The sequence below is a fragment of the Heteronotia binoei genome, chromosome 21, assembly GCF_032191835.1.
Source record: "Heteronotia binoei isolate CCM8104 ecotype False Entrance Well chromosome 21, APGP_CSIRO_Hbin_v1, whole genome shotgun sequence".
In the NCBI taxonomy this organism is placed as follows: Eukaryota; Metazoa; Chordata; class Lepidosauria; order Squamata; family Gekkonidae; genus Heteronotia; species Heteronotia binoei.
Window position 1 is genome coordinate 153,738,602 of NC_083243.1, and position 1,034,991 is coordinate 154,773,592.

Below are 1,034,991 nucleotides of genomic sequence, written 5' to 3' on the forward strand. Positions count from 1 at the left end.
TCAGCCAGCTCATGAAGCCACCCTTTGAGCCCATGGCTTCTATTCCACTACACCTGCTATCATGGAAAACAGCGCTGCTCACAGCTCTCACCACAGGTAAGAGGGCCAGCGACATCTGTGCACTCAGGGCGGACCCACCATACACGATCTTTCATAACAGCACGGTGGTACTCCGACCCGACCCGACCTTCCTGCCAAAGGTCGTATCTCCCTTCCACCTGGGAAGACAATCAACCATACCAGCCTTCTTCCAGCACCCCGTGGATGCAGGGCAGAGGGCGCTCCACAACTTGGACGCACGTAGGGCCCTAGCTTTCTACATAGACAGGACCCAACAGTTCCGTAAGGACCCCAGACTCTTTGTCACCTACGCCGCCCACAATAAGGGCAGCGAAATATCTACTCAGAGACTTTCCAAGTGGCTCGTTGCCGCCATCGAACTCTGCTACCAACTGGCAAAACAGCCAGTCCCCCAACACATACGAGCTCACTCGACCAGAGCCGTAGCTACCTCATCGGCCTTCATGAAAGGCATCCCTATAGAGGACATCTGCGCTGCCGCCGTCTGGTCCTCTACATCTACCTTCGCCTCGCACTACGCTCTTGACGTCCGTGCCCGGCGTGATGCCTCCTTCGGACAAGCAGTGCTGCGCTCCATCTTCGATTAGCCACTGTGAGTACTATACTCATTACGTTCTTTTTTTGTTCTAACCATACATATTCTTACAGATCCAGCACCCACCTCCGAAAGAATAGCTCGCTAATCACCCATATGTGTGAATGCACAGAGACCACGAAGAAGATGGACAGGTTTCTTACCTGTAACTGGTGATCTTCGAGTGGTCATCTGTGCAATCACACAGACCCACCCAGCCTTCCCCGCTGCTGGACGCTCATCTAGCTCATTTGTTTCCACCTGTCCGGCGGCGGGAAGAAACTGAGTGGCTAAGCACCTCCCCCTCGTCCAGTCATGCGCAGTAGCTGCCTCCTCCCCAGGACGAGTGGGAGGCGCGCCAGATCTACGATCAAGATTGCTTTGAATTCTCCGAGGTCAGGGCCTATCCTGCGGAATACCCATATGTGTGATTGCACAGATGACCACTCGAAGATCACCAGTTACAGGTAAGAAACCTGTCCTTTTTACTCTCGCTACTTCCTGGTCCCCAAGAGGGACGGGGGCTTAAGACCAATTATGGATCTTCGGAATCTGAAAAAATTTATTCTGTACCAAAAGTTAAGAATGTCCACGCTGCAAACAATCCTTTCCCTCATTAATCAAGGAGACTGGATGGCGACCCTGGACCTCAAGGAAGCCTACTTCCATGTCAGCATCCATCCAGCATTCAGGCATTTCCTTCGGTTTGCAGTGGATTCCCAACACTTCCATTTCAAAGCCCTTCCGTTTGGCCTGTCCACTGCACCTCAGGTGTTTACGAAGATGATGAGCGTTGTGGCTGCCCATCTCCGTCTCCAGGGAGTTGTCGTTTTTCCATACACCGACGACTGGCTCCTTGTGGCGAAGTCGAGGGAAAGTTTGTCAACGCACATTACCATCACTCTACGTCTTCTCGACACCTTGGGGTTGCAGGTCAATTTGGAGAAATCTCACCTTACTCCGTCAAGGACAGTGCAGTTCATACGGTCTTTGCTGGATACGAACCAGCATCGCGCATACCTGCCTCCACAGAGAGCGAGGGACATTATCGGTTTAGTACGACTTCTACAGAGGCGAAAGTGGGGCACAGCGCAGCAGCTTCAGCGGATGCTGGGGCTAATGGCGGCGATGACAAGCGTGCTACTTTTTGCGAAACTGCGGATGAGAGGCCTACAGCTGTGGTTTCTTCGCCAGTTTCAGTCACTCAGAGACTCACCTTGAAAGAGGTTCGTCATCCCATCTATGACTCTCCAGATGCTACAGTGGTGGGAGTCAGAGAACAACATCTGTCAGGGAGCTCCCTTCCATCTCCAGACTCCTACTGTGACTATCACAACAGACGCTTCCTTGTGGGGTTGGGGGGCCCACATGGAAAGCCTGTGTGGGGGGGGGGCCAGTGGCCGCCAAAACTGACTCAATGCCACATAAACTACCTAGAACTGCTGGCGGTTCACTTTGCCCTACGCTCTTTCCGCCCCTTGGTGGCGGGGAAGACTGTAGCGCTACTTATGGACAATACCACTGCCCTGTGCTACATCAACAGGCAGGGAGGGACAGTGTCTCGTCGGCTCTGCGCATTGGCGATGGATCTCTGGTTGGAATGTCTACAATACGACATCTTTGTGAAGGCGGCACACCTTCCGGGGGTCCTCAACATACAGGCAGACTCCCTCAGCAGGGGTAGGGCTTCCCCACACGAGTGAGAACTGCAGTGGCATTTTCTGAAGCCTGTATTCCATCTTTGGGGGTACCCGCAGCTGGATGTCTTTGCCATGGCCGAGAACAAGAAATGTCCCATGGTCTGTTCCAGAGGGGGAGTGGATCCAGCCTCTCTGGGAGACGGGCTCCTGCTTCCTTGAGAGGGCCAGTTTCTCTACATGTTCCCGCTTCTGCCATTGTTGACAAAGGTGGTCAACAAAATAGCAAGCGAGAGACCATGCTGCATCCTGGTGACTCCCTGGTGGCCTCGCCAGAACTGGTTCTTGATGCTGCTTCAACTGTCGGGCGGGGTCTTCTACCAGTTCCCGGCAGAACCGGACCTTCTGTCAGCTCAGGGCGGGCACGTATTCCATCACAACGTGCCCCATCTGAAGCTGACAGCGTGGTTCATCGACCAGTAGGGTTCTCTGACAGGGTCCAGCAAGTCCTTATGAACAGCAGAAAATTGTCCACCCGCGCTTCCTATGACAGGAAGTGGTGGAGGTTCACTGAGTTCTTAGTTGATCCTTCAGTCTCACCTAGCAGGGTGGGATTGTCGGCAATTTTTGATTTTTTGTTATCCCTAGTGGATGCGGGCCTGGTTTTCTCCTCCATCAAGGTATATTTGGTGGCAATATCTGCCTTCCATGATCCGGGGGAGGGGTACTCTGTTTTCGCACACCCTCAGTCCAAGAAATTTTTGAAGGGTTTGTTTAGGCTACATCCACCATCAAGATTGCCCCCACAGTTGTGGGACTTGACTTTAGTGCTGGACAAACTAACTCGTCGCCCCTTTGAGCCGATGGCCATGTGCTCTTTGCAGCTCCTGTCATGGAAGACTGCATTTTTGGTTGCCATCACATCAGCACGTCGTGTTGGGGAGCTCACTGCGATGCGTTGTGATTATCCTTATCTTGTTTTTCGAGAGGCTGGGGTTTCCCTGGCTCCGGACATTAGTTTTCTTCCGAAGGTGGTCTCTCAGTTCCACCTCAATTTAGAAGTTTGGTTGCCCACTTTTTACCCTAACCCTTCCTCGGACGAGGAACGTAGGTTGCATGCTTTGGACGTTAAGCGTGCTTTGCTGTTTTATTTGAACCATTCAAAGATTTTTCATAAGGACAAGCAGCTTTTTGTTTCGTATGCTGCTCCCAAGCTAGGTTCCAGGATTTCGTCTCAGAGGCTCTCAAAATGGCTCACTGAGATGATTAAACTCTGTTATTTGCTGGCAAAGAAGCCATTACCTGGACCTGTTCGTGGACACTCCACAAGAGCGATGGCCACATCAGTGGCGTTCCTGAGAGGCGTGTCCCTTACTGATGTCTGCAAGGCTGCCACCTGGTCTTCTCCGCATGCCTTCATGAAGCACTACGCGCTGGACGTGCATGCTCAGCAGAGGACTCGGTTGGGAACTGCGGTGTTGCAAGCTGTTTCTTCCGGTTGACCGTCTTCCCACCTCCAGGTATGTCTTGCTTGCTAGTCTCCCATGAGTGTGAGGCACAGAGACTACGAAGAAGATAGACAGGTTGCTTACCTGTAACTGTAGATCTTCGAGTGGTCATCTGTGCATTCACACTACCCACCTTCCTTCCCCACTGCTGACGGTCTCCCTCCAGAAAGGGCTTCCAGCGGTCAGGAAGGAACTGGTGGGATCCCCGCGCTGGCGCCGGTGAGAATGCGTACTGGAACGCCTGTGCATGCCCATTGGCGCCGAGCGCGGAAAAATCCCAGGCTTTTCAGATACCGATTCGGGGATCGGCGCAGGCGCACTATCCCATGAGTGTGAATGCACAGATGACCACTCGAAGATCTACAGTTACAGGTAAGCAACTTGTCTTTCATTATACCATTGGTTTTCCAACTTAGTCCCTCACACTTCACCCAGTACTGTTCCACGAGACAATCCTTTTGTAGGAATCCTTTGAAAAATAGAATTTCAATAAAAGTGGAATTTATTGACTCTTTATTATGATACCAGCTGACCTTAGGACATCGTCTCACACAATGCTTTGTCAAAGATTCCATGACCCAAGCTACATATTACTTCATCAGTCCTCTACAACAAAATAAAACCTCTAAGTTCCTACTGATCCAATGAAAGGTTGATCAATGTTGTGAACAAATTATGATGTGTTATGATATTACCGAGTTGGTAAACCAATGGTTTAATAAGCTGTAACTTATTATGAGCATGGTTACCAACATTAATTGTTGGGTCCACCCTCTCCAGAAAGAACTGCTTGTGATTCAAATGGACTCTTGCAAGTGCACTAGCACATACCATGTAATGAGATGTTTGTGTGGAATGAAGTAAAAAGCAATGGAGCACTTTTTCTAAATTTTTGTATGAATTTATTGCATTAATGGTACAAAAATATATAAAGGAAAGTTTATTAGAAAATTACTTTGATCATGGTTTATATACTTGGATTTGTACCCATATAAACAGTAGCAGCTGGCCCGCAACATTAGTGAGTTCTGTAGGTGTTGAATGGTGTTTACTTGCCTTTTGAGATACTACTTTTATGGTCACTGGGATAGTCAATGCTGTGTGTGGTAAATTATTTCTAGTTTTGACTTTCTCAAGAAAAGGGCAGTCCCTTTAAACATTGACACATTCATAATCTCCTCCTCCAGCATGGCAAGTTTCTTTTTCCCCTGGCTGGCTTTCATCAGCACAAGAAAGAAGAATCTGTGCCTGGTTGCATAGACCTCACAGAATACACCGTGTGAGGTTATGTGGACCTCCCACGATCAGCCTTAAGGTGGGAGCCAGCGTGGTGTAGTGGTTGAGAGCAGGTTTGGTTCCCCACTCCACATGAAGCCATTTGGATGACCTTGGGCAGTCACAGTTCTCTCAGAGCTCTCTCCACCCCATCTACCTCACAGGGTGTCTGTTGTGACTCAAGGAAGTGAAGGCAGTTGTAAGCTGCTCTGAGACTACTTTGGGTAGTGAAAAGCAGGGTATAAAAACCAGCTCTTCTTCTAACACTTGTCTGGGCATTCAGAGAGCAGTGAAGCAGGTGCAAGCAACCATGACGAGGCAGTGAATGTAACTCCAACCAGGTTATGATCTGTGACATCCAAGCTGGATTGGGTAGTGGTGTGTGTGTGTTTCATAGCTGTGATGGGTTAATCTCTAGGCTCAATGAAAACTTTGGTTGTAATTAATATCCATAACTTTTTAGGTGTGTGCTATCTATTAAATGGATTGCTTGAATTTTCCACCACTTGCACTCAGTGTGTCTCCGTACTGGCATGTTTCCGACCATGCAGGCCCTCTGGTAGCATGGCACATCTGGTTTGTGGAAGAGGGGGCTTATTTCTACTTATTTCCTTCTCTTACTGCAGGTTCCTATTTTGCCTCTTATGCCTTCCTTAGAGAGTGCTGAATTGCAGAAACCAGATTCTAGGGGTCTCAGTGGAGCTTCAGAAGGCAGGGAAATGGGAATGGCCCACTCCACAAAGACTGCATATCACTGGATAGATGCCAATGGATCTGTTCCATGCACTGCGTTGTAGTGAGATGCCTAGGATCAATGTGTTGATGGCTCAGGAGAAGTGTCATATAAATTTTCTGAATAAATAAAGCTGGAGCTTCCTTTGAGCAGCATAATTTTTGAGCAGCTTTCCATCTTAATTTATTACTAGCTATACTAGAGATGAGGGGCAAGTCAGCATATTTGCCTTTCTTTGAATTTTTAATTGAAATTCAATTATTGTAATTTTCTAAAAATGGAGACCAGGAGATCTTGCAGACTAAATTACATGGTGATGGCTGCAAGTCAGATTCAAACTGCACTGAAGTTTGTGGATGAAGATGGGAAAACTTGAGCCTCTCCATTTGAAAATCTGAACACCAGTCGTTCACCAGACTCCTGTGTAGTCTAATCTGGAGCACAAAGATCCCTAAAGCAAAAGAAAAATGCCAATGATGTGAAAACATAACAGTTTATGTTCAATTTGTCCACTAGTTGTCACTGTTTGCCTTCGGTATTTTCACATTGGCAATTTTTGTATCTCCCTTTCTTAAGAGGAGGCATGGCTACTTCATATTAACTTACTATAGTAAGCATGCTTCTGCCCTGTAACATAAGTAGAATAACAAAATAGTAAGAACATAAGAAGAGTCCTGCTGGAAACCAGTGGTCCATTTAGTCCAGCATCCTGTCTCAAACAGTGGCCAACCATTTCCTCTGGACAGCCAACAACAGGGCATAGAAGCTGAGGCCTTCCTCAGATGTTGCCTCTTGGCTCTGGGATTCAGAGGTTTAGTGCCTCTGAATGTGGCGGTTCCCCTCAGTCCCCATGGCCTAGTAGCCATTGATAGGCTTCTCCTCCATGAATCTATCTAATCTCCTTTTAAAGCTGTTTGTTCCTGTGGCCATCAATAATACATCCTCTGGCAGCAAATTCCACATTTCAATCACTTTCTGTGTAAAGTAGTATTTCCTTTTGTCTGTCCTCAACGTACTACCAATCAATTTCATTGGATGTAGACAAGACTGGAGTTCTAGTGACACTCCTTTAATAGGGCTGGAGAGGAAAGGCAGTATTCTCAAAAAGAATGGGTGACATAACTGAGCCTAACCACATGTTGCCCGCTTCTTAAATTGTGTCCAGGGCCATCAAGAGGACTGTCAGCCAGACATGCACTTGTAAAACCTTACAGGGAATTCAGTTTCCAGACATACAGTACAGATTGAAGCTGGGACCATAGTTCTCAAGGAGCTTATGCCTTTTCCCCAATTATATTTTCCTGTTCTAAAATACGGGAGCATTATTTGCCCTGTTAGGGAAACTTTTGTGTACCCCATCAGTACATCTGGAGACCTCAAGGGGTAAATGGCAACTCCCCAGGACCAGATTAGGAAAACAGAGTAAAAGAAGGCTGAAGTTTAAGATTGCCAGCCGTCCACTTAGAGCAGGGGTGTCAAACTCATTTGTTATGAGGGCTGGATCTGACATAAATGAGACCTTGTTGGACGAAGTCATGCTGGGCTGGGCCGTGTCTGTACCTATTTAAGATTAGGTAGCAGAGATATAAACTTTATAAAGGACACAGACAATCACAACTGAATAAAAAAAAAAAAGCTTAAAACATTAGCACTCGGTCTTAAAGGGTGCTTTCTTTATATCTCTCCCCTGCAATCCAGGCAACTGGGCAAAGGAAGCTCTGGCTCTTTCCTTCCTTCCCCAGGGGGCCAGAAGGGGGAGGAGTCTCAGCCAATAGAAGGAAGAGAGGCTTGGCTCAGTAGCTCTGCCGTGCAATTGAGAGAGCATGGCAAAGCAAGCTCTCCCTCCCCCCCTTCCTCCTCAAGGGAGGAGCCTCAGCCAATGGAAAAAACAGAGACTTCTTCCGGGGGCTGGAAAATGGAGAGCTGAACTGCTTCTCATAAGGGATGCAGCTGGAACCTCTGTGTGTGGGTAGAGAAGGCAATCTAATGCCTACTACCTACTTTTCTCATTCAGAGAATAGTCGAAGACATGCTTGGGAAAATTGGAGATTTACTTTGGCGGAAAGGGAGCTCCAGAGGGGGCTCCTTTGAAGCTTTGAAGAGTCTCCGGTGACGAGTGCATTACATCGTCTGCAGAGGGTCTCCAGAGTCAGTAAATTGACTTAAACTCACCAGGATCTAGCACCTCTATACTACAAATAACATTTGGATTACTATTAGGACGGTGTCTACTTGGATAGCTGCTGCTGAAGGTATTGATTTTTATCTTTCACTCTGGGACTAAAATAAGGATTTACAAAAATAACTAAAAGGTGGTAAAAGGACTATATAATGTTTATATAAAAAAGAGGAGGAGGGGTGAATTTGGGACTATTTAATATTAAAGAACAGAGTTTAAAAGTGAAAAAAATAAGAATGTTTTGAATACCTGCGGTTTCTGAAAAACACTCCCATCGACACAGCATTGCTGGTCAGTATAATTCCACAGGAAATGACATTTTGTATCATCGCGTGATTTGATTACCAGTGAGAACGGGATTTGGAGGCAAGCAAAGCAGGAAGTAACCATTGGAAGAAGGTCAAATTGTAAGTCAGCCAGCCTACTCTAGGACTGAAAAACATGGGTGGCCATTAAAGGAAGGGCAAAATAAAATATTATTTTAAAGTGTTTGGGACTTCGAAAATTGGTGGAATTGGCATATTTGGACATTATAAAGTTAACATCATTGGACAGTATTGTTGAAAGCAACTATAAAGGCCTGAAAAGCAAGAAAATTTTTTGAAAAAAGGGGTAAGAAAAAGTCACGACCGCCATTTTGGATTTTTTTAAAAAATTGAAATATTAATATCTTGGCTTGGGATGCCTCAGGAGCGGCAATTTCAGGATCATTGGAAAGATCAAGTCTTGCTCTTTTAAATCTGATATATAGTTTTCAATTTGCTGAGATCAAGTTTTTGAGTATTTTTTAATGTCAGATCACAAGCCAATATGTACAAGGGCCATTTCAATAGACAAGATGCAGGAGCAGTTAGAGGCTATGGAAGCAAGGCTAATGAAAGGAATGAAGGAACTCAAGAAAGAAATTAAAAAGGACATTGAAGCTAGTACAGTAGCTTTAGAGAAAAAAATTGAAGATCTTAAAAATGAGACTGTGGTAACATAAAAAAAAGTGGATGATGTGGAGAAAAAAGTAAAAGAATATGATTCCACCTTAAAGAGTGTGCAAGAGAAAGCTGTATTGCAGGATTGTAAGCTGATGGAAAACCTGGTACGTCTGAGAGGAGTACCTGAGAATGAACAAGATCTGAAGGATTATATAATAAAAATTATTGTGGATTTTTTAGAAGATGATTTAGAAACATCAAAATACCAATATGACTATGTGTATAGAGTCAATTCTCTCTATGCTAAGAAAAATAAATTACCAAGAGATGAGGTAGTAAAATTTTTGACACGGGATATGGTGAGAAGAATTATAGCTAAAAGCTTTGAAAAGAACTTCGTGGTGGAAGGCAGCATAGTGAGGATTATGAGAGAGCTGCCAAGGAAAGTACTGACTGATAGAAAGGCCTATAAAAAATTAACAGGAAAATTACGGGACAATGATATAAGGTATAGATGGATTCTACCAGAAAGTTTGAGTTTTGAACTCCAAGGCAGACGGATTATAATTAATCTTACTGGAGTCTTACTGGAGCCTTCCTTGACAATGGAGGCCCAGATAAAAGCTACTGCCAAGTCCACCTTTTTTCATCTTAGACGGGCAAGGCAGTTGGTCCCCTTCCTGGAGCGCAGCAACCTGGCAACAGTGATCCATGCAACGGTCACCTCGAGGTTGGACTACTGTAATGCCCCCTACATGGGGCTGCCCCTGTACCGAACCCGGAAACTGCAGCTAGTGCAAAATGTAGCAGCCAGACTGTTATTGGGACTGCCTCGGTGGGAACATGTACAGCCTGGGCTGCGGGAGTTGCACTGGCTGCCAATTGTTTACCAGGTCCATTACAAGGTGCTGGTCATTACCTTTAAAGCCCTATATGGTCGAGGACCTGCCTACCTTAGGGACCGCCTCTCTCCATATGTTCCCCAAAGAGCACTACGATCAAGTTCAAAAAATCTTCTCTAAATCCCTGGGCCAAAAGAAACCAAACTAAAAACTACCAGAAAACAGGCGTTCTCTACAAAGGCCTCCCAATGGTGGAATCAACTGCCGGAAGAGGTGTGGGCCCTGCGGGATTTTAACCAATTCCGTAGAGCCTGCAAAACTGTCCTCTTCCAGCTAGCTTTTTAAGATGGAACCCCTGATAACACCAATAATCATCTTATACAGAATTGTTTATATTATAATGTTATATTGTTTTATTGGTTTTACTGTTTAAATTATTAATTATATTATATATTGTTTTATTGTATCATGGTTTTACCATGTCTTGTTAGCCGCCCTGAGCCCGCCTTGGTGGGGAGGGCAGGATATTAATAAAAGTTAATTACAAGTGTACAAGAACTGAGAAGGTTTTTGGAAGAACATAAAGAATTTGGTGACAGTTTAAAGAAGAAAACATAATGGATTACAAATTATTATCTTGGAATGTAAATGGACTAAATTCACCTCAAAAAAGAAAAGCAACATTTCATTGGACTACAAAGCAAAAATGCAACATAATTTGTTTACAAGAAGTTCATATTAAACAAATGGATTATAAATTTTTATGGAATAAGCAATTGGGTTGGGAATTTTATTCATTGGCTAAACAAAAAAAAGAGAGGTGTACTTTTTTATATTAAACAGAAATTAAAGCCAAAAGAAATCTTTAAAAATAATGATGGGAGATATTTAGCAGTGGAAGTAATATTAAATACAAAAAAACCACTGCTGCTGGGACTCTATGCACCAAATGGTGCGAAAGATTCTTTTTTAAAAGAAATAATGCAACAGCTTGATCAAGTGTCATATGAACAAATTATGATAATAGGAGATTTTAATGGTACAATTAAAAATACATTGGATCTATCGGGGAGGAAAAAATTAATAAGGAAGGGAAACTGCCAAAATCTTTTTTTGAATTAGTTAAACAAGAAAACTTGGAGGATTTATGGAGGAAGTTCAACTCTGAGGTACGGGACTATAACTTTTTCTCAGCAAGACATAATACTTTTTCAAGAATCAATATGATATGGTGTACAAAAGACTTGGGACTTATAACTAAAAACATAGAGATTCTTCCTAAAGTAAGAGCAGACCACATTAATGTGGTCAACTAAGTCGATTAAAAAAACCAGAAGGTGGAGGTTAAATGAAAATTTACTACAAAACAAAGAAATAGGGATATCTCTAGAAAAAGAAACTAAAGGGTTTTTTTTTTTCAAATAAATGAAACTGAGGACATGGAATTTCAAATGGTATGGGATGCATATAAGGCAGTGATGAGAGGTATTTTAATTACATTGAATAATAAAGATAAAAAAAGAAAAGAAAAACAAATATTAGACATTCAAAATGAAATAAAGGAAAAGGAAATGGAAATGGTCTACTGAAGATGAAGTAGTAAAATCTCAAATGATAAAATGGGCAATTGATGTTAATAAAGAAATACAGATGGAAACATGGAAATACTTGTGGAAGAACTCTATGAAAATTTTGACATGTTATAGTATCAAAGAAAACTGTTATAAAATGATGTACAGGTGGTATATGAGTCCTAAAAAGCTAGCAAAAATGAACAATAAGATGCCAGATAGATGTTGGAAATGTAAAAGGCATGAAGGTTCTTTCTACCATATGTGGTGGACTTGTGAAAGAGCGAAACAGTTTTAACAAATGATTCAACAAGAAATTTCTAGAATCTCGGTATATGCATTTAAGAGAACTCCAGAGACTTTCCTATTGGGATTACAAATGGAGAAATTTCCAAAAGAAGATAGAACTGTAATTTGGTACTTGCTTTCAGTTGCTAGGACATTATATGTGCAGTTTATGGAAGCAAGATAAAATACCAGAAAAATGGGACTGAATTGTAAAAGTTATGTCATGGTATGAAATGGATAAATTTACAAGAATATTGAAAGACTATGATTTAGAGGGATTTAAAATGGATTGGGATAAATTCAGAAGATATATAGAAAAAGAATGGAAAGTAAAAGGACATTGGGTGATTTTTGAGAATACCAGGTTTTTAGAAGAAGAAAGAAGATGAACTATAATAACTGGGTGGGACTATATAAAGTATAAGAAATGTGGGTTTTTTAAATTTCTCTGCAAAATGATATATATATATATATATATATATATATATATATATATATATATATATATATATATATATATATATATATATATATATATATATATATATATATATATATTCTCTTTTTATTATGATTCTTTTAAAGTTAAAGATACCTTTTCATATTAGAATTTTAGGCAATTGGCATCGGTGGAAGTCAAGATTTGTGGGGAGGGAAGGAGGGGGAAAGTGTAATGTATGGGGAAGGTAGTAAGTGTTTATTAATATTTTATTAGTATTGGATATAATTACCATATATTACCAAATAAAATTGTTTAATAACAAAAAAACAACAACAGAGACTTAGCTCGGTAACTCCTGTGCTATTGAGCAATCCTTGCAAAGCAAGCTGTTATGCAGAAGGAAGCAGATGACAGCCAGTTACTCAGGGGCCTGATAGGAGCCCTCCGAGGGCCTGATTTGACCCCCAGGCTGCACCCCTGACTTTGAGTGTTCAGTACTCCCTCCCCTCGATGGCAGGATAAAAATAAAAAACTGACTTCCAGACTGATGTGACCTTAGTTCCAGAGGAAACACAGAAGTGGCATCATACCTCTGTGGGAATTAGAAACTCTATGGTAAATAAATAAATAATAAATCAGTACTAGATAGGAAGGAAAAGAAAAGGTCCCCTGTGCAAGCACCAGTGGTTTCCGATTCTGGGGTGACGTTGCTTTCACAGTGGTCGTTTTCACACTCACCTCCAGCCGGCGTGACCCCCTCTTCACCGCGCAGGATCTGCGTGGATTTTGCACTAAATGCCGCGGAGCAGCCTTTTGCGCCAGAAACTCCCGTCGCAAAAGCTGCGCAAACGCCAAACTGCTTTTTGGCGATTTACGTTTGAGCGGCTTTTGCGCCGGGAGTTTTCACAGCAGACTTTTTATGGGGTGGTTTGCCATTGCCTTCCCCAGTCATCTACACTCCCCACCCCCCCAGCAAGCTGGGTACTCATTTTACTGACCTCGAAAGGATGGAAGGCTGAGTCAACCTCGAGCTGGCTACCTGAAAACCCAGCTTCCGTCGGGAATCAAACTTAGGTTGGGAGCAGAGCTTAGGACTGCAGTACTGCAGCGTCTTCAATTACTTCCCTCACTTTCAGTCTTCAGGAGGCAGTTTGAGACAGTTTTATTTAGAACAGCATTTTACTATTTTTAATTTTTATTGGCAGTCCTGAGATTTTAAACCGTGGTATTTTCTGTGTGTTTTATATATTTTTTTCGTTGTAAGCCTCTTTGAGTTCCCCAAGTTAGAAATATTGAAATAAATAAATAAAAACTTCAGTCCCCTCTAAGAAACATAGTTTCTAGAGATTCATAGAGAGGCATGACATCATTTCTGGATTTTTCCCAGAAATTGTGTGATGTCATCACTGAAGGCTGTCTTCTATGTCCCCACCTCCTACTTCAGCTGGCAACCTCCTGGAGCACTGGGGGGTGGGGGCAGAACTTGGAGAGGGCAAGCATCACTAACACCACAATATCCCTAGGAATTCCCCTTATCTCAGTGATAGAGATCATAGGGATTTGGGGAAGTTCCTAGAGCATCATGGATACAGTGATGTCATAATCTCCCAATTATTCTCTTGCTGCTCCATCAGGTGACCCCAGAGGATGGAAGTATTTTTGCAGGAAGTTGCCTACCATGGGTCTGCAACCAGTAAACCAACGAAAGTGCTTCTTTTTGTGAGGTCTGGTTGTCGTCCACATTGGGCCACACCTGAGAACTGAGACAGATGCAGGGTCATAAGAAACTGAAGGAAGGGGAAAACAATTTGTATATCCCCCCAAGACCAAAATCACTCTCTCTGAGATTCTCAGGTGCTTGAGGAGGGTAATTTTCCCTTCCCTCTTAAGAAGAATCGATTCTGACCCCTGCATTCTGGGGCTCCAGAATCATATTCAGTTCTTACCTGGCTATATTTGCAGGTTTTTTTCATTTGGTCAATTTACAAGGTCACATTTTTCTACCTATCTGATAGACACCCTCACATTCCTTCTCATCATAAGCAGCCCCCTTACAACAAATGGACTTGTTCCTTTGCTTTAATTTGAGGCTGTTAAGAAGCAGCATATAGCTAGAAAGGACTCTTGTGATTTGTGAGATTTGCTTTGAATATTTTTCTAGGTAATCTATTCTGGAATTTTTCTTAAAAGGAAATGGCAGTAATCTAGTGTGAGAAACATTTAAACTCCTTTTACCAGTGGCTGAAACTCATGGAGTGTCCAGAAACTAATTCTGCCCCCAAGATAGTTCAGACGCAACATAATAATATAAGGCACATTTGTTCCCAGTGTTCCTGATGTCATCGCTCAGTTATGCAAATATCAGCCTCATAGAAGGGCACAGAAGAAAGGCCTTTTACAACATTGCTTCTTTCCGGAATATTTTCCCTCAAATTATTCATCACCAGCCATGCATTTATCCATATGTGTGTGTTCTAAGAGTAATTAGGGGAGATACTCCAGCTTCTCAATTTCCTGGCCATGTTGTGTGGTCTGCTGTTCATATACCAAGGACACCCTGCCTTTTATATATAGGATCACATAATTTCCTAACACAGTTCCCATGTAGCACAGAAAGCAGCAGGGCTGCCAAGAAGAGGGTACCAGCGGCCCATGTGCATTAGGTTTTCTGACTTCCTAGATTTCATTTTTTGAAAAGAACTCCCTTCTCTGGGGTCACACCACAGCCATGGCCAGGGCTCTCCATTGTATCCTATGGGCTGATAGGATACAATTGAGAGATCTCTCCCTGATCTTTCTTCACTTCCCCAGGGCCAGCCAGCAACGAAAGATCAGGGAGACCTCTTCCTGCAAGTCATGGGAGGTTTAGGAAGCTCATGGATGGTTTGTGGCAGTTCCAAACCATTGGTTTGCAAACCACAAACCGGCCTGATCTGAGCATGGTTCAGTTCATGCCCATGCCTATAGCAAACCTCTCAATAATATGAACAGTCAAGTTATTGTTTTCAAAGAATCTATCAATGTAGAGAAACTGATTTTTAAGTCCTGCAGGATCAAAACAATGGTCCGTTTAGCCCAGCATCCTGTCTCACACAGTGGCCAACCAGTTCCTCTGGAAGGTCAATAACAGAGCATAGAGGCTGAGGCTGTCCCCTGATGTTACTTCCTGGCTCTGGGATTCAGAGGGAGTATCTGAATTTGGAAATTCCCCTCAGCCACCATGGCTAGTAGACATTGATAAACTTATTCTCCATGAATCTATCTAATCCTCTTTTAAAGCTGTTTATTCCTGTGGCCATCACCACATCCTCTGGCAGCAAATCCCACATTTTAATCACTCTTTGTGTAAAGAAGTATTTCCTTTGGTCTGTCCTGAACCTACTGCCTATCAACTTCATTGAATGCCCTCAAGTTCTAGTATTTTGGGAGAGAGAAAAATTTCTCTTTGTCAACTCTTTTCACCTCACACATAACTTCATAAACGTCTTTCATGTTCCCCCTTAGTTGTCTCTAGTTGTCTCTTTTCTAAACTGAAAAGTCCCAGATTTTTCAGCCTTTCCTCATAGGGAAGGTGTTTTTGATTTTGTTCGATTCCGATTAATATACCACAATCTACAATTAGGAAATACTAAAGCTAATAAATTATTTTTGGGGGGCTTTGAAGAAACACAGGATAAAATTTAATATTTTCTTTTAAAACAATTTTATTATCCTGAAATATATTATACATTGTATTCATATTAAAGAATTCAATACCAGTACAAGTACATTGCATTTTCCACCTCCCTCCCCCCCTTTTCATGACCTCCACCGGTGTATTTTAATCAATGTACTAGAAAGTACTTAAAAGAAATAAAAGGTAATTTTAACATTTTTAGAAACTTATAACTATAATAACATGAAAATAAGAAAAAGAATCCTTTACTATAATTGTACTCCTTTAGACCTTTAGTCTTTATCTTAAAGACAAAATTAAAAAAGAATATATTTCCATAGTCTCATTTTTAACTATATTCCTTATCAAAATAGTTGAAGAGAAAGAAAAGAAAAAAGAAAAGGTCCATTTATTATTCTGCAAACATTCAACCATTGTCAAAAATCACCAAATATCCTTTATCTTTCCACTGTTTTTCAACATATTTCTGAAATATTCCCCACTCATCTCTGAATTTCTCTATATCATGTTCTTTTAAGATTCTTGTAAGCTTGTCCATTTCACTCCAACTTCCAAAATCCAGTCCCACTTTTCTGGTATTTTGTCTTGCTTCCACTTCTGCACATATAATGTCCTTATAGCTGAAAGCATGTACCAAATTATTGTTCTATCTTGTTTTGGAAATTTTTCCATTTGTAATCCCAACAGAAAGACTTCTGGTGTCTTCTTAATGTCATCAGTCCCATCGGACTCAGGTACCCCTCTCAGACGTATCTGATTTTCCATTAACTTGCAATCTTGTAGTACTGCTTTCTCTTGCATTTTTTAATTGTGGAATCCACTGTATTAAATCTTACATCATGGTCTTTCACTTTTTCTTCAACCTCCTGCATTTTCTTTGACACTGCCTGAAAGTTTTTACTGAGAACTTCTATATCTTTTTTTAATTCCTTCTTACATTCAGTTATAGAGGCTTTTATCACTTTAACTAATCTTGCCTCCATGGCATCCATTTGATCTTGCGTTTTGGACCTTTTCTCCTCTTCCAATGTCCTAGCCCTCATCTGGATCTGCTTTGCTCTTGGCTTTTGGGTATACGTCACTGCCTTCCCATTATAAATATAGGCTTTTAAGTTGACCTCTCCAAATCACTTTTCAATAATGCAGTTTTATAGAATGGAGCATGCCCTTTCAAATGAACCCAAAAGTGCCATTCCCAGAGGCTCCAAAGTCGAAATATTAATTTTGTAAAGTTTTATTTTCTCCAAAATAGCATCCACAGCTTTTCTGTCCCTTTTTTTTTAAAAAAAAATTCTCTTTCTTCTAGCATGCCCCAAAATAGATTCCAATCCTATAGTCCAATAAATTTACGCTTTTAGTGATGATATTTACTGGCACTGCTAGTTTTTAAAGTCCCACTACCTTTAAATTTTTTTTAAACTTTTGACCTTCTTTCAATGGTCACCGATCTTTCTCTATGATTATAATCCTAGAGAGGGCTAGGAGGTCCAGAATTTTCCCTTCTCTTAATGGCCACTTTCTTCCTTTCTTGCCACGAAGTCTCATATTCTATAGTTAAGAAGTCTCGTGATATTTTTAAGACGCCACTCCCTGTTATGTCTTGTTGATTTGCAGTTCTGGTCTGTTTCGGAGGGGGTTGCCTAACCGCAAGTATTCAAAACAATTTTTGTTTTTCCTCTTTTAACCTTATTCTCTAATTCTCTCAGTCCCAAATTTACCCCCTCCTCCTCCTTCTTTACTTTAACATAATATAGATATATCCAGACCTTTGATTTTTCTCCAAATAAGTCTTATTTTAGTCCCGGAGTGATAGATAAAAATCTTTACCTTTTAAAATTATGATCCTTTCAAGCACAGTTCTCTTGCAAAGTAGATGTTAATTAGTACCAAAGAAGCTTTGGCTCATGATGAGTTTAAGTTGAATAAACAGCCCCAGATGTCTTCTGTAGACATTGTTATGCAATTCTGCTCCGGGGACTCCTCAAAGCCAAAAAGGAACCCCACTGGGGTTCCTCGTCAGCCAAAGTAAATCCCCTCAGAATTTTATGAGCATGTCTTGGCCATCTCCTTGCCTAGAAGATGTAGGTAGCAGGTGTTTAAATCACCTTCTCCGCCCAGAACAGAGGCACTGGTCTGCTCCTCTATTGAGAATCACGTCAACCATGATACCAAACCGGAAGCCCAGGATAAAATTTAATATTGTAGTAAATCAATGGAAACAAGGAGGTATGTCCCTCCCTAACCTTGAGAAATTTTATTATGCAACTCATTTGGCAAATTTGATCAAAGGAATTTATACGTTAGAAACCTCCAACTGGTTTTAAATTGAACAATCATGTACCACCCTAAATAATATATTTGATACCTTTTGGAACTTACAATTGTGCATGGAGGAAATTAAAAAGGCCAATAGCTTTTTGTAAAATTCATTGGAAATTTAGAAAAAAAATAATTCTAAATTATGTCCTAAAATTTCTATACTTGCTTCATTCACCAATCAGAAATGGTATGAGCCAGGCAGAAGGTTTTAGTTCATGGAATGCTGCTGGAATAAAAGCCCTAAACCATCTTTTGGATAAAAACAAAATAAAGGAAAAAGCAAAATTACAGCAGGATATAGGAACCAAAATTCAGTGGTATAATTATCTCCAACTGCAACATTTGCTCAACTCACCCGAATTTAGGAAAATTAAAGGACAACTTCTTACAGTTTTTGAAAAAATGATTTAAAAGATAGAGGAAAATCAGACCTTTACAGGACTGATTTCAGGCATATATAAAATGTTAATAACCAAGAAATAAAAAAAAATTAGAACACTACCAAGAATAATGGAATATAGATCTCAATTTAAATTTAACCCTTGATGATTGGAGGTCAATTTGGAAATCCCCTTCATTATCTTCAAAGATATCAATATCTTCAATATCAGATATCAAACGATGAAAATCTTAACAAGATGGTATATACCCCCTACAAAATACTTTCACAGAGGCACCAAAAAAACTTTTGAAGGGGATTAGACAGATTCATGGAAGTGGACAGATCCATTAGCTACATCCCAGGGTTGTTGTGAGGATAGAATGGGGGAGAATGATGTGCTCCCTTGAGCTCTGCTTGGAAAAAAGACAGAACAAAATGAGTTAATATGTGGTCCTGTGCATCATCACAGAGTTAAATGAAAATGGATGCAGTCTGTAAAGGAAGGTAAGAGAGGCTTTGCTTGGTCAAGAGTGCATCTGGCAGAGTCATCCAGCTAGCTAGGCTAGTGTGGGTTCCTGGAATTACAGGTTACTGTTCAACATGTAGATTATATTTGTGGATATTGTCAATGTTTGCATAGATTGTGTTTCAAACTAAAACAGCAAATTTTTGTTTAGTAAACTAGAGAACCCATCAATAGATGAGGAAAGCACTTGATTTAAATTAGAAAAGGATTGCAGTTTGCATTCTTCTGTCTTGCCCTCCCCTGAAACTCCAGCTGGCTGATGCTGGGCTGTGGGTGAAATGTGCACATCCACCCACACAGTAGTCAAGCGTAACTGATGTGCGTCTCTTCCTGTCATTAAGACCGAGTGTGTCAGAAAATTGCTGCTTTCAATTCAAGCTGTGAGAAAGAGCTGGCAGAATCTTGCTGCTCTCAGCTGCCTGAGGGAACAGCAGGCACCCTGAGAAGGCCAAAGAATGTAATGGGTTCAGCAGGGGAAGTGTTGCTTTTGGATTGCTTTTCTGGAAAAGGGCATTCAGCTGGATTGCCTCAGATTGTTTTGATTTCCCCTCCAGCCAAATACAGCCCTGCTTCTCCAACCCATTGTTTCTCCATTAGTTAACAGGATTATCATCCTGCCATCCAATGAGATGCTCTGGCTTCTGAACAGAGCTGGACATTGATAAATGGTGCACTGTTTGCCCATTTGGGGGTGATTCTCAGACAATCTGTGTACACATTATAGTTGCATAGCAGAGAAGCTCCCTCATTGCTGTCAATTTTCAAGCAAGTAGATCCAAATAGACAGCTGTGTTGGTCTGAAGCAGTAGAACAAAATAGGAGTCAATTGCACCTTTAAGACCAACTTAGTTTTATTCAGAACGTAAGCTTTCTTGTGTATGCACACTTCTTCAGATGAGGAATGAGGTACAGTAAGCAGAACCACATATAGCTGGTGGGGTTTGGAATGCAAAGTGGTACAAAGTTAAAAACCAACAGCAGAATAGTAAAATTAACAAATTCAGAAAACCTTTGATCTGGGTTGAATTAGCGTGGGAAACCATAAAACAGTAACATGTCAGAATGTGAGAATGCCTGTTAATTATTCAATTGCTAATAAACCTGGGCCAAAAAGAAGGCATTTCTTTCCCAGAAGTTTTTCCTTTACAACTAATTTACCTTTTAACATGTAACATAAATATATACATCATTCTAGTTTGCCATTAGGAAAAATACATTAAAATATAGAAGATGGGTTTAATATATGTAATGAGATAAACAGCCAATATCCCTAGTTTATGTCAATACAAAAGCATTATTCTGATACACTATTCTAAAAGAGAAATACATTGGAATACTGTGGATATATCACCCTACTTGGTGAAAGTGGGCTTAGCATATGTAATGAGATAAAAAAACAAAACAACATCTCTGTTCAGTCCTGGGGAGGTGTTTGTTCCAAGTTTCATAATAGTTTGTAATTCAGCAATTCCACTCTCCATTCTGTTCTTGCAGTTCTGAGAGTGGATTTAGCATCTGTAATGAGATAAAAAAAGCAATATCCCTGTTCAGTCCTGGGGAGGTGTTTGTTCCAAGTTTCATAATAATTTGTAATTCAGCAGTTTCTCTCTCCATTCTGTTCTTGAAGTTCCTTTGCAATAAAACAGCTACTTTGAGGTCACCCATTGAATGCTTTGGAAGGTTAAAGTGTTCCCCCACAGGTTTCTCAGTTATGTAATTCCTGATGTCAGATTTGTGTCCATTTATCCTTTGGCGGAGGGTTTGTCCTGTTTGCCCTATGTAGAGAACTGAAGGGCATTGTTGGCAGATAAGGTCTCGTCACTCCGACACGACCTACCCGCCATAATTAATACAGTAGATGAACTTGGGGCACCGAGCACGTCTTCTGGTTCAATTCTGGACTCCTTCAGTCCACTCAGTCTGGAGGAAGTCGACAGGATCCTTGCAGCTGTACGCCCTACGACCTGTAGGTTAGATCCGTGCCCGTCTTGGCTTATAAAAGCTAGCCAAACATGGCTACGTGAACCACTACAGGACATTATCAACAGGTCCCTGATTGAAGGGATCTTTCCCACACCTCTTAAAGAGGCAGTGGTCCGTCCCCTCTTAAAAAAACCATCAGCAGACCTGGCCACATTGGCAAACTATCGGCCGGTGTCAAACCTTCGCTTTCTGGGTAAGGTCATAGAGCGGGCGGTGGCGACTCAGCTGCAGGGATTTCTGGAGGACACTTCCGCACTGGATCCATTCCAGTCCAGCTTCCGGCCAGGTCACGGGACGGAGACAGTTCTGGTCGCTCTCATGGACGATCTTATGCGACATCTGGATCAGGGCGGCTCTGCAGTGCTGTTGTTATTAGACCTGTCAACCGCTTTTGATATGGTTGACCAATCAGCTACTGACTAGCCACCTTACCGAAGTGGGGATTCAGGGATCTGCCTTGCAGTGGCTGATTTCCTTTCTCCAAGATCGGGAACAAAGGGTGGTGATAGGGGAGGAAGCATCCCAGAGGCACTCTCTTAGTTGTGGGGTGCCGCGGGGAGCGCTCCTATCCCCGATGCTATTTAATATCTATATGCGCCCCCTTACCCAGATTGTCAGGAGGTATGGACTGGGTTGCCATCAATATGCGGATGACACCCAGCTCTACCTATTGATGGGTGGCCAGTCTGACTGTACCCTGGAAAATCTAGACCTGGCATTACAAGCCGTGGCCTCTTGGCTCAGACTGAGTCGGCTGAAGTTGAATCCGACGAAGACGGAGGTTCTCTACCTGGGTCGGGGCGGTCCGGGGAGAGAGATCCAGCTGCCGGCCCTTGACGGGGTGCCACTGATACCGGTCCCCAAGGTCAAGAGCTTAGGCGTGCTCCTTGAGTCCTCCCTTACAATGGAGGCTCAGGTGGCAGCCACTGTTAGATCTGCCTTTTTCCATCTTCGGCAAGCGCGGCAGCTGGCCCCTTACCTGGAGCGCAACGACTTAGCGACGGTAATCCATGCTACGGTCACCTCAAGAATAGATCACTGTAATGCTCTCTACATGGGGCTACCCCTGACGCTAACCCGGAGACTACAACTAGTGCAGAACGCTGTGGCACGGCTGTTAATGGGGCTACCACGATGGGAGCACATTCAGCCAGTGCTGAGAGAGCTGCACTGGTTGCCTGTTGTGTTCCGAGTTCGCTTCAAGGTGTTGGTATTAACCTTTAAAGCCCTATATGGTCAGGGACCTGCCTATCTACGGGACCGCCTTTCCCCATATATCCCCCAGAGAGCACTGCGATCAGGGACAAAAAAATCTGTTGTCTGCCCCTGGCCCCAAAGAAGCCAAGCTATGCATAACAAGATCTAGGGCTTTCTCGGTGGCAGCACCAGAACTCTGGAACACCCTCCCAGAAGCTATAAGGGCCCTGCAGGATTTGTCGGCGTTCCGCAGGGCCTGTAAGACCGAACTGTTTAAACAGGCTTTTGTGGTTGATTGAAAATGGGCTGCCACCGGACATCCCACAGAATGCTGGCGAGCATAGGCAGAAGTCAATACCGCCTAGATTGGACTGAGACAGTGCTAATAGTTTTAAATAGATAAGTAAATTATGGTTTTATGTTTTATTGAATTGATTGTTTTTATGATGTTGTGAGCCGCCCTGAGTCTGCTTGCGGAGAGGGCGGGATATAAATGTAAAGTAATAAATAAAAATAAATAAATAAATTTAATGACATATATAATGTTGGAAGATGAGCAAGTGAATGAGCCTGAGACGGTGTAGTTAATGCTGTTAGGTCCAGTGATTGAGTTGTCTGGGTGTATGTGGCAGCAAAGTTGGTACTTGGGTTTATTGCAAGCTCTGGTACCAGTGTCCATGCTCAGATGAGATGTTGTATTGTTGTGGGTGAGGAGTTGTTTGAGATTAGGGGCTGTCTGTGTGCAAGAAAAGGTTTACCCCCCAGTACTTTTGAAAGAGAGCTGTCACTATTCAATAGAGGTTGTAAGTTGTTGATGATACGTTGAACTGTTTTCAGTTGAGAGTTGTGTGTTACCACTAGTGGTGTATTGTCTTTTTTTGGTTTGTCTTGTAACAGGTTTTCTCTGGGTATCATTCTGGCTTTATTAATCTGTTTCCTGATTTCATCAGGTGGGTACTTTAGTTACAGAAAGGTTTGTTGTAGATCTCTCAGGTGAGAATCTCTATCAGCAGGATTGGAGCAAATGCGGCTGTAGTGTAGAGCCTGGCTGTATTCAATGGATTGTTTGGTATGTTTGGGATGGTAGCTGAAGGCATGCAGGTATGTTTGTCGGTCAGTAGGTTTCCGCTATAAGGTAGTGTCTATGCATCCATTACGTATTTTAACAGTGGTGTCCAGAAAATGTTTTTTCTTGCATAGACTGGTTCATTGTCAGGTTGATGGCGGGGTGGAAGTCATTGAATGCCTGGTGAAATGTATCCAGGGCTTTTTTGCCATGTGTCCAGACCATAAAAATGTCATCAATGTAATGCAGGTATAAGATTGGTAGGAGTGGGTGGGAGTCTATGAAGCGTTGCTCCAAGTCAGCCATGAAGATGTTAGCATATTGTGGGGTCATGTGAGTGCCCATGATCTGTACCACTGATCTGTAGGAAAAGTTCATTGCCAAATCTGAAGTAGTTATGGGTGAGAACAAAATGGCACAGTTTGGTGGCAAAGTCAGCTGCGTTTTTATCAGAGATTATATTACTTACAGCTTGTAATCCATTTTGGTGTGGGATGTTGGTATATAAAGATTCCACATCCATGGTGGCTAAGATAATGTTTTCTGGAAGGTTGTTCAAAGATTGTATTCGCCTCAGAAAATCTGTAGTATCATGAACATAACTGGAAGTACTGGTGGCATAGGGTCTTAGAATAGAGTCCATATATCCAGATACCCCCTCAGTGATGGTGCCTATCCCTGACACAGTGGGACGTCCCGGGTTGCCTGGCTTGTGTATTTTGGGTAGAAGATAAAAAGTACCTGGTCAAGGTTCTTGTGATGTGTCTGACAGGATCTGTTCCTGAATACTCAGTGGTAATTCCTTTGTAAGCATGAGTTCAAACTTGGCCCCCAAGGGACACTCACCACAATAAGGCCAGTGGAAAAAAAGACTTATTGGAAGAAGCCTGATTAAGTAAAGCAGAGAAGGGAAGGCAAGACAGGAGCAGCCCAACGATCAGCCACTGAATTAGGAAGACCATCTTTGCTAATGAGGTATTTATTTAAAGACTGCTGCAGAAAGGTTGCCAAATGCATTGCAAAGGGTATGGGTCTTGAGGCTATTCCAAGCATAGTAAAGCTGCCATATTGTGCAGGGAGGGGAGCAGAGAATAAATGCAACAGAGGGAAAAGAGAGAGGCAGGCAAATTGAGAGCTTCAAAATTGAGGAATAGAACTTTGAAGATGATGCAGAGCGTGACGAAGATCTGGAACTGAGAAGAGTGACATGATCAAACAGGAGAGAAACCTCTTATCCTCCTATCTGAAAGCAAATTAAATAGTACCAATCATGACATTCAGGAATTTCAGGATCCGCTATTACAATATCCTATAACCACTACCATTATCTCCTAGTTTCAACTATCCTTTTTCCCCAATGGAGGAAGATTAGTTCTGAGAGCCTCTTTCAAAGGGGTGAAAGAGGGCAAGAAGATGCAGTAAAGGTGTTTTAGAGGAATGCTGCATTCACTTTACCCCTGGCTTAGACTTCTGGAAAAGCATGCTTTCACATCTCCATCTCAAAAGCCATCAGCATATGTGTGCAGGCACAGAGGGCAAGATTGTCCACAGAAATGCTTGGGGTAGGGCCAGGGTCATTCTGTGATCACAAAAGACCTCTTGCTAGCTACTTGGAAGTGTATCTGTATCTGAAGAAGTGTGCTTGCATATGAAAGCTTATACCCAGAATAAAACTTAGTTGATCTTAAAGGTGCCACTGGACTCAAATTCTGTTCTAATGCTTCAGACCAATGCAGCTACACACCTGAACATATCTACTTGGAAGTGTGTCTGTGTCAGTACATTTAGGGCTCCAGGGGAGGTGGCACACAATCCCTTGCCTTCCTATTTTCTGTGGCAGAGTGCAGGAAATGAATCAAAGTGGAAGCAGGAGAAAGAATCCGGGCCTGCCACAAATGTGAGCTGTATGCAACATTGTTCTGAAGAAGGAATACAATGAAATCATGCTTTCTTTGCATTCAGCAAATGAAAATAATGCTCTAATGAAAATAATGCTCTAATGCAGATAAGCAGAACACACTGCATTCTAGTAGAAGGGATGCATTCTGGTAAATGAATGTGTGAATGTCCAGTGGGAGCTGTCCCAAAGTGCATCACTGTATTCCTCCCAAACAGGGGAAGGGGCCTCTTTGTAGTTGACATCCACCAGAACTTGGCCTCAGACAAATCATACTCCAGCTGAGGTCTGGGAGTAATGGATTTTTAAAAAAATCTTTGTGCTTTCTGAACTTCCTATAGGTAATGTTTAATCACTTTTCTACAAGTGTTCTGATCTCCAGTTAGGTAGAGTTGTTTTTCATGGGTTGCTGAAGGCCTTTTGGGTTCAATCTCTATTGAAGGAGGAAAAAATGTATTTAAGCAGAAAGCCAAAATCTCACTGATTGCCCCTGTTCAAGCTGACATGACTGTAGTGGGGAAGGAATAGACAGATCAGGAATGCCCACAGCCCAAGGCAGCATCAAATTATGATTTAAATGTGTCATAACACACAATTGCACTGTTAATGTTCCTGGTCATCATGCAATATGTTTTCCCTGGCAGTGCTGGATGCAGGATTCCAACCCGGATAATGACAACACAGTGGAAAATGGTTAACCTTCCTCTTTCCCTCAATGCTGCTGTTTCAATCACAATTGGAAGGATTTTTTTAAGGGAGGGGAGAATCCAGTCATTGAAACTAACTGGGGAGGATTTACTTGCCATTTTACATGCCAATTCTGCCCCTACCCCTGTGTTACTTTGGGTTTATACATAAGGTAGGGTGTAGTGGAATGCAAGTGCACCTGCAGGAAGAAGTACGTATAAAATACATCACTAAAAAAGTTAGAATTTTTAGAATTTTTTTAAAGAAAAATTAGAATTTTTTTTTATAAGTCTCCCTAAGTGTGCTGGAAGCTCTGATGGACATAGAAGCATTCAGCTAGGTAGAACCGAGCTGAACATGGGAGGGGAGAGTTGGGAAGTTACCCCAATTTCAGTTTCACTTTTAGCAAGGCATAAGAGAAGGAGCCATGATGTGGATAGCCCAGGCTAGCCTGATCTGGTCAATTATCAGAAGCTAAGCAAAGTCAGCCCTGGTCAGTATTTAGATGGGAGACCACCAAGGAATCCAGGGTCATGATGCAGGAGCAGGCAATAGCAAACCACCTCTGAAAGTCTCTTGTCTTGAAAGTCTCTTGCCATAAATCAACTGCAACTTGATGATGAAGAAAAAGGAGAAGGAGGAGGAAGATGATGAGGAGATTGGATTTATACTCCACCCTTTCCCAACCAAAGGAGTATCAGAGAAGCTTACAAATCTCCTTCCCCTCCCCTCCCCACAACAGGCACCCTGTGAGGTAGGTGGGGCTGAGAGAGAGAAAGAGAGAGAATCCAGTCTAGCAGAACTCAGTGCCAATGTGGCAATGCCAGTTCAATCACAATCCAAGCAAGGAGAACATTTTGAAAGCCCAGCAAAACCAGTACAATGTACAGAGTCCTAGCAGTACCAGTGCAATCACAGAATGCCCAGCAGAATCCAGTGCCACTAGAATTGCAAGCTGAAAAGGCCTGATTCCCAAGCACAGAGTCATAAATCAAGCAGGGTGTGTGTGTGTGTAGAATTTTGCAAGCTCTGTGCAAGAAAGGAAACAAATCAAAGAAGGGGGGGGGGAAATCTCTTTAAAATTACGTGTCTAGTTTGAAACTGACGACAGTGGTTCCAAGACAGGAGAATTCCACACTCTGCCCTCTTTGAAATTTGCTAAACATTTTGTGTGGAGACAGTCTTTCTGGAAATATATCCATTCAGGAACCCACACTAACCTCCACAAATAGCTTGAAAGTCTGTGGAAAGTTTATGCCGGTTGACTTCCGGGTTTTGGTCATGGAGGATTGAGCTGCTCTTCAGCCGACGAGCAGATCAGAACCTCTGTTCTGGGCAGAGAAGGTGATCTTAATACCTGCTGCCTACCTCTTCCAGGCAGGGAGAGGGCCAAGATATGCTTATCAAGTTCTGAGGGGATTTACTTTGGCCGACGAGGGACTCCAGTGGGGTTCCTTTTTGGCTTTGAAGAGTCCCCCAAGAAGGACTGCATTCAATCGTCTACAGAGGATCTCTGAGGTCATTGGCTTAAATCCACCAAGACTAATCAACATCTGACAACAAAGAAAGCAGTGTGCAGAAGGATATCGGAATAGGAGGTAAAAGATTTATATCTATCACTCCGGGACTAATAAAAGACTAAATAAAAACAAAAACAAAAATCTGGATCCAGAAATATCATCATATTAAGGAAGTGAAAGGAGGGGTTAAAATCAGGACTTGTAAACTTGGAGATTTAAGACTAAAAGAGGAAAAACAAATATTGTTTGGAATACCTGTGGTCTGAAATAGACAACCCCTCCGAGAAGATTTGCTGAGCTGGTGATTATAATACAGGAAATGTCATCATTGAAACAACACGGGACTTCATAATCACTGAAAACGAGACTTTGTGTCAAGAAAGGAAGGAAGGTAAAGGAAGGAGCCATTAGGAGAAGGGAAAAATAACAAGCTTCCCAGCCTTCTCTAGGACTCAAAATCATAGAGAAGCATCAGCGGCCATTATAAGAAGGTCAACATTTTAAAAATTAATTAAAAGAAAACTGGATATTGAAAAAGAGCAGAGCCAGCAGATATTGTCATTAAAAGATCAAATTTATTGGACTATATACTTAGAATCAACTTTGGTACTGTTTTGGAGAAAAAAGGAAAAAACTTTTTAAAAGGACAGAAAAACCGCGGTGGCCATTTTGAGTAAAAAATTTTTTTAAAAAAATTAATATCTTGACCTAGAGAGAACGGCGATTTTGGGCTTATATAAAAGGGCATGATTTAATCAACAGGACTGTGTATTTAAATTTTGAATCTGAGAGGTCAACTTTTGGACCTATTTAAAGTAATAGGTAAACAGTGATGTCGGAGCAAAGATTAGCAGCAAAGCAGATGCGAACGAGAGCTGGGTCACTTGAAGAAAAAAAAATGGCCAAAGTTAAAATTGACAGGGCTGAGAAACCAGGATGGCAAGAAGCAATGGATGCTATGGAAGCAAGATTGGCAAAGATAATTAGAGAAACGAAAACAGAACTAAAAAGAGAACTAAAAAAAGATATTGAGTCCAGTGCAGAAGAAGTTAAAAAAGACACTGAAGTTCTCAAAAAAGACACACAAGCAGCTCTACAGAAAGTGCAGAAGGTGGAGGAAAAGGTGAAAGACCTAGATACAAGAATGGATAAAGTAGTTCCACTATGCAAAAATGCAGGAAAAAGCATTATTAGCTGACTGTAAATTAATGGAGAATCAAATAAGGTTAAGAGGGGTGCCAGAGTCTACTACTACTGACTTAAGGACATATATAATTAAAATTATTGCTGAATTTTTAGAAGAAGACCCAGATGAAACTGACCAATGCTATGACTACATTTATAGGGTAAATTTGGAATACGCAATAAAAAATAAATTACCAAGAGATGTGGTGGTGAGATTTGTGACAAGAGACATGGTGGGAAAGATTCTTAGTAAACAATATAAGAGCACATTGGAGGTGGATGGCAGTAGAGTAAGAATTATGAAAGAATTGCCAAGGAAAGTCATTAATGACAGGAGACTCTACAAAAAGTTGACAGAAAAGCTGAGAGAAAAAGAAATAAGATACAGATGGGAACTTCCAGAGGGTTTGAGCTTTGAATTTAAAGGACAAAGATTTACTATCACAACAACTCAGCAAATGACAAACTTTTTGAGTGACCATAAAGACTTTGGAGAAACAGATCAAGAATAAGAATCATTATGGATTACAAATTAATATCTTGGAATATAAATTGACTTAATTCGCCACAAAAAAGAGCAACATTTCACTGGATTGGAAAACAAAAATGTAACATAATTTGTCTGTAAGAAGTACATATCAAACAAACGGATTACAAATTTTTATGGAACAAACAACTTGGCATGGAATTTTTTTCACTGGCCAAGGAGAAAAAAGGGGAGTAGTTTTTTTATATCAAACAAGAATTAGACCCGAAATTAATTTTTTAAAGATGATGATGGCAGATATATTGCGGTAGAAGTGACATTGAATTAAAAAAGAACTTTATTTCTGGGAATATATGCTCCAAATGGAGCAAAAGACTCTTTTTAAAAAGATATAATGCAACAACTAGACCATGTGCATGAACAAATTATGATAATGGGAGACTTTAATGGAACAGTGAAAAATACCCTGGACAGAACTGGGGGGGGGGGGGGAATAATGAAGGGAAACTACCAAAATCATTCTTTGAATTGGTAAAACAACAGAGTTTAGAGGACGTATGGAGGGAATGAAATCCCAAAGAACGTGATTATACCTACTTTTCGGTAAGGCACAACTCTTTTTCAAGAATTGATATGATTTGGACCACAAAAGAACTTGGACTTTTAATGAACAAAATAGAGATACTTCCTAAAATAAGAGCAGACCACAATCCAATACTGTGGTCTGCAAGATCAGGGGAAAAAACTCTAAGGTGGCGGATAACTGAGGACTTGCTACAGAAACAGGAAATAGTGGTGTCTCTGGAAAAGGAAACTAAATGCTTCTTCCAATTAAGGTTAATTCATTAACAAAAATATTGAGAATATGTTAAATAAACCAACTGAGAGAGAAGAAATAGAGGAGGCGATTAACTCAATGAAACTAGGAAAAGCACCTGGTCCAGATGGCTTTACGGCAAAATTTTATAAAGTTCTAGCAAAGACGCTATTACCAAAACTTCAGAAATTGATGAACATTATAAGAGTAGATGGAAAAATTCCTTGTACATGGAAAGAAGCAGTAATTTCTTTGATGCCAAAAGAAGACAAAGACACCACAAATGTGAAAAACTATAGACCAATTTCACTACTAAACAATGATTATAAAATATATGCAGGAATTTTAGCAGAACGTCTTAAACAGCATTTGAACAGTTTCATTAAAGAAGAACAAGCAGGATTTCTTCCCAAGAGATAAATTAGAGACAACATTAGAACAGTTATAGATATTATCGAATATTATGAGAAGCACCCTGAAAAAGAAGTAGCATTATTTTTTGCAGACTCAGAGAAAGCATTTGATAATGTGCACTGGGATTTTATGTGATTAGTGATGGAGAAATTGAGATTGAGAGAAGACTTTATTAGAATGGTAAAGGCGATATATTCTGAACAATCAGCAAGGCTCTGTATTAATGCAGACTTAACGGAAAAAATGATAATAAATAAAGGAACAAGACAAGGTTGCCCTCTATCTCCACTGATATTTATAATGACTTTAGAGGTTTTGTTAATTCATATTCAAGAAGATAAAGAGATAGAGGGACTAAAAATGAAAGGGTTTTCTTATAAATACAGAGCATTTGCAGACGACATGATGTTTATAAATGAAAATCCCACTCATGTAACACCATTGTTGCTTCGTAAGATACAAGAATATGGAGAATTGGCAGGCTTTTATATTAATAAAGAAAAATAAAAATTTTTGTGTAAAAATATGTTAAAGAGTAAACAGGAAGAACTACAGAGATTAACAGAGTGTGAAATTACCTCAAAAGTAAAATACTTAGGTGTAGAAATAACAACAAAAAATATCAATCTGTATAAAAACAATTATGAGAAACTCTGGTGCAAGATAGATGGAGATATGACAAAATGGAACAAATTGAATCTGTCTATGCTGGGCAGAATTTCTGCAATTAAGATGAACGTCTTACCGAGAATTATGTTCCTGTTTCAAACAATTCCAATAGTGAAAGACAATAAACAATTACTAGATGGCAAAGGAAACTTTCAGAATTCGTATGGGCCAGGAAAAAACCAAGAATTAAAATGAAAATTCTGATGGATGAGAGAGAAAGAGAGAGAGAGAGAGAGAGAAAGAAAGAGGTGGAGAGAGAAAGAAAGAGGCCTAATTTAAAGTTGTATCATGATGCAGTGTGTCTGGTGTGCCTTAAGGAATGGATGACATTATCAAACAAAAAGCTATTAGCATTAGAAGGACATGGAAATGTCTTTGGATGGCATGCTTACATGTACTATGGGAAAAATAAGATGAACAGTTTCTTCTCACATCACTATATCAGAAGTAATCTGTTAAATTCTTGGTCAAAATATAAAAGATATGGTGATGAAAGGAAACCGCTTTGGATCGTTCCAACAGAAGTAATAAAATTGTATTCAGATATTAAAGAAGAGAAGTGGTTAACATATAAAGAACTTTTAAACATTTTAAACTTTTAAACATCAAGGAAGAAAGGTGGAATTAAAATGGGCTGAAGAAATACAATATAAATATAATTGGTTTAAGTTGCAACAAATAAAGAGTTTGCTTGAACAGGACATTAAGAACTATGGAATAAAACAAGAACAAACAGAACTGGAGAGAATGCTGTTTGGAGAAAGTGAAAAGCTGATTTCAAAGACATATAAACTATTATTGAAATGGTCTACGGAAGTAGTTAAACACAAATGATAAAATGGGCAATAAATATAAATAAGGAAATACAGATGGAGTCATGGGAATACTTATGGAAGAACTCTATAAAAATATCTACATGATATAACATAAAAGAAAATGGCTTCAAAATGTTATATAGGTGGTACATGACACCTAAGAAATTGGTAAAAATGAATCAGGTGTCGGACAGATGTTGGAAATGTAAATGTCATGAAGGATCTTTCTATCATATGTGGTGGACTTGCGAAAAGGTGAAACAATTTTGGCAAATGATTCAGCAAGAGATTTCAAAAGTTTTGGGATATAATATTAAGAAGGCACCAGATATCTTTTTGTTGGGATTACAAATGGAAAAATTTCAAAAGCAAGATAGAACAATGATTTGGTATATGCTTTCAGCTGCACCAAATGCGCAAATGTGGAAGCAAGACAAAATACCAGCAAAGTGAGAATGGACTTTGAAGGTCATGCATTGCAGTGAAATGGACAAACTTACAAGAATCTTAAAAGAACAAGATCTAGAGAAGTTTAAAAGTGAGTGGGGAAAGTTTCAAAAATATATTGAAAAACAATGGAACGTTAAAGGACGTTTGGTGAGCTTTGACAATGGTTAATCTTTAAAGAAACTATATATAGATTACAGTTAAAAAAAACAGAATTATTGGATTATAACTTTTTCATTTTCTTGCTAACGACTAAGAAGAAATAACATGAAGATGGATTATAATTATAACCTTTGGGCTTTTTAGAGAAAAATTCTTTAATAGATAGAGTTTATTACCTTATAACAAACTAAATTAAATAGTAATATGGAGTTTGTTAAGGGGGAAGGCACTGCTGGGGGTCACCAAAAAGAGGGGTGGGGTGGAGAAAATATGATATGTGTATGTGTATATATGTATATTAACATTTAATGACAAATGATAACATACCATTACAATATATTACATTATAATAAATTGTTTTAACCAAAAGTTTATGCCGGTTGATGGTCAAAATTCATCATGAACTTTAGGACCTGGCCAAACTTCATCGTGAACTTTAGTTCATGAGCCGGTTTTTGCCCATCCCTAATTATTTGTAATGCTCACATTGAGAAGCCTTATTGAGGACCATTCTTCTTATGGAATGGTGGGTTTTGTTGTTCTTTTCCTAGGTACTGCTGGTGAATTGGTACAGCTAGTGAATGTTCATACGCTGAACATGAGTCAACAATGTGATGCGGTGGCTAAAAAGGCAAATGCAATTTTGGGCTGTATCAACAGAAGTATGGTGTCCAGATCATGTGATGTGATGGTATCGCTTTACTTTGCTCTGATAAGACCTCACCTGGAGTATTGTGTTCAGTTTTGGGCACCACATTTTAAAGATATAGACAAGCTGGAACAGGTTCAGAGGAGGGTGACGAAGATGGTGAGGGGTCTGGAGACCAAGTCCTATGAGGAAAGGTTGAAGGAGCTGGTGATGTTTAGCCTGGAGAGGAGGCGGCTGAGAGGTGATATGATCACCATCTTCAAGTACTTGAAGGGCTGTCATATAGAGGATGGTGTGGAATTGTTTTCTGTGGCCCTGGAAGGTAGGACCAGAACCAATGGGGTGAAATTAAATCAAGAGTTTCCGGCTCAACATTAGGAAGAACTTCCTGGCCGTTAGAGCGATTCCTCAGTGGAACAGGCTTCCTCGGGAGATGGTGGGATCTCCTTCCTTGGAGGTTTTTAAACAGAGGCTAGATGACCATCTGACAGCAATAAAGATCCTGTGAATTTAGGGGAAAGTGTTTGTGAGTTTCCTGCATTGTGCAGGGGGTTGGACTAGATGACCCTAGAGGTCCCTTCCAACTCTATGATTCTACGGTGTTGTAAATACTAAGCATTCTGGTCTGCCTAAGTGGGACAGGAAACAGTTTTTGGATCCTATCCCTACCTGCCAATAATGGTAATTTTCAAAAAGACATCATGTGAACATCTGTGCTGCTTCATGAAAGATTGGACTTTGTCCAGAAAAAATGCAATTAATTTCTGCTATTTTGCTTTCTCTAAGCCTGCCAGTGTGATGCAGCAACATGCTGTGTTTTCCCCCTCTAACACCATGTATTGAAGTCAGTGGGGCTTACTTCTGAGTCAGCATAGTCAGGACTGTGCTATTAGGAAGACTATGCTTAGGTAAACACAATAAGCGACAGGTCTCTCTAGTTTTTGGAACTCCTGAAGAGGCAGACACTTAAACAACTTCCTCTTCCTTCAGCAACTAGCCTCAAATTCAGCGGAGTAAATTAACTGCTCTGCCATACTTAGACCTTGGAGAAAGCAGTAGCTGTCGTAGAGCATCTACCTTCATCCCACTTCCACAAACCTGAAAGGAAGAGAACCCTGGAGGTTTCCTTCAAGACTTCTCCAAAGACAGCTTCATTTTCCTCCAACAGCAGAAGTCCCAAACACAGGAGATCCTGTTTCTGCTAGTCTCCTTAGCATGAGCATGAGACATTTCTTAGTGGCTTTTCACATGACATTTTCACATGACATTTTTTTCTTTGTTGCACACTGTGATGGCTTTACCTTCACTGAAAAGAAGGGGGTGGCTTTAGATCTACCTAAAAAAAGTTGGTATAACATCTTCCAATAACCCACCCCATACTGGACACTGAACAAACATAAGATGATGCCTAGTGACATGGCTGTATGTGAAACTCAGTAGACTGAAGGAACATTTTGAGGCCAATACAGTTATTGTGCAATCATGTTCAGAATTACTTCAATCTAAGCCCACTGATATATTGATCCTCCATAGGGTTGCATGGCTTATGTTATGACTACAGTTGTATAGCAGGAGCAGCAACACTAAGAACTATCTATTGTGGCTGATGCATGTGGGATTTTAACACCAAACAGGATGAAATCCACATGTGAGAGAATAAGAGCAGTGAACATTCATGTACATTTGCAATTGCTGCAATGGGATGGAAGCATGGATGAGCTTGTACCATAATTTAAGTCACTCAAACAGGCTATCTCACCCTACTTCCTATGAACCATGGAAAGAAAATAGAGAGATGAAAGAAGAAAATGGGGACATAGGTTGGCAACCTTATCTGTTTTCTGTGTGTGTTTGCACCTGGAAGTCATATTGACTCCTGGGACTGACCCCTATTGGGGGCCTGGAAGATATTCAGAGAAGTGGCTGAAAAAAGCCTGCCCCTGTCCTCCCATCCACGTACTAACCACAGTCAACTCTGCTTAGTTTCCAAGATTTGATGAGATTAGGCTTACCTGGACTATCCAGGTCAGGGCAACCCTATCTATGGTTAAGATTGATTTTGTAAGAATTTGAATCTTGCCTTCCATTTTTGGTCTGACCTGGGGGGGGGGGGGGATGGTCTATGGTGAATTGGGGATGTGGAGTGAAGAGGGTATAATTTCAATGTTTTTTGCCCCAGGAAAAAAAATGTTTTTTATGGTCCTGATTAGTGCAAGGAGGCATACACAGAGCTGAGAGTCCTGTGTTTACTTTCTAAACCACAAGCACTCAATACAGCTTTTACACTAGTTGTAAAGGAAGCAGTGGGATGTGTACACAGGGATGTGGGCCACAAATAGACAATCTTTAGATCCAGTTGTCCAAGTTGTGGGAAGCACCTAGCTGCAATTGGATATAGTAACATTTTGGTCTGATGTAGATTTGTCATTTCATATTAGTACAGGCATATGTCTTTTCTTACCTTCCTTCAATAGACAAAAACTCATTGGGCCAGATATCTAGTAGATATAAAATGATGTGATTTCACGGGCTTCAATGGAACTGCCAGTCTGCTTGAGGATCTGGATTTCCTCTATTCTTTTATTTATTTATTTCCCTTAAATTTGTATGCCACCCACATGCGGACTCTGGGCGGCTCGCCTCACAATCATAACACAACAATAACATTACCTTATGATTTTAAAAGCAGAAACACATATAAACGATTTATAAAACTTAAAAGTAGTGCTATAAAATTTCTTACAAAGGTGGTCTAGCTTCATTATAGTTCTTAATTCTCTACATTGCTCTATTAGGTGTCTGATCGACGGATGGTGATATTCAGCGACATACCTAGTGGCAGCTCCTCATGCATTAGTTACTAGAGGCCTGCTATTCTCTTCAAGTTATGATTTCAAAATTAAGATTTTATTTTCTGTGGCTCCATATGTTCCCTTTTAAAATGTTTGCTCTTTCTGCTGTTTCTTTTGCTGGGTGATTAACAATGGGGAAGGACAGACTAGGCTGGCATCTGATACAGGGGCTGTGCTAAGTGTTGTGCTCTTCAGGCAAATCAAGTCTAAACAGATCCTGACCTGCTGGTGTTTAGCAGACTGAATGCAGAAAGGATAAATTGCCAGAATGTCTAATCCCAGATCTGAAAAGCATCAGTGCTGAGTCAGGGCCACTGAGCTCATACGATGCCTGCAGCCTTTCAAACCAGCAGGTGTGATGCAGGTGAGCCTGCAAGTTCAATCCAATGGTAACTGCATACTTCTCTGGGACCTGAGTGCCTGGGGTGGAAATTCACAAAATGCTACAGACTGCTCACTTTAAAAGAGGTGTGTAAGCTTTTAAAACAGTTCTCTCTGCCTCTTAAGGTAAAAGAATTTCAAATTACTCATAACGCTCTTGCTGATGATCCCATTGTAGACTGACATTGCATTGGAACATTCAGAGTCTCATTCTGAATGGCCGTTGTTCAGTATCAGTCCATGTACTGGAAAGGAATTTGTCTGGATTTCCCACAGGGCAAGACTTGAGTGACTCATAGTAATTATGCTAGAGCTCATTGGAGAACTCACATTGGACTTTCTACCATCCTGGCTAATGTTATTTGGTGGATACAGAATCAGTCTTTCCCCCCTGTAGAGTTAAATATCCTGAAGTTCACATATTGAGACTTACCCTGGTGATGTTGAGCAAATGAAGAAACGTAGTAAATTATTCTGAGGAAGAACATCCCTGATTGTTGTGCGTTTACTTATCTCAAGTGGAACAGGTCTTGGGATGTCCATCTTCTTCCATCTATTGGGGGAAACCTGTCTTACAAAAGAGAGGTCAAAGTTGGAATTTGTAAAGTGCTCTCTGTTTTTCATTTGGAAAAAAAGTAAAATCAAATTTGCTACCACCAGTTCCAAAATTACTCTAGAAGTAGGTGGGGATGGGAAAGCCAGTAGCTGTACACCAATACATCAACATGTGTCCATAAAAGCTGTACAGAATTGAACCCTTCTACATCTACAGTAACAAAAGTGCTGGTTGGCTGCTGAGAGTTCCCTGAAGAGCTACAGGACACCTTTCTAGACAGAAAAAGAAACACCCTGGCATATTTTTTTTGTATTCTGAGAAGGCAACAGATGCCTACTGCTCCTGGGGATTTAAACCCCTAAGGAAGGAAGGCAATGTATATACTACCTCTTCTGAGAACCTGTGTGAGGCAAATAAAAGTAGAAGGAATTACTCACCATGATCGTTTTCCCTGGGAAAATGCATATACCGGTACATTCCAGCTCAGCAGATGCCTGCTTTTTCTTCTGAGAAAATATTGTGTAGGGAGCTATTTCTTACGTCTTGTATAGGGGACACGTTTTACATGCTGGGAAAAGTTTTCTTGAGGCAGCTTGGCTGGAATGCTAGGAGAGACTCCTAGCTTTTGCTAAGTATTCAGTTTATAGATTTTTCTGGCTCAAAATTACTTCATTCATCCCTGTTTTTATAAAAAGACTTGTAGAGTTATTTGGTTACAGTCCTATTTCTGTGTTCCAATCCCTTACCTTCAATGACCTGGAAAAATTTAATGCATCTGCAAATCTGAGCCTCTCTTCCAGGGTTGGAAATGGACTAAGGAAAGCCAGCTGATTACAAAATAAAATGCAACTAAGTTTGAACAAACATCTTCCTGCTCCAGATCTGGACTACTGCTAGCCTTTGCTCTTCCTGCTTTTTGCCTAAAGGCCACCTATTTGGAAGCCAATGGGAAAATTGTCACTATTGTGCCTCAGTCTGTTGGAATTGTCTCAGCCTGCTCAAAATCATTTTGCCCTATAAACTTCCTGCTCGGAAGCTGAATCCTGAAGGCACTTTTCTGCCTGACAGGCCTGATGTCAGACAGTCACTGATGTCTCTCCTGCCACACCTAATCATGTTAGCTTGCATGTATCCCCAACAGCCCTTCATGTTATTAATTCATTCATGAGTAGTCTGGCTATAAAAGATTAGCAAAGTGTAGGAATTGGTTTATCGCTTACTTAGGGAAGGTCCCCACCCCACTGAGAGAGCAGGGATAAAATGGCATATGCAGTTCCATTTTTAAAATTTGTATTCTGGAAATGTACTGTAAAAAACTGGATTTTTCTCCTTTGAAAAATGTACCCATGCCCTGATTGTCAGTGCCTACCTGGTCGTCTGTGAGAGGTAAAAGTCTTTGCATCCATCTTGGCATTCAGTCTGCTTTAATCTATTATTTTCTGCTTTATTCTGTATTTCTGTTTTTTCCTTGCTACAGTGATTCTAACCTTCAGGAGCTCCCTGCAAATCTCAAGAGTTTCCAATAGTTCCTGGGACAGCTAAGTACTTCATTTGAAGACTGCATCCTCTGTGGTCACTTCTGACAAAGAGAACCTGCAAGTCATGTCTATGCTGACAAGGACTTTCATCTAGTTCTCTTTATGAAACAGATATTCTGAAAGTTCTGTCCTTCCAACAAAGCTATTTTCCTGTTGGAAGAGACTGTGCCGGTCAAAACCATGTTTTGCCTCACTTGAGAGGGTGTGGGAGGAATAGATGGTGGAATTGATAGGTCTTCGTAAAATGCCAGATAGGTCTTCGTAAAAAGGAAGCTCCTGATTTCCTAATTCCATTTTACACTAACTCAAAATTACTCATGCTGAGGAATTAGAAGGACTTTTCTTTGGAGAAGAGAAAATTGTAAACCTGTTCTAGTAAGTACTGAAGCTAGTAAGATGCTGTTGTGTATGTGGACCAAAGTGAAGACTATTATGGGTGTTCCTGCCTGGCTCATTGGAGCTGCAAGGACTGAACCTGGGGACTCAGGAACAATAGGCAGTAGGATCCAAATACCTCTTGCCCTGCTCCAATCATGGGCCCCTTGCTGGTTTGAATCATCCAATGGTGTGCTAGTGCAGGAACCTTAAAGTGTATATAAGTTGGCCCCATTGGCCCAGTTACTCCATCTTAGAGTGCAACCCTATACTACGCTGTACTGAAATAGCTATGATCACTACCACCTCGCCATCTGGAGCGAGTTTACAGCTCCAAGTTGACCCGCCAGCCATTGGGGGGGAGCAACCAAGTGACAATATGGCTGATGCCACAAGGTCACCCTCATTGAGAAGCTGTACTCCCTCACAGCATCGGCTGGCCAGGTACACCAACTTTCTATATCTACCCCAGAAAAACTTAAAACTACTGTACTCATAGAGGGCTCCATGCAAAATGGAGATTGACTCGGGGGTCACCTATACAGTCATCTTGGCACAGATCCTGAGGCAGCTGTGCCCGCAGGGGGGACCCCGGCTGCACCCTTCCCCAGTCATTGTTCGAGACTTCCAGAAACAGGAGGTAGCCATACAAGGGGTGGGGTTTTTCAGGGTGAAATATGAACAATTCTCAGGAACCCTACCCCTACTAGTTGCAGAAGGGGCCCTTTGTAGCTTATTAGCTACAAAGCTTGTAGCTTATGCAGCTTTGTAGTTTGGTTCAATCCCTTGGGGATCAGGGTGACGGGAATTCACCAGACCCCCACAAGCATGGACTTTCAGTGAATTTGCAGGGAGTTCCTATCCCTGCTCGAGATCAAGGAGTTCGCTTTCTGCCTCCATGCTGTGCCTCAGCACTTTGACTCAACTGGCCTGAAGGTCAAGTGAGAAAAGTGCCTCCTGGGGGTCCCTAAAATTGACTTTCTGGGTTATATAGTGGACGCTAGCGGCATTCACCCAGCACAGGACAAGATCAGGGCCATCTGTGATGCACCAGCCCCCATGAACAAGGCAGAGCTATAGGCATTTCTTGGCCTCTTGAACTTCTACCACGCCTTCCTTCCTCACAAGGTAGCCGTGGCCGAGCCACTGCACCGACTTTTAGACAAGAGGGCTCTGTGGGTTTGGGGCTGCCGGCAAGCGGCCACTTTCCAGCCAGTAAAGGACCTCCTAACCTCAAACAGCTTGCTGGTGCACTTTGACAAGCGGCTGCCCGTTGTGTTGGCTTGCGATGCATCTCCGTATGTGTTTTTCTTATGAAAGTTAGTAACAAAGTATTCCCAAATACAGAAAGTGCCATCTGAAGAGCCATAGTGAGAGGCCTTGCTCTCTCCCCCACCCACTATTGTATGATTTGCAAGGACCTTCCTTGATCACAACTCCCAAACTGTGGAACACTCTGCCTCAGCAGATCCTCCTTTCACCTCTTCATTCTCTTTTCATTTGGGTTCTTTATAACTTTCATTTTATGATTTTTATATGGGTTTTTGCATACTGCATTAAATTCATTATAGAATACTAATCATAACAAGCTTTACTCTTCTGTTCTATCTTTCATGCTCTGATGACCGATGTGTTCCATTACATCATTCTCCTCCCTGTTGTGTTGCAATCTCCATTGCAAACACTGTCAGTGAAAACTTCCTACCCAAAGGGGTCTTACCTTTGGACGCAGGATTGCTTAAACTATTGCATTTCTTCATTCTTATCATTTCATGCTAATGTGTTCCTTTTGCTACTAGATCATGACACAGAAAACCTTGGAGATTTAGTGGTCATCTACACCAGCGCTAGCTCTAGGGCACATGGCGTTTCAGGCAAGCTCCCTGCCTGCCATCCTCCCACCGCTGCCACCCCTGCCCTTCCTCCACAGCACTGCAATGCAGCACCATACTTGGTCGCCCCCCCCATCAGAGCATTGGGCCCTACCAGCTTCGATGTGGGTGGTGCACCATCTAATCCTTTGAAGTGCGTGTGGGAGAAGGTTTCTCCCCCTTCCTTCCTGGAACCAGAAGGGAGGGGGAGCAAAGTTTTCTCCCCTGCATGCTTCCAAGGATTAGATGCCATGCTGGTGGCATCAAAGCCAGTAGGACCCAGCCTTGGCATGCTCCTCTGATTGTGCCCGGGGGCGGGGGGCTGAAGCGCAAGGGAAGGGAGGGGTGGCAGGGGCAGCGGGGAGGCAGGCAAGCAAACTAGGCAGTTGTCGTGGGTACCAGGAGGGGGGAGCCCAATTCAGTGCCCCCTCCTCCAGGTGCCCTAGTTTGCCTAGTGGGTGAGCTGACCCTGATCTACACTCACAGAGCCAGTGCGGTGTGATGGTTCAAATGTTGGACTATGACAAGAGAGAGTGGTTAGTTTCAGTTGCCACTTTGCCATGTTCTTGCTGGGTGACCTTGGCCAAGTCAATCTCTCTCAGCCTAACCGACCTCTAAGAGTTGTTGTGAGGACAACATTGGAGACAAAGCCAACTTCAAAATGGAGCTTGGAGTTTTTCTAGAATTTGAACTGATCTCCAGACTATAGAGATCAGCTCACCTAGACACCACGGTAGCTTCAGAGGGTAAACCTTATGACATAACATTCCTGCTGAGCTCCATCACTTCCCCAAGCTCCACCTTCCCTCAGGCTCTGCACCCAGATCTCCAGGGATTCCCCAACCTAGAGCTGGCAATTCTAGGCAGAGGGCTACCTATATCATCCTGTTGTGGAATTAGCACTGGATTTAGTCTCAGTTCTCTGCTAACCCTGTGCTATTTCAATTTTTATAATAATTAGCTTCTATAGTTGAAACTTTGGTTCTGTTTTCCAGGAGACTTTAGGACACTTCTGGTAATCTGACCTCCTGGTCAGAGGCAGCCCATCCACTAGGCAGACCTAGGGGGCTGCCTAGGGCATATGTCAGGGAGGGTGCCAAATTGGGCCCTCCCCCTGCCTCCCTGGAAAAGAGGCCTCTCTGCACCGCTCAGAGCCTTGCCATGCTAGGGTGCCAAATGCCCTAGGGCTGCCTTTGTTCCTGGTACAGATAATGCTATACATGATTTTGGCCTTACATGACTCTGCCGTTTTGGAATGTTTATATACCATAAAAATACTAAATAGAGTATCAGAACCTAGCTCCCTGGGACTTCCGGGGTTGGAAAATGCAGAGCTGAATTGCTTCTCAAAAGGGGAGCAGGCTGGGGCTTCTGTTCGGGGTAGTGGAGGGCAATTTAATACCTACTGCCTACTTTTCTCAGTCAGAGATCAGTCCAAGATATGCACAGGAAACTCTGAGGAGATTAATCTTGGCTAAAAGGGAGTTCCAGGGGGGGGGGGTCCTTTGAGGGGTCTCCGGAGACGAGTTGCATATTCATCATCTGCAGAAGTTTCCAGAGTCATTTATTTGACATAAGCTCACCAGGATCCTAACCTTCTTTGAGACTGCTAAACATCTAAAGCTATACAAGACCAGTGTTGGATCTGGATAACTGCAGAAAAAGGTACTGATGACTATCTTCATTCCGGGACTATTTAAAGTTAAACAAAATAAAATCAGAAGGTGGGAAATAGAGATTCAGAAAGCTTGGAAGAAGAAGGGGTGAAATTTGAACTTTGTAAATTTAAAGGACAGTGCTAAAAAGTGGAAAGGAATTTATTGTTTTGTCTACTTGTGGTTTTGATGAAAAAGCCCCATTGTCACAGATTTGCAGCTCTCACAGTCAACACAGGAAATACGTCAAATATCGTGAGATCTTTTTACCAGTGAAAATGGGATTTGGTGGCAAGAAAAGCAGGAAGTGTTGGATGGAAAAGGGAAATCATTGAAGCAGCTAGCCTACTCTAGGACTATAATATCATAGAAAAACATTGGCAGCCATTGCTAAGAGGTCAAAATTTAAACAAAGTTTTTAAAGTGTTCGGGACATTAAAAATTGGTGAAGCTGACAGAGGTGACAATTATAAGATAAATACTATTGGACATTATTGCTGATAATTATTTTAGAAGCCTTTTGAAGGAAATTTTTTTTTAAAGGGAAGCAGAAAGTCACGATCGCCATTTTGGAAGAAATAAAAACTTTAAAAATTAATATCTGAGCCCAGGAGGCTCCGAGGATGGCAAAATTAGGCTTATTGAAAAGGGCAAGCCTTACTCTATCAAACCTGATAGTTTAAATTTAATTTGGAGAGGTCAAAATTTTCGGTGTTTTCTTAAATGTCAGAGCATAAGTTAACCCGTGCAAGGACTGCCTCAATGGAGAAAATGCAAGAGCAATTAGAAGCAATGGAAGCCAGGATGATGAAAGGGGTGAAAGACATGATAACTGCTTCTAAAAAAGAAATTAGAAAAGACATTGACGAGCTAAGGAAAGATATAGAAGATCTCAGAAATGAGACTGTGGTAACATCAAAGAAAGCGCAAGAGGTGGAAGAGAGAGTGAAAGTACATGATTCCACCTTAAGGTGGCAATTCATGACTGCAAATTGATGGAAACCCAGATACGTCTGAGAGAAGTACCTGAGGATGAAGAGACTGATTTGAAAGGATATATAATAAGAATAATTGCAGAATTTTTGGAGGAAGATCCTGAAGGAACTAGAAGCATGTATGACTATATGTATAGAGTGAACTCACTATATGCCAAGAAAAATAATCTACCAAGAGATGTGGTTATATGATATATGACAAAATGGTGGGAAAAATCTTGAATAAAATTTTTGAAAAGACATTGATAGTGGGAGGCAGCAGAGTAAGAATGCATTTGTTTCAAACTATTCCGATTGTGAAGTTCAAAGTAGAATTGAAAACTGCTGAAGAGCTGAATAATAAATATGATTGGTTTCAAATGCAACAAATAAAGAGCTTGGTGGAGAATGACATTAAAACTGAAGGAATAAGAAAAGAGCAAACAGAAATGGAAAAAGTTCTGTTGGAGACAACGAAAAATTAATTTCAAAATTATATAAATTACTTTTAAAATGGTCTACGGAAGATGAAGTAGTGAAATCTCAAATGATTAAGTGGGCAATTAATGTAAATAAAGAAATACAGATGGAAACTTGGGAATATTTGTGGAAGAACTCTATGAAGCTTTCGGTGCATCATAGTATTAAAGAGAACTGTTTTAAAATGATGTATAGATGGTATATGACTCCTAAGAAATTGGCAAAGATGAATAATAAGATGCCAGATGTTGGAAATGTAAAAAACATGAAGGTTCTTTCTACCATATGTGGTGGACTTGTGAAAGAGCAAAAAAGTATTGGCAGATGATTCTACAAGAAATTTCTAGGATCTTGGAATATAAATTTAAGAAAGTTGCAGAGACTTTTCTGTTGGGATTACAAATGGAAAAGTTTCCAAAAGAAGATAGAACTATAATTTGGTACTTGCTTTCAGCTGCTAGGACATTATATGCGCAGTTGTGGAAGCAAGAAAAAATACCAGAGAAATGGGATTGGATTATAAAAGTTATGACATGGAGTGAAATGGACAAATTAACAAGAATTTTAAGAGACTATGATTTAGAAGTTTTTAAGATGGAGTGGAAAAAGTTCAGAAGATATGTAGAAAAAGAGTGGAAAATAAAAGGACATTGGACAATTTTTGATAATGATTAAGTCTTAGAAAAAAGAATATTAATTTTTGTTTTTATTAGTTAAGGGTACCTTTAAACATTAGTATTTTAAGTAAATAACACCGGCGGGGGTCAAGTAACGGGGGGAGGGGTGGGTAGAAAGTAATATATGGGATAGATAAAAGAAGTTATTAATGATGCAAGAAATATAATTTGTTACCATATGTTATCAAATAAAATTGTTTTAACCAAAAGAACCTGGCTCCCTGGATTCTCTGAGGCACCCTAGAATCCTTTCTGAGCTCCAAATTACTCCTTCAGTGACTCTCTCACTTTTATGACTCTCTCACTTTTGTTTATATTCTAAACCCTGCAGGAAGAAATTACACTGGAGAAAGGGATTTGGAGTAGAGAAAGCAAATGCAGAGAAAAGATTAAGCACCTCTTCCCCTGCTGCTCTCCATTAAAGACACTCCCCCATATCTTTGATTTTAAAATAAAAACCTGCAGCACAGGACCTCCACTACATGCACCTTGTAGTTAGTGCAGAAGCTGGGAGGTGGTAAATCTGTGGTTTCCCAGGAAACTGCTTGCTGCCAGACAAGTAAAGACAGATTTCACACTTGATATACAAGTGTGAAAAGACAGAAATCTGATTAGCATACTTTTTATCCTATCCTTTCTCCAGGGAGTTCAGAGTAGTGCACATGGTTCTTTCTTCATTTTATCCTAGCAACAACCTTGGGAGGTAGATGAAGCGGAGAGATAAATGATTAGCCCAAGATCACCCAACGAGCTTCAGGGCAGAGTCAGAATTTGAACCTAGATCTCACAGATTCTACTCTGCCACTCTCACAATGGTACCATACAGGCCAGTATGGTTGTATCTATTTAGAAAATCAGTTGATGCCCAAGCAGAGGGATGAATTGCAGTTTAGTCTTACTGCTCACAATTGTTTCCATAGTAAGAATGACCTTTCCACATTTTAATCTCTCCTTGCTTTGTGGAAGCAAGAGAAGAAGCCTGGTTGGTTCTACTAATGAAGATTAGTTGCAGATTTGCAGATGACACTAAATTGTTCAGGGTGGATAGTACCAGAGAGAATTGTGAGGCACTCCAAAGGGATCTGTTGAGTCTGGGTAAGTGGGCGTCAACGTGGCAGATGAGGTTCAATGTGGCCAAGTGCAAAGTAACGCACATTGGGGCCAAAACTCCTAGCTATAAATACAAGTTGATAGGATGTGAACTGGCAGAGACTGACCAAGAGAGAGATCTTGGGGTCATGATAGATAACTCACTGAAAATGTCAAGACAGTGTGCGATTGCAATAAAAAAGGCCAACGCCATGCTGGGAATTATTAGGAAGGGAATTGAAAACGAAGGGCTTCCGGGGAGGAAAATGGCGAGCTGAGTTGTCTCTCGTAACGGGAGCAAGCTGAAGGTCTTGTTCGGGGTAGTGGAGGGCAAACCAAAGCCCACTGCCTACCTTTCTCAGTGAGAGAAAGGTCCAAGACTTGCACTAAAAACTTTAGAAGAGATTTACCTTGGCTGAAAAGGAGCTTTGGAGAAGGGTCCTTTGAGGCTTTGAGGAGTCTCAGAAGTTTGCAAAATTATCGTCTGCAAGATCTCTCAGAGCCATCGATTTGGCATAAGCTCGTCACGATCCTAACCTTCTGGGACATTTTTAAACAACTAAAGTCTTGGAAGACCAGTGGAACTTGGATAAACAGAGGAAAAAAGGTACAGAAACTCTTCTTTCACTCCGGAGCTATTTACAGACTAAAGAGACGTTTTAAAGGTGGAAATAAGGGGAAAATATAAAACTTGCAAGTAGAAGAAGGGAAGGGTGAAGTTTGGACTATTTTGACATAAAAGACAGTGTTAAAAACTGCTAAAAATTGAAGAGAAATCATTGTTGTGTCTACTTACGATTTGTGGAATGTAAACAACCATACTGCGCAGGAATATACTGGAACAGTCCTCTAACTCTACTGAGCAAGACAGGAAGTGCGTCAAGCAATCTATAAGGTTGAAGGTGACAGAGACAGGAAGCAGTAAAGAAAAAAGCCTACTCTACATCATAGAGAAACATCGGCAGCCATTGCTGGGAGGTCCAATTTAAAACATCGTTTTAAAAAGATTTGGGACTTTAAAAAGTGACAGAAACGACAGGGAAAAGGGTAAGAAGATAAGAACTATTGACTACATTATTGGTGGGCTCCTGGGGTGATTTTAAAAGGGGAAAAAAATCTTTAAAAGGAGAAAAAATCGCGGCCGCCATTTTGGATTTTTTAAAGACTTTTTTGTTAAATATCTTTGCTTTGGGGGCTCAGAAACCAGCGAAATTGGGCTTGCTGGAAAGGGCAAGCCCTGCTCTATTGAACCTGACTGTCAGATTTTAAATTGGTGAGGTCAAAAATTTCGTCATTTTTTTAAAGGGGAAAAATTCTTCAAAAATTTATATCTGGGCCTGGGAAGCTCAGAAGAAAACAGAACAAAGTTTAATTGAGAGAGAAAATTTAGACCTTCTGAACTTGGTAGTCAAACTTGCAAATTGTGCGACGGAAATTTTTGGTATTTTAATTGCATCCCCCTTGCTCTTTGCTTAAATGTCAGAGCCCAGGCAGCTCCGAACAAGAGCCCTTTCATTAGAAAAAATGCAAGACCAAATGGAGGCTATGGAAGCCAGGATTATGAAAGGAGTTAAGAAAATGATGGAAGAGTTGAAGGAAGAACTTACTACAGTGATTAAAAAAGAAGTGGATGACCTCAAAAACCAAATTGGGAAAATAGACAAGAAAGTACAGGAGGTGGAGGAGAAAGTTAAAACACATGATACCACCTTGCTGAAAGTACAAGAAAAAGTGACGATTCACGACTGCAAATTAATGGAAAACCAGCTACGTTTGAGAGGAGTACCTGAGGAAGAGAATGATGATTTGAAAGGATATATAACAAACATAATCGCAGAATTCTTAGAAGAAGACCCTGATAAGACTAAAAGCATGTATGATCACATGTATAGAGTCAACTCGTTATATGCCAAAAAAAATAACTTACCAAGAGATGTGGTTGTAAGATTCATGACAAAGGAAATGGTGGGAAGGATTATGAAGAGAAACTTTGAACAATCATTGATAGTAAGAGGTAGCAGAGTGAGAATTATGAAGGAGCTACCGAAAGAAGTGATAAATGACAGGAGAACATATAAAAAGTTGACAGAAAAATTGAAAGACAATGGCACAAGGTATAGATGGATAATCCCCGAGGGTGTGAGCTTTGAACTTCAGGGGAAGAGAGTCACGATCACAAATGCCCGAGAACTGAGGAGATTTTTTGAAGAAAATAAAGAATTTGCACCATGATGGATTACAAACTATTGTCTTGGAATGTTAATGGACTAAATTCACCACAAAAAAGAAGGGCAACTTTTCATTGGATTAAAAAGCAAAATTGTAATATAATTTGTTTGCAAGAAGTCCACATTAAACAAAAGGATTATAAATTTTTATGGAACAAACAATTGGGAAGGGAATTTTTTTCGTTAGCTGACCAGAAAAAAAGGGGAGTAGTTTTTTATATTAAACAAGACCTGGAGCCAAAATTGGTATTTAAAGATAAGGATGGAAGATTTGTAGCAGTGGAAATAACATCAAATGGGAAAAAAACGCTGTTATTGGGACTATATGCACCTAATGGTGCAAAAGATGTTTTTTTTAAAGACATTACACAACAACTAGATGAGTTGACCTACGATCAAATACTCTTAATGGGAGATTTTAATGGAACAGTTGAGAACTCATTGGATAGATCCGGAGGGAAAAAAAATAGTGGAAAAGAAGGAAAATTGCCAAAGTCTTTTTTTGAATTAGTAAAACAGGAAAATTTGGAGGACATATGGAGAAAGTTTAACCCTGAAGTGCGGGACTATACTTTTTTTTCTGCAAGACATAAGACATTTTCTAGAATTGACATGCTATGGGGAACCAGAGATTTAGGCCTCATAACAAGAAAGATAGAGATTTTGCCTAAAATTGGCACTGACCATAACCCAATAATGTGGATTACAAAACTGTCCAAAAGATTGAGAAGATGGAGATTGAATGAAGACTTGCTACAGAACAAAGAAACAGTGACTTTCCTAGGAAAAGAAACTAAAGAATTTTTCCAAGTGAATGATAAAGAAGATATCGATTTTCAGACGGTCTGGGATGCTTATAAAGCAGTAATGAGAGGGTTGCTGATTACTTTGAACAATAAAGATAAAAGGGAAAAAGAAAAACAACTACTGGATATTCAAAATGAAATAAAGAAAAAAGAAAGAGAGCTGAGGAAAAGACCAGGGAAAAAGAAAATTCTAAGGGAAATTTCAATATTGCAAACTCAACTAAGACATTTATTAAACAAAGAAGTAGAATGGAATTTGAAAAGGCTCCAGCAAAAATCGTTTGAAGGAGCAAATAAGACGGGGAAATACTTGGCGTGGCAGCTGAAAAAAAAGAGGGAAAATAAAATAATTAATAGAATTGTGATAGATGAAAGAGACGTAGTTACTCAAGAGGGAATAAAAAGAGAATTTTTTAAGTATTATGCCAAGCTGTTTAAAGGTGCTGAAGTAAAGAGAAAAAAGATAGATGAATATCTACAGAAAATAAAAATTGAGCCATTAACTGAGAATATGAGAAAAATTTTGAATGACCCAATTGAAAAAATAGAAATTGAGGCAGCAATCAACGTGATGAAAAATGATAAAGCTCCCGGGCCAGACGGTTATACAGCCAAGTATTTTAAAATGTTTAAAGATGAATTAATACCAAAATTACAGAAGCTGATGAATGCAATAAGAGTCAAAGGGAAGGTACCAAATACATGGAAAGAAGCTGTTATTTCTTTGATACCTAAAGAAGAAAGAGATGTTACAAATGTGAAAAATTACAGACCAATTTCACTTTTGAACAATGATTATAAAATATTTACAAGAATTCTGGCAAAACGTCTTAAGCAATATTTGATAAATTTTATAAAAGAGGACCAAGCCGGTTTTCTTCCCAAAAGACAAATAAGAGACAATATTAGAACTGTTGTAAATATTGTAGAATATTATGAAAGACATCCAGAAAAGGAAGTAGCGCTATTCTTTGCGGATGCAGAAAAAGCATTTGACAATTTAAATTGGGACTTTATGTTTGCAGTGATGGAAAAAATGGAGCTTGGAGAAAGTTTTATAAGAATGATAAAGGCAATATATTCTGAACAAAGTGCAAGGCTGTGCATCAACGCAGATCTTACAGATGAAATGAAAATTAGTAAAGGTACCAGACAAGGCTGCCCGCTTTCGCCATTGCTGTTTATAATGACTCTTGAAATTTTACTAATGCAGATTCAAGAAGAAAAAGATTTAGAAGGACTACAAATAAAAGGATTTACCTATAAATACAGAGCATTTGCAGATGATATAATGTTTATAAATGAAGATCCTTTACAAGTTACACCTTTGTTGTTAATGAGAATACAAGAGTTTGGGGAGTTGGCGGGACTTTATATAAACAAAGAAAAATCAAAAATCTTATGTAAGAATATGCAGAAAAATAGACAACAAGAACTACAAAGACTAACGGGTTGTGAAGTTACCTCTAAGGTAAAATACCTAGGGGTAGAGATAACAATGAAAAATATTGATTTGTTTAAGAACAATTATGAAAAGCTATGGCGTAAAATAGAAGAAGATATGCTAAAGTGGAACAAGCTCAATTTGTCACTGTTGGGTAGAATAGCTGCAGTAAAAATGAATATTTTACCAAGGATTATGTATCTGTTTCAAACCATCCCCATTGTGAAAGATGCTAAGCAATTTGATAAATGGCGAAGAAAAATTTCGGAATTCGTGTGGGCCGGGAGGAAACCTAGAATTAAAATGAAAGTCCTGATAGATGCGAAAGAGAGAGGTGGATTCCAATTACCAGATTTGAAACTGTATCATGAAGCAATTTGTTTAGTATGGTTAAAAGAATGGATAACGTTATTAAATAAAAAACTTCTAATGTTAGAAGGCCATGGAAAAAAATTCGGCTGGCATGCATATTTGTACTATGGAAAAAAGAAGATGGACGGTCTTTTCTCTCACCATTATATAAGGAGTAGCTTATTAAATGTGTGGATAAAGTACAAGAAATATGGTGATGAGAGGAGACCTTTATGGATAGTGCCGGCTGAAGTGATAAAGTTAACGGCCAAAACAGTCAAGGAAAAACAACTATCATACAACCAGTTACTAAAAATACAAAGCGGGAAAATAGAATTGAAAACTGCAGAAGAACTAAACTATAAATATGATTGGTTTCAAATGCAACAAATAAAAAGTTTGATGGAGAATGATATCAAAGCTGAAGGAATAAGGAAAGAACAAACAGAAATGGAAAGAGTTCTGCTTGGAGATAATGAGAAATTAATTTCAAAAGTGTACAAATTACTTTTACAATGGGCTACAGAAGATGAAGTAGTGAAATCTCAAATGATAAAATGGGCAATTAATGTAAATAAAGAAATAAAGATGGAATCTTGGGAATATCTGTGGAAAAATTCCATGAAACTCGCAACATGTCATAGTATTAAAGAGAACTGTTTTAAGATGATGTATAGATGGTATATGACTCCAAAAAAATTAGCAAAGATGAACAATAAGATGCCAGATAGGTGCTGGAAATGTAAAAAGCATGAAGGTTCTTTCTACCATATGTGGTGGACTTGTGAAAGAGCTAAAATGTTTTGGCAAATGATTCAACAAGAGATATCTAAGATCCTGGGATATGAATTCAATAAAGAGGCAGAGATTTTTCTGCTGGGATTACAAATGGAAAAATTTCCAAAAGAAGATAGAACATTAATATGGTACTTGCTCTCAGCTGCTAGGACATTGTATGCGCAGTTGTGGAAGCAAGAAAAAATACCAGAAAAATGGGACTGGATTATGAAAGTTATGTCATGGAGTGAAATGGACAAATTAACAAGAAAATTAAGAGACTGTGATTTAGAACTTTTTAACCAAGAGTGGAAGAAATTCAGAAGATATGTAGAGAAAGAGTGGAAAATAAAAGGACATTGGACAATTTTTGAGGATTAAGATTTTTAAGATAACAATATAACTCTTGAAGGGGGTTCTTCTTCCCTATGTTTCTTTTTTGTTTCGTTTTTTTTCTTGATAGTTAAGGGTACCTTTAATATCTGTTTTTTTAAAGAAAATAACACTGGCGGGGGTCAAGTAATTGGGGGAGGGGTGGGAGAAAGTAAGATGTGGGGTAGAATGATGGTCTTTTTCTTAATATATATTAAGCTTTTTATAAGTTGTAGTTATAGTTCTACTACCATATGTTACTAATAAAATTGTTTATTCATAAGGAAGGGAATTGAAAACAAATCAGCCAATATAATAATGCCCCTGTATAAGTTGATGGTGCGCCTCATTTGGAGTACTGTTTACAATTCTGGTCACCACACCTCAAGAAAGATATTATAGCATTGGAAAAAGTGCAGAAAAGGGCAACTAGAATGATTCAAGGGTTGGAAGACTTTCCCTGTGAAGAAAGGTTAAAATGCTTGGGGCTCTTTAACTTGGAGAAACGTTGACTGCGGGGTGACATGATAGAGGTTTACAAGATTATGCATGGGATGGAGAAGGCAGAGAAAGAAGTACTTTTTTCCCTTTCTCACAATACAAGAACTCATGGACATTCAATAAAATTGCTGAGCAGTCGGGTTAGAACTGATGAAAGGAAGTACTTCTTCACCCAAAGGGTGATTAACATGTGGAATTCACTGCCATAGGAAGTGGCCTCCCCCTTCCTAGTTCCTACCAGCTCACCTCTGCCAGCTTCAGTTTCAACCCACCCCCCATCACTAGTCCCAGTCACTTCATTTTACCTGCCCTTTCCACTTCCTCCTAATGCCACTGCCAGGCTTCAGATGGCAATTTTGGGTTACTGTGTCAACCCAAAATGTCAACCAGACAATGAAATTTTGGGATAGTTTTTTTTTTAATTTTTAATTATTTTTTATATATCTTCTACACAGTGCAGAATTTATGAGGACCTAAGATTAATCCAACAGTATCTCTACAGCAGTGTACTTTTAAATAATGTCTCTTTCATGCAAAAAATTTCTGAGAAATCTAATTTTCACAGATAACCTATAGTAATATTCTTTGCTTTCTCTCCTTCATCCTGCCCACTTCTTACCACCACAAATCCCCATGTTGAACATGTACAGGTAATATTATGCTGTAGGTTGAATATGACAAGTAAAGGCAATAATCACATGACATTCTGATTCTGCAATGGTGCAACCCAAAACAGAAACAAATAAGTCTCCAGTTGTGCAACAGAAACAAGTACCAGTATGTCATTGACCTGCATTCTGGCTTTTAGGTACTCATGGCTTCTCCCCAAATTATGCCCTCTGAAAACATGGGCAATCTGAAAAGGCAGGTCACATTTTGTTGAAGTAGTGCAGATTTTTCCCTTGATCATCATGGTTATATTGTGCCAACCACCTGTAGCAGTTCCGTCTTTTGATGAAGATGTTAATTGCCACACAGAAGCTACACCCGGGTGCTCAGTAATGTTCTCGGCTGCTACACTATGTGTGTTTCTGCCTACTGGGACCGTCCTTTCTACAATTAGTATTTTCCTGAAGGAAACCTCCCAGTCATCATTGTAATAAGGAAAGTACTTCTGTGACTCATTAAAATCACAGCTGAAAATGAAATTTTGGTTATTAGGCTAATGAGATTTGAAGTCTGGACAATCTCAGATCTTTCTGTTTGCTACAAGCTTGCCCTTCTAAAACAAAGACATTCAGGATAAAACTTTTTGAGTGGCACTAGGAAATCATCAAGGCTTCATCTTAAAGGGGCTTTTGTAGGGGAGATGTACTGCAGCTTGTTCTGTTTCCAGAGGCCAATTAAGCTGCATCCTAGGTCTGAATTAAATTCACTTGAGAATTCAGCAGGATTGCTGACGTTTGTTGGACAACATTTTAATAGAAAGTTACATGTTAAGAACATGATCTTTATCCCTTCCCCTGTCTTTGGCTTTCCCTTCTTCCTTCCCTCTGGCAAGCTCTACCTAATTTGTGCATTGGGTTCAGAACTGAGTCCAGATGTTCAGTGGCTATAGCTGATGCCAGGTTGAGTTGTGTGGGGTTGCTGTCACTAGATTGGAAGGCCCAGTTGCATGCTGGCCACCAATAGGACTGGCCCAGTTGTGCAGCAGTTGCCGCCTCTGAAATGGGACAAGTCCAGTGGCCAACCGCATTGTGAAGTGGCTGCTGACAGGCTGGGTGGATTCTCTGGTGGTTGCCACTGGATCTGCCCCTAGCTTCTGCATCAGGCTCAGCAATAATGTTGTGGTTGCCTAGCAATCACCAAAATCTTGACTGAGGGCTCATTAGGCATTGCCCCCTTAAAATGAAGGCTATTATTTTAGGGAATTTTAATCTCCCAATGTTTGGAATTATTTTAGACTTTAGATGTTTCTGCAAACTCAGAACTAGGGATGGTCACAAACCATGAAAATGTGGTTCATTTCAGTTTGTGATTCATGGTGTTTCTGGTTGTGGTGACAGCCACAAACTGTCACAAATTTTTAAGAACTAAAAGTACAGTTCAGTTCATGATGCAACAGATATGCCCCACTGGCATGCTAGAGACACCAGACTCACAAAGGCTCTCCAAAGGACTCTCCTCTACCTTCTCACCAACTTTCATGAGGACTGGATTTACAGAGTCCAAGTTACAGTCCCCAAAGAAGGTGCTCCCATCCTCCGTTGTTTCCAATGGAGGAAAAAACAGTAAAAAACCCCTTCATAATAATAAGCAGGGGCAATAGAAGCCCAGCAGAACAGAATCAAATTCCCAGAAAATCTCTGCAGTAGAAAAACGTTATTTTAAAAAAGTTATGAGAGTTACAAAAAAATTCATTGTACATCATCTTGGCTTCTATTATATATGTTATGTGTGATACACAAAGCACATTTTGCACATGGATGGATCTCTGTGATCAAGTTCTCTCTCCCCCTCCCAATCCTTTTCAATCTACAGAGAAATTGTTACCAGCATATGCAATGTTTATATTACTGTTGCTTTCTATTTTTCTTTTAGTATCCTACTGCACACATTTGCTACAACCTCTTATTGAATATTTCCTAAACAGATGAGGTCCTGTCCTTTGCAAATAATAGTAAACTAGCAACAAACATTGTGGCTGTGGGGAAGGTAAATCCCCCAAAAGAGATGAAAATACAATAACCAAAACCATGTGTTCATGCAAAACCAGAAATGTGTTATTCAGTTAAATTAATAAAATGTTAGGACTTTTATTTTGGTATCAATACCAGAATGGAAATAGTAAAATTAAGCCAGATCTTGGGATAATTATTGATATTGGAACCACATGCAAAGTGCAGCAGAATAACAGCATTCCACAGGGTCAGTTTTAAGTACTCCTTCTGGATTCCACAGTTGAAGGGATCATTTGTAAAGTTATAGCAAAGGCTGGCATTTTGGTTAAGTTATGTTTCAACTGGTATATATCCAATGGGGGAAAAAAAAACTTGTTTGGAACACCATGTCCAGTTTTGTTCCCAGTCCCCAGATGTATGAATTCAATTTAGACAAACACAAGACAATGTCGAGTTAGAAATATACTGTATTTGGTTCTCTGAGGTAAATACAACCACCTATTACTTTTTATATCTTTTTATTCAGGCTTCAGATGACAAACACTTGTAAGACAATGAATTAAAGCAACAGAGAATACAGAAAAGGGACTGATCAACTTAGATAAAAAGATGCTGAGAATGAGATATGAGTTATGAATATACTGTATTAAGTTGTCTGGATTAAATACAACCATCTGTTACTTTTATATCTGTGGGGGCCAGCCTAGCTCCATTACTAAAAAACCAAACTATGCACTACTGCTGTCTGATTCTTACCCATTAGTATCTTCCTGTTAACAACTGGCGGCAAATCAGCTCACATATGTATTTTCCTGCCGGGCAAGCCAGAACATGCATTCCCTTGTGTTCTGCACTGGGAACACAATCCTGTCTCAGGGAATAGTGGGACTTTAGATCACCTTTGTGCTGGTAATTCATATGTAAAAGATTCAGTAGGGGAGCTATCTCAGCTGCCCTGGTTTATCACTCTACCTTCCCTCAGGCTAGCTCCCAACCAGGTTTTCCCATAGGGATACAGCTATTGCTGCCTTAAATCTAGAGCTAATGAAAGACATGCCTGTTGTTCCCTCTACTGAAGACACGGAAGGGACTTTGATTTTTAATACAGGAACCACTGCTCCTTCCTATCAAAGAGAGTACCTGGTGAATCAATGTCCCTATTTCTATGGTTTTTTTTAACATTACTGGGGTTTTGTGCTTTCAGAAAAAAAATTTCTGTCAGTCTTTCTGCAAATTGATATTTCTTTTACTTAAGACAAAGAGCACTTTTGTTCAAGTGATCGTAAGAACAAAGCAACAACAAAAACTAACAAAAAGTAATGATGGGATAGCTTTTCAATATTTAAATCCTAGGATTATCTCTCTATAATGATCTCAGTAGATTTTGTGTGTGTGCATACACAAGCCCCTTTCACCTGATGTTTCCATAAAGATTTAAAGGAAACATTTCCTCCTGAAATCTGGAGTCTTATTTTTCTTGCTGTGAGTTGTAAATGGGGAGACACAAAGGTGCCCAATCACTAAATGCCTTGCGCTCTTCCCTTTGATTGGATCACCATGTTCCATGGCCAGGAATAGTCTTTTCCATCACAATGACTGTTTTCCTCATCTCTCTGTCTGAGTGTTCTAGTCTTCCATCAGCTCGATTTGTGATTTCTGCTGCTTTTTCCATACTCTGGTCTGAAAGATATAGACTGGCCTATGTGTATAGTTAGCAGCCCCATGGTGCAGAGTCGTAAAGCTGCAATACTGCAGTCCTAAGCTCTGCTCACTAACTTGAGTTTGATCCCGGTGGAAGCTGGGTTCAGGTAGCCGGCTCAAGGTTGACTCAGCCTTCCATCCTTCCGAGGTCAGTAAAATGAGTACCCAGCTTGCTGGGGGGAAAAGTGTAGCTGACAGGGGAAGGCAAACCACTCCATAAAAAGTCTGCTGTGAAAATGTTGTGATGCAATGTCACCCCACAGTATAGTACCTCAGGATTGTGCTCTGTGCCTCATGATCATCAGATGTACTCAGGGCTTGCAATTCACTTACAGCTCAGTGGAGTTACTAGCAGCATGTATCTCAGTGTGGGCTGTGGGGAGAAAGAAGGCCTAACTAAGCTCCTGACTGTTAGTTTCAGAGGGTGGCTGTGTGGGTCTGCAAGAGAATAGCTAGATTCAGGTCCAGTAGCACCTCATAAACCATCAAGATTTTCAGGATATTAGTGCTTGAGAGTCAAAGCTCCCTTTGTCAGATTCTGAGCATTGTTATAGCAATTATAGCAAGAGATAATTTTGCAGGTTTGAGTTGGGCAGAAGCTAAATTGCAACTTTGTTGAAGAGACATTTACAGCCCCATGTTTAATGACATTCCTAACCTGTCATTACTGAAGTAATTTTCAGCTTTCCTGCAGCTTTGAGTTCTACCAGAAACAAATAGAAGTTCCATAACCATTCAAACATGGAAATGTACACAGCACATTCGAACTAAGCAATAAGAGATGAGCCCAAATCTACAAAAAAATTGCTAACCTGGCAATGGAAGGTGAGCCTGCATTCTCAGAATCAGACACAAGTTTGACAGACACTACCTTGGAATGAACCACAAAAAAACAGAAGAGCTACTCCATTTGTGTACTGTAGATTTTTCTACATGTCCTTAGTAGCATCCAACTCTAGCCATTCCTTAAGAAGACTACTTACAGGTATTGGACTGAACTAGTAAAACTGGTGGTCAAATCTGAGTTTCTAAGCTGGAGGTAATTCCAGTGATGCAGTTGTGGCTTGATGGTGTATGCAGCCACTCCTGATACCATCTGACAGAGCTGAGCACCTGATAGGCGGGAGTCTCTTCTTTGCTTCCTCCTTTCCCTGAATTAAGAGCTGTAATAGGTGACAATTTGTTGGTGGTATGAGAGTACTTCCTTCCCCCTCCAAAGTGGGGATCATTTATGCAGGTAGAAAGGCAGGTAGGAATCTGTTCTCCTTTTCACATCTGGCTCATTGTGAAGTCTGTATATTTATTGCAGGGCAACACATCCAATTAGTAGGTTAGGTTTAGAAAGCACTCTCTGCAATTTGTGCCAATTAGAAACTGAAAAAAATCACCTCCACTATATAGTAAAAAACAAAAACTTCAAGTAATTTATTTGGAATGGACACATTGGTGCAAAAAGCAGTGTTAAAACAGACATTTCCTTAAAAAGCTTTCATCTAAATAAATACAAAATATAGACACTACAAATAATTTAAAATGTCTCTTCCATGAGATATTATGGAATACAGTCTTTGCATCTTTTAAATTAAAAAAGTGAAGTAACAAGTTTGCCCTCTGGGCCTTCATTCTGTTTGCCAGACTCTGTCTTTCAACAAAAAGAGTCTTTGGTTTGTATCTGCCTTTTCAAGGGAAATGCAGCAGCTCTGCTCAGCAGTCTTTTTTCAGAGCTGAAGAATTCTAACCATTTTGAGCATCCTTCTTTGTCTTCCTTCATTGGTGTCCTGTTCCAATCCAGTCCAAGGCACTCGATCTTCTTTAACACCCATAGATATGAAGAAAACAAAGGAAGTCAGCAACTTGGATTTATCAAACAAGGCTGCCACATTGGTCTGCCCAAATGAACATTTTTACAGTTCTGCTTCCTGCACTCCATAATGTAAACTGAGCATGAAGAAAGTAAAAACCAGCACACCTCTAGATTATCTGGTATTCAAAGGGGGCTTTAAATTGCTCCATGTTCATGAAATACCGCCTGTATACCATCTATCTACCTATCTACACACACACACTTGTGCTTTCTGAAAGATCAGGATAAAGTCTAAGAATGCGGAATTAATTATGGGGAAACTAATGTTATCAGCAGCTTTATTGGAGAAAGCACTATTCTCATTAGAAGGTCACACCAAGGAATTACACCATCCTCCCCACTTTCATTATGTTAACACAACCCTTGGAAACTTTGGGTCAACATGTGTTACACATGCACACTGACACACATGAAGACAGCTGTCAGGGCACAGCAGGAAGAACCATGAACGCAGGGGACTCACTAACTGGTATTTTGGTGGGCAACAACAGTGCTAAGGGCTTACAGGTGAGAAGGAGGAAGTTGCACGGACTAATTCATCATGCTTTCTGGGTGGTTCTTACTTTCTGGTCACACACAGGACCAAGGATCTGGTGCAGTTCTCAATACTAGGGCCAACCTAGCAGTGTGAACTGATCACATGATGTTTCCATCATGCCACTTAAACACTGCAAGTACCTCAAAAACTCTAGCAGTAGGGATTAGGTCCGTGGTGTGAACAGTATTGGCTAATGTCTACTGAAACAAATAACCTACCGTAAATACATCAGAGAAGACTTTGCAATTCAGACAAATCCAAAGACCAGTCTTCCGTTTAATGCAAAGCTGCATACTATCTCCCCCCCCCGCCCCCAACGCTTTAAAGAGCACTTCCCGAGCCCCTTTCTCGAGGGTCTCCCCCCCGGCTCACCTTTGGGGATCTGCCCGGCCAGCCGGGCGGGGGGCTCAGGGGGCCCTGGCCAGGCGCCTGTCGCGGGTGCCGGCGGCCGCCTGCTCGACGGCCTCCTGGCGGCTCTTGAAGTCCTGGATGGCGCGCTTGTTCTGGAAGTCGATCAGCGCCATGGTGATGGAGGCGTTCCAGCAGCTCTCGCCCGGGCACCGAAAGTCGATCTCCTTGCGGTCCGTCGTGACGATGGTGAAGTAGACGTACTTGCCGGTGCGCTCCACGCAGTCCACCTTCTGGATGGCGCCGAAGCGCAGCTCCTTGGCCTTGGCGCCGCCCTCGGGCGAGAAGAGGCTCAGGCTGTCCTTGCTCAGCACCACCGCCTTCTTCTTCCACAGCTGGAAGAGGCTGTCGCTCCGCTTCTCCAGCTCGCCCTCGCGGATCACCTCCGACGCCGGACCCTTCATCGCGCCGCTTCGCCGCCGCCGCCGCCGCCGCCTGCGCGCTGGGTCTCTCGGCAACGAGCGCCGCCCTGGCTCCCCGCCGCCCTGCTGCTGCTGCCGCTGCACGCTCTGCGCGCCCGGAGCCCGGCGACACCCATTTATGGCCTTGCAAGCGCCCCGCCCGTCTGCGCAGGGCTGCCTCTGCCGCCTTGCCCAGCCCCCGAGAGCTTCCTTCCTCTGCCGGCGGGTTCTTTCTCCACGCTCTCTCGTCTTGCCCAGCACGGTGTCCTTTAGTTCCCCCCCCCCCCCCCGCAGTCTCAATGGACGCGCTTATTTTGCAGTCCTCTGGAGAGCTGGTAAATTAATTTTATAAGAAAATAAAGTCAATTATCCACTTTAAAATATTGCAAAAATGACTCCCCTCCCCCTTTCCCTCCCAGCTTAATACTGTGGCTGTCTGGGCTGGTTCCCACAGGCATCTGCATCCCTTGATTATTGCAACCTTGAGGACTAGCAGCACCGACTTCCTTGATAAATGAAATTAGGTGAGAGTTCTGGTCCTGTTGCAATAGCTGTGATCCCCTCGGCAGATGCCATATAAGCGAACCTTTCCAGACAGATAAAGAGCATGCAGTGAACAACAAGCAAAAAATCCCATCATGGTAGCTGCAGTTTCTCAGCAAATTATCTGCTTTGTTGAATTATTTGGAATTTTCCAAATGAATGGTTTCTCTGCAAATTATTTATTACTTCTCTCTTAAGATAATGGAAACGGCCTGTAAACTACTGAATAAAATGCTGCTCTCTGCTCAGCTTCTGCGTTTGCACACACCATAGGTTCTGTTTGCTAAGTGAAGGGCAAGAAGTAGCCTGAAGGGTTGGGAGTGAGTATCTGGCTCCTTCCTGTGTTCTGTGGAGAGCAGCACTACTGTCTCTCCATCCAGAGGTCTACATGCCTGTATGGGAAGTAGGAAAGTAGGCCATGATGGCAGCACGACTCATAGACGAAGTTGTTTCTCTTCTGTCCACCAGGTCTTTTGCTGGATTGCACTGAGCCACTTTGCAATTGCTGTCACCAGTTCATGGGGACACAAGGGACTGTTTTGCAGTGGCTTGTCTCCTTTCTTCACTGTCAGGGACAGCGTGTGGTGCTCAGGCCTGTAGCCAGTTTTTTTTTTTTTTTTGCTCATAGGGCAAATTTTTGCTGGTGAGGCAGCTGAAGAGGTCTAAGAAATAGATATTGGCTGTCATTTTCATAAGTACCCTAGTTTCAGCTAGAATGTCCTTCTCATTCAATTCTGACTCTCTGCCCACCCTGCAATCCTTGGAACTCTACTAACCCCCTCTTGCTACTCTGCCTATCCATTGCTCTGCTCACCCCCACCCCAGTTGCCCTGCTCACCCACCCCACTCTCACCTGCTCCTCTCACTCCCACCCTCACCTGCTCCTGCCGGCTTACCACTGAGATGGCTCCACCACCTTCCTCTCATCTCCCAGCTTGGGTTTCCTGCCGGGTCTCTCTTGCTGGATGCGAGGTGGGGCTGAACAGGCCAGCTTTCTACAGGTTCCCAGGGTTGTTCATGTTAAGGAAAGCCAAACCTGCAGACCTCTTGCAGGAGGATTCAGAGCCCCATTGTGACTATAGGGGCTGCAGGAGCTGAACCAGCACCAGGCCCATGCGGACTTTGAATCCATGCTGTAGCAGCAGTCCAAGGATTATGACAAGGAAGGCTTCCCTCCTCTTGCCCAGAACGAATGCAGCTGTGTTTGCCAGGCTCCTCTTGGTCTGGGGGGGTGGGGGGATCTGGCACCTCCGGAGGCTTCAGACTCCACTTGGAAAAACTTCCTCTTGGGATGGTGCATCTGTGTCTCCACTGGGAGCAGGGGGAGAACAAGATGGCTGCTCCCAGTGGCTGTGAAAGCAGCCCAGACCCTCCGTTGGTTGCACAATCTTTTCAGAAGTTGTTTGCATAGGAAAGGTAAACTTGAACCTTTGGTTACTCTGTTTTACTTTGAAGAAGCTGGAAATTCAGCAACTCGTGAGTAGAGAGCAACTCGGGGGGAGGGGCGGATGTCTGCTGGGCACTTCATTATTCCCTATGGAGATCGATTCTCATAGGGTATAATGGAGAATTGATCTGGGGTTATCTGGGACTCTGGAGGGGCTGTATTTTGAGGTAGAGGCATCGAATTTTTAGCATATCATTTGATGACTCTCCTCAAAATGCTCCCAGGTTTAAAAAAGATTGGACCAGGGAGTTCAACTCTATGAGCCCTGAAAGAAGGTGCCCCTATCTTTCATTTTTTCTAATGTTGGGAAGGCATTTTAAAAGGTGTGCGGTTCCTTTAAATGTGATGGCCAGAACTCCCTTTGAAATTCAGTTGTGCTTGTCACAACTTTGCTTATGGATCCACCCCTAATGTCTCCTGGCTCCACCCCAAAGTCTCCTGGCTCCACCCACAAAGTCCCCAGATATTTCTTGAATTGGGCTTGGCAACCCTACCTCACCACAACCCTGTGATGTGAGTTAAAGACTTGCTCATGACCACCTAGTGAGCTTTCTGGCCCCACCAAATTCAATGTGCTATTAAATACACCATGTAAAACTCCTGGTCATGTTGAAGACGAAGAAGACTGCAGATTTATACCCCGCCCTTCTCTCTGAATCAGAGACTCAGAGCGGCTTACAATCTCCTATATCTTCTCCTCCCACAACAGATACCCTGTGAGGTGGTTGGAGCTGAGAGGGCTCTCACAGCAGCTGCCCTTTCAAGGACAACTCCTGCGATAGCTATGGCTAACCCAAGGCCATTCCAGCAGCTGTAAGTGGAGGAGTGGGGAATCAAACCCGGTTCTGCCAGATAAGAGTCCACACACTTAACCACTACACCAAGCTGGCTGTTGAGTGTTACCTCTCTTTTTATTTCTAAATTGAAATACCATATCATAATTGGCCCTCCTTTCCCTCTGCAGCTCCCTTTACAATCTGCCTATCGCATTTCCTCCCCCTCCCCTTTTCCTTTTCACCCTACTAACCCTATCCTTTGCTCCCTAAGCCATTTGCTTCTTCTGCCTTCAAACTCTGACACATTCCCCCTAGTAGTTCATCAGCCTTTCCCCTCCTTTATGGTGTCACAGGATGACTGGCCTCAGGAATGCGGGGCTGGCCTAGCCCACTGACTATGACTCATCTGCAACCTAGAAATTGTCTCCAGGCTAGGTTGGATCTGGATGGTGAGGGAAGAGGTGGGCCATACAAATTCTTCCATACAAATTCTATTGGAAGCAATTCCTTTCCTGCAGGAAACCAGATAGATGATTTCACTTTGATGTGGCAAGTTTATCACCCTGGGCATGCCTTTAATATTGAGGATGCTTTCAGCCCACTACATGAGGTCTATATCACCGGTACGTTTGAATATGCCTGGATTTATGTGTTACCTTGGTAATGCAGTTGGTGCCATAAATCCATTTCCTCATGGTCTAGATTCTGTGCCATAGCAATAATGGAAGCAAGCACCAATCATATGAGTCAGCATGCCTCCAGATGAAGGAGTGGCACTTTCACAGAATATAACAGTGCAGAAGAGGAAGAAGACAAAAACTGACAAGGGCACTTGTCACTCCACAGGTTTTTGAAGTTTTTGCTGCCAGAATCTTTGAGAGAACTCTCTAGTCAGAGAAGGGGAGGGCAGGGAATTAGCCAAACAGAGGAGAACAGACAAATAGTGTTTTCAAAATACTTGTGAAGACGCAGTGTAAATTAGCCAAACAGAGGAGAACAGACAAATAGTGTTTTCAAAATACTTGTGAAGACGCAGTGTAAATGGAACACAAGCACAGAAAACAGGTCACTTACGGCAAGGGGTGGGTTGGGGAGACCTTAGAACAAAATGAACAGGCAATGCAATCCTATGAAGAGTTGCTCCTAAACTGGAACATATTGCCTTTCTTCTAAATCGGCATTTCTCATCAGCAGGGTTGCGACCCGGCCCTAGACCTCTGGCCACTGGGTCACAGGGAGAAAGCTAAGACAGCTCCCAGGCTCCCCTCCCCATTTAAATACCCAATGGGATGTTTAAACATGGGGGGTAGGCAAATCGCCTGCCTTTGCAGCCTCTCCGCGAGTCGGGAAGATGGCAAAAGCTTCCCTCCCCAATTAAACACCTGCAGGGGTGTTTAAATGGAGGGAGGAGAGGCAGATCGCCTGCCTTTGCCGTGTAAAAATAACCGGGCCACAGAGGAGAAAAGTTTGGGAAACCCTGTTCAAAATGATTGACAATGTGGATGAGCAGAAGTAAAACATTGTGGCTCTGACTACATTTGTATTTGTATTGTACTTGTAGATTTCATAAATCCAGTATGGTGTAGTAGTTAGAAAATCAGACTAGGCCCTGAAATGACCAAATTTGAATCCCCATTCTGCCATGGAAGCCCGTTGGGTGACCCATTACAATCTCTCAAAGTAATCTACCTCACAAGACTGTTGTTATTGTGTCTTTGGATTGTATCTGTAGGACAGGGGTGGGGAACCTTTTTTCTGCTAAGGGCCATTTGGATATTTATAACATAATCTATGGGCCATACAAAATTATCAATTCAAAAAACAGTGCTCCGCTGAGGGAGAACAATTCAGGCCAGCAAAATTAACTTAAATAATTGTTTTTCTATTTGAAGTCATGTGGGGAGAGCCTAATTTGGCACCCCCCACCTGCTGCCCTAGGAAAATGCCTAGGTCCAGGGCTTTTTTTTGCAGAAAAAGCCCACCAGGTACTCATTATATTAGACCACATCTCCTAATATTAGCACACCATCTGAGATAATCAAGTGCAAATTGAACTGGTGGTAGCTGGCTCCCATCCCCCACCCTATGGGAGGTCGCCACATGGTTTGGCTCGGCTGAGCAATTCCGGAGAGCCAGGCCAAGTAATCTCAAGGGCCGTTTATGGCCCTCGGGATGGATATTCCCCACCCCTGCTGTAGGAGATTTCCCAAATCCAGTACGGTGTAGTGGTTAGAAAATGAGATTAGGCCCTGGGATTACCTAATCTGAATTTCCACTCTGCCATGGAAGCCCACTGGGTTACCTATTACAATCTCTCAGAGTAACCTACCTCACAAGACTGTTGTTATGAGGACAAAAGGGTTGGAGGAGAAAAGAATGATGTGAAAATCCTTTTTCAGTCCCAATCAGGAGGAAAAGTGGGATATGCATTTTTTAAAAATTGTAACTGCTTGAGAAGAATGCTGCCTCACTCAACTGATACTTATAAACTCCGGCTCTCTGTTGGTGATATTTCTAAGATATTACCTTTCAAGAATGAGCAAATGTACTAATCAAGTGAATCAACTATTCAAATAAATCCAAGACATCAAAATTACCTGTAATTGAAGATAACACCTCTGTATTTTTTCATTTATTAGAGCCAACAACATGAGAATTCTCTGTTTCTAGTCTTGTTTGAAGAGTTTGTTAGTATTACCAGCTGATGGACTGACCCCTACTGGGGGCCTGGAGGATATTCAGTCTGCCTCCGCCTCCTGTCAGGGTATTTCAAGGACAGTCTCCCATCCAAGTACTAACTATTGTTGACGTGACCCTGCTTAGCTTTCGAGATCTGACAAGATTGGGCTTGCCTGGGAAAAATGGGTGTTTTGATGAAGCATTAGGTTGACAGGCTGAGAGAGTGAAGCTGACTCAAGGTCATGCAGTTTGTTTCTATGGCAAGTGGGGATTCAAATCTGGGTCTCCCAGCTCCCAGTCCAACTATGGCATACCGGGTCTCTGTAGACCAAGTTATTCATTTCCTCCTTTCGATAACATAGTTGGAGATGTGTGCAGAAGCTTGCTTGATTGCTAGACAGACTATGTATTTGGTGAACCAGAGTTACACACGTTTGCATGTGATCCGTTCACCATAAAAAGGAAAGGACAGATTCTAAGTGGCTCCTACTCACACATGTATGAAAATTTCATTGTTTGTAGTAAGTGACTGTCATGGCTGTTGCCAATCAGCTCAGGAATTCAGACTCGGAGTCCTCAGGGGAAGAGTTTTAGGAGCCAAGGCCAGCAGCCGAAGAGGAACAATGGGACCAGGGAGAGCTTAACCTGGCTGAGGCACCTACTGACAATGGTCCAGCAGCACCAGAGGCCATCTTGTCTGAGCTCCCCCCCGCCCAACCCGGAATAGTCACCAGGCCTCTGCCAGACAGTATGCACACCTGGGCCCATGGCCCCCCAGGGGACACTTCAACTCTGCAGGAATGGTGACAGCAGAAGGCGCTGGCTGAGGTGGCCCGCAGGAGGCAGAGTTCTCAGCTGGCTGTTCACAACCCCATCCCAGAGCCAGGGAATGAGAATTAGAATTCTTCAGAGGATTCCGGCACAAGCACAGTGCAATCGCAGGAACTCAACACCTGCCAGCAGGGCAGCTGAGCCTGATTACTTACCAGCCTATTTAAACTGAGGCCTGGGAAAGCTGACTTGCTGGATCAACCAGTCCACTGGGTGTAAGCCTGCGTGCCAGTTCCAGCTCCTGGTGCTGGCACCTATTGATGCTTGCAAGCTTTGTTTTCTAAACTCCAGTGTACTGCTTTGGAAGAGACCTGACTGGGCTGGCCTATAAGCCTGAGGCTTGCTCTCATTCTGCACAAGGGAATCTGCCATGTATTGAGTCAGACCACCGGTCTATCTGTCGGAGCGGGAGTAGCAGAGTGAGGGAGATGACTTGCCCGACACAGGGCTTCAGGAAAGAAAATCAGGCAGACACGTGCAACTAGTGCCAAAAGGTGTATTAACATATATACACAACAAGTGCTCTCTTGTGCAGTCTATACAATATCACCTCCACGGACAAAGTGCTTCGCCTAACCACCATCTCACAGGGAGAGACCTGTGTGATGCACACACAGATCATATATAGTCCAAGCAGCCAATCCTGGCCGTGCTGACTCAGCAGATTGCATCACTTGGCTTCTGCCGGCTCAAGCCGGTCTGCTGATCAGGTCACTGTGACCTAGCCTGGCAGCTAGATCACCAGCTGTCATACTGTAGCTGTCAGACTGGGTTTATGTAGATTCTTGCTCCAACACACCTCCTAATCTATTTAAACCCAGTGCACCAAAACACTTTACACAGTTTACATACATGTCCACCAGCAACATTACAGTTCATATTTACGTAGCTCGGAACCCTTTCCGGAATTCGTTCAGGAACTCATCATGATTGTAAAACACATCATCGTGTTCCTGTTCAGCCAGCTCTTTCAGACGCTTGGCTTCAGCCTCCTTCTCCCTTGCCTCGCACTCTGCCACCCAGGCTTTCCATTTCTTAGCCTTTTCTTTTAACATTTCCTCAAATCCGGGTGGGTCTGGATTGACAGTCAGAGTGACATAGGGACACTTGTACCTAGCGGGACGTTGGCCTTTGGTGGACCTGGCAGACACCCGTGGCCCTGTGCTTGGACCAGCTTTGTCTTCTTCGGGTTGCTCTGTTCCCACCTCCTGGGCTGGTTGCTCTGCCCCTGTAATTGGGTGTTGAACCTCCTGACTCTCACACTTTACCTCCAGTTCCTGCATTTGAGGCTCTGCCTCCTGACTCTGCTCGTCAGGCTCTGTGCCAGCATTCGGCTCACCTTCTCCAGCCCCACTGGGTGCCACCTCCTGGGCTGGAGTTCTGGGCTGCGCTCCAACATCGTTATCGCTACTTGGCAGCGGGACAAATTGTTTCTGCAAGGAGTGCAACCTTGGCCAGCTGCTTTCTTCATTGAACTGGGCACTCTTACTAAGTGTTATCTTGCTTTTGCTATTGCAGAAACGATAACACCTGGCCCTTGGCTTGTAGCCCAGAAAAATTAGGCTCTCTGCCCGGACATCCCCCTCCCCGCTACTCGTGGAGTGGATGCCAACCCGAGCCCGTGACCCAAAGACTTTTAAAGAACTCAAATCTGGGGTCTTGTTCAACAGTAACCTGTAAGGCACATTTTTCACAGTATTACACCAAACCCTATTTTGCAAAAAAACAGCTGCATGTATGGTTTCTGCCCAATAGGTCATTGGCAGTTGTGCATCCTCTAACATGCAATACATCACATTCTGCAATACAGCCCCATGCCCATTTTCTCGGGGCGTTGCCGGGTTCGTCAGACGGTGGGCGATGCCCTTGTTCTCCAGCCAACGTTTCATCGGGTTAGATAAGAATTCCCCCCCTCTGTCGGTTTGTACAGCCAGGAGATTAACCCCTAATTGTCTCTCCACTGCTTTGACCCACTTGGTGAATGTCTTATACACCTCAGACTTATGCACCATGGTGAAAACCCACGCGTACCTCGTGTGGTCGTCGGTGGCCACCAAGCAGTATCTCCTCCCCGACAGACTCTTTGGCAATGGGCCAATAACGTCTAAATGGACTAGTTCCAGGGCTCGTGTGCTTTCCCTTGAGCTTTCTTTAGCAACAGCACACGCCTTGCTTTTGGTCTTCTTGCAGACCTGGCAATCCAAGTAACATTTGCAAGGATTTACTTTCAAACTAGGCACAAGCTCCAGGGTTTTCTTTAACGCCCTAAATCCGCAGTGCCCAAGTCTCCTATGGAGCAAATGTATACAATTATTGTGCACAGGCTCATTCGACACCTGAGCCACCTGGGCACAATCACTCTGGACCACATACAGTTTACCTTCCCTCTTTCCTGTCACAAGCAACTTTCCCCCACCTCCCAGGATTTTGCAGCAGGTTTTCTCAAATCTCACCTGGTATCCCTGGTCAAACAGTGTGCTAACACTCAACAGGTTAGACTGCAGTGAGGGTACATACAACACTTTTTGCAACATACATTTCAGTGCAGGAAATTCCACATTGCCTGAGCAAACAGAATTGGCAGTGGTCCCATCAGCCAATCTCACATACTTATGCTCAGGACTGTCAATGTTTTTCAACAACTCCTTCTCGCAGCAGAGATGGCTCGTTGCCCCGGAGTCTAAAATCCAAGCAGACCCTGTGCTCTCTACTGCAGACGTGACCAGCCGGGTTGCTTCCTCACACGGGCTGGCGGTCCTCCGCTCTCGCCGCACACGCCCCCGCCTCTTCTCCCTCTCAGGGCAAGCTCGGAGCAGGTGCTGCGACGACCCGCATCCATAGCAGCGACGGACTGCAAACGCAGTCGGCTCCACTTCCTCCACCTTCGGACGCCTGCCAGCAGCAAAAGCTGGCTCATTCTTGGCTGTCTTCCCGGACACACCGATAACAGCACGCTGCCCGGCCGACACCCCCGGACAGCTCACGGCCGCAATTCTCTCTTGGAAGTCAAGCAGGTGGGCACAGACGTATTCCATGGTCAGGGTCGCTACGTCCACCGTCTCCAGAGAAGTTATCAGGGGAGTGTACTCAGGTGGCAACGACGACAGCAAAATGTACACTCTGTCGTCTGGAGCTACAGTCTTGCCTCTTGCCTCCAGCTCAACAAAACAGTCCGTTAGCCGTTTGATGTGATCTTTCACACACCCTCCAGCCGGCATAACGGTGCGGAACATCCTCCTTGTCAAGGCCATGAGGGAACCAGCAGTGGTGCTAACATGCACCGCACTCAACGCGTCCCAGGCAGCCTTGGGAGTGTCCTTCCCTCGCACATAAACCAGCTGGTCATCTCCTATAGATAGCACTATGTTGGCCAGTGCCTTATCCGATAACACAGTCTCGGCAGGAGATAAGTCAGCAGGGGGGTTACTCACGAACAGCCATTGCCCTTCACGCTTGCATTCTCAGGCTCCACACCGCGTAGTTGGCTGAGGTGAGCTTCTCAACGGCTACTCCAAGCTGTTGCTGAGCCATCGTGCCGACTCCTCCTCACAGCTGGCTGCCGACGTCCCTCTGGCTCTCAAACAGAGAACGGTGGTGCCTCTGTGTCCTTCACCGGCGTTCCTCGCCTCCGGCTCTTTCCAAACTCACAGTCAGCTCAACTCTCAACTCTCTCCTCCGCGCAGCGGAACCGCCCTGGGCCCATAACCCTGTCGGAGCGGGAGTAGCAGAGTGAGGGAGATGACTTGCCCGACACAGGGCTTCAGGAAAGAAAATCAGGCAGACACGTGCAACTAGTGCCAAAAGGTGTATTAACATATATACACAACAAGTGCTCTCTTGTGCAGTCTATACAATATCACCTCCACGGACAAAGTGCTTCGCCTAACCACCATCTCACAGGGAGAGACCTGTGTGATGCACACACAGATCATATATAGTCCAAGCAGCCAATCCTGGCCGTGCTGACTCAGCAGATTGCATCACTTGGCTTCTGCCGGCTCAAGCCGGTCTGCTGATCAGGTCACTGTGACCTAGCCTGGCAGCTAGATCACCAGCTGTCATACTGTAGCTGTCAGACTGGGTTTATGTAGATTCTTGCTCCAACACTATCTAGGTCAATATTGTCTACTCTGATAGGCAGCACCTCTCCAGGATCTCAGGCCTTTCACATCATTTGGGGACCTCTGTTTGCAATGCAGATGTTCTGTCACTGAACCAGCTTCCCCCATCTTGGGGCTGTGTATGAACTGGTCCTGAGTTACCAGTGCACAAACAGTTTTACTTATTTGTAAGGAAGGTAACATTTTCTGTATCAGTGCAATTAATCTTTTACTTGGGGATTTATTAAAATGAATGGGACTTGTATAGGAAGAGTGTGTAACAGACTGTGTTTAGTATATACAGTGTGAAAAAACTACAATACTGTAAAACAGTGTGGCAGTATTTGGTTCTTGCCTTAAATATTTTCATACTTGTAACTGACAAAATGTAACTTCTTTGATATTCATGTTTAATGTGTGGTAATTTGTGGGTGTAAGGATATGTTGCTGGTGACCAAGATAATTCATGCCATTGTATTCTTCATTATTAGGCATGGGTGTGAAATCCTGACTGAGGAAAGCTGACAGGAAGAAAGTTGATTCATTTGATATGTGTTGCTGGAGGAGAGTTTTACAGATACTGTGGACTGCCAAAAAGACAAATAAATGGGTTCTAAACTGAATCAAGCCTGAACTCTCCCTAGAAGCTAAAATGATTAAATCCACAAGGAGAAATTAAGTCATGGAAAGAAATTAAAGAAGAAGGGAAGATAGAATGGTAGATTTACTTTCAAATTGCTTCTAGATTTAAAAAAGACATTTGTATAAAAAGAGGTGTTGTAAAAGATCTGACAGAATTTGAAAAGATTGTTTTACAATTTAAAAATCATCAGGATGAATCTACAAATTATTGTTTCAATTTGATATTGAGGAAGAACAAGTATAAATGGATGTAAAATTTTGGTGAGGAAATATAATTTCAATGCTGAGAAAACCTATGGACAAAGGGCATCAAATTCACAGCCTGTCAAACATTACGAGAAAATTGGTACAAGATATTTTATCAATGGTATATCACGGGGTGGCCAACAGTAGCTCTCCAGAAGTTTTTTGCCTACAACTCCCATCAGCACCAGCCATTGGCCATGCTGGCTGGGACTGATGGGAGTTGTAGGCAAAAAACATCTGGAGAGCTACCGTTGGTCACTCCTGGTATATCAGTCCAAAAGATATTGAAAAGATGGATAAGAATTTCCTGTTGGAAATGTCAGGATGTAGAAGGCACTTTTTACCATATGTGGTGGACCTGTAATAAGACGAAGAGATACTGGAAATATATATATGCTGAAATTCAATTTCTTTCTTTTTTAAAAAAAAATAAATTTCTGATGAAACATAAGACTATGCTATTGGCAGGGGTCATTTAGTAGAAAAAGAGGTGCTGGAGCTTATTAGCACAAATTTACATAATATTTACATATGCCATACACATCACTGGAAGGTGTACTAAATTAGCTCAGCATTTACCTTAAAATGCTTCTTGAATAATAATTGTCATAATAAAACCCTACTTCCATCATACTCTTAAAAATTACTTTCTTCTATGTGGCCACAGTGGCATGATGAAGATAGATTTCCATTTGTCTGCTTTATATGTTTTGGTTATTTTCCCATTTTTTAATGGGGAAAAATATTAGGAAGTTTATCAAATCTTTAGAGTTCAGCAAATTTCTCACAGGGAGTTTGGACAGTGGATCCCAGAAGCAGGTACTTGGGAGAGGGGGGGGGGGAGAGAAATAAAGAGCACAATAAAATTTAGAGCTTCAAGGGCTCCGCTCATGTGATAGGGTTGCCAAGTCCAATTCAAGAAATATCTGAGGACTTTGGGGGTGGAGCCAGGAGACATTGGGATGGAGCCAGGAGCAAGGGTGTGACAAGCATAGTTGAACTCCAAGGGAGTTCTGGCCATCACATTTAAAGGGACAGCACACCTTTTTAAATGCCTTCCTTCCATAGGAAATAATGAAGGATAGGGGCACCTTTTCTTGGGGCTCATAGAATTGGACCCCCTGGTCCAATCATTTTGAAACTTGGGGGGTATTTTGGGGAGAGGCACTAGATGCTATACTGAACATTTGATGTCTCTACCTCAAAAAACAGCCCCCCAGAGTTCCCAATACCCGCGGATCAATTCCCATTATTCCCTATGGGAATAGTTCTTCATAGGGAATAATTGTCCAGTAGACTCCCCCCCCCACACTTTCTGATGACCCTAAGGTGGGGGGGGGCCTCCAAACCTGGGGATTGGCAACCCTCTCTCTCTCACATACACATAAATGCACTTACCTGTTGGTTCCTCCACAATGACATCTGAAAAGAACAGGGGCTACGGTGCTCTCTCTCTCTCATACACACACACTTAGTTCCTCTGAAAGGAAAGCAAAACAAACTTTGGATTGTTTTGTATTAATTGATTACAATGCACATTAATCCAAATATATTCATAAAAATGAAGTTAAAAATGAAGTTAATTTAGCTAACACTTTTTTGTTATAACATGTATTGCATTTCAACATGTTTCTTTAATATATTGGGGACCTTAGCGTTTGCCTGGTGGGCAGACCCCTCCCCCCCCGGTTGGAGACTGGTTCTGCTTAGTGAGTTAACAAACTAGAACTACAGGGGTAAGGCATCCCAAATCTTAAGAGGTTACAGCAAAGGTAGAGTAGTGTATGGGTGGTTTTAATACAGCTGGATAATTGAACCAGGCAGACTCCAACAAAATTATACATATGATAATAATCTCTGCACTTCTGTAGTGCCTTTCATTTGGAAAGTGTGAACCACAAATTAATGAACCTCCAGTTTGGCTAAAGTGATCAGTGCCACAAGGGTATTCTTGCTGCCTTCTGAATATGCCACAGATGTGTCACAAATTAATTTTGGGTAGGCTCTAAGACCAATCAATCTCATTTCCTCAAACATCACGACTAAGAGTAAATACAGATGATCATTTACCAAGGGGGTAAGTCAATACACTGTTACTGCAATTCTAAGCAGAATTACATCCTTCTAAATCCATTTGGGTCAGTGGGTTTAGGAAAGCTGTAACTTTGTTCTGCACTGCACTCTGTGCATGCCACTTAGTAAAGTGGTTGTCTGTATTGCCTTACTAAGATGAGACAGGAATCTTTCTGTACTTCTCTGCCTCATCAAAAATTCAGAGAAGTAAGGGGATGCTATGATTCTCCTCAGTCCTCACCTGCTGAATGACAATGCAGGCAACTGATGTAGAAGGTGGTTAAATGTAAATCGTGCCAAGTTTCCACTTGGTTACCTCTTTATTCACCCTAAAATCTGGTCGAAGCCAGCATAATACATTAACCTCATCTACCTTCCCATTGCTTTCAATAGAACCTAGGTATTAATTTAGCTAGGCTGGGGATGTGATCTTTTTGAATGAACAATGGAATGACTTCTTTTATTATGCTGTTTGCCTACCAGTACTAGTTCTTCAAAGTAGCCTTGCTGTGGAGCAGCTCTGCTTCAGGGGTGGACAGCTTATTCTGATTTACAAAACACACATGCATCTACTGGAGAGGGGAAGTGAACATTTCCTTAGTGACAGGGTTTGAAGAAAATTGATTATTTGCCAACTGATAACACACCCTGTCTTTTTGACCATGGAATAAACTTGACATCTTGGAAGCAGGAGCAACAAGGTTCTCCTCCTTACCCCCTGGCAAGGCAATACAGAGCTGACCGGTTTATCAAGTATGTTTTGTGCTAAGTTGCCTTTCTTAATAGGTCACCTGTATTTAAACAGAGACACAGCCTCAAGGATTGTACGCTACTCCTCCATGTCGAACTATGAGAGAGATGGCTCTCAGCCCAGAACATGAGCCCTGTTGTAGTCACTCATACACAATTCTGTATCACCCTTACTATACAGCATGCTCATGGAGTTGTGAAAAAAAGAGACCTAAACCATTTTCCAGCATACAGTGATTTTCCTTTGTCAAAGCTGACCTGTCTTTGTTTAGTTACGTAACCAGGCTTACACCAGGTTTGGTTCAGAAGACTGTCTGGCCATATACTGTCAGCATATAAAAGTGCTCAATAAGGCATCAGGCGAGTGACTACTGAGATCATGCTGATCTAACAGACAGTCAGTGTCAAAATGATGACATCAGTGTTTAGCAGTCTCAACAAAGTGAAACCAGTTCTGACTGGCATTTGGGAATGAGTGCAGAGGTTGAGTGTCCAGTGCACAATGACTCAGCACTTGTAACCCATTGGTGCAGATACCATTTAATTTGTATATAAGCAGTGCTGTGCTGTGCAATTTTTCCTTCTACTCTAGATGGTTGTTTGGCGGAGCACTTTGCTGGTGAATGTAAATATTGTAAATAAATTGTATATAGTTGAGCACAGAGTGTCGTTGGACTGTTGCTTGCTATATTGACTCACCTACCAGGGCTAGCGGTACCAGGGCTAGTGGAAATAACTATAAAACAACAGGGTTATGGGCCCAGTCTGCTATGCTCTGGAGGCTTTAGTGAGGCCAGCCTGCTGTGGTGAACCGAGCCAGAGTGGATGTCTGCTTCTGTTGTTTGAAAACAAGAGAAAGGATGAGCTCCGTAACGCTTTGAAAAGCAGAGCAGAGAGGACATCAGCATGGCTCATATTTCAACAGCTCAGCTTGTCAAGAAGCTCACCTCCACTAACTATAGTGTGTTGGCTCTTCGTATGGAGCATTTCCTCAAGCTAGAGGGTCTGTGGTCGATGGTTGAAGCACCTCCAGACCAGCTCGATGAGGAGGACACAGTAAAGAATGAGAAGGTGCTGGCTAACACCATCCTTAGTGTGGGAGATGACCAGCTAATTCATGTGTCTGGTAAGATCACAGCGAAAACTGTCTGGGACAGTTTAAAAGCAGTCTATGTACAAAGTACTGCCGGCTCCCTGATTGCTATTACTCGTCGGCTATACAGGACAGTAATGAAGCCAGGGGAGTTTGTAAGGGCACACTTAAATGCCTGGTGGAACATGTTGCCAACAGCTATAGCAGAAGGGGAAGACGGTGCCAGACGAAGATAAAGTATACATAATTCTCAGCTCACTGTCTGCTGAATTCAACATGCTTGTTACTTTGCTTGAGACAGCTGAAGCAAGCAAACTGACCTTGGCATATGTGACCAGTCGACTTCTCGAGGAGGAGAGGAGGCTACAGGAGTCGAGTTACACTCAGGCTTGGCAGCGATCCAGACTGGGGGAGAAATAGAAAGCCAGCACCAGTGGTTCCCTTGACGATGCCAGGAATCGGCAGGGAGAGGCGTCGGAGGTTGCTCTAAAGGTACGGAAATATTTTTTTGTGGCTCAACAACACATCTTAAGCATGCTTGTCCTGAATGGAAGAACAGGCGGAGGCAAGAAGGAAAGTCTAAAGGTTCAACAGATTGCTCCAAGGCTTCGCTGGTGGTGACAGATACTACTGCTGCTCCAGGAGTGTGGATTTTAGACTCGGGGGCATCACAGAACTTCTGCAAAGATGAACATTTGCTCCACGACAAAAAGCCTTCTGATCATCAGAATGTTAGTTTGGCTGATGGATATAATACCGAGGTACTATGTCAGGGGCGTGTAAATTTTCCAGCTTTGCAGCACACTTTGTCTGACGTGCTGTGTGTTCTCTCATTAGAGAACAATTTACTAAGTGTTCCTGTTTTAGATAAGGCTGGATTTACAGTCATTTTTGCTGAGAAGATTTGTAAAGTCATAAAAGGAAGGAAAGTGCTGGGAGTTGGGAGATTACAGAACAATGTTTACGTTCTTGAGAACTCATCAGGAACGGTTAAAGCTGTAACCAATTCTAACCCTCATGATAATTGTGTACATTTAATGCACCGGAGATTGGGGCATGCTAGTTTCCATGCTATAAACAAAACACTCTCTATTGTGGGGAAGGGAGGTGTGAAAGATTGCAGTAAATTCCTTGACTGTGAGGTATGCAAGTGCACTAAATCACAAGCTTTCCCTGTAGCTCGCAAGAGTGATAGAGTGCCGGCAAGGCCACTAGCCTTAATACATGCAGATCTGATCGGTCCATTTCCCAAAAGCCACTCCAGTAACAAATATGCGTTAATCCTAATTGATGACTACTCCAGGTTTTCTTGGGTGTATATGTTAAAACAGAAATCAGATGTATTCACCACTGTGAAATATTGGTACAAAAAGGTACAAAAACAATTGGGTAATCTGTGTGCTATTCAAACAGATATGGGAGGAGAGTTTATGTCCTCTGCATTTAAAAGGTGGATGCACATACATGGGATATCTCATAGAGTGGCTAATGTAGCAATGCCTTAAGAAAATGGGGAAGGTGGAGTGTTGCAAACAATGATGCATTCTATGATAAAAGATGCTGGGTTACCTATCAGTTTTTGGGCAGAAGCTTTAAAAGCTGCTTTCTATGTGAACAATAGACTCTGGTCTAAAACCATTGATAGCATTCCATATAAGATCCTATATAACAAAAATCCCAACCTAGATCATCTAAGAGTGTTTGGTACCAAAGCTTGGGTAAACATTCCGGTTAACTAAAGGAGAAAAGGAAGTGCAAGATCTAAAAAAACTACTGTGTCTGGGTTACCAAACCGGCATGAAAGCCTATTGGTTTGCTAATGAGCACCAAAATATTAGCTTCAGCAGATCAGCTAACTTTTGTGAACATCAAGGGTAGCAAAGAATCCATGCTAATGATTTGCCTGATCAGGTTGCACTGCCTATAACAACTGAGGAACAAACCACTACTGTAAAACAGGAGATGGGTTCTCCTTCACCTAGTGTCTCTGAGGGTGAACAAAGTGCAGCAGTACCTAGAAAGTCAACTAGGAGTACTAAGGGTGTACCACCTGAGAGATATGGGTTTGAAAATACCTCAGTGGATCATGTTTATGTTAGAGAGCCACAAAGCTTTCAAGAGGTATTAAATATGCCAGAACCGGAAAGGGTTGCTTGGCAGAAGGCCATGCAGAGGGAGTACAACTCGTTAACGGAAAATAATGTGTTTTCTTTAACTTGTCTGCCAGTTGATAAAAAAGCTATTGAATGTCGGTGGCTGTACAAAGTGAAAACACTACCAGATGGTCAAATGCAGAGAAAAGCAAGATTGGTTGCTAGAGGTTTTTCTCAAGTAGAAGGAGAAGACTATGATCAAGTGTTCGCTCCAACTGTAAAAGCAGATACTTTAAAAGCAGCATTGTGTAAAGCAGGACAAGACAAGATGCAGGTGCATCACTTTGATTTCACCACTGCTTACTTAAATGTGACTGTTAGGGCAGAGCTTCCCCCTGCTGGCCAGCTGACTGGCAGCAGGGAGGAGCCTGCAAAACCAGGGGATCCCCCGTGGGACCTAGGGACTGGCAAGCCTACCCCTTCCCTACTAGATCCATGACCGAAATGTATGAGCTAATTAACAGACTTGGAAGATGACCATATGCAGTGGTTTTTGTCTATTTCATTAATCTGTACACTGTGGTTTCCTATTTTGTCTAATTCCCTGATGAGAGCAGGGGATCCCCTGGCGTGGAGACCCCCTCCCCCACTTCAGGGTCATCAGAAAGCAGAAGGGGGGAGGGAAATGTTTGCTGATTCCCACAGGGTATAATGGTGAATTGATCTGTGTGCTCTGGGCTCTGTTTTTTGAGGTAGAGGCACCACATTTTCAGCATAGCATCCAGCCCCTGTCTTCAAAACACCCTCCAAGTTTCAAAAGGATTGGACCAGGGAGTCCAATTCTATGAGCCCCCAAAGAAGGTGCCCTATCCATTATTTTTAAATGGAGGGAAGGCATTTAAAAGGTGTGCAGTCCCTTTATATGTGATGGCCAGAACTCCCTTTGAAGTTCAATAATGCTTGTCACAACCTTGCTCCTGGCTCCACCTCCAATGTCTCCTGGCTCCACCCCCAAAGTCCCCAAAGATATTTCTTGAATTGGACTTGGCAACGCTACCTGGGTTCAAATCTTCTACTTAGTCAGGAGGGACAGTAGCCCAGCTTATTTCAGTGTTGTGAGGAAAATGGAAAAACTCTACAGAAGAAGGGTATGATACAAGTATGATAGTCATCAATATATGTAATTCTCAATATGGCCTCATTTGTAGTAGGCTTGCCAGTCCCCAGGTCTGGTAGGCCGCTTGCAGACTCCTCTCTGGCCCAACAGTTACCATGTGCCTTTAAATCTTGGCAGGCTGAGAAGAAGCCTGGAAACTGATTGTGTTTCGGAAGGTGTGTGAGCCTTTAAATCTCAGTAGTAGGAAAGCTGGATGGGGGTGGGGTGATCAGGCAGAGCCATGTGTCTCTTCCTGGTGAGTGTGTGAAACTGTGAGAAAGTTAAAAGGCACAGTCCTTCTGTTTGTTTTACATTCCTTTCAGAAGTCATTTGCATAGTAAAATAGATAGTAAAAAGTAAACTAGAACCTGATTATGGGATGAAGGAAAACACCACCCCCTAGACAGCTTTGTTCCTAACTTTTGTTTTTCTGTGTTAGTCTGAAGAAGTTGGTTGACATTCAACAACTCCTGTGGGTAAATTGCCCCAGTGAGATCACAAAAGTGTGTGCTTGCAAACTGTGTTTATTTTGGCTGCTTTATGAGTGCATGTGTCCTTTAATAAAGGGACTTGTGAGGGACATGACAAATTTCACTTTCATTTAGTGGAAGTGTAGCTGCTGTGAAAGTCTTTGAAGGTAAAAAAGAGGATGAGAAAATGTATTCAGGGGAATTGCACTGCTGTACTTTTATTTATTTTTAGAGCAAGTCTCCTGGCTTCACTCCCAAAGTCCCCAGGTAATTCCTGAGTTGGACCTGGCAACCCTAATTTGTGGACACTTAAATCTGAAGACTTGAGAAGGGAACAGAGAAGACATATTTCTACATATCCCCAGGTTTGCAGAAAAATCTGAAATCTAAACAAAAAACACATTGCAAAACAATAGAAACAGCACTTCTACCTTTACAAAACAAATGTTGTCAGTGGCCATTGGGGATTGCTGGCAACCACAATACTTCCAACCTTGGTTTCTGTCAGTAAAGGGCAGGGCCCTTTCCTTGGTTGTTTTGGCCTTGCAGGCCACCCTGCTGCCTTCCTCTTTGCCCTGGAGGAATAAGAACTTAGTAGGATCAGGCCTAGCAGCCTCCATGCAGCCACAACCTGCATGACTCACCCAGGCCCAATGGTAACCATCTATTGACTTACTTATTTGATAGCAGCCACCACATTGAAGCCAATATGGTATAGTGATAAAAGTATCAGACTGGGATCTGAGAGACCCAGGTTTGAATCATCCCTCTGCCACACATGGGCGACTTTGGGCTAGTCACTGACTCTTAGCACTCTGTCTACTTCACAGGGTTGTTGTGAAGATAAAATGGAGGAGGGGAGAACAATATAAGTTGCTTTTGGTCCCCACTAGAGAGAAAAGCGGGGTATAAATGAAGTAAAAATAATAAATGTAGGTGAAGATGAGGGAAGATAAAGGTAGGTTGGTGGGTGGGAAGGAGAGCAACAGAGGGAAAGGTGGAGATATGGGGGATGCCTGGAGGATGTAAAGAGGAAACACAGTAGGGAGCAGGATACAGGGGAAAGTGAGTTGCTTCCTTCATATCTTTGCAAGCTCCTCCCCATGCATCTGGGCCTGGCAAGTGGACACTGTGCAACTGGGCCATAGTTTTCCTGAGCAGAACTTGCTAGAGTGGGGGGGGGGAGCTGAAAACATGATGGCAGATAAAGGTAAGTTGGCTGGTGGCTGGGAAAGAGAGAAGGAAGGAGAGAAAGGGGAGAGGCTATGGCGACTTTCAAGGAAGAGAAAGAAGGAATAATGGGAAGGGGGAAGATGAGATTCTGTCCTGTAATAGTGGGAAGGGGAAGATGAGATGCTATTCTGCAAGTCTTTGCAGGTCCCCCACTTGTAAAGGCATATTTTGCACTCACTCCTCAGTTTTATATTAGGTAATTTACTCTTGCTTCCAAATTAAACACATGTGACTGATCTAAATTCTGCAGCTGCATGGCAGTGTTTATACATCTTATAACGAGTGAGAGTAAATGCATTGCGGGCTTCTACAGACTCATGGAAGTGTAATGGAAAATCATTAGTAAAATATGGTATACAAACTATTCCACTGTGCGGCTGTCAGAGTAACATGTTGTGTGGCACAAAGTCATTTAAACAAATAGGTGTCTTTTTTAGGTCAGAAGGTGGTTGCCCCACTCCCAGCTCCAAAGAGTTCATTCCCTACATGCTCTGAAAAACCAAACAATAAATTCAGGGTAAGAGCAGTCTGTGAACAAGTGCTCAGAAATTTTAGTTGCTCCGGTGAATAATTAAAACACACACACCCCTACCAATGTTATATTTGTTGATAATTAGAATGGCGTGTGCACGGGTCTGACCTGAAAGTCAAAAAAGCATACAGGCAGCTCAGTCACACATTGATGGCCCAGTCACCACCTTTTTTTTTTTATGGCCTCACCTCTGTCAGTTCAGTGCTGGTACCACCAGGCAGGGTGGATGGAGAAAATGCCACAGGCAATGTGGTGGCCAGATTCATGAATGGAGCGACAGTTTAGCCCAGAGTTGCACAAGCTAGCGAGAGCAAACTGCCGCACCCATCTTTTCCCACATTTGGTGGAACAGCCTCCCTTCCCTATTAGGGTGGAGAGAGTCACCAGCTGTGTCTCTGTTGTCCTCCTCCTTAATTGAAACCCGGTTCAACAGGTAGGTTGTGTTTTTGGAAAGTGAGAGACATCCACATTGTATTTAAATCAGGTGTCCAATTTCCAAAGCCAACATTCATTGAGAAGTTGGATTCAGGGCAAAGCAAACAGGCATATTTAATTCCTAGGAGCTTTCTCATCTTTACTCATGTGCTGCCTTCCTCCCTCATCTGTTTAATTCTTTTTTATCTGGAGGAAGAGGCAATGGCACCAGTTCAGTTTTTGTTTTAGAAGGAAAGAGCAATTGCTTGAATTCATGTGCATAAGAGAGCGGGTAGTTTCTTCCAGTTTCAGGTGGACACTTTGTTGGTCCTGAACAGAATGGTGTTTCTTCTGTCTTTTACAAAGAAATATGAGGGGCAATTTCTTGTTCAAGGGGTCTAGAATAATCCTTTGCTGACAAAATGCTAGTCCTGCAAAAATAGCACAACGAACTCTCCCGGGACCCAAAGAAGCCAGATTTGTTCTTTAGTGTTCTTGCATCCGTATTTCTTAGCTTCATACCAGTTTTTCTGTTTGCTTTGGCCTCTGAATGAAAAGCTGGTGACTGCTTGTTCCAGGATTGTAGCTTCTATGGGCATAATTGAGCCTGCTCCGGCAGGGAGGGCGGGATATAAATACGAAAAATAAATAAATAAAAATAAATAATTTAGTATGAAGGAATGACTACTTCTTCTCAACTGCTGGACTGTGCAGCAAATTCACACTGCCAGTGTGGTGGTTAGACTAGGCCTGGGAAGACCCATGCTCAGATCTTTGCTCACCATGCAGATCATTAGGTGACTCTGGGCCAGTTATTTTCTCGCAGTCTTACCTCCCTCATAGTTTTGTTGTGAGGATGAAATAAAGCTGGAAAGAACCATGTATGTTAATCTGAGCTCCATATCGGTTGAGATGCAATACATAAACAAGTATTTTAGAAGAACAAACACTTTAGCACACTACTGACAATTGCCATCTCTGAGTCTGAAAATCCTTAGAGATTTGAGGATACAGTCTGGGGAAGGGAGGGAGTTCAGCAGGAATTTAATGCCATAGATCTCTCCCTCTGAAGCATCCATTTTCTCCAGGGGAACTGATCTCTGTAGTCTGGAGATGAGCTGTAATTCCAAGGGATTCCCAAGTCTCACCTGGAGGCTGGCAACCTTGCATCTAATGGTGTAAAGGGTGGGGGGATCTCAAAGCAACCTCTTTATTATGAACAACCAGAATGTCACAGGCTAGATTTCATATTCTTCAGCAAACTGGATGTTAAGTATGAACCCCCTGGGAGGAAGTTTCAGGGCATGTCAGAGAAGTCTCTAGCATGCAGTTTGTAGAGTCTTAAAGTTGGTGACCTGCTGAATTAATTGGATAGGAATGGTGCTAGATGGAATAGGTTTTGAAATGCATTAAGGTCAGTAAAATGAGTACCCAGCTTGCTGGGATTAAAGTGTAAATGACTGGGGAAGGCAATGGCAAACCACCCCGTAAAAAGTCTGCCATGAAAATGTTGTGAAAGCAACGTCACCCCAGAGTCAGAAACAATTGGTGACGATTGGTTTGCACAGGGGATCACCTTTACCCTTTTAAAGGTGCAACTGGGAGAAAGAAAAAACAACAAAAAGAATACTTCCTTTGAGAATATTAACTCCAAGCTGCAGTACTGCAGTCCTAAGCTCTGCTCACGACCTGAGTTCGATCCCCGGCGGAAGCTGGGTTTTCAGGTAGCCGGCTCAAGGTTGACTCAGCCTTCCATCCTTCTGAGGTTGGTAAAATGAGTACCCAGCTTGCTGGGGGGAAAGTGTAGATGACTGGGGAAGGCAATGGCAAACCACCTCGTAAAAAGTCTGCCATGAAAACGTTGTGAGAGCAACGTCACCCCAGAGTCGGAAACGACTGGTGCTTGCACGGGGGACCTTTCCTTCCTTTTTCCTTCCCTTCCATTAACTAGAGCACACAGATAAAAATATTTATTTATTTATACTTGTCTTTTCTCTCTAGTACCCAAAGCCGCTTACAACATCATTCTTCCATCTTCCACTTTATCCTCATAACAACCACCCTCTGAGGTAGGTTAGGCTGAGAGGCAGTGACTGGGTCAAGTTCACTCTGTGTGCTTCCATGGCAGGAGTGGGGATTTGAGCCTGATTCTTCTGATGCTCTAATCATGACACTACACTGTCTTGCCCAGAATTCCAGCAAAAACCCAGCCCATTAGGGACTTTAAAAAGTAAGAGCAACAGGATTGAACTGTAGAGAAAAAATACTGAAGGCCAATACAGAGTGATGATATGCTTAGGGTACCAACTAAGACATAAAGAAACAAACAAACACAAGAATTCTGGATAAAGATGAAGGGATGTTTGCAGTGTTCAAAGGCTGCTCAGCCACTGCTATGCTCAAGTATTTCCCAGATCACAGGTTGTCTGTTGGCTGGGTAGAGAGGAAAGCCCTTGGGATTTGGTGAAAGAATAAAAGTATGAAAAATGAAATACAACAGATGTAATTATGTAGTTGATGCAAAAACCAGCAAAAATGTCCTCAGGAATTTATGGTTGCCTTGAGTGTATTAGGAAAGGATTTTCAAAAGCAATTGATATTTCTTTGCAAGAATGCAGAAACTCTATCCATGCTAGAAAATGTTCACTGGGACCATGAATGGGCCAGATGCATGGATCTCTTCCAGAAGGCTTTGCACAACTCATAAGGTTTCGCAGTTTATCTAAAATGTGGTTTTCTAGTTCTCAAGATTGCAATTCCAGGTTTTCAGGTACCAAAATACTTAGAGCCATCTAAAATTTTAATTGACTGAATGTCTAATGTTTAACTGGCTAATTTCTGGGAGCAAATATTACTGATCAATATTAGATACACATTTTAATTTGCAGTCAGTTTAGCAATGGTATTTTAATTTAATTTAATTTTTAGATTTATATCCCGCCTTATCCCGCAAGCGGACTCAGAGCCACTTTACAACAATAAAACAACAGAGTTAAAATAATATCATAAAAACAGACTTTAGAATTTTACAATTCTAATGAAAAGAAAATATAAAATATTAATAGCAGTACTGCCACCCCACTTTCTGATAACCCTGAAGTGGGGGGAGGGCCTCCAAACCAGGGGATCCCATGCCTCCAACTGGGGATTTTCTGCCCTGTCTACTCGGCATCAAGCATATTCAGAGGCAAGCATGTTCTGCCAAAAACATGACAGTCTTCCATTTCAGGGTAGGTTCCTGATGTGGTTCTCAGTATGGATCAGGCCATGTCTGGTTTAGCTCATGCCAGAGATCTCCAAGCAGCTAATGGCACTTTTGTGAAATATTGCTGTGAGCTAAATCATAATACCAGAAAGACAGAGGAATGTGAAGGACAGTTTCTAATTAGTCCTAAGGAAAGATGGGTCACTCAACTCAGCCCAACTCACTTTGTACTTCAGAGTAACAGTAAAGGCAATCCCCTGCGCAAGCACCAGTCATTTCTGACTCTGGGGTGACATTGTATCATAACATTTTCACAGCAGACTTTTTACGGGGTGTTATTGTTATTGCCTTCCCCAGATCTACACTTTCATCCCAGCAAGCTGGGTACTCATTTTACCGATCTCGGAAGGATGGAAGGCTGAGTCAATCTTGAATCAACTACCTGAACCTAGCTTCCACCAGGATTGAACTCAGGTCGTGAGCAGAGAATTAGACTCCAATACTGCAGCTTTACCACTCTGTGCCATGGGGCTTTACTTTAGAATAGGCACTGCTTATTTTTTTCCGCTAAAAAACAATCTCAGTATTTTGAGTAAGGAGGTTGGGGTGGATGCTTAATCCTTTTCTCCCTGATGATTTTTCATTCAGAAATCACATGCCAAGTAATTCTTCTCCAGCCATGCAATTAAGCATGTGAACATTTTATAACTTCCTAATGAAGACGATAAAGCAATGTTTCAGTACGGCCTCCAGATTTTGCCAGTGGCATTTCCCCCACTCAGTGCCGTAGATGGAATGAGGAAACTATTCAGGCAGCTGGATATCCAGTCTGGTGATTCCTATGAGGCAGCGGGAGTGGCACAGAGGCATGACCAGGTTACACTTCACCCACTGCTACCCTAGTGCATAAAAAGCTGATGCAAATCACTGGCTGAAGTACAATATATTTAGGTGGAAGTCTGCAGGGAATAACTGGTCAATGTTTTTCTAGTCACAACGCATGTAGATAAAGGTCTGAAAGGAAAAAAAATATCACAAACTTAGTTGTTAGAAAACCACAGTTTGCAACAGTGTGCAAGTTGGGTTCATAAATTATTGTTATCCTACCTCCCTCTTCCTCCTGCAGCTGCCTGTGACTCTGAGAAGCTGCTCCTGAGGGGTAAGGAGACCCTGGAAATGGCAGTGCCTGCAGGATAGGGGGACCCAAACTGGGCAAAGGAAGCTCTGGCTCTTTCCCTCTGTCCCCAGGGGACTAGGAGGGAGAGGAGCCTCAAGCAAAGGAGGAAATCGAGGTTTTGCTCTGTTGCTCCTGTGGAATTGAGCAAGCCTTGCAAAGCAAGTTGAGATGCAGAAAGAAGCAAGAGAGAGGGAGAAGGAAGCACACAAGAGCCAGTTGCTTGGGGGCCTGATAGGAGCCTTCTTGGGGTCTGATTCAGCCCCTGGGCCACATGTTTGACACCACTGATCCAAACTATCAACCTAGGAAGATGTCACCCATGGAGAATTCGATTCATAAACCCAAGACATCTGTTTGTGTGAATGAACCTCTGTTCTTTTGGTCCTTTCCACCCCTTAAAGTTGTGAGTAAAAACCTAAACTTCTGTTACTGCAGTAACTTTTCTGCTTCTCTTCCTCTCCTGCAAATAATTGCCTTATAATTTTGTCTTTGTGATAGTAAGAATGATGCCCCAAAAGAAAACTCAAATACCCTGGATGGAAATAGACAGTTAAGAATCAGACTGTAACTCTTTAAAAGGTTAATCACATGTAGTCCAGTACAAGCAGCAAAATGTTAGGTCCAATTTGGAGATTTAGAATAAAACCATGAAAACAGCAGAATATGGACTGGAACTTCCATAGATTTCTGCTGGTGCAAAAGGGGGTGATTTTCACTAATTCCCAACCCACAGCACCCCAAATTATCCCCACAAATGCTGCTTCTGGGGGATGGGGATATCATAGGGAGGGATATCATAGGGAGGGAATCTGTGCTCTCCCATGAAAGGGGGGGGGGGGAATTGTGAAAATGCCCCTCCTTTACACCTGAAAATATGCATAGGATCCAAACCTATATTTTTTTTCTGTAGAGAGTACTCTTTCTTGGCCTTAGAGCCAAGCTAGATGATCTGCATGACACATGTTGGGACATGGGTGCCATATGTGATGATTCATATAAAGTACACCACCTAAAAAGTGCTCTATTGGGTTCTGGAAAACAGCAAAGGGGAAGGAAGGTCTTCCAGCTTCCTTCCCACATCATTTTCACCAGTATGTCATATGAAGTCAGAGGAAGTGGCAGCCCCACAAGAATTTCTGCTGACAAAATGAAATGATAGGGAAGCTGGAAGCCTTTCCTACTCCCTCACAGTGCTCCAGAGTCCAATGGAACAGCATATTGTCTTTTAGGTGTGTAAACCCACTTTATATGAGCCATTAAGTGAGTTGGGTCAGTCACCCATCTCTTGAAACATGTCACTCAAAATGTCTAGTTTGGCTATAAAAAATCCTGTTGGTTATTATAAAAAAAGAATGGTCAGAGACCAGAATTCAGCTTGGAACTGAATTCCCAAGAGTAGAGGGGCCCAATTTGGACTGGGACCATGATATACATGGAGAGTAGACTTAAGTCTTTTTCATGAGCTGTTTTCATAACTTGAAATGGCCCTGGGGAGCTGCTCCCCAGGGCATATCAGTTTAAGAAAATGGCACTGGGGGTGGTATTCTCCTCATGGACTATGGTCCCAGTCTAAATCAAGCCCACCACACTCCTGGGAATTCAGTTGCAAGCATAGAACTCCCACCATATCTGGCCAGCATTGGTGAGAACTGAGACAGTGTATGGTTGGAGAACATGTCAACTGTCTTTTGATATGAAGAGACAAATTGGTGATCAGAAAAAGAAAGGAACAATTAATTTTCCATTGGTGAAAGCATTTTAATAATGAAAAGTCAACTCCCAAGGGGGGCAGCATGAGACGATATGATTAACTTCCCCATCCCAGGAAGTATTGCAACAAGCTACTGTACAAATGGTGTGATTCATAAAGCATACTTTGGTGTGGGTGTGTGTTACTTCCCCATGACAACACAACAGTATTCCTTTCTGGGCTTTTCTGTTCTCCACCCGGGCATGCATATTTTCCCTTTGATGGTCTTTTGAGTGAGGCATGTGTTTGATTGTATGGAGATAGCCATGTAAGAAAGCCATGTTTTCATGAGAGGTAGCTGGATTTAGCACCCTGCAATCTAGGTACCACCTCATACACCAGGTGTAGGGGCACTGGCCTGGGAGGGTACTTGTCATCAGAGCTGCCAAGAGCCACTATGGACTCCCAGATAACTTCTATATCCTTACTATGGTGCCCCACAGCTCCTATACACAAACCAAATGTTATATAAAAAAATAATGTGACTTGCTGTCAGCATTACCAGGGTAATAACTGATTCTATGTGCCCCATGTTGTTGTTTTTAAAATTCTTTTTCTCTCAATTATGCCCTACCATTCCTCCAAGGAGTTTAAAAAATATAAAAGAATCCCCCAAGTGTATTCTTACAACAACTCTTTGTGATAGGCAGGGCCGGCCATAGACTGTCTGGCACCCTAGGCAAGGCTAACTTCTGGTGCCCCCCCCCCCCCCGCACTGATAACATCACCGAGTCACATAGACAGCACCCAATTTGGCAACCCCAGAAGTCCAGTGCCCTAGGCCAGGGGCGTCAAACTCATCTGCTATGAGGGCCAGATCTTAACCTCGTCGGGCCGGGCCACATGTGTCATAAAATGTAATGCCAGGTCAGGGAGATATAAACTTTATAAGGGACACAGAAACACACCCACTTAGCCTAATCCATCTCACTGGCTTGTTGAGCCTCAACCAACAGAAGGAAGAGAGGCTTGGCTCAGTAGCTCTGCTGTGCTATTGAGAGAGCCTGGCAAAGCTAGCTCTCCTTCCCCCCACTTCCTCTCCAAGGGAGGAGCTTTGCTCTGTAGCTCCTGGGTGATTGAACAAGCCTGAAAAAGCAAGCTGTGATGTAGAAGGAAGCAAGAGAGGAAGAAGGAAGCAGATGACAGTGAGTTGCTCTCGGGCCTGATAGGAGCCCTCTGGGGGCCTGATTCATCCCCTGGGCCACACTCTCTCAGTCTAGGCAATTGCCTAGTTTGCCTAATGGCAGGGCCACTCCTGGTGATAGGCTAGACTGAGACAGTGAGGCTGTCTCAAGGTTAAAACCCCCTCAATAAAGGGACCTCTTAATTAATAGCTGCACACCATCTGCACCTGGACTGGTTGCTCAGGTCTACAGGATGACCAGGGCCTTTCAACCAATATTCACAGAGTGCTTGGAAGGTTAACAAAAATTAATCAGAGCTCCTTGGAGGAAGTATGGGCTTATAAATGAACCATAAGTTCATTATATCCTAAAACTTACCATAGTTAGTTATCTCCTATGAAGTGACTGGTATAGAACTGTCACCACAATCTTCCTTTCCCTCTAGATCAGGGCCCCAGGGGTGGCCAAACTTGCTTAACGTAAGAGCCACATTGACATTTGAGAGCTACAAGACATGAACAAATATTTCACACTTTCTTAAAACTCCTAATACTGTCTTTGCACAGAAAGAGAAAACACATATGTATGCACTTGACAATATATCAGTGATGAGAGGAAACCACTGTGGATTGTACCAATGGAAGTTATAAAATGGATTTCTGACTCACAGGAAGACAAATGGGTTACATACAAACAATTGCTAAAAATTAAGGGTGGCAAAGTAGAATTAAAAGCAGAGGAAGAACTGCAAGACAAATTTAATTGGTTCCAGATGCTACAAATTAAAAGTTTAGTGGATAAAGATATCAGGACTACAGGTATAAGGCAAGATCAGACAGAAATGGAAAAAGTGGTATTAGGGGAAGATGAAAAGTTGATTGCAAAGATGTATAAATTGTTATTGAAATGGTCTACAGAAGATGAAGTAGTAAAATCTCAAATGATTAAATGGGCAATAAATATGAATAAAGAAATTTCAATGGAGACATGGGAACACCTATGGAAGAACTCTATGAAAATATCGACATGTAATAATATAAAAGAAAACTGTTTGAAAATGCAATACAGGTGGTATATGACACCGAAGAAGTTAGCAAAAATGAACAAGCAGGCATCTGATCGGTGTTGGAAATGTAAGAAGCATGAAGGCTCTTTTTACCATATGTGGTGGACATGTGAAAAAGCAAGACAATTTTGGCAAATGATTCAACAAGAGATGTCGAAGATTTTGGGATATGCAGTTAAAAGGGCACCAGATACCTTTCTGGTAGGATTACAAAGTTTTCCGAAGCAAGACAGGACTTTGGTGTGGACCTGTGGTATATGTTATCAGCTGCAAGAACATTGTTTGCACAAAGGTGGAAGCAAGCTGAAATACCAGATAAATGGGACTGGATTTTAAAAACTTTACATTGGAGTGGAATGGATAGACTTACTAGAATCTTGAAAGACAGTGATGCAGAAAAAATTAAAGATGAATGGAAGAAGTTTCAGGACCATATTGAAAAGCAATGGTGAGTTAAGAGACATTTGGTGGTTTTTGAAAGTATAACCTGAAATTGGGGAAAATGGGGGAGACAGGTGATTAGAAAGAATATACGATAGCTCCTTTTATTAGCAGTTAGAAAATATAGTGATAATTACAACAAAGTTATAATTGATATGATAATAGATCACTGAAAGATAAGTGTAATATTTAAAAAGAATGAAATAGCTATAACTGGTGTGATAATAGATGAAAGATAAGTGTAATACTATGGGTGAACTAAAAGGTTAAGGTGATAGGATTTAGTATATTGAGATAAATAAGTTCAGGATGTGCTAACAATGTCCTGAAGGAAAGCTAGAAGACCGAATTATAAATAGAGATATAGAGATGTTATTAGATTTTATGTAAGTTTTATAGTGCAAGATTCTAAAACGGATGGTACCTTAATTGTTTTTTCTCAGTAGCTTGAAGCACCGACAGAGGTCAAAGAAAAGAGGTGGGGGAAGTGAGAAAAAAAAAGAAAATGTGTAATGTATTGATAAGGAAATATTGCTTTCCCCCCTTTTTTCTTATTTTCTTATTTGAAATACATTTCAATATATTGCAAAAATTTAATAAATTTGGTTAACACAAACAATTGTAGGTTGAACTGGCGTACTTCCCTTGGCATGGTTGAATGCAATAGTGGTCCCACTATACAAAAAGGGTGATCACACTAACCCTGCCAATTACAGGCCGATTAGCCTACTCTCCATCATTGGCAAATTTTACTCCAAACATCTATTAGTGAAGCTCAATCTCTGGATGTTTCAGGAAAAAATTCTAGGCCCTGAACAGTTGGGCTTCTGCAAAGGGAAGACCCCTTTAGACCACTGCATTACCCTATCCCATCTAGTCAACAAGTACACTGTGCATAATAACCAGAAATTATTTGTTGCTTTTTTAGATTTAAAAGGCGCATTTGATTCAGTTGACAGGGACCTCCTCTGGATTAAGCTAGATAAACTAAACATGGATAAAAGACTCCTTATGCTTATTAAGAGAGTACACACTTCTACCACCTGCCAGATCAAATGCTCATTAGCAGGCAACCTAACATCGAAGATTGCTGCCAATAAGGGTGTCAAACAGGGTTGCATTTTGGCTCCCTTTTAATCCAATCTCTTCCTTAATGACCTGGCTATTCAGTTGTCTGGTCCTGACTGCCATAGTCCAAAACTCGGTGCATTACATGTACCCTTGTTTTGCTGATGATACGGTGCTGTTGTCCTGCTCTAGAGTGGGCTTAAGATGTCTGTTGTCCTGTCGTGTTCTGTATTTTACTAGTAATAAGCTCCAGCTCAATTATGAGAAGTCCAAAATCTTAGTTTTCTCCAAAAAGTGGAGACTTTACAAATAGGTTATTGATGGTAAAGAGATAGAGCAAGTCAAGTATTTTAAATACTTAGGTGTTTATTTTCAATATAATGTGACTTGGTCTACCCATTGCAAGTATGCAGTGAAGATAGCTAACATCAGTGCATCTGCCATAGCTCGCTTTTTTTATGGCAGAGGTAACCAATTTGTGCCAGCTGCCATAAAAATATTCAAAGCCAAAGTGATTTCACAGCTTCTGTATGGAATCCCAATCTGGATTGGATCTTATAAAGGTTCTATCGAACGTGTCCAATCCAAATTCTTGCGTAAAATTCTAAGCATGGCAAAATGTGTCCCATATGCAGTTATCTGCTTAGAAACTGGCATGTCTTTAATGGTTACTAGTGCATGGCTCATGACCTTCAAATTCTGGCTACGCTTGCACTACAACTCTGAACCGGGGAGCTATATCTCTCAAATGCTCTCTGAATTTAATTTGTCAAATTGGTCAGCACAAATTGAGAGAAAAATAAAAGCAATGGGTTTATCCCTAGAACTATTGTTCATGCTGTTCTTTACCACCGCAGTCCAACAAATTAAAAACAGGTTGCTAGATATTGATCGCCAAGACCTATACAGTCTGGCTAAGAAAACTTGTTCCCCACTGAATTTTGAGATCTCTCTTAGTACTGGGAAAATGGCCTCATATCTATCTGTCTTGCAGGTGTCACAGCAGCGTAGAGCTTTTTCCCTTGCCAGATGCAACTCCATGCCCTCTGCCATTCTTTACGGCAGATTTAAAAAGACAGCCAACTCAGTCAGATACTGTCTCTGTAAGCAAAAATGTGTGGAGTCAGTTACTCATATTCTTCTTGTAATTTGTATACAGATCTTCATCACAAGTATTTACATCCTCTTTTAGTTAGTATGGTTGATTGTTCTGATGCACTTAAGGTCTATAATCTTTTGAACGATACTTCATCTAGTGTCACTGAGAAAGTGGCTAAGTTTCTTTATCCTGTTTTAAAGGCACGTCAGAGGATCTCATAGAAATAGTTTATGCTTTTCCTGATGTATATGTATGCAATCGTTCCATTTTATCTTTTTTTTTTAACCAATTTGCTCTGATATATATCTATATATTTTATGCCAATAAAGGCTAACTTGACTTGACTTGACTTGACCTGACCTCTGTAGCGGAGGAGAAAAGCTTGCAAACCTGCCTATTTCTCCCTCTTTCCCCACTTCACACATGGTGGAAATATTTGCTAATGTAGGGGTCAGACTTCAGAGGCTGACTGAGGTCTCGATGCTAAGCATGCTTACTTGAGAGTCAGACTGCATTAAATTCCTCCTTGACTTTCAAAGCTGCACAATTTGTGTGAAAGAGCTGCATGTCAACCATGAGCCGGCTACCTGAACCCAGCTTCTGCTGGGCTCGAACTCAGGTCATGAGCAGAGCTTGGACTGCAGTACTACAGCTTTACCACGCTGTGCCTCAAATAATAGAAGCAGTGCCTGTATCTTTAGGGAACCAAAGCAGTTTTTGTCAGCAAAAGATAGAGGGAGGATACGGTGAGGGAGGGACAGTGGCTCAGTGGTAGAGCATCTGCTTGGGAAGCAGAAGGTCCCAGGTTCAATCCCTGGCATCTCCAAAAAAAGGGTCCAGGCAAATAGGTGTGAAAAACCTCAGCTTGAGACCCTGGAGAGCCGCTGCCAGTCTGAGAAGACAATACTGACAAGGGTCTGATTCAGTATAAGGCAGCTTCATATGTTCATTGATACAGGAGGGCCTTTTCCAGGGCTGTTTTGGCCTTTGAGGGAGGACTAATTGGGGCCAAGCCCAACAGCAACCACTGGGCAACTTGATTCACATGACTCACCCAGGTCTGGCTGCTTGCTACTGTTCAAGCTTTCTGACTATAGACCCAACTATAGACATGATCATTTCCTGCAAGTCTGGGTTCCTGAAACAGCCTTTAGGGGACATTATTGGCTCTGTTGGAGGATTGCATATGCAGTATTCTACACATGGGCAGCCCCCCAAAGGAGTACATTATGGCCCTGGGGCCATTTTAGTCAGGAAGATGTCATAAAGGAGGAAGGCTGAAGTCCCTTTTCTGCCCATGCCTTGGTCCAGATCTGAATTGGGCCCTGAGACACATGGGGCTTAGTTCCGAGCAGCTGCCACCAGATTGTGACAGAATGAGAGCTGGGTTGGGAGAACACAGCTCCAACTCATGGGAAAAAAACATGTCTAGTTTGGCCCTTTGTTTCAATGTAAATCCCAAGTATTGAACAAGTCAGCTCTCCAGTGTGTACAGCCAGTGCCATGTAGTAATAAGAGATTATCTAGTGTAGTTCTTTAGGGTGTTAGAGTGATAGAACAGAGTTCAAATCTCTTCTCGGCAATGAAGCTCACTAGAGGATGATGGCCAGCCACTCTCTGACCCTGTTATATCACAGCAATGGGTTGTAGCCCAGGCTGGACCCCCCTGGTTTCTCAGGTCCCACTACAGTGTGCCCATCTTTCTCAACATGCTTGAACCTTGAGTCTGAAAACCAAGGACTGTGGAGCTGCTATCATTACTGCCAAATACAAATGCCAATCTATTTTAACCATCAAATACCACTGAGTATTAAATACGTTTATCAAATATTCAGAGATTCTTTGGACAGTATTCCAGCAAGCAAAGATCACCTAGAGAATACTCAGCAAAAAAGAACGTCTTTGAGAAACAAAGTTGTTTCTGTGCTAGGCACCAGCAATAGGCAGTAGAACAGTCACTTGAGATTAAAGTATAACTGAAGCAGAGGAATTAATGACGCATGAGAGATAAGATGCCAGCATCCTCCTCCCCTTATCGAGCTCTGATAAGGAGAGGTGAGGCTGGAATTTCCCTTCACTCTCCAAGCCAATGTGTTGCTCAGGGTAACACCACTTATTACTTTTTGGTACTTGCTTTCAGTTTTTAGTTTGTTCACAGCTTTTAAAAAATGGACATCTGAAACATTCTAGGCATCCATTAGGAACAAATCCAAAACCATGTATAGTTTAAAGGCTCGTTAAGCAAAGCAAAACAAAAGGTAGTGGTGGGGAGATGTTTGGCATGATGAAAAAGTCCTGAAGTCGGCAGGCTGCAACAGTCTTCAGATGACGTATTATGCACACTCGCATAATACAGTTTTGTCATTACAGGAGCACAAAAGATCTCACATAACACTGCAAGCTGTTGGAAGAAAGAAGCAACAATGGCTCTTCCTCAGAAAACATAAAGCCAGGCATAATGCAGATCTCTCAAGCACCAGTCAGAACGTTGCAGGCCCCTTATAAGGCAGACAGCAGGTGTAAAGGAAAATATAATCATCTTTATATTAGTCAACCCAAGGGTTTATTTTAGGTGGGACACAAAAGCATGAAGTCAAATTAAGCTGGAAAGCATTTAACCACCATAAGCAAAGTCCATTTGTTAGGCAGAAGAATATTTTCCTCTAGCTACAGGATCACTCTCTTAAATTGGTCAATGTGTTTCCACAGAAAACAGCATTTATGATATATAGCATTTTAATTGTTCAAAGCACTTCATTTACTCTATGAAAGTAATGCTTACATCAGCCCTGTAAGATAGGCCAGTATTCCTGCTGATGAGGAGGGTTAGGTGAAGAGAGGGTGCTTTGCTAAAGACCACCTCAAGAGTTTGAGGCTAAGAGCAATTTGAACTGGCAACCTCGAGCTAATTATCTCAAACACTCTTAAATCCCACTCCTCCTCCTCCTAAAAACTGTAAGCAGCTGCTTGGTTGCATTCTTCCTGGAGTAACAACTTCACAGCTTGGGGAGAGGTGTCACTAGATTTGTGCATACAAACAGAGGTGCAGATCACTGTAGTATGCAGTTTCTGTGGTTGATATACTAGCTTTTTCCTTGAGAGAGACAATTTGGCTACAGTTTTCATGAACTGATTATATCTTGTTTGGATTACTGCAATGCACTCCATGTAGGGTTACTTTGGAAGACTGTACAGGGGTTTCAGGCAGTTCAGAACATCATTTCAATTAGTTCAGAGATGTAATTGTGTCAGTACCTCACTAGCAATGGCCCCCACCCAAATGGTGAGTCTCCTACCAGTTGCCAACCTTGTGCTGGAAACTCTGTCTTCTCCTTCAGAAATTGTCTGCCAGTTGAAATCAATATTGACTGTGGTATTCTGGAGAGTTCAGCCATGTTGGAAGCACTATGGTTTATGATCTCACTCTTACTTGACACACCATAGCATTCATTCTGTGGGGGTCCATCTATGCTGTTCATGAAACCAAATGAGAGGCAGTCAGGAGATTGGGAGAAATGTACCATCAATATGTGGATGAAACCAGTTCCGATTCTGTTTAACAGCTCAGTTGGTGGGTTTATGGAATTTCCGAACAGGTGCCTGAAGATGGTAAGGAGGTGGATTAAGGCCAGTAAACTGAAGTTCGACCTACACAAAACTGAGGTGTCGGTGGTCAGTAACAAAGAGGCTTGAGGACTGAGGAGTCAGCCTGTCCTGGAAGAAGTTACACTCTGCCTAAAACAATTCTGCTTGGGGCCCAGATGGCCTACATAAATTCAGTTCTGGGACATATAGGACCTCTTATCAGCTTTGACTAATAGACCATTCCTCACAAAGCATGATCTGGCCATAGTGATTGATATTCTGATGATATCCAGGATAGATTGCTGTAATGTACTCTATGTAGAGCTGCCTTGAGAAACTGTCCAGAAGCTTCAGTGTTTCAAAATGCAGCAGCCAGGCTACTGTGGGAGCTGGGTCGAGGGAACCTATCATTCCTGTTCTGCAAGATCTGCACTGACTGCTCATCTGTTTCTGGATACAATTCAAAGTGCTGGTTCTTATCTTTAAGGTCTAAATATCTTAAGGGAGCAGGGTACTTGAAGGACCACCTACTCCCATACTGTCCAATCTCCCAGTTAAGATCCTTCTCAGAGACCCTGCTGTTTTTTGTGAGGTAAGGCAGGTGGTAACTATGGCCTTGTTTGTGGAATGCCTTCCCCATGAGGCTTACTTGGCACCTGCTCTACTCTCTTCTCGGTGTCATGTTGAAATATTTATTTTTACCCTTGCTTTTAACCAGTGGCTTGATAGTTTGCTTGTACCTGAGGACCTTTTGGAGGATCATTTCAACTGCTAGATGTTTTATGCTCTGGGCTTTTATTAGTTGGGTTTTTAATGATTTTATGGTTTGTGATTGTATTTTGTTTTATTTTCTGGGCAGGTTTCTGAAAAGGTGTCTTTCTGTGCTCTCATTGTCAGAGGTTCTGTGGGTGAATACTACAGGCAAGGCATTCCTCTCTTGTGTCACCAAGACTTTGGAGCTGCCTAATCAGTGAGGTTTGCTCAGTGCCCAATTTATTCATGTTCAAGAACCAGGTAAAGACATTTTGTTCTCCCAAGCCTTTCCTTCATTGCTTTTATGTGAGACTGTCTTATTGCTTGTTCCCCCACCCCTAGCCTCCCTGTCTGTTTGTATTTTAATTTTGTTATGTATCCAATTTTATTCCTACATTTTTTTTTTGCTGATTCTATAGTTCCTTTATTTATAGTCTTTAGAGACTGAGATATGTATTGCCGCATATATCATTGCTGAGTTTATGGTGATTTAATGTTTTTAGGGCCATTTATAAGATTTTAGTTTGCTTTCCTTTATATGAATTTTAGCTGTTTTGCCCTATTTTTATTGTTGTTTTGTTATATTGTTATTGGATAAGTATTTTAAATGTGTACCTCAGGTAGTGTTGTGCAGAGCGTTTTAAGTAAAGAGAAAAAATGATATGTTAGAAGCAATTAAAACACTGCTGATATTTTTAGATTGGTTCCTAATTTATGTGACTGAATGCACCCCCCCCCCCCCCCCAAAGAATTTGTAGGCAAGATGCACGTTGATTCATTAGAGGACTTTGGAGTTAGATAAACTGCCAGTCAGTAAAATAGTTCTGCGGCCACATGAAGGCAACTTGGGCGTTGACAGAAGATTGTGTTCTTGATACAGCTGTAGCAAAGCCACATTCCGGAAGGGCAAGTCCGCTTTTCAAACAAACTTATCTTGACCTTCCAAAGGTCTCTTAGCGTGTGCTCAGGCAGTATCACAAAACACACCACACATGACAGTGGCAGTTCCATACATGGACATAGGCATCAGCTACATCTGCCTGTGTCCAGTGTGTAATTTCATTAATTCACTGGGTGCTCTCAGACCACCAGTGTTGGTAGAGCCAGCTAAAAGTTTGTCATATGGTGGTCCTCAGTATGCAGAACTGTGATCAGCAGAACTTCTAGCCATATAATGAACCCAGGATTACTTACATCTACTCAGATATCTGATGAAATGAGCTTGGACAAACCTATATGTTTTTCCTGGTCTGAAAAATATGCCTTGAGAGCAATGTTCCCTCTAAGCTGCAGACTCTTGAGAGCAAAAATTCTACTTTGTGAGCTACTGACATTAAAGTTGTGAGCTACTGCATAAATTAGTGTGTTCTGGGGTCATCCTTCCTGAGCTAAGACAAAAATCTGTGAGCTTGAGGCAAAAAATCTGTGAGCTAGCTCACACTAACTCAGCTTAGAGGGAACACTGCTTGAGAGTACTTTATAAGAAGAGTTCTGCACGTGATCAAAGGGAATCCTTTTGTTTTGTTTTATATATGAAAGGGCAGAAATCAGGTTCTTGGGGTAAATCACAGTAAGCCTGCCCTGAAATTAAGGCATGTCCAGACAGCCTTGTCTAGACATCATTCTGCCAGCCAGGAACCTCTCACCCTCTCCTAACAATTTGCAAGTATCTGTAGGGGTTCGTGTCTCCCTCATTGCAGCATTTTGGACAGCACACTGGCAGGCAGGAACCAGTTCTTCCTTCCTAGCATCTGATGAACTCTGCAGAACTCTGCAAAAGTGTGTATTGGAGAGGAGGGTTCTGGGCCTCCTGCTGTGGGTCAACTCAAGTGACCTCCTCCCATTCTACCCCCTGGCAAGATCCAAGGTATGCTGCAGAAGATGTTCCAGCCTTTGCAGCCCATTTGGGATGAAAAAAGGGTGGTAGAGAAAGCACATACCTTTGCTCTGGTAGAATTCATGGTGGGCTGCAGATGCCCTCTTTGGACCTCATGTAACAATGGCATTTGGACTGAGGTGGCTCGGCGGTACTGATGCTGTTAGACCTATTGGCTGTGTTCGATACGGTCGACCATCAGTTGCTAGCCCATCACCTTGCCAACACAGGGATTTAGGGGCTAGTCTTACAGTGGCTTTCCTCTTTCCTATGCGGTTGGGGACAAAGGGTGTCATCTGGGGGAAAGTCGTCCTGGAGACACCCGCTTAACTGTGGGGTGCCTCAGGGGGCGGTTCTATCCCCAATGTTGTTTAACATCTACATTCGACCCCTTGCCCAGATTGTCCGGAGGTATGGGCTGGATTGCCATCAGTATGCTGATGACACCCAGCTCTATCTACTGGTGGATGGCCAACCTGACAATGTCCCAGAAAGCCTGGATCAGGCGCTGAAAGCTGTGGCTGGTTGGCTTAAACTGAGCCAACTGAGGCTGAACCCAACGAAGACAGAGGTCCTTTGCCTGAGTTGTGGCGGCCTGGGCAGGGAAATCCCCTTACCAACTTTTGACGGGGCACCACTGACAATGGTGCCCAAGGTCAGAAGCTTGGGGGTGCTATTGGAGGCCTCCCTGACTATGGAGGCCCAGATAGCAGCAACTGCGAAATCCGTCTTTCATTTTAGGCGGGCGAAACAGTTGGTTCCTTTCCTTGGCCATGGTGACCTGCAACTGTGATTCATGCAACGGTCACCTTGAGATTGGACTACTGTAATGCCCTCTACTTGGGGCTGCCTTTGTCACGAACCCAGAAATTTCAGCTAGTGTAGAATGCGGCTGCTAGGCTGCTATTGGGGTGGCCTAAGTGGGAGCACATACAGCCAGCGCTGCAGGAACTGCACTGGCTACCAATAGTGCACCGGATTTGTTACAAGGTGCTGGTTATTACCTTTAAAACCCTATATGGCCAAGGACCTGTTTACCTGAGGGACTGTCTGTTCCCACACGTTCCCCAGAGAGAACTAAGATCTGAATCTCAAAATCTCCTAGTGATCCCTGGGCTGAAAGAGGCGAGACTGTTGACCACCAAGGATCGGGCCTTTTCAGTGGCAGCCCCCTCCTGGTGGAATCAATTGCCGGGAGAGGTTAGGGCCTTGTGGGACCTCGCTCAGTTCCACAAGGCCTGTAAGACCGCTCTCTTCCAGCAAGCCTTCAGTTGACTGTAGGAGAATTCTGGAACAACTGTCGTCCTGAGAATATGAGTAACATCTGATTTGTTAGCACCAACTGTGGATTGTTTTAACTTGTACTGTTTAATGGTTTTATTGATTTTATGATTGCTATCATAGTATACTATGATTTGATGTAAGCCGCCATGAGCCCACCTTGGCGGGGAGGGTGGGGTATAAATTGAATTAAACATAAACAAACATAAACAATGGCCAAGGCTCCCAGAGTAGGAGAGGGATGACCGTGCCCAAGAAGGCTGCCTTCGTTGCCCACCTGCCACCACCACAGTTCCTCCTTCCATTCCCATCCCTGGCAGCTGCTCCTCCTCCTCCTCCCCAAACAGGGCGAGCTAGAGCAGGCAAGCATGTGTGTTCCCTCTGCCAGCACCCCAGTTGACTTTTTGGCTGGTGCTGGTGCTGCTGTTGTGGGAGAGGCTGAGGAGGAAGGGAGAGAGGCGTAGGGCCTCCCTGGGTTGGGCTTTTGTGCTTCTGCAGCTGTCTTTGAAGCCATCTGCAAGTAGTACCAGCCCTAGGGCGCATGGCGACCCAGACAGGCTCCCTACCCCGCTGCCCCCCACTGCTGCCCTCCCTCCCTCTGTTGCGCCATGCTCTGTCGCACCCCGCACCGCCCCCCCCCCCGATTGATCAGAGGAACGCACTGTGGTGAGGCTTGGCCCAGCCAGCTTTGAGGCGGCCAGCATCTGAGCATTCTTTGAAGAGAGCGCTGGAAGAGGCTTCTTTACCCTTCTTTCCGGAACTGGAAGTGAGGGGGAAGCAAAGCCTCCTTCAGCTCTCTCTTCAAAGAACGCTCAGATGCTGGCCGCCTCGAAACCAGTAGGGCCAAGCCTTGTTGTGGAGCGCTCCTCTGATCACATGTGGGAGGGTGATGGAGTGTGGCGCAGTGGAAGGGAAGGGAGGGGGCTGGCAGTGGCAGCAGCAGCGGGGGCAGGGGAGGCAAACTTAGGTGTTTGTCTTGGGCACCAGGGGGAGGCCAATTCGATGCCCTCCCTCCCGGCACCCTAGGCAACTGCCTAGTTTGCCTAGTAGCGGGGTGGAGCTGAGCTTTGTTGCATGGGGGGGCAATGGAGCGTGGCATCATGTTGCGGCATTGCGAGGGCTGGGGGGGAGGCAGTGGGGGGCGGCGGGCTGGAAGCCTGCCTAGGGTGCTATGCACCCTTGGGCCGGCACTGACCAAGGCATTGCATCAGGGCCTTGGCGATTCCACAGTGGGAGGAAGCATAACTCAGAGAAGTTTGTGACAAGGTAGTATAGCAAAGCGTGTACATAGTAAGATTTTGAGCAATCAATAGAAGAAGACGAAAAGGCAGTTCTTCAACCATATTGCCCCATCAATAAATACTAGTTTAGCAAATGCCAGACCTACATGACATTAATTCTTGAGGGGGGGAAAGGACAAGGAAAGGAAAAAGCCATCAAAGGATGTCTGGAGTTTGCAAAGCTACATGTTGCCTCAACTTCCTACTTCAAGTTATGTTGTTGTATCCAGATATATTATTTGTTGGAAAAGGCAATGTTTGGCATACAAGGACAAAGAAGAGAAGACCCTGTGGGGGGCAGCAGGAAGACATTAGCTAGGATTGTGAGGTCAGCACCTCCTTTCCTTTTAAGTGTCATTCCTTGTCTCGAGTTTGCTACTTGAGTATAGCAAAAATCCAGTTGCAAAATACATTGTTTAGTGTAATGCGACTGCACTCTCTGTCTCCCCTGTTTCCTATCAAATATGTTGATTTCTAAATAAACCTATAATCTGGTTGTGCACCATTGCTGTGTTAATTGCTCTGCCAACATCCTTACTAGCAGAAGGCACGGTGAGGGAACAGCTTCTCGAGCAGCTACTATATTTAAAGGTATATCATTCAATAAAAATCCAAGTTTATAAATGTCTCAATTTATTTACTGCATAAATCTTGTTCAACAAAACAGGAAGTGTGGAAAAATTAATTCGATACAAATATTCCAAGTTTGCTAAGGTTAACTGTTTGTGGAGACACTCCACTTTAAACCGACACCAGCAAAAAATCAATAAATTGAATCAACCATACGACAGGCAAAACCAGTCTGTTCTCCTGTATTACTCAAAGCTTTATCTAAGCACAACTTTTTCATTCAAAACACAATTCCAATAGTTACATCCAATAATTCACTCTCAATCTCTCAACAACTAATTGAGATTGAGAGTGAAGCAGTAAACAATCCAGTTGCAAAATGCATTATTCAATGTAGTGTGAATGTACACAGAGATAGGTTCCTAAGTATTACATCTCTAGCTGAGAGTTTGTGCATGTGTTAAGTGCTGTCAAGTCACTTCCTATGAATTAATTACCTCCAAAATGTCATTGATAAAATTCAAAATGCGTTGGTGAATTCATTAGCAACCATCAGTAGTGACCCAGGACACAGATTTTTCTCCTTCAATTTTTCTGCTTGACTAGCTGTCTCCACTCAATACATGAACTTGTTTGACTAGTATAAGAAATGATGTGGTATATCTCATTCTCTCAGATCTTTATGGCAAGCAGTCTGTGGATAACTATAGTTAATATTAGCTGACTGATATAATGTAGAAATATTTATTAAGGTTATCAATCAGTTTGGTTTTTAGTATCTGATGCGGTTAATTACTTTAATTATAAAATGTTTAAGTTGCTATTTGCAATAATTGTTACAATATTTAGTAGCTATTCAATACATCTTATCAGCTTCTAAACAGGATGAATGATATGTTACTTGGAAAGACCATTGTATGAATTACCGTAAATTAAGTTGCCAGCTGTAACCTTCAGAGGGTTCCTATAAATCAGGGGTGGGGAACCTCTGTCCCGAGGGCCATATGTGGCCCTCAAAGTCACTTGGTGTGGCCCTTGGGGATTGCTGGGTTGAACCGAGCCATGTGGCAGCCTCTCTGGGGCCTGGTTGGCCAGTGAGGATTGTGGGGCCCAGCCACGATGTGCAGCAGCCTCCCCAGCACCAGGCAGGGATCACAGGGCCCAGATGTACTGTACGGCAGCCTCCCTGGGGCCTGGCTGGCCGGCCAGAATTGCTGCAGGGCATTGAAAAGTTACTGTCACAGTTCAGTTTGCACTTGATTATCCCAAATGGTGTGGCCTAATATGCTAATGAGTGTGTGACCTAATATGCCAATATTAGGGGATGTGCTCTAATATGCTACTGAGTTTCTGCTGGACCTATGCATTTGCCTAGGGTGGCGGGCCGGGTGTATGTGTGTGCCAGATTAGGCTCTCCCCACATATCTTCAAATAGAAAAGCAGTTATTTGCATTAATTTTTCTGGCCTGAATCATTATCCCTTGGCAGAGCACTGTTTTTTAAGTTGATTTTTTTATGGCCCACAAATGATGTTATAAATATCCATATGGCCCTTGGCAGAAAAAAGGTTCCCCGCCCCTGCTATAAATCAAATGTTTTGTGGAAAGTGAAATTTAGTGCATTAGGGACTTGGCAATTAAAGAAGTTTTTTCTTTTGCTTTTTATGTAATTCTAAAAGGTTCAGGAGCTAGAGAACGGAAGGTTTGGGGATGATAAAGGAAAAATTCAGGGAAAATATGCTTTCCTCTATTCTGCCCCTGTCCCTGAGGTCCTGTATGGAAAAATGTGGGGAAATAAAATATTTACTAGCAAAATTATTATAAAACAATTCCTCGATTTTTACTTTCCACAGATCTTGCATATGTAGAATATCTGTTCCATATAAACAATTTCTACCATGGGTGGAAGTAATTTTCTGGGTAAATATGTATATTTGCTTTCTCATTTTTATATCAGAAACCATTATTTGGATTTCTACAGCTCTCAACTGCCCAACCCCTTGTTTTCTTAGGTGACAATCCTGAATGCAAACCTTACTGTTTCTTCTGACTATACACACATCTTGGGGGTTAGCCCCCTCAAATAAAAGAAGCAGTGCCTGTAGCTTTAAGAAATGAGTAACTTCAGTGGCTGTTGCTAGGCAACTACAACAGTATTGTCAGCCTTCAAGCCTTGGTTTCTGTCACTGAAAGGCAGAGGGAGGAGGGAACCTGGCACTTTCCAAATCTGTTTTGGCCTTTGAGAGAGGCCAGAATTGGTGGCAACCACCAGGTGACTTGCTGCTCCCTGACCTGCATGAATCAACCAGGCCGTTGTCTGATACTGTTCAACAGCTTATACCCCACAAAAACTATTATGGTGTAATGGTGAGAGTTTCAGACTAGGATCTGGAAAACTCAAGTTCAAATCCCCATTCTGCCATGCAAGCTTATTGGGTAACCTCAGGCCAGTTACACATTCTCTACCTCACAGGTTTGTTGTAAGGATAAAATGAAGGATAGGAGACTGCTGTAAGCTTCTTTGCGTTTGCTTTGTGGAGAAGGGTGGCGTATAACTGAAGTAAATAAATAATAAATATAGCTGAAGAACTGAGTGGAGCATATAAAAGGTTGGTGGATGGGTGGTAAGAAGAAAGATGGAAAGGTGAGGATATGGAAGTTGCCAAGAGGAGGGAAATGTATAGGAAAAGTAGAGAATACATGGGTAAATGAAGTGCCCCCTGCAAATCCTTACAGGGTCCCCACTACACAACTGGGAGCAGACCAGTGGCTGGCTCTGTGCACTGTCTGGAACCTTCCAGAGTTTTCCCAGGGAGAAGTTGCCAGGAGGAAAGAAGGAGGAAACCTTGGAGGTGCAGATAGGTAGGTTGCCTGGTGATAGGAAGGAGAAAAGAAGGAAAAGGAGACAGGCTATGGGGCTTCTAGGGTTAGGAAAGAAAAAACTGTGTGTGTGGGGGGGGGGGAGGAAATGCAATGACCCCCTACAAGTTATTGCATGTCCCCTACTTGTAGCAAATTCTGTTTGCTCATGCTGAAGATAATGTAAATTTTAAGTTTTAAAATTTCTTAAGAAAAGGAATGGGTGGTCCATAAATATTAATAAACTATTTAGATTACAGTGGATGAGAAATGCATTTTCTGCTTATACACAGAAAAAACTGTTCATTATTCAGGTAAACAAGCACCCACATTTAGGGCCCTAGCCAGGATTTCAAAAGTTGGGGGGGGGATATCCTTTCTCATCCACTGCAGGGCTTGCCACTTCTCAGAAGCTTTCTGGGGCATGAGCAAAAGCTGGTGGCTCTGAAACTGGCCAAGTCGAGGCAGCCAACCCTAAAACTTTGGAGTAAAAAAGGGACTGCCCCTTGTGTGCAACCAGGGGGGTTTCTTTCCACCTCCTTCACCCCCACCCCAGTACTTTGCAGCCAGCAGCTCCATCTGCCCCTCCCCTCAGCCCATTCCACACAGCTTCTTCTGCCTCCCTCCTCTCTGCCTGCTGCTTTTGCTGCTGCAGTGCCCTGTGCCCTGCTCACTCTCCCAGCTCTGGCTGCTGCTGCTGCTGACACTCACTGGCTCAGCCATGGCAAAAAGAAAAAGAAAAAACAGGCTACATCCCAGGGGATCCCCTGGAAGTCAGAGGCCCCCACCTGGAAATCGAGGGGCAGTGCCCCCACAGGCTCCCCATGGCAACGGGCCTGCCCACATTTGCCTTTGTTTAAGACCTACAAAAATCAAATATTTGCAGGATATAAAATGTGTGAGAGGCAGGGCTTTTTTCTCTGGAAAAAGTGGTGCCGGAACTCTCAAGAGGGAAATGAAGGAGAAACACACGGGTGCCCCTCATGATTTTTAAAACATTTTTTTGAGAATTTTGTTTCCAGAAAGAGGTTCTTGAACTCCATTCCACCACATTCCCCCAGGGGAAGAAGAAGCACTGGTTAGTGGGATCAATTTTGAGATGTTTAGTGTTCTGGACTTATCAACTGCAGAGCATTGCTATTTGAAGTGGTATGTACTAAATGCAGATATCTGAATCTGAAGACAGATCACTTGAACTAAGAAAGAGTGCTTAGGATAACATATAATCATAATAAGTTTCACATAAACTGCCAAACCCATTTTAATGTCTATTGTATAAATGTTTTGGGCTAGTTAGTGTGTAATATAGACACAATACAACAAGAACAGCAAAGTCCCATTCATGCTAGGGATGATTAGCGTCAAGAAAAGTGTGATGTTTTGGCCCAAGTCCCTTTGTAGTCATGCACAAGTCACAGATGGGAGTGCATATTCCTGAGTGCACCCTGAGATGCATCCAGCTTCTCCAGTGTGGCCCAGATGAGCATCCACATTTGCATTGATATTCTGCTTCTGCAAGCTTATCTCCATTGCTGGATCTCATTGACAAATGTGCTGGATGTCTCTATGTAAGGTGACCACTGCTTCATACTGGCACCTTCCTTCCTTCCTTCCTTCCTTCCTTCCTTCCTTCCTTCCTTCCTTCCTTCCTTCCTTCCTTCCTTCCTTCCTTCCTTCCTCTTCAAATACAAGTCACTCAATTCTGACCACTCCATGCCCCTCAGCTATGATGCTGCACCTTCTGTAGCTTATGGACATCTAGATATGCATCTCTTATAAAACCTCTTTGAACAGCACAATGTGACCTGCTGTGCCATAAATACCTCTGTTTCCACATTAATGGAAAAACTAATTCAAGAATTAGACTGCAACTTTGCACTCAGAATCTTCGCCTCTGTGCAACAATCATTAATCTGACTCAGCAGAGAATGCTGAACCCATAAGCATTTACTGCCATTAAAATGAGAAATTAATTTTCTACTGAAAACAAAACTATAACAAACCTTTGTTTTACTTTGCATAATCAAAATGATTAAGACCTATGATGAAATTAATTTAATAGCACCACTGCATATCAGGGAGAAAAGATTTATTACATATTTTAAGCCTCTTAAAGAGGCACAGCATGAAACAACTTCAGTGCTTAAGTGCCACACAAATGTGAGTTTGGTTCGGAAGAATACTTGTTTTAAAATATATGACAGTTTTTATTGCAGTCAGTGGAATGTTCCTGTAAACTGCAGAATGAGGAAGATGATACATGCATGCCTGGAAGCCAGAAGTACATATAATTCACTAAGCATTAATGCCACATAACCTCCGCACATTTTCATGGAATTTGCATGGATCATATATACACAGTAGAAGTACTCCTGGGAAAGCACAATTAGGCCATCCAGTGTAGGTCCACTGGAAAAGTGTGAATCCTTTGGTTTTTAATCAAAATCAGCTATATCGGATGGTATATCTACCTCCGAGAGAGAAGCTGGATTTTGTCAAAGGGGTATTTAGGGTTTCCAGCCTTCCACTGGGGGTGGGGTTTTGCCCAATTTTAGGACTTCAAACCCACCACCACACAACTGGCCGGTGGGGGGAGCCCCACCCCTGAAGAGTTAAGATGCACAGCAATGTACCTGGCATGATGACATCACTCAGAAGTGATGTCATCATGCCGGGCACATCATGGGGGGATGCTCTAGCATTTGGAAAAAACTTGTATGATCCCCTGCCTGGAGCCAGGTAAGACCTGGCAACCCTAGGGGTATACCATCATCTTTTAGCAGTTAATTAAATCCTTTGCCGCTGTTGACTTTAGAGATGAAAAAGTGCTCTAAAGTTAATCTCCAGATTTGCATTTTCTGGCAACATCGAGGACCTTACTACATGTTATTTCCACCCCCCGGGTCCTCCCAGGGTCTGTGTGATCCATGCATGCCTGTGAATTCCCTGCTGAGAGAGCCCAGTTTGGATTAGGGCAATGGCACACAAGTAGAAGTGGCTTCAGCTTTCCCCATGCTGTTTTTCCCTGGGATTGCCAGCTCCAGGTTGGGAAATACCTAGATTTTGGGCTGGAGCCTGAGAAGGGCAGAGTTTTGAGAAGGGAGGGACTTCAAGGGGTATAATGCCTTAGAGTCTACCTTCCAAAGTAGCCATTTTCTCCAAGTGAACTGATCTCTGTTACCGGGAAATCAGTTGTAATAGCAGGAGATCTCCAGCCACCACCTGGAGATTGTGCAATCCACAAAGAGAATCACGGCAATTATAGGCAGAGAAATCCAAAGCACAAGGCTTTCCGTGAAAATCAGCCTCCGTACAACCCACAAACTCACCAAACAATTCAACAGATACAAAAGCATATATTAGTTCATGGTAGACCATACAATTAGTCCTTAGCAAAATAGGGAACGTGTTCACTAAGAATCAATCCAGTCTTTATAGCAATCATTGCTCAGTTCATTCCAAGGAATCCTGGTGAAATAGCTGTGCAATTGAACAATGTCTCTCAATATATGCAGCCAGCACCTTTTGGATTCTTGGTGAACACGTTTCCTATTTTGCTAAGGACTAATTGTATAGTCTACCATGAACTAATATATGCTTTTGTATCTGTTGAATTGTTTGGTGAGTTTGTGGGTTGTACGGAGGCTGGTTTTCACGGAAAGCCTTGTGCTTTGGATTTCTCTACTACCTGGAGATTGGCAACCCTACCCATGGGATCACAGTTTCCCATATCAGGGGTTCCATGTGTCACATCAGTGCACATAAAATTTTCTGTAGTTGAGTCAACAGCCGTCCCTCAGAACTTTTTCAGGTCAGGAAAATGGTATGATGGAAAAGGGACAAGTACCTTCTCCTTATTTTTAAAATTTATTTTGAGGGTTTTATCCTGCCCTTCCCCACAAGTGGCCCTTGTGTGCTGTAGCTGCAGTCCAAATCAAGTGAAGCATGCCTGAGTGCTGAGTTCTTCATAGAGAACTCAAAAGTGGATGTTTGACAATACATGTAACAGACCCAAGGAAAGGAAAGGTCCCCTGTGCAAGCATCAGTCGTTTCCAACTCTGGGGTGATGTTGCTTTCACATTTTCACGGCAGACTTTTTACAGGGTGGTTTGCCATTGCCTTCCCCAATCTTTTACACTTTCCCCCCCAGCAAGCTGGGTACTCATTTTACTGACCTCAGAAGGATTTAAGGCTGAGTCAACCTTGGGCCAACTACTTGAATCCAGCTTCCGCTGGAATCGAACTCAGGTTGTGAGCAGAGGTTCAGATCACAGAGCTGCAGTACTGCTGCTTTACCACTCTGCGCCACTGACCCAAACCTGATAGCTATTTATCATGTAGTTAGGCCCTTTATTGAGCAAACAGTTTAACTGTCTAATCAATTAATCTCTTCCAAGCTGTTAAGTAAATTAATGCAATTTTTGTGATTTATTCTTTTTATGTATCTCATTTTGAGAGCTTGGCTACAGAAAAGGAAATCAGAAAATTTCTCTATATATTTTCTAAATACCTCGCCTTTTGTTTAATTAAAATGTGCCCTTCTATTAATTGGGTTTAGCTTTAAGTCTTTATTTATTTAAATGTTATTAAAACATTTGCATATAGAAGGTGATGAGATTTATAAGTTTACATTAGTTGGAAGATAGGACTTTGCAGCCCTATTATCTACAGCCTGTTACTGAATACACCAGGAGAGAGTAGACAAGATAAAATGAAAAGTAGTAGGATGCCATGGACTGCCAAAAGGACAAGTGAGTTCTAGACCAAATCACGCCTGAATTTTCCCTAGAAGCTAAAATTACCAAACAGAGGTTATTGTATTTTGGTTATATTATGAGAAGATTTGAGTCAATGGAAAATATAATAATACTAGGAAAAGTTGAAGACAGTAGGAAAAGAGGAAGACTCAACATGAGATGGATTGAAGGCATGGGCTTGAGTTTGCAAGACCTGAGCAAGACTGTTAACAATAGGATGTTTTTGAGAACATTAATACATATGGTCACTATAAGTTGGAAGTGACTTGATAGCATTAATACACATATGCATACGAGCTTCTGCTGCTTTAGTTTGCACTGGGGCTGTGAAAGGAAGGGAGAGGGGATTCAATCTTTCAACCGCCATTAATTTTCAGTATTCAGTAGTGGGATTCCAGTTTTTCTATAAATGTTTTAAAGAAAAATACATTTAAAAAAACCTGTCCCCCCCCCTTTAAAATCAGAGAAACTGGTTTTTAACAGGAAAGTCAAGTGGAGGTTGAAGGGTTAAAAACCCCATCTCCCTTCCCTGTATAACCCTGAGGCAAAGTGAAGTCTCAAAGTTGGCACCTTGTGTGTGTGTGTGTGTTTTGCTAGCGCTCTGTGAGGTACAGGCAAAAGCTCACACCAGCAGAACTTCATATGCTAACTTCTTTGTTCAGGGCATATAATGTATATACAGGATCACTGAAAGCTCAGTAAGAGCATAACTTAGGTGAATGATATATGCAAATACACATTGGGTGTGGCCTTGGGAAGCAGAACAGTATTGAAAGTCGAAACATTCCATAATGAATGTAGTTTGCATGAAGGAAAAGTACGTACTTCAAATAAGATATCTGGAGCAGGGTGTGTGCAAACATGTTCATTCCTGCAAACCTGATATTTGTTTAGCTTTGCTCTTGAATGGTTGTGCTCCAGGTTTCATTCATACCTTTTTTGTGTTGCTGCTGTATAACTTGGCTTTTCTGTGAGCAGGAAAACTGAACTCCGGCTTATTCCAAAGTGGGCCAAAGGAGGCAAAATTACAGAGTACACGGGCACGGGCCTTCTCTGTTATAGCCCCGTGCCTTTGGAATCAACTTCCGGAGGACCAATTCCGCAGGGCCTGTAAGACCATTCTTTTCAAGCAGGCTTTTGTAGACGTTGATAGGATGGCTATTTAATCCACCAACGATTTATCTAGTGACCCCTGCCATAATATAAGTGTACAGAATAACATCAGGAAGATCACCGCCGTTTAAACTATGGAACGACCCAAACAGTTGGAACTGGTTTTTAGATCGTTGTTTTAAATTAATGTATAATTTAAATGTTGTTTTAAATCACCTTATATTGTATATTGTATAATTTTATTGAACTGTTGTTAGCCGCCCTGAGCCTGCCTAGGCGGGGAGGGCGGGATATAAAAAAAAATTATTATTATTATTATTATTATGAGAGGACTGTAATGAAGTCTCTTTACAGGTGGCTGGATAAAACATGAGAAAGCAATTAAAATTACAGAAAAGGAGAAAATATTATTAAAAATTCGGAAATTGCAGCTGGTGCAGAATGCCGCGGCCCGGCTGTTATTGGGCCTCCCAAAGTGGGAGCACATTCAGCCGGGTCTTCGGACTCTGCACTGGCTTCCAGTGATATACCGAGTCCGGTACAAGGTGCTGGTCATCACCTTTAAAGCCCTATATGGCTTGGGACCTGTCTACCTGAAGGACCGTCTCTCCCCGCATGTTCCCCAGAGAGTACTGAGGTCGGGATCACAAAACTTCCTTACTGTCCCTGGGCCGAAAGAAGCCCGCTTGAAAGCTACAAGAGAAAGGGCCTTCTCTGTTATGGCCCCTACATGGTGGAATCAGCTACCGGAAGAGGTGAGGGCCCTGCGGGACCTTGCTCAGTTCCGCAGGGCCTGTAAAACAACCCTCTTCCGGTTAGCCTACACCTAGCTTGAGAATTTTAATGCAACCTGCCAGATCTCGGTATATATTGGAATATTTATTAATTTTTATAGTTTTATCTGTTTTAAAGTTATTCCCTTACATGTTTAAATATTGTTTAATTTATGTTGGATCTAATGCTGGAAGCCGCCCTGAGCCACTTGTGGGAAGGGCGGGATATAAATTCTAAATAAATAAATAAAAAATAAATAAATAAATAAAAATAAGGATTCTAGTGAGGTGTTCTAAAATAAGGGAACTACTCTACCCTCCCCCCGATCATGAGCACAATCTAGCAAAAAAAAAAAAAGATGCAAATCACAGGAATCAATGTAACTTAATCATGACCAACTTTTGCTGTATTGAATGCTTTATGCTCCCAGGGTCCTAATTTTATCAATTGGGTAATGAAACCTATCTCATAGTCTGGTGTTGATGGCTTTAAGCAGTGTGTGAAAGACATTCAAAAGATATTCGACTCATTTAGAAATAGGAGCCCTCTAAGGTGGCCCTCATTTTATGTGGGGGATGTGGGAGGGCACACACATGAGAGAAACGTACAGCTTTTCTTGGCCTATGCCACACTTCCTTGGATTGAGACTATAAATTGTGTCTGCTTCTTACCTTGTTCTCCTGGGAAGTCAGATGGGTGATACATTGTGTGAATGAATATGAACTGTAGGTCACCAGCTGCCAATCCTAAATAATCCCTGTGATTTTTTAAAATGAAAGATATTGGTACTTAAAATTGTGATCCAGATAGCGTGCCAGTCCCCATTTGGAGGCAGGAGATCCCCTGGTTTGGAGGCCCCCCCCCCCCCGCTCCAGGATTAGCAGAAAGCAGGGGCAGGGTGCTGAATGTCCACTGAGCACTCCATCATACTTGTTACCATAGGGTATAATAGAGAATTGATCTGTAGGTATCTGGGGCTTTGAGAGGGGGGCTGTTTTTTTGAGGTAGAGGCATCTGGTGTCTCTCCTCAAAAATATCCCCCTGGTTCCCTTTTGTAGAATATATTTTCAGTCAGGAAATTTCTCCCTATAATTCTTATCAAATGTCCTTGCTTTGCTTTTAACACAAGATTCTTAATGTTCTCCTTTTCCCTCTTGCACAAAATTTTTTAATGCTATGACACAGGAGTGGAACTCTTTATTTAGTTCTTTATTTTATTCTTATTCATTTCTTCATTTAATTCTCAGTTTAATAATTATTTCATTTATACCTAGTATTTTTTCATGAATGTTCCATTTATATTATTAGTTGTTCATAATGATTTCTTTAGTTGTAACATATCCATTTGATACTGTTTAGTTATTATATCTGATTTTATTTTATATGGTAATACATGTATTCATACTCCTTGGAAGCTTTAGATAAGACTGTTGATGTTTTGTTTACTCTTGCCCACTTTAATAAAAGTATTTTTGTTTGCTTAAAAAAAATCCCCCAAGTTTCAAAAAGATTGAACCGGGGGTCCAATTCTCTGAGTCTCCAAAGAAGATGCTCCTATCCTCCATTGTTTCCAGTGGAGGGGAGGTATTTAAAAGGAGCTTAGTCCCTTTAAATGTGATGGCCAGAACTCCCTTCAGAGTTCAATCATGCTTGTTACACCCTTGGCTCCACCCCCAAAATCCCCAGATATTTTCTCAGTCAGACCTGGCAACCCTAGCTCCAGACATCAAGCAAAACTGCAGAGCTCTATAGCATAAACTCCTGTGCTTTTAATTACATAATTTTGGTATCATATGAATTCTTCAGTGTGGGTGTTGTATTGAATATTACACTATATCAAAGTGAGGAACACTTGAGAAACTCAGCGTTGTTTGAACAAATAAAAGCACTCATTGAGTAAGTGGATGTGTGTACTGCTGCTAAGGTAGCGTGTGCTATGGTTATCAATTTTCTTGCCAAAATAATTTTGGAAGGTTGTCTTGCAGGATGTTCTTCTAACTGTGTGGCAAGCCACATTTGAATAGATCAGTCTTCTCCTATTTCTGCAGACAAATGGAAATAAATGCTCCCAGAGAGACCGTGTTGTTCAGCCCAGGAAAGGAAACCTATCAAATGGCACTGATGTTCAGGAGGCCTGGCTCTTCCCTAACCCAGGGAGAGTTCCAAGGCTGCCGCTGAGTCACAGCTAGTGGGCTAGGCAACAGCTGCATTCCTGAGGCCAGTCATCCTGTGACAGGCAAGAAAGCCAGAGGGGGAAGGGAGGCTGCAGATAAACTAGAGAGAAAATGTGTGTTTGAAGAGAGGAGAAAGGAAGCAGAGAGGAGGAAGGGAGAACAGAATGAAGAGAGAGAGATCCTTGATTAGCAAGGCAAGCACACACAGGGAGAGTAAGGGGGGAAAGATGAAGGGGTCCCAGCTTCACACTTAACCAATTTCAAGGGTCTAGAATGATGACGCAACTAACATGAATTTGAGCGGACTTTGGAGGGGAGGATGGTGGAAGATAGGAAGGCCTGGCGTGACTTGGTCCATGGGGTTGCAAAGAATAGAACTCAACTTTGTGGCTGAACAAGAAGAATTATGACAATGAGCTTGGCCTCTTAATTTTCACTGGCCAAAAAAACTACCTACAATTAAAATTGCTAGGTCACATGGGGCACTATATGCAGCTTTTGAAGACTATAAAATAGCATTTGATAGCACTCGGAGGAAACAAAATTAGAGATATCTTCAGTAGACTATAGATTTTTGTTGTTCAGTCGCATAGTTGAATCTGACTCTTTGCAACCCCATGGACAAAGTCATGCCAGGCTCTCCTGTCTTCCACCATCCTCTGAAGTCTGCTCAAATTCGTGTTTGTTACATCAGTAACTGTCCAGCCATCTCATCTTTTGCTGTCCCCTTCTTCTTTTGCATTCTGTCTTTCCTAGCATCAGGATCTTCTCCAGGGAGTGCTCCCTTCTCATTTGGTGGCCAAAGTATTTGAGCTTCAGCTTCAGCATATGACCTTCCAGGGAACAGTCAGGGTTGATTTCCCTTAGGATCGACTGATTTGATCTTCTTGCTGTCCAAGGGACTCTCAAGAGTCTTCTCCAGCACCACATCTCAAAAGCATCTATTCTTCAGCGCTCGGCCTTCCTTATGATCCAACTCTCACAGCCATACATTACTACTGGGAATACCATCACTTTGACTATAAGGACTTTTGTTGGCAGGGTGATGTCTCTACTTTTTATTATACTGCCCAGGTTTGCCATAGCCGTCCTCCCAAGGAGTATACATCTTTTAATTTCATGGCTACAGTCACCATCTGCAGTGATCTTGGATCCCAGGAATGTGAAATCTGTCACTACTTTCACATCTTCCCCTTCTATTTGCCAAGATGTGATGGGACCGGATGCCATGATCTTAGTTTTTTTGATGTTGAGTTTCAAGCCTACTTTTGTGCTCTCCTCTTTCACCCTCAACAAGAGATTCTTTAGGTCCTCCTCACTTTCTGACATTAGAGTAGTGTCACCTGCATACCTGAGGTTGTTGATGTTTTTCCTGGCAATCTTAATTCCGGCTCGTGCTTCATCCAGACTAGCATTCCGCATGATGTACTCTGCATATAAATTAAATAAGCAGGGTGACAATATATATCCTTGTTGAACTCCTTTTCCTATTCTAAACCAATCAGTTGCTCCATATTCCGTTCGGACAGTTGCTTCTTGACCCTTATACAGGTTTCTCAGAAGACATGTGAGGTGGTCTGGTACTCCCATCTCTTTAAGGACTTGTCACAGTTTGTTGTGATCCACACAATCAAAGGCTTTAGCATAGTCAATGAAGCAGAAATAGATGTTTTTCTGATACTCCCATGCTTTCTCCATAATCCATCGAATGTTGGCAATTTGATCTCTAGTTCCTCTACCTCTCCGAAACCCAGCTTGAACTTCTGGTAGTTCCCGATCTACATATTGTTGAAGCCGAGCTTGTAAGATCTTTAACATGACCTTGCTGGCATGTGAAATGAGTGCAATGGTACGATAGTTTGAACATTCCCTGGCATTACCCTTCTTTTGGACTGGAATATAAACTGATCTTTTCCAATCCTGTGACCACTGTTGTGTTTTCCAAATTTGTTGACATAATGTGTGCATCACTTTAACAGCATCATCTTTTAGGACTTTGAATAGCTCAACTGGGATATCATCATCTCCGCTCGCTTTGTTGTTAGTAATGTTTTCTAAAGCCCATTTGACTTCACACTCCAGGATGTCTGGCTCAAGGTCCTCAAATTCACTGTCATGGTTGTCCGGGACACTGAGATTCTTCTTGTATTTGTAACGCCTGATCAGACAGCCGCTTTGCTTTCTTGTATTTCTTTTTCTTTGGGATGGTGCTGATCGCTGCCTTCTGTACAGTGTCACAGTGTCCGTCCATAGTTCTTCAGGCACTCTCTCTATCAACTCTAGTTCCTTAAACCTATTCTTCACCTCCACTGTATATTCATAAGGGATGTGATCAAGGTCAAACCTGAATGGCCTAATGGCTTCCCCAGTTTTCTTCAGTTTAAGCCTGAATTTTGCGATGAGTAGCTCATGATCTGAGCTGCAGTCAGCTCTAGACCTTGTTTTTGCTGACTCTAAGGAGCTTCTCCATCTTTGATTGCAGAGTATATAATCAATCTGATTTCTGTGTTGCCCATCAGGTGATGTCCATGTGTTGAGCCTCCTTTTAGGTTGTTGGAAGAGGGTGTTCGGTATGACCAGCTTGTTCTCTTGGCAAAACTTTATTAGCCTTTGTCCAGCTTCATTTTGTTCTCCAAGGCCAAACTTGTCAGTTGTTCCGGTTACTTTTGGATTTCCTGCTTTGGCATTCCAGTCCCCTATGATGAGGAGGACATCTTTTTTTGGTGTTAATTCTGGAAGGTGTTGTAGATCTTCATAGAACTGGTCCACTTCAGCCTCTTCTGCATCAGTGGTTGGGGCATAGACTTGGATTACTGTGATATTGGATGCGGACCGAGATCATTCTGTCTTTTTTGAGATTGTATCTCATTACTGCCTTCCTCACTCTCTTGTTAACTATAAAGGCCACACAATTTCTTCTATGGGATTCTTGCTCACAATAATAGATGCAGTGATCCTCTGAGTTAAATTCACCCATGCCCATCCATTTTAGTTCACTGATTCCCAAGATGTCGATGTTCATTCTTGCCATCTCGTTTGACCACATCTAGCTTACCTTGATTCATAGATCTTACATTCCACATTTCGATGCAGTATTGTTCTTTGCAGCATCAGACTGTTCTTTCACCATCAGACACATCCACAGCTGAGCGTCCCTTTGGCTTTGGTCCAGCCACTTCACTCTTTCTGTGGTTACTTGAACGCTCTTCCTCAGTAGCATATTGGACACCTTCTGACCTGAGCGGTTCATCTTCCAGTGCCATATCTTTTAGCCTTTTGTTACTGTCCATGGGGTTTTCTTGGCAAGGATACTGGAGTGGTTTGCCATTTCCTTCTCCAGTGGATCACATTTAGTCTGGGTTCTCAGCTGTGGCCTGTCCATCTTGGGTGGCCCTGCATGGCATAGCCCACAGCCTCATTGAACCGCGCAAGCCCTCTCGCCACAACAAGGCAGCAATCCATGAGATTACTTGTGCTTATTTCTGAATTGCATAAAAGCAATTTCCTGATGGTAAAATGTAACCCACAGGGTCGCTTGACCCATACAGTCCGTGTTAGGTGTGAAACAGTATTGTATCTTGGTCCCCCAGCTATTCAGCATTTACATTAATTCAATAAACCCTCCTCAAACTGGACTTCCATCTGCCTAAATTGATTCCCACATGGGCAGATGACACAGTCATTTTATCCCACTCTGAAGCACGGCTTACAAAAGCCCTTTGAGCTCTCACAACATATTGTAAGGTGGAGCAGCTAACAATTAACTTAAAAAACCCCCTAGAATTCTTTTATTTCCCAAAATAGTTGTCAAGCATAGATGGCAAATTGATGGCCATGATATTGATTAAATGAAGGTTTTAAAATATCTACGGTAGTTTTCCAGTTGACCAGCTCATGGAGGTCTCAGATGGTCCATGTCACTGAGAGAGGAATCAGCCACCTATACTCCAAAAATCTTGTTGGCCTCAAAGGTGGTACTAGACTTGAATCTAGCTGTTCAGCTACCACAAAATTCTTTTTTCTTTTTGAAAGATGGCTCACACATACCATGTGCAATTAAAGTCTTCCAGAGCATTTATGGCTGACAGATATTTCTCTAAAAAGATTTTCATTCCCTGGGAACAAACTAAATTTTTTCATTCTATTGGTGTTCCAAATTGGGTCCACAATGCCCTTCTCAGAGCGCAGTCGGGGATGGTATTGTTTGAAGCATGTGGCTGGTTTTAAGTTGTACGCTTTTGGCTAAAACTAAATTTCGACACTTTTGGGCTAACTTCAGTCATTTGTACAGATAATTTTTGATGGATGAAAGCTATTGAGAAGAAATGAGGACTGTATAGATTCCCACCCATAGTCCTACTGCACCCTGGGCTTCTGGGAACAAACAACAACAAACAGCAGAGGTGGTAACTAGTGTTGATAGTTCTCTGTATCTATCTGCAAATCTTTAACACCACATTTTGGAGAAAGGCAGTATAAATCATGAGTTGCAGAAAAACCATAGTTTATAAATAAATTTTGTGTAAGATGTGTATACAGCAGTAAAAGGCCTTCTCCAGATCCATGTAGAGCAGAGATCCCCAGACTTTTTGAGCCTGTGAGCCCCTTTGGAATTTTGACATAGAGTGGTGGGAGCAGCCACCTTTGTGGGAAGCCATTGTGGGAGTTGGCACCAACCATACGCACAGAGGAAGCCCAAGTGCAGGGGACAAGAGGAATTAAAAAAAAATACACTGGGAAACAAAACCACGCTGTAGCGGCAACGCTGTAGAAACAATGTTATTTTAACCTTTACAGCCAATCACATCTCCAATAGCCAATCAGAAACGCTGCTGGGCAAGAGCCTCACCTGGCCCCATCTACTTTTTAAAAACACTGGACGTGCACCAGGGAAGTTGTTGGTGAGTGCTGTGCTCTTCATGGGCATCATGTTGGGGACCCCGGCCTACAGCAGTCATTTCAAACCCCATTAGAGAAGGCATCACCATCACCAGTGGTCTGACCTAGCCTCAGATCGCAAAGCATGGAGGCACACCATCCACCAGGCTGTCTCTTCCTTTGAGAACGCACGCATAGCTGGTCTTGAGGACAAAAGGAGATTGAGGAAGAATCGCACTGCTACAGCACCAACCCTAAATCAGATTTTTCCCTGCAGCCGCTGTGGCCGGACCTGCCTGTCCCACATTGGTCTTGTCAGCCACCAGCGAGCCTGCAGCAAACGTGGACTATTGCACCCTTCTTAAATCTTCTATCACGAAGCCAAGCCGAGAGAGAGAGAAGGCACCAAGTGCCAGGAGAATTAAGGTGTTCCAGGTTGTAGGAAGTGTAATTAAAGGGGTCTGCCGCCCTCCAGCACGGATACACAATCTGTGCCAAGTCTCCCCGCAGGACAATGAAGAGCATATGCGTGTGCGTATTACAGGGGAGAGTTTACGTGGGTGTGAAGAAAAGCGATCCTTTTCAGAAACTCATCGAGAAAATGCCACAGAAAATGGGGAATCTGAGTGAGCGCCGGACTCCGGGCTCGTTTCTCTTTCGCAGCTGCTGAGACCCCTCCCGGCCTCGAGGGGTGCCTGATCCTCTTGATGATCCTGGGCTTCGAGAAACCGCGGACTTTAGCGGGAAATAGGGGGAGGAGAACACCGAATGATGCAAAGAGCGAGTGGGCGGCAGGAAGAAGCGCCGCTCTCAGCCAGGAGGGCCGGGCTTGTCTCGCTTTGCGCGGGGGGAGGCGGGAGTCGGCAGGCGGGGCGCTTGCAAGGCCATAAATGGGTGTCGCCGGGCTCCGGGCGCGCAGAGCGTGCAGCAGCAGCAGCAGCAGCAGCAGGGCGGCGGGGAGCCAGGGCGGCGCTCGTTGCCGAGAGACCCAGCGCGCAGGCGGCGGCGGCGAAGCGGCGGCGGCGGGCGTCGCGATGAAGGGTCCGGCGTCGGCGGCGTCGGAGGTGATCCGCGAGGGCGAGCTGGAGAAGCGGAGCGACAGCCTCTTCCAGCTGTGGAAGAAGAAGGCGGTGGTGCTGAGCAAGGACAGCCTGAGCCTCTTCTCGCCCGAGGGCGGCGCCAAGGCCAAGGAGCTGCGCTTCGGCGCCATCCAGAAGGTGGACTGCGTGGAGCGCACCGGCAAGTACGTCTACTTCACCATCGTCACGACGGACCGCAAGGAGATCGACTTTCGGTGCCCGGGCGAGAGCTGCTGGAACGCCTCCATCACCATGGCGCTGATCGACTTCCAGAACAAGCGCGCCATCCAGGACTTCAAGAGCCGCCAGGAGGCCGTCGAGCAGGCAGCCGCCGGCACCCGCGACAGGCGCCTGGCCAGGGCCCCCTGAGCCCCCCGCCCGGCTGGCCGGGCAGATCCCCAAAGGTGAGCCGGGTGGGAGACCCTCGAGAAAGGGGCTCGGGAAGTGCTCTTTAAAGCGTTGGGGGCGGGGGGGGGAGATAGTATGCAGCTTTGCATTAAACGGAAGACTGGTCTTTGGATTTGTCTGAATTGCAAAGTCTTCTCTGATGTATTTACGGTAGGTTATTTGTTTCAGTAGGCATTAGCCAATACTGTTCACACCACGGACCTAATTCCTACTGTTAGGGGCCTAGCAAGGGCTTCAAGAGCCGCCAGGAGGCCGTCGAGCAGGCGGCCGCCGGCACCCGCGACAGGCGCCTGGCCAGGGCCCCCTGAGCCCCCCGGCTGGCTGGGCAGATCCCCAAAGGTGAATAAAAATAGCAAAATCTCTCGATCAGTGCCTCGTTTGTCTTTTTACGCTGCAAGTCACTGATCTTCCTTTCATTGAATAACCGGAAACAAAGTTCCGGTCGCATTATCTCTCCAGCGTGCTTGAATCCATACAGTGGAGGAAAGCCCAGGTTATCTTTTATGTGCCTCCATGTGAGCTTCAGCGCGTTGTCCTTTAATTATTTTAAACTGCTCCTAGAGAGAAAACGTAGAGGTGACATGTTTGCTGCAAAGGATGCCGCGCTTCCAGCCTTGGCCCCTGCCTGGGAGTCTGTAAAAGCAGTAGTTTCTTTTGGTTGACTATACTGAAATATGACTGTCCCTGCTTCGAATGCTGAAGATGATGGGGCCCTGTGGAAGCGCCCCCCCCCTCATTTATGTGACAGACTCCTCTGTCCACCTAGGGACAAGGCTAGTCCAGACTAAGTGGTTTTAGAGGGTAGGGTTCAGTTCACTTCTTGCATAATGTGTTATTACTTCAGCTGAGCTACCTCTGCCCTTTTCCAGATATAAAATGTTTGTGTGAATCTGGTATATAGATACCCACCCCACATATGTGAGGTAGGGCCAATGACCTTCCCCCTCCCCATATGATGCCCTGAAAGCACAGACGAATTAATAGGATCAGCAATAGTGCAGTTGGTTGCTGCTTTCAAGTACTTCTTCAGGTACTTTCAGGTATTTCTTATCTCTAGTTCAGCACTGCAGCCTAAAAACCACTTGTTGTGGGCAGGAGAGTTCAATCCTGTTGCAGATTTACTGCAGTCTTAATCCATTGAAACCAATGTATTAAAGTAACTGCTTAAGGTTGTGCTGGAACTCAGTTATATTTAGGATTGGAGTGTTTGAGTCATGAACCGCTTGAATGTGCTTCTGGAGCAAGAGGGGGAGTAGGACCACTGCAGAATTCATGGTATAGAATCTCATGATTTGGGGTTATTTTTCTTGCAAAATTATTAAAATTAAGTGATTTTAAACTTATCAGAATTTTTAATGTTTAATGTTAATGTAACCTTGTCTTTTGTATAAGGGAAATTGAATGATGTTGTTAGCCGCCCTGAGCCTGCTCCGGCGGGGAGGGCGGGATATAAATAAAATTATCTATCTATCTATCTATCTATCTATCTATCTATCTATCTATCTATCTATCTATCTATCTATCTATCTATCTATCTATCTAAAATCAGTATTATTAATTATTAGTTATTGTTAGTATTATTAGTTGACCTAAATATGTCAAAGTTGGAATTTAATTGATTTCAGTGGAACAGACTTCCAAACAAGTGCCTTATATAGTGCAAACCTATGCAAAATTCTCCAGTCTAAGACCATTGATCCCAGTGAAACCCTACCTAGGATTGTCCTTTCCAGTGCCTAGTTGGAGGGTAAAGGAAATACAGCTGCAGTATGCAAGTTGACCCTGTGCAGTTCCATTTCTTGGATGTCAGTCCCACTGAGGTCCAGTTGGGCTTGCTTAGTTGAGTGTGTGCATAGAATTGCTGCCTAAGGTTGCAGTAAATTCCATTAGGCAAACTGTGGCATAACAATGAATGCACTTTTCAGAACCCTTCTAGTTCAATTCTGTATGCCACTGTTAGGATCTCTAAGCCTGATAGGACTTCCTGTAGTAGCAAAACCCCAGAGATGGAGCCTTTAGTTTCCCTTTCATATGATTTGTTGGATTTAGGCTGGGATTTTGATAAGGGCGGGGGACATCTCACCATACAATATTTTTTTTGTTTGTACTGGTTGCTTGCCTTGTATCATTAGTGGTTTCTTCCTTTTTTCCAGAAAACTGAAACTCTGGATGACAAACCAAATAAGCGTTTTGGATTGCACCAGGACAGGATACCAATGAAGGAAAGCAACAAAGGATGCTAGCAATAAGGTGGTCTCTTCCAGATCTGATGAAGTAGCTGAGAAGAGGTTGAGCTTCCTTTGAGAGGCATTTATAAGCCAAAGACCTTTTTTTTTTTTTTTTGGAAAAAAAAGATTTAAGGCAAAGTATGGCTGTGTCTGCAGGATGCCCAGCTGTGCAAAATGTTCTCATTTTCTATATGGGATGCAAAGAATATGCAGCAACTGTAGCTGCAATACCAGTTTAAATTATTTGTAATATCTATATTTGTATTTATTTTGATATCTTTAAGCCGATGTATGTCTTAATATTGCTACTTCCATTTTAAATGTGACCATTCCAAATAAAGTACTTTTTTATTACTTAAGTGAAACGGTTTTTTATTGGCAGGGGGGAAAAAAAACATTGCTAGTGTGCTGTGGGCCAAAATCTACAGATCTGGCCTTTCAAGGATTCAATAAATAGGCCTGTAGAGAGGTCCCCTTGCCTTACTGGGCAACTTTCCCCTCAAAACAGCATCCATTTCTGACTCCTTTCCTTTCAGTATCATGTTGAATGGGATCAAAAGACTATTCAGGTCAAGATATATCGTCATTCCTTCCCCTCCCCAACTGTTAAAACATGCCTAAAAAGGACTTTTGTAGCAGTTAAAGACTTGACTTCTGTGTATTAGAACCTTCTTTGCTGGATACACGTAGTGGGTCACTGGATAGATACCTTTATATATGAGGTTATGAGAGAAATAGTGTAAAAAAGACATAAAATGTGAGAAGGGCAGGGTGTACAAATCAAACATAATCAAGAAAAGCACAGAGGACACTTATAGCAGTAACTGGCCATTTCTCTAGAGTTGCTGAACTGGTTGACACCAGAAATGGCTGCCTAATTCACACCAGTGTGCCACAAGCAGGAAACAGCTGAACTGAGGTGCTTGCAAATGAAGATCTCCAGATTACTTTTCCGAAGTGAGCCATGTGCTATTCAGAAAGGAACTACCTCCTCACTGCCTTTGGATTCCTAGCCAGTCAAGCCTGAGAAAAAATGCTCCTTTGTAAACCCTAGTATGGCTATTGGTCAAACTGCATGCTGAAATTGTACATGAGGGTAGAGTAGTACATTCATGGAGGGGCATGTTAATCAAGAGGAGGTGTGTGATATGTTAGCTACGAGGTTTCAAAATGATTGGACCAGGGGGTCCAATTCTATGAGCCCCAAAATATGGTGCCCCTAGCCTTCATTATTTCCTATGGAAGAAAGGCATTTAAAAAGGTGTTCTGTCCCTTTAAATGTGATGGCCAGAACTCCCTTATGTATTTAGACATAAGTGTCTAAAATTTTCAGAATCCGAACATAACAAAACTACTGGACATGTAATCTGATTGTGCTAAGCTATTGTCTACGTGAATGGATATAGCTTTTAAAGTACCGTGGTTTGGCTGACCCAAGACAACCCGATTGTTGAGAAATATAGCCAAGAAGGAACTTTCCATGTCCAACCCCCCTCCCCTCCATTGCCCATTCATGGTTTCCCACTGCTGGTTGAAATATGTTCTATGAAAGAGAACATGGTATAAACATTTTCAGATGGTTCAGGCACGGACTGATGTGTTATTAGGCAAGATGAAGGCACCTCGGGCCCACTGGTAATAGTGATTAGCATTTATGTTGTACTGCTGAGTATTTGAAGTGCTTTGCATGCTTCTGTACTCCTATAAAATGTGTGTTTTAGATGGGCTGGTGCTCGGTGTGAGAGAGTGAGTTGCCTAAATCCACTCAATGTCCTTGTGTAGTGAAGAGATATGAATCAGGGACTTCACAGATCACCTTCTTTAAATTGTCACCATATATCTTTTCACTCTTCCTTATTGTCTAGTAGAATGTGCTGGTATTTCAATTCCCCATGTGTGCCCTCTGCAGTTATAGATCAGTTATACAGCAGTAGCCATGTTTCCATCTCAATAACAACCTTGCCAACTGTGGAGAAACACCATTTTACGCGTGGGTTTAACTGTCTGTGAGTTGGATGGGAGGAGACTATCAAACTCTAGGTAGGCTTTTGCCTAGTCTTCTCATTCAACCCTCCCCTCCTCTCTGTAATCAGTAATCTCAGGGCAACTCCCTAGAGAGGACAGGAAATCCCTCAAGGTTAGAGGAGATCAGTAAAAAACATGAAGGTTCTTTCTACCATATGTGGTGGACTTGTGAAAGAGCAAAAAAGTATTGGCAGATGATTCAGCAAGAAATTTCTAAGATCTTGGGATATGAATTCAAGAAAGTTGCAGAGACTTTTCTGTTGGGATTACAAATGGAAAAATTTCCAAAAGAAGATAGAACTGTACTTGCTTTCAGCTGCTAGGACATTATATGCGCAGTTGTGGAAGCAAGAAAAAGTACCAGAGAAATGGGATTGGATTATAAAAGTTATGACATGGAGTGAAATAGACAAATTAACAAGAATATTAAGATACTATGATTTAGAAGTTTTTAAGACGGAGTGGAAAAAGTTTAGAAGATATGTAGAAAAAGAGTGGAAAATAAAAGGACATTGGACAATTTTTGATAATGATTAAGTTTTAAAAAAAAGAATATAATTTTTTGTTTTAATAGTTAAGGGTACCTTTAAATATTTGCATTTTAAGTAAATAACACCAGTGGGGGTCAAGTAATGGGGGTGGTGGTGGTGGGTAGAAAGTAATATATGGGGTAGATGAAAGAAGTTTTTAAAGATGTAAGAAATAGATTTATTACCATATGTTACCAATAAAATTGTTTTAACCCAAAAGGTTAGAGGAGATCTGCCCCAGAATGCTGCAGGAGAGAGAGCTAGTTCCTGGGTGGGAACTGCTGTATATATTATTGAGTTTTTTTGGCAGGAAGTCAATTAGTCGTTGGTTGGAGATTGCAGCAGGCAGCCCTTTTCCTGGGCCAGAGGCGGTGGCCATTTTGGGGGATATGTTTGACCAACTTACCCAAGAGTAACTAAGTAAGGTGCTTACCCTGCATACTGTCTAGTTAGGGCATGAGTTTATAGAAGGGAGAGAGGAGTGTTTTTGCCTATATGTTATTACTTCCGTTCTCTTTTGACATGCCTATAAACAGTTGTGAGTTTTCAATAAATCTTTTAACAGTTGAAGGAGTGAAGTCCTTCTGTACTACATAGTTTCCCCAACCACTTTGAAATGCTAGAAGTGGGTTGGAATCCCTAGGAAGGAGAAAAATGGCAAAATGGCCAGTTGCCAACTCTCCAGGGAAGCTCCAAGGATCCCTGGGAAGCCCTGAGGTGAGTTCCTGGTGGTATAGAAGGGAAGTTAGGAGACTGTCCTATCCAACCAGAGCCCAAGACAGGGACAATGGTGGCAGCAATACCCTGAGGCGGTAGAGTGGAACAACCCCTTCAGGTCAGAATTTAAGGAGGGGTAGGCAGAGCTGGGGTCCCCCAGCTGACACAGGCCCAGTCCTCCACACTAACTGAACTGAATGTCTACCTTAATGGCAACTATGCACAACCTACATACACTTAAGTACTTTGACATTACCCTGGATAGGACCTTGAGCTATAAATACCATATTACCAATGAAGCAGTGAAAAAATGTGTGCAAAACAACATTCTCCAAAAATTATGTGCAACTTGGGGTGCCTCTTAAATGCTCAGCTTTGGGGTTGGTGCATAGTACTGCAGAATATGGTGCTGCAGTGTGGCTCAACAGCTCTCATGCCCACAAACCTGATGCCCAAGTCAATACAACAATGAGAACCATCAGTAGGTGTATTAAACCTACTCTGACCTATTGGCTACCCATGTTGTGCCACATCGCTCCCCTGCATCTCAAAAGACAAGATGCTCTTTTTCATGAATATAGAAAGGTAACAGAAAGCAGAATTGTCCATCCACAAAAACATGGCTGACGTGGGCCTATCCAGACTAAGATCCTGACACCCAGCAATAAGATGGGTACCTGCAATCACAATTTTTTGATTTAGGGGATGAATGGTTGTGGACATGGATGTAATCAGTTCCACCTGATATCCATAACCTGCTAAAATAAACACCAATGAGAGAACCACAGGATTTGACTTGCCATGTAAAGTATGGAAGATGGCTAATAGAATACAAGCAGGCTTTGGCAGTTGTGCAGACCTGTTGTTTAAATGGGGCAAAATACCAGGCCATGAATGTTAGTGTGGTGCAGCCCACCAAACTATTTCCCATCTGTCACAGGAATGGGAGCATCATGCTTTTCAGGGAGATGTGACGGCTATGTAAACTCTCCCCAGCTGCAACTGAGTGGGCTGAAAATCTAGATAATAGTATTTAGGGGGACTGCCTAGTCGGTCTGCATACCCGTTGTATCAACTTGGTTACATATTTTATATTATTATATACTTTCTGTATCTCTACCATACAATAAATAAACAAATAAGCCACTGTGGAAACAGCCACATCACCTCTGATTCAACCCTTTACCAATACACTGTAGCTGTTGTAATGTCTTTCTAATCTCCCAGCATTACCGTTATTAGAAAAAACTGTATGTGAATCCAAAGCCTGCTCTCATCCTAGTGTGGTGTAGCAGTCAGCGTTGGACTAAGATGTGGCAGACCCATGCTTGAATCTTGGGAACTTGTTGGGTGACCTCGTGTCAGCCACACACTGTCAGCCTAACTTAGCTCACAGGATTGTTATGAGGATAAAATCGAGGAGAGGAGACTTATGTAAGCCATTTCGAGTTTTGCTACAGTTTGGCACAAAGTCCACTCTAATGCCTAGTTTTGCAGATGTGGTTTATCATATTGGTACCCATATTGCCCTGAATAAGTTATATAGAAATCATATTCCACTGAAATCCATGATACTTTCTTTGAGTCCAGTGATGCATTTAAGACCAATAATGTTTTATTCAAGGTATAAGCTTTTTTGTGCATGCAAGTAGTTGGATCTGGGTGTAAAACAGTGCCTCCTGTTGCAACTGGCTGGTAATGTGTCTTTTTGGAATTGAATTGGTGTCATTTATGGCACCTGTAAAGTTCATTTAAGTGAAAGGAAGCCCCTTTCTTTCTCTGGGCTTGTTCATGATTAGTGTGCTAGAATTTCTCAATCAAAGGTATGGCTGAGTTTATTGTATGTGATTCCTTAATGCCGTCCTTTATTGTGCTGTAAAGCAGCATATTTTTAGCTCTGATTTCAGCCTTATCTTTCCCTCTGTTGGCTGAACAAACCAGTACCTTTTCATAAAAGATGGCCTCCGATACTTTTAATATAATACAATCTATTCACAAGCCTTTTGCAGTCATGGCCCATATGCACAGCACTGCCATCACAGCAGGACATGTTGCCTTAAAAACTACATTTATGTTGGTCTGTCAAAGGCTGATCCGTGATGAATTTGGTACAAGGGGATAGTGACCTGCATCACCAGAGAACAGAACCAGAAGCTAGCCTGGGCTGACATCCCATAAGAAAGATGTGTGCTTCTTTGCTCTTGGCTTACAACTCCATCTTGATCTTGGGTAATCGATAAAATTCGATGCAAGACCACTATCAGAAAATATGCGTTTTATACCAGCTGAGACTCTTACAGAAGCATACATGTTTAACAAGAATGACTCTGTCAACTGTGGAACCTTGTAAGATCCTTAGAGTGGTTGCAGTCAGTGCTGTGGAATGTTCTGATAATGTTTTCAAGTGCTGTGAATGGATCCAACATCAACAATTCCTCAGTGATACCTACAGTACATTATAGTAAGCAATAGAGCTGGATTAATGTGGTCTTTTTATTTCCAGTTAAACAGGGCAATTGAAATAAAAGTCTTATTATGGTTAAAATCACACATCTGCTAATTAACACTACACATGGAATTTATTGTCTAACTTTTCCTTCATTCAGAGGGATCCTCTTCTTAAAGATATACAGGAGCAGAGCTACACTGATGATCAGTTGTAAGTAACCAAAGGATGAGACTCCAAATCTTCCGTATAAAAATCCTCCTATTGTTGGACCTACTGCCCGTATCAGTGGAAAAACAGATGCCGATATTCCCAGTATGGCTCCTAAAAGAAAAGGGGAAAAAATTAACAGTTACAGATAAAAATTAATTTTAGCACCTACTCAAATGCTAATGTCCTAGATCCATGTCTTAAGCTTTTCTACAATAAGGGATATAAACCCCAATCCTGAACATTCTAAAGTTTTATTTAATTTCATGTGACATTTTATCACAGGTATCGATAAACCACCATAAGGACTTACTTTCTTGCACAGCAAATGGTGTGATCAGACCATGTATCTTATTTCACATTATCAGCATGAGTCCTCATGCAATTGAAATAACGCATTAAAGACAGTTCTTTTTCGAACCAGGATTCAGTAGATTTGTAGCAGTACAAAATGGGAGCATGATTCAGCCAAAACTAAGCACTTACAAATCCCATTAATTTAAGTGAAATTTGAACAAGCTTAATTATGTCCCATTGACAGCAATAGAATTATGCTGCCTGGGTGGTACCCTATGTTTGTAGGAGGCTTTGCCCCACAAATCCTTGCTTTATTATATACTTGCCATATGACTTCAGGAAAATTGCCACGTTTAATTCTTCAAACCTATCATTCCAGGCAGGGAAGTCCTATACAACATCTGGCCCTTGATGAACTATGAGCCACCTTTTAGTTGGCTCACTATCTGACTTCTGAAACTAAGGAAAAACACTAGAAAATTGCCACAAGAAAATGAGCCGCTAAATGACCTTTCTTTATCAGCATCATTTCCACAGTAGTTTACAGCTCCCTATGGAATCTCTATTCTTGCCAAGCAATTTGTGGGAATTCAGTTCCCACAAATTGATTTGTTCATTTTAAAACACTGGGGTTTTGCATATGTGCATTGGCAAACTACTTGTTTTGAGAAATTATTTTTCTTTCTCAAGTATGCTAGAAAACCTCAAAAAGAAACCCTTTGCTTCATATGGTCATGGGAGGTATGAAAATGAGCCCATTTGGGATAGGGTGGAATATAAATCAACCAAATAAATAAATAAAACAAATGAGTCCAGTTTGAAATAGTATTTGTGAGGAAATATTCAGTTCTTGTAACTGGAGAAAAAAGATGTGAGATAGTTTCATTTCATATTAGGCCAGGCTAAAAACAGGTTGTGGTCCATTCACCAAACGTGAGTAAACTCATAAAAAGTCCAGCAGAGCCGGTCTTTTAGCCTTCCTGGGCTATAGACGTTTGTGGAACTTGAAGAGGCAGACAGGCACTGCAGATGCAGGCACCTGAGAAAAGTCAGTTTCCTCCAACCACTGAAGCCTCCCAAAGCTGCCAGTTTGTGCCTTCCCCTGTTTCTTCCAGCTTCACAAACACCTCTGGCCTGGCAAAGAAGAGATGAGATAGACTTAGGCTATTTCCACCTAGTGTTGTCCACAGAGAGCTTCATTATCCTTCAGTTGCTGAAACCACAAGTTCAGCAAAGCCTGTTTCTAGCTAGCCTTGCCCAGAAAAGTATGGGAATGAACTTTTCTTAGTGAGTTTGTGTAATAATGGGGTTACCCTACTGCTTCAATTTCTGGAACTGAAAAAGAAATGAGATGTGATCCACCCCATCCAACTTTGAGCCCTGGAAATGTGGTTTCTGCTGGTGAAAGAAACCATATGAATTGACTGTGGAGTTGCAAGGGGTTTCTTAGAGGTATAAACCTTGGCAGGATGGGACATGTATCATTGGTAGTGATTGACCCCAACAATGTTCTACACCCAAAGTCCTAATGACTTCACAGTTTACTATGAATATAAAACAGAGGTGACCAAGAATGTCACCGGAAGACATTTTTCTGCAATGGAGACAGGAATATGAGATACAGTAACTCAAAGGAGGCAAACTCACAGATCACTTCAACAACTTTTGTTTGTATTACCCGCTGATCAGCTGATCAATGGGGGGGGGGTTGGCCTTTAAAGAGCCCGGGGAGTGTGGCGCTCCACCGCCCCTTCCCAGGCAGGGTGAAATGGTGAGGGAAGGAGGAGGAGGCTGAGGAGGCCCCCTTCCGGTGCCCTAGGTAAATGTCTAATTTGCCTAGTGGGTGGGCCAGCTCTGAACACAGGCAACAACCAGTACAGGGCAGCTGGAAAAGATGCCATTTTGTCTAATAATCTTTTTTCCTGAAGCACTTTCCAAACTATGTCAGTAACTGGGAGCATCCTGTCAGGGCAGTTCCTTGATGTATATTCTTTAAGTAATCTGGAAAATCTTCTAAGTGGCAATCCCCCATTGTTTGATGAGAAAAGCAGTGAATGAAATAACTGCACACTAAGCTTCAAAAGTTGTTCTCATGACAGGTTATTCAAAAAGCCATGAATGAAAATATTTCAATGGGCAGTGTATGGTTTATATTTGCAAAGCAGGGAGATTTGTTTAAGTAGGCTGATGGGTGGGTCAGGTAAGCACAACCAGAAAAGGGTGTAGAAGCGTTTTACCAGCTGTGATTAACTTTGGGAGTTAATCACCTTACAGTAATCATGCTTTAACAAAAGTAGTGGTACATGGTGTCCTTAAAGTTCTGCTCCAAAGCTCAGCCCCTCTCCACTTTCCAGGATTAACAATTTATTTTCACAGAGCTGAAAACATTTGCTCTTTTCCCTGAAATACGCAATCTGTACTCTTAAATTCAAGACTGCGATATACGTCAATTCAAACCCAAATGTCCCTTGTTGGAAATGCAACACAAGTTCCAGATATGCCTCTGCTAGTAAGCCTCAGTCTATTACATATATTACATGTACCCTTGATTAATTCTGGTGTTTAGTATACTGGATTCAGGTAGCCGGCCCAATGTTGACTCAGCTTTCCATCCTTCCTTCCATCCTTCCGAGCTTGGTAAAATGAGCACCCAGCTTGCTGGGGGGAAAGTGTAAAAGACTGGGGAAGGCAATGGCAAACCACCCTGTAAAAAGTCTGCTGTGAAAATGTTGTGAAAGCAATGACACCCCAGAGTCGGAAACGACTGGTGCTTGCACAGGGCACCTTTCTTTTCCTTAGTATGCATACAACTAATTTTTATTTTGAATTTTTATTTTTTTAAGCAGTTTTCTTTCTACTGGGGTGCCAGTATAGTCTCTTCAATGCACTTTGCTCCCGAGCCATGCTACCAATACTTCTCTGTTCTTGGGCAGGCATTGGAAATCTTTCTGAATTGTGACCTAATAATCTATGCAAATTCAGTTTTGCACAGAGGCAAATGTACTGGCCTTCACGTGTGACTGAGGCTGGACCTCTGAGCTCAGGAAGCAAGCAGAACAGGCTAGATTTCTCTTACAAAAGCCCTTTTGAGAAGAATCCTGGATGAATTCCAGCTGCTGATCCCCACCCCTCCCCCTCAATTTGTTCCTTTCAAAACCAGAGGTTTGTACTGAGTAAGAACTAAAAGGGTTGAGGTTGTCCAGATCTTAACTCAAACTGGCCTGGCAACCAGACACTTAATTTTAGCTGTGATCTTTAAAACAGGCTTCGCAGAAACAGTGTCCTTGATAGAATAATAATGGGAATATTCTGAAATATGGCAAAATACAGGCTGCATAAAGCTGGATATGGACAGGATAAGAGAAAGATTTGTACTTGTGGCATACACACATTGTTCTTGCATCTGACAGTCACCTCACATCTAGAAAGTAAAAACTAGGAATGCTGCTTGGAACACACTCCAAGCAGAGATTCTTTCAGTCTGTCTTCAGCTGTCTGGAAAACTCTTGGCCTGTATCTGTTCCCAGCCTAAGCTAGAGGAGAATTTTAATGGGTACAAAAATGTGCCCATTAAACTGCATCCAAGGACCTTGATGAGCACCACGGCAGCTTGTAGGATTCTTCATTATGGATCCTTCAGTAGATTAAAACATCACAGATACCTCCAGGCAAGTGCTTTGGGAGTGTGTAAAGGCCAGTGCCAGCTCTTTTGCTGGATGCTACTCATGCAGAGGAGAAGATTGTGAAGATGATACTTCTATATGAGGTGGTGATGGAAAGTGCCATCAAGTTGCAGGTGATCCCATAGGGTTTTCAAGGCAAGAGACTTCCAGAGGTGGTTTGCTATTGCCAACCTCTGAGTGGTTTCTCATCCAAGAACTAATCATGGTTGACCTTGATTAGCTTCCTGGGCCATCCAGGTCAGGGTGCTTCCATATGTAGGCTTCTGCAAACATGCATATCATGGTGGCCGTGCATGAAGGCCTGATGTGGATTCTCACAAATAACAACTCTGCTTGAATGCTGCCCAGCTACAAGTCTGGTGGCATTCTCCCACATGCTCCTTAGGTGCTTGAATGAAATGAGACCAATATATTATTAAGATACAAGCTGAGAGCACTGACTGCCCAAGCCATCTATGAGAGTACTAATCACAGGAAATGCAGCAAGGTTCTATCTCTTCTTGTGAACTTGGCTTGTTAACTAATATAGGTCACTGACTTCCTTTTAGGCATCATTATAATTCAAGCTCTTTTGATGCCAGCCAGCTTTTGCTATCTTGGTGGATATGCAAGTCCAATATAGGCTACCTTTTGTTCTCAAACAAATCATGTGAGTTGTGCTAACATTCTGGGAGTTGGCATTTAAGACTTGGTTGGCAGAAGAAAAGTCCTCTGGCAAAGCATGAACCACCCACTTGCCAGCTCACAGATGAAAATGAAGGCACTGAACCAGAACTGAATGAAGCATTAAACAGGTTCAGTAAGAAAATAGGAAGAAGAAATTCTAGCATATGAGCAAGTCTTACCAGTGTCAGAAGGAGGGACAGACTTGGTCAGAAGGATGTCAGTAACGATGCCTAAGGTACAGAAAGCAAAAGCCATGGGAAATGCAATAATGCAGTACTGGAAGACATTGGTCATCAGGGCCTGAGAGATGGGACAAAGAAGAAAAGCATCAGAATAGTGCAAAGGAAATGCACCATAGTCATAAATATAACCTAGTTTATGGACATAAAGAAAAACACAGTAAACCAGATTCTTGGTACTTATAAATGACAAAAGAGCCAAAGAATATTTAACACTACACAGCAGATTTTTCGTTCCATTCTGTCTGAACAAATCAGTTAGGCTGAAGATGGGTGTTATGGGTTCCTAAATAAGAGACCTCTACTGTGTTCTATACATCAAGCAAGCTTAGTAAAAAGGGGCAAATAGTTTTATTGGTTAAGTAAGGATTTCATTAGATGCATTACTAATTTTTATTAAAAGAGACCAGTAGGTTTCAGATAATGCTAGCTCATAATAACTCAGGTAATTTGCTGTTTTTAAAGGGAGAATGGCCATTGCTTCTTTCTCTTCCCAGTGCTTTGATGCAGGGTTTCCATGGCCTCAGAGTTCTTCCTTTTTGGCTCAACCTGGGCTTCCCTGCCTTTACAACAGCCAGCCCTCACCCACCCCCAAAGCCCCAACTAAAAGATAATTTCATGACATTATCACAAAGATTATTGTTTTAAAAATCCATTAAAAGGCATAAAATATAAACAGCATACAACAACAACAAATAGCTCAAGAAGCTGTAAAAAACAGTAGTTATAAAACCAGAGTAATTATAAAAAAACAAGAGGTGTATTCCACTGGAATTCATGTCTGCCCATAAAACAACCAGCAAAAAAGGATGGGATAAAACTTCTGTTAAGAGCTTGGGTAGAAAAATATTTTGGTTTGGTGTATAAATAACAGTAGGATAGGTGCCAAGCAATGCTTCCTCTAAGCTGTGGAGCCTTGTGAGCAAACATTCTACTTCGGGAGCTACTAACATTAAAGTTGTGAGCTACGGCATAAATTAGTTTGTTCTGGGGCCGTTTTTCCTGAGCTAAGACAAAAATGTGTGAGCTGGGGGCTAAAAAACTGTGAGCTAGCTCAAACTAACTCAGCTTAGAGGGAACACTGGTGCCAAGCAAACCTGAATGGGGAGGTAATTTTAAAAAGTACTTTCTCTGACCATCATCCCCCTGAGCTCCAATGGGGGGTTGGTATGCTAACTCTGCCCTGGGAAATTCTGAAAGATTTGGGGGTGGTGCCTTTGGAGGAGGGAGTCTGAGAAGAGATTTCACCTAGAATCTATGGTATTTCATAGAGTGTGAAGCTGCCATCTTCTGCAGAGAATGGATTTCTGTAGTTGTAATTCTGGGAGAGTGTGAGTCCACACCTGGAGGTTGGCAACCCTATGCAGGCAAGGGCATAATGAGCAGGGGCTAGGAGGACAATCTTATCTTGCAAACTGGACAGTACAGGAAGAGGAAGTCAATAAAACTATTTAGGTTCTTATTAAAAGTAAATAGCAGCACTCTGAACTGTGGACGGTAACAGATAGGAAACCAGTGCAGATCTTTTAACACAGGAGAGATACAGTTTCTGTATCCAGTCCCCTGGCTGTCACCTTTTGAACCAGATGAAGCTTCCAGGCACATCCCCAATGTAGGCATGCTGTTTTTATTTTTGCCTATAGCGTCTCCTTTGTGAAATGCTTGACTTCCTGCATCATATCATCTATCTTTTTTTTTTTAAGGATCCAGACAGGTTCTTGCTTGTTAATAATTATAAAGAGGGAAAAAAGAACAAAATTAGCTCTGAAGCATAGTTAAATACTGACTCGCAAATACTGAATGCACAAATGGATGATCACTAATATAGAAAGAGTAGCCATGAAAAATCAAAATGGAAAATACTTAAAAGCAAAGACAACAAAAGGGCAAGCCACTGGCACTGTCCCTCAACAGTGCAGCTCTGCTTGCTCCACTCATTCGGTTTGCAATTCCACCTATCATTCATCTATGTAAGAATGCTTTGCAAAGAAACATATGTAAAAATATAAGTTTATATGCTTCTGTAAGAAAGAAAAAAATGGTTGAGCAATGCATTTGCCATCAAATGTTGCTGCTTTCCCTCTTCATTGTGTTTGCCCTTGCAAAATCCTGAGCTCTTGAATATGTGTGGTGTAGCACAGCACTGGAGAGAAGAACCCAGTTCAAAAGCATGATCAGTGATGAAGCTCACTATGACCACCCTGCACCACTTAAGGCGACTTATGGCGACCACAGCCCCTCTTGCAGACTTTGTTTCTTCCTTCTGGTGTTACCTCACGACTACTGAGTAAGGGGGTGGGTATAATAAGGATTTCTAGTCTCTTCGGGGTTCTCTTTTATTTTCAGATAGACGGATAAATATGTATGTAGGGGACCACTGCTGATTTGCTGCTGATTCCCAAATACTCAGGCACCAGAGAACTTAACAGTTAACCACAGATTTTTATTTACACAGTCTCCAGCTGGGGGAAAGGGATGTATTTACATAGGCTATTTTGTATCTTGGATGAATAACAGTTGCTAAACAGTTCAGGCTTTACAATACAGAGGTTCACTGAGGTATCTCACGGTCCACAGTTCTTATATTCTTCACTTTCCAAACTCTTAATTAGGTTGGCCTCTTGGGTTTTATGTGTCTGGTCTCTTGAGTCGACCGGTGTGTCGGCTCCCAGCCCTCCTGACTCCCTCAGACCCACATCTCTTCCTCAGCAACCTTGCTAGTTCTTAAGAATAGTGTAAATATTTCTGTGACCACTCAGGTCTTTCACTGTGACACTCGATTGTCACTCTCAGCCACCTGGCTGTCTACACAGAGCTAACAGCGAGCTTCACTTCACCAGAAGTCTCTTCATAGCTCTCTGTATCAGCTCTCTCTTCAGCTCTCCTTCTGAACATCCACTACTCACTTCAACTATCTCCGACAGTTGCTGACAGTTGACTCTCCAGCCGTTTTCTGTCACTCACTCATCCTGAGAGTTCCGAGCACTCCGGCCCCCACCCTCAGATCACATGACTCAGACTTCCTGAGTCCTTAGCTTTTCTATTAACCCTTCCAATTCCATTACACTCACTGGGTGGCTGCTCCCACTCTCAGCCTAACCTTCCTCAAAGGATTGCTGAGAGGATAAAGTGGAAGCATGGAGAACACTGTCTGCCACACTGAGTTCCTTCATGGAAGGGCAGGAAAAATGGGAAAAGTTAAAAATGGGTAAAATTCCAGCAAATCTGGAACTACTTCAAACAAAATATTTGTGTATGTGGTGTACGAATGCTTAGGGCACAACGAAGATCACTCATGATACATCATATCTGAAGCGGGCATTTAGTTTTTGTTTAATTCTGGTCCTTAAAATACATATCTTTTCCAAACTGCCTTTGTATTCTGTTTTAGTAACTGGTTGTCAATGGATTTTTTCTGCCATTTCCGACAGACCAGTTTTAGTAATCAACTGCTAGTGGGACTATTTACTTGTTCATACAAACCCGCTTGCGTCGGGTTAGCAAAGTGATCCATTTTGACGGAGAGTGCTCTCCACTATTTTTAATCCCTTCATTGTTCATCTGAATCACTGTGGTGTGCTGTTTAAAATGCTTCCTATAAAATGCTTCCTTTTTTCCTGCATGATCTTCCTCAGACTTTAAAAAAAATGTTCTAATGTGAGCACTATAGCGCTAAAATGCTTTAGCACTGAAGTGCTATAGCAGTACAATCGAGATGCATTGCCTCAGTGGAGTCAATCCATCTCAATGGTGCCACTATTGCACTTCAGTGCAATTTTTAAATTTTTATTGGTTTTAACTACAAAAGAAAGAAGCATAAGCATAGACACAAAAAAGGGGGGAGGGCATATACAGAATGGGAAAAACAGAAAAAAAAGAAAAATACAAATATATCAGTTTTAATTCTACCTCCAAATAAAATATCCAATTTGTTCCACCTGCTAGTATAGAGTTCTCCATATATTTTACAATCTTTATCTTTCATTATAAAGCATTTTTACTAAACTATTATTTGCAATACAAGTCTAAACAGTTCTTCTTCAACACATATAAGTATAAACAAGTCAGAGCAATCTCAACACAGAACTAGCTGCTTTGGCTTAACCATGTTAAAAACACAGACTAGTTTGTTAGTTTAACACTATCCTCATTAACAAAGACACAAAAATTCATATCTTTATCCTTAAGAAGCTAAAAGAAAAATACAACATAGTATTTTGTCTATCTCAATATAAACAGTTTCTCCTGAGAGACATACTAAAGACAAATCTGCCAGTTTACATAACAACTGTGCTGTCTGCCTTTTTAACAATTAATCCAACTCTTATATCCCTATTGGGCTAGAAAAAACAACTTATTATAACCCAAAAATAAAAATCACATGCCTGTTCTTATTGAGAGTTCCATACCCAACTACCCACCAAGATAAGAACATTTCAAGAAACCCTTCTTACTAAAAAGAAATCTAACTTCTGATTTGTAACTAATATGCACCTTCTCTCTCCTTATTCCAGTCTGTGACCAATATCTTTAACCTTGACAGATTAGAAATAGAGCACAATAATTTATCTATCTTATTATAGACAATTTCTTCAAACAAACATATTAGAAGGAGATCTACTAATTAACAAAATAATTACATCTACCTTCTTAACAGTTATAGATTAACTTGTAGGATTACCCATATAAATAACAAACATAAAAAGCTAATATTATCTGTTAAAGACAAGTTCACCAATTTATCAAATAATTACGCTATCTGCCTTCTTAAAAGTTAATCTAAGTTAACTATTTTTACATAAAATTCTTTTCAAAAACTTTGTAGTCCTTTAGCTTTTATATCCACATTATTTTAAACAAACAACTTATTTATATCCATATTATTTTAAACAAGACAACCTATTGTAGCCCCCCCCCCCAAAAAAGGAATCTCACTTTGCCTTCTAATATCACATATCAGATTTTCTTACAAAGTCCATATCCAACTATCCACTGAGAAAAATCTAGTTCAGGAGGCTCTTCTTTCTGAAAGATTTTCCACATCATGATTTTCTGGTTAAAATGCGTCTTCTTACTTCTAAATGCAGTCATCTTTCTTGAAGAAAGTGGGAAAAGTTCCACACCCTTTGTTCCTCTCGACCTAACTTGAAACAGTCTCCATTTCCGTCTTCTTTTTTAATTACGCCATAGGGTTCCATTTTGATTTTCTTTTGTTTGTTGCCCAATGAGTCACTCTCCCATTTCAATTCCACAGACGTCACTGGGTTCTCTTTAGCACTCTGCTCATGTAGATTTGAGATTTCGCTAGCTTTCAGCAGAAAAGCTCCCATTTGCTTCTTAACCAACTCTGTCAATAAACCAAGATCTTGCCTCAGAGACTTCAAATTGCTTAAAATATCTTTTTTGTGAAAAATTTCGCTTAGCAAAGCCATTTTTCTCTGTCAGCAAACTCTGTCGATTAATCCAGGTTGAAACGTAGCTCAGAGTCCCAGATAGTCTGTCCTTCCCAGTCTCCTCCAACTGGAGTTTTAAATGTTAGCGTATGAATTTCAAATCAGACAACAAGGAGAAATCCCTCTAACAAGTATCTCATTTTGTTCAGACCGTATTGCAGCTGAATAATAGTCTCTTTAACAAATATCCAATTATGATCTGGGTCGATTTAAGTATCCATATTCAGATTAATTTAAATTGTTTCCAGTACTTAGAGATGTTCTTTAGCTTTTCATGGCCTCATTCACAGGGAAATTAGAGGTATCAACCCCTTTCCCTTCCTTTGAAAAGGGCCACATTGATATGAAGTGGATATCAAGAAAAATATCCCCCTGCAGGTAATTACAAGAGGCAAATGGCTAAAAGTCCATGCAGGCAATATGGCAAGTAAAGCTTGATTTTTTGTACCCCAGTGTCATAACAGACTGCAAATATCTTGTTTGAAGCAGCCCTCCAGCCAAGAAGAGGGAAACCTGAGTCAGGATCCAGACTATTGTTCTAGATTCAAGAAAGTTAGCCTGTAATCTGAGGAGGTGGAACTGGAAACATGGACTGGAGTTGGGATATGATCAGACCATTGGATTTCAGGAAAGGTACTTGACTGAACTCTGGCTAACTCTGATTTGAGACTTGAGGCGTTTTCTGAATTGCTTCTCTCTCTTGCCTCTCACTTTCCTTCATTAAGTACCTAAACCTTCACAGAGTTTCATTTCAGACCATCTGGTCTCTGTTAATTTTAGCTCAGCATGTTTTGGAAGCTAATGAAAGGAAGTGTTTTGTACAAAAATGTAACTTGAGATCTTTGTTCAGTTTCCTCGTCACAGAAAATCTCTCAGCACATAAAAAATGTCAGCAGATCTATAAACTGAAGGCTTAGTTCAGACAGGGTCTTTCCTGATGATCAGGCCAAGTTGCGTCAAGGCAGCTTTTCTCTAGAAAGAGCTCCAACGCATAAACTACCCCAGAGGATGTTATTTTCTTGGCAGCTCTTTGAACAGACAGCTTTTAAATACATTTGTCTTCAAACAGGACTGCAGCTGCATTTTCTTATGAATAGCTAGCACAGGAAACAACTTCTGGTTCTTTTCCTATGAGGCCTGTGTGGCTGGGCTGTCCCATAAACCTGTTAACAAAAATTGAAGTTGAGCTCTGAACCATTTTCTGAGGAGAAAAGTTTCCTCAATACAATGGATCCATTTGGATTGAGAATTCTTCCATCCTTCCTACATTTCCTTGCACTGATTTCTACCTCCTTTTCTGAGTTTCAGTAACAACAGTTTGCCTTGTCACCCAAAAAGGCAAACTCTATTTAATGCCAAACTTCATACATAGGGTTGGAATAGAGCTTGCAGAAGCAAGTTCCCTCATGAAGCGCCTATCAAGCTTCCACTAAAAGGCTCTGATGAGGCTCAGAGGACCTCACAGAGCACAATGCTATGCAGCATGGAGGGGAGAATAGGCTGCACAGAACTCATGGAAGAATGAGGAGAGTGATTTTGGCCGATTCCTTGGTTTTGCTGCAGCCCCCTGCAGTGCCACGTGGCATATTGCTGTGGAGAATGTGACCTTCAGCAAGTGCTTCTAGGGGGCACACACAAGTCATTGTTGGAGGAAGCAAAGGTGGTAAACAGTGCTTTCCTCAAATTAGGGCTCTTTTAGGGTTGCCAACATCCCAGTGGGGCATGGAGATCTCTTGGAATTAGAATTGACAGAAAGACAAATATCAGTTTCCCTGGATAAAATGGTTGCTTTGGAGAGTGGAGTCTGTGGCAGTATACCCCATTGAGGTCTCCAGGAATCTCCAGTAATATCTCATCCTGGAGTTGGCAAACCTAACTGTTTGCTGCAAACAACATCATTTGAAACCACAGTTTAAAGTGGATTTATAAATAATGGCTTGTAGGTAGTGATAACCAGAATTGCTTGATTTAGACATCTCAGAATCCTACAGTTGTCACAATCTGGTATGAGAATGTGCAGAGGTGAGGGGAGAAGAACCCATGAGACAATTGTGCATTGCTGAATAAATTCAAAAGATCATCAAAATGGAGCCAGAGTAGCTATACTCCCAACACAGCAATATTAGGCAAACAGTACAAGTTAGATTACTCTGTTTTTACATTGTTATTTTTTATGAGCTCTCCCCTACCAACACATTTGGAAATAAATAAGCAATGGTATTCAAAGTGCTCTGATGTAAATTGTTTAAAATTATTATCTATTGTAAGATTTAAATTTTAACAATTTTTGAATATTCCCTAGACCAGGGATAGGGAAAAGTGGCTCTCCAGATATTTTTTGCCTATAACTCCCATCAGCCCCAGCCAGCATGGCCAATGACTGGGGCTGATGGGAGTTGTAGGCAAAAAAACATCTGGAGAGCCACTGTTCCCCACCCCTTCCTAGACTTTCCACAACTTACCTCTCTCCCGACTGGCATAAGCTTTTGTAAAATTCCTTCTGGACTATATAAACGAGTTCATTCATTTTGTCTGTGCATGTCATACAAAGAAAAATGTATCACTATTAAGACTCTGGTTGGCCCACAAGTCTGGTAGACCTTTTCTTAGGGACAAACCAAAAATGCCACGAGGGCCTGCCAGGCTGAAGCACTTTTGTTAAGTCCCTCCTCCATGCCTTTTCAAGTGCCAAAACTGTCATGTGAAAACAGTCACACACATACTTGGTTGTTTCAGCACTTGAAAAGGCATGGGAGGGATGAATAAGAGTGCCTCAGCCCACCACACTGCCCTCATAGCATTTTAAAAGCATTTTAAAAGATCAAACCTGTGGAGTCTGTCATGTCTAGTTTGGCCTTTGGTCATAACTAGGGTTGTCAGGTCTGAGTTGGAAAATACCTGGAGACTTTGGGGGTGGATCTGGGAGAGGGCAGGGTTTGGGGAGGGGAGGGGCCTCAGCATGGTACAATGCCATAGAGTCCACCCTTCAAAGTAGCCATTTTCTCCAAGGGAGCTGATCTCTGCCAGCTGGACATCAACTGTAAAAGAAGGAGATCTCCAGGTCTCATCTGGAGGCTGGCAACCATAGCCATTACAGCAACACCCTTGGGAGAGAAAGCATATAGTATGAACTGTAGAGTCTAGAGAAGATTTGAGAATTTTCATCTTGGGCATCTAATCAATTTACAGTCTTCTCTCCCTCCCAAGGTCCTATGGAAGTCTATGCTACCAGCTGCCAGATGGCAAAAGGATTTCTAACACAAAGAACAAAAACAATAATCTCAGTCCCCCAATGGTTGCCCAGTAGACTTCTTCTTTGGGGAGGATGAATTCAGGTTTTTTACAGTTCTCTTAGCTTCTGTCAAAAAAGACAGATGAGTACATGCCATGGATGGTTTTCTAGAACTATTGGATAGAATTCTGGAACCAGAGGCTTTTTATCATATTGCTGCTGATCTTTTCTAATCCACTATGAGTCTGCAACCAACCAACCATCCTGCAGCACCTGCTCCAACTGAAAATGATGAAGGACAATAAGCATAACATTGTAATTATTACCTTATAACATCATCATTTCCACAAGAATGATAGTATTGTGTCTGGACATGGTTGCATGGTCTGAAACTAGTGCTGTCTCAGAAGCTCAAAAAAATAATTCCCATTAGCGTTCAAACGTGTTTTGAGCCAACTCAGGCTCTGTTTTGATATTTGGTATAGGAATATGTTCTTTAGAATCCAGAAGACAAAAAGACAAATTATGTGGTAATGTAAAAAAAAACCCAAATGTGTCTGAATTTAATTTTTTTTTATTGTGTGAATTTGTGCCCCAAGTCTAGAAGTCATGGTGACCTCTGGTGTCTCCTACTCGAGCATGGAGGACATTCAGAGAAGTGGCTTAAAAGCCTGCATCTGCCTCCAGACTCTGGTATTCCAAGGAGGTCTCCCATCCAAATATTTGCCAGTGTCAGCACTGCTTAGCTTCCGAGATCTGACAAGGCTGAGTTTGACTGGGCTATCCAGGTCAGGGCAAATGTGTCTGGATTTTTTAACTGTATTTAGATTCAGAAAAGTGTCTGAGGTCTGCTTAACTGATACATATTCAACAATTGATAACTGTAACACCAATGGCTAACTGGTGCACATGAGAACAAACTAACACTAACATCATAGGGCAAAAATATTCTAGGTATATCATCACAAATTTCCTCAAACCCAATACATAATATACAGTATGTCACAGAAGTGAGTACACCCCTCACATTTTGTAAATATTTAAGTATATCTTTTCATGTGACAATACTGAAGAAATGACACTTGTCTACAATGTAAAGTAGTGAGTCTACAGCTTGTTTAACAGTGTAAATGTGCTGTCCCCTCAAAATTACGCAACACACAGCCATTAATGGCTAAACTGCTGGCAACAAAAGTGAGTACACCCCTAAGTGTTAATGTCCAAATGGGGCCCAAGTAGCCGTTTTCCCTCCCTGGTGTCATGTGACTCATTAGTGGTACAAAGTATCATGTGTGAAGGGGGAGCAGGTTATCTCTCTCACTCCCTCATACTGGTCACTGGAAGTTCCACATGGCACCTCATGGCAATGAACTCTCTGCGGAGCTGAAAAAACGAATTGTTGTTCTACATAAAGATGTCCTAGGCTATAAGAAGATTGCCAAGACCTTGAAACTGAGTTGCAGCCAAGACCATACAGCGGTTTAATAGGACAGGTTCCACTAAGAACAGGCCTCAGAAGTTGAGTGCCCATGTTCAGCATCATATCCAGAGGTTGGCTTTGGGAAATGGACGTATGAGTGCTGCCCGCATTGCTACAGAAGTTGAAGGAGTGGGGGGGTCAGCCCGTCAGTGCTCAGACCATACGTCGCATGCTGCATCAAATTGGTCTGCAGGGCTGTCGTCCCAGAAGGAAGCCTCTTTGAAAGACTATGCACAAGAAAGCCCGCAAACGGTTTGCTGCAGACAAGCAGACTAAGGACATGGATTTCCGGAACCATGTCCTGTGGTCTGATGAGACCAAGATAAACTTATTTGGTTCAGATGGTGTCAAGCATGTGTGGCGGCAACCAGGTGAAGAGTACAAAGACAAGTGTGTCTTGCCTACAGTCAAGCATGGTGGTGGGAATGTCATGGTCTGGGGCTGCATGAGTGCTGCCGGCACTGGGGAGCTACAGTTCACTGAGGGAACCATAAATGCCAACATGTACTGTGACATACTGAAGCAGAGCATGATCCCCTCCCTTCGGAGACTGGGCCGCAGGGCAGTATTCCAACATAACGACCCCAAACTCACCTCCAAAACGACCACTGCCTTGCTAAAGAAGCTGAGGGTAAAGGTGATGGACTGGCCAAGCACGTCTCCAGACCTAAACCCTATTGAGCATCTGTGGGGCATCCTGAAACGGAAGGTTTCTAACATCCACCAGCTACATGACATCGTCATGGAGGAGTGCAAGAGGACTCCAGTGACAACCTGTGAAGCTCTGGTGAACTCTGTGCCCAAGAGAATTAAGGCAGTGCTGGAAAATAATGGTGGCCACACAAAATATTGACACTTTGGGCCCCATTTGGACATTATCACTTAGGGGTGTACTCACTTTTGTTGCCAGCAGTTTAGACATTAATGGCTGTGTGTTGCGTAATTTTGAGAGGACAGCACATTTACACTGTTATACAAGCTGTAAGCTCACTACTTTACATTGTAGACAAGTGTCATTTCTTCATTGTTGTCACATGAAAAGATATACTTAAATATTTACAAAATGTGAGGGGGTGTACTCACTTCTGTGACATACTGTATATGCCTTGGATCCAAACTAGATGATTCTGTTCCGGGTTTCAATGCTTTGTTGTTGGTGGCGTCCGCAGAGCTTGTCTCTAGCAGCCCCCCAAATTGCGCGGTTGGAGGGGTGCCACAGCTGTGGTACCCCCATGGGGGCCTGAGCAAGGGTTCTCTGACAGCAAGGAGCTTGACAGGAGCTGGGGAGAATGACGGCAGTCGGCCCCTGAGTTTCCTGTTGCTCTGATGCTTCACCGCACTGATCACCATGATGGCAACAAGAGGTGAATGCCCGACTTTTCCTTCATCTTAGCAACTTTTGTAAGCGTCTTCTTTTCTACTGCAATTGCTGAAACTCTACCATGCAAGTAAATTTATTTTACAATCTAACCGGCTAATGGAATGCCTATCGTAAAACCAAATGGGACTGTTCAAAAGGGGGCTTCCAAAAGGAGAGGAACAAACTGTTGAAAATTGGCATCCTTTTCCCTGGCATTTTTAATTGGATTGAATACAGACACTCAAATTGATTTGGTTTATAATTAAATAAGCTACATTTGGAACATTAACATATTATAATACAGTCTAAATAAAAGCTGAATATTTTTCTAAGATCATTTATCTGATGGGGGAGCGGAACTGATGTGGTTTGAACTGGAATGTAAGGAAAAAGCACACAGCAGGAGGAGAGCTGAAGGATAAACTGGGATTCTGAGCTATTTCTTGACTTTTGTTATTGGACTGAGTAATTCTATGGAAATATGATTTGGCAAAATGAAGCAAATGATAAAAAAGATTTTTTTGCTACCATATCTTCTATGAAGCATGGAATCGGTTTTTTTAGTGGAATTAATAGAAATGCGGGTGGAAAACTTTCTTCTCAAGTACAGCAAAATTGAAAATCTACATGAGCAGGAATGTCAAGAGATCCCAGAGGTGTCAAATGAGTTGGGGAAAGTGAATAAACAGCAACCTGGAAATGTGTTGGGTGAAATCAAGATGGAGATGACCTACACAGTTTTAAAAGAAGAGCGGAAATCGCGACTTATTAAAGCTGTTGCAAGAGGAAGTGACAGTGTGTGGGCTTTATCGTTCTCAGAAGAACAGATGAGCGTGTTGAGGGGAGAAGCTATATACGTCAAAAAATCAAAACTTGGAAAGCCTTTAAAAAGAAGGGATTATAAACTGTGACTTTATATTTGGTCACCAACGGTACAACGTAATGGAACTGATATGTTATTTGGAACTGGAAGCTGGAACTTTATAATCTGGAGGTTTTATACTTTATAATACAAGTGGAGTAACCCAGCAGAGGCTGTTGTAGAGATTGCATTATTTTCTCCTAGGCAAAAATAAATATGTATGGGGGATGGGGTTGTTATGGTTAATCAAGTCTCCTCTTCTTAAAGTAATATGATAGTTGGAGATGGTGTCTTTAAAAGTTTTAAAATAATTCCTGAATAATTAATAATTAATAATTAACTTACACAAATAGTTGGTTATGTTTAACTCACATTAATGAAGATAATATAGATATTATATGGTATCAAAGATCTGTTCCTGATCTTTAACTTTGGAATTGGTTTATATTTTCCCTAGGCAAAAATAAATATGTATGGGGCATGGGGTCATTATGGTTTATCAAGCCTCCTCTTTTTAAAGTAATATGATAGTTGGAGATAGTCTCTCCAAAAGTTTCTAAATAATTTTTGAATAATTAATTAATAATTAACTTACACAAGTACTTGGTTATGTTCAACTCACATTAATGAAGAGAATATAGATATTATATGATATCCAAGATCTGCTCTTGATCTCCAACTTTGGAATCAGTTTATATTGACATAGACAAAGTATTGTGCTCTGATTTTCAACTCCTGTTGGAAGCAAATAAGTTAGTTTTATAGATAAAGAGCGTATATTCATCTTACCTGTATATGCTTACTTCTAATATTTTTAAAACTATTCAATTAGTTTAGTTATTTGTTTTTCTCTTTGTTTTTCTCTCTTTTTTTCGATAAGTGATTTGATCCTTGTTGCATCAAAGATAAATAACAGATTTATACCATAGGTATTAGAATTGTATACAAGTTTAAAAAGCTACAAAAGGACTGTAGAATTTGATGGTAATATTTGGTTAAAACTCAAAGACTTGCAGGTAGAAGAAATTTTGTATTTTTTGGTATTTTTTATTTTGTTGTTGTAGAAATGTGACTTAAGTATTTTCTGTTTTTCTCCTATTTCTCTGTTGTACCCCCCTTTATTTCTTTCTGTATTTCCCTACTATGTATTTTCTTCTACTTAAAACTAATAAAAATGTGTACTATCAAACTAAATGTTTCTGCAGGGCAAGGATTTCACTCACAGAGGGCAATTTTCCTGTCTCTCCCATCTCCTGGCAGCGCCAAATGCTACCCCAAATCTTGCTCTTGGAAGAGAGAGAACTCTCAGGATTAGGAGCAAGATTCCAGGGGGTATTTTGGGCCACAAGAGGAGAGGAAAAAACACAAATGGAAATCCCTTTACCCTGGAAACATTATCCTGGATCCAACCCTCTACCTGCAAGTCATCAAGTCTTCAACTATAGTATGATTGTGTAACCTATTGTGAGAACTTACCATAGCAAGACCCACACCACTTAAAACAGAGACACTCAGCATAAGCAAGATCCGGTCTGTATAGCGACTAGTTAATTTTCCAATTACTAGACCCTGAAAAACCTATAAAAAAAGGAGAGAACAGATACATAGATGATGTAAAATTTTCAGGTGATGTAAAGACAAAGCTGAAAACCAGTACTGTACCTATGGTGGCTTCCTCACAGAGGCTCCACGTCACACTCTCCATCAAACAGCAGGGTGTTTGGGAGGGTTTCTAAATGACATTGTTTTGCAATTGCCCACTTTCCTCATTTTCCTGTGTTTTTTCTAAACCTGCTTTGGTACAATCCTTCCTGAAATAGCATACTCAAAGCAGGTTTGGGTTCCCTGCCCACGTCCAGTGCCATGTCCTCTTGCACATGCCATTTCCCCCCTGTCTCTGATGAACTTTTGGCCTTTTTTAAAATCAGCAGTAGGTATATTGCTACAGCAGCATTACACTATCATGACATAGCTACTGGTGGCTGGCAGGGGGGAACAGAGGAAAAAATGGAAAAACTGCTGAGCCTTGCATATAGAGGTGCCATTCACACCACAAATCCCTTCACATTTGCAGCCCTTGCAGGGAAGCAACCTGTAACAGTTGTGGTGGTGGAGAGTACTCTAAAGGTACAGCCAATTTATAGCAGCCCCAAAGGGGTTTCAAGGCAAGAGACTAACAGCAATGGGTTGCCATGGTCTGCCCCTATGACTGTCACGAACCTAAAAAGTGTCTTTACATTAATATTTTTGCTTTCACTTCCCTTTTTGGTATATGGGGCTGAGGACAAGGAAACTGATGAAAGCCTAACAAAACATTACACACAAGAATTGAGAAGCAGGTGGTCCCTTTTTAATCTCAGATGAAAGCTGTTGAAGGAGGGAGGGAAAAGGGAATAGTGTGTGTGTGTGAGAGAGAAAGAGATGTTTCTCCACTTCAAACTACTCCCCAAGCTATTCTGTTTTCCCCTTCAAGGATGCAAAATGGATGCTTGTAAGGGTAAGTGTGTGTGTTTGAAAATCCACAGAGTGACTGGAGGGGGGAATTTTGTGCAGAGACATGGCAGGCAAGAAAAGAGTTAAGCATTCTCCCTGTTTCTCTACTCTGCAAATCAGCTTATTCTCTAACTTCCAGAAGCATCTGCCTCTAATTAAAGACTATCAGAATCGTGTTACATGTATTTGAAAGAAACATTTAGCTAGGATTCAAACGCTTTAAGGGGCTTTCCTTATTTTTTTAAAATAGGTACACCCTGTGCTCTTGGCAAGCAGAGCTACTGCAACAGCAGCCAATTTTCTGCAATTAAAGCAATAAAACACATCAATCAATAACAAAGAGGCAATAAAACAACATCAGCCACATTAAGACACTTCAAAAAGGCCACTAGTAGAAGAATTAATAATACAACATGATAGCATTATCAACACCCCCCCCCCCCAAAAAAAGTTCAGGGGACAGATATAAAAATTGGGAGGAAGAGAAATGAGGGGCTGGGGAGAGGTCAGTGCAAGCTCTTATCTCCAGAGAAGAGCTTTAAAGCATCTTACAGTTTTGTGGCTTCAGGTATGGTTGTAGCTTTGAGCAGTGTTGTGATAGGAACCACTTGTAAGTAGGATTGCCAGCCTCCAGGTTGGGCCTGGAGATCTCCGGCTTTTATAACTGATCTCCAGTTGGCAGATATCAGCTCCCTTGGAGAAAATGGCTACTTTGAAGGCATTATACTATGCACACATCTGCTGTGGGATGTTCCATTTCACTATATATTAATCATTCTGCTTTTAGTTTAATTAGACAGACCTCCCCCCAGATCCCTAGACAAACACTCTAGTCTAAATGGGTACTTTTAGAGTTCAAAGGACAGCTCCCTTGTAAGTCAAACCTTGGAGATGAGATGATGTAAAGGACAACTAAGGCCATGGGAAACTTCCTGGTTACTCCCGCCTGTGCTTATTGCATGGAATTTAGTTGCACAAGTCTGCATTGCCACAGTTTCTGGGTGATGTAATCAGTGACTGATGAGAAACACAACTCTCCTCTTGTGTGGCATTACATTTTAAACATTAAAACAAATCCTTGGAAGTTGTACACTCTTCCACCATATGACACTAGCAAATTCTTATCTAGCTATGTTTATTGGAGGAGTGGGAATGCAAAATGGTAAACAGCAGGGCATGTCTAAATGTTATTATTAATTTATTTAATTTATAATCTGCCTTTCCTGCAAGCAGGCTCAGGGTAGATCACAACAAGTAATGTGCCATTTGGCAACAATATAAATACATTAATAAACAGTTAAGACAGATTAAAAGAGTTAAAACAATTGCACTAATGTAGACCTGGTAGCACTGAAACTTAGGGTTGCCAAGTCCTACTCAGAAAATACCTGGGGACTTTGGGGGTGGAGCCAGGAGACTTTGGGGGTGGAGCCAGGAGACTCTCCCATTCTTTAAAATAAATAAAAATACAGCAGTGCAATTCCCCTGAATAGTCTTCATTTCCTTATCCCCAATAGCAGTTGTGAAATTCTAATAAATGAAAGTGAACCCACTCTAACAAAGCAGCCATAATAAATAGAATTTGTTTGCAAGTACACAATTTTGTGATCTGACTGGGGCGCTACACACAGGAGCTGCTGTATTTCCAACCAACAATACAAGTAAATGAAAAGACAGAGAGATGGAATTTTTCTCCATCCCATAAACAGGTTACTATTAAAAACGTCTGAAATGAATAAAAAAAACAAAACAGAGACTGTGCTATCACTCTCTCTCGCTCACACACTTTCTGGCTCTGGTTCCTATACAAAGCAAAAGCAAGCAGGGACTGGCCTTCACTCTCTCTTTTACACCAGCTCTGCTGCTGGCCCCTCCCAATGCAGCTTTTACTTCCTGCTTAAATTTAAAGGTGCACACACACTAAAAAAAAAGGTGTTTGCAGGCTTCTAAACCTTCAGAGATCTCAAGGCACATGGTGGTTGCGGAGGCGGGGCTTCCCCTGTCAGCCAGTTGGCTGGGGGGCAAGGATGGAGCCTGGGAAATCGGGGGTTCCCCTGCTTGGACAGGGGGGTTGGGAAGCCTACTGAAACTCCAAAATTTGTTTGATCTGGGTCATGTAGATGCTTTCAAATGGTAATTTCAGCAAGGGAGGTCATTTTTTATTGGATGTCCACTGCCTCAACCAAAAGCCTGATGGAACAGCTCTGTTTTGAAAGCCCTGCGGAATGGTAGGACGTCCTGCAGGGCCCTGATCTCAGGCAAGAGCATATTCCACCAGGCCAGGGCAAAAGCAAAAAAGGCCCTGGTTGAGGCTAAACAGATGTCCCTAAGGCTGGAAATAGCTATCAGATCTTGATCTGCAGAGTGCAGGGCTCTCCAGGACACATATGGGGAGAGGCAGTCCCTCAGGTATGTCGGTCCCAGGCTGTGCAAGGCTTTAAAGGCCAGTATCAGTATCTTGAAATGGTCCCAGTACTCAATTGGTAGACAGTGCAACTGGTGTAGTACTGGCTAAATGTGTGCCTGCACAGGCAACACAGTCAGCAGGCATGCCACTGCATTTTGTACCAGCTGGAGTTTCTGGATCAGTCACAAGGGCAAGCCTGCATAAAGCGAGTTACAATAATCAAGCCTGGAAGTTTACATGGTAACTGTGAGGCATCCAGGACCACCCTCAGGCTTCTTGCACTCTGCGCTGGCACAAGTAATGCACCAACCAAGATGGGGAGCATGATTCCTGACTCAACTCCCCCCCCCCCCAACTCAGACACAGGACATCTGTCTTTGATGGATTCAGTTTCAGCCAGCTCTGCCGCAACCACCCAGCCATGGCTTCCAATGGTCAGATTATCTAGGGCAGAGTCTGGGCAGCCATGTATCAACAGATAGAGCTGGGTGTCATCGGCATACTGGTGGCAACCCAGCCCCAAACCCCAGACTAGCTGGGTAAGGGGGCACATATAGATGTTGAATAATATTGGCAAAAGAATCACTCTCTGTGGCATTACACATTCAAGTGGGTATTGTGAGGAGGTCTCCCCACAGGGCCACCCTCTGTCCCCAATCATGGAGAAAGGAGGAAAGCACTGTAAGGCAGACCCCCCCCCCCAAACTCCTATCTCAGCAAGGTGGTGGGTCAACAGATCATCATTGACTGCATTGAACACAGCTGTCAGATCTAAAAGTAGCAGCAGAGCCAACCCACCCCAATTCAGGTGCCTCTAGATGTCATCTGTTAAGGTGACTAACACCATCTGACTGGAATGGGTCAAGAATTTTGAGGCTGTTAAAACATAAAGGTAAAGGTAGTCCTCTGTGCAAGCACCAGTCAATTTCGACTCTGGAGTGACATTGCTTTCACGGCAGACTTTTTATGGGGTGGTTTGCCATTGCCTTCCCCAGTCATCTACACTTTCCCCCCCAGCAAGCTGGGTACTCATTTTACCGACCTCGGAAGGATGGAAGGCTGGGTCAACCTGGAGCCGGCTACCTGAACCAGCTTCTGCTGGGATCCAACTCAGGTCGTGAGCAGAGGGCTCCAACTGCAGTACTGCAGCTTTACCACTCTGCGCCACGGGGCTCTTTATTTAAACATATAGATATGCAAATTACACCTATAAACTGTTTGAGGACTATGCATTTTCCTTTCCCCATACTGCAGTCCTAATTTAATGAAAATGGCAGTGTAATTATCCAGCTACATCCCACCTGTTCGCTTTTGCCACTGATTGTACATGCAAAGGATACTGAGCTTTTGTTAATAGGATCCCAGAAATGGCTCCAGTACAGACCCCATCTTTGAGTGATGGTGCAGAGACAACTTTCCATAGCAGAGCAATCCATGCTGACTGAGGCTGGGTGCCTGTATGTATGTCTGGTGGAAGGAGAAGGGGGGGAGTGGACACAGTGGGTCCTTGACACACTGTGTTGATCTCTGCCTAGGCCAAATGTAATGTGGAAAGAAACCAAGTGGCCCAAGTAGCTAGCAAATGAAGAATGCAGTAATGCCCTCAAAGTTAAGATTGTGAATTGAGTGGGTGAGGATGCAGGTCCAACAGTTTTTAATTGATGTCCAGACTTGGAGGCTATGGCTGTGGGCAGAGTGGCTTCAGGAAGGGCAATAAACAGGAGAGAAGAGGCTTGCAAGGCAGATGCAACAAGAATGAGGTCACACTGTTCTGTGGTTGCCAACTCTTCTGATCAATTTTGAAATGCCTAATGGGAGTCAGGCACAGGGGACATACAGAGCCCAGAGGAAGAACAATGTTCCAAGTCCTGAGGAATCTCTGCAATTCACACTAGTCCTGATTTTCAGGCTTTAGAGATGTAATGCACCAACCACAGGTATAACTGATTCATCAGATTATTTACCATTTCAAGACAACTACCTAACTGCTATCTATCTATTTCGTGACCACTGGAAAGGCATGAAAAATTGCTAAGGTATAATCATTACCTTCCCATGGATGCAAAGGGGTTTCTACTGATCTGCTTTATCATCATATTCCAGGGCAATGGGAAGTCAATCCAGTTTTTTTAAATGCTAAAAAAAAGAAAAGTGGATGGAAGGAGGAAAACAGAAAGCAAGGAAACAGAAAAGATGCAGCATAAATAATATACCTTTTTTAAATAGTAAGGGAAGTGGTTAGGGAATCAAGATCCACCTCCATTCCAAATAAGCTAGACACAGAAGAAAAAATAGTTTTACAATCTGTGTCCTGATTCATAATTGAAAATAATGTACCTCTGACTGCTAGATCCTGCCTGTCACTATTATATAGAGCAGGGGTGTCGAACTCATTTGCTATAAGGGTCATATCTAACATAAACGAGACCTTATTGGGCCGGGCCACATGGTGTCATAAATATAATGCCAGGTATCAGAGATATAAACTTTATAAAGCACACAAACGGAATTAAAGCTTTTTTAAAAAAAGCTTAAAACATTAGCACTCTTTGGTCCTAAAGGTGCTTTCTTTGTATATCTCCTGTGCAATCCAGGGAACTGGGCAAAGGAAGCTCTGGTTCTTTTCTTCCTTCCCCAGGGTACCAGGAGGGGAAGGAGCCTCAGCCAATAGAGGGAAAAAAGGTTTGGCTCAGTAGCTCCGCTGTGCAATTGAGAGAGCCTGGCAAAGCAAACTCTCCCTCTTTTCCTTCTTCCCTAAGGGAGGAGCCTCAGCCAATGGAGAAAATAGAGGTTTTGCTCTGTAGCTCCTGTGCGATTGAGCAAGCCTGGCAAAGCAAGCTGTGATGCAGAAGGAAGCAAGAAAGAGGGAGAAGGAAGCACATGACAGCCAGTTGCTCGGGGGCCTGATAGAAGCCCTCTGGGGACCTGATCTGGCCCCCAGGCCGCATGTTACCCCTGATTATAGTGTTGCTAAATGTGGGCCTCTGATCTAGCTAAACAGTTTTGATGCTCTTCTTCAAAACTTTAGTTGCTTTGAATTCACAATTTTTAGTGTTTTTTTTTTAAACAAAAAACTCCAGCCCCTGAACTGTAGATATAAGAGAAAAGGTGCAGGCAATTTTTGTTCTAATTGGTTGGGAAAGAATGAGGAGAAGCCACAAGACAGCAGATGGAATATCATGTCTATGCTGATATTGTGAAAAAGCATTGTAGTCAGTTATTATTGCTTATCTATTTAAATTTCTAATACAACCATTACAATACTAAGGTACATGCAATGAAACCCCCCCTCCTCTGAAGGTTGCTGAATCACCACCGAATCCATGACAATCATACCCTGAGAGCCAAGGAAGAGACGCTGCAAAGCATTCATGGAAAAATCAGAGAAAAATCAGAAGAAAATGTGCAGAAAAGTACTATGTGTGCAAGTGCCATTGCAAATGTGCATGCCTTTACATTTGCAGTGGCAGTTAAAGCAATGTGGGCTGTGATCAGATGGGTAGTTTGATCCAATGTAGTCGTTGTTCCTTTCTGGATTTCAAGTGCACAAGCAGACAGCGACACCTGCCTCCCGTTCCTCATTCCTTGGCACCCCATTCTGACCCCTCCTTCATGGTGGAGTTATCAGGCACTGGGGAAAGTCTGGTATTTATGGTATTCACCTTCCCAGATGTCAGAGAACTCCCCTGTTCCTGCCCATGTATTCCATGGAAGAGAGGTAATGTGATGGAGGCTGAGAGGGGCCACAGCACTTGGCGGAGGAATTGTGGAGCTGTCAAAAAGGAGTCAGAGCTTCAGATTCATGTTTATACAGGGTGTGTGTGTGGGGGGGAAGGATGCTGCAGCAATCTGAATGACTGACCACATGCGAGTGCATGGTGAAGCCAGTTCAGGGTGAGATGTCTGATCAAAACTTCCTGTTAAGAAAAAAAATGGTGTCATTTGAGGCATGGCCAGATTGTGCCAAGCCTGTAGTGTGACTGCAGACATGGAGAATCTTCAGCATGTGGAGCCATAGTCTGCTAGTGCCCATGGACGCTATTCAGCAGCCCTGACTCCACTGTTCAGTTAGCATCTCAGAGGCCGCGACAGTTACCTGGCAGTGGTATGTGGATTGGGTCTCTCTCCTCACTTGATCACAACTCAGTGGTTGAAGTCTTTTGGTCTCAGGTGACAAGGAAGGCACTATAGTTAGACATGATCAGGCAATCTCCAATTGTGGGTTGGAGGGGGCAGCAGCCTCCTCCATTGCCACCACCATTTTTTGGTCCTCATGACAGCCATCCTCATGTATTTCTCTGTCTGTACCTCATCCTCCCCCCAAGCAGCTAATGCTTTTCTTCTCAGACTTTTCCAGGTGTCTCAAAAGTTCAGGAAGCCTTGCTAGGTATGTGTGGCTTGTTACACTGTTTTTCATGATGTATGGAAAATATGGAGTGCAGAACAATCAGTTGTTCTTCTGATTTCTGGGAAGAACATTAAATTCACTTGATTTCATCACTGTTCTGATGAATAGAGTTGGTTATACATTACAGTTACTGGAAGGGGGGATCCCCTGTATTGAATCAGTGTTTAGGAATTCCTGATTACGATACACCATTTTCTTTGAGATGGATACACTTTCTTAGCTCATGGCAAAAGGGCAAATGGAAAACTGCCAGACAAGGGTAGGGCTGTCACCTTTATTTTTCTACCACATTGTCTTCATAGTGGCCTACAATACTATGATTTACAACTGAATGTAATAGCATGCAACGTCACAACCCAGTTAAAGATACCCCCAGATGAAGTTCTCTGTCATGGTATCTCATAGCAGAAAATGTTTGACCCACTGAATTCTGCTTGGTTTACTCATGGAAAAGGTACCTGAATAAAAGGGAGACACCCTTCTCACAAACTACCACTGTCACAGAAGGCCTTATTAGTCTTCTAAATAAGATCTCGCTAACCAAAAGGATTTATCAGGCTCCTTGCTTCATAGGAACACAAAAGGAACTGTGAGGTGAACTTTCAAACAGCTTATAAATTTTCATCCATAATACCTGACAGTAACTGGAAAAGGAAAGGAAATAGGTGAGAGTGCTACAGCAAAACCACAGAACAATTACCACATAATACCCAAACCTTGGCCTATGGCCATTTCAGTGTAATTCTATGCAATTATATGGGATGAGACAGAATGTCTATTCAAAATAAAGCTGGACATGTCTTAGCACATAGTCTGGAACTATCATTAGTACAACGTGACAAGTAATTTGTGGTTCCTTTTCATGGAGGGTGGTTTAGTAACACCAAGGGTGCGGTCACACGTACCATTAGTGATGACACAGCTCCGTCTGGCTGACGGATTAAATGTGTTCATTCAGACAGCCACATCTGGCATTCGATCGTCATCCGGGCTCATCTAGGCTTGCTACGCATGAATGGCGCATTAATTTGACAGTACATAAAGTCCGGCCCTTTTTCAAAACAGCGGCACAAGATCGGCTTTTTGTTGTTTGGACAGCTCACGCGCGATACTGCCTCTCACCTTTTTTTTTTAAGAAAGCCCCAGCAGACATGCGCATTGCCAGATCATTCGGGAATCTGAGGTAATGCTTCTGCTTCTCCAATCAACACAGGATCAGGGGGGGGGGGAACGTTATCCCACTATTCAGAACAGGAAAAAATTCTTTTTTTTCAATGTGGAGGATTTCAAGATATCATTGTCACTGCCAATTTCTAGGAAAATAATTCCTGGCAGTTCCGTGGTTTGGATCGGCAATGTTAATTCTGGAAACTTTCGCCCTTCCCCCCTGCCTCTGAAGAAAGTTTTGATTTCCCAGCTCCAAACAGTTGGACGCATGTTCAATGGACCCCCTCTTCTCCCAGAAATCACCATCTGATTACACATGCTCCAAGAAAGGAGCGTGATAGTATTGGATGTCTGATCACGCACAACAGAATGAATCGCATTCTTGGATGCTCGTCTGAACTGCCCTGCATCGATTCAATATTCAGCAGTTCAGATTTGAGCGCTATACACCCGCTTTTAATGGTAGGTGTGACTGCACCCCAAGTGTATCAAACACTTCTTTAGAAGTGAGCTCTCACATTTTACAGTTTTCCAGTTCATCTAATGGGACCTCTAAGAATTGCTATAAAGGACAGGTATAGCTGGGTTGAACTGGCAACTTCTATGAATCATCCAGCAGGGATTACAATAAGGGGTGGAGGTTACACCAGTGGCCAGATATTTTATGAGCTCAGTGACACTGACTCAGCAGCATACACTCCAAACCTGTATATTACAATTACAGTCTGTGTTACCCAGATCTTTCTAAAAGATTCACAATAGGACAGCCCCAGACTTCTGATATCTTGAAAATCTTAAAACTGTGAAAAGTATGCTTGAAGCCTCTTTTGCTAAGTGTCACTTCAGCCTACACTCTTGGCTGTCATGAAGAGCAGCACTCTTTAGAGATATTCAATGCACGCTCTTTCTGCTCATAGTGAATATGCACAGTTAGCTAATAATAACAACAACAATGACTATTGGCAGATGATGTCAAGAACATGCAAAATAATTATGACAATGCCTAATGTGTGTATACGCCTGAAGAGTGCTGTCAAATTGCAGCAGATCATGGTAACCCCATAGGGTTTTCAAGGCAAGTGATTAAGCAGAGGTGTTCTGCCATTGCCCTCCTCTGCAAAGTGTTTCTTGGTGGTTTTCCATCCAAGCATCAACCTTGCTTGGCTTTCAAGATCTGACAAGATAAAGCTGTACTATACCATTCCACATTCCAATAATGCCTGTTAATATCTATAAAAGAAGAGGACATGCAAACCCTCAAAGGGAGGATAAATCTCATTCTCTCCTCCCAAACTGGCCCCTCTGGTCTCATGCTCCCACTGGAAGAGTGGTTTATTGGTGAACACATGAAATTGCCTTAAACTGCTTCAGACTATTGGCTCATCACAATCAGTATTGTCTATTCAGATGGGCAGCAGTTCTCCAAGATTTCAGGTAGAGGCCTTTTGAATCACCTATAACCTGATCCTTTTAAATGGAGATGCCAGGGATTGAACCTAGATCTCCTGGCATGCCAAGCAGATGCTCTATCAGTGAGCAACAGTCCACCCCCAAAAGATGACAGCACATCCCAAGGCTAAGGGTTTTTTCTCCCTTACACCTGTGCTTTTGTGGATTTTTAATCCCTATTTTTTCTACATTTCCATATTACGTATGAACATTTGAAGCTGCCTTATACTGAACCAGACCCTTGGTCCATCAAAGCCAGTACTGTCTACTCAGACTGGCAGGGCCCATGTTTGCAGGAAAATGTACCTTAGCCTTGGGTAGCCATATTGTGCGGATTTTTTAATCCGCATGGTTAGCCACTCATGAGAGTTAGATATATGATAGTGTTTCTCCTAAATGTTCAAAATCTTCTTGTCATGCCATGCTTTAATGCAGCTAATACCAGTGATTCATACTCATCCCTGCATATACAGCATGAAGGGCAAATATATGTAAATATATAAGAAACATGTGCTGGGAACCTATGGTCAACCAAAATTTCCTGACACATGTCCTTTAAGAATGCACACCTGTCCTTGACAAAGTACAAGATTATGCATGGGATGAAGAAGGTAGAGAAAGAAGTACTTTTCTCCCTTTCTCACAATACAAGAACTCGTGGACATTCAATGAAATTGCTGAGCAGTCGGGTTAGAATGGATAAAAGGAGGTACTTCTTCACCCAAAGGGTGATTAACATGTGGAATTCACTGCCACAGGAGGTGGTAGCAGCTGCAAGCATGGCCAGCTTCAAGAGGGGGTTAGATAAAAATATGGAGCAGAGGTCCATCAGTGGCTATTAGCCACAGTGTGTGTGTGTGTGTATATATATATATAAATTTTGGCCACTGTGTGACACAGAGTGTTGGACTGGATGGGCCATTGGCCTGATCCAACATGGCTTCTCTTATGTTCTTAAGTACTCCAGGAAAAAAACAGGTTGCTTACCTGTAATTGATGATCTTCGAGTGGTCATCTGTGCATTCACACTGTTGGGATAATCAGTGCTTGCATCGACCCCGACGGTGATCTCAAAGCTCTAGAATTTTCTCTAGTGTCCTCCCACTGAGCATGCTCAGCGACGGCAATGTGCATGTCCAGGGGAGGGCATCATATTCCCGCCAGTTTCCTTCTGACCGCTGAACAACTTCAAGGAGAAGGCTGACAGCAGAGGGGAAGGAGGACGGGTAGTGTGAATGCGCAGATGACCACTTGAAGATCATCTGTTACAGGTAAGCAACCTATTTATCTTTGTCGTGGTTTCTGTGCTTCACACTGTTGGGAGATTAGCAAGCTTTGCCCTACCTGGAGGAGGGTGCTGGCAGTCTTCATTGATGTATAGAAGAGAGAATTGTTCTCCCCAACAGTGTCTTATGCTTTGCACGTGTATCCAGTGCATAATGAAGGATGATGAAGGATGTAGAGGAAGCCCACGTGGCTGCATTACAAATGTCCTGCAGTGGTACACCCTTCAAGAACGCTGTTGAGGTTGCCCCTGCTCAAGTGGAGTGAGCCCTCACCGGGCCAGAAAGAGGTCTCTTGACCAGGAAGTAGCACAACTTGATCGCCTCTACTATCCATTTCGAAAGTCTTTGCGTGGATATGTGTGAACTCTTCTTATCCTGCGCATAGGTCACAAAAAGATGGTTTGTGGAACGAAATTATTGGGTGCGATTGACATAGAACAGGAGTGCCCTGAGAACATCCAGCAGATGCCATTTCCTCTCCTCATCATTAGTAGGGTTAGGAAAGAAGGTAGGTAGATTGATGGTGGCCTGTAAATGGAACATAAAGACCACCTTTGGCAGGAAGGTAATATCAGGTGTCATAGTGACTCCTTCAGTGTGAAAGGAGAGGAAGGGTGGGTCGTGTCGTAGTGCACATAACTCTCCAACCCTTCTGACCAAGGTGATGGCCACTAACAGTGCTGTCTTCCATGACAAAAAGTGCAGACTGCACATGGCCATTGGTTCAAATGGCTTTCTTGTCAACATGTTTAGTACTAGCTGAAGGTCCCAAACCGTCGTAGCTCTGGAGGTAGGAGGGTGCATGCGAAGGAGGCCTTTTAGGAATTTCTTGCTGTCAGGATGGGAGAACACTGAGATTCCCTCCACGTGCTCATGGTACGCAGAAATCGCTGACAAGTATATCCTGATAGATGAATGTGAGAGTCCCCCTTCGCATAAAGCCAGCAGGAAAGAAAAAACAGTCTGAAGTGAGCAGGTCCTAGCTATGAAGTCTGGCTCCTTCGCAAATCAGGAATCTTTGCCACTTATGGTAGTACGATGTCCTAGTGGTCAGCTTCCTGCTGTTCATCAGTACCTCTCGTACCCTGGGGCATGAGTAGGTTGGGAAATTCTCCATGCAGTGAACTTCAGTTGCGGGATGTTGTGATGGAGAATTGATCCCAGTTGGTCTGTGAGCAAGTTTAGTCCTGCCGGGAAGTGATGGTACTGGCCCCTGCTGAGACAAAGAAGGATGGGAAACACATACTGCTACCCAGAAGTGTATCCCCCATCCAGTATGTGTGTTCCTCATTTTTGTTACCCCAATGCAGAACTCGACTCTCATCTTTGTTAAATTGCATCTTGTTCACTTCTGCCCACTTTCCCAGGGAATTCTGTCTCTTATCTTCTGGTGTGTTCACTGCTCCTCCCAATTTGGTGTCAGTAAGCTTGTCACTCAATCATAGAAGGAAATCAAGTTGGTTTGGCAGGACCCGTTAGGGACAAATCCATGCTGACTTCCCCGGATCCCCAAGTTCTCCTTTAGTTGCTTGCAGACTGATCCCTTTAAAATCTGCTCCAGTATCTTCCCTGGGACAGAGGTCAGACTGACTGGCCTGTAGTTTCCATTTTTGAAAATTGGGATGACATCTGCCCTCCTCCAGTCTTGTGGCATGTCTCCCGTCCTCCAAGAGGTCTAGAAGATGATGGACAAAGGCTCTGCAAGCTCTCTAGAACAGGGGTGTTGAACTCATTGTTATGAAGGCTGGATCTGACCTAAATGAGACCTTGTCGGGCCGGGCCATGTGTGTCATAAAATGTAATGCCAGATTGCAGAGATATAAACTTTATAAAGGACACAGACAAACTATTAAAGCTTTTTAAAATAAAAATTAAAATAAAACATGATTAAAACAGTAGCACTTGTTGATCATAAAGGTGCGTTCTATGACTTTCTCCCATGGGATCCAGGGAACTGGGCAAAGGAAGCTCTGGCTCTTTCCTTCCTTCCCCAGGGGACCAAGAGGGGGAGGATCCTCAACCAATAGAAAGAAGAGAGACTTGGCTCAGTAGCTTTGCTGTGTGATTGAGGGAGCCTGGCAAAGCAAACTCTCCCTCCCCCCCTTCCTCTTCAAGGGAGGAACCTCAGCCAGTGCAGTCTCAGCCAATGGAGAAAATACAGAGCTTCTGTGTGATTCAGCAAGCTTGGCAAAGCAAGCTGTGATGCAGAAGGAAGCTAAAGAGAGGGAGAAGGAAGCAGACAGCATCCAGTAGCTTGGGGGCCTGATAGGAGTCCTCTGGGGGCCTGATTCGGCCTCCGGGCCTCATGTTTGACACCTCTGCTCTAGAAAGTACTTTTAGCAGTCTTGGGTGCATTCCATCTGGCCTGTGGGATTTGTATTCATTCAATGCAGCCAAATGCTTCTCAGCTACCTCTCTGGCATGTTAACCAGCAGCCCAGATGACACACCTTGCCTACTACCATCTCTAGATGAGCCTGTTCTCTTCTTCAGGGGAAAAAATGAGGTAAAATAAAAGTAGCCTTTCTACTTTGTCTGTCCTCTGTCAGAGTTTCTCCATTTTCACCCAACAGCAAGCCCATTGCCACTTTTATCTTGTGTTCGCTCCTCACATAACTGAAGATTTTATTGTTGTAGTGAGTCTCCCTGGCCAGCTTTAGCTCACAGCTTTGGCCTCTCTGATGATTGACTTATAGTGCTATAGCACAGGGGTGGCCAACGGTAGCTCTCTAGATGTTTTTTGCCTACAACTCCCATCAGCTCCAGCCATTGGCCATGCTGGCTGGGGCTGATGGGAGTTGAAGGCAAAAAACATCTGGAGAGCTACCGTCGGCCACCCCTGCTATAGCAGATACTCTTCTTTAGAGGTATATGCTTGCCTCCAGTTTTTGAATATTTCCTTTTTCTTCCTTAGAGTTCTCTGTTTATCCACATTGGCTTATTGACTTCCCCATCTTGTTTCCTTCTTGTTGAAACAGTGATTGCTCGAGCTTACAAGAGCTCTTGTTTTAGGAAAGCCCACCCTTCACTTGCTCCTTTCCCTTCCAGCATTCTTGCCCATGGAATGAATCTCATCATACCTCTGAGTTTATTAAAGTTTATTAAAGTCTGCTCTGCTGAAATCTAACAGACCCATGTGGCTATGAACTTCCTTGGTCCCCCACAGCAAAAGGAATTCTAGCAGGACATGATCACTTTCCCCTAAGGTTCTCACCACCTTCAAGCCATCTACCATCTCTTGCCTGTTGGTCAATATTAAGTCAAGTATGGCTGAACCCCTTGTAGCTTCCTCCACCACTTGATGAAGGAAGTTGTCAGCCAGACAAATCAGGAACATGTGTGACTGTGGATGCTTTGCAGAGTTTGTCTCCCAGCACACATCAAGGAAGTTGAAGTCACCCAAAACTACCAGGTCATGTTGTTTGGCTACCCTGACAAGCTGTTCAAAGAGGGCAGCATCCCCCTTCTCATCCTGGTCAGGAGGTCTGTAGCAGACTCCAGCCACAATACTGTTTGTCCTTCCTTTCCTTATCCTCACCCAAATACTTTCCATTGAACTGTTGCCCTTCTCCTCCAGTATTTCCTGACAAATAAACTCTCTCCTCACATACAGTGCCACTCCACCTCCTCTTCAATCCTTTTGTTTTTTCTTGAACAACTCGTATCAACCACTACTACATTCCAGTCATGAGAATCATCTCACCAAGTCTCTGTAATGGCTACTAAATCATATCCCTCTTTCTGCATTAGAAGCTCAAGCTTTTCCTTATTGCCCAGGCTCTGGACATTGGTACATAGACACCTGAAGCCCCACATCTTTGGCTCCATTATACCGCCCCCCATGGGCCTCTGTCATCTGCTGACCTTCATTTAAATCATTGTATTAAGTCATCTCCTTCTCCTTGTGATGTCAGTTTAAAGCACACTCGAATATCCCCATGTTTCTGCCAAACACATTCTTCCCTGACCTTGACAGGTGAAGTCCATTGTATGCTAGTAGGTTGTCATCCAAAAAACCTAGCCCATGGTCCCAGAATCTAAATCGCTCCTGCCAGCAACACCAACACAGTCAATGGTTCACCTCCGTTATCATCTGCTCCCATCGTATTCCCCTTCCTATGACAGGAAGGATAGAAGAGAACACCACCTGTTCCACCATTCCTTTCAGCCTCCTCCTGAGAGCTTCATAGCCAGTCTTAATGCTTTTGATGTTTACAGCCATGTCATTGTTCCCACAAAGACCATCTCGATGGGTTTGAATGACCATCTTTGAACGTTTGATTAACTTTGGGATCCTGTGTATAATATTTTTAATTTTTGCCCCAGGAAAGCAACACACCTCTTGGGCCAGGGGGTCAGGCCTGGACACATGATAGTCCATACCCCTCAGCAGGGAGTCACCCTTCCCATGCCATTTCTTCATATCTCCCTATCTACCTACCTCTGTCTTCTTGTGTTTGTGATACTTCTGCTGGGAGAGTTTCCATCTCTGCCTCCACCACAAGGGAGATACTTAAAAACTCTTTAAGTATTTGAAGGGCTGTCACTTACAGGAGGGCAGGGAACTGTTCCTGTTGGCAGTAGATGCTAGGACTTGCAGTAATGGATTTAAATAAAGGGCGAGAAGATACAGGCTGGATATTAGGAAAAACTTTTTTTTAATAGTAAGAGTTGTTCCACAGTGGAATCAGCTGCCTAGGGAGGTGATGAGCTCCCCCTTTCTGGCAGTCTTTAAGCAGCAGCTGGACAAATGCTTGTCAGGGATGCTCTGATCCTGCATTGAGCAGGGGGTTGGACAAGATGGCTTGTTTGGACCCTTCTAACTCAGTGATTCCATAATTCTATATTTTAAAGCCTTATTTATTTATTTATGCATGCATGTGTGCATGCTGAACTGACCCTCCTGGGAGGAATAACATAGGTTTCTGTAAGTTTTCCCAAACAGGAATAGAAGCAGCTTGGAATGTGTTTGTTTAGTTCCCCAGGAAGAAAATGGCAAGGGAGGAAAGGATTGAAGTTTTAAATTGCATTTTGTATATTTAACTGTATATTAATTGTTCAAATGCTTTAATATTATGTTCACTGCTGGGTGGTCCCTGAAGAGGTGGAGAAGTAGCATACTTTTTAAATATAAGATAATGTTTCCCTGGTATCAAAATGCTGTTTGCCTTGATAAAACAATCCCTGAGAGTGAATTTGCAAAAAGAAAAAGAAAAGTCTTTTATAATAAACATGGGGAAAACAAAGTTTGAGTCCAAAAGGCCAAAAAAGTTTTATCCTGGGTATAAGCTGTTACGTGCATACACACTTCTTCAGATACATGTAACTGAAACATAATTTGAAAAGTTGTGGCAAAACCTTAATCATGGAACTTGACATTTGTGGAAACACTCTGAAATGTTACCACATTGGAAGCATTGCAATGCAAGCAAGATTGATAACCTGAAAAAAAAATCAAGACTGATAACTGAGATGAAACTCATTTGGTTTGCTCATCAAAAAATCACCTGTTTTGCAGGCAAATACCTCCACATAGTTTTGCTTGTGCATACAAGAATTGCAAGCTAGGCACTTACTAGAGAGAACTTCTGCATGTGGCTCTCCACCTCCCAAATTTCTGAATTTGGACACTTGGTTCTAGTTGATGTACTCTTATCCCCCCCCCATTCTTCCCAATTGCAATGTTTTCACACAGAGGCTGTGTGGGCCTAATCTTCCCCAGTACTGTGCTTGTCTTTGCAACATGACCTTCTTTGAAGTAGCATGAACAGGAGACTCTTTACCTTAACTGGAATCTGTTCTGTCATCAATATACAAAAAAGGAAGGAAATAGTTTGCAAGTGACATAACAAGAGCCGCCCATGGCTGTGTACACAAGCTGCAGGTGAAACAACTTTGTCTTTGTGTGCTTTCAAAGACAGATAAGCCTCTGAACCTACAGTGGAAATATGTAATTGGAAACTCCCAATAAATACATTACAAAAGGGAAATCTGCCTTTCTTCCCTTCCTGAACAATTAACAATGATTACTGTCAATAAATTCTGGTGATATTTTTAGGATTTGAGTCTTAGCTGAGGAGTCTTTGAGTTAGGTCTTCAGAAAAGGACTGAAGGGAAGACTGTGGGCTTAGGCTGGTCAGTTGTAAAGGCAACTGGATAAGAGGGCTGAGAGCAGCCAGAGAGGCTGGGCTCCTTGTGGGAGACAGAGCTAGGTAGTCTCTGTCTGAAAGAGAGAGTTTTCAGGCAGTTTGAAACTCTCTGAGGGAGCTTTTGCCAGCACATCAGGCAATCTCCGTGTACAAACTAGATCACACAAAGACACACTGAAGGGAGAACTGGATTCTGGTGGTCAGCAGGGTTACCCAAGACTCAGACCAGAAGACTAGCTGTGGGGCTGAGACGCATCAGTATTGAGGGGTGCGAGTCCTGGAAGGTAGCTAGTGGAATGTCTGTGAGGGAGAATATACTGGCACCAGTCAGGAGTTCTATATGTGTGTGTAAGGAGTGATTGTAGTTTGTTATTTTTATGATTTGGCATAACCGAAGCCTAGGGCTAAACAACTGAAGTAACAGCATTCTGAGTGCCCAGAAGGCACAGTCTGCCTGAAGAAGAATTCTGTAGAATTCTGAAACCTGCCTGTTTATTGTTTTTGAAAAGATCTTCTGCCAGTGTTATTTGTTATATTTTACCTCAGCCTGATAAAATCTCCACTTTCAGCAATTGATTATTTGCCAACATTCTGCTGCCAACTGATTCTTTGTTATTGATTAGTTTTAATCAATATTATTTTTCTCTTTCTCCCTTGCCTTTTGTTATCTAATAAACATTTTCGTGGTTTTGAATTTTAAAACCATCTGGTGCCTATTATTTTGAGAGTCTGACAGGATTTCTCTGAGTGTGACTGAGGGACTGAGGGAAAGTGACTGGGGAGAAATTTAAAGTGGTTGCCCTCCCAAGTAGGCTCTGACCGCCTCCCTCACATTTGGTGCCAGTGCTGGGATACGAAATACCCATAAGAACGAACGTTTATATTTTTGTACCTCAGAACTAATTTTTAAGTGGAAATTCCTGTCAGAAATGGCACCACCACAAAAGGCGGGAAAAGCCAAGGGAGATAGCCAGTCTGATGAGGGAGCAGAGGCTGTGAGAAACACCAGCCAAGATATAAAAAGGTTGAAGCTACAGATAGTGCTGGGTAAAGTGGGAAAAGATGATAAATTAGAGTTGGCACGATTAGAGGCAGAACAAGAAAAAGCCAGAATGGCAGTTGAGGAAGAAGAGGCTGAGTGGGCAGAGATAGTAGAGCAGAGAAAAATGGACAGACAGGATAGAGAAAGAGGGAAGGTCTCACAACTGCCAGAGACTGTGGAAGTTGTGAAAGACCAGTGCACAGACCCAGAGCCTGAAGCCCCTACACCCACAAAAAGTACTAAGCAAGAGAAACCAGAAAGGGTGCAGGAGGATTTGTGACTGGAGGACATTGAGACTGTGACTGGAAACGGCAAACCTGTGGAGACATGGGTGCACAAGTCTCTTTGATAGGGTCTGAATTAAATCAACATTGTCAGTGCCTGCCAGAACAGACAGACGCGTTGGGGGGCATAGATGGATCTGTTGTTAAGGTGACTGCAGCAGAGGTTCCAGTTGCCCACAAGAATTTCCAGGGCATGTGAAAGCTGGGAGTTACGGAAGACATTGATTTTCCAGTTTTGTTGGGAGATGACCTGGCATCCCAGGCAGAGAGTCAAGGGGAAGCCACAGTCAGTGTCAGGATTAGCAGCACAGAGGCACAGCAGTTTATATCAACTGAACAGTCACCAAAGCAAGCAGCCTCTGACTGCAGAGAGACATTGTTGCCCAGTGTTCCTGCAGCGAAGTGCCTGCCTGAGCAGAGGGAAAACTCCAGTCTGCCAGGAGTTTTGAAAGTCGGTAGCACCTGCCATGAGATCCATACACACAAGCATCCCAGTGCCAGGGTCCAGTGTGTGCAACATCTGCTGTTTGGGCACAGGGAGGTACCCCAGGAGAGTTCCGGTTTCAGTCCGTTCAAGCTTCTATATGGTCAACAAGCCAGAGGACCACTCGACAACCTAAAGGCGGCTTGGTCGGAGCGAGAGAGCATCCAGGAGACAGATGTCATCACTTGCCTGCCAGAGTTCCAGAAACAGCAGCGAGGGTCCAGAGAGGAGACTACAAACAACATGGGAAGACCACAGCAGCACCAGAAGGAGTGGTATGAATCCGAGGCCGAGGATCCTGTGCTAGTGACAAAGCCCAGGAGGAAAAATGAACGGGACACTGCCGGGAAAGGACCTTGTGTCGTGGCCCATAAGGCTCTTAGTGTAAGCCATAGATGATTAATGGCTAAAGGTGGGGGGAATCCCAGTTTTGAATTGTCTGGTTGAGAAAGAGTCACCAACGGGAGCACCTTTGGTGAAGTGGGCTTAGACCCAGCCTTGACTAAAGACCAGCAGGGGCAAGTTCAAGCCATCCTCACCAGATTCCAGAGCATCTTTTCTAATTTGCCTGGAAAAATAATTTGGCACATCATAAAATTGATACGGGGGATTTGAGGTCTGTATCTCTTCCACCTTACAGGATGACTGGCCCGAATGCCACCTATATCAAGAGGGAGGTGGAGGAAATGTTAAACCTAGGGCTCATAGTGCCTTTGGAGAGTCCCTGGGCCTCACCTACTTGCCTGGACCCTTTTTATTTGGAGATGCCGGGGATTGAACCTGGGACCTTCTGCTTACCAAGCAGATGCTCTACCACTGAGCCACCGTCCCTCCAATCAGAATAGTCAATAAACTTCCATTATCTGACTCAGTATAAGGCATATGCATGTGCTCATGTGTAGACAGCATGCACAGAATACATTTCCTGTACTCTTGAGCAACAGAACAAGCCTCCAAATTTGAGATTAAGGTGAAAATGGCTCTTAGCTCATATATAATGAATGGTGATCTGTCTCTTAAGCACAGGTCAATTGCTGAAGGCTATGCCTATGTTAAAGGATAAAGCCAGAATCACAGCAGTAATTTCAATCAGTGGTGGATTTAAAATAAATGTTTATGAGGACTTGCTGAAACTTTAGTTTCCTCATAATTTAAAACTGCTTCCAGTCGGGGGGTGGTGGTGGTGGAGGGAGGCACTTACAATGATTGCCTCCTTTTTCGAGGCAATTGACAAATTTTGAAAAATTTGTCACTTGTAGTGGCAATGCTCTGGGGATCTATAGAGAGCCTTTTGTAGTTAATGGAAATTAGATTAGATTACTGAAGAGGTTTAAAGGACATCCCCAAAGCAAATGTGAAATCTGCAGTGAAGAGTTTGTGCTGATCCTGTGGTAGTATGTGACAGACAGGAAACCTATATTAAACCCTGAGAGAGATCATGCTAACTGCATGACAGAGCAGAACGTCATCTGCATTGATAACACATAAAACTGCCTGTGCTGTTTTAAACAGAGGCACACTCTTCTCAGCCTTCTTAAATGATAATGGACTGAGGAGAGTGTGCCTCTGCTTAGGACAACACTGTGATTGTGCAGAAAGTTCGCCTGTGTTAGTTATTCAAATAAAGTTTCTATACATCTAATGACTAACAGCATCCATAGAGTGGGACATAGTTCAATATAGCCAACATTTCAGTGAATTAAGGAAAGCAAACACTAGTTCTAGGGTCGCCAAGTCCAATTCAAGAAATATCTGGGGACTTTGGGGGTGGAGCCAGGAGACTTTGGGGTGGAGCCAGGATACATTGGGGTGGAGCCAGCAGCAAGGTTGTGACAACCAGAATTGAACTCCAAAGGGAGTTCTGGCCATCACATTTAAAAGGACCGCACACCTTTTAAATGCCTTCCCTCTATTTGGAATAATGAAGGACAGGGACACCTTCTTTTGGGGCTCATAAAATTGGGCCCCCTTGTCCAATCCTTTTGAAACTTGGAAGGTGTTTTGAGGAGAGGCACTGAATGCTATGCTGAAAATTTGGTGCCTCTACCTCAAAAAACAGCCCTCCCAGAGCCCCAGATGATCATGGATCAATTCCCCATTATAACCTATGGAAATCAGTTTCCATAGGGAATAATGGAGTGCCAGTGGACATTTCCCTCCCCTCCACTTTATGATGACCCTGGGGGGAGGGCCTCCAAACAGGGGGATCCCCTGCCCCCGCCTGGAGATTATTTAAACACACACAACCAATGGTTATAGTGACCAATATAACTAAGATGTAATACATGCACTAACAAACATTACAACAGGCACAATTTAAAGACACATAGTCCAAAAATGTTTCCTAAAAGTGTCAATGTGTCTTCAAACACATTGAAGACATTGATGAAAACACAGTTTGAACTTAGAAGTCTTGTGAGGGGGTTGAATATTGAATGCTATAGCTATAATCATGTAATACAAAAAACTACTACTTGATGTGCTAACAATAGTTGTTAAAATCATTTAAAAACCTTTCAAATATCTTTTTGTACTTCATATTATGACAGAGATCCATTTTCACATTTCAATATGACAAAAAAAGTCCTATGAGCACCCAGATGTAAGCTCATTTCGTCAATGGACTTCCTCAGGAGTAATCTTTGATACAATTCTTCCAGGGTTACCAGCCATTTTGTTACAACCCAATGTAAATGCTCTTCTACACCATCTTCAAGTTCTTTCATCCTTATACTCTTGAGAGATTTTTGCATTTAGTAGAGGCACAGGACTGGCCTGTTTTGAATCTTACACTTAAGTGGCTTGAGCAAATTTGCTGTCAAAGGAATGGCTTGCTCGAAATAAAAATTAAAAATAATTAAATAGAGAGAGCAGAAGAGCAACTGGCCATCCAAAAGAACAGCTTGCTTCCAATAAAAATATTGCAGACAGCCTTAAAGGCCAGCAAACTCCAGAAGGCTTGTGCATCTGGTCAAAAAAATAGTTTGGACTGGCTTTAGCTCCTAATAAAAGTACATGCACATAAGTGTTATTGAGTGTATTTTAGTTTATTCCAGGATGAAAGAACTCGAAGATGGTGTAGAAGAGCATTTACATTGGGTTGTAACAAAAAGGCTGGTAAACCCTGGAAGAATTGTATGAAAGATTACTCCTGAGGAAGTCCATTGACGAAATAAGCTTACATCCGAGTGCTCATAGGACTTTTTTTTTTGTCGTATTGAAATGTGAAAATGAATCTCAGTCATAATATGAAGTACAAAAAGATATTTGCAAAGGTTTTAAAATGATTTTAATAAATATTGTTAGCCAGCACATCAAAGTAGTTGTTTTTTGTATTACCTGTCTTATTAACTGTGATCCCTTTTTGTTGATTATATAGCTATAATCATGACACTTTTGGGATACATAGTAATGACACATAGTATGTTCGGTGTGACTGTGTATTTTTTTGCTATAGTTACAATATTTTATGGAGCACCCTATGCTGGAAGAATAATTGAAGTAGGACCCTTTAAGTCGACTGCTTGCACGTCGGGACTCCTTGTTGGAAGAAACATTTTTTGACTATGTGTTTTTAAATTTTACCTGTTGTAATGTTTGTTAGTGCACGTATTATATCTTAGTTATATCGGTCGCTATAATAATTGGTTGTGTGTTTATATATTCCTGAAGTGACCGCTCTCCGGCTTATCTACCCACCTGAAGATTGGCAACCCTAACTAGTTCTGTACTCTTGATAATATACATGGCTCTTCTAAGTAGACACCCCTGATCTGGTATGAACCTCTTCACACACTGTACATCATAAAGACAATATTTTCACATGATAGTTGAATTCTTTCTTTTTTTGAAGGGGGGGGGGAACAAGAAAGCTTTTAACCCCAGTTCCTTACCTCATCGTTTGTGCTATTGGGAACTTCCTCCTGGATATATACTGGCAGAGAGACAAATTATCGTGATGGCTGAACAATTTCCTTATTCGACTCAACTGCTGGCTGTCTGCCATCAGATTGCCTATGTGGCTGTCACTTAATAGTAAGCCTTGAGCAATTCCAACTTTGGGCATGTTCCACATTCTGAATGTCATGATTGCTTCAGCTCCAAGTTAGGACACTTTCTTGAAATCATCCTCTTTAAGGAAGGCACTGTGCTCTTACTGTATTTGTCTGACAGTTTTTGTGCCATTAGACCTTGTCTCTTCTCACTCATTCATCTGTTTTGCTTTCTGCTTGAGCTTCACAACTCTTGCCAAACAGTTTACATTAATAAAAGAAGCAAGGCATCTGGGAATAAAGGTCAAGGGGCTAGGCAAATAGACTAAACAAAACAGAATTCCAGTCCTTAAAGAAAAGGAAATCATCCAGCTAAAGTCGTGGCATGTCAGCTGTGCAAATCTTCATACTCATCCAAGTAGATTAGTAGTGTCCATGGTGCAGTACAAACTATGCCAACAAGCCCCAAGTTTGTTGAGGTCTGTTTCCCCCTACTTCCTACTTATTGCTATAGTTTGTTGACAGTTGTGTGGCAAGTGCAATGGCTGCCTGGGCATAGCCTAGTCAACAGTCTTGCAGGTAACACTCAACACAAAAACAGCAATAATTTGAGAACTGGACCTCTCTTCTTGATAAGTTTAACCAGCCATGTGATCAAGAATTGCCAGACATAAAGGACAATCTATGCAGATCCCTCCTGTGATATATGGGTCCCTCCTGTTTGGGATGATATTAACCTGGCAGATTCCATGGACTATAATATATCACAGTTCCCAGGGCTTTTTTGATGGAAAAAGCCCAGCAGGAACTCATTTGCATATTAGGCCACACACCCTGGATGCCAAGTCAGCCGGAATTTAGTTCCTGTGCATTCCTGCTCAAAAAAATCCCAGACAGTTCCATTACAGGCCTCTAAATCCCTTTGAATAGCCATCTTAAAAGAGAACCCGTTAAAAGCTATAGCAAAAAGGAGAAATTTGAAGAAATTCTTCACATAACATGCTCTTGCGCAAGTGGACCCACCTTAATGAATGGGATTTATTAGATATTCTGTACATAGTTGCAGAGGATTTATAATTAGAGCCACTCTATATATGACACTAGAGTTATATGATGGGACTACAGATATGTAATCTGGCTCAAAGAAGCAACTGCAGAAAGTGGGAACGTACCAGAAAAGGTTCTTTTTTTAAAAAAATCCCATCTCCACGCTATTTCCCCAATGGCAGAATAGCCCCATAGCCTGCTTTACATCCCAGCAGGGAAGAAGGGTGGTATCTGTATTATGCCTGCAGCCGGGGGAGGGGAGATTTCTGATTAGGGAAATGGCCTGAGGAGAAGAATTAACAGCCTTCTCCCTAGAGTTGCATCCTCCTCCCCAGCTGTTCTTTAGGGACATTTGGAACTCAAGTGTCTTATATAATCTGGTCCCATGTACAGGCAACAGAGGCCTCAGGCAAGATAACTACCTCATGTTCCCCGCTCACTGGCTTTTGCTTGGGTCCAAAGACCAATTTTTTTTTGGGGGGGGGAGTTTATTACCTTCACAAGTGCAGAGTCACTTTGACAATATAAGAACCCTTGTGATTCACTGGAGACAAGGCAACCTGGTGAAAGTAGGGCATTAAGGGATATGGCACTTTCAGTGGCTATCTCAGCTTTTCTCAACATTGGAAACAACAACAGTTTTAGTGTAAAAATAGACTTAGGTGGGTAGCCGTGGTGGTCTAGAACAAAGTCTGAGTCCAGCGTAAAATGTAAAAATACATTGTGGAGGAAGTACGCTGTGCTCATCACCTTTACTGGGCATATACTAGACCAAATTATTTTAATTACATGCAACTGTATATAGAAATTAATGGAACTTTCTAGAGCATCATATATTTTATATGGTTCTCAGCGCTGCATAAATTGTACAACCACATCAACCATTAAAGTCACAATGAACAGTGTGTAAATGTGTGTCTATATCTTGATGAGCCCACACTTCTTTCCTTTGGAAAATGGTGAAATTCTCCCAGGTCTGAAGGGCATGTTTGGGTACAAATCAGTTCTTCAAGGTTTAAAAGGCTTCTTAACTGCCACCAAATATAATGTGCATATGAAATGACACAGGAGGCATAGATGGAAATGGAATAGAACTGTGAAAATGGTTAAAATGGCAGAAAAAAAGAATTGTTTTAAGAAGGAGGAAGAAAAGATCTACTATTTTAAAGATGCAAGCACTTTTGTATTGGAGAGTACTATTCCCAAGGAGAACATAATCCTCTCCCCTTCTTCAGAGCTCAACCCCTCCCTATCATGTTCTTAATATGGAATGTGTGCTATGAGTACATACAAACAAATGGTGTTCTCTTCCCACTAAAGTAGATGCCTCATTTCTGAAACACAATGAGTGTGTGTCTATTTGAGTTTTCATTTAACTAAGCTAGTCAGATCTGAACATACACACACACATACAAAGATTTAAAGCAAACAAGACCACAATACATTTGCCTTCATTTCTGTTATAACCTTTCAATCCTATTGTGTAAAACGCAAACGATCCCAAGGTTTACATATCTCAGGGAGGGAAGGAAGCAGTTTTTCTTTAAAAAGGTAAAGGTAGTCCCCTGTGCAAGCACCAGTTGTTTTTTGACTCTGGGCTGACGTTGCTTTCACAACGTTTTCACTGCAGACTTTTTTACGGGGTGGTTTGCCATCTTTACATCTAAGCAAATTGAAGGAGCAAGGAATGGTTAACCATTGAGATCACCAACTCACTTCTTTCTTTGCTTGAGCTTGAACATGAGAGTCTTTAACTAAGACCAATTAGTCATGAAATTGGAATGTTGGTGCCTTAAACCGAGGTTAATTTCTTTCCTAGTAATTGGGATTAAATTTTGAAGGCACCCATATTTGAACTAAGTGGAGTTAGCTAAAACCTCCATATTCCATCTTAACATGCCAAGCAATGGGGAACCTGCAAGCCTTGGTAAAGAATCAGGCTCACGCAGATCAGGAACAAACTCTGGTTTGTTCATGACATCTGAAATGAGCCAATCATAGCTATTGAACAATGGTGATGTCAGGGAGTGTGGCCTAATATGCAAATGATTCCTGCTGGTTATTAATGAAATATAAGTAAATTAGAGTCTCTTAAAAGTGTTTCTATTGAGCAACACTCCTCCAGCTATATGCAGGCGAAACTAATTGTAATTTTGATCCAACCTCCCAAACCTTTCTATCTAATAAACTTTAGCACACTGTCATAAAAACCAAACAGCACTCCACATCCTGAAGATCAAAAGGCACTCTGACAGAAATTAATTCAGCAGAACTAAGACTTACATATTCTGCTGTCTGCATCAGATATCTCTTGACTGCTTTTCATATGCACACTTCACCTGAAGGCAGCGTCTAAGAAATCTCAGGACAATTTTTTATGAGTTCTGAACCTTAGCAAGCTAAAATTAAAAGTCTCATGACACAATGGTAAAACATGTCAACTTAAAAGTAGCTCTAACACTCATGGTTTTGGACCAAAAGTGCTATTTTAGACAAATCTAAGGGCTTGCGTGCATTCAGTGTTGTTTTCCCTTTGCTCAGCAAACGGCGAAGCCCTTGCCATATCACAAGCTATTTTGAAATGCCTCCTACTTTCAAAACCAACTGGCCATCTTGCAATACCTTCTTAGGCAAGTGGGACTGGTTGTTCAATACTTTGGCTTCACACAGTGAACTCTTGCTTTGGTCACATAGCTTAAATATTCAAAAAGAAGAATATAAGTTCCTTCCATGCACTTCTCACTCAAGCCTTTGTTTCGCTTAGAAAGCACTGGATCAAGTGTTATGGTTCTTTAGGAGCAAAGAAAGAGAATTCTGATTGACGCCTGCATGCAAATGGACTGCAGGATGCTTCATTGCAATACTGCCTTGATGGGCAGCTGAATGCATAAACCAATCCAACTGGAAAGCGTTGATGTGAGTGGACATGGAAGTTCTGTTTGTGCTGTTGCAGCTGTGATGGTACATTCATATCATAATTTGTAATAACTGACTTGACTGTGTGAATGTATTTGCTCTAAAAGCACAGGTAGCACTAGCACAGCAAGCAGCGTGGGAGTGGGTGGGAATGGTATCTGCATAACCTGTTCCCACTCCATTTGCTGTGGTCACAGGTCCCACTCCATTCCCCTCTTTTCCAAAGGTTTGACTGCAACTATTTCCCATAAAAGACATTGGGAACACTGGTCAAATAATTCCCCTTACCATTTGAAGGACTCCAGAATAGGACAGCAGGTATCCAGCCTGTGATGCTTCCAGATTGAAGAAATTAATAGATATGATGGAAAGCATGATCATGAACAAACCTAAGGGGGGAATCCTGCTTTTAGGAAAAAGGAAGACCACTTTTATTGTTAAATGCACAAAGAGCCCCCCCAGAAATATGTTGGCAAGCCTTAGGATAGATGGTCAGAAACACATACTGTAACAATATTGGTGGAACTGTGTAGGAGAGGCTGGCTTCAGGATTGATTCAAAATGTATACATTTGAAGAACAGCCATTTTCATCTGTATGGCATAGTAATATATGCTATTGATCCCATTTTATTGCTCAACTTTATCATCATAGTAGCTGTGTCAATGCCTGGCTGGTCTTTTGTTGCATTTTCCTCATGCCTCCCCTTTAGTACTGTCCATTCCTGTAGTACTGTGCCCCTTACGTATGACACAAATGTGAAATGATGCATTCTGAGGGGCAGTTAAAACTTTAAAAAAGAAAGACAGGCAAACAATGCAGATGCCTGATGGGAATGCAATGCCAACTGAATAATGGGTGAATAGACCGTGACCACCAGTACGTTTTGTGCTGGTCCTTCTTGCCCCACCACTGGGGACTCTGACAGGCAGCAGTTCTCACACAGACACCTTTCCTAGCCCCACTAATTAGGGGTACCAAGAACTGAACCCAATCCAGACACAGCATCCATTCTCACACTCCCACTCTCTTTCAAATACTTTCTTTAAAATGGGCGAGTTCATCTTCTGAAACCTGAGTATTCAACACATTATTTAAGCAATGATAGAACGGTGAATGTACAGTGCACTTGAACCAAGAAAAAAGGCAAGTTATAAATGTTTTAATTAATAAATACATAAACAAATAAATCCCAATAGGCCTGCTCAGAATTGCTGTCTTTGGGAGCAGTCCTAAGCATGTCTACTTGGAAATAAGTCTCTGTTATTCAGTGGGGTTTAATTCTAGGACAGTGTCCTGATGATTGCAGCCTCAACTGCTTTTTTCCCCCTGAAAAAGCATGGCACTTTTTGTTTATTTACATCAAAATATAGAACTTGCCCATGCAGAAAAATAATTACCATGTTATTGTCTGGGACAGCTAACATATGGGTTTAAGCAACCAGGGTCTTCTGTACAAGATGATACTTAAATAAGGCACTGATGAGGTTCAGGTATCTCCTGTACAATGCCATAGAAAGGGATCTTAAGGGTCATCTAGTCCTCTCCCCTGCACAATGCAGGAAATTCATGCCTCCCACTCCTCCAGTGACCCCTGCTCTATGCCCAGAGGAAGGCAAAAAACTTCCAGAATTCCTGGGCCAATCTGGCCTGGAGGAAAATTCCTTCTTGACCCTAAAGTGGCAATTGGCATTACCCTGAGTATGTAAGAAGAGCCACAAGATCTGAGCATTGCCTTATCCTTTCCTGCCCTCCCTTTCATGATCTGCCTAAATCCACAGGATCAGCAATGCTGCCAGATGGCCATCCAGCCTCTGTTTTAAAAATCCAAAGAAGAAGAACCCACCACTTCCTGAGGTAGCCTTTTCCACTGAGGAACCTCTCCAAGTGTCAGGAAATTCTTCCTAATGTTTAGATGAAAACTCTTCTGATTTAATTTTAGTCCATTGGTTCTGGTCATGCTATGTTTAAGGAAAACTCACAATGTTCAATGGAGCTTTCCTCTAGGGAAGTGAGCCTAGGCCCACAACCTTCATAATTCAAGCTGAGCAGTCCTGCTTTCCAAAATTAATTTGCTTAATTTGCTTAAAGAAGACCATCAATGACAGGACTGTATCTGTGTACACCACAACCCTGCTTATAATATAAATAAATGCAACACTGTAATTTAGACTAATATATATGTACATTACTAAAAATAATTATATGGTGGGAACAAGGAGATGAAAATAAATGAGAACATTTATTTGCGGGTTATCCTTCCAGCACTGAGTATGAATATGTGGAGAGCAGCCAAATCACCTCAGGCTAAAATCTCCTATTACAGAAGGCTGGATCTGCTTCACAGTGGGAATTCTCCAGAGGATAAGCAGATTCTGGGCCAGCATGGTGCTTGAAGAACAGAGACTCAAATGACACTGTTGCCTTTGCAGGGAAGGGGGAATACTTGTTGCAAAAGTAGCACTGGGGTGGATGCAGACATCCACTTGGTGTATTCTACAACTATTTGCCAAATGCTAAGTGCATATTAACTTGGCAAGATGCTTATCATTCCTCCACCTATAGACGTACAGTAATTTGGTTGCCTGTATTCACCCACTGGGTGCACAGAATATGTGGGTAAAAATCAGGTGTCAAGGGCTTTTATTCAAAGACTTTTGAGATAAATGCCAGAAACTTTTGTTTTTACCAGACTTAAACAGAAAGGCTCATTTACAATGCAATCCTAAAAAGAGATTACATCTTTGTAAATCCACTGAAGGGTGTAGCACTGCTCATGATTATATTGTTACAGGGCAATTTGAAGGACATTTTCCTGAAAGTAAGCCCCAATTAAGTGTACTTGGTAGGATTCTGAATAAACTTGCTTAGGATAGCACTGTCAAGTCTTCTGACACCAGATTGCTTTTGAAAGTTTCACACATACACAATAATCAGTGCTAATTCTGAGAGATGCTATCATGATTCATGGGATGAGAGATGGTGCCACAATTCACAGGGTATAAGATATGGGGAGGATACGGTGGTGGGAGAAGAGCTAACCAGATAAGGGGAAGGGATAATGATATCTGCTGGCTATTAATTTTCTGGCTCTTCTTCCAACCACTGTTATGTTGGTAATAATTTCAGCGATCTGCCAGGCTACTAAATCCTGCTACTAAATGCCAGATCAACCTCAGGTAAAACAGCTGCCATTTATTTATTTATTTTCAAAACATTTATATCTCACGTTTCCTCTTGGTTCAAGGACGTTCACAATAATAATTAAAACATCCCCACAATAATAATTAAAACATACCCGCTCAGAGCCCATTTGGGAAAGGGCGGGCTATAAATTGAAAATAATAATAATAAATAAATAGACAGATAGGACTTGCAGCACCTCCTGAAGGTCTCCATTCCTCTACAGAGCTGGACCAATGTTGGAAAAGGCCTGGACTCTGGCTGGTGCTAGATGGGCCACCCTAAGTGGTGGGATAACCAACAGATGACTGCCTGATCATCAAAGTTTGAACAGGGATGAAAACAGTCTTTCAGATATGTGGGTCCTAGATCATGAAGGACTTTGAAGGTCATAACCAGTACTTGAATTGAACTTGGAAACAGACTGGCAGCCAATGAAGCTGCTTCAAAATGGACAACATATGTTTAACTTTTAACTGTTTTATTGTTCGATTTTAATTGTTCTATTGTGTTGTAATCCACCCTGAGCCCATCATGGGAAAGGGCGGACTATAAATTCATAAAATAAATAAATAAAATAAATGTTCCCAATGGCAAGCTCCTGACAACAATCAGGTTGCCAAATTTGTCATAGCATTTGGTTGGAAAAATGCCACGAAATGGACTTATTTATACGAATGGATTCAGTCAGATATATTATCAATACTAAAACAAGGAAAGAAAGGAGAGGATAAGATTGAAGAAATTAAGGAAAGGTGGTATAAATATATAGGATGGGTAAAAACAGGAGGTGTCAATAATGAAATAAGGCTCAGGCTCCAAAGGGTATGCATGTGGTTGCAAATATAAATGAGTTCTATAACCGTCAATTTGGGGGGTGGGGGGAGAGGAGAGGGAGGGAGGTAACTGATGGATCTGTAATATGAATGTAAGATATTGTAGGAATGAAAGATGGAGAAATAATATGAGTTATAATCAGGGGTCGTTTTGTAGAAAAATAGGTGGTGGAGCTCATCCAAGGATTGTTATGCAGCTGCACATACTATTCAATGGACAAGGAGGTGGAACTCTCAGAAGAAAGAGGTGGAATTCTCAGAAAGGTTCAGGAGCACAGCTCCTGTGAGCTCCCACTGAATCTGAGGCCTGATTATAATACAAAATTATATATATAAACAAAGTTCCTGCTGCTAACCATCTTGCCACAAGCTGTGCCTGCCAGATATTTGTGTCCTATACTCCTCCATTTTATTCTATCATGTGCTAGAAGGCAACTTATAGCATTAAACTTATAAATTTATGGCACGGCTTTCAAAAAAAAAATCAGGTTGCCACATTCTGGACCAGTTGTCGCTTCCGTGTTGTCTTCAAGAGCAGCCCCAAGTAGAGCGCATTGCAACAATCCAACTGTGAAGTTACAGAAACATGGATCCGCATAGCTATAGCAGCTGAGTCCAGGTAATGAGAAAGCTGGCCAATCAGATGCAGCTGATAGAAGGCACTCTAGAAGACTCCTTTTCAAACAGCCAGGCAGGCTCCATGAGTGCCTCCCCGCCCCCCCTTGCTCTTAACCTGCTCTGAAAAAAGCCAATGTTACTCCATCTGGGTCAAGTGGATTCAGTCTCTCTGGAATATCAGCCTTCCCAACCCGCATTACTTCTGTCTTGTCTGGATTCAGCTTCTTGGATGAGAGGGTTGACCTGGCATGTATCAGTGAGACTTGGCTAGGGGAGGGGTTAACCTCTCTTATGGGGTACTCAGTGATATGTCAGCATAGGTCCGGTCAGGGCTTTTTTTGTAGAAAAAGCCCAGCAGGAACTCATTAGCATATTAGACCACATCCTCTAATATTAGCATATTAACTTAGCATATTAGGGCACACACTCATTAGCATATTAGGCCACACCAGCTGGGATAATCAAGTGCAAGTGGAACTGGTTGTAGCTGGCTCCCGCCCCTCACCTGCCACCCCTCCCTCCCTTCTGAAGTTGCAGCTGCTCCCACCAGACCTTCAAAGGCACCCACATACCACAGCAGCAGTCCTTCAGAAGACAATGCCCACCACTCAGGGAAGGAAGGAAGGAAGGAAGGAAGGAAGGAAGGAAGGAAGGAAGGAAGGAAGGAAGGAAGGAAGGAAGGAAGGAAGGAAGGAAGGAAGGAAGGGAAATAAAGCAAATAGGGAAAAATAAATATTGGCAGAAAGAAAGACTGACAGAGAAAGAAAGAGTGGGGGTGGGTGGGAAATAAAGCAAACAGAGAAAAAGAAAGACTGACAGAAAGACAGACAGACAGAAAAAAAAGAAAGGGAAGGAAGGAGGGAGGGGGAGAGAGTTGGAAAGAAAGAAAGAAAGAAAGAAAGAAAGAAAGAAAGAAAGAAAGAAAGAAAGAAAGAAAGAGGATGGGAGCAACTCACCTCAACTTAGCACAGCTTTGCCTCCTGAACCCTGCTGTTGTCAGGAGGCTGCCGTGCTAGTATAGCTGGGTCCCCTGACCTCGCCAGCCAGTGGGATGTTGGGAGGCTGCAACTCAAGTGTAGCTGGGTCCCCTGAAGCTGCCTGGGTGGAGCCAGAACACTGGCCAAGGCAGCCGGAATGCTGCCCATGCCAGCTGGAACAGTGTTCCAGTGCATTCCAGCTTAAAAAAGCCCTTGGTCCAGTGAGCAGGGAGGTGGTGTCACTATAGTCAATAGGGACTCTATCCCTCTAGCGCAGGGGTGGGGAACAGTGACTCTCCAGATGTTTTTTGCCTACAACTCCCATCAGCCCCAGCCATTGGCCATGTTGGCTGGGGCTGATGGGAGTTGTAGGCAAAAAACATCTGGAGAGCCACTGTTCCCCACCCCTGCTTTAGTGTGATGCATCACTTTCAGATTTGAGGGTGTATATCTAATGTTGGGACTGAGAGACAGGACTGGGGTTCAGCTGCCTGACTGCCCACTCTGCTGCCTAAGAAGAAGATATTGGGTTTATATCCTGCCCAATACTCAGAGTCTCAGAGAAGTCACAATCTCCTTTACCTTCCTCCCCCACAACAGATACCCTGTGAGGTGGGTGGGGCTGAGAGCTCTTACAGCAGCTGCCCTTTCAAGAACAACAACTATGAGAGCTATGGCTGACCCAAGGCCATTCCAGCAGTGCAAACATGGCAGGGCCCCCTGACCCCCGCTGGCCAGCGGGACGTCTGGAGGCTGCCGTGCAAGCACAGCTGGGCCCCCTGACCTCGCCGGCCGGCTGGATGTCTCCCAGTCTCACAGCCTGAGCTGAAAGATTGTCTAGGGAATTGTATTTAAGACCCCTAGGCTAGCTGTCCTGGGGGACTTCAACATTCATGCTGAGGCTGTCTTGTTGGAAGTGGCTCAGGATTTCATAGCCTACACATTGTGCATGTCACATTCCTGATCTCATATTTTGTTGTGGAAAGATCATTATTTGCTTGGATTTAGAGTTATAGGGATACCAAGATTCTGTGGGGTGGGAGATCTATCAAAATGGTCTACCCCCAGAGCCAGATGGATCTAAATGACTTTTTGATAGTTCTAGGGAATTCTCTTGTTGAAATAGTTGGTGCTCCTGTCAATGCCCTGGAATGAGAAAATGGCCTGAGCAGCTGACACAATGATTCCCAGGCTCCCTTTCTCAAATGTTAGAGCTCAGGTAGTCTTTTGATTTACTGATGGTTGCAGTTGATGAAAAGACAGCTAGAGTGACAGCAGAGGAAGACTCAGGATGAATCCGATAAGACAGAGGCTAAAGCTCATTTGAAAGCATACTCTGCGGTCGTGATAGTGGCAAAGAAAAATACTTTTCCAGCGCTATTAGTCTGCAAAGTGTTGGACAATGGAGAACTGTGCTAGGTGGTCAGAGGCCTGTTGGGATTTGGCTTGCAGCAGGAAGTGAACTGCTTGGTGATCCACTATGACCATTTTGCTCAACACTTTGCAGATAAAATTTCTCACATCCATACTGAGTTGGACTCTATATGAACAGCAACAGGATCAGATGGTGCCAGGGTGCTGACTTGTCCAGCGGTTTGGATTACTTTCCTGTTTATTCAGTCTGAAGATGTGGACAAGGTCCTTGGAGGTTTGAGGCCTACCACCTGCTTGTGTGACAACTACCCTTCCTGGTTATGTAACTCTGCCAAGGCAGTGACTTACTGGGTCTGTGAGAATGGGTAGCCTCCCCAGCCTTGAAACAGCCTGAGATGCATCCACTACTAAAGAAGCCTACCTGGGCCCAGGTGATGGCTGGACCACTTCAAGCATTCCTGGATAAAGCAGACTGTTTGGATCCTTTCTGGCTTCAGGCCTGGTTATTGGACTGAAATAGCCTTGTTTTCTTTGGCGGATGACTTGAACCAGGAGACAGATAGAGAGAGGGAGTGCAACTTTTTTTTATTCTCCTGGACTTCTCAGTGGATTTTAATCATAGTATTCTTTCCAGGCTGGGACTGGAAGGAACTGTTTTGTTCTGCTTGTATCTGGAGGGTTTATTTCAGAAGGTGTTGCTGGGTCATTGCAGCTCAGCCCCTTGACCTCGGGGTCCTGCAAGGCTCCATATTGTCCCCTGTGCTTTTTCACATTTATGCAAAAGTGAAGTCAGCCAGAGATTTGGGCTGAGCTGTCACCAATATGCAGATGACAGTTCTATTTTGTGTTTCAGACCAATTCCAGGGAGGCTTCAGAAAACCTTTAACTAGTGTTTGGAAGCAGTTGGGGAGTCGATGTGGCCTAGTAAACTGAAGCATAATCCTGACAAGATGGAAACACTATTGGTGATCAGAAAGTCTGACCTGAATGGGGTTATATTCCCCTTGAAGGAACAGGTTCGTCTTTTGAGGTTGCTTTTGGATCCAGGCCTACTGCTGCATAAGAAGGTGGCAGCTGCAGCCAAAAGTGCCTTTCACCAGTTTTGGCCTGGGCAGAAAAAATCTTGCCCCTGTGCTGCATGCCCTGGTTACATCTAGATTAGATGACTGCAATGCACTCTACATGGGGCTGCTTGTGAAAAGTGTTTGGAAATTTCAGTTGGTACAGAATGCTCTTGTCAGGATGTTGACAGAAATGGATCATAGGGACCACCACATCACGCCAGTTTTAGACTTTCTGCACTGGCTCCCAATCTGTTTCTGGGTACAATTCAAGGTGCAGATTTTGACTTTAAAAACACTACATGGCTTGGAACCAGCATATCCAAAGGACCACCTGCTCCTTTACAAACCTACCTGATTGCTACAGTCATCTTCCAGTGCCCTGCTTCAGATGCCCTTGAATTCTGAGATTAAGTGACAGGAATCCCAGGAAAGGGCCTTCTTTGTCATGATACCAGAACTCTGGAACTCTCTCCTGCAGAAAGACTCTAGAACACTATCCTTTCCCCCTTCTGCTGCAGCCTTCCACCAGCAGCTGAAGACGTTTTGTTTCTTCCCTCAATGATCCCTTCTCCTTGCTGTTTTTAATTGTTGTTTAATGTATGTGTACTTTATTGTAATGCATGTGCATTTTAACTTGGTTTTAATGTGTGCTTGTTTAGTTTCAATGGTTTTTAAGATGCATTTTTGTTATGTAAGTTTTGAATTTGTTAGTTGCCTTCGTGGCTCTGATTAGGGCAAAAAAGTGCAGTATAAATTTTATAAATAAATAATTTTCCTATTATACATAAAATTGCTAGATTCAGTTGACATGACAACAACCTGGAGGGGGGGAAACGTCTGGTCACTTTAGTAGAGGCTTAACCTGTGAAAATGGGCAGAGGAAGCTTTTCATGACACACATGTGAATAACATCAGATAGTAAATAATATCTGTTTCTGTTAAAGGAGCAGAACATTTTCCTGCAGGTTGTTGGCAACCTTATCTCTGCCCTAAATGGCTGCATGCAGGAGAAGATTTCAGCATTCTTTATTCTGGAAAACCTACTGGAATAAAAGGGTGCATTCACACTACAGTAAATAATGCATTATTTGGTGTAGTGTAAATGCATCCCAAGCTGGGCTAATGCTGGATCCATGATATACACACAGCTGCAGAGACTCCCATGATGGCCCTATGAGACTGCATGGTGGCTGCCATCATGTGTGATCTGGCCCAGTAACTATTTGTGTTGGATTCTGCAACATAAAGTGTTACAGCTGAAGCTAAATAAATACATTTTTTTTGCTGACTGCTGAGGGCAGGTTTTCATCTGCAGAACAGGGAGTCTACATTACCTATAGGAAGACCGGAAAGCACCTTGATTATGAAAACATCCATTACTCCTGGAAGCTTCAGCAGTCTTAGGACTTCTTTGAGGCTAAACAAACTGCTGGAGTGGGGCATGCCTAGAGAGAGATAGAGAGGAGATTAAGTCTGTTGACCCAGATGGTTACCGTAAAGTAACAGCCTGTGACCACCACAACCTGCTGTTTAGAAATGCTGTCTTCTCTCTAACATGGGTACCCTCCTCCACCCAAAACACAAATACACAGTACATTGAACAACATTGTGCTCTGGAGCTTCATCTCCAATAATATAGTTGTAAAATGAAATAAGGTGTCTATGGTCCAAATTAGATGTTATTTTTTTTAAAGACACAGCTGCTGGTGGAAACTAAGTTACCAAGTACCAGGACTTTTTTTGAGCTGGAATGCACCAGAGCGCCGTTCCTGCTGGCATGGGCAGTGTTTCGGCTGACTGGCAGGGCTCAGGGGGCTGAGCAGCACTTGCACAGCATCCTCCTGAAGTCCCACTGACCAGCAGGGCTCAGGGGGCCTGTCACGCTTGCGCGGCATCCTCACAACATCCCGCTGGCCAACGGTGCTCAGGGGGCCAAGCTGTGCTGCGCAGTGGGCTTCCTGTGAGAGTCAGCAGTTTTAAAGGTGAGTTGCTCCTGTCCCCTTTATTTCCCCCCTTTCTTTCCATTTCTTTTCCTTCCTATTCTCTTTCTTCCTTTTTTCTCTCCTTTTCCACTCAATCCTTTCTTTCTTTCTTTCTTTCTTTCTTTCTTTCTTTCTTTCTTTCTTTCTTTCTTTCTTTCTTTCTTTCTTTCTTTCTTTCTTTCTTTCTTTCTTTCTTTCTTTCTTTCTTTCTTTCTGTCATTTCCTCTATTTGCTCTTCCTTCCTTCATAGAATCATATAGAATTGGAAGGGACCTCTAGGGTCATCTAGTCCAACCCCCTGCACAATGCAGGAAACTTACAAACACTTCCCCCTAAATTCACAGGATCCTCATTGCTGTCAGATGGGCATCTTGCCTCTGAGTGGTGGGCATTGTCTTCTGAAGGACTGCTGCTGGAGTATGTGGGTGCCTTTAAAGTTCTGGTGGGAGCAGCTGCAGCTTCTGCATGGAGGGAGGGGTGGCATGTGGGGGGTGGGAGCCAGCTACCACCAGTTCCACTTGCGTTTGATTATCCCAGCTGGTGTGGTCTAATATGCTAATGAGTGTGTGGCCTAATATGCTAATGAGTTAATATGATGTTACTATTAGGGGGTGTGGTCTAATATGCTAATGAATTCCTGCTGGGCTTTTTCTACAAAAAAAGCCCTGCCAAGTACTATAGAGTCTTGATTCAGATTGGGAAAGTGGTGCAGGGGAAGTAGGGGCTTCAAACTTCCCCCACTCTGCACACCAATTTCCAAACCTGAAAAGGCTCTGGAGGGTGTTATTTGTTCCACTGGGGGGCTGCACTGCTGCAGTGCACATGCAGCTCTCCAGTGGGACAAATAACACCCTCGGGGCATTTAGTATCAAGACAATGTTGCAGGGGGTAGGCTGAAGCCCTTTCTCTCTCTGCAGCACACTCCTGATCTGAATCAGGCCCCTGTGGCTCTTTAGGAACTTAGACACTCAGCAGCTGCTAGAAACTGAGAAGAATGAGAGCTGGGCTAGGGAAACTGAGATGCAACTTGCTAAAAAAAAAGTGATTTCTAATTTGGCGTAAAAGGCTCTCATGCTTCAAGGGGTTTCTGTGCAGTTTTTAAAAGGTATCTTTAAAGTCTAGTTAAAAAATTACATATTACATTGGGGTGTGGGTCCTCAATGTGAAATCTCTGGTGCTATCGAAAAGGAAAGGTCCCCTGTGCAAGCACCAGTCGTTTCCGATTCTGGGGTGACATTGCTTTCACAGCAGACTTTTTATGAGGTGGTTTGCCATTGCCTTCCCCAGTCATTTACACTTTCCCCTCAGCAAGCTGGGTATTCATTTTATCGACCTCGGAAGGATGGAAGGCTGAGTCAACCTCGAGCCGGCTACCTGAAAACCCAGCTTCCACTGGGGATCGAACTCAAGTCGTGAGCAGAGCTTAGGACTGCAGTACTGCAGCTTTAACACTCTGCGCCATGGGGTTATCACCAACATAAAAATCGGCTTTCCCTTTACCCACAGTTCCTTCTTCAAGTTAATGTATAGTATGATTTAATCTTAAGTATCCCAACCTCCAACTCCATACATGATTGGCTGTCGCTTCAGATTCTTAAAATGCTAAGCTCAAGAGAGTGTGAATTCTTGGGGGGGGGGGGATGATATATGTTGAACATTTAGCAGCAAGCACTGGGAATGAATCCATTCTCTCTCCCATATCTTAATGACAGCCTTTAAACCCTTACTCTTTTTCACGTCAGTCCCCACCACCCTGCTGTATTGTCCATGGAATTCAGCTTGACACTTACAGAATTCCTCAGTTTGTATGCCAGCAACATCCACCCCTCAACACTGGGGGCGGATATTAATTTTAGCAGGGTGATCAACTTGCAGCACAAATGCTACAAGCGGAACAAGCAGTACTTCTGAATAAGAGCAGCAGGGGCTGTGGGGCTGGCTCTGCAGAGAATAAGACCTATGTTCCCGCCTCCTTTTGCAGTGTTACATCACTTCCTTCTCCCTGGTTGAGTTATTGGATTGCCAGCTCATAGAAGGCATGGATCTGGCAAAGGATGAAACACACTTAAGGGCAGAGTCCCACACAGGGGCAGAACCTGTAGGTGAAAGGGGAAAGCTCAACACAGTCCTTGTACCCAGGGACAGAGTTGAGTGGGTCAAAGGATGGAGTAAAGGAATCCTTTGATGAAAACACTACGGTAATTCATCTAAGGTGCATAGCACTTCCTCTCTGTTCCCCTCCACCCCCTCTGTCTTTTTGGCAGAGGGGATATCAGGAAGGAAAGGGAAGCAAAAAAGGCATTCCAAGACAGTTGTAATGATTGGAGAACTTGTTCTTGAGGCACAGAAATACTTGGGATGAAAATGCAAGTTAAACTTGGCTACAAACCTACTGCAAAGATCTCAAAGTGATAGCACATCACAGCAAATTCTCACCCTTAAAAGACACTTAATAGTTAACAAAAAAACCCTGCCTCTCTCCTATTGCTCCAACAAGCTCACTAGCCAGAAGTGGTGTGTGTGTGTGTGTCTGTGTGTGTGTGAACCAGCTGTGCCAGTCAAAGCAGCCAGTTGGTAACTCTACTGAGTAGACAAGACACAGAAAAGCAGAACAAAGCCTGGGGTATTTGCATATGTTTTGTGGCAAGCATTGTGCTGGTGGAAAGTACCATTGAGTCACAGCTGTCTTATGGTGACCTGTAGGGTTTTTAAGGCAAGAGGTGTTCACAGGTGATTTGCCATTGCCTGCCTTCGCATTATGACCTTGATATTTCTTGGAGGTCTCCCATCTAAATACTAGCCAGGACCAACCCTATTTAGCTTCTGAGAACTTCAAGACCAGGGTAGCCTGGGCTGTCCAGGTCAGGGCTGTGGCAAGCATTAAAAAGGTAAAGGTAGTCCCCTGTGCAAGCACAAGTTGTTTCTGACTCTGGGGTGATGTTGCATCATGACATTTTCATGGTGGACTTTTAATGGGGTGGTTTGTCATTGCCTTTCCCAGTCATCTACACTTTTCCCCCAGCAAGCTGGGTACTCATTTTACCGACCTCAGAAGGATGGAAAGCTGAGTCAACCTTGAGCCGGCTACCTGAACCCAGCTTCTGCCAGGATCAAACTCAGGTCATGAGAGCTTGGACTGCAGTACTATAGCTTACCACTCTGTGCCATGAGGCAAGCATTAGAGTGGCACAATTCTTTTTAATTCATTTGTGGAAACCTCCACACACACATACAAGTTGGTCCTAATGTTTTAGACTTAGCAATGATGTAATTTCTGCAAGACTTTTATTTCAATACAACTTTAACACCATTTCCTCCCAGAAATGTGTTTACGTTTTTTGCAGTGACAGACTGTAGATCCCTCCATTTTGATATCTGTACCTACTCAGAGAAGCCATTGGCATGTTAGACAGACATGGCTAGTGATTCATTTGTGCATTGTCTAAGGAAGCTTCTTGGTGTCAGCATGCCCCTCCACAATCTGAGTTCTTTGCTGAAGGCTTTCGCTCAGTGAAATCTGCAGGTCTATTACTTACTTAAAATGAAACAAGTTCCAGGGAAGGCTTAGCCCTCAGCCCTCGCTCTGAAGCTTCTGTTCCTCACCTTTTTGCTTGGTCTGAAAAATGCTGAGGCCCAACAACATTGTAAATACTGATTTGATATTAATACAATTTTTAAAAATGAAATTAACTATTGCATAATTTTGCTTACTCAAGTAGAATTAGTCATAACAGACAAATACAGAGGCCGGAGGCTGACAAGTCCTATCTCCACAGTTATTGAGGCAAAAGGCTACTGAGGGGTTATGTGCTCATGTGCTACCTAGTTGGTTGGACAATACCAGAGTCAGTGTGACAATGACCATCACTGTCATCAACCTCTTGCCTGTTTCATTACTTTTCTGATGAACACTGAAGTCAAATTGTGGGATGGAACAGTAACACTCTAGGCCACTAGTATCTGAATGCTCTAGATAAAAAGCAGTGCTTTCTAGAAAAAAGTAAATATTCTCAGGGTGAAAGCTGGCACATAGTAGGTACTCTGCGCATGCGAGCTGAGAGCAAATGAACAAAGATGCAGTAGACTGAAGCCAATATATTGCCCAAGGATATAAGGCTTATTCTACTTACACTTACTTGAGAGTAAGTGCCATTCGGTTCAGTGAAACTTGCTTCCAAATAATATGCAAAGGATCTAACTGCAATGGAAAGAAGCAAGACTGAGATGCACTGGAACAGAGGGTGCAAGAAAGAAACTTACCTTCAACCCATAACACAGTGTTGCTAGCCCAAAGCTGGCAACTGGCAAGATACTGATGTGTGTGGGGGAGCCTTTCCAGAGACTGTCTGGCATTCTAGAATTTAGCCACGGAGCTTTGACTGAATGCTAGAGTGTTGCTGGTGATGTCTTGATGTCACTTCCAGTCACACTGAAAATTATGTCATCATGTCATGACACCAGAGTTTCTCCCACTTTCCTTCCATATTTCTCCCACAATCCAGTTGAGCGATGGCAGGAAGGGCTGGTGGAGGGCAAGAGGTCTCCCACCAGCAGCAGAAATCTGGCAACTCTACTCCCAGTCAAACCCCACATGCCCAGGAATTGTGTTCCCAGCAGAGAACTTGCAAGTCCTCATGGTGTACCCACACCTAACCCAAGAAATGTGCATTGTGTAGCCAGACTTTGGGTTTTTTTAAATTAAACTCTTTACAGCACAATCCTAAGCAGAGTTACACCCTTCTACATCCACTGAAACTGCTAGGTTTAAAATGGAATAACTCTGGTTCAGATTGCACTGAAAGTCTGTCAGACTCCCTCTTTCCACTAAAATCACCCAGTCTTATAAGCACTTACTGTGTTCTGCAGCATTTCCTTTGGACTGTGATTTTTTCTGAGCAGGAATAAAAAGGAGGATCATCAAGACACACACAAGCTGCCCGATCAGTCCGACATAACAAGGAAAATAAATTCTATAAGCAAGAAAAGAGGAAAACATAACTATTACGAACCCTAACCTATGTAATTGTGAAGCCTCTTCTCACTGTGGCCTAGAATTCTTGAATTCTTTTATTTTACACATCCTGGTAATGAGTGTTTAATTCAGCTGCATGTAAATACAGCCTGCCATGTCCCATTCCCAGCCTTCCAAGATGAACAATAGTTCCTGAGTTCTGAAATCACATCCCAGTCCCATCTTCTGGGACAAAGAATTGCTCCTGTTCCTGCTAATGCTCAAGCATGTTTTTAACTTTATTTCAACCAGCAGTTCCATTTTTGTTTGCAAAAAAAAAAAAATAGCAAAGAAGCAAACTTTTCTATGCTTTAGACCAAGGGTGTCAAACTTTTCTATGCTTTAGACCAGGGCTGAATCAGGCCCCCAAAGGGCTCCTATCAGGCCTGCGAGCAAGTCTGCTTCCTTCTCCCTCTCTCTTGCTTCCTTCAGTCATCAGAGACTGTTAGAAAGAATATTACAAGAGTGCTAATCTTTTAAGCATGTTTTATTTAAAGCTTTTTTTAAAAAAATCTTTAATTGTGTTTGTCTGTGACCTTTATAAAGTTTTTATCGCCACTACCTGGCATTACATCTTATGAAACACATGGCCCAGTCCGACAAGGTCTCATTTATGTCAGATCTGTCCCTCATAACAAATGAGTTTGACACCCCTGCCATAGACTGAGACAAAGCAAACAGTTAAGAATTATAACTAGCAGAAAGGAAATTCAGTCCTTAGCTTTATTCTGTAGCCCAAAAGAGGCCCAACTGCCAAAGCTTGTACAAAGGGCTGCGAGAAACCATTGTCTCTTCAGCACTGGCCTTTCCTTATGCAACATATTCAAAATCTTATACCTTTATTGATAGCCACTTATGCTAACCTCTGTATTCTCTCTAGTGGGTTAGGATCCTCTTAACAATATAGAGACCAAAAGTGGCTAAAATACTATGGCCGGTATGCAGGGTGAGGTAAAACACTACTTTTTTTCTAGAGCTCTATGGATATTTGTTTTCTTTGAGGAAGGAGGAAAAAGCATCATCATCTTATAATTAACTTTGCTCTTGAAGAGATTTGGGGATCCTAATTGGAGGGATGTTATTTAGGGTTGCCAGGTCTTAGCTGGCTCCTGGCGGGGAATCTTCTTTGCGCATGCAAAGTGCGTGCGGCACAATGAAATGACCCAGAAGCGATGTTATCATGCAGGGCATATCATGGGGGGATGCTCTAGCACTTTGGGAAAAGATCTATGATTATCACAGAGTTTTTTCCAAATGCTAAAGCATCCCCTTGTAAGGTGCGTGGTGCGATAACGTCACTTCCAGGTGACATCATCATGCTGGTGCTCTTTGGGCACGGGGCTTCCTCACCAGCCAGTTCCGTGGTGGCGGGTTGGAGACCCCAAAATTGGGTGAAAACCCTGCCCCAGCAGAAGGCTGGGAACCCTAATGTTACTGGAGTAGCATTGGTACAGTTACCAACTCTATGTGGAAACTCCAGGAGCTGTGAGGGTGAAGCCTGGGAAGCCACTCTCCAAAGCAGCATTTCTTCTTTCTGGAGATCAGTTGTAATTCCAGGAGATCACCAGGCACCACCTGGAGGTCAGCAACCTAGTTATTAATTCGGGGTGCTGATACAGACAGAAGTGATCCCTGACATATGTAGGGTCAAGATCTCCTGCACCCTCCCCTCCATCTTTCTAAAAACCAACAGAAGCCATTAGTCTTCATAAGACACCATCCTAACTGGCTACAATCTCTACAGATTCACATATGCTCTGATCAGATAGTAATCTGAATGCACAATGATTTTATAGCAATTACTGGATCAAACAATCTGCCACAATTATTGGATGACCAGGATTTTATAAAGATCACTGGTTCAAAAAAGTAAATCCAACATGTGTCTTTTCACATATGCAGGGCTCCAAACTACCTGAGTTACACAAAACACCATGGTTTCATATAAATATTAAACATTAAACAAGCAGTCTGGGCACGTTTCACATCGCATCCAAGATAATCTCTGCCAGTTTAGCCAGGAAGCAACTGCTAGCAGTTTGGCAGGTATAATCAGAATCTGTAATCATTCACTGGATTTGAACACAGACAGTCAAGGCCAGACAATGCTTGCAGAGAAAATATGTGCAGTAACTCAGAAAATCTACCCACTCCCCACTCCCAGACCTTAATGCTGCAAGCAGCTAAAACAGAATGAATTCAGTAACAATCACCACATTCCTCTATGATTAGCCTAAAGCCATCTTTTTCATCACAGAATTAGAATTTACCTGGAGTAAGACTGAGGAGGAGAAATCAGGAGAAAGAACCCTAATAATTACAGAGTGAGCTGAATACAGAAAGATGGAAATTGTCATGTTTCTAACCGCCACCAATAAAATCTTTCCCCATTGTACCCTCTCACACTCCTATCTGCACCACAGGATAATAGACAACTCAAGTAAACCATATTGTAAAACAGAACCTCCACACCAACAATCAGAACAAAAAGAATGACCTCCCAATCACCTGAGACAATGCCAGAGGATTGCCTCTATCCATCACAGAATAATTAACAATGCCATATTCACCATATGTTCTTAAAGCAGATAAAGTATGGTACTGAATGACATCAAGGATGTCACTTTGCATTATTTATCAGTGAAACTCCTAAACAATACAGTCAAGGTTCTCACAATATACCTCTGAAGAACTTCAAAGGGCAAAATATGCATACATTCTGCTGGGGAGAGCAATTTGAACAATCCAGAGTGGATATTTATTTGATAATTAGATCACCTTGCAAAACAGCCTCAAGCACAGGCATTGCAACAAATTGCAATCTGCTGGGGTGTGGTGAAGCAAACCAATGTTCCCTTGTGAGAGTGTTTATCAGCACCATAATTGTTGACTGTTGCACAATCCAAAAATTGAATGCATTTATATGGCAATTAGCTACAATTCTAGATCTTAATTTTCAAATATGTTTTAGACATTTTTATGGAACTGACAATTGGAAATAATAGCAAATATATGATCTCTCTCTTCATCAGAATTTTAGGCTCTGCATTGTCAAATTGCTAGGACCACTAGGTTTACCAGTTCCCAGGTCCGGGGGGGGGGTCCTCCAGATTTGCAGGCTTTCCCCCACTGCCAGCCAGCTGGCCAGTGTGAGGAAGCCCTGCTCCAACAGCCATGATGTGCCTTTAGATCTCAGGCAGGGCTTGAGTGCCGCCAATATGCAGATGACACCCAGCTCTATCTACTAATGGATAGCCGGCCTGACTGCGTCCTGGAAAACCTGGACTTAGCATTGCAGGCCATGGCAGGTTGGCTCAGGCTGAGTGGGTTGAAGTTGAATCCAACGAAGACAGAGGTCCTTTGCTTGGGCCGCGGTGCCCCGGAAGGGAAATTCCTCTCCCGGTTTTTGACGGTGTGCCGCTGAAAGCAGCCCATAGGGTCAAGAGCTTGGGGGTTCTTCTGGAGCCTTCATTATCAATGGAGGCACAGATAGCGGCCACTGCCAAGTCCGCGTTTTTTCATCTCTGACGGGCGAAGCAGTTGGCCCCCTTCCTTGGGCGCCGGGACCTAGCAATGGTGATCCATGCAACAGTCACCTCGAGACTGGACTACTGTAACGCCCTCTACATAGCGCTGCCCTTGTGCCGAACCCGGCAGTGCAGCTAGTGCAGAACGCAGCGGCTAGGCTGTTGTTGGGACTCCCAAGATGGGAGCACATACGGCCGGGGCTGCGTGGACTGCACTGGCTGCCAGTGGTGTACTGAGTTCGTTACAAAGTGCTGGTTATTACCTTTAAAGCCCTATATGGCCGAGGACCTGCCTACTTGAGGGACCGTCTCTCCCCATACGAACCCCAGAGAGCGCTGAGGTCAGCTGGAAAGAACCAGCTGAATATCCCTGGGCCATGGGAGGCCAGATTGAAGACTACTCAGGATCGGGCCTTCTCCATTGCAGCTCCACTATTGTGGAACCAACTCCCAGAGGAGGTGCGGGCCCTGCGCTGTCTAGACCAATTCCGCAGGGCCTGCAAGACCTACCTCTTTAAAATAGCCTTCACTTTATACCGATCCAAGAAAGATTCGCTGGATATGTTTTAGCCACTGAATTTTATAGAAGATCTGAGTCATAGCACCATAATGTTAATTTTAATACAAGTTGATTTAATGATTTAATGATGGTTTTATATAATTGTAATTATTGTGAATTATGGTTTTATTGTACATTGTATTTATATGTTGTGAGCTGCCCTGAGCCTGCCTCGGCGGGGAGGGTGGGATATAAATAAAAGGTATTATTATTAGTATTATTATAAAGCCTCCAGGCTCCACCCCCAAAGTCCCCAGATATTTCCTGAGTGGGACCTGGCAACCCTAAGACCACAGTATCATAGAACGCTGCACTGAACAGAGGCCCATTCTTCACTGGGCTCTACCTACAGACTAGAGAACTATATTTGAAAACATTTCTTAAGGATTATGTAAACCTGTACTGGAAAAAATGGTTTTGGTCCTAGGTCTAATTAGTAGACTGCAGATACTCAGATAGGCCTTAGGCCAGACCAGACTAGCACATAGCTGATGTGAACATAGGCATAATATACACAGTACATTAATTTGCATGTTTAGCAAAGGCTCATGGGATATGCTTTTGAAAGGGCCACCATGAGGAGAGATTATATAAATTAGGCCTGGGTTAGCTGAAAGGACTAGGGATTATTATTGACGGAGCTTTTTTTGTAGAAAAAGACCAACAGGGACTCATTTGCATATTAGGCCACACACCCCTGATGCCAAACCAGCCAGAACTGCGTTCCTGCTAAAAAAAACCCGATTATTGAGATGTGCTGAAGGCAGTGCTTTCTGAAAGGCAAAGCCTGTTTCCAGGCTTTGGATCCAAAAAGGACACAGAGTTGAAACTGCTAGTTGAGAAGAATGGAATACTCTCCCTGGGAGAGCAGCTGTGGCTAGGAAGAGCTGAAGAAGCTGGGAAGAGCAAGGAGCAGGAAATGTTGACAGCTGCACTCTTCATTGACTGCCTGAGATTAACACTAGTACAGAGCTACCGCACTTCATCTTGCCAGGAGGAAAGGGAAACTGCTTCTAGGGGAATGAACAAGCCTGAGGATTCCTCCAACGTCTTCACAAGAAGAGTTCCTGATGTTGCAAGGACTTCTGGATATCTGGCACTCTGTTCCAGCTGTAACCTCTAGATGAACCCACAGAACTGTCTGCCCCTTCTACAAAGTGGATTGTGAGTAGGATTCTGCTCTGGGGACACTGGTTCACACTAGTTGATAGCTTGGAAGCATTTTTCACAGTTGCATTTAAATAAATTGGATTGACATTTTGCATTTGTGAATGTTACTCTATAATTTGAACATGGTCCTGGGGGTTAGAATTGTTAAATTAAACCAGCCGAGATTTGCAAAAGCAGGGGTCTGCCTTAACCAGGGGTGGCCAAAATTGCTTAACACAAGAGCCACATAGAATAAATGTCAGAAGTTGGAGAGCCGCAAGACATGATCATCAGATATTTGAGAGCCACGAGGAGGGAAGGGAGGACGGAAAAATTGAAAGAAAAGTGGAAAGAAAACAAATAGATGAGGGGAGGGGGAGAAAGAGAGAGGTGAAAAGAGAGCAACTTTAACTTTAAATGCCTTCTCCAAGCTGCTGGCTGGCTTGGCTTGGCGTAGTGATTTAAAGAGACAGATGCCTTCTCCAAGCTGGCCAATGGGGACTTCAAGAGCCATACAATATGTGTAAAAGAGCCACAGTTTGGCCACTCCAGGTCTTAACAGTCTCTCTCGTCACGGATTAAAATGTGCTGCATAAAAAAGGCAGGTGCAACACCAGCATCACTGCACCAGGCAACTGAAGCTGTGGCTGCAGGAAGCAATACATTTGAAGCACCAGTCAAACAGGGCAAGAGCAGCCTGAGAGGATGCCTCACAGCCCTGGGTTATAATAGCAGGCTCAGTCATAGCTGCACATAGTCCATATTGTCTGTCCTAAAGTCCTAGGGGACACTGCCATGGGTTCTGGAATATACCTCTTGGAGCATGGGATGCAGTTACTGGCTGTGGGGGAAAGGGGGCAGAAATAACCACCCCCTTTTTAGAAAACTTGAGCTTTTGTAACTGCTTTAGTCTTCTCTGAAAGAGCTTCTTTGTGCAGCCCTACAACTGTGTAAAATCTCCAAATAAGAAGAAAGAAAAAGAAAATACTAAATATTTTATCTGTGTTTCTTACTTCTTCTACCTGTCCCTCTTTTTGGATCTCAGGGAGAATGCTGGTAAGTTCCTGTGTGCACTGATTTATGAAACATTCCATCCACCCCAATGCAAAGACAAGAACAATTGTGTTGACACATTTTGCTGTGTACACTCAGGGAAAGTTAATATTGACAACTTTTCAGTGCTTCTCAAATCATCTGGCACAGAGTCCCTGCCACTGGTGCATTCCATTCTCTGTTAGCTGTGCAAGAAGAGAAGCCACGATGATTGATTATTGTGTTTGTAGTCTTGTGATGATTGTTCTGGAGATTATGTATGTAAAGACAAAAAAGGCTTTAAGTGCAATAGAATTGATAGGAACATACTAGAAGGCCTTCTTTTGTAATACTTGGCACACTACATAGCTACCTAACAGTGTGAAAATGGCCCAAGTGTGAAAATTGCCTCAGTATTCCCTTTCTTTATGTGTGTTTGAGGCTGAGAGAGACAGAAAGACTGAGACTCTTAGAAACATTCTAGAGTTGGAGTTAAAATTGGTTAGGTTGCATCAGTTTTGACACACGAATGCATGTAATGACTAATCAGCTTACAATCTCCTTTCCCTTCCACTCACCCCAGCAGACACTCTATGAGGCAGATGGAGCTGAGAGAACTCTAACAGAAAATGCTCTTGAGAGGAACAGCTCTGTGAGAACTTGTGACTGACTCAAGATCACATCAGCAGGTGCATGTGGAGGAGTGGGGAATGAAACCCGGGTCTCCCAGATAACAGTCTGTGTACTTAACCACTACACATGGCCAGCACACAGGAGTAAGCAAGGTAGGTGGCCACCTAGGGCACCACCTCACCTATGGGGTGAAATTGGGCACTCCCTCCCTCTGCTGCTCTCAACCTTCCAGGCTGTAAACCTGGGAAGCTGAGAGCACTAGGACAGCGTGTAGCTGTGTGCTCTCCAACGATCTCAGCTTCTCTAGCAAGAGAAACAGAGCTCAGAGGAGAACGCACCCTGCCCAGCTGCTTTCACCTTAAAGGCAAAAGCAGCTGCTTTCACCTTAAAGGCAAAAGCAGTTGCGCTCAAAAAAGAACTGCCCCTGCCTGGCTGCTCTCACCTTAAAGGTGAAAGCAGCCAGGTGGAGGTCAGCATGCCTTCTCTGAGCCCGGTCTCCATCACAAGGGAAGCCAAACTCAGAGGAGAACCGCCCCCGTCTGGTGCCCTCGCCTTAGAGGTGAAAGCACCTGAGTGGGGCTCAGTGTGGTGGCTTCTCTGAGCCCGGCTTCCCTCACGAGGAAAGCCAATCTCAGAGGAGAACCAACCCACACCTGGATGCTCTCACCTTAAAGGTGAAAGCAGCTGGGCAGGGGGTGGCGTAGTGGCTTCTCTGAGGCCTTAAAGGTGAAAGCAGCCAAGCAGAGGGTGGCATGGTGGCTTCTCTGAGCCTGGCTTCCTTCATGAAGGTAGCCAAGCTCAGAGGAGAACACCCCCACCCGCAGCCCCTGCTTAGCCTTCTTGGTTCTGCCTGAAGGCTGAACAGGGGCTACGGGTGAGCTATGCCAGCACAGCGCAGACTTGGAGGCAGGTGCCAGGAGCCTGCCCAGCCCTCCTCTGCTGTGATGCCACACTTGCCCTCCCCATGGGCAGGGGTGTGGCAGTGGGGCAGGCGTGAGGGTGTGTGGGGCAGGTGCTGGCCTGGGGTGCCCGAGGTTCTAGCGCCAGGCCTGCCACTACACCAAACTGGCTCTTAAGATTAATATAGCATTAGAAGTTTAACCCTAACCTAAATGTGTCCCCTAAAAACCTATCCTTGTAGCAACATATCCCTACCTGTGTAAGTTCCACACCCTCAAAACATTCCATTAACAACAAGATATCTGAACAGGAAATCAGCATATGAATAGATGTTCAGTGGATCCAAATCAACTAGATTAGCTGGCAGATGACTCAATGAAAAATGTAACTGGTATATCTTTTAATTAGTGGGGGTTTAATTTAAGAGCAAACTTGTGTTTGAGAATATGTTATTTCTTTGTTATGATAATAGGGAATGAAAAGAACACATAAAATGGTTAAACACTCCACTTCTAAAGCGACGACTCTACTTAACAAGTAGGTGTTTTTTCTAACTTTACCTCCCCACCCCCGATGGGTCACTCTGCATATCAACAAAAGATTAGCTCAAGGATTACTTCAAAAGGCCTCGAAACGTCATGAGCAGTCTTAACTATTTAAACTGGCTTGAATATAATTATTAAAATTGATCCAGACTTTAATTGGATATATATTACAGAGATTATCAAGAATTTACAATACGATCTGAACACAAAGGAGATATACAGAAAAGAGTTCTGTCTCTATTATCTGACTGTAACTGAAAGAATGCCTCTTAAAACTTCAGTTGAAGCTGTTGTAGAACGGGGACTAACAGGAGAGAAGCGAAAATACAATTTGACCTAAGAGACTGAGTTCTGAATGCACAATCTGCATCTTAATATGGCACCATTTAATTATTTGATGAAATAGCACATGGAAAAGATATTTGTGCAAATCTCAGATCTTTGAAGGAAGATTTTATCTCATTTACGCAGCTTCTTAAAGATTATTTTAAGCTCATAGCTAATGATTTGAGCAAAGAAGAGCCGACAGCTAATGAAATGGCAAATCTACAGGGGTTGAGAGTGAATCGGTGGCAGTGAAAGCAGAAGGAAAAACTGTTGCTATGCAAAACAAACAAAGGAAAAATAAGATGGTCTCCTTTGACGCATTTTCAAAACTACACCAGAAGTTAAGCTGTAATAAAATAAAATGGAGAAGGGAAAATGGCGATGAATTCTTTCTGCGGTGGTTGAGGAGGCAGGCCATGTTGAGAAGAGAAAAACTGCACTTTAATCAAAAAATTTGGATTTGGAAGGCTATTCGAAAAAAGGATTGTGGATTTTTTGCTTCTGCTTTGGTGAATGGCCAAACAAGGAACTCTGACTAAAAAGTGTAAGGTGAAAGCAAAAGATAAACTGTGGACAAATGGGCTGCCTCGGATACAATTTGGATGCAGAAACTAAAGGAACTTAAAAGTTTTTAATCCCTGGGAAGAAGGACTCTGGTATCTGGGTTTTTTCTTCTTCTTCTCCTGGTGAATAAGTAAACATGTAACTATTAATAATGAACAGATGTTAAACTTTAAAAGAATAAGAGAGATCTTGAAAAAGTGATGTTAATGAGTCTAACATAACTCTCTATGTAGTAGATGTACTGACAGTTTGCCTATTTAGTGAGACTGCTTCTAATGATGTGAAGATAGGATCGACGGTGAAAAGGCAAATAGCATAACTGCTGCAGAATTTGATAGACTTGGTAATTTGGCAGATTTGCTTTTAATACGTTAGCAGGAGAAATTGTTTAGACGGAGATAGACAAAGTAATTAGTTGTATTTGATGTATCTCATGTAATTTGCTATGAACAAAGAAAGGATTTTCATGTGCTTCCTTCAATAAGGATTTTGCTAAATCAACAACTTAATTTGTGCTTGTTATAGGCGTAAGTTAAATTAGTAAAATTTGATGTTGAGACAGTCTTGTAAGAAATTTTTTTTTTACTAACTGGCTGTATTCAATTTGTGTTTAAGAAGAACTGTTTAGTTGTATATTGCTTTACTAGTTTATTAAAAGAATTATTTTTTTATCCTGGTAAAAGAAGAAAGGAAGGTAACATTTAACGAGATTTTTATACTTGTAGGTAGAAAGATTTGAGTATTATATTGGGAGGTGGAATTATAACTGATATATTCGTACTGGTTTCTGTCTCTGTTTTTTCCACTCTGTAAAGGTCCCTTTTCCTTCTTTCCCCCTCTTTTTATGTATCCTCTCCAATGCTTCTGTTTTGTAGTTTAAATCAATAAAACTTTTTAAAATTGAAAAATGCTTAAACACTGTTAAAACATACCGATTAAAAAAAATTATTTACATCAAATAATAGGTTAAAATACTTTATCTAAGAATTATGCAGAAAACTAACACAACAGGGAGAAAGGTATGCTAGGGCTTTACCTGATGGGTTTTCAGGCTGTTAGGGGCATATTCAAAAGAGGGGGAAACTACCTCCTCTGCTGTCAAGAGCAGAATTAACATTGGGTTTCCAGTCCTTACTGACAAGCAGTGGTGGTGGGGAGACTGACAGAATGGCATTGCACAATGCCACGGTGTTACTTCTGGGTGATGTTCTAGGAAGTTCCCTGATCTCGATGTTTTTTACCCTAAAGAAGAGGGAAATTCCTAGATATGGTGACATCATTTCCAGGTACTCACCCAGAAGTGACCTTTCAACATTGTGTGGTTCTGTTCCTCCATCTCTTTTTGCTCATGCTGGTCATCTGTGTAGCAACAGGTGCCCAAATGCTGGAGATGGGAAGCTGCCTGCCAAAGAGACAACTGGACATCCCTCAACTACCTAATTTCTTTACTATCTCACTGTCTGTACTATATTATGATACTGTCCCTTGAACAGCCAGTCATGCAAAGCCAGCAAGGAAATGGCTTCTTCTGGCTGAGGAATTAGTCTTCACTTCGTAAAGAGGAAAGGATGTATCAAGCCATTTTGTATTGAGTCCTAACTAAGTTGTTAAGGCTTAATCTGTCTTGAAGCCATCCTTGAATATGTGTACTTGCACAACACATGACACATATTCTGCTGTGTGTATGAAGCCTTGAAAGTCAAAGGACATCACATACTATTCTTTAAATGCCTTATTGAGCCTGTTTCCCATTTTTTAAAATTGCGTTATTTATTACTTTCCTCCAAGGGGCTGTGGGGGAGGCATATGCAGATTTCCTTTCCCCCACAGAGTAACTGGTTTAAGGTCACCCAACAAATGTTAATCTGTCTCTCCCTGCAGGGAGACACCTCCCCCCTTGTTTCCTGTAATTATTCCATTATTACACAAACACAGAGATATACCAGAGGGTCTTACCCCACTAGACTCTTGTTCCGTACCTTCCTCCCCCATCCATTAATTTCCTGGAGCATTTTGTGTTTAGGGATGGTATTGTGCTGTCCTGTTTGTATATAACTAGAGTAGTACTCCTACCTCACAACTCCAGCTGACACCTTTGAAGCCCTCTCCAAGAATAAATTGTGGTATCTGAGTCACAAATATTTCAGTGAAAGCGGCACACAATACGTAGAGACTTAACCAAGTAGGAGTTGACTTGCATGGCAGTACCTTTCAGTGAGCACGTACAACATGTTTTCTACTGTGACTCTAAGACAAGTTAGCATAAACATTTATATTGCAACATTCGCTTTGCGCTCTGAGACTATTTATTGCATATTGGCCTCTGGAGACAGTCAGCGGTACTTAATGTGGCTTCCCTGGTGATCTCAAAAGAGCTCTAATACAAACTTGACAGCTATCTCTAAATAGTAGTCACTATATAGAGATAAAATGAAAAACAGTGCTGGCTGGAATATATTTATTTTTTACCCAAAGTCAAAGCCTATCTATAAATGTTTGAGGATGACAGAATAGCTCAGCATTGAGTCTAGTCCATATTATGAAGAATACTAAGTACTCAAAGAAATTCAGACATGAGGTTATGACAATCCAACAACCTTAGCATTAAAAATACATTGATATATTGCAGACACATAAAAAGACTTGTGGGGAAAACAATCAGATGCCAGGAAACCCACTTTAAATGCAAGCAATAAAGGAAACCCCCTTCTTCTCCTGCATATATTATTGTGTCTTCCAGACTCTTCTTCCTTTTTTCCTCCATTCAGTTCCACCAAATTCCTATTGTTTTCTTGGCTCTTGTCTTCTACATCCATAAATGAACACATACTAACCATATAATTCCTTAATGAAGCAAACTCAGATCCCCCAATTGTTACTGATAGAGTTGCCCCTCAGCAACAGGTTCACAGCCTGGGGATAGTCCTCAATTACACCTAGAGGCTCTGGTGGCATAGTGGCCAGGAGCACTTTACATTAGTGTAATCTGTAAGCACAGGGCCCATACAGTTACAGTGTCAAATGATTTGTAATCTACATGTCTGTGACACGAGACCATATTTTCCCATATGTGACTCTCCTGCCAGTTAAGATCTGCATTGGGACTATCCTGTGTTTCATTGTCACAGGAGGTCAAAACAACCTCTTCACAGAGCAAGGTTTTTATTCAGTGGTAGCCTCAGAATTATAGAATGACTTCCCAAAAGAGAATTGCCTGGAAAAATCTGTAATAAACTTTTGAAGCAGCTGCAAAACCCACATCATGTGTACATCTCTCAAGGGGCCTGAGAGCAGTCACTCCCTAGGCCTGATGCCTGCCAGGAACCAAGTCCCATTTTTAAGAAGCATTTGTTTACCCATTTAATTATCCCTAGGCTGTCAGATTGCTCACTGAAATATAAAAAGATATAAAGAACCAGGGGTCATTTTGTAGAAAAAGAGATGCCAGAGCTCATTAGACCAACTCATTTACATAACTCCTTTGCATAAGCCACACACCCCTGACATCACCAGAAGGCATACTAAATTATATCATCTCAGCATCTACCTTAAAATGCTTCTTGAATTATATTGGTCATAATAAAACCTTATTCCCACCATACTTTTTAAATTACTTTATCCTATGTGATCACAGTGGCATGATGAAGATTTCCATCTGTCTGCTTTACATATTTTGGTTATTTTCCCATTTTTTTTGTGAGGGAAAATGTTAGAAAGCTTGTCAAATCTTAAGAGTTCAGCAAAATTCTCACAGGGGCTTGAACAATGAAGCCCAGAAGCAGGTATTTTTTTTGGGGGGGGGGGCGTAATAAAGAGCAAAATAAAATTTAGAGATTTCGGAGCTCCACTCCTGTGAGCTCCTGCCCAAAATGAGGCTTGTAAAGAACCCTAAATCCTCTCCAGCTTGCTGTCTGCAACCTTGCCTTATTCCCTCCCAGGCTTCCTGGCACCTTCTTTCATAGGTGCCTAATGCAGCACTGGACATATGAGGTCTGATGATCGCTTTCAGTGACAGATGATCCACTTCTGGTTGCAACAAGGGAGGCTTGGAATGCTCTGCTGATGTTTCCAGAATGATATCTCTCCCATTCAGGAAGGTGCTTGGGTGCCAAAGCTGATAAACTAATTATGTACTCCCATTTTCTGATATAGTCTCAGTATTTTACTGAACTCACTCTTTTTTGAGGTTTTGCTTATTATTATAAGCCACCAAGAGTGCAGGATAAGTTTGCCAACTTTCAGGTGGGGTCTGGAGATCTCCTGGAATTTTTTATTTATATGTGAATGTCATATTTGTATGATTTTTCAAGATTTAATAACTCATTTATGTACTTGTACAATAATTACTGTTTCAGACATTTTGTTGCAGACAACTGCATATGATTTAAGTAAAATAAATTATTTACATGGAACTACAGCTAAATGCTTTGGTGAATATATGATAGATACAAAGGGGAGGGGGAAAACTATACAACTCCAGTTAATTTCTTTTCCTCTAAAGAGATTGCACTTTCTGTTGGTCTTTCCCATGTTCAAACAAGATGTTTGTCGTAATAAACTGATCTAAAGAATGACTCATTTCCATTTTTGCTTCCATAAAGTCAAAGTTGATGTCTGACAAAGCACAAACTACATTTCCATGATTCATGCCTACTTCAAAACAAAGCTACATAAAGCTTCCATTCATTGCAAAGCCAGATTCTTTCAAGTATCGTTTTGGCTGTCTCTCTAACTGCACAAGTAAGCTGTAGGTATAAGAGATCTGCAGCTCAAAACTAGCAGCACTCATCAAAAGAAAAATAATGGATTGCTTTAAACCACTGCATCTTCCAAAAACATAAAAGATATTCCTGTAAAATTAGGCTTGCCAATCCCCAGGTCCCAGCGGGGGTCTCCCACTTTCCCAGTCTCCTTCCCGCTGCTAGTCAGCTGGCCGGCGGGGGGAAGCCCCGTCCCCACACCCATCATGTGCCTTTCCATCTCCGGAGGCTTTAGACTCCACATGGAAAGGCTTCCTCTTGGGATGGTATGTCTTTAAGGCTGAATGGGGGCGGGGGTAGAACAACATGGCTGCTCCCAGTGGCTGAGAAAGCAGCCCAGACCCTTCGTTGGTCGCACAATCTTTTCAGAGGTCATTTGCATAGGAAAGGTAAACTTGAACCTTTGGTTGCTCTGTGTTACTTTGAAGACGTTGGAAGTTTACCAACTCATGAGTAGAGATGCCAATCCCCAGGTGGGACAGGGTAAAGGTACAAAAACCACCACAAGAACCAGCCTCAACAGTAAAGGATTTTAAGTGTAATTTACAACAATTCTTATAACAAAAATAAACATATCAAAACAGATTCTATGCAGCCAAATAATAGGCTGTCTTGTGCATTTCAATTTTTTACATTATCTTATCCTATACAAAATATTTTGAAGACACATTGGTCTATTGTGAGGAATATACCTGGATGTGAGCTGTTTCCCAAGATAAGATATAGGAGAACAAAAAATATTGCCAATTTAGTGACTAGTTCCGATTATGCTAAATCTTTACCTAGAAATACTACCGCGGGTGGGCACCATAAATGCAGAGCGTGTTCCGCTTGCAGTTTATCTCTTGACTTGAAAGAATTTATCCATCCGGATACTGGCTACAAAATTACTTTGAGAGACACTACTACTTGTTCGACCCAACATTGCATCAACACGATTTTATGCCCATGTTTAAAAATCTACTTGGAAGCACAACACGTGTCATTAGGACACATATCCTGGAGCATAAATCTCACATTAAGAACTTTGTGCCTGAGGTGCCTCTTGTCGATCATTTTCGTAAATTTGCACATGATCCTGAGTCTCTAAGATTTTTTGTAATTGAAAGGTTCCCTAATTGGCTACAAGGAAAAACAGATATGAACAAGTGGCTTCTTAGACAAGAAATGCACTGGATTTTTAAACTCCAAACTTTAATACCAAATGGATTAAATAGTGATTGGGACCTTTCGTGTTTTCTTTAAATTGTCATGCATTAAATAATTTCTGTACCACTTTATAGGATGTCTGTAACTTTAAAGAACACTGTAATGTTTTACATATAACCATGTGATTTCTTGCAATTAGTGTCGATTCCATCTCTAAGAATATTGAAGCATTGCTCTCCTCGGAAAGAATTTTATTAATATAATTCTTGAAGGTTTATAAGTATTTTATAATTATTCTAAAGTATTCATGTATTTTTATGGATGATGTTTAAAGTTTACAATTGTTCATGCAGCTCGTTGAAGCATTATGTGACACAGAGAGAATAGAGCAACTCTGTTGCATTCTGATGCCTTGCTGCATTACATCACTCTATTCGTCTGCTCACAAAAAAAAGATTGCAGCATTGTACTCTGCTTGAATATCAACTTTTTTCACCACAGCCCAGATCTTCAGTTTGAGAAACTTCATGTTTAGAGACTTAAGTACTATGGGTACGAACGTGGTCAGTGTTCTGTCACTTTAAAATGTGATTTATTTCACTTTTGGTATGTTTATTTTTGTTATAAGAATTGTTGTAAATTACACTTAAAATCTGGCTCTCGTGGAGGTTTTTGTACCTTTACTCTGCTCCATATATCTGCGTTTCTCTGTTATGTTGCAAAATTCCCAGGTGGGAGCAGGCCCTCCCCCCCTTCAGAGTCATCAGAAATGGGGGGTGGGGGGAGGAGGGAAATGTCTGCTAGGCACTTCATTATTCCCTATGGAGATCGATTCCCATAGGGTATAATGGAGAATTGATCTGGGGGTATCTGGGGCTCTGGAGCGGTTGTTTTTTTTAGGTAGAGGTACCAACCTTTCAGGATAGCATCTGATGACTCTCCACAAAATGCTCTCCAAGTTTCAAAGAGTGGACCAGGGGGTCCAGTTCTATGAGCCCCCAAAGAAGGTGCCCCTATTCTTCATTATTTCTAATGTAGGGAAAGCATTTAGGTGTGCGGTTCCTTTAAATGTGAAGTGCTTGTCACAACTTTGCTTATGGCTCCACCCCCAAAGTCTCCTGGCTCCTCCTCCAAAGTCCTCAGATATTTCTTGAATTGGACTTGGCAACCCTATGTAAATACAAGACTCAGCCACGTCTTTGCTAAAAGGCCAGACAAGGTCCCATTCACTTCTGAGAAATATATAAACCATCACATCTAGTTTTTGATCACAAACAGAAACGAAGGGATTAAAAGTTTAAATGATCCTCTAACATTCACATTGATAGTCTACATGGCTGGTCAATATGCCACTGATTGTGCCTCTTTTCATAGTTGCTGAGTGGTTTCTTCCTACTGATGGCTCAAAAGAAACACTATTTTCTTGGAGCATCACACGATACTTTTTTGCCAGCCAGCTACAAAATTTTAGACTTTTGTCTGCTTATGTGGCCAAAGGTGCAGGAGAGAGAATTAGAAGAATTTGCTCCCAGCTCTCTCTTCCTCTTGGCAAAGGCAATATAGTAGACTAAGATTTCCATTGGCACAGGGGTAATAGGGTTGCCTGGTCTCCCCAGCCACTGGCAGGGTAGGAGGGGTAGGGTTACCATATCCAGGTTGGGAAACTCCTGGAGATTTGGGGGTGGAGCCTGGGGAGGACAGGCACCTCAGTGGGGTATAATGCCATGAGTCCACTCTCCAAAGCACGTTTTCTCTAGTGGAACTGATTTCTGTAGTCTGGAGAGAAGCTGTAATTCCAGGGGATCCTCAGGTCCCACTTGGAGGCTAGCATCACTAGATTCCACCAATTCCCCTTCTCCACCAGTTTTCAAAAGTTTTATTAGTTTCAGCAAAAGTAAGGGTAGGGGATAAGGGGAAATAGAAAGCACAATACATTCTGGCCTTATTTTACATAAAAATACTTTTAGATAATACAAGCCTAATTCTACAATACTTTCTTTACATAAATTGCCTCATATTATTTTGTCTAAACTAAACATCATCCATTTTAAAATTTGATAGTATAGATCTTTTGTTAAAATTATCTAACAGTTTTGACAATTCCAGTAAAGGTAATTTTATAATGTAAAGTACAGGGAAAAAAGAAGAAATAAGTTCACACCAGAGAATCTTAAGGGTCTTGAATGTCTAACCAGGCATAAAATATAATCCAATATTTTCTTGCTTCTTTAGATTTCCCAGCTAACAGCTGAAATAGAAAGTCCAGCTCTGCTGTCTCCAGAACTTTTCCCACCAAGTCCATTTTCGTGGGAATTTCCTGAGATTTCCATCTCTGTGCCAAAAGAATCCTAGTTGCTGTGTTAAAATGTGCCAACAGATGTCTCATTTCTTTGGAATAGTCCTCAGGAAATATGTTCAATAAAAATAGTTCTGGTTTGAAATGAATCTGTGTCTTCATAATATTCTGTAACATTTCATGCACCATTTTCCAAAAGCCTTTCACCATCTCACATGTCCACCACATATGGTAAAAAACCAATCTGTTTAGTGCATTTCCAACATATTAGCATAAATCTTACACAGTTTCTGTGGGGTCAAATACCATCTATAAAACATCTTATACAAATGTTCTTTAAAAGTTACTGACCTAGTTAATTTAGCGTTAAGCTTCCACGATCTCTCCCATTCTTCTAATGTGATATTATAACCAAAATTTTTTGCCCATTGGACCATATAGTCTTTTACAACTTCATCTTGTGTCTTCATTTGAAGTAAGTATGCATATAATTTGGAGATTAGCTTTTCTTGTGGACCCAAATTTTTTTTTGTCAAATAGATATTGTTCTGTATTAAAACCTGTCACCTTGTCTTTGGCATATCTGGATTCAACTTGCATTCTCTGCCACCAATTCATTTTAATATCCATATTTTCCAGCTCTTCTTTGGTTTTCAATTGATTATCTTTTCCCAACAAGTCATCATACCTATCATTCTGGTTTGATTTTAAAAGATTTGGATGGGTAAATGCTTCTACTGGGGAAACCCATCTTGGAATTTTTTGGTAAATTATGGTCTTTAACCATGACCACGTACGCTACAAGGATTTTCAAAACCAGTGATTCTTAAAATAGGAATGGCCTTCAAGTCTTTGATACCACAAATATGCATGCCACCCCATAGTCAGATCATGTCCTTCTAACAACAATTGTCTTTTGTTGTTCAGCAATATCCAGTCTCTTACTCATAGAAGTACAGAAGCTTTATAATACAATTGCCAGTCTGGAAGGCCCATACCTGCTCTTAACGGAGAGTCCTGCAATGTCTTTAGTTTAATTCTAGATTTTTTGCCTTGCCAAACATATTTGGTGACCATCTTGTTCAGCTCTTGAAAAAATCCACTATTTAAAAATATTGAAATAGTTTGAAACAGGAATAATAACCTTGGAAGGATATTCATCTTTATTAGAGCTATTCTTCCCATTAAAGATAGGTTCAAATCATGCCATTTTTCCAAATCTTTTTAAATTTCTTTAAGTAATTTGTCATAATTATCTACTTTTAAGTTACTACCCTTATTTGAGATAACAACGCCTAGATATTTAATTCTTTTTTCATACAAAACCCATGATTTTTGCTGGAAGGATTGAATTTGTTCCATTGTCATATTCTTTGTCAAAAAATTTGTTTTATGGTAATTAATCTTTAATCCTGCCCAGCAGCCAAATTGTTTAATCTTATTTATGAGACAGTCTATTGAGTCCATCGGTTGTTCTAGTATAAAGACCAAGTCATCTGCGAAGACTCTGAGTTTATATTGTTCATCTTTTATCACAGCTCCCTTTATACTTGTATCTTCCCTTATTTGATTATTCAATACCTCTAAAGATAAGGTAAAAAGTAGAGGTGACAATGGGCAACCTTGTCTTGTACCTTTTTGAATGTTGATTACATCTGTTAGTTCACCGTTCACTGTCACCCTTGCATTTTGTGAGGAGTATATTGCTTCTACTGCTGTCAAGAATTTTTCACCACATTCCATGCCTTTCAATTGCTGTAGCATAAAGTGCCAACGAACATTATCAAAGGCCTTCTCAGCGTCTAAACAAATTAAAGCCAGTTGTTTCTCTGGATGAGTCTCATAATATTCCAAGATATTACAAACTGTTCTGACATTATCTTTCAAATATCTTTTAGGAAGGAATCCTGCTTGATCATAATGTATTATAGACTGTAAAACTTTTTTCAGATGTTGTGCCAGTATAGCAGCAAAAATGTTATAATCCACATTTAAAAGGGAAATTGGACGGTAGTTTTTGATATCTTTCAAATCATTATTTTCTTTTGGAATCAAGAATATTGTAGCTTCTTGCCATGAAACTGGTATTTGGCCTTCCTTTGAATCTTTTCAATAAGGCGCTTAAATGGTAAATGTAAAGACTCTTCATATGCTTTGTAGAATTCTGCAGGTAATTCATCTGGACCCAGAGTTTTACCATTCTTTTGAGATGCCATTGCCTCTCCAAGTTCCCTTATTGTTATTGGCTCATTTAAAATTTTTTGTTGTTCTTCTGTAAATTTATTGAGGTTATTTTGATTGATATATTCTTCTAAATCTAGGCTTCCCAACCCTCCCGCTCTGGCGGGAGTCCCCTGGGTTTGCAGCCTCATCTCCCGGTCTTCAAGAAGTGGGAAGCGGGGGGTGGGGAGTGGAGGGGGGGGGAGAACATACCTGTAGGCTTCATTATAGAACTCCTGAGCCATTTGTAAAATGTCTGCCGCTTTAAGGCTGGGCAGGGAGCAGGAAGGGCTTGGGAGAACAGCCCCGCCCTTTCTTTTGCTTTCACTTTCACAGCAAGAGTTCTCCGGAAGAAGATCTGGTAAGTGTGTGTGTGTGTGTGAGGGAAGGAGGGGGCAGGGGATTCCCTGGTTTGGAGGCCCTCCCCCCTTTTAGAAAGCGTGGGGGGGGAGGGAAATGTCTACTGGGCATTCTATTATTCCCTATGGAGAACGATTCCCATAGGGAATAATAGGGAATTCATCCGTTGGTATTGGGGGCTCTGGGGGGGGGCTATTTTTTGAGGTAGAGGCACCAAATTTTTAGTAAAACATCTAGTGCCTCTCCCCAAAATACCCCCCAAGTTTCAAAACGATTGGACCAGAGGGTCCAATTCTATGAGCCCCAAAAGATGGTGCCCCTATACTTCATTATTTCCTATGGAAGAAAGGAATTTTAAAAGGTGTGCTGTGATGTGATGTGATGGCCAGAACTCCCTTGGAGTTCAATTATGCTTGTCACATCCTTGTTCTTGGCTCCACCCCCAATGTCTCCTGGCTCCACCCCCAAAGTCCCCAGATTTTTCTTTAATTGGACTTGGCAACCCTATCTAAATCTGTTTTATGAACTTGCTTATCTTCATATAATTTTTTATAGAACTGTTCCACAATTTGACATATTTCTTGCTTTTGAGTTTTTTCTTTGTTGTTCTCATCTTTCAATGTCATAATTATTCTTTTGGCCTTTTCTTTTCTCATCCTATAAGCCAACCACCTTCCAGGCTTGTTGGCATGTTCAAAAATTTTTTGTCTAGCATACCTCAATTTAATCTCCATCTCCTCCATAAGAATCAAGTTCAATTTGTGTTGCATTTCTTTCACCTTTTTTTGAAATTCATATTTTGTTGGCTGTTTTTTAAGATCCTTTTCAGCTTCTCCAGTTTGTGACATTAAATTTTGAAAATTTTCAGTTCTTTCTTTCTTTTTCTTGATACTATATCTAATTGCAAGGCCACTATAATAAGCTTTAGCAGTGTCCCAAACTACTTGCATCTTTACCTCTTGTGTTGTGTTCTGTTTAAAAAAAGACTCCATTTCGACCTTGGATTCTTTAAGAAAGTCTTTATCTTTCAAAATTCAAATATTTAACCTCCATGATCTTCTCGTCCGAGGGCCTTTAAGCTTTATCATTACAGGGCTATGATCAGAAATAACTCTTGTTTGAATTTCTGCATCAACTAAGTCTTTAATCAAGCTTGCAGAGAGCCAACACATATCGATTCTTGACCAAGTTTGATGACTAGAAAAATAATGTCTTTGAAGTTGGAATATCTTGTTCTCCATACATCCACCAAATCCATTTCTTCTGCTAATTTTCAAAAACTTATTGGCAGTTGGGGACCTTTATTTTTAGTCTGTGCATTTTTTGTCCAGTTGTCTATCAGAAACTGCATTGAAATCTCCTATCAGATAGTATTCTACATACTCCAAATTTGATAATTTAAAACACAAATCTTGAAAAAATTTCTCTTTATGATCATTTGGGGCATAGATATTTGCAAGTAAAAATTTTTTGGTACCCACTGTAATTTCCACTAATAAAATTCTTCCATCTTCAGAAGCATACTGCAGTTGTGGGTTAAATTTATCTTTAATATATGCTGCTACTCCCCTTTTCTTGTACATATCTGTTGCTGTAAATAAATTACTAAGTTTTTTATTTTTCAAAAAATGTTGCTCTTAGAATATGAGTTTCTTGTAAGCAAATTATGTCCATTTCATTTTTGTCAAGTATCTAAAAGTCTTCCTCCTTTTGGCAGGAGAGTTGAGTCCATTCATATTAATTGAAACTATTGAAGCCATTATGGGTTTTGCTTATCATTATCTTTCTTATCTTTTTTGGAATGCTGTCTTGTCTGGTATCTCCGTGGTTCATTTGGATTTTCTTCACTAGAACTTTCTTCCTCCTCCTCCTTTTTTTTACCTTCTTTTTCCTTCATTCTTTCCAGAAAGTTCTGAGTTTTAAAAGTAGAGTTAATTCTGTATCTGTTCTCCTGGTATGTAAAAAGAAGGCTCTCTGGCATTAACCACATGTACGGTATTTCTCTTGCTCTCAAAAAGTCTGTTAACGCTTGATATTCTCTTCTCTGTTGTCTCACTGGCCAAGGTACCTCTCTAAGAATTTTCACCATACTTCCAGCTATCATCATAGGTCTATCTCTTACTTGTTTCAAAATGTCATCTTTAGTCCTCTTTCTTGTAAGTCTCAAATGAACTTCACTAGGTAATTTGTTTCATCTTGTACAGCTCAATGGCAACCGTCTAACTTGATCAAACTCTACTTCCATCCTCTGAGGAATCACCTATAAAATTTCAGTCAAGGCTTCACTTAAAATTTTCTGTAAATCGTCATTTGTTTTGAAACCTCAGCATATAGGCAGCTCTGTCTACTTCCAGCTGCAAGAGTCTAGAATCTTGTATACTCTGTTCTTTTTCCAGATGTTCCACCTTTTGAATATTCTGTCACCTGACTATCTAGTACTTTTAAGGCTTTGTTGGTCTCAGCTGTCTGCTATTCTCCAAAAGCTCATTTAATCTCTGCCATCTGCTCACCAATGTTATCTACTTTGCTAGCTAACTGTGTTATAGCAGTCATTAAGGTGTTTTGCATTTCTTTCATATCTCCTTGCATGGTCGTAAATTTCCCTGGCCCATGTGGAGCGTTAGGCAAAAGAAATGGTGGCTTTCCTTCTTGGTTATCTTTTTTTTTTACTGTTTCTTTGAAACCAATCCCAGCTTTATTTTCCATTCTTATTAGAGTAAGCACACTCACAGCCACAAGTTCAATAAAGCCTCTTCAACGTCTGTTTTAAAACTCTATGTTCCTGTTTATAACAGATAAACTAATCTCCACCAAATGATGCCCTTCTTATGAAGTAGTTTTAAAAAGAAAAAAAACCTTCTAGCTTCTATCAACAATTTGTGGTAGACAAAGCAATGCTAAGGGTAATAGTAAACACAACTTTTCAGTCCACCACACTGAGTAGTCACTAGGCAAAACAGTTCAAATCACTACAACAACAACAATTCACTGTTATAAGTTTTCCAGCAATGCTGATTCAGTTGAAGTCCAGATCACCACCACGTCTTTCAAATACTTTCAAAATTCAGCAACTTCAAGGTATAAATTTGTAATCCAGGGCTGGATGCCCTATTTGTAATCAAAGAGTAAAACCCAAAATTAAACAATAAACCAATAATCCAGATCAAAGGGAAGGAAATCCAGCAGACCCAAAAATGAAGGCAAAAAATGATGGGAAATAGGGAAAAGTTCTCCTATTTGGTGATACAAAAAGAAATGAAAAATGAAAGGTGCATAAAAGAAATTCCAAACCAAAAAATATTTAAACCATATCAAAAAAATTAATCCAGCCACAGATAAACAAAAGGGAAAGAAAAAAAAATAAAAACAAGTTTAAAAGGTTATATCCATATCATCCAACAAGAATAGATAAAAATCCACTTTGGAAATTTGTACAAGTATTCTTCTTACAGCCAGAGATTCTACTATGCTTTACAAGTCAATATCAAGTACCCACCAGCCTTTAAAAGTTAATTAAAATTCTTATAGATTCATTCAGAGGACTTCAATTTAAGCTTCAAAGTATTTTTCAGCCAACTATCTTTCACATCCATGTACACTTGTCAGCAAACATCTTTCCCAAAGTCCAAAGCATTTTTCTCCCCCAAAGGCAGTTTAAAGTAAATCAGATAAATTCAGCCAACGAGTCTCTTATAAAACTAAAAGCTGGTGTAATCTCCTCATGCAAGTATTTTCAGTGTTATCAGGTTAGGCAGAAACTTTTACAAGCCTTGAAAAAGAATGGGGGAGAGTTCCCCCCCCTTCTCAGTCTTTTGCCCCACTTGAGATCTGCTTGAGTCCTGATTCTCCTTTTTCCTGCTTGTCAGAGATGTTACCAATCCAAAAGGATAGTATATAAAGGAACATTTACAATAGTAGGAAGATCAATGTCACTTGACTTGAGATTAGAAGGTTTGAAGGTCCAGAATGTAGAGTGTTGAAAGAAGAAGAAAGGAGCCGGTGGCTGACTATCTTGTCATTTAAAATGGTGATTGGAGTGATGAGGCTAGAGGCAAGCGGGGTCGGGGAGCAGCCGCTTCTGCTGACACCCCCGATCTACCGCTCAACCACCCCTGGCTTCTGAGACCCCCGATCTACCGCTCAACCACCCCTGCCTTCTGGGACCCTTCCTGGGCCCTAGAGTCGAGTTGTCCTTTGGGGGCAACCCCTCAAAGTACCGATTTGAAAGCGGCTCTGGATGCATCAGTCTGAGCCGCTTTCAACTGTGCGTCGCCGAAACTGGAAGTCCCAATTCCCCTTCTTCACTAAAGACTCAAGCCTCGGGGCATTTTGTTGCTGAAGATCCCCTGATCCACCAGATAGATTTATTTATTTCTTTATTTTTGTGGGGAGGATATTGGAGGATTATTTGGGAGAACCATGATAGTTAAAAAAAATCAGAATTATAAGGTATGTATGCCTGTATTTCAGAATCTAATGGAATGGTATCACTACAGTTTGGTTTAGTGGTTAAAAGTGGTGGATTCTAATCTGGAGAACCAGGTTTGATTCCCCACTCCCTCCACATGCAGCTACTGGGTAACCTTGGGCAAGCCACAGTTCTCTCAGAGCTGTTCTCTCAAAAGCAGTTCTCTGAAAGCTCTCTCAGCCCCACCTACCACACAGGGTGTCTGTTGTGGGGAAAGGAAGGGAAGGAGATTGTAAACCACTCTGAGACTCCAAGTGATAAATCCAATCTCTTCCTCTTCTTCTACACACAGAAGCTTATGAATGGACAGTAGCAGATTAATATATCAAGGCATCTCTCAGTGCTTCGTGTCATCATCATGTAAGTAGCTGACAGTTTGCAATATGGTTTATCATTAAGTCAATGAGCCTGATAGATTGTACAAAGGCTTGTGCAGTTCTGCTTTCATGCAAACCAGAGTTTCATCCACAAACCATGGTTTGTTCTCTTTTTTTCCCAAACCATCATTACAAATTAGGAATCTTGCTTTGGAACAAAGGTTCAGACAAAACAAAATACTAAGGTTTGCCTCAAAAGCAGTTTTATTTTTGAACTGTACTTGAGGGAAGAGAAGGAAGAAGCACATCCAAGGAGAAGGTTCATTCACATAATTAAAACTGTGGCTTGTTATTGCTTTGGAACAATATCTGTGTTAACTAAAAGAAAGGACTTAATACATCAAGCCTAGCAAATTATGAAGCAGGATTCCTTGTGCAAGTATTTTTCCAGACAAGAAAAACTGAGACAATAAGAAAGAGTTCTCTCAAAGGCCCTCTTCTGTAAAACCAGCTCAAGTGTAACATATCCCCTTTTAAATGTGGCATGCTTTGGGAGAGTGATCTTTCCCAAGGCAATAACATTGCCAACTCATTTTGCTGCTTGAATGGAAAGCCACAATTTTTAGAGGAATTCAAGCTTAATGACAGGAAGAGAGGCATATCAATTACACATAATGTGGGAGGATTTGTGCATCTCATTCACAAACAACTTGCCATAATTCATTTGAATGTCAATTGTACATTCTCTTGGGTCAGCCATTTGTTCTCACCTGAACCTACACCACAGAAGATAAAATGGTGGAGGTTACAACTATATACATTGCCATGATCTCCTTGGGGGAATGTGAGATGAACTGCAATTTCTATCAATAAAACACAGCTGGGCATTTGGGATGTTTGGGAATTATTTTGAAGAAAGACAGATATTTTTTATCCAAAAGGTAACCAGCTCTGGGTTAGGAGATACCTGGAGATTTTGGGGGTGAAGCCTGGGGATGGTGGGATTTAAGGAGGGGAAGAACCTCAGCATGGTACAGCACCATAGAGCCAACCCACCAAAGCAGCCATTTTCTCCAGGGGAACTGATATCTATAATCTGGCAATGATATTGGGGGATCTTTGGGTCCCCCTGAAGGTTGGTAACTCTGTTTATCCAAGGGCAAAGGCAATGTGAGAAGAAGCCAGTCATATACACTGGGCAGTTTGTGCTGATGCTGTATTAATATTAATCAGCCATGAATAGGACTGCACCATATGATAGGACCTCTGTTACCTAGACTAACATCTGATACCTGAGAGATTCTTCTCAGGTCTGGGATTCATAAAACCAGTTCACACATGCACTTAAGTCATTATTTTACTGCATCACCTAAGTGTAAATGATCCATCACCAACTAATTGTCAGAAGAACAGACTGGTGATGTTTCTTGCTCAGTTCCCCAAGACTACAAACACTATAGAGTAGGGTTGCCAAGTCCAATTCAAGAAATATCTGGGGACTTTGGGGGTGGAGCCAGGAGACTTTGGGGGTGGAGCCAGGAGACATAGGGGCGGAGCCAGGAACAAGGGTGTGACAAGCATCATTGAACTCCAAGAGAGTTCTGGCTATCACATTTAAAGGGACCGCACACATTTTTAAATGTCTTCCTTCCATAGGAAATAATGAAAGATAGGGGCCTTTCTTTTGGGGCTCATAGAATTGGACTCCATGGTCCAATCGTTTTGAAACTTGGGGGATACTTTGGGGAGAGTCACTAGATACTATACTGAAAATTTAGTGCCTGTACCTCAAAAATCAGCTCCCCCAGAGCCCCCGAAACTTCCAGATCAATTCCCCATTATACCCTATGAGAATTGATCTCCACATAGAGAATAATGAAGTGCTCAGCAGACTCCCCCCCCCCATTTCTGGCAACTCTGAAGGGGGATTGGCCTCTCTACTCACGAGTTGCTGCCAACTTCTTCAAAGTAACACAGACACACCATCCCAAGAGGAAGCCTTTCAATCAGTGACTGAAGCCTCCGGAGGTAGAAACACACATGGTCCTCTGGGGGCGGAGCTTCCCCCCCCCCCCCCGCCAGCCAGACTCCCCAAGGAGATGCCACCCAGCAGCCGGAGAGGATGCAAGGACTACGAGTCCCAGCATGCACCTCGTGAAGGGAGGCCAGACTGGAGCGAATAGCAGGCCGGCGGTGGGCGGGTCTTTGTGACCCAGAGGAAGGGAGGAGCCTGAAGCCTGCGAGGGAGGCAGGCAGGGAAAGAGACACGGTGCCGTTCCCCCCCCGCTTCCAGATTTTTGGAGAGCAGGGGAGGAGGCCGTTAATTCGGGGGTCCCCCGGCAGGGCGGGGGGCGGGGTTGGGAAGCCTACTATAGAGCAAGCTAGGTAGCTAGGTCAATATCAGTCTCCTTCCTGTCTGCTCTGATTTCACTCACCCTCTCTAATTGGTAGAATGTAATCTCAGGGAACTTCCTTCCTCTTTGACCTCTCTTTCTTCTTCTTCCTGCATGCATCAGGAGGAACAGCATGGTGTCTTTCCTCCTGATCTGAACTAAGCAGATGGCCTACTATCAATCCAAAGCCATCCATAGCTAGCTGGAATAGTCACTATTTCTCTCCACTACACTTGTTATGTTTCTTTAAATAAAATCCACTAGTATTGGTTTCTTAACTTAAAGCAAACTCTGCAATTTGCGTGGTAAACATTAGACTAGGTCACACTGCTGTGCTGAATTAGACAGAGCACTCTACTAAGTGAAGGTAAAAACAGCTGCCTGACCAGTCCAGCCATCCTAAACCAGACCCAACACGAATCACTACTTCTTCTTTTTAATTAAATGGTCACTCAAGGATAATACTTTTCAATGGAGGATCATGATGCATTTTGTAATCAAGTAATATGCAGACACACAGGAACAGCCATGAAGTTCCACAACACATAGGAATCTCCTTGTCATTCACACCTGATGTTTTTGTTTGCTTCCTTGACAAACCTACTCTTGCGTAGATTAAGAACATTTTTCAAAACAGCAGCTTTTGACACTGGCTCAGTGAACCACCAGACTGAAAACAAGCACAATCTGAAGCTATTAATTCAGCTCTGTAAGATCTGTCTGCTTGGACAAGCTTTTTATGATATGGCTATAACAGGCATCTTCTGTTGCTATTTTTAAAACTCTGCCAATTAATTGTATTCTCTGAGCAGTGGCATTTACAGTTGCCTTATCTTGTGTGGTCCCTTTAAACAAGAACGTGTGTAAAACAGTTCAGCTGTTTTTCATGCTTTCTGCAAACCCCATTTAAAGAGACTGCAATCCCTTTCAACAGGGTTTGCAGGGCCATAAACCATGAACCAATTCAGCTTGCAAATGAATCTCCCAGTTCAATTTGGTTCGTGGTTCAGTTCATGGTTCAGCCATGAACCAACACGAACTACATTTTTCTGGTTCATGCCCATCCCTAACCATGAATGGCACAAGAGCCTCTCCCACTAAAGTCCCTGTCATCATTGGTTTTTAGCAATGGAGGGGCGATACTCAGCATCATCAATGACAAATCTCCCCCCCCCAAAACCCCCTCCCCCCACAATTAAAGCAAACACTGAGAAATGTAAGCTTGGACATGTCCAGCTTCTTTTCTGCAGGCAATCTAAACTCCACAGTAACATGACAATTACATCCTCATTCTTCTCTGTCTGAAATAAAGTTCAGAGTTAATGAAAGCTTTATGCAGAGTGGCGCAGAGTGGTAAAGCTGCAGTACTACAGTCGGAGACCTCTGCTCACGACCTGAGTTTGATCCCAGCGGAAGCTGGGTTCAGGTAGCTGGCTCCAGGGTTGACTCAGCCTTCCATCCTTCTGAGTTTTATGGGGAAAATGGAAATATTTTTAAAATGCCTGTTTAATGACTCTACCTTACATACCAGAAATAACTTACATTGGTGGTGCATTTGCTAGATTCTTTTTACATTCAGTTTGATCCAGGGTTTTAGAGAGCGTTTTCGCACTGACCTTACTTGGGAGTGACATCCCTCTTCACCGCGCAGCGTCTGCGTGGATTTCGAACTAATTGCTCCGCAGAACCCGGAAGAGCCGCAAAGTCCCGCGGCTTTTGCGTCGCAAATGTAAACTGGCCAAAAACCAGTTTACATTTGCGACGCAAAAGCCGCAGGACTTTGCGGCTCTTCCGGGTTCTGCGGAGCAATTAGTGCGAAATCCGCGCAGAAGCTGCGCGGTGAAGAGGGACGTCGCTCCCGAGTAAGGTCAGTGCAAAAACGCCCAGAGTCTTCAAATCGCCTGCCACTGTTACACTTTAATTATTTTCCTTTTGCATTTAAATGTTTCAATTTGGGGGGGGGGCTCTGATCAGAGGGCAGCCGGAATACCAGTGCTTAGTTAAATGTACATGATTGCTTGGAAATCGTGTCAACATTGCAAAAACAATACAAATTTAAATTACTAGATGAGGCAAGCAATGATTTGTAAAAATTTCAAGTACTGTCAGTTCTCATGCAAATTACTGCACCTTGTGGCTTTTGGAGAAGTCTTTTAAAATGCATGAAAACTTCTACAATGCAAGCTTGAAATGCCTGTAGAGAAAAGACCAGATCAAAACTAGTGTCAAGAAAAACGTTGCAGGAGCAGCTCCAAAACGCATCTCACCGAAACAAATGTAGATGCTTCGGGCAGCAACGATGCAAAACAATTGTGAGAATGTTAGGTAATGTAAAAGGTGAGTTTCCAATGTGGTGATAGAGCGTCACAAACTGTTAGTGTAAAAACACCCATTGTTAGTCTTAAAGGTGCCATTGCACTTAACTTTGTTTTGTGGCCAAATGAATAAAGCAGGGACAACCTGAAGCTATGCAAGAAACTACTAGCTGGGTGAAACATTTTTCTTGCTTTGATTTGGGCCTTGTTTTTTTTTTTTTGTAATGTTATAGAAATTTTCAATAATTTGGCAGCAAAGATTTGAATCTGGGAGTGAAATGAAAGGCCTTTCTTCCGTTTCTTTCTATAAAGCTGCATCACCAAGCAATGACATAAAGAATACGGCAAACAAAACCCCCTTTATATTTTAAGTGCTTTTCCTGCAAGAGTTAGCTGCTAATGAAGGAAATTTAAAATACCATTAAGATACAATTAAATAGCTTTAACCTTTAAAAATACTCAGTAGCTAATGTGGATTAAATGATGCTTCATCTAGTTTAAATACATAATACTGCTGATGTACAAGGACTGTAGCTTTGAAGCATATGCTAAAAGCAGGAAGTATTTGTGGTTGAGCTACAATTTGCACTGGACCTCAGTTCTTTTAGATCAACCCCACCCCGCCAACACAGGATCAATTGGTTAGATCAGGGGTGGCCAAACTATGGCTTGGGAGCCACATGTGACTCTTTTATACATATCGTGTGGCTCTCGAAGCTCCCACCACCCTGTCGGCCAGCTTGGAGAAGGAATTTCTCTCTTAAAATCACTTCTCCAAGCCAAACCAGCCAGCAGCTTGGAGAAGGCATTTAAAGTTAAAGTTGCTCTCTTTCCCCCTCTCCCTTCCTCCCGCTCCCCCATCTATTTGCTTTCTTTCCTTTCTCCCTTCTCTCCTTGTGGCTCTCAAACATCTGATAACCATATCTTGCGGCTCTCAAACATCTGACAATTATTCTATGTGGCTCTTGGGTTAAGCAAGTTTAGCCACCCCTGGGTTACATAGTATCATAAGGAATGAAGAGACTCACAGAAAGTTTAACACATTGGATGCTTGATCTGTACTTTAATGGAAGACTTCCAATCCAACAGAGAAATCTGTGGGCTCAGTCCTTTCATCCAAATTACTCTTGAATGTGAACTGCTCCACTTGATAACTATTTGTGTTAATTTCTTTATCCTCTCTTCATTGTAAAAATGAGCTTTAACGTATTTATTGGAGTGAACATAACTTACTAATTAGAGAGGATTGTTACAAGTTAATTTTTTCAGAGCCAGCGTGATGTAGTGGTTAAAAGTGATGGGCTGTAATCTGGAGAACCCGATTCAGTCAGATTCCACACTCCTCCACATGAAGCCAGCTGGGTGACCTTGGGCCAGTCACAGCTCTCTGAGCCCCCCAAAATAAGTCTACCTCACCACCTAGTGATGCACAATACAAAAAGAGTTAGAACTTGTGGCTGCCAGAGTATACCTTGTGAGCATTTTATTAGATATTGTTGGGCTTTACTATCAAAGGGTGCTATCACACTGGGAAACTGACACGATTGTACCTCGAGGCGAAAAAACCCGATTCAGTCAGGTCCATTTTAGAGGGATCAGACAGTTACCGTTGAAGCAGCAGGATCCTGACAGCCATCCATGGTTGCGTATTCACACTGCTAGCTTAGCTCAACCATGGACCCACTGCAGAAAGGGCCTTTTAAAAAAAAGTCTCCTGTGTGCGCTCATGCAGAGAAGCGCACAAGCGCACCTCAGAGAGGGATTGGGGAAGAAAACAACTGTGCTGGAAACAGCTTGGTGCAATCATACAGCTCTTCCACTCATGAGTTGCACTGGGGCAGTCAGACAGCAGCTGATTATGCGACCTACATCTGAATCAGGGGGAAGCTACCAGGAAAATCCAGGTAGCTTTTTAATGTGGATAGGAGGCGCCTGGGGATGGGGTGAGAACAGCTGAGGTCTGGAGGGCAGATGTGTTCATGTGATCGTGCGTTTTTAATCTGAATAGGAGTTGGGGGTAGGTCAGGCCAAATCTCTTGTGTGAAAGCACCCACAGAATCACAGAGTTGGAAGGTGCTATATGGAGGGGCTCAATGTAGGATCAGCCTACTAGGTTTCTTTTGGATGGGGGATTTGGCATTTTATTGTTGACTGATGTCTTAATTATGTATTGTAGGCCACCTTAAGCCATAGAAAAAGTTTGTTACAACCAGCATTGCCAGCTGTCCTGGACAAATAAAATGGCCTGTCCCTTTTACAGTGGCTAAATGGGATGCTATTTACCAGGTGATATTTACCTCTAAGCCATGAAAAGTTTTAACTGTCCATTACCCTTTAATAAAGGGAAATAATATTTTTCTGCTGCCCTGTTGGCAATCCTAGATATAAATGCTTAAATAAATGCAACATAAGAAAATGAAGAGACCTATCACAGAAGCATATTGGCACAGGCAGAATTTGAGTAACTACAACTGACATTTACTCATTATACCCTGCTACAGGGAGCTTGCATTGATGCACGTTTTTCCCCTCTCAAGGTAGGTTAAACTTGGAGGAATTGTGTCAAGATCACTTGTTGAGCCAAGAATGCTGAAAGCTTCAGATCTTTTGAGATTTTAACAAACGGCTAGAGATGAAAGAGAAGGAAGTAGGGTTGCCAAGTCCAATTCAAGAAATATCTGGGGACTTTGGAGGTGGAGCAAGGAGACTTTGGGGGTGAGGCCAGGAGACACTGGGGTTGGGGCCATGAGCAAGGTTGGAACAAGTACAATTGAACTCCAAAGGGAGTTCTGGCCATCACATTGAAGGAACTGCACACCTTTTCAATGTCTTCCCTCCATTAGAAATAATAAAAGATAGGGGCACCTTCTTTGGGGGCTCACAGAACTGGCCCCCCTGGTTCAATCCTTTTGAAACTTGGAGGGTGTTTTAAGGAAAGGCATCAGATGCTATGCTGCAAATTTGGTGCCTCTACCTCAAAGAACACCTCTCCCCCCCCCCAGAGCCCCAGACACCCGCGGATCAATTTCCCATTATTCCCTATGGGAATCATTCTCCATAGGGAATAATAGAGTGCCATTTCCCTCCCCCCCCCTGGTTTCTAAAGCTTTCTAAACCGGGGAATCCCCTGCCTCCACCTGGGGATTGGCAACCTGCCCTCTCTCTCACACACACACACTTACTGGGTCTGGTTACTTACTCTGAAAATGAAATCAAAACAAACTGAAGCTGCAGCTGACCTTCCTGTTTCCTGCTTCCTGCTCAACGTTAAAGGCACACAAACAACAGAAACACACATTTTAAAATGGGACCTGTTTTCAGGTTTCTAAACCTGCCGGAGTGCTAAAGGTACATGGTGGCTTTGGGGGCGGGGCTTCCCCCGCCAGTCAACTGGCTGGGGGCGGGGGGAAGCCTGTAAAACTGGGGGAATCCCCCACTGGGACCTGGGGATTGGGAAGCCTAGAAGGAAGGAATTTAACAGCAAGAAGGCTGGCAGATGGGTGGTTCATTTCTGGTTTTGATCATGTACCCTTATGAAGAATTCTGAAGAACTCCCAGGCTTGCATACTGCATTGTGTTATCTTGGTTGGTATTAATAATAATTTATTACATGGCTTTTGATTGTGGAGTTTACTATGGCCCAGCACAACTACCTATATCATTTGACAGATGCACAGTGGCACCCAAAGCGAAGTTACACACTTCTAAGGCCACTTCTCAGAAGTGCTACCTGTTCCACATGCAGGGCAGGAGAGACAGGCACAAATTAGAAGTCTCAATGTGTGGATGAGACGATGGTGTAAGGAGGAAGGGTTTAAGTTTGTTAGGCACTGGGATGCTTTCTGGAACAAGCGGGAGCTGTACAAAAGAGATGGTCTCCACTTGTCCCCAGATGGAACCAGGCTGCTGGCGCTTAAAATCAAAAAGGTGGCAGAGCAGTTTTTAAACTAAATCTTGGGGGAAAGCCGACAGGAGATGAAATGTCTCTGGTTCGGGAGGACTCATCTCAAAGAGATGAAGGGTTAGCTGTTACTTTTCTACCGGGTAATGGATCAGAGTTGTCCACTGAGATGGTGACAAACAGTATGGACTGCCTGCCAGAGTCTCGAGGCGGCAGGAGGAAGGTGGTGGGCCTAGCTTGCCTGGGAAATTATAGATGTTTCTACACAAATGCTAGAAGTGTCCAAAGTAAAATTGATGAGTTGGAATGTTTAGTGTTGGGAGAAAACATAGACATTGTGGGAATTTCAGAAACTTGGTGGAATGAGGAGAATCAGTGGGACAACGTGATTCCTGGATATAAGTTATATCGGAAGGATAGGAAGGGAAGGGTTGGAGGTGGAGTGGCTCTGTATGTCAGAGAGAATATACAGTCCAGTAAGACTGAGGTCAGAGAATTAGATTCCCTTCTAGAAATGCTTTGGGTTGAAATAGAGGGCCCAAAAGGAAATTTAACTATGAGAGTTTGTTATCGCCCACCAAATCAAAAGATAGAGGACGATTATAATATGATGGAAGGATTAAAGATAGCGGCTAAACGTAAAAACTGTGTTGTAATAGGTGATTTTAACTACCCGCAGATTGATTGGGTCAATATGTGTTCTGGTCGAGAGAAAGAGATTGGGTTTCTAGATGCTCTCAATGACTGTGCTATGGAGCAGATGGTCTCAGAACCTACCACAGGTGGGGCGATCCTGGATTTGGTCCTAAGTAATGTCCAAGACTTGGTGAGAGATGTAAAAGTGATCGCATCGCTTGGGAGCAGTGACCATGATGTTATTGATTTCACCATTTGTATAAATAGAGAGTTGCCCCAAAAGACCGGCACAACCACGTTTAACTTTAAAAGGGGTAAATTCTCTGAGAAGAGGAGGCATGTGAAGAGGAAACTGAAAGGAAAGGTAAATACGGTCAAAACCTTTGGGGAAGCTTGGAGGCTATTTAAAACTACAATCCTAGAAGCTCAGATAAAATACATACCACAAGTTAGGAAAGGCACAAACAGGTATAAGAAAAGGTCTGCATGGTTAACAAACAAAGTAATGGAAGCTGTAAAAGGTAAGAAGGACTCCTTTAAGCGGTGGAAAACCAGTCCAAGTGAGATTAATAAAAGGGAACACAGGCAGTGGCAAATCAAATGCAAGACTGTGATCAGGCAGGCAAAAAGGGACTATGAGGAGCATATTGCAAAAAACATAAAGACCAACAATAAAAATTTCTTCAAGTATATTAGAAGCAGGAAACCAGCCAGGGAGGCAGTGAGGCCGTTGGATGATCAAGGGGTCAAAGGGTTACTGAAGGAAGATAGGGAAATGGCTGAGAAGCTGAATGCATTTTTTGCCTCCGTCTTCACTGTGGAAGATGAGAAGTGTTTGCCCACTCCAGAAACACACTAATTTTGGAAGGGGTGTTGAAAGACCTGAGTCAGATTGAGGTGACAAAAGAGGAGGTCCTACAACTGATAGACAAATTAAAAACTAATAAGTCACCAGGTCTGGATGGCATACATCCGAGAGTTCTGAAAGAACTCAAAGTTGAACTTGTGGATCTTCTGATAAAAATCTGTAATCTTTCATTGAAATCTGCCTCCATTCCTGAGGACTGGAAGGTAGCAAATGTCACCCCCATCTTTAAAAAGGGTTCCAGAGGAGATCCGGGAAATTACAGGCCAGTCAGTCTGACTTCAATACCAGGAAAGTTGGTAGAAACCATTATCAAGGACAGAATGAGTAGGTGCTTTGATGAACATGGGTTATTGAGGAAGACTCAGCATGGGTTCTGTAAGGGAAGATCTTGCCTCACTAACCTGTTGCATTTCTTTGAGGGGGTGAACAAACATGTGGACAAAGGAGACCCAATAGATGTTGTTAACCTTGACTTCCAGAAAGCTTTTGATAAAGTTCCTCATCAAAGGCTCCTTAGAAAGATCGAGAGTCATGGAGTAAAAGGACAGGTCCTCTTGTGGATCAAAAACTGGCTGATTAATAGGAAGCAGAGAGTGAGTATAAATGGGCAGTCTTCGCAGTGGAGGACGGTAAGCAGTGGGGTGCCACAGGGCTCAGTACTGGGTCCCATGCTCTTTAACTTGTTCATAAATGATTTGTAGTTGGGAGTGAGCAGTGAAGTGGCCAAGTTTGCAGATGACACTAAATTGTTCAGGGTGGTGAGAACCAGAGAGGATTGTGAGGAACTCCAAAGGGATCTGTTGAGGTTGGGTGAGTGGGCGTCAACGTGGCAGATGCGGTTCAATGTGGCCAAGTGCAAAGTAATGCACATTGGGGCCAAGAATCCCAGCTACAAATACAAGTTGATGGGGTGTGAACTGGCAGAGACTGACCAAGAGAGAGATCTTGGGGTCGTGGTAGATAACTCACTGAAAATGTCAAGACAGTGTGCGATTGCAATAAAGAAGGCCAACGCCATGCTGGGAATTATTAGGAAGGGAATTGAAAACAAATCAGCCGGTATCATAATGCCCCCTGTATAAATCGATGGTGTGGTCTCATTTGGAGTACTGTGTGCAGTTCTGGTTGCTGCACCTCAAAAAGGATATTATAGCATTGGAGAAAGTCCAGAAAAGGGCAACTAGAATGATTAAAGGGTTGGAACACTTTCCCTATGAAGAAAGGTTGAAACGCTTTGGGCTCTTTAGCTTGGAGAAACGTCGCCTGCGTGGTGACATGATATATATAATGCGATGGAGAAAGTAGAGAAAGAAGTACTTTTCTCCCTTTCTCACAATACAAGAACTCGTGGGCATTCGGTGAAATTGCTGAGCAATCAGGTTAAGATGGATAAAAGGATGTACTTCTTCACCCAAAGGGTGATTAACATGTGAAATTCACTGCCACAGGAGGTGGTGTCGGCTACAAGCATAGCCAGCTTCAAGAGGGGATTGGATAAAAATATGGAGCAGAGGTCCGTCAGCGGCTATTAGCCACAGTGTGTGTGTGTGTGTATATATATATATATATATATATATATATATATATATATATATATATATATATATATATATATAGCAAGTCACCCAAACAGCACTGAGGAAAGATGTAGATTGTTTTGTCTGGCAAAATATGAGGATATTGGTGACCTCAATGTTCTTCAGATGTTTTCTTGCGTCAGCATTGATGATATTATAAGAACATTTTCACATGAGAAGTCTTGATTGTCTCTTCTGCTGTTTTATTTCAGTATCTGATTATCATGTGCAAAAAAAAAAAACCCCATACATGATTTCTGTGAGCATTCTGCCCAATGTAAATTTTACATTTACATAACAAACTAATTTGTTCCTTGTGAGTGAAAGTATCCTCTGAGGCAGTAGTCCCCAACCTCATTAAGCCTACAGGAATTTTGAAATATAAGAAAGGGTAGCGGTCACTACCATGAAATGATTGCCATGAGGGTGGCCAATCAAAAATGCTGGGAGGTTTCAAGCCAAGCATTCTGCTATGAGGAAGCTGCTGCTCGCAAATGGCGCTTCCTGCAAGATGCAAAAGACGTGCCTCCTGGGCTCTTCTGAAGCCTTTCCTGCAGAGAGGAAATCTGGGATTGACTCTTTGCCTTGGGGAAGAGATCCTGTTTCATATTTATTTTCAAAGGAAGGGTTTTCTCCCTGTGTGGTCACAGGGAGATGTGTCTAAGCTCAGACATGTAAGAAAGTCTATAGCCAAGCCAAGCATGTATTTGTGATATGCAGGCTTTAGGTAAACTCAGTGCTTTGCTGTTGAATCAGCTGGTAGGAATTGGCCTGAAACGCCCTGTTTTGTTCTGTTCCTTTCAAAACCCTTACATTTTATCCCCAGCAAGCAAGTTAGTATCAGGATACACATTGCCAGGAATCACACAGGGGATTGACGTTCTGACATCCTGGACAATCACAGAATGTCAGAGAAGGGTTATATTTGCCATCTTGCTGTCCTGATGAATAGCAATGTGAAAGGGTGGAGGACAGGCAGGCTTCCCAGGCCTCCATTGCACCAACTCAGCAGGCTTTATCCTCAGGTAGTTTGCATCAGAACATCTCATACATTCAGATGACTTTCCCTACCCTGTTGCTCAGATGTGTCATTGCCTGGGTAAAAGCAAGTCTGGACATGAGCTGGTTAACATTCAGAAACCACACTGGGCCTCAGCTGCACAGGAAGCATTCAGTGTCTGGATGTTTCACATACTTTTGGCATTCTCACACTCAAAGCTTGGTATGTTAGTTGATAGGAATTGTACATAAGGGAAGTGTGATAAAATCAAAGCCTGCGTTGAGCCATGCAAACAGGATACATTTAACATTCAAATCACAGAGGTCCATTTTTTAAAGTTCCCATTTTTAAATAATTGTGGAAATAGCAGAGGTGGTAAAAAACCCAAACTTATTGTGGTGATTTTGTTGGAGTGCATTGAGTAATATTTGTTTAACTTCAAAAAAAATCTTTTTAAAAGTAAGATGCTTACTAAAGAAAGATGTGGGAATGACAGTGGACCGTATTACTGCTGATGCAGTGCCATGGTCGGACCACTATGTCCTGAAGGCCTGTTTGAATATCCTGTTCCAACTCTGTATGGGTGGCAAGTGTATTATAGCTCGCCCGCAGAGCCAAATGGACCCCATGCGGTTCCAGATGGCTCTCCGGGACCCTTGGCTCCCTGGCGATTCCCTAGATGAGCTAGTGGCACAACAGGCTCTCCACAGCCATCGACAAGATCGCTCCCAGGCGTCCTCTGCACCCCCATTCAAAGCTGGCACCCTGGTATATGCCAGGGCTACCGCAGATGAAGCAGAGGCTCAGATGGCTAGAGAGGCAGTGGTGGTGAACTCGTGACGAAGTGACAAGAACAGCTTATAGGTCGTATATGAGAACCTATGAGGTGGCAGTCAAGGCTGTTAAGAAAATATATCTTACAACCATTATTACATCTGCAAATTTGTGCCCAGCACAATTGTTTAGGTCAGTTCGGTCTCTAACTATCCGTCGGGTATACCATATGCTAGAGAATTGGATATAGGCTGCTGGCCACCGTAGAAACAGTAAATGAACCCGAGGCTCCAAGCACGTCTCCTAGTCAAGTTTTGGATTATTTAATTCCACTCAGCTTGGAAGAAGTTGACAGGATACTCTCCACTGCATGCCCAACTACTTGTAGGTTGGACCCATGCCCTTCTTGGCTAATAAAAGCTGGCTGGGAGGGGCTATTGGTTCCCCTACAGGAAATTGTCAACAGGTCCCTTTTGCAAGGAACATTTCCACAGCCTCTTAAGGAGGCTGTGGTATGTCCTCTTTTTAAAAAGCCATCTCTGGACCTGGCTGAATTGGCAAATTACCGGCCGGTATCTAACTTGCCATTCTTAGGCAAGATTATTGAAAGGGCAGTGACGAACTATCCCGACGACACCCACTCTCATGTGGTGTGCCGCAGGGAGCAGTTCTTTCCCCGATGTTATTTAGCATCTTCATGCGCCCCCTTGCCTGGGATGCTCAGAGGCATGGGCTGGGTTGTCACCAGTATGCAGATGACACCCAGCTCTATCTGTTGATGGGTGGCCAGTCCGACTCCACCCCAGATGATCTGTCCACGGCTACAAGCTGTGGCGGGGTGGCTCCAGTTGAGTAGACTGAAATTAAATCTGATGAAGACGAAGGTCCTCCTGTATCTAAATCATTTCAGTTCGGGACTAGAGGTCCATTTACCAACCTTTGACAGAGCGCAGCTCATGCTGGCACCCAAAGTCAAAAGCCTAGGGGTGCTCTTGGATCCCTTTCTTACAATGGAGGCCCAAGCAGCAGCCACTGCCAAGTCAGCTTTCCACCATCTATGGATGGTGAGGCAGTTGGCCCCCTTTCTCAAATGTGACGACTTGGCAACTGTGATCCATGCTACGGTCACCTCAAGGTTGGATTACTGTAATGCCCTCTACATGGGGCTGCCCTTGTCCCAAATCTGGCATCTCCAGCTAGTGTAGAACGCTGCCGCCAGGATGTTAGTAGGAGTTCCTTTATGGGAACACATTCAGCCTGTGCTGAAAGCGCTGCATTGGCTACCAATAATGTACCGGATTCACTTCAAGGTGCTGGTTTTAACCTTTAAAGCCCTATATGGCCAGGGTCCTGCAAACCCCATATATGCCCCAGGAAGCACTTCGGTCCGGATCGCAAAATCTGCTGGTAGTCCCCAGTATCAAGGAAGTGAGGCTTCAGTCAACTAGAGCTAGGGCCTTTTCTGTGGCTAACCTAGCTGGTGGAATGAGTTGCCGGAGGACGTTAGGGCCCTGTGAGAGCTCCCACAGTTCCACAGGACCTATAAAACGGCACTCTTCCACCTTGCTTTTCCATAAGGATAACTTACAGCAATGGACTGGGCCCATAAATCAGAATTTAACATCATTCTGGACTTCCCACCATGCTATGGCGATTTGTGGTCCTATGGAACATCTAACACTGACCACTGAAACTTAATTGCACAATGAACCATAGTACTAGCATCCATTGTTATATTGTTTTAACTGATATTTTAATGCTTTGTTTTATGCTTTGTCTCATGCTTTATGTATTATCAATGTTTTTATCTTATTGGTCATTTCGACCCTAACCTGTGAGCTGCCCTGAGCCAGCCTTCGGTGGGGAGGGCGGGATATAAAATAAATAAATATGTATTAACAAATTTCCAAAAGGGAGATCCAGTTTCAATTTAATTATTTGAAGAATATAAGTAAGAGGGAATAGTGAAGCACAGCTTTGTAGGCACACAAACAAGTGCTATTTTCCCACAACCAAACCAAGAAGTGGAACATTATTCACTGCCTGGTAATTAGGTTTTAATGACACCAGGATATGCACTGGAAGATATCCTGGGGGAAAGCTGGTATGAATATACCTTAAACAAAGGCAGTCTGAAAGCTGGTTAGCAAGAGGTGTGGAGTTATCCTTTCTGTTTCTCTTGCTTTCTGAAGTTTATTTGAATCATGTTGTGGGGGCTGACCTAGGTTGCTGTTTCCAGCATCTCTGATTAAAAGGATCAGGGATTGGGGGATTCTGTTATTGTCCCTATACTGTCTCCTCAGAACTGCAAGGTGATGAATTACCTTGTGAAGGAGCTTTCAGTCAAATGTCCCCATTTGTGAAGACTTGGGTGGTACAATCTCATGAGGAAATTCTGTGTTTATCCAATAGACTCTGAACTGATGCCCAGAGTCAGATTAGGCATCACTGCTCTTGTGTTGTGAGTGACCACCAAATGGTCCTTTCATGTCAATGTTCCTGGCTCCTGAATCACCCAACTGAAGTATTTATTTATTTAAAGAAGTATCCCAATCAGATGAATTCACAGTGTAGCTTTCAGCAAATTAAGAACATCACATTAAAAAGGCAATCTAAAACAAACACCAATTTAGCCCTGCCAGTGCCATTTCAGTACTGGTATAAGCAACACCACATGTGACTGGGCAACACAGTATAACATCACTGCAGAGAGCAGAAATTGTGGTTTGTGTGTATGACTTAAATTGGTCCTGTTTTATTGTGTGGCAAGGAGCAGGGGAGTTTAAGCTGAACCATTTGTAAAGTGCATATAAAGCACAAGCTGTATCTGTTTTGCAAAAAGAACAGTTCATTTTACCAATAACATATCTTCGCAGCTGAGCTGTATTAGGGATTGTAACTAAGCAAGAAGGGTGTGTGGCACCTCCTGTGAATTAAATGATCTGGAGAGGGGTGCAGTCTTGTCCATCCAGCAGCAGTTCACTGTAATTATGGACAATCTGGCCAATAGCCATGAGAACCTCATCCTCCAAAATGTCTTGTAATCAAGAACAAAAGAGTTTTTTGTGTCCTCTGTCACCAATGAAAACTGCTAGGCTAATCAGCATAATTACTCCAGGCCCAGAAACACCAGAATGTCTACTGTGAGACAGCCAAATAGAGTGAGTGAGAGCAATGACAAATTGTCCTGATAGAGCAGAGATCTCTTACCCTTTGCCCTACCCCAGCCCTGGTTCAATAAGAAGCCCTTTAAACACCCACGGATTTTCCATTCCACCACTGTGATGGAGAAGTAAGAAACAGCAAGGGAATTATTCAGAGTTTAAGTCAGTTACAGGCACAGCTGAATTACAGTAAAAAGGAACATAGAATAAGAATTGCCTTCTGCAAACAAACAAGGACTTCCAACCTCGCATTAACATTTTACCTATATTGTATTGTACGTGAGGCAATGAAGCCAAAACCGATTGGCTAAGATGAAGTGATTATTGATTTAATTTTCAAAACTCTTGTAAACACAGGACCCCAAGGAACTAACCCATGACAGAGATAGTAAAGGGAGGCGGAGATGTAGATAAACAGGAGAAAGAAGTTTTATCCATTTCAGTAACTGGAATTCAGAAAATTCTAGTTCCTCAGGGACCAAAGTTGTCGGCAACAAGGTCCCCCTTCTGTGACTGAGCAAGCATAGGCAAAATGGTAGGGTGGAATACTGATTTGAACTAGCCACATAATTCTTTAGAGTATGACAAAATACAAAATATACTGGATGAAAGTGTTCTTTACCAGGAAACTATAAGTATAAACTGCACCCAGGAATGTAGCTATAAGAATTAATTTAGGCTATCTGGACCACAGGCTCTTTCCTGGATTTCATTTCACTGTGTTTTATTTTAACCCATCCTGGTATTAATTGTCACACATTTACCATAAAGATGTGGTGGACTTTATAAGGACTGTAGATTTTTTACATCCTTTTCAAAATTACATTCACTCACACTAACAACACTGACACAGCAAGTCCTAAAGACCATCCAGCCATCCCTACAGATCTTGGTCTTTCCACCTGTCCACGAAGAGATGGTGAATGAATGCTATAGCTCAAGGGCGTCGAACATGCAGTTCAGGGGCTGAATCAGGCCCCTGGAGGGCTCCTATCAGGCCCCCAAGCAACTGGTTGTAATCTGCTTCCTTCTCCATTTCTCTTGCTTCCTTCTACATAGCAGCTTGTTTTGCAAGGCTTGCTCAATTGCACAGGAGCTAAAGAGCAAAAGCTCTATTTTCTCCATTGGCTGAGGCTCCTCCCTTGGGGAGGAATAGCTTGCTTTGCCAGGCTCTCCCAATTGCACAGCAGAGCTACCCTCTCTTTCCTTCCCCAGCCAATAGAAGGAAAAAAGAGCCAGAGCTTACTTTGCCCAGTTCCCTGGATCCCATTGAAGAAATACAAAGAAAGCATCTTTGAGACCTACGAGTACTAACGTTTTAAGCATGTTTTAATTTATATATATATATATATATATATATATATATATATATATATATATATATATTTGTGTTTGTCTGTGTTCTTCATATAATTTATATCTCTGCTACCTAATCTTAAATAGGTACACACATGGCCCAGCCCGACATGGCTTGGTCCAACTCAACATGGTCTGGCCCAACAAAGTCTCATTTATGTCAGATTTGGTCCTCATAACAAATGAGTTCGACACTCCTGCTATAGCTGATACAGGAGAGGCAGCCATGCTGGAATATGAAATAGCCTGCTCCCTTTTTTCTCCTCCCTAGTTTAGCTGCTAGTTTAGTTTCTTTTTTTATCCTGAATGTCAACCTGGAAAAGCAAAAAGGTCTCATGTGGGCTGCCTTGAGTTTTACCAACAGCCACAAAATGTGCAGTACGGATCAGAACCAAAAATGTTTTTCTCTCCTGCTACCAATAAAAAAGATACATGGATATCAATTTCACATACCCGCAGACAACAGTGAAAACTACAGTGATTTGTGAAATAAATGCCAAGTGGGTAGAAAACTCTAGTCACATTCTTTCCCTGTGGCATCACAATAAAGAAAAAAATAAATGTCATCTCAGACCAGCAAAGGGTGAATTCATTTCTTCTTGTAAAAAAAAAAATCTAGAACATTTGTGGGACTTAACTGAATATTATAAATACAAATAAGGCCCTTCTTGAGACACTATGGAATGTGTTAGGAGGAGGACATACTGTGACTCTGATCCTGTGTTTTTCAGTTACAGGGAACTCAAATGTACACATGGAGCTCTCCCAAGAGTACAAGGGTTTCCTTATTCACATTCTTTTCATGCATCTGCTTCCTTCCATTGACATAAATGGGACTGCTTGCATGAAGAGTTCCTGGTATATTTCTTTTTATGCATCAGTTCTTGTTTGTATTTTTATCTGTGTTCTTCTTATTGTGCTGACTTCTTGTGTTCTTCTATTGTTTTAAGCTTCTGGTTTTTTGCCTGGTTTTGTAGTCTTCTTCCTGCCGCTTTCTCCCTGGGGGAAAGCCCTACCCCAACAGCCCTGATGTACCTTTAAATCACCACAGAACATTTTAGAAGAAACTTGCAAACTAAAGGTTTGTGTTTTGAAATGTATGTGTGCCTTTAAATCTCAGCTGGACAAAAGCTGTGGAGGGGGGGGGGGAGGTTGAGCAGACAGAGCCATGTAGCTCTTCCAGGTGTGTGTGTGTGAAACAGGAAGAGAGCACAGTCCCTCTTTTTGTTTTGCATTCGTTTCAGAAGCTGTGTGTAGTAAAAATGGATAGTAAAGATTTAACTAGAACCTGATTATGGAATGAAGGAAAACTCCACCCCCTAAACTATTCTCTTGCTTTCATTTTTGTGTTACTTTGAAGAAGTAGGTTGAAATAAAGCAGACTGTTACATTCAGCAACTCTCATGAGTAAAGTGACTTATACCATTGCCCCAGTGAGATCACAAAAGCATGGCCTTGTAAATTGTTTGTGTTTATTTTTACTGCTTTGTGAGTGACTGTGTGTGTGTCCCTTAATAAAGCCATGCTTGAAAATGCTACCAAAGCCTGACAAGAGACTTGTGGGGTTATGACAAATTACACTTTCATTTAGTGGAAGTGCAGCAACTGGGGAATCCTTTTAAGGCAAAAAAAGAATATGAGTAAATGAAGACTTTATTCAGGGGAACTGCACTGCAGTATTATTTATTTACTTGTTTTAGGAATGGGAAAGTTTTCAGGCTCCACCGCCAAAGTCCCCAGGTATTTCCTAAGTTGGACCTGGAAACCATAGACAAAAGGGCTTAAGAGCACATTTACAATGGATACTAAGGATTCTTCCAGATGAACAAGTGGCTATGGCAAGTCCCAAAGCACGGAGGCTACCCCATGTAGGTGTGGGTAGCCATGTGAAGCCTCTGGATTTCATCTTGCTACTGCACTAGAAGAAAAAGAAGATATTGGATTTATACCCTACGCTTCACTTTGAATTCAAAGGCTCAGAGTGGCATACAATCTCCTTTACCTTCCTCCCCCACAACAGACACCTGGTAAGGTAGGTGGGGTTGAGAGAGTTCTCACAGAAGCTGCCCTTTCAAGGACAGCTCTGTGAGAGCTATGGCTAACCCAAAGCCATTCCAGCAGCTGCAAGCGGAGGAGTGGGGAATCAAACCCAGTTCTCCCAGACAAGAATTCTCACACTTAACCACTACACCAAACTGGCACTAGAGTTGCCAGGTTCAACTCAGGAAATACCCGGGGACTTTGACAGGTGGACCCTGGAGACTGAAATAAATAAATAGGCTAAACAAAAATACAGGAGTGCAGGTTTATGTCTTATGTTTAAGTCTTTTGACCATCAGTCCTCCACCAGTTCTAGCGTCCTCATTCATCAAAAGTTCCAAATTTACAACTTTGCCCTCTCCTTGTCGACTTTTCTGCCTAGAACCCCTCCAAGCTGCCACCTCTCTTTTCCTTCAAACCCCAGTGCAAAACCTGTCTCTTCCCTGAAGCTTAACTTTTTAGTCCCCAAATTCAGCTGAAGCAAAGCCTGAGTATGTGTGAATGCATTTTCATGTATTTCTTTTTTGCTTAGGTGACACATTGATATAGTTTATATCAGAGCTTTTTTTGTAGCAGGAACTCATTTGCATATTAGGCCACACACCCTTGATGTAGCCAATCCTGGAGCTTACAGTAGGCCCTGTACTAAGAGCCCTGTAAGCTCTTGGAGGATTGGCTACATTAGGGGTGTGTGGCCTAATATGCAAAGGAATTCCTGCTACAAAAAAAGCCCTGGTTTATGTATAATTTTAAGCATTCAGAATTATTGTACAAAACACACCAGACCTTGACAGTATGGTGGGAAAAGGCCTCTTTGATCTTTTTCAAAGCACTAGCACCATCTAGTGTATATTAAAAGCAAAGGATCACCAGCCCAAAGCATAATCTCTTCAAATTACAACCTTCCTACATAGCAGCAGTCCAAGCAAGCTTCCTGATGATGCAAAACCAAAGGGACTTTTTCAAGCAGACTTTAGAAGCCTCTGAGTGACTGAACAATGGTCAGCTAAATAGAGACAGAGTGTGTCGTACTAATATGTTGGCTAAACTTTACTGTCTACAAATCATCAACTCCTGGTACTCCCTGGCCCCAGGGATGTCCATCTTGCCTCAACGGACCTTGCCCACCAGGTGGAATGAGCTTCTATTGGAGAGCAGGGCTCTGCAGGACCTACCACAGTGCTGCAGGGCGTGTAGGACAGAGCTCTTCTTCCAGGTCTTTAGTTGAGGCAGCAGGCATTCACTTTATCTGGCCTCTCCTCCAGTGACCTCATGTCCAGGTGACCAATTGGGCCAAACTGAGTGGCTATCTGTTGAGGCATTGTTTAGTTTTAGTGCTGATACTTTGATTATTTTTAATGTTATTTATTAATGGTTTTATTATGGAATCCACCTTGAGTCTGCTCGCGGGGAGGGTGGGATACAAATAAAATAAATAAATAAATCTAATATTCTATATATCCCGCAGCAAGATTCAACTGGCCCCTTCAGGGTAATTTTAATTTGTAAAATTATTTTGTATATTAAAAGATTGTAATATATATTTTTCACTTCACTTTATTGCACAGTTTAAGTATTGCTATTGCTCTTGACTAGCTCTGACCATGGGTAGAAGTACTATTGTCCACCTGATCAAACCATTGAGGCTGATCTTGAGATGGAGAAGGAAATAAGAGAGGGAACTAAAACAGATAATGTTGTTATAATGGGAGACTTCAGCTACCCTCACACTGACTGGGTAAACATGTGCTTGAGTCATGCTGTAGAAATGAGATTTCTACACATCGTAAATGACTGGGTCGCTGGATCATTTGGTCACAAAGCCACCCAGAGGGGTAGTGATCTTGGACTTGGTTCAGAGCAGGTCTCAAGACCTGGTGAGAGAGGCACCAGTTGGGAACAGTGACCACAGTGCTATTAAGTTCAGAATTTACATAAATGGAAAGGTACCCTTGAGGTCCAAAACTGTAAAATTTGATTTCTAAAGAGCGAACTTTACAAAAATGAGAGAAAAAGTTAAAAGGAAGCTGAAAGGGCAAAACAAGAGACTCACGTTGCTAGAGGATGCTTGGAAGCTATTCAATATCACACTAATCAAAGCCTGATAGAATGCATTTCACAGGGCAGTTTCATCCGGTAAAAATGGAAGGAAAGAAAGAAAGGGAAAGAATGAAATGGAAGGAAAGGAAAGGAAAGGAAAGGAAAGGAAAGGAAAGGAAAGGAAAGGAAAGGAAAGGAAAGGAAAGGAAAGGAAAGGAAAGACATGGAAAGAAAGAACATAAGAGAAGCAATGTTGGATCAGACCAGTGGACCATCCAGTCCAAAATTCTCTCATACAATGCCCCAAAAGCACCAGAATGTCCACCAGTGGGGCCAGGGCACTAGAAGCCCTTCCACTGGTGCTTCCCCCCACCCCCCGCACCAAGAATAGAGACAGAGCATCCCTTGCAAATGGAAAAAGAAAGAAGGGGGGGACAAAGGGGGGGGAAAGCCTTACTCACCATCAGATTACCCCAGCCAGCAACAATTCTGCCCAGGGGTCGTTTGGTAAAAACAAATAGCTACTGGAATGCCCACTCCCCGCCCCTCCCAGCTGAAAAAAACACACACCCTTCTTTGCTGCCCAGGCCTCCTGGGGAAATCTCTCCAAAAGAACATACTGCAAGGAACAGGAAAGCTCATACCTTGAAGAACACTTCATGGATCTAAAGTGCCAGTGGACGCCAGCTTTTCTCTCAAACACTGGGAGAGGAGGAGAAGGAAGGAGAGGCAGCCCAGCTCCTCTCTGCACAACACAGAGATGGGGGAAGGAAGGAAGCCAAACAGAGCTCAGGCTTTGCAGTCTGTGTCAGTCTTCAAGGCTAGCTCTTCTCTGCACAACACAGAGACAGGGGAAGGAAGGGAGCCAAATGGAGCTCAGGCTTTGCAGCCTGTGTCAATCTTCAAGGCTAGCTTTTCTCTGCACAACACAGAGATAGGGGAAGGAAGGAAACCAAATGGAGCTCAGGCTTTGCAGCCTGTGTCAGTCTTCAATGCTAGCTTTTTTCTGCACAACAGAGAGATGGTGGAAGGAAGGAAGCAGAGCAGAGGTCATGCTTTGCTGGGGGTGGGGCTAGCTTTGGCTTTTCTTGTGACCCGGTAGTGAGGCTTCCGTGGCCCGGTACTGGGTCCCGACCCTGCAAATGGGAAACAGTGCTGTGTACAGTTCTGGTTACTATATCTCCACCCTGCTGTTCTGGTTACTATGCAGGGTGGAAAAAGTACAGAGGATGATGGTTAGGGGGTGGCCAAGATTATTAGGGGCCTTGGCTCTTTCCTTATGAAAAAAGGCTGAATAGTTTGGGACTTTTCAATTCAGAATAGAAATAACTAAGGGGTGACATGGTAGAAGTTTATAAAATTATGCTTGGGGTGGAAAGAGTTGACAAAGAGAATTTTTTCTGTTTCCCAGAATACTTGAGATACTTTTTTACACAGAGAGTGATTAAAACATGGAATTTAATGCCAGAGGATGTAGCGATGGCCACAAGAATAGATAGTTTTATGGATTAGATAGATTCATGGAGGATAGGTCTATCAATGGCTACTAGCCATGGTGATTGAGCAGAACTTCCACATTCAGAGGCAGACAGCCTCTGAATCCCAGAGCCAGAATGCAACGTCTTGGCCTCTATGCCCTGTTGTTGACCCTCCAGAGGAACTGGTTGGCCACTGTGTGAGACAGGATGCTGGACAAGATGGATCACTGGCCTGATCCATCAGGGCTCTTCTTGTTATGTTCTTTAAAAGTAAAAAAAGTAAAATTAGAGTATGCATTCATGTTGACATGGAGGGGATTCAAGGAAGAACAAAGCCTGTGAAAATGGGAAATCAAGACTTCAACTAGTGAAGAACTGCTGCTCACAAAGCCTAACTCAATCGACTCATTCAGTGTACTTAACATGAAGCCAAAGAGGCACTTCTTTCTCCTCTACCGATTGATACTTTCCCTTTGTTAGAGAAAAGTCTTCAGTGATCCCCAAAAAGCAGGTCCCAACTCCCAAGCATGTTCTTAACATAATAGTCTTGCAGTCCAGTACCAGTAGCCAAACCACTGTGAGAATTATACTTTCCCATAGCCATGTAATGAAGTCTTATTAGGCATAGGTGAGATATAGGAGTGATAAGAAATCATGATATCTCAGAGTCAGAAGTAGAGTCTTTGGAAACTGTGTAGCTAGACCATGTGCAGCAAATGAGTAATAAACCAGCTTTTCTTGCACCAAAGGTCAAGAGCATGGATACTGACCAGATTTAAACTGATTTATCAGTGATTTCTTCTTCCCAGAGAATTCTAGAAGTATAGCTTTGTTAGAGAGCTATAAATATTTGAGAGGGTCAGAAATCTCTAACAAGGGATCCTTAGCACATACACAAACTACAATTTACAAGATTCTGAAGAGAAGTTAATAACAGGTACATTGGTAGCTGTCTGTACTGCAGATATATGCTTATTGTGAAGGAAGGTTCTTTTAGACCATGACTACTCTTGCTGGAAACTGAATGCAAATGTTGGTGGCAAAACAGGGACATCTAGTGGGGGATGCAAGTGAACATGGCTGGGCAACCCAGGATTTATAGCTAGACCAGGGGCGGCCAAACTTGCTTAATGTAAGAGCCACAGAGAATAAACATCAGATGTTTGAGAGCCACAAAACAAGAGGGAGGGAGGGATGGAGGGAGGAAATAGATGGGGTAGAAGGGAGTGGTAGAATGAGAACAACTTTAATTTTAATTGCAATTCTCCAAGTGATTTAAAAAAAAATCTGATGTCCATTTATTCCCTGATTCCTGGGTTTTGATCTACTTCCAAAGGCTACAATTTTGGTTTTTTGTTAGTTTATTGTGAGAAGTTCATCTTCACAGAACATGCTGAACTTCCTCAGGGCTCGCCTATGACCAACTGGGGTTCGAAATAATATCACAGCATCATCAGCATACAGCAAGACAGATATATGCCGGTTTGCAAGTTTAGGGGGATGAAGATCAGATGTATTGAGCCAACTTACTATATTATTGATATAAAAAAATAAACAAAGCTGGGGCTTGTAAACATGCTTGCCTAACATCTCTGAAGGTTTTTTATAGGGTTATGGTTTTATAGGTTTATCCTGATTTTCATCAGCTACTCCAGACTGTGATGCCATTGGGCTATTATGTTTTTCACAGATATCTTAAGGATGAAGAAGAAGATATTGGATTTACATCCCTCCCTCCACTCGGAGTCTCAGAGCGGCTCACAATCTCCTTTACCTTTCTCCCCCACAACAGGCACCCTGTGAGGTGGGTGGGGCTGGAGAGGGCTCCCACAGCAGCTGCCCTTTCAAGGACAACCTCTGCCAGAGCTATGGCTGACCCAAGGCCATGCTAGCAGGTGCAAGTGGAGGAGTGGGGAATCAAACCCGGTTCTCCCAGATAAGAGTCCGCACCCTTAACCACTACACCAAACTGGCTCTCCTTGCTTTAAGACCTTGCTTTTATTGATCTTTTGACCTGGTTCAGGTAAAAGGTGGGGCAGAAATATTTTAAATAATAAATAAATGTGACATTTTATGGAAATTTCACCCATTCTTTTAGACATTGAGATTAATCCCCTTCTAAAATAAAGTACCTTCCTTGGGGCGTATACATGGCATGGCATGGCAGGATGTGCTAACCTGCCTTTGGGGAAGGGCTTTCATGAATCTTGTATACATATTGGCTTCCTTGGGACAAAAAGGTGAAGGCACATCACCATGAAACTGTTACACATTTTGAGTTAGCAAATGCAATATGTAAAATAGCTCTTCATCAACATTTTGAAGATGTGTAAAAAAAATATTTCAGATTTTGTTTCTGAGGGCTCCAAAAGAGGTGATGGGTCAAGATTCAGCATGATTTCCTGAGACTGTTAATCTCCTCCTGTTACTGAAGATAAATTTGTTTGTCTAATGCAGGGCGGCGCTGGAATTTTTGCTGCTCCAGTCTGCCCTCATGCCTATGCCCCCCATGGGGGACAGATGGAGGTTTCGCTGCCTCTTTTGTCCCCTGGCTCCTGGGTGGTGAAAGGGACAGGGGGGGATGTTCTGCCTTGCTCGGAGGCTGTCTTCCCTGCAAGGGGATGCAGCCGAAAGCAAGTTCACGCTGCCTCTTTTGCCTGCTCAGCTTCTAGGTGGACAAAAGAATGGTACGGCTTTGCTCCCAGCTGCCTCCCTTGCAAGAGGAGGCAGCCCCAGAGTGAGACCACTCTCCTCCAAGCTCGGCTAGGAAGCCGGATTCAGAAAAGAGCATATACTGACAAGCCATCCTGCTGGGTTGCAGACCTGGGAAGCTGAGAGCAGCAGGGTGTGGGGGGGGGGGGCACCCAATGGCACCCTGTAGGCAAGGTTGTGCCCAAGGCAGCTGCCTACCTCATCTACTCCCACATGCCGGGCATGGTCTAATGTTATATATCAAGAAACCAAGAACAAAGAAGACATGTACATTATAATCTTAATATTATAATGAATATTATAATCTCAACAGGTCTGCTTCCACATGGAGGTCTACCTTTGGTTATCAAATTGTCTCTATACATTTAGTTGCAAAGAAAAACTTTTATCTGTATACCTTTGCAACAAAAGGGCTACTTTTTTCTTTTTAATGAAAGCTGGGAATTCAGAGTAAACAATAAATCATAGCCATACATTACAATGTTGTAATGCTCTAGTCAGGGCTTTTTTTGTAGAAAAAGCCCAGCAGGAACTCATTTGCATATTAGGCCAAGCCCCCAATGCCAAACCTGCCAGAACTGCATTCTTGTAAATCTGCTCAATAAAAAGCCCTGGCTCTAGTAGTCTGCAATGGTTTTAAAAGCAAAAAAAAAAAAAAAGCCCTCTACTGGTATTTTTTATTATTACTATTACCCCATCCAAGCTCACACCAGGCTCTGGGCAATGTACAACATGTACTTTAAAACAGTATACAAAGTAAATACAGCACATAAATTAATGGTAGTGGTAGGGATGGTAGTGGCAGGATGGCAGCCATAGTGGCTGAGACAAGCATGTACCAGGGAACTGCCATGAGGACTCTCCATTGGCACGGAAAAAGCCTCTGCATTTCCAGCAGCTGCAACAGTTTTGTGGAGAATCATCACCATGTCGGAGCAGCTCAGATCATTGTTTGCTGGGACAGATTTACCATGTTTTTGATCGTTTCAGAAGAGAAGATCTGCTCTGCCCACTTTTAGGTTCTTCATATGAATTATTCTGGCTTTGCTGCCAAAATGGCTACTCTTATTCTGACCTGATATATATCCATAACTCTAGACAACTTGTCTCAGATCTAGATTCTTTTCCTCTATGAGGATATCTCTGCCCCAGTTCAACCCATATTCTGAATTTCCCTCATCCTTGGCCAGTAAATTATTGTAATTATTTATGCCAGTAACTGGGAAGAGTAAAATGTATCTCAGTAGAACAACCAAGAATGTGAGACAAAAGACAGAAACACAGTATGACCACTTACCCAAAATGTGTGGCTAGACTACCACCCAGAGAAGAACCAAGAATCATTCCTATTCCAAAACACAGCCCAAGCTTTCCTAAAGCATCAGCATGTTCATCAGGAGTTGTTAAATCTGTTATGGCCATTTGAGCACCTATGATGTAACAGAAAATAATAGCTTAATAACACAGCTTTCCCTTTATAAGTATGATAATTTCTTGCTCAGAGTTTTGTCCCGTTGACTTCTTTAGAGTCCTTGAGTGGTGAAAATCATTAAGACTCACTATCTGCATTCAGTGTGTTAATGTTTTCTTTAATGTGTTCTAAGATTTCCTAAACAACTTTCATTTTTGCACATTATCAGTGTTGGCAACTGTGCCATCACAGCTTCCCTTCTTAGTGGAGGCAGAAACAAAATCATTATTAAGCAGTTCAGACTTCCTTCAGCACTGAAACTGCTTTTGAGCTGGGCTCATTATGTCCTTGGTCCTCCTTTGGCTTTTCACATCTTTTTGGGCCCTGCCGTGGATAGCCCAGGCTAGCTAGCCCAATCTCATCAGATCTCAGAAGCTAAGCAGGGCTGGCACTGGCTAGTATTTGGATGGATGACCTCTAAGGAATATCAGGGCCAGAGGCTGGCAATGGCAAATCACTTCTGAAATGTCTCTTGCCTTGAAAAGCATGTCTAGCTCACCACCAACTGGTGCGTAATGATAAAAGAACTAGAACTTCTGGCTGCCAGACAGTCTTGGGATCTCCTGGCTATGTGACATACAATGCCATACAATGATGATAATGATGATGACGACGACAACAACAACAACAACCTTCTTTTGGATAGGACAAAGATCAGAAAACCAAAGGCCCAAACTGGATCGTTCAAGGATGTGTTTTAGGGAATCTCATGAAGTGCCTAGGAAGAGAAATTAACACATTCACTGCCCTGCACCACCTTCGTGAGGCAGGCAAGTAACTTTCTTGAAGCTCCTATTTGCCTTTTGGGGATAGCCTGCATTAAGCAAGTGGTAAGAGGACCAGCTCATCTCTCGCTCACTGCCACAGGAACTATCTGGATCAGCTGTCTGTTGTTTTTAAGCTTAAAATAACTCTGTGAACAGATCTCCTTCCATCATGTCTCCTACAACCATTAATGAGGCGATAAACTGTGATCTGGCATGTATCTGTATTTAAACTCTTGTGACTCATTATGAAGATGCTCCTGCCCAGAAGATTTCTGCACACAAACAACTTGTAAGTCTAGAGTAATCTTTTTTTTAAAAAAAACACAAAACAAAAACAGGGTGGTTTGCCTTTGCCTTCCCCAGTCATCTACATTTATCCCCAGCAGGCTGGGTACTCATTTTACCGACCTCAGGAGTATGGAAGCATGAGTCAACCTTGAGCCAGCTACCTAAACCCAGCTTCCGCCAGAACCGAACTCAGGTCATGAGCAGAACTTGGACTGCAGTACTGCAGCTAACCACTCTGCAACATGGGTCTAGCTATAGTCTAGAGCAGTGGCTCCCAACCTTTTTGGCACCAGGGACTGGTTTCATGGAAGACAATTTTTCCATGGACCAGTACAGGGATATGCTGGGTTATTGCCACCCCAGGCTGTCCCCCACCCTGTCTCTGCCCCCCCCCCTAGGATCTTTAAATGATGGGGAGGCAAAAGTCACTGCCGCAATGCCCCTTCTGCCTGCCTGGGACCTAGGCAGATGAAAGAGGTGGTGCTTCAGAGTGAGGCTGTGCTGCCTCTTTCATCCGCCCAAGTCCCAGTTAGGCAAAAGGGACAGCAAGGCTGCTCTGCCTTGTTCCGGCAAAAGGGGTGGCAGGGCTTCTCTGCCTCACTCTGCAGCCTGGTTGCTAACCGGCCATGGACCGGGACCGGTCCACGGCCCAGGGGTTGGGGACCCTTGTTCTAGAGAAACCTTCAAGACTGTTTATCTTCTGCAAGTGAACCCATATGAACCCCCAGCTGCAGTCTGAAGTCCTACAGCTCAGGCATTAGCTTTAAAGTATCAGTGAGAACCAGGCCATAATCAGATGTCAAATAGCAGTGCTTCTTCAACATGGGTATCCTTTCCCACTCCCCCTCCCTAAGTAAACTCACTGTGCCACATCTTGCACTACCTTCTAGATATCAGTTCAAATGCTTTTATTCCAACAGGAATTTGATGAGGCAGGTTGCTATTTGATAGTGGTGGGAAGTATCTACAACTGCTTTGTTGATTTTTTTTTGTTGGTAGTATAGTTCTGATTAGGAACGGGCATGAACCGAAAAATGAACTGTGGTTCAAGCATGAACCAGGCTGGTTCATGGTTTGTTTCAAACAGTTTGTTTGGTCACATCATTCCTGAACCTAAAAACAAACTGGCTTTTCCCCATTGAGGTTCAGGTGGTTTGTTTTTGCAGTTTGTTCTACAGACAGCCTGGTGCTGATTCAATCAATTCCTAAGCAGTGCCGGGGATGGACTTGTGGAGAGCCTAGAAATACCCAAAGCAGTTGTCCATAGCTTGATTGGCAGCTCTGGGAGCAGGTATAATGCCACAGCTGCTTTCACTTTGCAGCACTAAGAGAGAAGAGTTAGTTGTCATGAGAGCAGAAGAAGAATTGTTTGCTGTGTGGCTGATTTAGGGGAGGCTTTGGGGGACTTCTTCCCCCCCTCCCCCACAGTGGGCTGATTTTTAAACACCTCTCCCAGCTGGGAAAGTGTTCCTTTTTGTGGTTTCAGGGACCAAATCTGAAGCTAGAGCTGAAACTGAGCTTTCCTGTTTGGGGAACTATAACTTGGACATCCCAAATCCAATCTTTGCCAAACTTGGAGAGTGGGTGGAGGAGAGCCTGCTGAAGACTCCTGGTGAGTTTCACATCTCTAATGCACAAGGGGGCCGTTCTACCACCTCCTGAACCAAAAAAACCATGAATCGGTTAAGGCAAATGGTGGTTTGTGTAAATTCATGGTTCATTTGGTTTGTGCAATCCAACATGCTATGAACCAACACAAATCACCATTTTCCCAGTTTGTGCCAATCCCTAATTCTGATTTTAAATTGGAGGGTTTCATGGAATGTTGTGATAATTTCTGTGTGGCTCCTTAGTAAGCTTGAGAGTCATGGAGTAAAAGGACAAGTTCACTTGTGGATCAAAAACTGGCTAATCAATAAGAAACAGAGAGTGAGTATAAATGGGCAATTTTCGCAGTGGAAGACGGTAAGCAGTGGGGTGCCACAGGGCTCAGTACTGGGCCCCATGCTCTTTAACTTGTTCATTAATTTTGGAGTTGGGAATAAGCAGTGAAGTGGCTAAGTTTGCAGATGACACTAAATTGTTCAGGGTGGTGAGAACCAGAGAGGATTGTGAGGCACTCCAAAGGGATTTGTCGAGGCTGGGTGAGTGGGCATCAACGTGGCAGATGAGGTTCAATGTGGCCAAGTGCAAAGTAATGCACATTGGGGCAAAAAATCTTAGCTATAAATACAAGTTGGTGGAGTGTGAACTGGCAGAGACTGACCAAGAGAGAAATCTTGGGGTCATGGTAGATAACTCATTGAAAATGTCAAGACAGTGTGCAATTGCAATAAAAAAGGCCAACGCCATGCTGGGAATTATTAGGAAGGGAATTGAAAACAAATCAGCCAGTATCATAATGTCCCTGTATAAATTGATGGTGCAGTCTCATTTGGAATACTGTGTACAATTCTGGTCACCGTACCTCAAAAAAGATATTATAGCATTAGAAAAAGTGCAAAAAAGGGCAACTAGAATGATTAAAGGGTTGGAACACTTTCCATATGAAGAAAGGTTAAAATGCTTGGGGCTCTTTAGCTTGGAGAAACGTCGACTGCAGGGTGACAGGATAGAGGTTTACAAGATTATGCATGGGATAGAGAAGGCAGAGAAAGAAGTACTTTTCTCCCTTTCTCACAATATAAGAACTCATGGGCATTCAATGAAATTGCTGAGCAGTCGGGTTAGAACTGATAAAAGGAAGTACTTTTTCACCCAAAGGGTGATTAACATGTGGAATTCACTGCCACAGGAGGTGGTGGCAGCTACAAGCATAGCCAGCTTCAAGAGGGGAATGGATAAACATATGGAGCAGAGATCCATCAGTGGCTATGAGCCACAGCTTATCATTGGAACTTTCTGTCTGGGGCAGGGATGCTCTGTATTCTAGTGCTCGGGAGGGGCACAGTGGAAAGGCTTCTAGCCCCACTGGTGGACCTCTAGATGGCATTTGGTGTTTGGTTTTTTTTGGTCATTGTGTGACAAGGAGTGTTGGACTGGATGGGCCATTGGCCTGATCCAACATGGCTTCCCTTATGTTCTCCCTGGAACTCTGTTAGGCTATGTTGCTGGGGTATAATAATAGGGCAAAAGTAAAACTCCATTCAAAGAACCTACCCTCCCCCAAACTGGATGATCAGCTCCAGATAACTCCACTCTAGACCTTATCAGTCAGATCTTTATTTGCATGATGCACAACATTGAATCTATGCTTAAATATTATGTGTGAAAGCAGCATTCCCTAGTCAGATTTGAGCCAAGGTTTATGTTAACTGATTCCAGAGCTGAATTGATCTCACAAGATTACCTGGTAGTGCCTGTATGAAGAAGGAAGGAATCCTGGAAAGAAAGAGCAGCAGCACATTGGTGGACATAGAAAGAAGTAAGAAGAGCAAAGATGAAGCCATGTATGACAAAGTCAGTGCAGCCCTGGCTCCATACTGGTCAGAGAACCTGTTTAAAATGATACAGAATATTCAATAAATGGAACTGATTAGAAAGTAATAACAACAGAACTGCCAAACAAGTATCAACTAAGAGGAGAATATGAAAAGTACTACTAATGACTCCTTTAGGACATTAGGAGTACAATACAGTCTCACTTGCAAAAGAAGAGGCCAAGACTGTCTTCTTTTTGAAATCCCTTCTGATAAACAAAACTGTCACGTGTAAGCAAATTGCTACCAGCCAGGCTCTCTTAAAAGGTTCTCCTGTTGATCTAGCTGTAACTCTTGTCTATTTCCAGAAGCTGATGTGTCACAGCTAGCAATCAGGTATTCCCTTGGCATCAAAGTAACAATTGTTGCTTTCTTGACATTAAAATTTCTTATGTTTAAACTCAGGAAGTAGAAAAAAATCACAGGTGTGGTCTTGTCATTCTTATGTTGATCTGTTGATGCTTATGTATGATCTGTTGAGGCTGGGTGAGTGGGCGTCAACATGGCAAATGAGGTTCAACGTGGCCAAGTGCAAGGTAATGCACATTGGGGCCAAAAATCCTAACTATAAACATAAGTTGATGGGGTGTGAACTGGAGGAGACTGACCAAGAGAGAGATCTTGGGGTCATGGTAGATAACTCACTGAAAATGTCGAGACAGTGTGCGATTGCTGGGAATTATTAGGAAGGGAATTGAAAACAAATCAGCCAGTATCATAATGCCCCTGTATAAATCAATGGAGCAGCCTAATTTGGAGTACTGTGTACAATTCTGGTCACTGCACCTCAAAAAAAATATTATAGCATTGGAAAAGGTCCAGAAAAGGGCAACTAGAATGGTTAAAGGGTTGGAACACTTTCCCTATGAAGAAAGGTTAAAACACTTGGGGCTCTTTAGCTTAGAGAAACGTCAACTGAGGGGTGATATGATAGAGGTTTACAAGATTATCCATGGGATTGAGAAGGTAGAGAAAGAAGTACTTTTCTCCCTTTCTCAGAATACAAGAACTCGTGGACACTCAATGAAATTGCTGAGCAGTCGGGATAAAATGGATAAGAGGAAGTACTTTTTCACCCAAAGGGTGATTAATACATGGAATTCACTGCCACATGAGGTGGTGGCAGCTACAAGCATAGACAGTTTTAAGAGGGGATTGGATAAACATATGGAGCAGAGGTCCATCAGTGGCTATTAGCCACAGTGTATTGTTGGAACTCTCTGTCTAGGGCAAGCGATGCTATTTATTCTTGGTGCTTGGGAGGGGCAACAGTGTGAGGACTTCTAGTGTCCTGGCCTGACTGATGGACCTCCTGATGGCACCTGGGTTTTTTGGCCACTGTATGACACAGAGTGTTGAACTGGATGGGCCATTGGTCTGATCCAACATGGCTTCTCTTATGTTCTTATTAGTTGCATGTAAGTTGTTAAATACCAACCATTAATCTAGTTAGACAACAGTTTTGCCAAAACTGCACTTTAGTGGAACAGCTAATTATAATCTTAGATCACTAGCACTAAAATCAATAGGGATTAATGTTGGCTAGATTATGCCCTAAGTGATCATGAATGAAGTTTTGCACAAGGGCTTCATTCAGCAACAAGAGCCCTGTGAGAGCTCGCACAGTTCCACAGGGCCTTTAAGACGGTGCTCTTCCACCAGGCCTTTGTAAATTAAGATCACAGGCTACAACAGACGCCAAAACAACTGGACCACCTTGAACATGAACCTAAGATTGGTCTTTCTATAGAACACCCAGCTGGAACAACAGAATAGAAAAATTCAAAGATCATTATAGCACTTGAAATGGTTTGATTTTTATGTTTTTATATCTTAATGTGGTTTTATGTTCCATGTATTTACATGAATATGTAATCCACCCTCGTGGGGAGGGCAAGATACAAATTGAATAAAATAAAATATAAAATAAATAAGAAGGCTGCAGTGGTGACATGGTTATGTAGAAAAGCTACTTTAAACAAATATTAAAGAATTTCCAAGCATCTGCTATTTTCACTCCCTCCCCTCCGCATATCTACTGTTCAGAGACAACTTTCCCCCCCAAAAGAACATTTATACATGAGCACCATACTCAGCTTTCATCCTTGTTTACTATGCCAGTAGGCATGTGACTCGCATGTATCAGATAAGCTCAGACAGTTTACCTGATGCCATCACCACCCAAATGAAGCCCCATTGTGTTTCAACAGAGAGCAACAACTCTTAAACAAGATATTTACTGTCCACTAGTATGGACATGCATCTGATCTGCCATATTTGTACTTCGATACACCCTTGCCTGCTTCCTTTCTGCCTGCTCCTGCCATTGTAAAGAGGTGCTTGAATGAATTTTTTTTTAATCTGGCATCACAATTACCATTCTCACCCACTATTTAAAAGAGGTTTATAGGACTGCCTAATTCAAAACACAAAAGAAGTAAGAAAGATCAATAGTCTTCCTGTGATCTTTTATACCAGGGCTGTCAAATACATGGCCCAAGAGATGGAATCGGCCCATCCAGGGCTCTCACCTAGCTCATGAGCTACTGATGCAAGGAAGGAAAGGCAGGAGGCTGCTCAGGGTGTTGGGGGGAAGCATGCACATTGGTACACACCATGAGGCATGTGTGATCTAAGCTGTCAAGAAATGAAAGGAAATGGTGAGGGGGTGGGTACAGTATTCCTTGGGGAAAACGTAGTCTTGCATAAGATTAAATACATTTATTGGGGCTTTTGTGGATTTCCAAGTAAATCAACTGTGTTCACTCCTAGGAATTAATTGCTTTTGTTTGTATTTTGTTTGTGTTTGGGTTTGCCTGTGTCATTTATACAGTTTATATCTCCAGTACCTGACATTTCATTTTATGGCAAGATGGCCCAGGGTGACAAAGTAACTTTTATGTCAGATCCAGCCCGCATAACAAATGCATTTGACACATCTGTTTTATATTTTCTTTTCTGTGTCTGTTTGCCCAGCCTTATTGCTGTTTCCTGCATTGGCCCAAGCTCAGTAGCAATTGAAATGTGACCAAATAGAGATTATATGGTCCAGTTGTTAGCACATTATATTGGAGTAATGAGTCTGTTGCCAGTTCAGGAAGTCCAGATAGCTATTTAAATTAGTTTTCTGACCTAGGAACAACATGGTACTGGTAATTCCAAATAATTCTGACATTCTATGAGACTCACAATAATGGCTGTTATATTTACCTCCCAAAAATGGGACCTCCCAGGAGCTGAAGAACACCATAAAGTGTTTGCAAGTAGCCAAATTCAACTGCATCTAAACCAAGGCTTGTTGCCAAATACTGAAAGAGAGAAAAGAGAGAGGATGAATGTTACATTTTAAATAGAATTAATACTAAATTCTATGTAGTAGTAAAGTCAAGGCTCTTTAGTAAGGTCAAGGCTCAGACTTTTAAGCTTGTATGTCCAAGACTAGTAATACCAAGTGATCTGTCACCCTTCCAGTCAAAATAAAGCAGGTCTGGAACTACTTTTTAAATTACAACCTATAACATAGGACCCACTGTTTACCATAATGTCTTAGGAGTGGTGTCCATACTACAACTCTTTTTGTAGTTTAATCATTCCATTTCTACATTCAACTCATGCAGAACTACAGTGAAAGTTCCATATGTTAATGGAAGTTAGACTATTGAAGAAAAATTCTGGCTTTTCTAATCCACACAGAGAGTTGTTGTTTTTGCCCATGACTTTGCCTCCTCCAATTATTTCCTAACAGCAACAGAGGCATCCCTCCATATCACTATTCTCCACTTTGGCTCAAAGATAGTCTCTGCTTTAAGGATGTGCTTGGACTTGACCATGGACCAAATTTTTCCATGGACTGGGGCCTGGTTCATGGTCTGTGAGGCCCACCAACACAGACTACCATGGACCATCCCAGACTACCATGGACCATCTGGGGTTGGTACTTGCAAAAGCCGTACAGCATCCAACTGAAGGCCAAGAAGCATGAGAGTGAAGGCCAAGCAGTGTGTTCACCCACTTCTGGGTGGGTGAACTTGCCACTTGGCCTTCACTCATGCACCACCCAGCTTTTACAAAGAGGCTGAGTAGCTTGTGAGTAAAGGCCGAGTGGAAAGTTCATCCATTAGGAAGTGGGTGAACTTGCCACACAGCTTTCACTTGTGCAGTGTGTGACTTTGAACAGGCCATTTAAAATTGAAATGTCTTTTGCAAACAGGCTGAGAGAGGCTGGTGCACCTGGAAGTGAACTGGAAGTGGATGAATGGTAGGGTTGCCAAGTCCAATTGCAGAAATATCTGGAGACTTTGGGGATGGAGCCAGGAGACATTAAGGGTGGAGTCAGGGTCAAGGTTGTGACAACCATAATTGAACTACAAAGGGAGTTCTGGCCATCACATCTAAAGGGACCCCACACCTTTTAAAGGTCTTCCCTCCATTGTAAATAATGAAGAATAGGGACATCTTCTTTTGGGGCTCAAAATTGGGCCCCTTGGTCCAATAGTTTTGAAACTTGGAGGGCATTTGGGGAAGAGGTATTGGATGCTATGCTGCAAATTTGGTGCCTCTACCTCAAAAAACAGCCCCCCAGATGCTCACAGATCAATTCTTCATTATACCCTATGGGAATCAGTCTCCATAGGGAATAATGGAGTGCCCAGCAGACATTCCCCCCCTTGCTTTCTGATGCTCCTGAAGCATGGGGAAAGCCTCCAAACCAGGGGATCCCCTACCGCCACCTAGGGATTGGCAACCCTAATGAATGGACCAAATAGACTGCAGTCCAGTCTGTAAAAACCACAGCATCAATGGTGTCTCTGAACCCCATGGACCAACATGGACCGGGTTTATTTTGCTGAACTGTGCCCATCCCTACTCTGCTTTTCATGCAAAAGGTCCTAGGTCCCATCCCTGCCATTTCCAGTTAAAAGGACCAGGCAGCAGATGACATGAAAGATTTCAGCTTGATACCCTGGAGAGTCTGAGTAGATAATACTGACTCTGTTTAATCAATGAGATGACTCAGCACAAGAGTCTTTATAGGTGCTCATGTGTGCTGGCACTGGTATTAGCAAATCCTGTAATTGCATTCCAGTTCCCAGGAAGCAATTTGTGGGGACCCCCCCCCTCCCCGCCAAGACACTTATATTTCAGGAAATTCTGGTTAGAAATTTCAAGATCTCCCTCTCAAATAATATTTCCCCATCAGAAGACACATGCTGAGAAATGGTGCTAATTCTTAATAACTTAACAGAACTGTTTATAGAATGTTTTTATTTTATCATATGTTGTACTCCACCCTGAGCCCTGCGGGAAATGGGCGGAATAGAAATATACTAAAATAAATAAAATAAAATAAATAAAAAAAATTAAGAAGTGACTGACAGCTGTTACTGTAGTGCTATTTTACAACAATAGAAAAAAAAAACAAATTAATTCCTGGAAAATGGGAGTATAATGGAAAAAGAACAGGAGAACTGTGGATTATGACAGGTATTGTCTGGAGTCACCATTATAAGTGTTTGTATGGTGGATGCCAATTGCACCACAACCTTTATGACCCCCCCCCCACCTTCTCAAACTGGAACTCAGTTTGGATCATGACCTGCTGAGGAACAACATGATATGCAGATTCTGAATGTGGAACCTGTTCATAATGGTTCAAGTTTAGAGGTTACAAGCAAATGGCAGCATGTTTTGCTGTACTGGTATAAACTGGTCCTCACTTAAAGGACTTCTTTGTCAAGAAAGCTAAACATCACAAATAATGCTTATATCAAAAGATCATATTGAAATAAAAATTGCACCATCAAACTGAGTCCACAAGGGTGCATAAACAAATTTGCCACTATGGAGTAATTGGCCTCTCTCCCACCCTGCCTTACACTAGCAAAAGATCATCCATACTTACTGGAACAATCCCAAACTGCATGAACAAACAGGTCAGGCCGACAGCTGTAATCAAATAGGTAGCTGGAATAACCCATTGCCTTGAGGTTATATTTACTGATCTGGTATGCTGTTTCCCCAAGGTCTCTTGTCTCCTTCTCAGTCTTTGTTGCTCTCTTTCAGAATGGATTTCTACATTCATGCTGCACCAGAGAAACTATCAAGCACAGCTCTTTGCCTGGAGCAATGAAATACGACAATGAAGAACTAGCTAGTATGGAGCACAAACTCATTAACATGTAAGGTACAAAAGTCACATTTTGTACTTTGAAATGAGTCACCATGTTTGATTGTGTTTTTACAATGACAGCATTTTGATACAGAAGTCTCCTTCTTTTACATAACCAGCTTTGGTAAAAATAACCACTTGGAGCCTCAGGAATCTCATTTTGAAATACTTGTTTCTCCATTAAAAACGTACACCTGTTATTTGAGTATTCTGTGTACTAAAGGAACCTGTGATAACAGGTCCAATTACACACAAACCAGTTCAAAGTGAATTTTTGCTGCATTTGTATTTCAAGAAGAAATACCAAGACAATTCTGAATACACTCAGTTTACCAAATTATTATTGGGACTTGGCTATTACTTTACAGAACAGATATATGGTAGTTTATAATCAAATGGAAAATGGAATCTTTCATGAACTCAATATTATGTAAGTTATTGTTTAAGTGTAAAAGTCAAAACACAGTATGGGAATCAGCAGTTTAACCTATCCCCTCTAAAGTCATTTGAGGTGCCAGGTTCACTGATGGTACTTTAGATAATAGATGATAAACCCAGGGTATTTTCATGCACAAATTACAGTATTTAAACATTCAACATTTGGAAATGGTTAGGATAATAAATGCAGTGATGTTTAACATATCTTGCAAGTCTTATCCCCTTTTTATTACGGCAGGGGCTTTCTTCCTTCAAAAGGCACTTACAGTCCACAAGTAGTTGATTGTGGCATCATGATAGACAACGGCAGTTCAAGTCAATCATGCTGCCGTAAATGCTGTGATGCTTAAAGATTGTACAAAATCAACTGCAAAATTAATAACAGAAAGCACTATTTTTATGATCACATTTTCATTGAAAAACATGGATTTACTTACAGTCTAAAGGAGGGCTGATGGTAACATTGCACTCAGGAGAGCATAAACAACTTTCCTTGCTTGCATTTATGCCAAAGAGAGGTAAAAGCAAACAGAAACCTCACTTCCTGGTCTGTACGTAACAGGGACTGTGTAAAAATTATCCAACAATTACCTGAGCAGAAAAGCTAAAAATGAAAGCCAGCTACTGGTGTATCTATGTCCAGGGCTGACCCCCAAGTGAAAAAGCAAAACCATCCAACAGAACCAGTCACAGCTCAGTTTGTAGAAGAAAAAAATCTAAGTGTAAAACACCCCTTAATTTGGGTGGGTAAGTCTCCGAATTAATAATGGTATATATGTGTGCAAGGGATAAGGAGACTGATTTTCTCTCCCCCGTTTTTCACCCATGACCTGCAGTTCATGCCCATCCTTATCCCTCAAGCAAGACTATATACAATTCCACTGTACAGAGATTCAGCTCTTTGGCTGCTGTAAAAGTTGTTATCGATGAAACAGCTGGCTTAACAATGCCTCTGAATTCAGAAGGGTAATTTGGCTTGCTTATGCATGATTCCCTTCATTCCTCCTACCACAGCTTTGTAGATAAACGTTATACACATTATATGATAAATCAGTAAAAGGGTCTTTCAACATTTTGACTTTTTGTTTTTGAAACTTACAAGAAGACACATAGAGCTCTGACCGGAACAATGGTGCTGGGAGAAAGAGAGAGAGGAACGAATAATTAACCACTTTCATTTGGCCAATTGCCTTGCTGAAAATCATCTACCTTCTTCCACCATGTTCTGGATAACTGAAGAATGCACTTAAAAATCTCTATCAACATTAAAGAATTAAATGATGCAATACTGCTTTTTTCCTCTCTCAAGCAAGTAAAATGTTATTACATTTTCAAAATCCCACTTAATAACAACCCTGTATATATCAGATGAACTAAGCCCAAAATTATGGCCCATACTAGACTTTTAAATTATTTCTCATATTGCACTAAGGGCCACAGGCAAGCCAAAGCAGGCTTCCACGTGTGCGGTCTGCACGTGAGGAACTCTGCTGGAAAATCAAAATAGACTAAATTTAGTTCCCTGAGCTCCGCCTCCCTGCTAAACCACTGAGTTACAGTAGGATCTAGGCTTCAGTGTCAGGATACAGATAGGTAAACTGCTTTTAAAACATGTACCTTGTATTTGGGTACACAGCTGTTGCATGAACAGTCACTTCCTTTCAACAACTGAACAGTGGCTGAACAGCTCCAGGAATTCCTGGATGACATATGCCCTAGAACCCTTACAATCTGGCTTTGGGACAGGGTTTGGGACTGAGAAGAGCTCTGGTCACTCTGGTTGATTATTGTTAACCTATATGTGTCCTCTACCCTAGATAGTCATGTCCTTTCACAACATTGGGAACGTATGTCTGTTTTTATGGGAACATTAGAACGGAAATTTCCCTCTGCTGAAATTATTCTGGCTGGGGATTTTAATGTGAGAGTAGGTAGGGACCATGTGATATTTTTCAGAGCTCTTGAAGTCAACTAGAATGACACCCTTCCCCCCCCTCTCTTTTCCTCAGAGAGATTATCTAAAAATTGCTACATAAATTCGGCTGGCCTACATCTTACCACTCTGGTTGATGATCTCTGGTTACACCTTGATGAAGGCAGGAAGGCACTACGGATTCTGTTGGATGTCAGGTGCCTTTAACACAGTAGACCTGGGGTGGCCAACGGTAGCTCTCCAGATGTTTTTTGCCTACAACTCCCATCAGCCCCAGCCATTGGCCATGCTGGTTGGGGCTGATGGGAGTTGTAGGCAAAAACATCTGGAGAGCTACCGTTGGCCACCCCTGCAATAGACCATTTGGTCCTGGTCAGCTAGCTAGCCTCCCTGGGTGTGAGTGGTATGACCTTGAGCTGGTTCTCCTCATTCCTCCAGGGTTGGTCCCAGAGGGTAATTGAATGTGTGTGTGTGGGGGGGGGGGAGGTTGTCACAGCAGGCCCTAACCTGTGGAGTTCTTCTGGGGTTGATTCTCTCACCAATGTTTACAAGTGCCCTCTAGCAGTGATTGTCAGAAGGTTTGGAGTAGAATGCCATCAATATGCAGATGACACCCAGCTTTACCTCTTATTTAAGAAGCAACCAGTACCTGGAATTCTGGTCTTGGCTTCCTGCCTGGATACAGTGATGGAATGGCTAGATGAGAGCTCGTTGAAGCTAAATTCATCAAAGACAGAGATCATGTGGCTGGGGAAGCCCAAACCACTGAGGTGGCCACTACTACCAATCCTTGAAGGTGTCCAGTTTTCTACAGTTGATTCTGTCAGAAGTTTGGAGGTATGGCTCAATTCTTTGCTGTCCATGAACAAATATGTGTCATTGGTGACAAAGACTGTGGCTAATTCCTCAGTAGCCTTTGTCCTGGTCTTGTTCTTGGCTCTTGAGTTTGTGCAGGGCAGGGAGCAAGCAGGGAACACACAACCCTGCTCCAAAGATACCAGTGCAGGATCTGGAAAAAAGAGCTGCCTTGAGGAGTCTGGCACAGAAGGGGTGGAAGTGTTAAATGAAGAATTGGTTTTGCCATTGATGCCGGGGCCACCAGCTGGCTCCCTGTCTCAAGAGGACCTTGCCACAGTAATTTATGCAATGGTCACCTCATTCCTAGACCAGGGGTGGCCAACGGTAGCTCTCCAGATGTTTTTGCCTACAACTCCCATCAGCCCCAGCCAGAATGGCCAATGACTGGGGCTGATGGGAGTTGTAGGCAAAAAACATCTGGAGAGCTACCGTTGGCCACGCCTGTCCTAGACTACTGTAACCCAATATACACAAGGCTACCTTTGAAGATGCTTTGGAAATTACAAGTGGTCCAACTCAGAGCTACCAGATTGCTGACAGGAGGATTCAGATCAGTTTATTTAACACCTACCCCTTGGTAGTTGCACTGGCTCCCAGCTAGTTTCCAATGCCACCCAAAGTGTTGGTACTTAACTTTAAAGCGGTAAATGGCCTGGGACCCTCACACCCCTGGGACCATCTCTCTCAGCATGAACTTCTCTGTCTTCTCTGATCTTCATCTTGACATGTGTTGATGGTCTCTGGTCCATAAAAGGGTTTGTCTTGTGCCAACAAGGGTGAGAGCCTTCTCAATAGTGGCCCCCATTCTGTGGAACCAGCTGCCTGAAGAGGTCCATGCTTTGTGGGATGTGCAAGCTAGGTTCTTCAGGGCATGCAAGGCTGCTCTTTTTCAGATGGCCTTCAGGTTATTGTGATCCACCAGGCAGCTAATATATTTCAGCTATGTCTTCACCATCCACACATCCTACCCTGCTTAATAGTGGATAGATTTTACTGGGGATAGATGTTCAATTGTCTTATATTTTTAAAGTTGGTTTATTGTATATTTTGTATTTTTTTAATCAGGTGTATTTTATGTGTGTAATTTATCAGCTGAATCTTATATGTTAACTGCCCTGAGTCCCATTTGGGGGAAATGGAGCTGGATATAAATATCGATTGGACCTGATGAGGGTGTTTTTCGCCTACCTTGCACTGCCAGCTGTGAGTGGAGTATGTTTTGGGTGTCGTTATTATCGGTCACTTGGCAGGAGGGGATTAGGTTTTAACCGTGAGCACCCGTTCTGCAGCTCAGTTTTGGGGTAAGTGGCAGACTGGAGCGGCAGCTGGGCTGTATGGCTCTCTGCAGTGAATGCCTGCCACAGGGGGTCCTCCCCTTGCCAGGCTCCTCTTGTTTAGGGGAGGCTGCAGAGGGGGATGGGAGACCCCAGCAGGCCAGCCTGGCTTGAGCCATCATTCTTGGCTCATGCTGGGGGCGCGGGGCTCGCCCTTACAGGACAAGGAAGGGTAGGGGTTACTTTTGGCTTGTCCTGTTAGTTATGATGCCCCATGCCAGTTTAACTGTTTAATAAAGTGGCCCTGTTTATACCCAAGCATTGCGTATGACTCCTTATTCCGACTTGGAGGGGGGGGGCAAAGCAGCATCTGGTGGAATTTCCCCTTCTTTGCAACTGTTTTGCAACTTTTGAGGACCTGGTGCTGGCAACTATCCTCATCTGAAATTAGTGATAGTCAGTTTTGTGACTTTTTGAGCATTAGGGGGCACCAATGTTCCACAAAACAGCTAATGTTAACAATGTCCTCCTCTCTGTTTTAAAATATTAGGAACAAAGGAAGGAATGTTCATGTTAGCTTATTTTCCTACAGAAAGTAAATCTGGGCGCAGCAGAAACTACACAGACATAGAGCAAAAAGTTGAAGTTCAGCTAACAGGTGGAGTAGCCCAGGGGTGGCCAACGGTAGCTCTCCAGATGTTTTTTGCCTACAACTCCCATCAGCCCCAGCCATTGGCATTCAAACAAGTTCACTATTGGCAGATATTAGTTCTAGAAATGGTTGGTCCTACTGAAATTAATCATATGAACTTGACTAAGAGCAGCCACTATGTACCTGTCATTTGAGGTTCAATACGAGTGTTTGCCAAAAAATTATGTGTTGGGAAATGTAGCCATGGAGTAGTAGTAGCAGAAGAAGAAGAAGAAGAAGAAGAAGAAGAATCTACTGGTAGGTAGTGTTCTACAATTTGAGATCTACCCAACTTCTTGGGAATTGCAGATATATCTCCTCAGGATTCTTGCTGTTCCAAACATCAATGTCTTCTGGAGCTGAGCTGGTGTTATTTGCTCAATACCCAGAATGTCCAGGTGTTTCTTGTGACTTCAAGGCACTGCTCCAAGTGCTCCAGTAATAACTGGCACAATAGTAACCTTAGCCAGACTTGTCTGATGCTTGTGAGGCTACAGTTGTAATAAGAAGCGCCAACCCCAGTTTAGTTTTAGAGGACCAAAATGTAGGGACCAAATTGCATACTAAACCCTGCTTGCACTCTTCAAATTCCAAGTGGGGCAGGCTACGCTTTTGATTGGTTAAGGCCAAAAGTCTTGTCATTGAGGCAAATGCAATCAGTACCTAGATGACTGTCGCCTCACTGGTCCAAAAAAATGAGAGACAAAAAACCTGAATATATGCTTTTTAAGTCCCCTGTGGTTTTCACCAGGAGAGTGAATCCATGGGATTTAAAAAGGTTAAACTTTGGTAGGAGTGCACCTCTTCTGTTCAAAGGATAGCTTTTGCACAATCCCTGTTAGGCTCTGTGGGAATGAAGGCTGACAACCTGATAGCTTATAGGTGGCGGTGCCAGATGCCCATTGCAATTCTTCTCCATGCAACAGCGGTGGTTCTTTTGTGCCATCTTGTGTTCAACCCTGTCCAGCTGCTGCTTTCCATTCCTTGGATTTCCCACCACTGTGCAGAGAGGAATGTATATCCCAAACTCTGCTCTGGGGTCTCAATTCTCACTAGCCCTAGAGGTACCTTCTTCCTTTTGAGTGTGGAAGGGAACTGCTGCCTTCCCAGTCTCGAGGTGTTTCAGTCCCCTGTGGAATAAACATTGGATTCTCTTGGAGGTCATCTGCCTGTATTGGTTCTTCGTGTGCATTCAGTTTTGTAGTTTTTGTAACCAAAAGTGCCTTCCTTCTTCCCCCCGCCCTCCAGAATCTTTGAAAAGAGCTGTTTTTTTCTAAAGGAAGCAAGACCACTGATTTTTTTTTTTTCCAAATAGGGACATGCCTCTGTCCCACCAAAATGCCAGATGTAAATGGGAGCCTACTGGGGCAAGATCCTTCTTTCAATAGGAAAAGGACCAAAGAGGTTTCCTGGCTCCTTCCATTTCTAAAACCGACATCCATTTGCAATGTGCTGGAGTGCTTGCTGCCTTGTCCAAGCCCCCATTCCCTGTTCGAAGGCACAAACACAACCCACATCTTCAATCTGCTGGTGTTGCTGTCTGCAGTGTCTGCATGTCCGTTTCCAAGGGCCATTCCTGCCTTTAGTAGGAATCGGCTGCTCCAAATTCTTTCTTGATTTGCATGTAGCCGAAACAAGTTTTTTTAAAAGTATGCTTTATCAAACAGGCATAACAATAAAACCTCTTATTAATAGAAATTGTTATTAGTGCTTTATCTCATGATGAGATTTTTTTTTTAAAAAAAAATTAGAGCTCTAAACTACTGTTCCAATAATAAGGTACAGGCCACATATTTGCCATCCTAGACCACTTACCAGTAAACTGGGAAATACCTCAGTTCTGCTCCAAACAGGCCTAGGAAAACTGTCCTTTTTTAGTTTTGTTTTGACAGCTTATTCAATAAAATTCATGTGTAGGCATGCATTTATCAGTCAGTCCAAATATTGATAGCATGCACAACACGCAGCAGTATGGCTTCAAGATGGGGAAGCTCTTAGACTTACCACTAGATCTCAGCTTCAAGTTTCCCCTGCATTTTGAGTTGAATCCACCTTGGGGAAAATGCACTTAGAGGTTGCAACTAAATGTGCAACTAAATGCACTTAGAGGTTGCAACTAAATGTGCAACTAAATGCACTTAGAGGTTGCAACTAAATGTGCAACTAAATGCACTTAGAGGTTGCAACTAAATGTGATTCACACATTATAAAGTCTTTGTGGCCACCATTTAGTTGTTGAATCCATTTGTACCCTGCCTTTCTCCCTAATGGGAACCCAAAGTGGCTAGAGAGACAGTTTGGTATAGTGGTTAAGTTCATGGACTCTTATCTGGAAGAACCAGGTTTGATTCCCTACTCCTCCACTTTCACCTGCTGGAATGGCCTTGAGTTAATCATTAGCTCTGGCAGAGGTTGCCCTTGAAAAGGCAGCTGCTGTGAGAGCCCTCTCAGCCCCACCCACCTCACAGGGTGTCTGTTGTGGGGGGAGAAGATATGGGAGATTCTAAGCCGCTCTGAGTCTCTGATTCAGGGAGAAGGGTGGGGTATAAATCTGCAATTCTTATATTATTCTCCTCTCCTCCATTTTATCCTCACAACAACCCTGTGAAGTAGGTCATGTTGAAAGTGTGACTGGCCCAAGGTCACCCTGTGAACACCCATGGTACAAGGGGGTTTCAAACCCAGGTCTCCCAGATACAGTCTGACACTCTTAATCACTACACCACATTGGCTCTCAATAAGGACTTCTGATCAAACAATTGCCTGGAGCACCCAACTAGGCCTTATTTAGATATGGACAGCAGTGCACAGGAAGAGGGGGCTTAAAATTCCTTCCACACTATTTTCCTGACCTCAAACTGTTATTTTTAGGCTGAGGAAACTTAATGTCTACTGGTAGCTTATCAAGGCATGGAAATAATATTCCATTAAGAGGGCAGGACATTTATGCTGGCAATCCTATGCCCTACTCAGATGAAAAGTGGGCTACCACATTGGGCACCAATTGAAGCTTCCCAGTAGTCTTCAAGGACACGTTAATTGCAGCAGTCAAGTCTGTCACACGGGTCAGTATGGCAAGACCAGCTCTGTTTGGGTTGGATACGTGTCTCTGTGCAAAAGACAAATGGGGAAAACACAATTTTGGTAATAATAGCCAATTCTGAGACCTCTGTCCTAAGGGAGGGGAGAGGGACAAGTGACACCAAGTGCCTAGCTGGGGCGACGGAGGCATTGGAAACCCCCAGGGGGCAACAGGGGACCGACAAAGTCATCCAAATTCCATCCCTGACTATTTTCAAGCTACTGACTGTTGCTTCCATAGCATGGGAGCATTTTCCTGCCCCCTGAAGGAGCAACCACAGAGCTGATCCTGTTCTATTCCTTTCTTCCTTCATTCCCCCCCCCCCCAATTAGGTATATAAAGTGTCTTAATAACATAAATTTTCTAACAACATTCTCCCCTCTTCTGTGTTATCCTCACCACAACCCCGTGAGGTAGGTGAAGTTGAGAGTGTGTGACTGGCCCACGGCCACCCAGCAAGCTTTGATGGCCGAGTAGATATTTGAACTTGGGTTTTCCAGACCTTAGTCCAACATTCAAACCCATACACCATACTGGTTCTATTTATAGTTTTTGACAGCTCTGACATACATACTTTTTGACATACCTTTTGAAAGATCTGATATCCTTGTAGAAATAGTCCATCTGTTCGTTTTCAAATGTAGATTGTCCACCAGGCCGAACTAAAACCAGTTGCACAACCACATCTGAAGCTACCTTGATTACAAAGGAAAGGTGGGACAAAACACCCACATGCAAGGGAAAATGGGATAGCACTACTTTTGTACTTGCTTGGGGTTAGAGCAGATAGGAGCAGTGATAATTTATTTTGCAATGGAGTGGCAGTACATAACGTTCTAAAATGCTCTGCTGCCTAAGTTAATTTGGGCATAAATGACTATTGTTTGAAAAGAAGGGATAAATGTACTCCCTCCAAGTAGCTTTTCCTTCTCAGGCAACTCTATCACCAACTGTGAATCTTGAGAGTCTGCCTTTGTGCTTTAGAGTTTGTCAGTGAATAGTGGCACTTTTAATTAAATATTTCTCGCAAAGCCGTACACGCTTTTATCAGAAGCATTCACCTAAGCAGGGCTGGTGCTAGACTTTCTGGTGCCCTAGGCAAGATTAAGTTCTGGTGCCCCCCTCCCTCGATAACCAGAGGCAGGAGTTGACCTGTTGCTCACACTTACTAAAAATTAGAAGGGTTGTCGAAGCCCCCCACAATCTTCCCTGTCCCCCCCACCAAAAAAGAGCTCTGCTTATAGGGAGTCTGGAGTCTCATCTCTGTCCCATGGACCAGGGATAGTCCCAGGACCACCAACAGCATCTTCAGCAGGATTAGACCAAACCCCCATGGCTGTCCCCCGGGCCCCGGAAACCCCCACTTAACAGCCTTGAGTGGAAACTTTGCTCACTTCAGTGGAGGGGGAAGAAAGGCATTTGCTTCTCAAATACTGGGGAGTGTGCAGTGCCCAGGCACAGAGGGGCACTAATGAGAATTCCCTTTGTGGCAGTGTCATCAGTTCCCGGGCAGAAGCATCAGCAGCGAGTCTGATTTGGAAAGATGGTCTTTTTACTGATAGCGTCTCCAGACTACTTTTGGGGGGGTGTTGGAGGGGCAAAAAAGCGACTTTCCTATGGGGCTGTGCTGCTGCTGCTGTGCTTCCCTTGATCATCTCTCTGGGCCTTTCAGCATGAAGATTTCCCCCCCCCCCCAAGACCCCCACATCCTTTGCCTGCCTCCTCCCAGAAGACTTTTGGCCCAATAATAGGAAGGAAGGAGCATCCAAGACCCGGCTGGTGAAGGGCAAGAGAGGGAAGTCCAACTCTCCACAACTCTAGCCCCCCCTCTCCCCTCCCCACAGCCCTTTGCCTGCTCTCTCTCTCTCTTTCAAACCTGAGTGCCCGGCACCAGTTCTCCCCCTGGTTAGCAGAGCTGACCCCAAGCTCCTTCTCCTCCTGCTCAGGAGGAGTGAAGGACCATGCCACACAACCGAGGGAGGTGTCCTTGCCCTCTGGCTGCAAAGAAGGGGGGCATGATCTTCCTCTACAACCTCCCACCAGGGAGGGGCAAGACCATGATCCGGATCATTCTGCCAGGAGGTAAGTGGTCTGTGGTGGCACTTGCTACAAAAAGAAACTGGGGGAGTGGGGGGGTCGGATTGCAGTCTGCTGCTAATCAAGAGGTCTCCACGTGGATGTAAAGGGGGGGGGGGGAGAAAGCACCATGCCACACTAGAGGTGGCCTCTCAGCAGCAGAGGGAAGCCAGCCTGGTTCTCCAGGGTGGTGGGGGCAGGTGGAGTAACTTATGACAGGGAGAAGGTGGGGCAGGCAGGCGGAGGAAGAGAAGTGATGGGGAGGAGACGGGGCAAGCAGGCAGATGAAGAGAATAGATGGGGAGGAGGAGGGATGGATGGATGGATGGATAAAGAGGAGAAGCAACAGGGAGGAGGCAGAGTGGCTGGAGGAAGAGAAGCCACGGGGAGGAGGCGGGATGGGTGGGCAGACAATGAGAATCGATGGGGAGGAGGTGGGATAGGCAGATGAAGAGAAGTGATGTGGGGGGTGAACGAAGAGAAGCCACTGGGAGGAGGAAGGATGGGCAAGCTATGGAGGAGGGGAAGGGGCAGGCAGGCAGAGAAAGAGGCAAATTAGCAATTTGCCTAGGGCATGGGGAGGGCCGAATTTGGTACCCAACCCTGCCGGCACCCTAGGCAAACACCTCATTTGCCTAATGGGCAAGCTGGCCCTGGACCTAAGTCCCATCATAGCCATCTAAAAATTGCACTCTTGCTCAGATACCCTTACTAGTATGTGAGCCAACTACAGCACCTTAAATGAGATTATAAAATGGTGGATAAAACCAACATAGGTCCACAAAATGCACTAGTTGTTTTGACATTATATAATATTTGGAATGCTACAACAAGTATAAAGACCGGGATCCATTGGCATTAACTCTTTATTAACTCCTTGTTCCTGATTTAACTTCTTGATTCTATGACATACTAGGAAAAATTTTAGGTAGGAAAAATTAAATGCATAATTATAGGATGGGGGAGACTTGTCTTGGCAGTAGTATGTGCAAAAGGATCTAAGGGTCTTAGTGGATCATACACTGAACATGAGTCAGCAGTGTTATGCTGTAGTTAAAAAGGTTAATGCAGTTTTGGGCTATATCAACAGAAGTAGTGTTCAGATCACACAAAGTGATGGTTTTACTTTACACTGCCCTTAGTAGATCTCACCTAGAGTATTGTGTTCAGTTTTGGGCACCACAATTTAAAAAGGATATAGACAAGCTGGAACATGTCCAGAGGAGGTCAGCAAAGATGTCAGAGCAAGCTCGGCCCAGAGGTGAGAGAAGTAGCCCTGATTGGGGGGGGGGGAGCCTTAGCAGGCCCAGCAGCAGCAGCTACAGTGATGGGGGGTGGGAAGCTACACCAGCCTGGCAGCAGAGGCTACATGCTGTGATGGGGAGAGAAGCTGTGGCAAGGCAAAACCAGAAACTGGGGCCACTAAAGTTGTTGGTGATGGGGGGGGGGGTCTTGATGACAGAGGGCCCAGTAGTGGAGGCTGGAAGGTGCTCAGAGCCAGGCAAGGGTAGTAGTAATGGGTGGGAAAGGAGCCACGGCAGCCCCAACATCAGCAGTGGCAACTGAGGGGGAGAAGTTACAGCAGGGCGAAGATGAAAGCTGAGGTGGCCCCAAGGATACAGCGGCAATGAGGGATAATTAAGACAGGGAGAGAGATTCACCCACCATGAATATCACAAGTCCCCACTTTTGTGTGTATAATTCTCACTTCTGTATGCTTCTTCTGGCCTTCTGTTCCCAACCCATCTGTACTGCTACCATCAGCCATTGGGTCCATCTGCTGCAGGTGTAGTCAGGATCCATGAACACAAAGGAACAGTTCCTTAGGTTTCCTATAGTTAAAAAGGTGGGCTACCACATTTTTCACGTACTGAAGTTTCAGAGCTATCTTCAAGAGCAGCCCCACGTAAGGTATGTTACAGTAGTCAAGTATCGAGGTTATAGGAGCATGAATCATTGTAGTCAAACTCGATGAGTCTAGAAAGAAATATTATGTTTGTGGCAGGTAGAAGGCACTTCCAATACCGTATCAACCCTAACTCTAACCAAGGTTCCTCATCCAATGAGAGGCTCACTCCATCCAGAGTAGGCAAAGTCATTCCTTTCAGAATGTCAGCTTTTCTGACTAGCATGCTACTTTCTCATCTGGATTCAGTTTATTCTCCTTTTTGTCACTTGATCACAACAACTAGACACTGCCTAAGAACAGAGACAGTGCTTCTAGAGGGATTTATTTATTTATTATTTATAACCAGCCCTTCCCTCAACAGATTCTCTAAAGACATAAAGAGCTGGATGTCATAACCATACTAGTGATATCCAGCTTCCCAATTCCATATGATCTCAGCAGCATAATTAAGATATTAAAAAGCATGTTGAAACATGAGATCCCAAGCTATAGTTTCCATATCCCAACTAACCCCCCTTTGGTATGCTCAAATAAAAATTACTGAAAACGTAACAGCACTGTACTCTTCACTTGAGCACCAGATTCCAGATTACTGAATAAAATAGAGCAGCTCGCTAATGAAGCCAAAGGTGTAAGGCTCCAGGGGACTATGTACCAGATACCCAAAACTTGGGCAATAAGAAGGAATGCTTGAGCTTCTAATGCAGACAGAGGGATATGATTTAGTAGGTATTACAGAAACTTGGTGGGATGATTCCCATGGCTGGAATGTAGTAGTGGTTGTTCAAGAAAAAAAATGAAAGGATAGAAGAGGAGGAGGCGTGGTGTTGTATGGGATGACTGTTTGTTTGTCAAGAAATACTGGAGGAGGAGGGTGACAGCCCAGTGGAGGGAGGTATCCAGTGAGGTGCCATAGGGTTCTGTTCTGGGCCCAGTACTTTTCAATATTTTTATCAAATATCTGGATGTGGGTGTGGAGGGGCAACTCATTACCTTTTCAGATGACACCAAATTGGGAGGAGCAGCAAACACACCAGAAGATAGAGACAGAATTCAAGATCTGAATACCCTGGAAAAGTGGGCGGAAGTGAACAAGATGCAATTTAACAAAGATGAGTGTCAAGTTCTACATCTGGATAACAAAAATGAGGAACATGCATACTGGATGGGGGATACACTTCTGGGTAGCGGTGTGTGTGAACAAGCTCTTGGGGTACAGGTGGACTGTAAGTTAAATATGAGCAGCCAGTGTGATGCAGTCACAAAAAAAGGCTAATGCCATCTTGGGGTGTATCAGCAAAGGCATAACATCCAAATTGCAAGATGTCATAGCCCCACTGTACATTGCATGGGTCAGGCTGCACCTGGAGTATTATGTGCACTTCTGGAGGCCTCACTTCAAGAAGAATGTGAACAGAATGGAGTGGGTGCAGAGGAGAGTGATGAGGATGATCAGATGCCTGGAGACCAAACTCTACAAGAAAAGGCTGAGGTACTTGGAAATGTTCAGTCTGGAGAAGAGGAAGCTGAGGGGGGACAAGATCACTCTCTTTAAGTATTTGAAAAGCTGTCACTTACAGGAGGGCAGGGAGCTGTTTCTGTTGCCAGCAGAAGAGAGGACTCACAATAATGGGTTTAAATTAAGGGTGGGAAGTTATTGACTGGATCTTAGGAAAAACTTTTTTACAGTAAGAGTTGTTCAATAGTGGAGTCAGTTAGAGAGGGAGGTGATAACCCCCTCCCCCACACACTGGCGGTCTATGAGCAGCAGCTGGACAAATACCTGTCAGGGATGATCTAAGACAGTGATGTCAAACTTATTTGTTTTGAGCACCAGATCTGACATAAATGAGACCTTGTTGGCCTGGACCTTGTGTGTCATAAAATGTAATGCCAGGTAGTGGAGATGTAAACTTTATAAAGGACACAGACAAACACAATTAAAGATGTTTTAGAACTTAAAAACATGCTTAACACATTAGTACTCTTGCAATATTTTATTTATTTAACGGTCTCTGATAATGGACACCTCTTGCTGTGAATCATTGCATCAAAATCTGGAGACAATGTCTGTGCTGTAGAAATCTTGAGCATGCTGTTCAGGTGTTGTTCAGGTATGTACTTGTAAGCTGCAACTCTACTTTTCATTTATTGACATTCATTACAGAAATCTCATGGCCAATGTTTTGAGCCTAAGACCCAGGGGAAAATATGAAACGGCTGAGCGTTGTGAGATTTTGTATATAAGCTGCTTTGTGTGCTGGTCAAGAACATGCGAATGCACCATGGCACAGACCAACAAGGTCTCATTTATGTGCTTGTCTACAGAACTATAATTTTCCCCAGAGAAATAACTACAACTCCCACCAGGCAGTGCAACAATAGAGAGACAGCCATGTATAGTGGTCTCTATCAGCCTACCATCTGGGAAGTTCACATATAGTTCACATGCTTTCCTATTGAGAAAGACTAGATCATGAGGGCATGAATGCAGTGATAAAGATGAGGTAAACCCAGGCCAGTTTGGTGTAGTGGTTAAGTGTATGGACTCTTATCTGGGAAAACGGAGTTTGATTCCCCACTCCTCCACTTACAGCTGCTGGAATGGACTTGGATTAACCATAGCTATCGCAGGAGTTGTCCTTGAAAAGGCAGCTGCTATGAGAGCCCTCTCAGTCCCACCCACCTCACAGAGTGTCTGTTGTGGGGGGAGAAGATATAGGAGATTGTAAGCTGCTCTGAGTCTCTGATTCAGAGAGAAAGGTGGGACATAAATCTGCAGTCTTCTTCTCAGATTCAACAGGAGCTCACAGGAGCACAGTTCCTGAACCTGAGGGTTCCCCCTCTTCCTCCCCACCTACCTTGTCCATTGAATAGTCTGTGCAGCTGCATAATAATCCCTGGATTAGGAGTGGGCAGCCAGCCAGCCACCAGGGGCTTTGCCACACCCCCAGCAGCCCTCATTAACCCCTGGAGAAGCCTATGCCATCCTTTCTCCACTTCTTATGTGATTTTGGGCAGCGGGTGGCTTACAGGCCTTTTGATGGGGGGGGGGGAGGCCCAGGAGAGCCCCAGGCGAGTGAGGCCTGCTTGGGCTGGCTGGATCTCTAGCCAGCCCAAGCAGGCCTTGCTCGCATGGGTCTTTCTTTTCTTGCATCAGGTTGCTTTTGGCTGGGGGCAGTGCAGCATATGCTAATAAGTTATGCTAATGAGCTCTGCCACCTATTTTTCTACAAAATGACCCCATGCATAAACCTAATTGCACCCTGGGGAACTCTGGCATAACGAACCCAACAAAACACACACACACACTGTCTCTTTCTGTAGCAAAGCAAAAAACTCATATCTTGAACAAAATTTTGTTGGTCTCAAAATTTTGTTGGTGCTTTGTATCTCTCCCATGTGGTTGACAGAACTGGTCAAAGTAAGGGGATGAGAAAGGGGAGGAGTCTTAGCCAATGGAAGGGAGGCTTATCTCAGTAGTTCTGCTGTGCAATTGAGAGAAAATACAGACAATCAACTGAGTGGAACTAAGAGAGCCTGGCAAAGAAAGCTCTCTTGCTCTGTAGTTCCTTTGTGATTGAGAAAGTCTGGTAAAGCAAGCTAAGGGAGAAGAAAGCAGATGACAGCCAGTTGCTTGTGAGCCTGATAGCAGCCCTGTGGCAGCAGGAGGCAGCCCATGGGCTGTATGTTTGATGCACCTGCTCTAGGCTGATTCTGCATTGAGCAGGGGGTTGGACTAAATGGTCTTCCAACTCTATGATTCTATGATCAACAGCCACAGATGAAGAATCAACAGGAATATACTGCTCCATCCATTTGTAAGGGAAGATTAATTTTCATTGAAGAAAATACTACTTCACACACCAGGCAGCTGACTTGTAGAACTCACTGCTGCAAGATGTAGTGATAGTCATTGACTATGATTTAACAACATGTTGGACAGATTCATGGCAGATAGGTTTATCACTATCTATTGACCTCAATTAATTAGGCCTAATTAGGTCTCTGGGTTCACAGGAAGAAGGCTTCAGATGCTGGGGCAGTCAGTAATGAGAACTATTGTGGGTCTGACTTGTGATCTTCCCTGTAGCGTCTGACTCAGGCATCCTAGGAAATAGGATGTTGGGCTAGATAGACCATTGGACTGGTACAGCAGGCTACTGTCATGTTCTTATAATCCATTGCAGCAACTAAACTTGTCTATTCTATAGCCAGTATTGAAACCTTATTGAAAGTTTTAGAGCAGATGCGTCACTTCAAAATATCTGAAGCTGATCTACCATCACCTGCTCAAACATTTCATTAAAAAAAAAAAAAAACAGGCTATAGTTGGCCAAATCCCCTGCAGGAAGGAATTCTTCAGCCAAGATTTAATAACAGCCTGTCTTAGAGATTTAGAAAATATCCCTTGTACTAAGGAAGAATTTATAATTCTGGCAAGTAGAGCAATTATTTTGTCCCAGCACAATTTTTAAAATCAAGACAGGCAGGAATCTAGATTACAGGTGTTGGCCTTCACAGACCCAATAATCCTGTTCACATTGCTCAGGGTAATCAAGCTGAAATTAACCGTGTGAACTTCACCAGATATTCCAGATACCTCTGTGGCACAACCTATATCCAAATTGGCTTCCAAGTCAAATCAGATTGGAGAGATTTTATCCCCAAAGAAACAAGCAAAATCTCAGTGTCCATTCCATTATTAATCTGGACTCTGGTACAATATGATTATCTGAGACCAATAACCCTAGAAATTATCACCTACATTGTGCAGTTTTTATCACTATTATACAAAGGCATAATCAAATATCTGTGTAAACATAATTGTTAATTCCTCCCCAGCTTTCCTTTCTGCTGCATACTGATCTCAGTCTCATTGTGGGGCCTGGAGTCTTGCTGAAGTTGTAGCTGATCTCCACTACAAAGATCAGTACCCCTTGAAGTAAACAGCAGCTTCAGAGGGTAGACTGTATGGTAGTGTTTCCTAACCTGTGAGTCAGGACCCCAAAACGGGTTGCAAATAGGGTTGCCAAGTGAGGATGACAAATTTGTGGGGGGGAACTTACCAGGAGACTCCAGGAGAGAGGAGGGAGGCTTTGAAAGAGGGGAAGAAAGAAGCATGATTGAACTCTGAAGACCGCATTCCCTTTAAATGCTTCCCTTCCATTGAAAATAATGTAAAATGGGTGCACCTTCTTTTGGAGCCCACAGAATTGGAACCCCTGGTCCAATGTTTTTGAAACTTGGGGAGAGGAATTGAGGAAAGGTACCAGCAGCTATGCTAAAAATTTGGTGTCCCAGCTGCATCGATTCTCCATTATACCCTATGGAGACTGCTCTCCATAGGGAATAATGGAGTGCCCAGCAGTTGTCCCCCCCCCTTTTCTGATAACCCTGAAATGGGGGTAATGGCAACCCTAAAGTCTCTGAAAGTAAGTCACAGGCCATCCCTCCTTAACAGCTGCTCCTACCTTTTGACTTGTTCTCTTTCTTCCTCCTTGCCAGGCAGCTCCTCACATTCTTGCCTTCTTAACTTGAGGCAATAATAAGGGATGGGAGAGGGAAGCCATATTGAAACTAGTAACTTTATGGTAGTAACTGGACAAGGGGGGAGAATGGAGCAGGAGCTGTTTAGCCCACTGGGAGAAACAGAAGAGGAGCAAAAGAGTAGGGTTGCCAATCCCCAGTTGGAGGCAGGAGATCCCCTGGTTTGGGCCCTCCCTCTGCTTCAGGGTTATCAGAAAGTGGGGGGGGGGGAGAAATGCTTGCTGGGCACACCATTATTCCCTATGGAGACTGATTCCCATAGGGTATAATGGAGAATCAATCCATGGATATCTGGGGCTCTGGGGCCTTGTTTTTTGAGGTAGAGGCCCCAAATTTTCAGCATAGTATCTGGTGCCTCTCCTCAAAACAACCTCCAAGTTTTAAAAAAACTGGACCAGGGAGTCCAATTTTGTGAGGAGCCCTGGTGCTAGGGGTTCTGCCCCTCCAGGCAGAACCCTGCGCCACCCCACCCCCCGGCTCCTTTCGCTTGTGCACAGTGTGATGATGTCATCTGGAAGTGATATCATCATGCCAGCACACTTCTCAAGTGCTCTTTCTTGGCTTTGATGGCTCAGAGCCAAGAAAGAACGCTTGGCATGCCCCTCGCCTAGCCCTCTCCGGTTGAGGAGGGAGCTGGGCAGGGGGCGTGTTGCTCTTTCTCAGCTCTGAGCTACTGGAGCCAAGAACGAATGCTCGGCACACACCCCGCCCAGCCCTCTCCAGGTTCGGAAGGAACTGGACAGGGGGTTTGTTGTTCTTTCTCAGGTCCGATCACTGAGAGCTGAGAAAGAACACTTGGCACACACCCCTGCCCAGCCCTCTCCAGGTTCAGAGGAAGCTGGGTGCTGTGGGGGGGGGGGATGTATTGCTCTTTCTCAGCTCTGAGTGACCGGAGCTGAGAAAGAATGCTCAGTGCACCATCCCCCCTGCACAGCTGCCTCCAAACCCAGAGAGGGCTGGCCAGGGGGTGCGTCATGCTTTCTCGGCTCTGATTGCTCAGAGTCAAGAAAGAATAACATGGAAGATCAGGGGCAGCATGAGCGGGAACAAGGAGGGGGCAACCACCACCATGCCTGTGGTGAGGTGGCACCCTAGGCGGCTGCCTACTTCGTCTACTCCCACATGCTGACGCTGTCTATGAGCCCCCAAATAAGTTGTCCCTATTTAGGGGTGCGCAAAAAAAAATTGGAATTAATTGGATTCAAAAATATACGGGGCCAAAAAATTCGGAATACCGTATATTTCCGAATACCGGTACTCGGAATAGCCATATATATGGTATATGTACGGCTATTTCCGAATATACAGCCCTATTATACCCTATGACCATTGAAATCAATGGCAAAATAGGGTATATTGGAAGCCGCCAGGAGGGGAGGGGGTTTGAGAGAGAAGCCAGTGCAGCTAGCAGAGCAGCAGTTTTATGGGGTTCCAGCAAGAACCCGTGCTGCCACACTCTGGACCAGTTGTAACTTTTGGGTCAAAGGTAGCCCTGCATAGAGTGAGTTACTGTAGTCTAGCCCAGAGATGACTGTTGCATGGATTACTGTGGATGACTGTGGATGACTGTTGCATGGATTACTGTGGCTAGGTCAGGGTGAGACAAGAAAGGCATCAGTTGCCTAACTTGGTGAAGCTGGAGAAATGCCAGCCTGGAAACATTCATGATCTGGGCTTCCATCAATAGGGAGGCATCCAGAAACATGCCCAGAACTCTTAACAGTGAATGTTGGTGTTAGTGGCATACCATCCAGGGCCGGGGGTTGGCACCCCAATATTGAACACACACACACACACGGCCACAGAACCTCCATCTTGAATGGATTCAGTCTCAGCAGGCTCTGCTTCAACCAACCTACCACAGCCTCCAGCCCTTTGGCCAGATTTTTAGGGGCAGTGTCCATATGTCCATCAACAGATACAGCTGGGTATCATCAGTATGGAGGTCCAATAGACCCCAAAGTAAGTCATAGAAAGAAAAATGGTGGTTGTAATAAACATCTCTCCAGCTGACAAGAAATCAGTCCTAAATCTCAATTTGTCAGTATGGGAATAGATCAGCAGTAAAAAACAAAACTAACCAAAAAACAAAATTATGAAAATGTTTCATTCTGTTGGTGTTTCTCTACATTTTATCTGTTTTATCCTATATGTGTAACTGGGATAAAAATGACCCAAAGACTCGTCAATTACAAGCAAAGGAGGATGAAGTACCCCAGGACAATCAACCTCATTACTGTTGAAAAATATAGAATTTGGAGATGCACAGGGGTCGTTTTGTAGAAAAATAGGTGGTGGAGCTCATCCAGGGATTGTTATGCAGCTGTATCTACTATTCAATGGACAAGGAGGTGGAACTCTCAGAAAGGTTCAGGAGCTGTGCTCTTGTGAGCTCCCACTGAATCTGAGGCCTGGAGATGCAGAAGATTGAAACGCAGAGTTATCATTTCTCTCTCCACTCCCCACTCCTCTGGGCAATGCAGCTCCTCTTTTTAGGCGAACTTAAACAGAATTGCCAACTTTTAAGATGACCTCTAAAAATAGAAATTGAGGAAGCACTACAACTTTCATCTGGACAAGTGTCCAACCATGAGAGGCAGAAAACAAAAATGGGAGTAGGTGATTTTAAGCGAGAATGATTAGGAGGACGAAGGGTGAAAGTGAAAAATGAAAGTTGTAGGAGGGGAACATAGTTTATGCTCCAGAGGTGGAAAGCTTTCCTAAACCCACTGCAGTCTGTGAACATGGAAGTATATATCTCTGCTTAGCAGTGCACTGTTTGTTTGACTGTTGTATATCCATCAACAAAGAGCACTGTTTTGTAACTTCAAGTTGGTGTCAATCGTCTGAGAAAATTTTCTAAAAAGCGGTGGTCTGAAACACTTTTGCATACCCCATTGACCCCTGCTACGAATTAGCATCAGGTTGGCTAAATATGAGATTCTCTATCATCCTTCCTTCTTTCCCACACCAAGCTAGCAACAGAAAAATCGGTGTTATTTAGCTTCATTTTGACATTGTTACTGAGTCTTGAGAGGTAATCTGAAACATTAAAACAAGCCATCAAGTTTCATAGAAATTAATGTTAAGAACTTGGGGTAGTCCATTAATTGTTTAATTCCATACTAGAAAACTGTTCATAGTGAAATCCCCTGTTAAATTCTGTGTCCTATGAGCAACAGTGTACGTTTACAGAATACCATGAGGACAACTGTAGCAACACAGTGCTAGGAGCCAAATAATTGGGGAACAGGGATGCTCAAGCACCTGTAGGTTTGGCTCACATTGTATTTACTTGCTGAAGTCAAGTAGCTGATTTGTCAAAGGGTTGGTCAGCTGTTCAGGAGCAGTTCAAGCATCTTCACTGGATTACTTTTTGCATATTTAAACACTACAGTGCAGCACAGTGCAGTTGACAGAACTTCATGCATGCACGTTCTCTTACAGCCTGATGGGAGTCATAGTTTCCCCTCTCCCCCATACATTCACTCTCATATAAGCAGTAAGCAAAACAACCAGTCAACCAGTGGTTCTGAATAAATACTGTATTTATAAAAGGTCTTACCATTTGGTGTTAATTCAAGTCTCTGCTATCAACATCACATCCATATTTTTGCACAACCATATGGGATCACTAGTACCTCCTATGGCAGGATCAGAAGAAAGATTTTCAGTACCCTGGTCAAATGACTTTGCCATACACCTACAAGCCAAGGGGAAGATGCCACCCACCTGACTCCCCATGGAAGCTTCCACCACTTTTTTTTCTTTCCTTTCCTGACCTGCAGGGAAGCTGCCGTCATCCTCCTCCTTGCCCAGGATGTTATCTGTTCCCGGATGCAGGTATTCATATTTATAGGATAGGAGTCCTTGCTGTGGACCAAGGTAAACTACAAAATGAACAAAGCTCAGCTTGTAGGGCTTATCCTTTATTGGTTAATCATTACCAAACTTTGGAAAGAAAATGAATTCTGCCTTTTTTTTTTAGCAAAGAAGCAGCTTTCAGTAGGATAACAGTGTACTGTGATCATGTACTTTCTGAAGCTGGATTGGCTTCAGTCCTATAATTTCCTTTGTAGACTAGATTTGATAGGTTGTTAAATCAAAGGAATTAATATTTCATCAGCTGTTTTCACTTGAAGGTCCGGTTGGATGACTGACCTTTCTTCATTCTGCCCCATCAAAAGCCCTTCCAACAGAGGTTTACATCTTGCCTAATGAGGTGCATTGCCAATGCCAATGAACCATGATACCCTTTTTATGAACTGTTCACTGAACAGCATCGTTCTGGCCTGTAGGCCATCTTGCGAATGGCCATATGGCGTCCTCTTAGAAGTTTCATTTCAATGAGAAAAACCCAGGAACAATCTGATACCAACATTGTCATGACATTTGCCCCAAACACTACTTTAATTCTAGCTGATTTAAGAATTCAGATTACTCTGTAGAAGTTGTAGCACCTTTAGTAATCCGAAATAATTTTATTTGCGTATCCTGTAGCGAAACTCCACTGACTCTTCTTGAGAAAGATTTTGTGACAATATTAGAATGTTTAAGAGAAGAATCCTACCAAGGAATTTTGAAGCAGTAACATATCCATTTTGGAATGCACTTTGAAGGTCAGAGACTACTTCATAGATGCATTTGATCAGATGCATTTACTTCATCAGATGCATCCTCTCCCTCTTTGTTTAATACCAAATTTCAGTCTGTCTCCTGGGGGAATTTTTTTTTTTTTTTGTGATTGTCATGAAGGATAGTAGCTCTCCAGAGTATTTAAAAATGTCTCCCTGGAGTTTTCCTAATAAACTCATGGGGTACAACAAAACAAAACAAAACAGGATATTTTCACTACCCCTTGAGGTAAAAAAAAAAGCACCAATTATTCAGAAGGGAGTTCCTACCTAGGTGGGGCTTTTGATTGAGGGGGTCATATGTTTTTTTACAGAAAGTAAACTGCAAGTCGCTGTACTTTGGGAATAGTGTTTACTACAAGTGATAATGTCCTATGAGGAAAAAGTTCTAGAGCTAATTTCCTCTGACTTATACCAAAAAGTATAAATAGTGTAGCTAAATTACCCCATAGTTTAAGCTTTTACTCAGCCTGATGAACAGTTCTGGAAAACAAAATAAAAATGCACACTGTTGTGCTATTTTGTTTGGTCTTGATAGCAGCACAGCCTTTTGATTGTATCAACTTTATAAACTGCCCCATCTAGATTATGCTGATGAAGCTACACTAATCCATGCTACAATAGCTTCCAGGTTGCACTACTGTAATGTGCTGTACATGGGCCTGCCTTTGAAGATGTTGCAGAAGCTTCAGTTGGTACAAAATGAAACAGCAAGGCTCCTGTCTGAGATCAGGCACTCGGAATTTGTGACTCAAGTGCTGTGTCAACTGCACAGGTTACCTATCCGCTTCAAGGATCCATTCAAAGTGCTCGTTATTAGTTATTACCTTTAAAACCCTTCATTGCTTGGTGGACTCATACTTACTGAATAGCATCTCCCATACTCCTATGTGCCAGTTACATTCTTTAGACCAGCTTCTCTTCATGCTGCCTTCCCTTACAGGGGCAGATTGGCCAGTAGGGCCTCCAAGACTTTTCCTAGTAGGCTGATGCTGCACCCCACCCCAGCTCAGTGGTAGAAGGGCTGTGCCCAGCTCACCTGAGCTCCATGTAGTCCACTGAAAGAGGCACCCACCTGGATGGGCAAGCAGTTATCTGTTCCTCACTCCCTCCTATGGGGGGCAGGGCCCTTTCCAGAGGTACTTTCCCTCCCAGTCCACCCCTGCTCCTTTAGGATTGTCCCTTTAGGACTGTCCATGTGGCTACAGCTAGATCCTATTTTGTGTCCTCTCAACTTGGTTGCTGCACTGTTAGCAGTCTTGAGTCAGAGGAAATAAGGAGATAAAGAAATGCCTTAAATAATAAACAAACATGTCTAACAAGGGGCAGGGGGAGGGGAGTTCCTATGGCCCAGCAAGTCTATGGGCATCTTTTGTCTACTGTTTAGGAAGCAAGTTCCTGCCCATGGAAACTCAGGCCACAGTTATGTCTTAAATCCATTTTGTGCACAAAGGGTAGTAGCAGGTCCATCTCCAAGTGAAGATGCAGTTGAAGCCACTGTCTGTGGATCGTGATCCTGCCTGCTGTTACATGAATCCACAGCACCTATTGTAATCACTAGTGAGACTACAGCTTGCACCAACCCTGCTTCCTAATTATGGTGTAAAGTGAGGACTTTGCTCCCAACTAAACTTTACACGCATTAGATTTCCCCAAAGAAGTGTTCAAACGGTTCCTGGTTCATAAGAGAATTCTTTTTACCCCTTATTCATTGGCATGTGAGTAGCTGCACGGTTATAAGGTTGGGGTGAACCATCAAAGAACTCCCAGCGCTAAAGCTGCCAGCCCCGTGCTCAGAACGTCTCAGACTTCGTCTCCGAGCTACGAAAGGCTCCACTTCCAGCAGCAAAACCACCGATGGAAACGCTTGCAGAGACCTGCTAAAACGTAATGCACGAGCCAGTTAATCCTGGGCAATTCAATATAGTTAAGACTTCAGGCTCCTTCTTTGTATTCTGTGGGTTTCTTTTAATGAAAGAGGAGGGAATACTGTGGTTTCTGTGCATGTCTCCGTGGAAATTCAACACCTATCAAGTAATTTATCCGGTTGCTCTCACGTCGCTGAACAAGCTTGTCCTCGACCTTTTCGCCATCTTTTGAAATCGGCGTTCTCCCCTCTTTCTAAAATCCTCCGTTAACATTTGCTTACATCCCAATTCCTATCCCGCCCCCTCTTCTCTAAAGCTATTTACAGTTTGATTTTTCAGCTGTCCAAAGGTTTGGCAGAAAAGTTATTGAATTCGAGGGGAAGGGGGAATCCAGTCGCTCTGCGCTCAAACGGTTTCTCCCAAACGTTAAAAAGACAACAATTAGAACAACAAAAATGCAGCTGCGGCGGAGAAGCAGCAGTCTCCGAGCACAAACAAAGGGAGCGAAGAGCTCTACGTGGGCCGGGTGTCAGGTTACACAACCATCTCTTTAAATCGTCAGATACCCGCCACCGCCTTCCCTTTCCCTCTTCCTTCCCTCCTCCGAAACACAGCCCGAAAAAGACAAGCCACGCGACCCAATGGCGAGGAAGTTAGCACTTTTGGCGCCGGGACACACTTCGCAGTTACGCCAATCACAAGCTGGGGGAGGTGGGACGACGCCCTGGGTAGAATGGAGCGTCCACCAATGGCAGGAGTGTTATTGCGGAGAAATAGTATTATGCTAATCGATGTTTTGCTCGAGCTCACTCGGCAAGGGCTTTAAAAAGGGAGGCAGCCGCAGGCTGGGTGTTAGAAGCAGCAAGTGAACAAGGAGGGTGTCAAGGCCAGGCGGATCGGGGCGCAGGCAGGTTGCTCTCCGCAAAGTCCCCGCGTTGTTCTGTAGCGCCGTGATTTGGACTGCCAAGCGGGCCTGGCTCCTCTTCCCCGGGCGAAAGTTGTTGCCCTCCCCTTTCGACCAGCACCATGTCCAACGTGCACCTCTCCAGCGCCTCGGCTTTGGAACGCCTGGCTGCTCGCCGGACTTTCCCTCTGCACGCTCGCACCGGGGTCTGCAGGAACCTCTTCGGCCCCGTGGACCACGACGAGCTCAACCGGGAGCTAAAAAGCAAGTTGCGGGAGATCTGCGAGGACAGCCAGAGGCGCTGGGACTATAATTTTCAGACCGAGGCGCCGCTGCCTGGCCCGGGCAGGCTGCAGTGGGAAGAGGTGGAGGGCGATTCCGTGCCTGCCTTCTACCGGGAGACCCTGCAGGTCGGGAAGTGTCGCTTCCCTGTACTGTTGGTCCGAGCCAAGCCTCTGCCGCCTCCCAGCGCTGAGACGTCTGCTGCGACAGAGCACAGAGATTCTCCCCAGGAGCTGGGGCTTGCTTCTGCTTCGGCCGCCCAGACCAGCCCGCAAGGCAAGCCTGCCACCTTGGCTAGCGCCATGGCGGGGGCCGAGGAACGCCTCAACCAGGAGAACCGGGCCGGTCAACTCAACAACTTCTCAGGGATTATACTCAAGCCTGTCCCTTGCACGGCTATGGCTCTGAAAAGAGCATCTTCGACCAGCGTAGCTCACATTACAGGTAAGTACCGCAGCCACTCTATTGCACTTGTACTGGGGGGAGGTTTACTCCACCCTGTCCCTCCCGTAGCAAAATAGACCATCGGGGCCCATGGCGGCTTTTCTCCCCCCTCCCCCCATACATGCCGTGGAAGGTATTTGAATGTCTCCCGGAGGCGCTGGCTCTGTTTTAAGATTCCGCGCAACTCCCTGGGGCTTGGCTGGGCTGGAAAGGAAAATGCTTACGCAGCACATCGCGCTCTGCGGGCGAGCCCTTCGCTGCTGCCTCTTTTGCGACGTAAACAAACCCAGCTAGCTGTCGCTGTCCTGGCTGGCCGATAGGGGGAGCCAAGAGGCAGGGCTGGCTCGCGGAGGGAGGCTGCCGCTGTGTGAGAAGCCAAGCAGGGCGGGTCCCTGGTGCTCAGCTCGGTTGTTTTTCTGCCGGACTTGGCTTCGATGGGGTGTGTCTGTGTTCTCTTCCCCCCCCCCCCCTTCTTCAGCCTCTTGGCTCAAGCAATTTCTAATGAATTCCCCCTCCCTCCTTTCTTTCTCCTTGGATTCGATCCCTAGATTTCTTCGCCAAGCGGAAAAGAGTCGTAGACTCGAAATCGGCCGGGGATCATCCCAGCGCACTGCCAGCCTCGGTCTCTGCTGTCCCCACGGAGCAGACGCCCCGGAAAAGACTCCGATGAATAGGTGAGAGACAGAACCGAGTGCTTGACCCTTTCTTAGAGCGGTCCAAAATTGCCTGCTGGGCTACCGGCAACAGATTGGGGAGGGGGGGAGGAGGAGGGAGGAAAAATGGGCTGAAGATTCTAGTGTGGCTGGGTTGGCATTGAGTTCATAGATGTGTGAGTGTGAAGCTAGAAAGATATGGAGGGTGGAGACCAACTGGGGCCATTCGTCCAAATGGTAGGAGCTGGATTGCTGTAAGAAAGGGTCTTACTTGCAAGAGAAACATCCTAACTTGGTTCTTCATGCCTATGCTTAATGTTGTATATCCCCCCTTCCCTTTACGCTAGAGTAGATCCAGCACAGGTTCTGGATGGTCAGTTATTGTGTAGTGTGGAAGGCAGGACCATCCCCCACTCCTGATATCTGCACTTTTGCTGACTCATCTGCTGATCCTGGGGGAGGGGGGCTGTGTCTTGTGGTGTTCCTTTGTACTAGCCAGCGCCTGGAGCTGCAGTGTTTGCCTAAGAGTTCTCTCTGCAAGCTTACTATGTGCAGCCCCTTCTTCTCTTTTCAGATTTTGCACTACCGCACAGAAGCATCGTTTCCTTGGTCCTTGGAAACCTAGAGCTTAAGAGGCCTTCCTCTGCCCACATTTAAGGAACTAGCAGAAGAGACCAGAGTTGGGAAGAAGAGCTTGCCTGTCTTTTGTTTTCACTCTTCTTCCGCTCTCCGCCCCAGAAGGAACTGCTTGTACCTCTATGTAGCAAAAGTGGCTCTGACTTCAAGCCACCTGACGGAGCAGTGTTAATTTACAACTGTGCAATTTATTATTTTTTATATAAAAATGTATTATGCCTAATGTGAGTACACTGGCCTGAAGTGTAAAAGCTTTAAAGTCATTTATATAAAAAAATGTTTAATCTCTGCTGATTTCTCAGTGCAAAAAGTGTATATTTGTAAAAAAAGCAAACAACTTAAGAGTTATACTAACTTATATTTTCTATTTATGTCAAAAAGGCGGATAACTTCGGTTGACACCCAGTAGTCTGTTATTTGTGTGTGTGTTTTTTTCCTTATTTGGTTAAGCCAAAGGGCACTATATTTGCTTTTTTTGTTATTTACAAAAAATGTAAATTTATTTTTATAGTGGGTTTTTTGCATTCACAGAATGTAGCTATGAATCAAAAAAAAATTTTAGTTATTACTTGAAAATAAATCTGATACAATGGTTCCTGAGCCGGTCTGTACCACTGCCATTGCAAACTTATGCCACAATGTTAAAATAAAAAGGAATCTTATTTCAGTCAGCTGCCTTGGTGTTGTTGCTTTTATACTTTCCCTCTATGTCTGGTGACTTGCTTAGAACAATCAAAACACTAACTTTTCTAGCTTTTTAGTGTAAGATGAATGTTACTCTTCAATAACAATTTTTAAGATACTTAGACCACATGGGGTCTTCTTGGAGTACCCTGGGAGGACCAGTGGACATCATCATTAAAGTGAAGGATAGGAGAATATTCCATATGCACAAGCTGGTGAGTGCAGGCAGTTGCACCACAAGAAATGCAAGAAAATTCTTGATGATTCACCTAACAAGGTTTGTGACTCTTGAACACAAAAACTGAAGGTGTTAATTTTGATAGCATCTAGGGCATAAACACTCAGTTTGGAGAAGTCCCATTGATGCAATCCTCAACCCTTTGTTAGTGATTTACTGCTTGAACTCTGCAAAACTGCTCATGATATTTCATAGTTGTGAAGAGAGTTGCAGTGTGTACTTGTTCAACCAGGGGCAATAAGTTTTTATCCATCTTATGAACTGCTCTGCCCTACCCCAGTCATATAGGGTTGCCTAACTTTCAACTTGCCTTTAGCTTTACCTCTGCAAGAATTCAGCAGGTGAAGCTTATATAGAGAGAAATCTTAGCAGCTGCTGCTTACTGTGCATCAAGTGACTAATTAGAGGCATATTAAGAAAAGGCTGGCTGAAAACTGGTACCTCTAATACCATGGTATTACATACACATTTGAACAGAAGTGTTGATTCCAGTAGCACAGACTTCAGGATAAAGTGCAAGTCTTTTTGAGTTTAGCTGTCAAAGCCATGGTAGGACAGCCATTAACCTGTTCCCTGGCTTAGATGCTTTCTGGGAGTTGTGCAAAGTAGGATGGTAAAATTGGGCCATGAAAGCACTTGCCTACTATCATAAACCTGAAAAATGTAATTAGATGCAATGGTAGTTGGAATGACCTTTCAGATATGTTTTTTGTGTGTGTGTCAGCCACCTTAAAAGCAGGAAAACATATGCATCATCCTGGGGAGTATAAGAACAAACTAATCCTTTGGCACCTTAAAGATGAACAGATTTATTATGGTGTAAGATTTCTTGGGCTACAGCCTGCTTCATCAGAGGAGATGAATGCAGTGTCAGTGGTTAGTGTCTTTGAAAAGCAAAGAGGCACTAGGGGAATATCTATGTGGAAGCCTCCCTAATCTTTATATTCATTTCTTTTTATATGGAGACTCCCTTTTTTCTGCTGACCTAATACCCTACTCCTGACCCTTTATTTGAAAGCAAGTCTCATTGATTTCAGTGGAACTGGCTTTAAGTAAATGTGGTTATGATTGTATCCTATCTGGAGGAAAGTGCTCATTAACACTGTGCTTGTGCTGAATGGAACCTTTCTCCATACTTTTGCACTCTGTCTCTTGACCAACCTTTGTGTGTTTTGTAGTGATTTGAAAAAGACCGCTTCTTGTGGCAAATAATGCGGGCAACTTGGTTGTCGTGAGGGGTGGGGAGTGTCTGGGAACAGAGGGGTTATGTGAATCTACCCTAAATCTCATTGAAATGAGGGCTGTTGTATGCATTAAGCACTTATACATCCTATTGATTTCAATGGGAGAGAGTTAAGCATATGCTCTTCTCTCTCCCTCAGTTAAATCAGTGGGACCAAAAAGTACTTAACTTTGCCTGGATTGTACCCTTTGTTTCTAAGTTTTATCCATAATACATTTTGTATGTACAATTACTTGCAAACAATGTGTTCATGTGACAAGCACCTGCTTTCAACTTTGTGTATCATACAAGTTCCATGTGCCAGTGAGTTTTCATTGGCTGCTGTTGTACTCCGCATTACTGTCTGCATAATATGTGAAGTATCTTTCTTTGTGATTTAATTTCCAAGAAAAGTGTTTACTATTGGCAAGAAGAAACAGCAGGATTTTTTTTTTTTTTGCTCCAGAGAATGATAATCGTAGACATAATTGAGTTTTGGATTTATCAGAGATGCATTCCACATGGCGTGATCTTGCCACCTTTAAAAAGATAATTCCTGCTAAATTATACATTAAAATACATAGCATGAAAAAGAACCATTTGATCACCTGCTATGACCCTTGTTTCAATAAGGACCATGGTGTCACACAGTTGTATTTTCTTAAAAAAAAAAACACAGAATGACAAAAGTTATGTTTGTGCTACAAGTTCTTTTGTTTCCTTAAATTTAGTTGTTACATTAACCTTTTGAAAGAGTAACAAGATATTGACTTGAAGCTCCTTTTGAATGTGTCACAGGAGAACTTAATGGCCCATGTTCCACTCTGTTGCACGCAAACACCTGCCTTGCAGAGAAGGCCTGATCGGACCCACCTTCTCAAGCAGGCATCTCCATTTCCACTGACGTGTGCCATACTTTGGCACACCCCTCACACATCACTGCAAGGATTTGAACCGGCCGATTAAATCTCCTAGTGACCCGTTATTTACGGATCATTGGCACGATAAACTATAGTGGCTCTTCTGCTGTGTCAATGCACTCAGGGAGCCCTTAATCCTCAGCACAATAGCTGAGAGCCATTCTGGTCTTGTCCACAATAGTTTATATCTTTACAAAATATTGCATCTGTTGTGCATGCTTCCAAAGGTCTCTGAAGAATTACCTCTCTCAGGCACAGCATTAAATCTTCCTGAGCTTCAAAATTTTGGCCTTTAATAAAATGTGCCTTATCTTTCTTCCTTTCTTTTTTTCTTATGTAACCCTGCATATGAAGGCTATGGTCTTAAAACTACTTACCTGGAAATCAGTTCCAGTGAAATTAATGGAACTTTCATTTACTTCCAAGTTAAGGTATGTAGAATGCTTAAAAGTAAGACAAATTGATCTCAGTGGAACTTTATTTTCACATTTAAAGGTCCAATGAAAATGTTGTGTGCTGATACCAATGGAATGTACAGCCTAAACTTAATCAAGTTTACTAAAAAAAAAATTCTTACTCAGAAATGAATACTTTATAGGCATATTCCAGCTAATGTTAAGTACTGTAAGTAATGTTAAGAATAAGGATTTCAATTGGGGAGGGGGAGGAATTAAGCATTTGTTTTACTTTTCCATTACTGCAATTTAAAAGTGCATAAGTTTGGCCAAGTTACGTTGATTTTAATTTAGTCACTGATTTCAATGGAGCATCTCCAACTAATTAACTTTACGTCTGCAGTCCTAAAAGAATTTTTGTCGACAAAATTAGGTATACTTTATTGTCTTTGGATTACTCCCAAAGTTTAGGACCAGTGTAATATTGTTTAGACACAGACATTTGAAAAGGAAGCAAAAATCTGTATCCCTAAAGGCAGGTGCTGATTATCAAAACTAAGGAAAACAAATTAGAGTTGTTTTGGAGTAGGTCCATGTTTGGGATATCAGTTTATTCGCCTTTAGTTTTCAATAAATGCCTTCAGGAGTACTCTAATGAAGCCACAGCTAAACAAAATAGTATTAAACTGATTAATGTAAAATATGGAGAGTCCCAGACAAATTATTATTCAGGTGTGCCGAATTGTACACAATAAAGGGAAAGTTGCTGAGGGCAATTAAGTCTGCCGTGGAAAAAAAATTCAAACTGATGTTTAGACTTCCAAGAAAACTGCATTAAACACAGAGATTTTAATAAAAGAGGACAAAACCATTTTTGCATTTAACAATCTCGTGACGTTATAAACGTTTCCTTTTTAAAATTAACACCAATATTTGTGCAAGGAAGCGTAGTACAACCGAGCACAGAATGTACAGTACTCGGTACTACCCGATCCTAAACACATTTGCTCAGGTCGCGCCGCTGTACTTCAAAAGGATGTTGCAGTGCACAGAGCTGCAATCCATTCTACACACAACTGGGGCGGGTCCCGTTGAACTCGGTGGGACACCGGCAAGGAAACAGCCATGGTGAGAGTCCAATATTTTTTCAGCCCATCTAAACTGCGCGGAACTTCCAAATCAACAAATATAGGATCAAGCTGTAAACCGGCGAATCTGGGAGCGTATGCCGCCAGCAACACAGACACATTTTGAAAGTTACCGATGGAAAAACAGATCAACTACCAGCAAAGTGGAATCGACACTTATTTCGGTGGTCCGGAATGTTTTGGGTTTTACGGTAGCTTCTGAGGCTGGCTTGCGTGCCGCTAAAATATTCATAAGTGGCACAGTACTGACCCTTCTGACTCCTCCTCCTCCTCCCAGCTAAGCGGCGGTTTTTCGTTTGGCGCACTCTCAGCAATCTTTGTCTCTCCCTCCCTCCCTCCCGCCAAGCAGCTCCCAGTTAAAATGGCTCTCCAGAGTTCCGAATTAGCAGCGACTTGCCCCCTTTGGCGCGCTTTAGGCAGGCGCAGGCCCCTCCGAGTCCGTGCGTGGAGCTTAGAACGGGGGACTTTTCGGCCAGGCGCTCTAACAAGATGATTAGAGTCCAGTCATTAGAGGAGAATATTTGCAAGTCGTACAAACCCAGCGCTGCCCTTTGGCGCTCAAGGAGTGTCGAAAAGGTTACAGTAACGTAACCTTGAGCCGGAAGCTGTCCACGGGTGGTCGTAGGGGAATTAAAACACTGGGGTGCGGCCTCGATCCTTCCCACATGATGTGGAAAGAAATACCACCGATTTCAACTAGACTCACTTTCTGTTTCCAAAGACAAGACTTGAGGATCGGAGGGTAGCGTTTCAATGCGGAGATCGAGGGTCAAAAGAAAAAAAAAGAAAAAAGGCCAGGATCGAAGAGAGGAGCCGATTGGAGGGTTCGGCTTTGCCTGCTTTCTGCAGTGGGGAAGAGTTCTTGCTCGCTCCCGTCGTCTTGGAAAGGCTTGCCTTTGCGCGATTGTGTGCGTGTGACTTTGCACGAAGCAGCCGCGACGGAAAGATTCTCCTACAGGCGCGGCTGTGGCTTTGCTAGAATGTCGGCAAGCCCCTTGGAGGAGCTTACTTGAAAGACCCGAGCAGTAGCGCCAGTTCTTTGACTCCGACATAAATTAAGGGCGCCCCTTCCTTTTGCATTAAGCCCAGGGCTCTATCTTGGAAGCAAGCGACGCTTTTAAGAAGCCAGCACGTAGTACTGATTTAAAACAAATCCCTCTTTCTAGCCCTCTCCCCTCCATCTGCGTTCAGCCCCCGGATTAGGTTTATGAAATGCTCTTCAGTGTAAAAGTAACATTGATTACCGCCAAACTGTATGATCACTTAATCAGAGAACTCGATGATTTCATACCGCTCTGTTAATGGCGTGAATTCGAGGCGATTTTCTCTTTTGAAAAGAAGAAGGAAGGGGGGGGGATATAGCTCCCTTCTTTTCTTATTAAACGCTAACAATACATAGAGGGAGGCAGCTGGATCCTCCAGGATTTACGGGCTTTTCTTTTGCTTTCATGCAAGCAGGTGTCTTTGGGACTTCCATTGTCTCAGCCTCCCCCCCATACTGCTAATAATAGGAGCCTCTGAAATGAAAGATCCTTGCGGCCAGCCCTCAAATGCTTCAGATGGGCCGGCCCTTGCTATAGCCCTTCCCTAAGGTGCAAGAAGCCACCCTCAGGCAGTTAACTGATTTAGGAGCTGAGCTGCGTTCAAAGCATCCTATTTATCTGGGCACAAAGAGCTTGGTAGGCGGCAGCAGTGCTGCTAACCTTAAATCTCGGGGTGCATTCACACTACACAAAATAATGCGTTTTGCAACTGGATTTCTGCTATTCTTACACAGTAAACATTCAGTTGCAAACTGCATTATATAGTGAACGCACCCTTAGATACTCCAATAAAAATTGCTTCCTTTGCACTTTAGTTATCTAAGCGTCCTATTTACATTTGTTATCTTTGCCTCTCACCCTGTTAATTTAGGCACAGAGCTAGATGCTATTTACAAGTGTATGTACAGGAGGCTTGATTTTATCCTCCACTGTAGCCAGTTGTAGATATGCATGTGTTCCTTCCTTCTTTCCACAGTTGAAGTAGAAGTGACTTGAAGCATCCTGTTAGATACAAAAGCTACATGCTGCTATAAACCAGCAGAGCCTTTCAAGATGATGAAGAATATATATATAGCAATGTGTGTGTCTGGATGCAGCCTAGTGCTTAAGGATGCCAACCTCCAGATGGGATCTGGGAATCCCCTGGAACTACAGCTCATCTCCATACTACAGGAGCCAGTTCCTCTGGAGAAAATTGATGCTTTAGACTGAGTGTGGAGTGTCCTTCCCAGTCTCCATCCCCAAATCTCTAGGAGTTTTCCAGCCTGGATCTGGCAACCTTCCCCATCCACCCTGGTGGTCAGGAGGGAGTTGGCAACCCTACCACCAGTACCTGTGGCATAAGGTCCTGTTCCCAGTGTAAGAAATGGGAGGTTAGTGGTGGAGTGTGGGATACTCAATTGCAAATAAAAATACCAAACAATCAGCAGCAGGACATACATATGTATGGGGGCCCAATAAATGTCACAGACTGCCAGTAATTCATAATGCTCTTATTATGAATAGTTTCTTTCAGAAGGTAGAATTGTAATGTCGTAGCAAGCTCATATGTATCAGAAAATGCATCACTTTTGTATGACAGAATCTAGTATGCATTATTTAGCTGTACTGATGTTGGAGTGGACATGTGGACCCCTGTGTGCCCATGATACTTACTGAAGCCTAATGTACCCAGCATTCTTTGTCTCAGCTGAATCATGCTGAGGGGATTCATTTTCCCACTGACCAAATATTGTGGTTTGAGTGCTGAACAAACACAGTTACTTTGCAAGAGAAGAAGAAGGGGGAAATTTGGATACCCTGTAATCAGTGAATAATAGCTGCAAATTTATTACCCTCTAAGCAATCCTGTAGAAAGGCCCCATCAGTCTCCTAGATACTCCCATACTTTTTGCTGCTTGAGCTTTGAGACTGACAAGATATGGAACTAGGTCTTTATTTTATTGGCACTAGGTCTTTTATTTATTTTATTGGCACTAGGTCTTTTATTCATTTGTTTGCATTTTTACTGAATCACCTCTGGAGGGCCATTCCACTCTGCAGCCATCTCTGAGTCTAGTTTCACCCCTCTTTTGTTTAATAGCGCACTCTGAATTGGCATCACTTGTAGGACTTGTTATCACATATATGCATTCTGGGGAATGTGTCTATTTCAAGGGGAAGCCAAGTATACTCTTGGAAGAAGTAGAAAAGTTTTTCCCAGTTGCCCTTTTCCTCTCCTGGATTTTTTTGGGAAGGTGTGCCACTCTGTTTCCCTCCTCAGCTTTGACTGGCTAGACCCTGCATGGCACTGCCTTCTCCTTATTCCCATCACAAAGCACACTGCCCCTATTCTTCTGGCCTTTGTAGCCATATGGCAAATCCATGTAGACACAGCCAACATCCATTTATTCAGGCACATAATGTCCCGCAACAGGGAACAATTGGAACTTTGTTTGCTTCTATTATTGATGCGAATGGGAGAGGGAGGGAGAGAGTGAGACAGAAATCATTTAACTATAAGAGATATCCAGCTAATTATGAGCCATATGTGCCTTTAGTGTCAAAGCAATCCTATGAAGTTCATTTTAAACTCAGACTACTTTATTAGGTGCGGAAGACAGATGTCCCCCAATAGTGCATGCATTAAAGAAAGCCCAAGTAGTAGAAGTCTTGAAATATTTAACCAGGGCTTCTTCATTTGTCAGGGGACTTTAAAGTGCTATTTTTCACCAGGATATAGGCAAGAGGGATGTGTACAAGCTGAATAGATTGAAAGTCTCTTTATAAGGGAAAGACAGAATTTCTCTTTAAATCCTGGATATGTTACAGCATCAAATGCTTTCTGCAGGATTCACATGGCAATAAAAATTGGCACTGACTGGAATAATATCAACATTTTAAGCGAATAAAAACTAGGAATCCTGTTTGTGTATGCTCATTCGTCCAAACACAGATGTTATAATTTTCCATTTAAAACATTTCCCTCATGTTCAGCAGCCAGAAAGTGAATTTAGAATGTTGAAATCCCTCCTTCATTGGAATGGACAGAGTGTCCTTAAGTGATAATCCTCTGCCACTTTCCCAAAGGGTTATGCACACTGCAGGGAAATTAAGAAAAAGCTCATTAGGAGAAAATCTTAATTCATTTTTCTATTGATGTGGCTACCAGACAATTATCTTCCCAATTGTTCAAATGCACAGCAGATCTTACCCTACTCAGACAGAGAGAATTTGTATCTATTAATGATTATTCCTGCATACAATTAAACAATTTCAACCTTGATTTTTCATTTTTACTTATTAAGTGTCTTCCTTTGATTAGTCAAACACACACTAATGTATCTCAATATAGACAATATTTCAGGGATGGCTCATGAAGATAACTATGTCTTCTTGTTATTATTAATTCTCCCCATGTATATCTTCTTTTATTTTTTATATAATCATTCACATTGCATGACTTAAGAGACAAATTAAGATGCATTTTTAACATTGTTCCTTCTTTTGCAGGGGACAGGTCTTATTAAAGTAATTTTAAAATATCATATTTTAATTTGAGAAGATGCAATCAGTAGTTCATTATACCAGTTCTCCCATTATTCAATCAGTGCTTGTAGTTATTTGCATTACATCAAAATAAGTCATTTAACAGTGAGATCCAGGGTGAGGGAAGAGGCAAATTTTGTGCCATCTGTCCCTTTTTAATATTAATCTGCCTTTAAATTAATCCATCATTTGTATAGGGAATTAATGATCAGGAAATAAAAAACGATTGTGTGGTAATGGTCTATCCCTTCTGCTCCTTAAATATTGTATCTTGGAAATCTTATTGGATTCAAGAATTGGAAACTGAACATTTGTAAAGGATCTGAGTTCATTGTAAGTATATCATGATCTTTTTTCTTTGGGAAACAGACTGCAGGATATGTATGCCACTTAATCAAATGCCTAGGCAAAGAACCCATCTGGCACCCCTTTGGAAACTGAATTGATTATGGGGAGAAATTAGATATAGTGGAACACCCATGCCAATATATACAGAACTAATCAGCTTACTGCAGCTGAGCTGGATAGTCTCTACTGAAAGAGAAAAACACCATTTTGTTTCAGCTTGCATACATAATGCAGAACTCTGTACCTTTTTAATATTAATCTGCCTTTAAATTAATCCATCATTTGTATAGGGAATTAATTATTAATTAATGAATTAATGATTAATAGTCATTCCTCAGGCCTGATTCACCAAAGCCAGCCCTATAAAAATTCCCCCCCCCCCGAATTTAAATGAAAATAAAGAAAAGATAATAAGCCAATTCCAACAGGGTCACACTTCCCTCAGACTAATGCAATAATAGTGATGAAATATTAGAAGGAAGAGTGATGGTCTCAGAATATCGTTTGAGCCCAATGACACCTTTAAGATCAACAAACTTTAATTCTGGGTATGTTTTGTAGATCTTACAGGTGCCACTGGACTCAAAAACTTTGTTCTATTACTTTAGACCAATACCTGGGTCTCAGAATAATTGGTGACAATATCAATCCCTAGTAAAGTTTGTAAAAACTGCAGCCAGGCACTAGTAATTCTGCTTCCCTGACCACCACCCAGATGAAAGGCTGCCTTGGAACAATAAGAAAGCGGGTTGCCAAATGCCTGGAGGGGAAAAAAGAATTGTCCTGTTAAGGGAAGTTTAATGGGTTGAGGGAGTTGCCCTTGGCCACTTCACAGTAGTTCTTATCAGAAAAGTCAGCAGTATCACTGCCTGTACCTCATGATGTCTTATCACATACAAATCCATGCGCATTTGGGTCTTCATTGGCCAAAGGGAAACATACTATGCTGTGACTCTGGGTATAATTCTGATATCAGATGTTAACTAGATGTGACACAGAAGGTCAATGTTCAGGATTCCTCATATTTTAAAGAAAAGTTTTAAAAGCTCTGGAGAGAGGGGAGACAAATAGGGTAGTAGTGTTGGGATGGAGATGTTCAGACTTCCTCTCTGTGCCGTGTTTCTGATCTAAAATGCTCCCTGCCAAATGCTACTATCTGTCTTGCACAGGAAGACATATACCTGTACTTACATTCCATTAACTCCATTAGGAGCAAGGCAGAATAAATCATGCATAGAACTGTAGCTTTCTTTTATTTGGATAGGGTTTTCACTTGTGATTTCAAAGAATAATAGATGAGCTCTTGTAAGTGCTAAAATCAGAAGAAAAAATAGTTTCCATTAATTACCTTTAACTTGTTATAGAATATTCTGGCATCCGATATTGTTTTCAGGCTCTTGAGTCAACTTTGGACCCCTGCAGTATGATAGCTGAATATGCTTTCTTTCTTCTTTTTTAAAGTACTCTTACTGTTCTCCTGTCTCCCCCCCCCCCTCCCTATTCCAACTATCCACTTCCCTTACCATCATTTCTTTTGGCAATTCACCCACAATTTGGGATGGGCAGAAACAGCTCATGAACTAATGTTCATGATGAATTTTGGCCAGTTTGTGGTTCATGAACTGAAGTTTGTAGCAAGTCGACTGGCATGAAATTCCATGAACTTTCAAGCAGTTTGTGATGGTTCATCAACTGATACATTTCCAGACTATGCTCCATCAAAAGATTTACCAAATGTCAAAACAACAGGGGGGTGGAATTCTCAAGTCTTGGGAACATCAATAAGGGGCCCTCCAAAGCTTAGCAGGCACTGCTGGCTGCCAGCAACAGAGTTCCCATTCTGCTCTCCAGAATGCTCTGTATACCCTCAGCTCAGATCAGTTCTGCATCCTCTCATCTGTGGTGTTGGCAGTTAGATAGAGAGGCAGGGAACTTGTTAAAAGCAGAGCACATTCACTTATTCCTAATAGTGATAATCTCTCCCGAGTTAGGCTTCAGTGTTAGATGGCAACCCCTTCTCTCTGTTCATGCCGAGCAAAGGGGCTTAGCTACTGGGTGCCTTGGCTGAGAACCCACATTGATACCCACCTACCTCTCCTGATTGTGAAAACCTCTGTGCCATGAGGGTGAAAGTGAATGCAAATAAGTCCTCCACCCCCTGGGTTCTACATGCCCCTGTCCCTGGGCACTAAACTCACCCTGCCAACCCATTGGAGCCCAGACCAAGCAGGGCATCACCAGGGGACTCAGAACCTCCTTCTGTGATCTGTTCCTAGGACTCTCCACAGAGGGAAAAAAGCTGTTAGCACTGCCCAGACACCAGCAGTTGCTAATGCTCTTTGGAGAGGAGAACACTGACAGCAGTGATCCGGGATGTTTTCAGACTAGGGAGCACTATGAAGGCCACTTGGCACACTGCCACTCTTTGCTTGAGACTCACCATCATCTTCCCTTGCTTAAGACTTGCCACTTCTCATGCAACAACAAGTCTGCCTGTCTGCTGCATGAGAGGCAGAAGGAGGAGGATGATCCTGAACATTAGCTCATCCTGGACTTACCCACCTGCTGGAACTCCATCTTCACTGTGATTGCACATTTGGTGGTGCAGAAGAATGCTGTGCAGGATGTCATTTCCTTCACAACAATTCTGCATGGGGAAGAGCAGCTCAGCATCATATCCAATGACTGGCTGACCCTCTCCCAAACAGTCTTGGCTCTTCTAAGACACCACCAATGTGCTCTGCATTCACACTGTGCCTTGGGCAAGATCTTCCTGATTTAAGGGCTGAACTGAGAGCTGGCCTCTGCATTGGAGCTAAGCCCCAAGGAGATGGCTGTTCTCCCATGGGTCAGGGCCTTGGCAGAGAGGTTGGAGGTGGGCACCACCACCAGGTTGCATCCTCTGTATAAGGAAGGGGAGTACAAGCTGGCCTGCATCTTTGACTCCTAGATAAAAGGCAACATTGCTCTCCAGAATGCAGATCTTATGCAATGGAAGTGTGAGCTCTGCAGAGAAGTGCAGAGACTACAGGCCAACAGACATGGCCAGAGGGAATAGTGGGAGGAAGACACTGGGGAGGAAGAGGAGCTGCAGCCCAGAACTTCTCCCTCAAACAGCCTAACCAGTAGAAGCCACACTAATGGTTGTCAGTAGTGAACTTGGAGGTCAGCAGCAGCAGGTATGCCAGGTTTGTGATGGCAGAGGGTTCAGCAGAGGTGATAGTTGAGTGAATATCTTGCCAAGTCCTCTGAGCCTGCCAACACAGATCCCCTGGAGTATTGTTCATGCAAGGCCTGACCTCTCTTGCATAGCCATGAGGCTCCTCTCCTGACCTCTCACCAGTGTCCAGAGCAGATGTTCTCCCACCTGGAAGACATTCTCAGCCCCCACCACTCCTGCCTGGGCTCAGCCAAGGTGGATGAGTTGGTCTTCCTCAAGGTCAACCTCCCCCTGCTGGACTACCCCCCTCTGGACTCTTGAGTAAGATTCAGTCCTCCTATTGTCCCCCTACATGTTTCCCCATACCTCCTCCTTTCTGGGTGATCTGGAACAAGGCCTGCAGGTTGAACCCCCTTGGTGCTTGGGTGGGAAGATGGCTGCCTCTGCCGGTTGGGGGTAAGATGGCCTCACACCCAACCCTTTCCAACTGAAATTCCTCTACTGAGAAATCCTCTGGATACCCTCCAAAGAAAATCTCCCTCATCTCACACCTACTTCATGGAACAACTTCTACCTCATAACACAACACTGATCTCATGGAACAACATCCACCTCACCAATCATCTGTGAGATTTGCCAAGCAACACTCAGATAGACTTCCTCTATTTAACTATACTGAAATGCTGCAAGTGCAGGACCTCTCTTACTGAGAGGCATTGCTAAGAATAAAGATACAGAAAACATCCCTCTAAATAGCCCAACATTTATTTTATTTATTTATTTCCGTAGATTTATAGGCCGCCCTTTCCCATAGTGAGCTCAGGGTGGCTTCCAACACGTTAAAACAATCAAATCAATTTAAAACAATTAAAACAGTTAAAACAGTTTAAAATTAAAACAATTATGTCATAACTCACAGTTAGGTAGGGCGGCAAAGATGGTATTAACAGATCAATTCGGCTGGCTTGTCCCAACCTAGATGTTCAAATGCCGGCTATCTTGGTTTAAAAAAATCAGTACAATGCAATCAGTGCGGGGGGGGGGGCGTTTAAATGATAGGACGCCCGTCTGCCTCAGCCTTAAGCCCGATGGAACAGCTCCATCTTACAGGCCCTCCAGAATGGTAACAAATCCTGGAGGGCCCGAACTTCTACCAGGAGCTGATTCCACCAGGTCGGGCCCGGGCCCTGGCCCTGGTCAAGGCAAGCCGGATGTCCTTTGGGCCAGGGATAGTTAGAAGGTGTGGGTTGGCCAATCATAGTGACCTCTGGGGCTCATATGGGGAGAGATGGTCCCGCAGGTATGCCAGTCACGGGCTGTTCCCAATTCTTCTAAAACACTTGAAAAGACAGTTCTCCATTAACATAAACAAGACAGGCCCAGGAGATCATACAGCCTTATCTCTGAAGCTGCCCTCTCCCTTTGGGTCCAGGTGGTGAGAAGAGGAAGAGGTAACAGTCTAGTATTCACAGGCCTCCTGCTATCCGCTCCAAAGACATTAGACAGAGAAGAATGCACCCCAACCCACTCCCAACCAGACACCAAAATGAGTAACAGGAAATGCAGCAGTAATACATGGCAGTAATACAGACATATGGCAGGAGATAGAACAGAGCTCCTGACAACATCTACCTCAACAAACATCAGCATGTACAAGCAAGCCCATATTTGATGACCCCTTTCTATTGCATTTGTACACTTCACAAAAAGTGATCTCTTATCTGCTAATGGTATTCTGCTTATGGTGAATAATCAGAAATTTCACCTAGAGGAGGGCTGTGACTAGAAGATCTATGACTAGAATAAATATCAGATGTTGAGAGCCACAAGACAGGGAGGGAGGGAGGAAAGCAAATAGATTGGGGGGGAAGAGGGAGGGAGAGGTGGTAAGAAAGCAACTTTAACTTCAAATGCATTCTCCAAGCTGTCAGCTGGCTTTGCTTGGAGAAGTGATTTAAAGAGAGAAATGCCTTCTCCAAGATGGATGATGGGGCAGTGGGGGCTCAGAGAGCCTCACAATATGTGTGAAAGATCCATATGTGGCTCCTGAGACACAGTTTGGTCACCCCTAGTTGTGGACATACCTTGCTGGGTTCCAGTGCTTGCTGGGGATCTCTGCCAAGCTGCTGTGGGGGTACATTGGGGAGCTCCTGTCAAAACTCTGGAGATATCTGCCTTTCTGTCCTTCATAACCTGCCTTTGGAGATTTGGGAGAGACCCTGCCAGCTTAGCATGTGTTTCCATTCCTTTGCTGCATAGAAGAATACATCCTGGTTTATGGGTGTGCTCTGGACCTGTGTATTTCAGCTGGGGGGGCTGTGAGAGTTGTAGGCATACTTCCCTTTTGTGTATTGTGTTGCCAGGGTGCCTGCCAAGCTGATGTGAGATTACTTGGGGGGGTGTCAAAACTCTGGGAATGTCTGCCTTCTGTCCTTCAGAATCTTCTTTTGGAGGGCTGTGAGCATAGTTGGGATGCTTGCCTTGCTTCCTGTGTCTGGCTGGGGAGTCTGTCCAGGTAAAGTTTCCCTGTGAATCTGGTGTCACTGGCTTGTTCCTGAGCAATTCCATAGACTTCTATAACTGCAGCTGTGTTTTCCAGAAGGACCATGCAGGAGACCCTTTTTTGGGGGGGTGGGGTGTGTGTCTGTAACTGGAGCTCCAGAAATGTAATCTGCTCCCAACTTGGAGATAGTATAGAGAAGTGGGTGACACAGGGTAAGATTTTCTGTGCATTTGGTGTGTGCAGCTTGCCGGGGGTCCATTTATGCACTTTTGAATCTGCACCTGACATTTTCCCCAAAAGCACTTTCCTGGGGCAACTTTTTTAGGGGCCATAACTCAGACCCCCTAAGTCCAATCTGCACATATCTTGGAGGTCATGTAGAGGAGCATCAGGGGGAGGTCCCCTGCAAGTTTGCATGGTCTCTAGCTTGCACAGGATTTGTTCTATACGCTTCTGAACCTGCACCTGTCATTTCCCCAGAAAGCACTTTCTGGGGGCACCTTCTTTGGACCCTGTAAATCTAATCATCACCACACTTGGAGGGCAGGTGGAGGAGAGTCAGTTGGAGATCCCCTGCAAGTTTGGTATCTCAAGCATGCCACAGGATCATTTTACCACATCACAAACCTCACAAACTGAGTTTGTTGATGACAGTTCATGGCTCACAAACTGGGCATGCCACAAACAATTAAATGAACCACATTTTCCCAGTTTGTGCCCTACTCACAATTCTTTAATAAATATTCAAAACAAGAAATGCCCAAGCATTAGCTTGCACACAACTGTTAGAAAGGCATGATACAGAATGTAGAATTAGCATAACAGCAGCCATTAGAGAAGTGCTACTCAGTGGCTTGGGAGCCACTTGAGGCTCTTCTGTGCCAAGACTCCCATATCTGCTCCATGTTTCAGAGAAGTAGGCAAGACTCTTGCTTGCTGGGGCTTATGGTTGGTAGATGGTTCCCACCTTGAAAGAGCCACTGCTGGAGGAATAAGTAAGTTGTGAGGCTCCCTGAGGTACGGTACTGGTCAGGGATGAAAGTAAATGTGGCTCTTTTGATCAAAAGTAATTGCAAATGTGGCCCTCCACAAGCTACATAATGAGCACTGCTGTATTAGAGTATTCAGTGTGGCTGTTTTTGTGTATATCTTTGTGGAGAAACGCCATCTGAGAGTGTTGGTGCTTCATCCAAAAAGGCAGGGATCAGTAAATCCATTCAGCAGGCTGTGTAGCCTTCCCCTGACTCCCCCCCTCCCTTCCAGAGCCAAACCAACAACGCTAGGGGGAAAGTCTCCTAGAGAGGCAGGAAGGGCTGTTGTTCTTGCCATGTGCTAGGCAGGAAGAGTTTCTCAGTTTGCAGCAGGCGCTCGGGAAGGGAGGCTGCTTGCCTGTGGGCTCCTGCCTCGGAGGCTCCAGGCAGTAAGACAAAGTAAGTCATTCTCATAGGCAGATCAAGTGTAGACCAGGGACAATACGATGCGTTTAAAAACCTCCTTTATTTTGTTATGCTGTTTGCTGAGCTGTGTTGTGCTGTACTAGGCTGTGTTAACTTTTTAAATGCAGCTGTTTTTGTTTTGTGTTTTTCTTTTCCTATATTTTTCTCTTTTTAAATAAATATATTTCTACTGTTTAAATGCTGGCAATCAATCTCTGTACCACCTAGATCCCCAGACCGCTTTAGACCACGCTGTGTTAAGAAGGGGGCCCCAGGTGAAGGGGGGAAGGCATGCAGTTGGATAAGGTGCCAATCCTCCAGGGGTGCCCCAAAGAAGTGCTGAGGTCTCTGTGAAACCCAAGTGCAGGGTGGCAGAGGACCTTGAGGCCTAGCCTCACAGCTGGAAGGGGGGATTGGGAGTCCTGTTCCTCTCAATCTGAACCCCAAGACTGAGCAGGTGGTGGCAGCGCGCCCAAGGGGCAGGAGGAGACATAGCTCCCTCCAGGAGTTGGCGACTCCATAGGGAGCTGACGGGACCGGGCCTGAAGGCAGAATCGGGCCGGTTCCGTCACACTTGGCGGCAGCGGTGGGATAAGAACAAACAGAGAACTTGATTGGCCAGGCATTTTTGGTTTTTGATGCGTGCAAGCACCCAGAGGAAGCAACAGCGGTTTTGTTTTATTTTCGGGTCAACTGGAGTAGGGAAAGTTTAGCTAGTTAGGATGGAGCGTGCTAAGAAACTGGAAATCCTGAAGATGACAAAGCCACAGCTCCAGGAAGAGTGCGCAAAGCAAGAGCTGGAGTGTGACAACATGACTGTAGTAGATATGAAAGACCTCCTGTTGGAGTATCATCAGCATGCAGGGGCACTTGCAAAAGTGTTTCCCACCCAGTCAGAAGAACTCTTGCGGCTACGGTTGGAACTGGCAAGAATCCGTACCAAGGCGTACCAAGAGCGCAGACAGGAGGAACGATAGAGAGAGGAACGACAAGCAGAGAGGGATGCAGTCCGCAGACAGGAGGAACGAGAGAGGGAGGAAAGACAAAGAGAGAGAGAGCTGAGACAAGCAGAGATCCGCAGACGGGAACAGGAAGAGCAACGTCGCCATGAGCTGGAGGTGCTACGTCTGGAAGCTGAACTAAGCAAAGAGATCCAAGTCACCCCCAAGGACTTTGCAGTGTACCAAGAGGGAGAAGACCCCTCCATATACCTCTCCAACTTTGAGAGGGCAGCCAAACAGTGGGGGATTGCAGAGGAGGACTATATGTCTTACCTCTGTAGCAACCTGACTGGAGAACTTTCAGCCATCTATTACAGCATGCCTGTGGAAGATGGGGGGATAACTTTTGCGGCCTATAAAGCCACTGTGTTTAAAAGGTTTAAACTGGGGCCAGACCACTCCCGAAGGCAGTTCAGGGGTTTGGCTCCACAAGAAGGTAAATCCTATTCTGAATGTGGGGTAATGAAGGAACAGACAGTTCCAGTGCTATTGGGTCGGGATTTGTTGGTGGGCCAGTACTCTATCAATGCTGTAACCCACAGCCAAACCCTCAGGGGGAAGTGGGAGGAGGAAGGCAACTTTAAGGAAGCCACCTCACCACCAACCAGGGAGGGGGAAATAACCCAGGTTATTGAGGACGAAGAGAGGGCAGTCACCCAGGAGGGGGAGGGCCAGCCTATCTCAAGCCCTGGAGGAGGGTGTTCCCAAGGGGAAGAGGGGTGTAGCTTTCCCCAAGTGCAGCAAGAGGCTGTGGATGTTCCTAGCGAGGAAGGGAACCTGTCTAGCGTAAAGGATGTGCAAGCTGAAGGGACCGAGGTGGAGAGTGGAGATTTCACAGGAGGTTCTGAGAGCAGCAAGGCTAATGTGGGCTCAGAGGAGCACATAGCTGAAAGCTTGGGGGGACGGGAGCGGTTCCAGAAGGGGGTCCGGAGTGGCCTTAGGTTGGAACCGGTTCACCAAGTAGCTGTGGATCAGGAAGTGGGATCGTCCGAGACGCTCTCAAAACAGGTCGTCTTGAAGCAGGGCAGACAGGAGTCCTGGGAAGCTGTGGGACCTTCCAGGCAAGAGGGGGGTCAGTTTGGTAGTGCTGAAAAACCAACCGAGGGGACTGAGAACCCAAGCCAAACCCTCAGGGGAAGGTGGGGGGAGGAGGGCAACTTTAGGGAAGCCACCTCACCACCAACCAGGGAGGGGGAGGACCAGCCTGTTTCAAACCCTGCAGGAGGGTGTGCCCAATGGGAAGAGGGGTGCCAAATTCCGCAAGGGCAGCAGGATGCGGTGGAGCCGTCCAGGCAGGAAGGAGCTCAGTTGGCTGACACTGAAAAAGCAACTGAGGGGGCGGAGAACCCAGATCCAACTTTGGCTAAGTGTTCTGGAAACAGTGGGACTAGGGGTGGCTTGAAGGAACAGATGATAGGAAGTCTGGGGCAGCCAGAAATGTTCCTGTCTGAGGTTCAAAGTGACCCTAGGCTGGATCCACTGTGTGAGGTGGCAAGGGACCAGAAAGTGGAGTTCTCAGAAGCTGAGACAGGGGATAGGGTGATGGATTTCCTGCCCCTTCATACTGGTGAATGGAAAGTGGAATGGGAGGGACCCCATGTGATTGTGGATGACCTGGGCGATGCTACTTATGTGGTGGCTATGGAGGAAATGGGAAAGGCAGTTAAAGTGGTGCAGGTGAATATACCACAGCCATTCTCTGCGAGGTCCATGGTGTTGCCTATAGGTAGGAAGGAAGGAGACAAAAAGAAGCTGGGACAGCAATTGTTTGGAGCCCCAGAGGTGGTTTTCTGGGAGGACAGAGTGGACAGAGGGAACATTCCACCAATGAGGGATAAAGAAGAAGCAACTGTGTGGGAACTGGGCAGTTTCCAACCTCATATGTGGGGCCAGGAATTTCCTCCTTTGATGGACCACTCACCCCAGCAACAGCAGCAACGGAGGGAGAGCACCAAACTCCAGAGGTGGTCCTGGGAGATGGAGGAGTACATCTTAAAGACTGGACATTCCTGCTGCATGCAGCCATGCAACGTTTTGTCCAGAAAGGACATGGGCACCTAGGGTGCTGGACTTTGTGTATTATTGGAGAAATACCGGAATGTTTGTGAAATATTTTGGTTAACGGGTTTCTCCTTGTTTGTTTGGATTCTGCTACGGGGTCACCTCTGTAGGAGGCAACCCCTCCGGCTCAGAATTTAAGGAGGGGGACGTGTGGAGAAACGCCATCTGAGAGTGTTGGTGCTTCATCCAAAAAGGCAGGGATCAGTAAATCCATTCAGCAGGCTGTGTAGCCTTCCCCTGACTCCCCCCCTCCCTTCCAGAGCCAAACCAACAACGCTAGGGGGAAAGTCTCCTAGAGAGGCAGGAAGGGCTGTTGTTCTTGCCATGTGCTAGGCAGGAAGAGTTTCTCAGTTTGCAGCAGGCGCTCGGGAAGGGAGGCTGCTTGCCTGTGGGCTCCTGCCTCGGAGGCTCCAGGCAGTAAGACAAAGTAAGTCATTCTCATAGGCAGATCAAGTGTAGACCAGGGACAATACGATGCGTTTAAAAACCTCCTTTATTTTGTTATGCTGTTTGCTGAGCTGTGTTGTGCTGTACTAGGCTGTGTTAACTTTTTAAATGCAGCTGTTTTTGTTTTGTGTTTTTCTTTTCCTATATTTTTCTCTTTTTAAATAAATATATTTCTACTGTTTAAATGCTGGCAATCAATCTCTGTACCACCTAGATCCCCAGACCGCTGTGTTGAGAAGGGGGCCCCGGGGAAGGGGGAAGGCATGCAGTTGGATAAGGTGCCAATCCTCCAGGGGTGCCCCAAAGAAGTGCTGAGGTCTCTGTGAATCCCAAGTGCAGGGTGGCAGAGGACCTGGAGGCCTAGCCTCACAGCTGGAAAGGGGGATTGGGAGTCCTGTTCCTCTCAATCTGAACCCCGGGACTGAGCAGGTGGTGGCAGCGAGCCCAAGGGGCAGGAGGAGAAATAGCTCCCTCCAGGAGTTGGCGACTCGATAGGGAGCTGACGGGACCGGGCCTGAAGGCAGAATCGGGCCGGTTCCGTCACAATCTTCATATCACAAAGTGTCTGTTGTGGGGTGAGAAAGGGAAGGAGAATGTAAACTGCTCTGACACTGCAAGTGAAAGGTGGGTTATAAATCCAATCTCCTCCTCCTGCTAGGTGTCTGCAAAATGAAGGCAGATGAGGGTTTTTTTAAAGCTACCTTAATTACCATTTGGGGGTGGGGGTGCCCGATTTGGAGCCCTTCCCCCTGCTTCAGAATAATCAGAAAGCAGGGGAAATGGCCACAGAGTGCTCGCCTTCACAGCTGGATTTACTCTCCCAACAGGCAAGAACCAGGAAATAAACATGACATGCCTATGTAACCAGGAAGTGGTGATGTCAGGGGTGATGCTCTGGTTTTTGGACAGATCTCTATGGTAGAATTAGTTTTAAACCATAGAGTTTTGTTCCAAAACCAGTGCATGTCCCCCCATCACTGATGCACCTATGTTACTTCCTGGTGACATGAACACATCATGTTTATTTCCTGCTTCTCCCTCCTTGCTCCTGGAAAGGTAAGCCATAGGGCTTACCCTACCTGCTGATCCAATCGACCTGGCTATCTTGAGCTTAATATATACACTTTTTGTGCATGTATGCAAGAAAATGTTTTTAACAGTATGTTAATTTTAAAATGCATCTCATTAAACAGAGCTTCTGTTTGAAATGTTGAAGAGCTAATATGCATAACCTAACTCCCTGACATTTTTCAGTCGGCCTTGCCTCCTGCAATAGCCATTTTGTGGTTGGTTCCACCTCCTGTGACAACCATTTTGTGGTTGACTCTGCCTCCTGCAGCAGTCATTTTGCGGTTGTGCTCTCTATTCTGTGTCAGAATTCCAAAGTGCCTGCATGCTCAAAAAGACCAGGGCAGGACAGACCTTCTATAAATACAATAATAGTACAGAAGAGGGAATTCAGAAGGCAGAGGTTTTCTTCTCTGTATATTTTTGCTGTGCCTGCTAAAGGTACAAAAAAACTTGCTCTAAGGTGCTTCTTCCCTAGCCATTTAGTTTAGAATGGACCAAATTTGTTCATTTCATTTTCTCAAAGAATCCAGAAAATGGCTTTAATACACCAGCGTATTCCTTTGAGCAGAAGGGTTTCAACTGCACTGCACAACTTTCTCATCTCTTCTCCACCCAGGGCTCCAGTGGCTGGGAGGCAGGGAGATGAAAAGTTTCAATTGGGGGTAGAAGTTCTCTGTGGATGAAAGTTGCAGTCCTTGCCACTTTACTAATCCAAGCCAACGTAATTGATATTCCATTAACACCCCCCCTCCCGTGTTTTCCCTTCTATCTTCCCATTTTCTTTTATATCTGATTTGTCTATTTTTTTAAAAATGAGTTTACTTATAATGTAATTGCAATTTCACTCTGTCTGGACTGATATTGAGGCACTATTGAGGATTCTGAGTGCTTTTGTTTCTTTGGATTTTGGTCCTTTGTTTTATGGCTGCTTGCTCTTTTCTGCTTAATTAATTACTTCTTTACTCCAGCATCTGAGGTATTCTTTGTATGGTTGTAGAGAATGTAGCTCTATGTTAAATATTTTGTGGAACACAGTTTTTATTGCTACTAGTAACTCATTTTTTAAGGGAATGATTCAGGGATTTGAAGATGCAGAAGGAGCCCCTTTTTGCATCTAGCCAACCATAGAATCATAGAGTTGGAAGGGAACTCGAGGAACATCTAGTCCCACCCCCTGCACAATGGAGGAAATTCACAAATATCTCCCCCCCCACACACACACACCCAGTGATCCCTGTTCCATATCCAGAAGATGGCAAAACCCCACCAGGTTCCCTAGATCAGGGGTCCCCAATCCCCGAGCCGCGGACTATTAGCAACCGGACTGCCAGTGTCCCTGCCTGCCACCCCTGCCACCCCCCCCCACCTTGCCTGTTAGCAACCAGCCACCAGCTCCCTGCCTGCTACCCCCCTGCTGCTGCTGCCCCCCACCTGCCCTTCACAGTGCCGCAACATGGTGCCATGCTCCACCCCCCCTGCACAATGAGGCTCAGCTCCCCACCACTACCACGGCCCGCCCCCTCCCTTCTCTTCCCCAGCACAGCACTGTGCTCTGCCCCCCTCCCTCGCCTGTGCAATCAGAGGAGCCCTACCCACTTCAACAGGGCCCAGGCTGATTCTAAGTTGTTTGATGAGCAGGCTAGAGAAGGAGTTTCACCCCCTCTCGCTTCTGGAAGTGAGGGGTGGGGAGAAGCCTCCTTCAGCGCACTCTTCAAGTAACTTAGAATCAGCCTGGGCCCTGTTGAAGCAGCCTGACCTTGTTGCGGTGCCCTGCTGATTACGCTGGGGGTTGGGCAAGCGATGAGGCTCATCTCTACCCACTTTGGCAGGGCCCAGGCTGATTCTAAGTCGATCCTCTGATTGTGCGGGCAGGGGCAGGGGTCAGAGCATGGTGCTAGGGAAGGGAGGTGGCGGGCCGTGATGGTGGTGACAGCGGCAAAACCGGTCCCTGGTGCCAAAAAGTTTATCCACTGCCCTGGATAAACTGTAAGCCAAAATGCCCTCAAAAGAGGTTGGGGAATTGACAGGTGGGCAACTTTGGCTCAAAAGGACCTAGAATTTATATATACAGGATTCAACTTTTATGATTTTATTACAGAAAAATATAGAACACACATACAAGGTAATAGATACATATAACATACATACAGACCTAATAAAAATAGAGAGAAATATATAGAGGTAACATAAGGATGGACAAACAGGGTGATAATTACCAATCGTAGTCTTCAAGGAAGGCTCCAATGGCGACAAACTAGGGAGATGGGGGAAAGAACCCTCAACTGATCAGGAATCGGGGATGTATCTAAACAGCAGGAATGGGGTACTGCTAGATGCACACCTGTGGGGAGTTGGGTCAGAGGTTATAAGGAGTACCTTGAGCCCTTAGGGGGTAGGAGGTGCAGGGGTGGATGACAGGTGGTCAGCTGGTACGTGACCTCAGAAAAGGGGAGGCTCCGCAATGACCATAAGGGCTGGACTTATGCGGTGGCCAATGGCCAGTTTATTAGGGACACCTGATTGGATACCCATATCCAGCCAATGAGCAGACCTGGCCCTAGTTACCTGATTGGGCTTCCAGGTAACAATGGGCAAGAAGAGGGAGTCTCCAGGGTGACCATTAGGGTAAAGAATGGGTGAGGGTATTGGGGTGGAAGTGATTAACAAGCTATCAAACTTATCTATATGTGACAATAGAGAGTCAAATTGATACCTAAGGTGACACCTGATTTATACAATGACTATGGCCCTGAGTGAAGCTGTTCTTCCTCTTCTTTACTCCTCTACTGACACATCTTTTAACTTGGGTTCCGTTGGACAAAAGCTTAGGCAGTCTGGCAGGATCCATGCCTAAGATAAGCTTGATTGCCTTATGCATAAGTGACAGCTGTTGAGTACGTGAGCTTCTCGCTTCGCTGTCATGGAGACTGGCACTGCAGGAAGATAATTGCTGATGATGTTAGCCTACCAACATGGCTTTCATGGTCAAGGCTGGAAGCTGCTTGCCCGGACAGTTCCTGGCAGCGCAACTTCTTCCGCTGCAATGGCCAAGATGGTGCACGCAAGGAGCGGCTGAAAACCCATCTATCCTCCTGGCTAGCACTCCTCCAGAGATACAGAGTGCTGCTGCAACGCTGTGGCTGTTAGTACTCACATAAGTCCCTTACATTCCGGTAGACAAAACCCACGCTTCCCTGGCTGATGTGTGTGAGTTGAATCTTCAAGCACCCTGGCAACCAAATGGGTGCTTACGATGTCTGTATATTATTAAAATTAGGAGTCTTTTTCTCACAAAACTGGCCTGGGAAATCCTGACACCAAAATGGCAATTAGCATTTCCCTGGGTGGGTAAGAAAGGGCCACAAGAACTAAGCACTGATGCAACCCTTCCTGCCTTCCCTCTCATGATCTGCCTAAGTTCCCAGAATCAGCACTGCTATCAAATGGCCATCTAGCCTTTCTTTAAAAACTTCCAAAGAAGGAGAACCCACCACCTCCCGAGGAAGCCTGGACCACTGAGGGACCACTCTAACTGTCAGGAAGTTCTTCCTAATGTTTAGCCAGAAAATCTTCTGATTTAATTTCAACCCACTGGTTTTGCGCTGACCTTCTGGGGCATAGACAACAACTCCACGCCATCATCTATATATAACAGCCCTTCAAGTACTTGAAAATGGTAATCATATCACCTCTCAGTTGTCTCCTCTCCAGGCTAAACATATCCAGTTCCTTCAGCCTCTCCCCATAGGACTTGGTCTCCAGACCCCTCACCATCTTTGTTGCCATCCTCTGGACACATTGCAGTTTGTCTATATCCTTCTTAAATTGTGGTGCCCAAAACTGAATGCAATACTCTAGGTGAGATCTAACTAGAGCAGAGTAAAGCAATACCATCATTTAATGTGCTCTGGACGCTATACTTCTCTGTTGATACAGCCCAAAACTGCATTAGCCTTTTTAGCTACCGTATTACACTGCTGACTTGTTCAAAGTAGAGTCCACTAAAATCCCTAGATCCTTTTCACACATACTACTGCCAAGACTAGTCTCCCTCATCCTATCATTATGTCTTGAATTTTTCCTTCTTAAATGCAGAAATTTACATTTATCCCAATTAAAATCCATTTTATTTGTTTTAGCCCAGTTTTCCAGCCTGTCAAGATCATCCTGTATCCTGACTCTGTCTTCTACTTTATTTGCTACCCCTCCCAATTTAGTATCATCTGCAAATTTAATAAGATTCCCTCTATTCCTCCATCCGAATAATTTATAAAGACGTTAAAACAAAACAGGTCCCAGGATGGATCCTTGAGATACTCCACTTGTCACTCCTCTCCAAGGGGATGAGAAACCATTCACAAGCACTCTTTGGGTGCAATCAGTCAACCAGTTACAGATCTCCCTTACCATCATAGCATCTAAACCACATCCAAATCTGTCATATCTTCACATTACAGAATGGCAAGAAAATGCAGAATACAGAAACATCTAGAGCAGTGGTTCCCAACCTTTTTGGTATGGTGATTCACAAGTCCAAATTTACTTGGTGTGGTAACCCTACTTAATATAATGACCTATCTAAGGTTGACTCGAGTTTTTGTGTGCCCTAGGCAAACAATGACCTTGGCACCCATCTCTAGTTCAGCATTCCATTTTGTACAATGTCTAATTAGATGTTTTTGAGAAACCAACAAACATTGCACAAAGGGTGCAGCTGCCACCACTGTGAACCCCAAGCAAGTGGCATTCCAACATACACAGCCTTTGGATATGGAGGTTACATTCTAGCCTTTTATCACCCTCTCCTTCTCCATTATACCATCTAATCCCCATGTTTCTGAGAAACTCACTCTAGTAACTATCAGGAGACATTCTACTTAGTCAACATGCATATGCTGTGAAGAAAAAATACCAGCTTATGTATGACATGGCGGATACTGTTTCCAGGTTTAAATCTGGGTTTCCAAAACACAAAAGAGAACAATGAAAAGAGCAGGGGGGATCAGGAGTGGCCTGTGACCTTTACAGAGACTTCATGACCCACTTTGAGGTCCCAACTCAAAGATTGGGAAACACTGATCTAGAGCACAAAACCATTAGGCCATAGCAAGCTTGGCATCCCTTCACTAAATGCATGGCTTACTGACTAGATGGAGGTCCACTCATTTGCTGCCAGGATACCCTGCACCTGGTGAGCTACTGCCAGAGCCAATGTAGGTCATTTTACATCTGCACACACATATTAGTGGAAGAGAAGAGCTTCACTTCAGGGGAAATAATGCTCATCCATTTTCCTGATTTTTATTTGCAGCTTCTGAGCTAGTCAAGGGAATTTTGTACTTTTTTCATACAGAGAACACTATCCTAAGGTACATCAATGCATCTTTTCAATTCTTAGATTTTTTAAAAAAGGAAAACAATTTCAGAAGTATTCAGAGTATGAACTGTGTTAGCCATTGAAGGTACTATATAATTAGATACTCATAACAGAGTGATCACGCATCTATTGGCTTGTTCTGGCTTTCTCTGGGCCTGAAGTAGATTTAAATTTTTTGCCCTCCCTACCGAAGCAGGCTCAGGGCAGCTCACAACAGTAAATGGTAATAACAATTCAATTCAATAAATACTGAGTAGACACAATTCATAAAATCAACAAGTTAAGCAATTAAAACAATTAACAATTAAAAACAGTTTGGTGCTAATATCATTTGATTCATTCAGGGCTATTTAGGTATCCTGATGTTTCTATATCAGCAGTTCAAATTAAAATGTTGAATAATGTTGTTTTACAGGACTTGCAGCACTGGGTGAGGTCCTGCAAGACTCCGGCAGTTGATTCTACCAATAGGGGGCAGCAATTGAGAAGGCTCTTTCTCTGGTGGTTTTCAATTGTGCCTCCCTTGGCCCAGGGATCGATAGTAGATTTAGCATTCCAGATCTAAGTACCCTCTGGGGAACATGTGGGGAGAGACGGTCCCTAAGGTAAGCAGGTCCTCGGCCATATAGGGCTTTAAAGGTGATGACCAGCACCTTGTAGTGAATCCAGTACACCACTGGTAGCCAGTGCAACTCCTTCAGCCCCGGCTGAATGTGCTCCCGCACGGAGAGCCCCAATAACAGCCTGGCTTCATTTTGCACCAGCTGTAATTTCTGGATTCGAGACAAAGACAGCCCCATGTAGAGAGCATTGCAGTAGTCCAGTCTTGAGGTGACTGTAGTATGGATCACAGTTGCCAGATTGCAGCGCTTGAGGAAGGGGACCAACTGTCTTACCCACCTGAGATGGAAAAAGACGAATTTGGCAGTGGCAGCTTTTTTTTTTTTGTTTAAACAATTTTATTGATAACATATGGTAACAATTTCCTTTAATAACTTCTTTTCATCTATCCCATATGCTTCTTTCTAATCACCCCTCCCCCCGTTACTTGACCCCCCCCACCAGTGTTATTTACTCAAAATACTAACATTAAAAGGTACCCTTAATTACTAAGAACTAAAATTAATATTCGTCTTTCTTCTAAAGTTTAATCATTATCAAAAATTGTCCAAAGTCCTTTTACTTTCCACTCGTCTTCTACATAACTTCTAAAATTTTTCCACTCCCTTTTAAAATCTTCTAAATCATAGTCTCTTAAAGTTCTTGTTAATTTGTCCATCTCACTCCATGTCATAACTTTTACAATCCAATCCCATTTTTCTGGTATTTTTTCTTGATTCCATAACTGCGCATATAGTGTTCTAGAGTTGGGGGAAAACTTTATAAGGATGATAAAGGCAATATATACTGAACAACGTGCAAGGTTATGTATAAATGCAGATCTTACAGATGAAATGATAATCAGCAAAGGTACAAGACAAGGTTGTCCGCTTTCACCTTTATTGTTTATAATGACTCTTGAAATGTCCTCAATATCTTTTTAAAGTTCTTTTTTGCAAGCATTTATCATCTTTTCCACCCCTTTCATCATCCTAGCTTCCATTGCTTCCAACTGATCTTGCATCTTCTCCAGTGAGGCAGCCCTTGCACGGGTTACCTTTGACTCTGACATTAAAAAAACAGCAAAAAATTTGATATCACCAAATTAAATTTCAACTATCAGGTTTGATAGATTAGAACTTGCCCTTTCAAATAAGTCTAATTTCGCCGTTTTCTGACCTTCCCAGGCTCAGATATTAATTTTTTAAAAAAATTTAGCCTTCCAGTAGTGGCTGCCGATGTTTTTCTATGATAATACAATCCTAGAGTAAGTCCACTTCTTCAATAGTTACTTCCTGCTTTGCTTGCCCCAAGTCTTGTTCTCACTGGTAACAAAGTCTCACGATACTTGACGTATTTCCTGTGTTGACTGTAGAAACTGCAGATCTCTGACGATGGTGCTTTCATTCCATGACCGCAGGTAGACAAAACAATAAATTCCTTTCCAATTTTTAACACTGTCCTTAATTTAACAAAGTCCAAAATTCACCCCTTCTCCTCTTCTTCTTCCAAGCTTTCAAATTTTCTCTTTCCCACCTTCTAATATTATTTTGTTTGCTTTAAAATAGTCCCGGAATGGTAGATAACAATCAGTACCTTTTTCTAAGGTTATCCAGATCAACACTGGTCTCGTGCAGCATCAGATGTTTAGCAGACTCAAAGAAGATTAGGATCTTGTCAAGCTTATGTCAAATAAATGACTCTGTAAGCTTCTGCAGATGATGAATATGCAACTCTTCTCCGGGGATCCCTCAAAGCCTCAAAGGAGCACCCCCCCCCCAGGACTCCCTTTTAGCCAAGATAAATCACCTCAAAGTTTCTGTGCATATCTTGGACTAATCTCTCACTGAGAAAAGTAGGCAGAAGGCAAAAATTTGCCCTTTACTACCCCGAACAGAAGCTCCAGTCTGCCCCCCTTAGAGAGGCAGGTCAGCTCAGCATTCTCCAAATCCTGGAAGTCGGCAGGGGCAGCTATCTGAGCCTCCATTGTTAACAAAGGCTCTGGTAGCACCCCTAGGCACTGTTGTTAGTGGGCGCCGTTGTTAGTGGCACACCATCACAAGCTGGTGGGGGATTTCCCTGCCTGGACCGCTGCGACTCAGGCAAAGGACCTATGTCTTCATCGGGTTCAGCTTCAGCCAGCTCAGCCTAAGCCACCCTGCCATAGCTTGTAACGCCAGGTCCAGATTTTATGGGGCGCAGGTAGACTGGCCATCCATCAGTAGATAAAGCTGAGTGTCATCAGTATTAAAAAATCTGTACAACCATTTTGAGCAGTGGCCTTAAAGAGACTATTTTCCCCCTTAATGAACATACGTGCTGTTGACTATGACAGCTCTGCAGTACTTACATGAAGCTGCATTATACTGTTTTAGACCCTTGGTCTATCAAGGTTAGTTGTGTCTCCTCAAGACTGACAACAGCTCTCCAGGGTCTCTAGGCAGAGGTCTTTCATATCACCTACCACCTGATCCTTTTAAATTGGAGATGCCAAGGACTGAACCCCGGACCTTATTCTTATGAAGCAAGTGCTCTACCACTGTTCTGTTCGGTTCAGTTCATTTCATTTATTGTAATTAGCCATTGGCTGTTACAAATCTATAAAAATCTCAAGAAAAAGGAAAGTAAACTAAAAGTTAAAACATACAATGTATCATGTAAGGTATAACAATGGTATAACAACAGATTCAATACTATGGCAATAACCAGGGCTTTTTTTGAGCAGGAATGCACAGGAATGCAGTTTCGGCTGGCTTCTCTTCAGGGGGTGTGTGACCTGCTATGCAAATGAATCCTTGCTAGGCTTTTTCTACAAAAAACCCTATGTGAAACAATGGTCTATATCTTTATTGTTATTGCCAGGGCTACTTAAATAGCCCTGGCAATAACAATAAAGATATAGACACAAATCTAAAAGTTATCCCTTCACATTGCTGCCTTGGCACATATTTTCTTTGCTGCAAGGGCAAAAACTGAAACTTTAAATGAAATACTATTTTTTCCTCCACTGAATAATCACTTAGGCCTGACAGAATTCCATTTAAAAATTTAGCCCTTGGACTGGAATAGAGTGAACAGAAAAGTAAGTAGTGAGGAAGGTTCTCAATTGCATGAGAACAGCAAATGCATAAACGTTGGTCCACTGGAGTTTGGTTAAAATGACCTTCCATGACTGTTGTTGGCATTTACTGGAATTGTAAGGAGGTAAAGTTCACTCTAAGAATGTAATTAGAAATGTTAACTAAGTATGGAGATACTTCAACTCCATACAGAAGGTGGGGTATGACCTTACTCATATAATTTCAGAACAGGATCTACAAGGCGACCACCCCTCGAAAAGTAAAAGCTGGAACCACAGCTCCATCCCAGTCCCACTCCCAAATATTTGAAATGCTTTTATTTGTATACAATTCAGAGTATAATTGGGATGGTCATTATGCTCTATTGTGTATGCAGAAAGATATTTTTAAAAGCTGTCACTGCTTGTAAACACCTTGTCAAATTCTAAGGTACTTGACAGCTTCACCATTGATTCCAATAGATTCAGATTTGGAATCATATGGCTGCTGCTGATTAATCTGGTCCAGCAGAATTCCTCTGAAATCCATATGTGCAACCAGAACAGGAAGCTGAAGCACCAGTTGTGGTATTATTTTCTACTGAATTTGAAAGGGACACTTTGACATTTAGATAAAATTGAGGCCAGGATGTACCTCAGGAAGGATTAATGATTTGTCCCCCTACACACACAATTTATAGATGAGTTTCGAGAACTCCTTGCACAAGGAATAGAATTGCAATTCAACAAAGACTACATTGAGTTTGGACTTTGATTTATTGATGAACTTAAAATCCCTTGTACTGGAAACGAAAGAATCAAATATACAACAGAGACTGTTTCAAGTTGGATTCAGATTTGTTAAGTTTACACAAGGTGGAAATTATATGGATTTATCATAATATATGATTTATATATAAGATTTTATTTAGATTAGGGGGCTTATACTGTACATGCATTTATGTTAAATTTTCTTTATATATTATAAGGGTTATATTGTCCACATGGTGTGGTTTCTTTTGTAATTGTCATATCTGTTACCACCATGGTCCTGTTTTGTGATTTTCATATTCAGGTGAATTAGAAGGGAGAGTGGAAACAAATGATACCTACCAGCTTATATTATTTTTAGATGCCCATCACTTGAAGGCTTTTAATTCTACTAAACTGAGAAGATCAAAAGCAGCAGTGTGTATGTGTGATAGTGAAATGATATTTAGTGAAATCACTTACCTAAAATGGGGTGAAGCAACAGGAAAATGATATATTTAATTAATCTTGAGTAAGCAACAGCAATCAAAAAGGGAATACTGTGAAATGTCAGAGGAACAAGAGGAGGTTTTTATTTATTTATTTGCTCCCTCATTCTCTCAACCTTTAGAATATAATGGCAGATCAAGAGACTGACTATTTCAAGAGGAGGAGGAGGAGGATGCCTTCATTTCTCTACGTGACTGTAGATTATTTCGGCTTCAGGAGACAAGAATGTCCTTTTAACATCTGACCTGGCCTTTATTTAAGAGAAGCACTTCACGGTTCAGGAAAGACAGACAATTTTCTAATTCCCAGCACTGCTGGAGGCTGAGGCAGCAACTTCCAGACAGGACACCTGCTAACAAGAGAGAAATGGCATTATGATGTCTACAAGTTTACAAATCTGAGGATCAGAAAGCTTTTGCTACTGCTGCTGCCACAACACAGGCCAAGGCTGACAACTTCTTCAGAGTCTCAGAGGGTTTTTTGCAAAAAAAAAAAAAAATGGTCTCCTTTCACTTTCAGGCTCAACAGATCAGTTTCCACGTGAAAAAGTCAATAGTCAAAGAGCTTCCTAAATTTCATTGGTGTGTAGCAGAAAGGGGATTAAGACTTTTTACTGGCAAGTCTTTAAGCAAATGAAGGTTCTCAATTTTTTAAAAAAAGGACATATAGGCCATGAAATAGCAAACAAATCCATTTGAAGGATTTTAATAAGGAACTCAGCAGCCCTTGGGTTTAAATGATTGTCATTGATGAAGCTGATTATTCACGAATGCTACAAGAACAGGAATCTTTGTAAGAGCTAATTCTAAGTAAATTTATGTGGAAGTTAATCTTACTGATTTTCAATGGCATGAACATTTTCAATGGGAGATCCCCCCCCCCGAGCATTATTATTACAGAAAACATTTTCCCCAAATACTTGAATGTCAAATTACATTATGTTTAACATCATACACACTTTACACATGTCCTTTCAGATATAGCTGAAAACTTTAACAGAAAAAGCATGCCAATATCCCAATATAGCTGGGGCATTTTTTTTGAAGCACAGATGTGGTATATGAAGTTGTTGGAGCTTTCCTTAACTTTAAGCAAGTTTCGTAATACATAGTGGTTATAGAGACATGTACTCTTCTCTTTCATTGTGTAATTTTTACAGAGCTCTATAACATAGTTCAATATTATCATTGAGGGTGATAAGCAGTAGACTTCTTCACTCAAAAATTCCCTGTGTAAAAAAGGAAGCTTCTCTAATTAGGGGTCAGTCACCAGAAGTCATCATGACTTTCAGGTGCACCCTACCCCCCGCCCTAAAAAATGTGTTGATTTTCTTAAATCAGTTAAGCTTTTAGTCATCTTTCATCTAAAAGGAGTAGGAAAATCAACATCAGACTTAAACTGACAGGCTAAGGTAGCAAATCTTTAAACCGTATTTGACACATTGCCAACATGGTGAGAACATTTATTAGCCTGTTATGTAAACTCTTTCATTTTTATAAACAGAAATGCTCCCTAGGAGGCTGGGTGGAGCTCTCTAGATAGCCTGTGAGAGTGTATCTTCTGCTAACTAGACAACATGGAGAATCTTCAGGATCAGCCAAATACAAGCATGTTAAACAAAGCACCACTGTAGTTAGTTAGTTCATTCATTTGTTAGTTAAGGGAGAGTTCAGTGGAGCAAAGAAGTAGTGAAGAAGTGTGCTTAAGTTTTCCTTGCCACTTCTGTACTCCAGATCACTTTCCCAAGCTGTTTTTACTGAAGAGAAACCAAACATGCCTTTAGAGCCCTAAAAAGAGAAAGCTGTCTGAGTGAGAGTGCTTTAGAAGCACAGAAGTGGCAGGCAAGAAAAGGGGCTCCCCACCCCCACTGCCTGCTTCTTTGCTTCAAAACAACTCTTGAAATTAGCTTTCGTACATGTTTTAAAAAATAATGAAGTCACAAAGTTTTTGGCATATGTGGTATACATAGAAGTGTGTTGGGGGAATTTTTTCAAGGGAATGGAAAGTGATGTCTTTTTTCTTTCTTTCCAAGTATACTTCTTCCAACAGGTTTTGCAGGTTTTTCAATGCCACAGAGATTTAAAGCACAGGAAAGAGTGAGAAGAATAGGTTTTTATACCCTGCTTTTCTCCACCTTAAGGAGTCTCAAAATGGCTTATAATCACCTTCCCTTTCTCTCCTTTGTGAGGTAGGTGGGGCTGAGAGAGTTTTGAGAGAACTGTGCCTGGCCCAAGATTACCCAGTAGTCTTCATAAGGAGGAGTGGAGAATCATGCCCAGTTCTCCAGATTAGAGTCCGCTGTTCTTAACCACTAGGCCATGCCAGATCTCAAGGTGACTTCCCATAATACAATTAGAGAGCTATCTGTCAAGTCACCTTCATTTTCCTGCAGAAGCTCTGCTGCCTGCCTCTAGTCTCAGTGCAAAGATATACCCAAGACTGCAGACAGGCCCTTCTGGAAAGTGGTATGAAGGCCATTCTATTAAACTCTAAACCAGGGGTATCAAACATGCAGCCTGTGGGCTGGATCAGGCCCCGGGAGGGTTCCTATCAGACCTGCAAGCAACTCACTGTTGTCTGCTTCCTTCTTCTTCTCTTGCTTCTTTCTGCATCACAACTTGCTTTGCCAGGCTTGCTCAATCAAGCTACCGAGCAAAGTTTCTATTTTTTCCACTGACTGATCAGCACATGAAGCAACTTATGTACAAAAGCTTGCAATGCCCAGCCAGTTCATTTTTTCCTCTGGGTCTTAGGCTCAAAGCATTGGCCATGAGATTTTTGTAATGAATGTCAGTAAATCAAAAGTAGGTTTGCAACTTACAGATACACACCTGAACAGCACCTGAACAGCATATTCAAGATGGCTACAGCACAGACATTGTCTCCATATTTTGATGCAGTAGTTCAGAGCAAGAAGTTATCAGAGACTGTTGCAAGAGTGCTAATATTTTAAGCATGTTTTAAAGTTTTAAAAAAATCTTTGTGTTTGTCTGTGTTCTTTATAAAATTTATATCTCAGGTACCTGGCATTACATTTCATGACACGCATGACCCAGCCCAACAAGGTCTCATTTAGGTCAGATCAGGCAAATGAGTTTGACACTCCTGCTCTAAGCAGTGGACATAAATAAGAAGAGATGGTATGCCTGAGCCTGAGTTCTTGAATGCAGCCTGGAGTGATTGTTCTCAGTGACACTATGCTAGTTTAATCAAAGTCTTACCATTCATCTGGTTCAGGAATCCTAGGCATAAGGCCATTTTGTAACATCAGCCAGTTACATACATGGGGCAACCATCAAAACCAGGGAGTCCAGTCTGGTCAGGGGTGTTTTTAAAAGCTTGGTCTATTTACTCTTTCAGTAAATTTACTCTTTGAGTAAACAGGGTGACCAGACAGAAAACACCTTCTTACAACATAAGAGGAAGACCTTGGCCTCTATGCCTCTTGTTGGAGCTCCAGAAGAACTGGTTGGCCATTGTGTAAGACAGGATGCTCAGTGGCATACCAGGGTATGTGTGTGCCCCCTGCCCCAGGCGCATCTTGCGGATGAGGGCCCTTGAAGCCATCATTATGCTGCATCCAGCCGAACATCTTTCCTTCTTTTCTTTTTTTTTGAAATGCAGTTCTGGCTGCAGCCACTAGGGATGTGGGTAAGTCTGAGCATAGTGAAAAACACTCTAGGGGCCTGTTCAGACGCACAGTTTAATCCGTTGTTGCTGCTGTTTCCTACCGTATTAAAAGTGGCTGATCAGACAGCAACATCTGCCTCCCGGTAGTCAATTGTCATCCCCCACACACACATACACCAATCCTTCTCCAAACTGGATTATTTTGTTACCTGCTCCTTTGTGGTGTTTTTTGAGTTGCCGGTTTCACCTCGTAGTTTTCTCTGTCTGAATAGTTCTGCTGTCCCAGAAGCAAAAGGAGCCTCAGACATCCTGTTTATGGCCACCATTTTTTTTTACTACTTAGCAATATGCGTATAACCACATAATTACATAATGTTTTCTGACCTAATAGTGGGGGGAAACAAACAAAAAGAGAACTCTGTGGTGCCATAATGTGGATGGCAGAAGACGGTTTCACTGTGGAGTTGTTCACTGTAAATTGCAGTATAGCAGTCTGATCGATAATATCTGAAACAAAGATATTCGGAACAGAACCTGGTCAGTTTAACACAGACTCAACATGCTGTGTGAACAGGGCTTTGGGGTGCATTCACACTACACTAAATAATGAGTTTAGCAACTGGATTTTTACTGTGCAAGAATAGCAAAAATCCAGCTGCAAAATGTATTATGTAGTGTAGTGTGAATACACCCTAGGATTGGCTAGATTTCCCACTGAAGCAGGCTTGCTTAACAGATTGTACAACCAAGCCAGCATGCTGATAACTTCTACAGTAACTCCAGTCTGTAGGTCATTTGCTCATTCAAGGGATGTGTGACTGCTGGTTCTGGTGGATAAAGAAATGTCTTGGGATCAAAACTGGACTCTACAAGTCATTAGCTGAATGAACCTGGGCAAATGATGTTTGCTTTTTTTTTTTTTTAATGTCTGGAGCTAATCACAGCATCACAGAGGCTTAAAGGGGAACAGGATTTGGGATCTGCAAGTGTTAAAGCAGCCCCCAGAGTGGCAATCAAGCATATAATAGGTACAGCCACATTTAAACAGGAGCAGTTTGCAAACACATCCCCCACTCACAGAAGGTAAATGTAAACCATTTGAGGAAGGGGATACAGTAACATGTTGTTCACTGAAGTCTTGTGTTAAACAGGCTATTTGGCCACATATGTATGTTCCTCTCACCATTTCCATTAGTTTCAGTGAGAAATACCTTTCCAGGCATAATTTCCCTCCTGCACTTGGGATAGAATTACTCTGGAGTTATACCTGCCTCCCATGCGATCCTCCTTAACCAGACTGACAATGGAGAGGAGAAAGTGTCCCCATTCCAGAAATAACCGAAATGCTCCCTTGTAGAGCAGTATAGAGATGTGTGGCATGTGTAAGAGCTCCTTTCTTCCTCTTTCCCAGGCAGCTTAAGGGGAACATATGGGGAACTCACTTTACTGCACTCTAGACTCCTAAAACTCTGTTCTACAGTCCTAAAATTTCAGCATTTTCTCCAAGTCTGGGTCCAATATCAGTAGTCAAGCTGGGGGGAAGCAATAAAAGCACCAGAGTAAAGAACCCTCTTGAGCCTGCAGGTCCCTTTGAAATTTTGAGAGGGGTTGCTGGCTCCACCCCAAAATGGCTGTGACAGGAGAAGCCAAACCCAACATCTCCTTCCTTGCTTTGCAAAAATATTACATGACAACCCCTGTGCCTCTTTTCCCTACTCTACTATGGCTGTCATTGCAGGGAGCCAGGCCTGTAGTCAGGATCTTTCCAGTTGGGGGGCATTGGGGAAATTGGGGGGAGGATCTGACAAAACCCCACCAGCTCCTTTGCACTACCCCATGGTCTCATTGCCCTTTCTTTCCCCTCCAAAGACTTACTTTCCCCCCCCATGGCTTTTAAAGGGCTGAGAGGCTGGCTCTCTGCTTTTGCAGCTGGCTTTAAAGCTGGCTGTGAGAAGCAGGAAGACCTGTTGCAGCTGCCTCTTGCCCTCCTGTTCTACTTGGACAAATTGGAGGCCTTAAATTGTGGGGCCTTGGCTGGAAGTCAGGGGCAGGGCCCCCAGAGCCCCCCCTTGCGGTTACAGGCCTGGCAGGGGATGTCACACAGCATTCCTGTACCCCACAAATGCCTGTCTTAGGCAGTGCAAACAAGCACATACTTACCTCTCCTTTGTGCTGGGAGGTAAGCTGCAACTCCTGCCCCAATTTGCAAAGTTTTTGAGCTGTCTTTTGGGTGTGAGCCTTTAACTCCTCCCCAAAGTTATTATTATTATTTTTTGCTCTAGGTTGTCCAGTAGGCAGCATCCAGAGACTAAATTAGCTCACGTAAAACAGGAAGATCCACACTTATGCACATTTGCTGCAGAGCAGCACCTGTCCCTACCTGGTTCAGCTCCCAGGATTTCCAGTCCTAGCCTAGGACAATTATGCAGAAGTCCAGTCACACCTTAAAGGCTAACAAAATAAACCCCAGCATGAGCTTTGTTAACCTCTGAATCTTCTAGAGGTGCACCACTCAAGCCCCTGCCATCCTGAACCCACCAATGCAATCATGCCTGAGGCAGAGCAGCACCCTCGCTCCTCGGTGGTTTTGCCATGCTCATTTGGGGCGATGCTGTTTGGGTGTGCGGGTGGAAATAATACTTTGGGGCTGAGTGGAGCAGGATATGTCTCTGGGGATCCTGTTGGCTGGAGGGGTAGGCTATAACTATGTGAAATAAACAAAATGAAGTAATCAGTCGGTTGCAGGATAGTAGTAGGTGGATGTTATAAGAGCTCAAGGATGGAAGGCTATAGCAGAGCTATACTGGCTGTAGGGAATGATGAGAAGTAAATATTGCATTCTCTAATGGCTGAGAGTGGAAATGCTGTCACATGCAGATGTCAGCTGGGTTGGTGGATAAACTATTCTGGTTGAGCAGCATCTCTGCCAGGCGCATATTTGATGAGACACATTCCGTTTGCATTTGAAGCCTTTACTTTGGGTGTGGGTCAAATTGGATCGGACTTAGTAAAATTTCAGCTGTACATTCCTAGTGAGAAGGATGTTTGCAGGCTTTTTTCAAGTCACACAGCTGTGCAGGACCCAGACATATGTGTGGAGGATTTATGTGATCCTTCCATCCAAAAAGGCAGAGAGCTCACACGTGTGCCTCTACAGGGCTATGACGAATGGCAGCTGTGCCTGAGCATTCATGCTTCTCCACTTCCATGAAGCAGTTGTGTCTCTCAACCACCTGCTGACTCACACCTGCATGTGCATACCGCACTCCCTGAAAACGATGTGGCTGCGGTGCCAGATCTATCCTGTTGCAGCCCTCAAGGGAAGGAGGCACACTGGGGAGCGCCTCCCTGCTCACTGGCTCCGAGTACCCGCCGAAGATGGGGCAGCTCCGGAGAAGAGATGCAGGTCCCTTGTGCAGATTTCAGTCTAATCACTTCCCTGTCAAACTAATCCTTGCCTGACTCGGATAGGACTTTAAGAAACGTGCCTGGAAACCCAAAAGCAAATCTCATTTGAATGAAGCACACACTCCTCAGCCCCCATCTGCAAAGAGCCGCAATTAAATGCGAAAAGAGAGAGAAATTAGCATTTTCCGCGGCCATCTGGCATGAGGAGCAGGCGATGGTGAACAAAGAGAGTTTTAGGCGGAGGGGAGAGGCGAGTGTGCCACGGCATTGACCTGCAAATGAGCTTTTGTGAACGAATTAAAGCTTCCCGGACCCCCCGGGACACCCCAAAACAGGCACCATTACAAACCATCCGGACAAAAACCCACTCATCAAAACTGTCTGCGACGGGAATGGGGCGGGGTGAAGGGAGAGCCGTGCTTTAAGAAGGAGCCCAAAAGAGCCCACTGCTCACCTCCCTAATAGGCGGTTAAATAGTGGGCTGCTTGAAGCCATCGGCAACCTTGGTTACACTCACCGGCCTCTCAAGGCTAGTCCTGTTTGAGTCAGGCAAGATGAGGCTGAAATCTGCACTGGGGCCCTGCTTCTCTCATGCTCTCTCTGAAGATGCCCTGTCCTGTCTCTGTTGGGTGCTTGGAGCTAAAAGCTCATCCCAGCCTGAGAAGGCATTCACAACTGCACATCCTTAGCTGCAGTCATCGAAAGAAGAGCATGAGGAAATGAGACAGGATTGGTTATTTAGAAATGTATACCCTGCCTTTCTCCTCAGTAAGGCCCAAAGTGGCTTATATAACACCATTCTTCTATTTTACCTACAGAACAACCAGGGCCAGCGTGTGGGAGAAGGTCAAGTAGGCAGCAGTCTGGGGAACCAGCTGGCCTAGGGAAGCCAGGAGGCGCCCCCTCTCCTCACGTGCCACCTGCGCCTGCTGCGTTTCCAACCTCGCTGAAGCTGCCAGAGCCTCAGTGATGGCAGCGGGCAGCGACCGCCGGGATGCAATGCCAGCCTCAGCCACAGAGACCCCTCACAAATGGGGGTGGGGGGTGGGGGCAGCCAGCAGCCTCCTCCCTACCGGGCTACTGGCAATAGGGTTGCCAAATCCAATTCAAGAAATATCTGGGGACTTTAGGGGTGGAGCCAGGAGACATTGGGGTGGAGCCAGGAGCAAGGGCATGGCAAGCATAATTGAACTCCAAAGGGAGTTCTGGCCATCACATTTAAAGGGACAGCACACCTTTTAAATGCCTTCCGTAAGAAATAATGGATAGGGGCATCTTCTTTTGGGGCTCATAGAATTGGACCCCCTGGTCCAATCTTTTTGAAACTTGGGAGGTATTTTGGGGAGAGGCACTGAATGCTATACTGAAAATATGGTGCATCTACCTCAAAAAATAGCGCCCCCCCCAGAGCCCCAGATACCCGCAGATCAAGTCTTTATTATTTCCTATGGAAAGAAGTCTTTAGGAAATAATGGAGTGCCCAGCAGACATTTCCCTCCCCCCACTTTCTGATGACCCTGAAGCAGGGGGAGGGTCTCCAAACTGGGAAATCCTCTGCCCCCATCTGGGGATTGGCAACCCTAGCTGGCAACCAAGCAAGGCAGGGGCTGAGCCCCTCAGGGGGATGGCACAACAGCCAGCCAGGCAGGAGAGCCCCCTCCCTCCCTTCCACCCAGTCCCAGCCCTGCCTCATGCTTTCTTCCCTCACCTGCCCCTCCAAAGGACGAGCCGCTCACCAGCTCAGGCCCTCCCTCCCTCTCAGATGTGCGTCGCCCACTCCCCATTCACACGTGGGTGGCAGAGGGGACACCTACTTCATTTGCTGCTGCCTCAAAGTCCCCCCCCCCCCAAAGTGTCCTGCAGCAGGCCCAGTGGACTCCATTTCCCAGCAGGCTGTGCCATGCCAGGCCAGGCCACTTGTAGTGCCAGGGCAGCCAAGGGGCTGAAGAAGCCTCCTGAGGGGCGGGGGATGCCCTCTCCTCTCACCCTCCATCCCCCCCCCCCAAGACCTCCAGCTCCCTTTGAGAGGACCAGGCACAGGGCTTCATGCCCCGATGACATCACTTCCAGAAACCTTGATGGGAGAGCAGGAGGCGAGGCGTGGGGGCAGCCTGGGGCACTAGAAAGCATAGCGCTGGGCTTGATAACAACCACCTGTGAGGAAGGCTAGGCTGAAAGAGAGTTAGATGGATCCAAAGTCACACAGTGAGCTTCTATGGCAGAGTGGGGATTCAAACTGGATCCTGCCACTAAAAAACGCTAATAAATACCCATGGCATTAGTCTCTCTGCATGACAGGGTTCAATTGGTACCATTTGTTAGATAAGCATCTGTTACATGTTTCTTTCACTCTTTTTCCTTGGAGTCCATGTAATGGGTTTCCCATCCTCCATAATATCCACACAAAAACCTGTAATGCAGGTTAGGCTAAGAAAGAACAACTAGCTCAAGGTCATCCCTCAAGCTTTATGTGGCGATCTGTACCTGGGTCTCCCAGGTATTAGTCTGCTACTCTGAGTAGAATCTAAAATAAGAGTGTAAGCAACTCTGCATATTTTATGGAAAGGGAAAAATTAGGTAGGAAGGTTAATTTCATGTTAAACTCCTTCAAGACTGGCTCCTGATGACTTGCTGAAAGAAGGGGCTATTTTCTCTCCTCTCAGTCTTCAACCCCATGTGCTCACTTGGGCTGGGTGGTGTTTCTAGCAACGGAGATGAAAAATGATAGCATGCCCTAGAAAGAGAAGACATCTGTGATACTCTGAGGTCTATTTTTCGTATCAGCAAGAGCCTTTTTTCATCATATACGTGAAGCAGACATATCCAAGTACAGTGCAAGAAGATCTCAATTCAAGGAAAGACACCGAGATGGCAGAGTAGCAAATACTTCCTGATAGCTGACCTGTCACTGTACTAATACAGAAAGGTATTTTCATATGATGATGGCATAAATAAGCCACCTTGCTCAGTTTGTGTACATGTGTCTTGTTATTAAATCTAGGAATAAGGCCTCATTTTGGGCAGGAGCTCAAAGGAGCAGAGCTCCAGAACCTCTAAATTTTATTGTGCTCTCTTTCTTACCCCCCTCCCAAATATTTGCTTCTGGGCTTCATTGTTCCAACCCCCTGTGAGAATTTTGCTGAACTCTAAGGTTTGACAAACTTTTTAATATTTCCCCCCCACAAAAAATGGGAAAATAAGCAAAACATATAAAGCAGACTGATGGAAATCTTAATCAGGCCACTGTGGCCACATAGGAAAAAATAATTTAAAGACTATGATGGAAGTAAGGTTTTATTATGACAATTATAATTCAAGAAGCATTTTAAGGTCAATGCTGAGCTGATATAATTTAGTACATCTTCTGGTGATGTCAGGGCATGTGGCATATGCATATGAGGTGCTAATGAGCTCTGGCACCTCTTTTTCTACCAAATGACCCCTATTAAGGTCCATTGTGAAGAAAAACACAACAGTTTCTAGAAAGAGGCTCTGGGCAAGTGCCCCCCCCCCTTGCTGTCTTCCCACCCAGCCAAGGTGGCCATTATCTGTAGGGAAATTGATCTGACTTCATATTTTCATCACATCCCCACCAGGTCAAAAGATCTATAAAAGCAAGGTCTTAAAGCAAGGAGAGCCAGTTTGGTGTAGTGGTTAAGTGTGCAGACGCTTATCTGGGAGAACCGGGTTTGATTCCCCACTTCTCCACTTGCACGTGCTGGCATGGCCATGGGTCAGCCATAGCTCTGGCAGAGGTTGTCCTTGAAAGGGCAACTGCTGTGAGAGTCCTCTCAAACCCACCTACCTCACAGGGTGTCTGTTGTGGGGGAGGGAGATAAAGGAGATTGTGAGCTGCTCTGACACTCTGAGTGGAGGGTGGAATATAAATCCAATGTCATCTTCTTCTTAATAAATAATAAATAATTTTTTTATTTATACCCTGCCCTCTTCTTCTCCCTGTCTAGGAAAAGTACAGCCTTTGTCCACAGTGAGGACCAAAGCAGTTTATATCATTCTCCTCTCTCCCTTTTGATCTGCCAGCAACCCTGTGAGGTAGGTTAGGCTGAAAGTTTGTGAGTGGTCTGAAATCACAATGTGGATCAAAGCAGGAGGGAAGCAACCTCAGCAGGTTATAATGACACCCTGCAAAGCAGCTATTTTCTTCAGGAGAAATGATCTCTGCCGTCTGGAGAGCAGTTGTAATTCTGAGTGATCTCCAGCCTTTACCTTGAACAATTGAGCCATTTTGGGCATAAGCCAATTTGTAAAATTGTTTTGGAGACTTTGTGTCCCTGATTATTGTATATAGTGAATTTGTTTGAAAGTTTTAGGGCAGTTTTGGAATGCTGAAGAAACTTTACAAGTTGAATTTTGGATTGTCTTGCTTCTACAACTTCTTGAAGTATCCCATGCTAGAAGAGTAATCAAAGCCAAGTCAACTTTCTGTTCATTGGGACTCCTTCATGTGATTGTTTGTGAATTCCACCAAACTGATACTTTATTGTATTTATATTGGGATTCCTTGGGAGCCCTTTCAAGTGAATACCTTACTGTCCATTGTATGCAAAAGTGAGAATTTTTTGTAATTATTGTATGTTCACCTTCAGGATATTTATTGTCAATATATATTTTAGTAATTTTGATCACAATAACCTTTGGTTGTTTTCTATATATACTCATCTGGAGATTGGCAATAATAGTTTCCCAGGAGGAAGTGGCTGGTTTGGAGGGTGGAGTGGAGTCTGTGGCATTGTATCTGTTTGAGGTCCCACTTCTCCTCAAACCACACCCTTTCCAGTCTCCACCCCTCAAATCTCCAGTAATGTCCTACTCTGGAGTTGGCTTTATCTGCCGCTCTGACTTTCAATTGCCTGTCCCCTATCTGCAGCCTCTACCTAGGAAAAAGCAGTCTTTCTCCATGGGGTGGGGCAAAGCAGATTATATCATTCTCCTGTCTTCCTTTTAATCTGCACAACAACCATGTGAGGTAAGTTAGCTTGAATGTCTGTGACTGATTTGAAATCACCCAGTCAGCTTCCACAGCAAGAACCTGGGTCTGGCAGACCCTGCTCTAAAGACCTAACTCCTATGCCACCCTGGCTGTCATGGGGGGGGGGGGCTGCTGCTGAATAGTAGCAAACAGTCAGGCATAAGGTAGCCAGCCTCCATGTGGAACCTGAAGATCTTCTGACATCATAACTGAACTCTAGACAACAGGTCTGTTTTCCCCTGAAGAAAATAACTGCATTGAAGGGTGGACTCTATGGCATTATATTCCACTGAGGCCTCTCCCCTCCCCAAACCCTGCTCTCCTCAAACTCCACCACAAAAATCTCCAGGAATTTCCCACCAACCTGGCACTGGCAGCGCTAGTCAGGACTGGGCCCAATGAGTTCTCCCTCAAAGGCCTTTAGTTATACCTTTCAGACCAACTCTTTCTCTCTGATAATATTGCTAGTCTTAAATGCAGGAGTTTATTCTCCCTCTGTGTCTCTCTCTAGCTTTCCCTCCTTCCCTCTCCCTCTCTCTCTGTATTTGCTCTGCTACCACTGGATGCCATCCCCACCCCACATCTCTGGCTGTTTCCCTTCCAGAGGAGGAGAGGGAGGAGCCTTCAGCCAATCTAGGAAAGGCTTTCTCTGGCTCTTTCCCTCTTCCCTCAGCCAACTGAGGAAAGGCTTTCTCTGGCTGTTTCCTGCCTCCCGTCCACTTCCTCCCTCTGCAAAGCAGCAACAGGCAGCTCAGCCAATGGGAAAGTATCTGATTCATGACCAGTCCGCTAAGGGAATTATTATATAGGAGAGATGAGACAGAGTAAGTGAAAGAATCACTTTAGGCTGAATGTACATCAGAAAGCAGGAAAACCCAGATTCTGCTATGACACGGAGATCCTCTCCAAGCAGAACCCCAACACAAATGGAAATGAGCAAAAGATTCTGGAAATTCCGAAGGTTGCGCTAAACCTTGCTGTGCATGTGCCAGAGCCCCAACAGCACCAGAAAGGCTGGTGATGACCTCCACATGCGGCAGCATCCACTCTCATGCCATTTCATCACACATTTCAGAGCTTTCTACCATAAATAAGGTCAGTTTCATCAATGTGCATTGTCACTTAAAGTAACAGAGGTCTCTGCACAAGACTTGGGCTTGAATCCTCGGGTGCACTTCTGTCAGTGCAACAGCAGCTCCTGGGACTGAATGGCTTTTCTCTCTATGGAAGATGGGAGGGAGATTTTTGCAGATCCCTCCCACTAGCTCCAGTTGCTTCCCCCTCCCCCACTAGTTGAAAGCACAGTTTCAGTGGGCACAGAAGGCTGTGGGGGGGATTGCCTCCATCAAGTTCAATTCTTTTTTTCCTGTTCAGGATTCAGACACTGATGGCCATTACAGGCTACATGGAAGTGATTTAGGAGCATGTGCTCCCCCAAGAAGCATGCAGCAGAAGCCATACTGAAAGGGATACAGACAAGAGTATGTTTGTCAATAAACAGATTTATTTATTTATTTTAGTAAATTTCTATTCTGCCCATTCCCCGTAGGGCTCAGGGTGGAGTACAACATATAATAAAATAATAAAATACAATAAAAACATTTTAAAATAGACAACTCAACAGCATTCAGATTACCATGACATCACATATTGCCCAGCCTAGCCATCTCACATCATGATATCTCATAGGGATGGCAGTTTTTATTGCAATTCCTAGCACAGATGACAGTGCTGGCCAGGGAGGCCAACCAGATCAAGAATAGACGCCCGCAGCCTCAGCTAAAAGTCTGGCGGAACAGCTCCATTTTACAAATCACAATCAGTCAAGTGTCACTCACTAGTGTTGCCAGCTCTGGGTTGGGACATACCTGAAAAATTTGAGGGTAGAGTCTGCAGAGGGTGGGGCTTGGAGAGGAGATAATGGCATAGAGTCCTCAGCAGGGGATAATGTCATAGAGTCCACTCAACAAAGCAGCCGTTTTCTCCAGGGGAACAGATCTTGGTTGTCTGGAGATCAATTGTAATAGTTAGAGGTCTCCAGGTGCCACCTGGAGTCTGGCAACCATACTTTACATTCAACTCAACAAATTGTTACACTATCTTGAAATAGTTATAAAAATGCAATTTTAAAAATTAAAAAAAAAATCCTTGCAGACAGCAAATGGCAAAAAATTAAACAGAATATTTAATTTTAATTTTAAATTAAAAACAATAAAATATTTTAAAGTATATTTGCATTACATTTCAAAGTTCCAGTTTTATTTGGGAGCTGTGCTCCACTGAAATTCATAGATTTATTTCTGAATATACTGATTTAGGATTTCTTTTGATGTGTGATGTATGTGAAACACCCAGGGCTGGATTCCATCACTTTGACGAAGACAAGAACTTTCCAGGTTCCCCATTGCCGCAACCCACTGAAGTGCTGCTCCTGGGGAACAGGGGATTTCACTTGCACCCTGGAACAGCATAAGGGGCAAATCAGAGGTCTGAAACAAGAGGGGGAATCGGCAAATTGCCTCCCTTCCATTAGCATAAATTACGTACTGGCAAGATCCAACCTAACGTCTATGTTTATTATCGTGTCAAGGTCTGGATACAAACCAATTGCTGTAACACCAATTGGGTAATACAGGGGTCTCCTTGATTCACAGGTGGAATATGTCCTATGTAGATACGTCTCTGGATGTTGTCATGTACTTTCAAGCACAGGAGATGGTGAATGCACAGACTGTGATGGGAAAAAGGTCATTTTGTCTTATGAAAATTAATAAAGAAGTTTGTTCGGAATCATGAGAAATTCATAATGGCAAGAATAAGTGGGAGAAAGAATATGCATATCTGGAACACATTCACAATATAGCTAGTATTGACAATGAGGTCAGTATTGCCTACTCAGATTGGCAGCAGCTCTTCAGGGTCTCAGGCAAAGGTCTTCCCCATCTCCTACCGCCTGGTCCTCTTTAACTGCAGAGGCCAGGTATTGAAACTGGGACCTTCTGGGCATCAAGCATAGGTGCACATTTGCCATCATTGACTGGCACCACAGAACAACGTCATCACAGATCAATCGCTATCAAGGGAACTTTCATATAATCTAATATCATCTCAAACATAATACCTTTCTCTAGAGACACTTCACACATTCAATTTAGCAGCATCAAAGAACTTGGCAGGTATAAACAGAAGAGTTATGCAGTCAGATACTTCTAACCAGATAACTGCTTGATGTTTCCAGGACTGAATTGGCAATATCCATTAACAGAAAATACCCCCTTTTGGCAGCTTTTTCCTAGTTCTGTTATTTCCAGTCCTGATAATATCGGAACTGGGAATAGCCAAGGAGGCAGCCGAAGCAGCTCTGGAGGCGGGAACACTCCAGCTGATTTGGGGGCAAGAAAATAATGACCCTTTAACATTTAAACAGCAGAAGCATACTGGACCAGCCAGGGGGACTAAAAAATAATTGGTGGTTGGCCTGGCCTTTGATCTCTAGATCTTGGGTCTGCCACCCATAGATAGGACTGTAAAAATGAAGATAAATAAAATAAATTATAAAAGTAATATAAAATAAAATAATATCTATAAAAGTAAATTGCCTTATAAAATTATGCCATAAAAACAATTATCTTCAGCACCCTAAATGGAATCCAGAGGTCAGGCCCATGGAAACAATATCCTTTTAACAGTTTAAGGCCTGGACTGCTACAGACCAGCTGGGAGCTGCTGCTCACTTCCTTCTGCTCCTTCCCTGCTCCTGTGGCCTGGGGCAGGAGGCTTCAAAATGTATTGTTTTAAAAGGGCACACTTTTTTTTTTCACTTGGAAAAATTTGTTAAAATACCTTCCCAATATGATAACAAAACTCCTGATATTTTAGGAAAATGATAATCATGTCCTTTCCAATTTTCCAATGTGGAATTACAGCAAAAAAACATTGAAGTGCATTGTCTGTAAACAGACACAGTGATTACATTACTATTCTAAACCATGTTATCCTTTGTTGGTCCAGTTCCAAGTAAAGTGATACAGGGACAGAGGTTTTATACAGTGAATTTCATTCCGTTAATGACCTGTCTCTGAAGTGATCTGACCATTTAAACAGCATCACACTTTTTCCCCTGCTCTTTTTACCACACAATCTTCCTTGAACTCTTTAAAAAAAACATTCTAAGTTGAGATACAGAGAGAGAGAGAGAGAGAGAGAGAGAGAGAGAGCACTTCTCAGTGTATCTCAATGGTGCCAAGGCATCTCAATGCTGCTGCTGCTGTAGCATTAAAGTTCTATATTGGTCTGGCGCTATAGTGCTCAACTTAAAAAATTTTTTTTAAAGTTGGAGGAAGACTGTGAGGTGAAAAGCAAGGGAGTGGCTCTATTGGAAGCACTGCAGGCATTTTAAACAGCACACCACAGTCATTCAAAAATGCAAAGAAGAGGTGAAAGTGGAAGAAAGCAGTTTACCTCAAGAATGGCTCAACCATGCTTCACTAACCAGATGCAAGTGGCTTTGTATGAAAAGGTAAATAAAACTGGATTGCAGCTGGTTGCTAAAACAGTTGTGTCTGAACTGAAACAAAAATTCTGTTAGCGACCAGCTACCAAAATGGATTACAAAGGCTGTCTGAAAGGGTCCTCAGAGAGAGAGAGGGAAAACAGGAGTGCTTGGCATGGCAATTCATATTTGTGCAGTCTGCCTACGAGAAAGCAAAGGTCTGAAAAGGCCATTCATTTCACCAGAGAAGACCATCACACAGGTGGAGTTTTAAGTCTACTTGGAAGAATTAGACCATGGGAGCATGGGCCCCTGTTATCTTTCCTTCCCTGTGCTCAGTCCCCTGGTTTGTGAAGCTGTGTTTAGGGCCTCCAGGTGACGCTTTGCCTGCATTTGTTGGCAGTCAATATTCATGTGCTTCTGTCATCAGGGTAGCTCTTTTCACAGTGATCAGCCAGGCAGAAGGCTGACTGACAGGAGGCTCGTGGCTCCACTCCTTTGGGGGAGAGGAGAAGGGAAACTCTGTGCAGGGGAAACTCTGTACTGTTGTCCAGAGGTAGGATAAAGAATGGCTCTAGTCCAGGATTTGCACTGGCTTTCAGAGAAAGGGTGGTATAGGTGGTATATATCTGAATAGCTGCAGCCTTAACAATGCTTAGGTTGAAATAATTGCAAACCAAACAAGTAACATATTAGCAAGTCAAGGTAATGTGTCAGCTGCTAGTCCTGCTGTTTCCCAATCCACAAAGCTGACCTTTGTTGACTTTTCACACTCAGTGCTGTATCTTCATGTTTCAATTTGCCAAAGACCACAGGATAAGTTGGAAAAGCACAAAGGAAGGGTAGCTGTATTATGTGTAGTAACAAGATGGCAAAAAAAAAAAAAGATCAGAGGCTTGGGCAGTCCAAACCTAGGCATGTTTACCCAGAAGTAAATCCTAATGCACCTTATACCAAGATAAGTATGCATATGATGGCAACATAAAGTTGAAATCTTTGCACAGTTACTCCAGTGTGTGTCCCATTGAACTCAGTGAGTATTATTTCGAAGTAACTATATGTAGGATTAGACTGCATGAGAAACTATGGGCTACATTCTTATGAACACTACTTGGACAATTGCCCCATTGTTCAGCAGAACTTACATCTGAATACACATGCACAGGTTCAGATTGTCAATGCAACAGCAACATCAATTCCACATATGAGTGGAGTGCTTCCTGTAATGGTTAGAGCTGGTTACTATTGCCTCTGCTTTGGTGATCCTGCATTATGGTCAGCTGGTTCAACACGCCTATAGTGTAAAGAGAACCTCTAGAGCAGCACCCAACCTTTTTGGCACCAGGGACCATTTTTCCATGGGCCGGGGGGGGCAGGGCGGGGATGGTTTTGGGATTATACAATTGTGCACTTTATTTCTAAAATCTTTGGTGCGGTGGTTAAGTGTGCAGACTCTTATCTGGGAGAATGGGGTTTGATTCCCCACTTCTCCACTTGCAGCCATAGCTTCTCACAGAGTTGTCCTTGAAAGGGCAGCTTCTGTGAGAGCTCTCTCATCCCCACCTACCTCAGAGGGTGTCTGTTTTGGGGGAGGAAGGTAAAAGATATTGTGAGCCACTCTAAAATTTGGAGTGGAGGTCAGGATATAAATCCAATGTCGTCGTCTTCTTCTTATTACTACTACTACTACTACTATATTGTAATAGATAATGAAATAATTTTACAAATCATAACCCAGTTGCTAACAGGCCATGGACTGGTACCGGTCCACAGACTGGAGGTTGGGGACCCCTGCTCTAGAGTAGGTATGTGAGGGACAGAAGGATTTTGACCCTTAAAGCAAGTTTCATGTTGAAAGAGTAGACAGTTCACAAGATATAAAGACACAGGCAACACACAGCAACTCTGGAAACCAACCAACCATCAAAGGTTCTGGAGAAATACACAGTTCCCCAAGATATCTAAAAGAAATGCCATAAATGGGGTATCACCACAAAGAAGGTCTTTTGCCAGGTGCTGCTCACCTGTCTTTTCATATTGGGTTGCAAACTGCCTGGAGGAGAAAAAAAAGCCCTGTCCCTTTAATAGAGGTGTTAAAAGCTGCAGTAGTGCAGTCCTAAGCTCTGCTCACAACCTGAGTTCGATCCCTGGCGGAAGCTGGGGTTTCAGGTAGCTGGCTCAAGGTTGACTCAGCCTTCCATCCTTCCGAGGTCAGTAAAATGAATACCCAGTTTGCTGGGGGGAAAGTGTAAAAGACTGGGGAAGGCAATGGCAAACCACTTCGTACAAAGTCTGCCATGAAAACGTTGTGAAAGCAACGTCACCTCAGAGTCGGAAACGACTGGTGCTTGCACAGTGGACCTTTCCTTTTCCAACGAGATGTTATTTATGGAGAAGAGAATTTTTGGGTGACATTAATGATGCCCTTTCCACCACTATTGACTTAATGCCATGTAAAGTTTCAGTCTGTCATTTGTACACATAATAGCCTTTGTTAAAGGGACAGGACAATTTCCTCCAGGCTGGTTGGCAACCCTACTTTGAAAGCAAAGCTCCTAAAGCTGATATTAAAAATAGTATGTTTCATTCATGAGTCCTTTGTATAAACATATACTTTCAAAATTCATAATCATGTTTGATTGATGCAGGAACTGTATCCATGGATCATGAGGTCAAGTTGGGGGCAGGTGGGCTGTGGATCACATAGAAGCCTCCAGTTCAGTTTAGAATTGCTGTTCATTCCCCATTGCCACACAGCTTGGTTCAGTTTGCAGCAATAAGTAGAGGAGAAACAGTGCAATCCTAAAGACACTTTCAGATAAGCCGCACTGAATAGACTTGAGTAGGACGTTGAATAAACCTGCTTAGGATTGCTCTCTCAGTATCTGTCTCATTGCCATGAAGGAGTTCACCTGCTATTTTCTGCATGTCAAACTGCTATTAAAGGCACAAGAGCAAACCAGCCCTGTCCCCCCCCCCCCTCCCCATCACTCAACAGGAAAGGTTTCTTCTCTTTGCCTGTTGCACAGTTTTATCCAGAGTGGGAAAAAACACCCACTCCCCCCACCCCCTTTCCATGTAGATGAGCTCAGTGTCTTCAGCACAGGCCTTTCCAGAGAGTCACTATTCTGGTCTTTGCAATCAATTGATACATGATAATTAGATTCCGCAAGCCAAGCCAAACAAAGGCCCTCATTCACCCCCTGCTTCTCCCGCATGAATCCCAGGGAGAGAGATCTGGGACATTCAGCAGAAACCAGACAGCCAACATTCTCCAGCACTAAAAACACAATTTGGCTTGGGGTGTTCATTTAACAAACAGATCCTTGAACCTTGCTTCTGTTTTCAGCTTATTTAAACCATGTTTCTTTGTCCTCAGTTCATTAAAACGTGTCTCTTTCTAAGATCTATTTTTACATTTCAAGAATCCAGTATTGTATTTTTGGTGTGGCAGATGGCCCTAAACATCCAAGCATAAGCTCTTTCCTGACTTTCTTTTCTTAGGTCCTTTCTCTGTGCTTTGCTCAGAAACCCAATTCACAGTAAATGAATTGGCATGATTCAATCTTCTATCACACTTTGAGAGAATCCTTTTTGGACCAACACAGCTGCTTGCCTGTGTTCAAGGGTTTCCCATCTGTTGAGAGTCAAACCCCCAAATTCTGCAAGTTCATTGTGAGCGTAGCGCATGATGCACATTCTGAACATGTGACAGTGTTCTCTCTAAGCTGAGCTACTGTATGAGCCTCCAGCTCATACATTTTTGTCTCAGCTCAGGAAAAATGGCCCAAAAGCAAGCTAATTTATGCAGTAGCTCACGTCTTTCATTCTAGCAGCTCACAAAGTAGATTTTTTGCTCACAGGACTCCACAGTATACAGGGAGTACTGACGTGATCACTGGACTTAAAATGTCATTCGCTATTGGCAGAAGCAGAAATCAATGGCAGTTGATAAGATATGGGTTGAAAAAAATACTTCCCAGAATGAGGGAGATTTTCCTGCTTCCTGAATCCATAGGGCTAATGCTGGACAAAATTGCTGCAACAGTCCAAGCAGCTAAGCCCATCTGAAGGTGGTGCTCAACTCCACACCATCTCTAAAGTGGATACTCCACTTGCCACCACCCCACAATTCCCCCTTTGAATCCATCAAAGGACTTTTTCTTTGACTTGGGGTATAAATAGGAAAGCTCTGGGAAATCCAATACTCACACTCCAAATCAGCATGATGTTGTGTGAAAGCTCTCATTTGATTCAGGGACTTCCTGAATTGCAGATGACCTTGGACTAGAGTTGCCAGGTCCTATGTGGCAGTTGGCAGGAGGATCCTTGGTCCTCTCTGAGATCTCCTCCTGGGAGCACAAGGCATGCACAGTGAGATGATGTCACATAGAAGTTATGTCATCGCATTTCTGACAATGAGGAGGTGTGGCGCTCTAGTTTTTGAGCAAAATTCTATGATCTGTAGCCAATTTTACCAATGAATTTTGCCCCAAAATTACAGCATCATTGCACAATCTCAGCAACATGATGAGGTCACTTCTAGATGATGTCACTGTGTTGCCTTTTGCGCCAGTTGGAGAGGGATTTTCCTCCATCTCCAGCCCTGGAGGTTTGGCAATTCTATCTTAGACCCACTGCAGCCCATCTTTCTACATAGGGTTCTTGGTGTGAGGATAAAGTCGAGAACAGGGGAATGATAGGAAAGGCCCTTTTGAGGAGAAAATTGGGATATAAATTGGGATATTGAGGAGAAAATTGGGATATAAATAAAATGGTATAAGGACATAAGAAGATAAGGGACAGCTAATGCTCTGCTTGAGTTTCTTGGCAGGAGGTACAGGTTCTGTGCTCTTGAGCTTTTACAGCTATTTTGCTCTTTCTCAGAAAAAAAAAGATCTTGCCACTGTGGTGCATGCCTTGGTTAACATATAGACTACTGCAATGTGCTATATGTGGGGCTTTCTTGAAGAGAGTTCAGAAGCTACATTTGGTACAGAATTCTGCAGTCAGAGGCCGTTTTCCCACTCACGTTTTACTGGCGCCACGACCATCCTGACGCCGGCGAATCTGCCTGGATTTCGCAACAGAAGCGCCGGCGCTCCCAGAAGCGCCGGCGCTTTCCGTCGCTAAGCCAGCGCAAACGTTTTCCTGCATCTTTGCGATTTCCGTTTGCGCTGGCTTAGCGACGGAAGTAGCCGGCGCTTCTGGGAGCGCCGGAGCTTCTGATGCGAAATCCAGGCAGATTCGCCGGCGTCAGGATGGTCGTGGCGCCAGTAAAACGTGAGTGGGGAAACGGCCAGTATGTTGACTGGAATGGGTCATAGGGACCATCTCACTCCAGTCTTGTTCTATCTGAACTGGCTCCCAGTTTGCTTCCAGGTTCAACATTGCAGAGAGCTCTGATAGAGCAGAGAAGTGATACAAGTGTGAGGTTTGTGGCTTACCGGCTGGGGGAGTTGCTGAAAACTTCTGAGGTCGTGTGAAGGGCTGAAGGTGATTGTTGCTGATTGATTAGGAGTGGCTGTGTTCCCCACCCTCTTTGCATTATTAAGCTGCACCTTGCCAGAGCTAAAGGGCTCTTGGCCTGTGGCTCTTAGCCTGAGGGCTCTGTAAGAACCAGGAACCCAGATTCCTTGTGTTCCCAATAAGGTAAGTAGACTCTCCAGGTGGGGAGCCACATAAACAAACAGGGTTTAAAAGGGGACTGTATATTTTTAAAAAGCTATCATGACGGTAGAATGCCAGCAGGGGGGTGGGGGCTTTCCAGTGTTTTGCACTGAGTGTCACATGTATGACTATCTGCCCACAGGACAGAAGTCTTTGGTATGTGCTAGATGCAAGGAGCTCCTGGTCCTCAGAGAATGAGTTCGTACCCTTGAGGCTGAGGTGACTGACCTGGAGAAGCAGAGAAGGTCAGCTAGGCACTCGGAGAAGACTCTCAGGGACGTGTTAGATGAGCCCCGCTCTGATTGTGGCAGCCCTGTTGCTGCCAGGGAGCATGAGGGTCGAGAGGGAACAGGGCACCAGGCTGAAGATAAGGGGAATATGCCCTCAGAAGGGACCTCTTCTTCAGTTGGTGAGCGGGAATCCTTTCATGCCAAGGAACCATCCCTGGGCAGGGAGAGAGGGGGGGGGTCTTGGTAGCTGGTGATTCTATCCTTAGGCAAGTAGACAGCTGGGTGGCAAAACCGCATACTGACTGTATGGTGACTTGCCTGCCTGGTGTGAAAGTAGCGGACATTACGCGTGTAGTAGATAGGCTAATAGACAGTGCTGGGGAGGAGCCAGTGGTCGTGGTACATGTTGGCACCAACAATGTGGGGAAATGCAGTCGTGAGGTCCTGGAGGAAAAAATTAGGCTGATAGGCAGGAGACTTAAGGCCAGGACCTCCAAGGTAGCCTTCTCAGAAGTGCTACCTGTTCCACGTACAGGGCTGGAGAGACAGGCACAACTTAGAAGTCTCAATGTGTGGATGAGACGATGGTGTAAGGAGGAAGGGTTTAAGTTTGTTAGGCACTGGGATACTTTCCAGAACAAGCGGGAGCTGTACAAAAGAGATGGTCTCCACTTGTCCTTAGATGGAACCAGGCTGCTGGCGATTAAAATCAAAAAGGTGGCAGAGCAGTTTTTAAACTAAATCTTGGGGGAAAACTGACAAGAGATGAAATGTCTCTGATTCGGGAGGACTCATTTCAAAGAGATGAAGGGTTAGCTGTTACTTTTCTACCGGGTAAAGGATCAGAGTTGTCCACTGAGATGGTGACAAACAGTATGGACTGCCTGCCAGAGTCTCGAGGCGGCAGGAGGAAGGTGGCGGGCCTAGCTTGCCTGGGAAATTATAGATGTTTGTACACAAATGCTAGAAGTGTTCAAAGTAAAATTGGTGAGTTGGAATGTTTAGTGTTGGGAGAAAACATAGACATTGTGGGAATTTCAGAAACTTGGTGGAATGAGGAGAATCAGTGGAACAAGGTGATTCCTGGATATAAGTTATATCGGAAGGATAGGGAGGGAAGGGTTGGAGGTGGGGTGGCTCTGTATGTCAGAGAGGGCATACGGTCCAGTAAGACTGAGGTCAGAGAATTAGATTCCCTTCTAGAAATGTTTTGGGTTGAAATAGAGGGCCCAAAAGGAAATTTAACTATGGGAGTTTGTTATCGCCCACCAAATTAAAAGATAGAGAACGACTATAATATGATGGAAGGCTTAAAGATAGTGGTTAGATGTAAAAACTGTGTTGTCATAGGTGATTTTAACTACTCGCAGATTGATTGGGTCAATATGTGTTCAGCTCGAGAGAAAGAGATTGAGTTTCTAGATGCTCTCAGTGACTGTGCTATGGAGCAGATGGTCTCTAAACCTACCACGGGTGGGGCGATCCTGGATTTGGTCCTAAGTAATGCCCAAGACTTGGTGAGAGATGTAAAAGTGATCGCGGCGCTTGGGAGCAGAGACCATAACGTTATTGATTTTACCATTTGTATAAATAGAGAGTTGCCCAAAAAGACCAGCACAACGACGTTTAACTTCTCTGAGATGAGGAGGCATGTGAAGAGGAAACTGAAAGGAAAGGTAAATACAGTCAAAACCCTTGGGGAAGCTTGGAGGCTATTTAAAACTACAATCCTAGAAACTCAGATAAAATATATACCACGTTAGGAAAGGCACAAACAGGTATAAGAGAAGGCCTGCATGGTTAACAAACAAAGTAATGGAAGCTGTAAAAGGTAAGAAGGACTCCTTTAAGCGGTAGAAAGCTAGTCCAAGTGAGATTAATAAAAGGGAACACAGGCTGTGGCAAATCAAATGCAAGACTGTGATCAGGCAGGCAAAAAGGGACTATGAGGAGCATATTGCAAAAAACATAAAGACCAACAATAAAAATTTCTTCAAATATATTAGAAGCAGGAAACCAGCCAGTGAGGCAGTGGGGCCCTTGGATGACCAAGGGGTCAAAGGATTATTGAAGGAGGATAGGGAAATGGCCAAGAAGCTGAATGCATTTTTTGCCTCCGTCTTCACTATGGAAGATGAGAAGTGTTTGCCTGCTCCAGAACCACTTATATTGGAAGGGGTGTTGAAAGACCTGCGTCAGATTGAGGTGACAAGAGAGGAGGTCCTACAACGGATAGACGAATTAAAAACTAATAAGTCACCAGGTCTGTATGGCATACATCCAAGAGGTCTGAAAGAACTCAAAGTTGAACTTGTGGATCTTCTGACAAAAATCTGTAATCTTTCATTGAAATCTGCCTCCATTCCTGAGGAATGGAAGGTAGCAAATGTCACCCCCATCTTTAAAAAGGGTTCCAGAGGAGATCCGGGAAACTACAGGCCAGTCAGTCTGACTTCAATACCGGGAAAGTTGGTAGAAACCATTATCAAGGACAGAATGAGTAGGCACATTGATGAACATGAGTTATTGAGGAAGACTCAGCATGGGTTCTGTAAGGGAAGATCTTGCCTCACTAACATGTTACATTTCTTTGAGGGGGTGAACAAACATGTGGACAAAGGAGACCTGATAGATATTGTTTACCTTGACTTCCAGAAAGCTTTTGATAAAGTTCCTCATCAAAGGCTCCTTAGTAAGCTTGAGAGTCATGGAGAAAAAGGACAGGTCCTCTTGTGGATCAAAAACTCGCTAATTAATAGGAAGCAGAGAGTGAGTATAAATGGACAGTCTTTGCAGTGGAGGACGGTAAGCAGTGGAGTGCTGCAGGGCTCAGGGGAAGGACGGTGGCTCAGTGGTAGAGCATCTGCTTGGGAAGCAGAAGGTCCCAGGTTCAATCCCTGGCATCTCCAAAAAAGGGTCCAGGCAAATAGGTGTGAAAAACCTCAGCTTGAGACCCTGGAGACCCGCTGCCAGTCTGAGAAGACAATACTGACTTTGATGGACCAAAGGTCTGATTCAGTATAAGGCAGCTTCATATGTTCATACTGGATCCCATGCTCTTTCACTTATTCATAAATGATTTGGAGTTGAGAGTAAGCAGTGAAGTGGCCAAGTCTGCAGATGACACTGAATTGTTCAGGGTGGTGAGAACCATAGAGGATTGTGAGGAACTCCAAAGGGATCTGTTGAGGCTGGATGGGTGGGCATCAACGTGGCAGATGAGGTTCAATGTGGCCAAGTGCAAAGTAATGCACATGGGGGCCAAGAACCCCACCTACAAATACAAGTTGATGGGTTGTGAACTGGCAGAGACTGACCAAGAGAGAGATCTTGGGGTCGTGGTAGATAACTCACTAAAAATGTCAAGACAGTGTGCGATTCCAATAAAAAAGGCCAACGCCATGCTGGGAATTATTAGGAAGGGAATTGAAAACAAATCAGCCAGTATCATAATGCCCCTGTATAAATCGACAGTGCGGTCTTATTTGGAATACTGTGTGTAGTTCTGGTCACCGCACCTCAAAAAGGATATTATAGCATTGGAAAAAGTGCAGAAAAGGGCAACTAGAATGATTTAAGGTTTGGAACACTTTCCCTATGAAGAAAGGTTAAAACACTTGGGGCTCTTTAGCTTGGAGAAATGTCAACTACGGGGTGACATGATAGAGGTTTACAAGATTATGCATGGGATGGAGAAGGCAGAAAAATACAAGAACTCGTGGGCATTCAATGAAATTGCTGAGCAGTCGGGTTAGAATGGATAAAAGGAGGTACTTCTTCACCCAAAGGGTGATTAACATGTGGAATTCACTGCCACAGGAGGTGGTAGCAGCTACAAGCATAGCCAGCTTCAAGAGGGGGTTAGATAAAAATATGGAGCAGAGGTCCATCAGTGGCTATTAGCCACAGTGCGTATGTATATATATATGGACTGGATGGGCCATTGGCCTGATCCAACATGGCTTCTCTTACGTTCTTAATTTAAGGTGCTGGTATTGACCTTTAGTACCCCAGATGCATGAGGCAGGCATGCCTGAAGCTATTCACCTTGCACATGAATCCACTCAACCACTGTGGACATCTTCAGGGATCCATCTTTGGATGCCCCTGCCATCTCAGGCTAATGGGTAGCAACCTAAGAATGGGCCTTCTTGGTCACAGAACCCAAATTATAGAATTCCTTCCTCAGGAAATTCCCTCCCTCTCTAATTGTCTTCTGCCAATGGATGAAGACTGTTTTGTCTGGCTTTCCCTCACTTAGCCTCTTTCCCGTGTGTTTATTTTAACTGTCTATATGGTCTGTTTAACTGTTATTTTTATATTATACATTTTTAAAGCTTGTTTTAATGTTTTTGATTTTTTTAATTGTTCAGTTGACTTGGGTAGCAAGGCGTCAGAAAAATGTTCAGCATAAAATAAGACTTAGCCTGTGCTTCAAAGCTTGGCAACTAACTCCAAAAATACTATCAGCTATCACAGATCAGGGCACTGTCTCATACAGTGTGATGATGACTAGCTGTGATGACTAGCTGTTTAGTTCTGTTCTAAATTAATTAAACAAGCCATGACTAATATGAAGATACTCCATTGTTTACTACTGATAATATGTGAACAAGCCTAAATATGTTTTATATACATAATCACAATGCAGTAGATGAATAGTCCTTCTTAAATCCAGGTTGGTAGCCGTGTTGGTCTAAAGCAATAAAGTTAGAGTCCAGTGGCACCTTTAAGACCAACAAAGTTTTATTCAAGATATGAGCGTTTGTGTACATGCACACTTCTTCATGAAAGCTCATACTTTGAATAAAACTTTGTTATCTTAAAAGTGCCACTGGACTCTAATTTAGCCCTTTAAAAAAATACTTCATGTACTTCTCATACGTCACTGCAGTAACCCTTACACGAAATCTGGAAAGTATAGTAATATGATTATCATGGTATGACAGATGGGGACTGAGGCTGACAGAGACCTAAGATCAGTTAGTGAGATCACAGATTAAGTTTGAACCCAGGACTTCCTGGTTTGTATTCTTTTCACAACAGCTCTTCTTGTTACAGTAAGGTATACTGGTAATAATATTCAAAATGCAATTGAGAGTTAAGGTTTTCAGCTTTTTTTCTGGTGGGTTACTGGTACAATTAAACCAGGTATGTCCGACCTTTTGGTTTTCCTGAGCCACATTGGAAGAAGAATTGTCTTGGGCCGCACATAAAATACACAAACACTAATTAGCTGATGATGAGCTAAAAAAGGTCCATGCATAATTTTCATGATATCCACCACCACATATAAGCAGGAAGGGGGGGGGGGATCAGTAAAAGAAACCCATTCCATCCTTCCCAGAAACACAGGGCCTTAATGTCCTTTCTGCTTCCAAGTCCTGCTGCAGATGGCCCAGAGCTGAAACAGGAACCAGGCCAGGCAATGCACTAAGCCAGGAGTAGAACTGGGAAAGGTCTAGCCTGGGGTAGGCAGCAGCCAGCAGCAGACCACCAGGCTACCCCAGTCACCCACCCCAACAATAAAAGGGGGAAAAGCATAACATCAGAAAATGTGCCAGAAACAAACAAGAACCAGGCCAGACTGCAGCAAACCCCTTCACAAGCCCAGACAACTATAGTAACCTTTGCAACAACTTCCACAAGACCAACACCCCCCACCCTCGCTCTCTTATCTGGAGTCCAGAGAGGCTTATTACAGGCTGCACACAGAAGAATAGGAGCACTGAAAATGTGGAACAGGCTCTGCTGGCTGGTGAATAAGAGAGGCTCAACCAGGCTACAGTGCTCTCACTACTACTAGTAGAATGTTTGTATCTGGCAGGTTTCTACGTCAGTGTTGTGTAGAGACCGCCTACTCTTAAAACTGCTCAATTGAGAACCTAATCCACTATGACAGCACTTTACACCAACAAATGGGGATAGATCTAGGAGGAAAATGGGGGGAGGTCACCCACTCTGCCTTCCTCATCATGAGTGGTTGTTATAACAGAACCCTACTCTGAATCTTCCTCTCCCAGTCAGCATAGCCCGCCTACTGCTCAAAGCCCCCCGCCCTCGCTTCTCAGGAAAATGCCTGGCTTTCTGATTCTTGTTTCCTTTAAGAATGGCCATTGATAAATGGAGAGCAGAGCTGGGAGGGAACTTAAGTTTCAAGCACAACAAGCTTTAAATGTCCTTTGCTTTCCAGAGAAAATAGGGTTTGTTTGGTTTCCTTTGCCTGATCCCAAATTCTGTAGCTGCATGCTTCTCTCTGCACTATGTTTGTTTCTTTCAGATGGGTGAGGATGAGGTCTTTACACAAAGCATCAGTGGGCACTTTTGTTAGCAGGAACAAAGAGGGGGGAGCAAACTGCCCATTTGAAGGTGTGAGGCACTCTGGGGGACTCAAGCTCTGCTCCTCCTTCTTCCTGATTTGTCATCTTCCCTGCAGCCTGCCCCAGCCCAATTTAACCCATTCAGTCTGTTTAGCACCAACAGGTGATACAAATGAGGGATTCAGAGGGGGCTGGGGGAACTGAGGCTGCAGAGGAGGCCTATAAAAACTGCTAGGCAGGCAGGCAGGCCCCTTGGTAGCTACGGGGTTGGGTGGAAGAGATGTTTGTTTTGGTCTGTTCCCAAACCATGCCTTTAAATTTCCAACAGAGGGAGAAGGGAAATCATTGCTCCCTCTCCATGCCCTCTCTCAGAAGCTTGGAGCAGAGGAGGGAGTAGGCAGCCCCCCCTTTTCACACCAGCCCCTGCTTCCCAACTGAAGCTTGCTTTTTGCTGACAGACAGAGGCTTGCTTTTAAAGTCATCCTGAGCACAGAAGACTCACTGTCAGAAGCAAAAAAAAAAAGTGTGTGTGTGTGTGTGGGGGGGGGGTCCTTGATTTGTTTTTAAAACAGGAGGACTGTTTTTTCTACAGGCTTTTAAAAAAACCTCTCTCTCCGGAGACTTCTGCGGGGGGGGGGGGGGACCACCTGTTTCTGTGTATCTCTTTTCCAGTCCCAGCTACAGAGAAGGATAAGTGGGTTCTGGAACTCCCACAGTGAAGAGATGGAGGGGGAATGCAACAGAATCCACTCAAGGCAGTGGAGCATCTCCATTTTGGGGACAGCAAGCTCAGCTCCACTGCACACACCTCACCTCCAACCTTCACAGAGAGGGGCGAGCAGCCTACCAACAGGGAAAACTATCACCCCACAAGCTTGTACAGGAGCTTGGGAGGCTGGCTTTGCTACTCCCCAACTTTCCCAGAGAGGGGCCCACAGCCATCCCTGATACCTCCAGAGCACAGCCGAGGGCTCTTTGTCCTGCGTGGCAGATCCAGAGGGGCCACAGCAGGACGAAAGAAGAGCCAGAGAGCACCCAGGAGCAAAGGAAGAGCACTCACACACACACACACACACACACACTCTGAGTCAGCTCTGGCGCCCTCTCTGGTAGTAGGGGGAGAAGCAAGCAGGAGGAAAAAGCAACCAGATGGAGCCTCAGTCCCAGGATCTGCTGCCACTGCAGCACACAGTTCCAGCTGCTATTTTAAGAAAGTTTATGAGTTTGTGTTGGGGCCACATTCAAAGCCATCCTGGGCTGCATGTGGTCCTTGGGCCGCAGGTTGGACAAGCTTGATTTAAACCATTGCCACAAATCAGAAGTTAAGCAAGTGACACATTCCTCCTCACTCTCCCCTGGACAAACTCATCTTCTGTGTGGTAGGAGCTATTAAAGGCACAAGTCCTGTGCAGAAGAGAGGGCAGTTTTATTCAGAACTACAACTCAGATGGGGCAAATAAAGCATTCCTGATTTTAAAGCAACTGTACCAAATTTTTAAATGCGGCTAACTACATTCAGTTCTACTAATGCAAAAAAATAAACCATGTTAATTTGTGGAAAGTGGAGACATGTATGTTATTACAAGGACCACCAATTTATCAGAGCTTAGCAGTGCTGGTGCTGAAGTCACACAGTGCCATGAGTTTTGCAAGGGTCTGTCCTGCTCTGACAGCTGTCCTGATTCTATCGAGAGTCCTTGCTACTCACATTCAGGGCCAGATTAAGGCCAATTGAGGCCCCAAACATGGCCCAGCAATGGTCCTCCTCAATCTTCCATTGCTTAATGGACAAGACATTAAGACTCAAAAAGTGCTGAAGGTGAAATAAATAAGATCAAAAATTCAGTCTTCTTCCAGGCCATCCCCCAGGTCAGACTCCACAGCTATTTTAAAAAATAAACTTTTAAAAATCATTTATTTAACACTAAATAGAAGTAAGGAATATAAGCAAATTATTTACTTATAACAGGGCAACAGGAAACATGCAGATTCTGAACACTTTTGAATGCATTTTTAAATAAAATTGTTATAAGGGAGAATATGCAAATACAAAAATGTATTGAAAACTATTTTTAACCACCCTCCTAAAGATTATAAAGCAAAATATAATCTGATATTATCTCCACTGAAATTCTATGATCTCAAGAACATACTTTTCATTTTTGAAAATCCTCTGAGGCTCTAACCACCATATCCCATTGGCTCCCCCATTTACCAACAAATGGCTAATCTAGCAGTATAACTCTCTCATGCATTTTTTTTCTTGCCTCCCCAGCACTCCTGTTCTTACTGGTGCTAGTTAGGCAAGGAGGAAGAGTAGCAAAAAGAGTAGCAGCAGTGATGGAAATGGGTGGCAGGAAAATGTCCATGGTTAGGAAGAGGCCTGTGATGAGAAGCAAGACAGTCCAGACACACTCTGGGGCGAGAAGCCCCTCCCCCACATCTGGAGCTGGCTCTGTGTGCTAGCCAATGGCTTGTAGATTTTAACTCTGTTAAGATAATTTAAAATGATAAAAATCAGCTACAATATATTGCTCACACATTTCTGGATCCAGCTTCAGATTTTTAAAAAACCAAACCAGCAAAATATAAAGCTAGACCTGCTAGTTAGTTGTACAGCAACCAAACCCTTAAACGGGTATAGAGCTATATTGATCTGGAAGCTTTGCATTGATTATCTTGATGAAGAAAAGTCTGTATCAGCAACACAGGCAAGGACAGACATGGAAGAAGGAAGAAGTCATTAGGAATATACACTGCAGTACATTTCGCAGGTGTCAGAAGACCAAAGTGAAAAATTTGCACTGGTATTTCTTGCATTTGCTTAAAACCCCCCCAGTGTTTTTCAATAGAGTGAATCAAACTATACAGTGAAGCACAAAGCACTTCATTATCAATTGTTGTCTAATGAAAAGAATCAAAACTCTTGTGAATGCTAATTACATTGAAAAACAGAGAAAACAAACCATTAAATTTATGAGATTTCTAGACTATAGAGGTCAGAAACTTGTATAAACTCGTCTAAAAATTTATGTTCAAGCATCACAAACAAGTTGTCACTAATAATTTTATGGGACCCATAAAGGCACTCTGTTGTATGTGCTCCCTCTACTGGCTCAGTTTCAGCACTGATGCTTGATGATCTGCATTTATAAAAGCTTATACCTGAATACAATTTTGTTGGTCTTTAAGGATGCCGCTCGACTCAAACTTTGTTCTGCTGCTTCAGACCAACACAGCTTCCCTACCTAAATATAACTTTTAAAGGATAAGTGATATGAAAAACACATTCTACAATATATCCATAATTCATGTCTGGAATGTGCTGCCACCAGGGCTTTTTTTGTAGAAAAAGCCCAGCAGGAACTCATTTGTATATTAGGCCACACCCTCGATTGTTGCAATTGTTTCACACAGAGTTTTTTTGTGGGAAAAGCCCAGCAGGAACTCATTTGCATATTAGGCCACACACCCCTGATGCCAAGGCGGCTGGAACTGCGTTCCTGCTCAAAAAAAGCCCTGATTACCACAAAATGCACTAATAGCTTTTAAAAAAGAAGCAGAAGCATTCATGGAGGGTATTCATGGCTACTGGCTGTTATAGGCTATGCCAGCTAAACGGAACCTCCATGTTCAGTTAATCACAAAATACCAGAGGATTCTACTTGTAAACTTCCTGGGTGCATCTGGATGGCCACTGCAGGAAAGAAAACCCACACTGGACTGGATGAACTTTTGATCAGAAGAAGAAGACGATGACGACACTGGATTTATATTCCGCTCTCCACTCAGAGTCTCAGAGCCTCAGAGCAGCTCAGAATCTTCTTTATTTTGCTCCCCCACAACAGACACCCTGTGAGGTAGGTGGGGCTGAGAGAGCTCTCTCAGTAGCTGCCCTTTCAAGGACAAGCTTTGTGATAGTTATGGCTAGGGTTGCCAAGTCCAATCCCAGAAATATCTGGGGACTTTGGGGGTGGAGCCAGGAGACTTTGGGGGTGGAGCCAGGAGGCACTAGGGTGGAGCTAGGGGGAGGGGGGAAACGGCACCGGGGAGCGTGGCGAGCCGTGCCATCTCGGAGCGGGCGACACTGCTGCGCAGCTGCCGCCTCTTCTCCACTCGCCATGGCTGCTCCTTCAAGATGGGCTCAGGCTGAGCCCATCTTGGAGGAGCAGCTGCGGGGGGGTGGGGGGGCGGCAGCGGCGCGGCAGCCTCGCCGGCTTCGCTCTGCCTCTGGGGTGGAATCGGAGGGGGGGTGGAGGCAGGCCGGGGGCGTGGCGAGCTGCGAGTCCGGGTCCTAGAAGGGCCTGGATTCGCGGCTCACCATGCTCCTGGCCTGCCTCCACCCTCCCCTTCTCTGGTTTTCCCTGCGCTGCTGCCGCCTCTTGGCTGCTCCTCCGAGATGGGCTCAGCCTGGGCCCATCTCGGAGGAGCAGCTGCAGTGGGCAGGGAGGGGGAGGGGGCAGCAGCGGTGTGGTGGCCTCGCCCGCTCTGGGATGGGGCGGCTCGCCATGCTCCCCGGCGCCGTTTCCCCCTCCCCCTGCTTCCATTTTTTGGGGGAGCGGGGGAAGAGGGTGGAAATTCTGGGGTCCCCCACCAGGGCGGGAGGGTTGGGAAGCCTAGCTATGGCTGACCCAAGGCCATTCCAGCAGCTGCAAGTGGAGGAGCGGGGAATCAAATCTGGTTCTCACAGATAAGAGACTGCGCACTTAACCACTACACTAAACTGGCTCTCTAGGCAAGCTCTGCTTACATTCTCGTAAAATAAACATGAGCCCAAATAAGAAGGTGGGAAGAAAATCAGAGATTTTCTGAAGCATGTTTTTAAAGCACCATGTTTTATTTAGTCAATTGAACTACCTATTATCTTAAATAAAACTGTAGATAGCCCTGGAATATCATCTATTATTATCAACCCAAACACCATGAAACAGTGAGTGCAAGCTTTTGCATTCCCCAGAACTCTTAATCAAGTAGGATTTTAAGTACAAACCCCTCAAAAAAGATGGATAGAGGAGGGGAGAGAGGTGTTGAGGGTATGGTGGAAGAGGCCAAAGTCTGTCTGCAGCTTGTAACTTTCTTAAGATGGAAATAGGGAGGTGATCCTTACTGGATCACACAGTGATAGGTGCAAATTTGATTTCAAATTGCTTCAGAAGTTCTTTGCAAGAAAAAGTAACAATATTATTGATGGTAGAAAAATAATCTCTTTTAACAAGTGCTGCTAAGAACAATGATGTCTGCAAACTGAATTGAAATAAAAATTAAAACAAACCCCCAAAGTGCCTCTGTTTGGTTCATGTACTTTTTATTTTGGGGTTTACAGACTTTAGGGTTTAGGTAGAGGCACCAAACTTTCAGTATAGCATCTAGTGCCTCTCCCCAACATACCTTCCAAGTTTCAAAACAATTGGACCAGGGGGTCCAATTCTATGCACCCCAAATGAAGGTGCCCCTATCCTTAATTATTTTCTATGGAAGGAAGGCATTTTAAAAGGTGTGCTCTCCCTTTAAATGTGATGGCCAGATCTCCCTTGGAGTTCAATTATGCTTGTCACACCCTTGCTGCTGGCTCCGCCCCCAATGCCTCCTGGCTCCACCCCCAAAGTCCCCAGATATTTCTTGAATTGGACTTGGCAACCCTACCACAGGGGGCATTTGGGAGCAGGGTCGGATCTAGGGGAGAGCAGAGGGGGTGCTTGCCCTGGGCTCCACCAGAGGGGGGAGCGCCAAATTGGATATGGAGTCCATTCTATTCTATAGGCCCACAAGATAGAATGGGCCCATAAAGGGGCATCATTTTTTTAATTCCCCTCCTTCAAAAAACATGTAGATCTGAGCCTGTTTGGAAGCAATGCCCCCCAAAATGAATGCCACCCTTGCAAGAAAAAAAAGTTAAAAGTCCTCTTCTGCTGGCTGCAGGCAGGGGACTGTTCTGTTGACAGCTTCCATGGAATGGCCTTGGGTCAGCTATTGCTCTCGCAGAGGTTGTCCTTGAAAGGGCAGCTGCTGTGAGAGCCCTCTCAGCCCCACCCACCTCATAGGGTGTCTGCTGTGGGGGAGGAAGATAAAGGAGTTTGTGAGCCGCTCTGAGAGGAGGGCGGGATATAAATCTAATATCTTCTTCTTCTTCCATCTCTCTCTCTCCCTCCCCCCCCCAGCTCCTCTACCCCACCACCTAAAATTTCCTGTCTCTAGGGTTGTCAGCTCTGGGTTGGGAAATTCCTGGAGAATTTGGGAGGAGTGGAGCCTAGGAAGGTTGAGGTTTGGGCAGGGGGGGCACCTCAGCATGGTATAGTGCCCCAGAGTCCATCCTCCAAAGCAGCCATTTTTCTCCAAGGGAACTGATCTCTATTGTCCAGGGCTGGCCCTGCCACTAGGCAAACTAGGTGATTGCCTAGGGTGCAGGCCTTCTGGGGGGGGTAACAAATTGGCACCCCCATGTGACTCAGTGGCATTATCAGTTTGTGTGGGGGCACCAGAAGTTAGCCTTGCCTAGGGTGCCAGACAGTCTAGATCCAGCCCTGCTATTGTCTGAAGATGAGTTGTAATGGTGGGAGATCTCTAGGTCCACACCTGGAGCTAGGCAGTCCACCTTTCCTCACTACAATAATGAAAGTAATGTTGAATTATGTTTTCATCATTTCATTTCAGAATTAACACCAAACTGTGTCCAAATGAAGCCATCTGTGCTAACATTAAAATCATTAAGGTTCTATGAGTACATTTATATAAGAATTAATGTAAAATGTTCAGAGCGACTTTGAAACTCTGCAGCACAGAAGTAGGAGCAGGCTGGCCATTAAAGCTAACAGGAAAAATTTCTGGTAGGCCAATGGTCTTGTGGGCTGTCCCCTTGCCAGAGCCACCCTACCCTTAATGTGGCAGACATGAGCCATCACCTGCTGTGAGTCATCGGCTCCTGCGAGTCAGGCAGTTGTGGACTGGCAACCCTCAGCCTACACAGGACAGGCAGCTGCTCTTCCTCCCTTCCCTCTCTGTCAGGGGTAGGGTGGACTCTGGCCCTTTTCCAGAGCCATTTTTGCCTCTCAATCCACTCCTGAGCAGAAGACTCTGGCCGTTTTCCCACTCACGTTTTACTGGCGCCACGACCATCCTGACGCCGGCGAATCTGCCTGGATTTCGCAACAGAAGCACCGGCGCTCCCAGAAGCGCCGGCGCTTTCCGTCGCTAAGCCAGCGCAAACGTTTTCCTGCATCTTTGCGATTTCCGTTTGCGCTGGCTTAGCGACGGAAGTAGCCGGCGCTTCTGGGAGCGCCGGAGCTTCTGATGCGAAATCCAGGCAGATTCGCCGGCGTCAGGATGGTCGTGGCGCCAGTAAAACGTGAGTGGGAAAACGGCCTCTATCAATCCATATTGGGTTGAATCCAAGTGTTTTGTTCCACTGGTGCCTGCATTTTCCTTCTGCACTAGGTGCCCTCAGGCATCAATGGGGAAAAAATGTAGGATCCAGCCCACTGTGTTGGCCTGCTATCTAAAGTTACTATCATTTTTCTAACCCCATAGAAACACTTTCTTTCTTTTCTGAAATGGCTACTCCAATCTGTTTCACACATGGCTTCTATTTGGCAAAGTATGTTGCTTTGCGCTCATGGTTTGTATGCAATAATTTGTGTAAGCCATGACTTCAGTGTAAGACATGAAAAGGCAATGAATGTGTTAATGGACCAAGAATCTAGCTTCCTCATAAATTCAGTTTTAATTTTAAAAGAAGAACAAATAACCCTTGTGGTTACAAAGATATGCTTGGAAGTGCCTGGGCCATGCCTTCTGAAAACTCATGTTGGAGATCGCTCAACAGAGTCACTGTGATTGGGGGTGGGTGCCTCCTCCATGACCACCAAAATGAAAAGAAATTGTTAAAGATAGCAATAATTGCAGAATAAATTATGCAAATAAATAAGACAGTATGAAGATCTGTGCAATTTGCTTGGTTTGGACATGTCACAGAATCCATCTTTTCCTATAGCAGAACGGGGATTGCTCAGGTGCAGAATTTTCATGGATTTTTAAATGCAGTGTACCCAAAGGCCTGTTTATGTTGCTACATATGCTTAGGAGAACAGGAAATTCCATACAACTCCACTGAAGGAGGAGTGAGGAGAAGAAAGCAATTTCATTGGGGGCAGTGATGTCAACTGAAGATAATATCTGTCACAGAATACATCAGAAGCATAATAAATATAACTGGTGAACACAAGAGACTAGGTTAAAATAACATGAAGGTTAATAGGCCTCACAGCAGATTTGATCTTCTCCACAGAGCATGATTTATGGCTTTAACCTTAAACTTGATGCATGGTTGAAGATGCTTGTTTGCTGCTTTTAACTTTGAAACACAAACCAGTATCAATATATTGAATTCTCTATGTGGCCAAATCTATGGATACTTACATTTGGAGATTGGAGTCACAGTCAACTTTCTAGAAACCTGAGAAATGCCTCAGTTTGCAGAAAAACCTGAAATCTAAAAACAAATACATTGCGGGATTAAAATGCCCCATAGACGCAGTGTAGGGTTCCAAGTCCAATTCAAGAAATATCTGGGGGCATTGGGGGCGGAGCCAGGAAACTTTTGGGGTGGAGGTTGTGACAAGCATTGTGACAAGGTTGTGACAAGCATTATTGAACTCCAAGGGAGTTCTGGCCATCACATTTAAAGGGACAGCACACCTTTTTAAATGCTTTTCTTCCATAGGAAATAATGAAGGATAAGGGCACCATCTTTTGGGGCTCATAGAATTGGACCCCCTGGTCCAATTGTTTTGAAACTTGGCGGTTATTTTGGGGAGAGGCACTAGATGTTATACTGAAAATTTGGTGCCTCTACCTCAAAACATAGCACCCCCAGAGCTCCCAATACCCGCGGATCAATTCCCCATTATTCCCTATAGGAATCGTTCTCCATAGGGAATAATAGAGTGCCCAGTAGACATTTCCCTCCCCCCCACACGCTTTCTAAAGTGGGGGGAGGGCCTCCAAACCAGGGAATCCCCTGCCCCCTCCCTCTCTCTCACACACAAATACAGAACTTTACTTGATCTGAAAACGAAAGCAAAACAAAGGGAGGGGCCGTTCTCCGATGCCCTTCCTGTTTCCTGCTCCCTGCTCAGCCTTAAAGGCACATATTTTAAAAATGGACCTGCAGGAGCTCTGAAACTGCATAGTGATTGTGGGGGGGGGGGGCTTCCTCCGCCGGCCAGCTGGCTAGGGGCGGGGAGAAGCCTGTAAAAATGGGGGATCTCCCGCTGGTACCTGGGGATTGGGAAACTTAACGCAGTGCCTGTACCTCAAGAAGGGAAAGCCATTGTGGAAATTGCTGGACAACTACAACAATATCGCCAGTCTTTAAGCCTTGGTTTCTGTCAGAAAAGGGGGGCAGGGCCCTTTCAGAGCTGTTTTGGCCTCTGAAGAAAGATTCATCAGGGCCAGGGCCAGCAGCAACCACTGGGTGACTTGCTGCCCATGTGACTTGAATTTTTCACACAGCAGCCATTCCATGAAAGCCAGTAGAGTGGAGTGGATAAAGTTTCAGACTAAGATCTGAGAGTGGTGGTGGAAAGTGCCACAGCTGACTTATGGCAACCCCACATGATTTTCAAGTTAAGAGACATTCAGAGGTGGTTTGCCTTTGCTGCCTCAGTGTCACTATCCTGGTATTCCTTGGAGGTGTCCCATCCAAATACTGGCAGTTGTGAATTAACTGCCCTAAAATATTATTTCCATAAAAGATGGTGCTCTGTGTATGTGGCATCAGGGCCGCATATACACCAGGGCACTTAGGTTTAAGGTTGCCAAGTCGGTGTTGGAATATACCTGGAGACTTTGGGGATGGTCTGGGAGAGGGCAGGGTTTGGGGAGGGGAGGGGCCTTAGCATGGTACAATGCCATAGAGTCCATCCTTCAAAGCAGCCATTTTCTCCAAGGGAGCTGATCTCTGCCAGGTGGAGATCAGTTGTAAAGATGGGAGATTTGCAAGCCCCACCTGGAGGCTGGCAACCCTTAGGCTCCAGAACAGAATACCTGAATTATTGTTAAGACATAGAAAAATCCCATCCAACCTTGAACTCCAAACCATCCTTTGTACTATCACAGCAATACATACTAATGATATGTTTTTTCCAGGATTTTAGAATTTGTATGTGAATAGAGAAAACTTCATGAAGCATTTTGTATGCCTTTCTTTTTAAAGAGTGGACCTTTGTATCTACCATATGTAGAGGGTTTATAGGCCACCTAATCCAACTCCCTAAGGAATGAGGAATCAAACCCTAGGTCATTCCCAAGAGATGTATCCTCAGCTGTCTGTCCACCATGTGTTTCAATATCTCCTGTGAAGGACAGCCCACCACTCCCTCAGATTGAACTGTTTTCTCTATTAGGATCTTACTCCTTGAATATTCTATTGAAATCTGTACTCCTAAAGCTGATTAGATCTAGTCTTGACTTTTGCAGCAGCAGATAATAATGCTTTGCCCTCTTCCTTGTGAAAGGCCTTTGGGTATTTGAAGAATGTGAACCTGACTCTCTTTATTCTTCTCCGGTTCCTTCAGCCTTTACTTTTAGGATTTGTTCTCCCAGCCATCTTAGTTACCCTCCTATGGATCTGTGCCAATTTATCTTCATCTGTCTTGGGACTGATTTAGGGTCCATTAGGATACAGAGGAGAATCAGAGTATTATTTCTTGTAACTGGAATACTCAGCTTCTATTCATGTAGCCTGAAATCACATTCGCCTTTTTTGCACTGTACCCCATCCCCTCATCTGAAGAAGTATGCATGCATACGAAAGCTTACATTCTGAATAAAACGTTGTTGGTCTTAAAGGTGATACTTGACTTCTACTTTATTCTACCTTTTTTGCAGTTATATCACACTACTGATACTTGTTCAGCTTGTGATTGATTGAAGGTGCAGTCCTAAGTCAGACATCTTTCATCCTATACCTATGCATTTTATTCTTTTTGCCTAGATTCAGGGCTTTGAATTTCTCTTTGTTGAATTTCATTTTGAATTCATGAGGACTGAACATGCTCCCAAAGGGAAAGAATGCTGAGACCAGTAGAGAGTCAACTTCCCATTAGTGGGAGGAGTGTAGTAGGAGAAAACATGTTCAGAGACCTGAGAATGTATTCAATACTGAAATGGTGGGTTTTGAAGAGTAGGTAGAAATGTCAAAATTATTCCCTCTCTACTATTGCTTGCAGGATATCAGCTTGTATACACATGTGGGGTTGCCATAAGTCAGCTGTGGCACTTTCCACCACCACTCTCAGATCTTAGTCTGCAACTCTATCCACTCCACTCTACTGGTTTTCATGGAATGGCTGCTGTGTGAAAAATTCAAGTCACATGGGCAGCAAGTCACCCAGTGGTTGCTGCTGGCCTTGGCCCTGATGAATCTTTCTTCAGAGGCCAAAACAGCTCTGAAAGGGCCCCGCCCCCCTTTTCTGACAGAAACCAAGGCTTAAAGACTGGCGATATTGTTGTAGTTGTCCAGTGACACAATTAGCAGCATCAATAGCACTGATGCCCAGATGTGAGTCCATGCTATTACAAGCAACAGAGCCTTTCTTGTCATACAAGATGGACCAAAAATTTTTTTGTTTCAAAATTCTGAACATCTCAAACTTTGTTTTTCCATTTTGTATTCAGAGTGGATCATAGCTTGGCCATGGTAGAGTTCCACTAACAGAAGGGGAAGATTTGATTTGCCAGTTCCCCCTCCAACTGCAACCCTGCTCTAATTTGCAACTAGTGCATTTCCTTGTGATATTCTGTCCCCCAGCAGCAGTATTTTAGGGATCATTGAGCTATATTAAGGTGGGAAAGTTCAGGGGTGACAAACATGCATCCATTGGGATGAATGCAGCCTGTGCAGGGCTCAAATCCACCCCCTGAGCAATTTCCTTCTTCTGCCTCATTTTCCAGGGCTGCTACTGCAGCTGCACCAAAGCTTGCTTTCCCCCAGCTCCCTCACTGGCTCTTCACTTCCTGTTTTCTGCCTTTTGCCACCTCCTCCCTCTCAAACACAGGCACACAGAGAGTTCTGTGGCTGCTTCCTGCAGGAGTTGATATAACTCTCTCTCTCTCTCTTTCACACCCCGCCCCCTTCTGCTTCCCTCTCTGGGGCTGTTCCTCCTCATTTGGGGAGGAAGGGAGGGGGAGGAAAGAGAGTCCCATGATGGCTTCAAAAGCAGCAACAGCTTATTTCAGGTATAAGCTTTTGTGTACAAGCACACTTCTTCAGAGGGATGGTGGGTGGATGGGTGGATGGATTCTTCAGCCAAGCACAATGTACATTGAGGAAATTACTTTGGTTTATTCTGAAAAGTTGTTCTCAAAACCTCCCAGAAAAGATTGGATTTCTCTGTTCCTATCTATTCCTATCTGGATTTGTTTTCTTTTAAACAAACCCTGATTAGGAATCAGAATATTTGAACGGTCCTTATATCCTGGAGAATGGAGTAATTTCAGATGCCAAATTATAATAGCATACATTGGTAATGAGACAGGAAAACTAGCTCTCAGTTCAGTCCAGGAGGATGCGTTGTCTTGAGCTTCATTATCAATTGTAGTTCAGCAATCTCTCTTTCTGATCTCACTTTGAAATTCCTTTGTTAGAGCACTGCTACTTTAAGGTCAGCAACCGAATGTTGTGGTTTTTAATGCCAGACTTATGTCCATTTTTTCTTTGCATCCCCCTGGACTGAATCTTCAAGCCTGCTATTGTCATTGACCTGCAATTGCCATTCAACATCTCAAAAATCATCTTTATAAAGTTTTTATTTCTGGTACCTCATGTTACATTTTATGGTACACATGGCCTGGCCCAAATAAGTGACATTTATGTCTGATTTGGTCTTGTAACAAAAGAGTTCAACACCTCTGCATTAGTTGATGTACCACAGGATCCAAGCATATGAATTATACTCATTTGTTAGGATCTTCTGTTGTTTCTAATCTTCTATTGTTTTCATCTTAGGCGGGTGAAACAGTTGGCTCCTTTCCTTGGCCGAAGCGACCTGGCAATGGTGATCCATGCAACGGTCACCTTGAGATTGGACTACTGTAATGCCCTCTACATGGGGCTGCCCTTGTCATGAACCTGGAAACTACAGCTAGTGCAGAACACGGCGGCTAGGCTGTTATTGGAGCTGCCCAGGTGGGAGCATATACAGTCGGCATTGCAAGAACTGCACTGGCTGCCAATAGTATACCAGATTTGCTATAAAGTGCTGGTCATTACCTTTAAAACCCTTTATGGCCAAGGACCTGCCTACCTGAGGGATCGTCTGTCCCCACATGTTCCCCAGAGGGTACTAAGATCGGGAACTCAACATCTCTTAGGGATCCCTGGGCCGAGAGAGGCAAGTCTGACGACTACTAGGGATTGGGCCTTCTCAGTAGCAGCTCCCTACTGGTGGAATCAGCTGCCAGAAGAGGTTAGGGCCTTGCGGGACCTCACTCAGTTCCACATACTCTTCTGACTTGCTTTCAGCTGACCCTTGAGACCTATAACAGCAGGAGGAATCCAGAAAATATTGACACCAGGGTAACTGGATAATACCAAAATGTTATTAGCACCAACTGTTTTAAATTGTTTTATTAACTGACTGATATTATTATTAATGTGAGATTTGTAAGCCAAAATGCCCTCAAAAGAGGTTGGGGAATTGACAGGTGGGCACCTATGGCTTAAAAAGGATCTAGAATCTATGTATACAGGATTCCACTTCCAGAAATTATTGCTTAAATTTACCAAGGGCACTAATTAAGTAAAACAATTAAAAATTATTACAGAAAAATATAGAACACACATACAAGGTAATGAATACATACAGCACACATACAGTCCTAATAAAAATAGAGAGAAATGCATAGAGGTAACATAGGGATGGACAAACAGGGTGATAATTACCGATTGTAGTCTTCAAGGAAGGCTCCAATGGTGACAAACGAGGACTAGGGGGAAGGGACCCTCAACTGATCAGGAATCGGGGATGTATCTAAACAGCAGGAATGGGGTACTGCTAGATGCACACCTGTGGGGAGCTGGGTCACAGGTTATAAGGACTACCTTGAGCCCTTAGGGAATGGGAGGTACAGGGGCGGATGACAGGTGGTCAGCTGGTACATGACCTCAGAAAAAGGGGAGGCTCCGCAATGACCATAAGGGCTGGACCTCTGTGGTAGCCATTAGCCAGTTTATTGGGGGCACCTGATTGGATGCCCTTACCTGGCCTATGAGCAGACTTGGCCCTTGTTACCTGATTGGACTTTCAGGTAACAATGGGCCAAAGGGGGAGGCTCCATCATGACCATTAAGGGAAAGAATGGGAGAAATGATTGCGGTGGGGGTGATTAAAACTATCAAACTTATCTAAAAAGGTGACAATAGATGGCCAAATTGCTACCTAAAGTAACACCCGATCTATACAAAGACACTTGGCTCTAGGTGAAGATGTTCTTCCTCTTCTTCATTCTTCCACTGGCACCAGCCTTTGTCTTGGATTTCGTTGGACAAAGACTTTAGGCAGTCCGACAGGATCCATGCCTCAGATAAGCTTGATGACATAGGTGACATCTGTTGAGTACGTGAGCCTCCTGCTTCACTGTAATGGAGTCTGGCACTGCAGGAAGATAGCTGCTGGTGATGTTAACCTTCCCATACGGATTCTATGGCCAAGGCTGGAAACTGCTTGTCTGGACAGTTCCTGGCAGTGCAACTTCTTCTGCTGCAATGGCCGAGATGGTGATCGCACGGAGCGACTGCTGCAATGGAGTGCTGCTGCAATGTTGTGGCTGTTTGTACTCACATAAGTCCCTACATTCTGGTGGACAAAACCCACATTCTCCTGACAGATGTGTGTGAGTTGAATCTCCAGGCACCCTGGCAACCAAACGGATGACTACGATGTTCTGGAATTAAGGGTCTTTTTCTCACAGATTAGATTTTATTACTATTGTTCCAGTAATAATAAGTTTTATTGGTTTTCCAGAAAGAGAAAAGGGATAGGGAAGGGGAAATAGAAAAGTAAAATTACAATTAGCAATACCATAATAAACCAATCTGCATGATGAGTCATTAACCTAAACTATGTTTCGCATATTGTAATTCATTATACACCATATCTTCTTAAACTGTATGACGTATTACATAAATAGTAAGTCTTCCTCTCGACTGTCTATCTGTCATTATTTATTTGTATTTCTAGTATTTCTAATACGATATGCTATAAGAGCTAAAAATAAAAAAAAAAAAAGTTCACACCATTAAGTCTTAAGTATCTAGCCACACATATAACTTTTCCCAATATTTCTTTGCTTCTTCCTTAGATTTCCCAGCCAGCAGCTGCGATAAGTAGTCCATCTCCACTGTTTCCAAAATTTTCCCAATTAACTCTGATCTCGTAGGGATTTCCTGAAGTTTCCATTTCTGTGCAAGCAAAAGTCTAACTGCTGTAATAATATGAGCCAATAAATGTCTTATCTCTTTTGTAAATTCATTAGGATATATGTTCTATAAAAATAATTCTGGTTTAAATTGGATCTAAGTCTTCAAAATTCTCTGTAGAAGTACATGCACCATCTTCCAATAGTCTTTCACCACCTCACATGTCCACCACATATGATAAAACGACTCCACATGTTTTATACATTTCCAATACTTGTTTGACATATTAGAGTACATTTTAGAAAGTCTCTTGGGATTTACATACCATCTATAAAACATCTTATACAGATTTTCTTTGAAAGCTACTGACCTAGTTAGTTTGATATTAGATTTCCATAACGTCTCCCATTCCTCTAGCATAATATTACGGCTCACATTTTTAGCCCACTGGATCATACAGTTCTTTACAATCTCATCTTGTATCTTCATCTGTAGTAGGTATGAATACAAATTCAAAATCAGTTTCTCTTGAGGGCCCAAAAAGATTTTATCAAATGGATATTGGTCCATATTAAAACCTATTGTCTTGTCTTTAACATATCTAGATTCTATTTGTGTTCTCATCCACCAGTTCATTTTAATATCAGTGCCCTCTAATTCTTCCTTAGACTTCAAATGATTATCTTTTTTCAGTAGATCTTCATATTTATAGTTCTGATTTGGATTTATAAGATTAGGTGGTGTGAACGCTTCCACCGGAGATACCTATCTTGGAATTTTCTGATAAATTCTCGATTTTAACCATGTCCATGTATGGTACAAAGATTTCCGAAGCCAATGATGTTTAAAGTTAGAGTGTCCATCTAATCTTTGGTACCATAATGTATTACTATCGTTATTATGACCAATGTTGTAAGCCGCCCTGAGCCTGCCTCGGCGGGGAGGGCGGGATATAAATTTAATAAACTAAAATAATGAAAACTAACTACAAACTGACTAAGTTTAGATGGTACCCAACATTATCCACAGTTGGAACATTCTGTAATGTTTTTGTATAGGAAATGGTTAGAAAGAATGGATAGACCTAATACTATTTCCACCGATGCTGATAAATCAAGGCTTGAGACCATAATTTCTAATAAGGCTATAGATCACAACAATGGACATAAATCTTTTTTACATAACTGTGAGAACATTCCTAAGTAGGTCTACTGAGAATTCTACACAGGCCTATTCTAATGGTTTATTCCCAGGGAAATATTTGTAGGATTGCACTGTATATCTACTGTCACAATGAATTGCAACATCAGAGCTTATGATTCAAAATAAAATTAACATGCGAATCTGAGTAGATGAACCACTGGCCTGATTCAGTATAAGGCAGCTTCATGTGTCTTCAGTCTATGTCTGTCTGTCCGTCTCTCTCTCTCTCTCTCTCTGTAATTTACAGCAACAGTATACAAATTATTTGGCAAAGACTACAGAAAGGCCACTGCTTGGTTTTTAAAAAGTGTTAGATGAACATAAGAGAAGCCATGTTAGATCAGGCCAATGGCCCATCCAGTCCAACACTCTGTGTCACACAGTGGCACACACACACACACACACACACTGTGGCTAATAGCCACTATGAAGACTTGAGTTCAGCTTGCAGTCAGTTATTTGAAACCTTCATATTGATAATAGGGTCATAAATTGTAACAGAAACTGGTGCTACAACAAAAAATTAATAATAAACCCAAAGGGGTTATAAAAATGTGTATTGAGCAATATCTCAGTGAGCAGATATTATATTGCAGACACTGAAAACTATGAATCAGTTGCATTGTCCTATTATTTATAAAGCAGTGCTGCATGCTCATTATTAGGCTGCATGTACTATTTACTTATATTGCATTAGAGTACCACACAGGTAATTTTAATATTCACCAGCTTTGAATATCTCTTTATCAAACTGCCCAGTTTGTTAAATACTAAATCAGGTTTTGTCCAAAAACAACCCTCCAAAAACAGTTATAACATTTATATATTATAAAACAGTTTATAAGATGAGCAGTGGATAATCTACCTTTGTTTTCTGTGTATGCCTCTCCAAAGAGCTAACATTGTTAAAGAAATTTTGTGAACTTATTGGTGATGAACTTAGAAAGGCATTTGGCTGAATAAACAAAACATTTGCTTAATAAAATTAAGAACATTTGAAAGCCAGTCCCAGCAACCGCCTTTTAAAATCCAAGTATTGCTTTGTGTGCTGAGGGTCTTTTGGTTTTGTTACCTATTGATGTATACATTTGAAACAGACTTTTTAGAAGCACCAGCCAGCCAGGATATGAACAGACCAAAGGACAAAGCTGTCCACCATTGTGGACATAGTCTATGCCAACAAGCGATTCCTAGGAGTGGCCAAACTGATCCATCTCTCTCGCTGACAGTCTCTTTGTCTAACAGGACTGTGGAGTGAAGCTTTAAGGCTAGGCAGTAGATAAAAACTTACAATTGACCATGTCCAATGACTGACTCAATCATGTGACGTTTTCACCCGTGTACATAAAGGCATAATTGACACTATGGACCTTGCAGATGTTTTGTAATTCATTCAGTTCCCACAATGATATCAGAAAATAAGTCTTGTGAACTGGCAATAACTGTGCTTTCCTCTGGGCATGTTCTTCTCATCCCTAATGTCCATTTAGATGCAAATTGGTCCCTGTTTTCATGAATTTTGCTTTGTTTTTCTTTTTAAATCTTTCATGTTGCTGTTCAGACCAATGGTGGAGTAAGCAACATCCTGTATTTGACAGGATATTCTATACCAATATAAAACTTCTGTATACATTAAAGCCCCCTAACAGATGCCTATCCTATTTATCTTTTAAATTTTTTGAAGCAAGAGAATCTAAATCTTCTCCAGGAAGCATAATCTATACTGAATATTTGTTAAGGCTTAGATTCCCCCTGCAGGGAACATACCAGCAGTGTCCAGCTTTTTTGGCAAGTGCTGCAAGCCAAATCCTAAACCTGTTAGTCTAGTACTAATCTCGGCATATGCAGTGAATGCATATGCAGTATTCTGTGTATGGAAATAATGTTGCTTTAATCTGTGTGGCCAGAGACTAAACAGCAACACAATGACACAGATCAGTTTGCCAATATCCAGTTAGGGCTTAGGGTTTTCCAGGAACTACAAGTGATCGCCAGACCACAGAGGGCAGTTCCCCTAGAGAAAATGGTTGCTTCAGATGACAAAATCAACAGAATACCATAGATTCTAGGTGAACTCTTCTCAGATTCTCACTACCACAGGCACTGCCCCCAGATATTCAGGAATTTCCGAGGCCAGAGTTGGCAACCCTAGATGGAGAAGCAAGCAGAGGTGTAGACTGGATTCTTATGCAGAACTCATATGCATGGATCATACAATCCTGTCCATTACTGCTACAAAATGCAGCTGCCTGTGCCTCAGATTGGCCACTTATGGTGTAAACAAAAGCAGACTCCCTGTTATCCTGTTCTCAGTACATCCAGATGTACCCCCTCACCTCTTAATATTTTTTTTTCAATAAGCAAAATAAACTATTTTGTCACTGTTTTTCCCTCCTTGCAAATGTTTTCTATTTTGGCTATTTCTGAAACTGTGGTACTATGAAATTAAATTTAAAGGAAGTTTTACCAAAGCTAAGTACACTTCCATACTGTATGGCTGTACATACTATACTCCTTGTACTTTATGAATCAGTTCAGAGTAGCTCCTTTTTAACATAGTAGACTGCTAACCTAAGGGGAGATCCTAAGCACATTGCTATAAAGTGAGCCCCTTTGAAAATGGTGTATAGGTATTTTATTTTACTTAATTGATATCCTGCCTTTGTCCCCAAACAGCTTCCATTCTTCAGAAAGGCACGTATGGAACATTGGCAGTTAAGCCATATGACACTAAACGTTAGCAGGACCTTTTTTGAGCAGGAACACAAAGGAACACAATTCCAGCTGGCTTGGTGTCAGGGGTTTCTGGCCGAATATGCAAATATGTTCATGCTGGTCTTTTTCTACCAAAAAAAGCCCTAAACATTAGAGATGTAAATGTTTGGTGATGCCATGCAAGATCGTAATCAACTAATCCTTTGGCTCTTCAACCCTTCCTCCTCCTGAGCTTTTTTAACAGTGAAAACCACTTCCTAGCTCTGAAAATTGGGGGCAGAAATAAAAGGGCAACTTAATATTTGCCAAAACTGATGTCAAAAGCACCACCAGCTTTCTTTTCCCCTGAGGGAAGCTAAAGCAGAGTTGAAGGCCTCTGGCACTGAGAAAACTGTAATGGTAGACAAGACTTCTATTACCCAAATGTTAAAGACTATACTCAACAAGCAAGAGCTGCCATTCTTGTTTGAAAAAACTGAACTGAGGTCAAAAGTTACAAATTATTAAACCAGTAAGAGATCAACTCCAAGTGATTCAAGACTCTTTATCAAACAGAAACAGCACCTAATATGGGAATGATAATGAAAGAAGATATAAAAAACATACAAATTTTTGAAGGGCAGACTCATGACTGAAGGGCAGACTCATGACTAAAAAATTAAATTTAAAATTTAGGGGTCTTTCCTGAGGGAATGGAGGAATCTTCCAATCTTATATGCTTTATGTCTCTCTATTCTGAAGCTTGAACAGGGAGTGGCACCAGCCATTTTGAAAGCTTATAGGATTGGCCCTCCCATTAATTCAGGAAGGATCTTAGAAACTTAACACTACAATTTATGGATTGGAGATTAAAAAAAAAGAAAATACAAGATGAAGCCAGAATGCGGGGTCATGTTTTATTCAACAATTCAGAGATTTTTGTTTTCCCTGATGTATCTCAGGAAGTCCTCTGCATTTGGCGAGCTTTGAAGCCTATCACGATGTGCCTGCAACAAGCTAACATTCCTTATAAGTGACTGCCTTCAGGAAAATTACAAGTCTATCATCAGTCTTTATGCCATGGATGAAGACTCTAGTTTTGATCTGTTATAGGCTCGTAAAATCTCTGATTTCTCTGAGCAGTCTCGATGCTCACAAAAGAGAAAACTACAATTCCCAACATCCCCCAGGAGAACAAGCATGATCTTTGCATGGAACTCTGTCCCTGTGATGGAAGCTGAACTGCTGCCTCTCCATTCTGCCTTTTAACTTGGTTTCCTGCTTTGAATAACTGTCCAGGGTTCTACAAGGAACAATGAAGAGGTTATAGTTATATGCTAATTGATGACCTTTGAAAAAGTCATTTGGGACAATTTCACATTTACTATTCATTGGGAAGGGAGAGGGAGGGGGATTTGGGATTTTCTACTACTCTTTACCACAGACTGCAGTTTGACTGGAAAGTGCCTGTGTTTAAAGGCATAAGGTGAATGCTTTCATTCCAGTGCTGTTCCATATATTCTTAAAAGACTATCTACTGTGTAATTAATCGACTAGTCTTTTTTCCAATTTACATTTTTATTAACACATCAAAAACCAAAGATATACACAAAACATTATTTAACTATAAACAGTTATATATCTTAGATTCAATAAAGTACAAAGTCAAGATATTTAGATGGTATGATGTATCTATTAGACTATTTAGTCATATAGTCAAAAAATGAACCACTTATCAATGAAGATGTTTACTAGTTTATACCAGTCTTTATTGCATATGGACATATGAAGCTGCCTTATACTGAATCAGACTCTCGGCCCATCAAAGTCAGTATTGTCTACTCAGACTGGCAGCGGCTCTCCATAGTCCCAAGCTGAAGTTTTTCACACCTATTTGCCTGGACCCTTTTTAGTTGGAGATGCCGGGGATTGAACCTGGGACCTTTTGCTTACCAAGCAGATGTTCTACCACTGAGCCACCGTCCCTCCCCTATTTTGCACATATTGCTACTGATCATACTTTCTTGTACTCTTTGCACTTTGATTGATTTTTACATTCAATTTATACTTTAATTAATTGGTATTACTACGGTGATTCAGGTGGGTGTAACTGATCAGTTACTGATTATTAAAATTATATTGTTGGAGACAAGAGTTTTACTGAAAATTAATTTTTCTAATTGATTGCTTCATTGATTCTCTTTTACATAGTATGGGATAAAGGATCCTTTTCAAGAAACCATTTCAGTAGGTCTTTCTTTTGTTGGTTTTGTACAGTAAGGATAAGATATTTCAATTAATAAGTGTATAATAATTACTTGTTAAATGAATTGAACTCCCTTCTCATTTTAAGACAGTTCTTGTGGCATCTTATATTGAAAAAATGCTATTACTGATTTTGGATCTTGATGTTTTTCTTTACAATTAGTTAACAGTCAAATTAGTTTTGCAATTTAAGTATTAAATCATTTAAATTTCTGTAGAGATGGTGGGCTCTCTCAAGGTAAGCTCTGTTAACATTAGAGGTTTCAACAGTTTGATCAGAACACAAATGTACTTGGGGGAAGAAAGTCTACACGAAACTACTAGCTAAAAGGAAGAGGCTGGAGGCTACAGAACTTACACAGATCCAAAAAGTTTGCTCTTTCTAAAACAATGTTTCTGGTAGAAATCCCCTAAATCTATTTGGCTACTTGCATGGTGAGTGAAAGACAGAAAGAAGTCATCATGTGTAAGAGTCCTTTGTAGTCCCATACATCTCACTTCTAAGGACCAATGCCTTTGCCACTTTCTGTGAGAAACTCTATAGTGCTACTAAACCTGAACCATCTTTCATTGAATCTGACTTTTCAAAACACCTCTCCTCAACTCATAAAGAATTTATGGATAGCGCCATAACTTTGAAAGACTTGCAGGGCATTATCAAAACTGTAAAGATGAACAAATTACTGGGTGTTGATTGGCTACCCCTTTTATGTATTAGTAATGAAACACTTCAGTCTGGGAATCTACCACCCTCTTGGTCAGAACTGTCCATAGTAGTCATTCCAAAACACAACAAAGACCCTTCTAATCCTGCCACCTACCATCTTATAACCCTCCATAACAACAACACAAAGATTTTCATTACCATCTTAGCTAACAGGCTCAAAACAATTATCCCAGATTATGTTGACTCACATCAGACTGGATTCATTCCACATTGATAATATTAGTTGTAATCTCAGCATCATTAACCATGGCAAACGCTCATTGGCTGACTCTTTAATTCTAGTGCTTGACTTTGAAAAAGCCTTTGATTCTTTGGAGACTACTTACATGCTTTCACTCCTCAGATCAATGGAGTTCAGCAATAACTTCCTGAGAGCTTTATTCTCTCATTATACATCAGCCACTACCAAAGTAAGAGTCAACGGTCACATTTCCTCCACTTTTCATCCTTCTAGGGGCACCAAACAGGTGCTAGTGGAAGAGTTACAAAGACATAGGAATTTTACTGGCATTTCCATAGGAGGCATGGAACATAAAATAAACCTTTACGGGGACAAGGCACTATTTGTTTTTGATCCTTTAAAACCCTTACCAGCTGTTCTAGACACCCTTTCTAAATTTAGATGCATCTCAAGCCTTTGGATCAACCTGCCAATATCCAAAATATATCTGATTCATCTTTCTTCTGCCTCAATTGCCACTATTCAATAACAATTCTCTTTCAGGTGTTCTACTACCTGGAGGCACCTTGGGTTTCATCTCTCTTGATCTGATTAACCTGATATCATGCAATTTCCACAGATTGAATAAAGATATTCAACTACAGCTTTGGGACTGGAACAACTTGCAACTTACCTTACCAGATTGCTCACACATTATTAAGAATTTTATCTTTCCTAAATTCCTTTTTATTTTTCGGGCTCTTCCTCTTCATATACCAGATAAAGATCTCCTTAATTGACAACACATGCTATCTGCCTTCCTTTGGGCCTTCAAAAAGTCCAGACTGAACCACAACTTATTGAGCAGACCCGCTTTCCTAGGGGAACTTGACCTACCACTTTTACCATGCCTCTGCTTTTTGCAACATGATTAGGATGTTACATGCTGATTCTTCACTAAAATGGATGTCTATGGAACAATTCTACATCTCCCCAAGTACACTACGAGAGAGATTTTGGCAGTCCCCCTCGCGACAACCTAAACAACTTTATAAAAACTGCTTCCTTACTGCTACATTACAAATTTGGGACCTTTGAAGAAAACTGCTGGCTCCTATCACCTCTTTCCACTTATACACACCAATACTCCCTCTATGCTGTAGAGTCTAATGAGCAAAAATACTTCTTCCTGAGCTACTATAAAATAGTTTGCTTTTGCTCTAGGGCTATTTTTCCTGAGCTAAGACAAAAATGGGTAAGCCAGAGGCTAAAAGACTGTGAGTGAGCTCACATCAACTCATCCTAGAGGAACACTGATACACACCAACCTTGGTTTGCTCCAGGCATGGAACTCAAAGCATCTGAGGATTGGACTTCAGCTGGCTCTAGACCTGGTGAAACCCAGCAAGATGAGGGATAAAGTTTATTTTGATAATCTTTTGGGTAAGACCTCTTCATGGTTCTATTACCTGCAACAGAAAAACATGACTGAAACCCTTCTCACAGGGGTGTCAAACTCATTTGTTATGAGGGTGGGATTTGATATAAATGAGACCTTGTTGGGCCATGCCATGTCGGGCTGGGCCATGTGTGTACCTATTTAAGATTAGGTAGCTGAGATATAAACTTTATAAAGGACACTGAAAAACACAATTAAACGTTTTTTTAAAAAAACCTTAAAACATGCCTGAAACAGCATTCGTTCTTAAAGGTGCTTTCTCTGTATTTATCCCATGGGATCCAGGGAACTGGGCAAAGGAAGCTCTGGCTTTTTCCTTCCTTCCCCAGTGGGCCAGGAGGGGGAGGAGCCTCAGCCAATACTTGGCTCTGCTGTGCGATTGAGAGAGCCCGGCAAAGCAAGCTCTTTTCTTCCCCCCTTCCTTCTCAAGGGAGGAGCCTCAGCCAATGGAGAAAACAGAGGATTTGCTCTGTAGCTCCTGTTTGATTGAGCAAGCCTCGCAAAGCAAGCTGTTATGCAGAAGAAAGCAAGAGAGAGGGAAAAGGAAGCAGATGACAGCCAGTTGCTCGGGGGTCTGATTCGGCACTTGGGGCTCATGTTTGACACCCTTGCCTTATCGCTTCAGAGATTTTCCAGAGATCAAGAACTTAATTTGAACAACTTATCATGGCATATCTTGATTCTTTGAAAGGTCTGCTCTCCAAACTGTACAAGGCACTATTGATAACAGACAGTAACTCTAAATTAAAATATCAGGAAACCAGTTTGCAATGTCTAAAATTGACTATATACACCAAGTCCAATCTGGTTCCCACAAAGTCTACTCTGAGTTTGTTCTCACCTTGGCCCCTGTTCTACAATTTATGGTGGATCAGGATCTCCTCCCTTCTAATATCAGCTACCATACATGGTTCCATTTATAATATACCCTTTGGACAGACCTACTGTTGGGACCTCTTTATATTAATAGAGTTTATATATCTATGTTTAATTTTAATCCTTCTTTCTCTAAATGACCCTGGAGATCCCTTCCAACTTTATGATTCTATGAAAGGTAAGGATTGGGCTACTGGGGAAGGTGCCTTTGTCAAAGACTCATGTTTCCTTCAGTGCTTGTTGCTAGTCAACCATAGCTTGGTTCTGTCAACAAAGAGTGGGGGACCCCTTCCAGGCCTATTTTGGCCTTTGAGAGAGAACTCATTGGGACCAGTCCTGACTAGCGTTGCTAGTTCCAGACTGGGAAATTCCTGGAGATTTTGTGGTGGAGTCTATGGAAGCCAGACTTTGAGGAGGGGAGAGGCCTCAGCTGAATATTATGCCATAGAGTCCACCCTCCAAAGCAATTATTTTCCCCAGGGGGAGAGAGGTCTGTTATCTGGAGTTCAGTTGTGATACTAGGAGATCTTCAGGCTCCACCTGGATGTTGGCTACCCTAGGCCTGGCAATACCCTATGGGTGACTTGATGCCACTTAACTGGCATGACTTAACCAGGTCTGACTGCTTGCTACTGTTCAGCGGCAGTCCCCCATGACAGTCAGTGTGATATAGCAGTTAGTGCTTCAGAGCAGGGTCTGCCAGGTTCTTGCTGTGGAAGCTGACTGGGTGATTTCGGACCAGTCACACACTTTTAGCCTAACCTGCCTCACAGGGTTGTTGTGTGGATCAAAAGGGGAAGAGGAAAATTATGTAATCTGCTTTGGTCCCCACAGTGGAGAAACACAGTACTTTTCCTAGGTAGAGGCTGCAGAGAGAGAGAGAGGGGAGCAGATGGAAAGCAATCTACCCCATCTCTTTTGTCCCCAACCTTTCTTTCTCAATGCATCCCTTCTCCGATAACCTACCCCACATTTCCCCACTTTCTCCATTTCCCTTCTCAACAGCTGCCTTCTCGACATACCTTGCCTCCCTCTGTCTTTCCCTTTCCTCCTCAGCCCCACCCCCAAGGCCATGACATTCACCCACAGCAAATTTCTAGCACCTATTGTATTACTCCCCACAACAGTTCAAACAAAATAGCAAATATCATAATTATATTTTATCCCACCCCTCCTCCAAAGGGCTTAGGGCAGTACATGTGATTCTTCATTCCTCCATGGTATCCTCACAACAAACCTGAAAAAGTAGATTAGGTTGAAATTATGGTTGGTCTAAGGTCTTCCAGACCCTGACTTGGATGGCCCAGTCTGTGTTGATCTCATCAGATATTGGCTGCTAAGCAGGATTGCCCTGGTTAGTATGTGGATGAGAGACCACCAAAGAAGTCCAGAGTCGCTATGCAGAGGCAGGCAATGGCAAATCACCTCTGTTTGTCTCTTGCCTTAAAAGCCCTATGAGGTCACCATAAATCAACTATGACTTGACACACTTTTCACCACATTCTTCCATGGCTGAGTGGACTTGAACTGTGTATTTTAATTGTAGTCCACTACCTAAAACATTATACCCACTGGTTCTTATATACTTCATACCAGAGAAAGGAAACATAAATTTCCTGTGCCCTCTGCACATACACCTCAGTTTTTGCAATTTGAAAAGTAAGAGAAAAGAAAAGTTGAAAACATATTTTATAGTAAACAAAAGCAGATATATTTGGTCATACAGTGACTTCATACAGTCACAGTATCAAAGATTATCAGCAAATAATATTGGCTTAGATCTTGCCAAAATTATTGCTTGACAGAAGACAGTTCTTTCAGTAGAGCAGGATTCTCTGCTTCCCCTCCTCCAGAGCAATAGGAAATCCACAGGAACAGCATGGAGAGGGAGACCGATGCTTCAGACAGGATGGGGGGCGGGGTCAGCTGCAATCACCACCCCCTCATCCACATTGTTTTTTAAATTTAGTAAGGGTGTCTGAAAATTCTCAGAGGGTCTCATAATACCTCCCCCCCCCCTTTTAGTTTATGCCAATAGGGAATAAATTATTAGGGCATTCTGCTCATCTCTTTTTGCCTGAAAGCCCTGCACTGTGGCTGCAGAGAACTTCCTCCCGGGTCTGTTTCCTTGTCTATATGCAGAAGCGTGTAGCACTCTATCTAAGTGAGTGCACCAGAGTCCAAATAGCCTGTTCTCTCTTGTGGGTTCTCTGGATCCTGGCATATGCTTCAATCTTGCAGGTTTCTTAGCTATTGCAAAAAGAGATTTCATCAGAATAAAATGACATACCACCAGAACTCTGACACATTCCAGTATTATTATTCTACCTCTTTTGGCAAAGGAATTGATTAAAAATTCCTTTTAGCAATGGGTAAGAGACCAGTTAAATGGGCTTTCCCCTCTTTGTAGAAATGTTCATTTTTTTTTAAAAAAAAGTTCAGCCTATACTTGCTCAAAAGCCACATTCTGAAAAAGAAAACATCATAACTACAGAAAATAATTCCTTCAGCAAGTTATAAAGTGTGCAAAATTTCACTACCACAGACAGACAGTTCAGTTGTAAATAAATAATTGCCAATTCAGTTTTGAGGGACTTTCCTATAGAGTTTTACTTCATAGCAAACATTTCAACAAAGTATATGAAGCAACAGTCCACTACATTCTATTTGTGTTCATAAAGGACACAGCAAAAGATTCCCCGTACCTAAAACAGCACTTCAAGATTTGTTCATGAATTTCTTATCTCCTTGCCTAAGAACATAAGAGAAGCCATGTTGGATCAGGCCAATGGCCCATCCAGTCCAACACTCTGTCACATAGTGGCCAAAAACCCCAGGTGCTGTCAGGAGGTCCATCAGTGGGCCAGAACACTAGAAGTCCTCATACTGTTGCCCCTCCCAAGCACCAAGAATACAGAGCATCACTTGCCCCAGACAGAGAGTTCCAACAATATGCTGTGGCTAATAGTCACTGATGGACCTCTGCTCCATATATTTATCCAATCCCCTCTTGAAGCTGTCTATGCTTGCAGCCGCCACCTCCTCCTGTGGCAGTGAATTCCACGTGTTAATCACCCTTTGGGTGAAGAAATACTTCCTTTTATCTGTTCTAACCTGACTATTCAGCAATTTCATTGAGTGTCCACAAGTTCTTGTATTGTGCCTCTCAGAAAGGAGAGCATTACTTATCTGAATAGGCTAATTACTTCTCCTTGATGTTGACATGTTAACATACCATAGACTGCCCAATATTTTTTGTGTAGTGTTTTCAAACATTGAAAATGGCATTGAAAATATTCTGTTTATGCATGTCCTCATGCAGCTTTCCTTATTACTGCATTACTGCCCCACATCTCTGTTATATGTTAAAAATTATAATAAAAAATGTAAAGTTGTTTCAGTTATGTTTGTAGGGTGGTTGAATGTGTGTCTTGGCTCTCTATTCTTGCCTTGGCCATTTTGTCAGACTACTTCAATGTTCCTGATGTCTTGATTATGAATAATTTGCCATGGCTATCTCTCCCCTCACCCTGTTCACCTGACAGGGGAGAAACAAACATAAAGAAGTTGCTTTCTTTGGTTGCCTTGATCCAATTGATGTGTCTGTTGGGGGTGGTGGTGGCAGCTGGATATCTCTCTAGTGTTCCAGCTCACCCATTATACCTTCCTATCTGATTCCTGAAGCACCATGTACTTGTGTTTTATTACAGAGTTCTTATGCATTACTGCCTGGAAATGGTAATTCAATCCAGTAAATTCTGAGCATGTGCCAAAACAATGAATGCCTCTAACTGATGAATGCACAGGTGCACTAGGAACACATACATTCCAACATAGTTGCTTTTAAAGGGGTCATACCTTGCTCATGGTGGCTGTGGGGCATAAGTAAAATAAGCAAGCCAGGTGCATCATCATCATCAACTACCTGGTTAGCTGCCATCTTGAATGCCACCATTGTGCAAATGTAAGACTGCTCATAATGCTAGAGTACAAAGTAGGAGTCAAGTATCACCTTGAAGACCAACAAAGTTTTATTCAGAATGTAAGCTTTCATATGCATGCATACTTCTTCAGACAAGGGAATGGGGTACAGTGAGCAGAACTTACATATAACTTTGTATCAGTTTACAATATTAACCACTACCCACCAGCTATATGTAAGTTCTGCTCACTGCACCCCATTCCCTCGTCTGAAGAAGTATGCATGCATACGAAAGCTTACATTCTGAATAAAACTTTGTTGGTCTTCAAGGTGATACTTGCCTCCTACTTTGTTCTATTGCTTCAGACCAATACAGCTGCCCACCTGGATCTATGTTCATAATGCTGTTCATTTTAAATTTCAGGCAATCATATAGAGTGTTCAACTCTATAGAAAATGGGCAGTGTAAGTAAGTTCCAGTGTAGTATATTTTTATTAAGTGCTTAAATTATTTTATTAAGTATTTTCTATTTTTTTTTCTTAACAGGTAAATCATAAAACAGTAACGCCTCCAAGTGATCCTTCCACCCATCCACCCTAACCCAACAATACTTTAAAACAAGCAAAAGCATATTGAAAACTTAAGGAAGAAATACAGTAAAGAGGAAGAAAGAAAATATTAACCTTCAAAGTCTTGTGTGGCTTGGAACCAACATACCTGAGGCTCCTCATATGTACCCCAAAGAGCTTTGCGCTCTGCAGATCAAGACCTACTAGTTGTCCCTGGTTCAAAGGTTGCCAGTTCCTGAAGCGGAGGCAGGGGCCCCCATTGACAGGCCCTGCCCCCCACCACTGACCAGCTGACCAGCAGGGGGCTTACCTGGAGAAAGAGAAAGGCCCAGGCCTTGTTGCTGGTGACACACAGGAAGTGACATAATCACACCGGAAACATCCATGTGATGCTCTGGAATTTGGGTGAAAACTCCATGGGAAAACCAGCTTCTACCACAGAGGTTTTGACCAAATGCCAGTTTTGTTTGAAGGAAACGTGTGATTATGTCACTTGCTATATGTCATCAGCAACAAGGCCTGGGCCTTTCTCTTTCTCCAGGTAAGCCCTCTGCTGGTCAGCTGATCAGTGGTGGGGGGCAGGGCCTGTCAATGGGGGCCCCTGCCTCCACTTGGTGATCTGGCAACCCTAACTGCAGAACAGAAGCATGGCATGTGTCTCTGCAGGCTAATGCTATGGGAAAGATAGAAATGAACAGAATATGCAAGCAGATTCAGAGCAAGGAAGAAACACATTCACATGTAATCACACTGTTACTCAGTGTAGGAGTACGTGTGAAGATCCAGGCAATTGACATCACAACTAGTTTTCCCTCAGGGTCTTTTTTCCTGATCCACACATCTTTCTGTTATTCTCCATCCCTCTCCTCCTCTAACACATCTTGTCTTTGATTAGACTGTAAGCCTGCAAGCAGGACCCATTTTCACTTCCTCCCTTTTCACTCTAAGTGCTTGAGAAAATAAAACAATATAAAATACAGTAATAAAAGCTGGAGAAGGCAACCATGTTCAGCAATTATTCCCCAACTAGTCTCCAATGGCCAGAAAGCTCAATTTAAATAATTCTCCACTTCCCCTGCCCTTTGACATTCCCTTTCTGGAAAGCCTTGGCTCATCTAAACATCTAGCAATGTGCCCTGCCAAGCAAAAAAGAGCATTTGTAGCAGCCAGACAGAATGGCTGCAACTCTGCCCAAGCCAGGGGCCCTTTATTTAATTATTTACGTTGCTGGCAAAAGGTCAAAGTAGCAGGAAATTTCTCTTTTCAGGAAGCCCAGCAAGCTAATAAATTAGTTAACCTTACATTTGCCAGAGCTTCAGTACATATAATGCCCAAGCTAACTCCCTGTTTTCTGGATAGACAGAATAGAAAGTCTGGGGAACATTTAGCTAAGAAAACATTTTGTGTGGATGCTTTTCTTTTAACTTCTGTCTCAAGCTCTTAGTTAAGACAAATGGCTGTATTCTTTTCATCCTGGTCCACAGATAAGCTGATGAATTTATTTATTTGATTCAATTTCTATCCTGCACTTCCTGCGAATGGGCTCAGGGTGGGTTACAGCAGTGGGTATAAAAACAATAAAATCAGTAGCATTATACTGTAACCAGCTTTTAGGATTAGCACATGTATTGGACAAATGATATGTGTACAATTCATTTGCAATTTATGTGCACCCCCTGCACATGGCTATAACACATATTTACAGTTCCAGCCGTGTCTCCTAGGTCATTTTAATGGATTTTAAAATACTCATATCCTAAGTAATGGTATATCTATGTACGTGTGAGCTTGTGTAAAGAAGATTAGTGTGATGACAAAAACCTGGGGATGGAGTAGATGCAGATCTGTCAGGAGGGAGGAAGACCATTATGGACATGACTCTTTGTGGAAGAGAAGGAGGAGGGAAGAAAGGCTGAAGAATTAGATTCTAATTTGGAATGGCCACATGCCTAGGCTCCTTTCTCATTATTCAGATTCATTGGATGTCTCCAGTACTGATACAAGATAAATAAGATTATACTTGTGCTTTCAGTTTGCCAGAAGAAATATGACCCTTGAGGATGAGGTCACTGATTCTGATTTGATTGGGGCAATTGAGGGACATCTGCTGAAGAAAATGCTGCTAACCAGCAGCAGTGTAAAGGTACTGTGGAACTTTTTGCCAAGGAGCTAAGCTGCTTTCCAAGAAAATGCTTCTTCTGTTGTATTTTTCTTCCAAGCAAGAGCCAAGATTCTACTAAGATGAAGTAAACAAATAAATAAATTGCTCCCCCCTTCATTGAAACGCTGCCAATTGGAAAGCCTTGTCCAACCACAACCTAAATAATTCAAAGTTTTGTCATCAGGCAAGAGCAAAGCCCTCCTTCTAAAAAGGCACTTGCCTTATCACTCTGCAGCAGATGCTTCAGTCAGCCATTGGATATTGAAAACATAAATAATGAAACAAAATTTGGAGACAATGGCTTCTGGGGTGAGGGGATAAAATACTCACAGATATTGTCACTCTCTGAGTAACCAAGCAGCAAAAGCTCAAGTGACAACAATAGGCAAGCAAAGAATAGAGACAAGTTAGGAGGCCTGAATCTGAATTAGGCCTAGAGTTGCACATGTTGCTGTTACCGTAGAAACTAACCTCTCCCCTGAAGAGGTTTGCAAGGCCATTGTTTCTGGGACACAAGATGTGTCATACACCAGATGGTCGTGTGCTGTATAACTCAGTTATCTGAGAAGACAGAGTAAAGGAATGTGCACTACAGATCTCTTCAGAAGGGAGTGCAGGGCGCCATCTGTTCCTTCAGAACCAACGCACTTTTTAATAAGAATGAGGGGAATTTCTTTTTTTTTAATTGCCCCTTTAAAAATGCCCACTTTAGCCACTATATTCAGTTTTCATTTGGATAATTTTACCAATGGGACTTATACAAGGTGAATTTCATTTCAACGCATGAACAATTAGCAATTATTTATCTCTCTGGAGTCTATCTTTCAAAAATAAAACTTCTCAGAGACCTCCTTGGTCATTTACCATCAGAAAACCACAGAACAATTTTAACCAGATGGTCCTCAAAAGTTCCCCCTCCCCAGAAACTCTTTTAAGATATTTACACATATTTGTGCAAAGTTGGGAAGAACTGCATCTTCTCTCCTCCTCATGCCTTTCTTGTTTTTGTAGATTATAGGAATGGAGAGGAGAAACAACAAGAAACTGGTTACCCAAATAAATAAATACAGGGTCAGGGAGAGTTTACATATAGCAAGCAAATGTCTTGCCTGAATGTAAATTGTAATCATAACCATATTGCTTTGCAAGCTAACTGGAAAACAGGATGGATTTTGTTGGCCCATTAATAAAGCCTCACAAGGATTCTTGATCAGAACCTATATTCTCTGACTGTAACAGTATTACAATTTTTGTTGCTGTTGTTCAGTCACACAGTTGATTCCGACTGTTTTGTAACTCCATGGATCAAGTCATGCCAGGCCCTCCTGTCTTCTACCATCCTCCGAAGTCTGCTCAAATTCGTGTTAGTTACATCAGTAATGCTGTCCAGCCATCTCATCTTTTGCCATCCCCTTCCTCTTTTGCCTTTTGTCTTTCCCAGCATTAGGATCTTCTCCAGTGAGCCCTCCCTTCTCATTTGGTGGCCAAAGTATTTGAGCTTCAGCATCTGACCTTCCAGGAAACAGTCAGGGTTGATTTCTCTTAGAATTGACTGATTTGATCTTCTTGCAGTCCAAGGGACTCTCAAGATTCTTCTCCAGCACCACAGCTCAAAAGCATCTATTCTTCTGCACTTGCCCTTCCTTATGGTCGAACTCTCACAGCCATACATTACTACTGGAAACACCATTGCTTTGACTATATGGACTTTTGTTGGCAGTGATGTCTCTACTTTTTATTATACTGCACAGGTTTGCCATAGCCGTCCTTTAATTTCATGGCTACAGTCACCATCTGCAGTGATCTTGGATCCCAGGAATGTGAAGTCTGTCTTCCCCTTCTATTTACCAAGGTGTATTGGGGCTGGATGCAAAAACTTTTAAAATCTTAGTTTTTTTGATGTTGAGTTTCAAGCCTACTTTTGTACTCTCATCTTTTACCCTCAACTAGAGGTTCTTTAGGTCCTCCTCACTTTCTGCCATTAGAGTGGTGTCATCTGCATATCTGAGGTTGTTGATGTTTTCCCTGGCAATCTTAATTACGGTTTGTGCTTCATCCAGGCCGGCATTCCGCATGATGTGCTCTGCATATAAGTCAAATAAGCAGGGTGACAATATACATCCTTGTCAAACTCCTTTGCCTTTTCCTATTCTAAACCAATCAGGTGTTCCATATCTCGTTCTGACAGTTGCTTCTTGATCTTTATACAGGTTTCTCAGGCGACGTGTGAGGTGGTCTGGTACTCCCATCTCTTTAAGGACTTGCCACAGTTTGTTGTGATCCACACAATCAAAGGCTTTAGTGTAGTCAATGAAGCAGAAATAGACGTTTTTCTGGTACTCCTGTGCTTTCTCCATAATCCAGCCAATGTTGGCAATTTGATCTCTAGTTCCTCTACCTCTCTGAAACCCAGCTTGAACTTCTGGTAGTTCCCGATCAACATACTGCTGAAGTCTAGCTTGTAGGATCTTTAACATGACCTTGCTGACATGTGAAATCAGTGCAACGGTGCGATAGTTTGAACACTCCTTGGCATTACCCTTCTTTGGGATTGGAATACAAACTGACCTTTTCCAATCCTGTGGCCACTGTTGTGTTTTTTAGGACTTTGAATAGCTCAACTGGGATACTGTCATCTCCACTCATTTTGTTGTTAGTAATGATTTCTAAGGCCCATTTGACTTCACACTCCAGGATGTCTGGCTCAAGATCAGTGATGTCACTGTAATGGTTGTCAAGGACATTGAGATTCTTCTTGTATAATTCTTCTGTGTATTCTTGCCACCTCTTCCTAGTCCCTTCTGCTTCCATTAAGTCCCTACCATTTTTGTCCTTTATCATGGCCATCTTTGCACGAAATGTTCCCTTGATTTCTCCAATTTTCTTGAAGAGATCTCTTGTCCCCATTCTGTTATGTTCCTCTATTGCTTTTCATTGTTCCTTCAGGAAGGCCTCCTTATCTCTCCTTGTTCTCTGAAAATCTGCATTCAGTTGTTTGAATTTTTCCTTTTCACCTTTGCCTTTCGCTTTCCTTCTTTTCTCAGCTATTTGTAAAGCCTCATCAGACAGTCACTTTGCTTTCTTGCATTTCTTTTTCTTTGGGATGGTGCTGATTGCTGCCTTCTGTACAATGTCATGAACATCCATAGTTCTTCAGGCACTCTCTCTATCAACTCTAGTTCCTTAAACCTATTCTTCACCTCCACTGTATATTCATAAAGGATGTGATCAAGGTCAAACCTGAATGGCCTAATGGCTTCCCCAGTTTTCTCCAGTTTAAGCCCGAATTCTGCAAAGAGTAGCTCATGATCTGAGCTGCAGTCAGCTCCAGGTCTTGTTTTTGCTGATTGTAAGAAGCTTCTCCATCTTTGACTGCATAGTATATAATCAATCTGATTTTTGTGTTGCTCATCAGGTGATGTCCATGTGTAGCCTTTTAGGTTGTTGGAAGAGGGTGTTTGCTATGACCATCTTGTTCTCTTGACAAAACTCTTATTAGCCTTTGCCCAGCTTCGTTTTGTTCTCCAAGGCCAAACTTGTCCTGGTTACCTTTTGATTTCCTACTTTGGCATTCCAGTCCCCTATGATGAGGACATCTTTTTTTGGTGTTAGTTCTAGAAAGTGTTGTAGATCTTCATAGAACTGGTTCACTTCAGCCTCTTCTGTGTCAGTGGTTGGGGCATAGACTTGGATTACTGTGATATTGAATAGTTTGCCTTGGATACGGACTGAGATCATTTTTTGAGATTCTATCCCATTACTGCCTTCCTCACTCTCTTGTTAACTATAAAGCCACACCATTTCTTGTACGGGACTCTTGCCCACAGCAGTAGATGTAGTGATCCTCTGAGTTAAAGTTGCCATTCCCATCCATTTTAGTTCACTGATTCCCAAGATGTCGATGTTCAGTCTTGCCATCTCTTGTTTGACAACATCTAGCTTACTTTGATTCATAGATCTTACATTCCATGTTCCAATGCAGTATTGTTCTTTGCAGCATGGGACTTTCCTTTCACCATCAGACACATCCACAAATGAGCGTCCTCTCGGCTTTGGCCCAGCCGCTTCACTCTTTCTGTGGTTACTTGTCCTTGTCCTCCACTCTTCCCCAGTAGTATATTGGGCACCTTCCAACCTGAGGGGCTCATCTTCCAGTGCCATATCTTTTAGCCTTTTGTTACTGTCCATGGGGTTTTCTTGGCAAGGATACTGGAGTGGGTTGGATACTGGAGTGGTTTTCTTGACAAGGAGTGGGTTGCCATGTCCTTCTCCAGTGGATAACATTTTGTCTGGGTTCTCAGCTGTGGCTTGTCCATCTTGTGTGGTCCTGCATGACATAGCCCACAGCCTCAATAACCGTGCAAGCCCTCTCGCCATGTTACTCGGTCTTCCACCAGTCGCGGATTAGCGGGCGGGGTGGCGATATTCATATGGGAGGCTTACTCCTTCTGGGCCCTCCCGGCCCCAAAGATCGATGGTGTTGAGTGTGTCGGCCTTGCGTGGGATGTCGGGGAGAGGTTGGCGATCTGGCTGGTGTACCGTCCACCTAACGCACCGGCCAGCGCCTTACCATCCCTGATGGAGGCGGTGTCCGGCTGGGCGTTGGAGTACCCAGGGCTCTTGGTCCTGGGTGACTTCAATGTCCATGCTGATGACGCGGCGTCCACTCAGGCGATGGACCTAGTGTCTTCCATGGCGACACTGGGACTCTCCCAATTTGTTACGACTCCCACACATCAGGCTGGGCACACATTAGATTTGATCTTTGCGACCGGGATTAAAGTGAACAAAATCGCAACGGAGGCGATACCATGGTCGGATCACTTGCCCCTCAAGGCTCGTATGGAGACGCTACCACAACCCTGTAAGGGCGGAGAGCCTATTTTGGCTTGCCCGCGGAGCCTGATGGACCCGGAACGGTTCCAAACAGCTCTTCGGGATCCTTGGCCCCCTTGCGATTCCCTTGATGCCCTGGTTGATGCCTGGGAAGACCGGCTATCTGGGGCAATCAACGAGATCGCACCCCGACATCCTCTGCGCCCTCGTTCAAGGCTGGCTCCCTGGTATACCTCGGAGCTATGCCGGTTGAAACAAGGACTCCGACGACTAGAGAGGCAGTGGCGGCGCACTCGTGGCGAAGCGGCGAGAACATCCTACAGAACGTTTATGAGGTCGTATGAGATGGCAGTCAAGGCTGCGAAGAAGAAATACTTCGCGACCAAGATTGCGTCTGCAAATTCGCGCCCAGCACAATTGTTTAAAATAATTGGACATTTAACTACACTGCCCCAGGGCAGACCAAATGTTAGAGAATTAGAAATAGGCTGTGAGGCTTTTGCGGAATTTTTTGCAGACAAAATCACGTCGCTCCGCCAGGACCTGCCCATCACCTTAGACACAGTATATGAGCCCGAGGCCCCATGCCTGTCTTCCGATTTAACTCTGGATCATTTCGACCCGCTCAGCCTGGAGGAAGTTGATCGAATCCTCTCCTCTGCGCACCCTACAACTTGTGATTTGGACCCATGCCCCTCCTGGCTAATTAAATCTTGCCTGAGGGAGCTTGAATGTCCTTTACGGGACATCATAAATAGATCCCTCTCGGAGGGGCGCTTTCCATCATCCCTGAAAGAGGCTTTGGTCCAACCCCTCTTGAAAAAAAGTACAGCAGACCCGGCCGAATTGGCAAACTACCGGCCGGTCTCTAATTTACCGTTTTTAGGTAAAATAATAGAGAGGGCAGTGGCGTCGCAGTTGCAGAGCTTTCTGGATGACGCTTCCATCCTAGACCCTTGCCAGTCCAGCTTTCGCCCGGGTTATGAGACGGAGACAGTACTGGTCGCCCTGGTAGATGATCTCCAACGCCACCTGGATCGGGGCGGTGTGGCGGTGCTGATGCTGTTAGATCTGTCGGCCGCGTTCGACACGGTCAACCATCAACTACTGACCTGCCGCCTCGCCGATATAGGGGTGAGGGGGTCTGCCTTACAATGGCTCTCCTCCTTCCTCGAGGAATGGGGACAAAGGGTGGCAATTGGGGGCGAGCGGTCCCGGAGGCGCACACTGGATTGTGGGGTGCCCCAGGGGGCAGTTCTCTCACCAATGTTATTCAATATCTATATGCACCCTCTTGCCCAGATTGCCAGGAAATATGGACTTGGGTGCCATCAATATGCAGATGACACCCAACTCTATCTGCTGATGGACGGCCAGCCTGACTGCGTCCCTGAGAATTTAGACCGGGCCTTGCAGGATATGGCAACTTGGTTGAGGAGGAGCGGGCTGAAACTGAATCCAGCGAAGACAGAAGTCCTTTGTCTGGGTCGGGGCGCTCGGGAAGGGGAAATACCTCTTCCGGTCTTCGGGTTAGGAGTCTGGGAGTTTTACTGGAGCCTTCATTATCAATGGAGGCCCAGATTGCAGCCACTGCCAAGTCAGCATTTTTCCATCTAAGGCGGGCAAGGCAGTTGGCTCCCTTCCTAGAGCGCCAAGATCTGGCAACGGTACTTCACGCAACAGTCACCTCGAGATTGGATTACTGCAATGCCCTCTACATGGGGCTGCCTCTGTACCGAACCCGGAAGCTGCAGCTGGTGCAGAATGCAGCGGCTAGACTGTTGCTGGGGCTTCCTAAATGGGAGCACATACAGCCTGGACTGCGCGAGCTGCACTGGCTGCCAGTTATATACCGGGTTCGTTACAAAGTGCTGGTCATTACCTTTAAAGCCCTATATGGTCGAGGACCTGTCTACCTTAGGGACCGTCTCTCCCCATATGAACCCCAGAGAGCACTGAGGTCAGCCGGAAAAAACTTGTTGACTACTCCCGGACCGAGAGAGGTGAAGCTGCAATGCACCCGTAACCGGGCCTTCTCCTCTGTAGCCCTGAACCTATGGAACCAACTTCCAGAGGAAATGCGGGCCCTGCGGGATCTTGAACAATTCCACAGGGCCTGCAAGACCTTCCTCTTTCGACTGGCTTTCGCTGACGAAGAAAGAAATTGCTAATGATAACCGCCATCATAAAAGAACAAATAGCATTAGGACTTTTACTAATTTAATTAATTAATTTTAAACTTAATCAGAATTTTAATGTTTAAATGTAATTTGTTTTCTTTGCCTTTCTTTGTATAGTTGGAATTTAAATGATGCTGTTAGCCGCCCTGAGCCTGCTCCGGCGGGGAGGGTGGGATACAAATGAAATTATCTATCTATCTATCTATCTATCTATCTATCTATCTATCTATCTATCTATCTATCTATCTATCTATCTATCTATCTATCTATCTATCTAGGCAGCAATCCATGAGAGAGAGTATTACAATTACAGCTGAACAAAGTCTGAGTCCAGTGTCATCTTTAAGACCAACATAGTGTAATTCCGGGTATAAGCTTTTGTGTGCATGCAGATTTCATTGATAAAATGGAGCTGTCAGCCTGAGGATATCACAATTATAAAAATATTGTTATGAATATTTTAAGAAGTTTAATCAGACCCACCTCATTATACTGAAGACTTGCTTTCTTGTATGTATCCAGCAGTACTAGGAAAGTTCTTGAAGTTTGCCTGGCCTTGCTTGCAACTCATACTGAGAAGACATCAGCCTTTTTTTAAAAGGCATGTTCCTACCCTGCAGGATTTTGGAGTAAAACTACACAAACTGAATGCGAATAATGTGAAAGCAGATGTCCTGGTGAATGATGTCTCAGCTGAACTATTTTTGCTGCAAGACTTGGCCCTCAAATCACTTTTTAACATGTCTTAATGTCTCCATGAGACATCTGTTTTGTAATAGGGGGAATATCTGAATGTTCCATGATGTGGGGAGAACCACTATCTACTATATCAGAAAATGCCAGCTCTCTCCACAGGAGGGCACATTAAAAGAAAAATATTTATAATGCAAAATAAACATGGCAACATTACCTAGCGATGACTTTGACTTGAGAATTGGGCCATAAGTCAGTCTATAAGCTGGAGCCCCCTATTTTTACTTATATACAGACATTGTGATCACTAGGATGGTTGCCAGGGTGCCTGGAGTTTCAACTTACACACATCTGCTCTAAGATGTGGTGTTCACTCGCCATTTCCTGAGAGACTTATGTGGATATTAAAGGTCCCAGCATTACAGCAGCATCCCTATCCTTGGATGGGTGTTAGCAAGAAATGAATACATGCTCCCAGCCGCTCTGTGCAAGCACAATCTCGGCCGTTTCAGCGGAAGAAGCTGCACTGCCATGAGCTATCCAGATGAGCGGTTTTTCAGCCCAGTTTCATGCAAGCCAGGTTCTAAGGCTAACATCACCAGCAACCATCTTGTTCATCAAGCACCATGAGGGAGAGATGAGAGGATCACACACTCAACAGCTGCTTCAGCATCTGCATAAGGCAATCACGCTTATCTTGGGCATGGATCCTGCCGGACTGCCCAAGCTTTTGTGAAACAGAACTCCAGACAAAGGATGATGCCAGCCAGAGAAGCAAGAAGAGGAAGACCAGGTTTTATCCAGAGCCAGAGCTATTGTGTAGATCGGGTGTCACCTTAGGTATCAATTTGGCTCTCTATTGTCACTTTTAAATAAGTTTGTATAGCTTGTTTTAATCCCCTCTGCCCATGCCTTGCCCCAAACTGTCACTTTGGAGCCTCCCCTTTCTCTGAGGTAATGTACCATGTGGTACAGCATCATGTCCCATCTGACCTCGTGCCATAAGCCCCTGGGTTCGATGTAGTCCTTATAACCTCTGACCTAAGGTCTCACAGGTGTGCATCTGACAGTACTCCTACCCTGCTGTTTAGATACGCCCCCGACACCTGATCAGTTGAGGGTCCCTCCCCCATCTCCCTTATTCGTCGCCATTGGAGCCTTCCTCAGAGACTGCAATCGGTAATTATCACCCTGTTTGTCTATCCTCCTGTTACCTCTGTATATTTCTCTCTGTTTTTCTTAGGTCTGTATGTGTGCTGTATGTATCCATTACCTTGTAGGTGTGTTCTGTATTTTTCTATAATAAAAGCATAATTATTTTACTTAGTTAGTGTCCTTTGTCAATTTAGTGAGAGTTTCTGGAAGTAGTATCCTGTATACATAGATTCTTAATCCCGCTGAGCCATAGCTGCCCACCTATTAATTCCCCAACCTCTTTTGAGGGCAATTTGGCTTACAAGTCAGTCTTCCTTCCTACCTCCCTCCTGTCTGTCATCAATATAGATATATAAAACCTCTTTAGGTGTACATGTAAGATAGTTTACATGTGCTCCATAAAGTGAGATTGTGTGCCTATGGGTACTTGCAACTGTACTGAAAGATGCCGTGGTCAGGGAGTTAGAGTTGGATGCAATTCCCTCTCAAGCATACTCTTGATAGCAAACCAGGTATTGTTGCTGTATTTATTGCAATTCTGTAGGGCTTGTTAAATGGAGCTGCTTCGCAGACCTTTGGTTGTTCAAATAACATCTGGCCTCCCCTGTTTAAGTGACCATGACTCTACTTATATCTTGGGTGCTTGGTCTCAGTGATTTCTTTAGCCGGAACACACCCCACCATCCCTGGCATGAGTTCAGCAGACACTGAAGAAAAATGTTATTCACTGTGCTGTTTATTAGCTACTGAAATTTGCTGACTAAAATTTGGTTGTTTGTAATGAGCTGTTTTAGTAATGATTGTATGATTTTCTTTGACTATATGTTATAAGCTTCCAAACAGGCCACATCTGCAATCAAGAGAGTGACTAGAAATTAAGCATACAAAACCAATAGTTAACTTGGATAATATATTCTTATCAGACAGCAGTTGACTTTTCTGATTCATTCATTGAACAAGATACCGCTACATAGACATTCTTTGATTCTTATTTATCCAGAATCATCAGTGTTTATGCCTTACGATGTTTGATAAGCAACAGGTCCCCAAGGATTGTCTATGTCTACATACAGAAATTAGATCCTTGTCGTATAATGTAACTGCAGAATATGGTAATCTTTGTAGTTCTCAAATGTGTTCCACTAAATCTCATCTGTCCTCTTGCCAGTTCCTCACAATCTGCCTGAATCACTGACCACTACCATCTAAAAGGAGTTCCCGTTTATCTCCGAGGATGGAGGGGGAGAACTTGGCTTGGATCCAGTCATTTCCACTGTCAAAAAGGATTTACCAGAGGCCTTCTTTGCCTCCTCCTTCCCACTGCAGTCCAAAATACCTAAATATTTCTCCTGAGGGAAAGGAGACTCCCAGAGAAAGTGTGAGAGGGTAATCGGAAGTCTGTAGCAAGAGGTGGGAATTTATGACTCTCCTCTTCTGCCGACAGAATTTGTCTGTGGATCCAAGCCTTTGGTCAATAAATTATGTAATTAAGAGATACTGTCATCATCCTAAACATTACTGTTGATATTTTCTGCATCAAGAAGTTAAACTACAGATGTAGGCTGACAAAAGAACCTCTCTGGGGCTGCTTCTTCAGAGGGAGACTGTTACCTACCAGGGCTGAAGAAGGCCAACTGATCATCTCCACCCTCCCACCCTTGGTGAGATGGGGGTGGGAGAGGAATAATTTGTTTCAGCCTGGGGAAAAAGGTGGAGACCTGTTGTATGAAGCAGTATTGTCAAAAACTTGGGAGAAAAAAATGTCCTGCCCCCTTTAATGAACATTTAATGGGATATTATTTACCAAGTGATGTCATCTCTGTATCATGAAATGTTTCAGCTGCTCATTTCCAAACATTCAACCTCTGTTAAAGGTGCAAGACACTCATCCTCCAGGTTGTTGGCAAGCCTATGTATGATAATTATTTTTTTTGTAGAACAATTTTTATTATTCAGCAACATTAATCAGTTATCATCCAAAAATGAACATCAAAGATATTGCATCACATTTCCCATCTCCCTCCCCACTTTCTGTGACTTCCCCGGTGCATTCTACTTAAAGTATAAAAAAATAAAAGGTAATATTAACCTTTTAAGAACCTATTTAAAAAAAACTTCTAAAAAAGAAAAGGTAATATTAACCTTTTAAGAACCTATTTTAAAAAAACTATAATAAAACTATAGTTAAAAAACCTATAATAAAATACAAATAAGAACAAAGTTACTTATTACTATTATTATCTATCTTGATTAATAGTCCATTTATAGTATTATTATACTTAATTCTTAGTGTTATCTATCTTAATTATAGTCCATTAAACGCAGTCCTTATAAGCAAAGACACTATATATTTCCATAATTCCACTTTACCTATAGTCTGTATTAAAATGATAATAATTTGATAACACTTTACCTTGAAAAAATTAACCATTGTTAAAAATCACCAAATGTCCTTTCACCTTCCACTGTTTTTCAACATACTTTTGAAATTTCTCCCATTCCTTGTTATACTTATCTATGTCAAGTTCTTTTAATGTTCTAGTAAGCTTGTCCATTTCGCTCCAATGCATAATTTTCATAATCCAGTCCCTTTTTTCTGGTATTTTATTTTGCTTCCACAACTGCGCATATAATGTCCGTGCAGCTGAAAGCATGTACCAAAGTAATGTTCTATCATGTTTCGGAAAATTTTCCATTTGTAATCCCAACAAAAAGATTTCTGGTGCCTCCTTATATTGTAACCCAAAATCTTTGAAATTTATTGCTGAATCATTTGCCAAAATTGTATAGCCTTTTCACAAGTCCACCACATGTGATAGAAAGATCCTTCATGTTTTTTACATTTCCAACATCGATCAGACATCTGGTTATTTATTTTCAAAAGTTTCTTAGGAGTCATATACCATCTATATAACATTTTAAAACAATTTTCTTTAATATTATTACATGTTGATATCTTCATAGAGTTCTTCCATAAATATTCCATTGTTTCATCTGAATGTCTTTATTTATGTTAATTGCCCACTTTATCACTTGAGATTTAATCACTTCTTCCTCTGTAGACCACTTCAATAGTAGTTTATATACTCTTGAAATCATTTTTTCATTATCGCCAAACAGCATTCTTTCCAGTTCAGTTTGATCCTGTCTTATTCCTTCATTTCTAATATCCTGTTCAAGCAGACTTTTAATTTGTTGCAATTGAAACCAATTATACTTATAATCCAGTTCTTCCACTGATTTTAGTTCCACCTTGCCGCCTTGTATTTTTAGCAATTGTTTATGTTATCCATTTTTCTTCCTTAATATCAGAATATAACTTTATTACTTCTGTCGGCACAATCCAAAGCGGTTTCCTCTCTTCACCATATTTGTTATATTTCAGCCAAGTTTTTAACAAATTACTTCTTATGTAATGATGTGAGGAAAAAACCATCCATCTTACTTTTCCCATAGCACAAATATGCATGCCAACCAAAAATATTTCCATGACCTTCTAGTGTTAATAAATTTCTATTTAATTACATTATCAATTCCTTTATCCACACCAAACAAACTGCATCATGGTATAATTTTAAATCCGGCACTTGAAAGTCTCCCCTTTCTTTTGCATCAGTCAAGATCTTCATTTTAATTCTTGGTTTCTTGCCAGCCCATATGAATTCTGAAAGTTTCCTCTGCCATTTATTAAATCACTTATCGTCTTTCACTATTGGAATTGTTTGGAACAAGAACATAATTCTTGGTAATACATTCATCTTAATTGCCGATATTCTACCCAGTATAGACAGGTTCAACCTGTTCCATTTTAATAAATCTCCATCAATTTTCCGCCAAAGCTTTTCATAATTATTTTTATATAAATCAGTATTTTTTGTTGTAATTTCTACTCCTAAATACTTTACTTTAGAAACCACTTCACATTTTGTTAGGCTTTGTAATTCTGCCTGTTTGCTCTTTGACATATTTTTGCACAAAATTTCTGACTTCTTTGTTCACATAAAAACCTGCCAATTCACCATATTCTTTAATTTTTTTGAAGCAGTAACAGTGTAACTTGAGTTGGGTTTTCATTTATAAACATTACATAATCTGCAAACACTCTGTATTTATAAGAAAAACCTTTCAATTTCAGACCCTCTATCTCCTTATCTTCTTGGATTTGCATAAGCAATATCTCTAAAGTCATTATAAATATCAATGGGGATAGAGGGCACCCCTGTCTTGTTCCTTTACTAATTACCATTTTCTCTGTCAGATCTGTGTTGATGCAAAGTCTTGCTTGTTGGTCAGTAAATATCGCTTTTACCATTCGCTCAAAGTCTTCACCCAATCTCAATTTCTCCATTACTGCAAACATAAATTCCCAATGTATATTATCAAAAGCTTTCTCTGCATCTGTGAAAAACAAAGCCACTTCTTTTTCTGGATGTTTCTTATAGTATTCAATTATATCAATTACTGTTCTGATATTGTCTCTGATCTGCCTTCTGGGAAGAAACCCTGCTTGTTCTTCTTTAATAAAATTATTCAAATGCTGCTTCAGGCGTTCTGCTAATATACTAGCATATATTTTGCAATCATTATTAAGTAATGAAATTGGTCTATAATTTTTGACATTTGTGGCACCTCTGTCTTCTTTTGGTATTAATGAGATTACTGCTTTTTTCCAGGTATTAGGTATCTTCCCATCAACTCTTATAATATTCATCAATTTCTGAAGCTTTGGAAGTAGAGTCTCCTTAAAAACTTTATAATACTTTGCTGTAAATCCATCTGGACCAGGAGCTTCCCCCAATTTCATTGAATTAATTGCTGCCTCTATTTCTTCCTTTTCAATTGGGTAATTTAAAATTTTCTTCATATTGTCAGTTAAGGGTTTTACATTTATTTTCTGTTAAAATGCTTCTATTCTTTCTTTATCCACCACATGGCTTTAAAACAATTTTGCATAATATTTGTAAAATTCTCTTTTAATTCCTTTTTGATCCACAAGTTCTTTATCTCCCAAAATAATTTTATTGAGAGTTTTATTTCCCCCCTTTTTTTTCATTTGCCAGGCCAAGTATTTTCCCAGTTTATTAGCACTCTCAAAAGATTTTTGTTGAAGCCTTTTTAAGTTCCATTCCACTTCTTTATTTAACAAATGTCTTAATTGTTCTTGTAGAATTGTAATTTCCTTTGAGATTTTCTTTTTCCCTGGCTTTTTTTTTAAGTTCCCTCTCTTTCTTTCCAATCTCCTTTTGTAAATCCATCATTTATTTTTCTTTAGCCTTTTTATTCTTATTATTCAGTGTAGTTAAAATGCCTCTCATTACTGCTTTATATGCACCCCACACCATTTGATATTGGACATCATCATTTTCATTTAGTTGGAAGAAAGCTTTGGTCTCTTTTTCCAGAGACTCTACTACCTCTTTTTTCTGCCCTCTACAACCAAATTATCTTCATATTGTTTACTTAGAATTCTGCCCGCCAAATCTCTTGTCACACATCTTACTACCACATCCCTTGGTAGTTTGTTTTTCCTTGCATATTCTGAATTGACCCTGTAAATATAGTCATAAAAATAATTAGTCTCCTCGGGGTCATCACCAACAAATTCAGCAATAACCCTTATAATGTCTGTTCTTAAATCAGTTCCATCTTTTTCAGGCACCCCTCTCAGGCGTATCTGATTTTCCATTAATTTGCAATCTTGTAGTACTGCTTTTCCTGCATTTTTTAAATAGTGGAATCCACTGTATTAATTCTTGCATCGTGGTCTGTCACTTTCTCTTCAACATTTTGAATTCTTTTTGATACTGCTTTAAATTCTTTAGTGAGGACTTCTGTATCTTTTTTTAGTTCCTTCTTACACTCACAGATTCTTTAATCACCTTCACCAGTCTTGCTTCCATGGCATCCATTTGTTCTTTTTTTTTTTTTTTTTAACTTTTTAACTTCTTCCAGTGTCTTGGCTCTTGTCTATATCTGTGTCTCTGGTTTTTGGGCTGACATTACTGCCTTCCCATTGTAAATATAGGCACTAAAGTTGATGTCACCAAAATTCTTTAAAACTGTACTGTCTTATAGATTAGGGCATGCCCTTTCAGGTAAGCCCAAGATCGCTGTCCTCCTAAGCTCTAGGGCCAAGGTATTAATTTTTAAAGCTTTCTTTTCCAAAATGTTGGCCACGCGATTTTCCCTTGTTTTTTCAATTTTTTTCTTTTTCTTGTAGATTGCTCCCAAATAGATTTAAATTACATAGTCCAGTAAATTTGACCTTCAAATATTGATATTTGTTGGCTCTACTCTTTTTAACTGTCCCATTCTTTAATTTTTTTTAAAAAAATTACTTTCTTATAATGGCCGCCGATGTTTCTCTATGATTGTAATCCTAGAGAGGCTTAGGAGGTTTATCTTTTCCCTTCTCTTAATGGCCACCACTTTCCTTTCTTGCCGCGAAGTCTTGTTCTCTATGGTAAAGTAGTCTCGCGATATTTCTATGATGTCACTTCCTGTGACATCTTGTTGTTCCGCAGTTCTCTTCTAGTTTCGGAGGGGGTAGCTGACCACAGGTATGCAAAACAATTTTAATTTCCCCTTTAGCTGTTACTTTAATTTTCTCAGTTCCAATTTTCCCCCTCCTCCTCCTTCTTTGTTTTAGTATCTTATATAAGTATCCAGACCTTTATTTTTCTTCCAAATAAATCTTAGTTTAGTCCCGGAGCAATAGATAAAGTTCTTTACCTTTTTAAAATGTGATCCTTCAAAAAGCACTGTTCTGATTCCATTAGATATTAATTAGTCCCAAAGAAGCTTTGGCTCATGATGAATTTAAGTTGATTTAACAACTCTAGATATCCTCTGTAGACGTTGTAATGCGATTCTTCTCCAGAGACTCTTCAAAGCCGAAAAGAAACCCCACTGGGATTCCTCGTCAGCCAAAGTAAATCTCCTCAGAATTTTATAAGCATGTCATAGCCACCTTCTTGCCTAGAAGATGTGGACAGCAGGCATTAAAACACCTTCTCTGCCCAGAACAGAGGGTCTGGTCTGCTCCTCACTGAGAAGCACGTCAATCCTCCATGAAACCAAAACCGGAAGCCAATAATTTATTATTTTTGTTAATGTTTTTATTATAGTCAGGCTGCTGATGGTGATTTATTGTAATTTGACTTGGATTCTGCTTCATTTCATTTCATTTTTCATTTTATTTGATTTATATCCCGCCCTACCCCACCGAGGCGGGCTCAGGGCGGCTCACAACACAGAAATTCTAACAATAGGGTCTAAAAATTAAAATACATAATAATTTACATAATTAAAACAACTAAAATCAATCATGGGAGAAAGGAGGGGTAAAAACATTTAAAAATAATGTCTGGGAAGGATTATATTTTAGAGCAGCTATCCATAACCAAGATGACTAGCAAGAAGACAGACAATAATCAGAACAACTGTTTCCCAAACTAGTTAAAAATTGGAAAATAAGAGACTCCAGCACATTTATGGAATTTTGTGTATGCATAACATCTTTTCTATGTCCATCTCCCCTTCACTTCTTGCCCTTTTCAGATAGAATAGTTCACAGAGTATGGGGAGAACATGCTACACAGGGTCCTCCCAATATGCATGATTGCCACCTTGTCTGAAAGGGGCAACTTGTGTATTTGCATTCTTAGTAAACATGTACCAGAAACCTGGAAAATCAAGGCTCTGTACATGCATTCTACATCTGGAATATACATATGCTGCCCTTTCCCGATAAAACTGTGTATATAAGGGAGGATCACATGTAGCATTTTCTTCTTGGACATACATGCCTGAAAAAGTTTTTTCTTATATATTCCTTCATTCATGCCACTCACACTGTCAGAACCCAACTAGATATGACCTGGGAAATCCATGATGTAACCTGGGATCTCCCATGGCTAAAAACCTTAGGGCTAATTTGGCCATGGTGTGTGTGTGTGTGTAGCTTTAAATGTCCCCCTGCCACATTTTCTGATCCCATGGATTTCTACTGGAGAAAATGTGTAGGGTCATATTTTTTTCTCCTTTGGAGAAATAGCAGTGGGGAAGTGGAACTGAGGAGGCAAAACTGTGTAAGCAAATGGGGTAAATCTCCTCTGCCCAGTACTACAGCCTTGATCTCAAATCCCATTCCCATTACTTTTAACACCTGTAGAAGAACATGGTAAGAACCTATGCTATGTCAGTTTAAGAGACCCCATACATTAAAAATATTATTACAGAAAAGACACTGAACTTAAAAATATGCAAGCTTTATTTTAGCATATATACAAAGGCAGAAAGAAAAACATAATAACTGAACTTAAACTTTGAACATTTTTCTTATTCAAACGACTCTCACATTAAGAACCCCTAAGATTGTAGCTTACCTTGTTTTTCTGTTATTTGGCTTTGAACACATGCAGTCTAATAATTGTCCAACTCTTTGACAGTGCTGCTTATTCGCTTCTCTGTTGCATCCCTTTCTCGCTAACAGGAAACAGACTCTCCATAGGCTTTATTCGTTGACAGCTTTTTAAATCTTCTGAGTTGCTGGAATGTTCACAAACAACTCAGCATCTGAGCCAGTAGCTAAGATCTCATTTCAATATACTTAAGCAAGAAATCTGAATAGCAACAGCACCAGAAGTTTTAAAAATGGCAGTGTGCCCCTTCCTTAGATTTCTTCCCCCTTCTACTGAATTTATCTCTTTTTGTGGATAAACTGGCAACATCATCATTTTCTTCGATTCGATGTGTTACGATTTTGATCTGATGCTCTATATAGATGGCCATAGTAAAAGATTATCCAAAACTGACAGATTTGAATAGATATGTAGATTAAATCTGCATTGAACAATTACATTGCATTGCTAATAGTTCTTCTTTCCTGCCTAAACACTGTAACTATTAGATTGTCCTCTGGAACATGTTGAACCAAAGTTATGCCAACAATTTTAAAAAAAAAGCTTATCAGTTTTATTTCTTACAATGCCAGTGGCTCCTGTCTATTTTGGTAAGGGGGGCAAAAGTTTGCTGTCTTGCAGGGCCATGCTGGCTCCACCCTTTAACCCTCTTTGTGGCCTCCTCTCCAAAGTGCCTAAAGGCAAAAAGGCAGTTAAAAGGAAATTTTTTTTTAAAAAACCCACAGAAATATATGTTGTGCTACCTGCCTCCAGAAATAATTCAGGCCAAGCATAACACACCATGCCTAAATAAAAACCAACATCCTATCTTGTTTGTGTGTGAAAGAAAGGCCGAGCTGAGTGAAAGGTTTGGTGTACAACATGAATGACAACATATTGCAGAAGCATCATATGTACAAGAGCAAAACCTACACATTACAGACTACACAAGTTAGGTCTGGGATCTCCACCCTGAGTCCTGGGTAACAGTCAGATGTAATGTGGGGATTCTACTCAACCCCTACTTCTATGGAACTCAGTTCAGAATAAGGTTGCCAATCCCCAGTTGGGGGCAGGGGATTCCCTGGTTTGGACACCTTCCTCCCTCTTCAGGGTTATCAGAACACAGCTATGTGTGAATGTCTGCTGGGCACTCCATTACTCCCCATATACTCTTATCTTTCCCATAGATAGATAGATAGGTAGATAGATAGATAGATAGATAGATAGATAGATAGATAGATAGATGATAGATAGATAGATAGATAGATAGATAGATAGATAGATAGATAGATAAATAAATTTATTGTCATTGTTCTCCACAAAAAGAGAGCAACGAAATGAGGTGCTCTTCCACAAACATACCAACACATCAAACACACATATTCATATTCATACTATTTAAATACATCTAAAACCATTTAAACCATTAAAATACATCTAAAACAGATAAACATTCATAAAACCATTAAAACCATTTAAATACATCTAAAACAGATAATCCTTCATAACCCTGCATTTAACCTAACCACAGCACTTGGATAGAAACTGTCCTTAAATCTGTTTGTCCTAGCCTTCAACACTCTATATCGTCTACCTGACGGTAAGATCTCAAATAGCAAATGGCCCAGATGTGAAGGGTCCCTTAGGATCATTTGTATCTTCCTTTTACATCTCATATTATACAGATCCACCAATGAGGGGAGAGAACATCCGCAAATCTTTTGTGCTCTTCTCGTCACTCTTTGGAGCACCCTTCTCTCTGCTTCCGTGCAGCTCCCAAACCACGCGCAGAGGCAATAAGAGGCAATAATTTCCCATAGGGTATAAAGGAGAATCAATCCATTGAGGGGGCTGTTTTTGAGGCAGAGGCACCAGTTTTTCAGCACAAGTTTCAATGAGATTGGACCAGGGAATCTAATTCTATGAGCCCCAAAAGGTGTCCCCATTCTCCATTATTTCCAGTGGAGGGAAGGCATTTAAAAGGAGTGCAGTCTCTTTAAATGTGATGGCCAGAACTCCTTTCGGAGTTCAATTGTGCTTGTCACACCCTTGCTCCTGGCTCCACCCCCAAAGTCTCTTAGCTCCACCCCCCCCCCCAAAAAAAAATCTCCAGATATTTCCTGAGCTGGACCTGGCAATCCTAGATTGCAATTGTGGTGTACATGGAAAAGGGGCATCAGTCTTGCCCTGCAGCACCATTTTCTCTACCTAAAATGGTCTGGTGCATGCTATCTAGCCTATTAGTGAAACTGATGAGTGTACCCTATAGTTAATGTTGCAGACTATATATAAGAGGAAAAAATATCTTTTTTGCTTCCTGGTAAGAGTAACCCATGATAGACACACCTAGTTAAACATCAAAGGAAGGAAATTCAGTCAAACTCAAAAATCATATAATTCCTGTCCTGTACTTTATTATGAAATTAACAACCTGAAATTACAACAGTGGACATCATTAAAAAAAAAAAAGATTCAAAATCATGTCAGTTCTCTTCTGCTTTTCCATTAAACATAATGCCCCAGAGTTAACCCTGCTTTCACTTTTAAAAAGTTTCTATTCCCTTTAAAATGTATGTACTATACAATAGAAAGAGTGAGCCATTTTAAATGTATTCCACATTCCATTTAATGAGACACAGGAGGATATGCTTTGAATTCAGAAAAAGAAAGCCAGTTACATGTCTAAAATAAAACTCAGAAAGCTTCAGGTAAGAGGCAGACTTTTCACACACAGGCAGCCCTGTGATGATGCAAAGTGAAGTGACCTGAAATATTTAGTGGTCTGGGGGTGTCATAAAGAACAGAAGACAGATCTGATGCATGATGATCAATCCACCAGGTAATTGTTTTATTCAAGCCATACTGAAATGAACAGAAAATATGCAAGAGCACAATATAGGATGAATGACTTCTTAACAGCTAATACAACTTAGTGGTTGTGCCTATGGGACACAATATTGTGTGTCCAAATCCTATGGATTCTTTTGTCACATGATGTGGTGATAGCCAAACCATTTTAAATTTTAATAGAGAAGCAGGGGAAAAAATGGAGCTATTAGTCAGGATTAGTTAATCTTGGAAACTCCAGGATTAGAGACAGTATCCTTCTGATTTAAAATTGCTGGGTGGACAACAAGACACGACTGTTGCCTATATACTCTCTAGTGGCTTTCCTGGAAACATCTGGCTGGTATAGTTGGAAACAGGATATTAAACTAGGTGGACTTTTGGACTGATCCCGGAGGGTTCTTCTTATGCTCTGTGTGTGCATTATGGTGATTTATGGTGACCCCATGAATTAGTTATCTCCAAAATATCCTTATTGTTAACAGCCTTGCTCTGGTCTTGCAAACTCAGGCCCATGGCTTCAATCCATCTTTTCCTGTTCCCTTCACCTTTCCCTAGAATTACTGTCTTTGCCATTTCCAGGTGGGTAGCTGTGTTGGTCTGAAGCAGTAGAACAGAGTTTGAGACCAGTGGCACCTTTAAGACCAACTAAGTTTTATTCAAGGTATGATTCAAACTTTGTCTTTGCCACTGTCTTGTTTTCTCATAATGTGACAAGCTCCTCAGGATAGTAATTTCAGTTTCTAGGGAGTGTTCAGGCTTGATTTGATCTAGAACCCATTTATTTGTCTTTTTGATTGTCTATTGTATCTGTAAAATTCTCCTCCAACATCACATTTCAAATGAATCAACTTTCTTCCTGTCGACTTTAATTGTCCAGCAATGCTGTGTAGCTCCTATTAATTTCAATAAGACCTGTAGAGAACTTTCTGGTAGACTGAATTCCATGCTGATTCATGAAAGTGGAGGACTGACATCTGAATTTTCCAATTTAGACATTAAAACCCAAGCAGACTCCACAATGGATTTAAGAGTGTAATCCTGTACAGGATTGCACTGTAAAGGCCCTTGATCTGACTTTTGTTTTCTAAATTCAGATGCACTAATAACATTTTAAACAAGCAACAGTATCATGAACAGCATTATGAAATTGAATGTAATAGTATTATGAATGTTCTCTTTTTGCATTGAATTTTAGTATCTACATCTGTTGAAATACAAAGTAAAGAGTACACTGTTCCTTTAGGAAACTTCATTACACATTTTTATTTTTAAGTAAATGTTTGAAACAAACAGTGGTTTGGGCATGATCTCCATAGTCCTGGGACATGATTTTTTTAAATTCTCAAACCACACTAACTGCTTTTTGTCCCAGCAGAACAGAAACAGAAATAGAATATAAACAATAAAAGTTCAAAGTATAATATATACTACCATCATAATACCAAATACGTCTTAAAATGGAACATAATCTTTTTTTAAAAATAATATTTCCCAATTTTAGGACATGACATAGTTTTTCAAACAGAACTAGTGAGGTAATTGTTTTCCACAATGTTTATTCCTGTATAAGATGAATGATAAAATTCAGTCTTATGTAAAAGTACCTGCCATGCTAATTCCTTATGATCTGATAGATTCTCACAGAGGTTTTCCAGATAGAAATCCAACAGTAAGTAAGCTCTTGCCAAAAATGAGGCTCTCTGCTATGCAGTTTGTTTAGGATATCAATGGAATTACTGCTGACTCAAATTATTTAAAAGAGGGATAATGTCACTTCCTTAGTGTCAACATGAGTCAGCAGAATGTTCTGGATTTCCAGATCTAAGCCAGGCCTACACCAAAGTTACTGGAAAGCAGGCTTTAAGTTATATTCCAAGGATGCTTCCACACTAGTCTAGAATAGACATCATGAGAGGCAGTAGATTAGGGACAAACACGAAGAAGCGCTTCTTCATACAATGCAAAAATTAATTTATGGGATTCCCTGCCACAAATTGTAGTTATGTACAAAAAAAGGGGCTCCCTGAGTTTCAGCAGAACTATAATAGAAAAAAACGTCAGGGTGAAACTATACTATCAAAACATTTATTACAAGAAAAAAATTGGGTGACCTCTAACCTACTCTGTCTTTACAAAGAATGAACTAGAGCCTTGTGAGGAAGAGACAGGATTTTTGGGTTCCACTTAAAAGTCATCAGTCTTGACAAAGGCAACAAAACTTTTGACACCGACTAATGTGGACTGGCTTTATGTGAATGAACTTATTCTTTATCCTAACACCTCACCGAAACAATAGTGGACTGAATGTGCAAGACTGTGAAGTGGGATAATCTGTTTGATAAAGTGCCTGTGTGCAATCTGGATGAAAGAATTCATTACAGACTGTTTTCTTACGATTTTGGTTTATGAGTCACATGCAGACTCTTAACCCTTTAAAAAGTGCCTGTTTGCACTCTGATTTATTTTTCTGCAAACTGGATTCATTTTGTGCAGATTGTTTGAGAAAAGAGGTTATGTTAAAGTGCCTGTGTGCACTCGTGTTTTTTTATTGCAGCCTGTTTAAAGGTAGAGGCTTTGGAATATTAAAGTGCCTGTGAGCACACTTATATTTTTCATCACAGACTGTTTAGAATTATAGTCTACTTCGAAGTAGAGGCCACAAGGTTTTTCCTCACCCATTTTTTTTGTAATAAATGTTTTGATAGTATAGCTTCACCCTGATGTTTCTTCTATTATAGTACAAATTGTAGTTATGGCTACTAGATTAGATGACAGTACTATTCACGAAGGAAAGGTGTACCAATAGCTACTTGCCATAGTAGTTGGAGGAAATGTGTATTGTTCAGCAATGGTACCTATCTGAAACCAGTTACCAGGAAGAGGGTGTGTGGGGGAACAGGGCAACAGCAGGGAGAAGGCTGATGCTTTCTTGCCCTGCTTTTAGACTTCCCAGAAGAATTTGACTGGCCACTGTGAGAAAAAAAGATAGTGGACTAGAGGTACTGCTGGTATGATCCCACAGGATTCTTCTTAGGTTCTAAAGAGAATTGTCCATCTTAATTAGTCACTTTTTGTTAATTCACCTGGCCACACCATTTTTAATTAAGCCCTTAATTATTGAGTTTCTGCTCCCAGTTAGGGTTGTGAAGAGTCTTGATTATTCTTTGCAATTAAAGCAGTCTCTCATGTTTTCTTTTCTTTTTCAGAATTGCAACTTCACAATTGTTCCTATTTATTGTAAAAAAGGAGTGCCTCAATAATATTACCAGGTCTAACATGGAAGCATTCTCAGAACATGGTGCTGGAAAATGCCTGGTTATCAGTTTTTTTATGATGGAGCCTTATTCTTATAACCTGTGCAAAATATTGGCTTGAATATTGCTAAGGTTAGCTCTTTTTTGGAAGCAGAACTTTCCTTAGGGCCACTTAACTAATTACTCTTCATCTCCTGACAACTCAAGCCAGGAGATAAGTACCCTTGGGTCTCCTGTTAGTCATTATTTTTCAGGATGAAGATTCAGCAGCCCAGTAAAACAAGGCTGGTGGGAAAGGGTCAATGGACCAAGGTATGCAAAAGTTTAAGTACTTCCCCTCCATCTTCTTTACTGAGCTGGACATTCTAGTATAATGGCTTCCTGGCCCATTGTGCACCACTTAATCTAGAAACAAGTGCTGAGCATACATGCTATGGCCAAGATGACACAATACGATCACTGTCAGAATTGTAAGGGCAGAACAGGGATGCTTTGTACAGCTGGGCACCCATTGCCAGCTACCAATCTTTGTTTTCAAACAGAAGAGGGGCTGGATGGGAGAAGAAGAAAGGAGCACTTCAGCTTTTCATCTGGACTGCCAAAGATATCCCAATCCACTCCTTTTTTGAAATGCAGTTCCCTTGGCTGGATCGAGACCCCATAAATAACCTATATAAATTTAAGTGCTATACTAGGACTGATCACAGTTTGCATGAGATGAATACAATAAATAAAACTAAAAATGAAAATTTGGGGCCATGGGAGGTTAAACTCCTTACCAGAAAGAACAAAATCAGCAATAGTGCTCATTAAGCAAAATTAATGGTTCCTAACGTGAATTTATGGATTGGTATAATTCAGTGCCCAGGCATGCAGCTCTTGGGGCTTACAGTGAACTTCTCCACTGCACCTTGGTCTCTGCGTACAGTTGATGAGTAATGTACACACAGAAGTTGAATACACAACTAAACATGTTCACTAATGCTGCTGAAAAGCACTATGAGATGATGTGAACCACCGCAGAAACCCTGTCTGGAAAGTCTCACACATGTGAACCACCAAATTATGCTACAGTCCATAAGTGATGAAAGTACATGCCTAAGAATAGACTTTAGCATGGGCACAGCAGTGGTTCACTGGTGAACTATTTGACTGAAATCTTTAATTTTTGTAGAACTGAGTGCTCATTCATACTATTTTTGGGTCTTGCTTCAAATTGTGTTGGAAGGTTCTGGTAGGTGTCATGATGCAGCAGCGAGTGGCAAAGGAGGTTAGTACTTCCAAACCATTCAGATGCATTGTTGCTGTTTTTCCGGAAAATGGTGCAGTGACACAGTGTACAGAGCTGAGGCTCCTCAGTGAGTGCATTGATTGCTAGCCTTTGGGGGGACCCCCTACTAAGGGAGCCCCCCTAAAGAGAACTGGTAAGGCTCTCTGAAGCAAAGGAAGTTGGTTGGAAGAACGGAGGGGAGGTGGAGGTCCCCCTTTCCTGATTTCTAATCTGTCCCGTGCCTAGACTGGTAAGTGCTTTCGCGACTCAACTGGGTCTCTGGACCTTGGAGGATAGAGAACACAAGAATTTCATCTAACCAGATTAGCCCCAAGAGAAGAAATAGACTGGAGAATATAGTAAGATACATATCATTATGCAAAAACTCTGAAGAGAGGGCTAAAGCTGGAGTGGAGGTGAGATGGAGAGTTGAAGAAATGTGGTGGTGGTGCTGGAGGCGATGTGGTGAAGATGGTTTGGAAGGAGTGTGCTGGACAGAGAAGGTGAGACGGAGAGAGCTGTAATGAAGAAGAAAGGACTGGAATGTGAAAGAGTGTGAAGAGGAGAGTTGGTTGGTGCAGATGAATGGTGGTGTGGGACTTGGGAAGGAGAAAGTTTTGAGAAGCCGCTGAGTTGGTGACAGTTTTATTAGCGGTGAGACAATGAAAGTGTGAAAGGAGTAAAGGGGACAGAGTTGTAAAGCTGTAAAGATGGAGAAACGGAGAGATGGAGTAATGATGTGGGGAGAAGAGGGGATTGGTATGTGGAGGTGGTGAGTGAAGGTGGAGGAAAAGACGAGACAAAGAGACGTGGATAGAAATCGCCATTGTTGAGGAATGAAAGGGGGAGGAGGTGGTTCTTTGCGAACATGCGACTGCCTCTTCCATGAAGAAAGGGGAGTTTCCTGTTGATCGTAGTGGTCAGAACTGGATTGGAGAGACAGTTGGAGTGCAAGAGAGTGGATTTGGATTATAGACTGGATTGGGAAGGGACAAAGTGCATATAATAACTGAATTTATTCACTGGTGGTGAGTTATATGGACGGTACTGCGAGGGGTTGTGGGAAGAAGGAACAAGAAGAAGACAGGACTTATAGTGCTATAGAAGACTGTGGGAAGAAGAAGCAGGAAGAAGGAAGAAGAAAGGACATATATTTGCTTAGAGACACTCTAGAATCTAAACTTGTTGACTGGGAGACGGAAGCAGCACAGCAAAAACCTCATTTCAAATGTTATTAGAGATGGCAAATGTTTTTAAACCAATTGATTTAAATAGCATTGTGACAAATAAATTAAGTATAGCCTGACTTATTAAGAAAAATAGGTGGGGACTTTGGATGGTGATTGATAAAATTTATTGTGGGGTGTGATTTGGGAAAGTGAATGAATTGAAACAAATAGAAGGCGTAATTTAATCCAAACAATTTGGGACGCATTTAAAGTCTTTTTCAGGGGAATCGCGATATGATATTCCTCTAGGAAAAATAAAGAAAGAGCACAAGATTATAAGCAGTTAATAAAAAACTTACAAACCCCAAAAAAGAAATCAAAGGACAATAATAATGCGGAAATTAGAATTAAAATTCAAAAATCTTCAACACCAGATAAAACTTCTATTGATTGAAGAATTAGAGAAAAAATTAAGATAGACTAAACAAATTTTTTTTGAAAACGGAAATAAAACTGGTAGGTGGCTGGCTTATAGATTAAAAAAAAAGAAAAAGAACGAAGAATGATAAAGTGCTTGAAGAATGGAAATCAGATGGAAATTTGGGAAAGAGAACAAATTGTTAGGAATTTTTATCAAGAATTATATGCGGAACAAGAAATTTCAGAGGAAAAACAAGAAGAATATATGGAGAGAATTAAAGTGAAAAACACTCCCACAAAATTAAAAGAGATTCTAAATACAAAGATAACAATCCAAGAAATTGTTGACATGATAAGAACACAGAAAAACAATAAAGCTCCAGGTTTGAATGGGCTACCAATGGAATTTTACAAAAAATTTTCAGAAGAACTCCTGCTTCCTTATAAAAAAGTAACAGAAGGTATAGAATGTACAGGTAAAGTCCCAGACTCTTGGAATGAGGCCATGATATCCTTGATTCATAAAGAGGGATCTGAACCTATGGATATAAAAAATTACAGACCAATATTGCTTTTGAATACTGATTATAAAATTTTCGCCACCATTTTAGCACAAAAGCTCAAGAAAGTATTGTCGCAGATAATAGAGGAAGATCAAACTGGAAGATCAAACCAAGGAAGCAAATGAGGCAGAATGTAAGAAATATTTTAAACATTCTGGAATATTACTATGAGCACCCAGACAAACAAGCTGCTTGTATTTTTTTGGATGCGGAAAAGGCTTTCGATAATGTCAACTGGAGCTTTATGTTAAAATGTTTGGAAAAGATTGAGTCTGGGTCATATTTTAAAAGTATGGTCCAAGCTATTTACACAAAACAAACAGCAAGAGTAAGCATCAATTATACATTGATGAAACCAATAAATATTAAACAAGGTACTAGGCAGGGGTGTCCTTTGTCTCCATTGTTGTTTGTGTTATCGCTGGAATATTTGATTCAATCTGTACGAGAAGGATCTGAGATTAATGATCTAAAAATAAAAGGGGAACAATACAAAGTACAGGCCTTTGCAGATGACGTAGTGTTTATTTTGGAAAATCTGAATTTTTCAATTGAAATTTTGAAAAATAAATTGATCCAATATGGTCAAATTCCGGTTTGAAAATTAATTACAAAATAACTAAGTTTTTGGCAAATAACGTGACAAAAGAACAAATTAAAGAATTAAATTAAATCAGGCTTTGGACATGAGAAAAAGGTGAAATATTTAGGTATTTATATTACGGCTGGAATTAGAAAATTGAAAATTGACAACTATGATAAACTCCTAAAAGAGATTAAAAAGGATTTAGAAAGGTGGAGAGATATACCGTTCTCTCTTCTAGGAAGAATTGCGACTGTTAAAATGATTGTCCTCCCAACGTTATTGTTTTTGTTTCAAATGATTCCTATAGCCCTTCCAGAAATCTTTTTTCGGCAGTTGAACACTCTAATTTCTAAATTTATTTGGCAGAACAAGAGGCCTAGAATTAAATTGAAAATATTACAAGACGTTAAGCAGAGAGGGGGTCTCGGCCTTCCAGACTGGCAGCTATATCACAAAGCCTGCTCATTGGTGTGGCTTAAAGATTGGGTCACACTAGCTAACAAAAAAACATTGGTTGTAGAAAAAAAGGAAGTACTTCTTCACCCAAAGGTTGATTAACATGTGGAATTCACTGCCACAGGAGGTGGTGGCGGCCACAAGTATAGCCACCTTCAAGAGGGGTTTAGATAAAAATATGGAGCACAGGTCCATCAGTGGCTATTAGCCACAGTGTATGTGTGTATATAAAATTTTTTGCCACTGTGTGACACAGAGTGTTGGACTTGACGGGCCGTTGGCCTGATCCAACATGGCTTCTCTTATGTGCAGACCTCCCGCGAGGATGGCACTTTTACATGTGGTACCAAACCCCTTCGAAAAACAGTTTATTTAACATACATGAAATTAGGAAATCATTATACAAAACTTGGCAATGGATAAAACCACAATTTTTCAATAAGGTGCCGAGGTGGTTATCCCCACTTGAAGCATTGATACATTCCAATTTGTTGAACAGGGACGAAATACCCACTTACCATACATTATTGGATAGCCAAGCAAATTTGACGATCGATCCAGGTTTGCAGTTGGATTGGTGGACAAAGACACAAATCCATTCAAGATACATGAAGGACAAAATATTGGGATTTGAAAGAAAAATTAATGATTTAGACCTAATTTGGATTGGTACTGAGGAGAAATTGATTGCAAAAATATATAATCTACTTCTAGAATTAAGAATGCAAGAAGAAATTGTTAAAGAAAGCATGGTTAAATGGAAGCAGAATATTGGTCATACAACTGCATTAGCAGATTGGGAGAAGCTATGGAAAACGAACATAAAAATGGCTAGCTCCTCTGCTCTCAAAGAAAACATATATAAAATGATTTATAGGTGGTACATTACTCCTGAAAAGTTCTCCAAGATATATCAGAATACCTCTAATAGATATTGGAAATGCCAGAAAACAATTGGCTCGTTTTATCACATATGGTGGCAATGCGAAAAGGTGAGAAGTTATTGGACTCAAATACACACCTGGTTACAAAAAATAATTAAAATAAATATAAACCACCTACTTGAATTTTATCTTTTGAGTATATGTCAAAATCCCATTTCTAAGACACAAGCTAGATTTTTGGTTCATGCAACTACGGCAGCAAGAATTATATATGCTAGGTACTGGAAGACACCACAAATACCTAAGAAAGAAGAATTTGTGCAAAAAGTGTTGGAAATAGCTGAAATGGACTTTCTCTCAACCAAATTGTTTGCAACAAAGTTAAATCAATGTAAAGAGGTTTGGCAGCCCATGTATGATTGGTTGAAGATGCAGAAATAGTAGTAATAAAGGAGAGGGGTGATGGAAGAGAAGTTTTAATGAAACTGATAGATGAACTTAGAAGAAAAACCAGATCAAAGTTCTCTTCCCCCAAAATGTTTGTCTATGTGTATTTTTCATTTATTGTTTTTGTTTTTGCATTGTTATAACATTTGTGTTATTGTTATTGTGTTGTTTTTATCTTGTTTATTATGTAAAAAAATAAAAATATTATGAACCAGATGCATGGCTGCTGAAAAGGTAGCAGCACCTGGCATGGGGAGGAATGGTGGCTCAGTGGTAGAGCATCTGCTTGGGAAGCAGAAGGTCCCAGGTTCAATCCCTGGCATCTCCAAAAAAGGGTCCAGGCAAATAAGTGTGAAAAACCTCAGCTTGAGACCCTGGAGAGCCGCTGCCAGTCTGAGAAGACAATACTGACTTTGATGGACCAAGGGTCTGATTCAGTATAAGGCAGCTTCATATGTTCATGTTCATGGGCCACTGATACAGTATGTCAATACTCCAAGGAGTGCAAGATGTTCTTCATGGAAGGGTCATTTCCCCCCTCAGAACAACCCTCTAAAGTAGGCTATGCTGAGACAGAATGATTGGTTCACTGAGTTGTATGGCCCAAGCAGGGATTTCAACCCTGCTCTTCCGATTTCAACAAACTAGCAACTAGACCAACATTATTCACACCCAGCACTGCTTACCACTCAGCAGCCAGGTGCATTCCAGAACTGAAGTATCAAACCCTGTGCTTCCACTGACTTATTGTGACACCCACTCATCACCTTCACTCAGTAGCACTAAGCAGGGAAATGGGTCCTTTGCTGGCAATCTGCTGCATGAGCTACTACAATGAGGGTAGATCATGCATTTCCAAACTGTATATCCTACAATGCCTAGAAACTTGTTTTAAAAATGAACAAGGAGTGAGTTTCTTGAGAATGCAGATTCCAAAATCTGCCCTCTGGGATCCATACGGACTATAGGAACACCCGCCTATAATCCTGCATGTAATATATTGTCCTGAATAAGTGCTAGCTTTTATATCAGCATAGTGGGGCCTGGAGAAGCATGAGTGGCTCCTGCTACCAACTCCATGATGGAGAGAGCAGCTTCAGGCAATACAGAGAAGTGCTGTCAGACAAACTGCACTGTCACTTCTAAAGTTATGTAAAATTCGAAGGGCTGAAGTGCTTTTGCATAAGCCTTCCCTTCTGATGTGATGGAGTCTGCCAGCCAAATGTGGAGGTGACCAAGCAGTTGGCTAAGGGTCTGTCTCCAATATGAATGCAAATGCTCTCCCTTACTTAGAGATTCAAGCCCTTGACCAACAAGATCCAGTTATTCTAGATCTGTGCTTATTACAGTACATTAAGAAATAAACTAAACCTACAAACAGTATAAAAAGCAATGAATTTTCAAAGCTCATTCAGGACAAACATACTCAGATGGCTGTGATAAATACTATATATAACTTCTTTGGCAGTAGTATGATTTTTTAAAAAAATGAATTAACTTTTTTTTGCAATATTTTAATGCTCTTATAAAATCATCATATAGTGCAAAAATCTATATTGCCTTTCTTTTTAAACATTATTATTCCAAAGCACTAGTTCTCTGTAGGGAAACAGAGGGTTTTTTTTAAAGGCTAGCATTATCTTAGATTTATGTAACAGGCTAAAAATGAAAGCAGGAAAAGAAATCAATCAAATGTGTGCTTTTGCCATTTTCTAAAATGGCAGTGGTATGTTTATATAACAAAGTCAACATACATTATTTTCCGTTAGAATCTAATTAGCAAAATGATATTGTTATCAGCAGAATCATAAACAGAAAGTACACATTACCATCTCTGTTCAAGTATCACTATTATTATAAAGAACCATAGGATGCAATCTGCCAAGCATAGCTGCTGCAGAAGTTAGCAAACCACTTCAGAGACATTTGTGTAGAACTTCCACACCTTGCTGGCAGCAGTAGTACCCAGTAGACTGTTTGCCTGTCTTCATCACTTACTGTTTTTGGTCTTTCAGTGTAATGACAGATTACACTACTATGATTGATTCACACACACACAAAAATAGAACTAACAAATGTACCACATTAAAAACAACACAGTGCAGGCTTTAAGGTTTCATGGTTGTCTGCATAATTGTCTTTGGAAGAATGCATCTGAGGTTAGTAAAACTGGTATAGTAGACAAGCTTAATTATTTTATGGCTGATTATGAACTTTAATTTGTCCCCATCCCACCTCATCAAGATTCACAATGTTCAGTGTCATTTAAAAAGAAGAAAACTGCTGCATCAAGATACATCATCCTGGATACTCCTTGGAACTGTCAGTTGCTCATAGGTAGGAAGGGTGTTGCTGGACAGAAAGAGGTCAGAATTATCATTCCTTTGAGATGATTTGCTGCTGCTTTGGTTTCCTCCCTGGCTGGACACCAGGTGGTGCAGCAAGTCAGTGATGAGGTTCAGCTTCTGGTCCATTTGGATAACCTGCAAAGACAAACAAATGGCCACTCAGTGCCATAATCTGAGACAGACATTGAAGCCAGGTATCTAAAAACGGGGTTTTCAAAAGTTTGTATGGACACATCCCATATGTAGGCTGATGCTTCTTGAGTGCCTGTGTAGAAATGTCATCCACCCTGTCTCCCCAGAGTTCTAAATGTGATACAAATATTGCCAGTTGCTAAAAGACAATACTTTCAGTTTTGGCTATCAAATCCTGTCTGGATCAGCATGTTACATCCCCTTCTGGACTTAAGGAAGCTGTCTTATAAGGAAATTCCAAGTGGCTAACAGCTTCCTTTGTTTACACTGTCATATTGAATGTGGAAAGGGCATGCGACATTTGCACAGGATACCATAAAGGCTCATTTGAATATATATCTGAAGAAAGTCTACTTCACTTTCCTTTTCAAAGTAATATGGCACCATTAAAAAGATGGCAGTGTTATGCTGTGCAGAATGATAATGTCCATGTGACCTATGTTGAAGAGTTGATACTCTTCATAAACCACCCACTCTTACATCACTTACCACAGCATAAGTGGGGGATGTGCACAGTTATCTTACCCTCTCAGGACTTGTGGGTACTACTGGAAGAGGGGGGGAAAGGAAGGGGGGATCCTAGGTTCAAATAGGCTTGAACTCTTTTTGGCTCATTGCTGCTAGATTTAAGAACAGAAATATTGTCCAAAGAGAGCAGCACCAAATACAGCAGAATAAGAATATTTTATTATGAAGAAAATAGGAAGAAAATTTGTATTGGCCGACTTAAAAAAAACTCCTGCTTATACCTCTCAGAGGCTGAAGAAGGCAATATATTACTGTACATGTTCATAGAATGAAGCTGGAATTTAAGCACAGCACAGAAGGGAAGGGGGGGAGGATAACATGACTTGTAGTGAACTGGAAATGTTATTATTTATGAAGCTTTTAAACATGCAATGAATAGCGAATACTTTTATGAATGGATTTTAGAAATTGTGACGCACAATGGGCAGATTTATGCATGACATGTGCCTCTTTCTGTTTGAGAATGCATAGTTTTAAAACACGAAGCTACATGCCTGCCACAAATAAGTTTCAATGCCAGAGTGAAAACCGGCAGAAGAAAAGTGTCTATGTAGGATTAATCCACATAGTATCAAAACAAATACTTACAGTTACAAAACAGAATTCAGTACTGATGCAACACTGTCTCTTGAGAAGATGTGATTTTTTCACAGTAGCAAAGTGTTCCCAAAGGAATTAAACAGCAGCATGGAGAGTACGTATGCCCTGTCACCAAATTCCCTTCCATTGTTCTTAAGGGATAAAAGGCCATGGGAGAATTATCTGTACCAGGATTTACTTGGCATGATTATTTTACTCTTCTATTCCACTTCAGCTGCGCTGACTGGCACTTTAGTGAGGGGTGAAGAGGCTAACTGCTAATTCCTTGTCCTCTCAATAGGAAAGGAAGCCTTTTATCTCAAAAAGGGTACAACGGACAAAATGGTATGAGAGCATCTAATGCTCATGTGTTCTGATGCAGCCTAATTCTAGCAATAGGAGGAACTGAAAAGGATGCACAATAGTTACATATTTAAAACTACTGCATATTTGACAAACTGCCAAAGCTGAAGAATGACAATGGAAATAATTGTCCAAAATTAGCTGTAAGCAATTAGAACATATGAACAATAGGTGGCACAGAGGCCCAATCTGCTCCCCTTCAAATCACAGGCATTTCCACTGCTCTTTCCTGCATGAACGAGCCAAGAGAGTCAAAGAGCATTTTCATCCCACCTTCCATAGTTTAAGCAGCAACGGAGGCTTTAGCAGAACTCTCCTCTCTATTATGCATCTCTTGAACCCTCCTTACCCATGTGTGAACAGCAATGTAGACTTTACCAGAATAGCAGCAGAGGTATTCCAGGGAGGCCCTCTACTAAGGTCTCCATTGCTGGTCACATTGGGAAAACAAGGCTGAAAGGACACTTGGCTGCATCCACATGTGAAGATTCTCTGGGGGATTTCGCACTGGGAAATTGATGCAATATTATCTCGACTTCAAAAATGCTGCTTGAGTTTGATTCATTTCTGGGTTATCAGACAGCCACCCTTCAAGTGGCAGGATCCTGGCAGCAGTCCGTGGTTGTCCATTCAGAAAGCTAGCATGCCTCAACCATGGATCCACTGCAGAAAGGGTTTTTTTTTTTAAAAAAAGTCCCTGGTGTGTGTACTCAAGCAGAGAAGAGCACTTGTGCTCTTCAAAGCAGGGTTAGGGAGAAACCCCCCAAATGTGCCAGAAACAGCTTGGCATGATCACACTGCTCTTCCGCTTATGAGTTGTGCCTGGCTGTTCAGATGGCCAGAGAATATGCGACCTAAATGTGATTCAGGGGGAGACTACTGGGAAGAACAGGTGGCTTTTAATCAGGATAGGAGGTGTCTGGAGTTGGGGTGAGAATGGTTACGGCTTGGAGGGCAGATGTGCTTGTATAATCATGCACATTTAATCTGAATAGATAAATCCAAACGGGCAACTGTGTTGGTCTGAAGCAGTTGAACGAAGCAGGAGTCAAGTTGCACCTTTAAGACAAACCAATTTTTATTTAGAACATAAGCTTTCGTGTGCTCTTAAGCACACTTCATCAGACAAGGAATCCAGCACAGTGGCAAAGCCATACATAGCTGAGCAGAGCCATACATAGCTGGTAGGCAGTGGCCCAGAATGCAACATGGTACAGATTTAAGAACCAATGACAGTGACGTAAAATTATCTGGTAGGCAGTGGTTTAGAATGCTCAGCTATGTATGGCTTTGCTCACTGTGCTGGATTCCTCGTCTGATGAAGTGTGCTTAAGAACACATGAAAGCTTACGTTCTAAATAAAAATTGGTTGGTCTTAAAGGTGCAACTTGACTCCTGCTTTATTTAATCCAAATGGAAGGCGGGACTAGGTCAGGCCAAATCTCTTGTGTGAAAACACCCTCTGTTGCATATTCATTGCTGATGCAAATGCCTATTCATTCACACTAGCAGTGGAGCACCAACACAAGCGTTTTCTGTGCACTTTTTAAAATCAACCACCATTCCCCCTGCATTTCTTCCTACTGTGCCAGTGGAGGTCTTTCTGAGGGCCTTTTTAAAAAGATCAGTAACTGCTATAGCATTACAGAAATTACTGTGTTTTTTAAAAAGCCCTCCAAAAACTATGGTATTGTTGGCAGCACCTTCGAAAATGCAAACTTTCCCATCCAGATGGCACGCTAATGTGCTTGGACTGCATCTTTCCAAGAAGATAATATTACAGCAGATTTAAGAGCATAGTGAGGACACTGAAACCCTAGAAAGTAGACAATGTCATGTGGATGCTCCCCAAAACAGCACTTCAGTTTGGAAAGCAAGGTGGAGAAATGTGTCTGTGTGGAGGCAACGATGTCTTGCTGTGTACAAGAACAAGTCCCTGAGTGCACACAGTGTTGCCGGGTCTCCTATCCTTGCCACGATGAAAAAACATCCCTGCTAAAATTGGTTACAAGTGAAGATCATGGATTTTTCGGTCTTAGTCTACAAATAAGTATCTCAGCCCCTCCCCCCCAATACATGAGAGGTGCTGAAGCTATTCGAAATCCAGATTGAGTGAAATCAACCTATACGTCTGGTTATTGTCTAAGTACCATTCAAGACAGTAAAAGATAATAAGTTTGAGCAGAATGTCAACAAACCTGGATAATTTCAAATGAGGCTGAAATATTTTTCAGCCAAAAGAGAAATACTGTTTTTGTCAAATGATTTGGACACTTACTGGGGAAGCAGATACAGAGACCACAAAAATACAAGGTGTTGGAAGATACATTGCAGCTGGGCTCCCCCTCCCCAACACAAGATGAAGGCTGCTATCCCTTAAACCACTCACTCCAGAATAAGCGGGAAAAAGATTGTGGCCAAAATACCCCAGATGGTGTAATATGAAATGCTCATGAAGCAGGACAGAAATTATTTTCATAGTATAAATGATTATTTATACTTTTTCACATAGGGAAAAAAATTACAAGACCTATCCGAGAAACATAATATGAGACTTGGAAAGAGCTGAAACTATGAACTGCAGATTATACTTTGGGATACACCAGAAGGTCATGTGCATTTTTTTAGCCTGGGAGAAGCAACTTTTTGCTGGGGCCTTTTGATGCTATCCAATTTGCTGTGGTAACCTCCACCTACAATTGTTCTCTAGCATGTACCTAAAATCATTTTGGGTCATTAGATCTCACTGGATCCTCTCCCTTGATTACATGGAATTCCTTTTTAGTGAGATGGAGGAGATGGACTCCACACTGAACTCTGCTATACAGTGACTGCTCACAGGTAACACTGTCCCAGGGAAAAGTGTTGTGTAAAATAGCTCTTATTTTTTCCCAATTTGATCCATGCATTGAGTCCAAACTACTTGTTACATTCAGACTCATGCATCTTTTTTTGTCAGAATGATCTTGGAGGGCCTGCTTAATGATTTTCCTTCTGACCATTTTTTTGTAAAAAATTACCATACTAAGCTGCTTTTCACAAAGAGACCTGTATTCCCCCCCTCTCCGAAAAAAACCCTCCTGAAATATTTTCAGCATAACGTGGTCAGAAGGGAAAGGGTTAGAACAGATGTTTCTCCATTGCCATTACTCATCAGAGGCTGATTTCAGTTTTAAAAAGAAAAAGGGCAAACAAACAAAGGTGGTTGTGTTCTCAAATTATAGTGAACACATGTCAAATCCATGTCCACTGTACGCTGGATTTTAAAATATATATATGCATGTAGTAATGCTCATGTTATATTCAATGCATGTGCAGCTCAAGTGTGATTCTCATGGAATCTTTTAAAGTTAACAAATGTACTGTTGTGTCTGCTTTGGTAAGGAAGAGCCTAACTTTGTCAGATTCATCACAGGGGTAGATTGTTAGTCTTCTGCTTCAAAATTAACAGAGTTTTGTTTAACTGATGAATTTATTCTGGGCTTTCAGAGCTCATTTTGTCATCTGACAAATTGGGCTGTTGTTCACAAAAGCTTAGACTGCAATAAATGTGTTAGGCTTTAAGATGCAAGCCTTCCTGTAGATTTTATTTTGCAGTCTGGCAACACCCTTCCAGACTAATATGCTGTGTGAATCCCACCTGCCCATCTAATTACTCCACAGTACTGCACAATAAGTAGAAGTGTAGAGATCCACACAATATGTTAAGAAGAGTGTTAATCTGCTGTGGCCCAAACTGAAAGTGAAACAGTGCCATATTTCTCAAAGTATGGTTAAATGATATTCAGTGTACCTTACATTTCCTTATGCATCAAGTTTTCGAACACATTTACTTGATTAGAAAATTAGCTTCAATGCCAAAAGTGTAATAAAAGCAAGGCAGGCAGAAAAAAAGTGCTGACTCCACTGTAATGTCAGCTCTTCTGGACAGCTCTGAGCCTTTTAGCAAAAATAGCAAACCTGACTAATAAAATACAAAAATAATTCAAAGTGATTTGTTTCTTTCATGTAAAATGTTTAAGAGGGTGTCTTGGCAGACACATGTTTCATACAAAGGGAGTCTGCAACATGTATACAACCAGATCTTTGAGAGCTACAATCTTTTTGGAGGGTCAGTGGCATCTCACGGGGTTTTCATCCAAAATGATTCTACCCTGAAAAAAGTACTCCTGAACAGGACATCAAGAGGCTCCTTTGCCTCCAAATGAATCCAGTTCTGTCCTTTGACAGTGAAGCGTGCTGTGAATTGCAAATTCCATGGGGAAAAGACAAATGCTGCCATATTCGGCAGCCCTTTTATTATCTCTAATCTGATATGAAATTGCAGCCGAGTGGTCTGGCAAGCAGGGCATTACTCTTAATAATGAACTTGATGGCCTACTGCCTATCAGCAAGAAAGCAAAACCCAAAGACAAGGTCAGGGCTTTTCCATCCTCAGGGAACTTTCCAGGTCTTCAGGAAAAAAAGAGAAGAGCTTGTACATTACAAATATAACACCCCACCCTCCATCTTCCATGGTCCATGTACTGAGCATGCTCTGACTCCAGAAGCCACAGGGTTATTGGTAAATGGGCAATAGTTTCCCTTTTCTTTTTAAAAAGGGAAATTAGAAGGATGAAGAGAAATGGTCAAATGCCTAATCTGGAGAGGGATGGGGCAGGGATATGCTGACTCTCAAATCCTACTCCCCTTGTATAACCAATTCAGGATCCTTTATGGACTCTGACCATGTTGAAGTTTAAGGAGCCAAGAAAAGAATGAACTAGGGTAGTGAGATGCCTAGGAGAAAATTGGTTATACAAATATTATTTAAAATGCCAAATTCTTATTGGGGCGGGGTTGAATGTATCCTCTGATCTTAATGAACTTCTTCCCCAGAGCTCAAGTTGCATAATGGCAGGACACCTAACTGTATTTGGGACTAGGTGATAAAGTTAGGATCAGGTTATATATGTCAATATGCTCATATCCCCCAAACCAGTTTCCACTTCTAACTGTCCTATACAGCATGTGGAAGGCAATATATATATGTATTTAAAATGCAACTCCTCCTGTGCTGCTCAGGGTCAGAACTAACTGAGCTTTCCTGCTTTCCTAGCTCCAGGAGCTGTGAAATTGCCCTATAGTGTTAGACTTTTAAGGTTCAGATCTAGGTGAACATCTAACCCTGGAACTCAGCAGGCTTGCAGTATTATATTAGTGAGGAGCTACAGTCATTCATTCTCTCGTGTTTTTTCAGGGCCCCCAACCTGCTACTTCTAATATAAAGTGGACTTCCATTCCACTGGGCCTTTACCAGCAGTAAATTAAGATAAAATAATAAAATCAGCAGGTCACTTGCGGACTATTGTAAATCGGAGCAGCTGCCTCAATGCTATCTTGACTCCTCCCACCACTGGGCCTTTACCTTGGATAAAAGAGTAGGATGACACATCACTATCCATACTATTCCCTTGGTTTCCTTATCCCTAGAATGTGTTATGTGTAAAGGCAGTTCTGCCCAAGATTCACACAAAATGTTTCTTGTTAATGACTTACAGCAGAGGTCCCCAACCACCAGGCCATGGACCGGTACTGGTTGATGGCCTGTTAGCAACCAGGCCGCACCACCCCTTTTGCCCGCCCAGGACCTGGGTGAACAAAGAGGCAGCACTGCCTTGCTCCAAAGCTGCCTCCCCTTCTAGGGGAAGCCAGAGCAGCCCTGCCACCCCTTTTGCCCACCGGGACTCAGGTGGATGAAAGAAGTGATGCAGCCTTGCAGGGGAGGTAGCCTCAGAGCAAGGCCACATCACCTTCATCTGCCCGGTCCCAGGCAGGCAGAAAAGGTTGCATGGCAACGACCTTCCCCTACCCCTTATTTAAAGACCCCAGCCTGATTGGTCTTTAAATGGGAGGGGGAGGAAGATTGGCTCTTTCTGCCCCTTGCCGCCTAATGGGGAGATGGCAGAAGAAGCCCCAGACTCCTATCTATTTACAGTCCCCATGAGGAGGCAGGAACAGGGGCACAGGTCGGGGACAGCCTGGGGTGGCAATACCCCAGCGCTGCTGCCCCTGGTCCCCGGAAAAATTGTCATTCCAGGAAATTGATCCCTGGTGCCGAAAAGGTTGGGAACCGCTGACTTACAGTACCTGTATAATCAGTCGTTAAAAGTCATTTCAGATTAACATGGTTTGGATTCATTGTTTTTACTAAGCATACTGAAGCTGGTGGCAGGATTTGGTGAGCCCTTGGCAAGAACCATATGTAAGTACCCCTCTCATTACTGCTGCATGCTGACTTGCTACAGCTGTAGCTCAATGGCAGAGCAGTTGCTTTGTATGCAGAACATTTCAGGTTCATTATCTCCAGTTAAAAGGATCAGGCAACAGGTGACATGAAAGGCCTTCATCTAAAAGCCACAGCTAGTCAGAGTAGATTAGGGTTGCCAGGTTAGGGCTGGAAAATGCCTGGAGATTTTTGAGGTGGAGTCTCAGGAGGGTGAGGTTTGGGGCATAATGCCATAGAGTCTAACTTCCAAAGCAGTCATTTTCATTAGGTGAACTGATCCCTGTCACCTGGAGGTGAATTCTAACAGGAGGAAATCTCCAGCTATCACCTGGAGGTTGATAACCCTAGAGTAGACAGTACTGATCTTGATAAGGCATGTTCATGTGCCCTCTCCAGTTGGGTCAATGGGCTTAGAAAGGTGCAACTCTGCTTATGATTGCCCTAATGTCCCCAATTAAAAGTACTGAAAGGTTCAGGAACACCAAAAAATGAACAAACAACCCCCCAACCTGCAGGATTCTTGAGTAGACCAAGGAAGTGTGTTAGTTGTGCTTCCCAAGCAATGTGTTTTGATTAAAACAAAGATTATCCCAGCATAGACAATTGCTACATAAAATTCTGCCTTGGGAAGAAATATGCTTGCTTGTTTTCTATCCTGACATTTGTAAGACTCTCAAATCAAAGAGGAAGATATTTTCCGTTTCTCTCACTGATTATTCCTTTCCTCACTAAAAGAGTAATTCTACAGTTAAGTGTGAAAAGTGGCAGAATTGGTTTTATCTTTCCTCAGAAGTTAGCTGAAGAGACATATAGTGAAAGAGGATCAGGAAGAACTCTGAAAAAAACAAACACGGTTCAGAAGAGAAAAGTGAAAATGCTACGGTGTAGGGTTGCCAAGTCCAATTCAAGAAATATCTGGGGACTTTGGGGGTGGAGCCAGGAGACTTTGGGGGTGGAGCCAGGAGACATTGGGGCGGAGCCAGGAACAAGAGTGTGACAAGCATAATTGAACTCCAAGAGAGTTCTGGCCATCACATTTAAAGGGACAGCACACCTTTTAAAATGTCTTCCTTCCATAGGAAATAATGAAGGATAAGGGCACTTTCTTTTGAGGCTCATAGAATTGGACCCCCTGGTCCAATCATTTTGAAATTTTGGGGATACTTTGGGGAGGGGCACTAGATACTATATTGAAAATTTGGTGCCTCTACCTCAAAAAACAGCTTCCCCAGAGCCCCCGAAACCTCCAAATCAATTCCCCATTATACCCTATGAGAATCGATCTTCACATAGGGAATAATGAAGACGTTTCCCTCTTCACCCCCCTTCCCCCTCCGCCCCCCCCCATTTCTGGCAAATCTGATGCAGGGGACTGGCCTCTCTACTCACGAGTTGCTGCCAGCTTCTCACAGCAACACAGGCACACCAGCTGGGCACTTTATGGCATGGAATAGGAAGCCGGCAGAACTCACTCACCTCCGGAGGTGCAAAGGCACATGGTCCTTTGGAGGCGGGGCTGGGCTCCCCTCCCTTCACCGGCCAGCTGACTGGGGGCAGGAAGTAGCCTGAGAAAACAGAAGAGCTCTGGCTGCTGCGATCGGGGCTGGGTGGGAAGGGCTGCCATTCTCCCCCCCTCCCGCTTTCCCTTTTTTGCCGCGCGGGGGGAGGAGGCTCCAAATCGGGGGTCTCCAGGCCAAGCGGGGGATTTGGGAAGCCTACTATGGTGGGATGTGACAAAATGAGCACATTATGATTTAGCACTTGGAAGACCTAACTGACTGAGACTGAAACCCAGCAATAATAAAAAATTGCAGATATTAAGAACCATTGGTATCTTTATATAAACCTATACTTAGAACCAAGGGTGTTGGAGGGAGAATAGGACAAGTATCACAGGCAGGCCTCATTTTGGGCTGGAGCTCACATTTTATGGCGCTCTTTCTTTGTTATCCCCCCCCTCCGCAATACTAATTTCTGCCATTGCTCAACCCTCTTTTTCTATGAAATGACCCCTGACCACAGGAAAGCACAGCCAGTCAATTAGATGGCTATTAGCAGCTCCTGAAGACAAATTTCACTGTTGCAGCTTAAGTTGAAGGCAGAACAAACGCACACGGCAAATATTTCCCATTTCTCACTGCAAGGACACAGCTATTTCCTTGAAGTTGGATGGGGAGTGAAAAATAGCTGAGCTAGCCATGCCATATGTGCACAGAAATCTATATGTCAGAGTCAACCCCAAGGCAATCTGGGAGGACAGTACCAGCCACACCTAGGTGAATTGTACATAATGAAGATATTCTGAAACCTTGCTGTCCTAGGGTTGCCAAGTCCAACTCAGAAAATACCTGGGGAATGTGGGGGTGGAGCCAGGAGACTTTCCCATTCCCTAAAATAAATAAAAATACAGCAGTGCAATTCCTCTGAATAGTCTTGATTTCCTTGTTCCCCAGCAGCTGTAATTCCAGTAAATGAAAGTGAACGCACACTAACAAAGTAGCCAAAATAAATATTCGCAAGCACACACTTTTGTGATCTCACTGGGGCTTTACGCACAGGAGCTGCTGTATTTCCAACCAACCTTTTCGGACTAACAAAGACAAATGAAAAAGGTGGAGTTTTCCTCCATCCCACAAACAGGTTCCTGTCTGAAATGAATTCAAAAGACTGCTCTCTCTCTCACATACACACCCACACACGTGCGCGCGGCTCTGCTTCTGGCACCTCCCGCTTCAGCTTACACTTCCTGTTCAAATTTAAAGGCACACATACACATATTTTAAAACACAAGGAGTATGCAGTCTTCTAAACCTGCAGAGATCTAAAGGCACAAGGTGGCTATGGGGGAGGGGCTTCCCCCACAAGCCAGCTGGCTGTGGGTGGGGTGGAGCCTGGAAAACCAAGGGTTCCCCTGCTGGGACTGGAGGAATGCGAAGCATATGCTGTCCTTTCCTCTTCCATTCTGAATTCTGAGGCACACCTTGGTAGCACTACAACATTGGACAAAATGCTCACAAGAACATGGAACTTTAAGAATTAATCTCTTATTAAGAGCGCCCTCAAGTAATTACAATGAGCAGTTGAATCTTGTGGTAGATAAATCAAACATTACTGAAAACATATGGGAATTCTCAGGCTAACACACTGTCAAACATCTATAGTTTCTGGACTGAACACTGATTCTAGATACATCCAGTTCCATGGGGAAACAAGCCTTTCCTTAACACTTTCATCTGAAACATTTATACTTAGAAGACAAATTAAGTGTGCTCTAAGGACAGTAATATAAGAACAAGTGCCTCTTAGCCTGCTCTTAGCAGTCAGTATTTCATATAAGATGACACCAGGACCCACACATGTGCATGTACACACAATACTCCCACACACCCTAGTATATATCTGTGTTTCTTTATTACAGTTCCCACATTGTTGGGAATAAGTTAATATTACTCTAGTAAACAGTGAGGATTATATGAGAAGTAACTATTTCAGATCTGCATAAGTGAAAAAGGATCCATTTGCAGAGTCCATAGCTCGGAGATCATATGAATTTGTGCACTGCATCTGTTCTTTACAGTCCAGCTGTTGGGATTGTTGATTCATTTTTGCAGCTGATTGTGCCATCACTGTGCAATATACACAGCATCACATCACTGTCCGCATAGGGTGCAGTGCCATCTTGTCCAAACCTTCATAACAGAGACCATAATCAGCCTAAAGGCCTCAAATCTATTTGCATGGATGTTTAAAGAAAAATGTGAAAAATGTAATGTATAAATAAGAATGCACATCAGTAAACTGCTTTGAGATTCACTGGTTTTCCCTGAATATCTTGTTATTTTTCACACTATACTTTGATTACTGTTAATGTGAGCATGACTTGCGAATGCACACATGCACTGTTTACAAAGGAAGCCATGTATGTTGAATACTTTTCTGTATTTGAAAATATGGAGAGAAACTGGACTACACTGCTCCCAAGACCATCAAACCAAAGCAGGAACTTCAGCTTGGGAACTCAGGTAATAGGATCACATATTTCTCTCTGTACCTTCTGCTAAGGTTCCACCCACTGTGAACAGAATGGCCCTTTGCTGGAGAACAGAAACATCTTCCAAGTGTTGTTGTCTCAGCAGAGCAACATTCATTTCTTGAGATATCCAGCTGTGTGGAGGATGCTCCCCCGTACCTTCTCTCTTTGTTAGTAAAACATTAGGTTATGACTCTTGTTTGTGTTTGCTGCAAGAGATTTACTATGAAATGGAAGCATCATTGCAATAGTTCTTTCCTTTTATGAGCTGGATGCACAATGGAAAACTTAAGAGTTAAAAAAGAATAAGTCCAGCAGGAATAAAAGACCATCTAAAAAGTCTTTCTCTCTCTCTCTCTCTCACACACACACACACACCTTGGTTCCATTCCAAAGTGGGCTGCTATGCTTCTTGAATTCTTGGCTCTCATTCCAGTGTGATAGTAAGGCTATGAATAATAACCCCCTGCCTGTGCCTGCTGATAATTTCACCGTTGAGTAACTGTTCTGGTTCATCATAGTATGTCCTGAAGATGCCAAGATTTTTATTAAAAAAAAAAAACTTACAAAATGAGATAAAATGCTTGCAGGTCTCTTGTGCTATAAATACATTTTTTTTTCATCTGATGCATTTAACAGTTAGGCTGCTACAAGACAGACATTCTCTCTCAAATAGTTATTTTATTAGATGCTGGCTAAGACAATGGCTCCCCCTAAAGCCCCCCTTTCCTCTCTGTCTCTCACACACATTTCTTAATTCAAACCACATTTAAGATTGTTCCCGTCTTTTAAAGCAAACATGCCATGTATCACGTTGGTTTAGTTCAGTGCTGCTTATATTTCCCATCTAACTATTTCTCAGACAACAATGCAGCTTTTAAACAGCATAAGAACAATGTTTTCTTGCTATGTTTAATTTAAAAAATCTAGCTACTTACACCTTCAAATAGGATGGAGATCCATTTTACAATTATTGTAGGAGCTGTGTTTATATCATGTGTGCTTTTGAAGTGCAGTTACTTACTGGAAATTGACACAGAGCATTGCATTTACTATAGGTTTTAAGGTAAGTGGTTTGTTAATTCCAAAATTCTTGTCTTAATCCTTAATCTAGGTCACACATGCATGTTCATCAACTGACAAGTAAATTTTCAAGCAATGAATTGCATGTATGAATGAGCTTTCACAAATCTAACGAGGGAGAAAGAGCTTCTGGTCATCCAATGAAGTGTTCCTTCTAGGACTGAGTTGTGTGGGTGAGAAGCTGCTCACAGGGCTGGCACCAGAGCTTCTGGCACCCTAGGCCCCCAGGTTGTCACTGTGTCAGTGAGAGCGAGCACAGTGGCGGCAGGCAGCACGACACCAAGTGCCTCCAAGTGCTTGCACCACTGTGCTGCGCCCACTCAGCTTTCCAAGGTCTGTGCTTCCGCTGCAAGCAGAGACTCAGGAAGGCTGCCTTCCTCAGGTCTGTGCTTCCAACCCAGGAAGGCTGAGCAGGGTTGCTGAGGTGGCGTGTGTACCTGGAGGTGTTTGGAGCCTGGCTCTGAGCGCCTTGGACCACATGCACTGCCTCGCTGACCCTGCTCAGTCTCCCCAGAGGCTTGGAAAAGGCTCGGAAAAGCCTAGCTCCGAGTGCCCTGGGCTGCACATGCCACCTCACTGACTCTGTTAGCCTTCCCAGGGGGCCAGGAAGGCTGAGTGAGGTCGGTGAGGTGTGCACTGAGGCAAGCACCTCCGAGCACACCTGCTGCCGCACCACCTCCAGTGCCCCTTCCCCACTGCTGCCACCTGCAGTGGGTGACAAAGGCAAGTGTGTCGGGGAAGAGGCATCGGGGTGGCAGGGAGGGGGCGCTCGCTGCCCTTGAGACCAGGTAGCACCCTAGGTGGCCACCTACCTGGCCTACTGGGATGCACCAGCCTGGATCACTCATTATCAAAGAAAGCCGAGCCTCACTCAGCAGCAGTCTGGAGCCATGCAGGATCTTGCACTGCCCATTGCCTATTTTAAGAGTATTGCAGTTATGTTCTGCTCAGGATGTAAACTGCTCTGTTCAGTAGGAGGAAAAAGTTAGAGGGAACACTGACCCTATGTCTTCGTGAAGTAGAGTTCAACAGCCACAACAAACTGTGATTTATTTAAACTACAGTGTGCTGCACAAACCATGATAGTCTACTAGAGAGGTGTCAAAAGTATGGCATGCGGGCCAGAACTGGCCCATCCAGGTCTCTAATCCATCCCCTGAGCAAATAGGGAGGGAGGGACAGAGAGAGAGAGGTGGACAGAAATACAGGTTGCTTACCTGTAACTGATGATCTTCGAGTGGTCATCTGTGCAGTCCCACACATGGGTTTTCCGACCTCGGAGAATTCGAAGCTAGCCTAGGCGTTTATTTTGGCACATATTCCCTCTCGGTCTAGGGAGCAGGCATCCGCTGCGCATGCCTGAAGTGAGGGGAAGGCGCTCCACCCACCCAGTTTCTCCTAGCCGCTGTATAGAGAAAAATGTTAATAGAGTAGAGTATAGATCAGCAGTGGGGAAGGCTAGGTGGGCATGTGTGACTGCACAGATGACCACTCAAAGATCATCAGTTACAGGTAAGCAATCTGTTTATCTTCATCGTGGTCTCTGTGCAGTCCCACACATGGATGACTGGTAAGCTGAAGTGCATGGAGGCGGGTGCTGGTTCTGAAATAGAAGAACATGTGTTAACCATGCATATAGGAATAAGAAGTATTGTACTTACAGGGGAAGAGACTGGAGACTTCAGTCAAAAATGGAACGAGGTATAGCCTGTCCGAAGGATACGTCTCGCCGAGCACGAACGTCTAAGGCGTAACGCATGTCAAATGTAGATAGAGAAGACCAGACTGCAGCAGCACAGATGTCCTCCTTTGGTATGCCCCTACAGAAGGCTGATGACGTGGAGAGAGCTCGAGTGAAATGAGCTTGCAAGTGTTCAGGTACGGGCTGTTTAGCCAGTTGGTAGCATAAGGCAATGGTAGCCACAATCCACTTTAAAAATCTTTAAAAGATTTGTGCCCCTGCTTAAGAGTTCCGTAGGCTACAAAGAGTCTAGGGTCCTTATGGAAGGAACGTGTTCTTTCAATATAGTAAGCGAGGGCCCGACGTATGTCAAGATTGTGTAAGGTCCGTTGACCCGTGTCACAAGGTTTTTGAAAGAAGGAAGGTAAGGAGGTCGACTTTCCCAGATGATACAGTGAAACGACTTTCAGTAGAAACGCAGGGTCAGGGCGTAGAGTCACTCTGTCATGATGGAAGATAGTGTATGGAGGATCTGACTGAAAAGCACAAACGTCACTGACTCTCCTGCCAGACATGAGTGCCACTAGCAATGCCGTCTTCCATGACAAGAGATGCAGTGGAATAGATGACATTGGCTCAAAGGTGGGCTTCATTAGTTGGCTCAGAACAAGAGATAAGCTCCATGTGGGTTGCAGTTGGCGAATTGGAGGTTGAAGATGTAAAATGCCCTTTAGGAAAGCTTTTGTTGCGGAAAGGGAGAAGACAGTACGTCCTTCCATATGAGGATGAAAGGCTGAGATAGCAGCCAAGTGAACCTTTAGGGAGGAATAGGTAAGACCTGAGTTAGACAAGGATAAGGTATAGGTCAGAATTTGAACTATGGAAGACGATTCAGGAAAAAAATCGTGTAAAGCAGCGTACATTGAGAAGCGCTTCCACTTTTGCAAGTAGGACTTTCTAGTGGAAGGTTTTTTGGCATTAAGTAAAACATGTCTGACTTCTGACGGAAAATTTAGAAACTGATTCTCCAGGCAGTCAGTCGCAGAAGTCCCGGGTCGTGGTGCAGGACTTTGCCGTCCTGTTGAGAGAGGAGATCTCGAACCTGGGGAAAGCGATGAAACATACTGTTTGAGAGAAGAAGGAGGGTATTAAACCATGGTTGGCGAGGCCACCAAGGAGTGATAAGGATACAATTGGTCTGGTCCAGCCGGATTTTCTGCAGCGTTCTCGTTATCAGAGGGATAGGAGGGAACAGGTAGTGTAGTGGTCCCGACCACGCGTGGAGGAAGGCATCTCCCGCGGATTGCGTGGATGGAGGGCCTTGAGTATACAAGTGTGGGCATTCAGCATTGGCTGGAGAGGCAAAGACGTCTATGGCTGGAACCCCGAACATCTTGAAGACTGCCTGTAGATAATGACGGTTGAGGGTCCATTCATGGTCGTTTACAAGGTGACAACTTAGTGTGTCTGCTTGCACATTCTGGATTCCCGGCAAATGTACAGCTGTTAGGAATATGTTGTGAGCAATGCTCCAATGCCAGAGGGATAAGGCCCGTTTGCAGAAGCAGTGCCTCACTGACGGTTGATGTAAAATACGGTTGCCACGTTGTCCGATGTGACCTGGATGTGCTGACCATGGATGGATGGTAGGAATGACTTGAGCGCTCTGTGGACTGCCAAGAAGAAGAAGAAGAAGATATTGGATTTATATCCTGCCCTCTACTCCGAAGAGTCTCAGAGTGGCTCACAATCTCCTTTACCTTCCTCCCCCACAACAGACACCCTGTGAGGTGGGTGGGGCTGGAGAGGGCTCTCACAGCAGCTGCCCTTTCAAGGACAACTCCTACCAGAACTATGGCTGACCCAAGGCCATGCTAGCAGGTGCAAGTGGAGGAGTGGGGAATCAAACCCGGCTCTCCCAGATAAGAGTCCGCACACTTAACCACTACACCAAACTGGCTCTCCAAGAGTTCCAGACAGTTGATATGAAGGGATTTCTCATAGGCTGTCCACTATTCTTGCACCGTTAGTGTCCCGAGGTGGGATCCCCAACCCCACCCTGAGGCATCGGTCGTGACAATGGATGATGGGGGCAACCGTATGAACAGCATTCCGGTCAGAAGATGATGTGCCACCATCCACCATGCCACCATCCACCATTCCAGAGTTGGTAGAATGTGGTGTGGAACAGTGAGCAGAGTCATTTGGTGTTGTAGATGCGGATGGAATGTCCGGATGAACCACAGTTGCAGAGGATGCATGCAGAGTCTTGCAAAGCACAGGACAGAGGTTGTGGCCGCCATAAGTCCAAGCATACATTGAAAGATGAAGGCTGTTTGGGTAGGGTGCCGCATTATGGTAGTAGTGAGAGATTGAATGTGATGAACCCTGTCTGCAGGGAGGTAGGCCCTGTGTGATACCGTTGATAGGCGTGCACCTATTAACTGAATGTCTTGTGTAGGGGTCAAGTTGGACTTTTTCAGGTTGACCTGAAGACCCAATGAAGACAAGAGAGACAGAATGGTTGAAATGTTCTTTTGAAGTTGCTCTTTGGATTGGGCCACGACGAGCCAGTCGTCTATGTAAGGGTATATGGAAATTTTTTGTTGCTGGAGCGTCGCCCCCACCACTGCCATGCATTTTGTGAAGACTCTTGGTGCAGTCGAAAGGCCGAAGGGTAGGGAACAGAATTGGTAGTGCTGGTCCCCGACGGCGAACTGCAAGAATCTTCTGTGGTGATGGTTGATGGTAAGGTGGAAATAGGCATCCTGAAGGTCTATCGATGCCATCCAAGCATCTTTTGGAATCAGTGGTAGGATAGACTGCAGGGTTATCATGCGGAATTTTTTGTAAAGGATATGGTGATTGAGTTTGTGGAGGTCCAGTATTGGACATTGTCCCCCGTCTCTCTTTGGAACCAGGAAGTATTGAGAATAGAACACTGTGCGATGGAACTGCAGTGGGACTGGTTCTATGGCTGCCTTGTCCAGCAAGGCGGAGATCTCTTCCTGAAGAGGGAGGGATGGGGGAGTGCGTATGAATCAATGGAACCTCGGGGGCGAATCGAACTTTATGGTGTAGCCCCTGTGGATGATCGCCAGGACCCAGGAATCTGATGTTATGGATTCCCACATAGGGGAGAATGGACGCAGTCTTGTGATGTCGGTTCGGTGTTGTGGTTAGAGAGGAGATGGTATTGTGAAATCAAAGAGGCTGTTTTGAAGCCGGAGTCACTTTCTTTGTGGTCTGTGCCTGAGGTCTATGATGGAAGAGCTGTTTGGCTGGTGGGGCTTTGCACTTCCAGAAGTCAGCCTGCCTGGGTGAGCGAGGGCGTTTATAATAGGATGGTTTCCAAACTCTCTGTCTATTAGGTTGAGACTGTTGTTGATTGACTCCTAATCTCCTAGCCAATTTTCTACTGTCATCAACAGTGGTCAGGATGTCATCCGTAGTGGCATTGAAGAGGCCCTGGCCATCGAAGGGTAAATCTTTAATTTTAAATTTGATATCTGGCTGCAATGAAGAGTAACGGAGCCAGGCATGACGGCGCAAATCCAGGTTGGATTACTGTAACTCGCTCTATGCAGGGTTACCTTGCGGCTGATCCGGAAACTCCAGCTAGTGCAGAATGCGGCAGCATGGCTTTTAACGGCATAACCTTTACGGGCAAGCATTCAGCCAGTGCTGCACTAACTGCACTGCTTACCTATTGAGTACCGGATCCGCTTCAAGGTTTTGGTACTGACATACCTGAGGGGACCACCTTTCTCCATATACGCCCCAGAGGTCGTTGCGATCGGCTACGCAACGCCTCCTGACCACCCCTGGCCCTAAGGACATACGACTTGCCTCAACCATACGACTTGCCTCAACCTGCCTGGTGGAATCAGCTCCCTGTGGAGATCCAGGCCCTACCTGAATTACTGCCATTTTGTAGGGCCTGCAAGACAGAGGTGTTCCGCCGGGCCTATGGTTGAGGCAGCAGGTGTCCTATTATTCCATCATTTGACCTCCCTTGTGGTAACATCATGCTTATTACAGTGCAACTGGTTATTGATATGCTGTGCCCTGTCCGCTGATGGTGTGTTTTATTTATTTACTGTTAATTTTAAATTGGGGTTTTAACTTTGATATGTAGGTTTGTATTGCTATTTTCATATGTTGTGATCTGCCTTGAGCCTGTTACAGGAAAAGGTGAAATATAAGCCTATTAAATAAATAATAAATAAATACTTAGCTTCTGACGAGATTGGGCTATACCATGCTGCCTTTCCTCCCCTATGCCAACAAACTACCAGTTTTACACATTCTTCACCCATGGACTACAACAACTTCTACCATTTCCTGCCAGTTTCCTGTAACATCTAAACTTATGTTTGTGCATTATCCTCCCTTCTTCATTTAACTTACACAAAATATTTAATTAAGCAACCAGTCCAGAACTCTGTATCTCTGCAGTTCTGATAAACACAGATGTTGGGCCTCTGTTACAATACCATAGAATTAAAAAATAATGTGAAGAAACTGTTCCCTCATGGCTTGACCTCATATCACTAAGAAACTCAAAAACACATAGGCCGTTTTCGCACTTAGCGTTTGCTCCCCTTTTTCCGCGGCGCAATTATGTCCGGATCATTTTTCTCGTTTTCCCACTAGTGACTCTTTGCGGAGTCGCCTTCCCTGAAGCCCCGGCTCAAATCGTTTTCCCACTGGCAACGGCTTGAGTCCGATGCCCTGTCAATCATTTTTTTTTTAAGCGCAAGTCTGGTTGCGTAATGACGTACTAACGTACTAACGTAACATCGAGCTGTTCCCTCCCCTTCTTTTCTTGGACAAACCGCATCACGTGCGCTGCTGCTGCTTATGGATTGGCTGCAGCTGTAGAATCCTCCACAGCCCTTTATGTATTAACGGAAGCATTCACAGTGGAGAATCCTAGCACTAGATCCCCCCCCCCCAATTCTGAAGCACTAGATCCCCCCCCCCAAATTTCCTCCGCTCTCTTTCCCCTCCCCGGCTGGCGCTTGCAACGGGGACCTGACTGATTCCTGCTGCCAGAGCTCCCCCCCCCGCTCCATTCTCTCCTTCCCCTTCTGTGGTGTGTGTGAAGAGCGAGGTCGCGTCTATTTTCTAACCGAGCGGAATGTAGCCAGGGAGAAGAATGCAGGACTCCAACTTCCCATTTTATACATGGCGATTTTGTGCAGGTCCAGAAATCCTGGTGGCACAGCTGAGGGAGGCATTCCCTTTTTAAAACACACACACATGAACGCTTTGGCCCGCACCGGCACTAGATTCCCCCCCCCAACAATGGTCGTTTTCGCATTATCGAGATAACGCAACAGCGAAATAACGCAACTAAAGTCAATAATAATAAAAAAAATTCTAACAAAACCAATTGAAGTGGCAATTGAGGCTATTCCAGGAGGGTTTTTTTTTTCTATTTGTTAATTTCGAAATATCGCTATTACGCAAAACTGTGAAGTTTTTTTTAAAAAAATGGCCGTGCCGGCACTTTGGGGAAGCGCCGCAAAAGGCTGATGATTGGCCAAGCGGGTGGATGGGGTGGGAGGACGGAAAGGGAGAGGGTGACGCCCACAAAGCAGTCGATCCGGCGTGGATGGATTTCGCACAGCAAACTCCGCTGAGTGGATCCGGAGAGGATCCGGAGGTTTTCGGAAACTCCGGCAACTTGCTGAAAAACATACTCCAGCGTAAAATCCCTGAAGCGCCGGAGCAAAGCGCAGCGCCGGAGCAACATGTGCGAAATCCAAGAGAAGATCCGGAGGTAAATGGGGCGCTACGCCGGAGCAAACGCTAGTGCGAAAACGGCCATAGCGACACTGAGACCATGTTGTCCTTACCCTATTAGAGCCACCATCTACCTGGCCACCAATCCTGGCATGTGAAGGTCCAGAATGACATGTATTTTGCAAGACTCCATGTGGTTCAGTTTTCTATATTATGGAACCATGGGCTTGAACCCAAACTGGACATCTTTTCCTGAAGTTAATACAGCATCTACAATAGGGCTACAGATGTATACATATTACCTCTACAATGATCTACAATGACCAAATGACACAGACACCTGCACAGAGGTTTTCGGGATAGTTTGCTGACCCTGCAAGGGAAATTCTACTTTCTTCTGCCATATGCAACTTTCCTGAGTCATGTAGATTTCCTAGTGTTGCTTGTGGAAGCTTTATACTTTCTGCTCCCCTGTGGATGTGCTGCTTCAATAATGTTAGAATCAGACTTTGCATGGGAGGAGCTTAAAACTTGATTTCTTCAAGTGTCATCATGCCCCAACAACTATGCTGTTTTTCTCATTTAATAAATTTATTTCTTGACTTGGGCTCTTGTGGTAAAGCACACCCAGTTTGTTTCTACTCCCAGTGCATCAGATTCTGGGTGGTGTCCATTAATCTGCAGTATAATTAATCTCTGATACAGATTAATGGTGTAATGTTTTAACTACGTAAATATTTTCATGTGTTTTATTTCTTCCTCTTGAGCCAGAATTTTATATGTATGTTGCTGAAGAAAGAGAGGGGTTTTTTTCAGCCATTAACTTCAAAAACAAGTTTCCTCTCCCACCCCCAGTTTCCCATCTGTAGTACACAAATATTAATATTATAGGAATTTATAGTTTTATCTTAGATGTTTGTTGCAAGGATTAAAGATATAAGGATTATAAAGCACTTTACAGAGATAAAGCCTTCCACAATGTTAACTTTTAACACTGTTGGAGTTTCTGCAGTGTGGATCCATCTCATGTGCTTGGGTTGCCTCAGAAGGCTGAAGTGCTCAAGCCAAGGCATCTTCTCAAAGCTGCACTGTTTAAGGTTCCAGAAGGAGCAAATTTGCAAGGAAAGGAGTCACAGTATGGGGCAAACTCATGTAACCTCAGCTCCTGACATTACTAAGGCTAGATCTGAGTAGCCGGGCACCACACTATTGTAATCATTTATCTGGAAAATCCAGAATGATTACAAAAGCATGCTTTCCATCATTTCCAGCAATGTGTAGAGCCTACCCAAATTATTTTGGGAAGGAGTCACAACACAGCAGCTTCCATGCTGCTTAAATGTAATGCCAGAAGGGGCCTAAAATTGTTGCAGGAAAACTATAAGGTTTTTCAGAAAATACAGAACACACAACTCTCAGAAAAAGGAATCAGACCCTCAAATGGTCTTCAACTTGGCATCTGAAAGAAGGGAACTTGAAACACTGCAAATTTTGAAAGGAAAATGTAACCTTCTTTTTCCATAATGATAGCTGACAAGGCTGCATTTTCAGTAGTACACCACATGTTTCCAAAATATGTCAAAAGTAGAATCCTATCTTCCCCCACCCTTCCCAAAATCAAGCCAATATTTTGGCACTCTGGAGAACTGAGCATTATTATTGACTGAAGATAATTTTCAGACTTTAAAGAAATCAAGAACTTTTGAAGATACTGTGTGGAGGTAATTAAACTCCTAACTGATGTGCTAATTAGAGAGTAATCCTATGCTTACTTGCCTGGGAGCAAGCACCACAGAACATAGTGGGAATTCTGAGCAGACATGCATAGGATTGCACTATAAATTGATAATAAGAGCACAATATCATTGAGTAAATGCCATATGTAGATTTTTTATTTTATAATAAAAATCATTCTCAAAGTTGCTATAATTTCTCCTTCTGGAATTACTGCATGCTGTATCACTGTGCAGAATATTCTCCCTAGTGTAAAATTCACCGCATAATCCATGCTGTAGGCTGTCAGTCCTAGGCTACATTCAGACCAGCAGCTTGGTGTGGCAGCCTCTTGGCTCAGAAAAAAGCCAGCACAGTTTGAGGTGCCCTGGGACTGCTGGGAGAGAGATGAGCTATGTGTACCCCAGAGGAGTGATCACACCGCTTGTGTGCTTGGGAAGTGCTTCCTTGATGCGCCCTGGCCATTCAGTTCGTTGGAAAAGGCAACAGGAAAGTGCTTCAAAGATTTGCCACCAGTTAGTACCTGGTGGCTTTTTGAAGTGGCAGAGAGGCAGTGGATGACAAGGTAAGGGTAGGAATGAGGCAGGACCCAGATATGTGTGTATGAATTGATCCAGATTTTGGGGTGTGTGTGCCTGTGTCACCCAAATTGCCCATCTGAATCCAGCCCTAGAGTATCAATGGAGGTTGCTTGGGTGACAGATTTGAGCTCTGCGTAAGCCAGATGCAGCCCACATGCCACATGTTTGACACCCCTACCTTAAATACTCCTGCACCAAGAGCAGGGTAACAAGTCTTAAGGGCCTGATTATGGAGGCAAATATTCTGATGGAGTTGGGGTGTGGTTTTCAATGTCCAAATCTGAGTCAGCAAGTAGGAGATATTTCCCAGAGTAAGAAGGCTCTCTCTCTCTCTCTCTCTCTCTCACACACACACACACACACACACAAAGAGAGAGAGAGCTCCATGGCTGCTTCCTGTTTTGTGCCGGAGAGAGAAAAAGACAGCTCTGCCTCTCTCTGTCTCACTCATTGTCTCACTTACTGTTTCACTCACAGACACACAACACAGAGCTTCCTTCTCTGAGGCTGCTACTGGCCTTTTGGGGAGGAAGAGGAAAGAGATTTAAGACCAACAATTTTTTATTCCTGGTATAAGCTTTTGTGTGCAAGCACACTTCTTCTTAGGAGGGAGGGAGAGAAGGTGGGTGGGTGGACAGATTCTTCTGACAAGCACAATGTACATTGAAGAAATTATTCTGGCTTATTCTGAGAAGTTTTTTTTTAAAATGGCTTTCTCTGTTCCTATCTGGATTTATTTTTTTTCAAAAAGACCTGATTAGGAATTAGAACACTTGTATTAATCCTATCTTGGACAGTAATTTCAGATGCCAAATGATAATAGCACACAGTGATAATGAAACAGGAAAACTAGCTCTTAGTTCAGTACAGGAGGATACATTGTCTTGAGCTTCATTATAAACTGAAATTCAGCAGTCTCTCTTTCTAATCTCACTTTGAAATTCCTTTATAAGAACAATGCTATTCCTAGGTCAGCAACTGAATGTTCTGGTTCCTAGTTTCTAATGTCAGACTTATTATGCTCATTTATTCTTTGCATCCTCCTGGACTGAATCCTCCTGGATGGAATTGAGACCCAGGTTTCCTGTCTCATTACCAATGCTGGTGTCTCCACACCTACTACCGCTCTGCATATCACACCTATCCAATCAAGCCTGCTATTGTCATTCACCTGCTATTACCATTTGACATCTGAAATCACTTTTATAAAGTTTATATCTCTGGTTCCTTGTGTAGCATTTTACGGCCCATCAAAGTGGCACTTATGTCAGATCTGGCCCTTATAAGAAATTGAGATTGACACCTCTGATTGAAGGCATCAGTTCACCCTCAACTTTTGCTGGAACAATGTACACACTCTAATATTTGCATATCAGTATTTGTTATGCTCTGTACATATTTCTGGATTTTTTTTTACAGTAGGTGCCTGGGACTGGAGAACATTTATCTTCTCACATTGCCCTGATTGCTTGTTTAGCTTTTACAGAAATAGTACACTTTCCACAGAAGTTCTGTACTATTTCATATCCCTTAACTTGTGACTGCTCAGGAATATGTGGTTATAGTCACTCATTCCTGTTTGAGACAATATTGAATATTGTTACTCTGTTCAAAGATGGAATGCAATAAAGTTAGATCTGTGCTTTTAAGAATTTACGGATGTTCATGATCACTTGGAAATATGCCCCAAATTATTCAATGTGACTCAATTTCAAGTAAGTTTGCTCAGGATTGCAGCCTGAAGTACAGCAGGTATACAACATCTACCAGTTTCTCTTCCTGCACCTTGGAAATCTTGGAAGGCTTGAGAGGAACCTGGTCATCTGAAGAGCAATGCTTCTTCTAAGCTGTAGAGTCTTGTGAGCAAAAATTCTACTTTATGAGCTACTGGCATTAAAGTTGTGAGCTACTGCATAAATTAGTTTGCTCTGGGGCTATTTTTCCTGAGCTAAGACAAAAAAATGTGTGAGCTGGAAGCTAAAAAACTGTGAGCTAGCTCACACTAACTCAGCTTAGAGGGAACACTGCTGAAGAGTCTGCTATGGCAGTTGGGGCACCAAAACTTGGGAACTCTCTCTCCAGGGAGACTTGTCTTTCCTGTTATCATCTCCAATGTGAAGCCTACCCAAGGACATTTTTTGCTTTGTTCGGCATTTCCTCAGTATTCTCTCCCTTCTTACCTAATGTTTAAACTGTTGTTTTTATGTTTTTGTATCTATATTTTAGCTCTGGTTTTAATACTTTTGAATATGTGATTTTATTATATGTGCTTATTTTGTTGCTCTTATAAGGGCAAAAGGTGGGATATAAATCTGTTTAATGACAAATAATAAAAATAATACATTTTGTTACACAGACTGACTTTTGAGCACTGTTTCTAAACTGAAAATGCTACCCTTAATTTTTTTGTGTAAGGCAAACTGCCACTTTATGCTCATTAGGTTCCTTCCTGCACAGAAGTCCTTCTGTGCATGGGAAGTGTGTGTTCCCTGACTCCCCCTTCCTGCTGCAGCCTGAAATGCCCCTTTCAAAACTGCTGGGGGTGGGGAGGGGATCCCCCAGAACAGCATGAGGAAGGAGTTGAAGGGCTGCTGTAGGAGGGAGGAATCAGTAAAAAAATTTCCCCTTGCATGCATGGATCTTTTTGATGGGATCTAGCACATACAGGACATATAACTGCAATGTGATGAATACCTCCTGTGAGATATGGAGCTGGCTGGGTTGGTCAACTCCCAACAAGCCCTTTGAGTTATTAAGATATATGAATGAGAAAACCTACTTGAGAAAACATGGAGAGAAATTTAAACCTGATTTCTTCATTACACTATGTCCCCACTTGGACAATATTACTAAAGACAGGTTGTTTTCACAATGCAGACCTTGATCTTGTAGAATTTTCTAATGCCATTTGTCTAGATTCCCAGAACATTTTTGGATCATATATAGGCTAAATTCCCACTACAATACATTAGCTGCCAATCGAAGTTGAGCCTACAACTCCTATGCACAGCAGTGATTACATAATAGAAGAGGTCAAAATGAGGTTTCTTTCTCTTTTCCCCAACTGAAGCCTATTTACAATTCTATGGCTAATTTCATTATTGGAACAGGCTTGTATATCAGAGCTGGACAAAGAAGCTTTCCATGTGTAGAAGATGACATGAACTTGACCTCTGCCAAGAGACCCACAGCTTACAAGTGCTTTTGTGCATACAGTGAACACCTGTACTAATCATGCCTAATGCTAACTTCAGGGTCACCACTTGTGGCAAAAGTTTTAAATCAGCCACCGCAGGAGACAGACAGTATTATATTACTACAACAGTTCTTCAGAAACTGGAAAGAAAAACAAAACCTCTACAAGCTACATGGCTAACAGAAAATGTCATTAAAAAAGCTAGTTGTTGAATAGAGAAAGCTTGCAATATTCCTGGTGCAATGCTGAATAAAATGATGTGCAGAACATGTAAATGAAAATGCACATAAAATTTAAAATAAATGGAAGATTAAGCAACTGCTGTTGCTTATTATTAGAAACTATGTCTTGTAGACAGGAAAAACAAATAATCCCAAAGAACTATGCTGGCCATAGGAAAGCACTTTATAATAAACCTTTGATCAGGCACAGCAGGTGAGTTGTCCCACTGACATAATGTGTGACCACGGAACCATTCATGCATCAAAAATCCAACTATCCTGATGGGCTTCAGTGCCTGCCTTTCAACCTCAAAATTATTTTCAAAATGAAGTACAGCCTACTGAGGGAGAATCCAAGAGACCAAGAAGAACTGGAGAAAAAGATTATACATAACCAATGGGGAAAACGGGGGCATTTTACAAAATGTCAGATGTGGTCTGTCTTGCACAATCAGCCCCACATCAGCTTCATGAATTAATGATGCAAATACAGAGAGTTCCATACTTCAGTTCTAGAGCTCTTCTAATGGTTATATGAGCATCTTAGCTGATTTAAAGAGCCCGCCAAATCTACACCCATGGTAATTCTGAAAGACATTCAGCGATGCAGACCACATAAATGATATCTTGATCAAACAATGTATCTTGATCAAAATTGGCTGACTGAAAACTAGCTGAGAGAAATTCATTTTAGGGTTTCCTCCTCTTGCCAGTCTCAGCTACCAAAATGACAAGGAGTATAAACTGCTTGGCAAACTGCCAAATGACATTAGGAAGCCATGAGGGTTTCAGGCTGACACTGAAGATGTACTCAAATATTTCTACTATCAGCCTTTCCATTTCCTTTTTTAGCACTCAGACCTGGCAAGAAAGGTGCATAAAAAATCCCTTCCCTCCCTTCCATTCTCTAGATGCTACACTCCCCCTAAGTCTGTCCTGGTACACAGCAACTAGTAGGGAGGAAAGTAAATTGCTCTCACTGGGGGAGGGGTTGTTGGAAGGTGGCCACAAATAGCTGGAGTCAGCTCTGAACCCTGAGAAGAGAAAGGTGTCTGCATAAATGTCTAGCAACTAAACCTTCACAAAGAAATTGAAGAGAATGCATGGATCTGAAAGTTAAATTAATAAGTGTATTCAAGGAGTAGTTTAAAAAACTGTTTGCAGTGTATTTAAAACAAACACTCTGAAGATGACATATAAAGGCCCCAAATGGCAGAACAATAATGGGCTTGTGAATTAGGACCATAAATCCTCTATTTTCAGAAAGTGACAGACATAGAAATACACATGATTGAGTCAGCAGTTATGAAGATATACAGCGCAGGCCACTAAAGTCTCAAAACCATCATTTATCATTTCCGGAGAGAATGGTTCTTTGGCCAGAGTCCTCTACAAACACCCCTCCCCCCTATAATCTCATTCCAGCAGACTTTGAATACTACTATAATTTGGACTATTTTTTATCAAGTAGACTGTGTGCTGGTTCTCAGTTAATGAAGGAAACTTCATGTTCAGATTTCAAAGCTGTTTCAAGAAGTCTATGTACTATAGTGAGCTCCAGAGAGTACTACAATCAAGCTCACAAAACTTTTTAGTGATCCCCGGGCCAAAGGACGTTTGGCTGTCCATTACCAGGGCAAGAGCCTTTTCAGTGGCAGCTCCTACCCTTTGGAATGCTCTCCCTGAAAACATCAGCACCCTGCGGGACTTACCACAATTCCACAGGATCTGCAAGACAGAACTGTTTAAACAGGCTTTTAACACATAATGGAGGCGTCCAGTATTTCACCACCCCACAGCATTAATGTCTTAATCTGACCCAAATAGAAACGCAATGCGCTCAATAACACCTAATAACATCACAGTAAACAGCACTAATTAAGAAGTAATAACACCACCATCTAGGGATTAAAACTGTACATGTTTGAGATGTTTTAATAATTTAATGCGATTTTACTGTAATAATGTAATTTTATGTTGTTTTAATTGATGTTAGCTGCCCTGAGCCTGTTAGGGGAGGGCAGGATATAAATATAATATAATAAAGTAAAATAAAAATTAAAAACAATGAACAATTTTGAAAGTACTGCCAATGCTGAAATGGAGGAAAGCAAGATGGGAGTGGGAAGAATCAATGATAGTACAATATCACACGCAGGCCATCACCCATTTTCTCAGTATCTGGGGTTAACACACCAAGGTCTGCAATTTTTGAGAGCAGACGGATAAAACTGTATATTTGATGTACTGTCATTCATTATTTTTGGTACAGTAAATTTTAGGAGCCAAAAATATCACTAGGCCTCACTGTGAAAGATATATGCAGCAAAGGTCATTCAAAGCCCAAGGTCTATCACATACAGAAAGAGAGGACTACCCTTGGATGTGACAGCAAGGCAGAACAAGACTAAAGTAACTTGTTCGTAAACATTTTTTAATTGCAGCTCACAATGGCACACAGTGTCAGATTTGGTACTATATGAATTACAGATAACAGCTTGCCATCTTCAGCCATCCCAAAGTTTCCTGCTCTGTTAAATGGTTCTGCCCTTGCTGCCCTCTTATACCATACCATCATCCCCTTTTCTTTCAACCCTCTTTTCAACTTCTACCTTTTCCATAAAGCTTTTTGGCAGAGATCAGCTTCCTTAGAGAAAATGGTTGCTTTGAAGGGTGGACCTACTCAGGGCTTTTTTTGAGCAGGAACGCACAGGAACACAGTTCCGGCTGGCTTGGTGCCAGGGTGTGTTGCCTAATATTTTAATGAGGTCCTGCTGAGCTTTATCTACAAAAAGCCCTATGTGAAACAATGGTGGTGTCAGGGGTGTATGGCCTAAAATGCAAATAAGTTCCTGCTGGGCTTTTTCGACAAAGAAAGCCTTGGACCTATGGCAGAGTATGATGCTGAGGCCCCTCCTCTCCTCTCCCTTCTCATTTGGTGGCCAAAGATGCAGCACAAAGATGGTGCTACATCTAAATAATAAATGGGAGACATTTATGCAGAATGTGTTTAATTCCTGGTGCAACTAGTCCTAAAGCTCGTGGCGCAGAGTGTTAAAGCTGCAGTGCTGCAGTCCTAAACTCTGCTCATGACCTGAGTTCGATCCCCAGTGGAAGCTGGGTTTTCAGGTAGCCAGCTCCAGGTTGACTCAGCCTTCCATCCTTCCAAGGTCGGTAAAATGAGTACCCAGCTTGCTGGGGGGAAAGTGCAGATGACTGGGGAAGGCAATGGTAAACCACCCCGTAAAAAGTCTGCCATGAAAATGTTGTGAAAGCAACGTCACCCCAGAGTCGGAAACGACTGGTACTTGCACAAGGAACCTTTCCTTTCCCTAGTCTTAAAATGTGATTTGCTGCCATATAAAGCCACCGTAGCACTTCATCACTTTTAAATGAACACCCTGAGTGATCTCAGGTGGATCAGGTTATTACTGGGGGTGTGCAAAGAAAAACACCCAGTATTTTTCGGTGTGGTGTACGTTGAACCTGAAAAATATTGGTATTTCCTGACATTCCTGAATACCAGTATGGTATTCAGATTCAGGGAATCCTAATTTTTTTCAGCTCCATTATATCCTATGGCAGGGTGTCAAACATACAGGCTGGGGTCCAGAATTAGCCAGCAAAGGGCTCAAATCTGGCCCAGAAGCAACTTCTTTCTTTTGCTTCCTTTCCCAGAAGCGCGACTGCAGCTGCACTGTAGCTTGCTTTTCCCCTAGCTCCCTCAGTGGCTCTTCGCTCCCTGCTTCCTCCCCCTTCCCTCCCTCTCTCTCACACATACAGGTATGTAATTGTCACACAATATGTTGTGAATATGCAATGTGGTTATACAGAGTCAATATCCATGCAGAAGATGACTTGTGTGAAGGAGCCCTTGGTTGTTTCAAGAAGCACAGAAGAGAAAAAGAGATAGAAGGAGGGTTTGTGCCCCTGAGTTTGCAGTTGACAGGTTTACTATGCTTTCCTGTTAAGTTCTTCTGGTTTTGCCTTTGCAGAGGGTAAGGTTAAGTCAAAGACATGTAGTATTACTCAGAAACTGTGTATGTCCTGTGGATCAGTCCTGTTTGTGCTCTACTTGATACAAACCGGAAGGAGAAAAATAGATACTACAGAGGAAGTACCTATGAAGCAGGAGGAGTGATTTCAAGCACAATGTGCATGTATGTGGAAAAGGGGGGTGAGTGCCTACCTGTTCAGTTCTGGAATTTCATTGGGAGGAAAACAGCTAGGGAAAAGAGGCTTTTGGGGGAAACATGCATATGGAAATATCAGCAACCCCTCTGGCTTATTCCTGCTGATCACCCATCCCACCTCCTTACATGATGGATTTAAATTCAGCATGGCTCACAATTTCACACATGGGTCTGTGACTGTTTTATCAACTTTGCCCCATTCTCTACAATGTATGAAGGCAAACTGCTAACTAAATATCCACCCATACCCACTGTACTTGTCATTTTAACTGTCACCAATCAGCTGTCACTGGAAGTATCACTTACAATAGAAAAAGGACTGAACAACCTGAATACAGATAACTTTTATGCAATGTCCTTTATGTTGATGTCATCAGATTATAGGAGCTGGACCGAATTCAGGCTGCTCATGTACACTATCCTTGAACTGAAATGCACAAATCAGACTGAAGCAGCAGGCTGAGCTGATATTAACAGTGCAGGAAATGCCATTTGACTAACCATTTTAAAAAAAGTGAGGTGGTTGCTTACCTGTAGGGCTTGATATTCTTTAAAAAACTATTGTTTCTTTAAACAGGATAAACTACAGATTATAAATTAAAAGGCTATCAAAGGAAAATGTAACTTTTAGCCAACTATTCTTATTTGCAGCTAAAGTTCAGTTGTTGTTGATGTAGAACAATCCAATGCAGCAGCTGGGCACCAGACACAATTTAGAAAGCTCCTTGGTATACAAATAAAACTACAGAGACAAAAAACCTAAATGGTGTTGCACAGTCACTCTGAAATTTCCCATAAAAATATAAAACTGTTGGACTCCTATACCACACTGGTTGTCATGGGGGCCTGATGCTGAATAGGACCAAAACAACTGTGCCAAAACAATAACAGTCTCTATTTCATTAGAAAAATATATACACAGATATCCTATGAACAATATATTCAACAAGGGGTAGGTTCTATGATAATAAAGTCCATAAATTCATGTGGCAACAAAAGTGCTCCTGAGTAACAAAGCATGTGCCTTTTGTAAGTTGTGTAAGTGTGAAGACACAGCTTGCCACCAGTGGAGAAGTATTTCTGTTAAAAATTTCATTCAGGACTGGCTCTATGAGAAAGCATCTTGATGTGAAATGTGTACCAAGAAGGATATATCAGCCTTTGGAGCCTTCTTTCAAGGGTTAGGGTTCCTCAACTACTCAGGAGCACTTTTGTTGCTACATACATTTATGGACTTTATTATCATAGAACCTACCCCTTGTTGAATATATTGTTCATAGGGTATCTGTGCATATATGTTTCTAATAAAACAGAGACTGTTATTGTTTCGGCACAGTTGTTTTTGTTTTGGTCTATCACTGTGCAGCCACTCTGTTATTTTGCTGAATAGGACCAAGCAGCCAAGACTAGTTAACCCATGCCAGGTGGCATCAAGTCACCCAGAGATTGCTGCCAGGCCTAGGGTAGCCAAACTCCAGGTGGAGCCTGAAGATCTCCTGGTATCACAACTGAACTCCAGACAACTGATCTCTCTCCCCCAGGAGAAAATAACTGCTTTGGAGGGTGGATTCCATGGCATTATATTTAGCTGAGGTTTCTCCGTTCCCCAAACTCTGGCTTCTGTAGACTCCACCACAAAATCTCCAGGAATTTCCCAATTTGGCATTGGCAACAGTAGTTAGGAGCGGCCCCAACAAGTTCTCTCTCAAAATAGGCCTGGAAAGGGCCCCCTCCCCCTGGCTTTTACTGACAGAACCAAGATTGGAAGACTATGATTGCCTAGCAACAACCACTGAGGGAAAAGTGAGTCCAGTGTAAGAATGGGTTGTTGTTGTTCAGTCGCACAGTCGAGTCCAACTCTTTGAGACCCCATGGACAAAGTCATGCCAGACCCTCCTGTCTTCTACCATCCTTTGAAGTCTGCTCAAATTTGTGTTAGTTACATTAGTAACTCTGTCCTGCCATCTCATCTTCTGCTGTCTCCTTCTTCTTTTGCCTTCTGTCTTTCCCAGCATCAGGGTCTTCTCCAGTGAGTGCTCCCTTCTCATTTGGTGGCTATTTGAGATTCAGCTTCAACATCTGACCTTCCAAGGAGCAGTCAGGGTTGATTTCCCTTAGGACTGACTGATTTGATCTTGCAGTCCAAGGGACTCTCAAGAGTCTTCTCCAGCACCACAACTTGAAAGCATCTATTCTTTTGCGCTTGACCTTCCTTATGGTCCAACTCTCACGGCCATACCATCGCTTTGACTATGTGAACTTTTGTTGGCAGGTGATGTATCTACTTTTTATTATACTGCCTAGGTTTGCCATTGCTGTCCTCCCAAGGAGCAAATGTCTTTTAATTTCATGGCCACAGTCACCATCTGCAGTGATCTTGGATCCTAGGAATGTGAAGTCTGTCACAACTTCCATGTCTTCCCCTTCTATTTGCCAAGGTGTGATGGGGCCGGATGCCATGATCTTAGTTTTTTTAATGCTGAGTTTCAAGCCTACTTTTGTGCTCTCGTCTTTCACCCTCAACAACAGGTTCTTTAGGTCCTCCTCACTTTCTGCCATTAGAGTGGTGTCATCTGCATATTTGAGGTTGTTGATGTTTCCCCCAGCAATTTTAATTCCGGAATTAAGAATGGAAGACCCACTAGGAAAGGCCAATAGGATGCGAAGGCAACTTCTCCAGTGACACCTAGTTCAGCCAAAGGGAGGGTAGGTGAGTCCTCATCAGTATGACTTGGCTTTTATATTTAGACCGGATTACTGTGCAAGAATCAACACCATAACACCATAATTTATAAATATGCTATTGGTTGCAATGTGGCCCAGTATTCAGTGTTTGTTAATTGAATTATTTTATTTGAATTTATATTCTGCTCTCCCCAAAACAGGCTCAGGGTAGATTACAGTCAGATTAAACCATCAGAATTAATTAAAACCACATTAAAATGCAATTAAAATAAATATCAACATAGTTTCTAATGGGCACCACTGGATCAGTTAAGCAAATTTGGGCCTTAAATGATGGTAGCTTCAGATGTAGCAGGGGAGGCCAGATGGTTTTAGTGGACACCCACTGCCTCAGACAAAGGCACATAATAATTGTGATGACACAAAATTCTCTGCCTCTCCTAGGCCTGTACTGTTTGGCAGGATGAGCCCACATAACATCACAACACATTTTGTGGCTAAACCCATCTATCATACATCATGCAGGTTATGTACTTGAAATCATTTCAACATTTCATGCTTCAGTTAAAAGACAGAACACACTGACAATATATTTTCCATTTGCTCTCCACCACTGGAACAATGCCTTTGAATTCCAACACTGAATTAGACATAAGTTACCAGCACCCTGTGGGGTTGGTTGAACAATGGAAATTGGTTTAGTCTAGGTCTGAACTAAGTGTTTACAATGTACTGTAAACTCGTTTCGTTCCAGCAGACTTACAATGAGTACTGTGTGAAAAAAAACTTGACTATTTCCAAATTATTTTCATTGTTTTCTCCTGCCTGTGATACCTTAACCCTTCTGAAAACTTTATACAGTATATTTAATAATACTTATCTGGTGATATTCATACAGCCAATCTATACAAAACAATGCTCTTCTCTCTGGCAAAAATCACAGACTGTAATAATAATAATAATAATAATAATAATAAATTTTATTTGTACCCCACCCTCCCCTGCCGAAGCAGGCTCACAACATCCTTCTGCTAAGCACAAAGTCTTGCTCTGTCAGAGGAATGCTTCATTGACTGGTAGAATAGAGTCATGGGATTCAGTCCTGTGAAATGATTCCTTGGACCACTCAGTCTCTCTCAGCCTAATTTATCTCACAGGTTTGCTGTGAGGATAAAATGTAGGAGTGCAGAATAGGGTTGCAACCAGCAAGAGACTTGAGGGGCAGGGACACATGGCCATCAATGGAGGTGACATCAATGCCTCTCCAGGAATCACTAGAAACTCTATGGTAAAATCACAGAATTTTTGGCAATTCCTAGCAGGACTGATGACACTTCTTGGTTTCCCCCTGAAGTGACATCATTCTTGTCCAGGGTTGCCTGCTGCCTTGGACTTTCCCTGGCAGTCACAACCTTTCCCCACCTCTGAAGAAGCCATGGAGGTGACAAGAAGCAGTGAGGGAGGAAAAGAAGCTGCAAATCACCTGACTGATACAAAGGAACTGCTGCTGGGCCTAACAAGGAAGAATGCAGCAATGGTGACACAAGAAGCAGCCCTCTACAGCTCCAAAGGCCTGACTGACAACCCAGCAGCCAAGCAGAAGGGCTGCTGAGGAGAGATGGAGCTGTCCAGATACACAGGCATACAACAGCATGGCAGCTGGCCATAGGTCCTGGAAGAGGAACAACCAGAGACTTGGTGCTGCATGGAGGGACAGGAGATGGGGCCATGGGAAAAACCTCAGCAGTCCCATAGCTGGCTGCACGTGAGACAGCTGACTACAGGGGAGAAAAGGGAGCAAGGAGCTGGGCCTGGCTTTAATTAGGTCCACAAAATCATGGGGGTAGAGCAATCTTCATTCAAAAGAGGTTTCCAGAGGGCTAGGAAGGAAGCAGGCTGGAGGTCTCCATGCTAGCAAATGAACTAGCTGGGGTGGAAGAAGAATAAGATTTATCCCCTGGCCTTCACTTGGAGTCTCAGATTAGTTTACAATCTCCTTCCCTTTCTCTCCCCATAACAGACAACCTGTGAGGTAGGTGGGGCTGAGAGAGCTCTGAGAAAATTGTGACTGACCCAAGGTCACCCAGCTGGCTTCATGTGGAGCAATGGGGAATAAAACCCAGTTCTCCAGATTAGAGTTTGCCACTCTTAACCAGTACACCAAACTGGAGGATTGGGTAAGCTTCAAACTCCTTTCTTGACCCATTCTGAGACCTGGGAAGTCTCCCAGGTATAGTTGCTGCAATGGCAGAAGGATGGCAAGTGGGGTCATCCTGGAAGGAATCTCAGGCTGGGTATAGATGGGCAGCTTGGGGGCAGCAGCCTCCCATCTCAGAAAAAAGCTGGTTTAGTGGAAAGTGGCCCAGGGCAGTCAGATAGAACATGGCCCACTGCTGGAACAGGGATGGGCTGCGTGCCCCCTGGAGGAGTGGTCACATTGCTCAAGTGCATGAGCGATGCTTTTCTGGCACTCCCTGGCCATTTCAGATGGCTAGGAAAGGCACCCCAGAAGCGCTTCAGCTATTTGCTACCACTTACAGCAGAGGATGAGGTAAGGGCAGGAGTAATGCGGGACCCAAATGTGCACATTTGAATGCATCATTTAAATCTGGACATGGGCCATTCCTCTGTCAGCCCAAACTGGCTGTCTGAATTCAGTCTCATAGTATTTTCTAGGAATTACTGAAAATTCTATGGTTTTACCACAGAATTTCTGGTGATTCCTAGAGTGGCATGATATGAATTTTGGTTTTTTTCCTGACAGACTACTAACAACTTCTTTCCCCTCCTGCTGTTCTGAGTGTCAGTGTAAAACAAGAGCTGGGATGGGGATCACCCTCGAGGGAACTGGCCAGTTTCACTGCTGCCATTAAGATCGGCGAATGGGACACGTACTGCTGAAGCTGGAAAGGCTTTCTTGATAGTTCTTAGATTACTTGCCCTACTGTGAGCCATTGTAGTTCTTCTCCTTCTGTAACCCATGCCTTTAAAAGATAGATCCTATGGTATATTCTTTCACCCCAGTGCCAGTAGGTAGAACTCTCAACAATGGCAACAACCAGACCTATAGCTGGGGGGGAGCAGAGTCCTGGCCTCCTGACTTACCACTAAGGCCCTCAACTTCTCACTCAGCCCAGGTCCCCAGACTTCCAATTTTTTAAATTTAATTTTTGTGCTTATTGCTGCAGCTCATCATGCTGCTGCTACCCTCTTTCATCAGCCACACTCAATCCCAATGCCTCTCTCCCTCAGCAAGGCAAGCTAAGCCCATGCCCATCACCCTCCAATCCCACTCCACTGCTCTGTTCTCCCTCGCCTGCCTCTCTTGCTTCTTGCCATTCCACAAGCAAGCCCCACCTCCAATCCCATGCTGCTGCTTTGGTTTGTTTCTCACTGACCGGTAGACTGAAGTTAGTAAATAAAGAATGGGGGGGGGGTGGCTAGCCTCTTGCCATTTCTCTCTCCCTCCCTCCACTCTTTGTCCCCCTCTGTCAATCTCTCAGCTCATTTCAGCTTTTTGCAGCTGAGCAGTTTTCCTTTATTTATTCCTCCCGCTCCAATTTACCAAGGACAGGATCTCATTTACTGAATCATTCAAGAGGCAACTCCCCAGCTGAAGCCTGGAAACTGGGATCAGATGCAACTTGAGCATCCCCAAGGCCCTTCCTCTGCTTTTTATTGCCCACCCTCTTCTTGGTTTTCTTTTCTTGCAAACCCTTTGTCTTTAAACCACTGGCATGGGAATGTGGAAGGAGGCCCCTTCCTTCACCACTCTGCTGCTTCTTGCTTGGGCTGCCCCCCCCCTGCCCCGCCCCAGCCACCACAATTTCTTCTTGGCATCGGCCTCCTGCGCTAATGCCTGTCTATTCAGAGGTAAGCACCACAGATTTCAAGAGAACTTACTCCCAAGTAAGGGTGCCCACTATTGCACTTTGACTTTTTTCTGGGAAACGGCAGCAAGCAAGGGAGGGACTTGGATGGGTTGCAAAGGAAAGTAGTGCCCATGATGGAGAGGCCCACAGATCTTTTGGCAGGCCTTTCTCTTTTTTTGGCTAGTGTGCCCGCGAGGCTTTTATTAGGATGCCAAGAGAACTCTTCGATGGGGCTCAGGGAAAGGAGGGCTCTGGAAGACTGCTGGCTTATTCCTAGAAACTGTCTTCCCATGCACTGCTCTAGCCATCAGTTAGGTCAGTGCATACATTTGGGGCTTTTTGGGGAGCTCCATCACTTTCGCCAGTGTTTGCTGACTGAAATCTTCCTGGCTATGGGCCTGGCGAGAACAAAGGATAGAAAAGGATAAGAGGGAGGGTTTCCGGTTTCGGCAGCTTGCTGTAGACAGCGGCTCGGATCGTCGCATCTCGAGTCGCTCTCTAATTGGGGTGTTGAGGGGTTGGCCACGAAGGCTGACTCGACTCCAAGACCCAGCGAGGGTCTTAGAAGGCAGGGGGATAGAAGTGGTCGATCGGGAAGGCCAGCGGAGGCGCTGCTTCCTGATCCTGCTCTCCCCGAGCTTCAGCATCTCAATCGCCATTTTTAAATGGCCCAAAGTCAACTACCGCTGCATCTTTCGCTTTTCAACACTCTGCATTCTGAACTGCAATCTTCAAGCAATTTAAACGACTTGGATCTTTCTACTTTTGTAAGTTTCCTCTAGTATACTTTTTTCCTTTGGATGTTTCTTAGAGATGTCAGAGATGCAGGAACAAAGAAGTGGCAGACTGTGAGTGAGGCAATAGACTGAGAAAGGTGGGGGGGAACTCTCCCCCTTTCTCCTTCAAGGCTTCTAAAAGACTCTGCCTTTGTTGAACATTGAAATTATCTGCAAGAGTCTACACTAATTTGTATTACTTACTGGACTTGGTATCTAAACCCAATTGACTTATTGTATTTGGTGGAAGGAAAAAAGTGTTGATTTTGGAGAAACTTTCCCATTGGTAAGTGCCTATGAACCCTAAGAGGCTTGACTGCAAGATGGTTCCTTGCAACAGATGCTGAAGTTGTGAGGTGCTAATTATGCTTGTAAAGTTGGTGGCTATCTGATAAGATACTTCAGCTTTTGGAGTTTTAGGAAGATGTTTTATTTTTATTTTTATCCTTATTTCTATCTGTGGATTCTAAAGTTTTAATTTTTCTCCCTTTGGATATAGATCTGTGAGTTCTTCCCTATTTTTTTCTTTTGCTCTTGGTTTACTGGTGTTTGGTTTATTTTTTATCTGTGGATTAATTTTTATCTGTGGGGTGCTTTTTTGCTCTTTTTGCATTCATCAGACTGGATGGATTACTTTTGGGGGTTTTTTTGTTCCTTTTTTTGTTCTGCTGGTGTTTTCCTTTTTTCCTTGTTTGTTTGTTGGGATTATCTTTTTTTTTAGTTTGGATCTCTGGCTTGCAATTAATTTTTGGCATTATAAATAGGGTATTCAACCCTGGATTATAAATTTACACCTGCCTATTGTACTGCATAGAAGATATTCGAACACCGATGTGATGAGCTGGCTTGTTTTTGAACCAATGTGGATGGAAATTCTTGGACAGTGAGCTGTGGTCTGTTGTTTTGTCTACTGAATATCTACTGGGCTGAACATTGTGTTTGTTAGCTGTTTCAGTGCTGTTTTGACTATTACGAACTGCTGAGAGAAGCTAGCAACCTGGGTTTTTTTCTCTTAGAAGTTTTTGGCAGCAAGAGATATATTTGGAGAAGATTATTTCTTTCCCAAAAGCAGAACACAGAAACTTAAAATAAACAGTCAGAGACTTTTTGTTTTGAACTACACTATTAGCAATGGATAGCAAAGCAGGGGCCATTCCCAAGAAACAGGCCAAGAAAAAAGAAATTAAAGATGGGAAACCATCTTATTCACCTGGTGGGCAACTGGGTCCAGGGAAATTTACAACAACCCAAGGTGACCTGAAAGATTGGCAAACTACCTTAATGACTACTATAACACGGATGGCAAACAAAACAGACAAGATAGATGGCAGAGATCAAACAAGAGCTCAAGGAAAATAGTAGACAGACAGCGGAAACCAACAAGGCCTTAAAAGCATTAGAGGGTCAGGTATCAGAGAACATTCAAAAAGTGGATCTGTTGGGAAAAGAACAGACCTTACAAGACTCTAGACTTCTGCAGTTGGAAGTAGGCGAAGCAGCCTACATGTTGAGGTTTCAAAACATACAGAAAATATTAAGTGAAGTCTTGGCTGAAATTCTACAGGTGACTCCACAGAGGATGGAGGATGAATTTGACCATGTCAGAAGGGTGCCATCGAGCTACACAAGACGGAACAAACTTCCTAGTGAAGTTCACTTGAGACTAGCAAGAAAAAAGATTAAAGATGACATTCTGAAACAAGCAAGAGACAGACCTATGGTGATAGCTGGAAATACGGTAAAAATTTTAAGAGAGGTTCCTTGGCCAGTGAGACAGAAAAGGAGAGACTATCAAGAGTTAGCAGAGTTTCTAAGAGGAAGAGAGATACCCTATATGTGGCTGCCAGAAGGCCTCTTCACCTATCAGGAGAATAGATATAGGATCAACTCCATCTTCAAAGCCCAATTTTTTTTGAAAATATAAAGAAGAAAGAAAACAAAGAAAAGGATGATGATGAGGAGCATGAAGGAGAAAGTTCAGGTGACGAAGACTCAAACCAGACACGGAGATATCATACAAGGCTACAATTTTAAAAAGATAAGAAAGATAGTGATAAACAAAACCTATAATGGCTTCAATTGCTTCAATTAATGTAAATGGACAATTCTCCTGCCAAACGAAGGAAGACATTTAGATATTTGGCAAAAATGGAAATGGACATAATTTGTTTACAAGAAACTCATATCCTAACTAAAGATCTAAATGTATTGAAGAACAAAAAACTTGGCAATTTGTTTACAGCTATGGATCTACATAAAAAGAAAAGGGGAGTGGCAATTTATATTAAAGACAAATTTAATCCACAACTGCAATTTGCTTCAGAAGATGGCAGAATTTTATTAGTGGAAATTACGGTGGATAATAAAAAAAATACTACTTGCAAACATTTATGCTCCAAATGACCATCAAGAGAAATTCTTTCAAGATTTGTGTTTTAAATTATCAAACTTGGAGTATGGGGAATATTGTTTAATAGGAGATTTCAATGCGGTGTCTGATAGGCAATTGGATAAGAAAACACATAAACAAAACTAAAATTAAAAGTCCTCAGCTTCCTACAAGCTTCTGGAAATTAGCTGAAGAATTGGATCTGGTGGATGCTCGGAGAACAAGATACCCCAACTCTAGAGATTTTACTTATTACTCTCCTAGTCATCAAACATGGTCCAGAATTGATATGTGCAAGCTCTCCACAAGCTTGATTAAAGACCTAAGGGATACAGAGATTCAGACAAGAGTTATATCAGACCATAGCCCTGTAATGATAAAAATAAAAGGTGAACGATTAAGAAGACCATGGAAGTTAAATTCAGCAATTCTGAAAGACAAAGATTTCCTTAATGAAACTAAACTAGAAATGAAATCTTTCTTTAAACAAAATACAACACAAGATGTAAAGATGCAAACAGTGTGGGACACTGCAAAAGCTTTCTACGGGGGTCTTGCAATTAGATACTGCATTAAAAAGAAGAAAGAAAGAGCTGAAAGTCATCAAAATTTAATGTCACAAATGGGAGAAGCTGAGAAGAATCTTAAAAAGCACCCAACAAAGTATGAATTTCAAAAAAAGGTGAGAGAAATGCAGCACAAAATGAATTTAATTCTTATGGAAGAGGTGGAGATTAAATTAAGATATGCTAAACAAAACTTTTTTGAACACACTAACAAACCTGGAAGATGGTTGGCCTATAGGATGAGAAAAGAGAAGGTTAAAAGAATAATTACAACATTGAGAGATGAGAATAACAAAGAGAGATCCCAAAAACTAGAAATACGACAAAATGTAGAACAATTTTACAAAAAATTATATGAAGACAAGCAAGTTGATAAAATAAACCTAGAATAATACGTTAAACAAAATAACCTTAACAAGTTTACAGAAGAACAACAAAAAATTCTGAATGAACCTATAACAATAAGGGAGCTTGGAGAGGCATTAACTGCCCAAAAGAATGGCAAGTCACCGGGACCAGTTTACCAGCTGAGTTTTATAAAGCATATGAAGAAGCCTTACTTTTACCATTTAAACACCTCACTGAAAAGATACAGGAAGAAGGTCAAATTCCAAACTCATGGCAAGACGCTACGATATCTCTGATTCCGAAAGAAAATAATGATTTGAAAGATATTAAAAATTATCGTCCAATTTCCCTTTTAAATGTGGATTATAAATTTTTTGCTGTAATACTGGCACAACATCTGAAAAAAGTTTTGCAATCTACAATACATTATGACCAAGCAGGATTTTTGCCTAAAAGATACCTGAAAGACAATGTCAGAACAGTTTGTGACATTTTAGAATATTATGAAGCCCATTCAGAGAAACAACTAGCTTTAATTTGTTTAGATGCTGAGAAGGCATTCGACAGTCTTCGCCAGCAGTTTATTTTACAGCAATTGAAAAGTATGGAATGTGGGGAAAATTTTTTGAGAACAGTAGAAGCAATATACTCCCTACAAAAGGCTAGGGTGACAGTGAATGGCGAATTAACAGAAACAATTAACATACAAAAAGGTGCAAGACAAGGTTGCCCACTGTCACCGTTACTTTTTATTTTATCACTAGAGATACTGAACAATCAAATAAGTGAAGATACAAACATAAAGGGAGCTGTGATAAAAAATGAACAATACAAACTTAGAGCCTTTGCTGACAACTTAGTTTTTATATTAGAACAACCGATGGACTCTATAGAATGTCTTATAAACAAGATTAAACAATTTGGTTGCTGGGCAAGACTAAAGATTAACTATTATAAAACAAAATTTCTGACCAAAAACATGACACCAGAACAAATTCAGGCGTTTCAGCAAAAATCAAGATTTTTTTATGAAAAAAGAATTAAATATTTAGGTGTGGTGATCTCAAATAGATGCAGCAATTTAAAAGCAGACAATTATGATGAACTTCTTAAAGAAATTCGAAAAGACCTGGAAAAATGGCAGGATCTGAACTTATCTTTAATGGGAAGAATTGCCCTGATAAAAATGAATGTCTTACCAAGAATTTTATTTCTCTTTCAAGCTATTCCAATATTTCTAAACAGTGGATTTTTTCAAGAGTTAAATAAGATGGTCGCTATATATGTGTGGCAAGGCAAAAAAGCCAGAATTAAATTAAAGATTTTACAGGATTCTAAATTAAGAGCAGGTATGGGTCTCCCAGACTGGCAAATGTGCTATAAAGCATCTGTATTGGTTTGGATAAGAGACTGGATGCTATTGAAAGATAAGAGAGAATTGTTATTAGAAGGACATGATTTGACTATGGGTCGGCACGCTTATTTGTGGTATCAAAGACTTGAAGGCCACTCTTATTTCAAGGATAATTGGTTTAGGAAATCTCTATACCATACCTGGGCATGGTTGAAGCCTAAAATTTACTCAAAAGTGATGGGTCTTGCCAATAGAAGCATTTACTCACCCAAATCTTTTAAAAGCAAACCAGAATTACAGGTATGAGGATTTGTTGGGAAAAGAAAATCAACTGAGAACTACAGAAGAACTAGAAAGTATGGATATTAAAATGAACTGGTGGATGAGAATGCAAGTTGAATCTAGATATGTCAAAGACAAGGTGATAGGCTTCACTAGTGAACAATGCTTATTTGATAAAATCCTTTTGGGACCACAAGAAAAGTTAATTTCTAAACTGTATGCATATCTACTCCAAATGAAGACACAAGATGAAGTTGTAAAGAATTGTATGGTCCAATTACTTTAGAATAGTGGGAAAGATTGTGGAAACTTAATGTTAAACTAACCAGGTCGGTGACTTTTAAAGAAAACCTCTATAAAATGTTTTACAGATGGTACTTGACTCCACAGAAATTGTGAAAGATTTATTCTAACATGTCTAATAAATGTTGGAAGTGCACCAAACAAATTGGTACTTTTTACCATATGTGGTGGACATCTGAAAGGGTGAAAGGCTACTGGAAAATGGTACACGAAATGTTACAGAAGATCATGAAAACCCAGATACATTTTAAACTAGAACTTCTTTTATTAAATATATTTCCTGAGGATTATTCTAAAGAAATGAGACATATGCTGGCACACTTCAACACTGCAGCTAGAATCCTTTTGGCGCAGAGATGGAAATGTCAGGAAATCCCTTCGAAAATAGGGAAAGTTCTGGAGACCGCAGAACTTGACTTTCTATCCCAACTGATAGCTGGGAAATCTAAAGAAGATGTGAGAAAAAATTGGATGAAATTTTATGTTTGGTTGGACACTCAAGACTCTTAAAACTCTTTGGTGTGATCTGATTTCTCTTTCTTTTTTCCTGTGCTTATAACATAATATGTACTTATAAGCGAACTTTTAAATTTAATCTGAAAAAAATTGGTAAATTATCAAATTTAACTAAGAATTTATATTATACAACTTTAAAATGGAATTTATATATATATATAGTCTAGATTAAGACAATAACAAGAGATAATAGTTTTAAGAAAATATGGTAGAAATATTTTTTGGATTCTGGAAAGTATTTACAAAATAATACCAGAATGTATGGTTTCTTTACCCTTCCCTTCTTTTCTGTTTCCTATTTCTCAAACTTTTTGAAAATAATAAAAACTTTTGAAACTCTAGTAAAGGATAAGAGTTTCCTAACTCCCTTCACTGGGCTGGGCTGGGCATTTCAGGAACTGTGAGAAGGGTCTGTGATAGCTATGCATCAAATTTTCTAAGTAGTCACCCCTTCCTGTGTGGTTCTGGATAGCACACAGTCAGGACAAATTTAATTTCCCTCTAATAATAGGGCTGAGCTCTGGGAGAGAGCGGGAAAGGTGTGCTGCTGAAAGGGTGTTTTGTTTTTTCTGAACTTCCTTTTCTTAACAGCTGGGGGGAATTATCTGGGTGCTACTGTGGGAGGAGAGGGAAGGAGGAGAGAGTCTGAGTTTGTGTGGTTGCTGGGGAACTGCTGTTTGTTTTGAGTGGGCTGCAAGTAATTGCAGCAGGTGATTGTTGCTGATTGGGAGTGTCTGTGTTGTCTAGGCTGACTGCTGGCCCCGCCCCACCCTCTTTGCATTTATAAGGCTGCATCTTGCCAGAGGTGCGAGCCTTTGGAGCAAGCCGAAGGGCAAGAGCTAAAGGGCTCTTGGCCTGGGGGCTCTGTAAGAAGGATAAGGAAGTGGGGCCCCTAGTTTCCTTGTGTTCTCAATAAGGTAAGCAGACTTTCCACAAGGAGAGCAACATAATTACAAAAGGACTTATGAAGGCAGAATGCCAGCAGGGGGGAAGGGGCTTTTCAATGTTTTGCACTGAGTGTCACATGTATGACTATCTGCCCACTGGACAGAAGTCTTGGGTGTGTGCTCAGTGCAAGGAGCTCCTGGTCCTCAGGGAACGAGTTTGCACCCTCGAGGCCAAGGTGGCTGACCTGGAGAAGCAGAGACAGTCAGTTAGGCACTTGGAGGAGACTCTCGGGGACTTGTCAGATGTGTCCTACTCCGAACATGGTAGCCCCGCTGCTGTCAGGGAGCCTGAGGGTTGAGAGGGAACAGGGAACCATGCTGAGAATAAGGGGGATGCGCCCTCAGAAGGGACCTCTTCTTCAGTTGGTGAGTGGGTATCCTTTCACGCCAAGGAACCACCGCTGGACAGGGAGGGAGAGGGACTCTTGGTAGTTGGTGATTTGATCCTTAGACAGCAGGGTGGCAAAACTGCGTACTGACCATATGGTGACTTGCCTGCCTGGTGCAAAGGTAGCAGACATTACGTGTGTTGTAGATAGGCTGATAGTGGTGGGGAGGACTTAGTGGTCGTGGTACATGTCGGCACCAACAATGTGGGGAAATGCAGTTGTGAGGTCCCAGAGGAAAAATTTAGGCTGTTAGGCAGGAGGCTCAAGGCCAGGACCTCCAAGGTAGCCTTCTCAGAAGTGCTACCTGTTCCACACACAGGGCCAGAAAGACAGGCACAGATCAGGAGTCTCAATGCGTGGATGAGACGATAGTGTAGGAAAGAAGGTTCAAGTTTGTTAGGCACTGGGATGCTTTTTGGAACAAGCGGGATCTGTACGAAAGAGATGGTCTCTGCTTGTCCCCAGAAGGAACCAGCTGGCGCTTAAAATCAAAAAGGTGGCAGAGCAGTTTTTAAACTGAATCTTGGGGGAAAGCCGACAGGAGATGAAATGTCTCTGGTTCGGGATGACTCCTCTCAAAGAGATGATGGGTTAGCTGTTACTTTTCTACTGGGTAATGGATTAGAGTAGTCCACTGAGATGGTGACAAACAGGATGGACTCCCTGGCAAAGTCTTGAGGCAGCAGGAGGAAGGTTGTGGGCCCAACTTGCCTGGGATATTATAGATGTTTATATACAAATGCTAGAAGTGTCCAAGATAAAATCAGGGAGTTGGAATGCTTACTGATTTTTATTAATTCCTATGCTGAGACTGCAAAGTTCCTGTATTTTTGTCCTTCTCAGCCAGTCCAAAGTGTAATGATTGAATATTTTTACTTCCTTGGGATTGTCAAATCATATCCCTTAACTACAATAAAACTATAGATGGATAAGTTACATAGGAGACCTTGGAAGGAAGAAGCATAGTTTTCTTAGCTGGGGTGAAATCCTGGTAAAAGGTATCAGTCTGCTTTATGTCATTGGTTGGGGAGTAATTTTTCTTTAACCTCACCTCTGCCTATACTATTGGCTGTACTTTTGACACCACTAATATCTCAAATGAGCAGATGGCTCAGAAGGACAAGAGTCTGCAGAAGTGGATGTTTTTGCAGGCATCATTTGTCATGTGAAGCATGAAAAAGCTGCACCTGCAGAAATCCCCTGTTCTCCCCATCTCATCAGCCCTGTTTTGTTTTCACTAGTGCAGCCTAAAACCACTGACAACACTTCTGTTTATTAGACCATGCCCTGCAAAAGTTATCAGATATGGGATTTAAAAAGGAATAGGAATAATTTTGCATGGTACCGGCTGTTTTTGTTTCCAACTCTGTTCTGTGCCTTTTGACATGCTGCCTGGAATCTCTGAGGACAAAACTACATCTGTCTAGTAGATTTTTCTGTCTTCCTTTAGGAAGCTCAAAAATTCTTGAGTGCATGATTCTCCTTTCACCATTTTGCTCTCATACCAACCCTGTCCTGAGTTAGGACAAGATGGGAGAGAATGATAAGCCCAAGAAAGCTCCAATGGAGCAGTGTGCGCTGAGTATGTGTGTGACAAGAACAGCCATGTCTGTGGATTCACATGTCTGTCCTGCTCATGTACAAAGAGGGGATTAACCACCAGGCCTACTTTATTGTAAAAGAGGGGCCTAGATGAAGGGAACCTCTTCCCTCTGCCCTCCCTGTTAGTCATTTTACCTGCCCAGTTACCATCAACGCATGACTGTGCCACTCTCTGCTTTAGACACTCAGATGATGCTTGAAACCCCACTTAAATGCTCAACACAGAGCTTTGTGGTCTCATGAAAACCACAGGAATGTTAAATTAGAGTAATAACACTAGCAGCATTTCAACAGGAAAAGAGACTTCCACCAAACAGATTTTAAAGTGCTGGACAATCAGCTGAGCTATTTACTTCTTAAGAGTTATACTGTTTCCCAAGATCAGCAGCTTACATATGCTTTCAGGTAGACTCTTGTTGCAGTGTACAGAATCAGGCCTGCTTTGCTTCAGTCATGAAATTTTATCATGTGGGTACATCCAATGCTCTTAATGTATTTACTCCATGAATGCCAGTTGTACAAGTGAGGGAAGAGTACTATACCAATAAAAGCAAAAGAGTCAATTGATTACTACAATGCTTGTGTAGCTGAGCCTGTAGAGCAAAAAACAACAACAACAACCCACACAAGACTTCAAGTCATTTGGCCATTATTCCACTGCAAATATTTATTACACAGTTCTTTGAGTGTACAGTCCCTTTTCAAGTGTGAAAAACAACAACTAACAAAACAGACTTGCATGTACGCATTCCATGGCCCATGTAAATAAATATAATAGAAGCATCTTGGCTTGGGTTACTACACTGGGAAAGCATCTTCCCAACATGAACAGTTTATGTGGCCAGAGGGATTTTCTCCCTTCTCTGTGTAAGTTCATGAACCTGTCCCAGCTTGTTCGTTTCCAGAGACAAATCTGGAACCGCTGTGACTGAAATCAGCAGCATTCCGCTGATAGTGATGAGAAACAAAGAAAAACGAAGTCATCTCTTTTGATGGAAAGTGTTAAACAATTCTGTTGGAACATGTTAGCTTTGGGGATGTTCACCAAGTCAGAGAAATGATAGAAATCTGATACTAGCCATCTTCTTTCTAGCTGCATTGTGCTTTAGGTTATACTTTCTGTGACAGGTCATAGACATCAAGTGAATAGATATGAATTTCTGTTGCCCCAATGTCTACACAACTGCTAACTGTTTTCATTTGCACAATATGCCCTATTTAAGGCAGTAAAGTATTTCCCTGTTTCTCATTTTATAGGAGGGAGAAAGATGCAGCAAAAAAAGAACCTCACTCTACTTCACTATAATGTAACATTATTATCATTCTTTTTTTATCGACAATGTGTTGATGTTCTTTGAAGTCTAGGCAGCAAACAAAAACATTTAACAAAAAAGTAATGATTTTTGTGACTGGCTACTGACTTATATCCAAATGGGAATGTATATATGGTTTTGGAATACAAACCCAGATATCATTATGCTCTGTCTGTAACCAGGTCTTTTCATTCTTTAAAAAAAATGGCTTCTTTCACTCTTGCAAAGTGCTGCACTGATATATAGCAGCTCCTCTTCTTCCCATCTTTCCTTTTTTACTGGTGATGAGAAAAAATACAGGTAATTTGTATGTTTTATTTCATGCCAATGTATTTTGTTTCCTGAGTGTGACATTGAGGTAAGATAATAGCAATTTGCAATCACAGTCAGACGTGCATTTATATCTGACATAGCCATGGATGCTTGTCGGATTTAAAGTGCATGTCCAGCCAGCAACAGCTGGGAATAGTCTGTGAGACACGAGCAACCTGCCCTGCCCCGACTCAGTTCAGGACTTATTTGGTAGTGCATAAAGTCCAGTCCTAAATGCTTGATGACAGGCCATCAATGGATTTTCCCTGTCTGATTGCTTCATTGTTATCAAGCTGTCACAATTTGCATCCCTGTCAATCCTGTATTGGTGCAATTTAATTTTTTTTAGCAATATGCACATAACCACATAATCAGCGAAAGGTGGCAGGAGTCCATGGGTTCCTTAAGTACTGCTAGAGATGCATTCTGAACAACTGAAATGGCTTTTTTGAGTTTATTTTTTTAAGGTTGAGATTTGTAACACAATTATTGTTTACTCCACGCTCCTAGAAAATACTCCCTACATGGGTGAGCCAATCAGCAACATTGTTTTGTGCATGTGCAAAGGCTGGATCATCTGATCAGTCAATGACGGGACAGGCATGTGGTAAGGTGGATTGCAGTCAGGATGTCTTATTGGGTGACTTCATTTCAAATAAGGACGGACAAAACCAGGAGTGCCTTGCTGACAGATAATATGGTATGTCTGACTGCAGCTGCTAAGTGTTTATTGTAGATTTTCTTAATAGGCTTTTAAAAAATTACCAGGATTTTGAAATTTATTGACAAACCATGAAAATAAATGGTAGGAATAATGTAGTTAAGGAGCCAACAAAAGGGAGCTAAATATTCATTAAAACGTAAATGAAAAGGAAAGTATTACAGATAATTTATCATAGTACGTTCAAGACATGTTATGATCCCACTAGCTTTGATCAATGGTTGTTGATCCCAAGAAGGAAATTCCTAATTTTAAAATCTTATTCTGAAGGAGTTTAATGTGGAAGATCAATAATGTGAGAACTTGATGGAAGACACAAAAGGAAGGCTATATATGCTGCAGTAATCTCTACAATAACAGAATGGACTGATTTATGTAAAGAAGTGCTTTTGTTACTCTAGGGTTGCATACTATGACTAGGTCTTACCTGGCTTCTAGCAGGGGGCTCCCAGGTCTGTTATCATCAAGCCAGGCACGTCACATGTGGACACGCTAGCATTTTGCCCAAAAACTCTATGGTAAACAGAGTTTTGGCAAAAATGCTAGAGCATACATACACGGTGTGCCAAGCATGACGATGCCACTTCCATGCTGACAATGCAGGAGGGGCTGTCTGGGGGTGGGGCTTCCCCTGCCAGCCAGTTTGCCAGTGGTGGATTGGAGCCCCTGAAATCAGGGGAACCCCTGCCTGAACCAGGGGAATGGCAACTCTAACAAGGAATGTTTTGAGTTTATAGACTGGAACTTTCCCTCTTTACGCTGCACCCCACTGGATCTCCTGAAAAGGTGCTCCTGCAGGTTGGGGAACCCTTGAGTAAGCAGGGGAATGCAGCACAGGGGAAGCTGCTTGAAGGGAAAACAGCAGAAATCGCACATGCTCATTCTTTTGTGAATTTTTCTGCAGACAAACTGAGAACTTGCACAAGAGTATGTGTGTGTGCAGGGGAGTGATTTCTGCCAGTTCTCCTTCTAGCTGTAGCTCTTCATAGAACATTCTATTCTGAACCCAAACAACCCTGATGTTTAGGAGCAGTTGGTTGGGGGGTATAGGATGCTGAAGAAGGAAGTGAAGTTTGTAGACCTGCTCTACAAACTTGTTTATAGCATCCAAATAATTTTATTTCTCTAAGAAATCCTGGACTTCATTCACTTCTGCACATCAGGGATCACAGCTCTACTGTTATTTATTCCAGAAACAAAGAGAGGATAATCACCAAGGCTTTTTTTCTGGGCTAATGCAGCAGAATGGAGTTCCAGAACCTCATTGTGGGAAAAAAAATTAAAAAAATGTTTAAAAGTTCATGAGGGGCACCCACGTGTTTCTCCTTCATTTCCCTCTTGAGAGTTCTGGCTCCATTTTTAAAAGAAAAAATCCCTGATAATCACTAATTATACTTTGCCAAGGCCTGTTCACTTCGTACACCTTTAAACAACTAGATGGTCCAACAGAAGTCAGTTCACCAGTATCATCCCACTGTTGAATGAAAGAAACAAGGATGTGAGCCTAGTTACCAAGCCAGTAATTGATACATAGGCCAATTTTAATCCCCAACCAGGCTCTGTGACTTAGAAAAAAGTGCTAGTGAATTCTATCAAAGAGTGATTGCTAGTATTAAGAAATCCCTTTCCTAGAAATATGAACTCCTTTGTCCATCTCTATAGTACATTGATATTATAAACAGAAACAAGAAGATGGTGTATATTTTTAGGGATAATAGTAGTTGCTCATAGATTATTTTTTTTAAAAAAGCATTTGGGCAGAGAAATAGAATTAATCTGTTTCTAACAACAAAAAGTGAAAAGGAACACCCTTTAAAAGGCTTTTAAAATGTTGTTAGCAGACCTAACATGGGCTAAGTAAGAGGAAGTTCAGACTTAATCTGGCCTTGGGCTCTACACATGGGCATCCAAGAGCTCTTGTAACCCTCCTCCCTGTAAGTATATTCAAATGTACCTCAGACTGCTGCCAACATGGCTAATGTAGTGAAAGACAAACACAATAGGGGTGTGCCAGCCCCTGAAGTTGCTTGCTGCCATTCCGTTGCTGGGCTGGTACAGTAAAGTCAAAGTCAGATTTGTCAGATTTTACTATTTAAATGCTACTGAATAGTAGGCTTCCCCCCCCCCCCCCCGCCCTGCCAGGGGACCCCTGGATTAGCAACCTCCTCCCCCGCTCTCCAAAAATCTGGAAGCGGGGGTGGGGGTGGGGAAACGGCGCCGTGTCTCTTTTCCTGGCTGCCTCCCTCCCTTGCAGGCCAGTCCAGCCTCCCTTCGCGAGGTGCATGCTGGGACTCGTAGTCCTTGCGTCCTCTCCGGATGCCACAGGCATCTCCTCGGGGAGTCTGGCCGGCAGGGGGAGCTCCGCCCCCAGAAGACCATGTGTGTTTCTACCTCCGGAGGCTTCAGTCGCTGATTGAAAGGCTTCCTCTTGGGATGGGGTGTCTGTGTTTCTTTGAAGAAGTTGGCAGCAACTCGTGAGTAGAGAGGCCAATTCCCCTTCAGTGTTGCCAGAAATGGGAGGGGGGGGGAAGTCTGCTGGGCACTTCATTATTCTCTATGTGGAGATCGATTCTCATAGGGTATAATGGGGAATTAATCTGGAGGTTTCAGGGGCTCTGGGGGTGCTGTTTTTTGAGGTAGAGGCACCAGATTTTCAGTATAGTATCTAGTGACTCTCCCCAAAGTATCCCCCAAGTTTCAAAACGATTGGACCATGGGGTCCAATTCTATGAGCCCCAAAAGAAGGTGCCCCTATCCTTCATTATTTCCTATGGAAGGAACACTTTTAAAGAGGTGTGCGGTCCCTTTAAATGTGATGGCCAGAACTCCCTTGGAGTTCAATTATGCTTGTCACACCATTGTTCCTGGCTCCACCCCCAAAGTTCCCAGATATTTCTTGAATTGGACTTGGCAACCCTACTGAATAGGCACACAGGTAATCAGGGAGGGCCCTAGACTGTCTGGCACCATAGGCAAGGCTAACTTCTGGTGCCCCTCCCATGCACGGATAATGTCACCAAGTCACATGGGAGGCACCCAATTCAGTCCCCCAGAAGGCTAGTGCCCTAGGCAATCACCTAGTTTGTCTAGCTGCAGGGCCGGCCCTGCATATAATGAAACATGCACTGTAGCTGTAAATGATGCTCCACCCCCTTTTGATTCTGAGTGCAGATGTCAAAAGGGGGTGATGCATCAGTTCTACTTCTTGGGGGAAAAGGGATCCATTCAGGCCCAGCCAAGGGCACATGGTGCCCCAGGCAGCCTTGCTGCCTGCCCCCCCACCCCGTGGCACCTCCCCTCCCTCCCTCTCAATTTTTAATGCCCGGGGAACCAGCGGTGAAACGTCGGCTCCCAGGGCTCTTTCAAGGCCGCCCTCTGCTGATCAGCTGAGATGGGACCACATAAACCTCTTCCTTTAACCTCAGTGGCTTCCTTCACAGAAGCTAGGGAAAAAACGCTGGTATCTCCTATGCCGGCCTTCCGGCACTCTCAGCATTTTCAGTGCTGGGGTGGCGGCGGGAAGGACAGCGAACCGCTGAAAAAGTGGCTGCCGCTGCTGCCTCCTCCCCACTTCCCTCTGACACAATCCGGGGAGGAAGTGGGGAGAAAGCAGCAGTGGCTGCTGCTTTTTCAGCGGTTCACTGTGCTTCCAGCCAGTGCCACTCCCTTCACTGTTTTTTAAACTGCAAGAGGACATTTTCTCTAACATTTACATTCCATCAGGGCTTTTTTTGAGCAGGAATGCACAGGAACACAGTTCCAGCTGGTCTGATGTCAAGGGGTGTGGCTTAATATGCAAATTAATTCCTGCTGGGCTTTCCCCACAAAAAAGCCCTGTGAGAAACAATGGTGATGTCAGGGGGTGTGGCCTAATATGCAAATGAGTTCCTGCCGGGCTTTTTCTGCAAAAAAACCCCCTTGTATTCCATTAACAAGATTTCTGGGGTATAAGCTTTGACTCTGGAAAATTCCAACCTTGAAACAATGTAAAAGACAGGGTGACTATGTGGACTTAGAGAATGTGCAATCCCACTTCTCACCTTTCAGTCCCAGGTTCACTTCCAATTCTGATGGCTAAGGGCTCATACCTACAAACTCCTTTCTGCTGCCATGATTCCAAGGCTCCATGAAGGCAGCACACCTGCTCCACAAGGTTTGGGGGTATTTTGGAGAAGGCACAGGTCTTCTGTTTTTTTTAAAAAATAACCTTAAGGTTTACCTTCACGTTGTAATTTTTTTTCATGGGCCCACTTTGATACCTAGCACATCTGTATAGTGTGGCACCAGCACAACGTGAATACTTTTCACAGTAGAGTTTGTAGGGAGACGTGGGGGTTAACATTATTTGAACATTGCATTTTTCTGTTTTGAATATTGCTGCCAGGGACATACAATTTATGCCTGCTCCTTATCCAACTGGCGAAAGCATGTCTCTGTGAGGAATGGAATGGTGAAATAGTGACAAACTGGCATTTACACAGAACATTGCTTACTGAAGCAACAGCCAGCCACTAGTTAATCTTCCTCTCGATGCCATGTCGAGGGCAGTGATCAAATTAATTATGGGGCAGCTCACATTCCAACTTCTTTACCACTTGTAGTAAATCCATTTTAAAAAAAAGAGTAATTTAAAGCCCAAGGCCAGTTTCCATGACACTACTTGCCCAGTAGCAATATATCTCAGGTTGGTTTTGTACCTCTCCAAATAGTTGCCTTATAATAAACACAACGCAGCTGCACAAACAGTTATAGGTGGAAATCACTAAATTCATTCTAGATGTTTTCAGCAGAATTATAATCCTTGTCTCATAACCAATTGTATGCTTTTTTTAAAATGTATTGTTTGTATAAAATTCAAAACCTCAAAAACAAAGTACTGTACACAAAATATTTTTTTAAAAGGGCAGACCCTGCTGGCATGTTTACAATCTAAAAATCTGAGGGCAATCTCAGAGCAGCCATTTACAGGCATCAGATACCGCCAGTAATCCCCAGAGACTTCAGGAAGCCAACTGCACTGGTGTGTGTGTGTGTGGGGGGGGGTAGGGTTGCTAGGTCTCCTTGCCAGTCCAGCGGGGGGATTTGGGGGGCAGTCTGGGGGGTGGGCAGGGATATTGTGCGATGTTCCCAATGTGATGATGTTGTGCAGGGATGCTCTGGTATTTGGGCAAAACCCTAGTGGGGGGAGAGGGCTTGAAAGGAATATTCAGCTTACTGCACTGTTTCTAAAGAGGACTGGCTGAGTGAGAAGGGGATGCCAGCCTCCAGGGGATCTCCTGGAATTATAGCTCATATCCGGAGATCAGTTCCCCTGGAGCAAATGGATGCTAATGGAGAATGGGGCACCTTCTTTTAGGACTCATGGAATTGGACTCCCTGGTCCAATCTTTCTGAAACATGGAGATTTTTTTGAGGAGAGGCACCAGAAGCTATGCTGAAAATTTGGTCCCTTTACCACAAAAACAAAACAAAAAAACAGCCCCCACCCGAGCCCCAGATACTAGGGTTGCCAAGTCCAATTAAAGAAAAATCTGGGGACTTTGGGGGCGGGGCCAGGAGACTTTGGGGGTGGAGCCAGGAGACCTTGGGGGTGGAGCCAGGAACAAGGATGTGACAAGCATAATTGAACTCCAAGGGAGTTCTGGCCATCACATTTAAAGGGACAGCTCACCTTTTTAAATGCCTTTCTTCCATAGGAAATAATTAAGGATAGGGGCACCATCTTTTGGGGCTCATAGAATTGGACCCTCTGGTCCAATCGTTTTGAAACTTGGGGGGTATTTTGGGGAGAGGCACTAGATGCTATACTAAAAATTTGGTGCCTCTACCTCAAAAAATAGCCCCCCCAGAGCCCTCAATACCCACGGATCAATTCCCTATTATTCCCTATGGGAATTGTTCTCCATAGGGAATAATAGAGTGCCTAGTAGACATTTCCCTCCCCCCCCACGCTTTCTAAAGGAAGGGGGAGGGCCTCCATACCAGGGAATTCCCCCCTCCCTGCCCCCTCCCTCTCTCACACACACAAACAAACACTTACCGCACTTGGTCTTCTTCCCTCTGCCTGCTCTGAAAACGAAAGCAAAGAAAGGGCGGGGCCGTTCTCCGAAGCCCTTCCTGTTTCCTCCTTCCTGCCCAGCCTTAAAGGGGCAGAAATTTTACAAACTGCTCAGGACTCAGGAGCTCTACACCAACATGAACGCTTCAGGTATGTTCTCCCCCCCCCTCCACCCCCCACCCCCCCGCTTCCTGATTTCTGGAGACCGGGGGATGAAGCTGGGAACCCAGGAGCCTCCCGGAAAAGCGGGGGGATTGGGAAGCCTACCAGATACCCATGGATTGATTCTCCATTATACCCTATGGGAACCGGTCTCCATAGGATATAATGGAGTGCCCACCAGACATTTCCCTTGAACTCCCTCCCCCGCTTTCTGATAATCCAGAAATGGGAGGGAGGGCCTTCCAACTTGGGGACCCCCTGCCCCCAACTGGGGATTGGCAATCCTAGCTCAGAATTTTGACTACTGGGACAACAGAGGCTAAATGCCCCCAGAAAGTTGTGGGGTAGACAGTGAGGACCATGCCACAAACAAAAAAGTCAAATTTTTGCAAAACAGAAGAAATTCTAGGTCATGGTGTTTGTTTCCCCAGCACATAAAATTCCACGACAGCACATGTAATTGTCAATCTATCCTCATGATACTGTTCAGGTCCTTGCTGGTGTCTGTGAATATGTACCCACTTTTGAGTAAGGGTACTTGTGCTGGAAATTCTAAGTTACAAGATGGGCTCTTTACTGATGGCTCAGCAGAGCCTAGTTTGAAATCCTCCAGGAAGCAGGATTGAATGCCCCTTCCATTAGGCAGCTGACTTTGTTGAGTGGGTAGGTGTAAGCACGTTCTTTATGAAGGACAAGCCCTTCACCATTAACGGTTGTGTTCACTGGCTCAAGTATCTCAGGGAAGGCTGAGCTAGAGAGATGTCGGTTTGAACAGGCCGGACCCTTATTACATTTGACAAGGAAGGACGGAACAAAGGAGTGGAGTTGCTGCCTCTCAATCCCTTGAGAGGTTGGGTGAAAACTTATTCTATGTGTAGGCCAAGACCATAATTTCTGTTAAAAATAATAAAATGAAATATTTGCTTTCCTTGTAAGGTTATAATCTGGTTATAATAAACCAGCTCAGCATATTTATTTGTTTATTTATATTCCACCTTTCTCCCCAGTAAAAATTCTAATACGTCTAACATTGTTCTCCTGTCATCAATTTTCTCTACACAACAACCCTATGAGGCAGGTTTGGCTGAGAGTGTGTGACTGGCCCAAGACCATTCAGCAAACTTCCACAGTATGGTGAGGATTTGAATCTGAGTCTCCCAATCCCATTCTAACCACTAGACTATACTGGCCTATTATATTCCTTGCCATTAATTCCTTGTATTAATGTTCGATTATATTGTATTATTTTAAGTGCCCACAATCAATCATAGGTTTAAGTGTACTTTAATCACACTGATTTCCACATTAACTCTGTATTGGACTGTGGCCTTTGACTATAATGCTGACACAAAATTGCAATATACTCTACTGTAGAGCATTTCCTAATGAAGATCTTCTCAAAATTATTTTTTAACTTGACATTTATAGTGATTAATCCAGACACAGTCAAAGCAATGTCCTTTCTCTTTCTTTAATCTAATTTCTGTATCTAAAGAATTCTCCAGGGGGAAAAAAGTGTTATTGACAGGAAAAAGTAAGTAGAAATACTTTCTAAAGTGTTGCCAGGAAACCAATTAAGCTTGCACAGTGCAGCTAGTGAACAGAAAGGGAATTTAAGGAGGTTACAAATAGCTGAGGTACATAGCCAAGAAAACACTATAAATAAATACAAATGAAAATGTGTTAATTTTGTTGCAGGCTTGCTAATGTATAAAACAAAATGCTAATTTTTTTGAATCACATTTTCCCAACTCAAATAACACAAAGTGTCCATTTCAATAAAACTAGTTAGAACTAGTTTTATTTACATGGACACATTGTATTTACTACTAGATATAAATGCATGGTGTTTTTAAAGTTCCTTTTTAAAAAGGACATAACTTTGAGGATGTGTGTTTACTGGATAGTTCTGCCATTTAATGTTAAAAGAAAAGTGATGGTTTATTTCTAAAATTGTCTTAAACTTAACTGAAGAAAATGAGAAAATAGAAAAAAAACACAACTATACCTATGGAGATTCTATATTTTAAAAAAGGCCAAATAAATACAACTATATTTACAGAATATGCCCCTCTGCTAAGGCATTAATGTTTTTAATAAATATTCCATAGAAATGATGACAACTATTGCAAAAACTCTGGAGCTTTGATTTATCCCTGTTTTTCCCCGCGGCGCAGAGTGTTAAAGCTGCAGTACTGCAGTCCTAAGCTCTGCTCACGACCTAAGTTCAATCCCCGGTGGAAGCTAGGTTTTCAGGTAGCTGGCTCGAGGTTGACTCAGCCTTCCATCCTTCTGTGGTCGGTAAAATGAGTACCCAGCTTGTGGGAGAAAGTGTAGATGACTGGGGAAGGCAATGACAAACTTAAAAAGTCTGCCGTGAAAACGTTGTGAAAGCAACATCACCCCAGAGTCGAAAATGACTGGTGCTTGCACAGGGTACCTTTCCTTTTTTCTCTTCCCCTTCAGACTAAATTTCACTCCCTTTGGGAAGAACAGGGTTGTAGCCATGCATGCCATCAATTTTATTTTTATTTTTTCAATTTATATCCCACCTACCCTGTATGCAGGTTCAGGGAGGGTAATAACAAATATTAAAAACCAGCCAACAATCACAGATATAAAACCATTACATTGATCAAACAGCTAAAATGACAATTCAACATGTACAGCCCCACAGCTGAGGTAAGTAGATGGACTCAATCAAATCTATATAGTATCCATGTTCCATATGGTTTATGGATGGGTGGTTGTGGCAGGGAGGCCAGATGGTTGACAGTCCACCTTCTCAACCGATGGTCTGGCAGAACAGCTCCATTTTACAGTGCCTGCAGAACTGCAATCGGCTCCACAGGGCCTTGAGCTCAGGTGGAAGCTTGTTCCATCAGGTAGGAGCCAGGACAGAAAAAGCTCTGGCCCTGGTTGAGGCAAAGCGAATGTCCTTTGGGCTAGGGATATAATCCACTTACCACTATACTGGTGGAACCCCACTTCAGTGGGCCTTACAAAGGAGTGTTGAACACATTCCAACAGTGGTTGCAGAGCAACAACTCAGAGGACTGCTTCCTATGTGATCAGAAGTCAGTGTAAGCCAAGAGAATGTCTGGTGTCACTTCCTAAAGCCTGTCCAGGTGCCTCAGCTCAGAACAAAGTCTTGGCTGCGGCTCAGACCTTTGAAGAGAACTGCCATTTAGTTTTTCCGAGCAGGATCTTGGTTTAGACCCATCAACTCAAAGAAAAAAAAATCTAAAACGGAATCTCACCTTGTTCCAATATAAAAATCAGAAATCATTTCAATGCCGGAATGGATCCAAGCCCAGGTTTGCTTGAGACATTGGTGAGCCATAATGAAACTTTCCACAGGTTTGGAAGGAGTTTTTAGGGTTTATAATAGAGCTGGAGGCTAGTTAGTTACTCTGTTTGGAATGGGATACATTCTTTGAACATGCAATACTGAGAGTAAGTATCATGGCAACAGGGCCAGCACATACTGAGATGGCTTCAAAAGTAGGGCAATCTTTTTGAAAAGCTGATAGCAGAGGAATGAGAACTGTTTGTCTTGGCTACTCTGAACAAACTCTCCACCTGCATTTGATTCAGCTCAGACTCTGACTCCTCCCTCCCTTTTGAGCCATGGAAGTACAGGAAGTCAGGAAGGGAACAGAGAGAGAACACTTTGTACTAGCAGCCAGACCACGGTTTAACTTTTTCAGCCAAAAAACAAACATGAATATGGAAAGATTTTATGGCTAGATACATCAACAATCTCTGCTATTCTGAAAACGTTCCTTACAATTGCTCACTTGTTCGAGGCTTTCCACCTGTAGACAACTGAAACTATTAGCAATATACTGTGTGCTAAGTGCTAGCTTAAAGGATTTCACAAGTTATCTAACATTCCAGTCTCGCGCAGTACATCTGTCTGCCAAGCACCCAGCAGGATATCTCTGATACTGTTCTGCTTATCACATTTCTTTAGTTTCTAATTGATGGTGAAATGCACAGGTATCAATCATGCGGTGTTCTTTGCAAGAGAGGCAGGGGTACTAAAGTACAATGACATCAAGTGTTCCAAGGCATAGGAAAGAATTAGCTGGAAAACCCACCCACACAGGAAACAGACACCAAGAATTGTAAATATACAGAAAAATAGTATTTTTAAATAACGCTCATTTTATTTTTAAAAATGCAAAAATAGTTTGAAAGAAAACTTTTGAAAAGCAGAAATAATGTTAATTGCTTTTTCTGGATGGAATATATCTCAGTGTGCCACCTTGCAACTAAGTACCATGGTGAAGGGGTCTTGCTAAGGAGGGCAATCATTAAAAAGTTGATAGCTGAGGAATTAGCTTTCTTTGTCTGGGGCTATTTAGTGGAAAGAACAAGCAATAATAACCAGGCCTCAAATTCAGTGGGAGCTCACAGGAGCACAGCTCCTGAACCTTTCTGAGAGTTCTACCTCCTTGTCCATTGAATATTATGTGCAGCTGCATAACAATCCCTGGATGTGCTGCACCACCTATTTTTCTACAAACAACCCCTGATAATAACAATTGCCTATTCAATGGAGAACATTATATGTTCATGCAATTGCTCACCCTAAGTGGAAAGGAACTGTCACTAACACCTTGTACAGATGTTACACACCTATAATATGGAGAGCTACAGTACTACGCTTTACAAAATATTACACTTTTCAGTACTACACTTTACAAAACATTCTGCATGCCTTCTTGACCCACTCAATGCACAGCAGCCAAGAAGGTCTGAGCGCCTGCTCCGGCTGCAATGCCACTGAGGATGTTCTCCGCAGCTGAGAACGAAACGGCTGGAAGGAAAACTTTCTCCAGTAGAACACGGCACTTGAGCCCGAAAGATTCTACAAACCCTAACAAAGAGATTTAGTGAGTGATCCTAAACATGTCTACACAGACCCCTACCCAATTTTTAAAAATATTCTTAGGATTGCACTGTTATTCTTAGGACTGCATTACACATTAAGGGGAACTCCTTATGCCAATTTATCTCCAAGTTGTGCTGGTATTTTCTAGAGTTGCATCAGCAAGTCAGCCCCTCAGCAGAGCACATGTACCACTCCTACATGCGATGCCCATGTGGAAATGGGAGGTGCTGGGGCATGCCATGAACTTAGCTGGCTCTCTAAACATCCCTAGCCTAGGACTGCCCCCAAGGCTGGTGTAAAGTTATACCTGAATCAACCCTGGTGTAGCCCAGTGAAAGGAAGTTCTAAGTGTTCCCTACTGCTGAGCACCAGCATAGCTTAGGATGCCAACTGAGTCTGCAGCCAATCCCACCCATCCCCATAAGCTACTAAGAGACTAGGAAAGCACAATTGCAATTTGGGGTGACTAGCAGCTACTGGTCAAACACCCATGAATTGAACACCTTGTAGGGTCAGACTCCCATGGAGCAACCCCAGCATTCAGTGCAGGCATTGTTCCAGTGCAGCTTCCCAGAGGGGATGCATGCATGTCAACTGAATGGTTATGACATGACCCCCAGCAGGAGCAACCCACCTTGTGGTGGATCCCTCCAAGGTGGAAGAGGGAACTGCCATCCCTGTTGGACCACCATATACAAAACTCTGGCAGTCATTTCTTCTTTGCTTTCAGCAGTGGACATTATTAATGTCTCTCTTTGGTATCTGTCCTGGCAGAAATTTAATAAGGTGGAGAACAGGAAGGGATTCCTGGCACAGTGCAAACCACCTACTGAGCCTCCAGCATGAGCAGTGGCTGCATGGATCTCATTGCTTTGCTGTGGGGTTGCCAGCTCATTCACTGCAACCCATTTTTACTCCCTTTTCTTCTGGCACTCTACCAGTGAGCGAAGGCAGAAGAAGAGCTGGTTTTATAACCCTGCTCTTCACTAACTACCCAAAGGAGTCTCAGAGTGGCTTACAATAATCTTCCCTTCCTCTCTCCACAACAGACACATTGTGAGGTAGGTGGGGCAGAGAGAGCCCTGAGAGAACTGTGACTGACCCAAGGTCACCCAGCTGGCTTCATGTGGAGGAGTGGGGAATCAAACCTGGTTCTCCAGATTAGTTCACCCCTCTTAGCCGCAACATCAAGTAGCATGACATCAGGTGGTGGTTAGATGTCCCTCTGCGTGTGTCACTCACGGCATCAGTGGCATGTTGCTCCTTGTATGGCTGGTGTTGCTGGAGTTGTATATGTGCTCACTATGTAGTTCAAGGTCTTTATTTATTTCTCCACTGCAGAATGGCTAGCCTGTCGGACTCTATATGTGAGTGGATTTTGAATTTTTTGTCAGGTCGTTCACAAAGGGTTAAAATGGATGGATATATTTCCTCCGTGAAGATCTTAAATACTGGCACCCATCAGGGATGTGTCTTGAGTCCACTTCTTTTCACTATTTACACGTCTGATTGTGTTTCTAGCAGTCTGAGTAACAAAATCATTAAGTATGCAGATGATACAACGTTGGTAGGGCTCATCTCTGAGGATGATGAGTCTGCGTATAGGAGGGAAGTTCAACAGCTGTCCCTTTGGTATAAAGTAAATAATCTTATTTTTAATATAAATAAGACGAAGGAAATTATAGTGGATTACAGGAAGAATAGTTTGGACATCCAGCCGTTGTTTATTGATGGTGTTATGGTAGAACAGGTGACAGAATGGAAGTTTCTGGGAATTACCATGAAACAGGATCTAACATGGGGGGCAAATACTTTAGCTCTAGAGAAAAAGGCCCAGCAACGACTATACTACTTAAGACTCTTAAGATCACTACAACTGTCAGGGAGTCTGCTGGTTGCCTTTTATCGTAGTTCCATTGAGAGCATTTTATCTTATTGCCTCTGCGCGTGGTTTGGGAGCTGCACGGAAGCAGAGAGAAGGGTGCTCCAAAGAGTGACGAGAAGAGCACAAAAGATTTGTGGATGTTCTCTCCCCTCATTGGTGGATCTGTATAATATGGGATGTAAAAGGAAGATACAAATGATCCTAAGGGACCCTTCACATCTGGGCCATTTGCTATTTGAGATCTTACCGTCAGGTAGACGATATAGAGTGTTGAAGGCTAGGACAAACAGATTTAAGGACAGTTTCTATCCAAGTGCTGTGGTTAGGCTAAATGCAGGGTTATGAAGGATTATCTGTTTTAGATATATTTAAATGGTTTAAATGGTTTTAATGGTTTTATGAATGTTTATCTGTTTTAGATGTATTTAAATGGTTTTAATGGTTTAAATGGTTTTAGATGTATTTAAATGGTATGAATATGAATATGTGTGTTTGATGTGTTGGTATGTTTTGTGGAAGAGCACATCATTTCGTTGCTCTCTTTTTGTTGAGAACAATGACAATAAATTTATCTATCTATCTGTAAGGAAGAGGCATCTAATAACTGCCCTATTTAGGATGAGGAATTATCCATATGATCTCTAAAAGTGTACTCCAACTACATTTCCTTTGTCCTAACATTTCAGCAGGCAATTAAAGCTATATCCAGCCTGTATACAACACTGCTTTACTTCAGTGTTTTTTCCTCTTCAGTTTAATTTGCTAGCAGAACTAAGGCACTGTTTTTAGTTGGATTTTAAAGCTGCTGGTGGTTATATTTGTATTTTATTAATTAGAAACTGCCTCAAGAACTCTATTGACCGTAAGGGATAGAAATAAATTATATAAATACGTTTACACAGCGTGACAATTTCATTTGCCTGATCTCTGACAGGTTGAAATTGACAACGCTCTTCTATATGTGGAAAGGGAAAAATATCCCTACCTTTCTTTCTGTGGAAAATGCTGCAATATCCAGATACTGTAAACTAATCCAGACTAGGAATGTATAAATGCGCATGTATGAAGCCTTGTTATGGAGAACACATACTTCACTGATATGGGACAATTTTTCTTTTTTTCATTTAACTACAAGGTCTGCACTACTGATCAAATAAACTTTAAAGATTTTAAAAGGTAAATAAATATCTCATCTCAAGATGTAAAATTCTTGCTTACCATAGGCACCATGATCCACCCTAAACTTTGTTGGGCAATGGGAGACACTGTTGAGAAAACATGGCATTTCCCCAAAACCAGTTTTATTTTTTTGAATGCTAGGGAAACTATAATTTCCAAACAACAGCAGTGCTGTTTTGAGGGAAAGTATCTGGGTCCCTTGTGAGAACTAGTGACATCACTGCACATTTAGCCAACACAACTTTGCCTGAAGAACTCCTGGAGTTTTTAGCTCAAATAGCCATATAGGTTATCTTTAAATAGCCACATAGGTTATCTTTGTGTCCTGGGTGAACTAGCAGTGGGTGTAGGGAGTGAGAACAGAAAGCTGTAAACAGTTTTGTGTTGTTCACAAGTGTAAGCTGTGGAGGGTAGCTGGCTGGTCTTTTATATATATTTTTAAAAAAAATTCCTTCAGAATCATTCAAAAGCAAGAAAAGAAATGATTGCTAACAAATGGCAAGTCCAGCAATTGTGGAACCTTACAAAGCAGTGGGAACTAGGTCTAGACATACTGCATCTGGCACTAGCCCCAGAACAGAGCTACAAGGAACCTGGCAGGACAGCAGCAATCTCTCTTACAGGCCTTAACTAACCTCAAATATCCAAAAAATCCACATAGAAAGATATATTTCAGAATGAAACATCATATGTGTCCAAAATAAGGTTCTCAAAGGAGGTGGTACAGAGAGTAACCAAAGCAGACATGAACCTGACCCTCACCTCTCTTCTGCCCTAGCTGTGGCAAGTGACTTTGATCAGACCTGAAGGCAAAAAGGAAACAACAGACTACAACTGCTACAAACAGTTTTCACTACTTCCACTAAACCAAAGCAAATAATACTTAGGATCAAAGGAGGAAACCTGGAAATGCCAAGTAAGCTCAGGTTATTGAAAATTGTACCCTTTGAGGCAGCTTTCAAAACAGATGTATTATTGCCATGTATTCCTATTTCTGTACAGATCCTACCAGTGGACACTAAATGTCCAATTTACAAGTTATGCCCTTGTAATCAGAATGCCACAGGAAGCACAAAACAATCTTTTGTGTAAGACCATTACAATAAATGCAACAGGTCCTTAATAACTAGTTGCAGGACCACTGAATGATGATCAGATCTCCTGTTTAGCCAGGATCTGAGAAACAGTAATGGCTGGAACAAACTTCTCTTCAAACATCATCCACTGACTCTGACACCCTCAGTATCTAAAGGTCTCCTACTCCCTCAAAACAGCTCCCCTTTTCTCAATTACTTCCCTTTGCTTGAAACTGCCTCCCAAATCACCTGTGAAATGCCAGCTCTCTCCTTCCCTTCAACAAAAGCTTCAGACAGCAGCATGCCTCAGCCCCTAGCCCTAACTTGCTGGTAATATCTTTGCAGACCCAACTTAGCACCAATTGGTTTTATCCTTCAATCCAATTAACATAAATGCATTTCTTAAGTTGTTCTTTTCAAGATCGCCTATTGATTTGGGAAAGTTTATATATTTCAAAAATGTTTGCAAAAAAGATTTTCAAAATATTTGACAAGCACGGGGAGAGACCCCTTTCACATTTTACTTTAGGCTTTATTTTAACTATAAAACAAACCCAAAGGACCACACAGAGAGAAAAGCTTCAAAGGGACAGAGGTCGGTGTCCATTCCTTGATCTGTTTTAACATGTGAAACGAAAAGCTAGCCACAGTTGGGGGGAAAGGGGTAAAATAAGAAAAAAATGGCCTTCCCACAGGAATAAGGCAGTCCTGTGTTCTTGTGCCCCACCCTAACCATTTTTAGACCTATTTGAAAGCCAACTCAAACTACACATTGATTCAAAATCAAGCCACAAAGTGGCTGCTGGCAGTTCAGAAGATTGTATATTTAGGTGCCACCCACCAGAGACGGAGACCCAACAAACCCAAGCCTGTATTATTATCATCATTTATTTTAAATTTATTACTGCTTCTGGCATCACACAGAGTTATTTGAAACACAATTAGCAGGTTGAAAGGCAAATGGAATTTAGATTAAAACTACCTCTTTTGGAGAGCCCCACATTTCTCCATACTTAAAAGTTATGATAAAGCTTTTCATTGTAAGTTCACCTCCATCTACTTGCTTCTATTCCCTCTCGCTGAAACTAATTCAAATAGCATTTTCAGATATGATCCCTGTGTGTGCCTTATCCCTCCAAGATAGTTTACTAATGGAGCTCACCAGCCAGCTTTTTCTTCATTCAGGGCCTGATTTTTCAACCTATACTCCGGCCAGAGCTTTGCTCTCATCATATATTGTGCTAGAACAAAGTCAGAGTCCAATGGCACCTTAGAGACCAACAAAGTTTTATTCAGGGCGTGAGCTTTTGGTGTGCACGGACACAATGGAATGAGGCTTACCAGTCCATACATATATGGCAGAAGTTGAACTGCAAATTTGCATGCAAGCATACAATATAATGAAATGGATGCAAACAAGAATAACAAGCTAAGTTTATAAGGTTATCATTGTTTTGATTCAATTCTGGGAGAAAACAGGCAAATAAATGTGTCAGATGCGTTAATTATGGAGTGTTAAGAGTAATCATCTGACCCTGATGTCATGCTCCATCCACCTCTTCTCAAGTGTGGAGATAACTGATGGTACCTTTTTCCTTGAGATGCAGCCCTTCTTGGTGAGAATACAGATGTAAGGACTGAATGAATTTAGCATATGTAATGATATGTTAAACCAATATCCCTGTTGAGTCCTGGAGAAGTGTTTGTTTCCAAGTGTTGTAAATATTTCTAATTCAGCAATTTCCATTTCCATTACATTACATTCCTGAAGCTCCTTTGCAATAAAACAGCAACTCTGAGGTCACCAATCGAATTTCCTGAAAATTTTCCTATAGGTTTCTCAGTTTTGTGATTCCTGATGTCAGATTTGAGCCCATTTATCTTTTAGTGTAGGATTTGACCTATTTGTCCTTTGCAGAGAACCAAAGGGCACTGTTGGCACCTAATGGCATCTACAATGTTAAAAGATGAGCAAGTGAATGAGCCTGAGATGGTGTAGTTGATGTTGTCAGGTCCAATGATTGTGTTGTGTAGGTGTATGTGGCAGCAAAGTTGGCATTTGTATTTTGGCATTCACAGAGTTTGCAAAGTGGGTCTGACTTCTCCCTCCTAGGACAGTCCACTGAGGTCCCCCCCCCCATTTTGTTCTGAGGGGAGCATCAGCAGACTTTCAAGAACAGAATGAGAGAGCAATGTGAACTGGCAGAAACAACTTTCTTCTCTTCCAAAGATATGGGTCATTAACAGTGCAATCCTAAAGAGAGTTACTCCAGTTTAAGCCCTTTGAAATGAATAGGCTTAGGTTGGAGTAACTGTCGTTAGGATTGCACTGTAAGTCCTCTGGAATCTCATGCCTAGATACATGCCATTATCCTTATGATCTGGCTCCAAAGCAGTTAACACCTTAAATCAGAATATATATAGAGTGAGTCAGGGAGTAGCACAACTCCAGAACATGAGAAGAACAGGCATCAGTAAAATCTCCCTCAGCTCAGAAGTTGAAAGCACTCCGATGAGACATGATAGCAGCAGTGGTGTGTGTCAGGAATTGGATCATGTCACCATCAGATCTCTAAAAGGCAGCTTTTGTGATGTGTGAGAGTCATTTTTCTCCCACTGGAACTTTATGATAGGAGGCAACTCTCACAAGGTAAAAATGGCTTAAAATTGGTTTCAGGAGAAAAACGAGCAGGGGAAGAGTTCATCTTCCTTTTTCTGCCCTGTCCAGTTTTGGTTGCACCATACTGCATCAAGTTTTAGAAACAATATATTTTTATGTGTGAAACACTTCAGTGGCTCAAACTTTAGATTATTTACCCACCAACAAACATATACAAGGGCAGAGCATAGTTTCTTTCAAAACAATGCCTCCAGACCCCGAATTCAAAGGGACACTACATGAATTGATTATCAAGTTTCAAATCTGATTAAAGGTTCAGGGTCCAAGTTTACACTCTCTTCCAAGACACACAACATGCAATGGCCACATATATCTCACTGGTGAAAGAGTTTTTAAAGCCAGCAATAGTGAGGGAGAGAAAGTTGGCTCTATGTATGTTAGAAGCTTGCAGTTGCCAGATCTCTTTCAGGGACAATATCTAGTTAAAATATCTTATATACAGTCCTTTAATTGGGAGAGAAAAGCTTTTGCAAGCTTTTATCAGATGACTTTAATTACTTGACCCAGATATCATATTTGGTGATTTTGTGCTGATCCTTCAGTATGATGGATCAGTTACAGTTCACTGTAAGTTCCAACTGTATTTCCATGCATTTTGTTAAGGACTGACTCAAAAGCAGTTTTATTTGATAAAAACCAGATGTCCTTAAAAGAAATCCATTCCTCTTCAGTTGAAAACATTATTCTTGAGAATTGAATGTACCTTTCTGAATGTATGAGTGCTGTCTTTCTGCATGGCATTCAGTGTTACTATATCTCCCCCCCAGACATACACACACAGGCACTGGGGCTATGACCTCAAAACCTTCTGAGAAATAGAACAGCACATGGTTCTTATTTCATCGTCAACCCTGCCCTTGTGCTGCAATGTATGTTTACAATATGGTTTGCCTGCTGACCTTTCACACACACTTGAAATATTAGGACATATTTCAATTCCAATCAAGGCAGTATGTAACAATTAGCTTTTACATGGTTCTCCCCACCTTAGTCAAATTCTGTCCTGTACGAGAAGCTACTTACTAATTCTATAATTAGAAAGCAGATAACACCACCAAATTATTTGGAAGCAATATAAAATTTTGAGATTGAAATTACGCATGTTCTTTAAGTATCACTTTGGAGATCTTCCGTTTCTTCAGCTAATATACATTACTACTGTTCACAAGTTAACTTTTCTCACTTCAAACATCATTGTAACACCTTCCACCTTGGACGGGAAAAAGTTCATTCTGAATGCTTATACTGCTTTGTGACTAGTCTCTGATTCAATCCCATAATACCATCCAGATAAACGCTTTCATATTTGTAATTTTAAATTGTGTTTAAGATATAGTGATATTTTTTTTTTGCTTTTCCCTTCTCCCGACATATGCTCTCTGTGTTCGAGGTGAGAGAAAGAGAGATCAAGAACCATACATTTCTGTGCTATTTTTTGATCCTATAGTGATATAGCAAAAGTAATCAAAAAGTCTTCCACTGGCATCTTTGGGAAAATGGCTGCCATGAGAGATGATAGCACACAACAGTTCTGATCTGGGCAGGAGGCTCACATACACAAACCTTTCCATCCTCACGGTGTGTAAACCCAACAAAAAAACAGGTTGCTTACCTGTAACTGATGATCTTCGAGTGGTCATCTGTGCAGTCACACCCATGGGATGAAGCTTCAGCGCTAATCCCCAATTGGTAGTACCCAAGACCGGGATTTTAACGCGCCAATGTCCCATGAGCATGCGCAAAGCCCCCACCACGCATGCTCCCGGGGCAGTGCGGAGATCCAGCCAGTTTTTGGGAACTGCGAAATACCTTGAATAGAATCCCTGCCCCCTGAGGGGAGGTGGAACCGGTTCTATTGTTTGCTTGGTCAAGAGGTTCTGAACTTCCAGTAGGACTGGTGTAGGGTGAGTGACCACTAATTTTGAACCTGGGGGAAGCTGAACAAATTCTATTGCATAACCCTCCTCTATGATGGACAAGACCCATTTGTCGGTGGTGATAAGCCTCCATGCTGGTAGAAAACTGTGGAGGTGTGTGGGGCCTGAGGAGGGGAAGGAAGGGTGGACGGTACGAAGGCCAAAGTCAAAGACCCTGTTTAGGGTTCCGAGAACCTTTAGATTTTGCTGAGTGTGAGGGTGGCGAAGAAAATTTTGATTTGCCCCCAGAATAAAGGTTCTTGTTGTCCTGCTGCAGAGTACGAAGTTTCCATGACCTCTCCAGTGACTGGTCTTGGGTTAAAATCCTGGTCTTGGGTACTACCGATCGAGGATTGGCACTGAAGCTTCATCCCATGGTGTGAAGAACAGAGACCACGAAGAAGATCTGTAATTTTTCAGGGAAGGTTGAAGCAAAGCAGTTCTAGGCAAGATCAGAGAAAAACTGGGGGAAACCCTAAAAAGTAAATACTTGGTGGGCGACATCATGTGGATGCTTTACTTTGAGAGGTCTGGTGCAGCATCCATGCGGAGGCAGCACTTGTCAAACTGGGAACAGATCCTGAAAACATTGAATGATGCTACTTTCATCAGTCACCTTAGCCACAAACTAAGGTGCACAAACAGTTCAGACAGAGGTTAAGCTGGCAAGGGGGTGGCAGTACTGGTGATCCCATATGGCATATGCTTGGTCTTTCTGCTAGCATTCCACTGCTGCCTATTATTCTCTGCTGTTCTATGTACATCCTCTGTCTTGGCCAAGGAAAATAATGATTAGTATTGTAACATGAAATGCAAAGAAGATGACACTGTTGTATCTAAAGCACGTAGCCCTCTTTAGGGCTTTTTTTTTTTTTTTTTAAGCAGGAACGCACCGGAATGCAGTTCCGGCTGGCTTGGTGTCGGGGTGTGGCCTAATAGGCAAATTAGTTCCTGCTGGACTTTTTCTACAAAAAAAGCCCTGGCCTTCTTCCTTCTTTCAAGAACAACCTCTGTTGAGGTTCCTCTAATCGTCTGCCTCCATGCCTCATTTGCTTGTCATGCAACCCTCCCACACCCCAGCAAGTTGGAGATAGGCTCTAAAGTGCAGTAAGTGGCACATATAAAAGCCACCTGACTTTTACTGTTCTGCTTATAGATATATACATTTTGCATTGCCCTTTATGTAGAAAGTTTGCAGCTGAATTATGTAAATCTGGCTCCTCAGAAACACATTATTCATTGCATTAACTATGTTTTTTTTAAAAAAAGTTTTGCTACAATCAAAAGCTATATGTAATTAAAAAGTATACATGATATGTACAAGGTGACCATGTCTACCCAAACCATAAAAACCCTGTGAATTTAATCTCTCACACACGCACATTTTGCTGCAAGTTCCATTCTTGGCACAATATCAGCCATAACAAGTCTAATTTGCAAGTATCTCTGTTTCGTTGGTCACCCATTAGCTTCCCCAGTGTGTAGATCACTTTTACTCTCATCAGCCAGTTGTGAATCTTGAGTTTATTATTTTTGCTTCCAGTTTCCAGCAAAGACTAATCTGGCTGCAGTAAGACTGTGTTATTTATGCTGCTTTCTTATCCACTCCCTTGACAAGGCATTTGCTTGTTTGCCACCCTCATAAATATTCTCCCAAATTAAAAAAAAAGACTATCAGGGAGAACTCTGCTAAATTCAAAGCTTGTTGTGAGAATATATGCTAATACACATAACCTTACAAAACATAGGGTCAAACTAGATGAGATGCAAAAGACATGTGAACAAAATATTCTGAAAACTTTTTAAAATTAGCAGTCTCAAGTGGATGTTTTAAGGAATGGGGAAAGATTGGGGGGGTATTTACTTGTGCTAAACTCCTTTTTCACAATTCAATCAGCACTCTGGAGGTCTAACTACACATTATACTACCTACAGGTCCACCCTGTGTCTGCCCTGGGCCGTGCTGAATCAGATGGGTGTTGGGGATTCCATGCTGAAACCAATTCCCAGGCATGTGGAAGCCCAGTTCAGATAGAGGGTTTCCCTATCATACTTTTTTTTAAAGCAGGAATGCACTTCTGGCTGGGTTGGTGTCATGGGGTGCAGCCTAATATGCAAATGAATTCCTGCTGGGCTTTTTCTACAAAAAAAGATCATGATCATACTATTTTCCCAGCCTGGAATTTCCTGGATGTCTTGCTAAATTTTTTTGTTGATGAAACATGTGTGCGTTGATTTTTACATGTCATTTTCCCAAATGGGGCAAACAGCAGCTCCCTGGAGCTATTTCAGGTAAAGAAAATGGTGCCAGGAAAGAACATGTGGATTGGGAATTAAGTTTCAGCACTGAACCTTCAATGTGCCCCTCATATGACTGGATCCAGGCTGGACAGTGTACCATGTAGTTAGGCCCTGAAACGGCAATCAGCTTTGTGAATGGGTAAAAAAGGCTCAAGAGCTTGTGCTTGTTTTAAAACTGATGCTGAAGCTACAGAAAACTTGGACAAGGCTGCTATCTGAATCACGTTTTTGTGCCAGGCAGAGTAAACAAAGGCAACAAAAGAAAATGTAACATGGACACGAAAGACATTCCAGCTTGGTCAGTGCAGAGCAATCACGCAGGATGAGTGCATGTTTCCCTTACTACACAGTAGCATTAGCTCTACCACAGAAATCACAGCTAATAACAAAAATACAACAAAAGTAGAAGGAAGGGGGAAAACTTTCATGGTGGAGGAAAAGCCTGTTTTTACATTTGCAGCTACTTGTCCACTCCCAAGAATTAAGGTGATATGAAAGTGACTACACTAGACGATAAGCAATTTCACTGTACTCCATTTCATTCTGAGACCATGGATAGGTAACCACTATTTCATGTATTAAAAATCTTTAAATGGAAGAAAACCACAGTCCTTAAAATTCTCTGAGCATAAAATAAGGAGGAAAACTACTGTGTTATCCATCATGCACACTATTAACAGGCAAGTAAAACAACCATGTCAAAATATATATTCATTTGCCACAGCAGTACTGGAGATTCTGTGGACTTATTTCACCTTTTCCAGGGGAGAGCTTGAAGTACTAAGCTTTACAAAATTCTATTCTATTCCATTCCTTGTATTAATGCTGGTCATAAGCAAACAAAGAAAAGATACAAAATACTTAATCATAAATACATTATTTACATACTTTGCAAAACTGATCTTATCAGTAACCATTGAGAACCACTCCTCTCTCCTGAACATGCGTACCATGGGCTCTGACTGCTCTGAGATGAAAGGCTGTACTTTGTGGTCTCCAAGCCACTGCAAGACACACTCTCCATTCACATTTGTATTTATCCAGGAAGTGAGTCGGAAGAGTCTGCTGTATACTTGTTATCAGCCACAATGTGTTTCCTTCCTCTTCTCAACCAATTGATTTGCAGTTATTAAAGTATGCTGATGGTACAAACTGACAGCTAACTATGCAGTGCCCTCCACAGGTCTGGCAGAAAGACTTATGTCCCATGATGCCCTTGCAACTTATTGTCATGTCAAAGTAAAGATACAGGCTAACTACCACTACCCATCATGAAGTGGAGCCTCTTATTCAAGATGTTATTCAAATTACAGGAGAATCCTGGCACCTGTTTTTTGGCCATTATGTGACACAGAGGTCCTGTTCACACAGCATGTTGAGTCCATGTTAAACTGACACGGTTCTGTTCTGAATATCTTTGTCCCAGATATTATCGATCAGACTGCCATCATGCAATTCGAATCACTCCGCGGTGAAACAGTCTTCAGCCGTCCACACGACGGCACCATGCAGTTCTTTTTTTTTTTGTTTCCCCCACTATTATGCACATATCCTCATGCAAATAGGTCAGAAAACATTATGTGGTTATGTGGTTATGCGCATATCTCTAAGTAGTTTTAAAAAATGGCGACTGGATGCCTGAGGCTCATTTTGCTCTGGGACAGCCTTCAGACATCTGGAAGTTGGTTAATATTGCAGAAGAACTATCCAGATGGAGAAAACTATGAGGTGAAACCGGACAACTCAAAAAACACTGCAAAGGAACAGGTAACAAAATAATCTGGTTTGGCGAAAGATTGGGGAGGGGGGTGACAACGATTGACTACTGGGAGGCAGACTTTGCTGCCTGATCAGAAGAAGAAGAATTGCAGATTTATACCCCACCCTTCTCTCTGAATCAGAGACTCAGAGTGGCTCACAATCTCCTATACTTTCTCTCCTCACAAAAGACACCCTGTGAGGTGGGTGGGGCTGAGAAGGCTCTCACAGCATTTGCCCTTTCAAGAACAACCTCTGTGAGAACTATGGCCGACCCAAGGACATTCCAGCAGGTGCAAGTGGAGGAGTGGGGAATCAAACCTGGTTCTCCCAGATAAGAGTCCGCACACTTAACCACTACACCAAACTGGCTCTCAGCCACTTTTAATCCAGTAGGAAACAGCAGTGACAACTGAACTGTGCGTCTGAACAGGCCCAGAGTGTTGGACTGGATGTGCCATTGGCATGATCCAACATGGTTTCTCTTATGTTCTTCTTATCAGTCATGCCATAACTTAAGGTCATGTGGTAATATACTAAACTTACAGTGGACTGAATTGTACTATAAACTATTCACAGGTTTTAATATTAATTTATTTTGGTAGCATAATATACTATTAGCCACTATTCACTGATACCCCAAACATCTTCCTAAATGCATCTTTCTCACCTAGGCCAAGCTTGGACATGTATTACCTTGAACTAGCAGAGCAAAACACTACCCTATGTATGGTTTTCAACTTCAGAAAGAACAATTTCTTTTAATGCCTTCTGCTGGTCCATTGCTTTTCGCCCTCTGAATCACTTAGCATTCAAGGACAACTATTATTCTTAAATTATTTGTTGTTGAAGAAGAAGAAGATATTGGATTTATATCCTGCCCTCAACTCTGAATCTCAGAGCGGTTCTTCCTACCCCACAACAGACACCCTGTGAGGTGGGTGGGGTTGAGAGGACTCTCACAGCAGCTGCCCTTTCAAGGACAACCTCTGCCAGAGCTATGGCCGACCCAAAGCTATTCCAGCAGGTCCAAGTGGAGGAGCAGGGAATCAAACCCGGTTCTCCCAGATAAGAGTCCGCAGTGTTCTTATACACTGATGTTCTATAACTGCATTATTGGCCAGTACTTTTTAATGTTTAGATGTATTTTACTGTCAAAAGTTTTACTGTAAACCGCTCTGAGACAGCATAGGAGAGGATAAGGTAGAAAAACGTCGTAAACAAATAAATACTTCCTGTCTAGAAAAAAACACAGCAAAGGCTATTACGTGAGGACTTCTGTCTGTAGTAGGCAAAATTGGCTATGAATTCCATCCTGTCTCTTCTGTCAAGGTCAGAGAGTGATCTTAAGAACAATCTTGCTATGGATCTCATATGACCATGTAAACCTGCCTTCTTATTGGATTGTATAGGACACATATTAAGAGACCCGTGGTGCAGAGTGGTAAAGCTGCAGTACTGCAGTCGGAGCCCTCTGCTCATGATCTGAGTTCAATCCCAGCGGAAGCTGGTTCAGGTTGGCAGCTCCAGGTTGACTCAGCCTTCCATCCTTCCGAGGTTGGTAAAATGAGTACCCAGCTTGCGGTGGCGGGGGGGGGGAGTGTAGATGACTGGGGAAGGCAATGGCAAACCACCCCGTAAAAAGTCTGTCGTGAAAACGTGAAAGCAACGTCACCCCAGAGTCGAAAACGACTATTGCTTGCGCAGGGGATTACCTTTACCTTTAGGACACGTATTAGGCCTAGAAACACCATTAAGAATGATCTGATTACAAAGCTTTTAACTTTTTTTAACTAAGTGAATCTCAGTGGATGCCACCTGGTTCAACTGACCCAACACTGAAGCCTTGACCTTTTTGCTCAATCTGCTGAGGCATTTGTACACAGCACTCATATATCAGAATCTAGAAGAGTCATCATTTGGTAATTCAAGCAAATCACTCAATTAAAATAATCCCAGTCATCACAGCAGACTACTACTCTGTCATCCGGTGGGTGGTGGCAAAACTACAGAGGCGCTGTTAAAATCCTGTGCAGAGTACCAGTCATAATGAGACTAGTGTACAATGAAGATCCAAAGGATACAGTAGACACTCACCACGGTAATTTGTGAAAACAGTGCTAATACTACCCTTGAAGAAATGTGAACGTAAGATTTAAAATGATAATGACAATAAAACAACCTTGTTCTTTAAGAGATGCAGATAAAACTAATTCACATGAAGCAACATGAGCTAACCAACACAGGCACTGCAACTGGAGCTAGCATAAGAGCAAGCTTATAGGACAACCAGTGGATATGACAACTTGCCAGGGGCTCAAAAGGTCTTTTTTGAAGAGAAGCCAAGACAAGCAACAAGTCCCACTGTCAAACATGTGGAAAGGGGTGAGGTAGCATATTCCCAGTCATCAAAGAAATTGCTTAACTGTGGAGTGAATAGAGAGGGAAATGTCATCCACTGGAGAATGAAAGACTGAAAATGGTAGGTCTAAGCAACTTAACAGAGAATCAAGACAGGCCTGCATCTCTGAGATATAGTTGGTAGTTCAGTATGTGTTCAGACTACTCATCTGTGGTGCAATATGTCCCTGGAAAGTCCAGACTGAACCCCTTTCCTGTTTAGAAACACAGAATTTAGAAGGGTGTAATTCTGCTGAGAATGGAAAGAAGCACCGGCTCTGCCACTCTCTCCAATGGAAGGTGTGCTAGGCATGGAGGTGAGGGAAAGAGCCAGAGCTCCTAGTCTCTCCCAGAGACTTCTAGAAACTCCCAACTGCTGTCTGTTACAGGCACAAACCCATAAGTTGACTGCATAGAGCCTACAAAAAAGAGCCACACATTTGCAACGGTTTTTGTTGCTTTCAGAGGCAAATGGCTTATATAAATGCTATGAAACATAACCTTATTCTAAACAGGCTCCTTAGAAGAACTAGCTGGTGATGATAAATCACCTCCTATTGCTTTTGTTTACATGTGCATTTTCATAGTCGCTCTAATTAACATCTCCCCCTGCCTTTTAAAAGTTGCCAAACATTTTTTTCTACTCATCAAGACATCTGGCACTTTAGTACTTTGTCCATAAAGTTAATGCCAATAATGCTTGAATAGTTAATGACGAGCACTGTTGGCTTATTTCCTCAATGCAATGAAGACATCACATCACCTCTTCAGCAATCATTTCAGTGGTTATGATCCAGAATACAGAATTGCCTGGTGTAGAACATGACATTCCCCACTGAGAAGGAAAATAAACCAAATCATCCACCAACAGGGAGGCTGCAAGTTGCCAGATTTACCATTTATTATTCCTTCATTGGGAAGAATCAATAATCCTATAGGAGATAATACAATATGAAACCTTCCCCCTCATCAGCACAATATGGTGCTCATTTTGTAGAGTTTATAAACATTCCCGAGCAGTCTCATAAACAGTCTGGAATGGTTTTCATCCCACACTTTTTTGATAATTATAGCTGTACAGATTTGGCTTCCATACAACTGTTTAGCCTTTTCCTTGGGCATTAGCATTGGGAAGCAAAAACGTAATAAGGTGACAGGCTCAGCATCGTCTCTGGGCAGGGAGTACTTGTCCTGCACTACACAATGCTCACACCATTGTTTTTAGAAAATACAGAAACACATACTAGAAAATTTGAAATGAGTTTTGATCAATTAATGACTATTACCATGATGAGGAAATCTATCAAACACCTCCACTGAAAGCATTCAGAAATCGAAGGAGGCAAGGGGGAAAAGATAGATAAATATTCAAGTCCTTCCTTCTCCCATGATACTAGTACTTCATATTCACACTCCCTCTCCATGATGCCTGATTACTGTTTAGCAGTGGTGCAGGTGCACTGTTCAGCTCCTTCCACAGACAAGGAATTTGTTCCTGGAAGTATTCTGCAGCTAGACTGATCCCTTCCGTCTTCATAAGCAAGGCCAATGAATGGCCACCAAGGACAATGATGAACCCCACAGGAAAAGGAAAGGTCTCCTGTGCAAGCACCAGTCGATTCCGACTCCTGGGTGACATTGCTTTACAACATTTTCACGGCAGACTTTTTACGGAGTGGTTTGCCATTGCCTTCCCCAGTCATCTACACTTCCCCCCCCCCACCCCAGCAAGCTGGGTACTCATTTTACTGACCTCTTAAGGATGGAAGGCTGAATCAACCTTGAGCCGGCTACCTGAAAACCCCACAGACATGTATGTAAAAACAACTCATCTGAAAATGCATATTATCAGGCTTACCACAGGAATAATGAACTGTCATACAATTTCACTGAGGTTATATCCTAACTAATGAGTAAAAACAATAATTGTACTGAGGTCAAGTTGCTGCTATCTGATTTAGGAAAATAACTTGACAAAGTGAGAAAACACTTTCAAATTCTACATGCAACAGATGTTGTTTTGGTCACTTCCAGCTGGCTGTGAAGATGGAGTTCCAGAACTGTGGTTTCAAATTAGGTACTAGTGTGGGCTGAATTTGTTCCAGGAGCAGGGAGGGGAAGACTCTCATGTAAAATCTGGCATTCTCTGTTTAAAAAATATTAGTCTTCCATTTTTTCCATTACAGAGTTGTCTGTACCTAATTGCTCCTTGTTTTCCATTACAGACTGCCAAACAACTAGCATGCAGGAGTACAGTGTATAGAAATTCCACTCATAGTGCTGCACTGTGTTGGTAAACGTTATGAATTACCAGTTTACTAGACTAATCTGCATGGCATTGGAATTCAGTCTAAGCTGAAATCAGTAGTGTTGTGTATACGGACCAAAGTGAAGACTGATATGAGTGTTCCTGCCGGGCTCATTGGAGCGAGAAGGACTGAGCTTGGGGACTCAGGAACAATGGGTCCCCTGCTGGTTTGAGTGATCCAATAACGTGCTTGTGCAGGAATCCTGAGGTGTATATAGTTGGCCCTGTGGGCCCAGTTAGCCAGTCTTTGAGTGCAGCCCTATGCTAGGCTGTATCTAATAAAGAGCTATGATCACTACCACCTCGCCTCTTCCTTGCGTTGAACCCACTATATCAGGGTTTCCCAGACTTCCTTCCCCCCATGGCCTGGTTATTTTTACACTTCTCCTTCGTGGCCCACTAAAATTTGGGGGTGGAGCCAGGAGACTTTGGGGGTGGAGCCGGGAGACAGGAAATTATGTACAAAAAAAGTCTAAAACTCTTGCAATAATTTGTTTAGGAAAGGTTGGAGAATAGTGGGATTTTGCAATGCAATTTTAAAAATAAACCATTAAGAAAAAGCACAAGGACCACACAGCAGAAAACTAAAAATATAAAATGTTCTCAGCCCGGGAAAACATGAAATGGCAGGATGTTTCAAGCTTCTCCCCTCCGCACCCCAGTCTACTCAGATTAATAATGGCAAGGAAGGAAGGAGAAGACAGGGGGAAAGAAAGAAAGAAAGAAAGAAAGAAAGAAAGAAAGAAAGAAAGAAAGAAAGAAAGAAAGAAAGAAAGAAAGAAAGAGAGAGAGAGAGAGAGAGAGAGAGAGAGAGAGAGAGAGAGAGGGGTGTTGGAAACAAATATAGAAAAAAAGAAAGAGAAAGGAAATAGGAAGGAAGGAAAAGGGAAGGAAGAAGGGAAAGAAAGGAGGGACAAAAGGCAGAAAAAGAAAAGAAAAAGAAAAATGGAAAGAAACGGGATGGGAGCAACTCACGTTTAAAACTGCTCACTCTTGCTGTGCAGCTGACTCTTCCACTGCTGCCTCCCTCCCTTCCCCACCGCAGGTCAATTTCAGGCTGTAAAGGCCCCCCCCCCCATTGATGGGAAATCGGGCCACGGAGCTGTAATACTGGGCCTCCTGTCCCCTGACCACCCCCCGCATTGTGACTCCCCCCTGCGGCGTTGTGCCCCTCCGTGCCTCCTTCTCCCTCCCTTCCCCACCTCAAGCAGGTCAGTTTCATGCTGCGCAAAGCACCCCCCACCGTTTTGAGGAGAAATGGTCCCTTTTTTAATTATGTTGCTTCTCATAATACTATGGATTGCAGATTGCTGAAGAAATATGTAAATTTAATCTTTTATTGCTTTGCTATGTCTAAACTGCTTCTTTTTGACTATAATGTCTAAGAGACATCTCTATGTATTTATTGAAGTTTCTTTTTTGCTTTATTTGGCTTGCTCTTATTATTGTTATTTTTTTTTTTTAATGTTTTGCTTTGCAATTTTAAAATAAAAATCCGAAATTGAAAAACAACAACAACAGATAATCTTCATTTTGGTTGATTTGCTGAACCTCCATTTTGGTTGTATACATCAGGGGTGGCCAACGGTAGCTCTCCAGATGTTTTTTGCCTACAACTCCCATCAGCCTCAGTCAGCATGGCCAATGGCTGGGGCTGATGGGAGTTGTAGGCAAAAAACATCTAGAGAGCTACCGTTGGCTACCCCTGATGCATACATAGTCAAAACTCACTGGATGCTAGAAGGAATGATGTTACCATCTAAGAAAGGAGCACTTCCCATCCCCTGTGAATATAGTAGCTGAGCTGGAGCTTTATTTACAGAAGCAGAAGGAAGCCTAAAACAACTGGAACCACACAGAGTGAGAAGCATAGCCAGATCCAACTTGCCTTTTTCCACTGTATGGAAGAAATGTAGATCAGTGCCCTCAAGAGAAATCAGAATGGTGGGTGTACTGCCTTATATCCACAGCCAAAAAAGAAGAGAATGATCTATCTCTTTTTGGATCAAGGGGGAAAAGACCATGCACCAAATGGAGCAGTGTCTCCTGATGGTAAGAATGTCTGCATGTCACGCTTTCTTTGATGGCACAGAAACTGTGTCAAAACATTTCCCAATCATATGGAACATGGCCATTTTTTTCAGTAGAGGATTTAATACTTTCAAAGCACTGCAACAGAACGGAACCTATAATTTGTGTCTTTAAAATCTATAGAAATTTATCAGATGAAACCTTCCATATCACTGCATTCCCATCTACTAATCTCTTCTTGTCATTAAGCTCTGAATGATACAGGGCCACTGTCAGAAAAAAGGCATGAACCCTGCTGGAAATAAAGTATTCCCAAGTACTTCCACCTTTTACCACACATATGGAGGACTGATAGAGCAGCAATTGGGAACCTAGGAGTGAGGGTTGTCTATTATTGTGTAACTACTTACATTATATTACATTACTTTGTAGTCTACCTAATGCTTACGATACTGCAAAAAACTGCTGTATAAATGCCAAACAATTTGTTAATAGGAAATAATTTGTTTTTCTTCTATAAGTGTTTTTTAGACTATACATAGTAATACATAATGCTGAAGTTTAAAAAAAAAAAAATCTTGCAGGCTTTTTAAGGACAACCTGTTTAAAGGGTTAACTGTATAGCAGTTTACTGTATTAGTCCCACTTGAATTTGATATAAAACTGTTTTCATAGCACAACTGAATACCAGCATACTTGTGGTTGCAATCAGATGTTTTTAACTATATTGGATTTAACCCACAATGTATTCAGAAAGATATTTCCATTGTTTCAGCCAAGCTATAGAGAGGTTGTATTAAGCTGCGGCACACCAAGCCCTGTTGTGTTTGTGTATGTTAGTATCATTCTTACAGGGCAAAGAAAATTAGATTCTACACATTGTTAGAAAGAAATTAATTCCTATCTTCAAAATGTTATTGTAAGATTAGTTACTTTATATTGACTCTAATTACATGCTAGAATGAGATTTGGTATACAAGCAAAATGGAGGGTCAGCCAGATCCTATTCGAATCTACACTTGTGTAACATCTTGAGTTATTGCACTACAAAAGAGAACAGGACTGATATCTATGTAAAGTAGTTCTATCGGTACTTCACAGTTCTGTAGGATAACTTTATTTAACTTGACTCATTGTTTCCCCCAGTGGGGACCCAAAGTGACTTACATTGTTCTCCTGTCCTTTATTTTATCCTCACAACAGCTCAGCGAGGTAGGTGAGACTGAGAGTGTGTGACTGGCCCAGAAAGCTTCCAGAGTGGAGATTCGAATCTGGGCCTCCCAGATCTTAGTCCAGCACTCTGACCACTCTTTTGATTTAATTTCAACACATTGGTTCTGGTCCTACCTTCTGGGGCCACAGAAAACAATTCCACACCATCCTCTATATGACAACCCTTCAAGTACATACTATCCTTGTTGACAAGTTGGTAAAATGTGGTTTGGATCCTGTTACCCTTAAGTAGATCTGTAACTGGTTGACAGATTGCTTCCAAAGAGTGCTTGTGAATGGTTCCTCATCCTCTTGGAGAGGAGTGACAAGTGGAGTGCCTCAAGGATCTGTCCTGGGACCTGTTTTGTTCAACATCTTTATAAAGGATTTGGATGAAGGAGTAAAGGGAAAACTTGTTAAATTTGCAGATGATACTAAATTGGCAGGGGTAGCAAATACAGTAGAAGATAGAGTCAGGATACAGGATGATCTTGACAGGCTGGAAAACTGGGCTAAAACCAATAAAATGAATTTTAACTGGGATAAATGTAAAGTTCTGCATTTAGGTAAGAAAAATCCTGTGCATGGTTATAGGATAGGGGAGATTTGTTTGGGCAGTAGTATGTGCGAAAAGGATCTCGGAGTCTTAGTGGACCATAAGCTGAACATGAGTAAACAGTGTGATGTGGTGACTAAAAAGGCAAATGCAATTTTGGGCTGAATCAACAGAAGTATAGTGTCCAGATCATGTGAAGGGATGGTATCGCTTTACTCTGCTCTGGTAAGACCTCACCTGGAGTATTGTGTTCAGTTTTGGGCACCACATTTTAAGAAGGATATAGACAAGCTGGAACAAGCCCAGAGGAAGGCGAAGATAGTGGTGAGGGGTCTGGAGTCCTATGAAGTCCTATGAAGAAAGGCTAAAGGAGCTGGGGATGTTTAGCCTGGAGAGGAGGCGGCTGAGAGGTGATATGATCACCATCTTCAAGTACTTGAAGGGCTGTCATATAGAGCCAATGGTAGCTCTCCAGATGTTTTTTGCCTACAACTCCCATCAGTCCCAGCCATTGGCCATGCTGGCTGGGGCTGATGGGAGTTGTAGGCAAAAAACATCTGGAGAGCTACTGTTGGCCACGCCCGATATAGAGGATGGTGTGAAATTGTTTTCGGTTTCCCAGAAATTAGGACCAGAACCAATGGGTTGAAATTAAATCAAAAGAGTTTCCAGCTCAACATTAGGAAGAACTTCCTGACCTTTAGAGCAGTTCCTCAGTGGAACAGGCTTCCTCGGGAGGTGGTGGACTCTCCTTCCTTGGAAGTTTTAAAACAGAGGCTAGATGGCGAACTGAGAGCAATGACGATCCTGTGAATTTAGGGGGAGATAATGGTAACAGGATCCAAACCACATTTTACCAACTTGTCAACAAGGATAGTGTGTGGAACCTTATCAAAACCCTTACCGAAATCAAGATAAACTATGTCTACAGCATTCCTCTGATTCAGAAAGGTAGTCACTTTTTCAAAAAAAGAGATCAGGTTAGTCTGACATGACTTGTTCTTGAGAAACCCATGCTGGACTAGTAATCACAGCCATCCTTTCTAAATGTTCAAGGACTGACTGACTGATGATTTGTTCTAAAACTTTTCCAGGTATAGATGTCAAGCTGACAGTTTGGTAGTTACCTGGATCCTCCTTTTCTCCCTTCTTGAAAATGGGGATGACATTCGCCCGCCTCCAGTCTTCCGGCACCTCTCCTGTTCTCCAAGAATTCTCAAAAACAATAGCCAGAGGCTCAGAAATTACATCCACAAGCTCTTTTTAGAACCCTTGGTGCATCTCCTATCCTGATAATGCACATATTAAAACTTTACATATGGCTAGACTGCTGATCACTGTAGCCTATTATCATAATCCCCCCACAGCTATCTTTTCCAACCTTGGAAAAGGTTATCTCTGGGGCTGTTTTTTTTTTTGCCTCTTCTGTCAGCACAACTCCACTAATGGGAGAGAGAAGTCAGGACAATTTCACCCCTTTCCTCTTTCACACTCCTCCTTGGACCTGAATCCTTGTCTGGCAGAAGCCATGGCTATTCCATGGGAAAGCTTTGTCTACCAAGTAAGCTGCAGCTGTATCTGCATCATGTGACTGAAGTGGACTTTGCTTTGCTCCCTGGGTGTCTGACTGTCCAAAAGAAAACTGCTTGCAGGAGGAGATTCAAACCTCCATCTGCAAAGCTCCCAGGACTGTGGGAGCTGCAAGGTTCCTATTTGGCACGTCCTGGTGTTTTATACAGTGAAGGATGTTGGATTTGCTTTTTGTGTTCTATGGGTATGTGATATCAAGAAAGCATGCTGGCAACATTGCTGCTTTTTTTTTTTAATTGATCACAGCCTTTAGTGAAGCTGATGGCTGTTAAATGAGAAATGATCCGAGATGCTTGTTGAGCCACAATAAAGAAGTGAAAGAAAGTGTGTTCTAAAACTACTTGTGTGATCATTATTGAAATACACCAGCCCTATTCAAGTCAACAAGTTAAATGACATTTGATTAATGATATCATATGGAAGACTAGGCAAACTCCAGGAAACATAAAGGAAACAGATCAGCAACAAGCATTTTCTTCATGAAGGGGTCTCTGTGTGTGTGTGTGATCAGACCCACTGAAGAATTCCACAAAGTCCACAGCCCTCTGCTGGCTCTGCAGAGAATTTTATAAGCAGATAGGATTTAAAAAAAAAATAAACTGAAGATAACTTTGCCCAATAACATTCTCCTCCTTGAAATTGCCATCATTTGAGATAATTTTATTTTGGAAAAATTATAATGTGGAGAAGTAAATTTAGACTTGGAAGCAATTCTTAGTATTCTGATTCAGAGCAGGAACAAACTTGTTGAATATAAATAATCTCCATCATTAGACACTGCATACACAACATAACCTGCAGAATACAGCTGTCATGCTTGTCTAACTACAGTGCAGAAATATTTCTGATATTTTATTGAAAGAGTTTTCATTTCTACTTTCAAACCTTTAAGCAGCAGGGAATTCAAGGACAGAATGAGTAGGCACATTGATGAACACGGGTTATTGAGGAAGACTCAGCATGGGTTCTGTAAGGGAAGATCTTGCCTCACTAACCTGTTACATTTCTTTGAGGGGGTGAACAAACATGTGGACAAAGGAGACCCGATAGATGTTGTTTACCTTGACTTCCAGAAAGCTTTTGATAAAGTTCCTCATCAAAGGCTCCTTAGAAAGCTTGAGAGTCATGGAGTAAAAGGACAGGTCCTCTTGTGGATCAAAAACTGGCTGAGTAATAGGAAGCAGAGAGTGAGTATAAATGGGCAGTCTTTGCAGTGGAGGACGGTAAGCAGTGGGGTGCCGCAGGGCTCAGTACTGGGTCCCATGCTCTTTAATTTGTCCATAAATTATTTAGAGTTGGGAGTGAGCAGTGAAGTGGCCAAGTTTGCGGATGACACACTAAATTGTTCAGGGTAGTGAGAACCAGAGAGGATTGTGAGGCACTCCAAAGGGACCTGTTGAGGCTGGGTGAGTGGGCGTCAACGTGGCAGATGCAGTTCAGTGTGGCCAAGTGCAAAGTAATGCACATTGGGGCCAAGAATCCCAGCTACAAATACAAGTTGATGGGGTGTGAACTGGCAGAGACTGACCAAGAGAAAGATCTTGGGGTCGTGGTAGATAACTCACTGAAAATGTCAAGACAGTGTGCGTTTGCAATAAAAAAGGCCAACGCCATGCTGGGAATTATTAGGAAGGGAATTGAAAACAAATCAGCCAGTATCATAATGCCCCTGTATAAATCGATGGTGCGGTCTCATTTGGAGTACTGTGTGCAGTTCTGGTCGCCGCACCTCAAAAAGGATATTATAGCATTGGAGAAAGTCCAGAAAAGGGCAACTAGAATGATTAAAGGGCTGGGACACTTTCCCTATGAAGACAGGTTGAAATGCTTGGGACTCTTCAGCTTGGAGAAACGTTGACTGCGGGGTGACATGATAGAGGTTTACAAGATAATGCATGGGATGGAGAAAGTAGAGAAAGAGGTACTTTTCTCCCTTTCTCACAATACAAGAACTTGTGGGCATTCGATGAAATTGCTGAGCAGACAGGTTAAAACGGATAAAAGGAAGTACTTCTTCACCCAAAGGGTGATTAACATGTGGAATTCACTGCCACAGGAGGTGGTGGCAGCCACAAGCATGGCCACCCTCAAGAGGGGTTTAGATAAAAATATGGAGCAGAGGTCCATCATTGGCTATTAGCCACAGTGTGTATATGTGTGTGTATATATATATATAATTTTTTTGGCCACTGTGTGACACAGAGTGTTGGACTGGATGGGCCATTGGCCTGATCCAACATGGCTTCTCTTATGTTCTTATTTTTTCATTTCTTACAAGAAATTCACACTAGAGTCTCCGTTAAATCCATTCTCCCCATGTACTACCAGTACAGGAAATTACCCATAAATGAGCAATAAAAACAAATCATTCAGTTACAATTTTCCATTGATATTACTTTCCAATTTTAAAACATTCAGAAAAAGGAAATACAGATCAGAAGTCAGCTTACAATTTATTAGCAAGATGATCCTTCAATTATAGTCTTTCCTGTTGTAACAAACACGAGCTATAAGGCATTTATCACTTACTTTGCACAGAGAGTTTTGGGTTTGAACACTCAAGTTGACTGCTGCAACAAAGTACTGAGCATATGCTTCCTGACAGCCTATTCCTGCTGTTCCCTGTCATTGAAACAAATCTGGTGAATTTACCAAAGCTAAGAGCTCAGTGAAAGGCTGGGATCCTAAAGAGCATGAGTGGAGCTGCATTAAAGTAAGGGCAACCTCTCTGCCCCTTTCCCCACTACAGCCTTCTTTGCCTCCTGAAACTGTGCTCCTTCAAGCTGGTGGGCCCAAAGAAACATCACGGGGTGAGGGGCAAACTGGGAGTTTTAAGCATGATGAGAGGATTTGGCAAAAACCTGCCCTCCTCTCTTTTGAAAATGGAAAAGCCACGGGCAGGGCTTTTTTTTGTAGCAGGAACTCCTTTGCATAGGCTTCCCAACCCTCCCGCTCTGGCGGGAGTCCCCTGGGTTTGCAGCCTCATCTCCCGGTCTTCAAGAAGTGGGAAGCGGGGGGTGGGGGGTGGACGGGGGGGGGAGAACATACCTGTAGGCTTCATTATAGAGCTCCTGAGCCGTTTGTAAAATGTCTGCTCCTTTAAGGCTGGGCAGGGAGCAGGAAGGGCTTGGGAGAACAGCCCCACCCTTTCTTTTGCTTTCGCTTTCACAAGAGTTCTCCGGAAGAAGATCTGGTAAGTGTGTGTGTGTGTGTGTGAGAGAGAGAGAGGGAAGAGGCAGGGGATTCCCTGGTTTGGAGGCCCTCCCCCCTTTTAGAAAGCGTGGGGGGGGGGAGGGAAATGTCTACTGGGCATTCTATTATTCCCTATGGAGAACGATTCCCATAGGGAATAATAGGGAATTCATCCGTTGGTATTGGGGGCTCTGGGGGGGCTATTTTTTGAGGTAGATGCACCAAAGTTTTAGTATAACATCTAGTGCCTCTCCCCAAAATACCCCCCAAGTTTCAAAACAATTGGACCAGAGGGTCCAATTCTATGAGCCCCAAAAGATGGTGCCCCTATACTTCATTATTTCCTATGGAAGAAAGGAATTTTAAAAGGTGTGCTGTCCCTTTAAATGTGATGGCCAGAACTCCCTTGGAGTTCAATTATGCTTGTCACATCCTTGTTCTTGGCTCCACCCCCAATGTCTCCTGGCTCCACCCCCAAAGTCTCCTGGCTCCGCCCCCAAAGTCCCCAGATTTTTCTTTAATTGGACTTGGCAACCCTACCTTTGCATATTAGGTCACACACCCCTGATGTAGGTAATCCTCCTGGAGCCTACAGTGGGCCCTGTACCAAAAAATCCTGTAAGCTCTTGGAGGATTGGCTACATCAGGGGTGTGTGGCCTAATATGCAAAGGAGTTCCTGCTACAAAAAAAAGCCCTGGCCATGGGGAATAAAATCCAGTGGGAAATAAAACCCAGTTTTCCATTATATATTTATTTATGTTTCCAATTTCTATTTTTCCCTCCCCATGAATGAGCTTAGGGTGGATCACAGGAATGCTTAGGCCATATGGCAACATAATACATAGACACATTAGGCTTCCCAAGCTCCCACTGGGAGCTTTTTGCCAGTTTTGGGGCCCCCAACCCATCAGCACGGAGCAGGCTGCCAGGAGATCCCTATCCCCAAAGAGCTCCATCATGCGCTACAGTGTGCAGTGTGATGACATCACCTGGAAGTGACGTATCACTCCAGGCATGTTGCACGGGAACGCTCTAGCAATCCAGGGGGAACTCTATGGTTCTGCACAGGGATGCTCTAGCAATTTGGGGGGGAAATTCTATGGTGCCATAGAATTTCCCCTAAATTGCTAGAATGTCCCCATGCAAAACTATGGAGTTTTCCCCGAATTGCTAGATTGTCCTTGCACAACATGCTTGGTGTGATACGTCACTTCTGGGTAATGTCATCATGCCGCAAACACTGCACGCACATGATAAAAGTCCCCTGATGGCTGCTGGTGGGGACTTGGCAACCCTAAGATGCATTAATAAAACAATTAAAATAATTAACAACGTTTAAAAAAACCTGTTTGCACTACTTTTTAGAGTCTGCCACTCTTAACCACTGCACCATGCTGGCTTTCTTTGAAATGAAAAAAGGGGTGTTATGTATGGTTTCTCACTGTGAGAAGACTTCAAATAAGCTACTACAGAAATATAAATGGTTGTAAATTAAATGGTTAGATGAGTCTCGCTTTGTTCTTTAGGATTTCCTTGTAAGTATGCTTAGGATGACAAAATCTGAATAGCAGACACCACCAGTGGAGTTATGCATCATCAGAACTCTCAGATTGTGTTGAAGTCTTACATTCATTAACAAAATGTACAGTTCTCTCCAGAATATTTTAACACAAGATGCTATTGAATTTACACCACTGCCCACACAAAAAGACAGAAAATAGTAGCTTTGTACAACTAGAATTTATTTAATGAGAACTGCATTACGATCAGCAACATTTCTTAAAGTGTGCTTTAACTACTATGTTATTCAACAACTATGTTTTGCTAACAAGTCGACTTGTGCTGTTTTAATTTGCATACCCTTAAAATGAAACTTTTGCCTCTTTATTTTGTCAGATGTAAGGAAAATTGGGAGGCTGCAGCCATTGTTCTGAAGCTGAGCTTGTTAGTGAAACAAAGGCCTATTTTTTCCCAGTCAGTACTGTTTGTGCATTTACCCCATGACATCTACTTGGAGTCATTCCCAGAGGGAAAAAAAGACCAAATACACTCTTAGTATTTGCTTACTACAGCATAAAAGCACTTCTTAGTTACCAGATCTTTTTGGCAGCCTTTATTAGTCCATGACATCAAAGTGTGTAATATTACCATGAAAATGAAAAACAACAGATAAATATCATACACACTGTACCATTCTGCTGTTTTTAAGAATCAGAACATCCCCCTCCCCTTGGGCTCAGATTGAAATCCCACCGTAGTCAAGAGAAACCGCGTTAAAATTCATGACGGTCCTTTTAATTGACTGCTCAGCTCTCCTGGCTCTGGCTCCCACTGATGATGCTTCGCCGGATCAGCCATGGCAAAAAGAAAATGAAAAAAGCAGACTGAATGCCAGAGGTCCTCTGGAAATGGGGGGAGGCTCTGCCAGGAAGTCAGGGGGCAATGCTGCCATAGGCCCCCCTGTGGCTACAGTCCTGGTGAGCCACCAGGCTTGTTACAGCCAAGTTGTTACTCTGTGGTGACAACTTGCTCATATGTGAGTTGCCTGATTAATTGCATTGAGCAGTTTTGCTCCAGGTTCCCTCTTGGATGGGAGCAAAATGGGCATCCTCCAGGAGCAGGCCCTTTTCATTAGTCATCATGATGTCTAAGGAACTCACTCCGTCATAATGTTCTTCTGTCTCCTCTGCTTTTTTTTGGAAACAACGTAAGACTGAGCTTTTCTGCAGCACTTTCATGATGTGAGACAGAGACAGATTGGTAGCAGTGTTGATCTGAAGCAACAGAACAAGTTGGAGTCCAGAAGCACCTTTAAGACCAACAAAGTTTTATTGAGAATGTAAGCTTTTGTGTGCTAAATAGTATGGAATGGAATGAGCAGTCCTACATATATAGAGAATGGGCAGTGAATTAGTATGCAAAACAGTGCAAATGTTTTAAAAGAATTAAAAGAAGATGAATTCAAAGAATTGAAAGAATAACAAGTTGGGGTCTGGTAATCATCAGTTTGGGTTGACTGGGCAGAAAAACAGCAAAGGCAATAAATGTCAGAATTGGAGATGGATGTCTATGTGAGACAGACTGTCTTGCTGCTGATTTTTGTGGAGCTGCTTTAAAATGATTTGGAGTATTTTCAAGTGTTCTTAATATTCACTGTAAACTAGTAAGAAACCATGGCAATAGAGTAATAATATACACTTCATATCTTAAATTGTAGTGTGCTAGATGCAAATAAAAATGCAGATGAGGTGGCATGGGCTGCAAGGAGTTGAATAAAGAGAAACAGGAGAAATCTTGAATTTGGTCTTAAGCACTAGCTTTTTGGCATGGCAACCCAAAAAATTAAGCCATAAGACAATGTTGAGGGGGGTTTTTTTGTCAGAACTTAATGTAACCTGAGTTGAGTCCCTCTAGTGCCAGTAATTTCTTAGGAATTCATAAAATAAGCTTGTGGGGAGTGGTGTCTCTCATGAAATTTTAACAAACAGTTTAAGTCTTGGACAATAAATGAGTTACTTAGAGAGCTAGTATTACACTAGTATTGCAGTAGGATTACATTATTGCTGATTTAATTATATAGTCCATTGATGAAATAATTAATATTTGCTAGTTTCTGGGACTGCCTCGGTAAAATATAGTGAGTATTTGGAGGAAGACATGGATGAAAGATCTCTGTGTAAGTTGAATACACAATGCTTGTGTGAACCTAGCTTAAAATAAAAGCCTAAGCACTGAAATATCACTTTCAAATATGTCACAGAGATGTAAAAAATATGAACATTTCCACTTTCCTGTGGTTCAGATTTATAAAGCGAGCAATGTGTTAGGCAAATCAAAACTACTTCTCCCTTCTTTTCATCCCCAGAGTGGCATGATTCTCAGTGTGCAGCAACAATTTCTGTGATTTTAAATGAAGCATCCCTTAGTTTTTACATTAGCCATAGCAAGTGTGAACTGAGCTGGAGCTCTTCTTGCTTCATTTTTGTTTCTGTTTATGTGGAAGACACTGGATATGAGATCTTTCCTCAGCCATAGCAATCCATAGCTCTGTCACTAACTGCTCCTCTAGAAATCAAAGTTTGTTGCACTTGCATAAAACCCATCTCTGTGGGGGAGACCTTCAAACAAACACAAAACTAGCAGAACATGATTTTTGACCAGTTGGGTTATCCTGACACAGTTAAATCAGTTTTAAGAATACTTGGGAAGGGGGAGCATGTGTCAGAAAACATAGTTTCTGGACGAAACTTTTCATTCATCTGTTCTGTGATCTACCATTCTTTACTAGTATTTTCCACACTAGTCTTCCTAATTCAAGACCATATACACTGAAATTCTGCTCAAAACATGTTTTTCATTTCTTTTGGGAATGAAGCCACATTTCAAACACAACTTATTTTTGGGAAGAGGAGGTAGTAATCATTACTAGAATATATATGAGGTAGGCACTGCTCTAGCAGGGGTTCCAAGGGCCTCATCTTATGCCAAATGGAAACCAAGTAACATATGTTGCAAGATGATGCTAACGCATCCAGTTCCTTGAACATGTTTGACCCCTACAACTAGAGCTGCCAAGAGAGAGGGACTGGGGGTACAAAATTCCAGAGACCCAAGTCTGCTGGAGGGCCCCTGAAGCCAGTGTCATGCTATATCAGGGGTGGCCAAACTGTGGCTCAGGAGCCACATGTGGCTCTTTCACACACTGTGTAGTTTTTGAAGCCCATACCACCCCGTTGGCTGGCTTGGAGAAGGCATTTCTCTTTAAACCACTTCTCCAAGCCAAACCAGCCAGCAGCTTAGAGAATGCATTTAAAGTTGCTTTCTTTCCACCTCTACCTCCCTCCTGCCATCTATATTCCTTCCTTCCTCTGAAGTTCATGTCTTGCAGTTCTCAAACATCTAACATTTATTCTATGTGGCTCTTAGGTTAAGCAAGTTTGGCCACCTCTGTGCTATATGAATGGAATGCATTTAAAAATATTTTCTAGTGCAGTTCTGACTGCAGACACAAGGGAACAGGGAAGAAAGCAAAGCACAATAAAAAGTATCTGATTGCTGGTTTGGCATTTATACAATACTTGAGGGAAGTTTGTAACCGCACTAGTACCAGCACAAATTTCCCATCTAAGGCTAATTCAACCATGTTTTGTAATGCCTCAAATATAGTACACAGTGCAGTACCAAGTAAGGTTTTAATTACACCTCCTTTAAGCACTGGGGAATCAGACTCAAGGACAAGCTTGGCACCCAGAGAATACTGCCTTTAGGGGAGGGGCTCATATGAAAGCATAAGAACATAAGAGAAGCCATGTTGGATCAGGCCAATAGCCCATCTAGTCCAACACTCTGTGTAACACAGTGGCCAAAAAAATTATATATATATATAATACACACACACACATATACACACACACAAATATATATACACTGTGGCGAATAGCCACTGATGGACCTCTGCCCCATATTTTTATCTAACCCCCTCTTGAAGCTGTCTATGCTTGTAGCCACCACCACCTCCTGTGGTAGTGAATTCCACGTGTTGACCACCCTTTGGGTGAAGAAGTACTTCCTTTTATCTATTTTTACCTGACTGCTCAGCAATTTCATCAAATGCCCACGTGTTCTTGCATTGTGAGAAAGGGAGAAAAGAACTTCTTTCTCTACTTTCTCCATCCCATGCATAATCTTGTAAACCTCTATCATGTCACCCTGCAGTTGATGTTTCTCCAAGCTAAAGAGCCCCAAGCGTTTTAACCGTTCTTCATAGGGTAAGTGTTCCAACCCTTTAATCATTCTAGTTGCCCTTTTTTGGACTTTTCCCAATGCTATAATATTCTTTTTGAGGTGCGGTGACCACAATTGCACACAGTATTCCAAATGAGACAACACCATCGATTTATACAGGGGCATTATGATACTGGCTGATTTGTTCTCAATTCCCTTCTTAATAATTCCCAGCATGGCATTGGCCTTTTTTATTGCAATCGCACACTGTCTTGACATTTTCAGTGTGTTATCTACCATGACTCTTGGTCAGTCTCTGCCAGTTCACATCCAATCAACTTGTATTTGTAGCTGGGATTCTTGGCCCCAATGTGCATTACTTTGCACTTGGCCACATTAAACCTCATCTGCCATGTTGACGCCCACTCACCCAGCCTCAACAGATCCCTTTGGAGTGCCTCACAATCCTCTCTGGTTCTCACTACCCTGAACAATTTAGTGTCATCTGCAACTTGGCCACTTCACCAGCTCACTCCCAACTCCAAATCATTTATGAACAAGTTAAAGAGCATGGGACCCAGTACTGAGCCCTGCGGCACCCCACTGCTTACCGTCCTCCACTGCAAAGACTGACCATTTATACTCACTCTCTGCTTCCTATTAATTACCCAGTTTTTGATCCACAAGAGGACCTGTCCTTTTACTCCATGACTCTCGAGCTGTCTAAGGAGCCTTTGATGAGGAACTTTATCAAAAGCTTTCTGGAAGTCAAGGTAAACAACATCTATTGGGTAACCTTTGTCCACATGTTTGTTCACCTCTTCAAAGAAATGTAACAGGTTAGTGAGGCAGGATCTTCCCTTACAGAACCCATGCTGAGTCTTCCTCAATAACCCGTGTTCATCAAAGTGTCTACTCATTCTGTCCTTGATAATGGTTTCTACCAACTTTCCCGGTATTGAAGTCAGACTTACTGGCCTGTAATTTTCTGGATCTCTTCTGGAACCCTTTTTAAAGATGGGGGTGACATTTGCTACCTTCCAGTCCTCAGGAACGGAGGCAGATATCAATGAAAGATTACATATTTTTGTCAGAAGATCCACAAGTTCAACTTTGAGTTCTTACAGAACTCTTAGATGTATGCCATCCGGACCTGGTGACTTATTAGTTTTTAATTTGTCTATCAGTTGTAGGATCTCCTCTCTTGTCACCTCAATCTGACTCAGGTCTTTCAACACCCCTTCCAAAATTAGTGGTTGTGGAGCGGGCAAACACTTCTCGTCTTCCACAGTGAAGATGGAGGCAAAAAATGCATTCAGCTTCTCAGCCATTTCCCTATCCTCCTTCAGTAATCCTTTGACCCCTTGTTCATCCAAGGGCCCCACTGCCTCCCTGGCTGGTTTCCTGCTTGTAATATATTTGAAGAAATTTTTATTTTTGTTGGTCTTTATTTTTTTTTTTTCAATATGCTCCTCATAGTCCTTTTTTGCCTGCCTGATCACAGTCTTGCATTTGATTTGCCATAGCCTGTGTTTCCTTTTATTAATCTCACTTGGACTAGCTTTCCACCACTTAAAGGAGTCCTTCTTACCTTTTACAGCTTCCATTACTTTGTTTGTTAACCATGCAGGCCTTTTCTTATACCTGTTTGTGCCTTTCCTAAATCGTGGTATATACTTTATCGGAGCCTCTAGGATTGTCGTTTTAAATAGCCTCCAAGCTTCCCCAAGGATTTTGACTGTATTTACCTTTCCTTTCAGTTTCCTCTTCACATGCCTCCTCATCTCAGAGAATTTACCCCTTTTAAAGTTAAATGTGGTCGTGCTGGTCTTTTGGGGTAACTCTCTATTTATACAAATGGTGAAATCAATAACGTTATGGTCACTGCTCCCAAGCGGTGCAATCACTTTTACATCTCTCACCAAGTCTTGGGCATTACTTAGGACCAAATCCAGGATTGTCCCACACCTGGTAGGTTCTGAGACCATCTGCTCCATAGCACAGTCATTGAGAGCATCAAGAAACTCAGTCTTTTTCTCTTGACCAGAACATATATTGACCCAATCAATCTGCAGGAAGTTAAAATCACCTATTACGACACAGTTTTTACCACAGTTAAGCCACTATCTTTAATCCTTCCATCATATTATAATCGACCTCTATCTTTTGATTTGGTGGGCGATAACAAACTCCCACAGTTAAATTTCCTTTTGGGCCCTCTATTTCAACCCAAAGCATTTCTAGAAGAGAATCTAATTCTCTGACCTCCGTCTTACTGAACCGTATACCCTCTCTGACATACAGAGCCACCCCACCTCCAACCCTTCCCTCCCTATTCTTCCAATATAACTTATATCCAGGAATCACCTTGTCCCACTGATTCTCCTCATTCCACCAAGTTTCTGAAATTCCCACAATGTCTATGTTTTCTCCCAACACTAAACGTTCCAACTCACCAATTTTACTTCAAACACTTCTAACATTTGCATACAAACATCTATAATTTCCCAGGCAAGCTAGGCCCGCAACCTTCCTCCTGCCACCTTGAGACTTTGGCAGACAGTCCATACTGTTTGTCACCATCTCAGTGGACAACTCTGATCCATTACCTGGCAGAAAAGTAACAGCTAACCCTTCATCTTGTTGAGATGAGTCCTCCCGAACCAGAGACATTTCATCTCCTGTCGGCTTTCCCCCAAGATTTAGTTTAAAAACTGCTCTGCCACCTTTTTGATTTTAAGCGCCAGCAGCCTGGTTCCATCTGGGGACAAGTGGAGACCATCTCTTTTGTACAGCTCCTGCTTGTTCCAGAAAGCATCCCAGTGCCTAACAAACGTAAACCATTCCTCCTTACACCATCGTCTCATCCACACATTGAGACTTCTAAGTTGTGCCTGTCTCTCCAGCCCTGCACGTGGAACAGGTAGCACTTCTGAGAAGGCTACCTTGGAGGTCCTGGCCTTAAGTCTCCTGCCTATCAGCCTAATTTTTTCCTCCAGGACCTCACGACTGCATTTCCCCACATTGTTGGTGCCAACATGCACCACGACCACTGGCTCCTCCCCAGCACTGTCTATCAGCCTATCTACAACACATGTAATGTCGGCTACCTTCGCACCAGGCAGGCAAGTCACCATACGGTCAGTACGCGGTTTTGCCACCCAGCTGTCTACTTGCCTAAGGATCGAATCACCAACTACCAAGACCCCCCCTCTCTCCCTGCCCAGGGATGGTTCCTTGGCGCGAAAGGATTCCCACTCACCAACTGAAGAAGAGGTCCCTTCTGAGGGCGCATTCCCCTTATCCTCAGCACGGTGCCCTGTTCCCTCTCGACCCTCATGCTCCCTGGCAGCAAGAGGGCTGCCATGTTTAGAGCTGGGCTCATGTAATAGGGATCTGGATTCCTGGTCCTTACACAGTCCCCAGACCAAGAGCCACAGGCCAAGAGCCCTTTAGCTCTCGCCCTTCGGCTCGCACCTCTGGCAAGGCGCAGCTTAACAATACAAAAAGGGTGGGGAACACAGCCACTTCTAATCAATCAGCAACAATCACCTTCACCTTTAGCCCACTCAACCAAACAAAAAAGCAGTTCCTCAGCAAACCACAAACTCAGAATTTTCAGCAGTCACACAAACTCAGACATTCTCAGCAACTTCCCCAGCTGCTCACCCTTATATCAGTTATTCTCTGCTCTATCTCAGAGCTTCTCTGCTCTATCTCAGAGCTTCTCTGCTCTCTCTCAGAGCTCTCTGAAAATGTGCCATATGGAGCATGTACCATATGGAGCTGTTGATCTGCTCAACTCCCCCCCCCCCCAAGGATGAAGACACATTTTTTTCACTTTCTACATCCTTGGATCATGAGGCATGCACTTTACTTTACTCATTTCATTGTGAGTCTGTTATGGCAATCCCTGAGGCCACAAAGAAATATAAGCATATGATTAGCTGCAAGAAAAAAAACTCTTTCAAGAATACTCTGGCCTGCTAAGAAACTATTATACAAATTACAGTGCAGACCTTTAAAGCTGTATATCATTTGAGACCAATGAAAGGGCTGCTACTCCATTATAAGCATATTATACCTAACCACTGTGGCCATCAAAGGCCCCGATTCAAAGGCCCTGATTCAGATGACCTCACCTTCTAAGGTGCTTGCCTGTATGGAGTAGGGGCAGTATTGGGCCACCAACTCCCTGATGGGAGGGAGGTCCCTGTGGTCTATTATCCCTGCACACGTAATTATCCCTATCCCAGTGGAGCGTAATTACGCACAAATAGATAAAGGGGTGCTGGCAATAGTGGCGGGGTGTACAAATTCAATGATTACTTGTATGGGCAGTGGTTCATGGTTGCCACAGATCACAAGCTGCTACTGGGCCTCCTCGCCCCGGACCGTCCGACTCCACAGATATTGTCCCAGCGCAACCTGCAGTGGAACGAGTTCCTCAGTGCGTACTCATACAACCTAGTCTACTGTCCGGGCAAAGCAATGGGCCACGCAGATGCCCTCAGCCACCTTCCGCTGCCATTGCAAGACCCTGACAGAAAGATGCTGACAGAAATCCTGCCTGATAGGCCTCTCCATGCCATTGAGGCCGCCCGTTTCACAGGCTGGGACCATATCCTTGCATGTGTTATGGACTGGGTGGGGAGGGGTTGGCCCAAGGGCAAGGTAGACGCTGAGTTTCAGGCCTTTGCATCCTGCTGGGATGAACTTTCAGCACACGAGGGTTGCCTCTTTTGGGGTAGCCATGTGGTGGTACTCAACATCTTGCATGATACGCACCCAGAGGTATTGTGTATGAAGTGCGTAGCTATGTATGGTGGCTGGGGATGGACAAAGAAATAGAGGGATGAGTAAAAAGGTGCCAGCCCTGCCAAGAGTCCTGGCCAGATTCGCCCAGCGCCTCCACTCACTGCTAGGAATGCAACCGCACACTATGGTCCCAGCTACACTTAGACTTCACGGGACCATACCAGGGTCAGATATTTTTTATCCTGGTTGATGCATACACTAAATGGCTGAAGGTGATCCCTGTAGCCCCAACCGCAGCCGCAGTCAAAGCCCTACAGAGAGCTTTTTGCACCCACAGGATCCCAGAGACTGTTGTGATGGACAACGGTACCGCTTTTACCTCCCAGGAGTTCTGGGAGTTCCTGGGTAGGTACCTCATCTGACACATAAGGTCCTCTTCCTTCTACCCAGCCACTAATGGCCAAGCAGAACACATGGTCTGCACGACCAAAGAGGTCCTGGGGCGCATTGTGCAGGGGGACTGGGATTACTGCCTAGCTGCCTTCCTTTTTGGAAACCAGACCACTCCGAACCCAGTTACTGGCCAGAGCCCAGCAGAACTGTTAATGGGCAGGCAATTGATTACCCAACTAGACAGACTGCATCCAGACCAAGCTCCGGACCTTCGCAACTCTCCAGAGATTCGGGAAGCCACGAGGGGGTTCTTTGTGGGGGACCCGGCCTATGAAAAGAACTTTTCGAGCAGCCTGGAGTGGATACTGGGCTGAGTGCTGTGGGTCATCGGGTCCCACTCGCATGAGGTATCGTTGGGGGGGGGGGCAAATCCTCTGTTGGCACATCGACCAGTTGCATCGCCACACCCTGCCAGACAAACTGAAGGAGGCTGAGGATGAGGTAGACAGAGAGAGTGGAGGATCGCTTCCGGCAGCCACTCCACCGTCCCCGGGATCACTGGCTGCCGAACCTTGCAGTAACTTTAGGGATCTATCTCCGGCAGGGGAGCAGGCAGAGCCTCCGCCACCGCCGCAATCACAGGGTGATTCCATTCCTTCCTCGGCCCCCAGTGAGGAACCAGAGGTGCGGATTACAATCCCAGCAGCCCCCATTCCCGCGGCAGAACCTCGGCAGTCACACAAGGAATGACAGCCACCAGCATACCTGAAAGATTATGTTTCTTGAACTGCAGGGGTGGGGAGGAGTGTTGTGTCTTGCATTTCGGTCTCTGAATTTACAACACAGCGTGGCTATGTGCACTGAGGTGACCAGCGGCAAACCGTGGGTCACCTGACTGTAAGGGACAGAGGTAATCCGCCTATGAAGATCTATGGCACAAAGTTTAACTGATCAAGATTGGACCTGACTAGGAAGAGGGCTGTTCCGGGTGAATGTATATAATTGGGGACCCGGCACCGCCATGTTGTCTTTGTGATGTACTTGCTAATAAAGGATATTGAATGTTAATCATGTATGAACTCAGTATATTACACCAGCAGTACAGAAATGTGAACCAATAAAGCATGAGAGGGGAAGGGATAGAGTAGAAGAAATCTGAGTTTATTTCTCTCAGTTTCCTTCTATATGCTGGTGCATGTGGCAAAATCCTATGCCATTTTCCCTATGAAAACTCTTACACTGTATGCTAGAGAGTTTTTCAAAAGGATGTTTAATTATAATTGTATCTCACTGAAATATGAGAACCTAGTTCCTTTGCATTTCATCAGAAATCTAAGAAGCACAAGAATCGCTTTCACAAACTTTCTGCCTTTTCTTCTCATTTATTTTCTTGCCATTGTATAGACTGCTTCCTGTCTGCTCCTATCTCTCCTACTTCCCACAATACTTAAACTCTGTGTGAATAGTCATTGTTAAAATTACCCTTCCTCAGACTTTTCTAATAACGTTGTTGCATATGCAACAACAACAATAAAAGGAATAGGAAAAAAAGAAAGAAAAATCATTACAATTCCCCAATGCTCCTCCTGAGCTTGGCAAAACTACTTAACTTTTTGAGTCTGGTGTACATCTGATTTTCCTGGCATAAAAAAAGCTCCTTTAGACAAAATTCTGGATTCCATTTGATGATTCTGTCTGCTTATAGCAATAGGCCAGAGTACATAAATTGTTCCATTTGTAGACATACTTCAACCATGCAACATCCTTGTGCATGGATTATGATAAATAGATTTCCATCACCATCAAATAGCCTACATAATATCAACAATAAATGACAGATGTTTGTTTTTCATGTGTGTGTTCAGTCTTTCTCATGTATAAAGTTATTTCTTATACTTTCAAGTTTGCAAATAACAGCATCATACAAAACAATTCTAAGAAGAGTTTTACCCTAAATCCATTTAAGTCAATGGGCTTAGAAGGGTGTAACTCTGTTCAGGAATGTACCAGCACTTATTCACTGGGATTCTGAAGTTGTTAAGAGTGCTTCCATGTGACCTAAACAGCTCAGCTTTGATGCAAGTATAGTCCAAGATAAGCTGATTACTAAAAAGTCACGCACGCACACCAGAAAGCAAAGCGTACTCTAAGAAGAGTTGGTTTTTATACCCCACTTTTCACTACCTGAAGGAGTGACAGAGTGGCTTTCAACTGCCTTCCCATTTTCTCCCCACAACAGTCATCTTGTGAGGCAGATGGGGCTGAAAGAGCTCTGAGAGAGCTGTGGCTAACCTATGGTTACCCAGCTGGCTTCATGTGGAGGAGTAGGGAAACAAACCCAGTTCTCCAGATTAGTGTATGCTGCTCTTAACTCCCGCACCAAATTGGCTCTATTCTAACATGCCCAAGGGACATGAAAATCTGTACAATTAATCCAAGACACATTATTAGAAAAGTCTGAAAGCGGGAGGAAGGGTAATTTTAATGGAAAAACCACCAGAGAGGAATAGGTTGAGAATCTCTTTTTGTGACACTGCAGATGCTCCATGTGGTAAAAAAAAAATGCCAGAGCAAGATTACCACATTATCAAGCATCATATTTATGTTTATTTTACTGTACTTCCCTTTTATCATTTCCTTGCAGGATTTAATGCATGCTGTGAACTTACGCATTTCTCCTTTCTTCCTCCCTTGTTTCAATCTGCCTACAGGGTGATCAGAAGGGGACATCTCTGTTTAGAATGGCATTGCTAATTTCCTAATCTGAGTAACTCTGTTAGTTGATCAGTCCATTTTTGCCTTCATTAACCAAATGGAAGCACCTTTTCATGATGACTTAACTGGGTCATCAATACAAAGACTGGGAAGAAACCCTGAACAATGAGAAGAAGGTGAGAGCTCATCCAGAATCACAGATGGCAAAGCAATATTCCCTAATGCTATTTCTGCAGTTGTTATGATCAGGAGTAGCACTGTGTGTGAGGAGTCAGGCTTTGCTATATGGTTGGAATAAATGTGAGCATGGACAGACTGCAGGTTTCTAGATCAGATGATACTGCATATATCCAGCAGAGATACTGGAGGGGATATTCATCCCCCCCACCCAGCCCGACTCAATCTACATTCTGCTGTAGCAGTAAAATGAAGGTTCAGAATCTATAGCCACACAGCATGCCGCTCTTTTCACACAACGTTGTTCCTGAGTGTAGGATTGTAACCATCAGATTCTAAATTTTCATATTTCTCTTAACCCATCCATGGGACTTTCCTTTTGGACATGGGGCAAAAATGGTTTTTAATTTTAAATTATTTGTCAACATCTGGCAGAGGTTAGCCTAGAGGGGGAAATATAGTAGGGTTTTTTAAAAAAAAAATACAAGGATCATTCCTGTGTATGTTCTGTATTTTCATTTGGTGTGGCAAACAACTCTGTATCACATAACCACTGACCACAAGAGAGGTGCACCTGTAGCAACTCAAATGTTGGCAAGCAGCATTTTAAAAATCCACATCAATTAACATACCTCCATGTGACCTGGGGTACCTTTGAGCAGAAAGAAGTGGATATGAAAGTGTGTTTGTTTTATCTTGACATGCCATGCAATAAGACATTTCATTCCGTATTTATTTAAGGATTTTAGTAGTAAGCCAGACCTGGTAGGAGATGAATGGAGGTTTTCACAGAACTGTTACTCAGATTGTAGCCTTCTCCTTATAACTGAATGTTCAAAACTGGCAAACCCTATTTTGAATACTTACAGGTGTGCCCAAAAGAAAATAAATTTCAATGTTTTACAGCTTTTCAGTTGACTACTTTTTTAACATCTCCAAATGCAAAAGTTACTTTTATCAGAGGTTTGTCCTATAGATATAAAAGGCAAGTTGTCTTGGTGATGACTCACCTACCCTCCCACTTGCTGAGCTGTGTACTGCTCAATCTCCATGGAGAGCAACCCCACCCTCTACCCTCAGGACAGATGAGGATTGCACCACTGTGGAAGCTGCCTTCGCATCCTATTGCCCATCCTGCTGGGTTCTCCATTTTCCCTCAGTGGCTGTTGCTCGGCCACCAAAGTATTCCAAGCTTGATTCTGTCACTAAAAGGCAGGGGGAGGAGGCCCTTTCCAGCATTATTTTGGCCTTTGAGGGAGAACTCATTGAGGCCACTCCTGACTAGGGTTGCCAGTTCCAGGTTGGTGGGAAATTCCTGGAGATTCTGTGGTGGAGTCTACAGAAGCCAGAGTTTGGGGAGGGGATAGGCCTCAGCTGAATATACTGCCATAGACCCTCCAAAGCAGTTATTTTTTCCAAGGGGAAAGGGATCTGTTGTCTAGAATTCAGTTGTGATACCAGGAGATCTTCAGGCTCCACCTGGAAGTTGGATACCCTAGGCAGGGCAGCATCCTCTGATACCACCTGACAGGTATGACTTAGCTAGGCCTGGCTGCTTGCTCCTGTTCAGCAGCAGCTCCCCTATGACAGCTAAAAAAGATTCTGCACTCACTTTTCTCCGGAGCAGGCTTCCGTTTCTGGGCGGAGCAAACAGGCGATTTTGCACCAGTTGCTCCGCGCTGGCATTTTGCATGGGGCAAACCCGCGATTTGCCCCGCCGCAATGTAAACCTGAAAAAACAGAGTCTCTGGATGAATTTCCCTGAGTTGTGGGGTAGGGTGGGAAGCTGAGAGGTGGGTGGGTGGGAAAACAGCAAGGTTGGGGGAAATCAGTGCAAAGGCTTGGGGAAGGGGGAATACAGTAAAGGTGTCCACTTGTCCACAGCCTCTTTCTAGAACCTGTTGCATCTCATCCAAAACCAGGTCTTATTCCTAGTACTTTATAAGGCACATACTTAATGTGTGTAACGTAAAGCATGACACGAAATGCCACTAAAGTGATCCATTTTAAAAATGAAGGAAGAAATGGCAGAGCTTCATGGTTCTTTTGAAAGGTAAAGTTCTAACAAATATTAATAACATTATTTTTGGAAATATAAGTATAAAACAGGGCTGGCCCGTTAGATGGATGAACAGTTCATCCAGGCCTGTAGCCAGAAAATTTTGGATGGAGAGACCTAGAAGATTAAAAAATTGGTTGGTGGGCCATGGGGCTTGGCTGCTTCTTCCCTCCAGTGGCTTGGGTTTTGGGGACCAGGAGAGGCTTCAGTGGGGTATAACACCACAGAATCCACCTTTTCCTCCAAGGGAACCGACCACTGTAATGTGGAGATCCGTTGTAATCTCAGGAACTCTCCAGGGACCGCCTGGCAACCCTCCAGTAAAGAGCCTCCCAGTCCAGTCTAATGCAGCAGCTTCTCTGCTGCAAGCAAGGTCTGCTTGCACCAACTCTGGCAAGTGAACCACTGCGCCCCGCAAATAGCAAGCGGCCCGGTCTCTCTTCCCTCACAGCCACCTCCTCCTCACATTGGAAGAGCCGTCCGTTTTCACACCTCTGTAATTGGTGCAAGCTGCTAAGAGAAGCAGCAGCACGGAATTGAATTAAAAGGAGTCCACCACAGATTCCAAGACCAGCAGCAGGCATTGGGCAGGCTGGGCTTAAGTTTGGTCGAATCCCACTGGTCACGGAGCCACCTGGTTCATCGGGCTGGAGGAAAAGAAGGATGGCAGAACAGATGGACTCTTGGTGGGACTGGATGAGCCGTGAGAAGAGACGCGACTTTCCATAAGAGTGAAGCTGCTGGAAACAGGCCAGGGGTTTGGATGGCAGGGAGGCAGTGGCAAGTCGAAGGGGAGGGTGGGGGAGGCTGGAAAGGCATCCCTGCAGAAGCATTAGCCTGAAGCTCCTGTTGGCTCTGCGGAGGTATCTTCCAATGGAGGGGCCCTACAGAGGGAAGTGGGGTTTCAATAGAGCGGCCGGCCTCCCCATAGCTACTTGGGTAGACCTGAGAAGACTGAGCAGGGGCTGTTGACGAGTCATGCCAATGCACTGCCCAGCTACTTTCACCTTCAAGGCAAGAGTACAGTCCGCTCTTGGAGATGCTCCGAGACTGCCCTAAGAAGGGCAGTCCTGGAATGCCTCCAAGAGCACACTGTGCAGGCACAGCTTGCCTGGAGTCTGGCTAGCCCTCCCCTGCTGTGCCACCACCCCTGCCCTCCCCGTGGGTGGGGGCACAGCAATGGGGCAGGTGTGGGCATGGGGGGCATGGGACAGGCGCTGGCCTGGAGTGCCCAAGGCCCTGTTAAAGTTAGCTACTGATTTGCACTTATGCTGAGCAGAGATTATGTGGCTCTTGGTTCCTCTGCTAAGGTCCGTTTCATTAGTTATGATGCGTCTGAGAGAAAAGGCGCTGGAGGAAAAATACATTTTTGAGCATGGAGCTCTTAAACTAGGAAACTGGGTTAGGGAATGTCATGTCCCTTGCAAGACCCTTGTGAATTTGCTGAATCTTCAGTGTAACATGAATATGAGACACAGGTCCCCTGCTAGCCTGGAAGAAAGCCACAGAAAAGTCCTCTTGGAGAATGGTGGCAACTTGGACCTATGGGCTTATCTGAACCTATTTTCTTGGGCAAGTAGTATGGACATGGGGGCACTGCAACCAAACCATTGCTGAAGCCCTCTCCCACCCCATAAGTGAGGAGATTAACACCAGAAGTGTCCAACAATCATGCTTGAGTTCTCTCCAGCTGCTTGTTCAATGATGGCAGCATCTGATAGAAATCAACTGTGGCTTGCACTTTTTTGCTGGGGAAGGGGCTGAAGCAAACAGCACGTGCAGGAGTATGTGGGTGGTGTGGGTCTTTTCCTGTAGCTTTCAGGTGGTGGACAACTTGGCTACCACACCAAGTTCCTAAGGGATGGTGGCTAGGAAAAACTGTCTGGTATTGCACATTCTAGTAAGAATGCAGTTACTGAACCCTTTTATCTGCTACTCTTAAAAGTCTAGTTTGAGATTTAAAGGGATGGCACAATCCATGGTGATATACAGGCAAATAAATTCATAAAGCAAATGGTGATTACTTGCTGTTAGATTAGTTTTTATATGAACATGAAATGACATTGCATTTAAGGACATAATGAAAAGATAAGAAAACAGTATGTTTGTTCCATGATGTTTAAATGGGGGGGGGGGGTGTTAGTAATTGTTGTCTAATGCAAATTTCCAGGCTCTGTCCATTACAATGAAGTAACAAAGTTTAACTTCTTTATAAACATCTGCGTGGTTCCTTTTCTGGTCCATGTACTATTCAGGTCAACAACATGTGATTTTTAAAAAGTAAAGATCTGAAACAGTTGAACTTTCAAAAGTTTGGTTATTTTTATCTGATTTGTAAGATTATATGAATAAAACTATTACAGGTTGCTCAAAACCAAACAGTGATGTTTAGCACCTGAAATGACTTGTCTTCTGCTTATGCATGCACCCATCATAAGGTGCGGCTGCCTATTTTTAATAACATACAGTACTAAGTTGAGAATACAGCCCATTACAACAGATAATGTCCTCATCATATATGAGTGCCCTTACTGTATGAATCAGTTTCTGATTTCCATAACATATTCAGATTTTGTGTAATGTTATATAAATCTTAATTAAAATTAACTTTCTGTAATAACTTACTCTTAAAACCTTGAAACCTGTTTTGACACACAAGGAATGGCAGGATATAAATATTTTAATAAAATTAATACATCATGCAAGTACTTGCTATTGTGATTATTACGATCATCTACAATAATGAATACCATTAACATTCTGAATACATAATGTTTTTGCTCCAGAAAGAAAATTTGGAATCAACAAAACATAGAATTGATGGAGAGTGCTCTTTTTAATAGGTACTTCTAATTAACAAGATCAATACTATTTTTTGTGGGGGGGGTGTTACCAAATAAAGATCAGCTCTTTTCAGGTCTTAAGTCCTCAACAGCTATTATAATTTTTAGATTTTTGAAAGAGATTTTTTTGACAATGGTAAAGAAGAAAGTGGTTAAAAAGTCCGCTCGTGGGATATAAATCTAAGGTAGGTAGGTAGGTAAATAAATAAATACTTGGTTTTTATATCTCACTTCTTTCTACTTTAAGGAGTCTCAAAATGACTTACAATCACCTTTCCTTCCTCTCCCCACAACAAGCACCTTGTGAGGTAGGTGGAGCTGAGAGAGTTCAGAGAGAATAGTGCCCAGTCCAAGGCCACCTAGCAAGCTTCAAGTGGAAGAGTATGGAATCAAACCTGCTTCTCCAGATTACATTCCACCACTCTTAACCACTATACCATGCTGGGTCTCAAGAAGGGCTGAACACCTTTGACAAGCTATTATGAGCAACGGGAGACATAATGTTCTGAACTATTTCTCAAGACTTTTCGTCCATTTTATTACAAGGATTGAGGGAAGATAACAACATTATATGAAAATGCTAGCTGTGAATAACCTGGATCATTAAGAGCTTTCCTTATTCAACTTTTGTCTTCTTTTGCAGTAATACAACTCTCACTCTCTCTCTCTGTCTCTGAATGAACCACATCTCAAATCTTCAAAGACCTCTAAGTATTTCTTCTTTAGGTGGTATTTTTTTTTAAAAAAAAAGCCAAGTGTTGTTATTGATCAAAGTCGCAGAGACTATACAAATTTCCTTTCCCCATTCTTCCTTGCTTTTACTGTTATGCCTTACAGAGAGATTCTCAGCCAAAAATAGTAGTATTAGTACATAGAAGCAAGTACAAAATGACAGCTGGCTTATCTAATTGCACCCTGGTAACTGAGTACTGTATCTGTTCTTCTACTCAAGGACCACTTACTGCCCTTTAACCAAAACAGCTGCAAAATACATTAAGTGTTACAAGACGAAATACTCTATTTCAAATACACTATTTGATTTAAGGTTGCGGAGGGGTTGGGAAACGAGAGGAGAAATCCTACTGCAGCACTGCGGTATTAACTGGCTTTGACATAAATTGCACATGGCATATACCATCTGGATTCTTAAAGAAACCCAGGCATGGCCTGAGCTGTCCTGGGATACACCACTACTTTCCGTGACTGACTATAATCAGAGAGAAGCGGGCTTTAGGAGTAGAGATTTGATGCAGGTAGCTGTGCCAGCACATAAAAAGGAGAGAGAAACTGTGCTTGCTTTAAGAGCCCTGGGATATGACCAACATTAAACATTTTGTAGAGTATAGGAAGGTGGAGGATACACAGTAAATCATTTGTCTTGGTAAAAAATAACTGCGTTTTAAAGAACACAGTTAGGGAACAAGAACAAAAAAAAGCTGAATGCACACTATTTATATGTTCTTTTAAAGTGTAAGAGCAGACATATGCCTCTCATTTGTATTTCTTGGGTCCAATCCTGTACACAAAGAACACTGCCTTTTAGGAAGCCTTTTATGGCTCAAGAAGAATCCTGAAGCTAATAAACACCAGGAAGGTTTCTGCCACTTTCTCTCCTATATCATGCATTTCATTGGTATGGCACACTTACTACAGATAACTTATTGGACTTCCAAAAGTAAAAATATACTTGAGTTCAGCAGATGCTAGAATCTAATAGGACACTTGCCATTTATAACAGCATTCTCAACTTTTCAAGTGGTTTGTAATTCTTATTGCGTTCTTTGTCTTGTCAAGCTAGCACATTATTAATTCCTCTTCTGCCAGTAGTCCCACAGAGCCATATCTGACGGAAGAGTTGAACCAAGGCCTTTCAGATACACGCTCTGATGCACCCCATAGACTTTTTTGGATTACTGCTTAAATGACTGTAATGTGTATCTCTTTCATTCAACAGTTCAGGAAAAAATTTTAACACATGTCAGTGAGAAAAGGCTGAGTATCTATCAGCGAGATAACTCAGTTAGCTTCTACCACAGGGTTGCCTGTTCTGCATGGGGAAATTTTTGGAGATTTTGGGGGTGGAGCCTGTGGAGGGCAGGGTTTAGGAAAGGTAGGGACTTCAGTGGGGTATAATGATTTCTGTTACCTGGAAACCAGTTGTAATTCTAGGAGATCTTCAGCTACCCCCTGGAGACTGGCAACCCTATCTCCCCCACTATACAAATATATATTGAAATGCTGAGGTTCAAAAGGGTTATCTCACATAGTCAAGAATAAAATGGATGTAGATCTATGCACACTTTAGCATTCAATTATAGTATATTAAAAGATTTTATATATTACAGTGCAATATATTAAAAATATTTTGTACATTACTGAGCTTGCAAAATAATTAGATTTCTGAGAGCCAAACATATTTAAACGATCCAGGGGACAAATGAAAAACAATTGGACAATGTACTTCTGGAATAGAGTTTTGTTGAGTTGCAAAATCTTGGGGACTGAAGCCTTTGTTCCAGTGCTATTGGAACCTCCAATTATATTTATTTGTATCCTACTTTTCTTCCCAATGGGGACCAAAAGTGGCTACAATATGAAAGATATCATGTAAACAACAGGATAAGGGGGGAAAGCTTTATGAAGACAGAGCAGGCCTTTCTTTCTGTTTCCATTAGCAGATCTTCCTCCTTGCTTTAGGCTACTACAGCCCTATTGCTCTTACCCTTTAGATAGCATCTCTGGGCATACCAAGGCCTTTAGTACCTGCAGAAGCGCAGAAGCAAACAGCCAGATCATATGCAGTTGCTGACAGTATGCAGGCAGGATTTTCTCCCTGGTCAGAAAAGCCTCTGGGCACACCTAGGCTTTAAGAAGCTGTAGAAAAGGAGAAATAAATCCAACTATGGCTGTGGTCACACTACAAGCTTGGCATGATCTGACTGCACCTCTAATGACACCATTTTATTATGTAATGGGAAGTTTTAATCAGACATCCCACCCCGAACTGGCTTCATCATACACTCAGCCATGGTTGATACTTTAGGTTATTGTGGCATCCTTTTGGGGGGCGGGATCTTTCACTCATGTGCATAAGTGTGTATCTGAAGCTCTGGCTCCTTTTTGATAGCTCCACAATCCCTCTGCCAAGTACTGTGGTGCCTCTCAGCCTCCTTTGCATTTCCTCTCTTCCGTGAAATACATTGGGGGGGGGGGAGTGTAAGCAACATGCAGATTTACATGAGAGTAGCCCAACTGACTTCAGTACATTTACTGTTGTATCAGTCAAGGGGTGCTCTCCAAAAGCAACCCTTTTTCTGCTATCAGAGTTTGCATTGGGGAAAATGGGGTGGGAAGTAAGGTTGCCTGCCTATAAGGGAGCCTAACTAGGGATGAATTCCATGGCTTTCCAACCCCAAGAAACAGGAGGCTTTTGGGGAGGGAACTGCCACTCAAAAACAAGACCCTTGGGGGCCCCTGATCCTGACAGAGTGCTTGAGTGCAGAAATGCACAAGTGGTGATTCAAAATCCTGGGGTGAAGATCCGCTTATGTGCACATCACTACTTGATTTTTAAAAAAATGGCAGAAGGGAAGGTTCATACTTCCCAACCACCTTGCATTTTCAACAGGGAATTCAGACATCTGGCAATGCAGGATGAAAGTGCTGACATCTGTAAAGACCAGACTTTCCCTAGTGCCTGATAACTCCGCTTCAAAGGCAGGTCAGAATGGGGTGCTAGCGGCTGAGGAATGGGAGTCAGATGTCACTGTCTAGTTGTGCACTTCAAATCTGGAAGGGAACAGTAACTATATTGGGTCAAACTGCTCATCTGATCACAGCCAATATCTTTGCTGCTGCTAGCAGGCTCTTCTCCACTGTCTCCCCTTCCAATTAGGTTCACAACCCTCTATCTGGAACAGCCTCCTATCATGTTGTTCAAATCATTGTTCTGCCTTAACTCTACCATCTCCAGCCTATTAGATTTGGCTGCTGTGCTCTCTTGAGGAGCTACCACGAGCTCCATTTGGATATCTCATCATCCATGCAAGAGTAATATGACAAAACACAGCTCAGCTCTTTATTTTTGCCCAAAGAATGTCTGACATGCACAGCTTCAGCAATGCTAACCTTTATCCAGTCACCATTGCTATGAATGATTTCCCTTTTTTTATCATTCACTACACTGCTGTGTGAGAGGGGGCTCAGGACTTCAAATCACCAAGACCTATTTGCTCTTAAAGTAGTGTGACAATTAATAAAAATTTTTTCTACCTTTCAAATTAGCAATAAGAAAGTGTGTGTGGATGACTTGCATTTCTCTCTATACTGTAGGTTTTGTCCAAAGAAGGGAGTTGCACATTGTGTCTACACTGTGTATTCTGTCCCTAAGAAAATTAATTTTCCTCCTTCGGATGAGATGTGGAACTATATTGCCCCCAGGCTTCCTCTCATCACTTCATTAAAAATCCAAAATAGCTCACTGTAAACGCAGCAGGAACCAGCTCTCCTCAACAAACAAATGTTGACTTTTTATCTTCTCAAGCATCAACTGAACAAGAGTAGGTTTTTATACCCCACTTTTCTCTACCTGAAGGAGTCTCAAAGTGACTTACAATCACATTCTCTTTCTCTCCTCACAACAGGTGCCTTGTGAGGCAGGTGGGGTGAAGAAAGTTCTGAGAGAACTGGGACTGGCCCAAGGTCACCCAGCAGGCTTCATGTGGAAGAGTGGAGAATCAAACTCTGTTCTCCATATTAGAGTCTCCCGTTCTTAACCATTACACCACACTGAATCAGGAAAGATTCTCTTAAACAGGTCACCCAGATCAACTAGTCATAACGAGGTCCCTTGTCACTGACTGACATCCATCTCCTTCAAAATTTCAACCCCATTGAAAGAACCCAAAATATCATATTCTGATTTCTTTCTATAATTGTTTTGCTAAGCAGCAGGAAAGTTGTCACATGTGTGGGGAACTGCCCAGAAATGCCATCTTGCCCAGGATATGAAGGCTATCCTCTCACCATGAAAAGAAAGGAGAACTTGCATATGTGCAAGAGTTACTTTAATTGTTTTTACAAGTGGCTGAGCAGCTCAACTATCTTTTAAACCTTTTTAGTTAGATGTACTAACTACTTTCTAAAAAGCTGTGGCGTTCCCTTGATGCAATCCAGGCAAAGTTTTGAAGCCTTGGGGGGTGGGATTCAAACTGATTTACCATATAGGGTTTTGCAAACACAGCCATAATCACACCATTTCCTTTAATCCACACAGCCCTATTAAAATTTATCATTGACTTCCTACTCTCTTACAATAGCACTGACTCCTGAAACTACGGTGAGGAGTTAGAAGGAAAATTCATAGGTTGCATGCCAATAAATGGGACACAAGGGACCTTGCTACTTTTCAGTAGTCAGCACCGTAATACATAACTCACTGAGCCACAATGAAAGTTTCTGAAATCTCTTGGAAACATTTCTTTGTGTTATTCTGAATATATGGAAGTGTTGGAAGTACTTATTAACTGCATTTATTGTTATTAAGTTTTCCAATTTGTTTGGTTTTGAGGTGGATTTTTTTGTTCTTAGGTACAGTTAAAAGTGTTCTGTGTTAGAAACATGAGTGCAAGTAGCAAGGAATCCTTCATTTTGATATTGAAAGCAGAGTTTACAAACACACACATACATATATGGTAACAGAGTGGCAGGTATTTTATCATCATCTTGTCCATCAAAAATGACAGATATACAGAACAATATTATTCTAGAAGGTAAAAGATTAAACAAAAACTTTAACTAAAAGCAACAATAGTTCCCCTCTCCTTCATTTAAGTATCAGCTATCTTACTGTGCAGAAATCAGCAGAACTGTACTTGGTTTAAAATCAAATGTACTTTAAACATTTTATTGAATTGGTTCATTTAAGTCAGAAAGAAAGAAGAGGTCATGAAATCTGCTATAACTGAAGCCAGTTTATGAAAACCTGGCATATCCTCATAGTTACTGAAAATCTGTCTTTTAAGTTGCCATTCAAAGGCAACAGCAGAATTTCAGGCCATGTCATAATGCTATTTACCATGTAAACATAGTCATAATGCTGTTTACCGTGTAAAAAAAGTAGGCTAGATTTCCATACTCTTGTTGGGGCACATAATTCAATACGATTAAATAAGACACAAAAATGTAAACAAAATAGTATGGAAGTGCTGCAAATCGAAAGGGATACTGTTGCTGGTGACCAATGATCCTTCTAAGCTGCAGAGTCTTGTGAGCAAAAATTCTACTTTGTGAGCTACTGGCATTAAAGTTATCAGCTGCTGCATCAATTAGTGTGCTCTGGGGTCATCCTTCCTGAGTGAAGACAAAAATGTGTGAGCTGCAGGCTAAACATCTGTGAGCTAGCTCACACTAACTTAGCTTACAGAGAACACTGCTGGAGACCCTTGTTTCTTTAAAGCTATATGGCCCATGGACACTCCCTGGGAAGGTACATAGTAGGATCACATTCTCTTTCCAGCAATAATATAAATAATAATTTTGCCAGTCACAAAATGGCATGGCCATAGATCAGCAGAGGGTGAGGTTGCTTTTTATGATCCGTGGCACAGATGAGAGTCCAGCAATTCACAACTCTCTTTATCGTCTGTACTCCAGCAGACTCACAAGAGTACTATTAGGAATAATCTGCTATATTCAAGCACCCATATTTCCTGAATCTGTCACAATCACTGAGCTCATGCAAGTGAGGAAGTAGCTAATTTCTCATTTTCGGAGCATGTGAAATTATCTGCATAAGAAAATTTTTGTGAACGTCAAAAATGTGAATGTCTGGTAAAAACTGTGGTAGCATATCCAGTAGTAATGGGCATGAACTGATCCTCCTCCTCCACCACCACCGTCATCATCATCAATGTTTAATGGGTCAAACACCTATCAAATAAGAGCAACAAACAGTGGCATAACATCCATATAGCTAGCAGAATGTACAAGATATGTACAAGATAAACACAATTTGTACAGACTGTACAAGATAAACACAATTTAAAATTGGGCATATAATTTCCAAAATTTCAAGTCCAAAATATTAGGCTTAAAATAATTAATACCTATCAGCTGTTTCCGTTATCTTATGGCCTGCATTGTAAATGATGCCACCTTTAAGGTAGTCTCCTGGTCTCTATCCATTAAAAGCTTATCTAAATAAAATCTGATGTTTCTCCCGGAAAACTGGCTACAGATTGGTGTTACTAAATATAAATCACTCAAATGTTCTGGTAAAGTGTGCACTCAAAAAGCACATGTTCCCTTGTCTCTAACCTCCCCTCATTACAGATACACAGTCTTTCTTCATAGGTACGCTTTACAAACACACGTTCGCCCTTTGTAACCACTAAAGGTAACACATCCACTCTCAAAAGGGTAAAAACTCATCCAGGATTCTTTGTTTTAAGAATGGTTTAACAGAATTGTATTCCAACTGCAACAAAAATTGTTTAGAGAGGCCATAAAACCCCAATTTGAGCTCTGCTTCCTTAAACCAATATGGTGTCAAAGAATCCCCCAATATTTACATTTACTAGTCCAGCAGGCTTGAACACTAATTTATACCAATACCAGATTACAGCAATCCACAAACGAGCTTTAAGAGTGAACATTCTGGTTTTCAGACAAACCATAAGATTAGAGACACCAGAAGTGACCTGTAAAATGTGTCTTAAGAATTTGGATTGAACTTTTTCAAGTGCCTGTCAGTGTGATTGATACGGTGATATACTCAAGGGAATCCCATACAGAAGTTGTATGAGAGGTTTAGCCTTAAAGATCCTAGCTGCCGCCACTACATTCTGACCCGCCCCCCCTCCCCAAGTTCCAATAAGATTTATCAATTGCACATGCACTTTTAGTGGCACTTGTGGTAACATAGTCCACATACACCTTTCTGGATCCAGAAGATTGAAAGACTATTCCTACATTTTTAAAACATCACACCAGCTTAATATCTACTGAATTGATCCTCCACTGATATATTTTGGAATTATTGGCAAACATTAAGACCTTTGACTTCTGATAGTTAATTTTCACCTGACTGGACTGACAATACCGTGCTAAGATTTTCATAGCTCATTTAAGGCCAATAGGAACTGATCCACAAATCGTGATTCATACACAAATCAGGCCAATTCATGTTTCATTTTGATCTGGTTTGGGAGAACTCCCTCCCATGAATCCCCCATGGAGTTTGTTAGGTTCAGGAAGGGTTCATTCCTTCCCTCCAAGCCTCAGCTTCTCCAGGCATCCTGCAGCCATGGGGAGCACTTCAGGAAGCCAAGGGGAAGCAGTTTAAACTACTCCTTCCATGCCTTGACTTCTCAGGTACCCCACAGCTGTGTGGTGCTTGGGAAAGCCAATGGCAGGCAGTTTAAACTGTCTTCCCTCTGTAGATTGGCTTCCCCAGGTGTCTTATGGCTGCAGAGCACCTAAGGAAGCCAATCCATGGTGGAAGGCAGTTGAAGGATCAGTTGTTTTGTGGATCAGCTGTTTTGTGGGCTCTGCTGGGCTGTCTGGCTTCAACAAGCCTCAGCTGAGCCCACAGGGAGACCTCTCCCTGATCTTTCTTGGCTTCCCCAGCCAGCCTATTAGGGCTGGCTGGCTGGAGAAGACAAGAAAGATTAAGGAGCGATCTCTCCATTATATCCTATGGCTCCATAAGGTACAATGGAGATTGTGGGCTGGAAAAGGCAGTTAAATGCCTCCCCCAGCCATGCAGCTGCTGTCTAGTGTCCCCAGCTGGCTTGCTCTGGCAGGCAGGTTGGGAAAGGGAATGGGAGGTAGAGTGGGTCAGTTTCATTTCTCTTGGCTTTCAAGTCCAGGGGAATGGAACTGACTTGCTCACCCTCCCTTTTGCTTCCCCCAGCCGGCTGCTGCAGAGGGCCAGTTGGGGAAAGGAAGGGAAATAAGAGTGGGTCAATTTCCCAAGGGGAAGTGAGCTCAGAAGGCATTTGAATGCCTTTGGAGCACAGTGGGGACCTGATGAACTGTATAAACCAATGAACCATGAAACAGTTTGGGAAATCAAATGAACTATGAACCAACCGAACCACCATTTCCCCAGTTCGTTCCTATCCCTAATAACCAACTGAGACAAAAGTCATGCAGACGGTACAATCTGAAAGAATAACATCTTGCCAGTATGCAACAAATAGCCATTCATTGGGCTAAAATGGCTGCTCCCTCCCATGACTAGCTTGATCACATTCCCTCGTCTAAAATCTATAAAGGAGCTTGGGGCAGTAAAGAAGCTGGGATGCTAGTTGAAAAAACAAACAAATGTTATATAATTCAGACTCACTATAGACACTTTGCTATGTTCGTAATAGCAGCAAAGATTGTTTTTCTACCACCATAGAATTTCCAGTGGCACTCTTCTAGAGCTTTAAGACTCCACTGAATTCAGATATTTGAGAACAACTCACAGTATCCTCAACTGTGCACTGTAATATGTTTGCTAGGCATGGTATGGATTAAAGCCGCCCTCTTCCGGCTAGCCTTCCAAGATGAAACCTGAAATGAACACCATGCCATCACTAACATCAACAATTGAGTTAGCAATAAGATAAGATTATTTTAGATTGATTTTAGATTTTTATATTATGTAATTTAATGGTAATTTTAAATGGTACTAAATGTATAATTGTTTTATTGTTTAATATGGCTTTTGCCACACTCTGTAAGCCGCCCTGAGCCTACCTCGGTGGGGAGGGCGGGGTATAAATAAAATTTTATTATTATTATTATTATTATTAAAGTCTGCTCTAACAGACTCCCATTCTTTGGGAGGCTGGCTTCAAGTGTCCTCTTTCAGAGATTAGGCAAATACTGATAGATAGTAGAGCCTTCTCAGTTGTGGAGCCCACACTTTGAAAGATTATTATTATTTGTTATTATTATTATTATTATTTTGGTTCATTTATATTCCGCCCTATCCCAAGCAGGGTCAGGGCGGATCACATACATGATTCCACCTAAGGATGAAAATCCTCCACTAACAGAGGATGAAAATAACACTAAATAGGTATGGAAAAGGTATTGGAGGGAATAGCCATTTAGAAAACCCCTCCCCTCAACATTGTATATTCACGGGAGAACATTCAGCCAACATGAATGTGAAATGCTTTGAACCTTCAAAAGTGCTAATTCTTATTATTTGTTAATACAGTCTCTCATCAGCCAGGTTTTTGAGAGGGCACTTCCCCCAAAGACTATCAGAAATTCATATAAAGCCATTGGGATAAGATGTAATATCAAAGAGTTAAAAATGCGTAACATTTAAGGGAGTATAACACAATGAAAAAGAACATTCCTAGGTAATTATTACAAGGATTCATCATCTAGCTGATCTGGCACCTTGGATCTGTTTTCTTCTTGCAGCATTACAACCAAGAAAAGGGAGAGGTTGGATCCTTTGGAGAAATCTGTTACAGTACATGGGAGTAATTTCTTTTTTGAGGGGAGAATGTCTCCCCCCCCCCTTCTATACTCTTATTATTCTTTGTGCCTGGTCTTTAAAAGCAATTAATCCAACATTCAGCCATTTAAAAAGGTATAGAACTATAGTATAATGAACAGCTCAGAGTATGGTGATGCAAGAGAATAGTATTAGTGTCTATTCAGATATTTATTGTATTTATTGCTTTGTTTTTACTACATTATATTTGTAATCTACTTCCTGTATTATGGTATGTCATACCTTAGTTTTTTGCTTATATTCTTTTCTAATTTTGTAATCCTACTATTGCTTTGTTTATAGGATGCCTTATGCTGTTTGAGTGAATTGTTTTCTATATTTTGTAATCTGCCTTGAGTCTCAATAAGAAAGGCAAGCTACAAATGAACCAAGTAAGTATATAAATAAACAGGACTAATTACAGGTGAGTATTACAACATACAAAAAAGGAATCTTTAAAAAGCATCACAAAAGCAAACTATTTGAACCACAAGTTTGGAACTCCTTCATTAAGAAACAGGAAAGAACCTACAAATTTTCCATAACCAGACTGCTCTAAAACTACCTAAAGCAAGATAATGTGCTAAGTTTATCTCTTTCCTTCCCCTTTGCATTTTACTTGCAGTTCAGATCCTCATTCTTTGAAGATGCTATCTGACTAGTTAGAAAGAGGCACAAGGACTCTATAGTGTAGAGCACTTAACTAAGAAGATGTGCTGCTTGATACATCCAAGAGGACCATGACAGGTTTGAGGTATTTCTAAGTATAGAGTTCTTCCTACCATCTTTTAGAGACCCCCCCCCCGAAAAAAAAATAATGCACTTAGTTTACTTTCTTATACAGTATGTCACAGAAGTGAATACACCCCCTCACATTTTGTAAATATTTAAGTATATCTTTTCATGTGACAACACTGAAGAAATGACACTTGACTACAAGACTACAATGTAAAGTAGTGAGTCTACAGTTTGCATAACAGTGTAAATGTGCCGTTCCCTCAGAATTACGCAACACACAGCCATACTGACCTTAGACTATTATATTAAGCTAAAAATAGTTAAGACCAAAGATCCTGAAAACTCATATGCAGAGATCCAGCGGCTCTGAGGCTAATCCAACAGTACACAGGAGCTGCTGAAGGGTCTCAAACCAGTCTTGCCTTCTTTTCTTATCCCTTTAATTTCTAGTTAAAGTGTAATTGTTAAAAGTGTAATTGACTGGAGAACCATTTCTCACATTGCACTAGAATGCCATTTAAGAACTGCATCTATGTCACACGTGTGAACTATCAGATCTACTTCTACAGAAAAGAAAACAGTCTAAAGGCAAAATTATAGTGATTTCTTGGGAGGAGATATCATATATATCACTATGTTGCAATTCTCACTACGTTGCAATATTTTGATTACTTTTTTGTCCTGTGACAGGTTCATTGGATTTGAAGTAGTCAGAGCTCCCACATTATCTTTTCCTTATGTGACCACATCCTATCTATTTTCCTATTCTTTGTAAAGATAATTCTTATATTATTCCTTCCATGATAATCTACAACTTTCAGTTCCTTTTCCCTATTTATAGGGCTACATTAGAAATACATTAGTAACATTAGCCTTATTCTTCTTATATGTGCAAGTGTGACTCTAGGGAAGCATAAGATTAATTAGGCTTAATTTTAGGGAGATACTTTTTAATTGTAGGCCTACTTTGAAATGTTCTCCAGAAGTTAAGACCAAAAGAAAAAGACCAAAGAAGAAGAAATGGTACAATGTTATGGCAATTAATTGTTTGTTTGATCATTTTATATTTCTCCCTAACTATTAATTCTAACAGCTGGAATCTACTTAGTCCTCAAGAAGAAATATTTATTTCAAGGTGTATTTCATTTTCTCACATGTTTATATTGTTAAAGCAAATCTACTGGGCATGATCTAATTCCTATTTATTTTGAAAACCAGAAATCACATAATTTCAACTTATTTTTGCTCTGCTGCTGCTCCTCTCAGAGTCATGCAAAGAGAGGTGGGAGGTCATGGCACTCTCTATGCATGCACACCAGCAAGCCAGTCCTTCCAAACTGCAACAAAAACAGTAGCTTTGTATGGGTTCAAGTCCAGGCAGGTAGGGCTCTGAAAACCACCTAAGGGTCCTGTCCAATGAGTTGAAGACCACTGCACTACACATACAACCCCCTCTTTTCAAAACCAGTATCTGGATATGATCTGAGAAGCAGAGCTTGCTCAAGGATAGAATTACTTTTGAACCATACTTCCCTTTCCTGGTTTCTCCTTCCTTCAAGATGCCTTTCCTTTTAGCACTAGAAATGAAATGCTTGCAGTGAATAACTCTTGTTACTCTGTTTTACAAAACAGATATAAACTTGGCTATAGCATAACTGTATAAGAATTCAGAATGACTGAACAGAAATATGTGATGAGCTAGATTAAATTTTGTTGACATAAAAGTTAAAGTACTGAAAATGAGTTGCTAAAGACTGTGGCTAGCAAAATCATCTTAAATCAGGCAGATTCTTAGAAACGGCTCTGTAGCTCACTTTGGAGATTCTTACTGGACAACAGCTTATTGCCACTGAAAGAGGATCATCTGACATCACCTAACATTGCATCATACCTTTTACCTAAGGAACAATTCAGTTCTCACTGGGTGTTTTCGCACTTAGGTTTTACTGGCGCGACGACCCTCCTCACGCCGGCGGATCTGCAGTGATTTCGCACTAGAAGCGCCGGCGCAGCCCATTGCGCCGGCTACTTCCGTCGCTAAGCCAGCGCAAACGTTTTCCTGCTTCTTGGCGGTTTCCGTTTGCGCTGGCTTAGCGACGGAAGTAGCCGGCGCAATGGGCTGCGCCGGCGCTTCTAGTGCGAAATCACTGCAGATCCGCCGGCGTGAGGAGGGTCGTCGCGCCAGTAAAACGTAAGTGCGAAAACACCCACTTTGTTTCCACCCATTTTTTGCTTTGCCCAAGGATAACAAACCCAACTTAATTTTACACAACAAAAGCTTCAATCACTCTCACTGAAGGCTAGTATTTCTGATATTTATGTGAGGCAAAGGTGTCAATAATCAGTGAAGAAAAAGAGGGGATAAAAAAGAGAGATGAATTTCACCCTCTTTAGAAAGAACTTCATAGCAGCACAGAGCCTCTGCTGATTCTAATGCAAAAACAGACCAGAAATAAGAATTTGCTGACAAACCTGGATTCAGGCTGAATGGTGCTGTTGTATATAGGATCACAGAATCAAGTGTTGGAAGAGACCAAAAGCCCAATGCATTACTTTAAAGAGGCACAATTTATCCACCCTCTCTCCCCAGAATAAATAACTGTAGCTTAACCAGAGTAAAAGGAAAAATATGCCATGCCATCCCCTTCACAACAACAGCATGGAGCTGGAAACTCTTTCCATCTGTTGCAGCAGCTCAGTTTGGTTCTATCACAGCCTTGAGAATTCCCACGAACTTTCCAACTAGACTATTCTACTTGAATACTAGAAAATAAATGCGACTATCTTACATTCAGAGTCTCCTTCAGTAATTCCTGTGAGAGTTTCTCCTGTTTCAATTTTTTTTGTGCTAGGTTAATAAGTTGTGGGATTTTAAATACTTAGGAAAACAAAATTGCTTTAATTGTTGAAAGAGGGGGTTTGGGGTGTTTTTTTTTTTTTTTTGCTTCCTTCCTGCAGACTCCATATACCAAGCCTGGTTACTTACTTCCTGAATGAATACAGGTTGCTTTTTATATATGAAACCTAAGACTCATTGGCAAAGTTCCAGATGTTGAATAAAAAGGGGCTAAAAGCTGCTTCTAACCCGCTTCTCTGAGCAGAGTTTCAGTGCTTGTATTTCTACAGCAAAATTTTCCTCTCCACTCTTTTTCATTCACACACATATAAAAATGGAAATCAACTCAAAACCTAGCATGACCAAAATGAAGTTTTTATCCTCTTTGCTTCACTGGCAATAAAAAGTTAACATCTAGTTTAACAGAAAATATTGTCTACAGCCTTCAGCAAGCCATTATCACACCATCAATATGAATAACAAACCTTACTATTCCCTAATAAGTAGAACCAAGCCACACATGTAAACAAAGATAGCTGTGAGACCTATTGCAAAATCATATTATTTCTGTTTTTTCCCCTTACTGTCAGCATTCATACTGTTGTCAAATATTCATGAGAATGTAAAGGTATTCATCCAAACTCACATTGCAAGAAGCATGGTGGATCTCACTTCTCTCCCTTTTTGGAAGCCTGATTGCCAAAAGGTAAAGCACTACTCAACAGACTTCAAAACAGATAGATCATTGTTTTAAAAATTAGAAATAAGTAATGCACTACTTTCTACAGATCCTGCTTCTAGCCTCTTCTCTCCCTCCCACCATAGCAGCAGTAGTAGGCACTGTTATATAAAAATCAGAAAACATTATTTGTTTTGCTCAGGTATTAGAAGGGGATCTGAAATCTACTAGTAAATTCCTGTTCTTCTTAGTGGAAATAGGAAACAGTTCAGACTGCCCTAACTGCACAAGGAGAGAACAGTATTATGACCTCTTATACTATATGTATGTGGAAGTACAATATGAAAAGCTGTAGGATGCATGCTCGTGTGGCATACTGTACACATGCATACTGTAGGGTTCAGTGGGGGGGGGGATCTCTGAGACTGCTAACAAATGGCAACCTCATACAATTGACAAACTAGACCAGAACAAAAGCATTAGGCATATCAGAGCACCTTCCTGGCCTGTTAAATAACTGACAATATATTAGTCCTGAACTGAGGTCAACCAACCAGTTAAAACAACAACTGACTGTCTTCCCAGTCTTCTTTCGGCACTTCACAGCCCCTGTAAAGATCCTTTTCTTTATGCCCCAATTCAGCTTGCCCTACTGACCTTTAACTTAAGTAATAATTGAACATGGCAGGAGACCTCTGTGGATGAAACATTGTGTTTTCCAGATAATTCATTTTAGCTTCTCTTTTCTGTGAGTAGAAGCTTCTGATCAGCCTGTATTAGGAATCAGATGCTGGACTAGATAAAATTTTGGTGTGATCCAACAGGGTTCTTTATCTATTTAGGTTGTCAGATACCATCTTCAAGCTTAAAGAGTTCTGCATCAGTTCATCCAGCGGCAATCTCAGTGGCTCATTAATGACACTCATGAAAGGCTCTGCATATTTCCCATAATTCTGCCAAATGCCAAGCATGCTTGTCTTCATTCTTATTTTCACTGAAATGTTATAACTCCCCCCATTAGGCTATACATGTAAACAGAAATTGTGAAATGCTCTACCAATCAAGTCTTGACAAATTATTGCCCAAATACAACCTAACGGAATTTTATTCTAATGCTCCACCATATTAAAAACAGATCAGATTCTAACACAACATTTAAAATGCAAACTCAACCTTTGAGGGTCACAGAATTATTTTTTTAGAGTAAAATGATATGCCAATAATGCTTCCAGATTTTTTTTATATATGGTCCTATATAGGTGTTAATTTTCTCCTGTATATTTGCAGTGCATTTTTTACTCCATCCCACATGTAAGTAGGCTGTATACAAGAACGGTATGAACTTAGTTTCAAACCCAAATTTCCTCATCAATTTATTTTTGAAATCCTAGACAAAACAGGAATTGTTTAAATGAATATTGACTCACCTTAGATTTCCAAGTCCCACTGCCTACTTACCTACCCACATAGGATTGCCAACCCAAACATGATAACATCACATAGAAGAGACGTCATCACTTTGGGGATGGAGGTCATGCATGTTTGCACTCCAAGCTGTGACTGAAGCTTAGATTGCAGGCATGTGCTGTCCCCAGTTCCACAAAGCATGTAAAGGATACCTTTAAATGCTTTGGGGAAGAAGTGCATGCATGCCCTCTTCCTCCCCCAAAGCATTTAAAGGTATCTTTTAAATGCTTTGGGGAAGATGGGGGAATCACACATGTTTTCACTCTGAGCACAAACACATATGCACGCTGCCTTCCCCCCAAAGCATTTTTTGTGTATGTCTGAGTGTAAATATAGTTGCAGTTTTGCACTTTTGTATTCCCCTCCCCCTTAAAAATCAAACTCAAGTTTTAATCACTCCAGAGGCAATTACAATCACATTGTGCAACCTGGTTATTCTTTTCAGCTGATCAAAATCACATTGGCTAAATATATATCTTACTGATGTTGGCACCAGCAACAGATCTAAGGGACAGTTGTAATGCCACTTTCCATTAAGTGATCAAGGGCACAAGTCTTCATCTTGTCCCAGTGTTCTGATCAAAGTCTGCTGGTAATATTTAACTGCTTAGATGTGACAAAACAGATCTTCAGCAACTTTCTTCTTACTTCCCTCCACAACTATGCACATATATAAAAAACAAAAGTAACCCTGGTAGTTAAAGTTGTTACTAATCTATCTGTTCCACTCTTGCTGAGTTACTGCCTTGTTGTTGTTTGTTGTTCAGTCACACAGTCAATTCTGACTCTCTGTGACCCCATGGACCAAGTCACGCCAGGCCCTCCTGTCTTCCACCATCCTCCAAAGTCCGCTCAAATTTGTGTTAGTTACATCAGTAATGCTGTCCTGTCATCTCGCCTTCTTTTTTTGCCTTTTGTCTAAGGCAAAACAAACAATGCCCCTAAGGAATGCCAAGAATCCCATTCATTTCAGACCAGTGCCATACATCTAAAGTATAACTCTTAGTGCACACGTGTACCATCCCACCATCTTGCAGCCATTCCACTGTCACACATGTAACAAAGCAGGAGATGATCTCTCTCAGGGTCACTTCGCCCAGACTATCTCATGTGGCAACCCTAACTAAACTTTATAACTTCCTTCCTCTATCACAGGAATCTTGAGGCATGAATCACATCCACACAGGAACAGATGGGGACTTTGTGAATTAAGTGAAAGTTGAAAGATTAAGGCTATGATTTAAAAATAATCAGCAATTGCTCCTGGATTTTAAGAAGTGAAGAATGACTTCTGTAGGTCAACAGAGCTGTAGACACAGGGAATAAAATGAAATGTTCTTTTCCCAACAAGGAATTAAAAAAAATTACATTTGGTGTTCAAAGGAACATTGACTGCTATATTGCTGTTGAATATAAGACTATTTGGCATGCAGTATACAAATAATCACTAAGCCTATCAAAACAGCCACACTGAACTGTCAAACAAGTTTAGCTGCAGTTTTTCCATGTTTGAGAAAATTGAATAAAAGGAATATAAACAGCTTCATTTTTCAAAACTGCTGGTGGGAGTATAAAAAATTCAAAAAATTTCAAGCATCTGTGAATTAGCAAGATTTAGTTAACAATCACATTACTAGTCATTGCATATATTACCATGAATCATCAGCATGAAGCAACTTGAAAGCAAGTCACAATACCTGCACAAGAAAGGACTTCCTTATTCAGTACAAGGGAAAAAGCTCATCACATGGAAAAGTATGCATTCATGAGCTTTTCATCCATCCAGTGAAGTGAATTTCCATATACAGAAAGTCACTGTGTTCATCTGAATTAGAAAGGAGCACCAAACTTCACCCCAAGGCTTTATATTTCAGATTAATTAAAAGAAACAAGGTATTCATAGAATCACAGGGTCATCTAGTCCAACCCCATGAAAAATGCAGGAAACTCACAAACACCTCCTCCTAAATTCACAGGATCTTCATTGCTGTCAGAAGGCCATCTAGCCTCTGTTTAAAAACCTCCAAGGAACGAGAGCCCACCACCTCCTGAGAAAGCCTGTTCCACTGAGGAATTGCTCTAATGGTCAGGAAGTTCTTCCTAATGTTGAGCCAGAAACTCTTTTCATTTAATTTCAACCCATTGGTTCTGATCCTACCTTTTGGAGCCACAGAAAACAATTCCACACCATCTATATGACAGCCCTTCAATTACTTGAAGATAGTGATCATATCACCTCTCAGCCGTCTCCTCTCCATGCTAAACATGCCCAACTCCTTCAACCTTTCCTCATAGGACTTGGTCTCCAGACCCTTCACCATCTTCGTCGCCATCCTCTGGACCCGTTCCAGCTTGTCTATATCCTTCTTAAATTGTGGTGCCCAAAACTGAACACAGTACTCCAGATGAGGTCTTACCAGAGCAGAGTAAAGCGATACCATCACATCATGTGATCTGGACACTATACTTCGGTTGATTCAGCCCAAAATTGCATTTGCCTTTTTAGCCACCACATCACACTGTTGACTCATGTTCAGCGTATGATCCACTAAGACCCCTAGATCCTTTTCGAAAATACTACTGCTAAGATAAGTCTCCCCCATTCTACAACCATGCATTGGATTTTTCCTACCTAAGTGCAGAACTTTACATTTATCCCTGTTAAAATTCATTTTATTGGTTTTAGCCCAGTTTTCCAGCCTGTCAAGGTCATCCTGTATCTTGTTTCTGACTTCTTCTGTCTTCTCAAAATATTTTAAGAGTTCAAACAGCAGTTTCACCATCATACACCCATCATCTTGGGTTGAAATACTGCCTCATTTGAATGCAGGAAGTTCAAGTGACTTTAGTGAGACGTATGAGCATAATGTACTTCAAAAGCAGGATCGTAGTCATTAACTCCTAAATGTTATAATCAATTAGCAGTGCAACAGCTCAACACAACTTTTAGTGCATGGGTTGGATCCAGCCAGCTTTGTCTCTTCAGGTTTCTTAAGTCCCTTTTCTGTAGCTTTTTTTTTTTTTTTTGCTTTATTTTAGAATAAAATGATTTCAGGCCTCACTAGTTATTTCCAAATAATGGGGGAGGGACGGTGGCTCAGTGGTAGAGCATCTGCTTGGGAAGCAGAAGGTCCCAGGTTCAATCCCTGGCATCTCCAAAAAAGGGTCCAGGCAAATAGGTGTGAAAAACCTCAGCTTGAGACCCTGGAGAGCCGCTGCCAGTCTGAGAAGACAATACTGACTTTGATGGTCTGATTCAGTATAAGGCAGCTTCATATGTTCAAATAATGGTCAATCTGAATTTTTGGGCAATAGTAACAAACCAATATGACAAGAAATCTGCTCCAAAGCAGGCAATCATGAGAATTCAGACAAAAGAAGACTGTACTGTGTGCCCAGTCCAACGTAATCAATACCCTTCACATCCTCTAAGAGTGCCACCGATATATTTTTTGAATAAAAAACAGAGTGTCAAATTCCAATTGGCAGGTATTCCTCCTTCCAGCTGGTGCTGCTGTGATCCACCTGTCTCCTCTCCCCACAGGACTACATTGTAATAACATATAAGAGAAAAGAGAAGGAAATGCGGAAGGCAGGCAGAAAAAAGACTGCAGTAGAGTGGTGGTTCTGATAAGTGGAGAAGAAAGCTGAGTTCTTATTAAAACAAAAGTTCCTTTCAAGCTCCATCCATCTTTAAGACTGTGATTTTTCTCTGTTAGAAATTTTTCCAGATGCTTTAGTTAAGTTTGTTATTATCCATTCCCTCCTCCTCCTTTCCTTCTTGTTTTGTTCATATTTGATTGTAAGTCTTCTGGCACTAACTGCCTTTCTTTTTATTGTCTGGCTGCCCTAGTGTAATGCATATTTCTTTCCCTAATCAGAAGGAATCCAATATCTAAGCCAAAACAAACCAAGATGGATGAACAGATGCAGGTAGTGGAACTTATTATAATTCCCCTCTGCAGTACACACAACATAGTATCACTCTGCTATCACTGATCACAAGTTTACACTGAGAAAAGCAGGGCATAACAATAAACAAAGCTTATCATCATATATGGTTTGTGCATATGAGAAAATCACAAGCAATACTAGTGCACTTGGCAGTGTCATTAACCCCATTCTGTGGCTGCAGTAAAAAATACTGCATATCACACCCATTTGTTCTCCTTTAGCAATAAGATGTTATAAAATTAAATGTCCTAGGAATGATCTCCTATCCATCCCCGCCCTGCACAAAACCACACTGGCTTTTCTTGAGTCTGTTTTCTTGCTCATATATGGACTGATTACTTGATCCATTGTCTACCAAACGTCCAGCCTAACAATGTGTTTCAAAATCAGGAGGCAGCAAGGGACCCTGTGTATTGTTCCACTGAGAAAGGCACATTTTCAATGTATGTTAGGCCTACCTTGTCTTCCACTCTGTTCAGTCGGGCACCAACTGTATAATTCCCCCGGTCTTTGTTTTTTTCTGCCCAGAAAAAAAATTGTCAGATGAACATCAAGTGATACAAAGTATTGAATTTAGTCACAACAGTGCATTTAACTAACCCATCAGAGTCATTTAATTGAACACTGCTGACAGAGGGATAACTTTATTTTATAAGAGCAGCTTAAGCATACCCTCTTATGGGGCTTTTTTTTGTAGATAAAGCCCAGCAAGGACTCATTTGCAAATTAGGCCACACTCCCTGACACCAAGTCAGCCGGAACTGCATTCCTGTACATTCCTGCTCAAAAGAGCCCTGCTCTCTTAATAGCTCTCAAGTGCATAGCACACTAAGATTTCATGTTATAGTTTATATCTGAAGAATTAAACTTCAGCAAAAAATAATGTCAGTTAAATTTAAGACAAATTTAGCTAAAAATGCATATAATAGCAGCAGGAGGAAACCCACAGCCCATGAAGAACATATGTGAGACTGCAAGTAACCACAATGCATGAACAGGTAATATAAAGAAAAATGATCAATAGAACTTGGGGCCCTAATCATGGATGTCGCAGGTCTGTCATTAACGAGTGTGGTGGCCACACACTTGATCTAGCATTTTGCTCTGGGCAGGAAGAAGGTGATCTGAAGGGGCGGGGGGAAGTGGAGATAGTCACGTTTTCATGGACTATCTGCCGGGGTTTAGATTTACAGGGATAGCAAGATCAATTACTGCCTCTGTAGAGTAATGGATCTGATTGATTTTCACAGCATTAGGGGAACTTCCTGCTGATATGGTCAGAACTCCTGTTGATGCCCCGGTTGACCTCTTGAATTAGGGAATGACCCAGACAATTGACATAATTGCACACAGGCACCTTCTCTCAAGTCTTAAGAGCTCAGGCAGCCCCTTGGTCTACTGAGGTGCAGTGGATTATGAAAAGACAAGAGAGATGGCTAGATAGTGGAGAAACACTTAGGATGAATTTGACAAGGCATGGGTCTTTTAAAAGCCTATTCCATGGTTGTGGTGATGGAGGCAAACAATATTTCTCTGCCAGCACAGCATCTACTCAATACGGACCTGTGGAATGCTTCCAAGAGGTCAGGCAGTTCTTGGGTTCCAATCCACAGAAGGTGGTGGGCTGCTCTGCAGCCCTCTGTGATCATTTTGTCAAGCCTTTCATAGATAAAATGTTTCTTATCTGTTCAGATGGAGTTTAAATTAGCCATGATTCATTATTGGAATTTTTTTTAGAATTTTAGAATTTATTCAGCCAAGTACAGATAACTGTGGTGCAACTTTGTGACTCAATACAGTGAGCATTTACTGTAAAGCCATGATGAGTTGATGCTGCAATTCAACTCAATGGGGCTTTAAACTTTAAAAGCTCACTGTGGTAAACTGTACAGTCATGCGGTTGCTCCTCCCTTAAAGCAGATGGTAGTACATTGACTCCTAACGAAACCTACTTGGGACCCATCCTGTGCTTAGGGTGGCACTGTAAATATAACTAACAGCAAATTATTTATTTTACACATCATAATCAGATTTGGCCTCCTATGCACTTCTATCATGTGCTAGAGAAGAGCATCACCTATGGCACATATATCCATGTATTGTAACTTTGACAGATGATGATTTACCTGAGAGAGAAATAAACAGTGATGGTTTCCCTATAGATTGGTCCAACCTGTTAGAAATAAAAGGTGTGTCAATAAAAGGATGAAAGTTTTCTCAAGTTAGTTCATGACAATTATTGCCTTTCCAGTCACACTACAAGATGCTCTTACATAGCTCCTCACTTGCAACAACTTTTGCCCCTTCTATTGTGAATGTTTAGAAGAGTGTCTGATCCACACAGTCTTTGTGAAGAAGCCATCCATTCACTACTACCAACTGTAGTGTACTAACTCTTCCAAAAACTGTACATTGGCAGGAATCCAGCTTCTTATGGAAAGAAATGTTTTTGCAGAACTCAAATACCTAAGTAAAAACAAGACTACTAGCAGCAATACTGTAATATATAGCACCTACATAATACAATGCATTTATAATACTGAGTAAATCTTATGAATGTCAATATCAAACATCTTTGTGTGTGTGTGAATGATACAAGAAAGCCAGCTTCTATCAAAAGTTTTAGCTTATTTTCTTCCATCTCTCAGCAGGACATCCTTCAGACAATTCAGCCAAAATGTGATTTTTGTAGTAACAAAATCAGCTTCACTATGATTTACTCTAATAATTATTCACAATGATTTACTTTGATAATTATTTTCTCCCCCATCTTATGGCAGCGATCATCACCTTTTTTGAGGCTGTGGGCACCTTTCTTATTCTGACACACGTGATGGGAGCAACCATAAAATGGCTGCCACAGGAGGTGGAGCCAACCACTCAGATAAAGCTCAAAAAGATGGGTGTGAGAAAATCAAACAAACACTGTAGTGGCAGCTGCCACTCAAACAATGTTATTTCAATTTGCACAGCCAATTAGATCGTCAGGGGCAAATCAGAAACCTTGCTGGGCAAGGGCCCCATCTGGCCACACCCAGTTTCTAAAAACATTTGGTGAGCACAAAAAAAAGTGTTGGTGGGTGCCATAGCACCCATGGGCACCATGTAGGGGTCTCTTGACTTAGGGTATATAAATGGGGGGGAAAACCCTTTAATTCTGGAGTAAATAGCCCACATCCCGTTTTTAAATCCTATTTCTATTGACTTTTAACTCAACCTCATCTCAACTTTGTTCCTTTTCCTTGCCAGCAGAACCAGAAGGCAGTAGCATAGGATAAGGGCATTCATTGGGGAGAAGCAATGGGCTGGAAAGTCTCTCTCTGCCTACTGATTCTGTTTAGCAACTCTTCTCCCTAACATTGTATGACCTAATATGTAACTCTCCCTTTAGTGCCTAGGTAGCCTCTCAAAACAATTTTCCTTTACCCTTCTCATAGGATTATCTGGCATAGCCTTTCTCATCCAAATTGCATCTCCACTTCTATTTCCTCCTTGCCTTACTCACATCCACTCCCTTATATACCTACAGCTTCTGTTCTTTACCACATTCCTTTCCACAGGTCCAGATTGTCAGCCCTAAAGCTGTTGATTCTGTTGATAATGGATTCTGTTTCCTGGTTAGCAGGACCATACTAGAATTTGAAGTCGCCACAGGGCTTGTTTCTTGCTCTTTTAAAAATATTCATACCAAGATTCTGTCTCATACCTTCTTTGAAGCTCTTTTATCCGCACCATTAAATTGAGATGACCCTGTGAATATTGTTCTATAACATCACGTACATCGTAAGGTTTTCTGGCTTGCTGTAAAAATTAAGAATGAAAGAGTTGTTAAAACACCATATTATACCAAGCCTACGGATGAGAATGAAAGGATGTGGAATACTCAGAAATCATCTTTCTCCTTTTTTTCAGAACTTAAATGAGAGAAGTGACTTTCAGTATGATCTTCTAATCTGAAATTACAGTTCTGGCAATGGTGTCTTCTAGAGGTGTGCATTAGGATGTACATAGATAAAAATATACCCGAAAAATAACATTGATTTTTTTTTTGTATAGTCAGTATTCCAAATATATCTGGGAATTTTTCAGAAAACTGAAAAAAAAATGGCCCTGAATAATCCCAGATATATTTGAGATTTACCAGCATTTGCAAATGCCAGGGGACTGTTTTTCCTTTCCTTTCCTTTTTTCTGCCTTTGTTTCTGTATCTCCAGGGATTTCTATGTGCTTCCCAGGCTAGTTTTGTCAGTTTCAACTGCATTCTGTCAGTTTCAAGAGAGTTCTCCCTCACCTTGCTAGCCTTGCACCTTCTTCACATTTTTGGCACAGCACTTGCAACCCCACTCCCCATACACTTGGATTTGTTCTGCTTACATTGCCACGGTGGCACTGCATTCTGCTGGGCATTCTGTACATTGCAGTTGCTTCTTTTGAGTCTCTGATTCAGAGAGAAGGGGGGGTATAAATCTACGGTCTTCTTCTTCTTTTGTGTTCACAAAAGTGGCCTCCAACTTCAGTTTCTACTGCAGATTCTCTGGTTGCATATTAGTACTGCTAGTGTAGCACCGGTTCTGCTGGGCATTCTGTACATTGTAATTGGTTTGGATGGGTTTACAAAAATGCACCCCCCCCCCTTCAGTTTCTATTACAGAGATTCTCTGAACTTGCTGCTGGTGCTGAGTGATTGTTATTTGCAGGGATGGATTTTCCCCTGGAAGCAGCTTGCAGGGTTCTTTCCTCCATCCCCCCCCCCATAGAAAATAATGGAAAATGGCTGGGGGCACTCTGTTTAAAATTGGACCTTTCAACTACTTGATTTATAATTTGGACTTTTCCACACAAGGATTTTGTTCACATGTCCCATGGAATCATAGTTTAATTGAACCAACTATACTTAGTCTACTTTGTCTGAATGCTGATCACTCACTAACTAGGGTTAGATAGCTTATTCCCTGGTGCCAACCTCACCACAATGAAGGCTGAGAAACCAGAGAGATCTCTGAAGGGGAAGCAGAGGAATGAACAAAGATGATTAGAGTAGCACAGGGGTGGCCAAACTGTGGCTCAGGAGCCACATGAGGCTATTTCACACATACTTTTCACACACACTCTTTCACACACTCTTTTTATGCAGCTCCTGGAGGTCAAGGAGGAACTTAATGCAGGTTTACTCTCAAGCAGGACTCATTTGGGGCAGGAGCTCATAGGAGCAGAGCTCCAAAACCTCTAAATTATATTGTGCTCTTTCTTTCTTACCTCCCTCCCTCCAAAAAAATACTTGCTTCTTGTATCCACTGTTCAAACTTCCTGTGAGAATTTTGCTAAACTCTAAGATTTGACAAACTTTCTAATATTTTCCCCACAAAAAGGGGGGGAAATAACCAAAACAATATAAAGCAGACAGATGGAAATCTTCATTATGCCACTGTGGCCGCACAGAAGAAAGTAATTTAAAAAGTATCATGGGAGTAAGGTTTTATCCTGACAAGTATAATTCAAGAAGCATTTTAAGGTACATGCTGAGCTGATATAATTAGTACGCCCTCCGGTGATGTCAGAGGTGTGTGGCATATGCAAATGAATTGTGCTAACGAGGTCTGGCACCTCTTTTTCTATGGAATGGCCCCTGCTCTCAAGTAGCATGCTTAGCATCAGGACCTCAGTCAGCCTCTGAATGCTGACCCACACAGGGCCGGATAAAACCCTGTGGAGGCCCCTAGGCAGTCAAAATCTCAGGGGCCCCTTGCAAATTCTCAGAGTTGGAGTGGCCGCCCTGCTGCCTGTGGCCTGCAGGCTCCTTCTCAAAAGCCCCTTTGACAAAGCTGTAGGGGAGAGGCAGAGAGAGGCAAACTTTTTTTTTTTAGAGTTGGAAGGAACCTCCAGGGTCATCTAGTCCAACCCCCTGCAACTTGGTGATGATGCCAGAATCAGTTGCACCAGGCAAGTCAGGCAAAGAGCGGCTCAGTTGCTGGCTGTGAGGGCTGGACCGGGCTTGCTAAAGGTGTGGGGGCCCTTAGGCCAGTGCCTACTTGGCCTAACTGTTAATCTGGCCTTGGACCCACAGGAAGGTGACTATTTCTGCCATGCATGAAATGGGGAGGAGGGGGAAATAGGCAGGCTTGCAAGCTCTTCTCCACCACAGAAGTTGCTTGGAGACCTAGAGTGGGAAAAGAGAGCACAAGAGCCAAGGGAGCCACTGGACAGAGGGAGAGAATTGTATTTATTTATTTTATACCCCGCCCTCCCCGCCGAAGCAGGGTCAGGGTCACAACAAACAATTAAAATCAATACATATTATAAAAATTACACATTCAGTAGTTACAACAGTGACTAATTTGGTGCTAATCTCTTTGATATTATGTTTTCAGAGTGATGGTATTTCTTCAGTTTCCCTACGATATAAGCTCCACAACAATTAAAAGTCAACCAGAAGAGAGCCGTCTTGCAGGCCTTGCGGAACTGGACAAGGTTCCGCAAGGCCCTTACTTCCTCTGGCAGTTGATTCCACCAGTAGGGGGCTGCGATCGAGAAGGCCCTCTCTCTAGTGATCTCCTTAGGCCTGGGGATTACTAATAGATTTTGAGATCCAGATCGAAGTACCCTCTGGGGAATGTGTGGGGAGAGACGGTCCCTAAGGTAGGCAGGTCCTAGGCCATATAGAGCTTTAAAGGTAATAACCAGCACCTTGTAACGAATCCAGTATACTATTGACAGCCAGTGCAGTTCCCATAGTCCCGGCTGTATGTGCTCCCACCTGGGAAGCCCCAATAGCAGCCTGGCTGTGTTCTGCACTAGCTGTAGTTTCCGGGTTCGGCACAAGGGCAGCCCCAAGTAGAGGGCATTACAGTAGTCTAACCTCAAGGTGACCGTTGCATGGATCACTGTTGCCAGGTCGCTGTGCTCCAGGAAGGTGACCAACTGCCTCACCTATCTAAGATGGAAAGAAGTGGATTTAGCAGTGGCTGTTACCTGGGCCTCCATTGTCAAGGGAGGTTCCAGTAGCACCCCCAAGCTTCTGACCTTGTGTGCCATTGTCAGTGGCACACCATCAAATGCTGGTAAAGGGATTTCCCTGCCCAGACCGCCATGACTCAAGCAAAGGATCTCTGTCTTCACTGGACTCAGCTTCAATCAACTCAGCCTAAGCCATCCTGCCGCAGCTTGCAATGCCAGATCCAGATTTTCTGGAACACAGTCAGGCCGGCCGTTTATCAGTAGGTAGAGCTGGGTGTCATCAGCGTACTGGTGGCAACCCAATACATACCTCTGGTCAATCTGGGCAAGGGGGCGCATGTAGATGTTGAACAACATTGGGGAGAGCACTGCCCCCCAAGGCACCCCACAATTAAGCACGTGCCTCTGGGACAGTTCTCCCCCAATCGCCACCCTTTGTCCCTGACATCTAGGAATGTGGAAAGCCATTGCAAGGTCAACCCCTGAATCCCTGCATCGGTGCGGTGGTGGGTCAGTAACTGATGGTCGATCATATCGAATGCAGCCAATAGGTCTAACAACATCAGTACCACCAAGCTGCTTCTGTCCAGATGCCACTGGAGGTCATCCACCAGGGCGACCAGCACTGTCTCCGTCCCATGACCTGGGCGAAAGCTGGACTGGTAGGGGTCTAGAATTTTAAAAGGCAGTGCAGGGTTCCCCTTAGTTTCATAGCTCTTATAGGAGCTGTATTTACTAACCTTGGTGTCAAGGCAAAGAGAGATGCATAATGATGCAAACAGTTGTCAGTGATTTATATGGTACATGTATCTCTTTCTCTCATTGGTGTTCTTACTATATTTCAGGCCTTTGTACCTACTTTTGATTGCGAATCATTATTGCTCTTATGCCAATAAAGGTCTGAACTTTGAACTTTGAGCTTGAGCCTGAGCCATGACACATCAAAGAAGACAGGACTCTCCTTAGCTCCTAGGATTCAGTTGTTTTCGGGTTGACAATATGTCCAACTGGCAAAACTGAATATTATAATGTTATAATAAATAAGGTCTCTGTTCAATCCTTCCAACATGGTACTACTTGCATGCAGGTAGAGGAGAGCCCACCTACCACCAGTGCAGCATGTGTACATGGACACTGTGCATGCCATTAGGGAAAAAAGAGACCAGTATGTGCCTCTGTTCATCCATTCCTTTCAGCTCAGTCAAGGAATGTGAACTCTGATTCCATGTGTCTTGCCTGAATAAAATGATGTGCTGGTTGAGAATATGTGAACATGTTTCCGTTCTCCAACATGGCTTAGCACAGAGAGGAGAAACAGACTCCTTTATGCCTTATGGTAATTACTACAAATATGCCACTGTGCCCTTGGTGGGATGGGATTAAGCCTTATTAAGAAAGCTCAAATAACCAATGGTTTGGCTCAGACCTGAACAGGGAGATGAATCTTCAGCCAACTGTTTGTTGATCCATTCATGGCTGTTTGGTATGCTGCTTCACTGTGTTCTGTGCTAACAATGCAGTGCAGTACAAACAGCCTCATTCTACTCCCTCCTTTGTTGTGCCACTGCTCCATTTGGCAAAAATTGTTTAAATAGACAGCCAATTTGGTCATAAACAGTGTTTCCTCTAAGCTGAGTTAGTGTGAGCTAGCACACAGTTTTTTTAGCCTCCAGCTCACACATTTTTGTCTTAGCTCAAGAAGGATGGCCCCAGAGCAAACTAATTTATGCAGCAGCCACATTGCTCACTTATGACTTTAATGCCAGTAGCTCATAAAGTAGAATTTTTGCTCACAAAACTCCACAGGTCAGGAAACATTAGTCATAAATCATATGAATAAATAAAAAGCCCTGTGTTAAAAGAACCTCCTACCATTCATCAAATGAATCCTTAGTAACATTGCCAATTTGTGCATATCAACTTCACTTTTGTGCATGCACAGTTTTGAAAATACCTGACACAAGCCTGCTTGTCAGGTATTTGCATCATTCAGCAGGTGTCTGAGCAGTTCAGTGCCGAACTGAATACACCAGTCGATCAGCTCCCATCTAATCAACTGGCAGAGCAATTGTAAGCAGGTCTCCCTGGAATCCTACTTAGGTTCATTCAGTGGGCTTAATTCCAGGAAAAGGTTTTTAGGATTGCATTGAAAGTCAAGCATGACTGTCAAATATGGTTGCAGCAAAATTTGCAGCATCCACAAATCATATATGATTTATATATTTTCATTTATATTTAACAAAACAACCTGCCAGTTACAATTCTCCCAGTTTAAAAATGGCACTCAACATCCACTTCGAGTTCAAATGGATTTTCAGTTGTTAAATCTGAAAATCTTTCAGTTTTTAATATATATATATATATATATATATATATATATATATATATATATATATATATATATATATTGCTCCTCCAAGGTCAATTCCTTTTTTCCCCCAGTAGCCAGAATGCTTTAAGCTCATGGCTCATACCTCTGTCTTCATACTAGCTAGCCAATAATTCTAAGAATGGCCTGAAGCACTTTTTTTTTTTTTACTGTGCATTGGTCTACTTATGTAGGCCTCCCATTCAAAATTATTTTGTGTACCTATGGGAGAAAAGCAGGGTATAAATACTTAAATAAATAAACACATTAATTATAGATACTAAAGATGAATAACACTATTGCCTAAAATAAGCTATGCATATCTGTAGTTAGGATGTTTTCACACATAGTTTGGAGTGACTGCCAAGCCGACAGTAGCCACAATGCTCTTTCCTATTATGAATGCCTCTATTCTGTTTTCTTTTCTATATTAATAAACAGAGGACCACATAAACTGTGAAAATGAGGCCAATGCAGTTTAGACCTCACATATGACCCACCTTCCATTTCACTATTGTAAAACTAGGCTATAAGTCATCAGGTACTGCTGTGATATATTTTTTCCAGACATTTATTTCAGTGGAGTATGGTTGCCTAACAAATTATGCTCCTGCAGATCTAAGCAAATAAAAAAAAATAGGGAGAAAAAAGCACATATATAAAATAGGAAAGAAAAAGCACATATATGGGTATTTAACACCTTCCCCCCCCACACACACATTAGTTAACATTGAGGTACAAAAGTAAATACTGAAATATGCCATTTTTCTTCACTTATGTGTTAACTAGTTAACTGCATAGATATAGAGCCCAGCTGCGAGTTGTGTGGGAGATCCATGATTAGATCTTGCAGCATTTTCTTTAACATTAACAAGTAACCACAGGAGTGGCACTTTCAGTTGGAGTCTGGGAACTGAGAAAAGGGTTTTTAACAATGGTGAGGGGAGGAAGAAAACCCAACTTGACCATATTTGGGTGTCACAAGAAATGTTCAATTGTGCTGCATGTGTGGAGAAGTGTGTGCGATGGAGTGCAGCATGTAAGGATGGCAAAAGCCAGGTTTGTGCCTGACATCTGAATTTAGCTAATCACCTTATGATTGCTGCTTGCCACTCTTACATAAAATTGTTGTGAAATAAAATGTGACTGAGGCCTAATATTGTGAAACTGTAATCACATCTTGGAAAATTTAATCATTTCCTTAGAAATATATACGTTAACTGCCCATCAGTGGCCCCCTATGCTGTCTTACTATTTTTTTATTACTTGTGGCTTCCTTTATGCCCCCCATTAGGAATATTGTTGATTATGTTAAACAAGATGGAATATTCTGAATAATAGGCATGAAAGGTAAAACAGAGCACTGCACATGTTAAATATGTACGCAGCTGCTGCATACTTGCTGTTCTCCATTTGATAGTGTGTGCAGCCGCTGCATGCACACAGCTTTTCCCTTGGAGTCAAGAAAAGAGAGACGGAAGTTCAAGCTACAGGAACTTCTGAGAAGGATAACCAAACAATAGCCAAGTGCCAGTGGATGAAACATTCTTTGAAGTACAAAGAACTTTGAACTTTCTTGTTTGCCAGAGAATCCTCTGAAGCGATTATAGAAAATTATGAACACAATTCCTGATTGATAGTTACCCTTACTATCAGTCAGGAATTGTGTGCATAATTTTCTAGTAAGGTAACTGAATTACGTATAAAGCACAGCACAGTTTGCGGTAGTCCTTTGAAATATAAAGCTATAAATACATCAAGAGCATCTGGTGACATCACTGTAAGCTACAACAGACGTGGCAGTTACCCTTGTCATCACTGGAACCCCAAACTATATTTTGAGGCTTGTTTGCCATGTTCAGTAGCGTTTTATTATTCATTTTATATAATATGAAGTATACAGTTGCAAGGAAACGTGTTACAAACTAGTGGTGTCATTTACAGAAAAATTACCTTTTTTAAAATAATGCCATTTTAAGCAACATTCATTTGCTGTTGGAACTAAACTATGCAGATGTAACTCCCTGTGACTGAAGGCATGGGGTCAAACCATAGAGCCAGGTTCACACAAACTATTTTGCTGTTTATTGCCAAAAAATATTTTTGTCCTTCCCCTAGTCTTGTTATGTGTGGCTTTTGTGAATTGTCCTTTATTCTCAAAGATTTTCCTGATCTCCTGTTCCATACAAGTGAATGGAGAACTGAATTTTGTTCCATTCCGTAGCAAAAGATGAAGAAAAAGAGATTGCAATCAGAAAGGGGAGGCAATTCATACCATGTTATTTTTCCTGAATAGCCTGAGGCCCTTGGATTCTTAGACATCTGGAAGCCACCAGTACTTTTTTGTTCATATGGGGCTGGCCCTGCCCTACTCTTAGATAGAGCTCTATTTACATACTTGTATTTACAGGTAATGAAATGTGCTTGCAAATGAAAGCTTAGACCATGAATAAAACTTTGTTGGTCTTAAATGTACTATTGGGCTCAAGCTTTGTTCTGATACTTGTGTTTTGTTGGTGCTGCACAGAACCTGAGAGAAGAACAACAATGGCTTTAGATCAGGGGTGTCAAATGTCTAGCTCACGGGCCAAACTAGCCCACTCAGTGCTTTAATCGGGCTGGCAGGGCTCTTTTCTTCCCCTCCTCCCTTCTGTCTTAAGCCTTTGATGCTCTGAGGCTGTCAAAGTTCCTAGCTCCTTCTTCCTTGTCTCTGCAGAGGCTAAAGTAGAAAGCAAAGCTGCAAAGAAAATGCTGAGTAGATTTTCCACTCATGTCTCTGGGCACATAGACTTCAATGGAAAATCCACTCCACGTTTTCCTTGCAACTTTGTCTTTGCTGCAATGTGCTTCAATGGAGTGGAGCTCAGTGTTAACTTCCCAGCATTCCTACAGCCAGCTGAAGATTCCTGGAGTTATGTCCTTGCACATAAAGGGTTGATGCTTTGAGCCAGCTTTGTCTTTGCTCAATGGACATGAGAACTGCTGCCTAGTGAGTACTCTAACTTGGGAACCCACAGCAAAAGGGGGATATTACACTGGAGAGCCATTACCAATCTGAGTAGACCCCGGGGGGGGGGAGAGAAGCTTGCAATGCCCAGCCATTTCATGTTTTCCTAGACTCAGAGCATTTTATATTTTTAATTTCTAATATGATCCTTGTGCTTTTTCTCGATGTTTATTTTAAAAATTGCATTGCAAAACCCCACTATTCCCCTACCTTTCCATTTTAAACAAAATATTTCAAGAGTTTTAAGCATGTTTGTATTTTAAGTTTTAGAAAGTAATATCTTTAACTGTGTTGGTCTGTGTCCTTTATAAAGCTTATATCTCTGCTATCTGGCATTACATTTTATGACATGCATGGTTCGGCTCCACAAAGTCCCATTTATGTCAGATCTGGCCTTCCTAACAAATGAGTTCGACACCCCTGCTTTATATCCTCCAATCCTCAACAGACTGGCCACAAACAGGTTTGTTTACCAGCACAAAACTGTGTAAACAACTATGTAGCTTTCCAAAGATGCCATTTAGAAGATCTGGAATTTGATTAACCAGATGCCATGTGTGAACCAATTTCCTCATGGACTCTTCCCCCCCACCCCAGATTCACATCTGAAGCTTGTAGCTCACATGCATTTCTAGTTCTTACGCATACTTTCTCTACGGCAAATGACAACACAACACCTTCAGTGTTACAAAGATGTCTCTTTCTCCCCTTTTGCACATGCTCTGATTTCTACACAATTTCTCAACAAAACAAATGTTAGCCCAAGGCCTGGATAGTGCCCAGGTTAACATTGAGAGCATCCCCCCCGCCCCCCCCCCCAAAAAAAACAGTCTTAAGCCACATTGACCTTCTTCTTTCAGGAGTTCCAGGAAGCCCTTGTTGCTCAAGTCAAACCTGCCTCATCATGTGAAATGCTGTGATTTCAACCACTATCAACTTGCCTGGAGAAGATTTATAGAACATAGCCATCTTGTATTTAATCAATGTTATGAATTGTAATTATTAGACTGAGTGAAGGGCAGGATATAAATCCAATCTCTTCTTCATAATCAGTATAATGCTATCCACCCTAAAAAACAGCATTTCCACAATTTCCTCCAGAGGAACATGGGTTGTCAACCTGAAGATGGGGGCTGGAGATAATCCATAACTCCAGATGGTGGAGATCAGTTCCTTTGGAGGAAATGGCTGTTCTGAAAGGTAGACTTTTTCCTCCCTAAATCTTGCCCTTCCAAGGCTCCACCTTGTGTTCAATGGAACACAGCCTACTGAGATGCTAGAATGTTGTCCAGTGAAAATCATACTGGAAATGACATGAACAGTGGATTGCAAAGTACAGATAGCTGGCCTTCTTGTAAGGGGATTTCCCATTAATGTGTGTACAAGAAGTGGTAAAATCCCTCCAGTGTGCTAGCAAATTTCTATCCCACTTTCTTATCAGGATCTCAGCAAGCATGGCAGAAACAAGGTTAAGGTAGTGTTCTGCTCTCTAGGCCCACTGAGTCAGTCTGACAATTATACGCAATTCAGAATTAATGAAGACATATGAGAATGTTTGCATTGCAAGGAGACAGAGATAACAAAAGGTGAAAGGTCAAGTCCATTAGCAGAAAATAACATTTTAATTCATGCTGCATTTTAGGGGCTTAGCCCATTCCCAGTGCGTCCACAGTTGACTAACCTGCTGCTAAACAACCATCCCATTCAAGAAGGAAGAGAATAGTGGGTGTAACTCACCATTGCTAAAATGAATTGCCTGGGTCTTTCCTTTCTTAAGTCCATAAAAGAAACAATAAGTCAGAAGAATAAAAGGGTTTATTTAGAAAAAGCAGCGCTCTATTCATCAACTCACCTGAAATTTCTTCTTGGCCACAAAATACTGCATCCGACGTATCACTTTAATGGCAGCACGGTGATGTTCTCGCAAGCTGTGGGAAAAATGAGAAGGGCAGGTGAAAAAAAGCATCTCTGGCCAGATAATAATGATAATGACCCTCAGTAAGTCCTTTGGTAACAAGTGAATGTTTATAGAAGGGGCTACAATTCTTCCTGTGGACACAACATGCTACAATTTGTGACAAAGGATAAAGCTACTAAAATCCAGTTTTATCTCTACAATTTATGCTACAGCTTAAAGCCTTTCATAGCATTAAGTGGTAAGGAGTGAAACCTACCCAGTGTCAAATGAATCAACCCAGTTTTCTTTCCCACCCTTTTCCCCTCAAAAGTCACAGTCATTCATGTTGACAGATATAAGTTTCAGATTTCTATACTTGCTGATACACAGTACTCTAGAAAACAAGTACCCTTGCATTTTAGATGGAACAAACACCCTGCAAAAGAGGGGGCAGGGGAGTCTCAAGTTCTAACAAGTTCCCTTCCCTTCATTATTTTGCAAAAATACATATCAGTTTGGTTGATTGCATGGTCACCTGGAAGGCAATACAGCATTTACATACGCAATCACGATGAAGCATATCAGCAAGTGAACAGCAAATTAATATAAGGCTCAAATGATTTAACTGGAATTCGAGTATGCTGAAAAAGTAAGCTTAAAATGCCAAATATATGTGACAAGAGTTTTTTTTTTTTTAAGGAAACAAAAAGACTACTTTGAGAATGCTTGTTGTAAAATTAGTGCAGAAGCATAGGGCAAGAATGGTATAAAGAACTATTCACACCAAACTCTGGGGCTTTCTATGAATGAGAGAGTTTCAGTTGTTAGATTTGTTAGTAGTGACACAACAATGTAGTAGTAACACAACAAAAACAGTATTTTCCAGGGTGCAATCTTTCACGAGTTGAAGCTCACTTGGTTAGATATGAGTAAGGGAGCTATCCTAAGCAGTTCTACTCAGAAGTAAGTCCCATTTTAGTCAATAGGACATATCTTGAGGAAAATGTTCTTAAGATTGCAGACTAAGTGGGTTAAAGACTTCATATGTCTTCTACCACCTCTTTAGTCCAACCATCAAGATAATTTTTTTAAAAATTCCAGCAAAATCCCTTGTGCTGGATCTAAGTATGAATTTGGCTGAATGAACAGTGAATAAGATTTTCTATTCATTCCAGGCAATAATTAATAGCTTCATGAAAGTCTTTTTAATCCTGGTGAAAGAGTGCAGCTATACCCACTGAACAGACACAGTGACAGTAGTTCTGTTTGTATAAATTGGTTTTTTTTAAACTCTTAAACTGGAGAGGAAAACACAATCCTATTTTGGTATCCCTTAGGCTGAAAAGTTTATAATGCCTGTACCAAGGCCACCAATTCAATGCAACAGCAGATGATTTTCAGCCCCTGTAACTGTGAATTATAAATCTCATTGGAAATATGCCAATAGGTTGAAGAAAGAAGATGCCTCTTAACGTTAAACAGCTTTTTGGTTGTTTTTTTTGTGTAAGCTTGTAATCATTTTATTGTCTCCAATCTAATGCAAAGAATAAAGCCTGACAAAACTAGAAAACAAGACAGTATTGTTCCAGATACAAAGCCACAATGATCCTAGCAGTCATAAACACATTTGCTTAACACAAATCTTGTTCTGGCATATATTTATACACATGTCAGCTATAACCTAAGTTAAATGACGTTCCTGCTAAATATAGTGGAAGCAGTGTCATTTGTGACAAGATTTTCTTTTGCTGCTGAGTAAAACTGCCATCAGCTTCCAAACAGGGCAAGGATAAACTGTTACAAAGATAAGAGACATAGACAGTGTAACCAGAGGGTCTGGGAAAAGGAAGCACAATCAATCCACTTTGCAGTTCCCTAAGCATATTACAACCACGTATGAGGAAGAGAGGAAATAGCACTTTCCCAGTACAACCTAAGAATGCACACATAGACTGTATCTGAACAAAATAGGTGAAGAAGTGTGCTCTAGTCCATGAAAGCTTGTGCTAGAATACAGTTCTGTTAGTTTTTAAGATGCTGCATATGCCTGGACATTAAACAGGATTTTTTTTTTTATACTTTTCAGTCCCATTTCACACCATCAACTCGCCATACCTACCACAACACAAAAGCAGGAAATGCCAAATATCACTCCTACGCTTGGTTTAAAGTTTGAATTTCCTGCCTTTGATTGATCTATACTGTTTGAATGGCCTGTGATAATAACGAAGAGCACAGTCCCTGATTTTACATATGACTTTATGGCTGGGTGGTGGTGGGGTTACTTTTTTTTTTCTTGTTAAAATCACCTTTGAAGGCTTTTCTGACTTTAATAAGGTGTTAGCAATTAAACTGAATGTGAATAATTTGCTTTTAAGAATGATTCCACTGATTCCACATTCATGTAACTGTTATTAACTAATGATAACAACTGTTCTGTACTGATACTCATGTATCAGTAAAATGTACTAGAAATGGACTCTGCTACCTTTGCATATGATAAGGACCACAATATTTGCAAGACATCTCTATTTTTGTTGTTTTGTAGATTTCAGAGTTAACACTGAATGGAAGCACACAACACGAAGTTAGTTGCTGCAAGGAGTGAAAGTAACAAATTTTGTAGTGCTGTTTCCCTTTTTTCTGGAGGGGGCAGGGGTTTAAAACTGAAGTTAGGAAGTACTGTTTGGCCATACCAGCATCCCTGGATATTGTTTGCCTGGGCTCCTGATTCACTTGCAGGTGCAATTCAAAGTGCTGTTTTTGACCATTCACATCCATAAGCTTGGACTCTAAGTACACTGGAAGATGCCTATTCTGCAGAATGCCATCCCCCATTCCTTAAGGGAATGTTTGGTAATCACACTCAGTACAGCCTTTTCCACAATCTCACCCTTCCACCCTTTTCAACTCCAGAAAAAGGTCAGGTGAAACAAGTTTTTATGGACTTTTAAGGGGGGAAACTGTGGAAAATATTTCTTTTTCTGTCAGGCATCTGACTTGGAATCAAACCAGATGAGACGCTGTAATATGTGTGAAAGTTGCATCATGAACTGCTGACTAACAGCAACAGAGTGCTCAATTGGAAGTGGGGCTGCAATGAACAAGAAGGCTTCATTATTTCCTTTTCCAAGCTCAAATTCCCCTCTGAGCTACTTCTGGCCCTAGTAATACATGCTGCCTACACCGGGGCAAGTAACAGCTCTGGGGGAACCATTTGATGGTGGGCCAGGAAGGTGGGAAAGAGTTGTTCTACCTTCCCCTGTGGCTTCAATTTCATTCTTCTTCCCCACCTGCTGTTAGCAAGAAAACGGCACACTGGACATCATTTCATGGACATGTCATTGTCTCATTTTGTTTGAGCTTTAGCTTAATTTTGGGGGGTTGTTCCTACTATTAAAATGTTTACCTTTGTTGGCTATTTAGCATAGTTGTAGAGGGGGAAAAAAGTAAAGCTAGTCTCCTGTGCAAGCACCAGTCGTTTCTGACTCTGGGGTGACATCGCATCACAGCGTTTTCACAGCAGACTTTTTAACAGGGTGGTTTGCCATTGCTTTCCCCAGTCATCTACTGGGTACTCATTTTACCGACCTTGGAAGGATGGAAGGCTGAGTCAACCTTGAGCTGGCTACCTGAACCCAGCTTCAGCTGGGATCGAACTCAGGTCGTGAGCAGAGCTTAGGACTGCAGTACTGCTGCTTTACCACTCTGTGCCACGAGGCTGCTTAGTTGTAGAGAAGGGGTGTACAAAACAAATCAGTATTTTTTGCGTTTGGGTATATTGAGCCCCCCAAATATTGGTATTTTCTGATATTCCCTAATCCCAATAGCAGTATGGTGTTTGGAATTTTTCAGACATCCTAATTCTTTTTGGTTTCATTATACCCTATGAGGACCATTATAGTCACTGGTCCTGCCACACAGTAGGGGACCAGGAAGGGTCTTCCACCGGCTGCCACCACTCTGGTAAGGATATGTAAGGAAGGGCCCAGAGCACCCAACCACCCTTGTATCTTCCTTTTTAGTAAAATTCTGTGGCTAAGGAGACATGAGGACCCAAGCAGTTAAGCAACAATAGTTTATTTACAGTGCTCGAATAATAAGTGGGTAATAAAACTTATAGTTCAACAGTGAAATTTATAAACAGTAAAGGTTGGTGCAAAACAAAAAGTCCTAATGTGACTTGCTAAGTGTTCCCTTCCCTAATACCAAAACTCACCCTCCTTGAGTGAGGTATCTCTCTTCAGCCGCCTTCTCTGCAGAGAGCAGCTTTATCTCTGTAGCCTTTCCGAGAGAGAACACACCATGTCTGTGCCTTGGCCTTTTATGCTTTCCTCCCAGGTCCCACCCCTCTTGGGCTAGTTTTCCCTCTGAAACTTCTTCATCCAGTCAGAGGGGCAGAAGGGAACCTGGGAGATAAAGTTCCTCTAGCAACTCCTAGGCAGGCTCCTCCCTGTCCTCTAGGTCGCACTAGGCCTCAGATCATGACAGGTATAGGGTATAATTGGAAATTGATTCAGGGCTATCTGGAGATCTGGGAGCTATTTTGAGGCAGTGAGACCAAATTTTCAGCACAGATGCTGGTGTCTCTCCTCAAACCCTCCCCCCTCCCAAATTTCAAAAAGATTGGACCAGGGAGTCCAATTCTATGGTCCCCCAAAGAAGGTGCTTCCATCCTCTGCTGGTTTCAATGGAAGAGAAAGGCATTTAAAGAGATTGCAGTCTCTTTAAATGCCTTTAGCAAGTTGTGAGGCATTTAAAAGGCTTGTAGTCCCTTTAAATGCTCTTTAACTTTGGCTATGCAGTGGTCCCGAAATTTTCAGGCTTTTGGGGGCTCAGCTATTTCAGATATTTGAAAAAAATACTCTGATCTATATCCAGATGAAAAAATAGCCCTTCCCCCCAAAATCAGGTATTTTCCAGCTATTTTTAAAACTGGATATAGCTGAATGCACACCCTTATTGTAGACTACTACTGCATACAGAGTTTCATTGTTGCTATTGTTTTTGTTGTGGTTGGATTCAGTTTCTTCTGGGAGAAAGCATGTGATGTAATTAAAAAGAAAAGAAATAATACTTATTCACATTTTTAATTTTATCTTTAGAGCACCAGGTTTTAATGATAAATACATGAAAACTGAGCTGGCATATATTTTCTATGCAGACGGTGAAAATCTTCCCTTGTAACAAAATCTGGTGGAAGAGATCTGGAACACACACATTAAGCCATTTCGCTAGTACATTTAAGCCTAATGAAATCTTTCAGCGTTTGGTCTCTTGAGAATTCTGGTATAGAATTTGCTGCAGTCCAAGGTTAGTCTAATCTTTTCACACATTCTGTCATTCCTAGTAAGGTATTCATGATGGAGCCTCTCATTACTGTGTTGTGTTTTACATGGGATGGGCTGAAGTGGATTAAGTTGCATGTTCAAATATTACATAACAGGAAATGAGCAACTGCAGTATAGGAGGACTGAAATCAGAGTAAACTATTATTGAATTCTGTGGATGCTATGTTACTTTCTTTTTGTGATCCTTTGTTGGAACTTGGTCACTAGATTTCAGATGTTTATGAAAACAGAATTCTTTCTAGGGACTCTTTGCCTGCCAGACTTCAGGAAACAATATTACCTATACAATTTATATTGTTTTAACATCAGCAACTAACAGCTGCTGCCAGTTAAAAAGCTATAATCAGAATAATTTCACTTCCAAACCTTAGTATTAAAGATATGTCTGACAAACTTTAGTTTTAGAGATACCTGTCTGTGTAACACTTTATAGTAAATATAAAAAAATACTGGTCTGTATCTGACTAAGTGGTTAAGAAAATTTAAGTGCTATACAAAACTTAGTTAAGAGGGGATGGTGATTTCCACTGATCCACCATGTTGCAGCCCCCTGAGCTTCCTGAATTCATTTGGGTGGTCAAGAGACCCTCAGGAGCAGCACACTGGGGCTCTGCAGAGAAAAATGGAGTTGGCAGAAATTGCTCTTTGTCTAAGAAAAGTTAAGTGCCCTAAAATTTTCTTAATGTGGTTGAAATGTGAAAATTTTACTTCTCTTATTTGAGGGAGAGGTTGGCTTAAATGGTTTCAGTCATATGTAACAGAGTTCAGGTGAACAGCTGTGATATACAGCCCTTTTCCTGAGATATAAACCCTGACTCACACTTAGCACAACAATCTGCAAAATATGCACATGTACCAAGTGATCAAATACTGGGTAAGCTAACATTTTTGGCTTTTCTCTCATATCAGATGTGGTCTTTACCCTTTTTTGTAAGTGACACAAGCATGTGAGCATATATTTCAGTGTGTGTGTTTGTATATCTGTTAAAGAAAAAGTATTATAAGGTCAAAACTGTCATCCAACAAGAATCATCCACAGGTTCTATTATGCTCATTTAAGTTCCATCAAGTTAATTTACTGTTTCCCTGTACATTTTAAAGTTTTGTTATCACTGCACCAGCCAGTTCAACACCATGCCAATTGTTCAGCTTGCTCCTAAATTTGAGGCTTTATTGTTTCAGGAACAGACAATTAGATTGATGCTTTTTGCAAAGGTTTCTTGCTGATAAAATATCACAAATATGCTCTGATCTGTATTTAGGTTGTAATGTAGGTCAGTCAGACGAAATGCCTCATACATCGTCTAGTCTATTTATGGACCTTTTTGACCTAGTTTCTGTGATGATATTAACAAGATCCTGGGATCTGTGAAGGCCACTACTTACGTCCTGAATTCTTGTCCATTCTGGCTGCTAAAGTCACATAAGGAGTAAGGACCACATCAATGAGCCTCTACTGTATCATAAATCAGTTACTAACTCAGGGTACTTTCTCTTTTCCATTCAAAGAGGCCATATCTGTTTGCTATTTTTTAAAAAGCAACCTTCCCACAGAAAAAATGATGTGATCAACTGTCTCCCATTTCTAGGCAAAGTAACTGAGGAAATTTTAGAGAATCAGCTCCAGGTCTTCTTTTGATAACCCATCTACTCCAGAGCCTTTTCAGTCTAGCTTTAAGTTAGAATATGAGATGGAAAGGACTCTGTTGTCTTTAGATGACAATCTCCAACTATATGTAGAAAAAGGCCATGGCTATTTGTAGCTCCTACTGGATTTTTCTGTAGTCTTTGATACGGTGGACCATGCCATCTTATTGACGCCTAGTGCTGGACCACTGCTTTGACACAGCCAGTCTGGCCACCAGGATTCAAGTTATGATAACATTGAGACTAGACACTGCTGTAATGCACACTTCATCAGTCTCCCCTCAAGTTTAACTCAGAGACTCCAGTTGGTACAGAATGCCACATCTTTATTATCAGAAGCTAGGCAGAGCATGCATATTGCTACTGTTCTGTAGTTTTTCCATCAGTTACTGGGCTCAATTCGAGGTATTTGCTATCACATAAAAAGCCTTTCATGGCCTTGGTCCCTCATATCTGCAGGCCTGCCTCTCCCTCTATCTTCTGCCATGACTTCACTCATCTGAACAGAGCCTTCTGCAAGTGCCACCCTATAAATGGACAAAATCAACAATTGCCCATACATTTGCATTCTCTGTTGTGGTTGCTACCTTGTGGAATGGCTTGCCTAATGAGGGCTCCTGGCTTTCCACAAACTATGCAAAACTGAATTATTTAAGAGGGCTTTTTAAAATCAAGGTTGTACTGCTTCTTATTACCTAGGTTGTATTGCAACAAAATTGTTCCAAAAGATGCTTTGGTAAATGAATAGGGATTATGAACTATACTGATGTCTACTGTACATACTGTCTATTGCTGTAAATATGACCCTACTATATATTTTTTGTGTTGTTTACCATATCATATTAACACTTATGCTTGTTTTCAGTTCTGTTTCAGATTACTGCTTGGTTTCAGCTTTTAGCTTTCTGCAATCCAAATCCTATTGCATTGTTTATTGGATGTCTCCTGCTGATTGTATTGACTTACACTGTGTTATTTATTTATTTATTAAATTCAATTTGTTAGCCATCCTTGCTCAGGGTGGCTTACATAATAAACATTTATTTATTTATTTTAGTATATTTCTATTCTGCCCATTCCCCACAGGGCTCAGGGCAGAGTACAACATATGATAAAACAATAAAATACAATAAAAACATTCTATAAACAGACAAGTCAACAGCACTCAGATTACCACGTCATCACATATCGCCTAGCCTAGCCATCTCATATCATGGCAGTTTTTATTCCATTTCCTAGCACAGATGACAGTGCTGGCCGGGAAGGCCAACCAGATCAAGAATAGATGCCCGCGGCCTCAGCTAAAAGCCTAGCGGAACAGCTCCATTTTACAGGCCCTACAAAAGTCTAATAAGCCAAGTAGGGCCCGGATCTCAATAGGGAGCTGATTCCACCAGGTCGGGGCCAGGCCCTAGTTGAGGCAAGGTGGGCATCTCTTGGGCTGGGGATGGCCAACAGAGGTTGGGAGGTCGAATGTAACGACCTCCTGGGCATATATGGAAGGAGACGGTCCCACAGGTATGTTTGTCCCAGGCTGCGTAAGCTGGAAGAGCATTATGTTCTAATAATAGGAATCTACATGTACAATAAATAATAATTAACATAACATTAAAATACTAAACATCAACAGTAAATCAGTATAATGTCCAGATGGTGGAGAGAGAAAAATTATACCCACCAACCCCTGGCTAACAAGGATTTGGAAGAATAAGGAGGGAGGTATTGGGTATGAGTGCCAAAACCATCACTGTCCTCAAATGCCTAGTAGAACATCTCTGCCTTACAAGCCCTATGGAAAGGTAGCAAATCACATAAGGTGTGGATGTTCTCAGGTAGAGAGTTCCACTAGGTGGGGGCCAGGGTGTCATGAGTCCTGACGAGCTGAAAGGGTTAACAGACCTTGAAGAGTTGCCAGCCAGTTCCTCAGCTGAACAAACAGCAGCTGTTCCAAGCCGCCCACGGCTCCTGAAACAGCCCAGCTCTACCTTTAGCACGTCTTTCGCCTGCACGGGCTCCCAGCACACTTGATCTCAGACCGAGGCCCTCAGTTCACCTCCTGATTCTGGCAAGCCCTGCACTCCAGCTTAGGCACCCAGGTGCATTTGTCGTCAGCATACCATCACCAAACGGATGGGCAGACCAAACACACCAATGCCACACTGGAACAATACCTGCATTGTTACACCAGCTACCAGCAGGATGACTGGGGCGCCTTGCTACCTCTGACCGAGTTTGCCTACGACAACGCCGTACATGCGTCCACGCAACAGATCCTATTTGCTGCCACCTATGGGTACCACCCTCACTTCTTCCCACAGTCCTGTCCCCCACAGCAGTCCCTGCTGCTGATGCGCACCTGCAGGAACTCCAGGCTCTCCAGGACTTGCTCCGAGAGCAGCTCCAACAGGCTAAAGAGGTCTACAAGACAGCCGCCAACCGAAAGCGACAGGTGGGGCCCCCACTGAAGCCCGGGGACCACGTCTGGCTCTCCACCCGTTACCTGTGTTGGCCTGGCCGGTCTCACAAGCTGGACCCTTGCTTCGCGGGGCCTTACCTGATCACGGACCAAATCAAGCCCGTTGCTTTCTGGCTACAGCTGCCGCCCACCCTCCACATCCACTCGGTCTTCCACCGGTCCCTCCTTGTTCCTGCTACACCACCGGATCCCATCCGACCGCCACCTCTAGAGCCGCCTCCTCCTGTCCTGGTTGGTGACGAGGAGGAATACGAGGTCCACCAGCTCCTGGACTCCTGAATCCACCGTGGGGACCTCCAGTACCTCGTGGCCTGGGAAGGCTATGGCCCCAAGGACCATTCATGGGAACCCACGAGCAACCTACACGCCCCTGACCTTGTGCAGTGGTTCCACACAGCCTACCCTGACTGGCCAGGCCCATCTGTGGGGGTGCCCTGCGGGGGGGGGGGATGAGCCCTGACGAGGAGGACCTGGAAGGGTTAACAGACCTGTAAGAGTTCCAACCAGTTCCTCAGCTGAACAAACAGCAGCTGGCCCATCAATCACTCTCCAGGCACCAGTGTCAGCTGTTGACGATCAATCTCCTCCAAGCTCTCCTCCTCCCATCTCAAGAGTTTGAAGCAGGCTCTGGAAAGAACTTTCAGAGCAAAGACATGAGGCACGCCAATGCTTCAGATCTCTCAGCCCTGAGTTCTAGCAGAGTCACTGCCACCAAGGGAGCAGGCTGATTGAGACTCCCATCCAGGCCCTGGTAACCTTGTGGAAGCAACAAGTCTATTCTCTGGCTTGCATCCACGCTCCTTTCTGATTCCTGATCCTGACCTGCTTGATTTCCTTGGCACCCTGACCTTTTGGCTTTTGGACATTGACTTCTGATTACACTTTGTGATTCTGCATTGGTGACTTGGCTCCTGCTTGACATCCTGGACTTTGACCTTGGACTGGCTTTGGACTCCTGCCTGCCTGCACCCTGAGAATGTGACACAGGGCTGAAAAGGCCCTGGTTGAGAATAGCTGGACCTCTCTCGGCTGCGGACCATGAAAAGATTCTTATTATTAGAACATAATGCTCTTCCAGGGGCATACTGGGAGAGGCAATCCCAAAGGTGTGTGGGTCCCTGACTGCACAGCAAGCCAGTGCAGCTCACGCAGCACAGGTTGACTGTGTACAGTCCAAGGTGTCCCCCTGTAAGGACCCACATGGCTGCATTTTCGATCAATTGGGGCTTCTGTGTCAGGTGCAAGGTTAGGCCCATGCAGAGCAAATTAAAGTAGTCTATCCTGAAGTTGATGGTTGTGTGGATTATCATGGCTAGGTTGGGAAAGAAACAGGTAGGGAGCCAGTTCCTAACCTGGCACAGTTGGGAAAATGCCAGCTTGGCAACTTTCGTGACCTGGACCTCCATAGACAAGGAGGCATCCAGAATCATGCCCAGACTCCTGATGGTAGGAGCCAATGATAGGGCCATACCGTCAAGGGCTGGAAGTTGGCAACCCAGCCTTGGCTCCCCTCTTTCTTTACTCAAGGTAATCCATGCAAGGTAGTCTCAGTCAGAAATGTGGACTATAAATAATGTAAATAAAATAAAATAAATAAACACAATCCAAGGTCATTAAATCACTGTAAATATCTGAACACCTCAGCACTCTTTATTTTCTTCCCTTAGGATACAAGTGCAGAATTGTCCTAATGCCGAGTATTTTAAAATAGTTAGAACATAATCCACTATTCAGCCTGTTCTTTCACCAACTTTTATTTAAGCAGTTTATCTTGTTAAGATTAGGATCTCTTTTATAAAGAAATACCTGGTAAAAGCAGACCTCTGGTTTTGAATGTCAGGCCATATTTCAATGCAGGCGGGAAAGGGGGCTCTTAATAGCAGTATGCTCTCTCAACATAATCTTTATCAGGCAACTGGAGAACTAATGCCAACACATTAGAGATAATTCCTCTAGCACTATGGATGATCCAAAGACAGTTTGTTTATTGTCTTGAAGGCTCCCCATCCTATTATCCTGATTTTTTATCTGGGCTTTTCAATGGGGCCCCTTCACCACAATGTACTTAAAAATACAATGGAGAGTTTTAGAAACTCTAGGCCAAAATACACAACACATGCAAATGTTTGTAACTGTAGCTAGACAGTCCTTTTTGGGGAGAAATCACACATCTGAAACCTCTTGGGAGAACAAGATGTCTAACCAGTGATTTGCAGTGAGAAAAATGCAAGAGGGGAACAGACTTACTTCTTCTAAGCTCTCAATTACCTCCCTCTGCAAAAGGTTCTTTCTTTTCCTAGGCAGATTTTGGGCTACCGTTATACACATTAAAACTATGATATAAAACACAAAATAATTATCACACTTATGCTATATTAATACTAGCATCAGAGAAAGAAAATCTCATTTTGTTAGGAGGCAAATTCCATTGAATTGGGGAAGCAGAAGTCCTTGGATATTGCTTAGTAATGTTGCTATAGCCCAGAGGTGTCAAATATGCAGTTCAGGGGCCGAATCAGGCCCCTGGAGGGCTCCTATCAGGCCCCCAAGCAACTGGTTGTCATCTGCTTCCTTCTCCATTTCTCTTGCTTCCTTCTGCATAGCAGCTTGCTTTGCAAGGCTTCCTCAATTGCTCAGGAGCTACATAGCAAAACCTCTATTTTCTCCATGGGCTGAGGCTTCTCTCCCCAAGTCCCCTAGGGAAGGAAGGAAAGAGCCAAAGCCTCTTTTGCCCAGTTCCCTGGATCCTATGGGAGATATACAAAAAAAGCATCCTTAAGACCAATGAGTGCTAACGTTTTAAGCATGTTTTAAGTTTTTAAAAAAATATATTTGTGTTTGTCTTTGTTCTTTATAAAATTTATATCTCTGCTACCTAATCTTTTTGTAACAAATAATTTTATTAGTAACATATGGCAATATATTCAATTTCTTAAATAATTAATAACTACTTTTTCTCTATCCCATATATTACTTTCTACCTACCCCTCCCCCCATTACTTGACCCCTGCCTGTGTACTATATTCAAAACATCATTATAAAAGGTACCCCTAATTAATAAAAACTAAAACTAAAATCCATATCCTCCTCCCACTTATACTAATCATTATCATAAACTGTCCCATGTCCTTTTATTTTCCACTCTTTTTCTACGTATCTTCTGAACTTTTCCCACTCCATCTTAAATACTTCTAAATCATAGTTCTTAAGGTTCTTGTTAACTTGTCTATTTCACTCCATGTCATAACTTTTACAATCCATTCTGCTACCTAATCTTAAATAGGTACACACATAGCCCGACCTGACATGGCCCAGCCTGACACGACATGGTCCGGCCCCGCAAGGTCTCATTTTTGTCAGATCTGGCCCTCATAACAAATGAGTTCGACACCCCTGCTATGGCCTATTCAGAAATCAAACCTATCCTGTTTATAATGCCTGTTTTTTCTAGAGGTGAGCATACCAAATGCTGCATGTGAATGGTTTATTCACAACTCAAAAGGAACAGTATGTTGAGTGTACTTGTATTTCCGGCATTCATTATTACACAGGTAGCTGGTTGGTATTTTTGTGAATGACCAGAATTTGCTAAATTGTTAATGGCAAGTTACTTTTTTTGGCCTTCCAACTCAGTTTGAAAGACTGCAAAAATTACAGTGTCCACCACTCATAGCAGCTTGGGAAGACTGGGAAGGAATAGACAGGCAGGCCTTGGAATGAGCCTACCCCCGGGTTAAACTTAATCCATGGCAAGAAGGGAAAGTAGGGTATAATTCACTTCTGCTTCCCTTCTGCAAGGGTATACAGTTGGTATACAGTTCTAGACAGGTGAAATTCCATGAAAAGAAAGGTCTAAAGCCAAGGAACACTTGTATCTTTCTGTGTGGTCACTGCTTATTTTTATGCATAGAAGAAAAAGTTTTCACTGGATGCTTGATCAGGATAGAACATGAAGAAGTCACTTCTTAAAGCACATTAAGCAGATAGAATTACGCAGCGGGAAGAGAACAGGTTGGAAAGTATCAATAGATAGCAATTAAACTATAGGAAGGAAACCATTTGGCAGTCCTTGAGATCTATTTAATAATATTACATAAATATTTTCCTTCACTAGCTGGAAAGAAGCAGGAGGGATCGATGGAATGTACTGGGATTAGTGAAATATACAGCTGATATTTTCAATGAATCAAAGCTAGTGGAGAATCATAGTGATACACTAGAAGACTGACAATGCTATAAACCAGAAATCAATGAAGTATTATTCATTTTTTAAAAACAAATTAAATGTACAATAACGATATGATTGGTGATAGATTCTGGCAACAGGACCTCATAAAATTAGCAACCAGCCCAATATTTTAACAGTTTAGAAATACTAATCTTTGAAACTCTTTGGAATTATTTTTGCTGGCTTGGATCCTACGGTTTGGCTGCATGCGTAAAAGCTACGTTTGCTCAAATAGGAAATTATCAAACCTCCTACTTAACTGACCTGGAAGGTTCAGGGACCCTCCAGAGCTGCTTGTTTGAAGAGGTGGGATCTGAGTATGAGGAAAGTATTAGTGACCCCTTCCACTCAATCACAGCCTTAGGGGAAGATTCAGATAGCACAATGTTGTGTATGTAAAATATATACATAAAGCTCTATTCAACCTCCCTCCATCAATGACTAAAGATCTTCCTCCTTTGAAAAGAATATACTTATGGCCCATGTTCCAACTCAGTAGGCGCTAGAAGGTAACTAAAAATGCGTAAAGGATGATATCAGGAAAGAGGCAAACAGTTTTAGTTCAAATGCATCACACACTAATGTATTCAAAGAAAGGACACAATATATTATGCTTGATCGGTAAACAAGATTCCCTCTCTCTCTCATGTGTGTGTGTGTGTGTGTGTGTGTGTATGTGTGTCCTCTGTCAGAATCTGAAGTAATGAATACAAACATAAGACTAAAATATGCAGCCTTGGCATATAAATGTCTCAGTCTTGCCAGGGAAAAGGATTCACTGTGCAGGATGGACATAATCTCTTTCCCCTAAGAGTGCTCTATCATGTCTGGGCAAAGAGAAAATAAAGTCCACTAAACTCATGGAAGAAATAGTTACAAATGATGCTAGCATGTTGCCTTTTCTTTTCTTTTAATGTATTTTACTTCCATTGCTTTTTATTAAGCTGTCTCTCTGCAAGATTTCTCCCCCCACCATTTCAGCAGTTATCATTAATAAACATTCATCATTTCCAAATATTGAGGTGCTTCATAATCAGACTTCATAATAGGATAACTTTTATAAAGCCTAGCATTTTTCTGTGGAGAGGTGCAATTAAAAAAAAAGTTGTTTTTTTACCTTTCTAATATTCTTTTTCTTGTCCCAGTTGATTTTAGCTATAGTATTTTGATAGGCAAGTGGGGCAGCTGTGTCAGTCTACTGTAGTCAAAATAATAATGAACTTCATAGCACTTTAAAGAGTACTGAATTTATTGAGGATTAAGTTTTCATATGCCATGACTAATGTTCCCTTTAAGCTGAGTTAGTGTGAGCTAGCTCACAGTTTTTTAACCTCCAGCTCACACATTTTGTCTCCGCTCAGAAAAAATGGCCCCAGAGCAAACTAATTTATGCAGTAGCTCACAACTTTAATGCCAGTAGCTCATGAAGCAGAATGTTTGCTCACACGACTCCACAGCTTAGATGGAGTATTGGTTATGACCTTGTAAAAAGAGTCTAAAATTTTTCCCACCAGTATGAGATAAAGAGAGGAGGTACCATCATCTGAAACCTTGAGCTTGGGAGATTCCAGAGGAGTATTTTATTGTTGGCCTGAGGTTCTCAAGGTTAATGTCTTACAGTTTTATCATTGATTTTAGATTGCCAGAATATGAATCAGTTATAATACATTATAAGAGACCATCACCCAAAGTTGATCAAGTTTTACTGCCCCTGATTTTTTTAAAACCCCCACAAATATGCCTTAATTTACAGTCCTTCCCAATTTTAATATCATCCTTCCCAATTTTAATGCCATCATTCTCAACTTCTGTGCGTATGAAACTACAAGATAAAGGAACAAGCAGCATTAAATATCTTCATCCTCTTTTCAATATTCTACAGCAGAGTGCCATACCTAAAGCTTTCATATGAATAAACATGAATTACTTCTGAGTAGGTATGCTTCAGATGGTTTCCTAAATGACTCATCTATATATACAGCTGCTTCACATGGATTCTCCATGTTGGAAACTCCATGTTTCAACTCCAGGGTCTAGTTCAAATGTTACACAGACCATATGGCAGATATGGGGCTGCCACAAGGACTTTTGAGTAGACATGCACCAGAGTTGTATACTGCAAACTTGGTTTTCAGGAATGAACAAGCCTGATTTGGAGCGATATCATGGCATGTGAGAAGGGGCTTCATCCCCCCCCCCCCATTTTTCCTGGCCTTAAATGGCCTAGTGCATTGCTGTTTGCCCTACTGAGAAAACTTGCATGTAGGTAACAGTATATGTAAGTTTCCCCAGTGGAGCAAATAATAAGCCTATGGACCATGGTGGGTCAGGAAAAAGTGTGAGAAGCAGAGGGAGGGTGAAGCCCCCTTAGAATCATAGAGTTGGAAGGAGCCTCCAGGGTCATCTAGTCCAACCCCCTGCACAATGCAAGAAACTCACAAATACCTCCCCCTAAATTCACAGAAACTTCATTGCTGTAAGATGGCCATCTAGCCTCTGTTTAAAAACATCCAAGGAAGGAGAGCTCACCACCTCCCAAGAAAGCCTGTTCCACTGAGGAATCGCTCTAACGGAAATTCAACCTAATGTTGAGCCGGAAACTCTTTTGATTTAATTTCAGCCCATTGGTTCTGGTCCTACCTTTTGGGGCCACAGAAAACAATTCCACACCATCCTCTATATGACAACCCTTCAACTACTTGAAGATGGTGATCATATCACCTCTCAGCCGCCTCCTCTCCAGGCTAAACATCCCCAGCTCCTTCAACCTTTCCTCATAGGACTTGGGGCCCCTCACCATCTTCATCACCCTCCTCTGGACCCATTCCAGCTTGTCTATATCCTTCTTAAACTGTGATGCCCAAAACTGGACACAGTACTCTAAGGGCGTTTTCGCACTGACCTTCAAGTGGTGCGACCACCCTCCTCATGCCAGAGGATCTGCAGGGATTTCGCACCAGAAGCGCCGGCGCACCCAAAAGAGCCGGCGACTTCCGTTGCGAAACCAGCTCAAACGGAAACCGCCAAGAAGCAGGAAAATGTTTGAGCTGGTTTCGCGACGGAAGTCGCCGGCTCTTTTGGGTGCGCCGGCGCTTCTGGTGCGAAATCCCTGCAGATCCGCCGGCGTGAGGAGGGTGGTCGCACCACTTGAAGGTGAGTGCGAAAACGCCCTAAGTGAGGTCTTACCAGAGCAAAGTAAACCGATACCATCACATCACATGATCTGGACACTATACTGTTGATACAGCCCAAAATTGCATTTGCCTTTTTAGCCACTGCATCACACTGTTGACTCATGTTCAGCGTATGATCCAGTAAGACCCCTAGATCCTTTTTGCACATACTACTGCTAAGACAAGTCTCCCTCATCCTTTAACCATGCATTGGATTTTTCCTACCTAAATGCAGAACTTTACATTTATCCCTGTTAAAATTCATTTTATTGATTTTAGCCCAGTTTTCCAGCCTGTCAAGGTCATCCTGTAACCTGTTTCTGTCTTCTACTGTGTTTGCAACCCCTCCCAATTTAGTATCACCTGCAAATTTAATAAGCATTCTCTCTATTCCTTCAGCCAAATAATTGACAAAGATGTTGAACAAAACAGGTCCCAGGACAGATCCTTGAGGCACTCCACTTGTCACTCCTCTCCAAAAGGATGAGGAACCATTCACAAGCACTCTTTGGGTGTGATCTGTCAACCAGTTACAGATCCACCTAACGGTAACAGGATCCAAACCACATTTTACCAACTTGTCAACAAGGGTAGTATGTGGAACCTTATCAAAAGTCTTACTGAAATCATGATAAACGATGTCTACAGCATTCCCCTAATCCAGCAAGGTAGTCACTTTCTCAAAAAAAGAGTTCAGGTTAGTCTGACATGACTTGTTCTTGAGAAACCCATGCTGGCTCTTAGTAATCATAGCCATTCTTTATAAATGTTCCAGGACTGACTGTTTGATGATTTGTTCTAAAACTTTTCCAGGTATAGACATCAAGCTGACGTTTTGGTAGTTACCTGGATTGTCTTTTTCCCCCCTTCTTGAAGATGGGGACAACATTTGCCTGCCTCCAATCTTCCGGCACCTCTCCTGTTCTCCACGAATTCTCAAAAATAATAGCCAGAGGCTCAGAAATTACATCTGCAAGCTCTTTTAGAACCCTTGGATGTATTTCCTCACATCTGCAAGCTCTTTTAGAACCCTTGGATGCATTTCATCTGGCCCTGAGGACTTCATTTCATTTAAAGAAACTAGGTGTTTATGTGCTACCCCTATGCTGATCCTAGGTTGGAACTTCATACCCTCCTTATATGTTCTGTTTTTGCAATGTTGAGCACCGTTTCCCTCAGAAGAGAAGACTGAGGAAAAGTAGGAATTGAGCAGTTCCACCCTCTCTTCATTACCTGTTATAATTTCACTTTCTTGCCCTCGCAATGGGCCTACCATGTCCTTGCTCTTTTTCTTACTCTGAACATAAGAAAATAACCCCTTTTTGTTGTTTTTAGCATCTTTGGCCAGCCTAAGCTCATACTGAGCTTTAGCTTTCCTAACCTTTTCTCTACAAGCACTGGTGATTTGTTTATATTCATCCTTGGTTATAAGGCCCTTCTTCCAATTCTTAAAGGAGTCTGTTTTATTTCTCAAGTCTTTAGAGAGCTGTTTATGGAGTCAACTCGGCTTCTTTAGGCTTTTTCCATTTTTTCTTCTCAAAGGAATCGTCTAAAATTGCACTTTCAGTATTTCGCTTTTAAGAAACTCCCACCCTTCCTGGACCCCCTTCTTCCTAAGTATTTCTAACCATGGGATTTTACCCAGCATAGTTCTAAGTTTATCAAAGTTTGGCTTTCTGAAGTCCAGCCTATAAGTCTGAGTACATATAGCTTTTCCTTTCCCTAAGTCTGTAAATTCCAAAATCACGTGGTCACTACTGCCCAGGGTACCCGCTACTTCAATCAATTATTCCTTGTTGGTGTGAATGAAATCCAAGATAGCAGATCCCCCTGTTTCCTTCTTCACTTTCTGAAAAAGAAAGTTGTCAGCAGAACAAGTCAGGAATCTATTTGACTTTTCATTTTTAGCAGAGTTGGACTTCCAACAGATGTCCAGGTAATTGAAATCTCCCATGATCACTGTATCCCTTCTCTTGGAGAACTTTGCAATCTGTTGTAGGAGTATCTCATCCAAGTCCTCTGCCTGGCTTGGTGGTCTATAGCAGACCCCCACAATGATATCTCTGTTATTTCTTACTCCTTTTATTTTTACCCAGAGACTCTCAAGTGAGCTGCCACACTCAGATTCACATATTTCCTCACAAGTATATACCTCCTTCACATATACTGCTATGCCTCCACCCTTTCTCATTCCGTACTTCTCCCCATGTTCTATGGTATCAGTGAAAATTAGGACTGCATATATCTGAAAATTCAGTTACCAGCTAGGAACCCTTCAAACATGCCTGGTAGAAAGTCCACATGAGGGACATATTGACTATGCGATGTGTGAATTAGCTCTTAGCCACAGAATAGAACATGTCTCTAGGAGCCATGACAGGTAATGCTCCTATATGTATATTTCTCCAGATGCTCCTCAAGCATCACAGAAAATACATGACATATTTTCTGAAGTAATGTGTGAAAAAAAATGATGCAGTAAAAGTTACTGCACATGCCTATATCACATCAAGTATAAACTATTACTATTCCCTGAACTTTTTCAAATAAGGAATAACATTAATGATTTATGCTGCACTTTATGCCATTAATATTTTATACCATGTAATTGTGTGTGTGTATATGTGTGCGTGTGTGTATTAGGGATGGGCACAGACCAGAAAATGCCAATTCGGTTCACAAACTGAAGTGGCCTGGTTCCTTGATCAGTTCTCAGACTGTAATGAACTGGCCGGATAAAAAAGCCTCTGTGGGCCTCAAGGATCCAAAATCACAGAGTGTTTCCAGTTCACTCTCCTCGATGTGCCCACCAAGTTTGGTCCACATTGGATTTCAAGGGGCTGAGTTACAGACCCTTAAAAAAGATTTCCCAAGACAATGCTTTTCAGTGGGACATCACCTCTACTGGTTCAGGAGTGACAAAAACTGATCTGGGTGAGCTAGAGGCCTCCAACTCACACAGTTCCTCCCTGGGGTGACATTCCATATGCCCCACAAGTTATGTGTTTATCAGATTTTTTTTGGAGGGGTGTCCAAGTAGCAGACCCCCAAGCAAAGTACCCCCAGGAAACTGCTTTTGGGAGAGTTGTCCAGCGCCGGTTTCAGACAGTACCAAGCAGACCTGGTTAAGCTACGGTCATCCAATTCTGGCTCATTCTCCACCAGGAAAGGAAATCACGGGGACATGTATGTGGACTGGTGGGATGATGTGGGTTTCCACAAATCAGGGGGTGGTGGGTGAGCCTAGGTAGTGGTAGTGGACTGAGTAGTAAACAGTGCTTTGGGAGACTTCTGGTGGCTTATGGCTTAGTGCCTTTGGGAACCCCAGGCATGCACTATGGAAGACTGCTGGCAGCAGGACAAGATAGTCCACATGGACAGGTGTGCTCCTGATTTGCTCCACATACACACACTTTCCCCAGAGCACAAGTTCTCACTGGTAATCACATTGCCAGAGGGAGGAATAAAAGGCTATGGTGGAACATTCTACTTTGTGATCCACAGCATCCAGACTCACAGGGAGTAAAAAATTCTGGAGCTGGTTATGCCTGTGGACACCAGCTTGAAATAGTGGCACCCAGGTATCATGTAGCCACCAGGCAAGAGGAAATCCAAGTAGGCAGGCAATCGGTTGGCTCACAACTCATCATGCTGGGGTGAGCTGGGTGCTTCAGTGGCAGAGGAGAGAAGGAACCCCCAAGGCAGAAACTCAAGCAACTGGGGAAGAAAGGGAAGGATGACTTTTGGCAGGAGCCGAAAGGGAAACCCCATAGCCAGCAGACAGAGAAAAAGGCAGCTTGCAGAACTCACAAAAATGGTGGGGTGACTAGAGTGTTTGAGTTGTAAAGGAAACAGACACTGCAAAGTCAAAAGAAAAATGTGTTGTAAAAGCAAAAGTAAAAATTCTACCCAAGTTTCCCGCTCCTCACATCGAAGAAATAGCAACTAATTCCAAAATATGGCAATGTAAATCTTGCTATATAAGCTAGCCACTCCTGTAATCATTCAGGCTTTATTATCTGTGATTGAAATCATCAAATGATGTTATGCCACTTAAAATGTTATAATCACTCCAAATTATGTCTGAAGTGTAACACAGAAGTTATTTGATGGTATTAATGTTTTAAATATATTTAGTGATATAACAATTCAAATATCAATTATACTGTGCAGACCATTTTTTAAAATAAAAAGACAAATGAAAAAGAGAACAACCCCCCATGCACCTGTATTTTGCTAGGAGAACCAAATTTTTGTTTTTGCAAGAATACATTGAGTTAAAAAGCTATTCAGATGGCTGTGGAGTACCAAATTTAAAACCCAGAAAGATTATGAGAAAATCTGCTGCAGGCTGTCAGACCTCATTAAGTAAATAGAATTGGTAAATTGGCTCTTTGCCAGCATGCGTAGAAAGAAAAGTGTTTTCGGCTAAAAAGTAAAGGGGATTCAGTTTCATCTTGGTGATTCAAGAAGATTAATAGCTATAAGTAATGACTGCGCTTAACTGGCTTATGTGAACTTCATACACACTTGTTCTTCACTACATCAAGTGATGAGTGTCAAGTTCAAAAAAGCATATATAGAGCTTTTGTATCACATGACCTCTCCTCAAAATAAATTTCTTTCAATGGAGGCACATGCACACTTTCATGCAATGAAGTTCCAAATGATAGAAATGCATGTATGAAGCATTTCCAGACCTGGGGGAAAAAAAACTCTCTTAGGCAGGGTCCAGATCGCTGGCTTGGGGCAGCAACATGCCTACCTGGAAGTAAGCCAGCACAAACAGAAGGGCCCTGGGACATCCAGATGGCATGTGGCCCACCGCCGGAACAGGGACAGCCTGCGAGCTCCTCAGAGGAGTGTCCACAGTGCTCATGTACTTTACTGCCATTTCCCAGGTGTCCCCCAGACATCCAGATGGCTGGGAAAGGCACCTCAGAAATGCAATTTGCTACCACTTAGTAAATGGTAGCTTTTTAAGATGCTCTATGGACGATGAGGGACAAGGTGACTATGGGAGCTGGACATTGGGCAGATGTGTACATGTGGTCTGTGTTTTTTGAGCTGCACAGGGGCTGTCCCTCCATGGGATTAAAGTGCTGGTCTGGATTCAGCCTTAGATATGCTTGCAAGGCTACAGGAAATATTGTACATGCTGCTAATTATTTGAGAGAAGAAATTCTACAGAATTGTTTATAGAACAACAGCATCCGTTTATTCCATGGAAGGTCAGGTGCTGAAGCACAAATACTTTGGCCACCAAATGAGAAAGGAGCACTCACTGGAGAAGATCCTGATGCTAGGAAAGACAGAAGGCAAAAGAAGAAGGGGACGGCAAAAGATGAGATGGCTAGACAGTGTTACTGATGTAACAAACACGAATTTGAGCAGACTTCGGAGGATGGTGGAAGACAGGAGGGCCTCGCATGACGTTGTCCATGGGGTTGCAAAGAGTCGGACTTGACTGTGTGACTGAACAACAACAACAGAATCAGGTTCACAGATCTGACATAAAAGTCACTTTGTTGGGCTGGGCCATGCATGCCATAAAATATAACATGAGGTAACAGAGATATAAACTTTATAAAGGTGATTTCAGATGCTTAATAGTGGATGAATGACAATAGCAGGCTTAATTAGATTAGGTGTGATATACAAAGGAGTAGTATGTGGAGATACCAGCATTGGTAATGAGACAGGAAACCTAGTTCTCAATTCCATCAAGGAAGATGCAAAGAATAAATGGATATAAGCCTGACATTAGAAACCAGAACATTCAGTTGCTGACCTGAGTAGCAGAGCTCTTACAAAGGAATTTCAAAGGGCGATTAGAAAGAGAGACTACTGAATTGCAATGATAATGAAGCTAAAGATAATTTCATTTACTATACCCCCCAAATGGGCTCAGGACAGCTTACATCATAAAATGAGCAAGATAAAAGTAAAACAATACAAAGAATCAATGGTTAACAAGAAAAAGCAGAAAAAACAACTTCCTGGACCGAACTGAGCTAGTATTCCTATGTGTGCTATTATCATTTATTCCTGACTGTGCTATTACCAATGTGTGCTATTATCATTTGGTATCTGAAAGCAATCCACTCTCCAAGATACATGGACCAATCCAAGTGTTCTAATTCCTAATCAGGGTCTTTTTGAAAGAAAATAAAATCCTGATAGGAACAGAGAAATCCCATCTTTAAAAAAATTCAGAAGAATCCATCCATCCACCCCTCTATCCTTTCCTCCCTTCCTCTGAAGAAGGTTGCTTGCACAAAAAAACTTATACCTGGAATAAAACATTACTGGTCCTTTCCACCCTCTTCTTGATCCTTACATTTAGTGTTTTCCGAGTGACTGCTGTTGTAGGGCTATGCCTGAAGTAGCAGCATGGCCTAGTAGACAACCTGACAATCTGAGCTATCGGCTCAACTGTCTTAAATTTTTACTGTGTTTTAATTGTTTAACTGTTTTACTGTTTATCTATTGTTGGTTTTTAACTGTTTAATATGTTGGAATCCGCCCTGAGCCCTTAGGGGAAAGGGAGGAATATAAACTCACAGAAATAAATAAATAACCAGTCAACAGGCAGGCAGGAAGTGAATTTCTAAGAAACTTATGAAACACATCAAGAGCATAAATATGATAAGGCAAAAATAATGAAATACAGAAATTTGGGGCAAAGGTGGGGCTTACACATATCACATTTTAGAAGTTCAATACCACCACACCAAGACTTAATGGCTTAAATATATCAAAAACTGACCACTCCAGAGTACAACTGCTCTCTTTCATCGTGTTATTACTCTTCTTTCTCCCATGGGACCTTGTACCTCATTCTATGGGTCATTTTTGGTCTTTACAATGATTTACAAGGAAGCAAAAATGATTTGTACATGCAACCTCCTTTCCCCCTTGTGTTGCATCATATGAAGAAACAACTTCCAACTTCTTCCTCATCATTTGAACTGCCCTCACATTTTGAGCTTGTGTGAATCCTCCCACTGGGGCATTGTAATGCAAGTTCTGTTAGTCATTTTCATGCTTAGTCTTGTTTTTATAATATCCAAAACTGCTGAGGATCCAACTAGATGTAACGATGACAGGATAACATAGCAAAATATTTAATTATTTAAATACAGGTTTGCTCCAAACTCACAGAAAAAATGCATAGAGGGTCCTATTTTAAGGGGTTTGCTGGTGAGAAGCATAGTACACATCCTTACCTTCTTATGATCTCTCCTTTTTGCAATCTTTTTATAATCTCTCCTACAGGCACTCCAATGTGGGAAGTATGCCTTGTCTGGGGAGAAAGTATTTGTAGAGAAGGGCTGCAGGGAAGTAGGGTAAAGAGAGAATTCTGTACTTTTCTCCTGTGTGCCCATTTACACTGTTAAAACTAAACCCCATCCACTTCTTTTTACAGGACTGGATTTGATCTATGTTTACACACACATTGATATGCCCTGACTTGTCAAGTTTCACCCCATGAGTGTAGACCATATTTACAGATTGTTCTTCTAAGAAAGCATCTGCTGTAGAGGCAGATTCTTAACAATAGAGAACTTGGTTTTCACCCATAGGTCTTGTTTCTTGGGATGGATAGTACTCTGCTCCTTTAAGTTAAGATAGTTGCTCTGCTCCTTTAAGGGAATGGCAACTGAGTGGAATGTTGCATGGGCTTACCAGGATGAATGTACAATACTGTGTCCATTGCCAAGTACTTGCTTCAGCAAAGAAAGAGACAGGATAACACAGCAAAATGTCTCCATTCTCATTTTAAATTTGCCAGATGTTTACAATCTAGCTGTTTTTGTATTTCAATTGATTAACATCAATCGGTTGAGGCAAACATTTATAAATAAGCAGCTAATCACACACACTCACAATGTTTTTAAATGAAAAATACTTGCAAAATTGTTTCCAGGAAAACATTAAAATTCCTTTAATTCATAGTTACATTGTGCAAAATATTCTATAGATAATGCAATTGTTTCAGGGTATGAAATAATAGGATAATTTTGTACAAATCTAATGCACTCTATTGAGAGGGTTAATAATTCCTCATGCCAAAATTTATCTATTCAGGAAAAGATATATACTAGAAATGCTAACATGGATCCATTTTTTACAAGAGGAGTTTTTCAAATAAGCAGCCCATCCCACGTGCAATTTACAAGGATTATAGCATCTCACTAGCTTTGAGATGCCATAGAACAAATAATGATCTCTCTAGATCTATAGTATTACACCAGAGATGTCTAAAGTACAGACATCAAATGCAAAGCACACACTTCTTTAAATACCAGTACACATAAAACTCAGAACTCTCATTCTGCCAGGTTCAAAGACATATCTATTCAATGGTTCAAATCTACTTTTGTGTGTTTGTACGGGAAACACTGATGTTTCCTGGTAAAATCATAATGTGTAGAGCTACCACAAGACTGTAACCTTGAGGAAAAGCACACAGCATGAATGCTCCACCTGTTAAAGGTCAAGAAATGACAGTGTGCTTATAGTAATCAAAAGGATTAACAACATGAAAAATCAGCAACACCTGTTCTGTCCTTTCACTATCACTGATGGACACATACTTGTCATAGACAAGTGCCATCTTGAAAATAAAACTGGTTCTATACATCACATTTCTTATCAATCCTTATTTAGCTACTAGGGACTTTAATTTCTTACTGACCAGAGGCAAACTCAGATAATTTATGTTGAACCATACCCAGGCAATGTCCTCAGCCAAATTCCTCTCCCACCCACACCTCATATCTGTACATGTCTGCTTTTACTTTGCAATTACTGGTGACTGATTTGTGAATTCTGCCAAAAAGGTAAACACCAGGTTCCCTGCTTATGAATGGAAGCTTTATCCTCTTACTAGGATTCCAGCATACAACAAGCTGACTCCAGTAACTAGCTAAACTAAATGTGAAAAAGCATGCATGAAACTCTTTCAATATACATCTGGAGCAGCAGAAATGTCAAAGTGCCATTCTAAGAAGAGTCACACCCTACTAAGTCCATTGAAGTCAGTGGATTTAGAAGGGCGTAACACCATAAGGTTCATGTTGACTAAACATGCTGATCAGGGACACTGAAAACTTTGCAAAAAATGTGATCAACATAAGAATTTTTTTTGGAAGGGGGCGGGCATCAAGTTGCAACTGACTTATGGCAACCTTGTAGGGTTTTCAAGGCAAGAGACATTCAGGGGTGGTTTGCCATTGCCTGTCACTGCATAGCTTTCAAAAGCACGTAGCCAATTTCATTTTTGATACACCAGCTGTGGCGGAGCAAGCAAGTTTAGATAGGAGTTGAGGAGACTAGGAAGAAAATGAAATTTATCAAGATGCTTTTAACTCCCTTAAGTCTAGGAACATTTCATTATCAATATGCTGTGAAGACATTCATGATTAAATTTGACTGTCAGCACAGCTGGAATATAGGAACTTAAAATGAAGTTGATCAAGACTTCCTAAATTACAGAGGTGTGCACTTCCAGAAAATACAGAATAACACACCCTTCAAATGCTTGAGATACTTACTGAATTGCAAAAATGAGAGATGATAAAGAAGTGATGGCCATGTGTATAGGATCCTCAAAGGGGAAAAAGCAACTTGGGACAGATGCTTTGTACTGGAGAATAGCAGTGCCTAACGATAGGGCACAGTGGGCAGGAATGCACTCAATAACCCCATCCAGCAGTCATACCTAAACACAGGATTTTACAGGGAAGTTTTGTTTTCTCTAACATTATGTCCAGTACTCTTAATACACTTTCTTTTCTTGCTGTCTTTATAAATTTTTAATTTGGATTTTAGTTTGTACCTTTGTTCTTGATGAACACCCACCCTAAAGATTGCACCTGAAATATGTGATAGAAATATTTTCAGTGATAAAATAATCTATACAGATCATCAGTTTATAGACTGTAATTACAGCGCCTTTTATATACTGATTATCCAACCACAGCAGAAAACTCTTTTCTACTGGGATGTATTTTTAAAATTAATTTACCTTTCTATTTTGATTTTTTATCGTGAATTAAGAATCCTGTAAATAAACTCTTTCCATACTGACTTCATCCATTTCCACATGGCATAAAATTTCCTTCCCATTTTACTTCCAAGCAAAACAGATTTTTTAAAAAGTTGTTTTGTTTATCCTTTCTGCACTGGCAACTGTGTGTGTGTGTGTTTGTGATGCTAAGTGAACAAGTTTGAAAATAAATTTTCTGTAGACATTTTAAATTTTGGAAAATCAGTACAGCACAATAATTAAGATTAATGCATCTGAGTACAAATATGTGCTGTGAATTGTAAAGTGTTGGCTGCATATACTATTGTCTTGGTCCCCAAGGTGGTGAACATTTAAACAGTTAAAACAGTATTACAGTTTGATTTTTTTTTTAAAAAAACATGCAATGATACAAACACAACACAACTGGGGAGGAGGGTCAACCAGAGTTAGCAGGGATATGCCAAATGAAACAACAAAATTGTCATCTATTGTAGAAGAAAAGGACTGAAGGAGACAGATAAATTTCTCTGAGGAGGGAGTCCAAAGTTTTGGCGCCACAGTTGAGAAAGCCCTTTCTTGCATTTCTACCCCTCTAGCCTCAGCTGGTGGGGGCATCTGAAGCAGGACCATCTACAAAGATTACCAGAGTGGATGGGTAAATTCACAAGGGAGGAGGCAGTCCTTAAGGAATGCTGCTGCAAGTCAGGTTATCATTATCCTTTTTATCATTATCAGTTCCTTCCTATAATTTCTCTCCTGGAAATCCTCATTGTTGCCAATTAACAGAGTTTGTGTTTACAATTTTTTCTACATTTTCAGCATATATTTTCGCACACCATCATATTCTGTATTAGCAAGCAAACAATTGCTGGAGATTTGTCAGTTAGAAGCTTTTTACCATTCAAGGCAAACTAATTGTTATAGAAAGAAAGGAAAGCAGGTACCATGCCCAGCACCCCCAGTACATTTTATATTACAGTAAATGACAGCAAGTTTCAGGGTTCTTTCACAGTTTACTATAAATAACTTTTTACTTTGTCCCGAACCAGTATATTTCTAAGAACAAATATGATTGGTCTGGGATCAGAAGTGAAAGAAAGAAGGAACACCCCCCCCCCCAAAGAATTATCTCAAATTCCAATAAAGTGATGCTATTCGGGGGGGGGGGGGGATTATCTTGAACGTAAAGCATTTTCAAAGCAAGAAAAGCTTGGATTTTTTTAAAAACCAAAATATTTTTAGCTGGCTATTTAACCTCATACTCTATCGGCTAAATTCACTGAGAATAATATGAATAGCTACATAAGACACATTGTTACTACACACATTAAACACCTTAGGAACTTCACACATTTTGTGCCAAAGCCAGTTGACTTTTACTTAATTTGACAATGCTGTTTTCTTACTCTGTCTTGACATTCTCTTCCACATATGTATGTATATACATTCCTTCTAGCCAATGCTGTGAGAACTCCCCATCTGGTCTGCAAACTGTAGAATTTCCTTTCCCATCTATCTCAGAAATATAGTCCCATGACCCAAGGGGTCACCATCTGCTCAGTTACACTGGCACAATGCCTAGTATGCTCGAGGTAATGCCACCATCCTTTCCTCCAATTGTAAACTCCCAATGAGCCAGACATCTACCAGAGCGTTCGCACACAATGAGGCAGCTCCTGGCGAGATTATAGTTAAGACACCCACAGAAACACTCTTCATCTACAGTAGCCTGGGATGTGGGAATGACCAAAGACACATGCAGCCTCTCTTAAACAAAAGTCATCTTGAGAAACAAAGCAGTTTGTGTTGATGTGCCCATGATAGCATAATATAAAACACATGAGCACACACACACAGAGTTTTGTCCAGCATGTGTGGTTTCCATGAATCTTGTCTTAATGATCATTCTGCACAAATGCCTACTGAATAAAGCAATCTCCTCCTATTCTCAGGATGCCCTAGAGCAGAACAAATTACACTAAAGAGAAAACAAAATCAATGTTATCATTGGACTCTATTCATTACATTTACAAACAATTGGTGTTGAAATGTCTCTACTATAAATGCAAGATCAAGATGGAGATACTTTCCCCTTCACAATACCTATGTGAGATATATTCCTAAAGACAATTTCTCACGGCATCATTGCATAATGCATGGTTTTATCTTTATATAAAGAATACTAATATTTCTAATAATTAAAAAATAAGCAAAGCAACTAAAGAAGGGATTTTTGAATGCCAAACACGCAATAACCTTCCCTCCCAAGCAACAACTTTGACAGACTTTATTTTCTACTATCCTTTTGCATGTGAATGCACGCAATCATACATATACACAAAGGGAAAGTTTATAACTGCATTCATTTTTATTTATAATATTTGTCATCTTTCTGCCAAAAGGGTACTCAGGGCAATGTCACAAAATATTTATACTGATGTTTAAAAACCAAATCAATGAGGCTGATCATATCCTATATGTGCAGGACACAGTGGCACAGAAAACCTTATCGTGAAAAAGATCTCATTCCCTGTGCAGAAAACACCACTGTGGCCATGCTCATTGTCTGGGACCCCCTGCCCCCCCAGTCTTATTCAGGAGCCATAGAATGCCACTTAGGAATCCCCAGTGCCAGCAACAGGGAAGCCAAAAAACAAACAAACCCCAAAACAGGTGCCATCAGGAGTTCCATCAGTGGGGTCAGGACACTAGAAGCCCTCCCACTGTTGCCACCCCTGAGCACCAAGAATACAGAGCATCACTGCCCTAGACAACAATATGCTAGGGTTGCCAAGTCCAATTCAAGAAATAGCTGGGGACTTTGGGGGTGGAGCCAGGAGACATTAGGGGTGCAGCCAAGATCAAGGCTGTGACAAGCATAATTGAACTCCAAAGGGAGTTCTGGCCCTCACATTTAAAGGGACGGCACACCTTTTCAATTCCTTCCTTCCATAGGAAATAATGAAGGATAAGGGCACCTTCTTTTGAGGCTCATAGAATTGGACCCCCTGGTCCAATCTTTTTAAAACTTGGGGGGGGGTGGTATTTTGGGGAGAGGCACTACATGCTAGTCTGAAAATTTGGTGCCTCTACCCCAAAAAATAGCCCCCCCCAGAGCCCCAGATACCCGCGGATCAATTCTCCATGATTTTCTATGGGAATAAATCTCCATAGGGAATAATTGAGTTACCAGCAGACATTTCCCTCCCCTCCCCCCCGCTTTCTGACGACCCTGAAGTGGGGGGAGGGCCTCCAAACCAGGGGATCCCCTGCCCCCACCTGGGGATTGGCAACCCTACAATATGCTGTGGCTAATAGCCACTGATGGCCTCTGCTCCATGTTTATCCATTCCGCTCTGTAAATTGTCTACGCTTGTAGCCACCATCATCTCCTGTGGCATCATCTCCACCATCATCTCCTGTGAATTCCATGTGTTAATCACCCTTTGGGTTCAAACTCGACTGCTCAGTATTGTGAGAAAGGAAGAAAAGTACTTTGTTCTTTACCTTCACTATCCCATGCATAATTTTGTAAACTTCTATCATGTCACCCCTCAGTCTTCTTTTCTCCAAGCTAAAGAGCCCCAAGCAATTTAACCTTTCTTCATAGGGAAAGTGTTCCAACTGTTTGATCATTCTAGTTGCCTTCTTCATGAAGTATCTTTTTCTTTCCAATTACACAGGGTACTAAAAGCAGTAGAAATATTGCAAATTGCTGAAGCTTTTCAGCTTAATTTATTACTAAGCCATGATGAGGCCTGCTTTGGGAAAAAACAACTTTTATGGAACTGCAAACCTAAGGCAATTATGCACTAATCCAGTTTTGCCTCATAGAACACAATTAGCAATGACACCAGCAGACTTCAGTCCAAGCTAGTGAAATTTATGGCCTACCATGTTGGGTTTCTGGTTCAGTTAAGAAGATTAAAATCAACAAAACACCTGGCATAGGAGTTCCTTGAAGAAGGGTTGCACACAGGCTCCAGGATAAGGATGTAACAGCTACTTGCTGTTCACTTTTGCTACAGACAGAAAAAGGTCACTCTATGCCTATGTGTAAACAAACAGTTGTGTTTATTTGACAGTTATACACTTTAACTTTAAGTGATATTGTGTTGAGAAAAAGAGTCTTTTCCAAGCTGCCTTGAAAATTCCACTTTCCCCTGTGATAGATATGGGTGGTCTCCAGCATGTTCTCTTATTGGTGAGCCCTCAAGTAATTTGTAACTTTTTGTTTTGTACTATCTTTTACAAGAATGGTCATTAGCAGCAGAATGGGTCATTGAAATATATCATAAACCATCAGGACTCCAAGTAAAAATCTTTAGTGTTTTACTAGGCTCTGAGGACCTTGGGATAAACAAAAGCTCACATCTCTTAGTCACTCAGATATTTTATAATGAGAACATACAAGGTTAAAGTTCAGGTCTGAAGTAGGCAATAGGGTATTTGTAAGCTAACAATAGGGAAACACTTTCCCTTTGTTTAGAACAACACAGAGGACAACAATGCTACCCTAATGAAAGCTTTGTATTATTATTGGCACTGGCATTATTTATTTGAAATGTACCATTACTTAAGGTTTGACAAATAGTGTCCTTGACATACAAGCAGTGAAAATTCACTGATCCTGAAGATTCCCAAAACGTTTTTAGTGGAAATTAGTCTTATTTTACAACTCCCCTGCATAAACCTCCCCTCACTGAATTTGAAAATAGGGTGGAGGGAACCCATATTACTTTCCTTCCCCCTTCTTCTCAGCAAGGCAGATTGAGCTTTTAATTGGTTAAAGTGCATTTCAGATTCTGCAGCAGGGAATATACTTTGCTCCATGTGCATTTTGGACTCTGCACTGAGGGCAAGGGCAGAATGAAAAACAAAATCCATTTGCCTCATCAAGCCTTAATCCCTTCCACTTAATCTCCTGGGATACCCACTTAAGTGCTCTTTAAATGACCCCAGTGTCAGTGTTAACAACCTTCATAGCAACCCATTCCAGAATATTATGACTCCCTTGTTAAAATTCTGCTCAGTTAACATCTGGTCTTAATCCATACTTTTTGTTCAGTTTTGTTTATGCACCTTGTCTCTCCTACCTGTAACTAAAGCCCTAAGCCACAACATCAGATGGCCTTATGTATTTGTTAAGTTACAGTAGGCAAAAGGCTTGCCTCTGCAGTCTGCAGCTGTCACTCAATATAATAACTTTGTACACAGCCTTTGTACACAGCCTTTGTGTGTTAGCCTTTGTACAAAGGAACTTGTACATTTGTGGGACAAGGATTAAGCAAGCAGAATAATTGTAAATAGAAAAGGAAAATATTTACATGCTCTCTGCTGTATAATTGATGCCTGGGGGAGGGGGGGAGAGAGACCTATGATTGTTGAGATGTCAGGGAAGACATCTTTTAAACCCAACCTCTGTGCTCTGCAGGGGTGAGACATGTTCTTAGAGACATCCTCTAACTGCCACTTCTTACTCATTGGGTTCCAAGCAAGTATGGAATGAAGCTTTTAGTTTGAATAAAACAGAACACATCTGACAAAGAATCAGATCATGAGTCCATCTAGTTCAGGGATGTCAAACATGTGGCCCAGGGGCCTGATCAGGTACCCAGAGGGCTCCTATCAGGCTCCTGAGGAACTGGCTATCATCTGCTTCCTCTTCCCTCTCTCTTGCTTCCGTTTGCATAACAGCTTGCTTTGCCAAGCTCTCTCAGTCACACAGCAGAGCTACTGAGCCAAGCCTCTCTTCCTTCTATTGGCTGAGGCCCCTCCCCCTCCTGGTCCCCTGGAGAAGGAAGGAAAGAGTCAGAGCTTCCTTTGCCCAATTCCCTGGATCCCATGGGAGAAATACAAAGAAAGCCCCTTTAAAACCAATGAGTGCTAATGTTTTAAGTTTTTTTTTTAAATCTGTTTGTCTGTGTCCTTTAGGTTGCTAATTTATAAACTTTATAATCTTAAATAAGTACATACATGGCCTGGCCCGACCTGACATGGCCTTGCCCAACAAGGTCTCATTTATGTCAGATATGGCCCTCATGAGTTTGACACCCCTGATTTAGTTCCTTTTAACTAGGGATGCTAGATATTCTGCATGCAAACCTTCTGAGCAGCTCCTCTCTTTTCTGAAACAGTAGTGAACATCTGGTTCACTACTGGATATATCACAGTATATATGCTGGGACATTGAAAGTTAGCACTGATGTAAAACAGTATCCAATGAAGCAGGCCATGGAATGGGCCTGTAAGGAAAAAAACAGGTGCAATGTTGGAGAACACAACTTGTTCCCTAAATTTTTACTTGTTTAAATATATCAGCAGAAAATGGCACAAGGTGAAGTCAACATATGCTGCTTCTTTCAATTTTTCATTCCTTAAAATTTGTATGCTGCCTCTCCAGAGCCACGCTCAAAGTGGTTCACAAGCTAAAAACAATATATAATAAAATCATAAAATCACAAACAAAAATTATAAATATTAAGGCCACCAACAGAGTTGCTAGCACAGGAAGTCCTCCATTCTGCAACCCTGTCTTCCTGTCACTGTGAGAATTTTTTTTTAAATTGCCACTGTCATGCAAAGCATGACATTACTTCCAGGAAAACCCATTCATGCCCCCTCACCGTCTATTCCCTGCAGTTACCAACGATGGGCTGGCAGCCCTAGTAACCAATAACACAAGCAAAGAACCCACTAGAGATATATGAACAATTTAAAAACTGTATTCAGCACGATAAATTAGTATGCATTAGTATGCATAAAATAGCCCTCAGGTAAAAAGCAGGCCACAGAAAGCCATAAAGAGATGGAACTATTCAATTAAAAACCTGGGTTACAAACAATGTTTTGCTCCAGCACCTAAAAGACAGTAAAGTGGGTCACAGGTGAGCCTCACGGGAAACAGATATGTGGGAACAAGGATTTTGCTGCTGTTAATAACCTCTTTCAGCAGATGTGTTTATTTATAAAGAGAATTGGAGAAGAATTTCCTTCATTACAATACAAGAACACAGATTTATTTTGTCTTGTTCCTAAATTGTGCCATCAAATGTTCTGCTCTTCCAGTTTCAGCTCCCTAATAGGAAGCAACTTGGCTTTATAGTTATTGTCTTCTGATGATGTAGTTCCTATCAGATCCAATGTTCTAATTTATGGTGGAAAGCAGATTTCTTCTATTCAATAATGACATTCAGGGATCAAAAGGAGCCCAATTGCTATATATTACTCTCACCTCCCAGCAGTCAATAGTTTTTGTGCTTTTTATGGTTCTCCAAATAGGAAATGTGTAATAATTCTGAAGTGCAGTGGAAGGAATGCCAGTAGCACCTGTCATATATTAACAGTAGTCATGTGTTTACCTACAAAGAGAAATGATCTTTCAGTGTAGAAAAAAGTAAAACATGAAGCAACTTTGGTTGAGAATATTCCCACAGGTAAAATAGGTGCCTTTTAATAGTATGCATGCCTTTCACTGAAGTTGAATTTCTTGCTTAGACGTATTTTTAAAAGGTCGCTAGGTGAAGACAGCATGTTAACTTGCTATATATCCCCTCCTCCTGCTGAAGACTTGTTTAGAAGTTTCCCTGACTATATGACGACTTCTTACTGCAAGAAGGAAAAGCGGCTGCTGGTCTCTGATTCAGAAGGCAATTTATTTAAGCAAAATTCATTGGCAGCAACAGCGTTGAAAAGGTAACTGTTCAGTCTTGCCTCTGTGCCTCTTTGGCACGGCTCTGATTGCAGCACAGACGGTAAACACCGGAGTGTTTGTGTGCAAATAGCATTCTACTGAATGATGTCTGCACCTGTGTTAACTGACATCAGTATCTATTTATTCAGTTTATTTAAGCAGTTCACAAGGCACACCTGCACCCGCTCAAGCAAAGAATGACATTTCTCTTCCAGTTAAATGAAACAAAACATGTTTAAGGAGTGTGTGGGGATATAGGTCTATAGAGGAGATAGTCTTTACTTTTCTCTGCATAATCAAATATTTCTTATTAACCCAAACACCATTTAATTACTGTTGCTGTAACTACAATCCACATTATATATATTTTTTCAGTGTTGTTGCAGGAGACAGATTTAAAATAGAAAATTCAATGGATAATAAGAATGAACATTCAGAATCTAATCAAAACCCAAGCAAAAATGTTGCCTCGTTAATTTATTATAACTATTTATAAAAACATAGGAGCCCCATTACTATACATTGCTCTCACCCTTGCCTGCTGACTCATGCTGTCAGGAATGGAAACCACTGCAGGTTTCCCTGGCTCTTCTGAAGAAGACAGAGAACTGCCTTCTCCTAGATATGTGGGGACTTTGCTGCTGTTAATAACCTCTTTCAGCAGATGTATTTATTTATAAAGACAATCAGGAAGGAGAGTCATGAGAATTCATTGGGGAGGGGAAACCCCATCCACTCTGCTGCCCCCATCTCTTCCCTGCTCTCTCTGACCCCTCCCAGTTCTGTTCTCTTTCCTCACCTTGGCTGATCTCTACTTCATATTTTTTTTGCCGTTTCTTTTTTCCATATTTGCCCACACAGAGATATTTCAAGGATAACTCCCTATACATATACTTTTAAATATTTTATACCTTTCAGAAAACATGGAGATTACCCAGGTTCACAGAAACATATTCTAACCCTGGGTGCCACCCTTGAGGATTTTTTAATCTGCATGGAAGGCCGCTCATACCTATTAGATACATTATAAAAATTGATAAATGACAAACTAATTTTTAGAAGTCATTGGATATGGCCATAACTCTGATCCCTGGCCAGAAGGAGGTCGGAAGGAGAGGAAGGAGAATGAGGGGGTGAATTATTACTGTACCTTCTCCTCCCACAACAATAAAAGTTATTTCAAAATTGCTAGTAGCTTTGCTAGGAGAAAAAAATGAAAACTTTTGTTAGTTAATTACATTAAGCAACAAACTATATATCAGTGATACTCACTCCATGGCTCACAGAAATCCACATTCACAATTGCCATCAATTAAACAAACCACATGACAATAGTGCCTTATGCAATTCACTAAACATATCCATATAATCATCTCTATATATTTTTTCACAAGTGTGAGCAGATTTGCGGATATCTAAATCTGCAGACTGAGCAAACACTAACAGAAAGGAAATTTCCCCCAAATTTAGGTGACCCCTTCCAGGATTGTATAAATAAAGTTCTTTAAAAATACATTGGGCAGTTTAAATCTTCCCTCAAAACAGGACAGGGTATTTTGTCACTCAGAATCAGGGCTAGCTTCAGAAAACAAAGGGGGTGCCCCCTTAAAAATAAGAAATATCTGTCTGGCTCAGTTTCTCGTCTGGTGGCTGCTTATGGGCACTCTGTTTTAAGGGCAGTCCACTTCTGTGCACACATGCACCTGGAGACCTCACACGTGCCTAGAAGAGAGGACTCAAGTTTCTCCCCAAAGGGAGGAGGCAAAGGTGCCTGTGTCAGTGGTTCCTATTGCAGCCCTCTCTTACTTTGCTGGGGCTTGGTGGAAGCGAGTGGAATGCAGTGTAACAAAACAAGCAGCAGCTTTGTAGTTGCTTAAAGGAGTCATGCTTGCAGTGAAATTAAATTCAGGGGTGCGGAAAAGTGACCAGGAGAAAGAGCAGAAGGACAAATGCGCACTCAGGTAGGATCTGAAAGTTGAAGCTATGGAGGGGATGAGCTGTGGTGAAAAGAGGAGGATTACTTGAAGGAAGGAAGAGGAGCAGGATCGGCTGAAGGTGACAATGAGAGATAGGAAGGGAGCCTTTAAAAGCATACCAGGAAGGACAGGATGTCCAAGTGGCTCTTGGTGAGTGATCAAAACTGGGTTTGCAGATCTCAGGGAGGGAAAGATGTGAGCAAGGTGCAGGTGGCAAAGCAGACTGCAAGCAGGACCTGGGCAAAGTTTGCTCTATGATGGCTTGAATGGGGTGGCTGGAAAGCTGTAGGGAGCAAGCACTGACATCACCTCCAGGTAGCCCTGTAGCAAAGAGTCAAAGGGGGGGCACAGGGGGGCTGTAGGAAGGGGGGGTCATGGGGGTGAGAGCAAGAAGCTGGAGAGTCTGGGGGACACCCCTTCCTCCTCCAGTGTGATTTAAATTGCTTGTAAGTTCCGATTCCCCTTCTACCTTTCCTGGAGCTCAGCCTGCAGTGATCAACTTCTAATTCCAAAGTTCAAAAGAAGGCCAATTTGTATCTCTGCGCTCACTCCCCATTTCCCTGCTTTCCTGTGCTCTTCCCCAACCAGGAGCAGCAGGGAATGCACACAGCTTGTACTCGCTGACTGGGGGAGACATGTCCTGGCCACCCTCCTCCCTCCCTACCCTGAAAGGACTCTAGCTGCCTTGCAGCCTGTGCAATCTAGGGGCCTCTTCTCCTACCCACCCAAGAACTTACCCTGTGCAATCTAGGGGCCTCTTCTCCTACCCACCCAAGAACTGTTCAGGATCATGGCAGTGGAAAACAAGGCAGCACATAGAGCCCCCAGCTCTTCATGGATGGACTAAGGACTGCTGGGAGCACGGGGTGGGACTGGCTGCCCACCTACCCACCCAACTTTCGGAAATTCTGCTCAGTGCTCCAGGGGAGAGCTTGCCAGTGCTGCTACCTGCTTCATGTGCTGAGGCGATTGGGGTGAAGGCTCCCAAGGGGGAGGGGGAAGCGAAGGCTTGGGGAGGGGCCCTGTAAAATCCACAAGGAGGCTCTGGGCCCCATGGGGCGCTATGGGCCTGCCTCCAGCTGATATCAATGAGCCACACAACCTGGTGATGGAGAAAGAATGACAGCTGGAGTAACACAGAGTACTCAACAGATAACTCATGTTTTGTTTCTCCTTACTATACTCTAACATTTATACTCAGGCTGAGTTTTCTTCAACTAACTTGGGAGAAAAGCCCAAGGAGTTTCCACTAGAAAGGTGTAAACACTACTATGATGTGTGCTTTTCTTGCTGAAGTATAGTAACATAGCAATCAGATCATATAAACGAACTTTCAGAACAAATGTATACAAAATTAGACTAGTCACTGAAAGCCAAGGAGCATGGGAACATTACTACATGACTTTCAACTACCTTTGAAAGGGACACTTTTGCATAACCTAGCAAAAGAAAATCTGAATCCCAAATATTGAAAAAAATGAAACACCCAGACGTCTCTAAAATTCTTATCATCCATTGCCCTGGTTAATTGTATTGTTTGGTAATAATCAATGGTTTGTTAAAAAGTATAAATGATAAGGAGACCATGAAGTCTATTTTGGAGGTCTGTTTTTTTCCCTGCTGCAATACAAGTGATTAAAGCATGCACAGCAATCATTTATTAATCATACTGAGGGAAGAGGAAAGTCCTTTTCTGAACACATTTCATAGGCAATATTTGCAAGCAGTGTTCAGCGCAAGTTTATTTCTGAATAGTGTTTGGAACATATATATCACTTTCCATGACAGACTTTTTATGAGCTGAATGCCTAATGAAATCCAATATCTTTTGTGCTTTTATATTGTCAACAACACTGGAAACCACAAAATGATTTACAGAAACAAGATATAAAAGCCAAAGAGAAAGGCTTTTGGCAGAAGAAAAAAAAATTATATGGGGAAAGCATTGCTGTGAAGAACTAGAGTTACAGATGGATGGAGCAAGCAAAGATTAATCTTCTTTTCTATGGTGGATATGGAGGCAAGCCAAGAAAGAAGGTATAAATTGAAGCAATTTAATGATCAGACCATAAAGAGTCTTCTGCTGTTTCACCAAGACACTAAAAATAATTTAATAGGATAATTGAGCAAGTTAGTGGGGGAAACATTCCTGGCACAAAATTTTAACAAAATCTAAAGTTAAAAATAATGAGCACCTGCTAAAAGATCATCAGTGTTTTTACAAAGACAGGTAGGCAAGGCATGGTCTTCCGGCATTTATGGTATCTCACATGGAGGAAGATATTAACAGAACTGTTAGAAATTGGTTAACAAACAAAGTAATGGAAGCTGTAAAAGGTAAGAAGGACTCCTTTAAGCGGTGGAAAACCAGTCCAAGTGAGATTAGTAAAAGGGAACACAGGCTGTGGCAAATCAAATGCAAGACTGTGATCAGGCAGGCAAAAAGGGACTATGAGGAGCATATTGCAAAAAACATAAAGACCAACAATAAAACTTTCTTCAAATATATTAGAAGTAGGAAACCAGCCAGGGAGGCAGTGGGGCCCTTGGATGACCATGGGGTAAAAGGATTACTGAAGGAGGATAGGGAAATGGCTGAGAAGCTAAATGAATTTTTTGCCTCCGTCTTCACTGTAGAAGACGAGAACTTTTTGCCCGCCCCAGAACCACTAATTTTGGAAGTGGTGTTGAAAGACCTGAGTCAGATTGAGGTGACAAATGAGGAGGTTCTACAACTGATAGACAAATTAAAAACTAATAAGTCACCGGGTCCGGATGGCATACATCCGAGAGTTCTGAAGGAACTCAAAGTTGAACTTGTGGATCTTCTAACAAAAATCTGTAATCTTTCATTGAAATCTGCCTCCATTCCTGAGGACTGGAAGGTAGCAAATGTCACCCCCATCTTTAAAAAAGGTTCCAGAGGAGATCCGGGAAATTACAGGCCAGTCAGTCTGACTTCAATACCGGGAAAGTTGGTAGAAACCATTATCAAGGACAGAATGAGTAGGCACATTGATGAACACGGGTTATTGAGGAAGACTCAGCATGGGTTCTGCAAGGGAAGATCTTGCCTCACTAACCTGTTGCATTTCTTTGAGGGGGTGAACAAACATGTGGACAAAGGAGACCCGATAGATGTTGTTTACCTTGACTTCCAGAAAGCTTTTGATAAAGTTCCTCATCAAAGGCTCCTTAGAAAGCTTGAGAATCATGGAGTAAAAGGACAGGTCCTCTTGTGGATCAAAAACTGGCTGAGTAATAGGAAGCAGAGAGTGAGTATAAATGGGCAGTCTTCGCAGTGGAGGACGGTAAGCAGTGGGGTGCCACAGGGCTCGGTACTGGGTCCCATGCTCTTTAACTTGTTCATAAATGATTTAGAGTTGGGAGTGAGCAGTGAAGTGGCCAAGTTTGCGGATGACACTAAATTGTTCAGGGTGGTGAGAACCAGAGAGGATTGTGAGGAACTCCAAAGGGATCTGTTGAGGCTGGGTGAGTGGGCGTCAACGTGGCAGATGCGGTTCAATGTGGCCAAGTGCAAAGTAATGCACATTGGGGCTAAGAATCCCAGCTACAAATACAAGTTGATGGGGTGTGAACTGGCAGAGACTGATCAAGAGAGAGATCTTGGGGTCATGATAGATAACTCACTGAAAGTGTCAAGACAGTGTGCGTTTGCAATAAAAAAGGCCAATGCCATGCTGGGAATTATTAGGAAGGGAATTGAAAACAAATCAGCCAGTATCATAATGCCCCTGTATAAATCGATGGTGCGGTCTCATTTGGAGTACTGTGTGCAGTTCTGGTCGCCGCACCTCAAAAAGGATATTATAGCTTTAGAGAAGGTGCAGAGAAGGGCAACTAGAATGATTAAAGGGCTGGAGCACTTTCCCTATGAAGAAAGGTTGAAACGCTTGGGGCTCTTTAGCTTGGAGAAACGTCGACTGCGGGGTGACATGATAGAGGTTTACAAGATAATGCATGGAATGGAGAAAGTAGAGAAAGAAGTACTTTTCTCCCTTTCTCACAATACAAGAACTCGAGGGCATTCGATGAAATTGTTGAACAGACAGGTTAAGATGGATAAAAGGAAGTACTTCTTCACCCAAAGGGTGATTAACATGTGGAATTCACTGCCACAGGAGGTGGTGGCGGCCACAAGTATAGCCACCTTCAAGAGGGGTTTAGATAAAAATATGGAGCACAGGTCCATCAGTGGCTATTAGCCACAGTGTATGTGTGTATATAACATTTTTTGCCACTGTGTGACACAGAGTGTTGGACTTGATGGGCCGTTGGCCTGATCCAACATGGCTTCTCTTATGTTCTTATGTTCTTAAATTACATGGCCGCACTACTGAAAAATGTGTGTGAATAAGAATTTCCACAGCTATGGTGCCAGATGACAAATTATGTCATTATTTCATTATAGCTGAAAAGCATCACAGATATGAAGAGCTAAATTAAACTCTATGCAACCTTCAAGGTTTTATGCCTTGAATTAAACAAAATATGGAGCCAGCACACATGCGTGCACCATCTGGTTTGTGCAATGACAACTATTATTCAGTAGAACCACAACAACAACAATAAATCATATTTTAGTTGGAAGTGAACCACAGAATACTAGTTCAACTATCCTCAGGTATTAGAACTATTAGATTTTGATACCAGATACCCTCAGGTATGAAGGATACCTGGTATCAAAATCTCTCAGAGTTCTTCACCCCTGTTACCCACTTAAAATCAGGGAGTGGCCAAGAGGACTCAGTGTTTCAGCACCTTTTAGGAAAAACCCATTCCTCTCAAAATTCCCTCCTGAGGTTTTCGGGTTCCACCACCCAAATTATCTTTAAACCTGTACTCCAACAGCCCCCCAATGCTTTGAATCACCAGGAAGGTGGGATGTGTATGTGCATATTTGAGCAACTGGCATTTGGGTAAGAGTTCTCTTATAGGATTACCCTATAAGAGAATGCTGTAATTAACTAGCTTACATCATACAGAAAAGCCAGCACAGCTGAAGTAGAAAAATACCAGCATACAATTAGAGATGCTCCAAATTATTAGAAATAAACCCAAAAGAGAATAGTTGACTAATCTAGTTAACTAATGAGCACAATGTTACTTTGGCATTCTTTACTTGAAGAATGGCCATAAAAGTGTAAGAGCCCTCTCTCCAGCTTTGCTACAGCATTCATCTCTGCTTCCCACTGTTCCTCTGCTATTGGTGCACTTTTCATAAATAAATAGACTTAACTCTTTACCTCCTGGCTGGGAGGGGGCCTGTGGAACCAATCCGTTCTTTGTGGAATTGGCTTTCCAATTCCCACCAACCTCATGTTACAGATCTCACTGTGTCTTTCACCATCAATTTTTAGAGCTAGAATACTGAAACCTATTCATCTTGGTGACAAGCTAGCCATATGGTACAAACCTTTTCCAGTTCTTACCCATTGATCACCATATATCTCATCACATCCCTTCCTGATCATATTTAATGATTTTTATTGCTGGTTTCATATAGCTGTATGTATTTTCCTAATGCAAGCAGCTCCTCATCCATGACACCTACAACTAAAACAAATCTTCCAATGGTCATAGAGATTATCCTGTATCACATAAGAAGGCCTGTAGCCAGTAAATTATAAGTGGGGGCACCGAGGAAAGTGGTGGGGGCTGCAGGGCTCAACATGGCATCACAAAACGACATAAAAATAAAAAATTAAATTAAAATCCTGGCAGGTCCCACCTGGAGCCTGTCACATCCCCTGTGCCCAATATGCACACATTTGTAAAAAGCCTGATCTACAGGTCTGGGAACTTGAAGGCACAGTGGCATTTGCCTTGCCATTTTGAGGATAGTCAGCTTGCAAGATACAAGAGGCAGGTACAGGCAGGCACACGAGAGAGATGTGGTATCCGACAGTGCCTGCCTGCATGCCTAGCTTAGCTGTGATTGGATCAAGCGTGGACCAGGAGATTCAAAGTGTGCTCAGTGGTAGAGAGAGCTAGAAAGGGAGGGAGGGTGGCGACAAGCTTCAGAGATAACGAGAAAGAGAGGGCAGGTGCTGGTGGTGGTGAGGAGGAGTGTGCAAGAGAGGAAGCAAAGAATTTGGCTGCGTTGTAAGTGGTGAGGCTGAGTCCTTTGCTTGAGTGTAAGGCTAAAGGAGCCAGGACCCTGTGGGCCTCACCATAGCTATGGGCCTGCACATAAAACTAAAAAAATTCTCATTGGACCAGAGAGCTTAAATAATGCTGCACAAATGCCAGGTAAAGGCACTTCTAGTCTAACTGTGAAGTGGGGAGAATATAATGAGACCCAGAAAAACTAGGAAGTCACTAGAGTAGGGATCACCAAACTTTTTCAGCCTGTGGAGATATTTGGAATTCTGACACAGGGTGGTGGGCACAATCACAAAGTGGCTGCCATGGGAAGCAGAGCCAACTAAAAAAAGCTGTTGCCATACATTGTCAAAAAACTTCTGGCCCTTTCTGAGGGGGAAAGAGCAGATAAGTCAACATGAGTTTCAACAGGGACATCTGTAGTAACCTCAGCATTGGTCCCAGGAATATTGAATTAGATATCCAAAGGATTCAATGAGTTGAACTGGAGGTTGTCATGGAAATGTTCATGAACATTACTTTCTGTTGGGTGATTGGTAGTGATCAGTATTGGTCCCTACTTAGCAGCTGATGAGACATCAGGGTGTGTAGAGTATCTGAAGGCTGAGATATTGGCTGGCCAGTATTTAGTCTGGTGAGATATAGAGCAAGGAGAGTCTGAAGAGAGTCATGTGACATGATGACAAGAGGCTGGAGAGAGGTGTGACTGGTGGTGTCAGTACACATGGGAACAGGACCAATAGCAGGAAAGGGTCTGGGAGTTGTTTTGGTATGGGCTCTGGGATGGCAATCTCAACTGGGACCAAACATAATATGGTTGGTTGGAGTGGACCTTGGCTCCATGATGATATCGAGGTGATCACAAAGTCTCTACCCCACCCCCACCCCCGTCTTGGTAACAGGCAAGTGAACAGTCACTAGCAGAGCAGCAAGAGTGTGATTGAGATTGATCCTGAAAATGGTGATACGACTTTGGTACCAAGAGATAAGAGTGGTGTCAGTCCTGAGAGAAAGGTCATTGGGGAGAGTGACAGTCATCCAATGCCAGCAGGATCAATGGTGGAGCCAAGTGTACCGATGGAGCGGAGACAGTGACCATTTGCTGCTCAAGTGGAATATGTTCCAGAGCCAAGGGTAGAAATGTTGGTTGTGCAACAACCACATCAGGCATTTCCGCTGGGGTTCTAACAGAGGGCGTTTTCGCACTCACCTTCAGCCGGCGCGACCCCCCTCTTCACCACGCAGGATCCCGGCGCTTTTGCTGCGCAAACGGAAACTGCTTTTTGGTGGTTTCCATTTGCGCCGCAAAAGCGGCGGGACTTTCCGGCTCTTCTGGCTGCTCCGCGGCGTTTAGTGCGAAATCCGCGCAGATCCTGCGCGGTGAAAAGGGGCATCGCGCCGGCTGAAGGTGAGTGCGAAAACGCTCACAGAGTGATGTAGTGGAGAGGCCTGTGAGTGCAATAATTTCCACAGTCTTTGGTGTCGGTCGAGCTATTGATTTTGAAACAGAGGTGGATGGCTTCAAATCTTCAGTTCTGAGTGTGTCGATTTAAAAGGCAGTGGTCTTTTAGACAACTTGTCTCCATTAGGCTTGTGAGTTCGCTGTTGGTTTTGCAGATATGTTTGTACACTGATTCTATGGTTTTATACTGCATGTATATGTGCAGTGTATGTTGTCCCTACATAAATGTATAGTGTGATGTCTTGGTTTAGAAATAATGTTGAAAAATGCATACAAGCTATACAAAGTCAATTTGAAACAGGGATTTGGGGGTTGAAGTGGCAAAAGTGAGAAATTTGAGATCCTGCCTCAATCCCAGTTGTTGTTGCCCACATCTGAAATTAAGGATCATGTCTACATTATGGTCCTGAACAGGATTACCCACTTCTAAAACCATCGACTTTGATTGACTTAGAAGGGTCGTAACTCTTTTTAGGATTGCAGCATTAAGTTAAAAATGGGATGAAAAACTCCCCCTTTGCTTTCATCAGGATAAATTCTAGAAGAATCTTCTTTGGAGAGGGGTAAGAGACAAATCACTGCAATGGAACTCGTCCTGAGGTAGGACATGGTGGAGTCGAATCTCCCCATGGTTCAGTCAGGGGAAGCAACGTTGGTTGAGAACCCAAGGGTTGCACCATCGATGGTCTCAGAGGCTTCTCAATGAGAAGAGTGCAGAGGTCAGCGACTCTGTTTTTTCTGGACTGCCTCATAAAATGTAGCACAATGTGGTAAATTCTATAGAGTCCATGGCATGCTCCACTCTCTGCCCCCCATTTCTTCCCATTGCCACCTGACAAATCAGAGGGCAAAATAACAGGATGCTGGGAGACCTGGCACCCCCAGGGTACACTAATATGACCCATTCAAGTGGTCACATGTTGGTCTGAAGCAAAAGAAAAAAGTTTGATTCCAGTGGCATATTTAAGACCAACAAAGCTTAATTCTAGGTATGCTTTTGCTTATGCCTAGAATAAAATTTTGTTGGTCTTAAACATGCCACTGGACTCAAACCTTGATATGAACCATGTTTATTTTGAACATGTATGCCATTCTGAGATTCCAAGTTAAGGGTAGGGTATAAATTTCCTCCTCCTCCTCCGAAAGAGAGTGATTTTTTTTCCGCTTGTTTGTGTGGCTAAAACATTTTTGATGGTAACAGTCAAACAATCCTACACCACATTGCCCCTTATTCCCAGGTGATTTTATTTTCCTTTAAAACTAGCTTTAATATTAAAAGATCTTCTACCAATCCATAACTTAATGGACAAAGTTCCACAGAATCTAATGTTTTCTAGAAATAATGGTTTCATTAGCTAAGATGACAAGCTTTGAAAATGCTATTAAAGCTCTCTTGTCAGGCTGTCATATACAAATCCTTATGAGTCATGTTAAATAAGCCCGGTCAGTTTTAACACATTTTATTAGGAAAGTACAATCAAACCTAGGTGCCTCTTGACAAAGGTTTTACAGGTGATGGCCAATCCACAAAATCCATCCACAAACTCACTTCACATGATTTTAGTTAATGCTCAGGATCCTTAGTTTGATTGGAAAATGTGTGTGTCAATTCACATCCAATTCATGGAGAGCTTTATGAATTAATGACCTCCAAATATCATTGCTCAGGTCTTGCAAACTGAGGGCTGTAGCTTCCTTGACTGAGTCAATCCATCTATTGTTGAGTCTTACTCTTTTTCCACTGTCTTCAACTTTTTCTAGCATCATTGCCTTTCCAGTGAGTCTTGTCTTCTCATAATGTGTCCAAAGTATGGGTAGCCTCAGTTTATCATTTTAGCTTCTAGGAAGAGTTCAGGCTTGATCTAATCTAGAACCCAGTTATTTGACTTTTTGGCTGTTCACAGTATCTGTAAAATACAGCTATGAGAAAGCCTCTTTGCTCACATACAGGAAATTATATGCCGAAAATTTAAAGCATGCTAAGTATACTTAATTTACAAAGCAGAAATATTATCTGGAACATGCTGAATGGGACCTAATGAACAATGCGTCTAAATTTTGTTCAAAATATTGTTCCTTTTCCCATTAAAAAGGTCATAAATCACTTTCCCCTTTTTATTTTAAAAATCTATTTCTGCAAAAAAACAGCATCTTTTAAATACCTCATCACCATCTAATTTATAGTGTACTGTTGCTTCACAAAGTACATACACAAATATATAGACTGAAACATTCTGTATTATTAGTATTCAAAAATCCTTTTGAGGGCAACTTAAAAAGGAGTTTATGGGGAAGCCCTGTCTCACAATGTTAACAAGGATGGGAATAAATTCAATTTATAGTGGCTCCACGAGTGTAGAATGGATTTTCAGAAGAAATCCAGAAACCCTCTGACTATTAGCTTTTAGGAAAGTCTGTAAATCTTGCTTTTTAAATTGGTCATTGAGAGTATTGGGTACAGTTCTTGATACCCAGTTTCAAAAATGGATATCATGGAAAACTGCAGAATAATCAAAATGTTCAAAGGTTTGGAATACCTTTTCTAAAAGAAAAGGCAAAATGTTTTTCTTTTCTTTTTCAGTTCAGAAAACAGATGACAAAGGGAAGACAGGATATGGTCTTATATGAAAGAGAAAGTGGAGAAAGTGTATAGAAAGAACACCCACAACTGCCTTTCACAAAAATACTAGAATTTGGGAGCACAGAATGAAATGGATAGTTAATGGATTCAAGGCAAAAGAATGCACAACTACACATAATGCATAAGTAACTTATGGAACTCACTGCTGACGTATGCAGTGATGGCCACTAGTTTAGAAAGTTTTTAAAAAGGGATTGAACAAATTCATGTCTATTAGCCACAATGGCTAAATGGAGTCTTCATATTCAGAAGAGGGAACTAGGATTGCCAAACCTGCCCCCCCCACACACACACACTAAGGTCCCCTTCTGCCAGAACTTGTCCCCTCTGCTGATCAGCTGGCAACTGGGGGGACTTACAAGGAGCTGGAAGGAGGCCCAAGTTTCGTCACTTGGGAATGTTACTTCCAATGTGCACTGGAAATTACATCATCATGGCAATGCTCTGGTATTCAGGCAAAATGGTAGAAGCAATTTTTACTATAGAGTTTTTGCTCAAATACCAGAGTATTGCTGTGATGTCACGTGATGATGTAACTTCCAGTACACATTTTAAGTGATGTTGCAATGTTGCTGGCTGTAATCGGGGACCCTGTCCCACTTCTGGTAAGCCCCCCCCCCCATCCCCACTGGTTGCCAGGAGGGACTTGGCAACTCTAGATGAAACCACATTGGTTGCTGTAGGAAACAGGAAGCCGGATTAGAAGTTCCTCTGGGCTGATTCTTTAGGGCTCTACTCATGATTTTGAGGTTCTACCATTGGATTAAAAGAAGTTAAAAATTCAGTTGTATGTGCCTAAAGTAGTTCTATGGATTCTATTCAGAATGAATATCTTAATTTATCAAAATATAATTGCACACATGAACAGAAAATGATGCTGTAATGAAGGACTGCAAAATCTTTCCATAGAGAATGCACATTTGCATATATATGCAACTGAAATATCTGCATACATTTATAATGGAAACAAAAATCCTTGCAAATACATTTGGAATAAAATATCACTAATTTCATTTTTTAAATTCAAGGAAAATAATTTGGAAATGAAGATTTTAATTAGCTGAAACTACAGGCAACTAGATGATGCACTTGAATGTAGGTTTATACTCCTTAATTTAGAGAAAGAACTATGTTCTTAAAATAGCTTTGTCTGTACTTTTGTTTTCTTTGGCAATAATATCTAGACCACTGCTTTACAATCCAGCAAGATTACAAAATGGCATGTAAGAATTCTGCCCTAGAAGCAGACCCAGGAGGAAATCTGGAATCACAGCCCCGGATTACATGGCAGGGACTTCTGAATATCTGGATTCTAATTTAGTTAATAGCAAAAATGCTATTAAACATTCAGCACTCTTTGTTTGCTAAAGGTAGACCACCATAGCCATTAGATTCCAAGACAAGCTGAAGATTATTATTCTATACCAGGGTTTCCCAAACTCTCCCCCCCCCCATGCCCCGTGGCCTGGTTATTTTTACACATCTCCTTCATGGCCCACTACAATTTGGGGGTAGAGCCAGGGAACTTTGGGGGTGGAGTCAGGAGACAGGAAATGACGTACAAACATGTTTAAAACTCTTGCAATATTTTGTTTAGGAAAGACATTGGAATTGACCTGGGGTGGGGAAAGGAGGGAGGAGGCATGGGGGGGGGGGCGCGCAATGCTGCAGGGGGTGCAAGGCAGTGCGACACTGTGGGGGGAAGGTGCAGGGGGGTGACACCATGGGGGGAGATGCTGCGGAGGGGGGTGGCAGGCCACCAGTCTGCGTAGGGTGCCATGCACCCTCGCACTGGTCAGGAGCCCCCCCCCCCAAGTGTGGCTGGATCTCCTGACTTCCGCTGGCCAGGGGGGATGTAGATGGGAGGCCCCGTGACCCGGTATTGAGGCCTGTGTGGCCTGGTGCCGAGTTGCGGCCCTGCCATTGGGAAACGCTGTTCTATACAATTGAAATTGAAACTAGTAAGGATACTTTCAGACTTTTCATTAATAAATGCCCTGAGCCACTGAAGAATCACATGCATGTTCATCAAAAGGAGACTATTTTCAGACCCTGAGCAGCAGTTTACTTTGCTTTGCCTTATTACAGATACTTTGAGTTAATCTCTTGCTATCCAAAATTACTGTGAGTGGAATTTCACTCTGGATTTCACAATCTAGCCATTTAAGCACATTTCATTCCCTGTATTTCATCAGAAAGTTAATAACCTATTTAAGTGCTTTACCACTGACCTTGACAGGACTTAAAAGTGCTAAATCATACCCATCACATTTTTAAAAGCATCATTAAATGAACAACACTGCTTCTTTTTCAAAACCATTCTTATAAAATGTAATGCTTTTGCTGCCTGGAAACCATTGAACTAAGATATAAATATGGTATACCAGTTCTAAAGGGTATCATTTAATTTCTATTGTGTTTTACATCTGAATACATAAGAAATAAAAGCCTGTTTCTATTAAATTTTCAATTAAATCTCCAAGATCTACATAAACCTATCAACATTTACACTATAAGTTATATTCAAAAGTTTACATTGAAAGAGAAACACACACACACATATATATGAAATCTTAAAAAGAATACATTGGGGGTTAAAACCCAAATAACAGGAACAGCTTCCATAGCTTTAAGAGTCAAATGCCACCAGCAGCCATTACTAGGCAACCAAATATCATTGCCAGCCTTTGAAGATTTCTGTCAGTAAAAACAGTAAAAAGCAACTTGCATGATTTACCAAGGAATGGGTGCTTGCTACTATTCAACAACAGTCCCCCCATCAAAGCCAGTGTGGTTATACTGGTTAGTTGAGACTAGAATCTGGGAGATCCAGGTTTGGATCACTACTCTGCTATGGAAGCTCACTGGATGACCTTGGTAATTTGCATATTCCCAGTCTAACTTACTTTACGCAGGGGTGGCCAACGGTAGCTCTCCAGATGTTTTTTGCCTACAACTCCCATCAGCCCCAGCCATTGCCCATGCTGGCTGGGGCTGATGGGAGTTGTAGGCAAAAAAACATCTGGAGAGCTACCGTTGGCCACCCCTGCTTTACAGGTTTTTTGTGAGGATAAAATGGAGCTGAAAATATGGGGGCAGATAAAAGGTAGATTGGTTGGTAGGTGGATGGTGAAGGAGAAAGGGAAAGGTGAGGACATGGAGGTTGCCAGGAGAAACGAAGGAGGAATAGTGTGGGTAAAGGGATATAGAGGTGTGCCTTGCAAACCCTTCTGGTTCCCCATCATGCTATTAGGCCCAGTCTGCCACCTGGCACCACACAGTTGTGCCATAGTTTCTTAGGTAGAGACTGCCAGGGTGAGGGAAGGAGATGGAAAGCAGACAAAAGTAGGTTGGATGGTGGAGTCAGAATGAGAGCAGGAAAGAGGGAGAGGCTATGGGGGCTTTCAGTAGGGTTGCCAAGTCCAATTCAAGAAATATCTGGGGACTTTGGGGGTGGAGCCAGGAGACTTTGGGGGTGGAGCCAGGAGACACTGGGGGCGGAGCCAGGAGCAAGGGTGTGACAAGCCTAATTGAACTCCAAGGGAGTTCTGGCCATCACATTTAAAGGGATGGCACACCTTTTCAATGCCTCCTTTCCATAGGAAATAATGAAGGATAAGGGCACCTTCTTTTGGGGCTCATAGAATTGGACCCCCTGGTCCAATCTTTTTGAAACTTGGGAGGTATTTTGGGGAGAGGCACTAGATGCTATACTGAAAATTTGGCACCTCTACCTCAAAAAACAGCCCCCCCAGAGCCCCTGACACCCACGGATCAATTACCCATCATTCCCTATGGGAATCGTTCCTGGAGGTGCATAATGACTATGGGGGTGGAGCTTCCCCCGCCGGCCAGCTGGCTGGGGTAGGGGGGAAGCCTGTAAAACCAGGGGATCCCCCGCTGGGACCTGGGGATTGGGAAGCCTAGCTTTCAGGGAAGAGAAAGATGAAATAATAAGAGAGGAAAAAATTGATGCTTCCTGAAACTCTTTGAGGGGGTCCCTGGTTTTATTATTATAATACTGAACAATTGCCTACTGAGTTTTTATTAAATTCTCAACTATATCACATCCCAGTTTCCTATACAACTAGAAGTTAAGCAGCAGGAACCCACAAAACCTTCAAGGGGGAATCTCATTTCTCCCTCCTCCACTACTTCCTCTTTCCCTTTCTGAAAGCCTCCATAGTTTTCATCTCTTTTTCTCTGCCTTAGGCTCCTCCCTAACCCAGGCCCTACCTAGAAAACTATGGCCCAGTTGTTTGGTTCCAGTTGCTTAGTCAGGTTCATTTGCATGGTGGGGAACCCCAAAGGACTTCTGGGGTCATATTACTATTCCTTGTACCCCCCCTTTCCTTCCTCCTAGCAACCTCATATCTTCTTGCTAGGGTCACCAAACTCCAGGTGGTGAAGGAGAAAAAGCATATAATAAAGTCTCTGACAATAAAACTTACAAAAATTCTTAAGTGTATTTTACAAAATTTCAAAACCACAATAAAGATACTCAAAGTTCATAAGATCCATCCATTGTGTAGCCAGTGAAAGCCAAACACAAAAGAACGGTAATCCAAAAGAATCCAAAAGTTTTCAAAACGGGAATCTGTCCCCATTTAATGTATATCCTTCGTGCTCCATCATTGTGCAGCTCTGTTCTTCTCCTGGAAATTATTCCAGTACTTCAGTTCAGCTTACAAGCAGAACCAGTTTTCTACTGCATTTCACAGATGCTTTATCAAAGCTATAAAATTTAAAAGGCACATATATAACCCTGCTTAATGTTTCAAGAACAGAGCATATTTCACAACCTACCTTTGCATCAAACAGGAAAAAACTTCTCAAGAGAACATTCAGTACTCTGGAGCCTTCCAAATGGTGATAATTCTCATTGTACAGATCATTGGGAATGCCCATATTATCACAAGAATCCTGGAAATGTATTCAATTTCATTAAGGTGTTCCATTAATGGGCCAATACTTAAATGGCCAGGTATCAACCAAAGAACCTTAATACAATGACAGAGCCTCTACATCTTACAGTACAAGCACACTAGTCTTAATCATTCCAATTTCAATTACAAAAAGCCCATTGGGTGTAAACCAACAAGACTTAATATAATGACGGAGCCTTCACATAGAATAAGCACACTATTATTTCAACTACAAATTCAGATTTTGCTTACAAAAAGCAAGACAGATCCCAATTAGTATTTAACCCATTGGGTGTTACTGTATTCAAACGAAATATCCATCTCATTTTCTGTTGTAATTAAAAACCTGCCAATATCTGTGGCATTATAGGAAAACAAAACATATTTTGAAATCACAAAAAAATCCTAAGCGAATCCCAAACATGTTTCATTTTCATGAAGTGCTCTGTAAGAGGAGCCTTTGGGACCATATTTCTCACCCTTGGTGTTCCAAAATTCCGGTTCTCACGGCTCTGGTTGTACTTCCAATATACATTAAAAAACAATGCTAGACCACCCTGAGAAATTGTACTTGATCCATGTTCTAAATTATTGTGACAGTGCCTATAAGGAAGTGATCGTTATTTCCTGTGGCTTGTATGCAGAACATTGAATTATATGGTTTTTCATTGACTGTCAACAACATTTTTGTGGGTTCACTGATGAAGGTGACCAGAATGAGACATTGTACCTGGGAGTTCTCATGTAAATTCTGACCTTTGGACTCTGACTTCTTATATACTTGATAGATCATTATGTAATTGCTTTATGGATTTTGAATTCCAAACTTGACTTGGACTTTTCCTATATTTGATGAAATTGTTCTATGGACATTATTAATTCTAAGAATTTGCATAAATTATCTGTTCTATATCTTTCCACTTTGAATGATTTTTGCACTATTACAGTATTTTTGTGCCCCAGGCAAGGCTAACTACTTGTGCCCCCTTGCTAACCAATTTTCATTTTTCCCCCCTCAAAATTTTCTGGAAGGACCCCCCCTTGCTTTTCTTATTCCTTAGTTCTTTCTGTCTTCTGTTCAGCCATAGCTCCCTAGAAAAATGACCATATTTTCTAAATAAGTTTAAGATCAGTCCCAGGATAAGCCAGGACTATAGTTAGCACAAACCCGCTTAGTCCAAGCCAAGCAAGGCCAGTAGACAGTTGGGTTTAGGGTGGAGCATGTTGCCTGGGAGTGAAGTTAGCTTATCATGGGGTGAGCAATACTGAGGTTATAGTATGTCAACCCATGTCATGTGACCTCAGGCTTTGCTGCTGGTGGAGAACAGATCAACTAGCAGATTGGAGGATCCTTGAAAACTTTACCATAATTGTATACTGAATATTAGTCCTCTGTAATTGGACCTTCATTCAACTACAGAGACATTGCCAACTCCGGGTTGGGAAACTCCTGGAGATTTGGAGGTGGAGATCTTGGAAAGGTGAAGTTTGGGGAGGAAAGTGATTCCATAGAGTTCATGCTCCAAAGCCGCCATTTTCTACAGGGAAACTGATCTCTGTCACCCAGAGAATAGTTGCAATTCTGGATGATATCTGGCCCCCACCTGAAGTTCCCCTGGAGGAAACGGCTTCTTTAGAAGGTGGAGTCTATGGAGTCCTTTCAAGTCCTCCTCAAACCAATCCTCTCCAGACTCCATTCCCCTAAACCTCTAGGGATTTTCTAATCTGGAGTTGTCAACCTTATATCCTTCCTTCCCACCTAACAACCAATATACCTTCATCTCTCTCTCTGTCCCTCCCCCCAAAGCCTCTACCTAGGGAAATTGTGACCCATTTGTGTGGTGCTTGCCACTGGGACAGGTCCATTTGCATGGTAGGGAATACTCAAGGACTTGTGGGGTGGCATCTCACTTTCCCCTCTATTCTCCTCCCAACACTATTTCCTTTTCCCCTCCCCTTGGCAACAGCCCTATACTCTCTACTTTCCTAGCCTCATTTTTCTACTTCTCTATCATTCACCAGCTTACCTTTTCTCTGCGTCCCATCTTCAGCTATATTTATTATTTACTTCCTTCATTTATATCCCACCTTTCTCCACAGTGGGAACCAAAGCAGCTCATATTATTCTCATTGCTTTCTGTTTTATCCACACAACAATGGCAGATAACAGTTAAGATTTTTAAGGCCAAACCTCTTGCCCAATTACTGTATGCAGCTCCTTTGAATGTATCCCTGCACCAATCTCACTGGCAGGCATTAGAAACAGTTTAATTTAAGTTTTTAAGATTTTTATTTTACAGGTCCCTCCTGGGGTCTCTAATTCTCTAAATCCCCTGGAAACTGGCATGGTTACTTTAAAGGCTCATCTATGGATTGCTGTTAACGTGTATTGGTTTAAATTAGTATCTAAGTATTGGCTTGGCAAGCTTAATTTTGAGGGATTCTACAACACCATTTTGGATTAAAGAAACAGAGCTCGAACTGGGCTTCTATGGTCTGTCTTTACCAGTTTCTGATGCAGATGGACTAAAGCCTTGTCAAACCATTTTTAAAACAAAGGATTCTGGACATTGAGAAACAGCACAATCTATCTCAGATTAAATGTCATCTTCCAGGCATGGAACATTTTAATCAAGTTGTTATGATGCCATACCTACAGAATCTTGATAAAGCTGACTATAGAAGAGCATTCACCCTTACGAGAGTGGATATGCTACCCTCAGTGGACACAGAGGGCAAATACAAAAAGCGCCTATTTGAAGAAAGATTGTGCATATGCAGGGAGGAAAAAATAGAGACCAGGGAACATACTATTTGAGTACAAACTTTATCAGAATATTCAGATGGCCTATATATCCCAGATCTGTAGCCAACTTCCGGGGATGAACACCAGATTTTATTTAGTTAAGCGTTTAGCTGATAGGGACCAGGAAATTACCTTAAAGTGGCAATATTTACTAGTCAAGTTATAAGAGACTGGAAAAAGTTATTAGGAAAAAAACAATTATTTTACCAATTTTAAATCTAAAATTTGAGGATTAGAATACTGGAACTTTTATGTCTAGGTTTTAAATTGCATCTGCTTTGAATTGTATGTTCTGTTATTTGGTTATATTGCATATTTTGTTATGCTATGCCATGTTATGCTACTCGATGGGTCTTTGACCGTATTAAACAGAATGAATGAATACCACCCACAACAATCCTATGAGGTAGGTTAGGCTGAAAGTATGTGACTGGTTCAAAATCACCCAGTGAGCTTCCACAGCAAGATGGGGATTCTAACCTGAGTCTCCCAGATCCTACTCTGAAGCTATAACTGCTACACCACACTGACTTTCATAGGGTGTCTGCTGTTGAACGGTAGCAAGCAGCCAGGCTTGTTGAGTCATGCAAGTCAGATGATATCAGGTCACTCAGAGGTTGCTGCCAGGTTGGCCTGGTCCCAAGGAGTTCTCCCATAAAGGCCAAAATAGTCCTGGAAAGGGCTCTGCTCCCTCCCTCTGCCTTTAAAGCATGGGGAGAATCTGTTGATTAAAGCTATGCACACGCCTTTTACCATTTTCAAGGTTTTTAAACCCCCCACCATGTATTTCTTTTTAGTTCTCACATTATTATGCAAAGTTGAGGACCTTTTCAGGTTTGTAGAAAGATCCCCCTTGCCATTTACAGCTCTAGTCACCAGATTTAATAATCCTGATTTGGCCAACTTCACTATTAGTATATAGAAGAAGAAGATGATATTGGATTTATATCCCGCCCTCCACTCCGAAGAGTCTCAGAGCGACTCACAATCTCCTTTACCTTCCTCCCCCACAACAGACACCCTGTGAGGTAGGTGGGGCTGGAGAGGGCTCTCACAGCAGCTGCCCTTTCAAGGACAACCTCTGCCAGAGCTATGGCTGACTCAAGGCCATGCTAGCAGGTGCAAGTGGAGGAGTGGGGAATCAAACCCGGTTCTCCCAGAAAAGAGACTGTACGCTTAACCACTACACCAAACTGGCTCTCCATATAGCTGCTGATCATTATAAAATATTATAATGATTATATTATAAAAATGTTATATAAATCTATAGAGAAATGTAACTTTTCACTATAAAAACCATTAAAAGATTTCAAACATTCAGAAGAATAAATCCTATTAGCGCATAACCAAACCAGTCAATTTTAATAATCCTGCTATTTCCAACACATTTATCCAAGATCTTAAATTCAAACATTTTGCACTCTTCCAGCTCTGCAAAACTAGAGCTGCCTGGTGTCAAGGGAAGAAAGAAAGAAAGAAAGAAAGAAAGAAAGAAAGAAAGAAAGAAAGAAAGAAAGAAAGAAAGAAAGAAAGAAAGAAAGAAAGAAAGAAAGAAAGAAAGAAAGACAGACCAGTTAGTATATATCTATAACCCTCAGGAATATATTCTAATAAAAATCCCAGTAAAAACATATTGAGTCTTTTGGGATTTCATATCCTGCTATTTAAGTAATTTCAACAAATACCTTTTAATGATAATTATATTAACTAGAGGACATTGCCAAAATGAAACCTTATGTCTGATAAATATTTTAGAAAAAAATCTTAGTGCTTACACTGCAACTGAGATCTCTATATGGCTGTTACAGTTACAGTATTGGTTCTCTCTTACCCTGCGCTGAAAGTCTGGAAGTCAGTATATAGAACATAAATTCTTTTCTACTCCCTTTTCTAGAGCTAGCTGTCCCCTTGTATGTAACCGCTTTTAAGGGAAATCTACAAAATAATTAACCAGTGTTCACCATATGAAGCTCTCTTTAATTTGCAATATTATATCATGATTACAAGGAAACAGTAAAAAAAGGTAAAGGTAGTCCCCTGTGCAAGCACCAGTCGTTTTTGATTCTGGGATGACATGGCTTTCACAACGGCAGACTTTTTATGGGGTGGTTTGCCATTGCCCTTCCCAGTCATCTACACTTTCCCCCCAGCAAGCTGGGTACTCGTTTTACTGACCTCAGAAGGATGGAAGGCTGAGTCAACCTGGAGCCAGCTACCTAAACCAGCTTCCACTGGAATTGAACTCAGGTCGTGAGCAGAGGGCTCCGACTGCAGCTTTACCACTCTGCACCATGGGGCTCTAATTAGTTAGCTTTAATTTCAGTTAGGGTTAGTGCTGATATTTCTTCTACCTTTGGATAAGGCAGGAATTTGCTTTAGAAAAAGGTGGAAGAATGGAATGGTGGAGTACACCAATGGCCATTGTTTCACACAGCAAGAATTCATTTGTATATTAGGCCACACACCCTGATGCCATGCCTGCTGGAACTGTGTTCCTGCTTTAAAAAAAATAAAAAAGGCCTGCCAACGGTTGCTTTAGGGGCCATCAGCCTTGAAAGTGTCTGTAGTTTATTTGTGTGAAGCTACATCATTTATTTTATTTTAAAAATGTGTATCCTCTATATTGTGTGATTGTGTGTGTGTGTGTTAAGTACCACCAAGTTGTTTCTGACCTATGGCAACCCTATGAATTCATGTTCTCCAAAACATCCTATTGTTAGCAGCCATTCTAGGGCCTTGCAAGTTGATGGTCATGGCTTCTTTTATTGAGTCAATCCATCTCACGTTGGGTCTTCCTCTTTTCCTGCTGCCTTCACCTTTTCCTGACATCATCATCTTTTCTAGTCACTTTTGTCTTCTTATAATGCGACCAAACGACAATAGCCTCAATTTAGCCATTCTAGCTTCCAGGGAGAGTTCAGGCTTGATTTGGTCTTGACTTATTTGTCTTTTCAGTGGTCCACTGTATCTGTAAAACTCTCCTCCAGCATCACATTTCAAACGAATCTACTTTCTTTCTGTCAGCTTTCTTCATTGTCCAACTTTCACATCCATACATAGTAATGGGGAATACTATAGCATGAATCTTGGTTGCTAGTGACACATCCTTATACTTAAGGATCTTTTCTAGCTCTTTCATGGCTGCCCTACCTATTTTCAGTTGCCTTCTGACAAAAGTCATGACAACTGGGGAAGTATACAACTTCAAGGCTGACAATGAAGAAACTGAAATTGTTCAAGATTTTCTATTCCTTGACTCCATCATTAACCAAAAGGGAGATTCTGCAGTTAAGAAATCAGGAGATTGAGACTGAGAAAGGCTGTCATGAAGGAGCTAGAAAAGATCCTTAAGGGCAGGGCTTTTTTTGAATAGGAACACACAGGAACGCAGTTCCGGCTGGCTTGGTGTCAAGGGGTGTGGCCTAATACGCAAATGAGTTCCTGCTGGTTTTTCCCCACAAAAAACCCTGTGTGAAACAATAGCGATGTCAGGGGTGTGGCTTAATATGCAAATGAGTTCTTGCTGGGCTTTTTCTACAAAAAGGAGCCCTGCTTAAGGGTAAGGATGTGTGGCTGGCAATCAAAATCATACTATGGTTCACTGACCGGGATAGCCCAGGCAAGCCTGATCTCGTCAGATCTTGGAAGCAAAGCTGGGCCGACCCTGGCAAATACTTGGGATGGGAGACTTCCAGAGAATACCAGGTTTGGAAAGCAAAGGCAGGCTTTTGTCCTCCATGCCCCAGTAGGAGTCACCATAGGTCACCATAGGTCATCATGACTTCCAGGCATGGGCACATCCACCCACCCACAAATGAAACCCCCTCCCCTCAAAAAGAGGTATCATACTATGGTATTTCCCATTACTATGCATGGGCATGAAAGTTGGACAATGAAGAAAGCTGACAGGAAGAAAGTTGATTAATCAAAATGTGGTGTTGGAGAAGAGTTTTGCAGATACTGAGGACTGCTAGAAATACATAGGTTCTAGATCAAATCAAGCCTGAATTCTCCCTAGAAGCTAAAATAACTAAGCTGAGGCTATCGCACTTTGGCCACATTCGAGAAGACAAGAGCCACTGGGAAAGATAGTAAAAATTAAATAGGTCTTACCCTGGGAGACTTCCTGAGAGTGTTATGAAGTGGCTCTGAGCATCATGAGCAGTATATAAATGGAATGAATTAAAATACCAGTATTTTAAAGAATAAATTACCCTGGCAAGGAAATCTGCAGAAAATATATACAAAGCTGTGATTTGTGGTAGACATCTCTCTGCTTTGCCTATAATGCATTTATTTGTTCAAAGAACACAGAACTGGAACAAAAACTTGTATGTCTGACGTCAAAGAGGAGTCTGTTTGCCTTTAATACATTGGAAAAATTGTTCATGCTTACGTAATGACTGCCCCCATAATACTGCCAAGGTCATGGTGTGCATAGATTTATTTCCATCAAGGAGTCAGTAGTGCCTGGAGGCAGCTTACATTTAGGTATTAAATTTCTTTTTATTTTGTAGTCAAATTTGACTTCAGAACCCTATTCATAATTTTTATGGTCAATCATAATTTATCACTGTATCATCTTCTGTGGGCAGTAAATAATAATAGGAGGGAAATATATATATATATATATATATATATATATATATATATATATATATATATAGAGAGAGAGAGAGAGAGAGAGAGAGAGAGAGAGAGAGAGAGAGAGAGAGAGAGAGAGATAGATAGATAGATAGATAGATAGATAGATAGATAGATAGATAGATAGATAGATAGATAGATAGATAGATAGATAGATAGATAGATAGATAGAATGATTACTTTACTGAGCAAGGCGCCCCCAGGAAACTCAAAGAGGCAGACACTGGGGCCAGGCTGTACCTCAAAACAATGTTTGGACCATCTCAAGTGACACATACCCACGCTCGGGACACTGTCCCCTGCAAGAAGATATGCAGTGCTGCCCGGTCCAAAGACTGCTTCTGGCACCACAAGCTTCCATTTGGAGTGCCACCAAGAAGTCCGTATTTCAAAGGAGAGTTGAATAAGGAGCTATTTTGATTGATTGCCCTCTACACGACCTAGCAACAGTGATCCATGCCACGGTCACCTCGAGGTTGGATTACTGCAATGCCCTCTACATGGGGCTGCCCCTGTGCCGGACCCGGAAATTGCAGCTAGTGCAGAATGCCGCGGCCCGACTGTTACTGGGCCTCCCAAGGTGAGGGCACATCCGGCCGGGCCTTCGGGCTCTGCACTGGCTTCCAATAATATACCAAGTCCGGTACAAGGTGCTGGTCATCACCTTTAAAGCCCTATATGGCCTGGGACCTGCCTACCTGAGGAACCGTCTCTCCCCACACGTTCCCCAGAGAGTACTGAGGTCTGGCACTCAAAATCTGCTCATCATCCCCGGGCCCAAGGAAGTGCGTCTCAAGGCAACTAGAGACAGGGCCTTTTCCACAATGGCCCCTATGTGGTGGAACCAGCTACCGGAAGAGGTGAGGGCCCTGCGGGACCTTGCTCAGTTCCGCAGGGCCTGTAAGACAGCCCTCTTCCGGTTAGCCTATGCCTGATGAGATAATGTAGCTACCAGATTTTTGTGTTTATACTGTATAGTTTAATGTTTAATTTTAAGGTTTTTAGGTTTTAATTGTCTGATTTTAGAGGTAATAACTTGCTCTGATTTTACTGTTTTATTGTTTTATTGTTGTTGTAAGCCGCCCTGAGCCACTTGTGGGAAGGGCGGGATAGAAGTCACCAAATAAATAAATAAAATAAATAAATACACCCCAAAAAGGCAATATGGACCACCACATGCCATACACTCCCACATTCAGGGAATAGCACAATTAGAGTTCCAAACAGGGTTCCCAACTCTGGGGTGGGAAACTCCTGGAGATTTGGGGGTGAAGCCAGGGGAGAGTGAGTTCAGGAAAGGGCAAGGAGGATAAATAGTTTTATAACTGAGACATCTCAGCAGAGTATAATGCCATACAGTCCACCCTCCAACATCTTTGGAGATCTGTTGTTAATTCTGTAAAATTTCTAGGCCCCACATTTTCTCTAGGAGGACTGATCCTTGGTATTCCTTGGTGGTCTCCCATCCAAATACCAACCTTGTTTAGCCTCCAAGATCTGACAAGATTGGGCTATACACTATAACATTCCACATTCCCCACAGTAGGACCTATACTAAAACATTCCCCCCGCCACCCCGAGATGTACTAAGAACTGATCTTCAGACAATCATAAACACATTTAAAAACACAATTTTGGTGCTTTCTCCCGCCTGGGAGATGGCAACTGTTAACCGGACACATCACAGGCCCAACGCAAAAAGCGCTGCCTGGGCCTAGTGGCCGAGGTGGTGTAATGGGGAAGGAGGAGGGAAGAGGAGTGAGGGTTGAATAGGAGGGATTATGCAGATTGCTTTTCTAATGCCTGTTCCACTCTGTTCTGGGTGGATAACCATTGTCCTCCTCAACTGCTATTTTCAGCGTTGACATGCTCAAATAAGGGATATTGGCTGTTTATCTCATTACACATACTTAACCCATTTTCACTATATTTTATTGTATTCTTTTTTTCTAACAGCAAACTAGAAATTTACTAGAAGGTAAATTATGTGGACAAGAACCACTAGGAAATACATGTCCTTATGTTTTACCTAGCAAGAGCAATTAACCGGCAATTTTTATTATCTTTTATTGGTTTCCCATGCAAATGCTATCCAGGCCACAAGGTATTCCAGTTTGCTTATCACACTGTTTTGCCCATTTGATCCTAACCTTGTATCACTCTTACACTCTTTGTTTACACTCTTAACCCACCAGCTATATATAGGGTGGCCATAATGTCTGAAGGCCAGCCAGGGACACCTTTGGGGAGGGGAAGGTTGGGGTGTGTGCGCGCAAAGTGCGTGCGCCGCCGGAAACAGGAAGTGACGCCACTTCCGGTGACATCACTTCCGGTGATGTCATGCCACCGCCGGAAACAGGAAGTGACATCACTTCCTGTGACATCATTCCCCGCACCACCTGCCGGAAACAGGAAGTGACATCACTTTCTGTGACATCATTTCCCCCGCGCCACCTGCCGGAAGCAGGAAGTGACATCACTTCCTGTGACATCATTTCCCCCAAATGCCACTGCCGGAAACAGGAAGTGACTTCACAGCACTTCCTGTGATGTCCCCAAAAATCCCCCAAATATCACCGCCGGAAACACCAAGATTATTTATAGAGAGGGAAAGGGGGAAATAAAGTTAAATAAAACTCTTTTTTTACTTTTTTCAAAGTGAGAAGACTAGAGAGAACGGGTTCCACGCTGAGAAGCCAGTCAGATTCCAGTGAGATTCCAGTGAGACTGTGCTGCATAATGCAGCCTATTTATTTTGTCCTGTTTGCTCTGTTGGCTTTATCTGCGCCACCTTCATCCAGCGACCAGCGACGGCCTCTCCGACGCCCTCCCCGGCCTCCGCCTGCACTGGACCAAATTGGCTCTGCATGTTTGTGCATAGTCAGCATACAGCATACAGACTGACCGTTCATGCTATGAAAGAAAAATAGAAACCTCCCCCGACCATCACTGATGTAGTTTTGTGCTTTAAATACAGTTTCCTTAAAAATGTTATTAAGGTAATGACTTAACAGATAAACATTCAGGAGGAGGGGGAAACTTGACAGCTGGGACAATGTTTGATTTTATACTGTGCATTCCTGACATTTCAGTTGCAAAGTTCAGAGGAAGCCATAATTGCACCACTGCTTAGCATCTCACTCTGAGCACTGTCTTCATCTTATGCCTGCCTTCTCCTACACTTCCACAAAAATATTTAACGATATTGTTTATTTTAAGTCCATTCCAAAGAGTTTATTAGTACTTTTCTAATGTTCTCCTGAACTGAGGCAGCAATGAAAACTGACTGATATGATGTTCTGAACTTCAGGAGTAGGGGTGGACTGTTGTCCCTAATGTGCTTGGTGCAATATACATTTAAGGGAAACTATGCCAGTGTGGTGGACCAAATCACAACCATGTGGCAACAAAATATATGAAGCAATCTTTAGAATGAAAGAGGTAGTATTGGGGTGGTGACAAAGGTCATATCTAGATTTACAGCAGCAGCTTGTTCCTTCAGTAACCGATTTTCATCTATTTATGCTTTTCCAAAATGTATTAGAAGTTACATTTATTAGTATATAAATATGTAGGTACAGAAATATATGAAAAACCATATAAATAACACCAAATGCTATTTATTTTGATAATTTCTAAAGCTCTACCATATAATCCAAAATTGAATTAAGTATGTCATAAACAGATCAAGTGATACTTGATACATATGATGCACAGCCAGTTTGGTGTAGTGGTTAAGTGTGCGGACTCTTATCTGGGAGAACCGGGTTTAATTCCCCACTCCCCCACTTGCACCTGCTAGCATGGCCTTGGGTCAGCCATAGCTCTGGCAGAGGTTGTCCTTGAGAGCCCTCTCCAGCCCCACCCAACTCACAGGGTATCTGTTGTGGGGAGGAAGGTAAAGGAGATTGTGAGCCGCTCTGAGACTCTTTGGAGTGGAGGGTGGGATACAAATCCAATATCTTCTTCTATTTATATAAGAACAGTAATTTAGTCCTTCCCAAAATAACAACCTGGATTAATTAGTTGAATTCAATAATACAATAACTTGAAATCTTCTAAGTGGAGCTGTTCCCTTCAATTTTCCAAAAATAAACTAATATTGGCACCTCACACCTTATAGACCAAATGCCAAGCATTTATAATGAAAAATTCTAGTCAGATTACTGTTTTCTGTCTAGAATTCTGTTTAAAACAGTATTAGGTCCTGTAATAGTGTGATGAAAGGCTTGTTTGTATAAATTTGAAGTTCCCATTCACATCCAAATTCTAATACCAGGGACAAATGTTTGTCTCCCATTTCTTTCCACTTACACAATCCCAACTAAGACAAAGCTTCATCACCAGTCCCTTTCAGCATACCCCATGAATGGTGAAAACTCTCCCCCCCCCAAAAAAATGTGAACTGTGTATTAGGTTCTGTTGTTTAAATAATCTACTTTAAATTGTTTTATATTAAGTGTATGGTTATGGAAATATATACTCATGAATGTCGCTTTCTAGATCATTTCATCTGGATCATACCAATGGTCCATCTAGTCAAGCATCCTGTTTCACACAGCGGCCAGCCAAATGCCCCTGGAAACTCTACATATGGGCAGAGGAGTCAAAATTTCCCCATTTTATCTCAGTAGTGGAATTGTCAGAGTCTAGGTCCAGTCCAAGCTGAATTCTAGAGTCAGAGTCAAGGTTCAATCCAAAGGTCAGTTACTCAGAGAACAGAATCCAGTTCCGAGTGGTATGCAGAAAGTCAGGTCCAACAGTCCAAGGTTGTTCACGAATGCAGGGAGGGAAATTCTGAGGTCAGAGTCAAGAGCTGGTCCAAGGGTCAAAGAAACAGAGTAAAGCCTGGATTTGTGGTAACTGAGTGAAGAGTTTAGTGAGATGTTGTGGAAGCAACTCACAAATTCCCTTGGCTGATTTTTATAAGGGTCCAATTTGCAGCCAGCTGCCTGGGAGTAATTCTGCAACTACTTAAGTTGCTGGCATCAGATCAGGAGGTGAGCACTTTGTTGTCTTTCCTTTGATTCAGTTTGTAAACTCTGTCTTTGGTGCTCAAAGGTGTAGGAGATTCTGTAGGGCTGGGAATGATCAACTAAGTTTCACTTGCTGCCTTAGAGCTGGAGGGCATCAGTGAGTCTGCCTCAACTGTCGTTTGGAAACCTTGACAAGCCTTTGGTTCATCTTCTTGCTTGCTGGCTTCCACTGACTCAGGAATGGCTACACAGGGCTCCTCTTCTCCCGAGGAGTCTTCTCCTCCTGAGGGGACCTTGCCATCACTGAGCCCTCACTGCCTCACAACACCTCACAATTTGGGGATTATTGCCTCTGAACATCCAGGTTCCAATTAATCATCGTGGCCAATAATAAACCAGTGGTCATTACATCATTCTCCACCAGTGAACCTCACAAATTAAATATTTCAACCAGTAACTACTTCCTTCTGTCTGTTCTGAACCTCCTACCCATCAGCTTCATCGGATGACTAGAAACTCTAGCAGAAGTTTTAGTAGTAATCCTAGTTCTCTGTAATCACTTTATTCACCCCATGCATAATTTTATTATCATGTTCATCCTCCAGTCATCTATCATGTTCTATCCTCCAGTCATCTTTTCTCATAGGGTTAATTTGGTCACATTCCTCTGCAGCTTTCCCAGTGGTACAATATCCTTTATGAGATATGCTCATATTACAAATATGGCTATACCATATGCCAATACGAGGACACTGCACTACCGACCATCTTGTTTTCTATTAACTTCTGGCACAGCTTTTCCCCTTTCCGTCACTTCTGCATATTCAACATTTTCATCAAGCTACCCACCATAACACCAACTTCTCTTTGAATCACCACAAGGTTCCCATTCATTTTTGCTGCAACAGACTAACATGGCTATCCCTCTGAAATTATTGTTCAGTCCTATACATAATCAAAGCACCAGGAAGAAGAGTAGGTTTTTATACCCTGCTTTCCCTAATCTTAAGGATTCTCAAAGCAGCTTACAAACACACTGCCTTCCTGTCCCCAGAGCAGACATCTTGTGAGGTACGTGCAGTTGAGAGAGTTCTGAGACAACTAGGACTGGCCCAAGGTCACTTAGCAGGCTTTATGTGGAGGAGTGGAGAATCAAACCTGGTTCTCCAGATTAGAGTCCACTGCTCTTAACCACTATGCCACACTGGTGGAGACAGTATTGGGCTCTGACCCCCCCCCCCTTTTAAAACAACAACACCGTTTTGATCTGCCTTTCCATTCACAATTGGGGCAAAAAGGTTTGCAAACAATAAAAAGGATGGCATCTAAATGAAATTCAGCAGTAGCCTTAAAAACAGTTTAAATGGATAAATGAGAAACAAGGAAACAGAATTAAAAATATTCCTCAAAGACATGCTGACACAAAATAGCCATAATCTGCTTTTGAAAAGACAGCAGTAGGTCAAGGGGCATAGCATTCCACTAGTGAGGTGCCATTGCTGGGTGTGGGGGGGGGGGAGTATTTCTAGGAGGTTGCTCCATTCACACAAAACAGTGACCACACATATCAGGAGGATCAAGCTGCAGTGTCAAAACTGAGCATCTGAAAAGGCTACAGTTGTATAAAATAAATAACATGGCAGGTTTTTGTTTTTATCAAATCTTTCATGTAACATGCAATTCTTTAATTTGTGAGTTCTAGAAATTCTGCATTTTTCCTAAAACACAGTTCTAGATGACAAAGGGGAAAAAAGAATTCAGGAAAATACATGAAGGAGGAATGAGAGGTAAAAAAGCAAAAAAAAAAATGCAGAGGAATCAAAGGATGACTGAATCAGGCAGATAGGTAAGAAATAAAATCTGCATTTAGGTATGCAGAAATACAGTTCTTAAAACCTCTTAAGAAACACTTTCCATTTTAATAGTAAAAAGTAGCAAGTCAACTGATGGAGAGAAACTGAAAAAATATAGCTTCAAAATTTTTCCTTCCATCCTTTGTATACAAGTCAAATGTTCAGCTTCTAAATTCAAGTACAAAATCCAAATCTTTTGATCAGAAAATAAACAAAGCAATGTTTGCTTATATACTGCTGTGCTTTGATATCTCATGCTCTCTATAATAATTTAGGTGATAAAAAGAAAAATTGAGAAAAGCACTGTACAACCACAAATGACATCATGTTAACCCTTGTTACTGAGTTCCACCTTCAGGTCAAATGCTTATGAGTCACTGTCTAGCTTAAATGAGTGATGTCATCCTATGCTACCTTTAGCAAAGAGGGGGGGAAATCAGTGGTGTCTTTTCAATTGTCTGGTTTTAAAAGACGGTACTATTATGTGAAGTTACCAAGATAAAAGAAGGGAAACCCGAATTTGCCTGAGTTTTAGAAAGACAGGAAATGATTACATCACTCTAACACCTTTGAAACGTGTTCTATGAATACTGTGATGACATTCAGAGGAAAACTTCTGACAGGGAATTACAATTTACCAAATTAGGAACCAAAACCAACCAAAACCAGAACCAAGACAAACAAAACTCTTTGAATGAACTCTCTAAGAAGTCAAAATACACTGTGACACAGAAGGTTTATGTAAATCTGCCGTAATGTGCATACTACATGCATAGGTAAATTCTAATCTAGCTGCTGATAAATATGATTATAGTGAAATTCTGTACAACTAGGGACTAGAAGGGTCCCATATTATTTCAGAGATTTTCAAAGTCAGGATAACTAACGTCCTTAAAATAAACTTCCTCTGTACAGGCAGGCAGGACTAATGGAATAAAGAACAGAGGAACACAATTCTCTCTAAGCATAATCAGTCATCGCATTTCAATTATCTGTATGCACAGATAGATAAGAACTGAATAGTACTGCATGATCACACATATGTATGAAAGCACATTAGTGTGTGGTTAAGACAGAAATCTCACACATGCTAAATCCTACTGAACTCAGCGGAAGTAATTTTCAAGCAAACAAGCGGTGCATTTGGCCGTAAATCTTATTTTTGATAGGGAGAGGGAAAACACATCTAGTCAGCTGTACAACATTTCAGGAGTGTTTTTATCTCTTTACTGTTTGCCAGTACCTGCAAAGTTTGGGCAAGACCAAAGGTGCAAGTACTTAGGTGCAAGTAACTGTTGAAATATAATATGCTACTAAAATTTAAAGTTCCTGATTGGAGTTTTAAAACAAGAAATAATGGAACAGAGGATGGTTTTCCATTAGCTCCCTATGTGCTGCTCCACTGGGATGGGTTGGATAACCAGGTGTGTGTGTGTGTGAATTTTGAAGGAGAAACAATTATGATATAGGAACGAGTATGTGCCCAAGTGTTCATTAGTTAGCATCCTCAGCTACTCAGCAACCATAACAGAAACAGAAACTAGGCCCTGCAGCAAAGCCAGAAGCCAACTCTATTCCCATTAGATTGCAGGACAGGGGTCATTTTGCAAAAAAAAGAGATGCTGGAGCTCATTAGCATAACTCACTTGCATATGCCACACACCCCTGACATCACCGGGAGGTGTACTAGATTATATCGGCTCAGCATCTACCTTAAAATGCTTCTTGAATTATAATTGTAATAATAAAACCTTACTCCCATCATATTGTTTAAACTACTTTCTCCTATGTGGCCACAGTGGCATAATGAAGATTTCCATCTGTCTGCTTCATATGTTCCAGTTATTTTCCCATTTTTGTGTGAAAAATATTAGAAAGTTTGTCAAATCTTAAAGTTCAGCAAAATTCTCACAGGGGGCTTGAACAATGGAGCCCAGAAGCAAGTATTGAGGGGGGGGGAGGTAAGAAAGAAAGAGCACAATAAAAATTAGATGTTCTAGAGCTCTGTTCCTGCGAACTCCTGTCCAAATGAGGCCTGGCAGGACCAAATAATTCAGTTGTCCTCTTGGGGGCTCATTTACCTGTTCATCCTCTCATGCAAGTCTTGCAAACAATGCTGTTCTGTCTACATACCACCACTAAGTCTATGCAAAGGAATAAATGGATGCCAACAAAAATAAATCTGATAGAAAGGCAACAATCAGAAAACACTGGGAAACATTTCAGCTGTCAAAGACACCCCCCAATAGTACCCCCCAATTAAATGCAAACAAATGATGACCCTATGAACTTTCCTGCAGAATTTCATTAAGCTCCACAGGGCCCTGGTGGTGATTGGCAGAAAGTTTCACCAGGTTGGAGCCAGGGCTGAAAAAGTTGGATAGTTTGGGGCCCAGGAATCGCCAGTAGATTGTTCTCAGTGGAGTGTAATGTTCTCTCAGGGACATATCAGAGGAGGCAGTCCTGAAGATATATGGGTCCCAGACCACACAGAGTCTTAAAATTATGAAACACAGAACTGAAACATTTTCAATGAGAACAAATGAAATGTTATGGCCAGGGTCATAAATCAAATTCCCCATCAGCTGGATGTGGGCAACTAATATTTCCAGTATCCATTGAAATTTGATAAAGCTAAAAAAAATTTGTCCTTCGATCACTCTTGTGTCTGTAAAGTTCGGCCGGGTCTTCGGGCTCTGCACTGGCTCCCAATAACATACCGAGTCCGGTACAAGGTGCTGGTCATTACCTTTAAAGCCCTATATGGCCTGGGACCTGCCTACCTGAAGGACCGTCTCTCCCCACATGTCCCCCAGAGAGTACTGAGGTCTGGGACTCAAAACCTTCTCACCATCCCCGGGCCTAAGGAAGTCCGTCTTAAGACAACCAGAGACAGAGCCTTTTCCATAATGGCCCCTACATGGTGGAACCAGCTGCCGAAAGAGCAAGTACTTAGGTGCAAGTAACTGTTGAAATATAATATGCTACTAAGAGGTGAGGGCCCTGCGGGACCTCGCTCAGTTATGGTGACCCCACAGGGTTTTCAAGAGAAATGATTAAGCGGAGGTGGTTTCCCACTGCCTTTCTCTGCGAAGTCTTTCTTTGTGGTGTCCCAAACCATATGTTCCTTATTGGGCCAGGGGCACACAGTCCACAACTTGCATGGAACACATCCAAGTAGTGATCTTGCTTAGTTTCTGAGATCAGACTATACTATACCATTCCACATCCCCCCATGTCAATCACTTTTTAAAAAAATCAATCTAAATTTTAAACTCTTCATTTCTTTTACACTACAGTGTTTCTTGTGTGCTTGCAGGTGCATATTCAGTTAGCCTGAATTCTCCAAGAACAAACAGAGATTCTTGGCTGTCAGTCCCAAGGCAGATTCATGTCAATTGAACACCCTAGCCCTAACATTTTTCCCACTAACCTGTTTGTAACCAGGTTATCAAGCTGGAACCTAAGCTTCCCTCTCATATTAACAGAACTTCCCATCAGTCTTGAAAGAATACAATCTATTTCCCCTTATTGCCCACTTATCTCAGTGTTTCCTGAGCAGTCATCCTATCCCTGCTATTTTGAATCTTTTCCATCCTCCCCTGGATTTCCTCCAATCAGGTGTGCTCCATCTCATCATGACGGTCTCTTGTGACTAATTCCAAACTCAGCTAGAAAAGAACTCCTTCAGTTCAACTTGGCGTCACATGGTGGCAATTCCAGAACTAAGATAAACAGTTTTGAATTGCCATTATTGTGCAAGTGAATGCAGTAAGCTAAACAAGTATATAGAATTTAGGGTCCTGGCTTGTTGAGGAAAACAAACTCCTCATTTGTGGAGGTGCCTGCGTTCAGACATCATGGTAAACTGGAGCTTAATCAAAATGACCAGGGGAGGAGATGAAGACAGAGAGGACAGGAGGAGGAAGAGGAGTGAGCAAACAGCTCTGATCACACAGAGACCCAGTTAATGACATGAAATTTAAATGCAGTCATTGTTTTCATCAAAGAGAATTAGAATTTTATTTTTAAAGGGGAATAAACTAGGGGTTTTTTTTACTTCAGTCTGTTTTGTTCAGGTTCAAGTGGCTTAAATTGTTAAATTCCCTGGACATTACTTTGGCCTCTAGTGTATATGCCCTCATATTAACTACTTCAGTCATTAAAAAAAAAACAATCATGCAAGAGAGACAAAAAACAGCCAAAGACCACAGCTCGATTACAGATTTACACTAGAAAAATGTTAGCAAGCTTAAAAATAATGTACACCTCATCCTTTCCCCAATACATGGCATATAATCAACGATCTCTTCCTTTTCTGAAGCCATTGCAATGCATCATTTATAACTTGGCATTTTAACATATTTATGGAATTTGTCCTTCATTTTTCACAAGCAAATTTGCAAATACACTCAATACTAAAGAATGAGAATTGCACACCACTGTACCCTATGCTACCTTAAGGGCACCAGAAAGACAGGAAAAATGAATGTTGAAAATATAAAAACATGAATTTTGTTTGACAGGAAAGAAAGTATGCTATTTGAACAGAAACAGAATAATAAAAGGGCAGGAAGCATACAGTATTTTGAAAACAATTTTACACACTGTGAACATTGAACTATTCAGTGGTCTATCATCTTCATACAATTCTAGCATATTAATTGCTGACAATTGTAGCTAAATTTAAACAGCAAATATGTGCTTGGAAACATGTTGTGTATATATACAGAATTTATTACTGTTATTGTCTTACATAAAAAACTTCATGCTGTATTGTTTCTACAAGTAAAACCTTCCCATAAAAAACATTTAACTCCTTCCGAAGATCTTTTTCAGTGCTTCATAAAATGCCCAGTTTTTCTACCAGAATTTTTTTTAAAAGGTCATTTATTTATTTAGAAAGCATTCTTGCTGTTTCCTACTTGAGCCCTATTTGAAGTGTCTCACAAAGTGAAACAATACAATAAAACCATGCAAACCACAGCACAAACTTTATGTACTTAATATATGTATATTTCTTTGTCCTACTTGCCTGATGTAGGATGCTGCTGAAGCCTTTTTGCATTTGTGCAAGCTGCAAGCATGAGCATCTCAGTCTGTGCTTTGTAATTAACTGCAAAACGGGAAGTTTAGTAAAAAACTACAATGTATAAAAAAGGCCACTGTCTTAAGGGTGAAAGATTTAAACATTGTTCCATGGTAGTCAGAGAAAGTATAATGGGCTACTGTTTCCATTAACAGGTTACCCACGTAGCAATCAACACCTTATCATTAACATTAATCATCAAAATCCTTCAGATAAAACAGAGAATTCAAACTTCAGCTTTTGAGATCTTTTGGCACAGTAACAGATTAGAATAAAAGAATGATATCCTCATAAAATTGTATTTTCATGTTTCAGCATTGATATTTTTTAAACAAACAGATTGATACAGTTAAAGTCACAAACTAAATTTCTAGGCAAAATTTTTTAAAAGACAGAGTTCCAGAGCTTGGGAGCAAATGCAGAGAAGGCCTCATCAGCGTGTCCACAAGGCTTACCTCTTACAGAGAAGGCACATGGAGATACCAACCCCAGAAGTAGGGGTAGGCACACCTAAAAAATTTGAGCTCTGTATGGGTCTGTAGTTCATGAGTTTCCCAGATCACAGAGCACAAACTTTCATGGATTTTGGCCATTAAACTAACTGGCCCAGGTTCCATAGGTCCATGACTTTGGAATGTGCTAGAATGCCCCACATGGGCTAGAGATGCCAAACTCACAATGAGTTTCCAGGTGACTCTCCTCTACCTGTCATTCAAGTTACATGCAGAGGGGCAGGGCTGGTGTGTGGGAGTCAGCAAACTAGGCAATGGCCTAGGGCGCCGGTTCCCACAGGGGCACATCCCTCACTCCCAGCAGGATCGGCTGCCCCTCTGCTCCTGCTTCCCTCCCCACCCTGTGTGATCGGCTGCGACTAGGTCCTTCCACTCCTGCCTCCCCCCCTCACCCTGCACGTTCACAGCATGCTGCTCCCCCACCAGCTGCAACACGGCGTCCTTCTTATCCTTTTTCTTCTAAGAATGTGCTGGAGAAGGCTTGGCTCCTCCTCCCTTCTGGTTCCAGAAAGGAGGGGGGAGAAGCATCTTCCAGCACATTCTTAGAAGAAAAAGGATAAGAAGCACACCGCGGCACAGCTGGTGGGGGCATGGTGTGCTGTGATCGCACGAGGGGGGAGGCGGGAGCGGAAGGGCCCAGGCTCAGCCAATCACGCCAGGTCGGGGGGAAAGGTGGGAGTGGAGGGGGAGCTGACCATGCAGGGATGCTGTGATCCACCGGCGAAAGGCTTCCTGGCTGGCTTGGAGCTCCCGTGGTGACTTTGCCTCTGTCACCCCCTCCCCTGCGTGCCCTCCGCCCTGCCTGAGGGGCTTTCTGCTGCAACACTTCCCCAAAGTGTTTCTCAGCCTTGGAAGCGGCAGCCCACCCAGGGAAGGAGCCGAGTCAAAGGAGGAGAAGGTGGGTGAGAGAAGACGAGACGGCTGCTCTATTGCCACGGCTGGCTCATGTGTGCGCGCCCTGCGTCGGCGCAGTTGGCCTGAACTCTGAATTGCCTCCATCTTGCGTGAGAAAGGAGGAGTGCGTGTGCGTGCGCAAGCTGGTGAGGTCTTTGGTCTTGTGGTGGAGGGAAGAAGGTGCTCGGGGAAGGCATTTGTGTGGTGGCAGCTGCAAAGCAGGATTGTGTGTGAGTGTTTATGTGTGTGTGTGAGAGAGAGGATTCCCGGGCATATAGAGGAAAAGCTCTATTCAAAGGAAGCACACTAAGGGAGGTGGGGAGATTGCATAGGAAAGGCAACGGTGCTAAATGGGGCGAGGGGAGAAATATCCCATTCTCAGTGGTGAGTTTTGAAAGCCCAGACACTGTGTGTTTTTCCAGCCAATGTCAAGGTAACAGCGTTGGGATGTGAGTAATGCCTAGATTAGGTGATGAGCAACTTTGTTGCGACTCCATCAGATATGAACACGCCTGCTCCTTATCCCTCCCACCTCGCCCAAACTCCCCACCCTCGCCACTGCCACACCCCCCAGCGTTGGCAAAGTTGGTAGGTGGTGTGGCAGCGAACCTTCAGCAAGGTTGGGGAGCGAGCACACTCAGAGCCAGCGTCTCTGAGCTCCCCTGCTGTCTCCCTGCCCTTGCCGAGGCTTTGCAAGCTTACAATATCCCCCCATCTTGCAGCCCAATGTGGGAGAGAGCTGAGAACAGGGGGGGCTGCACGCTGTGCGTGACCTGATGATGTCACTTCCGGTGACATCACCAGGCGCATGCAAAAAATTAAAAACAAAGGGGGCAGGGGGCTGAGTTCGGCCTGGGGCGCTGGAAAGGCCAACGCCGGGCCTGGCGGGGGGGGGGGGGAGGGAGATCCTAGTGTACAATGTGCAAAAATGAAAGGAGTCTGTCAAACTCTTCCCCCAGAAGCTAGAGGCATGAATGTTGCAGCACACTTCCCCAGGATGCCCCCATACTTGCCATCCAATAGACTCCACCACCCGAAGCAGCCGTTTGCTCTTGGTCATCTGGAAATCAATTGGAATAGCAGGAGAACTCCAGGTACCACCTGGAGGTTGACAGCCATACTCCAGTTCCAGTCAGCAGGGTAAGATATAGGAGCAATCTCAAATGGAGCAACTGTTCCTTCGACAGTTTGGTGTAGAAGTGTAGAGCCAGTTTGGTGTAGTGGTCAAGCGCACAGACTTTTATCTGGGAGAACTCACTCCTCCTCACTGCTGGAGTGACCTTGGATCAGTCATAATTCTCTCAGTGCTGTTCTGCTCAGGGGCAGCTCTTGGAGAGCTCTCTCAGCCCCAGTACTGGCTTGAGGGGCATGTAGCACCCCAGGCAGGCCACCTGCTCACCCTCCACAGTGCTGCAACATGGCGTCGTGCCCTGTTGCCTGCCCCCCAGCGCAATCAGAGGAGCGCCGTGACGAGGCTCGGCCCTACCCACTTCATCAGGGCCTGGGCTTCTTCTAAGTTCTGAAGAGTGCACTGGAGGAGGCTTCTCCCCCCTCACCTTTGGAACCGTGCTGTACTGTGGAAGGGAAGGGAGGGGGTGGGCAGTGGTGGTGGTAGCGGTGGCAGCAGCAGCGAGAGAGAGACAAACTTAGGCATTTGTCTTGGGCACGGGGAAGAGCCCAGTTTGGTGCCCCCTCCTGGTGCCCTAGGCAAATGCCTAGTTTGCCTAGTGGGTGAGCTGGCCCTGCTTAGCCCCATCTAGCTCACATGGTGTCTGTTGTGGGGAGGGGAAGGGAAAGAAGATTATAAGATACTCTGAGACTCCTTCAGGTAATGAAGAATGGGGTATAAATCCAATTCCTCCTCCTCCTCTTTCTTGAGTGCTACCTCCTCTAGATGTAACCCTTTTTCCAGATGGTTTCCTCCCCAGCCAACATCACTCTCAACTAGTGTGTCTCAGTGTGGGGAAATAAACTGAAGTTTCCCAACATCTAGACACACTAGTTCAGAGTTTTCACTGCCTCCCTGACGTTAGATGGAAAGGAGAGAGTGGATGCTTTCACACAAGAGATCTAGCCCGACCTAGCTTTATTTCCCATTCAGATTAAATGTGCATGATCACACAAACATATCTGTCCTCCGAGCTGCACACGTTCTCACCCCATCTCCAGATGCCTCCTATCCAGATTAAAAAGCTACCTGGTTCTTCCCGGTAGTTTACCCCTGAATCGCATTTAGGTTGCATATTCGCTGGCCGTCTGAATGCCTGGGCATGACTCATAAGTGGAAGAGCAGTGTGATCATGCCAAGCCATTTCCAGAATGTTTGGGGTTCCCCCCCCCCCTCTTCGAGGAGTGCTTGTGCACTTCTCTGCTTGAGCACACACATCGGGGACTTTAAAAAAAACCCACAGCTCTTTCTGCAGTGGGTCTGTGGTTGAGGTGTCCTAGCTGTTCCTCATCAAAGGCTCCTTAGTAAGCTCGAGAGTCATGGAGTAAAAGGACAGGTCCTCTTGTGGATCAAAAACTGGCTAATTAATAGGAAGCAGAGAGTGAGTATAAATGGGCAGTCTTCGCAGTGGAGGACGGTAAGCAGTGGGGTGCCGCAGGGCTCGGTACTGGGTCCCATGCTCTTTAACTTGTTCATAAATGATTTGGAGTTGGGAGTAAGCAGTGAAGTGGCCAAGTTTGCAGATGACACTAAATTGTTCAGGATGGTGAGAACCAGAGAGGATTGTGAGGCACTCCAAAGGGATCTGTTGAGGCTGGGTGAGTGGGCGTCAACGTGGCAGATGAGGTTCAATGTAGCCAAGTGCAAAGTAATGCACATTGGGGCCAAGAATCCCAGCTACAAATACAAGTTGATTGGGTGTGAACTGGCAGAGACTGACCAAGAGTCATGGTAGATAACACACTGAAAATGTCAAGACAGTGTGCGATTGCAATAAAAAAGGCCAATGCCATGCTGGGAATTATTAGGAAGGGAATTGAAAACAAATCAGCCAGTATCATAATGCCCCTGAATAAATCAATGGTGCGGTCTCATTTGGAATACTGTGTACAATTCTGGTCACCGCACCTCAAAAAGGATATTATAGCATTGGAAAAAGTCCAGATAAGGGCAACTACAATGATTAAAGGGTTGGAACACTTTCCCTATGAAGAAAGGTTAAAACGCTTGGGGCTCTTTAGCTTGGAGAAACGTCAACTGCGGGGTGACATGATAGAGGTTTACAAGATTATGCATGGGATGGAGAAAGTAGAGAAAGAGGTACTTTTCTCCCTTTCTCACAATACAAGAACTTGTGGGCATTCGATGAAATTGCTGAGCAGTTGGGTTAAAATGGATAAAAGGAAGTACTTCTTCACCCAAAGGGTGATTAACATGTGGAATTCATTGCTACAGGAGGTGGTGGCAGCTACAAGCATAGCCAGCTTCAAGAAGGGGTTAGATAAAAATATGGAGCAGAGGTCCATCAGTGGCTATTAGCCACAGTGTGTATACACACACACACAAACATATACATATTTTTTTGGCCACTGTGTGACACAGAGTGTTGGACTGGATGGGCCATTGACCCGATCCAACATGGCTTCTCTTATGTTCTGTCTGAATGGACAACCATGAACTGCTGCCGGGATCCTGCCGCTTCAACAGGGGCTGTCTGATAGTCCCAAAATGGACCAAACTCAAGCGGATTTTTTTCCAATTTCCCAGTGTGATAGCACCCATAGAGTGACATGTTATCTGCATATTGATGACACTTCACTATAAATCTCTGTGTAACCTCACCCAACATTTTCATTAGATGTTAAAAAGCATGAGGCACAAGACAGAATCCTGAAAAACCCCCAAAGGCCAAAGGAAAGGATAGTAGTCTTCAAACACCAATAGGTACCATAGAGTTTTAACTCTCAAATGTCTGTGACTGTAACATTCAGTTAGGAGGAATATTTAACATTATATTGAACCTGCAAGGATTGTACAAAATAATGGGATTAGGAATGTGGGAACCTGGGCTAGATCACAGGTTTGACATTGATCTCCAGACTGCAGAGGGGGCATGGGTATTCACAAATCTTGGTTTCAAGATGAGATAAATAGGTGGGGCTCCAGACACTTTTATGCACTGAAACCTTTTGAGAAATGTTTGGTACCACTGAATGCCAGCACAGTTGGATTTTCCTGTTACTTTCCAAAGTGCTCAGATCAAAACTGGAAGTCAGCTGTAATTTTAACAGTAATTTCAGTGGGTGGAAAGTGAGGTCAATGCTGAACTATTTGGATAAACCTCACTCCTTAGGCATCTGTTTTGTTTCACTCTTGCCATAATCTCAAAGCTTTTTGGCCCAGTTTTTCCTGTGCATTAACCACAGTGAAAAGCATAATGGTTTAGCTGAGTACATCAGTTCCGTAATGCTGAGACCACTGAAAGCCTTGCATATTAGAAAGAACCCAGCTATGATATACAGATCTCATCTCATATAAATTGGACCAATTGATTCTAAAGATCAAGCTCTGGAGCTTGAGAAGTCAAAGAGAAACAATTAAAATACACCCTAGACATAAACCAAAGGCCATTCCTAAAACTTGCATTAGAATAATTTCCTCATATGCAGCAAACTTTCTCATCTTATGTTTCAATGAGTACGCTTGGCATTAATCAACCGCTTACATAATATATTATTGAAAGTCAGATTATTAAAACGGGGGAAGTTTCTGCTTTTTTACTGATCTCACATGACTGATAACCTGCTCCCTGTCCACTATTAGTTTCATCTCTGCACTTGCCAGAGTTTCTTGACAGATTTGACGGCAGACGAATATAAACAAAATGTTTATACACACATACCAGATACTTGTAAATGCATAAAGCTTGCTGTTTTCTACAGAATAAATTCATTTAGATGTCCAAGCTAAAAAAAGTAAGAGACACAAAAAAGTTTGATAACATTGCCCTTTGTAATCTAAAAATCGTTTGGCTAGTATGATTCTGTGCCTTCACTTCTTCAAATAAGAACTATGCAGCTTTTGTCCAAATGAATTTCAATATACATCAGATTAAAATGTTAAAACTGCTGAAAAAACTACCAGCAAAAATCTAGCAATGCCTTAAAAACTAATGAAATTTGGTTCCACGCAGTGGCTCCTGAGTAGGTAGACATTTGTGTCATTATGGATAATATAAAATAAAAACTTTAGATATTGTTTATTTTTTATGAACCTGCTGTTCATGAACTGTCTGCCTAGAGCAGGGGTGGGGAACATCCGTCCCAAGGGCCATTTATGGCCCTCAAGACCACTTGGTCTGACCCTTGGGAATTGCTGGGCCGAGCCAAGCCACATGGCAGCCTCTCTGGGGCCTGGCTGGCTGGTGAGGATTGTGAAGCACAGCCACACTGTGCAGCAGCCTCCCTGAGGGCCAACTGGCGGGCAGGGATCATGGGGCCCAGTCACACAGCGGCCTCCCTGGGGGCTAAGGCTGACAAGCTCCCCGTCCGGATGGGGAATCTCCCGCCCAGGAGGTTCTCAACCTGCAGGTCCACATTGGGCCAACGGGGGGAACCTCTCCCTGCGTCACTGGTGCGATGATGTCACCCGGAAGTGATGTCGTTGAAATGGCGGTACCCTGCGGGGGCTGCTTTAGGCATTTCTGGGAAAACTCTATGGTTTTCCCAGACACTCTAGCCATTTGGGAGGTAAAACTCTAGATAAAACTTTAAGGTACAATAGGTACCATAGAGTTTTAACCTCCCAAATGGCTAGAGCATCCAGGAAAACCATAGAGTTTACCCGGAAACGCCTAGGGCAGCCCTGCACAGGTGCCACCATTTTGATGACGTCACTTCTGGGTGACATCATTTCGTCACACATGCAAATGTCCCCCCCGGTGGGGAATGAAGAGGACTTGGCAACCCTACTGGGGGCCGGCTGGCTGGCAGGGATTGTGGGGCCCAGCTGCACAGCAGCCTCCCCGGGGCCTGGCTGGCTCGCCAGGATCACTGCGAGGCCTGGAAAAATCACTGTCACAGTTCAGGTATGTTTCTCCCTCATTTTTTAATTTCCCTTTCTTTATATTTCTTCTTCCCAATTATTTGTTTCCCTTAATTCCCCTTTCCTTATTTCCTTTCTTTTCTTTCTTCCCCCCATTTTTTATTTCCCATTACCCTTTCCCATTACCCTTTCCCCATTTCTTTATTTCCATTTCTTTTCCACCTTTCTTTATTTCCCTTTATTTCTATTTTATTCCCCCCATTTCTTTATTTCCTTTTATTCTCCTTTCTTCCCCCCTTTCTTTATTTTCCTTTATTATCCAGCTACCACCAATTCAATTTGCATTTGATTATCCCAGATGGTGTGGCCTAATATGCTAATAAGTGTGTGCCCTAATATGATAATATTAGGGATGTAGTCTAATATGCTAATGAGTTTCTGCCCTGGACCTAGGCATTTGCCTAGGGTGGTGGGTTGGGATGTGTGTGCCAAATTAGGCTCTCCCCACATGACTTCAAATAGAAAAACAATTATTTTCATCAATTTTGCCGGCCTGAATCATTCTCCCTCAACAGAGCACTGTTTTTTAAGCTGATGATTTTGTATGGCCCGCGAATAATATTATAAATATCCAAATGGCCTTTGGCAGAAAAATGGTTCCCCACCCCTGGCCTAGAGGGAACCCACTGACTGAATCTGATGGAATGGGCTCAGATTTTAGCTTTAATGGAACAACACCTCCTTCTCTTGAAAGAACTATGTGGGTGAATATAAACAGGTTGCTTGTCTGTAATTGATGATCTTCAAGTGGTCACCTGGGCATCCACAGCCTTGGGACTTATGGTGCCTTGCACTGACCCCGATGGTGATCTTCAAGCTCCAGAGTAAGGATTTTTGTGCCCCTTTCTGGGCATGCTTGTGAACTCTACCGAACATGCCTGGAGGAGGGTGCTAGGATCCTGCCAGTTCCTTCTGGCCACTGAGTAACCCATAGAGAGAGCATCTAGGCTGACAGCAGCAGGGAAGGATGGGTGGGTGGTGTGAATGTACAGCTCAAAGATCATCAGTTAGAGGCAAGCAACCTATTTATCTTTTTTGTGGTCCCTGTGCTTCACATCCTTGGGAGATTAGTAAGGCCTACCCAGAGGAGAGTGCTGGGAGAAGTTAGTTGCAAATTGATTGAAGAACCAAATGACCAACCCTTGCTCTGTGTCTCTCATAAACATCAAGTGCGTAATGTTTCACAAAAGAGTTCAGTGAGGCCCCAGTAGCTGCTTGGCAGATCTCATTTAGTGGAATGCCTTTTAGGAATGCTGCCAAGGCGGTCACTGCCCTTATGGAATAAGCTTTCACCAACCCAGGGAGAGGATTTTTCCCTTGCAAGTAACATCAAGCCATTTCAAAAGTCTCTGTGGCAACAGCTTGTGGCCCTGTCCATAAGTTGCATAGGTGATGAACAGTTGTGGTGCTTTCCAGAAGGCACACATCCTTTCTAGATAGAAGAGAAATGCTCTCCTTATGTCCAGAGAATGCTAGCTGTGTACTTCATCTGTAGCAGGGTTCAGGAAGAATGTGGGTAGCATCACTTCAGAGTGGGGATGAAACTCTGATACAAATTTTGGAAGGAAATTGGCATTCCCTTTGGCCTGAAAACAAAGAAAGGGTGGGTTGCAGCATAACACTATCAGTTCACTGACCCTTCTCACTGATGTTATGGCAACTAAGAAAGCCATTTTCCAAGACAATACTCTGAGGTCTGCCTTGGCTAGAGGTTCAAAAGATTGTCTCATGAGCATGTTACCAACTAAATGTAGGGCCCATGCAGGAACCAAACCTGTGGAAGTCAAATGTAGGTGATGGAGCCCCTTCAAGAAACATTGACTAAGTAGGTAGCAAAAGACTGTGGAGTTATCAAGTTTGTCGTGGTGTGCCGAGATTGCAGAGAGGTAGACAGTCAGGAAAGAATGGCTCATTCCAGCATCCAGGAGGGATAACTGGAAGTTGAAGATTAATGGGAGAGGAGTTTGATGAACAGGAGTAACCAAAGAGAGCATGAAAGTTTTGAATTGTTCACACTTGTACATATAGCAATGTCTGGTGGAAGATTTCCTGCTGTTCTCCATGACTTCCTGAACTCTCATGGAAGGTGTCATTGAGTTCCCATTCATGTAGTATTGCTCCTTCACAACTCAGGAAGTCCGCTTGTGAGTTCAAGTCTCCTGGAAGGTGTCTTGCCTGTAATGTGATCCCTTGTTGGATGTACCAGGTCCAGAGGGAAATGGTCAGGTGGCACAATGTACTGTAAAACATACCCCCCCACACCAATTTATGTAACTTAGAGCAGTAGTATTGTCTGTGACGACCACTACAATTTTGCCCCGTATAAGAAGAAGGAAAGACTGTAGGGCAAAATAAATTCCAATCTACTTGAAGAAATTGATATGACAAGCCCAATGCTCGGTTTCCCAGATCACCCCCTCTGATGTGCCTCAAAGATGAGTGCCCCAACCCCACAAGGATGTGTCTGTTGTTTGGGTCTCCATGGGCATGGGGTGGTGAATGGGAGCCCCTTCCATCAAATTCTGCTCCTGATCTCACCAGGCAGGGAAGGCAAGGAAGTGCTTTAGCAAAGTAAATACCATGGGATTGTCTGAGAGGGTAGAAGTGTGCCAGGAACTACCATACTAATAATGGTCATAGCCAGGCCTCAGATTCAGTGGGAGCTCACAGAAGCACTGCTCCTGAACCTTTCTGAGAGTTCCATTTCCTCCTTCTGAGAGTTCCACTTCCTTGTCCATTGAATAGTATGTGCAGCTGCATAATTATCCCTGGATGAGCTCCACCACCTATTTTTCTACAAAATCACCACTAGTCACAGCCTACTGCAAACTTCATCTGTGATCAGATTGGATGGCCAGATGCATCCTGGAGATCTATCGTAGCCATTCAGGAACCTGTACAGAGGAAAGGCAGGATCTGAGCCAGGACATGACAAACATTTTGGGAGATATGAATTTGTTCAGTGCTCTTAGGTCTATTATGGGAGGGTGCAATCTGCTGTCCTTCTTCGGCACAGTGAAGTAGTGGGAATAGAAACTGTGACCTCTGGAACAGATTCAATTGCTCTGTTTAGCAGGAGGGATTGGACCTCTTCTCTGAGAACTGTGGATGGTTGAGTCATGACGACCTGGGAATGGGGTGGAAGATGATGAAACTCTATCGCATATTCCTTGGCAATAATTGAGAGTACCCATCTGTCGGCAGTGATGTGTTGCTAAGATGTTAGGTAGGGCTACAAATGGGAATTGGATGACTGCGAATATGAGTCCAGTAGGCCAACTCAGAATAAGTCAAAGATTCCATTTGAAAGACTTGGAAGGCTTGGGCCTGGATTGCTGTTGTGAGCCTAAAAACTTAGATTTCCCATAGATAGGTCTTTGAGAAGGGTTATAGTGACAAGGCCTCCAATGTTGTTCTGGAGAGCTTCTGCTGGAAGAGCATCTGGACTATGACTGACCATGACCTGGATTTGTACGGTTTAGAGGCTGTGAAAAAGCTAAAGTTTCTGGATGCCTTAATGCACTTGTCAATTTCCTGTAAGACTGAATCAGTGGTGGCATGGAATAGGCCTACCCATCAAATGGAAGATCTTCATTGGTGGACTTGGTGGCAGGAGTGAGAGCTGTTGATTGAAGCCAAGAGTGCCATCTTAAGGCTATGGCTGATGTGGGTGACTTTGCAAACATATCTATATTATGCTTAATGGAGCTGACCTGCTGTTTGGACATCATCATACCTTCTTTCTGGATTTTCTTTCTTCTTGTTTGAGCTTCATCTGGCAGTCTTGGAAGGATCTGTCAGTTGCTCTCAGAGGGCTCATTGATACCTACTGAAGCAGGCTAAATAATTTGCATTCTTAATGCCCATGGCTGCAATAGACTAAAATTTTCTGCCAAACAAGTCCAGCTTTCCCCTCTCTTTGTTGGAGAAGACAAGGAGTGTTTTCCTTTAGAGGAAGAAGTTGCCATGGAGTTTGGTTTGGAGCGACACAGTAAGAATTCAGCATCCTTTCCCTGAATCTTATACATATGATCCAAACTCCGTGAGGAGACTGCTGTGGATGCCAATTTATCCCAAGGTACCTTGTTGGTCTGCAGAAGTGCTGAAATCATGGGCAATGCAAGTGCAGTGGAAGTATCCTTTTGTGTGATATCAGACACAAGACTGGTCACTTCCGGTTGAAGTTGGACGACAGGGATCCCTAATGTGTGAACCATCTGCTTGATCTGATCCCCTTAGGACTTGAGGTCCTCTGATGGATAGATAGGCAGATCATCCAGAATCAGAGTTGACAGATAAGGTACATTAGGTGCAGGATCCTTTAGGTGTAGGTGTAGAATCTGATTTACTACCTGATGAGCTGGAAGGGTCACAGGAGTCAGAGCAGCTCGATTCCGATGGAGGTGGAGGCAGCAGAGGTTTGGGTTTTGGCACCAATGGTTTTTCAGTGTGCTTGGTCTTACATCGATATTTCTTAGGGGGAGCAGGCATCTGGGGAGTGGAATGGGTCGAGAACACTGACAGCTGATCCCAGTCAGGAATGGTTTGAGGCGGAAAAGTTGAGAGGATAGAACCATAAAGGTACTGGAATTGCTTCTGGTTCCAAGGGAGTTTAGGAGGAGAGGGCCATCTGTAAATAGGGTGTTCATCTGGAATTGGTGGATAGTGTGGGCAATTGCAATCTGGTCATGGAGGATTCTGAAGTTTAGTTGGCGTTTCAATAGTCGAAGCCTGGCTCGGTGTGCTACCTCTACTTGTTGATGCCGATCCTGATCCCGATGGGCTGTGCTGGGTGAGATCAATGTCATCCATGTCTACCATAATTAAGCCAGTTGAGTGGCCACTATTAAGCCAGCTGAGTAATCATCGGGGAGTTCACCTGACAAATCAGTGACTGCAGAAGTTTAAGAGGTACCAGTATTGAGAAGGTCAGGTCCAATGCAGAGGTAGAGGCTGTCTCTATGCAGGGTGCAAGCCTGATGGTGGGTTCTTAGACCTCTGCTTTTTCTAGGAATGAGAGACAGACTTGGTAGTCAACATGCAATGTTTGTCTTTCTTTCTATTCTTTGTTGGTGATGCTGAGGATTGAGAGGTCAAAACTGACTTGGTAGTCAACATGCAATGTTTGTCTTTCTTTCTATTCTTTGTTGGTGATGCTGAGGATTGAGAGGTCAAAATTGACTTTTTAGAGGTCTATGTACTGGTGTCGACAGACGGCATCAATGTCAAATGAGTCAGCTTTGTAGACACAGTTTGGTAGGAAGAGGTGACTGCCAACACCATATTACCCTTCGGAGTGGATTCAGCTGCCAGAGTTAGGGTTAAAGCCAAGAGGGCCATTCGAAGCCTGACTGCTTGGTTCTTTCATGTTTGCTGGTTAAACTTCAAGCAATGGGGACAAGTGCTCATATGATGAACTTCCCCCAAGCATAAGAGGCACAATAAGTGTCTGCCAGTCAGGGTAAGCTTGCTCCCACAGTGGGAACAAAGCTTAAAACAACCCCACATGGAGGGGAGGGGGAACTTGGATCAAAAACTGTAGAAACTCTGTAATAGACTACCTAACAAACTATCTAACTAACTAACAAATTCTTTTAGGAGCTAACAAGAAAAGAGAAAATCACCAACCGGAGCCCTGGAGGAGACATCCTGCAGTGTATGCGGTCAGAACTGGCAGGAGAACTGGCAGGATCCTAGCACCCTCCTCTGGGTATGCATGGTGGAGTTCACAAGCATGTCCAGAGAGGAGCATGAAAATGCTTGCTCTGGAGCTTCACTGTAAGGGTCGGTGCAGGAACCTTAAGTCTCAAGGATGTGAAGCACAGAAACCACAAAGAAGATCTTTACAGATATTTGAATTAATAGATAATTACAGATATTTTGAATTAATTTGGGGGGAACAGCCATGGAAAATGTAGCAACCTTGCCATACAGGTACATAGAACAGGACCAGAAACATTGTCTATGCTCAAGATAGGTAATTTAGAAGACAGATAATTTAGTCCAAAGTGGTGGACAGAAAGGCAGGGTCGGGAAACTCAGGTATGTGCCTGGAAATCCCCATGCTGCTTTGTTTCCAGTCAGGAAAAACTGCCACATGCTTTCTACTGAACAATTTTTATCACAAATAATGACAAAAGATTTTAGTTACTCTTGTTTATTCTAAACTGATGTTTTATTAAAAAAAATGAGCATCAAATGCCATACATAATAACAGGAAACGGGAGGGGGGGGGATGCACGTCTTCATTTAAGATGCAGGCAAAATAGTTCAATTCAAGCCAATATTATGTCCAAAAAGACATTTTAGACATGAACATAACTGAAAGGCAAAACAAACTCTCCCCCCGCCCTCCATATAGTACATGCTATAATTTGTTAGGATAAATATCCAATCTGGGACTGTCAACTATGTCAGCTGGGTCAAATAAAAAAAATGTATCAACAACAAACAGCAAAATCCAGCGAATACAGAATTGTTTCCTAATAAAAACTGGCTGGAAGCCTTGGCTGATTTCCAGCACATTCTTTGAAGAACTCCTTATTCAAATGCACATTTCTTAAGTTTTCCAGTTTTAGCATACATCACAAATACTTCATTTCAGAAGACATAAGAAACAATGCAGTTAGATGCTAAAATACTTACTGAAAATTAAATTTGGCAGTAATTAAAATTGGTTCCCTACTGCTTTTTTAAAGAACCCCATATTTTAGAATTATTACTTAGAATGTTACACTGCAGCCTACAATCCTCCTGACCAAGGAAGTAATGTCAAATAAAAGATTAATCTGGAAGATACAAAGCTCCAGATCAGCTGCCTTTTAAAATCTGGACAACACTGCTAAGAAACAGAGTTCTTTCTCTGGGCTATCAGACTATGGGACTTTAGCCTGTTTCTGCCACCTTCAGAGACTGACAATCTTCAAGAAACGAAAAATCTCTTACACGAGAGGCTGTATACATCGGGCTGTCAGTTTCTGGTTAGGGAATACCTGGAGATTTTGGGAGTGGAGCCTGAGGAGAGCAGGGTTCAGGGAAAGGAGGGACTTCAATGGGATATAATGTCATCCACTTTCCTAAGTGGTCATTTTCTCCAGGGGAACTGATCTCTGTTGCCTGGAGATCAATTGTAATAGTAGGAGATCTCCAGCCACCACCTGGAGGCTGAGGAAATACCATCCAAATATCTTACACAAAATGAATAAATTTGTAATTAAATAATTTCCAAATATTATTCACGCAATAATCAGATCACATATACAGAGCCAGAGATAACAGCTCAGGCACCTAGGAGGTGGTTGCAGGCGCTTAGAAACATTTAAAGCTAAAGTGACTAACATTTAAAGATACAGTAATCATAGCAATATGCATTAAATACCATAGAACATATAACAATAACCATGAATGAAGGGTTCCTAAAAAGAACCACTGAATATCCAAAGTCCACTACAAGTAGTAATAATATTCTGTAATCCTGAAGAATTCTTTAATTGTGGACCAGGGCAGAAGACCTGCCAACAGCTAAGACATTTGTCCAGATAACTGTGCATTCGATGATTTTATCAATTCTGTTGGAACATGTTGTGGACACTATTAAACTTTAATAAGGTCTTGAAAATTTTGCAATTTTATAGAAAGTGCATTTGAGCCTGCTGAGCATTTGCCTGTTGGAGAAACCACTGGAGACTCATGGTCCTATTGATAATGTACTTTCAAGTTTATGTCTTCCTTGATTTATTTGAGCTTTCCCATGCCTGACAAAATATCTGAAACAGGAAGGAAAAGTTGGCAGTGCTGTTGGGCATTCATTGCTTCATGGCATTAATAGAATTTACCTGCACTGTATGGACATTGGAATACCAACTTTACTAGGAGCATTGTCTCTAACAGACTTTTCAGCTTCATTGGAAGCATTATCTTAAATGAATTTGCATATTTTTGTATATTGATATTTGTATGAGTATATTTTCTAATTGTTTTGGTAATAAATTCTATGTAGTTATTAGGATTCGTAGTAATTTTAAGTCACAGTTTTTTTTCATTTTGGCATAGCCTCCAGGTGGGGCCTGGAGATCTCCTGCTTTTATAACTGATCTCCAGCTGGCAGAGATCAGCCCCCCTGGGGAAAATGGCTGCTTTGAAGGGTAGGCTCTATGGTATTATACTATGCTGAGGCACTTCCCCTACCCATACCCCACCCTTTCCCAGATCCACCCCCCAAAGTCTCCAGGTACTTTCCAACACAGACCTGACACAATGCTCCTGTAAGGGCAAAAAGGCATGGTATGAATTCTGTAAAATAAATACATAAGTGTTCACAAGAGTACTGGACAGAAAAGAAATATTTAAGGAAAATAGAGAATTTGAGATCCAACTGTATTAGCTAGCTGAATGAAATATACTGGTACCATTTCCTCTGCAAACCCCTTTTCAGTAAATGGACAATGTGTCAGAGTATCACATTATTCTTTTAGAGCTTCCCTGTCCTTATAAAAGTTCTACATAGGAACACAAGGATTGTATCCTTGGATTCTAGCCAGGGATATATATATATATTAATTTAATGATTCCTTTTTAAAAATTAGGCCACAATCAATTTGAAATCCTGTTGTTATTTATCATACAGAACATGGCACTTTCAGCAATTAAGTAAGTTTTAGGGCCATCAAAACCTATTAGCTTTGTAGTGATTCAGGTGGGTTTGCCATGTACTGAATGTTCTAAAATAAATACACTCAATTAATATCTCCCATCCATATACAAACACAGCCTAACTCTTGTCAGGATGAAAAAGTGTGTGAAACCTCATCTTTAAGACTTCATTGCTGGCCTTGGAATACAACTTTCCACTTCTCTGTAAACTACAAGACCAGTGTTTCTTTTTTTGCAAAACAGTTACTACAAATACAGAACGTTCACAACAGTTCAGTATAACTTCATACGTAGTTTTCATAATCACCAACTTTGACTGTCTAATTTTTTTAAAATTGAAGCCATTGGAAAATTAGATGTAAGTGGTGACACTTGTATAATAATAGAGCCACTGGCAATCCTCAAGAAGTTATATGTAACTGTACTCAGTTTAACAGTAATAAAGTTATTAAATTCCCTTGACCAGGCATCTCAGTAATTTCACTTGAAGATGTTAGTGGGAACTACAGTCATAGAGGAGCAGGGCAGAAATACTCATCTCTCCCTCTTTCCCTTCCTTTGTTCTGTAGTCTTCCCACTTAAAATGTTAATTGTCAGGGCCAGATATCCCTCTGATTTTGTTTATGCTACTTTCTTTAATGATATGTGCACTGATGGTACACTGATGCTTATGGCAGGGTGAATTTATGTTAATGAATACTAGATAAACAGCAGCCCTCAAGTTTAACAGATCTGAATGGGTTGGATCAGGGTTTCCAACTTCCAGGTAGTGCCTGGAGATTTCCTGAAATTACAAATTACCCTAGAGTAGAGAGAGAAAATTACTGCTTTGGAAGGTAGACTCAACAGCATTATATCCTGCTGAGCTCCCTCCCCTCCTCAACCTCCCTTCCCACTTCTCTCCAGGCTCCACCTCCAAATCTCCAGAAATTTCCCAACCTGAAGTTGGCAACCCTGCAGCTTTCTAACTACTAATTAAACACAGCAGGATGGAAACCTAAGCTGTTCTTCCAGGGTTCCCCAAGCTGTGAAGCCCTCTTGTCTATTACATGTAAACCTGGAAGGAAGGCTTCTGTGAGATTCGCAAATTCAGGGACCAAGCTTAATGTCTGAGACACTGTAGGACATAAAGGAATAAAGCAATGAATCATTCCCCCACAAGCCAAAAGTAAAGGTTTACTGGAGATGGCAATGCAGGCTCTCTACTAGCATGTGTATTTTAGATAGGATTGCCAGCCCCCAGGTTTGAGCAGGGAATCCCCAGCTTTTGGGGGCTTTTCCCCACCCCCAAACAGCAGTGTCCCTGCCATGATGACATTGCATGGAAGTGACATCATGCTGGGACCTGACATCACTTCTGTGTGATATCATCACATCAGTGAGGTTGCATGGCAAAACTGCTGTTTGGGGCAGAGCCCCTCCCTGCTCCCAAAAGGCTCCCTCCCCACTCTGGCAAGAGGTAAGGACGTGGCAACTCTAATCCTAGATGAGGCTGTACACAGGGAAGGCAGAATTCTCACTGATCTCAAAGACAGGCTGTAGTATAGGCAGAAAAAGTATGAAGTAGGGCATCTTTAGCCTACGTGTCAAGACAGCTAGCCAGCTACTTTTCTCCAGATGAACTCAGTTTTTACATACCAGAAATCACTGCAGGGAGGAAATAACTACCCCCAGGGAGGCATTTAGTCTCAGTCTCCCTTCCTATCTTGATTCTTCAGAAACAAGTTGGGCAGGAAGGGACCCAGCACAATTGTTCTTAAGGCAAATAGCTTTTCTTCTTCCTCAGTTCAGACCACTCTAAATCTCTGGACAGCCATCCGAATAGGAAGAAAGATCTCCACTGGATACCATAGTCCACCAGTGTTGGCAATACAGAGCATCTGTGAATACACACCCTATACAAGTGCATGCACTTACAGTAAACAGACAAGGTAGTCATCACCTCCCAAGTCCTTCAACTAACCTAGAAGCAATAACATTCAGGAAGAATCAATTACAAAGAACCATGAGAGAATGCTGTTATCTCCCATCCATCGCACTTAGCACTCAATGGGCTGCCAGCACATATAAGTTTCCCCTCTGCCCCCAACATGGCACTCAATTTCTAAGGGAGTAAATGTTACAGTGAGTAATCTGACTGCTACAGTGTGGCCATCTGACCTCACTCATGAATTCAGCTCATGAACCAAAGTGGGGTTTGGGTGAGCAGCTAAGAGCACATGTTGTTGTTGTTCAGCCACACAGTCGATTCCGACTCTTTGCGACCCCATGGACCAAGTCACGCCAGGCCCTCCTGTCTTCCACCATCCTCCGAAGTCTGCTCAAATTTGTGTTTGTTACATCAGTAACACTGTCCAGCCATCTCATCTTTTGCCGTCCCCTTCTTCTTTTACATTCTGTCTTTCCTAGCATCAGGATCTTCTCCAGGGAGTGCTTCCTTCTCATTTGGTGGCCAAAGTATTTGAGCTTCAGCTTCCAGTGAACAGTCTGGGTTGATTTCCCTTAGGACTGACTGATTTGATCTTCTTGCAGTCCAAGGGACTCTCAAGAGTCTTCTCCAGCACCACATCTCAAAAGCATCTATTCTTCTGCGCTCGGCCTTCCTTATGGTCCAGCTCTCACAGCCATACGTTACTGCTGGGAATACCATCGCTTTGACTATATGGACTTTTGTTGGCAGGGTGATGTCTCTACTTTTTATTATACTGCCCAGGTTCACCATAGCTGTCCTCCCAAGGAGCAAACGTCTATTGATCTCATGGCTACAGTCACCATCTGCAATGATCTTGGATCCCAGAAATGTGAAGTCTGTCACTACTTCCATGTCTTCCCCTTCTATTTGCCAAGGTGTGATGGGGCCAGATGCCATGATCTTAGTTTTTCTGATGTTGAGTTTCAAGTCTACTTTTGTGCTCTCCTCTTTCACCCTCAACAAAAGGCTCTTTAGGTCCTCTTCACTTTCTGCCATTAGAGAAGTGTCATCTGCATATCTGAATTTGTTGATGTTTTTCCCGGCAATCTTAATTCAGGTTTATGCTTCATCCAGGCCAGCATTCCGCATGATGCACTCTGCATATAAATTAAATAAGAAGGGTGACAATATACATCCTTGTCGAACTCCTTTTCCTATTGTAAACCAATCAGTTGTTCCATTTTCCGTTCTGACAATTGCTTCTTGACCCTTATACAAGTTTCTCAGGAGGCATGTGAGGTGGTCTAATACTCCCATAGCTCCTCTTAATTATCCAAAACTACCTCAGCCATTCATTAGGCATATAGGCTTTTCTGTGGCCCTAAAACAGAATAGGACTTTTCTCAGTCAGCACACATAATGACCCATACTGTCATTATCTGTGAGATCAGTGACTTACAGAACCTTTAAACCACACAGTTGCCATATTGTCTTTATGCAATACTAATGAGCAAAAGAAAACAAAATTAACAGATTGAAAGCAGGGAGTGTACAACTGATAAGTGAAAGCACAAATGAATGATGAATATAGGAGAAACACTTATGTTCATAATTCATATTCTGTCAACAGTTCCATATTCCTACCTGTATCAATATAAGATTCTCTACACTATGTTTCATGAAATTTCCTGCAGACACAGCACACAAAACCAAAGGATATCTTAGAGGCAAAGGCTACATTAGGTGGAATGTCTAAGTGATAACAGTAGGCCTCTGAATGTCAGAGCATGAAAGATTCTGTGAAAGCACACCAGCAGCAGAGCATGTTAAACAAAAGGGTCCTTTTTGGCAGCACATAGAGTACGGATGGGCTATCCTTTCCTCTTCACTGAGAATTGGCAGGCTATACTGCTTACTCTAAAATCTGCCAAGTTCTGAATGAGTGTTTTATTTCTCCTGACTAATTATACATCATCCCGTTCTTAAGAGCTGAGCTGTATTTGTTGAAGTTACTCTAAAACAGTCTTGCTGAATCATTACTGGTTTCTTTTAAAGTAAACTTAATTAACGTGTTTCACTGATGTATTATTACTATCATATCCCATAAAATAATCATGAAGGGAGGTTTACTTTTAAAGACGCTAATCATTTAACACTATTAGGCACAGCCACTGCTACTCAGCAACACCTAAGATCTGAAAATAATAGTACATGCCCTTAAGTCTCTCATACAGTATTGAAAAGCATCATATTCAGACAATCTTTTGCTAAAAAGACGCAGTCTCTACTAACCCACACAGTATTGTTTGCACCTATTGTGGTGCCATGTCCATTGGAGTCTGGCAAACAGTTTTTCAACTGCTACCCATCCTAGTCTGGTGCAAAGCTATCAGTTACAATTACAGTCTTTATTTTTCTAATTCCAGCGAATTCAGAGCTTTTAAACAAAGCATCACTAATTGATTCAAGTAGTGTATTGAGTACCTCACACATGTAGAAACAAAATTTCATACAATCCACAACTTTTTGTTTTATTTCAATTTTAAATGAGTTACTGTAGCACTTACTAGTAATGTTAGTTATTATTAATCCAGCAACCCTCCCCCAAATAGTAATGGTCAATTACTCTGTACAACAGACGAATCAATAGAACATTCAACGTCTTTCTTTTTTGCTTTATTCTTGCACTGCATAAATTACCTGCTATAGAACAGATATGTCTTGTTCTTCTATGTTTCTTATAAACAAGGCTACAGTGCTAGTGCTTTTATATCTAGTTACACATGGGAGCCTCTATCGTCAATGAAAGGGTGAGCAATCAAGTTAAGCATTGTGCAGTGCAGCAGATGTGCACAAAGCATCCATCTGACAATGGTCTGGGTTCCTGCTGAGACTTTTGATTTGGGAATAACTGGACTCTCTTTGCCATGCAACAAGGCTGCAAAATCACATTTATGTGTGCAAGCCTGTGGCCTTTGTTAACATGTGATCAGTGCCATGTAAGGATGACCACTGAATGGCACTTTAGATTCAAAGTTAAGGAGTCAAGCTTATAAAACTGAATACAGTGGAACTTAAATCTGTTTCTAATTTACATTGACTTGCAATTCAAAATATGTTTTCAATAATATGTAGACTTTTTAGACAATTATTGTGTTTTCAGCACAGTACATTAGACTTTTTGGAAAATAAAAAGAAGACGCAAGTTCAGTTTTATTTCGTGTAGTATTCTTGAATTAACTTGACCCTGGCCCAGTAAACATAAACCAGGGGTGGGGAACCATTTTTGTGCCAAGGGCCATTTGGATATTTATAACATCATTCGCGGGCCATACAAAATTATCAACTTTAAAAAGGTGTTGGTACTTACCTTTAAAGCCCTATACAGCCGGGGGCCAGCATGCCTTCGGGACAGCCTCTCCCTGTATGAGCCCTGTAGGTCTTGACAATCAGCGACTCAACAACATTTGGTAATACCCGGCCCCAGAGACATTCATTTGGCCTCGACGAGAGCCAGGGCCTTTTCAGCCCTGGCCCCTGCCTGGTGGAATGAGCTCCCCTTGGAGATCCGGGCCCTGCTCCAATTCTGCAGGGCCTGTAAAACAGAGCTCTTTTGCCAGGCTTTCAGCTGAGGCAGTGGACGTCACTTGTTACCGACCTCCCCACTTCATTCCATCCCAGTGCTACAAGATCCGCTGGACAGGCCATATCTGTGAGGCAGAACCTGCCATTTTAGTCTCTCTTGTCACTCTTAAATTTTATGCATTTTAAATTAGTCTTTTATTGTTTTTACTGTTGATTGTTTTTATGATGTAACCTGCCCTGACCTGTCCTACAGGAAGGGCAGGCTAAAAATCGAATAACATTAATAAATAAATAAATAAAAACAGTGCTCGCTGAGGAAGAACAATTCAGGCTGGCAAAATTAGTGTAAATAATGGGTTTTCAATTTGAAGTCATGTGGGGAGAGCCTAATTTGGCACACACACACACACCTCTGACCCTGATGCCTAGGCAGATGCCTAGGTCCAGGGCTTTAAGGAAGGAATGCAGAAAGTGAAAGAAAGAAATGGGGGGAAGAAAGGGAAATGAAATGGAGGGAAGAAAAGGTAATAAAGGAAAATAAAGAAATGGGGGAAGAAAGGGGAAGAAATGAAAATAAAGAAATGGAGTGGAAGAAAGCGGAAGAAATGGGAAGAAATGGAAATAAAGAACTGGGGGGGGGGGAGAAAGAGGAAATAAGTGAAACAAAGAAGTGGGGGAAAGAAATAGAAAGAAAGGGAAATAAAGAAATGAGGGGGAAACTTACCTGAACTGTGACCGTGACTTTCCCAGGCCCCACAGCAATTCTATCCAAACAAAAGAGACAGCTGTGCAAACAACTGCAAACAACACAATCCCAAAAGGCACACAGCCGTTGATGCTTGGCACACATCTGTTATACATAATTAGGGTTTGTAGAATCTTTCGGGATCAAGTGCCGTGTTCTACTGGAGAAAGTTTTCCTTCCAGACGTTTCGTTCTCAGCTGCGGAGAACATCCTGAAATCTTTGGTTATACATAATGCTTGGTATATTCATAAATACATAGCTCACACGTGCTGATTTGTTGAAAACACTTGACACATTGCATATAAAGCTCTCATTTCATCTCACACAAACCCTTAAAGATACATGAACAATGAGTTCTGGAGATAATTATCACTGGCTCTGTAGAATCACCAGTGACTGATTCAGAGTCCAAGAAGGATCCAGAGTCCCGTTTGGTGGAGGTCTTTTGCGACAGGACATTGGCAAGACCTCGTTTCCCAGAATTGCTTCCTCAGGCGCATTCGTGTTCCAAACTACCTGTCCCAAGGGACTAATATTGCCATTAATTTTAGCACATCACTCAGTCCCTTGGGACAGTAGTTTGGAGCATGAATTCCAGGAAACGGGGTCTTACCGGTGTCCTGTCGCACAAAACCTCCACCAAATGGGACTCTGGATCCTTCTTGGACTCTGAATCAGTCACTGGTAACTCTACGGAGCCAGTGATAATTATATGTACATGTGAGCTATGCATTTATGAATATACCAAGCATTTTGTATAAGTGTTTAAGTGTGTAAATTATTTGCAGCATCAGTGGTTGTGTGCCTTTTGGGGTTGTGTTGCCCAAAGAAAGAAAGAAAGAAAGAAAGAAAGAAAGAAAGAAAGAAAGAAAGAAAGACATTGGATTTATATCCCACCCTCCACTCCAAATCTTAGAGTGGCTCACAGTCTCCTTTATCTTCCTCCCTCACAACAGACACCCTGTGAGGTGGATGAGGCTGAGAGAGCTCTCCCAGAAGCTGCCCTTTCAAGGACAGCTCTGAGAGACCTATGGCTGACCCAAGGCCATTCCAGCAGCTGCAAGTGGAGGAGTGGGGAACCAAACCCAGTTCTCCCAGATAAGAGTCTGCACACTTAACCACTGCACCAAACTCGTACGAAGTTGGCAAGCATGAAACTGGCAAACCAGATGCTGCTGTCCTCTTGGTCAGGGCCGGCCCTAGACTATCTGGTGCCCTAGGCAAAGCTAACTGCTGGCGTTCCCCCCCTCAAACTGGTAACCAATTTTTGAAAACACATGAATTATCACCATGACTTCCAGGCGTGCGCGTACACACACATAAATACCAGAGAAACCAATTTGAATATTCCTGGAGCCCCTAAGAGTATGAGTTCCTTTGCTGGATCAGAGCATAGTTTCATCAGTACAATGGCCAGCCCAATACTTCTAGAACCATGCACGCAAGGTAAAGTGCCCGTACATTCAACAAGGTAGGGGATCTCCTACTCTAACCACTATGCGACACTAGCTCTCCACACATCTACATCAGTGACAATAAATACATACATTGGTAACCAAGTCCATAATTTAGTTTCTTATTTTCCTGTGCCAGAGAAGAGAGTGTGCACACTGAATGTATAAACCCCACAAGACAAAAAGGGAGGAGATGTAATGTGTGCAAAGCCAGTGGTTTCTCTTGCAATCCACGAACACTAGATTGGGCCCAAAACTACAAGATCATGACACAGGCACCCAGGTTTCTAGACATGTCAGATTTCCCTTTCAAAACAGCATCAACCTTATTTTTACAAGCAGATTGGCAGAATGGGTTGGATACCTTGCATCACACAAGTTACTGCAGTAGCCTGTAGTTTGAATCCCATGGAGTTTATCTTCAGGTAGTTCTTATATTGTTAGATTTGAGTGGCAATGCTGGAATTGCTTGCAACAGCTGAACAATGCAGAAGAGCAATTTGCCAAGTGCTTTTGGGTGACACTTAGCAACCATAATCTCAGCCCAAAGTAAAGACCAGCCTGAGCCTAGTCTGGGTTTTGCTTTCTGACGCATGTGCCTCATGTACTTTTCAGTAGCACATGGAGGAACTAGCCCAACTACTGAACTTTCCCTCCCACATGCCCTGCTGGCCTTACCTGGCTTTGACCTGGGCGGCTCCTGGGGCTTGCAACCGCCTCTCCCTGGGCTCAGCCACTTGCCTGTGCTTGTGTCAGTCCCTCCCCTCCCCGGAAGGAGAAGGACAAAGGTGAAAGCACAGCGCCTGCAACAACGGCGCTGAATTCCTCATTACAGAAGCCTTTCTAGAGGGGGGGGGGCTGGTTCTTGTGGTGGCTCTCTCCTGCCTTCCCCCCACCCTCTCCACACATTCCCTTTTCTTTGGTTCCCTCTGTCCTGCTCTTCACAGCTCTTCCAAATGGAGGAGGCACTCTGGCGAGGGAAGAGTTACAGGCAGCGGAGGCCCCCTGGGCGCAAAGTGTTCTTTTTTTTTTTTTAACCCCTCCCAGGCCAGCAGTGGCTTGACCTGCCAATGTGAAAGCCATGTCTGGAGGGTAAATAGGATTCCTGGTAGATCATATATACTTCCAATACACTTTAATGATGGTTTGCAACTGAATTTTTCCAGTACAAAAAGGAAAATCCACTTGCAGAGGGTCATTGAAATTCACTGAGAGTGCATTATTTAACATGTATAGAAGCAGCCAGTCTCCCCCGCACCCAGATGCGCCAGCAGAGCTGCACCACCCTCACAGCATCCCCCCCACCAGGTCCCTCTCCTCAGCCCTGAGACCCCCCCCACCTCATCAGCTCCCCTCCCAGCACCTCAGTGTGCCTCAGATCCCAAGCATCTCCAACGTGATCCTGCAGAAACTTGTGAGGAGCAGGCGAGGCTGATGCACCCTCTGCCTGGCTCTCACCTGCTGCTGCAGGGACTTAGTGGGGGTCGCTCTTCTGGGGCTCAGCAGGAAAGAGTGGGGAAGCCTGGGCAAGAACTAGGAGGGTGGTGGGAGAGTGGGGAAGCCGGGGAGAGAAGGAGAAGTGCAGTGAGAGAGCGGGGACGCCTGGGAGAGAAGGAGAAGGGTGGCAAAGAAGCAAGGGAGAGGATGAAAAGGGCGACTGGAGAGTGGGGAAGCCGGGGAGAGAAGGAGAAGTGCGGCGGTAGAGTGGGAAAGCATGGGAGAGAAGGAGAAGGATGGCGGGGAAGCTGGGGAAAGAATGAAAAGGGCAGTGGGAGAGAACAGACACTGGGGAGAGAAGGAGAAGTGTGGCAAGAAAGCCAGGGAGAGAATGAAAAGGGCGGCAGAAGAGCGGGGAAGCCCGGGAGAGAAGAGGGGCTGCGGAGAAGCCAGGGAGAGAACAAAAAGAGCAGCAGAAGAGCAGGAAAGGCATCTGCGAGTGTTGGGGGCACCCAATTTGGCGCCCTCCAGGGCCGGCGCCCTACACAATTGCCTAGTTTGCCTAGTGGAAGGGCCAGCCCTGCTCTTGGTCATTGCATCATCTTGTTTTTCAAACACCACCCATGAGCACCCACAAGTCTGTTACCTGTTCTGAAAAAGCCAACTCCACTCCATCCAGGACAAGTCTCATGCTTCCCCAAAGCCAATGTGGTGTAGTGGTTAAGAGTGGTGAACTGTAATCAGGAGAACCAGGTTTGATTCCCTACCAGAGGCAGTGTGGTGTGGTGGTTAAGTGTGTGGACTCCTATCTGGGAGAACTGGGTTTGATTCCCCACTCCTCCACATGCCCTTGCTGATGTGACCTTGAGTTGGTCACAAGTTCTTGCAGAGCTGTTCCTCTCAAGAGCAGTTTCTGTCAGAACTCTCTCAGACCCACCTACCCCACAGGATGTCTGTTGTGAGGAGGGGAAGAGAATGGAGATAAGCCACTCCGAGACTCCTTTGGGTAGTGAAGGGCAGGGTATAAATGCAATCTCCTCCTCTTCTTCCTCCACTCTTCCACATAAAGCCAGCTGGGTGACCTTGAGTCAGTCACAGCTCTCTAAGAGCTCTCAGCCCCAACTACCTAATAGGGTGTTTATTATATGTAGAGGAAGGGAAGGTGATATTAAGCCACTCCAAGAGTACTTCAGGTAGTGAAGGGCAGGGTATAAAACCAACTCTTCTTCTCTAGTATGTTAGCCTTCCCCGCTAGTATTATCTCTGCCTTGTCTGGATTCAGTTTCAACTTGTTTTACCTTAGACACCTAACCATGGTCTCAAAGCATCAATTCAGGACCATGACAGATACATCTGGAGGCTTGGATAATAAGATACAGTTATTATAGCAATAGCTGGAAAACTTTACCCATCTATTACTTTCTCCAGGTACAACCATTGTTGATGCTGCTAGTAGGAGGCAGTTTTTGGGGTCTCTTCAAAAGAGATCTTCATGTCTCATGTATACACACCAGTGCAAGTGTATTAAAACACTGGTTTTAATTTTAAACTGGAAAAAGATACACTAATTTTCACAAAAGTTTCCAACTACCTTTCCTCAGTTTTACTACAGAAAGAATATGTGGTGATAAAACACAACGTGTAGAAGAACAGGATCACCAACCACTTATCTGCATCAGGCAGAAGTAATATGCCAGTTCATAATTGAAAGGATTCAACTGTAATTGTACTGGAAGTGTTTTAGTATTGGGGAAGGGGAGCAAAAAGACTATAGAGAAAACAGCACGTTTGGAAAGAGTTATAGGGATGCTGAGGAAAAGGCTAGTGTGGAACAGCCCATATCTCACTCTTCAAGAAAGTTGTTGGGAAAAACAAGGAAATATGGAGATTATGGCTGAGAACAGATGGGCATTCTGGGGCTGCTTGGAGACATCCCGGAGCCTCCACAGGCTCACCTGCATGCCGCTCGCATCCCATCTGTGCAGCAGCTGGGCGCCTCCGCATGGAAAGGTGCCCCAGAAGCCAGATGCCTTTTTTTTTCCCTTGGGGGCAAGTGCTCATGCGCACAAGTGCTCCAGCGTTCTGAATGCTTTATTTAGGAAAAAAAACCTGGGACCAGCTAGGGGCGGCTTGGAAGTTCCACACTGCCAAGTCACCTCGCTTGCGCCCTTCCCTGTCCAGATGGCAGGGAGGTGACTGACGGCCGGCTCAAATATTTGCTACCACTTTGGAAGTGGTAGCTTTTTGAGCCGGTCTCAGGAGCCTGGAGGATGGGGTGAGGACGGGAGGAGGATGGCCAGCAGATGTTGCCGTCTGTACAAATTTTTTGGGTTGACTTCAGAGTCATCTCTGAGTCGACCCAAAGTGCCGGTCTGTAATCAGCCTATTTGGCTCTGAAGGGACATGCCAAACAAGGTGGTGGTAGTCCTGTCTCTTTAAATGTGGGTCTGTCTGTAGTGTATGGCGCCCACTGAAGGCAACCAGTTCATAAAGACCACGATAGCAGAATAACACCCATCCACCCCAGCCGCGGAGGCAACTGAGTAACACCCAAGTGCCTCCGCGCTGGGCGCGCCAATCCGCCAATCACAGCGTGTGGCGGGAAATTCGGACGGTCAACATTGGACCGGCCAGAAGGTGGAATAGTCCGGCAACTGTATATATGCGGGAGCCGGCCCGCGTGTTCTCTCTCTCCATCTTGTATCGTACCATGGAATAAACCCATGTTGCCCTACTCTCGTCTCCACGTGTGGTACTTTACAGTGGCGACGAAGGTGGGATTCTAGCCTCATCGGCTACGACGGAGATCTGGGCAACGAACGACCGCCGCCGCCATCATGGCCAACCAGGGCGGAATCATCGGCTACCTCGAGCCCTTCGACCCTGCCAATCCCGAGGGCTGGGAGTCCTACTCGGAACGGGTCGAGTTCTATCTCCGGGCCAACAAGATCACCGACGCCGGGGCGAAGCGGGATGTGCTCCTAAGCGTCTGCGGGCCTGCCACGTTCGAGATCGCTAAGGGTCTCTCGGCGCCCGCCCGCCTGGCGGAGAAGTCCTACGACGAGATCATCCGACTCCTCACGGGCCACTTCTCACCACAGCCCTCACGGGTGGCTCGCAGATTCCTGTTCCACAAACGGGACCAGACCGCGGGAGAGTCCGCCGCCGACTACCTGGCGGCCCTCCGAAAACTCGCCGGGAACTGCAACTTTCCCCAGCTGGAAGAAACCCTGGCCGACAGATTCACGTGGGGCCTCCGCGACGAAAGGCTCCAGCAGAAGCTCTTCGCCAAAGAAGAGCTCACCCTCCAGGGAGCCTTCAGCGAGGCAGTGGCGAGCGAAAGGACCGCCCGGACGTTTCCCCGGGCAAAGACCGAGACCGCCCACCACGAGGAGCTGGACCCCGAGCACCAGGACGAGGGAGAAGCTTTCCAGACGCGACGCGCCCCAGGATCCGTCGCCCGAGCTTCACAGCGACCCCGAGCCAACGAACGACCGAGCCAGCGCACCAACGAAAGGGCCAAGTGTGCCAGCTGCGGCGACCCCCACGATCGGCGGGACTGCCAGTACCGGACCTGGGACTGCCGGAGCTGCGGAAAGACCGGCCACATAGCGCGGGCTTGCCGCACCAAGCCCAACCGCCAGCGACCGACCGCCCACCACGAGACCGCAGAGTCCCACTCCACCGCCTCCACCTCACTTCAGGTACTGAATTTGCCCCTCACCACCCCCAACAAGATAACGATGGCGGTCCTCATAGACGGGGACCCCTGCACCATGGAAGTGGACTCAGGCTCCTCCATCTCCATAATTGCGGAGGAGACCCTGAGAAGGCTACGGCCCGGCCAGGGGCTGCAGCTGCGACCGGCAAATTTCATATTGCGGGACTTCCAGCAAAACCCGGTCCAAATAGCGGGGTGGGCACGGGTGCAGGTGGAGCGGGGGTCCTTCAGAGGCCCCCTGGACATCCTGGTGGTCAAGCGGCCACTTACCACCCTGTTGGGGCTAGCATGGTTTGGCCCCCTGGGAATCAGAGTAGAGGTGGCGCGCACAGCCACTACTGGGGGGTTCGGGGGCGTGTGCGGAGAATTCCCCGACGTTTTTGATGGGTCGCTAGGGAGCTACAAGGGCCCGGCCATCTCCCTACCGCTCGACCCGACGGTCAGACCGATCCGGCTCAAAGCAAGGCGGGTCCCCTTCGCCTTGAAGCCCAAGATCGAGGCAGAGTTGGACCGCCTTGTAGCCCAAGGGGTCCTGGAGCCGGTCGACTACGCCCCGTGGGAAACCCCCATAGTGACCCCGGTCAAACCTAACGGGGACGTGCGAATATGTGCAGATTACAAGTGCACAATTAACAAAGCGCTCCAAGACAACCCATACCCGGTGCCAGTGGTCAGCCACGTGCTGGCAGCCCTTGCGGGGTCCAAGATTTTCGGGAAGCTGGACCTGGCCCAAGCCTACCAGCAGCTCCCGGTGGACGCCAAAACAGCGGAGGCACAAACGATAGTCACCCACAGGGGGGCGTTCAGGGTGAACAGGTTACAGTTCGGGGTTAGCGTGGCTCCGGGAATCTTCCAGAGTATAATGGATGCTCTCCTTAAAGGGATCCCCGGAGTCCAGCCGTTTTTCGACGATGTTTTAATCGCCGCCCCGGACCCGGAGGAATTCCGCAACCGCCTCCGGGAGGTGCTCCGCCGTTTCCAAGCCGCTGGACTGAAAGTTAAGAGGGAGAAGTGCATGTTGGGGGTGCCCCGGGTGGAGTTCCTGGGATTCGCAGTGGACGCAGAGGGAATCCACCCGACCGAAGAAAAGACCAGGGCCATTGTGCAAGCCCCTGCCCCCACGTGTAAAGCGGAACTCCAGAGTTTCCTGGGGGTCCTCAATTTTTACCACACGTTCATACCCCACAAGGCGGCCCTTGCCGAACCCCTACACCGTCTACTGGACAAAAAAGCTCCATGGGTGTGGGGGAAGAGGCAAGCCGCCGCCTTCCAGGCAGTTAAGGACGTCCTCATCTCCAACGCGGTGCTGCATCACTTCGACGAGCGCCTCCCGGTCATCCTGGCTTGCGATGCATCGCCGTACGGGGTGGGCGCTGTCCTGGGGCACCAGTTACCGGATGGCCGGGAGGTCCCGGTCGCATACTACTCGCGCACCCTGACCTCGGCGGAACGGAACTACGCGCAAATCGACAAGGAGGCCCTGGCCATAGTGGCGGGGGTCCATAAATTCAACGATTATTTATATGGGCGCCGGTTCACAATAGCGACGGACCATAAGCCGCTCTTGGGTCTGCTGGCCCCAGACCGACAAACGCCCCAAATCCTGTCCCAGAGGGTGTTGAGATGGAATCAATTCCTTAACTCGTACACCTACATGCTGGTTCACAGGGCGGGCAAGGCAATGGGCCACGCGGACGCTCTCAGCCGGTTGCCGCTCCCGGACACAGGCCCCGATCCAGCCCCAGCTCACCAGGTCATGTCAATCGAGTCACTGCCGGAGCAACCCCTCCATGCGGCAGAGGTGGCTAAAACCACCAGAAAAGACAAAACCCTAGCGCGGGTGCTCGACTGGGTGGTGAGGGGGTGGCCAGAGGGGAACATGGGGGAAGAGTTCAAACCCTACAAAATGCGGAGGGAGGAACTCGCAGCACACAAAGGGTGCCTGTTATGGGGAAGCAGGGTAGTGGTCCCCCCCCCTCTGCAGAAACGGGTCCTGGAATCACTCCACGAAACACACCCAGGCATCGTGAGAATGAAAGCCCTGGCCAGAAGTTATGTATGGTGGCCGGGGATGGACAGTGAGATAGAGGACTGGGTCCGGAGATGCGGCACATGCCAAGAGTCGCGGCCGGACCCACCCAGTGCCCCAGCTACACGATGGGAGACCACCAGGAAACCGTGGTCCAGGCTACACATTGATTTTGCTGGGCCGTTCCAGGGACAGATCTTCCTAATCATCGTGGATGCATACACAAAATGGTTAGAGGTCATCCCCGTAGGGTCTACCTCATCAGCTGCAGCCATTAGGGCATTACGTAAGGTCCTGTGCACCCACGGTATTCCGGACACCATAGTCTCGGACAACGGGGCAGCATTCACCTCGGGGGACTTCCAGGGGTTCCTCCAGCGGTACCTCATTAGGCACATCCGGTCAGCGCCCTTCCACCCGGCCACCAACGGCCAGGCCGAGCGGATGGTCCGAACAACAAAAGAGGCCCTGGGCAGAATAGTGCAGGGCGATTGGGACCACCGGCTAGCCGCGTTCCTCTTTGACAACCGGGTCATTCCCAACCCAGTCACAGGGGTTAGCCCAGCCGAGCTCCTCATGGGACGCAAACTCACCACGAGGCTAGATCGGCTAAACCCCGACCGAGCCCCAGACGTGCGCGGGTCCCCAGAGGTCAGAGACGCGACTAGGGGGTTCTTCGCGGGAGACCCGGTGTTCGCCCGCAACTACGCGGCAGGCCCAGAATGGGTCGCCGGGCGGGTATTACGGGTTATGGGCTCCCGCCACTACGAGGTCTCCACCGACGGGGGCCAGATTCTACACCGGCACATCGATCAGTTACGCCGCCGGACCCTCCCGGAGGTACCCCTGGAAATGAGGGAGGGGGCCAGGCCCGCGGAGAGCCCAACGACACCCGCACCGACACCACGGCCACACACACCGGCAGAGGCGGACCCACCATCGGACCCCAACCCACAACCCACCAACGCTCAGACCCCCGGGGAAACCCCAGAGGCGGAAGCAACCCCGGCACCACAAGCAACACCGAGGCGTTCTGCACGGGAGCGTCGACCCCCCGCCTACCTCCAGGACTATATTACTAACTAAGGGGGGAGGAGTGTAGTGTATGGCGCCCACTGAAGGCAACCAGTTCATAAAGACCACGATAGCAGAATAACACCCATCCACCCCAGCCGCGGAGGCAACTGAGTAACACCCAAGTGCCTCCGCGCTGGGCGCGCCAATCCGCCAATCACAGCGTGTGGCGGGAAATTCGGACGGTCAACATTGGACCGGCCAGAAGGTGGAATAGTCCGGCAACTGTATATATGCGGGAGCCGGCCCGCGTGTTCTCTCTCTCCATCTTGTATCGTACCATGGAATAAACCCATGTTGCCCTACTCTCGTCTCCACGTGTGGTACTTTACACTGTCCTGATCATGTTTAGGACAGAGGTTAGTGGAGGATGTTATTTATGAAGTAAAAGAGAGGGGTGCTAAAACCCATCTCCATTGCTTGCCTCCCTGTAGTCGACTCGTCGTTGCTTTCCACTTACCTGAGAAGAAAGCTGTGAGGGACTGCAGGATTGTAAATGGACAATTTAAAATGGAGGACATTTTTTAAAGTCAGTAGACATGGCAGAGCATTATCAACACTGGCAGCAACCCAACACTTCTATGCTATCAGGACCATGATTTCTACTTCTTTCTATCCACATTTGATAAGGTAGCACTGAAATGTTGCTCAAAGTACAAAAGGAAACGGAAAAGCCATTTCTGCAAATGATAGGTCAACAAGAAAAAAAAATACTGGATTACAGATTGGCAGTGACGTCATCTTCACTCTCTTTAGCAATTGTGTTAAGATAGCAATTTCTGGCATAACACATAGACCAGAAATACTCACACTTTACTATTGTCAGGTGACACAAAGGGCCCAACTCATCACTTTGACACTGTATATCTCTTCAGTAAAGACCAAACAACTGTCTGCTACCTCCCTTGTTTACTAACTTCTAGGTCACCTGCTTGTCAGTAAATCCTGCCTGCCTGCTTAGTGACTACCTTGCTATGCTTCCTCCAGCCAACCTATCTGGTGATAACCAGACGTCTGCCTGTTGGGGCGGGGGGGGGGGGAGAGCACATTTTTTGCATCTTAAAAGCTTCTGGTAAGTTGGCCACAAGGGTAAAGGGGCACTGCCAAAGCTATTCTGAATCCTACTGGAAAGTGATTTTGACTTCTTGGCTGTGCCATTTAAGTCTATGCATCCACCCTAAGAAGGCTGGAGCTATTTCTTTACCCTCAGTTTAAAAATAGCTTCGTAGGGAGAAATGAAAATGAGGCAGTTGAGAAGTATGTTTTGTGGGGGAGGGAGGCACAGGCAGATGGGAAACAGATGTGCTGATCCTGACTCTTCTGCCTAGCCAAACCAACAGCCAGAAGTCTCCTTAACATTTTGCCTGGTTATCCATTTGCAAAACCCAAAATGACATGAATACTTCCTAGCTGGGAAGTTGTTGGCAACTTCAGTGCATAAGGATTAAATCAAATCTCTTCCCTCCTGATTCAGTTTTCCAGAATCACGACCTTTGAGTTTCAGGTTCAAAACACCCAAGCCTTGATTTTTTTTTTAAAAAAAACAACAACTTAAAATTGTCAAGCCACAGAACTTAATGGGATTTCAACTGGAACAGCATATCAACTCAGACTTATTTGAAATGTTGCAACTTCCACAAATGTGCCACGCTTTGTATTTTGTAAAAAGAGTTTTAATTTTGTTTTACCATAGCAGTTAGGCACTGCTCCAAAGCCTAGGTATTATCTTGGAACTTGCAATACACTTACTGATCTGACCTGCTTCACAGTTCTATGTGTAGTCTGTTCCAATTTGTCATTAGTTAGAAGGTACAGTTTGTTCTAAAAGGTTTCTAAGCCACTGAAGTATACTTAATGTCATGTATATAGATTCTGAAGCAATCAGTTATCACACTTCATACTATACAGAAACAGTAAACAGTCATGGGGTAAAAGGAGAAGTCCTCTCATGGATCAAAAACTGGCTAATTAATAGGAAACAGAGAGTGAGTATAAATAGGCAATTTTTGAAGAGGGTGGTAAGCAGTGGGGTACCGCAGAGCTCAGTACTGGGTCCAATGCTTTTTAACTTGTTCATTAATGATTTGGAGTTGGGAATAAGCACTGAAGTGGCTAAGTTTGTGGATGACACTAAATTGTTTAGGGTGGTGAGAACCAGAGAGGATTGTGAGGCACTCCAAAGGGATCTGTTGAGGCTGGGCGAGTGGGCATCAACGTGGCAAATGAGGTTCAACATGGCCAAGTGCAAAGTATCCTAACTAAAAATACAAGTTGGTGGGGTGTGAACTGGCAGAGACTGACCAAGAAAGAGACCTTGGGGTTGTGGTAAATAACTCACTGAAAATATCAAGACAGTGTGCAACTGCAATAAAAAAAGCCAATGCTACACTAGGAATTATTAGGAAGGGAACTAAAAACAAATCAGCCAGTATCAGGGGTCATTTCATAGAAAAATAGGTAGTGGAGCTCATTAACATAACTCATTAGCATATGCCCTCGCCCATCCAAAAGCAACTCAATGCAAGAAAGGAGAGCCCCAGGCGAGTAAGGCCTGCTTGGGCTGCCTAGAGATCCATATGTGGGTCAAAAGGCCAGAAAGCCACCCGCTGCCCAAAATCACATAAGAAGGGGAGAAAGAGTGGCATGAGCTTCTCCAGGGGTTAATGAGGGTTGCTAGGGGTGTGGCAAAGCCCCTGGTGGCTGGCTGGCTGCCAGTTCTCCTAATCCAGGGATTATTATGTAGCTGCACCTACTATTTAATGGACAAGGTAGGTGGAGAGGAAGAAGGGGAACCATCAGAAAGGTTCAGGAGTTGCGTTCTTGTGAGCTCCTGCTGAATCTGAGGCCTGGCCAGTATCATAATGCCTCTGTATAAATCAATAGTGCCGCCTCATTTGGAGTACTGTGTACAATTCTGGTCACAACACCTCAAAAAAGTTATTATAGCATTGGCAGAAAAGGTGCAGAAAAGGGCAACTGGAATGATTAAAAGATTGGAATACTATCCCTATGAAGAGAGGTTAAAATACTTCGGGCTCTTTAGATTGGAGAAACATCGACTGAGGGGTGACATGATTATGCATGGGATAGTTTAGTTTATTAAATTTATACCCCACCCTCCCCGCCGAGGCGGGCTCAGGGCGGATAGAGAAGGTAGAGTAAGAAGTACTTTTCTCCTGTTCTCACAATACAACTTGTGTACACTCTATGAAATTGCTGAGCAGTTGGGTTAGAACAGATAAAAGGAAGTACCTCTTCACTCAAAGGGTGATTAACACATGGAATTCACTGGCACAGGAGCTGGTGGTAGCTACAAACATGGACAGCTTCAAGAGAGGGTTGGATAAGCATATGGAGCAGAAGCCCAACAGTGGCTATTAGCCACAAGGTATTGATGGAACTGTCTGGAGCAGTTATTCTTGGTGCTGGTGGTGGGGGGCAACAGTGGGAGGGCTTCTAGTCTCCTGGCCCCACTGATGAACCTCCTGATGGAACCTGGGGGTTTTGGCCACTGTGTGACAGCGTGTTGGACTGGATAGGCCATTGGCCAGATCCAACATGGCTTCTCTTATGTTCTCTTAAATAATTTGCTGTTATAGCTAGGCTATAAAGTAAAGGGGGGGAATGATATTGCTGAAACTCAAATATAAATGGCATTACACTCCCCCCCCCAAAAAAGAACCCAAGGTTTAATGTGTATTCAGTGCAAAGTTATAATTTTGTTTTTTGCCATTAAACATTCCTAATTCTCAAAAATTCAAATACTTTACCTGACCTCCAGAAAAGAAAAGCCAGCGGATAGTATATTGCAATGATCTGTACTATATAGCAATTATTATCTTTATCATTTTCATTTATATGCTAATAGCCAAGTCAGCGAGATCTGAAGATACTTAAATCTGGTGACTGGAGCTGTGAATGGGCAACACAAGTCTATAAACCCGAAAAGTGCCCTAGGTTTGCAGAAAAATGTGAAATCTAAAAACAAAAACATTGGAAGGCTTAACAAACCCAAAATTAAAAAGGCATACCTGTAGCTTTAAGCAACAGATTCCCTCAGTGATTGTTGCTAGGCAACCACAGAATTCCAGGTTTGGTTCTGTCAGTTAAAGGTGTGAGGAGAAGGGTCCTTTCCAGGCCTATTTTGGGCTTTGAGGGAGGACTCATTGGAGCCAGGCCTGGCTAGGGTTGCCAGGTAAAGGTTGGGAAATTCCTGGAAATTTTGTAGTAGAGTCTGAGGAGGGCAGGGATTAGGAAAGGGAGAGGTCTCAGCTGGATATTATATCATACAGTCCACCCTCTAGAGTAATCATATTCTCCGCAGGAACAGAACTGTCATCTGGAGTTCAGTTGTAATTCTGGGAGATCTTATGGTCCCAACTGCAGGCTGATAACCACAGACCTGCAAGCAACCTCAGGGTGACTTGATACCACTTGACTTGCATGATTTAACTAAGCCTGGTTACTTGGTGCTGTTCAACAGCAGCCGCCCTATGAAAGCTAGAGTGGTGTAGCAGTTAGAGCTAGGATCTGGGACACCATGTTTGAATACTCATCTCACTGTGGAAGTTTACTGGGTGATTATGGACCAGTCACATACTTTCAGCCTAACCTCATAGGGTTGTTGTATGGATAAAAAGGAGAAGAGGAGAATAATGTGAACTGCTTTGGTTCCCACTGTGAAGAAAGCTGTGGTATAAATGAAGGAAATAAACAATAAATATAGCTGAAGATGGGAGGCAGTTGAAAGATAGGCTGGTGAATGGTTGAGGAGAATGAGGCAGGAATGTCTGCTGGGCACTCCATTATACCCTATAGAGACTGGTCTACTGAGGAGGGAGAAGCTGCAGTGGGCCCAGTGATGGGATACTCGGGGCCATGCCAAACCCAATGTAGGTGAGGAGGGGTGCTGGGAGACCTGCTGATGGCAGTAGTAATTGGGGAGGATGAAGTTGTGACAAGTCCTGTGATGGTGGTGGTTATTTATTTATTTATTTATTTATTTATTTATTTTATTTACATTATATTTATATCCCACCTATTCTATGCAGACTCAAGGCCGCTAACAACATAAAATACACAATAAACAATAAGCAATATTAAAACAATCAGATAAATTGCAATGGTGTTACTTCAGGCATATAATATTTCCTTTCTCAACGCATACAGATGCTAGGCAGTTAATACTAAAGTGCAATAGATAGTGGTTGGGACCCACACCAGGTCAATGCCAATGAGAGAGGTGGTGGCCGGGAGCAGTGATAGCCCCAGTGATGACAGCAGCGATTGGGAAGGGAGAAGTCATGGTGTGTCCTACAGTGGTGAGGGTGGGGGAAAAAAAGAAAACTAAGCGTAAAGAGGGAGAAACAAAGACAAAGATAGAGTGATGGAGTAGAGCAGAAAGAGAGAGGGGGAAGACAGAAAGAAAAAAGGGTGATGAGGGCAGAAAAAGAAACGGATAAGTGGGAGAGTCAGAAAGAAAGTAATGGTGAAGTTGGGGGCAGAAAGTGGCAGTAAGACAAGAAAGTGGGAGTAAGACAAGGGGTGTTGGGAAGAAGAAAGTGCGAGAGAGAGAAAAATTAGAGGCTAAGGGAGGAAGCAAATGTGGGAGTAATGGGATGGCCACTCCTGCAATTTTCTTGTGAGTCCCTAATTGCATATGTTTATAAAAGAGAGACTGCAGACATATATGATGCTCAACTATATGTCAAAAAGTCCATATTAGAAATATAAAAGGCAGCTACACCAAGTCAGCTGAAAGCTTGAACCAAAACTGTAGGAAAGCAGAAACTCAATGCTTCACAACATGAGGTGGTTTATTAGGGACTTAAAACAAAGGCTGCAAAACGATTCCAGTTCCTTATAGGGAGAAGCTCTATCATGATTTTTTTCAACTCCTGTTTGACTCTCCCACATTGGTAGAATATATAAGAAAAAGCAAGTAGTCTTAGAAGATGTTAGTTTAGTAGCTTACAAGGCTTGTCCCTCCAGCTGTCTTGTGAAAATTATTTTTTTCACATTCAAAGCAGGGTAGTCTGAAGTCTTTTTTCACTGTGCACACAATTGCACTCACACACACACATATAAATCATGCTTTCCCCTATTCAAAGGCAGAATTTAAAATGTTTTATTCATAAGACTGAAACTACATGTTGGAAGACCAATATGGCCTTCCCAATGCTATGTGAGTGCCTCATAAACCTAGAGAAGGGTCTGGGGCTACATTTGTAGTGAAGAATCAGTGGACAACAGGGTTTTTTTAAAGCAATACCCACCAATTCACCCTATAGAAGAGTCACCAAGCCAGTTTTTATGTCCCCCCTCCCATACTAGAATTGAGCCAAGATGGAGAAGAAAAAACAGAATGGGGGTGGGAATGAGCTGTCAGGAAAGGACTGGGCACTCCTCCCTATTGGCCAATGCTCATGTACAGACATCTAGCATTCCTGAATGTCATTGGAAAATGTGCTTAGGAATATGTGTTTACAGAGGTCCTGTGCTTCTCTACCCCAAACATGAAATCGAACTCCTTTTTTTTTTTTTAAGGATCCCATATTCTATTTACTGAAGCTGAAGATCCCAAAGGGAAGTTTGGTGGAAATCTGTTGAATGATACTGCTTTGCTAAAAATTTTAGAGCCTCATCTGGAGACAAACTATTTGTCAAGTTTCCCTGCACACTTGTATTCCTTCATTGCTTTTCCTTGTTTCCACAGATGATTTTGATCTCCCAGGCACAAAAACTCAGTTTGTCAACTCTTGCTGCACAGCATTGGAATCCCCTGCTTCCTGGAAGTTTTCCAATCCCAGCATTCAACCCGCACCAACCTTTATTCATAAAGTGTTATTCAGCTCTAGGTCCATCCTCTCTTCCCTTCCATATGTGCATGTTCCACTCATCAAGCTTATGTTACCACATAACAGTTTTCAGACAATTAGCTTATTGTTTCCACTTCTAAGGACTTTTCTGCTGTTTACTATAGCAAGTAGTGGTGTAGCTTAAAGCACCTACCTAGTAACCAGGAGGTTGTATTATGAAATCTCAGCTGGGCTTCTGGTGTTGTTGTTTTTAAAATATTGTGTTTGGATGCAATTTTGGTCATTATATATTGGGTAAACCCAGCAATGTCTTGGAAATTATACAGCAGAAATGATGTGCCATGCCTCCTGGTGCCCATGGCATTGCCTAAGCCTATTGCACATTATACTGAGACACTTGTGTGCCGTGAAAGAAAATAATGATTAGAACAATGTGAGCTGCAAGGCAATCAGCTCTATGAGACTGGGAGATCCATTGTCAGGATAGGAAGCAAGAGCAATGCCAGACAGGATAAGCATTTAAAATTTAAATGGATAAACTTGCAGCTGAAATCTACTTGACCAATCAAAATGAGAATCACACTCATAGTAACGCGATAATGTTACTGTACATGAGAAAAAAAAATTAAAAGGAGGCAGGGGTATGATGAGAAACATCACAACATGCCAGAAGAAGGAAATTTTTACTGTAGAAATGATGCTGCAGGCTGATGATAAACAAAATAAATGCCACCTACTGCTGAAAAAGTATTTCCTGCAGAGCTTCTGAGGGATGAGGACATACTACAGAAAAGATTTCTGTCTTTTCCAGACTGCTCCCCAACTATTTCTTTATTTGACTAATAACCCATGACCCTGGCTTACACTGATCCCCCAAAATGTATTTCTGGGCTCAAAGAACTCATAAGCAAACTCTTTGAGTCCTAAATTATTTTTGGTCTGGGAGAGGAGGGTGAACAAGCTGTAGTCAAATAACAGCAACAATGTGAAAGATTACCTCAGCGTATTAACCCAAGGGACAAATTCGCAGTCTTGATTCCCCAAGAATTACAAAGGACATAAGGCAAAGCAAACTATCATATGAACAGGCCCTTCTGCATTTATTCTCTCCTAAAAGACAGGAATTTAAAGGAATTAGTGGGAAATAATATCAATATTCCTATAGAACAAGGGTGGCCAAAATTGCTTAACATAAGAGCCACATAGAATAAATGTCAGATGTTCGAGAGCTGCAAGACATAAACATCAGATTTTTGAAAGCTGCAAGACAGGAATGAATGAAGGAAGGAAGGCAATAGATGGGGGAGGGAGAAGAGGTGGAAAGAAAGCAACTTTAAATACATTCTCCTAGCTGCTGGCTATCTTGGCTTGGAGAAGTGATTTAAAGAGACAAATGCCTTCTCCAAGCAGGTTGATGGGGTATGGTGGAGGCTTCAAGAGCCACACAATATATGTGAAAGAGCCACATGTGGCTCCCAAGCTATAGCAATTACTATGATACAATTTCACATTTTAAAAGAAGCTCAGATTATGAAGGTGATTTGGTCGGACAATTATACTGACTTCTACTGATTTCAAGGTATACTCTGAATATGTGGAAAATCCATTCTGAATTCTTTGTAAATGGCTAAAGTATAAACTGAAAGAAAAATACTGTCTGGAAGATCACTGGAAGATCTTCCAGCCTAAGGAGTCTTTCTTTGACTTAAGTGGCTCAAGCTGGAGAAAGGCTATTTATGCTGGAGGAAGGCTTCACACTTTTCTAAGCAGAAAGGTAGGATACAGGCTAGTAAATTATGGGTTGTAGGACATAGTACATGTGTCCTATCCTCAGATGATTATCTCAACGGAAATGGGGAAAGTCTGGATGTATTCTTAAGAGCATAATCTCTAAGTATATTACCACTGTTTCTTGGGAATTTGTCTATTTCTACAAAAAAAAATAGCTCTCCTTCCCCAAAATGAAGTCCTTAATCACTTCAACTCCTGAATTTTAAATGTAACTTGGCTTTGATGAACACATCATAACATGTTAAAGAAGTGGCTACTGTCCATATCACAAGACTGCTCTCATATGCATTTAGCAGATTTTTTGTTTTCTATTATTGTTTGCATCTTTAGTATTGTTTCCAAAAATGATACTAAGAATACAGGTCCTACTGATATTACAACAGAAATGCTCAGATACAGAAGACCTGAAAGCTATGCCAGAACATATGGCAACAGCGCACATTTTAATTCAGTTGAGAAATAACTTACTATTCTTTAACATTTGAAGAATGGCTCATGTTCCCTATGCCTCATAAATAGGGTTGCCAAATCTGGGTTGGAATATACCTTGAGATTTTTGGGCTGGAAAGAGTAGGGTTGCCAAGTCCAATTCAAGAAATATCTGAGGACGTTGAGGGTGGAGCCAGGAGACATTGGTGGTGGAGCCATAAACAAAGTTGTGACAAGCACGTCACATTTCAAGGAACTGCACACCCTTTAAATGCTTTCCCTATATAAGAAATAATGGATAGGGGCACCTTCTTTTGTGGCTCATAGAATTGGACCCCCTGCTCCACTCTTTTTGAAACTTGGAAAGCATTTTCTGGAGAGTCATCAGATGCTATGTTGAAGGTTTGGTACCTATAACTCAAAAAAACAGCCCCTCCAGAGCCCCAGATACCCCCAGATCAATTCTTCATTATACCATTATACTCTATGATCGATCTCCATAGGGAATAATGAAGTGCTCAGCAGATATTCCCCCCCCCCTTTCTGACGACTCTGAAGCGGGGGATTGGCATCTCTACTCACGAGTTGCTTAACTTTCAACTTCTTCTAAGCAACACAGAGCAACCAAAGGTTCAAGTTTACCTTTCCTATGCAAACAACCTCTGAAAAGATTGTGCAACCAACAGAGGGTCTAGGCTGCTTTCACAGTCACTGGGAGCAGTCATGTTGTTCTGCCTGCTCCCCCTGCCCCCATTCAGCCTTAAAGACACAGACACACCATCCCAATAGGAAGCCTTTCCAAGTGGAAAGCTAAGGATATGGGGGCTGTCAGGAGAAGAGAAAGATAAAATAGTGTAGGGAGGGGATACAGGAGAAAGGGAAACCTTCCAGGTTCCCCATCATGTATCTGGGTCCAGTCTGGTTGTCACCATACAACTCGGCCCGGCCTGGTCCAGCCCAGCCCAGCAACAGACTTTCACCCAGAGAAAGGCTGACAAGATTTATATCCCACCCTCCCCACAATGGGCTCAGGGTGGCTAACTACCAGTAAGAACATAACGTCAGAACATAAAACTTTAAAATAATCAACAAAATGCTATACAATAAAATAATCAGTTAAAATTACATAGTCAATAAACACTACCACCACCAATACAATCCAAGGATCTTGTCAGGTATGGCACTCATGATATTAATACAGTAATGTTGGTCAAGATTGTTAGTTCTTACTTGACAGCTGTCTTCCATATTATTCACTAAACACAAGGCGAAATACTTCAGTCTTGCAAGCCCTGCTGAACTATGGGAGCGCATTCCAACATGTAGGAGCTGCCACAGAGAAGGCCCCGGCCCTGGTGGTAGTCAGCCAGGCTTCCTTCAGGCAGGGGATTATTAAAATATTTTGAGATCCTGAACACAGTACTCTTTGAGGCACATGTGAGGAAAGGCAGTCCTGAAGGTCGACAGGTCCCAGGCCATATAGGGCTGTAAAGGTTAACACCACCATCTTAAAACAAATCTAGAATGCCACAGGCAACCAATGCAGTGTTTTCAGCACAGGTTGAATATGCTCCCATATAGGTAGCTCTAATAACAACCTGGCCGCCACATTCTGCACCAACTGCAGCTTCCAGATTTGAGACAAGGGCAGCCCCATGTAGAGGGCGAGGGCCTTCTCTGCGGCAGCGCCTATTTTATGGAATGCACTCCCAGAGGCCGCAAGAGCCCTGCAGGATCTCTCCCTATTCTGCAGGGTCCGTAAAACTAACCTTTTCCGGTTAGGCTTCCCAACCCTCCCGCCCTGGCGGGGGACCCCAGGATTTCCACCCTCTTCCCCCGCTCCCCAAAAAAACGGAAGCGGGGGAGGGGGGAAACGGCACCGGGGAGCATGGCGAGCCGCCGCATCCCGGAGCGGGCGAGCGCACCGCTGCCGCCCCCTCCCCACCCACCGCAGCTGCTCCTCCGAGATGAGCCCAGGCTGAGCCCATCTCGGAGGAGCAGCCAAGAGGCGGCAGCAGCGCAGGGGAGGGTGAGGCAGGCCAGGAGCATGGCGAGTCATGAATCCGGGCCCTTCTAGGACCCGGACTCGTGGCTCGCCACTCCCCCGGCCCGCCTCCACCCCCCTCTGATTCCACCCCAGAGGCGGAGTGGAGCGGGCGAGGCCGCCACGCCGCTGCCGCCTCGCCCACTCCGAGACGGGGCGGCTCGCCGTTTCCCCCTCCTCCCCCATAGCTCCACCCCAGTGTCTCCTGGCTCCACCCCAGTGTCTCCTGGCTCCACCCCCAAAGTCTCCTGGCTCCACCTCCAAAGTCCCCAGATATTTCTGGGGTTGGACTTGGGAACGCTATTTCCGGCAGGCCTACAGTAACTAATGTGGAAGGAGCTGCCACGGAATACTACCATCCATGTATAAGACACCTAATAGAGCAATTACAGAGAATTAAGAACTAAAATGAAGCTGGACCGCCTATGTAGGAAATTGTATAACACCATTTTTAAGTTTAAATTATAAACTGTTTATATGTGTTTTGATTTTATAATTATAAGGTATTGCTATTGTTGCATTATGACTGTGAGCCACTCAGAGTTCACATGTGGAGTGGGCAACATATAAATTTAAAGTAATAGATAAATAAATAAGGCGTTACAGTAGTCTATTCTCGAGGTGACCATAGCATAGATCACAGTCACCAAGTTGCTGCATTCCAGGAAGGGAATCAACTGCCTTATCCGCCTAAGATGACAAAAGGTTCATCTGGCAGTGGCCACCACCTGGGCCTCCATTGTCAACAAGGCTCCAGGAGGACCCCCAGACCTTAGGCACTAACCCATCAAAGGACAGTAGGGGGATCCCTCCTCCCAGGCCACCGCAACTCAGGTGCAGGACCTCCATTTTTGCTGGATTCAATTTCAGTCTGACTCTGCCTGAGCCACTTCATCGTGGCTTGCAATGCCAGGTCCAGATTTCCCAGGACACAGCCAGACTGGCCACCCATCAATAGATAGAGCTGGGTGTCATCCGCATACAGATGGCACCCTAGCCCATATCTCCGGATAATCTGAGCAAGGGGGCGCATATAGATGTTAAACAACATTGGTGAGAGAACCGCTCCTTGAGGCATGCCACTTCTAAACAGGTGCCTCTGGGATGATTGCCCCCTTAGTGCCGCCAGCAGACATATAAAGGAAGATTGACTGATGGAAGGGTAAGAGAGAAGGAGGAAAAAGGGAGATGCTATGGCAGCTTTCAGGGAAAGGTAAGAGGGAATAGCAGGGGAAAGGAAATGAGATGCACCCCCACAAGTCCCTACCTGTATATTTATATTTGTATAAATAAAAATGCATTAATACCAGGAAAATACAAAAGCCAACCCAACCATGTGCTCACAGACATTTTCTCAGATTTCTCTCCTTTCCTGAAACCTCTTCTGATCCCCAGAAAAATCATTCCTGTGGTTGTAGGGTTCACATGGAGAAACAGTCATATGGCTTTGTGGGCTGGAATGAAAAGCAGTAATGGGATAGAATCAACCCCTTTCCTCAACAGAGCTGTGCTTGAAGAAATGGAAGGAGAAGCAATTTCACCCACTTGACCTTCCTCAATGCAGCCTCCCCCACTCCAAGCCACACGGCTACTGCTCCACGTAGGTTGTATGACCCTTGGTATAATCTTTAAGGGGGATGGAAGAGATTTCAGGAAAAAAAGAAAGACAGGAAAGCTCTGTTCCATGCTCAGAGTGGAAGGATGTACACCATTTAATATAATTGATTTTATTTGTTGTCATTTTGCTACATCTGCACTGTTTTCCTGCTAAACTGTTTCAGTTTTCAGTAACATTGAGTGTATTCTTTTCCCTGTATTAAACTGGCTTAAAACACTGCAGCTTTTACTCCATGGGCTGTTATTACACATAAAAATAAATTACAAAAACACCATGCTTAAACATTAGCATAATGATAACAATCATCACACTGTTCATTCACCAAACCCTTCTACAATCTAATTTCTGAGAACTGTAAAGAGGCCTTTGTAATAGCACAATGGGCATTTAAAGAATCTTCCAAAATCCCATTAGTGACATTGCAGTACTGCCCAGTGTCTTGATCTAGTCAAAGTTCAAGACAATTGGTGGGAAGGGAAAGGTTCATTTTCAAATAAGCCTTTGCTCTCTTTTCATGGGCAAGTGTTAATATGATAATAAGAAGAAACAGAGTAGGATGCTGGTAGGCAGACCAGGTACAATTGTGCCCCACATCAGGCTCACTTTAATTAAGTCTGCTATGATTTCATAGCAGGACAATTTGAGGTTTGGAAGCTAAAGAAAACCTTATATTGAACATTAGCAGTCAGTAATGCCTGGTAAAGAATGTGACTTATGAGTGGGAGAATACAGTGTAATGAGAACTAGGTTCCCCCCTCCCACCCGCATACATGCACAGAATAGAATATTTTATCTATTATGAGAGAGAGAGAAATAACTGAATAACTTTCCATTTATTTATGCTTGCATAAAATGCCACTTGGCTCAACAATCCTGCATCTTCTAATGCGTTCCTTCTTCTGTGTTATATCCCCGTACATCAAAAACTATGAAGATGATAAATATTTTGCACAGTCCTTTAATATGGAACATATGTTTTATTATTTCCTTTATTAACCTGGCTTAGCTTCACAGACAAAACCATGCTTTATATTTAATATTAGATAACCAACAACCAGTCATTGTCTGTTCTCCCAATTCAGTCTCCCCTGCCCTCCTAGTTTGCAAATAACATAACATTTATTTTATGGCAGATAATTCTCTGTAGGATATGGCATCATGCACTGTGTTGATTCTGGATTACATCTCTATAACATAATGCCTATGTGATGTAATCTTGGCTCTGTAAGGGTCCCTTCAACGTTTTTGCCAGAAGGCAGTCTCCCATATTGTAATCTTAGCAGCTGCCCTACTCAGGAATGGCCATTTAAAAATTATTAAAATTGCTCTGGCCAACAGTAGAAAGAAACCATGAAGTTATCTTGGACCATGACCACACAATAATGATTAATTACCTTCTACTATCAATGGAACAACAGACAGTCATGCTCTGTCTCTCTTTCTCCCCCCTCCCCCAACAGAGTGAGAGAGTGAGAGTGAGAGAGTGAGAGTGAGAGAGTGAGAGTGAGAGAGAGAGAGCGCAATGAAGATGTTAAATATTTACTGAGGGAGGCAAACGTATTATTTTGGAGATTTTACAGACAGCTTCTGAGAATTTTTGATTTTGAATCATGGATACAATTGAAACCCTACAGCAAACATACTCTCCTTTTCTGCTCAACTCAGTTTTTCTCATTCCCTGTCTCTCTAAACTACAGAGAAGTTTTAGGAATTCAAACTCATACAACATTATTTTGCACAGATAAATCATGATATTTGAAAACATGGCTTTAACTCTCAAAAGTTTATAATCCCCCTAAATCTCTAAGTCTCTAAATTGTGACTGGACTCAAATTTAACTGTTCTACTGCAGACCAACACAGTTACCCTCTGAAACCAGGTATTCAAAAGTTATCTTGCATAAGCAGAACATTGAGTCCAACCATTAATACATTTACTCACCTACTGTACATGCTGAAAGTAACCCAAAGTGCTAGGTAAACAGCACTATAATGTACTGGCCACATAATGCATTTACTCCTGCACACACCTGATACATAAAGGCTCATTTATTATGCCTACTTTACACACAACATGGTACAAAATAAGTTTCCCACTGCAGGGCAATGAGGACAAATACAAAAGTTCAGTAATATGTCTATTACGAATACACATGATATTTTTTAGATGCTTAAATACATAATGTTGAAGTAACTCTAATTTACTAATCTATGTCAAGCAATATGTCAAGAAATTTGCAGGGAGGGGGCATTCCCCCCCTCCCATGTCCTCTTCTCTCTTCAGCAGACTCTTCTCTCCCCCTTCCAGCTCTTTGTGATTCACCCAGAGCAGTTCTGGGCAAGTGAGCAAACCCTCCCCACCCTTTCCCTTTCAGCTGCTTGTATGGTGCGGCTTCAGGCAGGAGCCACCAGGACTTTTAAAGGTAAATGCATTGTCTGCTGTTGCGTGTTGTCAGGAAAGAGTTGAAACACCACCCCCTCCCCCATTTTTTTTATTGTCAGACAAGCCTAGGGGTTTCCCCCAAATTTGTCGAAACATTCATTTAGAGCAAATGTGTATATATATATATTCCTTGCGTGCTGCCACTTTCTGGCACCTGGAGATTGGCAACAATGGTTCCCCTGGAGGAAAAATCTGGTTTGGAGGGTGGAGTCTATTGCGTTGTATTGTCTGAGGTCCCACCCCTCAAACCCTACTCTCTACAGGCTCCACCCCTCAAATCTCCAGGAATTTCCCTACCTGGAGTTAGCAGCCCTATCTCCTTTGCAATAACAAGATAAGGAAATCCCCAGTAAATAACACATTAAATTTAGCTGAATGGATATTTTTATCTCCATGAGCAACACTACCAGAGACTTTTCTATATAGCTACCTGGAGAATGTGTTACAAAATTTTGGAGAGCAGTTTTGACTCATGGAAGTATGGATTTCAGAGTATGCTTAGTATGAACCTTGTTGTGTGTAATTTCTGCTTGTACTATTGAATGTATTTAATTGCTTATTGTGAATTTTGATACGGTATGTGAGGTGTCTGTTTGATATTGGCCTGTATACTATTACATTGTGAAGAATTTGTGAAAGACTTTACTGTATTATTTTACTGGGGGTTTCCTTATCTTGCTATTGATTACCCCCAGGACCCCTTGTGTTTGCTTATTACTATCTCCTTCCCAGCCAACCATCAGCCTACCTTTATCTGCCCCTCCCTACAGCCTCTACCTAGGAAAAGTATAGTCTTTCCCCACAGTGTGGATCAAAGCAGGAGGAAAGCAACCTCAGCCTCTGAGGAAATGCTCCCAGTGGGACCAGGCCTTGGCACCTAGTCAAATTATGATGGCAGTGGTGGCTCCCTGGCTATTTCAGTAGCCTTTAGAGGTTGCATGTGCTGGGAGTCCATCAATGTGGGTCATTGATGGAATGGCAGAGGTCTGCTGCGGCTGCTGGCCACGATGCCTTTCATGAGTCCACAGTAATGAGGCCGGTTGACAGAAAGGGCACAGAGGAGCATCAGAGATGCTGAGGTAAGACTGTTTTGGCAGTTTGTTCAACATTTCCAGGCCTGCAGTAGGTGGGGGCAGGGGAGTCAGCCAATGGGAGGACAGAGATGCTGACTGAGCCATGATGGGCCAATGGTTTATGGAGTGCATGGAGAGCCAATGGGAGAGCTCCATTTGGCCACCACCATAGGGGAAGTTTACACACACACACACACACACTATACAGCTGTACTTGAAATTATAACCAACTGGAAGCATTCTCATGACACATGTTTTAGAACAGTGGTGTCAAACTCATTTGTTATGAGGTCTGGATTTGACATAAATGAGACATTGTTGGGCCAGGCCACATGTGTAATCAAATGTAATGCCAGATAATGGAGATATAGACTTTAATGAAGAACACAGACAAACACAAAGATTTTTTTTTAAAAAAATCCTTAAAACATGCTTAAAAGATTTGCACTCTTGCAATATGTTGCTTATTTAACAGTCTCTGATAACTGATACCTCTTGCTCTGAATTATTTTATCAAAATCTGGAGACAATGTCTGTGCTGTAGCAACCTTGAATATGCTGTTCAGGTGTTGTTCAGGCATTTGTCTGTAAGTTGCAAAACTACTTTTGATTTATTGACATTCATTACAGAAATCATATGGTCAATGCTTTGAGCCTAAGACCCAGGGGAAAACATGAAAAGGCTGGACATTGCAAGCCTTTGTACATAAATTGCTTCATGTGCTGGTGAACCAATGGAGAAAATAGGGGCTTTGCTCTGTAGCTCCTGTGCAACTGAGCAAGCCTGGCAAAGCAAGCTGTGGTGCAGAAAGAAGCAAGAGAGAAAGAAGGAAGCCGATGACAGTGAGTTGCTTGTGGGCCGGATAGGAGCCCTCTGGGGGCCTGGTCTGGCCCTCAGGCCACATGTTTGACACTCCAGTTTTAGAACATGAGCTCTACATTTTTAGCATGTAGCTCTACATGTTTAACACATGGCCATGCTAAAAACCTGCAGATGAAAAACCCCTTAAAGAACAGTTTTTTTCTCCTTACTAACAAATTCTAGGGAATGTCTATATAAGATCTGTATCATTCTTCAAAAATAGCGGCATGGTTCCCTGGTTTACAGATGATGATGATGAAGAAGAAGATGATATTGGATTTATATCGCATGTTTCACTCTGAATCTCAGAATAGCTTACAATCTTCTTTACCTTACTCCCCCACAAAAGACACCTTGTGAGGTAAGTGGGGCAGAAAGAGCTCTCACAGAAGCTGCCCTTTCAAGGACAGCTCTGTAAGAACTATGGCTAACCTAAGGCCATTCCAGCAGCTGTAAGTAAGTGGAGGAGTGAGGAATCATACCCACTTCTCCCAGGTAAGAGTACATGCACTTAACCACTACACCAAACTGGCTCTTAACACCAAACTGGCTCTTAGCAAAACTCCCTCACTGAGGGTGGGTTATTAACCATCTTCTCATGCTATTTCTCTGAGGGAAACTGCCCTTCAACCTCGCCCCCCCCCACACACAAACACATACACACACTGATGCCAGTCCTGGTAGTCTGTTTTTTCCTCCTGCCAAACGTAAGAGCACTGCATGGGTAAGAAAAAGAACTCCCCAACACCATGGCCCCAATGCAGATCAGGTGTGGGTAAGCGGAGAGTCTATAATTCCTTTTAAAGAAAATTAAAGACTTAACTGGTGAAAACTGTTAGATGAGGTGAGAAACGTTAGCTCTAGTTAACATGGTTTTGATTTTGTTCTAGCTTTTAAACCAACAGACATATGTACTAAATATAGGTTATGTTAAAAGTGAAAGATTGTCTTATGACAAGAAATCAGAATGAACTGAGATCTCTGAAATATACTCTCTCTATCAGAAATTAGGCCAGTGTTTATTGCTTAGCATATTAATGCTTATGAAAGAATATACCTCTGTTGACAGTATTTTTTTTAGTAAACACATGGAACAAAAAGGCCAGGTCTTTAAAAAGCTCCAGGGACAGCTTAAATTATCCGAAATTTGGATTTTCCTGAGATGACATTAACAATGATACCTGATGGTGGGGTTTTTTTGGTAGAAAAAGTCCAGCAGGAATTCATTTGCATACTAGGCCACAGACTCTGGCACCAAGCCAGCTGGAACTATATTCCTATGTACTCCTGCTCACAAAGAAGTCCTGTTTTATTTCAAGTTGAAAAACAAGTAATTTTTTCACCCTGTTATCAAGAGTCCTAAAGACTAGTCATGTCATAGAACATGTGGGAAATTTTATTTCCAGTAATGAGGAAATCTTTCAAAGAACTCTCAACTTGTTTCATGATTTTCTTTAATATCTAGGTTTAGCAACATCAGTGGTTGAATGTGCCCATCCTCTTCTTTACCTAGAGACACTAGATACTTATGTGCAGTATCCCACATACACTTGGGGGATTTGCAGCTTCCCTTACAAGTAGCAGTAACCTCTCTGCCTCCCAACCTCTATGAATGTTGGAAACTCTTCAGAGCAGAACTCAGTAAGGCCAGAGAGACCAGCAACTGAAGGGGGGGGGAAGGAGGATCAGAAGCGCTGGTCTCTGAATCTCAGTTCAAATCCTGACAGGTCACAAATGAAAATAAGTACTTTACTCTGATGACACACTAGGATTTTGCACAAACTGGTATGTTTAGAAGTCTGCACTCAGAACAGACAATTAAGAATGGAATAAAATCTACGGTTATTAACTGATAGTATCTCAAAATACATCTTAACATTGATCATTTAATCTACTATTTTTCAAAACAACCAGGTTAATGGATTCCAATTAGTATTCAGAACATTGAGTACACACTGCACTTCATTGTGCTTCCACTCCTTCTGTTGTGGAACGAAACATGCAGGACAAAGTACCATGGGTGTCGGATCCAAGACTTCTGTGAACAGAATGAGTGTGTTTGGGGGGTGGGGGTGGGGCAGGGATTGCAATCCTCCTCTTTGCTCCATTCCCATAAAGTACTGCTGAAGGTTAGGTGCCCCTTCCAAATAGTATTCAATAGAGCAGACTGTGTTGAAGGAAGAAGGAAGTATCTGCAATAACCTTCATCCCTTTTTCAGCAAGTTTTTTGCTCTGTTCGTACAAGGCTAAAAGGAGGTCATCTTTGCTGCAGCTTTGCCCTGGAGGAACCACTTACTCCAGCAGTAGCTCTTCAGGGACTGCAGAGAAGTGGGCTTCTTAACAAATGAATGCCTTCCCCAGCTCATACATATGTTTTCTTTGGTACAAGAAGCCATACTCTGGGGGACAAAAAGTATGTTCTGCTGGAAGAAGGCTCATTATACTGGGGAAAGGTTCCAACATTAGTGCAACAGAAGCATTAGATCTAATTCACAATTCATAAAATTTTCTTCATTATATGAAGGTCTTCAAAGAGAGCAGTAGTAATCCCAATCCCACTACATATTTGAAATTTTGGAAACAGAGTTTATATACTTAGAATCTTAATGATCACTGTACATGATGTTTTCCAAAATAAAAAGCAGAGCTATACAAGGACTATGCAGAGGCTATCAGTTAACTTCTGCACCTTGGTAACCATTTTCCCAGGAACACCCAATGCATTTATGATCATCTATTAATTAAAATAGATATATGGTTTTGAATCTAAAAAAAAGAACTCCTCATTAGCTAATATGAATTTTAAAACAAATGTAATAATCAATAAACAAAACCAAGGGATCAAAATGGCAAAATCCTACGAGCCCAAGCAAAGGAAATGTTCACTAAGCAATAGCAGCACTGAGCACCAATCATCTACAAAATTAAATCCCTGGATTTTCACTAGTGATCAGGAATTGGATAAAGATGAGCATCGACATTGTTTGGGTGCTACAATTGAAAAGCATGACAACCAGCCATATCTCAGATTTCAAAGCAGCATCTCCAGTGCTGAATGCTCTGTCAGGTTCATTTGAGACAACAGGATTTCCAGAGCATGCATTCCAAAGGCAAGCTTAACTGCACTGGACACATACACCCAGTCATTCCAATAATGTCCCCTACTTACAAATTCTTCTCTTTAGCATGTTTTGCTTCACAATTTTCCTTAGATGTGACCTATAACAGCATTCCCATATACAGATGAAGAACTCAGATTGAGAAAATTGATCTTTCAAAGTCAGACAGCCATTACCTGCATTTAAAGGGGAGGCTCTCCCTGTAGCACAAAGATTTCCCCCCTCTCAGTTGCCAGGCAGATTTGCTTGGCAGCAGGGCAAAAACATTGCACATACAGATATTACTTATTTTGGTACACTGTAAGCTGAAGATGACTTTTTTAAAATTAAAGGGCAGCATCACTCCCAAACAAAGAAAACTGTAGATGCTCAGAAGAATTCTTTCCTTGATGACTTTATCAAATAAGTAAAGTGTCAGTATGTGGATGATTCATTGATACTATGGTATGTTAAATGTTTTGTTTTAATTAATCAATACATTGATTAATATATTGATTATTAGGCAACCAATGACCCTGAACTGCATCACTTTCACTAAGGTTGTGGGCCTGACTAATGCTATAGCCATGAAGTAAGGCACATTCACACGGGCTGCACTTGTGGAACAGTCTTCTGAAAGCAAAGAATCTTATGCTTGCAGACTGCAGCGTAGCTGCTAGGCTGCATGAGTAGAGTTTGCTTCCCTGGATGGGAAGAGTCAGGGGGCGCCTGTTTCAGCGCACAGAGAAAAAGGCGCTCCTCATCGGCTCCTTCGTCTTGGCAGACGATCGACTGAGGCTGAGGCTTTTCTTTTGTTTTTGGTTGGACGTCGGGGTTTGTTGAGGCAGTCGACTGGGCAGCAGCGGGTGAAGCGTTGGCTGGAGCGTCAGCATCAGCTGGAGCATCGGCTGCAGTGCTGCGGGCTGGCGGCGGCATCGGAGGTGGTGGAGGACACAGAGTTGTTCTACTTGTTGGCTGAATCTGCCTAGGGTTTGGGGTCTGCTGGGGTAGGGGTTGTGGAGCCCAGGGGTTGGTCTTTCCCCTTTAAGTTTTGAGGGTGCGGGCCTGTGGGGCAACCTGGGTTTTTTATTATTGCCCTTGAGGTTGGCAGGTGACCATTTTGGAAAGCCTCCCACCCCCATTTTTCTCCTTCTGGAGACATTGGTGTGCAGGTTATGAGATTGGTGAGGGCCTTCACTCTGCGCTGTTTGCGGCTTAACATTTTGTTTTTAGCCAAGCATGTTCCTGGGGTGAGTAACGGGGTGGCTGACGCTCTATCTCGTAAACAGATGGAGAGGTTTCATCAGCTGGCCCCAGATGCCGACAGAGAGCCGGTGCCAATGCCCCAGGAGCTATGGCTGATTGGAGAGCCAAGGCCTGCAGAGCGATAGGTCTAGCCATTGCGCCCAGCACCAGGAAGTCTTACAAACGGGCTGTGCGGCAGTTTGAAGACTTTAGGGCTGAGGTAGGGTATTGCAGGGTTTGGCCCCTCCCAGTGGAGCATTTGCTCCATTACTGTGTTTCGCATCGAGGTAAGGGGTTGGCCATGTGATCCATTAGGGGGCGCCTGTCTGCATCAGCTTTTGTCAGTAAGGCGCTGGGTTATAGGGAAGAAACAGCTGCCTTTCGTATTCGAAAGATGCTGGAGGGGTGGGCCAGAGCGGCTGGTCCCAGGGTTGATACGTGGAATTCTGTGTCTCCTTTGATTCTGCGGGGTTTGAAGAGGGTTTGGGACGTGCTGCGTGCTTTGTCATTTGAAGCATGTTTGTTTCACGCTGCGTCTTTGTTAGCTTTTGGGGGGGCTCTTAGAGTAAGAGAGCTGGTGGCACAGTCTAGAAACGATGTTTCTGGTAAGGCTCTGTTGTTAAGGGATCTGCAGCTATTTGCGGGTAAGGCAGTCATCACTATCCATCGCTCTAAGACGGATCAGTTGCAGAAGGGTACGGTGCTCGAGTTGGGTAGTTGTTCAGAGATTGAGCTGTGTCCAGTTACTGCATTGGCTGCTTATTTGGCAGTTAGGGGGCCCATGGAGAGGTTTTTGTTTATACATTCGAATGGTAGCCCGTTGATGAAGCATCAGTTTTGGGTAGTAACGTCACGGGCTTTGGGTGAGTTGGGGTTGTCTGGGGTGTGGTTTGGGACCCACTCCTTTAGAATTGGGGCAGCCTCAACAGCGGCTGTCATAGGGTATCCTTCCACTTCCATTCAGAGATTGGGCAGGTGGTGTTCCTCAGCCTATAAGGCTTACGTGCGAACTTTTATTAGGCTGTGAGTGACTCGGTGTCTGTTTATTGTTAGTTCTGTTCTTGTTTAACTGTTTTTTCTCTTTAGATGCTGTTGTTCCGGGCCAGAGGAGCCGAGTTCTCGTATGCAGCCATAGCCATGTGTTTTGGGCTGCTCATCAGGCTCGGAGAACTGCGGTTGGCTCTTAGCTGGGACTCAGCCAGCATGTGTGTATCCAATGGCGGGGGCGCCGAGGCCTTCAGTGGCTGGGCCTGCTGCCTTTGTTGTTTAAAGATTGTGTGGGTCCTCCTCCTCAGGTTTTAATTGTTCACCTGGGAGGTAACAATCTGGGACTCTTAAAGGGCAAGGCCTTAGTTTGGTAGGCCCGGGATGATTTCCAGCACATTCGGGAGCAATGGCCTGGGACCACCATAATTTGGTCAGCCATGCTACCCCACCTGGTGTGGCGTTGTGCTTGAGACCCTGCAGCTATAGATAGGGCCCAGTATAAGGCTAATAAGGAGATCAGGAAGGTGCTGGTAAAAGGGTTGGGCCGCTATTTGCCCCATCCGGACATTTGTTGAAATTTCCTGACCTCTACAGAGGGGATGGGGTCCATCTCTCAGAAAAGGGTAATATGCTTTTCCTGAGAGATTTGCAGCAAGGGTTGCGGGTGGCTTTGGGCCTCCTGGTGGGCGCTAAGTCCTAAGTAGAGACTTGGCCTTAGTAGTGGCAGGTTTTGGGGGTTTAGGGCACTATGCGGCTAGGGGAGGACTGTGAAGCATCCCCCTTTGGGGAATTTGGGGTCTGGCATGATCAGCCTTCGGATTTGAAGACCCGGGTTTGGAGAATGCAGACTGTTCAGGAGGGTGCCTTTCTGGCGAGACGTGCATCTGGGTTTGGGCCCTCTGGTGCATGCCTCCCTGCTGGGCCTGCCTGGAGGGAGCTGAGTAACACTCAGCTCCGGCTGGGGGGCAGGGTCTCTTGCCTGTTAATGGCAGGGGAGCGGTCGCGGTGACCCCTAGCCCTGGCCTGGCCGCTGGTGGGGTACCCTTGCTGTTTATTAGAATATTGAATAAAGTGGACCAATTTTATACCAATACTCTGTGTCTGACTCTTTATTCCGTCCTTGGGGAGCAAAACAATCTTCTGAAGCAATGGCATCAAAACATAAAATTATTTTACAAATAAAGAGATAAAATAGTGCACATCAAAATGGGCATCAATAGTTGAAATGTGCACAAATACATACAGTAGTTGTCCCAGAGAGGCCATGACCATAGTTTTGTTAAAATAAAGCTCAGAGTTGTAAGTAAACGCAATACATTTTTAAAAGGTTACATCATTAATGATGTTCTGATTGTCCCTTCTGGTAATCTATATTTTAAAAAGTCAGCTTGGTTTTATATAGGTTTTATCTCAGTGTGCCATGTTCTTTTTCTTGTTTTTTTTAAGCAATCAGACCTTTTGATCCTTACACAATATTAGCTGCTGTTAGCCTAAGAGTGATCTTGCTGAGGGGAGGCATTTTTGGAAGACTTACTTTAAATGCCACATGATACAGTGAAAAGCCTAAGTCTGAAATATTAAATGCTAACTTTCATTAATATGACACGCTGTAGCATTTATGTAAATAAGCCAAAGTTAGCTCATGCTTTTGATATTAGATACAATGCCCCTTAGAGAAGCCCTTCCTCAGCTCTTTTTTCTGGCCTTGAGTAAATACATCTAAATCTGAAGTCAAGAATATGCTGCCACGTAAGGAGTTGGAGAGTAAGCCTTTGTTCCAAAACGTTTGCAAAGCTGGAAGTTCTGGTATTTCTTTTTTCTTGGACACTTGGTGACTGGAATAGAGAAGGTGCAGCTAACAGCATATTCTGCTACCTTTCATGAAGCAAATGCAATTATTTAATTTCAGGATTGTTCCAGATGGCATGAGTACCAACAGGCCCCAAGGCTTTCATTGTAATACTCATGAATGGTATCTTAAGCAACCCATCAGCACAGCTGTCTGGCAGAACTATGAAATGCACTTATATAAACATGGTTTGAATCCACCACCAATATGGAATGTGCCTGCTTGCAGGGGGAGGGGGCAGTGGATGAGAGAGAAAATGAGGCTAAGTAGTTGCAGAACAAGACATTAGGGGAAGGAAAACAGGTAAAAAGTTAAACATCAAGCAAGTAGAAAAAGAGAACAACAATTCTTCTTATCTGTTAAGAGGAAAATCGCTCTTCATAATCTACAGAAATTAGGATAATTTAACTTAGTGTAGTGCATAGGTTCAGGGTATGACTTCCTTTTCCAATCCTATTTAGTACAATACAAGTTTACAAAATGCTTAATAATATCTCTAGTATTTCCAGGAAAATTATTACCATGTATAGAAATTGTAACAGCATTTGAAAAGGACACTGGTGTGGGCAGATCCTCCTTCCCAAAAGTATACTGAAGTCAATGGGTTTAGAAGGGTTTAACTCTGTTTAGCCAAGGCTTTTTTTGTTTGTTTTTTAAAAAACAGCAGGAATTCATTTGCATATTAGGCCGCACCCTTGATGTCACTGTTGTTTCACACAGGGTTTTTTTGTAAACCCCCAGCAGAAACTCATTTGCATATCAGGCCACACCCCTGACACCAAGCCAGCTGGAACTTGCGTTCTTGTAAGTTCCTGCTTTTTTAAAAAAATGCTGAGTACTGCATTGAAAGAGAGGATATGCACACACAGAGGAAAGCAAAAGCTGCAAATATCAAGGGAAGGAGTAGAAATAATGTCCTGTAAAAAAACACCACTTTCTTCCCCCAGCTGAGCCCCTGTATTCACACACATCTGCATATAATGCAGATACTTCTCTCTAGCTAAATTGGCTAAAAACAATACGCTGCCATGTCCCAAGATCACTGTAATTGAACTTGCAATGCGCCTATTCACATGATTGTGTGTGAATGGAAGTAAAACAGGGAAAAACAATAAGAACTGGCATTATCCATGCAAATGATATGCTATGCATATTAACAAATGAACAGCATAATCCCTAGGGAAAGGAGATCATGGATTAACAATTAGCTCCTTGCCAACTTCTCCTGGACTGTTCAAATATTTCATTTTTAAAAGAATGTGCTTGTTGGGGGAAGGGGGTGCTGACATAAAGACCAGAAGAATGCTAGAGCAACCCAAACAGTTTTATTTTATTACAGCTAACCACCTCCATTCTATTTTTAGAAAAAACATTCACTAGGGCAACCAAGGCAACATTAAGCATTAATTATTGCAGGCTCATTGACTGCATAATGTGCACGCACTTCTGATTAGCTGGTCTAAGCAAAGCTAAATTTGTCAAAAGACTGTAATTAATTCATAACAATGTTTCAGTACAGTTACCCAAAGCAATGGTCTCAACAACTGTATGTAATAAACCAATTCCAAAGGTAATTTGCACACATAGTTTATAAAGGCACTGTAGCTCTTTTAAACATATGTTTCTTTGATTATAAACAGCTGATGTGCCACAGTAGGTTCAATTTTTCCAGATACGCTTCCAAAAAAGGATTACATTCACAGAATAATAAAATAACCTAAATCATACCATAAACTAGAACCACAGGAACAATTTCATCTTTTACTGTCAATCTAATTTTGAAAACACTGGACGTTGGTTATTTAGAAAGCCATATATCTATTGTTGATTAAAATGGCTTAAAAACTTACTCAACAATACAAGCTTTTTGCACACAAAAACTATACTGAAGTTTGGAAGATAATTCTCTAGGGGTGAAGTCTTGATCTCTGAGTGCAGTGGACAATGAACAGAGGTCCCAGGAGTGCTAGATATACAATAATGCACCAATACCCTTTGGCCCCTCCACAGGCTACAAGATGTCAGAGGCAGGAATCATACTACAAATTACTTTACCAAGAGAAGAACTATGTAAGTCTCCTTGAGCTCCTTGGAGGAAGAGTCAGAAAAAAATGTAACAGATAGACCAGTTTCTCTAGCAGTTGCCATGAAGGCAAGGTAGGGTTGTCAGAACCAACTCAGGAAATATCTGGGGATTTTGGAGGAAGAGCCAGGAGCAAGATTGTGACAAGCATAATTGAACTCCAAAAGGAGTTCTGGCCATGGCACTTAAAGGGACTGTGCTCCTTTTAAATGCCTTTCCTTCATTGGAAATAATGGAGGATGGGAGCACCTTCTTTGGGGGCTCATAGAATTGGACCCCATGGTCCAGTCCTTTTTTTTTAAGGAGAGGCACCAGAAGCCATGCTGAAAATGTAGTACCTCTACCTCAAAAAACAGCCTCCCGAGCCACAGATACCCATGGATTGATTCTCCATTATAATCTATGGGGGCCAGTCTACTAGGGTATAATGGAGTGTCCAGCAGACATTCAAACCCCACCCCCCGCTTTCTGATAAACCTGAAGCGGGGGGAAGGTCTGCAAACCAGGGGATCCCCTGCCCCCAACTGGGGATAGGCAACCCTAAGGCAAGGTACATACAGATGAGAAGTATAAAGTAAGCTAGGCTAGCCCGACTTTCTACTCAGTAGAGCCTGCTAAAGTATCAAGTAAGGAGTGTGTCCCACCCATCCCAAGCTGGGACTGCGCGGGGCCCCCCCCCCAAGCTCGCCAGCTGTTCCCCCCCACCGACACCTGGGGAGCTCCCCACATCGCCGCCGGAGGCCCCCACAGCTGCCCCACCACCTACCTGGGACGACGACAACACAGCGACACCCTGAGCAGCACCCCTCAGCCAGGGCACTCACCCACGGGCAAGAGGAGTCTGGCTGACGCGGCGCATCGGGGGCAGCCAGGGCCAGGAGTCAGAGACGGAGCCCAGCAGCAGTAGAGGGAGGGACCAGTAGGCCGAGCCGTAGCACCTGGTGCTGCTGCACCCCGACGCTCCATGGAGGCTGTGGACGACCCAGACACTCCTGAGAGGCCAAGCCCCGAAACGCCTCTCCTCAACGTCTGGGATTTTGAATGAGGGTGGAGCCAGAAGGGGGTGGGACCCAGGGAGCGGGGAGGGAACAGGCAGAGGCATAAAAGGAAGGGAGGCATGAGGTTGGAGAGGAAGCTGGCTGGTAGAAGGAGGGGCTGCCTCCTGAGAGTGACAGTCCAGGGGTAAGGGGGCCTGAGGTGCTGTAACCTGGCTCCCACCCCTAATTCTGAGACCTCAGGGGGGCACTTCCATAAGGCCCTAAAGGGGCAGACATGTCAGGGGGGCGACGGTCGCACTTGGGGACCGTGAGAGGCGCCTGGGGCATGACAACATGGTGGAGGATGTGGGTACCGCCCCAGGCATAGGCCAACCCCACCCCCATATACCAGCCCCACCTGGTTGGCATTCAGGCAGAACCGCACCCCCATCCCTCAAGTCCTGGTCCAGTGAGTCTTCTATGGACGAAGCAAGCGGTGACTGTGGTAAAGGTGGAGCTGACGACTGCCATGGATACCAACCCCGCCCCCCTCGACATGGCCCAGTTTGAGCAGTGGCTTGCCGACCACCATGCTCAGCTTCTCCGCGACGTCACTCAGCAGCAGCAGGTGGCCCAAGTGACCCTCGTGCGATGCCTCCAACAAGCGCTCTTGGCCCGTCCTGAGCCGGTCGGGGCGGCGCCTTTTGGTTCCTGACAGAGCCCCTGGCCCCCTCTTACGAAACTGGGGGCAGAGGACGATGTGGAGGCCTATCTTGAGGCTTTCAAGAGGGTGGCTGAGGCCGCACGGTGGCCCAAGGAGCAGTGGGCTTTTATTCTGGGGCCCTTCCTGACGGGGGAAGCCCAAGCCGCCATGAAGGCCCTGGAAAGGACCCAGGCCGCGGACTATAAGGCGCTTAAGACGGCCGTCTTGGATCGCCTAGAGATCACACCCGAGGCCCACCGCCAGAAGCTCTGCTCATGGCTGCCGACGGCAACAGTCCAACCCCGCTCGGTAACTGCAACCCTCAAGGACACTGCCACCCGCTGGCTTCGCCTCACCACCGACGATGGGGGGCGCATCGTAGAGCTGGTGGTGATAGAGCAGCTGCTGCAGGTGTTGCCGCCCCGCACCCACCATTGGGTGGCCTGCTGGAAGCTGACCCACCTTAGCAAGGCCCAGGAGCTTTGGGAAAACTTTCAGACTGCTGATCACAGAGACTTGCCCCCCACGGATGGAGAGCAAAAAACCTGGGAAAGGCGTACCCCAACCTGGGGGACAAGCCGCCCCAGGAGGGAATCCAGGGAAGACCCCAGGGTCGGATGACCGGGGTGGCCGCGCACAACCTCTGCTCACCCGCTCCGCGCCCGGATTCTGGGGGCCCTGGGGACGACCAGCGATACCGGGGCCGGGGCCACAGCCAGGCGGCTGTGAAGGCGAGAAGGAGGGATGCGTGTCACCGGAGGGTCGACGCCCAGTGGGAGAAATCAGGCCCTGCTTCACCTGCGGCCAGTGGGGGCATCTCAAACGAGAGTGTCCCCTGATGGAATGCAATGCGGGGTGGGAAGAAACCCTGCAAACCACAGAGGTGGGGTCTCGGCCCCCACCCTGGACTATCCCCATGGCCCTCGGAGGATGGCAGCTGCAGTCCATGGTCGATAATGGCAGCTCACTGTCCATGATACGGGCTCATCTGCTATCTGCTCCACTGCCTGTCGGGAGGGACCAGAGGAGGTTCCAGAGGAGTACGTTAGGCAGCTACGAGAACAACAAGAGTACGTACAGCAGGAGGCCCGGGGTAACCTCAAACAGACTCAGGAAGTCCAGCGGAAGCAGTACAACACAGGCGCTAAGGTCCGGGGTTTCCAAGTGGGGGACAGTGTCCTGGTGCACAGGGGGGTGATGGGCCATAATCAGGGAGAGAAAGGAGCTGTCTCCTGAGAGAGAGAAAGGAGTCCATACACAGCCAGAGGGGTAAGGGGGCCTGAGATGCTGTAACTTGGCTCCCACCGCTAATTCTGAGACCTCAGGGGGGCACTTGCACAAGGCCCAAAAGGGGCAGACCCATTAGGGAGGCAATGGCCGCACATGGGGACCGCAAGAGGCGCCCGGGGCGCGACAGAGTGAAAGCACGAAACCAGAGAAATGGTCAGCTCAACATCTTCCTATCTTTTCATCTTTCACTTGCTTGCACATGGAGCATTCAAATCCTGCCCTCTACCAATACAGACCAGAACTGCATCCTCAGATTATGCAGTATGAAAATATCCTCAGGCTTTATGTCAGTGAAAAGTTCTTGTATGTTTCACTATCTTCTCTCTCACTCTCAAGAAAACCTAAGATTTCCTGGTAGATATCGTGAGCATGATGCAACAGGAAACATGAGGTACTCTGAGAAGCTCTTATGTCAAATTATGTCATAGAAGGACCTGTGTGGACAGCAGTCAGGCTCTTGTCTGGGTGGCTCCTCTAGTAGGCAGACTCCAACATCAAGCTAGGATGATATTCACAGCATTGGCCCTATGCCTATGGTAAGCAAAAATCCTAAGGGAAAGAAAGGCTAATAATGTGGAAAACACTTACATAACAATGTGGCACAACTTTAATCTTAATCCCACTGGAAAGAATACAGTAGATTCCCCCTGGCAGTTTCCCCTTTATAACAGTATAGATACAAGACATAACACATGTACTTAAGACAAAATCCTGTATTCACAGATGACTTTCAGCATAACAAAGCAAAAGAGATCATTCAGAGTCTGCTGGTAGAAGGATGCTGCTGTGAACACCCTTGACGTGCTGCACAATGTCAAACTAATATCCAGGAGTGACAGCATGAGAGTAAGGCCAAGAATTCTTTATTAGCCTTTCTGCTGGCAAAGGAAAACTTTTTTAAAAAAAGATGAAATTGTTATTAAAATATTTATTCAGTGTCAATTTGTCACAAATAAGGTCATAATTTGACAAACCCATTACAGAACTATTTGACAGGGCTGACTTTTGTTCTATCCTGGCCGTCAGTGTCACCTGAAACACTCACAAGTCCTTTGCTCACAACTTATGGGCTGTTTGCACATGCAATGGCCTTCTTCATACAATTGCCCTTGGACTTTCTCATGCCCTTGTCTTGTGAAGCTAAATGCCATGTAAACCAAAAAGACAAAGCTACATAGCACTGCACAGTTACACAACAGTGCTACTGCAGAGACCTTTCAGGAACCCAGGGATTGCAAGCATGCCACAGAAAGAGAAAGAACCAATGTACATGTTCCTTCTTGTGCTATAAAGGAATCCTTCTGCATTGTTGGATGAACCTGCCTTGCTCTTAAGAACATAAAAAGAGTCCTGCTGGACGAGACCGATGGTCCATCTGGTCCAGCATCCTGTCTCACACAGCAGCTAACCAGTTCCTATGGATGGCCAACAATAGGGCACAGAGACCAAGGACTTCCTCTGATGTTACCTCCTGGCTCTGGGATTTAGAGGCTTAGTCAGGGCTTTTTTTGTAGGGAAAAAAACAGCAGGAACTTATTTGAATATTCGGCCACACCCCTGACACCACATTATTTTACACAGGGTTCCTTTTGTAGAAAAAGCCCAGCAGGAATTCATTTGCATATCAGGTCACACCCCCTGACACCAAGCAAGCCAGAACAGCATCACTGTGCATTCCTACTCAAAAAAAGCCATGAGCTTAGTGCCTCTGAATGTGGAGGTTCTCCTTAGTCACCACAGCTAGTAGCCATTGACAGACATCCTCCATGAATCCATCTAATCCCCTTTCCAAGCTGTTCATTCCTGTGGCCATCATTACATCCTCTGGCAACAAATTCCACATTTTAATCACTTAAAGTAGCATTTCCTTTTGTTCACAGCAAACAAAAACTGCTCTTCTCAGCATGTGTGGGAAGAAAAGTAGAAGGTATAGCACCATTGCTTTCTATGAATGAGTACTAGCAGCAGGTCCTTCTAAAATGCAACTAAAAATGGCAGCTCTACAAGGGCTTCAGACCCATCAGGTGGGGCTCCATACTCCCCCGATGACAGTCCCAACCCAGGATGATTCTGCACTACCTGATTGCATCGGTGTTCAGCTGAGTCTGTTTCCCCTGGCTCAGATTTTTTTTTCCACACCGCAGCCTCCCTCCCCCCCCCTGCACTAACATTATCCCAGAGCATTTCCTGTTGCTTTTCGTCCTGCCCACAGTGTTTCATCACTGAAATCTCCACCTCCATTTTTTTCCCATTGGAGCTGTGGTTTTGATACAACACGACCAGATGTCAACAACCTTACAGGCTACATTGTTGTATGTGCTTGCTTTAAACCAGCATACTGATTGGCTGCCTGTGTTGCCGTCAGTGTTTGAAATGCTTTGTTTTTAATAAGGTTTGAGAATCATCATTTTTGTCCCAACTCACAACTGCAGCATGGCAGCAAACAGCAGAATGGCAGAAAATGGAAGTCAGAGAGCATTTGTAGCACTTGTAGAAATAGAAGATAATAAAGTCCATGGGGGGATTCTGCTCTCCGTTGAAAGTTATGCTAAAAAGAGTCAGGGGAGAAGATTTCTCTTGCAGAGAGTGCAGGAAGGAGGAAGAGCATGGAGTGAGGGAGCCAAAAGCTTTCCCCTTCTCACCTGTGTTACATTTCTTCACCACCACAAGCTTTCTGTCTCTACCCGCCCCCCCCCCCAGTGCCTACAGGGTGCTGCTGGGCCCTTCCTCCACTCGCCCTGCTGCATTCAGCTTCTCAGGTCGCAGACGCGGGAAACTGAGAGCAGCCGGACAGCGCACCAATGTGAGCTCTCCTCTGAGAATGGCTTCCTAGCTGGGCTTGGAAGAGAACTGCCTTGCTCTGAGGCTGCCTCTCTTGCAGGGGAAACAGCCTTGGAGTGAGGCAGAGCAGCCCAGCTGCCCCGTTCCCCGCCCGACACTCAGGCAGAGGAAAAAAGAAGAACAGCCTCGCTCCCGGCTGCCTCCACTTTTCCAGGCTCTCTCAATCACACAGCAGAGCTATTGAGCCAAGCCTCTCTATTGGCTGAGGCTCCCCCCTAGTCCCCTGGGGAAGGAAGAAAAGAGCCACAGCTTCTTTTGCTCAGTTCCTTGGATCCCATGGGGGAAAAACAAAGAAAGCATCTTCAAGACCAATGAGTGCTAACGTTTTAAGCATGTTTTAAGTTTTTTAAAAAACATATGTTTAATTGTGTTTGTGTCCTTTATAAAGTTTATATATCTGCTACCTAATCTTAAATAGGTACACACATGGCCCAACCAGACATGGCCCAACCGGACATGGCCCAGCCCAAAAAAGTCTCATTTATGTCAGATCAGGCCCTCATGAATTCAACACCCCTGCTTTAGCCAGTCATTATGACTCTTGAAAACTGTGAAACTCACTTTTTTTTGTTAGCTTAAATACATTTTGAAATATGTGTTGCCTAAGAACAAATATGCATGGGATCCTTACATTTTAATTTTTGCATGTGTATGCAAAGTGCCATCAAGTCACAACTGACTTAGGGCAACCCCATAGGATTTTCAAGGAATGAGATCTTCAGAAGTGGTTTGCCATTGCCTTCCTTTACATAGCAACCCTGGAATTCCTTGGTGGTCTCCCATCCAAATACTAACCAAGGCCAACCCTACTTAGCAGCCAAGATCTGACAAGATCAGGCTAGCCTGGACCATACAGGACTAGTAGTACTGAAACTCCATTCATGAAATTAAAAGTGAGGGTACAACACTGTCACAGCAACTAACATGTTGAAGCTCAGCTCTGGGCTGTCAGCTGAAGGTTCCATGGTTAAGGGTGGAACACTTGTCCCTTGCAGAACTGGTCAAAGTGCTGAATAAACAGCATGGCACCAAGAGAAGAGCTGGAGACCATGGTCAGTTTGGCCAGAACCACATTACTAAGAGAACCATGTTACCAAGGTAATTTCTGCTTACATTCCAGATTACTCTTAGAAACAGTTTGATAAACAGAATATAGGATATGGAGAACTTTGTGGTTCTCAGCAGCCATGATCAGTCTCAAACCATCCAAAAATAGCTGCAGATCTGCTTGAGAACCATGGTATGCAACTTTTACTACACTTGATTAGCCTCCTTATGCTGAACCAGTCTCAGATCTACATACTCTGCCATTATCAACTACTGGTGATCACTCGCCCAGGTAAGAACTCTTGTTGTTTCCTCATGAAGAAAGCTTGATCTTCTACACCCTTTACAATGTATATAAATCTTTCCTAACGTATCAGCAGGGCTTTTTTTTTTTTTAGCAGGAATGCACAGGAACACAATTTGGCTGGCTTGGTGTCAGGGTGTGTGACCTAATAGGCAAATGAGTTCCTGCTGGCCTTTTTCTACAAAAAAGTCCTATGTGAGACAATGGTGATGTCAGGGTGTGTGGTCCAATATGCAAATGAGTTCCTGCTGGACTTTTTCTGCAAACAAAGCTCTGCATATCAGTGTAAATCAGAATGTCCTTGTCTGGTTCTAGCACACTATTAGTACTAACCTTGTTGCTTTTAGTTTTCACTCTTCTTGGCTTCAGGCTTTATCCAGATTCTTTTTGTCTCTGCCTCCTGAAGTAAACTTCACATAAAAGCAGAACAGTATCTTACATGAAAATAAGATGGTTCTTGAAGTATGAGAGATTATCTTTAGCCTGCTACCATCCTCTGTAGATAGGGTTGTCAGGTTTCCTCCAGCCACCAGTAGGGAGGATGGGGTGTTGTGTTGCAAGATTGGAAAACTCCTGGAGATTTGAATGTGCAGCCCTGGGATGACAGCAGCCTCAGTGGAGTACACAGCTCCATAGCGTTCATTTTCTCCAGGGGTACTGATCTCTGTAATTCAGAGATGAGCTGTAATTCCAGGGGATCCCCAGATCCCAACTGGAGGCTGTCATCCCTATTTGTGGATCACAATGGGAAAAAAGTACCTGAATATTGTTAATTTAATTGTATTTAATTTTCCGATTTATACCATGTTCTATCCCGCAAGCATGCTCTGGGTGGCTTACAACATTAAGAAACCTTACGAAAACATTAAACAAACCACATTCAAACTAGACAATATCATAATTACAAAATCTGTAAAATTACAGAATCACAGAATTAGCAAAATAATATCCAACATAACTTAAGCACCTAGATGGTAAGGTGCTGATAAGATGCTGATAAGGTGCTGGGGGGCGCAATGACTTCAGGGGACACTCGCTGGATCAATTAAAAGCCTGGCGGAAGAGCTCCATCTTACAGGCCCTGCAAAAGTTGGATAAGTCCCAAAGGGCCCAAATCTCCAGCAGGAGCTTATTCCAGCAGGTGGGGGCCTGGACCAAAAAGGCCCTGGACCTTGTTGAAGCCAGTTGGGCATCCTTAGGACCAGGGATCACAAGAAGATGTGCAGCTGACCTCAGGCCTGGGGGGCAGTTCATATGGGGAGAGGCGGTCCTGGATATATGCAAGCCCCAGGCCATAAAGGGCCTTAAAGGTAAGGACCAACACCCTGAAACGGATCCAGTATTCAAGGGGTAGCCAGTGCAGTTTGCGCAACACCGGATGCATCCGTGCTCGGATAGGCCTCGATGCTTATAACTGGACTGCAGTGTTCTGCACCTGGCTGAAGTTTCTGGAGCTGGATTAAGGGTAGCCCCACATAGAGAGAGTTATAATAGCCCAATCTGGAGGTGACCATTGCATGAATCACTGTGGCTAGAACACGGGGGGGGGGGGGTAAGGTAGGGGGCCAACTGTCGGGCCCTCCTCAGATGGAAAAAGGTGAACTTTGCAGTGGTGGTAACCTGGACCTCCATAGATAAAGTGATATCCAGGAATACCCCCAAGCTCTACAAATTGTGTACCATTGAGGGGTGGGAGCCTGTTTCCACTTCCTGCCCTCCCCCAATCCAGACGCAGGATTTCCATCTTAGATGGATTTAACTTCAGTCGGCTCTGGTGCAACCAGCCAGCCACAGCTTGCAAAACCTCACCCAGTTCATCAGGGGCGGAGTCACGTTGTTCTTATAACTCTGCAATCTGCTTTCAGTCTCAATCAGAAATGCAAATATGAAATAAAATAAATAAAAATAAACAAATTCATTAAGGTAACACTTTCTGAAGAGCATTGTTAAAAAATCCTTCTGCCTGCTATGGCAGGGCTAGCCTAGAAGCTGTGGGAAAGCCCTTCCCATTAGTGCCAGTTTGCATTAAGAAACAATATGTGACCAAGAAGACGTCACAGCTAAAGAATGCTGTTGGCTTTTAGTTGGTTTTAATAGTTTTAAAATGTGACTTTATTATGTATGTTTTACTGTGTTAGCTGCCTTGATGGCCCTTGCGAGGGCAGAAAAGAGTGAAACAAAGTTTGCAAATAAATAAATGCCCTACCCTAGAACTGCTAGTAAATGTGTATTACTTCTGCTGCCATTGGCCACAATCCCAAATGGAGACAGGTATACTTGTGCATGTTCAAATCAAGGGAGTTAAACATATTTGACTCTGTGTTGGTTTGTGGACTTTGTTCTAATTTCTTTCCCTGGAAGAACCCAATTTTTTAATGCACTGAAGAGTCCTGTTAATAAGCATATGAACCAAACTCTTGGCCCCAACCAAAAATCCATAGATATGAAAATGAAAACTTTTATATTTTCACTCAACGAGATTGAATCAGACCAGTAATCACCCTGTTCCTGAACAGGAATAACTGAATAGTATATTTAAAGTGCTTTGCTGAAATCTAGCCAACATAGCTGAGTCTGAACTCTCAGCCCACTGAGGATCTCCTGGTGAGTGCCTTTGATATTGACAGTCTATCAAAAAAAAGAACTGGCCGACTTGGATTGAAAATGTCACATATTAAAACACACAACTAACTATAGGTGCTGAGAAAAACTGCATAACATTTGCAACACAAACCTATGAAGTGCTTATATACAAGAAGTACATTTATCTCCTCCACCCACCCCAATGCAATTCCTACAAAGTGGATATAATCAACTTTGCCAAATCATTTATCACAGAATCTAAATAGAGAGGAATACTATGTTCTTTCAAGGGACGTTTTGTCAGTTGTGATTTTTTTTTTACCAGCCTGGTTTATCTCAAGTACTAGCAATACAGCAAAATGAATCAAAGAGTGAAGAGTTGCAGCACATCTAAGTTAATTAACTATGTGTCTAATAACATTTCCTTTTTAAAAAACCAATATGATTTGCAATGTGTTCCTTGGAGGAAAAACATGCCCCGGCCATGACCTGAGCTTTTCCTGTGATGATGATGCCAAGAAAAGACACCCAATAAAAGTGAAGAGTTGGGATAGGGCTTTTTTGTTAACTGTTTTCAAGTTCATATTTCAAATAAAGATTTCAAGGTGTATTTTAAGGGAATTAATTAGATTTACAACAGCCTGATCTTATTCAGAAGCAAGTCCCACTGAATTCAACTGGGATTGCTCTTTAGCAGTTTGCGACAATAGAGCACATAGTGCTTAAAAGAATGTATTGCCAATCAGTGTGATGGCACTGATGTACTCAGGAAGCCTTAATGGGCAGAGGCATCTTTGTTATGTGATGGAACCATGCACATCCAATAGCAAATCCCCATGTATCATTAGAAGCTAGAATTTCCAGATAGTTAGGCAAGCTTATCATCTCTTGTTTAACTGCATGCTTGTGCCACTGACTACAATGGGAATGGGTCCTCTCTGATTTTCTCTGGATTGTTCTCTTTCTTTAAAGTATTAAAGAAGGGGAGCGTGCTAATTTGGCCTTGTCCTCCCTTCTACCTGGTCTTCTTCCACTAAATAAGAAATGACTCCATTATGAAAACTGTAGGTAAAGAGAGGGAAGGAAAAAACTGGATACTATACTTCCTCCTGCCAATCTCCACCCATTTTGCCAGGTATGCCGCTTCACGGTTACCACTTCTCGTTTTGAAGCAGTAAGTAGCACAATCCCACAAACTGTGATTCTTGCTCTTGCTCCTAGCAGCTATAGCATGCAACCATGGTATGCTACATGTCCCAGTGGAAGTGTATACTTATGTCCGGTGGCCCTGGCACACAGCTGCACAAAATAGTAAAACTTTCTATACCCTGCCCTCTGCACACTGTGTGCATGTCTGCACCCTCAGTCTAGGCTGTAAAATATATTTAAAACTAGGAATAAGGCCCATTTTGAAAATAAATACAATGGGCTCTAGAAAGAGGCTCTGGTCAAGTGTCCCAATCTTGGGCAGTCAGGGTCAATTTGCTGTGGCACAGCACGATGAGAATCACACAGCTGCTGAAGCTCAGCATTCCTTTTAATCTGCAATGTGTTGTTGCTACTTTTTCCTGTCATATTCGGTCTTCCAGCATTTAGCATCAGCATGTGTTTGTGGTGTGATCTGTGTTGTTTGGCATGATTGTGTTATGCCATAGACCAGTGGTGTTGAACTCATTTGTTTTGAGCACCAGATCTGACATAAAGGAGACCTTGTCAGGCCAGGCCATGTGTGTCATAAAATGTAATGCCAGGTAGCAGAGATATAAACTTTATAAAGGACACAGACAAACAAAGATTTTTTTAAAAAGCTTAACATGCTTAAAGCATTAGCACTAGGTGTTAAAGGTGTTTTCTTTGTATCTCTCCTGTGCAATCCAGGGAACTGGGCAAAGGATGCTCTTTCCTTCCTTTCCCAGGGGACCAGGAAGGGGAGGAGCCTCAGCCAATAGAAGGAAGAGTGGCTTGGCTCAGTAGCTCTTCTATGTGAGAGCCTGGCAAAGTAAGCTATTCCTCCCCACTACCACTTCAAAGGAGGGACTTCAGCCAATGGAAAAAATAGTGGCTTTGCTCTGTAGCTCCTGTGCAATTGAGCAAGCCTGGCAAAGCGAGCTGTTATGAAGAAGGAAGCAAGAGAGAGAGAGAGAGAGAGAGAGAGAGAGAGAAGAAAGCAGATGACAGACAGCTGTTTGGGGCCTGATAGGAGCCCTCCAGGGGCCTGATTTGGCCTCTGGGTCTCATGTTTGACACCCCTGCCATAGACTATGCACCTCAAGGTGGCCATTTTCTGAAGAACTGATCTGGCTTTAGCTTTCTATTTTTCCCCCCGCCCTGCATCCACTACCTAGAAAAAGGACAGGCTTTCTCCACAGTGTGGACCAAAGCAAGACAGAAGTGACCTCAGCAGGGTATAATGACACAGAGTCCACCATTTTCTTCAGGGAAGTAATTTTTGCCATCTGGAGAGCAGCTGTGATTCTGAGTGATCTCCAGCCTTCACCTGGAGATTGGCAACAATAGTTTCCCAGGAAGAAATGGCTGGTTTGGAGGGTGGAGTTAATGACATTGTACTTGACTGAGGCCCAAACTTTCCTCAACCCCACCCTCTCCAGGCTCCATCCCTCAAATCTCCAGGAATTTCCCAACATGGACTTGGCAATCCTTTCTCCTTCCCAGCCAACCATCAACCTACCTTTATCTGCCCCTCTGACTTCAACTTTCCATCTCCTCCTCCCTCCTAGTTTGGTGTAGTGGTTAAGTGCACAGACTCTTATCTGGAAGAACCAGGTTTGATTTACCACTCCTCCACTTGCAGCTGCTGGAATGGCCTTGGGTCAGCCATAGCTCTCACAGGAGTTGTCCTTGAAAGGGCAGCTGCTGTAAGAGCTCACTCAGTCCCACCTACCTCACAGGGTGTCTGTTGTGGGGGGGAGGTAAAAGGAGATTGTGATCGCTCTGAGATTCTGAGCATAGGGCAGGATATAAGTCCAATATCATCATCATTCTCATCTTCTTCCCTGCAGCCTCTACATAGAAAAAGAAATGTCTTTCTCCACAGTGGGGACTGAAGCAGCTTATATCATTCTCCTTTCACCCTTTTGATATGCACAACAACCTGTGAGGTAGGTTAGGTTGAAAGTCTGTGACTGGTCAGAAATCACCCAGTCAGCTTCCACAGCAATAACCTGGGTCTGGCAGATCCTGCTCTGAAGTGCTAACTGCTACACCACACTGGCTGTCATAGGGGAGCTGCTCCTGAACAGGAGCAAGCAGCCAGGCCTAATTAAGTCATGCCAGTCAGGTGTCATCAAGCATCCCAGAGAATTTTGCAGGTCAAGGGTAGCCAACCTCCAGGTGGACAAAAAACAAACACTGTGATATACAGGCTAACAATGTTTAGTAAAACTTTTCAAGAATCATGTAAAAATATTGTATGCATTATAAAGAAGTACAACTCTACAATGTTACAAGAAAGGTCCATCTAATGAACACCCAGATATAAGCTAATTTTGTCAATGACTTCCTCAGGAGTGTTCCTATTTCCATCAAGGTTAGCAGCCTTTTGTTACAATTCATTGTTAATGCTTTCTGCAACTTCTTTACTTTCTTCAAAAGCTCTCATCCTCTCAGCACCACTTAAGTGTTTATATTTACAGTAGGAGCAAGCCAGCCCTAAACTTCTTCCCTGACCAGATGCAAAAGCCTTCTGGGATTTTGCTGGCAAAATGCTCTCTGCACTGTTTATAATAGGAGCAAGCTGTTCCTTTTGATGGCAAAAAGCTCTTGAAACATGTATACAATTTTGGAGCAAGCCAAAATTTCTAAAACTAGCTCTTCTCCCTGACTGTATTTTGTTATTCCCAAGTAGCATCTAGAAGTACAGAATTACATTTGGTGTCTTTGTGTGTGGATTGGTATTGACTGAAGTACTGTGAAGATCATTAAACACCAATCATGGCATCATTTCAGTTGGTTGAAGTTCATAACTGATTTTTCCATTTTCCATGTTTTAGAAGTTCTGTAATATAAAAACTTTATGAAACTGCCAGTGTTCCAGAAAAAAAGTTACAAGTGATTCTTACTGTGTTTTTGGGTTGTTGACAGGCCTGGAGGAACAAGTCTTGTCCCTTTAATATAGGTTTAACATATGGGAAAAGGTAGCTGAAACATTTCATTGCATAGAGGTAGACAGCATCCCATTAAACCTGTTAAAGAGACAGGAAAGTCTCTCTCTCCATCAAGTCTCTGCTAATGCATAGTGATCCCTGCTGGGGTTTTCAAGGCAAGAGTCATTCAGAGGTAGCTTGCCATAGCCTGCCTCCATGTTGCGACCTTAGTATTCTTTGTTGGTCTTCCATCCAAATACTGACCAAGGCTTCTGTTTAGCTTCTAAGATCTCTCAAGATCGGGCTAGTCTGGGCTATCCAGGTCAAGCCAGTTTCTAGATTGCTGGAAAACCTAATGGATTAAGTAAGAATTAACTACAGCTTAAATTGGACTGTGACCACAACATTACTTTGTTCAAAATATGCCATGTAACTTGGGAAAGAAACCTTGAACTACAGATTACTTTGCCATGGGCCTCTAGAAAAAAACTGGCAACTTAAAGACTAGCAAAATGTTATTCCAGCATGAGCTTTTATGGACCACTTCTTCAGATGCAATGAGTCTCTATACATCTCATTTTATACAGAATATATGAAAAAAGCTGGATCAAAGGGACATAACTGCAACAATAACTGGGGAAGGGCTATCTCACTGCAAGTGTTAATAAACTTAGCAAAATCTGGGACTATATTACAATCTTTAACAATTTTATCATAACTAGGGACTGGTCTCTGTATTTTCCTTGATTATACTTACATTATATATTATTATTAGGAGTAAGGCCCATTGAGAAGAAAAATGCAATGAGCTCTAGAAGGAGGCTCTGAGCAAGTGTTTTCCCACCTACCTTGCTGTTTCCCACCTACCCAAGTGAAGGCATTCACTCCCCTACACACACTTCAAAGGGAACTGATCTCTGCCACCCGGAGGGCAGTTGTAATTCTGAGTGATCTCCAGCCCTCACCTGGAGATTGGCAACATCATTCCCCAGGAGGAAATGTCATTATACCTGTCTAAGGTCCCACCCCTCCTCAAACCCCATGGTCTCTAGGCCCCACCCCTTAAATCTAGAGGAATTCCCTATCCTGAAGTTGGCAACCCTGCAGCTTCTAAATAGGAAAAGGAAAGTCTTTCTTCATATGGGGAGGGGCGAACCAAAGCGGCTTACACCATCATTTCTCTCTCCCCACCCTTTGATCCAAACAACAACCCTGTGAGACTCCACTATCTCCTTTTTAGGCAACCATCCTGGGGCAAAACTGAGGGGAGGAGGGAGCGAGGGAGTGACAGAAAAGAGGCAGGAAAGACAATAAAGGTGGGACAGCCTTGCCTTCTGAGGAAATGCTCCTGGTGGTGCCAGGCTCCTTGGCTATTTTGGCAGCCTTTGGAGGCTGTGTGCCCTGGGAGGCTGTCTGTGTGGGCCGTTGATGGGACAGAAGTCTGTTGCCACCAGTGGCCATGATGCCTTTTGCAAGGCCACAGTAGAATGGCAGGCCTTTCTGAGGCCGGTTGACAAAGACACGACACAGAGAAGCATCGGAAATATCTCTCCCTGAAGTAAGACTGTTTTGGTGTTTTTTTCAACATTCCTAGGCCTGCAGTAGGTTGGAGAAGGGGAGTCCCCCAATGGGAGGCTAGAGATGGTGACAGACAGTTCATTAGCCAATAGTTGATACCCCACATCCAACTAATGAGTGAGCTGGGATCTGCCACCACACCATGGGTTTTATTACTAAACAATATTTCACCCAGTGCTTCCTACATATCGGCCGTTTTCCCACTGACCTTACTCCGGAGCGACGTCCCTCTTCACCGCGCAGCGTCTGCACGGATTTCCCACCAACTGCTGCGCACAACCAGGAAGTGCCGCAGCTTTTGCGTCGCAGATGTAAACCACTAAAAACCAGTTTACATCTGCGACGCAAAAGCCGCGGCTCTTCCTGGTTGTGCGCAGCAGTTGGTGGGAAATCCGTGCAGACGCTGTGCGGTGAAGAGGGACGTTGCTCCGGAGTAAGGTCAGTGGGAAAACGGCCATCATGACTCCATGACCATGTTTGTTATTTTTATGATACCTCCTACATAAAATGTTTGCATAGTGAGGATCCATTCATTGTGTTAGATGAAGTGGCTCAAGTTCGCCAAAACTTTAAATTGGATTAACATTCTGTTAATCTTTAAAGTGCCAAAGGATCCCCATTTATTTTTCCTGTAGCAGGCTAAAACAGCTACCCCTCTGGAATAATCTCTTAAAGTGAAAATGCTTACATAATACATGTGCCATATTTAAAAGTATAAAAATGCTAAACAGGTGAGTTAGTTTATATCTGATTTCAAGCTCATTTAATTAAATGATGTGACTTCAGAAACCATTTCAAATTCAGAAAACATGGATATTGTTACACTAGGTACCTTTTCAGTCTTTGGAAATTGAATTCCCTGCTGTTGTGTTGGCCAAAACAACCATTTCAGATATCTAAGATATTAATGAAAAGTGCAAATCTTTGTAAAACAGATGTCTACTTTTTTGTATAGCAAGCTTTCAGAATTGCTTTCAACATGTGCAGGGCTTTTCTCTCTTCTTATTAAGGGTGCTCTGTTTATAGCTCAAGGGCTTGTAAAGATGATATGCCTTCAGAGAGACAATCTCAGAGACAGGGAAGGACTCTCATCTTCCTTCTGTCACTGACAAACTAGTTTTTCAGGGTGTCAGAAACCACTATTTCAAATCCCCCCTATATATATACAAAGAGTGTGTGTCTGTGTGTGTACTTGAAAAATAGGCACTTTCCCTCAAGTATTACAGAAACACCAACTCCCTTTTTTCAGCACACCTCTTGTTGTGGGGGAGGGGGGAATCATTTAAATCCTTAATGAAAACTGCCTGCCACCTGTTCCTTATTTAATATAAATGGGAATAGTCATGCAACAGAAAATTAATTCTGTTTTATCAGAAAAGGCAGTCAAAGACAGTTTTATTCAGGGCTGCATTTGATAATTGGCAGTCCTAACTGAGATTTTAAACTGTGGTCTTCAATGTGTTTTTTGTAATTGTTTTATTTATACTGTAAGCTGTCTTGAGTCCTGAAAGGTAGAAAGGTAGCTAATATCACCATCATCTGGTGTTAGTGTTCTGACACAGGTAATACATCTTTATCTTATCGTCTCACAATGCCTCCCTTACTTTACAATCTTTAAGTGCTAGTTGAATTTTTTTAAAATTTGTGACATTTATACATTTAACACATCTAACACTCTAACCCGGATAGCCCAGGTTAGCCTGTTCTCATCAGATCTCAGAAGTGAAACACAGTCAGTCTTGGCTAATATTTGGATGGGAAACCTCTAAAGAATGCCAGGGTCATCATGGGGAGGTAGGCAATAGTAAACCACCTCTGAATGTCTCTTGCTTTGAAAACCCCAACAAGGGGACACCATAAGTCAGCTGTGACCTACCTTATACTATGTCCTCAAGACACAGTACACAACCACCACCACTCATCTTCCTAGCACCAACATGATACCCAGTTTCTAGTTCCCTACTTCGTGATCAAGGTTTTTGTCATGGATTCTGAAATGATCGTCTCTGAATGCCATACATTAGTTTTGGCATCTATTACAGACTGTCCCCAACAACCGTCTTGTCTGCTGCTTGCCATAAGCAAACAAAAAAGAATGGTACTTCTGAGCAAGTTGCCTCAAAGCACAAACATGGAACACATGTCACAGGCTTGAAAGTGCCCAAAGAGTAGCCACAACATTGTCCTCTACACATCGTCAGCAGAGGGAACAACTCAAGAGACCAACATCTCAGTCTTGCTTTATCTAAAGTTGCTTTCTTCTTCTGTGCCTAATCCTGAAACTCTATCTGCCTTTGCTCAAATGGTGAATAACAGTTATCTAAGTATAAAAGAACGGGTATATACAGAAGGCTAGAAAAACAAGCAGAATGCCAGCAAATTGCTTCACCCACATACTACACTAAGCTTGAACTCCAAATATAGTATAATGACAGTTTCCAGCAAAACATCTTTGAGCTCCAAATATAGCATAATGACAGTTTCCAGCAAAACATTTCATCCACTAGTCAGTGCTCTGCCCTTTGAAAAGTCACAACTTTCAACTTGCTCAAATTTTTAGTATTTTTCTTGTGCAATATTTCCCAGCCAACCTAGGGACACACTCACATCAGTAAAAGGATGGATATTTGGTCATTAATGTTATAAAAACATATCTTTCCACATGAAACTACCTCATCTGAGGCAAAGGGTTCCCAACAAAATAACTGTGATATAACACTATTCGTAAGGTAGGGTCAACAACTGGCTTGCCAAAAAAAAAAAAAAAAAGAAGAAGTCCTATCCCTTAATGGGTGGAAATGAGCAGCTGAAACTTTTCATGGCATGGAGGTAAAAAAAACCCAAACACTTCGTAAAAACCTATTAAGCTCATTTAAATGTACAGGACATTTTCTTTCCCATGCAGTTGATAACCCTAGGAGTGGGGATACTCAACATTTACTGGAGATAATCAACAGAGAAAAGAGGACTTAAAAATCTTTTCCTTATATGTCAGTTCTTCCCTCAAATGTGTCCAGGACATTTGCAATCTTTTTTCTTCTTACCCTCTGAGCAGGGCCGGATTAAACCCTGTGGAGGCCCCTAGGCAGTCAAAATGTTGGGGGCCCCAGCAAATTATCTCAGAGTTGGAGCACCCACCCCACCATCTGTGGCCCCCGCTGCAGCCTGCAGGCACCTTCTCAAAAGCCCCTTTGACAAAGCTGTGGGGGAGAGGCAGAGAGAAGCAAACTTGGTGATGATGCAAACAGCAGCTGCACCAGGCAAGTCAGGCAAAAAGTGGCCTCGTTGCTGGCTGTGCGTGGAGGCTGGGAGGGCTGCAAGCAGAGGGGAAATGGGGGAAAAGCTGGCCTGGGCCCCCAAAAGGTGTGGGGACCATAGACCAGTGCCTACTTGGCTTAATTGTTAATCCAGCCCTGCCTCTGAGCCCAACATAGGGGAGGGGTCTGAACTGGGTAGTATTTGCATAGACGAGTCTGTGTGGCAATCAAGAGTGTTATCTGCTGGTATCTCCACAATTCAGTTGCCCCAGCACTCTGCAAATGATGATACGAGACAACTAAGAATGGGCTCAATTAGTTTATTTATTTAAATGCAGGAATTCTAGTAGGAGCTCCTTTGCATAGTAGGCCACACACCCCTGATGTAGCCAATCCTCCAAGAGCTTACAACAAAGAGCCTTGTAAGCTCTTGGAGGATTGGCTACATCAGGGATGTGTGGCCTAATATGCAAAGGAGCTCCTGCTAGAATTCCACCCCTGTTTAAATGTATTCAGCTTATGTAAATGGATGGTTTGCATCACTGCTTATCTCAATGAGCTGAGGCAGGCTGCACTAGATATCCACATGGTCTGCCTTTTGGACAGATCCACTCTGGCTCCAGACATGACCATTATTTCATACGGCCTTGCTTAAAACCGCCTGCATATCCTTATGTGCAGAGAAGTGCCCGGCTTCATCACTAAGACTTCTCTTAGCTGTAGTATGTGTGAAAAGGATCTAGGGGTCTTAATGGATAATACACCGAACATGAGTCAACAGTGTGATGCAGTGGATAAAAAGGCAAATGCAATTTTGGGCTGTATCAACAGAAGTATAGTGTCCAGATCACGTGATGTGATGGTATCACTTTACTCTACTCTGGTAAGACCTCACCTGGGGTATTGTGTTCAGTTTTGGGCACCACATTTTAAGAAGGATATAGACAAGCTGGAATGGGTCCAGAGGAGGGTGACAAAGATGGTGAGGGATCTGGAGACCAAGTCCTATGAGGAAAGGTTGAAGGAGCTGGGAATGTTTAGCCTGGAGAGTAGACAGCTGAGAGGTGATATGATCACCATCTTCAAGTACCTGAAGGGCTGTCATGTAGAGGATGGTGTGGAATTGTTTTCTGTGGCATCAGAAGGTAGGACCAGAACCAATGGGTTGAAATTAAATCAAAAGTGTTTACGGCTCAACAATAGGAAGAACTTCCTGACCGTTAGAGCGATTCCTCAGTGGAACAGGCTTCTTCGGGCGGTGGTGAGCTCCCCTTCCTTGGAGGTTTTTAAACAGAGGCTAGATGGCCATCTGACAGCGTTGAAGATCCTGAGAATTTAGGGGGAGGTGTTTGTGAGTTTCCTGCATTGTGCAGGGGTTTGGACTAGATGACCCTGGAGTTCCCTTCCAACTCTATGATTCTATGACTCTCCCCTGATGTGATACAAGGCTACTACCAGGTTCAAAAGATGCCTCTCAGAATTGAGGGTGCTCCTTCACAGCCAACCACTACAAAGCATGTGATGGCCTGTTTCAGACATGCCCTCCATCTTGCAGATCTCTCAAAGTGCTTGCTGATTAACCCTACTATCCAGGACAATCCACCTATTCCTGCCATCTAGTTATGGCATAACGAGTTATTACAACCTGGCCTATTTAATGAGGAAAATCCAACCCACAGAAACAGCACAGAGCATGTGAAAAAAAAGGCTCCCAACACAGCCAATCACCTGGAACTCCCCCAAATCCCTGCTTGATCCAGAGCACATCAAGCTCATCTTATGCTGCTGCTAGGGAAGATAGGCACGTCAGTCACAGTGAGAAATAGCAGTTAAGCTGTTGTGTACTGACTCAAGAGAAGATTTGGATGGTTTTCCTCCAGGCTCATCGGAGCCAGAAGAACGGAGCTAGGGACTCGGGAACAATAGGCAGCAGGATCCAAATCCCTGTTGCCCTGCTTCAATCATGGGCCCCTGCTGGTTTGAATGGTCCAATGGCATGCTTGTGAGGGCACCCTGACTTCTATATATGGTGGGCCCCGTTAGCCCAGTATTCAGTCTTGTTGCTCAGCCTGAGCTGCAATTTCCTGATCCTGGACAAAGCTCTGAGAGACCGGTTCATCTTTGGTCTGTGGGACGAGAAACTGCGGCATAAGCTGCTCGGTAAGGACAACACAGACCTTGCCAAGGCCACCAAGGAGGCGACAGCATATGAAAAATCGAGAAAGAAGCGAGCTACAGCTGCCAGGCATTGAATGGCCGCCTCTTTGTTTGAATAGGAGGACTCGAGAGAGGATGACACACTCAAGCTCCGGCATGCAGCTCAGAAACAACTGCTGAGAAGACCGACCAAGACTGTGCCTGCCCGAGAGTGTGCCAGCTGTGGGGAGCCCCGTGAGTGTTGCTCCTGCCAGTTCTGAGACACTGTCTGCCACCAGTGCGGCAAGACGGGTCATCTGGCGAGGGTCTGCCACTCCGGAACCAAACCAGCAACCCCAGGAAGCAGGTCCCAGCGAGAGTGGGGCCGATGGCAGGAGGCCACCTTGGTGGAAGATCTCCACTCCATCACAGCAGTAAGGGAACAGCCACAGGTATTCCAGCTCTCCCTGGGGAAATTGCAAATAACTATACTTATTGAGGGCAAGCCGTGTAAAATGGAGGTGAACTCTGGGGCCGGACCAACAATAATCTCGGCCTGAACCCTTAAGCAGCTGTGACCGGGGGGGGGGGGCACAAATGCTACCATTCCCATTCACTGTCCAAGACTCTCAAAAATGGGAGGTAGCAGTACTAGACGTGGGGGTTGTACGGGTGAAGTATGGCCAGTTCTCCGGAAAACTACCCCTGCTTGTAGTGGATGGCGACCTGGGTAGCTTGCTAGGCTCGAGGCCCTGGGGATCCGGGTGATGGGGATACACCAGACCCCTGCTAGGGCGAGCGACTTCCAGAACATCTGCGGGGAGTTCCCGGCTGTGTTCGATGGCACATTGGAAATGTACACCGGGCCTCCTGTGTCCTTGCAGCTTAATCGGAATGTGCAGCCCATAAGGCTGAAGGTCCAGCACGTACCCTTCACCCTCAAGCAAAAGTTTGAGGAACTACACCTCCTAGTAGTCCAGGACATTTTAGAGCCGGTTGCAAATGCTCACTGGGAGACACCCATTGTCACCCCAGTAAAGCCAGATGGCCAAATCCGCCTCTGTGCAGACTATAAGTGCATGATAAACAAGGCGCTGCAGGGCCATGCCTACCCAGTCCCAGTGGCCAGCCACATGATAGCATTCTTAGTAAGGGTGAAGCTTTTGGAAATCTGGACTTGGCCCAGGGCTACCAACAGCTCCCGGAAGATGCCGCCACGACCGAGGCGCAAACAATTATCACACACAGGGGGGCTTTTAAGGTCATGCGCCTCCAATTTGGGGTCAGCTAGGCCCCGGGGATTGTTCAGAACCTAATGGACTCTCTCTTGAAAGGTATCCCCAGGGTCCAGCCATTTTTCGACGATGTGCTGTTCGCCACGGTGGAGGAGTTCACCTTCTGCCTCTGTGCCGTGCTACAGCATTTCAGTGCAGTGGGCTGAAGATGAAAACGGAGAAGTGCTTTCTGGGGATCCCAAAGATAGACTTCCTGGGATATTTGGTGGATGCGAATGGCATACATCCATTGAGGGAGAAGGTCGAGGCCATCTGTGATGCATCGTCCTCTACAAATAAGGTGGAGCTACAGGCTTTCTTGGGCCTCCTCAATTTCTACCACCCCTTCCTCCCCCACAAGGCAGAGGTAGCAGAACCCCTCCACCAATTGCTGGACAAAAGGGTTCCGTGGGTTTGGGGCCTCTGGCAGGCCCCTGCCTTTCAAGCGGTGAAGGACCTCCTCACATCCAATAGCCGCACTACATGAAACCCACCTGGGGGGCGTGTGAAGGCCCTAGCATGTAGCTATGTCTGGTGGCCCGGGATTGACGACGCCATTGAGTCTTGGGTCACAAGGTGCCAACCATGCCCGGAGACCCATCCAGCACTGCCCTGAGCATCATCCCAGCAGTGGGAGTCCACACGAAATCCTTGGTCCCGCTTGTATCTGGATTTTGCAGGGTCTTTCCAGGGTCAGCTGTTCTTTCTCATTGTATACTCCTACTCAAAATGGTTAGAAGTAATTCCAGTGGCATCTACTTCTCTCTGAGGCACCAATACAACTCTCTGTAAGGTCTTTGCAACCCACGGGTTGCCAGATACCCTCGTCTCTGACAACGGGATGACCTTTATGTCAGGGGAGTTCCAGGGCTTCTGCGGCCGGAACGCGATCCAGCACATCAGGTCTGCCCCCTTCCACCCGGCCACCAACGGCCAAGCAGAAAGGATGGTGCAGTCCACAAAAGAGTCACTCCACCACATCATACAGGGGGATTGGGAGGCCCGCTTCGTTGAGTGCATGCTGGCCCAACACACAATTCCCTGCACTGCCACCGGCTGCAGCCCAGCAGAACTCCTCATGGGCTGGTGGCTGTCGACGCTCCTAGATTGCATGCACCCTGACCAGGCCCCCAACAAGGAAGTGCTGGAGGCGGATTGAGCACCCTGGGGGTTCGACACAGGGAACTTAGTGTTTGCTAAAAGCTATGTGGGGGGGGGGGGGCAGCCTGGATTCCGGTCCGAATCTCCAGGGTACTGGGGTCAGTCATGTATGAGGTCCTCACAGAAGATGGGTTCATGATGAGGCATCATGTCAACCAGCTACGGTCACGTGAGGCACCTGGGAACAAGATTGAGGACAATAACCCGAGCAACCCGCCAGTCGCTCCGACCTCTATGGCCCCCGAGCCGGCCAACGTAGAGGTTCCTCAGGTAGCCCCTGCAGACCCAGAACCACCAGCCAAAAGTCCAGCATCACTGGCTCCTCTGCTTGCTGCACCTGAAGCTGCAGCCGCTCCGCTGCCCTCTCCAGCACTCAGGTGGTCGACGTGGGAGCACTGCAGGCCCGCCTACTTGAGAAACTATGTTGCTAGGCTTGTGAACTGGGGAGGAGGGATGTTGTGTAGTGGACTCAAAAGAAGACTTGGATAGATTTCCTCCAGGCTTATTGAAGTCAGAAGAACGGAGCTTGGGACTTGGAAACAATGGGCAGCAGGATCCAAATCCCTGATGCCATGTTCCAATCACGGGCTCCTGCTGGTTTGAATGGTCCAATGCCATGCTTGCGTGGGAACCCTGACTTGTATATATGATGGGCCCCGTTGGCCCACTATTCAGTCTTGTTGCTCAGCCTGAGCTATGCTTTACTCAATAAAGAACTGATGTTCACTACCACCCCGTCTCTTCAATGCATCAAATCCACTACATTATATAAGCAAAATAGCCTGCTGCCTAATTGGCTGTCCTATAGTCATAGTCAATAGAGCTTTGTGTCTAATTTGAAAAAAGTTGGGCCTCGGTAAAGTGAACCACAGTGGATTTGCTGTGAATCTCACTTCCCTCCAAATGGTCTGCCCTGCTCCTCCATAGAAGTTTCCTAGGTGATTTTGGGCCAGTCACACATACACTCAGCCTAATGTATCTCACAGAGTTGTTGCGATAATAATGTGGAGGAGAGAAGAATGATGTAAGCTGCTTTGGATCCCCACTAGAGAGAAAGAGGGGTATAACTGAAATACGAACATACTGTCCAAGGTAACATGCAGTTCTGCCTTTAGTGTATGAAAGTCAACAAGTGTTTTGATACAAAATAAATCCTATTTTAGTAGAATGGCATTTTTGCCACATTAAAAGCATAGGAAGTACTTTTAATTAATATATGTTATAGAAACATTGTGAAGCTACACTCAAGTTATATTAAAAATTGCACTGCCAAGATAGCACTCAAGTTATATTTTTAAAATTCATGTTTTTCGTATCTGAACCAAGTGTCCATTTCCAAAACCTTCTAAAGCACGGGTGTCAAACTTCTGGCCCGCAGACTGGAACTGGCTTGCCAGGGCTTTGATCAGGCCTGCCATGCTCTTTTCTCCTCCCTCCTCCCCCTCCCCCTTTGAAGCCCCCTTTGAAATTCCCAGGCTGAGTCTCAGTCCCGGCTCTTCCTGCCTTTGTTTGCTGGCTGCTGCAAGGAAAACATGGGGTGGATTTTTAGGTCCATTCCACGTTTTTCTTGCAGCTTTGTCTTTGCTCTGCAATGGTTTCAAATGGAGTGAAGATGGTTACATTTTCAGCATTCCTGTAGCCAGCTGAAACTTATGCTTCCTGGAATTCTGGCCTTGCAAACAAAAGGTTGATGCTTTCAGCCATCTTTTCTCTGTTGAATGGCCCATCTAGTGAGTACTCTAATATGGGAACCCACAGCCAAAGGGGGATATTATACTGGAAAGCCATTGCCAATCTGAGTAGACATGGGAGTGGGGGGAAAGCTCACAATGCCATTTCGTTTCCACAGAGTCAGAGCTTTTGTGCTTTTTCTTGATGTTTTATTTTAAAAATTGCACTGCCAAGTTCCACTATTCCCCCACCTTAAACAAAATACTAGAAGAGTTTTAAGCATGTTTGTATTTTAAGTTTAAAAATAATATCTTTAACTGTGTATGTCTGTGTCCCTTATAAATCTTATATCTCCACTACCTGGCATTATATTTTATGACACATGTGGCCCGGTCTCACAAAGTCCCATTTGTGTCCAATCCTGCCCTCCTAACAAATGAGTTTGACACCCATACTCTTAAGAAAAGTTAGTATCACTGGGTTTTATATGGAGAAAAACTATGATGTAGGAAAATCAGAATATTCTTCTAAGGGGGGCGGAGCGTCACCAGCAATAATGGCGGATGCGTGAGAGGAGAGTTCCAACTCCTGCGGCCCCGTTTCTCCCCCGTTTCAGCGTCAGATCATTAAAACTACCCTCAAAACATGAGCAAATTAGCGGGGACGAACTCACCATCCCCTTCAACAACAGAACAATCAGCTCGAGCCTCTCTTCGGGGAGAAAATCCTCGCAGAGCAACAGCAGCAGTGGCACAAACAAATACTAAAAAAAATGGCAGCTGCCTGGAATTACAAAGAATGGAGTGAGGCCCAGAACAAGACCTCCATGGAAGAATTCTTTCAAACCACACTACAGTAATCTCTCCAAGCCATGGAGACTCCAGTGCTGGAGAAACTTTCTGCACAAATGGCTGTATTACTACATCCCATTCTCTCTCTCTCGGCTTGACTTCGCGAACGAAGATTTAAGAAAGGTGCAGTAGTCCACGTCTGCTGCAGGCTCGCTGGTGGCTGACAAGACCAATGCGGGACAGGCAGATCCGGCCACAGTGGCTGCAGGGAAAAGTCTGATTTGGGGTTGGTGCTGTAGCAGTGCAATTCTTCCTCAATCTCCTTTTGTCTTCCTCAATCTCCTTTACATCCCATTAATAAACAACTAAAGGACTTTACCAAAACTCTCTCACAAACAGCACAGATCGCAGACACAGCCTTAAACCTGGGCATGTCTCTACAGGAAGAAAACCATCAACAAAATGACTGTATTTTCAACTTGAGGCATCGGTAAGACAAAATAATCTTAAACTATGGGGGTTTGCAGAGGAAGTGGAAGCTTCTACTGATCTAATTGATTTCTTAACACTATAGCTGACCCAGGAATTAAACCTAACTGATGACTCCCCACTAATTATACATAAAGCCTATTGCATTGGAACTGCCAAGAATCCTAATAGAAAGCTCCGCAGGGATATTTTAATTACATTACCTGACCCACGATTTAAAACTTTGCTACTGAATACAGCTAGAGAGAGGGGCTGCTTAAAATACCAAGACTGCAGGATCACCATTTTTCATGATCTTCCTGTGTTATCACTCAGGAAAATACTGAAACCAATCACCACCAAACTACAACAAGCCAACATAAATATTCGTGAGCCTGCAGCGTAGCTGCTAGGCTGCGCCGGCTCTGTTTGCCTCCCTGGGAGGGAGGAGTCAGAGCTCACCCGTTTGGGCGCGCAATGTGGGGGATGGGGCTAGCCACTTTAACGGCTAGCTCCAGCTTCCCCCCAGCAGTCCTTCATTGATCGGCCCTCCCGCCCGCCCTGTCTGTTATGTAGGCTTCGCTGGTTGCCTCATTTGAGGAGCCAGGTAGGAATTTTTTACGCCTCGGCTGATTGGCTGTTGCTGGGGTGTGTTTTTCGCCTACCCTGCATAGCAGTGCAGTGGATTGTGGAATTGGCTTAGGGAAGGTGCCTTTAAATAGGTGGTCACTTTAGTTGGCAGCTTTTTGGGGTTTAGGACACTATGCGGCTAGGGGAGGACTGTGAAGCATCCCCCTTTTGGGGAATTTGGGGTCTGGCATGTACAACCTTGGGGTTTGGAGACCCGGGTTTGGAGATTGCAGACTGTCCAGGAGGCTCGGCTAGAGGGTGCCTTTCCGCCGAGACGTGCGTCTGGGTTTGGGCCCTCTGGTGCGGGCCTCCCTGCTGGGCCTGCCTGGAGGGAGCTGAGTTGCTCAGCTCCGGCTGGGGGGCTGGGTCTCTCGCCCGTTAATGGCAGGGGAGCGGTCGCGGTGACCCCTAGCCCTCGCTAGGCCGCTGGTGGGGTCCCCTTGCTGTTTATGCTGTTAATTAATAAAGTGGCCTAAATTTTATTCCAGTGCATTGTGTCTGACTCTTCATTCCGACCTTGGGGGGCAAAGATGGACAATGATATATAAACTACAAGTAAGGCACCTTGGCAAGCAATACATCGCTACAGACCTGGCTTCTGGAATGACTTTGCGTCAGTCTCTAAACTTAGAAGTTCCTACAGAAGTACTGAAGAAAACAGCTAAGAGGAAGCTCTCACTTACTCCAGAGAAGCACAGCAAGATCCCTGTCCTGTACAAGACCTAAGAACTATGAACTTAACTCCTGAAGATGACCTCTTAAATATAGACATGGCAACTGCCAGACTAAATATTGGAACAAAAGACTACCTGAAGAGGATTTATATGAGTATAAACAGGCATTGGGGGGGTTGAAGGGAGGGGGTTACGTTCTTCTTTCCTTGCCTTCAACACTGTGATAAAAGTTTAATAATTTTTTTTAACTTGTTAGAATAAGTATTAATACAGAATTATATTTTAGTTTAATATAAGACCTTAAGATTTATAAGACTTAACAATAAGTGTTAGACAGACATTTATTTATTTATTTATTATTTTTTATTATTATTATTTATTACATTTGATTTATATCCCGCCCTCTCTGCAAGCGGACTCAGGGCAGCTCACAGTATCATTTGAACTTCAGTATTATAGTATTGCTACAGAAATTTAAGCTGAGTATTTAGGGACTATAGAATAATTTAGATAAGATAGTTAATTGTAGAATTTAGGAATAAGCTTAATGAAACCTTAGAACATCTGACCTACAAAATGAATCTCTTAAAGATTATGATTTAAATCCTGTAAAGATTATGACTTATAATGTGTGTGGTCTAAACAACAAAATCAAACAAAAATGTGTACTTTCTCAGATTATGAAGGATAAGCCTGATGTTCTGTTTCTTCAGGAGACACACCTGAAGTCAAAGGATCACCCAGTTTTGAAATCCCCTTGGTTTGCTACCCAACTGCTAACCCCTGGAAACTCAAAGTCGAGGGGGGTGGCCATTCAAGATATATAATGGGATAAACAACCAATATCCCTGTTTGAGTGTGTCAATACAGCTAAAAGAGAAATACATTGGATTGAACCCATCTCTCACTATATTTTAATGTATTTTTCTCCTAATGACAAACTGTATGTATGTTGCATGTTAAAAGGTAAATTAGTTGGATGGAAAAACTTCTGAAATAGAAATTCCTTCCTTTTGGCCCAGGTTTATAACAATAGTGTCATTAACAGACACTCTCACATTTTGACATACTACTGTTTTGTTGCTTTTGAATGCTCATGCTACTCAGATCAAAGGTTTGCGCAATTTGTTAATTTTACTATTCTGTCATGGGATCTTATATTTGTACCATTTTACATTCTAAACCACAGCCTACCAGATAATTTTACTACTCTGTCATTGGATCTTAAATCTGTACCATTTTACATTCTGAGCCATTGCCTACCAGCTATGTGTGGCTCTGCTCACTGTGCCAGATTCCTCGTCTGATGAAGTATGCTAAGAGCACACGAGAGCTTACATTCTGAATAAAACTAAGTTGGACTTAAAGGTACTATTGACTCCTATTTTGTTCTACAGACCAACATGGCTGCCTACTTGAAAACAGAATAACAAGAGAACTAAGTACAATAATAAGAGACTACGCAAACCACCCTGTAAAAAGTCTGCCAAGAAAATGCCTTGATGTGATATCACTCCATGGGTCGGTAATGACTCAGTGCTTGCACAGGGGACTACCTTTACCTTTAAACATCTAAAAAGAATTCTACACTGTGACACACACACACACCCCAAATCTCATATTAAAAAATCCTGTGTCCAAAATGGAGAGTAAGACATTAAAAATTCCATTCTTTAAAAGTTAATTACAAAACAAAGTTTGGATTTTTTCTGGACACTGACATTTTGTTGCTTCTTAGATAAATACCTGCACTTCCAAGATTCATTGCTGTTCTCTCCGGGCTGACAGTCAAGAAAAGGTTAACAAGGCACTACAGAGGAGATTTTTTGATTGTGCTAAGTGCTACTCCAGATGGGTCGCAAAAGAAAAGGTATGCTGAACCACCAGCAGCTTTCCTTTGTTGGGGACTATGGCTGGGGGGAGAAGCAGTGAAGAGGGTACATGGTCTTCTGCCAACCTTTATTACCATCTTCATTTGCAACCTCAGTAAAAAACACTAGGGAAAAACTGATTGCTAGTCCAAGTAGCAGCTTATTTTGCTGTCTTATAATTGCCAGTGGGAACTGGAGCCCCAAAGAATCCATACATCTGCCTCCTATGAACCCTAGTGTTGCTTCTCCAGTAAGAGACTTTTGCAGCTTATCATGTGCTTCCCCTGCCTCTCCAGCTCTTCCCACTGGAACTGTCCTGTACATAGCCAACTCTCGCAGTTTTGGCAAGAAAACAGTTTTAGTTTTGCCTTTCCTCAGTGAGTTCTGTAAGAGGCCAAAACCCTTCCATTGTCAGTTTCATCTGCAAAGCAAAAAGAATTCTAATTGCACATTCTTCTAAAAGACAGAAATCTTTTAAAAGAAATTCTCTATAGGCAAGGAAGATTACTAGTAAACAAAAAAAATTGACAATCAGAACAATTTTGCTGCAAGGGAAATCATTCCACTCTTGGTTTCAAGCTGTTTCTGCAAACAGAAAGTAACAAACCATTTCCAACTTAATACTAGTTCACACCAAAATAGTTAACACACTTAATTCTGTGTAAAGTAAAGGCAGCCAGGCTCAACGCAAGTCCCATTTCTGTCTAGCAGTTAAGAATGTGAGCATCTACTCTCTGGCTGTACATCAAGAACAGCTGCCTGAAACATAACACAACACAAAATGTATCTAGTTACAATCTGGAAGAGGAGTGTTGGACACACAATACAGATCTTTTTCTAACATCAAATGAAAGCAGTATTCTGCCAATTTCAGACTTCACAACAACTTTTTAAAAAGTCACCAACATCTTGGTTAGCAAGCTAAATTAGCTGAGAACTCCAGCTTAACAAAAACATGTTCTTTAATATTTATAAAAATAATTGAAACAAAGATGCATACCAGTATGCATCCAGAAGACAATAAGAAGAAGACAACATTGGATTTATATTCTGCCCTCCAGTCTGAATCTGATTCTCAGACCAGTTTACAATCTCCTTTATCTTCTTCCCCCACAACAGACACCCTGTGAGATGGGGGAGGCTGAGAGAGCTCTCACAGCAGCTGCCCTTTCAAGGACAAGCTCTGTGAGAGCTACGGCTGACCCAAGGACATTCCAGCAGCTGCAAGTGGAGGAGTGGGGAATCAAACCCAGTTTTCCCAGATAAGAGTCCGTGCATTTAACCACCACACCAAAATGGTTCCATAACAGGCCAATACAGCTTGTGGCTTTGAGCAACAGCTATCAAAATTTTCTTTGAGGATTGCGTTATCCTTATCTTTTGCCTTGTGGGACTGAAAACGGGTTTTCAAATAAATTCGTAACTTGTCTTCCTGACATAGTTAGAAGAACTTCCTGAGTAGTTCCTCAGTGGAACAGGCTTCCTTGGGAGGTAGTGGGCTCTCCTTCTTTTGAGGTTTTTAAGCAGAGGCTAGATGGTTATCTGACAGCAATACAATCACAAGGGAGTCTAGTAGGCATGGTGAGCCCTAAGTATGACAGCTCTAGCAAGTGCTCAGTGACGCTCACCTTGGTAAAAGCTCAGCCAATATCAGCTTCAATCCAGAAGCTTCTAGATCAGACAAGACAGGTATGAACAACAAAAACCTGGCTTTTCATCCTTGCTGAGACAACATATCAAATATACTTACTGAATTGGGAGTCTGACAACAGCAGGCTTTTCTGCTCAGGGGTTACAGCAAGCATACCTTCTGTCTCTTTCTTAGTTCTTTCCGCAGCTCTTTCTTAATAAAGTGTCAATGCCTATGCTTTACTTTCAGTGTTCTTACCATCTGCTACATTCCAATTCACAAGTTTGTCTATGACTCAAACTGTATCTAATGGTGGCAATCACGTATAAAGTGGAACAAGAGTGTAGGTATCTGTATCAGTGTCGGAATGCTTTGGTAAGATGAATTTAGCCTTCCCTGTGCCTCCCTAATGAGTTCGTTACCAGCATCAGAACTAAGTGGAGGAGAAGAGTACTTGGGGACACACTGGCAGGTAAGCAGTGTGTGGGGAGATCTCCCACGTGTGTGCCATAAAAGTTGAATTTCTAAACCCGCCCACTTTATACATTATTGAGGAAAGACCTGGGTTTAAACAAACATGTCTGTTACTATCTCATGTAGTTTGAACCTCTCCTACTAAACTCTGTTAGCACCTTGCTCTGTCTTTGTTCTTGTTACAAGTTATCGCAAACCCTGGTAGCATGTGTTCCCAGTCTGGCCTCAGCAGAGATGTGGCCTACTGACTTTTGATTAATAATTATTTCTTTGGGTTTGGGTTCATATTTTGTTGTGTTACAGCATACAGCAGCTCTTGTTGGATTAATCTTTTGAAAGTGATATGCTCTGTTCCAATTAAATGACAAGAAAAAGTTCAGATGAATCTAGAATTTGGCAGCTTGTTTAACAAGAAAATAGGAAAGATTAATCATTTGTGGTAGAGATGAATGTTAATAAGAAATGATTAAATTATTAATTTATTAAACATTAATTAACATTGATATTTAAATTCAAATTAGCTTTAATTAATATTTAATAGATTATTAAGCTTTCAGCTCTCTTTCTGTGATAAGCTGAAAAGTGCTGATGGAATGGTTTCAATCTGAGATTATTTTGCAAGCAGCATACACTACCTATGCAAATGACACAGTTACAGTTATTAAATAGCCTCAGAAATATGGCCTTTGTTGATACACTTTAATGGTTACTTGCATCCACAATCAGTTGGGTGAGCCCTGCAGATTCCAATCCAGCTTTAGTCAGAAATTGCTGGACTATTTTCCCATCTTCTGTTTTGTTATTCCAGAGTCTAAAGTACTCTGATAAGCCTGACCAAAGGCCTAAACACCTTGGTAGATGAGGCCTCTTCACCCCTCCTCAGCTGTCCAAAGCCCCATCACATCATACACCTTGAAGGCTCCCGAGGCTGCATAGCAGCATGCAGAATTTCACTGCTCTTAAAAAAGAAAATCACAGCCATAGCTCCCATTAGGAAATGTATTGCTGGATTCATCTTCTCTACAGGTCACCTTACACAGTGGTAACTGGGGTAGCAAAGAAGTGTGAATCTGTGCTATACATGCTGCTGCAGATTCAGGAAGTTGGATTACATTTGTTCCCTTTGAGGCCAACATTTCATGCCTTTCTATATCAATGTAGACAGAAAGAAATCATATGGGACTGGTGGTGGGCTTGTTTAGGTCAAACAAGGACTCACACAAATTACTGTTCTTTTTATTTAAGTCTGATACCAGAAATCCACAGCTGTAGCTCAGCTCTAATATTTACTATCATATTTTGTCGAATATTTTTAACAGTGGAGCGTTGATACTATATACACACTGTAGGGGAATATAAGGGAATAAATAATGTTGCTAAATATACTTCTTTGATTGCTTTGACTTTGCATTGATGTTGAAAACTAAATTCAAAAATATTTTAACCCCCCCAGTTCCACAAGCCACTATAATGATATCTGTCCACAGATCAGCAGTATTACGGCAATGACACATTACTGTAATGTGGGATGTTGAACTGGAACCTTAAGCCTGCATCTTAAACTGACCCTCAGTGTTCTGCTGGCAGAGCCAGGTGGGTTTCTACTGCTAAGTCAGTAAAAAGCACAATAAAAATAAGCAACCACTACTCTGCACAAGATTGGTGCGCAGAACAGAAATTGATGGAAGAGCACTTTAGGGCTCACTGAGGCAAAAACTCTGACATAAAACAGCACCCCACCTCAAAAGAAAGGATGATGTCAGAAGTCTCAATTACTCTTAACAATTAAGAAAGATACTTTTACACATTAGTCCTCTACTTTGACATACGTATTGCTCTACTGTTTTTTAGTAATTAAATCCAAACATATCATGACCCATAACCTTAGCTATTTAGTTTTTGCATATGTCAAAACATCTTCATTAAGTTGTACACTAATTTATTGTTCACTTATGTAGAGGCATCTGCCTATATCAGGGGTGGGGAACAGTGGCTCTCCAGATGTTTTTTGCATACAATGGCTGGGGCTGATGGGAGTTGTAGGCAAAAAAACATCTGGAGAGCTACAGTTCCCTCCCGCTGGTCTATATATATGAAATGTGCATGCACATGAAAGCTCATACCTTGAATAAAATTTTGTTGGTATTAAAAGTACCACTGGGCTCAAAATACGTTCTCTGGGAATTAAGATAGATCCAGGTTGGGGTGGTCGGGTGGTATCAGGATATAGGGACTGACTTCTAAGACCCTATGCGGCCACTGCTCCTAGTTATGTTTCTAATACCACAGATTTTCTGAGGAAAATACAATATTTGAACAACCATCCAGAGAATACTATCTTAGCCACCGTAGATGTGAAATCTCTGAATACCAACATCCCACACCAAGCTGAATTACAAGCCAGAAAGAATATAATTTCTGACAAAAACACAGCTGACTTTGCTACCAAACTGTGCCGTTTTGTTCTCATCCATAACCACTTCAGATATGGCAATGAACTGTTCTTCCAAATCAGTGCTACAGCCATGGGCACCCACATTGCCCCACAGTATGCTAACATCTATATCTATTATCAGGGGTGGGGAACCTTATTTCTGCCAAGGGCCATATGGATATTTATAACATCATTTGCGGGCCAAAAAAATTATCAATTTAAAAAACAGTGCTCCACCAAGGAAGATGTTGTTAGCCGCCCTGAGCCCGCCTCGGCGGGCAGGGCGGGATATAAATAAAATTTTATTATTATTATTATAGAATGATTCAGGCCAGCAAAATTAATGCAAATAATTGCTTTTCTATTTGAAGTCATGTGGGGAGAGCCTAATCTGGCTCGCTCACACACACACACACACGGCCCACCATCCCTTTGTAGAAAAAGCCCAGCAGGAACTCAGTAGCATATTAGATCACATCTCCTAATATTAGCATATTAAGTCACACACTCATTAGCATATTAGGCCACACCATCTGGGATAATCAAGTGCAAACTGAACTGTGACAGTAACTTTTCCAGGCCCTGCAACAATTCTGGCTGGCTAACCAGGCCCCAGGGAGGCTGCCACACAGCACATGGGCCCTGTGATCCCTGCCTGGCCCTGGGAAGGCTGCTGCATAGTGCGGCTGGGCCCCATTATCCTCGCTGGCCAGCCAGGCCCCAGGGAGGCTGCCACATGGCTTGGTTTGGCCCAGCAATTCCCAAGTGACACACCAAGTGACCTTGAGGGCCATATACGGCCCTCGAGATGGAGGTTCCCCACCCCTGATCTATATGGTTGACTTGGAGCAATGTTTCCTAGACTCCCAACCACTCATGTATTTCTTATACCTGTGTTACTTTGATGACATTTTTATTGTTTGGATACATGGTAAAGAAGCCCTGGATGCATTCCACCAGGCATTCAATGACTTTCACTATACCATCAACCTGACAATGAACCAATCTATGCAAGACACTAATGTAAAAATACACAATGGACACACAGACACCACCTTATACTGGAAACCTACTGACCAACAAACATAGCTGAATGCCTCCAGCTACCATTCTAAACATACCAAACAATCTATTGTACACAGCCAGGCTCTACGCTACAGCCATATTTGCTCCAATGCTACTGACAGAGATTCTCACCTGAGGAATCTATAACAAACTTTTTTGAAACTAAAGCCACAAAGATATCCAGAGGAAACCTGTTACAAGACAGGCCCCAAAAAGACAATAACAGGCTGAGAACAGATGGGCATTCTGGGATGGCTTGGAGGTGTCCCAAATCGGGATGGCTCAAAAAGAGCTGTCTCAACACCTCCGCACACTCACCCACATGCCGCCCCCATCCTGTTTGTGTGGAGGCTGGGCACCTCCACACGGGATGCTGATCTAATATACCCAATTAAACCCTAGACACTGAATTTTTTTACCAGTTGAAACTTTTAGACATTCAATATCTTTATAGAATGTTAGAAGAGTCTAATATGAATATTACCAAAGCATGAATAACAGAAACCATATGACTGAGGGAGGGTATATGAAAAAAATATGCATTTTTTACCTGCTTTTCCCACCACATAAGTATTGTTTGGCTTACTACACTGTCTACTTTTTGTCAGTGTTTATTGCCAAAGAGAAAAATGCATACCATGAAAAAAAAGCAAATTATGGATTTATCACTGTATTGTTGTACTCAAAGCTGAAGACACTTCAGTTGGCACATATCTACTTAAAAGGCTATGTGATGTGTTCTGTCAGACTCTGACAGTTCTTATTGCCTTTTCTGCATACTATGCCTATTTGTATAGATTATATTGCCTTTGTACTAAACCTACCTCATGTGCCTGCCTGATTCAGATCCCAGGAGGATTGTATAGTTGTTTTCTGCATGGGAGGGGGGATTCCAATTTTTGTTGGGGGGGGGGTATGGGTTTAGTATCTTGTAAGCATGATTCTGCAAATGCTTGTTCAATAAAAACTGAGAATTGGAAAGAACTACAAAAAAAAAGGACTATGTGTTTAGTTGGCTTTCAGTTGTGCAATACAGGAACACAAGAATTCACCTTACCATTCAATCCCAATTGGAATCCTCCCTCCCATGCAAAAAAAAAAAAAAAAGCCAGGTGCTCTGTTCATAGAACTTCCAGCATTTTATGAAGTAGCTGCAGGATCCACTCCATATGCTGCCGATGGCAATTTGGAGACCTATGATCTTCCCATTTAATTTTAACCAGTTCCACCTAGCTTTACTTTCTGTGATATTATGATCTGTAATGATCTTCAGCAGCTCCCACCTACTGAAAGTCAGTACTCCTCTTTATGGTTCCCTGTTTCTGACAGAAAGAACAGATAGGAACTGGCACAGTGGATAGCCAAATCCACAAAGAAGTTATGTTGAATTGAAGAATGCAGATTTATAGTATCTAAAATGAAAGAGTGTGAGAGTACTTGGATTATAGCTTATTTGAAACACCTGGAGTCAAAGGGATTTAAATAAGCCATTAATATTTTGGGTTTCAATGCCTTACAGATCAGTACCTTATTTTTTAAAAAATAACTGGTTATTTTTCCTGGTATGCAACAGAGGTAGATCTCAGGACACATGGCACACACTGTTAGCAAACAGCTCTTACTCCAAAGTGATCCTAAAATATTTCTTTTGCGATTATGGAGGATTCTAAGAATCTATGCTCTGAGGTACTTTTAACAGGGAAAAAAAACCTGGCAGGAACTTTCTGTCCTGATCTCTCCCTCCCTCTCTCTCTGGCTGCAGGAGAGGTGGGAGCTAGGAAAGCTGAGAGATGAAGAGGAGAATGTGGGGGAAGGGAGGGAAGCAGAGAATAGCAAAAAGTGAAATACACTTTGTAAACTACAATGAAAACCAAGGGGGATGTTCATTACTAGGCAATGCAAGAATATGTCATTCAGGCTGCAATTTTGTATACACATACTGCAATTGGGAATTACCTGTGTGACAGGCTTCAGAGAAAATAAGTACATAGGATTTAACAATACTCAATATCTTTTCTGTTAGGAATCAACATAATGTGTATAGTTGTGTGGAAAACAACTGAGTTAAATGGAAGCTTATATAGGTATTTGCATAGTTTCATTAGCCAGCTTTTCAAAATATATAGTGTTTTTTCAAGCGTAAAAGGAAAACCAAACGCAGAAATGCCAAGGCATAGGATTACTAAAGCTAAATTACTTAAACAGACTGGAATTGCATGACAGGAGGTGAGCTTCAGTCTTTTTCTTTTTAAAAAACCAAGAAAATTACAGGTTCAAAAACTTCAGTCTAAGACAAGAATTAAAACTGCTTACAACTTACCCATGTGCTAAATGCAATCTAAAATTTAAATCAAGCCCTAGTTACAAATGATATTGTTGTTTTTGTGTGACTTTGTGCTTGATGAGGGTTGTTAGTTCCTGCCTGGCTCACAGAAGCCTTTAGGACTGAGCTTGGGGACATGGGAACAATGGGAAGCAGGATCCAAATCTCTGCTTCCCGGGACCAATCACCAGCCCCCTGCTGATTCAAATGACCCAATGGCTATCTAGTGCGGGAACTTTGGCGTGTATATAGTTGGCCCCGTTGGCCCAGTTCAGCAGTCTTAGTTTAACCATTGCCAGGGGTGGAATTCTAGCAGGAGCTCCTTTGCATATTAGGCCACACCCCCTGATGTAGCCAATCCTCCAAGAGCTTACAAGGCTCTTTTTTGTAAGCTCTTGGAGAATTGGCTACATCAGGGGTGTCTGGTGTAATATGCAAATGAGCTCCTGCTAGAATTCCAACCCTGACTGTTGCCATGCTGTAAAAGCACAATAAAGAGCTTTGTTTCACCACAACCAAGTCCCTTAATGTATCAAGCCCACTATTTAACATATGTATTGAAGAAGGGATACTTCTATTTATACTTAAGAATCTTCTTTCATGGGGTGTGGAGTCAATTTTGATTTGCAAACTGTCTTTGTTGTGGTTAAGATGTCCCTAATCAGTTTTCTAATCCCCAGGCTTTATCCAGACATTGATTTAGAATATTTCTATACTGCCTCTTCAGAGTCCTACTCAATTCAGCATTCAGTTTGTCAGCCGTTAAATAAAAATGTGTATGGGCCTCACTTAAGCCAGACCCTCACACTCACCTTGCACCTCCCCCTTTCCCATTTCCATCTTTCATGCAGTACAAAGAAAGAATGGAGTCATACCCCCCTAAGCTCATTAACTTCAATGGATTTAGAGGGTAGCACTGTTACCCTCCATGATGAACAAATACAGGGAAGTGGTTTGACCAGAAAGAGCTTACACACATGCACGCACACAGAGACATGAAAAAAATAAATTCTGGCTTAGAATCCTGGTTAGTGGAAGGAAAATCACCTCCAGTGGTGTTCTTGTATTACTATGACACGAGTAACCAGCGTTCTTCTTAAACCAATATTCCCTCATCATGCTCCATATGACAAAGGAAGAAAAAGTGGGAGGAGCCATATATGCATGACTTTAACACATCAGGTTCATGCACAATTTATTTAAGCACAGCTAAACTGAACGTCTAAGGGACAAATTTACGTGTGCGTAAATAAGTTACAAATTTTGTTCAGGGACTAGCTCCTTGCTTGCTGCAGCCACAAGCAGAAGAGGGCCAGCAAATAGAAGTCCCACTGTATCAGCCCCACTGATAAAAAATTATTATGATATTCACCATCAAAGGACTTTGTAGCATGCAAATTAAATCTACATATAACTTTGGTGCTTTCCATCTGTAAAATGGATCAATTAAAATTAGAATGCAAGTGTAACTTGTGTCACACAATAGGAAGAGCTGAGTGAAGAGGCATGGATTCGCTGAATGTTGGGCTAATAATCACTTATTTCTGGGTTTCAATATATCAGCAAGAAGAAGAAGATGACATTGAATTTATATTCCACCCTCCACTCAGAGTCTCAGAGCAGCTCACAATCTCCTTTATCTTCCTCCTCCATAGGTGGGGCTGTGTCAGTTCTCGCAGAAGCTGCCCTTTCAAGGACAACCTCTGCCAGAGCTATGGCTGACCCAAGGCCATTCCAGCAGTTGCAAGTGGAGGAGTGGGGAATTAAACCCAGTTCTCCCAGATAAAAGTCGGCACATTTAACCACTACACCAAACTGGTGTTAGGTGTTTAAACAGCAAATGTGTGGGAAGCTGTACCTGCTGAATTTCTGCAGATCACCAAACTTGATGTTGAAAGACAAGACAAAGGCAAAGTGCAGATGCATGGAGAACCATTTGCAAGTAAACATCATATTAAGTAAAACACTAAATCATGTTTATTGCGTACATATTTAACCAATACTTGCCATGCTTTTTGGAGCATGGGTTAATATATAAGTGGCTCAACTTTTCTTGTGAGACAAAGTGATTTTTTTTAAATCCTAGAATATTCTCAGAGTAGATGATCATGTCTCCTAGCACTACACATCTGCAGAAAATGTGCAAGACTGATAAAACTGCAGTTAACCATAATCAAGTAGTAAAGAGCACAGTGACTAACAATTAATGTGTTCCAACATGTACTCAACCCATGCAGACTTGCACTTTTCCCCTGAATAAATATTTCCTCTCCACTCTAATTTCTATGGCTTTCTGGGTTTTTTCTCCCTCCAGAAACATTATTGTCATTAAGTATAGGTGCTGACTAGCTTTCAGAAAACTGAAACAGCTAAGCCAAATACAGTGATCCCACTAAAAGCTTTTGACAAAATCCTCAGGATTTTTTTAAGGGGCAGGGAAAGAGAGCACTGAGTTCAGCCAGAGATACATTTCAGGATGTAGAGTGTAACCTTTTAAAAAGTTAATTCTGAAAGACAAAGCTTTTCATTTTTAATGAGACATTATTTACAATGCAGCTGAGAGCCAAGGGTAATAAAAAGGGACCCTGTTCAACCTTCAAGGTTATCCACAGCTGCTGAGAAGCTTCTAATTATGATGAATTGTTTCAGTCAGGACTTGGATGCAAGACAAAAGCAAAAGCATACTACATTCTCTCATTTGCCCTTGAGGTTATAATATTACCAAAAGATTCCCTCCAACCAACACTACACTGGACCCTGCTCCCTTTTTCTATGGCAAGATAATAATTTGTAGAAAAAATCAGCACTAAGCACAGATTCATTCCCCCAATAGCCATAAAAAAATAAAGCCAAGATTTTTCACAGGACTCAGGGTCAGTATGACTCGACTTCAGCTGACATCGTAGGTGAAACTATTGTCAAAAGAGCAATAACTCTTGCCCTCTTTCACCTCTTGCTTGCTTCTTCATACTATATTTTTCAATTTTATCTTCCTTGCTTGCTTTTAATTCCTTAACACCCCTGAATTTAATCTATTTGAAAGGTGGGATTTTCACATCTAGAAAATGATTTTCCTGCACTGCCATCAATTGTATGGCAATGGCCTTTTCACTCAAGGACATTTGGGAATTTACAGTGCTTCTTGCTTTGGGGCAACTGGATATACAGTTGATATACAGCAACACAGTTAGTATTAAATTTATAAGGTTCAGCAAAAAGTTTAGAATAAAAAATACTATAATGGACTTCCGGGCTACGTCACCTTGATCTTAGCGGGGTCTGCGGGTTCTCCTGTTTGCGGATCCCCTAAATCAGGCGGGTGGAGGGGTGCCATGGATGTGACACCCCCAAAAAGGCCCTGAAGACGCCTCTTTGGCATTGGGCTTTTACAGCAAGACAGGGACGCAACGGCAGTTGTTCCTCTTCTCTATGTATGCCCCAAAGCTCCCCCATCATGATCGCCATTACAGCAGCAAGAGGTGAACGCCCGATCGCTTGCTTCTCTTCTCTTCAATAAGCTTTTGATCTATCACTTCTCTACCTCAAGCATGACAATTCTACAAGCAAGTAAGTGAGCTTTCAATTGCCAATGGCTAATGGGTCGTTTTACATTTCAATAAATGGGCAGTTCAAAGGAAGGGAAAGAGGTCGATACCTCCAATTTCCCTGTGAATGAGGCCTTGAAAAGCTAAAGAACATCTCTAAGTACTGGAAACAATTTGAATTAACCTGAATCTGGATACTTAAACCGAACCGGATTATAATTGGATAGTTGTTAAAGAGACTATTATTCCGCTGCAATACGGTCTGAACAAAATAAGATACTTGTTAGAGGGATACCTCCTTGTCGTCTGATTGAAATTCATACGCTAACACTCAAAACTCTAGTTGGAGTAGACTGGGAAGGAACGACTATCTGGGACTCTGAGCTACTTTTCAACTTGGATTAATGGATTGAGTTTGCTGACAGAGAAAATGGTTTTGCTAAGCGAAATCTCTCACAAAAAAGATATTTTAAGCAGTTTGAATTCTCTGAGGCAAGATTTTGGTTTATTGATGGAGTTGGTTAAGAAACAAATGGCAGCTTTTGTGCTGAAAACTAGCGAAATCTCAAATCTACACGAGTAGAGTGCTAAAGAGAACTTGGTGACGTCTGTGGAATTGAAATGGGAGAGCGACTCATTGGGAAACGAACAAAAGAAAATCAAAATGGAACCCTATGGCGTAATTAAAAAAGAAGACTGGAAATGAAGACTGACTGAAGTTATGTCGAGAGGAACAAAGGCTCTGGAATTTTCCCCACTTTCTTCGAGAGGGATGACTGCATTAAGAAGTAAGAAGGTGCATTTTAACCAGAAAATCATGATATGGAAATCTTTCAGAAAGATTTCCTCCTGAACAAGATTTCTCTCTGTGGATAGTTGGCTATGGACTTTGCAAGAAAATCTGATATGTGATATTAGAAGGCTAAGTGAGATTCTTTTTTCTTTTGGGGGGGCTATAATAAGTTGTTTTGTCTAAAATAATATGGACATAAAAGCTAAAGGACTAAAAAGGTTTTGAAAAGAATTTTATGTAAACTAGTTAATCTAGATCAACTTTTAAGAAAGCAGACAGCTTAATTATTTGATAAATTGGTGAACTTGTCTTTAACAGATAATGTTATTAGTTTTTTCTGTTTGTTTTCAATATGGGTAACCCTACAAGTTAGTCTATAATTGTTAAGAAGATAGACATAATTATTTTGTAAATTAGTAGATCTTCTTCTAATATGTTTGTTTGAAGAAATTGTCTATAATAAGATAAATTATTGTGTTCTATTTCTAGCCTGTTAAGGATAAAGATATTGATCTCAGATTGCATTAAGGAGAAGGTGCATATTAGTTATAAATCAGGAGATAGATTTCTTTTTAGCAAGAAGGGTCTTATGAAATGTCTTTATCTTTGTGGGTAGTTGGGTATGGAAATCTCAATGAGAACAGGCATGTGACTTTTATTTTTGGGATATAATAAGCTGTTTTTTCTAGACTAATAGGGACATAAGAGTTGGATTAATTGTTAAAAAGGCAGACAGCACAGTTGTTATGTAAACTGGCAAATTTGTTTTTAATATGCCTCCCAGGAGAAACTGTTTATATTGAGATAGACAAAATACTATGTTGTATTTTTCTTTTAGTTTCTTAACGATAAAGATAGGAATGTTATATGTTTATGTTAATGAGGATATTGTTAAACTAACAAACTAGTCTGTGTTTTCAATATGGTTAAGCCGAACCAGCCAGTTCCGTGTTGAGATTGCTCTGACTTGTTTATACTTATTTGTATTGAAGAAGAATTGTTTAGACTTGTATTGCAAGTAATAGTTTAGTGAAAATGTTTTATAATGAAAGATAAAGATGGTAAAATATATGGACAACTTTATATTTGCAGGTAGAACAAATTGGGTATTTTATTTGGAGGTAGAATTATAACTGCTATATTTGTACTTTTCTCTTTTTCTGCTTTTCCCATTCTGTAGATGCCCTTCCCCTCTTTTATGTATCTATGCTTATGCTTCTTCTTTTTGTAGTTAAAATTAATAAAAATTATAAATACGTAAAAATACTATAATGAAACAGCCATGGGAAAAAGGGGAATTAACAGCCCCAGGAATCACATGATATTATTATGCAACAAGGATAAACATTCCATTCTCATTCTAGTTACCGCCAGTCTGTTTCCAAGATTTTTAACGAAAAGTGTACCGAGGTTAGGTAGATAGCTTAGTTCACTGTGATCACTAAAGTGCTATTACAAAATTATGATACTATTTTTTAAAAAATAAAGAGCAATTGATTCAACTGCCAAGCTAAAAGACAGTGGAAATGATATCAAATGTGTGAGCAGCATAAAAAGCTCTTTGTATGAAAGTAAACTTCCTGTATATTCCTAAAAACAGTCACACCCTTCTGTCTCTGTTTAGGATTTCATTGATAGTGGTTTCTGTTTCCTCCAGTTCCCTTCTGATATTCATGTAGGGGAATGCATTATGCCCTCAAGCTACAGCTCTTAATAACAGTCTGCAATGGTAATAAACCTTTCTTTCTCAACAAGGGAAAACCCCACCTACACGATAATGTTAGCTTTACAGTTCTCTTTATGTCAAATGAATGACACAGTGCCATTGCATTTTCATTAAGAACTCTTGTGCTTCCAGATAAAGTGGAAAAACTTTTTTTTTATTTCTGCTGCCACAATCCATGGTTTAAAATACCCTAATATAAAAACAAGGGGTTGGATCCAACTTTTCCATTCTGCGAATTCAATGCAGAACACACCTCATTCACCAGAGCAAGGTCTTTTGAATTTCCTGTGTTAGGGGAAGTCTCTGATCTTCGGCACCTCCAGATAGTGAAATTCCTGAAAATTTGAGAGCAGAGCCTGGGAAAGGTAGAAATTTGGGGAGGGGGTTAAACGGGGATGTGATGCCACAAAGTCCACCTTCCAGTGACTCCAGAACTGCTCTTGAGATCAGTTGTAATTCTGGGGAACTTCACAGCCTTTGTGGAGAATGACAACATTACTCTCGAGGGAAGGAAACTCTGCAGCCAAATATTTTTTATATATGTTTAACTTTTATTTGTGGTATTAAAATGTATTCTTTCATACAAAATCTGTTTTAGTACAGCATAGAGTGATATAATGCAGAGGAAAACTGTAATAAACTAGAATAGGTGTGTCAAAAGTGCAGCCGATGGGCTGCACCAAGTCTGTCCAGGGCATTAATCAGGCCAGTGACTCCTTTCTCCCCTCTCCCCCCTCCTCTCCTTGTCCTTTGAAGTTCACAGTTTCTTCTGCCTTGTCTTTGCCAGCTTTAGCAGGAAGCTCTTCGGGGCTTGCAAAACTGCAAAGGAAATGCGGAATGGATTTTCCACTAAGGTCTCTGCACCTAGGTAGACTGCTCTGGGAGTAATCTATCTGGGCCTGGAGAGCTTAATGGAAAATCCATTCTGTGTTTTCCTTGCAACTTTGTCTGTGCTGCAATTTCAGTGGAGAGGAGCTCATTTCGCTTTCCAGTGTTTGTATTGCCAGTTGAAGCTGTTGTTTGCTGGAGTGCTCTTCTTGCAAATAAAGGCTTATTGCTTTGAGGCAGCTTCTGCTCAATGGACCTGAGAACTGGTGCCCAGTGAGTATTCTAACTTGAAAACCCACAGCCAAAGGGGGTTATTACCCTGGAGAGCCATTGCCAATCTGAGTACACCGGGTGGGGGGGGGGGGGGAGGAAGTTTGCAATGCCCAGCCATTCATGTTTTCTTAGATTCAGATCATTTTGTATTTTTAGTTTCTGCTGTGAGCCTTTGGATTTTTCTTAATTTTTTTATTTTTAAAATTAGGAGGAAGGCCCGTTTTGTCCAAAAATATAATAGGTGCTAGAAAGAGGCAGCATGTGAGTGCCCTGGCATTGTGGTTGGTTGAGGAAGGATGGAAAGGCCTCTCCATGCCCCCCCCATCCGTGGCATAACCCCCTTACCTTGCTCTCATCTCACACACCCCACAGCTTTAATTTGCACCCCACCAGTGGTCACTTGGCAGCCACTGCTGCTTTGGCCCTTTATGAGGCCTTGGGATGGGGCAGGAAAGGGGCAATGGTGGTGGCATCTCTCAGGCCCTCTCCTAGTGCTCTTGAGGGTGGAGAAGTGTGGTGGTTCTGTTGGCATCACTTAGGCCCTTGGGGGGGGGTCAGGAGGGCACAATGGAGCACTGTAGCCAGCAGCGGTTCATAGGCCTTGTCTGAGGAGTCTTGCAGCCTTGTCTGAGGAGTCTTGTGTCAGCACACTGGGAGCTGCATAGTAGACTGACAGGAGGAGCTGTACCAGGAAAACTGTTTCCTGGACAGGTGTTCTGGCCAGCTTTTTGGTACCAGCCAGGCAAAAGGTGGGGGAAAGGAGTGGTCATTTTCCCCAAGTTGACTCTGACCACTCCTCACACCCCTACCTTTCTATTTTAAACAAAATATCACAAGAGTTTTAAATGTTTGTATTTTATGTAAAAAAAAATTTGTATTTTATTTTAAAATTTGTATTTTATTTTGTATTTTATATATTTGTATTTTATTTTAAAATTTGTATTTTATTTTGTATTTTATGTAAAAAAATATTTTGAATTGTGTTTGTATCCTTTATAAAGCTTATATCTCTGCTACCTGGCATTACATTTTATGACATGCATGGCCCCGTCCTACGAAGTCCCATTTATATCAGATCCAGCTCATGAGGCAAAAAGGCAAATACAATTTTGGGCTGTATCAACAGAAGTATAGTGTCCAGATCACATGATGTGAAAGTATCGCTTTACTCTGTTCTGGTAAGCGGGTTTCCTCCCCAAAAGGCAAATAAGAGACAATATTAGAACTACTGTAAATATTGTAGAATATTATGAAAGACATCCAGAGAAGGAAGTTGCATTATTTTTTGTGGATGCAGAGAAAGCTTTTGATAATCTGAACTGGGACTTTATGTTTGCAGTAATGGAAAAAATAAAGTTGGGGGAAAACTTTATAAGAATGATAAAGGCAATATATACTGAACAAACTGCAAGGCTATGTATAAATGCAGATCTTACAGATGAAATGAAAATTAGCAAAGGCACAAGACAAGGTTGTCCGCTTTCATCATTGTTGTTTATAATGACTATTGAAACCTTATTGATGCAAATACAAGATGAAGAAATAGAAGGAATGAGAATTAAAGGATTTACTTATAAATATAGAGCATTTGCATATGATAAATGTTTATAAATGAAAATCCTACACAAGTAACACCTTTGTTGTTAGCTAAAATAAAAAATTTTGGAGAATTGGCGGGACTTTATGTTAATAAAGAAAAATCAAAACTTTTATGTAAAAATATGCAAGTAAATAAACAAAAGGAACTGCAGAGGCTAACGGGATGTGAGGTTACTTCTAAAGTAAAATATTTGGGTGTGGAAATAACAACGAAGAACATTGATTTGTTTAAAAATAATTATGAAAAGTCATGGCGTAAAATGGATGAAGATATGATAAAGTGGAACAAGCTTAATTTGTCATTGCTTGGGAGAATAGCTGCAATTAAGATGAACATTTTGCCGAGAATAATGTATTTATTCCAAACTATCCCGATTGTGAAAGACAGCAAACAATTTAATAAATGGCAAAGGAAGATTTCAGAATTTATATGGGCTGGAAAGAAACCAAGGATTAAAATGAAAGTTTTAAAAGATGCTAAAGAAAGAGGAGGATTCCAATTACCAGATTTAAGACTATATCATGAAGCAGTTTGTTTGGTGTGGATAAAAGACTGGGTGACGTTATTGAATAAAAAAACTTTTAACGTTGGAAGGTCATGGAAATAAATCCGGCTGACATGCTTATATGGAAGAAAAAGATGGATGGTTTTTTCTCTCACCATTATATAAGAAATAACTTGTTAAATACCTGGATGAAGTATAAGAAATACGGCAATGAGAGAAAACCACTATGGATAATGCCAGCAGAAGTAATAAAAATAACAGCTGAGTTAGGAGAAGGAAAATGGATGTCATACAATCAATTACTAAAAATACAAAGCGGTAAAATAGAGTTGAAAACTGCTGAGGAGTTGAATTATAAGTATGATTGGTTTCTAATGCAACAAATAAAGAGTTTGGTGGAAAGTGATCTTAAAACTGAAGGAATAAGACGAGAACAAACGGAAATGGAAAAAGTTCTGCTTGGAGATAATGAAAAATTAATTTCAAAAATTTATAGGTTGCTTTTAAAATGGTCTACAGAAAATGAAGTAGTGAAATCTCAAATGATTAAGTGGGCAATTAATGTAAATAAAGAAATACAGATGGATACATGGGAATATTTGTGGAAGAACTCTATGAAACTCTCAACATGTCAGAGTATTAAAGAAAACTGTTTTAAGATGATGTATAGATGGTATATGACTCCTAAAAAATTGGCAAAGATGAATAACAAGATGCCAGACAGATGTTGGAAATGTAAAAAACATGAAGGTTCTTTCTACCACATGTGGTGGACTTGTGAAAGAGTGAAAAAGTATTGGCAGATGGTTCAACAAGAGATTTCTAAGATCTTGGGATATGAATTTAACAAAGTTGCAGAGACTTTTCTGTTGGGATTACAAATGGAAAAATTTCCAAAGGAAGATAGGACTTTAATCTGGTACTTGCTCTCAGCTGCTAGGACACTGTATGCGCAGTTGTGGAAGCAAGAAAAAATACCAGAGAAATGGGATTGGATTGTAAAAGTTATGACATGGAGTGAAATAGACAAGTTAACAAGAACCTTAAGAGACTATGATTTAGAAGTATTTAAGATGGAGTGGAGCAAGTTCAGAAGATACGTAGAAAAAGAATGGAAAATAAAAGGACATTGGACAATTTTTGATAATGACTAAGTACAAGAGGGAGGAGGATATTAATTTTGCTTCTTAATAATTAAGAGTACCTTTAATATTAAAATTTTAAGTATAGTACACCAGCGGGGGTCAAGTAACGGGGGGAGGGGTGGGTAGAAAGTAATATATGGGATAGAGGGAAAAAAGTAGTTATTAATGATGTAAGAAATTGAATATACTACCATATGTTATTAATAAAATTGTTTGAAACAAACTGCCGATCAGCAGAGAACTACTTTCAAGGAGAAGTGGGACTTTGACACATGGAGATCCCACATAATGGGGATATTATATTCCAGTTCCTCTAAAAAAGAAAGATTCTGCTCCCATGTAGCCTGTATTGACAGGGAAAATGCAAAGCTCTGCTAAACGGTTATGTGGTCATGCACACGCATGAATTCGTCTCTTAATAATGGTGCCAGAAATGGTTGCAGTTTGAGGGAAGTGCAAACTGGCTGCATCGCAGATGAGCCATTCAGACATAAATAACCCGATTGTATGCCGCACCAAGCAGGAAGGACCGAACTTTCTCTGGGGTCAAATTGTGGCGAGATCAATCCAGGGCAGGTTGGGATGACTACGAGTTGCTACCGAGTAACAGATGTGGAAGTCTGAATGTGCTCAGGAAATCCAAATGGGAAACATGCCTGTGTCAGAACTAAAGAAGTGTCTGAACACACCCAGATACTGTCTAAATATAAAAAGGTAAAGGTAGCACCAGTTGTTTCCGACTCTGGGGTGATGTTGCATCACGACATTTTCATGGCAGACTTTTTTTACAGGTGGTTTGCCATTGCCTTCCCCAGTCATCTACACTTTACCTCCAAGGAAGCCGGGTACTCATTTTACCGACCTTGGAAGGATGGAAGGCTGAGTCAACCTTGAGCCGGCTACCTGAACCCAGCTTCCGCTGGGATCAAACTCAGGTGGTGAGCAGAGCTTGGACTGCAATACTGCAGCTTACCACTCTGCACCACAGGGCTCTTACTATCTAGATATAACTGCATATAATTAAGGAAATAAAATAGGAAATAAAAAATCAGATTTAAAAGTATTTCAACTGAAGTAAGAACCAACCATAAGGAATTCTACCACCTTTATAATGACCACCTGTACCAGAAACAGTAGTTATTTAAGCAGAGTATAGCAGAAACAGTTCAAATCAAATCAGAGTGTGCATGATCCATGTAAAGTTAAGCACTTTTAACACCTATGGATTCAGTAGGTAGGATTATTTCAAGACTTGCTTGTTCATAAGAATCATTTTACAAAAACTGGCTGTAGGCCACCCAGTGCACATAATTTGTTTCAATGTACATGAAAATCTTCAGCTATAGATATTAGTCAGAAACTACAAGGCCGGATTTCATTACACAACAAATGCCAAACATCAAATGTTAATTGTAGAAAGGAAGAAGTCAAAGTAACTTTGGACCGTTTGCCATTAGCAGTTCCCAAGTGTTTAGCAAGCATCCTTTGATGGATTTTGCAATAATTGTCATTATCACATAAAAGGGTGTTTTTTTTTAAAGTATCTTTGCCTTATACTCCACAGCCTTGAGCTAGAATTCTCACTCAATGACTTTTAAGTATGATTTCTCATGCAAGAAGAATTTTACTAAAGTATATATATGCTAAAAAACATAATTTATTCATTCAGTTGTAACCAGTCTTTTCCAAATTACTTAAAGAGAGAGCTGAGGGTGATGGATCTTGTGGTTAGGACAAATAGCTACATAAAATCAATTTACGCCCCATAGCCTAAATAACTGGATTTATGACTGCTATCTTTGCACCTTCCTGTCATAACTAGGCTTTTAGCAGCACCATTAGAGATCTAACTTCCTCCAGAAAGTGAGAAAAGAAGTTCTACAAGGAAACTCATGTGTAAGCATTCTTACAAGTACTGTTCTGGACCCTAGACTCTAGAAATCTTGTGTATGCTATGGACAGGCAAGCTGTTTCCAACTTATGGTGACCCTATGAATTAATGACTTCTAAATGTCTTATCATTAGCAGCCTTATTTGGGTCTTGGGATCTTAGGCCTGTGTATACATAGACATGACTGTGGCTTAATATTTCTCCAGAAGAAGAAAGAAGGAGAGAAAGACACCAGTTTTATCTTCACTGGCATAGCCAAAAGGATAGATGTATAAAAGCAATAAACACACATCTCACACAAAAAATAATTCTGGGCGAACAATTCTAAAAAAGGAGGGAGTTCTGAATATTCTAAGCAGTTTAAAAATTTGAGACAGATCCCAAAATACAGTAGCAATGGTCAGTCACAAATTCCTAATGTCCAGTTTGCTTTACAGTTGACCTCTAAATGTTTATCTTTCACATGGCTAGTCCAGGAAAAAACCACCTGGGTAATGAAGGAAACTATGTGTATGCCTCAAAGGATCCTGCAGGGAGGGAAAGCAGACTGTGAGTAATTAGGTTACACTCTGCCAGTCTTGAAGAGGCAGCATAATTTTGTATAGACTGGTAACAGCATGCAAAACTAGAAGTTTGAACTGATGATGTACTAATATATGCTTTTTTGAGATTATCTATGTGTGATTCGATCAGGGGTGGAATTGTAGCAGGAGCTCCTTTGCATATTAGGCCACACACCCCTGACGTAGCCAATCTTCCAAGAGCTTACAAGGCTCTATTTTGTAAGCTCCTGGAGGACTGGCTACATCAGGGGTGTGTGGCCTAATATGAAAAGGAGCTCCTGCTAGAATGTCACCCCTGGATTCAATTATGCTTTCTTTTAACCAACATGCAAGCGTTTCTTGTAACCAACATGCTAGCATTTTTGGAGTAAGTTTCATGGAGTAAGAGCCCTGTGGCGCAGAGTGGGAAAGCTGCAGCACCATCATTGCTTCCAGAATTTCCCTGGGAGTCACATCATCATACTTCTGAATCCAGTGAGTTTATTTTTCCCCAGTGGGAACTCAGGGTGGGGAATTCTCTGCCCCAACTGGGAGGCTGACTGCCCTAGATAGGTGCCAAATATCCACTACCATTTTATATTAATCTCACTCTAGTTTTGCATGAAAATAGAAAGCAGCAGGGCAGAAACTGCCTGGGTGCTACAACATGCAATACATAAAGGTTTTTAATCTTTTCTTTCACATCTGAAAGCCTCCTGAAATTGACGTTCCAAATAATTTTGTATTGAAATAATATGGCAAGGACAACATCCTTAATGAATATTAGGGTTGCCAAGTCCAATTAAAAAAAAATCTGGAGACTTTGGGGGCGGAGCCAGGATACTTTGGGGGCGGATCCAGGAGACATTGGGGGTGGAGCCAGGAACAAGGATGTGACAAGCATAATTGAACTCCAAGGGAGTTCTGGCCATCACATATAAAGGGACAGCATGCCTTTTTAAATGCCTTTCTTCCATAGGAAATAATTAAGGATAGGGGCACCATCTTTTGGGGCTCATAGAATTGGACCCTCTGGGCCAATCATTTTGAAACTTGGGGGGTATTTTGGGAAGAGGCACTAGATGCGATACTAAAAATCTGGTGCCTCTACCTCAAAAAATAGCTCCCCAGAGCCCCCAATACCCACGGATCAATTCCCTATTATTCCCTATGGGAATCATTCTCCATAGGGAATAATAGAGTGCCTAGTAGACATTTCCCTCCCCCCTCCACGCTTTCTAAAGGGGGGGGGAAGGCCTCCATACCAGGGAATCCCCCTCCCTGCCCCCTCCCTTTCTCATACACACACACAAACACTTACTGTACTTGGTCTTCTTGCAGCAGAATGTGCTTGCTGGGAAAACGAAAGCAAGGCTCCACAGGAAAAGAAAGGGAGGGGCCGTTCTCCATGGAAACTGTTACTTTCCCATGAAGCCCTTCCTGTGCAGCCTTAAAGGGACACATTTTAAAACGGATCAGAAGTTGTTCAATATGATGCCTAAAGGTATGTTCTCTCCCCCCCCCGCCCCCAGATTTTTTGAGAGCGGGGGAGGAGGATGCAATTTCGGGGGTCCCCCGCCAGGGCGGGGGGGGGTTGGGAAGCCTAATGAATATCTATGTTCCTTTTCTAAAAGGACATAACTTTGAGGATGATGTGAGTTTACCAGATAGTTCTGCCATTTAATGTTAAAAGAAGCCTGCAAGTAAAAAGTTCAGCATGATCAGCTAAGGATCAGACAGGCTATGCACAACAAGGTATTTAATAAATTTTTGTCCAAAACTGCATATGTAACAAGGAACCAAGTTAGGCACTTCTGAAGTTTTCAAAAAATGTTCTTCTACAGCACTGTGAGGTCTCTCTGTTAGCTATAAAAATAAACCTTAGAAGATTTTTTTTAAAGTACAGTGTCAAATCTCCTTCAGAATGGCAGCAATCTTTATTTGCAGTAACTCTTCACTACACAGATTAAGCTTTAGCTGTTACTAAAAACAGTTGTTTGCTGGTTGTTGAATAAACTATACTAATCTGATGGCATGATGGATGGTTACCCCATCAAGTCTTTATCGATTATGCCCTTCACACTAAAGTTGTGTGTCCAGTGTTTACAATTTATAGTACACACATATAACTTCTTTTTCAGTGTAAAACACACAGTTGATTTTTTTTAAAGTTGTAGGATGACCACAAAGATCAACTCTAAAATTGTGGGATCAGCTCTAAAACTGACTGTGAAATATCTCACAAACTGACAAAACAGCAATCACAGGAGAATACTAACAAAAGCTAATCTCATCAGGTACCTATCTTTCCCCAAAAAACTATAGTCCAATACGCCCTGAGGGATTCTGTTCAGCACAGATGCAGAGAAAGAGACATGGATATAGATGACAGGGACACATTTTTCAAAATCCCACCCCCCCATTCAACTGTCAGGATAATAAATGCATTGTCTAAAAAGGATTATAAATGAGCATATGCCCAGCATTAAAAAAACAAAAAGAAGAAGCTTCTGAAAAGATAAACCCTGGCAGTTAGAATTATGCTTCCTAACAAACATCAAGGCCACTTTAAAAACAAAAAACAAAACTCAGAACAAGTGGAATGAAAATAGAAAGAACTTGCATAATCATATGTAATGGCATCTTTAGCAAAGAGAATTCATTTATCATCTAAGGCAACTAGAGATGGTTAATCATGTTTGAATGACACATTTATTACCTAGCAACAGTTGTGTATAAACCAAGACCTTGCATATTTTCAGTAGTTTTCTGAAAAGCTGTCAGAGAAAGCCTTGTGTTTCTAATGCATCCCCCACTATTTGTTCTTCGGTGTCCCCAGCTTATATTTTCTGTTTGCATTTTCACTAATCTACATTGCTCTCACATCTCTATCTCTCCTGTTCCACACTAAATGCAATCACAACTTTTTTCGCATTTCTGTGTATTGCATCTGATGTGTTCTACCTAAAGAGTATTTTTGTCCCCCATGCTCTATTTTATTCCTTAGAGTTCTGCATACTGAGAATGGCTTTGCCGATTAACCTCTTCTGTAAAGCTGTATCTCTTTGGTCACTATTAATAAGACTAGTATAGCTCCCACTGATTATTCTTCCTCTTCTGAGACCATGAGCATCTACCACATGATCATTTTTTCATAATCTCCCATCTTTGGGGAATCAATTTGGCCAAAACATGTCAATCACACCACGTATCTCCTTTTTTTTAAAAAATAATAATAATTATGTGTAGATCACACTGGAGATAATTTATGATTCTTTTGAGAATAAAAATCAGCTGGGTGATTTTTAAAGATCCCTTTTGAGGAGAAAAAAAAATCAGGTGGGTTATGTTTTCCTTCAATGTCATCAGTGACAACATTTTCTCTTTATGGAATCATTTTCACCAGAGACAAATAAGGGATAGTGAAGGAACTAGCAGATGAGTGGCAGATAACACAGATAGGGGAGTACACACTGCTACTACCCAGATCCACAGATTGCATCCAAGTCCAGTCGCATGGCAGAGTAGGCTTGAGGAGAATATATTCTCTCACTTTAACTGGAAGGGACATGGTACCACATTTCAGTGGAGAAAGCAAAATTTGTGCATGGGAATAATATTCATTAACTGGAAGGGGAAATCTATGAAAAGTCATTACAGTTATCAAGCAGCAGCTGATCACACACACAGCCTGGAGGTAGGACTGCCAGATGCACCCAAACTGACAACACTCCCATTTGAAGCAATATAGCAAAAAAGAGGAAACAAGCTGAGAAATGCCTCCCCAGGCATTATAAACTGGACACATAATGGACACATAACTACGGAGTCTGAGGTCTCTGCACTTTTCACATACAGAAAGACATGACCTCATGTTTTTTTGGTCCTTTCAGAGTGTCGGGTAAGAGAAGAGAAGGGAATAATGAATAGAAATACTCCTCCTCTCCAGTCTGAGGCAGTACATAGCTCATAATAACTTAAGTGACACCCAGCGGTCCCTGTGGCACAGAGTGGTAAAGCTGCAATACTGCAGTCCTAAGCTCTGCTCATGACCTGAGTTTGATCCCGGCAGAAGCTGGGTTCAGGTAGCTGGCTCAAGGTTGACTCAGCCTTCCATCCTTCTGAGGTGGGTAAAATGAGTACCCAGCTTACTGTGGGGAAAGTGTAGATGACTGGGGAAGGCAATGGCAAACCACTCCATAAGAAGTCTGCCGTGAAAACGTGAAAGCAACGTTACCTTAGAGTCAGAAACGACTGGTGCTTGCACAGGGGACTACCTTTTTTTTTTTTAGTGGTCCATCTAGTCGACCCTTCTGTTTCACACAGTGCCAGCAAACAGGGTCAAGGCATTGCCCTGATGTTGCTTCCTAGGACTGGTATTCAGAGGACAGTAACTGCCTTTATATGTGGAAGTTCCTTTATTTATAACGGCTTCTAATAATTGATGTACCTATCTTCCATGAATCTGTCCAATCCCCTTTTAGAACTAACTATGCTAGTGACTGTCACTGGGTAGGTACACTGGCAATGAATTCCATAATTTAATTACTCACTGAGTAATGAAGGACTTATTTTTGTCTATTGTAAATCTATTGCTTTCAACTTAGTTGGCTGACTCCAAGTTCTAGTATTCTCGGAGAAAGAGAAAAATGTTCTATTTACTTCACCCCATGCATAATTTTATAAACCTATGGCTGATAACAGACGTGCTTTTGGGGGCGGTTGGGAGGCATCCCAAATCAGGACAGCTCAAAAAGAGTTGTTCTGAAACCTCAACACAATCCCCCGCAAGCCATCTCCATTCCTTCTATGGGGTGACATGGCATTTTCAGATGGCTGTTGCACACCATTCCTGTCCTCATACATTTTCAGTAGTCATGTTCATGTGCATGCATAAGTGCACATGTGCATGCAAAGGTGTGCATGTGTACACGTGCTCCTGTGCACTGAACATTTTTTATTTTAAAAAACTGGATGCAACTTGGGGCGGCTTGGTGATTTCACACCAAGGTGCCTCACTTGCACCCTTCCGCTTTCAGATGCGAAGGAGGTGACTGGCGTGCAGCTCAAAAATTTGCTACCACTTAGAAAGTTATAGCTTTTTCAGTCGCACTGAGGAGGCTGGAGGACGGGGTGAGTATGGGATGAGGAAGGGTGGCAGATGTTTGCGTGTGGAAGGATTTTGGGGGTTTATTTCAGAGGCATCTCTGAGTCGGCCCCAAATGCCCGTCTGTTAGCAGCCTATGTGTCCTTTAAACATCTTTTATCTAAACAGGACCACCTTGTTAAGTCTTAAAAAAAATGCAAAAGGCTGATGCGGCAGGACTCCCCTTTGCAAAAACCATACTGATTTCCTTCAGCAGACTTTGTTCTTCTATGTACTTAATAATGTTGGAGTCCAGTGGCACCTTTAAGACCAAAAAAGTTTTATTCAAAATGTAAGCTGCCCACCTGGATTTACTTGGAACACATATTAGGCTAACTGGCCTGCAATTTCTTGGATCCTCTCTGGACCTCATGTTAAAAACTGGTGCTATCTATTTGTGTTATTTTTCCTATTTTCCTATTCTCTGGTAGGGAGGGTTATTTTAGTGACAGGTTACACGTACGAGATAGCTGATACATAATTTCACGTGAGCTCCTTAAGAACCCTGAGAAGTATGCCATCTTTCTCATCATGACGTTTTACTTAGAATGAACTACTGTTTCACCACCATCGGTGCAGACAGTATCATAGATTCTTTAAAGTCACAATACACTTCCTTGGACAATATGGAATATGGAAGGTACAGAAAAAAACAGAGCAAGGTGGATCTGGCCTGTGCTCAGACAACTGCATGGCAGATTGTCTGGGAGTCCCATATATAAGAGAGGGATATACATGCAATTAATAAAGCAACAGGAACATTTGCACTCTAAACAACCCCACAACACTAGTCCAGGACTGGAAATCCTGTGACAGTCCCAAAATAATGGATAGGTAGGGACATATAGTTTTCCACAGCAAACATGCACTCTAGCCATTTCCACACAAGTTATAGCAGATATTTTCCCTTACCTTGTCCCTGCAGGAACAATTTCCTCCCCTATCACCAGGGGATTTTTTTCTTAAAAATTAGTGACTGAATATTATTATATCAGTATAGTGGTATAACCATCAGTGTACCACCTTTGGGGATATGCACAAAGCAGGAAAATTGAGGTTTCTGAAAGTTCATGGGGTGTCACAAACCACAAAACTTTCCATTTAACAAACAAGTTCAAGGTTCATGATGTGGTGCAGCTTGCAAAAGCCATTCCCTTTAAATGTTGGTGCTATGGTGGCATGACTCAGCAAGTGAACTTGGAAGGAAAGTGCCTTCTGAGTTCACTAGCTGAGTTGTGCCACCATGGTGGTGTGACTCACAGGTGAACTCAGAAGGCACTTAAACGCATTCTGAGTTCACTTACAAGTCATGCTGTGGTGGCAGAGGGACTTGCAAAAGCCATTTGAAAGGACCTGGCTTTTGTAAGCCCCACTTTTACTGTGGTGGCACAGTGTGCAAGTGAACTCAGAAGGCATTTAAATGCCTTCTCCAAGCCCCCACTGCCAATGCCAACATGTCTGTCAACACAAACCACATGACTCCCAAAGGCACCTGAGAGTTTTGTGGAGGTGGGATGGCATAAACTGAGGTTCACAAATCACAAACCAGGCTGAGTTTGTGATGAATTGTGATGATTTTGGTTGTAATTTGGTTTGTGCCCATCCCTAACCACATTCTCTGAATTCCCAAGCTTTCATTGTTTGAAAAAAGCCTCTTTCATTACAGAGATATAAAACATTTCTCCAAATCAAAAGGGGCTAACAGATTGCTTTTAAAGGCTTGCTCTTGGATGTAATCAGTATTAAATTGTAAAAAGTTTTGTGAACAGCTGTTGTGGTCAACCTCACACACTCCCAATATTACCAACGATAGCAATATTACCAACATAAGCTAATTTTTAAAGTAATATGTATTTATTTAAATTGTTTTTTGTCAGCCTCTTTGAGTTCCAATTGGGAAGAAAAGTGTGGCAAATATACTCAAATAATTAAAATATCTGCATTTGGCATTCAGGCATGCACACATAGAGTACACTGGCGCATATACAACAACAAATTGCTTACTAGAAATATTAGATTTCTTGCAACAATAACAACTCAGTGTATAGAAACAATGAGTTGGCCAGCAATATGGGTGACCTAGAGGAACATGTTTTGAAACATACAGCGGCAGAATCTCTAAATGGTACCCCCATACACTGCTTCGCAACCAAGTACTGCACCAAGTACTGCACAAGTTATAATACAAAAATATTAAAATGAGTTTAGGAATTCAGCAAAAGAGAGACCTCTATAAATCTATGATTCTCTGATCATTTAACTTGTGAGCACCTAAGGATAACCCCCCCCCCACACAATTTATTAAATGAAAGCTATATTTGACTTAAAGCATTGCAAGTTTTAAACATTTTCTTATTAGATTTAGAAAAGGCTTTAAGCTAGAAATAGGTTGTCTGCAGACTGAGTAAAATATTATTGCTACTCCTTGCCCCCAGATATAATACTAGGGGCTTATGTAGGAATTTTAGCATTCTTTCAGGCCCTGAACTCCAACTGGGCACTACCAGACTGGACTCATCGAAGCAAAAAACATACAACACTGCCAAAAAAACTGTTGAAAGAAACAGAAGGGAACCTTTCCTAATGCTATCATGCATTTTATCCAAAATAAATAAGGGGAAATCTCCAGCTCAGCAGCTACTCACAGAATCAACATTCTTTTTTTACAAACTTTTTGTATTCACAATTTGTTGTGATCCAACTATTTTTTCTCTATCAGTTTATCAGATTTCTAAATACTATTGTGAGACATAACAGATGTTATGGTCTCACTTTCTCTGTGAGAATATACAGAAATACACTTCAGCAGGAAAGAACTCAATTCATTTTGTTTGGGTTTGCCATATTCTCATCCATGAATTTTATTGAAAAACAAGGCAAGATATAGCAAAAAGGCAGTTGTCTAAGGAAGTATTAAGACAGTTAACTTTCCCATTGAAGCAAACTGAACTTTTGCAACTTAGTGTCTAGGCTTCAGCCTAAGAGTAAACCCTTGTGAACATGTTATGGATGTACAAGAAGTATCCTCTTGTCATCTAGGTTCCTATCCATCTTTCTCACCTACTTCAAACATAAGCAATTCAGAGTTCTTACATGACATGACTGCCCCCTAGTGTTAAGCCACATCCCTTTTCTTTGTACATACTATATAGTTGCTTCAGACGGGCACATAACTAGCACTAATAAAAGCAAGCAGATATTTTCATACATCCCATATTCATACCTAAACATGTATTAATTAAAAAGCTTGCTTTGGGAAAGAAATATTTATTCAGAGTCATGTAAACAACAGAGGTTACATTGCATATTAACTTGTTTACTCTAGAAAAGGCTCTATCATCATTTTCTTCCTGTACAGTTGCTGTAACAAAATTGTCAATACAATTCTGCACTGCCTTTTTAAAGCTTTGCAGAAAACAGCATATGTAAAGCTGCACTATGAACTCAGGTCTACTATAAGTACAGATCAGAATAAGCACACTTCACAAGTCTACATGTGCGCTTTTATATATAATGTGTAAGAAATCAGCCCCTAAATCTTACAGCAGCATTATAAATGCATGCAAATTGTACTCAATAAATAAATAAATCTTCCTTCTGGAAGCAATATTATTGCTTATTACTTTAAGTAAGCAAAAGACAGGCCAATCCAGAATATCAGATTAAGATCTGATGACCTTTCCTGGAATGTAAATATGCATGATCAAGAGAATCTGTCTAAATTGTAAATCTTTCTTACTCCTTTAGCTTAGTATTCATTGATACTACATCACATGCACACTACATAATTTGAAACAACAGATTGTGTACATGTTCATCTATTCTGTTCATTTGGAAGGTTTTTAATGTCATTTTCCCAAGAACTTACTTGAAATTAAAGGAATTTAATTGCTGTGGACAGTTCCAGCACTAGATGAGTACTCTAATTCCCCCTGATGAAGCTTGCATAGCAAAACACATAGGGACTTTGTACAAGAATAGATCAACCAACTATCTCCTGGCATTTCCCCTCTTTTTGTTCTGTTCGGTGTCTCCACTGTCTGTAGCGAAAGTCAGGGTGGTCAATAAAACTGCCTCTATATGGTATGGCAAGATAACAGGACACATTCCTTGCCCATTTACAACATGCATTCTAACTAAGGATAATTCAGTTGGCTTTCTCTGCCAAAATCCAATTATCGCATGGCACTGTGATATCCCCACAAGTCACTTTATGATCCCTGACAGGCTGAGATTGCAAAGCAAAAGAGATGAGCCCTAAAAAAGAAGTTTAAAAAATGAAAAAAGATAGCCACAGGTCCAGGGAACAGTGGATGCAAACATGTGTGAACAATGTACATTTTCACCAAGCTACAGATGACTGGAGGACATTTCACCTTTTTCAAATAATACTTTTGTCCTCCAAATGTTCAACAGATGACTGTCCAGCACAGCCACAGTCATAATGACCAGAAAGCTCCGAGCTCAGGTAACTGATAGACTTCTGATTCCCCATGGCTTTTCATGGTGTGTTGAACCATGGTGTGTTCTCTTCACTACCTATGCTGCAGCTTTAGCCATGGACAACTGAACAAGAATGTACAGCTATAGAAGATTCTTCCTGGAGCAAGTTTTTAAAACCCGAGAGCATCATTCAGAAGTTTTAAAACACTTTTTGGTGTGGAATGCCTTTAAACTGCTCTCAATAGTGGATCCCTTAGCATTTAAATCTTGTTATTCCTTTTAATGTATCTTCTTTCAATAATGTGCAATCTGTTAGCAAGATATCCTCAGTGACTGTTAGTTATGCAAACAGTAAGAGTGGGAGAAACACCCTTTGCATCAGTACATAATGACTTGTGCTATCACAAGGAGACTTTTTCCCTATCTAAGGACAAACCAGAGCTATTCCCCTAAGATTCCTAAGAGGAAAAGCTGCAGGTTCTCCAAACATAGTCTATTACATTCTCCTCACACTCAGCAAAGTATTCAAGAGCAGGTGGCGAATGGTCAAACAGACTGACTTGCAGAGGTGTGGGATACTATTGTAGAAGATTAGTTGTGAAACAACGTCTCTTTCATTTCAGCACAACACACAAGCACAGGCCAGCATCAATATTAAGACCACTATCCAGTAAGCCGCTTTACAGATGTGCCTGGAATTGTGCATATACAACAGGGCTTTTGTTGCTCTTTTCCAAAACAGCAGCCTCCTGTTCAACTACTGTTCAGAAAATGACCACAAAAATTTAGCTGCACACATGAGTCTCTCTCTCGCACTTCTCTGAACATGAGTCTAAGTTTATGCAAGTATACAGTTTCACAGCACAAGTCAATTCCAGCTGGGATGTACAGTTTAAGAATTCCACAATAGTTCCAAATATCAGAGCATTCTATTCGAGTTTTTTGTTCAGATTATTTCAAAACTAAAACTAATTTTACATAAACTCCACAATTCTAGAAAAAACAACAACATTATATTGGGAAAATGTCTAAGCCCTCCCACAAAGGACTATTATACAACGGGGCAAATACTTTGCTGTGTTCCATTTTTTTAAAAGAAACAATTATAAACAATTTAAACCTTTATATTCCTTTTAATGGAAAGGAATAAGAGCTATTTACAAAACCAAAGGGTGTGTATAAAATACATTCTAATAATATTATTTAAATGCCTAAAATCTGATACGAGCAAGATTGTGTTAGAATTCTCAAATAAAAAACAGATGGTCTCAGAATACCTGCTAAAATCACCAAAGCTTTATTATCCCTTCTTAGTTGCTCCCCATTTATTTGCTGAAGCCATCTACTTAGGACCAAGAATGCCATTGCTCTTTGAAGCAAATTGTTCTTTCCTAGTAAATTCAGTAAGGATTCTGTGTTTGAAGCGGTCTACATAAAGAGACATTGCAAGCTTATCACCTGGGTAATCAAGTTTGACTGCATAACATATTCATGAAAGGTAGCAATACAATCCTAACAAATTACTTATTTGACTTCCTCCATTACGCTTGTACTGTATCCTTATACAGAAGAGTGTAGTGACCACCTTTAACACCATTAAATCATGTGCTACCTATGCAGAATTCACAATGCAAAGCTAGGTTAGCACCCACTCCAGATACTGTTTAAGATTGTGGGAACTCCAATACACTCATGAATTTGTACTCCTGCAAGATCTTCCCCATGTGTTTCAAAGAAAGGATCCATTCTTAGCTCAGAGCATCATGACCAGTACATGCATATGCACATGGTTTGATTCTGCTCACTGAAATTAATGAAGTAACATACATAAACAAGAAATATGTATGCACCACAGAAGGTGCTGAATGAGGTGCAAATGTCTATTGACATAGAATCATAGAGTTGGAAAGGACCTCAAGGGTCATCTAGTCCAATCCCCTGCACAATGCAGGAAATTCACAAATACCTCCCCGCCCCCACATCCCCAGTAACCCCTGTTTCATGCCCAGAAGATGGCAAAAAACCTCCAAGATTCCTGGCAAAATTAGCCTGCAGAAAAATTGCAGCCTTCCCCCCAAAGTGGCAATCACCATTTCCTTTGGCATGTAAGAAACGGCCACGAGAACTAAGCATTGATGCAACCCTTCCTGCTCACTTTCTCATGATCTGCCTAATTCACAGAATCAGAATTGCTGTCAGATGGCCATCCAGCCCTTCTTTAAAAACCTTCAAAGGAGGAGAGCCCACCACCTCCCAAGGAAGTCTGCTCCACTGAGAAACTACTCTGTCAGGAAGTTCTTCCTAATGTTTAACCAAAAACTCTTTTGATTTCATTTCAACCCACTGGTTCTGGTCTGACCTTCTGGGGCAACAGAAAACAACTCAGCACCATCCTCTATATGGCAGCCCTTCAAGTACTTAAAGATGGTGATCACACTCTCAGTTATCTCTTCTCTAGGCTAAACATCCCCAGCTCCTTCAACCTTTCCTCATAAGACTTGGTCTCCAGACCCCTCACCATCTTTATTGACCTTCTCTGGACACGTTTTAGCTTGTTCTGTATCCTTAAATTGAAATGAACTGAACCCAATACTCTAGGTGAGGTCTAACTAGAGCAGAGTAAAGTAATACCATCATTTCATGTGGTCTGGACACTATACTTCTGTTGACACAGCCCAAAATTGCATTGGCCTTATTAACAACTACATCACACAGTTAACTCCTGTTCAGTGTATGGTCCACTAAGACTCCTGAAGCTTTTTCACAGATGCTACTGCCAAGATAAGTCTTTCCCAGCCTATAATGATGCATTGGATTTTTCCTACCTAAATGCAGAACTTTACATTTAATCCCTGTTAAAATTCATTTTATCTGTTTTAGCCCAGTTTTCCAGCCTATCAAGATCATCCTGTATCATGTCTCTGTCTTCTACTGTATTTGCTACCCTTCCCAATTTTCTATCATCTGCAAATGTAATAAGCATTCCCTTGATTCCTTCATCCAAATCATTTATAAAGATGCTGAACAAAACAGGTCCCAGGAGAGATCCTTCAGGCATTCCACTTGACATTCCTCTCCAAGAGGTTGAGCAACCATTAACAAGCACTCTTTGGGTGTGATCTGTCAACCAGTTATAGATCCACCTAACAGTAAAAGGAACCAACCACATGTTACCAACTTGTCAAAAAATATTATATGGAACCTTTTCAAAAGCCTTACTGAAATCAAGATAAACTAAGTCTACAGCATTCCCCTAATCCAGCAAGGCAGTAACTTTCACAAATAAAATAAATAAAGTTACTCTGACATTACTTGCTCTGGCTCTTAGTGATCACAGCTATCCTTTCTAAATGTTCAAGGACTAACTGTTTGATTATTTGTTCTAAAAAATGTCCAGGTATAGACATCAAGCTGACAGGTCAGTAGTTACAGGTCAGTTTCTGCTTCTTGAATATGGGGATAACATTTGCCCATCTCCAATCTTCTGGCACCTCACGTGTTCCCCAAGAATTCTCAAAAATAGTGGACAGAGGCTCAGAAATCACATCCAAAAGTTCTTTTAGTACCCTTGGGAGCAGTTCATCTGGCCCTGAGGACTTTGTTTCATTTAAATAAACTAGGTGTTTATGTACTATCCCTATGCCAATCATAGGCTGCAACTCCCTTCCCTCATCATTGTGTCTCATCTCTTTGAGAACTTTGTAATTTGTTCTAGGAGAACAAATTTATATAAATTTATTAAAATTTATAACACAAATTTATATCTACCTGCAATGAAACAGCATAGACCTGAAGTCTGGACCAAATCTTAAACAAGTAAGTATTTGTTACTGAGAGTAGCTCCTTTTACGTGTTTGTTCTCCATCTTCTCTGATATCATGTTCTCCACACTGGTTTGTTGAGCCTCAGAACTGGGGGTTGGTAGGACACCTCTCTCCCTTTTTGTATTTTCAGATAACATCAATTAGTCAATACTAATTTATATTTATTTTTGGATGTGTTTCTAAAAACTATATTATATACTATTGACCACTGAGGAAGGCCTTTGAGGCTGAAATGTGTATAGTCTTGTGTTGGTCATCTGATACTTCCATAAACTTTTTATAGAAAATTATAACAACATATGTTAAACTTATTCTAGATTACTCTTAATATACCTATTATCAGTCCCTATGTTTAGTTATTTTATTGTGTACACCATACAATAAATATATTTCTTCTAATACAAATTTTATTTGCTATAGCTTGACCATTGAAGCATTACCAGCTGATCAGCAGCAGCAGCTGAGGCCAGGAGAAGGCTGTCTTCAATGGCTGCCTTGGCAGGTCTTCTTTTTCTGAAGGCAGCTTGCAGCTTTGGCCCAATTTGTTCCCAGGGCCTATCAGTTTCAGCTCCTTTCATCCAGGCTGTTGTGGTGCCAGGTTCCACACTGCCAACTAGGTTTACAGTGCTGATGCCAGGCCCAGGGCAAGTGGCTCCTTTCCTTTGCCCTGCAGCTCCCTCCTGCCTTCTGACAGCTATGGACCGGGTAAGTCTCCTCCTGGCTCCAGAGCCTTGTGACGGGGGTGTTGAGTCTGGGTGTAAGCTCATGCCCAGACAGCAATATAAGAAGAAAGATGTCACAGATAAATCCCAAAATACTTTTTTAAATCCACAAAAAACCTGCCAGCCCCCCTCCCCAGCTTTGGTAGACAAAATATAGAGTGGAAAAGTAGTGAGAAGAAGGGCACATAATCCTTCTCCCACCTATTGGTTCTCTGATCCAAAATCTCCCACTATGGCATCCCAAAATTTATATTAGCCTTTGCTGTGCAGGACAAACATTTGTATCAGAAAAATGTTAGAGGAAGGGGTGAGAACTTCTCCCTTTCCTATTCAAATTCTTACCCCATTAAAGCTATTTTTCTTAAAAGAAAAATGGGGGGGGGGATTACATAAATCTGCTAATGTTATCAGACCCTAATAGGACAAAGTTGTTAGGTTTTTACAGGTGTGTTCAGGTGATGATGCATCCATGCTTCTACATGAATCACTAGTATTCTTCAGTCAATGTCACACATCACCAACCCCCCCAAATATTATCTGGAGCAACACTCACTGCAAATAGTAAATCTCTATTAGTTGTGTTTTGATTACTGGTAAAAAAAAAATCTTGCAGAGGTTTGTAATATTCTCTCTTAGCAAAAGGGAAAGCAAAGTTTATGAATAGCTGGAGTAATCCTTTATTCTCTTGTAACCATACCATTATACCCCACCTTCCCCAATTTAAGGCATTTTCAGTAGCACCTACCACTAGTAATATTGCTAAAGTGCTGTTATTATTCCAGACAGTAGTAGGATGAGGACCTTATTTGATACAAAGTCCTGAACATCAGGTAAGAGAACACAGTAATCTTTGCAAATAATATGTTAAAAAATCAATCTCACTAGGCTTTCAATGCCTTTTTTCTCTCAAGTCAGTGCAGTGACTGTTTGCAATTCAAGTGAATAGAATTGTGTATTTGTGCCTGCACAGCTGACGGCATTCAGGTTCACATGTGCTGCCAGCCAGTAATTGCTATTGGTAAATGCAGAGAAATTACAAAATTGCTGCCCTTGATGGAACTTCTTATCTTTTTTTTTTTTTTGGCTCTTCAGTTGGCCTTTTGAATTAGTCACAAAAAGTACAGTTTCCTTCAACCTGGCAGGAAGTCATTCTGGGAAGGCTGGAAAGTATAAGGAGTAGAAACGATGGCTCAGGTTGTTTATCCTCTGATTAAAGGCCCGTTTTTGTAAAGGATTGGTTTGTTACACCTCCCCGCATCCAAAATATGACATGTAGCCAGGGAGAGGGGTGCTACTGAAAAGTGTTCAGCACTAGGGAGGACACCTCCATGTGTCTGTGTGTGCAGGGACATATTTTGCAAACATACTGACAAACATTTATAAATTTTCAAGCAAGGATACTTACTCAAAAGCCAGCAATTCACGCTGAGCATGGATATGGTCACCTATCACTACTGCATACTACAGTTAAACTGAAAACTGTATCATTATGTTTTCATTATATTCACATTCATGAAATTGCAGGAGGCCGTCTATATAGGTAAGCTTTGCTTTGTAAACCTTAGGATTTTTTTGCATATCTGAGAAGAGTAATATTACTAGGACTTGGTATGTATTGTTTCAAGTTTCCCCTGCTTCGGCAGGGAGGGTGGGACATAAATAAAGTAAAGTAAAGTTATGAACCCCAATCTCAAAATGGGTAAAAAACCAGTGAATATAATATTCACAATATACCAGATATACTAGCTGCACCGGGCCTCTAGGCTCAAACAATTATCCTGAAGGTTTTCATTGCTGTTTTTAGCCAAACAAGCAAAACCAAGACAAAAGACTAACAGTCTACAAACCTAGTTCTCAGTAATTTCATTAGCACTACTGAAAAAATGTGTTAAGCATAACAGTTTTAAAAAATACTACATAAATTTTATTTCATTTAGAAACATTATATACTTAAATTCTCCACACCATATAAAGTAATTCATCATGACCACTGCACAATGCTTAAGATACAAGCTACCAACTGTGCTATAAAATGGTATTTTAAAGAAATGCTGTACATATTGTATCCAGTATTCAATATGCAATAGAATAAGAAGATATATTTATTTACTTGGATAACAATACCACAATATAGCAACTCAATAAGGTAATAAATTATAGGAAGCTTTTCCCCTGCCTGAAACCTCAGTGTTTGTATGTATTTTTCAGCATGATGCCCTAAACAATGATAAAGTCAACATGTAAGCAGATGATCAATTAGAGTTGCCAACTTCCAGGTGGGGCCTGGAGATCTCCCAGAATTATAGTTGATCTTCAGTAGTTTCCTTGTAGAAAAAGGTTGCTTGGAGGAGGGGATGGGCTCTATAGTATTACACAGTGCCGTGGTCTCCTCCTTCCCCTAATTCCACCCTCCCCAGACTCCATACCCCCAAACTCCAGAAATTTCCTAACCCAGAAGCAGTATTGGAGGAGCCAAGGGCTTTTGAACAAGTAAGGCTGTTGAGTTATATGTAATTATTTTGATCCACTGAAATGCATAGCAGCTCTTCCCAGACTATCAAGATCTGTATAACTTGAGAAACATACAATAAATATTAAGATACTATATATAATTTGCCTACTTTTTTTTTACTGTATTCCTTTATCACAAATATAACATGAAAACTAAGATATCACTTTGCTGATTTGCAGGCTAAGCAGTGCACTAATCCAGCACCACAACACCATAACGTATATGCAAGACTGTTATTATTGTTTCCGTTTTCCTATCTGTACAGCAGAAACAAGTTTGATAATTATTTAAATGACTGTAAAGGACTGGATTCCAGCTACAATGCTGAGCAGGACTACCTTGCCCATTAGGAACATAACACATGACAGAATAGATAGTTCTTTCCTTTTAACCTTAAGGTTTTGACTGCACACTTCCTTCAGTTGCTGCTGTTTAAATTCCCTCTACAACTGATGGCGAGGCTGACCGTCTGCAAGCTGCATTTTAAATGTTAGCTGTACTGCAAACAAAATTCTGGTGACAGCAGGTCAGCCATTATATCTGACCACTTGAAAGTGAAGAAGCTATATTTGCTCAGACTTTACAAGGATCTTTGAAAATGAGAGAGAGATAAAAGCACCAATTGTTTACAATATTAGCTACCCAGTCAATGCAAATAAGGATTCTTCACATCAATGACAAATATACAAAAGTTTGCTTTGGATAACATGTGACTTTAAAGAGCAAGCAATTCAGACCATAGCGGAAGGCACCGTTTTTGAACAACTATGCAAAAAGCCTCAAAACAGAAAACTAGCAAACATGGGAGAGATTTTAACCCAGCTCTTCTCTGCTGTGCTGGCTTTCTGTTTGAAGGAAGTTTTTTTTTTTTTTTAAACCTATCAGGAGCAGTGAAAATGTTATTTACTACTTGCAATCTGAAGCAATATACTTCACTCCACTCCATCACCTCAGCATTCCACTAAGACTTTCCTGCTACATGTGTAGACCAGGTCACAAGGAAAGAGGTGGAATGGGCAGTGCAGTGAGAAGGTATAGAATGCTGGGAGCATTTTTCATGAAACTCTAGCTCTGCTGTCAATTATTGTGGGGCAGGAAACATGATTCTCTCATCTCTCCACTCCAGTTCAAACAGGATATTACATTATTATGGGGAGCAAATATGAAAGAAAACACATCTCTGTACTCCATTTCATGGTTCTTCTATCTGCCTAAGGCTCCAGCTACACTACATGGGGCCACAGAAAGCGCTGAAGTTTTGTCCTGAATCTCACCTTGATCGTGACAGATCAAGAAATAGAAAAGTACAAAACGCTCCCATTATGTAGTCCACAGATCTTGTATCTGGAATACGATCCATCATGTTAATCAGGTAATTCAGATTGTGTTCATGAGCCTCAAAAGCATTTGTGATGGAGACACACAAGTGATATTGCAATGGAGCAAAGCAGTTCCTCACCAAAGACTCCTGAGGAAATTGAGCAGTCCTAAGATAATAGGATGGGTCTTCTTATGGACCAAAAAAATGATCAAACAAAAGGAAGCAGAAAGCAGAAATAAATGGACAGTTCTCATAATGGAGGAAAGTAAGCAGTAAAGTCCTACAAGGGCCTGTCTGAAGATGAAACAACATTATTTAGAATGGCAAAAACCAAGACCAATTGTGAAGAGCTCCAGGAAGATTTCCACAAACTGGAAGAGTGGGCAATAATGCGGCAAATGATGTTAAATGTAGGTAATATAAACAATATGATAAACCCTGGAACCAAAAATCTCAGCTTTATAAGTGTTCTGAACTTGCTGAGACTGAGAGGAAAAAGTGATCTTGGAAATGTCACCCAGTGTGTCACTGCAGTAAAAAAAAAAGGGGGGGGAGAGGGCAAACTCTGTGCTGGGGACCATTAGGAAAAGGAATGAAAACAAAACAACCAGTACTACAATGCCTTTGCACACAGCCGATCTATGGTGCAGCTTCATTTGGAATACTGTGTGCAGTTCTGGTCACTCTGTCTCTAAAAGAACATCGTAGAGCTGAAAAAAGTACAGAAGAGGGCAACCAAGGTGATCAGGAGGCTGGACCACCTTTCCTATGAGAAAAAGTTGAATAGTCTGGGACTTAAAAAAGAGACAACTAAGGGGGAACATGATAAAAGTTTATAAAAATTATGCACAGGGTAGAGAGAGTGAATAGAGCTTTTTGTCCCTCTTCCAAAATATTAGAATTCAATGGTATCCAATGAAGCTGATGGGCAGTAGATTCAGCATGGATAAAAGGAAATATTTATTTACTCAATAAGTGATTTAAATAGGGATTCACTGCCAAAGGATGTACTAATGGCCAAAGGCATACACAGCTTCAAAAGAAGATTAATGGAAGATAGGTCTATCGGTGTCTCTTAGTCATGATGAGCCTCCATATACGAGGCAGTATATATATACACACACACACACACACACACACACACACACAGAGGCAGGGCTTTTTTTTATAGAAAAAGCCCAGCAGGAACTCATTTGCACATTAGGCCATACCCCTTAAATCACCATTGTTTTGAGCAGGGCTTTTCTGTCAGCCCAGCAGGAACTCATTTGCACATTAGGCCACACCCTCTCACACCAAGCCAGCTGGAACTGTGCTCCTGTGCATTCCTGCTTAAAGAAAGCCCTGTATACAGGGAACCTCCATATACAGAGGTAGTAAACCTCTGGATATGAGGGCCAAGAGGAAACTCTCAGCCTCTGTGTCCTGTTGTTGATTCTTTAGAGTAACTGGTTGCACTGTATGTGATAGGATGCTGGACTAGATGGACCACCAGTCTGATCCAGCAGAGTCCTTTTTATGATCTGCTCTGTTGACTTGTCAAAACATACTACTAGTTGAGGTGATACTGCTAATTGAGGTGATACAGAATCAAATTACTCCAAGCTCCCCTGTGCCACCAAGACACAAGTGTCAAATATAGAAGTACTGTTGCACTGAGTTGTGGACAAGCACCCAATATAGAAGTACTGTTGCACTGAGTTGCGGACAGAGGTTAATCTTAGGCAAAGTAGTGTTAACAAAACCCATTTTTCTGACGATGTCAAATTCTGACATCATACAGTAGCTGTACAATTTGTAAAACTGAACCATTAACAGGCCCAGATGCCTGCTGTGGTAGTGCAATGGTCATGCAGCTGCCTCCTCTCTCACTTTTCTAAATATGGGCATACTTAATAAATGCGGCCAGTTCATGACTGATCTAGGGAGACCCCAGAGACATCCTTAAGTGCCATTTTCATAAAGCTGTTGCTGCCTTAATCTTCCTTTACCATCAGGATACTTGCAATGAAATAGACAAGAACTAGTTGCAAAAATAGTTCCATCCTTCCAAACTAAGTGGAAACAGATATTTTAAACACATTCCTTAATCTGACTTTTACCAGGCAAGTTTCCTAATAGTACAGTAGGTAACCAATATCTTTGCCAGGTGATTTATATTGCCTGTCAAAGAGAAGTAATTTTATGCTCTCAGGTGAAATCTGTTTGCAGATATTTTTTTTGCCAAGCACATGCCTCCAATTCACACAGCGGCTCTTACTCACGCCTATGTGGTTATGGAATCGGTTTCTTTCATACACACTCATTTTCATGGTCTCTGGGGCATATTAATTTATATATGGCACTGCAGTCCAAGATTCAACAGCACATTATTCTTACTGATTCCAAGCCCCTTCATTCTCTGACGAAGAGTTACCGTATTATGCAGCTGGGCTATAAAATACTCTTCATGCTGATGTGTCTCTTATAGAGCATGGATCACTTTTATAGTCTGAACTGAAGTTGCATTTGAGACATCTACATGCTAATTGGTTTACAGAGTTTGGCTAGATATTTTTGATATATACCATAGAGACTTTAGAATACCTGCATGAAAGATTCTGTAGCAACACTGCCTATTAACTTTGGAATGCTAGAGCCTTTTATAATTCTAGCAAGTGGACTGTTTAAAGAAGAAAAAAGAAACATTTGCAGCCAAATTTACAAGAGCATAAAAAAAATTGTATGTGGATTCCCATGGGAAATAAATCGTCATTGTCAATTGTGACAACTTAAGACTTTATTCATGAAGAAATTTCTAACCACAAACCACTTTTGTTTTTATTATATTACAAACTATGTAATTGATGCTGAGTGTGAATTTCTATCTGTGTACTCTATAGACTGGATTCTGTGGAAAAGTTCACAGAAAGAGTTGGAACAGCAGATCTTTCTTATCCTGCCCTCTACTATATACCCCAAAACTCCTCTGCTAAGGGCCAGGGAGCCCTCATAGACAAAAATCACTACTGCATGGGGGACTGCAGTGAGGATGGGCTATCAAAGGAAGCTGGCTTCTCCTAAATCAAGGGGGGGGGGGTGTTTTTCATATCAAGTTAATTTGGTCTCCCAAGCTACAGTGAAGTAAAAAAAGGGAAAAAAACACATCTTATCCACATAAAGGAGGGAAATAAGATTGGGAAGGCATTGGGAGAACTGGAGGGAGCTGCAGGTCAAAATGCTCCCATGCAGCAACTGGTGGGAAATCGATCACTTGAGCCAAAGAAAGCAGAAGTCTGAGGGCGGAGCAATTGCTAGTGAGGAAGGTGGACTATAAATGAAGTAAATAAATACATATGATATAGTATATTAATGCAGATATCATCTAGGGCAATCAAGTGAAGCTCCTGTTTATTCTCCCATCATGCACATCTGACTATGTGACTTTCAATTATTCCCAACATCCTTGTGCACAACAAATGGGTGCAATTTCAGAAGTGTTGCAAGTAAATGACAGGGTTTCTCCACACCACATCATTGGTGCTTAAAAAGGAAGTGCTTTGCATTCACACTTCACTTAAGTTTTTAATTGAGACATCAGCAACTCAGACACATACAACTTAATGCAAAAAAATACAACTTAATGCAAAAAAGATGTCTCTGTACTTAGACTATCAGCAATATTTCGGAAAAGTGATTCTGCAGTAGTCAGTCAAGTATCTTCTGCTGAAAATGCAGTTATCCCTCAGGTACAGCACTAGACACTACTTTAAAATTATGTTTTTCAAGCTGAAAAGCTATAAATGTAACTCAGCAATGCCATTTAACAGACTTCAAGATGGTATATGCAGATTCTATCTGAAATAATTTTACACAGATAACTACCCTGATTATTAGCATGTACTCGATGAACATGTCTCAAATTAATGGCAACATAGTTCAGAAGCCTGTGACTTACTGTGAGATGTGAGTTATTGGGGTCAGCAATGTCTCACCCTCCAGGTCAAGTTCATCAGCAAAACTATTGGTCCTAATGAACGGCCCCATGTTTGCATCTAAAAACGGGGAGGTTTTTTTCACTGTGGAAAAGAAACAGGCAGGTAAAAGTTAAACTGTTATATTATATATATTTAAAGGTTACATAAAAGCTTTAAAGCTATTATAATATTTGAGTGGATAACTGAAGGGAAATAATTAAAAGATAGACTCAAATGTCAGATCTCTACAACAGGAGTATGATGGATAGCACAGAAGGAAAAGGGCACTGAAGGTCCCCCCCCACACACACACACTTTCTGCAATTGTGGTGTGAAATGTCCGTTCCTTATAGTCTACTGAAATTCACTCTATATGAGCCACCAATTCTAAAAACTTAAATTGTATTTTAGGGACTTCGCTCCAAGTATATTGAAAATATTAAGAAAACAGCAACAATATGCCTCCCTAAACACACTGCATTTTATATAGCAAATCAGATAAAGAAATTTGGGATGAATGTCCTGACAAAACTGCATTCAGTTACAGATCTCTACAACACTAATATCAAATATGCTGATAGCATGCTACAACTTCTGAAGGAATGAGCCACTTGAGATTGTGATTAGATCTCCAGACGTTTTCAATTTTCTTTAAAAGCAGGCAAAAGAAGAAGAAATGAGTTGGTTTCAATTGAGGCCAGATTGATGGGGGAGTACCCTTTTCCCATGCTATTTTCCTGCAAGAAAATCAACTATCCCTGAGCTGCTTTCTTTTTTCCCATCAGTACTAACAACAATTCAGGACAGGAGACATAATCAGGGAGAGGGGATATTTAACTCCTCTGTCCCAGTCTTCTGTCCCACATCAACTCTCAATAGTAAGGACAATGGCATACTAATTGAAAATTCATGACAATTCTATTTTATATCTTTGTACTTGTACTATGTTTAATCTTTGAGAAGATATGCCAGTAAAATAGAGAGGGATGTACGTGGTAGATAAAAGAAGAACTTCAAAGTCAGATTTATATGCACATTTCTGCAATGTGCAGCTCAACTCATTTTCTTTTTGTTTTCATGGTTTTTCACCATCTTTGGCATGGGATCTAGGGGCAGGGGAATGTCTTGCTACAAGGAAGGCAGCCGTTTTTGTGCTATTGTGTGATTCACTATAAGATTTATTCATATTTCATATATATATATATATAAATTTTTCAATATGAGTAAAGAAAAACATTTATCATGAATTATCAGTGTCTCAAGATACTGTTTCAGTTTAAATCTTTTTAAGAAACCATCTTATTGTACTGCTTTAGCTTATATTACATAGTAGCTTATAAATTGGGAGATCTCTTCTTCAAAATCTAGCTATATATTTTAACTGCTCAGGCTCAGCCCTATTTGAAATAATTGTGTTCTACTTTATTAAAGAGTCCTAAGTTTTACTGAAACAATATATGTGTGCTTTAGCCCTTGAAATGTAAACAATAAAAGCAACAATAACAGACTGAAAGTAAATGACTATTTTCTGCTGGTTTTTATGAATTTGCACCTTTGTGAGATCACTTTGAAACAGACTTGTTTCAGTTAACTTTTCACACACACAAACATATAACTCATAAATTACAACAGAATGGTCCACTCTCCACACATGAAGGTTTAATGGAAATCAAGCAATGAAATGCAGGTGTTACCTGGAGAAGGAGGACAACTGGAAGATGGTTGCTCTGCAGAAAAGGATGTCCAGGAATGCTGTCGGACTGAGTTAACAGATAAAAAAAGACAGTGCACAGGACACAGAAACAGAAAGGAGAAAAGTCAGATGGAGAGGAAGCAATGCAATCCAGGCCATAATTGCATCAGTTATTTTAATTTTTAAAAGTCAGGAAAACAGGTTTTACAAGTAGGACTGATTTACCACTACAAAGCCTGTACAAAGAACATGTCTGTACATGTCTGGGAATTCCCTGCTGAGAATTTAATTTCCAGTTACAAATGGACCAAATTCAGATCCATCCATCCATCCATCTTGATGGATCACCCCATCCCGACTAATGCCGGGCTCTGGGTGATGTACAGCATAATTAATAAATACAACATTTAAAACCAATACAATCAATTAAAATAGCAACTATAAAACTTAATGGTGTCCTCTTGAGTTTTACCAATTCAGATTCCTGATGCTGCATCAAGGGGCAAGGTGAGGGGGGGGGAGTTGCCAACTCGGCAACTGTCGCTGTCCTTAGTTAAAAGCCTGGTGGAACATCTCTGCCTTACAGGCCATGCTGGCCTTGACCAGCCACAAGGGACACAGGTCAAGTAGGCAAGCGGTCAGCCTAACAGCATTCAGGACCCTGTCAACATTGGAAAAGGAGAGCAGATTGAAAGAGTCACAAACTGAACCCAAAGATGGCCAAGGGGCCTTCACTTCACTAACTGTATCAAAATTGGCAGGTAAATTGCAACAGAGTGGCAGGACTTAATCTTCGAAGCTCATAAATGCCTCTGAACTAATAGCCAAATTACTATCTCTATTTGAACCTCTTGTCATGAGGGACGTTAATGACCGAATTGCCCTAAACAATTTTTAAAAAAATCAATGAGGATCCTTAGAGAAGAAGGGGCTTCAGCATTTCTCCCCCCAACTGTGCTGTTTTTCTAACCTTACTTGGCCCCAGAGAACCTCTTACATGTACTGATAATTACTTCTATGTTTTCCCAACAGGGCAAATAACAGGTCACTAGGGACCTACCAAGTTGGGAAAACATAAAGGGAGAAGACTAAAGCCCCTTCTCCTCAAACCAAGAAAGCATTTTCTTAATTTTCTTTTTAAAGAAGAAGAAGAAGACAATTTTGAAAAAAATTTTGTGTTTTGTTTAGGTATTCTGAATCTGAGACATTCAGAAATGCACACCCAGGAACTTTTTTAAAAATCCCTGGACTTGTTGGACACCAGGAAATGGGGAAGACCATTCCCTCACAGTTCCACAGAATCCAATGAAAGATTATTGCAGTAAAACTCCAGGTGGAAAGAAGGAATAAATTCCAGTCTTATAAAGGTGGAGAAATCTTCTCACTTATTGTTTTTATACTTGAATTCTATATCATCTTAAAAGAAGGGAAATTCAACAATTGTATGATACACTGTTTATTTTCCCCAAAAAAGGGTTTTTTTAAATGTGTGTGTGTGTATATTTACATATACACATACACGTATCTGTATGTGTGTATTTTTGCTCCTGTTCAAGCAGAATCAGACTAGACTCCTTCTAGGTCTATATTTTTTCCTGTCAAGTTGCAGAATTTGTGGCGATTCATGGCAACCATGCAGAGTTTTCAAAGCAAGAGATGTTCAGAGATGGTTGCCATTGCCTGACTCTGTGTGGTGACCTTGGTATTCCTTGGTGGTCTCTCATCCAAATATTGACCAACAGTGGCCCTGTTGGTTTTGCAAGATTTGATGAGATCAGGCTAGCTAGGGTTAGCCGAGTCAGGGCTTTATTTAGGATAATATAATTTCTTTTCTTTTTTTTAATCTAAGCAATCTAAAAGAATCATGTGCTAATAACACAATACAGAGAAAACTAAGCACTTTTAATATCATTGATTTCAGCGGGAGAGTTCAGAACATTCTTGGCTCTCTCCCAGTGAAAAATGGAACAAAGGTATCATCATGTCTGAATTTTCCCTTACTTTTCTTGTCCAATTCCAATTACAAAAACCTTTACTGGCAAACAACTTTTCTTGTCATACAAAACATATGAGACTACACTTCTGAGAGTTAAAAAATCCCAAGGTTACATTGAAAGTATTCCCTGTGGCATAGAGGTTAAAGGAGCGTCATACTTAAATCAGGCTAATTTTATGATGGATTTTATACTGAGTTACATGTCTTAACTATAATAGCACCAGGGCTTTTTTTGAACAGCAATGCAGTTCCAGCTAGCTTGGCATCAGGAGGTGTGGCCTAATATGCAAATGAGTTCTTGCTGCGCTTTCCCCACAAAAAGCCCAGTGTTAAACAATGGCGGTGTCAAGGGGGTGTGGCTTAATATGCAAATGAGATCCTGCAGGAGTTTTTCTACAAATAAAGCCCTGAATAGTACCCTCACTAATGTTCACCTGACTGAAATGTACCTTAAGCCGATAAAGTTAATTGAACAAAAGGACATTATTCCTTATTTCTTCTTTGAATAATTGTAATTCTTTCGCTGTATAAAATTTGAAGGGTCAGTGGCTGATTAGAGCACTTTCGGTTCCAGGCATTGGCTGCAGACAGCTGTATTCATGACTCTGATAAACGCTAAGTAGTTTTAAATACGTCCAAGATATTTTAAGCTGCTTTTTTAGCCCTTCTGTGTTTTACTTGATGATTTCAGCATTCTTATTATTTTTAAGTACCGACAAGGAGTAGATTGTTTGCAGTCCAATCACGGCTATCACCTGGTCAAGCACAGCTAACTGATTTACAATTCGCCTTGAAGACTGGGAGTCTATTTTTGTAGTTGCTAACTTTCTATGTGGAGCTTTTTCCCATACAGAAAATTTGGGAACCTCTCCAAGTTGTAAAAGGTTACTCTATTTCTGCTGCTCTTTCCTCTCGGAAAAGGAGTTTTGGAGCAAAGAATATTTTTGCATGTATCATTCTAAGATCTATTTAATCTTAATACTACTTGCCTTTGTTATTGCTTTGAAATCTGAACAACAATGGCTCCCGGCAAGCGTTAGAGGGATGCAGAGGAATCATCTTCTATCCCTGCTAAGAAGCAGTCTAAGATTGGGGATTTTTTAGTCTCCAATACCAAACAAAAAGCTTCTTCAACTGCTTTTGTTATTGAAACTACAAATCGCTTTTCTCCTTTGGAGTGTGAGATTGAGGAGGGGGCAATTAGCACTTTCGCCCAGGAGGACAAGGAGGATGAGGCTGACCCAAGGCATTTAAAAACACAGCAGACCCTTTCTGATAATGATGATATTATTAATTCCTCATTTCCTCATTATTAATTCCTCATTTCCTCATTATTAATTCCTCATTTCCTCATTATTAATTCCTCATTTCCTCATTATTAATTTCCTCATTTGAACTTACTGCCAGAACAGTTAAAACCCTCTTTAAAACATAAAAAGTATCGAAGATAGGGTTTCAAACCTGGCATCTGATATAAAACTGCTATGCAACCAGGGAAATTCATCAATCTCAACTGTCCTCAAAAATTTCAATGGCTCAAGAAAATTTATAGTCAAAGTCTAAAGCCTCCTCAGTATTCAACTCTGAGCTAGATGTAGTTGGTAAATACAGTAAAAAACCACAAAAATTGATTTTTCAACCAAATAAGGTCTGTTTAACAATCTGCAGCTACAGAGGTAGGATTCCGAGCTGGAGGAATAGTCACCTAGTTAAATCTCATCTCTGTGAAGTTTCCAGATTAATTATCAGATAATAGATTTGTTTAACATGGAATTTTTAAACCATTCATTTCAGCCACAGAGAATTTTATTGACTTTTAAAACCCCTGATATTCCTATTCTAATTCAGAAGCAGAAAACGTTTCTCTGGACAAAGGGGATATTCCCAGCTCGCTGCTTTGTAACTGCATCAAATGCCTGAACCACTCCTGACTCTCTCTAATATAAAAAAGTTTTTCAAGTCCCAAGAAAAGCCAACAATTCCAGAAGTTCCACAGCTGGCTACACCCAACAGAAAGTCCCTGATGGGTCTCAATAGAAGGACTTCAGAGATTCCAGTGGACAAGGATGAACAATTGGAACAAAATGTTCTATCTCTCAACTGTGACCCATTGGAAAACTCTATTGATATTGATCTTCTACACTCTTTTGGAAAGCTACCAACTATGGAGCAACATGCAGTTATTGGGAGACTGGAACTTACTAAAACTGTTTCCAATCACTTATAGAGACAGCAACTTGCCAACTTATCTCTAAGGATAATCCAATCCAAAATGAACATGGAAGTTTTACTATGGGAAACTCCCTTACTGAGACAAATTTAACTCAGCCTCCCAGAGAGCAGGCACAGGAACATTCAGAGCAACCAGATTTTTTAAATGCCAAATTCTCACCCCGACCTTTTTTTCTGACTCATTCAACATGGACACAATGATGGCCCAGCCTGAGATGCAGTCCTTGCAATGCAGCAGCTGTATCTTCAATGATTCGCAGAAGTCATTGGATCGGATAACAAGGATAGAGTGACTAACAAAGGAAACAGGAACTGGGAATTTACAATGTGTTTCCTGAAACATAGCAGGCTGGAGAAACAAACTGTCTGATTTAGATTTCATTAATTTCCTAAAATCTTTTGATTTATCTTTTTACAGGAAACATGCTAAACTTTGCAGAAATGCTAAACTTTGCAGATTTTAGAGTTTTTAATCTTCCTGCTTACAGAATTCACTCAAAAGGCCAATGTAAAGCGGGTCTAGCAATTTTGGTTATATCCCATTTACAAGTCAAGGTATCTGCTTTTAGTCCCTGTCCACCTGTAGCCCATGCATTGTTGTTGCCACTTACTGAACTTCATCTAATCATGGTTAATGTGTACATTTCATACTCTAATGATGGACTAGAGTTAACTGCTTCTTGGGAGAAACTTTCTGAATACATTTTGTCTATATCCAGGCAGTACTCTTTAAGCCCAGATTATGATTGTGGGTGATCTGAATGCCCCTATTGGTTTTGATAATAAAAAACGGATCTTCTCCTTGGGCTATGAGGAATAGAGACCTTACCTCTACAGCTTGGGCTGACGTACCATTCCAAGGATACCCTACTTAACAAAGCTGGTTTAAGCCTACTAAAATTTTGTAACAAACATGATGTCCAAATAGTTAATGGACTCCCCCAATTTCCAGCTGCTAGGGAATTTACATTTGTATGCTCTCGTGTTTGCAGTATGATAGATTATTGTCTATGCTCACCAACTCTATTCCCATTTTTTAACAACTTTTCCATAGAACCGCGTACTGAAAGTGACCATCTTCCCTTAGTTTTTTCCTTAGAGGTGAACCCAAGGGGAATTAACTCTATACCATCTCAAAATGAAAACGTTTCTTGTGAGGTCATGAAAAGGATAAAGTGGTCTTTATCTCAAGGAAGAGATTTCATTGCTCTTTTTAAGTCTGGGAGGTTCAAAAAAATTAGGAATGGCAATTACAAATTCAAATACAGTTGCTGAAGCCCTATTTGAACTTGCCTTACTGATTAATCTTTGCAGCTCTAAAGCTGAGGTAGTGAAATTAGGTAGTCCTAATATGTCAAAATGGTTTGACCAGGACTGCTATTCTTGGAAAAAGAAATTAAGAGCCTTATTTAAGGAAGCCCAATATGGTAGAGATCCACAGAAGCGATATGACTATTTAGAATGTAAGAAATCCTTCTTAGAGGTAATTGCAAATAAGAAGAAAAAGTATTTTTAACATAATTGGGACCAACTCCTTTACGCCATAAAATCTAATGATAGTAAATCCTTTTGGAGATTAGTTTCAGACAGAATGAAGCCTAGAGCATTTGCCAACCCTAATTTCCTGTTTGCCTATATACCATTTTTGTGGTCGCCAACTTTTAGAAAAGACCAGAACCTTAGATTTGGAATAGTTTATAGCAAGTGAGTTAAGCTGGCAGTAGTTGTTAAAAGCTTTCAAGTATCACTACAGGCCGACTCTTATGCAGGAAAGTATAGTTGTATCATCAGCATACAATAATATTGGGACTGAGAGATCATTTAACTTAGGTGGGTGCCCATTTATGGAACTAAGATATTGTGCCATATCATTTAAGAAGATTAAAAAGATGTGGAGCTAACACACACCCTTGTTTAACTCCTTTACAATGGTATTTTTTTCAATTAGGTGTCCTATAGATGAGAATTTTACTTGGCAAGTTGTACTTGTATGTAAATTCTTTAATAGATTTAACAGACGAGGATCTATATTAAGATCCTTTAGTTTATTCCGTAGTTTGTTTCTGTCCACAGAGTCAAATGCACTCTTCAGATCTAAATTATCACGTAAATTATGTATTTTAACTTAACTGACTGGTTTTTATATGTTTAATTTTAATTGTTAAATTCAAAGTTTTATTATTTATGTTAACGTGTAAGTTGTTGTTAGCCGCCCTGAGCCGCCTAGGCGGGGAGGGCGGGATAGAAATAAAAGTTGTTGTTGTTGTTGTTGTTGTTGTTATTATCTATAAAAGCTACATAGAGCTTCCCCTTTCTTGTATTCATATATTTGTCAGCCAGAAAAGCCAATGTGACACAATGGTCAATAGTAGATTTTTTTTAGTCCATTTATATTCCAAGATAGTAATTTGTACTCCATTATGATGTTGGTTCTTTATTTTCTTCAAAAAAGCTATGCATCTCTTGTTCGCTTCTTATTGTAATCCTTTTGCCATTTTGTTCAAATCCAAGACCCTCTGGTATTATCCATCTATATCTTGTGCCCTCTGCACACAACTGATCGGTTAGCTTCTTGTACTTTTTCCTATCGCTGATCACTTCTCTTGGTAGCTCTTTCATTATTTTAACTCTGCTCCCTTCTATTGCCCAGGCTTTTTGGTACCCTTTCCTCAAAATTTTCTCTGCCACTTCTTTTGATCTTAATCTTATGACGATGTCTCTTGGCAGACCTTTATTTTTCGCATAAACTGAGTTGACTCTGTAGGCACCCTCCAACATACTCTTAAATCTGTCAGGGTCTTCTTCTATGTACTCAGTGATGATATCCACCATATAGCCTTTTAAGTCTGTGTCTTCTTTTTCAGGTACCCCTCTTAGACGCACTTGTGACTCCAGCAACTTAAAGTCGTGTATTATGACCTTTTCTTGAATTTTTAGCAAGGCAGAGGCCTGTGTATCCACTTTCATCTCTACCTCTTTCACTTTATTTTGAGTCTCTTCCTTAAAATTCTCTATCTCCTTCTTAAGGTCTCCAACTTCTTTTTTAATATCTTTTTTTATTGCCAAATGCAATTTGTCCATAGCTTTTAACATTTTTGCCTCCAGAGCGTCAAATTGAGCCTGCATCTTGTCAAATGATTGGGCTCTTGCACGTGTTGTTCTTTCTACTGACATATAAAAAATCACCAAACCTTAAAAAAATCCCCACATAAAATTTAGCATCCAATCCAATAGCTTAGAGCCAGTTCTTTCAGATGAGACTAGTTTCGTTTTTCTCCCTTCTTCCTGAGCAAAGATATTGAATTTTAACAATTTTGACAGTTTTTCTCCCTTTTAAAATGGCAATCGTTATTTCTCTATGGTACAGTTCCAGCCTAGAGAGGTCTCTCTTCGTCTTTCTTGATCTGAGTCTTGGACTCAATTCCTTCCTAGTTCAAAGGTCGGATGTCACAGCTCTTGTTGTCTTTATAGGCTCTGATTTATTGTCCAGCCCCTTTTAGTTTCACTTCCTGTCACAGCTTAGACTGATCTCGTGTCTAATCTCGCAGTTTTTTGAGCTGCATGAAGAAACCGCAACCACAAAAATTCACAACAATATGTCCTTTCTCCAAAATATCTTTGAAGGCAATTGTTTTTACGGCGTTCAGTTTTCCCAAGCTGAATTCTTTTCCTGCTGTGCCCCCACTCAGCTCAGTTCATTCTAGGTTCTGCAGTTTATGGGCATATATACACGGCAACTCTCTTTTCTTTCTTCTGCGTCACCAGCCTCCCATTGCCAACTTTCACTCTTATCTTGAAAGGTTTTTTTTTTTGCTGTTGTTCACATCCAAAGCCACAGAGCTCAGCTTAACAAGGTAAAAGTTTTTTTTCCATTCAATTATGCTTTGCCTTCGTCTGTTATTAATCCACTCAGTGTTTAAACTATATTCAAAGTCTCTCAGAGTGAAGATAAGAATGATGAGTCTACCTTTTAGATGTTCTCAACTCCCCCGGCTGCTATTTTCTTGCAATTAAAATCAGTCCTTCTAGCGTGCTTGGATTCCGACAGCCTTAAGTGACCGAAGTCACTTTAGAGTCACTGCAGACGATGGTTGACATTCCATTGCCGGACATCAAGAAATGAAGGAGTCAGCTCCCTGACTGCTCCAGTTCGATATCAACAGCATTAAAGGAAGATAAGTCGTCTTGGGTTAACCCTTGCCTAGGGTTAATGAGCATAGACCTTATCAGGGGTCTTTAATACCCTGAACAGTGACAATAAAATCCCCCTCTGTTAGGGAGCTGCAGACTGTCTTCCAGCCAAACAGGAAGTCACCACAGAAAAGAAGGAGAACATTTCATTGGATTAAAAAGCAAAAATGTAATATAATTTGTTTACAGGAAGTTCATATACAACGCAAGGACAGTAAATTTTTGTGGAATAGAAATTTGGGGTTGGAATTTTTTTCACTAGCAGAGCAAAAGAAAAGAGGGGTGGTTTTTTACATTAAAGAACAACTTGACCCAAAATTAATCTTTAAAGACAAAGAAGGAAGATACATTGCTGTTGAGGTGACGATAGAGGCGAAAAAAACGTTACTACTAGGACTCTATGCACCCAATGGAGCGAAAGACAAATTCTTTAAAGACATAAATAGACAAATGGACGAAGAGACTTATGACCAGGTATTGATGATGGGCGATTTTAATGGGACAATACAAAATAACCTTGACAGATCAAGTCCAAAGAAGAATGATAAAGAAGGGAAGCTGCCCAATTCTTTCTTTGAGTTGATTAAACAGGAAAATCTAGAAGACATTTGGAGAAAGTTCAACCCTGAGGTAAGAGACTATACATTTTTCTCAGCAAGGCATAATTCTTTTTCCAGAATTGACATGTTGTGGGGTTCCCAAGGCTTGGGCCTCATAACAAAAAAAATTGAGATTCTTCCAAAGGTTTGGGCGGACCATAATCCAATATGCTGGTCAACAAAATTGCAAAGAAAATCAAGAAGATGGAGAATTAATGAGGATTTACTACAAAATAAAGACACTGTATCATTCTTAGAAAAGGAGACTGCAGCATTCTTCCAAATAAATGAAACGGATGATATGGAATATCCAACAGTATGGGACACTTATAAAGCAGTAATGAGGGGTATATTAATTACATTGAATAATAAAGACAAAAGAGCAAGAGAAGAAAGGCTGTCAGCACTGCAAAATGAAATAGATAAAAAAGAAAAGGACTTAAAAAAAAGACCAGGGAAGAAAAAATTAATAAAAGAAATTACGATATTACAATCCCAAGTTAAACATTTGCTGAATAAAGAATTAGAATGGAATTTAAAAAATTTGAAACAGAAATCGTTTGAAAGTGCAAACAAACCTGGTAAATACCTGGCCTGGCAATTAAAAAAAAGGAAAGAAAATAAGACTATAAATAAAATCATGGCAAATGGGAAAACAGTAGTGGATCAAGAAGGAATTAAAAGAGAATTCTTTAAATACTATGCAAATTTATTCAAGGGTGTGAATGTAAGTAAAGAAAAAGTGGAAGAGTATCTACGAAACATTCAGGTGGCACCTTTGACGGAACATATGAAAAAGATATTAAATGACCCAATAGAGAAAATTGAAATAGAAGCAGCAATAAAAGCAATGCAAGAGGGTAAAGCTCCAGGGCCAGATGGATTCACATCAAAATTTTACAAATCTCTCAAGGATGAATTAACACCCAAACTGTTGAAGTTGTTAAACACGATAAGAGAAGAAGGGAAAATCCCAAAGACCTGGAGGGAAGCTGTAATCTCTCTGATTCCTAAGGAAGATAAAGATAGCACAAACGTAAAAAATTATAGACCAATCTCATTGTTGAATAATGACTATAAGATCTATACAAGAATTTTAGCAGAGCGACTGAAACAATACCTGACCAACTTTATAAACAAAGACCAAGCGGGATTTCTTCCTAAAAGACAAATAAGGGACAATGTAAGAGCTGTTATTAATGTTGTGGAATACTATGAAAAGCACCCGGAAAAAGAAGTGGCCTTATTTTTTGTTGACGCAGAGAAAGCCTTCGACAACTTAAATTGGGACTTTATGTTTGCGGTAATGGAAAAAATTAATTTAGGGGAACAATTTATAAAAATGACAAGAGCAATATATACAGATCAGCATGCAAAATTGTGTATAAATGCAGACCTTACCAAAGAATTGAAAGTGAGTAAAGGAACAAGGCAAGGATGCCCGCTATCACCATTGTTGTTTATAATGACTCTTGAAATTTTGTTACAACAAATTCAAAAAGATGAAAAAATAGAAGGTCTAAAAATTAGAAGATTCTCTTATAAATATAAAGCTTTTGCAGATGATATAGTGTTCATAATGGAGAATCCGGTTCAAGTGTCACCACTGCTGTTAGCTAAGATAAAAGAATACGGAGAACTAGCAGGATTATACATAAATAAGGAGAAATCGAAATTCCTCTGTAAAAACATGCAACCAAATAAAACAAACGAACTACAAAAGGTGACAGGTTGTGAAGTCACAACCAAAGTTAGGTACCTTGGAATAGAGATAACAATGAAGAACATTGATTTATACAAAAACAATTATGAAAAACTGTGGTGTAAGATGGACAAAGATTTGATGAAATGGAATAAACTCAACTTGTCCTTACTGGGCAGGATAGCTGCAATCAAAATGAATATTTTGCCAAGGATAATGTATTTGTTTCAAACCATCCCGATTGTAAAAGAAGCAAAACAATTCAACAAATGGCAAAGGAAAATCTCTGATTTCATTTGGGCCGGAAAGAAACCAAGGATAAAGATGAAGATCTTAACGGATGCCAAAGAGAGAGGAGGTTCTCAACTTCCCGATCTAAGACTATACCACGATGCAGTTTGTTTGACATGGATAAAAGATTGGATAATGCTGTTAGATAAAAAACCTTTGTGGTTAGAAGCTCACGGAAATAGATTCGGCTGGCATGCATACATGTACTATGGGAAGAATAAAATGGATGGTTTTTTCTCTCACCACTATGTCAGAAATACATTACTAAATACTTGGATAAAATACAAGAAATACAGGGACGAGAGAAAACCATTATGGATAGTGCCAGCAGAAGTAATAAAAATAACAGCTGATTCTGAAGAAAAAAGAGAAATGTCATATAACCAACTGCTTAAGATTCAAGGAGACAAAATTGAATTAAAAACCTCAGAAGAGCTAAATAACAATTATGATTGGTTTCAAATGCAACAAATTAAAAGTTTGATGGAAAATGACATAAAATCAGAGGGGATTAGACGAGAACAAACAGAACTGGAAAGAGTCCTGTTAGGTGACAATGAAAAATTGATATCAAAAGTATATAAGTTATTATTGAAATGGTCTACAGAAGAAGTAGTAGTAAAGTCTCAAATGGTCAAATGGGCAATTAATGTGAATAGAGAAATACAAATGGAAACATGGGAGCACCTCTGGAAGAACTCAATGAAGATATCAACTTGTCAAAGCATTAAGGAGAACTGTTTTAAAATGATGTATAGGTGGTATATGACTCCGAAAAAATTGGCTAAGATAAGTAAGAAAATGTCGGATAGATGTTGGAAATGTAAAAAACATGAAGGTTCTTTCTTCCATATGTGGTGGACATGTGAAAGAGCGAAAGAATTCTGGAAGATGATACAACAAGAAATCACCAAAATTTTGGGCTATGATTTTAAGAAAATTGCAGAGACGTTTTTACTTGGATTACAATTAGAAAAATACCCAAAAGAAGACAGGACTTTAATTTGGTACCTGTTATCAGCTGCTAGGACTTTGTACGCGCAGCTTTGGAAGCAAGAAAAAATACCAGAGAAATGGGAATGGACCATGAAAGTTTTATCGTGGTGTGAAATGGACAAATTAACCAGAACACTAAGAGACTATGATTTAGAGATATTCAAAAGGGAGTGGAGAAAATTTAAAGGATATATGGAGAAAACTTGGAAAGTAAAGAAATATTGGACATTTTTTTAGTTGTAAGAATATATATACGGAACTTTGAGCAATCAGAAGTGCCTTTAGTATGGATTTGAACTTATAACCTCGGGGAAGTCAACATTGGAGGGAGGGGGGATGGAAATGTCATATGGGTTAATGTGAAAAAAAAAGAAAAAATTAAGAAATAGATAAGCTTTGTAACCATATGCTACCAATAAATTGTTTAAAACACAAATAGTAGATTTTTTTTTGGAAAAACCTATTTGCTCTAGGCCAATAATGTTTTCCGAATGTATCCAGTCTGTCAGCTGATGTTCTAAATGTTTTGCATATAGTTTGCCCATAATGGATAATAAACTAATGGGGCGAAAATTCTCGGGAAGATTTAAATTACCTTTTTTATAGATGGGAACAATTATGAAGTTAAGCCAGGAATCTGGGACAGTTCCGTAATGGTCAATTAATGTAAATAAGTTGGCCAAAGGTTCAGACCACCAGACTGCAAATTTTTAAAAAATCTCAGCAGGGAGACCGTCAGGACCTGGTGCTTTGCCAACTTTTAAACCATCAATTAACTCAATAATTTCGTCAGGTTCAACAGGAGGCCAAACAGGAAGATCAGAAAATACAGAAGCGTCTATAACAGTAGAGGGGACGACTTGAATAATTGATTGAAGCTCAATCCAGCAAAGACAGAGGTCCTTTGCTTGAGTCGTGGTGGTCTGGAAAGGAAATTCTCCTACCAGCATTTGACGGTGTGCCACTGGCAACAGCGCACAAGGTCAAGAGCTTGGGAGTGCTACTGGAGCCTGCCTTGACAATGGAGGCCCAGATAGCAGCCACTGCTAAATCCGCGTTTTTCCATCTTAGGCGGGCAAGGCAGTTGGTCCCCTTCCTGGAGCATGGCGACCTGGCAACAGTGATCCATGCAACGGTCACCTCGAGGCTGGACTACTGTAATGTCCTCTACATGGGACTGCCCTTGTGCCGAACCCGGAAGCTGCAGCTAGTGCAGAACGCGGCCGCCCGGCTGTTATTGGGGCACCCCAGGTGGGAGCACATTTAGCCGGGACTGTGGGAACTGCACTGGCTGCCAATAGTATACCGGATTTGTTACAAGGTGCTGGGTATTACCTTTAAAGCCCTATATGGCCTAGGACCTGCCTACCTTAAGGACCGTCTCTCCCCTCATGTTCCCCAGAGAGTACTCAGATCAGGATCACAAAATCTATTGGTAATCCTCAGGCTGAAGGAGGCCTGATTGAAATCAACCAGAGATAGGGGCTTCTCAAATGTAGACCTTTGCTGGTGGAACCAACTGCCAGATGAAGTGAGGGCCTTGCGGAACCTTGTGCAGTTCCATAGGGCCTGCAAGACTGTCCTCTTCCAGCTGGCATTCAATTGACTCGGCACCGGTATTTAAGAGAAGTGGAAGAGGGCTGTCGCCACCAGAATAGCACCAACTCAATATTTTGTTTTATTCTGTTTTAACTATTTTAATTATTGTATATCTATTTTATTATTGAATGTGTAATTTTAATACTCATTAATTTAATTGTTTGTGGGATTTTATGTTGTGAACTGCCCTGAGCCTGCTTCGGCGGGGAGGGCGGGATATAAATCATATCAAATCAATAAATAAATAAATAATAAATATAGCTAATTGTTCTTCATCTCAAATTAAACAGTTTTATTATAAAAAAGGTAACCAATGTTTGCTTGCTGCAATCAGAGTTTTTAATGCTAAAATACTATCACAAATTTTGTATGGTATCCCTCTGTGGATTAATGCTCTGAACCAAAAAATAGAAAATATCCAGGCTGCATTTCTGCGACAACTTTTAGGAATCCCCAACTGTGTTCCTTATTTTGTAATCTGTTCAGAAACAGACCAATATCTGATTGAAACAAAAGCTTGGACTCTAACTTAACTTATAAATATTGGTTATGGATATTTTATAGGGCTGAACCAGCTAGCTTACTCAACTACCTAAAAAGAGACCTTTATAACGCTGCTTGGCAAGATGGAATCATGTTGAAGCTCAAACACATGAGAATTGCAATTGACAATCTATTTTTATCTGATGAATCTTACAATTTTAGATTTATCAAACAGAGAATCTTAGATCTAGAATCTCATAAACTGTGTCCTGTCCAATTTCATACCTGCTCTCCTGCCTCTCTTGGACTTGATCAGACAGCCAGGAAAATGGCGAAATATTTATCTGCACTAGATAATCCGCAACATTGGAGACCTTTTATGCTGGCTAGGATGAATGCATTCTCCTCCAATGTTCTCTATGGGAGATTTCTTCAAGTCCCCTTTATTGAGAGACATTGTCTATGAGGGTCAAGCTCACTGGATTCCATCCAGCGTATTTCATTGAACTACCAACTGTGTACTGATCTCCAGAAGGTTCTGTTAGATAGTCTTTCCTTACCGTACTACATTCAAGAAAATAGGATTGATTGCCATTTCCTATTAAATGACAACATAATCGATATTACAAAAGCCGTTGCCAAATTCTTGGCTGAAATTGTTAAAAATTATTCTAAACGGGTTTTATTGTGATCTTAATCTTAGTTTAGCCTTTTATGCTTTGAACAGACATATCTGATTGTTGTTTGGTTGGCAAGTCTCTGCATATCTCTTTTTGTTATGCCAATAAAGGTGTGATTGGTATGAAATTTTCTGCAAGATAAATTTGAAAATTCTGAATCTAAAAAAAATTTAAATGACAATGAGTAAAGAATCTAGTTTCATTTTTAATAATTCAGTTATAGAAGAAAATCTAGTTTCATTAATTTTTAATAATGCAGTTACATACGGGACTATTAAAATTCTATATATCTAATACCTAAATCTGCAATCAGGGTCACATCAATGCTAAACAGATTTTTCTGCAAGCTTGGGGGACTCCCCAGGTTTGCAAAAAAAATCTGAAAAGTTAAAAAATAGAGTTTAAATTCCCTCAATTTACCAGTTGATCTAGAGGTCACCACTGCAGGGACTCAATCTGGGCCCAGCAGCCATGGTGGAGGACACCAGGAGCCACTCTGCACTCAGAGCTGCTCCCAGGTACCGCCACTGCAGTTGCTGGCTCAAAGGTGGGTGGTGTGGCCTAGAGCCATGCCAGGTTCAGTGGTGGGCAGAGGGATGGGATTGTCCCCCTGCAAGTCTTGTGGAGCCTCCACTTGTACATCACATAGTTTTAAAAGCTATTTTTAATATGCTCATATCTGTCTGCCTTAGTAAATGAAACTGTGATAATGACCATGCATGAAAGACTGCACACTGTGATGTCATGTTTTCCTTTTAGAATTTTATGTAAAGCTAATGGTAAGTAAAAACACATGAAAGACACTGCAAGCAATGTTAAGTTTTTGTAGTCTAGCATGCTGTAGCTGAATGCAGTTTCCTTAACTTACCAAATTTAACATTCCTTTTTGTCCTGTATACTTGTAAGAGTTTGGAGAGAACAGAACACAGGGAAGAAGGTAGAAAGAGAATAGATGTCAGAAGGAAAAGAAAACCTTTGTTTCTATGGCAGTTAGTACCTGCTTAGAGATTACATTACTTTTCACAGGAAGAGTCACCATTAAAGTTTTATATGGTAGTTATGCAGAGAAACAGAGACTGTTACACTTTTTGCCCTGTTTAGCTTAGCTCTGTCTAGCAGCATTTCACAGTCCATCAGAGCTGCTTACTCACCCAGCCATTTCCCTTGCACTGTCTAGTTCTGCAGCTATAACAACAATGAATTCAGCACACTGTTTTGCTGGAGCTTCTACGGTTTTTTAATGATAAAATTGCTTGGACATTATTTAAAGGTTCTAGATTTTATTTTAATTTTTGTATGTTTTTAATACTGCTGTAGCCTGCCCTGAGCTTGCTGGTGTGGGGGAGGGAGAGCTAGATACCTAATGAAACAAACAATATAGTAAACAAAATTTGAGTCAAGTAGGATCTTAAGGACCAGTGAAATTGTCCAGAGTATAAGCTTCCCAGGTTATAAACTCACCCTGAAAAACTTCGTCATAGCAATTCCACAGTTGCTCTTGCTCCACCCCCAGGCTTCTGCTTTCCTTGGATCAAGCAATCAATTTCCCACATTTTACATAGGCATTATTTAAATAGAAAAGGGCTTGATGTCACCTGCTGTGCCATGTTTTAAATAGTTGTTAGAAAGGGGCAGAATGACTGTGAGATCTACTGCTATGCCACAACCAGAAACTATGGTAGATCAGTACCTCTAGGTCTTGAATTCATCAGCACAGCTCCTGAACCTTTCTGATGCCCCCCACCTATCTACCTTGTCCATTGAATAGTAGGTGCAGCTTCATAACAATCCCTGGATTAGGAAAGCAGGTAGGGTGGGCAGCCAGCCAGCCACCAGGAGCTTTGCCACACACCCAGCAGCCCTCATTAACCCCTGGAGAAGCCTGCGCCACCCTTGCTCCACTTCTTATGTGATATATGCTAATGAGCTCCACCACCTATTTTTCTACAAAACAACCCTTGAGTACCACTATGCTATTAACAGACATAGTTTGTAATTGTTACATCCATTAGAAGTGAAAGTATTAGACAGCAAATATGGGGGCAGAAGTAAGACATATTGGAGGGGGCTAGGGACTAGGATATAGGTAAAAGACATTTCAGCCCCTATAGAGCAATTTGCATTGGCACGAAACATACAGAATCAGCTTCTACAGGGTTGAAACTGATGGGCACAAAGCAGAACATTTTTTATAAAACTTCCTTGGGAAGCTATAAATAACTTGCATTACTACCAGCACACATCCCTGTCAAGTAGTACAGGTGCACACACCTCAGGTGCCAACCAGGTTGTTCTATCTAACATAATGTATTTTTGCAGCAGAGTTCCTTGCTTGTCTGCCTGTTCTAACTGAATTTCTTACCAGAATTTTCATATGCATCCACATGAAAATTTTCAGAGTTCCTGTCATCTGTGACATGGTCATATGTGATTTGTGGGACAGGTAGCATTCTGTCAGGAGAACTTAGTCCATTATCTTTTTCTGACTTAAACTTCTTCTTTTTCACCTAACAGAAGCAAGAATACAAATCATGATCTTCAAAACAAAAACAAAATGCAAGCAGCCTCTGGTACATTCGCCTAATTAAAAATTCAACAGAACAGTAATTAAAGGGAAGAGAAAATAAAAGGGGGAAATGGGAAAAAAGACTTTTATTTAGAGAAGAAAATAATTGCTCTTTTCTTTGGAACAGTAGGATAAACGTTCTGATTTGGAGTAAACAATCCTGACAGTTTACGAACCACTTTTTATTACCATTGGCATTGTGTGGAAGAAAGCACCATCAAGTCATAGCTGACTTACAGTGTTTTCAAGACAAGAGACTAACCAGAGATGGATTGCCATTGCCTGGGCTCTGCATAGCAACAGTCCTTGGTGGTCTTCCATCCAAGTAATAACCAGCAGGGCCAACCCTGCTTAGCTTCCAAGATCTGATGAGATCAGGTTAGCTTGGGCCATCCAGGTCAGGGTAGCACTGACTTTAGTGGTATCTATATGAGCCAAGGATCTGGCTTACCAATCCAATTTTTCTGCAAGGTTGCTCATGGTATTTATTATCTTTTGAAAATGTGAAAATTTCACATATCACATATCAATGATAACTGACATGCATACATTTATTTTACAAGTGAATTCATTAATACTGAAACAACTGGGTTCCATGGCTGATTAATCCCAGCACAGGGAAGAAGTTGCACTCCCACAGAGACTGACAATATCCAGCTTCCAAGTGGGAGGTCAGCATCTTATTTCAGGTGGTTGTTTAATCCAAAGACAAGGGGAAGGAAGGAAGAAAGGAAGAAAGGAAGGAAGAAAGAAAGGAAGAAAGGAAGAAAGAAAGAAAGAAAGAAAGAAAGAAAGAAAGAAAGAAAGAAAGAAAGAAAGAAAGAAAGAAAGAAAGAAAGAAAGAAAGAAAGAAAGAAAGAAAGAAAGAAAGAAAGAAAGAAAGAAAGAAAGAAAGAAAGAAAGAAAGAAAGAAAGAAAGAAAGAAAGAAAATTTCATTCACATCATTACCACATCCAAATTAGGCTACTGGCAATACTTTATTTCAGAAGCTGCTACTGAGAGTATGATTTTGCCATGCCAGATATGCCTACAGTTGTATAAATATTATCAAACTTCTGTGGTATTTTATACCCATTTGATTATACTCTGGGTTCTTGCCAAAGTTAAGTAATATTATTTTATTCACTTCATTCATGCATAACCCATCTTCATCACTGAGACTCAAGTCAAATTACAAAATATAAAAATTAATTAATTAATAGTTATGGGTTATTACTTTTGTTTTTAAAAAAACAAACAAATCCTGAATTAAAGCAAACTTAGCGATAATTTTTAAATGTCAAATCCTTGATACTAAAATTCAATTTAAAACTGCAAGTCTGCATAAAATCAAATTGCTTATCTATAACTGTTCTTTGACAGTGGCCCACACTATTACAATATATAAGCACCTGGCTATACTAATAAATAGTTTGAGAAATTCTACCATATGGTACCAATAACCGAAAATCCTAATGATTTTCCTATTCTTTTTAATGGCATGGATGCTCCCAGATATGTTTTCATGAGCCTTGATATAGAGTCCCAAAACAAGCATACCACTTCAAGGTCACTCAATTTTTTTGCCTTCCTATATTAGCTAATAGTTCGATGCTGCATTCTATGGAAACAAAAAACAAAACAAAACAAAACCTCTGAAGGATAACTTCAGTCCTCCAATGCTGTTGATAACTGAAATAGACCTAAAGGGGGAAGACAATTTGTTCTCCCATTAAATTTTTTCCTGCCTCATGGACCAGATAGGACCAGAAGAGCAGGAAAAGAATGACATCTCTTGACAGTGCTTACTACAGTTTCCTGTCTGTTGGCTAGCTCAGCCCATCACTCAGTACAAAACCAGCAAACCACATATACATGACAGTGTGTGAAACTATTGGAATAATATATTTTAATGCAAATACTGTGTATATGCTCCGCGGGATATGGAAAATTATTATATCCTTCACCACCACCACCAGGTTATTTTCTGTAGAGAAAGTAGTCTGACTTAGCACTAGACACTACTGTTTTCAATGTAACATGTCCAGTGAAAATGGAAATATAGTTCCTTACCGATACCATCCCTATTTTCTTTGGTTTGGGACTAGGGGACATCAAGTGATAATTTCTAGAAGGTTTTCTTATGTATATTTTCCATGTTGAAGAGTCTGGGTTTTCTGATGCATAGCACCTCCAGGCAGTCTAAAATATTTGTTAGGAGTTCACAAAAGAGTAATTAAGAGGGTTTCTGAAAATAACTGAACATCAGTACAAGACTGTATACAGTACATACTACAGAACAACACACTTCTGTATTTCATTGTCACAATGTATCTAGTTTCTAGTACAGGTACTGAATTGTAAAAAAAAATTCTACCATCTAATGTATAAATATCTGAATTTGTTTGGATCCAATTCACCATCAATAGAAGGTGTCAGTAGATGTGGATCTTCCCCATCTTTTCTTTTCTCAGCAGCTTCTCTTAGTGCTGAACAGCCAAAGCCAGTGTTGGAGAACCCATGTGAGCAAAACACACACAAAAAGGAGGCTGCAGGAGGAGCAGAGTGAAATTTACCCCTTCCTGCCTCTTACGCAAACAGAGCCTCTTGAGCTACTTGAAGCGCCACTGACAGAAAGGAGGTATTTTCCATGCTTCCCTTCCACACTGCATTGGCTCAAGTTTATTCATTAATTCATTCATTTATATCCTATTGTTCTCCCCACTTGGATCTCCTTTTTTACTCTACAAAATCAATATTAATTGCCATGAGTCTTTCCGATTATCCTGTCAGCTCACTAAGTTCAGGAAAAGGAGGAAAGCAGCAAGGAAGTCTGCAGCAGAGTTTGATTGTACAGAGGACTCTAGGCCCAACCCTACTCCTGATGCCTTCAACCAAAATGTGAGAGGTTCAGTTCAGAAAAAGATTAAAACTTCATTCTGAATTGGATGTAGATTGGTCTATCCACTATTATTTTCCAGCATAAAAGTCTCAAACTAGTTGCTTGAAACATATACAAAAATGCAGTAGAATGGAACACCACCTTAGCTGAATACTATTAAAGGGGGGAGGGGGGGGTTGAAAGAGACTCAGATCAGACTTCTGTGAAAATGTAGCATTTAGTCACCAAACACCTGAATGAGAGAAGCAGCTGCTGGAATTTGTCGGTTGAAGTGCTTCTGTCTTTGTTTCTGTTGTACCTTCAGAGCAAATCCAGAACCAAGAATTCCCTAAGGAATACAGTAATTTTAAAAGTTAAAAAAAATAATCCATCAATCATGTTGCATTTTTTTTTAAGATTAGGCATTTGCTGAAATAGAATCTGGAGCATAAACTAAGATTTTGCTAAACTGAAGACCTATATCATCATGTATTACAGTCTGGCTGGTCACAATTCCTATATTTCATTGTTCATATTATATAGAAATTAAATATTTTCATATATTTGCCTTTTGCTCAGAGTTACTCTGTGTAATTGGTTGAGAAGCCAAGAGTGCATAGAGTGAATCTCTTCCCCTTCTCATTAAAGCTCTATTCACCCCTCACCTCAACCAAAACCCAAAGCATATCAAGGGACCTTCAGCAACAGAGCATAACAGGAAGCCATCAAAAATTACCCTTCAACTCTTTCATTAGTTTTTTTCAGCATGGAAACAACACCAGCTCTGGCAACTGTTTAGTAATGAGTTCTGCTGATCCCCTGCCCTCCCCCATCTTGCTACTGTCCCCTCACCACACTCCCTCTGCTCCTAACGGTCCCCTGACTCTGAGAAACAGTTTTTGAGGGATCATAGAGGGCTGAGAGATCCATTTCATCCACTCACTGAGCAGCATTAAACAACTACTGTAAAATTAAAGCCCAAAGCAAGCCCTTTTAAGATGGAAGCATGCCATAAAGTGAATACAGAAAATTAAGCTACAGCCACTTCTGTGCATTCAGAAGACAAACAATAAGCATGGCCAAACTACTCAGTTGAGAGTAATTCTAAGCACATACCGCAGGCAGGGCAAAAAATGAAATTGCAAATACAGAAAAGCAAGATGCAATGGTTTTTCCTATCCATGTCTTGGGCACAATGTCTCCATATCCAATGGTTGTAACAGTCACCTGAAATTAGGAAAATAACATCAGAAAACAGATATATAGCTTAGTTAATATTTTATAGTGTCTTTTGAGATGATAATGTGTGATGTAAAACATTCTTTTTATGCCCACTTGCACTTAGAGGTAGATCCAAAGAACTACAAGCAGATCTTTCCTGCTTTCTCCTCATTTTAGCTCTTTGCTCTTCCCTGAAAACAAGCAACCACTGGGCAATAGCGTGGGGTGCAACATAAGGGTCTGTAGTAGGAAAGGAGAATAGAACAAACCTCCTCCTCCTCATCTTTATGAATCAGCCAATCCCTGATATTGCAGGGCTCTGGGTGATATAAAGCATGAATAAAAACATACCCGCATAAAATCATAAAAACAAGCAACACATTTTTAAAAGATGGCAAATAAATTAATCCTCTTTTCAGACTGCCAGCTACTTCACTGGTAGGGGGAGAGTTAACGCAAATGTAGAGAGTGGGGAAGGGTACCAGCCAAGATGGAAACATCTCCACCTTGCAGGCCCTGCAGAATTTCATAAGGTCCTACAGGGCCCAGATAGTACTCAGCAGAGAGTTCCACTAGACTGGGGTCAGGATCAAGAATGCCCTGGCCCTAGTTAAGGACAGCTGGATGTCTTTGGGGCTGAAGACCACCAGTAAGTTGCTGTCTGAGGAGAATAACACTTTCCTAGGGACATAATGAAGGAAATGGTCCGTAGATACATTGGTCTCAGACCACTCAAGGCCTTAAAGGTGAAAACCAGAACCTTGAACTTGACTCAGTATTCCACTGGGAGCCAGTGTAGCTGGTGCAGCACCAGATGTACATGTACTCTTCGTGATGTTCCCATCAGGACTAATGGTGCAGCATTCTGGACCACCTGGAGCTTCCAGGTCAGTTTCAATATATATATATATTTTAAAAAATATGCCCCCCTCAGTGAGAAATTCAGGATACATCTTTTGTAAGATCCTTTACAAGGTGAGTTCCTACTAGGTTAAGATGAGAGAGTGAGAATGACTGGCCTAGGATTACCAGTGATCTTCATGGCTTAGTGGAGATTTGCATCCCAGTCTCCCCGATCCAAATTTAAGCAAATAAGTGTAAATGAATGTGTTTTATTTAAAAACATTTTTAAGCCACCTTTCCACCCTATTGAGGGTTCCCAAGGCAGCAAACATTAAACCAATAAAACATTTCAAACATCAAAACAATTTAATATGGAATATTTAATAAAATTAAATAAAAGATATAAACACATGAAAATGCACAAACAGGGAAGAAGGCTAATAAGTGTTAGCAAGGGAGTGCCAAACAAAACAATAAAGCCTTCACCCACTAGAGAGGGAGTGGGGAGAGAATACCAAAACTTTGGCATCACAACTGAGAAGGCCTTTTCTCAAGTCGCCACCTGTCTAACCTATAATGCTGGGGGCACCCAAGAGGGGCCTCCAAAGATGACTGAAGGAGTCAGGTAAGTTAATATGGTAGTCATTCAGGTATGGTGGCCCCAAGCTGTATTGGGCTTTAAAAGTCAATCTTGAATTGTGCCTATAGCAAATTGGAAACCACTATAGGTAGAATGTGACTGGAGTGATATGGTCCCTACAACCCACTTCAGTCAGCATTCTGGATGTACCATTCTGTACCATCTAGGCACTCTTTAAGGGAAGCCACATGTGGAGTACACTGCAATAATCTAGTCTAGATGTTACCAGTGCATTCAATACAGTGGCAAGAACTTTCCTGTCCTTGAATAGCCACAACTGTCACACTAGCTGAAGCTGGTGAAAGACACCCATGACCATGCTGGTATTTGTCTAACCATCAAGAGGCACAGGTCCAATAGCACCCCTAAGCTATGAACATGCTCCTTTAAAAGGAGCGCAGCCCCATCCAGAACAGGAGATATCCCAGTCCTTGAGCCAGACCTTCCCACCACCAGCAGAACCTTCATTTGGTCAGGATTATGTTTTGGCTTGTTAACCTTCATCCACCCCGAAGCTGCCTCCAGGCACCTGTTCACAGTTTCTACAGCCTCCCTGGTTTCTTCTGGAAGTGACAGATAGAGCTGAGTTCACCCACATATTGGTGGCAATTCAGCCCAGATCTCTAGATGAACTCTCCCACTGGTTTCTTGTAGATCAGGGGTGTCAAACATGCAGTTTGGGGGGCCGAATCAGGCCCCTGGAGAACTCTAATCAGGCCCCCAAGCAACTGGTTGTCATCTGCTTCCTTCTCCCTCTCTCTTAATAATAATACTAATATTTTATTTATATCCTGACCTCCTCACCGAAGCAGGCTCAGAGCGGCTCACAACATATAACAAATACAAAATTACAATATAAAACATTATCTCAGTACAATATATAATTTGCTAATTAAAACCATTATAATTAAAACCATCAAAATTAAACATTTACAGTGCTATGTTCTAAGTGTTCTCCTTGGTAGTTTATGATGGCCATATGTAGTAGACTAAAATCCACATTAAGTGAAGGCCAGTTGGAAAAGGGTAGTCTTGCAGGCCCTACGGAATTGATCAAGACTCCGCAGGGCCCGCACTTCATCCGGCAGTTGGTTCCACCAGTGCGGAGCTGCGATCAAAAAGGCCTGCATAACAGCTTGCTTCCTTCTGCATAGCAGCTTGCTTTGCAAGGCTTGCTTGATCACACAGGAGCTACAGAGCAAAGCCTCTATTTTCTCCATTGTCTGAGGTTCCTCCCTAGGGGAGGAAGGGGGGAGGAATACCTTGTTTTGCCAGGCTCTCTCAATTGCCCAGCAGAGCTACTGAGCCTCTCTTCCTTTTATTGGCTGAGGCTCCTCCCCTTCCTGGTCCCCTGGGGAAGGAAGGAAAGAGCTAGAGCTTCCTTTGCCCAGTTCCCTGATTCCCATGGGAGAAATACAAAGAAAGCACCTTTAAGACCAATGAGTGCTAACATTTTAAGGTTTTTTTAAAAAATGTGTTTGTCTGTGTTCTTTATAAAATTTATATCTCTGCAACCTAATCTTAAATAGGTACACACATGGCCCAGCTCAACAAGGTCTCATTTATGTCAGATCCGGCCCTTTTAACAAATGAGTTTGACGTTCCTGATGTAGATGTTAAAAAAACATGGGAGACGATGGAACCTTTTGGGACCACAGAGTCAGAGCCCAAGGAATAGTTCTCCAGCACCACACTCTGAAACCTACCTTCAAAGCAGGCTTAACCCATCGAAAAATGGTGCCCTCCACTTTCCAACCCCCAAAAGGTGACCCAGAAGGCTACAATGATCAATGTTATTGAAAGCCATTGAGAGGTCCAGGAGAATGAACAGAATCATATCCCCTCATCCATCTCCTGCAGAGACCAAGTACATGTCAGCTACTAACCCAGGGATGTCAAACATTTGGCCCAGGGGCTGAATCAGACCCCCAGAGGGCTCCTATCAGGCTCCTGAGCAACAGGCTATTGTCTGCTTTCTTCTCCCTCTCTATTGCTTTGTTCTGTATCACAGCTTGCTTTGCCACTTGCACAGAAGCTACAGAACAAAGCCTCTTTTTTCTCCATTGGCCAAGGCTACTCATTTGGGGAGGAAGGGGGGGGAGGGATAGCTTTCCCAGGGTCTCTCAATTTCACAATAGAGCTTCTGAGCCCAGCCTCTCCCTTCTATTGGCTGAGGCTCCTCCCCGTCCTGGTCCCTTAGGGAAGGAAGGAAAGAGCCAGAGCTTCCTTTGCAAGTTCACTGGATCACACAGGAGTGATACAAAGAAAGCACCATTAAGAACCAATGAGTGCTGATGTTGTAATCATTTTTTAAAAAACTTCAAAAATATTTAATTGTGTTTGTGCCCTTCATAAAGTTTATATCTCCGCTATCTGACATTACATTTTATGACACACATGGCCCAGCCCAACAAGGTCTTATTTATGTCAGATCCAGCCCTCATAACAAATTAGACACCCCTGCCCTAACCAGTCCTGAAACGAGACTGAAATCCAAACAATGCATGCCATCCAGGAATCTCTGAAGTTGTTCAGTCACCACTTGTTCAATCTCCTTTCTCAAGAATAGTAAATTTGAGACTGGATGGTAGTTATTCAACCATTCTGTGTCCAGAGTAGGTTTCTTAAGGAGGGAACACATCACTGCCCACTTCAAGTCAAAGGTGACCCCCACTCACTGTGTCCTGGACCCAGTTCACCAGCCCACTCCCCCTCCCCTGGCCAAGAAGGTCAAAGGGTCATTCAAACAGGCAGTAGATCTCAAACTTCCAAGAACCCTGTCCATGATCACTGACTAAACAAGCCAAAAGATATTCCACAGAACTGAGAATGGTGGCACCTTGGAACCATTATTATGCTGTTGCTTCAAAATAATTTGCATGAATGTATGAACGTGGAATAAGTAGCTGACCTATTCTTGAAGTGCAGTGCATGGAAGATGCTTACCGTGTTCTATTTAAGCTTTAATTCGTGAGAAAGAAAAGAGGACAGGAAATTGAATTATAACATAGTTCATGTTAACATGCTGTAAATTCAAAGCATTAATTTAGGGCTTCATGACTTGGAAAACTTTTCAGAACATGAGCTTTCAGGAATTGTGGGCAGTCTGCCCAAATCCTACTCTTTTCTTTAGGGAAAACATTACCAGCCTAATTCAAAATGAACTGTATAACGTCTGGTTTTATTTACATCAAGGAGATATTTGCTAAGTCTAATGCATGTCACAGAGCATCTAAAAATGCCACTGGGATCAATTGTAGGATATTATGAAATATTGTAGATGGCAAAGACAGAGGAGAAAGAACTCAGTAATGGATCCCTTAATTAGTCACTGATTCACATCATAATTCAATAGGGATGTAGACAAACTAATGTAAAATTAAAGGAAGCACCTGGGAATTGGGCTTTTGAGGTAGCCAGGAGTCATTCCTACTGCAGGCTGAAGCTTAGTTATTATAAGGCATGACTCATGTGATGACATGCTCTCTCCTAGGTTTTACGGAAAAGGATTCCAGCAGCAAAAATGGAATAGATGAAAATGCAATATTCTGAAGTGGTAACATTTTCAGCAAATACAGAGTTTAGTAATTTGCTGTTCTCCTGGGTAATCTATTATCCATATATTAAGACAAATGTAACATTTTAATATACTGCAGTTCCTTCATGTACATCATGGCTCCAGCTTTACAACTTGGCTTAGGTCCAGGTTAGACGCTATGTCCTCAAGGACAGCAGAACAGGGAGGAAGACCCACCTCTGCCTGCACCACAGTCCCATGACAAACTGGGCCACAGAACACTTGGGATCTTCAGTTCCCTGATGCTATATCCAGCCACGCCAAGATCAGACTTGGGTTGGGGGTCATGCCAGACATAACATTGAGTTCAGATGTTATATGTAAGCACACTAGGAAGTTAATTTGTCTTGCCTCCCCAGCTACATCTCCTTCAAGCTGGCTATATTAAACAAAAAAATTGAAGTGATATTTATGCTTTATATATACATTCCCTCTTCTCTTTTTTAAAAAATGCAATACTTTGACAAAAATTAGTTATAAAGATATTCTAAAGTGGGTTGGGGTGGAGAATCGGGGACACGAATCCTGTAGATGGGAAAGGCATGCATTTTTTATTGTGGACTCCATCTTATGGAATGGTCTGCCTCATGAGGTTGGGAGGGCTCCTATTCTGGCTTTCCACACACTACACAAAACTGATTTATTCAGGAGGGCATTTATACACACGTAAGCAGGGCTGGATTGTAGGGAAATATTTAAGAAATATATTTTGATAAATATATAAGAACAGGGCCACATTATTGTATATAGTATATACTATCTGTTGCAGTATGTATTATCTTGTTATGTAATTTCTGCATTATTTAATATGTCATGTTAATATTTCTGTTACGTTTCAACCTCATTCAAGATTATTACTTTGTTTTAATTCCACACCCTAACCCTATTACATTGCTTACTGGATTATAGAATCATAGAGTTGGAAGGGATCTCCAGGGTCATCTAGCCCAACCCCTGCATAATGCAGGAACTTCACAATTATCTCCCCCCACACACACCCAGTGACACCTGCTCTACACCCAGAAGATGACCAAAAAATACCCCTCTCCAGGATCCCTGGCTAAACTAGTTTGGAGAAAAATTGCTGCCTGACCCCAAAATGGCAATCACCATTTCCTTGGGCATTTAAGAAAGGGCCACAAGAACTAAGCACTGATGCAACCCTTCCTGCCCTCCTTCTCATTATCTGCCTAAGTTCACAGAATCAGCATTGCTGTGAGATGGCCATCAAGCCTTTGTTTAAAAACTTCCAAAGAAGGAGAGTCCACCATCTCATGAGGAAGCCTGTTCCACTGAGGAACCACTCTGTCAAGCAGTTCTTCTTAATGTTTAGTCAAAAACTCTTCCAGTTTAATTTCAACCCACTGGTTGTTTTCCGACCTTCTGGCACAACAGAAAACAATTCTCCACCTTCCTCTACATGAAAGTCCTTCAAGTACTTGAAGATGGTGAACATATTACCTCTCAGTCATCTACTCTCTAGGCTAAATTTATCCAGCTCCTTCAGCCTTTCCTTGTAGAATTTGTCTCGAGACCCCTCACCATCTTCATTGCCCTCCTGGACACTTTCCAGCTTCTTCTATATTCTTCTTAAATTGTGGTGCCCAAAACTGAACACAATACCCTCGGTGAGGTCTCACCAGAGCACAGTGAAGTGATACCATCACTTGCATGAACTGGACACTATACTCTGTTGATACAGCTCAAAATCACATTTGTCTTTTTAACTACTGCATTGCACTGCTGACTCAAGTTCAGTGTATGGTCCACTAAGACCCCTAGAACCTTTTCACACACTACAGTCAAGACAACTCTCCCAATTTCATTACACTGTGTGATGTCTCATCTCACTATACTCTGTCCTGAGCCCTACAGGGAATGGGCAGAATAGAAATATACTAAAATAAAACAAAATAAAAAACATGCTGTGCGATGTCCCATTGCATTAATCATCATCATCATCATCATCATCATCATCATCATCATCATCATCATCATCATCATCATCTTTAATTTGTATCCCGCCCTCCCTGCCGGAACAGGCTCAGGGCAGCTCACATAACATAACATAATATGCTACATTTCAACAGTTAAAACAGGTGTATACAAAACATATTACAAATCATATATACATATTATTATCCTACATTAAAGCCATCTAATTAAAACCATCAAATTAGTTTGGTGCTAAAATCTCGGTGTTATCTATTTTACAGTTGTTCTGTGATGATGGTATTTCTTCTACAGAAAATTCCATATTAAGCAAAAGCCAGCTGGAAGAGGGAAGTCTTGCAGGTCTTGTAGAACTGGGTAAGGCTCTGCAAGGCCCGCACCTCCTCCGGCAGTTGGTTCCACCAGTGTGGAGCTGTAAACTAGAAGTCACCCTTTCCCTGGTGACTTTCAGTTTGGCCTCCTTCGGCCTGGGGACTGCCAAAAGATTTTGAGAGCCAGATCGCAGTACCCTCTGGGGAATGTATGAGGAGAGACAATCCCTAAGGTAGGCAGGCCCTCGGCCATATAGGGCTTTAAAGGTGATAACCAGCATCTTGTAACATATCCGGTATACTATTGGCAGCCAGTGCAGTTCCCACAGTCCCGGCTGAATGTGCTCCCACCTGGGGCGCTCCAATAACAGCCGGGCGGCCGCGTTCTGCACTAGCTGCAGCTTCCGGGTTCGGCACAAGGGCAGCCCCATGTAGAGGGCATTACAGTAGTCCAGCCTCGAGGTGACCGTTGCATGGATCACTGTTGCCAGGTCACCATGCTCCAGGAAGGGGACCAACTGCCTTGCCCACCTAAGATGGAAAAACGCGGATTTAGCAGTGGCTACTATCTGGGCCTCCATTGTCAAGGCAGGCTCCAGTAGCACCCCCAATGCTAGTAGTCCAGCCTCGAGGTGACCGTTGCATGGATCACTGTTGCCAGCTCATCGTGCTCCAGGAAGGGAGCCAACAGCCTCACCCGCCTGAGATGAAAAAGGCTATCTGGGCCTCCATTGACAAGGCAGGCTCCAGCAGCACCCCCAAGCTCTTGACCTTGCGTGCCATTTCCAATGGCACACCGTCAAAGGCTGGTAGGGGGATTTCCCTTCTCAGACCGCCATGGCTCAGGCAAAGGACCTCTGTCTTTGCTGGATTCAACTTCAACCTACTCAGCCTGAGCCATCCTGCCACAGCTTGCAATGCCAGGTCCAAATTTTCTGGGATGCAGTCAGGCCGGTCATCCATCAGTAGATAGATTTGGGTGTCATCAGCATAGTGACAATCCAACCCATACCTCCGGGCAATCTGGGCAAGGGGGCGCATGTAGATGTTAAATAACATGGGGGAGAGCACCGCCACCCTGTGGCACCCCACAATTAAGTGGGTGCCTCTGGGACGGTTCACCTCCAATCACCACCCTTTGTCCCCGACCATCAAGGAAAGAGGAAAGCTATTACAAGGCCAACCCCTAAATCCCTACATTGGAGAGGCAGCAGGTCAGCAGCTGATGGTCGACCGTATTGAATGCAGCCGACAGGTCTAACAACATCAGTACCACTGAGCCGCCTCGATCCAGATGCCGCTGGAGGACATCCACCAAGGCGACCGGCACTGTCTCCATCCCATGATCTGGGTGAAAGCCGGACTGGTGGGGATCTAAAATGGAAGCGTCATCCAGAAAACTCTGTAACTGTAATGCTACTGCCCTCTCAATAATTTTACGCAAAAAGGGTAAATTTGAGACCGGCGGGTAATGTGCCAATTCAGTCGGATCTGATGTAGCCTTTTTCAGGAGAGGACGGACCATGGCCTCTTTAAGAGGCACTGGAAAAAGCCCTTCTGAGACGGATCTATTTACGATGTCCCGTATAAGACATCTAAGTTCCCTCTGGCAAGCTTTAATTAGCCAGGAGGGGCATGGGTCCAGATCACATAAGAACATAACATAAGAGAAGCCATGTTGGATCAGGCCAATGGCCCATCCAGTCCAACACTCTGTGTCATACAGTGGCCAATATATGTGTGTGTGCATATATATCACAAGTTGTTGGGCGTACAGTGGAGAGGATTCTGTCAACTTCCTCCAAGCTGAGCATGTCGAAGCGATCCAGAACTATTCCAGAAGACAGGTACGGGGCCTTGAGTTCACATACTGTATCCAATGTGGTGGGAAGGTCGTGGCGGAGCGATGAGATCTTATCTGCAAAAAATTTCACAAAAGCCTCACAGCCTATCCCCAATTCCCTAGCATTTGGCCTGCCTTGCAGCAGTGTTGTAAGATTCCGAATTATCCTAAACAACTGTGCTGGGCACAAGTTTGCAGACACCATCTTGACCGCAAAGTAAATCTTCTTTGTGGCTTTGACTGCTATCTCATAGGACCTCATAAACTCTCTATAAGATGTTCTAGTCGCTTCGTCTCAAGTACGCCGCCATTGCCTCTCTAACCGTCTGAGCCCTCATTTCACTGTGTGTTACACTGTGTGATGTTCCATTTCATTATACTGTGTGATAGACCTTGGGTCTCAGTGAGAAATAGGTATGCCATTCCTCAGTTGGGGGCAGAGCATCCCCTGATTTTCGGGCCTCTTAGAGGAAAGCCTACCCCCAAACATGACACAATGATGTCACACAGAAGTGACATCTTGTCAGTGCTGCCACTCAGTGACACTATAGTATTTGGGGCAAAACTCTGTGGTTAGCATAGAGTTCTGCCCAAAATACCAGAATAATGCAGCACAGCATTGTCAATGTGATTATGTGCTTCTGCTTGTGATGATGTATTTCCCTCGTGACATCATTACATTGTGCACTTGTTGTGCACACACCCCCACACACACAGCCCCTCCCCCAACGCTGGGTCTATCCGACTTGGCAACTCTAATGAGAAAGGTGAACTAAAAAATAAAATATGAAGCTGCTCTATACTGAATCAGATCATTGGTCCATAAATGTCAGTCTTGACTAATACTGGCAGTGCCTCTAGGGGTCTCTGACTGAGATCTTTCGAATCACCAACTACTGGATCCTGTAACTGGAGAGGCTTGTTATCAGCTATAATCACTAATCAGATTTCCCTAAATTCCAAGTTAAACCATTATGAACATTTATTTCTATTGAACTCTATGATGCTCTCTAATTGCCTCTGCTTCTCTTAAAATGTTTCATGTCTTCATTCCAGTGGTATTCTGTACTACTCTTGCCTGAATATAAAAAGAAAACAAAATTATAAGTCTACGATTTAGAATAGTTCCACAGCTGAATGTTTAGTCTGTATTCAGTCAGACCACTTATTTGCAAAAAGTAAACTTGATACAAAATTATAACTTTAAAAAAATGTAATTAAAATATTGCTTTTTTAAAATATATAATGGAAAGAGGATTGATGCATATGTTTTTCAATATATTTCAATATTTTTTTCAATATGTAACTGATGGGGAAGAAACAGATCCATCAATATATTGAACATATTAATGATGTTGCCTGCAGTATGTAGACTGTGGGCCACTGTGACAGACTGCACTTTTTAAGAGGTTTAGAAGTGCTATACCAACGCCTAAAGACTGTCAAGGATTAATTCTTCACAGAGACAGAGAGCCTTGAGTGACAGGCTGCTCTAAGCAATCCGATTGGTTAGCATCAACTGAGGAAAAAAAATCTGCTTAGGAGACTCAGATTCCTTCCTTGGAACATGAGAAGAGACATGTTCCAAGACTGTCTGAGAATAGCCTGAAAGAAAAAGGGTTTACTGCCAATTTCCGCCTTCACTGAGGCTGATTCTACATTCATATTTGGGTCTGATTTTCTGAGCACTGAAATCGCCTTCTAGAAAGCCGGAGTATATTTTCTCATCTACACTCAAAATTTTGCTCCTGGACTTCCCCTCCACACTTGCTTGCTTTACTGGAGGGGGGGAGGGGAGCAGATTTAAGAGTTCCTTTGTTCTTTCTTGAGAAATGAGTTTATTGCCCTGTTTCCCAGGAAAGATATCATCTTTATGGTCCTGTGGAATGAGCTTCCTGGAAAACCCTCATTCAAAAGTAGTCTTGGAAAGTCTGCGGCAAGGTGTCAGAGCCAATTCAGGAATTTAAATGTAAATGACAGCCAAAACACCAGAGCAAGACAGAAGTCAAGGCACATTGTAATGCAGATTATCACTTTTGAAAGCGCAGCATTACTGGATCTTTTGCCCAGTGTAAAATCAGCCCACTTAACATTTGCTGAGAGCAGTTGAACACAGCTGGGGAAAAGTTTGGCAAGGAAGTTTAGGGTAGTGTAGAAGACTGCCAGTCAGGCCAAAGGAAAGGGGATAGATCTTATATAGAGAGAAGAAGATTCCCTATCCAGTCAAAAGGGAAAAATATCTCTGAGGAGTACAGAATTCCCTGGTCTGGAGTGATTAGAAACTGCAGAAACTTGGATTGTGGCCAGAAGATAAATCACAGCCAATGCCAACATATGTGTTCCTTTGCTCTCTGGACTTATATTAATTCATTATTAATTCAATTCAAATATGGCTGCACTTAGTCCTTGAGGTCAACATGGGACCTTGAGAAGTAGACAATTATCACATGCAGACCTGTGGGCTCCTTTGATACACATGTATATACACACAAGCTTGTGTTTATATGTTTTCAGCAGCTGTCGTATTTTAGCAGCAGTCAAAGATGGCTCCATATGCAGAACACTGAAATCATGTAGTCTCGGACTAACAGGCAAAAAACAAGTAACTCTGACCAGAAAATAAGCTGCTATTAGGTTTGTAAAATTTCCAGAAATTTCCAGAAATCCATGGCTGGGTACATGTATGTGGATACATGAGGTGAACTGAAATCCATGCAATCTTTATTTTCTTATCAAATTAGATTTGTGTTATTTCTATAAAATTGACTTGATGTTTTGATAGTTTGGAATGCCCCCCCCCCAAAAAAAATACCAAAGTTGGATTGTTTCTGCTCATAAATGTGTATTCGCTGCTCCCCTTTTGTTGGTAGACTCCTACGCAGCTCCTGAAAAGCTCATCACAAATCACTAGTTAGCATATCTATATTTATAAATAGAAGAATGTAAGGACTATCTTGCTGGTGAAACAAAAGATTCTTCTAATCCACCATTCTGTATCCAATGGGCTGCCAGATACTAGTTCCTTCCAAACAAGAACTATCAAAAGGTAGGAAAGACTCCCACTTAAGTGGTTCTCTTTGTTTCAGTATATTCATGGCAGAAATTATCCACAGCTATGTCTTTGAGCTGAGCAATCAAGTACTTTGTTTTCAATTGGTTTAAATAAAGTATAATACTAAATTAGCTGTATGATATCTGGTAGGCAAGCTCAACATAAACTGTACTGGATTATGTAAGAATATTTACTGAACAAAATGGAGGGGGAGGTTATATAAAAGAAGTTATTTGCTCTTGAAAGGCTCTTTACTGCACTTTTATTTGCTGCTTCAAAACTTGAACTGTAACATAATACTAAAAGAGAAGATAATATTTGAATAACTTTGTTTGATCAGCTGGGCAGTTTTACTGCACTATTATCCACACAACTATGGTCTACAAACAGCCTTGTTTCTCCCAACGACATAACGGCCAAGCATTTAACATCATTCAAAGTTTGTTGATAACATTTCCCAGCAGAGACTAGAAACGTTGAAACTTACATGAAAAGTTATATAAAGAAGACAACGAGAAAGTGAAAACAAAAAAAGCCACATATATGACAAGGAAATATTTGTTCTGGTGTGGAAAAATCATCCCCAACCATTATTCATATGAATGGGCTGCCTGAAAATCACCATTTCCTTCTGGCAGCTTTGTTTGATGCAGACCGAGAGCATAGCGAGAGTGCTAACACAGCGCTAACACAGATCAGTGCCAAGTTGTGCCAACCTTAATTTTAAGTGGAATCTGCTACAGTTTTGAATTATCTAGGCAGTTGTTAGCTTGAATCTTCTTATTTTGAGGGCTCATATATTGCTGTTTTAGTACTGGATTTTTCAGTTTGAAATTGCTGGTTCTGATTACCTCTTCTGTTGGTCAGGGGATTGGCTGGCCAAAGAGAATTGTATTCAGATTGTATGCATATTAGTATGTGCATATTAGTATGTATATAGCAGGGGACTGCATTTTCTCTCTTTGGATCTGCCTTCTTTTTATAGGCTAATTTTTCTCATTCCTTTTGAGATGAGCTTTACAGCACTTACAAAGCACTGCTCATGCTTGACAAAAGTATACTTTGGCTGCCAAAATCAAGGGCAGTGTCTTTTTTTGCATGAGGTTGCATCTGCCACCTTTAATTAGGGAGCCATGTGAGTTGTCCCTCTGAAAGCACTCAACACATTGTAGTGCCATTTAACCCCTGAAATAGGGATTTATTTATTTTTAAAAAGGCTTTAAAAGCAAGTTTTCTAATCCCATAAGAGATTGCATCATATTTTCTCAAGAGAAACACAGGAAAAAAAGCCATAGGTTTTATACAGTAGTTTAAGGAAAATAAATTGCCTTTGTTTATGTCAGTTATCTGCATCTTTGTTTATGTCAGTAATCGTCTGGCATATTTTTGCTTGGCTTTGGCTGGTGTGCCAGTCGTGTCCACTCCTGGTTAGAACATGCGAGAAGCCATGTTGGATCAGTCCAATGGCCCATCCAGTCCAACACTCTGTGTTACACAGTGGCCAATACCCAGGTGGTTCAGTCAGATCTAGCCACAGTGATTCATGCCTTAGTTATAGACTGGACTACTGAAATGTGCCTCTGCTTGAGGCTACACTTTAGAAGTTTTCAGAAGTTGCAACTAGCACAGAACATGTCAGCTACATTGTTACATCAGGGCCAGCTTGTAGGAACATGTGGCCCCGATACTACAGCAATTACCCTGAAGGGCACTGTGTGGCTTGGCAGGGAAAGGGAAAGTGAGGGGGAAACAGAGGTTTCAGCCCACAGTATAATTGCTGTTGCCTCTGCACAAATGTGATGGGGAAACATAGGGAGTCTGGGGGCAGCTGCCGTCATGTGGATGTCATCTCTCTGTGTTCCCATAGCTCATGCTGGTGGCATGTTTTTGCACCCCTGTGTAGATAGAAAGAGGCATGGGAAAGGGTGCCTTGGTACATTTTGGGTAAACTTGAGCCTGTCCACACTGCAGTCTGGAAGCTATCTTGCTGTCCCACAATGCAGTCATAGACACTATTGAGTTAGGTCTGGTTAAAAGTCTTTCCTTTTATGATTCAGAATTGTTTAGGGTTGCCAGGTCCTACCTGGCTGCCAATGGGGGGCTCCAGAGTCCATTCTGGGATGTTCTGGTGCATGCACAAAGCATGCATGCTGCTATGTCACCCAGAAGTGATGTCATCACATCAGTGCCATCAGGGGGTAACACTAGTTTTTGGGCAAAACTCTATGGCTTGAATGCAGTTTTACCATAGAGTATTGCCCAAAACCTAGAGTGTCACCCACCACTGAGTGACGTCACTTCCAGGTGACATCACTGCATCACATTCAGGGGCATTTATTAGCAGCAGAAAGAGGCTTGCAAAAGTGGGGGAACCCCTACCCAGACCAGGGGCCTGGCAACCCTAGGATTGTTAGCTGCAGAACTTTCACTATATTCTGTAAACATGGCACATGAATGATCTGGAAACAAATCTTGAGTTTATTGTTGAAGAGTGAGTTCTGAAGATTTAGAGAAACAGACACAGTTTGACCCATTCTAGTAATATAAATGGCAAGAGCCCACTATCCTGCATTAGGAAAGCTCACACACATCATTTCTCAAACATGACCCAAAGTGTTGTGCTGAACAAAGCCTTGATCATGCACTGTTTCACAGATCAATTCTTATCAACTCCATGTAAGAAACAATGGTTTCAAACCTGTACCTAACTGAACATGCATACTTTCAGCTCTATACATTACAACTGCTGTAAGAAATGCCAGTGGTACATCAGTATGTGATTTGCTAGCATTGCTTTCAACAGGCAGTATTGGACAAGTCACCATCTCTCATTTTAACCTTCTTTATAGGCTGCCAAGGAGTGTCAAAAATTTACAAAACTTTATACAACATAAAGTTTATAGAAATAATTAAAACCTATGCACGTGCGCAACAAAATGTTTGAGTGGAATTCAGTGTTGAACATAGTCTTTACATATAGGAGGTAAGAAGATGGAGATTTCAGATTTGAAAATAGCAATGGCAGTACAGTTCTAAAGATACCAAAACCCTTCTAAGGCCACTTACTTCAGTGGACTTAAAAGACTATAACTCTGTTTAGGATTGCATAGTGAGTTGCTTATTATTCCCCTGGAGAGAAAAAGGCATAGCACATATTTTCTGTTTAATGGCAACATTAGAACTGTATCACATTAGGACAAACTACTGGCTATTATTTGGTTCTCTACTATGGATTGTACTTACTACTCCCCACCAAAGGGCATCTGCATAGCTGACAAATTTATTTTCGTCGTCACTATTCACAGCATCTTTTTCAGCCAGGTACACAAAATAAGAAGAAAAAATCAAGCCTAGAAAGCCGATGTACAGAGTGGTGATTAATTCCTAAAAAGTAGAATAAAAACAAATTCATCAAAATGAGTAATCAACGACAAATGATTTACAGATTATTTGTGGGGAATGTTATGATAAAAATTATTCTGGTGTTCGACCACCACATTAAACTTAGTGTTCTGTCAAATTTGAAATCTAAATGACTAGAAAATATAGAGTGTCGCATTCCAGTTCTGACTGTCTAAAACTCAACATTCTCAAATTGGTTTAAGATGCTATGCTACCCATTTAACCTAAGTCTATGGTAAAATGAATCACATAATGTAATAATTGGTCATGTGGAGAAGAGAACTAGCATGCTACAGAATTGCATTCTGTGGTTGGAGACACCTTGCCAGCTGTACAACATCTAGCTCAGTAGCTGTTTCTTGTCAACAGGTACTTAAAGCCATGTCATAGCCAGAGACACAAGCTTTTTGGTGAAAACCAACGGGCTCTTAGCAAGAGGGTCCCAGCCTATGGTCATTTCATAAACAGAGAATTCATAACCTGCAAAATATGTAGCCTTCTGGGGCTGTTTTCATTCCTAAAATTGATTTTTGATTGTTTAAACTACTTTTATTTAAATCATACCTAGGGAGGCAAAACATAAATAAATGAATGCATAAAAATCCAACTCTTCTCCCTTCAAAGAACATTCCATAAAATTCTCACTACAGACTGGCACCTGCCTCCATGGCTCTGATGAGCAGCTCAAGTTTATATCATTAATTTATTTATAATTATACCCTGCCTTTCCTTATAGCTTAAGGCAGCTTACATTACATAATTTAAAACATCCAGTAACAATAAAATATGTCAAATAGGAAAGAAACAGGAAATGGCTTTTCTTCCCCCTGTCCTTAATAATGTTCCAGCAGAGACATCTGGGCAACATAATACCATGATGCAGCTCTGACATAGGGAAGAGGGAATCGCTCAGTCTTAGGCACTACAAGAACAGAGTGAGGATGTACAGCAGGGATCCCCTGCCAGGCTGCCCAACACCTTTTCTGGCACAGGTCCAAGTTGGGTTTTTGCCCAGTACAGCTTCTGATTGGCTGTGCAGGTTCAAAATGGCATTGCTTTGGCAGAGCTGCCACCTCAGCACAAGGATTTTTACTGTGAGACTGAAGAGAAGTGCATGTAAGAAAATATTTGTAAACAATTTCTTCATTTTAAAAGGCATTCTGAAGCAGAGCTTCTGAAGAGCTGCTATTCAAGTTATATGTATCCTCACTCCCTGAGATTTTGTGGTTGGCTCTGCCTCCTGTGACAACCATTTTGTGTTGGCATCCAGCACCTTGTGTCAGATTTCTAACAATGTCCAAATGCTCTAAAAGGATGAAGACCCCTGGTCTAGAGAACTTGGCAACACAAGAGTAAAACAGACTGTCTTTCATTCCCCCCTGGAAAGTCCTACCTACCTGTCTATGTATGAAAACTACTGAGCCCAACAGTCTCCACGTGCCACCTTGTCGGTCCACATGAAGCATGCGCAGGATCTGCAGAAACCGGATGCCTCTGAAATGCAGGACATTAAAAGAAATGGGTGAATATACAAGGTCAGTAATTATATGTTTTTGAGTGATTGTACACTTATGACAGGAAAAAAAATGTTTCATCATTGTCAACATTTTTACCTGATAGCAGAGGTTGCGAAAACTTGTTTAGAACCCACACAGAGCACTATCATTGAAGCAACAACTACAATTAAATCTGAAAGATAAAAAACAACAAAACTGTAACTTAAAAAGTACATGCTAATGCTAGGATGACCACTTTGCAAGAAGATTGCAAAAAGAGGTGAGGCTTTCATGGGAGCAAAGTTTTTTGCACCAAGGCTCCCCTTTTACTTGTAATACAGAGGTTATCTGATGAACATTTAAATGTTTCTCTCAGCATAATCTCAGAGTTTAAAAGATTTCATTTTCCCCCCTCAGCAACTGCTTGGATTGCAGAAAAATTCTAACATTTGTAAAAACATTGTTACACTTATGCCCCATCTTTCTTCCAGTGTTAACCTCAAGGTGATGTACATGGGATTCCCAGGTAGTCTCTAATCCAGACACTGATCAGCTTCACATAAGAAAGGCTACTTCATAATGTGCCTTCAGACGACAATCTGGACAGAGACAGTTTTGCAGGGCCTAATTATTATACCTCCTCTGCCAACCAAATATTCTGAGAAACTTCCCTGGATTCTGAAGTTTCATTTTTTTTTAAAAAGTCAATTTCCTTTTACTTAAGGAGATATAAGGAAAAACATACAAACAATATTCTAACCAATTGTTCAATAAGAAATAATTCTACTATTCTGGCCCCTGAGCAATGAGGTACAAATACTGACAAATATTTATTACTTGCTTTTTTTTAAAAAAAAATGTTATTTAACATCTGTCTAAGTATAATTATTTTAAAAGTCAAATATTAGCATACATGTCCTAACCTTCACCAAGTACTTAATCATATGCCTATTTCCCCATCTTGGTCTGACTACAAGGATTTTAAAAATCTATGCAATGTAGCCAATTTGAATTGTTTAATAATATTTTATTAATATTTTTCATATGTATCTAAAAATAACAAGAAAAATATATAAACTATAGAAACAAATAAAGTGGAGAAACATATTTTTACTTTGAAATAGGGTAGATATTTATACAGATCTGGGGTGGCAGACTTTCAAGTAGGTATTTATTTTTTGGAGGCAGGGGTTTAACCTCCCCTTTTAACTTTCATTTTTTTCCTGCAAACAAGATTCATGAAATTATGTCATGCCACTTTAAGGCTGTCAAAACTTCCATACAATATCTCCTGTGGTGGGATGGTCAGGACACAAAGCACCAGTCCTCCCTGCCATGGCAATCTGCCAGGCAACAGCTACCACATGAAGCTCTACATCTCCCTTGGCAGCACTTCTGGCCCTAGCAAGGGGCTTCTGAGGAGGAGAGGAGAGTGGCTGCAAGATGGAGGACAGGGGAACCAGTGTGGGGAATGAGATTTCCCATCCTTGCAAGAAGGGCAGAACAGTGCCCTCTTTAGGATAAGAGGAGAGCTCTGGGGATTCCCAGAAAGAGAGGGAAGACATATTGTTTTTAATCTGTCTGAGGGTACCTGGAAAAGTAGAACTGTTCTTACATTTGCAGCCATTTGTTGGCAAGTTAAAAGCAGTGTGTAACATTCTGTGGAAGTCTTCATTTGTAAACAAATATTTTCATTAGGAGTGCTAGCTGTAATAATTTATCAACTCCCTCCCCCCACAATGGACTTGATAGGGTTGCCAATCCTTAGTTGGGGGCAGGGGATCCTTTGGTTTGGAGGCCTTCCCTCGCTTCAGGTTCATCAGAAAGCGGGGTGGGGAGGTAAATGTCTGCTGGGCACTCCATTATACTCTATGGAAACTAATTCCCAAAGGGTGTAATGGAGAATTGATCTGTGAGTATCTGGGGCTTTGAAGGGTCTTTTTTTTTTTAGCTAGAGGCACCACATTTTCAGCAGTGCCTCTCCTTAAAACACCCGCCAAGTTTCAAAAAGATTGGACTAAGGGGTCCAGTTCTATGAACCCCAAAAGAAGGTACCCCTATTCTTCATTATTTCCAAATGAGGGAAGGCATTTAAAAGGTGTGTGGTCCCTTTAAATATGATGGTCAGAGCTCCCTAGAGTTTAATCATGCTTGTCACACCCTTACTCCTGGCTCTACCCCCAAAGTCTCCTGGCTCCCCCTCCAAAGTCCCCAGATATTTCTTGAGTTGGACCTAGCAACCCTGCAGAGACATTATACATAGGTCCAAAACAAAACAAAACAATTTTATGTTGAGACTATGCTGCTAAACCAGTGGTGTCGAACTCATTTGTTATGAGGGTTGGATCTGACATAAATGAGATCTTGTCATGCCAGGACACATGTGTCATAAAATGTAATGCAAGGTACTAAAGATGTAAGAGCGTTTGTATGTAAGTTGCTCCAAGTGCTAGTCAGCCAATGGAGAAAATAGAGACTTTGCTCTGTAGCTTCTGTGCGATTGAGCAAGCCTGGCAAAGCAAGCTGTGATGCAGAAGGAAGGGAGAGAGAAGGAAGCAGATAACAGTGAGTTGCATATGGGCCTCATAGGAGCCCTCTGGGGGCCTGATCTAGGGTTGCCAATCCCCAAGTGGGGGCAGGGGATCCCCCAGTTTGGAGGCCTTCCCCCGCTTCAGGGTCATCAGAAAGGGGGGAAGGGAAATGTCTGCTGGGCATTCCATTATTCCCTAAGGAGACCAATTCCCATAGGGTATAATGGAGAATTGATCCGCAGGTATCTGGGGCTCGGTGTGGGGGGGGGCTGTTTTTTGAGGTAGAGGCACCAAATTTTCAGCATAGCATCTAGTACCTCTCTTCAAAACCATAGGATCCAATTCTATGAGCCCCAAAAGAAGGTGCACCTATCCATTATTTCCAATGGAGGGAAGGCATTTAAACGTGATGGCCAGAACTCCCTTTGGAGTTCAGTTCTGCTTGTCACACCCTTACTCCTGGCTCCACCCCCAAAGTCCCCAGATATTTCTTGAATTGGACCTAGCAACCCTTGGACCACAAGTTTGACACCGCTGAGCTAAAAAATATGAAGCATATTTTACCTAGTGAAGCAGCTACTCTCAAATTCTCCAAAGCATGCTTTAGATAACTGTATGAAGCAGTTAAAATCACTGCTTCACATGTTTCATCTTTCCAGGACACTATTAGCTAAACTGAATCCTTTGATATTTTGGAATAACACAACTGTTACAATCTACAACTTGCATAGAGCTGCAATCCTATAACATTAATTTGGGAGGAGGGATTATATTCAAATAAGCATCCATAAGATTGCTGGCACATAATTAAAAGTTACAGTTAATTCACTTTATAATAGAAGACACTGGTATTCATGAACTTGTACTATTCACCCCCAACCTCACCTATTTAAAAGTATTTTAAATTCTTCTTCTTGAACAAGGGTTTAGCATACTTCAAATATAATATCAACAGTTCCAACTCAGTATGTGATGATGAAATTATTGACGCACTGCATGTGACATGGAATTCCCAAAACAGTTACATGAGCTCCACAGCAGTAGGTTACATTGTTAGTAGCAGTAAGTGCAAAATGTAAAATGGCTCAGTGGACCAAAAGCTGCATATTTGTTTTCTTGGTTATCAAGTGGGGGCCATGATAAGAACTGAATTAATGGGTGGCACCTTTATTAAAAACTGTGCTATAAGCAGAGTTAAGGAAAACCTATGTTTAGCGAAATGAAACAGATTTCCAGTGTCAACCCAATGTATGGTTTCCAAGGTAAGCCTTGCAATCAGTGGGAGAATTGGGGTCAGGGACATGGGGTGGTGGTTGTAATGTCACTACATCACTTCTAGGTGTGACCTGAAAGTGATAAAGGGTAGTTTGAGGAATCACTTGAAGCCATTTCCACTGATTTCTAGAGTTCTCCTTTGTCACTTCCCGGTTATACCCAGAAGTGACTCTGCAACAGCAGGAGGGCTGACAAGCCCACCCCAAATATTAATAAAATTTATTCCCGCATAATCTGTCATAAACCAGAACTAACTTCATCAGCTGCATTAAGTGAGCTGTGTCTCACAAAATTTAGGCTGGAATTAAATGCATTAGTCTTCAAGGTACTGCAGGCTTCACATCCCTTTTGTTGGAAAAAGCTAATATATACATACATCTGGAATTATTTCCAGCTATTTTAAAAATCAGATCTTCTAAATGAGATGGGAAGCTGTCATTAGAGGTCTCAGTGCTTATAAACTTCACCTCCTCTACAGGCAATGTAATCCAAAGCAGAGTTTCAGTACTCTAAATCAATTTAAATCAATGGGTTTAGAAGGGTTAACTCTGTTTAGGACTGCATTACATGGTTTCTATGCCGCTAAGGGCCATAGAATACAATGGAACCCCCCCCCCCCTTTCCTGAATGAAGGCTTAAGTCAGGAACAAGGACCACAGCTCCTTCCTGTTCCAAGATTGCTTCAGTGCAGAAACTTCCCTTTTTATATCCCTTACAACCATGTTTCCTGACCATAGGGTTTCCTAACCATAGGGTTGGTAGCTCCAGGTTGGGAGATTCCTGGAGAATTTGGGGGTGGAGTCTGGGGAAGGTAGGGTTTGGGGAGGGTTTGGGGAGTGGAATACGATGCCATGCAGTCTACCTTCCAAAATGGACATTTTCTCCAAGGAAACTGATTTCTGTCACCTGGAGCTCAGTTCTAATCCCTGTACATCTTCAGCCACCACCTGGAGGTTGGCAACCCTACTTATCCTCATAATAGTTTTGTAGGTCACTATCCACAAGACTGTATCACAGGAGAATTTGATAATCACACGATCAACTCTGTTTACACAGTATGAGACAGAAAAGATAACTCTCTTTGAAACGTAACAAATCACTTTGAAAATTACTGTTACATATTAAACTATTCATAACCACATATACTTACCAATTATAGAAATAGGCTTCCTAGCAAACCGAAGCCTTCCCCAAAAGCCAACGTATTTACTGCGGCATCCTGCAGACCACAATCGAACCACATATTCTGTTCCAAAAAACGCCACTAATACAATTTCCTACAGGAAAGAGATAGGGAGATAGAGTAACATACTTTTAAGGATTTTCAGAAAACAAAAATGAGATTTGGGATTCAAACAACATACTATCAAAATTCATAGGGACAGAAAGTTAAGAGCTCAATAATTTGAGATAAGAGTTTAATAATTACAGATAATTTGCAATGAAATCTTTAAAATAATCATGACCTCTAAATCAATTGACTTCAGTGGTTGTAGAAGGCTGCAATTCTGTTTAGGACTGCACTATCAAAATGTGACAAAACACACACATACAAGTTGAATGTTGTACACCAATGCTAATCATGTTTACTCAAAGTATAGCCAAGATCAATTTTACTTGGTTCATAGAAAGTATGTTTAGGATTGCAGCCTTAAGTTGACTGCCAAATAAAACAAGGATGTCATTTTCAAACAGTACAGTAAATGCCTTATTCAAGATGTGTATTAGTTTTGTATGATGTATGAGAAGCAGGAAATGGTTATTCAATATATGGAGTTTTTTTCATACAAAGCAACTCATTCGCTTTTATTTAAATTACTGCAGTACTTATTTGAAAACATTAATAAGACTTGCCATGTGATATCTCTCGTTAAAATATTAAGGTAATTGTATCTGTTTTATTAGTTTTCACAAAAGGTCTATCTTTTTGTATCTTTTCTATCAATATGTAAATAAAACTTCATCTCTTTCCTTATACTATGAATGAAGATACCTAATAAGGAAGGCAGGAAGCTAGATGGATCATTTAAAAAATAATGGGCAGTAGAGTCTCATGGTTCAGAAGTGACCAAAAACAATTTTCCAGCATGTTAAAATAAAATAAAAGTTTGAGAAAGGGAAAGAGGGTTTTTGTTTTTTGTTTTGCAGCAGCAGCAGACAAAAAACTCCACAAATGCAAATTAGAGTTTAATTTTGTTAGAAGAGCAGGAAAATAGAAACAAAATGCTAGATTGTGGGTGCTTTCTCTTTTGCAGTGTGTAAGTTTGCGGGGGGGGGGGGGGAGTTTATGAGTGAGATTTGCATAAGAGTTCTGTATTTTTAAAGACCCTCCATGGTTCGTTGAATAACAGGAATAATGACAAATATGCAAATGTGGACTGCCCTAAAGACAATGAAACAGACATGTAGTCAATGGTTACTGTCATCCAGTTCTTTGCATGACATGCAGACAAGCTTCGAGAACATTGATTGTTCTATAGACTCCTGCAACTGGAGAGAACGACCAGTCGGCTTACACCAAGACACATTTTTCACTCCTGACATTTTGATAAAGGCTTATTGACCTAAATGAGCCCCGTGTTATTCAGGAAACATCAGGGGTGAAAGTGCACAAGCTGTTCTTCATGGTCATACACAAAAATGCCAGGTATCCATTAGCAACTGGCAAATTCCCCCTCCCATGCCCGTGGCGGGGTGACAGACAAAAGTGTTTTTAATATCTTGCCTTGTATAAGCCCAATAAGTAATCTAGTGGGGGAGGAGGAGACTGATTGATTTTTGTCATTACATTTAGATGCAGATGCCGGAGAAGTTGCAGACAGGCTAAAGGATAAGCTATTTACATTTAAAATAACTTGGAACAGTCATTAGAAAGGCAAACAAACAAGTCCTCATGAACTACTTCTATATACCCTAAATATCATTCCCTCTGGAAGCTGAAGTTTCAGTTAGATGTGAATGTATTTTACAAAAGCAGGAGAATACATTTGCATTTCAGTTCTTGTCATTTTAAGCCAGGGCCAATGGATTTGAATGTAGTGAGATTAGTGAGTTAAGCACCAAAATATATCACACACAGGAAGTTTGTAGCTGAACAACTTAAAAGAAACCCAGGCCATTTCTTCATGGCTTATCTGCCACAGGTTCCATGGTTTTAGGAAGCAGGGTTTTTTTCCTACTTCCCCACAGTATTATGCTGCATCTCCTTAACTTTTATATAATCTTTCCCAAACCTACTTCACTCTGAAAATTTGGGAAAGATGGCCGTGAAGCTTAGATGGCTGTTGTGGGGTGTGTGTGTGGAAAAATTCATATTGATATATAGTGTTGGTTAAAAAATGCAAAAGTCCCAGAGATCCAGGGGAAGGGGGTATGCAGAGCCAGTGCATCCAAATAGGCCAGATAAGTGCCTGCCTAGGGCACCACCTGGCCACTGGGGTGGGCCAGTTATACCGCACATGCCTCTCCACCACTTACTCTCCATGCCACCCCACCACTCTTGGGAAGGCAAGAGCAACGGGGCAGTGCAGGCCGTGGTGGTGTGTGTGAACCTCGCTGCCTGCCTTCCCCAAGGGAAGGTGAGAGCAGCAGGCTGGTAGGGCGGCGTTTAGTGCACTGGGAGGTGCTTAGAGCCTTCCTTGCCACGCTGCCCTTACCACCATAGGGGTGGGGGGGGCCCCGCGGCCTAAGGCAACAGAAACCCTGGTGCTGGGCCTGGGGGGTGCAGCTGCTGCTGGGGGACTGGGGCAAAGAAACTACAGGGAAACCACTACCACTAAGTTTTATTCGCAGCTGCACCAGCTACAGGGTACCTGCAGAAGCCCATCCCCATTTGGAAAGCACTCTAATCTGATGCAGATTGCAATCCATAGCTCTCAGTGTGCATGCATCCTCTGATCTGAATAGTCCAATCTGAGTCTGACTGCAATATTCAGATCACACTGAACAAACATGATACAATATATTAAAAGAGTAAGAATTGTAAACTGACTTAAACAAATAAAATGTAAACACATAGTTAACACGGGCAGAATAAATGAGAGAGGGAAAGTATGTATCAAAGATTTCAGGTTTTCACGGCTGGTAACATCATTAGGGTTTGTAGAGTCTTTCGGGATCAAGTGCCGTGTTCTACTGGAGAAAGTTTTCCTTCCAGACGTTTCGTTGTCAGCTGCGGAGAACATCCTCAGTGGCGTTGCAGCTGGAGCAGGCACTCAGACCTTCTTGGCTGCTGTGCATTGAGTGGGAAAGTATGTAATTTGAGAATAATATGATTTACACCGGAGTTTCCCATTCGCAGGGTCGCAACCCGGTACTGGGCCACGGAAGCCTCAATACCGGATCACAAGAAAAGCCAAAGCCAGCCCCGCCCCCAGCAAAGCCTGAGCTCTGCTCTGCTTCCTTCCTTCCCCCATCTCTCTGTTGTGCAGAGAAAAGCTAGACTTGAAGACTGACACAGGCTGCAAAGCCTGAGCTCCGTTTGGCTTCCTTCCTTCCCCCATCTCTGTGTTGTGCAGAGAGGAGCTGGACTGCTTCTCCTTCCTTCTCCCCCTTCCCAGTGTTTGAGAGAAAAGCTGGAGTCCACTGGCACTTTAGACCCATGAAGTGTTCTTCAAGGTATGAGCTTTCAGGGGCCCTGCAGTATGTTTATTTGGGGAGATTTCCTTGGGAGGCCTGGGTGGCAAATAAGGGGGGATGTTTTTTTCAGTAAGGAGGGGCAGAGAGTGGGCATTCCAGTAGCTATTTTTTTACCAAATGACCCCTGGGCAGAAATGTTGCTGGCTGGGGTCATCTGATGTCCCCCCCTTCTTTCTTTCTTTCCTTGCAAGTAATGCTCTGTCTGTATTCTTGGTGCTGGGAGTGGGGGAAGCAACAGTGGGAGGACTTCTAGTGCCCTGGCCCCACTGGTGGACATTCTGGCACTTTTGGGGCATTGTGTGAAATAATTTTGGATTGGATGGTCCACTGGCCTGATCCAACTTGGCTTCTCTTATGTTCTTTCCTTCCATGTCTTTCCTTTCCTTTCCTTTCCTTTCCTTTCCTTTCCTTTCCTTTCCTTTCCTTCCATTTCATTCTTTCCCTTTCTCTTTTTTTTCTTTCCTTCCATTTTTACTGGATGAAACTTTTCTGTTCATCATACTGTTGTTGCAGACATAGGAGCTCTGCCAATGAAATGTTGGCACCCCCAGTTGTAGCCAACTAGCTTTTCTATGAGATTTCTGTGTGAGAGAGTGAGAGGTGTGGGGCAGAAAGAGATTATTGGAGATTACTGCTGTATATCTCAACAACACTGGAAGTGATGATACTATGAACTTGGCACTATTATACTGGTCCTGCTTTTAACAGCTGTCCGACACCAAAATTAAACTCCTCCTGTAGATATTAAAAAGGATGAAAGAAGTTCACAGGCTAAATATCTGCACAACAGGTTGCTTTTAAAGGCATGGGAAACACAGCCAGTAAAAAGCTGCAAGCCCCTCATAAATATCCTTTTTGGAATAACTGCAGAAAAGCTTGTCTGAACTTCATATAACTTGAAATTAATTAGGCTTCCCAACCCACCCGCTTTGGTGGGAGACTTCTGGGTTCTCAGCTTCATCCCCCGGTCTCCAGAAATCAGGAAGCGGGGGGTGGGTGGAGGGAGGGGAGAACATACCTGTAGGGTTCATGTTGGTGTAGCAGTTTGTAAAATGTCTGTCCTGAGCAGTTTGTAAAATGTCTGCCCCTTTAAGGCTGGGCAGGAAGGAGGAAACAGGAAGGGCTTTGGAGAATGGCCCCTCCCTTTCTTTGCTTTCGTTTTCACAGCAGGCAGAGGGAAGAAGACCAAGTAAGTATTTGTGTGTGTGAGAGAGGGAGGGGGGATTCCCTGGTATGGAGGCCCTCCCCCCCCTTTAGAAAGCGTGGGGGGGGAGGGAAATGTCTACTAGGCACTCTATTATTCCCTATGGAGAACAATTCCCATAGGGAATAATAGGGAATTGATCCGTGGGTATTGGGGGCTCCGAGGGGGCTATTTTTTGAGGTAGAGGCACCAAATTTTTAGTATAGCATCTAGTGCCTCTCCCCAAAATACCCCCCAAGTTTCAAAACGATTGGACCAGAGGGTCCAATTCTATGAGCCCCAAAAGATGGTGCCCCTATCCTTAAGTATTTCCTATGGAAGAAAGGCATTTTAAAAGGTGAGCTGTCCCTTTAAATGTGATGGCCAGAACTCCCTTGGAGTTCAATTATACTTGTCACATCCTTGTTCCTGGCTCCACCCCCAAAGTCTCCTGGCTCCGCCCCCAAAGTTCCCAGATTTTTCTTTAATTGAACTTGGCAACCCTAAAATTAATTCATTAACTGCAGTACAATTCTCTGCCACCTTTCACAGCAATTTCCCAGTGTTTCAGCCAGGGAAAAGTAGCTGTCAAAAGATTTTCTTGAAACCAAGCAAGCTTGGTTGTACCTTGAGGCAGGGTTCCAGTAGTAGCAGCTGATGGAAGGGCCTACTAAAGGTGTCAGCATATTTTGAGGTAGAGGAAGAGAATTTAGATGGACTGCAAAAGCAATTGACAGAAGTAAAGGAAGAGATTCATGGCTTGACACAATCTGCAAAATATGTGGAAGGAAAGTTGGAAGTAGTGAATGAAAAGTCTGAGGAGATTGAAAAAGTTCAAAAATACGAAGGGGACAGATAAGTGAGAATAGAAACGGTGCAGGTAGTGTATATTTCAGGAATGCAGAATATCCCAGAGGATAGGTATGACGATATAAAGGAGGTGATAGTAGAGATCTTGACACCAGGTGACATTAACCTTCAAACCCACCCACCCCCCCCTGCTCGGTCTGAGGCGTGTCTGGTTCCTGGGTTAATGTGTCCTGGAGCATGCACCCGACCCCTCCCAGGGTCCAACAGGGAAAGAGCCTGACAAAAGGGTAACCCACATACCTGAAGCCTGGGGCCATGGTGCCTTCATAGACCTGGGACAATAACCTCTTCAGGAGTACAACTATTCTTGACTCACAGACCTCATGGCTAGGGGGACTGGACATGGCACATCTTCCTTGAGCACTAAAGAACGCTTGTCAAGGAGAAGCATGAACCATACCCACATTATGGCTCAGGGTGCAGAGCCACAATGGTCTTGTCCATAAAATCAGGGATGCACAAAACAGAGGAGGCCTGACTTTTATGCATCCTACCAATTGCCTGCACTGCAGTTAGCTCTGTGATGGGTTTTTGGTCTGTGTGAACTGCTGCTTCCTCCAGAGCTATGAAGATAAAGTTGTCCCTTTGATTACCCCAGCTTATGGTGTCAGCTTTCCTTATTCTGAGTCTGTGGACAATTCCCCATTGTGAAGTTACATATTTTAACTTTAAATCACTGTTTTAGATATTTTGACACAGTAGGCCTGAGAGTGTGCTTTTAGGTTCTTGTGTAAATCTGTAAACATGCATTTTACCATTCTAGCTACAGTTCTGAGTATATCTTGGATGTTCCCAGTTCTTCTATTGGTTTACCTTCTCCAAGAATGTATGTTTTATTCACAGTAAACCTTCATGTGTTGCTCACTGCCTGACTTGCTGTGGTTACTCATGCTACAGGAACTGCTTATCCTTCTCCTATGTGTCTCTTGATCTTCTGCAACTCCCATTTCTCAAAGAGAATTCCCAGTGGCCAAACTGTCATCTGTGTCATGAAGACAAAACAAACTAGGACACTGTATATCTGTGATCAAATGATCTCCCATCTCTAACTTTCAACCAGTAAAAGATGTGGGATGGAGAGCAGATCAGAACTGTAGTTCACAAAGGGGAGTACCACAGTTCTTCCCCATTCCAATTTTCTGCTATACATCTCAATAGGAAAAACAGAGGCAGAGTTGTATTTTCCTAGCAGAACAAATTGGGTGTGTGTGTGTATGTTGCACTGGGAAAACTTCAGTTAACCTCTCCTATCTCCCTTCTCTTCAGCCCTGATCAAATTCTGCCCACTTGGCAGTTCCTATTTATTGAAATTTAAATATACTGAAGATATTTATCATAGTGAGACTCCAGTGCCTCACGTAGCTGTGTCGTCAGCCAAGGCACAACTCAATGAGACACAGGGGGGCAATTCCAAGAACACTTTCATGAGAGTAAGCCTACTGAATAAAATAGGCTTTAGTAAACCTGCTCAGGGTTGCTCTCACATTTTGCAAAATGCTCAGATCATTCCCATTCTCATGTTCACTTTGTGTGCACCAATAAATATATAAAATTATCCACATTTTACAGATAAGAAGCTAAAGCTCACACCACACAGGAATTTTATTGTGTAAAACTCCTGGAGTACAATAAGCTAGTAACTCCCAAGTTTCCTTTTTTTAATAATGGAATTTTCATAGGTTACAAACTCTAACCAGAATCCTTACAGGGTTTATTTAATGACATATAAAAAACCAACAGCTATATGATAACTGGATAGTGGACTAGCATGTGTGCCTGTTGTGAGAGACTTGGATCTTCATTTTTCTTTCCAAATATGCAGCCTGCCAACAACCCAGTACCACTACTACTCTGTGTTTATGACACATCAGGAAAAACTGGTCACTAGGATCAATATCTTTTGGATTCACATAAACACAAAGCCAGCATTCTTTCACCTTCAACTTGAACTTAAACCAAATTACAAATAAGAGAGTTGGTGCCACTCTCCTGACTTCAGAAGTGCTGGACTAATGTTTTCTGGAGAGATTTTGCATGCTAAGATAAGCACACCTGGCCTGACAAATTTCACATGTGCTCATTGTTGGCAAAGGCCTAAACAGTTATATTTTTAACTTCTGGCTAGAACAGACGACATTCTTCTGGAATTTGCACACAAACTATACTGAGCCCGCTGTTTTACTAGAAGGATGGCCAGTATAATTTTTAAAAAGTATTTAACAAGCTGCAGCAAGCATCAAAATCCTACTACCTACCAAAATGATGAAATCAATGAAAATTAAATCTTTGCCAAAGTGTGGAAAGAAACCATCATATGGTTGGTGAGAGCAAAAGGACCTAAGGTTTGTTCTAACACAGCAAAGCAACCAAGTATTTAGCTAGATACATAATTGCTTATTAATTCTGAAATGCTTTTACGCCCGTGTTTCTCCCACAAGCAGGGCCAAAGATGGTTTACAATAATACTCATTCTAAATTCTCACACAATACAGATATGTTATTTCAGAGGAGGCAGTGCTGGGCAGCTAGTGTCTCTTAGTCCTGAATGGAATTCTCTCAGACTCCTGGAGACAAGTATTTTTACAGTGCCTTGGGCACAAAGAAGGATGGGGCTGAGAATATGGTTGCTCTCAGTTCTAGCTGTAGCTCTCTCTCCCTTCCCTCCCACGCTCTTGCCAAGCCCAACCTAGCCCTTGGGCTCTGCAGCAGCCACCACCAGAGCCAGCACAGCTCCTAGGCTGCAAAGCCACCACCAGCAGACCCAGAATGGAGCCCTGGGCTGTTTGGCAGCTGCTGCCAGGACCAGCGCAGCCCCTATGCTTCTTCGTGGGCTGTGCCACTGCAGCTGGGCCCAGTGCTGCTCCCAGGCTGTGTAACCACTGCCATCAGGCCTGAGACAGTGCCTGGGGCTGTGCTGCTGCTCAACCCAGCATAGCTCCTGGGCTCCTCCAACTGCCAGAGGTAGGTGTATTCTCTGTGTTTGAGCACTATTTTAGTTCAGGAGCAATTTAAACCCCCAATAAGTTTTTTTTAAGATTTTAAGGTTTTCCTGCAAACCAAAGGGGTCCTCCAAGTTTGTAGGAAAATCTCTTTATTGTCCATGTGGCCCCAATCCACAGATTTTGATATCTGCAAATGGGGGCCTCACATCGCTAATAGTATAGATACACAAGATAAGCAATGTCCCGAGCAACCATCTTGTGATCAAAATTCGCATTTGGTTTGGCACATGGCTGTATCAGCTTGATCATATGTAAAGAGGGCTACTATTAATTCTAACTTAGAATTCTGTGAATATTTTTAATGCCCCTAAAGCCACAAGGCTCAGAGAAACTGCCCAGTACATGTGATGGAATTCCTTTCTCTGTGTGTAGAAAGCAATTCTGCATGCCCATGCAAAAAGAGCTATTTTGTACCTGCGGTAATCACTCATTTTAAAAATTTACTTCATTTATATCCCGCCATTCTGCCTGACAGGGACTCAAAGTAGCTTATAGCCTTCTCCTCCATTTTTTCTCACAACAAATCTGTAAAGTAGGTTAGATTAAGACTATGGGTGTTTTCGCACTCACGTTTTACTGGCGCCACGACCCTCCTCACGCCGGCGAATCTGCATGGATTTCGCACCAGAAGCGCCGGCGCACCCAGAAGCGCCGGCTACTTCCGTCGCTAAGCCAGCGCAAACGTTTTCCTGCATCTTTGCGATTTCCGTTTGCGCTGGCTTAGCGACGGAAGTAGCCGGCGCTTCTGGGTGCGCCGGCGCTTCTGGTGCGAAATCCATGCAGATTCGCCGGCGTGAGGAGGGTCGTGGCGCCAGTAAAACGTGAGTGCGAAAACGGCCTCTGTGACTAGCCAAAGGTCAGCCATCAAACTTCCATGGCAGAGTGGGGATTCAGCTACAGATCTCCCAAATCCTAGTCTGACACTATACCATGCTGGCTCTCATGCCTCATAGAGTGACATTCTGGAGGGGTCCCATCATTTGAAGGGACTTTTGGAGCCACCAAAGGCAGCAGCTGCTGCTGCTGCTGCTGCTGTGGAAAGGGGAAAGTGAAACCAAACAAACAAGGATGATTATTTGCTAAAGAGGATGATCTTTCCCATCTTTTTTCCTCCTACTAGGCAGATCTCTGTGATTCATAAATCCTCACTTCTGTCTTAGATGATACTAAATGATTACTACATCATCATGTGGTATTCATTTAAGATAAAAAACAAGAAGATGATAGTGGAAATGCTTTTACCTTTCAACCTTCTTCTGAAAGACACTTCCTCCCACGTAGATTAAAGTTTTCCAGTAAATGTAACCTAGGAATTTTCTTTGGAAACACTGCCAGTTTGTGAGCAATAACAAGATCCCAGAAATCTTTGAAAATGGGACATTTCAGACATCCTGTTCTAATATTCAAAGAGTAAGATGAGGTGCCAACAGAACTGAGTACATACCTTGATCTATTAACCCAGCTTTTGAACTCTTCACATCGCTTACTTCGTAAATGACAGATAAAGAGCATTGTGACCCAAAATTTGCTAAAGGTTTCTTTGGGGGGTTTCTTTCATGAAATGTGAATGACAAAGGCAGTATTAAATGCCAGTATGCTAATATAATGTCTTGAGGACTGTAGCTGTAACATAGGGGAGAGCTGCAAGTGAGAACACCTGGGCCTGCTATAAGACATGCTGGGTGTGACTGCCTTCCCTCCTTTAACAGGAAGTGTCTTTTTAAACAAGTCAACTTGCTAAGGTGCACAAATTCAAGGCTTTTTTTGTAGCAGGAACTCCTTTGCATATTGGGCCACCCACCCCTGATGTAGCCAATCCTCCAAAAGCTTACAGGGGTCTTATTATAGGGCCTACTGTAAAGCTCTTGAAGGACTCGCTATTTCAGAGGTGTGTGGCCCAATATGCAAAGGAGTTCCTGCTACAAAAAAAGCCCTGGGCACAATGAAATATGGCAGCAGGAACATCACTGTGGCAGCAGGGACAAAAAGTAGTCTAACTGGTATTCAGCTGTCCCTGTTTTCCCACACTTGGATAGCCAGTACACCTACATAAGTAGAAAAATGGTGCCTACAGACCAGAGTACTGAAAGCAACCTACAAAGTGACCAGGAGTGGATTTGGTTCATACAGTCCAGCCTCCTGAACTTTTAACACCTTTGATCTTCCTGGAGCAGACTGCCAATGGCTGTCTGTATTTTAACACAGGCTTCTTTGGGGGAAGGGCCAGCAGGTACTACTAATATTGAACTACTAATGGGTCAAGTGCAGTGGGGGGGGGGGGAGGCAGGCCAGATAAGGGTAAGAAGAGACTGGCAAACTGTGCCCATCCATTCTTCCATTTTTTTCAACCAAAGGAACCTGGGGCAATCTTGTCGATCACCCATCAAGCCTAAAAGTTCTGCTGAATGCCAGGTTGGTTCAAAACAAAGCATCCCTCATCTAGGATTTAATACCAGGCAAGGTGTAACCTTGTAACCAACCCTTGAAAGTGGCCTGGCTGCCTTACTGTGGACCAGCTGAAGTTTCTGAACTGTTTTCAAAGGCAGCCAAATGTAGAGCAAATTACAGTGATTTGTCTTTGATGTGATTGGAGCATGGATCACTGAGGCCAGATCACATGTTTCAAGGAACATCTGTAGCTGGCAAACTAGCCAGAGTTGATAGAAGGCACTACATGAACCTACTACCGTAAGCCAGGATCTAGTAGCACTCCCAAGCAAAGAACCTGCTCTTTCTAAAGGAGAGCAGCTCCCTCCAATGAAGGCTGACTCCACTATTCCCAAGCAGCTTCTGCATTGACCAGCAGCACCTCAGTCTCATCTAGGCTGAGCTTCAGTTAATTGGTCCTCATCCATTCAACTTCCTGCTCCAGGCACCTATTCAGGACTTCCACAGATGCACCAGGTCTAGCTCTTAAGGGGCAATAGAGCTGAGGCAGGTGATGACCTGAGAGGGCATTTTCTGCAATGGCACCTTGCCTTTGGAATGCCTCCACCAGGCTCACCTACTTTACTTTCTTTCAAGTGCCATACTAAAACACTTATTTTTTTACCCAAGCTTTTCATTAGGGGTTTTTATCTTATTAGCTTTTTAATTGTCTGCTTCTGTTTTATGGAGAACTTTTACGCTGCTTATGTATAATAGCTTGTGTTTTAATTACTTGTGTTGTAACTGTAAGCTGTTGTGAGCAGAACTCTGAAGAGATGGCAAAAAAATATTCCAAATAAATTTAGATATAGCTGTAACTTATTACCACTAATAATACAGAAACTGTCATCTACATATTCATTTGACACCTCTGAGTAAAGAAGACCTAATTTTAAATATGAAGCAGTTAAATTATTTTTTTTAACCTAAGATTACATTTTTTGAAATATGGTAGACAAGAAACTCGAATGTGTTATCCAAGCTATTCAGCCAGTTCTTTCCTCTTAAAGTCTGCATGTAATGAACTGTTAATGTAATCCAGCATTATGAATTGTTAAATACCTTTCAAAAAGGACCAAATCTTATTTCAAGGTTTACCTATTTGAATCAAATGGAAATAAAAGTTAACATAAGTTGTTCCCTCTCTCTCCCCCTCCCTCCCTCCCTCTAAGGCAATGAGGTGAAAACCATTATGGTTGTAGAGTTAAAAATAAATCTACAATGTAAATGGTAATCAGGGACATCTGGACAATCCTTAAACTATTCTTGATGTCACACTCCACAGTGATAAGAGTTCAAGTACTATATTTCTGTTTGACATTTAAATAAACACAACCTGCTTTTGCCTCAATATATTTGGGTTCTCTCCCAAGCCCGCTCCAGGGAATATACACCATGCTCCTCCACACAGCTGTAATAACAGTAATGTTCTAAAGCTGTAGTCCACAGGCACTTAATACGGTTCACAAAAACATATGCACCAGTTACCAGGAATAAGAAAAGTCCTCTCTCAGACTTTGACCAGGCAGAACTCATTTCATCAGCAATTTAATGTTGCCTTTTCAAAGATAACCATGGTGCGAGTGTGTGGGTGTGTACACACACAAAACAGAATACAACTTAAGATGTAATAAGAGGCAGCTACTTAGTAAAATGCTGCTATTGAAGAGAAACAGTACTCCCCTTCAAGTGAATTACAATAAAGCTTCAACGGTGGTGTAAATTTTCTCATTGTGAGCATTTCTTGGCTTATTGGGTTTTCAGACTTCCTCCAAAACATGTTTGCTTATCTACAAAGTATGATCCACAAACATTCATAATTCCACTCTTTTTTTTTTCTGGGCAAAGTACTAAGCCTGAGCTAATGAGCCTGCTAAAAGGAATGTTCCATTTTGTATTATTACTATTATTGATTTTTCCACATCCACGATTGTTTTTTCCCATATTAAGACTCATTATATAACTAGTATTCTAGCTATAAACTTTGCCATATTACTCTCCACAAGGGTATCCCTAGGCATGTGTATGGTAACCTGACATAATAGCTTTTTTTACTTGCAAGGATTTATTCTCTTAATTATAATGATACCCACAAAGATAATTTTTTTCTGTTGGGAAAGGAGGTTTCTAGGTTTCCAAACAAATGATAAGAAAGATGACTTATCTGTAATTCCAAGGTTTGCTCAGGGAACAGCAAGAAGTTAATTTTACCAAACAGAGAACAATTTCCTAGAAGCATCTAACAAGCTAAGCGACACTTAAACTTGCAAAGAAACAGTTTATGCTAGATCTCTCTGAAGTTCTGTAGCCCAGTAACCAAGCTTCCATTATGTGCAATGACATTTTAAAGCTAGATTTCTGTTTCACTCCTCTCAGCTCCAACATAAATAATTGGAGCACCACTTATATTGGCATCTAAGGTTAAAAGCTTTGGGGTGTTCCTGGACTCCTCTTTAACAATGGAGGCCCAGGTGGCAGCCACTGCCAAATCAGCCTTTTATCACCTTTGACTGATAAGGCAGTTGGTCTCCTATGTGAGGAAAAGCCCCCTACTTTTCATACATATGGACATCGTGATCACCAGTATGGTTGCCAGGGTGCCTGGAGTTTTCACTCTCACACATCTGCTCTAAGAAGTGGACTTTGCCCACAGCTTCTAAGGCTTATGTGGCAGCTTCGCATTCTACACCTCTGGATGCGTGTTAGCCAGAACTCTGCTCCTTGTGTGCCCAGTCTCGGCCGCTGCAGTGGAAGAAGCCAGGGCACCATGTTCACCAAGGGCTAATACCACCAGAATCCATTTTGCTTTCCTGATTCCATCTCCAGCATCTGCTTCAGCTTTTGCATAAGCTTATCCAAGCATACCCTGCCAGGCTGGACTCCATTCCTTCTTAGTGGGACACACCCTGTGTCACCCTTGGCCTGCAAGCAACCCATCTGCCCCATGAATGGATTAACAGATCAACTAATGTTCCTGATTGTCTGGCAATACCCTAAACAATAGCTCCTGCCCAGAAGATGATGAGAAAAGAGGAAGAACGTCTCCTGTCACAGCTAAGTTTTTTGTCCAAACCGGGTGATACCTAGGCCAGTATTTGATTCCCTATTGTCACCTTTTCAGATAAGTCCATCTAATCTTAAGTGTTCCCCACCCAGTAATCACTTCTATTCATTTTCCCAACTCTCATTTCGGAGCCACCCCATGGCCTGTTCTAATCAGGAAAATTCTTTCAGCTACCCAGGATCCAGGCAAGCTCATTGGTCAAAGCAGGTCCCCAATGAGGCACCACCAGAGAACTTGCTATTGGCTCTGTAATGGTCCGGCCCTCCTGGTCATCACAGAGCCTCCCCTCTCTCCTCCCTCCTCCCTCCCAGCACCTAAGGGGTCTAAGGGAGTCTATTTAACCTCTGACACAACTCCAGTCATGTGTGCATCTAACAGTATCCCAGTTCCGCTGTCTAGATCCATCCCCAATTCTGGCCACAGTTTTGGGTCCATTTCCCCTGTCCTATTATATCGCCATTGGAACCTTCCTTGAAGACTACGATGGTAAATATCACCCTGTATGTGAATCCTTATATGTTCCCCTATCAATCTATCTGTGTTTCTTAGGCCTGTGTGAATGTGTGATTGTATTGTATTTCTATCTTGTGTGAAAGATCTGTATTATTCCAAATAAATCACAATTGGTTTTATTAAATTAGAGTCCTTTTATTGAGCATTCACTCTCTGGATGGTTGAGCCTGGTATACATTGGTAAAAGATCCCTGTTTGAGCCAGGTGCCCACCTGACTAATTCCCCAACCTCGTTTTGGGGGCATTTGGCTTAACACCTACCTTAAACTAACGACTTGGCGGCAGTGATGCCATGGTCACCTCGAGATTGGATTACTGTAATGCCTTCTACATGGGGCTGCCCTTGTCTCAAATATGAAAGCTTCAAGTAGTGCAGAATGCTGCAGCCACACTGTTAAAGGGCCTTCCCTTGCGGGAGTATGAAAGTATGAAAAGTATGAAAAATAGCTGTCAAAGTATGAAAAATAGCTGTCAAAGTATGAAAAATAGCTGTCAAAAGATTTTCCTGAAATCAAGCAAGCTTGGTTGTAGCTTGAGGCAGGGTTCCAGTAGCAGCAGCTGAAGGAAGGGCCTACTAAAGGTGTCAGCATATTTTGAGATATAGCAGCTTGCCAGGGCCCAGTGTGGGTGGTACAGAGTGCTGGCATTCCTGATGGCAATGGCAACAGCACTCCCAACTGCATACACTGGCCAGTGCTGTTGAGGAAGGGGTGTGTAGGTGGTGCAGGCAATTGAACATGGGCGTTAGGAGTGCTTGCAAGATGGAGAAGAACACACAAACAGGTAGGTGCATGCAGATGTGTGGGTGGAAAAAGAGGACCCTGAGAATGTATGAAAAAGTTGCAGACTGCCTATTTTCCAACCCCATTTTGGCTCAGCATGAGTTTCAGAGAGATTTTTCTGAAAACAAAGTTAATTCAGAAGAAGAGGCAGTTTTGGGGGAGTGCCCTGGAAGTGACATCAGAGGAAGAGGTGGAGTTTTGGTTGTGTGCCCCAGAAGTGACATCACTTGACCTTTGAGCTGGAAGTGACACCACAGGAAATGACATAATTCCTGTCTCCGGCTCCACCTGCAAAGTCTCCTGGCTCCTTTAGTGGGCCACGAAGGAAAAGTGTAAAAATAACTGGGCCACGGGAAAGAAAAGTTTGGGAAACCCTGCCATAGAGTATGATGGAAAATCGGTCTGTGGATATATGGGGGGCTGTTTTTGAGGTAGAGGCACCAAATTTTCAGCATAACATCTAATGCCTCTCCTCAAACTCCCCCTCCGCCCAAATTTCAAAAGGAATGGACCAGAGGTCCAATTCTATGATCCCCAAAAGATGTCCCCATCCTCCATTACTTCCAATGAAAGGAAGGCATTTAAAAGGAGTGAGGTCCCTTTAAAGGTGATGGCCAGGATTCCCTTCAGAGTTCAATCATGCTTGTCACACCCTTGCTCCTGGCTCCACCCCCAAAGTCCCCAGGTATTTCCTGAGTCAGACCTGGCAACCCTAATTATAACCTTATCTGTTACTTTAAGAAAATGCAAGTGTCTGCCTGTTTTCAGAGAACAGTATCAAGTATTCCTCTCTCAAACAAATGTACTGCAATGTTCTAATTTGCAGTAAAGCACTGGAGAATTTCACAACGCCTTCAGCAACTTCCACCCCACCATAAGCCTGACCATGAATCAATCCACACAAGAAGTACATTTTCCAATTCCAATTCCAAAAACCTTTGTTGGCATAAAATTTTCTAGACACCACAGTACAAATTCACAATGGAAACATAAAAGCTATCTTATATCAGAAACCTACTAATCGCAAATATATCTACAAGCCTCCAGTCACCATTCTAACACAATGGAACCTCCGGCAGCCCACCACATTGCAGCGTGGCTGCCGGGGAGATTTTGCTGCTCCCGATGGAAAGAGCGGGAGATTTAGCGTGCTTTAGGTGTGTCTTCAAGGGGTGGGGCTTCAGCGTGCCTTCTGAAGCCTCCGCTCCCCTCTCGTCAGTCCTCTTGCGGTGCTCGGTGGAGCGTGCTGTCACGCTCTTAGCTGGCATTGGAGGGGATTAGGCCTTGAAGGGCCATTCGGCGCGAAGTGTGGTGCAGCGTTGGGCTGCAACCTCGTTGTGGGACTGGTGCAGGGAGTCATTTTAGTGCAGCAGGGCATCCTTCATCTTGCTGTCGGTCCCTTTACAAGGCCTGTGCAGCGTGGTTCTGTGTCAGGACCTTCCTTTTTTCCCATCGTGGTTGGCGTTTTTTTTGGGGGGGGGAGAGGTTGCAGGGACACCTTGTTGGGCGGCAGGGGGCTGCATTATTTGGAAGGCCTTATTCTGTTAAGCCCCTCATTTCTCAGTGGGTCTCCCTCTTAGGGCCTGGTGGTCTTGGCGGTCATTTTAAGTGGGTCTGAGGCAACAGCAAGCAGAGGGGTGAGTGTCGGCCATTTTATGAGGCACTGGAGTTGCTTTCTTCCCTCTTGCTTCTTGTCCCTGGTGGCCATTTTGTGCCTGTTTTTTGCCTTGCCTCTTATCCTTGGTGGCCATTTTAGGTGTTTTGGAGGCGGCAGCCATTTTAGGGGTGGCTTTTGGCCTTTTTTCTGAGTGAGGAAATTGAGTGGTTTTTGGGGCGTTGTGAGACTTAGCCCCTGGGGCAGAGTGGTAAAGCTGCAGTACTGCAGTTTAAACTCTCTTTCATTTTTGTTTGGTGCTGTAATCCTTTTAGGTGGCAAACATGTCGGGGCAGAAAGGCAGTGGAAAATCAAAGGGTAAGCAGCCTGCTAGTAAGGCTCCTAAGCCACCCCAGAAGCGTCCTCTGCCCCCCTCGTCTTCAGACGAGGAGGGAGAGGACGAGGTGAACACAGTCATTTTTCAGAGGCTGCAGGCCCTGGAACAGGCATCTGGCCTTCGACCTTCTCAGATGCCAGGGAAAGGGCGGGTTCCTAAGCTGGCTTTGCAGGCGGATATACTGACCCGTTTGTCTATTTTGGAGCGCAGGTCTGCTGCGACTGCTAATGGAGGAGCTGTTGGGCTGGTCGGCTCAGATGCTGGATCTGGCCCATTGTCCGGTGTGGTTGATGCGGGAACAGCATTAGTGCCTGCTGTACCTCCTGGTAAGTTGGGGGATGGTTCTCTGCCTTGGGGGTCCTGGGGATCTGCCGCACCTAATGGGGCTGGTGCTGCTTCAGGTGGTTCCGGGACTTCTTCAACTTCGGGTGTGGGACAGCAGAATAACTGGATGTGGCCAAATGGTGAGTTTGGCCCTTTCAGTAATTGGCCTGGGGCCGGGCAGCAGGAAGCAGTTGCGACTTTAACTGGCAGATGGGGTTTCCCATCTTCTTACGGGGCGGTCCCTTTTGGTGCTATGCCTTTTGGTGAGGTTGCCTTACCTTTGGGTGATCACCTGTTGCCCACTACAAGAGACAAAATCCTTAAGGGGGAATATGTTGACATATTCTCCCTTTTATTTAGGGAATTAGAAAAAAAGGATAAGGAAGAGCTTGATGATAAAGAGAAGGAGAAGCTTAAGAAGAGGAAGGTTGATCGGACTTGGGCCAATTGGCTTCCAGGGTTTTTTATATATGCGGGAGTAATAACGCGTGCTCAGCCCTGGCGGGTGGCAGTGCTGATTCAGTACATGGACATCATATACAAAGGGTATATGATGCTCAGCGGCCCGGCCTGGATTCAATATGACCAGGAATTTAGGATGCAGGCTGCGTTGTACACTTCTCTCCCTTGGGATCGGATTCACCAACAGTTGTGGCTGCAGGTGATGTCACCTGTGTGGCCCAATCTGGGGGACCGCTCTGACAGTGGTCACTTAGTTTCTAAGGGTTCCTCTTCTTCCAGTTCATCATCATCTTCCCACAGCTCTGTGGGGCAGGCAGTTCAACCCCGCTTGCTTTGCTGGGAGTTTGGGTCGCAGGAGGCGTGCAGTCAGAAAGCTTGCCAGTTCAGGCATAAATGCCTCGTGTGCTGGCCCGCACTCGTTTAACAACTGTCCAAGAGGTCGGCCATGCAAGGGTCAGAAAAGACCGGGTGGGGGTCCTTCCCAAACTGGAAAAGGGCCCCAGCCTGATAAAGGTGGGACCTCTTGAGCAATGGCTTCGTAGGTACCCACGTGGGGGTGACAGTTTATATTTGTTGAACGGTTTTATGTTAGGTTTTAGAATTCCTTTTCAGGGTTCTCAGGTTCCAACTTGGTCTCGGAACCTCAGTTCAGGTAAGGGTTTAGAGCACGTAGTGGAGGCTAAGATTGCCAAGGAGCTGGTGGAGGGCAGGATTTTAAGCCCATTTGCTAGTCCTCCAGTGGTTAACCTTAGGGTTTCCCCAAAAAAGGCGCATGGTGAATTTCGTTTGATTCACCACCTTTCTTACCCCAGGGTTCTTCTGTTAGTGATGGGATACCTGAGGAACTATGCTCAGTTAGGTACACTACCTTCGATCAGGCTGTGGGCGTCGTTCGACGCTGTGGTCAGGGGGCTGAGTTGGATAAATGCGATATCAAATCTGCATTTCGCCTTCTCCCTGTCCATCCGGATGATTTTGAGCTTTTGGGTTTCTCTTTTGCAGGGCAATTTTACATGGACAGGGCGTTACCTATGGGCTGCTCTGTATTGTGTACTGCTTTTGAGTGTTCAGCACATTTCTTGAATGGGCTGTGCGCGAGAAAGTGGGTTTACAGGATGTTGTTCATTATTTGTATGACTACCTATTTGTGGGCCCTGCGGGTTCTGGACGCTGCACTCAGTTGTTGTCCGGCTTTATTGAGCTGGCTGCTGAGTTGGGTGTGCCATTGGCCGAGGAAAAAACAGAGGGCCCGGCCCATTGCCTTGTGTTTTTGGGGATTGAGCTGGACACTTTAGCGCAATCGTCCAGGATTCCTTGCCAGAAGCTGGAGGATTTGAGGGAAAGGATTAATACTTTCCTCCGCAAAAAGAAGGTTACGCTTCTTGAGCTGCAGCAGTTAGTTTGGCATCTTAACTTTGCTTGCAAAATGGTTGCCCCAGGTAGGGCTTTTCTTCGCAGATTCTGTGACGCTATGGTGGGCCTTCGCTTGCCCCAGCACAGGACCAGGGTTACTAGCAGCATGAGGGAGGACCTGCGGGACCTGTGGCAGGAGTTTTTGGAATCCTTTAATGGGATTTCTTTTTGGAGAGAGGACATGAGGCTTGAGGCGGAGCTTCAGGTCATGTCCGATGCTGCTGGGTCATTAGGTTTTGGGGTCTACTTCCGTGGACACTGGTGCATGGAGGTGTGGCCAGATTCATGGGTACAGGCCGGTTTGAACCGGGATCTCACGTTTTTGGAATTTTTTCCCATTTTGGTTGCGGTTTGGCTGTGGGGAAGCGATATGGTCGATCGCACTGTTCATTTTTGGAGCAACAACATGGCTGTTGTTCATGTTATTAATTCCCTTTCATCCAAACTGCAACAGGTTATGAGGTTGGTGAGGGCCTTCACTCTACATTGCCTGCGGCTTAACATTTTGTTTTTGGCCAAGCATGTTCCTGGGGTGAATAATGGGGTGGCTGACGCTCTCTCTTGTAAACAGATGGAGATGTTTCGTCAGCTGGCCCCCAGACGCCGATCTGGAGGCGGCGCCAATGCCCCAGGAGCTATGGCTGATTGGAGAGCCGAGGCCTGCAGAGCGATAGGCCTAGCCATTGCGCCTAGCACCAGGAAGTCTTATGAATGTGCTTATTCATCTTCCAATGTTGTTATATATGACATCAAGTGTCAGCAGTGCCTTTCCACTCTCTATATCAGACAAACAGGTCATGTAAAAGAATAAAAGGGCACAAAAATCTGATATCAAAAATCTCAACACTCAAAAGCCAGTAGGAGAACATTTGATTCTTACAAGACATTCTATTGCTGACCCGAGAGTGGCATTACTCAGAGACACTTCACAGGAAGATTACAATGTGAGACTGCGGAACTTGAGCTCATTCACAAATTGAAAATAATGGATGCCACCCAGCCAAATAGACACACAGGATTCTTATCCCCCTACAGATGCTAATTTTCTGCCCCTAAGCATTTCTCCCCTGCTCTAATCAAGCTGATTACATTTTGCAATGTACTTTTGCATCCTGGCTCTCTTCTTTGCAGAACCCCTCCCACTTTCTAACTAGAATATAAAAGCTCAGGGATCTTCAGTCCTATGTGTATCTGATGAAGGGAGCTTTGATTCTCTAAAATTTATACCCTGAAAATCTTGTTAGTCTCTAGGGTTCTCCTGGATACAAATCTAGCTCTTGTACAGCTCTACAATCTACAGTGTACATTTCTATTTTCTCTGCTTTCCAGCTCTGCCTCCCATTGGCCTCTCCCCATTGCTGAGGCTTTGACATAACTGAGCAATGTGAACAGGTGCAGGTTCTGAAGTTAAAAGGCATTTTACCCATGTCCATGAGCTTGACAATCTAAATAGTGGGCAAGGAATAAATCAGAAAGGAGGAAGGGATGACAACACTAGAACTCTTCCATGAGAAGGCAGAAATTAGCTCTGTAGAAGAGTTAGGAAGACAATTCTAAGAGTTTGGTTGGATACAGGGAGTAAGGTTAGGGAGACTGAGGGTGACTGAGTGTCCAGTGTTGGGAAAACTGTAAAGTGTCAATGACAGAGGATGTTTGAATTTGAAGAAAGAACTGGGCAGTAGCAGAAGATTCTCTGTATGTGAGCAATAAGGCCATTTAAAAAGATAACAAATAATTTGTGAGTAGACACAATTCACTTGGCTTGAAAGATTCAAATAATTTCAGACACTTTACACTGACAGTTGTAAACAAATGTTGTGCTCATTTCTGAAGAACAGTCATCCATACCACATCATAATGTGTTTTTAACCTTTGGCCTGTCAGGGGTCACAATGTTACATCATCACATTCCACTATAGTGACACCACTTTGCTTGTCTCAAAAGGTCAAATTCTTAAGACTGAAAAGATTATACCCTATATACATGAATGACTTCTGGCATTTAGGAAGTTACAGCTTTTAGCACTGCAAGCAAGGTGTGCTTCTTTGCAGGTATACAAATAAATGAATAATAAGCCTCCATTTATTTAGTAAACTGCAAAACTTGAAGTCATTCGGAAAATAAAAACAACAACAAAATGTTAGTGTTTCTAGAATCAGAAACACTAAATGGCTTACAGCCAATGATGGATCACTTTCTCTCATGTTGTCCTACCTGGCAATTAAGATTTGTTCCACAAGCCCTGCTCTGTACTCCCGCCTTCAGAGGTGAAATGGGTAGCAGAGACAGGACAAAGTAGTGGTACTTTGCTTATGAAATTCTCTTCCCTTTGAGATTTGCCTGGCACCTCAGAGATTTGTCTGGCACCTATGCTATTCTCTTTTACATGCCAGGTCAAAATGCTTTTCCTTACCGTAATCTGACTGGGCTTTTAATGCTAGATTTTAATTAACAACTTTTAATGTTTTTACAAAGTTTATTTTGTAAGTCACCTTGGGCTGGTTTCATGGAAAGGTGGAATAGGCATTTTCTAAGTAGATAAATAATAAATCGGAAAACAATACAGCAGTATGTAGAGCCATCTTGAACCAAGGTGTCCAGCGGTGTGGCGTAAGTACTTTAATAAATTTCTGATTATGCTGTCACCCAACCTGAGACCATTTGTGGGAACAGTGAGTTAGAAATGTAAATAAATAAATAAAATGTGTAAATAAAAACAATAAATGGGATTCTATACAGGATTTTACTTAGCTAGACTGAATTGTAAGAATAAGGCTAAAAAGTTACCCAGTAAAATGCATATTATATTTTCCATACACTGGATTTGTGGGGGGAAGGAAGGGAATACAAACATGCATACATGCCACACACGCACTTCAAGGGGAAAAACTTGAGAGATCTATAGATTCAAGATAGTTACACATCACTGCCCTGAAGTTTTCCATTAAAATCCTGGATGCAGTGGCTTTGGCAGCAAGCTTAGACTAATTTTAGAATCTCTAAATATACCTAAAGTTCCTTTTCCCTTTAACTCACACTCTGCATCTATTTTTATTCATCAGTGCAATGAATGCTAGTTCCTGCTAACTTTCATTATTACAACAACATATACAATATGTCACAGAAGTGAGTACACACCCTCACATTTTGTAAATATTTAAGTATATTTTTTCATGTGACAACACTGAAGAAATGACACTTGGCTACAATGTAAAGTAGTGAGTCTACAGCTTGTATAACAGTGTAAATGTGCTGTCCCCTCAAAATTACGCAAACACAGCCATTGATGTCTAAACTGCTGGCAACAAAAGTGAGTACACCCCTAAGTGATAATGTCCAAATGGGGCCCAAGTAGCTGTTCTCCCTCCCTGGTGTCATGTGACTCGTTAGTGGTACAAGGTATCAGGTGTGAAGGGGGAGCAGTTTATCTCTATCACTCCCTCATACTGGTCACTGGAAGTTCCACATGGCGCCTCATGGCAATGAACTCTCTGAGAATCTGAAAAAACGAATTGTTGCTCTACATAAAGATGGCCTCGGCCAGGGGTGGCAACGGTAGCTCTCCAGATTTTTTTTGCCTACAACTCCCATCAGCCCCAGCCAGCATGGCCAATGGCTGGGGCTGATGGGAGTTGTAGGCAAAAAAAACATCTGGAGAGCTACCGTTGGTCACCCCTGGCCTAGGCTATAAGAAGATTGCCAAGACCCTGTAACTGAGCTGCAGCATGGTGGCCAAGACCATACAGCAGTTTAACAGGACAGGTTCCACTCAGAACAGGCCTCGCCATGGTCGACCAAAGAAGTTGAGTGCCCATGCTCAGCGTCATATCCAGAGGCTGGCTTTGGGAAATAGACGTATGAGTGCTGCCAGCATTGCTACAGAGGTTGAAGGGGTGGGGGGGTCAGCCTGTCAGTGCTCAGACCATACGCCGCATGCTGCATCAAATTGGTCTGCAGGGCTGTTGTCTCAGAAGGAAGCCTCTTCTAAAGATGATGCACAAGAAAGCCCGCAAACGGTTTGCTGGAGACAAGCAGACTAAGGACATGGATTTCTGGAACCATGTCCTGTGGTCCGATGAGACCAAGATAAACTTATTTGGTTCAGATGGTGTCAAGCATGTGTGGCAGCAGCCAGGGGAGGAGTACAAAGACAAGTGTGTCTTGCCTACAGTCATGCATGGTATTGGGAATGTCATGTTCTGGGACTGCATGAGTGCTGCTGGCACTGGGGAGCTACAGTTCATTGAGGGAACCATTAATGCCAACATGTACTGTGACATACTGAAGAAGAGCATGATCCCCTCCCTTCGGAAACTGGGCTGCAGGGCAGTATTCCAACATGATAACAACCCCAAACACACCTCCAAAACGACCACTGCCTTGCTAAAGAAGCTGAGGATAAAGGTGATGGACTGGCCAAGCATGTCTCCAGACCTAAACTCTATTGAGCATCTGTGGGGCATCCTGAAACAGAAGGTGGAGGTGCGCAAAGTCTCTAACATCCACCAGCTATGTGATGTCATCATGCAGGAGTGGAAGAGGACACCAGTGGCAACCTGTGAAGCTCTGATGAACTCTATGCCCAAGAGGGTTGGCAGTGCTGGAAAATAATGGTGGCCACAAAAAATATTGACACTTTGGGCCCCATTTGGACATTATCACTTAGGGGTATACTCACTTTTGTTGCCAGCAGTTTAGACATTAATGGCTGTGTGTTGCATAATTTTGAGAGGACAGCACATTTACACTGTTATACAAGCTGTAGACTCACTACTTTACATTGTAGCCAAGTGTCATTTCTTCATTGTTGCCACATGAAAAAATATACTTAAATATTTACAAAATGTGAGGGGGTGTACTCACTTCCGTTTCATACTGTATGATTAAACATTCAGGAACTACAGAAATACCAGAAACCCAATACAGACATATTATTTCTCTTTAGACATTATTATGTAAGCTTTCTAACCCAATAGCTGTAATTCCTTAGCTCACCAGTAGCTGTGCAAAGGTGAATTGGGGCAGAAGGGGGCATTCAGATCTGGGCTATGGTACAGAGCAAGAGACGTAATATTTTAAATCCTTTCTTCCACTCACATGCCACTTCCTGTGCTGCTGTTAATCCTAGGAGGTTAAAAAGTCTTGCAAAACTTTGTGTTTTGTATTGTGTTTCTTACTGGATCTATCAGCATTGTGGGTGTGGTGTTAACTTTTAATTAGAAAAACAGCACAAGGGGAAAGGGTTAAGATTTTAGCCTCTACAACAGTGGTTCCCAGTGCAGTGGCCACACCTGCTTATTCCTCAAAGCATCTCTTCCACAAAGAGCAAATCCTGTCTTTTCTCCACTTCAGTTCCAACCACCACTCCTCCCCACCTCCCTTTCCCTGGAGTGTCTGAGGAAAGGAGATCTATGTGTATGAGAGATGGCTTGGACTCCCTCAGCCCACCTCTTGCTATCATTTAAGTAGGCTGGCACCACTCAAACTCTGCCCTTTTTGCTATCTGCTCTTTGGCAACCTATGTATGTGTGTGTGTGTGTGTATGTGTGTGTGTTAGGTGCCATACACTCCTCTCTTGATCCTGCCTACTGACTAATTCTAACTGGGTCAGGAATTTTTGATCTATGCATAGATAAGCAGCCAGATGCCTAATTAAGAGCTCTGAACACAGTGCTAAAGATCACACACTAACTTTACTAACATACATCTCTTATTTTTCTGGGCACACAGTAGCATAGGAAACTACTACCTGTTTCCCTGAAAATAAGACCTACCCAAAAAATAAGCCCTAGCAGGATTTCTATGCATTTGTTAAATATAAGCCCTACCCCGATAATAAGACCTAATGATGGGCGTCGCAAAAAATTCAGGATGGAATTCCGGGTCTGGAGAGTTCCAGAAGATGACTTAACTGTATTTGAATAAATGTAGATTGTTGTATCATACTTAATAAAAAATAAGACATCCCCTGAAAATAAGCCCTAGTGTGTCTTCTTGAGAAAAAAACAAATATAAGACAGTGTCTTATTTTCAGGGAAACACGGGTATCAAAATGCTAGCAGAAGCAGGGCTTTTTTTCTGCTGGAGCCCACAGGAGCAGAGCTCCGCCTTGGCTGGCCAGGGCTCCAGCTGGCCCAACCCACCATGCTGCGGCCACATGCTCCTAGGCCAGGCAATGTGGCCTAATATGCAAATGAGCTCCTGCTGGCCTTTTTCTACAAAAAATAAAAAGCAAGCACTGAGCAGAAGTATTATGAAAACTAATCAAAAGAAACAAAATCATGTTGGGAGGGCTCCTCTCTGAATTGTCCTGAAATGGTTTTGATTTCACACACTTCCCACAATTTTCTTTACCCTACCATATAGTGTTGCCAATCCCCAGGTGGGGGCAGGGGATCCCCCAATTTGGAGGCCCTCCCCCCGCTTCAGGGTCATCAGAAAGCGGGGGGAGGGGAGGGAAATGTCTGCTGGGAACTCTGTTATTCCCTATGGAGATTTATTCCCATAGAAAATCATGGAGACTTGATCTGTGGGTATCCGGGGCTCTGGGGGGGCTGTTTTTTGGGGTAGAGGCACCATATTTTCAGTATAGCATCTAGTGCCTCTCCCCAAAATACCCCCCAAGTTTCAAAAAGATTGGACCAGGGGGTCCAATTCTATGAGCCCTAAAAGAAGGTGCCTCTATCCTTCATTATTTCCTATGGAAGGAAGGCATTAAAAAGGTGTGCCGTCCCTTTAAATGTGATGGCCAGAGCTCCCTTTGGAGTTCAATTATGCTTGTCACAGCCTTGATCTTGGCTCCACCCCTAATGTCTCCTGGCTCCACACCCAAAATCCCCAGATATTTCTTGAATTGGACTTGGCAACCCTACTACCATAACCAGGAACAAAAAGTGACTTATCTTGCAGGTGAGCATATTGCCTATTGGTTTTCATAAAGGGAGGCCAGTTCCTCTCAGAAATGAGACTGTGGACAGGAAGAGTGGCATCCATTACATACTTTGCAAAGTATGCAAACCAAGAACCAGAAACTGGTAGAATGGAGTGAAGTATGCCTTGACCCATTTATGTTTCAAAGTTCAAACTAGTACCCATTCCTCAGAAAGGAATGTCAGGCTAAAAGCAGTGTCTTGTAAAACCTAGGTAGCAACATGAAAAAATACCAGCGAAATGGGATTGGATTGTAAAAGTTATGACATGGAGTGAAATGGACAAATTAACAAGAATTTTAAGGGACTATGATTTAGAAGTTTTTAAGATGGAGTGGAAAAAGTTCAGAAGATATGTAGAAAAAGAGTGGAAAATAAAAGGACATCGGACAATTTTTGATAATGATTAAGTCTTAGAAAAAAAGAAGAATATTAATTTTTTGTTTTTATTATCTAAGGGTACCTTTAAACATTAGTACTTTAAGTAAATAACACCGGCGGGGGTCAAGTAACAGGGGGAGGGGTGGGTAGAAAGTAATATATGGGATAGATAAAAGAAGTTATTAATGATGCAAGAAATATAATTTGTTACCATATGTTACCAAATAAAATTGTTTTAAACAAAAAAAATACAAGGTTTCTGTGAGAAGTAATTAAGAAAGAAAAACAACTAAAAACCCAGGAAAATTACCTCCTTGGTTCAAAGCATTACCAGTTTGTACATCAATGGGCAGGGGTCATTTTGTAAAAAAAAACAGGTGGCAGAGCTCATTAGCATAACTCATTAGCATATGCCCCCTCACTGAAAAGCAAATCAATGCAAGAGATCCAGCCAGCCCAAGCAGGCCTTGCTCACCTGGGGCTCTCTTGGACTGCCCCTTCCTCGGCAAGCTACCCGCCACCCAAAGTCACATAAGAAATGGAGAAAGGGTGGTGCAGGCTTCTCCAGGGGTTAATGAGGGCTGCTGGGGGCATGGCAAAGCTCCTGGTGGCTGGCTGCCCACCCTCCTAATCCAGGGATTGTTATGAAGCTGCACATACTATTCAATGGACAAGGGAGGGAGGGAGGAAGAGGGGGAACCATCAGAAAGGTTCAGGAGCTGTGCTCCTGTGAGCTCCTGCTGAATCTGAGGCCTATTGGTATACAGACCTTTCTGTATGGTATACAGACCCTTCAAAAGGTGCTTTCCTGTACAGAACAATTCAGCAAATCATCTACAGCCGTAATCAACAATTTTGCTTGGTTTTTAAATTAATTTCTTATAATGTGATGTAAGCCTGCACTGGAAAAAGGGGGTTTGGTCCTAGGACTGATCAGTGGACTGCAGATACTTAGACTGTAGGCCAGACTGGACTAGCAGATAGCTGATGAGTACACATGCTTGTGTTCATCTGAATGTTTAGCAAAGGCTCATGGCCATGGGGCATGCTTTTGAAAGAGTCATCTTGACCAAGGTGGTTTAAAGCAAAACAGGGCTAGCTGAAAGGATGAGAAAAGGGAATGATAGGGAAGTGCTGAAGGTTTGGACCCAAGAAGGACAGAAATAACAGAGCTGAAATCTCTAGCTGGGAAGAGCTGCTGTCACTGGGAGGAGCTAAAGAGCAAGAACTGCTGGCTGCTGAACTCTTCATTGACTGACCCTAGTATAGAGCTGCTCCACTTTTTTTTGCCAGGAGGAAAGCGGAACTGCTCCTACGGCAATGAGCAAGCTTGAAGATTCACCCAGAATCTTAACAGGTAGAGTTCCTGCTGTTTTAGCTGCAGAAAGAATATACTATGCTGTCTGTGCCTTCCACAAAGTGAATTGTGAGTAGGACTCTGTTCTGGCACAATGGTTAGTGAATCAGTATTGATATCTTTGGGAATGGTTTCTGCAGTTGCTTTCTGTTGTAATTAAATAAATTGAATTTACATTTTGAGTTCACAAATATTACTCTAGACTTTGATTATTAAGCTGCGCCTTGCCAGAGACTGAGCACATTGCAGAGAGCTCTGGGATGGAGCAGAAAAGTACTACAAGCGTGAGGTTTGTGGCTTAGCAGCTGGGGGAGTTGCTGAAAACTTCTGAGTTCGTGTGAAGGGCTGAAGATGAAGGTGATTGTTGCTGATTGATAAGGAGTGGCTGTGTTCCCCACCCTCTTTGCATTGTTAAGCTGCACCTTGCCAGAGGCGCGAGCTGAAGGGTGAGAGCTAAAGGGCTCTTGGCCTGTAGCTCTTAGCCTGCGGGCTGTGTAAGGACCAGGAACCCAGATTCCTTGTGTTCCCAATAAGGTAAGTAGACTCTCCAGGCGGGGAGCCACATAAACAAACAGGGTTTAAAAGGGGACTGTATATTTTTAAAAAGCTATCATGAAGGTAGAATGCCAGCAGGGGGGTGGGGGCTTTCCAGTGTTTTGCACTGAGTGTCATACATATGACTATCTGCCCACAGGACAGAAGTCTTGGGTGTGTGCTCGATGCAAGGAGCTCCTGGTCCTCAGTGAACGAGTTCGTACCCTTGAGGTTGAGGTGACTGACCTGGAGAAGCAGAGACACTTGGAGAAGACTCTTGGGGACGTGTTAGATGAGCCCCGCTCTGAACGTGGCAGCCCCATTGCTGCCAGGGAGCATGAGGGTCGAGAGGGAACAGGGCACCGGGCTGAGGATAAGGGGAATGCACCCTCAGAAGGGACCTCTTCTTCAGTTGGTGAGCGGGATTCCTTTCGCGCCAAGGAACCATCCCTGGACAGGGAGAGGGGTGATGGTGGTCTTGGTAGTTGGTGATTCGATCCTTAGGCAAGTAGACAGCTTACCGTATGGTGACTTGCCTGCCTGGTGCAAAGGTAGCGGACATTACTCGTGTAGTAGATAGGCTGATGGACAGTGCTGGGGAGGAGTCATGGTGCATGTTGGCACCAACGATGTGGGGAAATGCAGTCGTAAGATCCTGGAGAAAAATTTAGGAGACGTAAGGCCAGGACAGGAGACCTAAGGCCAGGACCTCCAAGGTAGCCTTCTCAGAAGTGCTACCTGTTCCACGTGCAGGGCAAGAGAGACAGGCACAAATTAGAAGTCTCAATGTGTGGATGAGACGATGGTGTAAGGAGGAAGGATTTAAGTTTGTTAGGCACTGGGATGCTTTCTGAAACAAGCGGGAGCTGTATAAAAAAGACAGTCTCCACTTGTCCCCAGATGAAACGAGACTGCTGGCGCTTAAAATCAAAAAGGTGGCAGAGCAGTTTTTAAACTAGATCTTGGGGGAAAGCCAACAGGAGATGAAATGTCTCTGGTTCGGGAGGACTCATCTCAAAGTGATGAAGGGTTAGCTGTTACTTTTCTACCCGGTAATGGATCATAGTTGTCCACTGAGATGGTGACAAACAGAATGGACTGCCTGCCAGAGTCTCGAGGCGGCAGGATAAAGGTGGCGGGCCTAGCTTGCCTGGGAAATTATAGATGTTTCTACACAATTGCTAAAAGTGTTCAAAGTAAAATTAGTGAGTTGGAACGTTTAGTGTTGGGAGAAAACATAGACATTGTGGGAATTTCAGAAACTTGGTAGAATGAGGAGAATCAGTGGGACACGGTGATTCCTGGATGTCAGTTATATCGGAAGGATAGGGAGGGAAGGGTTGGAGGTGGGGTGGCTCTGTATGTCAGAGAGGGCATACAGTCCAGTAAGACTGAGGTCAGGGAATTAGATTTCCTTCTAGAAATGCTTTGGGTTGAAATAGAGGGCCCAAAAGGAAATTTAACTATGGGAATTTGTTATCGCCTACCAAATCAAAAGATAGAGGATGACTATAATATAATGGAAGGTTTAAAGATACTGGCTAGATGTAAAAACTGTGTCGTCATAGGTGATTTTAATTTATTTTATTTTATTTTTATTTGATTTGATTTATATCCCGCCCTACCCCACCGAAGCGGGCTCAGGGCGGCTCACAACACAGAGGGTTCTAACAATAAAATTCTAATTTTAAATACAATAACAGTTTACATCATTAAAACATTAAAAAAACATTAAAAAACATAGAGCTGCCCTGAGCCCGCCTTTGGCGGGGGAGGGCGGGATACAAGAATAAATTTATTATTATTATTATTATTATTATTATTATTAAAATCAGTACATCAGTCCAACAATATACTATCTATGACTTCCTTTGATATTTTGATAGTTTTAGTGCCGGTCAGTTATAGGCCAACCGGAAGAGGATTGTCCAATATTCCGCAGGGCCCTGATCTCTTCCGGTAACTGGTTCCACCAGCAAGGGGCTGTTATGGAGAAGGCCGTGTCCCTAGTTGACTTCAGCCGGGCCTCCTTTGGTCCGGGGATTACAAACAGATTTTGGGAGCCTGATCGCAGTACTCTCTGGGGAACATATGGGAAGAGACGGTCCCTAAGGTAGGCAGGTCCTAGACCATATAGGGCTTTAAACGTAATAACCAGCACCTTGTACCGGACTCGGTATATTATCGGCAGCCAGTGCAGTCCCCGAAGGCCCGGCTGAATGTGCTCCCGTCTAGGGAGCCCTAATAGCAGCCGGGCAGCGGCGTTCTGCACTAGCTGCAACTTCCGGGTTCGGCACAGGGGCAGCCCCATGTAGAGGGCATTACAGTAATCCAACCTTGAGGTGACAGTTGCATGGATCACTGTTGCTAGATCGTCCTGCTCTAGGAAGGGAGCCAACTGCCTTGCCCGCCTAAGATGAAAAAATGCAAACTTAGCAGTGGCTGCTACCTGGGCCTCCATAGTTAAGGCAGGCTCAAGTAGTACCCCCAAGCTCTTGACCCTGTGCACCATTGTCAGTGGCACACCATCAACGGCTGGAAGGGGAATTTCCCCACCCAGACCACGGCGACCCAAGCAAAGGACCTCTGTCTTCGCTGGATTTAGTTTCAGCCTACTCAGCCTGAGCCATCTAGCCACGGCTTGTAATGCCCGGTCCACGTTTTCTGGGTCACAGTCGGGCCGGCCGTCCATGAGTAGATAGAGCTGGGTGTCATCAGCATACTGGTGACAACCCAGTCCATGCCTCCGGGCAATCTGGGCAAGGGGGCGCATGTAAATATTAAACAACATTGGGGAAAGAACTGCCCCTTGAGGCACCCCACAATCCAGTGCGTGCCTCTGGGACAGCTCACCCCCAATTGCCACCCTTTGTCCCCAACCATCAAGGGACGAGGAGAGCCATTGTAAGGCCAACCCCTGAATCCCCACGTCGGCGAGACGACGGGTCAGCAGCCGGTGGTCGACCGTATCGCAGATTGATTGGGTCAATATGTGTTCTAGTCGAGAGAAAGAGATTGAGTTTCTAGATGCTCTCAATGACTGTGCTATGGAGCAGATGGTCTCTGAACCTACCAGGGGTGTGGCGATCCTGAATTAGGTCCTAAGTAATGCCCAAGACTTGGTGAGAGATGTAAAAGTGATCACACCACTTGGGAGCAGTGACCATAACGTTATTGATTTCACCATTTGTATAAATAGAGAGTTCCCCCAAAAGACCAACACAACCACATTTAACTTTAAAAGGGGTACATTCTCTGAGATGAGGAGGCATGTGAAGAGGAAACTGAAAGGAAAGGTAAATACAGTCAAAACCCTTGGGGAAGCTTGGAGGCTATTTAAAACTACAATCCTAGAAACTCAGATAAAATATATACCACAAGTTAGGAAAGGCACAAACAGGTAAAAGAGAAGGCCTGCGTGGTTAACAAACAAAGTAATGGAAGCTGTAAAACGTAAGAAGGACTCCTTTAAGCGGTGGAAAGCTAGTCCAAGTGAGATTAATGAAAGGGAACACAGGCAGTGGTAAATCATATGCAAGCCTGTGATCAGGCAGGCAAAAAGGGACTATGAGGAGCATATGGCAAAAAACATAAAGACCAACAATAAAAATTTCTTCAAATATATTAGAAGCAGGAAACCAGCCAGGGAGGCAGTGGGGCCCTTGGATGACAAAGGGGTCAAAGGATTACTGAAGGAGGATAGGGAAATGGCTGAGAAGCTGAATGCATTTTTTGCCTCTGTCTTCACTGTGGAAGATGAGAAGTGTTTGCCTGCTCCAGAACCACTTATATTGGAAGGGGTGTTGAAAGACCTGAGTCAGATTGAGGTGACAAGAGAGGAGGTCCTACAACAGATAGACGAATTAAAAACTAATAAGTCACCAGGTCCGGATGGCATACATCCAAGAGTTCTGAAAGAACTCAAAGTTGAACTTGTGGATCTTCCGACAAAAATATGTAATCTGCCTCCGTTCCTGAGGACTGGAAGGTAGCAAATGTCACTCCCATCTTTAAAAAGGGTTCCAGAGGAGATCCGGGAAACTATAAGCCAGTAAGTCTGACTTCAATACCGGAAAAGTTGGTAGAAACCATTATCAAGGACAGAATGAGTAGGCACATTGATGAACACGAGTTATTGAGGAAGACTCAGCATGGGTTCTGTAAGGGGAAGATCTTGCCTCACTAACCTGTTACATTTCTTTGAGGGGGTGAACAAACATGTGGACAAAGGAGACCCAATAGATGTTGTTTACCTTGACTTCCATGAAGCTTTTGATAAAGTTCCTCATCAAAGGCTTCTAAGTAAGCTCAATAGTCATGGGGTAAAAGGACGAGTTCTCTTGTGGATCAAAAACTGGCTAATTAATAGGGAACAGAGAGTGAGTATAAATGGGCAATTTTCTCAGTGGAAGGTGGTAAGCAGTGGGGTGCTGCAGGGCTCAGTACTGGGTCTGATGCTTTTTAACTTGTTCAGAGCACCAGAGCACGAGCATTCTCGATCGCGGCCCCTACCCTGTGGAACCGACTCCCCGAGGAGGTGCGGGCCCTGCGGAACCTTGAGCAGTTCCGCAGGGCCTGCAAGACCGTCCTTTTTAAGCTCGCACACTCAGACTGCTAGGAAGATCAGTAATTAAGGAGCCGCCATTGTGGTTTGAAGATCTATACCACCGAATACTGTATTTATTGAACTGGTTTTTAATGTTATTAAGTTACTGTTGATGTTTATATTGTTAAATTTAAAGGCTTTTATTGTTATTGTATGTTTTTATAAAATGTTGTTAGCCGCCCTGAGCCTGCCGAGGTGGGGAGGGTGGGATAGAAATAAAATTTATTATTATTATTATTATTATTATTATTATTATTATTATTATTATTATTATTATTATTATTAATGATTTGGAGTTGGGAGTAAGCAGTGAAGTGGCCAGGTTTGCAGATGACACTAAATTGTTCAGAGTGGTGAGAACCAGAGAGGATTGTGAGGAACTCCAAAGGGATCTGTTGAGGCTGGGTAAGTGGGCATCAACGTGGCAGATAAGGTTCAATGTGGCCAAGTGCAAAGTAATGCACATTGGGGCCAAGAATCCCAGCTACAAATACAAGTTGATGGGGTGTGAACTGGCAGAGACTGACCAAGAGAGAGATCTTGGGATCATAGTAGATAACTCACTGAAAATGTCAAGACAGTGTGCGATTCCAATAAAAAAGGCCAACACCATGCTGGGAATTATTAGGAAGGGAATTGAAAACAAATCAGCCAGTATCATAATGCCCCTGTATAAATCGATGGTGTGGTCTCATTTGGAATACTGTGCAATTCTGGTCACCGCACCTCAAATAGGATATTATAGCATTGGAAAAAATGCAGAAAATGAGCAGTCGGGTTAGAACGGATAAAAGGAGGTACTTCTTCACCCAAAGGGTGATTAACATGTGGAACTCACTGCCACAGGAGGTGGTAGCAGCTACAAGTATAGCCAGCTTCAAGAAAGGGTTAGATAAAAATATGGAGCAGAGGTCCATCAGTGGCTATTAGCCACAGTGTATGTGTATGTGTGTGTGTGTGTGTGTGTGTGTATGTATGTATGTATGTATGTATGTGTGTGTGTGTGTATATATATATATATATCAATAAATAAAATTTTGGCCACTGTGTGACACAGAGCTTTGGACTGGATAGGCCACTGGCCTGATCCAACATGGCTTCTCTTGTGTTCTTATGAACCTGGCTGTTGGGACTCAAGGGGTTACAGTGAACTACACTTAATTTTGGTGGGGGAGATGATGTAAAACTTGTAAATAACAAGCATACTTTGCAGTCTTAAGGGCAGGGAGGGGAAGTCAAAAAGGAAGGAGAGGGAAATGACTAAGATACAGTGTGTCAAATTGGAGTAAAGCAGATGTTTGATTGATTACAGCAGATGGAGTATTGGCACAGCATGGGGCATGGATCCATGCATCAGGTGACCTGCCTGTCAGCCAATGAACCCATCCCCAACCCAGCTGCTGAGGGATCCTGGAATGGCCAGCTGATGGTCCCACAAAGGCATAAACCTGTGGCTGGAACCCTTGCCACCTAGCAGTGGAACTGGGCAACTGCTCCTGAGCGAGGCATACCACTATATGCTTGACCTCCAAGATTCCGTGGGGGGGGGGTCCTCACTCCCCACACAGGTGCAGCCTCTCCCCAAATGGATCTGGCCCAATGCCTGAAACTGCCATAAAACTGTGACACAAACGTAATAACCAGAAAATTTATATATATATATAAATTTATATATATTTATATATATAGAAGAGACTGTTAAAGCCATCAAGCAACTGAAAAGTGGCAAGGCAGCAGGAGTTGATGGAATTCCACCAGAGATCTGGAAGCATGGGGGCACAGTACTACATAGCTCACTTCACAAAGTACTTGTCACCTGCTGGGAACAAGGCAAATTACCACAGGACTTTCGCGATGCAATCATCATCACCCTATACAAGAACAAAGGGGAAAAGTCAGACTGCTCCAACTACCGGGGGATAACCCTGCTCTCCATCGCAGGCAAAATCCTTGCCAGAATACTCCTGAACAGACTGGTGCCCACCATTGCAGAAGAACTCCTCCCAGAGAGCCAGTGCGGCTTCATAGCTAACAGGAGCACCACCGACATGGTATTTGTGCTCAGGCAGCTCCAAGAGAAATGCAGGGAACAGAACAATGCTCTGTATGTGACTTTTGTCGACCTTACCAAAGCCTTCGATACCGTTAGCAGGAAAGGCCTGTGGCAAATCTTGGAACGTTTAGGATGTCCCCCAAGGTTCCTCAGCATGATCATCCAGCTACACGAAGACCAGCGAGGCCAAGTCAGACACTGCAACGACCTCTCGGAGCCCTTCCCAATAGGCACAGGTGTAAAGCAAGGCTGCGTTCTCGCGCCAACTCTCTTTACGATCTTCTTTAGCATGATGCTTCAAAGAGCCACAGTAGATCTAGATGATGACGATGGTGTCTACATCCGCTATCGCACCGATGGCAGCCTGTTCAACCTGAGGCGACTAAAGGCCCACTCCAAGACAATGGAAAAACTCATCCGAGAGCTACTGTTTGCTGATGATGCTGCACTCGTCTCCCACTCGGTATCAGCTCTGCAGCATATGACGTCCTGCTTTGCAGAGGCTGCCAAGCTATTCGGCCTAGAAGTTAGTCTGAAGAAGACAGAAGTTCTCCACCAGCCTGCACCCCAGGAAGATTATTACCCTCCCTGCATCACTGTGGGTGAATCAGTTCTGAAGACAGTCCAGCAGTTCAGCTACCTGGGGTGCATCATCTCCTCAGATGCCAAGATCGACAAGGAGATTGACAACAGGCTGGCAAAGGCAAACCGTGCATTTGGCCGACTGCACAAAAGAGTGTGGAGCAACAAGCATCTGAAAAAAGGCACAAAGATCAATGTTTACAAAGCGGTTGTGATGACAACCCTCATCTACGGCTCCGAATCATGGGTTTTATACCGTCATCACCTGCGACTCCTCGAGCGCTTTCATCAGCGCTGCCTTCGCACCATCCTCAACATCCAAGTGACTTTGTGACCAACACTGAAGTCCTCAAGCGGGCGGAGGTTACCAGTATTGAGGCACTGCTGCTGAAGACACAGCTGCGCTGGGCAGGGCATATTTCTAGGATGGAAAACCACCGCCTTCCCAAGATTGCCCTGTATGGCGAACTCTCCACCGGCCATCGAAATAGAGGGGCACCAAAGAAGAGGTACAAGGACTCCTTGAAGAAATCCCTTGGCACCTGTCGCATCAACCATCACCAGTGGTCTGACCTAGCCTCATATCGCAAAGCATGGAGACACACCATCCACCAGGCTGTCTCTTCCTTTGAGAACGCACGCATAGCTGGTCTTGAGGACAAAAGGAGACTGAGGAAGAATCGCACTGCTACAGCACCAACCCTAAATCAGACTTTTCCCTGCAGCCACTGTGGCCGGACCTGCCTGTCCCGCATTGGTCTTGTCAGCCACCAGCGAGCCTGCAGCAGACGTGGACTATTGCACCCTTCTTAAATCTTCGTTCGCGAAGCCAAGCTGAGAGAGAGAGAGAGAGAGATACACACACATACGGGGGTGGGGGGGAGGAGGGGTGCCTGAAAGCAAACACATGAGCAGCACATATAGCTGGGCTTTAAACAGGGCAGGAATGGGCCAGGCACAAGCTAATACTCACCCTGGCTTGCTTCACCCAGTCTAGCAACACAAGATCCAGTATGGCCAGAGATTGGCTGGCTACCAGGAGGCTACAGGACTGTCCAGAAGCCTGGATAACACCCACTCACACACAGCAGCAGCATGCAGGCCCTTCTTTGTGGCCAGTGCCCTAGCCTTGCAGCTGCATAGCAGCCACTGGTAAGTCCACAGTCACAAATTGTATATGAACTGAGAATGAGTGCTGCCTTTAACAGCTGTACATGAATCCTTAGAGATGCTATTTCTGTTCTGAGAACTCAAGTTATTCCCTCTCTCCCAATTGGGAGGGGAGGGAAGTAAACCCAAACATCCCACTGTGATACAAACTTTTTTTTAAAAAAAATCTGAAATTATCAAACAACGTACTTTCTTTTGTCAAAAATGAAACATAATGACTATTTTAACACATATATTTAATAGTTAAAAATAAAATCAGAGAAAAGATTATTTGAGGTACACAGTGCCTAAAACCCCAAACTAGAAATAACAGTTAGTTTAAATTAAGAGCAGCTTCAACTTTCAGTATCAGAAAGCTGGCCTGCAATCTTCTGTTTTCATCACCACAATATTAAATGGAGTAAAATGTTTCTGTAGTTACTATCAGATGAAATGAGCTAATTTCCCTTGAGATTTATCCACATTGACCAGATGTCTGTAGCCAGCTATTCCCCAGACTGAGCGGGGTGAGGCACATCCAATGCCTTCACTGTTACCATAGAGACAGGTTTTCCCATCCACTGTGCAGCCGTGCTAGAGTAGCTACCAGCTGTTGTCTAGTCAAATGCTCTATCAGAAGAAATGGAGAAATATAAACCTGAGTTTCTCCCAGTTTTTCTAACACTTCAGCTGTGTGAGTTTGGCTTTTTTCCCTGCTAACCAACAGTAGTTGGTATCTGAAGAAAACCAGTAAATATAATAAACTTTTGTAGCAGAGACAGAAAATTAAGGAGCATATAGCACTAAAAGCTAACCAAATTTGTCCCAGCAAATTCAACAGGAGAGTTAAGCATGTTGTTTAGCTTCCCTCTTGAAATACAATTTTAAAAGTGGTTGACTTTTGGCTAAACTGTGCCATTAATTCCCGGTTTCCATGCAATGCTGCTTTTAAGCTTTTAAAATTATATCCCCCTTAAAGCAATGCTGCTTTTAAGCTTTTAAAATTATATTCCCTATAAAGAGGAAAAATCCTTTACAGCTGCTGTTGGAATACTGAGCAGAAAAGCAAGTTCGCCCAATCACCACTATTGGAATGCAGTAAAGAAACTTGCCAGATACTTAAAAGGGACTATGGACTTAAGAATGATCATTGAACCTTCTGAGAATCCCAGACTAGTTGGATACGTGGATGCCAACTATGCAGAAGAATCGTGCAATTACAGATCGACCAGTGGATACTTGTTCTTCTATGGAAATGGACTTGTAGAATGGGCTAGCAGAAAACAGACTATAATGGCACAATCTACACAGCAGAAGCTGAGTGTGTGTCAGCAGCCAGTACCTGCAGTGAACTTGAATGGATTTTTCATCTCCTGAAAGACTTCAAGATAAAAGAACCTGTACCTATTGTAATGTTTGAAGATAATCAAGCGTGTATTGCTATATGTAAAGGGGAAAGTAGAACAGCCAGAAGTAGATCTATTGGTATTAAATGTGAGCTAGTGAAAAATCTACACCAGAAGGGGCTGTTTAAGACATAATACTGTCATACAGAAGCTATAGTATCTGATATACTTACAAAGCCATTACCTTGTGCTAGATTTGAACGTTTATGAGAAATGATGAATCTAGTTGATGTGAATGTTACAGTGAATAATGAGCAATGACTATTGAATGTATGACTTTGACATTAGACATTGAGAAGGGGTGTTGGACTTGGTGATTTTGGACTAATTACCAGGGCTTTTTCTGAGCAGGAACATAGAGAAACACAGTTCCGGCTAACTTGGTGTCCGGGGGTGTGGCTTAATATGTAAATAAATTCCTGCTGGGCTTTTTCTACAAAAAGTCCTGTGTGAAACAATGGTGACACCAGGGAGTGTGGCCTAATATGCAAATAAGTTCCTACTGGGATTTTTCTACCAAAAAGCCCTGCTAATCACAGACTTTCAGCCTAACTTGCCTCACAAGGTTGTTATTCAGATCAAGAGGGGAGAGGAGAATGATGTAAGTTGTTTTGGTCTCTCCCACACTGTGCAGAAAGACTATCTTTTTCCTATGTAGAGGCAGCAGAGAAGCGGAAGGGGAAGGTGATGGAAACCTGAAGTCAGAGGGGCAGATAAAGGGATAGCTCCACCTGGGGGTTAGCTACCCTATGCTATTCTACACCTGGCTGCTTGCTACTGTTCAGCAGCAGCCACCCTAAGACAACCACTGTGGAATAGGAGTTAGGACTTCAGAGGGGATCTGCCAGACCCAGGTTCTTGCTGTGGAAGTTGTCTGTGTGAGTTTGGACCAGTCACAGACTTCCAGCCTAACCTGCTTCAGAGAGTTGTTGTTCAGATCACACAGGGAGAGAGAATGATGCTTTGGTCCTCTCCCCACTGTGAAGAAAGACTATCATTTTCCTATGTAGAGGCTGCAGGGAGGGGGAAAGCGATGGAAACCTGAAGTCAGAGGGGCAGATAAAGGGAAGGAGATAGGTTGTCAACTCCAGGTTAGGAAATTACTGGAGATTTAAGGGTGGGGCCTGGAGAGGGTGGGATTTGAGGAGGAACAGGACCTCAGACAGGTACAATGTCATTTTCTCCTGGGGACCACTGGAAATCACTCAGATTTACAATTTCTCTCTAGATGGTAGCGATCAGTTCCTCTTGAGGTGGGGGGATCAGTGCCTTCACTTGGGTGGGTGGGAAGACAGCAAGGGTGGCAGGCACTCGCCCAGAGTCTCCTTCTAAAGCCCATTGTATTTTTCTTCACAATGGGCCTTACTCCTAGTTTAATATAAAATCTGATCTACATAAGTGTTGGATGAAACCTGAGACACAGATCCAGTTAGGAAATAACAGAAGTGTAGCTGAACTTATTAATATATGCAGGAGTAGGATATACAGGATACTAGCACCCACAGCAAACGAGATATCCTTTTGTTAAACCTGGCAGGAAATGGTTAAAATTCTCACACAGGAACAGCAGGAAAATGCAATAATAGGTTTTTTTACTATATTCTACAACCATTTACATTGTAATTCACATAGAGTTACATCCTTCTAAATCCATTCAAATCTTAGCTTAGAAGCTTCATATCAAAGCTTAAAAGGATGTAGCTCTGCTTTAGACTGCAATGTTAATGTGCTAGCTGTAATTTTTGTAATGAAAATATATCTTTGAAGAAAGGGAGATTCTGATGCAAAAATGTTTAGTTAGAACTAATTTCAGAGTTTAAACTATGAACCACAAATCCTTATGTCATAATAACGTTTGTAAGCCTCCAAAGTGCCACTGGATTTCAGTTTTCTTTCTTCCTATGATAACTTTAAAACTGGTGAATACTTTGGATTCCCGACTTTTGCCCCTTGCCAGTATGATGAGCCACAGGGAAAAGAAAACAATTCTGGCCAAGACTTTCATTCTTGTATTCTTTTTAAATGGACTAAGCTTCAAATGTCTAATTACAACTTTGTAGAGTTAATGATCAATTGAACAAAGGCTTCAGAATGTCTTTGAAGTCATAACAACAAGCCAAAGATGATGAAGGAGGGTGAGGTTATAGTATTAACTCCACAGGGAACACAGAAAGGAGGCTGTAAAGGTGAAGAGGCTGGATTATGCTTTCCAGTTAATAAACCTGGAAAGCCCCATTGCAGTACAATACATACACAACACTAGCCAACACTATTTGTTACTTCTGAGAGCAGCTGATCATTATTCCATTAACTCAAGTGTAGTCAATTGAATGAACATCATATGGTCATCTATGCCTAGGCTATGTTGCCCTGGGGGATGACCTATGCTGACGGACTGATAGAGGGAGTGTGGTGTTTTTTCCCAGCAATCTCCAGCACCATTTTTTGATATCCCAGACTGCAGTGATACTGTCTTGTAGTGGTTCTATTCTTACCCACTAAACCAGTCTCTGAAAAAGGTACTGAGACACTGTCCTGAGACGCTTTCCGAGATTTATCTTGAACTCTTCTGCACAATTCCATTTTGTTCCCCAGAATTTTTAACAACTACATGATGAAACCACTGGGGGGGGGATGCTGCCTGCCTGGAGATTTTGAGTGAGATATTATCATGTGACATATTATCAGGTGACATTCTTTTCTGTTTTTGTCAACAAAGCCAGACGCAGCAGTATAGTTTCTGAAAAGATATTTGGAGGGAGTGAGAAGACTGGCTGGATAAGGGTGAATGAAGTAGAGTTCAATCCACACAAAACAATGGCATTAATAAGAAACTGTCTTATTTGGAAGTTGGTAATCTGTATGGGGGTAACCATCTGAAGAACTTCATGTGCCAGTTGGGGGGTGCTGTCTGACCCAGACCTGCTATTGGATTCACAGTGATTTGCCAGCTATGGCCACTCCTTGAGAAAGGTAATTTCGCCTTAGTAGTGGGTCTGCATTTTTTTTCAACAAATACTTCTTTATTATAAATATCAAAATACACAACAGTTCTTTTTTCAATTATAAAGATCAAGTTTTTTTCCCTACATATCCCAATTAGTCACATATCAGATCTAAAACAAACAAAAAAAGACAAGACAAACAAAACAAAAATAAAAGCAGAAATTTTCTCATAATTCATAATAACTTAAGATACCCTTTTCTCTTAAAACTCACAGTTAATCAATACTCCTTTTGATACTTTTTAATTTTATACTTTACACATCCATTCATAAAACAATCTCCACTTGCATTTTATCTGTCTATCTGGCCTTATCAGATTTGACAGAGTGTCAATCTCCACAATCTCCAAAATTTTTACTATAAGTTCGTCCATGGTTGGGATGTCTTTTTTCTTCCAATGTTAGGCTAGCAAAATTCTGGCCACAGTAACTATGTGTAAGATCATATATTTCATTTCCTTTTCCATCCTAATCGAAATAATATTAAGTAAGAACAGATCTGATTTATATAGAATTTCTATTTTTAACATTTTACGTAGCATTTCATGTATTTTTATCCAAAACCCTTGAACTTTTTTACACGACCACCAGGTATGGAAATAAGTACCTCTACAGTTTTTACATTTCCAGCACTTATCAGACATCCTGGGGAACATTTTAGCAATCTTATTTGGCATTACATGCCATCGATAAAACATCTTGTAAATGTTCTCCTTAAATGCAGTTGACCTCGTAATTTTTATATTTACATTCCGTATTTTTTATTTATTTATTTATTTATTTAAGATTTATATCCCGCCCTTCCCACAAGTGGCTCAGGGCGGCTTCCAATAGTAGATCCATCAAAATTACACATATAAAGGGATCCATATTTAAAACAGATAAAACAGATAAAACAGATAAAACCCTAGTTATTAATACACATAAATATTTCAGCTATATATAAAAGGAATCCAGCAAGTTACAGTAAAATTCTCAAGCTAAGTAAAGGCTAGCCGGAAGAGGGTCGTCTTACAGGCCCTGCGGAACTGAACAAGGTCCCGCAGGGCCCTCACCTCTTCCGGCAGCTGATTCCACCATGTAGGGGCCATAACAGAGAAAGCCCTTTCTCTGGTGGACTTCAACCGGGCTTCCTTCGGCCCAGGGATAGTAAGGAGATTTTGTGTTCCCGACCTCAGTACTCTCTGGGGAACGTGCGGGGAAAGACGGTCCTTCAGGTAGACAGGTCCCAAGCCATATAGGGCTTTAAAGGTGATAACCATTGCTCCAACTCTATATAATGATCCACATTTCTTGCCCATTTAACCATTACTTCTTTTACTTCTTCATCACACATACCCTGTTGAAGAAGATTTTTATAAATTTTACTAATCATTTTTATATCTGTTCCCAAAAGTAACTTATCAAAAAGGCAGTCCTGTAAATAAAAACCAGTTTCTCTCTCTATGTTATATCTTGATTTTAGCTGGGCTGCCGACTACCAATCTAAAGTAGTATTTTGGGTACTTAAAATCTCACCTGACTTCAACATACCTGTAATCTCAAATGCCTTTATATCACTTGTAACACAGAGACAGACAGAGACAAAGAGAGAGATTTTGTACAGAAATCAAGGCAAATTTTCCATTTAGACTATGCCTCTTACCAGGGGTGGAATTCCAGCACCCCTGATGTAGCCAATCTTCCAAGAGCTTACAAGAAAGAACCTACATCAGGGGTGTGTGGCCTAATATGCAAAGGAGCTCCTGCTAGAATTCCACCCTACCTCTTACACAGATTCTACTCTTCCATCCTGTCTTGTCATTTGTACAACCCCATGAATCTTGCACCTTTTCAGAATACTTGATCAGTATATACTAATAAAATTCTTAACCATGAAAGAAATAGACAAAAGTAACATAAAACAGATGTCTAGTTGATACCTTAAAAACTAACAAAATTTGTTCCAGCATAAGCTTTCATGAGTCAGAGCTCTCTTCATCCGATGCATAGGAGTGGAAATTAATCGGGCCTAATTTATACACACACTAGAAGGAAGGAGGCAGTTACAGACTAACATGATTATCCACCTGGAATCTAGACAAATGCAATCAGGTTGGTGTGTGTGTCAAACTTCAGGGATAAAACTCAGTTTCTTATTAGATCAAGGCAAAACCCAAAGGCCAAGCTGCATGTGGACAGCCTCCAAGAACTTTTTTTAGCAGGAACACACAGGCATGCAGTTCCAGCTGGCTTGGCCAGGGCTCTGGCTCAAAAATAGGTCTCTGGCGGAGGGAAGGCACTAGGCAGCCATGTGCTCCCAGAATGCACGCTCCATCCTCTCTGCTGCCTCCAGCCTCCAACAGCCTTGCAAAGAGAGCAAGAGATGCACAGACAACCACAAGTGCCCCCTTCCTGGAAGAAGCTGGGTCTGCTGCTGCCTGCTCTGCTACACGTAGCAGTCTCTCTCAGGTCATGTTTTTGGGAGGGTGAAACAAGGTCTCTCACTGGGCTTTGTGAGAACACACAACCATGAAATGCAACTGATGGCATTGTAATGTTTTGTGTCAATATGCAGAAAGTAACCTACTGAATGGATGACGTCACTTCCGGTGATGGCAAGGGGTGTTGCCTAATATGCAAATGAGTTCCTGTTGGGCTTTTTCTACAAAAAAAGCCTCACTGCCTCGACTGAGAGCTCTGCTTTGGTTGGTCTGTGTTGCTTATTCCAAGTATAAATTCGTTACTTGCTATTCAGACACTGAGTGATAACTGTAACTACATCTTAAAATAATATAAACTTTTTAGGAGGGCTCAGAAAAACTGATAGGGCTCTGGCTGTTTTTTTTCCTACTGCACTGAATTTTATTTTGATCTGTTTATTATAATTAATAGGTAGGTAGGTAGGTAATTTTATTTATATCCCGCCCTCCCCACCGAAGCAGGCTCAGGGCGGCTGACAACATCATTCAATTATACAAAAACAACAAATCAACAAAGTTACATTTAACGTTAAAATTCTAATAAGTTTAAAATTGATTAATTAATTAGTAATAAAAGTGCTAGTGCTGTTTGTTCTTTATATGATGGCGGTAATCCTTAGCAGTCACTTCCTTCATCAGCAATCACTTCCTTCATCAGCGAAAGCCAGTCGAAAGAGGAAAGTTTTGCAGGCCCTGCGGAATTGTTCAAGGTTCCGCAGGGCCCGCATTTCCTCTGGAAGTTGGTTCCATAGGTTCGGGGCTACAGAGGAGAAGGCCCGATTACGGGTGCATTGCAGCTTCACCTCTCTTGGTCCGGGGGTGGTCAGCAAGTTTTTTCCAGCTGACCTCAGTGCTCTCTGGGGTTCGTATGGGGAAAGACGGTCCCTAAGGTAGACAGGTCCTCGACCATATAGGGCTTTAAAGGTGATGACCAGCACTTTGTAACGAACCCGGTATGTAACTGGCAGCCAGTGCAGCTCGCGCAGCCCAGGCTGTATATGCTCCCATTTAGGGAGCCCCAGTAACAGTCTGGCCGCTGCGTTCTGCACCAGCTGCAGCTTCCGGGTTCGGTACAGAGGCAGCCCCATGTAGAGGGCATTACAGTAATCCAGTCTCGAGGTGACCGTTGCGTGAAGTACCGTTGCCAGATCTTGGCGCTCTAGGAAGGGAGCCAACTGCCTTGCCCGCCTCAAGTGGAAAAAGGCTGACTTGGCAGTGGCTACAATCTGGGCCTCCATTGATAATGAAGGCTCCAGTAAGACTCCCAGACTCCTAACCCGGTGCGCCGCTTTCAGCGGCGCCCCGTCGAAGACCGGAAGAGGTATTTCCCCTTCCCGGGCGCCCCGACCCAGACAAAGGACTTCTGTCTTCGCTGGATTCAGTTTCAGCCCACTCTCCCTCAACCATGTTGCCATATCCTGCAAGGCCCGGTCTAAATTCTCAGGGACGCAGTCAGGCCGGCCGTCCATCAGCAGATAGAGTTGGGTGTCATCTGCATATTGATGGCACCCAAGTCCATATCTCCTGGCAATCTGGGCAAGAGGGCGCATATAGATATTGAATAACATTGGTGAGAGAACTGCCCCCTGAGGCACTCCACAATCCAGTGTGCGCCTCCGGGACCGCTCACCACCAATTGCCACCCTTTGTCCCCGATCCTCGAGGAAGGAGGAGAGCCATTGTAAGGCAGACCCCCTCACCCCTATATCGGCGAGGCGGCGGGTCAGTAGCCGATGGTCGACCGTGTCGAACGCGGCCGACAGATCTAACAACATCAGCACCGCCACACCGCCCCGATCCAGATGCCGTTGGAGATCATCTACCAGGGCGACCAGTACTGTCTCCGTCCCATAACCCGGGCGAAAGCCGGACTGGCAAGGGTCTAGGATGGAAGCTTCATCCAGAAAGCTCTGCAACTGCGACGCCACTGCCCTCTCTATTATTTTACCTAAAAACGGTAAATTAGAGACCGGTCGGTAGTTTGCCAATTCGGCCGGGTCTGCTGTACTTTTTTTCAAGAGGGGTCGGACCAAAGCCTCTTTCAGGGATAATCAGATGTAAATCACCTTGACTGGTAGTTTGAAAGTTGAAAAATTAGATTAAATGAACTAAATAAACTGCTAATGGAATTAGAATCCTGATTTTAACAATAAAAATAATAATAATAATTTTTAATTTATATCCTGCCCTCCCCGCCGAAGCAGGCTTAGATGAAATTCCAAGTATCTTTTCTGCTTCCTAGGGTTAAACAGACCTCCACTTGTGGATTAGAGGGGCAGCACCACTTGCAATGTCTTGTAATTAGGTGTGAGACATCTCTCTAACTCGAAAGCACTTCACCAGCCCTCTTAGCTACATGCATTCTATGACTAGTCTTGGTCAGCATCTCACCCACCAAGGAATCATCACCTACCTAAACTGAATTATACACCTGTAATGCTGGATTACAGGGTTGATTTCAAATAACAATTCCCCCCCCACACACACAAATAACAAACTGCCCCTCCCCCACCAAGCCATTTCATAAATCAAAGACCCTTGAAAATATAATAGATCCCTTCATCAACTTAAAGCAGAATGTTTATTTTTATGCACATGATTTTTAAACTCTGTTACCTTGAAGCAATGTCTTGTTTTCAAGTGGTTTTTATTGAAAAGAAAAACTACACTCATCTGTCTAGACATATACATCGCACAGCAGACTAATAGAAATAAGTGCATCTTTCATAAGATTTATTTTTATAAACAAGGGCTAGGCCCCCAGTTATATTCAATAAGTATGTTTTCATGTTTCAACATTCTTGCTAACCACATAGCTTCCCTCTCCCCAACCCTTCTTTTGATCCTACTTTACTGCAAGCATTAATCACCTCTCCCCCAAGGAGAACATATACATGAAGAGTTCAGGTCCACCAACGGTGCAAGGAAATTGTTGCCAAGCCAGTCCTCTCCATGGATAAAAAGAGCCCAGATGAGAGCTTTACATTCACATCACCTAGACAGGGTACCTACTGGTACACAAACACCAGCAATACAAGGTTTATTTTACCAGAAGGAAGGGCAGAGGAAGCATGAGACTGAAGAAATCCAGCTATTTTGGGAATTCTGGAAGCATGCAGTCATTATAATTCATGTGTTGTTGATAATAAAAATAAGCCACCTGAGTATGGAATCAAGGTGTTTCTTTTCATCCATAGACATACTTTAGTTTTCTCCATCACTAAGATTCAGGTTAAATTCACTTAAAAGCTACCACACTGTTTTATTTTGGTTTATCTTAATGAAAGGTGTTACAGGGCTTTGTTTTTGGATTTGCCTATGGGCCAACATGGCTATCTGCTCTTTTTGCCTCTCTCAATCAATTTATCATTTGATTGCCTATAGGATTGCCAAGGCCAATTCAAGAAATATCTGGGAACTTTGGGGGTATAGCCAGGAGACTTTGGGAGTGAAGCCAGGTTGTGACAAGCATAATTGAACTCCAAAGGGAGTTCTGGCCATCACATTTAAAGGAAACACACCCTTTTTAAATGCCTTCCATCCACTGGAAATAATGAAGGATAGAGGCACCTTCTTTTGGGGCTCATAGCACTGAACCCCCTGGGTCCAATCCCGGTGTTTTGATGAGAGGCAACAGATGCTAAGCTGCAAATTTGGTGACTCTACCTCAAAAAACAGCCCCTCCAGAGCCCCAGATACCTGCAGATCAATTCTCCATTATATCCTATGGGAACTGGTCTCCCACAGGGAATAATGGAGTGCCCGCAGACATCCCCCCCCCCATTTTCTGATGACCCTGAAGTGGGGGGAGGACCTCCAAACCAGGGGATCCCCTGCTCCCAGTTGGGCATTGGCAACCCTAAAGCAATAGGCATCAAAGGTCATTGCCTCCTATAAGCCAATAACAAAAATTGCTAGAAAGGATAACAGTCATGGTGCAAATCAGTGGCTGAAAGCTGTAAACAGAAAAGTCTGCTCCTTAAGTCTCACCTCAGATGAATTGTTAAGTGGCCTTCAGCAAACTACTCTTATAGCCTCAGCTCTCCATTAGCAGTACTGGCCTACCAGGCATGCTTTTTGCAAGAGTTACATGGATGGACCATGTATGCAAAGGACTTTGGATATGCCAAAATGCCATATAAATGATCATGTCTGGGACTTCCTTATATTCATAGATTTGAATATGACAGTACAATCTATCAATGTGCTTTTAAAAATGCAAAACATTACTTAGCTATTTTTTAAAAAATGAATAGAACATTAGGATCCAAATAAAGGAATATTTATTTCTTTAAAAAGCAGTTTTGAGTCTATTTGAGGCAATAATGATCACAAATGCTTACCCCTTGACACCTGCATCTAATAACAAAGAGACAATCTCAATGCAGACAGCCAAGCCTCACAATAGGAAGGAACAGTCATTCAGGTGTTTTATTTTAAAAACACAACCCTCCAACCCAACTAATCCAAGAGCAACATCTCTGCCTGCACAAACTTTGCAAAAAAGAAACCTGGAGTTCTGGAGGCCACAGAAATTCGAAATGATGTACAAAAACTTCTGGTAAGCAGCAGGAGAAAGAGGCAGTGGCAAAAAGCTAGTGCCAGTGCTGGGTGGGAGGGATGGGATTTCCACCCCCTCATGATTCCCTGCCTGTTCCACACTTACATTTTATTTTTAATTATAGTGCAACTTTCTGACTGAAATGCAAGGTGTGGATTATACAAAGTGTAAATCAATGTGATCAATAGGGTGAAACATCTTTCAAATAATGTACTAGGACTGGGATTACGGAAATCTGAAAAAAGCACAGACATGAGTCAGAACGCAGGTATAACACAAAAAATGGTATTACATTAGCAGAAAATGCAGCATAACACATGTAGCAATCAGATGCTATATTCTATACACAGTGGTATAGTCCACAGTTCTTCCCTTTAAAAGCACTTTTCTGAACCACTGTTATGGTATAGCCTAATACCTTAGAAAGCATTACTAACAACAAAGCGAGCAGAGATGACGGTATCCCAGTTGAGCTATTCAAAGTCCTAAAAGACAATGCTGTTAAAGTGATGCACTCATTATGTCTGCAAATTTGGAAAATGCAACAGTGGCCACAGGATTGGAAAAAATTAGTTTATATTCCAGTCCAAAAGAGGAGTAATGCCAGGGAATGTTCAAACTATCGCACCACTGCACTCATTTCACATGCCAGCAAGGTCACGTTAAAGATCCTACAAGCTAGGCTTCAGCAGTATGTGGAACAGGAACTAGCAGAAGTTCAAGCTGGGTTTCAGAGAGGTAGAGGAACTAGAGATCAAATTGCCAACGTTCGCTGGATTATGGAGAAAGCACTGGAGTACCAGAAAAATATCTATTTCTGCTTCTTTAACTGTGCTAGCTTTTGATTGTGTGGATCATAACAAACTGTGGCAAGTCCCTAAAGAGATGGGAGTACCAGACCACCTCACATGTCTCCTGAGGAACCTGTATAAGGGTCAAGGAGCAACTGTCAGAACAGAATATGGAACAACTGATGGGTTTAGAATAGGAAAAAGAGATGGACAAGGATGTATATTGTCATCCTGCATATTCAATTTATATGCAGAGTACATCATGTGGAATGTCAGCCTGGATGAAGCACAAGCCGGAATTAAGATTGCCAGGCAAAACATCAACAACCTCAGATATGCAGATGACACCACTCTAATGGCAAAAAGTGAAGAAGACCTAAAGAACCTCTTGTTGAGGGTGAAAGAGGAGAGCACAAAAGTAGGCTTGAAACTCAACATCCAAAAAACTAAGATCATGACATCTGGCCCCATGACTCCTTGGCAAATAGAAGGGAAAACATGGAAGTAGCAACAGATTTCACATTCCTGGGATTCAAGATCACTGCAGAAGGTGACTGTAGCCATGAAATTAAAAGACATTTGCTCCTTGGGAGGACAGGTATGGCAAACCTAGGCAGTATAATAAAAAATAGAGACATCACCCTGCCAACAAAAGTCCACATAGTCAAAGTGATGGTATGGCTGTAAGAGCTGGACCATAAGGAAGGCCGAGTGCAGAAGAATAGATGCTTTCAAGTTGTGGTGCTGGAGAAGACTCTTGAGAGTCCCTTGGACTGCAAGAAGATCAAATCAGTCAGTTCTAAGGGAAATCAACCCTGACTGCTCCCTGGAAGGTTAGGTGCTGAAGCTGAAGTTCAAATACTTTGGCCACCAAATGAGAAGGGAGCACTCACTGGAGAAGACCCTGATGCTGGGAAAGACAGAAGGCAAAAGAAGAAGGGGACGGCAGAAGATGAGATAGCTGGACAACATTACTGATGTAACTAACATGAATCTGAATGCACTTCGGACATTGGTGGAAGACAGGAGGGTCTGGCGTGAATTGGTCTATGGGTTTCAAAGAGTCAGACTCGACTGTGCAACTGAACAGCAGCAACAAAATTCTATTACAAAAATGCTCCCCTGAACAATTCTGTTTTACATAGTTGGCATGATGACAGAAACATGGGAGCCTTCTTGACCCCTTCAGGCAGGCTATTCCACAAAGCAGGTTCTACAACTGAGAATGCACATGTGCAAGAGTTTCTTCAAGCGTTTGTTGATCTTGGCAATCTGATGGTAGCTACAGAAGGCTGTTGTGGCTAAGCATATGAGAAGCTGTCCTGCAGATATGAGGGTCCAAGGCCATGTAGGGCTAAGTACAGTCAGTACCTTGAACTGAACCTGATAACTGATGGGCAGCCAGTGGATTGAGCACAGAACGGGTGTAACATACATGCTTCAGCTAGCTCCTGATAATAACCAAACTGCTGCATTCTGTGATAGGGCCATCAACACTGAACAGAAAGAAGCCAAACCTACATGTCTAGCCTAAGTTTACATAGGGCGTTTTCGCACTTACCTTAAGCCGGAGCGACATCCCTCTTCACCGCGCAGCGTCTGCACGGTTTTCGCACTAATTGCTGCGGAGCACCTGGAAGAGCCGCAAAGTCCCGCGGCTTTTGCGGAGCAAATGTAAACCGGTTTTTGGCAATTAGTGCGAAAACCGTGCAGACGCTGCGCGGTGAAGAGGGACGTCGCTCCGGCTTAAGGTAAGTGCGAAAACGCCCATAGTTCATCTAAACTATACTCTGAAAACTTCTGTCCTGTTACAAATGTACAATGACTAGAAATGAGATGGCAGAATCTCAACTGTCAGTTCTCTTAGCCTATGCCCTTGCTCCTGACATGCCCTCTTGAAACCAACTGCTGCGCAGTATGCTTTCATTTTCCACATGATTTTCGCACCACAAGGGTAACATACAAACTCAAAAAGAACAGAGCTTCTTATAATATTAAATTGTGGAAGAAATCAAAACTACCAAACAGATAATGTTTCCATGATCATTTCACAGCAAACTGCTCCACATTTTGCAGGTAATTTGGAAACCTGTCTGCATTTAAGACATTGCTGTCAAACAGAAAACATTTGCTTTTGTTCTCTGAGAACAAAAGAAAGATTGTGAGAGAAACATAAATGCTGAGACCTGTAGTAAAAGTTTCATATGCCATTGTTCCATGAGCATTGTGATTTATGGAGCAGTCTCTCTCTCACACACACACACACACACACACACAAAAACACAAATACACACTTATTGCAGCATTTGGGAGGTGGCAACACCTCTAGTGGTTTATTACAGTTTACTGTGATACAGTAAGATATATTTTCTCCTGGGAAAAGCCCTGCTGGCAACACCAGCTGCACTGGTGCCCAACCCCCGGGGCAGAGGACAGTCATCACACAGATGGGGAATGGCTGGGAAGAAAACAGCAAGAAAGCACTGAAATAAGAGAGTCTTTACCTACCGCATCAAACCCCAAGCCTGGGACCCAGATGCTATAATTTGAACATAGTGGCATCACTGTTAAATAACTGATAACAAATGACAAATAGATTTATTATGTAAAGCTCTATAACAAACTATCCCACAGTGGCTTCATGGCTCCAGACACTAAAATAAATATAATTCTCAAATAAAGCCAACAATGTTTTGTATTGTCTACCTGTAACGCCCAAATATTAACATTTTACCAACAACCGACCATATTGATTTTTATCTGGTTATCTGCTGAACAGTGGATTGATATAAAACCGTTTACGAACTGAAAACTTTATCTTTTTTATTACTTCCACTGCTTTGATAATTTGCATTCTAGTGTTTAAGTCCCATGCTGCACAAGCATTGAAAAGTAAAAACACAAAGGAAAAAGAACATTTCCAAGATTACTTCCCTTTATGATTTGTAGCCCTTATGCTCATCCTGGGCTCATATTAATATATCCTGCAAAACAAGCTGCTCAAGGTGAATCATTTTCTTTCATGATATTCCTGGATATACTCCATGTTACTTTGTCTAGGTTCCAATAGGATATTATTTGGTGATAAAATGAGATGAGGATAGATGGTTGCCTACAACATACATAGCAGCTTTACTGTTCTTTATCCCTTTAAAATGGGAGGGGACTAGGCGAACACATAGGTGCTGGAGAAGAGAAACCGACCATTCATTTTCTTTTCAAAAGAGAGCATTGCCAATTTCATTTTTCCTCTTGGCAATGTAGTAGTGAAATTAACAAGAAACGAGGCTAGCTGTAGTCTCAAGAAAAAAACCAGAAGACGACTTGCCAATTCTGCCTGACAATGTTATGCAGACACTCCGGCTCAAAATCAATATTAAAAAATTAACAACTAAAGATCCCCATGTGGGACAAATTGGAGAGGGGGCAATTGTACTTCTTGTCATAATTCATACAATAGGCACTTTCCAGACTACATTTTCCCATCAATCTACTTTGTGTGCTAGGAAAATGTTATCCCAGGAACAGAAGATTCTCTAGGAAAGGCACCTAGATGATTCCGCACACACAAACAAAACCCTACACATTAAAAGAAAAAGCCAGAATGTATGGTCCAAAGTAATTAATGTTACATGCAAAAACCCTATTTTCAGACTCATGGTCTGTTCTACATATCTGTATGTAAATTCTTCCCTGCCCATAAAAAGTGTTGTCTGCATATGTGCAGACAACACAACTTACACTTGAGAGCCCAGCTGCCGTTCTTGTAGAGAGGGGTATGGAGGGGAGAGAAAGAAGGAGGGATTTGCTTGAGGGAGAGAGAGAAAAGTGGGGATTGGTTGGGGGGAGAAAATAGGAAATATGGAGGTATTGACTGGGGAGGGAAGAACGGGGATTGGCTTTAGAGGGAAAGAAAAAGAAAGAGAAAGGCGTAGAGATTGGCTTGGGGAAAAGAAAAAAGGAGGATTGGCTTGTGTGTGTGAGAGAAAGACAAAGAAGGAGGAGCTGGCATGGGGGAGAGAGAAAAAGAAAGAAGGAGGTATTGGCTTGGTGGGGAGAGACAGAAAGAAGAGGGTACTGAGTTGGGGATAGAAAGAAAGGGAAAGAAGGGGGAGGGGGAAAGAAGCAAAGGTAGGAGAATGCCCCATCCCTACAAGTTTCTTGTGGATCCCCAACTGTATTAACTACAGTCCATACTGGTTGCCAGATTTTTTTCTGAAACGTGGAAGGTTTTAGTTTTAAACTGAACATCCATGTTACGATGAAGGAAGATACAGAGTAATATTTATAAAATTACATACAATTTATCTCTTTATGTTTTCATTCAGAAACGTTATTAATAAAATTGCTTAACTTCAGGATTTTAAAATATTTCTTCCTCAGTGGAGATCTTTAAGCAGAGACTGGAGAACCATTAGTGAAGGATGTTTTGGATTTCCAGCACTGAAAGGAGAATGAACCAGATGGCTTATGAGCTCTGTCCCAATGCTATGATGATACAATTCAATGAGAGAGCAAGTTAAGTAAGCGTACAAGCCTCTCCCTTTGAAATCAAATGGTTCTCAACCGATATTATTCACATTGTCATGACACACATGTTCCCAAACATGTGCTTGCTGAGGTAATACAACTGTGAAGCATGAAGCACTTAAGAGGAAGGAGCTGTTTTTACCTCAAGAAGGCTTACTTCTGATTTTGGAAGAGAAAAATGATTTAAAATGGCCTTATTAGCAGAGGAAAACTGTTTGGCTATGAAAGGGTTAAGTGTTATGGAATTCTGTTTGAAATTCTATTTCTTTATCTCAAACAGTGCGATGGATCACTGGATCAAATAATAAAGAGGCAAAAACATGGATCACTGGATCAAATAATAAAGAGGCAAAAACATACTTATTTCTACAGGGAAAGGGTACTGGGAGGTGAAAATAACAAACACTATAGAACTACATCCTCACACTAGAAGATCATGTGCTTAATGGAGGCTACTTCCTCCTTCTTCTTGACCTCTCTGCCTGAACAAAGGAAGTCACCTGAGTAACTGACCAAACAGACAAAACAGGTTTTCCTGCTTCTAGACCTTGATTGACAGCAGTCAGTATCTTCTTCCTAGGTCATGCAGACAATAGGGAATCAGGCACAGTGTTAACCCTATAATGACTGGAACTATAGAACATTGCAAAGGACATACAGAACAGATACATATTTCCAACATTAAGCACTCCCTGCCTGCCCACTGACTCTTCTTCAAAGCCCACACACGCCCACACACACACACTTGCCTTAGGAGGGAAAAGCCTTTTGCTTTAAATAGATAATCATTATTGTCCCTTCATAAGACATTCCTTAGAATCTAGCTTCTAATTTAAAAAAAACAAAACAATAGCTACAACTTACCTTTCAAATATCAAAATATTTAAATTTGTTCCACATTTTTAAAACTCTATTCTGCACTTCATTTTTCTCCACAGATCCATCAATATGCAGTTAAGCAATTATACCACACCTGCAGTTTTAGGAACTCTCTCTGCACCAAGGACCACTTAAAGCAATTCAATAGCCACTAGCTAGTGACAGCTGGCAAACCCAAACCTGCCTCTAGTAGTCTATCATATGTAATCAATTGCAAACAGAGCATCAGCAGGCACATCTCATTATTTCCTGGCTAATTCCCCCAAGGAAAACAAGCATCAGCCCTCAACTTTTCAGTCAGGATGCTGTAATACCCGCTCCAACCCTTCAATTCCTTTCTCCTCTCATTTTCATCAGTTCACTACGCTGCGTTGGCTTTTCAGCTTGATATCTGTTATGTTATGTCAGCTGTTACATTACGCTTAAGACAATAGACTCCAGCTGGCTGAGGTCAGATGTAAAAACAAGGACCTAACAAAGCCATGGGCCCTCCAGTTATACTGAAATTGAGATACACACTGAATGTAGCACTTAATGACAAACTACTTCCCAGACTCTTGGACAAGACATAAAGGAAACACCTGTCACTGCAAGTGTTACATGCTAATCCCAATATGTTTAAAAATCCTTCTCAGTGCTCAATTCTACTGTATGCCAGTGTTTAACAAGCTTAGACTTCCCCTCCCTGCCAAAAACAGAAATATTTTGCTGTCTTTTGCTTAATATATAATAACGTCACAACTTCGAAATCCTTTTTGGCACAATGTAAACACTATCATCCTCTTCTAAATTTATAGTTAGCAATCTACCATAAAACTCAAATAATCCTATGGCACTGAAAGTATTTTCAGAATAAAAGTGAAGATGTGAATTTCAGAGGTCTAAATAAACATGATTTCCAAATTATTTCTATTATAAAAGTATGCTAAAAAAAATCTAGCTCAACAAAAATGAATTGTGTTGTATTTTGTTCACAAGGCCAATGGCCATCTTTCTAGTTTTTATGAAGCAACATACTCCTATTAAAAAGAAAGGATCTGCATCCATGTGCCATGTAAGTCCAATGTTACATCTGTGGGAAAACTCAGAATTACTCATTGGATTTTTATTTGCTGAAAGCAGCCTGGGTAGATGGAACAGTGAAAATGTCCAAATTCAGCTGCAAGTAGAAAGTGGGGACAGAAATTTATCAACAGGTACTAATATAAAAATAAATCCTCTCATACAACACTATCATAGATACAGCATGGGAAATACACATATTTCGTGCCTTATTTTCCTGAGGAACACCAGTAAGGCCCATCCCCCACTGTCCCTTCCAGTAGCAGATAATCACTATCTACTTCTCCTCTCATCTGAGATAGTCAACACTAATACTAAATAGTAGTAGTAGATTTTTGTTTCAAAGATGCTCCATTACAGTCTTTATTAAAGTGAGATGACGACATCATATCATATGGGCTATGAAGCAGCCAGCAGATGGCAATAATTTATCACTAGTTGTCTGTACTGGATTGCAATCCATCATATTAGAAGGTTCTGGCCAGAGCCTTTCATTAAAGACTGTTAGGGGTAGTTCCATATGCAGTGAGGGCATCTATTATTGTCATATTTACCCTTCTGCTCACTCACTTAAGAAAACAGGTAGGTAATTATGAACTAGATGGTGAATTACAAATGAAGCAAGATTTTGCAACATAACAATGAAGATGATAATGCATTTTTAAAGCAACCACTGCAGAACTGGGTGAAGGCACCGGCTTAGCATTTGAGAGAAACAGTTTTTTCTCTACTGGTTCCATGTATGGCTACTTTTCCTTGGGGCAGCTTTTATTGTATTATAACAATGCAAGACTTCTTTTACCACTTAAGACCTTAAGCACGATTAGGAGAGAGCTGTGAAGGGACTAACTGGGCACCACAGGTGGCATATAAACACTTGGGACACTGCTTTTATAGAGGTACAAATCTTCCACTCCCCCACTCTGCTCTAGGGTTGCCAATCCCCAGGTGGGGGATCCCCTGGTTTGGAGGCCCTCCCCCCGCTTCAGGGTCATCAGAAAGTGGGGGGAGGGGAGGGAAATGTCTGCTGGAAACTCTATTATTCCCTATGGAGATTTATTCCCATAGAAAATCATGGAGAATTGATCCGCGGGTATCTGAGGCTCTGGGGAGGCTGTTTTTTGGAGTAGAGGCATCAATTTTTCAGTAGAGCATGTAGTGCCTCTCCCCAAAGTACCCTCCAAGTTTCAAACAGATTGGACCAGGGGGTCCAATTCTATGAGCCCCAAAAGAAGGTGCCCCTATCCTTCATCATTTCCTATGGAAGGAAGCAATTGAAAAGGTGTGCCGTCCCTTTAAATGTGATGGCCAGAACTCCCTTTGGAGTTCAATTATGCTTGTCACAGCCTTGATCTTGGCTCCACCCCTAATGTCTCCTGGCTCCACCTCCAAAGTCTCCTGGCTCCACCCCCAAAGTCCCCAGATAGTTCTAGAATTGGACTTGGCAACCCTACTCTGCTCTCCTACACCACCACGCCCTTTACACCAATGTACTATAAAATTCAGGAATTGAAAACTGTAGCATAAAATAATGAGATACTGACAAATGCTTTTATAGACCGCTGGTTTTATTTTATCTTGTTTTATTAACTATGGTTTTAATTGTACTTGTAAACGTTTTAAACTGAATTATATGAATTATTATGTTGTAAGCCGCCCTGAGACACCTCGGTGAGAAGGGCGGGATATAAGTCCATTAAATAAATAAATAAATGCTATTATACCTTGCCCCATTCCTTTCTTCCCACAGAATTCTTCATTTACTTACAGTATAAGAGTTATATTTTTGGCTTTTTGAACGATCATGTATTAATGATAAAATCAGATGTTTATTTAAATGCAGTGAAATTGCAATGTGGTTCAACACTGCCCCCTATAGATTTGACAATGAAATCTTCCCCTGCTGTCAGATTGTTTTAGACATGAAAGAATCATACATTAACTACACTGTTAATTCTCCATTGAATTCACTTACCATATCTTTAATATTTCTACTATTACACTGATTTTTCCATTTTCCCCCCTCATCATCCTTCTCTCTCTCCATATCTGTCTCTTCTTACCAGTACCCAAACCTACTGTGACGGTCTCATATCTGACACCACCTTTCAGGAACAATATGTAAGAGACTTTCAGCAGTCATCTACATATAAACCTGCAAATGTGTGCATTGTCCTCATTGCCCATTCAAGCACATGCTTGAGTAATGAGCCCTCCACATATTAAGGTGGTCTCCTGGCAGGGCCATAAGCAGAGTTTTTTGGGAGGGGGCACAAGTGTGCCAGAGAGGCACTTAAGTTAATTTAAATTAAGTTGGTGCTGTTGAAGGGGTTGGTGTCATCCAGGAAGAGACGCCAAAAAGTTGCTTCCTAGAGAGAAGCCCAAGGAACACCCCCTTCCCCCAAAAAGTTGCACTCAGAGGGGAAAGATCAAAGAGAAATGCCACCTTGCAGAAATCTTGCAAAAGTGAGCTCCACAGAAAGCTCCTGAGAGAGTGAGAATGGCAGTGGTCGTGGAGCTCAGGACCACAGGGAGCCCTCGCAGCCTTGTCCCATCATTGCCATCACCATGCTGCAACTGGATGGGCCATCTGCGCTCTCTGATGGCCCCGAGTGGTTGCTGTAGCTGCTGCTGCTGCACTTCTTCCCCTTTCACCTTTGCCTCCTGTCACTCCCACCCCCAAGAATAAGAAGGAATGTGATGGGATGAGGCAAAGAGGCCAGTGGGCACCACAGCTATCCTCAGAAACAACTTCAAAATTCTGCCCCCAAGCTGGCAGCTCCCTGGGGAGCCACAGAGGAGGAGGGGAAAATGAGAGCTCACCTTTATCTCCCATCACAGTAGACCCCAAACAGGTAAACAGCATGGGTCTCAGGGGATAGAAAGGGATGCCACTGTTGAGGGCACTGAATTTTTAAAGGCATCTGCCTCATCACTGGATATGGCCCTGTCTCCAGGTTCCATATGTCACAATCCATATCACTGCCAGTATTTTTTCCTAACCCAACATCCCCAAAACAGCTCTGCACCAGTGTGGTGTAGTGGTTAAGAGAAGAAGACTCTAATCTGGAGAACTGGGTTTGATTCCCCATTCCTCCACATGCAGCAAGCTGAATGACCTTGGGTCAGCTGCAGTTCTCTTAGAGCTCTCTCAGCTCCACCTACTTTACAGGGTGTCTGTTGTGGGGAGAAGAAGGGAAGGCAATTGTAAGCCACTTTGAGATTCCTTTGGGTACTGAAAGGTGGAGTGTAAAAACCAGCTCTTCTTCTTTATTGTTTGATTTAAACTGCATACATGAGTAAACTGCATACATGACCAGAAATGCTGGTCCCTCTTCCTATGCTTCACTGGCCACGAATCCCACTGTATTCTAATATCACCATTCTGGCTGCGTCAGGTGTGGTTCTCGGATTTGTTACGTATTTCCAGGAGCCATTACATTCCCTCACAGATTTCCTATAGCAAGGTCTTCTCAGGCATCAAGAAGTTACCAAGCTCAGGCTGGCAGCATGGCTGCTGCACCCTCCAACATAAAATTTTCCCCTGGGGTTCTAAAAGTGTTGCTGCATTCTAGAAAACGGTCGACACTTAAGTGGGAGCGCTTTACTATCTCAGCTGCCAGGCCCCTAATTCTTGTCCTCTGCCTTTAATTCTAGAATATTTGTTGTGGCTTAAGGAACAACTCTAGCCCCTTCCTCAATAAATGTCTACTTGGCTGCCTTCTCGACTTTTTGTGATATTGTGAATGGAATATCTGCATTTTCACACCACACATCCAAACAGTTCCTGAAGGATCTGTGCAACCTATACCTTCACTCCATACAATTTTTCCTAAACAAGCCTTGGGGGTAAATTTCTGACAGTGTCATCAGGAGCCAACATTGTGGGACTCACCCAGAGAGATAATGTAGAATGCATGATCACTAGTCAGGGGCATCTCCGTGCTGCATTGGAGGCACTTTTTAAACAAGGACTTGTGAGCCGTATTGGAGCTCAAAATCCACCAGGAAGAAAAACATCAAGGGAATAGTATCAAAGAAGACACTGGAATGGCAAGCAAAGAAGGAGCAAATCTAGAGAGATCCTCTCTGCTTGGTGGCAGAAAAGGAACTGGCACCTTTCCCCTTTGATGCACATTGCTTTCAACAGGAAAACACAACACAGCCAATCTGAAGGGAAGGGGGTGTCCCTTTGACTCCTAAGAAGCTAAAAGAGTCTCTCTGTTGGGAGCCCTGTGCATGTGTAGTCCCAATGTGGGACTGTACGGAAGACTGAGGATAAACCAGAAGTATCCAATGCTGTGTGAAAAACATCTAAGACATTCAAATGTGATCCAGAAGCTAAAAGTCAGAAAACACAGTACATGATGTTAAAGACCTTGTGCACACTTAGAAAAATATATTTGTAGCCTTACTCTCAAATTTAAATTTTCTCATTGAGCTATGCAGCGAAGTGAAAAAGTCAGTTTTCAGGGATCCATGAAATGAAAAGGAGAACCACAGCCTTGAAACTGTCCAACATGTTCATTTTGTTATGAAATTTATATCCCATACTTCCTTGTGGCTTTTAAAAACAGCAAACTCCCTATCAAAGAAGTAACTGTGATGGATCAATACAATGGTCCATCTAGTCCAGCAGCTTGTTTCTAAGAGTGGACTGTCAGATGCCACAGAGAAGCCCACACCAGGGCCCTCACAATGGCTCTCACTTGCTGACTACACACCAGCTTCTGACCATCAAAGACCCAAAGGTTTCTGAACCCAGAGACCCTGCTCTCCTCTGCCTAATACACTTTTAAATCCATCTAAGTCAGTGGCTAGTACCATAGTCTGCCACTGGAAGGTACCAAGGTATGTGGATTGCTCCCCCCGAACATCTCTTAACATTTTATCTCTCAGTTCTCCATCTGCTCCAACGGCAAGATTCATTTAAGAGGGTGTGCTAAATTACAGTCTGTGCAGATGTACTATCCAAGTTACTGCCTAGAGGAGCTTGCTTTTCTCACCTTTCTCTGAGGAATTACTATAATTTAGTCGAGAATCTGTGCTGGGAGAAACGGTGGAGAAGGGTAAAAATTCTGTTAGGAAACCTTTTTTGCCATCAAGTCACAGCCAACTTATGGCAACCCCTGTCAGGTTTTCAACGACCATTTCTGCAGAAGAGCAAATCCCTGCATCAGCATTCTTAAACAATCGAACTTTCCACAATACATTTTGCCTCCCCAGGAGTGGATCAGAACTTGCACCTTGTTGGTCCAAAGTTTCTGAATCTGCTGTTTCTGTGATCCACTCCCCCACCCCCCCACCCCCCCGCTGGACCTGAAATTGCTGTTTTCCAGGGAGGAACTCCTGCAATTGACAGTGTTTTCTTGACATGCCACAATTTGGGGTCATCAGTTTTGCATCTTAACCCTTGTGAATGGAATATCTACTGCCCAGAAACACTCATCATTTTTTACATTGATTTTTTAAAAACATAATATTGATTGCATTATAATGCTGTGACAAACAGGCAGTACTGCTAGTACTCAAAATACATGTTCACCGTTATCAGTGCTGCGTACAGATAATCCTTGCCTATATGGAAACAACAGACTGTGTTAGCCACATGGGTCTCAATCAAAATTCCTAAATAAAGTTGCTTAATACCTTTTGTTAGAAATAGATATTTAACAAGCCAAGCCAAGGTGGCAGAGAGGACAAAAAAAGACACTTCAATCTTGGTGCCTTGTTTACACAGAAAAGTTTCTTTGGATAGCAACACTTTCTACAGCTATAAACTTCATGCACTGAAGCCTCCTTAGTGCAGTAGGCAGTGCATCAGTCTCATAATCTGAAGGCCCTGAGTTTGAACCTCAGAGGGGCAGAGTGGTTTGCTTCAAATGGGCATTTTTTTAAAAGCAACTGAACAACTCTTTTTTTCTGAATGGTCACTTTAAGTACTCCAGCAAGTACAGCAGCTGCTCCTTCAGAAAACAACAAACAATCCCTGGGTGTCTGACCTTTTCAGCTTTGTATCTTCAGTACTACCAGGCAACTTTTCTTACTCAAAAACTAAGGTCAAGGGGCATGAAACCCCCCTAGTGTTCCATGGTGCTTTCGTTCTCCCTCTCCATTCTCCTCCCTCAGCATTCTGTGGTGCTTTCATTCCTCCTGCCTCTCCTCTCAGTGTTCTGTGGTGCTTTCATTCTCCCCCTCTGATAACTTTGCAATGTAATTGCTCATGCACACACACACACACACACACACAAATAGGCCATGTCACTGATGTAGTGCATGACAGGAGGTGCCCTACCCCCCTTTCAAATTGATTGTGGAATGCGTGAGCCAGGTCTAATCCTGGGAAAACTACAAGGTTAAAGCCCAACTGCAGAACAAGTGACACAAACTCAAAGCATCAGATTTGAGTTCCACTTCCCACTAAAATGAGGTAAGAAGGTACTGTGGAAATGGTCATGGCAAGAGACCTGTAGAGGTTGTTTACCATAGCTTGCCTCTGCACAGCATTCCAGGTATCCTTTGGTGGTCTCCCATTCAAGTACTGACCAGGGTCAATTCTGCTTAGCTTCCAAGATTCTGATGAGATCAGACTAGCTGGACCTATCCAGGGCAAGGCAGGAAAGGACACTACAGTGCCACTATCAGCTCACAGGGCTGACTCAAAACAGTGATGGTGGTAGGCATTTGCCAAGGCCCCAACCCCACAAACAGATCAACAATCTCAACAGTACTGTCCTCACTGTAACCAGACTGCTTCAGGAGGCCAGAGAGAGCAAATAAAAACTCTCAGTTTGCATTTGTCACTTCATTACTCTAAGTGTCTTTGTCCAAGGTCTCCAAAATGCTGGAGCAAACACTTCACTCATAGAGACTAACTCTGGGTTGGATCCAGTGATCATACAAGGACCATATTCTTGTATTTGCTTCCGGCCTATCAGTCCACTCTATCAGTTCTGGGAACTTGATTCTCATAGTCACACGGGTCAGAGAGTTATGTAGAGAATGGGGGAGCTGGATTGAAAACGGGAAGGGGGGTACAACTTATTTAAAAAGGACAGGCAAATGAGAAAGGGCGAAGGCGTAGCAGGATATGTGAAGGAGGTATATACTTGTGAGGAAATATGTGAATCTGAGCATGGCAGCTCAGTTGAGAGTCTCTGGATAAAAATAAAAGGAGTAAGACATAACAGTGATATTATTGTGGGGGTCTGCTATAGACCACCAAGTCAAGCAGAGAACTTGGATGAGGTACTTCTACAGCAGATTGCCAAGTTCTCCAAGAGAAGGGATAGAGTGATCATGGGAGATTTCAATTACCCGATCTGTTGGAAGTCCAACTCTGCTAAAAATGAAAAGGCAAATAGATTCCTGACTTGTCTTGCTGACAACTTCCTTTTCCAGAAAGTGAAGAAGGAAGCAAGGGGATCTGCTATCTTGGATTTGATTCTCACCAACAAGGAAGAATTGACTGAAGAAGTGGAAATAGTGGGCACCCTGGGCAGTAGTGACCATGTGATTTTGGAATTTACAGTCTTAGGGAAGGGAAAAGCTATACGTAGTCATACATAGGTTGGACTTCAGAAAGGCAAACTTTGATAAACTTAGAACTATGCTGGGTAAAATCCCATGGTCAGAAATACTTAGGAGGAAGGGGGTTCAGGAGAGGTGGGAGTTTCTTAAAAAGCAAAATACTGAAAGCACAATCACAGATGATTCCTACGAGAAGAAAAAATGGGAAAAGCCTAAAGAAGCTAAGTGGCTCCATAAACAGCTTTCTAAAGACTTGAGAAATAAAAAAGACTCCTTTAGGAATTGGAAGGAGGGCCTTATAACCAAGGATGAATATAAACAAATCACCAGTGCATGTAGAGAAAAAGTTAGGAAAGCTAAAGCTCAGTATGAGCTTGGGCTGGCCAAAGATGCTAAAAACAACAAAAAGGGTTCTTTTCTTATGTTCAGAGTAAGAAAAAGAGCAAGGACATGGTAGGCCCATTGCGAGGGCAAGAAAGTGAAATTGTAACAGGTAATGAAGAGAGGGCGGAACTGCTCAATTCCTACTTTTCCTCAGTCTTCTCTTCTGAGAGAAACGGTGCTCAACATTGCAAAAACAGAACATATAAGGAGGATATGAAGGAGGGTATAAACACGGCGGGGTGTTTAAATGGAGGGGGGACGAAGATCTCCCACCTTTGCTGTCTCTCTTCCCCTTCCTTTCTGGCTATTAGCTACAGTTTATATATATTTTGGCCATTGTGTGACACAGAGTGTTGGACTGGATGAGACACTGGCCTGATCCAACAGGGCTTCTCTTATGTGCTTATGTGCTTAAATGGGGGGGAGGACAGATCGCCCACCTTTTCTGGCACCTTTAAAAAAAAAAGCCAAGCACAATATCCCACGTACTGCGCTTGTGCGAGTGTGGAATGCCATCTCAAAAAATGAGATCCGGTTGAGACCTCTGATCAACCAGCGATGGGACCAACGCTGCTTAGAACTGAAGGATGGAGGGATGTCTGATCAGGAAATTCGTTGTAAAAAAGCTGTGGGGTATAATAGCGACGGGTTAGGGATGGATTTAATGGTGAGTGTGACCGCGGCCTTAGAAAGAATGGCTATGATTACTAAGAGCCAGCATGGGTTTCTCAAGAACAAGTCATGTCAGACTAACCTGATCTCTTTTTTTGAGAAAGTGACTATCTTGCTGGATCAGGGGAATGCTGTAGACGTCGTTTATCTTGATTTCAGTAAGGCTTTTGATAAGGTTCCACGTACTATCCTTGTTGACAATTTGGTAAAATATGGTTTGGATCCTGTTACCGTTAGGTGGATTTGTAACTGGTTGACAGATTGCACCCAAAGAGTGCTTGTGAATGGTTCCTCATCCTCTTGGAGAGGAGTGACAAGTGGAGTGCCTCAAGGATCTGTCCTGGGACCTGTTTTGTTCAACGTCTTTATAAATGATTTGGATGAAGGAATAGAGGGAATGCTTATTAAATTTGCAGATGATACTAAATTGGGAGGGGTTGCAAACAGAAGAAGACAGAAGCAGGATACAGGATGACCTTGACAGGCTGGAAAACTGGGCTAAAATCAATAAAATGAATTTTAACAGGGATAAATGTAAAGTTCTGCATTTAGATAAGAAAAATCCAATGCATGGTTATAGGATGGGAAAGACTTGTCTTAGCAGTAGTATGTGCAAAAAGGATCTGGGGTCTTAGTGGATCATACGCTGAACATGAGTCAACAGTGTGATGCAGTGGCTAAAAAGGCAAATGTAATTTTGGGCTGTATCAACAGAAGTATAGCGTCCAGATCACGTGATGTGATGGTATCACATCACGTGATCTGATATCGCTATGTGATGGTATCGCTATGTGATCATCATGTGATCTGGTATCGCTATGTGATGGTATCACATCACGTGATCTGGTATCGCTATGTGATGGTATCACATCACGTGATCTGGTATCGCTATGTGATGGTATCATATCACATGATCTGGTATCACGTGATGGTATCGCTATACTCTGCTCTAGTAAGATCTCACCTGGAGTACTGTTTTCAGTTTTGGGCACCACATTTTAAGAAAGTTATAGACAAGTTGGAACAGGTCCAGAGGAGGGCAACAAAGACAGTGAGGGGGTCTGGAGACCAAGTCCTATGAGGAAAGATTGAAGGAGCTGGGGACGTTTAGCCTGGAGAGGAGGCAGCTGAGAGGTGATATGATCACCATCTTCAAATACCTGAAGGGCTGTCATATAGAGGATGGTGTGGAATTGTTTTCTGTGGCCCCGGAAGGTAGGACCAGAACCAATGGATTGAAATTAAATCAAAAGAGTTTCTGGCTCAACATTAGGAAGAACTTCCTGACCATTAGAGCGATTTCTCAGTGGAACAGTCTTCCTTGGGAGGTGGTGGGCTCTCCTTCCTTGGAGGTTTTTAAACAGAGGCTAGATGGCCATCTGACAGCAATGAAGATCCTGTGAATTTAGGGGGAGGTGTTTGTGAGTTTCCTGCATTGTTCAGGGGGTTGGACTATATGACCCTAGTGGTCCCTTCCAACTCTATGATTCTATGATTCTACCTTCTCCTTCCTCTTCCATTAGTACCGTTCTGCTAATGGAAGATATAGATGTCATCCTCTTCCCCTTCACAGAGCAGCCCATTCTAGTGCTGACTCTATGGATCCCATGACCCCATTTCCTGGGGTTAAAGGGGCTGAATGGGGTGAGAGGAATATGACCAAGATCTGCAACTGCCAGCCCTTTTGCTAGAAGATCACAGGATCCAATCCTTTATTATCAGAAAAGTCACTTGATTAGTCATTTATGGACTAAAGCATTTAGTTATCATATATTTTTAATGACTATTCATTGCAAAAAGAAAACTAGCCCTCCTTCACAGAGCATCACAGCCTAGCATATACTCCATTATGTGCTAGTTTTCTAGGTGCAGAAAGTTCTTTTTTTAAAGGGCGGAATTTCAAATGCCTAGATACAATGTCTAGATACAACGTCCAGCAATCTGGACCAGAAGAATATTAGTATGATGCCATTGTTTTAATTGGTTTTAGATGTATGTATCTATTGTGTTACTAATGTACATTGCCCAGAGCACAGCACCAGCTGGGATGGGGCAAATTAATAATGAGAAGAAGAAGAAGAAGAAGGAGGAGGAGGAGGAGGAGGAGGAGGAGGAGAAGGAGAAGACTTTACCACTACCACCACCCTAAAAATATATAGGAGATATTAAAAAGGGCTGGACCATAGCAGACAATAACACTGGTGCCAACAATAAGAGAAAATTATCCCCTTTATTTAAGGCCCTGAAATAGTCACCTTCACTGAGGTTTTTCAGTACACGTGTGATTTTTATCAGCAAATTACAAAGCCAAGTACTTAATGGATTAAGATGACAAGGAACAATCCTAATGCACACCGTACAACTACTAGCACCCTTGTGGTACAAATAAACAAAGTAAGTTAAAAAATGGTATAGGTAGTCTCCTGTGCAAGCACCAGTTGTTTCTGACTCTGGGGTGATGTTGCATCACGTTTTCACAGCAGACTTTTTTACAGGGTGGTTTGCCATTGCCTTCCCTGTCATCTACACCTCCCCCCGCAAGCTGGGTACTCATTTTATCAACCTTGGAAGGATGGAAGGCTGAGTCAACCTTGAGCTGTCTACCTGAATCCAGCTTCCATTGGGATTGAACTCAGGTCGCAAGCAGAGCTTGGACTGCAATACTGCAGCTTACCACTCTGCACCACAGGGTTATACCCGTCAAATCAATGGGCTTAGAAAAGTATAATTCTTCTTATGATTCCACTGTTGGCTTGTTTATAGTCTACATAGTAGAAAACAAGATTAACAATAATGATTTTACAGCACACTACTATTATTAACTATAAAGACATGTTACAACAGCAGGATGGAGAAAGCAATATATCACCTGTCTATCATCTGCAGGGTGGTCTGGAATCAATCTGTGCAAGGTTAGGGGCATCTCATTGATTTCAAGAACTGTTACGTATGGGTTGTGTTCCTTTAAAGTGTTAGTATTACTACAGCTGTCACTACACAAGCAAAAAGAAAACCCCCCAAAATGAGAAATAAAATAATTTGTCGGCATTTATGCACAAGTTTCATGTTAATTTCTGCAGAGAAATCCCTGTGCAAGTATAATGAATATGTGAAGTACTCCCTAAATCTACCTAATCTCTGCAATTCAGATAGGACATGCAGACTCAGCTATGTGAAGAATAACAGACTTTATTTGAAATAAATTAAATAAGCAAGTTGCAAAGTTCCCAGTACTGATAAGAAGAATACATTACATTGCCTCTTTTGTTCCATTCAATGATGGGGGGAGATAGAAGCTGTCCCCATAATATGCAAGTTAGCTGAAACCATTCAGATAACATTCCCTCTAACTCCCCCCTCCCCACATCCTGGAAAGGTAAAGTTTGGAGAGGGCGGATTGACATTGATTCTGCTCCAGGTACTCCTCAATGCAACACTGGAAATATCCGTCTCTGACACACACAAAAAAGTTAATATTAAAAACAACAAAAAAGGGTAAACAAGAAAAGCTTTGTGTGCACTTTTATAAAGGCAAAAGGTAAAAGTAGTCTCCCTGTGCAAGCTATCAACATTTAAATGCAGTGTCCCATATCAGCAAGAGTTAAACTGCAGAGAAGAAAAGTAATCTAACACACGTGATGTTACATGTAAGTTACATATCCACTACAAAAAAAATGGGGGACCTTTATAATTCTGGCACCAAAACTGAAAACAAAATTAGATTCTTGAGAGAAAATAGCTTTTTCAGGCATACTAAACATCCCTTCATCCAGGAGAATGTTTAATCTACTTGGACCATGCACTTGGATTTTCTTAGATCATGCTGAGATAACAACATTCTGCTGTGTCTTGGCACCATAAAAGCCCTTACTTATGAAAATAAAAGAAAAATATAGTCTCATAGGGAAAATACATCCTTGAATTTACTTTTCCCATAGTTTAAATACTGAACTCTCAAACAATTTTTACACAGACATGCCTCACTCTCCTTATGAGTCATGTCCAAAACTCTCTTACCCCAAAATTTTAAACAGGCAAAGTGCACATATACTTTATTCCATTATGGTCCATTCACTTTAGTTTGTGTTGAGTCACTGCCATCAAAGAACTAAAAAATCAAAATCCTGCCAGCACCACCACCTAGTGGCACACAATTTACCCTACAGTCTCTTGTCTGGCTCAGGTTACTAAAAACAAAATTAACCATTCTCACCTTGAGGTTGTGCATACAAATGTCACAAACAATAGCTCTCAAACTCCTTTTGTTCTAGATCAGCATTTCTTACTCTGGGGCCTAGTGACCCTAGGGGTCTACAAGGGAACTCCAGGTATCCAAGAGCTTTGTAAGGACAGAAAGTGAGCCCTTCTCACCCTTACGACTCATGTGAAAATGGAACCCTCTCCATTTTCTTTCTCTCCCGGAGGAATGAAACAGAATCTGCTTCCTCATCTTTCAAAGGGCAAGAGATAATAGAGCTCCTGCCTCCTGAAATCACCTGGTTTCCAGATCACTTTAAGATAGAGCACTAGCCAGAAAACATATTGATTGCTTAAAACCAATAGCTCAGCCCCAGGCACTCTAAATGGCTGAGTGATACAGAAAGGCGGAGCAGTCTCATGCAGTCATCATAGTTACTTAAGGAATAAAACTGGTTTTTAGTCTGTGTTCCAGAATTCCAGTGCATTCCACCACAGAGAAATGTCCCTCTGCACCCACAGACAATAGTTATTGGCAGTTCTCAAGTAAATGCTAGAAGTTCAGATTTTCTGTGACACCATCTTTTTAATGTTTCTATAAGCAGTTCTGAGAGTTGTTCTTTTTTCCTCACCACTCAGCTGGCCTCTGCCGGGAGCAAAAGTGTCTTGTCACTTTAAGATAGGTTTACTGTGATGTTTTTAACCTGCATGTCATGAAAAGCTTCAGCTGCCTATTTCCACGCATCAAAACTCTATTAAAGAGACATGACATTTTTTCTGCAGGCCGGCTGGCAATAGGGTTGCCAAGTCCAATTCAAGAAATATCTGGGGACTTTGGGAGTGGAGCCAGGAGACTTTGGGGGTAGAGCCAGGAGCAAGGGTGTGACAAGCATAATAGAACTCTAAAGGGAGTTCTGGCCATTACATTTAAAAGGACCGCACACCTTTTAAATGCCTTCCCTTCATTGGAAATAATGAAGGATAGAGGCATCTTCCTTTGGACCTCATAGAATTGCACCCCCTGGCCCAATCCTTTTGAAACTTGGAGGGTATTTTGGGGAGAGGCATTGGATATTATGGATGGATGGATGGATGGATGGATGGATGGATGGATGGATGGGGAGGGAGGGTGATGTGGAAATAAAGCAGCTTTAACTTTAAATGCATTATCCTATGTGGCTCTTACATTAAGCAAGTTTGGCCACCCCTATTCTAAGTCCTCACTATTAGCGTCCCCGTGGCTTGAGTCCCCTGAGTCAGGGGGAAATGCTTCCAGGGTGGGAACCTAGAGGTGATGAAGTGGAAAGACCTCAGCAAACCCGTGGCAGGCAGCGATACACAGCACCATGTCTCCTGCTCCTGGGCTCCCAGTGGGAACCTCCTCATACAAAGTTTTCTCTCTCCCATTTTCCCCAAGATCCCTTCCCCTGAACCAATCCCCACTTCCCCCATCAGACCACTTCTTGAACTCTCTGGTGACACCAGTTAGAACTGGCTCCATCTGTATACATACAGATTTGGCCCTCATAACAAATGAGTTTGACACCCCTGCTCTAGGATGTAAGGAAGTTCAAATTAAAGCAAGTGCCCCCCTCCTTTTACCATTAACAATACAGGTCATCATACTGCAAAACCCGCTGGTTTTATGAGAAAAAACCCACAAAAACAATAATCCTGAATCCTCATACTTTTCCAGAGCTTTTTAAAACATCTCTTCCTGTTGTCTTATCCCAATTCTTTCCGCTTCCTTTTCCAGTTGTGGTGCAAGGCTGTTGTTGTTGGTTGTTTTTTTCCCACCTAATGCCTGCTATTTTTTTTACTTACTTCTTTTTATTTTATAAGATTGGTTTCTGTATTTTTCCTTCTCCCAGAAGCACTACAGCAAGAGTTGTCATCCATTTATATTATTTACAGTCAGTGCAGTAAAAATCTGTTGTCCTCACATTCCTATTTTTTTCACATGGATGTGCCATTTTTCCTCTTTACTCTTAAGAGAAATTTACAGCTTTAAAAAACAAGATCTCCTTCCGCAAATAATGAGGAAAATGACCATACTTATTGGCAAGTTTAAGCCTGACTAAAAGGGCTGAAGCCCTCCACCCAGAAAGGTAAAATCAGTATTCCCCAATCATCTGCCTAGAAAGAACAGTTAACAGAACAGAATGTAAGATATTTCATTTCATATTTAACAGAACTGCAGGTGGCCTTGCCTGGTATGGATACTGGAAAAATTTATCACAGTACACCTCACACAAAACAATATTCAATAAATGTTACCACTAATATCTGTACAGGAGCCAGAAAGCACAAATGCAATACAGTTAAAACCAGGATGTTAAATTGGCAGTAACCAGCCCCATCTCACATGAAAGAAAGTTTCATTCCCCCCATAGCCAAAAGCAACTTACCAAATGCTTTCTTTATGGACTACCCTTTTAACCTTCCTACACCTGAGCAAGCTGGCAATATCCTTCCCCATGTAAAAAAACAGAAAACATACTAGTATTTGTTCATTTATAATTTGCAACTGCTTATAATCAGCTCCATAGAAGATTTTCCACATCAATAGATGGCATAACAGCAAACACATACCAAAAGCTACCTTTTGTGCACAAACATACTACTGTACCTAAACCACTTAAAAACTGACCCCGTTATACAAACAAATGTCCACTCTGAAAGCTGACCCTCTTGAAAACACAAATCAAGATTTTGTCAATGTTAAATATTAATAATAATGTTAATAAATACTGTCAATGTTAAATATTAATAATAATAATGAACACCCAATGTACACAACAATTGCATGATTAAGTGCCTGAAGAATAGCTAGTCAAATGAAATATAAATGTTGGCTTGACCCAAGAAATTAAGTCAAGTAATATAATACCAGTCACTTCTACTGAAAAGCTTTTGAAGAACAGAACAGCCTGGGCATGGTTATTTCTCCTGCTATCAAGAGGCATTCCTATTCAGTTCACCTAGAAGGACACAGTATATCTATGGAACACTCTTTTTTGTTTTGGTTTGAATACTTAAACACACTGAATGAAGGATCACTCTTTCCATGCTATGAATTACTGCGCACAATCATAAAATTACACATGTGTTAATAGGATACTCATAGAGAAATGAGTTGGGAAATTTGGGGAAGCCCCCAAACTAACAAAAAAACCCACCCAATCAGAAACCCTGCTTTGAAATATTTTTCTTCAAAGTAAGTGAAATTATTTTAAAAATTAGTGATTTAGTTTCATCCTATACTTTTCTCTAAGTAAAACCTTGTTTTAAAAACTGATGAAACTAAATCACTGAATATTCAGCTACAAACATATAAAGTAATCTCCAGGTCATATTTGACTCCAGTTCAACTCTTGTACCCTGTATCCAATATATCTCCCCCACGCTTCTCTAGATAACAACTGTTCTTATACTACAAAATTCCATGTTGTTTATAGCATTTTCTGTATATGTTGCATTTTATCTACTGATCTTCCATATAATGTATTCTGTTGCATAATATAATAAAATATTTTTTAAGGTATAGGATGAAAGCCTGAGGATTCTTTCCCCTCCCAATTTTTCCAGTGGAAACTATGAGTGCACTAAAAAAGCCTCTCTTTTTTCTTTTGGAATGAATGGAATTCTTTTTAATATAAGATTTTACTCACTCAAAAATGTATAGTATGTAAAAGACTGAAGACTTTAAAAACTTTTCTATTAAAATTGGAGATTGGGGGGGAATTCTAGCAAAAAACTCCTATGAGATATATTCTTCCTTCTGGAATTAGTGTAACGTGCTAAGAAATACTAGGCTGCAGCAGTCTGCAGTTCTCTTGCTTCAGCACTGTGTATATTTGCAGTTCTGCCTGTTGAAAATTAAATTATTTACAAGTGGAAGCCTGCAAGAACGTGCAGGAGGCATCTCACTCCCCCTTACGCACTATTTTCTCTTTCTCTTTGCTGAAAGCACCTATAGTCTCTCCCCTTTCCCCTTTCCCTGCCTCTTTCTCTCCTTCTATGGTTGCCAACCTTCAGGTGGGAACAACAGTGAAGAGGTACACAGAAATAAGAGGTGAAATAGGGTTGCTGGGTCCAGCTCAGGAAATATCTGGGGACTTTGGGGGTGGACCCAGGAGACTTTGGAGGTGGACCCAGGAGCAAGGTTGTGACAAACACAAACTCTGAAGAGAGTTCTGGCCATCACATTTAAAGCTCCTTTGAAATACCTTCCTTCCACTGGAAATAATGGAGGACTGGGGCACCTTCTTTTGGAGATCATATAACTGGAACCCCTGATCCAATCCTTTTGAAACTGGGGGGGGGGGGTTGAAAAGAGGCACCAGATGCTATGTTGAAAAGCCTTCTCAGAGCCCCAGAAACCTATGGATCAATTCTCCAGAATGGAATGTCCAGCAGACATTCAAGCCCCCCCCCCCACCCCGCTTTCTGATAACTCTAAAGCGGGGGAGGGCCTGCAAACAGGGGGATCCCCTGCCCCTAACTGGGGATTGGCAATCCTAATAACCAGAAATAAACCCTGGACAAGATTACTAACTCAATTAATTGTACAGAGATTTAATAGACAATTCAATAAAGTTTATATTCAGCAGTTCTTACATACAATGCTGAGTTTGAATTTTTCGTTCTTCTTCAATAAAGTGCATGTGCCAAAGATGTCAATATTGTCCATTAATTTTCAAAGTGCAATCAATGTTTGCAGGAGGTCTTATTTTGTTGACTAAAATCAGTACGTCATTGGGTGTCTTGAGTGAAACACCACATAGAATGCAGTGATGGGAAAATGTTACTCAAAGACACATGAACATACAGGGGGCACCCAAAAACACTCTGTAACCATTAGACATATATCTCTTAGGGACAGAGAGGTTCCAGCACCCTTATCTTCCATAACCATAAATTCCCAGAATAGTACTGGATGGGTTTCCTGCCCAAACAGGAAAGCAAGCACAGGAGGTGCTTATTTCCCACAGTGTCCAAGTACAACAGGTGCCAGGTAGCTAGCTCGAAACCAGATTTATAACCATCTGAGAACTAAGCAATGAGTTGCTCCTTACACATTATAATGAATGGCCTTGCAGGGCAAGAATAGCCTCCCCTTCAACCCCTTCATCTACAAGCTGACAACATTCAGGAGGTGGTGGGTTCTCCTTCATTGGAGGTTTTTAAACAGAGGCTAGATGGCCATCTGACAGCAATAAAGATCCTGTGAATTTAGGGGGAGGTGTTTGTGAGTTTCCTGCATTGTGCAGGGGGTTGGACTACATGACCCTAGAGGTCCCTTTCAACTCTATGATTCTATGAACATTAGTGACAGGTTAGGCTATTAACAAATGTAATATCTTCATATTCTGAACTATATTCTATAGGCTCAGGTGAAGCATAAGAGCCAGCAGTCTTGAATTTCTTGCCTTCAAACTGGTAAGTATTTTTGGAAGTAACACAATAGAAGAAGGCCACATCCAAAGAATCATAAAAGTATAATTTTAATTTCAAGTTGACCTGAAACTAATTGTGTGATGTGTCAAGGACTACTCTCTTTGGCAGCTGTTAAGCATCAAATACATCGGAAAGCATATTACCTAAACCCACCTCACATACAGGCAGTTACATATTAGTTAAGCAGATATCCATATCCATACCATCCAAAATAATGTCCCCGTGGCCAGAGTTGAATATTGATCAATCGTGGAAAGCACACTGAATATAAGGCAGACCAGCACTATGAGGAAACTGAAAATACAAAACAAAACAAAAAAACAAAAACAAAAATTAAAATCACTAAAATGCTTCATTGGAAAGCTATTAGTTAAGACAAAAATGTAGTGAAATTAAAAGCATTCAATGAAATATACTTCTGATATTGAATCAAACCATGCTGGGAGAGGAAGGGAAGGGGAGGGGAGGGGAGGGGAAGGAAGGGGAAGGAAGGAAGGAAGGAAGGAAGGAAGGAAGGAAGGAAGGAAGGAAGGAAGGAAGGAAGGAAGGAAGGAAGGAAGGAAGGAAGGAAGGAAGGAAGGAAGGAAGGAAGGAAGGAAGGAAGGAAGGAAGGAAGCTTACAGTATCATTCCAAACAAAGTTACAATTATATCCACTTTAATTCTGCTTAGGATGTCACCGTTAGACAGCAGTGGGTGCTCTATTCAGCCCCATTGATATTTCTATAAATAAATGTAGTTAAGTTAGACTCTCAATCTGTAACAAACTTGCTGTCACATATATGCACACTGGTTCAGGGACATGCTATACTTGCTATGGCAACTCCATCCATTTCCCTACCTCAGCGGCAGAACTTTCCCTCTGATTCTGTTTCCCTGCCCTTGTAATGTGTTTTCTTCTTTCCTGAAGAACTCTGGCTGTCCCACCCTGTCACAGTATGATAAAGCTGACTTAGCCCAGGAACCCAAGGGGAGGGCTGGGAGCCCCCTTTAATTTAAAGAACTTGAATGGCACTTGAGGAGTTCTGATATTCAAATTAATAATATATTTTATTCAACATAGAGCGGACAGGTCAGGTGAAATCAGGGGTAAAATTTCAGAAGTAACTCAATATAGATAATTCTGCAGTAAAATCAGTACATGCGCAGACTTTAGTTCTTAAGTTTCAGGCTGAGAGTGGCTTTTCCCAGTGATTTAAATCTTTATGTTAAGAGGCTTTTGTTATGGTCTTTTCCCCATACACTCCAGTACACTTTCTTTGAGTATTCTCAAAGAATTATTTTGGTTTCCAGAAGACTGGTACACTCTTTCCAGTTCCCAGACCCCTTCTCTTGAACCACTAGTACTCATCTTGAGTTTTTAATTGACTCTTTAAGGTTTCTATGGACAGTTTCTAACTCTTCAAAACTATCACACTATTTAGACAGGGTAGGAAAATTCCTTGTCTCTCTTGAAGATCTATTGCCTTTCTTTGGCCTGAATGGAAGTCTCCATCTAACTACCCACTCATCCTTGCTGGCTTTCCCCAGTTCTCATATCTGTGCTAAACTGCTCTGTCAGGGCTGAATTCCAAATGAATTCTCCTCCTCAGCATTCAGCTCTCAGAAAACTTTTTCTGTTCAGCTGATGCCAACCAATCAGATTGCTTGGACCAGCCTGCCACTCAAGGCTCTCTGTTTTTGTGAAGAATTAACCCTGCTTGGGCTGCTTGTCCAACACTTCTAAGTGTTTTAAAAGTGCCGACCCATCACACTTGCATATATCACTAGATCAATGAGAAACTGCACATGGAAACAGCTAATCTGTATGCAATTCTCCTTCCTGATCCAACATCAAAAACTATAAGGTAAAAGAGCTCTGAAGAATAGTATGTGGCTCTGTAAGAAAACAAAAAGAAGACACACAAACAAGATACACATTTCTCCGGGAATTAGTTGAAGTTTTAAATTTGAAACATGATGAAATTACTTGTCCTGAAGACATGGGATAATCCCCTATGCTCAGAGTATAATATTATTGTGTGTTGCTGTTTTGTAAGTCATAATTATAAATAGTAGTTTGTGTCCAAGGCTTAATAAATTTCCTGCCCATTTCCTGCCCAGAAATACACACCAATATATAATTTTAAGGATTTCTGAACCAAGCACACTGAAAAAAATACTTTAAGTGCTGATACTGAACAATCCATAACACTTGCACAAGAAAGCAGAGGACTATGAATATTTTAAATACATAGAATCATAGAGCTGGAAGGACCTCCAGGGTCATCTAGTCCAACCCCCTGAACAATGCAGGAACTTCACAAATACCCCCCACACACATATACATCCTCAGTGACCCCCTGCTCCATGCCCAGAAGATGCAAAAACCCTTCTGGATCCTGGCAAAACTGGCCTGGAGAAAATTGCTGACTGACCCCAAAGTGGCAATCAGCATTTCGCTAGGCATGTAAGAAAGAGCCACAAGAAGTAAGCGCTGATGCAACCCTTCCATCTCATGATCTGCCTAATTCACAAAATCAGCATTGCTGTCAGATGGCCATCTAGCCTCTACTTAAAAACCTCCAAGGAAGGGGAGCCCACCACCTCCCAAGGAAGCCTGTTCCACTGAGGAACTGCTCTAACTGTCAGGAAGTTCTTCCTAATGTTGAGCTGGAAACTCTTTTGATTTAATTTCAACCCACTGATCCTGGTCCGACCTTCTGGGGCAACAAAAAACAACTCCACACTATCCTCTATCTGACAGCCCTTCAAGTATTTGAATATGGTGATCTTATCACCTCTCAGTCTTCTCCTCTCCAGGCTAAACATTCCCAGCTCCTTCAACCTTTCCTCACAGGACTTTGTCTCCAGACCATCTTCATTGCCCTCCTCTGGACACGTTTCAGCTTGTCTATATCCTTCTTAAACTGTGGTGCCCAAAACTGGACACAGTATTCTAAGTGAGGTCTTACCAGAGCAGAGTAAAGTGATACCATCACTTCACATGATCTGGACACTATATTTCTGTTGATACAGCCCAAAATTACATTTGCCTTTTAGCTACTGCATCACACGGCTGACTCATGGTCGGTGTATGGTCCACTAAGACCCCTAAATCCTTTTGGCATATACTACTGCTAAGACAAGTCTTTCCCATCCTATAACCATGCATTGGATTTTTCCTATCTAAATGCAGAACTTTACATTTATCCCTGTTAAAATTCATTTTATTGATTTTAGCCCAGTTTTCCAGCCTGTCAAGGTCATCCTGTATCCTGCTTCTGTCTTCTTCTGTTTGCAACCCCTCCCAATTTAGTATCATCTGCAAATTTAATAAGCATTCCCTCTATTCCTTCATCCAAATCATTTATAAAGATGTTGAACAAAACAGGTCCCAGGACAGATCCTTGAGGCCCTCCACTTATCACTCCTCTCCAAGAGGACGAGGAACCATTCACAAGCACTCTTTGGGTGTGATCTGTCAACCAGTTACAGATCCACCAGTAACAAGAACCAAACCACATTTTACTAACTTGCCAACAAGAATAGTATGTGGAACCTAATCAAAAGTCTTATTGAAATCAAGATAAACTAAGTCTACAGCATTCCCCTGATCCAGCAAGGTAGTCACTTTCTCAAAAAAAGAGATCAGGTTAGTCTGATGTAACTTATTATTGTCTCTTCGTGATCACAGCTGTCCTTTCTAATGTTCCAGGACTGACTGTTTGATAATTGGTTCTAAAAATTTTCCAGGTATAGATAGCCAGTTTGGTGTAGTGGTTAAGTGTGCGGACTCTTATCTGGGAGAACCAGGTTTGATTCCCCACTCCTCCAGTTGCAGCTGCTGGAATGGCCTTCGGTCAGCTCTGGCAGAGGTTGTCCTTGAAAGGGCAGCTGCTGTGAGAGTACTCTCTGCCCCACCCACCTCACAGGGTGTCTGTTGTTGGGGGAGAAGACACGGGAGATTGTAAGGCGCTCTGAGTCTCTGATTCAGGGAGAAGGGCGGGGTATAAATCTGCAATTCTTCTTCTTCATCAAACTGATGAGTCAGGAGTTACCCAGATTCTCCTTTTCCACTTCTTGAAGATGGGGACAATATTTGCCATCCTCCAATTTTCTAGCACCTCACCTGTTCTCCAAGAATTCTCAAAAATAATGGACAGAGGCTCAGAAATCACAAGTTCTTAGTTCTTTTGGATACAGCTCATCTTGTCCTGAGGACTTAGTTTCATTTAAAGAAACATGCTGGGTCCCGACCGGTACTTTAGGTCGATACAGGGACAGCTCGCAGACAGCTCAAAGATCAAATCCAAATACGCACATCTGTCTCCCATCCAACTCCCATACTCACCCTGTTCTTAGGCACCTCAGCAGCAGCTCAAAAAGCTACCACTTCCACAGTGGTAGCAGATTTAAGTGCAGCATACCATCCGCCCTTCTGGCGTATGAAAGCAGGAGCAAGTGAGGTGAACTGGTGGTGTGAACCCACAAATCTGCTCTAGGAGCTCACTGGTATTCTTTTTTTTTTTTAAAACAAAAACAAAAACTGCCCAGACCGCATGATCATTAAAAATGTATGGGAAAAAAGAAACCCAAACCATGTCAAGGGGATGGTGCGCAACGTGGATTCGGCCACTCCATTTTGAGCCCGCCCAATCTGAGATGCCTCCTGTGCGCCCAAAACTGCCAGTCTGGGCCCTGCCTCTGTGTTGATATACTACCCCTATGCTAATCCTAGGCTGCAACTCCCTTTCCTTTTGCCACGTTGAACACTGGCTGTTTTTACACTCAGGTTTGATAAGCACTGAATCTGCACTGAACCCACCTGCTAGAGATCCACATCATTCAAAATGCATCCACATTTAAAAATTTACTCCTCACCTTTTGTGGAGTTTTGCATCTATATTTGCAAAAGAAGGAAGAAATCCTGCAGGCCCTCTCCACTCCCAGAGGCTGAAGGTTCAATTCAGCTGTCTCTCAGGATTGCCTGGTCATAGTTTAGGGGGGGGGGGAGGGTTTGAAACCCCAGTCAAGGTGCTGCTGTCACACACATACTCTCAACCGCCCAAAAACAGGCTTGGCTTTGCCTCTGGTTGGAACTGGGCTTTTATTCCAGGAGGGGGGGAGGAGAAGTGGGCAGAGCTGCCAACAAACTGGAGCAAAGGGGAGAGGCCGCCCCTGGCAAGGACCCCAGCTCCCCGTGCAGCAGTGCACACATTGCTGTTGCACACCGCCTTTCTCCTTGCAAGGGAAGCCAAGCTCAGAAGCAAAAAAGACACCCTACTCGGCTGAGCAGAGCCAGGCCACTCTTCTCCTCCGAGCTTGGAGGAGAAGAAAGTGCCGTGCTCTCCCCTCTTGAACTTCTCCTTAACTATTTCTGACCATGGGATTTTACCCAGCATAACTCTAAGTTTGTCAAAAGAGAGCAGCCAGGCAGAGTGTGCTCTCTTCCAAGCCTGGCTTTGTGGAAAGCACCGCCAATGCACTGTCCAGCTGCTCTCAGCCGAGAGTGGTGGGGAGTAGGTGCCCCATAAGCAAGGTGGTGACCCTGGCTGCTGCCTACCTTGTCTACTACCATTCACTGGCCATGGGTCCTGCCACCCCAGGCAAGGTCCCCTGCCCCCCATGACAGTGCACACACTGCTGATGCGCACCACCTCTTTCGCCTGCCCAGGACACAGGCAGGTGAAGAGGGTGGCGGGGCACCTCTCCACCACTTGGAGACTGCCTTCCAAAGAAGGCAGCCTCTGAGCGGTGTGCATGTCACCACCTTCTCTTTTACCTGCCCAGGACCCAGGCAGCCCCAGCGCTAGAGCTTCAGGCACCCCAGGCCGACACCTGCCCTGTGCCTCTCCACCCACACCTGCCCCACCACCACATTCCTGCCCGTGGGGAGAGCAAGCTATGTGGCATGGAAGGAGGGCTGGGCAGGCTCCAGCTAAACCAGGCCTGTGCAGTGCGCTCTCGGAGGCATGGAGCACCTCCAAGAACACATTGTGGAGGCGTTCTCCTCTGAGTCATGCTCAGAGACGCCATGCCAATGCCCTGACTGGCTGCTTTCGGCTTGAAGGCAAGAGTAGCTGGGTGGGGTGCATTCTTGCCCAGCTTAAAAGGGAGCACACACTGACATGCCTCTGAGCAACATACATAGCGACTTCCTGAATCAGTGTTCTCGCAAGCGAATGATGGAAGGAGCCTTTGGGGAGGAGTTCGAAAACTTGGAGGGAAAGTTCTACATTTATGAACTTAGACCCAGATGTTCAGGAAAACCCAGTTCAAAAGTACTCTTGCCAAGTGAGGAGCACATCCAGGGTGAAACTGCTTTCATTGCCAATTCAAGAAAGTGAATGTAAACAACTTTGAAAAATGTAAAGCAAGACAGAAGTGACAGCAGTATGCAATGTAAACTAACACTGTTTAAAGCACACTGAGAATCTTCTGCCCAGTATAAAATCAGCCACTGTTTTACTCACAAGAGAAGACTGAGGAAAAGTAGAAATTGAGCAGTTTGCCCTTTCTTCATCACCTCTTACAATTTAACTTTCTTGTCCTCACAATGAGCCTACCATGTCCTTGCTCTTTTTCTTACTTTGTACTTAAGAAAATAACCCTTTTTTTTTGTTTTTAGCATCTCTTGCTAGCCTAAGCTCATAGTGAGCTTTAGCTTTCCTAAATCTTTCTCTACAAGCACTGGTTATTAGTTTATATTTATTTATCCTTGGTTATAAGATCCTCCTTTCCTAGATTTATCTTTTTTATTCCTCAAGTCTTTAGAGAACTGTTTATGGAGCCACCGTGGCTTCTTTAGGCGTCTCCCATTTTTCCTTCTCATAGGAATTGTTTGTGACTGTGCCTTCAATATTTCACTTTTAAGAAATTCTCACCCTTCTTGAACTCTCTTCTCCTTAAGTATTTCTGACTATGGGATTTTACCCAGCATAACTCTTAAGTTTGACTACATATGTTTGACTACATACAGCTTTTCCTTTCCACAAGACTGTAAATTCCAAAATCACATGGTCACTACAACTCAGGGTGCACACTACTTTCACTCCATCAACCAGTTCTTCCCTGTGGGTGAGAATCAAGTCCAAGATAGCAGATCCCCTTGTTACCCTCTCCACTTTCTGGAAAATGAAGTTGTCAGCAAGACAAGTCAGGAATTTATTTGACCTTTCATTTTTAGCAGACTTGGGCTTCCAACAAATCCCCAGGTAACTGAAATATCCCATGACCACTTCACTTTGAGAACTCTGCAATCTGTTGCAGGAGTATCTCATCCATCCTCTGCCTCAGTTGGTGGTCAGTAACAGCAATAATAAGTGGCAGCGCAGTAAACCATAGTAGTAATATAAACATATAAGAGTCACAAAATCTTTCTCTGTTGTCTCACAATATTTTTATACAGTCTCACAACCAAAACATCGATACCATATAGTCGATAAATTCCAGAAGAGGATAGGACTCCAGTTATTCACAGTCTCTAAAATGGCAAAAAGTGCTTAACTTTTCTATCCATCATTATTAGTACACCAATTGCTCAATGTTTATAAATACAAGTAGGATGGAGTCCTCCTCATGTAGATGTTGGTCCCAGGAATAGAATACTGCCTCTACGTGTTTGCCAGCTGATAAGCCACATTTTGCATACAAACTGCTTTTTCAAGAAGCCAACACTGCCGAATTCTGAACATTCCAAAGACTACTGGTGGTAATTTCTACATCTACTCACAATAGTGCATGCTACTGAGTTGCTATGCTCAGATTAAGGTATTTTCTCACAAGTATATATCTCCTTCACATAATGTTATGCCTCCACCCTTCCTTATTTGTCTGTCTTTTTAAAGGAAGTTTACGAATGCATAGAAAAAGCTTTTAGAAATCATTGGAAAAATACACGCAGGAGTTTTAGAAGCAGTTTTACATATAGATAACTCCTCTAAATGCCATATATTCAGAGTTAATTACAAATTGCTACTATAGAAAAGAGTGGGCTACAAATAACATATCAACTTTTGACAACACATATTGAGCCAGGCAGTATACCTGACCACAAGATGGCAGCAAATCAAAGCCAATGGCTACTATCTGCATCAATCAAGCAGTCTAGATACACAGATTTCTACTACTGAATTCTCCCACCATAGGTACCCAAAGGTCACCTATTTGTCCCATAACAATGAAGAAGGATCCACTACTCTCAGAATCCTAACGGATGAAATGGAGGACATTCTTATCAATAGGGAGTCTAGAGGGGAAGAGGAAACTTAAAGAATGAAATGATATTGTGAACAAGAGCTCACTTCTTCACATGAAATGAATAGGTCCTCACTTGGCCATCAATTTTGTATGGGTATGAAAACAAATAAACAAACAACAGGATCAAGGGGCCACATGATGCAGGAAGTATGGGTTGAAATGTAATTAGACAAAAAGATGTAGCTAACTCAAAGCACACTTACCAATGATGTTTTTAAAAACTTCTCACTAAACAAACATAAAATCCATTAGGAAAAGAAATGTCTGAGGTATATATATTCTCATAAACCATGAGATCATTTTATCTTATGCTTAAGAACTACAGGAAACCCTCTTTGCTTATACAGGGGTGTCAAACTAGTGGTCCATGGGACAGATGCATCCCCCACAGAGCTTGTATGTGGCCCACAAGCCCTCTCCCTCTCTCTTGCTTCCTTTTGCATCACAATTTAATTTGCTAGGTTCTCTCAATTGCACAGCAAAGCTACTGAAACAAGCTCTTATTATTATTATTAGAGAGAAAGTTTTGTTAGGCTTGTTATGCCAGGGCTCTCCTGAGTGCAACTGGGTTCTCCTCCCCCTTTTCACTGTATTCATACCCTCATGATCCAGTCTTTCTCAGTAGGAAAGCAATGTGAACTATTCAGATGAAGAATAATCACAAGCCAGTGAATTAGACTGGTCAAGAACATGTGAAGGTACCATGACACAGACTGATCTCAAACCAGTGAATTAGACTGAGTGTGTGTGTGTCCAGATCAAGTTCACCCAGCACATTTCCTTTAGGGATTTTGAATTTACACTTCCCAGATTTTAGGGTGATACTGACCACTATACATTGCTGTCTCTCTATTCTTGTAGGCGTTCTAGTTATTTCTCTGGGAAAGACTATAGTTTTGTAGACAAACATATAGCCCTCAGTGTGTGTCATGGTACCTTCACATATTCTTGACCAGCACATGAAACAACTTATGTACAAAAGCCAGAAATGCCCAGCCATTTCATGTTTCCCCCTCAGGCTCAATGCATTGACTATGAGATTTCTGTAATGAATGTTAACAGATCAAAAGTAGGTTTGCAACTTATAGATACACACCTGAACAATACCTGAACAGTATAAAGATTGCTACAGCAGAGATTATCTCCAGATTTTAAGTTTTTAAAAATATTTTCATTGTGTTTGTCTGTGTCCTTTATAAAGTTTATATCTCCATTACCTGACATTACATTTTATGATACATATAGCCCAGCCAGACAAGGTCCCATTGTATCAGATACAGCTCTTGCAACAAATGAGTTTGACACCCTTGGCTTATAACATCCTTCAGGTGCAGGACGCAGAATTATTTCCCATGATCTCTTGAATGCACAATCTACTATATAAATATTTGCACTGTATAAATATTTTCTTTCTGCCTGAAAATATATGTCTCTGTAATCAGACACTTCCTCATGAACCTCTCCTCTAAAACAAGACAGGCATTTTCAAAATATTTGCATTTTGGCATCTATCTCAAACTGCACGCTTCAGTAGCACAATTGGGTGTACATATAAAGCTGCCAAAGTTTATCAGCTTACCTTGCCTGACATTTCCCCCCTCATTTTGGCTCTGTTATAGTTCCCCCAAGCTTTCATGAGTCTAGCAGATCCTTGTTTGCTTGTGCCATAATTAACATTCTCCAACAAAGCCTTCATTTCCACATTCTGAGTAGGTAAAGTGCCTATTCACTGCCACAGGAGATGGTAACGGCTACAAGCATAGCAAGCTTCAAAACGAGACTGGATAAACATATGGAGTGGAGGTCCATCAGTGGCTTAACCACAGTGTATTGTTGGAACTCTCTCTGGGGCAATGATGCTCTGTACTCTTTGTGCTTGGGGGGAACAGCAGTGTGAGGGCTTCTAATCTCCTGTCCCCACTGATGGACCTCCTGATGGCACCTGGGTTTTTTGGTCACTGTGTGACACAGAGCATTGGACTGGATGGGTCTTTGGCCTGATCCAACATGGTTTCTCTTATGTTCTCTTATCTTCTTATCCAGTCTTATTACTTGAAGTGGTCTTGCACCCTTTATGTATAGGAAACATCCATGAAGATTGCTTTGTGACTAGCTATTTCAGGATTTGCACAAATTATTATGCCAATCAAAGCTATATAAGTGTTTCTATCTTACATGCTGCTATTTACCATAAAAGATTATATAGATATGTCTGTACTTTTTCTTAGCCTAATGTCGAGCTTCTCAACAACTCCAAAAGATTCAGACCCATAAATTCACTCCAGGAGTGTCTCTCTTATATGCAGCTGAAATATACCTACATTTCTCCAGGAATGAGATCTGTAAAGAAAGTTCTGCAAGACTGACGTACAAGTAGGCTGTACACTGGGGTGAACTGAATCTTTGCAGGATGTAACCAAGACATTTGTATCCTGACCTTCTGCCACTTAGGACTCTCGTGGTAAAAGACATTAACAATAGACACATAACTAAAAACAAATAAAGAGGAAGAAGCTTCAGTAAAGGAATGCCAAAAGAAACAAAATTTGCACTCTAGTCGAAGACAAAGGAAGACAGACAAATATCCTTGTTAAAGGAGTTGTATAATTTTGATGCCACAACTGAGAAGGCACTTTCTCAGGTTGCCACTCATCTAGCCTCAGATTATGGGGGCACTTGAAGATGACAACAACAACAACAACAACAACAACAACAACAACAATAATAATAATAATAATAATAATAATAATAATAATAATAATAATAATAATAATTTTATTTCTGTATCCCGCCCTCCCCCGCCAAAGGCAGGCTCAGGGCGGCTAATGGTCAGGTAGGTTCATATGGGAGTAGTCTTTAAGGTATGCTGGTCCCAAGCTGTATAAGGTTTATAGGCAGGGCTCTTTTTGAGCAAGAATGCACAGGAATGCAGTTCTGGCTTGGCTTGGTGTTGGGGTGTGTGGCCTAATATGCAAATGAGTTTCTGCTGAGCTTTTCCTACAAAAAAGCCCTGTGCAAAACAATAGTGATGACAGGGGTGTGGCCTAAAATGCAAATGAGTTCCTGCTGGGCTTTTCCTACAAAAACAGCCCTGCTTATACGTCTTTAAAGGTCAATATCAGCACTTTGTATTGGACCTGGAAATCTTACTAGCCTTTTGCAGGAGGGCACCTTCACAATACTTTGCTCAGATGAGCAATGCTGTCATGACACAGCACAGCTTGTGTGTGTTAAGTGCTATCAAGCTGCTTCTGACTTTTGCTGACCCTATGAATTAATGTCCTCCAAAACGTCCTGCTGTTAACAGCCTTGATCAGGTCGTGCAAACTGAGGGTTGTGGCTCCCTTGATTGAGTCAATCCATCTCATCTTGGGTCTTCCTCATTTCTTGCTGGCTTCAATTTTTTCTGGCGTTATTGTCTTTTCCAGAGAGTCTTGTCTTCTCATAATGTGTCCAAAGTACAATAGCCTCAACCTAAGTCATTTTAGCTTCTAGCTAACTACTTAAATCATTGACAATCATACTAATATGAAAGTGGGAAAGATTAATATTATTCATTTAGAAATGAATCTGTAAAAGAAACATGTTATGAAGCATGGTTTCAAAATTTCATACTAAAAATGTAAGCACCGTGTGATGTCAAGCAACTTTCCTGAAAGCATCCAAATGGGAATAGTTCTCTTCCAGAAAGATGGAGAAAATGGAATATCAGAAGGGCTGAAGACTGAAGTAATAGTAACTTGAGGCCAAATTACATTACATACATTTACATGTAATTTCCCCGTTTCCCCCTCCCCCAAATTACAAGTTTCTGCTAGAAGCAGCAAAGGAAGGGCAGGTGGGGAGCTAGTGTTTACCCTTTCTCTGTTATACATTGACCTAAGACCCTGGACAACTGATCCCAGCCAGAGTACACAACTGTCACTTTGATAGAACAATGGCCTGATGTGTGGACCAAACTATACAATACCTTTTAACAGATCCAACTTGCATTCCTCAGAGCCACACAGCAAGTCTGCAGGGTCCCAATTTCATGTGGGCCTACCATTTGTGGGGAACACCAGAACAGCTCTGAAAGGGAGTTTTCTGCCCCATTTTGGAGCTGCACATGTTGGCCAGGAAAACTCCAGACCCAATTCATTAAAAAAAACATATTGTGTAGTTTGGCCCCCGGTATAAGATAGCTTCATGTGTCTGTGTGTGTGTGTGTGTTCTTCCTGGAGTTATGGGGGGGGGGGGCAGAATCTTGATGCAAGTTGATTTTCAGGGGAATAGCTGGCCAACAAGAAAATATTTCAAAAACACTCATTCCCTTCGCTCTACCACCAACTGCCACATCCAGCATTTTCTTAAGATGTTTTTCATTAAAAAAAAAAAAGTTCCATGGAACTGTATATAATGCTGGATGTGGCCCTAAAATCAGGAAACATTTTAGTATTAAGTAAAGTCTGAGGACTTTCTCTTCATAGAGAAAGGAAGGTCAGGTGATCAATCCTGCTTCTCATTTATTTTTATTTACATTATTTATAATATGCCTTTCCCATAGACTCAAGGCAGATTAAACAGTGTAAATAGTAAATGCAGTCAATAGGATGAGATATCCAATAAGCAGCATAAAAGGACTGAGAACATCTAAAATCTAGCAAAAATCTAAAACAAAAAATATTAACATGGCATGTAAACAATACAGAAATTACACAGAAGGGTAATAATATAGTAACAGATACTACTTATGATACATGGTAGTATAGTCCACAGTCCCTTTCCATTTATTACGACATCTTCATGAACCATTCTGTTATAATGTAGCCTTATTAGTTCTGTAAAAATGCCTTCCAGAATAATTCAGTTTTGCATAGTTTGCAGAATGCAAGGAAACTGGGAGCCTTCCTAGCCTCATCACGTGGGAGCCACAACAGAGAATGCACATGTGATTGATCTTGCCCCTTTCCAGGGTGGCACTGACAAGAAGGCCCTGCTCAAAAAAGCAATGCTGTCATGGTGGAGCACAGGAGGAGAAGCAATCCTGCAGACATGACAGTCCAAAGCCATAAGCAGCTTTGTATGGCATAGCCAACATTTTGAAATGAACCCAGTAACTGATGAGCAGCCAATGGAGTCACTGCAGAATGTTAGTAATATGCACTTTCCACCTACCTCCTGGTACTGACTAACCTGCAGCATTCTGCACCAACTGGAATCTATGGGTTCACTTTGAGAGGAGACCTATGTAGAGTGCATTATAGTAGTCCAGTCTCAGAAGTACTACTGTGGATTCAGATGGTCATACTGGCTGAGTCCTAGTATGGTCTATCATTTGGGCTAAACCAGGGCTATCAAACTAGGCTTCCCAACCCTCCCGCCCTGGCGGGGGCCCCCAGGATTTCCACCCTCTTCCCCCGCTCCTCAACAAAACAGAAGCGGGGGAAGGGGGGAAGGCGGCGCCGGCCGCCCCATCTCGGGGCGGGCGGCACCGCTGTGCAGCTGCCGCCTCTTCTCGGCTCACCATGGCTGCTCCTCCGAGATGGGCTCAGGCTGGGCCCATCTCGGAGGAGCGGGTGGGGCGGCGGCGCGGCAGCGTCACCCGCTCTGCCTCCAGGGTCGGGGGGGTCGGGGCCATGGTGGGCCACGAGTCTGGGTCCTTCTAGGGCCCAGAATCGTGGCTCACTGCGCTCCTCGCCTGCCTCCGCCCTCCCCTCCCCTGGTTTTGCCTGGGGGCAGAGTGGGTGGCGCCACTGCGCGGCTGCGCTTCGCCGTGGCTGCTCCTCTGGGATGGGCTCAGCCTGGACCCATCTTGGAGGAGCGGCGGGGGGCGGCGGCAGTGCGGCAGCGTCGCCCACTCTGCCTCTGGGGTGGGGGGGCGGGCCGGGGGCGTGACGGGCCGCGAGTCTGGGTCCTTCTAGGGCCCAGACTCGCGGCTCGCCGCGCTCCTGGCCTGCCTCTGCCCTCCCCTTCTCTGGTTTTGCCTGGGGGCGTGGGGGGCGGTGCCGCTGCGCTTCGCCATGGCTGCTCCTCCAGGATGGGCTCAGCCTGGGCCCGTCTCGGAGGAGCGGCTGGGGGGGCGGCAGTGGAGGGGGGGCGGCGGTGGATGGGGCGGCTCGCCGTGCTCCTTGGAGCCGTTTCCCCCCTCCCCCTAGCTCCACCCCAGTGTCTCCTGGCTCCACCCCCAAAGTCTCCTGGCTCCACCCCCAAAGTCCCCAGATATTTTGGGGAATGGACTTGGCAACCCTATGTCAAACTCCTGGCTCATGGGACACATCCAGCCCACTCAGGACTTCAGTCAGGTCCATAGCAATTTTCTCCGCCCTCCTCCCTCACCTGTCCTCACCCTTTGAAGCTCCAAGGCTGCCAACATTCCCAGCTCCTTCTGCCTTGTTTTTGCCTGCTTCAGCCGGAAGCAATTCTGGGCTTGCAAAGCTGCAAAGAAAATGTGGAATGTATTTCCCATTAAGGTCTCTGTACCCAAATAGACTGGACTATCTGGACCCAGAGACCTTAATGGAAAAATTATTCTGCGTTTTCATTGCAACTTTGCTGTGCTGTAATGTATTTCAATAGAGTGAAGATCAAGCATTTTTCATTTTTGCAGCATTTATGGCCAGTTGAAGCTCCTTTCAAATAAAGGGTTTATGTTTTCAGCCAGCTTGTCTTTGCTGAATAGACCTGAGAATGGTGCCTAGTGAGTACTCTAACCTGGGATCCCACAGCCAAAGAGGGATATTACACTGAAGAGTCATTATCAATCTGAGTAGTCTGGGGCGGGGGGGAAGAGAAGAGAAGCTTGCAATGCCCAATTTCATGTTTTCCTAGACTCAGAGCATTTTATATTTTTAGTTTCTACTGTGATCCTTGTGCTTTTTCTTGACGTTTTATTTTTAAAATTGCATTGCTAAATCCCACTATTCTCCCATCTTTCCATTTTAAATAAAGTATCACAAGAGTTTTAAGCGTGTTCTTTGCAATATATGACCAGCTGAAGCTGTTGCTTGCTGGAGAGGTCTTCTTGCAAATAAATGGCTGATGCTTTGAGCCAGCTTATCTCTGCTGAATGGACCTGCGAACTAGTGCCTAGTGAGTATTCTAACCTGGGAACCCACAGCCAAAGGGGAATATTACACTGGAGAGCAATTGCCAATCTGAGGGTGGGGTCGGGGAAGAAGCTTGCCATGCCCAGCTATTTAATGTTTTCCTAGGCTCAGAGCATTTTATAATTTTAGTTTATATTTTTAATTTCTGCTGTGATCCACTTGCTTTCTCTTGATGCTTTATTTTAAAATTGCATAGCCAAATCCCACTATTTCCCCGCCTTTCCATTTTAAACAAAATATCACAAGAGTTTTAAGCATGTTTGTATTTTGTATTCAGTCAGGTCTTTATAAAGTTTATACCTGACTGTATAGGTATAAACTTTATAAAGGCTCATCACATGGCCTTTATAAAGTTTATACCTCCACTACCTGGCATTACATTTTTATGACATGCAAGGCTTGGCCCCACAAAGTCCCATTTGTGTCAGATCTGGCCCTCATAACAAATGAGTTCAACACCTTTGGGCTAAACTGAACTGGAAGAATGTGGGTTTTTGCAACTTCATTAACTTATTTCTCCCCACCATGTGACCTAGAATTCCAAGGGACTGGAGGAAGGCTGTTGCTGGATTGGGCAGGTTCCTCCCACATCTACCCATCTGGCATTATACAAGTTGCCACCATCTCTCTTCTAGGACCTCCCACCTACATTTCCCAATATTATTAGTGCCAACATGCATCACTACCACTGCCTAACAATTTATCTACACATTAATTATATTGACAGCAGAACTGAATGTATTCATGCAGCATCATGTCTTCTAAATCACCCCTCTCAAAACCATATCAAAAACCTTCTCTTACCCAACAGGCAGGCAGGCAAGGTGGGGAAACACTGGGAAAGGTGGAAAGGTGGGGAAACAGTGGGATTTGCTAGTGTCAAGTGGCAATATCTGTGAATATAAGGAAGAAGGGTCTGCTGTCTCCAGGAATGGACTGAGAAGCCAAAATGGCCCAAGAAAGATCCCGCCCCCAAGTCTCCAGGCCTATAGCTACAGGGGGCCCAGGTGGGAAGACCCCACTAATCTCCCACCTGTTTTACCTTTCTGGCCCCTTCACTGCTCACCCACCACCTTCCTCGCTCACCCGCAGCCTTTCTCACCTGTCCGTTGCCTTCCTCGCCTGCCTTTCTTTCCTGCCTGCCGCCTTCCTTGCTCACCTTTCTCAGTCACTCGCCACCTTCCTCACCTTCCTTTGTCGCCACCTGCCGCCTTCCTCAGCTGCCTGCCACCTTCCTTGGCAATCCACCACCTGCCGCATTTCTTGTTCACCTGCCGCCTTACCGGCCTTCCTCAGTCACCCTGCCCTTCTCACTCGCCTGCCCCGCAGCCCCCTCCATCTAAATTTTTATCCCCTGGACCCCCCCCATCTAAAATCTTCCTCAGCCCTGACTTGGTTGCAACACTGTCAAGCAAGTCACAGAGTGATGGCCTACCTGGCCTGGACAACTCACATGGCAATGCTGCAGTCAAACACCACACTTCAAGTCCACTGGTCCTGCTGATTTGTTAGCCACCATGTAACTCTGTGCATGTAGGCACAGTACTGCTGATGAGCTGGTCACTGTGCAGAGGCAGAGGGCAAGCCAACTCTCCTAATGCACAGAGGGATGGTGTGCTCAGAGCTAGTTACATCACGTGGTCAGGCCACATGACACAAATAAGTAAAATCATAAGCTGTGTATCCACGAACGGTGAAATCCTATGGTCAATTAAGGATGCAAATTATAAAGCTAGCAACACAAGCAGAAAATTTGCCACACCATCATACAGTCAAAATTTATTTTAATGCATAAGGTTTCAGATTTCTCCTTTATTAAGAAGTAATAAAAGTATCCAGAACTTCACATGCACATTTCATTAAAGGTACTTGTGAATCTAAGTGCTGCTTAACAAAAGCAATCAAGATAATTTATTGTGAAAATGTATACTTGCTGCAATGAAGGACAATGTTCACTATTACTCCTGGGCTTCTAAAAGTAGTATTATTTCCTGTTTCTACTCTTGCAAGCAGCAGGAATTTTGCAGCTGCTTTTATTAGGGCAGATTGTTCTGACATAACATTGGAGATGATTCAACCTTTGTAAAGGAATGGACTCTTGAACAAGTATCATAGACATCCCTCTGACTGTGACCATCAGCAGCCCCAGGCATGCACAAAATATACACAGGGAAATCCACTCAGCTAGATTACATGTTTCCCTGGCCTTGACCTTTGCACACTAGCTCAGGAGGAACACAGCTCCCTCTTCTATGGGCTGGACACTTGATGACTTTACAACTACAAGGCTGACAAACTACCCAGCCCTTCAAAACAAAGTTTCAGCCATAAATTCTTTAAATCTCTCCTGCATACTTTTTTGGACAAAGTGTTCTATCTTACTAAAACAGTAACTTTCAATACAACAAAAATGCATATCAGCCATCATTATGGCCATGCTGTTCCTCTAAAAGATACTTAGAGGAAAACGTCCCATCCTACCATTACTCCCATAACAAACCCAAAGATTTCCCGAGATAACTGAGTAAATATCTCAGACTAAAAATTATCTTCCTATGGACAAGAGTACTACTCAGATACATTTCATATGTTTGAGTATTCCAAGCATTTTTCATATGGTGAGCACAGAATAATTAAAAGGTAAATGTATACCCCAATACTGAAATGGCTTAACCCATGCACATTATCCTTAAATGTGTTTACAAGCCACAGAGCATACACATTATTAAACCACAGAGTCCCTTTAGGAAGTCTTTGGATGACCAAGGCATTGCCAGACTGTGTTTGGGTAGACAAACATTCACGTGCATCCTGTCAGGAAGAGAAAGAAGAGGAGGAGGGGGAGGGGAGGAAGAGATTGGATTTATACCCCACTCTTCACTACCTGAAAGAGTCTTAGAAGGAGTCTCTTCCCCTCCTCACCCTGTGAGGTACCTGTGAGACACCCCATGAGGAAAGTGGAGCTGAGAGAGCTCTGGCAGAAATTGCTCATGAAAGGAACAACTTTGTGAGAATTTGTGACTGACTCAAGGACACATCAGCAGGTGCATGTAGAGGAGTGGGGAATCAAACCTGGTTCTCCCAGATAAGAGTCTGTGCACTTAACCACTACACTAAGCTGGCTCTCCTAGATGTCAGGTTTCAGTCCCCAACATTAAGCTTTCATTTGACATAGTATATTTAGACAGTGTTGGCAGAATGTATTGAAATGATCTTCCAGCATATCAAGACTGAGCAACATATGTTCATGAGGTAAACTAATTAGGTTTCAAGACAGATACTTTCCAAACTAATCTTGGAGGTTTCTGAAATACTCAGGGCTCAAATACACGATATGCATAACATGTGTTGGGCCATGGGTGTACAATTGGACTCAGACATACATGGAGGAAACTCAAAGGAAACTTGAACTGTGCTCATTTGTTCAGTGCTGCACTACAAGGGGGGACAGAGCACTTCCAGTTTTTCTCCCACCTGGTTCCCACCAACAGAACAGAGCCCCCATTAAATTATCCTAATACATACTAGGAAAACTGAGCAGAAGGGACACTAGAAGCTCCTTCATTCCTTCACAGCCCTGTTTTAGAGTGTCAACTGCACAAGAACCATTAAACATAAGTTTCCCCAATATTCTTCTGACTGCAAGTCTAATTGCACACCTGTGACCAAACACATGTTGGGCGTATCATGTATTTCAGCCCTCAGAATGTTAGTTTCCATATCAGATTGTAAAACTATATTATAGCACATATGGAAATAAAATCATAAACTTTGTCTGAACAAGATCTCCTATGGCATCCTTACATTTAGTTTTCAAAAAATAAATCTGAATGAGCGGCAGGAGGTATTTCTTCGTGACTATTAAAAGTTTTTAAACATGTTTTATTACTATAGATCAGGGGTGGCCAAACTGGCTCAGGCGCCACATGTGACTCTTTCACACATATTGTGTGGCTCTCAAAGCCCACACTGCCCAATTGGCCAGCTTGAAGAAGGCATTTGTCTCTTCAAATCCCTTCTCCAAGCCAAGCCAGCCAACATGGAGGTGCTTGGAGAATGCATTTGAAGTTAAAGTTGCTTTCTTTCCACTTCTCCATCCCCATCTTCCTTCCTTCTCCCCCTCGCATTCATGTATTGTGGCTCTCCAACATATGATATTTATTCTCTGTGACTTTATGTTAAGCAAGTTTGATCACTATCTATCTATCTATCTATCTATCTATCTATCTATCTATCTATCTATCTATCTATCTATCTATCTATCTATCTGTCTGTCTGTCTGTCTGTCTGTCTACATCATTATGTTTTGTTTTTATAAAGAGTGCAAGGAACTGCAACTTAATTGGTGTATTCTATTGTATGTACATTTTTATTACCATTTAGTAATGGAATAATCTGCAACAGGGGGGGAGGGGGCAGCAAACTTGCTTAACATAAGAGCCACATAGACATAATGATGTTTACACACAGACAGACAGACACGCACGCGGAATAAGACCTGGGGTTTTTTTTAAGTTTAAACAAAACTTTTATTGATATAAACAAAACAAAATGAAACCACTAAACTCATACAGCGATAACACATACATAATTAAAAATAGATCAAGCTAGAATATACAGGATTTTTAGGTAAAATATTTTCCTGTTGTGGGGAAAAATACAGTGGACTCTAGAAAAAAGCTCTGGGCAAGTGCCCCACCACCGTTTCAGTCTTCCCACCCACCCACCATCCAACTACCCCCACACCCCAACCACCTCTTCCTCTCAACTACCTCTACACCTTGGCACTCCACTATTCCCCCCACCCATGTCATTCACTCACCCTCCACCCCTGCTGTCTTCCCTTCCACCCATCCCCCAACACTTGGCCTTCACTCACCTCCAAACATTCTGTCTTCCCAACTACCCCCAACCACTTCCCAACCACCTTGGCACTCACTCACACACAGCCCCTCGGTGTCTTCAGTACAGTCTTTCTCCACAGTGTGGACCAAAACAGTGCAGTGTCACCAGCAGGGTATAATGACACAAAGTCCACCCTGCAAAGCAGCCATTTTCTCCAGGGGAGCTGATCCCTGCCATCTGGAGAGCAATTCTAGGTGATCTCTAACCTGGAGATTGGCAATAATGGTTTTCCAGACAGAAATGGCATTGTACCTGTCTGAGGTCTCAGCTCTCCTCAAACCCCACCCTCTCTAGGCTCCACCCCTCAAATCTCTAGGAATTTCCCAACCTGGAGCTGGCAACCCTATCTCCTTTCCAGCCAACTATCAACCCACCTTTATCTGAGTTCAGCTTTCTGTCTCCTTCCTCCTCTCTGCAGTCTCTACCTAGAAAAGGGACAGTCTTTCTCCACAGTGGGGGGGGGGGGGGAACCAAGGCAGCTTACATCATTCTCCTTTTGATCTGCACAATAACCCTGTCAAGTAGTTTAGGCTGAATGTCTGTGACTGGTCTGAAATCACCCAGTCAGCTTCCACAGCAAAAACCTGGGTCTGGCAGACCCTGCTCTGAAGCAGTAATTAGTATGTCACACTGACTGTCATAGGGGGCTGCTGCTGAACAGAAGCAAGTAGCCAGGCCTAGGGCTACCACAATCTCCATTGTCCACAATACCATAATCCACAATCTCCAGGTGGATTATACAAAAAGAGACGGCTATACAGGAAAGTGATATTGTAACAAAAGGAAAAAAACTGTATAAAAGTAACAACTGTTGATACAAGTCTTGGCTTGCTACTCTATATTTTGAAACAAACTATTTATTATCAATATTATTGACAAAAAGTGCTACACACTAGATGCCAGATTTTAACAACAGTGGCACAATAGAGGGTGATGTTACAGCAACAGCAGCAGCAATGGATTGACTAGATAACTATCCATTTCATTCACTTTCTTCAGGATGCAATACCTTTTGCATTTCAAAGATTGTATTTCTTCTCTTTGTGCTATAAAAGGTTGGCAGCAAGTTTGGAAAATTACATAGCCAGTAATTTTCAGAACAGCAAAATACATGATAAGGTCCTGCTGGCAATCTGACGTAGCAACATAATTAATTTTTTCTTTTACAAGTACTGTTCAAATAAAAACCAACCACCCCAGATGATCAGTGAAGCTTGGATACAAAGGTAGCAATTTGGATATCAGTAGCTGTTCCTCTGCTTCAGATACCTCAGTATACATAATATCAATGTAAGCAATCTGAAGTTTAGACAGTTCTTGCCTCTTAAATTCAACAGAAAATTATTATTGCATTTCTATCTATAAATATCTTTTTCTCTAGAAAGCGTCTATTTATGGGGTGTTCTGTGCACAGTATTGACTGGCTTCAGCACACAATTCTGTATAGGAACATAGTGAAACTAACGTTAGAGTAGAATTTCAATTTTCAGACACAAGAACACCCACCTTTTTTTTTTTTGCACCATCAGTTACACAAAAATATGTCAACAGCCTCGCTGCAAAATATTTTGACAACTGAAGTATAAAATCCAAAAGTCCTCTAACTTCATAAAGACAACTGTAAAATCAAGAGAAAAGTTTGCTGCTCTTTATGACTCAAAATCTGAGGCATGTGTCTTAAATATTGTGACATGACTTAAATGGCACACTGACCAGAGAGGCCTCCCTCCTACATTTAGTGAGATCACATATCCTGAGAACTGTATGAAAAGGGCTGCATAGTGTTATTTGCTTTCTCAGCCAGGTCCTAGGGTCATGAAAGAAAGAAATGCCCTAAATAAGGGACATCAGGCTCTGAATACATTAGATAACAGGTTCTATCAGGTCAGAGGTGGTATGTGCTACCTCTACCAGTGCTAGCTCCTTGTGACGCTAAACTGTAATTCAGAAAGAATCTTCCCAGCTGCTGCTTAAAACTGAAGTGATTCTTTCCAGATTCTAATTGTTGCTAACAAGAGCAATTTACAGTACTTCATAGTTAGGAATGCATCACTATTTGCTAATAAACCATAGTCTTTAAGCATTACAATCACGCCTGCTAGATGTTAACAGCCAAAAATTATCCATCTCCCTGAGGGTTTGGAGGTTTTTTTAGGGTTAGCAGGTAAATGAATTCCTTAGATACTTCTTAATAGTTTTATTATTAGATAATAAAAAGTATGTACTAGGAGAATCTAATGGAAGTAGGGTTCCCAGGTCCAGCTCAGTAAATACCTGGGTACTTTGGGGGTGGAGCTGGGAGACTTTGGGGGTGGCACCTGGAGACTTTACTATCCCCTAAAATAAATACAAAAATAATACAGCAGTGCAGTTCTCTTGAATAGTCTTCATTTCTTCCTCCTCTTTTCTGCCTTCAAAGGGTTCCCCAAGCAGCTTCCACTAAATGAAAGTGAACACACACACACACTCACAAAGCAGCCAAAATGAACAGTTTGCAAGCCCAAACTTTTGTGATCTCACTGGGGCAAGTTACTCATAGGAGTTGCTGGAAGTAGCAGTCTTCTGTATTTCAACCAACTTCTTCAGACTAACACAGAAAAACAAAACTACTGAACAAAGCAGACTAGGCTCTGGTTAACTTTTTACTATCCATACAAATAATCAGGTTCTGGTTAACAATTTGTGCTCAAAATGAGCCAACTCGCGGTTCATTCCAAACTGTTTCATTTGATCATATCATGCCCAAACTGGCAAATGAACCGGCTGTTTGCTTAGGCGGTTCATTTGGGCCATTTTTGGTTTATTTTTCCAGACAGCCTGGCAGGTAGAGGAGAGCCCACTGAAGAATTTGATGCCAGTTTGGTATCTCTAGCCCACTAGGGGGGCCATTCTACCTCCCAAACTAGCAAGCCACTCAGGGCACCTGCTTTGGGGGGCTGTTACTCGGCCCCCCGAAATCAAATTCACACCAAACTTAGAGAGCAGGTTGAAGCAAGTCTACTGAAGAGTTTGCTGCAAGTTTGGCATCTCCAGCCCACTCAGGGGCCATTCTACCCAAACCCAACAAACCACAAATCAGTTCAGGAAATTGAAAAAAAAAAAAGAACTGAAATGAAATGAACCAGTGAATCAGGCAACCCAATGAACCAAGAAATGAAATGAACCACCACTTTCACGTTCCGTGCCCATCTCTACTATTTACTATCCATACAAACGACTTCTGAAATGAATGTGAAAAAAACAGAGGGACTGTGCTGGCTTCCTCTCTCATACACTTACCAGGCAGAGCCACATACTGGCTTCCTCTATCACACACACACCACCCCCTGTAGCTTTGTCCTGCTGAGATTTAAAGGCACACACACCTTCCAAAATACAAGTTCTTTGCAAGCTTCTTCTAAGCCTGCTGAATCTTAAAGGCACATGGTTGCTGTTGGGGCAGGGCTTTCCCCCACCGGCCAGCTGCCTGGTGGTGGAGAGGAGCCTACAAAATTGAAGGATGCTCCATTGGGACCTGGGGACTAGCAAGCCTAAATGGAGCCGGTTATATCTACAACTCCTATCATACACCATTTATTCTACTAATAAATACCACACATGGGCTGAACAACAGGAACATCATCATCACAAGTTATGTGCACTAATAGTTGACATTGCACAAAGTCCACATGTTGTGGAATGCCATCTGTGGTCAAACTGTGGTCTTTTTAACCCAACAAAGATGTACATGGGTACGAAAACTTTGGCTGACTTTTATTACAAATTTTAAGATATAGATAAGATAGCATCTGAATATAGTGAGTGAGAACATGAGAAAGAAAAGCATATGGCATGTGCGTTGAAAGACAAAGTAAAGCCAACAGGTATATCCTAAGAACAGTAGAAGAATAAGTTGGTGGGGCTATTCCTCTTCTTTTTGGTGAGAGAAGGAAAAAAAGAAAGATGGGAAAAGGGCAGTATGTATGAAAGTTATCAGCAGACCCATTAGGCAGGATAACCCACCTTCCACTTCTGCTAGTTGAAAATCAGGCTGCAAAAACTATGATGTCCAATGATCGGCATGCTGAACATCTGTAGGTGGATCTGAGTTCAAATCCAAATTGAAACAGACTTGCAAGAAGCTCTGGAAAAGTCATTTTCTCTCAGCTTCCATTTATTAAGTCACCAGTTTCCACAAGACAAAATGAACCAACTGTCCCATTCATCCCAGCCAGGGACTCGGCCAGGAAGCACCCCCCACTGAAGGCCCCACGGACCCTGCAGCCCAGGAGAAGGCAGCTCACCCGAGGCCCCATGGCGCCACCAGCAGTAGCGCCCGCTGCGCCCCCAGTCAGCCCCCGCTCACCCTGACACCACAACTCACCGTTCCACCGCGGCAAGGATTCGCCAAGGGGCCAGCGGGCACTGCGCCCCCCAGTCAGCCCCTGCTCACCTCGATGTCGCAACTCACTGTCCCACCATGGCAAGGATTCACCAAGGGGCCAGCAAGCGGTTGGGCAAGGCCTTGAGACCAGCAGAAGTGCCAGAGCAGCCCACTGCCTGACGAGGAAGGAAGACACCAGGCTGGGAGTGTGGGCCGGGAGTCCTGAACCACCCCAGCCAACCCCGACATCTGAAGAGCCGGCTGTTGGGGAGACGCCTGGGGAATACCCCTCCTGGGCGTCAGGAGTCAAATGGGGGGGGTGGAGTTACAGGGAGGCAGTCCTGATGGGCAGGGGGAGGCAGCTGGGAGGGATAAAAGGAAGGCCACTGCAGGAGGTCGGGGAGGAGTAAGGCTGGAGACTCGAAGAAGGGTTGCACCCAGAGAGAGAGCATGAGTCTAAGAGTACCCAACAAGGAGAGGGGGTTGAGGGGTGACGTAACCCCGCCCCTCTCCATTTCTGAGACCTCCGACCGGGGCAGGGTCCTCCAGGGCCATGGCCGAAGCCAGGTGCACCAGGGGGCCTAAGGGGGACCATGACAATAACTTTATTTGAATATATTAAAATGTGCATAGCTAAAGACTGAATTACCTTAAAGTAAATCTTTTCTTGGAAGACTAAACATTTCCTCCTTCAGCTTATCTTGGCAATGTCTTACAAAAATGCAGTAGGAAAACTTCTTCCTAACTTTTGTGCAAACTTGTTCTTGAAAAATATACCCATTAAGTTACAACACAAGGAAAGATGCCAACACTCAAACCAGGAAAAAGGAAATCCCCTGCATCATCATCATTTGACCAAAACTGTCTGAGAACTTTACTCTTCAGGATATATAGTTTACAGATTACTTTGCTTAAAGGAATACAAAAGGAGATTAAAATGCTTCCTGTGTTTTGAATGAGAATAAATGTGAACATTTTCCTTGTGTGCAACTGGCAATATATCAAAAGAACATTCTCATCTTGATTTCTGCTTATCTTAGTATTCCTGTGGAGGAAATGTTCTCCACTCTGACAATAGTGGCTTTATTTTTTCTCTTAGAATAGAGATTAAGTTTTTAAATTGAACATTAAATAACTGAGATGCTCCATACTGGAAAACTGTATGTATGAGGCAGTGTGTTTAATGGTTAGAGAACTATAGTAGCATCTGGGAGGCCCAAGTTTGAATCCCCACTCTGTCATGGAAACACACTTTGTAACCCTGGGCCAGTCACATACTCTCAGCCTAATATGTTGTGAGGGAAAAAATGGAGGGGAGAATGATGTTGTAAGATGTTTTCAGTCCCCAGTGAGACATAAGCAGGGTACAAATAGCTAAATAAGTAAATAAATGTCAGTATCCCGTGGAAGCAAAAAAGGCTGCAGGCTGTGGCACTGATGGAGTAATTCAGCTAATTACTAGCCATTTCTGTAGCAGATCTGCAACGTCTCATCCCATCCCATTCCTGTCCCTTCTTTCTCCCCACAGTAATGTTCTGTGGAATCTGACATGGCGTGATAGCCTTGTAGTGCAGCAAACACACTTACAATCCATATACAGCATACACTTGAATTTTCCTTACTTGTGAGTTGAGTAATTCTTATGTAACATTCAGTGCACATACAACTGAACATGTGGTTTAAACTCCACATTTATTCAGGGACTGGTTCCCAGTTATTTGTAAAGTGAAAGTGTGTTGGTTCTTTCTTACAAACAGATGTACATACATGCAGAATGTATGTGCATTCACTGTAACATGTTATTCTAGTTGCCCTTTTCTGCACTTTTTCCAATGCTATAATATCTTTTTTGAGGTGCAGTGACCAGAATTGTACACAGTACTCCAAACGAGACCGCACCATCGATTTATACAGGGGCATTATGATACTGGCTGATTTGTTTTCAATTCCCTTCCCTTCCTAATAATTCCCAGCATAGCATTGACCTTTTTATTGCAGTCACACACTATCTTGACATTTTCAGTGAGTTATCTACCATGACCCCAAGATCTCTCTCTTGGTCAGTCCCCTCCAGTTCACACCCAATCAACTTGTATTTATAGTTAGGATTTTTGGCCCCTATATGCATTACCTTGCACTTGGCCACGTTGAACCTCATTTGCCATGTTGATGCCCACTCACCCAGCCTCAACAGATCCCTTTGGAGTGCCTCACAATCTTCTCTGGTTCTCGCCACCCTGAACAATTTAGTGTCATCCACAAACTTAGCCATTTCACTGCTTACTCCCAACTCCAAATTATTAATGAACAAGTTAAAAAGCATCAGATCCAGTACTGAGCCCTGCGGCACCCCACTGCTTACCACCCTCCACTGAGAAAATTGCCCATTTATACTCACTCTCTGTTCCCTATTAATTAGCCAGTTTTTGATCCACAAGAGAACTCGTACTTTTAGCCCATGACTATTGAGCTTACTTAGGACCCTTTGATGAGGAACTTTATCAAAAGCTTCATGGAAGTCAAGGTAAACAACATCTATTGGATCCCCTTTGTCTACATGCTTGTTCACCCCCTCAAAGAATTCTTAACAGGTTAGTGAGACAAGATCTTCCCTTACAAAACCCATGCTGAGTTTTCCTCAATAATTTTTGTCATCAATGTGCCTACTAATTCTCTCTTTAATAACAGTCTCCACTAACTTTCCCAGTATTGAAGTCAGACTGACTTAGGCTTCCCAACGCCCCCGCCCTGCCGGGGGACCCTTGGATTAGCAGCCTAATCCCCCACTATCTAAAAATCTGATAGCAGGGGTGGGGGGGTGAAACGGCATCGTGTCTCTTTCCCTGCCTGGCTTCAGGCTTCTGCCTTCCTCTGGGTCACAAAGACCTGCCCACCGCCGGCCTGCTATTCGCTCCAGTCCGGCCTCCCTTCGCGAGGTGCATGCTAGGACTTGTAGTCCTTGCATCCTCTCACGTCTGCTGAGCATTATTCTCTATGTGAAGATTGATTCTCATAGGGTATAATGGGGAATTGATCTGGAGGTTTCGGGGGCTCTGGGGGAGCTTTTTTGAGCTAGAGGCACCAAATTTTCAGTATAGTATCTAGTGACTCTCCCCAAAGTATCTCCCGAGTATCAAAACGATTGAACCAGGGGGTCCCATTTTATGAGCCCCAAAAGAAAGTGCCCCTATCCTTCATTATTTCCTATGGAAGGAAGACATTTTAAAAGGTGTGCGGTTCCTTTAAATGTGATGGCCAGAACTCCCTTGGAGTTCAATTATGCTTGTCACATCCTTGTTCCTGGCTCCGCCCTGATGTCTCATGGCTCCACCCCCAAAGTCTTCTGGCTCCACCCCCAAAGTCCCCAGATATTTCTTGAATTGGACTTGGCAACCCTAGACTGACTGGCCTGTAATTTCCTGGATCTCCTATGGAACCCTTTTTAAAGATGGGGGTGACATTAGCTACCTTCCAGTCTTCAGGAATAGAGACAGATTTTAATGAAAGATTACAGATTTTTGTAAGGAAAAGATTTTGTCCGGAAAAAGGTTACATATTTTTGCCTCTTCACACAAACATCATTTTAACTTCAGTGAAGCACCTTCTATGCATAATTATTGTGAATGCTCTAGCAGAAGGGGAAAACAGAGTTGGTTTTATGCAATTCATTACAGCCCTAATATTCTACATGCAGTCAATATGAAAACTAGGCTGAGGGGGAGTGATTAATGTACATACTTTTTTGACTGACATGTACAGATCATACTTTTTAAAAAGCTTGTAATAGAAAGCCATGCACTGTAATACTGCTAATCAGGGACAACAATTTGGTTAAAGAAAATTATCCTTTCACTTCTGAGTTTCAAAGCTCTCTTCTATACTCTTCTAATACTCCTCAGTAAACACAAACAATGCTTGCAAGCTATTTAAGTGCTCTGTGTGTGTACTCATTCATTCATATATTCTCATAGCTAATATGCTGCCAATTAATTGGGCTTTAACCTCTTCACAAACAAAATGTCCTAGGCAGGCTTTCATTGTCATTTCATTCTTCCCTAAGAATCTCTTCCCTTCCCCTACCCTCCCCAAAGAAATTCCTCTGCAGTTCACTATTCCATTCAACCAAACTCAAAGACTTGTACAGACTGTAATGTCCATTCTGAATTAATAAGGGCCATATAAATTTTCAATAGTTGCAAAGTTAATGCTATGAATAATGAAACTATTACTACTTAGTCCCCAAAGAGAGAGCAGATCCCAATTCTGTGTTTTAGTAGCAGGCATTAGAACCCCAGTGAAAGCTGACAGCAAAGCAGGGGGTATGTGGGTGAAATCTATCCTTCCAGACAATACTGAGTGCTTCTTCCACCGTGTGTCATTGAAAACTAAATCTACCCCCATAGGAAAAAAAAATGACAACTTTCAAATCCTGCCAAAGACTCATTAACCTCAGAACCTTTCAAATCATTTTTTTAAGTTCATAGATGAAAATACTGATTTTGTGTGTGTGTTGCATGTAAACTCTTGACTGTTACTATTTGGTGTTATGCTGGAACATCTGGGAACAAAAAATTCCTATTCCATTCTGTAGCCGCTGCATAACAAACAGCTGTATAGCGCTGTCTTGGTTGCCTTTATCAACACTGTCCTGCCTCCTTGACTCTCAAATTTGCTGGGGTGAATGTCCTGTGCCCCTTCCAGTAGCCTGCACCTTGACCCAACTGAAATTTGACTCCAGAGTTAGGATATCCTCCACAGCAGTATTCCATGTGATGCAAAGGGCTATTGCTGTATATCGCTACCCTTACTCATGCACATTGTACAGACCATCTTTTAATCCTGACCTATTAAGCTTTTATAGGCAACACGTGACTCCATTATTTTCTTGCCCTTTTCCAGATGAGTTTTTCAGAATCTAAATATACAGAAAGAGTGCTATATGAAGCAGGGAAAATAATCTTCATGGAATAACTGGAGTTTATACACATGCTGGAACTGTCTTTCATCTGCATTTGGCCTTAGATATACCAGAGACTTGGTTATCTGTTACAGAATGTTTTGTTAAGCCAAATACTGTAAGAAAAAGCCCCCTACTTTTCATACACATGGACATCGTGATCACCAGTATGGTTGCCAGGGTGCCTGGAGATTTGACTCATACAAATCTGCTCTAAGAAGTGGACTTTGCCCATGGTTTCTAAGGCTTATGTGTATACTATAAGCCTCAGCTTTGCAACAGCATTCTACATCTCTGGATGCGTTAGCCAGAACTACAGACGAGCTTCCAGCTGTTTCCAGTTGCATGCCCAGTCTTGGCCGCTGCAGTGGAAGAAGCCATGCCACCATGAACTGTACAGGCAAACAGTTTCCAGCCTGTTTCCATGAACCAAAGGCTAACACCACCAGAATCCATCTTGTTTTCCTGACTCCATTACAGCAAAGCAAGAGACTCACATATCCAACAGGTGCTTCAACTTCTGCATAAGGCAATCAAGCTTATCTTAGGCGTGGATCCTGCCAGACCACCTAAGCCTTTGTCTAATGGAACTCAAGACAAAGACTGGTACCAATAGAAGACTGAAGAGGAGGAAGAACATCTTCACCTAGAGCCAAGTGTCTTTGTATAGACCAGGTGTTACCTAGGTAGCAATTTGGCCATCTATTGTCACCTTTTTAGATATGTTTGATAGACTTAAGCACACCTCCACCCAGTAATTTCCCCCATTCTTTCCCTTAACGGTCATCCTGGAGCCTCCCATCCTGGCGCATTGCTACCTGGAAGTCCAATCAGGTAACCAGGGCCTAAGCTTGTTCATTGGTCAGTTATGGGCATCCAATTAGGTGCCACCAATAAACTTGCTATTGGCTACTGCATAAGTCCAGCCCTTGTACCAGCTGACCACCTCTCCTCCACCCCTGTACCTCCCATCCCCTAAGGGCTCAAGGTAGTCCTTATAATCTGTGACCCAGCTCCCCACAGGTGTGCATCTAGCAGTACCCCAGTTTCGCTGTCTAGATCCATCCCCGATTCTTGGCCAGCTGAGGGTCCCATTTCCCCGTCCTCTTTCATCGCCATTGGGGCCTTCCTTGAAGACTACGATTGGTAATTATCACCCTGTTGTCTATCCATGTGTTGTCTCTATCTCTCTCTCTATTTTTCTTAGGACTGTATGTATGTTTCATGAGCACATTGCCTTGTATGTGAGTTCTATATTTTTCTGAAATAAATTAATTGTTTTACTTAATTAGAGTCCTTGGTAAATTTAAGCATTAATTTATGGATGTGTATCCTGTATACATAGGTAAAAAGATCCTGATTAAGCCAGGTGCCCACCTGACCATTCTCCAGCCTTGTTTTGAGGGCATTTTGGCTTACAATACTTTCCTAAACATCATTATAAAGTCGATTAACATGTAGGTAGATGCAATGTAAAAGGAGAATTATTCTTCTGTGTTGCAAGGTTTTAGCAACTAAACTCACAGATTAACCACCCAGCTAACTGGCTACTGGATCAAACGATTAGTCTTGCCTTTCCCCACCACCCCTCCCACACTTAACGGTTGTCTTTTCCTCCAGGTGAAGAAAGTTATCAAACTGCCCTCAGCTGGTTGCTTGACACAGCAGTAGCAGTGTGGTGTGAGTTTTACAATGAACTCGTTTGCAAGGTGAACATACCTTTCCCCAACTCCCTCAATTACATATAAGACAAACTCCTGTTCAGATCACCTCATGGTTCTCTGGGAAAGTTCATACAAGCACTGTGCTAGGCCAATTACCTTTGCATCTACATAGCAGCTGCTTGGTCACTGCAGCCTGTGATTGCCTTTGCCCATTTCAGGAACTCAATAATCTAATTTCCAGGCAAAGGTAAAACTCCCTCAAGTCAAGAATGTTCAAATCATAAAGAGAAACAACTTGAATAAAGCACAGAATTACTTGGCCTCCCCGCTTTGCATCTGAACAGATAGACCCAACTTTGTTGTCGCCCCTTACTGGTGGAACCAACTTTCAGAAGATGTCAGAGTCTTGCGGCACCTTGCCCAGTTCCACAAAGCCTGCAAGGTCATGCTATTTCATCTTGTGTATGATTATTATTTATTAACTGGAACTAGCTGAAATGACTGTAACATCAAACCTGCTAGATCTGAAGGTTATAAAAATTATTTGAATCCTGCCATCCAACCATTCATCCCTCCCTCCCTCCCTCCCTCCCTCCCTCCCTACCTACCTACCTACCTACCTACCTACCTACCTATCTATCTATCTATCTATCTATCTATCTATCTATCTATCTATCTATCTATCTATCTATCTATCTATCTATCTAATTGTATTGTAATTACACCTGATTGATATTTTAACTTAATGTTTTTATCTTGATGTTGTTTTTATCATTATGAATTGTGAGCCGCCCTGAGCCTGCTCTGGTGGGGAGGGCAGGATATAAACTATAACTATCAAATTGCCCGCTTTTAGCACCTGCAGAGTTACTACATCTGTTTGAGAAGTGATTGCAAACTCCAGCTCCAAAATGAGAGAGGTTCATGAGAGGACAACAATAAGTGAGTCTACTGAAAGATCATAACCTTTTTTCCATTTTGTTATATGTCCTTTCAAAATGTGGAGGGGATATCAGCAGATAGCTGCAGAGTAGAGGGGGTGATGAAGTCTAATCATATGAGAAAATAATGTATTCATGTAAATGGTCAATCAAATCATTTCAGATGCACCAGAACAGTTTGTCAAACAACTGGCTTCTTGTGATCTGGGAGCAGGACAAGAACTGAACCAGCAGATACTCAAACATGCCTGCTTCCATGTCATGCAGCTATCTGTAGAATGCTTTAACTTTCTCCAACTAGTGTGAGAAACAGCTGATCAGAATGCGTCAGTTTAAAGGATTAGATACATAGGATTATTATAAATGCATTACTTGAAATACTTGAAATACAGAAGCTGCAGAAGCTACAGAAGTACTTCCAACCAGGGAGCTGCTTGCCCACAGTAAGTCATTACTCGTGTACTTGTTTGTCACACAAATCAGCAACACTTTACAGTTTATCTCCTCACTTCTGCAAACCGGTCACAAAACATTGCTTGATGGCAAGCAGAGAAACAACAGGATGAAGGCTGACCCACAGAGCAAATTTGGAGTCAAAAACAACAACTAGTAGTTAAAAAAAGAAGTAAAGATTACCACACATGTAAAGGCAAGGTCTACCAACCTCCACATAGCACCCATATTTGTTCAAAAAGTGAATTAGATGGAGAAAAACTATACAAGAAAGAAAGAAAGAAAGAAAGAAAGAAAGAAAGAAAGAAAGAAAGAAAGAAAGAAAGAAAGAAAGAAAGAAAGAAAGAAAGAAAGAAAGAAAGAAAGAGAGAGAGTATGTATGGTCTAGGAAGCAAAGAATAGTCTCTCCCCAAAATGACTCACTTGGAAATCTTATTTTGTCAATATAAGCACAGTAAAAAGTTCTAAGCTATCAGCCATCCCTCATACTTTTAAGCTTCTTGGGTAGCTGTGTTAGTCTGTCTGTTGCAGTAGAAAAGAGTAAGAGTCCAGTAGCACCTTAAAAACTAACAAAATTCACAGTAGAATATGAGCTTTTGATAGTCACCGCTCACTTCTTCATATACACTGCTTACTTCTTCAGATTCAATGGCAGTTAAAATAATCAACTTTGGGTAGAATTGCAGTCAATACAGATAGTAAAGCAAGATAATTCAAGCCTGCTTGAAAATCTATATGGAAGGATTGCAGTTTTCTGGAAAATTATAACTAGGAATAAGGCCCATTGTGAGGAAAAATACAACAGGCTCTAGAAGGAAGCTCTGGGCAAATGCCCTCCTACACTCTCTGTCTTCCCACCCACCCAAGTGAAGGCATTCACTCCCCCCACACACCCCCAACTCTCCCCCCTCCAACTACCACCCCCCAACCACCTCTTCCTCTCAACCCTCCCCCCCACCCTTGGCACTCCACTACTCCCCCACCTATGACATTCACTCACCCTCCACTCTTGCTGTCTCCCCCCACCCCCTATCTCTTGGCATTCACTCACTGTCTTCCTACCCACCCCACAGCTGAAACAGATACTGACTTCCCACTATATCCCCACATGTGTGTATATATGTGTGTCCCCATGTCTGGTGGCTGTTTTGGCAGTCTGTTCAACATTCCCAGGCCTATAGTAGGTGGGAGCAGAGGAGTTAGACAATGGGAAACCAGAGATGCTGACTGAGCAGTAATGGGCCAATGGTTTATGGAGTGCATGGAATGCACCCCTAAACAAATGAGAGAGCTCCATTTGGCCACAACAGGACATATATATATACACACACACACATACATACAAAGGATTATAATATCCATCTCAAACACCAGTGTAATCTTACAATGAAGGAAAAGTCTTGTTTATCTATTTTTGAATAAGGTAAATTTTCTGTTGCAGAGCTATTCCTTAGGCAAGGCATAGAACTCTGAATAGTTCTACCTTTCATCACTTCACCAGTGCATGCTTAATCAGAGTTCTCAGTTAATATCCTGGAAGAAAAGAGTCCAGGAAGTATTGATACTCTAACCCAATTAATTGTCTTGTGGGAAAATCCTCCCATTGGCCTCATATTCATAAGAGAGGTTTTTGCTGTTTCTTCTTTAATTAAACATCTAGCCTAGATTTGATGTATACAAAACCTATGATCAATTCATTAATAATCCGGTTAGCAATTTTCACTAAAGAACTCTTGTATTTGTTATCTCATATCTTGTTGACACAGCCTATAGTTTATAAAGTAGCACCACTTAATACGGTAAGTCTTAGAGGTAGAATGCACAGCTTTTGCTCTGTCAGCAAAACAAACTTTTTATTTCTTTCTTCTTTGTGGAGTGTGGGGGAAGAGTACAAGTAAGACTTTCAGCAACAAAGCCATTTTAATGCCAGGCTTAGTCCTGAACATGGGCAATAACCAAGAATGAGGAAAAGAAAGTATGTAGTGTTTCTCTCACAACTGAGCAACAACCTCTATTGCCAATCTAATATATGCCATCAGTACAACAATGCCATTCCCCAGTCTATATAAGGCACACTGATCAGTCTTTATAGAAAATAAACATACACAAATCAGACATCAAAATAGCAATATTCAGACATCAGAAACTGTTCTGTCTCTCTCTCTCTGTTGTCTGTATATTTTAGATGCAACACATGTACCTAATAATATTTGTCCACAAAAGTTTATGCCACAATACAGAGCAACAAGACTGCCTTTTAGCTTTGCTACACAGACTTCACAATTTGCACCTGAAATGCTATGCTCTGATCATTACAAAACTAAATAAGCATGATCTTGATCAATGCTTGAGATATATACAATCTACAGTAGGGTAACAATGAAGACTGACAAACTACTGCACCATTACTAATCTAAACAAAGCAAACAAACAAAGTCATGGCCTGAAGCAACTACTATCTTCATAGCATCACTTACCGGTAAACTGTTGCCAGTCATATCTGCAACTCCTTAGCCTACACATTATATTTATTCATTAATGCACACTTGAAGACAGTCAGAATTACCCATACATAAAAATCATCATCAATATATCTAATTCACAGTGTGGTTAAATCTATGGATATTTAAATATGGAGACTGGAGCCATGAACAGACAAGGCAGCTCTTTCTACAAACCTGGGGAAAGCTCCAGTTTTGCAGGGAAATCTGAAATCCAAAGGGCAGCACTCTTTCCAGGGCTATTTTGGCCTTTGAAGGAGGACTCATTTGGGCCAAGCCCACCAGGTGACTAGCACAACTCACCCAGGCCTTATTGGTACTGTTCAAACAAAGGTTTGGCAATCCCCAGTTGGGGATAGGGGATCCCCCAGTTTGGTGGCCTTCCTCCCTGCTTCAGGGTTATCAGACAGCAGGGGGGGGGAGGTTGAATGTCCACTAGGTTCTCCATTATACCCTATGGACATTGGTCCCCATAGGGTATGATGGAGAATCAATCTGTGGGCATCTGGAGCTCTGGGGGAGCTATGTTTTGAGGCACCAATTTTTCAGCATAGCATGTGGTGTCTCTCCTAACACCACCCCCCCCCCCAAATTTCAAATAGATTGGACCAGGGGGTCCAATTCTATGAGTCACCAAAAGGTGCCCCCATCCTCCATTATTTCCAGCAAAGGGAAGGCATTTAAAAGTAGTGTGGTCCCTTTAAAAGTGATGGCCAGAACTCTCTTCTGAATTCAATCATGCTTTTCACAATTTTGATCCTGGCTCCACCCCAAAGTCTCCTGGCTCCATTCCGAAGTCCCCAGATATTTGAGTCAGCTGTGGCAACCCTATTCAAACAGCAGCCACTTTACAAAAGTCAGTGTATGTAATGGTTAGAGTTTCACATTAGGCTTGAATCCTCTCTCTGTTGTGAAAGATCACCACATGACTTGGCCAATCACACACCCTCAGACTAGAATACCTCACAGGGTTGTTGTGAAGATAAACTGAAGGAGAGGAGAATGATGTAAGCTGCTTTGGGTTCCCAATGTGGAGAACTGTGGTATTTGAATGAAGTAAATAATAAATATAGCTGGAGATGGGAGGACAGACAAAAGTTAGGTTGGTGAGTAAATAGGAAAGAGAGAAGGAAGCAGGGGAAGGATATACGAGCAGCTTGGAGGAAAGAAAGAGGAAATAGTGGGGGGAAGTTAGGTCTGCTGGCAGGTTCCCCATTGTATAACTGGGCCTAGCCCAACCTGGCCCGAACTGTACAACTGGGACTACAGCAGAGGCTGGCATCATGCAATTTGGCCAGACATTTATTCATGATGCCTTCAAACCGTGTCGGTTCTCAGTACATTACATCTGCCATCTGGAGAACAGCTGTAATTCCGAGTGCTCTCCGTCACCTGGAAATTGGCAACAGTGGTTCCCCAGGAGGAAAGGCCTCTCCCTCAGATGCCATCTGGAGAGCAGCTGTAATTCTGAGTGGTCTCCAGCCTTCACTTGGAGATTGGCAACAGTGATTCCCCAGAAAGAAATGGCATTGTACCTGTTTGAGGTCCCATCCCTCCTCAAACCTCACCCTCTCCGTGCCCCACCTCTTAAATCCTAACCTGGAGTTGGCAACCCTATCTCTTTCCCATTATCTGCCCCTCTGACTTCAGCTGTCCATCACCTTCACCCTCCCTGCAGCTTTTATATAGGAAAAAGGCAGTCTTACTCCACAGTAGGGGTGGGGAGAACCAAGGCAGCTTACATCATTTTCGTTTCCCCCCGCTCTGATCTGAACAACAACCCTGTGAGGCAGGTTACACTGGAATTCTGTGACTGGTCCAAAATCACCCAGTCAGCTTCCACATCAAGAACCTGGGTATGACAGACCACCCTGAAGTTCTAACTTGCATGCACTCCTCAAAATCCACCACAAAATCTCCAAGAATTTCCCACCAACCTGGAAAGGTATCACTAAAGGCCTCTGGGTGAGTGCCCCCCAAGCCTTGCTGTCTTCCCACCCATCCAAGTGAAGGCATTCACTACCCCCCCCCCACCTCAAGGGGAGCTGATCTCTGCCATTCTAAGTGATCTCCAACCCTCACCTGGAGATTGGCAACAATGGTTCCTCAGAAGGAAATGGCTGCTTTGGAAGGTGGGCTTGTCTGAGGCCCTGCCCTTCCTCACACCCAATCCTCTCCAGGCTCCACTCTTCAAATCTCCAGGAATTTCTCATCAACTTGGAAAGGTATCACTAAAGGCCTCTGGGCAAGTGCCCTCCCATTCTTGCTGTCTTCTCACCTACCCAAGTGAAAGCATTCACTCCCCCCCACCCTCACCTCAAGGGGAGCTGATCTCTGCCATTCGGAGTGATCTCCAGCCCTCACCTGGAGATTAGAAAAACCAGAGAACCACAGTGAAGGTTAATAGCAAACAGATAAATAACTGTGGAAAATCATGAAAAGCAATAAATAGTAATTCCCAATACTTTAAACAAAATTCAAAAAGCAGCAGCAATAATAATTTCATAGAAAATTTAGTACATATACAAAACACTAATCACTACAGCATCTATAAGATCATACTCACGACAATACAATTAATAACATTACTCATAAATCATTATAAACAGTTCATTAAAGCCCTAAAGTATGTTGTTCCTCCAGACAACTTCCAAAAGTTTAGCAAGACGATCCGGCTGCTTCTCTTCCAGTAGATTAAAGTGCTAGTGCGCTCCAACAGTCCTGTGGCCAATATCGATCTTATATGGAAGGTACCTCAACACTTTGATCATTTTTGTTGCTGCTTTCTGTATCTTATCTAGCTCTATGACTGTGGCATCCGGAACTGAACACAGTATTCCAAATACAACCACACCATCCTTTATCCTTTATAATAAAGCCTAAAAGTCCTCTGGTGAAGCCAAATCCAGGCCCTTCATTGGCTAAGCCTGCACTCCATGAGCCACTGGCCCATCACGTGTCCATCAACCCCTCTGGCGTCACATTGGCTCACTGTCCTGTCCACCGCCCTATGTCCTCCCCCACCCACCACTAGCCCTCTCAGGCAAGAACACCTTCAGATGACCATGATGTACAGAAAACAGAGTCTGACAGAGAGAGCACTATGAATTTATATATTTTGCTTCCTGCAATGTTTCACAATTGAAAAAATTAACAGCTTGCACCTGGCTTCTCCCTCCACCCAACATGGTTTCCTCCCCACCATTTCTCCTTGTCATCTATGTCATGAGAAGGAACAGAGGTAAATGGGTAAGAAGGGATAAAGGAGGTGAATGTTATGCCACGTGAAATACAACAGGCATTGTTCTAAATTCTTCATATAAAACTTAATAAAAATGCAATAAACCACTGAAAAACAAACTCATGAAAAGGAGCAAGAGCACCAGCAGCAGTGATTGGTGACAATTCACAGTAACGTTGAATATATAATTCAGTGCATTGCTCCACAATCTTATTTACTTGGTTAAAAAAAGAAGCACAGTCCAATTAGTCACCCTGAGAATCCTACACATTTGGTTTTTTAAAAAATATCTGCATATTTGCAGCTTAAATTACTATTACCATCATGTTTTCCCTATTTCCACTGCAAACTCAAATGGTCAAGCATTTCACTATCTCTACAGTACAACCCGCAATAGGGCTACTAATACAGAATGACGTTGAACAAATAGCAATGCTCCACTGCCTAGCAATTAAACTTGATAAGAAGCCTGTGTTGTTCAGGAATTCTTTTCGGCTCTAGCAGGAAGCTCTGGAATTGCCAGCCACAGAAGGTTTTTATGACATTGCTCTTTTTGAATGCACGGTCAAACTAGAGCTGATAAGAGCTTATATATGCTTGGCCGTTGTTTGCCCATGACCAAGACTGTTGACAAGGGGTTCATTGTTGTGAAAGACACTAACTAATCCCCAAGGACACCCTGGGACATTCCAACACTTTTCAGAGAGGTGCTACTTTTTCACTGAATCTCACATTGCTGTGATTCCATAAATCCCCTGATGTGCTAATGTGGTTTTGTTTTCTTTGATGGTGATGCATGTAGTAGTAGCATCATAGAACTCATAGGTAGGCATGTTTTATGGTTAAAGTTTGCCTGTTTCAGAAGTGTTGTTTAAGCCAACAATAAACATCATTAAAAATAATGATTTGCCTTTTAACTGATTGATTTTTCGGATTGTACTTGTTTCAAAATTTCAACAAGGATACTATTCTAAGGAGCTTAAATTAAGTAGTCTCCCTGTAATAAGTAGAAACTACAACTCAGCATTACAATGAAAGAGCCTTCATATTTCTAATTCAGATTTGTAAAAATGAAATATTCTAACTACATAAATAAGCATACCAGAATTTTTTTTTAAGTGCAAACTCCACTTGTATTGAGGAACATCAAGGTTTAAAAGAGGCATTTGCATTAATTTATAATGTCTATTTCAGTTGTTTGTAATATAAGGGCTCCTTTTTGTCATATCTGGTACAAGGAAGAAGCTAGTACATGTGTATCCTGCACAGCTGCTGTCTATGAATTTCAAGATCTTAGATAGAACAAAGTTGGAGTCCAGTGGTACCTTCAAGACCAACAAAGTTTTATTCAGAATGATTGTACTCAGGGAGGCAACTTTAAATCGTCCATTAAAGATCAGGTACAATTCAACTAGTCTAGGGATGGGCGCAAACAGATTTACAAACCCAAGTTTGTCACAAACCAGGTCCAGTTTGCGGTTCATGAGCCTCAATCTGTGCAATAGCTTCTCCCACAAACCTACCTGTTATTCACTGAGGTTCATGTGGTTCGTGGGAGTGGTTTGTGGGAGAGGCATACTGCTACTGATGAATCAGTCATCAATGCAATGAGAATCTTATCCATCCAAAGATTTATAGGCAGCTTTGGCTGCTAACAAGAGAGCTCTCAGTCTGCTCTATGGGAGCAAAATGGATACAAACTCCCAGCTCACACCCAGCTGCTTTCACTTTGCAGCAGGCAAGGGAAGAGATGGAGAGGGAGAGCAGAGAAGGAGCAGAAGACTGTTAGAGGCAGAAAGGGAAGGAATTATTAGTCTGTGAACAGTGTTAGTGCTTCAGGGCTCTGAGGCCCCTGTCTCTCTACTACAGCCAGGCAGGGGGGCACAGCCAGCGGGTTACTCAGCTGAGGACCCACACACTCCCCTCCAGTGGGATTTTTGTGCACCTGTTCCGGCTGGGAAGATATCTTGTAGGGTCAGGTGTCCCTCTGCTACAGCCAGGCAAAGGGGCAAAGCCAGTGAGTTCCTCGGCTGAGTATCCACCCTCTCTCCTCATTGTCAGCCCCCCCTCTGCGCCATAAAGCTGAGAGTGGGGGGCAAGGGTGATCATCGAGGGGGGGGGAGAATTCCACCACCACTCCCACCCCACAGACCCCTGTTGGATAAGCCCGTTCTGCCAGCCCATCAGTGCCTAGCTATAGTGAGGTGTCACTAGGGGTCTTGGAGGCAGAGTGTCTTTTGCCTGATCTGCTCTTGAGGATAGAGTCAGAGGCAAAAGAGATATTACCACTGCCCAAACCAGACCGCTTGCTAAGACTCTTTGCAGAGGAGGAAACTGAAGGTGGTGATGAATTTATTTATTAGATTTATATCCCGCTCTCCCCATCAAAGCAGGCTCAGGGCAGCTTACAGGCTAATAAACAACAGTTACATCAAACCAATAAAACAATATAAATATGAAAACAATATGACAATACAGGTGCTATATCAATACAATCTTAATAAATTAATGTATTTTGTGACGGCAGAATACAGCATATCTGGTTACATCCAGATGTTCCAAAAGGACACAGGATCCAGGTCAGTGTTCCAAGGTGGCCAGCTCATTATGAGGTCGTGGAGGAACATTCACTCCTCCAAATCTCAACTCCTTGGGGCAGCCCCCAGGAGCCCAACTAGGATGGACCCCTATTGGTCCTGAGTAGTGAGCTGGGAGGTCAGCTGTACGGGGTCAGGCAGGAGTGCCCTGGTAGAGCACTCAATGGAGGAGATGGTGTGAGACTACCTTGCTGAGCCCCTGAGTCCACTGACTCCAGTTCCCTGGAGTACTTCATAGAAGGCTTCCATCTGGCCCAACCTGTCCTGCATGGCCCCTGTCTTGCCCCCCTACACCAGCTTCCAGAGTAAGTGAGTGTCCCTCCCCCCCTCCCCCCAGAGACATCTTCAGCCCCACTGCTCATGCCTGGACCTGGTCTTGGATGAGCTACTGTGGTGACTACCCCACACTGGGCCTTGAGGAGTAAAGGACTTCTTGTCTCCCTTCCCATCCTTAATATTTTGGGTCACCATGAATGGACTCCAGAGTGTTTGAGTCATCACTTGTCCTCCCAGTATAGCCAAAGATGGGGATCTTAACTTGGTACTGGTTTCCCTGGCTGAAGAATCATACACCCTTCAAGGCCACCTGGGATAAGGCCAGAGATGTGATACTTGCTGGAGACATGCCAGAACTTGCTGCCCACCACAACTTAGGTGGTGTCTCATCTGTCCCCCCAAGAACACTTCTTTCCCCCAAAGACTATTTCTGTTCCTCCGAGTATTGGCACTTCCAACCTCCTACCAATATACATCCCCTCATCATGTCTGTCCCCACCCCAAGAATTGTCCACCTCACTGGGAAGATGGATTTTGGTTGTGGCCAGCAACTCTCACCTTAGCAGGCCTTCCCCTAACCCACCTCACTGGGAAGATGGATTCTGACTATGACAACTCTCACCTTAAAAAGCCTCCCCTACACCCACCTCGCTGGGAAGAGTGGCAGCTCTCATCAAGGACGCTGTTTTCACATTAAAACCCGCTATGCCATACTCCTCCTCATTGGATTTGCTAACACCTCCTCCTGACCACCTCCACTACTGCAAAGCAGGTGGTCTCAGCAGATGCCAAGTTCCTCGGCCAAAGAACCACAAACCCCTAAATGGGATATTTTAACACACACACACTCCAAGAATCCAGCTCCCCTCCTGTGTACACACCACTTTTGCTGGTTTGGGTCTCTCTCCATGGGTGTCTGGTGGGCTCAGAAGGCTGTGAACCACCACTCACCCCTCTGGTACAGCAATGCATAGGGTCTCAGGCTAGCAGGTGCCAGGTATGTTGACAAAGGAACCACACCCATCTCATTGGGAGACAATCACTCGCCTCGTCAGATAGACACCATCTCCTCACGAGCTATGTCCCCCCAAGAATCAATGCTCCAACATCCCCACTGTTCACACATGTCTTTTGTGGGTTCAGGCAAGGTCTCTTTCCATAGGTGTATGGTGGGCTCAGGATACTGTGAACCATCACCCATCCTTCTGCTACAGCAATGCATAGGGGTCTCAGGCCAGTAGGTACCCAGTACCTCGGCTGAGGAACCACACCCATCTCATTGGGATAGTTTAACACCCCTTCCTCCCAAGTCTTGGAATGTGCGAACAACTTCCTCCTGACCCACAACCTGTCCTCTGGCGGTGGCAAAGCATTGGGTCTCAGCAGGTGCCAGGTTCCTTGCCTAAGAAACTGCACCCCCCCCCCCCACTTCCTGGGATATTTTAACATCTCCTCCTCCTGAGTGTTGGGATGTGTAAACACCTCCTCCTAGCCCACCACCAGCCAGTTTGGTGCAGTGGATAAGTGTATGGGCTTTAATCTGGGAGAACTGAGTTTGATTCCCCATTCCTCCACATGCAGTTGGTGGGTGACCTTGGTTCAGTTGCAGTTCTCAGAGCTGTTCTCTCAAGAGGAGCTCTCTCAGCCCTATTTACCTCACAGGGTGTCTGTTGTGAGGAGAGGAAGGGAAGGAGATTGTAAGCCACTCTGAGACTCCGAGTGAAGGGTGGGGTAGAAGTCCAATTCCCTCCCTCCCTCTCTATCTCCTCCTGCTACAGCAAAGCAAAGGGGTTCAGCAGGTGCTGGGTTCCTCACCTGAGGAGCTGCACCCCCTCACTGGGATATTTTAACACCTCCTCCACATGAATTGTCACTTCAAGCCTCCCCCTTTCCACACATCTCTCCACCATATCTGTCCCTAAAAAGTTGTCACCTCCAACCTCCCCCCACCCCCGCCAATCCACACATACTTCTGTCTCTGGGGCTGCCACTTCAAGTTTGTTTTGGACTTGCTCTCCTCTTAGCTTGAGGGCTACTCTGCCACTCACTGTCCCATGCCTTGGGGAAGATGGACTCTAGCTGTGGCCACTCTCACCCAGGCCTATGTTTCCAAGGTGGTTGGCATCTTCCATCATGCTCAAGGGCTACTCTTCCACGCAGTGGCCAACCCTGTTGGGAAGATGGATTCTGGGTGTCACCACTCTTTTCCAAGGCTACATTTCAGACTTGGCAGAGGTTGGTCTCCTTTTGGCAAAACAGCCACTTTGCCATTCACTTACCCACCCTATTGGGGAGATGGATTCTGAGTGTTACCAGCTGCTCTATCCTCGGGCTATATTTTGGACTTGGCAGGTCTCCTTTCAATTCGAGGGCCGCTCTTCTACTCACACACCATTCCCATTGAGAAGTTGGATTCTGGGCATTCACTTGCTGGCCAATCTTTTCCAGGGCTATGTGGACTGTGGCTGTGGCCACTCCCCCCCCCCACATATGCCTCTTCAGGCTTTTTGTCCCCCCAGAACTTGGTGCTTCCAGCCTCTCCTTGTCTATGTCCATTTCCACACTTTGTGTCCCCCCACCCCCCTATGAATTGTCATTCCCAGCCTCTCAGTCCACGTCTGCCTCTGCATGACTTGCATCCCTCTAAGAATCAGCACTTCCAGCCTGGCCACCTTCAGAATCCATTTTCACAATGAGGTGACCACTTCCCAAGCATGAGGGAAAGTGTGGCGGGCCAAACCCCAAACCCTAGCCATCAGGGGAAGCGGGTGGATGACCACCTCCTAGGCATAAGTAGAAGGGTTGGTCACCCCCAAAATCCATCTTCACAACTGGGTGACTGCCTCTCAGGAAAGAGGGAGAGTGTGGTGGGCCACCCCCCAAACCCTATAGCCTCTTCCATATAAGGTGGGTGGTTGACGACCTCCTAAACCTGAGGGGAAGGGTTGGCCACACACACAATACATGTCACCAAGGTGAGGTGGGCAAGGGTGACCAGGAGCACAAGTAGAAGGGTTGGCCACCCCCAGAATCCATTTTCACCACTAGGTGACTGCCTCCCAGGCAGAAGGGGAGTGTGGTGGGCCACCCCCCAAACCACAGTCACCAAGGGAAGGTGAGTGGGTGCCTCCTGGGCACGAGTAGAAGGTTGGCAATTCCCAGAATCCATCTTTAGAACTGTGTGACTGCCTCCCAAGTAGGGAGTGTGGTGGGCCATCCCCAAGCCCTAGTCACACAGGAAGGTCAGTCGGTGACTGCCTCCTGGGCCTGAGGGGAAGGGTTGGCCACCCCCAGAATCCATTTTCACAATCAGGTAACTACCTACAGAGCACAAAGGGAAGTGTGACTGGCCACCCCCTCCAAACCCCAGCCACCGGGGGAGACTGGTGATTGCCCACCTACCAGACCAGAGGAGAAGGGGCAGCAGACCAGAAGGAAGGAAGAGGGCAGTCGAGAAAACTACTCCACAACCACCAGTCACCAGGGGGAGGCAGGCAGCTGACTGACTCCCATGCCCAAGAGGAAGAGTTGGCCACCCACAGAACACATGTCACCAAGGGGAGGTGAGCGAGTGACCACCTCCCAGGCACTAGGAGAAAAGTTGGCCACCTCCAGAATCCATTTTCTCAACCAGGTGGCCACTTCCCATGCACCAGGAGCAGTGTGACAGGTCAACACCCAAACCCCAGTCATTGGGGGAAGCGGGTGGGTGACCAACTCCTGGACATGAGTAGAAGGGTTGGCCACTCCCAAAATCCATCTTCACAACTGGGTAGCCACCTTCCAGAGGGAGGCCCTCTGTGAGTGTGATGCATCTAGCTTGTGGGGGGGGGGGTCTGTTTAACACAGTCCTAGACCTGCAGCTGTGATTTCCCCAGAGACTGCTTTCCTTGAGACACCTGCTTTGGGAGGCCACTACTCAGCCCCCCACAGCCAATCCTCACCAAACTTGGAGGGCAGGTAGCGGGACATCCTGGGGAGGTACTCTGCAAATCTAATGTCTCTAGCTTCCAAAAGGTCCATTTGATACACTCCTAAGAGAGAATACTTCCCTGGAGCACCTGCTTGGGGGCTGTAATTCAACCCCCCTAAATCCAATCCTTGCCAAACTTGGAGGGCAGATGGAGGAGAGTCAGCTGGAGACTTGCTATGGGTTTGCCATCTCTAGCCCATAGAGCAGCCATCCTACTGCATATCCTGAAGTCAGAAACCTCATGAACCAGGCAGGCAGACTCAGGGCAGGCCACAACACTCAAGCAGTTGTACAATAAATACAACAGATTAAAAATTAAAACAGCACAACACTATCTCTGGTGCCCACCAATGCCTCCCACTAGTGCAGAGCATATAGTACTAATGACAGAACCCATTAGGCAGATGCCAGAAAAATTATTTAAAGACAGTTCACCCAGACAGTGTGGACAGGTTCCCGGTTCATGCCCATCCCTACTTAGGTCCCATCGCTTTCTGGGACAGTTATCCAAGTGTTTTGAATATGCTCCAGGATCACCCTTGCTTCTGCAGCCTCTCACATTTCTCTAAAGCTGCTCCAAAGGTCAGCATTCATCCTGAGTAATATTTGCTGCAGCATGAGAAGTTGCAGTCAGACCAGAAAGCTGACTGGGTGTTGAACAACTTCTGTTATGAGTATATACACAGTTCTTTGGATGAGCTGGACAATGTGCTTAAACTCTGCCTTTGATATCAATGGAATTTAAAAGTGCTTACATTTGGCTGCATCTGTTCTTCGTTATATTTCACATATGCATTTGTCATTAACAATACACTCAGCAGTTTTCTGCTGGGAGAGAGCATTGATTGGAGGAGGAGACTGAGGAGGGGATTTACTGCTTTTATGTAGCTTTTATATGAGCAAAAAAAGCATATTTTATTTGATAAGAAGTCCCTCCCCTTCCAAAAATCAAACAAATCCAATCAACAGGCACTTAATAGAGCCTCATGGACTACTGTTTCTTAGGTCTTCATATATCTCACCATTAAGTTCTACCATCTGATCAGTAGACGTTCCACTGAGTTCTAGGATACTGAAGACTTAAATTCTTTACATGCTTATATAGCTTATTCATACAATAAGAAGAGCATAATATCAAACCTATAGGAAGATGTGCCTGAACGTAAGACACACAAGTGAATTGTAACTCATTATTTTCTGTTGTTTGATGAAATAAATTCCCTGCACAGTGTTCACAATCTAGTTTTAACTTCCTGTTGTTACAATACTTTGTTAATATTTCCAATTTTATTATGGTTTATGACAGACACAAACTGAAATTGGAATGTCTCTGCAGTACCCAAGATTCTTACTTTATTTTCTAACTATATACATATCCTGATAAATAACATTCTGAGGGGCTGTTCAGACGCACAGTATAATCAGTTGTTGCTGCTGTTTCATACCGGATTAAAAGTGGCTGATCAGACAGCAACATCTGCCTCCCAGTATTAACTCGTAGTAGCCACCTTCCCCCCCCCCAAAAAAAATCCTTCTCGGAACCAGAGTATTTTGTTACCTGCTCCTTTGCGGTGTTTTTTGAGTCCTCCGGTTTCACCTCGTAGTTTTCCCTTCTGGATAGTTCTTAACCAACTTCCGGATGTCTGAAGGCTGTCCCGGAGCAAAAGGAGACTCAGACATCCAGTTTATGCTCGCCATTTTTTTTACTACTTAGCGATATGCGCATAACTGCATAACCGCATAATGTTTTAACGTATGTGCATATGCACATGTGCGCATATGTGCATAATGCATATAAAAGTGGAGGGAAAAAGAACTGCATAGTGCCATCATGTGGCCGGCAGAAGACGGTTTCACCACGGAGTGATTCAAATGGCAGTATGGCAGTCTGATCGATAACGTCCGGAACAAAGATATTCGGAACAGAACTGGGTCAGTTTAATACGGACTGAACACGCTGTGTGAACAGGGCCTGAATGACATTAATCTTATATATATATATATATATATATATATATATATATATATATATATATATATATATATATATATATATATATATATATATATAAGATTATATATATATATGGTCCTAACAAAAAACTATCCAAAAATTGCAATTGTTTTAAATGATGAATGAAAATTTATAACTATAAAATTGTTTATTTTGCAGCAGTAGCCACAACCAAAAACAGAGTTAATTTCATTAAACCAAATACATGTAATTATGGACAAGTGACCATTTACACATTTAGGTAACCTAGGTCATTTATATTTTTTTTGTATTGCTCCTGTTGCTTGCAAAAGTGATTCTTTACAGCATCCCAGCTAAATAATAAGCTGAATTCATTTGTAATAAAGAAAACCATAATTAGTAAGCCAAAGTTATGACTGAAAAACATGCACAAAATATTAAAAGCACTTTCTTTTAAAAATTAGGTAATAATAGATAAGAGATATATTCAGGAAATATATACTGGAAATTCAGGCGCTTCATGCTTCGGATCTTCCTAGCATCGAAGGGTGCTCCTCTCCAAGTTTAGAGTGGAAAGGGGAGGGGGCATGGCTTGATGCGCCTGAATTTCCAGCAGCTATAGCCGCTGGAAATTCAGACGCTTCAAGCTGTGGATCTTCCAAGCATTGAAGGGTGCTGCAGGAGCACCACCACACACATACACACAGTGGCATCACTGTGTCACCAACAACGTCACCGGCTATGTCACCCCCCATGGAACAAGTTGGCAGTCCTGGGCCGGTAATCCTGGAAGGGGGGACTGAAGTTTCTTCTTCCCCAATGTGATGGTCCCAATCAGAATAAAATCCTAGGGTACTTTGAGTGGAAAGCTTCCTGCAGGTGTTGTTTGCCTCCAGTGAACGTGAGTTGAGCCAACTTACAGGGCAATGAAGAATGCAATTTGAGTCTAAGGCAGTTTCATATATAAACCACTGAATATGTCCACAGAAGAAATACTGAGAAAGCATCAGGTTAGAGTTGGAAAATACCTGGAGATTTGGGGGGGGGGGGGGGGAGTTGGAGCCTGAGGAGGGCAGGGTTTGGGGGGAGGGACTTCAGTGGGGTATAATGCCAATGAGTCCATCTTCCAAAGGGGACATTTTTTCCTGATGAACTGATCTCTGTCATCTGAAGATCAGTTGTAATAGCAGGAGATATCCAGTCACCATCTGGAGGTTGTAAACCCTAGATTAGATTGCAGATCAAACACTTCCATGGACGTGCCATACCAAATAAAAGTGAGATTTACTTCTGAATATTCCTATTTAGGATTACTCCTTAAATCTTAGTGACTTCAGATTTTAATTTCTGATAACTTGAAAAGCACATATTATTAAGGGGAAAGTCCCATGACCCTAAACTCAAGATGGGCCATAGTTTTAGTTATTTTAGAAAGAAATTAGTATCTGAATACATCCAATGAATAATATTTTAAATAAGAAAAATGAAAATCGTGAAACGTTCTTCAGTGCTCTCTGCAAAACCCAAATAATGAGAAACAAAAACAGATAAAACATGTAGTAGTAACAAACAATAAAAAAGCAAAGGCATGTGATACATCTATAAATGTATTTAAGTTCGTTTAAGACACCATTCATTATCACAGATAACTTTAATTTCAAAATCAAGTGATTTATATCACTTGTCATATTTTAATAAGAGTTTGACATTTATTTTCTCTTCAGTCTTTCAGTGACTTTTCTCCAATGTTGAGCACGAGGTGAGTGGTCCCCCCCCCGAAGTTGTTGGGGTTTTTTGCTCTTCCTTTGTTTTAGTTTGCAGAAAGGGACAAGGTTTATATTTGTCTGTGGCAGTTTCACAATCTGCTGACACTTTTTTCCCATTACAGCTATACAGGTTTCCTTTAATGACAACATAATAAATTAATTGAACATTCTACCATTCAGTTCTTATTTTCTTCTAGAAAGAAAATAAGAGTGAAGTGAAAGCAGTAGTCTGTGTAAATAAAGCTGAATGGACAAGTTACACACTTTATCAAAGCAAGTTAGTTGGTAGTGAGAAAACAATGATATAGTGAAAGCTGTCATGATAAAAGTAACAGTAAAAATGCAAAACAAGAAGACACAAAAATACATGTACTAAATGGGATTTAAGAATTTACAAACCATTCTAGCCTCCCACACTAGAGGGGCACAATTATCACAAAGCCTAAAGTTATCTTTGCTTATAAATCGAAGCCACCCATTTTATTTTATTTTATTTATTTTAAAGGCTTTGTATGTTCATGAATACACAGAAACACAAATTAGGAATCAATAGTCAATGGAATCACTTTATATCTAGTGGAGACAAATCTTTCCCTACAGTCAATTTAATTGCCAAAAAGTTTTCTTTATACTTCCTAAACCATTCTTCTGTTTGGGGAGTAGTATTTTTTCCAATGTCTTGCATAATGAGTCTAGCTGCTATTATCAAGTAGAAAACTACAGTTTGCAAGTTTTTTGGAAACATGGGTGTGTAGCAAGACAACCTCTGTTAAATAAGGAAATTCTATACCTTTTTCATACATTCTACCACTGATGACAAATAGTTCTTTACCCATATGCAAGACTACCTCATGTATAAAATAGTCTGCACTTGAAAGCCTACAAACCCAGTAAACACCTTGAGAATTTTTAACAGAGTTTTGCCAACTCATGTGGTGTCAAGTGCCACTGGCAGAGCATTTTCAATAAATTTTCTCTAAATGACAGAGAAACAGAGCAGGACAGGCTATAAGTAAATATAAATGTCCCTGCTTCTTCAGAAACTGCATGATCCAGGAATTTTTCTCATTTAAGTTGAAAAGATGGTTTCACAGCTGCCCATTTTCAGTAGGTTTATAGTATAACCTAAAGAACCTCCTGTTGAGGGTTAAAGTGGGCTTGAAACTCAACATCAAAAAAACTAAGATCATGACATCCAGCCCCATCACTCTTTGGCAAATAGAAGGGGAAGACATGGAAGTAGTGACAGACTTCACATTCCTGGGATTCAGGATCACTGCAGATGGTGACTGTAGCCATGAAATTAAAAGACATTTGCTCCTTGGGAGGACAGCTATGGCATACCCAGGCAGTATAATAAAAAGCAGAGACATCACCCTGCCAACAAAAGTCCATATACTCAAAGTTACGGTATTCCCAGTAGTAATGTATGGCTAAGAACATAAGAACATAAGAGAAGCCATGTTAGATCAGGCCAATGGCCCATCCAGTCCAACATTCTGTGTCACACAGCGGCCAAATATATATATATATATATATATATATATATATATATATATATATATATATATATATATATATATATATATATATATATATATACACACACACACACACACACACACACACACACACACACACACACATACACACTGTGGCTAATAGCCACTGATGGACCTCTGCTCCATATTTTTATCTAACCCCCTCTTGAAGGTGGCCATGCTTGTGGCCGCCACCACCTCCTGTGGCAGTGAATTCCACATGTTAATCACCCTTTGGGTGAAGAAGTACTTCCTTTTATCCGTTTTAACCTGTCTGCTCAGCAATTTCATCGAATGCCCACGAGTTCTCGTATTGTGAGAAAGGGAGAAAAGTACTTCTTTCTCTACTTTCTCCATCCCATGCATTATCTTGTAAACCTCTATCATGTCACCCCTCAGTCGACGTTTCTCCAAGCTAAAGAGCCCTAAGCGTTTCAACCTTTCTTCATAGGGAAGGTGTTCCAGCCTTCTAGTTCTAGTTGCCCTTTTCTGAACTTTCTCCAATGCTATAATATCCTTTTTGAGGTGCGGCGACCAGAACTGCACACAGTACTCCAAATGAGACCGCACCATCGATTTATACAGGGGCATTATGATACTGGCTGATTTGTTTTCAATTCCCTTCCTAATAATTCCCAGCATGGCATTGGCCTTTTTTATTGCAAACGCACACTGTCTTGACATTTTCAGTGAATTATCTACCACGACCCCAAGATCTCTCTCTTGGTCAGTCTCTGCCAGTTCACACCCCATCAACTTGTATTTGCAGCTGGGATTCTTGGCCCCAATGTGCATTACTTTGCACTTGGCCACATTGAACCGCATCTGCCACGTTGATGCCCACTCACCCAGCCTCAACAGATCCCTTTGGAGTGCCTCACAATCCTCTCTGGTTCTCACCACCCTGAACAATTTAGTGTCATCCGCAAATTTGGCCACTTCACTGCTCACTCCCAACTCTAAATCATTTATGAACAAGTTAAAGAGCATGGGACCCAGTACCGAGCCCTGCGGCACCCCACTGCTCCCTATGGCTGTGAGAGTTGGACCATAAGGAAGGCCGAGCGCAGAAGAATAGATGCTTTTGAACTGTGGTGCTGGAGAAGACTCTTGAGAGTCCCTTGGACTGCAAGATCAAATCAGTCAGTCCTAAGGGAAATCAACCCTGACTGCCCCCTGGAAGGTCAGATGCTGAAGCTGAAGCTCAAATACTTTGGCCACCAAATGAGAAGGGAGCACTCCCTGGAGAAGACTCTGATGCTGGAAAGGACAGAAGGCAAAAGAAGGGGATGGCAAAAGATGAGATGGCTGGACAGCGTTACTAATGTAACTAACATGAATTTGAGCAGACTTTGGAGGATGGTGGAAGACAGGAGGGACTAGAGTGACTTGGTGCATGGGGTTGCAAAGAGTTGAACTCTACTGTGTGACTGAACAACAACAACAAAATAACCTTATTATTAGAATAGGGATGTAATCCTGTCCCAGTGATGCTGTAGCAACTCCCCACCACCACAGATTTTAATCAAATGGATGCTATCAGTCAGTATGTCAATACAACTTTTTAAAAAAGGAAACTGCATGTCTTTAAAAAAATCATATAGGTTTCTAATTATGATATGGCACAAGTCAAATATGTTTCACAATCCTTTTTGCAAATCCATCCAATACAGGCTAATGCTATATTCTAGCTTCTTTTTGCTTCTTCTGCTGAGCTCCTTTTCACCAGCTTGACAAAATACTGAAAGCTCAAGCAAATTGAAGAGCTAACGAATCAGACCTGCTTCCCAGGTGTTTACTCACATCCTGAAAATCAGCTCAAGAGTCTCACTGATGCATCCATTCTAGTTTTTGTGCTTATATGTACCTAATTAATATCCAGGAGTTATTACTCATTTGGATAATGCATTTCATGTCTTGATATGAACAGAAAACTTTTCTTCTCAAATAGCAGCAGACAACAGCTAATATGCTTTAGCTAGTCTATTCATTATGGTGAAACAGTAACTACCAGTTTACACTGCCTGCAAAGCACACAGAACTATAACCCAGTATGACACTCTGGTAACATTACAATAAACTAGTGGCTAACTCACACTGGTTAGGTTTGGACATAAGAACTGCTGACCAGGATGAAATATATGGGTCTCTTTTCATACAATCAAGAAGGCTGTTAGGATCTGTTCTAAAGTGAATTTTGAGCCAGAATTTAAACACTGCAATCCAGGCTTTTGTCTCCACCAAAGACTGACCCACTTCAGAGCAGAGAGCAAAGTAGGACACACATTTTGGCGTACCAAGAATTTGTCTAAAGAATGAGGCTTGAATGCCCTCCACTTTCCTGGTAAATGCTGAGATCCATATAGGGAGTCCCTTCAGGCGACACTGTTCCTGTGGAGTGAATATTCTTCACTCAATTCAGCATATATATTGCTTGACTGTTCCATTTATCATAATCTCCGTAAAGATTTTGCAAGCTTTCTTTCTCCCCAGATTAGTCTATTCTGCCACCGTTATTATTTATTGAACGATACTGAGGGGGAGGTTAGCGAAGCTGTGGCAAAATTTTTGGTTGACATCCTTAAATTTAGATCTGACCATGTATGAAGGCATCTGTAATCTTGGTTTCGTTTTGATTTTATCTCCAATGTTTAAATTTTTATATTCTGTATATTTTTATTCGCAACTGTTATGCCATTAAAGGTTTGGTATGGTATGGCTAACTCACACTCAGGAAAGGCATTGCCATGGGGCATCTGGAGCAGCAGAGGTAGGTTGGACAAAGCCTCCTCCACAACCCTCAGCTCTACCTCTCTAATGGAGGGGGAAAGAAGAGGCAGAGAAGACAGTGGCCTCTTGGGTTTGGACAACAGTCAGCCAACTCAGCAGTCACCACACACACCTCTTCCAAGGTTTGTAGAAGCAGAAGTTCTGCAACTGCCAGCCTCAACCCCAGGGGTCACACTGAATAAGGCAGGCCCGGTCAGAAGGGCAGGACCAGTGCCATAGCGCACAGCAGGCAGCTCAGCACCAGTCAACCTCTGCCTGGGAGCTTGAGTCACCACAGGATCAGGGCTGAAAGCCTCATAGGCTGCTAAGCCACTGATGAGTTGCACCTGTCAGTAGGGTTCTCCTGATAAAAGCAGCCAGAAAAGGGTGAGCCAGTGTGGAAGCAACTTTATCAAAATTTTCATGTTTCTGCACCTCCTCTGTGCCTTGTTCTAGACAATGTTTGATCTTCTGCACTGTGACCTAGCTTGTGCTTTTTGATCTGCCCTTCTGGGTTTCATGGCTGGACTTCTGGATACCTGTGTCTTGAACCTGAACTGTGTTTAGACTATGCTTGTTACTTCTTGCCCAGGTGTCTGCCTGAACCTGGACACAGACAACAGCTGGCTTGGCAACTGCTCTGTCCACCTACCTGCCTAGTATGGGGTAAGGGGCGCCACTTTCTTGAGCCTCAGGAAGTAGGCGGGGGGGGGGAATGGTAGTGATTCTGGGGCCCATTCTGGATCTTTGCCTTGTGCCCCAGAATTACTAAACCTGCCCCTGCACACACTTGAAGCTAGTCTAAATAAAAATGTTATCTCTTACAGCTAGCTATTCAGGTATGACCATTGTTGGGAAAGAGATCCATACACTTGTGGGAATTCTGCTCAGCAGCCCACAGATAAACTAAAATGTGCCAATCTACAATAGGAAAAACTTGTTACTCCTTAAAAACAGAGATGTTACCAAAAGCTGCAAAGCTGACCACAAAGCAATAACCACTGATTAAGCTATATCATAAGTGTTTACTAATCAGAGCAGAGAGCAAAGCAAAACAACAAGAAAAGAACTTTAATCAGCTACCAGTTATTCAGAAATTAGATATCTTGTGCTATTACGCAATTTGACTGCATTGTTTTATACTGTATATGAGTCTCAGAGATAAAGGCAGGCTGTAAATAAATACAATAGTGCAGGGATGTCAATTATATGGCCTGTGGGCTGCATCCAACTCACACAGGACCCCAATCCAACCTGCTGACCAATTGGCCCTCTATAGCTTCCTCCTTCCTGTTTCTTTCATCACAGCTTTTTTGCCCAGTCTCTCCTATTTCCTGCATCACAGAGGAGAGAAAGAAAGCCCTCCCTCATTTGGCTGAGAGAGGGAGGAGGGAAAGAGCCAGAAAACCCTCTGTTGATTTGCTGAGGCTCTCCACCTACTCCTACTCTTCTGGGGATGGAGTGGGAGGAAATAAGCTAGAGAGAGAGAGAAAAAAAAACGGCATCCTAGGCAGCAGACCAACAATGTTTTATTCCAGGTACAAGCTTTTATATGCCTGCACTCTTCTTATTAGAAAGAGAAAGGGGAAAATGGGAGGGGAGGTGGGAGGGAAAGCCAGAGAGAGTAAATCAGACAGACAAGGAAGAACCAGAGGGGAGGGGAGGGGAAGCTAGAGAGAGCAAGCCAGAGAGTGAGAGAAATGGAGTCCAGTATTTAAGGCCAACAATGTTTTATTCCTGGTATAAATTTTGTGTGCCTGCACACTTCTTCAGAGAAAGTAACTGAGCAAGAGCCAGTGTAGTAGCTAAAATGTTGGACAAGGATCTGGGAAACCCAAGTTCAAATCCCCACTCTGCCATGGAAGCTTGCTGGATGGCCTTGGGCCAGTCACACACTTACTTCACAGAGCTGCTATGAAGGGAAAGTGGAGGAAAGTGGGGAGAAAGCTGGGATATAAATAAATAAAGTGAGAAATGGCCTCTCCCCATACATCCACAAAAGCTCTGCACACCAAATGGAGTTTTTGGATCCTAACCAGAAATCATACAGCTAAAGAGACACTTGGAAATTTATTTATTTATTTAGATTATTGTTTGAGTGATTTGAATTCTTTAAAGTGTATTGTGTGTGGGAAAGGTATTGTGTGTTGAAAGGCAGCAAATAAATAATAAAATAACCCAGTTAAACAGCAGTTTAAAAACAAAGATCTTTATTCTGATATACTCAGGGTTTTTAAATAAAGAGTCACGATCACTTTTAAAGGCAAAGAGTAATTGTTTGAGACCCATATTGAATTCATGGTTGTAACAGGTCAGTTGGAAGGTGGGAGATATCCCTTTGACCCCACATGGTTTGGAATGGCCAATTTAAGCCCACTCCTAGAGATCATTAGCCCTGGAATGGAAAGCAAAAGCCATGCATCACCTTGTTTTGTCTATTCACCCTTCCAGGATATGCAGAACCAATTTGCATGGTTATGCAAGGGTTGGTCAAGCTTAGCACAGTAAACGAGGGTTGCTAATCCCCAGGTGGGAGCAGGAGATCCCCTGGTTTGGAGGTCCTCCTCCCGCTTCAGGTGGGGGGGAAGGGAAATGTCTTCTAGGCACTCCATTATACCCTATGGAGACTGGTTCCCATAGGGTATAATGGAGAATCGATTCATGTATATTGGGAGGGGCTGTTTTTTGAGGTACTGGCACCAAATTTTCAGCATAGCATCTGGTGTCTCTACTCAAAATACCTCCCCCCAAGTTTCAAAAAGAGTGGACCAGGGCTCCAATTCTATGAGGCCCAAAAGAAGGTGCCCCTATTCTCCATTATTTCTAATCGAGGGAAACCATTTTAAAAGTGTGCAGCCTCTTTAAATGTGATGGCCAGAACTCCCTTTGGAGTTCAATCATGCTTGTCACAAACTTGCTCCTGGCTCCACCCCCAAAGCCCCCAGATATTTCTTGAGTCAGATCTGGTAACCCTAAGTAAATCCTTTTCAGACATTCTAAGCGGGGAGCATACATACATGGGAGGGGGTGGGGAACAGGACCATTTCAGCAAGCTCTTTCCCCAACCTACACATAATCAGTATAATGCATGTAATGAGCTGACACACGTACATGTCTAAGGCTCTTCATGCAATCAGAAATCCTGACAAAAACAGGGTTCCTTATCATACATAGAGCATTGTATACATGCACAATCTACACATAGATTCCAATGAACATGAAGGTTACCTGATTCTACCCGCCCCCTTTGAGTGGAGGGAATAAAAGGGACTAATATGCTTTTCTGCAATGACCTGGGCAATCCAAGCTAGCCTGATCTCATCAGAATTTGAGAGCTAAACAGGGTTGATCCAGGTTAGTACTTAAAAGGCAGACTGCCAAGGAACACCAGGGTTGCTACTCAAAGGCAGGCAAACCACCTCTGAATGTCTCTTGCTTTGAAAAATCTATTGCAGGGGTGTCAAACTCATTTGTTATTATTAGCATTAGGACATATAGGACTTGTAACATTCACTTTAGTATCACTGAAATTACAAGGATTGCCCAGAAACAGGTGATTTGGTAGTTACAGCTATATGTTCAATTTATACAACAGGATTAACACAAGTGCCATCTATACAAGTAGACTGACCCCAATTACAAGGAAAACTGGAACATAAGACTGACCCCTCAAAATGCTAAATAACCTGTTTGGGGTTAAACCAAACCAGACAGATAATTCTCTGTTACATAGCAGAATGATGTAATGAGAATGTGGCATCAACCTTGCAATCAGCCAGCGACTCATTTTTGACCTAATTAGACTGATACATTCCATGTACTCCCAACCTGATCTTACTTCCTGAGTGCGACACATGCAAATAGGTGAAGGGTTATTAGAAGACTTTTTTAAGCATCTCTATTACAAAACATTAATTTTTCATGCAGACATTTGTAAGCTGCTGCTTAACAACACAATCTTTCCACCACTATGTTGGGGTAGCTCTGTGTAGATGTTCATCCATGTCAGATAACATTAACTCATTTCAGCATTCAGCAAAATTAGAAGCAGAGCCTTCTGAAGTATTCTCCCTCCTTCACAAGGGAAATATATACTCCTGTGCCAGAGTTCTGGAGAGGAATCAAATCTGTTTTAACACACAGCTCAGACCAAGACTCACTGGGTTGCCTGAGGCAAAGTTCTATCTTGTGGTCACAATTCCCTATCTGTGAACTGCTTCACAGGTTTTTAGTAGAGTGAATGAAATAATCAGTGTCATCGTAAGCACAGTAACATCCTTCTAAGCCCATTGACTTGGATGGGTATAACTCTGCTTAGGATAGCACTAAATGTTACCTACCTAGAGACTGGTAGCTGGCTAAAGATCTAAACCAACAAAGAAGGAGGTTAAACGCTGTTAAGCATGAGTAAGCAAGAACTTTCTATACAACTGACCTTGCATCACCTAGAGGCCTAGTTAGCCAAATGAGTTTTCAGATAGAATATATTTAAAACAGTCAGGTGTCAATGTCTTAAAGCACCACGTTTGTAGGTGAATTCTTAAAATCATGTTGGTCTTAAACACAAGCACTCTGACTCCAGTGGAACAAGGACCCCACACTCTACACACAGTGAACACAATATACCACTATTAAAAAAAAATCAGTGGTCACCCTGCTATTGACTGGGACCAATATTTGTCCTAATTATTTCAGAAGAAGATGATGATATTGGATTTATATCCCGCCCTCCACTCCGAAGAGTCTCAGAGCAGCTCACAATCTCCTTTATCTTTCTCTCCCACAACAGACACCCTGTGAGGTGGGTGGGGCCGGAGAGGGCTCTCACAGCAGCTGCCCTTTCAAGGACAACCTCTGCCAGAGCTAAGGCTGACCCAAGGCCATTCCAGCAGGTGCAAGTGGAGGAGTGGGGAATCAAACCCGGTTCTCCCAGATAAGAGTCCGCACACTTAACCACTACACCAAACTGGCTCTCAGCATAACCAGCTGCCACATGTTGAACACTACTCAAAGGCTGGTACAGATGGGCAGCTTTGAGTGCATTGGAGGCATCCCAAACTGTGCCACTCCAAACTGGAGCAGCCAAACCCCAATCAGATGCTCCCTCATGATGCACCCATATATTGCACAGGGGGTGCTTTGGCACATTCACACAGTTGTTGCGTGCCACCCCCTTAGCACAGTTTGGGTTTATTTTTTCCCTTACATTTTAATGGCCATGCTCACAGGTCAGATATATATATATATATATATATATATATATATATATATATATATATATATATATATATATATATATATATATATATATAATAATACCAGTGAGCACCTATAGTGAATTGGTGGGTTCACACCACCAATCTGCCTCGCCTGCACGCTCCTGTGATCAGACGCCTGGAAATATGGATGGAGTACAGCAGAAGAATTTACTACCACTTCCCAAGTGATAGCTATTTGATCCATCTCAGAGACATCGGAGGACAGGGTGTGTGTGGCATTGGGACAGGAAGCAGCTGAGCCTGTCTGACCTTTCTTTTTTAATCCACCTGGGGGACATGCCTATGTTGGCTCAAACTGCCATCTGAATTCAGCCAAAGAGTCCAACCCAAAAAGTGATAAGGCTGTACTGAGTCCAACAAAACTAAATACCATTTAAATGTTTGTGATTGTACAGCATTAGACAACTGAATTGTGATTAGAACTGTGGCCTATACATATATCTACATGGGCTGCAGAGCTGTTACTCTATATGTTTTGAAAGGTGTGATCTTATGAATCAGTGCCTATAGTTTCAGATAGTTACCTGCTCACATGCTGACCCCATGGAAGAGACCAGGATTTTTTTCACATGGACATTTTCCTACTGTTTCGGGGTCACCTGCATCTGTTTTTTCTCTAAGATTCTTCACATTTTCCATTTTCTTCACATTTTCTTCCTCATTTTCCACTTCGGTCCTTCCATGGTTTCTTCAATGTTTCTCTGTACTTTCTCAAATCGATCAAAGACCCCAGGAGCTTAAAACAGTCAGCATAAGGATATAATCCATACAGGAGATACTGAAGAACAATTCTAATTTCCCTCTCAGCGCCCCCAGTCCAAGTAGTTTTAAGAGTTCAGATGACTTTGAATCTTAGTATGATAATTGAAAATGAAAAAAAAATTACTTCTTCAATCTTAGATCCAAGTGGGCAACCATGTTGGTCTGAAGCAGTTGAACAAAGCAGGAGTCAAGTTTCACCTTTAAGACCAACTAAGTTTTATTCAGAACGTAAGCTTTTGTGTGCTCTCTAAGCACATTTCATCAGACGAGGGGATCTGATGAAGTGTGCTTAGAGAGCACACGAAAGCTTACATTCTGAATAAAACTTGGTTGTTCTTCAATCTTAATTAGCTGCACCAAAGTTTCTAAACTGCAAAGGGGCAACTAAAGTACCCTGCAATTATGGTAAATTACAGTCAGGGAAGGAACACATGGTGTGCGATGTACATTCTCTTATCCTCAGACTCACCCATACAGCACAGAAAGCCTCATTGCCAGGCTCAGATTCATGGCTAAATGAACACCTTCAGCAACCAGGCTAGGAAGTCACTCAGTTATCTTAGCAATGTTGTACTATAGTGCTATTTGGGGAAATGTCCTAATAAGTTTACTCTCCCCATGCTTTTTCACATGTCCCCTCCAATTGTGGTGTTCATAAACTATCAGACTACTTCCTCAAGGGCATATTATGTTCTCATGATATATCCATCTTGAAAAGTAGCCCTAGTTAGACAACAAATCTGCATTTGGAGGTCCTAAAGGAAATCAACCCAGACTGTTCACTGGAAGGTCAGATGCTGAAGCTGAAATACGTTGGCCATCAAATGAGAAGGGAGCACTCCCTGGAGAAGATCCTGATGCTAGGAAAGACAGAAGGCAAAAGAAGGGGACGGCAAAATATGAGATGGCTGGACAATGTTACTGATGTAACAAACACAAATTTGAGCAGACTTCGGAGGATGGTGGAAGACAGGAAGGCCTGGCGTGACTTTGTCCATGGGGTCGCAAAGAATCGGAGTTGACTGTGCGACTGAACAACAACAAAAAATTTGGCAACAGTATATGGCTTTCTGGTTTTTAAACCGTGATTCAGAAGAGCTTTGCTGTGGCTGAAAGTAGTGTTATTTTAAACATACCAACATAAGAAAATAAATCATGCCAACTCTAAAGCGGATGCCAAATTATTTAAAGGCAGCAAATGTCATGTTTCATTCCAGTGTATACTAAGGTCTTCAGTTTCTTGGCTTAAGTGCATAATCTTTGTATTTAGACTACATTCCTTTCAGCATGTCTAGAAGGCTACATGTGCTCAACACTTATTAAGGTTAGCAAATAATCATGTCACAGTTGCCAGAAAACAGTTAATTATCAGGAAGCAATACAGCTGTTAAGATGTACACCAACAGAATTAGTTTTAAATGCCTTTTAAAAATTTAAATGTTATCAAATCTATGAAATGCTCTTCATTTCCATTTCCAATAGAAGGAAAAAAACAACTAAGAATGGTATTTGTTCCCAAGTTTCTTTCTCTCTCATGCATCAGCCCAGATTTAGATAACCCCTCTCTGTATGTGTGTGTGTGTGTGATATGTCATCAAGCTGCAGCTGACTTCTAGCACCCCCAGAAAGGGGTTTTCAAGGCATTTGAGGTGTTTTGTCATTGCCTTCCTCTACAGATACTTCCTTGGTGGTCTTGCTTACTTTCTGAGATCTGACCAGATTGGGCTCTACCATCATGCCATCTACCCTCCCTCAGATAACCTACACTTCAACAATTTTTGAAAATAACACACTCATTTGGATACTGAACTGGTTTTGACAAAACCTGGTTTTGACAAAACTTTTGATACAGTATATGTCAACCGTTTCAACAGAACTCACATGAACATGTTTAGATCCATGGCCTCAGGCTACGGTACACATACAATTTGTTCTGAAGTTATTCAGTGATCACAGCCTTACAGTCTTTGTAGTCACTCATCTATACCCTCAACCGTGTTGCTGTCAAGAGCAAGTAAAAGGATCTGAAGGTTAACCCGTCCTCTGCTCAACATCTCTCCATTCCAAATCCCCTCTTCCTGTGTTGCAAGTTTTTCTTTTAAATATGCACAATATCCCAAGAAGAAAAGGAGCTTGGGGAGTGTAATTTGGAACCAAGAAGCATCAGGCTAAGAAAGAAAAACACCCCCAGATTGCTGTCTGTTCCAAAGCCTGTTTTTCCCTTGACAGAACGGAGCTTGAGTTACTATATGCAACATGTAGTTATGCCCTAGCACTGAATAATGAATTGACAGGTGCTGACAGGTGGGTTGGTTTAAGGAACTGTATCAAGAACAAAATATACATAGGTTTAGTTGGAACTGTAGCCAGAAGTTCTCAGGACAATGCCTTGCTTTGCTCAGAACATTATGAATGATCAGAACACAAAGAGGGAAGGTAGAACATAGCTCATTAAACAAAGGTTCAAAGTGGTTTCACATGTGCCTTTGGTACAAAGAAGCTCACATTTGTGCTCTCCGGCATGCATTCAGGTAATTTCTAGTAACACTCCCAACACAGATGCATCCACTAGAGTTACTTTTCAGTGGCACATTTCCATGTTACTACAAGAAATGACATATTTGCCTGTATATGAAAGACAGGAAGCATTACACAAATCCCAAATCTGCAAAGTTCTGTTGAAATCTAGATGGTCACATTCAATTAAGCATGTGCTTAACTGAACCTACCGTATTATGCATACTGAAACTGAGCTAAACATAAGCCCACTTAATTCCCAGTAAATACTCATGAGAATGGACTGTCTGGTGCACGTGTGTGCTGTTAAGTTTTAGAGTCATTTTTAAAGACTGTTATCCAACACAGAGAGTGTGGAAAGAAGGAATTCGTCTCCAGAAGGTGCAGCAGCAACCCTACCGCTGTGCAAGGAAGATGCCAGGCTAGCTTTATAATAAAGCAGGCTACAATGCAACCCCTACACAAACTTCTTCCTGTGGAAGTCAATATGAGCAGCAGAGAGTGGGGAGGGGGCTAGAAGCGCGGGCTCGGTCCCTTGTCAGCCTGCACCAGATTCTGGCTGCGGGAGGAGTGCCGCTCTCTCCCCTCGGCCTCCCTGCTAGTCTTGACCCCAACGGGCTGCTTCGCCGTGTGGGAAGAGAGGGCAGCGGCCAAAGCCCGAGAGCAAAGGTTCACTTACACCGTGAAGTGATAGACGAAGCACTTCCAGCCGGTGGGCCGCTCCAAGAAGTTGTACACGCGGCCTTGGATGTTGCTCCGGCTCAGCAGGGGTCTGCGGACGCTGTAAATGGAGACGCGCGGGTCCAGGCTGATCGGGGGGCGCGGGTAGTCCGCGTTCACCACCACCGGCGCCCCCGCCTCCAGGCAGCCGTGCTGCTGCGGCGGCTGAAGAGGCGAGCCGCCGCCCCCCTGGGGTCCTCCCGCCGCCGAGAGGGAGAAGGGCGCGTAACGCGCGTTGGGGGCGTTCTCGTTGAGCTCCAGGGAGGCCGGCTTCATGCTGCCTTTTCTGGCCCCCACGGCCAGGCGCCCCAACCTCCACGGTTTCCTCTCCGCCTTGGGAGTGGACGACGAGGACGACATAGTCCCGCCGCCGAGAAGCGAGCGAGGAACCCGAGGCCAAGCGGCGGAGCCACACGGGAAGATGCTTACGCGCCGCTGCCGGGCGGGAGACGAAGGCAGGCGCAGCTGGAGAGTATCTCACACCCCCGCGCCCGCTCGGCTCCCCGAGAGTTCTTCGTGGCCCTGCCCACTGAGGGGAAGGTCCCAGCGCGACGCCAGCAGCCACCCAAGGAGCCTGGGCAGCGACAGGCGCTGCCAACGTAGTGCTCCTCGGCAGAGGGCTTTCCCCTCCCCCGCCCCGTCGGGGCTCCACGCGAGGAACAGCTACGGCGGGAGGCGGAGAAACTCAACAGGTGCAGCTGCTCATGCGACTTCTTCTAATAGGCACTGGGAGATACTGGGCACGCGTTATCTAGAGGAAAATCTCTAGCAGCAGGAATGCAGTCTAAATACAAAGTAGGGAGTTATTTTTATTGCATTTATCTTCATAGCAAGCAGAGAGAGAGAGAATTTGTCCAAGTCCATCCAGTGAGGTACTGGGGGAGGGGGGGCAGGTTGAAGCTAGCTTTCCCACAACCAAGGCCAACACTCTAGGCATTATGACAGTATATTGCCAAAAAGCAAACAAAAGGAGTCTCCACATCATCACTTCTAAAGGGGAGGGGTGGTTTCTGTTAGAAAAAGCTAGTGCTTACTAGCCATGATGACTTCAAGGCAACCTGCACATTCAGCAACAGTAAACCTCTGTATATCTGTGCTACCAGGCAATATTGGGAAAGACCTTGGCCCACATGCCTTGTTTTGGTGGCCTCTCAGAACAACTTGTTGACCACTGTGTGAAAAGGGATGCTGTACTAAATGGCCCACTGGCCTGATCCAGAAATGCATTTTTAGAAACAGTGCAGGGGAAACATTTATGTTCCCCTGAGTCTCACAGTCCCAAACCCAGTCAGCCTCTCTCATAACTGACAGGGAATCATGTAGTTTAGCAAGCTACTATATCTCAGTCTGAAAATGGGGATAATGACTCCTACTATAGATGATTGTAACATTACTTACGATGCTTTTAAAAATTTATATCCCACTTTTCTTCTTGATCCAGAACCCAAAGCAGTTTTTCACCTCATTCTCCCCTCCTCCTTTTAATCCACACAACAACTTTGTGAGGGTAGGTTAGACTGTAAGAGGTCTCCTGGCAGGGTTCCATGGTCGAGCAAGGGATTTGAACCTGTTACATACCAGGTTTTTGGCTTGCGCTCTAACCACTATGCCACATCAGCCCTCACTGAATCATCGTATAAATGCTAAGATTTATGTTAGTGGTTATTTATGCCCATAGCGCCCTGACCTGGATAGCCCAGGCTAGCCCAATTGCATCAGATCTCGGAGCTAAGCAGGGTTGGCCTTGGCTAGTATTTGGAAGGGTGACCCTGCAAGGAATACTGGGGGCATGATAGGCAATGGCAAACGCTCTCTGAAATGTTTCTTGCCTTAAAAACAAGCCTAGCTCTCCATAATGCTAAAAGAACTAGAACTTCTGTCTGTCAAACAATCTTAGGATCTCCTGCCTATACTACACACAAGGCCATATGACAATAATAATAGTATGCCTACAGCAGCAGCCTTCTCCTCAAACTGCACAGATTAACCTAGCTATTTGCACATAGGAGCCTTTTTCTTGTTGTCTATTGTGAGAAGAACTTGTAATTTCTGTACAACCGTTTCTCTGCCTACAATGAAGAAGTTTGCGTAGTAGTCCACAAAGTTGCAGCTTCCTGTCAAGGGAAGCAAGATGAAATAATCCATTCTCTCTAAGCTGGCTTGGGTTGAGGAAAAAAGCAGTTGCTGTGAATGGTCAGTCACTTGCATCAGCCCTGAGAAGCCTACGTGAAAGACAGAAACATCATTTTACTATGCTGGGCGGTCAGAAACTTATTAATGATAATCTAACATCGTCATCACATTCCTTTCCATATCTGGATCAACATCACAAAAAGACATGGTTTCTTTGCCATGTGCTAGTTGAAGCTGGAGTGCCTACTCCTGAGTAGATCTGGTTGCAGGTATTCATCTACCCATTAGCAAGTGTATTCCCAAGTAAGTGCCCCAACTCACTGTGTATGGATATCAAGCATGAAAAACTTGTACACAAATGGATCTACTTGCAGTGATTACTTAGCATGACAGGTACAGGCACTTGCAAGCAGTTCCTGTACTGCTGTTTACAACAGATGAATTGAAAGTATGCAAAGAGTAGTATTGGAATGTGCAGAGCCAAGGAGGGGCAAACAAAAAAGAAACACAGGGTGAATTGCTGGTGCTGACACAGCCTTCATTGTGGGCATGATTGAGGACCAACACCATGCCTGAAAATAGAAATCTGAGAAGTGCTTCAGTGAAGCACTGATTTACCCAGTATATGGAGTTTTTTCACATACTTCATATGTTATAAAAAACAGTATGTCAAAAGAGAAAGCATAATTCACATCCTCCCTCTGCTATGCTGAGATCTGTGAGATTCTTTCTTGTGCACATGAGACAGTGCAAATCATTGCCATGTATGGATAAGTACATATGAGTTTTTTGGTATTTGCAGCTATTTATACAAACTATCTGTGGTACTAGTTTTTCTACACTTCCAGAAGAGGGAGGGTAGAATAGCCATTTCTTCAAGTGTACTTTTATTTATGTATTTATTTAAGTGTACTTTTATGATGGAACGTCCTTATGGACTCTTTTGTTTAACCTTTCAAGACTGCTGTCTGCATCCAGAAGACTTTTCTGTGGACCTTGGTAAATAAAAGCCTGGATTTATTGGGTTCGATCTCTTCTTGATGTGATTCCTTTGCAGTATATATCAAGGAAGAATTTGTTGCCTTTCTAAATCTGAGCCAGTAGATACTGTCTCCTGAGAATCTGGAAAATAAAAGCAGGGACACAGCTGATACAAAAATTTTGTTTATTTTTAAAATGCATATTTGTATGTCATTGCTATTGTAAAGGCAGCCTACAAAAATTTACTTTCTACTTATGGAAAACTTTTAAAAGCATAAAATACAAAAACCAGGACAAAGATAAAGTTGCTGTAGATAAAACCGGAACCAATACACCACCAGGACCAACAATTTCCACATTTAGGTATAGTAAACTCTGAATATCAGTATGAGAAGCCAACATTGCAGGAAGGTCTTGGCTTCCATGCCCTGTTGTCCCCCCCAGAATAACTGGTTGGCCACTGTACAAGACAGGACTAGACAGACCACTGGGCTGATCCAGCATAGCTCTTTTTATGTTCTTCACCAATGTGTGAAAAAAATGAGTTAAGAGTAAAGGGGGGGGGGAACCCTATTATCACCACTATCTGATGAAGGGAAGTTTGTCTCTTGAGAGTTTATACCCTGGAAATCTTGAGAAGTGATTTAAAGGGAGACATGTCTTCTCCAAGCCAACTGATGGGCTGGTGGGGGCTTCAAGAGCCACACAATATGTGTGCAAGAGCCGCATGTGGCTCCTGAGCTGCAGTTTGGCCCCCCCTTTTCTCGCATTTAGCTTTTTCAGCAAGCAATCAAATCGTTTATTGAAGATGAAAATTTGAGAATTATTTTTCAAAATTCAGGAGTCTAATAATCTCTGTAAACCAAAAGTACATGAATTTTGTAACAGAAATTTCAATTTTCCTGTTTATATACTACAGAGCCTCTTGGTTTTCATTTTACTTCTCATGTAGATTCTGGTTCATGGATCTGCCAAACAATGCAAATCATGTGATACAGGTGTGGTTAAATAAACATCCAGCGTGTTGGCTGCAGTGATGGCTTGCCTGAGATAAGGCCTTGCTTTTTTGTTGCATACTTTTAAAGTGCTGTTATGCCATATCTGGCTGCTCTTCATCGTAGGCTTTTCTATATATTTCCTTTTGAGGAGACCACTGGTTATTTAGTTGAGCTGTTATGCCAGGTTTGGTGCAGCATTAATTTTCTTTTTCCACATGTGCGTCAAGTAATGGCTGCTTCTAATAGACAAAACATTTCACACCTTAGCCTACTCCAGTGCAGTAGCAATTGACTAATAAATTCTATTCCCAGAGCTTAACGAGTGAACTTTCTTTGATCCAGCACTATGTTTATCCTTGAACTTAATATGGAATAGAACTAGTTAACAAACTTCTTTCTCTGAGCTGTGCTGAGTTCAAGGGTGATGCTGGTGCTTAGACAAAAATATCGTGGCAAGATAAGGTACTATATAAAGTTAAAGAACAGTATAGTTATTTTCCACTTTATTTACAGGCACTCTGGAAGTCCCTCAGATGCTTTGTGTGGCTGATAAACTTTGATTTACAGTACAGCATAATAATAATTTGTTATGAAGATAAAATGTTTACAAGACACTGTTGTTGAATTCTGCTAGGCAATAGCAGTACCAACAAATGTCACAAAATTTGGTGTTACATCAGTCGCTGTGGTATTACATTCACATCACAGGCATATATACAAGAACAATTATTTAGAAATGATTATTGCTATGATCCCAATCTCATTTATTCCCAGAATAACTCAGTGTGAAAGATGCAGAACTTTAAGGTAAGATGCAGAACTAGGGCATATTCACACTGTACATTTATATCTAGTTAATGCCACTTTAAGCTTCATGGCATTACCTGAATCATTCTGGAATAGTAGTTAGTCAATTCCAGGGCTTTTTTTCTGGAAAAAGAGAACTCCCAAGAGGGAAATGATGGAGCAACACACAGTTGCCCCTAATGAACTTTTAAACATTTTTTTAGAATTTTGTTCCACAAAGAGGTTCCGAAACTCCATTCTGTCATGTTTCCCCAGGGGAAAGGAAAAGAAAAGCCCTGCCCGATACAGTCTTAGAAGCTCACTGGGTGACTTTAGGCCAATCACTCTCTCTTAGCCTAACTTACCTTGCATGGTGTTTTTTGAGAGATTAAATAAAATAGTTTTATATGGGATGTTGAGAATTCCCCTAAGGAAACTCGGTAGTTTAACTTAGGGTCAAACTACACATTACAGTTTTTGACATATTGTGCCAAGATTAACCAACCTGACTATGAAGCAGTCAGTCATATGTCATGGCGCCGGGATCTCATTTTCTAAGCATGCAGGAGCCTGATTCACATTCTGCATCATAGAGGAAGGCTGAAATATGCCATGTAGCCTCCCTATAGGGCAAATAGCACCCAGGGGCAGTTTGAGGTTGGACAAAGGTGCAGAAAATTCCAGTGGTACGCTGCATGGTGGTAACCCCTCCCCTTAAAAACCTGATTATTTACTGTCCATTAATAGTACTCAGAAATGAGTTTCCTGGGGTAGCCACCTTGCCATATCTAATGATAGGGCCAACCCTGCCTCAGTTACTGAACTCTGACAATATTTTCAACTATGTCACATTACTTTCCCTTTTAAATTAAAGGATTTATGATCAATTTGACAAATCTGGCAGACATTGCAGAATGCAGTGTCAGAAAAGGAAACAAAGGTATTATCCACAAATGCACTGTGAAATGCCTTGCTAGAAAGTTACTGTAGTTGATTTTAGCTAATAAGTGGGAATTTCCTGCTTCAAATTTTGGCCTAGCCTTCAACTCAGTAGGTGAACCTAAGCAAACTACATGCTCATCTTAACTGCTGCCTAATTACATTATGTGGCAATTGTGCTTATTTACCTATAGGAAAGTACTGGTACAAGATTGCTGAGAGTAAGTGTATGTGAGGTGCTATAAAGACTACAACAACTAGTGTTATTTTTAATGAATTATGTTATTTTTGGTAATTTTTAACTTCATTTTTACCTCACCCTACCCAGTAGAGATTCAGAGTTGCTTACATAGTTATCCTCTCCTCCATTTTATTCTCACAACAACCCTGTGACGTTGGTTGGGCTGAAAGTGAGTGACTGGCCCAAGGTTACCCAGAAAGCTTCCATTGTAAGAGTGAGGATTTGAGTCTGGGTCCCCCAAAACCTAGTCCAATAGTCTAACCACTATACCATACTTTGTCAGTGAGATTTAATATGTGCAGTGGCTCTTAAAGGTCTTAGAACATGTTTAAATGTCAACTTTGCTGACAGTGCAAAATCAGAAAATGATGAAAATGCCTGAGATAGATACCAACTTGTAATATTTTTGTGCCATGATTTTTATTTATTTATTTTATTAATGGGATTTCTATCCTGCCCATCCCACCAAGGCAGGCTCAGGGGCATGTCGTCTTATATCATAAGACTCACTATGATCCTAGTGCTTGGTTGGTTGTTTAGACAAGCTGGAGCGGGTCCAGAGGAGGGCGACGAAGATGGTGAGGGGTCTGGAGACCAAATCCTATGAAGAAAGGTTGAAGGAGCTGGGCATGTTTAGCCTGGAGAGGAGGCTGCTGAGAGGTGATATGATCACCATCTTCAAGTACTTGAAGGGCTATTATATAGAGGAGGGTGTGGAATTGTTTTCTGTGGTCCCAGGACCAGAACTCATGGGTTGAAAATCAAAAGAGTTTCCATCTCAACATTAGGAAGAACTTCCTGACAGTTAGAGCGGTTCCTCAGTGGAACAGGCTTCCTTGGGAGGTGGTGGGCTCTCCTTCCTTGGAGGTTTTTAAACAGAGGCTAGATGGCCATCTGACAGCAATGAAGATCCTGTGAATTTAGGGGGAAGTATTTGTGCAGGGGGTTGGACTAGATGATCCTGGAGGTCCCTTCCAACTCTATGATTCTATGATTAACTGCAAGCATCAGGGAAGTCATTTTGTGAGAGTCAGGCACTTTTATCCAAAAGCTCAACACAGTTATAATAGCAAATAATTTGCTTTCTATATAGCTAAGAATTTCTATTCTGAATTGTGGTTACTGATAAACTGTCATACTACACAGTAACAGATGATGTCTGAACACAGTCTGTAATCTTGTACATCCATGCTGTTAGGCATAGACTAGCTTTGGATCAAAGGCCTTCAGCTGGTATATAGGTTATACTGACCTGCAGTACAACATGTCAGTAGTGCTTCTATAACAAGTTACATCTGCTACAATACAACACTTTAATTCGCACCAATATTGTGTTAAGCTTTCGAGAAGCACTCCATATAAGGAACACATCAAGACATTCACTGTAGTAGAGCAGACAGACCCACTCAGTAGAGAAGTGTAGAACAGTAACATTGAATTTTCTTCTGGTGTAACAGTTGACTTTTTAGAACTAGAACTAAAAGAACTAGAAGTTCAGAGAAGTTCAGAGAATATTTTTTGAAAATTGCAGAAAGGTAAGATGCATAATGTCAGCTAATAAGTGTAATACTTTTTTCACTAACAAGTACAGGAAGTACAGTCAATAATGAAGGAAGCATTAAAGTTATATTTGGGGTCAGATACCAAAGCCATCATTCTGAAGGTCAAGGGGTTTCTCCAGAGTAAGTGGCTTGATTATTGCAGCTTTAAATTCAGACCTATTGCAACCTAAGGCAGTGATTCAATCAGACGGTATGATGAGAATGATGAGGTAATAAGCATTTGGAATCCAGGGAATAATTTGTTTAATTATAATGAGAGGAGGCTATTAATCACCTGGAATTTTACATAATATAGTATCTTCAAATGCAAATGTTTATATAATACAGTTTGTTCCAGTTCCTCCTTCCCTCTGCATCATAAAGCATCGTTGTCTTTGCCACTATTCTGCTTAAGCATTGCACCATTGCTCTGCCTTGTTCCCTATTGTCTTCTGTATATGGTTCAGGTATGAGTTCTGAAGTGAACTGAAACATTGATTCTGCAACCACTCTGGGTATGCACAAAAAAGATGTAGAATGGCTTTGCCTCTCTGTGCATTCTCTTAGACCTCTAGCCCATGGGCAATTTTGCCAATGGGCATTAGGGTTCCCAACCTCCAGGTGGGTTCTCCTGGAATTGCAACTGATCTCCAGATGACAGAGATCAGTTCCTCTAGAGGAAATGGCTGCTCTGGAGGGTGGACTCCATGGCACCATAGCCCAAACCTTTCCTTCCAAAGATTCACCCTCAAATCTCCAGGAATGTCCCAATCCAGAGTTGGTAACCTTAATGGACATTGTTGCCACTACCCAGTTGCTGTGCCAGGGGCCACATGTCATACGCTTCCAAACTTCTAACTCCTGCGCTTTTTTGTTTGTTTGTGGTGGTATTCATGTTCGGGGCGGGGGGAGGTACTCTCCCAAGTCATGAGAAGGAAACTGGTAGAAGTGATATATAAATAGCAGCACCTCAAAAAACCCCATCATCTAGCACTGTAATGGAATTGTGATATAATTCATGTAGTTTATTTGTATACTTGCTCTGGGGCCCGCCAGCTCCTGAGATGCCAACCATTTTCCCGCCTGATCCACTGTGTGGTTATATATTATTACACATACAGACAGGGAGAGAGTGCATCAGGCAAGAATAAAAGCCTTGAGATGCTGGCACAACATCTTATTTAATTGCCTGGAGTTGGCAAAGCTTCTCTGAGCCATGCCAGTCAGCCAGCGTGACAATGAGGTGGGACTTGGAAAACACATTTCACTTTAGAGGAGGAGGGAGGGGAGAAAGAGAAAGAAGAAAGTGTGGAAAGAGAAGGGAGGGAGGGAAGTGGAAAGAAATCAACTTTAAATGCATTCTCCAAGCCACCAGCTAGCTTGGCTTGGAGGAGGAATTTAAAGAGACAAATGTCTTCTCCAGGCCAGCCAACAGGGCAGTGGGAGCTTCAAGAGCCACACAATATGTGTGAAAGAGCCACATGTGGCTCCTGAGTCAGTATTTGACCACCCCTGCCTTAGAATGTTTTCCATTATGGGGGAAAGTAGGGAGACATTTCCCCTTTGTTCTCACTATTCTTGTGAGAGATGGTGTCCAAAAAAGGAAAATATGCAAAAAAGGAAATATGCAACAGCAGCTCCACAGAGGAAAGGATATTGTAATGTACTGAGTTACTAGACTTGTAGAAGGCAACATGCTTTATTGGCGAGTACATCACAAAAGAAAGCATGGCGGGGCCGGGTCCCCGATTATATACATCTCCCGGAACAACCCTCTTACCTGGCCAGGTCCAATCCTGGCCAGTTAAACTTCCCGCCACAGATCTTCATAGGTAGAGTGTATTTACGTCCTTACATCCGGTGACCTGTGGTCTCCCATTGGTCACCTCTGCGCGCACGTACACGCGCTTTATTGTGAATTCAGGGACCGAATTGCAAGATACAACAGATATAAACTGGCTTATAAGGTAGATGGCACAGGACAGTAAGGCTGCACATTGTATAATTCCTTTAATTAATTAAATACAACACCTCTTTGCCATTTGGAGCCTCTGCACAAGTTTGTCTTGTCTCCACACACTGACAAAATTACATGCACAAATCTTGTTTAAGGCTGAAACCTATTTTTCTTGTCATTAGCTTAATGCCAGAAAGGAGTTTTCAGGCATTTGTTCATTGATTTTATCCCTTGTTATGGATTTTCACAAGGCACAGAGAGCAGTGAGGTATAAACATTTCTCCTGGGATAGAGTTTGTGCCCGTTAAGGCCTCTGGCCCAAAGAGACAGACTCTAATATTCCACTTTGTGGTTCTTGATGGACATTTGAACTGGACTCTCCCCAACCATCCCCTGCTTGTTCCTCTGAAGGAATTCTAGAATACACACTGCTCTCTTTGGGGTCAGTCAACCTCCTCTATCAACCTCTCCATGGAAAACTATGACAAGGTTGTGCAGTGCGACAGTGCCTGCTACCAGATCAGGTCCAACTGTGTGTTGCCAGCTGCTGAGCCCAGTTCCATTGTTGGAAACCAGCACAGATTTGCATGGGGTACCTAACTTTCCCCTGTATCCTCCTTCCCACATATTTCTTGTAATTGCACAAGGTTAACCAACAAACAGCTGAACATAATTTAAGAATGGCAACACAATAGCTCAGGAAAATTCAGTGAGGGGGGGAGTACAGAGTGAAAGCAGATATAAAATTATAGATGCTTTCTGGTGCCTAAAATATGACATATGTGCTACTGGGTGACCTTCCTTTGGGATGGAATTCCATAAATGACAGTACCACTTGACTTTTCCCGATAATTTCAGAAGGAAGTATGGTCTCAGAGAAGTTAGTCAAGTGTCAGAAGAATTAATAGTATAGGGAATAATTACAGTTAAAGACTATCCCAGTGCTTAGGAGATACTCTAAGAATGAAAACAAGCAAAGGCAAGAGTGTGCAGGAAGCATTCAAAACATTGTGATCTCCAGAAGGCAGTGTTCCGAGGCATGGTGGAACATTGTGCTCTAAAACGAAACGAATAATCTTCCAGAGAAAGTTTTAACTGCCTGAATCTGCAAATATGAAAGGCTTGCAGGCAGAGGCCTGGCCGGTCATTTTGAAAGAATATGTGAAATTCACACACTCTAAATTCTCCACAACTTTTCTTACCACCAACACACCAACATTTTTCAAAGGACCTCAGTTCTCCCTACCCCTAGTACCCAGTTTCCTCAGAACTCTTGTAACGCACTATGATAACCCCCTTTCACTTACCTCCCCCAGAGACAAGATATTCCCTCTGTTTCTATTTGCCATTCTGACTAAGCAACACTAGTGGTCTGTTTTCCTCTTTCCTGAAGAACTTTGTCCCACTGCCTGCTCAGCCCAGGAACCTGAAGGAAGGGTCAGGATCACCCTTTAACTTAAACCACAAAATAGCACTTGAGATGTCTTTAAAATTAAAAATTAACAGAATATTTTATTCAACATAGAGGTGAAAGGTCAGATGAAATCAGGGGTTGGAATTTTTGAGGTAACTCAATATAGATAACTCTGAGATAAAACCAGTACATACAAAGACTTTAGTTCTTTTGTTTAAGGCTAATGAGAGTTTCTTCTCTTGTCTTGTTAACTGACTTTTAAGATCTCTAAAGGCAGTTTATAACCACACCAAGCCAAGGATCTCTCCACTCCTCAGAGTTAACTCCCTGTTTGACAGGATAGGGCATTTTTTTTCACTCTCTAGAAGACCTGTTCCGTTTCTTTGGCCCAATGGGAGTCTCTATCTAACTATCCACTCGTCCTTGCTAACTTTCCACAGTTCTCAGTGTCCAGTTCAGAAGTCTTGTTCTGCTCAGTTTATACTAACCAATCAGATTTCTTGGAACAATCTGTGACTCAGGGCTCTCTGACTCTGTGAAGAATTAACCCTTCATAGCCCTTTAGCTGTTTGTACAGAACTTCCAAGCTTATTAAAAGTGCAATCTGTCACACACATTTTCTGTTATTCTTGGGCCGCTATCTGAGATGGTCCTGGCTGCTCCAAGTCAAGGGTGGTTCTACCATTAGTCAGGATAAGTTGGCCATCTCATGTTTCAGATTGTGTCATACCTTTGAAGGGCAGCAATGGGTCATTTATATCCTATGCACACTTACCTGGGCAGAAACCCACCCCCCATCAAGCACTGTAGGACCAAGTACACATGCATTGGGTTGTAACATTATTATGCTAGGGACAGACCTACCAAATTGTGAGAATGTCTGCATCATGCAGCATCACCCAGCTTGCCATTGTGTGTGTGTGTGTAAGAGAGGGCTACTAGGTACTGGTGTTACTATAGCCCTGAATTTCATGATGACCAATGCCTTTTATTCAAGCCCACATTCTATGTGCAACAGTGATGATGGCATTAGTTCTAGGAAACTAATAATGATAAGGGTAAAAACATTAATGCTGTATTGCTATCTAGAAAATCAAACTATAATAATAACACAAGATGAAGTAACATAAAGCACTGAAAATACAAATGCATCAAAATACATGGAGCACATAACTAGATATATCAAAGTGTAAGGCAAATATGTGCATAAAGTTGCTCAAACGTGCAGTGGCTGATGAGATATTTTTTAATTTTAAGAATAAATATCTTCTGAATAAATCCTGTGATACTGCCAAACTGTGAGGATAACTGAATTCAGTGAAATTTCTCTGAGATCACGGCATTAAAAACCTTTGGTTAACTCTTCTAATGAGGTAAATACATTTCACAATTTTAACCTACAATACAAAAGACATTAAATTAGTAGATGATAAATGGTTGGCATGTGGGAAGCATTTTGTATCCCTGTGAGGTTGAAATGATCCAATTTAATTCCCAACAAAAAAAGCGGTAATGACAACATAACTTCAGGGCATTAAAGTCTGTAACTCCAAGTTCCAGGTTCTCTACTAATGTCAAACATTGTGGATGTTGAAGTTCAACAAAAAGAGCTGTTGGGGCTGGGACGGAGTTCTTTTTTTTTCAGGACCATTAATGAGTGGAAGACTAAAGATGACCACAAAAAAGGGTGTCTACAATTAAACTAGCAATATCAATTTAGAAATAATCTACTTCATCTAGATAAGGAAGCAAAACAATGCAGTTGTACAAGAATTTTGGCCAAGCTATAGTCTCATTCTGTCACGTTGTTTTATTATTTATGTTTTAAATCTTGTTCATAGTTCTGTATTTTACTATGTTTTTAATGTTTTTTTTAATGGCTATAAGTAAACTGTATACTTTGGGGGGTTTGCTGGGTTGTTATGGCTTATTTATTCTATAACTTATATCCCGCCCTTCCCACAAAGTGGCTCAGGGCGGCTCACAGCAAACGACAGAACAATAAACAAGGTACAAAGTTATGGCTACAACAATAAATACTTTGACTTTGACAGTTATAGGCAGCCATCATTTTTGCGCATTGTGTTACATAGATTTTACCTGCTTTCATTGGGACAATACAAATGCAGGCTTTTTTCTGGTTTTCCTTAAATTATATTATTTATTATTATTTTGGATTTCTATCCTACCCCCCTGCCAGCAGGCTCAGGGCAGATAACAACAAAGTTATTAAAAGTCTGGTTCTATGCACGTTCACTCAGAAGCAAGTATCCCTTAGTTAAATAATACTTAATCCCAGGTAAACATGCATTAGATTGCATTCTTCAGTTCAGAATCTGTGAAGAATTACTGCTGAGAGAAATCACAGCATTACATTCATCCAGGGTAAAGAACTACTTCATTTATTTACAATGTTTCTTGCTGGTCATTGTATTGTAATTGGGCAGGGTTATGCCACTGATGTTTTACTCCTATTACTATTAGGTTGAAGACGACTCATTGCACTACCTAACACTATCACAATGGATTATGGAAGATATTACTGCCAACCATCCATATTATGTACATAATGATGTACTGTTAGTTTTTTGTTTACAGTCCACATCTCTTGAACCTCACCCTCTTGGTTCTACACTATTAATTTTTTATTCTCTTGAATTTCTCACCATTCAAGGTACAAAAATGATTTTTTTCACAAGATGTCAAGAACAATCTGATGTCAGTGTCCCTGACTGTTTTAAAGATCAAGATCAAGCTATCTCTAGGTCATGGGCCAAGATATTCCCAAGAGGTATCAGCACAGAGAAGTTATCTAAGATCAGTGCACTGACAGCATGCTATGGTAACAGAGTCAGGTTTAAATCAAGGTGAGTGGGAGGGGCCAGGAATAGTAATTTTGTTGGCTAGGTAGGGCTGAGTGAAGAAAGTAAAGTAATGCTGTTAAAAGAAAGGTACAGTAAGTGAGGGCAGAGCAGTTAGTTCATGAATCATTCTGACAAGAGAAGGAACATCCCAAGAACTTAAAGCTGCTTTCCCATGTCAGGTAAATAGCAATAAAAAAGCTTCAACCCTTGGACTCTTAAGGTCACTTTAAGACATATAGCAAACATATAATCAAGTTAACATGTTTGCTTCAGATTTAAGAGCAAACTACATTGGATAATATTGTTACCCTTGGTTTCTGACATTTATCTGTAGCAAAACTGGCAATGCATATTGATAATAGTGACTTAACAGTGCAATGCCATTGTGACAAATGGCTTTTTTTGAGCAGGAATGCAGTTCCAGCTGGCTTGGTGTCAGTGTGTGTGGCTTAATATGCAAATGAGTTCCTGCTGGGCTTTTTCTTTTTAAAAAAGGCCCTGGTGACAAATTCAGCCAGCCACCAGTGCAGCAGCAAAATAGCTGGTCCATCGACTAAGAGGGAACCACAAAATCTATGATTATATGAATTTAGGGGGAGGTATTTGTGAGTTTCCTGCATTGTGCAGGGGGTTGGACTAGATGACCCTGGAGGTCCCTTCCAACTTTATGATTCTATGAGGTGCTCTATGAGGGATCTAGGCAAAGGATGTTGTGGTGGGGCAGCATGGGCCTACGACCATGATGGTATAGCCATGATACACAAGGTGGAATCAACCAACCACAGGGTAGCAGCCACAGGTACCCAGCTCTAGGTCAAACCCACAGCCCCCCACTCCTTAAAGACACAGGCCTCTGCCAAACAGAGGCAGCAATACATAAAGGGGAAAAGGGCCCCACCAAGTCCCCCCCCCGGGCCTGTTTGGGCCCTGCTCACTATGCACCATCCCAAAAACACAGGGCTAGGAAAGGGTGTCTGGTGATTACTGGCAGGGGCACCTCCTAGCACCTCAGGGGGAGCACTTACACAAGTCTCCAATCCAGCCCACAGGGATCATTCCACCACTTCAGAATGGGTAGGTTCATTATGCAGTGTGGCTCAGAGCAGAGACCTGTTCTGCCACCATGTGTTAGAAGGCACTATGATGAGTGGTCATGAAGATGCCCCTGATAGGAGAAAGGTCCATTATAGGAGTAGGAGCTGGTGCTCATCCATGATGGGTTTTCTACACTTGTGAGCTTCTTGGATGTCATTGACTACAACCACGTTGTGCTTGAGCCCCCATGAGATGAGCCTCAAGTCTATTGAAACCAACACTATTTCTACAGCTTTAATGTCCAGGCCATCTTCAACCACTAGAAGAGAAGGAAGAGGAGATTGGATTTATACCCCATCTTTCACGCAGCGTTTCAGAGCGGCTTAGAATCTCCTTTCCCTTCCCCTCCCCACAACAGACACACTGTGAGGTAGGTGGGGCTGAGAGAGTTTTCAAAGAACTGCTCTTGAGCTGAACAGTTCAGAGAGAGTTATGACTGATCCAAGTTCACTCCAGCAGTTGCATATGGAGGAGTGGGGAATCAAACCTGGTTTTCCCAGATTAGAGTCTGTGCACTTAACCACTGCTCCAAACTGGCTCTCCTTCATAAGACATCTTCATAGACCTCATGACCACATGTTAAGCAGAATTCACAGTGTATAGTTCTTCATTGCATCCAGTCTTGAATGCCTGATTGCTTTATGGCCAGTGGCCAAGGGCTGGCTGCTTCGTCAATTACCTCTCTAGGGGGGCCTTGACTGGTAGGGGCCCCTGATACTTGTCTTTCATGCCATAGGCTATCCCTGATTGCTCCCATAGATACCGTATACTAGGGATGAGCCAGGAATGAGCTGGCAGACCAGACTGCCTACAACCAGGCCCAGCATCAGACTGACAGGGTCACTGAGCATTCTGCCAACTGAAGATGTGTTTCTGTTGCCTGTATCACATGGGGGCTGCAGATATTCTTCACTATATATGCCACGCCCCACAACATGGCCATCTAGTAGCAGATGCTGCTGCCCAAGCTGTGAGGGAAAGAGGAGGCCCCCTGATCCAAGGACACCAGGGACAGGACATTGGAGCCACAATGAGCAGACCAGAATGTCTGGGGTGTTGCCAAGCAGGAGTGGTCTGGGATCATATATGGTGGCAAGGACACAGGGTGGCCACCTGACCAGCCATCTGTGAGCAGATCTACCTGTCCCCAGTGCTGCATCTGGGGATACTGCATGTCAGTCTGGAGCCCTGTCCCTCTGCCCCATGTACCCCATCCTTTTTGGTGCCCATGCCCCATAGTAGTGATGAACTGAGCAGGAGCAGCATCCACCTCTATAAGTGCATGCCTCATGACCCTGGGCCTGCCTAGGAAGAGCCCTACATGGACAGTAAGGAGGGCATGGATTCCAGAGTCTGAGTGCTCCAAACGGAACTACAGCTTATCGGGGCTGACAAGGCCCAGTGGTGTGGTACAGGAGGAGGGGGACATCATTGTGATCAGCTCCTCCTTGGCCAAGACTGGCAGCAGGTCTGAGGCATCCATGAAAAGCATCACAGCCTTGGACCAGGAGGCAATGTGCTGCATTTGTGACTTTGTGCAGTCCTAATGTTGTGGGGCAGAACAAGAGAAGAGTGGAGTTTGGTGAAAGAAAGGAAATGAGGGAGGATGTGAGGCCATAGAGGCCATTTTTCCTTTGCTGTTGGGGTGTATGGCCTTTGCTGTTGGGATGTATGTTTGTACTTCTGAGAGGGTAGCCCTGCCTGTAAGCTGGCAACCCAGGTGACATGGCAACAGGGGTTAACTGAGTGACGCTTTGCTGGGTCTCACTTCAGAAGTGGGTGGATCTCATAATGGTGCCCGTTGGGGTCCCATGATCAGCCCAGCACTATGCCATCCTCTGCCCTGGGGCTGTCTGCTGTTGCTGCCTAGTTTTGGCTGCAGCCCCTGGGTTGTGGGGACGGGAATGGGGACCAACAAAGGAGGGTACGGAATGTTGGTGGTGTTGCTCCATGCTGGGATATATGTGCTGCTGAGCTGGGGCTCTGCCATTGGGCAGCATGCTGCTATTGTGGCTGCTGTGGGTTGGTGTACCTGTAGAGAGACCTGAGATTGGCAAAGAGCACCAGCGTGGGGAGGGGGGGAATCAGAGGTCTATGGCCCTCTTTAGCTACTAACCCTTTCAGTGAGTTGTGCTCCAATATTGTGACCACTTTCCCAAGTGTGTATTTGAGATGCAATTATGTTGCAAAATATTAAGTCCCACAGACTAGGGCTGATTGATGTAGACTGATGTAGACTTGTGCACATATGGACATGGGCTACCAGGTACCAGCACTGGCTGGTGTGGGAGGGTGGGGGTATGAAAGGGCCAATGGGTGCTGACCAAGGCAGTTGTTGCCCTTGTATAGGACTAGAATATACCTGAAGGACCATCTTTTCTGATGTGAGCCCATGCAACAACTTTGGTTTTCAGATCAGTTGTTTCCTCTCATTGCTTATGTGGATTAGTAAAGTCTTTTACTGTGCATGCTAATGATTTTTCTGTGATAGTACCCACACTATAGCATGGCTTTTCTTAATCTGTTAAGCCCCCACACAGTTAAGATCCAAGAAATTTGCGTATGGCAGAATTATTTAGAAGGCTTTGTGGTTAATGATTTAGATACTGAATATTATTTCAAATTAATACAGTTGCCTGGCTTTTTAGAGGCTTGTGTTTGAATATCATGTAATGCATTTTTAGATGCTCGTAGTCTTGAGTCCTTAAATGAAGGAATATGGATGAGAACTATTTGAATAAATATATTGATTAGGTAATTTCAACCCCCATTCCCTTGAAAATCTTTGCTCTGTTGTCCCAGGGGAGACAGTGACCTTTAGGGAGCTAACAGAAACATGTGTCTTTATATGACATTATAAAGCACTGTAGTTGGATGGAATAGCAACAACACATGATTCATGAGTGCTGAAGAAAGGATTGTAGCCTGGATTTGCTGTTGGGCTCTTGGACTGGAATTGAAATCCTAAAGCAGGCTTCCTCAGCCACACTTCCTGCCAGTACTTCCTTTGGTGCATATCAAACTTTTCAGAAAGTGGGTGGGGCCATTATTTGGCAAGGGTTGTTATTGGCCTCTCTCATTCAGATGAAAGAATTTCTATTGGAGGATCAGGATGACTGGAAAAGACCTTTGGCTTTCCTTAGTCAGTGTGTAGTTCCATTCCCCCATTAAACTGTTGTATAGTATAAAGTATAAAGAGGATAGTATAGTATAAAGAAGATTGTATAGTATAAAGTATAAAGAGGAAGGTATTCTATTTGGCCCACCTGTTGTACCAGCCATTTTGGGCTGTCTGCACTCCTATGACAGACATTTTGGGTGGTATTCACCTCTCAAAATTCTAAAGGTGTCCGCAAGCTCAAAAAAGTTTGGGATGCCTGCCCTAAAGCATGACTGTTGACCAAGTTCAGTCACAGACACTATTTTTGGTAGTGGCAATTGACCTTAATAGCAAGTAGGATATCAGTGATGAACAAGGAGTTTGGATGGAGAAGAAAAGTCCAGAATAGAAGGTATAGCTGGTTGTCATCAGTATTGTGGTGATAATGGAATCCATTCATCTAGGGGGATTTCTCAGAAAGAGATCACAGAGAATAGGAGGGAACCAAGAATTACCCACAAACAAAATAACCCATAAAAGAAGGAACATCCTAATAGGGATAACAAATAGGGATGATTTTAAATATGGAATGGTACCATTTGAAGAAACTAAGGATAAGGAGGTTAACATAACATAAAAAGAGATCAGATACTTGGATTATTCGGTGCTACTAATGTTATTGTGTAAAATTATAAATTATTCTATACATCCTATGCAGAATTGCCCTAGACAAAGCCTTATTGAAACAGAAAAGTACAGTCATCATATTTCACATCACATATTTTATGTCATTTTCCCTGTACCAGTTCTGGTCCTTTCTTCACTAAAAATACCATTCCCAACTTAACTCCGCATACTGTAATTGTTCATGCTTTTTAACTCTCTCACAGTGAACAAAAGGAAAAGTCAATATAATATAATCATGTCATCAACCATTTAGAGAAATTCACAACTTTTTAAAGGTAAGACCTCCAGTTCAATCCCTGGCATATCAAGATAAAAATATTCTTGGTTCATTGTCAGGTTGATGGTGGGGTGAAAATTGTTGAACGCCTGGTAGAATTTGTCTAGGGCTCTTTTACTACATGTCCAGACAATAACGTATATTGAAACAATGGAACTCTGGATTCCTACTTTGTTCATGTCCAGACAATAAAGATGTTATCAATGTAATGTAAGTGTAGGAGATTTGTAAGTGGGCAGGAGTTTAGGAAGCACTGTTCCAAGTTATCCATGAAAATGTTAGCATACTGTCTAAAGTAAATATTTAAGCCAAACACTGCATCTCCTGGAGTTCATTTCATTCAGAAGCCTCTGTTTTGGTAATTCCCCTACTAAGAAGGTGAGTCTGGAAGCTAAAGGTAGTGGCACCAATATTGTGAGGTCATTTGGTTCAGAAGTTTTCTTATCAAGAGCAGATATTATCTTGACATTTATGTTGGGAGGAGGCAAGTGCTGATTATCCTCCTTTTTGTGTGTTGATAACAAGAGGTCCAAAACAATGGGTTGGATCCCAGGAACAATTAGGTAAGCGCTGTCCATGGAATAGATCATTCCCATTGTAGGATCATGGTTGAGTTGCCAATAGCCTGGAGAAAAGATGTCTAGTCCTTGAATAGAAACTTAGTATGTAGAAACGGGCAGCTAAAACTGCCTTTTAAATCCTTATTAGAGGGACAGGCAGTGCAGGCTCAACGGTGCATAGTGCCCATGGCAGGCTTTCTGTCAGCCGCACCCCTGGCCATTGCAGCGCTGCAATGTGGCAGTGTGCTCCATCGCCCCACCCCCATGCATGGGGCTCGGCTACCACCACAGCCCCCACTGCTGCCTGCCTTCCCTCCCTCCCTGGCGCTGCAATGCAGTTGCACTCTGTTGCTCCCCTCCTCCTTCTCAGAGGTGCGCCGAGCCACACTGTGCTAAGGCTGGGTCCTACCAGCTTCAATGTGGCTGGCGCACGAACTAACACTTTGAAGCCTAGAAGTGAGGGGGAGTGAAGTCTTCTCCTGCACGGGCTTCAAAGCGTTAGACGACACGCTGGCCACACCAAAGCCGGTAGAGCCCAGACTTGGTGCAGCAAGGCTCGGTGCACCTCTGAGAGGAGGGGGTGACGGAGCATGGCTGCATTATAGTGTTAGGAAGGGAAGGTGGGTGGCGGTGGGGAGGCCATGGTGGGGAGGCAGGCAAACTAGGTGGTTGTCATGGGGACCAGAAGGGGGAGAGCCCAATTTGGTGCCCCCTCCTCCCAGTGCCCTAGGCAACCACCTAGTTTGCCTAGTGGGTGAGCTGGCCCTGGGGACAGGGCATTTTTCCCTCTCTCCGGGCACTTTACAACCCTAACAGCAAGGAAAGTTGCAGGTCAAGGGAAAAGTCCATAGAGATGGGATGGGTGGGTAATGTTCTGTTTGTGCAAGGGCTAGTTTGTAATTTGGAAGGAGCCACTTCTATGAGCAGAGACAACCATTCAGATTGATGGAATTGATGTAATCTTAAACCCTTATTCTGGTGAGAGGTGATAAGCCAGGCTTCTTGTAGTCACCAAATTGCCATTTATATGGGACATCTTATGCCTGCAGGTAACGCAGGTGTTAATGCATACTTTCAGTTAGAAGGAGCATTGCTGGAATCTTTGTTACTATCATGAACACATATCAAAAGAACACCAGCACTTCCTGATGCACATACAGTAAGCCTCTTTGTTACATTTCATGTTAAGGAATGGCCATCCCCCTAAGTCCATTTGTAACAAAAGAACTGTGAGAAACAAAATCATCAATAAAGCTCTGAACAAAGGAAATGACAAAAGATCATAGAAAACTAAACTAGAACATTTGCCACAAGAGGCTCCAGTGCAAACAGAATGAAAGAAACAGAAGAGACAAACCTGCAACAGAACTTGTTGTGAATGGGCAGAATCCTCCAAGCTAGAAATTCAGGTTATCCTATTCTAGTACAATACACAATCTCTTTTGTAGCAGAATTTTGCAAACAACTATTTCATCTTTTTGTGATTTTTAAAAAAATTTTCAGAAAAAGGTGGGCTCCAAAAGGGCAGAAAGGAGGAAGGGGAAAATAGACATTCATCAATAATTTTCAAATATGATGAATAATGTTCAAATATTATGAATAGAGCAAGAGCCTTTTCAGTAGCAGCCCCCCCCCACCTTGTGGAACGCCCTCCCTGAAAACATCAGGGCCCTACGGGGCCTACCACAGTTCTGCAGGGCCTGCAAGACTGAATTGTTTAAACTAGCGTTCAATGTCTAAGGGGGCATGACCACCACTCCACAGCATCGACAACTTTAACTGATTCCAATATGTGTAAAACACTAAATAACATCTAGCAATATCAATACCCATCTTGGATTTTTATGGACTGTAAATTGCATGAAATGACTTTTATTGTATATGTTTTTTATTTTTATGTTGTTTTAACTATTGTTAGCTGCCCTGAGCCCATTTGGGGAGGGCAGGATATAAATATGATAAAATAAATAAAGTTATGTACAACAAGAAAATCAACTGTTTTTGTAAACATACATATTTCAAATGTGAAACCAGATAATAAAACACCACTATTGCTGTATTTTGAGGTATATTCTGTTTTTTTTTTAAAAAGAATAAACAAGAAACAAGAAACAATAAAAGGATTACATCTTCTACAATTAGACAGATTTTGTGCTAAGTTTAAACCATCCTCAAAACCTAGATATTATCTTAATCATTTAACAATTTCTAAGCCTTATTCTTACTAAACATTTAAATGCTAGTGGAATACTGAATAATAAAAAAAGTGTTAAAACTGTAATCAATATCTTCATCACCTTCATACAAATAATTTCAAGAATCAAGATATTTAACTGTTCCCATAATATGAATAGTAAGCTTGCCATTTCTGCTGAAATGCTTTCAGTGGATCTTCTATTTATATAATTAGTTAGTTTTGCCATTGTTGCATATTCAACTAGTTTTTCTTCCAGCTCTCTTATAGTACAAAATCTTTTCCTTAGCAATTTTCCATGTATATGAGTGACTTCATTTATTTATTTCAAAAACAAAACAAAACAAAAAAAGAACAGCAAAGGGGGGGGGGACCCTCAAAACCCAGCAACTAAATAGAATGTAAAAAGAAAGAAAAAAGTATACATAGAGACAATATATGACAGCAGTGGTGGCAAATCTACACGTAAGTTTCTAAATGTCTTAAAAATAAGTCCATACACAGTTGTAATCTATATGCAATGCATTCAAATACTGATAGAGTTCTAAGGTCATTAATCCTTACCAGAGCTGACCATTTATCTTTGTAATATTGTAATGTGAGTCTTTTAGCTGTAGTAAGGGAATAGAGGGTCCATTTTTGTTAACCATCAGTTAGCTACAAAGAGACAGGCATATAGTTTAAAAATACATGAGCATGCTCAAAAGTCAACTAACATTCTGTCCTGACCACTCCCAGCCAGGACTTGCACAGTGCTCCCCACTGATGAGACTGAACAACCCTGACACCCCAATGAAGTGGGCCCCCAGGCGACCCACCTGTAGTGCAATGACCAAGGAGGAAGATGAGCCAGCAAGCAAGCCAGGGCCCCGTAGCAACGGCCAGCCAAATGAAAAGGAGCCATGTCCCCATCATGGAGCTGGGGTCTTAGCCACCCCAAAAGACCGCCAGGCAAGGCCCTGGACATGGGCAGATCAACTCCCTGCCCTTGTGCCACTGCAAAGGGAAGGTGAGCAATGCAAGGCCCGGAAGATCCAATTGCCCACCCAGGCGGGTGCGGTGGGCAGAATGCGGAGTGAGGCAGCATCTCCCAAGGAGGAGGAAAGATGTCCAGCCAACCGAGAGCTGGCCCAGCAGGTGCAATCATGCCCAGAGTATTGGCTGGGTGATGGAACTTTTCAAGAGAGGTGGAGCCAAAAGAGGCAGGGGAATGGCCTCCGGAGGGAGGGCACTTGTGGAAGAGGCAAGGCTCAAAACATCCTAATACAAAATTGATATGAGTTATAACTTCTGAGAAAAATACACACAAATGATTGGACAGACCCAAAGCATATGTTTAAAGGATATATACTATGAGTTACAGTTAGACTTTATGCTTTGCTGAACAGTTGCTGTGGTGTCCAACATACTCTAAACATAATTTTTGCAGAGTAAGTTGCAACTTAAGATCCACAGAGCAGGTATAAATCTTAAGGTAATTGCTTTGGCAAAACAGAGCACTCTAGTTCCTTATTCCATTCATTCCTCTGCATGTCATATTTATTGACATCAAATCTTTACAAGCAAATATTGTAGATTTCATTTTCTGAATTGATTTGTTTAGTTTTCAGGAGCAAAAAAGACTCTGAGACACTTAATGCTGCAGGGTCATATTTAGATATCAATAGATATTACAGTTGTAAATATGACCATTCAACAGAAGTTGATATGTCATAGACCTCAAATGAAAAAATGACAAAAACACATAATCATAGTTTATCAACTGATCCAATGAAAAAAATCCCACTATTGGCCAAGTCTTCTATAAAAAAATAGGCAAGATAATAATAATAGTGATTTTGTACATAATTCTTTGGAATTAAAATTCTTCTTTGCAGAAAATATTCTATTATTTATTTTGGAACCTCAGTTTTCCGTTGTTGAATTAATGAATATTTGGAGACTTGTCTGAGTATTCAATTAATTGGGCATAATCTGAGTTGATGCCACTGGTAGAAAGTGTATCATTCAGTGTATTTGCCAAGGGACATTTTTAAGGGCATATAGATGTCATTACTTATGTTGGAATAATGATTCTAGAGATATTATCCATAAGATTATCTTAATTTTTAACAAGCTAATTGTGGAAATATTTTTGGATTTAGACAGATGGGCAATTTTAAACTTGTCTTTATGTAGCAAAGCAAATACACTCAAAATGAATATTATTCCTAGGATTATTTATATTTTATGTGCAATTTGTAAATATTTAAGTATATCTTTTCATCCAGAATGCATGTGTTGGCTGTGTGTTGTGTAATTTTGAGGGGACAGCAAATTTACGCTGTTATACAAGCTGTAAACCTACATCTCCCAGTATCCTTTCTGTCCTTCTGATTGAGTGGCAGAGATTTTGGAGGGAAAACTTCCCACTCAACTTGCTTTGTGGCAGCTGAATTCTAAATCAACATACCAAAATGAACTGTAGAATGGTAATATAACATTCTTAGGACAGGGTTGCTCTTTCCTGTAGTAATCTTTGAACACAAGAGATAGCACAGAGCTTCACAGTTCAACATTCTGCATTCTGTTAATTAAACTAGCCCTGAGTTATATATTTAAAATTCATTCCAATTTCTGATATTATTTGTGCCACAACCATACCGAGAGAACAGAGCAGATGATCAGTAGCTTGGCAACATAACAAATAGTGTTCATCTACCACTACTAACTTTTGTAGGTGCTGTTTATTTCATCTAAGTATGACATCTGCTGAAATTCACTCTTCTACCCAGTGTATAAAAGTAGTACAGCAGCCTTGTCTTCCTCATACAAGGTCCCCTGCAGGACATGGCCTATGAAACCATTTCAATGCATGGATGAGAAGTAACTCCAAAACTGTATCAATAAATGTTTCTGCTGAAATGAGAGCAGAGCACTTAACATTAGTTAAATTGTATATGTCACTTGACATGCTATCCGAGCCAAGAGTAACTTAATTGGTATCTATGAAGGATTACTAGTCATATATCTTTTTTGGATATTTCTAGTTTATATATTAGTCTTGACAGAGAACAGTACTTGGAATTTACTGTTCACAGGTATAAAATATACACCTATAGCAAAAATTACTATAGAATCTAATACCAGTAAAATCTCATGGTACAACATTTATATTCTATTCAGAACAATTTGTTTTTAAACCACTGTGTTAATATGAGCTCCTTGGTGGAAGGGTGAGATAAAAATTAATTACTTAATTAATTGTTAAACACTGAAGTCCTTGTCTGTGGCTCTGGAAGAAAATTGTATTTCAAAAACACACCAATATAAGTTGAAGTGGTTATGGGGGGAAACAGTCTGTATTTCCAAAGGGTAAACATGGGTGGCAAATAGGGCTGCCAATCCCCAGGTCCGGGCGGGGGTTCTCCCACCTGGGAGGTTCCCAACCCGCCAGCCCACACTGGGCTGGCAGGGGGAACCTCCCCCAACATTGCTGGTGCGATGACGTCACCCGGAAGTGACCTCATAAAAATGGCAGCACCCATGCGGGGCCACTCTAGGCATTTCCTGGAAGACTCTGTTGTTTTCCTGGATGTGCTAGCTATTTGGGAGGTAAAAACTCTATGGTGCATAGGTACCAAAGAGTTTTAACCTCCAAAATGGCTAGACCATCTGTGGAAAACATAGAGTTTTCCCAGAAACGCCTAGAGCAGCCCCACATGGATGCCGCCATTTTGATGATGTCACTTCCAGGTGACATCATTGCATTGCACGCGCACTCCGTGTGTGAGAGAGAGTCCCCCACTGCAGGAAGCTGGGGACTTGGCAACACTAGTGGCAAACCAAGCCTCAGCCCCTAATGTTAATCTATTCTGCTTCTGGACATATATAACTGGTAGCCTTGTTGGATTAAAATCTGCAATCTGGTGCAAAACCAAAATACCTTTTTGACATTGTTCTAGTTTTAAACATAAGAGAAAAAGATATTCTCCATAGAAAAGCACATGGCATCCCATTTTACAGCTTATTAGATAGCAAAGAAAATATGTTATCTGAACTCTAGCTGACATTTGAAAACTGTATTTCAATACATATGTAAACCATATTCTTGGAGATCCCTCTAGTGGCTAATCTGAAAGTGAAGTGCTTTGCTTATCTGAGCCTAGTGGACTTTGGAACCTTTCATTTATGACATTAGTTGCAGAGCATTTTTGCAAGATTTTCTGATGCTACCAGAAATAGGCATTCATATGTTCCAGTTATTTAGGTGTTCTTTCAAAACAGACTAAAAGTAACTGCTAATTGTTTACAATTGCCAAATTTGTTAATTATTCTTAATGTTAAAAGTTCTGTGCAATGAGCCTCATTAGAGGGTACTTGGGAAATTTCACAGGTCAAGGAGACAGAAGGAAAACAAGCATAGTTATAGGGTTGAGCAATAGAGTTTTGGAGGGAAGGGGAGGTAACATTTTGTCCAAAATGTCAAATGAAATGTAATGACTACTTGTGAAGATATTGGTGTAATGGACTAAGGTTGCCAGGTCCCCTCATCCTCCAGTAGGGGCTGGGGTGCTGGATCCAGATGGATCTTCCTAATGAGGGACAGTAGCAGCAATGTCTTCTGTTCTTCAGAGAGGTAGCAATACTGCTCATGCATCTGACAAACTCCTATGTGTGCCTCACACTATGAGCACATATAACTGCAACTACTGTTGGGATAGGCTGCTAGTGCTCACTAGGGATCGGGCCAGAAGAAGCTCTGGTTGACAACGTCACTAGTCCAGGATCCCAAGAAATCCCAGGGCTGTGTTCTGGCTTGGCCTCATTAATCTACAACCTGCTTTTGGGGTGCAGCATGGGAGATATTGTGCTGACCGAGATAGGCTGATATGCTGCCATTTGGTATATGTGCCAACAGCTGCCTTTCCCTGTTCTAGAACAGGGGTGGCCAACAGTAGCTCTCCAGATGTTTTTTGCCTACAACTCCCATCAGCCCCAGCCATTGGTCATGCTGGCTGGGGCTGATGGGAGTTGTAGGCAAAAAACATCTGGAGAGCTACCGTTGGCCACCCCTGTTCTAGAGTCTCATAACCAGGGGTGGAATTCTTGCAGCGGTTCCTTTGCATATTAGGCTACACCCCCTGATGTAGCCAATCCTCCAAGAGCTTACAAAAAAGAGCTTTGTAAGCTCTTGGAGGATTGGCTACATCAGGGGTATGCAAAGGAGCTCCTGCTAGAATTCCACCCCTGCTTGTAACTAGACCAGTGGAGAGCTGGCTACAAGAGTAGTAAGTGTTTATGGCTTTGCCAATTCAACTAGAAGAAGGGAAATATTCTTACAAAATCAACTCTTTGGAGAAGAGTTCAGTAAATTTTATAAAGAAGATATGTTGTGAAAGTTTGACATCCTGTATGAAAAACAAGAAAATGACAATGTATTCTCCTCCTTATAAGGAAACGTTTGTTCCCTGTTGCACAAAGCTAAAGGTGATGGGAAGATTATTGACATCAGCTCAGGTTGTAAACAGACTCCATGCTACTAAAACTAGTTCACTCTTTTAAAAGGGTGCTTTGATGACACTTGAGGACGTCCCATAAATGAATAGGAGATGTTGACTCCAGCTGTAACAGAACTGATACATTCATTCTGAAAAGCATTTCAGAGAGTGCCAATTAAAAAACTGGGGTAAAAGAGGATTTAGGCATACATGCTTGGTGCCCCCTCCCTCTTTACTAGGAAGAAGCAAAGAAGGTCAGTTTTCATTACATATCTCCAGTTTGTGGACATTGAAGGTGGAAGTCAGAGAAAGTGATACAGGAAAAAAAAGGATTATATATTCTCAGCTCATCAAATCTCTTTTCCTAGGATGGATTTGATCATGATAGAAAATCAGTATTTGTGTCTACTAAATCAAGTGTTGGTAGAGAACATAATTTTTTTTTTAAATCATGCCCCAGTGTGGCTCTAAATTTAAATGCCAGGGCTTTAAAAAAAATAACCATGTATCAAGTGATCAATAATAGCATACTTCTCAGATGAAGGATAAAATTAATGGTTATATAGAAATGAATGATGGGGAAAAATACCTCATTTCATGCTTTAGTAAACAGCCAAACTACTTGTTAGAAAGAAATTAATGACTGGAGCTTGAAAGGGTAAGAAAAACACACTGAACCCGTAAAACAATTGGAACGCTAGATGAGGCAGTGAAAGAGTCTGTATATATTCAGGGTAGCACAGAAACATTTAGAATTCTCATAACGACAAAGAAGAGCCCTGCTGGATCAGACCAGTGGTCCATCTAGTCCAGCACTCTGTCCCATGCCACAGACACCTAGTTCCTCTGGCTAGCCAACAGCAGGGCATAGAGGCCAAGTCCTTCCTCTGATGTTGCCTCCTGGCTCTGGGATTCAGAGTCTTAGTGCCTTTGAATGTGGAGGTTCCTCCCAGTCACCATGGCTAGTAACCCTTGATAGGTTTATCCTCCATAAATCTATCTAATCCCCTTTTAAAGCGGTTTATTCCGGTGGCCATCACCACATCCTCTGGCAGTAAATCTCACATTTTAATCACCCTATAAAGTTTTATTTTCTTCTGTCCACCCTCAATCCACTTCACTGGATGCCCTGGAGTTCTGGTACTTGGGAGAGGGAGAAAAATATCTCTTTGTCAACTCTCCATCCCATGCATAATTTTATAAAACTCTTCATGCCCCACCCCCAGTTGTCTCTTTTCTAAACTTAAAAGGCCTTCTTCAGCTTTTCCTCTTGTTAAAATCAGGGGAGAATTGACCATAACAAAATCAGCTAGCACCTCCCAAGGCTAGTGATAGGCTTTCTCTCTGCTCTATTTGTCCTAATTATAGCCAGTTTACAAGTAAATTGATGAAGGGAAGGAAATTGATAAGGGCAGACCACCCAGAGCAGGTGTGCCCCCAAGAGCATGTGTAATGTTGAAACAGATTATTATTTTAAAACATAATGTTCTGTGTGCAAAGAACCCCCTTTATGTATTCCTTAATAAATCTGGTTATAATGGTGGGCAGTTGTATGTTTCAAACACCTGGCATAGAGGGCACTGCTTAGGGTTGTCAGGTCCTTCCTGGCCACTGGCAGAGGGGTGGGTTGGTTGCCAGTTCGAGACTGAGAAACTTCTGGAAATATGGGGGTGGTACCTGGGGAGGACAGGACCTCAGTGGGGTACAGTGGAGTCTACATTCCAAAGCATCCATTTACGGCAAGAGAACCGATCTCTGTAGTTTAGAGATGAGCTGTAATTCTGGGGGATCCCCAGGTCCCAAATAGAAGCTGGTATCCCTAGCACTGGTGTTCTCTGAAGGGAGAGGGGAAAAAAACTTTCCTGTCAAGCTGAAGCTTGGAGACTGTGTATACAAGAACTGAGAAAGGGGAGTTCCTGGATTTGGGGGGAGTCAGCTGATGTTACTTTGAGTTTGGTCTGTCTGCTTGCTTGCTTTGGTGCACCACATAATGCTAGTAAGACTGCTTTTTATTATGAAGCAGTATAATGACTTTGTTTGGATGTAGCACCAACCACATTGCCCTCTTGCTCCTCAATGCATGACTCACCTCATGCCTTTACATTATTACAATGTACTCTTGTTGCTGGCCGGCCAATGCACAGTATAATTATGACAGGACACCAGGTAAATTGAAATACATGTTATAGATTGGAAATTAAACTCGAATAGTTCTTGCAAACCATTTCGTTTTGGGCTTTTCTTGTAATGTACAGTCCCACCTTTAGCTTATTGTGCCTTAGGTCAAGGGGAAATAGTTTTGTAAGAGAGAAGGCATAGTGGCACACGTAGTCTTTCACACATGCTTCTCTGATTCTTGCCTTAAAAGTTCATATATAATTATTACAATTAACATGAGAAATCACTAATTAAATAATGCATAGGTACATATCCTAATTCATGGACATTAGAGAAAAAACAAATTTAAAAGTTACTTGTTTACATATGTACTGGTTTACACAGAGCAGCATTGAGAAGAAATTAATAGTATTGGCTTAGAAGCCAAATTGTAACACTGTCTTATCTCAGAAAAACTTCCTTTGACACAGGCTCGTTTTATGTAACTCCTAATGCCAAGGAGAGTCTCAAGAGGAAAATTTTGCAACAATTGTTTTTAAAAAGTCTTATGATACCTTCAACATCAAGGCTAACAAACTGATTGAATCATAAGCTTTAACTAGATAGAATAGACTTAATCAGACCGAGAGTCAATATTATGCATCTGATTAAGACTGCTATAGCCTGTGAAAGCTTATTTTTCAGACTGCTGTAGCCTGTGAAAGCTTATTTTTCAATAAACCTATTATTCTTTAAGGTTCCATAATTATTCCCCCCCTTGATACAGCTGAAATCCATATCACATTTATGGTACAGATACACATCAGGTGTGGATTGTACATTCTCTACTAATACTTAACACTGATTCCCAGCCAGGTTGTGCCTTTGTCCAGCCAATACGAACAATCACGTAGAAAGTTCAAAGACTTCCTTATTTATACAAGTTTTTATAGCTAAGGACTATTTGGTTTTATTGGTTGCTCTGTTTTTCTGCTGATTATTTCAGACAGATTTACTTACATTTGAAAATGTATCTTAGGTTTCTTGAGAGTGCTATATCAAAAGAGAGGCTACACAATTAAATAGGAGAAGATGGATAGCATTTTAGCTATCTGCATGAAGATATGTGACAACATTCTCACCCCAGAGCTGGGATCTTGATCATGTGGAAAAGTGGAATAAAATGTTTTAAATAAACTACTACTGGTACTGGCTAAGAGTTCCTTCAGGAAGAAATGTTCTGGGTTCTCAAAAAGGAATTTAATATTAAATGTAGCCTACCTACTGATTATGAGAATTTTCTCTTTATAGTGCATCTGTTTTCAGAATGCCACATAGCAAGACATTTCTGTGTTGTTATTTTTTGGTAGGGGGATAATTTTTCAGTATTCAGTGCAAAAAAACCCACGTCAGCTTTTGATGCCTTCTCTGTGATGCTGCATTTAGCCCATAATAAATGTTTCTGAATTTTTCATCAGTCAGGATTTAATGGACATTTGCTCCATAACGGGTATAGGCTCCATAACAGAATATTTGCCTACTATTTGTATATAGATTTGTTTGACGTATTTTCAACTTATGCCCTAAAGGTAGTGATTAGTTTCCAGCAGGTGCTAGTGTTGGTTGTCATTTTTGGTAGGTTCAGTCAGTAGGCTGTTTTGGATAGAGCAGAAAGAACTGCCTTCAAAATAAGGTGGGGGGGAGGGGAGAAGAAGAATGTCTTCATGACTTAATGTTGCTTCAGCACTCCAAGAACACAGTCATGTCCACTGCAGAGGATAGTCAACAGGTAAGAATATTATTTATTTTTATTTTATTGCATTTATATCCTGCCCTCCCCTAACAGGCTTAGGGTGGCTAACAACAGTTAAAATAACAGAGTGTTAAAATCAAAGAACAATAATATCATTAAAGCATTTCAACAGTTCATACAATTTAAAATATGTAGTACGGTTCCAGGTTCGCTTGCCAGGATCCAGATGGCGGGTTTTAATTCTTATTGAGCGCTGCATGTAATGAGATGTTATTTGACACTCTGGATTTGTACTGGGATGGTTCAGATGTCAATGCTGTGTGATGGTGGAATAATGGTCGCCTCCCCATTATTGTTAAACGCTAATTTAAACAATTCTGTCTTACAGGCCCTGCAGGATTGTGGCAAGTCCTGCAGGGCCCTGATGTTTTCGGGGAGGGTGTTCCACATAGCAGGGGCTGCCACTGAAAAAGCTCTTGCTCTGGTGGTGGCCAGCCGTGCTTCTTTTGGCCCAGGAAACTAGTGCAACAGTTCCAGCGTAGGTTGAATGTGGTCCCGTAAAGGTAGCTCCATTAGCAACCTAGCTGCTGGATTTTGCACCAATTGCAGCTTCCGAATCTGCATTTTTTAATTTTACAGGTTACTATAAATGCAAAATATTTCTGCAGTTCAAAGTGATTACATCTTTTGAGTTCTTCAGCATGTTTCAGGGAATGTCCAAAACTTAAGATTGCCAGCTGCCTCAAGCAAATGACAATCCTATGCATATTTGGGTGGATGTCCAAAAATGGTGTAAGATCAGTGGACATTGTCAGTCACTGACATTATTAACATACATTTCATATATTTACTAGATGAATGTGTGATTGTTGCTATCTCCATTTGGGACATCTTTTACATGCTCATTATGCTTTATTTACAGGCTCTGCATCACACTTTTTACTGGATAAAAATTGATAATCACTTATTATAGATGACTACACTATAGTCACCTAATGTATTATGTGTTGGCCAAGAGATCAGCTCACTCATCAGTTGAATATAACTATACAAAGAACAAAGTTATTTTATACCTATATTACTGTACTGGAGATCAGTTTTGCCTTTTCTGTTTTGATCTTGGCAAAACTTTAGTAATAATTGTAAGTGTTTAGAACAGGGTAGAAAACAATGGCAGACACCAAAGCTGTCATTCGTATCTGTCAATAGAGCACCATGAGGGTTGGAATGAACCCCTCTTATGGCCTGAAAACTCAGTTATGGGGTGGGGAATTATAGATTCTCTTTCCTCTGACATTTTTTAGTTAAAAAAATGGTTGAGGCATTTGTTCGGAATATTTAATTATAGTATGGTTTATCTAGGACATATAGAGTTTCAATGAACACAGTAATTGTACAACCCATTTTGCAACCGTTGAAGCACTGAACCTGAGGAAAGTGGCAGCTATCATATAGTCTTATTATTCTCAAAGAACTCTACCTAAGTAAGGAATACAACAATCAGAATTGTTTCCTCAGAAACATTTACCACCATCCAGCTCATTCACCTATTTTTTGAAATGGCAAAATTGCAGAATATGCTACAATAAAGAGCCTATTTTTCCTATGTAGAGTATTTTCCTAATGTATTATGTGTTGCCAAGAGAACAGCTCACTCAACAGCTGAATATTTACTCAGCCTTATCTTTATATGCCTCTCTTCGCCCTAACCCCACCCCCATCATTTTAGCATAAAGAGGCAATAAGACAATGTGTGTATTAATTTTGGGTTTGATCTGAAGGTGCCCTTTCAGTGGCATAATACCAGATATACTCTAGAATGGTACTTCCATTGGCAAAGGACAGAGATTTCTGCCAATTTCCTCCTTCCTCTCCAGGCCCTTCCTTTGTCTTCCACACTTTCCTGAGTGTCCCTTGGACCTGCCCTATGAATAGAATTTGGGGATTGCTCATTGGGCTTCACTGGCAGTAGTTTGGATTTACCTCTTTATTTCTAGGCTGTCAAACCTGTTGACAGAGTCACATGTAGCTAGAGAGCTGCCAATCCCCAGGTGAGGGCAGGGTATCCCCCGGTTTGGAGACCGTCCCCCCACTTCAGGGTCATCAGAAAGTGTGTGTGGGGGGAATGTCTGGTGGCCACTCCTTTATTACCTATGGAGATCAATTCCCATAGGGTATAATAGAGAATTGATCCATGAGTATCTTGGGCTCTAGAGAAGCTGTCTTCTGAGGTAGAGGCATCAAAATTTCAGCATAGCATCCAGTGTCTCTCCTCAAAACACTTCCCAAGTTTCAAAAAGATTAGACTGGGGGTCCAAGTCTATGAGCCCCCAAAGAAGGTGCCCCTATCCTCCATTATTTCCTATGGAAATAAGGCATTCAAAAGGATCACAGTCCCTTTAAATGTGATTACCAGAACACCCTTTGGAGTTCAATTGTGCTTGAACTTGCTCCTGGCTCCACCACCAAAGTACCCAGATATTTCCTTAGTCAGACTTGGTAACCCTACTTGTAGCAACTCTGAAAATCACAAGCTCACCAATACTTCACAAAACCTTCTCTTAAAAAAAAAAAGTGTTGCTAAGTCACTGGAGTATTTTCATAGCCTGTCGAAAGCAAGCTAAATTACCATGTATTCAAAAGACAGCTTTCATCTCAAGAGTGGTGTGCAAAAGGACTCAAATTTCAGTGGTTTTGCCCAATTTTAAAAACAAAGATGAAGATATGTTTTCAAATATTGTCATTATAAACACACATCCATTCTGCTTCATGCAAAAGAATTATCTGCATGTGTACTTCCTCTTTGGGCCTGCATGTGAAATTTAATACACAGTCCTATGAAATGTCTATGGAATGATTTTAACAAGAAACATCACCCTAATTCTTTATAAACTATCTAAAAACATTAAGCCTTATTTTTAAAGTTTTATAAAAGTAAGGAAAGGAAAGAAAAGGAAAGGTCCTCTGTGCAAGCACCAGTCGTTTCCAACTCTGGGGTGATGTTGCTTTCACAACATTTTCACGGCAGACTTTTTACAGGTTGGTTTGCCATTACCTTCCCCAGTCATCTACGCTTCCCCCCCAGCAAGCTGGGTACTCATTTTACTGACCTCGGAAGGATGGAAGGCTGAGTCAACCTCGAGCCGGCTACCTGAAAACCCAGCTTCCACCTAGCTTAGGACTGCAGTTCTGCAGCTTTAACACTCTGCGCCATGGGGCTCTTTATAAAAGTAAAGGCAGGCATTATTGAATTAGAGTTGGGTTTTCCATAGTGCCTGTATAGTATTAGTAGATAGATAGCGGATATCACTGGGAGTTTTGAATTCAAATCCATTATACACAATGAACCAAACTAGGTGATCTATTTCTGGCCTGGCAAGTTGTCTATCATAAAGAAGAAGCATAACCCTATGTTTGCTACCTTGAGTTTTTAGGAGGAAAGATGTGTGGTGAATATTGTCCAAGTTGTTAATCCTTGGGTACATTACCCACTATTCCATTATGATAAAGAGACTCAAACTGAACAAATAAGCATGTTTGAGAAAAACTTTTTCATATTAAACCATAGAGCCAATGCAGTAAGTTCTCTGTTTGCACATATATTTCTGATTGCAAAATAGGGATTTTCTGGATTTCTAATGCAGCATACTGCATTGCAGGCCACTTTTTAAATCCAGATGGTTTAGAAAATGACATTTGTTTCCTGTGGCTGGCTATTATCTAGAACAAAAACTTGGCTGGTCATGTAGATTTCCCCCAGTGTATCCCTGGATTATGGTTGGAAATAGAAATATCTATTACATAAAATATACAGAAAAAAATCAGCAAATTTGAGAAAGTCATTCTTTTGGGGGATGTTTTTTTCATATAGTTTATGAAGAAAAACACTGACTGATTCCCCGCTAGCCTTATGCTGCTCTCACACTCCTCTTCTCTGCGGGGCTTCCGTCGGATTTCACACTATCTGCCCTGAGGTTGCAACTCGCTTTGCAGTTTTTAGAGGATCTTGTTTGCTGTGCGAAAGAGGCAGCATTAGCTGCAGCCCTGGGGCAGATAGTGTGAAATCCGACAGAAACTCTGCAGAGAAGAAGAGCATGAGAGTGGCATAAGGCTAGTGGGGAATCGGTCTCTGTGATATTGTATTTGATACTGATCTGTTTCTACTCTAGGACAGTCCCAGTGCCAGGCACAACATGTTTGCTTATACAAGACTGCTTTTGGAATAATTCTAGTGGAGCTACACAGCCAGAAAGTGTTGAAATGTTACAGTAAATCCATGTCAAGTTCCCAGGAAACAGACAAGGATAGATAATACATACTCTTCTTTGTGGGCTTTCTTGAAAAACACACATGGCTTTTTAGTGTTGACAAAACATTGTATATCTCTATAGGAAAACTTCCAAATAATCTGTTGAAAAAAGTGAGCCCCCCCCACCAGTTTTTACAATGACTTTGCAGAGAAACTGCATATAATTTACTTAGCAACATCAAATGCAAATGAATTGACGAGCCCACTCCACAAATCCTGCACATCCTGCTTGAGTATCTTGCCACCCAAGGTGATACTGGTGACCTTTCAGTAGGAGTTAAGATTTTTAGAGTTCCAGGAGGACTTCTTCAGCAGAGGTTTCATAATAACTGCCTTCATCAAGGTGACCAGAACAGCCCTCTTCTTCAAAGGATAAATTCGATGACCCAGCTAGATACACAAGCCAGGATGAGTAAAGGCTGAGCTGAGAGACAGTAGCCTGAACCTCTTAAAACAACTTGTTTTCTTCCTTAGGCAACAACAACTGTGTGTTTCCTGTGTGGCAGGAAGAAGGGGACAAGTAGAGAGTGGAGAGCTGGGAAGTTGCATAGGTAGAGGACTCAGAAGATGAAGAAGCTAAGAGATCAGGCTCTCGGAGGGAGGATGCCTAAAGGATGAGAAAGAGAAACAGGAAAAAATGTGTTGATGAAAGTGAGCTCTAAAGGGATACAAGGAGCACAGCATTCTAAAGAGGAGGTACCAGGAAGTAAGGCAGAAAGAGGAGACCAGTGCTTGAGATAAGGGCATGGAACTGGTATAGTATTATATCTCACAACTGTCCAATTACAGATTTACAAGTACAGTGATGCTTTTTCTTTCATTCCAGTTTTACTTATTCTAGCCACTGGAGCCATTTGCTCCAATTACTCCCATTTCCAAGCTCCTCTTCTTCCTCTCACCTGCAGTGCAGCCTCATGAAAGCAAGTAAGCAAATTTTTGCTAACTTGCTAAAATGACAGTATTCAAATATCTACAGGTATTGTTTACAAAGTTAAGCTGAAGCTCAGAAACAGAGGCAAAGTGAGTTTATTTGCATCAGTATAGGTATACTGCATTTCTATGTGTGCTAAATGGTAGTGGTGGGAGAGGGAGGAGATCTTAAAGGGAATATGCCGTTCCTTTACCCACAATTGGAAATAGATACAATATAAATTTGAAAGTTTAATGAGAGTCCTTGTATTTCTGTCTCTGTCCCAAAGGTAAGGTAACCTCCTGAAATTGAATAGGCTAAGGAGGCTAGGAAGCAGTGCAGAGAGTTTCAAGCAGGGGAGAGTCTACTGTGACTCAAGCATTACGGTTTGCACCTGAAAAAATGGTGTGGGTACTGAAATGATGAAAATTAGTTTAGGTGAATGTAGCTTCTCCCTTCATGGTATTATTGCTGGGGGTAGGGATTATGGGTTATGCAAAGGAAATGCAAAGAAAATTCTTACCCCAGTTAGGACCTATGAACTAATTGGTACAGTGCTCTGTTTCCTTCAACCTTCAGTCACAGACAGTTGAATTCCTCTGTAGACAAAAGAAAAAAATATATCATATGGCATTCTGTGTGGTATAGCCAGGAGATCCTAGGATTGTGTGGCAGCCTGAGGCTCTAGCTCTTTTTTAACATTATGTGGCAAGCTAGGCTTTTGGGCTAAGAGAGCTGTAACTAGCTGATCCAAGGTCACCAGGCTTGGCTTCAACTGGAGGAGGGCAGAATCAAACCCAGTTCTCTAGATTAGAGTCTGTTGCTCTTACCCACTACACCACACTGGCTCTGTGGCAACTAACAAAAGACTGTGTGCTGAGAAGGGTAGTTCACAGAGTCGCCTGGCCTACTGAGCAGCACTGGGAGAAAAATTTTGAAAACCCACTGGACTCATGTGTGGTGTGACATCACTACTGGGGAAAAATTGGAAATGATGTCATGTAGTTCTAGGAATTGCCAGAAGATCTATGGTTTTGCCATAGGATCACTAGTGATTCCTAGAGAGACATGATGTTACTTGCAGTTTTTCCCCAGAAGTGACATTACACCATGCATGATGCCATGTGTGTCTCCCATGTCCCTGCTCCCAAGCTCTCACTGGTTGCCAGGCATGGCGAGATTAAAATATGTTGTTAACTATTCAGTTGTGTCCAACTCTTGGTAATTCTATGGACCAGCTCTCTCCACATTTTCTAATCTTGTACTGTTTCTTGTTGTTCCATGCTTAGGCTGGTGTCGACTTTTACAGTATCTAACCACTGTGTTCTTTAGCAGCCTGGTTTCCTTTTGCTGCTAATCAATCCAAGCATAGTTGCTTTTTTCTGGTGAGTTCTTCCGCATGACATGACTGAAATAAGTCAGTTTCAGTTTGTGATTTTTTCTTCCAGTAGCATGTCTGGTTTTATGCACTCTAGTAGTTGCTTGTTTGTCACCTTTGCTGTCCAAGAAAGGCGCAGGAGCCTTCTCCAGCACCACAGCTCTAATGAGTCAATTTTCCTCCTGTCTTGCCCTAAACTTTGTCAAATTTAGGAAGTTCTGTATTGTTACCAAAAATGGTAATTCAGGTTTGTTTGTTTTTTTAAAAAACAACCATTTATTTAGAGACCTGTCATAATCTGAGGCCCTGACCTCTAGTTTCCTTAGTTCATACATAAATCCAGCTCTGAAAAAGGTAACATGCTGTGACTTGAGTGGTTCTATATTTCAACTAAATTGAAGCATTTCCTAGAAACAGGTGAAAAACTTGTTCCTTTGTGTCTTGAAAAAACACTCCAACCCTCATGATTGCAAAGGACCAATTAGGGATTCTTTCACTTTCCCCAAAAAGTATAATTTTGAAGGAGGAAATCAATATAGGGATCCGTTATAACAAGTCTCCATCCTACTGATGTATTGTAGTGCACAAAGAAACTTGCTTACAGCCAACAACTCATAATACCAATTTATAGAATGCCCAGGTATTCAGTATGGATGCCAAGGCTCCCAATTTTCTGGCTGAAGAAAATCAGATAGGTTAATATACCCTGCTACCAAATCATATTTTTTTAAAGATAGTTTCTTCAGTGCATATTTCAGAGTTTTAAATAAAATACCCTTAACCAGAGAGGCATTAAAAGGAGCACTGATAATATACTGGCAGTACTGTTATGATCCAAGCAATTGAGACTGAAACAATTGTGACCCACCTGTTATCAAACCCAGCAAGGAACATCCATGTTGGATTTCATGGGATTTTGTCATTTTGTTTTTCAGTTTGGCTTCAGTAGTCTATAGTCTTGAATAGTCAGTTTGTCGTCAATAGTTTTTCGAAAGCCACCAGGGCTTTTTTGTAGAAAAAGCCACAGGAACTCATTTGCATATTAGGCCACACACCCCGATGCCAAGCCAACTGGAACTGCATTCTGGGACACAGAAAATTCCTATAGAGCTCCTGATGATAGCCCCAGCCTTTTGGTTGGTCTAGCAATCTAGTTGCTACTGAACAATGACAGTGTTAGGAAACATTTCAGCATAGAGAATGGAGTCCAGCAAGGCGGCAGTTGCTATTAAATGTTGCCATACAAATTATATAAGCAGATCACATGAACATTAGTTCATGTATTGAAGTAATTGCTGGATCTAAGCTATGTTGACACATGTCATTATGAGTAGGTTGTATGGACTGCCCTCTTTCTCCTTGGTGTTGACCTGTTAGACTAGTTTGCAAGAGTCTGTAGGTTACTGGGTTATGGTTACATCATAATTACACAGCAACATTTTTTCTTGGGGTATTTGTGTTCACTTCCCATTAAAGGCAACCAATGTGTTGTAAGTATCTAGGGCAGTGTGGCTACTAATACTGTCCTGTTAAAAAAAATAAGTGCTCAGACTAGAACCACACCTAAAGTCAAGAGGCCATTTAAGTTGTGTACAGGATATTTATTTATTTATTAAAAACAGTCAGCTAACAATTTTTTTAAATCTTTATCCTAACAATTTAGCGTCAACTAAAGTTTTTCTATAATGAGATGGATTGTGTTTAACATAAGGTTATCTGCTATAATGTTAGAAAGTAGAAACTATTTGATTTGAAGTGGCTGTGACTGTTTCCCCCCCAGCTGGTATATCTAATAACATGTGTCTGTTATGCCCTCAGACATTTCAGTTTCAGCAGGTAAGCACTGCAATTGTTCTTAATTTTGGAAAAGTTCCCCCCCTAGAAAGCAGAAACTCCTTTGCATATTAGGCCACACTCCCCTGATGTAGCCAATCCTCTAGGCCCTGTAACTAAGAGCCCTGTAAGCAGTGCTGGCCCTAGGGTGCATGGCGCCACAGACAGGCTCCCTGCCCGGTGGCCCCCAGCTGCTGCCCTCCTGCTGCTGCCCCCCGCCACCTTCCTTTCCCTCTGCAGCACCGTGCTCCGTCACCTGCCCCCTTCTCCCTCTGGCGATGAGCTTCGGGGGGGGGGTGGAGCACAGCAGAAGGGAAGGGGGGGGCTGACAGTGGTGGTGCCACTTTGGGAGTGGGGTGGGGGCCGCCGGAGCATGATAGAAGGGAAGAAAGGGGGTTGATGGTAGCTGGTAGCTGGCAGCTGCAGTGGTGGTGAGCTTTGGGGGGCAGGCAGAGCACAGCGGAAGGGAAGAGAGGGGGCTGGCAGGGGCTGGCAGCAGCAGCGGTGGTGGTGGCGAGCTTCAGGGGGTGGGGGGTGAGCGGGGCACAGCAGAAGGGAAGGGAGGGGGCAGTGGCAGTGGCGGCAGGGGGAAGAGAAGCAAACTAGGTGGTTGTCTTGGGCACCTGGAGAGGAGAGCTTTATTTGGTGCCCCCCTCCCGGCACCCTAGGCAACCACCTAGTTTGCCTAGTGGGTCAGCCGACCCTGCCTGTAAGCTCTTGGAGGATTGGCTACATCAGGGATGTGTGGCCTAATATACAGAGAAGTTCCTGCGACAAAGAAAACCCTGCAGTCAGGGAAGGTGGGACCACTTGAAACAATGAAAACAGACTCAAGGTGTTCCACAACACAGTTAATACCTACTATGGAGCAAACTAAACAAGGAACGTGATAATAATAATAATAATAATAATAATAATAATAATAATAATAATAATAATAATAATAATAATAACAACAACAACAACAACAACAACAACAACAACAACAACAACAACAACAACAACTTTTTATTTATATCCCGCCCTCCCCGCCAAGGCAGGCTCAGGGCGGCTCACAACACATAAATACAATACACAGTAAAACTATACTACACAATAATTACAAGTAGATAAAACCATCATTTAAATCGACTTATATTAAATTAACATTATGGTGTTATAACTCAGATCTTCTATAAAATTCAGTGGCTAAAAAGCATCAGTAGTATCCTAATGGGTTTTTTTCTTCCTCTTGAGATGCAGCCAGGATGAAAGTATGATTTCATTTTGATTTCAGTAAGTTTATTTTGATTACAGTAAGGCTTTTGATAAGATTCCACATAATATTCTTGTTGACAAGTTGGTAAAACAAGATTTGGATCCTGTTACTGCTAGGTGGATCTGTAACTGGTTGACAGATTGCACCCAAAGAGTGCTTGTGAATGGTTCCTCATCCTCTTGGAGAGGAGTGACAAGTGGAGTGCCTCAAGGATCTGTCCTGGGACCTGCTTTGTTCAACATCTTTGTAAATTATTTGGATGAAGGAGTAGAGAAAATGCTTATTAATTTGTAGATGGTACTAAATTTGGAGGTGTCATAAATACAGTAGAAGACAGAGACAAAATGATCTTTACAGGCTGGAAAACTGGAATAAAACAAATAAAATGAATTTCAACAGGGATAAACATAAAGTTCTGCATTTAGGTAGGAAAGATGAAATGCATAATTATAGGATAGGGGAGACTTGTCTTGGCAGTAGTATGTGTGAAAAAGATCCAGGAGTCTTAGTGGATCATACACTGAACAGGAGTCAGCAGTGTGATGCAGTAGCTAAAAAGGCAAATTCAATTTTGGACTGTATCAGAAGTATAGTGTCCAGACTAATGTGAAGTGATGGTACTGCTTTCCTCTGCTCTGGTTAGACCTCACCTAGAGTACTGTGTTCAGTTTTTGGGCACCACAAGTTAAGAAGGATATAGGCAAACTGGAACAAGTCCAGAAGAGGGCAACGAAGATTGTGAGGGGTCTGAAAACAAAGTCCTATGAGGAAAGGCTGAAGGAGTCAGGAGTGTTTAGCCTGGAAAGGAGATGACTGAGAGATGATAAGATCACCATCGTCAGATACTTGAAGGGCTATCAGATAGAGGATGGTGTGAAGTTGTTTTCTGTTGCCCCAGAAGGTCAGACCAGAACTAGTGGTTGAAATTAAATCAAAAGAGTTTCCAGCTCAACGTTAGGAAGAACCTCCTGACAGAGCGGTTCCACAGTGGAACAGGCTTCCTTGGGAGGTGGTGGGCTCCCCTTCCTTGGAGGTTTTTAAGCAGAGGCTAGATGGCCATCTAACAGCAAATTAGGCAGATCATGAGATGGAAGGCAGGAAGGGTTGCATCAGTGCTTAGTTCTTGTGGCCCTTTCTTACATGCCCAGGGAAATGCTGATTGCCACTTTGGGGTCAGTCAGCAATTTTCTCCATGTCAGTTTTGCCAGGGATTCTGGAGATTTTTGCATGGAACAGGGGGTCACTGGGGATGTATGTGTGTGGAGGAGGTATTTGTAAAGGGACCCCAGGGTCATCTAGTCCCTGTCGGAGCGGGAGTAGCAGAGTGAGGGAGATGACTTGCCCGACACAGGGCTTCAGGAAAGAAAATCAGGCAGACGCGTGCAACTAGTGCCAAAAGGTGTATTAACATATATACACGACAAGTGCTCTCTTGTGCAGTCTATACAATATCACCTCCACGGACAAAGTGCTTCGCCTAACCACCATCTCACAGGGAGAGACCTGTGTGATGCACACACAGATCATATATAGTCCAAGCAGCCAATCCTGGCCGTGCTGACTCAGCAGATTGCATCACTTGGCTTCTGCCGGCTCAAGCCGGTCTGCTGATCAGGTCACTGTGACCTAGCCTGGCAGCTAGATCACCAGCTGTCATGCTGTAGCTGTCAGACTGGGTTTATGTAGATTCTTGCTCCAACACACCTCCTAATCTATTTAAACCCAGTATGCCCAAACACTTTACACAGTTTACATACATGTCCACCAGCAACATTACAGTTCATATTTACGTAGCTCGGAACCCTTTCCGGAATTCGTTCAGGAACTCATCATGATTGTAAAACACATCATCGTGTTCCTGTGCAGCCAGCTCTTTCAGACGCTTGGCTTCAGCCTCCTTCTCCCTTGCCTCGCACTCTGCCACCCAGGCTTTCCATTTCTTAGCCTTTTCTTTTAACATTTCCTCAAATCCGGGTGGGTCTGGATTGACAGTCAGAGTGACATAGGGACACTTGTACCTAGCGGGACGTTGGCCTTTGGTGGACCTGGCAGACACCCGTGGCCCTGTGCTTGGACCAGCTTTGTCTTCTTCGGGTTGCTCTGTTCCCACCTCCTGGGCTGGTTGCTCTGCCCCTGTAATTGGGTGTTGAACCTCCTGACTCTCACACTTTACCTCCAGTTCCTGCATTTGGGGCTCTGCCTCCTGACTCTGCTCGTCAGGCTCTGTGCCAGCATTCGGCTCACCTTCTCCAGCCCCACTGGGTGCCACCTCCTGGGCTGGAGTTCTGGGCTGCGCTCCAACATCGTTATCGCTACTTGGCAGCAGGACAAATTGTTTCTGCAAGGAGTGCAACCTTGGCCAGCTGCTTTCTTCATTGAACTGGGCACTCTTATTAAGTGTTATCTTGCTTTTGCTATTGCAGAAACGATAACACCTGGCCCTTGGCTTGTAGCCCAGAAAAATTAGGCTCTCTGCCCGGACATCCCCCTCCCCGCTACTCGTGGAGTGGATGCCAACCCGAGCCCGTGACCCAAAGACTTTTAAAGAACTCAAATCTGGGGTCTTGTTCAACAGTAACCTGTAAGGCACATTTTTCACAGTATTACACCAAACCCTGTTTTGCAAAAAAACAGCTGCATGTATGGTTTCTGCCCAATAGGTCATTGGCAGTTGTGCATCCTCTAACATGCAATACATCACATTCTGCAATACAGCCCCATGCCCATTTTCTCGGGGCGTTGCTGGGTTCGTCAGACGGTGGGCAATGCCCTTGTTCTCCAGCCAACGTTTCATCTGGTTAGATAAGAATTCCCCCCCTCTGTCGGTTTGTACAGCTAGGAGATTAACCCCTAATTGTCTCTCCACTGCTTTGACCCACTTGGTGAATGTCTTATACACCTCAGACTTATGCACCATGGTGAAAACCCACGCGTACCTCGTGTGGTCGTCGGTGGCCACCAAGCAGTATCTCCTCCCCGACAGACTCTTTGGCAATGGGCCAATAACGTCTAAATGGACTAGTTCCAGGGCTCGTGTGCTTTCCCTTGAGCTTTCTTTAGCAACAGCACACGCCTTGCTTTTGGTCTTCTTGCAGACCTGGCAGTCCAAGTAACATTTGCAAGGATTTACTTTCAAACTAGGCACAAGCTCCAGGGTTTTCTTTAACGCCCTAAATCCGCAGTGCCCAAGTCTCCTATGGAGCAAATGTATACAATTATTGTGCACAGGCTCATTCGACACCTGAGCCACCTGGGCACAATCACTCTGGACCACATACAGTTTACCTTCCCTCTTTCCTGTCACAAGCAACTTTCCCCCACCTCCCAGGATTTTGCAGCAGGTTTTCTCAAATCTCACCTGGTATCCCTGGTCAAACAGTGTGCTAACACTCAACAGGTTAGACTGCAGTGAGGGTACATACAACACATTTTGCAACATACATTTCAGTGCAGGAAATTCCACATTGCCTGAGCAAACAGAATTGGCAGTGGTCCCATCAGCCAATCTCACATACTTATGCTCAGGACTGTCAATGTTTTTCAACAACTCCTTCTCGCAGCAGAGATGGCTCGTTGCCCCGGAGTCTAAAATCCAAGCAGACCCTGTGCTCTCTACTGCAGACGTGACCAGCCGGGTTGCTTCCTCACACGGGCTGGCGGTCCTCCGCTCTCGCCGCACACGCCCCCGCCTCTTCTCCCTCTCAGGGCAAGCTCGGAGCAGGTGCTGCGACGACCCGCATCCATAGCAGCGACGGACTGCAAACGCAGTCGGCTCCACTTCCTCCACCTTCGGACGCCTGCCAGCAGCAAAAGCTGGCTCATTCTTGGCTGTCTTCCCGGACACACCGATAACAGCACGCTGCCCGGCCGACACCCCCGGACAGCTCACGGCCGCAATTCTCTCTTGGAAGTCAAGCAGGTGGGCACAGACGTATTCCATGGTCAGGGTCGCTACGTCCACCGTCTCCAGAGAAGTTATCAGGGGAGTGTACTCAGGTGGCAACGACGACAGCAAAATGTACACTCTGTCGTCTGGAGCTACAGTCTTGCCTCTTGCCTCCAGCTCAACGAAACAGTCCGTTAGCCGTTTGATGTGATCTTTCACACACCCTCCAGCCGGCATAACGGTGCGGAACATCCTCCTTGTCAAGGCCATGAGGGAACCAGCAGTGGTGCTAACATGCACCGCACTCAACGCGTCCCAGGCAGCCTTGGGAGTGTCCTTCCCTCGCACATAAACCAGCTGGTCATCTCCTATAGATAGCACTATGTTGGCCAGTGCCTTATCCGATAACACAGTCTCGGCAGGAGATAAGTCAGCAGGGGGGTTACTCACGAACAGCCATTGCCCTTCACGCTTGAGGTAGTGTTGCATTCTCAGGCTCCACACCGCGTAGTTGGCTGAGGTGAGCTTCTCAACGGCTACTCCAAGCTGTTGCTGAGCCATCGTGCCGACTCCTCCTCACAGCTGGCTGCCGACGTCCCTCTGGCTCTCAAACAGAGAACGGTGGTGCTTCTGTGTCCTTCACCGGCGTTCCTCGCCTCCGGCTCTTTCCAAACTCACAGTCAGCTCAACTCTCAACTCTCTCCTCCGCGCAGCGGAACCGCCCTGGGCCCATAACCCTGTCGGAGCGGGAGTAGCAGAGTGAGGGAGATGACTTGCCCGACACAGGGCTTCAGGAAAGAAAATCAGGCAGACGCGTGCAACTAGTGCCAAAAGGTGTATTAACATATATACACGACAAGTGCTCTCTTGTGCAGTCTATACAATATCACCTCCACGGACAAAGTGCTTCGCCTAACCACCATCTCACAGGGAGAGACCTGTGTGATGCACACACAGATCATATATAGTCCAAGCAGCCAATCCTGGCCGTGCTGACTCAGCAGATTGCATCACTTGGCTTCTGCCGGCTCAAGCCGGTCTGCTGATCAGGTCACTGTGACCTAGCCTGGCAGCTAGATCACCAGCTGTCATGCTGTAGCTGTCAGACTGGGTTTATGTAGATTCTTGCTCCAACAGTCCCACCCCCTGCGCAATGTAGGAAATTCACAAATACCTCCACCTAAATTCACAGGATCCGCATTGCTGCCAGATATCTACTGGGGAGGAAAGAAAGATTCTGAAAAGAAAATGGTTTACGAGGAAAGAGTCACTACTCTGATCATATTCATAATCCTTTGTACTGTAGGTGCATATCTCTTACAGTTTGTGGATAAATAGCAATGTTTTAAATAACTTTTCCTTAGTATTGTATCATTTTCTTACCATAGAGGTGGGTGCACATCACAAATTATCATTCTAACTCTGTATCAAAAATATATCAGTACTGTTATCATATGATTTTCCAGTATAGATATTACCAAATGAATTGGCCTTGCTTGCAATCTAAATCACCCGTACTACATGCCATATGTTTATTAGAAATAGTCTGTATAAATGAACAAGGTATGTTTGCAAACTAATCATAATGTTTTAAATAAATAAATTGTAACAAAACGCAGGTGATTAATTAAAACATCTTTCAACAGCATATCTTTTGACCTTATAAATCCTTTCAGGAGCCTTTCTTCCTGAACAGAGGAAACATAAGCAGTGCTCTGAAGGAAAGACACTTCAGTGCACACTTGTAACAGAGGAGCCAGACTCACCTGGTTGACAACATCACTAGTCCAGGATCCCAAGAAATCCCAGGGCTGTGTTCTGGCTTGGCCTCATTAATCTACAACCTGCTTTTGGGGTGCAGCATGGGAGATACTGTGCTGACCAAGATGGGCTGATATGCTGCCATTCGGTATATGTGCCAACAGCTGCCTTTCCCTGTTCTAGAACAGGGGTGGCCAACAGTAGCTCTCCAGATGTTTTTTGCCTACAACTCCCATCAGCCCTGGCCATTGGCCATGCTGGCTGGGGCTGATGGGAGTTGTAGGCAAAAAACTACCGTTGGCCACCCCTGCTCTAAGACACCTAGTGGTTGTTTAATGATCCTGCTGTACTTGATGATGTTAAGACAAAAATCACACTTGGATTGTAAAGCACAGAAAGGCTGAAATGCAGCTGTGAATCAACCTTCCTTCATCGCCATCATTTGATTCAGAAACTTGATGCATACATGTAGAAACTTCTCTGTTCTGTGCACATCCACAGTAGGAGAAAGTCTGTGAAGTACTTTAATTGCCACATGAGAGTCTGGCCTAAGAAAGGGGAGGGTTAACAAGAGGAATGAATGGTAAAATTTGTTAGCTGATAATGGTAACAGTGAGTGTCATGAGCCCTGACGAGGAGGAGCTGGAAGGTTTAACAGACCTGGAAGAGTTGCCAGCTAGTTCCTCAGCTGAACAAACAGCAGCTGGCCCATCAATCACTCTCCAGGCACCAGTGTCAGCTGTTGACGATCAATCTCCTCCAAGCTCTCCTCCTCCCATCTCAAGAGTTCGAAGCAGGCTCTGGAAAGAACTTTCAGAGTGTAGACATGAGGCACGCCAATGCTTCAGGTCTCTCAGCCCTGAGTTCTAGCAGAGTCATTGCCACCCAGGGAGCAGGCTGATTGAGACTCCCATATAGCTCCCACCCAGGACCTGGTAACCTTGTGAAAGCAACAAGTCTATTCTCTGGCTTGCATCCATGCTCCTTCCTGATTCCTCTTCCTGACCTGCTTGATTTCCTTGGCACCCTGACCTTTTGGCTTTTGGACATTGACTTCTGATTCCGGTTTGTGATTCTGCATTGGTGACTTGACTTCCTGGACTGTGACCTTGGACTGGCTTTGCACCCTGAGAACGTGATAGATTTCTTCCACCCACACACTCACTCCACAAGATGGATGAGGAGGCAAGCTGAGGCTCTGGGCAGCTAGCAGCTTTGCTCACTCAGGTACAGCACCTCACTCAAATGGTGGCTCACCTGCAACAGCAGCAAGCCACTGTTGCTGCCCCACCCAAGTGCCTGGTGCTTCCCCCAGAGAAGTTCACTGGGAAGGTGGAGGAGTTTCCTGCATTCCTGGCACAGTGCAAACCGTAGGTTGAATTATGTGCCAGAGACTTCCCCAACGACAAGACCAAGGTATGCTTCATTGTCAGCCTCTTAAAGGGGCAGGCAACTAAATGGGCTACCCCCTTGCTTCTAGCCCCTTCGCCCCTGCTGACTGACTACCAGGGCTTTCTGGATCATATGGCGGTAGCCTTTTCTAACCCCCAGCAAGCAGCCACCGCCAATCGGAAGATCCGGACCCTGAAACAGGGTAGGGACTTGGTTTCCCAGTACTCCACTGAGTTCAAGCTTCTGCCCCAAGATCTGGCCTGGAATGAGGCTGCCCTCATGGACCAGTATACGGAGGGGCTGGCTGACAAAGTCCTTGATGAGCTGGCATGAGTAGACCAACTGGCCACACTGCAAGGCCTAATCACGCTGTTTCTCCGCATCGATGGCTGCCTGGAAAGCTGCCTCCAAGCGCAAATCAGTGCCCGTCCCTCAGCTGCTCTGCTGCCTAGCAACGGTGACAACCCCGATGCACACCAATCCTGAGACTGACAACCCCAATCCCATGCAACTCGGGGCTGCATGGCCACAGCTCACTCCCAAGGAAAAAGCACAGCCCCACTCACAGAATCTCTGCCTGTACTGTGGTGGGGCGGGGCACTTCTCCTTCGGCTGCCCCGCCAAGCGCACTCAGCCCAGTACCCTGCCAGCACCACCAGTAAAAGACCAGTCCCAAGTCTGAGTGGACACCCTGACTTGGGGCACCTAGCCGGGTCCCCTGAACCCTCCGTTACCAGCCAGGACCCGTTCCTTGTACCGGTCACACTCAGCTTGCCAGACGGGTGCTGGCTGTTCGTCTATGCCATGGTCAACTCCGGGGCCGCCCACTGCTTTGTCGACATGGCCTTTGTGAAGCAACACCAGATCCCAGTGCAGGACAAAGACACCCCGACCCTGGTCGAAGCCATTGATGGGTGCCTCCTCCGCTCTGGTCCGGTGACCCAGGAGACCCACCCGGTCATGCTCCAGATCCAGCACCATCACGAGCAAGTACAATTCGATGTTGCTTGCCTGCCTCGCTTTCCTGTCATTCTGGGACACTCCTGGCTCGTAAAGCACAACCCCCTCGTGAAAAGCTGAGCTTAAAGGACCCTTGTCCTCACCAGACCCAATAGGCCACCCTGGCTGCTGCCGCCCCAGCTGCTGGTCCTCTGCTTCCCCCGGCCTACACAGACTTTGCCAATGTCTTTGAGGAAAAGGGGGCCGACCAGCTCCCCCCGCACCGGCCTTATGACTGTGCCATCAATTTGTACCAGGGGCACCCCTGCCTATGGAGCGGCTCTACCCCATGTCCAAACCAGAGCTAGCAGACCTGCGAAACTTCCTCGCCAAAAACCTGGAACAGGGTTTAATCTGGCCATCCACGTCCCCGCTGTCCACCCCTGTTCTCTTTGTCAAGAAGAAAGGCAGTGAGCTCCGGCCCTGCAATGACTACCGGGCCCTGAACAAAATCACCGCCCAGGACCGCTACCCTTTGCCACTGATCCCAGTACTACTGGATCGCCCAGGTCTATACCAAGCTGGACCTCCGGGGTGTGTACAACTTGGTGCGGATCCACGCAGGAGTCGAATGGAAGACGGCTTTTGGGACTCACTATGGCCAGTACGACTATCTTGTGATGCCCTTCAGCCTGACCAACGCCTTCCAAAAACTGCTGAATTACATCTTCCACAACCTGCTTGACCGCTTTGTGATCATTTATTTAGATGACATTTTAATTTATTCCCAAAGCCCTGCCCTGCACACAGGGCATATCTGCCAGGTTCTGCAACGCCTGTGTGAGCAAATCCTGACCTGGCAGAAAAGCCAAGGCGGTCCTGACCTGGCAGACGCTGTGGAACCGAAAGGACGTACAGCGGTTCCTTGGCTTTTCCAATTATTACCTCCAGTTCATCCCTGCCTATGCCGACGTAACCACGCCTCTGACCCAGCTCCTCCAGCCCAAAGAGCCATTTCACTGGACTCCAGAGGCAGACCATGCCTTCACCACCCTGAAAACCTGCTTCACTACCGAGCTACTCCCATGTTACGCAGACCTGCAGCTACTGTTCACAGAAGAGACTGACACCTCCAGCGGGTCCTCGGTGCAGTGCTCTCCCAGCGGGAGGACCCCTCCCAGCCGCTACAACCCTGTGCATACTACTCGTAGCAGCTGACTCCCGCAGAGTGCAACTACACCATCTGGGAGTGGGAACTCCTGGCCATCAAGACTGCCTTCAAGGTTTGGAGGCATCACCTTGAAGGGGCCCGCCACCTCATCCAGGACCTGACTGACCACTGGAACCTGGAGCACCTACAGACTACTCGATGCCTCACCCAGCGTCAGATCCGGTGGTCCCTCTTCTTTTCCTGGTTTGACTTCTGGATCATCTGCATCCCACAGAACCAGAACCAGAAAGCAGACGCCCTCTCCCGAAAACCGGAGTACACTGTGCCTCTAACGGAGGAGACCCCAACTAGGCTCATCCTTGCACCCTCGGTCTTTGCTGTCACCACAACTCGCCCGAACTTGGCTGCAGACATCCAGGCCAGCCAGGCCCAAGACTCCTGGGCTCAGCAACACCTCCTGGAAGTGCAAGATGGCCCGGCCGGGGATCTCTCTACCTGCAGGTCTCCTCCTGCACCTTGGCCGCCTATACATGCCTCCAGGGCCCCTCCAAGCCGACGTGCTTTGCCTGACCCATGACTCCCCTCCTGTGGGGCACTTCAGCCAACACAAGAACCTACACCTGCTCACGTGGGAGTTCTGGTGGCCTCACGTCCGTGCCAACATGGCCCGCTATGTCTGTTCCTGTGAGGTCTGCCGGTGGGCCAAGGATGTACCGGCCAAGCCTCCAGGGCTTTTGCATCCCCTATCCACACCTGCAGGACCCTAGGACATCATCTCCCTGGACTTTATCACCGAGCTCCCCAGGTCCAAGGGGCACACTTGCATCCTGGTGATGGTGGAGTCAATTTTCCTCCTGATTCCTGATCCTGACCTGCTTGATTTCATTGGCACCCTGACCTTTTGGCTTTTGGACATTGACTTCTGATTCAGGTTTGTGATTCTGCATTGGTGACTTGGCTCCTGCTTGTCTTCCTGGACTCTGACCTTGGACTGGCTTTGGACTCCTGCCTGCCTGCACCCTGAGAACGTGACAGTGAGGTAGTACATTGGAGTACAAGGGACTTTTTTTTTTATTTATTTATGATTTGTATCCCGCCCTTCCCACAAAGATGGCTCAGGGCGGCTCACAACAGATAATAAAACAAAATTTGAATTAACATTTACATATATAAACAGTTAAAATAGTCAAAACATTTAAAACCTTAAAAACTTGCATGCTCTGAAACAGACAAAATCTCTGTGGTGGAGAGCCAAGAAAGATAGGGCCTGTTTAGATGCACAGTTGTCGCTGTTGTTTCCTACCAGATTAAAAGTGGCTAATCAGACAGCAACAACTGCCTCCCGGTAGTCAATTGTTGTTGCCCCCCTCCAATCCTTCTCCAAGCTGAATTATTTTGTTACCTGCTCCTTTGTAGTGTTTTTTGAGTTGTCCCGTTTCACCTCGTAGTTTTCTCTATCTGGATAGTTCTGCTGTGATATTAACCAACTTCCGGATGTCTGAAGGCTGTCTCAGAGCAAAAGGAGCCTCAGACATCTGGTTTATGGTCACCGGTTTTTTTACTACTTAGCGATATGCGCGTAACTGCATAACCACATAATGTTTTTATCTGTGCGCATATGCACATGTCTGCATAATGTGCACATGCAAATTATGTACACATGCACATTATGCTATTATGCACCTAATGGTAGAGGAAACAAAAAAAAAAGAACTGCATGATCCCGTCATGTGGACGGCAGAAGACGGTTTCACCGCGGAGTGATTCGAATTGTGGTATGGCAGTCTGATCGATAGTATCCGGAACAAAGGTATTCGGAACAGAACTGGCTCAGTTTAACACAGACTCAACATGCTGTGTGAACAGGGCCAATGTGTCAGTTAAATCAATAGGAAGTAGGTATTATGAATTAGTTAGATATAGTTCCTAGAAACTTGGTGGTCCAAATGAGAAAGTAGAGAGAATGCTGCTATGTGTTTTCTTCTGTGGATGTACAGTGCCCTGAGAACAGTTGTGCATACTGTTACTTTAAAACATTGTCAGAAAACAGAAATAAATTGTGTGCTCTGAATGTTGTTATCCTCTACATAAAATGAAAGAATACTCTGGCTTCTCTTCAGATTGCAATGAAAGAATAAATAAAATTGTTTCCTTTAAATAGCATGCTGTAGTCTGGCACCTAATCAAAAGTATGTGAAGTTAAACAAAGCTCTCTGTTATTTGCATCAGTGAGCCACCTGCAAATCATATAGAGAGCATATTTAGCTTTTTCAGAGTTACAGGACAGAAAAACTCCTGTGATGCTTGATATTGATTTACTTCATTTGAATAAGAATATATTTTTGTCTATACAATTTTAAGAACATAAGAGAAGCCATGTTGGATCAGGCCAACGGCCCATCCAGTCCAAAACTCTGTGTCACACAGTGGCAAAAAAAATTTATATATAATATATATAATTTTGTTCCTCAAAAGGTATTAAATATTAAAAATCCTATGATTGGACCTTAGATCTAGTTCTGCCAGCTTCCAATAGTGGAAAGGAGATAATTTTTGCCTATTTCCACTTATACTGTAGACTTCTAAATCGTACCCAGCACTATTTTAACTTTTGGGACATTGTTTCAGTCTGAAGCAGGACAAAGCAGGAAATTTCAGTTTCAGAAATGGAATTCTGTTCATGGATTTTTTGATCCAACCCAATATTTCTTTTAATATGGTCACAAATTAGTAACTATCCAACCTATAATATCTTGCTCTGAAACAAAGTGATTGTTCAGGGTGATCCTTATTATGTCCCTCTTTGGGGCTTAACAAAAAGAAGCAGTAAATGCTAAATAAGCCATATCATTTAGTTTTAAATTAAAAGAAAAACAAGCCCACATCTTGTAAGAAACCGTGTTGGATCAGGCCAGTGACCCATCTAGTCCAACACTCTGTGTCACACAGTGGCCAAAACCCACATGCTTTTGTACTTTGAATGAGGAAAATCCTGGGTGGAATTTTGTCAGTGCTGGAAAGTATTTATGAGTTTTGGGGTAAAAGAAAGAAATAATAACTATAATTTTTTGTGTACATCTTTTTTCAGTGAACATTTAAATAACAACTGGAATTCACCATTGTTTATACTATGAACCATCTATACAGGAATGCCAAGTGATTGCACTTTTATCCTTACAGATCTATATGATACAAACTTAAAGCACTCAAAGATAATCTAGTCTAGTTGTATGACCTGAGACAGGACATCATACGAATCACATCTATGGTAACCAAGTGAGGGCCAAACTGTATGTTACTAATAGAAATACCCCCCCCCCCCCACACACACACAGTGCTGTTTCCATAGGGAAAACAAGCAGCCAAGTGAGAAACATGGATAAAGTAGAAAGGAAAAGCAAACAGCTACCATAGCAACAAAGCCTCAGTCACAAAGTAAACAAAATTGCACACTTTATTATACGAATTATTCAGAATTATTCACAAAATATATCTACAGTACGCATTACATATACCAAAATGTATTCCCAACAGGGAAACAAATCACAATCCAACAGTCTCTACATAGGTAAGTCTTTCACAGTTGCACCAAATCAATTTTCTTTAAGATGGATATTCTCTGTTCCAGAAAATTTAATGTAGAGGAATCCAAAGCAGAAAAAAGTCCACCAGACTTGGCTTCAGTTTAACTTGGTTTCAGCCTCAGCTAAACCAGTATTCCACACCTCGTTTCATCAGAGCTTTTTTCATGCAATACCCAAGTTGAACCTTTTCAATGAGCAAGAATTATTCCTTAATAGAATGCTCAAAACACTGTATACTTCCCAATGGTTTGAAGCTTGATGGACTTTTTCTACTTTAGATTTTTTTTTTTGTAATTTTGTTTGCTTTGTGGTGGAGTCTTTGTTGACACAGTAGCTGTTTGCTTCTCCTTTCCATAGGGAAAACAAATGGCAGGGGGCAGGAGCTCTTTCTCTCCCCGTGGTAGGTAGCATTTCTTTTACTGCTGCTGTTTTGCTGCAAAGGAAAAGAACAGAATGGAGAGGGAAATTGCTGAATTACAAATTATTATGAAACTTTTAACAAACACCTCCCCAGGACTGAACAGGGATATTGGATTTTTATCTCATTACATGTACTAAACCCACTTTCACCAAGTATAGCTATATATCCACAGTATTCCAATGTATTTCTCTTTTAAAATAGTGTATCAGAAAAATGTTTTTTGTATTGACATACTCAAATAAGGGACATTGGCTGTTTTTCTCATTACATTTACTAATCCACTATCTTAATGCATGTTTTAAAATGGCAAACTAGAATGATGTTTTTATATGTGTGTTACATGTTTAAATTAAGCCTCTGAGAACCTTATGCCCTCCTTTTAACCTAGAGCAGACTCTCATTTATTGCAGGATATTGAATGAACATCAATCTGCTATTCTGACATTTATTATTGTTTTTGTTTTTTTAACCCAGTGGACAGGACCGGATCTACAAGTTTTTAGAGGGGGGAGGGCAAAATTAAGAAATGATGCTCCCTTATGGGCCATTCTATCTTATGGTCCCATAGAATACAATGGACTCTATACTCAATTTGGCGCCCCCCCCTCCGTTGGTGTCCAGGGCATGCACCCCCCTCTGCCCTCCCCCCCAGATCCGGCCCTGCCAGTGGACACAGGCTGGAAATCACTAGGCCCTGGCTTGTGATTCTTTTAATCTGCTTAGAGACATTTCCATGATTTTGCATGCTGATTCACTGCCCACTTTCTCTATATTTAGGACTGCTTGCCATGCCATCCTACTGTCTGATGAAGTGTGCTTAGAGCACACGAAAGCTTACATTCTGAATAAAACTTGGTTGGCCTTAAAGGTGCTACTTGACTCTACTTTGCCCCAGACATAGTGTTCCATCTATACGTTGTGGCTAATAGCCACTCACTCCTGAGGAACAGGCTGTATTTTGTGACTGTTTTGGACATTAAGAAGAAGCAAACCCAAATCTGTCATGAGACTCCTAGAATCACCTCTTCCAGCTCATCCTGTTTCTCCTCCTCCTTCCTGGTTTTACAACCCAGCTGTGAAAGAGTTGTGACCCATTTTTGTGCCCCACCCCACCATGTCTGTAAAGCAAGCCCTGTTGTCTCCAGTCACAGCAACCTTTCTGTGCAAAAGGGCAAAGGAGAAAATCCAAAAAATTCAGTGCTATAATTTAAACCCACAGATGTAGCTGAAGTTTATGGTGCTGAAGCTGTGGGATTTGTAAAAGCTACCCACTTCACATTTTAGTACCTTAATAAATGTTCCTCACAAATATAAATAAACACACGGTACTGCTGAACTGAGTATTCAGAGATTAAAAACTAGATTCTCCTCTTCAGATCTGAATTTCAGAATAGGAAAGTGTTATTGTGAAACAGTGATTGCTGGAATTCACTGAATGATGCAAAGCAAATTACCCTGGCTTTTCTCTCCCCACCCAGAGTGCTGTCCAAGTCTTTAGAAGAAGAGAAAGTATCACAAATGATAAATCAGATTTAAGGGATGAAGAGTAAGTTCAGTTTATTTATTTATTTAATTTGGAATTAGTATGTTGGCTTTTTATAAAGATACCATTTGTGATTAACTGTGAGAGGGTATTCTAAGAAGGGAATGTATGGATTGGAACTGATCACCTGTGTGGTGTTGATTGTTCATGCACACAACTAGACATACAATAAAGCAGCTTTCTAGGCTGAACTGACAAATTCATTACTGAAATTTGTAAACAGGGAACAAAGGGTTCAATAGACAAAATAATATTTAAATTCTTGCATTTACAATGTTTATAGTGTTACCATTGATGAAATTCTAAGATAGTTTTAGTAAAAAGCAAAATAGTTCAAGTCAGCTATCTTTTAATTCAAGAGAACAATGTTTGAGTCCAGTGGCACCTGGGCATATGATTTCTTGTGCATGCACAAGAAGATTTCTTGAGCATGCACACCTGAAGAAGTGTGTATGCACAAAAAAGCTATACCCAGAATAAAACTTTGTTGGTCTTAAAGGTGCCACTGAATTCAAATGTTGCTCTGCTGCTTCAGAACAACATGGCTACCCACCTGAACCTATCCTTTAATCCATTCATTTTAATGAATGCAGTCAAATCAATGATCCTGCAGTGGCCTTGAATGAAGAAACACAGGTTAAACTTCACAAAAATGGCAAAGAAGAAGCACTTAGAATGGAAATGCCATATTGCACAGGAGAAATCGACTTCATGGCTTCTGGAAAGAAACGGGGAAAGGTAGAACAAAACTTCTTGCATAAAATACATTAAGAACAGTTCATTTCAATTCTATTGCCTTTCATTATTCTAAAAATCTTTAACTGATTTTCTAACATTTCATTGATGGACTGTATGTGTGTAGTGCTTTTATGTGCCTGACTACTTACTCATTTTAGAATTATCCACCAGTCAACAACACATAGCAATTCCTATGGTCTACAATCACCACCTGTCTTTTATGACAGGGGGTCTGTTTCCTTTAACAGTGTATTGGCCACAATTACATAGGTGCAGTTTCCCTGTTAAAGACTCAATGTGCATGGTAAAGCGGGACTCCTAAAATAGGGAAAATATGCAAAAATGATTCTGTTAACCAGTTTTTTCAGTGTTTCTTTTAAAATATATTTTAGAATTCATTAAGAGGGCCTTCAGGTTAGTTTGTTGGTGTTGCTTTGATTGTTTTTTTTTCCTTTTTTAAACAGGAGTTCTTTACCACCATATTTATTTTGTTTCCAGCACATAAATGCATTGAGAGGTACTCACCAACACCCTCCAGTACTATATAGTAGTTAGAGTTGATTGCATTTCATGGTAAATTCAAGAAAAGGGTTTAGCAGAAAGTAAGAAAAACCATGCTGGATCAGACTACTGGTCCATCTACTAGAAAATCTTGTTTCCCACAGTGGCCTACCAAATGCTACAGCTGTATAAGGGACCGTGAATGGATTTAGAGAACTGCACACATACAACATCACCACATGCAAAAACTTTTATGTAACTCATGCAAATTCCTACGCAGCAGATGTAAGAACTCTATTTTGTATATAGGAACTCTGTTTGCATAAAAATTCCATAGTTCTGTCATGTTTGTAGATTCTATTCCACTGTTGTCTTCCGTATTTCAATTGGTTAAATGTGTGCGGGGGGGCCTTTTAATTATACATGTTTATAACTTTATATGTGAATAAAACATTTTGTTCTCTGTATTCTAGTTACTCACAATATTTCCTGCTTGATATGTGTATTAATGAAAGTTGAAGACTTCATCCATATCTCTTTTCCTTTCCTCTATTGGCCCTTTTGCTACAGTTTATTAAGGTCCCATGTGCTATCCATCCCAGAGTAATCTTTGATGCTATGAGCAACAAATGGAACCTTCCTGCTCCCAACCTGGTTGTCTCTTTAGTTGGAGAAGAAGAAAACTTTCCGATGAAACCTTGGTTACGTGACACCTTAAGGAAAGGACTGGTAAAGGCTGCACAGAGCACTGGTTGGTTATACTCCTAGAAGGGGAACATAGTTCTTTTACATCTCTGTCCAATAAGATTCCAATCAGGCAAAGGAACAGATTTAGGGTTGCCAAGCTTCCTGGTGGAGGCAGGGGTCCTCCCCACTTATCAGCTAGCTGGACTTACCAGGAAAAAGGCGGAGAGGCCCAGGCTATATAACTGGTTATGTGGTGATGTTACTTCTGGCATGCACTGGAAATGATACCATCACTTCAGCGACATCTGGGAAACACTTTGGTATTTGGGCAAAAACTCAATGAGAAGTAATTTTCACCATAGAGTTTTTGCCCAAATACCAGAGTATCCTGGCCACAGTATAATGAGATGACTTCCGTACATGCCAGAAGTTACATCACTTAGACCTCTCTCCTGCTCCTGGTAAGTCCCTTGCATCCTCTGTCAGTTGCCAGGAGGGACTGGAAATCCTAGGCAGATTTCTCTCTCTCTCTTTTTTTTTTACAAATTAAAATACATGCATGTTTCTGAAAGCACTTAAACTCCTGTTATTCAGCATGCTCAGTTTTGTGAAATGATGTTGTGTGGAATACAATAGGAAGCACTGGTGCCAGAGTTCTTTTGACAAACTGCTTAAGTGTTATCATTTGAGAACAATAGGCATTAGAGAATCTGGGCCATAACTACCCTTATTGTTAAGAACACATTGGGGCTAGGGCTCAGAGTACCTGCTTTGCATGTAGAAGGCCTAACTTTCAACCTCTGGCATCTCCACCTGCACAGGTTCTCAAGTAGTGGGTATAGAGAAAAAGATTTCTCTGCTCCAGATACTGGAAAGCCATTGTCAGTCTCAGAAAAGGAATACTGAATCAGATGAGTCAATGATCTGACTTAATATAATGCAACTTAATGTGACCAAGTTCAGTTGTGCCCTGAGGCAGTTTGTCACATGCAACCAACACTGCTACATTCCCTTGTCTTACTATCCCCACCTTGCTTGTACCTTGCTATCCCCAAACCCTCCTAAAGGGCCAGAGATGCTTCTCATGTTTTGGCTCATGTAAACTTGCCTAAAATCAATGTGACAAGCTACATATGTTATATAGAGCTGCCTGAACTCTTAGAAGATTCCAAACTCATCAGCCATCATTTTGTTTGCCAGGATTTGAGGAAGTACTGTAGGGCATGTGCAGCTTACCACATTGTTTTTAGAGCATTTGCAAGGAGACAAGATGAGGATTAGCTCCTCTGGCTCCTAGGAGAAAGAGGCAGTGAGTTAGGGGCAAAGGCAGGAGCAGTGGGGAAATCCTGCTGAAGAAAGGGTACATACTCATTTATTTATATCCCACTTTTTCTTCTATGGGGACCTACTATGAGTCCCAACATCATTCTTCCTTTCGGCATTTTATTCTTGCAACACAACAATTCTGTGAGGTGCATTTTCCATGGCAAAGGGGACATTTGAAATTGGGTCTCGCAGGTCTTAATGCAACACTCTAATCACTATATCACACCGACTACTAAACTGCACCAGAGTATTAGTTCCCCAGTTCTCTAGAGCAGTAACTCTCAATTACCAGAGGTGGTAGCAGTGGTGTACCAAACCCCCATTCAGGAGTCAGTCAGATGGATGGAAAGAAAGAAAGCAGAAGAGGGGCAAAGGACAGTTTGCTTTCCAAGAGGGGCTCCTTCCACTCCAAGTATATGAAGGTGAAAGGACAGAGATAACATTCATAGGATCAAGCTGGCTGGGTTTTCACATTAATCTATTTTAAACCATGGGAACACTGTTGCGCTTGTCATAAATTCTTATGCTGTCGATAAAACTAAAAAATCTATAATTCAAATAAAACAAAGGCAAAAAAACAACAGGTGGGTGTTACAGTTTTAGTATGGCCCCTGAATTCTTGCCTTACCTACCTACAAATGCATTTATTTGGCATCAAAGGTGAGTCTAGGATCATGAGTGTCAGTAACATTACTCTTCTCAACAGATTCCGGTAAATTAAGATTGAAATTAGAGGGAATGTAAGAATGGTGGGAGGGACGGTGGCTCAGTGGTAGAGCATCTGCTTGGGAAGCAAAAGGTCCCAGGTTCAATCCCTGGTATCTCCAAAAAAGGGTCCAGGGAAATAGGTGTGAAAAACCTCAGCTTGAGACCCTGGAGAGCCGCTGCCAGTCTGAGAAGACAATACTGACTTTGATGGACCAAGGGTCTGATTCAGTATAAGGCAGCTTCATATGTTCATATATGATGAACTTGGATGTTCAAAACCAAAATTCATGCTGGGTGAAAACTTGCACAAAGCCTTCAATATATCTGAGTTTCTGATAACACAAGTTATATTCTAAGAGAGGAACAAAACTGCAAAATTATTTAACATCTAACAGTTCTAAAAAATAATTTCAGGTGCCTGGATCTTTACCAGTGCCTTGCGGGTTGGAATAACAAAACACATAGGGCAAGCAGTCCGGGATCACATGTTGGCAAGCACTTCATCCACAGTGAAAGTAGTTGCAATAGGAATAACATCACTGGGGAAAATTCAGCACAAAGAACTACTGGAAGATGCAAAGGTATGCACTTTTTATGTTGTGAAACTTACAGAGAAGAGAGGTGGAAGAGATCTGAGAAATGGAACTTCTTGGATCCATTGTCTATGTGGTGGGACCAGATGGAATAGCACTAGATTGGCACAAGAAAGGGTAACCCTAAAAAATGTAGCCTGGTGAGGCTTGCCAAGGCACTGGACTAAAGAAGGAAGGTGCTGATCTAGGTGTTTGAGAAATCATTAAAGTATTAGAAGTGAATACTGAATTTAGATGCAGGTGTGTTATTCAGATATTAATATTTTTTCTGATCATTGGCAATGCAACCTTATTGGAACTAGGCTGGCACTGCAGCCATGCTGCCCAAGTAATGAGGAGGATGCTTCTACACTATGGGGACTAAGTGGGATATCAGGCAATTGGTATACCTTGTTTTGGACTCAGAGCTCCCCAGCAGCTGAAAAAGAAATATCACAACTAACTGGAAGTGAAAATCAATACTAGTGTCAGTAGAAGTATTTATCAGTTTCCAAAAGTTTTTATTAGTTTCAGAAAAGTTTAGAAAATAGGGAACAGAAAAAAAAGGAGGGGTAAAAGCACAGTACATTCTGGTCTTATTTTATAAAATACTTTCCAAAGGGATAGTTCTACCATATTTTCTTAACATATGTTCTCTCTTGTTATTATTTTAATCTAAACGATATATATATATTCCATTTTAAAGTTATATAGTACAGATCTTTAGTTATATGATGATATTGGATTTATATCCCGCCCTCCACTCCGAAGAGTCTCAGAGCGGCTCACAATCTCCTTTACCTTCCTCCCCCACAACAGACACCCTGTGAGGTGGGTGGGGCCGGAGAGGGCTCTCACAGCAGCTGCCCTTTCAAGTACTACCTCTGCCAGAGCTATGGCTGACCCAAGGCCATGCTAGCAGGTGCCAGTGGAGGAGTGGGGAATCAAACCCTGTTCTCCCAGATAAGAGTCCGCACACTTAACCACTACACCAAATGTTTATTTTTATCAGAGCTATTCTTCCCATTAAAGATAAATTCAAGTCCTGCCATTTTTCCAGTGGAGTTAATCCTATATCTATTCTCCTGGTACGTAAAAAGAAGGCCTTCTGGCATTAGCCACATGTAGGGTATCTCTCTTCCTCTCAGAAAGTCTGTTAGTGCTTGATATTCTCTCCTTTTTTGTTTCACTGGCCAAGGAACCTCTCTTAAAATTTTCACCGTATTTCCAGCTATCACCATGGGTCTATCTCTTATTTCAAGATGTCATCTTTAATCTTTTTTCTTGCAAGCCTCAAATGAACTTCACTAGGAAGTTTGTTTTGTCTCGTGTAACTCGATGGAACCCTTCTGACTTGGTCAAACTCATCCTCCATCTTCTGAGGAGTCACCTGTAAAATTTCAGCCAAGACTTCACTTAACATTTTCTGTAAGTCTTCATTTCTCTCTTCTGGTATGTTTTGAAACCTCAACATGTAACCTGCTTTATCTACTTCCAACTGCAGGAGTCTGGAATCTTGTAAGGTCTGTTCTTTTCCCAAATGTTCCACTTTTTGAATATTCTCTGTCACCTGACCCTCTAATGCTTTTAAGGCTTTGTTGGTCTCCGCTGTCTGTCTACTATTCTCCCTAAGTTCTTGTTTGATCTCTGTCATCTGTTCATCTATATTGTCTATTTTACTTGCCATCCATGTTATAGTAGTCATTAAAGTAGTTTGCCATTCTTTCATGTGCCTTGCAATAGGTGTAAATTTCCCTGGGCCCTTCTTTGATTTCTTTTTCTGGGGCATTTCCCTTGGGAATGGCCCCTGCTTTACTATCCATTGTTATTAATGTAAACACACTCAGAGTCACCAGTTCAAAAAAAATCTCTCCAGCGTTTGTTTTAAAATTCTATGTTCTGTTTTTAGCAAAGGAATAATCTTCTCCAAAGAGTTCTCTTATTGCCAAATAGTTCTAAAAAGAAAACAGGCTTCTAGCTTCTCTCAACAATTTGTGTTAGTCAAAACAGCACCGAAACTATTGACAAACACAACATTCACCACAGTAGATATTCACTAGACAAAACAGAAGTAGTAGTGAGGGGAAAAAATCCACAGGCAAAAGGTAATCCACAGGTAAAAATAATCCAATCACAAATAAACCAAGGGCAAAAGAAAAAGAAGAAAAAAATAAAAAACAACTCTAAAAATTATATCCAAAAGAAAATAATTACATCCTTGACATCCACAGTTGAAAATAAAAATAAAAAATATTCTTGCAACCAAAAAACCTAAAGTATAATGTCAGTTAAGCACCAACTTGTAGGTACAGTTTAAACACTTCAAAGCTTCAGCTTCTGTTTCAAAAAAATCTTACAGCCAAACTTCTTAACATCCATATACAGTTATCAATGGGAATCTTTCTCCAAAGTCAAAGCTTCTTCTTCCTTCCACCAAATACAATAAATCAATTAAGTTAAGGCACCAAGTCTCATATATGATACAGATTAGTGTAGTCTCCTGCAGGTAATTTCAATGTTCAAAATAGGCAGAAACTTTTGCAAGTCTTGAAAGAGAAAGGGAGAGAGTTCCCCCCACACACACCTTTCTCAGTCTTTTGCCTCACTTAAAGTCTGCAGCTTCTTTATTCCTGCATCTCTGACACACATCCAGAAGAAATATAATAGTCAAAACTTACAGTAGTAGAAGAATCCATGTCATTTATCTTAAAGTTGATTGAAGATCCAGAATGTAGAGTGTTGAAAGGAGAAGTAAAACCGGTGACTGACTTTTGGCCATTTAAAAATGGCGATCGGGACGCTGAGGCTTGGGAAGAGCAGGATCAGGAAGCAGCTGCCTCCGCTGGCATTCCCAATCCACCTCTCCGATTCCCCTGCCTTCTGGGACCCTTCCTGGCCCCTAGAGTCAAGTCTACCTTCGAGGGGCGACCCCTCAACGCACCAATTTGAAGGCGGCTCAGGACGCAATTGTCCGAGCCACTTTCAATGGCAAGCCACCAAAACCAGAAGTCCAGTAGAGGTATTTCTAAGGGGGGGAGGGACATATGGCTCATAGAAGTACCTTATGAAAAACTGAGAAAACATCAATGAATACTAATTCCTCAATGAGCTTCATCATTATTATTAATGCCATCAAAAATGAGTCTCTTTTTAGAAGATATTGAACAAGAGAACAATATACTTTTTATGTTTTCTTAATATTATCCAGAAAACCTAAAAGGTTTCTTTGGCATTTCAGGAAATGTGTTATAATATTGCAATGATGAATGAAGCAGCGCTTGCTAGCCTTCTTGATACATGGGTAAATAAAAAGACATAAGCAGTTTTCAGTGGCAGACATTTGCAGTGTTTTGCATTGTGTTACCAAAGCTTGCACCTTTCACAAGGATGCCATTCTTTTATCCTTTAAATGAAATGGTGCTTACTGTGTTTGACTGGATGCTAATTTCTTTAATACAACCAAGCACATTATAAAAAATATGTAGAGTGTCTCTGTGTGAAGAATAATCTCTCTTTTCTTAAAACAGAATAACAGTCTTATAAACTACAAATCTGACCATAATGCCAAGGGTCCTCTATACTTTCTTGATAACAATCATTCCCATTTTATTTTTGTGGATGAAAAAGAACCAGAAGGGACTACAAGTCTCCGTCTTACCTTGGAGAAACATATTTCAGAACAGCGCACTGGCTATGGAGGTGGGCAGAAGTGGATGTATGAATGACAGTCTTAATTACTGCTTGGATGATAACTGTTCAGGTTCCTAGTATGTACAAGGCAGTCATTTGCTTGCATAGCAATCAAGGGATTTTTAACAACATTCTGTAACTCATAGCATTTTCCTGTATTGTTTAACATATCAATATATCTAATTCTCAACCCAGCCAAATCTGTAAATACTTAAATCCAGAGTCTAGAGTTATAAATAGACAAGACAAATCTTTCTACATACCTGAAAAGAGGCCCAGATCCACAGAAAAATCTGAAATCTTAAAATATCATTGAGGATTACAGAACCTCCAAAATGGTAATAGAAGTACATGTAGCTTTAAGAAATGGATGCCCTCAGTGGCCATTGCTGGGCAACCACAACAGTTTTGACAGCATTTAGGCTTGGTTTCTGTCAGTAAACGGGGGCGGGGGAGACCCCAGGGCTCTTTTAGCATATGAGGGAAGACTCACCAGGGATAGGCTCAGCAGCAACTTCAGTGACTTTCTACCATCCATATTCCATGATTGACTCAGGCCTGCCTGCTTACTACTGTTCAACAGCAGCCAATCCACAAAAAACAGTGTGATGTAATGTTTAGAGTTTCAGACTAGGATCTGGTTCCAGGTTCAAATCCCCATGCTGATGTGGAAGCTCTCTCAGTGACCTTGGGCCAGTCACATCCTTTCAGCCTAACCTACCTCACAGTGTTATTGTGAGGATAAAATGGAGGTAAGAATAATAATATAAGCTGCTTTGGGTCCTCATTGTGGATAAAGGTAAGGTGTAAATGAAGTACATAATAAATATGGCTGAAAATGGGGGGAGGGAACAGAAAAAGATATTTAAAAGTTTTTATACCCTAAGGAGTCTCAAAGTGGATTACATTCCCTTCCTTTCTCCACAATAGGCACCTTGTGAGGTAGGTGGGGCTGAGAGAGTTCTGGGAGAACTGTGACTGGCCAAAGGTTACCCAGCAGGCTTCATGTGGAGGAGTGGGGGATCAAACCCAGCTCTTCAGATTAGAGTCTGCTGCTCTTAATCACTACACCACACTGACTCTCACTTGTACGTTGGCTGGTGGATGGGAAGCAAGGAATAGTGAGAATATGGGGGTTGCCAGGAGGGGGAAAAGAGGAAATAGTCTGAAGAAGGGATACAGCGGAAAATGGGGTGCCCCTAGCAAGTCTCACCTATCATGTCTAATGATCTCTGCTTAAGAGAAGCCATGTTGGATCAGGCCAATGGCTCATCCAGACCAACACTCTGTGTCACACCATGGCCAAAAAAGCCAGGCACCAACAGGAGGTCCATCAGTGGGGCCAGGACACTAGAAACCTTCCTAATGTGCTCCCCCAAGCACCAAGAATACAGAGCATCACTGCCCCAGACAGGGAGTTCCAACAATATGCTGTGGCTAATAGCCACTAATGGACCTCTGCTCCGTATGTTTATCCAATCCCCTCTTGAAGCTATCTATGCTTGCAGCTGCCACCACCTCCTGTGGCAGTGAAATCCAGATTTCTGTAATCCTAATCCTACTAAGTTGTTTATTAAATTTCTAGTCCTATTTATTGCATTGACCTATGCTGTGTAACCCTGTCTCAGTGAGAGGGGTGGACTATAAGTATAGTGAATAAATATATAAATAAATTGTTGGTTGGTATATACACCATGTAACACTCTGGAAGATGACAACATTTTAATGTTAGTTGTTGTCTACTAGAATCCTAAGAGCACAGACATGAAACTGCATATAAGACAACTTGAATAAAGAAGCAGGTTTCAAAAGACATTTGTTTCACAACACCCCCCTTTTTTTGTAACATTCAATTTGATGAAGAGTTCTGGTGAACTTGCCAGCTAGCACAGTCTTTCTTGTTAGTTTGGTTGGTCCTAATAAAAGGTATTATGCGGACTGTGGAATAGTTGAGGTAAGCAGGTTGTTTTCCAAAATTTGGAAGAAAAGCAACCACTTCATGAGTTTGATTAGCTGTAATTTTTAATCATCTGTTTCCTAGGAACAGGTAGTATTGAAATCCCTGTGCTTTGCTTACTTGTGAATGGAACACCTAAAATACTTGAGGTAAGAAGCTAGTTCTATCCTATGTAAAGGGCACAAATTACAGTGCTGTTTAAACATATATTCTTATGCTCAATAAACACACATTCTTATGCTCATTCTGCTGAAAACTTGGCTAGACACAAATACATCTCTTTTAGTCCCATATATCATTTCTATTTTTATGCTCTTGCTGTCTGGAGGGATCCTGTGGACTGTCGGCATTCTGAACTGACAGGGACTTGAAACCAAGAGAAAGTGGTTTGCATAAGGCGATTCACAAGTTTAACACAGAGCTGAAATTTAAACCACAGAGTTTCCCAGCAGATCACTTAAGTCTTGAGTCACTATGGGCGTTTTCGCACTTACCTTTTACTGGCGCGACCATCCTCCTCACGCCGGCGGATCTGCAGGGATTTCGCACCAGAAGCGCCGGCGCAGCCAAAAGAGCCGGCAACTTCCGTTGCGGAGCCAGCTCAAACGTTTTCCTGCTTCTTGGCGGTTTCCGTTTGAGCTGGCTCCGCGACGGAAGTTGCCGGCTCTTTTGGCTGCGCCGGCGCTTCTGGTGCGAAATCCCTGCAGATCCGCCGGCGTGAGGAGGATGGTCGCGCCAGTAAAAGGTAAGTGCGAAAACGCCCTATGTTATAACAGCACTTACAGAGAATCAAACACTTTTACTAAAACTCTTAGTGCCAGTCTAAATGTTTCTAGCTTCATGCCTCTGTAGGGTAGCTAAAAGGCCAAGCTGGATGGTGAATTAAAATTGAATTATAGAGCACTGGGCACATGTAGAAGTAAAGAAGTGGTTTAGGAGCTGTTGAATCCAAATGCATTTAATACCATCTATTTCTTTATGAATACAGTTTCATGTTTGGGTCCCCCTTGTGGAGAAAGGTTGCATATAAATGCAATAAATAAATAAGAATTAAGAGCGCCATATATTTGATGCCTGTGTAAGTGCTAAGCAAATTGCTCTGAAGAGCTAACACAATTTTTTTTTTGTTTTGAACATTGGGATTGGCCAGGAATATTTCAATTTTGGGATGTGTTTTTGAACATCTAGATTCTAACATGTGTTTGTGTCTTTAAAAGCGCATTTACAGGGCCTTGGAAAATTCTGCCCCCTGGCTCATCTTGGCAGGATCTGGTGGCATAGCTGACATCTTATCAGCACTAATGAATGAACCCCACTTAATAGTGCCACAGGTGGTGGAAAAGCAATTAAAAGAGAAATTCCCCACTGAAGATTTCTTGTGCAAGGACATTATTCAGTGGACCACAGTGGTAAGTTTAATTCTTAGTGGTTCAAAAACATTTGTTTGTGTAGGCATACTTGCCTGTTTGCTAATTTCTGTTGTTTACCAATTAGTTACCAATTTTAATTCAAGGTTCTGGTTATCACCTACAAAGCCCTCAATGGCCTTGGACCCACATATCTGCAGGAACACTACATGTGCTATATTCTGCCACAACAGCATCATTCATCTGAGCAAAGCCTTCTAATGGTGCCACACTACAAATGGATAAGATGTGCATTCTCAGTGGTGGAATGGCTTGCCTGAGGAGGTCAGGAAGATCCCCACGTTTCTATCATTCTGGAGAGTGTACAAAACAGAATTGTTCAGGAGGTTAAGATTTAGAACTGTAATAGACTGGAACAGCTCAGAAAGGCACCATTATGATGGAATGTAGTCTCTCTTTTGTATTATCTAACAGTATACCTTGCTTTATATAGTTTACTGCTTACAGTATATAATTCTCAATGTGGCAAAATCTGTGGATATTTAAATCCAGCAATTGGAGCCCTTAGCAGACAAGATTGATCTTTCTACAAATCTGAAGAAAAGCACTGTTGTTGTTTTTTTTTTTGTGGGGGGGGGGGGAGGACTCAAAATCTAAAAAAGAAAACATTGGACAGTTAAAAATTGCAAAAATAATAAAAGCAGAACCTTTAGCTTTAACAAATGCCCTCTCAGTGACCACTGTGGAGGTTGCCAGCCAACCACAACAGTATTGTCAGCCTTTAGACCTCAGTATCTGTAGAAGGTAGGAGAAGGGGGGGCAGGGCCTGTTTCAGGGCTGTTTTGGTCTTTTTCAGGGAGTACTCCTTGAGGCCAGGCCCACTGGGCATATTGCTACCACTCAACTTTCATGACGCACACAGCACCACCTGCTCACTACTGTTCAACCATAGCCACCACACAAAAGCCAGGACGGTGTAGTAGTTAACAGTTTCAGACTAGGATCTGGGAATCTCAGGTTAAAATATGTACTCTGCTATGGAAGCTCACTGGATGACTTTGGGCTAGTCATACACTTTGAGCCTTACTTACTTCACAAGGTTATGAAGATAAAATGAAAGCAAAAACAGGGCTTTTTTGAACAGGAACATATTTCCAACTAACTTGGTGTTAGGAGGCATGACCTAATATGAAAATGAGTTCCTGCTGGACATTTTCTACAAAAAAAGCCCTGTGTGAAACAATGGTGACATCAGGGGGTGTGGCACAATATGCAAATGAGCCCCCACTGGGCTTTTTCTACAAAAAAAAGTCCTGGTGAAAAGAATAATACAAGCTGCTTTGGGTCCTCATTGTGGAGAAAGGTGTGATATAAATGAAGTAAACAAATAGTACATAAAGTGAAGACTAGGGGGGGGGGCAGGTAAAAGGTAGAGTAGTTGATCAAAGGGAGAGAAGGAAACAGGGAGAGGTGAGTTTATGGAGGTTGCCAGGAGCAGGTAAAGAAGAAAGTATGGGGAAGGGATACAGTCATCCCAGCAAGTTCTTGCAAGTTCCATACTGTGCCATTGGGCTCTGCTTGGCAGCTGGCACTATGCAACTCCACCACAGGTTTCCTAGGCAGAAGCTGCCAGGAGGAGGGGAGGAGGGAAGGAGGGAAACAGGAGCTAGTAGGTGGGAGAGAGAGCAGGAAAAGGGGAGAGGCTATGGAGGATTTCAAGAAAGAAAAACAGGAAATAGTGGAGAAGAGGTAAATGAGACACATCCTTGCAGGTTCTTGTGGGTCCTGTGTTTGTTGTTTCCTAGTTCTTTTATCCTAGTCCGATTGCATTTTAATTGGTTATCCTATGCAATCTGTCTATACTTGTTGGTTGCTTTAGCCTGTAATTTTCCTTTAGTCTCAATGAGAAAGGCGAACTATAAACATTTTGGCGGAGACGGAGTCAGGGTAGGTAGTATGCCTAGTGATATACATGATTTCCACTCTGTCATTTACTTAGCCTCTCATCTTCTATGGTGCTGTCTATTGACTCTGAAATAGCTGGGTCCGTAAGATTGCCATATTTATGTTTGGGGCTTCTTGACACCCATATCACCCTCTGGAAGAAATGAACAGGGTCTAAATCATGGGACATTCATGTTTTATCTTTTTAAAAATCTAATGTCCTGGTTTAATTCTTTAGATCCAGAGCATTATTGCCCATCAGCATCTTCTAACGGTTCATGATTTTGAGCAAGAAGGTTCAGAAGAGTTGGATACTGTCATTTTGAAAGCTCTAGTTAAAGGTAATAATATTTTTAATCAACATTGTCTGTTCCAAAAATATTTCCCAGTGAACTACTATCTCATTCACATTATTTATATGCAGTTTTTCATATAAATACTCAAAGTAGTGACCAGTACAAGATAACAACCACTAACAAGCAAAACAATTCCAATTAAAACATTAAAACAAATTAGGTGCATCCAGTGTAAGTAAAAGGATTATACTAAAAAGATGTTTTTTACTTTCTTCATAAATAGTTGTTAATCTCTTGGTTTTCTTGTAACAGGCTGTGAAGATTTTTTTAAACAGTACAGAAGTTGTAGTACTTAAATTCTTGAACAAAGAAAATGCTGTTGTCTAGCTTAATTGTGGAACACTGTGGATAGACAGATACTGCTGTTGCCTGACAAACTTTGTTTTTTCGTTTGTTCCTTTCAAAAAATGAGATTTGTTTCAAAGGAGTGAGATGGAATAGAAATATCACAGTTTGAGCAAAGGCATTTTCCACTGAAGTATTCCTAAGAAATTGAACTTTCTCTAACAGAAGGACCCATATGAAATAAAAGTATGCATGGTTCCATAAATTTAAACACTTTAAGTCCCATTAATTCCAGTGGGAGAGTAAAGTGGTGCAGTGGAGAGCCAGTGTGGTATAGTAGTTAAGAGCAGCAGACTCTAATCTGAAGAACCAGGTTTGATTCTTCTCCATATGAAGTCTGATGGGTAACTTTGGGCCAGTCACAGTTCTCTCAGGACTTTCTCAGCCCCACTTATCCCACAAGGTACTTGTGATGAAAGGAGGGGGATATGATAGTAAGCCTCTTCAAGAATTCTTAAGGTAGAGAAAAGTAGGATATAAAAACTTACTGTTCTTCTAAAGCACCTAACTCCATGGAATTCAATGAGGCTTCAAATGGCATAAGATTGGATAGATTGTGCAACTTGAAATTGTAAAGTTGATGTTAAAAAAAACCCCTGGAAACTTTAAAAACAATGTAATTGAGATAAGATACTATTTATCTGAGCTATGTTCTTTCATAAAGTCTTTGAGGTCATTGTACTTTTGAGAGATTTAACCTGCTATAAATGTATGTCAATGTCCATGTTACGTTTGTGATAGCCTGTAAGAGTCATAGTCAAGAAGCTCAGGAATACCTGGATGAGCTGAAGCTGGCTGTGGCCTGGAATAGAGTGGACATAGCTAAAAGTGAAATATTCAATGGAGATGTTGAATGGAAGGTAGGCTGTTTGATGTGTTTAATTACTTTAGTTAACTGCACTAATTTAAAGATTGGTTGGAGTAATGCAGATTTGTTGATTTCAGGTGATAAGGGAGAGTGAGAACAACAAGCAAATCTCAGAATGGAAATTAAACTATATGTATATAGATGAGAATGCACTCCAGCCTCTTTGAGTGTAATTTCCATAGAAATTTAGTGATGTTATGTAATGTAGGTAGACACATTTATGCATAATGATACAGGATTTCCAGAATTTACATACGTAGAGCTGGATGTCTTGATATCCTATCTTCAAGACATGTCAATGGCATGAACCCTGGTACTGCTCTAGCTAACATTCATCATAGAGTTTGACATCCTAATGTCAACATCTTGCCAACTGCATTTACTGATAGAACTGAATACACCTTACCCCTTAAATTGGGGCTATCATGAAATGAATTTCCCCTCCCCCATCAGTCTTTGATGTGAACTGGGGATAACGGGTTGTCCCAAACCACATCAGGTCAACTGGAAGATATACTTCTTAGTCATCCTGGGAATGTTGACTGATGTAGTGAATCTAGACCTGCTCCTGGCTAAGCATTATGGGAAGAACTCACAGCCTGACTAGTGGACAATCAGTGATATGGAAGAAAGCTTGTAATATATCATCTGTCTCTTGATCCATTAATTGAAAATTGCTACGTGATAGTTCTGTCCAATATAGAAGCTGTGTGTACTGTATCAGCTTAAAACATAGGAGGACAAAACTTGCTGTGTTTTTATCTGTTAATGCCAATTCTTTCTATATGATGCTAGGTCAAAAAGGATGGCATGATTTCTTAACACCGATTTAATGTACGAATAGCTACTGCCCAATGGGGGGCAAAAAGTATTTTCACTTCTTTTTCTTATAAACTCAGTCATGTGACCTAGAGGAAGTGATGATGGATGCCCTGGTGAATGATAAGCCAGAATTTGTCAAGTTGTTCATTGATAATGGGGCCAACATATATGACTTCCTGACGTACAGCCGGCTGCAGAGACTCTACTGTACCATCTCACCAAAGTGTCTCCTCTATTCACTTTTGCTTAAAAAACATGAAGAAAACAGACTCACTTTGGCAGGGATGAGTGGGCAACAACACAAGGAAATGATGGATACTTGCCCACTCTTCACTCTCCATGAAGTTTCCAGGGTGCTGAAGGATTTTTTACATGATGCATGCAAAGGTTTCTATCAAGAACATAAGTCTGGAAACAAGAAGAAAACTGTAAGTTTATGAAAGATTATGGTGTTATTGGGCCATGTGTACAAAAACTTATAAAGGCAAACTGCAGCAGGACTATCCACTCCTTCATCTCTGTCCTGTTCCTTTTTGGTCTTTTTTAAAAAAATGTTTAAATATAAGAGTAACTTTTGAATCAACATGGAGAACCCAAATTCATAAATAAATATTTTTCATGTATAGACATGGAAAATTAGTAAAAGGGTTGAACAGTTGTTTCCTGGGAATATATTCTTGCCTTTTGAATACTGGGTCTTGTGTAAACTTGCTTGAATTTTAATGAAACATCATTAATTACAAGTCTGCAAAAAAGTGCCCTTTTTCCCAACGTTAAGTAGATTCTGATGTAAGAGAAAGTTGGGTCATGCAGTTAATTGCAGCTTCTTCATGCAATATCTCATACAGAATGTTCTCATACCTATTAGTCTGTATCCAGGATATAGAAACCCTTTAATTCAGCACTGACAGTGAATAAATTATCTTATGACTCTCTCCCCTTCTCCTGATCTAAGAGGCTTAGTAAAAGGAGATGGGAGTTCTTTGGCTTTCAGATTTGCACAGTCATGGGCATAGTCCAGGTTTTGCAGCTGCAATAAGTGCAGCACAAAAGCTCCAATCCAAATACTATGCAGGCATAAAAATTGTCTGGGAGGTTTTAACATAAAAGGGACCATAAAACATACAGATATCTGGGGATTGCCAAATGTTCCCTAATTTGAAGGACACCTTTTATTTTAGAGGACTTCCACACTATTATATGTAACAACTACTAGGGCTGTCAATCAAAAAAAAATTGGTAATATCTGGATCCAGATCCGGAAATATTCGGTAATAAATTTTTTGGTATTCTGGATATTTATGAATAGTAGTATCCGGATATATCCTTATATATGAAATATCCGGATATATCTAGATATATTCAGTTCCATTATACCCTATGGGCCATTGAAGTCAATGGCAACATAGTGTATATTGGAAGCCGCCTGGAGGGAAGGGGGTTTGGAAGAGAGCCCCCAAAACTGCAGTGGAGCTTCAGGGGACTCTTCCCCCAAGGAACCTCAAAGTCCCAAAAACGATTGGACCAGGGGGTCCAATTCTAGGGGCACCTGAAGAGGGTGCCCCTATCCCACCATTATACCCTGTGGGCCATTGAAGTCAATGGCACAACATAGGGCATAATGGAAGCCGCCTGGAGGGGAGGGGGTTTGAGGGAGAGCCCCCAAAACTGCAGCAGAGCTTCAGGGGACTCTACCCCAAGGAACCCCCATCCCAAAATGTTTGTACCAGGGGGTCCTATTCCAGGGGCACCCTCTCCCACCATTATACTCTACAGGCCATTGAAGTTAATGGAATAACATAGGGCATAATGGAAGCCACCTGGAGGGGAGGCGGTTGGGGGAGAGCCCCCCAAATGGCAGGGCAGCTGCAGGTGATTCTCTCCCAAGGCCCAAAAAGGCTGGACCTTACTGCCAGCACCCCAAAAGGCTTTACAAAGGCACACACATCTCCAACACAACCAGAAAAACAGTAAAACACAACCAGCTGTTCAACAGGTCAGGTCACCACCAGACCTGGCCAAACATGTCTCAGGCTCCAGAGAGGAACAACCAAACACAGGCCAATCACCCAAAAACCAAAAGCAGTCCAAACCACACACATACACCCCAACACAACCAGGAATACAGTAAAACACCACCAGCAGTTCAACAGGTCAGTAAGCCACCACAGCCTGGCCAAAGGAAAACAGAGGAAGGAATCAGACCCCACACAACCAGGTCAATCAAAGCCTGGCATAATTTTAATATGCAACTCCCCCCCCCCCAAAAAAAAATAACAGGCAATTCCAAAACATTTTTAAGATTCCCAGAAAAGATTATAAAAATAACACAGATTAAATTAAACACTTTAAACCAGGTCATGCCAGAGCCCCCACCCCAAGCAACCCAGCCTCCAACAGAAAACCAACCACCCAAAGCAGGAGGAAAACTAAAGGTTTTCAAAAAATTAAAAAATAAACCTGCTTCTAATCTGAACAGAAATCCCCTCGATAAACACATAAAAAAGGAGTCATTTTACCAAATAAAGATCCTCCAGTCTAGCCAGAAACACCAGCAGCTAAGGCCAGGCCACAGAGAGCAGAGCACAGTGAAGGGCACAGAAGCTCACTCACATTCTCTCTATGGTAAGTTGGCACCACAGCGGCAGGTTTCTTGCTGGAGCACACAACAGCCCTGAGCCATTTGCAAAATGCATGGTTATGTTTGGATCAGGGACCTCCTCCTCCCCCTCTCCCCAGACAGAGGCGGGAAAATCCCTGAGCACTGCATTTTGTAATCTGCTATTGGATCAGGGGCCTCTTCCCCCCTCCCCCTCACCTCAGCCAGAGGCGAGAAAAGCCAAGGGAATGGCAGGAAAGGCAGTCACAGGCCCTGTTCACATAGTGTGTTGAGTCCATGTTAAACTAACCCAGTTCTGTTCCGAATATCTTTGTTCTGGATATTATCGATCAGACTGCCATACTGCAATTCGAATCACTCCGTGGTGAAACCGTCTTCTGCCATCCACACAATGGCACCACGCAGTTATTTTTTCACCACTTTTATGGGCATTAGTGCATTATGCGCACATGTGCATGCACATAGGTTAAAACATTATGTGGTTATGCAGTTATGCGCATATCGCTAAGTAGTAAAAAAAAAATGCCAACCGTAAACCGGATGTCTGAGGCTCCTTTTGCTCCGGGACAGCCTTCAGACATCTGGAAGCTGGTCGAGAACTATCCAGATGGGGAAACTACGAGATGAAACGGAAGAACTCAAAAAACACCGCAAAAGAGCAGGTAACAAAATACTCTAGTTCCAAGAAGGACTGGGGGGGGAGGGTACTACGAGTTAATACTGGGAGGCAGATGTTGCTGTCTGATCAGCCACTTTTAATCTGGTATGAAACAGCAGCGACAACTGATTATACTGTGCGTCTGAACAGCCCCAGAGACTGCCTTTTGCTTTGCCCCATTGCTTTTTATGGACAACAGGGCTTTACCGAAAATTTCCGAATACCACTGATATTATCTGGAATTCAACTATTCAGAATTACAGAAATAGGCTCAGAGGCCTATCCGGAATTCCCTAATTCTGAATTTTACCAAAAAGGCAGTTTTTGGTACATATTTGTTAAACCCTATACCGAATTGACAGCCCTACGTGGGACCAAGCTTACTCTCTAGCAGTTGCTGTGATAAGTTTGCTTAGTGCATCCCAGTTCCTTTTCTGAAGATTAACAGTTCTCTGTGTGCATGTCCTTGGGCATGTAAGGCTACCCTTTCTATTCAAATGTGGCAGGAGGAGCATTGCAGTGGTGGTGGTATGAAGTCTCACATGCACACTGAGTCCTGTGAAAAATTACTAAAGAAGGGACATTTTGATCTGGCAGCCCTAACTTATTTAACACTTTGGAAGAACATTATGCTTATATGCATATATATTTATGCAAATTCCAGCTATAAGGTTGTGTTATTGTTTGCTTTTTTAGGATAAGTTACATGCAAAAAGGTTACCTGGCCCTTTGGATATGAATCAGAAAAGTGGAAATCCTTGGAGAGATTTATTTTTATGGGCAGTACTTCAAAATCGGCACAAGATGGCATACTATTTCTGGGCTATGGTAAGCTTCAAGCTACAGGCTGCAGCTACTTCAAATGTGCATTTTTAGAGACAAGTGAATGCCTTTTGTGCTTAATGTAACAGCCACAAAAACAAGACAGGAGACACAGAGTGTTGCTTGGAGAAAGCACACCAACTTCTTGCTTTTCCCTTGTTTCCTTTGAGACTAGGTAGCGAAAACCTTGCAGAGGAAGAGAAACAGAACAAGTCCAACTTCATTTTGAAAGCTCTGTTTTAAAGAGTGCCTCTTGTACTAATGGTGGGAAAGTTTCCACCATATGATTGCCAAGCAGGAAGTCATCTGGCATTTGGGTTTTCCCACAACTGAGATCCAAAGTTGTCATGTTTCTCTCATAAACAAGGCATACCATTAAGAATTAGGATTTTTGACTGGGTAAGGGGGGTGGCTGGCTAACCATCATCATACTGCTTGAGTCCTTCTGTCCACATGAGCAGTAGCTTGTCAAGAATGCTCCTTGCCATGAGTACTTCCAACTTGGTTCAGACTTCTGTAACCTTACTGCTATGTTGCTATAATTGATTGCTCACTAATTAAATGTGTTTTGTCTGTAAAATTTACAAGTAATCTTTTCTCACCCTGAGTTATGTGGTATGCCTTGGCATCAAGGTCATCCACACTCGGTGACTATCACTTGTGAAGTAACTGACTCTAGCTGGAAATGATAGCAAGGGGGGAGGGGAGATACTTCTCTGGTAGAAAAAAGGTGCTTACTGCTTCAAACGGTCTGGACCATCTAATATATTGACTATCTGTAACTGTGACTCAGTTCTACCAAGATACAGCCTTGGCGCTGTAATGTCTTCATTAATTGATTAAACCTTATATCAGGGGTGTCGAACTCATTTGTTATGAGGGCCAGATCTGACATAAATGAGACCTTGTTGGGCCGGGATGCAGACAAACACAATTAAATATATATTTTTAAAAATTTAAAATGGTAGCACTCATTAGTCTTAAAGGTGCTTTCTTTTGCATTTCTCCCATGGGATCCAGGGAACTGGGCAAAGGAAGCTCTGGTTCTTTCCTTCCTTCCCCAGGGAAATGGTGAGGGAGGAGTCTCAGCCAATAGAAGGAAGAGAGGTTTGGCTCAGTAGCTCTGCTGTGCAATTGAGAACGCCTGGAAAAACAAGCTCTGCTTTCCCCCCTTCCTCCCCAAGGGAGGAGCCTCAGTCAATGGAAAAAATAGAGGTTTTGCTCTGTAGCTCCTGCGCAATTGAGCAAGCCTTGCAAAGCAAGAGAGAGGGAGAAGGAAGCAGACAACAGTCAGTTGTTCGGGGGCCTGATAGGAGCCCTCCAGGGGCCTGATTTGGTCCTTGGGCCACATGTTTGACACCCCTGCCTTATATGATTAACCACCTAGAGGTCGTCATTGATGGAGATTGTACAGTACTTGACACAGCTGAGGGGAACCTCAAGTTACTGATGCAGAAGAAGTAGAATTCTTTGAGACCACATCAGAATGAAACAGACCAATATATTTATCATTGAAAGGGGTTTTGTGTTCATGATTTTAGGAATGAGAAGTATACACTAAAAAGTTTTACTGGTTGCTTATAGTTCTTTTAAGCATACAAAGATGGAAAGAGCTGATGTCAACTTATTTTTTAGGCAAAAATTGCAGTCAGTCATGATAATCGATTAGTACAAAGTTCTCAAACAGTGGTGTAATACTCGCTCCCTAAATTTCTCATCGTTTCAGCCTAATAAGAGGAATCACATTTCTGTGTTTGGCTCCATCTCACATCTGGGGCTTAAACTGAACCTGAGACCTTCTTCTTGCAAAGCACATGCTGTGCCATTGAGCCAGGGTCTCTTCTTATAGTTTTGAAGTTTGTAATGCGGAGAGATGCAAAGAGAGAGATTTTTCTTTCTCAACTGTTATGTGGCCTAATGCTTTGAATGCTTTCATTTCTAATATATACCTTTTTCAGGGGCAGGAAGGTGTAGCTGCAGCCCTGGCAGCTTGTAAAATTCTCCGAGAGATGTCCCATCTGGAGACAGAAGCTGAAGTAGTCCGCAGAATGAAAGAAGCAAAATATGAGCAGCTTGCTGTGGGTAAGTAGATGCAGTATGAGAGATTTAAAATTCTGTGGTATAAAGCAACAGCCCGTATCCATCACCTGACCTGTACAGGTGGACCAGCAGAAGCAGCGGGGAACATGATGCACACCATTTAATATTCCATCTTGCCCATACTGTACAATTTCTCTGTGAAATAAATTAATGGAACCGTGAGAAGGCATGTGAAGAGGAATTTATTTATTTATAGTTAAAATGGTAACCCACCTTTTCCTATTATAGGGCTGCTAACAGTGCCACTAACAACATTCCAAAACAAATGCAATTAGACCCCCAAACAAACAAAATCCTAATCATACCATAAAATGAGATTAAAGCAGGTAGCAAGCTTCAAAAGCCAACTTTAGGAAAGAGGCGTTACATTTTTTTCCTGATAGTTGAAGAACAGGTATTCAAGCACAACATGTTCCCTTTCACCACCACAGAAAGAGCTGTGGGCCTGTGGGCCTGCTCAACATCAAGCTCACCTCCCTATTAATAGGATTTCTTCTGCTCATTCCTGTTCCAAAACATCTAAATATGATGCCCTAAAGTTAAAACTTGACACTATGCTAAGAAGTTCAGTGCTGTACCACTCTGACAGAATCTATATGTTCTGCTTGGCATTAGGCAGACTTTTGATCAACTACATATTTTTATATCAACTCCAGCCAACAACACTCTATATTTGCCTGACATGCTACAGAGGATGCAAAGAGGCTTTAATATGAGAGCCTACCTGCAGCATTTCCCCCACCACCACCTTTATCATTAGGGTTGCCAATCCCCAGGTGGGGCAGGAGGAGAAAGCCACACAGGCATTCACGTTAAATTAACCTCAAATACTTAGAAATTCAATTATTTATATAGCAAATTATTCATAAAAAAATACAGTGTATCACAAAGTGCAAAAAAAACCTACTCCCAAAACAACCATTCCTATATTGATATCCGACAATCTGTTCCTTGAAATTGGAGTCAGGAAGTAGTGCGCAATGCCATGGAAACAGAGTCCAATGCTCCAATTCTTCACTGTTAGCCAATATCTGGATGGAATGCAGCAAGGCAATAAGACGCAAGGCTTCATAGATAGAAGTTAAAAATCATTAATACATAAACACTACAATTTCTGAAAATACAATACATAATACTTGTAAATACCTTCGGAAATGACGAAAACAATTCATATTGGAGACCAATGCTCCTACATTCGACGGCAATAGGAAATTGACCATAATGCACTTATAAACAAAAAACACGACAAGTCCCAGTCACTGTTCTTAAACAATTTTATTGATAACATATGGTAATAATTTCCATTAATAACTTCTTTTCATCTATCCCATATGCTTCTTTCTAATCACCCCTCCCCCCGTTACTTGACCCCTGCCAGTGTTATTTACTCAAAATACTAACATTAAAAGGTACCTTAATTCCTAAGAACTAAAATTAATATTCTTCTTTCTTCTAAAGTTTAATCATTATCAAAAATTGTCCAATGTCCTTTTACTTTCCACTTGTCTTCTACATAACTTCTAAATTTTTTCCACTCCCTTTTAAAATCTTCTAAATCATAGTCTCTTAAAGTTCTTGTTAATTTGTCCATCTCACTCCAAGTCATAACTTTTACAATCCAATCCCATTTTTCTGGTATTTTTCCTTGCTTCCATAACTGTGCATATAGTGTCCTAGCAGCTGAAAGCAAGTACCCAATTATAGTTCTATCTTCTTTTAGAAATTTTTCCATTTGTAATCCCAACAGAAAAGTCTCTGCAGCTTTCTTGAATTCATATCCCAAGATCCTAGAAATTTCTTGTTGGTCATCTGCCAATACTTTTTCGCAATTTCCCTGACTTACCTGAAACTTTTCAGTGTCCTCTTAAACTATAGCATATTTACCTGTTATGTATGATAATCACTCTGAATAACCTTGCTTTACTGCTTTGAGTGATGATGGTAGCGGTGGCAGTAGTTCACATTTGGGGACTTTCCCACTTTTTTTCATCTATGAAAGCTGCCCATCTGTTCCCTTATATTTCTGGCCTAGTCATTGTTCTTTCCTCTGTGTTCTTTCACAAAAGAGAAAAATCTCCTGCAACATCTGCATTATTTCCTGTTATTGTTCAGACTGGAATGTAGATATGTTGAGAACTTCCACCCTTAGTTAAAACAAGAAATAAGTGTATGAATATGGTAGTTTCTCCTAGTCAGCCAGATATATTTCAGACTTAATTACACTGAAAGCCAGTCAATAGCACAAATTAAAATTTGTTATAGTTTTTAAATTTCAAGCTGCTGCATCCATGTGGCTCTCAAGCAAGACAAGACCAAGAAGAACAATTGTAGGAATGTTTACATATTTCTCACTAGCGTTGCTCTGCATCCAGCGCAAGCAAGCAATTTCCCACCAGTTATTCTGTGGGTGCATTTTGACATGGGGTTCTCTCCAGTTCCCTTCACAGTTTCTTAATCCTTAAAAGACAGGATCACAAAGCCTGGGGGCAGAGCAATGCTAGTGAGAAAGTTTTATTTTAATTTCTTCTTCTCCAAATGGAAGACTTCCCAAGGCAACTTTTTAGGGTCAGCTTCCTAAGGAAAAGGAAAAATACTGAAGGCTTGCTATGGTGTGACTGTACTGTTTACAAATCTTCTAATAAATAAGCAAGCCACTATAGGGCAGAACTAATCTTAAGTCATCGGTCTTCCAGCTGCAGAGTATGCTGGCATCTCACCAGGGCTGCATTCCGTCCCAACTAAAACCAAAACACTGTGTCTCCCCCTCCCTTCTCAGATCAAAGTTCAAATCTGCTTCAGCTCCTGCCCAGGGATATTTCTGTTTTCATGTGACCTCCCCAGCTATTTGATTGCCTATTAGTTTGCATTCATTGTTAGTGGCCAAGCTAAAGGGAGATTCTGAATAGCAGGAAATCATCTCATAAAGGTAAAGGTAATCCCCTGTGCAGGCACCAGTCATTTCTGACTCTGGGGTGATGTCGCATCACAACATTTTACTGGGTGGTTTGCCATTGCCTTCCCCTGTCATCTACACTTTCCCCCCAGCAACCTGGGTATTCATTTTACCGACCTCGGAAGGATGGAAGGCCGAGTCAACCTTGAGCCAGCTACCTGAACCCAGTTTCTGCCGGGATCAAACTCAGGTCGTGTTCTAGGGTTAATAAAGATAATACATACAACTCAGGGACATTTCTGTATTCATGTGAAATATTGGTTCATTTGTAAGACCTATCATGTGTTTTGGCATATTGTGTTTGTTGCTTGCCACCTCAGGAATCCACCTCGATGCTGTTGTGATTATTTCATCAGTCTTTTTGGTCAGTGGCAAAGTAATGTGTTGAATGTCCCCATGATGCCTGTATAGACTAGACCAGGGAGCCACATGTGGCTCTTTCAATAAATACTGTGTGGCTCTCAAAGCCCCCACTGCCCCATCGGCCAGCTTGGAGAAGGCATTTATCTCTTTCAGTCACTTCCCCAAGCCAAGCCAGCCAGCAGCTTATTTATTTATTTATTTATTTTGTGAATTTATAGTTTGCCTTTTCCCAAGTTGGGCTCAGGGCGGATTACAACACAATAAAACAGTTAAAATCATACAATAAAACAGTTAAAAAATAAACAGTTAAACACATTAAATAGAATGAAATAAGGCGGTGTTGGTGGTATAAACATCATTCACAAATTGAGAGACAGGAATTATAGGTGTCTTGAATGTCAATTATCAACAGTGTTGGCCTGGTCCCTAGGTATCAGGATGATAGTCAATGCAGTCAGTGCAAGGAGGCCGATTAGATGGTGTGAGGATGCCTGCCTGCCTCAGCCAAAAGCCTGGCAGAACAGCTCTGTTTTGCAGGGCCTCTGGAATGGTAATAGTCCTGGTAGGGCCTGAATCTCCTTGGGGAGCTGATTCCACCAGGTTGGGATGCAAACCGGACATCCTTTGAGCCAGGGATAGTCAGAAGATGTTGGTTGGCCGATTGTAGTGGCCTTCGGGACTTGTATGGGGAGAGAACCTTGAAACAGATCCAGTACTCGATTGGTAGCCAGTGCAGACTGCGCAGCAACAGCTGACTGCCTGCCCATACAGGCAGTTCAGTCAACAATTGTGCTGCTGCATTCTGTACCCGCTGGAGTTTCCAGATCAGTCCCAAGGGCAAGCTTGTGTAGAGCGAGTTGCAGTAATCCAACATGGAAGTGACCATTGCATGGATCGCTGTGGCTAGGTCCTGGGGAGCCAGACAGGGTGCTAGTTGTTTGACCTGCCAGAGATGGTAAAAGGCAGATCGTGCAACTGCTGTGATCTGGGCCTCCATAGAAAGGGTGGCATCCAGCATCACGCCCAAGCTCCTCACCTTCTGAGCTGGCACCATCCAGCGTGGGAAGTTGGATACCCGATCTTAGCCCCCCACGGCTCAGACATAGGACCTTCGTCTTGGCTGGATTAAGCTTCAGCCAGCTCAACTGTAACCAACCAGCCACTGCTTCCAATGCCCTGGTCAAATGGACTGGGGTGGAATATGAATAGTTGTCCATCAGCAGATAAAGCTGGGTGTCATCTGTATACTGGTGATAATCCAGCCCAAAACCTCTGGCAATCTGTGCAAGGGGGCACATATAGATGTTAAACATCATTGGCAAGAGAATAACTCCCTGCAGAACACCACATTCTAGTGGATGACGCCAGGATGCCTGCTCACCAATCGCCACCCTTTGTCCCTGACCACAGAGAAAGGAGGAAAACCCCTGTAAGGCTACCCCCTGAACTCCAGTGTCAGCAAGGCGATGGATCATTAGATCGTAATCGACCGTGTCAAACGCTGCTGTAAGATCTAAGAGGGCTTTAAAGGTAATAACCAGCACCTTGTAGCGAATCCAGAATACTATTGGCAGACAGTGTAGTCTCCACACATGATCCCGAATAGAGAGACACAGTAACAGCCTGGCTGGAGCATTCTGCACCAGCTGCAGCTTCCGGATTCGAGACATGGGCAGTCCCATGTAGAGGGCATTACAGTAGTCTAGTCTTGAAGTGACCGTAGCATGAATCACTGTTGCTAAGTCGCTGTGCTCTAGGAAGGGTGCCAGCTGTCGTGCCCGCCTAAGATGGAAAAAGGCGGATCTCACAGTGAATGCTATCTGGGCCTCCATAGCCAATGTGAGCTCTAGTAGCACCCCCAAGCTCTTGCCTTTAGGTGCCGATATCAGTGGCGCCCCATCAAAGGCTGGTAAAGGGATTTCCCTTCCCAGGCCACCACGACTCAGACAAAGGACTTCTGTTTTCGTTGGGTTCAGCTTCAGACAACTCAGCCTGAGCCACCCCGCCACGGCTTGTAACGCCAGGGCTAGTTTTTCTGGGGCGGAGGCAGGCCGGCCATCCATCAGCAGATAAAGCTGAGTGCCAACTGCATACTGATAGCAACCCAGCCCAAATCTCCTGACAATCTGGGCAAGGGGGGCACATGTAGATATTAAACAACATTGGGGAAAGCACCACCCCCTGAGGCACCCCACAATTAAGCGGATGCCTCTGGGACGATCGTCCCCCGATCGCCACCCATTGTCCCCGATCACAGAGAAAGGAGGAAAGCCATTGTAAGGCTAACCCCTGAATCCCCGCATTGGTGAGGCGGTGAACCAGCAACTGATGGTCGACCATGTCGAACGCCGCCGACAGGTCCAACAACAACAGCACTGCTGACCCGCCTCGATCCAGTTGTCGCTGGAGATCATCTACTAAGGCTACCAGCATCTTCTCCGTCCCATGGCCTGGGCGAAAGCCGGACTGGTGTGGGTCTAGGACGGAAGCATCCCCCAGGAAGCTCTGCAACTGTAACGCTACTGCCCTCTCGATAATTTTACCCAAAAAGGGTAAATTTGAGACTTGCCGATGTTAATTGAGAGATCTTGGGTCAGCCTCTTTCACCCTAAGGTACCTTATTGGATTGTTATGGGAATAAAATGGAGAAATGAACATTTATGTATGCCCTCTTGAGCTCCCTAAAGGAAGGTCAGGATAAAATTGGAATAGATTCTTCCTGCATATATAACTTGTCTTCCCCCAAGACCACTGAAAAGACTTCTGAAAACTTTTCATCTCTTCACTGTTAGCATTGTTTTTAGGGACATGCAACTCTGTGTGTCAATTTAGAATGAGTTTAAGAGAAATACACACAATCTCTAAGCCTGTTCCTAGAATTGAAAATTCATCTTACTAATAATGATGGAAGGAGAAAATGTGTATTTGCAGTTAATATGTGCAAAGTGAAGAATGGAGACCACAATGGAGGAAGCAAGAAATGCAGTGGAATCCTCTTGAAAGAGGCTTACGGTAGAAGAACTGCAGCTCTTGGTTACAGCAGCTGCTACCATACATTATTCATGGCAAATCTTAACAAGGACTGGAAAATATGAAAAAGCCTGGGGTCATAAGTGGTTCTCCCCTAGCAGACATGTTCAAAACAATGCAGGGAGGGAAGGCAAATGGTTTCTGGGAAGCTAGTTCTCTCACATGCAAATATTTTGCTCAGGGAAAGAGGGAAAAGTGGGGAGATGCAAATATGTTTTTAGAGGGGCAGTTGCTTACTTCTGACCATATGCAGCACTGCTTTTCTGCTTCTGTTGAACACTGTTGGTTTCTTGCTATTGTTGTGATAGTGGCAGAGACCTGATGTAGCCGACTGGACTATACCACTGCAGATTGTAGATGGAGTGACACACCTGAGAAAGCTTCCCAATGCTAATTTTTAAAATGTCATTCCCTGCCTGTAGTCTAAATTGGGGTAGGCCATTCAGTTGTTTCAGTTTACTACCTCATACTCCTCTGTACAAAGGCAAACAGTGGTGGTGATCCAAGATTTACATAAAAGGCTATAAATGGATCTTCTCACTGTATCTGGATAAACAACTCCACTTCAATACATATAATTAATTCAACCTGTTTTGTTCCTCACATTTACTTTTCCCACATGTACATTCTGTTTCCCTGCATTTGGCCATCTGTTTATTTCCTTGGCAGAATTATTCAGTGACTGCTACCACAACAGCGAGGACCGAGCATTTGCTTTGCTAGTGAGGAGGAACCGTTTTTGGAGCAAAACCACTTGTCTCCATTTGGCCACAGAAGCAGATACCAAGTCTTTCTTTGCACATGATGGGGTGCAGGTGAGCAAATGAAGCCACCAGTTATGATATCTGTATTACATTTTCAAAGCACAAGGTGCACATTAACCGTTGCAGGAACTTTAGTGGGTAAGTCTCCTAGAAAGATTTTAAATTCAGAATATATAGTTCTGGCTTGTGACGTTATTCTATCATCAGGGCTTTATTTGTAGAAAAAGCCCAGTAGGAACTCATCTGCATATTAGGCCACACCCCCTGCTGCCAAGCCAGCTGAGACTGCGTTCCTGCTCAAAAAAGGCCTGTCTATTATAAATTATTCTATTACAAATTGTCCACATAATGATATCCATGCTAATATGATAGGGTTTTTTAAAAAACAAAACAAAACAAAGCAATGATATTGGGGAATAAGAAGCAACTGATATCCCACTGATTATTTTCTCTCAGTAGGGTTAATACAAGATAGGGTGGAGAGTAACATTGTACTTTAGTGCCATAGTACTGATGACAGAGTCTCTCAGGCACATTTGTTTTTTTAATTAGGCAAGGAAAAGGAAGGAAGAGGGATGCCAGAGTGGTTGTATTAAGGAACCCCATGTTTATCAGCTCAAATAGTTGATGCACCACTGTATGTCTGCTTCTGCTTTTCTGGCTGTTATACATGAGATCAAGTAACATGCAATCATGTTTCCTTATATGATAGTTCTAGACCTCATCCTAAACAATGTACTTTTTCTACTACTTAGTCCTTAGAATAGAAAAATACTGCACATTGATGATCTTTATACTTATGCCAACTTTGTATCCTCTGAATTTCAGGCTTTTCTGACAAAAATCTGGTGGGGAGATATGTCAACATCCACCCCTATCTTGAAGCTAATTTGTGGATTTTGGTGTCCTTTCCTGATATATACTAATTTAATATCATTCAGGTATTATCAATATCATTATTTTGCATTTAGAGATTCAAAAAAGAAAACGTGTCTTATGCAATCATGAATATTGAAGAGGTGGTAAAATTAGTTATATATATAGTCTCAGATCACTATAAAAGGAAACAAATATATTTTGTAGAAGTCTACTCCAGTTAAAAAAAAATCTTCCTCATTGTTGCTTTGCAAATGGGAGTCTTTTTTAGATTTGGAATTTTGGTTTTCACCCCTTCTATACAAGCCTTCCACAGAAAGAATATATTTTGCTTTTAGCTATTCATTAACCTTCTGGTTCTGTTTTTCTCCTTTCCATTCCTCCAATTCACCCTCCTTTTTTCATTTTTTTTTTCTTTTTTCCCTCCCCCAGGTGGTAATCTAACTTATTCTTATTTATTTTTGCATAATGCAGGGGAACTTCTCTTGTCTTCTTTATTTAATTTTTAATTTAATGTAATTATTTTATTTATTTAATCCCTTAAGGATTATTAATGTTGCCTAATAACATTAATGTAATGTAAATATTTGCTGAGCTTTCACTGTTCTAGTCTTTTTGTGTTGGTGCTATAGTTTTCTGCTAAATTTTCAATTAAAAAGTTAAAACCTTAAAAAAAAAAAAAGCCTAGCCCCCAATCCAGAGCTATTGCTGTTATTCATCTTCCTTTTCCTGGGGAGGGGGGCAGAAGCTTTACGCCCTTCAGAGCTTCATGAGATGTGGAAATTCAGTTGCCATATAGTTGCCAGTATACCAGTGCAACTGGAGGAAGCTGCACCAGTTGGTTTCATGAAATGTGAACTGATGCAACTTAGGCACAATTCTGCTCTTCCAGACATAAGGTCTTTGCCAGGAAAAATGAGTAAAATGTTATGTATATTTCATATGAGTGAAACATCCCATATGTTTCAGAAACAGAATTATACAACATGAGGGAAAGAATGGTGGTTATTTTCTGTAGATTCTTATTCTATGGGTGAACATTTTTTTTTACTCTAAGAGCAAACTGTGTGCCAAACCAGACATTATCTCATTTGTTTGTGCAGTATGACCCAACAATGTTCATCATGATTCTTACTTGTAAATATTTTACTTTAAATCTGACAAACAGCTTAAACAAAAGTAGTTGGATGAACAGATAATTATACTAGACTGAGTTATCTAAACTGAATCATGGATGAGATTTCCCACACTTGTGTAAAAATAAACAGGAGTCTTTTGGCACTTTAAATTGATAACATTTTATTCCAGCTTTCATGAACTAATAGCTTCTGAATAGCTCTGGTCTACAAAAGGCTGTGCTGGAATAAAAGTTGTCAGTTGACACGACTCCTGCTCATTTTGCTGCAACAGACTAACATACTTTTTTTGGGGGGGGGGGCATCAAGTCACAGCTGACTTATGGCAACCCCATCGGGTTTTCAAAGTAAGAGATTTTGAAGATGGTTTTCTATTGCTTGCCTCCATGTTATGACCCTTGTATTCCTTGGCGGTCTCCCATCCAAGTACTTGACAGGGCCAACCTTGGTCCAAGATCTGATGAGATGAAACACTGTGATTTAGGCCTTGAGTCTCAGTGAGAAAGAGAACTATAAATAACACAAATTTTAAAAAATAGTCTCAGAGCATCTTTATCAAACACCATTTTTTCATTCTCTCAGGTTTATACATATATAATAGACTTTCCATGGCACCCATTGGCATATTTTAGTACTTCTAATTTCAGTATTCTATAAATTAGTTTGTGATTATCTCTTTGACCTATGGCACCAATCAATATGGTTTCTTATCTTAGCTATGACACTCTCACCTCAGTAGGAAAACATGTCACTCCAACCCAGCAGCAAAACATCTACTTTATAACATTGTTTAATAATTCTTTTTCTTTGCAGTGAGGAAACCCAGTCAGTGGAAGATCCAGAATCATTTAAAGAGCTTGAGAGCTTGGATACAGAAATGACATTGCTTTTTCCCAAGGAATTGGATAGGTAGGATCACAGATTAATGAAATTTGGAAGTTTTAAAACAGAGTATCAAAAGGAGATATTTTCTGGGAATTAATAGCCATCTAAAGAAATAGAGATATGAAGAGCAAATGGGAGCTCTTGTAGGGTTTTTTAAAATGTGTAGTATCTGGTAATGAGTTCACAGCATTTATTACAAAAGTTGTGGAATAATAGTAGGAACACTGGAAGTTAAAGGACTGGACAACTTTTGCTGGAGTCCTCCTATCTACACATAGCTAATTATCTTTTCTCACTTAATTCTGAAGTCAAGGAGAGATCTATTGGTTCTTTAGCACAGCAGCCTATACGTGGATGTAGAAAAGTCTTTATTTGTGGGGAACAACTTTAAATAGCTAGGAGTTAAGGAAATTTTCAATTTAAATAATGGGGGAAATGGGGAGATTACAACCAGTCTCTCTTTGCCTGGAGAAGTTTTAAAAGGAACCACATAAGTATTAACATGAAGCACAATCTTAGGATCTGCATGTCACCCGTGACTGAGTGCAGCAAAAGAATATGATTGCACTGTTATAAGAACAAGGTGTCACCAACCTTTGGGTTACAGATCAAGAGCAAAACCCTGTTCTCTTTAGTTTTGCCAGAATCATTAATAGAACTTGCTGAGATGGCAACCTAATCCTTCTGATATCAAATTTTGCATCTGACCTCTACAGATGCCAGAAGCACATGATCATGTAACAACAATCTTTGGACAAGGATCTTCAAGTACAAGTTAATCATCAAAAACTTGTTCTTACGATTTAAAAAAAGGGTTTAAATGGATCTTTGGGTCTCCTAGTAATGCAGCAGAAAGAACTGGCTATTTGCATTTACACAGGCAGGCCTGCCTGCACAATTGCCATGGGGAAAATAGAAGACGATAACCATCAGCAGCTCCCTAATAATGTTACTTCCTCTTCTTCAAATACTGGAAAACTTGCAGTGGAGGACATGAGAGACTTTCCCTTTGGAATGTAATTATGACTGATTTTGCACTGGGGCTTGTTCTATGTGAAGAGGCCTTTTGCCCCCATGGCTTCTTTCTGTTTTTGCACAAGTTGCTCCAGAGCTGTGAGTTGGTGCACCACTTTTCCGCAGCAAACAGAAACCGCTTGACAGAGGATCTCGCTTACTGCAGAATAGCGGCGCGCCAACTCGCAGCTCCAGGGCAACTTGTGCAAAAATTGAGAGAAGCCCAGGGGGCAAAAGGGCTCTCTACCCAAAACAAGCCTAGAGTGAAACTGGTCTATGTTTCCACATAAATCTATTTGCAGCAATGGTTGTGTATAACCAGTCCAGTTAATGCTGCCTTCAAGACAAAGCATAGGCAGAATCAATGCATGTGACAGAACTTGCAGTCACACATGACACTTGAGCACTAATGTTCCTAAGTCCTCTGAGGCCCTAATTAGGGAAGGCTGAAGGCCGTGGTATGGGGGGCAAGGATTGGGCTTCAGCCTTCCCTTTCACTTTCTTTTCCTGAGCCAAAACAGCTAAGTGGACTCTGTTTACCGCATTGTGGTAAAGTTACTGCACTGGGGCAAACAGGCTCCCTGAAGCCATTTCAGCTTGGGAAAATGGCATGAGAAGGAAGGCTGAAGTATTTTCTCCCCTTCCTCCACAGTTTCAAGTCAACTGGAGACCCAAAGGGTTTGGGAACCCTAACATCATATGTGACTGCAAGTTGGGTCAGAGATCCCCACATCAGTTCATGTCATATGTATAGTCTAGTTTGGGCTTAGTAGTCACATGAACTCAGTCATCAAAGATTGATTTCCTTTACAGTTCTGGCCCCCATTGAAGAGAAAGGAGGGGTATAAATGAAATAAAAAATTAAAAGTACCTATCTCAGCATCAGTTTCATTTCCCCTTAGTAAAAAATCAGATCTATATTATTCATTTGTGTAAAAGGGTTTTTGAATGCACTGAGACAGTATGATCTAATACTTTCTAGCTAGCCAAGTTTCTCTTCCTTTGCTATTTTTTCATGGCATATATATTTTTTTAAATCTCTGCTGTCCTCTGCTTTTCACTAGGAATCCTGCAGTGAAATTATAATTGCATGTTTACAGTATTGGTGTGTTCCTATAGGAATGGCCAGGATTATGACAAAAGTTGAATATTATAATGACTTCATTGCAGTCAAGCAGATGGTCATGCTGACTCAGAGGAAAAGGCCTTTTATAACAAATATATTTAATAATTAGTATGAGTGCCAGGGGAGATTAAAATGACATAAGGAATCAAATATTTGTGGGGTAGATGGAATATGTCTGAAAGTTTTCCTTGTGTGCATATCTCTCAGTGAAGAATATTTCACTTGGCTTCAAAAAGATTCAAAATACTTGGATTTAATGGAAAATGTCAACTGATGGAACAGCAGAAGTGTCCCATTAGCAGAGCTGACTCTCTTGCCTCCCCCCTCTTGCTGCAGCTCCAAATGCCTCCTGAAATACTGCTTCTTGGGGTAGGGGATCCACCTGCCAGGAACAGTATGTAAGTGGAGTCATTCTACAGAAGGAGGGTGTAGGAATGATCACTTGACCTGAGTGTTGGGAGAAGAAAAAGAATCCTGCCCTTCTGAGCAAGGTTCCTTTTTATTAATCTCTATATGCTGTACTAAAAATACACCAGCTCACAGCATCGTAACAGACAGCGCAGAACAGGAAACATCTGCTCCATATAAGGAGGTGGCTTTTACATAGTCTATCAAAATTAATACAGCCAACAGTATATAAAAAATACATTTGTCAAGAAAGGGAAACAAGAACATATAAGAGGAACAAGAATATTTGGTTTGGTGTTCCCAGACTAACGGATATCTGCTTGCCTGGGTGTTACGCCAGATGTATCATTCTCCCACACTTCTGTTTTCATACTTGGTGGGGTGCAGACAATAAAACAACATTCCAACTATATGATCCCAACATTCCACGCTTGAGAGGGGCCCCCCATGTAAGGCTATCCTCTTTATTTAGCAGTACCCCGGTATCAATTCCCCTCCTTTTTTCTGCCTAATCCTTGGAAGATGTGTGCCACATTTTATGATGTGCTGCCATTCAGACTTCATACAACCAGGGCTGAGACACACTTGGGACAAAAGTAAAGGGCTTAGGAATGTCAACCACCAAAAAGTAAGCTCTACATGCATGAGGGAAAGCTATGTGTCTTGATATTGACAATTCTTTATCAATAAACATTACTAGTTATGATGCAAGAACTCATCTCAGTTTCTAAAACACATAAGGGACATATGTAAGTGACATGCTGTAAACTGAATCAATTCATGTGCCTTTATGGCAAACACCTTATTGTAGCCTAGGTGATTAAGATACACACATTCAGACATACTTGGAAACATTTGCCAGTTGTGGGCAGTCCACATGTGGCTATATTATTACAATACAAAAACCATTTCCTGACTAATTCCTTGTTCCCCTCCTCCCTTAGTCTAACAAAAGGTCTTCTTTCTTGAGTTCATGGAGAGTTTGCATGCTCTATGCATGACAATCTTTTCACAGGGAAATCTGTTTCTATTGCAGCCAAAAGGAATTCCTTTTCCTGGAAGCACAACTTGGAAGTGGCAGTGGGGCTGCTGTTGTGATCAGCTGGGGCAACCAGCCTTTTGCTAGGCAGAGGAATTTCCCTGGAAATAAGTTTTCTCAGCAACTCAGTTTGGATGGGGTTCTGGGGGAGGCCTTCCTTCCAACATCAATGAGACATGACCAGGCGAATTTCAGGGCCTCTGGGTAGATATGGAAGAGCCTGGAAAAGATACTTGGAGAAACAAAAACAAAACAACAATAATAGGTGCTTTTTCCCCTTTAAAGCTTTTCTTGGCTGTCCACAAATTGCCATAACTTGAGCTCAACCCTGTTGAGATAGGGTTGCACACATTAGCTAAATTACCACATTTGTTTTGGACTGGAGACTTCCTCCTCCTCACATGGAGTTTTAGTTTGACAAGGTCTCTACCCTTCCAACATTAAAGGGCAAATTTTATACACCATACATTATGCAGAATACAAATCCACAATATAAACCTATGCATCACTTCTCATGATTGAGGCTAGTGCAGATCCATATCGAAAGGATTTTCTAAACAAAATACTCAGAAAAGGTCAAACTCTAACAAGATGCTATAGATGGAAACATGAAATAAGATAGATAAGCATGTAGATGCCTCTTTCCACAGGTAAGAGGTTCACCAAATAGCTAAATAGGAAGATTGATATGTACAGTTCATAGATGGAACATAACTATAAATGACATTAAGAGAGCAACTGAAGATATACATTGGAGGAATGCAGAACATTATTAAAGTCCAAATTTCTAATGACGACCAAGAGTTTTCAGGAATTCTGCCTAGTGAATTACCAACAAATCTAGAAAAGGTATTTCTATGAGAAACACGACACTGAGAATAATTGGGTCACTGGTAAAACAAAGTATTAGTTTTTCAAGACTTAAGAGAGAAAATGCACAGTGAGAGGGTAGTTTTATCCAAGGAAGGGTACAGATGTTCTTCTATAACACATGCTATAACTTCAAATGAAAAGAGGTCTTGTAGGAACCAAAATTTGTGAGGTAGAATTTTAAAACACTGTTCTTTTCAGAAAATAAAAATTCAGTACCAACAACAAAAGGAATTTTCAGATTTAAATGAATGAAAAATTGGGAAGCAATTCAAAGTAAGATAGAAAACTATGTTAAATGTAAAACTAATAGCCTTGTCAGGAGACAAAATACATAAACACAAACCACAAAAAATCATTGTGAGCTGCAAAAACAGCAGCCACCAAATTCTCTGGAAAAGGCTCTTGCCCAGCCTCTTCCAGCGTTTGTTGAGCTTGATTAGTTAGATTAGTTAGATGCTTCACATCCCCCCATGTGATATCACGAGCTGTCTGGGTGTGTGGGCATCGCACAATCTCTCTTTTGAAGCTGAGATTGAAATTGGGAATCAGATTTGGGAGACCCTGATGCCATGCCATCTTTAGCCGGGCGAACACAACGTGCCAGAACCCACAAAAGACCTGCAAGAGAAAACACAGCAGCATGCCTGCACCCCCAGGTAATACGGGGAGTTGGACCATGCCAAGTTAATAAGCCCAAAGACCAAATTCAATTGTTCCTGAACCTGCATTTGGGTAGGAACCTTCATTTTCACTCCTTTTAATTGTTTTTGAAGAGTGGTTTTCAATGTCTGATTAGCATGTTCCACAAAAGCTTGACCTGTGGAATTATATGCAATGCTATGCTGGATTTGAATGTTCCATTGTGTACAAAAATCAACACATGCAGAAAAGCTATATGCTGAGGCGTTAACAGTTTTCAACAGTTGCAGATGACCCATTACCGCAAAGGCAGAAATAAGGTGAGCCATGACATGTTTTGTGGCTTCGCCACAGTGAGCAGTAGCCTAAAGATATCCAGAGTACATGCCTATGCAAACATGGACACAGTATCAGGGTTTTAGGGAAACTATATGGTTAATATCCATTTGCCAAAGTTTGTTAGGGAGCACTTTCCCTATGAAGAAAGGTTAAAACACTTGAGACTCTTTGGCTTGGAGAAACATTGACTGCAGGGTGACATGATAAAGGTTTACAAGACCATGCATGGGATGGAGAAAGCAGAGAAAGAAGTATTTTTCTCCCTTTCTCACAATACAAAAACTTGTAAGCATTCAATGAAATTGCTGAGCAGTCAGGTTAAAACACATAAAAGGAAATACTTCTTCACCCAAAGGGTGATTAACATGTGGAATTCACTGCCATAGGAGGTGGTGGCAGCTACAAGCATAGCCAGTCCCAAGAGGGGACTAGATAAAAATATAGAGCAGAGGTCCATCAGTTGCTATTAGCCACAGTATATATATACATATATACGTACATGTATGTACATAGAAGAAGACATTGGATTCATGTTCCGCCCTCCACTCAAGAGTCTCAGAGCGGCTCACAATCTCCTCTGTCTCCCTCCCTCACAACAGACAACCTGTGAGGTGGGTGGGGCCAAGAGGATTCTCACAGCAGCTTCACTTTCAAGGACAACCTTTGCCAGAGCTATGGCTAATCCAAGGCTGTTCCAGAAGATGCAAGTGGAGGAGTGGGGAATCAAACCTGGCTCTTTCAGATAAGAGTCCATACACTTAATCACTACACCAAACTAACACATATATTGGTCACTGTATGACACAGAGTGCTGGACTGGATGGGACACTGGTCTGATCCAACACAGCTTCTCTCAGTCCCAAAGTTTAAGAGAACCTCCCTCCGGGTACTGGGGCATTGCTTACTGATCTCTTGTAACAGTGTCTTAAGTTGACCAGAAGTCACGGACCTGTTGGACTTTGGGATCAAAAACTTTAACTCTCTAAATGTTTCTGTTCAGCCTGTGATAACTGTCCACCCATACTTACCAATGAAAGGGGTCATTGAGAATGATCGACTACACACTTCGGGGCCTATGCCAGGCGTTGATAAGTAGGAGCTGAGCTGCTGGGCTATGCCAGGCATTGACACCTGAAAGCAGGAGATGTCCCTGCTTCGGGGTGCCACTTGTAGGAATGATCACTTGACACGGGTGTTGGGAGAAGAAAAAGAATCCTGCCCTTCTGAGCAAGGTTACTTTTTATTAATCTCCATATGCTGTACTAAAAATACACTAGCTCACAGCATCATAACGGACAGTGCAGAACAGGAAACATTTGCTCCATATAAGGAGGTAACTTTTACTTAGTCTATCAAAATTAATACAGCCAGCAGTATATAAAAATACATTTGTCAAGAAAGGGAAACAAGAACATATAGGAGGAACAAGAATATTTGGTTTGGTGTTCCCAGACTAATGGATGTCTGCTTGCCTGGGTGTTACGCCAGATGTATCATTCTCCCACACTTCTGCTTTCATACTTGGTGGGGTGCAGACAATCAAACAACATTCCAACTATATGATCCCCACAGGAGGGGGGATCAACAGAAATCATACACCCACCAGTGGAAATAAAAGGAAGCAAACTGCAACCTCCACTCATAATTCACCCAAAGCTTGCTGGAGAAGCTCTGCTTTCAGAGTCTCCAAAATCTCCAAAGTCAGAGTCTTCCTTACGTTCTCAGAAAGGCCATTCTACAGCACAGGTGCAACTGCTGAGAAAGCCCAAAAAATTACAGATCCTCCTGAAGTATATGGAGGAATTAATGGTAATCCATGACTTGCAGGCACATATGGATATAGGTGGTCCTCCTGTAGCTATGAGGGTCCCAGTTTGTGGAGGGCTTTAAAGATTAACATTAGCACCTTGAACTGAGCATGGGAACAAAGTGGCAGGCAGTGCAACAATCTTAAATTTGGGGTAATATGTTCAGATTGCTTAATTCCTGTTGACAGTCTAGCTGCTGTGTTCTGTACCAGTTGTAGCTTTTATGTTGCCTTCAAGGGCAGCCCCACATAGTGTTTTAAAAGAGTCCAGTCTTGAGGTTACTTTAGTATGAATTCATGTTTCTAGATTGGCTCAGTCTGACAAAAGGGACTATTAGAAAAAGTTAGAAAAAGGCACATTTGCTACCTGTCTTACATGCTTCTGCAGCATAACAGCTGGATCTAACAGAACTCCCAATCTCCTAAAATCTACCATCCAAGGTGGATAACATAATTTCCTCCAAAAGCTCAATGTTCCCATTCTTTATTATCACATGGCTTTCACATGATTGTGCTGTTCCATCGGATTGTATTGTGAAGGGAATCTGTAGCCATTATCCACAGATATGCAAATATATGACTTGATTAGCGCTTGTGATCAAGTGGTTAAACTCATCTTAAACCCTGAACAATCCTAATCAGTTTGTGTGTACATAGTTGCTGTATCCACATTCTGGCTAATGTGCATAGATGGTGGTCAAGCCACACATTCATTCCCACACCCTATTTACATGCCAATTTGTTCCTAGGTATGTCGCTTGTACTGCACTTGATTCCCATTCACTTCCACATGCAGGATTGCAGCAGATTTAAATCTAGCCAAAGCCACTGTCTACTATGTATCAAACAATAATGTTATCTTTATACTCCATTTTCTCTCCAGTGGGTTCTCAAAGCTGTTTACAACAATGATTTCTGCTTAGAAAGCCAGCATGGTTTAGTGGTTAAGAGCTGCGCACACTAATCTGCAGAACCAGGTTTGATTCCCCATTCTTCCACATGAAGCCTACTGGGTTTCCACATGAAACCTTGAGCCAGTCACAGTTCTCAGAACTCTCTCAGCTTCACCTACCTCACAACATGCCTGTTGTGGGGAGAGGAAGGGAAGGAGATTGTAAGCCACTTTGAGACTCCTTAAGGTAGAGAAAAGTGGGTTATGAAAACCAACTCTTCTTCCTCTTCCATTTGATTATCACTGTGAGAACCCTGTAAGGCAGGTTAGGCTGAGAGTAACTAGCCCAAGGTCACGCAGTAAGCTTCCATGGTAGAACGGGGTTTTGATCTTAGGCTGCTCAAATTCTAGTCCAGTGCTCCAACAGCTACATCTCACATGCTTGATCCCTCAAATAATGCATGTTTTTAATAATGTGCATTTTAAATCATTACTTTTCTGGGCAAGAAGCTGGGTTTTATTTGAAGATATTTGTCTAGCCAGCACCTGCTCTTAAATTTCTTTAAGAGAGAAGCCAACAAAATAGTACTTCTTCTCTCTCTTTTTGTTTACAGGGGAGATACCAAATTAGGAACACAGAACACTTCTGAAAATGTCGCATATGCAACATTTGTGTTTATACGATGGAAAAAATTCTGGACTGCTCCGGTCACAGTATTTATGGGAAATGTTATCATGTACTTTGCCTTCCTCTTTCTGTTTTCCTATGTCCTCTTGGTGGATTTCAAACCACCCCCACCTAAAGGTCCATCAGTCCTTGAGGTTATACTTTACTTTTGGGTTTTTACACTGGTCTTGGAAGAAATCCGACAGGTCAGTAACTTACCTTAGATCTTTCAGTAATTCTGTATTAAATCTAATAGGTTAGCTTTCCATTTGGACTACCTTCCCACTAGGTTTTGAAAGCAGCATAAAGGTAAAAGTAGTCCCCAGCAGACTCCTCTCCTTTCAGATGTTTTTGTACTATTCCTTGGCATATGACTGCAATTCCACAGCAGCTCTGCTAGCAACCAATACTGTAATGGCTCTGTTAGCGGCTTCCATCAATTAAAACAATTAATGTACTTCTCCCTTTTGAAAGTATGATAGCTGGTTAATCACTTTCAGGGCAGTGCACACAACTGTCTTGCTCATAGCAGCAATTTCTCTGTCCTTTCTATAGCTGTTCACTGGATGAAATGATTCCCTCACCATGGTTTGCATGCTGTGGTTGTTGCCGAAAGCCTTCTTAGTGTGTACTAAATAGTAAGGCATGCAAAACTGGATTTCACCATCTACCAGTCAAATATCTGACTGTGGAGATTCATCATCATCATAACAGTTGTTGTTGTTGTTCACTTAGAGTTTTTTCACCGATGAGGATATGAATTTAATGAAGAAGTTCAAATTGTATGTAGAAGATAACTGGAACAAGTGTGATATGGTTGCCATCTTCCTGTTCATCATTGGAGTCACCTGCAGGTTTGCAGATTCAAGATGATTCTTTTAAATTCTTTTTATGTAATGGCACCATTATAATAGGAAATGATCTAGAAAGGCTGTGCAATGGCTAGGGGGGCAAGCCTTCCACAGTAAAAATGGACACTAGAAACATCAACATCTCAAAGTCATGAACCTTTGAAAAAAAATTACTAGTGACTATTTACTATTCATGCAAAACAAAAATCAGAATGCCCCTGAAAAAACTAAGTATAAAACCATAGAACAATATATGCTTCATCCATAACCTCATCACTTACCAGATACTGTGGTGACGAACAGTACATCTTATTTTACAAATAACTAAATAAGTGATTGATTATTGGGATACTAGTACAATTACAGATATTGTTTCATTATGTAGATTTCATTTTGAATGCATGATCCCTTAATCAAAGCTATTGCAACAGATTTGAGGACAGTCAACTTATTTTCGTATTTTCTTGCCCCAGAATGCTGAATTCAGCCTTTCAAGATGGCCGAACAATACTAGCTATTGATTTTATGGTGTTTGCTCTCAGACTGATTCACATTTTTGCCATTCATAAGCAGCTGGGTCCAAAGATTATCATTGTAGAGAGAATGGTAAGTACAAGATTAGTCAGAGAAACATGACAAAAAGGTGTGCATTGCATTCACATATTATACTGAAAACTTTGAAGATGCTGATGTCATTTCTGCTATACTGAAAGCAAAGAAATCCTGTGAATATCATAAGAACACACTGTTGCCTATTTAAAGTCATTAGGGTGCCAGTTCCGGGTTGGAAGATTTGGAGGGTGGAGCCTGGGGAGGGCCAGGTTTGGGGAGAGAGGGAACTCAGCAGGCTATGATCATGGCGCCATAAAGCCTACCCTTCAAAGCAGCCATTTTCTCCAGGGGAACTGACCTTGGTTGTCTAGAGACCTGGTATAACAACAGATCTCCAGGTGCCACCTGGAGCCTGGCAACTGTAGAAGCCACATATATGTGATTTATAGTATGATCTTAGGTCTAATTATTGCACCATAAACAGTAGTTCATGACATGATGGCTGAAGAAGCAAATCAGCTGAAATGGAGGTGAGAGTGATTGTACGTAAAGGTGCTCCCTAAGAGGTCCATAAACATCCAGTTAAGTATAAATGCATTTACCTTGTTAGTTCTGAAAGAAGAAATAGCATGCCAATAAGGTATTTATTTGAGCTATCAGTCACTCACTACTGTGCTAACATTGCAAGCAAGTGGCTTACTCACATGGTATGTTGATAAATCCTATGGAGTGTTTACAAGGAGAAGTAATATACCAGTACACACCATTAATATGTTCCAGTTGTGAATGTGTTGTATGGAGAGGAATTAATCTAAAAATGGGTGCCTGATTATGATGATGATTGAGCTGTGGGGCATTAGGCCAGGATCCATTCCCATCTCAATCTACACGACCTTTCCATGCATTCAGTCAACATTGTAGAGGGTGAGTGATATAAATATGCTAGCATCCTCCTAATGATCACCACCATCATGTGAGCATGGTGCCTTTGTGCAGAGGAGATGTCTCCCATAACAGGAAACGCCGCTTTCTGAATGAGCATGATCACGAGGAAGGAGTACACATGTGTATACATTCTTTATGCATAGCTGTGTTGTGCTCACAAGTTCACTCATTTCATTCTCTTTCTACATGCATTGCCTGAATGTGCAGAAAGTTGTGTGTAGCTACTATCTGAATACAGGTATCTTTACAATATAACCATCACCAGTGGGAGAGAAGTGGAAGTTAATTTGACTAGTTTAGCAGTACCAATGGCTGTTCCTGAGCTTTAATGTGTGAGTCAGCAGAGATATAATCCTGGGAGCCTAATATATTGGTTTCAGTCTGCAGTTTTATGTTTCTTCTACAGATGAAGGATGTTTTCTTCTTCCTTTTTTTCTTGACTGTGTGGCTCATTGCTTATGGTGTGACCACCCAAGCCTTGCTCCATCCTGATGACAGTCGAGCTGAGTGGATCTTCAGAAGGGTCCTCTACCGTCCTTACCTTCAAATATTTGGACAGATTCCTCTGGATGAAATAGATTGTGAGTTTAAGTGGTTAAACATCCTGTACCACAACCTACTTATATTTGGATGGTGAGAAAGTCAGGCATGATATAAAAAGCATATTCTCTAGGCTGAAAATTCTTGCTCATTTATCATTAGCTTCTTCCCACTGTGACAGCAAGAGAACCTCCCCCCCCCCCTCACAAACAGAACTCAGCAAGTTAGAATTATCACAGCATAGAAATAAATATTAGCGCCTGCTAATGTTTGGACATCAAGATACTTTTAAAGGCACAGCTATAGTGGCTGCTTGAAAAGTTGACAACCGCAGTTCTAGTTGCCAACTACAGAGTTAATTACCCTGCCTGGCATGTTTTTATTTCCTATTAAGTTTTAGCAGGAACATCTGCTTCTTTTAAAGGAAGTGATTCCCAACCAGGGTACATCACTGTAGATGCTGCTCCTCTGCTCTGGTCTTGGCCAAGTTCAAGCCATCCCTTGTTACATTTACAGTGTGGAAAAGCCTTTTTCTAATATATCATTATGAACCCCTAGCAAAATTTCAACCAATTGCTTTGTGTTTATTATTACAGCCTCTCACATGGATCTGAAAAATTGCACATCCAAAGACAACATGCTATCATGTCCTAATGACTATGCTAATTGGCTTGTCATCCTTCTCTTGGTCATTTTCCTTCTGGTTACAAATGTGCTGCTTATGAACCTACTGATTGCCATGTTCAGGCAAGTAATATATCAGCTGTTATAAAACGAGCAGAGTAAACAATGGCAACACAATATAAACAGAAATCTAAAAACAATTGTGTCAAGAATACAATTTGACAAATTTACAAAAATCTATATATTATATTGTGCAAAAACATCCAAATTTCATTCCAAAACCATAAATCACATAGAGAGCATAAAGTCCCAAACAGAAACACTGTTCCTAAGGATGACTCCGAAGAATTCGTTTCAAAAAGTTTATAAGGAGTACTACTACTCAAGAGTAAGTTCCAAACGGAGTCCTTCCACTGATGCCGGCTTCCGAAGGAGAAATTCCTGCCTTCATGCAATCACCGGCTTAAATCGCATTCCGCTGCATTTGCAGCTTCTTCACAAGCCAACTGACAAGGTCAACTGACTGCCGTCAATTGAAATATCTAATATGGCTGTTTGAGAGAGGCCAGTCTGAGGACCTTGTCAGTTGGCTTGTGAAGAAGCTGCAAATGCAGCGGAACGTGATTTAAGCCGGTGATTGCATGAAGGCAAGAATTTCTCCTTCAGAAGCCAACATCAGTGGAAAGACTCCGTTTGGAACTTACTCTTGAGTAGTAGTACTCCTTATAGACTTTTTGAAATGAATTCTTCGGAGTCATCCTTAGGAACAGAGTTTCTGTTTGGGACTTTATGCTCTCTGTGATTTATGGTTTTGGAATGAAATTTGGATGTTTTTGCACAATATAATATATAGATTTTTGTAAATTTGTCAAATTGTATTCTTGACACAATTGTTATAAAACAAGGGCAGACAAAATATCTGTACAACCAGGGCTTTTAAAATATACAAGGTGCAATACTACTGCCGTGGAAACTCATTTTGTGCATAACAAATGCAATACAGAGAAAAAGTTACTCCAATTGACGCATATACGGGCTATGTAATTCCCATTGCTTTTGATAGAACCTAGATGTGCATCACTTTCTCCAGTTAATGCAAAACAAAAAACAACCCTGCTGATACAGCTGTTGTGGTTCAGAAGCCATTTAAAACAGGATAGTTGAATTTTTGCTGACATATCAGCCTGGACTGGATTTTTTTTTTTTTAAGGACATGGGTTTCTCTCTCTGGTTAAACCCAGAAAATGTCAGAAGTGGAAATTTGTACTAGTATGGTTCAAACACTGTAACTTCTTGAGGTTGGCCTTTCTGGGGAACTTTAAAGGTATTATTTGGGAACTTTGCTGTTCATGTTCTGTTTTGTAATGGCCGGTGGCTATACACAATAAATGTTTGACTGAATTGACCACTAGTGTGGTACACATGTATTTTTTTGAATGGAAAAAGAGAAACACCCTCTTTGCTAAGAACATGTAGACAGCACAACACGGCAGAGATTGATATGGATATATCTTCATTACTATTAAGAGTCAATATTTAAATATATTATTTAATATGTTCAAGGTCAATATCTGAAATTAGCAAAGGCCCTGTTTTTAACGAGGACACCAAGTATTTTTTACCAGATCATTTGATCTCATGGTTAGTAAACTTAGTATGGTTCCTCCTGAAGACAGGCTGTTTCCACATGAGGTGGGAAAAGCTGTCCCTGCTATAGAAACAGTGGCAAGAGGGGTGGATACAGAAGGGGATAGGGTCCACATATATGATATGGTCAAGTGCCCTGGTTTTGGTCTTGTGTCCCAAATCTTATATGTGGAAGATGGAATCATTAATATTCTATTGCTTTGGGGGCATGATAACAAAAGTGTGACTTGATACTGATTCAGTGTCCAGACCTGTCCGTATCATACCAAAATCAAATGTCATACAAACTGGGTATAATTGCTGATGCCATTTAGTCTTCACTTGCACACCAATTTGTTCACTGTCAAAGTGAATTGTACTTATGTCTTGATTAAAGAAATGTGGCCATCCCTGGCTTAAATTACAAAAATATTCATGTATTTTAGAAACTGAACTATAGTAAATAAATGTCAACTGACTCTTCCCCTGCCCCAGTTACACTTTTCAGGTTGTTCAGGGAAACGCAGACATATTCTGGAAATTTCAGCGTTACAACTTGATTGTTGAATACCATGGTCGACCTGCATTTGCTCCACCTTTTATCATTATTGACCACATTAAACTATTTCTAAGACGAATATTAAAAAAAATGGAGCACAAGAAAGAGCACATGGGTAAGAGGTGACAAAAGAGGGATTTAGAACAATCTGAGGTCCAGTTCACACATGCATGCACATGAGTTAATGTTTCAGAATTTGATATCTCACCAGTGAATAAGCATGAATTATTTCTAGTAAATAGCAATGCATGATAGCTGATGTGAAGTAATATGAAAGTTTTTGTCAGTGGCAGCATAGTAACACATGCATCACTAGTTGAAGCTACTGTGATGAATACACAAGTGTGACCATATGCTGTGTGATACCAACTGTCAATGCCTATCCTGGTTGCAATAGGACGCTACTTATGTCAATTATGTTTGCAGGCAATAATCACAATTTGACTAGGAAGGTTGCTAAATTTGGCTGGATGGCTTATCAAATTGGGGAAGAAACAAAGAGGTCTAGACAGGGTTTTTCGTTTATCCTTGGTTTTAACACTAATTTTAGATCTTCTGAGTTTCAAATTTTGTATTCATATTTTATGTATATTTTAGATGGTATATATTATTATTATTAAATTATATCACCTTTTATTGGTTATGAATTGGACTTTTGTTAATGGTTTGTTGGTCAATGACCTTGAAAGGGCAGCTGCTGTGAGAGCCCTCTCCAGCCCCACCCACCTCACAGGGTGGGGGAGGAAGGTAAAGGAGATTGTGAGCTGCTCTGAGACTCTTCGGAGTGGAGGGCGGGATATAAATCCAATATCATCATCATCTTCTTCTTCTTCTTCTTCTTCTTCTTCTTCTTCTTCTTCTTCTTCTTCTTCTTCTTCTTCTTCTTCTTCTATTATAAATTAATTCATATTCATATGCCGAGTTAATGACACAATATGAATGACAGATTATTTATGGTCTTGCATGCTGTTATTCAGCACATATCTATATAAATATTAGCAAACCTTTGAACACTATACTCATGATGGAGAACTAACCCTATATATAAATGGATAAGAGGGATTATGATATTGTCTGATGCTCCTGGAACAAGAGGCCAAGTAGAACATGTACTGCAATATTTGAAGACGGTGAAGGCTTTATCTTGTTCCACTTTGAAATGAATGTAAACATTTTTAAGGAGGTTATATAGCAGGATGAACCAGGGCTCTCGACAAAAGACATGATCATCGAGCTCAAGGTTCCTGCACCCCAACTTTGGGAGAAGAGTCTTCAGGTCCAGAGAAGTCAGCAAGCACCTATTAATAGAGACATTGGATTATAATATTGTTTTGGAGTGCTTGGGACTTATTTTTTGAGACTATTTTTCTCTACCTGTAGGATAGTGAAGTGTTGCTGCATGATGTAACATTCTTATTTGTATGCATTATGTGTTAATGTTTATTCTACTTTATAAATGTTGTATTGCGTCTAGAGGATTAGTCTTTTTGTTACTGTCTGGTTTTCTAGCTGACTTGGTGTTTGATTACATGCTGCCATTTTGTTTTTTCTCCCCTAGAAAGAGATCTGCCAGAAGGCCTGGATCAGAAAATCATAACCTGGGAGATGCTACAAAAAGAAAACTATCTGGCAAATCTAGAAAATAAGAAAAAAGAAAGCAATGAAGAAAGACTAAAGAAAATGTCAGACAAGTAAATGTCTAGGGTTCAAGATCTTTAAAGCTGATTTGGTACATGGAGGCAAAACTAGAAAAGCAGACCCTTTCCTAAGCTTAACAGATAAAACTCTCAGTTACCTGACCATCATTCTAAAATCTCATTTTGTATGAGCTTTATGGGAATACAATATTAATGCAACCAATTTGTTGTGCATATTTCACGGCCCATGTGTAAAAGTAAAGGTGATTAGGGGCTGGTTCAGATAATCTGTGGCTGTGGCATGAAGGAGCACTTGCAACCAGTCAGGGCTGGTTCAGATAATCTGTGGCTGTGGCATGAAGGAGCACTTGCAACCAGTCACAAGCTAGCAAAGATTGAATGGAAGTGAGTTTATGAAGCAATGCCTCTATGTGGGATCTGTACATGTGGCCACCACAATTTGCACAATAATGACTGCCCAGAACTCAAGGAGAAATACTTGCAGGTTGGATCCCCAGAGACAGAACAGACAAATGTGAGCTGGTCCTGGTTGGATGCATTCAGCATGTGCGTAAAACCAGTATTAGATTTAACCAACTTTCACCAGAGTACAGCCATTGCATGCATTGTCCCAAGCATGGGACATGGTCTACAGAAACTCATTTTTGTGGCCATGTTTCTTTTTTCTTTTTTTTTAACAGGGTGAACAATCTTTCAAAATATTTTAGTGGTTTAAAAGAACAAGACAAACGGCTTAGATCTTTGGAATCACAAGTAAGAATTCTGCTCCTTTTGCTTCAGTAATGTTTCTTCATTTTGCACACGTCTGTGGGAAATTTTAGCAAGAATGAAATTGAAATATGTTTTGCCCTCAACACATAGACAGGAATTATAGCTCTAACAGCCACGAGTTACCTCATTGTGCAGATTCTAAAATCCATCCTGGTATCATGTGGATCGAGGTCTCACAAACTTGGGAATTCCTCTAGGTCTGTAGACAACTCTTTAAAAGGGAGCATTAAATAGAGTCTGTGAAACTACCTCACAAAATCTCATCCACCATTAAGATATTCCAAGTTAAGTCTGATGAGAATTTTTAACCCTTTATGTCTTTTATTTAATCCCTTTTGGAGGTGAAAGGGGACAGAAGCAGGAGTTGGGGGTAAGAGGTGCAGAGAGAGGCTGCAGGGGCTGAAAAGGAGAGACAGCCAGGAAGTTAAAGCACAGCCAGGAGAAAGTGGCAGCTAGCAAGTGTGTGGAAGGGGTAAAGTGGGAGCCAGCATGGTAGGGAGTGGGCTACAGACCAAACTGGGAGGGAAAGCAGGAGGCGGCAAGGGCAAACAGACAGCATGCAGGAGGAGGCCAGTGGAGAGGGATGGGATTTTCACTTTGCTCATAGTTGTGTGTAGCTTGTTTGTTATGGGCAAAATAAGACTAACGAATAACTAATATTTGCCTAATGATTTCCTCTTCTCTTACATACTATGCATCTATTGATCCATCTCTAAAATCATGGGTAGGACAGTTTAGGACTCTCTTTTAGACCCAGTGGGAAAAGTACTTTATTGGCCCTATCATATAGTTAACTGATCTTCATATCCTTTCTCTGCCTCAAGTATTGTTCCTAGGGATTTCTGTTTAGTTTAAGCCTTGGCAAAAATTCATTTCCTCGGATCACTACTGAAATTGGAGCACAGGTACATCAAGCTGCCTTCAGAATCTATTGTCATAATTCACTGAAATGGCAGTTCTGTGAGCCTCTGTCCTTACATAGCTGCTCAGAGATTATACAGAGGGGCCTGGACCATGGCAAAAGTGTTAAAAAGATAAGTTTAAAAAAACATTACATTCTGTCTTTGCATATCTCTTTATTATTGCAGTGCTACTGTGCAGAGGTCATTTTGTGGAAAAAGAGCTCATTAGCACAACTCATTAGCATATGCCACACACCCCTGACATCCTCGGAAGGTGGACTAAATTGTAGCAGCTCAGCATCTGCCTTAAAAGGCTTCTTGAATTATAATTGCCATAAGAAAACCTGACTCCTATCATACTTTTTAAATTACTTTCTCCTATGTAGCCACAGTGGCGTGAGGAAGATTTCCATCTGTCTGCTTTATACGTTTTGGTTATTTTACCAAATTTTTTTGTGGGGGGAAATATTAGAAATTTTGTCAGAGTTCAGCAAAATTCTCACGGAGGGCTTGTACAATGGAGCCCAGAAGCAAGGGTGTTTTTTGGGGGGGCGGGGGGAGAAAGAAAGAAAGCACAATAAAATGTAGAGGTTCTGGAGCTCTGCTCCTGTGAGCTCCTGCCCAAAATGAGGCCTTCCACTGTGTGTATTTTGAATGGTAATGGACAAAATTGTTGATTTTGGAACACTTTACTTTGTAGATTAACTACTGCACAGTTATCCTTTCCTCCATGGCAGATACCGTAACCCAAAACAGCTGGTTTGATGAAAGACCAGCTTTGAACTACACACGTGAGTAAGATGCTAACAGTGGTCCCTCAAAATATGAGAAATCTAATTAAAACCCTATATAATGAAGTCGGTCTTTCTTTTCTCAATGCAATAGTTCTATACAGCACAGCATTCTATTATAATCTGTCACAACCAGTGTAGTGCTTTGGCAAAGAGACTGCACAGTTGGCAGCAGCAAGATTTGCAGTGTAAAGACAGTAATACCAGTGTTCTACCTTACAGTATTAAATGCAGCAATGATGTTCACTGGGTGATCTTGAGCCAGTGGCTCTCTTAGCCTCAACTATTTCAATGGACAGTTGTGAAGGTAAAATGGAGAGGGAGAACCATGCTATCTCAACTTCTTTTAACATTTAAGAAACAAATGAAACGGGTGAAAGTATTTATTGAGTTTAAGATGCACCATAAATACTTGCAGACGCTGTATAAATTGTGTAAGCATTACAATAATACTCAGACTACACATCTTGGCTTCATAGTAACACATTTCACTAAATGTGAAATGCTTATCTGAATGGATCAGCAAAGCTTCATTTTTAAAGAGCATCTTCATTGGAAGGCTTAGCCTCTATTTAATAAATGTTTTCCTTCTGAACATCTCATTAGGCTTCATAAATACTGGCTCTGATCAAATGCCTGCACCAGAAAGGAATGAAGATGGAGAAACCACTGATCAGCTTCAAGATGACATGATGTATATTGATAACTAACACTCATCCTCCAAAGCTCAAATAATGTTTGTGTTACTGATGGACTTTTGGCATACTTGACATACTATTCAATTTTCTAAAGGATGTTTTCTTTTAAATGGCAGCATTTACCTCTGTGCCTTACAACAGCCATGTAACAGATCAAATCAGATTCTCAGCTGATAAAAAAGGGAAGAGTGGGTTCCCTGTAACCACCCAAAAAGGACCAACATGTACGAAAACCACGTGCAGTGAGAACTGTAGTAAGGAGGAAGATGGTGAAAGATTGAACTGAACAGCTGGCTGGATCCAACCCAACACTTTCCTGTGTTTAGCATTGCATGGATTAGTCTTAAAAGTGTTTCTTCCCATACTTGTAACAGCAGTTAGAATGTGTACCAAATACTTTCCCTGGTTCTTAGCCTTCCCAGAAGTGCTGGCATGCCACATTAGTACTCTTTACTTAGGCTTCTTGCTATGCTCTTCATTTCAAACTTTGGTCCACATTAAGTCTTGCTGGTAATGACCGCAAAACTCATCATGGCTTTCACCTTTGATAATCTTCAATTACTTTGTCTTCACCAACACATAATTTTTCCATCCAAGGAACTGCTTTAGCTCAGTATGATTTTATTCTCATAGAAGTTTACGGCTCTTTTATATGCAAACACAAAATCTCTAAAACTGGAATAAAAATTCTTATTGGTTTGAAGGACACCGTCTCCCATTTTACCTGTGGTTCATTTCACTTTTAAAACTGGTTTGAGATTATGAACAGGGTCATCCAGCCCTTAAGAAAAGTAAATGGGAGCAAATAAAGTGTAATTTACTAGTAGATCCCTAGTTGAATGTGAATTCACAAGAGCTTTTCTGTGCAAAATAGCTGGAAAACCATAATAATGTAAAACAATATGGAAATAAACCAATATGCTATTCCAAAAGTTTTGTCTGAGAATACAGTTCTTGTGAGTGACTAGGGTTTGATCAAGTTTTCTTTCATAAACAGATGACTACTTATTATACATACAGCTGTAGCTTTAGGCTTCAATATATCACACAAGCCTACCATAAACAAACCAACCATTGGGTCATCAAATCTGTCTGTGTAAAACAGGTGAACTAGTTTTGGGAGGTTTCCACCCCTAGAAATAAGATTTCCTCTGTAATCACATGGTACATCTATATTTTGATTGTAGTTCAGCAATATGTATTCTGTGTTAAATGTTGAACTCAGTAGAAGTAACTTGGCATCCCTAGTACATATGCAAAGACACCCCCACACAAGCATCGCTAGACTGTCTTGGCATGGTGTCTGACTTTTAACAGCTGCATGGCAAACAGAAATTCAACACGTGAAACTCTTCCTAGCACAGAAATGCAGTGATAGGGAGTGTTTTGTTTTCAGATGGTAATGCAGTTGTCAGGCCTGCCATGGAAAATAAAGATGGCAACTTTCCCTATTCCAGTAATGCAGAAGCTTTTGAATTCTGATTCACCATCAGCTGACAATAAAAACTGAAAAAGAAATGGCTGTAAGGAGAAAATCATCATCTGTGGAGGTAGGGTCTCAAAAATTGTGGCTGGAATTTATGCTCCAAAATCAGTGGCATCAGTCCACCTTTGTTTTCCTTCAGTTCATCTTTTGGCAATGACAGATAAGCAAATTAAGATGATCAGAAGTATATGGATGGCTCTGAATGAAGACAGGTGGATCTGCAAGCAGTCAACAATATTTGGTAATGAGGTCCAGTTCACTGGGCTTTCATTAAGAAATACACAGATCAAACATAACACAACATATAGCCTTGGCTGAACTCAATGCCGTTTGTTGGGCAACATATCCACTATTCTCTCTTAAGTATACAGTTATAGTTCCAAGTTATAAGCTAATTTCTCCTCCAGAAATCTGCAACCTTGTTTGCAATTAATGGTGCTGGAAGTGGTTATTGAGGAAACAGGGCCTGGCAAGGGGTGGATAAAAGAGTCAGTCCCTGACTAAAAAAATAAAAAAGGAATATTAATTTTTAAAAATATTTTAAAAGAATATAGTGGTTCTTCAATAGTGCAAACTGCAAATGTTCTTCATAATTAAAATTAATTGTTGTAGCTCTACCACATATAGAACACGGAAGCATTTAGTTATGCTTGAACTGTCATTTCTAATGACTGGTTTAGTCTGTTCTGCAAAGCAACTCCAATGTTTAAGGAAATAGAATATAAGAGAGAGAATAAAAATATTGGGGGGGAGGGGGGAACGTATGTAGATTCCTCCCCATCTGCTGAGGGAAACCAGATAAACTCGAGCTCCCAGATCTTCAGACATGTCAAAAGTCTCAGAATAACTGTTGTGGTGATCAGGATTTTTTTTAAGATGAGGATTCTGCTTTAGGCAAGTTTTACTGGATAGCGTACAAGCTTTTTAGCAGATCTACCCTAGTTGTTTGGAGATGATGCCAGCTAGCAACTGAAATAATAGCACTGTTACCCCTCACATGTATAGTTATAATGAGTACCTGCTGTGATCAGGTAGCAAAGGAGTTATATGTCTGCTCTCTTGGCTGTTTGTAAGAGGAACAATAATATAAGCCAATTGCTGGGAAATGGGCATGCAAGTACACCAAGCAACTGGGGGAAATGCAGCTGTGAGAACACTCTCCCAAAGTTCTTCTAGATACCCGTACATGTGTCTGTCATTTACCAATATGCATGGGATAGTAACATTTTTTTTTTTTAAAAAGGCAAGTTCCTGACTGGTAGTCTTACTATGGTCTTGTGCACTTGGTGGGGATACTTGCTCGCTTTTTATTTGATTGCTGGAGTCCCTACATAGCCAAATTCCAAACGAGAGAGAGAGAAGAATTTTGCTCACCTCAAACCATTAAACTGTATGCTGGTCTTAAGACTATAATAAACTAAAAGAACAAAAAAACCAAAACCATCTGGCAGTGAGCCTGACCAAAGTACTTCCTCTGCTGCCTGATGAGCAAAAAACAACTACATTCAATCTTTACAGGCTGCAGCAGGTTGCATCAAGAGAGAGCAGTGGAAGAAAGCTAAGGACATTTTTAAAAACAAACCACCAGGAATAAATGTATACTTCCGAGGGGGGATGTACAGTTCCACATGAATAGTTGGGAATTCAAAACTCAAATTCCCATCTCCAAGTATTTTCTCCTACCCTACCTGGCGTCTAATTGTGACTCTGAGTAACAAAGCATGTGTATGTGGACATGCAAGGAAAATATACCCATGTGTTGTAGTAACACGTTATGTGTGCAAATCACATACCTTTTGCAGAAACAGACCAAGCAGCGACTCAGAGTTTTGGAGACTAAGAAATACTACAAAATCTCAGGAAGGTTTTTGGAAAGCTTGTGTTATGGCCCTAAATTTCTAAAGAAATCCACTTAGTCAATACAAGGTCCCAAAACCTTAGACCACAGTTTTCAGATAGAGAAGAAAAGAAGTTGGACAGCAAGACAGTTTGTGGTGCTGGCCCTAAACTATCTAGGACTCCAAGCAAGGCTAACTCCCCCCTACCCCCACAGTGACAGCCCAATCCCTCCATTCTATCCTATGGCCCCATAGGATAGAATGGAGGGATTGGACCATGGCTGCAGTGCAACGCTGCAGAAGGGATTTTAAACTTTAA

At 42.5% G+C, this 1,034,991-nt stretch overlaps 6 protein-coding genes across 7 annotated transcripts; 3 read left to right on the forward strand and 3 right to left on the reverse strand.

Annotated features, from left to right (window-relative positions):
* Nucleotides 1–58,993: 58,993 nt before the first annotated feature.
* On the reverse strand, nt 58,994–59,463 carry LOC132589251 (pleckstrin homology-like domain family A member 2). Its single transcript, XM_060261949.1, has one exon. The coding sequence runs from the start codon at nt 59,415–59,417 to the stop codon at nt 59,013–59,015; it is 405 nt and encodes a 134-aa protein (XP_060117932.1). The 5' UTR covers nt 59,418–59,463; the 3' UTR covers nt 58,994–59,012.
* A 58,883-nt stretch (nt 59,464–118,346) lies between these two features.
* On the forward strand, nt 118,347–118,788 carry LOC132589231 (pleckstrin homology-like domain family A member 2). Its single transcript, XM_060261926.1, has one exon. The coding sequence runs from the start codon at nt 118,356–118,358 to the stop codon at nt 118,767–118,769; it is 414 nt and encodes a 137-aa protein (XP_060117909.1). The 5' UTR covers nt 118,347–118,355; the 3' UTR covers nt 118,770–118,788.
* A 7,995-nt stretch (nt 118,789–126,783) lies between these two features.
* SLC22A18 (solute carrier family 22 member 18) lies at nt 126,784–252,605 on the reverse strand. Of its 2 annotated transcripts, XM_060262166.1 has the most exons (11): nt 252,513–252,605; nt 251,371–251,586; nt 248,679–248,776; nt 245,339–245,484; nt 240,761–240,893; nt 188,247–188,362; nt 182,745–182,855; nt 173,648–173,748; nt 145,713–145,814; nt 131,790–131,910; nt 126,784–127,078 (listed from the first exon to the last, which is right to left on the reverse strand). In XM_060262166.1, the coding sequence occupies exons 2-11, from the start codon at nt 251,548–251,550 to the stop codon at nt 126,888–126,890; spliced, it is 1,299 nt and encodes a 432-aa protein (XP_060118149.1). In that variant the 5' UTR covers nt 251,551–251,586; nt 252,513–252,605; the 3' UTR covers nt 126,784–126,887. The 2 variants fall into 2 exon arrangements, with proteins under 2 accessions (XP_060118149.1, XP_060118150.1); XM_060262167.1 differs by lacking the exon at nt 145,713–145,814.
* Nucleotides 252,606–276,029: 23,424 nt separating this feature from the next.
* CDKN1C (cyclin dependent kinase inhibitor 1C) lies at nt 276,030–279,540 on the forward strand. The gene is made up of 3 exons (XM_060261423.1): nt 276,030–277,580; nt 278,129–278,254; nt 278,808–279,540. The coding sequence occupies exons 1-2, from the start codon at nt 276,977–276,979 to the stop codon at nt 278,248–278,250; spliced, it is 726 nt and encodes a 241-aa protein (XP_060117406.1). The 5' UTR covers nt 276,030–276,976; the 3' UTR covers nt 278,251–278,254; nt 278,808–279,540.
* Nucleotides 279,541–401,424: 121,884 nt separating this feature from the next.
* KCNQ1 (potassium voltage-gated channel subfamily Q member 1) lies at nt 401,425–924,817 on the reverse strand. The gene is made up of 17 exons (XM_060262295.1): nt 924,417–924,817; nt 862,133–862,223; nt 787,880–788,006; nt 783,041–783,116; nt 782,825–782,921; nt 781,269–781,409; nt 765,702–765,812; nt 764,839–764,934; nt 763,778–763,906; nt 761,521–761,665; nt 744,391–744,456; nt 742,678–742,798; nt 541,086–541,161; nt 530,611–530,705; nt 529,031–529,077; nt 527,363–527,424; nt 401,425–402,212 (listed from the first exon to the last, which is right to left on the reverse strand). Exons 1-17 carry the CDS (start codon nt 924,815–924,817, stop codon nt 402,018–402,020), a joined length of 2,076 nt encoding a protein of 691 aa, XP_060118278.1. The 3' UTR covers nt 401,425–402,017.
* A 30,716-nt stretch (nt 924,818–955,533) lies between these two features.
* TRPM5 (transient receptor potential cation channel subfamily M member 5) lies at nt 955,534–1,031,360 on the forward strand. Its single transcript, XM_060262393.1, has 28 exons — nt 955,534–955,590; nt 979,875–979,942; nt 980,533–980,677; nt 981,749–981,929; nt 984,314–984,480; nt 987,999–988,170; nt 990,203–990,267; nt 991,336–991,527; nt 993,668–993,770; nt 994,872–994,990; nt 995,898–996,248; nt 999,795–999,926; nt 1,001,879–1,002,002; nt 1,009,036–1,009,181; nt 1,009,959–1,010,071; nt 1,011,956–1,012,019; nt 1,012,608–1,012,651; nt 1,019,324–1,019,337; nt 1,020,796–1,021,037; nt 1,021,567–1,021,685; nt 1,022,156–1,022,288; nt 1,023,586–1,023,760; nt 1,024,316–1,024,466; nt 1,026,465–1,026,643; nt 1,028,087–1,028,219; nt 1,028,867–1,028,939; nt 1,030,560–1,030,650; nt 1,031,257–1,031,360. The coding sequence occupies exons 1-28, from the start codon at nt 955,534–955,536 to the stop codon at nt 1,031,358–1,031,360; spliced, it is 3,657 nt and encodes a 1,218-aa protein (XP_060118376.1).
* Nucleotides 1,031,361–1,034,991: the final 3,631 nt, after the last annotated feature.

Bases quoted from the DNA above. Each gene is read 5' to 3' on its own strand.
- LOC132589251 (XM_060261949.1), bottom strand. From the start codon at position 59,417: ATGAAGGGTCCGGCGTCGGAGGTGATCCGCGAGGGCGAGCTGGAGAAG.
- LOC132589231 (XM_060261926.1), top strand. From the start codon at position 118,356: ATGAAGGGTCCGGCGTCGGCGGCGTCGGAGGTGATCCGCGAGGGCGAG.
- SLC22A18 (XM_060262166.1), bottom strand. From the start codon at position 251,550: ATGAATGTAGAAATCCATTCTGAAAGAGAGCAACAAAGACTGAGAAGG. The intron at 182,856-188,246 runs GTAAGTGCTTAT...ATCTCTCTCTAG, and splicing joins AGGAAATGCTGCAGAACACA to GCATGCCCCACTCCAGCAGT. The intron at 173,749-182,744 runs GTAATGTAGACT...TTCCCCCCTTAG, and splicing joins GCTTTCCGGTCTTCCTATAG to GTTTGTTCATGATCATGCTT.
- CDKN1C (XM_060261423.1), top strand. From the start codon at position 276,977: ATGTCCAACGTGCACCTCTCCAGCGCCTCGGCTTTGGAACGCCTGGCT. The intron at 277,581-278,128 runs GTAAGTACCGCA...TTCGATCCCTAG, and splicing joins CAGCGTAGCTCACATTACAG to ATTTCTTCGCCAAGCGGAAA.
- KCNQ1 (XM_060262295.1), bottom strand. From the start codon at position 924,817: ATGTCGTCCTCGTCGTCCACTCCCAAGGCGGAGAGGAAACCGTGGAGG. The intron at 788,007-862,132 runs GTATGGATATGG...TCTTTCCTGTAG, and splicing joins CGGGGACATTATTTTGGATG to GAAATTGTATTAGTGGCGTT. The intron at 541,162-742,677 runs GTAAGTCACAGG...TTTTTCCCACAG, and splicing joins CCAATAACTCACATCTCACA to CTTGCGAGAACATCACCGTG.
- TRPM5 (XM_060262393.1), top strand. From the start codon at position 955,534: ATGTTGCTTCAGCACTCCAAGAACACAGTCATGTCCACTGCAGAGGAT. The intron at 990,268-991,335 runs GTAAGAAGCTAG...TGTCTTTAAAAG, and splicing joins GAACACCTAAAATACTTGAG to CGCATTTACAGGGCCTTGGA. The intron at 1,028,220-1,028,866 runs GTAAATGTCTAG...TTTTTTTAACAG, and splicing joins CTAAAGAAAATGTCAGACAA to GGTGAACAATCTTTCAAAAT.